The sequence below is a fragment of the Puma concolor genome, chromosome B3 (genome assembly GCF_028749965.1).
Source record: "Puma concolor isolate L17-30 chromosome B3, mPumCon1.1.hap2, whole genome shotgun sequence".
Taxonomy (NCBI): domain Eukaryota; kingdom Metazoa; phylum Chordata; class Mammalia; order Carnivora; family Felidae; genus Puma; species Puma concolor.
Window position 1 is genome coordinate 75,379,768 of NC_141672.1, and position 1,153,433 is coordinate 76,533,200.

General features: G+C 42.1%; 17 protein-coding genes, 25 long non-coding RNA genes, 3 other non-coding genes, 2 pseudogenes and 11 gene segments (V, D, J or C); 16 read left to right on the forward strand and 42 right to left on the reverse strand.

The window, feature by feature from the left end:
* Positions 1 to 6,875: 6,875 nt before the first annotated feature.
* On the reverse strand, positions 6,876 to 13,036 carry REM2 (RRAD and GEM like GTPase 2). 2 transcript variants are annotated; one of them, XM_025919283.2, is made up of 5 exons: positions 11,132 to 13,036; positions 9,552 to 9,893; positions 9,237 to 9,310; positions 8,302 to 8,509; positions 6,876 to 7,943 (listed from the first exon to the last, which is right to left on the reverse strand). In XM_025919283.2, exons 1-5 carry the CDS (start codon positions 11,232 to 11,234, stop codon positions 7,648 to 7,650), a joined length of 1,023 nt encoding a protein of 340 aa, XP_025775068.2. In that variant the 5' UTR covers positions 11,235 to 13,036; the 3' UTR covers positions 6,876 to 7,647. The 2 variants fall into 2 exon arrangements, with proteins under 2 accessions (XP_025775068.2, XP_086566286.1); XM_086710160.1 differs by lacking the exon at positions 11,132 to 13,036 and adding an exon at positions 10,039 to 11,123.
* A 2,686-nt stretch (positions 13,037 to 15,722) lies between these two features.
* LRP10 (LDL receptor related protein 10) lies at positions 15,723 to 21,197 on the reverse strand. Its single transcript, XM_025919814.2, has 7 exons — positions 20,579 to 21,197; positions 20,139 to 20,183; positions 19,486 to 19,618; positions 18,562 to 18,752; positions 17,428 to 18,445; positions 16,966 to 17,095; positions 15,723 to 16,839 (listed from the first exon to the last, which is right to left on the reverse strand). The coding sequence occupies exons 1-7, from the start codon at positions 20,610 to 20,612 to the stop codon at positions 16,252 to 16,254; spliced, it is 2,139 nt and encodes a 712-aa protein (XP_025775599.1). The 5' UTR covers positions 20,613 to 21,197; the 3' UTR covers positions 15,723 to 16,251.
* Positions 20,124 to 57,303, forward strand: LOC147580073 (uncharacterized). Of its 2 annotated transcripts, none has more exons than XR_015252508.1 (4): positions 20,124 to 20,362; positions 39,704 to 39,910; positions 55,013 to 55,183; positions 57,058 to 57,303. It is a non-coding gene; the product is annotated as an uncharacterized LOC147580073 (long non-coding RNA). The 2 variants fall into 2 exon arrangements; XR_015252507.1 differs by lacking the exon at positions 20,124 to 20,362 and adding an exon at positions 36,348 to 36,446.
* LOC147580074 (U6 spliceosomal RNA) lies at positions 26,661 to 26,766 on the forward strand. The gene has a single exon (XR_015253035.1). It is a non-coding gene; the product is annotated as a U6 spliceosomal RNA (small nuclear RNA).
* Positions 34,266 to 45,016, reverse strand: MMP14 (matrix metallopeptidase 14). The gene is made up of 10 exons (XM_086710144.1): positions 44,634 to 45,016; positions 40,506 to 40,654; positions 40,001 to 40,123; positions 39,314 to 39,621; positions 38,656 to 38,817; positions 37,929 to 38,089; positions 37,613 to 37,751; positions 37,330 to 37,480; positions 36,738 to 36,853; positions 34,266 to 36,356 (listed from the first exon to the last, which is right to left on the reverse strand). Exons 1-10 carry the CDS (start codon positions 44,736 to 44,738, stop codon positions 36,022 to 36,024), a joined length of 1,749 nt encoding a protein of 582 aa, XP_086566270.1. The 5' UTR covers positions 44,739 to 45,016; the 3' UTR covers positions 34,266 to 36,021.
* Positions 46,549 to 49,950, reverse strand: MRPL52 (mitochondrial ribosomal protein L52). Of its 8 annotated transcripts, none has more exons than XM_025919058.2 (5): positions 49,621 to 49,713; positions 49,456 to 49,516; positions 49,311 to 49,378; positions 47,480 to 47,544; positions 46,549 to 47,104 (listed from the first exon to the last, which is right to left on the reverse strand). In XM_025919058.2, exons 1-5 carry the CDS (start codon positions 49,646 to 49,648, stop codon positions 46,955 to 46,957), a joined length of 372 nt encoding a protein of 123 aa, XP_025774843.1. In that variant the 5' UTR covers positions 49,649 to 49,713; the 3' UTR covers positions 46,549 to 46,954. The 8 variants fall into 8 exon arrangements, with proteins under 8 accessions (XP_025774843.1, XP_025774845.1, XP_025774844.1 ...); XM_025919060.2 differs by having other exon boundaries at positions 47,473 to 47,544; positions 49,456 to 49,513; positions 49,621 to 49,707; XM_025919059.2 differs by having other exon boundaries at positions 49,456 to 49,513; positions 49,621 to 49,698.
* Positions 57,304 to 57,450: 147 nt separating the features above from the next.
* Positions 57,451 to 91,484, forward strand: SLC7A7 (solute carrier family 7 member 7). 4 transcript variants are annotated; one of them, XM_025918570.2, is made up of 10 exons: positions 57,451 to 58,778; positions 63,059 to 63,602; positions 85,754 to 85,879; positions 86,859 to 87,003; positions 88,368 to 88,491; positions 89,047 to 89,150; positions 89,456 to 89,552; positions 90,073 to 90,222; positions 90,406 to 90,589; positions 90,951 to 91,484. In XM_025918570.2, the coding sequence occupies exons 2-10, from the start codon at positions 63,104 to 63,106 to the stop codon at positions 91,055 to 91,057; spliced, it is 1,536 nt and encodes a 511-aa protein (XP_025774355.1). In that variant the 5' UTR covers positions 57,451 to 58,778; positions 63,059 to 63,103; the 3' UTR covers positions 91,058 to 91,484. The 4 variants fall into 4 exon arrangements, with proteins under 4 accessions (XP_025774355.1, XP_086566295.1, XP_086566292.1 ...); XM_086710169.1 differs by lacking the exon at positions 57,451 to 58,778 and adding an exon at positions 61,575 to 61,975; XM_086710166.1 differs by lacking the exon at positions 57,451 to 58,778 and adding an exon at positions 61,576 to 61,984.
* A 368-nt stretch (positions 91,485 to 91,852) lies between these two features.
* On the reverse strand, positions 91,853 to 113,600 carry OXA1L (OXA1L mitochondrial inner membrane insertase). Its single transcript, XM_025919281.2, has 10 exons — positions 113,459 to 113,600; positions 112,866 to 113,027; positions 111,937 to 112,150; positions 93,711 to 93,854; positions 93,373 to 93,458; positions 93,034 to 93,198; positions 92,758 to 92,862; positions 92,483 to 92,645; positions 92,317 to 92,397; positions 91,853 to 92,234 (listed from the first exon to the last, which is right to left on the reverse strand). Exons 1-10 carry the CDS (start codon positions 113,519 to 113,521, stop codon positions 92,107 to 92,109), a joined length of 1,311 nt encoding a protein of 436 aa, XP_025775066.2. The 5' UTR covers positions 113,522 to 113,600; the 3' UTR covers positions 91,853 to 92,106.
* LOC147580075 (uncharacterized) lies at positions 100,744 to 110,851 on the reverse strand. The gene is made up of 2 exons (XR_015252510.1): positions 102,657 to 110,851; positions 100,744 to 102,432 (listed from the first exon to the last, which is right to left on the reverse strand). It is a non-coding gene; the product is annotated as an uncharacterized LOC147580075 (long non-coding RNA).
* A 39,376-nt stretch (positions 113,601 to 152,976) lies between the features above and the next one.
* On the reverse strand, positions 152,977 to 154,027 carry LOC147580076 (olfactory receptor 6E1-like). Its single transcript, XM_086708467.1, has one exon. The coding sequence runs from the start codon at positions 153,979 to 153,981 to the stop codon at positions 153,052 to 153,054; it is 930 nt and encodes a 309-aa protein (XP_086564593.1). The 5' UTR covers positions 153,982 to 154,027; the 3' UTR covers positions 152,977 to 153,051.
* A 10,385-nt stretch (positions 154,028 to 164,412) lies between these two features.
* Positions 164,413 to 165,438, reverse strand: LOC147580077 (olfactory receptor 6E1). Its single transcript, XM_086708468.1, has one exon. The coding sequence runs from the start codon at positions 165,391 to 165,393 to the stop codon at positions 164,464 to 164,466; it is 930 nt and encodes a 309-aa protein (XP_086564594.1). The 5' UTR covers positions 165,394 to 165,438; the 3' UTR covers positions 164,413 to 164,463.
* Positions 165,439 to 172,625: 7,187 nt separating this feature from the next.
* Positions 172,626 to 176,250, reverse strand: LOC147580078 (olfactory receptor 6E1-like). Of its 2 annotated transcripts, XM_086708469.1 has the most exons (2): positions 175,858 to 176,250; positions 172,626 to 174,018 (listed from the first exon to the last, which is right to left on the reverse strand). In XM_086708469.1, the coding sequence occupies exon 2, from the start codon at positions 173,976 to 173,978 to the stop codon at positions 173,004 to 173,006; it is 975 nt and encodes a 324-aa protein (XP_086564595.1). In that variant the 5' UTR covers positions 173,979 to 174,018; positions 175,858 to 176,250; the 3' UTR covers positions 172,626 to 173,003. The 2 variants fall into 2 exon arrangements, with proteins under 2 accessions (XP_086564595.1, XP_086564596.1); XM_086708470.1 differs by lacking the exon at positions 175,858 to 176,250 and having other exon boundaries at positions 172,626 to 173,974.
* An 8,126-nt stretch (positions 176,251 to 184,376) lies between these two features.
* LOC147580079 (olfactory receptor 6E1-like) lies at positions 184,377 to 185,402 on the reverse strand. The gene has a single exon (XM_086708471.1). It carries the CDS (start codon positions 185,355 to 185,357, stop codon positions 184,428 to 184,430), a length of 930 nt encoding a protein of 309 aa, XP_086564597.1. The 5' UTR covers positions 185,358 to 185,402; the 3' UTR covers positions 184,377 to 184,427.
* Positions 185,403 to 192,588: 7,186 nt separating this feature from the next.
* Positions 192,589 to 193,908, reverse strand: LOC147580080 (olfactory receptor 6E1-like). The gene has a single exon (XM_086708472.1). The coding sequence runs from the start codon at positions 193,891 to 193,893 to the stop codon at positions 192,967 to 192,969; it is 927 nt and encodes a 308-aa protein (XP_086564598.1). The 5' UTR covers positions 193,894 to 193,908; the 3' UTR covers positions 192,589 to 192,966.
* Positions 193,909 to 225,502: 31,594 nt separating this feature from the next.
* On the forward strand, positions 225,503 to 238,103 carry LOC147580081 (uncharacterized). Its single transcript, XR_015251876.1, has 3 exons — positions 225,503 to 225,858; positions 235,862 to 235,964; positions 237,806 to 238,103. It is a non-coding gene; the product is annotated as an uncharacterized LOC147580081 (long non-coding RNA).
* A 9,026-nt stretch (positions 238,104 to 247,129) lies between these two features.
* ABHD4 (abhydrolase domain containing 4, N-acyl phospholipase B) lies at positions 247,130 to 279,897 on the reverse strand. 3 transcript variants are annotated; one of them, XM_086710173.1, is made up of 7 exons: positions 279,778 to 279,897; positions 256,424 to 256,512; positions 255,006 to 255,378; positions 254,694 to 254,848; positions 252,645 to 252,756; positions 249,425 to 249,611; positions 247,130 to 248,689 (listed from the first exon to the last, which is right to left on the reverse strand). In XM_086710173.1, exons 2-7 carry the CDS (start codon positions 256,461 to 256,463, stop codon positions 248,600 to 248,602), a joined length of 957 nt encoding a protein of 318 aa, XP_086566299.1. In that variant the 5' UTR covers positions 256,464 to 256,512; positions 279,778 to 279,897; the 3' UTR covers positions 247,130 to 248,599. The 3 variants fall into 3 exon arrangements, with proteins under 3 accessions (XP_086566299.1, XP_025775435.1, XP_086566298.1); XM_025919650.2 differs by lacking the exon at positions 279,778 to 279,897 and adding an exon at positions 260,174 to 260,284; XM_086710172.1 differs by lacking the exon at positions 279,778 to 279,897 and adding an exon at positions 260,063 to 260,199.
* On the reverse strand, positions 268,161 to 269,924 carry LOC147580082 (uncharacterized). The gene has a single exon (XM_086710170.1). The coding sequence runs from the start codon at positions 269,922 to 269,924 to the stop codon at positions 268,371 to 268,373; it is 1,554 nt and encodes a 517-aa protein (XP_086566296.1). The 3' UTR covers positions 268,161 to 268,370.
* An 87-nt stretch (positions 279,898 to 279,984) lies between the features above and the next one.
* DAD1 (defender against cell death 1) lies at positions 279,985 to 397,220 on the forward strand. Of its 2 annotated transcripts, none has more exons than XM_086710176.1 (3): positions 279,985 to 280,277; positions 289,544 to 289,718; positions 397,117 to 397,220. In XM_086710176.1, the coding sequence occupies exons 1-2, from the start codon at positions 280,067 to 280,069 to the stop codon at positions 289,672 to 289,674; spliced, it is 342 nt and encodes a 113-aa protein (XP_086566302.1). In that variant the 5' UTR covers positions 279,985 to 280,066; the 3' UTR covers positions 289,675 to 289,718; positions 397,117 to 397,220. The 2 variants fall into 2 exon arrangements, with proteins under 2 accessions (XP_086566302.1, XP_025774709.1); XM_025918924.2 differs by lacking the exon at positions 397,117 to 397,220 and adding an exon at positions 300,360 to 300,601 and having other exon boundaries at positions 280,020 to 280,277.
* On the reverse strand, positions 307,518 to 310,024 carry LOC147580083 (uncharacterized). The gene is made up of 2 exons (XR_015252529.1): positions 309,180 to 310,024; positions 307,518 to 308,968 (listed from the first exon to the last, which is right to left on the reverse strand). It is a non-coding gene; the product is annotated as an uncharacterized LOC147580083 (long non-coding RNA).
* LOC112855943 (T-cell receptor alpha chain constant-like) lies at positions 312,982 to 365,454 on the reverse strand. The segment is given in 5 exon segments: positions 312,982 to 313,522; positions 314,106 to 314,213; positions 315,011 to 315,055; positions 316,606 to 316,860; positions 365,281 to 365,454. Coding segments are annotated over 4 exon segments (420 nt in total).
* Positions 396,512 to 397,451, forward strand: LOC147580084 (T cell receptor delta variable 3-like). The segment is given in 2 exon segments: positions 396,512 to 396,518; positions 397,117 to 397,451. Coding segments are annotated over 2 exon segments (342 nt in total).
* Positions 397,452 to 399,701: 2,250 nt separating this feature from the next.
* On the reverse strand, positions 399,702 to 566,862 carry LOC112855941 (T cell receptor alpha chain MC.7.G5-like). Its single transcript, XM_086710174.1, has 7 exons — positions 566,664 to 566,862; positions 566,189 to 566,492; positions 409,528 to 409,586; positions 403,426 to 403,704; positions 402,537 to 402,608; positions 402,040 to 402,177; positions 399,702 to 400,648 (listed from the first exon to the last, which is right to left on the reverse strand). Exons 1-6 carry the CDS (start codon positions 566,845 to 566,847, stop codon positions 402,041 to 402,043), a joined length of 1,035 nt encoding a protein of 344 aa, XP_086566300.1. The 5' UTR covers positions 566,848 to 566,862; the 3' UTR covers positions 399,702 to 400,648; position 402,040.
* Positions 402,176 to 725,457, forward strand: LOC147580085 (uncharacterized). Of its 9 annotated transcripts, none has more exons than XR_015252519.1 (10): positions 430,021 to 432,326; positions 506,084 to 506,161; positions 630,549 to 630,636; positions 649,530 to 649,621; positions 654,367 to 654,423; positions 656,941 to 657,093; positions 658,927 to 659,032; positions 661,467 to 661,522; positions 666,653 to 666,739; positions 670,443 to 670,763. It is a non-coding gene; the product is annotated as an uncharacterized LOC147580085 (long non-coding RNA). The 9 variants fall into 9 exon arrangements; XR_015252518.1 differs by lacking the exon at positions 670,443 to 670,763 and adding an exon at positions 725,213 to 725,457 and having other exon boundaries at positions 430,023 to 432,326; XR_015252516.1 differs by lacking the exons at positions 430,021 to 432,326; positions 654,367 to 654,423; positions 670,443 to 670,763 and adding exons at positions 402,176 to 402,428; positions 725,213 to 725,457.
* Positions 418,675 to 432,714, reverse strand: LOC147580086 (uncharacterized). Its single transcript, XR_015252531.1, has 3 exons — positions 432,573 to 432,714; positions 423,785 to 424,018; positions 418,675 to 419,930 (listed from the first exon to the last, which is right to left on the reverse strand). It is a non-coding gene; the product is annotated as an uncharacterized LOC147580086 (long non-coding RNA).
* On the reverse strand, positions 464,252 to 471,248 carry LOC147580087 (uncharacterized). The gene is made up of 3 exons (XR_015252530.1): positions 470,632 to 471,248; positions 466,709 to 466,860; positions 464,252 to 465,254 (listed from the first exon to the last, which is right to left on the reverse strand). It is a non-coding gene; the product is annotated as an uncharacterized LOC147580087 (long non-coding RNA).
* Positions 474,952 to 476,293, reverse strand: LOC147580088 (uncharacterized). The gene is made up of 3 exons (XR_015252528.1): positions 475,640 to 476,293; positions 475,406 to 475,518; positions 474,952 to 475,232 (listed from the first exon to the last, which is right to left on the reverse strand). It is a non-coding gene; the product is annotated as an uncharacterized LOC147580088 (long non-coding RNA).
* On the reverse strand, positions 486,451 to 489,305 carry LOC147580089 (uncharacterized). 2 transcript variants are annotated; one of them, XR_015252532.1, is made up of 2 exons: positions 489,072 to 489,305; positions 486,451 to 486,984 (listed from the first exon to the last, which is right to left on the reverse strand). It is a non-coding gene; the product is annotated as an uncharacterized LOC147580089 (long non-coding RNA). The 2 variants fall into 2 exon arrangements; XR_015252533.1 differs by lacking the exon at positions 489,072 to 489,305 and adding an exon at positions 487,619 to 487,975.
* LOC112855033 (large ribosomal subunit protein uL15 pseudogene) lies at positions 553,950 to 554,471 on the forward strand (annotated as a pseudogene).
* LOC147580090 (uncharacterized) lies at positions 635,741 to 636,375 on the reverse strand. The gene is made up of 2 exons (XR_015252527.1): positions 636,304 to 636,375; positions 635,741 to 636,175 (listed from the first exon to the last, which is right to left on the reverse strand). It is a non-coding gene; the product is annotated as an uncharacterized LOC147580090 (long non-coding RNA).
* Positions 665,959 to 666,740, reverse strand: LOC147580091 (T cell receptor alpha variable 38-2/delta variable 8-like). The segment is given in 2 exon segments: positions 665,959 to 666,344; positions 666,583 to 666,740. Coding segments are annotated over 2 exon segments (435 nt in total).
* On the reverse strand, positions 673,213 to 673,930 carry LOC147580092 (T cell receptor alpha variable 38-1-like). The segment is given in 2 exon segments: positions 673,213 to 673,595; positions 673,823 to 673,930. Coding segments are annotated over 2 exon segments (432 nt in total).
* On the forward strand, positions 685,376 to 685,482 carry LOC147580093 (U6 spliceosomal RNA). Its single transcript, XR_015253074.1, has one exon. It is a non-coding gene; the product is annotated as a U6 spliceosomal RNA (small nuclear RNA).
* Positions 707,813 to 708,471, reverse strand: LOC147580094 (uncharacterized). Its single transcript, XR_015252534.1, has 2 exons — positions 708,352 to 708,471; positions 707,813 to 708,093 (listed from the first exon to the last, which is right to left on the reverse strand). It is a non-coding gene; the product is annotated as an uncharacterized LOC147580094 (long non-coding RNA).
* Positions 725,458 to 725,702: 245 nt separating the features above from the next.
* On the forward strand, positions 725,703 to 792,203 carry LOC147580095 (uncharacterized). 3 transcript variants are annotated; one of them, XR_015252526.1, is made up of 7 exons: positions 725,703 to 726,919; positions 737,895 to 738,008; positions 743,273 to 743,379; positions 754,571 to 754,708; positions 765,066 to 765,156; positions 780,675 to 780,792; positions 790,792 to 792,203. It is a non-coding gene; the product is annotated as an uncharacterized LOC147580095 (long non-coding RNA). The 3 variants fall into 3 exon arrangements; XR_015252525.1 differs by lacking the exon at positions 743,273 to 743,379 and adding an exon at positions 767,496 to 768,315; XR_015252524.1 differs by lacking the exon at positions 743,273 to 743,379.
* Positions 750,883 to 752,655, reverse strand: LOC147580096 (uncharacterized). Its single transcript, XR_015251877.1, has 2 exons — positions 752,223 to 752,655; positions 750,883 to 752,049 (listed from the first exon to the last, which is right to left on the reverse strand). It is a non-coding gene; the product is annotated as an uncharacterized LOC147580096 (long non-coding RNA).
* LOC147580097 (T cell receptor alpha variable 8-6-like) lies at positions 761,464 to 763,621 on the reverse strand. The segment is given in 2 exon segments: positions 761,464 to 762,470; positions 762,602 to 763,621. Coding segments are annotated over 2 exon segments (435 nt in total).
* On the reverse strand, positions 770,560 to 772,238 carry LOC112855692 (T cell receptor alpha variable 24-like). The segment is given in 2 exon segments: positions 770,560 to 771,923; positions 772,084 to 772,238. Coding segments are annotated over 2 exon segments (462 nt in total).
* A 1,709-nt stretch (positions 792,204 to 793,912) lies between the features above and the next one.
* On the reverse strand, positions 793,913 to 794,293 carry LOC147580098 (T cell receptor alpha variable 22 pseudogene; annotated as a pseudogene).
* Positions 794,294 to 797,848: 3,555 nt separating this feature from the next.
* LOC147580099 (uncharacterized) lies at positions 797,849 to 800,571 on the reverse strand. The gene is made up of 2 exons (XR_015252511.1): positions 800,250 to 800,571; positions 797,849 to 800,134 (listed from the first exon to the last, which is right to left on the reverse strand). It is a non-coding gene; the product is annotated as an uncharacterized LOC147580099 (long non-coding RNA).
* Positions 800,572 to 804,192: 3,621 nt separating this feature from the next.
* Positions 804,193 to 809,040, forward strand: LOC147580100 (uncharacterized). Its single transcript, XR_015252512.1, has 3 exons — positions 804,193 to 804,896; positions 804,992 to 805,199; positions 808,880 to 809,040. It is a non-coding gene; the product is annotated as an uncharacterized LOC147580100 (long non-coding RNA).
* Positions 809,041 to 829,037: 19,997 nt separating this feature from the next.
* On the reverse strand, positions 829,038 to 836,384 carry LOC147580101 (uncharacterized). The gene is made up of 3 exons (XR_015252513.1): positions 836,112 to 836,384; positions 830,516 to 830,709; positions 829,038 to 830,253 (listed from the first exon to the last, which is right to left on the reverse strand). It is a non-coding gene; the product is annotated as an uncharacterized LOC147580101 (long non-coding RNA).
* Positions 833,366 to 836,415, forward strand: LOC147580102 (uncharacterized). Its single transcript, XR_015252514.1, has 3 exons — positions 833,366 to 833,828; positions 835,439 to 835,587; positions 836,276 to 836,415. It is a non-coding gene; the product is annotated as an uncharacterized LOC147580102 (long non-coding RNA).
* A 21,022-nt stretch (positions 836,416 to 857,437) lies between these two features.
* On the reverse strand, positions 857,438 to 859,869 carry LOC112855690 (uncharacterized). Its single transcript, XR_015251878.1, has 2 exons — positions 859,298 to 859,869; positions 857,438 to 859,161 (listed from the first exon to the last, which is right to left on the reverse strand). It is a non-coding gene; the product is annotated as an uncharacterized LOC112855690 (long non-coding RNA).
* Positions 859,870 to 865,685: 5,816 nt separating this feature from the next.
* Positions 865,686 to 866,191, reverse strand: LOC147580103 (uncharacterized). The gene is made up of 2 exons (XR_015251879.1): positions 866,068 to 866,191; positions 865,686 to 865,862 (listed from the first exon to the last, which is right to left on the reverse strand). It is a non-coding gene; the product is annotated as an uncharacterized LOC147580103 (long non-coding RNA).
* Positions 866,192 to 912,561: 46,370 nt separating this feature from the next.
* LOC112855944 (uncharacterized) lies at positions 912,562 to 914,535 on the reverse strand. The gene is made up of 2 exons (XR_015252535.1): positions 914,256 to 914,535; positions 912,562 to 914,088 (listed from the first exon to the last, which is right to left on the reverse strand). It is a non-coding gene; the product is annotated as an uncharacterized LOC112855944 (long non-coding RNA).
* A 135-nt stretch (positions 914,536 to 914,670) lies between these two features.
* On the forward strand, positions 914,671 to 914,776 carry LOC112856559 (U6 spliceosomal RNA). The gene has a single exon (XR_003223131.1). It is a non-coding gene; the product is annotated as a U6 spliceosomal RNA (small nuclear RNA).
* Positions 914,777 to 927,095: 12,319 nt separating this feature from the next.
* On the reverse strand, positions 927,096 to 928,342 carry LOC112855688 (uncharacterized). The gene is made up of 2 exons (XR_015251880.1): positions 928,103 to 928,342; positions 927,096 to 927,915 (listed from the first exon to the last, which is right to left on the reverse strand). It is a non-coding gene; the product is annotated as an uncharacterized LOC112855688 (long non-coding RNA).
* Positions 928,343 to 940,202: 11,860 nt separating this feature from the next.
* Positions 940,203 to 940,706, reverse strand: LOC112855686 (T cell receptor alpha variable 9-2-like). The segment is given in 2 exon segments: positions 940,203 to 940,537; positions 940,661 to 940,706. Coding segments are annotated over 2 exon segments (381 nt in total).
* Positions 940,707 to 951,128: 10,422 nt separating this feature from the next.
* Positions 951,129 to 952,422, reverse strand: LOC147580104 (T cell receptor alpha variable 13-1-like). The segment is given in 2 exon segments: positions 951,129 to 951,606; positions 951,768 to 952,422. Coding segments are annotated over 2 exon segments (387 nt in total).
* Positions 952,423 to 953,604: 1,182 nt separating this feature from the next.
* LOC147580105 (T cell receptor alpha variable 22-like) lies at positions 953,605 to 956,882 on the reverse strand. The segment is given in 3 exon segments: positions 953,605 to 954,542; positions 956,137 to 956,569; positions 956,755 to 956,882. Coding segments are annotated over 3 exon segments (555 nt in total).
* A 31,097-nt stretch (positions 956,883 to 987,979) lies between these two features.
* LOC112855684 (uncharacterized) lies at positions 987,980 to 990,276 on the reverse strand. Its single transcript, XR_015252536.1, has 2 exons — positions 990,059 to 990,276; positions 987,980 to 989,872 (listed from the first exon to the last, which is right to left on the reverse strand). It is a non-coding gene; the product is annotated as an uncharacterized LOC112855684 (long non-coding RNA).
* Positions 990,277 to 1,041,221: 50,945 nt separating this feature from the next.
* LOC147580106 (uncharacterized) lies at positions 1,041,222 to 1,043,474 on the reverse strand. The gene is made up of 2 exons (XR_015252537.1): positions 1,042,717 to 1,043,474; positions 1,041,222 to 1,042,554 (listed from the first exon to the last, which is right to left on the reverse strand). It is a non-coding gene; the product is annotated as an uncharacterized LOC147580106 (long non-coding RNA).
* Positions 1,043,475 to 1,048,808: 5,334 nt separating this feature from the next.
* Positions 1,048,809 to 1,049,600, reverse strand: LOC112855681 (T cell receptor alpha variable 22-like). The segment is given in 2 exon segments: positions 1,048,809 to 1,049,275; positions 1,049,462 to 1,049,600. Coding segments are annotated over 2 exon segments (489 nt in total).
* Positions 1,049,601 to 1,096,881: 47,281 nt separating this feature from the next.
* Positions 1,096,882 to 1,098,151, forward strand: LOC147580107 (uncharacterized). The gene is made up of 2 exons (XR_015252538.1): positions 1,096,882 to 1,097,003; positions 1,098,025 to 1,098,151. It is a non-coding gene; the product is annotated as an uncharacterized LOC147580107 (long non-coding RNA).
* On the reverse strand, positions 1,097,894 to 1,100,120 carry LOC112855675 (T cell receptor alpha variable 4-like). The segment is given in 3 exon segments: positions 1,097,894 to 1,098,108; positions 1,099,079 to 1,099,370; positions 1,099,829 to 1,100,120. Coding segments are annotated over 3 exon segments (435 nt in total).
* A 3,332-nt stretch (positions 1,100,121 to 1,103,452) lies between these two features.
* Positions 1,103,453 to 1,105,184, reverse strand: LOC112855674 (uncharacterized). Its single transcript, XM_086708473.1, has 2 exons — positions 1,104,605 to 1,105,184; positions 1,103,453 to 1,104,473 (listed from the first exon to the last, which is right to left on the reverse strand). The coding sequence occupies exons 1-2, from the start codon at positions 1,104,963 to 1,104,965 to the stop codon at positions 1,104,082 to 1,104,084; spliced, it is 753 nt and encodes a 250-aa protein (XP_086564599.1). The 5' UTR covers positions 1,104,966 to 1,105,184; the 3' UTR covers positions 1,103,453 to 1,104,081.
* A 1,667-nt stretch (positions 1,105,185 to 1,106,851) lies between these two features.
* LOC147580108 (uncharacterized) lies at positions 1,106,852 to 1,115,627 on the forward strand. The gene is made up of 4 exons (XR_015252539.1): positions 1,106,852 to 1,107,042; positions 1,109,489 to 1,109,822; positions 1,111,926 to 1,112,113; positions 1,115,187 to 1,115,627. It is a non-coding gene; the product is annotated as an uncharacterized LOC147580108 (long non-coding RNA).
* A 37,722-nt stretch (positions 1,115,628 to 1,153,349) lies between these two features.
* Positions 1,153,350 to 1,153,433, forward strand: part of OR4E1 (olfactory receptor family 4 subfamily E member 1) — a 981-nt gene continuing 897 nt past the window's right edge. The window contains exon 1 of the mRNA XM_025919843.2: positions 1,153,350 to 1,153,433. This exon is cut by the window's right edge and continues 897 nt beyond it. Coding sequence (XP_025775628.2) covers positions 1,153,383 to 1,153,433 — 51 coding nt within the window. The 5' untranslated portion in view covers positions 1,153,350 to 1,153,382.

Sequence of the window (1,153,433 nt, forward strand, 5' to 3'; positions counted from 1 at the left end):
CATTCCTTCTCTTCTCTCCCAACTGTTACATTTATATCCAGAACTGATGTGCTCAGTGTGCTCTTGGTTGAGAGAGCTCTGAGAGGTGAAGCAGACCAACCAGTTTAGATCATATGGGAAGGTGGAGGCAAGGAAAGAGCTTATCATAGCTCACTTTTAAAAGTTGGATGAGTTCTGTTAGCTTTCCCAGATGATCTCCTCTCAAGAGCCCTTAAGGAGTTGGCTGCAGTTACTGGAGAGCCATTAAGCAGTTATTTTTTAGGGCAATGGTAGATGGATGAGGGCCCTGAAGACTGGAAAGGAGCCAGTCAGTGCTAGATTGCAGAAAGGAGAAGCAATGACCTTGGAAATCAGAGACTTGTCAAACTCTAGCCAATGTCCCAGAAAGGAAGGGAGCTTCAGTCAGCTTTCAGGCATCATGAAGCCTACTTGTTTAGAATGGGTGGTGCTGAAAATTAGCCTTTTCTGAACTGGGTTGGGCCCAACCAAGTCAGGAGACCTCCATCCTGTAGCAGAATGGTCACCCTCTGGGGCAATACCACATGGTTCAGATAGCTCTTCTGTCACAAACCAGCTGAATAAACGTGGATGTTCATCACTTCTCTAACCTCGACTCCCCTTCTGTAAAAGGGAAATGATGACAATAGTACCTGTCTCAGGGACATTGTGAGGATGCAATGAAATGATTGTGTTGAGGGCTTAGAACTTGATATCTTGTCATTACTACTTGTCATAGCTACTGCCATCACTATCCCCATTCCTCTGGATGCCTACACACTTGACTCTACCTGACCTCATCTTCCAACCTCAGAGAATGCTTAATATATGCAGGGAGAGAAGTGAAGGTGAGGCAATGGTGGAAGTAAGTCTCAATTGTTCCTGGACTAAAGTCCCAAGCTCCCTAGGTCCTGGGTCACAAGCAGCTTAGTTTTCAGAAACACTAGTCCCACTGGCTCAATCTCTTTTTATGCCTCAAACTATAAATGAGAGTGAGACGGCTTTGAAAAATCAATGTGATTCTCTCCCTCCCCACCCCCTCAGGTACCTTCAGGGTACCTAGTGCCCTTTGCTTTGTCTGGCCGGGGAAAATCCTAGTGGTGTCTGCTACAGCCCTTTGCTTAGCCTCCCTCTTGACCTTCTGCAGGTGCTCCTGTAGCACCTGCCATCACTGGTCTCCAGAACTCTGACAATTTCCTTTCAGATAAATGTTTTAAATCAGCACAGGTACTCTGCCTAAAGACATTATAACCTGAACAAACAATGGAACACTAGGCAGTATAATACCATCACTGAAGCTTTGGTTGCCAATCACCCCCCTCCTTCCCCATCCTCTTCAAAACAACACAACTCACAGGGGGTTACCTGTGAGTCCTATGGGAGGCAAGTTGGACTTTGTGGACTGCAACTTAAATACTTTTTTATTTATCTTTTTAAGCAATCTCTACACCCAGGGTGGGACTCAAACCCATAACCTCAAGATCAAGAGTCGTATGTTCCACTGACCAAGCCAGCCAGGCACACCTTAAATTTGTATCTCCAGGGTGCTGCTCTGCTTGAGAGGTTAGCAAGCTGTCTGGATGCCTGAATAAGGGACCTGGACACAGGTTGTAAAAAGCATTACTTCCACAGCTCATTTGGATAATGTTTGACAAATTACAAAGATACTAGGATTTGTATTTAGTCCTTATGACTATCCTACAAGGTAGGTAATGTTATCTTCATTTTACAGTTGGGAGAGCTGAGATTCAGAAAGGCAAAGACGTTGAGAGTGGTGTCCTCCATCCAGAAAATCATGGGACTAAGTGCTAATTAAAATGTTTGCAAGGCCCACATCGAGTCTGTATTTGCATCTTGAGTCTGCAAGGTGACCAAGCCATGGAGCATGGCATCAAGCTACATACAGATGAGGGGCAGCTGGCTGGCCCAAAGATGGGTTGGGCTGGTGGAGTGTGCGACCCTTAATCTCGGGGTTATGAGTTCTAGCCCCACATTAGAGTAGAGGTAGAGATTACCTAAAAAAAAAAAAAAAAAAAAAGATTAAAAGGGACCTTGAGCATATCCATCAGAGAGCCACCAAGATGATAAAGTACTAAGCAGCAAGATGCTGCTTATTGGTTTTGGGGTCCCTTGACAACTTGGCTGTACCATCCACCCAAATTTGGCTGCCTTCTTACAGGAAGGGTATTTACCTCACATGGTGGGCTACCCACCATGTCTGTGTCTCCTGTGCATTTGCTCATGTAGTTTCACCACAGGGAGTTTTTTCTTCTTTCCCCCATCTATCCACAGCTTACATATATCCTTTAAGGCCCAGCTCCTAAAATCTGTCTTTAAATTCTGTTTCTTCCATTCAGAATTCTTAGAGCTCAGGACATAGCCCTCAGATAGTCAGAATGTGGTACAGTTTGCTGTTGTTGGCCCTGGTAGTGCTATTACCACCTTGTCCCATCTCTCCAGCTCATTTGTAAGCTCCCTAGGGCAGGGATAGTGTCACCTGTATTTGTTTTTCCCATAAGGTCCAGCACAGTGACTGGCCTATGGCAGTACTTGAGAGGAACAACAAGTATTTGTGGATGAAAGTCTAGGAAAAATTGACTTAGACTGATGTGGATAGAATTATGCTAGATGAATAAAAAGATGTATATGTATGGGTGGACTTTCTGGGAATGAGGGTTTAACCCAGAAGACTTGTGAAATGCTCTTCCATGACTGGCAGCCTTTTAGAAGACGAAAGGGGCGCCTGGGTGGCTTGGTCAGTTAAGGGTCCTACTTCGGCTTAGGTCATGATCTCGTGGTTCGTGGGTTCAACCCCATGTCAGGCTCTGTGTTCACAGCTTGGAACCTAGAGCCTGCTTCAGATTCTGTGTCTCCTTCTCTCTCTGCCCCTCCCCTGCTCATGCTATGTCTCTGTCTCAAAAATAAATAAAACATTAAAAAACAGTTTAGGAGAGGAGAGACCCTGCCCAGTCTCTCTAGAGAGGGTTAGATGCAGCAGGGCACAAAGGCCCAACTCTGAGCAGAGGCCCAGAGCAGAGAGATGCTTTCCAAGATGCAGGGCAGGCCTCACCTCTGGCCCCTCAGAGCAGAGCACACACAGCTCATGCTCTCAGCCAGTGAGGAGGCCTTGTGGGCCAGAAATCGTGGGGGTCGCAGGGGCCAGCTAGTAAAGGAGCAGAGACAAGATTGCAGTGGTTAAGAGGAGCATGAGGGCAGAGAAGACCTTACCTGGCACAAGCAGCTCAGGCCCCAGGGTCCTTTGCTGGTCTCTCACAGCGGCCCAGACCAGCAGCCTGGCACTATGCCTTGATCAGAGGGAGGTAGAAGAATGGCCTGGCTCTCGCAGAAGACCCCACTTTCCAAGTCTGACGGGAGCGTGGCTTCAGCTTCCGTCTGTTCTGAGCTCGTCCCTGTAGGCGTCTGGAGGGAACGCACAGATGGGTTGGGCTGATGGGACTGGCTGAGTTAGGGGGAGGGAAGCCTGTGGCGCGTGCAGTCCCCCTCCTGGGGGAGGCCCTGCCGCCACCACCATCATCTTCAATATGCATATTTTCAGCTTCAGCCACGTGAAAGGCACTGGACCTTTTTCCCCATCTCTGCCCCTTTGGCCACATTTGACCATTGGTGGTAGTCTTCCTTTAAAAGCCCTCCTCCTAGGGCACCTGGGTGGTTCAGTGGGTTAAGTGTCTGACTTTGACTTGGGTCATGATCTATCAGTCTCATGAGTGAGTTCGAACCCTGCTCAGGCTCTGTGCTGACAGCTTAGAGCCTGGAGCCTGCTTCAGATTCTGTGTACCCCACCTCCTCTGCCTCTTCCCTGCTCACACTCTGTCTTGCTCTGTCTCTCAAAAATAAAGAAATGTTTAAAAAAACCCAAAAATCTCCTCTTGGGGTGCCTGGCTGGCTCAGTTGGTAAAGTATGCTACTGTTGCTCTCAGGGTTGTGAGTCTGACCCCCCGGCGCTAGGCATAGAGTTTACTTTAAAAAAAAAAAAAAAAAAAAAAAGGCCTCCTTCCTTGGCACTGGCCACTACCTGCACAATTCTAGTCCTTCTACGGCCTGCCTCTGTGGTGGCTACATCTCCACCTTCTTCGTCTGCTTTGGTCCTTCTTTCTCTAGAACATCAAGGCTGTGTTTTGTTTTACATTATTTAGTTTTTGAACAGGTGGTATACGCCATAGCTAAACATTCAAAAGGAACAAAAAGGGCATACGATGAAAAGTACACTTCCTACACCTGTCTTGCCCCCACCCAACTGCCCTCCCCGGCAGCAATCAGTAACATCCTGGTTTGTCATTTGTTGGGTCACAGACCCCTTTGGCAATCTATGAAATCTATGCACACTATTCTCAAGTGCATGACTGCATGGGCACATGAATTGTCCCACTTCACAAGAATCACAGCCCCTAAAGCCCATGTGTGATTTGAGGCAAGGATCCCAGCCAGTATTGTATCCTCTCCTTTGTACCTCCCTTAGCATGATTTGTGGGGTCTGGGGCAAAATTAAAATGCAGGGCTCCTTGCTCAAAGATTTTCAAGGCCGCAATAGCAACACATTCTACTGAGCACGGGGTGCCGTGTGACTGCTGCTCATCCTTTCCCCTGGCTCCTCTGCTGCCATCTTTTTTTTAATAAAACGTTTTTAAAAATTTTTAAATAATGTTTTTATTTTAATTATTTTTGAGAGAGAGAGAGAGCATGAGCAGGGGAAGGGCAGAGGGAGACAGAGGAAGACACAGAATCTGAAGCAGGTTCCAGGCTCTGAGCTGTCAGCACGGAGCCCGACGCAGGGCTGGAACCAGTGAACCACAGGATCATGACCTGAGTGGAAGGAAGTGGGACACTTAACCGACCGAGCCACCCAGGCACCCCTCTACTACCATCTTTATGGGAATTATTCTCATTTCTGTATCTCTTGCCCTAACTTGTTCTGAATTTCAGACCCAGATCTTTGGAGAGCTGCCGAAACCCCATATGGATATTCTAGCATCGCAAACTCAAGAGACTCCAAAATGGATCCATTTACCCATGTCCTCCTCTGCCCTCTAACTCCCAGTTCCTCACCCACCACCTAAGACTCCCGCCTGTACCCAGTCATCGCAGTCCTGACTCACACCCGTAGTGCCTCTCCTTTCGCACTGCCTTCTCCCTATGGTCAGTACTTCATTACCTTCCAATATGTAAAGTTAATTGCCTGCTAAACTCAGCTTCTCAGGCCTTATCTTTGCTGCCCCAGTCCATGCACCTCTCCCAGCCTCCTCTGCCCAAGGACCATCCTGCTCATGTCACTTCCATACCCAAAGACCTGTGGTGACTCACTGCCTGCAGGCTTGGGCACAAACTCCTTTGCCTGCCATTTAAGGTACTTAAAAGTAGGGTTCCAAACCTTCTACTCCGTGCTCATCTCTTACCCCCTCCCCTTAATGTCCCTGAGGTTTCAACCCAGCCATCTGTCATTTAATGGGCCCAGTGTGTTTTTACACATTTTACATTTTGAAGTGCCTCTGTTCACGGTCCCTAGAGTTTCCTGGCCTATTACTCCATAGCCACGTAACTTCTCTGGCCTTTTCACCACAGCCACTGCCCATGGCCCTGGCCATTGTGTCGCTTACATTTCTTCTAGTGACCTTCTTCTTCCCCTCATCCTTACTGGAGCGGGAACCTCCGATGCAAAGCTGGATAAAATTAGGTATCAAGCAGACATGAGTGGGATCCCTGCTCTGTTGCTTACTGACCTCAGGCAAGTTACTTAAACTGTTTCTTCTACAGTATAAGAAGTAGTAACACCTTATATGGTCCTTAAAGAATTAACAGAGAAAAATTAATAAAGTCCTTAGGATAATGTCATTATTCATATTACCATCTCATAACCACTGATGCTGAACTGGTCCCCTTGGCTCCTTCCCACCAGCTACAAGGACTCGGGAGACATCTCATCCCTCCTCCATCAAGCTCTGGGAACCTGAGTGGGGTGGAGTGGAGGCCTGGCCCTCAGGTACTCAGGGAGCTATACTGCATGTCTGGGGTGAGGGGAGAGTGCTGCCTCTGCTCTCTTTGTTCAAACTCGTGGCTCAGCAGCAGACGTGGGCGTCCCCAGGGGGAGACACTGACAGCTTCAGTTCTCACACGGGCTTTGCAGGTGACAGTTGGGAGGGTGGAGGCCTGCCAGGGGAGGTGCAGGCCGTCCCCATCATGCCCCAGCTGATGGGCCTCTCTGGTGGATGTGGGCCCCACCTTAAACCAGCCCAGGACAAAGCTCTGTATAGCTCTAGGTGCTAAATGTAGCCTCCAGCTTACTCTGCAGAATAAGGTCGTGTAAGGAGATGAGGTCTAGAGTCTATGGACCTGGTCCCATTGTGTCATTAAGTCACTAAATTACTTCTAGTATTTCCTTGCTCCTCTCCAGGGTTGTCTGCTCATCTACAAAGCGACAAGTTGGACCCAGCGATCTCTAAGGGCCTGTGGCTCCTTGTTACGGACTACAACCAAGACTGAGTCAGTTCTTTTTTTTTTTTTTTAATTTTTTTTTTCCAACGTTTATTTATTTTTGGGACAGAGAGACACAGAGCATGAACGGGGGAGGGGCAGAGAGAGAAGGAGACACAGAATCGGAAACAGGCTCCAGGCTCTGAGCCATCAGCCCAGAGCCTGACGCGGGGCTCGAACTCACGGACCGCGAGATCGTGACCTGGCTGAAGTCGGACGCTTAACCGACTGCGCCACCCAGGCGCCCCATGAGACTGAGTCAGTTCTGAAGCCTCTGTAGAGGTAGGTTTAGGTTCTTTGCTCCTCTGGGCCTAAGTTTTGTCTCTAACAGTTTCCATCTACATCTATCCCTTCTGCAGGGCTTTTGAGAACAGAGTCAAAATGAGCAAATGTAGTAGAAAAGTTCTTTATTGAAAAGGGAAGGGTGGCTCTTTTGCTGGGGCCTCCTGGGCCCAGGGTACTGCCTGCTCAGCTCTTAACAATGGCATCTGAAGGCAAGAGTCTGTCCAAACCTTACCTTTAATAACCTTAAAAGGGAAGTGCCGTGATGTAGTGGTAAATCACAGAATCGATTCTGAAAAATGGCACTTCCAGGCCTTTGCCTTTAAGAACTTCTTAAAGGCAAAGTGGACAAGTGCAGCAGATAAGAGCCAGCACGTTTTGGGAAAAGTCTCAAAGAAGCATCTCCAGTGTTTTTACCTTTAAGGATGTCTTAAAGATGAGGCGTGTTCGCGCAGAGAACTGTAAAGAGGTCTACCAAGCACCTTTCCAGTTCTCACTTTTAGGGTCTCTTTACAGGAGAGGTGGTCAAGCGCGACTTAATAAAAGTCAAAGTAGCTCACAGAACTATATCCCCTCCTGCCCGCCAGAAGCCGCCTCGCCCGCCGACCGCAGCGCGCCCGCCCGCAGGTCTGCGTCCTCGCCTTCTAGGCGCTCTTGGGCGGGGAGGTAGCCAGGGCACGCGTGGTGGCAGGGCTGGGGGCGACGCCCACCAGGGGCTGGGGGCAGGGGGCCCGCCCCCCGCGGCCACACCCGCGCGCCCTCGGACTTTTTGGTTTACTAGACGGTCTTCACAAAGGAAGCCGTACGGGGGCGGGGCGGGGTGACGGGGTGAGCTGAGGGCGCGGTGACCATGGCGACCGCGGTGGCCATGACGACCGCGGCTCAGAGCACGGAGAGGTCGTGACACGACCTGGAGCGCTGCTTGAAGAACTTGGCGTTGCGCGGCACCAGGTTGGCAAGGAAGCGCTTGGCCTTCTTGGTGAGGCTCTCGCGGCGCGCGGGCGGCGCGGGGCCGTCGGGGCTGCCCCACTCGGGCCGCGGGCCCCCGGCACGGCTCCGGCCCCGCCGCAGCCGGATCTGGCGCACCGCGCCCTCGAAGAGCTCCCGCGTGTTGTGGTGCAGCGCCGCCGACGTCTCGATGTGCTTGCAGCTCAGTGTCCCTGCCAGGTGGCGGCCCTCTGCAGGAAGGGACAGGTTGAGGAGCCCGCGGGCTACACTGGGCCCGGGGGGCCGGGGCCAGGCAAGGGTGGGCCTGGGGAGATGCCCGCTGTGCAGTACAAAGGGGTCCTGGCAGGTGAATCTCTTGCAACTGAGAACAGGCAAGGATCAGGTGGAGGGTCTTGGTGGTGCCGAGGGAAGGAGATAAAGGGGCCTTGGCGAAGAGGTGAGGAGTGAAGAGAAGGGGTTCTCTGGCGCTAGACATGGGTATTGGGAGTCTGCCCTTAGCCTGTCCTGGAAGGGTAGAAGGTCCTTGTGAAGAGGTCACTTGGAATCTCCCCTGAGATTGCAAGTGTTAATTAGGTCCAGGATACTCACCCTCCAGTGAGACCTCCCGCGAGCGGGCTAGGTCGCTCTTGTTTCCAACAAGGATGACAGGGAGGTCGTGGTGGGGCCTCTCAGCCCGGAGCCGAAGTAGGGTCTCTGGAACTTTGGAGAAGCTTCGTCGGTCGGTGACTGAGAAGACGATGAGAAAGGCATCCCCGGTCTGAAGGCAGTGGTCCCGCAGCCAGCCCCCTGCATCCCCCTGCATGTGGGCAGAGAGTGGTGGGATGTCAGGGCTGGAGGCATGGGAGAACCTGTTCCCCACCTACATCTCAAGGATGAGGAATCTGGATGTGAGGGAGAAGCCACCTGCTTAGGACAGCAGAGCTAGTTAATGGCATAATCTCCATCCCTAGAGTGTGTTGTGGAGGAGAAAGTAGTTTGTAATGTGAGCCCCGCATGGAAGAATTGGGGAGATAGGGTCCTAGGCTAGGGTAGCCCATCCTACTTTCATATGCTTAAGCTCTTAACTTAAAAATGAATGCTCTTCAGCTGTATGTAATCTGGCCTCTCATTTCTATGTGGTAACCATTTTTGTCCAAATATTCATAAATCCTCACTTATTTCCCTTCCCTGATATTCCAGAGCCCTGAGCTCTTGTCCCATCAGGTAAGACTCTTCCAGGCTGAAACACGTATGGATGGGGTCAATTTCAGGGTGTGTAGCCTGGCTTGCAGCTTCAGGGTTTGTCAAATTCAGATCCTAACTTTCCTCAGGGTCAGAAGATCCTGGAAAGACAGCGGCTCTCAGTGCCATGGTATGCACAATTGATGTGGGCCTTTGCTCTCTGGATGACACATATGAAAGGTCATATGTCCAGTACATATTAAAACCAGGGCCTACAGAGCCACCCACCTTCAGCCAGACTTTGCCTCTCCCCAGCTCTCCTAGGTTTCATTGCCTGCTTACAGCCCTGTCTTAGTTCTTACCTGTTCCCAGATGTCATAAACAATTAGAGTCACTTCCTCCTTATCCACCATGATGCGTCTTTCATAGGTATCCTCTGTTGGGAAATAAGGACAGGGAATAGAGCCCATCAGGAGGCTCCCCAACACTCATGAGACCTGGTAACCAGGGACGCCTCAGATCCCAGCACCAGGGACCCCCTCCAGGGAGGTTGCCACAGAAAGCATTGCAGTAACTTCTCTTAGGTTTTGGCCTCTGGGGGCTGCTCATGCCTCTTGCATCCCTGACTAGGGGTCCGCAGGTGCCTTTGACCCTTTCAGGGTTTCCCCTCCAAATACCTGGGTTCTCTGGCTCATGAGCACCATCTCCCTGGAGACCGCCGAAAGTGCCTGCTAGGGTGCTCTTGCCCACGCCGCTCTCCCCTACCAGCATGACCTTGAAGATGCCATCTTGTTCGGTGGGGGCTGCCTCCCCTGAGCCCAAGGAGTCAGAGGAGCCAGAGGATGAGGCTTGAGGTGGCCAGTCAAGTTCATCTATAGCTTGGGCACGCCGCAGCTGGTGCTTGTAGGGAACAGGCATACTGCCTCTTCGTCTGGGTGCCCCTGGGGCTGGTGGTGGGCCACCCCGGTCCAACCCTGCCAACAGCTTCTCTGGCTTCTTCAACAGTGTGGCATCTGTTTCTGAGGTGGGGGGTAGGCAAAGAGAAAGAAGCTATGAGTGAAGGTATGCCTGGCCATCTGCAGAGGGCTCAATCCTGGCTGCTCTGGCTTCAGAGGCCCAGGTGATGACCATGCCCCAGAAGGAGCTGAGAATCTTTGGTCTGACTTCTTACACTGAATTCCCTCAGAAGCCTGAACTGGTGGGGCTCTGAGGAGCTGAGCTGAAGGCTTAGCCAGTGTGGTTCCAGCCACAACCTGTTTAAAACATGCCCCATGCAGGGGAGGCACCTGTGCGCAGGCTCGCACACCCACTCACTCTTCACACTGACACACAGGCACACCCCCAGACTAGGACTCTGGCCCTGAGGGCTGCCCCTGTTTCCACCAAGAGGCCCTGCCTTCCACTGCTTCCGCACTGGTTGTCCCCACACTGGGGAGGGGCACAGGGGATGAGAAGCTGAAGCTGCTGCCCAGGTTCTGGGGGGTGGGTACTGGTAGAGTCAAAAACTTTGTGGGGAGCCTATGCCCAGGGAAGGGCCTTTGCTCATTACAATGTGTGCATTGGGTCCCCCTCCACGGTGTGTGAGAATTGCCGCCTCTTCGCTTCTTCAAATGGCCCTCTAAGTGAGCACTCCTGGTGCATGGCTGTGTGTGAGAACCCTTCTGCATCTCTGACCTTCCCGTGAGTTCCAGAGAATCTTGTGTTCATGATGAGGTAGAGGGAGGGAGGGAGAGAGCGAGAGAGCGGGAGCATGAGCGAGAGGGAGAGTGACAATGCATGGGTCAGGGTAACTGGAGGAAGAACGACAGACACAACAAAGGGGGATGGAGAGAGGCTGGAAATAGCCCAGGATCAATACTTGGCTGGCAGCCAGGGCCTCCTCGAGCCAGTGAAACCCTTACAACAGGTCCCCAGGGTAGCCCCCAGCCTGTGATTCCCAGGCTTGTGGGCTGCCCCTTTCCTTTCCCCCATCCCTCCTGCCCATCCCAGCCTCATGGGAATGAGGCTGACCTAGGGGCTAAGCACCAGTTTCCCCAGCGAAGCCCCGGAGTGATGGGGGGGTGGGGGTGTTTAGGCAGCACTCCGCAGCCCCCAGCCCAGCCCAGCCCCAGTCCTGGTGTGAGCGGGAGGCTTCTCCACTTCCCGAGTTGCTGTTTGGGTTCAAGCTCCGTCGGCCGCCAGTTCTGACCTCCCCACCAGGGCTTCAGCTCCCACCCCCCGTGGTTTCTGCTGGAAACCTGCCCAGCTCAGCCCTCACCTGGTATGGGCGTCCCGGGGGGGGAGGCCTGGTGGCTGCCGGAGGGGCAGAGTGCTGTGGTTTCTGTGTCTGTGTCCATGTCCGTGTCGAGGTCCGTGTGCATCCGTGTGCGTGTGCAGCCCAGCCGCTTGCAGTCCCCGCTCCCTCACTCAGCAGCACTGTCAGCTTTTCCCTTAAATACCACCCCCATTCCCCCCCCCAACACCTGGGGAAGTTGTCCCGCCCCCTGATGAGGTCACACATGCTAATGAGCAGTGATGTCAGCGGGATTCCCTCCTTTCTGCCCACCCCCCCCCCCCTTCCTTTGTGTGGCTTCCCTCTGGGAGCACACACACTGCGGAGTCTGGCTAAGACCTGAACAGACTGGAGTCAGAGGAGCAAAAGAGACAGGCGTTCAGAGAAGTGGGCTGAGGGGTCAGTGGGTAGGGAAGTGGAGGATGGCCAGAGGCAAGGGCCCAGGGACTGGGAGTCCAGGAACCAGGACTGTGCGTCATTTGTGTACTCTCAGCCTCCCAGCCCAGTGTCCAGCTCAGAGTGGCTGCTCAGTGGCTAAATGGAGGGCCTGGAGGCAGAAACCAAAAGACACCGGTCACCCTGGCACCAAGCTTCCCCATCACCCTCTCCTTTCCCATACCACCCCTTCTGGGTTAAGACACACCAGAGTAGCCACTTCCCAGCTGGGCCCCTAGGCAGATGGGGGCTCTAAGGAAGGGGAGATGGCTGCCTTGTTTGGGCAGCTTCATTCTGTCACTACGTTTAGGTGGATGCGAACCATGTGGGCTCCCCTTCTCTCCCTCCCTGCCAGGCCCACCAACCTGGTGTTAGTACACAGGTTGAGCTTAGCCCTCTAGAAGTTCCCAGTCCCAAGTGCCAGCCCCCTCTCCACACTCTCCAGGGCACCACCAGGCCTCCTGGGCTACACGATGATGTCTGCGTCTTTGTGGGAAGCCAGCATGGCACCTCTCCTTTACTGCTCCTTTTCTGCCAGCTTCCTTTTCCCTGTCTGAGTGCCAGATCCTTTTTCGGGTGGAAAGGCCCTTTCCCTTCAGATCGGCTCTTATCTTTCTTCCCGACGCTGCAAGCACCCAAACATACCTTCTGATTTTCTGGCTCCTCCTCACCCCATGTTTGCCAGGTGCTGTGTGAAGCAGCTTCCTGCATTATCTCCTGTCATTCTCATGACCTGAAGGCTTAGAGTGGTAGGGGGGTAGCCTGTCCCCAAATCAATCATCAGCTGGAAAATGGGGACACCAGGATTCCCACCCTGGTTCTTCCAACGCCAAAGACTGTTTTTCATCTGCCTTGCTGCCTTCTTTGTCTTAAATATTCCAACTGTCTTCTATTATTTGGAACAGTCTGTATTGTAATCTTCAGGGGACTCCTCCAACGGAAGAGACAAATAGTAATCATGGACTAATGTGCAGTAACACTTCACTGACCGGAGATGAACTACGGGGCAACGTTTAGGGTCTAGGGGGAGCAGAAGGGACCCCTGAGCAACTACAGTACTTACATACTTTACTCATTGGATAGACTCTCCAGGCTTCAATCACAGCTTCCCTTGTCCTTATTTACAATTTCAGTATGTGTCTATGTGTTCCTATAACTCATTACAGGAAATTACAGAACATTAGAGTAGCAAGTGACCCCTGATCACCCAGTAGCAAGGGCAACAACACCACAAAATACTTTAAAGGTGTCATAAGCATTTAAAAAGTCATCTAAGGGGCGCCTGGGTGGCGCAGTCGGTTAAGCGTCCGACTTCAGCCAGGTCACGATCTCGCGGTCCGTGAGTTCGAGCCCCGCGTCGGGCTCTGGGCTGATGGCTCAGAGCCTGGAGCCTGTTTCCGATTCTGTGTCTCCCTCTCTCTCTGCCCCTCCCCCATTCATGCTCTGTCTCTCTCTGTCCCAAAAATAAATAAACGTTGAAAAAAAAATTTTTTTTAAAAGTCATCTAAGAGCATTTTGGCAAAAAGGCAAACAGCTTCCCTGACACTGTTACAGCTTCTGAAAACATTGTTATAGAGAAGCCATTGGTTTCTATGAATGATCCTCAGCCATCTGGAAAAATTTGTGTTCTATTGCAGATGTGCTGAAGACTGTTTAGAATGATTTCCTTCCAAAATGAGTTTTAAAAGTTTTATATTGTAAAGGGGTGAGCTTCATATATCTGGAAAACCCACTTAGGTGGTTGGATTAATTTCTATGATACCATATAAGAGTGAGACGGGGGCTGCAGACCCCAGGAAGGATTATTGACCATGACCATTGACTGTGCTTTGGGTCACAGGAGCCAGCTGGGTTTCACCTTGAACCACTCTCTCTCTTATCCCACTAGTAAGAAGTGGAGGAGGGAATAACCTGAGAAATGTTGGCTCTCCTCCACGGGAGAGTCTGTGGAATAGTGGGGCAAGGGTGAAATTTGGAACTGAACCAATCCAGGTTTAAATCTGCCTCTGTGTAGAGACTGGGCTAGTCTCCTAATTCCTCTGAAACTGCTTCCAAACCTGTGAATTGGGATTATGATGCCCATGGCACAGCCTTGTTTTGAGGGCTCACCACACATGAAAAAGGATCTGGCACTCAGCAGGTTGCCCAACTATCTGATGCTCCCACAACCTCAGGCAGTGCGGCTAGGGGTCCCTCTCCCCTCCCAGCAGGGCCTGGAGCTTGGTTCAGTCCCAGATTCTTAAGGACTCAATGCTGGTATGTGCTGTTATCTCAGATTCCCAGCCTGATCTCCATCTCATGCTGAGACACCTCCCTCCTCTGCACTGAGAGCCTTGACAGGAGTCCCATGCCCCAATACTGGGCACTTTGGATAGTGTTGTCTCTGTCCTGATAGGATGTGAGGTGGCTTTGTTTCTTTTTCCATAGGGCTTGGTGCAAATAAACTGCTCCCCAGTTCCCCACCCTCTCCTGGGTGGGACCTTCTGAGTTTCCCATGTTGCCTGTACAAGGCTAAGTCCCCTCTTCCCACCAACCTGGGGCTTCTCTGTGGCTGACAAAAGTAGCATTACCCTTTGCACCTTCTAGAGCATACACCCAGCACCTAGAGAAACTTCTTTCAGGCTCAGGACACACAGCCCTTCCTAGTGAACTCTACCCTCAGGTCTTCCCTCTGGCTTCCTGAAGCATTCCACCCTGAGGAGCATTCTTTTAACATGTCTTTGTCCACAAATTACAAATAACACCAGGAGGTCAAAGATCTGGAGCAGGACAAGTGATGAGGCTATCAGCTGAAGGAGAGGAGCAAGGGAGAGGGTGCAGACCAGGAGATGGGGAGGTGTGGAAGGAAAATCAGCATTCCCTGCTTCCCTGGGCCTTTCACTAGGGGAACCCAGGGACTGTTAGCACTAGGGAAGGAAGACCCAAAGGGAGAAGGGTATGCAAGGATGGGGATCTCTGAAGTCCCTTCCCCAATCTCTGGAGAGGGTCTGGAGTCAAAGGAATCTGGGTCTTTCCCAAGATCCCTCAATCCAGGACTATACCATATTCACTCTCTGCCACTTCCCTAGGCTCTTGCTCACTGAGAGGAGGAAACATGCGGTTGGTGCTGGGTGTGCGGACGTGGGCTGAGACACAGACAGGCTGTAATTAACAGGGCCCTTCCGCCAGAGGCTGGGGCTAGACCAGGCCGGCCAGGAAGGGTGAGGGCGAGCCTGAGGAGAGTCTGCTTCTGTTTGGGAATGCCTCGGCTCCATGCCACCCCTATAGACGCCTTCTGTATCCCTTGTCCCAGTTTTCATTTCAAACTCTGGGACGGCTTCTGTCACCTCACTTACCAGAGGCTGGGCTCCAACATTTCTCCAGGTTATTCCCTCCTCCATCACCCACTCTAGCTCTTCAGCTCTGGCCACTGCTTACACTCCTGCCTCTTTTCTTAGGAGGCCTGGGGTCCAGCCTGCAGCCCTAGCCCTCACATCTGCTTAGTTTTCTTATCCTGTGGATTCTCACTGTTCCTAGAATCCACAAGTCTATTCCACCTATGGACCACATTCTTCAGAGTCTAGTTTGGGCCCTCTTCTAGGCAGACCTTTTTGGATTTGGTCAAAGTGATGCCAGCATCTTCACACCCCAGACGTTTATGATTTTTTTCTCTCAACTTATTTTTGCCTGCTTTGAGGCATCCTGGCCAAGAGTTCCCCTATCTTGCACAGGACAGACTGTAACTGCTTGGTGGGGGTGGAGGGTAGAGGCCAGGAGTTAAGGCTCCTGCGTTCCCCTAGAGACATTCTGCTTCTATGATCTGTGCTCTGGGAGTACTCCATGAATGGGAACATTCCTGCTACAGCGCCCAGCTGGCTCACTAGACTTCCGGCCTGGTGGTGAGTAAAGAGGCTTGGTGCTGACCCCTGGTGTCAGTCACCGTAGGGCTGAGCCCCAGGTAATAGGTGGAGGTGGTGGAGAGGGTCAGTCCTTAGGGTTCCTAGAGTGGTGTAAAAACCAAGGGTATGTGGTTAGAAGAAGTAGGAAGAGGGCAGCGTTCCGAGGGCAGAGCAGAGACCTTCACAGGGAGGGGCAAGGCGAGGGGAGCGTAAGCTGAGATGGGTAGAGACAGGGCTCAGGTTATAGCTCATTTACAAAAATCTTAAATTTCTGGTTCTTTTATTTTCAACCTTGACTTGCTGGGCAATGACCTAGCTATGGGACAAAAGCAGTTTTTGTGCTCTTTTTATGAGCCAGGCCCTGCAGGAAGGATCACAGTCGGCAAAACCTCAGGCCCTGCCCAAATCCTTCCCTTGGGTGCTGGAGATCTCCAGCCAATTGACATTCTGGTGCTGAAAGGCCACTTTGGGGTAGGGGTTTGGTAAGGATGGAGTGTCCGGGCCTGTGACCCTTTAAGAAATTTACTTTTTAAAAACAGCCACCTGAGTGGTGGTGTGGGAAGACAGTGGTGGTAGAGAAACGGTGGTCTCTGGGCATGTGCGGAGGGAGCTCTGTGTGAGCCCTCTCCCTTCCTGAGGGATACCTAATTTTACAGCAGCTACACAGGGTCACAGGAGGCCTGCCAAGTCCCCTCAGACAGAGGGTCAGGGAGGGAAGTAGCGAAAGGGAAGCTGAGTTGCCCTCTAAAGGGTTGTCACTGCGACCAAAGCCCCCAAGGGAGCTAGGTCACCTCAGGCAAGCAGTGGCTCATCCTCTGCTTCGACTACCCAGACCCCTGGCTCAGCCAGGGGCACCAGAAGCACATCGTCCTCATCCTCTGGGGACAGGACTGTTGTGTGGGGTTCAGGTGGGGTCCGGGTTGGTCCTGGGGGCCGAAGGCTGGGCAGAAGGCGGCCTCGCAGGGCCTGCACCACTCCAGACAGCAGTGATGACTCTGGGGACATGGAGGGCGGTGGCCCTGGGGCCTCAGAGATGGTAGGGAGGGCTGGAGATGTGCTGGTAGATGGGAGGGGAGCCTTGACGGGCAGTGGGGGTGCCTGTTCCCCATCCTGCCCACCTTCCGCCCCACCCTCACGGGCCGGACCTGTGTTGCCATCTAGGGACTCAAGGGGAGCAGCAGAGGGTGTGACCTGGGATCTGGTCTCTGGGTTCCGGGCTGGGGGGTTGGTTCGAGGAAGCAGGCCCCAGCGGCGTAGACGGCGCACCAGGCGGCGCATAGAGCGGCCCCTCTGGCGGCGGCGGGCACCTGAGGCACCCCCTGGAGTCATATCCTGGCGCAAGATCTGTAGCAGAGAACGCAGGTTGCCCAGCACTGAGTTCTGCAAGGAGAGGAGGCAGACATCAGAGTCAGGGAGGTGGGGAGGGCCAGGAGCCTCAAAGAATGGTACAGGCGCAGGGCCACGGAGGCTGGGAAGCAGGAAGTACTGGGCCGGGAGGTCACTTACATCATTAGGGTTCTCCGTAGGGAAGTCCTCTACTGGTGGGATGGCACCCTGGGCAATGAGCTGCCCATAGGAGGGTGGGGCCTGCTGCTGCACAATCTCAGCCTCCATCCGGGACAGGGGCGCGAAGATGCTGGACGGAATGAGGGCAGCTCAGTCACAGGTGGTGCCGGCCAGAGCAGCCTGTCCTAGCCTGGACACGTCTTTTCCCTCCACACCCAGGCCAAGACCACTGAGCTATGTATGCCCTGGCTTTCCCAAGAGCCATGCGAGGTTCCCCTCCTTCTTGGAGACTGCCTTCAGGATCTAGACCTGTCCTTTCCTCAGAGGAGCACCCCATCCCCAAGCTGGACAACTCCAGAAGCCAACCCAGAAGCAGGTCACCAGAGCCTGTCCCCAGTGTGGGCACCCTCAGGGTCTTCCCCTCAGCCCCCCGCCCCTGCAGCTGGCTGCACCCTCACTGACCTGTACTCCTGGGTGCGAATGGCATAGAGCTTGCAGGTGCAGCCCAGGGCAATGACCAGTAGCAAGCCGCACACCAGGCTGCCAATGACCGCAGCTGTAATGACCTTGCGGGGCAGGGCATAGGAACAGTCCCACTCATCGCTGCCGTCGGCACAGTCTGGCTGCCCGTCGCACACCCATGTCTCATACACGCACTTCTCGTCCCGGCAGCGGAAGTTGCCAGGCTGGCAGTGCCGGCAGCGTCTCTCGTCTGCTCCATCAGCACAGAAAGTCTGGTAGTTGCAGCGGTCAGCGGGCAGGTAGCAGGCTGTGGTGCTGGTTGTGCCAGCAGGCCCACAGGGGAAGTGTCCAGGTGGGCAGCCGGGGCAGTTTTCCTCATCCGTGCCGTCGGCACAGTCCCATGAGCCATCGCAGCGCTGGGCCTCACTGTAGCAGCGCTCACCGAGGCCCTCACTAGCCCCCAGGCCAGTGCCTAAGCCGCAGGGCCGATCCCAAGGCAAGCAGTAGCCTCGCACATGGTAGGTGGCGTTGAAGCCCCGACCATGGCTCCAAGCAACTGTGTGGTAGGCCACGATGGCCTGGCCAGACAGCGTCTCCACGGTGACAGACTTGCCATTGCTGAAGTGGGTGAGGCTGCGCAGTAGCCGAGGGGTCTTGGGAGGCCCAGGGCCATCATACACATGTACTGCATCTCCATAGCCCAGGTCCAGGGCCGTGAAGCGCACTGCCAGGCGCCGGCCATCATGGGGGTCCAACAGCCAGAGGCAGGACTGGGGGTGGGAGCCTGAGGCCAGGTGTGAGTATCCAGGGGAAGAGAAGACCCCGTAAAAGTCTTCCAAGGTATGATTGCAGGGTGGGGTGGGGACAGGGGCTGGGGTCAGGTCAGGGAAAGGATCTGAGCTGCAACCTGCTTCATCAGAGCCATCGCCACAGGCATCAATCCTGTCGCAGCGCTGGGCCAAGGGCACACAGCGGTGGTTCAGGCACTGGAACTCCTCCTCCAGGCACATCAGCCAATCTGCAGAGACATCATGGAGAAGACACCATGAAGCACCAGAGTTGGTAGGATCCTCCCCTCCTCCCTGGGGCTTCTATTATCTGTTCTTCTAGTCCCATGGACAGCGTACAGCATACCTTGGCTGTAGGAGAGCAGGAAGCCCTGGCCCACGGGTGCTCTGGCCCCAGCATAGCTGTAGGTGATGGTGACATTGCCCCCAGGCAGCTGCAGAGGGCTGGCTGGTGCCTCACACAGGGAGATCTGTGGCTGGAGAGGGGAGCGCAGGATTAAGCGCTCTGAGCCACAGGCCAGGCGCAGTTTTTGGAACCTAGATGGGTGGAAGAAGGCAGGATGTGAGATATTCGTGACCACCACTGGTTTCTTCCTCTCCCAGTGCCGTCAGGCCCCTTGTACCCCAAGAAGCACAAACCCCTGCTCATCCATAATCCAAACAGCCAAATGAACTCAGCCAAATTCCTTTGTAGTCAATGGCAATAGTCCTAACAGAGGCCCGTGGCAGCACGGCATTCTGATCCCTCAGGCTCTCCCCAGACTGCCCTCTCCCTTCACCTACTCCTTTCAGGATAAATTCATGGAGAGTGAACTCTGTGAAGCAAGTAGCCAGGTACTTAACATGGGTCCCAATCTTATGGCTCAAGGTCAGAGGAGACTGAGGAGAGACCTGTACCGTTTAAAACATCTCGGGAGGCTGAGGTAGGTTCTAAGCTAATTAGGAATAGCTTTTGAAGCCCAGGCAAGGATGTGCAATGGACTGAAGGACTCCTCAGGGCAGCCATATTGGAGCCCAAGGACTGTTTCTAGAGTGACTGCTGTCCTTCAGAGATGACTAGAATCCAAGCTAGATGTCTGCCCCAGCTCACCTCCAATTTACTGTGGCCCACAATAAGCCAGGTTTTTAGGGAAGACTAGGCCAAATCAAATCCTACTCTTTCCCCTGTTGACAGGAATGGAAATTCCATGAAGAAGTGATTCCTGAAGGCTTTCCCATGGTGGAGGGGGTTAGGGGAGGGAGGGTAATAGGGTCTTGTCCCGTTTCTCACCTGACTGTCACAGTCTGCTCCTTGCTGCCCAGGATGAGCCACGTGCAGTTGGCAGGTGAGCTGCGGCTGTCCCGCAGGGGCCTCTGTAAGGTACCCTGCACTTCCAAGAGCACTGCCGGGGGGTCCTCACAGGCTGGAGAGTGAGGAAGGTAGGGACACTGGTTGAGAGCCCATTACTGTCACAGCCCCTGCCCCCAGGCTTGAGGCTTCTAAGGGTCTGAGCTCTTCAAGAAGGAGCAGAGAAACTGCCCTTCTCCAACCACACATACACACACTTTAAAATCAGTCTTCAGCTGGCCCCCTTCCTTCCCACACTCATTATAGCTTCACCTTAAGTATCAACACCAGAAACAATCTGAGGTTGGCTTTGTGCCAGCCGCTGGACCAGGAGGAGCAGGAAATACTGTCTCTACTATCAGGGAGACTACATTGCAGCTAGGGAGACCAAGCATGGATATTTGGAAAAACAAAATAGTACGTAACTACCAGGTGAGAGCTCACACTGGATGTTTCCCCGTTTGTAAAATAAGGGTGGATGATCTCCACTCTAAAACTACCGTAGGTGCCAGAGGAATTTAGGGAAGAGAGAATCCTTCTCAAGGGTCTTCTCTCACTACCAAACCCTTGGGGCCCCAGGGGCATCCTTTACGCACCAGGATTTGGGAAAATGATCCGGTCTGGATAGGCCACAGCGCCTCCTAGAGGAAGAGCAGGAAAGGACAGGAGAGTTAATCGCCCTTAGTTTTCTTCACCTGAGTAACTCAAGGAGGAAAGGAGCCATCTGGGATTTCCGGGTAGTTTATGGGAAAGGGGCAGTGGAGCAGGGGAGGATGCGGTGTGTGACCTCGAAGGAAGCCACAGCAGCACGGCCGATGGGGTAGGCACGCCGATCTAGGGAAGCCTGAAGGAGGATGAGGGCTGAGGGGAGTGGCTCGAAGCTTCCCGGAGGTTGGGGAGGGAGCTTCGGATGCGGCGGCAGGCGCTGGGGGGCACCGCCAGGCAGGGAAGGTGGGGGACGGCAAAAGAGAGCGCCCGGACTCTGACAGCCCCAGGGGCGGGGTGTCGGGTTAGTAGTCTTGTTTCGGTTTCTCACCTAGGAGGAGGAGGAGGAGAGTGGTGGGCAGCATCCTGAGTCGTCCGGGGGTGCAGGAAGAGTCCCGGAGCTTCAGTCGTCTATCCAGTGGGAAGGCGGCGCCGCTCCGAGCGTCCAGGCTCCCCACTGCCGCTTCCCCGAGGGGGCTGCATGGCCCGGGCTCCCCGACGGGTGCTCTGGATGCCAGGGCTGGGGGCGGGGAGGCGGCGACCGTCCGGGAGCAGGGGCGGTGCCTCTCGCCAACTTCGGAGTTGTTTTCCCCCCGCCGCCGCCGCCGCGCTCTATCCCGAGGCCGGCTTCGAAGCCCCGGGAATCGGTTCGAGGCCCGGCGCTGGAGCGCGCCCTCGCCCAGAGCCCGTCCGCAGGCCGCGAGAGCCCCTGTCCAGGCCCTGCCGCCACCTGCCGGGGCTTGAAGCCACTTCCTCTTCGAGCCAAACTTTGCCGACGGTCAGCCCCCAGGGCCGGCCCGGGCGCGGCTCAACTTCTCCTGCGCGTCCAGCCGGCGGGACGCGGCGGGGGAGCAGGGGAGGGGGATTGGAGGCTCGGCCCAGCTCCCCGGCCCTCGCCCGGGCGGTACCCCGGCCAGCCCAGGGGTTGGAAGAGCCGGGCGGAGGGAGAGGGCGGGTGACGAGCCTGGCCCCACCCCTGCCAATCAGCGCTCTCGCCCCGCCCACCCTCTCTCCTTAACCCCTTTCCGGCCCTGCCGGGACCCGTCAGACCCGCCCTCGGCTAGGCTGTCCGCCTCCACTTTGAACTCGGCTTTGTTCGGTCTCTTCCGTGACACGTTTGTTAACAGGACTCGTTGGCCAGAGGACAACTGCTTATTCCGTAACTGTCTTGTCTTTCCTTTGGACCCTTAAACTCTCAGTACTTTTCTTGTCCCAGTGTCTGAGATCAGGCAGCACTTTTTGTCGTGAGCCTCTATTATAGCAATTACCACACGGTGTTATAACTATTTGTTTACTCGCCTTTCCCGCCCCCGCCCCGCCCCTTCTCTAGAAACTGAAACTTCCTGTAGGTTGGGGCCTAGAATGTTTACCTTTGCACCCACGGGGTTTCTCTCCTACTAAGACACAGTAAGAACCCAATATATGGTAAATAAACGAATAAATGTGCCTTCGCCACTTGCTGGCTCTGTGACCTTGAGAAAATCACTTAACCTCTCTGCTTCTCATTTGTGAAGCAGAGTTAATAGTGCAACTCCCTTTTAAGGTTGTCATGAACATTTAGGGCGTTAATGCACGTTGAGCATCTAGGAAGTGCTCTGTAGTTCAGAACAATTATGATTAGTCACAGAAGATATTTCTTATTTATGTGGGCTGTTATTCCTGTGGCACTGATAGGTAATATTAATAAACAACAATAGCAAATACTTTTTGAGCTTTTTTCACACTTCAGGCACAGATCTAAGCACTTTTCATGTATTTGCTCTTTTAATCCTCACAATCTTGGGAAGTAGAAACTATGATTACTCCCATTTTACAGATAAGGAAACTCAAGCACAGGTTAAGTATTTTGCCCGAGATCACGGATCTAGTAAATGATGAAACAAAGCCTTGAGCCTAGGCAATTTGGCTCTGGAGAGAGTGTACATTTGGACCCTTACTACTCTCTGCTCTCTACAAATGGTACAAAACAGTTTTCTGTCCATGACATTTGTTGTTGGCATCAGTTTTGATATTTTCAAAACTGGAACCACAGCAGGGTTGGCCATAAAAAGGCCCTTCTTCCACTTGGACCTTGGTCCCTTGGTCTCTCTGCTGTGCCCTCTGCTGTACTCCTTCTGTGTGCAGCCTTTGGGATTAATGAGGAGTGAAATAGAAGCCTGAGTGTGAAAAAAGGATGTTGAGCAAAGGTAAGGAAGGCAAAGAGGTGGGAAAAATTAAAAATATTTAAGTTCTAAAAGTGATCTTGGAGGTTTTAGTTAATTGCTGTCTTTGTTTTCTATGCTTGGCAGATGCCTTGAACTTCAAGGAGCATACTGCCTACTTGGAAAGAGAGGTCAGATACACAAATGAAAGAATCCAGACAGCCATGGGGAGTATCCATGTATATGTACACACACACACACACACACACACACACACACACACACACACACACACAATGGAGTATTACTTGGCAATCAAAAAGAATGAAATCTTGCCATTTGCAACTACGTGGATGGAATTAGAGGGTATTATGCTAAGTGAAATTAGAGAAAGACAAATATCATATGACTTCACTCACATGAGCACTTTAAGATACAAAACAGATGAATATAAGGGAAAGGAAGCAAAAATAATATAAAAACAGGGAGGGAGGCAAAACATAAGAGACTCTTAAATGTGGAGAACAAAAAGAGGGTTAGTGGATTGGTAAGGGGCATTAGGGAATCTACTCCTGAAATTGTTGCACTACATGCTAACTTGGATGTAAATTTAAAAAAAAATTTTTTTAAATGAGTTTATACTCCAATTAGTCCAGTGAATTTAAGTGTCCAGGTCCATATAAGTCACATCCTAGGGGCACCTGGGTGGCTCAGTCAGTTGAGCATCTGACTTTGGCTCAGGTCATGATCTCGTGGTTCATGAGCTCGAGCCTCGCATTGGGCTCTGTGCTGACAGCTCGGAGCCTGGAGCCTGCTTCCAATTCTGTCTCCCTCTCTCTCTCTCTGCCCCTTCCCTGCTCATGCTCTGTCTCTCTCTCTCTCTCAAAAATAAATAAACATTAAAAAAATTTTATTTAAATCACATCCTAGAGCATTAAGTACATTTAGGAAGGGGCCTATGATGTTCTTGGAAATCTTTGAGGAATTATGAAAGGTAGTGGAAGTAGTGCGGAACAGGCAGATGTTTGGTTTTCAAAATGGTAATATCCAACTTTTATAGAGTACTCACCTCTAGGAGGCACTGCTCTAAGCATTTCACATGTATTATCTCATTTAATCCTCACCACACCTCTAGGAAGTAGGTGTTATTTTTGTCCTCCTTTTATAATTGAGGAAACTGGGTCATAGGTAGGTTAGATAACTTGCTCAAGATGAAACTGCTAGCACATGCAGGAGCCAAGTTGCTATGGTATGAATGTTTGTGTCCCCTGTCCCCTAAATTCATATGTTGATTTCATAACCCCCAAAGATGATAATATTAAAAGGTGGGCCTTTGAGCGATGTTAAGCCCATGAGATGGCGCCCTCAATGGCACTAGTGCCTTATAAAAGAGGCCCCAGAGAGATCCCTCCCTGTCTACTATGAGAGGACACAGTAAGAAAATGTGGTGGTGAACAAAAAAGAGGGCCCTCACCAGAAGGTGACCATGCTGGTACCTTGATCTTGGGCTTCTCAGCTGCTAGAACTATGAGCAGTAAATCTGCCCAATTGGTGGTATTTTCTTGTAGCAGATGGGCTAAGACAGTTGATACCGAGAAGTTGGGGTGCTGCTAGAACAAATACCTAAAAATGTAGAAATGGCTTTAGAACTGGGGCAGAGGCCTAGATGCATGCTAGAAAAAGCAACATTGTTGCGAACAGACTGTTAAGATGGTTCTTGGGAAGGCTCAGCAGGAGAGAGCTGTATAGATCTCAATCTCTTTAGATTACCTAAATGGTAAGGAGCAGAATATAGATAGAAATATGGAGGGTAAAAGTCACCCTGATTAGGTCCCAGACAGAGATGAGGGACATGTTAATTGGAAACTGGAGGAAAAAAGAGATCCTTGATATGAAGTGACAAAGAGTTTGGCTGAATTGTGTTTGTATCCTGGTGGTTGGTGGAAAGTAAAACTTGAGAGTGATATTTGGGGCTCAAATTGGATATTTGGGGCTCAAATGTGGGGCTCAGGCTCACAACCCCAAGATCAAGAGTCGCATGCTCTGCGGATTGAGCCAGCCAGGTGACCCAGCTGGCTGAAGAAATTTCTATGCAAAGTGTTGAGGAAGCAGCCTGGTTTCCCTTGAATACGTATAGTAAAATGCAAGCAGAGAGAAATTATTTAAAGGTGGAATTGGTTTGTTTTGTTTTGTTTTTAATTTTAAACATTTATTTATTTTTGAGAGACAGAGAGACACAAAGCATGAGTGGGGGAGGGGCAGAGAAAGAGGGAGACAGACTCTGAAGCAGGCTCCAGGCTTTGAATTGTCAGCACAGAGCCTGATGCTGGGCTCAAATCCACGAATTGTGAGATCATGATCTGAGCTGAAGTCGGACACTTAATCAGCTGAGCCACCCAGGCACCCCTAAAGGTGGTATTGTTAATCAAAAAGGATGCAGAACCAAAAATTTGGAAAATTCTTATCACGATCTAATATTCTATATATCTTACTCATTTATCATGTTTATTGCCTGTTCCTCCCACAAGAATGTAAGTGCCATGGGCAGGGATCTATTTGTCTCCTGGTGTATCCCTAGTGCCAAAAATAATATCTGGCACAAAGTAGGTATTCAATAAATGTTTACTGAATGAATAAATCAATGATTGCCAGTCATAGGCATCACATAGTTGATGTCTTTTAATTCGCTTAACTACCCTTACAGTTTTTAGCCCCATTTTACCTTATTTTTATTATTTTTATTTTTTAGCCACATTAAAAAAATTTTTAATGTTTTTATTTATTTTTGAGAGAGAGAGAGAGAGAGGGAGTGTGCACAAACGGAGTGGGGGCAGAGAGAGGGAAGCACCGAATCAGAAGCAGGGTCCAGGCTATGAGCTGTCAGCACACAGCTTGATGCGGGGCTCGAACCCTTGAACTGCGAGATTATGACCTGAACCGAAGTTGGCTTTTAACCCACTGAGCCTCCCAGGTGCCCCTTTTTTAGCCCCATTTTATTTTTTTATTTTTTTTTTAATATTTATTTATTTTTGAGACAGAGAGAGACAGAGCATGAATGGGGGAGGGGCAGAGAGAGAGGGAGACACAGAATCGGAAGCAGGCTCCAGGCTCTGAGCCATCAGCCCAGAGCCTGACGCGGGGCTCGAACTCACGGACCGTGAGATCGTGACCTGAGCTGAAGTCGGACGCTCAACCGACTGAGCCACCCAGGCGCCCCGTTTAGCCCCATTTTAAAGATGAGGAAATTGAAGCTCAAGAACATTACATAACTTGGGGCCACCCAACTAGTAAGTTGTGAAGACTGGATTCAAACTTGGGTTGTGTAACTCCAGAGCCCTTGTTACTGCCTCTCTATGTGCTGGAAGCTGTTTTATTTATTTTATGTATTTATTTATTTATTTTTTTTTTCAACGTTTATTTATTTTTGGGACAGAGAGAGACAGAGCATGAACGGGGGAGGGGCAGAGAGAGAGAGGGAGACACAGAATCGGAAACAGGCTCCAGGCTCTGAGCCATCAGCCCAGAGCCTGACGCGGGGCTTGAACTCACGGACCGCGAGATCGTGACCTGGCTGAAGTCGGACGCTTAACCGACTGCGCCACCCAGGTGCCCCTGGAAGGTGTTTTAAAAGACTAATACAATGGGGGTGGCTGGCTGGCTCAGTAGGTGGAGGACGCAGCTCTTGACCTCCAGGTTGTGAGTTCAAGCCCCACGTTGAGTGTAGACATTACCTTAAAATAAAATCTTAAAAAAAAAAAAGAAAGATTGATATAATGAATCAATCTATAGGAGGTTGTTAGGTATGATGAGGAGTCTCTAAGCCATGTCATATGATAAGCTGTTTAAGGAACTAGAAAGGCTTTTTGCCTAAAGAAAAGCTTGAGTGAGGGTTTGACCATATGAGAACTAGATCCAAATATGTGAAGAGCTATAGCATGGAACAAGAATTTGTTTGTTCTGAACAGTCGGAAGGGCAGAGGCAGGAATTAACAGAGCAAATAAAGTCAGTCTATTCCCTGCTTTTGAGGTACAGAAGCTGATGCTACAGGTAGGGTTGGTGCTGAGGGACAGATGTCCTGGGACTTCAGGGTTCCTTGGCAATGCTGTGACTCATGAATTTCAGGATGGCATAACTTCCCAGAAAAAGAGGCCAAAGAAGCTTCTAGAAACAAATTATGTTCGATGCTAACATGAAGCCAAGACAGTGAAAACACAGAAAAGGCCTGGGCTGTGAAGAAAGAGGTCAGGAGGGCCCTTTAAGGAGAAGTTTCAGCACTCAGTTTAGCAGCACATATGCTACAACTGGAACCATACAGAGAATATTACATGGCTCCTGTGTAAAGATGACACACGGATTCATGCAGCATTCTGTATTTTTATTGTACACATAAAACTAATAGAACAATGTATGTTCATTAAACTTCAATGTTTTTTAATGCTCATTTTGTTTTTTAAAGTTTTTTTTTATTTTGAGAGTAAGAGACAGAGTGTGAGCAAGCAGGGGAGGGGCAGAGAGAGGGAGAGAGAGAATCCAAAGCAGGCTCTGCACTGTCCACACAGGGCTCAAATTCATGAACTGAACCATGAGATCATGACCTGAGCTGAAGTCAGATGCTTAACCGACTAAGCTACCCAGGCGCCCCTAAACTTCAATTTTTTTTTTTTTTTTTTTTAAAGGAAAAGTTGCACTAAATGCCTGGGTTGGGCCACCTTCCCAGTTGGGTTAAAAAGAAATGACAGGTGAGGCGCCTGACTGGCTCAGTCAGAACAACATGCCACTCTTGATCTTGGAGGTCATGAGATCGAACCCCATGTTGGGTAGAGATTACTTAAATGAATCATAAAAAAAAAAAACTTTAAAAAGGGGCACCTAGGTGGCTCAGTCGGTTAAGCGTCCAACTCTCTATTTAGGCTCAGGTCATTATCTCAAGGTTCATGAGTTTGAGCCCCAAGTCCACACTGACACTTCAGAGCCTGCTTGGGATTTGGGATTCTCTCTCTCTGCTCCTCCCCCATGCTCACTCTCTCAAAATAAATATATAAACTTTAAAAAAAAACTAAAAAAAAAAAAAATGACTGGTGAAGGAATGCAGACAGCTGTTGAAAAACCTTGGCTTGACAGAAAAGGGGGATATGAAGGAAATCATTTAAGACTGCAGCAGTATCCAGGAGAGAGCTTTTCAAGATGTGGAAACTTCTGTGTCTGAAGGGAGTGGGGATTAAAGATCCTGCCATATGGTTATAGGAGCAAGTTTCCTTGTGCTTTGGAAAGAATGAGATGCTAGTTTGGAGACACATCTCAGAGGTTTGAGAGGAACCTCAATCATGTCCATTTTGGGGATGTCTGGTATATTACAAAATTAAATACTAAGATAAATGGTTTAAAAAAAAAGATAGATGGTTTTAGGAGTACCTGGGTAGCTCAGTCGGTTGAGCATCTGACTTCAGCTCAGATCATAATCTCGCGGGTGAATTTGAGCCCCACATCAGGCTCACTGCTGTCAACCTGTCAGCACAGAGCCTGCTTTGGATCCCCTGTCCCCCTCTCTCTGCCTCTCCCTCACTTGCACTCTCTTAAAAATAAATGTTAAAAAAAGACAGATGGTGGGGCGCCTGGGTGGCTCAGTCGGTTGGGCGGCCGACTTCGGCTCAGGTCATGATCTCGCGGTCCGTGAGTTCGAGCCCCGCATCGGGCTCTGTGCTGACAGCTCAGAGCCTGGAGCCTGTTTCGGATTCTGTGTCTGACCCTCCCCTGTTCATGCTCTGTCTCTCTCTGTCTCAAAAATAAATAAACGTTAAAAAAAAAAAATTAAAAAAAAAAAGACAGATGGTTTTGAAAATACTTAGTATATTTTATTTATTTATTAAGATTTTATTTTTTAAGTAATCTCTACACCCAACATGGGGCTTGAACTTACAACCCTCAGATCAAGAGTCCAGTCTCTAGTGACTGAGCTAGGCAGCTGCCCCAATATTTAATGTATTTTAAATATTTCTATTTAACAATTTTTTTTTTTTTTTTTAGTTTATTTACTTTGAGAGAGAGTAAGAGACACAAAGCACAAACTGGGCACAGAGAGAGGAAAAGAGAGAGAATCCCAAGCAGGCCCAGTACTGCCAGCATGGAGCCTACCTGAGTCATGTCAGACGCCTAACCGACTGAGCCACCCAGGTGCCCCAACAAATGAAAACTCTTAGCACAAACAAAGCAATAATACAGTGATAGTCACCAAATGCCTACAGGCATTCATATATTTATATTTTATTTTATTTAAGGCATTAAAAAATGTTATTTGGTTATTTAGAAAGAGAGAAAGCAAGAATCCCAAGCAGGCTCTGCTCTGTCAGTGCAGAGCCCATCTGGGGGGGCAGGGGTGGGGGAGGCATCTCATCAACCCTGGGATCATGACCTCAGCAGAAATCGAGTCGGAAGCTTAACCCACTGAACCACCCATGTGTCCCCAAGACATATTTTTTACGTTCAAAATTGAAGAGCCTTATAAATGTGAGACTGGGATTAAAGGCTCCTCCTGACCTTGGGATGAGGTTAGGAGGATGGGTGCAGGTTAGAGGCACCCCAAGAGGCGTGTGGGCATGATTACCAAAGGGCCCAGAGAAGTGACACAGAAATGCCCACTCTTGGATAAAGCAGTCACGGAGGCCGGCTTGCCTTGGCCCAAAGGAGTTGGGTCAAAGCATTCTGAGGTCTGAGCCTGGGAGACAGGCATAGGTGTGTTTGAGGCATCCACGGAGGGCAGCGTGCCAACTCGGAGAAGCTCCTAGAGGGCACCGAAGTGCCCCCTTACTTCCTCCTGCACCCTTTTCACTCCACTCCCTCTTCCTTCCCGGAGTTATTCGAGGGCTGCCCCCCCCCCCCCCCCACAGGGACAGCTGAGGGAAACTCTGACTTCTTCCTCTCTGCAGCTGCAAGACTAAGGCCTGTCATCCTGTTGCACCCATAGTCCCACCCCTTTAAGTACAGGTGGCCTGGGTGGAAACATGGAAAGTGTAAAGGGGGAAGGAACGAGCTGGCAGTATCCTTGGCCCTTGTCGGGGGTGTGGGGCTGGGGGATGGTAGCTAGGCCCCCGCGTGTCTCAGGTGTGGTTTGCAGTGCCAACACCCAGCACAAGGGGGCGCTATCGCCCCACAAACCCTACCTGGCAGGTCTCTGCAGTGGAGGGGGTGTGGCCAACCGGAGAATGGGATGGGTGTTTTTCTGGGCCCCTTGTCCAGCTTTCCTCCACTCAGAATTTATAAGCAGTTTTGTGCAGGCAAGTAGTAGTGGGCTCTGGAGCACAGGCCGGTAGAGACTTTGGGGCACAATTGGCATGGAGCTTAGAGAGCGGTAGGGAAGAGAGACTGTGTGTGGACCCTTCAGGTCAGGGTCCCGATGCAGGCTGGACTGAGGATACAGTCCCAGGAATTGGTATTTCCAGGGGCTCCTGGTGGCTCAGTCGGAAAAGCATGCAACTCTGGATCTTAGGGTCTTGAATTCAAGCCTCATGTTGGGTGTAGGGATTACTTAAATAAATAAAATTAAAAGAAAAAAAAAGAATCGTATTTCCAGAAGAGCTGGGTTAACCCAGCCCAATACTGACCACCCCCAGATTGAAGTCAGGCTGTGAGGGACTCATGAGGAAGCCGTAGAGACAAAGTAATTGTTTTGGAGTTATGAATCCATTACCTTGATGTATTTTTCTTTCTTTCTTTTTTTTTTTAACTTTCCAAAGAATGAGGAGAAATATATGGTAAAGTTCATAAAATGTAGTAAACTTAAACCTACAAAACAAACAAACAAACCAACAAACAAACCTACAGCTCAATGACTTTGTAAGTTGTGTAACATAATACTTGTATAGATGTGTCTAGAGTGCTTACAGATTCACAGCTAGAGCCATTTACTTGTGTATAGGCACAACTTTCGTTGGCAATTTAAGCCAACAAACTTTTATTAGGGGGTCCTGGGTGCCTAGCACCCTCCTACTCCTTTGTAAGGAAGTGAGGACCGAACATGTTTGTCAGGTGGCTGTGATGGGGTCGGTATTATTATGAATCATAGTCATTCCCTGACCGAACTATCCCATCAGTGTCTTGGAGGGCGACGGCAGGCTGTGTGATCTACTTGGAGTGGCCATATTTTTGGAATCCAAAGTGGGATGAACTGTCTGCCATGTCTGAATATACTAACTCACAGAACTTCGGGAAGATATTATTGGATCCAGGATATACGGTCAGGGCGGCCACGCTCCTAGCACAGAGCCAGACACTGAGTGGCCAAGGAGAGCATTTTTGGGAATTGGTTTTGCTCTCTGGCCTGGTGCTACATGTCTCTGGAAGCTGAGCAAAGGGTGACGTCTTTGACCACAGGCTGGATCAAAATGAGCTGGAGCTTGTCGCGTGTGTGTGAATCCGCTAGGCCTTTGGAGGCATCAGTCTTTTCCCCTCCTTTGTGGTCATCCTGGCCTTGCCCCACCCAGAGCCTATCCTGCCCTAAATCGGGGAAGTGGCCCTATCGGGAAGTGAAGTGTGTGAGCAGGATGTGACCCAATGGTGAGGCAGCTCCCAGACCTGGTCTGGTCCCTGAGTCAATGAGCTACTTCAGGCACTCAGAGGAAGTCCTTCCGCCAATTCACTGCAGTGTAGACACCTCTTCTGTACCCTCTACTGCCCCTCCCCATCCAGGTGTGGGTCTTTGGGGGGCAGGAAGCTGGCCTCCTCTTCCTCTAAGCCACAAAGGGCACATTGGAGAAATAAGGCACTCTGGGGGAAGGGGGGAGCTGCTTCGGCATAGAGGCAGTGGAAGTTGCTCCCTTGGGATGTGGTGACAGCTCTACCCTCAGGTGCCCGATCCTGCTGTAGAGCCCCTGGGTCCACAACTGGTGAGGGACAGAGGAGGACAGAGGGGGCTGGGTCTGGCTGGGGAAGGCTGGCCTGGAAGGCACTCAGCCTTCGGCCGTGGGCCAGGGTGGAAAGTATGTGTGTGAGCTCATTTGGAAGGTGGCTTCTGGCCAGTCAAGCCTGCCTCCTTTCCAGGCCCCCATTGCCCAGCCCCCTTGAAGGCTGCCTCTGGGTCTCTCCGATCTCCCAAAACTGTCTGAAGGAGTTAAGCAGAAACCCCCAGTTTAGGTGTACAGGAATTGGTCTCCTAAAGGAGGTGAATTCAGATTTGGGGGGTGGGTAAGAAAGGGGTACAGGGACTGCAGGACGATGGAGCAGCCTTGACTGGGGTTTCCCTGGGGACTCGGGGAATGGGAACTGTCCTCCCGGAGCCCTTGCCACGGCCGCTCACCGCCACCATCCCTCCCCTCGCTGCTGCCATGCATCCCGCTCAGTCCCTCTGGCTTCTGAGTCCTTCCTGCTTCTTCCTTCCTTCCCTCAGAGTACCTGTTCCTGTCCCCCAAGAGGGAAGTGGTTACAGGCAAAGTGGATTCCTGAGGAAGAGCCCTATTCCCCATGCCAATGCTGCCATCCAGAAGAATAGGCACGCACACACATGCTGTCAGATGTCCAGAACGCACACTACCACACAGACACCCAGCCACGTGGGGTCCACCCTGGAAGGGACACCCAGAGAATGGTCAGAATCTACCTGTACAGACAAAAAAAAAAAAAAAAAAAAAAAAAAAAAGAATCAGAAAGACCTGGGTTTTAACTTTGGACTAATGAGCTGTGACCTTGAGGAAGTCTTCTCCGGGCCTCAGTTTCCAAACCTATACAATGGGGGCAACATTAGTGCCTGTGTCATTGGGTGTTACGAGGACCTCAGCAATATTGGTGTTTTACCACCTCCCTTTAGCTGGAAAGGGAAGTAGGAGTCCAGAGGGGAAAGAGGACGGGGAAGTCTGTCAGAAGGGGGAGAAGGGGCCCCAGGGGAGGGACAGTGAAGGTCCAGCAGAGCTGACTCAGGGTTGTGTGTGGGGCATCACTCTGCTCAGTCCTCTCTCCCCTAGAAGGCCCAGCTCCTCTTCGGTCTTCCCCTTCTCACGTCAGTGACCCAGCGCCTGGCTGGCAGCCTTGGAGGTGTGGGCCCAGCTGGTGGTGGGGAGCCCTGGAGAAGGGAGTCTGTGGCTCGCCCCTCAAACGTGTGGGGTGCAGTGGTGGGCAGAGCGCTGTCTCTCCTCAGCACTTGCCCCCGGTCCAGTCTCCTCTGAGGCCGCTTCCCTGGGTTCTGCCCAAACCTCCTCACAGATTCCCCTTGGCTCTCGCCTGGCTGCTCTAGCTCACATGTGCTGCTTTCGAATAAAGGAACTTGGAACCTTAGAAACTGGGTCAGGCCCAACGGACAAAGCGGGGTAGGGCCAGTGAAAGCAGTGTTGTCAGGTCTCTCAGGAGCCACAGGGCCCTCTGCTCTCCCTTCACCCTGCCTGACCCTTTGTGATCAGCAAGGCCCCTCCCGGGGTCTCTGGGTGGCCTCATGGGCTGGATCCCTCAGGCCCAGGGCACGTCAGAAGCACGGGACCTTGCCGGCCTCCACCCCACAATTCTCTCTGCTCATGAAGCCTCTTCCACCTCTTCCCCCTTTGTCTCTGGTCCTCTGTTCCCATCTCTCCCCCTTGGCTTCAGAGAGCATCTTGTGATTCCAGAATCGGGGCCAAACAATTTCCTCGTGATGGGGAAACCGCACTCCAGCCGTGGCAGCCCTAGGCTCCCCCTCCTCTTCCCTCTGGCAGTCCCCCCTCCCCAGGCTCCTCTACTGGCTCCAGCTGTGTTTTGCAGAACTCCCACTGGATAACATCTGTAATTGCCTCCAGATGCGGGCCACAAAAACACAAAGGGGCCATGAGCTCATCTTTGGGCTCCTGGCGACATGCACAGGCCCCCCACCCCCCAGAGAACCCCTTTCTCGTGCCAGCTTCTCAGGGTCCCCATCCCCTCCTGTGAGGGTGGCAGGGTGGTGGTGTCCAAATCTGCTGAGACACACAGGCCGTGCCAAACAGCTGTTGGCAGGAGAGGTGTAGGAGGCCAGTCATAGGGTCAGGGTTCCTGGCTGGCAGAGAGGTGGGGTACCCCTTCTGCCAAAGCAATCACACCAACGAGCCCTGAAGAGCAGCTGGATGGAACCGCTGGTCTAGGTGGGGCCAGTGCTCTTGGAGGAAGGCTGTGGAGGGGGCCTGGGCTGGAGCCCGGGGAGGGCCGGGCTAAGGCAGGAAGGGAAGGGGAGGAAGAAAGAGGGCTGCTCCCCTTCAGCTGAGCTGACTCAGCAACTGAGCTATTCCTCCCTCCAGGCTGGTTTCGGAGGAAGGGAAGGGTGGGTGGACAGCCTGGGAACCCAGTCTGGGGCAGCAGTTTCGAAGAAACAAAGCCTTGTTATTCTTCCCTTCCAACCTGACCATCCTGCCTCTCCTGGGCAAGTGGGGTGAAACTCATGTTTTGCCAGAGATAGGCTGCTCCTAGTAGGCCATGGGTTGCCTCTCTGTTCCTTCTGCTCCTGAGGCAGAGCCCCAGGCCTAGAAGAGGCTTAGATGCTGAGGGCTGGGGTAAAGGGCCGAGTGTCAACGATCCTGGGAGTCCCCAGCAGCAAAAAGACAGGTCTGGGGAAATGGAGGGTCTGCGGCCAGATCACGTGACAGGCTAATGCAATTTAGGAAGATTTTCCAAGTGGCCTCAGCTTGACCACTTCCTCTTGCCCTTTGCAGCTCTGGGCCTCTAAAGTAACCTCTTGGCTAGGTTGGGAGAGAGCAGCTGGGCTCTGTGGACCACTTCTCTGCCCCGGTGGAGTATGTCCTACTTCCCAGCTACGGCCCTGAGTCCATGTTGTCCACCAAGAATAAACATAGTCCTTTATGAAAAATATTAAAACCCCACATCACAGAAAACACCGGTTACGAGTGCCTTTTCCATTCATTTCTCTTTCTGAGAGAATGCAGCCACACAAAGAATGTGAAACACCATTTATTCTTTGTGGAAAGGTTGAACAAGGTCAAAAATGTCCTTAGAGGGCACTGACCCAGCCCCGCCCTGCAGGTTCCTGGGGTCGGATGCCTCTGCCCCCCCACCCCCACCCTTCCCATGCCCCTTGTTAACAAAAAGGAACGATTTGAAGGGAATTCATATATAATAATTATAATAAAAATATACATTAAACAAAACAAAAAACCCAAACAAGACAAATTTAGCCGAACTGCCAGCACCGTTCATCCCACGCTCCCCCCACCCCCCATAACCTCCCACCCCTGACGTCCCTCTCCTCTCACTGCCCCCACAGGGTCTCACTCTCCCAAGTCCCCGGTACCATGACCACCTGTGGTGGCCAAAGGAGACTTCAAATGGGTGGACTGGGTGGGGGAGAGGAGGCAGGACACCGGCAGGATGGGCTGAGGGGCAGGGGCATCAGGAAGTGAGGGGCTAACCTGACTGAGACTCACCCAGGCACCTGCCGTCTCACTGAGGCCAGCTGAGGCTGCTGGCTGAGCGTTGCCAGCCCCTGGTCAGTCACCTCCCTAACTAGGTGGCCGTGGCCGCCCTCATTAAGGTCCCAAGTCGCCAGTCCCTGGATATGTGTTGTCTCTGCTGCTTTCTCTGGGCTCCCCACCCTTCCCATACGTGTACTCTGGTTGGAGGAAGGGCACCAAAGTGGAGGAGGTGTGTGAGTAGATGTGCCTCTCTCGGGCCCTTCCTGAGAGCTCCAATAAAACATGCCCTTCCCTGGGTACCACAGTCCACCTTGCCGTGTCCCTGCTGGCCTGGCCTGCCCGGCCCCTGGCCATCCACTCCCACTGCACCTCCCTGTTAGCCTTTTGGTCCTGTCTTGTCCCCTCTGACTGCTCTGTTCCTTGGTCCCTACCCCAGCTGCCTACATTTGAGCAAGATTCTTTCTCTGTGGCCTTCAGGTTGACCCCCAGGGCTCCAGACAGTCTCTGTCCTTGGCCCCACACCACCCCGGTAGCTGCACCCCCTGGTCTCAGCTCCTCTAACCTTGACATCCCCGGCTGAAGCTAACATTTGTGGAGGTAGGGCCGTCAAGGGTTTCTACAGCCCCTTAATGGCTCAGGCTCCTTCTGGGGAAGTTCTTGGGGCCAGGTGCAGCAGAGGCAGATCTTTGCAGAGAGGACTGACTCTGAGCTTTCCTCCCAAGGTCTTAGGGTAGCTGTGCAGCCCCCACCCACTCCTACTCTCTCAGGGTCTCCCCCCACAGCAAAATTATATTCCTTTTAGCCAGAAAGAGTGGTAGGAAGCTGCCAACGGGGTGCGCCTGGGGGCTCGTGGGGCTGGAATGCCCAGAGCCTCATGAGGTCAGAGTTCAGAGGTTGAAGGTACATCAGGGGATGGAAAAGGAGCAGATGACCCCATTTGACCTTTGCCAGCGAGGTCCGAGGGTTCTGCCTTCAAGTGCAGAGCCAAGACATTCAGATGGGGCTGGACACACACCAAGCAACAGAGGCCCCCCCGGGGAGGGGGGCAGGGGCTGGAAGGGGCGGCCCCTGATCAGCCCCCAGGGGACCCATCTAGGGAAGAAGCAATGCCAGGGTTGAGGTTGAGAGAGGCAGCCGTGGGACAGAAAAGAAGGGAAGTGGGGGGCAGGGTAGGGAGGGGGCTCGGGACAGGTGGGAGCAGCCCACCCACCACCACCTGCTGCCACTGGCCTTCAGGGGCAAAGTCCTCGTGGTAGGAGTGGGCGGGCGGCAGTGGGGGTCAGACCTTGTCCAGCAGGGAACGCTGGCAATAGAGCAGTCGTTTAGGGGTCCCATGGCGTCTGAAGAAGAAGACGGCGAGGCCCACGGCCAGCACCAGGAGCAGCAGCAGCACAGGCAGCACCACGGCGGCCGCGCTCACTGCCCCGCCACCCTCTTCGTCCACCTCGATGATGATCACCTCTGTCTCCTCCTCAGTTCCCTCATCTGGCCGGCCCCCCGATGAGGGGCAGCCCATCCAGTCCCGCAGGGCTGACTTGGGGTAGCCTGGCTCTACCTTCAGCTTCTGGTTGTTGAATTTCCAGTATTTGTTCCCCTTGTAGAAGTAAGTGAAGACTGCAGGGGTCAGCAAGAAGGTGGCAAGGAGAACAAGGGATGGGGGCAGCATCCAGAAGACCCACAGAGAGAAGAACAGAAGGAAAATCTGTGAGTGGAGTGACCCGCTTGAGCTAATCCCCAACCCTTTCCGAACATCGGGTTCCTCAGCTGTAAAAGGGGGTAATTCTAGTGGCTGGCAGCATGGTGGTGATTAGGTATCCGATGTGCACAAAGCACTTTGCTCAGAGCCTGGCACACAGCAAGGGTTCTGCTGTTCTCATCATCACTGCTTTCTACGTGATACTGTCCATCTTTCCTCCTGTTCTTCCTTAACCCCCTGTCCTCATACCCCCCCCCGCCCCCCCCCCGCACAGAGACCCTCCCCCGTTTGCCACTCACCTTCATCGCTGCCCATGAATGACCCTCTGGGAGACTCAGGGATTCCTTCCCAGACCTTGATGTTTTTGGGGTACTCGCTGTCCACTGCCCTGAGCTCTTCGTTGAAACGGTAGTACCTGGAGGAGAGGAGAGGCAGGGAAGCGGTCGGGCTCTGGGCATGTCCTTGGAGGGTAGCAGGGCCCAGGGCTGAATTCACCAGCGAGCAAAGGGTGGCTATGGACAGGGTGCAGGACAGGGGTTTTGAGTAATGAGGGCCTGTGGCCGAAAGTGGCGGAAGGTGGGGGTGGATGGGAGGTCCCAGGCTGCAAGGAGCCACCAGTAGCCTTTAATGATAGTGCCTGGCAGCTGGGGTGGAGGCACGGCGCTGGGGGCAGGAGGCGCCAAATGACCAGGTCTGAAATGGTGACCCGGTCACTTCCCACTCACTCAGCACCTAATGGAGGCTGTCTGTTGCTAGGCAATAACAGAGGCTCAGCCAGCAACTTCTCCAGGGAAACATCCCGGGGGTAAAGTGGGTCCTCCTGTAGGACTGAGAGAATCTGGTGGTGGTATCTGAGGAGAGAGGCCTCGGGTCAAGAGGATGGGGTCTCACTTGTTTCCCCGGAAGAAGTAGGTCTTTCCATTGGGCATCCAGAAGAGAGCAGCATCAATTTTGTCAGTAGGCAGTCCTCGGCCCAGCTCCTTGATGTGCTTGGGATAGCCAGGTTCCAGGGAAGCTTCGTCAAACACCCAGTGCTTGTCTCCTGGGGAGGAGAGAGAAGGGCACGATCAGGGTTCCACTTGGGCTCTTGCGGCTCTGGAGAAGTCGAGTGGAATCCACTCTTTCAGGGAGACTCTCCCCACACCCAGAGCACTAAGGTAGAATGCCTGGTTACCTTTGAAGAAGACAAACTTGCCATCCTTCCTCTCGTAGGCAGTGTTAATGGATGCGGGCAGGCCCCGCCAGAACTGGCCGATGGGCATGGGGTATCCATCCATCACCTGGTTATTCCTCACCCTCCAGAACCAGCGCTCCTGGAAGGCATCAAGGTGGGGACAGGGCGTTATGTCTTGTAGCTAGTCCTCTGGCTCAGTCCCCAAAGCTTCCCACTGCCTCAGCTCTAGTTCTTAGTCTTCCTGCTGCTGTTTCCACCCAGCCTGCTGGGCATAGAGCCCCCTTGCCTCCCAAACCAGCCCACTTCTTCCTCTCACCTTGAAGACAAACATCTCCCCTCGGAGCACGGCCACGGTGTCAAAGTTCCCGTCGCAGATGTTGGGCCCATAGGTGGGGTTTTTGGGCTTGTCAGGGACAGAGGGCCTGGAGGTAGTCCTGGGTTGAGGGGGCATCTTGGTGGGAAACCCTGACTCACTTCCTGGTGTAGAGAACATGAAAGGCACTTTAGACTTTGTGACAGGGGAGAGGAAAGAACAGATATATGGGCAGACGATACCCTTGCAAAGATGTGGGTGGACCTTTAGAGGAGGCTGAAGCAATCAGCTGGGGCAGGACAGAAAAGGTGGGATCAAAGGTGAGAGAGGAATAAAATATATAGAAGAAATAGGGGTGCCTGGGTGGCTCAGTCGGTTAAGCAGCTGACTTCGCTCAGGTCATGATCTCGTGGTTTGTGAGTTTGAGCCCCGTGTCAGGCTTTGTGCTGACAGCTTGGAGCCTGGAGCCTGCTTCAGATTCTGTGTCTCCCTCTCTCTCTGTCCCTCCCCCGCTCATGCTCTGTCTCTCTTTCTCAAAACTAAATAGACACTGAAAACAATTTAAAAAATATATAGAAAAAATAACGTAAAAACAAGTGGGAGTGTAGGGTGGGTGGAGGCAGGGCCTGGCAGGGACGGGAGAAGACTGTAGGACATGGGAAGGAGAAAGGGTGCACGGGCCAGAGAGACCAGGAGGGGGAAGGAGCACATGTAGGCATACATTACTCACCATACAGTTGCTGGATGCCCCGGCGGTCGTCATCGGGCAGCACGAAGTTCTCTGTGTCCATCCACTGGTAAAAGGGTGCCATGATGGCCGAGGGATCGTTGGAATGTTCAAGGCCCAGGGCGTGGCCCAGTTCGTGCACAGCCACCAGAAAGATGTCATTCCCTGGAGGGATGGGGATGATTATGAGGGCAGCCTGGGCCCCTTCCCTCAGACTCTCTGCTTTCCCACCAGAGGCTTCATTTTCATACCCGAGGCTGGGCCTGTTATGTTTCCCACCCAAAAAGCCACCAAGCCAGTCAGCGATCTGTTCTGGTTGGAGGTGAGAGAGTGCTCTGGGGCCAGACACCAATACCAGGAAGATGTGTATTAAGGGGAGCTGAGGTCCTATCTGGGCCCCAGTTTCTCCCAGGAGTTGGAGGTGCCATTTGCCTAGAAAAGTGGGAAGTCTTTGACTGGGAAGTCAATGATTGGGTGAGAGAAGGGACCAGATGTAAATAGCTCAAAATAAGATCCCTGCTTTCACTGGAAGTCAGACTAGGAGATGTTTGTAGCCCAGAGACTGTGGGGTTTGAGGTTTTGGGAGGAGGCGGGAGACCCCCCATGAAAACAATCACTGACTCTCCCCAGAATAAATGAGTCCCAGGGCTACCTCGCTCACCATTCAGATCCTCATTCCTGACAGTCCAGGGCTCGGCAGAGTCAAAGTGGGTGTCCCCTCCAATGTTGGGGCCTGGGAAATAGGCATGTGCCAGGAAGCCACCCTCGCCATCGAAAGGTGTGCTGTCACCATGGAAGCCCTCAGCGAAGAAGATCATGATGTCGGCCTGCTTCTCATGGCCCTCTCGGATATAGGCATAGGGTACCTCTCGAAAACGAAGTGGTGTGGCACTCTCCCACACGCGGAATGCCTTGCGAATGGCCTCGAATGTGGCATGCTCTCCCACCTTGGGGGTGTAATTCTGGATGCTGAGGTCCAGCCGCACGGGGAGAGGATGGGAGTGTGTTAGGATAACAAAGGATAAAATTCTCCCTCCTTGCACTTTCCCAGGTTTGCGTGAACCGCCCAGCCACCTCTGCTGACCTGGCTCTTCCTGCTGCCTCACGATGCCTCAGCCCCAAGAACTGAGGGCTCAAGGGACCCACAGGCTTTGGTTTTCTGGCCCTGGGATGTACCCCCCGCCCCCCAGGCTGCACCTCTCTCCAGGATTAAAGCCCCTTTCCTCCCCACTCCCGAGGACGCTTCACAGGAACAGAGGTGAGTAGGACAGGAGTCCTCAGTCTGTAAGTACAGTTGACAGGAAGGGCAACCCTGATGGGAGAAAGGCAACTTGCCTGTTGGACTCACCAAAAAGTGATCTCATTATGCTGCCATTTGAGGCCCTGGATGGCATAGCGTTTCCTTCGAACATTGGCCTTGATCTCAGCTCCAAACTTATCGGGGACACCACAGCGGGGGCGCCTCATGGCCCTGGGGTGTGAGATTGCAGTCAGGATAGTGTATGAAAGAGAAAGGTCTTCAGAGTGGGGGAGTGCCTGGCCTCAGGGTCAGTGTGGGAAAGGGCCAAGGTTATGAGGTCAGGGTGGATAAGAGAGAGTCTAAAAAAAAAAAAAAAAAGTGGGAGTGTAGGGTGGGCGGAGGCAGGGTCAGGTGGGGATGTGGGGGGAGACTGTAGGGCATGGGGGAGGAGAAGGGACGCACGGGCCAGAGACCAGGGGAGAGAAGGAGCACATGTAGGCATACGTAACTCAGAGTCAGCGTGCGGGGTTGAGGTAGGGGGCAGGAGTCAGGTAGCAACCTCTCTGTGCTCTGTGGGTGCTGGGCAGAATTCCTGCCGGGGCCTAGCACTTACTTCATGGTGTCTGCATCAGCCTTGCCCGTCACTCGCAGACCGTAGAACCTCTGCATGGCAGCGATAGCAGCTGAGAGGGACTGGGGTGAGCGCTGTGTATGCGTTCGCAGATCCCCCGGGGGCAGGTAGCCATACTGCTGCAGCCAGGCCTGTAGGGAAAGAAACGTGGCTTAGAGCATCCCCACTTGGCCCAAGGGGAAACTCTACCCCCTCACGGTGTCTGGCATGCACCCTTGGCTTAGGAGGAAAGGGCGACGAGCTCCCAGCCTGGCTCTGGCAGTGGGGCTGGAGGAATTCCCAGGCTGGACCTGAACTCTGGCCCAGGCCCCAGTAGGACTTGCCTTCTTGGGGCTGTGGGCTCAAACAGGGTACGGAGCCACAGCTCTGGACTTTGGCTGTGAACTCTCTTGAGAATGGGAACCCAGATGGCTCGTCTTCTCAGAGCTGAGATTCCTCCAGCACTTTCCTCCTCTGTGTCAGTGTTCTTGTAAATATAGCATGTCCTACCTGAGAATGGGTTGTGCCCCTGATGGGTGGAGGTGGGGAGGCTGAGGGGGCTCTATTTTGGTCCTGGCATGAGACCCTCTTGGGACAGGGATGCCATGCTTCCAGGACCCTCACAGCTGAGATCTTTTTGGAAAGGTGAGCAGAAAAGGAGCTAGGGCTGAGGCTGGCTGCTGAGAGGGGGAAGCCGGGACGTTTGGAGGTGTCGGGGGTGTGATCCAGCCACTGAGCCAGGATCCTGCCACTGTTCCCATCCGAGCATCTGACCTAGGGCATGGGACCTAAAGGCCCTTACTTAAGGTTCTCAGTACGGGCAGTGGGAGATGGGGGAGGTGGTAGAGACTCGGTGACTGTATTTTACTTAAGGTATGTTGTGAATTGTTCATAATATAAAAGCTGGCATGCTGCCTTAAAATAAAGTTAGGTTTTTGGTGTTTGACTGAAAGGTATGCAAACTACAAAGCCCTGCTGACGGGGGGGAAAAAAGTCAGCCTTTATCGTAAGAACAATGGAGTATTTTTCTAAAGCCTGAAAAGTAAAATGAGCCAAGGTGTATATGGAATATGAAAATGCTGGGATTCTCTAGGGGAGATACTACTCTGGTCCCTGTTCCAGCTTTGCCTTCTTAAGGAGTCCAGAGGGGGCCTGCACGTTGCCTGGGATGGAATCTGGGAGTGCAGAGGGGTGGACGATGCTGTTGGGCACCACATCTCTTATCCCAGGTTGTCAGGATGGATCTTCATGTGGCCCTTCACCTCTGGGCCCGGCCCGGGAAGTGGAGCAGTGCTCCTGCATTGGGGCTGGGGGTGATTCAGGAGCAGCTGACTGGAGACATGTGCCCGCAGGGGCAAGAATTGCAACAGGGTTCTGGGAAGTGATCCCCCAAGGCTGATGGGAGTTAGGGCCCAAGATGTAAACAACCCAGCCTTTCCCCAGCCAACAGGCCTGGCCTGAATAACCTTAGCACCACCCGGCTCTGAGAGCCCCTCCTCAGGGGTAGAGGAGGGAGCAAAGTTTAACCTCTGCTCTACCACAGGGGAGCAGAGCAGGGTGCTCCAGAACCCGGCTACTCTCCCCACAAGCTGTAGGCTTGCTTGCCCTGACCTGTGCTGGCTGATGCCACAGCTAGTGCCCGTGGGAGGTTGCAATGGCCTGTGCCCAAGTATGCAGGAAACTCCCTTTGCCCTTGGCCTCACCTGTAGGGTACACACACCCCAGGCTTATGACCCCGGGTGGGGGAGCCACTACTTCAACTTTGGAGAAGCATGGGAGTGGCCTACTCCTGGAGCTGGCAGTCAGGAGGACTGAAGTCAGGCCCCCTCAACCCTCAGGGAGCAAAGCTGAGGGGATTTCTGCTAGGGCAGAATGACAGAATAGAGGGTGGCAGAGAGGTGGAGAGAATCCACATCTAGGAGCGGTGGGATCAATCCCTCTCCCCTGTGAGTCTTTCAAGAAAGTAGGCAGGTCTAAATATTCACACCCACAAAGTCCCCCCCGCCCCCCCACCATGCGCAAGAGAGAAAAATGGAGATTTAGGCAAGAAAGGGACTTCCCTGGAGTCAAAGAGAGCCACAAAGCCTGGAAAGGAAGTGCCCCCATCCCTCTCCTCCCAGGCCTAGGCTCTGAGCAAAGCAAGAACCACAGAGAAGACTAGGAGGTGAGGTTGGAACCACAGAAGAGAGGACTCTTGTGTCTGCGGCTGGGTGGGGGAAGGGCCAAGTGCCAGACAGGCCACGAGGAGGAGAGGGCTGTCCTGGAGCTGGTGCAGGACTCTGGAGGCCTGGTGGGAGGGACCCGGCTGGCTGAGGCCTGGCCACCCGAGCTCGCCCTCTAGATTGGCCTGGAGAGGGAGCAACTATGTTAGGTCAAAAAACTCAGTTGGCTGGCTTTGTCTTGAAAACTGAGTGGTATGAGTATTCCCCTAGGGGAAAACTCAACAGAACCCCTCCCACCTCTGGCCTAGGAGTCCTGCAGAAGGTGGGTAGGTGGGTGGGTGGATGAGGGGAACTCTGGCTCTCCAGCAGGCCCTGGATCAGAGCCTCTGGGCCTGTTCCTCCCTCTGTGGCCCAGAAGCAAATGGTGGTTCTGGCACTGGGACTGCACATGACCCACTTAAAACAGAGCCAGGGCTGCCGCCCCTCCCCTAGGGGGGCCTAGTGGGGCAGGGGAGGGAAGGCAGGGCAGGCAAAGTTGGCAGGGGACAGCCCCTAGATGTCCAGACTCCTTTTGTTAGGGGCTCTCCTTGCAGACCTCCGATGAAGACTCCAGGCCTGGAGAGAGGATGCCTCCTCCAGCAGGACCGTGTCAGGCTGGGCCCCACAGCAGATTCGCACTCTCCTTGGCCACCCCCTCCCCAGGGCCACGCTTTTCTTTTTAGCCTCGGATCCCTTCGGGACAGAGAGAGTGTGTTCTTTCTGGAGATGTTTCCTCCGGGGGTGGGTCCAGGGCCAGGACCAGGAGGGAGGAAGCCAAGTCCAGATCCCCTCCCCCTTCTGGGGCCCTTCCCGGCCCCTCCCGACCGCACCCAGGCCCTGCCGGGCTGAGTGGGTTGGGATGGCCCAAAATAAGAAGCTGATCAAATTCGTCTCCCACCTTCACCCCAAAATAAGAGAGAGAGAGAGAGAAAGAAAGAGGAAAAACCTCCCCAGACAACTCCCACGCGGCTTCCTCCCGGGCCGGTGGGCCAGCGTCTGGGAAAGAGTGGGGGGGGGGGGTCGCCGGAGGCGGTAGAGACCCTGCGGGGTGCCCTGGGCCTGGCCCTCTCACCCTACTCCCCGGTGCGTTGCCCTCAGTCTCCCTGCAATTAACACAGAAAAGCAATTAACAAAAGCAACAAAAAGAGCCTAAAGGCGTCGCTGGAGGCGGGTGGTGTGAGTGGGGGTAGAGGCAGGAGGCGGCTGCTCTGCCGGCCGAGCCCCTGGCTCACAAGGAGAGCTTTGTGTGTACGGAAACGCGGCCAGGGCGCCAGCTCCGCGACCCTCGACGCCAGGGCTCCGGGCCGGGGACACAGAGGGGTCCGCTCGGGGAGGCGGGGTGGGTCGGGGGCCGGGGCCGCCAGGCCGTCCAGCCCCGACCCCACCTGGCGGCGCCTGCATCCACGGAGGGCCGGGACCGCCCGGGAGGCGCTCAGCGTGGGGGGCCCGGAGCCGCGGCGCCGTCCACCCGAGCCTCCCTGGCAGCCCCAGCGCCGGCGGGCGCGGGCGGGAGAGCGCTGGAGGGTTGGAAAGTTGAAGAAACAACGATCTCGCGCACATGACAAGGAACCAGGGCAGCGCTGGGTCTGAGCCGAGTTCAAGTATTTACCAGGCTCCCTCCTGGTTCCGGAGCTGAACTCACAGCCCGGCAGAACCGGGAGGGTTGGGGTGGGCCCCGCTGTAAAGCTCTTCCCAGGAAAGGACTGGGGAAGAAAGTTGGCGGCGGGTCGGGGGTTGGTTGGGGGGAAGCAGAAGTTGGATCGACTTGGAAGTTTGGAGATGAGCAGGGAAAGGAAGGGAGGGGGTTCCTGCGGGCCGGAGGGCCAGAGACCTCCGGCGCCCTGCTCTCCAAGCGGGGGAGACCTGGGAGACCCCCGGCTCGCCTCCCCGGCGGGCGCGACTCCCGGCAGGACTGGAGGAGCTCACTTACTTCGGGGCTGAAGCTGCTTTGGGCCGAGCTGAGGGAGGCGAGCGCGGTGGCGAGCGTGAGCAGGGGGAGTAGCAGACCGCCGGCGGGCCGTGGGGCAGGAGACATGGTCCGCGACTGTCCCGGCCGCCAGCCGTGCGGGCTCCGCGGTGGGGCCCAAGCTCTGGGGTCGTGCCGCCACTCCCTTGGGGCGCCTTTGTCTTCGGTGGGCGCTGAGTTTGGATTCCTAGACCGTTGTCCGCTTGGAGATGAGGGGATTGCTCTTGAAAGCGCCTGTTTGCTCGTCCCCTCTTTTCTGTTTTTTGATCTTTCTTCTGCTTAGTCTGCGAACTGGATCCGCGAGCCCTCTCTCACTCTCTCCTCTGGTCCCTCCCTTCTCCCACAGCCTCTCCGCCCCCGCCCCAATGCCCTCCTTTCCCGGTGCGGACGTGGTTGTTTCAGCCTGAATCCAATTACAGCCAAGAGCCGGGTAAAAAAAAAAAAAAAAAAAAAAAAAACAAAAAACCCTAAGTTGCCTTTCTGTGGTGGAGGCTGCCATCTGCAGGGGTTGAGGCCACAGCTAAGGACGGGGGTCTGGGGGGGGGGGGACCCAGCGGACGGGATGTGGGAGACTTTCTCCCCCTAAGCATATTTTGGGTGGCTTGAGTCCTCTGGTATTCAGCATTTGTCTCACCTCAGAGTGGGAAGTACTGGGAAGCCCAGTGGTTGGCGCAAACGAGTTCAGAGTCTAGGATGACGGTGGTGAAGGTCTTTCATGTCCAGGACACCTGGGTTGGGGGTTTGTCCGCTGAGACCTGTGGCTCAACCAAATTGAAACTTTTGCCCCTGGATCTTGACAACCACCTCCATCCCTCTCCTGCTGCAAACATGCAACGGTAATACAATCCACCCACCCACCAACAAATTGCACAACCACATTGGGTCTGGGGGTTCTTATGGAAAGACAAATGCACTCCCTTAATTATCATCATTTGCAATCTGGCTGCTCCTTAAATTAGAGCAGGCTGGGGAGGAAAGAGGTACAAGGCCATGGAATGTGGGGAAAGGCAAATCAAATTTAGGGAAACTGTTAGACCAGAGAGATTGGGAATTAGGACTTTGGGGGTTTAGCTCCCCCTCTACACTGGAAAAAGGCAGTTCCCTGAAGACTAAAGTCTTCAGGGACTGACTAAACTGATAACAAAATGTGGAGGGATGCAGGAGAAGGGAAGGGCACGCTGAAGTGGATAGTGGGGGAGAGACAGATAAGAGGTTGAGTTAGATCTGGAAAAGCAGCACAACAGAAGCAGGAAAAGTGTGGGAGACAGAAAACTCGATCATCAGCGAAATCTAAGATCCCAGAATTGCATTGGTCAGCGAGAGAGGAAGGAGGTTGTGGGGGGGGAAGAAGGGAGGGAAAGAAAGCAAGGAATAAAGGAGGCTGGACAGAAATTAGGTCAGGTAGGAAGCTCCAGAAATTCTAGAGATCCAGGAACTATCACAAGTTTGTGGCAGGATAACAGAAGAAAAGCCCAGTGCTCTGTATTGTAACTGGAGCAAAGGTCCTTTTCCCCCAGAATCCGTGATCAATTAAATGAAAGCTTTCCCTGGGTCCCGGACAGCTAACAGGTTTGTGGGAGATATATGATGGGTATTAGATACCTATGCATGGTGACTGTTTGGGGGCTGAGCACCTACCTCCAGGGCTCCCCCTACACAAAGTGCAGTTGGGAGGTACAGGCCTCTTTCTAACCAACCTCTGGAATTTTGCCAGAACCAAAGAAACCTCAGAATCCAACTCTTTAGCAGAACATGCGACGCCCAAGTCTGGTTCTTCCCATGTCAGTGTTCCCAGTGGGGGTATCCTCTTGGGCCATGTATCTGAAGCTTAGGAAAACTGACACCAGTTGCTTGCCAAGAAATGGACCTCAGCCGGAAAGCCTTTTTTATCAAAACATTTATTAAATGAGTAACTGCACACAGCCTGAGCTGTGTATGGGCTGTTAAAGGCTTGAGTGCCTAGCTAACACCAGGAAAACTGCTGCCCCTTTTTCGTAGCAGTTCGCAGAGCAGCTACTGTTCATAGTTGGGCCAGTCCTATGGCTCGTGAAGGAGGGAAGCATCCCAGAGCGAGGTTCCACTGAATTGGAACAGAGCCAGTGATGAGGGCACTAAGCCAACTCTTCCAGGCAGTGATCTTACAGGCTGTTCTTTCTGGTGTCCAAGCTCTTGTGCCGGGAAGACAGATGGGGAACGTGAAGGCTCTCTTCTGACCAGGATGAGGCATATAGGTGATAGAGAAGAAAGCCAGAGAGAGGCTGGGAAAGGGAGACAGGTATTGCTTTTTATTGACTTGGTAGTGGGTTCTGCAGTAGAGCCCCTTTGGGTTTAAGAGCGTTTTTCTGTTTCCCTTCTTCTTCCTGCAACTTCTGCTGCCTGAGCTGCCATGCCTGTAAGCCAGCATCCATTTCCTGTGACAGCAGTACAACTCGTCTCTGAAACAGACAGGAAAACAGGGTGGATAACATCTGGGGCTTGGGCTCTGCACATATATCCTTTCACTCACAGATCAAAGGCAGAAGTTTCAGCTGGAAAATGACACTGTTGAGTGGGGAGGGGGACCAGGTCCTGGGTTGGGAAGTAGGAGGAAGGAGAATGTGTAGCAGAAGGTCTACCACTGGTTCCCACCCTCGGAGCGCTCACTCCATTCCCCCCTCCTCAAAGCACTGTAAAAACCTTGAGCTGTTAAAACCTCGGTATGGGGGTACGAGTTAGCTTATGTGTCAGTACAGTTCAAGACAAATTAAAATGTAAAGTTTTTTCCCTCCAAGTACACACAGGTTGCCCTGGCTTGGGCTCTAGCCACTCACTGCAAACTTCTCCCTTTGGGCTTTTCTTCGAAGCTGGCCTTTCATTGGAGGCGCAGGGCGGCCATCTGCAGAAAAAAAGACAAGTATTAGAGATGGCTGACAGCACCTTGTGAAGGCACTGTGACAGGGACAAGGGAAGAACCAGTCTCTAGTTCCTTTCTTCCACTTTCACACCTGTGATGGCTTAGTTCTCCAAAACCCATCCCTCAGTGTCAAGGGTAAGATATGCCAAGAATAAGCTCTGAGGCACACTCCTACTCGATTTCACTTACCCCTCATTGTCCTGGAATTCAAGGTCCTTTGAAGTGCTGAATCTCATTTTAGCTTTAGAAACCCCCCACTCAAGCAATCTGATCACCGTTCCACTCTCCATGAATCTTTGCTGAATCCCATCTCACTCCATAATGAAATACCTTCTTTTCCTTTCCTTTCAGCCCAGTTCTCATCCTTAGCCCCCCCCCCCCCCAAGCCCTATCTGTCCCAGAAACCATTCTCTAACCTTTTCAACTCTGTCAAATCTCTTTCTGAAAAAAGTGCATATTGGTTATTTATTATTCATCTATTTGCCTTGGGACATTTATTGTACTATTGCTTTTTTTGTTTGTTTGTTGTTGTTGTGTTTTGTTTTGGCCTTATGTGGCACTTCAGATCCTCTTGGAAAGGGGTAGAGCACTGAACTATTATTCATTTTTAAAGATCTCATGCCGTTTTCCCAGCCAGACTTTCATGGATTGCATCCCTAGATTTCACTGTAGTGCAGGGTAGGCACACAACCACATAATCAAAATTCTATAAATATCTGCTGACTTGGTGAAAAGATGCAATATCTGACCTGAAGTAGTTAATAATGGAGCTGAAGAAAAAGGACACTTACTTTCTACAGAGTAAGAAGCAAACAGTGAAAAGTCTGCCCAAAAGTTTTGTGGAAACTGAGAGATACAATTAAGTAATCCAAGACTACAAGTTAGCAAGTAAAGAAACCTGAATTAAGACTCAATTCCAGAGTCTTTCCAATATTCCATACTACTTCTGGGAGGTGCTAGGCTTCCTACAGTAAATAACGAACAGAAAAACCTTCACCATCCTCTTCAGGATCACACTTCTATAGAATCCAATAGGGTATTAGTATTCAGGTCTCTGTGCTGTTGAACGGTGCCTGGCTCCCGCTCAGTTCTAGTCCTAGCTTTGCTATTACCTAGCTGTTTGATCACGGGAACTCTGAGGCCTCAGTTTTCCCACCTGTAACTGGAGTCCCATATAGGGAATGGGGAATGGCTTCAACTTTTCTAACATCCCTCCCTTCTAGGTCTAATATCTGTTTTTTCCTTCTTCCTTTCCTTTTCCTTCCTTCCTTCCTTTTTTTTCAAGGGAAGAAATTTTTCTGAAGGGAGCCCGCCATCCTCAGTCCTCACCCTTCTACCCCTCTCTTCTGAGATGTTCATTTAGGCAGCCTTTCAAAGAGTTCTCCCTGCATCTGGTACCAAATTCTCAACAATGTACTCACCAGGTAGAATGGTGGGTCTTTCTACCTTTTTAAAAATCGTCGCCCCTGAGAAACGTAAAGATCTTGTCACTCCCTCCCCCGGGGCGCCCCAAGTTAGAATTATCTTCTCACCCCACAAGATCCTGTCTAGCTGCACTTTCTATAGGCATAATTTAAAATACAAAGTAACCAGGCTGCTTCTCCCCAACTCCAAATATAAAGTTCAATACTATGTTCACTCACACACATCCCCGCCTTAACCCCCTTCTCCCTCCCACCCTCAGTCCAGGGACGTTCCATCTCGGCGAAACTCTCTTAGGGACAGTTAACTGTCAGATCAGCGCTCACCCGCGTAAGACCAGTCTGGGAGCTCCGTAAGGGGCCCGTAGCCAGAGGGGTTAGCAGCCAGGCCCTGCCTGGGTGGAGAAAAACATTCGGTGAGGATTCAGCCCACCTTCTGGCACCCCAGGACCCCCTTAAACCAGTAACTCACTGGAGTCGCCACTGACTGCCCGCCCGAGCCGCCACGCTACTGTGCAGCTTCCGGACACCTGCTGGGAGAACAGGGCAGAGTTGGGAGAGAGGCCGTGCACTCAACTCAGGGGTCCTAGCCCTGCCCCCGCGGGCCCCTGAGCCCACCGACTCCACACCCACTTACTCAAAAGCAGGGTACCTAAAGCAGCCATGCTGAAGCCGCGGAGCCGGAAGTGGGCGTGGCCCCGGTGTCACGCGCTACGCCGCATGGGAAGTCGGAAGCCGCCATCTTGAATCTGGTTTTCAATCACGGGCCCCGCCATCTTGGGCCATTGTACGGAAGAGAGGGACAAAACTGCGGCCCTAGTATTTAGGCGACAGTGGTTGGTCTGCGTATGAATCGTCAGTACTGGTTACATTCTCAGTGGAAGTCGTGTCCTAGACTGAATCGTTCTGAGCTGCTCCAGCGATCTCTGCGCAGCGGTGTCTAGTCCTTTGAAATTTATGCCATTATCTTAGAGAAGTTCCCTTATTCTGTCTTCTGCATCACTGTAACATGTTTTTCCTCAGCCTAGGTGTCAAATCTAGAATGAATCGGAAAATTTGGGTCTCCGTCCTTATTTATTCAACACAATTGAAGAGCTTATGTGGCAAGCATTGTACTAAGTGCTGGGGATTCTGCAAAACAGACGTCATCACTATTCTGATAGCGTCCCCAGTCTAGCGAGAGAAGACAATGATGATCACCCACATTACTGTAACAGTACCGTTGAGATTCTAGCAGGTGCACAGGGATGCAAGAGCACCTGGTTCTGGGGATCCCAAACAGATCAGGTTCTGGCCACTTGCCACTGACAAAAATCCAAAGGCAGACAGACAGTGGTGAAACCAGAAAGGGATTTAGTTCAGTGAGACCAACACCAGGAAGACAGAGGTCAAGTGTCTGAAAGCGCTGAAAATACTTCCAGGTTTATACAAGGAAAATGAGGGGCAAAGGTGGGCGAGTACCTGCAGGGGGGCAGTGAAGGTCAAATCTATCAGCGTTTTGCTTAGAGTCAATCATGGGTGGTGTTTTGTGTCTCGGGACAGTGCTTATTGCTTGGGTTGTTTCATTCTCCTCAGAGGTTGCTATGCCCTCAGGGTCTTCCACCTGAGCCAAGAGACTGGCTGGAAAGAACCCAACCAAAGGGGCGCCTGGGTGGCTCAGTCGGTTAGGCATCCGACTTCAGTTTAGGTCATGATCTCCCAGCTCGTGGATTTGAGGTCTACATTGGGCTCTGTGCTGACAGCTCAGAGCCTGGAGCTTGCTTTGAATTTTGTGTTTCCTTCTCTGCTCCTTTCCTGCTCCTGCTCTGTCTCTCTCCCTCTCAAAAACGAATAAACATTAAACAATTAAAAAAAAAAAAAGTTTGAGGTCAAAATGAAGGCAGCAGAAGTCAGAAGTCCTCCAAGATGAGTGTTGGCAAGTACCCATTTGTAGCTATAATGGGAAGTTGATCTGGAGAAAGCTGAAGGCTTTCTTGGGGAATAGGTCTTGGAGCTAAGATCCGATTTCAGTTTTACAAGGGCTACCACCACATATTGTCTAATATAATCCTTGCAGCAACAAGGCAGGTACAGAAGTACCCCCTTAACCATGGTTTCACTTTCTGCAGTTTCAGTTATCCACATTCAGTTGCCCTATAGAAGCAGATACTCCTGACAAATTGTGAGGTCAATAGTAGCCTAACGCTAAGTTACAGTGCCCATATTTCACCTCACTTTATCTTATCACCTACAAAAGAAAGATGAATATGGTACAATAAGACATTTTGAGAGCACATTCACATAACTTTTATTACAATATATTGTTATGATTTTTATTGTTATTAATCTCTTACTGTGCCTGATTTTAAATTAAACTTTATCACACGTATGTCTATATGGGAAAAAAAACCCATAATATATACAGGGTTTGGAACTACCATGGTTATAAGTATCCACTGGGGTTCTTGGAACGTATCCCCTGTGGATCAGGTGGGACTACTGTATTGGTACATAGAAAACACAGATCTGTGGCTCCTTCCCTCTTTTGAATAATTTATTTGTCTTGGGGAATTCAATTATCTTAATTTTTTCATAAAAAGCTTAGGGGCACCTGGGTGGTTCAGTTGGTTGAGCGTGTGACTCTTGGTTTTGGCTCAGCTCATGATCTCATGGTTCCTGAGTATGAGCCCTGAGTTGGACTCCATGCTGATGGTGTAGAGCCTGCTTGGGATTCCCTCTCTCCCTCCCCCTCCCCCCTCCCAAAATTAAATAACCTTAAAAAAAAAAACAACTTAAGTGTCCAACTTGACTCAAGTCATGATCTCATGGTTCATGAGTTCGAGCCCCACGTTGGCTCTGGGCTGACAGCTCAGAGCCTGGAGCCTGCTTTGGATTCTGTGTCTCCCTCTCTCTCTCTCTGCCCCTCCCCTGCTCTTGCTCTGTCTCTCTCTCTCTCTGTCTCTCTCTCAAAAATAAATAAACATTAAAAAAATTAAAAAAAAAAACCCTTAATATATCACATCTTAAAATACTGAAGTAAGTACGGATGCTTTATAAATGATGAAGCTCCTACAAAAGTGCCCATTACCGTGTGCTAGGCTAGACACTTAATGCGTGCTGACTGGGGGAAACTGAGGGAGTGGTGCAATGGCCTATCTGGAAGTTTATCATTTCCTTCTGCAAGACTGGGAAGTTTTTCCACAGGAGGTGGCTCTGAGCTGTGCTTTGAAAGAGGGGAAGGGTGGATCCTGGTTTAAGAAGTAAAAGCAGCTGTTTCAATAACAATAAGAGTGGTATAGCTAGGGCTGAACCAAAAAAAGGATGGGAACAAAAGAACCTTGACTATAAGCCAACAAATGGATCCCAAAATACTAGGCAAGGGCAATAAGACAGTAAGGAACTATTACCATCTTGCATTCATACACTTCATTTTCACCTATCAAAACACTTGTATATAAATGATTTCACATGATTTTCATAATACATCTGTAAAGTAGATAAGACAGTCCAGGAAGCAATCGTACAGATTGCTTGTAGTTTTCAGAGATCAGGAAATGGAATCAAAACGTGGCTGTGGATTTATAGTTTGACAGTTGCAATAGTGACTGAATGCCACTTTCCCAAGCCTGGCTCCGTATACCTTTGGCTGTTTCTGAAATAGACAGCTGAGGTAGACAGCACTGGAATCCCATTACATAGTTCCCAGTTGGCAAATCAAATAGTAGAAGCCAGGGGCTGGAAAAACAACCTTCGTGTCAACAGTCAAGATTGACAGGAAAGATGACAAGCTGGCTACCACCATCACTATACAAAATAGTTGAACCAGCAATATTCCTCTCTTTCAGTAGCTCACACACTTGGGGGACACCATCGGTTTGCAAAATTATTATTATTATTATTATTGTTATTGTTATTATTATTATTATTATTTTAAAGATTTTATTTATTTATTTATTTATTTACAAATGTTTATTTATTTTTGAGAAAGAGGTAGAACACGTATTGAGTGGGGCGTGGGCAGAGAAAACAGGGGAACAGAGGATCCAAAGCAGGCTCTGCACTGACCTCAGTGAGCAGCTGATTGCGGGGCTTAAAGTCAAGAACCTAGAAATAAAACAAAAACAAAGAAACCCCCAACAAAACAACAACAACCCCCCCCCTCCAGAAAAAAACCCTCGAGATCACGACCTGAGCTGAAGTCAGATGCTTAGCCGACTGAGCCACCCAGACGCCCTTAAAGATTTTATTTTAAAGTAATCTCTACCCCAACGTGGGGCTCAAATTCACAACCCTGACATTAAGAGTCACACACTCTACTGACTGAGCCAGCCAGGTGCTCTGAATTTGCAAAATTATAAAAAAGGGCACACACGTGAAGGTGAACAAATGATGTGAACAATATAAATTCTGTGTGCAGAAATGAACACGTGCAATACTTGAATATCTATGGGAGTGGAGGAGCCAGAGCTGGAGAACTTTGGGGGACAGGATGGGAAGTTTAATTGGGAAAACTGAGAAATGTGGGAGGGGAAATGTCTTTGGAAGGAAGACGAGTTCAGCTTTTGACGTGGTTAGTATGCTGTGGACAACCCGTGGGTTGTAAATAGCAGGAAATATGGTTTAGGATTTTGAGAGAGAGAGAGAGAAAGAACATTAGTGCTGACAGCTAACATCAGCAGCCTTCTCAGGGACCTCATAGAACACTGTGGCAGGGGAAAGGGTCTGGCAATTGGACAGCTCTCCTTAATGACTTCATTAGACTCATGAACCACAGGAAAGTGGCTTTGTCATTCCAAACTAGATGTTCTTCAACCTCTGGACTTCATCTGGCATAGGCTGGAATTAAGAGCAATGGGAAGCATCAGGAATCTGAGCTTCATGTCTTTCCTCTCTTAAACTCCTTGCTTCTCAGGGAATACAGCCTGTATTTTGGTTTTAGTATTTTGCCACCCACTCATGTTTTGGTCCAGTATGTTTATTCAAATATCCTTCTGTGTGTTCCGTACACAGTAGCTTTTGTACAAATACACTATTCTAAGAAATTAGGTGCTTTTAATTTTATTTATTAAAAAATTTTTTTTAATGTTTATTTACTTTTGAGAGAGAGAGAGAGACGCACACACAGTGCAAGTGGGGGAGGGACAGAGAGAGAAGGAGATGCAGAATCCGAAGCAGGCTCTAGGCTCTGAGCTGTCAGCACAGAGCCCGTCGTGAGGCTAGAACCCAGGAACTGCAAGATCATGACCTGAAGAAGTCCGATGCTTAACCAACTGAGCCACCCAGGTGCCCCACATGCTTTTTATTTTTATTAAACTAAAAATTTTTTTTTAGATTATTTATTTTGAGAGAGTTTGTGAGCTTGAGCAAGGGAAGGGTAGCGAGAGAAGGAGAGAAAGAATCCCAAGCAGGCTCTGAGTTGTCAGCACGGAGTCCTATGTGGGGCTCTAACCCATGAACCCCACGAGATTATGACCTGAGCCAAAGTCGGACATTTAACTGACTGAGACACCCAGGTACCCCCAATTTTTTTTTTGAATTAAGTAATCTCTATGCCCAACATGGGACTCAAACTCAGGACCCCGAGATCAAGAGTCACTGACTAAGCCAGCCAGGTGCCCCTGGGAAGCTAGGTGCTTTTTATCATCGAGATGAATAATGATGATGTTGGAGAAAATATCAGTGAAACTGACTCAGGGTGACCAATTCCATTTCATTTAGTAACTCGTTCTCCTTTTTACACGCTTATGACCAAACTGAAGTTTGAAGAGCAAACTATTTGGGAAGTATCTTATTTTACCTTCCTTCATTATCTTCCTCTTTAGGACCACTCAACAACAATCACTGTCAACCCATGCAAGAAATGTGGCAACTGAAGGCCACCCCTACACAATACGTTGCTTTGCATATTATTTCCTTAACACACAATTTATTGTAACACATTCCTTTTCTTTCCCCATGGCTGCTAAATCAATTCGGGCTAAATTTTGTGTTAAATCATCCAGCTTCAAGATGGGTAAATTATGACCTTGGGCTACTCTTTTTTCTTGCAGCTGGGAAATCTCTCAGCTGTGTGTCATTTCACCAGAGTGGTCTTTTAAAAAGAAGTCACAGAGCCTGATGCAGGGCTCGAAATCACAAACTGTGAGGCCATGACCGGAGCCAAAGTCTGACGCTTAACTGATTGAACCACCCAGGCGCCCCACACCAGACTGGTCTTGAAGGTGGGTAGCTCTTGGTGAATTTCTGCAGAGTGGCAATGCTGGCTTTAAAAATGCCACAGTGGGGCGCCTGGGTGGCGCAGTCGGTTAAGCATCCGACTTCAGCCAGGTCACGATCTCGCGGTCCGTGAGTTCGAGCCCCGCGTCAGGCTCTGGGCTGATGGCTCAGAGCCTGGAGCCTGTTTCCGATTCTGTGTCTCCCTCTCTCTCTGCCCCTCCCCCGTTCATGCTCTGTCTCTCTCTGTCCCAAAAATAAATAAAAACGTTGAAAAAAAAAATTTAAAAATGCCACAGTTGGACTGTCCAAAAGGTGTACAAACAATCGTATTATTTACAAGTCATCTTTTAGCCTTAACACATGGTGAAGCGTTTCCAGATCCCTTTCCTTGAATCAGCTCAGCAACACCCTTTGTTGTTGGGTCCACACTGCCACTAAGACTTCAGATGAAAGATGCTTTGGGCACTCCAGCCTCTCCGACACCCGAGAACGGGATATTTTTGGTTAAGTGCTGCCTCCTGGCGGCAGCTCTACTGCCCGACACCTTCCCCTCCTGGTGGAGACCACTTCCTTTAACTGGGGATCTCGAAGCTGATGCAACAGCTTCTCCGAGGGGGCGGGGAGTTGAGACGCCCATCCGAGAGACCCCTCCCCTGGCTCCCGGCGGGCGCCGCTCCCTTCCTCCTCCCCCACGGCACTTTGCAGTCCAGAGTCCCTCCGGAGTTTCAGCTTTGCATCTCGGGGCCGGAGGCGGGGTTGCCAGGGTTTGGGGCTCTGGCCGGACCCCCGTCGGGCAGCCAGCGCGAGCAGGATTGGGAGGGTGGGAAGAGGAAGCTGAGCGTCCCTGGGGCGGAGGACGCGCCCAAGGGTAGCCGCAGACCCTTCCCTGTCCCAGGGGTAGTGCAGCTGTGCCTGAGCAAAGAGAGGGCAGGGGAGCGGGTTGCAGGCCACCTCGGCTCTCGGACCCTGGCGCCCTTCCCTTCACCCACCACGCTCCCCTCCTCCAGCGCTTCCTGAAGCCCGGGGAGGGGCGGGGGCTGCTTGGCCAGGGGGAAGGAAGGGAAGGGGACGCCGGGTGGGGTGGGTTGCTGGTCCCTCAAGGCAGACCCCGGTTTGGCCTCCGTATCCAGACCTGGACGTCGGGGGCGACCAAGCTTTTAAGAGGAGCATTGAGGGTGGGCGGCGGCTGGGTCGGGGTTTGGGAAGGCGAGGTCTCGGGGCTGCGGATACGGAACACCCAGGGGCCAAGGGAAAGAGGGTACTAAAGGGAGCCGGCAGGGGAAGGCGAGGCGGGGCTGGGGGCTGGGGAGTGTGGGAGAAAGGGGCAAAGGTGAGGTCGGCCTGCTGGCTGGACGGGGGCGGAGGGGTGTGGGGCCAGGGTCATGGGGGAGGGGAGAACTGCGGGAGGGCGTCCCCTACGGGGTTTGCGGTTCCACTCTTGAACTCGCCTGCGTTCTCCTGAACCTGAGCCTCGCCTCCCTCTGCCTAGTCGTCGCTGAGCGGCCGTCGCATCTTGCTCTCGCAGTGCGCAGACCGGTCACCTGAGCCTGGACGTGGGACCAAGCGGCCGAGAGCTTTTCGGATCCGGGAAAGCGCGTTTAGATGCGGGGCCTTTTGTTTTCCCATTAATGAAACAAGTTCAATCCGAACCATTCTAGGCCTCCCAGTAAAACAAAATGATACCCTCCCACTCCTTCAACCCATTACTGTCAAAAGGAATAAATACTTCCAGATACGACTTGCTTGGTTTAGGAGCCAGAGCAACAGACGCATATAAGTGGGTCAGAAGGGCAAGTTCAAGGACGTTCCCAGAGCCCAGGCTGCTGGGAAATCAGTCTAGGAGGAACAGCATTGTTTATTCATTCCTGTATTCTTCCAGCAATTATTCTCGACATGTGCTCTGCCCTGGGGATACAGGGTGAAGAACGCCCCGGTGGTGCTTTCTTCTAGTGAGGGAGGCGCCCACAAACAGACGAACTCTGGGGGTGGTCGTGCCCTTGAAGAAAGTCCAGCATGGTGAAGGCGTGAAGACCGACAGAGGGAGGAAGTTGCTCCATCACAGACTCCTCAGGGAAGGCCTCTGGTAGTATGGTGTCTAAGCATAGACCTGAATGGAGTGAGCGAAGGGATGACCGATATCACAGGGTGGGGGTGGGGGTGGGGGGTGGGGGGGAGGGCTGAATGTTGCAGGCAGAGGGAAGGGCAATTGCGAAAGCTCCGAGAGGGGAGCATGTCTGTTGTGTGGCAACAGCAAGGAGGCCGCTGTGGCTTGAGTGGAGTGACAGTGCACGGGCCAGTGCCATCAGAAGCAGCGCTAGGGCTGTCTTCCTAGGACTTCCCTCATTTGCAACTTGGGCCTGACCCCAGTCTGGAATTAAGGGGCAGGCCAGCTGGGCAGCGGCCTGGGTAGAAAAGGGCACTAAATTATCCTTGGGGTAATTCCGACATTTGGTGCCAATGAACTCTGATTTCTGTCTGGGTCTTTTGGTGAACCGTAAATTGGCTCCCATACACTGACAGAATCCTTGACGACTGCTTACCTGGACTGTTTGTCTCCAGAATAATTTTGCAACGTGCAGGTACAGGCAGAAGTTGCAGGGTGTGGCCCCCCGAGACCGGCCAGCCAGCGTTGTCTAAAGGCAGCAGTCACAGCTGGAATTCTGCAAATGTGCCCTCCAGTGTGAAGTGCCCTTCCCTGAGAGAGCGTTATGCTATTGTCTACAGTTTAAATGGTTTAATATGCCCACCGAGAAACTGCTTCAGAGAGTTGCATGTGATGAATTCATATAATAAGCTCTAATTCTGAATGGAAAGAATGAGGCTTACCGTTTTTATCCCAACAAAATTGGTATTCCTCCACCCCTGCTAAGTAAAACATTTAACAGATATTTAAATGAGCCGGGTCTGAAGGGGTGCCAACTCACTGGCTTGCTCAGGGTGCCAGGGCTGGCTCTTACCCGGCAACACGTGCACCCCTTGAACCAACTGGGGACCTGAACTGTGAGTGGGTGCGTTTGCAGTCGGGCATTTGGCTGTACCCCCACAAGTAGTCTTGCTTGGCGTGTCTTGCCTTACATAGGGGCTGAGTTCTGGTGCCCTAATGACGGATCCTATGCCCTCTGCAGGACCAAGGATAGATCATATATGAGCGGGAGATGACTAGGACATGGAATCAGGAACAGGGGAATGGTTAAGGGCACCAGGAGGGGACTGCCAGTCACTGGGAGAACTTAAGTGCTCAGTAAACATAGGGCAACGAGGAAGTTCAGGGGCTGAGGTGGGGAAGAGGAGGAGCTGAGATTGAGTAGAGAAGGTGCCTAGAGGCCAGCAGGCGTCGAAGTCCTCTGGGTCTGACCGGGCAGTCCCAGCTCCAGCCCGTCCCCTGGCCCCTCCCCGCTGCCGGCCAGAGTCACACATGTGTTTTCCTGTTTTCCATTTCGGTCCCCGTCACCCTCTGCCTTTTCAGCTCCTCGGAGTCAGCAGCTGCTGCAGCTCCAGCCTTAGCTGGCTTCCCTTCCTAGCACCTTCCCCTCCCCCGCCCCAACCCCCTGCTTGCGGGTAGCCCCTCCTCCTCGCACCTGCCCAAAGGTCACGGGACAGGTAAGAGGTGGGAGAGGAGGGACTATGGGCCAGAGGGGAAGTGCCGGAGGAGGATGGAGTGAGCGTCCTGCAAATTGGCCAACCGGAGACCCAAGAGCCCGTTGTCTCCCCGCCCTGGCCCTGGCCTCGGCCCTCTCTAGGCAGAGCCCTCTTTCTGCCCAGAGACTTCAGCCCTACGCTAATGGGAGCCCTGGCCGCAGGAGTAAACAATTTCTTTCTTGTTTCACTTTTTTTTTTTTTTTTTTAAAGGGACTATCGTAGCCTCACTGGAATATAGAAAAACAATTGGAGCACTGGGGAGGGAGGAGCTGAGCTTCCAGCTTGGGGTGATGGGGGAATCTGGCTGCACCACAGTGTATGTGTTTTCTCTTTCTGTTGTTAGAGGGGGAAGCACAGACCAGTTGGAGCTAGGAAGGCAGGACATGGGGTCTCTAGGGGAGAAAGTGTCTTCTTCATTTAGCTCTTGAGCTTGACAGAACAGCCAAGACCCTGAACTGTGTTCTCGTTCCTGGAAGAAGTATGCTTTGGCTTTGTCATTCACAGGTAGGGTTCGGGGCCAGGACTCCACTGGCTGCTGTGCTAGGCATGGCATGCTGTGGGCCCTGTGCCCACTTTCCCTGAAACCCTGAATCTGAATCTTCACCCATAGGCTATGAGTGTTGTCCTGTAACCTCCACTGGGTACTCAGGGATGAATGCACCTCAGGCAGGAAGAAGACAGGGTGCTGTGTATCAGGAAGGCCGGTATCTCCTGGGGTGCCAGACTCTACAAGTTTCTCCTGTAAAGCCTGGCGTGGGAGAGCCCTTTGGGAGAGGTCCTGCTGGTCCCAGGCTGCCTGAACGGTGGAAGCATTACCCAAGAGCCAGGCTCTCAGGGAGGAATGTGAGCTGCCAAAGACGGTGCCTTCCTGCCCACGGCTGCGATGCTAAGCAGTGGTTAAGAGGGGGCATCTTTTCTCTGAAGGGCATTCTCCCCTGTCCAGTTTGCACAGACTAAGGAGTAAGATAGGGAAGATTCCACTGGCGGCACTTCCTAGTGAGACCGCTAGGGTGTGCTGTCCTGCTGGAGTGTGGGTTTCACCCCCCTCCTCTGGGTATCTGTCTCAAGATTCCAAGATAAAGGACTTCGCTTTTCACATACCCCCAGCCCGGGACTAAACCCTGCACACTGCTTCGCTACTTTCCGCCACAGTTTCCCCTTCCTTTGTCCCACCTTCCTCATCTCTCCTTCATCCCTTTCCTTTATGTTCCATTAGGACATATGCCCACCCCTTGGTGCCAGGAAATTTGGTCTTAAAAGGGCAGGCGGCATGATGTGTTTTTATGTGCCAGGCAGTGGCCATCCTAGCAATAGCATCGCCGCCAAGAAGACTTGTAGTCGCCCCTCATCCCTGCAAAGGGGTGAGAAAGGGGAGGAGCAGGCTGGGAAGGAGGTAGCCTAGGCATCAGGCTGAAGGATGGCAGAGGCTTTCCGTTTAATCTAATCACACCCTCCCCCAGGTAATTCATTAGGGAGCCATCGGAAGCCTTTTCCTGTCTGAGGGGAAGGCCGGTTGGAACTGGTGGGAGGTAGGGGAGATAGCACAGAGCATGGGCTCTGCTGGCGAGCCCACCTGCCTCCTTCACCGGTTTGGCACCCCGACATGTGACTTAGTGCCTCTTGGGGCTGCAGGCAAGCTTGGATGAGATCAAGCATTGGAGTGCTTAGCAGTATGTCTGGCACCTGATAAGTGTTCCATAGATGACAGCTATCATTAACATGAGTGTTGAGGGGGCTGCTGGAAGAAAAGGACTCTCTCCTCTGGAGGGATTTTAGGTATTTGTGAGGATGGTTTAGGAGAAGCTTGATCTCTGGGAAGGGCGAGCTCACCAGAATGCAAAGATGTAGGGTAGAGATAAGCCACCCTCCCCCACACCCTGGGGATTTTTAGATCTTCCTTCTTAGGTTAACCAAAGAGGGTTAGAAAGGGTGTGGGAAAGGACCAGCAGATTTCAGGATGGATAGGATGTATTTCTGTTGGTAGAAGAGAACCAGAATACCAGACTGAAGTAGATGGATATGAAGCTAGAATATGTGATTTCCCAAAACAATGCTCAACTTCTTTGCTCTTGGCCTGTCTATGCAAGATAGCTCAATGAAATCTCAGTTCCCCATATTTTTAGGAAATTGGACTAAACTTGTATGTGGGGAAGTTGTTTATAGGAATTATTATTATTTTTTTAAGGATGAGAGGGCACATGAATGGGGAGGGGATGCAGCCAGAGGTTTGAGTCTCATTTTCTTTTTAATTTTTTTAAAGTTTACTTATTTGCAGAGAGAGAGAGAGAGAGAATGAGCAAGCAGGGGAGCGGCAGAAAGAGAGAATCCAAAGCAGGCTCTGCACTGCTGTCAGCATAGAGGAGCCAGATGCAGGGCTCGAACCCATGAACATTAGATCATGACCTGAGCTGAAATCAAGAGTCAGACGCTTAACCGAATGCACCCCAGAGCCTCATTTCTTGACCTTGTTGCCTTGGAAGTAGATTGAGGCTCAGCTTTGAGGTCGTGGCTCAAATTTGGGGGCAGCCATCCTTTGCTCTGAGGGGAAGTGTGCAGAGTTCTTCTCTTACGAGGCCCATCACGAGGCATGGGGACTGCACTTACACTTCCTCTAATGTCAGCACGGGCAACAAGCCTTTGTGGCACCCTGTGCAATCTCCCCGCCTTGCCTTTCTTGTTTGGGGCGAGGGGGGAGTGGGGCTAGGGTGGGGCCTGGAGGACAGAGGCTTGTGCATTCCTTCTCAGGCCACCGCCCCGTCCTCAGCTAATTTCCTCAGGGCCAACTTCCCTGGGGCTAAAGAAACTGCACCCAGTGGACTGTCATTTCTTCTGGGCCCTCAGTCCTGGAGCAGCGCTGACAAAGGAGATTCCTGAGAGAGCGCCTTCTTATCACAGAAAGTGCTGAGCCAAGAGCTCCAGGCTGCCCCTTTTGCAGATGTGAAAGGCCAGTGAACCTTAGACCCAGACAGTTGCTTAACACTCCTCTCCCCCTCCCTCATTCCCTCCTCCCGTCTTGACCTCTCCATTTGATTTAAATCCATAAGCATTTGCCTGGCCTTTCCTCTGACTGCCGGCTGAAAAGGAGGAGTGGTCAGGCCATAGTGCCTGGAGGCTGTGGCTCCCCAGGACTGCCATAGCGGGAATCTGCTGGAACCCAGGTTCAGGGAGTGAGTGTGCTTCCCGCCCTCGCCTCAGCAACCCCCTCCCCTCGCCCACCCCCTGTGCTGCTTTGCGCTGTCCAATCACTTCCTCTCCCCAGTGCCCCAGGCCCTAGCACCTCTCCACTTGGTCCGCCAGCCTCTCCTCTCTTCCTCTCCGCTGTCTCCCACTCTGCAGTGCTCTCGGGCACCTGCTGCCGCTTTAGCTACTTGCCTCAGCTTTGGGTCTTTGGGTCTCAGCTCTCCAGCTGCAATTCCTGGGCGGGGGAGCGATCATCAGCTGCCTCCCATCATCCCTAGGTTGGATCACCCTTTTCCCATTCATACCTTTTTGGGTGATGCACCTATGCTGACGTGGGGGATTGGACAGCAGGAGGCTGGAACACTAGGGGCTTCGAGAGAGAGATGTCCGGGAAGGAAAAGAGGACAATAATCTGTCTTCTTTCAGAGAGGAGTGGGGCTGCTTGGGCTCTGCTAGGACTGCAGAGTTCACCTCAGGGTGGTTAAGAGATGCTCCCTGAGCAAGGGGATGGTTGTAGGTTTCCGGCAAGAGGTCCATGAAGCCTTTAGGTTTGCCAGAGTCAGTGTCCTTGGGGAGGAGAGAAGTTTGTGAGGGGAACCCACAGAGAGGCTGCTTGCAAGGTTGGTTCCTAATGTTGCAGCTCAGCACAGGTAACAGGTGAGACTGGAATTGGAAGGGAGACAGGCTTTTTTGGGGCAAGGCTGAAAAAAACTCAGGCTCAAATCAGGATGGTTATACCTCGGGACTGCCAAATTGCCTTGTATCCCAGCATAGTCCGATAGAACCAGGATTTAATTTTCTATTTTGGAAATCTGGGGGGCAGCACCCTCCTAATGAGGAGAAATGCTGCTTTCTCTCTAGAGAATGAGTGCCTTCTCTTAAAAATTCCACTTGGGGTTGTTTCAAGGAGCCAGCTGGAGAAGAAGAGGTTAATGGGAGATGGGAGGCCAGAGTGAGCTCTCTGAGATGGTGGGCCGGATGTTGTCCCTGTTGACCACCATAGGCAAGAGTTTTAGGTAATTGCCAGCCACCTGAGTTATATCTTCATCTTTCTTCCTTAGAGGGCGATGCCAAGAAGCTGGTGACGGCTTTCTTCTCCTTCCACCATGGCTGACGGCATTAAATATGAAGTGGCCTCCCAGCAAGAGGGGGATGCCTCCCCTTTGGGCGATGAAGCCAGCTCAGGGTCTGAGCAGGTAAAGCTGAAGAAGGAGATCTCGCTGCTTAATGGCGTGTGCCTGATTGTGGGGAACATGATCGGCTCGGGCATCTTTGTCTCCCCCAAGGGCGTGCTCATGTACAGTGCCTCTTTTGGCCTCTCCCTGGTCATCTGGGCTGTTGGGGGCCTCTTCTCCGTCTTTGGGGCCCTTTGTTATGCGGAATTGGGCACCACCATTAAGAAATCTGGAGCCAGCTATGCCTACATCCTTGAGGCCTTCGGGGGATTCCTTGCCTTCATCCGACTGTGGACCTCGCTCCTCATCATCGAGCCCACCAGCCAGGCCATTATTGCCATCACCTTTGCCAACTACATGGTGCAGCCCATCTTCCCGAGCTGCTTTGCCCCCTATGCGGCTGGGCGCCTGCTGGCTGCTGCCTGTATCTGTAAGTGGGGCCAGGGCAGGAGGTGTGGGCTGGAGTGCCAGGGCAGAGGCTGGGATGTGAGTCCAGTAAGCCAGTGAGAAAGGAGCTGGAAGCGAATGCCTCCGACAAACACTCTTGTTTTCATTTTATTATTAAAAAAAAAAAAAAAAAAAAAAAAGATTCTATTTTTAAGTAATCTCTACACCCAACGTGGGGCTTGAATTTACAACTCCTAGATCAAGAGTTGTATGCTCTGGGGCAAGTGGGTGGCTCAGTCAGTTAAGTGCTTGGGCTCAGGTCAGGATCTCGGGGCCTGGGGGTTCGAGCCCCGCGTCGGGCCCTGTGCTGACACCTCGGAGGCTGGAGCCTGCTTTGGATTCTGTGTCTCCCTCTCTCTCTGCCCCTCCCCTGCTCGTGCTCTGTCTCTCTCCATCTCTCAAAAATGAGTAAATGTTAGGAAAAAAAAAGTTGTATGCTCTGCCGACTGAGCCAGCCAGGCGCCCCCTCTTGTTGTCTTTAAATTAGTGTGGGCTTCGTGTGAAAATTCAAATGGTAGCAACGTGTAAAAACAAGCAACAATAAAGAGAACACTTCACCTCTTCCCCACTTTCCCACGGTAGCCCCACTAGCAGTTCATATGCCCTTCCTGACTTTTTCTTGTTCCTTTAAGAAGTGTAGTTAAAAAAATGTAGTTTTCTTCTGTTTTTATTTTTTGTAAAGTTTATTTATTTTGAGAGAGGTAGTTGTTTTGTTTTTAAAATATGGGATCATGGTACACATATAATTCCAGTTTGTGCTTTATTCCCAGAATTTACCAGTGACATTTTCTACTTAGGGATCTATTTAAAAAAAAAAATTATTTATGTTATTCCATGTTAATGTCAAGGATGTATTGTTTATTTAACAAATCAGTCCTCTTAGTGGCCATTTAAGCGGGTTCTAATTTGTTAGTCACACAGGTAATGCGCCAATGAATATCTTATTGTTTATACGAGTTTTCCTGTGGGCCAGATTCTTAAAACCGTCATTTCAATCTACCCTGACTTTTGCTCTGTCTCATAAATAATGTATTTAAACCTATACATTCAGCAAAGCCACTTTGGAGGTCCCGAGAAGCTGATCGTCTATAGCCCCATCCCCCAGGGGCCTCTGTTCTGGAAAAATGCCCTCCTCACCTGAAATCTTGGAGACCCTTCCCACACCCCTAATGTGGAGAAGCTTTGAAATTCTGTCATTTTAAGGGGCACCTTCCCTAGCAGTGGTGGCTGCGGAGTGTGGGCATTTTGTACCAGGTGTAGTTGCTCCCTGAATCAATCCTCTCCAGTCGGCTTTGTGTCCTCTTTTCTCGAGGTTTCTCCACTGTCCCATCTTATTCCTCAGCTTCCTCTCCAGCCTCCCCCCTTTGACTGTTGTGCGGAGTCCTGGGTGTCTCCATGGGGTCCCCTTGTGCTTTGTGCATCCGTGCTTGTGGCTTGGACTCCTCTTCTGTATGGGGATGTTTGTCAGGCATGGCAACAATCAGGGAGGGGAGGAAGGCACTGTCTCTTGTTACAAGAAGGAGGCTTTCCCTTGAGGTCTCAGATGTGATCTGTAATGTCTCTTGCGTCATTTACAGTTGACTTACTGGGGAAACTAATTTTAGGATCTGTCAGTCTTGAGGCGCTCTCCAGTGTGGGCATACTGTTATGTATCTTGTGTGGTGTAGGGATTATTCCAAACAAAATTTCCAAGATGGCTGCATCGCTTGAAGTACTAGAATCCAATAATTTTAACCATCTCTGTTGAAATCTCTTTAAAACCAATGATATGTCTGCCTGCCTTCATAACTTGACATTTCTTTTGGTGACTCAGAGTCACCATTACACATCTCAATTCTTACATGACTATGAGGCCTCAGGCCGCTGGGGCGGGGACGAGTGTTGACTTCTTCAGGAGCTTCCAGGGTGCTGGCCTGACTTTAGTTCAGCAGTTTTATTCCTTATGAGTTCCATCTGTGTCATGTCTGACAGCTGTTGTTCCTTGACTCTGGCATTGTGCCTACCTCCATCAGCCACCCCTTTTTAAAAAATGTTTATTTATTTTTGAGACAGAGACAGAGCGTGAATGAGGGAAGGGCAGAGAGAGGGAGACACAGATTCTGAAACAGGCTGCAGGCTCTGAGCTGTCAGCACAGAACCCGATGTGGGGCCTGAACCCATGAACCTTGAGATCGTGACCCGAGCTGAAGTCGGATGCTCAACTGACTGAGCTGCCCAGGCGTCAGTCACCCCTTTTTAATTTGCTGTGTCTAATTGGGGACAGAGATGTCCTCAGACCCTACAGTTGGGTGCACATACACATGCAGGTACACCCTTGTAAGGATATGGGCAGAGTAGCCACAGTTATGATTTGTCCGCAGAGCTCCCCAGTTAATCAAAAGATACAGTTTTGTGCATGGATTTATGGCATATATATAACATAATTCTGATGGAGTGACAGATACACCAGATCTGTGTTTGAGCCTGCGTGACCCTAGGCAGGGTGCAGTAACTGTTTTACTTCTGGGCTACTGTGTGGATGAAGTGAGATTTGGTGGAAACCATAAATCATGACTCAGGTGTAATGTATTGGTGATTATTATGATTGAAATTATTCTCTTTTGGCTGCTTCCAGGACTTTGTTCTGTCTTTAATTACTTCAGAGGGACCTAGAGATCTGGAAGAAGGTTCAAAAGGGCAACCAAGATTGTAATTAAGAATTTAGGGACATATGATTCATGAATTTCTTCCTTCAACCATTGTCTAATGAGCACCCAATACATGAACATTCTGTCCATACACTACCTATGCAGTAATATCTTGTTTATCTTAATATCTTACTTATCTAGCCATAGCCATTCAGGAGAAAGGTAGAGCAAAAGGCCTAGAAGCAGCCAAGAAAGAAATTTTAAACACAATAATCATTAATATGTTACACTTGAGTCATGATTTATGGTTTTCGCAGCCTCACTTCATCCGCAGAGTGGCCTGGAAGTAAACCATCCCTGCACTTGCCCAATGTCCCGCCACTACTGAGCCCTCCCTCAGGCACAGGTCTGGTGCCCTTGTCACTCCACCAAAGTTGTCAAATATATGCCAACAATGTATGCGCAAAGTGAGGACTGAGGCTGAATCTTTGAACTTAGCGAGAATAGGGATTTAATACAGAACTTTCATTCATTCACGGAACATTTAGAGCATTCTCTGTGCTAGATATTCCAATGAATGCTGGGAAGCAAAGAAGAATAAAGTCTGGACTTTGCCATCCAAGAACTCCTAGTTAAGGAGAGAGATAGATAGGTTAACCAATAATTGTCATGCAATGTAGGAAATGTGGTGATAGAGACACTGTAGGAGAAAGCAGGACAATTTTCTTCATTTGGGGAAGAGGGCTTATAGGAGGATGTCACAGAGACCATGATGTCTGAACTGAATTTTGGAAAGATACGGAGCTGTCTCCTAGGACACTTCTCACTGAGGGAACTGCAGTGTGACAAGGTGTGGAGGTGCAGACAGGCATGGAATGTTCAGAGAATTCCAGGTGGTTGGTGTGGCTGGAATGCAGGGTGGGAGAGGGTGAGAAGGCAGAGACTGGAAACGTAGCCCAAGGCCAGCTCCAAGACTGGTTTATACATTGCCTACACAGGTTAGACTTTATCTGGAAAGTGGGAAGTTGTTGATTGTAAGTGGGGAAGTGAAATTAGATTTGCTTGGAAGAAGAACACTGGTGGCCAGGTGGAGTGTTTTTGGCAAGTGTGAGAATCAGAAGGTAGGCACACCGGTTTAGGGAGTGGACACCTGAGTCTGCTTGAAGGCTGGTGAGCAAGGCCTTTGGACCAGAGATGAGGGGGTGGATAGAAAAGTAGTAATAAGGCAGGGTTTCTAGGACTTCTGGATGGGTGTGTGTGGTGGTGGGGGGGCAGTTCTCAGAGGTGATGCTAAGAATTCAAGCTTGGACAGGGGGGCAGTGATGGGGCTTCCATCTGAAATAGGGAAGGTGAGCTGAGGGATGAGTAGAGGGGCATCTGGAGCTAGGCTGCTTATGTGGCCTTTCCATGAGCAGCGCCCTCCTTGGGTCATCATGACCCAGAGTTGGTCACTGTTCCATCAACTGAGTCATACTTAAAACAGAGACTGATGTGTAAATGATGATGGCAGCCTAGGAATGTACAATGATGAGCATACATCATTAGCATAATTTCTAATGACCAGAAGGTGTGTGTTCACTGTCAAGGCTTCCTAATGCCATAGTCCCTAGGAAACCCATCGAGGAATCAGGGATTGCTCTCAGGGCATGGAATCAGAGCCAAGGGAGAAAGTTTTGACTACTGGAGACAAATTTACTGAACGTGATGGGTTTTATAAAATACGGAGCTGAAAGGTAGAGCAGGAAACTCACGGTGTGGTGGAGGAGACAGGAAGTAGTCAATTACACACTTCATATGGGTAAGTGCTGGGAGCGGGTGGGGTGGGCCCTACTCAGGAGATGTCTGTACTCAACGCTGAAGGATGAAATGGCGTCAAGGGGTGGCTGAAGTGCCCCCTGGCTGTGGCCTACAAGGTGCCATCTGACTTCTCTCAGACCTCTTTTCCCCTTACTCTCTCTGGAGCTACACCGGCTTTCTTGCTTTTCTTCCAGTTTGCCTGGCCTGTTCCTGCTTTGGGAGTTTTGTACTTTATCGTTCCTTCTGCTGAGAAGCCTCTTTCCTCAGATGTCCTCAGAGCTCATCCCCTCAGTCCACTCGGGTCTTTGTACAGACTTTACTTCGCCAGAGACTTCTCCTGTCTCTCATGGTCACTCTCAGTTTCCTATCCTGTTTTGTTTTTCTTGATAGCACCTGTCACCACCTGACAATAATCGTTTACTTGTCTGTTGTCTGTCTTTCCCTCTAGAGTGTAAACACCACGAAAGTAAGCACTTTGTTTTGCTCACGGCTGAATATCCAGCACCTAGAACAGTGCCTGGCATCTGCTAGGTACTCAATAAATATGTTGAATGGAGAAGGGCAAGGACATTCTAGGCACAGGGAAAGGCAATGTAAAGCACAAAGGTGAGAAAAAGAATGGAGTGTGGGGTGCGCGGGGGCGATTGTGGGATGTGAGGGGACAAAAGGAGGCAAGCGGCTAGAACATGACGCTCATGTTCTAGGGAGTTAAGATTTTATTCCACAGGTTAGGAAGCTCTTGTGGCAATCCAGGCAGGAAATGACAAAAGCCCAAATGAGGGCAGTGGCAGCGGGGCTGTGGCTTACTTAGGAGATGACGTCTCCAGGAAAGGATAGATAGGAGAGCAATTTAGAAGGTATAATCAGTATAACCAGTAATACTTATGGGGATGTCTGGTGTAAGAGAGAGAGGTAGGTGATGAGGAAAACACCCACCAGCTTGTAAATGTTGTATCCCAGGGGCTAAGCCTGTCTTAGGATCCACTGTATCCCCGGCAAAGAAACCAAGAGAGGAGCTTAATAACTATTCCTTGAATGAAAAGCTGAGATTTCTGGTTTGGGCAGTTGGTAGGTGGTGGCATTGTTTACAGGGATGGGGAGGATGGAATCATGTTGAATTTGAAATTTGTAGGATAGGAGGTGGATGTGCCCATTTGGAGCTCAGTAAAGAGATGGGGCTGGAGATAGGCAAGTGCTTCGTAAATACTTGTTGAATGTTTATTTTCCCAGCACTGATCATTGTGTTCCTGGAGCTCTCAGTGTGCGCGAGCATGCTGGGGGCTGGCAGGGTGGGCAACCCAACGCAAGGTTACAATGGATTATAATGAGTGTTGTGATTTCTTAGGCACAGGGAGCCATGGGAGCAGACCTAGGCTAGCCTAGGAGTGTAGAAACTCTGTAAGGAAGTTTAAGCTGACACCTGAATGAGGAATTAACCAAAAGAAGGCGGAGTTGCATCTCAGGCAGCAAGAACAAGAGGTATGAAAACTCCTAAGACAAGAAAGAAGGACGTTTTTGAGACTCCTTTCAGTAAAGGAGCTCAGGGTGGGCTGCAATACTGAGGTTAAGGTAGGAAATGTTGACAGCTGGCCTGCAGAGGTGGGTGGAAATGGTAGGATAGTTTGTTCAGGGCTTTATTAGTTGTAGTTATTATTGTTCTATAATAAATCATCTAGTGACATAGAATAATAGTCATTTTATTTATTTATTTATTTATTTATTTATTTATGTTTATTTATTTATGTTTGTTTGTTTATTTATTTAGGTTTATTTATTTATTTTGAGAGAGAGAGAAACAGCTGGGGAAGGTCAGAGAGAGAGGGAGAGAGAATCCCAAGCAGGCTCTGTGCTGTCAGCATGGAGCCTGATGCAGGGCTCAAACCCACAAACAGTGAGATCATGACCTGAGCTGAAACCAAGAGTCAGACGCTTAACTGACTGAACCACCCAGGTGCCCCTATTTATTTATTTTAAAGTAATCTCTACACCCAATGTGGGGCTTGAACTCATGACCCCGAGATTAAGAGTTGCATGTTCTGACTGAGCCAGCCAGGTGCCCCACAGCTGTTTTCTTTTATGGTTTCTGTAGCTCAGGAATTTTGGAAGGGGTAACTGGGGCAGTGCTGGCTCAGGGTCTCGTGTGGTGGTAGTCAGATGGTGGTAGGAGCTAGAACGAGGGTATGCTGAATAAGATGGGGGCTAGCTGGGCATCTTTTTCTCTTCGTGTTGTGTTAGATGTGTCTTTCCAAGTGGTCCCTCCATATGGAGTATGTTGAGTCTCCTCACATAATGGCGGCCCCAGAGCAATCAAACTGTTTACTTGGCAGCTGAAGGCTTCCAGAATGGAGTATGTCAGCAACCAGAGTGGAAGCTGTGCCTTTTATGACCTAGCCTCTGAGGTCACAGGGTGTCTTTCCTGCTGAACTCTGTAGGTAGAAACATTCACAGAAGAATATCTCTTCTTAAAAGAAGAGGCAAAGACCCTATCTCTTGATGGGCAGAGTGTTACAGTCACATTGTATGAAAAGCATGTGGGTTGGGAAATGTTGTTGAGACATCTTTGGAAAATACAATCTGTTGTACAAACCATATTAAGGAGTTTGGTGGGCTTTCTCCTATGGTAATAAAAAAAAACCTCTTTGAGAGTAAAGCGGAGAGTGACTTGTGTTGTTTGTGATTAAATTGTAGAATTTGTGATTTTTAGAAAGATTACTCTGACTTCAGTTTGCAGAACTAAAAGCAGGGAGACCACTTAGGAAGCTGTTGCCATGATCCCAGTGAGGGAGGATAGTGGCTTGGATTAGAGTCATGGGATGAGAAATGAGGAGACTGGTTAAGACTTAGACACTGATTAGATGGATATGGGTGGAGGTTGAGGATGATAAGATGACCACGTTTCTGTCTCAGGCAACTGGGTGGATGGTGATGCCAGTTACTTACAGGGAGTCAGACTGAAGGAGCAGTAGGTTAAGAGAAATTGATCAGTTTTGGATAGGTTGAATTTGTGTCTGCTGACGTCCAGTAGGTGGTTGTATATTCATATGCATATGAAATTACGGTGGTTGGGCTGGTGATATACTTTCGTGAATCCTCGGTGTAGAGGTGGTCATTGAAATCACAGTAGCAGATGAGATGATCTTGACCGGATGTAACAAGAGAGGAGGAAAGGGGCGAGGTTAGCATCTCAGGAATGCCAACACTGAAGGATAACTACTCCGCAACAAGGAGAAGAAGCGTCCAGAGAGATAAGAGGGAAATGGGAGTTGGTGAGTAAAAGAGAGCAATTTGAGAAGGAGTTGGTGGCCAACGGTGTCCAATCTGCTAAGAGGCCAAGCTAGATAAGGAGGGCGGTTGCTTGGATATATCAACAGGAAGTCACCGTGACTCTGGAGAGGGAAATTTCAGGGCAGTGAGGGTAGAGTCAGATTTCAGAGAGATTGTTTATTCATCCAGTGAAACCCGAGTATCTACTATATGCCTACTTCTGGGCGAGGCCTAGGGATCCAGAAGTGACTGTTACTCAGTCTGTCCTCATTTGGCTCCGACTTGATGATAGAGACACATCAATAAACTATTCTATTGCAGTGTGGTTACTGTGGGGAAAAGCAGAGGCAGCACACCCAAGGGGGATGGGTTTACACTCAAAAGTAGCCTTTGTTGAGGAACTGTTAAGTAAGATAAGGAATGGAATGCCATTTGGAATTGACAAATAACAGGTCAGGAAAACTGTCCCTCTTCAGTGGAGTGGCAGAGTGGATATTAGTCAAGGGAAAGGAAGGGAATGTAGATATACTTTCCAGAAGACTGATTCTGTAGACAAGAAGTGTGGTTCTTAGAGGGAGGGACTGAGGTTGAGGGAGGGGTTTATGGGGAAGACTTCAGTCCTCCTTAGGCTGGTTTGGGGGTATATTTCTGGAAAAGTTGGATGAAGAATCCATACCTGACAGTCACGTCTTCTCCATGGTTGGGTAGAGTGCTTGGGTCAGCATCTCTCTCCCTTGAACTCATCCCTTTGGGAGGCAGGAATGTGTGGTGGTTAGGAGCATGGAATCAGGTCAAATTATTAGTCTCAGGTTCCTCATCTGTATAATGGAGTCTCTATCTTCTAGAGGCTTGATCTATATTTTTACCATACTTTAATCCTGTTCTGTTCAAACAGTGACCATTTCAGGAGAGCAAATAATTTCTGCTCCCATCATGGTGGCTTACTGTCCCTCTACAGATATAGTTTTCCTTTAGAACTGCTGATGAACTACAATGCTAGATAGGCTACTATTGCGAATAGACCTTGAAATCATTTACTGATTATTGCTTAAGTAAGTTTTTTCTATGCGTGGGTGACTTCACTCATTGCTGATTTCATTGCCTGGGTAATCACGTGCTTTCCTCTCTGCCAGGAGTTTGTCCTCCCATCCCCCAACCCCAGCATGAGCCTCCCTGTGCTCAGTCCAGGTAACGGTGGTCCTGGTGCCCACCTGCACCCCCTTCGCTGCCCCAGACTGGATGGGTTGCCTCACAGTGACTTTCACAGCACCCAGTTTTTATTCTTTTTTAAACTGTCTTTTCTTTTAAAAAAAAAAGTTATTTATTTATTTATTTATTTATTTTAATTTTTTTTTTCAACGTTTATTTATTTTTCGGACAGAGAGAGACAGAGCATGAACGGGGGAGGGGCAGAGAGAGAGGGAGACACAGAATCGGAAACAGGCTCCAGGCTCCGAGCCATTAGCCCAGAGCCTGACGCGGGGCTCGAACTCAGGGACCGCGAGATCGTGACCTGGCTGAAGTCGGACGCTTAACCGACTGCGCCACCCAGGCGCCCCAAAAAAGTTTTTTAAAAATGTTCATTCAGTTTTGAGAGACAGAGAAAGAGCAGGGGAGGGGCAGAGAGAGAGGAGACACAGAATCCAAAGGAGGCTCCAGGCTGTGAGCTGTCAGCACAGAGCCCGACGCGGGGCTTGAACTCACAGACGGTGAGATGACCTGAGCTGAAGTCAGTCGTTTAACCAACTGAGCCACCCAGGCTCAGGGTTTTTCTGTTTTTTAAGTTTATTTACTTTTAGGGAGAGAGAACTCACACAAAAGTGTGTGAGCAAGGGGTGGGGCAGAGAAGAGAGAGGGAGAGACAGATTCCCAAGCTGGCTCCATGCTCAGTGTGGAGCCCGATGAGGGGCTCAATCCCATGAACTGTGAGATCATGACCTGAGCCGAAATCGAGTCGGACACTTAACCTACTGAGCCACCCAGGCACCCCATCACCCACTTCTTATAATTGTCCATGTTCACTTTTCTGTAAAGGCTGAGGACTGGGTCTGTACAAGGCCTGGAGCACAGTCAGTGCTCAGTACATACTTGTTCTCTGGCTGGCTGAATGAATGAATGAATGAATGAATAAAGGAATAAATGAATTAGGAGTTCTGAAAAAACCTTGCTGTCCTGCCAGGGTACTATAAATGGTTACTTTTCCTAACCAGAGAAGTGTGCAGATGGCCCCTCCTAGAGCTGATTATTCTGGCTTCTCAGAGTTCTTAGAGGACTGCCCCAGTTTTCTGCAGCCAGAAGCCCCATCACCCCAGGGGGAGATCATCCTGCTCACAGTCCCACATCCTTGCATACAATAGGGACAGCATGGCATGCTGCGGTGTATACAAGTTTTGGAGCTGGACACTGTCTGAGTGGCCTCAGTTTTCTCAATTATGAGATAAAGACTGGGGTGCCTGGCTGGTTCAGTCAGAAGAGCATGTGACTCTTGATCTTGGGGTCGTGGGTTCGACTCCCATCTGCGGTGTAGAGATTCCTTATATAAATAAAACTTAAAAAAAGATAATACACCTACTCTGTCACATTAAGTTAGATGATATCTATGAGAATGCAAGGGACCTAACACTTAATTGTTAGCCAAAAATGGTGTGTCCTACTGCAAATTCTATTCAGTCATATGCATCTTATTAATTTCTAAAAACTTTACTTTCCATTCCACCTTTGGATGACTTAAAAGCAGTTTTAGTGTTCCAGGGATCAGAAAGGAGAGCTGAGGGGCGCCTGGGTGGCTCAGTTGGTTGAGCATCTGACTTTGGCTCAGGTCATGATCTCGCGGTTCATGAGTTTGAGCCCTGCATCGGGCTCTGTGCTGACAGCTCGGAGCCTGGAGCCTGCTTCCGATTCTGTGTCTCCCTCACTCTCTGCCCTTCCCCCACTCACGTTCTGTCTCTGTCTCTCTCAAAAATAAAATAAACATTAAAAAAGTTTATTTTTAAAGAAAGGAGAGCTGAGACCCTTCTTCCTCTTTGCCAGAGAAGGGAACTTTTCCCTTGGCAGAGTCAGAGCGAGGTGTCCCCAAGTGCAGCTCCACCTGACTGTTCTTTCTTGAAAGCCAGCCTGCCTCGGCCACTGTTAGCCGTGTTGGACGCTTCTGCTCCTGCCTTGTCCTGTCTGTGCTTGCCTGCCCTGTGATCTAGGATCTTTGGTCTAGTTTTTTTTATTTTTGTTTTTGTTTTGTTTTTGCCTTTCATGAACAGGAGCTCTTACTTCCTGTGTCTTCACAGGAGGTCTGCCCACACTGTGCCAGTCAGCCAGCAGCACATACTCAGGCCCCTCTGGGAACAGACAGCTGGTCTTCCGGGATCAGGTGTGTCCCCGATGCTTGACCCTAGTGACTTGCATGTAGTAGGTGCTTCAATAAATGGCAGCTGGATGCACGAACAGGAGATGTGGCTCTAGATTTGGCTTGGTGGAGAAGGGCATTGTGTGCCTTTGGCTCTCAGGGTTGGGTGAGGGCTGGGCCCACTGTGGGCTAGGCACGAGGGAGGGCAGAGAGCTCACCCCGGGTCTCCTGGAGCCGCTTGTGGGCTGTAGGGGACTTTGGATCTCTGCGTGTTTGTCTGAGAGCTTGGGCCGCGTGTCCTTGGGCAGCTTTTTCTGATACTCGACCACTGACTTCATGTACTTGTGGCTAATGAAGCGGAATAGGCAGATGCTGTGCCCGCAACTGATTTCTGCCCTTCACACTTTCTACTTGGCACCTAGGTACTTTCTCAGAGGAGTTTTCTCAAGAGCCACTTTAGGTTGGAGGTGAGGAAGCTTCCACTTCACGTCCCACATTCACACACTGCATAGGCTGGAGTCAGAGCCTTGGGTTCTTTCTGGGGTGGGGCCGACATGAACTTCGGCACAACCTTCCTCCACAGGCAGAGGGTAGAGCTCTGTATTGGTTGGATCCTCAAGGCTCTTCAGGGGTTCACCCTTGGTCTTCTCTTTCTTCTGTTCTTTCTTTCTGACTCAGGAGAGGCTGAGGGGACAGGCTGAAGTAGGCTTGGGAAGGAGCTGGGGAGAGTGGGCCCCCACCCTGGCTGCACATTGGAATCACCTAGGGCTTTAGAAAAATGCTAATGGCCCCTTCCTCTCCCACTTTGTTTCCCCAACCAAATAAATCTGAGCCACTGGTTAGAAGAATGGGAATTGGCTTGGAGAACGAGAACTGGGGAAGTAGAAAAGTTGCTGCTGAGGAGAACTGATGGGGGCCTTGGGCGGAAAGGTTCTCAGTTGTCACTGTCCCTTAGAATTGCCTGGGAAGCCTCAAAAACACGCTGGTGCCTGGGCTCCACCCCAGCGTTTCTGACTTCATTGGCCTAGGTGGGGCCCGAGCGCTGACTTTGTTAAAGCTTGTAAAGCGATGCCAATGTGCAGCCAGGATAAAGGAGCACCAAGTTAAGGGAAGGGTTTGGGCTTGTTCTGATCAAGGCTGTTCTGTAGGTGATTATTTCGTCTAGTGATTACCTAAGGCAGCACACCCAAAGCAGGCAGATCATGACTCCTGGGAAACCCCGTCTTAGACTTCCTGCATCCAGAACTTCTGGGTTGGAGCCCTGAAACCCTAGGTAACATGCCTCAGGTGATTTTGATGCTCGCTCAAGCTTGGGGTCCCGTTTCTGAGGACCCAAACTGTACCTAGCTGAACAAACCAGTAAGGATCGGACCGATAAGGACTAGCTGGCTTTGAGAAGAGAGCAGATAGTGTGGTTTAATATGAGGGCCTCCTGGTACAGACCACCTGCTTGCTCCCTCAGAGTGGTGCAGAGCCGCGGTGACCAAAATGCTGCCTGAGTTCCAGGGGGCATAGTAGGAAGACTCTGATCCAGTGATCTGTAGGGTTTATGCTCCATGTGTTGTCTTGCCTGCTGTTCTTACCCATGATGTCTGAGTAATCAAAATGGTCCTGTAGCCTGAAAGGTAAAAGAACCTGAGGACCATCTGCTGTCTGAGACCTATTACAGCACCTAGGAAGGGTGGAAGAAACAATACGTCAAGGAAGCCAGGAAGAAAATTTATTTATTTATCTTTAAGCTTATTTGTTTGGACAGAGAAAGAGAGAGAGTGTGCATATTGAGAGGCAGAGAGAGAGGTGGGGAGGGAGAATCCCAAGCAGACTCGGGGCTTGATCTCATGAACCGTGAGATCATGACTTGAGCCAAAATCAAGAGTTGGACGCTTAACACACTGAGACACCCAGGTGCCCTGAAAACATGATATTTAAGGTATAGAGAGTATCCCTGACAACACACAGAAATACAGCAGGTAAAAAGAGGAGAGACTTGAACTTTCTGGGTTTAGGTAACACAACTGAGGTTTTTTCAGAAACCTTACATCTGGTCCTTGTGAGGAAAGGGCAGTGGTAGAGTATTCTGGAAACATCTGGGTATTAGCAGGCCTGAGCAAACCAGTGAAGAGTCTCGGCTGCTCCCCAGGGGGTGTGACTCTGGCTGCAGGTAGACCAGCCTAATGCAGAGACAAGCGGTTTTTCTGGAGCAACCTACCACAAAGAGCTTGCTTGAATCACTTGAACCCACAGATGGCTATCCTTTTGCCATCCCGTGGGATGAATGATGTTACCAGTCAGAGGATACCTGAGGTGTGTCACTGGTGACTCTGAACGTCAAGATAGTGAACTGAGTGGCAGGTGGCATTTTCATCTCTGTTAATTGAAGGCTGTGCATGTGCAAGAGCAAAGAGAACCTAGAGCAGAGTACCTGACTGTAAATGCTAAGATGCCAGGAGGATAAACTCTGGTAAGGGATAGAGCAGATTTCATAGAGATTGGGAGAGATGTGTTTAGTGTGGCTTTAACCTGAAATTGTAAAGGAAAGGAGAAAAATGCACAGATGAAGGTACAAATCTGGGTATTTAAAAAAATGTTTCTTTATTTTGAGAGCGAGAGTGCATGTGTGCAAGTTGGTGGGGGCGGGGCAGAGAGAGAGAGGAAGAGAGAATCCCAAGTAGGCTCCACGCTCAGTGTGGAGCCCAACTCGGGGTTCAATCTCATGAACCATGAGGTCATGACCTGAGCCAAAATCAAGAGTTGGACACTTAACCTACTGAGCTGCCCAGGTACCCCTAAATCTGGGTATTTTAGAGGCTGTGAGGAATCATGTAGGAGGATAAAAGTGGAAAGTTGCTGAGTAGTGCATTTGGAGAAATAGGATAGAAGGTTGGGAATGATGCTTTTGGACTCATAAATGTTAAATAAGGCTAATAAACATTTGCTTTTCGCTAAAATCCGTTTTATTCCATTAGAAGCCGTACCTCTATACATTTTTTTTTTTAAAAGGTTTATCATAAAACACGTCAAACATCCAAAACTAGAGCAAATAATATGATGAACTCCCAGGGTTCAAGCAGCAGCATGAATGATTAATCACCATTGTTTTATCTACACTCCAACCACCCTCTTCACCCCACTAGATTATTTCAAGCCAATCGAAGACATCATACCGTTTAACTTGTAAAGGTGTCATTGTGAATCTCCATAAGGATGTTGTTGTTGTTGTTTTATCATTATTATTAATTTAACATAACCAGGGCAAATGTGGAGTCCTAGTGTGAAAGTGACTATACCTACTCAGAGTTTGTACCTCTCAGAAAAAGAAATGGTGCATTTCCTCAGAAATACACTCTAAAGTTTGGCAAAGAGATGATGGAAAAGTTCAGGGAAAAGAATTTATACTCTAATAGATAGGGATTGAAAAAAAAAAAAAAGACCAGAAGCTTCTCCAAAATGAAATTTTCACCTATTTTATCAGAATTATCTTATTTAGGGCACGCCTGGGTGGTTCAGTCAGTTGAGTATCCAACTCTTGATTTTGGCTCAGGTCATGATCCCAGCATGGTGGGATCGAGCCCTGCATTAGGCTCCATGCTGAGTTTGGAGCCTGCTTCAGATTCTCCCTCTCCCTCTCTCTTTCTGCCTCTCCTCCCTGCTTGAGCTCTCTCTCTTTCTAAAATAAAATTAAAAAAATTATCTTATTTAGGAAGAGGAGAATCATGTGAACAAACCAATGTGATTAAACATACTGCTTTTTGATAAGCTGAGATTTTTAGAAACAAGATACATAAGAGATGGGGAGAGGTGGCATAACAAAGATTAAATGCAGGAGTGGCCCAGAGCTGTAAGAAAAGCATCCGAAGGTTGGTGCCCAGCATCAACTAAGATCTGAAGAAGAGACTGCGGATGATAAAAAGCTCTAGAAGCAACATATAGAGTGAAAACAGCAAGGGCAGTTAGTTCTGCAATAACAGATGGTAGAGAGAAAGGAGAAGGCCCAGTCCTGTTTTCCTTGTAACTGTATGTAGCAGAACGATTGCTAACCTAGAAAAGGTTCAGTAAAAAACAGATCTAGGCTAACAAAAAAGCAAGACCAAGAGAATTGAGGAGATAGTAATAAAGCATACTGTTGCTTTATTTTAATTTTATTTTTATGTTTTTAAAGTTCATTTATTTTTGATGGGGGTGGGGGAGAAGGGCAGAGAGAGAGAGGGAGAGAGAGAATCCCAAGCAGGCTCCACGCTGTCAGCACACGGCTCGATGCAGGGCTTGAACTCATGAATTGTGAGATCATGACCTGAGCCGAAACCAAGAGTCGGCTGCTAACTGATTGAGCCCCCCAGGTGCCCCAGTTCAACTTTAATTTTTTAATTTTTTTTAACGTTTTATTTATTTTTGAGACAGGGAGAGACAGAGCATGAATGGGGGAGGGTCAGAGAGAGGGAGACACAGAATCTGAAGCAGGCTCCAGGCTCTGAGCTGTCAGCACAGAGCCCGACGCGGGGCTCAAACTCACGGACCGCGAGATCATGACCCGAGCCGAAGTTGGCCGCCCAACCGACTGAGCCACCCAGGTGCCCCTCAACTTTAATTTTTTTATTCAAGTGTAATATAAAAGGAACAGTGCACATGTCGTAAGTGTACAGCTTGATGACTTTTCACACATTTTCACATTTGTAACCACCATCCACATCAAAAAGCCAGCCCTCTGAACTCCACTTGTGTTCTTCTCAGTCACTCCCCTTGTCCCCCATGCACACATGAAGGGAAATTACTATTATTCTTAGTAGCATAGATTCATTTTGGCCATTTAATATAAGTGGATATAAAGGATATGCACTTTTTTTTTTTTAGTGTTTATTTTTGAAAGAGAGGGGTGGGGAGGTGGAGAAGCAGAGAGAGAGTGATACAGAGAATCTGAAGCAGGCTCCATGCCATCAGCACAGAGCCTGATGAGGGCGCTCAAACTCACGAACTGTGAGATCACGACCAGAGCCGAAGTCAAGTTGGATGGACGCTTAACCAACTGAGCCACCCAGGCACCCCAGGATATGTATTCTTTTTGTTCTTTTGTTCACTTAATATGTTTGTGAAGTTTATATTTTTATAGTTGTAGATGGATCATATTATTTAATATTCTACGTATTCTAAGTATTTACTTAGTCACTCTACTGTTGATTGGCATTTGGATTGTTTATAATTATTCTACGTATTCTAAGTATTTACTTAGTCACTCTACTGTTGATTGGCATTTGGATTGTTTATAATTATTATTTTTTACAATTATTGTTATTATTTTTTTTTTTTAAATTTTTTTTTCAACGTTTATTTATTTTTGGGACAGAGAGAGACAGAGCATGAACGGGGGAGGGGCAGAGAGAGAGGGAGACACAGAATCGGAAACAGGCTCCAGGCTCTGAGCCGTCAGCCCAGAGCCTGACGCGGGGCTCGAACCCACGGACCGCGAGATCGTGACCTGGCTGAAGTCGGACGCTTAACCGACTGCGCCACCCAGGCGCCCTTATTATTATTGTTTTTAAGTAAACCTTATGCCCAACATGGGGGCTTGAACTCACAACCTTGAGATCAAGAGTCACATGCTCAGGGGCACCTGGCTGGCTAAGCTGGTAGGGCATGCGACTGTCTCCTTTATTTTTTTTAATGCTTGTTTATGTTGAGACAGGGAGAGAGAGCGAGCGAGAGAGAGAGAGAGAGAGAAACAGCGTGAGCAAGGGAGGGGCAGAGAGAGAGAGAGAGAGAGAATCCCAGGCAGGCTGCATAATCCATGGAGAGCCCTATTCGGGGGTTGATTCCATGACCGTGAGATCATGACTTGAACTGAAATCAAGCGTTGGATGCTTAACTGACTGAGCCACCCAGGTACCCCTGAGCATGTGAGTCTTGATCTTGGGGTTGTGAGTTTGAGCCCCACATTGGGTGTAGAAATTATATTTAAAAAAAAAAAAGGCAAAGAGGACCTGGGTGGCTCAGTGGGTTAAGCATCCAACTCTTGATTTTGGCTCAGGTCATGATCTCACAGTTTGTGAGATTGAGCCCCACATCAGGCTCTGGGCTGACAGCATGGATCCTGCTTGGGATTCTCTCTCTCCCTCTCTCTGCCCCTCCCTCACTTGCTTGAATGCACATGTGTGCTCTCTCTCAAAATAAATAAAAAACATTAAAAACAATCTTACCAAAAAAAAAAAAAAAAAAAGAAAGAAAGAAAAAAAAGAGTTGCATACTCTACTGACTGAGCCAGCCAGGAGCCCCAGGTTATTTCTAATTTTTGACTATTACGTGGTATAGCTATGAAAATTCTATAAATGCGTGCTAATTTCATTGAATCATTTGATTGTGTCATTAGATTGCAAGGGCAGAGACACGTTTATACAGATTTCAGAGAAGTTCTTGGCAAATTCTCACAATATTCTTGTTGACAAGGTAGAAAAAGGTGGACTAGATAAAAGAATACTTTGGTGGATTCTTGGTTGATGTTGTAGAATAATGACAGCATACAGGAAGGTCTCTAATGATAGACTGACTACAGGGCTCTGCCTGTCTAGTCAACATTTTCATCAAGACTTCAGGGAGGACCCAGAAGGTATGCTAATCAAATTTACAGATTTCACAAATTGAAGGCATTTGAACTACTTAATAAAATTAGGAGGGAAAATGCATTTCTAGTAGATGGGAATGATACCTAAAAATTTACAGAGGAAAGTTCCTCTGTAAGGAACTTTCCTCTGTAAGGAACTTGTTAAGGTCTCCTATTTAGGATTAAAAAAAAAAAAAAAAAAAAAAAATCCCTTTTTTAGGCCCTGAAAGGGGGATAGGGAAAAGCTCATTAGTCTGAGGTGGAGTTGTAGTTGACAGTGAATTCAAACTGAAATCCCATAGTCTGCAAAAATGTCTGGAGTGTTCTGTGTGGTCTCATGTTTCCAGGGACATACTGACAAAGTGAAGTAAATGGAGAGGAGGGAACTCGATGGTGAGTGAGTGATCTGGAAGTGACATTTGTCACACAAGAGGTTGAAGAAACTGGGTTTTTAGCTTCAATGGGGGGAAGTATCAAAAGGGACAGGGTGTTAATGTTTGATAAGAAGGGCCATTATGTAAATGAGGCCATTTATCTGGATTCTGTGTAGTTCCAGAGGAGAGGTCTAGGACTACTGGGTAGAAGTTATGAGGAAGAAGTTTTTGGCTTAGTGGAGGGAAGAGCTATTGATCTCTTTAAAAATGGAATGAGTTGTCTAATAAATAAAGTATTGAGGTTTTATAGTCTCTGGGAATTTGAAGCAGAAAATACACTGAATAGTGGCCAGAGTTGCATGTGTTACATTCTATGTGTTTAAAACTAACGGTGCTGGGAGAATTGTGGGTTTAATGTTCTTTTTTCAGGGACTGTTTAGTGTGGGCATCTAAAGTAAATCTGGGCATCTGATCTGAGTTGGGCCTACAAGCTTTGTTGTTCTGTATCAACCTATGTGGGTGCTTTCCTGGCTTTTAGTTCTACAGCTGACGCTGGGCCTTAGTGCTAGAACTAGCCTTCTGCTCCAGGAGAGTCCATGCAGTTGGGTTTGATGACCGACCGACCGTTCAGGCGCATCTCTTTAGATGATGATAGGAGTGGCTTCTCCTTCCTCCAGAGCAGGTCAAAGCAGGAAAGGAGCTGCACCTGAGTCATGGGTCCAAGGTGATTTCCAGCTATCTTCTTGTGGACTTGGCCCAGTGTTGGGTGGAGATGGAATTACACCTAGAGGTAGGAGGGTAGGGCATTTCTGTCCTTGAGGTTGGCTTGCAGTTGCCTCCATATTACTATAAGCCTGTGGTCCCCTCCTTTTCCTGCCTCTGAAGCAGGAGGTTGGGCTCCACTTTAAGAACAGTGCACTAGGCTGGGCTTTGGGGTCTCCGGTCAGCTGTATCCGCTGTGGGCGAGGACAAACAGCCCAGTCAGCAGTGCTGCCTGCCATACCCATTTCCTGCTCGCATGGCCAAGAGGCCCTGGAGGAAGCTGGGCTCTGGGGAAGGTGAGGGCCAGCTCTCCTCAGGCAGTTCCCTGCTCCGTTTCCTTCCATAGGATTCCCTTCTTCATTCAAACCGCGTCCCAGTGCTCAGGACGCAGTAGATCAGGGCAAGATGGTGGGTCGGTGGCTGAGAAAGAGGGCTCAGGTGTGGGGGGAGGGAGAAAAACTGGTGGGTAAAAGGAGGGATGCAAATGGATGGATATGGAATGCAAGTAGAGAAGCAGTAGGGATTAAAATGCAAACAATCCATGTATTTTCATTTCAGAATTTGTTGTGGTAAAGGATGAGGAGTTGTCTTTTCCCTGCCCACATGCCTGGACAGAGCTGAGAACAGATGCTGTGGCACAAGGCTGCAGACAGACTCTGAACCTGAATTAATCCCTGAAGCTAGGCCGGGTTGGTGGTGTGACTGTGGTTACCCTGAGGGCTAACTATCAGTTTCTGTGATCCCATTCCCTTGTGAATATTGTAGCATCTGTTGTCCCTGGCCTTTCTTTTTATATTTTATTTTATTTAATTTTTACTTTTTTTTTAATTAAAAACTTTTTTTTAATGTTTATTTATTTTTGAGACAGACAGAGACAGAGTGTGAGTGGGGGAGGGTCAGAGAGAGAGGGAGACACAGAATCTGAAGCAGGCTCCAGGCTCTGAGCTGTCAGCACAGTGCCCGACGTGGGGCTCGAACTCACGGACCGTGAGATCATGACCTGAGCCGAAGTCGGACACTTAACCGACTGAGCCACCCAGGCGCCCCTTATTTTTACTTTTTTAAGTAAACTCTGCACCCACCTTGGGACTCGAACTCATGACCCCAAGATCTAGAGTCATATGCTCTACCAACTGGTAGCCGGCCAGGTGCTCCCCTTCCCCCACTTCTGCCCTTTTTTGGTCTCGGGGCCGGGCGTTTCTACTCAGAAATCTGGCTGCTGTGTTATTTGTGAAGCAGCAGCAGAGCCTGAGGGTAAGGTGTAGGGGTCACAGGGTGAACAGAAGGGGCGTGAGGGCTGTTGAATGGCTGGAAACTGAAGCCCAGTGGGGAGTGAAGGATGGGTAATTGACTGGGGAGGATCAACAGAGCTCAGAGATTTGTGGAGGGTGAGATAAAGGCACTTTGGTCATTTTGTAGGGTGCTTGGGAGCCAGTATGCATGTCTAATTATTAACCGAGCACTGAGGAGTTACCGGTGTATTTTTGCCCAACCCTGTGATAAGCTTTGGTTGTTTATTGTCTTGTTTATTAGGCAGAAAGGCAAGTGTTTGTATAGGACTAGAATGCCCCTTCTACTGAAGAGCAGAAAAGAACTTGGGCAGCGAGAATAGGGGTATAAAGGAGGGGGGGATGGGGGAGAGAGAGACAGAAGATGAGCTGTTCTTTGAGGTTGGTCTTTCCTGCTTCTCAGGATGAAGATGCTTCTGGGGCAGTGTGGTGAGGCCAGGACACAAGAAAACAGGGGGATTAGGGACATTGAGGGACATGCCACCACCAGAGCTGAGACAGGGAGTATTTCTTCCGTGTCGGTAGCCTGAAGCAGGCAAGCCCAGCACTGGACCTCACTTTCTGCAGTTTAAGGCAGGCTGATTCTGATCTTACCCTGGGATCTCTTGGAAGGAACTGTTAAGCCCCTCCTGGTGCTCCAGTTGCTGAGCTGGGAAGGCAGAAGCAGCAAGGTGATTCTCTGCCAGGGTGGGGAAGGCGTGCTGCAAGTGCCTGCCTGCCTACTTAAGAGGCTGGTGGGGGATTGAGAACATTCAGCTGAGTTTCAGAATCATTTCTTTTGACTTTCTTCCCTGTCACATCCTGGGGCTATCGGTCAACTTCACAGCATGTGTGGGCTTCCCTTCTTGAATGTCATCTTCTGAAGTAGTAAACTGAAACTTTTTTGGGGGTAACAGATTTCTCTGAAATTCTGACATAAAGCTAAGGACGCTTTTCTTAGAAAAATGCATATATTTTTGGTGTACATACATAACCATTTACAAGGAATTTCAAGCATTGTGGAAGCTGTAGGTTAAGAACTCTCTAGGGGTGATCCATGGACTTTTCCAAAGCTCATCCAGGTAAAGGGATTGCCTCTACCCCCCGAGGTAGAAGGACTTGAGGAATGTTTGTGGGTTTTTTTTTTTTTTTTTTGAATGTTTATTTACATTTTGAGAGTGCAAGTGAGGGAGAGGGGCAGAGGGAGAAAGAGACAGGGAATCTTAAGTAGCAGGCTCCATGCACAGTAGAGTCTGAAATGGGGCTTGATCCCATGACCTTGGGATCAGATAACCTAAGCTGAAATCAAGAGTCAGATGCTCATCCAACAGATCCACCCAGGTGCCCCTGTTTATTTTTGAGAGAGAGAGAGAGAGAGAGAGAGAGAGAGAATCCCAAGCAGGTTTCTGTGCTGTCAGAGTAGAGTAGAGCCCGATGTGGGGTTTGATCCCATGAACTGTGAGATCATGACCTGTGTGGCTCACTCTTTTGCAATGTCCAGTCAGGAAAAATGCTGTCCCCACTCTATAGGAACCTCAGCTCCAAGAATCTTTCCAAGCACAAAAACAAGTGGCTGAGCTGGCAGGCAGCAGCAGGAAGTCTGGCCCCCATTCTAATCCCTGGCCACATGTTCTGACCTGCTGGGCCAGGCATTGGATAAGTCACAACAGGATCTACCAAGGTTAACAATACCAGAGCGCTGAGTCCTGGAGCCCGTATCAGGAGGTAAAGGGGTGGAAAGCTGGGACAGACCATGACTTTTCGGAGCCAGTAGCGGAAAAACATCACTAATCCTGTACAGCTACCAGTTGCCTCCCACTGCTGTGAGCACTTTTGTATGTAAGCAAATCCAGTTACTTTGTTTTTCCTCTCTTAGTGTAAGTGCTAAGGGTGTGCGTGGTGCTGCCTACACAGATGCTCAGCAGGTGCCTTTGAATGCTAATGGTGAGGACATTCTGGGCAGAGGTGTCGAATACACAGCAGGTCAGAACCCAAACACTTCTTTGGCCAAAGGCTCTGTTTTGATGACTGCTACTGGAAATATTGCTTGAAAGTCTAAGGCTCTCTGGGTGGTAGGGACAGTCCCCAATCAATATTGTTATTATTTTTTCAGGTCTCTTAACCTTCATTAACTGTGCCTATGTCAAGTGGGGAACACTGGTACAAGATATCTTCACCTATGCTAAAGTCTTGGCATTGATCGCCGTCATCATTGCAGGCATCGTTAGACTTGGCCAGGGTAAGACATAATAGTGACTAAGTTTTGTGCAGTTCTTTGAGCCACACTTCTTTAATTGCCTTTTGTGCATTCTCATTTGCTAGGTACTACTAGTTCCATTTTATTTATTTATTTTTTATTTATTTTATTTTCAATGTTTTTATTTATTTTTGAGACAGAGAGAGACAGAGCATGAGCAGAGGCAGAGAAAGAGAGGGAGACACAGAATCTGAAGCAGGCTCCAGGCTCCAAGCTGTCAGCACAGAGCCTGACGCGGGGCTCGAGCTCATGGAGTGTGAGATCATGACCTGAGCTGAAGTCAGACGCTCAACCGACTGAGCCACCCAGGCGCCCCTACTAGTTCCATTTGATAGATGGGGGAAACTGAGGCTGCAGAATTAAGTATCTTGCCTGAGTCCCTAGCTAGTAAGTTAGTGGAGATTTGTACTGAGATGACCCCAAAGCTGGTCTTGCCAGCTGTTGCAGACTAAGTCCAATGCTGTGGCTGTGATTGTTCTGCCCGTGGAAGTGGGTAAGGGCAGAAATGAAACCCTTGTACCCACTCCTCTCCAGTTTCCAGGTAGGAACACATAGTCTACTACTCTATTGACCTGGGCCTTCTAAGCCCTATCCTTCCTCCATTCTGTACCAGCTGTCTGTGGGGTTAGAAAAGGGGTGGGATCGGGTAGCTTACAGGATAGGACAGAACCACATTACTTATGTTCTATAGCCCTTCAGTTCTGTCATGGTTTCTTACCCTAGAAAACCACCATGGTCCTTCCTGTCAAGTTCCCCATGCTGTTTGTTCCCTGCATTCCAGCCCATCATTGTAGAGGTCTCTCTTCTGTCCCTGTTCTTTTACCACTGCCCTTGCTGCCAACCGTGTTCTAAGCCACTCACTAGCTATTACTGTCCTATTCTTTTATTCCTTTATTGGATCACCTTAAAGTTGAGGGCGAACCACTAATCCTTTTGTCTTTCCATGTTCTCTGGATTCCAGGAGCCTCCACTCACTTTGAGAATTCTTTTGAGGGTTCATCATTTGCAGTGGGGGACATTGCCCTGGCATTGTATTCGGCTCTGTTCTCCTACTCAGGCTGGGACACCCTCAACTATGTTACTGAAGAGATCAAGAATCCCGAGAGGTAGGTATCTCACCATCAATTTTCCACAGCAGTAAGGATATGCTATCATTTATTGAGTTGTGCCCGACAGCATACCACAACCACTGAGACTGATTTTATTGGTTCCACTTTAATAGATGGGAGGTCTAAAGCCCAAATACCTAGTCCGTAACAGCAGGCCTTTTCACATCTGCTCATTCATTCCTACATTAATTAAAGCAGGTTCTACCGTGTGTTCATCCATGCTTTCATATGGCTTTTCCTTGATACTCCTCCACCTTTATCCTTACATAGATAACTTTAGGTCCCAAATGCCCCCAAATGGTCCTATTTCTTTTTTGATCCTTTGCTTTCTCAAATTTATACTGACATAGTGGTATCATGTCAGCATTGAATGCTATTGCTTCATTTTTATTCTAAAGTAGTCTGTAGTCATGCAGTGACAAGAGCACTGGGCAGGGAGTCAAAGAGCCTGGAGCCTGTCTTTCCACTGATTTGTTGATGACCTTGAGGGAGTCCCCTGCCAACTCTGCCTGCTTCCTTATGTATAAATTGAGGGGGTTGAATTATATGATCTCCAGAGCCCTTCCTGGATCAAAAATTCAATTATTCTTGGAACTAAGAGTATGAGGGAATGGAGTTTCTGTAAATTTTTAAATCAAAAATAATAAACTTTTCTTGGCACACATCCAGTGTTGCAATTCCGGGAGCAGATAACAGAAGCAGGACTGAGCCTGGGTGGTGCTTCCACCTACTGGACAGAAGCTGAATGACTTGAGAATATCCCCCCTCCCCCTCACTGTGAAGAATGCTTATAAAGGTCATTGCTTTATTGGTCCAGAGGACCTTGTCCTTGTGTCTTTCTCTTGGCCACTGGTTAGGATGGCACATAAGCTTCTCAAGTTGAGTAAGGGCATGGACATAGTTCCCAGCTTGCTTATGTAGATACATAGTGTTCTTCCCAACAAGAGTCTTATTCTCTGGAGATGTTAGATTTCACAATTTGCCTCCATAATTTCCTCTTAGATTTCTCCACTTTAATACCAATTTCCCAACGTTGACAATCTTGAGAGGGAATCCTGACGTCAAGAGGCTTTGGATGTGAAAACCAAAAAGCCCCTGTTTCCTGTGCTATTATTCTGTGACATAGTTCTGTTATTCCTTTTTCTGCTCAGCCTTTTCTCTAAATGTGATATTCTTTTCCCTTGATGCCCTTTAAGCTCTGAACTCTGAAGAATGAAGTCACGATTGTAGGTAACTTCAAAGGCAAAAGCAGTGGGGCAATGCACAGGAGGCACCACCCCTGGATTGGTGTGGGAGTGTAAGGAATAAAGATGGGGATGTGACCGTGGGACTAATGCATGCATTATTCTATTTGGTCATAGGAACCTACCTCTCTCCATTGGCATTTCCATGCCCATTGTCACCATCATCTACATCTTGACCAATGTGGCTTATTACACTGTGCTAGACATGAGGGACATCCTGGCCAGTGATGCTGTTGCTGTGGTAAAGGATTTTCACTAGCAGAAGGCTGAGGGTGTACTTGTGGGAAAGTGGGTGGTCCTTGAAAGGAATATGCTTAGGGGCGCCTGGCTCAGTTGACGGAGTGTGTGACTAATGATCTCAGGGTTATGGGTTATGAGCCCCATAGGAGGTATAGGGATTACTTAAAATTAAATCTTTTTTTTTTTTGAGATAGAGTACGAGTGGAGGAGGGCCAGAGAGAGGGAGACACAGAATCTGAAGCAGGCTCCAGGCTCCGAGCTGTCAGCAAAGAGCCCAATGCAGGGCTCAAACTCACAAACCGTGAGATCATGACATGTGCCGAAGTCGGATGTTTAACCGACTGAGCCACCCAGGCGCCCCTACCTACTTAAAATTAAATCTTAAAAAAAAAAAAAAAAAAAAAAAGTATGCTTACCATACTGGGCTTACAAAGTCCTGTCACCCTGGTTGTGAATGAAGAGTTAAACAAGGTAGGGGCTATCTGGGGCACGCTTGTCCATGCCTTTCATCCTGTTTAGGTCCTGCTAATGACACTTCTCTGTTCCTTTCCCTTAGACTTTTGCAGACCAGATTTTTGGAATTTTCAATTGGACAATTCCATTGGCGGTTGCATTATCCTGCTTTGGTGGCCTCAATGCCTCCATTGTGGCTGCTTCTAGGTAAGAGTGGTGTCTTTTACAGGGTGTGGGGGGCGGGTATCGTGAAGAGCTATGGCAGGGAAGAGTAGGACTTATAGGACCCGGAGTGTAGTCACTGCTCCCCAAGTGATAATGATATTAACCCCTTTGTTCTTGTTTCCATCAGCAGCCTCCAGTTCTCACTAATCTCTAGAACTGAACTCCATTCCATATTATTCAAACTCTTTTGAAGGAGGGGATGGCAGAAGAAGGGCTATGTGGTATGCGAACCAGCCATACCCAGTGTCCCACAAGTTTCTCAGCCTCTTTCATCTTACCCCAAATAGGCTTTTCTTTGTGGGCTCAAGAGAAGGCCATCTCCCGGATGCCATCTGCATGATTCATGTTGAGCGGTTCACACCGGTACCTGCTCTGCTCTTCAATGTAAGTGACCTCAAATGGGGCTGAAAGCCAGACTATGGGGGAAATGGTAACAGTACACACAACTGTTCTGGCTTCCTCAAAGCTCTAGAGTCTAACAGAAAAACTGCCTTCCATAAAAAATGGTAACCTCCTCTGGTCTAGGATAAGGCATAAAGCATGCTGAATATATTGAGATGAAATGACTGCCAAGATTAGTAAGTGCTGTAGTGTTTAAAGGAAGAAATGATCTTCCATGGGGGCAGAAGGTGCATGAGGAAAGACTTCTTGGACAAAGTGCATCTGAAGTGGATTTTTATGTTAGGTAGCAAAAGGTGGAGATGGACTTTAGGTTAAGAGAAACTGTATAGGCGGGGGGGGGGGGGCATGTGGCTGGCACAGGTAGTGAAGCATGCAACTCTTGATCTCGGGGTTGTGAGTTCAAGTCCCACACTGGACGTAGGGATTAAAAAAAAGGGCATTAAAAAAACCCCTTGAGTGACAAATGCTGTGAGGAGGAGCTGACTTCTGCTTGTGCCTGCAGGGTATCATGGCACTGATCTACTTGTGTGTGGAGGACATCTTTCAGCTCATTAACTACTACAGCTTCAGCTACTGGTTCTTCGTGGGGCTCTCTATTGTTGGTCAGCTTTATCTGCGCTGGAAGGAGCCTAATCGGCCTCGTCCCCTCAAGGTAATTCACCTCCATCTTACCTTTTCTCCAGGGGATTCTTTCAAGACAGAACCCTCTGCCTAGGATTTGGTGGTGGTAGTGGGTGGAGATGAAGGGGATGGAAGGGCTCAGTGCTGTAATCTTCACAGGAGAAACTGCTACTGTAGCTGTCTAACGTCCATTGTTTTGTCTTGTGCCCTTCAGCTCAGTCTTTTCTTTCCCATTGTCTTCTGCCTCTGCACCATCTTCCTGGTGGCCGTACCGCTTTACAGTGATACCATCAACTCCCTCATCGGCATTGGCATTGCTCTCTCGGGCTTGCCCTTTTACTTCCTCATCATCAGAGTGCCAGAACACAAGCGACCTCACTGCCTCCGAAGGATTGTGGGTAAGCCTTTGGGTCTTTTTTTAAAGTAGGCTCCACACCCAGTGTGGAGTCCAACGTGGGGGCTTGAACTCCCAACTCTGAAATCAAGACCAGAGCCTAAATCATGAAATTGGATGCTTAACCAGCTGGGCCATCCAGCCACCCCTCCCCACCACCCCAAGCCTCTGGATCTTCGAGTTGGCTTAGCTTACTGCGTACGGCCTTTCCACAAATCTCGTCCCCCTAAGTCACCTTTGCCGTTGGCTCTTGCTGTTAACACTAAGGCTTAAATGAATTGTCCTCCAGGCCAGCCCTGTTCAGTGCCACTTGAATTGAGCTCAGTTGACCTCTTCTCACTTTTGACTCGCACTTCTCTTTGTAGCATCCACTACATGGTACCTCCAGGTCCTATGTATGTCAGTTGCTGCAGAGATGGATTTGGAAGATGGAAGAGAGACACCCAAGCAACGAGATCCCAAGTCTAACTAAACACCATCTAGAATTCTAAGATGCGGAAAGCGGGGGCCTCTTGTCTCTTGCTGGCTGGAGCCAAGGAAGAGAAAAGGAAAGTACACTTCTTTGTTGAAGCTGCTCAGACCAAGCTTCTGGACAGGTGCCTCCAATTTTTGAACTTGCTTTTTGAGAGATGAAAAGTAATTTATTTGTTTTGCTACACACTGTTCCAGATTTTTTTAAAAAAAGAGAATATAGCAGACTGTGGTGGGGAGCATGTCAGGTGTGGGCTTGGTTGTACTAGTAGCATATTCCCGTGTGTCAAGATGTTCACTCACTTCTGGCTGTGCCTACCCACTCCTTTCCTTTAAAAGGGCCAATAATGCTCCAAACTTCCTGTCTCCTTTAGAGAGAGAGACATGAAACTGTCACAGGTGCTAGACAATAAACGTTATGTTCTAAACTTTGAGTGGCTTCATTTTAGATAGGTGTCTGCTTTTAGTGTTCCTCCTAGCCTAATGAAAACTGTCCCAGTCTTCTGCTTGTCTCTCAAGTCAGCTGTTGGAGGCTGATGAAACCAGTCTCTATGCGAGAGAGCACACCTAAGTTGCTCTAGCAAAATTTTAGGTTGTTAGATATCAACTCCTGTCCTTCGTACTGATCACTAAGAAATTGAGCACATCTACTTGAATATTTTATAGGATCCAAGATAAATAAATGGATGGAAAAATCCATGTATGAGGTAGGAGTTTAAGATCATAATGCCAGTTGACAACACTGAGGCACTTCCTAAGAGCATGGGCAGGAGCAATTACCAATCAATCTATCCTTCAGTTCATTTCCCTGTTTAATAAGTGTCAGAAAGCAGCATGGAGTACAGAGGTTTACTAATTCTGTGGATGGCAAGATCACTCGGCTCTTTTACACTTAGGGGTAAGAGTCTGTAGTGGAATCCACTTTTACAATGAAGATCTGTACAACGCCTCAGAGTTTCTAAGGCCTGGGGCAATGACTCCGCGTCAAATCTTGTTCTGAGGCTGAGCCTTTGAAGAGAGAGTTCCTACCAGTGTGAGCAGAGATGGAATTCAGCTGAGTGTGTCACGCCAGGGCTGCTTTGACTTTGGGTTGGCACTGCTGCTACTTGGGGTGCTGGGAGGCTGATTCTTTCCAGGCTGTAGCAGAGGGTTGTGGGTGAAGGTCTGTTGTAAGGGACCTAGGGCAAAAGAAAACAAATCTCAATGAACAAAGGAAAGGAAGAAACAAATCACAGAATTTAGCCTGAAAGGGCTATTTACCCCTGGCTGCTAGCTCTAAGTGATTCTGCATGCGTCGTTCGCGCTCTTGTAGCTGATGAGCCAGTTCAGCGTTCTTCCACCCTGTGTAAAGAGGAAGGCAGTTGGGCCTCTACCCATTTTTTGACTACTTTCCCCCAATCCTGTTATACTGAGGGCACACCCTTACCCTTTTTGAAGCTTTTGAAGAAGCCTTCCTGTGGAAGTAATTTGTCAGAGTCATGCACCACACGCTGGGGGATTTTAAGTATAGTCCGTACGGCTGGAATCCGGAGGCAAGACACCTGGCCCAGGGAAAACACATTGGAGGAGAGCCAATACATGAACACAGCCTGGATGAAAAGAAAGAGACAATACTCAGAAACTGTCATCTGTTACTAGCTCGATGGGAGATGGCAAGGCTAGGTGGAAGGGCTTGGAGCCAGTTCCTAAGCCATTACCTACCGTGGGGAAATGGATAGTTATGGGCAAGACTGCTAGGGGCATCACTCTGATTATATTTCTCATCCACTGAAGATCAGAACTTTGTACGCCAGTCTCAGCGCCTAACTGCCAAAAAAAATAAAAAAGGAGCAAATGCACATCAATTTTAAAGAATCTGGCACAGATTTCAACCCATCAATTCTACTTCTCCAAGGGGCAAAGAATGACCATTCTGCATAACTACTTTACCCCTACTCCCCACTTTGCAGACCTGGCACTTGGCCAGCCTGGGCTTACCTCAAGGACACCCCACATTGTAGCAGTTACTACCAGTGGTAATATGTAGGTGGGGTCAGACAGTGTGAGATCCTGGAACCATAGGAGGCCACCTGTCTGCAGGCTGGGCACAGGAAGGTTGGCCATTTCTCTCAAGGCAATGAAGAAGGAGATGAAGATTGGGGCCTAGTACAAAGGATAAACAGTGTCAGGACCCTTTAGCAAAGGAGACATTCTATTACTCCATTACTGAAAACTGTATCACCACCACTGCTTTTTCGGGGTCTAAGGCATGGGAAACACAGAGGAGGCTATCTGACTGGTATGGGATAAAATCAGAAGGAAAATGTTTTTGCTTACCTGAGTCAGAGGTAGAATAAGAGGTCTAAAGAGTTTAATATCATGCTTTTTCTGGTAAAATGTCATTTCCGAGGAGGCCTTGTAAACTGTGAACAAGGGGAAATTAATGGTTGGGCTAACAGTTACATCAGTGGAGGTCACTATCCTTACTATCTGGCCCATGAAATTTCTACCTGACCCTTGCTAGTCACTGCAAACATTAGGCCCAAGGAGCAGGTACATCTTTACAACTTGCCCACCTCTAGTAACTCCCGATTTTGGTCATTCCCTTCCCTCAGCAGAATGTCAGCAAAGTGCAAATGTGGTCTGCTCCTACGTGCATTCTGCAGTTGACTCACACTCAGCATGGTCTCCTGCCAACTTGGCCTCTCTGATTCGAGTGGAAAACTTCTGGATCTCTGGCAAGTGGTTGTGGATCTTGGCTGCTTCTCGTTGGCCCTTCACGATGAGAGGAAACACCAGGCATCGGGCAAGGACTGTACCTGGAAAACATACACTAGGACTGAAGTGAAATTAAAGCAGTTCTGCAGCTAGAAGGCTGAAGGTCTTTAGGTCCTCACTGAAAGACTCTTTCTTATTCCAGTCTTTTCAACACTGCGACTCTTGCTGGAGGAGCCCAAAACAAAGGGCAGGGATGACTTAGTTCCTTCAAGGCTTAGTCTTCTGCTTTGATATCACAATGTCTAGCATTAACTTCTGTAAGCAAATGGCCAGGAATACTGTTTATTTCCTTGAACAAAAGGAAGGTGACAGAAGATACTTCTCTAGATCAGTGGTTTCCAAACTCTTCTATTATCAATGGAACCCCCCACCCCCAACTCTTAGGTGTAGCCCCAATACACGTAACAGATAAAATTGAGCTGCTCTGGATGAGGGGGTAGTCTGGCTACAGAACTGTTCAAGCTCTGGCTTTTTCTTTCCTCAGAGGCACCATTATAGAACTCTGGGGCTCCCAGGAATAAAGTTTGAAAACCACTATCTTAGAAATCCCTAAGGTAGGAAGTAATTTGGTGGCCTACTGCTTTAGCTCCTATTTCTTTTCTTATATTTCCTATTTCTTGATAATTCCAACAAATACTTTATCTGTAGACAAGCAAGAGGGTCTGGGCTGAAAAAAGAGGGTGGTGGTGGTGGTAGTGGTAGCTGGGGGGGATATGGGCTTAGGCTTTATCAACGTTATGATGGCTGATGTGGAGTGGAAGAGAAGGGAAGCTAAGGATGAAACCAAGAATACTAGCCCTGAAGGAGGAGACCGAGAACTGGGCAAGGGCAATGGAAATGGTAAAATGTGGTCAGAAAGACTGGAAGAAAATCAGGAAAGATGATCGCAAAAGCCATGGGATAGATTTCAAGGTCTCAAGTGTCTAATACAGGACCTTGGTCCCAAGAGGTCAAAATGGAGGAGGAGGAAAGATCGTGAGCTTACATTCTCTCAAGGATATACCAAAATCTGTAACTACATATATAACTGTCTCTGAGAAAGAACTTCAGAGAGCAGAACAGATCTTATACAACTAAGGATATAAAGAAAAAGCCATTCTGAGCTGGATAGGAGGCAGAGACATGGTCTAGTCCGGAACCACAAGTGGGAGGGACTTCATAACCATAAAGGCTCTCCCTGTGAAATGAGGGGTCCAAGCCCCATATTAGGTTCCCAGGACTGGGGGACCTGCACTGGGAAGACAAGCCCCGTACAACATCTGGTTTTGATAACCAGCAAGGCTTATGTCTGGGAGAGCTGGAGTGCAATAGGAAACAGACTCTGCTTTTATTTTTTATTTAACAAAAATTTTTTTCCTTAATGTTTATTTATTTTTGAGACAGAGACGAGCGTAAGCAGGGGAGGGGCAGAGAGAGAGGGAGACACAGAATCCGAAGCAGGCTCCAGGCTCTGAGCTGTCAGCACAGAGCCTGACGCAGGGCTCGAACCCACGGACTGTGAGATCATGACCTGAGCTGAAGTCGGTTGCTTAACTGACTCAGCCACCCAGGCATCCCCAGACTCTGCTTTTAAAGGGTACAGCACAATCTCACTTGCTGAAGGTTCAGTGCAGAGGCAGCAGTTAGAAAAATGGGCTACACATGGAAGAGATCCACAGACTAATTTTAGGGCATGTGCTGGCAGGGCAGGGATCTGTTGGAACATTCTCTGCTGGTGGGCACCATTTCTGACATTCTCCATCTACTGTGCTAGCACCAGCTTGCTCAGCGCAACTCATGCACTGGCCAGGAGCCCCTCTTAAGTGGCTCCCTGCCCTCCCCCTCCCAACCAGCAGGTGGCCTCAGTCTGCACCAGAGCCACCCCCACCAAAAGGTCCCTGCCCTGCCTGCTAGAGCACCTGCAACAGCTGGGCTTGGTAGCCAGCTATGCTGGGGCCAAACCCTCACACCAGCCCACCCAACAGTAGTAGTAGCTGGGCCTCTCAGACAGGATGGGGGGCAGCTCTACTTACCAGCACACCTGAAGAAGCTGTGGCTGAGCCTTGTAGACAGCTGTGTCAGGGGACAGCTCTGCAAACCATTGAGTCTGCACCAACAGAGACCCAGCCACAGGAGAAGGGTACACACCACTCACACAAGGAACCTCTAGGGCACCTGGCTCAGGTGACCGGGGAGTTTGCACTACTGGACCTCACAGGACACCTTCTGCAAAAACTCATTCCTTCACAACCAGGAGACAGAAGTGATCTAACTAATATAAACACAGAGAGTTTAGGCAAAACGAAGAGCCAGAAAAGTATGTTCTAAACAAAAGAACAAGACAAAACCTCAGAAAAAGAACTAAACAAAGAAGAGATAAGCAATCTACCAGATACAAGGGTCTAAGTCATAAACATACTCACTGAACTCCAAAGAAAAATGGATGAACAGAATTTCAACAGAAACTATAAAATAGGGGCCAATGAGAGCTGAATACAATAACTAAAATAAAAAGTACATTAGAGGGAATCAATAGCAGATTAGGTGATGCAGAAGAATGAATCGGATATCTAGAAGATAGTGGAAATCACCCAATGGGAACAGCAAAAAGAAAAAAGAAAAATACTGAGGATGATTTAAGGAACCTCAGGGATATCAACTGTACTAACATTGGCATCATAGGGATCTCAGAAGAAAGAGGGAAAGGAACAGAAAACCTATTTGAAGAGATAATGGGTGAAAAATTCCCTAACCTGTTAAAGGAAACAGACATCCAACTCCAGAAAGCAGAGACAATCCCAAAAAAAGATGAACCCAAAAAGATGCACACTAAGACTAATTAATAAAAATTCCAATAGTTAAAGAATCTTAAAAGCAGCAAGAGGAAAACAACTACATACAAAAGAGCCCCCATAAGACTATTAGTTGATTTTTCAGCAAAAACTTTACAAGCCAGAAGGAGCACAATATATTCAAAGTGCCAAAAGGAAAAACTTACAACTGAGAATAGCCTACCCAGCAGAGTTATCATTCAGATTGAGGGAGAGATAAGGAGTTTCCCAGAGAAGCAAAAGCTAAAGAATTCATCAACACCAACTAGCCTTATAAGAAATACTAAACAGAATTCTCAAAACAGAAAAGGCTATAATTAGAAATAAGAAAATTATGAAAAAAAATCTCACTGGCAAAGGTAAACATATAATAAAGGGAGCAGATAACTGACTACAGACTTTAGTATGAAGGTTAAAAGACAAAAGTAATAAAATCACCTAGACCTACAATAATTAGTCAAGAGATACACAAAATATTAAATTCTAAGATATGTCAAAAACAATGTAGGAATTTTCAAGTCATTTTTTGTACCACCTACCCAAAGTATCATATAATTATTTCATAGGCTTTCTGAATAAAAGCTTTTAAAGCTTCAAAACAAAACAAAACAGACATCAAAATAAACTCCAAAAAACCCAAACACAAAAACCAAAACCTACAAAATGTGAGAAGGGGGACTAAAAATGTAGTGCTTTTAGAATGCACTTGAACTTAAAGCAACCATCAACTTAAAATAGACTGTTATATACATACAATGTTACATATGAACCTCATGATAACCACACAGCAAATACCTATAATATACACACAAAAATAAAGAGAAAGGTATACAAACATGACACTAAGGAAAGTCACCAAATTACAAGGGAAGAGAAAGATAGGAACAGAGAAGAACTACAAAAACAAGCAGAAATCAAAAAAATGGTAAGAAGTAAGGGCACCTGGCAGGCTCAGTTGGTAGAGCAAGTGACTCCTGATTTTTAGGGGGCTGTGAATTTGAGCCCCACATTGGGTGTAGAGATTACTTAAAAAAATGATAAAAAGTATATCTTTCAGTAATTACCTTGAGGGTAAATGAACTACATGTTCCAATCAAGACACAGGTGGCTGAATGGATTAAAAAAACAAGACTCGTCTATATGCTGCCTGTAAGAGACTCACATGTGATTCCTAAGGAGACAGACTGAAAGTGACGGAAAAACATATTCCATGGAAATGAAAAGAAAATTGGGGTAGCAATACTTGTATCAGACAAAACCGAGTGACAAAAAAGGGCATTACATAATGATAAAAGGATCAATCCAAAGAGAATATAACACTTGGAAATATTTATGCACCCAACACAGGGGCAGCTAAATATGTAACGGAAATGTTAACAGACAAAAAGGAAGAAATTGACACTTATACAATAAAGGTAGGGGACTTTAACATCCCTTTTACATCAATGGATAGACTGTCCAGACAGAAAATCCATAAGGAAACAGTTGCTTTAAACAACACATAAGACCAGAGACTTAATAGATATATACAAAGCATTCCATTCCCAAACAGCAGAATACAGGGGTACCTGGCTGGCTCAATCAGAAAAGCATGCGACTCCTTGGGAATGCAAGCTGGTGCAGCCACTCTGAAAAACAGTATGGAGGTTCCACAAAAAATTAAAAATAGAACTACCCTACGACCCAGCAATTGCACTACTAGGTATTTATCCAAGGGATACAGGTGTGTTGTTTCGAAGGGGCACATGCATCCCAATGTTTATAGCAGCACTATCAACAATAGCCAAGGTATGGAAAGGGCGCAAATGTCCACTGATGGAGGAATGGATAAAGAAGATGTGGTTGTGTGTGTGTGTGCGTGCGTGCGCGCACGCACACGCACACACACACATATACACATACAATGGAGTATTACTTGGCAATCAAAAAGAATGAAATCTTGCCATTTGCAACTATGTGGATGGAACGAGAGGGTATTGTGCTAAGCGAAATTAGAGAAAGACAAATATATGACTTCACTCATGAGGACTTTAAGATACAAAACAGATGAACATAAGGGAAAGGAAGCAAAAATAATATAAAAATGGGGGGGGACAAAAACATGAGACTCTTAAACATGGAGAACAGACAGGGTTACTGGAGGGGTTATGGGAGGGTGGATGGGCTAAATGGGTAAGGGGCATTATGGAATCTACTCCTGAAATCACTGTTGCACTATATGCTAACTAACTTGGGTGTAAATTAAGAAAATAAATAAAATTTAAGAAAAAAAAAAAAGAATGGCAAAAAAAAAAAAGAGCATTAACTCTTGATCTTGAGGTTGAACCTCATGTTGGGTGTAGAGATTACTAAAAATAAATAATAAACCTTAAAACAATATTAAAACAACAACACAACAGTCCCCAGACAGCAGAACACACATTCTTTTCAACTGCACATGGGACATCCTCCAGGATATATGTTAAGCCACAAACCAAGTCTTAATGAACTGAAAACTAAAATCATATCAAGCATCTTTTCTAACAACAATTGTATGACACTAAAAATCAATTACAAGAGGAAAAATGGAAAAGCCAAACATGTGGAGGCTAAACTACATGCTACTAAACAACCAGTGGGTCAAGGAGGACCTTGAGATAAATGAAGATGGAAACACAATAGTCCAAAATCTATAAGATGCAGCAAAAGCAGTTGAAAAAGGGCAGCTTAGATAGTAAAGACTTACCTTAGGAAACAAGAAAAATCTAAAACAATCTAACCTTACAGCTAAATGAACTAGAAAAAGAACAAAGCCCATGGGCTCCTGCATAGCTCAATTGGTTAAGTGTCTGACTTCAGCTCAGGTCATGGTCTTGCGGTTTGTGAGTTCAAGCCCCGTGTCGGGCTCTGTGTTGACAGCTCAGAGCCTGGAGCCTGTTTTGGATTCTGTGTTTCCCATCTCTCTCTGTCCCTCTCCTGCTCATGCTCTGTGTCTTTATCTCTCAAAAATAAATAAACATTAAAAAAAAAAAAAAAAAGAACAAAGCTCAGAATTAGTAGAGGGAAGGAAATAATAAAGATTACAGCAGAAACAAATGAGATAGATTAAAAAAGCAATACAGAAGATCAACAAATCTAAGGGATGGTCTTTTTTTTTTTTTTAATATTTTATTTTTATTTTTGAGAGACAAAGCATGAGCGGGGGAGGGCAGAGAGAGAGGGGGACACAGGATCCAAAGCAGGCTCCAGGCTGAGCTGTCAGCACAGAGCCCGATGCAGGGCTAGAACTCACAAACCGCGCATCATGACCTGAGCTGACATCAGATGCTCAACCGATTGAGCCAACCAGGTGCCCCAAGAGGTGGTCTTTTAAAAAGAGAAACAAAATTGGGGCGTCTGGGTGGCTCAGATGGTTAAACGCCCAACTTTGGCTCAGGTCATGATCTCGTGATTTGTGAGTTCGAGCCCCACTCCAGTCTCTGTGCTGACAGCTGAGCCTGGAGCCTGATTCAGATTCTGTGTCTCCCCCTCTGCCCCTCCCTCGCTTGCACTCACTCTCCCTCTCTCTTAAAAATAAATACACATTAAAAAAAGAAAAAAAAAAGATAAAACAAAATTGATAAACTTTAGCCAGACTCATCAAGGAAAAAAAAAGAGAGGGCCCAAATAAAATCAGAAATGAAACAGAACAATCCATACCACAGAAACACAAAGGATTATAAGACACTATTATAAAAAATATATGCCAACAAATGGGACAACCCAGAAGAAACATACAATCTTCTGAGACTAAATCAAGAAGAAATAGAAACTCTGGACAGACTGATTACTAGTAATGAAATTGAATTGTGAATCAAATTACCAACAAACAAAAGTCCGCAGATCAGACAGCTTCACAGGTATATTCTACCAAACATTAAAGAAGAGTTTATACCGATCTTTCTCAAACTATTCCAAAAAACTGAAGAGGAAGAAAAAAAGCTTTCAAACTCATTCTATAAGGCCAGTATTACCCTGATACCAAAGACATCACAAAAAAAAAGAAAACTGCAGGTCAATATCCCCGATGAACATATATGTAAAAATCCTCAACAAAATATTAGCAAACCAAATGCAACAATACATTAAAAGGATCACACACTATGATCAAGTGAGATTTATTCCAGGAATGCAAGGATGGTTAAATATATGCAAACCCATCGATGTTGACACACATTAACAAAAAGAATAAAAATCATCTCAAAAGATACAGAATAGGCATTTGATGATAATTTCAAAATCCATTTATGATTAAAAACTCTTGGGGCACCTGGGTTGCTCAGCTGGTTAAGCATCCGACTTTGTTTGGCTCAGGTCATGATCTCATGGCTCATGAGTTTGAGCCTTATGTCAGGCTCTGTGCTAACAGCTCAGAGCCTGGAGCCTGCTTCAGATTCTGTCTCCCTCTCTCTCTCTCCACCCCTCTTTCACTCATGCTGTCTCAAAAACAAATAAACATTAAAAAAATTTTTTTTAAATGTTTTAAAAAAGTCTCAAAAAAGTAGGTATAGAGGGAATATACCTCAACATGATAAAGGTCATCTATGACAAATCCTCAGCTAACATACTGAATAGTGAAAAACTGAAAGCTTTTCCTCTAAGATCAGGAACAAGACAAGGATGCCCATTCTCTTTGCTTTTAACAATATGAGATGCACCTTGGAGATGTTGCAGTTTTGGTTCTAGACTACCAGTAAAGTGGTTATCACAATAAAGAGAGTCAAATGCATTTACTCGTTTCTCAGTGCATATAAAAGTTATGTTTATACTATGCTGTAGTTTATTAAGTGCAATAGTATTATGTCTAAAAAAATAATATACATACCTTAAAAGTACTTTATTGGGGCACCTGAGTGGCTTAGTTGGTTAAGCATCCAACTTCAGTTCGGGTCATGAGCTCATGGTTTGTGGGTTTGAGCCCCATGTCGGGCTCACTGCTTTCAGTGCAGAGCCCACTTTGGATCCTCTTTCCCCTACTTCTCTCTGCCCCTCTCCCACTTGCACTCTCTTGCTCTTAAAAATACATAAACATTAAAAAAAAAAAAAGGTACTTTATTGCTAAAAAATGCTATCATCTGAGCTTTCAGCAAGTTATCTTTTGGCTCCTGGAGGGTCTTGCCTTGATACTGATGGATGGCTGCTGACCAGGTGGTTGCTGAAAGCTGGAGGTGGCCGTGGCAATTTCTTAAAAAAGACGGCAGTGAGGTCTGCTGCACCAATTGACTCTTCCTTTTATGAATTTCTCTGTAGAATGCAATGCTGTTTGATAGCATTTTATCCACATTAGAACTTTCAAAATTGGAGTCAATCCCTGCTACTGCTTTATCACCTAAGTCTGTGTAATATTCCAAATCCTTTATCATTTAACAGTCTTCATAGTATCTGCACCAGGAATAAATCCATCTCAAGAAACCACTTTCTTTGCTCTTCATAAGAAGCAACTCCTTATCTATTCAAGTTTTATCATGCGACTGCAGCAATTCAGTCACATCTTGAGGCTCCCTTTTAGTTTTCTTGCTATTTCTATCTTATCTGCAGTTACTTCCTCCATTGAAGTCTTGACCCCCTCAAAGTCATCCATGAGGACTGGAATTGGAACTTATATCATACTCTTATTAATGTTGGTATTTTGACCTTTTCTCATGAATCGTGAATGTTTTTTATGGCATCTAGGATGGTGAATCCTTTCCAAAAGGTTATCAATTTACTTTGCCCAGATCAGAGGAACCACAATCTATGGCAGCTTTAGCTTTACAAAATGTATTTCTTAAAAATTATGACTTAGGGGCGCCTGGGTGGCGCAGTCGGTTAAGCGTCCGACTTCAGCCAGGTCACGATCTCGCGGTCCGTGAGTTCAAGCCCCGCGTCGGGCTCTGGGCTGATGGCTCAGAGCCTGGAGCCTGTTTCCGATTCTGTGTCTCCCTCTCTCTCTGCCCCTCCCCTGTTCATGCTCTGTCTCTCTCTGTCCCAAAAATAAATAAACGTTGAAAAAAAAAAATTATGACTTAAAATTACTCCTTAATCCATGGGCTGCAGAATGGACGTTGCATTAGCAGGCATGATAACATCAGTCTTGTATACCTCCATCAGAGCTCTTCGGTGACCAAGTCCATTGTCAATGAGCAATATTTTGAAACGAATCTTTTTTTCCTAAGGACTAGGTCTCAATGGTAGGCTTAAAATATTCAGTCCATGTTGTAAACTGATGTGCTGTCACCCAGGCTTTGTTGTTCTATTTATAGAGCACAGGCAGGGTAGATTTAGCATAATTCTTCAGGGCCTTGCAATTTTCAAAATGGGAAATGAGCACTGGCTTCAACTTAAAAGGATTAAAACAATTTTTTAAATGTTTATTTTTGAAAAAGAGAGAGGGGCGCCTGGGTGGCTCAGTCGGTTTAGCATCCGACTTGGGCTCAGGTCATGATCTCATGGTCTGTGAGTTCCAGCCATGCGTCAGGCTCTGTGCCGACAGCTCAGAGCTTGGAGCCTGCTTCGGATTCTGTGTCTCTGTCTCTGCTCCTCCCCAGCTTGGACTCTCTCTCTCTCAAAAATAAATAAAATATTTAAAAATATACATAATGAAAATAAAAAGAGAAAAGAGTGTGAGTGGGGGAGGGGCAGAGAGAGAGGGAGGACACAGAATCTGAAGCAGGCTCCAGCCTCCAAGCTGTCAGCACAGAGCTGATGCAGGGCTCAAACCATGAGATCATCACCTGAGCCCAAGTCGGAAGCCTAACTGACTGAGCCACCCAGCCACCAAAGGGTGTCTTGCCTCCCAGTTGGGAAATCGAACCAGGTCTCCTACATGACAGGTGGGGATACTCACCGCTATACTAACAAGGACAGCTCAACTTAAAGCCATCAGTTGTATTAGTTCCTAACAAGAGTCTGCCTGTCCTTTGAAGATAGACATTGACTTCCCTCTAGCTGTGAAAGTCCTAGATGACATCTTCTTCCAATATAAGGCTTCTCATCCATGTTGAGAATCTGTTGGTTAGTGTGATGACTTTTGCCTTCCTCACTAAATTTAATAATTTCTAGCTTTTATGGTGAGACATGTGACTATTCCTTTCACTTGAACAATGAGAGGTCACGGTAGGGTTATTAACCCTAATTTCAGGCCTAATTTCAATATTGTTGTGCCCTGGGAAGGCCTGAAGAAAGGGAGAGAGATGGGGGAATGGCTGGTTGGTAGAATAGTCAGAACACACACATTTATTGATTACATTCTCTGTCATATATGGGTACAGTTTGTGACACTCCAAAACAATTACAATGGTGGGGTGCCTGGGTGGCTCAGTCGGTTAAGCGTCCGACTTCAGCTCAGGTCACGATCTCGCGGTCCGTGAGTTTGAGCCCTGTGTCAGGCTCTGGGCTGATGGCTCAGAGCCTGGAGCCTGCTTCCGATTCTGTGTCTCCCCCTCTCTCTGCCCCTCCCCCGTTCATGCTCTGTCTCTGTCTGTCTCAAAAATAAATAAACGTTAAAAAAAAAATTAAAAAAAAAAATTACAATGGTAACATCACAAAACACTGTAACAAATATAATAAAAAAGTTTTAAGTATTGTGAGAATTACCAAAATGTGACACAGAGACAGGAAATGAGCAAATGCTGTTGTAAAAATGGCACTGATAAGACTTGCAAGATGCAGGGTTGCCACAAACCTTCAATATGTAAAAAATGCATTATCCACAAAGTGCAATAGAGTAAGTTATACCTGTACTGGAAGTCCTACCACAGCAATAGATGAGAAAAAGAAATAAAAGCCATCCAAACTGGAAAAGAAGCAAAACCATTAGTATTTGCAGATGACACATTACTATATACAGAAAACCCTAAAGACTTTATCCAAAAATGATCAGAATAAATGAATTCAGTAAATCTGCAGGATACAAAATTAATACTGAGGAACAAATTTAACCAAGGAGGTGAAACACTTGTACTCTGAAAACTATAAGACACTGATTATAGAAACTGAAGGCAATACAAATAATGGAAAGATATACTGTGTTTATGGACTGAATTAATACTATTAAAATGTCCATACTACCGGGCTTCCTGTCTAAGGTGGCAATGTAGGAAGACACTGAACTCACCTCCTACATGGACACACCAAATCTACACCTATTTACAAAGCAATTCCTCCTGAAGAACTGAGGGCTGACTGAACAGCTTCTGCACAACGGAAGATAGATCACATAGAGAAAGGCAAGAGAGATGGACACACACTAACGAAGGGAACCTCCACGCCCCAGCACTGTGAACCGCAGTGGGGAGGGACTGCATTGAGGGATCACAAGCAGTTTCTTCTACCCTGGGCACACAAAAAAAGCAGCAGTATGAAAGAGCAACTGGCTGGCTCAGTCAGTAGAGCATGAGACTCTTGATCTCAGGGTGGTGAGTTTGAGCCCTACACTGGGGGTAAATTACAATCGATTAATCAATCAGCAACTAAATTACAAAGCAACTGGCTTTAGAACCCTGCCAAACAGTGGAGAGATGCTGGAACTCTCTCTAGCACTGAGGGGCTGGAGAATGTCAGAGTTTACATTGTCCTTCCACCTTGATAGCACTGATGGGAGGCAGGGTCTAGGTGCCATAGCTGGCCTGCTGCCGCACGAGCCCCAGGACACTAACCCATACCAACCCTGGATAATCTAGGTTACAGAAAAAATAAAAGCTGTGGTTTAAAAAGGTTCCAGTTGTAGAACTCCGCCAAATGACAGGGCAGCTGCTGGAACTCTCTTCAGGTCAGTGGGGCTTGCGAGTGCCACAATTTATGTTCCCTTTCCACCTTGATCGCATGGACAGGAGCCAAGTCTGAGTACCCTAGCCAGCCTACCTCTTCAGTGAGCCCCAGGATCTTAGCCCGTAACAGTCCAAGCCATCCCACCAAAGCAGCCCTTGTGTGGCACATGGTAGTTAGTGCTTACTATACTTCCAGTTGTCTGGCCAAGGTGCCATAGGCACAAAGTAGCCTGAAACATCCCAGACCTGCAACACTTCAGCTTCAGAGGACTTCCTAGGGCATCCCTGGTGCAGAGTGCTCTGGGACCTCCCAGCACATGCTTGCTTTGCCTCCACCCATCCTGCCAGGGTGCTCCCTGTGTGGAACTCCCCAAGAACTTCCCTCCCCCAGCCTAAATCCACTTTAGCTTCAGCTGTCCTGCTGGGACACCCTCTGTGTGAAGAACTTTAAGAAGATTGAGATCATCTTTTCTGACCACAAGAGTATGAAACTAAACCCCAAAACCCCCACAAACACGTGGGGGCTAAAACATGCTACTGAACAACAAATGAAATCAAAGACGATATGAAAAATACCTTGAGATTAGTGAAAATGAAAACATAATGGTTCAAAATCTTTGGAACAAATATCTTTAGAAGCAAAAGTAGTTCTAAGAGGGAAACTTACAGCGATACAAGAAAAAAGAAAAATTTCATATGATCTAACCTTACACCTAAGTGAACCAGAAAAAAAGAGACCAAAATTAGTAGAAGGAAGGAAATAATAAAGATCAGAGCAGAAATAAATGAAATGGAGACTGAATAAAAATGATAGAAAAGATCAGTGAGGGGCGCCTGGGTGGCTCAGTCGATTAAGCGTCTGACTTCGGCTCAGGTCATGATCTCGTGGTTCATGAGTTCAAGCCCCACACTGGACTGTGTGCTGACAGCTCAGAGCCTGAAGCCTGCTTCAGATTCTGTCTCCGTCTCTCTCTGCCCCTTCCCCACTCATGCTCTGTTTCTTTCTCAAATATAAATAAAACATTAAAAAAAAAATTAAAAAAAAAAAGATCAGTGAAATCAAGAATTGGTTCCTTGAAAAGATAAACCAAATTAATAAACCTTTAGCCGGACTCATCACAAAGAGGATCTAAATAAATAAAATCAGAAATGAAAGAGAATAATACTACACACACACACACACACACACACACACACACACACACACACTGGAGTATTACTTGGCAATGAAAAAGAATGAAATCTTGCCATTTGCAACTACGTGGATGGAACTAGAGGGTATCATGCTGAGTGAAATTAGAGAAAGACAAATATATGACTCCATTCATATGAGGACTTTAAGAGACAAAACAGATGAACATAAGGGAAGGGAAGCAAAAATAATATATAAAAACAGGGAGGGGGACAAAACATAAGAGACTCTTTAATATGAAGAACAAACAGGGGGCTACTGAAGGGGTTGAGGGAGGGGAATGGGCTAAATGGGTAAGGGTCATTAAGGAATCTACTCCTGAAATCATTGTTGCACTATATACTAATTTGGATGTAAATTAAAAAAAATTAAAAAAAAAAAAAAGAGAATAATAGCACAGAAACACAAAGGATTGTAAAACATTACTATAAATAATTACATGCCAACATTATATGGGACAACCTGGAAGAAATAAATTCCTAGAAACATACAATCTTCCAATACTGAATCAGGAAGAAATAGAAAATCTGAACAGACTGATTACTAGTAATGAAATTGGCAATCAAGCTCCCAAAAAACAAAAGTCCAAGACCAGAGAACTTCATAGGTGAATTTTACCAAACATTTAAAGAAGAGCTAATCTTATCCTTCTTAACCTATCCTTCTTAAACTATTCAAAAAACTGAAGACGAAGGGAAGCGTTCCAAACTCATTCTATAAGGCCAGTATTACCCTGATACCAAAACCAAAGACGCTACAAAAAAAACACTACCTGGCCGCTATCTGTGATGAACACAGATGCAAAAAAACCTCAACAAAATATTACCGAATCGCATTCAAGAATACATTAAAAAAAAAAAAAGTTTATTTACTCATTTATGAAAGACAGCCAGTGAGTAGGGGAGGGGCAGGAGAGGGAGACAGAGCATCCCAAGCAGGCTCTGTGCTGTCAACGCAGGGCTCAAACTCACAAAATGTGAGATTATGACCTGAGCCGAAATCAAGAGTCAGATATTTCCCCAACTGAGCCACCCAGGCACCCCAAGAACTTTTGCTTTAAGATTAGGAACATGCCAAGTATGTCCCCTCTTGCCAACTGTATTCAACACAGCACTGGACATTCTAGCCACAGCAATCAGATAAAAAAAAGAAATAAAAGGCATCTAAATCAGTAAGGAAGAAGTAAAACTGTCACTATTTTCAAATGACATACATAGAAAAACCTTAGAACTCCACTAAAAAAAATGATTACAAGTAATATATGAAAATTAATAAATGAAAATAAAGCTGCAAGATACAAAATTAACATACAAAAATGTCTTGCATTTCTACAGACTAATTATGAAGTAGCAGAAAGAGAAATTAAGAAACAACTCCATTTACAACTGCACCAAAAAGAATAAAATATCTAGGGATAAATTTAACTAAGCAAGTGAAAGACCTGTCTGAAAACTGTAGAAGACTGATGAAAGAAACTGAAGACAACACAAATAACTAAAAAGATACACCATGCTCATGGATTGGAAGAAAACTGCTAAAATGTCCATACACCCAAAGCAATCTACAGATGCAATGCAATCCCTATCAAATAAAATACCAATTACATTTTTCACACTAGAAGAATTCTAAAATTTGTATGGAACCACATAAGACCTTAAATAGCCAAAACAATCATAAGAACAAAAATGAAAGTATCACAATCCCAGATTTCAAGATCTATTACAAAGTTATAAAACAGTAGGTACTGGCACAAAAACAGACACATAAACTAATGGGCATACAATAGAATCCAGAAATAAACCTACATTTACATGGTCAATTAATCTTTGACAAAGGTGGCAATGGAGAAGAGACAGCCTCTTTAATAAACGGTGTTGTTAAAATTGGACAGCCACATGCAAAAGAATGAAACTGGAATCACTCTCCGACACCATATACAAAAATAAACAAAACTAGATTAAAGACTTCAATATGAGACCAGAAGCCATAAAATTCCTAGAAGAAAATATAGGCAGTAAATTTTTGGACATCAGCTTTAGCAGTATTTTTCTGGGTATGTCTTCCCAGGCAAGAGAAATAAAAGCAAAACAAACTATTGAAACTACACCAAAACAAAAAGTTTTTGCACAGTGAATGAAACCATCAACAAACCAAAAAGGTAAACTACTGAATGGGAGAAGATATTCGCAAATGATATAGTCAATAAGGGGTTAATATCCAAAATAAAGAACTTCTACAACTCAATATCCAAAAAACAGTACAATTAAAAAATGGGTAGAGGCCCTGAATAGGCATTTCTACAAACACATGCAGATGGCCAACAGACAAATGAAAACGTGCTAGGGGTGTCTGAGTGGCTCAGTGGGTTAGGCATCTGACTCTTGATTTCGGCTCAGGTCATGAAATCAAGATTCGTGAGTTTGAGCCCCTTGTTGGGCTCTACCCTGACAGCGCAGAGCCCGCTTGGGATTCTGTCTCCCTCTCTCTCTCTCTCTGCCCTTCCCCTGCTTGCTCTTTTTCTCTCTCCCTCTCAAAAATAAATAAGTATTAAAAAAACAACAACAAAAAAGAGACAGAGGGGTGCCTAGGTAGCTCAGTTGATTAAGTGGCTGACTTGGTTTCAGCTCAGGTCATGATCTCATGGGTTTATAAGTTTGAGCCCTGTATTGGGCTCTATGCTGACAGTGCAGAGCCTGCTTGGGAGTCTCTCTCTGCCCCTCCCCCCTCTCAAAAATAAAATATACAAACATAAAAAAAAAAGAAAACATGCTAAACATCACTAATCATCAGGGAAATGCAAATCAGAGCCAAAATGAGTTATCACCTCAACATCTGTCAGAATGGCTAGAATAAAAAAGAAGTGTTGATAAGGATGTGGAGAAAAGAAACTCATCGTGCACTGCTGGTGAGAATGTAAAATAGTACAGCCACCGTGGAAAACAGCATGGCAGTTCCTTAAAAAACTAATAATAGAAATACCATATGATCTAATCATCCCACTGCTGGGGATTTACCCAAAGAAAATGAAAACAGTACTTCAAAAATATATATACACCCCTAAGTTCATTGCAGCATTATTTACAACAGCCAAGATATGGAAGCAACTGTCCATTCATAGGTGAATGGCTAAAAAAGGTGTAGTGTATACACACACAGCAGAATATTATGCAGCCATAAAAAAGAATGAGATCTTGCCATTTGTGACATGGATGGACCTACAGGATATTATGCTATGTATAGGCAGAAGGAGAAAGACAAATACAGTATAATTTCACTTATATGTGGAATCTAGAAAACAAACAGACCCGTAGATATAGAGAACAATCTGGATGTCAAAAGGGAGGGGGTTGGCAGAGATGGGTAGAATAGGAGATGAAAAGGCACAAACTTGGGGCACCTGGGTGGCTCAGTCGGTTAAGTGTCCAACTCTTTTTTTTTTTTTTTTAAGTTTATTTATTTTGAGAGAGACAGAGCACAAGTTGGGGACAAGCAAAAGAGAGGGGGACAGAGGATCCAAAGCGGGCTCCTCACCGATAGCAGAAAGCCTGATGCAGGGTTCAAACCCATGAACCAGCAGATCATGACCTGAACCGAAGTCAGATACTTAACCGACTGAGACACCCAGGTGCCCCTAAGCATCTTGCATTTGCCTCAGGTCATGATCTCATGGCTTCTGAGTTTGAGCCCCACAATAGGCTCTGTGCTGACAGCGAGGAGCTTGCTTGTGTTCCCCCCTCCCGCCCCCCACTTGCTCTCAAAATAAGTAAATTAATTAATTAAATGGTACAAACTTCCAGGGGTGCTATGTTGGCTCAGCTGGTAGAGCATGCGACTCTTGATCTCGGGGTTGTTGAGTTTGAGCCCTGAGATCAAGAGCTGCATGCTATACCGACTGAGCCAAGTATTGCTTAAATAAATAAAAAACAAAGGTACAAACTTCCAGTTATAAATAAAGAAGACATAGGTATGCAATGTACAGCACAGGGAATATAGTTAATAACACTGTAAACAACTTTATATGGTGACATTGTGGTCACTTCATAAGGTATAAATGTTGAATCACTATGTTGTACACCTGAAACTAACATAATATTGTGTACCAACTACACTCCAATAGAATAAACTGGGGGAGAAAGTCTAACACAGAAAGGCTGAATATGAAAAGAAATATGGGCTTAGCTGATGTCACAGACAGTTAAAATGAGGTGTTATTAATAAGTCAGATTGTTGAGTGTCAAAGAGTGGAAAGAAGTCCACTGCATGCAGGATAGTCTTTTTTTTTTTTTTTTTTAATTTTTTTTTCAACGTTTATTTATTTTTGGGACAGAGAGAGACAGAGCATGAACGGGGGAGGGGCAGAGAGAGAGGGAGACACAGAATCAGAAACAGGCTCCAGGCTCTGAGCCATCAGCCCAGAGCCCGACGCGGGGCTCGAACTCACAGACGGTGAGATCGTGACCTGGCTGAAGTCAGACGCTTAACCGACTGCGCCACCCAGGCGCCCCTGCAGGATAGTCTTTTAAAATAACAGCTATGAAAGGAGAAAGAACAAAGGATGAAGGGACTTTTTCCTCAAGAAATACATGGTATGTTTGAACATGTTTATATTTTCAGAATAGGGCAGTAAAAAGACACAAGAGACAGGATGATCTCTGGCGCACGGTGTAGGAAGAAACAGAATTTATAGTCTTCGCCTACAGGAGGAACAATGTGGGCATCTTCCACTTTGGGGGGTTTTAAGTGCCTGGCCTGACCTTCTATTCACCTAAACCAGGGCAGCTTCATCACTGTTAACAAGGTCTCCTTAATCTAACCCCATGCTCACATTCAAATATCTACATTTCTTGAATCTCAGATGATCTAGTGATTTGATAATACCTGTTAGGGAAAGATAAGTAGAGTGTATCTAAGTATCAAGAATCTCTCTCACCTGAGTCATCTCCTTTTCTGACCCCTAAACTTCTGCAACTACAGTTGACCTTTGAACAACAGGGGTTTGAACCGCATGGGCCCCCTCATACAGGGATTTTTTTTTTTTAATAGCACTGTAAATGTATTTTCTCTACCTTACTTTATTGTAAGAATATAATATAGAATACATATAACACACAAAATATGTATTAGTTGTTTATGTTATCAGTAAGGCTTCTAACAGTTGGCTTTTAGCAGCTAAGTTTTGAGAAGTGAAAAGTTATACATGGATTTTCAACTGTTGAGTGGGGCTGGCACCCCTAACCCCCAGGTTATTCAAGGGTCAGCTGTAATCCCTCCCATCCACGTACAGAACTGCTATCTTTAAAGTTCTACTTCTAAGTTCCCATTTCCTCTACCCTTGACCAGGATGTATTCCCCTTACATGCAGCAATGGCCCCCCACCAAGGTAGGCCCAGGTTAACATGCATAAATTCCAGTAAGTTCTGAATTAGTCCCACTGGGGTGTATGACCCCAGCCCCAGTTCAGCGAAGCTCTGTTCTGCAGCAGTTTGGATTACATCTGCAGTCTCTCCAGAAGCCACCTCCGTTATGGCTGTGGGTGGGGGAGTTGCAGGAATGACAGGAGGGGCCTGAACCTGTGCAAAAGGAAGCCATGTGTAATACTCAGTAGGGGGGACATAAGAAATCACAGGTCCCCTAAAATAATAACTAATATCAAATCAGGTTGTTCTATTGACTTTCTATTTCTCATTCTCCCAGGTTAGTCTACAGTGTACATGGAATTCAAAGCTTAAAAAGGACATTTTACTTTCTCCTCTAGGCAGGAAGATAAGTTACTTAGAGTAAGATTTCATGGCTTCTCTTCCTATTAGGAAGTTATTTCTTCTATCAGTGTTTTCCAAACTTCAGTCATTTGAGCATCACTGGCATGATTTTGCAGATACTGAAACTATCAAAATTTTTACTTAAAACAATTTAGTTTTTAAGACCAAAATATTTACTTGGTCTCACCATCAGAAATATTAATAGCCATGAAGTCCTTGATTTGCAAGTTATAACTTTTCTAATATACACGCACACCTGGAATCACATCTAAACCATCAGTGGCTTGCCACCATTATGGCAAACAATGCCTTGTATAGCACTTAAATCTCTCCTGCTGTACTGTCAGTCATTTCCCCACTGACTTGAAAATCTATCCCAGGCAGAGATACTACCATTTTGGGGAGCTGTGTGGAGTGTGGCCAAGAACTCTTTGCCACATTCCCTCTCCATGTAGTTAAAACAAAACAGAAACAAATCAACCAACAAACCCTACTCCTAACGTCGCAGGGACTAATCGCCTCTTACCTGGGCTTCTGAGAACAAGATCACAGAGGTACTGAGGCCCCGTGGGCCAGGGGCCGCGAGGAGGACATAGTGCGGGCGCTCGCAGCACCGGCCGGCTGGGAAGAGGTGCCCCGCGGTCAGCGGTTTTCGGGGCCAATGTGAGGGCCCTGCGACGCTGTGGAACTGAGAGGGTAAAAGGAGGATGGGGCCCTCTTATCGGAGCAGATGTCGTTCATCATGCTCATTTGCCACGAAGCAGGCAGCCCGCCACCACAGGTGAGGGCACTGCTACTCTCCGCGCGCAGATGGCTGGCCCGAAGGCATGCAACTTGTTGAGTCCTGGTTCTCAGTTACCACAGACCCACCCGGGAGCACAGAGGTCGAGGCTAAGGTTTCCGTGGCAGGGGTGACAACGGGTCCCGTGAATAGTTAACTATACGCGGCCGCTGAGGCCGCACGGCCGGGGCCGTAACCCTCCCGCGTCCTCAGGCGAGCCGAGGTCAAGAGAGACAGGTCCTGGTGGGCAGGTCATGCTGTCCCTGGCACAAGCTGTCTCGGGCTCGGGCCACAGGGACAGGGTAGCATTCGGGCGCTCAGCCCTGGGGCATCCTTACCTGACGCTGTGGCCGTAACAGGCGAAGAAGCTCCCGGCGTCCGCACATCAATCCCATCGCCATTTTGCCGGGAAGAAGCCTTGCGCTCGCGCCTGCGCACTCAGAACTTTAGCCTCGCGGGAAGAGGCCCTTTTGGAAATGGGCTTGAAGCCAGAGCTATTGCCACGATCAGGTGGTAAACGGGACTGAAACCTGGCGGCCATATTTGAAGTGGGTACGAAGACGCTAAGGGTCCTTTTAATAAGATCGTGCAGTGTTTTCAGGGCTTTGAAAGATTTAAATTAAGAGCCCCGGGAGAGGCGGTCTGGTAGTGACTGCAAATCTTGGGGCTTGGGCTCTTTTCCTCCGTCTCGTAAATCCGCGATTCACCTCTGATTTGTAGAGTTAAAAAATAGCTTCGAGACAGTCTTGGCTGTGCTTGGCGTAGATTTTTCCTGCCCAGTGATGTTCGACTTTTATTGCTAGATAATATTGTAATTGCAGATTAAGTGAAATGTGAGGATAGTCTGGCGTCTGACAAAAATGGAGGGAAGGCAATTTATAGGAAGGAAATATTTTCCTCCCAGATAAAGAGACAAAGCTTCAAGAGGGGACTCTACCTTTCACCTTTCCCTTCCTTAAGTGGGGTTGCGTGTGGATCATCTGATGACCATGAGGGGACAAATCTAAAGATGAGAAACTAACGTGTTGAAGATGATGGTATGGAAAGAGAGAAAAACCCTGAATACTTGGTGATGTCATTCAGGTACCAAGCTTGGTACCACCTGTATCTAGACTGCTGTATAAGATAATTAAAGGTCTTTATTGTCCAGACTCTAAATCTCTGTTGCTTGGGTGTTTGCTTCTTAAAGCTGAAAGCATTCCTAAAGTTATATGAGGTGAAATTCTCTCCCTAAGGAAAAAAAGTTCTGCTCAGAAAGGTAGAAGTTGGGTTACAGTTGAATGCTTACAACTTCTTTCAAATTACAGAGTGCTTTTTGAATAACATAGTTTGGAAAGATACAGTAGCCAGATATTATTTCAGTCACTATTATTTGGGGATGATTATGAATGCACCATACAGAAATGGTAAAAATAGGCAAAAAGAAAAAAATACAATCCAGATTTAGTAATAAGTAGGGGTTATGCCCTATCAATCACATATGTTGGGTACTATTGTAAATAAGATTTTAAAGGTTACTTTAAAAAATACAGTTAGAGGTGATGACAAATATACAACTACAGGACACTTGGGGAAATAAAAACCCAAACCGATACTTTGGTGGCCCCAAATGAACCATCTGTCACAGTATTTGCATCCTTGTATAGTCTTGTACAACCACTATGGAAAATAGTATGGAAGTTCCTCAAAAAATTAGGAACTACCATAGAATCCAGCATTTCCATGTTTGGGAATATATCTGAAGGAAACAGAAACACTACATCAAAGACATATCTGCACCTTCGTGTTCATAGTAGCATTAGGTATAATAGCCAAGATATGGAAACAACCCAGATATCTGTGGAAGGATACACGGATAAAGAAATAGTGGTATAGGGGCACCTGGGTGGCTCAGTCGGTTGAGCATCCAACTTTGGCTCAGGTCATGATCTTGGGGTCCGTGGGTTTGGTCCCCATGTCAGGCTCTGTGTGGACAGCTGGAAGCCTGGAGCCTGTTTCAGATTCTGTGTCTCCCTCTCTTTCTCTGCTCCTCCCTGCTCATGCTCTGTCTCTCTCTTAATAATAAATAAACATTAAAAAATTAAAAAAAATTATGGTATAAATGTACAATGGAAACTTATTCACCACAAAAAAGAAGGAAATCCTGCCATGTGTGACAACATGGGTGGATCTTGAGGGCATTATGCTAAGTGAAATAAGTCAGACAGAGAAAGACAAATACTGTATGATCTCATTTTTATGTGGAATTAAAAAAACACATCAAACCCCCCCCAGAAACAAACTTATAGAAAAAGAGATCAGATTTGTGGTCACCAGAGGCAGGGGTGGGGAGGTAGGGGAATTGGATGAAGATGGTCAAAAGGTACAACTTCCAGTTACAAGATAAATAAGTACTGGGGTTGTAATATACAACACGATGACTATAGTTAACACTGATGTATGGTGTATTTGGAAGTTGTTAAAAGAGTAGATCTTAGGAGTTCTCACAAGATAAAAACCATTTTCTTTCTTTTTTTTTTTTTTGTATGAGATGATGGATGTTAACTAAACTTATTATGATAATTGTTTTGCAATGTAAACGTATATTAAATTATGACATTGTAAACTTACACAATATTATATGTCAATTATATGTCAATAAAGCTGGGAAAAAAGAAGGTTCTAAGGAATATATAAAAAAATTTTACTGGAAATGATAGGTGAATTAGGCAAGGTTGCTGCATACAAGGTCAATGTACAAAAATCAATTGCATTTTTATACATTAATAATGAACAACTAGAAATAAAAAATACCATTTATAAGACCATCAAAACCAAGAAACATTTATGAGTACATTTAACAAAATATGTGTGTGACTTATATAGTGACAGCTACAGAACATTACTGAGAGAAAATTTAAAGGGCCTAATCAAATGGAGAGATATACCATGTTGATGGATTGTAAGACTCAATATTGTTTAGATGTTGATTCTTCTTAAAGTGATTTACAGCAATCTCAGTCAAAATCCTAGAATTTTGTAGAAATTGACAAATAATACATTTATACGAAAAATGTAAAAGACCTGGAATAGACAAAATACTTTTTGAAAAAGAAGAACAAAGTTGGAGGACTTACAGTACAAGATTTCAAGCCTTACTATAAAGCAACAGTAATCAAGACAGTGTGGTACTGGCATAAAAATAGACCTTTTGAGGGGCACCTGGGTGGCACAGTCGGTTAAGCGCCCGACTTCAGCCAGGTCAGGATCTCGCGGTCCGTGAGTTCGAGCCCCGCGTCGGGCTCTGGGCTGATGGCTCGGAGCCTGGAGCCTGTTTCCGATTCTGTGTCTCCCTCTCTCTCTGCCCCTCCCCCGTTCATGCTCTGTCTCTCTCTGTCCCAAAAATAAAATAAACGTTGAAAAAAAAAATTAAAAAAAAAATAGACCTTTTGATTAAAAGAACAGAATAATTTCCAGAAATAAGTTCACACATACATGATCAATTTATTTCAATAAAACTTCCAAGGGAATTCAAAAGGAAAAGGAAATTCTTTTCAACAAATGGAATACCTGGGTATTCCTATAGAAAAAATTTGATCCTCTACTCTTAGCTTCTACTGTATATAAAAATTAAAATGGGTCAGAGTCCTAGGCTTCAAAGCTAAAACTATAATTTTTCTAGAAGAAAGCACAAAACAAAACCTTGGAGTAGCCAGAGATTTCCTAGACAGGACACAAAAACACTAGTCATAAAAGAAAAATTTGATAAATAGGACTTCATCAAAGTTTAAAATGCTTGCCCTTTGGAAGGCACTATTAGAAAAATTAAAAGGCAAACATAGACTTGAAAAATAATCACAATATATATCTGACAAAAGATTTGTATCTAGGACATGTAAACGACTCTTTTATGACTTAATTAAAATCAAAACAACCCAATGAAAACAGGCAAATGTTTTGAACAGACATTTCACAAAAGAAGATACCAGAAAGAATAGCCAAAAATCACACAAAGAGACACTCAAAATCATTAGTCATCAAGAAAATGCAAAATAAAACCACAATGACATACCACTACATACCTGCTAGAATCGCTGAAATTAATTGATGGACAATACCAGGTGTTGATTGGATATATGAACCAAGTAAAACTTCCATAAATTGCTGGTAGGAATGCAGAATAGTACAATCACTTGGCAGACTCCTATAAAATTAAATGTACATTTACTATATGACCAAGCAATTCCACTCCTAGTTATTTTTTCAAGAGAAATGAGAATATATGTTCACAAAAAAGACTTGTACGTGAGTATTCACAGCGGTTTTATTCACAATAACACCAAACTGGAAGCAAGTCAAATATTCATCAGTATGTGAATAGATAAATTCCATTATATTCATACAATGGAATGCTACTCAACAATAAAAAGGAATGGACTACTGATACACGCAACAACATGGGTGAATTTCAAAGACACCATGCTGACTGAAAGAAGCCAGACACAAAAGAATACATAATTCAGTTTCATTATCTGAAGTTCCAGAACTGTAAAATGAATCTAATGTGACAGAGAGCAGATCAGTGTTTGCCTGGAACTCTGGGTGGGTGAGGGTGGAATTGACTGCAGAGAGGCAAGAGGGAAAATTTTGTGATGATAGAAATACTGCACATCTTGATTATGTTGGTGGTTATATAGGTGAATAACATTTATTAAAAACTCAACAAATGGGGCGCCTGGATGGCTCAGTTGGTTAAGTGTCAGACTCTTGATTTCGGCTAACGTCATGGTCTCATATCATGGGTTTGAGCCCCACAATGAGGTCTGTGCTAGCAATGTGGAACTTGCTTGGGATTCTCTCTCTCCCTCTCTCTCTGCCCCTCCCTGCTTGCTCTCGTGCTCTCTCTCTCAAAAAATAAATAACTACAACAACAACAACAACAACAACAACAACAACAACAACCCTCAACAAATGATTCACTTAGGGGGCATGTGGCTGGCTCAGACGGTAGAGTGTGTACTCTTGAAATCGAGGTTGTAAGTTTGAGCCACACATTGGATGTAGAGATCTTTAAAAATAAAAATCTTGGGGCACCTGGGTGCCTCAGTCGTTAAGCATCTGACTTCAGCTCTGGTCATGATCTCGCGGTTCACGAGTTTGAGCCCTGCGTTGGGCTCGGTGCTGACAGCTCAGATCCTGGAGCCTGCTTTGGATTCTGTGTCTTCCTCTCTCTCTCTGCCCCTCCCCTGCTCATGCTGTGTGTGTGTGTCTCTCTCTCAAAAATAAATAAACATTAAAATTTTTTTTTAAATCTTAAAAAAACAAACAATTCACTTAAATGGGCACATTTTACATGTTATACATCAATACATTTGATTAATAAGTGAAAAAAATTATAGAAAAAGTCATTGCTCTGTCAAAATAATATATTTGCCTCAGTTATCCATAAATTTCAAGTAAAAATATAAAAAACTTAATTCCCTGGATAATTATTTTACTTTTTCACCCAGCATGGATGCTCATTCTTTGGTGTCTTTGAGATATTTGGTGCTTTTGAGAGATTCACAAGTTGCTTTGGCAGTTCTGAGGAAAGAGAGATTCTTTCTTTCTTTTATTTTTTTTAAATTTTTTTAATGTTGATTTAATTTTGAGAGACAGAGAGAAACAAAGCATGAGGAAGGGAGGGGCAGAGAGAGAGGGAGACACAGGATCTGAAGCAGGCTCCAGGCTCTGAGCTGTCAGCACAGAGCCCAATGCAGGGCTTGAACCCACAAACCATGAGATCATGACCCGGGCTGAAGTCAGACACTTAACTGACTGAGCCACCCAGGCACCCCGAGAGAGATTATTTCTAACTAAGAAGGCACCAGGAATGGCTTCATGGAGGAAACCATTTTTAATCTTGGCTTTAGTTAATAGAAACAGAGAAAGAAAAATGAAGAAAATGATATGACATTCCAGGCAGAATGGACCATAACGCCAAGACATCTTGTCTTTTGCAAAAATACACTGTTTGGAGAGACTTCAAGTCTGCATTTCACTGTTTGCTATATCAGGGCTTTATATCAAACACACCTGTATGTAAATTTTCTGTCACCTTTAATTATGCATGGATGATTTCTCCCTATGAAGAATGCTGCTATGCTTAATCAGAAAATCTTTTAAAAGAGAAATCTCTAGGAATTCATTAACTTAAAAACTGGCACTAGTGGGGTGCCTGGGTGACTCAGTCAGTTAAGCATCTGACTTTGGCTCGGGTCACGATCCCACTGCTTGTGAGTTCGAGCCCTGGAGCCCACATTAGGCTCTCTGCTGTCAGCACAGAGCCTGCTTTAGATCTTCTGTCCCCCCTCTCTTCCTCTCCCTCACTGGTTCTTTCTCTCAAAATAAATAAATAAACTTAAAAAACAACAGCCCATAATTCTTACACGGACACTGGTCATATGAAATTAGGGCCCACCTTAAATACCTTATTTTAATTTCTTTTTAATAAATTTCTTTTTTTTTCCTTGTAGAGAGAAAGCACGAGTGGGATAGAGAAGCAGAGAGAGAGAGAGAGAGAGAGAGAGGGGGAGTCTTAAGCAGGCTGCATGCTTAGTGCAGAGCTTGACACGGGCTCCATCCCATGACCTTGGGATCATGACCTGAGCCAAAATCAAGAGTCAGTTGCTCAACTAACTGAGCAACTCAGGCACCCCCTAAATACCTTATTTTAACTTAATCACCTCTTTAAAGACCTTATCTTCAAATATAGTTACAGTCTGAGGCACTGGGGGGTTAGAATTTCACCATACAAATTTTTTTTTGGGGGGGGGAGACACAATTCAGCTTCTAGTATTATTTAAAAAAGTTATTATATTATTGGTGGGATCAGAAACAAAAAATGGGGCAAGTATGAGTAGAAAGATATATGGTAGATAACTGTGGAAGAGTAGGTTAAGTAAAACAATGACAGCCAGATAATTGTTATGTACTAGGCATAGTGCTACATTATATTCCCTATCTCACCAAGTCATTGATTTAAATGGCACCAGTTTAATACGGTACCAGTTTTGGGAGAATGTTGAATCACGACAAGCTGTGGGCTTTGGGTTTTATTGTGTAGACATGAAAAATAATTTGAAGGTGGGAAAATGACACAGAGAAGAGCAGTTTAGGAAGATTAGTAACAGAATGGAGCAGACTCTATTCCATTCCAAGGGTCAACAATCTATAAAAGGCTGGAGAGTAAATATTTTAGTGTTTGTGGGCCATATGGTCTCTGTCACAAGTACTGAAGTCTGTCCTTGTTGTGTGAAAACAGTAAACAAATGAGGTTTATTCCAATAAAACTATGTACAAAAATAGACACAGCCCGGGGCTCCTGGGTGGCTCCCTTGGTTAAGTGTCTGACTCTAGATTTTGTCCAGGTCATGATCTCACCGTTTTCAAGTTCGAGCCCTGCCTCAGGCTCCATGCTGCCAGTTTGGAGCCTGCTTGGGATTCTCTCCCTCTCCGTCTCTCTCTGCCCCTCCCCAACTCACACTGTCTCTCTCTCTTTCTCAAAAATAAATAAACTTAAAAAAAAAGAACAACAACAACAACAAAATATGGCCCATTGACCAATGTTTGTTGACCCCTGGAATAGACATAGACAATACTGGAAAGAAACAGGAGGTTCAAGACCGCTTAGAAGAAGATTATTGCAATAATCCATATCTGCGGTGAGGAAGGCTTGAATTAAATTAGGCCAATGTGATGGAAAGGGATAGATATTGGAGACATTTCAAGGGAAAAACACTGTGTATCAGGTTGGGTCAAACACCAACTGGATGTGGGACTTAAATACTGGGAATTCTGAGAAGAAAAGTCAGGAAAACGGTGGTGCCACTGACATAATTGGATAAATTAGAGTGCTGGTCATTTGCCTGGTTGCTTTCAGATCCTTCTCTGTTCTTTCTTTTTTTTTTTAATGTTTATTTATTTTTGAGAGAGAGAGAGACAGAGACACAGAGAGCAAGCAGAGGAGGGCAGAGAGCACAGGAAACACAGAATCTGAAGCTGGCTTCGAGCTGTCAGCACAGAGCCTGACGCAGGGCTCCAACTCATGGAACCGTGAGATTATGACCTGAAGTCGAATGCTTAATCGACTGAGCCACCCAGGCGCCCCTGATCCTTCTCTGTTCTTAACCTCTTTGCCTTGTGGTACACAGAACTGCATGTCTTTGCCCTCTGGCTTCTGGATAGGCCTGCAATGGAAGTCATGGCTGAAAAGAGTGTAGAAAGAAAGGAGAGAGAATGTAGGGTATTTCCCCATCCTTTCTCTGCTTCCTGCATTATTTCTCAAAGCTGCATCTCCTTCTTGGCCAGACAGCCTTTCTCTCCATAATCCTGGCTCCCTCCATGAAGACCTTGCCATGATTCTAGTGCCCTCTGGATGCCCTTAGATTCTGGGCTGCAGCAACACTATCAACTCTCATTGTCCCTCCAGCCTAGGGCAGGATAGCAGCTGCCTGCTGTTGTCAATTTCTGGATTGCTTTGCTGTTGTTCCCTGTTTGATTTCATAGCCCTTCTATTACCCATGTACCAATCAATTCCTTGCGGTAAAATTCCTCTGACACACTTCCAGTGGTTTCTGTTTCCCCGCTGGACCCTAACTAATAGAGCTCAGAAGCTGTGTCACTTATTAAGTAATTGTCTCTTAGCTCCAAACCTGGCTGCTTTGCGATTCTGGGACAGGCAATCTACAAACTGCATTTCTGCTTCACCAGCTGGCTCCCTGTTCAATGCTGCCAATAAAGGGCACCAGGGGGAGACTGGAAGGCTGGAAGAGGGAAAAATGACTTGCTCCTTCTAGTTTGTTCCATGTGGGCTTCCTCTCTAATTGCATTTCCTGTGATCAGGGTCCCAGTAGTGCTTCTTCGGCTCAGAAATTCTGGCAGAAGCAGAATCCAGCTTTCAATTTTTCCCAACACTTGCAGAACCAATCTTATCTGCCCCCCCGCCCCCATCCTGCTCCCCTGACCCACCTTCCCCCACCAGTACCAGTTGTCTGATGCTCCCTCCTCAGACATCTACATTTCAGTTCTGAGGGGGCCTTCTCCACCCTTCCAAGTTCTTGTTCCCTTTGTTCCCTCAGTGTGGAGCGGCATCTGCTTCTGCAGTTGCTACTTCTGTGATTCTTTAGCGTTCTCTTTTTACCCTTTGGGTTACATAGTTAACAACTTTATTATTATTTTTTTAAAATATTTATTTTTGAGAGACAGACAGGGCAGACAGGGACAGAGCAAGCGTGAGTTGGGGAGGAACAGGGGCGGGGAACATAGAATCCGAAGCAGGCTGCAGGCTCTGAGCTGTCAGCACAGAACCCAACATGGGGCTCGAACCCATGAACTACGAGATCATGCTCTGATGAGAAATCGGCTGCTTAACCGACTGAGCCACCCAGGTGCCCCTTGTAGTTAATAATTTTAGACCTACTTAACCATTCTTTATGTTCCTCTCCAGATAACTGATGTGGTTTCTGACTCTTGACCGGATCCTGACTTTTTACGGAGGTGGAGTTGGACTTTTGGCGAGGTGTCAGGTTTTTTTTTTTTTTTTGAATATTTATTTATTTTTGAGAGAGAGAGAGACAGAGCATGAGCGGGGGAGGAGCAGAGAGGGAGACACAGAATCTGAAGCAGGCTCCAGGCTCTGAGCTGTCAGCACAGAGCCCGACACGGGGCTCGAACTCACGAGCAGTGAGATCATGACCTGAGCTGAAGTCGGACGCTTAACCGACTGAGCCACCCAGGCGCCCCGAGGTGTCAGGTTTGGTTTGGGATATACCGAATTTGCAGGGACAGCGGGCTGCCAAGTTGAGGTAATGGAAATATGGCACTGGAGTTCCTAGGAGAGATGGGAGCTGAAAATATGTTATCATCGTCAGCACTGATGTGATAATGGAAACTGTAAGACCTCTTGAATTCTCTGGTTGAGTGGTGTGGGGAGCCAAGAGTAGATGGTGGATAGTATATATTCACGCACAAAGAAAAAGCAATACAATTAAAAAAAAATCACAGCTTGAAGATCTAATGATGATTTCATGCTAAAGCATGAAATAAATAAATGAAGCCATACCAAGATATTTTTGGGGGGAAGGGTACTGTTTACTTCTTACCCAGCCTGTGTTTCCAAGTCTATCCCAATACTGGGGCTATTCTTATAAATACAGGCCTTGGTACCCTGGAGCTCTTACTTTTCCTCTAGGACCTTTGGGGAAAGCCCCCAGGTCACACTAAAGGCAGTGACTTATCCTGCCCTCTCTCTTTTGGTTCTGTAGAAGGTTACAAAAATTATGAGAAATGTTTATTATCTAATGAACTGTGGCGCTTCCTGTGATTTGACAGTTACTTTTTTTCATGTCTTACCAATCTGTTAAAACATCCAATGAGTGCCTACTTCGTGTCAGATGTCTGTTCTGTGTTAGTTTAGGTTCCACGGTTATTCCAAGCCTTTTTTCTCCTCTGGCTCATCTGGGTGTCCCTCAGCACCTGTGCCTTCTTTTCCTTTGAAAGGGGCTCTTAGCTCCTACTTTCCTGACAAAATAAAGACCATGTGAGATCAGCCTTTTAATCCATTCCCAAAGAACTCCGTGTCTGTTTCTTTCTTTTACCTGTCTCAAATGAACTAAATTTCCTTTTTTCAAGTTAAAATTATTCTTGTGCTCTCAATTCTCTGTTTCCCCTCGTTCTCCCTTGTAGGTGCTAGAACATCTAGACTCAAAGATTCTCTTCCTTAATTATCTCCATTTTATCTAGCTTAACACCTTTAATTTCTTTTCTCTCCTCCACCTGTAGACATAACCTTTCTTCCCTATGCTGAGAAAACAAAAACAAAAAATAACACCCAAACCCTAAAAACCTTCACTTGACCTTGATGCACCTCTTAGCCCATTTTTCTCATCCGTCTATTGTCTCATGTTCAAGGGTGGAACTCCAATTTCCCAATGCTCAGTCACTCCCAGTTCTGCTCTCTTGACTCTGCTGTTCCCGTGGCCCCTGTCCCTGTCATTCTAACTGTTCGCTGAAAGGCAATCCTGTCTTCCTAATCACCAGGCACTGTGGATTCTTCTCAGCCCACATTCTCTTAGATTTCTATATGGTGTTTGACACTGTTGATTACCCTTCTTTCTAAAACTCTCCTCTTCTGACTTTCATGGTACAACATATGATTTTCTTCTCATCTTTTTGCTCTAACCTTTTCAAAAACAGTTGGGATGACTAAACACACTGAGTTTAATTTCCAACATGTCTATTACAGTTTGAAGAGGGCACGAAGAAACAGTGGGGGTCACCAAAAGCTGATTGCCGCTCAGACAGGCTCTGTAGAATATTGTCCAATGATGTTAAAAGCTTGCTTAGCTTGGAAGTCTAGCTGTTTGATTGTGTCCGAGGCTATTTAAAGAAAGCAATCTTATAAGAGACTAATGCTTTCTATGTAATCTCTTCCCTGCACAGTGTTAGCTAGCTAGCTAAACTCTGGCTGATCCCGCCTTTACAATTTTCTTTATTTCCCTAAGTTTCAACCTTTCAGTTTCTAATCCCTTAGATATAGGAATTGCATTGTTTAGGCTGTGGTCAAGCTCTCAATTCTGACTTTTACTTCTTCTTTCCTAATGGTATGTGTTGATTTTATTTGTCAAATTTTTAGAGTTCTGCAGGTGTTTACTGTCAACCCTAACTGTAACTCACAGTGCTTTAAAGAAGAAAAACCCCACTTTGTTTCATAGGCTTTTCTTTCTTGTTAAAGGTGGGAGTTATTTAACATGATCTAGATTTTGAAAAGTAAAATGCTTCTTTACGTTTGTTATTCAAGACGCAGAAAATAGTGTTCATTGTTGTGTGAGAAGAATTGTCTCTTCAGGGGCACTTGGGTGGCTCAGTGGGTTAAGCATCTGACTCTTGATTTCAACTCAGATCACGATCTCACAGTTCGTGAGGTCATGTCCCATGTTGGGCTCTACGCTGACAGAGCAGAGCTGGCTTGGGATTCTCTCTCTGCCCCGCTCCAGCTCACATTCTCTCTCTCTCTTTCTGACTCTAAATAAATAAATAAATAAAAACTTGTCTCTCTATAAATAAGAAACGTGTAGTTGAAAACCATCATCCTACTGAGACTGGATAAGAATAACAAAAAATAACTTGGTCTTATAAACAATTTCTTTTCGTATTGTGCTAAGTTATAAAGTGAACTTCTACTTGCTATTGCTGTTAGTTGATATTTATCACAGAGCCTTAGGCCAAATGGAAAGAAAGATGAGCTTTATGAGTTGATGGAAAAAGAAGCCTCCACAGCAAAGAAAAAAGAAGCCTGAAGTTATTTCTCTGTGAATTTTAACTCTTGTATTCCTGATTTCAAATATGGCAGATTTTAGTAGTCTTAAAACTCATTCCTGTTGTTGTCATTTACTTTGAGTTAACCATTTATAGACGAAACTTAAAGATACAAACTAGGGGAATTGCTCTACTTATGTTCATTGACTTTCTGTATTTCCCTCTTTCTCTTCTTATGTTGTACTGCCTCACCCCTATACATTTGTTGTACCTCGGTACCTTGTGCAGTTCAAATGCACAGTCTATTTTTACTTCAGTATAAGGGAATTTTGGGGTATGATATCACTTGTCTAGTAATAAGTAAGTCAGGACAAGATTTCATCTTGGATCTCCTGCTAGCCAAATCGGGGACAATTGGAGCCTCCAAATTAATGGTGATAGTAACGTAATAATCCACTAGCTGAAATAAGAATCCATGAATCAATACTGATGTACACAAATGAATGAATAAATATGTAAAATGTAGAGAAGGGAAAATCTTCCAGCAGAATGCCAACTAATAAATATGACAAATGAGAAAGGACCGATATAGAATTAGAAAATCACCATTTGGCAGCTACCACATTAATAATTGCTTCCAGCAAGAATCATCTATGGAGGCTAAAATTAGTGGGGGAAATTTGCTGAGGAACGTGATACTCACATAATATCAAATTATCTCCCCTAAGTTTAGCTAGTGACTGCAAAGGGAAAAATAGTAACTTTACAATGGTACAATGTGATAGTCACTGACTTAATCAAATAATCAAAGTTAATATTACCAATAATGGCACCAAGTAGATACCTCTGATATGATGCATTGACAAAGGCATAAAATTTTTGCAGCGTTTCTGCCGAAAATGTGTAAGCTCAGCCTAATCACAGGGACACATCAGACAAATCCAAACTGAAGGATTGTTTAAATAACTAGCCTGTAGCCTTCAAAAAAGTCAAGGTCATGAAAAATGGAAGAACTGCTCTAGATTAAAGGAGACTAAAAACGCATGACAACTAAATGTAACATGTAATTTTAGAATTGGAGACTATACTTAAAAAATATTGATGAAATTGTACTATGGACTGTAGAGGAGACAATGGTAGTTTGATGTTAAATTTCCTGATTTGGATAACTTTACTGTGATTATGTAAGAGAATGTCCTTGTTCGTAGGAAATACACATGGAAGTATTTAGGGGAAATGGATTTGATATTTGCAACTTAATTTCAAACAGTCCAGAAAAAAAATGTGCACACATACACATACAGAATGATAGAGCAAGTGAGATAAATGTCAGTGCCTGGTGAATCTGGGGAAAGAGTATACAGGAGTGCTTTGTATGATTCCTTCAACTTTTCTATAAATTTGAAATTTGAGACAATAAAAAGTTACCAAATAAAGCCAATTCTGAATTTTCTGGGGTGAATTTTAAGTAAAATCTTTTATTGAAGTTTAGTATGCATATAGAAGAGTGCACACACCAAAGATGTAAAGCTTGGTATATTTTTATGAGATGAACCCTTCATGTGATTGGATATAGGTCAGGATCCAAAACATTACCAATATTCTGGAAGCGACATTCCCAGTCATCACTCCATCCTTTCCTCATAAACATAACCTTTATCTGACTTCTATTATCACTTTTAGTTTTGCCTGTTTTTGAATGCTACATAAATAGGATCATACCATACGCTTCTTTTTCTGTGTGCGTATTTTGTTTTTCAACACTGTTTGTGAGAGTCATTTCTCGTTGATCCGAATAGCTGTAGTTAATTTACTTTCTTGTTCTTCAGGGGGCCTGGGTGGCTCAGTCAGTTGAGCGTCTGACTTTGGCTCAGGTCATGATCTCACATCTCTGTGAGTTGGAGCCCCACATCGGGCTCTGTACCGACAGCTCAGAGACTGGAGCCTGCTTCGGATTCTGTGTCTCCCTCTCTCTCTGCCCCTAACCCACTTGCATTCTGTCTCTGTCTCTCTCAAAAATCAATAAACATTAAAAAAGTTTTTTAAATTTATTTTCTTGTTCTTTAATATTGCCGTGTATTTAAGAGTTTGTTTGTTTGTTTGTTTGTTTATTTATTCATTTAGGGAAGAAGCAGAGGAGGGGCAGAGAGAGGGAGAGAGAGCGAATCCTAAAAAGGCTCTGAAACATCAGCGCAGAGCCCAACTTGGGGCTCGAATTCACAAACTGTGAAATCATGGCTTGAGCTGAAATCAAGAGTCGGATTGAGCCACCCAGGCACCCCAGTATTGCCGTGTGTACTTAAATAGACCATAATTTATTTGCCTATTCTACCATTGTGGGACGTTTAGGTTGTGAGATAGGCAGTCTTTAAGATGGTCCCCAATGATCCTTGCTCTTTGTTAGCCATGACATGGTGTCATCCTCTCTACTTGAGTGTTAGCTGGACCTAGTGAGTAACTTCTAATGGATAGAATTTGACAAAAGTGACGGAATTTCACTTCTGAGATTGGGTTACAAAACGACTGTGGTCTCAACTGTGGGTCCTGTCTTTTTGATTGCTTACCTGGGGGAAATCAGTGCCATATCATGAGGCAGTCCTCTGGAGAGGTCCAAGTGGTGAGAGACTGAGGCCTTCCAACTAACAAGAGTGAATTTGGGAGCAGATTTTCCAGCTGTAGTCAAACCCTGAGATGACTGAGCTTTGGTCAACAGTGGACTGCAACATCATGACAGACCTTGAGCAAGAATTACGAAGATAAGCCATACTGGATTCCTGACTCACAGGATCAGTGAGATATAGGTGTTTGTGCTATCAGCTGGTAACTTTAGGGGTAATTTTCTTTTCTTTTTTTGCAGTAATTGATAACTAATACAGATTTTTTCCCCTACTTTTTTACCATTACAAATAGTGCTGCCCAAATCTTCTTGTATGTGTAGGGTGCACATGTGGACATTTGTTTTGGGGTGTATACCTAGGAGTAGAATTACTGGGTCATAGAGTATATTTGTGTTAGCTTTCATAGATACTGCCTTACAGTTTTCCAAAGAGGTTGTATCAGTTTATACCTCCACCAACAATGTATGAGAGTTTATGCTATTTTATATCCTTAAAAATATTTTTTAATGTTTATTTATTTGAGAGAGAGAGAGAGAGAGAGAGAGAGAGAGAGACTGAGTACAAGTGGGGGAGGGGCAGAGAGAGAGGGAGACACAGAATCCGAAGCAGGCTCCAGGCTCCGAGCTGTCAGCACAGAGCCCTTTGCGGGGCTCAAACTCATGAACCATGAGATCATGACCTGAGCTGAAGTTGGACGCTTAACTGACTGAACCACCCAGGCTCCCCGCTATTCTATGTCCTTGATGACACTAGACATTATTAATCTTTTACCTTTGAGTCACTGTAGTATCTCATTTTAAACACGTATAAAAAAATAAAAACATTTTATTTTGAAATAATTTCAAACTTAGAGAAAACTTACAGTACACAAAACTTGCATATTCTCTTAGATTCCCTGATTGTTAACATTTTACCTTATTTCTCTCTTCCTTTAACGTATATCTAGTTCTTTTTCTGAGAACAAGTTGGAGAACACGTTGCAAGCATGATGACCCATGCCTTAAATACCACAGTGTATTTCCCCCAAACAAGAGCACTTTCTTGTATAATAACAATATAACCGGGGGTGCCTAGGTGGCTCAGTTGGTTGTCTGACTTCAGCTCAGGTCATGATCTTGCCGGCTCATGAGGTTGAGCCCTACTTTGGGTTCTTTGCTGTCAGTGTGGAGCCCACTTTGGATCCTCTGTCTCTCTCTGCCCCTTCCCTGTGTGCACACTCTCTCTCAAAAATAAATAAACATTAAAAAATAAAAAAAAATAGGGGCGCCTGGGTGGCGCAGTCGGTTAAGCGTCCTACTTCAGCCAGGTCACGATCTTGCGCTCCGTGAGTTCGAGCCCCGCGTCGGGCTCTGGGCTGATGGCTCGGAGCCTGGAGCCTGTTTCCGATTCTGTGTCTCCCTCTCTCTCTGCCCCTCCCCCGTTCATGCTCTGTCTCTCTCTGTCCCAAAAATAAATAAACGTTGAAAAAAAAAATTTTAAAAAAAATAAAAAAAATAATATAACCACCCAAAATCATATAATCAACATTCATACAACACTCCTTATTATTCAATCCACAGACCCTGTTAAAATTTTGCCTACTGTCCCATTCTCTCTCTTCTTTTTCTGGCCTAGAATCTAATCTACTACCATGTTATATTGAGCTATCACATCTCTTGAATCTTCTGCAATCTACACTAGTTCCTTAACATTTCCCTGCCTTTCATGACCTTGACAGTGTTAAAAAGTGTACACCTTTCATTCTATAAGTATTCTTTTTTTAATTAAAAAAATTTTTAAAGTTTATTCATTTTTGAGACACACACACACACACACACACACACACACACACACAGCGTGAGCAGGGGAAGGGCAGAGAAAGAGGGAGACACAGAATCCGAAGCAGGCTCCAGGCTCTGAGCTGTCAGCATGGAGCCTGACACAGGCCTCGAACACATGAACCTTGAGATCATGACCTGAGCTGAAGTCAGACGCTCAACCAACTGAGCCACCCAGGTGCCCCATTTCTGTAAATATTCTTGATTGGAGTTTGTCTGATGCTCCCTGGTGTCCAGACTCAGGCCATGTTTTCTTGGCAGGTGTGGCCCCCAAAATGCATCTTCTCAATGCATTATTTCGGGAGACATCTGATATCAATCAGTCCCACTGCTGTTGAGGTTAATTAACCATGATCATCTGGATAAGCTGATATCTGCCAAGTTTCTTCACTGTGGAGTCATTATTTTTATATATGTAATGTATTTGGTCCAAGACTATTCCAATATCCTGTTCCTCATCAAACCGTACTTACCAATCTTAAGTCTGTTGATGACTCCTACCTGAACCAGCCACCAATATGATGGTTGCCACATGATGGTTTTATTTTTATTTACTTATTTGTTTGTTTTAATGTTTATTTTTGAGAGAGAATGTGCATGTGCATGAATGGGGGAGGGGCAGAGAGGGAAGGGGACAGGGATTTGAGGCGGGCTCCGTGCTGACAGCAGAGAACCCGATGTGGGGCTGGAACTCACGAACCAAACCATGAGATCATGACCTGAACCAAAGCTGGACGCTTAACTGACTTAGCCACCGAGGCACCCTGCCACATGGTGATTTTAAGTCTATCATTCCTTTTACATTATTAGATGACATTCTGCTGTAAGAAAAGCTTTCCCTTCTTCCTTATTCAGTCATTCTTTCATTCACTTATTCATACCAGTGGTATGGATTCCTGTGTTAGTCAATAGATTAGCATCTGTTACCATCATTATCATGATGATCAGGTTGTCCCTATATTGGCCAGTGTGAACCCTCTTGAACTGAGTCTCATGTCCTTTGCACATATCCCCACACTCCTTGCGTACTTCCTTATTTGCTGCTACAATAGGATGTTCCAAGCTTGTCTTATGCACTAGTCCTGGACTCAGTCGTTTTTCTAAGGAGCCCCCATTCCTTTTAGTGGAACATGCTATTTAGAAAACTGGGTGTTGGGGCGCCTGGGTGGCTTGGTTGGTTAAGCGTCCGACTTCGGCTCAGGTCATGATCTCACGGTCCGTGAGTTCGAGCCCCGCGTCGGGCTCTGTGCTGACAGCTCAGAGCCTGGAGCCTGTTTCAGATTCTGTGTCTCCCTCTCTCTCTGCCCCTCCCCTGTTCATTCTCTGTCTCTCTGTGTCTCAAAAATAAATAAATGTTAAAAAAAATTAAAAAAAAAAAAGAAAGAAAACTGGGTCTTTAGTATGCTTTTTGTAACTATGTGTCAATGCATTCTTTGCTATCTATCGTCTATCTATTTTCCTCTATCAAGTATAAGTTCACATAAATATCTCCAATTCCAATCTAATACTTCAAGTTTTTTTTTTTTTTCTAGTCTTCCTCTATTCCATATGTGTGAATCCCTGCTCAGGCCCTGGTAAACTTGGCTTTCAGCCTCAATATACTTACTTACTTTTCAATCTTCCTATAAATAACCAATCCCCGAATAACAGAGACTGCTCCTTGGCTGGGTTTCTTGGTGCTGAGGACTTCTTGATCCAGGCCTGATGCCATGATGTCCTTGGCTGGCATTGCCCTTGGTTTGCTGCCTCTTTGTGGTTGCTTCTTTGGTGGCCATACTGCCACCTTCAAAGAATGGGCAAAGAAGGGCAAGGAAGAGGGAAGAAGAGCTGTCCTGATATCTTGACTCTTAGTCTAGTGTCTCATTCATCTGGTTCCTTTGTGAGAATCTAACACTCGTTAGGAATTTACGCGCACTGAGAGTTGGACCTTTCAAGATATACCAGTGTGCTGGGTTATTTCATATACTTAAAATGACTAATATTTGCAGGATTAGCATTGTTTAATGAGAATGGGAGAAAGAGGAGCAGGAGGAACACACCTGGAAAAAAATGTGGGGAAGGATAAACAGTCAACATTCCAGTTGGGCTCAACTCCAGTCTGTTTTATGGTGAAAATGATTCCTGTCAGTGCTCCTGCCCACAGCATGAACTTGCCACAGAAAGACTTCACTGGGTGGGAGTGGGGACAGAAGTTCCATCCTGGAGTGAATGTATATTTTAGAATGGTTTTGGAATCAACTTGGCCTTCCCAGATGGCCTGTAAGTTAGGTTAGACCTCTCAGGCATCTTCAAACTAACCAGGTCCCTGACCCCAGACTGGAGTCAAAATGGCCTCTGGAGGGCAGAGGAGCACTGTATCATCCTTCATCAGCTCTAATCTAATCTGACCACTTTCATTGACCTGTTGATTTGCTAATAAACTTCTAGAACTTCTTGGCAGACCATCTGTCCTCTACATTTTGCCTAAAAAATTAGAAAGAGTAAGAGTTTGGTGGTCTGGAATCAAACTGAGAAAAGTTAAGTGGGGCACCTGGGTGGCTCAGTCAGTTGAGCGTCTGTCTGTGCTGACAGCTCGGAGCCTGGAACCTGGTTCGGATTCTGTGCCTCCCTCTCTCTCTGCCCCAACCCACTTGCATTCTGTCTCTGTCTCTCTCAAAAATAAATAAACATTAAAAAAAATTTAAAAAGAAAGAAAAGTTAAGTGATATTTGCCTAAAGCTATGAAATCATATACGTGTGTGTCATATACACAAATTGCCATATACATATATACATATATGTATATGTACGTATATATGACACTTTGGTTCATATCTATTTGGCAATTAGCAAATTCATGAATTGGAGTAATGTTAAGTACAATGATTTGTTTCATATAGTCATTACAGACAGTCTGTAAGACCTGCACGTTTGAATTTCTAACTGTTTAATGATTGCCCAGTGGCCAAGAGGGAGGATCATCTCAGACAGCCTAGGTTTGTATCCTGATGACACTACTTACTGGATGTGTGTCTTTAGGCATGTCAGTTACCTTTTCTGTGCTTTAGTTCCTCATCTGTAAAAGTCCTGTATGGGGCTATTGTGAGGTTTAAGAAAGATAACATAAAACTTTTAGAGTGGTACTTAGCACATGAGAAGCACCCAATAAATATCAGTTTGTAGTTGTGGTTGTTATTACCACTTTATTTTTTTTTAAGTTTGTTTATTTTGAGAGAAAGAGAGCATGAATGGGGGAGGGGCAGAGAAAGAGGGAGAGAGAATCTTAAGCAGGCTCCATGCTATCAGCGTTGAGCCCAATGAGAACTGTGAGATCATGACCTGAGCTGAAATCAAGAGTTGGATGCTTAGCTGACTGCTGAGTGAGCTGCTTAGCTGACTGAGCCACCCAGGCACAGAGAGCCCAGTGCAGGGCTGGAACCCACAAACCAAGAGATCATGACCTGAGCCAGAGATAATGACCTGAGCCGAAATTGGACGCTCAACTGATTGAGCCAGCCAGGCACCCCTATTACACCACTTTAAACTGTAGATTCATTCTTAGTAAAAAATTCCATAACGAATCTAATCATCCTCCTTGTCTCGGTTTTCTGATAAACATTATGAGTTGATGATTATTTACTAATAAAAATGGACAGAGAGCACCTTCTTTTGCATCCCTGTTCCTTTGAAATAGATGAGATTGGCTGGTTGGTCCTTTCTGGAAAACTAGGTGGTTGGGTCCAGCTGTGGTTCTCTTCAGGCCCACTGATGTTTTTCACTGCTACCTCACCGGGAATTTGAAACAGCTCTCCACAGATACCAGTGTTCCACTCATCTGACCCAGTGTCTGCTGAGAACGTATTTACTGTGGTCTTTTCAATTCTTTTTATTGCAGTGGGGTTTCCCTGCCAAGCAAAACCGAACTGAGCAGTTTCAAACTCATACTTAACTCCCACAAAAAAATTCCTCCTATCAATGAAGAAAGTCTGAGTGATGATGGGTGGAGCTCTGAATTGTGAATCAGAAGGCCAGAATTCCGGTTTCAACACTGCATTTATCTGCAAGTATCTATTGGGTATCTTCTAAACATAGAGCAATAGGCCTCCTGAGCATTGAGAGGATTCCACGAAAGGATTCAAACAAGTGGATTTTCCTCTCAGAGAACTCGCAACCTGGTCAGAGAAACAAAGCAGCTCTAATAAGGAAGTTGAATGTATAATGCAGAATCCAATATCCCATAGTATGCTGAAGGAAAGACTGAAATTATAAGAAAAGGCAGAGGAAAGGGTGCTCTGGGCAATCAGCGTTCCTTTCCGCCCACTCTCCTTTGTATCACAAAGTCTGGAAACCTGGGAATGGCCTTTCTCACACTCCTTGGCTTTCAGGGTTCTTGCTGTTGTGTTCTGCCAATGAGGGGCATTTGGCTAGACTTGGAAAGCAGAAAAGAAGCAGAAGGCATTGTTTCCCTTCCTCTTCTGGCAGTGTAGGTAAGCAGATGTGTGAGTATCCCGGTCGTGAGCCTTTTCAATGGCCGAGGCTGCGGAGGTCTGCATGAATAGCAGCTTCCAGCAGGTTCTTGACCATTTGGGAGCTGTGTTCCTACTCAGTGTTTACTCTCTAATAAAACCAGGTCTTCTGTAATGCTATGTTCATTTTCACCTCTGAGCCTTTACTTACCTGTTTGTTCCTATCAGTCACCTTATTTGTCCTCCCTTCCACCTTTTTTTGTAGTCCTGTCTATGTCCCAGCAACGAGTCAGCAACTACTGCACATCCATCAATCAATATTGTTTTTGGTGAAAAGATGGAGGAACGAATGAAGAAAAAGAGTGGATTGGTTACAGGCTTAGGCAGATCTATAAATGGGATGGGGTGGCCATGATATTGGAGAGGGACAAAACGTGAAAACGACAAAACAGATTAACGATTGAGAGGGATATATGGAAACATGGCCCTTCAGTGGAGTAATAGCATTGGTTTCTTTCTTTTTTTTTTTTTTTAAATTTTTTTTTTCAACGTTTATTTATTTTTTGGGACAGAGAGAGACAGAGCATGAATGGGGGAGGGGCAGAGAGAGAAGGAGACACAGAATCAGAAACAGGCTCCAGGCTCTGAGCCATCAGCCCAGAGCCTGACGCGGGGCTCGAACTCACGGACCGTGAGATCGTGACCTGGCTGAAGTCGGACGCTTAACCGACTGCGCCACCCAGGCGCCCCTCTTTTTTTTTTTTTAATGTTTATTTTTGAGAGAGAGAGAGAGACAGAGACAGAGAGAGACAGAGAGAGAATGTGCATGACCAGGGGAGGGAGAAGGGGCGGGGGGTGACACAGAAGATCTGAAGCCGGCTCCCTGAAGACAGCAAAGAACCCTATGCGGGGCTTGAACCCACCAACGGTGACATCATGACCTGAGCTGAAGTCAGACACCTAACCAACTGAGCCACCCAGGCGCCCCTATCACTGGGTTTCCAATAGTCTATTATGTATGGAAAAGACAAGCACCATGGTTTGTTGACTATATCAGCATTTTTTAAAGAAAGAGATCAAAGATGGGATGGGTGGGGAAATGGGTCTGGTACAGAGAGTGGGTGTGAAGAACGAACTATTTTGGTGGTCAAGCAGTGTGAAGATGACCTATAGAAGAACACACCAAAGGAGAGGACAGGCAGGTGCTATGTGTGAATGATGGGGAAGGACACCCCAGGCTTAGGTAGAGGAGATCATAGTATTTACATGGTGTTTGACAATACTAAAAGTGTTTTTCAAGTGCATTATCCTATTTTATACTCACGGCAACCCTGTGAGCAAAGTATCTATTATAAATAATAAAAATAAATTTATTTGCTTGAAAAAGCAATGGTTGGGCACCTGGGTGGCTCAGTCGGTCAAGTGTCTGATTCCTGATTTCGGCTCAGGTGGTGATCCCAGGGTTGTAGGATCGAGACCTGCTTTGGCTCTGTGCCGACAGCATAGAGCCTGCTTGGGATTCTCTCTCTCCCTCTCTCTCTGTCTTTCCCCACCTCTCTCTCTCTCTCAATAATAAATAAATAAACAAACATTTTAAGGGGAAAAAAAGCAATGTGTTTATTGTGGAAAATCAGAACGTATGGATACACAAAGGAAAAGAATAAAAATCACTCTTTTTTTTTTTTTCAACGTTTATTTATTTTTGGGACAGAGAGAGACAGAGCATGAACGGGGGAGGGGCAGAGAGAGAGGGAGACACAGAATCGGAAACAGGCTCCAGGCTCCGAGCCATCAGCCCAGAGCCCGACGCGGGGCTCGAACTCACGGAGCGCGAGATCGTGACCTGGCTGAAGTCGGACGCTTAACCGACTGCGCCACCCAGGCGCCCCAATAAAAATCACTCTTAAGGCCATCATTGTTAACATTTTTATACTAGCCTCTCAGAGCTTTTCTATGCATATTTTTAAAATTTCTCAATAAAAAATGGGATCATATTGCATATTTTAGCTTGATTTTTTTGCTTAGGGCATTGTAAACATATTTTCATGTCATTAAATATTCTTCCATGCATGAGTCTTAATGGCTGCATAATATCCTGTTGTCTTCGTATTTTATACCAAAATTTATTTAACCCATCATTTATTGCTAGCATTCAGTTGACTCTAGCTTTTTCACTTTTATAAACAAGGTTGAGAAGAATGTCTTTGTAGTTAGGTCTGTGCACATATTTTCAATTACATTCTTAGGATAACTGCCTAAAAGTGGAATTACTGGATCTGTAGGTCTGCATATTTTAAGGTTTTTTTCCCCACATTCCCAGACTATGCTCCCGAGGGGTCACACTAGCTATTGGAAAGCATGCATTTCTCTGAATATTCTACAACATAGGGTATTCTAATTTTTGTGTGTGCCATTTTTAGATGTTGAAATAGACGTTAGTCTTGTTTTTAAAAACAGGATCAGAGGCTGGAGGAGGCTATGGATGATGCAGAGTGGATGATGGAGGCTAAACACACCCAGGACATCGCATCAATCTCATGTATTCCTAATTTCTTCTCTCCCAGGGATGCAATCACTAGAGGGCCATATTTCCTCCCCCAAATAAAATAGGTGTCAGGTCCCCTGTACTATATTGTTAATAACTCCTACACAATTGTGGATTCCATTAAAAGATGGGACTGGTAGGAGTGAGAGAGTAATTCTTTTTACTTAGCTCTGGCCAGAGATTTCTTCATGCATTGGGTTCAGTTTGAGGCTATGTAACTAAAACAGGAAATTTGAAATAGTCCATAGATAGCTCGTAAAAATGATCAAAGAATTAGACAAGAGGACCCAGGAATACAAGATACTGGGTATTGAATTATTTAAACAGGAGAAGAAAGGGCTAGAAGGACCTCTGACCTTCAAAGAGTTGATGACCTGAGCTTGAGAACCAGAGGGTCTCAGCGAGCCTGGAGTGTTCAGACACAGAGGGAAATACAGTTTGCAAGTGAGACACTGGGATAAGGCATGTTATGTTTTTTGTAAGTCTCAAACCAAAGATCCCCGCACTGTTTCCTATCCCAATACTTCCCCAATATGACAATTGCTTTAAAGGTGGGGGAGAAAAAAATGGCTTGTTTGTGTGTCTATGAGAGAATCATGGTATAGCTTGATGTGGTCTTAGTGAAGCCACTTTCATGCTATTAGTGTCATCTGGATCTTTCATTAGCAGTCTCTTTCCTTTTGTGTTTTTAGTTAGTTCTGGGGAATGCAAAAGGTGTGTGAGTGAGGGGGTAGGTGGGTAGGAGGGGGACTATGTGAAAGGTAGGGAATAGAGGAAGAGGAAGGGCCTGGAGAGAGCTGGAACATGAGAGTTTCTGAACTCACTGAACAACCCCTTGTTTTACATCTTTGTCCAACTGGCAGGCTCTTCTTTGTTGGGCACCTTTGTTGGGCTGAAATGAAATTCTGAAACGCGTGATGGATTAGAAAGAGCACTGGACTGAGAGTCTTGGTTCCAACTCAGCCACTCACTATCTTCGTGGCCTTGGGCCCACCAATTTTCAAAGTCTCAGGCTTCCTTTTGTGTTTTGTTTTCTCCCCTAACAACTGTGACTATAACAATGTACTGAATATTAATTATTGAACGAGGCACTGTGAAATGAAGGGACTAGAATACATCAAGGACCTTAGGTTGGGCCTCATGGATAAGCCTCCAGGCATCTGTAAACGTGTAAAGCATTTTTCTTGGGAAGAGTAAAAATGTTCACCATGTATCATGGGAGAAAACCAGAAAAAGTTCAAAACCAGTGGGCTAAACGAGCTCTAAGTTCCTCTCAGCCTTAAAGCTGGAGTCTTCTCTTCTAGAACAAGTGAGGTTGCACCCAGCAAAGAGCTCCCTTCACCTGCCTGCTCTTGGGGGAGGTTGGGTGGGTGTTTACTGTGGGCCCAGAATTGTGACAGGGTCTGGGAAAAGAAGTGTGGACAAATGTGGCAGAACCTGGTGTTCAGAACCACACTATGTGGTCACTCACCCCACCTCGTCACTCACTGAGTAACTTTAGGCAAGTTAAATCATTCTGAGCCTCAGTTGTCTCATGTGTAAAATGGGGATAATACTATACCTCACACTCAATGTTGTTAATTAATGTAAAGTATTTAGAGCAATACCTAGCAAATGGCAAGTATTATTTAACTGCTGTTATTATTGAAGATGAATGTATGTGTGAGTACAAGTGAAAATGTTTGGGAGACTCTGTGTGTGTGTGTGTGTGTGTGTGTGTGTGTGTGTGTGTGTGTATGAGGGGCAGAACACATAAAAGACTGTACTTGGGTAGCAGGATATGAATTCTCAAACCATTTTTAAGTGACAGTTTGAACATATTCTCTTTTTTGCTTTGCATCACAAATCATTTGAAAGATTTTTTTAAAACCTTGGCAGGGTAGAACAGGGTAGAACTCCATATGCTACCACTACTTTGCTCCCAGGATTGGCATCAGTAGGACTGACAACTTGGGGTGTGATCTTGGTGTCTGGCAGTGATTTTCCCACTCTGGAGATCCTGAGACAAGCCCGTTGAAGACAGTCCTCCAGTGAATTTCATGATTTCGGGGCCCCATGGCTGGACTGGACCAGAGACCTCCTAAACTGATTCTTGGAACCTGGCCTGAGTGGGAGCCTGGCATCACCTGTGGCCAGAGCCCTGGAGCCAGCTCACGGAGGCACCATGAGCAGAAAGAAAGAACATCTGCTCCTGTCTCAAACACATGCTATGGGAACACCATTTGACTTTGGTAGGCTAAGGACACCCCTAGGACCTTGGTAGAGAGACATCATGCCTGTGCTTGTACTTTGGGGTTTCCCTGAGTAGCTGGAACACTAGCAGCGGGGCCAGTGAGGATGGCCTCTCTCCTACACTTGCAGACCACAGCTGACTCTGTGGGTCCATTATCTAAACCACACTGACAGTCCTTCCTTTGTTCCATTTATTTATTTATTTATTTATTTATTTATTATTTGTTTTTCAATGTTTGTTTATTTTTGAGAGACAGAGAGAGAGAGAGAGAGCATGAGCAGGGGACGGGCAGAGAGACAGGAAGACACAGAATCCGAAGCAAGCTCCAGGCTCTGAGCCGTCAGCACAGAGCCCGACACGGGCCTTGAACTCATGAATGGTGAGATCATGACCTGAGCTGAAGTCAGACACTCAAATGGCGGAGCCACCCAGGTGCCCCCCTTTGTTCCTTTTAGATGTGGAGAGCAAACATCTTTGTCTTTGATCTCATCCTCTGGTTCTCTATATGTTGTGGGTTGGGCAGGGGTGTTTCTTTTTGCAGGACAAGTTTTCCCAGTGATTTTCTGGAATCGTTGGAAGACCCTGTTGAAGTCTGAGGTGCTGAAACAACATGCCACTGTTGGGTGTCTTATAAACAACAAGTATTTATGTCTTATAGTCTTGGATGCTGGAAGTCCAAGATCAGAGTGCCAGCACGGTCTGGTAATGGCCTTCTATAGGGTTGCAGAATTCTCATGTGTCTTTTCATGGTGGAAGGGGCTAGAAAGCTCTGTGGAGTACTGATCCCATTCATGAAGGTTCTACCCTCAAGACCTAATCACTTTCCAAAGGCCCCACTTACCAATGCTATCACCTTTGGGGAACAAGATTTCAACATACAAGTTTTGGAGGAGACACAAATATTCAGGCCATAGCACATGGTCTTCTTCTTTTTCTTGGTGAGAAATTCTTTTCAGCACTTTTGAGTTATTGTGACCTCATTCCAGTGAGGGAGGGGCCTGAAATTAGAATCATTGCCCCTTCAGGGCTTCCAAAGTGAAGAAGAGAACAGAGCTAAAAAGAGACTGTGAAAGAAGAATTAGATTTCATATTGAGGTATACTTTATTATTTTTTTAAAAAATTTTTTTGATGTTTATTTATTTTTGAGAGAGACAGAGACAGAATTCAAATGGGTTGGTGCAGAGAGAGAGGGAGGCACAGAATCTGAAGCAGGCTCCAGGCTCCAAGCTGTCAGCACAGAGCCTGACACGGGGCTCGAACCCACGAGCTGCGAGATCATGACCTGAGCCAAAGTCAGACACTCAACTGACTGAACCACCCAGGTGCCCCGAGGTATACTTTAGATATACTAAAATGCACTCTCTAAAATTTTTTTTCATGTTTATTTTTGAGAGAAAGAGAGACAGAATATGAGTGGTGGAGGGGCAGAGAGAGAGAGGGAGACAGAATCTGAAGCAGGCTACAGGCTCTGAGCTGTCAGCACAGAGTCTGATGTGAAGCTGGAACCCATGAAATGTGAGATCATGACCCGAGCTGAAGTCAGATGCTTAATCAACTGAGCCACCCAGGTGCCCCTAAAATGCACTCTTAAAATATAGTTGGATACATTTTGGCCAATGTATACAGTTGTGTTACCACAACCACAATTAAGATAGAGTTCCATAAGCGCCCAATTTTTCCTCTTCTCTGAAATTTGTTTCTTTTCCCTCTGCCTAGCCTCTGGTAACCATTCATCTGACCTCTGTCCCTTTTGCCTTTTCCACTGTCACATCAATGGAATCATGCCTTTAGTAAGTAAACAGCCTCCAGTGTCTCACTTATTTCGAAATTCAGCCATCTTGCTGCGTGTATCATCAGTTTATTGCTGAGTAGCTTTCCATAGAATGGATACTCCACGTTGTTTATCTACTCACCAGCCGATGGACATTTGGGTTGTTTCCAGGTCGGGGCTATTTTCAGTAAAGCAACTATGAACATTTGCACACAAGTCTCTGAGTAGATGCATGTTTTCATTTCCTTTGGGTAGATACCTGAAAGTGGGATTGCTGGGTTGCATAGTAAATGTATGCTTACCTTCATAAGGCACCGGCAAACTTCCAAAGTGGTTGTGTCATTTTGCATTTCTGTAGCAATGCACCAGTGTTCCCGTTGTCTGTAGACTCTTCACAGGGTCTATCACACACATACACCTCACTTTCCACACCGCAATGGGTCATTAACAAAGAGAAGATCCTTTTTACTGGGAAAGCTCCAGGTTTCATAATCTGGTTCAGTTACTCATTTTAGTGGTTAGCATAGCAGATTCCACAGTTAGGAAACGCTCCTGTTCAGAGATAGAGAATATTGAATCCCAGTCCTCTTTGTCTCTGGCTAATACACATCATTCCTCTCATTTCACTTCACCTTCTTTATTAGGAGCAAACCGTAAGAGACTCTTAACGATAGAGAACAGAGTTGATGGAGGGAGGTAGGTGGGGGAGATGGACTAGATGGGTGATGGACATTAAGGAGGGCACTTGTGATGAGCTCTGGGTATTGTACGTAAGTGATAAATCACTAAATTCTACTCCTGAAACCAACATTACACTATATGTTAACTAACTAGAATTTAAATAAAAATTTAAAGAAAAAAAAGATGACCCTAATTAACAACATTGGCCAACTAACTAATCACTAGTGTCAAAGATTTTATCTTCATCTGATTTTGTTTTTAAATTTTTAATGTTTATTTATTTATTTATTTATTTATTTATTTAATGTTTATTTATTTTTGAGACAGAGACAGAGCGGGGAGCATGAGTGGGGAGAGGCAGAGAGAGAGGGAGACACAGAATCTGAAGCAGGCTCCAGGCTCTGAGCTGTCAGCACAGAGCTGACATGGGGCTCAAACTCACGGACCGCAAGACCATGACCTGAGCTGAAGTCAGACGCTTAACCGCTGGAGCCACCCAGGCACCCCTCTTCATCTGATTTTTTAAAAAAAAATGTTTATTTATTTATTTTGAGGGAGAGAGAGAGAGAGAGAGAATGCACAAGGGAGGGGCAGAGAGAGAGGGACAGAATCCCAAGCAGGCCTTGTGCCCTCAGCGCCCTCAACACATAGCCTGATGCAGGGCGTGATCCCACAGATGGTGAGATCATGACCTGAGCCTAAATCAAGAGTCAGGTGCTTAACCAGCTGAGCTTCCTAGACACCCTGATTTTTATTTTTAAAGAGAAGAATACATTTCTGGGACATTCCTACTCATTCTTGTTTTTCTTTATCTGTTCTCTCTGAATTTTGGTTTGCAGACAAAAGCATTTCCTGGTGATTTATCTTTCCTTTCAGTCTGACTTTTGTTGGAAGCTCTCCCTATCCTTCCCTTCCTTAGCTGTGTATCTCTCAGGCATTCCCATACATTCTCTGCCTTTCCATTGGTGGTAGCATCTGCCTGCATTGGCTCCTTATGCAGGGACAGCAAGGCCTTGGGTTATTCTTAGGCCTCCCTGCATGCAAGGCTTTTACTTCCTTTTTCCACACTGTAGAGGGAAAGAGAGAAAGTTACATGATGCTCTGACTGTGTGTGTCCAGGAAAGGCTCTGTGATCGCTAAAGCCCTGGGTTTTTATTATCCAACCAGGGGGAGGTATTCATTTCCACTTGAATAGAGGCACGAAGCTCTTTTTTAGACTGGAGCTGGCTCTTTTGCATAAAACAAAGAGGTTATACATCAGCATGGGGTAACTGGCTTTTCTCAGGAGTGATCTAACAATGACTAGAGACAAAGGCTTAATTATAAGCCACCACAGTTAAAAGACTCATAACCCACACACAATATCTTATCAAAATTTCACCATTCCTTTCGAAAAGAGATTTAAACTGGTTTGTGGATCTAATGAAGAGCCTACTTTGTCCTTCCCATTTCCTAGCTGTTCCCAAAGCATTTCAAGCTTATTTCAGCCTCAGGCCTCTGCCAAAGCTGTTCCCACAGGCTGGGGTGACTTCCCCTCCTTTCTTTAGCTTATCTGTTACTTATTTCTCTTTCATTTCAGGCACTTCCTCCTTTAAGAAGGGTTTTTGTTTTTTTTGTTTTTTGTTTTCTGTTTTTTGTTTTTTACCGCTTCAGCCCATTCTGAGCTCTACTGTCTATGAAGATTCATTTCTAGTACACATTCATTTTACTCATTATTCTTTGGTTGTATCTATTGTTGATCTTGTCTTCTTTGCAGAAATTAGCTCTTTGAGAGTAAAGACCACATCTTACTCATATTTTTCTCCAGCCCTTAACGCAAGTGCTGGGAACACATAATTTTGTTGAACCAATGAGTGAATGACTCTTAGGCATATGGCAGGTGATGTGGAGAACAAAAGCAAAAGAAAAAACAAATTTCCTTATAACTTACAGCCCATTGACAAGTCCTTGGGACAGCAGAGTCACCTTCCTCTAGGAACTCAACTGCCTCCATGTTAATACTTTAGCTTAACATTAGCCCAACCTCTGGGATCCTGTAAGTCTCCATTAACATACAAAAATTCCTTCAGAAACTTCTTTTATCTCTACTCCTTCAAGATATATGTTAGCAGTCATCCTCCAAGCATATGGCATATACATCTGAAGGGTCTCATGACTAAGGTTTTACTAGACAGTAGTAAATGGCCTTTTTCTAACACTAGCTAGCCCCTCAAGGTCCTGGAAACCTTGCTTCCAAATTCCTTAGAGATTTAGGTTGTCCCTAACCCCTTCCCAACCTAAAAGTATATGATCAGTCACCTGTGACAACCCTGGTGTAGCTCTTTCTGCCAATGGTCCTGTCCCCGTGCTTTAATAAACCACCCTTTTTGCACTGAAGACACCTCAAGAATTTCCCAACATTTTCACATCAGCAGGTACTGTGTAAATAACTGTTGATTGATTATAGGGCTATTATTGGAAATGCTGTATAACCTCATCTACAATATCACTATTTTAGTGCTTTTCAGCACTGTTTGCAGAGGCCAGTTAGAAACCCCACTCCCACATCTTCCTCCAGCATGGATTCCTTTCTTTTTTCCTCTCCCCTTTAGTGATTTTCAGTGATGTGGACAGCAAAGAGGTAAACGACCTAAAAGGAGGGAGGATGAGGAGGATTAGAAGGGAAATATTTTAAACTAGTTCATAATCTTTTACGAATTGTATTCTGCTCCACAGGTCAGGAGTTATATTCCATAATGGTTGCATGACACATGGACAAATGCTGACTGATGGGCAAGGTTTTGTTAACGTGCAGTTGGTTAAAACCACTGAACATAGTGCCTGTTTCTAAGGAAGGCAGGACTTTTTTTTTTTAAGTTTGTTTATTTTTTCTAGTTATTTCTACACCCAACGTGGGGCTCAAACTCATGACCCTGAGATCAAGCATTGTATGCTCTCCTGACTGAGCCAGCCAGGTAGGTGCCTTTGGCAGGGTATTTTGAACTCAAGTTCTCACATGGCCTTTTGGAGGCAGGGACACTTCACCCAAAGGGAGGATTCCACCTGGATGTCACTCACAAGTCAAGATTCAAGAATGTATTTTGGGAAAGAACCTGAATCAGCAGCTTAGTGTGCTTTCTCAATGGCCAATTCCCTTTCCCCTCCTCTCTGGGCTTTCTCCAAGTCAGACAACAGTGAGCATCAGAGGGAGGAAAGAGCCACTCTGTGCTCCTTGGGCTCCTGCCTCCAGCTTCCTGAAGACTGTCCCCTGGCAGGGAAAGAGCCTTCCAGACTGAGGGTCTGGCAGAGCCTTCATGCAAGACTATTCAAGTGACTAAGGCAGAATTACAATTATAAGTCAAGTCTGTTCTCTGGGGAACAAGCAAAGAATGATTCCACTCAGTTGTTAAAACTTTACAATATGATTGGACAGAATAGAACCCTAGGGATAAACATGGGGACCTTGTTGTCCTGTCTGTAGGCTGCAAGAGGGATGATAAAATGACAGCAACTGAATGAACAAATGGATGTGTAGCATGATGCTCCAGCATGCATTAAACATTTACTGAGCACCAACTATATGCAAGACTCAAAACAAGTCCTTGTCTTCAGGAAGCTTGCAGTGAAATGGAAGAGGAAGGGTTTGTTCTTGTTTTTTTTTTTTTTTAATTTAAATTTTATTTTATTTATTTTGAGAGAGAGAGAGAGCGAGAGAGCACAAGTGCGTGAGGGGGAAAGGGACAGAGAGAGAGAGGGAGAGAGAGAATCCCAAGCAATCTCTAAGATGTCAGCATGGAGCCCAACTCAAGAACCATGATATCACAACCTGAGCCAAAATCAAAGTCTGATGCTTAACCAATTGAGCCATTCAGGACCCCCAAATATGGATTCGCCTTAAATTTGAAGTGCTGTCAGTGAAACAAATAGGTATTGAGGTAGAAAATTATGGGGCAAGAAGATTTATGGGGCAGAAGTCTTACCTGGGAGTAGCATTTAAACTGAGACTTGAAGAATGAGCTTATTATAAGCAGGGCTGGGGGAAAAGTAACTCTCCAGAGGAAAGAGCATGTGCAGAGGCCCCAAGTAGGGGGAAAGCTGGCATGTCCCAGAACCAGAAAGGAGGCTAGTGTGGTTGGAGGGTGGTGAGTGGGGGGGAGAGAGTGGGGGCTGCTGCTCAAGAGCCAGACCTGGGCCAGACAGGCACCTGGAATCAATTATAAGAAAATCTTATAATCTAGGGGCACCTGGCTGGCTCAGTTGGTGGAATGTGGGACTCTTGATCTTGGGGTTGTGAGTTCGAGCCCCACGTTGGGTGTAGAGATTACTTAAAAATAAAATCTTTCGGTTGCCTAGGTGGCTCAGTTGGTTGGGTGTTCGACTTTGGCTCAGGTCATGATCTCACGGTTTGTGAGTTCGAGCCCTATGTTGGGCTCTGTGCTGACAGCTTGTGGAGCCTGGAGCCTGCTTAAGATTCTGTGTCTCCCTCTCCTCTGCTCCTTCCCCACTTGTGCTCTGTCTCTCTGTCTAAAAAATAAACATTAAAAAATTAAAAAAATAAACTTTTTTTAAAATTTGTTTCAAGTTTTTGTTTAAGTAATCTCTATACTCAATGTGGGGCTTGAACTCATGACCCCAAGGTCAAGAGTCACAGGCTGTCCAAACTCAGCCACCCAGGCACCCCAAAAATAAACTCTTTAAAGGAAAAAAAGAAAAGGGAAGTCACATGATCTTGGCATCACCAAAGGACAGACATTGAAGGTTAAGGTAAGGCATTTGGGTTTTGTTTGTTTGTTTGTTTGTTTTGAGATCAAAAGGGAACTACTGATGAGTTTTAGACAGGGAAGTGACCTGCCCCAGTCTATATAAAAATTAGCCATGTACAGGTTGGGCACTGGGTGAAGCAAGATGTCAATATCATCTTGTTCCTGCAATAGGAAAAGTGGAGTCAGGATGAGTTCAGGCCAGGTTCAGAGGCAGCCCAACAAATGATGCTCAGCCAGTGGCCAGCAAGCTTTCTCAGCAAGCTTTACTTGCAGGTAAATCTGAAGTCAAAGTCAGTTGGTAGCTGAAGTAAGTCCTAAGAATTGGGACTGGCACCTATGAATTTGGACAAATGTTTATGGACAGAGTTGATTTCCTTAGGCCTCCTTTGGAGGCCTGGGACCCACCCTCTGTCCACTGACCCTAAAAATTATTTTTTTTTTAGTGTTTGTTTATTTTTGAGAGAGAGAGAGAGAGAGAGAGAGAGAGAGAGAGAGAGAGAGAGAATGAGCAGGAGAGAGGCAGAGAGAGAGGGAGACACAGTCTTGGAAGCAGGCTCCAGGCTCCGAGCTGTCGGCACAGAGCCCGGATGCGGGGCTGGAACTCATGAGCTGTGAGATCAAGACCTGAGAGCTGAAGTCGGACGCCCAACTGACTGAGCCACCCAGGCACCCGTACTGACCCTAAAAATTAAATGACCTGTGCAACCATGAGAGTCAGCTTCCAAAGAATGAGAGGGCTTTGCCCTGGCTGTTTTTATTTTATTTTTAAAAAATTAATTAATTAAATTAACTTTAATTAATTTATTATATATATAGAGAGAGTATACATGCATGAGCAGGGGAGGGGGCAGAGGGAGAGACAGAGAGACAGAGAGAGGGAGAGAGAGAATCCCAAGCAGGCTCCACACTCAGTTTGGAGTCTGACACAGAGCTGGACACTGGCTTGATCTCACAAACCTGGGATCAAGGCATGATGCTCAACCGACTGAGCCACCCAGCTGCCCCTACCTTGGCTCTTCTTAAAGCAAAGCCTGGAAAACATCTTTTAATACTTTCGTTGGTATATTCTGTGATTGGGGCAATTTTTTAGGGGTGTTAAAAGCCCATTCTTGGTTATTTGGGTTTCCAAAAAAACCCCAAAACTCCAAAACTTGTGAACTCCAGGAGTTCTTCAATTCATGACAAGGGAGGGAGATAATTTTGTGTTGGAGGCATAGAGATTTATCTCCACCACATGCAGTATGTCTAAATATAGTATATACTGACTGTATTTTCTTTTGGGAGTTTTATGGTTTCAGTTCTTACTTTTAGGTCTTTAATCCATTTTAAGTTTATTTGTATGTATGGTAAAAGAAAATGGTCCAATTTCATTCTTTTGCATGTAGCTTCCAGTTTTCCCAGCACCATTTATTGAAGATACTATCTTTTCCCCATTGTATATTCTTGCCTCCTTTGTCCTAGATTGACTATGTAAGCATGGGTTTATTTCTAGGCTATTATGTTTTATTGATCTATGTGTCTATTTTTGTGCCAGTACCATATTGTTTTGATCACTATAGTTAAAATCTGCAATTGTGATACCTCTAGCTTTGTTGTTCTTTCTTAAGATATCTTGGGCTATTCAGGGTCTTTTGAGGTTCCGTACAAATTTTAGGATTATTTGTTCTAGTTCTGTGAAAAATGCCATCAATATTTCTATAGGGGGTAAAATAGACATTTTAACAATATAAAATCTTCCAATCCATGAACATAATATATCTTTCTCTTTATTTGTGTCACCTTCAATTTCTTTTATCAATGTCTTATAGTTTTCAGAGTATAAGTCTTTCTCTTCCTTGGTTACATTCACCCCTAGGTACTTCATTTTTTTTTAATGTTTATTTATTTATTTTTAGAGAAAGAGAGGAGGGGAGGGGCAGAGAGGGAGAGAGAGAATCCCAAGCAGGCTCCATACTGTCAGTGAGGAACCTGACATGGGGCTCAATCCACAAACTGAGATCATGACCTGCGCCAAAATCAAGAGTTGGATGCTTAACCAACTGAGCCACCCAGGCACCCTGGTACCTTACTTTTTTTTGATGCAACTGTAAGTGGGATTGTTTTCTTAATTTCTCTTTCTGCGATTTCATTATTAGTGTATAAAAATAAAACAGATTTCTATATGTTGATTTTGTGTCATGCTACTTTACTGAATTCATTTATTAGTTCTAATAGTTTTTTTGTTGGAGTCTTTAGGGCTTTCTGTATTTAATATCATGTTATCTGCAAATAGTGACAGTTTTATTTCTTCTTTACCAATTCGGATGTCTTTTGTTTCTTTTTCTTGTCTGATTGCTGTGAGTAGAGTTTTCAACTATGTTGAATAAAAGAGGTGAGAGTGGGCATTATTGTCCTGTTTCTGATCTTAGAGGAAAAAGTTTCAGATTTTCACTATTGGCTATGATGTTAGCTGTGACCTTGTCATAAATGACCTTCATTATGTGGAGGTACATTTTCTCTATACCCAGCTGAACAGACCAATTACCAGGAAGGAGATTAAATCAGCAATCAAAAACCTCCCAGCCAAAAAAATCTAGTACCAGATGAATTCTGGTGAATTCTACCAAACTTTTAAAGAGGAATTAAGTCCTTTTCAGACTCTTCCAAAAAAGTGAAAAAGGAAACACTACCAAACTTATTTTACAAAGCCAGTGTGATCCTGATATCAAAGCCACTACAAGGACACTACAAGAAAAAAAAATTACAGGCCACTATGTCTGATGAACATATTTGCAAAAATCCTCAAAAAAAGTTAGCAAACCGGGGTGCCTGGGTGGCTCATCTGCTTAAGGGTCCAACTTCAGCTCAGGTCATGATCTCACGGTTCGTGGGTTTGAGCCCTGCATCAGACTCTGTGCTGATGGTGTGGAGCTTGCTTGGGATTCTCTGTCTCCCTCTCTCTCTCTGCCCCTGTCTCACTCTCTCTCTCTCTCAAAAAATAGATAAGTAAGCTTAAAAAGTTAGCAAACCAAATTTAACAGTACATTAAAAGGATCAGACACTGTGCTCAAATGGGATTTATTCCAGGGGTCCAAAATGGTTCAACATCTGCAAATCCGTAAATGTGATATACCACATTAACCAACTATAGTATAAAAATTGTTTGATCATCTCAATAGATGGAGGAAAAAAAAGCATTTGACAAAATTCAGCATCCTTAAATGATAAAAAATATGCATGCCTTTTATTTCTTCTTCTTAACTAATTGCATTGGCTAGGATCCTCCAGTATAGTGTTGAATAAAAGTTGTAAAAGCCTTGTTCTTAATCTTAGGAAGAAAGTATTTAGTCTTTCACCATTTAGTATGATGTTTACTGTAGGTTTTTCATAAATACCCTTTATCAGATTGAGGAAATTCTCTTCTAGTTTGTTAGGAGTCTTACAAAAAATCATGCCTGAGTGTTGAATTTTGTCAAATGTTTTTTCTGTATATAATGAGATGATTATGTGGTTTTTCCCCTTTTATTGTGTTAATATTGTAAATTATACGACTGATTTTTGGATGTTGAGCCAATCTTATATTTGCAGGATAACCTTCATTTGGATAAAGATGTATTGTCTTTTTGATATATTATTGGAAATAATCTGCCAAAGTTTTGTTAAAGGTTTTTTCATTTATATTCCTGAGGGATATTTGTAATTTTCTTTTCTTAAACATCTTTGTCTGATTTTGGTATCAAACCAAATTGTTTTTTGTTGTTGTTGTTTTGTTATTTTACACAGAGAAAGAGAGCATTAGCGGAGGAGAGGGACAGAGTAAGAGAGAAAATCCTAAGCAGGCTCCATGCTCAGCCCAGAGCCAGACACAGGGCTGGAACCCATGACCCTGGGATCATGATCTGAGCCAAAATCAAGAGTCAGATGCTCAACTGTCTGAGCCACCCAGGCGCCCACCAAAATCAGTTTGATGCCAAATGAAGGTAAAGCTGACTTCATAAGTTAATTTGGGTAGTGTTTATTCCTCTTCTGTTCTCTGCAAAAGTTTGTGTAGCATTGGTATTATAATTAGTAGACTTAACCAGTGAAGCCCTCTGGGCCTGAACTTTCCTTTGTTTTTTTTTTGGGGGGGGGGGGCAGGTTTAAATTTCAAATGCAATTTCTTTAAAAGATATAGGACTATTAACTTATCTATTTTATATTGTTTGAGCTTTGGTAGTTTGTGCCATTTTGTGTCATTTTATTTAAGTTGTTGTATAAGTTGGCATAGAGTTTTTCATAATGTTCCTTTATTACCATTTAATGCCTGTAGAATCCATAGAGGGGTCTACTCTCTTGTTATTTTCTTATTGATAATTTGTATCTTCTCTTTTTTCCTATATTCTCCTTGCTTCAAGTCCAACATAGTTTCTTTTCCACCAGTTCCCCTAAATATCTCTGAATTGAGACTCATTTGGTCTCACTGGCCTGATTTTAGTAATGTAGCCATCCCTGAGCTGATAACCATGGCCATGCTCTGATTGGTTGGGGATGAAGTCAGCATCATCTTGGCTACATGGGCTGAGAATGGGAAGGGCCTTTCCTGAAAAAAGTCAGGGTCCTTTAACTTTAAGAATGAGGAATGGATGCCAGGCAGGTAGAAAGTACATATGACCATGTCATAATTTATGGTTTTTTATTCTGAAGAAGTCTAAAATTTTATATAACCAAATTCATAAATTTATCTTTATGTTTCTTTCAGGAAAAAAACTCCCTAAATATCTTTTTTTTTTTTTTTTTTTTGAAGTAAGCTTCATGCCCAGAGTGGAGACCAGTATAGGGCTTGAACTCACGACCATGAGATCAAGACCTGAGCTGAGATCAAGAGTTGGATGCTTAACTGACTGAGCCACCCAGAAGCCCCCTATACATCTTTAATGAGACAATTTTTACCTAAATTTTCTTTTTTTAATGTTTTCAAGGTTTATACTTATTTAATTCATTTTGAATTTGTTGCAGTTTAAGATATAAGGTGAGGATCTAACTTAACTTTTTCTTCAAGATACTAGATGATCTCTTATACCTTCATTTATTCAACACATTCCTTCAGTAAAACATAATACCTGGTACTTAACATGGTGCTTTTTCCATACTAAGCCCTGTGCTAAGCATTCTAACATATTTTAATGCATTAGTGTTTATAAGGGTTCTATGAGGTAGATACTATTATTATTATCTCTACATATTACTGAGATACAAAGAAGTATTGCTTACTGAAACTTCAATGGCTAATAGATATCTGACATCTGAACCTAGGTGGTTGACTTCCGGTATCTTTTGGTAGGCTTCCAATCTCTTTGCTATACTGCCTCTCAAAATGATTGATGTCCACAGCATGCCTTGTAGTTACTGGCTTTGCAGCTAGTAGACTTCCGTAGTACCCATGCCTATTTTTGTTCCCACCAGTTGGCTTGTACTAAGAATCAGCTGTTTGTTCACAAACCTCAATTTGATAATTGGACTTGTTATTATAATTACATATTTTAGCTAAATAAAGATAAAACAATGAAACATGAGCATAACAACAAAGTTACCTATGAAAACCAAGTTGATTCCTTTCAACAGATTCCATAAAGCCAGATAATGAAAAAATTTGGTTGACTGAGGTGTGGGCAAGAACCGTGAAGGTTGGCAAACAAACAAAAAGCAAAAACTCTACAATTCTGCTCTCAGTTTCCCAAGCACCTATGAAATTTTTGTATTACTGAAACAAATCCTGAAAATTAGAGGATACCCAATGAACGTGGTTTAAACAAAAGAGATTACAACAATCACCACACTCATTCTCATAAAAAAGGATATTTACAGATTAGTGAATACATATTTGTTTATAGTTTTAATTTCAACTAAGTGCTTAAAATGTGTATCACCTTGAAAATTTTTTAAAATATTTATTTATTTTTGAGAGAGAGAGCCCACATGTGAGCGGAGGAAGGACAGAGAGAAGGAGACAGACGATTGGAAGCAGGCTCCACGTTAACAGAAGAGAACCCTATCTGGGGCTCAAACTCACAGAACTGTAAGATCATGAGCTGAGCCAAAGTCAGATGCTTAACCACTTAACTGAGCCACCCAGGCACCACAGGTGTATATCATTTTTTAATTGTTCTTCTGCTTTAACTTCTCCCTTGCCCCCAGATAAACCACCAAGTTAGTCCTAGTCCTAATCTCTCTGAAAGGAACTTTTCTACCTGGATAGCCAATAGTCTTGGCATCATTTATTGATTTGAACTTCTTTTCTCTACTGACTAGAAAATGTACTTAATCATCTACTAGATCCTTATGTATACTGCATTATCTTTCCAGATTATCTATCCAGCTCCATAGTTCTATTTCTCAGTTCTTGACTTACTGTTTTAATACCTGATACTTCCTTTAGCTTAATATTTCTTGGATATTCCACCTCATTAATATTTCCATATATGTCTTGCTTCTGAAGTTTATTATTAATATATTCTTGTTGAGGATCTTTATCAATTGTGAAAATTCTAGTGAAGAAGGTATTCTATCCTTCGTTATAACGTAAAAATGAGGCAAGATTAACAAACTCGGATACAGCATGGCATCAGAAGCATGAACACCTACCAGCATAGTAGTGGTATACTGAGTTTTCAATACCCTCTGAGAAGATTGCATGACTCAATAATATATGTAAGAAACCACTGTAGATTAAAGCACATGTTAAAAATTGTCAGGAATGAGACAGTTCATGGAAATCATGACAGAACTGCATTTGTTAGAGGTTCAGGCAAGGAACAAATTTTCCCCATTCAGGCCCAGCTTATCTTTATGAGAGGAGCTTGCTTAATTGCTTGCTAAACACCTGCTTCACTTGTTTATTCCTGAGGGTGTAGATGAAGGGATTGAGCATTGGGGTCACCACAGTATTGAGCAAGGCCACCACCTTGTTCCTGTCCTCCCCTTCATTTCCCTTGCCTGACTGGATGTACATGAAGATGCAGCTGCCATAGAAGAGAGACACAACAATGATGTGGGAGGAGCAGGTTGAGAAGGCTTTCTGCCTCTCCTTGGCCGAGGGGATGCGCAGGATGGTGTGGAGGATGTGGCCATAACAGGTGGCCGTCACGGACAGAGTGCCCAGCAAACTGAAGTTGGCCGCAATAAAACTCAGAAGCTCTATCAGACTTGTGTCTGCACATATGAGTTCCAGGAGTGGAAAGCTGTCACAAAAGAAATGGTTAATGACATTGGGGCCACAAAATGGCTGCTGAAGTATGATGGAACTTGGAAAGACAATGAGAAGGAATCCTGCCATCCATGAACAAAGAACCAGCTGTATACAGACCCTTCTGCTCATGATGGTTGCATAACGTAAGGGGTTACATATGGCCACATACCTGTCAAAGGACATCACTGCCAGAAGGAAGAACTCTGTGGTGCCCAGGAAGAAATAGAGGAAACTTTGTAGGAAACAGCCTGGGAGAGAGATGGTCTTGTATCCAGTCAGGATGTTGGTCAGCATCTTGGGGAAGATGACCGAGGTGAACCAGATCTCCAGGACAGCAAAGTTGCGGAGGAAGTAGTACATGGGGGTGTGGAGGCGCCTGTCCACGAGGGTGATGCCCACGATGAGGAGATTCCCCAGCAGAGTGAGGAGGTAGGTCAGGAGCAGCCCCAGGAAGATGAGCATCTGCAACTCACAGGCATCTGAGAGTCCCAGCAGGACAAACTCGGTGACAGTGGTGTGGTTCCGCATGGCTGCTCTGACCTCTGCTGAGGGTGGCCAATCAGAAGTGTGCAGCATCAGGAGGAGGGATGTTCTGGTGACCCAAGGACACTTGGAACTGAAAGGAAAGAGGGATTCAGAGCTGAAGGAGTCCTTTAATTCTTTGATCTCTGAGTCCCTTTGTCTCCCTCCTCAGGCTGGTTGTCCAGATCTCATGGAGTTAGCATCAAGTCACACATACTTTGACCTAACGTAAATCAATTTTGGGGGAGTCCTTGGGAAAAGTTTTCCCATTTCTCTGTTTCTATTAGGAAACTCCGTATTAAACTCCTTTCATTCTTTTCTCATATTCATCCCACCGCTACAGGGGGTCTCTCAAGTGTATTAAAATGTATGCCACTGCAAATCCTGTACCCGATGTATCACAGACCTTGATAGAAAGCATTGGTGGAATACTTACCCTATAGCTTGTTACAGAAGGCATTGAAGTTAGAGATGGTGGTTGCACCTGAGCTCCATCATTCACCAACAAGTCTGGGACCATTATCTACCTAACCAAAACTGTTTCCTTGGTGGGAACAGTAAGAGCACCTTTGTAAAAAGTTCTCCCACAACTTAAATAAATAATGCATTTCCAACACTTAGCACAAGGCTAGCCACAGAGCAAGCACTCACATAGTGTTAGGTATGTTCATTTCCTCCTTTGTGACTGAAACTCTAGTGGGATGATAATAAGAGGAAATCAGAGTAAAATTGGAGAAAAGATACCGTGACTTGGGCAATATGTACTGAAACAAACTGTTTAAAAAATACAAAGATATTATCAGCTCATTGTGGAAAGCTTAGGAAACATAGAAAATCCATAGGAAACGGAGCAAAAATTTCACATGTAGCCCCATAGAGACATATTTAGCCAGATTTTGATTTACTTCTACTGTATTTTTTCCATTCTTAGTGTTTAATAACAGTGTTTATTGCTTTACATACCATGCTCATAGATTATGTATTTTGTACCTCTTTCCTTCTGACATATTAGTGTCACGTTATTATAAACATTTTGTTAATCTATTATTTGGCTGATACTTTTCAAAGGATGCATGTGCTATGAAACTGATACATAGTGTGGGAGAGAGCATATATTTGCAGATGAGGCATCATGCTTAATTTTTTGGGATAATATCCTAATAATGATAACAAAGAATCGTAACAATTAACAGTGATATTCAAGATTGTTCATCAGTCAATTTCAATTTCAAATTTGGAGAGTATATATCTTTGTTTTAAGTGATTGTCACTTCTCTGTTTTACATTACTTAATATTGTCCTTAGAGATCTGGATACAGAACTACACAAGCTTGTCATTGGTTGTTCTTCATAGAAATGATAGGTTGAGGCGAGCTTCTGTAGGGAGGAGGTGACTCCATCCAAGACAGGAGCAGGACCCAATGTGATCAGATTGCATCAGAAAAGTGATAACATACGACATTATAGCTATGTGACATATGTATTTTCATGGAGAAGGACTGGATGAGAACCTGGGAAAAGGAACATGATTGCCAATCAGGATGGGAGGATCGTGGGTGATTTTTTCTTTCCTCTTTTAATTATTGTAATGTTTGCTTATGAAATAACAAGTTCAAACTCATGAGAGGAACCAGCACCGTCAGCCCATTTGTGTTAAGAGTTGGGCAGAACGTTTCAGGAGAGACAAAGGGGAAACCAATGGCTGTCCATGGAAACGGTAAACAAAAGCTTTAGAGATTCTGGGACTCATGAGCTGGATCTGGGTCAGGATAGTGAGAATGATGAAAAGAATCAAAGAGGTCAGATGGGCGGTAGCCTGCCTGTGGCACCTTAAACACGTGACAGGTTTCTGGGCAGGGTGTCCAGAGCAGTCGGATTCCCCTTCCCCCATTCCAAAAATTGCACCCATGCAGGTTACCTCACTAGCTGCCAGGTGAGGTGTTCTATTGTCTTCAAGGCAGTTGTGAAGATGGAGACTCCTGGTTTTCAGAGGAAGCTCCTGGCTCTGCAATGTTGCCCAAGGACTATGTTTCTTGGGGGATCCACCAGGGATTCAAAATGAAGGAAGCTCCAGAGCTGTAACATGGTCGGAAGGTCATGGACATAGGCGGGCCCTGTCCTCTTTGTACCGCACGTGTCCCAAACCTCCATGTTTCCAACAACCAGTCTTCCTTAAGAAATGCTCCGTGACTCCTTGGTCACCAACATCCCCAGATAGCTCATCTCTGGGCGTTCCCCAGAACTTCTGGAGTCACCAGTTTTTCAGGAAGTTTCTGTTGATTCTGCCCCATCATAGCATCTCTGCTGGACCACTTTCTTGGGGAAATGGATGTAGAAACATAATCAATTATTCACCCATCTCTCCTAAACTAAGGCAGAGACAGACATCAATGTTGAGACTCATATGACTCATTTTCAGTTGGGCTTAAGAGGCTTCTAGGCAGAATGGTACATGCCCTTCCAGGGGCATGGTGCCCATAGAGGATTCTGGGGTAACCTATTAGTGGCAGACTCCTTGTCTCTGTGGAGCTGGCATCGGGCCTGGGCTGCCTGAGGTTCTGTTTGGTCTCCATGGAACTCAGAGATATACAGGGTACACAGCTCAAACTTAGCCGGTCTAGAGTGTCTCCCTCTTCTCTTGTAGGATGGAGCTGTGCTTCCCCTGAGATTCATTACCATCCGTGGTAATAGGGACCTGAGGAGGTCCCTTACCTCTAACTTTCTTCAACTTTGAGAGTGAGAGTTTCCTTTGTTCTGGCTGAGAAACTCAAAACTCCTAATGAAGTTTAATGATAACAAAGAAGTGCAATTATGAAAACACTCAACAAATATTTGTTGAGTGCTTATTGTGTGGCAAGTACTGGTCTACACACCAGCGATGTATAGGCAGAGTCTTGTGGGGACCAAAGACATTAAGCAATCACACTAACAAGTAATTGCTATTGTGACTAGTGTTCTGAAGGAGAGCTCATAAGATAGCCTGAGCTAGGCTGAAGGACAAGGGAAGTTGTTCCTGATGAAGTTCTATGAAGCTGAGACCTGTAGGATGAGTTGGCATGTGGGGGATGAAACACTTTAATTAATTAGTTAATCCTTCATTCAACACATATTGAGTACCTACTATGTGTCAGGCTCTGTGCTGTGCACTGAGGATGACTATGAGTGGTGAATGAAACACACATGCTCCAGTCCCCATGGAATTTCCTCTCCATTGGGAGAATCTTGGTAAGAGGGCCTTGGGACTGTCCCCATCTTAGTCATTGAACCAGTCAAGTGAAAACTACTCTGTGATCCCACCTTCTTTCTTTGGTCACCAAACTACTGCCTAGAGTGGGTAAAACTGGCTGAGATAAATTGACTGCAGTAAGTAGTATGATTTTAGGAGCCAATGATGTGTTTGAAAAGCCAAATGAGTGACTGGCTTTCAGTTATCTGTTTCAAATGACTGAATGAAGTTAATTTGATTAGGGTTTCTCTCTCTGGGAATCTGGCTATTCTTGATGTGGTAAGATGACTAGGGTTGGCGACCCACTCTCTAACACCTCATTATGTCCTGTAAACTGCTTTTGTAGTCACCTTACTTCTGGTAGGAGTTATGACTACACCAGTGACCGATAACAAGGAGGCCCCAGCAGTTGGACAGGCGAGGGTAAAGAGTGAACATGGCCTACCCTGGTTATACCTGCTGGGATATGCTTATAGAAAGTTTATTCCTTCTCTACTCAGACCAGAAAGGGCCTGGATTTCTGAGTCCTGTAGCTTTTGAATGGTGATCATCCATCAGTGGGCACCTGAGAGGCATGGTGAGAAATTAAAACATTGACTCCCCTACGTGATAAAGATTCTCCCTTTTCTTCACTGGATCTTGAGAGGGCCCTCTCAAGATCCCAAGGTTTTATCCTTACTTTGTGCCCAAGGTTTTATCCTTACTTTGTGCATCTTTGTTTCTGTGTAAAGGGCCTGCCATCTGAAAGAAAAACAACCTGATTTATTCTCCTCCAAACTGGAAAACTAGTCTTTTTCTCACACTAAAATTCAGAGGAGGAACATATGTAAATATGTGCTAACAAGACAGTAGAAGGGCTATGAAGGCATAGAGGTGGGTGTTTGAGGAAAGAAAAAGGAGTGAGACCTGTCTTAGATGGATGTCCAGGAAAGGCAAGCCTAAGGAAGTATGAGTGCAGCCCACACTGGAAGGCAGAGCTTGGAGTTATCCAGGTGACTGGCTGGGACATTTCCAGGCAAAGACAAGATGGTATTTCAAGACCATGATTTGGCAAAGGGGTGGTGTTTTTGAAGCACAGAAAGAAGGCCAGTGAGTCACGAAGACAATGTTAGTGATTTGGGATTTGGCTGGAGAGTTGTGCTGGGTTCCAGATTTGCAGAGCCTTGAGAGCCTCGTGTGGTAAGGAGGATGGTGCATTCCAAGTGCAACTGGAAGCTATTGGAAGGTGTTCAGCAGAGAAGGGACACGATCTTGTTTATGTTTTAAAAAGACATCATTCTGGGCACCTGGGTGGCTCAGTCGGTTAAGCGGCCTCAGGTCATGATCTCACGGTTTTTGAGTTCGAGCCCCACGTCGGGCTCTGTGCTGACAGCTCAGAGCCTGGAGCCTGTTTCAGATTATGTGTCTCCCTCTCTCTGACCCTCCCCTTCATGCTCTGTCTCTCTCTGTCTCAAAAATAAATAAACGTTAAAAAATTAAAAAAAAAAATTTTAAAGGCATCATTCAGGATGCCTGGGTGGCTCAGTTGGTTAAGCGTCCAACTTTGGTTCAGGTCATGAACTTGAGGTTCAGGGGTTTGAGCCCCGTGTCGGGCTCTGTGCTGACAGCTTAGAGCCTGGAGCCTGTTTCTGATTCTGTGTGTGTGTCTCTCTCTGCCCCTCTCCTGCTCGTGCTCTGTCTCTCTCTGTCTTTCATTACTAAATAAACATTAAAAAAAGTTTAAAAAGGCATCACTCTGGCAGATAGTAGAAAGAAGAAATTGGAACAGGCAAGAGGAAAAGGAAAGTGGATCAGGGGATTTATTGCAGGGTGGGGGGGGGAATCACATAGGAAAATTGTCATCACTTTTGATGAAGAGTCAATAGAGTAGGAGAAAAAATAGGGGCAGGCAAATGTGGATTGAGGGTATGAGAAAAGGAAGTGTGGCCAGGGTATAAAACGTTGGAAATGACCAGGCCTGGCGAGGCAGGCAGAGGCAGAGCACAGAAAGGGGATCCTTGAGGAAGGGAGTGGTTGGTGGTTCGAATCGACTGCAGCCAGTAGATATCTGGGAAGTCTGTCTGCAGGTGGCAAACATTTTTGGCTAGCTTGTAGTTGAGGAGTGTGAATATAGTTCCTGGAGAGGTTGGGGAACAGACTGGCAGAAACTAAGTAGAAAAACACGTCCTCAATGGATGGAAGAATAGGCATGTTCTCAGGATCAGGATTGAGGCACTGAATAGAAGGCCAGGATCCAATTCCCAGGACTGGGCACAAGAGCCTTTGTTTCAGAAACAGGGCAAAAGCTTAGTCACTATAAAAGGAGCACCAGGGTGAATGTGGACTACCAGGAAGTGAGGCTGAGGCTGTGTCCCACAATGCTGGCCTGAATCTTTCCCAAATCTCCCTGCCTGCAGCCAGGATTGTCCCAGAACTTGGAGGGAAGGGTCAAATGAGGAAAGGACAGGTTTTGTCAAAAGGGAACCACCACTGAGACCACTTAAGAGTTGTCACACTGGGATTCTGCTGTCTCCATTTTGCCTACCTTGTCTTCTTTTAGCCATTGCTTTGTTACCTTAAATTCCATTCAGTCAAAGATTCATTGAACACTCACCTTGTGTTAGGTGCCATGGGGAACCCAACAATGAAGATGACATGGTCCCTGCTCTATAGGAGCCCAAGATGGAGTATTCTGTCTAGGTGATTATTATACAGGTGGATTGCATTGTAGCCTCTTGGAGATTCCATAGAGATTATGTTTGCTCCCAGCTACCAGAATAGCGACAGAAGTAATGCGGTCTCTGTGTTGTTAGAGAAGTTTGTGACATTCAGTGGGACATCAGATAGCATATTTACTTGGTGTCACAGATTGGTCTTACATACTTCTTGTGATAGGCAGCCTCTGAGATGGCCCCAGGGTCTGCACCCTATCGTATTCATGTCCCTGTGTAATCCTCTCCCCTTGTGTGTGGCTGGAACTGGTGACCAGCTCCTAATGAATAGAACACAGGAAAAGAGATAAGATGTCACTTCTGAGAATGTTCCAAAGATTCTGTGGTTTCCATCTTCTATGCCCTCTCTTGGTCTCTTGATTGTTCTGAGGGCAGCCAGCTGCCTTGTTTTGAACTGCCTTGCGGAGAAGCCCCTGTGTCAAGGAATTGATGTCTCTAGACAACAGCCAGCAAGGACTTGAGGCCTGTCAGCAGCCACATGAGGGGACTTGGAAACAGATCTTCTCCCAGATGGAGCCTTGAGATGGCTGTCATTTTAGCTTATGCCTTGGTTATAGCCTTGTGAGAGATCCTGAGCCAGAGGCACCAGTTGAGTCATGTCCTGATTCCTACCTCAGAAACTGTGAGCTAATAAAGGCTTGTTGTTTTAAGGTGCTAAGTTTTTGGATAGTATGTTACACAACAATGGATAATGAATACTGTTCTCTTCAGGATTCTAGCTTTTATTTTTGAGGTGTCATAGTGGGGTACTCAATGCACGATGAGCTGAGTACAGATATCCTACTTCCTGTGCCTTTGGTCTTAAGCTCTCTGCTGATGATAGCTACTTTGAACTTTCTTTATACTCTAAATCTTGAGCTTAGTTTACTCATTAATGATTATCATATAAAGTCTTAGAGAGTAGTATTTGTTACTCTGGATTTGAATATAGAGATTTCATCGTCCAAGTGGTTAGTGATGGGCTTACAAATACTAACATCACAATTTCTTCTCAGCTCTATGACAATTCTGCTTTTTGGATAGCTTTTGTGCTATAAACTAAACAATGAGAATGAGAAATAGACAAGTAGACAATTCCATTGCCACCGGAAACTGTTACGAAGAGTTCCTTGTCTCATGGGGTGCCTGGGTGGCTTGGTCGGTTGAGTGCCCAACTTCAGCTCAGACCATGATCTCACAGTTTGTTAGTTGGTTAGTTCATGAGTTCGAGCCCCGCCTGCTTCAGATCTTGTGTCCCCTTCTGTCTCTGCCCCTCCCCGACTGGTGCTCTCTATTTCAAAAAACCGACCAACCAACCAACAATCTAACGTTAAAAAAAAAAAAAAAAAAAAAAGAGTCCTTGTCCTAGTCAACATGCTTATCCCAAGTTTGCTGTGTCCACAATACAGTTGCCTAAGACAGGACCAACTCTGAACCTCCTAAGCCAGCTTTTCTCCTTACTGCTTTGTTTCTGTGATAACATCTTTTGGATTACCTAGACTCAATATCCGGGGCTCTCCTTTAATTCTGTTTTTTCCTGTGATCGCTTTTCCTCTTTAGTACCCAAGCCCTAGCAGGTTCTGCCTGTGCAACATCTCTTGCATATTTTTTTCTTGTTGCATTGCCATGTATACTACTCAAGTTACCTCTTGTTTGAAGTATTTCTGTTATCTTTTTAACTTTTTATTAAATTTCAAACATATACAAAAGTAGAGAGGTTATATAATGAATCTCCATATAATCATTACCTAACTTTGACAATAACTAAGTCATGTCCATTCTTGTTTCACCTACACACCCCCCCAGTTTCCCCTTTCCCATACTATTGTGAAACAAATCTCAGACATCATGTCATTTCATCTGTATGTTTCAGTAAATATTAAAGCCATAGTACTCTTTAAAATGTAAATATAACACCATTACTACTTTTTAATTTTTTTTGGCTTCAGGAGTAGAATTTAGTGATTCATCACTTATGTGTAACAACGAGTGCTCACCATAACAACTGCCCTCCTTAATACCCATCAACCATTTACCCCAATCCTCCGCCCACCCCCCTCCATCAACCTTCAGTTGATGTTCTCTTTTGTTCTCTTTTGTTAAGAGTGTCCTATGGTTTGTTTTCCTCTCTTTCTCTTTTTTTTTTTTTTACCTTCCCACATGTTCATCTGTTTTTTTTTTTCCTTTAAATTCCATATATGACTGAAATCATATGGTATCTGTCTTTCTCTGACTGACTTACATGGCTTAGCATAATATACTCCAGCTCCACTATTACTTTTAAAAATGAAAAATACGTCAATCATCAAAAGGATTATTATTTTAATTTGAATTGTCCTATTACTATGGTTGCCCATCTTGCCTTATTTTTTTTTTTTTTAAAATTTTTTTTTCAACGTTTATTTATTTTTGGGACAGAGAGAGACAGAGCATGAACGGGGGAGGGGCAGAGAGAGAGGGAGACACAGAATTGGAAACAGGCTCCAGGCTCTGAGCCATCAGCCCAGAGCCTGACGCGGGGCTCGAACCCACGGACCGCGAGATCGTGACCTGGCTGAAGTCGGACGCTTAACCGACTGCGCCACCCAGGCGCCCCCCATCTTGCCTTATTTATTGGCTCTTTGGGTTTGCTTTTCTGTGAAGTATCTATGCATATCCTTTGCTCTTTATCTATTGGGTGGTTTGTCTTTGTATATTATGAATAATAACCCCCTATTAGTAATATGCATTTTCCATCTACCCCGCCTTCCTACATACCCATTCAAACAATTCTTCCTACAGTTCTCTTTCCCTTGACCGGTGGATGGGATTCAGGATATGTATGATGAATTTTCTGGCCACTCATATTATTTTAGAAGTTCTCCATTCGCTATAAGTCCAAAGAATTGGGTTATTACGTTGCCCAATTCTATGTAATTGTTAAAATTCTGAACACCACTGAAAGTGAAAAGGTACTCCTTGCTCCACTTAAGGCCTCTTTCAGGTGGGAAATCTTCAGAGGGAAAAGGTGTGTGCTGTTGGCTTCATCTGCCTTAACTCTGTATGCCCACCTCCCCCTTGCCTGTGTTTTCCACCCCTGCCCTCTTCCAGGGATATGGGACAGGGGGGTGGTGGCAAGTAGGGGATGGAGAACCTAGAGGAAACGGAAGGTGATACGGACAAAGACAGTAGTGGTGGTGGTGGTTAGAAGTGGTGGGGTGCTGTGTATATTTTGAAGGCATAATCTACAGAATTAGCCAATGGATTGGCTATCTGATATAAGAGAAAGAGGGAGAGTCAAAGATAAAATAGTTTTGCTCGATCTGGAATCTCTATTTTTCTTACTGTGGTAGAATACATGGAACATAAAATTGACCATTTTGACCATTTTAAAGTATACGGCTCAGCGGCATTCACAGTGCTGTGCAATCATCAGCACTACCCCTCTCAGACCCTTTTCATCATCTGAAACCAAAACTCTGCATTCATTAAACAATACGTCATTCCCACCCCCACCTCTAGCTCCTGGTTCCCACCAGTCTACTTTCTGTCTCCATGATTCTGACTACTCTAGATACCTCACATAAATGACATCATCCAATATTTGTACTTTTGTGTCTGGCTTCTTTCACTTAGCAGAATGTCTTCAAGATTCATCCATTTTGGAGCATGTGTCACAATTTCCTTCCTGTTCAAGGCAGAATAATACCCCATTGTATGTTTATAGCACATTTTGTTTATCCTTTTATTTATCAGCAGACATTTGAGTTGTCCCCATATTTGTGGTTAGTGTGAATAATGCTGCTATAAATGTGAATGTACAAATATCTCTTTGAGTCCCTGCTTTTGGTCCTTTTACGTATATACCCAGGCTGGATTGTATAGTAAATCTATGTTTATTTTTGAGAAAGTGCCCTAGAGTTTTCCACAGTGGCTGCACCATTTTCGGTTCCCACCAGCAATGCACAAGAGACAGGAAGACTGAGGCTCAGAGAAGTAACCAACCAGTAGGGTAGGAGAGCTGTTATCGATAGGAATGAGGAATTTCTATCAATTTTAATAAAAAGAAACATAAGAAGTTTGTGTACAAAATAATAAGCAATTGGGCTTAGTCCTCTGTTGAGTTCTTGCTGATGTATTACTGTGAGAGGAGCACAAGTGTGAAATGAGGGCAGTGCTAACAGAGAACTGTTAGCACCCTCTCCTCTGAGGGTGTTGGAGCAACAGACCCCAAAGAACCAGTTAGGGTGCAAGTACTTATTGAGTATTTATATGGTCAATGACAACGGTTGGTGCTTGAGGCTTGTGGTGAATTACAGAGCTGGGACCTGCTCCCAAAGAGCTCTTTGTATTCTGTTGGGAAGCCAGGCAGACACAGATGGAATGAAGAGAATAATTCAAATCTGATCATTAATAAAAATGCTTTGGGGATCTAGAGAGCTTATGAGGTTATGCTGAGTTGCATAGTGACTGGCACCCCAGAAACATGGCAGCAGAGAATTTTCTAAGTAGGAAAGTCTCCATTTCTGGCAGGGTCCTGAATCGTGTTAGCCTTCCTGGGAATATTAGTTTCAGCCTCTTAATTCCACAGGTTTATAAGAAGAGCTTGTTTACCTGCTCCTTAAACACCTGCTTCACCTGCTTGTTCCGCAGGGTGTAGATGAAGGGATTGAGCATCGGGGTCACCACGGTGTTGAGCAAGGCCACCACCTTGTTCCTGTCCTCCCCTTCATTTCCCTTGCCTGACCGGATGTACATGAAGATGCAGCTGCCATAGAAGAGAGACACAACAATGATGTGGGAGGAGCAGGTTGAGAAGGCTTTCTGCCTCTCCTTGGCCGAGGGGATGCGCAGTATGGTGTGGAGGATGTGGCTGTAGCAGGTGGCTGTCACGGACAGAGTGCCCAGCAAACTGAGGTTGGCCACAATAAAACCCAGAAGTTCTATCAGACTCGTGTCTGCACATATGAGTTCCAGGAGTGGAAAGTTGTCACAAAAGAAATGGTTAATGACATTGGGGCCACAAAATGGCTGCTGAAGTATGATGGAACTTGGAAAGACAATGAGAAGGAATCCTGCCATCCATGAACAAAGAACCAGCTGTATACAGACCCTTCTGCTCATGATGGTTGCATAACGTAAGGGGTTACATATGGCCACATACCTGTCAAAGGACATCACTGCCAGAAGGAAGAACTCTGTGGTGCCCAGGAAGAAATAGAGGAAACTTTGTAGGAAACAGCCTGGGAGAGAGATGGTCTTGTATCCAGTCAGGATGTTGGTCAGCATCTTGGGGAAGATGACTGAGGTGAACCAGATCTCCAGGACAGCAAAGTTGCGGAGGAAGTAGTACATGGGGGTGTGGAGGCGCCTGTCCACGAGGGTGATGCCCACGATGAGGAGATTCCCCAGCAGAGTGAGGAGGTAGGTCAGGAGCAGCCCCAGGAAGATGAGCATCTGCAACTCACAGGCATCTGAGAGTCCCAGCAGGACAAACTCGGTGACAGTGGTGTGGTTCCTCATGGCTCCTCTGACCTCTGCTGAGGGTGGCCAATCAGAAGTGTGCAGCATCAGGAGGAAGGATGCTCTGGTGACCCAAGGACACTTGGAACTGAAAGGAAAGAGGGATTCAGAGCTGAAGGAGTCCTTTAATTCTTTGATCTCTGAGTCCCTTTGTCTCCCTCCTCAGGCTGGTTGTCCAGATCTCATGGAGTTAGCATCAAGTCACACATACTTTGACCTAACGTAAATCAATTTTGGGGGAGTCCTTGGGAAAAGTTTTCCCATTTCTCTGTTTCTATTAGGAAACTCCGTATTAAACTCCTTTCATTCTTTTCTCATATTCATCCCACCGCTACAGGGGGTCTCTCAAGTGTATTAAAATGTATGCCACTGCAAATCCTGTACCCGATGTATCACAGACCTTGATAGAAAGCATTGGTGGAATACTTACCCTATAGCTTGTTACAGAAGGCATTGAAGTTAGAGATGGTGGTTGCACCTGAGCTCCATCATTCACCAACAAGTCTGGGACCGTTATCTACCTAACCAAAACTGTTTCCTTGGTGGGAACAGTAAGAGCACCTTTGTAAAAAGTTCTCCCACAACTTAAATAAATAATGCATTTCCAACACTTAGCACAAGGTTAGCCACAGAGCACAAGGCATAGCTCACATAATGTTAGGTATGTTCATTTCCTCCTTTGTGACTGAAACTCTAGTGGGATGATAATAAGAGGAAATCAGAGTAAAATTGGAGAAAAGATACCGTGACTTGGGCAATATGTACTGAAACAAACTGTTTAAAAAATACAAAGATATTATCAGCTCATTATGGAAAGCTTAGGAAACATAGAAAATCCATAGGAAACGGAGCAAAAATTTCACATGTAGCCCCACAGAGACATTTTTATTCAGATTTTGATTTACTTCTATTGTATTTTTTCCATTCTTAGTGTTTAATAACAGTGTTTATTGCTTTACATACCATGCTCATAGATTATGTATTTTGTACCTCTTTCCTTCTGACATATTAGTGTCACATTATTATAAACATTTGGTTAATCTATTATTTGGCTGATACTTTTCAAGGGATGCATGTGCTATGAAACTATATACTATGATACATAGTGTGGGAGAGAGCATATATTCGCAGATGAGGCATCACGCTTAATTTTTTTGGATAATATCCTAATAATGATAACAAAGAATCGTAACAATTAACAGTGATATTCAAGATTGTTCATCAGTCAATTTCAATTTTGGAGAGTATATATCTTTGTTTTAAGCGATTGTCACTTCTCTGTTTTACATTACTTAATATTGTCCTTAGAGATCTGGATACAGAACTACACAAGCTTGTCATTGGTTGTTCTTCACAGAAATGACAGGTTGAGGCGAGCTTCTGTAGGGAGGAGGTGACTCCATCCAAGACAGGAGCAGGACCTAATGTGATCAGATTGCATCAGAAAAGTGATAACATACCACATTATAGCTATGTGACATATGTATTTTCATGGAGAAGGACTGGATGAGAACCTGGGAAAAGGAACATGATTGCCAATCAGGATGGGAGGATCGTGGGTGATTTTTTCTTTCCTCTTTTAATTATTGTAATGTTTGCTTATGAAATAACAAGTTCAAACTCATGAGAGGAACCAGCACCGTCAGCCCATTTGTGTTAAGAGTTGGGCAGAACGTTTCAGGAGAGACAAAGGGGAAACAAATGGCTGTCCATGAAAATGGTAAACAAAAGCTTTAGAGATTCTGGGACTCATGAGCTGGACCTGGGTCAGGATAGTGAGAATGATGAAAAGAATCAAAGAGGTCAGCTGGGCAGTAGCCTGCCTGTGGCACCTTAAACACGTGACAGGTTTCTGGGCAGGGTGTCCAGAGCAGTCGGATTCCCCTTCCCCCATTCCAAAAATTGCACCCATGCAGGTTACCTCACTAGCTGCCAGGTGAGGTGTTCTGTTGTCTTCAAGGCAGTTGTGAAGATGGAGACTCCTGGTTTTCATAGGAAGCTCCTGGCTCTGCAATGTTGCCCAAGGACTATGTTTCTTGGGGGATCCACCAGGGATTCAAAATGAAGGAAGCTCCAGAGCTGTAACATGGTCGGAAGGTCATGGACATAGGCGGGCCCTGTCCTCTTTGTACCGCACGTGTCCCAAACCTCCATGTTTCCAACAACCAGTCTTCCTTAAGAAATGCTCCGTGACTCCTTGGTCACCAACATCCCCAGATAGCTCATCTCTGGGCGTTCCCCAGAACTTCTGGAGTCACCAGTTTTTCAGGAAGTTTCTGTTGCTTCTGCCACATCATAGCTTCTCTGCTGGACCACTTTCCTGGGGAAATGGATGTAGAAACATAATCAATTATTCACCCATCTCTCCTAAACTAAGGCAGAGACAGACATCAATGTTGAGACTCATATGACTCATCTTCAATTGGGCTCAAGAGGCTTCTAGGCAGAATGGTACATGCCCTTCCAGGGGCATGGTGCCCATAGAGGATTCTGGGGTAACCTATTAGTGGCAGACTCCTTGTCTCTGTGGAGCTGGCATCGGGCCTGGGCTGCCTGAGGTTCTGTTTGGTCTCCATGGAACTCAGAGATATACAGGGTACACAGCTCAAACTTAGCCGGTCTAGAGTGTCTCCCTCTTCTCTTGTAGGATGGAGCTGTGCTTCCCCTGAGATTCATTACCATCCGTGGTAATAGGGACCTGAGGAGGTCCCTTACCTCTAACTTTCTTCAACTTTAAGAGTGAGAGTTTCCTTTGTTCTGGCTGAGAAACTCAAAACTCCTAATGAAGTTTAATGATAACAAAGAAGTGCAATTATGAAAATACTCAACAAATATTTGTTGAGTGCTTATTGTGTGGCAAGTACTGGTCTACACACCAGCGATGTATAGGCAGAGTCTTGTGGGGACCAAAGACATTAAGCAATCACACTAATAATTACTATTGTGACTAGTGTTCTGAAGGAGAATTCATAGGATAGAATAGAATAGGTAGGATAGAATTTAGTGATTCATCACTTACATCTAACACCCAGGGCTCATCCCAACATGTGCCCTCATTCATGCCCATCACCCATTTAGCCCATCCTCTCCCCCAACTCCCCTCCAGCAATCCTGTTTGTTTTCTATATTTAAGAGTCTCTCATGGTTTGCCTCCCTTTCTGTTTTTATCTTATTTCCTCCCCCCTCCTTTCCTGTATGTTCATGTTTTGTTTCTTACCTGTTTGCTTGCTGGGTTTTTTGTTCAAAAATTTTTTTAAGTTTATTTATTTATTTACGTACTTTATTTATTTATTTATTGTGTGTGTGTGTGTGTGTGTGTGTGTGTGTGTGTGTGTGTTGTGTGTGTGAGGGAGAGAGAGAGAGAGTGAGAGAGAGAGAGATAGCATGCACTCGCACACGTGAGCGAGGAAGGAGCAGAAAGAGGTGAGAGAATCCTAAGCAGGCACCAATCAGGGTTCAATCTCACGAACTGTGAGATTATGACCTGAACCTAAATCAAGAGTCAAACTCTTAACTGACTGAGCCCCCAGGCACCCCCAACTGTTTGTTTCCTAAATTCCACATATGCATGAAATCATGTATTCCTCTTTCTCTGACTGACTTATTTTGCTTAACATAATACACTCTAGTCCATCATGCAATGGACTTTTGGGCTCTTTCCATAATTTGGCTATTTGAGATAGTGCTGCTACAAACATTGGGGTACATGTGCCCCTTCGATTCACCACTCCTGTGTCCTTTGGATAATTTCCTAGTAGTGCAATTTCTGGGTCATAGGGTAGTTCTCTTTTTTATTTTTTGAGGAACCTCCATACTGTTTTCCTCAGTGGCTGCACCAGTTTGCAATCCTACCAACAGAGCTAAAGTGTTCCCCTTTGTCTGCATCCTTTCCAACATCTGTTGTTTCATGAGTTAATTTGATCCATTCTGACAGGGATGAGGTAGTATCTCACTGTGGTTTTGATTTGTATTTCCCTGATGATGTGATGTTGAGTATCTTTTCATGTGTCTGTTAGGAATCCGGATGTCTTCTTTGGAAAAGTGTCTATTCATGTCTTCTGCCCCTTTCTTCGCTGGATTATTTGTTTTTTGGGTTTTGAGTTTGATAAGTTCTTTATAGATTTTGGATACCAACCCTTTATCCAAAATGTCGTTTGCAAAGATCTTCTTCCATTGCGTTGGGTGACTTTTAGTTTTGTGGGTTGTTTCCTTTGTTGTGCAGAAGGTTTTTACCTTGATGAAGTCCCAGTAGTTCATGCTTGCTTTTGTTTCACTTGCCTCCAGAAAAATGTCTCGTAAGAAGTTGCGGTGGCCGAAGCCAAAGAGGTTGCCACTTGTTTTCTTCTCTAGGATTTTGATGGTTTCCTGTCTTACATTTAGGTCTTTCATCCATTTCAGATTTATTTTTGTGTATTTTTTCAATTCATGAGCATGGAATGTTTTTCCATTTGTGTCTTCTCCAGATCTTTCAGAAGCTTTCTATAGTTTTCAGCATACAGATCTTTTATCTCTTTCGTTAGGTTTATTCCAAGGTATCTTATGGTTTTTGATGCAAGTGTAAATGGGGTCGATTCCTGGATTTCTCTTTGTGCTGCTTCATATTGGTGTATAGAAATGCAACCGATTTCTGTATGTTGGTTTTATATCCTGCGACTTTGCTGAATTCATGGGTCAGTTCTAGCAGACTTTTGGTGGAGTCTTTTGGATTTTCCACATAGATTATCATGTAGTCTGCGAAGAGTGAAAGTTTGACTTCTTCCTTGCATATTTGTATGCCTTTTATTTCTTTTTGTTGTCTGATTGCTGAGGCTAGGGCTTCCAACACTATATTGAACAACAGTGGTGAGAGTGGACATCCCTGTCGTGTTCCTGATCTTAGGGGGAAAGTGCTCAGGTTTTCCCTGTTGAGGATGATATCAGCTGTGGGTCTTTCATATATGGCCTTTTATAAAATTAATTAATTAATTAATTAATAATGTTTATTTTTTTGAGAGAGAGACAGAGACAGAGGGTGAGCGGGGAGGGGCAGAGAGAGAAGGAGACACAAAATCTGAAGCAAGCTCCAGGCTCTGAGCCATTAGCACAGAGCCCGACGGGGACTCGAAGTCGTGAACTGTGAGATCATGACCTGAGCTGAAGTCTGACGCTTAACCGACTGAGGCACCCAGATGCCCCTCGTATATGGCCTTTATGATGGTGAGGTATGTTCCTTCTATCCCTACTTTCTTGAGGGTTTTTATTTAAAAAAAGATGATGTATTTTGTCAAATGCTTTTCTGCATCTATTGAGAAGATCATGTGGTTCTTATTCTCTCTTTTATTAATGTGGTGTATCACGTTGATTGATTTGTGGACATTGAACCACCCTGTAGCCCAGGAATAAATCCCACTTGACCTGGTGAATAATTCTTTTAATATAGTGTTGGATTCAATTTGCTAGTATCTTATTGAGAATTTTTGAGAAATTTTGCATCAGGGAAGTTGGCTTATAATTATCCTTTTTAGTGGTGTCTTTGTCTGGTTTTGGCCTCAAGGTAATGCTGACTTCACAGAATGAGTTTGGAAGCTTCCTTCCATTTCTATTTTTTGGAAAATCTTCAAAAGAATAGGTACTAATATTTCTTTAAATATTTGGAAGAACTCACCTGGGAAGGCATCCGGCTTCCATGTATGTCTATAGCACATTTTGTTGATCCATTCATTCACCAACAGACATTTGAGTTGTCCCCATATTTTGGTTATTGTGAGTAATGCTGCTATAAACGTGGATGTACAAGTATCTGTTTGAGTCCCTGCTTTCAGTCCTTTTGAGCATATACCCAGAAGTGGAATGGCTGGATTGGATAGTAAATCTATGTTTATTTTTCAGGAAGTGCCCTAGTGTTTTCCACAGTGGCTGCACCATTTTCCATTCCCACCAGCAATGCACAAGAGCTCCAATTTGTTCACATTGTTACCAACACTTGTTATTCTCTGTTTTTCACATTTAGAAAATACTAGCCAGGGATGCCTGCCTGGCTCAGTCAGTAGAGCATGTGACTCTTGATCTCAGGGTTGTGATTTCAAGCCCTAGTTTGGGTGTGGAGCCTACTTAAAAAAAATTAAAAATAAATAAACTAAATAAAAAATACCACCCATCTTAATGGGTATGAAGCAGTAAGTTCATTGTGAATTTGACTACAAATTCACAATGTGAATTGTGAATTGCAATTCACACCTTGCACACCTTTTCATGTGTACTCAGCCATTTGTAGAATTGGGTTGCTTGTTTTTGTTATTGAGGACATATTTTTTGAGTTTATAGAAGTATGTAATCCCATTTTCAATCCATTCTGTGGTAATTTGTCTAATTAATTTTTCTATTTCTTTTTAGATTTTTGGTAATTTTCTTTTTCTAGGAAATCATCCATTTCCTTCTGTTTTACAAGTTTGTTGTCAAAGAGTCACACATGATTTTTTCTTACACAGATCATTTCTACCCTGAATTATAGTTCTTGTGTGTTTCCATCTTCCTTGTTAGATTTCAAATCTTTCAAAGGCATAAAATAAATTTTATATCCCAGGCCACAAAGTGCATCCTTGAGCATGACCTTTGTGTAATCATTATTTTGGAACAAGTAAATACAGTAATTGATTTCATTACTTATGTAATAATTGTTTATTTGTTAATATAGCTTTATTTTTGCCATCGCCAAAGTGGTGAACACTCTACTATCAAATTTCAATAGGTCAAGTAGTATATTTCACTTTATATAATATTTAAGATAACATTTGGGATACTCAATTCATTATGGCATTTTGAGGGTGACCAGTTGTCACTGGTATGAAACTCAGAAGGAAGAGACAGAAGGTAGGATGAGAAATGGAAGCAAAGAACTAACATTCATTGAGGCCTTACTGTGTGCCAATCACTGTTTGAGGCACTTTGCATAGAACATCTCCTCTGACATTCATCAGAATCCTTTGGAATGCACATTGTGTCCCCGTTTTACAGATGGGAAGACTGAGGCTCAGAGAAGTAACCAACCAGTAGGTAGGAGAGCTGTTATCGATAGGAATGAGGAATTTCTATCAATTTTAATTTAAAAAAAGCATAAGAAGTTTGTGTACAAAATAATAAGCAATTGGGCTTAGTCCTCTGTTGAGTTCTTGCTGATGTATTACTGTGAGAGGAGCACAAGTGTGAAATGAGGGCAGTGCTAACAGAGTTAGCACCCTCTCCTCTGAGGGTGTTGGAGCAACAGATCCCAAAGAACCAGTTAGGGTGCAAGTACTTATTGAGTATTTATATGGTCAATGACAATGGGTTGGTGCTTGAGGCTTGTGGTGAATTACAGAGCTGGGACCTGCTCCCAAAGAGCTCTTTGTATTCTGTTGGGAAGCCAGGCAGACACAGATGGAATGAAGAGAATAATTCAAATCTGATCATTAATAAAAATGCTTTGGGGATCTAGAGAGCTTATGAGTTTACGCTGAGTTGCATAGTGACTGGCACCCCAGAAACATGGCAGCAGAGAATTTTCTAAGTGGGAAAGTCTCCATTTCTGGCAGGGTCCTGAATCGTGTTAGCCTTCCTGGGAATATTAGTTTCAGCCTCTTAATTCCACAGGTTTATAAGAAGAGCTTGTTTACCTGCTCCTTAAACACCTGCTTCACCTGCTTGTTCCGCAGGGTGTAGATGAAGGGATTGAGCATCGGGGTCACCACGGTGTTGAGCAAGGCCACCACCTTGTTCCTGTCCTCCCCTTCATTTCCCTTGCCTGACCGGATGTACATGAAGATGCAGCTGCCATAGAAGAGAGACACAACAATGATGTGGGAGGAGCAGGTTGAGAAGGCTTTCTGCCTCTCCTTGGCAGAGGGGATGCGCAGGATGGTGTGGAGGATGTAGCCATAGCAGGTGGCCGTCACGGACAGAGTGCCCAGCAAACTGAGGTTGGCCGCAATAAAACCCAGAAGCTCTATCAGACTCGTGTCTGCACATATGAGTTCCAGGAGTGGAAAGTTGTCACAAAAGAAATGGTTAATGACGTTGGGGCCACAAAATGGCTGCTGAAAAGTGATGGAACTTGGAGAGACAAGAAGGAAACCTGCCATCCATGAACAAAGAACTGATTTCACACAGACCCTTTTGCTCATGATGGTTGCATAACGCAAGGGGTTACATATGGCCACATACCTGTCAAAGGACATCACTGCCAGAAGGAAGAACTCTGTGGTGCCCAGGGAGAAATAGAGGAAACTTTGTAGGAAACAGCCTGGGAGAGAGATGGTCTTGTATCCAGTCAGGATGTTGGTCAGCATCTTGGGGAAGATGACTGAGGTGAACCAGATCTCCAGGACAGCAAAGTTGCGGAGGAAGTAGTACATGGGGGTGTGGAGGCGCCTGTCCACGAGGGTGATGCCCACGATGAGGAGATTCCCCAGCAGAGTGAGGAGGTAGGTCAGGAGCAGCCCCAGGAAGATGAGCATCTGCAACTCACAGGCATCTGAGAGTCCCAGCAGGACAAACTCGGTGACAGTGGTGTGGTTCCTCATGGCTCCTCTGACCTCTGCTGAGGGTGGCCAATCAGAAGTGTGCAGCATCAGGAGGAAGGATGCTCTGGTGACCCAAGGACACTTGGAACTGAAAGGAAAGAGGGATTCAGAGCTGAAGGAGTCCTTTAATTCTTTGATCTCTGAGTCCCTTTGTCTCCCTCCTCAGGCTGGTTGTCCAGATCTCATGGAGTTAGCATCAAGTCACACATACTTTGACCTAACGTAAATCAATTTTGGGGGAGTCCTTGGGAAAAGTTTTCCCATTTCTCTGTTTCTATTAGGAAACTCCGTATTAAACTCCTTTCATTCTTTTCTCATATTCATCCCACCGCTACAGGGGGTCTCTCAAGTGTATTAAAATGTATGCCACTGCAAATCCTGTACCCGATGTATCACAGACCTTGATAGAAAGCATTGGTGGAATACTTACCCTATAGCTTGTTACAGAAGGCATTGAAGTTAGAGATGGTGGTTGCACCTGAGCTCCATCATTCACCAACAAGTCTGGGACCGTTATCTACCTAACCAAAACTGTTTCCTTGGTGGGAACAGTAAGAGCACCTTTGTAAAAAGTTCTCCCACAACTTAAATAAATAATGCATTTCCAACACTTAGCACAAGGTTAGCCACAGAGCACAAGGCATAGCTCACATAATGTTAGGTATGTTCATTTCCTCCTTTGTGACTGAAACTCTAGTGGGATGATAATAAGAGGAAATCAGAGTAAAATTGGAGAAAAGATACCGTGACTTGGGCAATATGTACTGAAACAAACTGTTTAAAAAATACAAAGATATTATCAGCTCATTATGGAAAGCTTAGGAAACATAGAAAATCCATAGGAAACGGAGCAAAAATTTCACATGTAGCCCCACAGAGACATTTTTATTCAGATTTTGATTTACTTCTATTGTATTTTTTCCATTCTTAGTGTTTAATAACAGTGTTTATTGCTTTACATACCATGCTCATAGATTATGTATTTTGTACCTCTTTCCTTCTGACATATTAGTGTCACATTATTATAAACATTTGGTTAATCTATTATTTGGCTGATACTTTTCAAGGGATGCATGTGCTATGAAACTATATACTATGATACATAGTGTGGGAGAGAGCATATATTCGCAGATGAGGCATCACGCTTAATTTTTTTGGATAATATCCTAATAATGATAACAAAGAATCGTAACAATTAACAGTGATATTCAAGATTGTTCATCAGTCAATTTCAATTTCAAATTTGGAGAGTATATATCTTTGTTTTAAGTGATTGTCACTTCTCTGTTTTACATTACTTAATATTGTCCTTAGAGATCTGGATACAGAACTACACAAGCTTGTCATTGGTTGTTCTTCATAGAAATGATAGGTTGAGGCGAGCTTCTGTAGGGAGGAGGTGACTCCATCCAAGACAGGAGCAGGACCCAATGTGATCAGATTGCATCAGAAAAGTGATAACATACGACATTATAGCTATGTGACATATGTATTTTCATGGAGAAGGACTGGATGAGAACCTGGGAAAAGGAACATGATTGCCAATCAGGATGGGAGGATCGTGGGTGATTTTTTCTTTCCTCTTTTAATTATTGTAATGTTTGCTTATGAAATAACAAGTTCAAACTCATGAGAGGAACCAGCACCGTCAGCCCATTTGTGTTAAGAGTTGGGCAGAACGTTTCAGGAGAGACAAAGGGGAAACCAATGGCTGTCCATGGAAACGGTAAACAAAAGCTTTAGAGATTCTGGGACTCATGAGCTGGATCTGGGTCAGGATAGTGAGAATGATGAAAAGAATCAAAGAGGTCAGATGGGCGGTAGCCTGCCTGTGGCACCTTAAACACGTGACAGGTTTCTGGGCAGGGTGTCCAGAGCAGTCGGATTCCCCTTCCCCCATTCCAAAAATTGCACCCATGCAGGTTACCTCACTAGCTGCCAGGTGAGGTGTTCTATTGTCTTCAAGGCAGTTGTGAAGATGGAGACTCCTGGTTTTCAGAGGAAGCTCCTGGCTCTGCAATGTTGCCCAAGGACTATGTTTCTTGGGGGATCCACCAGGGATTCAAAATGAAGGAAGCTCCAGAGCTGTAACATGGTCGGAAGGTCATGGACATAGGCGGGCCCTGTCCTCTTTGTACCGCACGTGTCCCAAACCTCCATGTTTCCAACAACCAGTCTTCCTTAAGAAATGCTCCGTGACTCCTTGGTCACCAACATCCCCAGATAGCTCATCTCTGGGCGTTCCCCAGAACTTCTGGAGTCACCAGTTTTTCAGGAAGTTTCTGTTGATTCTGCCCCATCATAGCATCTCTGCTGGACCACTTTCTTGGGGAAATGGATGTAGAAACATAATCAATTATTCACCCATCTCTCCTAAACTAAGGCAGAGACAGACATCAATGTTGAGACTCATATGACTCATTTTCAGTTGGGCTTAAGAGGCTTCTAGGCAGAATGGTACATGCCCTTCCAGGGGCATGGTGCCCATAGAGGATTCTGGGGTAACCTATTAGTGGCAGACTCCTTGTCTCTGTGGAGCTGGCATCGGGCCTGGGCTGCCTGAGGTTCTGTTTGGTCTCCATGGAACTCAGAGATATACAGGGTACACAGCTCAAACTTAGCCGGTCTAGAGTGTCTCCCTCTTCTCTTGTAGGATGGAGCTGTGCTTCCCCTGAGATTCATTACCATCCGTGGTAATAGGGACCTGAGGAGGTCCCTTACCTCTAACTTTCTTCAACTTTGAGAGTGAGAGTTTCCTTTGTTCTGGCTGAGAAACTCAAAACTCCTAATGAAGTTTAATGATAACAAAGAAGTGCAATTATGAAAACACTCAACAAATATTTGTTGAGTGCTTATTGTGTGGCAAGTACTGGTCTACACACCAGCGATGTATAGGCAGAGTCTTGTGGGGACCAAAGACATTAAGCAATCACACTAACAAGTAATTGCTATTGTGACTAGTGTTCTGAAGGAGAGCTCATAAGATAGCCTGAGCTAGGCTGAAGGACAAGGGAAGTTGTTCCTGATGAAGTTCTATGAAGCTGAGACCTGTAGGATGAGTTGGCATGTGGGGGATGAAACACTTTAATTAATTAGTTAATCCTTCATTCAACACATATTGAGTACCTACTATGTGTCAGGCTCTGTGCTGTGCACTGAGGATGACTATGAGTGGTGAATGAAACACACATGCTCCAGTCCCCATGGAATTTCCTCTCCATTGGGAGAATCTTGGTAAGAGGGCCTTGGGACTGTCCCCATCTTAGTCATTGAACCAGTCAAGTGAAAACTACTCTGTGATCCCACCTTCTTTCTTTGGTCACCAAACTACTGCCTAGAGTGGGTAAAACTGGCTGAGATAAATTGACTGCAGTAAGTAGTATGATTTTAGGAGCCAATGATGTGTTTGAAAAGCCAAATGAGTGACTGGCTTTCAGTTATCTGTTTCAAATGACTGAATGAAGTTAATTTGATTAGGGTTTCTCTCTCTGGGAATCTGGCTATTCTTGATGTGGTAAGATGACTAGGGTTGGCGACCCACTCTCTAACACCTCATTATGTCCTGTAAACTGCTTTTGTAGTCACCTTACTTCTGGTAGGAGTTATGACTACACCAGTGACCGATAACAAGGAGGCCCCAGCAGTTGGACAGGCGAGGGTAAAGAGTGAACATGGCCTACCCTGGTTATACCTGCTGGGATATGCTTATAGAAAGTTTATTCCTTCTCTACTCAGACCAGAAAGGGCCTGGATTTCTGAGTCCTGTAGCTTTTGAATGGTGATCATCCATCAGTGGGCACCTGAGAGGCATGGTGAGAAATTAAAACATTGACTCCCCTACGTGATAAAGATTCTCCCTTTTCTTCACTGGATCTTGAGAGGGCCCTCTCAAGATCCCAAGGTTTTATCCTTACTTTGTGCCCAAGGTTTTATCCTTACTTTGTGCATCTTTGTTTCTGTGTAAAGGGCCTGCCATCTGAAAGAAAAACAACCTGATTTATTCTCCTCCAAACTGGAAAACTAGTCTTTTTCTCACACTAAAATTCAGAGGAGGAACATATGTAAATATGTGCTAACAAGACAGTAGAAGGGCTATGAAGGCATAGAGGTGGGTGTTTGAGGAAAGAAAAAGGAGTGAGACCTGTCTTAGATGGATGTCCAGGAAAGGCAAGCCTAAGGAAGTATGAGTGCAGCCCACACTGGAAGGCAGAGCTTGGAGTTATCCAGGTGACTGGCTGGGACATTTCCAGGCAAAGACAAGATGGTATTTCAAGACCATGATTTGGCAAAGGGGTGGTGTTTTTGAAGCACAGAAAGAAGGCCAGTGAGTCACGAAGACAATGTTAGTGATTTGGGATTTGGCTGGAGAGTTGTGCTGGGTTCCAGATTTGCAGAGCCTTGAGAGCCTCGTGTGGTAAGGAGGATGGTGCATTCCAAGTGCAACTGGAAGCTATTGGAAGGTGTTCAGCAGAGAAGGGACACGATCTTGTTTATGTTTTAAAAAGACATCATTCTGGGCACCTGGGTGGCTCAGTCGGTTAAGCGGCCTCAGGTCATGATCTCACGGTTTTTGAGTTCGAGCCCCACGTCGGGCTCTGTGCTGACAGCTCAGAGCCTGGAGCCTGTTTCAGATTATGTGTCTCCCTCTCTCTGACCCTCCCCTTCATGCTCTGTCTCTCTCTGTCTCAAAAATAAATAAACGTTAAAAAATTAAAAAAAAAAATTTTAAAGGCATCATTCAGGATGCCTGGGTGGCTCAGTTGGTTAAGCGTCCAACTTTGGTTCAGGTCATGAACTTGAGGTTCAGGGGTTTGAGCCCCGTGTCGGGCTCTGTGCTGACAGCTTAGAGCCTGGAGCCTGTTTCTGATTCTGTGTGTGTGTCTCTCTCTGCCCCTCTCCTGCTCGTGCTCTGTCTCTCTCTGTCTTTCATTACTAAATAAACATTAAAAAAAGTTTAAAAAGGCATCACTCTGGCAGATAGTAGAAAGAAGAAATTGGAACAGGCAAGAGGAAAAGGAAAGTGGATCAGGGGATTTATTGCAGGGTGGGGGGGGGAATCACATAGGAAAATTGTCATCACTTTTGATGAAGAGTCAATAGAGTAGGAGAAAAAATAGGGGCAGGCAAATGTGGATTGAGGGTATGAGAAAAGGAAGTGTGGCCAGGGTATAAAACGTTGGAAATGACCAGGCCTGGCGAGGCAGGCAGAGGCAGAGCACAGAAAGGGGATCCTTGAGGAAGGGAGTGGTTGGTGGTTCGAATCGACTGCAGCCAGTAGATATCTGGGAAGTCTGTCTGCAGGTGGCAAACATTTTTGGCTAGCTTGTAGTTGAGGAGTGTGAATATAGTTCCTGGAGAGGTTGGGGAACAGACTGGCAGAAACTAAGTAGAAAAACACGTCCTCAATGGATGGAAGAATAGGCATGTTCTCAGGATCAGGATTGAGGCACTGAATAGAAGGCCAGGATCCAATTCCCAGGACTGGGCACAAGAGCCTTTGTTTCAGAAACAGGGCAAAAGCTTAGTCACTATAAAAGGAGCACCAGGGTGAATGTGGACTACCAGGAAGTGAGGCTGAGGCTGTGTCCCACAATGCTGGCCTGAATCTTTCCCAAATCTCCCTGCCTGCAGCCAGGATTGTCCCAGAACTTGGAGGGAAGGGTCAAATGAGGAAAGGACAGGTTTTGTCAAAAGGGAACCACCACTGAGACCACTTAAGAGTTGTCACACTGGGATTCTGCTGTCTCCATTTTGCCTACCTTGTCTTCTTTTAGCCATTGCTTTGTTACCTTAAATTCCATTCAGTCAAAGATTCATTGAACACTCACCTTGTGTTAGGTGCCATGGGGAACCCAACAATGAAGATGACATGGTCCCTGCTCTATAGGAGCCCAAGATGGAGTATTCTGTCTAGGTGATTATTATACAGGTGGATTGCATTGTAGCCTCTTGGAGATTCCATAGAGATTATGTTTGCTCCCAGCTACCAGAATAGCGACAGAAGTAATGCGGTCTCTGTGTTGTTAGAGAAGTTTGTGACATTCAGTGGGACATCAGATAGCATATTTACTTGGTGTCACAGATTGGTCTTACATACTTCTTGTGATAGGCAGCCTCTGAGATGGCCCCAGGGTCTGCACCCTATCGTATTCATGTCCCTGTGTAATCCTCTCCCCTTGTGTGTGGCTGGAACTGGTGACCAGCTCCTAATGAATAGAACACAGGAAAAGAGATAAGATGTCACTTCTGAGAATGTTCCAAAGATTCTGTGGTTTCCATCTTCTATGCCCTCTCTTGGTCTCTTGATTGTTCTGAGGGCAGCCAGCTGCCTTGTTTTGAACTGCCTTGCGGAGAAGCCCCTGTGTCAAGGAATTGATGTCTCTAGACAACAGCCAGCAAGGACTTGAGGCCTGTCAGCAGCCACATGAGGGGACTTGGAAACAGATCTTCTCCCAGATGGAGCCTTGAGATGGCTGTCATTTTAGCTTATGCCTTGGTTATAGCCTTGTGAGAGATCCTGAGCCAGAGGCACCAGTTGAGTCATGTCCTGATTCCTACCTCAGAAACTGTGAGCTAATAAAGGCTTGTTGTTTTAAGGTGCTAAGTTTTTGGATAGTATGTTACACAACAATGGATAATGAATACTGTTCTCTTCAGGATTCTAGCTTTTATTTTTGAGGTGTCATAGTGGGGTACTCAATGCACGATGAGCTGAGTACAGATATCCTACTTCCTGTGCCTTTGGTCTTAAGCTCTCTGCTGATGATAGCTACTTTGAACTTTCTTTATACTCTAAATCTTGAGCTTAGTTTACTCATTAATGATTATCATATAAAGTCTTAGAGAGTAGTATTTGTTACTCTGGATTTGAATATAGAGATTTCATCGTCCAAGTGGTTAGTGATGGGCTTACAAATACTAACATCACAATTTCTTCTCAGCTCTATGACAATTCTGCTTTTTGGATAGCTTTTGTGCTATAAACTAAACAATGAGAATGAGAAATAGACAAGTAGACAATTCCATTGCCACCGGAAACTGTTACGAAGAGTTCCTTGTCTCATGGGGTGCCTGGGTGGCTTGGTCGGTTGAGTGCCCAACTTCAGCTCAGACCATGATCTCACAGTTTGTTAGTTGGTTAGTTCATGAGTTCGAGCCCCGCCTGCTTCAGATCTTGTGTCCCCTTCTGTCTCTGCCCCTCCCCGACTGGTGCTCTCTATTTCAAAAAACCGACCAACCAACCAACAATCTAACGTTAAAAAAAAAAAAAAAAAAAAAAGAGTCCTTGTCCTAGTCAACATGCTTATCCCAAGTTTGCTGTGTCCACAATACAGTTGCCTAAGACAGGACCAACTCTGAACCTCCTAAGCCAGCTTTTCTCCTTACTGCTTTGTTTCTGTGATAACATCTTTTGGATTACCTAGACTCAATATCCGGGGCTCTCCTTTAATTCTGTTTTTTCCTGTGATCGCTTTTCCTCTTTAGTACCCAAGCCCTAGCAGGTTCTGCCTGTGCAACATCTCTTGCATATTTTTTTCTTGTTGCATTGCCATGTATACTACTCAAGTTACCTCTTGTTTGAAGTATTTCTGTTATCTTTTTAACTTTTTATTAAATTTCAAACATATACAAAAGTAGAGAGGTTATATAATGAATCTCCATATAATCATTACCTAACTTTGACAATAACTAAGTCATGTCCATTCTTGTTTCACCTACACACCCCCCCAGTTTCCCCTTTCCCATACTATTGTGAAACAAATCTCAGACATCATGTCATTTCATCTGTATGTTTCAGTAAATATTAAAGCCATAGTACTCTTTAAAATGTAAATATAACACCATTACTACTTTTTAATTTTTTTTGGCTTCAGGAGTAGAATTTAGTGATTCATCACTTATGTGTAACAACGAGTGCTCACCATAACAACTGCCCTCCTTAATACCCATCAACCATTTACCCCAATCCTCCGCCCACCCCCCTCCATCAACCTTCAGTTGATGTTCTCTTTTGTTCTCTTTTGTTAAGAGTGTCCTATGGTTTGTTTTCCTCTCTTTCTCTTTTTTTTTTTTTTACCTTCCCACATGTTCATCTGTTTTTTTTTTTCCTTTAAATTCCATATATGACTGAAATCATATGGTATCTGTCTTTCTCTGACTGACTTACATGGCTTAGCATAATATACTCCAGCTCCACTATTACTTTTAAAAATGAAAAATACGTCAATCATCAAAAGGATTATTATTTTAATTTGAATTGTCCTATTACTATGGTTGCCCATCTTGCCTTATTTTTTTTTTTTTTTAAATTTTTTTTTCAACGTTTATTTATTTTTGGGACAGAGAGAGACAGAGCATGAACGGGGGAGGGGCAGAGAGAGAGGGAGACACAGAATTGGAAACAGGCTCCAGGCTCTGAGCCATCAGCCCAGAGCCTGACGCGGGGCTCGAACCCACGGACCGCGAGATCGTGACCTGGCTGAAGTCGGACGCTTAACCGACTGCGCCACCCAGGCGCCCCCCATCTTGCCTTATTTATTGGCTCTTTGGGTTTGCTTTTCTGTGAAGTATCTATGCATATCCTTTGCTCTTTATCTATTGGGTGGTTTGTCTTTGTATATTATGAATAATAACCCCCTATTAGTAATATGCATTTTCCATCTACCCCGCCTTCCTACATACCCATTCAAACAATTCTTCCTACAGTTCTCTTTCCCTTGACCGGTGGATGGGATTCAGGATATGTATGATGAATTTTCTGGCCACTCATATTATTTTAGAAGTTCTCCATTCGCTATAAGTCCAAAGAATTGGGTTATTACGTTGCCCAATTCTATGTAATTGTTAAAATTCTGAACACCACTGAAAGTGAAAAGGTACTCCTTGCTCCACTTAAGGCCTCTTTCAGGTGGGAAATCTTCAGAGGGAAAAGGTGTGTGCTGTTGGCTTCATCTGCCTTAACTCTGTATGCCCACCTCCCCCTTGCCTGTGTTTTCCACCCCTGCCCTCTTCCAGGGATATGGGACAGGGGGGTGGTGGCAAGTAGGGGATGGAGAACCTAGAGGAAACGGAAGGTGATACGGACAAAGACAGTAGTGGTGGTGGTGGTTAGAAGTGGTGGGGTGCTGTGTATATTTTGAAGGCATAATCTACAGAATTAGCCAATGGATTGGCTATCTGATATAAGAGAAAGAGGGAGAGTCAAAGATAAAATAGTTTTGCTCGATCTGGAATCTCTATTTTTCTTACTGTGGTAGAATACATGGAACATAAAATTGACCATTTTGACCATTTTAAAGTATACGGCTCAGCGGCATTCACAGTGCTGTGCAATCATCAGCACTACCCCTCTCAGACCCTTTTCATCATCTGAAACCAAAACTCTGCATTCATTAAACAATACGTCATTCCCACCCCCACCTCTAGCTCCTGGTTCCCACCAGTCTACTTTCTGTCTCCATGATTCTGACTACTCTAGATACCTCACATAAATGACATCATCCAATATTTGTACTTTTGTGTCTGGCTTCTTTCACTTAGCAGAATGTCTTCAAGATTCATCCATTTTGGAGCATGTGTCACAATTTCCTTCCTGTTCAAGGCAGAATAATACCCCATTGTATGTTTATAGCACATTTTGTTTATCCTTTTATTTATCAGCAGACATTTGAGTTGTCCCCATATTTGTGGTTAGTGTGAATAATGCTGCTATAAATGTGAATGTACAAATATCTCTTTGAGTCCCTGCTTTTGGTCCTTTTACGTATATACCCAGGCTGGATTGTATAGTAAATCTATGTTTATTTTTGAGAAAGTGCCCTAGAGTTTTCCACAGTGGCTGCACCATTTTCGGTTCCCACCAGCAATGCACAAGAGACAGGAAGACTGAGGCTCAGAGAAGTAACCAACCAGTAGGGTAGGAGAGCTGTTATCGATAGGAATGAGGAATTTCTATCAATTTTAATAAAAAGAAACATAAGAAGTTTGTGTACAAAATAATAAGCAATTGGGCTTAGTCCTCTGTTGAGTTCTTGCTGATGTATTACTGTGAGAGGAGCACAAGTGTGAAATGAGGGCAGTGCTAACAGAGAACTGTTAGCACCCTCTCCTCTGAGGGTGTTGGAGCAACAGACCCCAAAGAACCAGTTAGGGTGCAAGTACTTATTGAGTATTTATATGGTCAATGACAACGGTTGGTGCTTGAGGCTTGTGGTGAATTACAGAGCTGGGACCTGCTCCCAAAGAGCTCTTTGTATTCTGTTGGGAAGCCAGGCAGACACAGATGGAATGAAGAGAATAATTCAAATCTGATCATTAATAAAAATGCTTTGGGGATCTAGAGAGCTTATGAGGTTATGCTGAGTTGCATAGTGACTGGCACCCCAGAAACATGGCAGCAGAGAATTTTCTAAGTAGGAAAGTCTCCATTTCTGGCAGGGTCCTGAATCGTGTTAGCCTTCCTGGGAATATTAGTTTCAGCCTCTTAATTCCACAGGTTTATAAGAAGAGCTTGTTTACCTGCTCCTTAAACACCTGCTTCACCTGCTTGTTCCGCAGGGTGTAGATGAAGGGATTGAGCATCGGGGTCACCACGGTGTTGAGCAAGGCCACCACCTTGTTCCTGTCCTCCCCTTCATTTCCCTTGCCTGACCGGATGTACATGAAGATGCAGCTGCCATAGAAGAGAGACACAACAATGATGTGGGAGGAGCAGGTTGAGAAGGCTTTCTGCCTCTCCTTGGCCGAGGGGATGCGCAGTATGGTGTGGAGGATGTGGCTGTAGCAGGTGGCTGTCACGGACAGAGTGCCCAGCAAACTGAGGTTGGCCACAATAAAACCCAGAAGTTCTATCAGACTCGTGTCTGCACATATGAGTTCCAGGAGTGGAAAGTTGTCACAAAAGAAATGGTTAATGACATTGGGGCCACAAAATGGCTGCTGAAGTATGATGGAACTTGGAAAGACAATGAAAAGGAATCCTGCCATCCATGAACAAAGAACCAGCTGTATACAGACCCTTCTGCTCATGATGGTTGCATAACGTAAGGGGTTACATATGGCCACATACCTGTCAAAGGACATCACTGCCAGAAGGAAGAACTCTGTGGTGCCCAGGAAGAAATAGAGGAAACTTTGTAGGAAACAGCCTGGGAGAGAGATGGTCTTGTATCCAGTCAGGATGTTGGTCAGCATCTTGGGGAAGATGACTGAGGTGAACCAGATCTCCAGGACAGCAAAGTTGCGGAGGAAGTAGTACATGGGGGTGTGGAGGCGCCTGTCCACGAGGGTGATGCCCACGATGAGGAGATTCCCCAGCAGAGTGAGGAGGTAGGTCAGGAGCAGCCCCAGGAAGATGAGCATCTGCAACTCACAGGCATCTGAGAGTCCCAGCAGGACAAACTCGGTGACAGTGGTGTGGTTCCTCATGGCTCCTCTGACCTCTGCTGAGGGTGGCCAATCAGAAGTGTGCAGCATCAGGAGGAAGGATGCTCTGGTGACCCAAGGACACTTGGAACTGAAAGGAAAGAGGGATTCAGAGCTGAAGGAGTCCTTTAATTCTTTGATCTCTGAGTCCCTTTGTCTCCCTCCTCAGGCTGGTTGTCCAGATCTCATGGAGTTAGCATCAAGTCACACATACTTTGACCTAACGTAAATCAATTTTGGGGGAGTCCTTGGGAAAAGTTTTCCCATTTCTCTGTTTCTATTAGGAAACTCCGTATTAAACTCCTTTCATTCTTTTCTCATATTCATCCCACCGCTACAGGGGGTCTCTCAAGTGTATTAAAATGTATGCCACTGCAAATCCTGTACCCGATGTATCACAGACCTTGATAGAAAGCATTGGTGGAATACTTACCCTATAGCTTGTTACAGAAGGCATTGAAGTTAGAGATGGTGGTTGCACCTGAGCTCCATCATTCACCAACAAGTCTGGGACCGTTATCTACCTAACCAAAACTGTTTCCTTGGTGGGAACAGTAAGAGCACCTTTGTAAAAAGTTCTCCCACAACTTAAATAAATAATGCATTTCCAACACTTAGCACAAGGTTAGCCACAGAGCACAAGGCATAGCTCACATAATGTTAGGTATGTTCATTTCCTCCTTTGTGACTGAAACTCTAGTGGGATGATAATAAGAGGAAATCAGAGTAAAATTGGAGAAAAGATACCGTGACTTGGGCAATATGTACTGAAACAAACTGTTTAAAAAATACAAAGATATTATCAGCTCATTATGGAAAGCTTAGGAAACATAGAAAATCCATAGGAAACGGAGCAAAAATTTCACATGTAGCCCCACAGAGACATTTTTATTCAGATTTTGATTTACTTCTATTGTATTTTTTCCATTCTTAGTGTTTAATAACAGTGTTTATTGCTTTACATACCATGCTCATAGATTATGTATTTTGTACCTCTTTCCTTCTGACATATTAGTGTCACATTATTATAAACATTTGGTTAATCTATTATTTGGCTGATACTTTTCAAGGGATGCATGTGCTATGAAACTATATACTATGATACATAGTGTGGGAGAGAGCATATATTCGCAGATGAGGCATCACGCTTAATTTTTTTGGATAATATCCTAATAATGATAACAAAGAATCGTAACAATTAACAGTGATATTCAAGATTGTTCATCAGTCAATTTCAATTTTGGAGAGTATATATCTTTGTTTTAAGCGATTGTCACTTCTCTGTTTTACATTACTTAATATTGTCCTTAGAGATCTGGATACAGAACTACACAAGCTTGTCATTGGTTGTTCTTCACAGAAATGACAGGTTGAGGCGAGCTTCTGTAGGGAGGAGGTGACTCCATCCAAGACAGGAGCAGGACCTAATGTGATCAGATTGCATCAGAAAAGTGATAACATACCACATTATAGCTATGTGACATATGTATTTTCATGGAGAAGGACTGGATGAGAACCTGGGAAAAGGAACATGATTGCCAATCAGGATGGGAGGATCGTGGGTGATTTTTTCTTTCCTCTTTTAATTATTGTAATGTTTGCTTATGAAATAACAAGTTCAAACTCATGAGAGGAACCAGCACCGTCAGCCCATTTGTGTTAAGAGTTGGGCAGAACGTTTCAGGAGAGACAAAGGGGAAACAAATGGCTGTCCATGAAAATGGTAAACAAAAGCTTTAGAGATTCTGGGACTCATGAGCTGGACCTGGGTCAGGATAGTGAGAATGATGAAAAGAATCAAAGAGGTCAGCTGGGCAGTAGCCTGCCTGTGGCACCTTAAACACGTGACAGGTTTCTGGGCAGGGTGTCCAGAGCAGTCGGATTCCCCTTCCCCCATTCCAAAAATTGCACCCATGCAGGTTACCTCACTAGCTGCCAGGTGAGGTGTTCTGTTGTCTTCAAGGCAGTTGTGAAGATGGAGACTCCTGGTTTTCATAGGAAGCTCCTGGCTCTGCAATGTTGCCCAAGGACTATGTTTCTTGGGGGATCCACCAGGGATTCAAAATGAAGGAAGCTCCAGAGCTGTAACATGGTCGGAAGGTCATGGACATAGGCGGGCCCTGTCCTCTTTGTACCGCACGTGTCCCAAACCTCCATGTTTCCAACAACCAGTCTTCCTTAAGAAATGCTCCGTGACTCCTTGGTCACCAACATCCCCAGATAGCTCATCTCTGGGCGTTCCCCAGAACTTCTGGAGTCACCAGTTTTTCAGGAAGTTTCTGTTGCTTCTGCCACATCATAGCTTCTCTGCTGGACCACTTTCCTGGGGAAATGGATGTAGAAACATAATCAATTATTCACCCATCTCTCCTAAACTAAGGCAGAGACAGACATCAATGTTGAGACTCATATGACTCATCTTCAATTGGGCTCAAGAGGCTTCTAGGCAGAATGGTACATGCCCTTCCAGGGGCATGGTGCCCATAGAGGATTCTGGGGTAACCTATTAGTGGCAGACTCCTTGTCTCTGTGGAGCTGGCATCGGGCCTGGGCTGCCTGAGGTTCTGTTTGGTCTCCATGGAACTCAGAGATATACAGGGTACACAGCTCAAACTTAGCCGGTCTAGAGTGTCTCCCTCTTCTCTTGTAGGATGGAGCTGTGCTTCCCCTGAGATTCATTACCATCCGTGGTAATAGGGACCTGAGGAGGTCCCTTACCTCTAACTTTCTTCAACTTTAAGAGTGAGAGTTTCCTTTGTTCTGGCTGAGAAACTCAAAACTCCTAATGAAGTTTAATGATAACAAAGAAGTGCAATTATGAAAATACTCAACAAATATTTGTTGAGTGCTTATTGTGTGGCAAGTACTGGTCTACACACCAGCGATGTATAGGCAGAGTCTTGTGGGGACCAAAGACATTAAGCAATCACACTAATAATTACTATTGTGACTAGTGTTCTGAAGGAGAATTCATAGGATAGAATAGAATAGGTAGGATAGAATTTAGTGATTCATCACTTACATCTAACACCCAGGGCTCATCCCAACATGTGCCCTCATTCATGCCCATCACCCATTTAGCCCATCCTCTCCCCCAACTCCCCTCCAGCAATCCTGTTTGTTTTCTATATTTAAGAGTCTCTCATGGTTTGCCTCCCTTTCTGTTTTTATCTTATTTCCTCCCCCCTCCTTTCCTGTATGTTCATGTTTTGTTTCTTACCTGTTTGCTTGCTGGGTTTTTTGTTCAAAAATTTTTTTAAGTTTATTTATTTATTTACGTACTTTATTTATTTATTTATTGTGTGTGTGTGTGTGTGTGTGTGTGTGTGTGTGTGTGTTTGTGTGTGTGAGGGAGAGAGAGAGAGAGTGAGAGAGAGAGAGATAGCATGCACTCGCACACGTGAGCGAGGAAGGAGCAGAAAGAGGTGAGAGAATCCTAAGCAGGCACCAATCAGGGTTCAATCTCACGAACTGTGAGATTATGACCTGAACCTAAATCAAGAGTCAAACTCTTAACTGACTGAGCCCCCAGGCACCCCCAACTGTTTGTTTCCTAAATTCCACATATGCATGAAATCATGTATTCCTCTTTCTCTGACTGACTTATTTTGCTTAACATAATACACTCTAGTCCATCATGCAATGGACTTTTGGGCTCTTTCCATAATTTGGCTATTTGAGATAGTGCTGCTACAAACATTGGGGTACATGTGCCCCTTCGATTCACCACTCCTGTGTCCTTTGGATAATTTCCTAGTAGTGCAATTTCTGGGTCATAGGGTAGTTCTCTTTTTTATTTTTTGAGGAACCTCCATACTGTTTTCCTCAGTGGCTGCACCAGTTTGCAATCCTACCAACAGAGCTAAAGTGTTCCCCTTTGTCTGCATCCTTTCCAACATCTGTTGTTTCATGAGTTAATTTGATCCATTCTGACAGGGATGAGGTAGTATCTCACTGTGGTTTTGATTTGTATTTCCCTGATGATGTGATGTTGAGTATCTTTTCATGTGTCTGTTAGGAATCCGGATGTCTTCTTTGGAAAAGTGTCTATTCATGTCTTCTGCCCCTTTCTTCGCTGGATTATTTGTTTTTTGGGTTTTGAGTTTGATAAGTTCTTTATAGATTTTGGATACCAACCCTTTATCCAAAATGTCGTTTGCAAAGATCTTCTTCCATTGCGTTGGGTGACTTTTAGTTTTGTGGGTTGTTTCCTTTGTTGTGCAGAAGGTTTTTACCTTGATGAAGTCCCAGTAGTTCATGCTTGCTTTTGTTTCACTTGCCTCCAGAAAAATGTCTCGTAAGAAGTTGCGGTGGCCGAAGCCAAAGAGGTTGCCACTTGTTTTCTTCTCTAGGATTTTGATGGTTTCCTGTCTTACATTTAGGTCTTTCATCCATTTCAGATTTATTTTTGTGTATTTTTTCAATTCATGAGCATGGAATGTTTTTCCATTTGTGTCTTCTCCAGATCTTTCAGAAGCTTTCTATAGTTTTCAGCATACAGATCTTTTATCTCTTTCGTTAGGTTTATTCCAAGGTATCTTATGGTTTTTGATGCAAGTGTAAATGGGGTCGATTCCTGGATTTCTCTTTGTGCTGCTTCATATTGGTGTATAGAAATGCAACCGATTTCTGTATGTTGGTTTTATATCCTGCGACTTTGCTGAATTCATGGGTCAGTTCTAGCAGACTTTTGGTGGAGTCTTTTGGATTTTCCACATAGATTATCATGTAGTCTGCGAAGAGTGAAAGTTTGACTTCTTCCTTGCATATTTGTATGCCTTTTATTTCTTTTTGTTGTCTGATTGCTGAGGCTAGGGCTTCCAACACTATATTGAACAACAGTGGTGAGAGTGGACATCCCTGTCGTGTTCCTGATCTTAGGGGGAAAGTGCTCAGGTTTTCCCTGTTGAGGATGATATCAGCTGTGGGTCTTTCATATATGGCCTTTTATAAAATTAATTAATTAATTAATTAATAATGTTTATTTTTTTGAGAGAGAGACAGAGACAGAGGGTGAGCGGGGAGGGGCAGAGAGAGAAGGAGACACAAAATCTGAAGCAAGCTCCAGGCTCTGAGCCATTAGCACAGAGCCCGACGGGGACTCGAAGTCGTGAACTGTGAGATCATGACCTGAGCTGAAGTCTGACGCTTAACCGACTGAGGCACCCAGATGCCCCTCGTATATGGCCTTTATGATGGTGAGGTATGTTCCTTCTATCCCTACTTTCTTGAGGGTTTTTATTTAAAAAAAGATGATGTATTTTGTCAAATGCTTTTCTGCATCTATTGAGAAGATCATGTGGTTCTTATTCTCTCTTTTATTAATGTGGTGTATCACGTTGATTGATTTGTGGACATTGAACCACCCTGTAGCCCAGGAATAAATCCCACTTGACCTGGTGAATAATTCTTTTAATATAGTGTTGGATTCAATTTGCTAGTATCTTATTGAGAATTTTTGAGAAATTTTGCATCAGGGAAGTTGGCTTATAATTATCCTTTTTAGTGGTGTCTTTGTCTGGTTTTGGCCTCAAGGTAATGCTGACTTCACAGAATGAGTTTGGAAGCTTCCTTCCATTTCTATTTTTTGGAAAATCTTCAAAAGAATAGGTACTAATATTTCTTTAAATATTTGGAAGAACTCACCTGGGAAGGCATCCGGCTTCCATGTATGTCTATAGCACATTTTGTTGATCCATTCATTCACCAACAGACATTTGAGTTGTCCCCATATTTTGGTTATTGTGAGTAATGCTGCTATAAACGTGGATGTACAAGTATCTGTTTGGGTCCCTGCTTTCAGTCCTTTTGAGCATATACCCAGAAGTGGAATGGCTGGATTGGATAGTAAATCTATGTTTATTTTTCAGGAAGTGCCCTAGTGTTTTCCACAGTGGCTGCACCATTTTCCATTCCCACCAGCAATGCACAAGAGCTCCAATTTGTTCACATTGTTACCAACACTTGTTATTCTCTGTTTTTCACATTTAGAAAATACTAGCCAGGGATGCCTGCCTGGCTCAGTCAGTAGAGCATGTGACTCTTGATCTCAGGGTTGTGATTTCAAGCCCTAGTTTGGGTGTGGAGCCTACTTAAAAAAAATTAAAAATAAATAAACTAAATAAAAAATACCACCCATCTTAATGGGTATGAAGCAGTAAGTTCATTGTGAATTTGACTACAAATTCACAATGTGAATTGTGAATTGCAATTCACACCTTGCACACCTTTTCATGTGTACTCAGCCATTTGTAGAATTGGGTTGCTTGTTTTTGTTATTGAGGACATATTTTTTGAGTTTATAGAAGTATGTAATCCCATTTTCAATCCATTCTGTGGTAATTTGTCTAATTAATTTTTCTATTTCTTTTTAGATTTTTGGTAATTTTCTTTTTCTAGGAAATCATCCATTTCCTTCTGTTTTACAAGTTTGTTGTCAAAGAGTCACACATGATTTTTTCTTACACAGATCATTTCTACCCTGAATTATAGTTCTTGTGTGTTTCCATCTTCCTTGTTAGATTTCAAATCTTTCAAAGGCATAAAATAAATTTTATATCCCAGGCCACAAAGTGCATCCTTGAGCATGACCTTTGTGTAATCATTATTTTGGAACAAGTAAATACAGTAATTGATTTCATTACTTATGTAATAATTGTTTATTTGTTAATATAGCTTTATTTTTGCCATCGCCAAAGTGGTGAACACTCTACTATCAAATTTCAATAGGTCAAGTAGTATATTTCACTTTATATAATATTTAAGATAACATTTGGGATACTCAATTCATTATGGCATTTTGAGGGTGACCAGTTGTCACTGGTATGAAACTCAGAAGGAAGAGACAGAAGGTAGGATGAGAAATGGAAGCAAAGAACTAACATTCATTGAGGCCTTACTGTGTGCCAATCACTGTTTGAGGCACTTTGCATAGAACATCTCCTCTGACATTCATCAGAATCCTTTGGAATGCACATTGTGTCCCCGTTTTACAGATGGGAAGACTGAGGCTCAGAGAAGTAACCAACCAGTAGGTAGGAGAGCTGTTATCGATAGGAATGAGGAATGTCTATCAATTTTAATTTAAAAAAAGCATAAGAAGTTTGTGTACAAAATAATAAGCAATTGGGCTTAGTCCTCTGTTGAGTTCTTGCTGATGTATTACTGTGAGAGGAGCACAAGTGTGAAATGAGGGCAGTGCTAACAGAGTTAGCACCCTCTCCTCTGAGGGTGTTGGAGCAACAGATCCCAAAGAACCAGTTAGGGTGCAAGTACTTATTGAGTATTTATATGGTCAATGACAATGGGTTGGTGCTTGAGGCTTGTGGTGAATTACAGAGCTGGGACCTGCTCCCAAAGAGCTCTTTGTATTCTGTTGGGAAGCCAGGCAGACACAGATGGAATGAAGAGAATAATTCAAATCTGATCATTAATAAAAATGCTTTGGGGATCTAGAGAGCTTATGAGTTTACGCTGAGTTGCATAGTGACTGGCACCCCAGAAACATGGCAGCAGAGAATTTTCTAAGTGGGAAAGTCTCCATTTCTGGCAGGGTCCTGAATCGTGTTAGCCTTCCTGGGAATATTAGTTTCAGCCTCTTAATTCCACAGGTTTATAAGAAGAGCTTGTTTACCTGCTCCTTAAACACCTGCTTCACCTGCTTGTTCCGCAGGGTGTAGATGAAGGGATTGAGCATCGGGGTCACCACGGTGTTGAGCAAGGCCACCACCTTGTTCCTGTCCTCCCCTTCATTTCCCTTGCCTGACCGGATGTACATGAAGATGCAGCTGCCATAGAAGAGAGACACAACAATGATGTGGGAGGAGCAGGTTGAGAAGGCTTTCTGCCTCTCCTTGGCAGAGGGGATGCGCAGGATGGTGTGGAGGATGTAGCCATAGCAGGTGGCCGTCACGGACAGAGTGCCCAGCAAACTGAGGTTGGCCGCAATAAAACCCAGAAGCTCTATCAGACTCGTGTCTGCACATATGAGTTCCAGGAGTGGAAAGTTGTCACAAAAGAAATGGTTAATGACGTTGGGGCCACAAAATGGCTGCTGAAAAGTGATGGAACTTGGAGAGACAAGAAGGAAACCTGCCATCCATGAACAAAGAACTGATTTCACACAGACCCTTTTGCTCATGATGGTTGCATAACGCAAGGGGTTACATATGGCCACATACCTGTCAAAGGACATCACTGCCAGAAGGAAGAACTCTGTGGTGCCCAGGGAGAAATAGAGGAAACTTTGTAGGAAACAGCCTGGGAGAGAGATGGTCTTGTATCCAGTCAGGATGTTGGTCAGCATCTTGGGGAAGATGACTGAGGTGAACCAGATCTCCAGGACAGCAAAGTTGCGGAGGAAGTAGTACATGGGGGTGTGGAGGCGCCTGTCCACGAGGGTGATGCCCACGATGAGGAGATTCCCCAGCAGAGTGAGGAGGTAGGTCAGGAGCAGCCCCAGGAAGATGAGCATCTGCAACTCACAGGCATCTGAGAGTCCCAGCAGGACAAACTCGGTGACAGAGGTGTGGTTCCTCATGGCTGCTCTGACCTCTGCTGAGGGTGGCCAATCAGAAGTGTGCAGCATCAGGAGGAGGGATGTTCTGGGGACCTGACGAACTTTGTAACTGAAAGGAAAGGGGATGCGTGTTCCATTTTTGTGCGACAGATTCCTTTATTTCTTTGAAGGACGTATCTTTCCATCGCTCACTACTCAAGCTTGTTTTGTAAGGTCCCTGGGTTTCCCATCTCATGTTTGATCCCTGGCACGTCTGTGTGTTGGAGGAGAAAGTGTTGATTTTAAGGGTGACCTAAGTAAAGCCCCAAAGCAAAAATTATCCTTGCTTACTTTTTGAACCAAACTTTTCTTCTCAACACAGAACGAATCCTATTGCCCCCAACATTATAATCTATTTCCAATACTTTTTACTTTTATATTTATTCCAACCATAGGTGTTTTTCCATAAATAGTTCATATTTGAGGGCAGTAACCTCTTTTTGCTTAAGTTAGCCATTCACTGCAACAATCCATATCCTCGGTAAACTGATTTAGAATGCATAGATGCTCTACTGTTTCTCAAGATTACCTGAAATTTGATACCTTTCATGAGTATTTGGATTACTAAAAAAAAGAGGAAATTTATGAGAGAAAAGCACAACTCTTACAAATCAAAAAAGAATAATTCAAGTAATATATGCATAAATAAAAATTCTTAAGAGGAAGTTTGGTATTCAAGATTTAATGATGTATCCAGGTTCTTCTCTTACATCTCCTTGTGGACTCTAGATACAATAGACTCTTTGAGATTTCTTAATACTGTTTTATGCACCTGTGTGTCTGCACATGACATTCTTTCAGCTTGGAATTATCAGCCTTTCAAATATTATTTTTCCTTTAAGTCTCTCCTCAAAAATTGCTATCATTTTTATGAATGAATGAATCTTTCCTCTGTATCCCTAATAATTTTATTATATCTCATTTGATTTGTATTGAATTTTATATTTGTTTTTCATTTGTTGTTTACTGAGTCAAAAAATTTCTTGGGGCGCCTGGGTGGCTCAGTTGGTTAAGCATTCAACTCTTGATTTTGGCTCAATTCATGATCTCACAGTTTGTGAGTTTGAGCCCTGTGGGGGAGCCTGCTTGGGATTCTCTTTCTCCCTCTCTCTCTGTCCCACCCCTGCTCATGCTCTCTTTCTTTCTCTCTCTCTCTCAAAATAAATATAAAATAAACTTTAAAAATTTTCTTTTTAAATTTGTTTTTATACAGCACTTAGAATGAGTTCTTGAAATAATCAGCTTCAGTAAACATCTACTGAATGAGTAACATCTCAATTGCCTGAGAGATGGATGTGGTGGTGTTTGACAAAGAAGAGGTTGAGGGCTCATTTATGTCATACTTCCTAAGGGACAGATACTTTGCAGAGTCATATGCCAAGTAGTCTTAAACTGGCCCATGTGAAGAGAATTTGCTTTTCCTCATGAGAGGGTGTATGTATGTCCCCACAAACATCCTCTAAAGGGACACTATCCATCTTTGGGATGATCTGGATTTTGAGCTAGTAAATAGAGTTCTGGTTGGGTCTGCCCCAGTGCTTCCAGCAGCAAAACCCCCAAACCCCCAAACCCTTAAAAAGGTCTCTTTCTAAAAGTCAGCATCCCCAAGGGGTGTTTGGCTGGCCCAGTCAGTAGAGCATATGAGTCTTGATCTTGGTTATGTGAGTTCCAGCCCCATGTTGGGTGTAGAGATTACTTAAAAATAAAATTCTTAAGGGGCACCTGAGTGGTTCAGTTGGTTAAGCATCCCACTCTTGATTTTAGTTCAGGTAGTGATCTTGCAGTTTGTAAGTTTCAGCCCCACATCAGGCTCTACAAGGAGCCTGCTTGAAATTCTCTCTCTCTCTCTCTCTCTCTCTCTCTCAATAAACAAATAAATAAACATGAAAAAAAAAGTAAGCATGCTTGGACATTTCCTTCCTTAAACATTATCAACTACTACCTTAATTATCAGGCAGAACTATAGCAAGAATTATTTGGTAGTCACTGGAAAATAAGATTGGGATCCATGTTAGGTACTTGTAATGAAGGAAATGCTAGGGAATACTAGTAGAGAGGATGAAATGGTAAACTGTATATATATATATATATACACATATATATATATGTATATATATATATATACATATATATATATATATATATATATATATACACATATATATATATGTATATATATATATATACATATATATATATATATATATATATATATATATATATATTTTCTTTTTTTATGACTGTTTTTCAAGTAGGCTCCATGCCCAGAGTGGAGCCCAATGTGGGCCTTGAACTCATGATCCTGAGATCAAGACCTGAGCTGATATCAAGAGTCAAACACTTAACCAACTGAGCCACTCAGACACCCCAGATTTTGTCTTCTTTTCAGCACAGGCTACACTATTCGGTCATGCTATAAACTACCATTATAGGTAACATTTGTTGACAGTTATTAACACAAAATAGTTGTTCAGCCTCTGAGGATATTCACCAGGGTTATTCCTAGGCGTAACATTGTTTAGCTTCTCAGTCATTTGAAAACGAAGTCTCTGAGGTTCAAAGGTAAGCCCAGGTAACCAAGAAACTTACCCATCTCTTTCTGGAGCAGAAGCAGGATGCAACATCAATGTGATACCCAGAAACAGCAACAGGGACAATAGAATGAGTGCTATCTAGGTGAAGTCCCAGTGGGACACATTGGAAGAAAGAGGAGAACAGAGACTAAGATGAGAAAGAGTTGGATGTGAGTGGAAGCTGAGGACAAAGCTCCAGCTTCATACTGAATCATAAACTTGGCACAAACCATGAAAACACCTTGTGACCAGCCCAAGGATATAGCACATAAACAGTGCTGCTGTTAATCTTTTGTTTCTTTTTCCACTTCAAACCAGAGGTCAACATCTGGAGGGGGGTTGGGGGGAGTCCATATATAATGAGAAGTGAGCCACTTCCTGAATCCCGGCCATTTCCCCTTTTATCCTACATGCTTGATGGCAGCCTGAGAGCCTGGACATGCCACCATCTACCTAGACCATTCGCTGTTTGCTCTTTTTAAAAAATATTTTCTTTTTAAGTAATCTCTATACTCAACATGGGGCTCAAACTCACAACTCTGAGATTAAGAGTCCTATGCTCTATAGACTGAGCCAGCCAAGTGCCCTGACCATTCACTGTTTTAAGGGTGGTTATACAGTGTCCAGGGGAAAGTCTGTGGATGCTCTGGAGGTTTGTCCTGTTATCCCGGAATTGCATGGTCTTTGGGACAGTTCTGGTACACTTAGAAGGAGGGTGAGATCTCCTTCTAAGGAAAACCATTAGAAGTTTCACCCAGAATCAATACTGTCCAGAGCTTTGGATTTTCCAAGGGCCAGTCACAAACAGTACAGGTGGGGCAGACAAAGTTCCTCAATGTGAGTGAGCAACTATATGAATAAACATTGGTTTGCCTACCTTTGACTTGGATGGTGGGGCTCAAATTACACCATGTGTGTATTTGATGTGCCAATATTATAAAGGAAGGTAAAAAAGTACCCAGAACAAGAGGGTTTGAGGAAGCCACTGCTGTTCTGCCATCCTCTGCAGCAATAAGGTGGAGATTACCCTGCAGGTTCAGGTTAGGTATCTACTAGCCCTCTGGGGAAGTCCCAATCAGGCCATGCCAATTACACTACTCACAGGATTGCAGAAAGTGCCTAGTTCGCATAGGTATTTCTTCAGGTTGCAATATTGTCTATGGGTCTAAATACAGATCTTGTGCTTTTAGTCTGAGATCTTCATCTCCCATGAATTTGTTCTCTAAGAACACCTATCTTTTTCCAAAGCATTGAATGATCAACTTGAATGGTCAGCTGTCATTCCCTGGGTAGGAGAATAGTTTCCTTGAACTTTGTCATCTGTCAGGTAACAGGATCTGTTGAGAACAGAATGTTGAAATCTTCCATTTTCAGCAAGCTCATCCTGGGGGAAGCTTTGGAAAAATACAGTTGTCATTTGGTGGATTCCTCCTTCATCGTCTTGTTGGACTAAAGGTGACGATTTTGACAGGTTAATGACTCTTATTACATCCTCGCATTGGCCCAGTCTCTATGAGACGATATTTCCTCTGGGGACAATGCGGCTCTAGGGGAGAGTGGGTGAGTTATTCCTGGAACAAACACATCTCTTTGTGGAGCTGACATCAGAGTTGAAAGATTTGGATTGCATCTTTATTTTCCTAAGGGATCTACTCTTCTCCAAAGTTTGATGGGTCTTGGGATCCCCAGATAATTAGTATAATGAGCCTTGCTCAGCCTCTTCCCAACTCTCTTGGCTGTTACTTACCACAACTGTACAAACAAAAGTTTGTTGTTTGTTCAGATCTACAATAGCAGTTACTTTTAGTTAAAGTAATATATCTAATTATGCCTCTGAAATTGGGGGTTCCTGTCTAATATTAGGCAGTCCTATTGTTACAGGGATGCAAAGAACCAACAAAAGTAATATAGAAACTTGGTTAATCCTATCCTGACTCTTACATGATTGGGCTTGGGAGATGGTGAAAATGGGGTCCTGGGGTGAGGAGGAGGAGGGAAGGAACAATAAGGAAGGAAATGAAAAAGTTAGGATTAATTTTTTCTCCAACTTTATTGAGTATAATTGACAAAATGTTATCTGTTTAAAGTTTACTGTGATGATTTGATATGCCATATAGTATGAAATGATTCCTACAATGAGGTTAATTAACATGTCCATCACTTCACAGAGTTACCATTGTGTGTGTGTGTGTGTGTGTGTGTGTTGATAACACTTAAGATTTTACCACATTGCAATAAAACAAGTGTATCAAATCAGCATGTTAAACTTGCACATGTACATCTTAAACTTGTACAGTGTTATATGTCAATTATATTTAAATAAAAAAAATCAAAACTTTCAGTTTTGGGGATGAAGATTTATTCTCTTAGCAAATTTCAAGTGTGCAATACAGTATGATTAACTATGGACACCATGCTGTACATTAGGCCCCCAAAACTTATTCATCTTATGGCTAGAAGTTTGTACCCTTTCACCCAACATCTCCCCATTTCCTCCACTCCTCAGCCTCTGGCAACCACCATTCTACTCTCTGCTTCTATGAATTTAGACCTTTTATTTGTTTGTTTGTTTAGATTCTGCGTATAAGTGATACCATATAGTATTTGTTTTTGTCCGGCTTATTTCATTTAGCATTATGCCCTCCAGTTGTATAATGTTGTCACAAATGGCAGGATTTCCTTCTTTCTTTTATAGTTGAATTATATTCCGTGTGTGTGTGTGTGTGTGTGTGTATTGCACCTTAAAATTTTTTTAATGTTTATTGATTTTTGAGAGAGAGAGAGAGAGAGAGAGAGAGAGAGACAGAGCATGAGTGGGGGAGAGGCAGAGAGAGAGGGAGACACAGAATCTGAAGCAGGCTCCAGGCTCTGAACTGTCAGCACAGAGCCGGATGCAGGGCTCAAACCCATGAACTTCAAGATTGTGACCTGAGCTGAAGTCCGAGGCTTAACCAACTGAGCCACCCAGGCACCTCTACATTCGTTCATTGATAGTCACTTAGGTTGTTTCCATATCTCAGCTATTGTGAGTAATGCTACAATGAATATGGGAGTGCAGATATGTCTTTGAGACACTGATTTAATTTCCTTTGAAATATACCCCAAAGTGGGGGCGCTGGATCATTTGGTAGTTCTATTTTTAATTTTCAAAGAAAACTCCATACTATTTTCCATAATGGCTTTACCAGTTTACATTCCTACCAACAGTGTACAGGGTTTCTTTTCTTAACATCCTCACCAACACTTGTTATTTCTTGTCTTTTCTATAGCCATTCTAACAGGTGTGAAGTGATATCTCATTATGATTTTGATTGGCATTTTCCTGATGATTAGTGATATTGAAAATTCTTTTTATACATCTGTTGCCTATTTGCATACCTTCCTTGGAAAAGATGTCTATTCAGGATCTTTGACCATTTTTTTAATGGGCTTAGCTGATTTCTTGCTGTTAAGTTTGTTTTTCGTGAGCCCAGGTTATCTCTCTTGAACTCCAGCACCATCTATCCAGCTATTAAATGAAGATCTCTACCTGGATGCCTTGAGGCCAATGTGTTAAAAGCAACTGGAGGAATATACCAGAGGCCAACAAAAGTGATACTTGTTTAAAAAAAAAAAAAAGTGATACTTGTTGTAGGTGGTAGTTTGGGGTGGATAGTGTTAGGGTTGACAGCATGATTCCTAACCATATATCTTTTTAGATATTTAAAAAAATTGAACCAAGTGAATTTTTAAAAGTAAAATGATTAATGAATGAAAAACTATGAATGTATCATCTCCCCCTTTCCCTCAATCTACTTCTGCCCATACGTTCCCTTCTCGTGTATTCCTATTGATGTGAAATGGTATCATCATTTCCTTGGTCGCCCAAGCCAGAATGTGGGGAGTTATCCTAGACTCGTTCTTCTCCTTCACCTTCTTACCCCAACTTTTGTAATTTTGCCCTCAAGATATCTTGTGAATGGATTTCCTCTCTTTCTACATTCCCACTGCCATTGCCTTAGCTTGGGCTCTTTTATCTTTTATATGGATTTGAATATCCTTCTCACTTTAGTTCTCCATGTTGTGTTAGAATGATCTTTTAAAAACACAAAAGGGATTACAATATTTTTCAGCCTAAAGTCATTCGATGTCTCCAAATAGCCTTCAGAGTAAAACTTCCCAACTTCAGCATAAGCTTCCCAGTACAGCATCCTTTTGATCTAGGGTCTACCTATTGCTTTATTTTCTTCTCCCGTTCTTCTTATTTAACTTAATCTCCAACCAAACTGCTGCCATTTTTGAAAGGATCCTGTTCTCTCTGGCCTCTGTGCCTAGGTATATGATGCTCCTCCTACTTGAAGTGCCTTCCCAATCTTGACAAGAATCAGATCCAGTTTTCCATGGGAAAACTTCTCTGAGTAGCTCCCCCTTCCCCTTGCCCAACTATATTCCTCTCATCTATAAATATAAATTCTGACATTGCACAAAATGCAATATCATCACTGTTGGGTTTTTCCTCTGTATCCCCCTACTAGCTTTGCGACCCTGGACAAATCCTGATATCAGGAATTGAATTGTATTTTTCCTTGTATATCCAGCATCTGGCATAGTACCCATGTAGAAGTATCACATTTTTCAAATCCTATCTCTTGTTTTTTTGTGTGTATTTCTTATCCCTCCTAGATCTCTTGCACCTCCCATTTGGGTAAGGAGATTGGGAAATAAACATTATTGCAGAAGGCAGAGTAAAGCCTTTTCAAGTTTAGGACTCAGGGCCTAGAAAAAAAACCCTGGTGAGTCAGTTCACGATTTATTTATTTATTTATTTCCTGAGATTCTGACTAGTAGGGGAAAGAGGATACATCCCATGGAGAAAGGTTAGCTCAAAGCTGGCTAGTCTCTGGGAAGGGACATTGTACTCTGCTGTCCCAAACCCAGACTGAGTCTGGGAGGGGGGGATGGAAGAACCCCATATAGGGCTGTGGGTGTGAGAACAGAGAGCACTTGCAACTTGCCTTCTGGGAAGAGTTTGGGGAGTGGTAATACCACAGAGAAGAGGCTGCATGGGATTTCTAGGCAGGTGGGACCTTCTAGAGCATCAACAACTTTCTCACATTCAGAGACATGCAGAAATAGAGTAATAAAGCCTAGTGTGCCCGAGAGAGGTACAGAGGAGCAAGGAGAGCTGCTCAACCCTCAGGGGCCTCGCAGACAGGAATGGGGAGTGATGTGCCAGCCACCTGTGGACTGGTGACGGGGGGGGGGGGGGGGGGGCAGGATGGGAGGGTCCAGAGGACAGATGGCCATAGGGCTGGATGCCTCCTTGTCTCCTCCTATCCTCCTCAAAACTTAGACACAACACTGAAGTACACCTGTGGGAGAACCCAGAATTGACTAAGATTTAATTTCCACTATCAGGTTAATGGGGCATCTAGGGAAATTAAACTGAGTTTTAAAAATTAAATTTGGTGTACACATGAGTTTGCAAACTGAGATTAATATTTGCTTTACCTGGCATCAGACAGTGTTGAAAAATCAGTTAATTATATATGCATGTAAAATGGACAAAGGAGTAGAACTACATGTATCAAATGGCTCTAAGTAAACATTGCAATATAAAGTAATTTAGATGATTAATTCTTTCTCAGTAAAAATGTGGCAGAGTCCCACTGCTCTAAGGGCTAGAGACTCTTGGTCCCTTAATTATGTGGTAGAGTGACAGGTCTTTGACTGTAGAGTCAGATAAACCTGCGGGTGTGTACCAGTTCTTTAGTCTGCTAGCTCGTGACCCTTATTTTCTGAGCCTCATTTTCTTCATAGGTAATAGGTATTCAATACACATTCCTTTCCTTCCTTTTTCTTCTGACTTGTCCCACAATGTCTCTGATGGTCTAACTTGTGGATCCATCATTACCATTATTATTAATAATAAATACTATTGGGGCCCCTTGGTGGCTCAGTCGGTTGAGTGTCTGACTTCGGCTCAGGTCATGATCTCGCGGTTCATGGGTTGGAGCCCCACATCGGGCTCTGTGCTGACAGGTCAGAGCCTGGAGCCTGCTTCGGATTCTGTGTCTCCCTCTCCTTCTGCCCCTCCCCTGCTCTCTCTCTCTCTCTCTCTCTCACAAAAATAAACATTAACAAAATTTAATAAATACTATTATTTACTGTATTACTTAAATAATTTAATAGTTATTATTAAATAAATTGACCCTCTTTGTTTTAAATTTGTCTGTTTGTTATATCTACAACTCTTTCTTTAAAGAACAAATGCTTTTACTATATTTTTCTGAAGTTTATTTATTTTGAGAGAGACAGAGAGAAAGGGAGAGAAATGCCTGCACATGAGCAAGTTAGGGAGGGGCAGAGAGAGAGGGAGAGAGAGAATCCCAAGCAGGTTTTGTGCTGTTAGCTCAGAGCCTGATGTGGGACTCCATCTCAGGAACCAAGACATCATGACCAAAGCTGAAATCAAGAGTGGGATGCTTTACTGACTGAGCCACCCAGGCGCCCTTACAACTCTTGGAATAGTATGTTTATGCTGCTTTTTTTTGTGTATCCACTTTAGGCAACATCCATTTAATTCCTTCTGTGAAAGGTGAGTTTTGCTCACTTACAGTAACCCCCTCTCTTCTCAAATGTCTCCTCACAGTTTTATTCTTAGTTTTAGTTCTTCTATTACTTTTATATCTTTAAGTGATAAGAATCTCTATTTTTTTGATTCATCGTCTCTGGACTGCATTTCTAGGCTTTCCAGGGAGAGGAGGAAATCTTCATCCTACCTTTTTCCCACCTCTCCAAGATCCTCTTTATGATAAGCTTTAGTGGTATTTGTTGAGACTTGGTTTTTAAACAAAGTTATGCATCATCATTTCTGCAACATTCTATTGCTTACATGGGCCAGCCCTATTCAATTGGTCGGGGACTGCACAAGCGCATGAATACCAGAGGCAAGAATCGCTGGGGGCCATCTGGAGACTGGCTACCACAAGGTACCAGAGTATCTTCAGTACCTCAAGGGTAAGAGGTACACTTAAAGTCCTGAAAAACGGAACACTAGGGACATAAAAATCCTGCCTGCCTTTCTTTCTGCCTTTTTCTGTCTCCACATCTCTCTCTCTCCCCCTCCCCCGCCCCCCACCCCGTCTCCCTCTCTCCCTTTGATTTTGTGGTCCATTGTCTCTGCATCTGCTTTCTTCTTTCCTATATGTGACCTGGCTTTCACTGCCTTGGCTGCATCTCAGCAAACATAGCTGCCCGCAATGACGGCCTTATTCTCTGGGTTTTCAATACATGTAATAAAGTGAACTGCGCAGAATAATTACAGTCAAAGAATCCTAATTTCAAGTTCTCAGGAGAGAGAATCTGTTGTCTAGCCTGGCTAGATTAACTGGGGGAAGGAGGTCAAGAGGAATAAAATAAAAACATGATCACAGCTTCCCAGAGAACAGGGGATAGATGTGAATTAGCAAACAGGTCTAGTCTCTGTTGTTGTGATGATAGACCACAGTGATATCTTTTAAGGTAAACAAAACTGAACTGCATCATAATAAACACCTTCAAGGATTCAGCTTTTACCAGATTTACTTTACTATAAAGTACTTTGCTATTAGGTCTTTCACAGATTTTTTTTTAAGTTTATTTATTTATTTTGAGAGAGAGAGAGAGAGAGAGAGAATCCCAAGCAGACTTCTCATTGTCAGCACAGGGCCCAACATTGGGCTTGAACTCAGAAACCGTGAGATCATGACTTGAGCCAAAATCAGGAGTCAGACACTTAACTGACTGAGCCATCCAGGTACTGTTAACACAAGATTTAAAAAAAATTTTTTTTACATTTTATTTATTTTTGAGAGAGAGAGAGGGAGAGACAGAGCACAAATGGGAGAGGGGCTGAGAGAGGGAGACACAGAATCTGAAGCAGGCTCCAGGCTCCGAGCTGTCCGCACAGAGCCCGATGTGGGGCTCCAACCCATGAACTGCGAGATCAAGACCTGACCTTAAGTTAGTTGCTTAACTGACTGAGCCACCCAGTCTCCCCAACACAAAATTTTTTAAACTCCACAAAAACTTAGGATTTCACTCATTGCTCAGTTATGTTTTGCATAAATCCTGTTTTTCAGACCAACTTCTATAAAATTTATTTTGTGTTTACCTCTAAAATTCTCCAAGATATTAATCATATACTTCGTGCTTTGAGAACATTCTGAAAGAGTTGACCTCTGAAATGCCAACAGCCTACTAGGAATAATTTTAGAGAGAGAAATGTTATCTCCTGGGAATATCTCTTGTTAGGACATTTGCCTACAGTAGGTTGGGGCATTCTATCTTGCTGTAATATAATAATTTGTAAGAAGTTTTCAATATTTTAATTAACAGATCAGTAGTTGGAACAGAGAAAACTGCACGATGACAAAATGTAGCAACATAGATTGCTTCTACTTCAATGAAGTCACAATTTTCCTTCCACAGAGTGTTCTGCTGATGGATATGTTGAAATAAACATGACTTGAGAAGGATATCTTCTGCATGGTACAGACTTTATTATTCCAACATTTGGTAGCAGGATAAAACGATGGTTAAGATGTGGAGTTGGAGGCACACGGGTTGAGCGTCTGACTGCGCTCAGGTCATGATCTCGCAGTTCGTGGCTTCGAACCCTGCGTCAGGCTCTGTGCTGACAGCTCAGAGCCTGGAGCCTGCCTTGGATTCTGTGTCTCCCTCTCTCTCTGTCCCTCCCTGCTCACGCTCTCTCTCTCTCTCAAAAATGAATAAACGTTAAAAATAAATAAATAAATAAATTTTTTAATAATAAAAAAAAAAGACCTGGAGTCAAATCACTCTTTATGCCTAAATTTCTTCATTTGCAAAATGGAATGTTCTTGTTGCAGCTTCTGTTATAGCAAGCCACCCTAAACTTAGTGGTGTAAAACATGGGTCAGGATGTCAGAAAGGGTGTGGCTTGGCAGTTCTCACATTGAGGGTCTCTCATGCAGTTGAAGTCAGATATCAAATGGAACTGCAGTCATCTGAAGGCTTGACTGGGCTGGACATCCAAGATGGCACACTCACATGGCTTGCAGTGAAGGCTGGCTATTGGCTGGGAGCTCAGCTGACACCATTGATTAGAAACTACCTATACATGGCCTCATAAGCATATCATGATGGCTTAACTGTAGTAGGACTTAAGTTATGGCTGGTTTCCCCCAGAACAAACATCCCCAAAGAGCCTGGTGGAAGTTGCAAAGCCTTTTCTGACCTGAGCCTTGGAAGATATAGGACATAACTCTGCCATACTCAATTGATCAAAGTCTGCCTTGTTTCAAAGGGAGGGTACATAGGGCCCGAACTGTTGATGGGAAGATCGGCAAGATTACATTGTAGAAGAGCATTTGGGATGAAAGAAAGGGTTGTGGCTACATTTGGAAAATATAATCTGCCACATGTAGATAATAATAATTGCCTATTTTATTAGGTTTTGTGAGTACTGACTGAAAAGAGTATATAATATAGTACCTAATTAGTACTTAAGTACTGATTTAATTGCTTAACTTAATTAAGAGCTTCAGTACTGATTAACTATTTCATCAATACTTAATCAGTACTTAATATAGCGCCTGGCACACTAGAAAAGCTCAATAAATGTGACCATTATTATTATCTCCAACACTGCCCTTTGGAGAATTTTTCAGTTTAGGGCAAACACTGTTTTGATTTTCTGAATTTCTGTGGCTCTCAGATAAATCTGATTAAGATTAGACAGGTCAAGGCCAAAAACTACATGTGATATTGGATGGAAATGTATTGTGGTTACCTTTGAAATGTCTTCTTGTCACTTTAAAAATTAGGAAGTACTCAGCCGTAGCAATCTCTTACTCGACACATCCCCAAAGGCAAGGGAATTAAAAGCAAAAGTGAATTCCTGGGACCTTATGAAGATACAAAGCTTCTGCACAGCAAAGGAAACAACCAACAAAACTAAAAGGCAACCAACGGAATGGGAAAAGATATTTGCAAATGACATATCGGACAAAGGGCTAGTATCCAAAATCTATAAAGAGCTCACCAAACTCCACACCCAAAAAACAAATAACCCAGTGAAGAAATGGGCAGAAAACATGAATAGACACTTCTCTAAAGAAGACATCCGGATGGCCAACAGGCACATGAAAAGATGTTAAACGTCGCTCCTTATCAGGGAAATACAAACCAAAACCACACTCAGATATCACCTCACGCCAGTCAGAGTGGCCAAAATGAACAAATCAGGAGACTATAGATGCTGGAGAGGATGTGGAGAAATGGGAACCCTCTTGCACTGTTGGTGGGAATGCAAATTGGTGCAGCCGCTCTGGAAAGCAGTGTGGAGGTTCCTCAGAAAATTAAAAATAGACCTACCCTATGACCCAGCAATAGCACTGCTAGGAATTTATCCAAGGGACACAGGAGTACTGATGCATAGGGGCACTTGTACCCCAATATTTATAGCAGCACTCTCAACAATAGCCAAATTATGGAAAGAGCCTAAATGTCCATCAACTGATGAATGGATAAAGAAATTGTGGTTTATATACACAATGGAATACTACGTGGCAATGAGAAAAAATGAAATATGGCCTTTTGTAGCAACGTGGATAGAACTGGAGAGTGTGATACTAAGTGAAATAAGCCATACAGAGAAAGACAGATACCATATGGTTTCGCTCTTATGTGGATCCTGAGAAACTTAACAGGAACCCATGGGGGAGGGGAAGGAAAAAAAAAAAAAAAAAGAGGTTAGAGTGGGAGAGAGCCAAAGCATAAGAGACTGTTGAGAACTGAGAGAAAACTGAGGGTTGATGGGGGGTGGGAGGGAGGGGAGGGGGGTGATGGGTATTGAGGAGGGCACCTTTTGGGATGAGCACTGGGTGTTGTATGGAAACCAATTTGACAATAAATTTCATATGTTAAAAAAAAAATAAATAAATAATAAAAAAATAAAATAAAATAAATAAAATATTATAGTATAAAAAAAAAATTAGGAAGTATACAGCAGGCTTTACTGAGAAGTAAAATGTCCCAAATCAGGGGAAAATGCTGTGTGGCCTTCTTGCTTTTGCCTTTGTTTTCTTAGCGTTAAATCTGTTGTAATGAAGTTGATATAAACTTCCTTATCAAGGCTTGCAGGTCTGTTCTTTATGATTGGAAAAGTCACAGATTTTGAGATGTTATGAAATTTAGCAGCAATAATTTTGCCTTCCCAAAGTGATTTGAAATGAGCATCCCAGACGATGAACCTATCTCTGACAAACTCAGCTTGTGCTTTGCTGTCAATTGTGATGATTTAGATTCTTCTCTCCTTGGCTCAGAAATTGATGCCACGGCTGCACTGGGTACTGGGAAAACGATATTATTTTTATCTGCCTTTAGCTATGAAATTGTGTTCTTATCACTGTGGGCTGAAGGACATCTTTGTACCTGAACACTTTGATTTGGTGGTGATGTCAAATAGATTTTCACTCAAATAAATATTCAGTTGGGCAAAGAATTACAAAAAAGAATCTTGTGACCTTGTTTCAATTGGGAGAAATGTGGAATGGATTAAAAAAAATGTATTAAAATAACATGTTTGGGTTTTTTTCTATTACAAAATAATTTATATTCCTCATAGGAAATTTTAGGACATCCAGGTTAAAAGAGAAAAATAAAAATCACCTGCATTCTTATCACTTGGAAGCAATAATTATTCACATTTTAGAAAAAGTATCTTGTTCATACACACATTCATATACATCACATTTTTAAAAAATGGATCATGATGTACACGTTATTTACCATCTGGATTTTTTAAATAAAAAAACCCCTCAATATAGTGTGGGGATCTTTCCATGTCAGTAAATATATATAAAATTGATTTAAATTATTTTATATAATTTTTTTTTTAACGTTTATTTATTTTTGAGACAGAGAGAGACAGAGCATGAATAGGGGAGGGGCAGAGAGAGAGGGAGACACAGAATCCGAAACAGGCTCCAGGCTCTGAGCTGTCAGCACAGAGCCCACGTGGGGCTCGAACTCACGGACTGTGAGATCATGACCTGAGCCGAAGTCGGACGCTCAACTGACTGAGCCACCCAGGCGCCCCTAAATTATTTTAATCAGTCTCCTATTCATCTCTCTGTAGGTATTTAGATTGTTTCCAGTTCCGACAGTTATAAACAACATTAGAAAGAGTATCTTTGTAGACACATTTTTTTTTATTAAAAAAATTTTTTTTTAACGTTTATTTTTGAGACAGAGAGAGACAGAGCATGAATGGGGGAGGGGCAGAGAGAGAGGGAGACACAGAATGGGAAACAGGCTCCAGGCTCTGAGCTATCAGCCCAGAGCCCGACGCGGAGCTCGAACTCACAGACCTCGAGATCGTGACCTGAGCTGAAGTCGGACGCTTAACCGACTGCGCCACCCAGGCGCCCCTCTTTGTAGACACATTTAAAAAAAATTGCTTAAAAAATTATACAAGCAGTGCACAAATAAAAAAATTCAAATATTATAGAAGGTTATAAAATAAAAAGTAAAACATGTTCTTTTCTCTTCTCCTAGTTCAGTTCACAGCATCTAAAAATACTTTGTGACTGGAATTATTCCCATGATTATTTTATCTTTAATTAATATTCTTTAATTAATTATATATTTAATTAATATTTCTGTCTTTAGCAATAAAGAAATTTCTGCCTTTTTTTCTTGGTTTATCATCTTTTGACAGTCCATGGCTATATTCTGGAAGATGAAGAACTTGTTGCTTCTACAGTACTTTCCCTGATCCCTTGGTTCCAGACAGTGGTTGGTTACATTTTATTCATGTAATTAAAAAAAAAAAAAATGTAATTGAATCTCTGTTCTTATTGTCCTAATATTTTTAGCTATATTGTAATTTTATATTGCCAATATTTATAACATTCCTATTCTGTTCTCTAACTCCAATTAATTCTTTGTGTCTTGTCTATAGGTTAATTTCAGAAATGGAAAATCAATAAATGTCACTTATCAATTTGTTGGATAAATATTACTATAATTTTATTCCACCCAAGGAAGGAAATGTAATTCATGTCATTAATAGTTTGTTGGTTAAAGAAAAATCTACTAGGGGTGGCTGGGTGGCTCACTTAAACCATCGACTTCAGCTCAGGTCATGATCTCACAGTTTGTGGGTTCAAGCCCCACGTCGTCGGGGTCTTTGCTGACAGCTCAGAGCCTGGAGCCTGATTTGAATTCTATGTCTCCCGCTCTCTCTGCCCCTCCCCCCACTTACACTCTGTGTTTTTATCTCTCAAAAATAAATAAACATTAAAAAAATTTAAAAAAAGGAAAAGAAAAAATCTTCCAGCTACTAAGGTCTAATCAAAGATGGATCCAAGATTTGTAGGTCTTTAATCTTATATAATTTGGGGGGCCATCTTCAAGAGAAAAAGTACAGAATTACAAATAGACACTCTTAGGGCTCATCTCTTGGACTTGGAAGGTCTGAAATGAGTGAGGGGCTCTGAGCTTATTTTCATTAGTTTCATAGTAAGTCTGCCTCTGGGTCTAACAAATCCCCTGAAACTTCTTTTGGCTTCTTTCACTTCTTATATGTTACACTCAACTGCTACTATGTATCTGGTACCCTGTGTGTCCTGCTTCTTGGTTCCTTTTTCATTTTGCTGAAATCCTTCCCTAGCATTTTATTTCACAAAAGCTCCAGAGTACTCTCTACTCTAAGTAAGTGCTTGTGTGTCTCACATGCATTTCTTTTCCCCAAACTCCATCTACTGTTTGGCATGGTTTGGATTGTTCAGAAATCTAAGTTTCAAACCCATTTTCTCAACTTTGAGGATAAACAAGAAAGTAATAGAAATAGTTATTACCTTTGAAGGTTAGTGAGTGGGGAATGGGGTGAATGGAGAAGGGTGGGAGGGATGCTCTGAACACTTTTTAATGTAGTTTCATTCTTTTACCGAGTAAAAATATTATTAAAAAATTAATTGGGGGCACCTGGCTGGCTCAGTAGAGCATGTAACTCGATCTCAGTGTTGTAAGTTTGAGCCCCACATTGGGTATAGAGATTACTTAAAAATAAAATCTTCAAGAAAAAAATTATTTTTTTTAAGTTTATTAATTTAGAGAGAGAGAGAGGGAGAGAGAGAATCCCAAGCAGGGGCCATCTAGGCGCCTCTTGATATTTATATTTTTAATGTCCAAGGACATTTTTGTTTTCTGACTGCTTCTTTTCCCTCACAGACTGTATGCTTTTATGGGTACCACATCTACTTAATTACTTTGAGTATTGCATAAATTTTTTTTTAAAAGTTTAGTTCCTGGGGTGCCCGGGTGGCTCAGTCAGTTGAACAACTGACTCTTGATTTCAGCTCAGGTCACGATCTCAGCGTTTGTGAGATAGAACCCCGCATTAGGCTCTGCACCTGGTTGAAAAATACTTTGCTTTAACTTGTAAGAACTCTTCATATAAGACTAGGGATCAGAAACGAGGCATAACTATAGATATAAGATAATTCAGGAGAATACGAAGAGCTTTCTCTTAGGAATGTTGTGGCAAAATCATAAATTCATGACTTAGAAATATTTTTTTCCAGAATATTAACGATGAATAATGGGCACCAAGATGTGGCAGCCTCAACAGACCAAATAATTATTAGAGACTAGAAAAGTGACTAAAGATTTAATAATAAAAAGGAAGCAGAGCCAGATAGATACACAGCTATATTTTGTCTGATATTTTAAGACTAGACAATTTCAATGTTATTTAAACTATTCTAGGTCATAGAAAAAGGCAAAAATCTCTTTGTGATTCCTTTTGTGAAGCCAATATAACTTTGACATGAAACCTAAAAATAGAAGAAAGGGATATAGAACAAGTGTGCTTTAGAATATAGGAGGAAAATTCCTAAATTAAGTACTAGTAAATAAAATCTGGTATTTATCAAAAGGATAATAACTCATGACCTGGAAAAGTTTATTCCAGGAGTACAAGTGTGTTCAATATCAGGAAATCTAGCAACATAATCTATGACAATAACAAATGAAATGAAAAATAATATGATTATATCAATAGATGCTAAAAAGTCACTTGATAAATTCAGCAGCCATTCTTACTTTAAAAACTCTGTAAAAATAGGGATAGAAGCAGACTTCTTAAGTATAACAAAAACCAATTACCACACACACCAGTAAAGCTAATTGATATATGCTTTCAATTAAAATTAGGAACCAGATAAGGATGCTTGCTATGGACATTATTTGATATTATCTTGTAAACTTTCTAGCAAATACAATCTCATAAAATGAAATAGCTGGCCGAGACATTGGAAAAGAGGAGATAAACACATTTCTTCAAGCTGGTAATATGATTGTATAAAGCCCAAGAGATTTAGTAAAATATCACTAGAGTTAATAAGGAATAAGCAAATGGGAAAATAATGTATTCACAACAAGAACAATTAAATGCTGTTTCAAACAAGAGACATCTTTATGAAGAAAATTATTTTATGCAAAACCTGAACAAATGGAACAACATACTGTGCTCCTGGGGAGTCTTAATATTAAAGAAGTTAATTCTTTCGAAAGTAAATTATAATTAGAATACTAATTGTGTGTGTGTGTGTGTACAAAACAAACTGATGGTTTAAATGAAGGAATAAGTGTCTCAGTATAGGCAAGGAATCTGGTTGCCTTCCCACATATCAGAATGTACTTTGAAGCTACACAGTAAATCAGGATGATAGTCACATAAAAATACCAAGTAGAGGGGTGCCTGGGTGGCTCAGTCAGTTAAGGGTCCGACTTTGGCTCAGGTCATGATCTTGAGGTTCATGAGTTTGAACCCTGCATCAGGTTCTGTGTTGACAGCTCAGAGCCTGGAGCCTTCTTCGTACTCTGTGTCTCCCTCTCTCTCTGCCCCGCCCCCCCTTCTCCCCCCCCCCCCCGCCATGTTCTATCTGTCTCTCTCAAAAATAAATAAACATTAAAAAATTTTTTAAAAATAGCAGTTAGACTGGTGGAATAAAATGGAGGATCCAAAATAGATCCTATTATGTATGAAAGTTTAATGTATGTGAAAAGTTGTATTGCAATCAAATGGGAAATCGAGGAGCCTTTTAATAAGTGGTGATGGCATTGTTGGCTATCCACCTGGAATATGCACACTTCCTCTGTGAACACAAGGAATTTGTGGCTCTAAGCCAGTTTCCTTCTGTATTGGTTAATTTGTTTTTAGTTGAGACTGCAGGAGGGGTGGGGGTGGGAAGAATAAGACCTAATTTTATTTTCTTGTAGCTTTTCATTCTGATATAACTTCCAGTTTACAGACAAGTTGTAAGGACAGGACAAGGCGTTCCCATGTATCTTTCACTCAGATTCCCTGTATGTTAAAATTGTAACTGCATTTACTTCATCTTTTTCTGTCTTGACATATTTCTCTTAACATAGGTGACTTTCATGTTTTTAATTCCAAAATACAGTTTCTTTAAACATAAACGGGATCATGATACCCACGTATTTGGCAACTGATATTTCCAATCAGCATCTTATATTTACATATACATACTTTCTTAACCTCATAAATGTATACTTATTTAAATTTTTTTTAATGTTTATTTTTCTTGAGAGAGAGAGAGACAGAGTGTGAGTTGGGGAGAGGCAGAGAGAGAGGGAGACACGGAGTCTGAAGCAGGCTCCAGGCTCTGAGCTGTCAGCACAGAGCCTGACATGGGGCTCAAACTGATGAACTGTGAGATCATGACCTGAGCTGAAGTTGGCCACTTAACCGACTGAGCCACCCAGGCGCCCCAAATGTATACTTACTTTTAATTAAACAGTTACTACATGGAATGATATATGAATTTCTTCTGGCTGATAAAATCCTTGTCTTTTGATAAAGCTAAAGCTTTGCTTGACTACCACCTCCATTCCCAGATTCTAAAAGACTTTCGATGTAAATATATATTTATCTAATTCCTTATTTTAATGGTTGAATAGTGTATCATAGGATGATGTAACATAGTTTATTCAGTTCCATTCAAAGAACTGTTGTGTTTTTTTTTAAACATTAACTGTAATGTTGCAACACACATCAGAGTACATCTACCTTTGAGTACATGTGAAGGTATTTCTGTAAGAAAGGTTGCTAGAAGTGGAACTATGGGATCAAAGTTATACACATTTTATTCTTAATTCATTTTTTCATAATTTTTTAATGTTAGTTTTTGAGAGAGAAAGAGACAGAGTGCGAGTGGGGGAGGGACAGAGAGAGAGGGAGACACAGAATCTGAAGCAGGCTCCAGGCTCTGAGCTGTCAGCACAGAGCCCTGAACCTCAAGAGATCATGACCAGAGTCAAAGTCGGACACTTAACCGACTAGCCACCCAAGGGCACCTATTCTTATTCATTTTTAAAGGTAGTACATATGTATGGTAAATATCCAAGCATAATTTATTTAACCAGTTCCTTATTGATGTTATTGCTTTTTCTAGTCCTTTATTATAACCAATAATGTGCCACAATACCCTTTTACGCGAACATGTAAATATGTAGAAGATAATCTGTAATATAAATTCCTAGAAATTAAATTGTTGATTAAAAGGTATCCAATTCTAGGGGCACCTAGGTGGGCCAGTCTGTTAGGCATCTGACTCTTGGTCTCAGCTCAAGTCATGATCTCATGGTGAGATTGAGCACCATCCCCCTCAGGTTCTGCGCTGAGGTGAGGAGCCTGCTTGGGATTCTCTCTGCCCCTGTCCCCCTCTCAAAATAAATAAATAAATGAGCATTAAAAAATAAAAACAAGGTAGGGGCACCTGGGTGGCTCAGTCGGTTAAGCGGCCGGCTCTTGGTTTCGGCTCAGATCATGATCTCACGGTTTGTGAGTTTGAGCCCTGCATTGGGCTCTGTGCTGTCTCTCTCTCTCTCCCCCTCTCTCTTTGCCCCTTCCCCTGTTGCTCTCTCTCTTTCTCTCAAATAAATAACCATTAAAAAAGAACCAACAAAACAAGGTATCTAATTCTATTTTGGATTTGGATAGATGCTACTACTATAGCCTGTTCTCGTCTTTAAAATCTATTTTTAAAGATTTTATTTTATTTTATTATTTTTTTTAAATTTTTAAACTTTATATACATATATATACTTTTTTTTTTTAACGTTTATTTTTATTTTTGAGACAGAGAGAGACAGAGCATGAACGGGGGAGGGGCAGAGAGAGAGGGAGACACAGAATCGGAAGCAGGCTCCAGGCTCTGAGCCATCAGCCCAGAGCCCGACGCGGGGCTCGAACTCACGGACCGCGAGATCATGACCTGGCTGAAGCCAAAGATGGACGCTTAACCGACTGAGCCACCCAGACGCCCCATATATATACTTCTTTATCCATTCATCAGTTGATAGCATAGCTCGTTCTTAAACTGTATTGTACTGAATTGTACTCCCTAACACAGTATGAAAGTAACCATTTCATCCAATTCTTGAGAGCACTGGATACACTCTGTTGGTGGAGTAGACTTTAAAATTTTGCCATTCTCATTGGGAAGTATATATCTGCTATTTTAATATATAGTTCCTGCATTACTAGTAAGTTTGAGCGTATTTTCACATATTAACTGGTACTTTGTTTTCCTTTTTCTTCACATGGCCTAGTCCCATTTTTTCCCTCCCAAAGCGATTAGCATGAAAAATAAATCTTCCTACCGTGTTTTTCCCCGGACACCCAATTCTACTCTCTATAGGCTTTCCTCAGTTAGCAATGTTTTGTGTGTACTCTAGAGATATTCAATGCCCATATAAACATGCATATTCTTTTTTTATTTAGTAAACTTTATTGAGGTATGATTTACACTCAATAAAGTCCAGCTGTTTTAAGCACACCATTTGATAAGCTTTGACAAATGTATACACCTGTGTAGCCACCATCATAATCACTATATAAGATATTTCCATTACTCTAGAAAGTTGTGGAATCAGACTTGCATCTGATTTGCATCAACCTCACATCTTCTTCCTTTCCCTTTCCCCACCCCCACCCCACACCTGTCCGTCCCCGGGCCTAGGCAACAAGTGATCTGCTTTTTATCCCTATGAATTACTTTAGCCTATTCTGGACTATCATACAAATAGAATCATAGAACATGTACTCTCCTCTGTCTACTTCTTTTGCTTACAGTAATGCTTTTGAGACTGCATCCGTGTCGTGTGTATCAGCAGTTCATTCCTTTTTATTGTTGAATAGTATTCCACTGCACGTAGACACTACAATATGTGCACCTACTTACCTAATGATGGAAATTTAGGTTGTTCCTACTTTTGGGCTACTATGAATAAAATGTCTATGAACATTCATGTACAAGTTTGTTGGTAGACCATTGTTTTGATTCTCGTGGGTAATACCTAGGATTGGAATAGCTGGATCGTATGGTAAATGTACGTTTAACTTTATAAGAAACTGACAGGGTGTGTTCCCAAGTGGTTGTACTGGATGTAGACCAGTAATGTATGATATTCCCAGTTTTCCATATCTTCATCAACACTTGCCATTATATGTCTTTTTCATTTGAGCTGTTCTAGCGAGTTGTGGTGGTATCTCACTGTGGTTTTAATCTGTATTTCCTTATTGACTTATTTTCCATCCGTAACCTTTTGTATGTGAAATATCTGTCCAAATTCTCTGTCCATTTTGCATATTGAGTTGTCTTTTTATTATTGAGCTGTAAGAGCTCTATATATATTCTGAAAAAGCACAAGCTTTGAATTTTGATGAAGTCTGATTCATAATTTTTTTCTTTTATGGTTCATGCTTTCCAGGTTCTATCCAAGAAATCTTTGCCTAAGCTAAGATCACAAAGGTTTTCTTCTACATTTTCTTTTAGAAGTGTTACGGTTTTGAAAGAGCAGACCTAGGCCGGCTGACTAGTGACTATTTCCCCGACATGTCTGCAGAAACAAGTTCCTGCTCAAACCTCAGAACACGCCTCCTCCCCTTAAGTAACTTACCGAGTGATGCATTCTTCCGAAGTCTGAGGTGGGAGGAAGGGAAGTGTGAGAGGTGTGGAAAATGTGAGTAGAAGAGGGAGGGCTTCTCCCAGGTAGGGGCCAGAGGCAGGAGCCCTCAACCCTGTCCAGGCTTAGAATGACCCGGGAGCATTTTACCCCTCCCCAAACCAATTAATCAGGGTCTCTGGGGATGGTGTTTGGTGCTAGGTATTTGTATAGCACAGCAAGGCTGACAGCCAATGGTTAATAGGTGACCAGTGAGAAATGTTCTGTATACACTGAGGCCAAACATGTTAGAGATCCTCAGACACAGTGGTTCTTAAACTTCAGGTACATCAGAATCTCCTGGAAGACTTGTTCAAACACAGATTGCTGAGCCCCACCCCCAGAGTTTCTGATTCAGTAGGTCTGTGACCACCAGGCCCAACATATGCATTTTTAACAAGTTCCAGGTGACGCTGATAATTGCTGATCTGGGACCACACCTTGGCAGCCATTGTTCTATCCTTCCCCAGCCAATGGCCTCATCCCTATAAAACCTTTGTGCTTTTGAAACACGTCCCCCCCCCCCCCCCCCCATCTCAACCGCTGCGTTGGTGCAGGTAGGAGATTGAGCTTGAGTTAGCTTGAATAAAGGCTCTTTGCTTTTGCATCGGACTCGGTTCCCTGGTCGTCTTTGGGGATCACGAATTCTGGGCATAACAGTTTAAGCTTTTAAGTTTAGGTCCATAACCTATTTTAAGTTAATACTTTTGTTTGGTATATGGTAATGATTGGGGATCATTTCAAAAATACTGATATGCAAGTGTTCCAACACTGTGAAACTATTCTTCCCACATTGAATTACCTTTGCATATTTGTGGAAAATCAATGGGCCATATAAATGTGAATGTATTTCTAGACTCTATCCTGTTCCTTTGGATTATATGTCAAGAGCAATGGGAAGCAATTATATGTCTATCTTTCTGCCAATGGCAAACTGCCTTGAATACTGTTGCTTTATAGTAATTCTGATTTCAAGCAACTTTCAAACATGTATATCCTTGAAGTATGAATAAAATTGTTGTGTTTGTGTTTAGACGCTATTAGGGTCACCTGGGTGGCTCAGTCAGTTGAGCATTCAACTCTTGCTTTTGGCTGAGGTTGTGATCCCAGGGTCATGAGATCAAGCCCTGTGAGCTGAACTTGGAGCCTGCTTAAGATTCTGTCTCTCTGTGGGTATGCAAGCCGGTGCAGCCACTCTGGAAAACAGTATGGAGGTTCCTCAAAAAACTAAAAATAGAACTACCCTATGACCCAGCAATTGCACTACTAGGCATTTATCCATGGGATACAGGTGTGCTGTTTCGAAGGGACACATGCACCCCCATGTTTATAGCAGCACTATCAACAATAGCCAAAGTATGGAAAGAGCCCAAACGCCCATCGATGGAGGAATGGCTAAAGAAGATGTGGTATATATATACAATGGAGTATTACTTGGCAATCAAAAAGAATGAAATCTTGCCATTTGCAACTACGTGGATGGAACTGGAGGGTATTATGCTAAGAGAAATTAGTCAGAGAAAGGCAAAAATCATATGACTTCGCTCATATGAGGACTTTAAGAGACAAAACAGATGAACATAAGGGAAGGGAAGCAAAAATAATACAAAAACAGGGAGGGGGACAAAACAGAAGAGACTCAAATATGGAGAACAAACTGAGGGTTACTGGAGGGGTTGTGGGGGGGGATGGGCTAAATGCATAAGGGGCACTAAGGAATCTACTCCTGAAATCATTGTTGCACTATATGCTAATTTGGATGTAAATTTAAAAAAAATAAAAAATAAAATTAAAAAACAATAAAAGAAAAACCATGAAGAAATTTTAAAAAAAGGATTCTGTCTCTCTGTCTCTCTCCCTCTGCCCCCTCCCCCACGTGTGTGCTCTCCCTTTCTCTCTCTAAAGTCAATAAGTAAATAGAAACTATTAGTAGTGCTTTTATATTTAACTTAAGCTTGTTTTTCTTGTTAAAACTTTTATAATGGAAAAATTTCATCATACACAAAAGTAGAGAAAATAGTATGAAAAGATGCTCAACATTACTGAACATTAGGGAAATAAGAATCAAAGCTACCATGCGATATTACCTGATCCTTGTCCAAATGGCTTAAATCAACAACACAAGGAACAACAGGTGTTGGCAAAGATGTGGAGAAAGGGGAATGCTCTTGCACTGCTGGTGGGAATGCAAACTGGTGCAGCCACTCTGGAAAACAGTATGGAGTTTCCTCAAAAAGTTGAAAATAGTGCTCGCTTCGGCAGCACATATACTAAAAAGTTGAAAATAGAACTACCCTACGACCCAGCTATTGCACTACCAACTATTTACCCCAAGAATACACAAATACTAATTGAAAGGGGCACATGCACCCCAATGCTTATAGCAGCATTACCAACAATAGCCAAATTATGGGGCGCCTGGGTGGCTCAGTCAGTTAAGCATAGGACTCTTGGTTTTGGCTCAGGTCATGATCACATGGTTCATGAGTCTGAGCCCCGCATCGGGCTCTGCGCTGACAGCACAGACATTGCTTGGGATTCTCTCTCTCCTCTCTCTGCCCCCTCCTGCTCTCTCTCTCAAAATAAATAAACATAAAAAAAAAATCAAACCTCTTTATTAGAAAAACAATAGTCAAATTATGGAAACAACCTTAGTGTCCATTGACTGATGAATGATAAACAAATGAGCAAAGGGGAAGAAAAAGAGAGAGAGGCAAACCAAGAAACAGACTCTTAACTATAGAGAACAAACTGATAGTTACCAGAGGGAAGATGGGCAGGAGATGGTTTAAAATAGGGGGTGGGGATTAAGAAATGCACTTGTGGGGCGCCTGGGTGGCTCAGTCGGTTAAGCGGCCGACTTCGGCTCAGGTCATGATCTCACGGTCTGTGAGTTCGAGCCCTGCGTCGGGCTCTGTGCTGACAGCTCAGAGCCTGGAGCCTGTTTCAGATTCTGTGTCTCCCTCTCTCTGACCCTCCCCCGTTCATGCTCTGTCTCTCTCTGTCTTAAAAATAAATAAATGTTAAAAAAAAATTAAAAAAAAAAAAAAAAGAAATGCACTTGTGATAAGCACTGGGTATTGTATGGAGGTGTTGAATCACAATTTTGTACACTTGAAACTAATAGTATGCTGTATGTTAACTAACTGGAACTTAATTAAAAACTAAAAAAAAAAACAAAAAAAACAGGGGCACCTGGGTGGCTCAGTCAGTTGGGTGTTCGACTTCAGCTCAGGTCATGTTCTCATTGTTTGTGGTTCAAGCCCTGCATCGGGCTCTGTGCTGACAGCTCAGAGCCTGGAGCCTGCTTCCGATTCTGTGTCTCCCTCTCTCTCTCCCTCCCCTGCTCACGCTCTGTCTCAATCTCTCTCTCAAAAATAAGTAAAACATTAAAAAAAAAAGACAGTGTGATAAATGGCCATGTGCCCCCAAATGATCAATTTTTTTAAACATTTTGCTTTAAAAAAATTTTTTTTTTAACGTTTATTTATTTTTGAGACAGAGAGAGACAGAACGTGAATGGGGGAGGGTCAGAGAGAGAGAGGAAGACACAGAATCTGAAACAGGCTCCAGGCTCTGAGCTGTCAGCACAGAGCACCATGCAGGGCTCCAACTCACGGACCAGATCGTGAGCTCATGACCTGAGCCGAAGTCCGACGCTTAACCGACTGAGCCACCCAGGTACCCCCAAATGATTAATTTTTGACTAAACTTGTTTCATCTCGATGTTCTCCCTCACTGGATTATTTTGATGCATATACCAGACATCATATAATTCCATCTACAAATATTCAGTGTGTATGTCTCAAAGCTAAGAAATATTTTTCAAAAATCAGTCATAACACCATTATGACATCTGAAGTTTAACAATAATTTCTTAATGTTTATATTAATAATAATATATGACAATAATACATATAATCTAACAGAACATAATAAGCTTAATGTATTAAATAGCCTTTCATATTTCATATCCATATTTCCCTGGTTATCTGGAAGAATTTTTTTAACAGTTTGTTTGGCTGAAGATCCAAACATTAACCATGCTTCATAACTTGTTGATGCCCTCCTATGACTTTTAAAATCTAGATCCTTATTCTGTCCCTCTCTTTCTCTCTCTCTTTTCCTTACAATTTATTTGTTGAGTGAACCCAGACATTTGTCCTTTAGCATGCCCACGGTCTCTGCTGATGGTGTGCATCCTCATGGTGTTGTGCAATGTGTTCCTCTGCGCCCTGTATTCCCTGAAAACTGTAGAGGCTTTATCACATTCAGGTTTGGTTTTCTTGCCAAGAATATTTCATAATGTCTGCATTCCATTCTTTCATACCTTCTTTATTTAGTAGCTGGAAGACTTCTATAAGGAAAATATTCAAGTCTTTGGTTATCCCAGCAAGATTGTTTTCAATGTTTGCAGAGAGGAGTCAATGAATTCTGATACCCAGCTCACCAATTAAACACCACTTGAACTTTTTATAAGTTATGAGGAACCACATCTGAACTCCAAGCAGAAATCTTTGGGGAGTTCATTGGAAGGTTGTATTTAGTGGCAGTGATTCAGAAATATCGTTCATGAACTATAATCATCTCCTTCACTTAGTGGTGCTTCATGACTTCTGATATTTAACTAAATCCAGTTCATGATTTTTGACAAACTTTAAGGGGTTCATTTTAAATGAATGATGAACTAATTTAACAGTGAGAAAAATCACACGTACTTATTTATTTATTTTTACATTGAATAGCAAGAAAACAGAAATCCATCACTTTTGTTTGAGAACACAGTTAAATATATTCTCACTTGAGTCTTTTACCCTGGTTGATTAATCAGCTGTGTTTAATTTGAAAGCTTATAAAATTAAATTTCTTATCAGCACAGAACAAGACATTGTGTAACACGGCATCTGAATTTAAAAGTGTTTTAGGTCTGAGGAGATTACTTTTACGGTGTCTTTTCATTAGAGCTGACTTTCTACGGCTAACAACTTCATTTCCAAGACTGCATGTTAACTAGTATTCTGGATGCAATTTAGATTTTGTACATGCAGGAAACTATCTGAAACTCTGTTATGTGGGGAGAGCAGGAGGGCATGAGATAGCATGTAGGGCATGTTCCAACACGGTTCATGGCAGACGGTGTGATTCTGGGGTCAGCCTCTTCCTGATTCAGCAGCTTCCTGCAGCAGAAATGGTATTGTATCCTTTCACAGCAGGGGTACCCTGACTAAGCCTTCCTGCAAGGTTTGCTTAGACCCCATGCTTCCAGCCCTTCCACTGACTTTGTGAACCACACATACAAAAAAACACCTTCTCCTTAAACCAGTTTGAGTAATTTCCATTATCTCCAACCCATTTCTCACTAATGAGATGATTGAATTTTGTGTATTACTTTTGTACTCAGCCATCATACTCAATTTATTTATTGGCTGTTACAGTTTTTCAGATAATTTTGGAAAGCTTCTAGTAATATGTATAATTTTCATGTCTTCTTTGCTAATGTTTTTGTCATTTCTCTGAATATTTGCATCTCATAGTGCAGGTGATAGCATTTTTGTGTTTTTCTAACTTTAATGGGAAAGCTAGTCTTTCCCCATTGAGGATAATTCTAGCTTTGGAGATTAGAGATATGTAATGTTAAGAAGGTATTCATCCTTTGTCATTTTATTATAGCTTTCTTAAAAAAAGAAAAGAATGGAAGTTGGATGTTGTCAAAAAGTTTATTTAAACATCCATGGGATGGGCATCTGGGTGGCTCAGTCAATTGGGCCTCTGACTTCAGCTCAGGCCGTGATCTTACTGTTCATGAATTCGAGCCCCCACACTGGGCAGTGCAGAGCCACTTCAGATCTTCTGTCCTCCCCCGCCTCTCCCCTGCGTGCATGCACAGTGCTTTGTCAAAAATAAATGAACATTAAAAAAAATAAACATCCATGGGAATGACCATACTTTAAAAATCTGTTTATATGATAAATTATATTAACAGAGTTTCTTTTTTAAAAAACAGATTTTCTAAAATTAAATCATCTTAAATCTCATGAAAAACCCCACTTGGTCATAGTATATTATTTTTTTAATGCTTTGCCAAATTCTCATTGTTAATATTTTATGATGTTTGCATTGATATTCATGAATGAGTATTGTGCTATTTTTGCTATTTTGCAAAATATTACTTATTGATATAATGCTTGCTTTATGAAAAGAATTAGAAAATTATTATTATTATGCTTATTCTCAGTTCAGTGAAATTATCTGGGTCTGGTGATCTGGGGAGGGTTAGATAGAGGGTACACACTTTGACAACTTTCTCACTCCTATGCTACTTCTGTGCTACTTGGTAGATTCAAGTTTTCCATCTTTCTAGGGTCAGTTTTGATCCATTTTATACAAGTTTTCAAATATGTTTGGATAGATGTGAGCAAAACAACAACAATACACATGCATATATAAATAATTTCTGCTATATCTGGTTACTTCTTTTCTTATTCAGTGTGTTTGTGTTTTCTTCTTTAAAAACAACAACAACAACTAGACTTGGGGCACCTGGCTGGCTCAGTTGGAAGAGCACGTGACTCTTGATCTTAGGGTCATGAGTTTGAGCCCCACGTTGGGTGTAGAGATTACTTAAATAAATAAAACTTAAAAAATAAATAAATAAACTAGACTTGCTAATCTATTTAGTTGCTTTTCAAAAACCATTCTTGTATTTGCTCTTTCTAGTTATAAAAATGCATTACTTTCTGTTTTCTCTTTATTAATTGCTTCCTCTTAGTTTCCTTAGGCTTATCTTATTTTTCTTCCTAATGTATTGATTTGCATCCTAACTAATTTATTTTATCATTTCATGTTTATTAATATAAGCATCTTAGGCAATGAGATTTTCCCTGGGCATTCATTTAACTATATTTTCTATATGTGTGATAACAACAGTGGTGAATAAATCAGCCTTTCATGAAAATAGAATTTACAACTCTAAGTGAACACGCAGTCTTCCAAAAACAAATATTTTAAACACATGTGATTCCCTATAACAAGTATATTTAGTTTCCATGTTAGAAGACAATTATCTTTGGAACTACTTAAAAATTTTTTTTCAGTAATGTAGGAAAGTGCTTTGGTCTTTTTAGTTGGCTGATTTAGACACATGCCCAGTTCTGTAAGTACAAGATACAGAAAAGATACTGATTTAACTAAATTTTTGAGTAACTGGTGCCTATTTTCTTATGTATCTAATAAGGTGAAGTGGTTGGTTTAGGGCTTTGTTTTCTTTAAGCATCTATGTCTATGGTCTCCCTTTCTTTTAAAGCACCTTTTAAGGGGCCTGGGTGGCTCAGTCGGTTAAGCGTCCGACTTCGGCTCAGGTCACGATCTCACGGTTCGTGAGTTCGAGCCCCGCGTCGGGCTCTGTGCTGATGGCTCAGAGCCTGGAGCCTGTTTCGGATTCTGTGTCTCCCTCTCTCTCTCTGACCCTCCCCCGTTCATGCTCTGTCTCTCTCTGTCTCAAAAATAAATAAAACGTTAAAAAAAAAAATTTAAAAAAATAAAAAATAAAAAAAAAAAGCACCTTTTAAGGCATTGAATTGTTAATTAAGGCTTTTGTCTTCAGTTACAATTTCTTTTTTCTTTTCTTTTCTTTTCTTTTCTTTTCTTTTCTTTTCTTTTCTTTTCCTTTCTTTTTCTTTTTTAATGTTTTTATTTATTTTTGAGACAGAGAGAGACAGAGCATGAGCAGGGGAAGGGCAGAGAGAGGGGGAGACACAGAACCTGAAGCGGGCTCCAGGCTCCAAGCTGTCAGCACAGAGCCCAACGCGGGGCTCGAAATCACAGACTGTGAGATCATGACCCTAGTCGAAGTCGGACGCTTAACCGACTGGGCCACCCAGGCGCCCCTTCAGTTACAATTTCTAACCAAGATCAAAGTGATGAATATGGAGCTTATATTTTTCTGATTTCAAAGTTAGAAATAGTTTAATATTTCACTTTTGAGTATGACCATTAGTTCAGTTTCTTGAATATTTGAAATGCCTTCCTATCCTTAAACATTTCATCTATCCATAGAAGCACAGATGCTTACTAAGAGATTAAAAAATTGAATCGGGGTGGGTTTTTGGTGCTCACTGTACTATTCTTTATGCTTTTCTCTACATTTGAACATTTTCATAAGAAAAAGTTGGAAAAAATCAGCTCTATTTGCATAATTACAAAAGACATGGCTGTTGGAATTACAAGCAGACAGTCGTTACCTTCTGTTGTTTTTCTTCATGGAGAGCAAAAATGTTCAGGAGTGTGTCGGGAAATATTTAGGTTAGACGCAACAAGGGATGTCCTTCTGTAGGAGACCAAGTAGCTGCTCCGCCTTGATTGTCTTTAAGAGCTCATAGATGCTCTCTGTCTAGCATGGTGGAGGCCGTGTATGGGGGCGAGATAGCTCTTCTTTTGATTGGAGAGAGGAGGCCACAGAATGTTTCCTCAAACAGACCTGGAGGTAGCTGCAACTCATGTGACTGAATGGAGTAAGCAGGATGGTGCCTAGCTGCCCTGAAAAGAGTGGGCAAGCACCAGGCAACGATGCAGATTAGGTTCTGCCTCAGTGGACCTGCCGAGGCCCACAGGTTCCCTCTCTGGATCAGCCTCTGCCTTGCATCTCACCCAGAACAGTTCCAGGAGAATGCTGAGCACGAGGCAGGGAGGCGCCCTGGAGTTGGAGGTATGAAGAGTACATACCAAACGGGCACTCACAGAAGCATGGGGCTTTCCAAGGGAAACAATCTGCATGACATTGGTCAGGCAAAGTGCCCTGACAGTAAAAAGTCGTTCATGCGAAACATTAGTTGGTGCCGGCTATATTCAGAGCCATACCGATTACACTCAGGCTACGGAATGGTTTCCAGGGTGCCATGCACAGAACACCCAGGAGTACAGGTTCTGGATTCTGACCTGGATTTAAATCCTGACTCTCCTATTAACTCGCTGTGGAACTTTGGAAGCAAGTGCCTTATTAGCCACTATGCCTCAGATCCCTGGGTGGACTAGGTATCCTAATAATAGCACCTACTTCCTAGGATTAGAGAGAACATCTATAAAGTGCTTGGGATGTCATATAGTCAGGGCTCAGTCAGTGTCAACTGTTATTATTCATCATGGCCGTGTTGGGTCCTCTTTGACGAGCCCGACACTCCTCATTTCCCAACAACTCGGCTACCTTAAACAGACCCCAAGTTCCCGCAGGGCTGAGAAGCAGCTACTCTTAGATTTTCCTGGTCACCCAACTGGAGGGGTTTCCAGACTCTCAGGAGCTTCTTGCCTCTCTAGCCTCATCAGAACACCAAATTCTCAGGTGAGAGGACTCTGACCCTTGCTGTTGGGTTCTGCGGGTGATGGGGCAAGGGAATCATTCTATGGAAATGAACTTAGAGTCTCTCCTCCTGTTCTTTTCCTCTTGAGCTAAAGGTGTAACTGTGGCTGATAAGATTAATTTAGTTCAAACACAGTCTGGGGGGTCTGTTGGATTAACTTTCATCTATATTCCAGAGTAACATCCCTAGGTGTCCCAAGGACTTGGTATGAGCCTTTCTGGGGAGACTTGGTGACTCAGTGCGCATCTAGTACAGGCCTGGTGTATTTGGATTGTTTCCTGGTTTCTATGGAATTTTGAAACTTGGAATCCCAAGTACTGATCCACCGAGGGAAGTTTTCCCCCTCTCTGGAGAGAGGTTGTGGGGCTTCTCCAGAGACTCATTACAACACTGTGGTAACAAGGCCCCAGCCACTTCAAGTCCCTTGGCTGTTGATTGCTCTAATTTTAAACTGGGAAGTGTAACAAGTAAGTAAGTAAGTAAGTAAGTAAGTAAGTAAATAAATAAATAAATAAATAAACAAATAAATAAAATTGGAAGTGTAGGGGCACCTGGCTGGCTCAGTTGGTGGAGCACGTGACTCTTGATCTCAGGGTCGTGAGTTAAAGCCCCACACTGAGTGCAGAAACCACTTTTAAAAACTTGGGGTAAAATAAGTCAGTCAGAAAAGACAAACACCATATGGCTTCACTCATATGGGGAATTTAAGAAAAAAACCAAATGAACAAAGGAGAGGAAAAAAAGAGAGGCAAACCAAGAAACAGACTCTTAACTGTAGAGAACAAACTGATAGTTACCAGAGGGGAGGTGGGCAGGGGGATGGGTTAAGTGGGGGATGGGCATTAGGGAGGGCACTTGTGATGAGCACTGGGTGTTGTACGTAAGTGATGGATCTCTGAATGCTACTCCTGAAAGCAATAATGCACTGTATGTTAACTAGCTGGAATTTAAATTAAAACTTGGGAAAAAAAACAAACCCTGGAGGTTTGCCCTTTTCTCTTCCAATTGCAAAGCATAGTAGCTTTGGAAAAGTTTAATGAGTCTTGTTGAGGGAGTGAGGGGAAAATGGCAGACAAGCTCTTTCCAAGGGCGGGATGGGTGGGTTATGACCATGGGCATTGTGTGGCTATGCTGCGTGGGTGTGGACCATGCTCTGGGAGCTGCAGAATAATTCCTCCTCTGTCCCTTTCTTAGAAGTCTCTGTCTGCCCCTTGGTCACTTCATTCCCCAGGCCCATTGAGCTTGCTCTAGGCGTGGTGGCCTTCTTGTTCTTCAGCCACACCCACTCATATCCATCTCAGGGCTTGGGCCCCACCCCTTGCAACATCTGCTCACTGTCACCTCTTTAGATGGTCAGCCCTTTAGACAGGGCTTTCCCTGTCTATCTTATGTATAGTAGATCCCTCCTTGTCATTCTCTGTCCCCTTCCGCTGCTTATTTACTTTTTATTCATGGCACTACCCGATATTTTATTTACGTATTTATTTTTGTCTGTCTTTCTACTGGATGGAAAACTATGACGACAGGGACTGACCTATTTGCTGCTATATCCCCTAGGCTTAGAACAGTGCTTGACATAGAGTAGGTGATGAATACATATATATTTTCTTATAAAAGTGAGAAAACAACATACCTCTTGCCCAGAGGAGTCTTTGCATGGAGCAGAATAGTTGTGGGGTATGGCCAGAAGGGGAGACATGAACACGATCTGCAGCATTTTGCAGGGTTTTGGGCATAAGATATAGGGGTGCCTTTTGAGAAGGCGATGTGAGGCATGAGAAAACCAAAGGTAAATCACTCAGGCTAATTCGTGTCCTAAGGGATGATTGGTCTCTCTCTTAGAACTAGCACCAGTTAACTCAAGATGTCCTCAGCACCTCTGGTTGCTCCACTGAGACCAGTTTAATATGTTCTCATCCCTGGGCCTCAAGAATGGGACCTAAAGTGATAAGAAATGTGGAGGATGGATACTCGAGAATATAGACCTGTTTCCAGCCAGACAGGGCCATTCCTTGTTCAATTTTTTTTTTAACGTTTATTCATTTTTGAGAGATCATGAGTGGGGAAGGGGCAGAGACAGGGAGACACAGAATCCGAAGCAGGCTCCAGGCTCCATGCTGTCAGCACAGAGCCTGACACGGGGCTTGAACTCATGAACTACGAGATCATGACCTGAGCCAAAGTCAAATGCCCAACCAACTGAGCCTCCCAGGCACCCCTGGGCCATTCCTTGTTCAAAGCATACCTAACAGAAGTTCTCTCCCCACTCCTCCCACTTTCCAATTACTACTTTCTCTTCAAGACCTAGTTTAAATTCACTTGTGCAACCTTCCCAGCCATGGGGAAGAACAACTTTCCCCTCCTCTGAACTCCTTTAAGTCTTACTGCTCATACATTCATGATGTTTTTAGCTATGAACAAATGGGGCAACTCAAGTCATTAACTCTGAAGTCTTTTTCTTTGGCTGCTCAGATCTTTAAATGCCACCCTTCTCTTGGGTGCTTAAAATCACAAGCCTGGATCCTGATGAGCAACCTGAAAATTCAGTAGCTTACTGGATCCCCTCCCACATGATTCCCAGAGGATGCTCCCATTTTCTGCCAATCCCTGCTGGTTCTGCAGTTGGCCGGTCTTCCGGCCATCCTCTGACCACCTCCTCCAACTGCTACTCTTTTCCCAGGCCTCCAAACCCACGTGCAAACAAAGGCCCCTCTGTTATCTGTCCAAGTACATCAGAGACAAGCTGTAGCACCTACCAAAACTTCATGGAAAGCTTTGGGATAATAGGAGGAAATTCTAGTGTAGAAAAGGGGTGTGGAGGGGGGGGAGGATGGATTCAATAGAGCAAGATACAAACAACAAGAGGAGATTGTTATTCTTGGAGTCCACCGGCCACAAATCTACACAGGTGTTTTTTATTATGTTTCTTTTACACTATCCTCATCCCTCATTCTGGTGCCATGTTGCTACAGAATCTACTTTCAGCCACGTAATGCCCTCCCCATACCTCTTTCTGCTCCATTCATTCCTGGGTGCAGGATCCTGCTCCCTGAGGCCCAGGGAGAAGTGAAAACCCCATCTGGGCCCAAGGACACCTTCTGTTCTGTAGACATGGATTTCTTTCCCCAGTGTAAGCCATCTCAATGTCATGAGGAACAGTGTAGCTCAGCATGGTTTTAAACCATTGAGGACATTATTTAAGCTTTACTGCCATAAAGCCATTGAAGTGTTTTCCCCAAACAAGCTAACAAACACAGTCTAGTCCACAGCTGAATTAGAAAATTACTGATAATTTAAAAATAACTTGCCCTAGCTTCTGGTCATTAGATTTAAAAAAAAAAATATTGTGGTTCAAGCTCATTAGAACACTCTGATACGTTTTTCCCCCTTTAAATGTGTTTCATATCTTGTAGAAATAAGCAGAATAGTATAGCATCTAGGAAGAGAGTGGTGTTATCACCCAAGAGACGGCCCAAGGAGATCTGTCCTTCCCCCTTTTTAGAACATTTTTAAAAAAAAAAATTTTTTTTTTCAACGTTTATTTATTTTTGGGACAGAGAGAAACAGAGCATGAACAGGGGAGGGGCAGAGAGAGAGGAAGACACAGAATCGGAAACAGGCTCCAGGCTCTGAGCCATCAGCCCAGAGCCTGACGCGGGGCTCGAACTCACGGACCGCGAGATCGTGACCTGGCTGAAGTCGGACGCTTAACCGACTGCGCCACCCAGGCGCCCCTAGAACATTTTTTTAATGTTCATTCATTTTTGAAAGAGAGAGAGAGAGAGAAAGAGACAGCATGAGCAGGAGAGGGGCAGAGAGAGGGAGACACAGAATCTGAAGCAGACTCCAGGCTCTGAGCTGGCAGCACAGAACCCGACTCAGAGCTGGAGCTCATGAACTGTGAGATCATGACCTGAGCCGAGGTCGGATGCCCAACCGACTGAGCCATCCAGGTGCCCCTGTCCTTCCTTTTTGAAGCCCTAAAGTGTTTCTGGGGGTGGATGGTTCATGTTTGAGAGGGAGTCACACTAACAAAAATATACTTAAATAACGACATTTCAGAATGATATTTTATTAATCTCTGTAAGAAATAGGACTAGGAGGCCAGAAATGCTCTGTCCAGTGCATTCACTCCCCCTGCCCTCTTCCTTGTCTAAACCACTCGCTGAGATCTCTTTCACTCCTCATAACAGAGAAGAGTGTTCTTCCATCCCCAGTCTGTGTGCGTTTAGTCTGGAAAAGTCTCAGGAAACAGCCAGTACCTTAGAAAGAGATCAAAATATGCTGCCCATCAGGGAGTAGACAGTGGTCTGCCTACCAGATGAGCCCAAAGTCATCCAAAATTTCAGGAGCAGTCACCTCCTGGATAAAACTATCCTTCCTGGGGCTGAGCCCCTGGGAACCACGAGTGGACGGCCATGATGAGATGTACTTCCCTCCTCTACCGCCAGGGGTCTGCCATGAGCTAGTGAGGAAGGGAGTCAGGAGCACAGCAAAAGGTTAGAGACACTCAAGAGGTGCTGTTAAGACTTGGGTACTTGCCAAGAGCTCAGAAATGAAGGAAATGGATGGTCCCAAATCACTGGTTTTTAACCGTTTTGGGTCACAAATCCATTTGAGAATTTCCTTTTCCCCTTTTTCCCATTTCCCCTTGCAATCTATATAGATGCACTAGTTTGCATGTAATTTAAGGGATTTCCCAGAACACCCTGAAGTTCATCTATGAACCTTCTGCTCTAGACTATTAACTCTTGGAGGGCAAGGACTGGGCTTGTTCTCAGATGTGTGTTCAGTGCCTGCTAAAAGTGCCTGACATATAGGCGGTGTCAATAAATGTTTGTTGAGTGGTAAAGAATGGAAGCAAACCTGCACTTGCCCGTCAAAGGCCAGTCTGGGCTGTGCAAATGCCAGTGGCATCAGCACCTCAAGAGGCTTTTGTAGTGACTCCCTGTCCCTATTCTTGCTATGAAAGCCGGGGCTGATGGAGTGTGAGCCTTTTGCTTCTCTACCCTCTGATCCTGACCTAGTCTGGTGATCTGAGACATGTAGAGTCAATGGTGGTTGCAGGAAAGAGGTGAGAAGTGAGACTTTCGAGTGTTCTCACAGTGCTACCCAGTTTTTACCATTTATTCTAAATACTTCTCTGAAGCCAATCTGAAGTTATTTATGCTTGCTGCATTTACTGAACACCTTAGGGTCTATTGTGTTGGAGGAGGGTGCTTGATAGATGTTGAAGTCTTTGAAGCTAAATGAGCATCTGGGGCCCCTGGGTGGCTCAGTCGGTTAAGCATCTGACTCGATTTTGGCTCAGGTCATGATCTTACAATTTGTGAGATCGAGCCCCGTGTGGGATTCTGTGCTGACAGTGAAGAACCTGCTTGGGATTTTCTCTCTGCCCACCCCCTCAAAAATAACCATTAAAAAAAATTAGCATCAGAGTTCCAGTCCCTTTTCGCTCCTAGGAGAGTTCTCAAATTTATATACACACTGATCTATGTAAACAGATATGAAGGGGCACTTTTTGCCTCTATTTGTTGCAGAACTCAAGGCACTAGTGTAAGTGGGTGCTCTGAGAAATGGGTTCAGGGGGCATGCCAATGGTGCCAGGCTGGTGATGGATGCTCTCTGCTCTTCCCAGCTGCACTGGAACCCCAACTCCTACCTGGCCAAAATATGTGGCTAGTCCAGCTTAGTGGTAGACATTTTGCTGTGGTTATTTTTTTATAATTGCTCAATGACTTTTTCTCTGGTTCTCGTTCTTCATAACCTTTTCATATATTGGAACTACTGACACTCCTACCATCTTGGATTTTTCCTCCCCTGCTTCCTAACCCTGCATAATTCTGTTTCTGCTGCTTTGCTTTCTGACTACTCTTCTTGTTCCCTGTGGTGACACCTTCTTCTGCCTTTTAACTGAAGGCCCTCACTGAGGTTCCATTTTTTTTTTCCTTCTCTACATAAGCTTCCCCAGAGTATATGGTTTCAGATTCACTTGCTTGCTCCCTTACTCCTACTCACTCACTATGGAGTCCTTCATGTCTCTGATATATTACCAGGCTTAGGGAATACCAAAGTTAATAAAATCTGCCTTCAGGGAGTCATATAACTGAAATCCTGGCTCTTTCTGCACGCATCCCAATGCTCATTGCTTTCTAGCAAAAGACTCTAAGTTATTTAAGCATGCTCAATTTAAATCTCATATCTTCCATGAATCCTTTGCCTGCACCTCCCAACTTTTACTGGTTTTCTTTCTATAAACTCATCAGGAGAGTTGGCTTTTATTCCTTCAATACTTTGTTACCTTAGGTGACTCTTGACTTGTGTTGGGCTTGTGTGTAGAATGAGGGAGCTTGTAACACTAGGACCCTTCCATCTCCAAACTTCTATGGTTTGATGATCACATACAATTGGAGGGAGGTGGTGGCTAATATAAAACAGCAATTATAGGGGCGCCTGGGTGGCGCAGTCGGTTAAGCGTCCGACTTCAGCCAGGTCACGATCTCGCGGTCCGTGAGTTCGAGCCCCGCGTCAGGCTCTGGGCTGATGGCTCAGAGCCTGGAGCCTGTTTCCGATTCTGTGTCTCCCTCTCTCTCTGACCCTCCCCCGTTCATGCTCTGTCTCTCTCTGTCCCAAAAATAAATAAACATTGAAAAAAAAAAATTTAAAACAGCAATTATATAGTGAAGCTAATGCGTTAAAAAAACAAACACACATAAGTAGCATCCTCCTGCTAGTGCATCATAGAATTGTTTCTTTGGTCTGGAAAATATTTGCCTTTGTCACTTATCATAGTTAGCTTAGTTGTCAGAACCATTAACATGCTCAAGTATAGGAAAAGCAGGCATGCGAGTGGCTGGAGTTTAAGCAGGATAAAGTGGCAGCCTGACACTTTCTGGAAGGATTATCCTCATATAGATAATGTTGTAAAACCATTGACCTTAACAATAATTTGTGCCTTACTCTATAAATTTATGAATGTAATTCATGTTAAATAAATTTCTGTAGAGTAAGAATTCTGCTTTGGATTTAAAAAAATCACTTTTGGCTGAAAAAGTGATATTGTTTCCTCAGTCATCATACTTTGAATTTAAAAAACAGAGGCCCACTTAAGCTAGATGACTAAGGGCGTGCATGTGTGTGTGTGTGTGTGTGTGTGTGTGTGTGTGCGTGCAGGTGTGTGTGTATGGCAATGAAGATAAGTCACAAATAGCATGGTTGATTTTCTCAAATATAAGGTTGAGCAAAGATGTCCAACACAAAATAATACATGCTTTATTATTCAATTTATATGAATTTCAAAGAGAAGCAAAACTAACCCATGGTGTTAGAAATCAGGAGGAGGGTTACCTTTGGGATGGGGGAGGCAGCTTGAAAGGGACATCTGGGGTGCTAGTCCCATCCTATCTCTTGATCTGGGTGGTGATTACATGAGAGTACTCACCTTATGGTACTTCATTGAGCCTATGCTGTATATGTGTTACATTTAAATAAAAAATATTTAAAGCGCTCAAGTTTTACATTGTGGATTCCTGATTCCAAGTGCAAGAAAAGTATGTCTAAAGAGGGACAACCCAATTTAGGCTTCAGCAAGAGGGACAAGAGCTGGGCTCTGGAAATGAGGTGCATGAACACTTTCCCAATGGTAAGACACATGGGGGCACAGGACCAGTTTGGGGCAGAGTGAAGATAATGGCTAGATTGAAGTAAATGATGTGTACGGAGTGTGTAAGGTGGGAGCTGAGGTTGGGGGGTAAGTTTTGGAGAGACTAGGCGTGGGGTTCTTGAGTGCCAGGCTCAGCAGCTTGGATTTTTTTCTTTTGGAGAGTGGAAAATCACTGAAGATTTGGCATTTTGATAGCAATACTTTAGGATGTTAGAGAGGAGGGTAATGGGTAACATGGAGTGGTAGTTGGACTCAACTGTTATAATGGGGCTGGAGAGGGGGCAGATGGAGGACAGTGCACTGGAAGATTCTCTGAGATATGTCCGGTGGTATTAATCTTGTGCCTACTCTAGTTCTTGCTAGTGTAGACATGTTTGGGTTTGCTTTCTTTCCTAAGTGGGCTTCAGGGGCATTAGGTTCAGGTAATGGCAGTTCAGAAACAGCTTTGTAAATTGTGCCCCCAAGGACCCCCCACAATTGGATCCTTCTCAGAAAGTGCATGCTCTTACCTGAACCAAACTTGCCCCACTTTCTCCCAGTGGGGTCTAAGCACGGGACCCAAATATGAGACTTTTCCATAGGATGGCCCCTTGTGGTCCTGAGAGTGCAGAGCCTGTTTGTGGGAGTAGAAACCTCAGCATGACAGTGCCCAAGCCTGGGCTGCCCTGTGCACGGGACATGCTGAGGGCTGGCCAGTCTGCCTCATTTAGGCTAATGTGAGTATTGCCGAGTCCCCTCTGTGAGAGTTGTTCTGAGTATTGCTGACCCCTCTGTAGAATGCAGATGGTGGAAGACAGGGTCGATTCCTTGTCCCAGGAATCCTAGGCAAGCAAGGTTGAGCAAAATTCCCATGTAGAGAGGTAGCTTCTCTTTGTCTTTATTTGCAGTAACTGACTAAGCCACCCAGGTGCCCTTATCTTTTTAAATATAAATTTTGACATGTGCCAAAGAATAAATTTAACACGTTAAACACGCGGGCCTAAAATGGTGTGTCATTTAGATCCAGTCCCCAAACCAGGGCTTGATACCTAATCTAATTGCAATTTCAACCTCCCCCAGAAACATAGTCTTAACCTATCATTCAGGAATGTTTCCATCAGCGCCAATGAGTCTGCCCTGTGAGTCTTCTCCATGGCTCTAAGGAAGACGAGGTAATCTGTATTGATAAGACCCCTTGCTTTTCCCCCATCAGGAAAAGTTGCCTTGCCTGGAACAATCCCTTTAGTTTGCTAATAACTTTCCTTCCCTACCTTTCTTCTATAAAAACCTTCCATTTTGTGCATCTCCTCAGACCCCTTCTTGTTGCCAAATTCATGAATTGTGTATTAAAGACAATCATATCTTTAAAATTTACTCAGTTGTGGGGCACCTGGGTGGCTCAGTCACTTAAGCAGCTGACTTTGGCTCAGGTCATGATCTCACGGCTTATGGGTTTGGGTCCCCTGTTGGGCTTTGTGCTGACAGCTCAGAGCCTGGAATCTGCTTCAGATTCCATGTCTCCCTCTCTCTCTCTGCCCCTCCCCTGCTCATGCTGTGTCTCACTTTCTCAAAAATAAATAAACATTACAAATTTTTTAAAAAAAAATAGCAAGTAGATTGGAGGAATAAAATGGGGGATCCAAAATAGATCCCATTATGTGTGAAAATTTCTCAAAAATAAATAAAAAATAGTTTTAAAAAATTTTACTCGGTTGATAAAAAAGTAAATAAATAAAAATAAAATTTACTCAGTTGAATATTTGTTATTTTTTTTATTTTAAAAAAAAAATTTTTTTTTTCAACGTTTTTTTTTTATTTATTTTTGAGACAGAGAGAGACAGAGCATGAACGGGGGAGGGGCAGAGAGAGAGGGAGACACAGAATCGGAAACAGGCTCCAGGCTCCGAGCCATCAGCCCAGAGCCTGACGCGGGGCTCGAACTCACGGACCGCGAGATCGTGACCTGGCTGAAGTTGGACGCCCAACCGACTGCGCCACCCAGGCGCCCCGAATATTTGTTATTTAACAAAATACATACTGGAGTCTAAATTATAAAGTTTTCTAATATACTGACTCCCAATGAACCCACTACCTGAATCCCAAACTGAGAATTACTCATGTGGGTTCCTCCCCTAGTGTATGCCCTGCTTCCCACCCCGGAGATAACCACTGTTCAGAATTTTGTGTTTATTATTCCCTTCCTGACCATTCTGGGCTGACTGCTGCAGGGGTTGTAGCTTGGTTTCCTTGCCTGGTTGCTTCAGAGTTTGTGGGCCAGATTCTACCGTCGTATATGGTCTGGCTATTGGCCATTTCTATATTCAGTGTCTCTGTTCTTACAGCATTGCAAGGTCCTGTAACATTTTACAACTTAAGTTGATGGGCAATCCTCCCAAAGCTGACACCCATATCCTGTGGGTAACAGATGATGAAAGGTGAGCTCAGGTAAGTGGAATTTAGTTGGGGGTTAGCAGGCCAGGAGTGGGAACTGTAGAAACTGAGGCGGCCTTGCATGTACCGAAGAGCCTGCTCCTTCTGAGTGGACTCAAGCTCCAAGATTTAGACCCTTTGGCTGGGAAGGCCTGCCCAGGGCACCCCTGGCACTAGAGGCAGCTTACTGTTGCAATGCATCTCAGAGCAGTTAAGGCTCTGAGGCCCACGAGATTAGAGACAGAACAGGTGTCTGGGGTCAGATTAGTGGAGAGAAGGAAGGTAGGGCCCTCTGCTTCCCTGTAGGGCACGCACAGAGAGGGCCTCAGAATCACGGCCCCTCTGTGGAAAGTTTCACCTAAAACATCTGGACGTTCATGAGCTGTCAGTTGTCTTTCTTTCCTAGCTCCAGAAACTCTTTAAAACACTGACCAAAAGTTTCTGGGTTTGGATTTAAAAATAGCAACACATTTCTAAGTCCCCACTGGGAGCTTTTAGCAAAGCACTTACATTCTCAGCTCACTGAAAAACCTTCTTTCTTTTAGGCCTGTTCATTCTTCATGGGTTTGGTGTGCTAGTCTGTCTTCCCCAAGAAGAAGTGCCACTGAGGGCAGAAAACATGGTGTTACAGGTTTCTGGGTCCCTGGCCCTTTTTCTCCAGGAACCTACATTAGGGTTTCTCACACTAGATATATCCAATAGATGTTTATCTACTATTATTATTTTTTAACATTTATTTATTTATTTTGAGAAAGAGAGAGAGAGAGAGACAGCATGAGCACACAAACAGGGAAGGGGCAGAGAGAGAGGGGGAGAGAATCTCAAGCAGGCTCCATGTTGTCAGCACAGAGTCCGATGCCGGGCTTGATCCCTCAAACGGTGAGATCATGATGGGAGCCAAGATCAAGAGTTGGGTGCTTAACTGACTGAGCCACCCAGGCAACCCAAGAGACGGTTTTTCTGCGTGAAAACTTTGCTTCAGTCAGTCTATATTTACTTTCACTTTTGCACTCATTCCATTTTTTTCTTTTCTTTTCTTTTTTTTAAGTAAGCTCTAGGCCCAACATGGGGCTTGAACTCATTACCTTGAGATCAAGAGTCTCCTGCTCTACCGACTGAGCCAGTCTGGTACTCTATATACTCATTCCACTTCTAAGACCCAATGGGAAGTAGGTTTTCCCCTTCCTCAAATGACAGAACCTTAAAAATGGCCTGCCATCTGGTCCCAGAAAGCCTGGGGATTGGAGAAGTGTGTCCAAGTGGGCCCCAGCAGTGCTCTCCATTCATTGACGTGACTTTCTTTTCCTAAGGTATTCCCACTGCCCTCATTTGCCTTGGGCCTCCATGAATCCTCCCCCCAGCCCCAGAGGGCTGCTCCAGGCTGCAGCAGACAGAGCTTGGGGAGCTCCCAGGCCTCCAAAGATGTATGAGCCCATCTGATCACTTGGCAGCTGTTGGGGAAATATAATTAAAAACCAAGTCCCCTGCCAACCCAAACAGCCTCTCCACAAAGGTAGAAGAGAAAGAAAACGACTTGACTATTAAGTAAGGATGAAACCAGAATGTGATTTTTTTTTTAAGTTCACTTATTTATTTTTGAGACAGAGAGAGAGAGAGAGAGGCAGAGACAGAGAGAGAGAGAGGGAGAGAGAGAGAGAATCCCAAGCAGGCTCCACACTGTCAGAGCAGAGCCTGACTTCAGGAACCACCGCAAGATCATGACCTGAGCCAGAATCAAGAGTTGGACACTTAACTTACCGAGCTACCCAGGCGTCCCGAAACCTTAATGTGTTTTAAGGAGGACCTCTGCTGCCTCCATTTTGACCTCAAATTTCTAGTTGGGTTTGTCTTCTCAGCCTGTCTCTTGGCTCAAGTGGAAGACCCTGAGGGCAAAGCAACCCCTGATGGGAACAGAAACCACCCTCTCAAGTAACTAGACTGCCCTGAGCCACAAGTCACAGCCAGTGATTGACTCTGAGACAATGATTGATTTGACCTTCACTGCCCACCTGCAAGTATCCACCCACCTTTGCCTCAGGTTTTCCTTATATAAACCTGGAATTATTTTTGGCACTTTGGAGATAGTCTTTGAAACTCTAATCCACTGTCTTCCCGGTGTTGGCCAGATGGTAATAAATCCTTGTTTTACCTTCACTGGTCTCTCTGCCTTTGGATTTTTTCAGCAGCAAGTGGCTGAACCTAGTCTGTTTGGGATCCCCTGAGTCAGGGGCTCTCACACCCTTGAGCCCTGGCTACTTGATGAATATCCCAGGCAATCCTCTAAAGAGACTGTGAAGAGAGAAATAAATCCCACCCTTTTAGGGGCGCCTGGGTGGCGCAGTCGGTTAAGCGTCCGACTTCAGCCAGGTCACGATCTCGCGGTCCGTGAGTTCGAGCCCCGCGTCGGGCTCTGGGCTGATGGCTCAGAGCCTGGAGCCTGTTTCCGATTCTGTGTCTCCCTCTCTCTCTGCCCCTCCCCCGTTCATGCTCTGTCTCTCTCTGTCCCAAAAATAAATAAACGTTGAAAAAAAAATTAAAAAAAAAAAAATCCCACCCTTTTATATAGCCCAGTAGGTTCAACGAATTGCACATTTTGTCAAGATAAAGAATGAGTGGGGAGCCTGGGTGGCTCAGTTGGTTAAGCTTGTAGCTTCGGTTCAGGTCATGATCTCACGGTTCATGGGTTCGAGCCCTGCATCAGGCTCTGTGCTGACAGCTCCGAGCCTGGAGCCTCCTTGGGATTCTGTGTCTCCTTCTCTCTTTGCCCCTCCCCCACTCACGCTCTGTCTCTGTCTGTCTCAAAAATAAATAAACATTAAAAAAAAAAGATAAAGAATGAGTCCTCAAGAGAACTTGACAGCTCCATTTGTCACGCATAGTTCATCCTAAAATCACTTGGTAATTGGGGTGACCATCTGTTAGCTAACTGGCTTTAATAACAGGAGGTAGTTTGGGAGTGAAGGAGATGGGGTGCTGACTTTCTTGAAGATTACACTTCAAGGAGACGGTTTCCAGGTCATTAAGAAAGACATTATGGGTGTGGTGCCTGGGTGGCTCAGTTGGTTGGATGGCTGACTCTTTATTTCAGCTCAGGGCACGGTCTCATGGTTTGTGGGTTCCAGCCCCACAGGGGCTCTGTGCTCACTGCACGGAGCATGCTTCGGATCCGTCTCCCTCTCTCTGGCCCTCTCCTGCTCGTGCTCTCTCTCTCTCAAAAATAAATAAATGTCAAAAATAAAAAAAGGCATCATGGTTTACAAAACTGGCCAGAGGCTCATTTAGATTTTTAAAAGATTTGTATTATATATTTCAAAGAGACAGAGAAAGAACTTACACGTCTTTTTAAAGTAAATGTCTAAGAAAAGGGAGAAGGGAGAAGTCTCTTGGTTGATTTTCAGCAGGGAAAATTAAGCCTCTTCCTTTTTTTTTTTTTTTTGCATTTGTCTTTACATGCAAGGGAGCCCAGTCCACAGTGCTCTCTGCTTCCATCTGCTCTGTCAACCCTTGGTATGTATTTGTGCTAGACCTTGTGTAAAAAAAGGCAAGCAGACCTGCTTCCAGCCTCAGGGAGCTCACCCCTGAAACCAACAACACGAATGTAAGTCAAAATTAGGATCACCTTTGACTGGAGAGCTTTTTTGTCTTTAATCATAAAAGTACACACTCGTTGCCAAATTTCAGCCAGTAGAAAAGTGTATAAAGGGAAACATGAGAGTCTCACCAGCCAATTCCACTCTGTAGCAGCAAAAATTGTTAAACGTATTTTGTTTATGGGACATACCCATAGTTATTCACACACAAGTAGCTTTTATTTTACAAAAATGGAATGGTGTTACATGAACAGTCCACAACTTGATATTTTCAAATATCTTTGCATGTCAGTACCTATAAAACTACACAATATATTTTTATTTTTTTCCATAATATAATTTTAGATGTCACTTTTATAGCCAATGGACACTGAGATTCATAAATGGTTCTAACATTTATTGGCATAAATTTTGACTATTAGGATTCATGGCTCCTAGTATATGCCCATTTTATTTATTTTATTTTATTAAAATTTTTTGTTAATGTTTATTATTTTTGAGGGAGGGAGACAGAATGTGAGCAGGGGAGGAGCAGAGAGAGAGGGAAACAGAATCAGAGGCAGGCTCCAGGCTCTGAGCTGTCAGCACAGAGTCTGACACAGGGCTCGAACTCACAGACCATGAGATCATGACCTGAGCTGAAGTCGGACATTTAACTGACTCAGCCACCCAGGAGTCCCAATTTTATTTTATTTTTTAGAGATTTTATTTTTTAAGTAATCTCTATACCCAACATGGGACTCGTGGGACTACACAACTCATAACCCTGAAATCAAGAATCACATGCACCCCACATGCCCATTTTAAATTTCAGTAGATTAGGGGTGCCTGGGTGGCTCAGTCGGTTGGGCGGCCGACTTCGGCTCAGGTCATGATCTCGCGGTCCGTGAGTTCGAGCCCCGTGTCGGGCTCTGTGCTGACAGCTCAGAGCCTGGAGCCTGTTTCGGATTCTGTGTCTCCCTCTCTCTGACCCTCCCCATTTATGCTCTGTCTCTCTCTGTCTCAAAAATAAATAAACGTTAAAAAAAATTTTAAATTTCAGTAGATTAAAAAAAAAAGCTTAATGAGGAAACAAAAGGTTTAATGAGAAAAATAAATAAATAGATTTAACTAGATACTTTGCTAGATTCTGTTAAATTGTCTATAAAAATGTGGTAACAATTTCCTCTCCCACCATTATATAAAAATTCCCATTTTCTTCACATTTGACATTATATTGTCAATCTTAAAATTTTTTGACAATATTCATGTAAAAAATAGTATCTCATTATTATTTTGTATTACTGTATTACTAGTGAGGTTGAATATCTTTTCATGTGTTCATTGGCTATCTGTGTACCTTTTGTGAATTGCTTTTTCATATTTTTTGTCCTGTACACAAAGATAAAACATTTATTTTTCTGCTGGCTTGCTTTCCCTTTTCTGATTGTTTGGTATAAACTATTTTGGGGCTTATCAAAAACCTTAATATTCTGCATACCCTTCAATTCTACAATTTTATATCTAGGATTGGTCAAACAGGCAAAAATGAATATACAAGGTGCTTCATGCATTGTTCATAATCTAAAAATATTCAGAAAGAACTCTAAAATCCAACAATAGAGAAATGAATCAATACATTATTGCAAATCTACACAAAGGACTACAATTAAAATAATGATATATTTTTTTACATTCTTTACTTATTGATGTAAAAAGAGATTTATAACAATGAAGTTAAGAAAACATTTAATAAAGCAATTCGTCAGTATGCTTTTATCCTGGTAAATATATATTTATATATAATAATGTGTGTGCATATATATGTATATGTATCTAGAATATAAATACACACATATATAAACATATAAATGCATAAACATTCCAAAATGTTTAATGTGGTTATTTCTGGATGGTATAATTATGGCCGGATTTTTTTTTTTTTTAATGTTTATTTTTGAGACAGAGAGAGACAGAGCATGAGCAGGGGAGGGTCAGAGAGAGAGGGAGACACAGAATCTGAAACAGTCTCCAGCCCCATGGCTGGATTTTCAAAAGACTTTTCTTTCAGGGCACCTGGGTGGCTCAGTGGGTTGAGCATCCGACTTCGGCTCAGGTCATGAGCTCACAGTCCATGAGTTCGAGCCCCGCGTCGGGCTCTGTGCTGACTGCTCAGAGCCTGGAGCCTGTTTCAGATTCTGTGTCTCCCTCTCTCTCTGACCCTCCCCTACTCATGCTCTCTCTCACACTCTCTCTCTCTCTTTGTCAAAAATAAATAAACATTAAAAAAAAATTAAAGACTTCTTTTTCCACGATGAAAATGTTTTGTTCACATAAAAAAGGAAAAATGTGGGGCTCCTGGGTGCCTTATTCGGTTGAGCCTCTGGCTCTTGGTTTTAGCTCAGGTCATGATCTCACAGTTGCGCGAGTTTGAGTCCCGTGCCAGGCTCTGCACTGACCGTGTGGAGCCTGATTGGAATTCTCCCTCTCTCTCTGCCCCTCTCCCACTTGCGCTCTGTCTCTCTCAAAATAAATAAACTAATTAAAAAAAAAAAAGAAAGAAAGAAAAATGTTCTCAGAGTTGAACCTGTACTCAGATCAGAGAATAAGGGGGCTCACCTACCACACATTGCATTGGGGTTTTTGGCGGCTTCATCTTTTACTGCTTTAAACTGAGCTTCCAGCCGACTAAAACCTTTGTATTGGTTTAATGTTTTCATATGAACTGTCCTTGCTTTACCTGTTTGATCCATTTTTTGATGTAAGAGATGTGACCTTCATCTCGGCCCACAGTTTGATCACATCAGAAGACAGAGTGTGCAGCTGTTTCCTGATTGGTGAAGCCCTCCTTCCTTCCTCAGCAGGATCCTTTGGGGGAAAACTACTAGAACTTCACATTTGAGAACTCTCTGTCCCTTTTTGAGCCCCTTAGGTAATTTTCCTTGGATCATTTTAAGATCTGACCTCTTGAAATCTGTAAAAATTATGTCTGGCCATCTTTCTTCAACATTGTAGCAAGTGAAATTGTTAGTGGGCCAAAAACTTACTAGGTGCTCTGCTTCCAACAGAAAGAGCTGATGTCCTGGCATGGCCATATCCTGCCTTGGATCACTTTTACAGTCTGAATTAAAAAAGCATCACCCATGTCCTCTGTTTATTTTAACATCTATTCTGAACTCTTACCAGGTTTTATTTCCTGTTCGTTTCTTCTTTTATCCACATCCAAAGGCTTCTTTTCAGAAGGTTTGTGATTTCCTTTTTGACATATACACTACTGTTGAAAACTGTAATTAGATCTACTTCCTCTGAGCAATGTTATCTTTCCAGGGTCATCCACCAGTCATGAGCTCCATATAATCTATTTATCTTCTGATAAAATTCAAGTTCCTTTCCCAGTCTGGTCTTCTAAAATGTAGCACTTCCCAGACTTTAGGGTTTTACTAAAATTAATTAAAATTTCAGGGGAAAAAATCTCCCAAATTAATGTGTTTGGCAACAGGAAATGACATTTCCTCCCACCCCCAAACAATCTTCGACTATCATCATCTTTTCATAGGAGAACAATAATTTAATCCTGAAAAGGTTAGAAAGGGCATAATTTCAGAATTAAAAATATTGAAAAAAATATTCTTTCATTATAGACCTGAAATCCTTTGTCATGGACCAGCTCCAGTCCACAGACCCATGTAGGAAAACCACAGCTGTATTATATGGTTTTGCAGCTCTATTTGGAAATCTTTCCCTTTCTCCAACAATTTTAGGAAGTACACGACGACCGGTTTTTGTGTTAGTTACCTTGACATTTATCAGAGGCCCATAAATCTTCTGTCATAAGTCACAGCTGTCCCCCAAATCCCGATCCGTGACACTACATGGGTTGTCAGGTGCTCTTTCTTTTCCAAAGCCACTCTTCAAGTTGAAAAGATGAAAATATCGCCTGCAGCCACAGTCCTTCAGTCCTTTTTAGTAACTAGCATGTCTCAGGTGTATTTTGCCTGTATAATTTATGCTTATATGGATCAATTAATATACAATGTTGCCAAATTATAACAAAGTCTTCCTCCTGCTTCAGAATACACTGGAGGAAGGAATTTAATCATTAGCAAGGCCAGGTCTGCTGTGGGCTCCTCTTACCACCTTATAGAATTACCAACTGAGAGAATGAGGTTTTATCTTCCTGAATTGGGGGGAGGGTTCTGTACATCCATTGGCAACAATGAATCCTTCTTGGTAATCTGTCTAAGAATGCATGATTCCCATGAAAGTCAGGTTAGGATTGTCTTTTCTCCTTACCCTATTGAAGAGTGCTATTTAGTAGGATAAAGACAAAGACTTCTAGCATAATAATGCTGAATTTATGCCACAAAAAGCAGTCAACATTAGCAAGAGAAGAGATGGTTTCTTTTGAGCTATTTCGCCCGGATGGGGTTGGGACTGACCCTCAAAATCCCATGTTTGGCTTGCCTCTGCAAGACAGACTAGGACTTTGTGGGGAGGGCAGAAGAGGGAGGGATCCCAGAGGAAAAAGACCTTCCAGACTCTCTCCAGGGAGAACTCTGTAGGAATTGAAAGCTCACAGGATGAGAAAAGTGATGTTTCTCACTGTTTATTAGACATTGTGCTTATTATCAGCCAACAGGATTGTTTTCTATCTGGTCATGAACTGCACTTGCAGTCGTGGGCTTATAGTGTGATATGTCAGATGGGAGAGAGGTATTCATCAAGTTTTCACCATCTTTTTGGCAATGAAAGCAGACTGCATTTTTAGCACACATATTTTGGTGTCTATCCCAAGAAGGCAGTTAAATTTAGCGCATTTCCTGCTAGCCCCTGAATTGTGCAGGACCGCCCCAGTCTTGAGTTTATGTCTGTCTGTGGAATCTCTCCTTGCAAACTGCTAGGTCTTTGGGGAACTCACATTTATAGGGTGAACTGGTACCCCAAATCCTTAGAACCTACCAGGAAAGGTGCAGTCTAGTGGTATATACATAGTGGTTTCTTAGTCCTAGCCCTGAGAATGTTAGGAGTGTGTGTGTGTGTGTGTGTGTGTGTGTGCACAGGCGCCTGCATGAATCCATGTGTGTGGGCCTGGGAGTGGAAACAGGGCACTCTGGGTGACCTTCCTCAGACTCTTACATGTGGTCATGAGGAATGTATCTGCATCGTGTTGGGTTTGAGAAAATCAGATCAGCATGTTATGCAGGTTCCCAGGGAGAAGTGGCTCTGGAGCAAGCAGGAAATGGAACCCCCAGGGCCATAGGCCATACTTCCCCACATAGGGCCTTCCAGGTCTAGTGTCAGAGACACAGATTCCCTTAGATCAGTGCCTGCGGACAGGAGGCATCATAATCTCTGAGGTAATGTGTTTAAATGCAGATGTCGTGGTTGGACTGAACCAAATTCTGGCAGAGACAGCCCAGGAATCTGTGCTAAAAAATATACTGCGGGGGCGCCTGGGTGGCTCAGTCGGTTGGGCATCTGACTCTTGATCGGGTCATGATCTCATGGCTTGTGAGTTTGAGCCCTGCATTGGGCTCTGCGCTGACAGTGCAGAGCCTGCTTGGGATTCTCTCTCTCCCCCTCTCTCTTTCCCCTTCTCCCGCTAGCTCTCCCTCTCAAAATAAATAAACTTTAAAAAAAAACAAATACTGCGGGTTGTGTTGCTATGTGAGCAGGTTTGGTGACCAGTGCCTGCCTCACTCAGTTCTCCAAGGGGGTGGTAGCATCATTCAGTGTTGACATCAAGTCCCTTTGATTTTATCTCCTAAGCTTTTCTTGCAGCTCCCTCCTCCCGTGTGTCCACTAGCCACTAGCCAAGTCCAAGTCACCAACATGTCTGGCCCGGACTGCTGCAGTAGCCTCAAGTTTCCCAGCAGGGACACGCCCCCTCTGATCTGTACTCCACAGAACAGCCTGGGCAGCGGGTTCAAGTCACAAATCAGATTGTCACAACCCCCACTCCACCCTGGCCCTCACTCCAGTTCTTTCCTTCCACCGCTGTTCAGATGAACACAACATTCTTCCAGAGGCCGGAGGACCCAGATTCCTACCTACTGCCCCAGCCTCATTTCAAGCATCATCCCTGCTAACAGGCCTTTGCTCTCTCCAGACGCTCCTTCCCCCTTTACTGCCTTCAGACTCAGCAGTGGTCCTTATCTCTGCAGAGAGGCCTTCCTAACCTCTCAAGGGTGGCCCTTTCAGTGGCAATTTTGTATAGATTTACATAATAACTTAATTGTGTCTCTCTGAGTCTGATGTGCCATGAAGACAGGGACCACGTTTCTCCGCTATGTAACCCTAGTGCTTGGCATACAATAAGCTCCAAACACCAGCCACAGCAGCGGTTGGTCACCAAGCAATCTTCAGTCACAAAGACACAGCATCCTGGGATGGATCAGAGCTTTGTAATTATACCCAGGAATTCCGTTCACTTACTTATTCATTCATTTATTCCTCATGACAAGTGTGGGCTTCTATGCTGTTTGGAGTGAGGAATTCGGAGACTTGCTGGAGGCTGCCAGCCCGCAGCAGGCACTGTTGGTAGTGATTTGAACCTGTTTTTGAGCAGTTGGCATACCTTGTTTCTCTTGGCTCAATCAGAACTAACACTTACTGAACGTGAACTAGGTGCCAGATGTGCTCCTTTTCCTTAAGTAGCTTCTGGTCTACAATGAAAAGGCAGACAGTAAACAAGTGACAAGTTCATGAGTCTTAAAGAGGCAGTTGGGTACACCATGGAGACACAGAAGAAGGAGTCTAAGTCTAGTGTAGGGGGTCAGTCTCGGAAGCTTCCCTGAATAAGGAATATTTGAGCTGAGACCTGGAGGATGAGTAGGAGGTACGAACAGTCCAAGTACAGGCCCACGTGGAGTGAACTTTGGAAGACAGGGCTATTTTGTTAAAAAAAATTTTTTTTAAATGTTTATTTATTATTGAGAGAGAGAGAGAGAGAGAGAGAGAGAGAGAGAGAGACAGAGCATCAGCATGGGAGGGGCAGAGAGAGGAGGAGACACAGAATCCAAAGCAGTCTTCAGGCTCTGAGCTGTCAGCACAGAGCCCTATGTGGGGCTCAAACTCACAAACTGTGAGGTCATGACCTGAGCTGAAGTCGGATGCTTAACTGACTGAGCCATCCAGGCGCCCCTTGGCTATTTTGTTTTTAATTTGAGAGAGAGAGAGAGTGAGAGAGAGAGAGAGAGAGAGAGAAAGAGGAAGGGCAGAGGGACAGAGGGACTCCTGGATCCACGCTCAGTGCAGAGTATGATGTAGGGTTCGATCCCATGACCCCTGGGATCACGACCTGAGCTGAAATCAAGAGTTGGATGCTCAACTGACTCAGCTACCCCGGCACACTGAAGACAGGGCTTTTTGATGGGCAGTGGGGAAGCACCCAGTTCTCCCAATTCTCCTCCTGTGACTTGGGGCTTGGCCTGTCCACACTCCTCATCCATCCTCTGAGGGGCTTGGCTGACATGACCCATGCCGACCTGGGTGAATGATACATTAAACAGGAGACAGGTGGCATGTAAGCAGATACTTCTTGGGCCTTCTTCTCCACCTCAAGTACCATCCCAGTACTCCTATCGGAGCAATATTAAACATCGCTGCCACCAGTTTTCACTCATTTCTTTATTAATATAGAAAAGGAGCCCAAGGCAGCCGGACCAGTAGTACAAAGCACCAGGAGTTAATACTATTCTGGTGAAAGGGTTGGCTTTACAAAACGGGAGCAGACAGGAGCTGCCCTGGTTCTGGGGCCAGGCCCAGCCTGCTGCCCAGAACCTCAGAGCAGCACCCGGAAACAGCCCCTGGGAGACAGTTGACAGGTAGTTGGGGGGTGGGATGGGCTGGTGACTGTGGGGACAGATGGCAGGGATGGAGGGCCAGGCAGTGAGAACCATCCTGTGGCTGACGAGGACAGAGAACTGCTGGCTGGAGGCTCTCCACTGGACCGTGGGCAGGGGCTCACGGTGGGCTTCGGCCCTGGGGACAGTAGAAAAGCCCCGCAGATACTAGGGGGAGTAAGGAATCCAGACACAGCCCTGGGGTTGAAGGGCCTTTCCCTGTCTCTCCACCAGGGGCCACCTTTGCTCTATACTACAGGTGGGGCTTCAGGGCCCAAGGCACAGAGGGAGGCCAAGAGGACTCCCAGTTGGGAGGATGAGGGGGCAAGGGAAGGAAGCCCTGGAGTGTCCCCAGCTCAGGCATCTGGAGCTGAGACACAGGACAGGACAGTGGCACCCCTGCACAATGGGGCTAGAATGTGGGACAGGGATGGGCTCACCTATGGCCAGTGACCAGGACCAGACTCATGGCAATGGTGCCTGCCTTAGACTTTAGCAAAATAGAGTCAGCGATGAGTCCTGGGTGTCAGCAGACCTGGGTTCTGGCCTTAGCTCTCCTGGAGCAGAGCTGTATCACCATGGGCCAGCCATGTCCTGCCCTGGCCTGCTCCTCATCCACTCATGAGGGCTTTGAATAGGACTTCTTAGGTCACGGCGGGGGTTGGGGGGGGGGGGTGGGCGGCACTCGGCAGGTCAAGGGAGCTCTGGGACCTATTCTTGGTAGTTGAGAAGTTAGTAGTTAGTTGGTAGTTAGCTCCCAATCAGAATCTGGACAAAACAGGCAAGGAATGGAGACTAGGGGGTGATGGAGGAAGATGTTTTTGCTTGGAACCTATCCCCACAAAACACTCCAGAGCTGGGAAAGGCTGCCGGGAGCCTCTCCTTCACCCAGGGGAAGAGGCCGCCCTCCCTTTGGCTCAGGGAGGGAGCATGACTCGTGCGATCCCTTCACAACCACCATCTGGGGGACACTTGGCATGGAGAGAATGGGTGGCACTATGCAACCCTTTATGTCCTTCCCCGGGGAGGGGAGCTCAAGGCCTCTCATGGCTTCTGCCTCCAACCCTTAGCGTGGGCTCAGGAGTGCGCTTTTTCACTGTGGTCCTGCGCTGGGGACAGCCCAAGACTGCCTGGCTGGCACGTGTTAGTCGGTGAGGAAAGGACACAGGGGCGAGTAAGCGGACAGGGAGGCGAGAGCAACTCTCTGGCTTTCTCCTCTTCCTCTACGGACAGCATCTCAGTCAACGGAGTCACAGATCTCTTCTACCACAGCATTGAAGATGTGTGGCTGGTCCGCATAGACGTGGTGCGACGCACCCTCAATCTCCTATGGAGAGAGGAAGAGCCCGCCAGGGGTGGAAAGGCCCTTTGTTCGGGGCACCGGAAACTGGTGTCTCACACCGATTCTTTTTCCCTTATACCTGCTTGCCCATCACCTATGAGCACTTACCAGAAACATCGGTCCACCTTTCTCCTAGAATCTGGGCACTTTCCCATGCAGGGGGAGGGGTCCATGAATCCCAAGGTCCCATTCATTTTCTCCTCTGGTATTTCACTGTACCTCCTTCAATGCCAGCCCCACCGCTATCTGCTCATTTCATCCACAGGTCTGATGAACCAGGGCCCATACGTGACACCCAGCCTAATTAAGCACTCATTAGCAAATGGGGGTGGAGAGGGATAAGAAAAAGGGAAGGCAGGAATGCGGTGGGAAGGCTTCCCGGCAGCCTTTACTACTTGCTCTACTGTTCATGGCTCTGGTTTTGGGTGGGACAGGGGGTCTGGAGTGGCATCATGCTGTCTGTGTCTGGCTACTGAACGAGAACCGGTCATTTCCCTGGACCGTGCTAAGCAAGAATGAAAGCCCCCGATGACGGTATTACTGAGTCAGCCCTTTCAAACGCACTACACCATCCCCATCTGTCCATTCCTCTTTCCTCCCGACTCTCTGATCACCCTTCTCCATCCCAAGGCTCATCCATGCCCAGAGCTAATCACTGTGTGCGGGGATTCAACGCACCACATTTCCACCTCAATCCTGTGCCTTGGCGGGCCAACATACCATGTCTCGGACATAGGAATCCGGCCGCTGCATCTTTACTTTCTTTCCTGTGCTGGTATCTATCCAGGTGTTGGCCCCGTAGATCATGGTGATGGGCACATCTTTTCGAATCAAGTGAATTCGCTCCAACATGGGGCGCCGCGCCCAGCCGAAGGACTCCATCATGGCTTTGAATGCCGTCTCACCACTGAAGGAGCAAAACACGGTGAGGCAGTTAGTAGAATAAACCCTGCAGCATAAAGTGTCAACGTGTTGGTCTCTTCAGACGCTGGGGCAGTATCCTTGTCCTGTGTGTCCCTCTCAGGCCCCAGCACTGGGCGCCTTAAATCCTGGTAAGATTAGGAGGTAGGCCTGAATCTGTGGAGGCCTCCCAGCACAGAAGACAGTTAGGAAGGGACACACGTGTGAAAAACCTGGACACTGAGAATTGTCCAAAGATGCAATGGTTAACATTTACTCAACAAATATTGACATGTCATGCCCTGGGCTAAGTGTAGGGACACAGGAGTCAGATTCACGTGGTGCCGGCCCTGCTGGAGCTCACGATTATCCCACATTTTGGGGAGGCAGGCGTTAAATAGCTAATCATATGATTATTTAACGTCAGATTTCCCAAGAATCATGAAAGGATGGTGGAGCAGGAAGGAAATGGACTAGGGGCTTAGCTTGCTGGGGGTGAAGGAGAGGGGCGAAGGGCTCATGTTAGAGGGGTAGTGAAGAGCAAATACTATAGCAGTGCAAAGGGCTTCCTGATGGGATTGTTACCAGTCTTGTGAGGACCCAGGGGGAGCCGTACTTTGTGAGAAGCAAGGCTCATCTAATCTACTTTGCTCCCTGGCCATCTCCTTAGGCAGAGCTGACCGAGAAGGAGCATAAGGGGTCTGCAGGGCTGGGGAGGAAGCTGACATTATGAGCTGCTCTGCAGCTTTTGCAGGAGGCAGGAGGCAGGAGGCAGGGTGCTTCGGGAGACTGCTGCCCGCCAGGCCCAGCCTGTTCAGGTATTGTGTCCCCCCTCCTTTGGAGCCCCGGAATGAAGGCGGGCCTGATTCTGCACGGGCCAGCAGAAACACAGTTCTTCCTTCAGACATAGCAGCATGGTGGAAAACTATGGACTCTGAAGTCAGAGAGACACGAGTTCAAATTCTGGCTGTATTTTCTTAGCAGGTCATGTAACCAGAATACATTTTAATGTTTTCATCTACAAATTGGGGAATTATATCCTCTTTATTCCTTCATTGAAGAAAATGACATGTACAGGGCCCCTCAGGTTAGGTGAAGCAGAGTAGGTAGCCCCCACATATTTCTTCTTGGCCAAATGTCATGTTTTCCAAGGGACTGGTAAGAGTTACTATGGGCCTGTCAGGGTTACAACTCAGAAACACTCAGGTGGTTATAAAAGTGAGTGATGGTGGGGCGCCTGGGTGTCTCAGTGCATTGAGCGTCTGACTTTAGCTCAGGTCATGATCTCGTTGTTTGTGAGTTCGAGCCCTGCATCGGGCTCTGTGCTGACAGCTCAGAGCCTGGAATCTGCCTCAGAATCTGTGTCTTCCTCTCTCTGCCCCTCCCCTGCTTGCACTCCATCTCTCTCTCTCTCTCAAAAACAAATAAACATTAAAAAAAAAAATTTTTTTTTAATTGAGTGATGGTGTTAGGCAGAGAGGGCTATCACTGATGTCATCTCTGCTTTCCCCAGGACACAAAGGAGCTGCGTGATTATATATTCTGAGGCTTAGATTGGGAGGCCATTCATTGCACACAACTAGGTCTGGGACTGGGGAAAGTTGTGAGGAGGGAGCTGGGGTAGGAGACTGGCACTGAGCCCAGTGGGGGCTGACAGAGGGGTCGAGAGCAGGAAGCAGAGGGCTACCTGATTTGACTGCAGAGCTGAGTTTCAATACTGCTGCTTCAGCGGGGCCCTTCAATTAACTGAGCTCATGCGGAATGCTGGCTAGACAGTTCCCACGCTGCCCCAAAGCCAGCTGGGTGTGAGGCTAACGCTCAGACAGTAATGCTGGAATGCAACCCCCCACCGTCTTCACAGCTTTGGGCTCACGACGGGTGACCTGGACAGGCCTGGCATGAGGCGGGGCAGTGCTGCTGCTCCGGTGACCTTGGCTTCCCCCAGATGCCCCACAGCAAGCTGGCTGAGGCCTCCACAGAGGCGGTGCCACCCACAGATCCTCCTGTATCAGCCACTCACAGGGCACTGCCTGAGAGGAAGATAACCTCCCTGACTCTGCCCTGGCTCTCAGGTGCCAAGAATGCAGATCAGCAGGTTTGTGGGGCCTGCTGTGTGAGCAGTCATAGATAGGAACCTCTCAAGATTCTGGGGACACCCCAAAATGTCCAAAAGGCATAGAAGGAGTTCCTGTCCCAACAGTAAGCATTTCACGGTGTACAGAATTTAGGTTTTAAATCACACTTTTCCACCAGCCATTCTACTTGTAGGAATGTACAGATCTAGTCACGTGTGTGCAAAAGAAGATGTGCAAAGAAGTTCTCTGAAGCAATGTCACATAATATCTCAGACTGGAAACAGCAAGGAAGTTTGAGAACTACAGGCTGGGAGGGAGAAGATTTTCTCTTTCTTTCTTTCTTTCTTTCTTTCTTTCTTTCTTTCTTTCTCTTTCTGCCTTTTTTTTTTTTAAATTTTTTTTTCAACGTTTATTTATTTTTGGGACAGAGAGAGACAGAGCATGAACGGGGGAGGGGCAGAGAGAGAGGGAGACACAGAATCGGAAACAGGCTCCAGGCTCCGAGCCATCAGCCCAGAGCCCGACGCGGGGCTGGAACTCACGGACCGCGAGATCGTGACCTGGCTGAAGTCGGACGCTTAACTGACTGCGCCACCCAGGCGCCCCACTCTCTTTCTGCCTTTTAAAAAATACCATATATTCATATGACTTTTTCAGTTAAAAATCTTTTAAAATGTTTTCCAGACTCTTGCCTGTCAGGCTAACTGCCTATCTCCAGGGGAGAGTAAGAGTTTTCCTCTAGAGATGGACAGCATGTTTCATCAATCTATTATCTTCTCCATCCCTTTGGGCCCATCCCTGGGGAGGTCTCTGGAAATAATTGAGCCTGCTAGTGCCTGCGTTCCCCTAAGTGAATGAGAGCTTTGTGCAAGACGCATTGCAACAAAGTTCTGGAGTTTTTCTACCAGCTGGAGTTTCATCTCCAAACCCGTGCACTCCGAGCTGGCTCTGGGAGCCGCCCTCACCTGGGATTCTGTGCATTGCAATGGTAGATATACTCAGATATAGTATCATCTTCAAAGAAGTCTGCAAACTTGCGCTTGAAGTCCGGCCGGAATCGCTGTACCAAGCCAGGCCCTGGAGGGGAGAGAAAAACATGGGAGTGGCCAGTTTGGGGGGCGGGGGGCGGTGGTGGGGGTGTGCAGGAAGACTTCTGTGTTACACTTACTTGGACAACTTTACCAAATGTTATTTCTCTAGGGGTTTGTTTGTTTTGTACATTTAACTCGATAGTGGCAGACAGAGTGTGTGAGCTGTCGGGAAGCTCCAGATGAGTACAAATTGAGAGTCAGTTGGTTACCAAAGAAGGTAGACAGTCCAATGTCACTAAGGAAGCAGGTTATTTTCAGTTCAAGGAAGTCCCAAGCTCTTTTCCTCTAAGGGTCTCAAGCCCAAGAGTCCATGGCTGAGATGTTTTTCTCTCACAGTCTGAACTAAGTTCTTTCTCCCTGAGACTCTTGGGGCCTTTTTTTTTTTTTTTTTTTTAAGGTAATCTCTATACCCAATAAGGGGCTCAAACTCACAACTCTGAGATCAAGAGTCTCATGCTCTACCGACTGAGCCAGCCAGGCACACTGAGACTCTTAGGGCCTTTTAATATTCTGAAGGTTGCAGATGAAACCACCTGCCAAAAGGCCTCTCATGTTCAGGTCTGTAATAGAATACGAGTGGAGAAGTAAACTTAACTCTGGCATGTCAGACTTGGGCTGCTGTTTTAGAGCAATCTGTTCCCTTCACCTTCCTTTAGAGCACACACATAAGCAGTAGGGCACCTAAAACAGACTAAAAATTGGGCCTGATGGTCAACTTCTGATCTCTCGCTCTCTCTCCTGGTCTTCTCTCTGCATCTGAGGATCAAGGTGTTGAGATGGAGGCACAGCCAGGATCCTCTGGGCCCTGGTCCTCCTCCATGGCTGCCAGCCAACTGCCCAACCATACTGGCTCTGAGGCCCATGCGTGAACCTGGCCAGATGCAAGTCGAGAAATGGGGAGAGTGGTTAGAGCAGGACGTCTCTCTGGAAAAGGGCTACAGAGGGTCTGCTGGAGTCCAGAGTGCTGGGAACTCTAAGAGGGTCAGCTCTCTGCTCATTTACTCTTCTTTTGCACCTGTCTCTTGATAGCCTTCCTTTCTTCCTAAACTCCTACCTCTACTCAAATGCTCATTTTTCTCTTTTATCCAAAGTCATTCTGTTTCTCTTGAAGGGCGTAGAGAGACAACTCTTATTTAGTCATTAGCAATCAATTTGTAGTAATTGGCAACTGAATATTACTATGTGTACATAAGCCGTCACTGCAAGATAGGGGGTCCACAATCTTTTCTACAGAGGGAATCTGCTTGTCACTTCATCAGATTAAAAAGCCCCCCAGAAAGGAAGGGTGCTGGCAGGATGAGGTCAGAAGGCCGAGACCTACGAATTTTACTTACTATGGCTGGTTTTCCCCGACTTCCTTTCCTCTCCTCACCCATTAAAATTTGCTGACAGCTTCGAAGTGGGGAAGATGTGATACCTAACTGGAGTAGGCCATGGTTTAGAGGGGCTTGCCTGCCACTGTGGGTCATGTTGGAGGCTCTGGTTCTGACATCTCCCTCCCACAGGTGCTGGGTGAGCTGCAGAGATGGTATCCAGTGGTGGTTACCATACCGAATCACCAACATGTGATTGTATGTGCCACATACTCACATATGTAGCATAAGAACTCAGCAGAGGAAGAGTCACTTCATGGCCTCCTTCTCTCTCTCTCTGGGGGTCTAGCCAAGGCACAGAGTGATAGTTCTGCTCTATCTGTGCCCCACACAGGAAAGCTTTTTGCATGCAGATGAAGGAAAAAAAAGAACCTTCTGAAAATGCAGACAAAGAGATCTAGTTCAGATTAACAGCTTTAAATAACAATGCCAGGTCTATTCCCACCTCTCCTGGACAAGTGGGGATGGTGGGAGGCTGGATGCAATGGGGCTTCTAGAATGGGGCAGCCTTGGGTTGATGAGATAGATTCTTTCTTTGCAGGCTACTCACCCCAGGGCCCAGCTACTCGTAGAACAGCCAGTGGATTGGAACGCCCTAGGACAGATGCCACAGCCTTGAACCAGGTTGGGGGTGCACGGATCTCGCTGGGGTCAGTCGGTCGAAGAGGAAAGCCCCATGGGTCTACCAGGATGAGGTGTTTAACTCTATGGGAGGAAAAAGGGAAAAACAAGTTGTATGTGCTTAGAGGTACCACAGCCCTTAAACTGCCCAGGAAGAAGAGACCCACTGGAAACTAATACTGTAAGGTTCCCAGTGGGAGAGGGAATTAGGTCATGAGCAAGAGGGGTGGCTCTTCCTTACCTTTCAGGGTACTTGATAGAGTAAGAGGTGGCCAGGAATCCTCCCAAACTGTGCCCGAGGAGGATCATACTGGGGATCCCCATGGTCTCCCGCCACGTCTCTATTGATGTCACAAACTCATCCTCAGCCCCCTCTGGGTCCCTCGGGAATGTTGGCCTCGAGCTTCGCCCAAAGCCAAGCAGATCAAAGGTGTGCAGGGTACGGCGGGCACTCAGTGAATCCATGTTGAGGATCCAGAGGCCCACGCCACCCCCGAAGCCGTGCACCATCACCAGGGGGGTACGTTCCCTCAGCTCGGGACTCACGGTTACCGTCCAGATCTTGTTCTGGTTTGGGAGGGACACATATCGGGCCAGGAACTTGTTCTGGAGGCCTGGGGAGACGGGAATCCAGGGCAGAGCAGTAAGACTGTTTTCTGACAGCACCATCACTTTGCCTGGACTACCATTCCTTGGCTTTCTCTCACCACTGCCAAATCCCTCCTGACCTGCCTCACCTCCTTCCTTTCACAACCTTCTGACCCATATGCCCTAAGAGATGAACTCCAAGCACTATTTGTAGACCATCTAGTCTCTCACAGGGCAGTGCTTGCTCTGTGACAGAGCTGCTTGGGGGGGAAGTTGCCTGGATCCTGAGTGGAGGCTTGAGAGCTGTGACTGCTCTGCAGCCCTACTTCCTCAGGCCCATGGGAAGAGAAGGTATCTGGCTGGGGCAGTGGATGCAGGGCAGGGAAGATCATAAAGGAAACCAGGCAGACGTGACCCAAGGGTCTTGTCTGAGCCTGTGGCTGCTGCCAATCATGGGATGCCTTGCCCCAACATAATGCTGCTCTTGATAGTTGATCTGTTGGAATCCCAAACTACCGTAGTAACCAGGTAGGTGGTGTGCCTAACTGGATAGAATACAAAGAGAGCAATATTAGAGAACAGAGGATTGCTGCTGGTCCTTAGGTAGAAGGTGATAAAGCTGAGAAGGGCATGTGTGTTTGGAAGAAGAGAGAGGGAGAGAAGGAAGAAGGGAAGAATGGGGGAAGAAAGAAGGAGGGAAGAATGGGGGGAGAAGGAAGGAGGGAAAGAGAATATATAGATGAGTGTGTGTATGTGTGTGTGTGTATGTGTGTGTGTGTGTGTGTGTGTGTGTTGTGTGTTGACAGTTGGTACTGGCTTTGAAGTGAAGTTATGGGATGTGTCAGGAACCAGCATGATGGACAGGAAGGGAGATGTCAAAAAATCACTATCACACAATATGGTATCCTCAGTGCAAATCTCTCCCTTCAAACTACTGACACCACTTACTCCCACCCCAAGCACTATTAATTAATCAAGAATCTGTGGGTTCTGTCAACTAGGCTCTGGGGAGATCCTGTATCCTCCTTGGGCCTCTTGATGGCGGTGGGATAAACCATCCCTCCTACTCACATTGGAGGATCCTGGCTTCCACATTCTTCAGGTGAGACATCGACGTGGGGCGCCAAGCAGGCAGCCAGCTACTCAGCCAGCCTTGAGGCCTGAGACAAGGAGACACGATGACAATCATTGGCAACATTGACACTCTCAGCCTTGCTGACAGTTACAAGAGTTATCGGGGTGTTTCCCAGGCTCAGAAGACCTGCCGCTGTGGTGGTCAGCAATTCCCTGCTGCCTGATAGACTGTTACTCTTCTCCAGCTAAGGGCTAGTAACAACATGCCCTTTGTTTCAACAGATACTCAGGATGCCGTGTGTATAACACTTTACAGTTTGCAACGCTCTTTCACATTTATTATCTCATTTGAGCTTTATAACTTTTGTTACTGGTTATCATAATGTTCAAGGAGATCACAAGAGAAAAAATACCAACTATTAACTAATGTTTCAGTTATCTTTATCTTTTGCCATCCCCAGGACCGGATGTTCCTTTAGGGTAGGACAAATTTCCATGCCATCTGCCCTCCTGGCAGGGCCTTGGGGTTTGTGCGTGCCCTTTTCTAAGCCCCTAGAAGAACAGAGCAAGGTCAGTGCCCAGCTGGGCTCTCACGTAATCAATCAGTCCAGCCTGGAACAATGAGATGGGACAGGAACGGAGAAGAAGACAGGCAACCTGGGTTCAAGTCCTGCTGTGATTGCGTTCCCAGGTTGCCTCTGGCTTTGTTTTTCCAGATTATAAAATGTCTACAAAGTTCACATATGTCCTCACCTCCAATAGCATACGGTAAAACAAAGAAAATCCATCCTGCCGGCCCCTTTATGCCAAGGAAACTGAAGTCATTGCAGGGTAGAGATTGAAAGCAGCAGTTTTGGAGGGGAAACAAAACAAAACAAAACAACAACCCCCTCTGGTTCTGCCATCACACTATCACCATTTACAAGCAGAATGGCTTTGGCCTGATAAATAACCAGTGTTGGAGCATCTAGATATGTTGAGAGACCTCATAACGTGCCTGGGACAAATTGGACACTCAACAAATGAGTTTACTACTCCTTTTCCATTGTATGATATTTCTCTTGAATTGTGCCTGAATGAAGGAATTACAAGGTGGATACCACCAGCTACAGGAAGGGTCTTTCAATATCGACATACTCAGGCAGGGGTATTTTGTGGGGGAACGAGGGCAACCATTACTTATCCCTCTTGGCCACACACACAGGACATCCTGATACACCATCTGAAGCACAGAATTTTAGATTAGGATGGTTCCTTAGGAATCATCTAGTCCAGCCTCTTTATTTTACAGATGAGGAAACTGATGCCCAAAGAGGCCATGCTGCTGGTGAGAACAAGCAGAAGTACAACCTAGATCTCAGATCCAGGGTTCTCCGTACCATTCCTCTGGGCAGGTACCTCAGCTTTTCTTTTTTTTCTTTTTTAAAGGAGAATTAGGTTTAAAATTTGTTTATTTACTTATTTTTCAGTAATCTCCAGTGTGGGGCTCAAAGTCATGACCCCGAGATCAAGAGCTGAATGCTCTTCTGACTGAGACATTCAGGCCCCAGTCTCAGCTTTTCAAATTCACAATATATAACCACATCTTCACACGGTCTCCGTTTTCTGAAAGGAAGTGTGATCTAAAACCAGAAGCCAGGGGCGCCTGGGTGGCGCAGTCGGTTAAGCGTCCGACTTCAGCCAGGTCACGATCTCGCGGTCCGTGAGTTCGAGCCCCGCGTCGGGCTCTGGGCTGATGGCTCAGAGCCTGGAGCCTGTTTCTGATTCTGTGTCTCCCTCTCTCTCTGCCCCTCCCCCGTTCATGCTCTGTCTCTCTCTGTCCCAAAAAAATAAATAAACGTTAAAAAAATAAATAAATAAATAAATAAAACCAGAAGCCAGAGTTCTAATCCTGGCACTGCCACTTATCAGTAGTGTGATTTGGGGCACATTATGTAGCCTTTATCTGTCAGTTTCCTCATCTTTAAGAGACAGGTAATAATAGTATCTACTTCATAGGGATCTCATAAAGATTAAGTGCATTTATGCACATAGAATAATGCCTAGCATAAGATAAATTTCCAATAAATGTTCTTTTCCCCCAGCTAAATCATAAGCTGCATACATTCAACTCTTCAAGGACTGCCAGAGGCTTGCAAGAAATACTGAGGGTTCAGCCAAGAGTGGTGTATCAATGGCTTAAGCCAGATGAGAATTGTCAGTCTCAATCAATCCAATTCTGTGGAGACTCTCAACCCTTTTAATACTCCACTGGAATTCCTTACTGTGGGCTTAAAGCATGAGCACCAAGACCGCAGAATTTTGCCAGTCTAAAGAGACAGACTTTCTCTCCACATCAGACACTGTGACAAGTCAGACCATGACACGTGGACCCCACATTGCCTTGTATCTGCCCAAAGCAGTGCTCAGGAGAAATGCTGTCCAATGGAACAACACGATGGGCTGCTCAGAGGATATTCTTTAGGGAGAAGCTTTACTTTGCCTCTCTTCTTCACCAGAAATGTTCTAAAGCAGTGGAAGTGATATCTGGCACACTGCATCTGCTAAATACTACTGGGGATGTGAGGGCTGGAGTGGGAAATTGAGGCAAGAGGCAGAGAAGTCACTTAGCCTTGAACTTGGCCTGGCCAGAGTGGTCTCTTCCCTCTAAAGGGCTTTTATCCTGTTGGGAGGTGAAGCAAAAGGAGTTCCGTGTTGGGTCAGAAGCCTGCTCTGGACCTCTGTGATTTGGGCAAGTCTCCTCTAACTTTCATGGGTGCTGGCTTCCTCATCTGTAAAAAAGAGCTGAATTACCTGCATCTCCACCAGCTCTAATCTGTGTTTCCCTATGTCATCGTAACCATTGTAAATTTCCTTTTGGAAAAGTCATCTTCAGAAAGCAACACTCTTCCTGAGCAGTTCCTTCAAGCTCAGGAAGATACTACGGTCATAAAGTTAATTAGTTTTGCAGGCTGCCAGTTCTGCAGCTCTGAAAAGCAGGAACACAGGATCCAGGAGAGGCCCTGTTCTGGTGAAACCAAGGCTTGGCTGGGAGCTGAGTCATTCTGGAAGCAACTTTTCCTTGCTTCTATCAGACTGCGAACTGCTAGTCACACTACCTACAGGTGGCATCCCGAACCTGATGCCCTTGAGACAGTGTCAACAAATCCCAAAAACGGTAATTCTGAAAGCACAGCATTAAGGATCTCGTGATGATTAAAAAACGTTATTAACTAGGGTGGGAAGCGGCTAAGTGTCTCAGTAGGCGAGAACTAAAGAAACTTGCGAGCCCATTACTCCAGACAATCCCAGCGCCGGCGCCCTCTCTTTTCTTCGCGAGCCCTTTCCCTGCCGGGCTAAGAAAGGCCCTTGCCACCCCCCGACCACCGTCCTGGGGGCAAATCCCAGTGAGCAGACGCGGCTGCTACCCCCGCGCCCGCATCCCACGAGCTGCGCGGAGGATCTGGGCCATCACCACTAAGTCTAACCTCTCTGTACCAGAGGAGCGAGGAGCGATCGCGAAGACTAAGCGTGGAAAGTCAGAGTCCCCCGGCTCAGGCAAGCTAATCTACCATCGCTCCCCGAGCTCTGCTGCTGCCTCTTCTGGGCAGAAGCAGAGCAAGCAAACACAACCCCGGGCCCTCCCATGAAGCCGACCTGGAAAAGGAAAGGCGGGAAGGTGTCTACAACTGTTCCTCAGTCACCGACAGTCCCGGGATCATGGCCCAGAGAGAGAGAGAGCAAGAGAAAGACACAGGATTAACTCACTGTTGCTCCAGATCATCAGCCATAGTAAACAAGCCCTGCCGGGTCGAGCCGAGCCAGCCCATCCCTCCGCCTGACGCCAGCACCAGCTGACCCAGGAAAGGGTCGGATAACAAAGTGGGGCGTGGCCAGGGCCGCCGGTCGGAGGCGCAGGTCCCCAGAACGCCCAGGCGGGACCTGAACCCGGCTGGTGGTCGAGCCGGGGTCTGCGTGCCGGCACAGGGGCCTCTGGGGTCTCACGGAAAAGGACGGGATTCCTGCTCACACATTTGGGGGACAGTGAGGGAGATGGGTAGTACCGAAACAACCGGGTCCCTCACAGCCCTCGTTCGGCCCTAGTTAAAAAGTGACAAAACTACCCCTGCACGCTCACACCAACTCTGGGCTCCCCGGCAGAGCTCCCTCTCCGCTGAAATCCTCCTCCTGGTGTTTCTTGTAAGGTGATGCTTAAGATGCTTGTGGAGACACTACTATTGGTTAAATGTTTCTACAAAGAGCCTGGGGGCCTGTAACTCAAATACATTGCCACGGTTTGCAAATAAAAAACAGGATGCCCAAAACTGAACTTCAGATAAACAACGAATGCTTTTTTAGAATAAGTACATCCCGTGCAATGTTTGGGACATAACTGGGCATCCTGTATTTTATCTGGCAACCCTAAACCTTAGCGACATGTGCCAAGATGCAGTTCCTGTGCTCTGGAGATTTCTCAACCTAGTTCCCAGGAAAGATGTGCTCAATGCCAGGTCTCCCTCAGTTTGGGGAATCCCTGCCTCCCCTACCCTCAGGAAGGGCAAATGAAGTACTAACCTATAAGGCTGGGTCTGCTCTAGGTTGCTGGAATCCCATATGGGGCATGGGGGTGGGGGTGGCTGGCTTATCTCGTAGGTCCGGAGCTTACTTCAGGCTTGCTCAGCAGAGGAGCCAAATCTTGAGGCTGGCTCCAGAATTTACCTGAACTGGTAAACAAGTCCTAATGTTGAGGAAGTTGTCGGGGTTCAGGTCATCCCCTTGGTTAGATTAAAACCAAACTAAGGAGTGATGGAGGGTGAGTGGGAGAATGCTGACAGGGACGGGGTTTATCAAGGTGTTTTTCATTAGCCCTCTTGCAGGTCTTAGATTCTGAGATTTCTCCTTTCTTGTTAGACAGTGTTAAATTGATCTGATGACCATTATAAGGCCTCAAAGTTTAAGAGAATGGGCATGTATAGAGTTTGGGGACCTAGGAATTTGCCAGATGTGGGGCAAAGCAGTACAAAGAGTGGAGTTGTGGCATTCATTCTTTCAACTGGGCGCAGTGGTTCTAAACTTCAGTGTGTATAAAAATCATCTGGAGGGGGGCGCCTGGGTGGCTCAGTCGGTTAAGCATCTGACTTCGGCTCAGGTCATGATCTCGCAGTCCGTGAGTTTGAGCCCCGCGTCAGGCTCTGTGCTGACAGCTCAGAGCCTGGAGCCTGTTTCAGATTCTGTGTCTCCCTCTCTCTGACCCTCCCCCGTTCATGCTCTGTCTCTCTCTGTCTCAAAAATAAATAAATGTCAAAAAAAATTAAAAAAAAAATAAATAAAAAAAATAAAAATCATCTGGAGGGCTTGTTACAAATTCAGGATTCTAATCCCTAACCTCTGAGATTCTAATTTCGTTGGTTTGGTTTGATGCTTAAAAACTGCATTTTTAGGAAGTCCTTTAGATGCTGGAGTTCACTGAGACTCATTGGTTAATTAGAAGCATTGTTTCTGGGGTCAGAAATCTGGGTTAAGGGTAGTCTTGGTTTTCCTACATATCCACTACATGCATTTGGGTAAATTACTTAGTGTCTCTTAATTTTCTTCCCCTGACTGTGTCTTGTGAGGATTAACCAAGATAATTCCAATAAACATTTAGTACATTTATGCTAAAATTTATTACTATTATTGTTACTGTATACCTATTCAAAGCCAAACCTTATGTTAGGCACTAAGAATACCGTTATCAAAAGGAAATAGACAGCCTGCTCTAGTAGTAAACATAGACTTTCTATCTGCTGCCACCCCAGGCTGTTTGTCCCTTTGCAGGGCTGGCAACTTTATTTTCGGAGCTCAGTTCAAACCTCCTGTCTTCTGAGGCCTCTCCTGACCACAGGGTCTAAGAGAGACCTCCAATTACTCTATTTTTATTTACATTTATTTACATCACTGTATTTTATTATCTTCATAACACTTATCACCATCTGAAATTATTGTGCCTTTGTGTTTACTAATTTATTATTAGTTTCCCTTCACTAGAACTGAATGAAGGTTGGGGAGAGGGTATGGGGGAGGGTTGTCTGTTTTGTTCTCAGCTTTTCTGCCAGCGCCTACAACAGGGTGTGGCTCAGAGTAGATACTCAGTAATGACTGGATGAATAAATGGATAAAAAGTCCAGCTAGGAGGCAGCTGTGTAAACAATTACCTCTAAACTAATATGCTAAGTGCCAAGGCTTTGGGAGCTGTATTTTAAATTGTACCTTATAGGAAATTCTGGGCTTCATCATTTCAAGATAGGACAACAAAATCTCTCCTTTTTCTGAAAACCTGTTAAGATGTAGCAGTTTTTTGAGGCAAGGATGACCTAGCTAGAACTGATACTGTATCTCTCTAGACCTCATCTCAGGAGGCAGTGTATTTTGTTTCTGTGTGCAAAACCATCTTTTGTTTGTTTGTTTGTTTATTTATTTATTTAGAGAGCACACACATGCACACGCAGGGGAGAGGGGCAAATACGGAGAGAGAACCCTGAGCACAGGGCCTGACTTGGGGCTCCATCCCATGAACTGTGAGATCACGACCTGAGCCAAAATCAAGAGTCAGATGCACAACCCACTGAACCACCCAGGCGCCCCACCAAACCATCTTTATGAGGTACTTCCTACTTGGAAGTAGGAAACGTGTAAATGGAAAATGCCTTTTATAACCAAAGTCAATAGATTCCTTAAGGTGTCCCCAGAGCTGGGATAATTTAGGATTGGGCTGGATCTGCTAGAATTACAGACTGGAGAAGACTCTAAGTGCCTGTTCTAGGCAGGCCTCTGGAGAGAAATTTTCTCCTTACCTTCAAGACAAGACACACTATGTGCCAGTACAAAATAATCTATTTTCTGTCTATTGCCATCATGTGTGATTTTTATGTATGATTAAAGTTTAAAAACATTTAAAAAATGTTTTCTTCATTTTTGAGAGAATATGAGCAGGGGAGGGGCAGAGAGATAGGGAGACACAGAATCTGAAGCAGGCTCCAGACTCTGAGCTGTCAGCACAGAACCTGACACAGGGCTTGAACTCATGACCCTGAGATCATGAACTGAGCCGAAGTTGGATGCTTGACAAACTGAGCCACCCAGGTGCCCCTGTATGATTAAAGTTTTAATATGGTCTTTATGGATGGAAACTAATTTTGACAAACCCTCTTTCCTATGCCTATAAGTCACATTAAATATTCTAGGAGTTGGTGGAGCTGATAACTGATAGATTAGGTCTGGCAGGGATAGAACATTCTTTGGTTTCAAATGGGTGTGACTGTGTTTTGAATGAACTATGAACAAGGTATTGTAATGCCCGAAGTTCCGAAACCTCCCACAAAAGTCCACCAGAGTCGTGAGTCAAAGCCAAGCGGCAAGGGTCGTTTATTGCAGGTTCGAACCTGGTCCTCTGCGCACTCGTCGCCGGTGACGCAAGAGGCCTCGATCAGGGTTGGTACAGCGTTTTTATAGACAGAGACAAATAGCACAGGGGAGGTTTCAAATTATGAGGGGCCTGATTGGTTGATTTTAAAGTAAGGACATTTGTTGTTCTCTGATTGGGCGTCCTTTGTCTGTCCTTTGGCGGGAAGGCTTTGTCCGTTACTTGTGGCGGGAGGAAAAAGGGGGAAGGGGGAAGAGGGTAGGGTAGGTGGGGAATGTGCTAAGCAAGCAGGTTTACAGAAGCGAGAAATGCCGGTTAGTTTATGTACAATTACTCATTCCATTACCTATCAGACTACATTTAGGAAGGTTTACAACCCATTCTACTACACAGCGGGTTACATTCAGGAAGGGCTTCACAATGCTCGTAGCAAACAGCAAGCAAAACAGACTTCTCAGCAATTGTATTTCTTATCAAAGATCCATAATAAGCAGAAAAGAGAACCTAGCTTTAAACTAAGGCAGGGCTGTCATTTGGATTGTTCCTTTCATTCCCCCCTTTTTCTTGTGCCTAGAGAGCCAATCTTGGATCTTTTAAGCCTCTGTTTGTAATGTCTCGAGCGGTAGGTACTGAGTTCGTAAGACCATTAATTGTACAGCATTGAACCTGTCTTGGACAAAATTAATAATTTTGTTTATGATGCAGGGGCCTAATGTGAGAGCGAGAAGTAGGATGGCTAGAGGCCCGAGTAAAGCAGAGAGCAGGGTAGTATTATAGACTTCCTGGGTTTCTAAATTAGATATCTCCCAAGTTAAAGTATAGGGTGTATGGGGGTTGCTCGCAATACTTATCAGTCCGTAGGAGGTGAGCAGGAGCACGCTAATGAGTGTTCCTCCGATCATGGTGGGTCCGGAGCTGCTGCAACAGTCTTGGTATGGGACACCCAGGCCTTTGGTCTCAGCCGGTTTTCGGGGTCAGGTTTTCGACGCAGAGTCAATTTTAAAGGGTGGGTCTTACTCTGGTCAACCGTCCAGGCGGTGTTGGCTTCCAGCACGAAGTCTTCTCGAACCGCAAAGGGATCAGCTGGTCGGGCGTGGGTGTAATGGATCCAGGTAGCAATCCCGTCGACTTTGAGAGCAGTGGGTGTGGTTAGGATCACAAGTAGGGTCCCTTCCACCGTGGTTGGAGGGTCTCTTGCTTGTGTCTCCGCACGTATACCCAATCTCCGGGTCGGTAGTGATGCGGCTCAGGAGGGGGCCCGTTCTCATAAATGGCTCTCAATCTGGGCCAAACTTCCTGGTGGGTGTGCTGGAGTTCCCTCAGGGAAATAAGAAGTTTATGATCATGAAATTCAGTTAACACATTAGACTGTAGGTTGGGAATTATAGGGGGGGGCACTCCATACATGATTTCAAAGGGGGTTAATCCCAGTTTGTAAGGGGAGTTCTGCACCCTGAACAGAGCGTAGGGGAGTAAGACTACCCAGTTAGCGCCAGTCTCTATGGTCAATTTGGTTAGGGTCTCTTTTAGGGTTCTATTCATTCTTTCTACCTGTCCTGAGCTTTGGGGTCTATATGCACAATGTAGTTTCCAATCGGCCCCAATAAACTGCGCTATCCCTTGTATTACCTTTGAAACGAATGCTGGTCCGTTGTCTGATCCTATTAGGGTAGGAAATCCGTACCTGGGCATGATGTCTTCCAACATTTTCTTTGCTACTACCTGCGCAGTCTCATGCTTGGTGGGGAAGGCCTCTGTCCATCCTGAAAAGGTATCTATAAACACTAACAAATATTTGTATCCATATTTTCCAGGCTTTACCTCGGTGAAGTCTACTTCCCAATAGGCTCCCGGCCTGGTTCCGCGGGTTCTGGAGCCAGGGTTTTTCCCGTGGTTGGAGGCGTTAGTTAGTTGGCAAGCTTTACAGCTAGTAACTATCTGTTCAATTTTTGTCCTAGAGTCTTTAATGGTGATCCTAGCATGTCTTATTAAGTCTTGCATTTTTCTTGTGCCCATATGAGTGGCTCGGTGCATCTTGGATAAGACTTTATTTCCCATTTCTTCTGGGAGGATTATGCTACAGTCTGCTGCTCTCCACCATCCGTTAAGGCACTGAGTCATAGGCAATTTTTGGATCCAGTTTAGGTCTTCTTTAGTGTAGGTGGGACTTTCTGGTAAACTAGCTGAACCGGGGTCTGGTAGGGTGGTCATTAAAGCACAGTCCACCTGTAAGGCCACCTTTCGGGCCACCTGGTCAGCCAAATTATTTCCTCTGGCCACCGGTGTGACCGGTTTTTGGTGGCCTGGGCAATGTATGATGGCTAGTCGTTTAGGCAGCCAGAGTGCCTTTAAAAGAGCCAATATTTCTTCTTTGTTTTTGATAGTTTTCCCCTCTGCAGTTAACAGTCCCCTCTCTCTGTATATAGCTCCATGTATGTGGGCCGTAGCAAAAGCATATCTGCTATCGGTATACACGTTTAGTCTCTTGTCTTTTCCCAAAGTCAGTGCCTTGGTTAAGGCCACAAGTTCAGCCCATTGGGCAGAGGTGCCAGCTGGCAAAGGCTGTGCCCAAACAGTCTCAGTTTCAGTTGTGACTGCTGCCCCCGCATACCTTTGACCCTGATGTACAAAGCTGCTGCCGTCAGTGAACCAGGTAACTTCAGCATCTGGTAGCGGGTGATCCTGTAAATCTTCCCGAACTCCATGAACCTGTGCCAATATCTCAGCGCAGTCATGGAGGGGGGTATCCAAGTCCGGGTCTGGTAACAGGGAGGCAGGGTTTAGTGTTCGGGGGGGAGCATAAATGATTCTGAGGGGATTTAATAATAGTCCCTGGTAGTGAACCAGTCGGGCGTTACTTATCCATCGGTCAGGAGGTTGTTTGGGGACTCCCTCGATGGCATGAGGGGTTGTAACATGTAACTCTTGTCCCATAGTTAACTTATCAGCATCCTTTACCATTAGCAGCGATCATACGGAGGCAAGGGGGCCAGCCAGCCGCTACTGGGTCCAGTCTTTTTGAAAGATAGGCTACGGGCCTGGGCCATGGGCCAAGGAGTTGCATCAGCACTGCTTTGGCTACCCCTTTATTTTCATCTACGAAGAGATGAAAGGGTTTGGAGACATCGGGGAGCCCTAAGGCTGGTGCCGACAACAGGGCGAGTTTAATTTGCTGGAAAGCCTGCTCAGTTTCCTCTGTCCATTCAAAGGGCACCTGTTCTCGGGTGACCAGGTAAAGAGGCTTAGCCATCTCGGCGAACCGAGGTATCCACAAGCGGCAGAACCCGGCCGATCCCAGGAATTCTCTTACCTGCCTTCGCGTTGTGGGTCGGGGGATGCGGAGGACGGTTTCCTTCCGTGCATCAGTGAGCCATCGTTGGCCTTCTCTTAACAGATACCCCAAGTAGGTTACCTCGGATCTGCAAATTTGGGCTTTCTTTGCTGAAGCCCGGTACCCCAGGGCACCAAGTGTCCGGAGGAGGTTTTTGGTGCCTTGCAAGCAAGCTTCAGCAGTCTCAGCGGCGATTAAAAGATCGTCAACGTACTGCAAGAGAGTCACTTCGGGGTTTTGATTCCGGTACTCACCCAGATCCTCGTGAAGTGCCTCATCGAACAAGGTGGGTGAGTTTTTAAATCCTTGGGGGAGCCGGGTCCAGGTGAGTTGTCCATTTATGCCTCTCTCAGGGTCGGACCACTCAAAGGCGAAGAGCTCTTGGCTTTTGGGGGCCAGAGGCAGGCTGAAAAAAGCATCTTTTAAATCAAGGACAGTATACCATTGTCTTTCTGGGCTGAGGGCATTTAGGAGGGTATAGGGGTTGGGTACTGTTGGGTGTATGTCCATGACTCGGCGGTTAACTTCTCTCAGATCTTGTACCGGACGGTAGTCCGCACTGTTAGGTTTTCGTACAGGCAGCAGGGGGGTGTTCCAGGCTGAATGGCAGGGACGCAAGATGCCTAAGTCTAGGAGGCGATGGATATGTGGCGTGATGCCATTTCTGGCCTCCATCGACATCGGGTATTGTCGGACCCGAACTGGATCTGCCCCCGGTTTCAGCTCTATGAATAGAGCTGGGCGATGTTTAGCCAACCCCATACCCCCGGTTTCAGCCCATGCTTCTGGAAACTGCTGGAGCCAGGGCTCTATGTTTTGACTTTGTGAGGGTGGCCCCTGATGGAGTCGATATTCATCTTCTAATCTTAGAGTAAGTATGGTAATGGGTTGGTTGTGAGGGCCAGTCACTTGGGGGCCCCCTGGCGTAAAATGAATCTGGGCCCCCATTTTAGTGAGTAAGTCTCTTCCTAATAAGGGGCATGGGCTGTCGGGGATGACCAGGAAGGAATGGGTGACCTTTCCATTTCCTAGGTCCACAGTCCTCTGGGTGGTCCAGGGATATTTTTTTATCCCGGTAGCCCCTTGGACCCAGGAAGATTTTTCAGAAATTTTTCCATGGGATCGATCAAGACCGAATGTTGTGCCCCTGTGTCAACTAGGAATTAAACTGGGTTCCCCTCCACTTGTAGCGTTACCCTAGGTTCGGGGAGGGGATCCGAACCCCGTCTCCCCTATTCTGCATCTTGAGTGAAGAGGGCAGGTGTGGTTTTTGGCTGCCACGGTTTTTGATCATGACGTGGCTTTTTCTTTTTAGGGCATTCTCGGGCCCAATGGCCTTTTTCTTTGCAATAGGCACATTGGTCCTTATCTAGGGGCTTTTGTTTACCCAGGGGCTTTTGGACAACAGCGGCCAGGACTTTGGTCATTTCCTCGGTGGCTTTAAGTTGCCTGTCCTCTGGAGTCTCTCTATTATTATAGACACGCTGGGCAACGCGGAGTAAGTCCTGAATCTGTTTTCCCTCCAGGTCCTCTAGTTTCTGGAGTTTCTTTTTAATATCAGTGGCTGCCTGATTTACAAAGGCCATTACAACAGCAGCTTGATTTTCGGGGGCCTCGGGGTTCATGGGGGTATACTGTCTGAAGGTTTCCATTAATCTTTCTAAATAAGCATCAGGGCTCTCTGTCTTACCTTGTATTACTGAATACACTTTTGCCAAATTAGTGGGCTTGCGTGCAGCAGCCCGGAGACCCGCCATTAGAGTCTGGCGATAAATGCGCAGCCGTCCCCTACCTTCTGCCGTGTTGTAGTCCCAGCCATCCTGTGGGGGTCGGGTCAAGGGAAAAGCTGCATTAATGAGATCAAGGTTAGCAGTGGGTTGGCCGTCATCTCCAGGAACCAGCTTTCTTGCTTCCAACTGAATTCTTTCTCGCTCCTCGGTGGTGAACAGGATTCGGAGGAGCTGCTGACAATCATCCCAGGTGGGTTGATGGGTAAACATAACGCTGTCTAAGAGACTTATTAAATCTTTAGGGTTGTCAGAGAATCGGGCATTCTGGGTTTTCCAGTTATATAGGTCACTGGTAGAGAAGGGCCAGTATTGAAGTCGGGGGTTCCCTGTACCATCGGGAGGCCCTATTTCCCGTAAGGGTAAAGCTACGGTGGAGTCAGGAAGGCGGAGTCCTGGCTCATGAGGGGCCCGCCTACAGGTACGTCCAGCCGGCCTTTGGACTTCGCTCCTACTAGGCATGGGCGCGGGTTGAGCCTCCCTATTCTCTAGTTCTCCTATGGGCTGGGCTACGGGAGGCTCTGCCAGCGCAGCAGGGATAGGGACAGCTTGCGGAATAAGAGGAGGAACCTGGTAAGGGGGAGGGTCAAGGGAAAGTAAATCTTGGCTGTCGGGGAGAACAGGGGGTGCAGTTGGAGTTGGCGGCTTGGGAGGGTTGATAGGTTTAGCTGCTAGAATTTTGCATGGCCCTGTTGTTAAGAAAGAGGCAATCCAGGGAGGTGGGTTTTCTACTAAATCTTGCCACACCAGAATATAGGGAATCTGATCCGAGCGACCTTCTTTCCCTGGTAGGAAAATTTTTGACTTTACTTTAAGGACCACAGGGAGGCAGAAGGTTCCCTCTGTAGGCCAATTGACCCCAAAGGTGGGCCATTCAGAGCGGCAATAGGTGATCAACTTCCTTTTGCGAATGTCTAGGCTTAAGTTGTGTCCTCTAGCTTTTACGTCCCTGAAGTTGGCGAGAAGGAGGGAGAGAGGGGTACTCTGCGTTTGGCCCATGTTATGATTCTGAGGAAGAGGAGAAGAGAAGGGGGCGCGGGCAGCACGGACGTGGGGGAGGGGGCGCTGCTGGCCAGGGGGCGGGAGGGAAAGCCGCAGGGAGCTGAGGAAGGAGGAGAGAGGAAAAAGGATGGAATAATTAATTCTGATCAGCCGAGAAAACACTTAATTCCAATAAAACATCCGACCCATGAAAGAAAAACAAGAACTAACAAGAATCTTTCGCAGCGGTTCCAACTTTCTGGTGCCGTCTCGGCCAGCCCAACAGAAAGGGTTATGGCTAGGACAGCGGTAATTACAAGGGCCCAGGGGTGACAATACATTTAGACTGACATAGAAGCACTCGCGTACTCGCCCGTCCGCGTCCCTCGCGGGAACTTAGGTGCCTCTTAGCATGGGCGGGCAGGTATAAACCCCCTGCTCGGATCAAAATAAATTTTGACCGCCTTAAGCCGTATGAGGATCACCGCGGAAGTCGGGTTAGAGCCCACTCGAATCCCGTAGCTTATGCCGTGGGACTACATATAGGGTAAGTCAGGCGCGTGCCCCTGACTCCCAACAATCATTCCAGTCGATTGCACAGACAGACACACAGACACACATCACATCAAAATACGGGTAACAATTGGCATGCCTAGATGGTTTTTTTCTTTTAGACGCCTAGAGATATTTCTTAGCACTCTGGAAGTTCATAGAGAAAATGAAAGTATTTAGTTCGCAAGCGCGTTGGGCGTAAGCAGCCCGCAGAAAAGAATCCTGATGGGCCAAAAAGGCCCCCCGATGGACCAAGAAGGTCCCAGATGGGCCAAGAAGGCCCCCAGATGGACCAAGAAGGTCCCCAGATGGGCCAAGAAGGCCCCCAGATGGACCAAGAAGGTCCCCAGATGGGCCAAGAAGGCCCCCAGATGGACCAAGAAGGCCCCCAGATGGACCAAGAAGGTCCCAGATGGGCCAAGAAGGCCCCCAGATGGGCCAAGAAGGCCCCCAGATGGACCAAGAAGGTCCCAGATGGGCCAAGAAGGCCCCCAGATGGGCCAAGAAGGCCCCCAGATGGGCCAAGAAGGTCCCCAGATGGACCAAGAAGGCCCCCAGATGGACCAAGAAGGCCCCCAGATGGGCCAAGAAGGCCCCCAGATGGACCAAGAAGGTCCCCAGATGGACCAAGAAGGCCCCCAGATGGGCCAAGAAGGCCCCCAGATGGACCAAGAAGGTCCCAGATGGGCCAAGAAGGCCCCCAGATGGGCCAAGAAGGCCCCCAGATGGACCAAGAAGGTCCCCAGATGTCAGTGGACGTCTCCAACTGACCCCGGCCGGGTGCCCTATAGCGCGTCCGCCAGGGTCACACCAGCTTCCAGACAGAACCGGTTCTCCAGAGAAGAAACACAGATCAGAGAGAAGAGGAAAAACTTTAGAGCCGGCTTACTTACCGATCGGAATCAGATACGACCCGTTGACCAGAAGTCTGGTGGGCTCGGGGGAGGTCTCGGTGGAACCTCCAAATGTAATGCCCGAAGTTCCGAAACCTCCCACAAAAGTCCACCAGAGTCGTGAGTCAAAGCCAAGCGGCAAGGGTCGTTTATTGCAGGTTCGAACCTGGTCCTCTGCGCACTCGTCGCCGGTGACGCAAGAGGCCTCGATCAGGGTTGGTACAGCGTTTTTATAGACAGAGACAAATAGCACAGGGGAGGTTTCAAATTATGAGGGGCCTGATTGGTTGATTTTAAAGTAAGGACATTTGTTGTTCTCTGATTGGGCGTCCTTTGTCTGTCCTTTGGCGGGAAGGCTTTGTCCGTTACTTGTGGCGGGAGGAAAAAGGGGGAAGGGGGAAGAGGGTAGGGTAGGTGGGGAATGTGCTAAGCAAGCAGGTTTACAGAAGCGAGAAATGCCGGTTAGTTTATGTACAATTACTCATTCCATTACCTATCAGACTACATTTAGGAAGGTTTACAACCCATTCTACTACACAGCGGGTTACATTCAGGAAGGGCTTCACAATGCTCGTAGCAAACAGCAAGCAAAACAGACTTCTCAGCAATTGTATTTCTTATCAAAGATCCATAATAAGCAGAAAAGAGAACCTAGCTTTAAACTAAGGCAGGGCTGTCATTTGGATTGTTCCTTTCAGGTATGACCCTTAGATTAAACATAGGAACTGAGTGGAATAGTTGTAAAGTTGTTTTGTCCAATATGATAGCCATTAATTATATGTGGCTACTTAGGTTTGTTAAAAAATAAAATTTAACCGAGTAAATTTTGCAGATCTAATTGCCTTTATTAAACAATTCATGAGGGGCGCCTGTGTGGCTCAGTCTGTTGAGCATCCAACTCTTTTTTAAAAAAATTTTTTAAACGTTTATTTATTTTTGAGAGACACAGAGAGAGAGAGAGAGAGAGAGAGAGAGAGAGAGACAAAATACAAGTTGGGGAGGAGCAGAGAGAGACACAGAATCTGAAGCAGGCTCCAGGCTCTAAGCTGTCAGCACAGAGCAGGACATTGGGCTCAAACTTATGAACCATAAGATCATGACCTGAGCTGAAGTCAGATGCTTAAGTGAATGAGCCATCCAGGGACCCCAAGCAACCAACTCTTTATTTGGGCTCAGACCATGATCCCAGGGGTGTGGGATTTTCTCTCTCTCCCTCTGTCCCTTTCCCCTACTCGTGTTCTCCCTAAAAATAAACAACCAATTCAAAATCTGGCAGTGTCTCCTCTAGCAAATAGAGGGGAAGAGTTTTATGAAATGGAAGGCTTTTATAAAAAGAGAGTGGGCAAGAAAGCTATTAGCAAAAGAAAAGGATTGTTCAGGCCACTTTTCCACAGTAGGGGAAAGCAAGGGGTCTTCTCTTCCTTTGGGGGAGGGAGAGGGCCCATGTGGCAGACTCATTGGCACCGATGGAAAAATTCTTGACTAACCTGTTAAGACTACATTTCTGGGAAATGTTGAAACTACAATTAGATTAGATACTAAAGCTTGGATTTGGGAATGTGGTGTAAGTGAAGCCATTTTGGGGCTTTGGTTTTCTTTTTCTTCTTTCAGATTTAATTTTTTTTTTTAAGTAATCTCTGCACCTGACCTGGGTCTTGAACTCATGACCCCAAGATCAAGAGTCACATGCTCTTCTGACTGAGCTAGCCAGGCATCCCTGGGCCTGTAGTTTTCTTTTTAACAGATTTAAATTAATAAAAATGAAAAAAGTTTCTTAGTTACAACTGGCTACATTTGAGTGCTCAGTAGTCACAAGTATTTGGTGGCTGCCATACCTGACAGCACAGACACATCTGCATCATCACAGAAAATTCTATAGAACAGTGTTCCTCAAGCAGTGATAAGTTCAGTCCCATGGTGTGGAGAGTGTTCTGCCCTTGCACAGCACAATATAGTAGACTCCTGGGCACTAGGGAGGAAAAGTGAGGGGTTTTCTTTAAAGATTTGGGCTCCCAAAGATTATGTCAAGGAGGAAGAATTTCCAGGGCACCTGGGTGGCTCAGTCAGTTAAGCATCCGACTTCAGCTCAGGTCATGATCTCACAGTTAGTGAGTTCGAGTCCCGCCGCGGGCTCTATGCTGACAGCTAAGAGCTTGGAGCCTGCTTCAGATTCTGTGTCTCCCTCTCTCTCTGCCTCTCCCCCACTCGCACTCTGTCTCTCTTTCAAAAATAAGTAAACATTAAAAAAAAAAACAACAACAAAAAATGAGGAAGAATTTCCTCTGCTTTCTAGCTGAAGAATCAAATTGACATGACAAATAAAATAAACAGGAGAATATCAAGTCCAGGTTGTCACCTGTGCTTCTTCCAACTGGCTACAAACTGGAGATTCCCATGACCCCCTCCTGAGGTTCAATAATTTGCTAGAATGGATCACAGAACCCAGGAAAACAGTTTACTGTATTACTGGTGTTAAAAAGAAACACAAGGTCTAAAATGGAGTCACTTTTGCTAAAACCTCACCAAGACTTAATACCTAACCTAACTGCAGTTTCTGCCTTTGGAACTTCCTGGTCAGCTCTGGTGAGGCAATCTGAATGAGACCCCAGGGACTTAATCTATGGGAAGGTAACCTTGCCTGGAATAATCCTTTTAGCTTCCTTGTCCCACCCTCCCCTTGCCTACAAAAACCTTCCATTTTTGTACAACTCCTTGGAACTCATTTCTATTTGCTAGATGGGATGTTCCCTGACTCATAAATTCTTGCATAAAGTCAATTAGATCTTTAAATTTACTCAGCTGAATTTTTTTTTTTAACACTGATTTAGTATAAAAGGATACAACTTAGGCACAGCAATATGGAAGAGATGCATAGGGCAAGGCATGGGGGAAGGGGCACACAGCCTTCATGTTGTCCCTAGTTACACCACTCTCCCAGTGCCCAGATGTGCTCAGCAACCCATAAATTTGCCAAACCTCTCTGGTTAGGCAAATTTTTCCTTTTTACTTTAATGGAAGCTTCATTACAGAGGCATGACTGATCAAGTTATTGCTCATCGGTGACTGAACTCCATCTTCAGCCCCTTTCCTCTCTAGCATGGGGCTTAAAGTTCCTACCCTGGAATCACAGAGTTAGTTTCCCTGGCAACCGGTCCCCACCCTTGAGGGCTTTCCAAAAGCCATTTCATTAACTTAGATTCCAGTGTGGTTCAAAGGGGCCTGTTATGAGTAACAAAAGATGCTCTTTTCACCTTTATTGCTCTGGAGCTATTACAGAAACTGAGGACAAAACCAAATATTATAACAAAAGATGCTCCTAGTGCTCTTATCATCACTTAGGAAATTATGAGAGTTTTAGGAGCTCTGTGCCAGGAACAGGGGTGAAGACTGAATACACATTTCTTACATTAAAAAATATAAAGAAGGGGGTGTTAGCCACACTGGGGCAAATTTAAAAGGTGGAGCTGTTATATACAATACTTAAGAAAAGCAAAAGGAGGGCTCTGAAGGACAAAATATACAGGGAAGAAGAATTGGAAAAATTCTTCTTTCCCATGCAGAGATTTTCTTTAGAAGAGTCCTTTTCTCTGCAAGATTTGTATTTTGATAAAGAGTGTCATTTCTTACTGTACAGAGACACTGTAAAGTCATGGCCTTTGCCTGTAAGGGGACCCTCTTGCCCCTCCACTTTCCTATTGTTTTATGATGTTGAGTGTTGAATAGCAGAACATGCCACCCCAAAATATGTCACTGTACCATAAAGATTATTTTGAGCCAAAGGCAATTGAGAAGAAGCAGATACAAGAAAAGCTCTCAGCCTCCTCCTATTTGTGTAAAAGTAAGACTTAACTTTGTAGATGTGCCTTCTCCCTCCCCCGCCCCCCTTACAAAGGAAGAAGAGAAGCATTCTAGATCCTTATCAACCCAGAGAGGGCACCAGAGGAATCTACGTAACAAACTCTCCTAACTAACCCTTATTTTTTTATTAATTCCCTCATATATTTTTACCTTCCCACAATTTGCTGCCCTAGAAACTCAAAGTCTTTTTTCTTTGTCATTTCTCCAAAAATGTATTCCTTTTTTGTTAAGGTGATGTTGTTACAAACAAGACAACAGGCTCTAAGTGGAGTCACTTATACTAGGCCCTACATCATCAAATATTAGTTTTGACTTTCCCAGAAATGGTAACAATCTGGAATTACCTAATTAGCCTTAATCAGTTAGTGTGCCTGATAGATCCCTGCCATCCCCTGAAGGAAAGTGACCTTGATATAACCAATCTGCTTTTTGTCATTATAACTTCCTAGTCCCAGCTCCCTTCTGCCTATAAAAGTCTTTCATTTTGTATAGCTCCTCAGAGCTCCTTTCTGTTAGATTGAATATTGCCTGATTATGGATCATTGGATAAAGCCAGTAAGATCTTTGAAATGTACTCAGCTGAATTTTGTTTTTTTTTTTTAAAGCATTTTTTTTTTGTTTGTTTTTTCAACGTTTTTATTTATTTTTGGGACAGAGAGAGACAGAGCATGAATGGGGGAGGGGCAGAGAGAGAGGGAGACACAGAATCGGAAACAGGCTCCAGGCTCCGAGCCATCAGCCCAGAGCCTGACGCGGGGCTCGAACTCACGGACCGCGAGATCGTGACCTGGCTGAAGTCGGACGCTTAACCGACTGCGCCACCCAGGCGCCCCTGAATTTTGTTTTTTAAGGTGATATAAGCCCAAGTTCTAACCACCCCTTTGAGTTACTCATAAATGGGTACTCCCATGTGTATATACGATGCATATGTTAATAAACTTCTGTTTGTTTTCTCTTGTTAGTCTGTCTTTTTTTTAGTCTAATTTACAGGGCCAATAAAACTAAGATGGTTAGAGGGAAGAGTTTTTCCTCTCCAACAGTGTTTTTGTAATAAAATCTCTAAGGTCTATTCTGACTTCAGCTTCAATTTATAAATTTGTAGTCTTTCAGTGCCATCTCTTGCATGCCCAAAATACTGGGGCTCTGTGGTTTGCCCAACTTGTAATTATTCAGAGAACTAGAGGAATCATAGTTAATCACCAGTACTAATGGTTGTTAAGAACAAACATTTACTGAGTGTCAAATGCTATGTTAAGTGCTTAGTGTCAACATCTCATTTAGTCCTCACAACTGTTAAAAAACAAGTCAACCAAGTAAATTTTGAAGACTTAATTGGCTTTTTAAAACGATTCATGAATTGGGTAGCATTTCATCTAGCAAATAGAGGGGAATGCTGAGGAGTTTTACAAAATGGGGGGTTTTTATAGAAAGAGGGCAGGGCAAGAAAGTTATTAGCCAAAGGAAAGGATTGTTTAGGCCACTTTTCCATGGTGGTGGTGGTGGGGTGGGGGAAGCAAGGGGTCTTATCTTCCTTTGAGGGATGGAGAGGGCCTGTGTGGCAGACTCACTGGTGCTGACTGAAAAATTCCCGACTGGTTAAGACTACATTTCTGGGAGATGTTGAAACTGCAGTTAGATTATGCATTAAGCCCTGGTTTGAGGACTAAGCCTAAGCAGTGCCATTTTGGGCCTATGGCTCTCTTTTTAACATAACATTCCAATGATCTTGCTATTGTTATTTCCATTTCATAGAAAAGGAAAATGAGCTGCCAGACTAACTTGTCATGAATTAGACAATTAGTAAACAGCAGAATCAATGTTCCAACACAGGACTGGCTGACTGGGAAGCCTGCACTCTTATCCATTATTCTGACCCTGAATTTTTACATATATTAACATTTTGATTTTAACTATTGAAATCAGATCGCCTGGGTGGTGCAGTAGGTTAAGCATCCAACTCTTGATTTTGGCTCAGGTCATGATCCCAGGGTCTTCTTGGGCTTGAGCCCCATGTCGGGCTCAGCACTGAGCATGGAGCCTGCTTATGATTCTTTCTCTCCCTCTGCCCCTCTTCCCCACTCATCTGTGCTCTCTCTAAAACAAACAAAAAGAACATTTAAAAAAATGAATAAATGTACAAATAACTGAAATCAATACTAGTATTAGCAATTTCCTATTGGCAGATAAGTCAAAAATGTTTCCGTGATTATAGAATCATAAACTGAACACAGAACAAGACCTTTTCTTGATGTTTTAAGTAGTCCAGAACAGCTTTAGTTTATTATATTGGTGTTTGACTTTGCAGGTCTCAGAAAAGAATGCACTTGGTAAGTGAATTTGGTATTTTTCATCTCTTCTGCTTTCCCCCTTTGGGAGTTCCTGTGGAGATGCTAATGATGATAGTTGACATGGATCAAAGGCAGACAAAGCATAAGGGAGAAACTGCTGGAAGGAGCCTGGCTGATGGAACAGAAACCCCTTGAGAAATTCACTCTTGAATGATTAAAAGGCATCAGCCTAGCCTTTAAAGTCTGAAGTTGAATACTGGTGAGAAAGCTACCCTCCTACTTGCTGATGAGGCAGGGAGAAAGGTTCAACTTGTCAGAGAAACTGAAGGTTCCTGCTTTATTATATTGAAATGGGAACCAGCCTGGTTATTCACACTTTTTTTTTCCCTTTTCTTCTCAGCAACATAAGAGAGTTTAGACTGCACTTAAGTTCATATAGCAGCAGTGCAAATCTCTGTGGGTGTGAATATGAATATACCTCTTCAAATAGATTGTAAAGCTTTCTTTCTTTCCTTTAATTAATTAATTCATTATTTTTCACAGCGGTTAGGGGCAGAAGGAGAGAGAGAATCACAAGCAGGCTCCATGCTTGGAGCCTGACCCTGGGGTTGATCTCAGGACTGTGAGATCATGATCTGACCAAAATCAAGAGTCTGACGCTTAACTGACTGAGCCACCCAGGTGCCCCATAAAGCTTTCTGAGGACATGAATTATTTCTCTTCTTTCTAGAACCTGACCAAGGTTTTCCTCACCACTGCTAAATGGCACATTTGTTGATGGTGATATAGCTTCCAGTGTAACAAGTAAAAAATGAAAATGCAGAACCCTTGTCTTTACTTGCTGCTTTAGGAATTTTGATTGAGTACCTAGGATAGCTCAAATTTGTTAATAAGCTTAAAAAGCACCTGGTTATGTACAGCCTGCAGCTGAAAGATGAGATGAACTTGAGCTGGAAGGTCAGATTAATGTGAAATTAAAAGTGCAGCAAAAGGGGCGCCTGGGTGGTGCAGTCGGTTAAGCGTCCGACTTCAGCCAGGTCACGATCTCGTGGTCCGTGAGTTCGAGCCCCGCGTCGGGCTCTGGGCTGATGGCTCGGAGCCTGGAGCCTGTTTCCGATTCTGTGTCTCCCTCTCTCTCTGCCCCTCCCCCGTTCATGCTCTGTCTCTCTCTGTCCCAAAAATAAATAAACGTTGAAAAAAAAATTAAAAAAAAAAGTGCAGCAAAAGCCAGAAATTAAAGTGGATCTGATTTTTTAAAAAAGTTAAAACGCTAAGTAAAAATAGGCAATTCCACTTGTTAAATACAAAACCACAAACCTTCAGTGTCCCCTGCAAAATGAGTTGGGGCGGGTGGTGGTGGTGGTGGTGGTGGTAGGGTTTGAACCAAGCAATGCTCTTATGGGACTTTTGACGCTGATATCCTGGGATATTACACAGGATTCAAGATGCTAGCTTGGAGTAAAAGGTTGCTAAACTTGATCATTTATTGTCTTCACATTAATCGACTGTTTTCTCTTGCTCCCCGCCCCAAACACAGGCCCCTTTAAGACCGCATCTGAAGGGCCCCTGGGTGGGTCAGCGGGTTAAGCATCCGATTTGGGTTCAGGTCATAATCTCCAGGTTCCTGAGTTCAAGCCCCACATCATGTTCGCTGCTGTCAGCGCCGATCCTGCTTCGGATCCTCTCCCCACCACCTCTGCCCCTCCCTCACTGGTGCGCGCTCTCTCTCTCTCTCCCTCAAAAAACAAACTTAAAAAAAAAAAAAAAGAGACCATATCTGATTGGCCCAACGGTACCTACAATTTAGCACAACGCTACGAGGAGGCGACCAGTAAATGTTAGCTGAATTACAATGTATGTGAATTTAGCTTCTACTGTGCTTATTCGTAAGCGCTCCCAGAGCCAGATCTCAGTCCAGTTCAGGACCAGGTAGAGGTCAAGCTCCCTCCCTCCTCCATCCGTCCCACACTTCCCTCCGCCCATAACCAAGTGTAAACTGGTGCTTGCGCAGTGATTAGCAGCGGTGTTTCTCACTGAAGGGGAACTTAACTTGCCCTAGTGATCTGGGACAGGCATCTGCCCTTAACAGCTAGGGCGGCTCGGGTGCTGAACCCCGGTAGCACCAGACATTGCCTCACTTCCGATCCAGTTAATCTTTGAAGACGCCAGTGGTCCAAAGAAAGCCCGAATCCTAGGGGAGCTACGCCTTCCTTTGTAAAACCTGTCCCCCTCTTCCTCTCACGCTATCCTGTTGCTAGAGCAACTGTGGGCGTCACCAACCTGACCGCGGAAGTAGGATAAAAAGAGTACACGTCTCCAGGCCATGAACAGATCCATTGCGCAGGCGCATTAGCTTTCTCTGGCCGCAGCGCTCATTCTGTGGATGTATTCTGCGTCTGCGCATTAGTTGTTTCGCGCCCTGGCCTGCGTGTACGCTTGCGCAAAGTGGCAAATCGGAAAGGGCGGAGCTGGGCCACAGCGGTGCGCAGGCGCTAAGGCTACATCCGCTGTGGCCATCGGTTTCGCCAGGTGTTTGTGGAGGGCAGGCCGGAGGACCGAGTGTGTAGTCATGTCGGCGTCGGTAGTGTCCGTCATCTCGCGGTTCTTAGAAGAGTACTTGAGCTCCACTCCCCAGCGTCTGAAGTTGCTTGACGCGTACCTCCTGTACATACTGCTGACCGGGGCGCTGCAGTTCGGTTATTGCCTCCTCGTGGGGACCTTCCCCTTCAACTCTTTTCTCTCGGGCTTCATCTCTTGTGTGGGGAGCTTCATCCTAGCGGGTAATGATTCTATAAGTAATCGCAGTAATAATGTGTTTACTTTGGCGCACTGCTTTTATTCCCACAGCACTCTCTTTTGTATCAGCTCCCCGCCTCGTGACGTTATGAGAGGAGCTGCATTGCCCTCTTGTGAATGGGGAAATTGAGGCTCGGAAAAGTTACCACAAGCCTAATGCCAAACAGCGGCCTAGGAGCTGGAATTAAGTCTCTAGAAAAACCCTCTTCATGCTGCTTCTCAACTTGGTGATCCAGTACACTATGTTCCTATTGGTCCAGGAAAACTCCATTTCAGCTTTCTCTTAGCTTTAACCTATCTTTAAAGTTGGTAGACCTTTAAAATGGAAACCCAGCTCTGAAAGCATCTCTCTCAACTTGGCCTAATCACTGCTAACCGCCAGTGAAACATTGCAGTGAACATTGTAAGAAATATAAATACAGGTGGTTTGCTCATTGAATCAACCTTTACTTGACTTTGGCTTTTAGCTGCTTTTACTTATTTCTTGTGGATGAAACTGTTATTTCATTAGCCTGAACTCAGTTTTTATTCACATAGTTCTGTTTTAGCTTTTATTCTGATTCCCAGCATTTGATACCTTGTAGACAGTCATATTTAACAAGAGTTGACTGTCCCGTAAATTTTTGCCAAAATCTGACCTTTGTTGCCCAATAGGAACTGTATGAATGCCAAGTTCAGGCTTGGCCCATGAGTGTTAGGCAGTCCACTTTATAGGTGGCCATCAGATGGCCTTTCCAGTCCATGGTATCGCCTTCTCTCTGACTTTGAGAACATGCCAGAATTAATTTTTTTCCCACTGTGATTATTATCAGGCCATCAATTGCATTTTGAATCAAATACAAATACTGTGATAAAAGCTTTGGAGGTGCATCAGGTTTATGTTCCTTGTTCTTAATGAGTGTATAGGTGGGGCACAGACAAAATACAGGATTAGAATTGTTAATTTATAGTGGTTCTCTGCTTATAGGTCTATAGAATGGCTTTTACACAAATGCTACTTCAGACTCAAACCAGAGATATTCTGCTTTCTCTCTCAAAACTTTAAGCCTGAAGACTTAATGACTTGTGCACTAGCTTGGTCTGGAGTTTGAGAGTTAATAGTCTGTTAGTTGGATGTTTCATTATGATATTGAGTTTTGTCCTAGAGGACCAACACTAGGTTCTTTGTGGCAGCATCCTAGCTATCAGGAGTTCAAATGTTACCACCATCATATACCCCAGATGCACTACCCTTTTTGCTCCAGATTCCTGACCTATCCCACGTGCCCTCACCCTGCCCCCAACTTTTTGTGACTAGGATTTTTATTATCTAGGCTGGAGAAGGAATTTTGAGAACCTCCAGTGACTTTTGTTTGATGATTTTTGCCTTGCAGGTCTGCAGGAGTAGGAATAGGGTGGGGCCCAAGCTGATTAAAAAGAAAGTTTATTGCTGAAGTCTCCCTGGTTTCATAAGCCTCTTAAGGTTAAGAATGCTTCCTTAAGGCTATATGGAAGAGTGTGATTTACTGAAGAGTAGGTATGGACTACAGTTGTAGATTATTAATGTCATAAAACCAGAGCAAATTATTTTTATTTTTATTTTATTATCTTTAATGTTTATTTATTTATATGTTTTTTTGGGGGGTGGTGGTGGGGAGAGAGAGACAGAGCATGAGCAGGGGAGAGGCAGAGAGAGAGGGAGACACAGAATCTGAAGCAGGCCCCAGAGTCTGAGATGTCAGCACAGAGCCTGATGCAGGGCTTGAAGCCATGAACTGCGAGATCGTGACCTGTGCTGAAGTTGGATGCTTAACCTACTGAGCCACCTAGGTGCCCCGGGAACAAATTCTTAAAGATGTTTATTTATTTTGAGAGTGAGAGTGGTGTCTATGTGAGAGTGGAGATGGGCAGAGGGAGAGCGAGAGAGAATCCCAAGCAGGCTCTGTGCTGTCATCGCAGCGCCTGACTTGGGGCTCGATACCACGAACTGTGAGATCATGATGTGAGCTGAATCAAGTCAGATATTTAACCGACTGAGCCTCCCAGGCACCCGAAAACCAGAAGATTTTTTGAGCAGATAATTTTTCCTGTTTTTGAAGCTATTGTATCTACAGTTGAGTTGGCAGACTCCCTACCCACCTCCCTAGTAAGAAGTCATAGCTTGTCTTTGAAGAGAATGTCTGTAAAAGGGCACTTTATTAGTGGAGTCAATATGGGGGATTGGGATTTCCAAAACTGTTAGATTACAGGTAATTGGGCCAGAGAAATGAAAGTTGCTTCAGGAAAAGAAAGCATTCATCACAGTTCATAGTTACCATCAAAGGGTATCATCTGCATTTCTTTTGACAGCGTTGCCCTTATTAAATGCCCTTACTACCTCTCTGCTCATTGTTAGCCCAGATCCTCAACAGGAGATGTTTTAAAGTGTGTGTGTATGTTTAATATTTATTTTTTGAGAGAGGGGGACAAGGATCTGAAGCATGCTCCACACTGCATACAGTGAGCCCCAATGCGGTGCTCAAACTCAAAAACTGTGAGATCATGACCTGAGCTGAAGTCATGCTCAACTGACTGAGCTGCCCAGGTGCCCCTCAACAGGAGATATTTTAATGGGAAATTTGAAATTTGGAGTTTAACCTTTGTTGTGATTGTTGGGAAGGGAAGCCTTGTACCTGTTTATGGTGCTGGGTTGCTAATTTTCCTGTGGTTTCCTGTTGGAAGAGGAGGGAGGAGGCCATTTAGCTAGAGAATGGGATTGTAGGAGGTTATGTTGAAAGTTTAGGTAGTGCGGATGCTAGAGCTTTGAGTGCCAGGCCAAAGATTTTATTCTGTAGGTAATGGGAAAGCATCTCAGGATTTAGATTTTATTTTATTTTACTTTATTTTATTTTTATTTATTTACTTAACTTATGCAATCTCTACACCCAGTGTGGGGCTTGAACTCAAAACCTGGAGACGTAGGAGTTGCATGCTTTTCTGACTGAGCCAGCCAGGTGCTTCCCCCTCTACTCCCTGCTTTTTTTCTAAATTTGAGTAAGGGAGAGACTTACAATTGGTGTTAGCCTACAGTGATGAATTGGAGGGAAAACTTACTTTGTCTGGTTTCCTAATTTCTTTTTGGCAGCCTGTTTTGTTCCATTCCTTCTACATGTGTTAATTTAACATATGTTCTTTGGAAATTGATCAGTATATTTTTAACTAATATAGAATGCTATCACACTTTTTTTCTTTTTTCTTTCTTTTTTTTACTGTCACATTTTTAAAAAACCTGGTATTATTTGGTCTCAGTGAAAATAGTCTGTTTTCTTCTATTCCCTTATGGCTAGGAGACTTACCTGTGGTTTCAAGGAGCCAGAGGTAGAAAATTGCCATTGAGAAATCTTTTTTTTTTTTTTGGATCAACAGTGTAAAGTATAGTAAGCTTGAAAAGACAGATTTCAAATTTCCTTAGCAGCTGACTGTTTATCTTATGGTTAGATATCTCTAGCTGAGGACATCTGTCCCTTTGTTAGAGTAACATTCCCGGGTTGGCAGCCCTTCTAGTTTCCTTTTTTACCCTAAGTGAAATCCCTCTTTCTGCTCATTCAGAGTACTATTTAGGAGAGATAAGCAGAAAACATGAAGATTTTAAAAAAATAAGTCTTTGATCTTGAAATCAGTTTTTAAGTCATTTTACAACTTTGATTTATTTTATTGTCTAATCTATATGAAACAGTTTTGGATTAAAAAAATAGTTCGTTTCTTCCAGTGTACAAATCCAAAAGCAGTTTGAATTTAAAGGGCAAGGAGGCCTAATCCAGAGTATTTATCTCATGGGAGCTATTGGGCCATGTGGACTGGGGTCCAGCATTTCTTTGGGAATTATCTATCAGATTTATGGGCCCTAATATTATCTACCATAACTGCCATCCCAGAGATTGGAAGTTTGCTAACCTTGTGCCTGTTTCTAAATCTCTTTCATATCTGTAGCTAGCTCTCCATCCTCAGTGACCAAGGCTCTCAGTATCTCTTGTTTATTTATTTTTTATTAAATTTTTTTTAATGTTTATTTTTATGAGAGGGAGGGACCGAGCATGAGCAGGGGAGGGGCAGAGATAGAGGGAGACACAGAATTTGAAGCAGGCTCCAGGCTCTGAGCTGTCAGCACAGAGCCTGATGCAAGGCTTGAACTCACGAACTGCGAGATCATTACCTGAGCCATAGTCGGATGCTTAACCGACTGAACCACCCAGGCACCCCTCAATATCCCTTATTTAGACCACTGTAATCTTCCTCACTTGTCTCCCAGCCTCTGGTCTCTCTCCCTCCAGTCTGTCTTCCACTTGTGTTTGTGGGCTCGATTTGACTTGCAAATCAGATCATTGCACTCCCTGCATAAAATTTATCAGTGTCCCAGTGAAAAATTAAAAATCTTAAAAAAATTTATTTGTTTGTTTGTTTGTTTGTTTTTGACAGAGACAGAGATGGTGTGAGCAGGGGAAGGGCAGAGAGAGGAGACACAGAATCTGAAGCTGGCTCTAGGCTCTGAGCTGTCAGCATAGAGCCCGACACAGGACTCGAACTCATGAACCATGAGATCATGACCTGAGCTGAAGTTGGAAGTTTAACCAACTGAGCCACCCAGGTGCCCTTAAAAATCTTTTTCATGGCACCAGGCTCTTTCATGATCTGATCCCATCTATATCTCCAGTTTCACTTCTTGTCTCTGCTTCCTTTGTACTTCATACCCTAGCATTAGTTACTTGATAGTCTCTGAACGTGCTGTGATGTCTCAAGCTATTTTACTTTTGCTTGACTGCCTGGGAAATTCCTTTGTTTCTTAGCTTAGCTCAAGTGCTGCTTCCCTTTGGAACCGTTCCCTGACTCCTCCAGCAGATTTTGGTCTTTTTTCTATATTCTTACTTCATGTGTGTGTGTGTGTGTGTGTGTGTGTGTGTGTGTGAGAGAGAGAGAGAGAGAGAGAGAGAGAGAGAGAGAGAGAGAGAGGGTGGGAGGGAGGTGTGGCACTTTGATACTGTGCTGTATATATTTGTGTGTCTGTCTTCACTCTGGAAGATGGGCCTCTTGAGGAAAGGGACTGTCTTTTCATCTGTTCATCTTCAGTGCTTAACACTGTATATGTTAAATCGTGAGTGTGCCCGTAATAGTTAAGTGAATACTAAACAGTTATGTGCCAGATTCTCTGCCATGTACTGAGGATGAGCTGTGAGACCCACAGACATGGTCTCTGTTGTCCTAGAGTTTATAATCTAGTGGGTGATACAGACAAGTACCTGGATGGAGTGCTCTGATGGAGAAGTATGGTGAAAATAGGCACATGGGCACACATACAGGACCACTTACCCAGTGGTCCTATAATACTCCCTTAAATGTTTGCTTTTCCAAAATAATGCATTATAACTTCTCTCTTAACTCTCTTCTGTATATCCTCTTTTCCTTTATTCTCAGTTGATGATCTTGTTTTATTTACTTTTTTACTAAAAAGGTAGACAGGAATCCTTTCATCTTCCCAGCAAGGAATCCTAGCAGCACATCTGCACCTGTACCCTTACTCTTTGACTTCCCATGATAATGGTTGATGTGTCCCTTTCCTGTCCAATGCTAGCTCCTTCACTTGGGTAGTGTTCTCTTGTTCCTTCAGGGACTCAACTTCTGCAATCATCTTTTCATTCTGCATTATTATTTCTCTCTCAGCAGTTCTTCCTGCCCACGGGTCCTGTCCTCATGCTTTAATAAAATCGCCTTTTTGCACCAAAAACAAAACAAAACAAAACACCCAACCCCTCCCCCCACCCCCCAAAAAAAAGCCTCTCTCTCTACTGGATCATTCCCATCATATATGCAGACTCTAATATTATCCAATTAAGGGCAGCCTGGGTGGCTCAGTCAGTTAAGCATCCGACCGTTGATTTTGACTCAGCTTATGATCTTACAGTTTGTGGGTTTGAGCTCCACTCGGGCTCTGCACTGATGGCATGGAGCCTGCTTGGAATTCTCTCCCTCTCTTTATCCCTTCCCCTGCTCACACGCTCACATTCTCTCTCTCTCCCAAGAATAAACAAATAAAAATTTGGCCCCAGAAACCCCTCCAGCTGCCATTCCATATCTTCCCCACCATCACAGAATGCCTTTACAGAATAGTTGCTGTTTCTTTCTCACTTTCCGTTCATTCCTTACCCCACTCTTGAGGTGGTCTATTCCACCACTCAGTGAAACTGCTTGCCATCTTGCCAAACCTAATGGCCATCTATTTCACTTTGCCTGAATGCGCAACAACATTTAGTATTTAACATGGTTGGCTGCTGCCTCCTGTTGGAAGTACTTTCTTCTTGAAGCTTTTATAGCACTACACTCTCCTGGTTGTTCCTTCTCACCTCATTGGTTTTTCCTTCCTACTGTTTGTGTTAGGTACTTCTCTGTCTGAGGACATGATGCTAGATACCTCTTGTTCTCCAATTTCTTTCCGTAGGTGAGTTTAATGTCTATATAACTACAATTTACCACATTGATGTTTTTAGTTCTGACCCATTCCCTGCATTCCAAATTAGTAAATCCTCTTGCCTCATCTTCACGTGATGTCTGGTCTGAAACTCCAAATTGAACCTTTCCTTGTTTTATTTTCTTCATAGCACATAATCACTACCTGATATTTCCTTGTTTATTTGCTTACTTATTATATGTTTCTCTCTATTGGAGTGTAAGTTTCTTGGGAGCCAGACTCTTGTCTGTCTTGTTCTGTGCCATGTTCCCGGCACCTGGGGTGATGCATGGCACATAATAGGTGCTCAGTAAATAATTTGCTGGATGAATGAACATTTAAGGAGATAGATTGAATTAGGATTGCTTAAATGAAGTTGTCTGCCTTAGGAGGTAGTAAATTTCCATCTTTGGAAGTGCTTAGGGAGAGACTGAATGATCATTTGTGGAGGAGCTTTTTTAACAGATTTTCTTTGCCATGTTTGTATCCCAGTGCTTATGAGGGATAGGACACCCCTATCAGTAACACAGGTTCTGGAAGGTTTGTAATTCCTTACCTAGGGATGGCTTAATCAGGTTCTAGTAGTGGTGAGTATACTTTGGAAAACTACCCAGGTGATCATGCACCTTCCGCCAGTGTGCCCCACCCCCACCTCTTCTTGGGCATTTTATGTATCAGATGGGTATTGGCCTTTATAACTCCAAGGTCCTTTCTGTCTCCATGGAACTCTGATTCTTACGTTGTCAATAAAATAAGGTGGCTTACTGTGATTGTAGTAATGAAAACGCATCAATTCATTACCTTACCCACCTTCACAGGGAGCTTCTCTTTTGTCCCCTCATATTTTCTGAAACAGAACTCTGTCCCCACCCTCCAGCTCTAGAGCCACTGTTACTAGTTTGGTATCTATCTCTCCATATTTTTTCCCAGGTTCCAACTAACCGAAATGAGAAAATATCTTTTTCTTAAGAGAAATGGACAATGGAATAATTTTTTGGCTTTTTTTTTTCCTTTCACTTAATATATCTCGGTTGTCTTTACTGTCAGGATATAGAGAATTTATCTCTCTTTTTTTAAATAATTGCATAGGATTTCATTGCATGTCTATAGTGTAATTTATTGAAATAATCCCCTTGATGACATTTGGACTGTTTTCACTTTTTGTTCCAACTTTATGAACATGCTGTTAGAAATTCTTTGTTCTGCTAGACAAATTCCTTATTCAAAAAGTAAAAACATTTAAAATTTTAATGGATATTGCCAACTCTCCCAAATGGTTGAACCAGTCTGTACTCTCCACAGCGGGATTTTAATTGGTTGCCCTTGCTTCAGTCAGTGTCCTTCATATTTTGAAGAGTCCAGGTGTTGAAAAGATCAGTAGTGTTTCACAGTATTTACATGTTTAAGCATAATGAAAACTGTTGCCATGGTAATGGCCTCTGGAGAACTAATCTGGTAGTTTTCTGATCTTTGGGTTAGATCTCAGTTCATTTTGTTTTCTTGGTTGGTGATGTAAGGGCTGTTAGCCTGAAGCAAATTTAGATTTTCTTAAGTAGTGTAATTATTTAACACAGGCATAAAGATATTTTGGAAAAATGTACTTGTAGAGCTTCCATTTCATGTCAAATGGTGACTGTGGCTAATGTATCAGGTTGGCATCTTCAAGGATCTAGAGTGTCAGTGGAGAGTTCTCTGTCAACGTTATATAGTTTAGATCTCTTGCCTTTTTTTGAGACAAGCAGCTGCTAGAACTTTAATATCAAAGATGATAACTATGAGGTCCTCATGGATAAGCATCTTCTATTTATGGTCTGTGCTATCCAATATTATGCACATTTTATTAGAAAATAATTCACAGTTTGGGGTGCCTGGGTGGCTCAGTCGATTAAGCATCCGACTCTTGATTTTGGCTCAGGTCATGATCTTGCGGTTTTATGGGCTTGAGCCCTGCATAGGTCTCTGTGCACTGACCGTGTGGAGTCTGCTTGGGATTCTCTCTCTCCCTCTCTCTCTCTGCCCCTCCCCTGCTCATACATGCACTCTCTTTCTCAAAATAAATAAATGAGCTAAAAAAAAAATTCACAGTTTTATAACTTTTTCTCATTCAGCCCGGCCTCTTTGTTACTGCCTCACCTACACCCCAATCGAGGTGTAATTATAAATTTAAGTCAGGAGATAGGAGAGTTCTGAAGATATGTTAGTAATATATATCTTTTTCTGAGTGAGCTTTTGGTTTTTAACCTGAAACATCATATTTTTTTCTTTTAACTTAAACATGAACATAAAACTGAGTTGTACCATCATGAATTCTTAAATTCACCTGTCTGGCCGGCACCCAGAGCAGAACATTACCAGCACCTAGAGCCCTCCTTGCACCTTCCCAGTCATTTCCTCTTCCTGTGAAAGAGGCTTATATGGCTTATATTTTCGTGGATTGGTTTGCCTCCTGTTAAACTGTATATAGATGGGATCATACAGCATGGGTTTTTTGGTGTCTGGATTGCGTTGCTTAACATATTTGTGGGAGGTCTTCATATTGTGAAGTTCTTTTTCACTGCTGCATGGTACTTTGTTGTGTGCATATGCCATAGTTTATCCATTTGCCTGTTGAGAGACATTTAGATTGTTTCTCGTTTGGGGCTGTCCTGGGTATCATTCCTGTATGTGCCTTTGGATGCACTTATGCATCATTTCTGTTAGAATTATTGGGACGTAGAGTATGGGTGTGTTCATTAGCAGTCATATTTGTGTTTTTTTCTAGATAATCATTTTCATGTTTTGCTTCTTGTGCAGTTTGCCTCAGGATACAGATCAACCCACAGAACAAAGCGGATTTCCAAGGCATCTCCCCAGAACGAGCTTTTGCTGATTTTCTCTTTGCCAGCACCATCCTGCACCTTGTCGTAATGAACTTCGTTGGCTGAATTACTCCCATTTACTTAATTGAGGAGTAGGAGGCTAGAAGAATGTAAGTAGTGATCATAGCCCTTGTGCCATAATGTTGATTTTAGGCATGGAAGTTGAGTGTGGCTGGTTTTGATTATAGTTGCCCGGGTTCCCATATTGCTGATAAGACATTTGCAGAATTTTCTATTGGAATGCAAAGCATTAATCTGATCGTGAGTCTTCAGTGCTGTCTCTCTTGGTCATTGCCTTCTCTTCTCACTGTTTTGCAAATCATTAAGATAACAGAAAGTAAGACTTTGCCTGTAGCTAATACCTAAGTTTCTGCATCAGTAACTTCATGAAAATAATGGAAATCTTGGAAGAGACATAAATTGTAGGTTCTGCCTGGAGATTTGCTCTATAATTTTTTTCTTTGATCTCAGGTAACTTTTAAATGCTGGGCCATTGTTCCCCTAGTAGAGTGCTCACATCTGGTAGACATCCAGTATATGCTGAATGAAGGACTGTGGCCATTTGCTAATAATGTGTGCTAAAGTGGAAATAAATGGGGAAATTGGATTAGCTTGGGGGAAGACTTTAAAATATATGATGAGATGTTATTTGGTTCATTTGCCATTTTCCCTTTATTAGCGTAGAACTCCTTTTTCTCTAAACTCTTACGTAGAATCTCAGTATATAAAACAGCAATGGAGCTGGAGTTGTTTTGATTGACAGAATTGAAAAGCCCTCTCTGCTTGGCCTTTCTTCCTCCCAAGCAGAATCCTAAATCTCTAAGAAGCACATGAGTGGTTTCCAAACTGTGTGTTGAGACTGTTATTTTATATATGAGAAAACAGAGGCCTTCTGTGGCCACACAGCTAGGTGGTTGCAGAGTGGTGCCTTCCCTAGTGGTGCTCTTGGCCCAGTGCTCCTCTAGTACGATGAGTGAATGCGCTCTTTTCTTTGCCTTTCCATCATAACATTTAGTGTTGCTTTTGGGTGGTAGGAAAGAAAAGAACCTTAGGAAATGTTATCCTTTTTGGGGGAAGAATATCCTAGGACTAGCCTCTGTCACTAAGAAATCTGTCATGTTTGTACTAATCAGCAGTATAACACAAGAGTTAGCGACTGTGTCCAAAGTGTATGCAATAATGCGACAAGGACTGTACATTAATTTCTGGCATGAATGAATCAGTTGCTTACAGTGTTCCATGGATTCTTTTTGTAATTGATAACTGCTTCAAAAACAGTTCTGTTAATTCAGGTAAGGTTTCATTTTTGGTAGTGGTAAGTTGACAGAAATGGTTTATTTCAGTGAAAAAGTTTGAGAAGTACTTCTTTCTACTATTCTGATACAGTTTAACTCTTTGGAAACCTGATCAGGGCTTGAGTTGTCCCCCTCCCTCCCCTTACCACACCTTCTATGTGGCAGTCAGTGCCTTGTTACTGGGAATACAAACAAAAGTAAAATGTGGCTCTTAACTTTTCTAGTAGAGGAGAAGGCCTATAAACATAGCAGTTAAAATTCAGCATAGTTAGAGCCACACCAAAGATCTGAACAAAGTACTGTGGGAGTCCAGAGAAGGGAGTTATATGCCATTTGGGAGCAGAGGCAGCAGACAAGGTATCTGAGGATGATAACTCTTTGAGTACAGCTAAAAAACCAAACCACCAACATTGACCTTATACTTGCAAACCTCATGAGTGACTCTTGGGCTCTCTGATAGTAACCTTGCTGGGAAAGTCATAAGTCTTTTGACTGATTTGCTTTAGATTACTAAAATTATTTTTTCTAGAGGAGTCATGTGTATGCTTAGGAAGGGAACAGAGCAAATGATTCAAGGGTGTTCTTTAGGCTCAGGGAGATACCAAATCATGGAAAATGATTTCCTATGGCCGACGTGATTGGAAGAGGACTCTGCTGCAGAGAGCTTAGTATTTCAAAATTATGACAAAAACAGAGACAAAAAAGCAGGCTCAGCAGGAATTGCATACTGCAGACCATATTAACAACATAGGGCCACTTGTTCAACTGGGAATTAATGGGCCCAAGGTAGAGCAAAATCTTCCAATCCCAGATTACAGTGGTAAATCATTCTGTAGAGAGTATGCTCACTGAAAAATCCTTTTCTCGGACATTGCCCAAAAGATTTTTCACAGAGATCATTTGTTTGACACAGGTTATACTCTCCTACTTTTAAACCTGTATCTATTTTCCCTTTTTATGTGCTTCTTTTTATTTTAGCTTTTTTTTATTTTTAAAAAGTTTATTTTTGAGAGAGAGAGCAAGCAGGGAAGGGGCTGAGAGAGAGGGAGACACAGAATCTGAAGCAGACTGTAGGCTCTGAGCTGTCAGTACAGACCCTGACATGGGACTAGAACCCACAAACTGTAAGATCATGACCTGAGCTGAAGTTGGATGCTTAACCGACTGAGCCACTCAGATGCCCCTAACTCTTTTTTTAAGTTTATTTTATTATTTATTTTGAGAGAAAGCAGGGGAAGGGACAGAGACAGAGGGAGAAAGATGCTGTCAGTGCAGAGCCTGACATGGGGCTTGAACTCATGAACTGTGAGATCCTGACCTGAGCCAAAATCAAGAGCTGGATGCTTAACCAACTGAGCCGCCTAGGCACCCCTGCCCTTTTTATGTGTAGTGTGCCAAAACACTTTTAAAATATTTTCCAAGTAAGTTCTCAATATTTATACCAACTCAGAAGGTAGAACAAAACAGATTGAACATTCTCTATACTTGCCAAGTACATTGAGGGTTGGGTATAAAAAGAATAAACATCTACAGTGTACGCTCTTGCATGAATTTGAGGATGACATTTAAAACTAGCAGCTACTCTGAAAAAAGGCAGATCAGAAGAAAATGGCATTGAGTTGAAAAAATAAATATTCAAGAAGTAACTAAATTAACATACAGATAGAGCTCACCATAGGTCAGGATTTAAGTGCTTCTTGTTCTGTGTCTTTTATTTATTTTTTATTTTTTAAAAGTTTATTTATTTTGGGAGAGAGTTTGAGCAGGGGAGAGAGGCAGAGAGGGAGAATTCTGCGGGGCTTAATCCCACAAACCACAAGATCATGACCTGAGCCGAAATCAAGAGTTGGACACTTAACTGATTGAGCCACCCAGGCACCCATGTCTTACTTTAATTTTAAAATAACCTCATGAGGGGGGCACTTGGGTGGCTCAGTCAGTTGAGCATTTGACTTGGGCTCAGGTCATGATCCCAGGGTTCGTGGGTTTGAGTCCCTGCATTGGGTTCTGTGCGAATAGCTCAGAGCCCGGAGCCTGCTTCAGATTGTTTCTTTCTCTCTGCCTCTCCCCTGCTCATTCTCTCTCTCTCTCTCTCTCTCTCTCTGTCTCTCTCTCTCAAAAATAAATAAAACATTAAAAAAAAAAAAGCCTGATAATCCAGAGTGACTTCAAAAAAGTTTTCTTATACCCCATTTTTGCTTGTTTGTTTACTATAGAGTATTTGACAATTGCAGAGTTAAAGAAGTGTGTTTAAAAAGTCAGCTATTGGGGCGCCTGGGTGGCTCAGTCAGTTAAGTGTCCATCTTTGGCTCAGGTCATCATCTCGCGGTCTGTGAGTTCGAGCCCTGCATCAGGCTCTGTGCTAACAGCTCAGAGCCTGGAGCCTGCTTCGGTTTACGTGTCTCCCTCTCTCTCTGCCCCATCCCCTGCTCACGCTTTGTCTCTCTCCATCTCTCAAAAATGAATAAACATTAAGATTAAAAAAGAAAATCAGTTATTTATCACTGTGCTTTCCTTATTATTTTCTTTGCTTTTATTATAACAAGTTTAAAAAATACAGAAAAGTAGAAAGAATAACCTAACCAATCGATGCTGGGAATTAAGATTTTGAACAGATTAGGGCTGCCTGGGTGTCTCAGTCAGTTAAGTGTCCAACTTTGGCTCAGGTCATGATCTCTTGGTTCGTGGGTTCAAGCCCCACGAGCTTCAGAGCCTGGAGCCTGCTTCAGATTCTGTGTCTCCCTCTGTCTCTGCCCCTCCCTTGCTCGCACTCTGTCTCTGTCTCTCAAAAATAAATAAACATTAAAAAAAAAAAAAGATTTTGAACAGATTAGACATTGTAGATTCAGCTGAAGTTCCCTTCCCTCTGCTGGAAGACCTGAGCTTCATGACAATTTCATTCAGCTAGGACTAATGTAAAACCTAGATCTATTAACACAGCCTTTTCCAACCTTTAGCCAGCCTATGTGGTCTCCTGAAAACCCGTCCTGTGCCACTCAGTTGGCAGCACTGGTTATATAGTTGGCTAAAGTTTATTTGTTTTGAGAGAGAGAAAGAGAAAGAGAGAATCCCAAGCACGCTGCACACTGTCAGCGCAGAGCTCGATACGGGTCTCAAACTCATGAACTGTGAGATCATGATGGAGCTGAAGTCTGACGCTTAACCACATGAACCACCCAGACACCCCTTACTTTATTTTTAGGCAAACTCCACACCCAACGCGAGGCTCAAACTCAGTGACCCCAGAGATCAAGAGTCGCATGTTCTACTGACTGAGCCAGCCAGGCATACCACTCATGATAGTTTTTAGATGATCCTAAAAATGAAAATGCAAAAGTAAAAAATGCTCCTAGTGACCTTCGGAGTTGCTGATTAGTGTCTGGCACTTAGGTGGCTGTAAATTTATTTTGGATGAATTTATGACACAGTTCAGTAGATTTGAATATTTTAAAATTTACATACTATCTGTAAGTATTTCCTATGTTTGTTTCTTTACGTCTGTGAAGTTCTTTTCGAAATTTGTCAGCTTCTCTGAGGTGTTCTGAAGGGAAATTCAGAAGAGGGACACAGCTCCATTGGATCACAGTTTGGGAAGGGAAGTTCCTGATGACAAGGTCCCTGGATCTGAGGGAAAGTGAACTGGGCACAAGGGACAAACCTGAGCTTGGAAATGTGCTCAGCCCCTGGGGAGGTTGTTTGCAAAATGCTCCAATGCTCATGCTAAAATCTTATTAGTGTTGCTTTGTTTTTATAATAGAGACCATTCTCCCACAGATCTTTAAAAATTCATGGTGTTTAATCCTGGCTGGAACAAGGGGACTAACCGAGCTGGGCAGAACAGAACTCTGACAAGCAGTGCTATTTACAAACAATTGCTATTGGCTTTTTGGATTTATCAGGGGAGCACAGTAGTCCCCTATTCTCTGTGGGGGATGTGTTCCAAGCCCCCCAGTGGATGCCTGAAACCACCAATAGCTCCAAACCCTATGTATACTATTGTTTTTCCTATATACATATACCTGTGTAAAGTTCAGTTCATCAGTTAGGCCCAGTAAGAGGTTAACAACAGTTACGAATCACAAAATAGGACCATTATATACTGGAATTAAAGTGTTGTGACTATATTCTCTCTCAGAACATCTTACTGTTCTGTATTCACCCTGCTTGCGGTGATGTGAGATGATAAAATGCCCATGTGATGAGATGGAGTGAGGTGAATGATGTAGGTGTTGTGACCTAGTATTAGGGTACTATTGACCTGACAGTACTTTAGAAGGAGGGTCATCTGCTTCCCCTGTGATGGACTGCAGTAACTATGGAAAGTGAAACCTTGAATAAAGGGGTACTCCTGTGTAGTGTCCTAGAAAATTTCCTCTGGACGGGAATCTAAATACTCTTTAGGCTCTACTGCCACCTAGTGGATCGTACATTTCCTGCCGAGAATGTACTACTACAAAGCAAAAGTTGAGTTGGGTGGGGGCTGGGTGGGGGTGGGGAACACTGATACCTTTGTGATAAAATCTAGTTTTTTTCTAGTCACAGGAGGGCAGCAGAGGTCCAAGTGGGCTTACATGCTAGGTGGGGGTTGCTTTACATTTTGACCACTGGTGGGCAGTGTGGAGTTAGGCTCCAAAGGTCATGCAACCTTAATGTGGCTTAGGGATTTTGTTATCCAGGGAAGACCTCAAGTGCACAGAGACCCACAGATTTTCCCTTTATTTCCTTTTCTTGTCAGTTGAAGAGCACCTTTTTGGTTCATTCTAGACCTGTTTTTGTTCCCAACATGACCTCCACTGGTAATAATCTTTAAGTTTTTTGAACGGGGGGGGGGGGAGGGGGGGCGCTGTTCAGTTTTTATTTCATTTTCTCTTTGACACTTCCTCTTATTGAATTAGAGCTAGCCACCAAGTAAGTTCTCAAAAAAGGAACTATTCTAAATTTGTAGACTGTATTTTGAACTAAGCACACAGTATAATCTTTTTTTTTCCAGCCCCCTTTTTTCACCAGATGGAGGGGGAGATTCTGTACCCATTATTAAGGCCCTAAATCTGCTTATTTTATTTACTAAAAAACACTAGTTAACGACTAATTGGTGATTGAACTCTGTTTTGTATTTGGTCTGTTTAAAGCTCTCAATAAAAAAAATATATCAAGTAGAGTTGTGTTTATGAAGTTCATTGCTGCCCTAACTCCTTACTCCATCCTTTCAGCTTGGATAATTCCTACCCAAGTTGTATAGGAGTCTTTTCTGGGGCCCATTGTGCATACCTGTAGTGCTGCATTTAGCCAGTAGTTATGAAACTGTTCATTTGCTTTCCTGTCTCTCCCACTGAACTCTTAAATTCCCTGAAGGACCTCAGGGCTTAGCATGAGGGGAACAGTCACTGTGCATGTTTGTTGAATGAGTGTATGAATAAATAAACCCTTTCAACTGTAAGAAAATGCTATAAAAATAGCTAAATCATTAGTTACATGGATGCTAAGACATGGAAAGTGCTGTGGAAGAAAGAAGCCAAGGAAACAATTTATTTGAAGGACTGTAGGGTGGAACACAAGCATGAGACTAGAAATTGGAAGGCCTGCATTGTAGAGTTTGCTCTATTAACTAGTTGATTGGACAAATAAGCTTGTTTCTGAGGCCCAGTTTCCCTATGCACATCATCTGGATGTTCATCACTCTCTTGCAGCTGCTATAGCCTGTGATTATTAGAATTCATGATAGTTCCCAGTGTATTTCAGGGAGATTGTGCTGTTTGTGTGGATCCTCAGTTGAGCTTTGCTTTTTTTTCTTCAGTTGCTTTTTATCCGTGTTACCAGATTTCCATCATCCATCCACAAGAGGTAGAAAGTTAGAGTCAGTATATACGACAAAATGCACAATGTTTGCATAAGACTGTTTACAAAATTAGGTAACATTTGGAAATGTTTTACGATTATCATATTATCAGGCTTGTGGGACTCACATATACTCTTAGACACATTAACCCATGTGATCCTGTTGCCTCTTCCTGCAATGAGGTTGATGAATGATAGTATTCCTATTTTACACATGAGGTAATTAAACCTTAGTGAAATTTAATTTTTAAAAAGTAATCTCTACACCTAATGTGAGACTGGAACTCATGACCCCAGGATCTGGAGTCCCATGCTTCACCAACTGAGCCAGCCAAGTGCCCCCCAACCTTGGTGAATTTTAAATTAACTTGTCCAGGCCCTGGAACTGTTAAGTGACTGAGTGGCAACTTGATAACAGATACTTGACTCTAAACTTTCATATTCCTTCTTCTCTATTTTGTTCAGAGACTTTTGGATGACGAATTAACATCTTCTTAAAAGGTTTTCATTAAAAATGTTAAGCTTTTTTTTTCAATGAGAAAGCTTAGGAGAGATAAGAAAAGATGAAGGTAGGCTCTCTAAAATATTTCTGCTGGGCGCCTGGCCACCCATGTTGAGTGTAGAGATTACTTAAAATTAATAAATAAAATATTTCTACAAAGTTGGTCATCTTGGGTCCAGAAGACATGCTAGAGAAGGCAGATCAGGAGACCTTACTATCCAGAGGGGATGACCTTGGTGCAGTGCCCTCTAGTAGAACTCTGCAACGTGGAAATAGTTCTAAGTCTGTACCATCTGGTATGGTAGCCACTAGCCATGTGCTGTTAATGAACATTTGAAATGTGCCTGACTGAGGCACTGATTTTTACGTTTTTTTTAATTTTAACTAAGTTTAAATAGCCACGTATGGCTGGTGGCTTCAGTGTTAAAGACAGCACGGCCCTGGAAAAATCTGTTAAACTCCCAGTACCTACTGCTTTCCTCTATGAAATGAGAGGATCAGACTGCTTGATCTGTAAAGGCCCTCTCATTTTTAGAAACACATGATTTGTGCCTTCTGAGATTGTAGTGATTCACATTGAGCTCGGAACCTAGAATTTCTGCAGAATGGTCTTGATTCACATTTTCTTTAATTTCACTGTTAATTGGGTGACCGGGATCCAGGATGAGATGGGTTTGAAGGAAAATCAGTATTTGAGCCTATCTGCTCAGTGCTAGTGTCTGAATAGAGATGCTGCTGGAGAAGAATACGGATTCCAAATGGAAATGACCCTGTCTGGCATTATCTTTTGTGTCTATACAGAGAATAATTATTTTTAACTTTGTGTTGTGCCTGGCTTTCTTTTAAGGTGATTAGAGCAGACTGATCAGATGGCACTGTCTTTTCTGCATGGGTGACATAGACTGAAGAAGTCATGCTAATTTTTCTCAGTAGGTGCCTTCCATTTTGCATGTCTTGATACTATGGGAAGAAATTTGATTAGTTTCCTGAAATCTTCATCCCCTGGTTAGCAGTTGAAGCCATTCTTCTGAGCTGTTGAATAGTCCAGTTTTGTTAACATTTCAAAGAATCCTAGCTCCTCTGCTTTTAGAATACTATCTGGTAAATGTAGTTTTGTCTTAAAAGAAGGAAGCGGGTCTTTGTTAAGTAGAATTTTCTGAAAACCACTATCATGAGACTTAGGTCCTGAGTCATTTTTGCCTTCTAGATGGACCAGCCTTCATGTCTTAGATTTGTTTGACTGTTTTAATACCATAGAAGCTTAAAACTTGACTTTTGTACTAAACTAGGATTTCTTTTATAATTCTGTCTCAAGGCTCCTCACTCAAATGATCCTATGTTCTAGTCTGCTCTCACCTGGGCCATTAGAACTGATGCATTCATAATTCATAGTCTGTGGCCAGAGTGTTTTTTTTTTTTTTTAATTAATTAATTATTATTATTTAAAAAAAATTTTTTTTTCAACGTTTATTTATTTTTGGGACAGAGAGAGACAGAGCATGAACGGGGGAGGGGCAGAGAGAGAGGGAGACACAGAATCGGAAACAGGCTCCAGGCTCCGAGCCATCAGCCCAGAGCCTGACGCGGGGCTCAAACTCCCGGACCGCGAGATCGTGACCTGGCTGAAGTCGGACGCTTAACCGACTGCGCCACCTAGGCGCCCCATTAATTATTTTTTTGAGAGGGAGAGAACACGAGCAGGGAGGGGGCAGAGAGAGAGAGAGGGGAACAGAGGATCCCAAGCAGGCTCTGCTGACAGCAGAGAGCCCGACGTAGGGCTCAAACCCACCAACTGTGAAATCCAACTGACCTGAGCTGAAGTTGGATGCTTAACTGACTGAGCCACCCAGACATCCTGAGAGAGTTTTTGCTTTAAGAAATTTGATGGAGTGGGGCACCTGGCTGGCTCAGTTTGTAGAGCATGTGACTCTTGATCTTGTGGTTGTGAGTTTGAGCCCCACGTTGGGTGTAGACATTACTTAAAATTTTTTAAAAAAAGGAAGTTTGGTGGAGTGAATAGGTGTGTTTTAACAGGTCTGTTTGTTCACTGTGAACACTTTTCCCTGTTTTTTTTTTTTTTTGCTCTTCTATGCATTTCTCACAATTCTATTGATATAAGAATGTTCTGCAGTTCTGTATCATGTGTCTAAGTACCATTGTTACTGACGTAAAAGCACTCTGGCTAGAAGTCTAATATCTTTCTATTAAGCTCTGATGCTAGAATCTCCAGGTCACCTTAACCGGTATGTAAAATAAGGTGATGCCCTTTTACCTGCCAGGATGGCTCAGCTCTTCTGAAAGGCAGTGTTTTCAAGCCCTTTTCAAGTCGTGGCAGCCAAAGAAGATTGCAGAATTTTAATGGCACACTGCAGGAGAAATGGCTACTGACGGCTCAGTGTGTTGGAGCCCCTAAATCTAAGGGGCCACTTTCTGGCTGCACCCTTAGCCCAGCACATGAGACGCTATGAGGAACCCATCTCACAGCTTACAGCTCGCATCTCAAGTGACTAGCAGTAGGGCGGCTGCTTCTCTTAGAGTTATCCTCCACCTTCTTGCCAAAAATAACCTTATCTGTCAGTGCAAATTATTTCTTCTCTTTCCGTGTTAAATTTGAGATTGGGAGTTTTTCTCTGTTGAATTCTTCCTTTTACTCCCTGTTCTTCCAGCTGAAATGTAGTGCTTTGTAGGCTTTCTAGATCCAGAAAAGCCCTGGAGGCTCAATTGCAACCCCTTCCCCCCCCCCCCCCCCCCCCAAAGAGTTTGTGAGCCAGAGAGGTCAGAGTGACTTCTGTTAAGTCACGTAGCTTATTAATTCTAGAGCGGAGTTGAAACCCACGCCTGCAACTCTTAGTAAGTTTTGCCTTGGTGTGCTTGGGATTCAGATTTGAACATTCCTTTTTATGGATATCTCTGTAAAATGTTCTGTGAAGAATATTTGCTTTATTCTGGTTCTTCTAGCCTGGCTTAAATGCCGTCCAGAATTTGGGAACCCCATAGTTGTCTTTGTCTTTGTGGGTTTAGAATTTTGTTGGAAGGATTTGGGGCCCTGTCTTGTAGTGTTTTAAGACATTTTTAAAAACCTTGGATATCTCTCTTACCTTTCTGCTTCTCTCTTTTAGGTTCACTTTTTGCTTTCCCCTGGATAAGAGCTTTTGAGATGGCAACTTGGACACGTGGATTTTCTTCCGATTTATACTTCCTACCGACTCTGATTTGGAATGTAGGTGGAGAGCCCAGAGAAGTTCCCTTGCTTCTGTGTTAGAGCAGTTTTGTAATGAGCATTTATGAAGATGGCCTCTACTTTCCATTAAGTGGGACCTCCTTTTTGCCTTTCAAATTAATAAACTCCATGCCACTCCTTCCTCTGCCTGTGGCTTTTTTTTTAATTTTTCTTCTTTACTGGTATTAAAATCCTTCTTTCCCTTCAGTCCTCTGCAGAGCTCTTTAGGAGTTGATAACTTGCAAATGTGAATCTGCTTCCTTGTTTTCATTAAGTATATCTGAAGTTAATGACAAAAGGCAGTGCTGACGACCCTGGGAAATGACAGTCCTTTGTCTTTTCCCTGAGGCTGGTAATCCTTTACTAATCCCTCACTTGTTACAGGTGGTTCCATGCTTATGACACAATGCATTCCTGGAACTGCATCATTAAGCACTTTGTTAGAAATTGAACTAAGCGGGTACTTCCACATTTACATGTTTCAGCTTGCTTTGGTGGTGAAAAGTGGAATGTAACTCTTAGGCAGTGTTAACGGAGTGCAGGATGTGAGGGTTGTTTATGTGTTTGCTTATAGGAAATGGTACTCTTCAAACCACTTGGGCAAATAATTCTCTCGTTTTGTTCTTTCAACTGTCTCGGGGGTTCTAATTCTCATGACATACGCAAAGAAATTAAAGATCAGTTTTGTCACTTGCTTAAGATCAGAAGTCCTGACACAGCTTGTGTAGAGCAATAGATCTGCTGGTTGAAGTGTAGGCATATTTATGTGTATCATGCTAGCAACTCTGTTTCCATCTTGGGTGCTATATATAGGAACTAAGCTATGCTGAGAATTCCACCATTTAAATTTAGCTGACTACTGAGATGACGGGTTGTGCTCTAGAGGTTTTCCCAACTTGGCTGTACATTAAAATCGCTTGAGGAACTTCAAAATGAGAGCCCAGTGCCCAGGTCACATCCCAGACCAATTAAAAATCTTTGAGGGTGGCATCTGTACTAGGTGCAGCTGATCCTCCTATACAGCCAAGTTGGAGAAGCCCTGGTCTGCATTCTTGCTACTCAAAATGTAGTTCTCTGACCAACAGAATCACCTAGGAACTTTGAAAGGGAGAGTCTCAAGCACCCGACCCCCCCACCCCAGATCCTATAGCAGCAAAATCTTTAACATGGTTCTCATGTGATTCATGTGCATATTAAAATTTTTTTAAATCTTTAATCTTTATTTATTTTTGAGAGAGACAGAGTGCAAGCAGGGGAGGAACAGAGAGAGAGGGAGACAGAGAATCTGAAGCGGGATCCAGGCTCCGAGCTGTCAGCACAGAGCCCAATGCGGGGCTCGAACTCATGAATTGTGAGATCATGACCTGAGCTGAAGTTGCTTAACCGACTGAACCACCCATGCACCCTTTATGTGCATATTAAAGTTTGAGAAGCACTAAGCTAGAACAATGGTTCTCAAATTTTGGTATATCTCACAATTCTTAGAGATACTGGTTCACTAAAATTATCATTGAGCAATTTAATTTCCTTTAAATGGTATACTGATAAGCTTTATCAGGAGGCTTCTATTTTTAGCCTAGATTGATAAACAGGTATTTTGGATAAAAAGTCTGAACTTTGAGGCAAATGGGTCATAAACTGGAAATATAAATTTTATCAAGGAAGAACATAATTTTCAGAGACTTTAATGTACAGGTTTTGATGAGGGAGCTTGAGGCAAGCTGAGGGCAAAGTACAGGGTAATAGCACCCAACCCCTCCCCCAGAATGGGATAGCCCGGCTACCCAAGAACAAAGGAAAGGGGTTTAAGTACTTGGCCATGGTGATGTGGGAAACTAAGGCAAATGAAAAATCAAATTCCCTTACTGCTTATAGCCCATTGACAAGTTCTTGAAATCGGCAGAGTGACCTCCCTCCAGGAGCTCAGCTGCCTCAATGATGACACTTTGCTAGGGGCAAAAGGGAATCTTGCCTTAACATCCTGAGCCCCCAGGACCCTGTAACATATAACATGTTATTTTTAACATATAAAAATTCCTTCGGAAGCTTCCTTTATCTCAACTCCTCCAAGATACATGCTGGCAATCATACTCCAAGCTTATGGCCCCCTGATATACATCTGAAGGGTCTCATGACTGAGGTTTTACTGAACGGAAATAAATGGCGTTTTCCTAACAGCAGCTAGCCCCTCAAGGTCCTGGAAACCTTGCTTCCAAAATTCCTTAGAGACTTAAGCTGTCCCTAACTCCTTCCCAGCCTGAGGGTATATAATCAGTTACCCATCACAACCCCACTGCAGCCCTTCCTGCCCACGGGTCCTGTCTCCATGCTTTAATAAAATCACCTTTTTGCACCAGTGTCTTCAAGAATTTTTTCTTGACTGTCCGTTCCAAACCCCACCATCACTCCCAGAACTTCATCAGGTTTTGTTTAATGCCTTTCAATGATCTTGAGATACATAGTTAATCGGGTTAGCTATTGTTTCAGAGGCCATTTAACCCACACCAGGGACCATCAACCGGAAACATTCATCTTTGAAGTGTCTTTTTCCCCATATGTAATAGGGCAAAATGCCTATAGCATGCTTTTGGAGTTCGGGTTTTTAAATTTAGTTAAAAACTCATTACAAGTGACTCACTTGTTTGACTTGCTCGGTGGTTCTCAGCTATGCCTATACAGAAGAGTTAGCTTTGGAACTATTCCTTCAAGCTTAAAAGAATGTGTTACCCCCTACTCCACTCCCCTAATGGAGTTTCTGACTCTTAGGTGTTTGGTTTTTTTTTTTTTTTTTTTTTTTTTAGCTGAAGTAGCTAAAGACATGGTAGATGAGAGGCACTGAACCAGGATAGTTAATCTGTTCATTAGATGCCTCTTCTTATTTCTGGACCTTTCTTAATACCCACCAGTGGTGTTGCGATAATGTCTCTCCACGGGCCTTACACATGGGTGCTCAATACAGCATGTGGAACAAGTGGATTTTGAGTACTACGGTACAGAGCGTAGCAGCATTTCCTGCTGCTTCTAGCTCGACACCTTTTATAAGGTGGGTTTATTTTTATTTTCTGTTCTCTTTTGTGGGGCCGGAAGCCATTTGCCACAACCACTGTACAGAGTCTGTTCCCTGCCATTCTCTGCAGCCGTGGGAAGCCCAGCCCTGAGCACCTCCTGCCCACACATTTCCTGTGCCCTATCACATGGAAACCATCTCATGTGTTTTCTTCTCTTAGCAGCCTATACCTTTGGCCTCTTTGATCATACCCTTTCATCTCAGGCTTCAAAATACTTTTGTTATGATGGTTGGAAAATACTTGGCGAGGTCACAGAGGCCTGTTCTCTGGTTGTGGAAGTTCAGAAGTGAGCACTGGCCAGTTACCAGAGGCTTGGGCTGTCTAAAGTTTGAGTGCTCTATGACTTTGTACCTACATTTCATTTAAAAAAAAAAATCAACAAATATAAAAAAAATGGATCTCTCCTGTGAGGGGACCAGAACACTTCTCGGAACAAGGATTCTCAAATGAGGGAAATGAGAAAGAAGTAGGAGGAAGCTTCTGCAAAGCAAAATAAAGCACATTGGCTGACATTGAATTAGTAAGCAGGTCCATGTGTATTGCAAAACTATCGATGGGATGAAAAAGAGATGTATTTTCCAGCCACCCCTTCCCCCTCCCCCAGGCAGCCTGGTGTTGCAGAAAGCATTTTGTTTGACTGGAAAGTGTTGATTTAAGAACCTGTTCTGCTGCTTATTGTCTGTATTGACCTTTTGTGCTGTCTCTAAAATTTAGCAAATAATTAGGCACCTAGGTACTGCACTGCATAGTGCACAGGGTTCTAAAAGGTAAGAACCCTTGCTGTCCAAGAGTGAGTGATTTGACATGGAGTGTCTGCCATGTGCCTGCAATGGTATTAAGTGCCCTCCTGCTGTTTATGTTTCCCTATAAATCCCATGAGGAAGGGGGTGCTATTCCTTGAGATGAGGAAATGGAAATTCAGTCTGCAAGTGTTAGGGTTTGAATCTTATTTCTGTCTTATTCCAAAGCATTTGGATTAGGCTTTGAGTGCAATAAATAATAAAATAATAAGCATGGGGATAATAATACTTCACATGTTGTCCCAACAAAATGTAAGTGAAAGTACCTTGTTAATGTAATTGCTCTACAAATGTGTCCGTACTCTCATGGCTGTCATCAGAAACGCTGAGGACCATTTCACACATATTGCTTTTTTCCCTCAGCTGCACATCCAGTTTTACTGGCTTTAGGCTACAGGACTATGGTGGCCAATGGCAGGCCTTCCTGTCCCCAGAGGAGAGAGCCCTCGCTGCCAGGAGCCCTCATTAGGTCAGCTATTCAGGCTTGCTCTGCTTAAAAAAAATTTTTTTAAATGCTTGTTTATTTTTGAGAAAGAGACAGAGCATGAGTGGGGGAGGGGCAGAGAGAGAGAGAGAGAGAGAGAGAGAGAGAGAGAGCGAATCGAAGCAGGCTCCAGTTTGATGCGGGGCTTGAACTCATGGTCAGGTGAGATCATGCATGACCTGAGCCGAAGTCATATGCTTAATCAGCTGAGCCACCCAGGTGTCCCTGGCTTGCTCTGCTTTTTAAAATTCAAGGATGAACACTTAGGTTTTAACTTTTTATTATAGAAATTTACACACACACACACACACACACACACACACACACACACACGACTAGTAAACTCCCAGATGCTCAACACTCAGCTTCAACTATTAACATTTTACCCCAATCAAGTTTCAGGATGTTAATTAGTAAGACATATCTGGTGGGAGAGCTCTTTCTTTCTATTCATCATTTAAAAAAATATTTGAGTGCCTACTCTGTGCCAGGTACAATAGATACAGAGGTGATCAGAACAGACCAGGTACCTCCCACTCAGAGCCTTAAATCCTAGCTGGGACCAGAGCCACAGCAGCACATAAATAGAATTGAGAGCCACATCAGCACATAAATAGAATCGTGTTGTTCTTTGGGGAGTGGAGGACATAAACAATGTGAGGTGGCTGTAAATGGAGCTGGGGAGGGAGCTCCTCAGAAGCAGTGGTCAGGAAAGCCCTCTCTGAGCAGGTGACATTTAGGCTGAGGTCTGACAGCTGAGAGAGCCAGGAGCCCAACCAGCTGAGTGTGTCTAGATATTACTTTACTAACTTGTGTTGCCATATGAATGAGTAGTGGAGTTTGTGTGTGCAGAAAGTATTGCCTCGGGGGGCGCCTGGGTGGCTCAGTCAGTTGAGCGTCTGACTTGGGCGCAGGTCATGATCTCACAGTTCGTGAGTTCGAGCCCCGCATCAGGCTTTGTGCTGACAGCTCAGAACCTGGAGCCTGCTTCGGATTCTGTGTCTCCCTCTCTCTGCTCCTTCCCCGTTCATGCTCTGTCTCTCTCTGTCTCCGAAGATGAATAAACGTTAAAAAAAAAAAGAATGAAAGTATTGCCTCGGGAGACTACTAGGAACAATGTGCATTGGAGGAGTGCTTCCTAAATGTGTGGGCCTCTGTTTTGCTTCTAGTCTGATTCTAAAGGGGGGATCAAGTAGGTGCAGAGTCTCAGAAGAGGGGAGGGACATCCAGGCAGAATATAAGACTTGTCTTGGACAAGTCCAGAGACCCCAGGCCTTTCCTGCTCCTTCCCCTCTGATGGCAGCTTCTGGAACCAACTGGCTTCATGTCCACAGTTGCTTCCTGGAAAGCCAGGGGGTCCTGATGTGGGCCTAGTGCTCTGTATCCCCAGCAAGCCACTTAACCTAAGCTTCCTCACTTGTGAAAGGGAGACATAGTACTCTGTCTTAGGCTTAGGTTTACCATGAAGATCAGAGGAGACAATGTTTGCTTTGGTGTGGAACAGGCTATTATGCACTAAAGATTCTAGATAAGGACGTTGCTGCACCCATGTTGCTTGGTAAATCTCTGGCTACCAAGGTCAGCCAGGAGAAGCAAGGACACCCCAGAGTTTGCTAAAAATAGTGTCTTAAAGTCTCCACTGGAGAGAAGTCCTTTTTAAGGTTAACCCAGTTTCCCCTGATCAAGGCTGGAAGCATGAAATGGAGGCCAGTTTCTCACCACTCTCTAAACCACATTCCTTCATCTCCTTAAGCTCTCTTAAGTCCTGCCAGCCTTGTCTTACATTTATGTGCTCTTCCCCTAATATTTTCTTTTCTTCTCCTTGGCCGGATTATATTTGGGTGGTTCAGGGAAAGGGTAGACAGGCACTCTCCTCTGCCTCAGTGGGATTTTCAAAAGGTTTTGAACATGGGAGGGATCTCTCCTGTGGACCCTACACCTGGAATGGGAATGTGCTCCCATTTCCAGAGCAAAGAGGAAGACTGGGCTCTTCCCAAAGGTGGTGAAAGCCCCCTGGAGCCATTAAGGGTGTTCTGGCCTGCAAGAAGATGGCTGCCCCGAGAAGCTGTCCCCTGGAGGGTGCTGGAGAAGTCTGCCTTATGCTTTCAGATCTTGTGTCCTGTGGGGCTCCCAGGGACCTTTCTGGGGGCATAGAGGCCCCGGAGGGTGAGAGGGGAGATAAGAACCAGAAGTGTTCAGGGTAGGGGATCAGGGAGGCCTGGAGTGCTCTGGGGCCAGGAGTAGTGGCTTTTGTTAGATGGGGCCATAGCCTTGCCAGTGTTTCTGGCAGGTTCTCCATCAGGAGGTTCTTTCCATCCAGGTTCTTCCTGGAAGCTGGAAGCCATGGAGGGAGCAAGACGTGCATGCTGGTATAGTTAGAAGCTCCCATGGCCATGGTGAAGTGAGAGGTGGTCATCTGCTATGGGAAACAGCACATGCTAGTGGGACCTGGGAGCCTGGAGCTCGCCAGGGGCTGTTGTTGGTCAGCGTGGTGGGCCAGCCTGGCAATCAGCATGCGGGGCCATGGTCCTTCCTCCCAGGTATTTCCTTATGCAGTAAAATCTTGCTTTGTGAGCATAATTAGTTCCGGAAACATGCTTCTAATCCAAAGCACTCGTGTATCAAAGTGAATTTCAAGAACATTGGCTTAGTTGTGATCGTGTGACGTTCAGCGTCACATACTACACATTGCAAGATATCGCTCGTTTATCAAGTTAAAATTTATTAGAATTGTTTGCTCATCTTGCAGAACACTCGCAGAACAAGTTACTCTCCATCCAAGGTTTTACTGTATATGCATGTGTGTTTACTAAGCTTGTGCACCCTTACCGACAGCATTGAGAAGTAGGTGGGCTACTTTATATTTTATCCGTATGACTGGTGAAAAATTGGGACTCAAAAGTTGAAGACTAGTGATGCTGTGAAGCTTACAGATAATCGGTTCTCCTGACTCCTGCCCAGGACTCGTCCCCAAAATGTAACAGAAACCTCCATCATGAAAGTACAGAAATTGACACATTTCTTTCATGCTTACATAGTCACTGGACTGTTAGCTCCTTGAGGACAGAAACTGTGTTTGCATTTAATAGGAAGGGTGCTTTATTGAAATTTAATTAATATACACAAAAATGCACAAGTCCGAGGTGTAGATTTTGACACATTTTGACAGATGTACACATCCATGTAACCATCACCCAGATCAAGATACAGATAGCTTTCACCACCCAGAAACTTCCCTCATGACCTTTCCCAGTCAATCCTTCTACCTCAGAGGCATCCACTGTTCTCATTTCTGTCACTGGTGATTGTTTTTGCCCATTCTTGGACTTCATCTGTGTGGAGTCATGCAGTTGTACAGAAACAACGCCCAGAGCCTGGCACAGGGTCCGGCACGTGGCAGGAAAGCAATGTGAAAGAAGGCGTTGGTTCTTAAACTACCCTGTGAGAGAGCACTGATCTCACTGGGAAACTGAGGCTCTGGGCATTTGCTGATCCGGGCACCAGGCCAGGGTGAAGGTGGACCCTAACGCCAGTTCTGAATCTCCTAAGGCTCCCCTTAGCTCCTCCCCCTAGGCTCCCCTTTAGCGCTCTGCCTGAGCGTGAGTGAGCGAGCCTGATGGTCCTGGGCAGGTAGTGCCCCCTGCCGCTTGCGGGGCCTGACCCAGGACCCACTTCCCTCTACGGGGAGATGATAGGATCACAAAAGCTCTGGAGCCCCGTGCAGCGACTGGCAATGATCAGGGGCTCCGTTCACGGAATGAAAGTCACCTGCCCTTTTATTTTCTTCTGAAGGAGGTTTTCCTAAGTTTTGGGGGGCTTCCCTTCCTCAGAATAAGCAGACTAAGGGAAAGAGGCCTTTTTTGGTGGAGCGCTGCTGCCCCCAGGTGGGCGGCGGGGGACACTACCACCGAGCGGGACGTCCAAGCCCTGCGTTGCGTCTCGGTTTCTGGTCTTAGTTCTGAGGCTCCTTGCCTATTGGTCTCCTGCATCCTGGGCTGTTGGTCTCCGAGAGGCAGATGTCCATCAGGGCCATCACCCAGCACTTCAGCCTCGGCCTGGAGTAAAGGTCTTCCGAGAACCAACCAGCTCCAGCTGTGTGTGGGGCCAGATGTGGCTCCAGGGAGGGTGGGCTGGACGTAAGCCTTGAGGGCCTGCCCTGTATTAAGCAAATGTTTAATCAGGTGTGGTCAAGGTTTGATCTTAGTGCTTGGTTCAGAGGAGGGGCAGAGGCGGGCGGGGGAGGCTTCTCTGCAACGTGTGCAGAGGTGTGCAGCACCTCCCCGGCCTGCTGCCCGCCAGCAGCCCTCCCCCCGCCCCGTCCCCTCCCTGCTCCGCGCCCCTCCCAGCTCTCCGTCCTCCTGTCGCACCTGCGGTTGGTGGCGGTATAACGGCCCAGCCAGCCTGGCCCCGGCACGTGGCCTGGGGCGATGCTATCTCGCACTCAGTATTTTTAACTCCTGTTTGCAGAGGATGTGGCTTTTGCGGGAGAGCTTCAAAGGGTGCCCCATTTGCCCTCTCGGCAACCATGACGTCATGGAAATGGGGAGGGGAGGCCCTTAGCCCCCAAACACCTGCAGGGAAGTGGGAGACTTTTTCCACTTCCTGTCCTACTTCTGGCTACTGACTCAGTGTCTGACCTGTTTATTAATTTCAAAATATAGCTCTCCGGCGTGATCCTCAGAGGAAACCTTATACATGTGTGTGTCTGGGTGAAATGAGGTCTGGAAACCAGGTGGCCTTATACAAAGGCAGGGCTCAGGTGGTCCTGCAGGCTTCTCACCAGTCAGCGCACTTATTAACAGAATGACAGCACGGGGTCCCTACCTGGCTTACTCCCTGCAGGTCTGTCCTCAGTCAGGAGCCCTTTGTCCCACACATTGCTCCAGGGAGGTAGACTGGAGAAGTGGTTTTAAGATAGGCCACGTGGGGAAAGTGAGGTGGAACAGTCATGTGACCTTCTGGCCCAGACCTTACAATGGTTGGGCTGTGTCGGGGGTTCTGCCTACCCTGCTCCCTGTGTGTTCTCCCAGAGTAACACCCTCCAGACTATTGGATGATTGCCTGCTTGGGGGCTTCACTGGCCAATGGACCATCACTCAGGTTTTGCTTTTCCTGATAGTTCTTGACAGGTTACTCTCAGCTCTTGGCAAAACTGTGAAATAGTGGCTCACCTGGCCAACTCCTCTATTAATCTCCATTTCCCTTTCTCTTATGCTCCTCTCACTTCCCCCACCAACTTGGTTTCCCTCCCAATGCCAAACGGCACTAATTATTTATTTGTCCATTTGCTAGTTGTGTGTATATTAAGGGTCTGTCGTGTGCCAGAAACCGTGCTAGGTGTTGCGGACACACAGATGAACAAGGTACACTTCCCATCCTGAGGAGTGCATAGTTGAGTGGACTTTCTTGCCAAGATGTTACCTGATAACTAAGGTGATACCTGTTAAGGCTTCCCAGGTGACCCAGAGGGGTTGGATTTTAATGGGTAAAGCAAGAAGATGAATAATCCTTGAAGACTCAGTTGGCTGCTTCTCCAGCAGCCAGTGGGTCATGGCAGAGGGTCCCTCTGTTGGAGCTGAAGACCCCACTTCAGGGTGTTCCTGAAGTGCATGCTTGTGTAGCCTGCCCTTCTCCTGACAGGACAGTGATTCCAGTTTTACACTCAGGGGTAGGTCTCTGGGTCAGAGAATTCTCTAGGATCTTAGGCCTGGGGTTGAGAAGTCATTTGGTTCATTCTTCTGCCTTCAGGGCAGGAGGGTGTCTGTCCAGATGAATCCATTCCACAACTGGCCTTGGTGACATATTCCCTAGTGGGATGGACAGTGGCCTCCTCTCCTTGAGGCTGGTCCCTGTTCATGGGCCTGGGGCTCTTCAGGGCTGGGCCTTGCTATGGATGTAATGACTGTGTCTCTAGGTTTCCTCGGCAGCCTCTTCCTTCCAGGCTGAGCAACACCTGGTCCTTTACTGCACTGAGGGGCTCTGCTGCAGTGACCCTAGGCCCAGCACTGACCCTCCCAGTGGGCACAGGAACCCTGTATCTGGGCCACCTCATAAGCCTACTTTAATTCCCTCTGACACCCTTGATGGGCCCTGCAGCCAGACATAAGGGCAGAGTGAATAAAGATGAGCATGGTCTCTGCACCACTCCCTCAGCACACCCGCTTGCTCCTGGTCTGCCCCCTGACTTGGCTCTAGGTGGCTTTAGGTGTAACCACCTTAGACTTGGGGGAGGGTTCTTGTTGGGATCGAGGAGCGCTGGTTTGGGATAGAAATGTCTCTGCTTTCCAGATGGCTTCCTACCTGCCCGAGGTGTTGTCACCCTTGGCTTGGGCTGGGCCTGGAACCAGGAGCCCCTGCTCTCTCTGTGGGTCTCAGTGGATCCCTAGCCACTGCCCATCACCTCATAGGTCCTTGGGTGGCCTTAGGGGTCCATGACTTCAGAGCCCTGACAGATGAGGGCCCAGGGCTGGCATGACTCCACAGGCTTCCTTGGCCTCCTTCACTCTGGGCTTCCTCCCAGGTTCTTGGAGGGGTCTCTCTGTCCGGTCCCCTGCCCTGAAGCCCCTGTGTCTCCTTTAGCCTCAGCATCTTTGCCGCCAGCTCTCAGGAGCAGAGCTGCTTCTCCAGCCACCCACACATCTTGTGCCTGGGTCTTTTGCATACAGACCAAAGTGAATTACTACTTTAGGGGAGCAAAAAAAATAAACGAATTTGCCTTAGGTTTTTAACGGTTGATAAAGTCCTGCTCTGTTAACCCTCCCAGGGGCATTTGCATTTAATATGGAGAGGAGAATCCTTTAATTAAAAGAAATTCCCAGTGGTGGGATCTCTGGCATTGTGTCAGATTCATGGGGAGGCAGTTTTCAGTTCCCCACAGGTGGCAGAATCTCACTTTTGGGAAGGTGGCCTCTGTCCTATGTGTGACAGTGATCCGCCAGAATGAGATTTCCTCGGCCGATGTTCCCTCCAATGATCTTTAAAGGGACTTGTATTCAGGCTGCAGATGAGGGGGTTCCGAGAGAACTGAGGATTCTGTGACTATCCTCAGTAAAGCTAGCCAGGAGATTGGCAATGGTTCTTAGTTCTGAATGGAGGCCACAGAATCAGAGATGCATGGAGTTTCCATGCATCTTCCTTCCAGGCAGCCTTCCAGTCCTAAATGACATTTTATAGGTGGTGATCCTGGGGCTCATGGAGGAGAGGGACATGCCTAAATCACTTCTTGAACTGGTGGCTCTATCCCTGTGATAAGAAGCAGGCCTGAATTGTAGCTTGGAAGGATTTGTATATTAATGGTTGGTGTGGCCAGAGACACATGGGTGAACCATAGAGGTGTCTGGGGATAGGTCCCTCTCTTACCCCTGGGAATTGGTAAGCACTGGGCTTGACATCAGTAATTGTGAGGAGGATGGCCGAATCTCTGAGGGATGTTCCCATAAGTGTCCATGACCCCAGGAAAGGCACTCAGGTAGCAGAAGACTCAGAAGAATCCCAGGGGCCCCAGGGAACCCTACCTTCTGTCCTGTAGGTGAGCGCTTGAGACATCCACTCTCCTTGGCAGAGTCCCTGGGCTTGAGGGGAGAGGACCCATTTCTAACATCCGGGCTTGGGGGGTGGGTAGAAAGTCTGGCTAATCTTCACCCCTTTCCCCTGCTCTTAGACTGGGCACCCCAAAGTTGGGGCATTGGGTTGGGCCCCAGGCATTCAAGTGGTGGGTGGTCCCCAGCCATGAATTTGTGGGGGCAATGCACCGTTTCAGTGGGAATTGAGTCTGAAAGGAAAGGCAAAGGAAATGTTCCCGGAAGGCAGGAGACAGTGGGTGGCATTTTGGGGATACTCGCTGTGTGGTCCCCGTCTGCCAAATTTCAACTGCCAGTCATTACCAGTCATGGACGCGGGCCTCCTGCTATGGGTGGCCCAGTGGTGTGGCCTGAAAACGGAAGAGCAGGGACCTAAACTTTTAAGTGGGTTTGCCTGGCCCCCAGCACAGCCTTCTAAGTGGAATTTTTAAGAGGTTGTTCCAGGAAGAGGTTGACTTAAGCAACTTGTTGAGTTAGGCTTTCTGAATGACATTAGGACGAACGCCTTGGTTTCTTTCTGCCCAGCCAGTGATCAAGAGCAAGCCGAAAGTGACCCTGACCAAACCCAGTCAAACAGAAACACAGTCTCTGCTCTTTCAATCGCCTTTAATGAAGTCATGGGTAGCAGAATATACAATGTGGCTCAGATACACAGCACAGCAGGGCCTAGATAATAATTTTCCTCACATCTTGGGGACAAGTGTGATGTGTTATTCCTTTATGAACATAATTTAAAATATATAAACTCCTCACAACATTCTCCAGGAGCTAGAGCCCGAGAGGACCCACTGGGGATCCCTCATCCAGGGGACATATGGGCAGTCTCAGGGGAAGGTCGGGGAGTTTCTCCCCAGCCAGGTGAGGCCACAGCAGCAGCTCCTTTGCTGGGAGTGTCAGGCAGTGACAAGCAGCGATGAGGGGACAGAGGGTGTGGCAGCGGTGTTTGGCAGCTCTTCAGCATCTTGATCACAAATGTCTGCTAGGGTTCGGTCAGTGGCGTTGCCAGTGGGACCAGAGAGGTGGAGGGAACCTTATTCTCCATGGGGGCAGAGAGTGTGCCTCTCTTCTTGAAGAGGGGGAGAAGGTGTGGGAGGAGCAGGGGAGCGCTGGGCTCTCACATTCTTGGCGACCTGGGATAGGGAAGAGCAGAAGTCAGGCTAGGTACTGAGGAGACAGACTCAAGACAGTTAGGGATGTGATGGAGATGCTTCTATGTGCAGAGTTCTAATGGACTCTGGAGTTCTTTTTGCTGGTGGTGGAACAGGATGCACTTGTCAGTAGGATGACCAGGGATACTGGGAGAGAAGGGTATGGAGACGCTAGCCAGGATTAGGATGTATTAGGAATATAATATCTTCCCACCATATTGGGGGTGGAGGAGATGACTCTAATTAGTGGGTGGCCCTTGATGTTGCTTGGCCTCAACTTCTTCTTTCCAAAGTGAGGACAATAACAGCCATTCTTCGTGATTCACGGGAGAGACAAGGCTCAACTGAGGTAACTGTTGTCACCTGAGGAGTGTACTGTGTTATACCAGTGATCCAGGCCATTGTGATTAACAACAGGGACCCCTAACAGGAAAAAGTAGAAGAGTTCAGTGTGCCCAGCCTTAGGACCTAAAAGCAAGACCCTGGGGGGAGGTTTGCTTTCTGACCTTGGGGACCCACCCTAAGACCCTCACGGCCCACATTCTCACAGGAGATGCCTGCTCACCTCAGCTGGACCACAGCCTCAGCGTCATGAGCAGGTTAAAGCCAACCACCTTCAGGAAGATGATGCGGAGCATGATCACTGTCAGGTTGTGGGAATTTAGGTTCATATCTGCAAAACCAAGAGATTATTAGCATGTACATCCGATGTGTCCACACAGCCCCTATGACCTACCCATGATTTCCCCCAAAGCCTCAGCTCCTAGCCCACCTCTCCCTTTGAACTTGGGAACACATCCCCTCCTAAGCATATTTGTACATTCCTCCAGGGTTAAGAGGATTCCCTTTCAAAAGGAAAACACCAACTGCGCTCAGTATTTATTTTATTTCTGCATCTCTCAGGAGTGGGGATGGGGTGGTGCTCAGAACTCACTGTAATCCCTTAGATCTTGGGCCCTGAGTGAGAAGCTGGTGTCTGGACCCCAAGAGGGACCATTCAATGAAAACGGCTCAGATGGAAATGGATGGGTCCAGGGTAGGTAGTGAGGAGAGGTGAGGATCCTGAGAGATAAGACTACTGCTGTGTGAGTTCTGCTGCTTTTCTCAAAAGGAAGCAGACAGAGAGAAAATGTTCTTAGGGTAACCTGATTAGTTCAGGCCTTTGTGTAAGCCAGTGGGAAATATCATAGGTGGGCCACTGAGAAACTCTCTTTGGTTCTCCTGACAGTGGAGCAAGGGAAAGGAATACAGAGGCCTAGGAGTGAGTCATGGGTCTAGTAAAACTAGAGACTCATACTGAAGGTACTTAGAGGGGAAAAGAACGTTAGAGATGGTGAGAGGAGCCTGGGTATTCCAGAATGTTCCTGTTCCTCCTAACTTCATTCTAGATCCACATATTCCTTCCCAACTCTCCTATCTAGTCAGGGTGATTATGGACGCATTTCAAGCCAGGATAGACCCCTCTTTTACCTGTTTCAAAGCCTTTCTCTACCACATTGGCATCACAGGGAAATTCTAAAAGGAGAAACAAAGAAATTTTCTTAGAGTTGAGTGTGCTGACTTTCCCACCCCAGACCTTGGATTTGGGCAGATGAATGTCTGTCTATAGGCTTTCCACATTCTCTCATGGAAATGTCTGGAGGGAACTTGTTGCATATGGGCACCTGCTAGGAGAGCCCCTGGCATTGGTGGGATCAACACCGTAGCTTGTGGGTACCACTCCATTCACATAACAAACACTGGTCGTGCAAAGTACACATTACACGACACACAAGGCCACAAGGAGCCATCAGACACAGACCCTGCCCTTGGGTAAGTTCCAGTCTGGTGTCTGAAAAGAGGCAGTAAGACATACACAGTGACAAGTGCTATAAGGAGTGTGGATGTTTTCATGTGTCCCACAAAGTTTGGATCCCTGCACTCTAAATTTGTTCCTTTGTTGTCACCATCTCAGTAAATGGCTCTGTCACTGACTCAACTGCTTGGGCATACAATCTAACTGCCTTCCTTGATCTCCTGTTTCTTTCTCACCCCTCCTTGGGTCTAACTTTAAATCTGAGATAGTGTTGGCCACTCAGTTCCCCTGCTGCCTCCCTGTCTGGGCCTCCATCATCTCTCTGCTACAATAGCCTCCTTTCTGCTTCCACTCTTGGTTCCTACAATCCATTTTCCACTCAGCAGTCAGAGTGTTCTTTTAAAAAAAGTAAATTGGATGTCATTCTCCTGCTTAAAACCAATCGATAGCTTCTCATTGTACTTAGAATGGTGGCTGTCCTCTCATGACCTAGGAGGCCCTGTGTTGTGACCCTTCCCTACTTCCTCCATCTCATTTCCTGCTGCTCTCCCCCTTTTCTCACCGTGCACCCGCCTCAGGCCTGCATAGGATCCTTCCTTTGCCCTTGGAACGGCTGGTCTTTTCTTATCCTTTAAATATCATCTCACAGGGCATTTCTCTAGAGAGCCCTTCCCTGACTTTTTGTTCCAAAGTTGGCTGTTTCCTCAACTCCCAAGTTAAAGCACATATTACAATCTGAAGCTGTCTGGATTTCTGCTTGCTGATGGATGGTCTCTCCCAACTAAAATGGAGCTTCCTCATGGCACACCCCTCATCTGACTTATTTACTCCTCCATTCCAGCACCTGGCATATTGTACAGGCACAATCAATGTTGAATGAATAAATGACTGGGTGAGGTTTGACCTTTGGCAGAGAGACAGAAACAAGGGGTAGTATCTTGGAGAAAGGCATTAGACTGGAGCCTGAAGAGCAGCAAAAGGGGCAAACAGCCCGAGCAGAGGCAAGGAGGCAGGAACTCAGGGCAGGTGAGAATCCAGTGCCCTTCCTGCCACCTTCTCCCCATCTGCTCTTTGCCTGCAACAGCCTGTGACCTGCCAGGATGGAGCTCGCTGGTGCTCAGTGACAAGAGGGTAGGGCTTTACTGACCATCGATGAGGCTGAGACCACCAGTCAGAGCAGCTTTTAGATGACTTCCACTTGAACTCCGGGAATAACCAGGCCTCTCAAAGTGAAGAGACTCAGCTTGCACAGGCACCAAGGCTGACTCACCTGAGCTGGAGTGGAAGGTGTAGTTGAAGGTACTGTTGCATCCCAAATCAAAGCTGTTGCTCCAGGCCAGGGCCCCGTTGCTCTTGGAATCCATAGTCTTCATGTCCAGTGAAGTACTTTTCAATCTAATCATGTTGGACTCTGTGGATGGTTTCACATTGACTTCCGAATCAAAATCAGTGAACAGGCAGACAGAGATGTTACTGGATTCAGGGCTTTTCAGCTGGTACACGGCAGGGTCAGGGTTCTGAATAGCTGTGGGCCAAAAGAACCCAGGTTAGGAGATGTCCGTTTGCCTCCTGCCCAAACCCAGGCCTGAGTCCAGATGTCAGTGATGGGCAAGAGCAGGGCTCTGTGGGACTGACAAGTCACATTCTCAGGCTTTGATGGGAAAGAACATTCCAGAAACCAGTTGCTCCAAAGAGCCTGGGAGTCAGGGACAGGTATAAACCATGAGTCCTGACCAAGCGGCCAGACTCTCAGTGAAGGCTTGCTGCCTGGCCTTGACGGCCATTCAAGGAAACGAGAAACATAGGGCTGGCTACTTAATGGTATTGCTCATTCTTTTAGTTAATAGGAACTTCTTCAAAAGCACAAGGGGCCTACCAAACAACAATATAGCTCTGGCAGGACAAAACAAGCCTAGAAAAAGGCCTAGCAAAGCAAACCTTATGCCTTAGAATCTGGGGTGGTCTCCCCCAACTGAGACTGGGTATTGACAAGAATCCAAGGTTTATTATTGGCTGGCATTAAGTTGGAAGGAGGGTCACATCACCAGAAGACTTCTCACTGATAAAAGTTTTGGACAATAAACCTGCATCCCAGACCTGGTTTTACCATTCACTAGATACAAGGCCCTGTGCAAGTCACATCGGCCCCTTAAATGTCAGGAAGTTCATCTGTAAAATGGAGATATTGCCTCTTCCACCTTCCTAACCAGGCTATTCTGAGAAACAAAGGGGGAATTTCTCCTTATAGAATTATATTTAATAAACCGTAAGGCAGTGAATAAATGTTAGTGATTGCAGCTATTGATACCACTAGAACGTTGCCATCATAACATGCTACCGAGTTATACACAGTTTCTACTCTTCACCCCCCCATGAAGCAGGGGCTGTTGGAGGCTTTTCCTTAGTGCTGAGAATCATTCTTCAGTATTTCTGGAGGATTTTGTGTTTTTAATGTAACTTTCATTGTTTATTCTTTCAGACCTCCTGCCTTTAGAGGAGGAAGCAGAGGTTTGCTGGGAGGGTTAACACGCTGGGGCCACCCAGAGAGTTTAGAGCAGCACTGGGACTAGAGCTTCCTGCCCCTGTGGTTCTCTGCTCCCACAGCTCCTCATCATGAATGCAAGGTTTCTCAGACCAGGAGTGCACCCCATGTGTGAGGCCAGCCAGGGTGGCCTTGGCAATGCAGACTTCCGGCTGGACCTGAAACCAGGGAAATCAGCCCTTGGCATGGCTTTGGGTTGCTTAGTCAAGGCATCCCAAGGGTGTGGGGCTGTTCCTGAAACAGCAGAACAAGGGTGGGTCCCTGGTCACGTGTGAGGGATGTCCAAAGCTCTGGCCCTGAGGGATTCTGCCTTTTCCCCTCCAGTGTCCACATATCCAGGGAGTCTGCCATCACTGTGGGTTAAGGCCCTAAGGCATAAATCTTATAGGGAGAGGAGAGACCAGAAGCCATTATGCGCCACAACACACCCCAATGGATTTTTTAATCATCAGTGGGAGTCATGGGCGGGACTGGGGAGGGGGATGTGGAAGGGTGTGGAGGTGCTGAGAGAATGTGGCTTTGAGGAGAAGGCAGAAGATAAGGTGCCACTAGATGCAGTTTGAGCTTAGAGGGGAAAAGGGATTGCAGTGGGGGCCAGATGTCCAACTTTGAGTCCTGGTTAAACACTCACTCAAGTCCTAGAGCCAGTCAGCATCAGACTAGAGAAGGTCTAGACCACACTGTCCAATATGATAGTCTTTAGCTACATGTGGCTATTTAAATTAAAGCTAACCAAAATTAAATAAAATGAACATTCAATTAAAAATTAAAACTCATTCCAAAACCAGACAAAGACCCCACTAAAAAGCAGAACTACAGACCAATTTCCCTAATGAACATGGACACAAAAATCCTCAACAAGATACTAGCCAACCAGATCCAACAATACATTAAAAGAATTATTCACCATGACCAAGTGGGATTTATACCTGGGATGCAGGGCTGGTTCAATATCTGCAAAACAATCAATGTGATACATCGCATCAATAAAAGAAAGGACATGATCCTCTCAATAGATGCAGAGAAAGCATTTGACAAAATACAGCATCCTTTCTTGATAAAAACCCTCAAGAAACTAGGGATAGAAGGATCATACTTCAAGATCATAAAAGCCATATATGAAAGACCCAACGCTAATATCATCCACAATGGGGAAAAACTGAGAGCTTTCCCCCTAAGGTCAGGAACACAACAGGGATGTCCACTCTCGCCACTGTTATTAAACATAGTGTTGGAAGTCCTAGCCTCAGCAATCAGATAACACAAAGGAATAAAAGACATCTAAATTGGCAAGAAGGAAGTCAAACTTTCACTCTTTGCAGACAGCATGTACTCTATATGGAAAACCCAAAAGATCCCACCAAAAAACTGCTGAGAACTGATCCATGAATTCAGCAAAGTTGCAGGATATGAAATCAATGCACAGAAATCAGTTGCATTCCTATACACCAATAATGAAGCAACAGAAAGAGAAATCAAGGAATCGATCCCATTTACCATTGCACCAAAAACCATAAAATACCGAGGAATAAACCTAACCAAAAAAGTAAAAAATTTATCAACTGAAAACTATAGAAAGTTTATGAAAGAAATTGAAGAAGACATAAAAAAGTGGAAAAATATTTCATGCTCATGGGTTGGAAGAACAAATATTGTTAAAATGTCAATACTACCCTAAGCAATCTACATATTCTCTGTAATCCCTATCAAAATAATGCCTGCATTCTTCACAGAGCTGGAACAAATAATCCTAAAATTTGTATGGAGCCAGAAAAGACCCTGAATAGCCAAAGAAATCTTGAAAAAGAAAACCAAAGCAGGAGGCAGACTTCAAGATGTATTACAAAGCTGTAATCATCAAGACAGTATGATACTGGCATAAAAACAGACACTCAGATCAATGGAACAGAATAGAGAACCCAGAAATGGACTCACAAATGTACAGCCAATTAATCTTTGACAAAGCAGGAAAGAATATCCAATGGAACAAAGACAGTCTCTTTAGCAAATGGTGCTGGGAAAACTGGACAGCAGCATGCAGAAGAATGAACCTGGACCACTTTCTTACACCACACACAAAAATAAACTCAAAATGGATGAAAGACCTCAGTGTAAGATGGGAAGCCATCAAAATCCTTGAGGAGAAAGCAGGCAAAAACCTCTTTGACCTTGGCCGGAGCAACTTCTTACTCAACATGTCTCCAGAGGCAAGGGAAACATAAGCAAAAATGAACTATTGGGACCTCATCAAAATAAAAATTTTCTGCACAGCGAAGGAAACAATCAGCAAAATTAAAAGGCAACCGATGGAATGGGAGAAGATATTTGCAAACTACATATCAGATAAAGGGTTAGTATCCAAAATCTCTAAAGAACTTATCAAACTCAACACCCAAAAAACAATCCAGTGAAGAAATGGGCAAAAGACATGAATAGACACTTCATACATCCAGATGGCCAATTGACACATGAAAAAATGCTCAACATCACTCATCATCAGGGAAATACAAATCAAAACCACAAGAAGATACCACCTTACACTGTCAGAATGTCTAACATTACCAACTCAGGCAATAAGTTGTTGGCAAGGATGTGGAGTAGGAGGATCTCTTTTGCACTGCTGGTGGGAATGCAAACAGGTGCAGCCACTCTGGAAAACAGAGGTTTCCAGAGGTTTCCAGAGGAAAACAGAGGTTCCTCAAAAAATTAAAAATGGAACTACCCTACGACCTAGCAATTGCACTACTAGGTATTTATCCAAGGGATACAGATATGCTGTTTCAAAGGGGCACATGCACCCCAATGTTTATAGCAGCGCTATCGACAATAGCCAAAGTATGGAAAGAGCCCAAATGTCCATCAATGGATGAATGGATAAAGAAGATGTGGGGTGTGTGTGTATGTGTGTGTATGTGTGTGTATGTGTGTATATATACACACACACATATATATATACACATACATATACGTATATATACGTGTATATATATATATATACATATACATATACGTATATATACGTGTATATATATATATATATACACACACACATACACATACACACACACACATTAACAATGGAGTATTACTTGGCAATCAAAAAGAATGAAATCTTGCCATTTGCAACTACGTGGATGGAACTGGAGGGTATCATGTTAAGCAAAATTAGTCAGAGAAAGACAAATATCATATGACTTCACTCATATGAGTAATTTAAGATACTAAACAGATGAACATAAGGGAAAGGAAGCAAAATAATATAAAAACAGGGAGGGGGACAAAATATAAAAGACTCTTAAATACAGAGAACAAACAGGGTTGCTGGAGGTTTGTGGGTGGGGAGATGGGATAAATGGGTAAGGGGCATCAGGGAGGACACTGTTGGGATGAGCACTGGGTGTCATACATAGGGGACGAATCACTGGAATCTACTCCTGAAATCATTATAGCACTATATGCTAACTAACTTGGACGTAAATTAAAAAATAAATAAATTAAAACAAATAAAAATTAAAACTTCATTTTAAGAGCTTAGTAGCTACATGTGGCTGGTGGCTACCATGTTAGACAGTACAGGTTGATAGAACATTTCCATTGTCACAGAAATTTCTATTGGACAGCGTTGGTCTGGAGACAGCTATGCCACAGAACATGAGATTTTGAGGAAGGGCACTAAGGGCTGAGTGTGGGTCTTAAAAATGATCTCTAAGTCTGTTGTGGGAGGTGACTCCATCAGGGGCAGGCCAATTTTTGCTCAACTTTGCTAGTGAGAGATCAAAATGAAATAGCAATCAATGAAGTCAGAAGAATTGAGGTGATTTTGGCCTCTCTCAAGTCTAGTTGTCATCAATTGATACACTTTGGGCTTCTCTATCTGCATTTTTGCTGTTGTTTCTCCTGTCCAGCTCTTTTTGTCTGAAGACAAGAAATGAGTCACTTTTAATCTGGAGGTCTTTAGGGGTCCATCTGCCAGAGCCCTGGGAGGAGAGGCATTCTGTTGCACCTTAGCAAAACATATCCTACCACCGATGACATCTCAGCAGTTGGCCTTAGCAAGACCATCAATTTTTCAATGTGGAAGTTCAACTATTCTGGATCCTAACCTTTCATTTTAATTCAAAACTGACCACAGAAACCCATGCCCAGATGCTCAGTGCTTTGGAGGCAGAGGGGCACATAATGATCGAAAGCTTCCTTACCACTAAATCTGTGCTTCGTAGTTAGGTATCAGGAACTTGGAAGTGTGAGTTAGCAACCCTGACTCCAGGTCCCACTGAGCCTCTGGTGAGTATGGAAGCAGTGAGCCTGGGCAGACTTACCCAGAGTTATGAAAATTCTGGTTCCTTTGCCAAATTTCAGCTGGGAGGCAACACCTTCATGCCACCCCTAATATCTCCATTACAGAAACCCTTAGGTTTCCCCTCCTCTGAGGGATGGGGTAACCCACCTCTTAGAGCCCACTGAAGAAGGAAGAAGGGAGGTCCCTAGGCCTTGAGCTGTCCACGGAAGGAGCCAGCTCCTCTCACATTCACATCCAGTCTGTATTTCTAAGTTGGATCCCTGATTTCCTAGTGGGGGCCTTCGGCCCTAATTATCTGTATTTCTCTCAAAGGCTCTAGAATCCCTTTTCTCTGTTGTCTAAGAAGACATCTTATTTGCCTTTCTCTGCATCCGAATTTATTATCAGATGTGTTTACTTAGGCCAAAATGCACGTGCCTTGTTCATGCCCAACATCATGCCTTCTTTCTTGTTTTTCCTTATGCCTGAAATTCCCCCTACTCTCCTTTCTTTGCCCATACGGATCTTACCTGTCCTTCAGGCTCAATGAATCCTTTCTACTGCATAAAACCTTATCCATCTGGGCCGGCTCCCAGTCGTAACCTTATTCCTTTGAATCTCTGTTGTGCCTATTGACGTCATCAGTTGGTTACTACTAAAATAGTTTTCAGGTTGCTAAATTTATAATAGTTATGTGCCTTTGGCTAGTTTTCATCCTATTTGGGAATAGGTCAGGCATCTATGTTAGACTTCTTCGCACTCAATCTAACACTTTATAGAGTGATGTCCACACAGAAGGCATTAGAAAATATCCATTGAACCATTAAAGTCAAATTTTAATGTGTTTGACCTAGAGAAACACAGATTTTCAAAACTGATAGTGATGTGGGCACACAGGTGGCCTGGTCCCAGCTCCAAGACAGCTCCAGGCCTCTGAAGACAATTCATTGTAACACCCACAGTCAGCCTTACCATAGTGAGACTGATACCCCTGAGGAAAGGAATAGTGACACTCACTGGCCCATGGGTGCCACCTGGGATGACGACTCACCAGATATTACAGACACTTGGGTTCCTTTTCCAAATGTGAATTTGCCCACAGTTCCTCCAGTATTCACACTGCAGGTGACACCATTACAGAAACTCACTAAATCTACCTCCTCCTTCAATAGGAGAAGCACTGATCTCCCACAGGAGACAAGAGAATCACACTTTTTAGAGTTAGACCTTCTGCTCTTTTGGGTTGAGACTTTGGTGTGTTCATCCCTTTTCCTCCTGCCCTATCCTGCTGTAGTGCCCTGGGTTGGAGGTTGTGATTTCAATAAACCAAGAATTCAGTAGAGCAAAACCCCTGTTCAGGGCAGCAGTATCTTGGATCTTCTCGTGGAAGGTCCAGGACTACTTGTTTATCATTTGCCTCATGATTCTCAAAGTCTCAGTCTAAAGATGTTTCCCAGCACAGAGTGCTGGTTGGGGGAATTTTCTGGGGAAGGATGGAAAGAACCATTTGGGATCCTTCAGAAGAAAATACCTGGGCTTAACTTAGCATCTTGGGCAAAGAAGAATCATTTGTCAATGTCGATCCTTGCCCCACTTTACTTACTTGGATGGACACTCAGTCTGGTTCCTGCTCCAAAGATTAGCCTGGTATCCATGCTGTATCCTCACTGCAGCTAAGGCCTTTCTAATATCCCTCCTGACATAAATCTGCCTGAACCCACCAGGCTGTGAAAGTACCATCCTCAAAGGCTCCCTGAGTCTTTGTTTCTTAGACTTCCTATATCCCAGGGAAGCTGTTCCCCCTTCTCTTTATAATAATGTAAGCCTTTTATAGCAAGGCCTTGATGATGATGGTGATATCTTTTCTAGATAATAATAATTATTATTAAAAGCTACCATTTATTAATTACTTGCTTTAGGCTGGATATTGTCTTATATTATTATGATGTCCTTATTGTCATTTTGCTGTTGAGGAAGGAGGCTTTATTAGTTAGAGAGGATAGAGCCAGAATTTTCCCCAGATCTGCCAGCTTCTCAAATTTGCTACGAACCCCATACCATCCTGCCTCCATGCCTTGCTCTGTCACATCATATAATTGCCATTCAGATAGGAGTCGGGGTTACTTTTACCCTGGGAGAGGTTCAAAACTCTACCAAACTCCAGAGAGGAAGATTCTGTGAGAAGGTAAGTCATTAGCCAAAAGGAGGAATTTAGCTACCTGCAAGCATTGTGTTCGCTATTAAGTCATTCCTTCCCCCAAGGGCATGGAGCTAATTTCCTGAATGATCAGATTATCTGGTGCTGATATTATGAGCTTCGCTTGAGAGCACAGAGTATCTGGAAATCTTTTTATGTTTCTGTAAATTATTCTGCTCAGATTTTTATTTACTCAACTGGCTCTTGGCATTTCTGTCTTTAATATGAGAAATGGGACCATTTTAAGTCACCAAGAAAGCTTGTAGAAATGGGAAACTAGTGTTTAATATTTCCCCGTTTGCCATAAATCATTGCCTGTTTTCTCATAGACAGGTCGTCAGTTACTTTGGCCCTTGACACGTGCATGGTCATACTCACGCAGCTGCACAGCTAGCCTGGTCCCAGCTCCAAAGATCAGCTTATTGTAGCTACCAGACAACACACAATAGCAGGGTGCTTTATAAGAACTCTAACCTAGGCAGGCCCAGCCTTCCTGGGGCAGCAACATCTCCTCCGTTCTACACACTCCTCCAGATCACCCTTTCTCTGACCCTAGCAAACAGTCTGGGTCACTGAGTCCTAATTTCTTAGCTTTCAGTGTAATAACCCCACAGATCTTACCCTCATAGTTAGCCTTGAGCTGCTCTGGCCTTCCCGGAGGGTGAACACCCTTTCTGGGTCCCACACTGAAAGCGAAGGAGGAAAATTGGAAGAGTCTGAAGATGAGCCAGTAATTAATTAGGAAATGAACCTTGAAAGAGAATTCAGAGCACTGGCAAATAGATGGAAAACCTAGGGTAGGGCTGAATCATGAAATGGAGGCCTGTGCAAGGCCCTTCTTTTAGAAAGTAGTTTTATTATTTCTTGAGGGCAGAGAAAAAGAGAGGCTAAAATTGCCATAGGAATATTCACATGAAACACACAGGGAAGATTGCTTAATTCTGAAGGTTGTGCGAATCAGGAGGGAGTTATGTACGGGGCTTGAGAATCTCTTTCTCCAGATGTTTCTAAGGTTAGGGTTGACATCCAAAGGGGGAAAAAATCTTTCAAAGTTTGAGAGTGGTTTAGATAAATCCTTCTTGGTGAGAATTTCACAGAACTCTACTCTTTCTAAATTTTTCTGCAAAAAAAGATTCTAAGTTCAAATAAGTTTGGAAAGTGCTGTATACTGTATACTAACAGGGCATATTAGCTAGTTTTAAAGGCTCCGAGAAGTCCTGCAGTAAAGAATCCAGAACTTCCCAACCATTTGATCCAGTAATCTTTTTTTCTTAAAACATCCATTAACATCTGTGGAACATATACAGGTTTAGATATATATGTATATTCCTTAGAAGTTCTTTTTCAGGCTCTAAGAATTTAAAATTCCATTCTAAATTTTAGCCTAATTTTAATCCTTAAGTTTTCTGTGTTCTGAACCTGTTCTGCCTATGGCCACAATTAGGGGTCTCATTGATTCTGATTATTTCTTTCTAATTATCATGAAACAGCTTCATTCTATTTGGGGAATTGCTGAACATGTAGTCAGCTGTATAGTGAATTCTCCTGCCACCATCAGGAACAGCTCGAGGGCAGTTACGGATGCAATCAAGATGCAGGAACCACTTTGCTTTAACACTTTGCAGAGTTTACCTTCTAGAAACAATGGCAACTTTAAAACCTTTCCCAAATATGAATTTATTGGTCTTCCTTCCACACACCTTCCTATACACCTTGAAGCTGTGTACTTCAAAGAAGATTCTGGTCCTAATGGAGGAGAGTTTCCTGGGTGGTCTCTCAAGTCGAGACGTATTTATCAACAGACCTTTTTCCTTTTTGCCAGTAAAACCCATTTATGCTGCTTCCCTATCACAGGCATTATAGTTCTTACATGGTTCTTGAGGAATATGATAGGTTCTTGAGGAATATGATAGGTTTCAGGCTTTTTAAATACAGCCTGAACAGACCCACGGCAGGACAGAGGCTTTGCTGAAGTGCACTAATGAACAGGTCAAAGCAGAGGAAGTTTTCCCCAAAGAGATGGGCTTTATTTCACCCATGTGCATTTGGATGGATGTAATCTCCCATTTTGAAGTCTGACAACTCTCTCCATTGGGGAATACTTACTATTGTCTAAAGCAACGTGTTCTGGGATGCCTGGGTGGCTCAGTCAGTTAAGCATCTGACTCTTGGTTTTGGCTCACGTCATGGCTTTGTGGGTTCGAGCCCCGCATCAGGCTCTGCACTGGCAATGCAGAGCCTGCTTGGGATTCTCTCTCTCTCCCCTTCCCCCATTCATGCTGTCTCTGTCTCTCTCAAAATAAATAAATAAACTTTAAGAAAAAGTAAAAAAAAAATAAAGCAACATGTTCTAAACAGTTACTACCCATCCGCTTAGGCCTTCTCTGACTCCGTTAGCCGGAAGGCATTTTTTCAATAATCATGTTTGGTGACACTTTTGTGCCAAGCATTGGACTGGGCTGTGGAGGTGTAAAGATAAAGGCGAGAGGGTTCTGGCCTCACAGAGCTTATAATACAGTGCAGAATGCATATAAGTACCGGGCAACTAAGATAGGAGGTAGGGCATGCCTTTCTCTCTCTTCCTATCGCAACTTGTATGTATCTCCTCTACAACATGGTGACACTGTGCCGAATCGTCTGTTTATATGAGTGTTTACCTGCTGGGAGATCCTGGGTGGCAGACACTCTGTATTTCCACCCTCCCTCCCTCCCTCCCTCCCTCCCTCCCTCCTTCCTTCCTTCCTTCCTTCCTTCCTTCCTTCCTTCCTTCCTCCCCCCCCTTCACATCTAGCATAGTGCTCAGAATATAGTAGGTGCTTTGTAAATATTTGTTGAATAGAAAAGACCTCTAAATATTTGAATTCATTTTTTTAAAAAAAAATTTTTTTTTTTCAACGTTTATTTATTTTTGGGACAGAGAGAGACAGAGCATGAGCGGGGGAGGAGCAGAGAGAGAGGGAGACACAGAATCGGAAACAGGCTCCAGGCTCTGAGCCATCAGCCCAGAGCCTGATGCGGGGCTCGAACTCACGGACCGCGAGATCGTGACCTGGCTGAAGTCGGACGCTTAACCGACTGCGCCACCCAGGCACCCCTTGAATTCATTTTTAATGCAGTCCTGCTCTCTATCTTCTTTTATTAGCATTATTTCATTTCTCTTTTGAATTCTGTATGGTTCTATTTTCTGAAGTTTTTATGGTTTTTATTGCATTATTTAGGCTTTAAGCTCTTACTACAGCTCTTGATTAGATACAGAGTTTTGTGAGTGTGTCCAATGGCCAGCATCTTTGGGGAGTTTAATTTCCCACCTTTCATGAAAACTAGATGATAACAAAAATATATTTTTTGGCATAATCAGTCATAATTTCTTTTCTGATAAAGATCTTTTGTCTCAAAAGGATCTAGAAACTGCAAAAGAGTCTGTCTCAGGAATGATGAAAAGGCCAATCCCCGTGGGCAATTTCTAGCATTAGAAAATAAACCACTATTGAGCCAGTGGCTGGAAATTAAAATTTCAAAACATTCAAGTCTCATGAAGAAACATGAGAAATTGGCTCAGGAAGTGCAGATTCATCACCTAAGAAAGCAGAGTAGGGACTTTCTGTGTCTTTGACTAGACTCTAAGGTCAGGCACTTACTTGGATGCACTTGGAGTCTTGTTCCACTCCCAAAATTGAGCGCTCTGCCACTTGTCCCTGCACCCTGATATGATGCAGTACAAATACCTGCCCTCTGCCACCCAGGGCGGCTGCCTGGTCCCCTCATGGGTTCACAGTGTTCACTCTTGGGAACAGGGCTTTTAAATAGCCTGTTCCATGGTTTTATGATAGATTTCTCTTTCCATGTCACCTCATGCCCACGGTTCTATTTCCCTGCCTGCCTTACCTGCATCCTGCCAACCCAATCCAATGACTTTACTGATCTCTCCAGAAACGCCAAGTCCTTGCCAAGGCTGCCATGGTCACAAGGCAAGAGGGCTCAGGATGGGCGAAGCAAAGACCAAATAAGTGGCCTCTGAGATCTGGGGTCTTCTTTCTCAGAGTGCAGGAGAGATGTGGTAGCAGGGATAACAAGAAAACAATAGTCAGATAGAAGTCAAATATATTTGAGTTAAACTCTAAGTCTGTCATTCCTAGCTGTGTGATCGTGGGCACGTTACTTATGGGAAGCCTCTGTTTCCTTATCTGTAAAATGGGCATGATACCAGCTACCTGACATTAGCATGGATGTGAACCTTGCAAGAGAACTTATGAGCAAGACAGAGAATATCACTGGTACATGTCAGGCATTCAGTAAATAGTAGCTAATAATGTGATGATTCCCAGCAAGGCTTTACACTAAGGGAAAGAAATGAGGCTTCTCACCGCTAGAGGAGACCCATCCCTGCCTCACATGCCCCTCCCTCCAGCACCCTTGGGTGCCTTACTCTGGCTGGGACACTTTCACATAGGACAGGTATTTCATGGATCCAAGGGGAGGTATGAGAGAGAGTCTCAGCCACAGGGTTGAGGGAGGGGGTAGACCTGTTGGCTGCCATGAAGAAAGTCGTGCTTCAGAAACTGAACCAAGAGTGAAGTGTCTTTTCTCAAAACTTGAGAATTTGTTCTCTGAAAGCACCGTGCAATACCCTTGTTCAGCAGACCCTTGACCATTTCATTAGACCCAACACCCTAAGTTACTCCCAGACAACAAAGGATGGAGCAGACCACATCACGGACTCTCATTATTATGATATCCTTCCATAATATATTGCTGTCTACAAAATCTGCCTTATTGAAATGGTAATTTCTATAATACTCACATGGATGAACAACAAGGCTGGTCCCTCTTCCAAATATAGGTCTGTAGTTGCTTCCTGATACCCACAGCGAGGAAAGCCTTTGCTAAATCCTGTCTTATGTGACCTCCCCCTACCGACGGCCCGAGTGGTGCTGGGGCAATAATCCAGGGAAAAAACACTGGGGACCCTCTGAGAGTTGCAGGAAATCTCCTGAGCCTTAGCCTCAAGGGGTGATGATGAGAGCCAGTGGTGGGGGCTGCAGAGTGCCTCACTTCCTTTACCCAGGAGAATATCACGTTCCTGGCAGCAGAGAAGCGGGGAGTGACTCCCCAATACCAGCACCACCACCCTGCCCGCTTGGCCAACACTAAGGGTCTGATCCTGCTGCTCTTCTGTCAGATACAAGGGGCTTCTGGAAGTCTCCAAGGCTGGAGGGCCCAGGACGCATTTGGTAGTACATTGTGCTGAAGCTGTTCTATCTCCTTTTCCTGAAAGGCTTCTGTTCTGTCTTTCCCCTTCTGTAGCTCTTTGGGGTTTCCCATTCCTCGGCTTCTTCCTGCATTGAGGCCCATGGGTCTAGTCCCTGCATTTCCCTGGTTGTAGGCCAGACTCCAAGCAGATTTTGGCCCTTCCTGTGATTGGTACTTTTCTCCTTCCCTCTTTACCACCTGGAAATAGGCCAAAGCATCCAAAGGTCTTTGGTTCCTTTTTTTTTAGCTCCCAATATGGGGCTTGAACTCATGACCCTGAGATCAAGAGTCACATGCTCTCCTGACTGAGCCAGCCAGGCACCCCCTTATTCCTTTATTCCTAATGACCTTGATTCAGACAGGGCCTGGCTTTTATGAACCATAGCACAGAGAAAAAAAGTCACAAGAATTTCCATAAAATCTCTGAAGGATGAGAGAACCAGAGACCATGCTCCCTTCTTCTGAGATGGGAAAGCTAACCTCTCAGAAGTTATGGCCTGAGCTGAGGTCCTGAACTGAGGTGGGAACTCAGCTCTTGGTTTCCTGGCCAGTGCATGCTGCTGGTCCTCAGAGGGCTTACCTTGCACTAGGCTTGAGAGTCAGATTAGCAAAGAGTTGTGTGTCTTTGCTGAGCTCAGGGCTTGCTGAGTGAGGGGCTGGGGCCTTGCCCCTGCCTTTCACTGCCTGCCCAGCATGGCCCTGGACAGGTGCTTGGACCCTGGGCCTCTGGCTCCCCCTACAACAAGAACAAGATGTCCCCAAGGCCCCTTCCAGCTCTCACCTCTGTGGGTCTTTGTGCAATTTGAAACCCAATCTCAGGGAAGAGCAGGGCAGATTTTCATGGAGGATGGGAGCATGGTCAGTGGCGATGCTGAGAGAAGCGGAGGGTAAAAGAAACAAAGGACAGGCAAAGGTTTGGGACAGTCACTGTCTAAGAACCTTAGGTGTGGCATCGATGAATGACATGTCCCCTGCCCCCACGGACAGAAGAAGTTGTCCAGCGCTGGGGGTTGGAACAGTGTTTGGGGGTGATGGGAGGGAGGTCATTTGTACAGGAGGATCCCAGCTCACTTACCTGGTGTGACCATCACCTGGGTCCCCTTCCCAAAAGTGAGTCTGTTGTTCCCATAGCCACACTCTGGGTAAGAGCATTACAAAAAGGTCCTGGTTTTGTGCACCCTCTCATGAAGGACACACACCCTTCACTGGAGCTCTAAAAGCTGGGGGCCTAGAGGGACACCTGGGTGGCTCAGTCAGTTGAACGTCCAACTTTGGCTCAGGTCATGATCTCACACTTCGTGAGTTCAAGCCCTACATTGGGCTCTGCACTGACAGCTCAGAGCCTGGAGCCTGCTTCAGATTCTGTGTCTCCCTCTCTCTCTCTGCCACTCCCCCACTCATACTCTGTCCCTCTCTCTCTCTCTCTCTCAAAAATAAACATTAAAAAAAAAAAAAAGCTGGGGACCTGGAAAGCCTGATCCTTCTGTTTTCCCTGTAATGCATACTACAACCACCCTAATGGGTTTAGCTCTGCCACCTCCCACTGGCCTCCCTATTCCTCATCATAGCTATCGACAAACACAGCCTCTGGCTATTTTCCTCTGGGGATTGGGGGGTGGGGTGGGGAACAGAGGCTTCACAAAAGGTTGCGGAAAAACCTGCCTCCAATCTAGGTCAGGGTAGGTGTATTTCTAAAGATGGAAATTACAAGGCACCGGGGAGGCATTTTCTTACCTCAGCTGACACACCTGAAAAGAAGGTACCATTTTCTTGGGTAACATACGCAAAAATGTATTTTTCACTTTGCCAGAAAGAAGAGTAGGAGCGAGAGCATTTCCAGCATGCCCTGCTGGGGCTCCGTGCTAAAAACATGCCTTGGCATGACTCAGTCACCTCTTCCTCTCTGGGGCTGAGTAAGAGTCCTGGTGACTCAGCCTGACTCATTGCAGTTTCTATCCTCACCTCACTCAAGGATTCTGCCCAGGGGGCTTTTTGTCCTCAAGAAAGTCAAACATCTCAGCAGATAACAGACATAAGTCCTTTTCCAGAAGCACATAGGTGGAATCATGCTTGGTCTCTGCCTGGGAATGCGGACTGACCCTTGTCACCACTGTCCTGTCTCCAGCCAACAGGACTCCCTGCCAGGTCCCAGGTCTTGTGCATGACCACATACAGTACCCATCTTGGCACATTCACATGTAAGTTATTGTTAGACTTTCAATATATAAGTTTCAATATATTGTTTCTCTGATAAGACTGGAACTTCTGAGAGCAGGGGCCGTATCTTATGCTTCTTTTTTTCTTTCTTTCTTTCTTTCTTTTTTTAAAAGCAGCTGTGGTCCCTAGCTTATTGATGAGACCCAGTGATCATAAACAGTTGAACTGATTTTTACTGTGCATAATTATTGGGACAAGGAGGCCAATTATGGGAGAGGTTCAAAGCAAAGTATACTCTGGATAAATGTAAGTTGCAAAATCTAAGTACCTAGGCAGGGGAAAATCAAGGAAACTTTTCTAAGACAGACAATAAGGAGGCAGTATAAAATCCAAAACATTTTGAGGTTCATATTGACCCTCAGCAGAGAAGGGGAGCATCTGAATGAACAACTAAGTTACTTGATTCCAAAGGAAACTCAAACATTTACCTCCTGATACCTTGACACTGACTCTCTTTAAAAGGTAAAAAAAAAAAAATAATATGGTAGAAAATATATATTCTGAGTTAGCAGCATTGTTATTATCAATAATAACAAAATAGCAGTAGTACTAGTCATAATGATGTTCTATTACAGACCATGCTAAATGCTACATATAAAAATGTAAACCCAGTTTTGGAGATGGGTTTACACATTTCAGGAGTTCTGACTTACTTGGGCTGATCAGAAGTTGGGTGCCAGTTCCAAATATGAGTTTCTGAATGCCTGCGTTCACACTCTGACATAACTCTATACAAAATGGCACCCTGTCACTGAGCCTGAGCCTGGGATTCCTATGTCACACAAAGGTTAGTTACTAAGCATATTCCTGCATCTGTGTGCATGTACCAAAGTGGGAGAAGGCATATAATTTTACTATTTACCCTTCATTTTCCTAAGACCATTGGAAGATGACAAGAAATAAGGAAGAACCCAATAGGAGATCCCACTTTATATACAGTAGATTATATAAAAAAATGTTATGAAAATTCAGGTTGAAAAGGTCATTCGTATAATTACAGAATTTCAGTTCTATCCAGAACCTAGGGTAGTTTTATCCATCCGCACTTGCTAGGTGTGCAGGACGTGTTTCTTGAATTCATGATGCTCATGGATAATAATGCGACACTATCATTGCCAACCTATCTTCTTATTTAAGTAGCAGACAAAACCATGCCCATCCCCTCAAATAAATCAATGAAAATGTATGTCCCTCAGCTGTAATCCCAATCAGATCATTTCATAGAACTTACTTGTTTTGACAAATAGTCTTGTTCCTGGCCCAAAGACAACTTTGGAGCCTATAGTATTTCCCACAGTGATTTGTGCTATGACAAAATGGGCCATTTCCTTCTCCTTCCATTTTTATACCATAGCTGGGGAACAGGCCCAGGGTGCCTACTGGAAGGTGCTAATAAAAAGGAACACTTTTTTAATACTCCTGTAGTAAAACCCATTTGTTTTTTTCTTGTGTTGAACATATCTCACACTTCCTACCAGGTTCACCAAACACTAGTCACTATTCTGTGAAATCCAGGCACCAGAATCCCCAGGCTTTAGTCCCAGCCCTACTTCTCACTGACTTTATGAGGTTGACAATTCAACCAACCTCCCTGGCTCTTAATGTCCTTGTTGTAAAAGTAAAGAGGACAGAATTAGATGATGTCTAAGCTCCCATTCAGAGCTGATGTTCTGTGATTCAGCAATGTCCAAAGTGCCCTTACTGTTACATTTTCTATAACTCACACTTGTGTTGGGCACTTGCCGATCAGTTACACTGGTGACTGGTCTACCTGGGGAAAATATAAGATACAGCCAGGGAAAGGGAGCATCAGGACAGTGGTTACTGGCAGGTCCTCTGTGTCCATGGGGTAAATGCCCCCAGTATCCCTGGTACTTTTTGTCTTTTCATGAAAAGGGGACGAGAATCCTTTGGACTCTTGGGGAATTCAGGTCAAGATCTCCCAAATCTCCATCTCTAAGTCATGGCAATATTTAAGAATAAAAAGATAAATTCCATGTTTTTCCTTACTCACAGTGATTGGCATTGTCTCTCATTTCTAAGTAAGCCCTGACACAGGGTCTGTGACAGAATGTAGTAGAAAGAGCAAGGCTTTGAGATCAGGCAGACCTTGGTTTGAATCTAGACTTTTCTACTCACTAACACTGGGATCTCAGGCAATTACTTCTTTGAGCCTCAGTTTCCTCTTCTGTAAAATAGGGATACTGCCTCCTGCCCCCTAGAGTTGTTTGAGTATAAACAATACCATGTGTTATGTACCTAACATCGCATGCACACATCATAGGCACAAGGGAGTTACTGTTTCTATGATAAGTTACATTATTGATTAACAATATTATTTTCTCAGGGTTGTAGAATTTATGAAATAGCCATAAGTCTGTGCCCTTGAGTCATATAAACTCTAGAGTGGTATATGAGTGAGGTCCCAGAACCACAGATTTTGAGTGTTTTTCCCCCACTCATCTCACGCAGGAGGAGTCTAAGGCACACAGAGGGGCAATGACTTTTTCAATGTTATACCACCAGCTGGGGCCAAGTTGAGAATGCTAGACTGAAACCAGAAGCCCTGGGCTCATTTCTCTGCACTTCACTGACTCTTCTTGAACAATGTTTAGTGTAAAGGGACACAATCTCTGGAGTGAATTTGGTGTAGCTTATTTGGGGCATGGATAAAATGACCTTGAACATCCTTCCCCCAGTTCATCTCTGAGTCAATGGCATTGGAAGTAGAAAGCATCCATTAGATCATGGCCATGCAATTTTCTGCTCTTCTAGCTTTTCCTCTCGATCGGGCTCCATTTAGCTCACTTGCAGTGCTAAAAACTCTGATATTAGACAGAACTTCTGCCAGCGTCATATCTTGGGAAAAGTCTTAATGGTTCACTAAATCCTATCCCAGAGAAAATGTGCTTGTATAGTCTTTGAATACTTTCACTGATTTGTCTGGGTGCCATAGTTCTTAATACATCAGTACTAGATTATAGTTAATTATAAATAAGATACAAATGATGCAAATGACATCTCCTTTTCACCTGTTCACTGATACCAGAATACATTTTGTAGTTACTACTTACTCAGCTCCACCTTCAGCCATGTGCCTGTCCCAAAGGTGAGTTTGTTGTTCCTCCCAGTGAGTCCCACAGTGTCTGATGCCTCACAATAAATTCTGTCACTTCACCTCTTTTCCTGATTTACCCTAATGAGTTAGAAAACACTCAAGATTTCAGATAGCTACTTGACTTATTTGTAGGAGAAAAAAGCATCCCCCCTGCCATGGAATAAATTCATACCTCCTGGTGCTAGGGTGGGCAGAGAGGCCATGCAGACCTGCTTCCCCATTTACAGAAGAGAAAACTGAGGCCCAGAGCCAGAGATCTGTCCAAAGTTCCACTGCTAGTTGGTAGTAGAGACCAAACATGGATCTGTTTGATTTCTAATCTAGAGTCTTCCCCTCTTCACCACATTCTGGATGTTGTCATTTACTTTATCTCTTCTTGCCCTTGGCCTGGAAACCTTATTTCTTTAGGTGCTTGATTTCCATTAAACAAGCACTTATGAAGCACTTACATTATAAAAGGACCATATTAGATGCTTCATGGGATATAACAAGAGTCTGCTTTCAAGGATCTTTCAGTTTTAATGGGAAGAGCTTCTCAGTAATGAAAGGTTTCCATAGCTGTATGTGTCACAGATTATCCAAGATCCCATAGCTAAATTTGGGATATGGAGGGTAAGAGGAATGGGAGGGATGCCTGGGGAGAAAGTACAGCCAGGCTTCAAACAGGAAGCCAGCCTATTTCCAAAGATACCCGGTTTGTCCTAATTGTCTAGAGTGTTAGTCTCTGCACCATTCTGACCCAGTGAACTGATTCTACTGTTATTTCCAACTCTTCAATTGCCTATTTTCATTTTTAAATGTTCCCCATAAAGGCTCAATCTTAAATTTCATAGGTTGCCTGATAAAACAAGGAAGATGCATCCATAAGGGTAAAACACACGTAAGTACATGTAGAAGCCTTAAGGTAGGCAAGAGAAAATAAGGGCAGGGTGGGGTCAACATTTACCTGGAGAGACTAGAAGCATGGTCCCTTTACCAAAGATGGGTTTGTTGTATCCTGACATTCACACCATAGCAAACACCCACACAAAAATGGCCTTCCAGTGTTGGGCTTTGCAACCTCTAATCTACTTAGGGAAGGCGAAAGAAAACCATTTATGGAGAACCTATTACATGCCAAGCAGGTTAATAACCATATAGTACATTATCTCATTCAGGCCACAACTGCCTAGATATTATTATTCTTATTTTACAAATAAAGACCAGGTGATCTGAGGCTGAGCAGGTAGAACCATTACCACTATGAAAGACACAAATGGCTTGGGCGCACAAGACATTTTAGCATAGGACAGGTAAATCGTAGAGGAGCTTCAAGAGAAGAATCTTCCTCCTTGTCCCTTTTAGAGGAAGATTATGGCTACTTGGGGTTAATTCTCCTGCTAGAGCCAGATGTCAGAACTCTAGTTAACAGTGATCCCATAAAACTCCAGCTCATCCTCCATTACACAATCATTTCTTGAGACATGAAGACATTTTGTCCTCTATCTTTCCATTATTCATCTGATATTCTACTCACCAGGCCTGACCAGCAGTCGAGTCCCACTCCCAAAGACCCATGTATAACCTAGGCCCTTCCCACAGTTGTTTCTTAGTCAGCCAAAAACACCCACAAGTCTACACTCTTCTCATACCCCCAACCAAGAGGTAGAACCCTTTCATCTATAACGGGGGTTCCATCTTTGCTTTCTTTTTGTATTCTACACAACACACAGGCCATTTGACACAAATTTGGGCATTTGTTGCGCAACACTTAAAATGAAGTCTCTATATACCCACATCTCTGGTTTATCACCGTCAAACTCATGATTTTCAACTCTGTTTATCCAACAGATAAATCTAGTCCTTTTATTGTTTCCATTACAGTTATCAATTTTTAGATTCCTGCCATAGTGTCTCTCCTAATTTTAACTTCAATCCATCTGAAACTTTATGGAGTGGCATCTAGATCATTATGAGTGACAGCTTCCCATTCCCCTAGTCAACTTTTTTTGCAGACTCAGTGCAGCCTTGTTACTTACTCAAGTCCTGTTCTGCCCACAAAGCCAGGTGTCCTTCTGATTAAAGGACACCCTGTCTGCTTCAGGTCTGGTAAAAAACACCACTTGTCTTCTCTTTAGTTCTTATCTGTTGCGTATCTACTATTTTCCATGGGCCTCACGAGTAATATCTTGCCTTTCTCTTCTATTAAGAAAGAGCACGACTTGGACAGAAGAATACTATTAGAATGTTAAAGGACAGCTGAGGCTATCCTTCTCCCACTTCTTTATTTAAATATTCTGAAAATAGTCAGAAAGGCCTATTATATCCTATCATGTATTCCAAATGTTATAATTGGAGAGGAGATGACATAAGGAAGAAGAAATGCTTGGGAATTTAGACTTACCTGGGGTGACTTCGAGCTTTGTTCCAGTTCCAAAGGTAACCTTTTGGTTACCCCCAGTAGTCACTGTAATTCAGGCCTTTACAAAAATGGCTTCCTTTCTCCTGCCATTTACATTTGGGTAACATACATGTCACTGTACCTCAGAAGAAGGATCTAATGACTATGGCTATAGATCCACATGAAAATGGCTAGTGTACTAAGAACCTATATATATATCCTACATATGTAATTCCTTGAAAGAATTATACTAGCTGACCTAGCATTTTCTTTTTGTTCTGAAAACAGATGTTATTTTACATGTGTATAGCATTTAATAATTTATAGAATACTTTAAAATATATTATCTTATTTTGGTTTTAAAATTACTTATGAGCTGATGTTAAATATTTTCATTGTACTGACAAAGAAACTGTGGCCCAGATGCACTAATCAAGCCAAGGTTAGAAGAACTGGCTCAGCCAAAGTTTCTGCCTTTTTCTTTGAATCAACTCCTTGGCTGGGCTGTTTCAGTATGTTATTTTGTTATTTTTGGTTCATCTCCATGCCTATTTTTCTCCACAGCTAGATCTTTGTACCCTCTATGCCATTATTTTAACATTTCTTGCTACATCAGAATGCACTTAAGTCTGCATAAACCATTAATTTCTTGACACTTGGGCCCTACAAATACCGCAGTAAGTTCAATGGGCCTCAGTAGCCACATTAAGTCTCCTACCTTAGTGACATATTGTCTACTTACTGGGTTTTACTAATAATCGTGTCCCACTGCCAAAGATGAATGTGTTATAAACCACTGCACCGTGCTGCCTGACAATACATGAGCTACCTTGATAATAGATTAATGTGGTTAACATGCCTCTCCCCTCCCTCATGAGAGCTCTGTCTGGGATTCCGCACCCCTCCCCCCTTTTTTTAAATCACTGGAATAAAGACTATGGAATTAAGTCTGTGAAAGCCTCTTTTCAGGACACAATAGTAGTGATGTAGGGGAAAGCCTGAGAAGAGTTCAAGTGATATTCTCTAGACAGTGCTGACACTCATTTCCTTCAAAATGATTTGCAATTTTTCACCAAGTAATCTCATTTTTTAACAGCCATATTTATCAGCTCTGATCCCCATTTTTACTTCAGAACCAACACCTGCTCACAATCTCATTTTACCAGTGGTTAGCAAATTGGCTCTATCCCTGTAGATAATCTTTCTTTTATCTTTTTAATGTATCTAAAAGTTTTATGAGCATGGAGTGGAACGTGGGATATCGTTGGAGTATTAGGGATGGGGACAGCATCCCTTTTTTTTTTTTGTTTTAATGGCTTTCATCACTAAACCCCAATACTCATTGAGTTAAAGAATAAAGAGACATTTAGTCCCCTGTGCAATAGAAGACTACACAATAAGCACAAGTTTATAATCAGTAATAACCAGATACTTACTGGAGCTCACTGATAGCATGGTTCCCTTCCCAAAAGTCAACGTACTTGCCCCCTGGTAGGCACAGTGAAATGAGGCCCTACAAATACCTCAAGTACCCATTCACTCTACCTTGTTTATCACTATAAACAATGGAAATCTCGTATTCTGTCCTTACCCTCTGCAAGGAACTCAGTGGGCTTTAGTGTTTGGGTATGCAATAACAAAGCTCTGTTACTTTGTAAGGAGGAGGATAGGTCTTACACTCACTCGATAACTAGTCACTGAACACCTCTGTGTGTAAGGCACTGAACTAGGCATAAGTGATATAGTGGAGGGCCTCTTTGACACCATTCCCGTCTACCACCTGTATGTTGTCAGTCTAGGGAGTGACACACATAAAAATACACAGATAATATAATGTCAAGTGATGGAAATGCATGAATAAAATCAGGCTGGGCAATGGGATAGAAAACAACCAGGCAGCAGCTGGGTTTGATGGCTTGTTGGATTGACTGGGCAGGAAAAGTCTCTCTGAGGATGTGAGATCCAGGCATGGAGGAATTAATCATCACCTCCATTTACAGATAAGCAAATTGAGGGCTTGAGAGATTAAAGCCTGGATCCAAATCACATAGCATCAACTGTGGATATGGAGGCTTAGATCATGCCTTCTCTCTGCTGAAGTACTAGGTCTAGTTCTACCATGTAAATTCCTGGTTAGAAAAGTTAAAATGAGACAGGGGTTTTTCCAAAGTGATTTTGGAATGTTATTTGGGTAGTTGGAAGCTGGTACTGGCCATTGAGGGCATCAAGGTTGTGAGAAGACACCAGCCATAAGAGAAGGTGTTGGTATTTCAGAACAGGTTTTTCTGATGAACTGGCTACTAACATGAAGAGGTTTCCTTCATTTCAATTAAATAAAGAGAGAGAGAGAGTGAGATGAGGTGCCTGGGTGGTTCAGTCGATTAAGTGTCCAACTTTGGCTCAGGTCATGATCTCACAGTTTGTGGGTTTAAGCCCTGCATTGGGCTCTATGCTGACAGCTCAGAGCCTGGAGCCTGCTTCAAATTCTGTGTCTCCCTCTCTCCCCTCCACCTCAAAAATCAATAAACATAAAAAAAATTAAAGAGACAGAGAGAGAGAGAGAGAGAGAGAGAGAGAGAGAGAGAGGCAGCCTCTCCATTCTGCTTTCCTATTAAGTTGGCAAAGAATGCAAACTATTACCTAGCAGAATGAAATCTTACAGTTAGGATGAGGCAGACACAGAGAATGCTCTGCTCCCCAATAAATCCGCATAAACTGAAGATACCTGGAAGTCCACTGAGACTTCCAAAAAAGCTTGTTACATGTGTGAATACATGTGGTGATACTTACTAAGATCCACCTTTACCATAGTCCCCTTCCCGAACACCAGCTTCTGGGTATTTGAAATACCACAGTGATCTATGTCCTCACAAAAACCAAAGGGTGCTTCACTTTTAAGTGTGGGAATCTTCCCAGGTTCTCTCACTTGGTTGAAACCCAACTCCACACTAAGCCTGTATTTAGGTAAAACTCAAGAAAGGTCTTAAACGCATATACTCTTTGGGATGTTAGGAAACCTCTGAAACCATTTACTACAAGCTCCCCAACTCACACATTTGTCTCTTCAGTGATCTCAGGTTTTTGATAATCTCCAGGGGACAATCCTGCTCAATAATTACCATGTTCTATTTTCTCATAATGGGAAGGGTTCATCCAATATCACAGTTTAACCCTTTCTCTGCCATAGCTGAACTTTGTTAAACCTCAGGGTTACCCTCCAATAGAGTTTTTCATAAAATCTGACTTTTTAAAAATTACGAGTCATCTGACTGCCCACACTTTTCAAAGAGATTTCACATACATACTATCTCATTTGAATCTCACAAAATCCTTTGAGCGAGGCAGAGCTGGAATCATTATCTCCATGTGACAGATGAACTGAGGCTTAGAGAACTTGAATGGTATTCCCATGGCACAGAGTTGGTGAGTGGTTGAGCTGGGTCCACATTATCTTTTGGCTCCTAGTTGAATGTCTTAATGATTTATTTTGTACACATTCATGTGTTGATCACATCACCTTGCCTTTCAAATATTCCTCCCTTTCTTATTCTCTTCCGCACTGAAAAAGGCAATATCATCAGCAACAAAAACAATACTTCTCCCCTATCATCCCTCCTCTCCTGCAAAAACCCCAAGCAAACCTCCAGCTCAACTCTTTTTCAGAGCAATGTTTTTTTTTAATGCTCATATGCTTTCTGTGAGCTGGGAGATAAGAGTTACCAATATTTCAGTTGCATTAATTGGGAAAAATGAGGGCCAGGGGAGATAAATCAGAATGCTAGTTATTGAGGTTGTAGCCTGTACAGACAGCAATATATTGAGCCTTAGAAAACGTGAGTCCTTGCCCTGCTATTGTGTCCATGTTCAAATCACTTAACCATTCTGAATAAAGAGAAGCACACCTTTCCACCGTCCTCTGCTTCTTGAGACAATCAGATAAAAGATGTGAAGAAATAAGAAAAATATACCTTAATCGTTTTCCTTAAGAAAATAGACAAAATATCAACGTAGCAATATCTTTCATCCATAATGAATTTGTATATATATATGTGTTTGTGCATAAGAGCAAGATTAAACATTTTTAAGGCAAATTTGGGACAGATTACTTTGGGCTGACATAGCACATTAACGGCTGGGTTCTGGCTTCACTGCTAGAAACAGAATTGTGGCTCAAGTGCCAGTAGTCACTTGGTTTGACTAACACCCTAGTTTCTCCTCCAAAAATTAGCTTGTTTCCTGCAGTGTTGGTCACATGGTGATTTGAGGCCATCAAAACCCAAAGGGACCAAGGGACTCTGTAGATACTTGACCAAGGACATTTCCTACAGCCTTGACAAAGTGGGGGGGGGATGTGGTATTTAGGATAATCCTGTTTGCTATTGCTGTACCCACATTATAGAGCTGGAATGCCTGGAAGTGGGCACATATTTGGGTCTAACCCAATCATATATTTACTTATTTCTCTGCTTTGGCTGCTTGGACCTAGATCTATGAGTGAAGTTAATAGCTGTCAACTATAGCTTCATTCAGGGGTCCATTTGACCATTTTTAACCCACAGAGAAACCTGAGAACAGGAAGCCCCCTAAGCCCTGGAAACCATCCAGGCCATTCATGCTTCCAGGGTGGAAATGCTGATAAACACAATCACACACAGGCATGCACCATTAGGGTCTCTATACTCAATTTAGTGCCGAAGGAAGATGCCAAAGGGAGGAAGGATACATTAGTGGGTCCACCTAGGCTCTCTGAGTTGCTCTGCACTATGGATCAGCTTTACTTTCCTTGGTCTAAGTTTCAAACCCAGACTTCCTCTAGCTATTCTAGAGCCTCCAGTGGTGAGGCTAGTATTAAGGAAGGGGGTAAGGAGCCTTCTTGGGGAAAGTTTACAGAATACAATGGAGAAGTCATTCTTGATAAGAAAGGAGTATAACAGTTGATGGCACTTCTAACAGCGAGATGACCAAGAACTACAGGACTCAACAAAAATAAACCTTGTAAATCTATCCTCCAACTTGGCATGCCCATTCTGGGCCGAGGGCCAAATCTTTCCCCAAGCATTGGGTATAAAACCAGAGTGTATGTTGCAAGAAGCCTCACACACTCTAGTGGGATTGCCCTTCTCTTTTGCCTTTGGTGGGGATGAACACAGTCTCCTTTTAGATTCTCTAGTTCCTAAAAGGGACCCTAAGTCATCTTGACCTTCCTTTTGCGTCCCCATCCCAGTCTACCTAGCAAGGAGGGTCCCTCCAGGAGGGGCAGTACACATGTTCCCTTAGTTTAAGGGAATTCATTCATTTCCCTTTCAGTTTCTTCACAGTGATGTTTCCCTAGAGTCAAAAACAACCCACTCACCAGGCTGTACAGTTAGCTGAGTTCCTTTTCCAAAGTACAGCTTCCCTAAGGTTGAGCCTCTATCGACACAGTGCTGGCCCCCTTTACATGAACCTGGTGCTGATGTTCCCCAACCACTGTCTCTCCTGCCCTGGGGATAGGGTTGAAAATCCACCTCCATCCTCTTTAAATGGCTTTAAGTGTTTTTCTTGTGCAGCCAGCAGTCTTAGCTGGACAGTCAGTCCTCATAGGCTCTCTCAGGGGACAAACGGTCTACGGTAACAATAGCCTTCCCACCTGCAGAGGCCCCTCCCGTCAGAAAGCAATTACACGTCCTTTTGAGAGGGTTGAAATTGGAAGGAACTTTGCTTCCCTGGCCCTATTTCCCAGTATAAAAGACTGCTCACTTACTTGGATTGACATTATGTTTGGATCCCTTTCCAAAGCTGAACTCGTGAAAACTTTTATAGACTAGATCTGCCCTCTGCAAAATCACCTCATTTCCCTCATTCAACCTCTGGTCCTCCTGCCAGGCATTTCTCTTTTCTCCTCTTTCTTTTTCCCTTCCAGATACCCCCTTTTATTTTCCCATTTACTGCACTGGGAAATCATGCCCCACCATCTACTAGGCTTAAAAAATCCCAAATAGCCTTTACTTCATGAATAATTTGGTGACCGATTTCTTCAGCTATCAAAATAATAAAAATAGAGGGAACAGGCCCGGGCTCTCACCTTTTCATCCTCTAGGCTTGAATCCTGGTATGTTAGCACTTACGAGTTAAAAGGGAGCACAGAGGTGATTCAGCCCATAGCTAAAATGGTATAGACATCCCTTCTCTAACATCCAGTGCTTACTAGCCTTAAGGACCCAGAGTGAGGATCTCCAAGGAAGAAGAGCTCTGGACTTCCCAAGCAGCCTTTCCAAGGCAGGGCAGTTCTCCTAGTTCAAAAAGATTCCACCAGAGGCTGAGATACATCTCCTCGCAACCACCGGTTTTGTTTTTGCCTTTGTACTAACCCCTTCCTCGTCTACATGGCAGTTCTTCAAATATTTGAAAAGAGATATCTCATCTTAATAGAGTACAGTGACATCCTCTCTCACTCTTTCTTCAGGGACCTGAGACCATTTCAGATAGTTAGCTTGATTTTTAGCTGACCGTGAAGCCCTTGCCCTCAACAAATTTATCGTGGTGAAGGTGTACCTGATGGGGAGAGCCATTTCTGGGGTCAAAGAGGAGGTGAGGGAGACGAGTGAAGTAGAAATCTTAGGATCCTAATGCAAACTGGGAAAGCTTTTTGGGAACATAGCTACTGACCATTGAGTTTCCCAGGTGAAACTGCCCATAACCGTAGCCACCATTTTATTTAAAAATGATTCTGACCCTTTCCTTCTTACTTACTTGCTCTTACAGTTACTGTGGTTCCTGCTCCAAAAACGTAGTTGTAGCCACTAGTGCCACAGTGCTAGGTCTACCTACACTAACCTCATCAAGACTGTGGGCTGCGGCAGGCAGGCTGCCTCCGGGCCTACCTTTACTCCCCTATGTAAGAAGCCCTTGGTAACTATTCTAACCTCTTGCTTTGGCTTTTACTTTCACAGAGTTTCCTCATTTGTGAAGAAAGCAGGGGATGCTAATATCCATCCTGGGGGATTGTTCAGAAGGCAATATGAGTTCAAGTAGGAGACGCACTTTATACAGTACTTTATACAGTACACAGCAAGCATTCAGTAAGAGTTCATCAGGAAGATCAAGATTAATTCTTTTCATCTTAGAAGATGCATATAATTTTAGTTTGTCACATCTTCTCTCTGAAACCTGGAACGTTCATAGGTACTTTAAATTATATCCTAAGGCTCCTTTGTCAACTAGTAAAAAATTGCCAGCAGTTAAACTTTGGGAATTTTTCATATATAGGATGCCATCCCAAGAGTAGGGTCGGCAGTTTCAGAATGTTTACTGAATCATAGGACTTGCTTACTATGTTTTATATCTGTTTAAGAGACATATGAACAAGGAATGATAAATTGTTATGGGGGGGGGGGAACCCAAAACACAAAATAAAAGAACTCAAAACAAATACAAACTGGTAAGAAGAATTTAGGATAATATGTTGGTGACTTTCACTTATAGACAATTATAACTTACTTGGCTTTACGCTGAGCTTGGTTCCAGATCCAAAGTAAAATATGTTAGAGTTGTACACCGTGTTTACTATCATTACAAAAAGTCCTGGACTTCCTAAAAGGGAGGTGGTTAAACAGAGGAGACCAACCAAGGTAGGTCAAGCCTCACTCAACCCCACCAACTTCTTGCTATTTTCCTAGAAAATTCAAGAACCAAAGTGAGGAATGAGCCAAGAAGACACATTCATTATCAGAGACAGGCAAGATAAGGGCAACTGATTTTCTCCAGTGGTTTTATCGATTTCTTTTCTTTAGTTTTCTGCTTGGGTTCATTCTTATGTCTTCTGTGCTCCATACACACAATATTTGCAACAAGGACACTGCCAGTAAATGCTTTTTACCTTTTTCTTTTCCTAATTATAAATGAAAATTCTCCTCAGGTGGACTGGACTGTGAGAAAAATCCCTACTCTCTGCCTTTAGTTCCAGGGCTATCTGGAAGCTTCTCTCCCTCGGTCTGTACCTGGATCTGTGTGCTTGACAACTTGAGCTGGGCTACTTTTAATGATATCTTAAACCACACCAGCTGGTTTGCTATAGTCTGTATGTATCACCCACCAAGATCCCTGTGTCCTATCTGTCAGAGTACCTACATTACATAACCAAATGTACTTTAACATCCACATCAACACTCTCCTTCCAGCCCCCACAATGAAACCGTACATTTTGGCTTGTGTGTGTGTGTGTGTGTGTGTGTGTGTGTGTGTGTGTATGTTTTCTGCCTGCATGTTCTCTTTAGCAAAGAAGAAGAAAAGAGGCCTCAGTGCTGGCTGTCATTTGCAAGTCTAGATGAAACATTATTTATGAGCAAAATATTTTGCTGACAATAAGAACAGAAAGGGAAGCTCAGTGCCAACAGTTAGACGCCCACACAGTTTGGATTTAAACAAATCTCAACAAATGAACACAGTTATGAGAAATAAAATAGAGGTGACTTCAGTCGAAGCCAAGTAATTATAATACTTAGGCAGTTTTGGAGGGCAAGGGGTTTACTTGTTCTCACTTGTAGAAATGATAAGCAGTGTGTTACGGGAACACTTTGCTGGAAGGGCACCAGAGAGCTATAGAAAGAGAGCTTCATTTAAATATCTTAAATAGGCATGTTTGTGTTTAGCAGTAGAAATAAGCTAGAATAGGCTAGAAATATGGCTGGCTAACTAGACTTGGTTTAAGATAGTTAGTTCCTGGTAAAACCATCTTGTAGCATTCGGTCTGGCTCAAATGGAAATGTTATGAGACACAGAGACTCCCTTTATGGAATCTGTTCCTATTATTCAGCATTCTTCTAGGTTAGGATAGCTTCTTCTCCACTCATTTTTCATCAACTCCCCTTCCAAACTTAGCAAAAAGCCTTCTCTTTCTCTTTGGTCTTTGATAAATACTTCTCTTCTTACATTACCCTTTTGGGCATGTGCTGTTGGTGTCTCTCCACCAGCCTCAACCCCAGGCCCATTAACTTACATGTATGTACAGTAGACATTAATAGATTAATAGATCAGTGCAAATAGAATTTGATTGTGGAGGCCTACCAGGTACAACAGTCAACTGGGTCCCAGATCCAAAGGTCAGTTGCCAGCCTGAACCTGAAGAAACACTGTGATATGCCCAACAACAAAAACCAGATCAAAAGGCTAGGCTGGCAGTACAAAGAGTTGGCAACTACTTTATGGGTTAGGCCTCACATCATTGTCAGACTATTGTCTGTCCACAAATCATAAATAAACCCGTCTTTATAATCTCCCTTTGTTTTAGGGAATCTTTGCTTTCCACTCTCTACTACAGAGTTCTAAGTGTCAAACATAAGCTTTCAACATATATGTAGAGTGAGTGGTCTCTGATTTCAGATGTTAAACCAGGGTTCACATCTTTTCATCTAAGAAGACTCACAAAGCCCAGGACAGAGACAATTTCTCCTCCACTCTGGGCATCACTGGGTTGTGCAACTAGGGAACTGCTCAAATCCTTGCGTCCTCCTTAGGCTCAGTCTACAGGATCTAAATGAGGTACGGAGCTGCAGTTATCTGGTTAGTTTGGCTGCTAGTTTGATATTGCTAAAATAATTTTACAATGATTAAATTAGCAGGGGAAATTTATAGTTTTCCACTTTACTTTTGGATCATTTCTTTTCTCCTGGCTAAAGTGGGACCTATATTGATCTAGCTGCCAAAAGTCTTCAAAAATGGGACAAAAATAAATTTTAATATTTTCTAAAGTAGTGAGGATGGCACGAAAGGGTCGTGCCTAGGAGGGATCAGAATACAGATTGTCACATTCGAGGGAACAAATGAGATCCACCTCCAGAAGGTAACTTCCCTGAGGGCAATATCACATTGAGTTTGTTCCCTAATGGGTCCCTGGTCTGAGCATCAAGCCTGGCAGAGAGTAGATGAACAAAAATATTTGTCAGATGAGTCCTGTGGACTCCTCAAACATCAGGCCAGGTAAATTAATGGTTGAGACAAGCTCAGAAAACTGGAGATTTAAGTTTTAGTTCCAGCCCAGGCACAGATAGGCTGTAGGACCATCATAAATTACCTGGTAAATTAGCTGGTAAATGAAGCTATGAGATCATGATCAGTCTCTTCCCCAGGCCTTAGTTCCATCATAAATGGAGACAATCAAAAGGGATGATTTTAAGGGTTCTTTCTGCTCCATGAGGCTATGTCATACAAATTTTTGGCCTAAAGTTTCAGAAACAAGAAGCATCCCCTCGTACTTATGAGTAAACTTTTTTTTTAAGTGATTTTCAGGGGCGCCTGGGTGGCTCAGTCAGTTAAGCTTCTGACTCTTGATTTCAGCTCAGGTCATGATCTCACGGTTCGTGGAACCCTGAGTCGGTTTCTGCACTGACAGCATGGAGCCTGCTTGGGGTTCTCTCTCTTCCTCTCTCTCTCTGCCCCTGCCTTGTTCTTGCTCTCGCTCTCTCAAAATAAATAAATAAACATTAAAAAAAAAAAAAAGGTGATTTTCAGACTCTGGGAGAGGCTAGTCACAGTTATTTTGGTCAATGATAATTACTTGTAAGTTTCCTTCCATAAATGGACATAATCTTACTTAGCTGAAAAGAATGGTGCCTTAGAGGCTTGTTAAAGAATTAGAAATCTTGTCACTGATGACTGTACAAATCCAGGGCTACAGGGCCTAGACAGTACCCCAAGAATCAGTCACACCCCTTTACTCTCACCACATATATTCTGGGAGAAATACCCAGGGCTCCCCTACATGCCCATTTCACACCAAGACATCAGGTCCTAGCCAGGGGTACTTTTGTCCTCCTTCTATTTGATGCTCATTCACCCTTTCTAAACATTCTTCGTATAGTGTATAATTGGGGCTAAATCAGCTCCTAATCCACAGACATTCCTTAATCCAGGGGTACACTTTTATACTTACTGGACTTCACAGATAACTCAGTGCCTTGTCCGAAGATAAGCTTTCCTCCCTGGTTATAATTCACACTGTGTTACATATCCTGTCAAAAACATATCCAATCTTCCTGAACACATTTCTAATCCTCTTCCTCCAAACCCACAGCAGATCTCTTCTCACACCATAGCATGAATTGTGGCTATACTTATTGTAACTTTTTTTCTCATAAGGGGAATAAAGTACTTACACAGGGGACTGATAGAGAATAATGAGAATTCCTATTTATCCGAAAATGTTTCTATCCAAACAGATTTCTCGTGTTTGCTTAATGGCTCTGGGTATTGCTGCTCAGGGAAATGGCTTCCTTTCAAATATGTTTCTTGTGGTCTCAGCTAGAAATACATGGCACACAGGGGTTAAAAAATTAAGGGCAGGTGAGACTCTGGGGAATCAGGCGTACCCACAGTGACCACAACCTGGGTCCCTGCTCCAAAATTCAATTTCCACCAGCCATCAGTTGTCACACTGGTGACAAACACTTCTACAAAATGGCTTCCCCCGAGAAGACAGCTGGTAAATGAAGACAAACTGCTCATGGGGAAACAATCTTGCTACAAAATGAGGTAACTGCATGATATGAGATATAAGCTTTTCCCTCCCTTCTCTTCTAATTTCTCTTCTTTCAAGACGCCAAGGATGATGTGTGCCAAGAGCTGTACTTCCCAGGCAGCAGGGCCAGAGAGCGGCGCCTCTGGGGTTAACAAAGCCTCGGCCCTCGCTCTAGACTCTTTAGTGACCCCAGTCCTCGGTACCATTGGAGTGCAGGTGACAACTGATCACCACTGCTACCCTCGCCTTTAAATTATCTGGTGATTTGAATTCATGAGTCTCCTAGAAAAGCAGTTGTAGGATGTCTGAGCTTGGAGCCTCTTGGAACTATATCCGTCACTGGCGTCTACTAGCCTCGGTTTGTAAGTTTACAAAATAGGGATAACTCTACTGAAATCTCTGAGGAAGACTTGCCGTCAGATGGGGTTACTTATTGGAAGTTTGAGAGAGCAGGCAGACCCCAGGCCTGGATTCCTGGTGGGGTCCTGCTGGGTTTCTTCCCCTCTACCCCGCCCAGATCTCCTTCAAGGATGAGAGGCTGAGGAAGATGACTGACCCTTGGTCTGCTCAACCCCTTTAATATTCTTCTGACTCAAGGAGGCCCCCATAGAAAAGAGATCAGGTCTTCCCTTTGGAGATAATAGTATTCAGTGCACAATTCAAATTACATGCCACTTACTTGGCTTGACAAGCAGCCTTGTCCCCTTCCCAAAGATAAAGGAGAAGCCTTGTCCTTGTACACAGTGATTAGCTCAGCATCAAAAACCTGCCAACTCAGCGTTCCCCCACACCGAGCCCTCCTGAGGAGGGAAACCTCCAGTGCACTTGCTCGGGTGTCATTCACACACACCTATGATTTTCCTCCCTGAATAAGCGATCCCTCCCCCTCATTATCCCTTTCTACCTCCCTCTCCATCCCTGCACCTGAGGTCAAGATGGACCCAGGCCTCGAGACGCTCGGGCTCATTCCATCTCATTTCCTTCCCATCTAGTGGTACTTACAGGGCAGCACAGACAAGCTGGTTCCCTGACCGAAGATCAAACCCTGGCCATAGTTATTCCCACAGTGCCTCTGGGCTCTGCAAAAACCCCCTAGAGCTCCCCTGACTTCATCTCAACAGCACAAGTGACCCAGGACCCAGAACCTGTGTTTCTAGCTTTAGGATGAAAAAGCCAACCTGTTTGTCCTGTCCAGTCCTGGGAACAAAGGGGGTTTGGGACACGCTGAGCAAAGGTTCCAAAACCTAACCCAACAACCCTGGTGTCCTGAAGGGTGCAGCTCTGCGTTAATGAGCCAGAGTTTTTTTTCACAGAGAGAGACTCCAGGGTCTGGAAGAGGCTTAAAGAGGATCTCTCATTTCTCCTCCTGCCTCAAGGCAGAGTTGTGCTTCAATCACCCCTGATAGGAGGGTGTCTATCTCCTTTCAGAAACTCTCTAGAGAAAGTGCTCTGGCAACTACTCCTGACAGCTCATTTTCACTGTTCAAAAACCTATTAGGAAGGTTTTACCACTAAGCTCGCTCCCTTCTTCTTGCAGTCTTAGCTGTGTCCTGTGGGCTGCGTCCTGATGGGGTTGGAGAACACACCCCTTCCAGCTCTTGTCCAGAGCCTCCGTTCCCAGACTGACATATGGGAGGCAATTCCACTTGCCCTTTAACCTCTTTTCTTCCATAGGCACTGCCCCTGTTTGCCTCTACAGAGACTTTACTGATCCTCAATCTCTGGGTCTGAGAGTTTCATTCAGGGGCTATTTTCAGGCGCCATATTTCACCATGAGCTTCACCACCCAGAGGAGCAGAAGGACAATTTGGGGGACAAGTTGCTCTTTTCTATGAAGCTTCCAGCCTCTCTCTGTCCCTGTCCCTCCATAGGGGAAGCCTATGTCTTGGGGCATTCTGGAGGTAGTCACACTGGGGTCAGCGTGGTGGGAGGCTGTGTAAGGTTTCAGCTACTGTGAGTGCATCCTTGTGAGTGGCCTCAGGAGCTCCAACCACGCAGCTCTCTGCAGATACCTCTCCCCTGCCTCTGACACTTGGATGATTTTGTATTTAAATGAGCGAGGATTCTTTCTATTTCCGCTTAGATACTTTCAAATCCCAGGTGAAGAATTTCATAGAGCAGGCTGACATTCTCCACCCTCCCCCCACCAATGCCGGCTCTTCTCCTGATGCATGACAGAGTCTTGACAGAAGAGCCCGAGGGGCAAAACAAAAGTTCCACTGTGTGTTGGGGATGATGTTTATCATTATTATTAATAGCTAGGGTTTAATGAGCTCCTTTTATGTTTTGGGCACTATGCTAAATACTTTAGCTGTGTCATTTTATCTGATCCTTACAGTAACTCAACAGAGTGGGTATTTGTTTTTATCCTTATTTTATGGATGGGGAAATTGAGGCTCAGAGAGGTTAGGTAGTTTGCCCAAGGTCACACAGCTGAGCAAAGTCTGGGAGCCAGGACTTGAATTTAGGTTTTTCTATCTCTAAAGCTCATTCTATGTCACCTAATCCATAAACACTTGTGTTTAAAATGTCCCAAGGGAACAATGGCATCTCAGGGATGCTGTAGAAGTAGACTCAGCGCTGAGTCTCACTTTCTACAACAGAAATTTTGTTCCCAGATGAGATGCCCAAAGTTCTAATGGTTCTTTTTAGAGATTTAAACTGCAGTGGCGGGTGGTGTGGTGGTGGGTGGGGGTGGTCAAAAAAATACTTTCTGACAGCAAACATTGCTAAATTTCAGAATTGATTACAGAGAGGCACTGAGGAATTTTCTGCCCTAGACCATCCCTGGAGGGCCAGGGAGCACACAGGGAAGCCTAGTTAGGGGTGGTATGGCATTGGGTCCCTCTGGAAGTCCTTCCTGACATTCTCATTGGCTCAGTGGTTGTTTATATCTCTATTTCTTTGAAAATGTTGTATATGCTCCTGAGAACCCCTCACTATGAGCTGTAGTAACAGATTGTGTGTGCATGTGTGTGTGTGTGTGTGTGCACACGCGCGCATCTCATTTTAAAGCAGAGAAGGAAACCAACTCTCTTTGGCCTGGGGAAAGAACATTAATAAAGAGCCCAAGCAGATGCACAGGATTAAAGTATTTTTCAAACTAATGATTTGATTGATTGCCCCTAAAGGCCCAGCCAAAGAAGAATACAACTTACTTGGCTTCACAGTGAGCGTGGTCCCGTCCCCAAAGGTTAATTTGCCTGCGTTGGTGTTACACAGTGTTCAGTGCTATTGCAATAACCTTGACTGGGGCCTCTAGGAAGACAGGTGGAGGTGGAGGAGGCAAGCAGGAAAACAAAATCTAAAATGACTGCCCATGGCCAAAACAATCTTCTTGTAATTAGGTTAGAACGTGGAATGAATACTAATAACTCGCAACTTCCCAGCCCGATTGTATTTGCCATAATCTTCCTTGAAAGAGTGGGCCTTGGCGGGAGCACCTCTTGGGAAATTCACTCAAAGTGGCTACTGCTAGTCTCCTGGGATCCTGTCTTGTTTGTTATTCCTGCAGGCCTTTTGTCTATTTTCATCCAATTCCTGCCTTTTTTCTCCCTACTTTCCGTGGACCTTCCTTCTCATAGAGGTTCACATATTTTCTCAGGGAGAGACTCCACGGATAGTAAAAGCTAAAGCACAATGCCGTAGGGAATATACGCATTAATAACCTTGTTTTCCAGCTGGTATCACGAACCACCAACACAAACCAAGCAAAAAAAACACCACCTGTGTTTTGACAGCTTCCGCGTGATGGAAGACAGGCTTCTTGGGAAGAATAATTAGCCAGAAAGAAGAACTTACTTGGTGTGACCATGAGCTTGGTGCCTTTCCCGAATGTGAGTTGGTAACTCCCAACCCTAGAGTCTACCCAGAGTTTCCTTTCTTTGCAAAATCCCTGCAGATGCTGAGAAAATGAAACCACTCACAGCACAAGGAGCAGTGCTGACAGAAGCTCAGACTGTCACAGTAATCAGATGACAGGCAGAAGAGCTGTGACAGAGGCTGGCCATGGGGTGGACCATCCCTTGGAGTCCTAGAGACATGGCTGGCTTTCAGAGGCCATCCAGTTCATCCTCCCATCTTCTGCCAAGGTGTTCTCTGACCAAAGACCTATCCAGTCTTTAAGAGCTCCTGGGAAGGTGGTTCTCCTTTGCCAACAGCTTTTGCATTCAAGAAACTGTGCCTTATCTAATTGAAATCTGCAAACTGCAGCCCGAGTTCTTTGTGTCTCTAGCCTCCCTCCTTGAAGGAAATTTCGCGTCAACAGACTCTAAACAGAAACTCATCACGACGTACCACACTAGTCCCAGTGGTTGTTTCTGGGGAGCAAACTGATACTGAAGGAAATGGGTCAAGGTGAATATTGGCTTTATCTGTAATTTGAATTGTTTTTACCATGAGACATCTTCATGTATTTCTTAGACAAATTTAAAATTAATAACAACATTAAATATTTTAAATGGCTCTTGGATCTCACACAAGCCTTCCTATGTGCCTCAGGCCAAGGAGTCTCCACTTTTCTTTCCTAAGGTTTTGGTCTCCTGGGATCAGAGGAGGGAACTGGGCCAGGATGTGTGGTCAGAGCAAGCGGAGGCACTGAGGCTGGGCTGCACTATATGCCCATGATTGTCTGCTGGGCTTTTGAATCCTGCCATTGTAACCTGTTTAACTTCCTGCTCAGAACTAGCTTCCCAGCTCTTAACAGACCTTTGTTTGGGGGCAAAGCATTCCTGGGAACATTGAAAAATCATTAAGGGAAGAAGCCATGCAGATCAAAATTAGAGATAGCCAGGGACACTTACTTGCAATCACAGAAAGTCTTGTACCCTTTCCAAAGATAAGCCTGTTTCCTGAATCCCCACAGTGATTGCCTCTATAACAAAAACTCTGAATGTCTGGCCCAAGTTTTTCGGGATGTTTCCTCTTGTTAATCTTTTTCCCAGATAAAAATCTTCCCACTTAACAATAGTTTTTGTTTTCCCTTGCTTGTCTTTGCCTCCTTCTCCCTGATCCTCTACAAAATGTGGTGTAATTAAGATGCCTCTAGCTTTGACCGTCTACTGTCTGTAAGAGTTTCTGTACATGGAGCTGTGGCCCAAGAATGCATTTCTGAACCACCTGCAAACTTCCACTTTATTGTTAGCCTGTGAAAAATGTTCTGAAGGAAACTCCTATCTCTGGCCTCATACTGAACTCTTTGCTGTGCTAGAACTAAAAAGGAGTGCCTCCTTTTTCTACATGAAGGAAAGGATTTGGAAAATGGCACACAGGGAGAAGGCTTGACACAAGATGTTGCTCTTGGCTGACATACCATCTTTGTTGCCTCTGGCATTTAAATAGGTCTTTACAAAGTTATCTCCCACCCATCCCTGGAACAAGGGAAATGAGAAGGCATGGGGCATCAGAGCCAGGAATCTTAGCAGAGGCCAAATGGGAAAAAGTGGGTCTTTTATGAACAAGTGGAAGGAGAGGGTCATAGGTAGGCTGTGGTTACTTCCAAAACCACTTAGGTTGGAGCCAGAAATCACGTTGGGTTTAGCAGTGTGTTCAAATAAAGTCCACTGGGGACAAGCCTGGGGGGAGACCTGAAGATAGACTCTGGGCAAAGTTTCACAATTTTGTACTCTTGATAATATATAAACAATGAAAAAGATAATTGATAGGTAAGCAGCAAAACACTGACAGCAACTTTCCCAGCCCTAGAGAGGAAAGAATTGGCACTTGGCTGAGCTGTGGAAGGACCAAGGACTGAGTCTCTGTGAGAGCAGAAGGGCCCAGGACCTAGATGCTCCCTACATGTCTTAGAGCCTGAGAAACTTTTCGTGCCTGACACCAAACAACTTTGAACTCTGTGAGATTTAATATCAGAAAATTACAAGAGCAGCACTTACTTACTGAGGAGAACATGAAGTTGAGTCCCCTTTCCAAAGATGATTTGTTCAGAATTTGTTCACACTGTGATTGGGGCCACAACAAAAACTCTTGGTGACACTTTTCAGGAAAGCACCCCTTAATGGATATTTCATCTTCCTGGGACTTAACAGATCCCCACACTATCTCCTCCTACTGTAATGAACAGGCTTCATTATCTCTTCAGCCATCTTTCTCTGTATCTCCTCGTCATTTTGCCTGAATTTTATGCTGCTCATTGCAAATGTGCAGAGAGGAAATTGGATGACCTCATTTAACACTGAGGGCAAATTACCAAAGCAACCAATTCAGCAGAGTCCTTTGCGATATCAAACACAATTCTATTATGGCAGTCAAAAAATGGCTGGGCAACAACCATGGGGCTAGAAATTCACCCTTCAGAGCCCAAAGAAAGATGGGGGCAGGTCGGGGCCATGTCAGCCACACATCTGATTTTCCACCTGAGGATAGAACTGCATTACAGAGCCCTCCCCTCACCTTTGGCTCTGTTAGAGTGGCCATGTCACCAAACCCTGCCAAGAACACGTTTGCTGCACTCACTAGAGCCCTGAGCCAGCAGGAAGTAGTGGGGATTATTCATTTTGGCCCAGAGGGATCCTAGTCTCTTGGCAAATGTTCTCCTTTCACTGTCCACAGATACAGTCTCTCAGCACTAAGAGATGGACACCTAGTGCCATTACCACCAGCCCTGATGCGGTCCTTGTTTGACTCATAAAGAACCAAGCCCCACTGTCTCCTCCTCATTGTCTACCTGACCCCCAAATGCTGTTTATTGCAGTCATTTAAAAAGATTAACATGGGATGGTCATGTTTACTAGATTTAAACAAACTTATGGAGCAATGTAGCTTGTTTCCTGGTCTTTCGGCATTTCCCACAGCTAAACCATTCACAAATAGGCTATCCTATTTTAAAGCTCCTTATGTTGGTCATTTCATAGTCTCAATTATAACCCAGTCAGTCAACTTGACAATACATGCCTCTTAATATGAACTTTTTGACTGACATTTGGACGGGCCCTGTTGTCTCCAAAATGGTGCTGTGGAGGAACTAACACCTTGGGTGCAACCCCCAGGAATGCTAGCCTCCTGAATTCCTTATTTCCATACTCCCCAGTGGGGTATGTGTAAAGTTTTTACTCCCTACGGAGGAATTGATCGTTAAACAAAAATCTAGCCATCACACCTGCCATTTTATTTTAGTCTGAATTTCCTTTCAGGTGTTTATAAAGCCATCTGGGACCATCAATTTATCTCTGAATTGTTTTAATCCCCCATTGCATTTGAATAGTAGAGGTATGTTTTTAGCAAAATTTGACACGTATGGGACTAGATGTGGACATTTGTCAAAACAGGAAACTGTGTGGGTTTCGTACTGGATCTATTAAAATAAATACATATGCAGGCATGAGAGACAAAGAAGGTACCTTATACATATTAGTAGAATTTAAAATGAGATGGATTCTCATTTTTAATAGAACGAAAGACAAGTTTGTTTGGTGGGCAAGATCACAGCAAACACACAAATCATTGCAGAATGTAGTTTAAGAACCACTGTGGCTGTAAATAACTCAGGGCCCCAATTTCTCTTCGGAAGAAGGAGAGCTAAGCTACCACATTAAAGGCAATTTGGGGAGGTCTCATTTTGCATCTATTTGTCGTTATTGCTCTATTCTCAACAATCATGAATGTTTCATGCATTTGCAAAAGTCATCTTTCAAAAGGTACATTTGTCTACATATTAAATTAAATCTTCACTAACTTCACAGGATTTATTTGTTTGGTCAAATATAAATAGAACATGGCCACTTACTGGGCTTTACCACCAGCTGGGTTCCAGCTCCAAAGAAGAGTCTGTCATTGTTATTCCCACAGCATTTCCTCCCTTTACTGAATCCCCTAGTAAAACCCCACCAGACACATGGTGTGGTGGTGAGGGGGCAGTTGGACTCCCTGTGATTTTTTTTTTTTCCTGTGTCTCTGGAAATTGGCCTTTTAGAGTAGGAAGAAGAAAATTGGTTGTGCTACATAAAGCAAAACATTTTTATTTTAAAAGACCAAACTTATGAGCTTTTCAGAACTTTTTGCATTTGTAGGTTTAACTCTGCCAAAGCTGAATCAGATAATTTGTCAACTCTTGCTCTCAAATGTGTGAGCTCAGCCTTAGACACACAGGTCTGTAGGGATGATGCAGTCCTATTCTACAGGGATGTTTCCCAGCAACAGAGCCATCTAAACTCACAACCAGACTCCCACCAAACTCTGCAGTCCTGTCCCCTATTCATTGGTCAAGTTATTTCAAAGCTTTCTTCCTGTGTAATAGTGTCTATGTGGTAGCCAAAGAAAATATTTCACCAGGGAGGAGTAATAAAATGTAAACAGTCCTATCATTTCCCAAAGAAGTTCCACCGTGAACTCATGATATCTTAGACAGACAAGGGCAGGGAGTTAGGATGCACCATCTCCTGCACATTTAGAAAGTCAAGTCCTGAAACAAATGGAAGAAGTGAACATTTTTGTTATAAGAATGGTTGTATCCTAAAGGCAGGCATAAGAGCTCACAAGAGCCCCTTTATCACAAAGCTGAGCATTGGTTGGGTGGTAATATACATCAGGTATTGAAGAAAAGACATAGGGTGAGCCTCTAAGACAGTGGTACCAGGTCTTGGTTAAAAGTAGAGCTTGAGTGTCAGAACTGTACACTCTGAGAGAGGAGACTCGATCTCATCTCTGACATGACTGTGACTTGCTGATTCTTCAGATTTGGAGAGAAAGAATTCAAACCTGAATTTTTGACCCCTCAGCCTGGGAGCAGTAGGTGTCCAGAATGAACCAAAAGGACTCATTGTAGGGGAAAATGAAAGGGGAGACAAACCTAGGAAAGACAGGAAGGTGCTACAAGGGTCACAGTTTTAAAACTGAGTTAACCTACTCTAAGCCTCCTCTCTGTCCTCCTCCAGCTCTGGGTCAGTTCCGCCCGACTTCTTAGCAATCTCCCCCCTGTAGCTCTGCAGTCTTGTTTGGAAGAACAAGACAAAGAAGAGATGGCTGGTAGGAGAAGGTGCTTGGACCAGCTGACACACAATTGTACAAACAGGTTAGCAGAGGCTGTCTCTCCCCAGGTAAAGGTACGACCAGAGCAGATATGTGGCCTGGAAATTGAATTCACGGAGCAGAAAGCCTGCAGCATTTAGATAGGAACAACATTGCCACAGAAGTTTTTCTTCCTAGGATTTATCTCAACCTTCGTACTGTTTCCCCTTCTTGGCTGTAGCATGGTAGGAAAGGGATGACCGTGGGGGTACCAGGGCAGCCCCGGCCCTCCTTCTCACCAGAGTGGCCATTACTGGCCACTTGCCATGGACACAGAACCCCACTACTCACGCACTTGGCCTCACAGAAAGTGCAGTTCCGGTCCCAAAGATGAGCTTGTTTCCAGCACCCCCATAATTCACACAGCCCTTCAGAGCCTTACAATAACCCACAGGAAGGGGCATGGTGGGATGGGGTGAGGATGGGCCTAGTCTTTCTAGGCTAAGCACGTCTCTGTCCCACCACTGCAAAGGCCAACTTGCCAGGTATCCCTTCAGCCTCCATATTTCCTTGACCTGCCCCGATACTGCCTGTTAAGTTCCATCCTTGTGGGACTTGCACTAAGGCCCAGAACCCGAGGTGATGCACCAGCAAGTGACTGGAAGTTTTGCAGGCATCCAAAGACGGGAGCCAGAGGCAGTGATGTGGGGAAAGCTGCAGACACCCAAGACAGGAGCCAGAGGCAATGATGTGGGGAAAGCTGCAGACACACTACTTTTCACCCATTGGTCTTTGACTGTGGACCTTTCTCTTTTCTTTGAATTTGCTCTTCCAGTGGAACGAAGCCAGTTCTATCCTTAGGAAAGAAGTCTAACTGTATCAGGGGGAATTAGATACTCCCCAACAAGTCAGCTCTGCTCTCGTACAGGGCTAGTTAAGTATTATTCATTCTGGAAGCAACTAGACCAAACAAGAGAGCTGGTGGCTGACATTTCCTCTCACTGGGAGTGAAAACCCCATTTGGGTTGAGTGCATTGTCTCCAGCAAGCCAGATTGTTCTTAAAAATATAATTTGCATGCTATGCTTCCTGTATTATTCAACTCATGTCTCCTCTCCCTTACAGGCACCTGAGACTTACCTGGCTTTATAATTAGCTTGGTCCCAGAGCCCCAGATCAACCGATAGTTGCTATCCACACAGACACAAAAACCTTAACAAAAACCTTCACTGTCCTTCCGGGGAGCCTATTAGAGATAAATCCCAGATAAAAAGTCCAGAGCAAAGCACATAAAACAATGTAGGAATATTGACTACTGAAGATTATTTGCTCATTTAATTATATTTGATTCCCTTGCCCATTACAGATTCCACACACAGATGGTGAAATTGAATGACTAAACATCCAAAGTCAATCTAGGTCTCTCTGCATATAAGAGAAGCATAATTCATAAAGTTTTCAGATCGGCGAAGTTGAACTTGCTTCGCCTTCCCCAATATTTTAAATAAAAATGCAAAAGAGAGGAACAGATCATTTGTCTGGAGTCGTAATGCATCTGATTCTCTAGCGTCTTATTTTCACTGCTGATAAGATTCTAGTCAGAACCATGGCATTCATACATAGGTTAAGCTGATTTGGTTTACAGAGAGTTCTACCTGTGAGACCGGAGTCCCTAGGGACCCAGGCAGGTGGAGGCGCCGAGGACCCTACAGAGCACACTGTTAGGCGGCCTGCAGTACCGTGAGGAGGTACCAAAGCAAGTTGGCCATTTAATAGAAAATACCTTTTCAAAATCGCTGGTTTCCAGCACTTACTTGGAAACACTTGTAATCTGGTTCCAGCCCCAAAGAAGAATTTGCCACTGTTGGCGAACACTGAGATACTGAGGCCTACAAAAACCCCCTGAGCCCAGGATGCAGCTGATAACTACCAGCTACAAACGCTTGGAGATCCATTTAAAACACAGTGCAGTGACACAGTCCATTTTTGTTTTGGTTAAATTTCAACCCCTGCACGTTCCCATGGCCTGTGCCTATTGTTTTCAATTCACAAAGATGACAGCTCAAAATAATTCACCCTAAGAAAACAGGGCGTCTCAAGCTATAATCTCAGTTCTGGTTTTTTTGGTTTGACTTAAATTATTTAACTTGTCTGTGCTTTGGCTTTTCTGTCTGTGAAATATGTCTGATGATGTGTGACCCTGTTTATCTTATTAGAGCATGTTGAGAAGATAAAAGGGCTGGGGGTAGAGCAGTGGGTTCACACCAGAGAAACACATTTTGAATAATGTGGGGGAAATGGGCTTGTTCAAGCCAAGATATTACTAACAGGAACGGGGGTGGGGTGGGGTGGGGGGAATATGTTAGCCGAAGTTTATTGTCAAAATCACTAACGAAAAGCTTTCTTAGTAAAAACTGAGGGAGAATAGATCTGTCTCGTGTGTTTTTTCACAAGAAAGTTAGCAAACACGACCACTTAATCTGCCAGAAGGGAAAGGCGTGGAAAAGGTCAGCTGAATTCTGAGGCCTCACTGCCGGGGGGAGGGAGGGAGGGAGGGATAAGAAGAAATGACAGCCCCCACCTCCCCTCACCCTGCCCCCCCCCCCCAGTGGTGAATGAGCATCGATTAGCTTGCCATGACATGCTAATTTCCCTTTGCTGTTGGTGGCATTAAATGAAATCAGTCAAAGTTATTTTTAAAACGAATTTCACCATCTTAATGGTCAAACTGGCAGTGTAGCTAGATCCGGAAACTGTATACGCTCAGTACTCCCTGGGAAATGGGGGATAAAACAGAAGCCCTCGATATGATTTACAGACATACTCGTGCACAGAGAGGAAAAAAGACACTTACGCGGTTATGACCATCACTTGAGTGCCGGACCCAAAATGCAGCACATCCCCAAAGCCTGTCAGTCCACAGTGGCTGACCCTACTACGAAAAGCCTGCTGTGAAACGTCTCTTCAGAGACAATGTGTCTCGGGTCCCAAGGTGGAAGCTACAGTTTCCCAGATAGGAGACGATTCAGACTCATGTACCATGAAAACCATGGTGTTCCTTACTCCACGCAGATCTTCCTCCAGGGGGTGTTCCTCATCCAGGGCCCCCTGTGCCAGCCTTGATGTAGGCGTTCGGTAGCCCATGGTGGTCACCTCCACCTCCGTGGGGACTCTGCTGGGATCTGCCTTCAGGGAGGATTTCCTCAGGTGCCTGAGCCATTGAGGATCACCGAAGGAGGCAAGAAACTTCTCCGAAATACAACGGATGGGCTAAAGAGGCAGGCAGCAGTGTGTGGTGGGGTTGGTGCTGGGGTGGACATGGTTGCCAGGAATCAAAGGAGAGAGAAAGGAGCCAGTGATGGAAGGGACAGACCTGGAGTGGAAGGGTCTGAAAACCAAAGTAAGAAGGAGTAGACACACACCAACAGCTGATGTTAAAATCTGTCGTGCCCTGCTTTGTGGGAACACAAGGGTTCTAGGGGAAAGAAATGCTCCTGGCTCCGTCAGTTGCCCTGACCTATTTAGTACTGTTCTACCTCCTGTAACCACCTCTCACGTATGGCAGAGAAGACGCACACTACAAACGAAGATCGCCTCCTTTTCTCATTTCTGTATCACAGAGCAATCTGACCAAATGTTCTACACGAAGGGGCAGGAACAGCAGCCACAAAAAGATACTCAGAATCTGCGTCTCTCCTTCTAATTAGGCTGTCAATCTGTTTAGCTAATAAGTCGTATGAAGTGTCTTAATCTCTTCCAAGGAAAGGAGTCATATAAATGCAAACTAGCAGCAGCAATCAGTCAAATGGCTTGCTGGGTATCTTTCCTTTGTGTGAATAGAAGGCAAACTTTCTGTGTGGAGAGGAGACAGACTGGGGGAAAAACAAAACAGCATTTGTTTTTATTAGGCTGAGTCTATACAGCACAAAGTAAAACAGATCTGGCAATTATTTAGGTAATGTGACAGTCAATTCAGGCAATTTTGAGCTCAAAGAAGTTTTCTCAAGGAAGTGCCTAAATATCTGGATCAGCTGCTGACATTAATCAAATTAACTGGACAATTGTGCTGTGTAGACACAAACTAATAAATGTGCCCTGAAACGGTTCTTCTGAAAGGGTTACATTTTATAAACTTAACATTAAAACTGGTCCAATATTTATATCCACTGTCTTCATTTTGGCACTGCAATTGACATTTCCTAATTTTTTTCTTTCAAAACATGTCTTACATTTAGAGCCAGGAAAGTAAGGGTGACCTTCTCCCTGGAGAGTCTTATCAAGTTAACACACGGAAGCTCATTTAGAAATTCATTAGGTGTCTGGGATGTGAGAGCTGGTCATTATAGATTAAGGGCTTTCTCTCAAGTGGTAAAGGACTTACAGGGAATAACGGTGAGTCTTGTTCCAGTCCCAAAGACAAGCTTGTTTGTTCCAGAATCAGCACAGTGTTTTTGCCCAGTACAAAAAGGCTATACTCTGCTAAATTTCCTTCCTCTTCTTCCTCTATAACACTCACCAGGGGTATGCTGCACACATTTCGACTCCTATTTGGTGATAGCCTCTTAAAAATCATCCTGTGGAGGGGCTCCTGGGCGGCTCAGTCGGTTAAGCCTCCGACTCTTGGTTTCGGCTCAGGTCAAGATCCCACGGGTTGTGGGATTGAGTCCCGTGTCGGGCTCTGCACTGACAGCACAGAGCCTGCCTGGGGTTCTCTCTCTCCCTCTCTCTCTGCCTCTCCCCCACCCATTCTCCCTCTCTCTTTCTCAAGATAAATAAACTTAAAAAACCAAAACCCCATCCTATGTAAAATGCGGTCTTCCATGTTTCTTGACAAAAGAAAAAAAAAATCCAAGTCACCAACAGTTTCTCTTCTTTCCTCCTCATTTTTTCTGCATTTCAAATAAAAGCTTGCTATTTCCATGCTTGAAAGACAGTTTTCTCCTTGAATGACAGTTCTTGGAGAATTCTAGTAGCCATAGGGGCGGTTTCTACTCTAGTGTACTATTAGGAAAATCACTTTTACTTTCTGTGAGCCTCTCACATTGGATGTTTTTATTTCTCCAAGGTCAGCCAAATTTATAGTCTCTCAGTCTTAACCTAGAATTTCCAGACCCAGATCACCTCCAGTCTTTCTGCCCTTTTTGCCTCTAGCTGAAACCAAATGGGTTAGAGAAGACCCTATTAGCCGGGCTTTACACACATCCTACTAGCTTGTATAAAAGGAAAATAAAACCTAACAATCAAAGTCCTTGGTTAGAAATTGAGAAGGTGGATAAGATGACCCTCAAAAGGAATGTAGTGGGCAGTTGTGCCTCAGTCAGGAACATTCAGACCCACCTGGTTTTACTTGTAAACTTGTCCCCTGCCCAAAGATGAACTTTCCTCTGCTGCCAGAGCCACACTCCACTGCTGCGCTTTACAAAAACTTTAGGATAGGATTTTTTCCTTTTCCTTACTGCCAGCAACCTGATCTAGTAATAATAACTGATATTTGTTGAAGACTCACTATGTGCCAGCCACTAGGCAAAGCCCTTTATAGGTGTTAACTCTTTTAATCTGATAATTCTGTGAGGTAGGTAGTATTATTATCCCCATTTTACAGATGAGAAAAAGGAGGCATAAAGAGATTAGGTAACCTGCCGAAGGTCACACGTCCAGTAAATAGCAGAGTTAGGGTTTGCCCAGGCAGTTTGATTCCAAAATTCATGTTCTTAACCACTATGCTCTTAGCCATTTTTTCTATTTTGGGTTCTCCTTTGAAGTGTGTATGCCAGTGACATTGACAAAACAGTTAGCCCACTGACCCTAACAAATGTACCCTGAGCTGGTTCTGCTGAAATGGTTACATTTCACAAACTGAACATTAAAACTGATTCAGTATTTATACCCAGTCTCTTCATTTTGGCACTGCAATTGACATTTCCCATTTTTTTTTTCTTGCAACGCATGTCTTACATTTAGAGCTGCAAAGGTAAGGTGACCTTCTCCCTGGAGAGTCTTATCAGGTTAACACACAGAAGCTTGTTTAGAAATTCATTAACCCCTATATCAAAGATGTCTTTCCTGAAGCCCCTTGGCTCCACTGTGAACTCCCTGAGCTTTGCCAAGCCTGGAACTGTCCTGGGAGCTAGCCCCAGCCAAAGCCACAGCAAACACTACTGGGAACAAACACAGCCTGGTTATACAAAGCACAATTCCAAACAGGGTAGGTGGTCTCTAAGATGCTCTTGGAGATTCTTGGAGAGAAGAACTTCTTGGGGGAGGCCAGAATTAGGATGAAACCAATTTCTTTCCCGTTACTTCTAACAAATCCACTGTAAGGCTATAAGCCAAGGAAGGCTGAGAGAAGCAGTAATTATATGGCAAATCTGAGTCATCCTGGGTTGTTCTTGGTGGGGAGGTGCTCTCCAAGGAGGTCACAGGGATGGCCCTGAGTCCTGGGAGTTCCCGGCAGTGCTTGACTTATCTTTGGCCTCAGGGGAACAGTATTTACAATGGCCCATGTGAAGTTGGCACAGTATGCATGGAGGAGGCCATGAAACATGATGCATATTCCCACCTTCTCCAACTTTCAACGCTCCCTAATAGCCCTTTTTTGGAATGGGCCCACCTGTTTGCTCTATAAGAAAACAGTCAGGTACTCCAACTGCCTTCCTACCCTGCATTCCTGGATCCCTCTATCTTGTCATTTTGACTGAAGGAGATGCAAGGGCTCAGCTTGGGTGGACGGGAGAAAAACACCACCTGCAACTGCACGTTTTAAACATTAGGGCTCAAAAGGGAGAGACGGTTTCTGAGATATTGCAAACTGCACAGACAGGTTTGAGAGAGTTAATTTGAAGACTCACTTGGATTTACTGCCAGACTTGTCCCCAATCCCCAAATCAGCTTACGGTTGTTGCCAATATTACACAGTCATAGAAAGCCTTACAGAAACGGACCAGGCCAACGTGTACCAGGAACTCCCTTTCAATCCCCCAATCCAGGCAGCGCGCTCCTCCAGCTGGGACCCCAGCCAAAGAGGCAGTGGAGGGGACTACGTATTATTGTGGTCAATTCGTAGCGTGGTTGGGATGGAAAGGCTCTTCTCGGATTAAATAGTGCATCCCTCCCCTCTAGACCGACCCACTCCCTGACCAGGAAGGAGTCGGGCAATCCTGACAAAGCCACTGGAGACGGACCCTCCTGACTCCAGTGCTCACCCATCCCTGCACTCAACACAGTCAGGACTTTCTCACCCGACGGTTAAGACAAAAAGCACAAGGAGCCTGTTACTCTCTAATCCATCTGTTCCTGTGCCCGGCCATCACACATGTGCCCATTTTCACATGTACCTATGGCATATGTATAATCATGTACCTATGGAACAGTATAATCATGAGGATTCGTAATCAGAATTAACATAAAAAATAAAATTGGGTGGAGAAAACAGCCCCCAAATGAAGCTCAGTGTTACGGCTTCCTTTAGAAATTAGAGCACTCATTATGGATTCAGCAGAGATACTCACAGGATTTGACCATTAACCTTGTTCCCCCTCCAAATGTGAGCTTGCTGCCCGCATTATTATTCACACAGTGATCTTCAGCTCAGCAAAAACCTCCTAGAAACTGAACTAAGTTTTCCCTAAAGATCTTCTGGAAGGAGCGATACCATGAGCACAGAGAATATTAAGTAATTGTCACAGTAATAACCTGGCACAGAATCTTAGCACCAGCTTGGATTTCAGGACTGTTTCCACGTTGGATAAATGAAGGATATTTTTTCTAAATATTCTAAAGAGGGAGTTTTCCTGTACAAGCCCAGAATGCTGACTGCCAAAATCCTAGTGTATCCTCTGGTGTTTTAGATAATAATTCTCCAGGGGTTCTGAAGATCATATTCCTCGTTTGGACAAAGGAGGAACAGTTCGTGTCCATGGCACCACGCCAAAGCAGTCAGAGATATTGTCGTCACCGTGGGAGAGACTGAGGGTGGCTGCCAGGGCCCCCCGGCAGGGGTGGGGGTCAGCATGTCGGTCCATCCCTCGGGGTGCTGGAGCCAGACAGCTCTGACCGACGTCCAGCCTGTGGAACCGCAGAGGGGATTCTCACCTTTTCTCATTCCATAGAACTAAAGACAGTTACAGGCACTGGCCAGCCCTGAATTCACCAACTCCAACTCCAGCCCTTTCTACTCCCTGCTCAGATGGTCACCAGGACAAGACATTTTCTGTCTTTGTCCCAGTGGACACTTTTCCATTCTTACTGTCCCTTTCCTCAGGTAACACATGTTGAGAGCTAACCTGAAATGTTTCTCTTATAGGCAGCTTCTCCTATTCTGTCTAGGTGAATCTTTTGAATCTCTCTTAACTTTGAGGGTAACTTGAAGGAAAATCTGAGAAGAAAAGTCCATGGACACCCCTGCTGAGTGTATAGCATGGTGTCCTCCCTTTTCCTCACCTCTGGCTGCTTGGAGGACCATGGGCTTAACAAGAAACAATCAGGAACAGACCATACCAGGGGGGAAACAAGGAACACACAGGTAATATGGCAGCCGATACATTTCCTTCTTGGATTTAGTCAGTGTTTTTTCTCCTCTGGAGAATATCTTCCTGTGGATAGATCCCTCCTTCCCACATCCACTACAGAAGCATTTCCTTCCTTCCTACTTTGCTATTTGCTTGCTGGATCTCTCTTACCCAAGCCTCTTTAATTTTTAAAAAGGGATATGATTTCTCAAGCTCTCCCTATGAAATTCAGTGCGGTGTCACCTGTGAAACTCAATGTGTTTCATGTGTGCTAGTCTGTTTACAGTTGTGGGTCCATGGTGACTGATTTATGAACACCAGGTATTGGTTTGGGCAAGTGCAGGCATTCAGGGGAAGTAGGTGCCTCATTTGCCTCGAGCAGAGCATTTGTGGAAGGGAACAAGTAGGAATAAATTTAGAGAACCAAAATGGCCAGGTTTTAGAGTCTTAAGTGACAGGCTAAGAAGTGGGCATAATGGTTTCTCAAAATATGAAAGCCCAGATGAAATGTTGAGTTGGACAAAGGAGGGAGGTCAAAAGAAGGGTGGGAAAAGCAAGTGAAAAGTATGGAATGAGAATACAGTTTTAAAAGAAGAGAATACGGACCAAGGAATTCCTACAGTGTTTAGAGGGTTCTCTCAAGCATTTTAGCTAATACTTTTCTAAGGATTAATACAATTCAAATGAAAATGGTGGTAAATCCATCATGGTGGTCCTCAGAAGTCTCCTTTACCTCTCCTGTCTGGAGTAGAGAGACCCAGAATTACCACTTTAGGGAGCAGTAATTTTTGCTTCTATAGTTTATAATGAATATCTCTCTTATTTTACCTTCTCTTGATCCTTGAACACCAGCAGCTTTAAAAATAAAGTCTTGTCTTGTCTGTAATACTCACTTGGTAAAACCGTCAGCCTGGTGCCTTCTCCAAAGATGTATTTGTAGTTTCCTGAGTTGTCACAGTGTTATGTGGCTCTACACAAACCGACATAAAGTTACCGTTTCGTGGAACAGGTTTGTTATCAATTAGTAGGACATCATATGCACTTCCCATTGGAAGGTACTGCCCTCATGTTTTTCCAAAAGGAATTTATTTGGGATAATTATCTCAGTTCATACATAAAGTCTTCATTGGTTTGATGAGGTCTGAGTTTGCAAAACTTCCTCAATTTCATGCTATGTTTATCTTAAGTGTGTTTATTAAGTAAAGAGGATAAAATAGCTAAAAGAGGCTCAAAACATCTCAGGATTTGAACATCTAAATGATTTTTGACCCCTTTGAAGTAGTCCCTTTAGGACTCTCGATGAGAATCAGTTTATGAGCCACACAAACACACCAATGATACTATTTTATATTCATACCTCATTTTGGAACCAAAATAGTACCAGTAACTAGTTTGAGTCCCTCCTTTATTTTATAAATCATGGCTCTGAAAGGCTTGTGATTATTAACAAAAATCAAATCCACCTTCAAAGACAGAGGCATCATGGATGGTACAAAAAGAATGTGTCTTAAAAAAAAAAAAAAAAAAAAAAGGATGTGCCTTGACCTTTGAGGGTGGATTCAAAAGCGAAGGGGTGCCATGGGCAGTGTTGGAATAACCTGTGTGCCACTTGAAGCTGAGTGGTTTGGCTGGGCCACTCATTTAAATGTATCAACTCCATTTGTTGACAAATCAGCCCCATTACATTATTGTCACACCTGCTTCAGGCATAGAGGGTTGTCGACGAGAAATACCACAAAATGTAAAGTGGCAGGCATTGCTACAAAGAGTATGTCGGCATGGAAAGCACCCAGTTGCTGCGACTCTAATGGGAAAGCAAAACAACAACAACAAAAGCACAACCAAAAAACACTGAATTCTGCAAGGTGTGGGGATGGCCCGTAACTCTTCGATACTGCTTTCTACAATCCATCTCTATTACCCTGTCCCTGACAGCTTCACAGTTTGGATAAACATTCTGATTTATCACAGATAATCCAGTGGAGGTGGGGAGCTTTTCAGGGTGTCGGGATTCTCTGCTCCTCCCACAGGGACAGCTCGGTCAGGTGAATGGGTGAAGTGGGTCCTCTCGGCGAAAAGGGGGCTGTCCAGAAAGCCATGAGAAGCTTTTAACTCCTGCTGCTCAACCCTCATCCGAGTCCCCAGTCCACTTCCCAGATTTTTCACCTCTACCCGGTGACACGGGCATAAACTCAACTGGGTCCCCGTCACTTGTCTGTTAAGGACACACTTCCTTGGCTACACACTCCTGCTTTGGTCGCCTCCCTTTCCACTGGTTTGTTTCTGTCTCTAACACAGAGCCTTTCTTTCTCTTATCTCTGCCTCTTTCCCAAAGCCTCAACATGCTATGTGGACTTTTGAGAAACACCGCCTGTGGTATTAATACAATTTATCAAACTGCCCATAGACCTGATAACCAAATCCAGCCTCTGGGGAAACATGTATTCATATCTGGCTCACACATCTGACACAGTTAATGCCTGCACGCTAAACGAAGCAATTAAATTCAGCTGTGTTTCAACAGGCCCCACTGGGTTTCTTTCCAGAAAGAATAATTAGTTAACCACAAGAACTCACCGGGTGTGACCAGCAGTGAGGTGCCTTTGCCAAAGTTGACTACATACCCGCCGTCTGAGTTCCACAGTGCGTTTTCCCTAAATAAAAAGCCCCTCGCAGTAACCACTCTGCTGCCCCCCTCCTGTGGTGCTCCATTAACTCTAGTGTCTGAAAACCAACCACACAGCAGCCACACAGACCATGGCTCATCTACAACACCACTGCTGAGAAGGTTGCCCACTCACCACAGTGAGGCGGGTGATCACTCCTGAGAAATGCCATCCTGGGGAGAACTTTCCTGTTATGAAGCCCAGAGTTTTCTGCCGTCCAGCAGAGGGAAGTGCCCGTCTGGACTGAGGACAGCCAGGGGCATAGACCAGGGGCAGCTTTGAGGGTCATGGGTGAAGTGTGGAAAGACACCACAGAGAAAGAGGCTGGTGAATTTCGCCTCCTTCACTCTGGGTCATCCTTGAGTCCTGCTCACCGATTTAGTTTCTGAGACCACCCCCCCCCAACTTACTTGGTTTAACAGAGAGTTTAGTGCCTTTTCCAAAGTAGAGCTTGCTTTGGCTGCCTCCATAATTCACACAGTCATATGAGGCCTTACAATAATCAGGAGGAAGGAAGGACTGAGGGGGAGACTGGAAGAGCGAGGCCACTTTCCCCTCTGGCAGAAGACTCACCGCCCCGCAGCCTCAGCTCCCAGCTCCTCGGCAGGGTTAGGACATCCCTCTAAAAGTAACAGCCAGCTGTGCAGAGAGATCTGAGCTTGCTCTTAAACCATCCATTTTGCTTCCAGAACACTGGGTTTTGATGGCCTGCTCATGCCTGAGACACATAGGACAACTCACAAGGTCAGGCAGAGACAAACCACCTAACACAGATGGTTAACACCGGGGGCAGGAGCACCATGCCACTTTCAGAGCCGTAGTTCGTATAAAGAATATTAGTAAAAACAACAACAAAACCAACAAAAGCCAAAAACCACATTAAGAGAGCTGCTTGCACTCCTTTTGGATTAGAGGGGTCCTTATGGAGGAAACCCCAATTTCTGAGTTGTTAGGTCTTCATCTTATCACAGAATGTGGGTTTGCCTGTTATCCTTAGCATTTCTTTATATCCAGAGCCAATGAAGAAGCCAGTGAAAACTTCTACTTCTCTATGATCTGTCCTTAGGATTGCCTGAATTCATTAACTGACAGACTTCCAACCAGCTCAGGCACAAAGAAACTGGGTGCCTTGGTTCAGTTGGGAGGGGCAGTGTCTTAATCCCACTAAAACTGCACAGAAGAACACCACTACTCGCCCTGATCAGCTTTTGAGATTGACCCACTCCCCTCACTCACATGGCTTTACCGTCAGTCTGGTCCCTGCTCCAAAGCGTAGGTCATTGTTGTTATTGCCACAGTGACACACCCTTTAACAAAAACCTCCTGGGGAAGACTTGCAGCCAGGCTCCCAGCGTGGCAGGGATGAAGGGGAGAGGCATCCACCAGTACCACACAACGCAATAGTCCTATTCTCCATTTACTATAGGAACCCAGCCACCTTGTCATGCTTCTAGGCTGTAAAAGCGGGCACTTCTCAGCTCACTGAGCACAGCTCATCTAGACCCCAAATTGGCACTTGGAGACATCTAATCAGCTTGCAAACAGGTTCCTGAACTGTGTATCAACCCATGCCACAAACAAATCGTGCCCGAACACACTGTTTGTCTTCAGGGACCACTATGTATGAGGTACTGGCTCGTGGCATGCTCCAGAACTTCTATAATTTGCATCTTAATTATGGGTTCAAAATACTCAAACTACTCATCTATATAATTTCATGTTAATTATCATGTAGTCATCTTGTAATTGGCAAATAATGAAACACAGCAGAGCTTTGGGGGAGAGGGTTAGCGATTGACTATGTGTTCAGAGGGTCGAGGTTTTGCTTTTAGTGCACTGAGTGTCTGACCAAATGACTCCTCTCAGAAGCTGAGTGTGTAGGACGTTAAGCAAGTTTCCTTACAGTCTCTCTAAAACAGTCATTAGAAGTTCACCTAGCCCACTTCCTTCCATTTGCACGTATCGCCGCTGAAAATTACCAGAATAAGTGGCACTCTCTAGTCTCCATTTGAGAACCCTTTTCGTTCTGCTGCCTGGAGTGACAAATTAATTCCCAGACCCACTGTTCCAATGGAAACACATAGGATATGAAGACTGAAGAAGCGTGGAGCAGGGAGAAGTCTGTTTGCCCAGGTGGAAAGGAAAGATTCAGTAATGGAAATAAAAATAACACAAATTCTGACTGAATGCAGATATCCTCTGTGAGATCACCTCCACTGGAAGGGAGGAAGGACTATATCCAGCCAGGACATCCCCTCTGTAGTACCCCCTGTTTTAAAGCAACACACAGTTAAGTTACCTCATGGCTCCTATCACCTACCCGGGGTGACCTGAAGTCTCGTTCCAGTCCCAAAGACTAATTTTCTGGCACTGCCAGTGGTCACACTGTGAGATGCTCCATAACAGAAACTTGCTCAAGTTTCCATCTGGTCACCACCCTCCACTGGCTTACTCAGAGCTCTCTCCATGACCTCCTCCCAGATGTACAGCCGGGTGGGCCCTCAGGGACCCATGTCCATTTTCCAAACACTGCACTCTTAGCCCCTGTGAGGGCAGGGGGGTCCAGGCAGATACCTGCTTGGCTAACACTATCAGCCTGTGGCCCTCTTTGGCCTCAACTGATCATAGGGTGCTGGCTCGTTGATTAAGGCCAAAGACTTGTCAAGTTCAATCCTGGAGACTCTGGGAAGTGAACTCTTTGTCCTTTTCCTTTCTGGGTTTTATGTTAATGGATCCCTCTTGCCAGACTTGATGAGTGATGGGGCTCAGAAATCAAATGATTAATCACTGTTCTAATGTAAGGTCTCTAAGTCAGGCAGAGAAGAGGGCATGAAGGCAGAAAAAGAGAAACAATCAAACCTCCACATGCACAGCCATTTCCGCAATTCCTGTGAAAGTCATTGCACGGTGCTGCTAAGAAAGCAGCCCACAGATGTTTGTGCCCCAATCCTAAGTGGTACCCTTTGTTTCTTGGAGCCTAGAATTCCCAACAATGGCCTCGTAATCAAATACAATCGCAAAAGCACACAGGAGTCCTCCGAATCACAGACTGTATCACCTCCCTCATCTACACGGCTCAAAATCCCCTCTGTGTGTAGGAAGGCGCCATTGGTGGCAGGGGTAGCAGAGGCTCATGAGCAGGGTTGGGAAATGTTCCCAGGGGGCCTGCATTTGGATCCTGATGTCCTGAGCAGAAACACTTACAGGGCTGGATGATGAGCTCGGTCCCCTTCCCAAAGGTGAGTCTGTTAGTACTTCCTCCTACATTGACACCGTGGGTCAACCCTTTACATAAATCTCCCTGCCAGAGACCCACGCCCTGAAACCCTCAGAACCTCTACAGCAGCTCAGAAGCCCCCAGACACCGGCCCGGCTGGTGCTGTTGGTTATCTCTCCCCCTCCCTTGTTGCTGTCATAAAAGCTCAAAAAATACACGATCGAGGGAAGGGGCCCAAGGATGAGGACTGGGAGTGCCACTACACAGCCACTAACCCGTTTTACCAGAGTGGCTGTGGCCACAAACTTCTCCCCCATCATGTCGGAGAGGATGGCTAAGACAGAGACCCTTCGTCACGGATATTTAAAGGGGCACAAAACAGCGCCATGGTTTGTCTATCTGGAATCTAAAACAGGACAACTCAATGGTCAGTCTAGAACACATAATAGGAAAAGACATGAAGACCTCACTTGCCCTCAGACGTAAGTTAGCCTGACGGGTAAAGGAGTCCTGGTCCCAAAAATCAGCCTTTCCCTGCTGCCAGTCTTCTCACTGTTGTCAGCAGCTTTACAGAAACAGGGCAGATGCCTGTCGCAAGTGTCATCTCGCCAGCCGGTCTGCCCAGCTTCCCCCTGACACCACCCAGAAATGCCCTTTGAGCTCCCACACCTCCCTAAGTCGCAGGCTTGGGAGAAGTGGCTAAGCTTGAGACTGCACACTAAGTTTTCCATTTTGGAGTCAAGACACCAAATAGCAAGCAGTGTGGTCCATAGAGATGCTGACATAAAAAAAAATTTTTTTTTTAAATTCTATTTTAAAGCTGTGGGTCACTCTAGTTAATTGGTGTGATTGGCTCTCTCAGAGGCAACGCTTGGCGATTCTTAAGTGAGTGACACTAGTGAAGTTCTTATGGTGCCCCTGAAATTTCACTTTCTTTCTTTGGAATCAAATATGTCTAAACCAGAAAGTTTCCTCAGTACGGAATGAAACTCGGGTTGAGACTAGGGAGTCCCAGAATGTGTTTTATACTCACAAGGCTTGACTCTCAAAATGGTTCCGGAGCCAAAGATTGGGTTGTTTCCCACAGCATCAGACTCCTCTACAAAAACCACGTGGGCAGGGGTGCGCACTGGGTGGGGTGGGGGCCAGTGGCTTGGCTCTGGAAACAGAGGACTGTTCCACTTTGCTTTTAGGAACTGCTGGGATTTGGCCAAGAAGCCAAGCCAAGGCCGTTGGAATAATTGCAGAAACTTTTAAATGTGACCAGGTCGATTGTGTATGGAATTGGCCTGTGTTTGCTTTTTGCTTCTTGGCCTAGATAAATGTTGCAACTCTTCCCTTGAAGGAACACTCCAAAGGCCTAGTGTATCTTTTCTTTCAGGACTTTTCTAGCCCTCTAGCCAGAATTTTCTTTCATCTCATTAATCCTAATCATGCTCCCCCTGTTCCAAAACATTCTACTGTGCTGTGATGTCCTCTAATTTCAAAACCCATAGCAACTACCAACCACTAACAATTTCTGGAAGCACCGCTTGGAAACAAACTCATTATAGCTGGCCTCCACATACAGTTTTCAAATATTTGGGGCTCTGCGTTGATTTACAGCCACTCTGACTGTCCCCTGCTGGGTATAGCATTCTTACACCGAGCTGCTCTTAGTGATGCGGGGAAGTTTGGCATTTTCCTTGGTTTGTTATGTTTTGACCCTGGACAATTTCCCCGAAAGTTTCTGGCTACTAAGCCGACTGACCATTGCTGGGTCCCCAGATCCCACTGCTCAGGTCTCACTTTATAACTCTGGGACACTCTCTGAACTCCCTGTCCTTGGATACAGAGAAAGGAGAGCACCACTTTCCTATTGTATCTGGACAGAGGAGAAGAAAAACCTTGGATGTCTAAAGATGCTCCATCCAGCCTGGCTGGGAGGTGCTTTATCACGTAATTTTCACTGTAAGAGTCTGAGCCATCCAAATCCTCAGTACTCGTGCCTGTAATTTCTAATGCAGAAAAAAAAAAAAAAAAAAAGAAAGATTCCTCTAGGTAACTGAGTCGTTAAGACAGTTGGAAAATGCAGACTTGGAAAGGTTCCATACCTTCAGTTCTCGCTTTTTCAATATGCTTTTCTTTCCATTTTGTGAAGTTGTCTTTGGTTACTAAGTGAACATATTCAGATTTTCCACAGCTTTTAATTTCAGGTGCAAGAAATGTATGCGCCCTATGTTTTTCACATTACTGTGTGTATATATATCCAGTATCCCTCTCTCTTTTTCTCTCTCCCTCTCTGTCATAGATCTAGACATAGTTGATTTTAACAGTTAATTATGTGCCTTGCCTAAACTATAATTTACTAAATGTAGATGTGCTGCCATACTAATAAACTACTGGAACAAAACAAAACAAAACAAAATCTTTGGGTTTTCCAAGTGTAAACTTTCCCGTTGGAGGGGCGCCTGAGTGGCGCAGTCAGTTAAGCGTCTGGCTCAGGTCATGATGTCACGATTCGTAGGTTCGAGCCCCGAGTTGCGCTCTGCACTGACAATGCCGAACCTGCTTGGGTTTCTCTCTCTCTCTCTCTCTCTCCGTGCCCCTCCCCTGCTTGTGCTCCCTCTCAAAAATAAAGAAAGAAACTTAAAAAAAAAAAAATAATAAGCTTTCTCCTTGGAATGAGTGCTTAGTCTTGCCACTGAGTAAGCCTGTCCCACCTAGAACATCAGCTCTTAGCACCTTTCCAAGTACCTATGCCATCTGCAAAGAGAGCCACTTTGCAGTGGCTGGACTAATTTTGTAAAATTATACTGCCTGGCATTCTGTCTGCCTACCTCTCTGGGTCTCCTTGTTGCTTGTCTCTTTGATAGCCTGTGTTTCTACCATTTCTTCCAAACATGTGCGCTACTCGGAGCGAAAATTATCATACAAGATAAAAGTGAAGATGAAGTTATTCTGTCTGAATTTTCTTCACATGTCACATTAGCATAAGATGGCAGCAGCAAACAGAGAATTTTGAATCATATTTTCTCATTTTGAATTAAATATTCAAGTGCCCCAGAAACCTCAGATATTTGGTTGACACCCATCTCTACCAGTTATGAGAAAGGACAGATAGAAATTCCCATGTCTGAGCCTGCATGGTCTAGTAGGACCCCCCCAGCATCTTGCACAGCTGACCTAGAAATTAAAGAATAACTGAGTCCCTGACAAAGGATGAAGTACTTACTGGGTGTAATAGTGACTCTAGTTCCTGTCCCGAAGGTTAATTTGTTGCCTCCGTAGTTAGACACACAGTGTTCTAAGTCATTACAAAAATCATTGCTCCAAACTCTTTAAACTGCGCTGCAGCCCCCCACCCATTTCTCGGGCAGCACCCCCTCTTCACAATGCTTCTACAACCTCAAAGCCACCAGTGACTCTTTCGTCCTATTTCCTGCCAGAGAAACTGAGAAAAACTGAGATGCGAGACTGTAATTAGGAGAGCTTGACATGTGAGGTCTGTTTGAATTCTTCTGCCAAATTTTCCTTTGGAGAGAACAGAAACCCTCTTTCTCTCTCCACGTGCTGTCAGTGATCCCTCGGGTCCAACACAGTGACGAGCCTGGACACCCCTGCCATCCTGTTCATCCTTCTACGCGGCCTCATATTTTGGTTTTCTCCCAAATTATCTCATTTCCCTTTTCTAGCCTTCTGGCCCATTTCCTCTCAGTTGATACTTGTCCCCCTATTTGCTGCTCCCATGACCTGTGCCACAAAGGGCCAAGTGTCTCTGGTCAGTGCAGAAGTGAGGGGTGAGCTAGGGGACAGCCTGCCTCCTTCCCTCAGGGATTTTCAGGCAGGGCAATAAAGACCAGTCAAGGCATAAATCATTCTTGGTGTGGAGGGGAGGGGCTCTTAGCTATGTTCCAGCAAAAGTTGTCCCCAGAAGCAGAGAAACAGAGTAGCAGACTTTTGACAATTCTTGCTGGAGTTTAAAGGCCTTGCTTGACACAACGGCGCGCGCGATGGAAAATTTTCTTTGACTTACTTGGGATGACAGTCAAACTTGTCCCTCGCCCAAAATAGAAGTTCTGGTTACCGGTGTTCCACTGTGATAGGGAGCCCAACAAAAACCAGGCAGAGGAGAGAGCCAGCACTTACACCTGGGGCCCCACCCAGCCTGCCTGCTGGAGAGCAGGCATGCCGGCAGGCAGGCCTTCTCTCTCCCTGGGCAGGCGAGGGAACAGAGCGATAGAGGAAAAGGAGCTGCAGGGCTGAGCGCAGCTGTGACCGTGCACTGCTGGAGGGACTGAGCCCTCCCGAGAGCGGATTAAAGGGAAGGCTAATGGGCATCTTGGGCTGCTCGCTGCCTAATTAAAGGCGTAGGCCCATTTGTTTTATGCCTGGCCATTTAAAAAATTCTTTTTCTTTTAAGACGTAATTTCTCTCCTGATGATCATATGATTTTCAAGTGCATTTTAATTAGGTCTCTTTATTATATCTTTTGAGTCTGGGAAGGATTTTCTTTGTGAGATTTCTGGAACAATCCATCGTCTCCAGATTAACTCAGTATGAGGCTCTGATCACCTTGCTCCTTTCCAACCTGCTCATTCCCTGAACGCCCTGTCCGTTGCACTGTCCGTTGTTCATCTTCACCCCTGCCCCACCTTGTCCCCCATATGCAGGGACATCATGTGGGGAGGACACAGGTTGGTGACACAGGTTGTTTTTCAAATTGCCATTTTCAAGTCCTGAGCTCTGTATGCTAACTTTTAAGGTCGAAAACTACATTTGCTACTCTTTGACCTTTTTTTTTTTTTCTGGCTAGAGTTAATAATCCTTGATTTTCTCAGCTTGGTATCCTCAACCACCATGCCACTTGCACAGCCCTTTGAGGCCCATGCATGTGACAGCCCCACCACACCCCACAGGCAAAGTCACGGGGAGACTTACTTGGAATGATTGATACGCTTGTCCCCTGCCCAAATGTCAACTTGTTGGAGGAGGTTGCCACACAGCCACTCAACCCTTTGCAAAAACTGACAGGTGACTCTTACAGATCTTAGACCTCGACCTCTCTATGCCACTTCAAAAGGCATCTCAGGTACCCATGGTTTCTGTGAGTGTGGGGCCACAGTCAGGCCATATTCTATAGGGAACAATAGGAAACTTGCTGCAAATGTGTTCTCCGCTTTGGATTCCAATTTTTGACATGCTGCAGGTTTGAAAATGCATCAGTGAGCTCTCCTCTCCTCCTCACTTCTTTGTTATTCCCCCATCCACAAAACATTCCAATCTGCATCTCATTTCCATCTCCAAGCTCTAGCTTGGTGACACCAGGTCCTCAGGCACCATTGATCGGCCTTCCCTGAGACAGCATATGTTCCCCAGCACGCTGTGATTAAAAGACTGGAAATGCCAGGCTCTCAGAGGCTGAGATCTGGGCTCCTTATCTCTGGTCAATATGTTGTTCTCATTTGTCTGGCTAATGAAGAGCTGACCTTTCTAAGTGGATGCGTTTTGCTGAAATGACAAGGACCAGGGGACTGACAACCAAAGCAGAGCCCTGAAGGCAATTTTGGCTCTTCAGACCCGGCTGGCATCGTTTGGTCAGAAGGCTCCCAGGCTCAAATGTCAACCTCTCAGCTTTGGCCCCCATCCGACTGGGCTTGGAGAAGCTCAACCAAAAACTGGGCAATTGGTCCGAGTGCCCCCTGCTCATTAGAACCAGGTTTCCCTTGGAGGCATCTGGCACATTCAAGACGGTCACAACAACCCGACATTCTGCCTTGTAGCAGCCCTGACACATTCTAGCTCCATCCCCACCTGACGTGAACTGATGCTGCCACTCAGTGGAAAGATAACTGGGATGTCAGACGACCTCCCCAGCACACACAAAGCAGGGACTCCGCCTGATAGACTGTGCCTGCACCGAAATACATGGCCTCCACTCTTGTTCCTTTGGCACAGGTGACTCTGCCCTGGAGGAAGAGCCTGAGAAAACAGAGTGCCCCGAAATAGCAATCGGAGTCACATCCTGCCCTCCTACCCACATCTCCTCATCCTAGTCTTCTTACCAAGCCACCTCGAAAGACATATTTCTACCTGGTTGTTCATTTCCCATTTCTGAGCGCCCACGGGGCTCCAGAATCTCCTCGATCCATTTCTATTTGACTCCATTAGAACCCCTGCAAGAAAGCCAAAAGGCCTAAAATGCAAAAAAGTGCACGGGGGACACTGAGTGTGGGTCTTTCCAGCTTGCTTGGCTTCATGGTTGGTTGCATCCCCCTTCTAAGTATCGGCTTCTTGGAGCTGTCACGCTTCTCCCTGCAGCAGGGAGTTTTACAACGACTGACAGAAGGAACTTTATGAATCTTAAAAAAAAAAAAAAAAAACCAAACCAACAACAACAACAAAACAACCAGGCAGAGTTTTTCCTCTCTTCCCAGCGGGGTGCAGCAACAAACACACGGAAGCCAAATCTTTCTATCTGCTCTAATTATCAGCAAGGATACAAGTCACCGTGAGGAAAAAGGTATTAAGCCTTGTATCTGAAAGTCTTTGGAATTAATTGTAATCCCTTGCCTGGTGGTTTCAGCGATAGGAATGGACACAGTGGCTATGTAATTCTTTCCATTCTGTTCTCTCTCTCTCTTTCTCTTTGTAGTTTTGCATCTACAGAAGCAGTGGGAGACATTCAGAGAACATAGAGGGATTTGAAATAAGACCTCAGATTCCCATTCAGTTTTCATTTTTTCCCCTCTCTGCTTTCATTTAAAAGCCATTCTGAACTGAACGCCACATACCTATTCAAACTCTGCTCTCAATTATCCCTCTCCACTGCAGAAGATACCGGTGGGAATGGCTTCTGCTGCACTAAGAAGAATTTAAGATTCATACAAGGAAGAAGTTCCTGATAGGAAATGGTACTAAATGTTAGACTGGGTTACTTGGTGGAGGGATGGGGGTTGACTGGAAAGGGTGACCTTCCCCACCCCCAAAGTTGGGCAGCATCTCCAAAGAAGGTTCTGAAAGCAGCAAAGAAAGATTCTTTTCTATCTTTGTGGGGTCAAGGTCACCTTCACTCAACAGCAGGGATCAGACAGACCTGGTGGCTTAGGGTCCAAAAGAGAACCTGTTAACATTGAGATTAAAGAAGGGACAGGACCTTGGGGGGTCCTGTTGACTTCAGGCAAGATCTGGTTCCCAGGCAACATACATTTCTGTCAAGCCTGATACCTGGGGTGAAATTCCAGAATTCCCGGTGTGCAGCTGTGTCCTGTTACACTTACTTGGATGGACGGTCAAGATGGTCCCTTGTCCAAATGTCAGCTTTCCGTAGCCAGAGCTACCAGTATCAGCACTGCAGTGGAGGCCTTTACAAAAACCCCAGGGAGACCTCTGAGGCTCATAGACATCTTCCTCTTTAACTCTGGGGAGAAGAGACTCACCTACAGGGGCCTGGATCCCACTGAGGGCCAGGGGAACATTTCCATGTTTGGTTCTGGGACACTGACCTGCCGGGTCCCCTGAGGGCCTGACTCTCATCTCTCTCCCCTTCCTCTGGTTGCCATCCGGAGGCTTACTGATTTCTCATGTTCAGCATCTCTCTTTCTAAAGGTCTCATTTCCATTTTACGGCATCATTTTCGGGACAATTTCTCTGATCAGTTTTCAAGACATGTCCTCTCCTCCCTTCGAGGTGTCACACATTTCTGATGACAATGAATTGATTATAGGGAGACAGGAGGAGAGCGTTCAGCGTTTTGGAGGCTGACTAGAATTAGATGAGGTTTAGTCTCTGGCTTCATGAAACTCTATCTCCCAAGCTTCCCTTCTTGCCCCAGCCTCAGAAATGAAAACGACAGGCACATCTGAACCTTTCTTCACACGTGTGGCTTTTCTGTCCGTCTCGAACCTGGTAAAATGCTAGTGGTATCTCACAGAAAGTTTACATTGAGCTTTGTTACGGTGTCTGACTATCCTGGGGGCTATTCTGGGGTTAGCAAAGAAGACCTTTGTCCCGGGAAGGTCCTCAATCCCAGTCAAACGGGAAAGCTGGTCACCCTATGGTCTAACCCGCGGTGTCCCGACCTCACGCAGCAGCCCAGTGAGCCCCAGTGGGAGAGTTAAGTGAGGCCTCTGTCAGAGCCAGGCTCTTGAATATTTACCTGGAGTTGTTATAAATGTCCTCCTTTGACCAAACACAGCTTCCCCATGGCTGTGTCTGGTGGAGGCCACAGACAGTGTAAGTAAGGAACCGAGGTGGGGCATTATTTGGCACAGTGGTGACCAAACCCTGTCCCCCAAGAAGATGGACAACAAATATTTTAGCTCTGTAACTGCATTCAACTTTTAAGCTCTTTGGCCTTTTTGACTGAATTTGTTGTGTCTGTCTAGTCAGCCGTCACTTCCAGCAACTACTTATTAGCAAAGGGACAAAGCTTTAGCTTGCTTACCGACATGGAAGCGAGGAGAGAAAACTCTACTATTTAGCTAAGAAGGGTCCACCTGCTTTATGGACAAAGGAGGCAGGAATTCCAATGACCCTTCCTGTCTCTCCCCCACTTCACAGCCTCACACTTTCCAGAGTCCCCCACACTTTACTTGCACTGCCTTAACAGCAAGACATAAGTAAAACAGATGGCTGCCCTCAGCTGAGTCCTCAGACGGCGCCAAAGTGTTGCTGTGGCAGCAATCTTAGTGCTCTGCTGATCGAAGGAAGACAGAATGTAATCCTGAGTCTTTGGAATCCAGCTCTGCTACTCTGCAGCCCCCGCATGTAAAAGCCAGACACAGAAGGTAAAACCTCCTGTTTGGTTCCCAGGTTCGGCTGCCCACCCTCTGAAAAGGGATGTCCTCGAGCCTCCCAGGATGTTCATATGAATCCCCTGGAAGCCTTAATTAGGCAGGACCCCAGAGACTACTGAAGGCGTGGGATTTAGCAATATCATGTATTATTGTTTCTGTTGTGGCAGACATGTGCCGGGTTCGTCCCTGCTGAGCAAGGCACTTGTGCGCCTGACAACTTCATGGCTAACCACACTGCGTGTTCGTTAGGCAAGGCCTATCCCAGAACATTCCATGCTGTCTGCTACCGGGGCTGCATTAACTCCTTCCAGTCTGCACACACTGTATCATTTAATTATTTACATGCCCCTGAACCAGTCTTCTCAAGAGCTTTGACTAGGCTGGGTTTGGCAACATGCCTTTTCCAGCGCTATATCCTCTCCTAATCCCAGAAAGCAGATCTGAATAAATGAAACTCAGTAATCAGGACATTTAGCTTATATCAGAAGGAGACTGGGGCCCTTCAACAGGCTTCCCCCATTTCCATTTTGCCCCATTTTTATAATAAGTCAGCTTTCCCAGCAGTAAGGGCATAAGGATCACTCCTCTCAGAAGCCTACCAGAAACATAGATTTTCAAGAAGTGACAGTTCCTTACTTTTATATATAGGATTTCAAACTTTTCCAAGTACTCTCACACACATTACTACCATTATGGAAAGGTGGGTGTGTATTTGAGGGAGCGAACGTATTGCTCTATTCTCATGACTCAGAGGACAAATGAATTTTTTCCCTTCTTCTCAGCTGAACTAAGCAAAGTGGCAGCTTAATCAGTGATAGTGGTAATGGAGGGAAAAGTGGGGTTAAATGCTCTGAGTTAACCAGACAGTTCTACCCACCAAGACCTCACTTACTGGACTGGCAATTGAGAACAGCTCCTTTAAGAGAGGTAAAGTAGAGGTAAAAGAAGAAAAGAAATCTGTCTGTAGAATTTCCTGCATTTGTTAATAAAATCGCAGGGTCCCATTATTTCAGGAGATAAATTTCAGGGTTTTAGTATCTACGTCAGGGAGATTTATATTTGGTCTACTGAATTTGCATAGTCTCAATATGCCAATTTCCTCTCTGTTTTTTTGGCAAACATTTCCTGGCTTTAGCGGAATCCCTCAGGATCCTGTATTCAATTTTTCTCCCTGTACCGATAGTTTCGTTTAAGATGGATGATAGGAATGTTTTTTGGCTGAAGGTAATTTAGTCTTTGTACAATGGAGTTCTAATCTCTCTGATGGGGACTCTATCTTCCCAACACAACATGAGATGTGGAAGCTAATATGGAATGTTTTGGTGGGGGAGGGGAGTGGTTGGGGACAAGTAATTTAAATCAGAACAAGGAAGTATTTTGAACTCCCCACCGCACCTCCTTGCTCTACCAGTCCCTTCAAACTTACTTGGATTCACAGTTACGAGAGTTCCTTTTCCAAATATGAATTTGTAGTTGCTACCTTCTCACAGTCAGGGGAGGCTTTACAAAAACAGGAACAGGAGCAGCTCTTTGCAGAAGGGCCCTGGGGCTCAATATGGACTTGATCCTTCAACCCTGCACTGACAATAAGCCCAGAAGTTGGCTGCTGCAGGCGGAAGCCAGGCTTCCACAGGGCAACGAGGCCCGATAAATATATGCATCGCTTATTTTTAAAATTTTTTATTGCTTTTCTTTTTCTGTCCAAGCCACCGCCTTAGTTTGGATAATCCATTTCCTTTCCTTCTTCCTTCATTGTCTACCCCCTGGCTGGTACACTCACATAGTTTCTACTTTATTGCACTTTGGGGCTGTTTCTCTGCTTTTTATTGCAATTGCTCACATCGACTCATTAGATTCTGGTTTACTAGAAACTAATTGCCAAAGGAAAGGAGAGTCAGGGAGTTTTTATGGGGACATGTTCAAAGGTAGATATTTCAGGGCTTTTTGGTCATTCCTGGTCTGATTCCCAATGATGGGGTAAGCCAAGTGTGTGGGGCTCCCCTGTCCAGGAGAGCTCATGAGCTGTGGCCTAGGAAGGAGAGGGCCCCATGTAGCCTCATCTTTCATACTCACCGGGGTGGATGGTCAGCCTGGTTCCCTGCCCGAATACCACCTTTTGGCCACTACTCCCCATGTCACACCACAGCAAATGGCTTTACACAAACTGCACGCAGGGCTCCCCCTCTCCCCCTTGAGGAGGATGCCTGATCTGCTTTCCTAGCACCCTGGCTGCTGCGGACAGTTGCCCAAATCTCACAAACTAGACAAGTTCCAGGCAGTGTCTTTTTCGGGCTACCTATTTGCTCCTTGACAAAGTCTCCTTCAGGCTCCTTTGTAGACATGTACCAGATTTTTAATCTCTTTGCCAGACAAATATTTAACATCTTTATTTGTGCTTCATAGACTTTTAACTTTTTTCTTTTTAACCTTTCCTTCTGTCTTTACAGAGCTCCCTGCAAAAAAAAAAAACAGGTGGAGGAAAAGAATCTTTAAATACACTAGGTCTCCTGAGTGAAGCTAAACTGGCTTCCTCCTTAAAATTTCTGGTTTGCATCCTAGGGTCTGCTCGCCTGGGACCTAATCCATTGGGCTGAGATGGGAAAGGTCAGGAGGCAAGGCAGGAAATCCAGGGGAAATCCTGCCCGGTGAGTCCTTCTTGTCCCCTGCACACTTATTTGGACTTATTTCTGTGCTCATTCCCTTCCTCCTGACCAGGACATTGCTGGTACTTGTCATGAGCAGGGATCCCTCCTCAAGATGGGTTTTAGCAGAAACCCACCCACATGCCCTTTAATCTGACAACAGATAGGGTTTCTTTCCTCTGCTCGGGGAAGTTTGATTGAAAAACAATTTCCAATTTTGCAAAGTGAAGAGGATTAGGAGAATATCTGTTTGCCTCTGTTCTCCTTCTCCTCCTCACTCCTCTTCAATTGTTTTAGGTAAACTATTTATAGAAACATCCCCTTTGGGGTTAGAGAAATGTGACAAGTTTCTAATCTCTTCATCTTTTTTTTTCTTGCTGTCTATTTACTGCAGTCATATATTTACAATCTAAATTTACATTTCATTTCCATTTGCAGGAGCTTCTAATGCACTTTTCCATTACTTCCAGAACACTGTGTGTAATGATAAACTCTATTGAAATAAACCAATTCACAAGGAGTTTTTAGGGCTGGAGGTTGACATTTCTCTCTCCCCAAGACAGTTATTACGACTTTTCCAAGCAAGCCTAGGAAAGGGGCAGTCCAGCCAAGCTGGGAGCAGGGAGGCTTGCAGGGTTGATGTTCTTATGACTAACACATCTACTGAGCATTGCTCTTCAGGATTAATTTGGATTTTCTTTTTAATCTAGTTCCAAAATGTCAATTTCCAATCTTTTTAGCTTTGAGAATCTCTCTGACAGGCAAAGCTTAAGGTAAATCTCATGGATGTTTTTGGAATCTCAACCAATATTTCATCTCTGTGCACATCACAAATAAAGGAACCAAGAGTAGGATGAATATCACACCTTTGGGAGAAAATTTATAACAGTTCTCTGAGAGAGATGAGAATTATAAATAAAAATGGAATTGCATGTGCTTTTTTCTGATGATCATTTCTAATATCTGGGGGGTTCTAAATATCCAAACGAGTTGGGAGGTATAGCTGCTGAAACACCTGATATTTGGACTTTAGTTAGCAGCTGGACACATGGGTCAGCATGGAAATGCTTTTTTGACTTTTTTTTTTTTAAATCTCATTTGTTTGATGCATAGTGGACTTCAGGAAAGTCATCTGGAGCTGACACAATGCTCACTAGGACATCCTGATTCTAGTTTTTCTAAGGTGGGTGATGATTTGGCCACGAAAGTGGAGGTTTTGTTTTACATTACTCATTGGGTAGCTGGTATCTCTTAGGAATCATAAGCAAAAGTTAAACCAACTGTCTGGAATGAGTTTCTGTTGCAAACAGAGACTCTCTCATGAAGCAAAATTTCAGCTACATTCAAGTTAATTTAAATTAGGTTTGTTTGGAGAATGGTGGGCAACACCCAAAATACCCTGTGGGTATTGCAGGGTGGAGAGAAGGGCCATTATTACATTTGGATTAGGGAAGCCCTTCTCTCAGACTTCCAAGCGTAGCGGCCACTTTTTCCCCGAGGGGCCACAGAGATGAGTGGGTATCAAAAGGGGCTTCTCTGATGCTGAGCTCAGCCAAGGCAAGGATGAAAATGTCCCAGTCAGAAACACAGTGCTTGACAACGCCCTGAGATGTGTTTTCAGAAGTTCACTATCTTTCTGACTAATTTGAATATTGCTTTCAATCTTACCCTTTCCCTAAATATCAGCTTGTCATCAGTGTCAACACCAGGTAATCTTACATGGCTTTACCCAAATGGCTTGGCTCCAAAATTTTGAGAATTACAGGGACTATATGATTTTTTTCCCTAGTTGCATAGGCAAAGAGGCCTTGGGAAGACCAGGCGGATAACATGAGAGAGGTCGTTCCTTTGGTTGTATCAGTGGGGCTTATATCAGTAGGGCTACATCTCACTGTGTCCTTTGGATCAAGTTGTGTTGTACACCCCCTGCCATTGCTGGGTATTTTAGTTTAATCTGTATCTTTCTGTCCCCCGCTCCTTTCTTTCTAGATGCTTTCTGCCCCTACACACTAAAACTTTAAGTCTCATTCCATCTGTCGGACACGCATCTCCAACAATAACAAAAACAAGCTCAACATTTCCAAGTGTTTAAAGGTATTGAAAAAATGGTCCTAAAGGGGCTCCATCAGCAGCTGTCCTCATTATCTTTTTTGCCAGAAAGATACATGTCACCAAAGCCCCCAAAGATGCTAAGAACTGGGTGAGTAATTCAGTGATCGTTCACTGAATTTTTAAGAATAGAGGCTTATGTTTAGATATAAGTCATCTTTAAAACATACCTGGTCTCACATTCAGAGTTGTTCCTTTTCCAAATGTCAACTTCTCATTGCTTTCCATATCACACAATGACGCGAGACTCTACAAAAACTCAGTTGCCCATACACCCCAAGATATCTGCTTAAATGTTTACTTGTCATCCAAGAATCCCCCGATAAAGCCAGCTCTTTAGAATGAGGGTCTCGTGGTAGAGTCCAGAGACCCCCTAGACTTTTCCTTGTGCTGCCGCCATTTTACTGGCAGTGTGTGGACATCCCCTCCCAGCATGTAAAACAGGAGTAGGGATTACCTCCCCCATTTTACAGAGGAAGAAAATAGAGGCTCCGGGAGTTGACTGACTTTCTCTCTGTTCCTGGAAAATTCCACCAATTCTAATAAGTTAAGCTCTCTAACAGTCTGACTCCTTACTTAGTTCAGTGACCTGCTAGCACCATTATTCTCATCTATTAGATACAACAGCACGTGATGGCAAGCAAGAGAGTCCTGCACGAGGTAGGTACACATCAGCGGTTGCTTGAATTGGAATCCATCAACGGACTGCTGTGGTTTGGACTTAGGTTACAAAACAGAATGGAAAATGTAGGAATCAGAGTTCCAGAGAGAAATTTGGAAGCATTAGTTATTCAAACTTACATGTCTTTGCTGTCAGTTTTATTTCTTTTCCGAAGAAGAGTTTTTCTGATCCGCCCAGAGGAACACCCCCACAGACTGCTTTACAAATACTGCCAAGGCCCTTCCACCAGGCACTGGGAACCAGCCTCCCAAGGGAGGCACAAAGGCAGAAGCACAATGTGGTGCAATTATACAATTGTATGGTTATTCCTGAAAAGGGAGAGGAAGTATGGAAAAATTTAATCACTCTTTACCTAACAGCCAGTTAGATTGTTCGTCATTAATTAATTACTGAATCTAGCTGGTGGACAGTTGCAGTTAACTTGAAATAGCTCTGGGTTGGGGGTCAGGGCAAGTTCTTTAACTTGCTGTGCCTTGGCTTCCCTATCTGCAAAGTGGGGAGAATAATAACCACTGGAAGATGTTGTTGTACAGATTAGGACACGTAAGTGGGTCTGCTGATCAATCCCTGGCTTTACTTGCTGAGAGCGCACTTCCTCAGGGATTATTTTAGTAATTTAGGAGACCAGATATCTGTGACTTTTCCCTCCAGACATAGTCCCAGCTGGCAAATATTTAGCTCTGGAATCTGAGTGTCAAGAATGAAATTTTAGGCCCTCTTTCTCACAGAATCAAGTTAAGCAAGCTATTAAACCTTTATGTGTTTCTAGAAAAATTTAAGATATAAAAATATAGGGGCACCCGGGTGGCTCAGTCGGTTAAGTGTCTGACTCTTGATTTTGGCTCAGGTCATGATCCCATGGTTGTGGGATTGAGTCCTGCGTTGGGCTCTGTGCTGACGGTGTGGAGCCTGCTTGGGATTCTCTCTCTCCTTCTCTGTCTGCCCCTCTGTCTCTCTCTCTCAAAATAAATAAATAAACATCAAGAAAGATATAAAAATATAAAAAGTTATTTTCTAGAAAGTGAGGGTAATAATAGCACCTAACCCACAGAGTTAGTATCAGGATCGAATGTGCTAATGGGTGGAAAGCATGCCGCTCATCGCCTAGCACATAATAAGTAACTAATAAATCATCATTATCTTTCTCCCAAGAAGCCAAACACATGTCAACATCCTCCTTTCACAGTGACCTAAAAATGACCTGTCTCCCTCTAAGTGACAGACCAGCAGGGCTTGCAGGGCAACAAAGGAGCCACCAAGCAGTTTGATGAAAGGGTTAAGCGATTTTGTGACAATTTAGTAAAAGCTGTATCCAGCTGCATAGGCGCACCTTCACGGTTGGACCATTCCAGGGGACGTGGAGAGGGCAGCCTCTAGCCAGGCAGGACTTGAATATGAGCAAAAAAGGGCCAATAAGTCACATCCTCATTAGTTGGAGTCAAAAAGATCTCAAAACACATTCAATCAAGAAGAGGATTCAATGCTCTCCTCCACTCACCAAGATTCACTGTGAGCTGGGCTCCTTTCTCAAATGTCATCTTAGAACCACTGGTTTGCTGAACACTGTGCAGAGGGGCTTTGCGAAAACCTGTGGCATCAACTTGATGACTCCAGCTTTGCAGAGTTTCCCCAGAACTAACATCTAATTAACTTCTTCAACTTCCATGCCTCCAAGGCAGGGTTGGGTGATGGTGTCTTTCTTTCTGGTAACCCAGGGCTTCTGGGCTCAGGGATGTAACCAGAGATATGATTGCCACTTTAAGACACCAGAAGGTTTAGAAAACCAACTCTGTATACATATTCTGTGGCCCAAAGCAATTGTGTTGCTGGGTGCAATCTATCGTAGAATGTAAACTCCCACTGGGAAAGAAATTAGCTCTGCAGTATTTTTAGGTAGTGTTTGATGGTCATAGTCATTGTCTGAAGACAAGACCAGCATTTTCATTTTGACTTTTTCTATCCCTGCCCTAGTCTGCAGATGGCTGAGCCTTTCTCCAAATGTCAAGTTCAGCTATTGTTCCTACCTCACTCCAACAGCCATGCAATGATTTTATCTCCCTTTGGAAACTTGGAGTTCTGTTTTATGTTCATTAAGTCTTGGATAAAGAATGTTTGGGGTGCAGACGGAGCTGCTATGGCCAAAGATCATGTTTTTTTCTCTGCTGGGTCTGGCCTGGTCAGAGCTTTGAGCTGTCTTGGCTTTGCCCTGGACCAGGCTCAGCTGTGTGACCTTGAGCAAGTTTACAACCTCTCTGAGTTTCACTGTCCTCATTTGCAACATTAAAGAAGTGAGTTAGGTGGTCTTTAAGGACTTTCTGAGCTAATAGTTTTTGATTTCATTCTCTGGATTTACCTAAAAATGCTGTGCAATCCCCCACCCCCACCCCAAGAGTGTCCAGTCTTCCTCTCCATTTGCTAAACAAAATAAATAAGCATGGTAGGTATCTACTTATTACATAGGGAAATAGAGTTTTCCAAGCCTACCATCTGCCTTAACATTTAATCTTTTCAGAAGTTTGAAGGCAGAAGTTTGGAACCGAATCCTCAGGGGAGAAGTGTTCTTTCTTCAGAGCTTCCAGATAATTCAGAAACCAAACCAAATAAACCGACACCTTTGGTTTAAAGCTAGTACTTACTCAATTTCATGATCACTTGAGTACCGGTTCCAAATGTAAATTTCCTGTATCCTTCCTTCCCACAGGAGCTGATGCCTTTACATAAACTACAGGCTCCTGCTTACCCACAGGAAAGGTGGTTTGATCTTTACAGCCTTTTCCCGCAGGATAAGGGAATTCATCATCTGGCCGAGAGTTTCAGCTCCCTGATTACCCGGTGTTGGGGACCGAGGGGGTTTGATGCTAATACTGGGTCTGAAATGGAGGTACTTACCCCAGCAGACAATGAACTGAAACCCCTTCCCAAAGTGGGGTTTCTTAGTGTCTTCACACAGTGCCTAGGCCCTTAACAGAAGTCCCTCCTAGTGCTGGGATGCCACTTCCAGTTCTCAGACCCGTCTCCAGTGTAATTAGGGGCACGATACGGGGCCAGCATCACTAGTGAGGTCGCTGAGGACTGTCCTGTGCTACTAATGCAGCCCAGGACTCAGGCTGTGAGGACAGCAGGGCTGAGCATGTTAGGATGGCCCAAAGCTCTTCCCTGGTTTCACAGGCAGCTGGGACACCCCCACCCCCATCCTGAACACCCAGGAGGCTGTTCCTTGCTGCCTGCCCTGTCATCCAGATCTATAAGAACCATAACTGCCTGGTGGTTCCCGGCTGGTTCTGGCCTACAGCAGGGAAGGAGATCCCTGTGGGCCTCAAGAATACAAGGGATCCAGGGGCGCCTGGGTGGCGCAGTCGGTTAAGCGTCCGACTTCAGCCAGGTCACGATCTCGCGGTCCGTGAGTTCGAGCCCCGCGTCGGGCTCTGGGCTGATGGCTCGGAGCCTGGAGCCTGTTTCTGATTCTGTGTCTCCCTCTCTCTCTGCCCCTCCCCCGTTCATGCTCTGTCTCTCTCTGTCCCAAAAAAATAAATAAACGTTAAAAAAATTTTTTAAAAAAAAAGAATACAAGGGATCCCTTTTTTCATTGTTGGAAAGACAAAAAAGTACCACTTCTCCGATGTTGATTTCTGGGACCCTGATTTCAGAAATGTATAGGTCTTGAAAAGCTTTCCTCTCATAGACTTTATCGATCAGCTCAAGATAACTTAAACTGGGAAAGTGAACCTGCCTTACAAAATAATGAAATACATGCTAAAACCGATCATTAAATAACATTTTTGATTACCTCGTGTTTTAGATTTCCATGCTGTTGTGAACATTTTTTTTTTTTCTTCTGAAGCTCAGCTACTTACTCAGACATTTAACCATGTCTGGGTCTCAAAGGTAAATCTGTTGTTGTTGTTCACCCAGTCTCTGATCCATTGATAAAACCCCTTCCTCCATTATGGCATTGATCACATCGTCTCAGAAACTGGCCCAGATGATCCCCAGGAAAAAGTGTAGGCACTTAATAAATGTTTGTTAAATTGAATTGTATTCAACATTCATCTTTTGTTCCTATCCCTCGAGGAACACTTGACCATCTCTCTGACAATTTCCAGATGAGAAAAAAAATTAATTCTGCCAGGTATTACTTGCTGAGTTTCACGATTCTTTTAGTCTTGGTTCTAAATGTCAGTTTCCTATTAACCCTGTTCCCACAGGAGTGAGCACCTTTACAAAAACCAAAAGCGTCAGCATAGTTGAAAGGCATGTGGCGTCAACTTTGTTCTGTTTCCCCGCTAACCTGAGACACCCATCTGTCTCCCCCTCCCCAGGTGCCCCATCTTCCCCAGGGAAGGTCTGCCCTCCTTCCTTCTTTCAGAGCAGAGACAGGAGGGGGCAGAGGAGATTTCAGGGATGAAGATGATAAATAACATATCAAAATGCTATCACACAATGCAGAGCTGCCTTCTTCTTCTTCCTTTTTTTTTTTTTTTTTTTTTTGCCAAATTGATGTTTCTTCCAAAGGCTGTTTTCAGCACTTTCTCTCTCCCAGATGCAATAATAACTGGATTCCAAGTTGGCAACTGGGTCTGAACCTCCAGGCTCTGATGAGTCACACATATTGAATTCAGAAATTATGCTACCCCCCCCCAGTGAAGAAGCATGCTTTGCTTTTTCCCCTTGCTGGGCAGCAAGGGGCTCAAGCAACCTGCACAGGGAAATGAATAATAGCTCTCCTAGGTCAGCTTTGTAGCTTCATACATTAGCATCCTAGAATGTGAGACCCGGATGGGAACTTAGCGACCGCCTGGGCCAACTGCCCTCATTTTAAAGATGAGGAAGCTGAAGCCCAGAGAGGTAAATTTGCTCAAGGTCATGTAAGTAGGTAGAGGCAAATCTAGGCTGAAACTCAGGACTCCTGAGTCCCAGTCCTGCCTCTGCTCCTCCCTTCCTGTGATTCGGGAGAATTAGGATCTTCCCTAGGTAATCTCTGTCCCTCATGGCTCTATGACCAGCCCAGATATGGTTATCCCTGTTAAACAAGAAGGTGTTTTATTTTGGCACATAGTTTATGATTTCAAAAGAGATAGAGAACATCTTAATTCATTAATTTTTTAAATTTTATTTCTTAGGCTGCAGGCAACAGCAACTAGTAGTGGGAGAAATGGTCCATGAGATCCCAGGGAAGCCAGAGAAAAGACAGAGATTTAAAAACTTGCCCTTTACCAAAAGGCTAATCCAACAGAAAGTTGGCTCTGATTATTCTTTCTCTGCAGGACTCATTACAGAAATGACATCTAGAGCAGGGTGGCAAATACAGAACCGTGTGGCGTTACCCCCTGCTCCTGCTCCCATGGCAGATATTGCTAATAGACACATCACTCTTTCACTCTGAGTCTGCATGTGGCCTCACCATCCTGCTTAACAGTGTGCTCCAGAGAGCCACCACCAATGGCCAATGAGATAGAATTTGTCCTCCTCACCCTAGGGAATAATTGGAGAGAAGACCCTATAGAAGGCTTGAGAATTCTGGTTGTCAAGAGTCAGGTCCCACACAGCCCATCACGAAAGGTGACACTGACCTGGTTAGACCAAGACTGTTCTTTCCACAGGCTGCTCCAGACATGGCGATAGCAACACCATAGAGTTTCACTTCTTCTTCACACCTGGCTTCAGGCAACAAATGATGATGGGGTTCTTCATACCTGTTCCTGCCCAAAGGGCCTTCAGCAAGATCCTTCCCCAAAAAGAAGTCCTGGGGGGGGGGGGCTCCCCCTGCCTGGGGGTGAAAGACATCTGTAGGACCTCAGGCTCTGCTTGGCATGCTTCTTATCCACCAGACCTGGGGGTCTTGGAATGGAATGTAGCACAGGAAGAGAGTGATGGAAAAACCCCTTTTTAGTCCATTCAACTCACATTACCACACATTCAGATGCTTCTAAGCTTTTCCTTTTTATCACGTTTCTATTCTTTCACAAAAAGAGGTACATTTGTCCATATCCACCCAAGGAAATTTCCCCATGTCCTCCACAGCTGCATTAGGCTTTTTGTTGACAGGAAAATGTCCACCTACCCTTTTAGGGTGCTAACTTACATCCTTAAAGATGGTCCTCTTTGAGTGACTGGGGAGAATAGGCCAACAGAGAAGCAGATGCAGGTGTCAGGGTTGAAAGGGGAGTGGGAACAGAAGCGGCAACTTTGACTTAAGTTATGAACAAAGAATATTTTCCTCCCCTGACCTGTTTTCTGTCAACATCCCATATGACCTGTTTATGGAGATGGGCTAATTAGAGCAGCAGAGGGCGCTGCAAGGTCAAAAACAAAGCTGCCCACCTCAGAGGAAACTGGGAGAACGGTCTTTTCTGAGTGATAGCAGTGACCAAGAGCCAAGCTGTGGGACAAGAATGGCCTTGTTTACCAAATCCCGCCAGCGATCCCACCAGGTCTGAGGGCCCCTCTTGAGTGGTGGTTTCAGGCTAATGAAAGGCAGTCCAGGGTACTCAGTGCCTTGGGGAGTTACTCTGCAGGTATCAATAAGGTTTAAGGGGGATGCAAAAGAGAAATTCAAGGGCGATAAGTCTGTAATAGCTCATTAGATCTTGAGAGTCTCTTGTATCCTGAAACTTTGAGAGTCACTTGATTGTACCCGGTTGCACACTGTGGTCTCTCATGAATAAGCCTATTGCAATTTTTGGAAACCATAGGAGCAGGGTAAGGAGGCCCATTTCTCATGCTTCCACTGCTCTTAGGGATTTGGGAAGAGCACAGCTGGCTCAGGTGTCAGGAGAGTGCAGTGCTCTATGACATGCTTGCAAAATTGACAGAAAATTACATATGTGGGTCACTTTTTGACTTTTTGGGGGGGCATTAATTGGTACATGTCTTTTGCCAGATTTCGCAACTTTATATTTTTATTTTTTTAAAGTTTATTTAAATATTTTGAGAGAATCAGAGAGAGTGCGAGTGGGAGAGGGACAGAGAGAGAGAGGAGACAGAGAATCCCAAGCAGGCTCTGTGCTGCCAGTGCAGAGCCTGACCTGGGGATTGAACTCATGAAACTGTGAGATCATGACCTGAGCCAAAACCAAGTGTTGGGTGCTTAACCGACTGACCTACCCAGGTGTCCCACAACTTTATATTTTTACATCTTTTCTCTAAATATCTGTGATGGGAATAAAACTCTCAGGACTATATTCATTAGTCTATTTAGTAAAAATTCTAAGAGCAACAGCAAACACTAATATTCCCAGATCATTTGCTTGTGTCTTGCGTATGTTATTTCATTTAATTTTCCAGTGGAGCTGTGAAAAAGTTATTATTGTTATCTCTGTTTTACAGATGGAGGAATTGAGGCTTGGAATAGTCAGGTCATGCTTAAGGTCATACAGCAAATAAATGCTAGAGCTGATATGAACCTAGGCATCTGGCTCCAGAGCCCCATTTTTCTTTTTCTCATTAAAAATGAAAAAATTTTGGGGCTCCCAGGTGGCTCAGTCAGCTAAGTGTCTGACTTTGGCTCAGGTCATAATCTCATGGTTTGTGAGTTCAAGCCCCACATCGGGCTCTCTGCTGTCAGCGTGGAGCCTGCTTGGATTCTCTCTTTCACACACACTCTCTCTCTGCCCCTCTCCTGCTCATACTCTCCCTCTCTCTCAAGGGTAAATAAACACTAATTTTTTTTTCCAGCTTTGTTGAGATATAAATGACATAACATTGTGTAAGTTTCAGGTGTGCCACTTTTGATTTGATGTGCTTATATATTGCAAAATGGTTACCACCATAGCATTAGCTGATACCTGTATCAGATGACATAATTACCAATTCTTTCTTTCTTTCTTTCTTTCTTTCTTTCTTTCTTTCTTTCTTTCTTTCTTTCTTTCTTTCTTTCTTTTTTGTGGTAAGAATATTTAGGATCTACTTCCTTAGCAACTTTGGAGTATATGATACAGTATTATCAACTATAATCACTATGCTGAACATTAAATTCTCAGAACTTATTAGTCTTCTAACTGGTTGTTTGTACCCTTTGGCCAACATCTTTCCTTTTCTGCCACCCCAGCCCCTGGTGACCACCATGCTACTCTGTTCCTGTGGCAGAACCTCATTCTTTGTCATGACACTGCACTGCTGTTCTGAGAAGTGCCCTTCCTGAAGGGATGCCTTTCAAGGAATGTTGGAAGGACACCCTGGTGGGGAGAGTCATGATCGTGTCACCCTGAGGAGTTCTCAGTGTCTGAACTTTCTGTGTGAAGGGGGAGGGTGTCTCCCTCTGTGTGAGGGTATCTGAAGCCTTCTTTGTTCTTGATGTGGTCACATGTAACTGAGGGTGTGCAGTCAGAAGAGAAGGAGCAGTTTAATTTCAAAATTACTCCCTAGGGACGCCTGGGTGGCTCAATTGGTTAAGCGTCTGACTCTTGATTTTGGCTCAGGTGTTGTGAGATTGAACCCTGTATCCGGCTCAGCATGGAGCACAGAGATTGCTTGGGACTCTCTCCAGCCCCCTCCCCCGCCCCTCCCCTACTCGTTCTCTCTCTCTCTGTCTCTCTCAATAAATAAAAAAACTTAAAAAAAATTGCTACTGCCTAAATTAGGAAGGGAACACTCAGCTCTCTTATAAATATCAAGGCTGCTGACACCTTTAGAGCAGGGACAGACACCAGAAGCTGGGTGGGGACTGGCAGAGCTCCTGGATGTTGAAAATCTGGAAGCTCTGAGACCATCTTTTGCCAGCAGAGGGCTGTGTTCCCGTGAAGGGGACCCCCGCCAGCAGGCGGCAGTGCAGGCCCCCGTAGCCTGGTCACTGAACCATCCTCTTCCAGGTCCAAGGGCCTGGGGATGCTCATGGGCGGACTTTGGACGGCCTGGTGTTCACTTTTGGTATTCTCCATGCCTACAGTCGCCTACGATAAAACACAGGATTCCCAGTGAAATTTGAATTTCAGATAAACATGTATACTTTTTTTTTTTAGTGTAAATGTACTCTAAATATTACTAAAAATTTTTTGCTGTTCTTTTGAAGTATGAACTTAACTGGGTGTCCTGTATTTTTACTTGCCAAATCCAGCAAACGTAGCCATGTCAATGGTGAGTTTTTGAGTGAAGAAAGTTGCATTCCTTTATTCCACAAATATTTATGGATTGTCAGTTATGTAGCAGCCACAACCCTAGGCGCTGGGGGTATATCCATGAACAGATAAACAAGGTCTTTGCCTTCATGGAACTGGCATTATGGTGTGTATGTGTGTGTGTGTGTGTGTGTGTGTGTGTGTGTGTGTGTGTCAGGGGGCTGAGGTGGGACAGGGGCTGAAGTGGGACAGGAGGCAGCTGCCAGACCATTTGCAGGGTATTACAGGCCCAGGAAAGGAGGTCCAGCTGCCATAATCTGATTTATATTACATAAAGATCTGGGAAAGGGATTGTCCAGGAACAAGAACAGAAGTAAGAGGACAGTTAGGGGGTTACTGCAGTGGTTCTGACAAGAGATGGTAGTGTTTGCAGGAGCTGCTGGTGGTGGAGATGGACAGGGTGGACATTTATTTCATAGCAGAATGAACAGCACTCACCGATGAGTTCGACGTAGGGAAGGGAAAAAAGAAACTCCTACAGACACTCCTGGGTTTGGGGGAGTGAGGTACTCAGTCTCGTCTTTCTCAGGGCCATACACCCTGCTGTTGCCATGTTCCTGGCTTACACACAAAATGGTATTTGTCTTGCATGTGACTGGAAGGGCCCGTCCCAGGGGCTCCAGCCACCATGGCTCCAGTGGCCACACTGAGCACTAGCCCAGCAAGCTTGTAGCCCACTCACAGCAGTATCCCCCATGGAAAGCTCTGCTGCGGGGGAGAATTTTCCAGCTGGAGCCAAGCGTGTGCTGCAAAGGGCCTACTGAGAGATGGAAAGTCACACTCTATGATATGCAGCAAGCACTCTCAAGGGCAAGGTATGCCCCGAGCATTAGAAATAGAAGATTTCTAGAATTCAAGGCTAGGAGAGATTTTAGAATCCATCTTGTTCAACCCTCTTCCCTCCCTCTTTACATGGAGGAGTAAGAGACGAGTCAAAGGTACTCATTCCTTTATGCCATTTATTGAGTATGAGTGCAGCTGACCTTGGGCTGGACACCGGTCTGTGTGTGGTCCAAGGATCCGGGAATGGAGGGTAAGCCTCTTGTACAGCAACTGGGTCGTTGGGCTTGCAGTTTCTATTTCTCTCTCTCTTTATTTATTTTTTTAAAGTAATTCATCTTCATTGCGTTTTACAAAGGGATTAGTTCAAGATGGATTGAGGACCAAAATAACAATAACAACAATAATTTCTTGGCTGGAAGCATTTGCCTCCTAGAGTTACAGCTCATTCAGCCACATGACTGTCAGGGCTGCCTGCCTGCTCCAATTCCCTCCCACTTCCTCCCGTCAGAGGCCCCGAGATGGTCTTAGAGACCTCAGGAACCCATTTTATTCTCCAGCCCTGATAGGAAGATGACTCTCCTTCTGGGCATTAGCCTTTTGCTTTTCTGTGGGTACACTCACTCGTGTACATTCCCTTTGTCCTACCACCCCGTTTTCCTTTCTCTGACTTTAAACGCATGGCCTGTTTCTCTCTGCGCCTGGTTTTCCAGTCATTCTCCACCTTTGACTTTCATCTCTGTGTCCTTCTCCTGCCTCTGCCCGTTGAGTGCCCTCTGGGAGGGCCTGTGTGGGTCCCGGTGCCTATGGGGTGCGGAACTTGACCGTTTTCTATTTTTATCTCTTCACAGACCGAGGCGTGCTGTGTGACCAAGTGACCCAGAGCCCCCCGTACCAGACAGTGGCAAGCGGCAGTAAGGTGACACTGTTCTGCACTTACCACACAACATACTCAAACCCGGATTTATACTGGTACCGAATAAGGCCAGATCGTTCCTTTCAGTTTATCCTCTACAGGGATAACACTCAATCCAAAGATGCAGATTTTACTCAGGGTCGTTTTTGGGTGTGGCACAGTCAGTCCCAGAAAACCTTCCACTTGGTGATCTCGGCGGAGCCTGAAGACAGTGCCACATACTACTGCGCCATCTATCCCCACAGTGTCGCAGGTGCCCAGGAGGTCTGAACATAAACCCCCAGCACAGCCTGGTGTAGCTCCCTGGGATCCTTCTTCCCAGCTATTTTGTGTTCCAGCCTGGCCTTTGGAGGTGCCCTGACATGTCTGCTGAATAATACAAGGGCAGCTCACATCCAGGAGAGCACCCTGGCTTCAGATGGAGCCGAGCACCTCCCTACCTTCTGACTCAGTGGGCCGTTGCGGTGGGAGAGTGGGAGAGGTATGTCTGGGGAATTCTCATCTTCGTGTCCCCAGTGCCCAGGTCACTCACGCCTGATACGGGGGCCTGTCGCGTATGTACTCTGAGGACTGTGAAGATACCAGAATGGCCAAGGTACCATTCGGGAGTGTTTTTATTTTAGTCTCCATCATTTATCCATTATTGTGAATTGGTCTGTTTTCCTTTTAAGATTCAAAGTAGACACAAAGTTACTTACTTCAAAATTTTCCCCCCAGTTCACCTTTTCCCTGCTTCTTCTTGCACAGCCACCTTATTTTTCTTGAATGCTCTTTGACACTGCCATTTCACTTACTTTATTTGGAGAACATTTTTCTTCCACGGAGGAGCATTGAGATACTCCGAAAAAGCTGTTGGTGATCCCTAGAACCCCAGCATCAAGTCCCTGCGTTTGGAGCTCTTTGGTGTCTCCAAGGAAGATGATCATCTCCAGGAGAATCCAACTGTGTGATGTCAAAATAGATACACCCTGAGCCCTGGGAACTGGTCCCTCTTTCCTTTTTTTTTTTTTTTTTTTCCCATTGAATTCTTTGCCTTAAAACAACTATTCATTATGAGATATAACCTTGAAGAGAGTAGAAGCCCAGGCTATGATTTTATAGGGAAAACACTAGAGTGCAGAGAAGGGAGGGACCTTCATTCCCAAGGTCAGAGAGCTGGGTAATAATAGAGCTCACGTGTGCTGCTGCGCTTTTAGGGCTCTCCCTGGCAGCTTCATCAGTAGGTGCTCTGGCAGCAGTTTATCTGGGCTTCAAAACAGGTGGGTGAAGAGCAGTCACTAGAGAGAGGAATGTACAGAACACGGGTGAGGGAGCCAAAGGCTTTGGGCAAATGCCTCCGCCTCCTGGGTCTCTGTGCTGCCCACGACTGAGTGTGTGTAGCAATCTTCTGGAGGACTCCCTCAGGGCTGTTTTGGACTTAAATGAAGTGCTGTATGCAAAAGCTCCAGAGAACTATAATCCACAATATGATGCCCCCCCCCCCCCCCCATGCCTTGAAAACAGCCACAATCCCCACCTGGCTCTTGCCATTAATGTTTTTCTGGAGGCTCCTTTTGGTAGGAGAAATTCAAGATCCTGTGATAAGCTAGGATTTTTTTTTTTTTTTTTGACCACCAAAGTAGATCAGAGGGTGGCTCATTTATATGCTAACTATCGGACAATCCTGAAGTCCAGTCTAGCTGAAATCAAATCACCACCTTGTCCTTGTTTTGGGGATGCTGTATGTTCTAGAAGGAACTTTGGGCTGGTGCTCTTGGTAACATGGTTCTGCTCACAGCCACGTCCTGCCTCACTGAATGACTTTGAAGAAGGTACATTACCTTTTTGGAAGGGGTATTTTTTCCATCTGAAAAATGAGGATGTGATCTTTTTGTTCTTTGCCACTTATAGAAACATGCTAATGTTACCTAAGGTAACAGATGTGAATGTTTTGGAAATAGGCATTCTTTACACACACGAGGTGCAGTTGTGTGGAATCTTCTAATGGTTCTTCCCTGGATGGACCTCCTTATCCATGTAGATTGTCCTAAACCCATTGACTCAGAGGGCTACTGCCTCCTTTCTTTGCTTTGGGCTGTGAAGACAACATGGGAGTCTGCAGATGGCAATATCAGGGGGAGTTGGTGAGGGTTGCTCTTTCACTTGTGACCCCATAAGCCCCTGCTTGACACCCTAGGTAGCACCCTAGGTGCCCAGGAAACCACAATAGTGGGTTGCAAGGGCTCTGCTACCTGAGTGGGTGCATCTGGGAAAATGCTGTGGCCTTGCTGACGTGGGGGTAGCAGAGCCCATCGGCCACAGAGGGGTCATTGCTGCTGTTTTGCTGTAGCTGTAGCAGCAGCAGCAACAGCCGGAAACCCAGGGCAGGGTCCCCGAGGCAGGAGCCTGCAGGCTTGGGGCTCAGGAAGCTGCGGTGTGACCTACAAGTTCAGTTTGGCTTTTGTCTGCCTAACAGTGAGTTCACAGCACCCACCCTCCCCCTCCCGCGGTGGTCTGTTATGAGTAAAGCCAGAGGCAAGGCACACTCGATGCACTTTAATAAATGCAACAGAGACAACACTGAGAATGGCAGAAAACCATCAACAACAAGGGGCAGGCAAGAGTCAGCATCCACTGAAATCAAATTCCCTGTGCATATATTGGCAGGCAAAACCCAGTAAAGATACTCTTTTTACAGCCCAAATCTAGGAGTCTCATTCCTCTCCCTCCCTCCAAAAGTGCTTGCACAGTAAGTCGCTTGAAAGCAGGCCCACCTCTCGTTCATCTTTACACCCTCAGCTCGGTGCCTGGAACTTAGAAGGAGTCAATTCATGTTTGTGAAGTCAATTGATAAAAGTAATTTTCTCTGTGTTTTACCCTGATCTTTGCTAATAGCTTGGAGAGTATTTAGATGAGGCTTTAGAAACCCCATTGGCTGCATGAGAAGTCAAATGTAATTTTGTTTGTAAAGTACTAAGGAAAGCAGAAAGTGCTTTTGTGGATGAGAATGCCAGCTTGAGGCAAACCTAGTGCTGGGCTGAACAGAGCCATTCTTGTTAGGTGAAGGGCATCTTCTCTCCAACCCCCAGGGTCTGTTTTCCTCGGGGAGTATGGAGCTGGGAATCTGTTGGCTCCCACTTTCTACTTTTGAAGGCAAAGAAAGTTAAGGGAACAAAACACTATTTTCAAAGTGTATCTGTTGTAGAAATAATAATAAAGAAAATGAGTCCTATATCCCTTTATAAAGCAGCAGATAGAGCAGTTAGGACCATAACGCCCTACTCCCTAGGACTTGTGTCTTTCCACAAAGCTGGAAAATGAGCTGGGTTTGTTGCTTTGATGGTTTGGGTAGCAGCCACTTAAGCAAGACTGGGATCGGTCACCTTGAATCACCGAGAAGCCAGAAGTCTAGGAGACAGCTCCTCTGTAGGCTTTTGTGAAGACATAATGTGGGAGTTTCATAAGGCAGCCTTCTGAAGCCAGTCAGCCTGCAAGTGAAGGACAAGGATCAGAGTGTCATAGATCACAGATAGTCAGTGCTGGGAGGAATCGTAGTACTCACATAGTCTGGGGATGGCCAGTACTTGCTGTGGCTGCATCAATGCAGACATCACTAATCTATCATGGTATGGTCCTTTCTGCACATGGCCATAATTCAGCTACTCCGTATTAGCTTATCAATATTGGCATAAGCCATGCAACTCATTTGCTGTCCTTAGTCTTTCTTAACTCCTTTGTTTAATGGGTGAAAAACCTCAGGCCTAAAGAGGTGGACAACTAGGCTAGGGTAGCAGAGCGTTAGTGACAAGGACAGGGTGAAAACCCACATCTTCTGTCTCCTAGTGTAGTGCTCTTTTTATATAGCCACACTGCTCTTGTCCTTGGGACTCCTGGAAACCAGTCACCCATTTGGAAATGATTGGACATGTCCTCAGTCTGGGTTAGATCAGTCCCACACTTGAAATCTAAAGTTGTCCCTAGATCAGGAGTTGGGACTGGGGAGAATTGGGGGTACTGGAAAAAGGGCTTCGTGGGCAAACCTAGGCCCCGGTTTAAACTTCATGTCTAAGATTACATGAAGAAGGAATGCAAGTAGCAGGCAGATAATTAATGTCTCTGCAACTTTGCATCTTGAATAGCTAGCAGTGTGCTGGTTACTACTAATGGGCATGTAGGTTCATCCCAAAGGTGGGCTGGTCTATACACTGGGAGTCCTGTGATAAAGAGATGGGAGCTGGCATCTCCTTTGTCTAGGCAAGGCAGTTTCCGGAAATTCTTTGGGTGAAGCTTTACTGATGGCCTTGCAAATAACCATGACCCTTGGCCAGATAAACAAAATAGCAAATAAAGAAAACTATTTCTCATTACATAGCTCCAAGGTTTTAGCTCCTGGGTTGGAGGTGGGGATTATCGGCCAGTATTACATTATATTACATAACACATTTTGAGTCTGGCTTGAAATAGGAGGACAACAGGAGATGGGGTGTTATGCTGAGTATCTGAGGTGGCCCACCTTTATTAAATCATACTATGTCTCAGGGCACCTGGGTGGCTCAGTCGGTTAAGCGTCTGACTCTTGACCTCGGCTCAGGACACGATCTCATGGTTTGTGGGTTAGAGCCCTGCATCAGGCTCTACACTGATATCTCAGAGCCTGCTTGGGATTCTGTCTCTCCTTCTCCCTGCCCCTCCCCCTCCTGTGCACATGTGTTCACGCGCTCTCTCTCTCTCAAGATAAATTAAAAAAAAAAAAAATCCTATTATGTCTCTGTGTTCTTCCCTTTCCAAGCCTTCTTGGCCCCTTACATTCCTAAACTCCTTTTCTCCATGTGCAGCATAGTTTGGCTTGAGGTAGGCATAAGAAGCAGCTAATTCTTACCTTAAAAGAAAAATAACTTGGCAGTCAAGAGAAAATTGATGGCAAGACTCTTGGCAAACACCATCCGGAGCCCCAGCACTGTGAGGGACAGCATGTTTACATTCCCGGCTGTGAACTGTGAACTGTGATGAACTGTGGCTGAACAAGAGTAAAGATAGCGGCTTTAGCAAGAAACTAAATTCCCTTCCAGAAATTAGGCGCACAACACACGGACACCAGCCTGCCCCGAATCACCATCATTCTGCCTGGGCTGCAAGCCTAGCTTGGTGGCAGATGGCCCTGAGAGACCCAAGGCTGCTGCTCACTCCCAGCCAGGCAAGCTTTGGAAACCCATGCTTGTAGCCAGGCAAGCTTCGCCGAGAGGCTCGGAGGGAACCAGCTGGGCTCAGGTATGGTTTTTGTTTTCTTTTGAAATCTGCTGACTTTTGGCCCTGTCTGACAATTACAGGGTTTGCTTTAACACTCAGTTCTGAAGTTGACCCTTGATTTCAACTAACCTTTGGGCTCACTGATGCTCTTTGGAGTTAGCTTTATGTTTTCAGTTTCCGTGGGTTTTGGTTTTACGGTACCTGGAACAAACAGCAGTGGTCAGGGATTTACTGGCAACCAAGAGGCTCAAAGGGTTTGAGGTTTGAAAAGTGGAGGAGACTTTAAGTGAGTAAACTGAGGATCAGGGGTATGAGTGGCTTAAGGTCAAACAGCTATTCACACAGCCAACATTCTTCCAATTCTGGAATTTTTTCGTTATGCTATGAGGCCCACATTCAGGTATGTTTCCAATTTGTAGGATGAATGAGGGTTCTCAATCCCGTGATAAGCTGGGCTGCCCTTTGTTTTGGCATTCACATTGGATTAGGCTGTGCACAAATTTTTTTTAAAGATTTTTTTTTTAAGTTTTTAAAATTTATTTAGATAGAGTGCAAGAGAGCAGGGGAGAGGCAGAGAGAGGGAGAGAGAGAATTCCACACAGGATCAGCACTGTAAAGGCAGAGCCCCTCATGGGGTTCGATCCCACAAAATGTGAAATCATGACCCGAGCTGAAGTCAAGAGTCAGACGCTTAACCCACTGAGCCACCCAGGTGCCCCATAGTCTGTGCACGAATTTTTAACCCAGAGTCTAGTAGTAGGACAGTCATTAGTATCAAGGAGACAGTGGCTGGTGAAGAGGAGATAGGAGATGAAATAAGATGGACTTTATCTTAGATTCCAGCTCAGGGATGCAGAGTTAAGTTCAAAGTCAATGACGGGCCATAGTTGGGCTCAGTCTTGTTTCTAGCATGATGCCACGTTGAGAATGATCTGTCAAGAGTTTACATCTTCAGCTTCCCTTTCCCTCAATTTTTCTTCCCTACAATTCCAGCCCCTTGAAACTAGATGTGACCTACCTGAAGAATTTGTCCTTGGTTCAAAGTTAGTGGAGCTCACGACTTCACTGTTGTGTTCAACCGAACAGGTCACCGAATTTGGATCTTCATACCGACCAAGCTTGACAGCACTGTATTTCCCACTGGGGGAGACGACAATAGCAGGGTCAAATTCTTCTAGTTTCTTGGTTGATTCGAGTTTTATGTCTATATCCTTAGGATAGAAATCCTTCACCAGACAAGCAACCGTCGTCCCATTTCGCATGATGAAAACGGATGGTTTGGCAGGAGGCTGGCTTTCTGTAAATATAATCAATTTATCTTGAAAGATGATTATCCGCAAGTGTGGGAGTTAAATGGTGGGGTTTACTTCAATTCCTTTGGGGCCAAACACTGCAATACAGACTTTCCTGCATCCTTTAGTGACCTGGGCTTGTTAACACCCAATGAAAGAGGTGGCTAAGGGAAGTGGAAATGAAAGGCAGTCAATCTGACTTCTAGTTAGGAGCTGCTAAGAGACATGGCTGGAAGTGGAGATGGAAAATAACAACTACAAACAAGTGTCTGGATCATCTGAGATTCAATTATCTATATTTTGTTAATCAGTCCTCTGGATGATTGCAGTCAGGTTGAATATCTGTCTGCATCATTGGTTTATTTTAAACGCATAAGCCCTTAGAATGAGAACAGGGTTGGTGCTCAGTTAAAGAATCAGGGTCTGAGAAGGACTACATGACTCGTTCAAATACCCTGAGGAAAGTACTGGAGTCACTTTAGGGTGTCTTTCTCATTTTTCGGACTGGAAGGGATAACCACTGAAGTTAAGTGGTACATCTCTCTGCCTTTAGGTAAATACTTATTTTGTTGTAAGGGACTATCCTATAGTTTCTGAGTCTTTTATCAGAGATAACAGCTATTATTCCCAGGAAGTCCTTATAGATATTAATTTTTTTTAACATTTATTCATTTTTGAGAGAGAGACAGAGTGTGAGTGGGGGGGGAGGGGCAGAGAGAGAGGGAGACACAGAATCCGAAGCAGGATCCAGGCTCTGAGCTGTCAGCACAGAGCCCGATGTGGGGCTCAAACTCATGAACCATGAGATTCCGACCTGGGCCAAAGTCAAATGCTCAACCAACTGAGCCACCCAGGTGCCCCTAGATACAAAACCAGTTTAAACCCAGTTCTTATTTTATTCTAAGTGAAGCTATGGAGTGTTGGTGCTGATCATTGGATCTCCTCCTGGCCTCCTCTGCATTCATGCCTCACCTTGACCTACCATCTATCTGCTACTCTGTATATGCATCTTTTTCTTTCCTTGAAACTGAAAGTTTTAAAGCTTTGAGGGAGGCAGTATTGATTCTTTCCCATCATGCCTTATTAAGGTTTGTGAATTATGATAAATTTTGTCCATGAAGACTTGGATCCTTAGGCTATCTTCAAATAACTGTTAAAAAAGGAGGGTGCTGTGAAGATGCCTGAAATCAGGAGAGACAACCAATCTGTGAATGGTGACCTAGATATATTTCCAAATAGAAGCTTAACTGTCAATTTTCTGTAGTAATTACTTGTGTGAATGTAGCTCTTCTATTTGAAACTAGGTGATATCAAATTAAAAATGTTGAATTCCAGTGTACTTTTATTTACTATGATCTATAATCAAGATATAAGGTAATGCTAAATGAAAAGTCTTGGTAATGGGTGAGTAAATGCAATCATTTTTCTAATACTCTGTCCTAATTTGGATTTGGGCGTTAGCTGTTGAAGCTCATGGTAGTGGAGCTATAAACAAATAAATTGGTTATATCTGCTTGAGAGGGTACGTTTGCTAGTCTAGAAGTTCTTTCTGATCATCATTTTGTAAATGGACAATGGCCAATCAGGGCTTTCCTAGGGAATCAGCTGTTCAGAGACCGCCCCCCCCCCCCCCCCCCCACTTAACTAGCCTCCAAATATTTTTTTGAAAAAATTTGTTACCACTTTTTTCTCTGCCTGGAAGCTCAGCTGGAAGACTGGATTCTGTTTCAGTCACTAAGGGCAGGAAACTCATTCCTAAGAATCTGGTTCCGTATATTTTGGCTTCAGTTCTAGACAAGACGGGGATTGGGGATTTTTTCAGGGGGCTCTCCTGGAACCTAATTTCAACCCATGTGAGGAAACCTTCATCGTTTTGCTTTCCGGCATAGCTGAAGCCACTGATAACAGACACTGATAACTCGGCAGCAACGGCTTGAAAAACCACATGTTCATTCACCTGTCTTCAGAATTGCAACATTTCTCGTTCACTATACTGACTTTGGTGACATGTACTCTGGTTGATTTTCAAGGGAGTTATGAGATACAGAGAAAGGAAACCAGTAATTAAAAAACACAACAAAACAACAAAACAAAACAATCCTATTTCCTTGGTTACTTCAGAGTATGACCCAATCCTAGCCTGATTTACTTGGATAATTAAGGCTTGCTTGGGATTTTAAAATCTAAAATCTAAATTCAAAGGCAGTTGTCAATGATCACTTGGGGCTAGAGAGATTTGGTTTGAATAATTTGAACAATGGAACGTAGCTGACAAGACAAATGTCTGAAGAAGGTCATACACTTATGATATTGAGCTCTTAATCTGTTACTATTTCAGATAAAGCATAATGCATTCATTTGGTAAAACATTTTTCTCAGACCCTTTTCTCAGTGAATACCTATCTATTGAAAACAATTGTTTGAAAATGAAGTGTTTTATCTAATCCATTCTTTGGTATCATGATAACCAAAGAAAAGGTTATCTGGCTGAATTGAACCTTTTTAAAAGAAAAAAAACCAGAATGCATTTTATATGGTTGCCATATGTAAGTAAACTAGTCGACTTTGTTTTCAGTTTAAACCAAAATCCGAGTTAGATAAAATTTGCCCTACTGTAGTCCAAAATTTAAATATCTAATTGTTCATTTTTTTGAGAATTGCTGGTCTTTCTTCTTGGCCCACAAATGTAATTACATTTCACTATGGGTTTCAAAGTGCTATTTGTTTGGACAATTGCTATTTTATTTCAGACTTTCTCTTTCTATGAGTAACAGTCCAATGCTAAGGTTATGTGCTGGTAAACAATACCAGAAGAAGTATATACCTTTCCTGAACAGCCTTTCTTAACTTGTATACATAGAAATCATCTATGTTTTAGATTCCCACTGAGTCCTATCAGTTCCGTAAGGATTGTACTGTAACAAATGTCACTCACAAGTTCAAGGCTCTCTGACATCATGGGATTTAACTTTAACATTGAAATACACATTTGCTCTACCTGATTACTCTGACCTGGTTAACTCTCTCTGTCTTAAATCTTCCAAGCTTTTGGGCATTTGTTTACGGTTGCAATGAGGCACGTACACTAGTCAGGGTAGCCAAAGAGATGGGTAAGAATGGAAACAACCTTCTGGAGATTTGGGGCCGGAGTGTCCCTGCACATCCCCTCCCCCACCATGTGCCCCAGCAATTAGTACGATTTTTCTAGTTTTCCTGGCGTTTTCTGGGCTGCTCTGAAGATTTCAGAAATAAGTGGGGGATGCAGTTTGAATGTATGTTTTTTTTAAAAAACAAAACTAGTTACAGAGCTGCTTCAGGGACTCAGCCCAGTGTCTTTATCTGGCCACCCCCTGCATCTGGGCTACTCCATCTCCTAGTTATACTTTCCCAAGTAATGCAAACTGGATGGCAGCCCCAGTGCCAGGACTCAATTTATCTCTAGAAATATAGTGGAAAAAATCAACTCACGTGGTTCCACGAGGAGTTTGGTGCCGGCTCCGAAAAACATCTGTCGGGTATCCCAGGAGCACATCGCAGCACTGCCTCACAAGTAACCAGCCTGGGGCTGGCCCTGGGGCCTGGCCTAGAACATCTGTGCCCTGCCTCCCCAGCCTGGGTCCCAGCCTAGAGACCCCACAGCTCAGAGAACTACAAAGCTGCCCTCGATGAGATCAAGGGGCTGAGTGCACAGAGGCTCAGTTCCCTTTGAAGCTAATAATAGTGTATCTGCTGGATAAGGATGTGTGCATGAAATCCCAGCCAGGAAGCACGGAGACAGGGGACAGAGCTGACATAGAGGAAGAGAAGAAGGCGACAGGTGACTGGTAGCTGCCTTCAAGACGGACAATTTAACTCCCAGTTTATTGGAGGCCTTTCCAAGAAGAACACGATAGCTTGGGAATAGGGCATAGGGAATCGGGCACGGAATAGTGACATTTCTTAGAGTGAATGTTTGGCTGAAGAGGGTTTAGACACAGGTCTGGTTCTCACATTCTGGTTCCCTTCTCTTGGGTCACAGATACTGCTTTTTGATTAGAAACCTAATTTCTTCCCCATTACTCAGAGTGAGCTTCACAATAATAAGGAATCTGTCTCCTAATTCCCCGAGCCCAAGGAAAGGCTTTCTAAGGATCTGAGGCTTGAACAAGAAGTTGGTAGTGGATGGAGAGCCCAGGGTGCTGTGTGTCCATGGATGTGGGTCAGAGAAGCCGCTGCTTGCTTTGGACCACTTGTTTTTGTTTTTTAATTCCTCCCGTATCTGGATCCAGATACAAGCTTCAGGAGGATATAATAATCATGTGAAATAGAATTTGAAGGCCTTATGGATTACTCAGTCTCATCACCAGAAATCTAGAGACTAGGGCTAGAGCCAAAGGGAACGATGGTTGTATAGGGCCATTATTTGCTGTCAAAACTTTAAGGATTGAGGGCTTGACTTGAAATTCTCACTTTCCCTAACTGAGCTTCACATAATCATATTACACTCCATCACTGCAGGAAGAGAAAACTGAAGAAGTAAATAGAGTATCACCAGAGAGCACAGGTCAGAGTCCCGGCAGAGGGGCTAAGCATCAGTTTCATGTCTTTCCTTTTTCCCTAAGATTCCCAAAGCCACAGCCTCAGAGATTTGATTGTAACACTGCAGATAATTCTGAATTTCAAGTGGAAATGATTTAAAGGGAAAATGAAATACAATACTTTTCGCTCAGATGCAATTTGCCCAACATGGATCAGACTGCAGTCAGCTACAACATGATTGTTTCCCTCCTTCTTTCTAGTCTCTCCCTTCTCAAAGAAAAGATAACACGCCAAATCCCACTATTGGCCTGGAAGCAACAGGCAACCAAGAACCCCTGTAAGTTTATGTTTCCTTCTGAGAGGCAGACGTCATGTTGACAGTACCAGCTGCTTTCAGGATGTCAACCTTGCCACATTCACGTACATTTCCCCACTTCTTTATTTCCTCCGAAACAAAATTTAACCACGTAAGGGGGCAATGCCTGCCCCATTGGACTTGGCATTTTGGAAAGCTTCTGAAAGACTACTGTTCTCTGGACCAGTCCCAGTGACTGTTGGCAGCTACCCAAACTACCTGAATATCACCCCTGGATTTCTGAGCACTGGCATGCCTTACCAGGGGACAGTATCTCTAGGAGAGCACCATGACTTCCCTGTTGTCCTGAAGTTGGTGGCTGTGATTCTACATTGGATGTAGGCTCCTGAACCCTGTGCAGAGTCTTCAGATCTAGGGCTAACCAAAGGGATGCAATTTCTGCTCTTGGAAGACCCAGACAAGGATGGGGCCTGGGGGATCATTTAGTCTGAGCCAGGCACACTGATTTAATGCAAGTTCTCAGCAAAAAGACACAAAGGCAAGATTAGCTTTTGTCATCTGAAGGAGAGAAGACTGTCTTGATCTAACTCTCTCTGCAATAATATTTTTCTTCTTTTTAACCCTTCCTCTTCCTACATTTTGGCTAGGAGTCTTTTTCCTCATAAACAGTGGAGCGACTCTCACCTAGAGCTTGCCTTTTCCCTGACTGAGGAGGGGACCAAAAGCCTGACTAAGGGCTTTCTTCAGGCCTTTGTAGAGGGCTTATTGCTACAAATCTTTAGAACAGAGTTTCCATGCATACACAGACTATTTTTCTAAGAGAAACCTAATGAATTCATCCTCAAATTTTACCTTGACTCTTTGCAACAACAAAACAATGCATTTCCAATTTAGAGCCTCCTGACCTCCCCCAAAGCTCCAATCCATTCAGGACTCTGCTACAACAAGTCCAAGGGACTATACGCGCTGAAGTAAATTAAAATGCATGACTTACTTGGTTCCACGACGAGTCGAGTCCCTGCTCCAAAGATAAGTGGTGTATCAAGACACCACCTCAGGCATCATTACAAAAACCCCACCACCCATTTGCCCTCTGTTTAGTCCGTCTGTTTGGAAGGGGGGTGGGTGGAGCAGAATGAGAATAGCTGGAGGCATAAAACTCTGCAACGGTTTCTGAGATCTAAGCACTGTATCTTGGCAGCTTGTTTATATGTGTTGTCCTCTGAGTGTTGGCATTTAGGGAAGTCCCTAGGTTTTCTACTATTATCTCCTCAACCTGCCATCACTTACCCACCGATCTTGCTTCAGGATCAAATTTCACAGGGAGAAAGGAATCATTTTGGGTTGGCTGAGAATTGACAAATGGCTATTGTTAGCAGAAACATAACTATAAGTCTCTGATCGATCATAAAGGACTATGACTCAGTTAGAGGTGGAAGAATGTGATGGTTGGAGCAAGAGCCATTGATGCAAAAGAAGTGGAGCCTACCCGAAGGGTCATAATAATCATACATGACCATGACTTGTATAAGAACTTGGCTATTTACAAATGTCTTGTGTTTATACTACCTCAGCAAACATTATAGTAACAAACTCCATGAGGTGATATCATTATTAGATCCTTCTTACAGATGAAGTCACTGAAGCTAATAATGGTTAAGATAGTGAGTGTCAGGACTGGGCCTTACTCCCAGGTTCTTTAGACTCCAGTTTCCATGCATTGAACCAGAGTAACGAGTGATAGGACTGGAAGGGGCCACAGCAGTCATTTGTCAAAACCTCTGTGGTGACACAAATGTTAACTAATGGATGCATAGGAACAGTTTTGATCTTTTCTAGTACCCCTTTTAACAATCAAATCACAGAATTCCTACTGGGTCATAAGACACTCAACACCATTGGACTTCCTTGCTTTTCCTACTAAATCATCCCTAAGAATTGGTCTAGAGGATAATTAGAATCCTAGTGTGCTAAAGCTGGAAGACCCCTTCGAAATCACTTTGCTTAGCTAGAGGGAAACTAAAGTTCAGTGAAGGAAAGTCACAGAGCTTGTCAGTCAAAGAGAAGGATTGAAACTTGGTCTGAATTCTTGGTCTGACTTGCTCATCATCACACCTCTCATTTACTAAGTGTATGTGGCGCAGTTCTGGTTATGACCTGGTTATGATCTGTAAATGGTGAGTGCACAGGTGGGAAGCTGGTTCTCTAAAGTTAGTCAGGTAGAGGGAAGACAACGAATACTCTCCAGGAAGCATAGTGGATCAAGAGGACCACTGCAGCACATACCTCATTCTGGAATTTATCAGAAACTCAGTCCCCGTTCCTCAAACCATCCCTTGCTAAATTACATGCTGGCTAGATTTTTTTCAAGGGTTTCCAAAGCTGGTGACTTGGGAAAATACTTAAAGATAATTGCTACACATAGTGGTCACAAGAAGGAGAAAGAAGTCACTTACGTGGTTCTACCTCCAGATAGGTTCCTTTGCCAAAGAACATTGGATACTGCACAGCTGATGGACCTAATCTAAAAAGAGCTTTGCTTTCTCTGTATGGTGACCCTGGCACCAGTTGCCAAGTCATGTGATATCTACTGGACCGTATTTTCTGTCTCATCTAGAGTAACTTCTTTGCGCCTCTGTCTTGGTGGCTATCCTTCAGGACAAAGCAGGAGGTGATTCCTGAGTCAAATAGAAATCTGAGCCTTTGCCATGTTACAATCTGAATTTGTGCTCTGAATGAGAGAGAATGAGTTTGTGCTCTGAGAGAGATTGAAAAGGAGTTTCTTAGTTTGATCAGGAGAGAAGAAAGGTGGTACATTGGTCATAGGCTGGCGGTTCTCAACCTCTGGGCTACACTTAGGTAGGGCAAAGATCTAGTGAGTCATGTACCCCACTCATTCCTCACTTTAGGGGACTTCCATTTCATATCCAGTAAGAACTTTGCATCATTGTCAAGCATTGTGCAACACACTTCTTAGTATAAAATAGAATTAGAGTCTTTAGTACATTAAAAAATTTTTAAAAAATGTTTATTTTTGAGAGAGAGAGAGACAGAGACAGAGGGCGAGTGAGGAAGGGGCAGAGATAGAGGGAGACAGAGAATTCCAAGCAGGCTCCAGGCTGCAAGCTGTCAGCACAGAGCCCGATGACGGGCTCGAACTCACAGAACTGTGAGATCATGACCTGAGCCGAAGTTGGATGCTTAACCGACTGAGCCGCCCAGGCACCCCTAGTACATTTTAAGAACATATTCATAAATATAAAACTTTAGCAAGCTTTAATGATACACTCACACTTAAAAATGACTGTGAAATTAGCCTCTGTCATATGTAAAAATGAGAGTCTATAAGATTGTCTGTGTCACTTATACAACCAGGGTGAGAATACATTTTCAGATCTGCTTATATAGCCCGTAACGCGTTGCAGATCACTCTTCGAGAATCACTCAAATGGAAAGTGAGTCTCAGCGGTGGTGAGACAGAAAGATGTCAGAAAACCTGAAATCTGGTTTGACTCTGTTCCTCACTAAGTGTGTAATCTTAGCCAATTTCATGGAGCTACATTTGTCTCCTTTATAAAGTGAGGGTGATATCTTCTGTATTGGGGGTTCTAAAGATGAAATGAAAGGGTGTGTATAAGGCACTCTGTAAACTAGAAAGCCTTGGCTGAATGACTGGACTGTTCATTAGGGTAACACTCAGAGAAAACACATTTGACTTGAAGTAAGGGGTGTAATTTCCCTGAGCACAGAGCTTCCCAGGGCCAGGATGGTAGGAAAAGGTCACTAAGAGGGAACAGAGTCCTATTTCTTTGTTGCAGATGAGAATGCCCACTTCTTAGGGCTGTGGGTGAGGCCTGAAATCCAAATTTCTGTCTCCCTTGGTCTTTTCTCACGGCCAGGTATGACCTCCACTCCGTTCTCCAGTCTCCCCTTCTCTGGTCTCCAAACCGAAGCCCTGACTCCTCCCCAGGCCTATTACCAACCTGACCTCATTTTCAAATTCCCTCCCTGTCACTCTCTTTCTTCCAGCCACACAGGCTTCCTTACTATCCTTCACATGCTCCAGGCAGCGCTGCGTTCCCCCTGAGTGCTCTTCCTCTGGATGGATATCTGTGGGTGGCTCACTCTGTCCCACCCTCAGGTCTCTGGTCAAATGTCACCTTTCCAGTGAGGCCTTCCGTGACTCTGTTAGAAACTGCACACTGCTCCCTCCACTAGTCTTCTGCTTTCCCTTTCCTGCTTTATTTTCCCTCACAGGGCTTATTGCCGCCTAAAGTACTATATATTTTATTTATTTAGCTAGTTTACCATCTGTCTTTTGCCATTAGAGCGAAGGCACCAATAAGGCATGGGTTTTTGTCTGCTTTGTTCATGCCGATTCCCTCAGCAGCTACAGGAGGGCCCAGCCCATGGGGACAGGGACTCGTCACAGGTTGCAGAGCGGGGACCTGGGCTTGGCTCTGCGGGTTCCCAGTTTGCTTTTATTTCTATTTCCCTTTGCCTGACACCACAACTGACTGTCCATTCATTCATTAATTCATTCAACAGTTATTTAGGCTTTCAGTGTATTTGTGGAAACAGTGAGGAACAACTCAGCACCCTTGCCCTCAGGGAGCAAGGAAGACAGATAGTGAGTTATACGAAGTTTCAGGTGGAGGTGAGAGTATACAAATGGAGAGGGGTAAGGGGACCGCAGAATGACAGAGGGTGGTTGGGAAGGCGTCACTAGAAGTGACATTGAGTAAAGCCCTGGAGGAGGAGAGGGAGAGAGCTATGTGAATCCCTGGGAGAATGTGGTTGTGGGCACAAGGAACTGCAGGCCATGGGCTCTGTTCTGAAACTGATGGTTGCCAGAGGGAGTGGGTGGGGGAGGAGCAGCGTCGGGGGAAGGGGAGCAGGAGACACAGGCTTCCAGTTACAGAATGAATGAAGAGGCCACGAGAGTAAAAGGCACAGCATAGGGAATATAGTCAATGGTAATGCAGTAGTGATGTACGGACAGATGGTAGCTACCCTTGTGGTGAGCACAGCATAATGAATATACTTGTGGAATCACTATGTTGTACGCCTGAAACTAATGTAACATTATGTGTCAACTATACTTCGATTAAAAAAAAGAAGGAAAAAAAAGAAGGCTCTGTTCTGGGAGATGCTTATTGGGAACGAGAGGGGAATGCCAGAGACAGGAACAGGAAAGTTATCTCTTGGAATTTTAGAAACACACTGATGAGCCCAGGATTTTCTGGACTCTTTTTCTTGGGGTCAAGATAATCTGTTCATTGCCTGGATCTTTCTGAGTGTAGAGACCTTCGAGTCCAGGGGTGTAGTGTGAAGAATGGGCCTTGCCTGGAGAATACCTCCTTGGGTAGCTGGTTTGGGTATGGGCGCAGGAGCACGTCCTTGGTGCAGGCGGGATGGTGGTGGGGGATGGTGGTTGGAAGGGAAACAGCCTAACTGTGGCTTCAGACCCTGCAGGCAGCTTGGAAAGGAGCCCAGTAGAGGTGGAGGGGGAGGCTGGGCCAGGCAGGAAAAGCCTCCCATGTGCCTCTATCAAACTGCAGTCCCAACAGAAAAGTTCTCAAGTGCACAGATAGTGGAATCAGACAGATGATACAAATTTTGACTCTGTGATCTTGGAGAACCCACCTCCCATCTGCAAACAGGTGAGGAATAGTACCTAGCTCTGCATGACCATTGTGAGAAGTGCATAAAATGGCATTCATTAATAAAGTGCCTCGTCCAGTGGCCTGATACATAATAGACACTCAGAAAGTGGTAGTTAATATAGTGATGACACATAATAATACATATTATTCTAAGTGTATCTCATGACCCACTTTCCTGAAGATGCTCCTGATGACTATGGCCCTTTTCTAAGCTCCTATCATTGTCATGGTCAGTAGCACATGCTTACATCGTGGTTCTTTATTCCATGCTGTTTTGTCCTGTTTTCTGGTTCTGCTTTATGAAGTTAAGCGGCATGCCCAGGTTTTCTCTATCCAGAGGGATGAAAGGTTGATGGATTTGGGTCTGTGGGTTTGTGTAGACCTTTTGTTAGTTTTGTGCTACCCGGGAGCCCTGCAGATAAGAACACAAAAGGAGCTTCCAAGGAAAAGGAAGCTTCAAAAGGAAGTAGGCTTCTGAGAAGATAAAGTCTCTGGGTTTGCAGTGAGGCCTCCTCAATCCAATATTACTTGGCTAAAAAAGAAGGCATCATTCAAAGATATTCTGGATCCTTCTCTCTCTGGATGCCCCTTATCTTTTCATTTCAAAGGATGAAGGAATGTACCAGCTCAGTATTTCCCAGACTTCAATTAATCACATTTCTGTTTTGTCACATCCGTCATATAATTTGCTTAATAATTTTTTAAAATTTACTCTTTAAAATTTTTTTTTAATGTTTATATTCTTGAGAGAGAAAGAGACAGAGTGTGAGTGGGGGAGGGGCAGAGAGAGACGGGGAGACACAGATTCTGCAGTAGGCTCCAGGCTCTGAGCTGTCAGCACAGAGCCTGACGTGAGGCTTGAACTCACGAACCATGAGATCATGACCTGAGTCAAAGTTGGATGCTTAACTGACTAAGCCACCCAGGCACCTCTTAAATTTACTTACCTTTTAACTTAAAATATAATTAAAAGGAAACTTTAAGTCATAGAGGTTTGACAACCTAGTTGTACTATTCTGATATCCATTAAAAGATAGCACAATGAAAATGAAAAAGTCTATGTACCATATAAAACCTCAGGTTGTGCATTCCACACTTAGGAAAACACTGGATCATAACTCAGCAAACAGAAGGACTTAATTTATTAGGAAGAGCATGGTGAACAAAGGGAGGTTAGGGAAATCAGTCACTCACTCCACTGGGAATGTGGATAAACTATTATCTTAGTGAGAAATTTTAAAGCCAATGAGGTCTAAAGGCAAGGACTTGAACTAGTTGAATTTTCAAAATGTTGCTATGATTTTTCTCTCTCTTTTTTTAAAATCTGAATTTCTCTGCCCTGACAGTGCTAGCACAGCTTGGGATCTCTCTCTCTTTCTGGATGCAAAGCCATACCCTGTTTCTCCCCATAGTAGGTGAGGCCTGGGAATGGCCAGCCTGCATTCCTTCTTCTTCCTTCCTCAGCCCCGAATTCTACGGTTCCCTCACATCATACATGTAGGCATTCTCTGAGAGGAGACCACCCCATCAAATTCTCCCACCCCACCTCTCTGGAGCTTTCTTTTACTTTGGAAAACACAAGCTGAATGTCAAAGCATCAGGCTAGAGTGTGCTGTTAATTTTCTAGTAGCCAGCTCAGCAAATTTGGGACCACTGACCCCACTGTTAGATTTCCCTAGGACCTTTGAAATGGGGTTTTGTATTTTCTTTCTTTCTCTTTCTTTCTTTCTTTCTTTCTTTCTTTCTTTCTTTCTTTCTTTCTTTCCTTTTTACATTAGCTGGCTTAATATTAATATACACTATTTAACTGGAAGCTTCTGACAAATGGAGACTTTTTAAAAAATTTTTTTAGCAAGACATGGTTGAATTCAAATGTCATTTAAATGACACAAAAAGATGCCTTCTGTGTTGAGTACAATCTTTTGACAACTTCACCGTCGATTCTTTTATAGCAGTTAATTAACGAGTGGCACCATACCCTCTTCGTGAGGAAGATGAACACCATGAGTTGTTAGGGAATTTCTCCTGCCTGTGTCCTATAGACTTTAAAGCATTTCTTAGTTGGAGGCATTACACCTTCACTTTGTTCTGCTTGGGATCTGGTCTCGCTGGGAACCAGAATGTTCCCGCTTCCTCACTAGTAACCTAGCTTCCATTTGTAGCTCAAACAATTAGAAGCCGATGTCTGGAACTGGGTTTTTGTTTGTTTTTTTCTGAAGAGAAATGTAGCAACCCCAGTGACCACCCTCTGGCTTCACCCTCCAGGGCCAGTGAGCTGTCTCGAGAGTGTGTGTTTGGCCTAAGGAAGGTCAGAAGTAGTCATATTTACATTTAAAGAACTTTGATAGAATCATTTAGGCTCAGATCAACCTTTTTCCTGATGGGTTCTCTCCTTGGGGAGTTAAGCCAACGACTCTGTGGTCTCTACAGCCTGACCTGAGTCCTGCAGATTGGGCAGAATTTTCTCAGTTTCTCTGGACTCGTGTGGGTTCTTTCGCAGCTCCAGCACCTGTTTTTGTTTTTTACAGACAAACCTCCTCCCAGCTCCCATCGAGGGGACTAACCATAGTTCACATCTTCCCTAAAGTCCTCCTTGACATGGTTTTGGTGCTATTACTACCTGTTTCACATTTCCTGATATTTCCGCCCCCTTCAGTGGAGGACCCCCTAAACTCAAAGAGCAGATAAATGCGTTACTTACTTGATTCGACAGTCAGGCGAGTTCCTTTTCCGAAGACGAGTTTGTGTCAGAGCAGTTGAAGGCATTCCAAAAACCTCAACGGTTGTCCGCGGGAGCTCCTCTTCTTATTAGCTTTAGGACTGGAGGGTCTTCAGGGCTCAGCTCTTAGAAAAATGGCCCTCATTGCTTAGCCAACTGGTTCGTGATGATTTGATCAATCGCAGGTGGGCTTGCTTTTGGGAGGCTGCCTGAGGCGTAGGTAGGGGCACTTGTTCCTATGGGGAACATTTCTAGTCTAGTACACCTCGTGATGTCCTCTGAACGATTGCTTTCTCTTGTTTTAGATTGTTCTTACTCCCAGACCCACCCCTAACTCTCAGTCTTGGAAAACTGGCAATGTCAAGAAGATGGGTCTCGGGTTTGTGACTATTCTAGAGTCAAGGGCCTTTACATTCACCAGGGCTGCTTTAAGGACAGATAGCGTGTGGCGTAACAAGAGGTGACAGGGCAGCATGGAGCCCTGATGAGGGCCCGGTGATTTACAGTTCGGTCAGCGTTAGAACGAACAACTGTGGCTGGCATTCCCCTAAAAACCAATCAATCTCTCTTTGAATTTGTTTTCTCTAAACTGCACAGCAAAACACTCAGGCAAATCTCTCTAGGGATTTGGATTCAGAAATTCCATCTGAGATGGCTCATATAACCCTTATGACAGAATCAACGTGAACATAGACAGGAATAGTTTTTAAAGAAACACCTTTTGCATTCCCCACATGTGGCTGTGGGGATATGTTGAAATGCCAGTTTCATTCAAGGGAGAACAGCAGTGAGCGAGAGGCCAGCCGTGGGTGTGGGCGGGGGTCACTTTTCCTGGTCCAGTCAATTTTGTGGCGTCCTTCCCGGGTTCCTGAGCCAAGAGGGGTGGCTTCCTGCTGTGTTTGACCCTCGGGGCATGGTAGCCAGGCTGAGGTTTTCCCTGGGAAATGCCACTTTTGCTGCCTGCAGTTTTTGTACAGGTCTCTGTGGGTTTTGTAGCACTGTGAGTATCCCACCAATCACAGTGCTACAGAGCTTTACAAAAACCTGCCCTGGGTTTCTCTATGTGGCCTCTGATAGTCTTCTCCCAGTCAAGCTCCAGCAAGATCAAAGGGTTTTGGCAGTTAGCTCAGGGCAGGCTTGCCTAGGTGCTGCTGTCTGAGGCTTTTCTGCCCTGCTGGCTGGATCTGCCCTGGAGTTTTCGACCATGATGGACATTCAGAAGTCATCATGTCCGTTCCCATCTGTGCCTTTGGCCAGTCCACCTCAGATGGCTTCCACAGAGGAGTCTGTCAGATTTCTGGATGTCTCGAGTGGGTTCTGTGCATTGTGTGGGCTGGGCAGAAAATGTTTGAGGTCAGGGTAATTTCCCCTGTGACCTCCTAAGCCTCTGAATCACCTCTGCCTGCCCCACTTTGCACCTCAATAGTGTTGGAGGTTTAGAAAGGGCTGTCATGTAAATTGAAAATTTCATCCTCTTCATGGACTCTCCTGGTTGCCAGCAGCCCATATGGTGCTTTGTGTGATGTTGAAAAGGCAGCCCTGTTGGGCAAATGCTGAGGCAGTCCCTTGGGTCCAAGCCTGGCGAACAGATGGCACCTTTGTGTGCTTTATAAAAGCCACCCCTTTCTCCAGCTGATGCCGCATTGCACCAGGCCTGGGCTCAGCTGGCCGAGCGCACTCTGGATTTTAGCCCCGCTCGTCCCCTCAGCCGAGTGCCCTTGTGCAAGGCATGGCCAATGTGACAAGACACAGTGGCTTTGGCCAAAGTCAATGCATGCTTTTTATTCGTATTCTTGTTTGACCTCTGATTTTGGACAAGTTATTCCCTTTTCGAAAACTCCTCTGGGGCCCTCCACACACTGGTCCTGGTTTGCCTGTGATCTCTGTGTCTGTCACTGTGAAGATAAAGTGATATGCTAGGCTCATCGAAAGTGACATTACTGAATGGTAACCCATTTGAAGAGAGTGTGGATTTTGCTGTTGTTGCTATCAATAGGAAGCAAGATTAAAAAAAGGTTTATCTTCACACTCTCTTTGGGAGATCTTATCCAAATCCATGGCTTGATTAAGTACCTCAGTTCTAGTTATAATCTTTGTGACAAGTCCTTCCCACCCTGCATACAACTGTATGACTGTCGCATAAATATTGAGCAACCTCATCCCCATGTACAGAGTCTAACATTCTTTTGCTGGGAGAAAAAAACAACCAAATAAACAAACAAAAAAACAACAACCAAAAAACCAAAAACCGAAACCAAACAAACCAAAGAGTGAACAGGAAAAAAGGAAAAGAAGAAGCGTTATGGTCTCAGTAATCATGTAAAGGGTTGACTTTGGGGCAGAAAGGAAGGAAATGTGGGCCTCGTGGGGAGGGCCAGATGTGAACAAGGAATTATAACCTGGACTCTTGAGTAGAGCTGGTTTTAGGTGCTAGTGTTTGCAACGGCAGGAGGTAGTTTCTGCGTTTGAAAATGAATTAAGGGACTGGTTAATCTGTGTGAGACTCACTGACTCCTTCCTAGAGCTTTCCCAAGCAGCCATTAGAAGTCGGTTTGATTGGAGCTAGTTATAGGAAACAAATCGTTGAGGATGAAAAGCAGTGGAACTCTGGAGTAATCCCAAAACCTAAACCATACAAACGTGTGGATCTGGGACAGTGAATCTTACAATCCCATGGCTGTGGCAGAGAGTTCTGGGGTGACGAATCCTGATGAGAATGCTGCTGTTGTGGCTTCCAATTCTTCACCCCTCCCTGCAACAGAAGTATGTGTCCAGGTACTTTGCCTCATGACTTTGCAAGGCCTTCTGTGAGCAGAGTATGTATCCCACTCATTGGCTTTGGGGCTTGGCCATGCTTTGATTAATAGAATATGGGTGGAAGTGACAGTGTGCTAGTCTAGGCTGAGGCTCCAAGAGACATCCCAGCATGGATTTTCACAGCACTCTTGAATCTCTTTCTTCTGAGATGAGAGGAGTCTGCTCCAAGGAGTCACTGCTGCTTCAGCCAGGGTCCTAGAATGACGACATGTAGAACAGAACTGAATCCAGCCCACATATTGAAGCCAAGTCCAGCTGGACTGCAGGCCAGTGAGCCAAAGCAATATATGTTTGTTGTTGTAAGCAGCAGACAATTTGGGATTGTTACAGGTCACAATCACAGGAGAAATAGCTAATTAATACAGATGTTAAGCCTCGGGGTGACCTCAAATATGAAATTACATGCTTGAAATTATTGGTAGCTCCCCATTATCTTCAAGATAAAATGATTTGTAACATAGGCTTTTGTTTACCTATCCAGACCTACATCTTGTACCTTTTCACTTGCTCCCGTAAACTCAGATGCACTGAACTACATGCTTCCTGAAAGCTCCATGTCCTTTCGGACCTCTTTGCCTTTGCCATGTGATTGCTTTTGCCTGAAATGCCTTCTTATTCTTTGATTCCCCAATTTGGATCTTAACCCACTTCCTTAGATCCTATTTATTTTCTGGTCTTAGCTTTGCAGTCGAATTACTTGCCGGAGGAGGGGTAAATGCTGGTGAAAGACTGAATTGGGTTAGATACCCACATTTTCCCTAAATTTTCATGAAAACCATTTTCCCCTCTTTTTCATTAGGTAGAGACCCTTGAGAGGAGGGATTTGTCTTGTTCATCTCTGTATATTCTGTGCCGGCACAGTGCCTGACCAGTGAGTGCTCAGAAAGTGTCTTCTGAATCCGTTTTAAGGATGAGATATCTCAGGCTCAGAGAGGATAAGTTAGGAAGCAATACAGCCATGGCCAGAACGTACATAGCCCTCTGCTCTCTCTCTCTCTGGCACCAGGCTGCCTTATGGAACACTACCTGCAGTTGTTTAGTGAAGCAGAGCAACATTACTTGTGAGCAAATTGATTTTTAACATTAGCCTGAGTTAAGCATCATCGGGAAGACAAATTTGTTGTGATTTGCTGCACACCATGAAATATATTCTACAGTCACATAGAAATGAGTTTCCCCTCGTCTATATTCAAATCACATTCTTTATCACTAACATGAGTAATCAAGGATCAGTTGTGCCTCTGGAGAGGAATCCTAGAGTGTCATGGCTGGGGGAGACCTCAAGGATCATGTACTCACTCCCTGGAATGTTCAGATGAAAGAGTCTAGAAAGATCCAGTGAGGTTTTACAACTTTGCCAAAGCACCCAGTTTCAAAGAAGCATCCAAGAACTCAAGTATCCCAATTCCTAGTCCAGTGCTAGTTTTTATTTTTATTTATTTAAAAAAATTTTTTTAATGTTTATTTTTGAGACAGAGAGAGACAGAGCATGAATGGGGGAGGGGCAGAGAGAGAGGGAGACACAGAATCCAAAGCAGGCTCCAGGCTTTGATCTGTCAGCACAGAGCCCGACATGGGGCTTGAACTCATGGACCATGAGATCATGACCTGAGCTGAAGTCAGATGCTTAACTGACGGAGCCACCCAGACTCCCCTACTAGTTTTTAGTACACTAGGCAAATACCCAGTCTTCCTTGGCTTTTATTCTGGCATTTATCATTTGAAAGTGTTTCTGGGTATCGTCTCAGCTGACCTCCTTGTCTGAAGTGGCCATAGGCTGGCTTGGGTAACCTGTCCTTTTCTTTCTCTATGTGGTTTTACACTGTTGTATGAGATGCTGTTCTGTGGGAACGGCGTGGAGCAGGCACAGGGCAGGTGTATCCTAAAGTTCAGCACCTCCTGGAGGGAGGCTGGGCCATGTTCTCAGTCAGTCAACTTCATTCTGAGGTGGGTACAGAGGGAAGGGAAACTGTGTGAAAACTGGGCTTGCCATGGTATTGTCCATTCCCAGCTAAGACCAGGCCCCAAGCTTAGAGACTCCAAGTACTTTGAGAAAATTCATGGGATACCAAAGCAAGAAATGAAGTAAGCGCTGATCAGGGATATCCTCCAGGCTTGAAATATTTGGAATTGTGGTCTTTGAACTAGCTGTATTTATCACCACGCCTGCTCCCAGTATTGACATGTACTGTTTGAGGGTTATAAACAAACTGCAGTGTATTCAAAGGAGGATACCAGGCTGTTAAAGATACTTTGTATCATGTACAGGGAGGAACATGGAGAGCAAAAAAACATGGGGGAGTGTAGACAGAAGGAAGGGAGAGATAGATACTGGGGGTGTTTGATCATAGTCTTTGGTATCTGTCAGGGCAGAGCTGGCTTATTAATAGGCAGCTGGATTCTCATGTCTACTTATGCATTCCATCTACTGAAATCTGCTGGTTTGGTTTAAAAATATGAGAAAACTCTGGACTTGCACAGATCTGCAGTTTGAAAAAAGATGTTAATTGCAATGTGGAATCTGAAACCATATTAATGAACTTTTCATATTCTTTTATACTCAAATCCATTGGTCTAGCTTGCATTTTGGATGGAACCTTCGCTGGTGCATGGTTTTGTAACACTATCCATTGGTCATTTGGTAAATAATTGGTTCACTGATTTAGGCAACTTCCACATGTTGACACATTTCATTATACAGTGTCAAACTATCACAGTAGTTAATATCACCATCAACATCTTTAAATCAGAAAAGTATTTAAACACGGAGGGGGGGGGCGCGGGCGGAGCATTCAGCTCATGGTGGCAGATACAAGTTTTCCCAAATTCTGCTTTTTGCCTGAAAGCTTAGATTTTTTTATCATTAGCCACAATTTTCAGTTTTTCTTGACGTGACAGGCTCAGTTCATTCATTTTCAAGGAGATGCCTGCCAAATGCCCAAGTCTGAATACCCATAGTTTATCTGTCAGTTATTCTTTCAAGCAGAAGTGACGTCTCATGGAAAAACTGGCTAGTTCAGCTTGCAATTCAGCCTATTGCACAAATGTTTTCCCTTGAGATAACTATCCTAATTTAGAATGCAGCATAAGTATTTTGTGTGTACTTCCCCTTTTGTCACACAGAACATTAAAAAAAAAAACATATCCAAGAGTTGAGAGTTTATGAAATTAATACTTTTTACTGCTTCGTCATTGTTATAGACTGAATTGTGTCCTCCCCCAAATTCATATGTTGAAGTCTTCTCTCCCAGTACCCCCAGAATGTGGCTGTATTTAGAGTTAGGGTGTTTTTTTAAAAAAATATTTATGTATTTTTGAGAGAGAGAGAGAGAGAGCACACAAGTGAGGGAGGGGCAGAGAGAAAGAGAGAGTGAGAGAGACATAGAATCCAAAACAGGCTCCCAACTCTGAGCTGTCAGCACAGAATCCCATGCAGGACCTGAACCCACGAACTGCAAGATGATGACCTCAGCTAAAGTCAGATGCTTAACTGTCTGGGCCACCCAGGTGTCCCTAGAGTTAGAGTTTTTAAAGATATGGTTAAAATGAGGCCATCTGGATTGGAATAGCATGGATCCTAATTTAGTCTGACTGGTATCCTTATAAGAAGAGGAAATTTGGACACAAAGAAAGGAGCCCAGGGGTATGCATGCACAGAGGAAAGGCCATGTGAGGACACAGAGAGAAGGTGGCCATCTATAAGCTAAGGAAAGAGGCCTCAGGAGGAACCAACTCTGCAGGCACCTTGATCTTGGACCATCAGCCTCAGAACTAAGAAAATAGATTCCTGTTGTTTAAACCGTACTGCATGTGGTATTTTATTATGGCAGCCCTGGCAAACTAATACAGTTAATAGTACTTTAAAATGAAACCGGCTTTTTTCCACCTGAAAATAACATGGCAGTAAAGAATACAATGACTCATAACACAGCATTGATGCCACTGCTTTGATTCATGCTACAGGGCCGGAAATTTGACCATCAGTGTAGAAATCAACAGAATGAAAAAGGCAAGTCGTGTTTTGGTATTATTGTGAAAATAGTTCTTACCTCATGGAGTCCCTGAAAATGTCTTGGGGACCCTACAGGTCCATGGGCTCTACTTTGGGAACTATTGTTCTACATTTGTTCTTCTGCTACCGAGGCTGCAATGGCAGCTGGCTTTCTCTACTGCTCCAGCACGCTCGACTTGCTTGCTAGTGATTAGCAGATCATTTGCATCATATGCTTTGACTGATCGATGAATAAGTGGTCAGAAGCCACAGTGCACAGCAGCATCCAGTTCTGTAAAAATGAGAAAATTGACCCAAATACTTTGGTTGAATCTCTAGAGTCAAGGACCAGGGATCTGTAAGTCATCTGCCACTGGTTTCTTCTGCGTGATGGTACTCTGGGGGGACAGACACTGGATCCAGGACGGTTGTGCTTTGGTGACAGAGGGAGGGCTCAGTGAAAGCGTAGAGTCTGACTACATTACCATCAGTACCCATACAACATTTCTGTGGCAGTAGTTCAGACTTTCCATGAAAAATGATGTTTACTTATTTAACGGGCAGCTAGTTGGGACGGTAACTTGAATGTTTGGCAAAACTATAAAGAAGAGGAATAGAGCAAAATGCTTGCGAGTTTAATGGTTCAAATAATACCCTTAGTGACTGGATAGGAATTAAAAGAGGCCAGGCTTTTGAATAGAGCATAATATAAGGTCCCGAGTATGGATAAATCTAGTCAAGTTCCCCTCATTCAGGGGACTCCTGATATACCCCGACTTTTGCCAGAACCTTTTCTTTTCTTTTTCTTTTTAGAGAGAGAGTGGGCAAGTGGGGGAGAGGCAGAGGGAGAAGGAGAGAGGGAATCTCAGGCTGGCTTCATGCCCAGCACAAAGCCCAACGTGGGGCTCGACCTCATGACAGTGAGATCATGACCTGATCTGAAATCAGGAGTCAGACCCTCAATTGACTGAGCCACCCAGGACCCCCTATCAAAACCTTTTCGAACCTTCTTCTAGGATACTCACCCAACTTAAGGAGACATGAGCTTGACAGTCAGTTGATTGGAGTTCATCGGTACATCTGTAGAAGTCAGGAATACTCCCCTCCCCCAAGAGGAACACTTGATTTTGAGCTATTATCATTATATCTTGAAAGTCAGTGGTTTTTAAGATACCTCACTTGTGTTTATGTCTTGAATAAGAATAATCCTAAATGTGCAACATCACCATTAGGTGGTTTTCTTATTTATTTTACCTGTGTAGTCAGCAACAGAATTCTCTGTTGTCTTAGAAATATGTCATATGAACGTACCATTTTAACTTGTTCAAATGCCTTCACCTTCAGGGAGTTATTTGAGCAGAGCAGTATTCTTTAAGAAGGTATGCTAATTATTAAGAAACATATGGCATTTCGTTCTTCCCCTATTTAAACTTACTGCAGACTCCTTGGCCACTTAAAAATAAAAACTTTAAAGAACATTTTATTATAAAGTTTTTGAAATATTCCAAAAAAAAGAAGAGGTTAATAGAATCAATATCTATAGACTCAATTACCTAGATTTAACACTGGTTAATATTTGCTGTATTTGGTATTTATTTTGGTCAAGTATTTAGTAATAAATTATAAGCATCATGACAATTCTTAAACATTTCAGCATGAATTTTTAAAAAGCAAAGTATTTTCCCACATAACTATAATATACCACTTCCCACCTAATGAAGTTAACAATTCCTGAAAATCATTTAATAGCCAGTCCACAACCAAATTTTCCTAATTCATCCCAAATGTCTTTTATAGATTAAAAAAAATTTATTTATTTATTTTGAGAGAGAGAGAGAGAGAGAGAGAGAGAGAGAGAGAGAATGTCAGTGGGGGAGGGGCAGAAAGAGAGGGAGAGAGAGAATCCCAAGCAGGCCTTGTGTTATTGGTGTGGAGCCTGATGCGGGCCTTGAACCCACAAACAGTGAGATCATGATTTGAGCCAAAACCGAGGGCCAGATTGAGTTACCATGTGCCCCTGTTTTGTTTTGTTTTGTTTTGTTTTAACGTTTATTCATTTTTGAGAGACAGAGAGAGACAGAGCATGAGTGGGGAAGGGGCAGAGAGAAGGAGACACAGAATATGAAGCCGGCTCCAGGCTCTGAGCTGTCAGCACAGAGCCAGACACGGGGCTCGAACTCACGAACTGCGAGACCATGACCTGAGCTGAAGTCGGATACTCAACTGACTGAGCCACACAGGCACCCCATGCTTTTTTATTTTATTTTAATTTTATTTTTTAAACTTACATCCAAATTAGTTAGCATGTAGTGCAACAATGATTTAAGGAGTAGATTCCTTAATACCCCTTACCCATTTAGCCTATCCCCCCTCCCACAACCCCTCCAGTAACCCTCTGTTAGTTCTCCATATTTAAGAGGCTCTTATGTTTTGTCCCACTCTCTGTTTTTATATTATTTTTGCTTCCCTTCCCTTATGTTCATCTGTTCTTTGTCTTAAAGTCCTCATATGAGTGAAGTCATATGATGTTTGTCTTTCTCTGACTAATTTCGCTTAGCATAATACCCTCTAGTTCCATCCACATAGTTGCAAATGGCAAGATTTCATTCTTTTTGATTGCTGAGTAATACTCCGTTGTATATATATACCACATCTTCTTTATCCATTCATCATTGATGGACATTTGGTTTTCCATACTTTGGCTATTGTCGATAGTGCTGCTATAAACATTAGGGTGCATGTGTCCTTTTGAAACAGCACCCCTGTATCCCTTGGATAAATACCTAGTAGTGCAATTGCTGGGTCATAGGGTAGCTCTATTTTTAATTTTTGAAGAACCTCCATACTGTTTTCCAGAGTGGCTGCACCAGCTTGCGTTCCCACCAGCAATGCAAAAGAGATCCTCTTTCTCCGCATCCTCGCCAATATCTGTTGTTGCCTGAGTTGTTAATGTTAGCCATTCTGACAGGTGTGAGGTGGTATCTCATTGTGGTTTTGATTTGTATTTCCCCGATGATGAGTGATATTGAGCATTTTTTCATGTGTCGGTTGGCCATCTGGATGTCTTCTTTGGAGAAGTGTCTATTCATGTCTTTTGCCCATTTCTTCACTGGATTATTTGTTTTTTTGTGTTGAGTTTGATAAGTTTTTATAGATTTTGGATACTAACCCTTTATCTGATATGTTGTTTGCAAATATCTTCTCCCATTCTGTCAGTTGCCTTTTAGTTTTGCTGATTGTTTCCTTTGCTGTGCAGAAGGTTTTATTTTGATGAGGTCCCAATGGTTCATTTTTGCTTTTGTTTCCTTTGCCTCTGGAGACGTGTTGAGTCAGAATATGCTGTGGACAAGATCAGAGAGGTTTTTGCTTGCTTTCTTCTCAAGGATTTTGATGGCTTCCCATCTTACATTGAGGTCTTTCATCCATTTTTAGTTTATTTTTGTGTATGGTGTAAGAAAGTGGTGAAGAAGGTTCATTCTTCTGCATGTCGCTGTCCAGTTTTCCCAGCACCACTTGCTGAAGAGACTGTCTTTTTTCCATTGGATATTCTTTCCTGCTTTGTCAAAGATGAGTTGGCCCTACATTTGTGGGTCGATTTCTGGGTTCTCTATTCTGTTCCATTGATCTGAGTGACTGTTTTTATGCCACTACCATACTGTCTTGATGATTACAGCTTTGTAGTATAGCTTGAAGTCCGGGATTGTGATGCCTCTTGCTTTGGTTTTCTTTTTCAAGATTGCTTTGGCTATTTGGGGTCTTTTCTGGTTCCATACACATTTTAGGATTGTTTGTTCTAGCTCTGTGAAGAATGCTCGTGTTATTTTGATAGGGATTGCATTGAATATGTAGATTGCTTTGGGTAGTATTGACATTTTAACAATATTTGTTCTTCCTATCCAGGAGCATGGAATCTTTTTCCATTGTTTGGTGTCTTCTTCAATTTCTTTCATAAGCTTTCTATCGTTTTCAGTGTATAGATTTTTCACCTCTTTGGTTAGATTTATTCCTAGGTATTTTATGGTTTTTGGGGCAATTGTAAAACGGATCGATTCCTTGATTTCTGTTTCTGTTGCTTCATTGTCGGTGTATAGGAATGCAACTGATTTCTGTGCATTGATTTTATATCCTGCCACTTTGCTGAATTCATGGATCAGTTCTAGCAGTTTTTTGGTGGAATCTTTAGGGTTTTCCATATACAGTATCATATCATCTGTGAAGAGTGAAAGTTTGACCTCCTCCTGGCCAATTTGGATGCCTTTTATGTCTTTGTATTGTCTGATTGCAGAGGATAAGACTTCCAATACTATGTTGAATAACAGTGGTGATAGTGGACATCCTTGTCTTGTTCCCAACCTTAGGGGGAAAGCTCTCAGTTTTTCCCCATTTGAGGATGATATTAGCATTGGGTCTTTTGTATATGGCTTTTATGATCTTGCAGTATGATCCTTCTATCCCTACTTTCTTGAGGGTTTTTATCAAGAAAGGATGCTGTGTTTTGTCAAATGGTTTCACTACATCTATTAAGAGAATCATATGGTTCTTGTCCTTTCTTTTACGGATGTGATGAATCACATTGATTGTTTTGTGGATATTGAATGAGGCCTGCATCCCAGGTATAAATCCCACTTGGTTGTGGTGAATAATTTTTTTAATGTATTGTTGGGTCTGGGTGGCTAATATCTTGTTGAGGATTTTTGCATCCATGTTCACCAGGGAAACTGTCTCCTTTTTAGTGGGGTCTCTGTCTGGTCTTGGAATCAAGGTAATGCTGGCTTCATAGAAAGAGTTTGCAAGTTTTCCTTCCATTTCTATTTTTTGGAACAGCTTCAAGAGAATAGGTGTTAACACTTCCTTAAATGTTTGGTAGAATTCCCCTGGAAAGCCATCTGGCCCTGGACTCTTGTTTTTTCGGAGATTTTTGATTACTAAGTCGATTTCTTTACTGGTTATGGGTCTGTTCAAATTTTCTATTTCTTCCTGTTTCAGTTTTGGTAGTGTATATGTTTTTGGGAATTTGTCCATTTCTTCTAGATTGCCCATTTTATTGGTGTATAATTTATCATAATATTCTCTTATTATTGTTTTTATTTCTGTTGTGTTGGTTGTGATCTCTCCTCTTTCATTCTTGATTTTATTCATCTGGGTCCCTTCCTTTTACTTTTTGATCAAACTGGCTACTGGTTTATCAATTTTGTTCATTCTTTTAAAGAACCAGCTTCTGGTTTCATTGATCTGTCCTACTGTTTTGTTTTTGGTTTTGTTTTCCGATAGCATTAATTTCTGCTCTAATCTTTATTATTTCCTGTCTTCTGCTGGTTTGGAGTTTTATTTGCTGTTCTTTTTCCAGCTCTTTAAGGTGTAAGGTTAGGTTGTGTATCTGAGATCTTTCTTCCTTCTTTAGGAAGGCCTGGATTGCTATATACTTTCCTTTTATGACTGCCTTTGCTGTGTCCCAGAGGTTTTGGGTTGTGGTGTTATCATTTTCATTGGCTTCCATGTACTTTTTAATTTCCTCTTTAACTTCTTGGTTAGCCCATTCATTCTTTAGTAGGATGATGTTCTTTAGTCTCCAAGTATTTGTTACCTTTCCAAATTTTTTCTTGTGGTTGATTTTGAGTTTCATAGCATTGTGGTCTGAAAATATGCATGGTATAATCTCGATCTTTTTGTACTTGTTGAGGGCTGATTTGTGTCCCAGTATGTGGTGTATTCTGGAGAACGTTCCATGTGCACTGGAGAAGAATGTATATTCTGCTGCTTTAGGATGACATGTTCTGAATATATCTGTTAAGTCCATCTGGTCCAGTGTGTCATTCAGAGCCATTGTTTCCTTGTTGATTTTTTGATTAGATGATCTGTCCGTTGCTGTGAGTGGGGTGTTGAAGCCTCCTACTATTATGGTGTTACTATCAATGAGTTTCTTTGTGATTAATTGATTTATATATTTGGGTGCTATCACATTTGGTGCATAAATGTTTACAATTTTTAGGTCTTCTTGGTGGATAGACCCCTTGATCATGATATAATGCCCTTCTGCATCTCTTGATACAGTCTTTATTTTAAAGTCTAGATTGTCTGATATAAGTGTGGCTATTCTGGCTTTCTTTTGTTGGCCATTAGCATGATAGATGGTTCTCCATCCCCTTATTTTCAACCTGAAGGTGTCTTTAGGTCTAAAGTGGGTCTCTTGTAAACAGCATATAGATGGATCCTGTTTTCTTATCCATTCTGTTCCCTGTGTCTTTTGATTGGAGCATTGAGTCCATTGACGTTTAGTGTGAGTACGTAAAGATATGAATTCATTGCCATTATGTTGCTTGTAGAGTTGGAGTTTCTGGTGGTGTTCTCTGGTCCTTTCTAATCTTTGTTGCTTTTGGTATTCATTCATTCATTCATTCATTCATTCATTCATTCATCTTTTCTCCCCTCAGAGAGTCCCCCTCAAAATTTCTTGCAGGGCTGGTTTAGTGGTCATAAACTCCTTTAATTTTTGTTTGTCTGGGAAACTTTTTATCTCTGTTTCTATTTTGAATGACAGCCTTGCTGGATAAAGAATTCTTGGCTGCATATCTTTCTGATTCAGCACATTGTATATATCCTGCCACTCCTTTCTGGGCTGCCAAGTTTCTGTAGCTAGGTCTGTTGCAAACGTGATCTGTCTTCCCTTGTAGGTTAAGGACTTTTTTTCTCCCTTGCTGCTTTCATGATTCTCTCCTTGCCTGAATATTTTGTGAATTTGACTGTGATATGCCTTTTGATGGTCACTTTTTGTTGAATCTAATGGGAGTCCTCTGTGCTTCCTGAATTTTGATGTCTGTGTCTTTCCCCAGGTTAGGAAAGTTTTCTGCTATGATTTGCTCCCATAACCCTTCTATACCTATTTCTCTCTCTTCCTCTTCTGGGACCCCCATGATTCTGATGTTGTTCCTTTTTAATGAGTCACTGATTTCTCTAATTCTTAAATTGTGCTCTTTTGCCTTAATCTCCCTCTTTTTCTTCTGCTTCATTATTCTCCATAAGTTTTTCCTCTATATCACTGATTCTCTGTTCTGCCTCATCCATCCTTGCCGCCGCGGCCTCCATCCGAGAATGCAGCTCAGTTATAATATTTTTTATTTCATCCTGACTAGCTTTTATTTATTTTATCTCCGCAGAAAGGGATTCTAATCTATATTTGACTCCAGCTAGTATTCTTATTATCGTGATTCTAAATTCTGATTCAGACATCTTGCTTGTTTCTGTGTTGGTTACATTCTTGGCTGTTGTTTCTTCCTGCTCATTCTTTTGGGGTGAATTCCTTTGTTTCATCATTTTGAAGGGAGAAAAGGAATTAATGAGGTAAAAAAAATTAAAATTAAAAACAATTAAAATTTAAAAAATATTAAAATTAAAAAATTAAAAACAAACACACACACACCAAATCAAATAAATGATGCTAGATACTAGGTGTGTTTTGGTGTGGGTGTTGAAAGGCGCTTGATAGATTAGAGAAAAACGGGGAAAGAAAAAAAAGGAAATCGTTTGAAAATTTGAAAAAATGAATACACTGAAGTAGACTAAAATGAAATGATGGAAGTAAAATAGAATTTGAAAAAATTTACACAAAAGTAAAAAATATAGTGGAAAAAATTAAAGAAAAATATTTTTAATAAAAATTGGAAATAAAAATGAATTTTTTCTCTTTCTGTATTGAAGATAAAGAAATGAAAAAAGAGAAATAAAAAGAAAAAAAAAACAACAAAATTGAATAGATGACCGGCAAACAGACTGAAATACTACTGAAATTACTTCGTTTTTCCCTAGAAGTCAAACTGTGAAACGCTTTATAGTCCATAAACTAAGCAGGCGGACACACTTTTGTTCCTCAAGAGAGAGGTTGGCCTAGTTGGGCGGGCCTTAGTGTAACAACTTTGTTCTCCAGTAGATGGCGCTGCTTAGTTTACTGGGGTGGAGTCTTTGGCGCTTGTAGGTGCGTATGCGCATGCGCAGGAGCGGTGAAAATGGTGTTTCCCAGTTACCCCGGAACCCTGCTCTCCCGGAGCAGCAGTCACGCACCCACCCTTTGTCTTTGGCTTTCATCTACAACTCGCTTTTACACTGTCCGTGACCAAGCCCCAGGCAGTACTTGCCTCCTGAGTTTTGTCTCAGATGCGGCTATTTTCCCCAGCCCCTTACTTCTGAGGGACTGCGGTTTTGACCTGTTCTGCGCTTCTGCGGGAGGGTCTCACCGAGAAATGGTCGGTTGCCGGCCGCACCCAGGAACATTTGCGGGACTGGGCTGCTGCTGATGCATAGAGACTGAGGCCTGGTGCCAGCCCACCCCAGAAAAAGTTCGTGAGATGGTGTAGCAGCAGCGTTTCAGGCATTATGGAAAATCGCAACACACATCTGGCACCGGGCTTCACCCTTAACGACCTTGTTCCAGCACCAGCGAATGTGGTTGTTCTCCCGGGTCCACTGGGGCCTTACCTTTGGGGGACCCACACAGCCTCTACCAGGTGTCCTCCTGGCAAGGCAACTGCCTTTCCACTTGTGGCCTGAAGAACCCTGGACTCCACTCTGCTCCTGGGGATTCACCCTTCCTACCAGAGCACCACCAGGTATTGAGCTGTGGAGTTTCAGGCTCTGCGCTCCCCCTATTTATAGTCTTAATGGAATTTAAACCCTCTCCTTTCTCCCTTTTTAGTTCAGTCCCTGCGGCTGTTTCCACTTTTCCATTTTCTCTCCAGCTACTTTGGAGGGGTGCTTTTCCCATATTCCCCCCATCTCCGTCCTCTCTCAACAAGCAAAACCACCTCCCTGCTCTCCGCGGCTTCTCCCCCAGTTCACCTCTCTGCGCCACGTACCTGCTGAATTCTGTGGTTCAGGTTGTGCAGATTATTGTGTTCATCCTCAGATCAGTTTTCTAGGTGTGCAGGATGGTTTAGTGTTGGTCTGGCTCTATTTCATGGATGCAAGACACACAAAAAACTTCCACGCTGTTCCACCATCTTGATTCCTCCCCCTGTTTTTTTTTTTTTGATAGAGTTTTTAAATGTTTATTTATTTATTTAAAATGTTTATTCATTTATTTTGAGACAGAGTGTGCATAAGTATGAGTGGGGGGAGGGGCAGAGAGAGAGGGAGAGAAACTCTCTCTGTCAGCGCGGAGCCCAATTGTGGGGCTCGAAATCAACCATGCGATCATGATCTGAGCTGAAACCAAGAGTCAGAAACTCAACCGACTGAGCCACCCAGACGCCCCTACAGACAATTTTTAAAAACAGATTTGGCTCAGGTCATGATCTCATGATTCTTGAGTTCAAGCCCACCTTGGCTCTCTGCTGTCAGCACAGAATCTGCTTCAGATCCTCTGTGCCCCTCTCTCTCTGCCCCTCCTCTGCTTGTTCTCTCTCAAAAATAAATAAACATTAAAAATAAATAAATAAAAACAGCAGATTATGCTGAAAGGTTATGCATTTCATTTGGTGCTAAATTTTTTAAGTTCCTTGAATATGTAGTAGTCCTCCTTTCACTGCTTTCCCTCCACTGTACTTTGTTTTCTTCTCATGACGTTGATTATTGAAGGGATAGGGCCTGTTGTCCTGTTGATTATCTTACCTTCTGGATTTGTTTCATTGTTTCTTTGTGGAATCCTTTAACTTGTTATTCTAGCTCCCTGTCTCCTTTTAGAACTAAAAGTTGGATTAGGTTGAGTTTATTTACTGATTTGGGACAGACGTCCTGTGTGGGGGATGCTGTGGATACTGTGTCATGTCAAGATGGACATAATGACTGAATAAGGCTAAGGTCGATCCCTAGGATCAGACAGTGACAGAAAAATCTATCTTTTGTAAAGTTACATATTCCCATTGCAACCAGCAAGTAAAGTGCTTTAAAAAAAATTTTTTTTTTTTGGCTTGGAATATTTTTTTCTGCATGATTTCTTGTGTGAAGCAGGAAGCTATTCTGTAACTGTGAATGCCTCCAGTCTGCTATACCAGAGAGAAATGTTAAAAACTCATTGCTATATGCTAAAAAATTAATATCTAAAAGGGTTTGCTCTTTTAGAAACTGAGTAATCCAAGGATGATATGTTCCGTTTCTGTACTGAAAGTAAGAGTTTCCTTTAAGTGATATCTCTGTGAATTGTTTATATTCCCTGAAAATGGGCTCTTCTGATTTTATTTTGATTGAATTGATGTATTCTATCCTTTAAGCCATAAGCCTAGTTATTTTGCACAACCTGGGAGGAAGCCTGGGTATAGTTTTATTTCCCTATGCATTGCTTTTGCTCTTCTAGACTTAAAAAGAGCAATTTTGGTGTGCTAACTGATGATTGTAATCCCAGGATGAAGAGATTAATCCCTGTGCTCTTGGATCAAACATATGTAGGGTCAAGAGAAGAGTGAAGGAGAGTTCGAGACTCGTAAGCTCTCAGATCTATGGTATTAACATTGACTGATCGTCTGAAGTGAACAGAAATATTGCTTCGTTCCCAGGAAATATCATTCAAAAACACACAGTTTAAGTGGGCAGGGATAAATTGTGTCTTTGCTCTGCAATGAGGAAACCGCTTTGTGGCATTGCGTCACAGAGGAAGATTCCTTGACTCAGAAATAATATTCCTGGTTATGCTAGATCTTACACTATCTTCAAAGACCAGCTCAGGATTTCTCTCCAAGAGCATTTCCCAGATAACTCTACCTGCAAAATTCCCCCTGCCACCCTCTGTTTACTTATTTGTGACTTTCTGATAACTCAGGATTTATTCATGAAGAGTTTATTCTCCATCACATAACTGGGCCATTTGTCCAGGACTGCCTAATGGCAACCTTCTTGCCTCTCTACTCCCTCATTCCACAGTTTCCTTATTCGAACAAGACACATGAATGGTTTGGATTTGGGGATTTGGTGTCAGAGGTTTATCTTGTGGATCCACTTCTGGTTATTGAAAAAAGATTGAACTCTTTAAGCATGTCATATTGCAATGAGATGAAATTCATTTCACAACAACCACTTTCCAAACCCTTGTTTTGTTGTACTAGGCATCGAGCTCTTTGAGGGGAGGAATTATGTAAATTAGACAGACCTGGGTTCACCTGGATTCATCATCTGCAAGTGTGGGACCCAGTACACAGGCTCAAGGCCATTGTTACTCCCATTCTCTTTATGCCTTCCATGATATTCTCTTTTACACTGCCCTGAGTATATTTAATAAATGCTGTTAAGATGTATGGTTGGGATTATTTATTACTGATGACATTGGTGATAGTTGCCCACATTGTGAAACAATTGCAGTAGATGATATGGAGTATATCCCTAAAGAAAGGAGTTAGGGCATCAGGGAGCAATAAAGTTCACATATTATTTTCTCCTGGACACTCAGAGGACTCCTCCTGATGCAACATACATAGGGCATCACAGCTGAGTGTTTTTGAATAAAGGCTTAATGAACTTCAACCTCTGTGATAACCCCGTCACGGTGAAACATAGCAATACAAAAACTCTTTTTTCCTTCTTTCCTTTCCTTGGCATTTTGCCATTACCACTCGCTGCCACCCAGAATACCTCAGAAATTTCCTTTCCCCAACGCTGTTTTTGTGGTTAATTGCTATAAAATTCAGAGGCACAAAATTATTACAGTCACAAAAATCAATAAGTAAAATACTAAGAATCTGGAAAAAACGGGCAAAGGACAAATAAAGAAAGTTAGTCACTGGTTAACAAACTTAGAAAAATGTTTTAACCATCCAGTAATAAAAGATGTAAATAAAGCATTAACAAACCATTTTTCCTCTGACAGATATTTAAACAGTGCTTTTGTTAGAAAAGGTGATGTTCCCAATGCTGGCAAGATGTTGATAACAATATAAATGGTTGTTTTTTATTGAAAGTCAATTATTTAATATCAAGAGGGTGAAAATATTCATACTAGTTTGAGGAAATACTTCCACTTTGAGGAATTGACTGTGCAAAAATGCTATATATGTTTGAATATAGAGTGAGGTTTATTATCCTCAGAGAAGAGAGAGTCCCTTATATTTGGTTCCTTATAAAAATTACAAAAAGCAGTATTACAATGCTTTTACACAGCTATTTTATTTTGTGTGGTTGAGTACAGATTAGTGAAGAGGCATTAACCTGGAATGTTATCAATTAATGCTAGTTCATGGCTACTTATAAAAATCAGCAGATGAGATCAGTGAAAAAGTTGATGAAGAAATTTAACGAGGATTTAGTAACTATTCTAGAGTATGCTTTCGCAATGACAAAAGTTCAATATTGGTTAAATGTCTATTGTTGTAGAGTCTTTTATAATTTGTTATTATTTTTAACATTTATTAATTTTTGAGATACAGAGCATGAGCAGGGGAGGGGCAGAGAGAGAGGGAGACATAGAATCTGAACCAGGCTCCAGGCTGTGAACTGTTAGCACAGAGCGTGATGCGGGGCTCAAACCCACGGACCATAAGATCATGACCTGAGCTGAAGTCAGACGCCCAACTGACTGAGCCACCCAGGAGCCCCTTTGGGGTCTTTTAAAGTAAATGTTTTGTTGTAGAAATCAGGAATATTTGCTTATAGCATAATTAGCAAAACAACAGTTCTAACGTTTTATGAGTAGGTATCATGGTTCAAAAATGTTTCAGTGATAGCGTCATATGTGGATTCATAACGTGCTATAATTCAAACAACTTAAACACAAGTGGGCTTGATATGCTTTGGATAAATGTTTAAAGATTAAAAGAAGCAGCTCTACTGAGGACAAAAAAATTGATTTGAGATGCTTGTGAAGAATTTGAATAAAGTTTTATGAACTATGATGATGGAAAAAAGCAGTATTTCAAAATGAATATACTATTTCATATAATATGCGATTTTAAATATGTATGTATAACTAAATTAATACATTAAACGTTTTAAAGTAGAATTTGATAATTTCATCTACAACCCTAAAGGTTTATATATTCAAGTTGGCTAAAAACCTTTATTTTGAATCTTCTAAATGAGAGAAATGAGGACTACTTCAGATTTACATATAAATAAACTTATATATATGTATTTATTCTCATATACATATATGTTAACTTTAAATAATGAAAAGATCATATACACATACGGTCTTTACAGAAACTTTTAAAAAATATTTATTTATTTATTTATTTTAAGAGAGAGAGCAAGTGTGTGAGTGGAGGTGGGGCAGACAGAGAGGAACAGAGAGAATCCCAAGTAGGTTCTGTGCTGTCAGTGCAGAGCCCAATGCGGGGCTCTATCCCACGGACCACGAGATCATGACCTGAGCCAAAATCAAGACTCAGATGCTTAACCAACTGAGCCACCCAGCTGTCTCGGTCATTACAGCAATTTTAATAATAGGAAAAATGTAGAAGCCCTCTAAATTCTCAGTCATAAGGAACTGATAAAGTAAACTATAGTCTGTTCCTAGACATAATATTAATGTAGCTTATTAAAAATGCTGATTGGAAAAAGTATCTAATAATGTAAAGAATTGATTATGTAATGTGAACAAATATACAAATGTGCATATGGAGTAGGATTACATATACAGAGCGATAATCTATACGTTGAAAAAGAAAACTGGGAAGGAATATACCAAAACAGTTAACTGCAGTTGCTTTTTGGTGGTGGTCCTGATTTTCTTAACACATAGACTTCTGTCAGGAATTCTAGGGAGGAAAAAGAGCTCATATCATCGAGTTCTAGCCTGACCGGTGTAGACAACATTCCCAGTGTAGGCATCCACCTGAACTCACTCTGACAAGGATGTTTATTTCACTGCCGAATGTAGTCAAATATCACAAAGCTATTCCTGCTATTGAAATATCTGTTTTTTCCTCTTTGCTCCAATTCTGCCTTCTTTTCTTCTTGGGCAAGATGATGTCCTCTGTGTGCTCCAGCTGGGCCTCTTCTTGGACATACTTGGAAGAGAAGTGGCTGCTCTGGAAGAGTCCAGACTCTCTTGTATGATCCACACTAAGCCTCCAGACAAAGTGAGGACAAGCTTCCATCTTTCATTTTGGTCAGTGTTCCTCAAGTTTTGAAAATGTCACCATGGTTGCTTAGTCTTTAGCTTACAGCTATTGTCTCAATTAAAATACAAGGCTTCCTCCCTCTCATTGCAACCTGAGAAAAACCAAAGCCTCCATCTATTTCTGTCATTCACTAAATTAGTGTGAATTGGTTTCAAGTCATTTTTGATATTGGGTTTTTGTGGGAATAGAATGAAAGCATATGAGGGGTGTGATGGCGAGGAGGGCCCAAGGGAAAGACACATAAAGATAAGAATGGGGAGCCATGGATGACCTGCTTTTCAGTTTGCAGAGGACTTTGGATCACCAAAGACTGGATTATTCCAGTCAGAGCTATGTGCTTTTTTTTTTTTTTTTTTTTTTTTGGTGGATTCTGCAGGATTCAAGGAGTCTGCACTTCTCGAGTTCTCATGTTTTCTTTCTTTTTTTAAAATTTTAATGTTTATTCTTGAGAGAGAGAGAGAGTGAGCGAGGAGGGGAGGGGTAAAGAGAGAGAGGGAGACACAGACTCCAAAGGAGGCTCCAGGCTCTGAGCTGTCAGCACAGAGCTCTACACAGGGCTCGAACCCACGAACCATGAGATCATGACTGAGTCGAAGTCAGAACTTAACTGACTGAGCCACCCAGGAGCCTCATAGTCTCACATTTTCTTTCAAAGACCCTAAGAAAATACCCATCCTAATATTTACCCTTGTGTTTTGGGGAGGGGAGATCAGGTTAATATCAATTCAAGTGATAAATACTCTGAAGTTCACAATAGTATTTTATCTGGTATTAATGTCTTTGTTTCTTTCCTTGGACTTTGTCCTTGTCCTTTCTATTTTTCTTAGCTTTACTAAGTAGACAGTACACAATAGGAACCATTTTACTGGAGTAAAAAAATAGTAAGGAAATCTACAGACTTAGGGATATCCAGGGTACAATCTCTCACAGACAGAGTACAAAGAAATGACCTTGCAAGGCTTGGCATGAGCAAGTAATGGCATTCTGATCAGCAGAATCCCATTCCTATTGTCCTGCATGTGGAGTAAAGAAAGGTCCTGGTGCAAATGGCTTTGAATGTCTATATGGAAAGTGATCACCATGTGGGATTTGGAGAGTGGGATGAGCAAGGTCAATGATACAGGAAGGCATTATGTCAGAATTTGGGGTAGATTTGCAGGTTTTCCTTAAGTACATGTAAAGTTGTAATACCTACTTTTCAATGATTCCTTTAACTCTCAGTCTTCTTAAATCTTAGTAAACTCAGTCTTCTTAATTCCCAACAGAAAGCATTAAATCCCTAAGATGCTCAGGAGAAAGTCTCCCAGTCTATCTTTGAGCAGGTGTTAGATGACTGATGGGATCACAAGTATGGGAATTTTTAAGAATCTGATTCTCATGCCCTGCCCTGGGTTGTTGGTGGTTGCGACCCACATCTGTTGCGAACTGGCCCAGAGCCAGCGGCTTTTGTTCTCTGAATTGGAAAGGAACTCAAAAGTGGGGTGTTAGGGGTACAGGGAACCACAGGATGTGGATGTTCTGGGTCTCCTGTGCCTCTTAAGGAGATGCATCTGTTGGATTAAACAGCTGGTAGAATACTGAGTCAGCAGAGGATGTGAGCAGTTTCCCAGCAGCCAGGTCCCACCCATTCCCTTAGAACATGGGCTTTTCCAGGTTTATTAGCCAATCTGTATAGTAAGTTCTGACTACTGGGATCAGTGTGATGGCGTGGACAATGCTGAACAAAGAAATCCTTCCTCCAGATGTGATGGAGGACAGATGGTGTGGGGTGTGGAAGCCAAAAAGCCATGGCAGAACCATCCTAACCCCTCCTGGCAAACAGTCTATCCAGAGAGAAAGTCATTGTAGGAAGTAAGTTTCTCTATTATTTTCCTCATGAAAATAGAGGTTAATAAATCTCAGTGCAAAATTGTCTCCCCAACCCCTACAATCAATCTGCACTGATAGTTGAGTTAATTAGTATATGTCAGATAGATCTTCAATTTTCATCACTGAATTCTCTGTGCAGAAACAATGTATAGGAACTGGGAGAAATGTATCCAAATGGAATTTAAGGTGATTAGCACCCTGCTTTATACATAGCCCTTGGAGTCTTTGCATTGGAGAGAGGGGAAGATTTTACTCCTGGAGTCAGATTCATTTACTTTACCTTGAGCCTCCAGACTAATGTAAGAGTATGTTGACTTTTTCCAGGTTTCTTTGGGTAGACTAGATTTGTGGTAAATTCATAGTATAATGAGGTATGGTATTAGGAGAACAAATGCAGACCAGAGAGTTGGAGTTGTCTGAGGTGTCAATGCTTCTTTCTTCCAAAGAAGGCATATGATTGTACAGTCCACAGAACTGGTGCATTCAAGCCTTTGCCCTCTGGAGCTTCATAGGATCTATATATCCTGTAGAATTTAAGATTTAGTTCTGAGCCTTTATAGGAGTGATATGTAGAAAGACCAAACTTTTTCTCTCAATGTGTATGGAAAATTACAGTGATGAAGTAGCTGGTCCTGGAGTTAGCTAGAAACTTTCAAATCTTTCTGAGTTAGGCACCTGCAAGATTCATAATATCAATGAAGTTCAGTCTCAGTCCCCAAATGCCGCTCCAGGGACAGATCTCTGAGAAAAATGCCCACAAGTGGCGCAAGGTGGAGCTAACTTTCTAGACCTGCATGGGTTGGGGTAGGACTGAGAAACAAGAATAGGAATAGGAAGGGACCTGGTTTGCGTTCCCTATTGAGATGCAAATGATCTGGGAACAATTCTTGTGGGGGATGTAAAACTCAGGATGCGGGATCCTGGAAGGAAAAACTGAGGAGTGAAAGTTTGTAGGGTATCAACACCCTGTGAGTAGATTTCAAAGAAGAAAGTACGATATTATAAAGAGGAAGTCCAAGGATCAAGATTAGAGAAAGATATTTATAAAGTGATGCTGCAGAAAACATTAAGTGAATGATAGGTATGGAACAATAATATTGAGAGTTATTTTTTTATTAATGTTGTACTGTCCCAAGGTAGTCCAAGCTTGAACTCATTGCTTCTGATAACTGCCTGGGATAACGAAGAAATAGGAGAGGAAATCTCTCCATAGAGATTTCTGAAGAAATCCAAAATTTTAACTTGTACATTGACCTTGTAATGGAATTAAGAATGCACAGGAAAGCCCTTTGGGAATTAGCTTCAGAAGGGAAGTACTAGAAAATACAAATAAGCCCAGAGCATTTATAGAAAAAGAGAAAATTACATGCCTAGAGAATGGTCAGATTTAACATAGTTTGGAACATATAATTTTCCATCAGAATATTGGTAACAATATTTCAATAAACTTGGGGCTGGGTGCCTTGTGTTGAATAAAATTGGAAGCTGTTATTTCGTGTGAGTTCAATCAGGGAGACACAGGGGACAACTTGTCTGATCCCTGATTCTTTGTTTAGTAGACCCTCTTGGCCCAGAAACACTCTGAGATGTCTTGTGTTTTTCAGGCCTTTTGTTTGTGAATGCTTCTCAGTGCTGTTATACCCGAGGACCTCGTGTTTTTCATCATGTGTATGTATGATGTGAGACACCCTGTATTGGAGACACAGATGATTTATTTGCAAGCCTCGCCTAAGACCAAATTAATATCAGTACCTCAAGTAGCTTGCAAGATTAGATTCTAAGCCTATATTTGGGCAATATAGACTTCTTGGTCTTTTTCTTACTGTCCCAAAATATAATCAGATAATCCTCTGTCTGGGTACTTGGGTGCCAAGTTACTTTCTTGCAGAAACATTCTCAAGAGTTCCTTTAGAAAATCTAGGAAAGTGTAAGTCTAAAGACAAGCTATAGCCTGAAGCCCAGGCTGCTGACTTGAGCACAGATGGGAGAATGTTAACAGCCAAGAAATATGAGGTCTTTGGCTCCTTTCCCAGAACTGCCAGGCTAAGACCTTGGCAGAGACTCAACAGGAAACTGAACTCTATTTGCATATCCTTTTATACATGGGAGATTAAAAGCTTCAACCTTGAGTGATCACAGTTTTTGAGAATCATGATGAGGCATTAAAGAGAAGGAGGAGTGTCTCAAGGGAGGTCAGCTGGAGGCAAAGCAAGGTAGGTGTGAGGTTAGCAATGACTTTCAATCTCCTTTGATTAACCATGAGTGTATTTCATTTAGTTCTTTTTAAAAAATTTTATCCTCATTGGGTCACATAAAGGAATCAGCTAGGCTGAAATCTGTGCTTCCCAATCTTGGGAATCTGTCAAATGTGATCTCTCGTCCCACGGCTTCTTCCTTGTCTCTCTTCCTGGGCAGAGACCTATAGTTTGTTGGTGGTGGTGCTGAAGGGACTGCAGAGATCATTTAATATAAACTCTTTATTGTACAGATGAGCATCTGAGGCTTGAAGAAGTTCACTGACTTTCTAAAGTTATACAAAAGGAAGTAAAAGTTCTGACTCCCATTTTTTTTTTTTTCAACAGGCTGCTAGCTCTACTTAGGAGGTGGAAGTTTCCCCAGCTCTCAGATAGCTTCTTTCCAGCATGTGATTTGGCACAGGTACCCTTCACTATCTTCTCTCTTCAGAAAATGCATTTCTGGCAAGAGAGCAGCTTCAATTTCCCTAGCTTTTCTTTCCAGTTCCCCTGGATAATATCCTGATATTTTTTTAAAGGAAAAGGCCAGGGCACTGAAATGGGGTTAGGGGATATTTATCGCTGGGATTCATTAAGAGGAATTGGGTTTTCTTGGCCAAGTACTTTAGTCAGAACTAAACCCATGTAGGCAGCATGGTCAGCATGATGATGGACAAATGTTACCCTTCATAGGTTGGTAGCCCCACTTTATAGGTTCCTTTGGAAGGATGGAAAAAGATCTCTCAGTTCCTAAAAAGGTGCATTAAATGTACCCTAAGACTGGGGAGGTCCTGCAAGAGAGTATCCTCAAGGCTAGATAGGAGAGAGCTTTCTGAAGATTGAGAATTCAGTGACCGGACCTCTGGAAAAGAGGAGGCACTAATAAGAACTGTAAGACACAGACCTCATACTACCTCAAAAATGGTGACTTGTGCATTACTGAAAAGGACCAGTACGAGGAAGTCCGGCCCAGGCAGACACCACAGGCTGGACACTGAGGTGGGAAAGTGCCAACAGACATGCCATGGAAGCTGTCAGTCTTGGGTGCATAACATAAGGGTAGAATCATGGGCACCCAATCAGAAATAGTTCTGTCTTCCTTACTTGGCTTCCTCTTTTTTTTTCAATGTTTATTTATTTTTGGGACAGAGAGAGACAGAGCATGAACGGGGGAGGGGCAGAGAGAGAGGGAGACACAGAATCGGAAACAGGCTCCAGGCTCCGAGCCATCAGCCCAGAGCCCGACGCGGGGCTCGAACTCACGGACCGCGAGATCGTGACCTGGCTGAAGTCGGACGCTTAACCGACTGCGCCACCCAGGCGCCCCATTACTTGGCTTCCTCTTACAGAGTAAAGCCCACTGCGGTCAAAAAGGACTCTGGGAAGGTACAAGGCCCACTTTTTTTGCCCACAGATATTATTTAAGAAATAGCTTTTAATAAACTCCAGAAAAAGAAGACTCCTGAGTTGTGTGGCAAAGTACGTTTGGAGGCAGGCTTCCTGGGCCTGTGTCCAAGCTCAGCCCTCACCAGCAGTCTGACCTTGAGCAATGCCTTGACCTCTCCTTGCTTCAGTGCCTTCATTAGTAAAATTAGGATAATAATGGCAATGGGTTGTTGTAAAGATTAAACAAATTAAAACATGCAAACTGCTTTGAGCAGTGATTTGTAGATAGAAAAGTATCCCCCATGACTGTAGGCCATCAATTATTCTTACTAGTACCTCTTTACAGTTGTTGATGATTTTCATTTCAAGGAGATTTTCATTTTTAACTTCTTTTTGCTGAAATCTCAGAATGTTTTCTCTTTTTCTCAGTTCCTAGGAAATGAGGACAACTGATCATAGAGTCATAGAGGGTAAGAACTGGAAAGGACTTCAGGCTGTATCAATTCTGGCCTCTTTACCTTATATAAGTGAGCTTGGGGAAGGGAGGTAAGAAGTTCAAGTTCTCACAGGGTAGAACTAAGTTTTGAACACAGCTTCCAGTCTAGTGGGTTTCTTTCCCAATGTGTAATAACTCTTCATATGCCACAGTTCAACACTTTAATTTCTCTAAGACTTACTTGGGATAACTCAGGAACATGCCAGGACTGTGACCCTGTGGAAGGAGCTGACCAGTGCTGAGTATAACATTGTCGTTCTTACAATCTCATAGCATCTCATTTGTTTTTTCTCTCTCTCTCTTTTTTTATTCTTTTATATATTATTTTCTTTTATTAAAAATTTTTTAAAATGCTTTTTAATGTTTATTTATTTTTGAGAGAGAGAGACACACACAGCATGAGTGGGGAAAGGGCAGAGAGAGAGGGAGACACAGAATCTGAAGCAGGGTCGAGGCTCTGAGCTGTCAGCACAGAGCCTGCTGCGGGGCTTGAACTCAAGATTGGTGACATCATGACCTGAGCTGAAGTCAGACGCCCAACTGACTGAGCCACCCAGGTGCCCCATATTTTATTAAATTTTTTTTTAATGTTTATTTACTTTTGAGAGAGAGACAGAGCACAAGCAGAGAAGGGGAGAGAGAGAGAGGGAGACACAGAATCCGAGCCAGGCTCCAGACTGCAGGCCTCGAACTCACAGACTGCTAGATCATGACCTGAGTTGAAGTCGGACACTTAACTGATTGAGCCACCCAGGCGTCCCTATATTTTTTTATTTGAGAGAGAGAGAGAGAGAGAGAGAGAGAGAGCGCAGGCACGCATGAGCAGAGGAGAGGAGCAGAGGGAGAAAGAGAGAGAATCTTAAGCAGACTCCATGCTCAGTGCAGAGCCTGACCCGGGGCTGGATCCCTCCACCCTGGGATCATGACCTGGGAGGAAATCAAGAGTCATTCGCTGAACCTGTTGAGCCACCCAGGCACCCCTGGTTTTCTCGTTAACAGCATTTTCATATTGTTGGTTTCATTTATTTTGGGGGGAAAAAGGAGAGGGGAATTTGTATCTGAATAGAAGGCAGGCTCTAGCCATTACTCCTCAGCAGGGGTTATCAGAGGCACTGCATGGGGACAGAGGGCAGGGAGTGAGGAGCATTCCCTTAAGGGTCCCTAAGGAGTGGGGTTTACTTAGGTTGAGATGCGTGAGAGGAAGCCCAGCCTTTCTTCTTTATGCGGTACACTTGCTGTGCACTCAGTATGATGCTAGGCACCCATAGGAAGGACCCAGGGCAGGGTTTGAGATTTCAAGGAGTTTCTACAGAAAGAGGTAGAAAACAAAGGTAGAACTATCGTCAAGCCCTTTGGAATTCTTTCAGGGGTCTTTACTCCCACAGCCCCGAAGAGACTTCCTACTCTTCCATCCGCAAGGGCACTATACACGGCTCACCTTGGCTGGGAGGAGAAAGATATTCCAGCTGACTGGAGGGGAGGATAGCATAGCAGGGATGTGGACTGGAATACAGGAGTGGGAGGGTGCTTTCCTGTGGCAACCAGGTGTCAGAGTGTGGTGGAAAGAGTACTTGACCGGGAGTTGGGATACCAGCACTCTCTATGGCTTTGCCAGCAGCTGGTTGTGTGATGGTGGGAAATTTGGTTAACTTCTCCATTCTTCAGTTTCTAGTTCTTCACCTGAAGAGGTTGAACCAGGAGGTGGTTAAAGTTTCACACTGTTCTAACACTCTTCGTGTGTGTGTGTGTGTGTGTGTGTGTGTGTGTGTGTGTGTGTGTTGTGGGGGCAGCAGTAGGGCTATCGGGCTGAGGAAGATATCCCTCACATTAACACTTGATGGTTTGCATGCTCAGAAAGGGATGGGCTGTGAATTCAGATATTTTTAAGTTGATTTTTACTATGGAGACATGTGATTGTTGTGCCTCTGCTCTGATTTCAACTTATGGTGCCAGTTACACTGGCCTCTTTGAGGTTTTCTGTGTCTTTATTTACAAACTTGGTGCATGGAAAAACCCTCCTTCCCTTCTCTAGACCACGGAGACAGTTAATCCTCTATCAATCCCTCATGACTGTAATATGTGCTATGCAAACACAGTTGAAGTCTTTATGCATGAGGAGCCTTTGATGTGACGGAACTTCTGACAACACAGACTTGGGCTGTGTTTCCTTGGTGTTGTCCCTGTGGGCGCTGATTTTCCTTCTTGCTGCCTCAGTGATGTTACTCACTTTTGTCAGGTGGCAAGTAAAGATGGAAACTAACTCTGGGGCCAACCCTGAGCCTTGTAGTTCTAGCACACCCAGAAGCCTTGGAGGGTAAATCCCTAAAGCTTTGTGGGAAATTGCAAAGACACTCCAGCTTTCTCCACAGTGACTCCAAATCCCCCTGGTTTATCTTGGGCTGGCTTCCTGGAGATGAGGAAAAACCAAGAACTTTGCTGAGGTGAACACATGTTTTATTTAGCTTCCCTGCCTATTGGGACCATTTGTGGAAGGTGCCTCAATCTGCAAGCATAGATGAGGCTGCACATTCTCTCCTGGGGAAGCTGGTGTAGAGTTCTCTTGGGGACCAGCAAGAGAAATGCATCATCTGATTTGTATACTCTCCTTTTACGGTTGGGAGATACTCATCAGCCCATAGAATGTGGTCATGTTAAGTAGGAAGAGAAGGCAGACAGCTTGATGTTACATGTCCCATATGGCATTTGTCAGTAATCCAGTTCTGCCATTTTCCCTTTCAAGTTCTAAATTTTGACCTTTTCAGGATTGCTTCCTCCCCATTTTGTGCTAATTAACGGATTCCATCACTTGGTTTCGAAAAACGAAAAGTCTGAACTATTAGTGAAAGAGCTGTTAGCAAGTAGGAATGAAAGCCTGTTGCCTATTCCTTCAGGGCTACAGAAAAGCTGGTGCTATTATGGGTCCCAAACCTGGACGTGAAAATATTACTTCTAACTGAAAAGTCTGGCAAATACTTGGACTCTGAATATCACCCTCCCTGCTCTCCCCCAAGCCTTTGCTGAAATGAGACCTTCTCATTGCAGCCTTCCTTGACCACCTGATTTAAAGTGATTATCTCCCATACCCTGGGTAACATCCCCCTTTGTCTTCCTGAGAGTCTTCTTCATGACAACTGTAATCATCTAACATGTATTATCTTACTTATTTTCCTTTGTGCTTATTTTCACTAAAATAAACTGAAGAGCTTCTGAGTACTGTGCACCCTGTGTATCTAGACAAGTACCTCGTGCATAGTAGGTATTTAACAAATTGTTATTTCATAAAGAGATGAATGTTGTTACATTCTCTGAAAGCAACTTCAGTCTCCAAAGCTCTAGACTTTGAATTGGCCTTTTTTCTTCATAATTTGTTGCCCTAGCAATAAATTTATACTGACATTTCTTTCTCTGAAAGTTATAAATACTCATGAGGCTTTGCCCTTAAGCCAGAGAAAGATAATTTAAACTTCCCTAGTCTCCCACATGGATGCAGGTAAATAAAAAGCTAACGGCTATTAGATTTCTTATTTAAACAGAGTTTGAGAACTTGCCATGTTTAAGTTAGCACAAGCAACTGCATTCTGGCTTGATTCCCTTTGTCCTGTCACCAGATCCTTTTCCTGTTGAGTGCGGCATGCTGGGTGCCCCCCTGCTCCACTGGCTGACTACTGCCTTGGGAGCCCTTGAGCATCCCAGGGAGCCCTTGAACATCCACAGAACTCCTTCAGGAGTTAATACACACTACTGCACACTGTTATCTTTTCACAACGTATGTCTTTGTGTATGTGTGAACTGCTAAAAAAAAAAAAAAATAAAAAAATAAGACCCCCAGGGATTCTCCATTCTTGAAGAATACCCAAAGCATGTGGTAGTAGTGATTGTGGTGGAGATAAGGGGGATGAGGGGGTTAAGGATTGCTCTTTTGTTTGGGAAAATGTGTTAGTGTGGTTTTTGGTTACAAAATGCCAAGCCCCTGCATGGAGAGAAAGTTTATAAAACTCCTTTGTGAAGTAAAGTAGAAATGTTCAGCTTTTCCCTATTCAAGACTCAAGGCCTGGGGCCTTAGGATTAAAAGGGGGGTGGTGGCGAAAGGTGGCAAAGGAGAAAGCCTGCCATCCTCTCCTTTTATCCCTCTCATGGAGAATGTTCAAGAAACATAGAGGCATTAATGTGTGCTCTCCAAAACTAACTTATTTGGTGTTCCGGCAGACTCTTATTATCAACCCTTTAGAAAATCTTGTTACGGTTTATAGCACTTTGTTAGTGGACAGATGAGGCTTGGAGAAAGCATCTCAGAAGGCAAAGTTAGCATCAGTCCTGTGCATGATTGCATCTCCGAGCATCCAGCACAGCACAGGGTACATAGCGCTCACTCACTAAAGACTTCACTCATTTGCTCATTAATGTGTTTTTTAATTTTTAAAAAATTTTTAAAAATGTTTATTTATTTTTGAGAGAGAGAGATAGAGTGCAAGTTGGGAAGGGACAGAGAAAAAGGGAGACACAGAATCGGAAGCAGCTCCAGACTCTGACCTGTCAGCACAGAGCCTGACGTGGGGCTCGAACTTGCAAACCATGAGATCATGACCTGAGTTGAAGTCTGACACTTAACTGACTGAGCCACCCTGGTGCCCCCAAATGCATTTTTTTTAAGTTTATTGTCTTTATTTTGAGAGAGAGAGAGATTGAGTGCGAGCAGGGAGAGGCAGAGAGAGAGGTAGAATGAGGGAATCCCAAGGAGGCTCTGCACTGTCAGTACAGAGCCCGATGCAGGGCTTGAACTCATGAACCACGAGATTATGACCTGAGTTGAAATCAAGAGTCAGACGTTCAACTGACTGAGCCATCCAGGTGTCCCTCAATGCATTTGTTGAATTCCTGTTTTGTGCCAGTCTTACTCCAAGTGTTGGAGTCAGGGCATTGAGCAAAACAGACAAAATCCCTGCCATCATGGAGCTTACATTCCAGTGGAGAGCTAAAAGAGAAAGAAATAAGCAAGTAACATATACAGCACATCAAATGGTGATAAATGCTATGGAAAAAAATTAAGCAGAGAGGAGAGATGGTTTTTGCTGGAGGAGTGAATCACGTGCTCTGATGAAAAAAGTTACAGGTGTATAATCCTACCATTTCAATTAATATTTGGGGGCAATATGTTGAAATAAAGACTAGGAAAGAAGCCTCGGACCTGGAGTTTTTCTCTTTTGTTAGCACGGGAAGAGTTATCAGCCAGCACTTCCTGTCTGAGACATCACAGCAGCTAAGACTCTGCCTAAAGCCTTAATTCACTGCAGTGCTCTCTGGTGTCGGTTTGCTCACTTTGAATGCAGAGAACTGGAAATGACAGATCTTGAGCCCTTTTGCTACCTCCGTATAAGGATAATAAGTCAATAAAAATGGAGGAGACAAACTCAGACACTTTGCCGCACAGTAGAGCTATCTATGACTGGTAAAGTTAGCCATCCTGTGGATCTGCCAGAGACCCATAGAATTTCTCACGTTCTCTTCACACTCGCCCCAGACCCCTGTAGCTGCCATTCCAGGCGGGCCCCTGAGAAGGAAAGGAGAATGCAGTGAATACATTAGCACCCCAGAAACTCTTAAGGGAGTCCAACAAGATATTACCTTTGACAAACATCAGAGGGGAGGAATATGTAGGTCCGTTTCCTGGGAGAAGAGCTGTTGACCTGGGGGTGGGGCTCAGGAGTCTAAGTGGTAGGGGGTTGGGTAGCAGCTGTCTTCCTTCAGCCAGGGTTGGGTGGTGCTGGGCATCTCCAGAGAACAGCCTGGAGGCTGAAATTGCAACTGGTGTTTTTAAAAATTTTTTTTAATGTTTATTTATGAGAGAGAGAGAGAGAGAGAGGGGCAGAGCATGAGCAGGGGAGGGGCAGAGAGAGAAGGAGACACAGAATCCGAGGCAGTCTCCAGGCTCTGAGCTGTCAGCACATAGCCCAATGTGGGGCTCAAACTCGTGAACCATGAGATCATGACCTCAGCCCAAGTTGGATGCCCAACCGACTGAGCCACCCAGGTGCCCCGCAACTGGTGTTTTAAAACAAGGGATGGAGAGATGGGAGATGGAAGGAGTTAGGTACCCCTGCCTCCACTCCCCTCTTCTGGGGACTGGACAGGAGCCAAAGAATGCCTGCAGCACCAGATGACTGGATGTCATACACTGGTTCCCAGCCATTCTGTAACTCAGATATTGTTACAGATGATACATCTCTTCAGTATATCCCCCAACCCCTAGCCCAGTGCCAGGACCGTCAGCCTTCAACTCAGACCCAGATTCTGGCTCTGCCTCTGTAACCTTAGGTTAACCCCTCAGACTCTCTGAGGCTCAGTATCCCCATCTGTAAAACAGGATTACGTGAGCCCACCCCTGAAAAGTGGCTGCATCTTGTTGGTGCTCAGTAATTGAGTTTGCTTTCTCCTTGATGATCCCATTTTATTATTTGCTCTTTTTTATAAGTAACATCTACGAATAGCTACTACGTGTAATGCAGTTTACTTTCTATCGTTACCTTTTTACAACACGGTGAAGTTGGAACTCATTATCCTTATTTCAAAGATAAAGAGATCCAGATGATTTTAGAAGATGGTGTGAAGCTTATGCCAGGATCACAAAATCTCAGAAAACATTTGAGAAGTCGTGTGGGACCACTGCTGCATTGTCCTAGTTTCTTGACAGATGGTCACAGATCATCGGTTTGAATAGGTCCAGTGGTGAGAGCACAGCCCCTGCTGTTCCATATTTCTGACACATCCTGGAGACTGCCTCCTCTATGGTACCTGCCCTGCCCTGAATCACATTCTGTGTCCTCCAGTGCAGACTCTAGAGCCTGAAACCTGTCGCCCTCCCTTACTGGATGTGGTACTTTGGACAAATGTTTTAGCTTTTCTAAAGTGGAAGTGGACTGGGGATAATAATAGAAAATGCATTATAGGGTTGTTGAGAGGATTAAATCACATAACTCATGTCAAGTGCTCAGTAGTACCTGGTATATAGTAAGCACTCGACAGATGTTAGTTATTACTACAGCCAACCTGCAGTTTTATGGATTTGTCCACGTAGTTTTCCTCCTCCTTCTCCTCAAAGACATTCTTCCCAGTCTCTGTCAGAAGGACCCCTTGGGTCTCTTCCTGGGACTCCATCTTGCAGGCCTATTAAAACCATGGTTCCAAAATTTTGACACCATCTGTGTAACTAGCTTCCAAATGTCATTCTTTTTCCAAAGTCATGATTTCAAACTGAGAGAAGAATCGTACCCTTTTAGTCTTAGAGATGCACTCTACCTTCCCACCTATAGTTCATTTAAGCAAGAATAACTGGATACAAGTAGCAGGCTGAGGCCTTGGTGAATTGTGACAGGGCCTCTGTGGTAACCTGGACGCATGCTAGCTAGGAAGGTTGGGTTCAAACTCCTTTCCCAGAATGTGAGGCTCAGGGTGCCTAATCTAGATGGGGATTGGAGAACTTGATTTTATCCAAGGGCAGAGTGAATACCCAGAGCCTTGCTGACAGTTCAGCCAAAGATGCAACCCAACAGTGTGGGCAGAGAGGTAGAAGCCAGGCCCAGGCCTGTGTTGAAATCAGGACACAGTGAGTAGGTGTGATATGGAGAGTAAAAAGGAGAGGTTCCTTGAAAGGTTGGAATGAGCTGTTTGGGGAGATAAATGATGAGAGCTCATGGGGAATCATGAAATATATACGTATATATTTCAGGCAGGGTCATGAGAGAGAGGGGGATTGGGAAGACCCTCGGTGGAACAGGGAGCAGCCCTGACTGGAGCTGACTGTGTGTCTGGCAAACACTTGCCAGCCTCTTTGTCCTGATACTGTGAAGGGCAGTATCTTTGACTAGTAGCATTAGTTGGAGAAAGTTTTCCCTAGACATTGCCTGAAGTAGTCCAATGAAGCTTTTAAAAAATTGTATTTTGTTTCTATTAAGTTTAGTTATTTATTTTTAGAGAGAGAAAGAGAGTGCCAGTGGGGGAGTGGCAGAGAGAGAGGGAGACAGAGGATCTGAAGCAGGCTCTATGCTGACAGCAGAGAGCTCGATGTGGGGCTCAAACCCACAAACCGTGAAATCGTGACCTGAGCCAAAGTCAGATGCTTAACCAACTGAGCCACTTAGGCACCCCTAAAGTAGAGTTTAAATTGAGCTGTTCAAAAAAAATAAATAAATAAATAAATAAATTGAGCTGTTCATAGAAGGATGAGGAAGTGTCAGTAGAAGAAATCTGTCCATGTTTCGTCTCTAGCACATATAGCAGAAGTCAAGAGATAGAGATGATAGGATAGGCAAAAGACATATCCGGTGAGTGAGTAATCATGAAAACAATATAGATGCTATATTGTCCTTCGTGTTGGCAAGCTGAGCATCGGTGCAAACTGTTCCTGCTGGAGGAAGGGTGGAGTCTTCCCAACCTCCTCCTATAGAGTACCTGAGTTTCTGGTGAATATAATTAGGGAGAAACTGGACATCATCCATGATTGTACTTTGAGAAGTGTCATGCCCTAAGAACTTTGGGTGTGGGGTCAAATCATTTATTAAACTCAAAAAAAAAAACCCCAAACAAACCCCAAAACATTAAGAGTGTATAGTGAATGCCACAATTCCTGCCTTTGGCTTTGTTTCTCCTCTCTCCTGCATGCCGCCCCCCTGGCCACACCCCACTGGGAGTGGTCTGTCTGAACGCCACGGGAGTACATAGGCGGCCTGAAGGGAAGGCAAGGAAAGCCAGCCTTCTCTGGCCCGCATTTCTTAAATGATTTGTTTAAGAGAAAATCCCAATCTTGTTGGAAATGCTGTTCTACATAGATCTCCATGGTTTGGAGCTGCTCAGCAGTGGACCTGCAGGAGGGTGGGGTCACTGGCACAGTAGTAAGATCCTTCCTCTCTTCTGATGCCTCAAGGATCTTTAGTAGAGTCTGGCTGTTTGAACCATCAATTTGACTTTGGAATCTGTCCTGAAAACCAGGGCCACATGGGGTCTTTCTCGGTATCTGAAAGTCATTGTGTTACCCTGGGTCTTCCTGTGCCAGTTGATAGGGTAGTCAGTGATTGTTTCTCCCTCCATGGAGCATTGGAGGGTGGCCGATCCCTCTGCCGCGGGACACGCAGAGCCACTACTAGGTCTTGCACCAGTGTGACAGCTGCCGTGACTCCTGAGAGAAAAAATAAGAGAAGGCTCCAAGAGGGTGGGGCTGACATCCCTGAGGAAAGGGCACCGACCATGAGTGTGAGGGCCTGACAGCTCCATTTCTCATTGTTGTTGAGTCTTGTCCAGTTGAGGTTCCGGGATCTGACTCACCTGTCCAGAAGAGGGTGAGATGGATGAGGGAGCACACCTTTGGCATGGCTCCCCTCAGGGACAGCTCTGCTTCCCCTCTGCCTGGGGAATCTCCCCGTCCCCTCTTCCCCTCTGTTTGCCCTCTGCCCGGTCCTTCCTCTGAGTCCACACTCTGATATGTGTTTGTGCCTGAGGAAACCAGCCACCATGGGCAGCTGCTCTGTTCCCCAGGAGGGACTTTGCCAATCATAGGAAGCACACAGAGCCTGTTGCCTATTAATGGGATGACAAGGCCTCCTTCAAGATCAGTGATGTGGTCCACATAAGTGAGAGGAGGTGAAGGCAGCTTATTTGGCTGATAACAAGGTTTCTTCTTTCCACCCTAGAAGTTTACTATTGTTTCTCCGTTTTCATATTAGATGTATATGTTGTATGCTCTGTGGTGAGGTTAACAGTTAATACCAAGAAGAATTATTAATATCTATAGCCATAATCAAAGGAAAATGAGCAGATCAAGATAGCATGTGCACGAGGATTGCGGATGTTGCAATGACCCCTGTATTTACTGCAAACTCCCTCTCCGCAAAGTTGGGTAAGGGTGATTCACCCAAGTGTAAAAGAGAAATCCAATGAAGCATTGTCTCCAAATTTGAGCCAGAATTTCCTGATCTTTATTGAGCTCATCTATCTTCTTTTCTGAAGGGTTCTTAGGTCAAATACTGAAGCAAAATACTGTTAAAAACTTAAAAACCACCACTACATTTCAGTTTATGACAGTCTAAATTTATATGTACTTCAAAAGAGAGGAGTGTTTGAATTCTTGGGACTATACTTTTGAATTGCAAGACCAGTAATCTATGAAATTTTGATAAAAGAGGTAATTTTTTTAAGTTTATTTATTTTGAGAGAGAGTGAGCGAGCAAGCAGGGGTGGGGCAGAGAAAGAGAGGGAGAGAAGGAATCCCAGAGCTTGAACCCATGAACCGTGAGCCAAAATCAAGAGTTGGATGCTCAACCAACTGAGCCACCTAGGTGCCCCAAAACAGGTAAATTAATAATGGAAACTGGAGAGTGCAGCAGAAGGTGGGAAGAGGATCATTTGGTACGTGAAGAGGTAGGAGCAAAGGTGGAATCCAATGTCTGAGGACAGGTGTAGGACATAAATTCTCATGCTAGTAGAGGAGCGACCCACATAAACTTTCTGTTTTCTCCAGTGTGACTGAGACCAGACTGGCCTGGGGAAATTCAGATAGAAGCAAGCTCAAGTTGGTTCGACCTCGTGGTAGTTGCTCTCCCTACCTTGACATCGTCTCGTTACCCAACTGCTTATCTCACCCACCATTTCTAGAGGACCATTAACAAGTACTCAAACTGGTCACATTATTTGCAATGACAAATTGCACCATCAGAACCTACCTACCTACCTGTAGGTACTCATTTTCTTTGATTCTTTGAAAGTTGCCAAGGGCAACTTCTCTGAATTTCCATACTTGATTTTTTTTTTTTTTTTAATCAGGTGGCCTCACTCTTGGCACATCCTATAAATCTAGTCATTTTTACCATGCACCAATCTCTGAGGATTCCCTGACAAATGACGGATATGCTTCTTCTTTCTTGGAGCTTGCGTTCTAGCATGGGAGCCGGTCATCACTTCATGATTTGCCAAATGAATTCCTTCACTGCAGCTATGATAAGCACTCTGTAGATGCAGAGGGATTATGAGAGCATGTTACAGGCACCAGGACTTGGTCAGGAGATCACTTCTTCCCTGAAGAAGTGACTTTGCAGCTGAGGTTCAGAAGCAGAAGTTACTCAGCCTTGCCAAATAGTGTCTGTCCCTCTGGATCTACTTTCCTTCATATTTGAGGAGGCTGATCTTAATGGACAGCATCCACCTGGTTCCTTTGGTCTCTGGCACCCCATTTAGTTTGGCCAATGGGAGGCATCATCAGGATATTGGAGAGAAAGAAAAGAGAGAGAGGTGGAATGATATTACCCCAGATCCCTTCCTGCCAGGCTGTGGATTGGCAATGCCTGCCTCCCTCTGTGGGAGGCTCCAACTCCTGTTCTACAGCTGCTGGTCCTAGTAAAGTCTCCTCCACTCCATGCTTTGGACCTAGGGTGGTAGTGGTTTCTCTCTTGCCAGACTCAAGGGTGTTCCATCATCTTTTTTTGGTTTCCCATAACCCAACTGTATTAGCTTCCTAGATCTGCCTTAACAAAATACCACAAACTGGATGGCTTAAAACAAGAGAAATTTATTATCTCACAATTTTGGAGCCTCAAGATTTGAAATAAAGGTGTCAGGTGGGCCATGCTCCCTCTGAAATCTGTAGAGCAATCCTTCCTTGACTCTCCCTAGCTTCTGGTGGTTTGCTGGCCATCTCTGGTGTTCCTTGGCTTGGCTTGCAGCTGCATGACTCCAGTCTCTGCCTTTGTGGTCGTGTGGTGTTCTCTCTGCGTTTCTGTCTTCTTACAAAGACATCAGTCATAATGGATCAGGGGCCCACCTTACTCCAGTATGACCTTATCTTAACTAATTACATCAATCTTAACTAATTATGTCCATTGCCATGACTCTATTTCCAAATAAGATCCCTTTCTATGGTGCTAGGTTTAGGACTTCAACTATCTTTTTTTGAGGGATACAATTCAACCCACAACACCTGTCTACATCTTGTAAATGTCTCTTTTATTAGATATTTTTCTAATCACGCCTTCAAGAGTACCCTCTGTCTCCAGCTAGGAAGATGCCTGATACACCAGGGATAATGGCATTTGTAGGGAAAAAAAACATTCAAAATAAGAAATAAGGACATGCAAAAAAAAAAAAAAAAAAGAAAAAAAAAAAAAAGAAAAAAGCCCTGAGGCAGGAGGAAGTGCTGTGGGCTTAAAGCTGCATTAATATCAAAAGAACAGTTAGCAGGGCTCAAATAAGCCTGTCTTCCTAGATAATTACTGAAGAACTATCCCAAATCATGCAGGAAGTCATTCTGAAAAATTCCAAGAATGTGCTTGTGTTTATGACTGTGATTTATATCTGCCACAGGTTAGGAGTAATTTTAAGAGTTTATTGTTAATGGACAACAACAACCCTCGTCTAGGCCTGACTAGGAGAGAGTTATTATGAATAATAAATCAAAGTCAGAGGCAGAAGGCAGCTGGGGAAGGGAACAGGTGATGGTCTGATGGAGGCTTGGGACAGAGTGTGGCTAGAAAGTATGTTGTACCCAGTCCTAAAGAGTGAGGACCTGCTCACTCCAGCATTATCTTGGGGTGCCCTGGTGGAAGGTAGAAAAGTGTGCCAGGGCCCGGCCCATGGACTCCACTTTTTCAGGCTCTGTGCAGGCTGTGTTCTTTGTGCTCAGTCATTCATTCTGTGTCAAGGCTGCCAATTAGGCCACAGCTTCGCAGGCCCTAGAGGTTGTCTGTTTCTTTATGAGAGTACACTTATCATGATGGAAAAGAAAAAAGAGAGAGAGAGACAGAAAAGAAATAAAAATACAGATACCTCAGACTTGAAGAGTTAGTAGGAGAGGCAAGAGTGCTTTGGGGGGCTTTATGTATCCTTCCCCATAATCTCCACCAGTCTTTCATTCTTTGATATCTTTCCAGATTTTAGGTGCTGTGAAAATACAGCTTCGAAGCAGGTTCCTGAGGCATCTTCCAACCAGACTGCCACACCTCAGCTTCTCATTTGTAGACATTGAAGTTGTCATTGTATATTATGCTTTATGGTGTATGAGTGCTGCCTCACACTTGTTAATTGGTCTGTCTTTATCACCTGTGGAATCTCCCCAAAGCCCCTGTTGAACGCATACTCGTTCTCAAAAATACTGGTTGAAGTGAATTGATTTCTTCTGCCCACGGGCTGTCTGACATACAAGGAAAGCAAAGGAAGACCAGTGAGGAGCTCATTCCCAAGATGATGGCTATGGGAAGGACCCCACATCTTTCGGTTGTGGCTCTAAACACCGGCCATATCATTATAGGAACTTCTGCTGCCTTCAGCCTTACAGACAGGGGATGGTTGAGATAAGCACTGCTGAGCCACCATACAAAATGCCACAGGCTCGTTCTGCCTCTCTAGTAGTGTAAGATGGCTGGAGATGGCTATAAGGCTGAGGTCATTTATATTTCATTTTCAGGGACAGGGTGTTGCTAGGAGGTCCCAGGGGTATCAACCAATGGATTACATAGCAATGGAGGAAGGTATGTTTATTGGCCTCACTGAGAACAGAAGGATGAAGGGTTTAAGGGTGGTAGAGGCCTTTGCAAGCCTTCAAATCCATGTTTTCAGCCTTCACTCCACCATAACCTTAAACAGAGAGCTGTTTTTCCTATTCTTCAAGTGAGTTCCATCAACCCATATTCTATTTATTTGAATTTTCAGACTGTTGAAAGCAGGCAGCTGGAGAACCCTACCTCTGTTCAGGCAAGACTCAGACAGAATATGATTTATAACACTGGGCTGGACAGGGTCTCAGAACTTGGGGATCCTCTTTTTTGCTGCCTGCCCTAGTTCTCAAGAGGCAGCTGTGTTGTCATGGAGAGACCAGTGGATTTAGGCGTGGAAGATCTGGGTTTGTATCTGATACCACAACTTACTTGCAAGTTACTTAACCTCTCCAGGACTTGGTTTTCTGGACAATAAAATGGGGATAATATTGCCTCATGTGGCCATGAAATAACAAATGTGAATATGCCTTGTGATTAATCTACAGTTAGACCTGTAGTGGGGGTCGGTTGGTCAGTGTGGAAGGTCAGAGGGGCAAGCTCTGGTTTGTGACCCACCTGGAGGCAGAGGTGGGTGGTGCCGTGGGTAGGGCAGCAAAATAATCAGTCCCCTCTGCTCTTACTGGGGCTTCAAGAATCTCCAGGGAGAACTAGTATCTATTAGTAAAGTTGCTCTGGAGATCAGGGCCACAGAAGTCTCCTTGTTGGTATACAAAGTTCAGGACGCCATCTTGGTTCCTCTTATACAGTATAATTGTTCATTTTTCCCCCTGTGATTTTGCACTCAAAATTTTGCTTCTTCTAAAAGGAAGAAATATCTCTTGTTGCTCCAACAAGGCATCTGGCTTGATTTCTGAAAAACAAAACCAAGGGAAAAGGAAGGTCAAGAAATTGAAGAACCATATCCGAATATCAAGTGGATTATGGAGCCACTTTCCAATTTCAGCCTTTCCACAAACTCTCTCAGGAGTAATTTTGTCAAGGAGCCATTTATTTATTTACCCAATTATTGGGCAAATATTCACTGGCTTTTCTGGGATGCTCAGGGCTGGGCTGGGCTGTGGGGATGATGATGTTTCAGGCTTCCTGGGGCTCACCTGATTCAGGAAGCTGCAGACCTACTATTCCAAGGCTTCAAGGCTGCTCTTGCACCTGGGCAGCAGGAAGAGAAATGGGGAGATCCACTTTGTGGCTTCCCTTGAAGACTGAAGTCCTCAGCATCTGGAACCATCTCCTGCTCCTTTCTTCATCATCTCAGCACCAAGTGGCTCAGTGACACTCCTGTGTGCTCTTGGGCTTGCCTGGGGACAATGAGGAAATGAGCCTGAATTAACAGATCTTCTGCCCCCAAAGAACAGCCTCACCAGGTGTACAGACCATCTAGGGATTTCTTCTTTCTGCTGCAAATGGAGGCAACTCCTTCCTAAGGAGAGGCCAATATTCTGGCAGGGGAGATGTTATTTAGCTTTAGACAGCTTTGAATGCTTCTTTCTCCCCTATTTGTGGATGTTCCTATTATTTCTTGTTATAATATATTTGATTTTAGATCTTTTATTTATATAGCAAGGGAGCTGCTTCCTAGGAAGGGAGATAGACTTTGCCACTGTGCCTGTCTTCTGTAGGATGACAGCCCATTAACTGTAGCACAGAATTTACCAGAAAATAGTATTGCATTGGATTTAATTTTTAGTAGCAGTTGAGTGTCTCCCATAGTACTCTGCCCGTATCAAGCACCCTGTAAATGTTGATACTGGACTAAAGAAAACACAAAACAGACATAATGGGAAGATGAAGTGGAGCGGGCAATGAAAATTAAATGAGAAAGAGCAGAGTTAAATCATGAAAAAAATTTAATGGAGTATTATAGAATTATCTACTGTAAGGACAAAGTAGAACAGACTAAAACTAAAAGAGAATATAACAGTTGGGTAAGAGGAATGTGGAGGCAGAGAAAAGCTGGAGAAGTAATTAGGACAATTAACCTCCACGTAGTGGTTCTCAGTCTTGGCCGCACATTGGGATCACCAGGGGTAGTTTAAAAAATACTGAAGTCTAGGTGCTACCCCCAGAGTCTGATTTAATTGAGCTGGGGTGGGGTCTGGGCATCAGGATTTTAAAAAGCTTCCCAGGCAATTCTGATGTTCATCCAGGGTTGAAAACCATTGCGTAAGAGAATCATTTAGTCAAAGAATAAAACTTGTAGTGCAGTCAAGGCTTATTATGGTGTTGTCTTCAGGAGACAAGGCAAAGCCTATGACCAGCAAGGTCTGCCAGTCCTCTCCTTGTCCCTTCCTCAGGACCAGCATGGACCCTCAAGAGCTCTCTTGCCTGGTGATTGCTTGCCACTGGCCTCTTATGAATCAGAGGCCATGAGGACCTGCTTAGGTCAGCATCAGCCATCTATCTCCCTGTTCCCCTGAGTGCCTCCAACAGTGCTGGGCACTTAATGGGCACTTAGTGAATCTTCGCTTAGCTGCCATGCTCTTTGTCCTTTCCAGGTCTTATGCTGATTTGAAATGGGTTAAGTCTGTGGTTCTTGTTCCTCCTCTACCTTGACTTTCGAGATTCAAATTTTGCCCTACCCAGTTTCTTTTGAGAGGCAGGATTCAGATTCAGCCAGGGGAGCCCACTTGCTGTGATTCCTTCCATTGGACAACATATCACTCTGTGTGTGTGTGTGTGTGTGTGTGAGAGAGAGAGAGAGAGAGAGAGAGAGAGAGATGGAATGCATCCTAGAGTATATCAGACCCAGAGAGTAATGGGTTTTTGCTTTATTTGAACTTTGTGTTCTCTTTTTCCTCCCTCCTTCCCTTCCTTCCTTGTTTTTGTCCTGAAATTCCTAGGCTCATAGCAGACCATAGGCATCAAAGGAGACCTGCCTTTAAGAGTGAAAGTATGTCCAGTGCCCTGAAGTGGCCCCCTGTTTTTGGAGAGGGTGAATTACCTTCTACTTTCCTAGAATTGCTGATTTCACAGTGAAGATTTGCTGCCACACAAAAAGAGCTGTGGGTAGAATGTAAAGTTATTGCTGGCTCTGGAAATCTTTCATTTCCCCTGCTTGCCAGAAGAACTGGGTGGGGGGCGGGGCTGGTTGTCCTCAGGTAGAACAGAGGGGCCAGCCAGAACACAGGTTTTCATGCTGATAAGAGACTAATCTTATGCCTTTGTTGGTAGACGTATCTTTATAAAAACAAAACAAAAGGAAACAATGGTAATTTTGTCCTTCCATTCAACAATATCCCAAAAGAGAGGAAAAAGCTGGAAAAACTTGGATTGGGGGCAGATAGGTTACTAGTTTAAAAGGAGCTGAATTGAAGCCCCTCCTCCTTTTTAGCTTTTGTCTACACATAAGAAAAAATACTCCCTACTTTTCTTCTGCGAAATGGAGAAAAATATTTTGCTCAAGATTCTTGGTTGGGAGTAGGATTAGGGGACAGGTCAGGGATAGAAGATAAATGCTTTTTTTCTTCCTTTGGTGATGGAAGCTTACGAAAAAGTAGAATTTAGTATTCCAGTACTTCTAGGGAGCTCAAATTCTGTAGTTCTGGAGCCCTACAGCTGTGGAATTAAGATCTTATATAGATTGAACGTCTGCCATCCTGCTAATTGTCCCCCAAAGCAGAGGGAAGTGACATAACTGGGCTCTCCCAGAACCCTAGGGAAATTCCGTGCTTCTCCCAAAGGGAAGCAAATAAAACCCCTTACTCTTCAAAGAAAGGGAGAGGAGGGGAGTGAGACCATTCCTTTTCTACCTTTAAGGGGGAGAGAGTTAGATGACCCCATCCTCTGGGTTGAATCTATGCTTCCAGAGGAGAAGAAATACCAAGATGGAAAACCTTCACTTTCTTTTCCTTGGGAGAGGTGTGTGGTGGGCCCAGCTGCCAGTACAGTTTGGTCCTCCCTGCCAGTGGCTTCCACAGCCCCCACTAGTAACTGGCATCCTCCGTGCTTCTTCTGGTTGGACTTCCAGCTCAGATACAGTTCTGTAGGCACCTACCTAGTTCTTGGGCTCTGAGCTAATGCACTTACTACCTTGCTTAGTTTTATCCCAGTTTGGGAGGAAAAAAGAAATGAGGCTGAAAGAATGCCTAAAACATGGCATCAGCTCTAAAGATACAGAACTAACAGAAGAAAAAGGGAGAGAAACATGGTCCCATTCTTGGGTGCTCTGTGGAAGGCAGCTGTGTAGATAAAAAGAAGTGGCCATGAGGTGCCTTTGGGGCTAGAAAAAGAGACTTCCCCAAACAATTAAGTGGAAAAGTATTTGGGTGGCTGGATGTTGGTACAGCAGCTTGGGTTGCCATAACCCAGTGCCCTCTTGGTGTCCAGTATCCTCGCCCACTCTGCATCTGCTGCTGCCCCATTGCCACACCCTGAGCATCTCTGACTTTCTGTTTGTAGTGAATCGTTGGTGGAAAGTGGGGATGAGTAGAGGGGCAAAGATGGAGGTAAATACAATATTACTGATCACATTCACCATGGCTTATCATAGTAAAGAGTGGTTGTTCTATGATCACTGTGGTACTGATGTGTTAGAGCTGGTTTGGAATGCAGGGGCTGTTACGCACATCATGGATGTGACAAATTAAAACGCTGTTAACACTGAGCTACATAATGAATGCTTAGTACGAGTGAAAGAAAAGATTATTGAGTAGAAAAGCTATTCGGTTGGCAGGGCTTTAATTGCCAAGTAGTCTGAGAGTTGGCACATGGGCATGACTGAGTAGTGACTGTGTGAACTTGGGAAGTTACCAAAGGAGGGCAAAGGAAATACTATGTGCAGCCTGATGAACAACCTGCATCTATCAAATGGCTATGCTATTGCAAGTGAAATCACGGTACCTGACAAAGCACACAGTATCAATCTAAACTGACGGCAGTGTCCAGGCTGTGGTGAGAAATCAGGGATGTAGAATAACAAAAGGTGCATAGGGAATGGCACATGCCAGGAAGACAGACTAGAAGAGAACAGGGGAAGAAGATTTTTTTTTTGCAAGACTCAACTGATAATGATCTCTCTCTGTCAGAATACTTTATTTTGTAAAAGTACCAGCTCAAGTTCCAGATGGGTGACCCAGAGGCTGAGCCGAGGGTCACAGCTGCAGCATGCTAGGGAGAGAACTGTAGCCTCTATTCACAATCTGCTGTGTTTGTGTTGACTCACAACATGGTTGGGGACCAGGCTGGACAGCATTCCAAACTCTCAGTGGAAATCCTAAAGGCATTCCACCCCTTGTTAATGATAAATATATGTTTATCTAGGGAAGTGTGATGGAGAGGGGATACCTCCAGAAAAAGAAGACAATTTGAAATGCTACGGAAAAAAAAAAAAAAAAGCTACAGTGATGGAAAAATGCTTATTTTTGCAGAAAAGATGTAATCTGCACAATTTTCCTCTTATTTTGATAGACTAAATCCTAAGTTTCAAGCATGTGAAGGCCAAAGACAAACTCTTATTTAGGGCCGCCAAGATGAGAAATAGCAGCCTCTCTGTACACACACAAAGGAGCTGTGCCGTGGGGCCATGGGGCCGTGTCCACATTACGATTGGGGCCTCCCTGTGTGGTCATCGGGGACCCCTGACTCACTTGGGCTGATCATCAAGTCTAAAAGAGTTCTTAGCTTTTCTCTAGAGAATGCTCAGTTTCCATCGGTCTGCTTTTTTCTAATGTGTATAAAACTGGGCTGCCTTTGACTGGTAGAAGGGGCCTGGGAGAGAGAGGCTTGGAAAAAACTGGATCAACATTCAGATGAAGCCCCAGAGGTGCAGGTGCCACATGTTCTCATTAGCGCTGCTGGTGAAACACCTTTCTGCAATGAAGGGGGTCCTCCTCTTTGACCTCCTCTTTGGGTCTGACTCCTAAATTGAGGAGTCAGCGTTACACGGTGGAATCTCTGCTCTGGTTGGGTGGGAGGGTTTCAGGCTAGCCCTCGCTGTTTTTTCTTACCATTTCATGTTAAAGTAGGGAGTAGATTCAAGTGGGGGACTATTGAGAAGAATTAGTCATCCATGGCTGTAAGATACCAGCAATGCCAGATGGGGTGCGGGAGTGCAAGCAATTTATAAAGCCTTCGCGGCAATTTCTGTGACCACAAGGGATGATACTGGCTCGATTTAGCATTTTTGAATTTAAGTATTCACCTCATGCCAATGTATGTAGCTATGTTCTCTCATCTGAGGTTGTTCATTTGGAAATACAGAAAGGTGAGGCATTATTTCTTGAAATAAAATATTCCCTTTCATTACAACTGTGTCTCAGTGATCCCTAAAGCAGAAATTCAGTTCAAACATTAAATTCAATAATCAGATATTAAACACTTAATATGCAACACACTGTGGAAACTGAAGATGAAACAGACCATGGATCCCTGTCCTCGAGGAGTATATAAATTAGGAGGAGCATAAAGGAAATATCCAAACAATCTTGGAAAAGAGAGAGAACAATGAAATGACTCCAGACAGGTAAGTGCCAAGGTGGTTCAGCTGGGGGAGACTATGTCCTCAGAGGCGAGGTTCATATCGGAGACATAAATTTGGGAATCATAAATGTGGAATTTAATGCCATAGGCATGAATGAGATCACTGGGGGAGAGATATAGAAGGGAAGAAGGACCCAAGCAAGGGCCCTGGGTGCCCTATGTTTAGAAGCTAGTCAGGGGAGGAAGAGTCAGCTAAGGAGACTGGGAAGGAGAGGCCAGTGACCCTAGAGGAAAATCAGCAAAGTGTGGCATTTCAGAAACTAAGTGTGGAAGGCATTGCAAGAAGGAGTGGGTGGTACACTGCTGAGAGGTTGTATGATCATCAACTATCTATTCTCATGTGTGTTTTATGTTTGTTTCCTCTTAAACTGGCAAATCCATGAGGACAGGGCCCATGTTTATTTTGTTCACACTGTGCACTTAATGTCTGGCATTGTACTTGGGACAGAGGGTAGTCAAAATATATTAGTTGCATAAAGGAAGGAAGACATAAAAGCCAGTCTAATGTGTTTATACTTAATTCAGTAGGCAAAGAGTAGTATCCAAATCAGCATTTTCAGGTTTCTCACACAGGGTTTGATCTTAGCCAAAAACACAAGCCTTCTTTAGGAGTCCTGTACAGATGTGTTGGCTTCATGCATACCTCCTCTTAACATCATTCAGTGTGCTTCAGTCTGGATGCACAGAAATGAAGAAGCAACAAGAATCCATCTGGGTGGTTCTCCTGTAATCCTTTAGGGCAATGTTAGTCACTGGAATCTCATGAGATATTAATGATTCTGCCATTCTGGAAAGAAATCTATGATCCCAATCTTGGGTTAAGTAGCTATCTCTACAGCAGGCATCATCGAGAACATTTAATCTGATAATACAGAATTGTGAGTATTACGAGAGGGCTATTAACAGAACATTTTCCAAACTTATTTGACCAGGGAATCCTTTTTAGTTGCTTAACAACTGTTAACATCTCAGGGGACAGTAATATTCTGAAGAATGATTTGGCAAATGTTGCACAGGGCTTAATAACAATCCTAAGAGGGCAAAAAAAAAAATCATATCACATTTCTTTTTAGTTGACATGGGGAGAAAATCCCTATACTGGATATAAGTTACATGGGTGGAGTCTAAAGGAATGGTAAGTTGTATTATTGTTCTGAAATAATTGATTCCCCCTTCTATATGAGAAGATTATCAATTCCTGCCTGTTGCTGTGTGTCTTTCAGTAGCTTCTGTGGGGGATGGGGGGTGAGTCCCTGCCCACTTGATTCTGGGCTTGACCATGGAAGGGCTTTGGGTAATGAATGTGAGTGGACATGGTGTGTGCCATGACTGAGCAGAAGCTTTAAGGAGCATCTGGAGTTTCTGTCAGCAGCTCTCTTTCTCTTTTTCCTCTGTCATGAAAACAGTGTGTCCCAAATAGTGAATTATCTTTTACTCTGGATTCTGGAATGGGAGGACACAGGGAGCAGAGCTTAGTCGCCACCTCATAGCCACCAATCTGCAGTAAAAGCAGGAGCAAAAAGTAAATGATCATTGCGTAAGCTACTGAGATATTGGTGCTATTTGTTACCACAGCAGAGTTGACTAATACAGAGAGGAAAGTATGTAAGGCTGTTATGAATGTGACAGCTATTTCTTTTCCAGAGCTTCCAGAAGAGAGACAACTCCAGAGGAGAAGCAGAAACCAGAATAGCTCCATTTGTAGCTGAATTTTTTATATTTTACAGGAGAAAAGTTGAATTCTTGTTCTGCCTAAAAACAACTCCATGAATTGAAAAACTCAATCAACCTAGATAAAGATTTATAGATTTAGTGTAGGCTCTAATGTGCTGGCGTATGTGAGAAGAAATCTCAGTATTTCAAACCGAATGATATCCATGAACACACAGAAGTGGACATTCATGGCCAGTCCTACTGGTATTATTTGTCTCCTTGTAGAGAATATTATTTTTTTAATAGTCTCCCAGATTTCCTCACAGTTGTCATCAGTGGGATGAGGAGGAGGCCAGCTGCCCAGTAGCACCAAATTCTGGGACATCCCAGGTTTGGGAGGGCTCTTGAATAAGAACAAAAAGGTAAAGGGAGTGATCATTATCTAAGGAAACAATGTTCCTCTTCCCTGTCCCTTCCTCTTTACTTCTTATTTTTTTTTATTTAAAAAATTTTTTTATCCATACTGTTACCCTTTAGCTGATCTGTTTTTTGGTGTGTACAATAGCAGCATTTTGGAAATCTCTCAGCTTTAGTAGGCAGGGAATTTGGGACATCTATGGTTTAGGAGCCCCTGTGACATTAGCTTCCTCACACTTACGTCTGGTCCAGGTTCAATATTTTCCCATCAGCTTTCAGTTTGTTTATTTCTTTACTTAAATTGAGAAGATGATAGGTGAGGGGCTATCTCTCTCTCTCTCTCTCTGTGTGTGTGTATGTGTGTAACTGTTGAGAATGCTCATTTTTCTTCTGGGTCATCTTAAAAAATCTCCAAGCATATGCTACCTCAGGGAAGCAAGTGTTTTTTTCTGTGATGAGCTCATATCACCTCCTCTGAGAAGCCTTTCCCAGCTTTAGGCCATCACTTTCTTCTTTACCTTCTCACAGATGTTTGCTCCTTCCTCTGTAAATAAGTCCCTATTTTCATGTCTGTTTCTCCCACTGTAAAGAGCACCTTGAGGACAGGAATTGAGCTTTGGTGGTTTTTGCAACTCAGCATGTGGCGTAGAACCAGGAACATTGTGCATGCTCAGTACATATTTGAGGGATGAGGATATGCATGCCCATAATTATAGACTTGTGTGTTTTAATAATATAGCTACTGAAAATATCCATACAAAATCCAAAACACCAGAAGGGCTTATCATAAGCCAAGCCAAGAGTCACTGAGAAAATAATAATCATATTGGCTCCTCTAATTTCCTCCTAGCTGGCCACTCTTTCTGGGTGGGTTTTGCTTACCTGTCCCAAATCTCTTCTTGGTAACTGGCTCAAAAATATGCAGGATCCTCTGACCTCTCGCTTTTCCTGTGTGCCCCCAAATGCGTGGAAATCCTTGGTCTCTGAGAACCTCTGGACTCTAGCTCAGAGTAATTCTAGGGTCTTCAAGACCACTGAAAAGTGAAAATATGGTGAGACTTGGGAACTTAGCGATGAGCACCAAACTCTGGAAAATCTTAAGATCTCAGAGTCATTTATTCATACAAACACATTTATGCAATTTGTCAGATTCAACGATAAGCAAAAGCAGATATAATCCTTGATCTTTCAGAGCTTACAAGCTAGAAAAATAGACATTAATCAAATTAATGAAATAATATTACAAACTGATATATGAAAGCATATTTTAACCCCCCCCCCCACCCAAATCTGAACTTGTTGGGAGATTTCAAGACATCTCTGAGGAATTGATGTGCAAATTTTGATTCAAAAGATGAATAGGAGTAAAACAGGTGATGAAGAGATAGGAGAAATGTTCCCCAAGGATGGAGTAATATAATGTGCAAAGGTGGGAGGTACCTGTCCGTTTCATCAGCTGAAAGATCATCTGTTTGACAGGAGCAGGGAAAATGAAGAGCGAGGGTAGGAAGTATTGGAAGTGTAGGTGAGAAGGGGTCAGACTGTGCAGGGTTGTAGAGGCCAGCTTGGGGATTTTGATTGGTCTTTTACCTGTAAGCAATGGGAAGTCATTGAATAATTTTTTAAAATAAATATTTATTCATTTTTGAGAGAGAACTTGAGTGGGGGAGTGGCAGAGAGAAGGAGGTACAGGGGATCTGAAGCAGGCTCCACACTGACAGCAGCGAGCCCAATGTGGGGCTCAAATTCATGAACGATGAGATCATGACCTGAGCCAAAGTCAGACGCTCAACTGACTGAGCCACCTAGGTGCCCCTGTCATTGAAGGATTTTTAATCAGAGGTATAACATAATCACATTTGTATGTTGAAGAAATTACTCTGGCTGCTGTGGGGAGGACATATTGGAAGGTCCGAGAGACCAGCTATCTCATTCAGACTGATGAAATAATTCAAAGGAGAAAATGGAAGTTTGGACAAGGAGTTGGTAGTAAAGGATGGAGAGACGTGTCTGGACTGGAGATGGCAGTGTTATTCACTGAGATAGGCAACCTCAGGAAAGGACCATATTTAGAAGGAAGATCTTGATTTTGGTCTTGGAGTTGAGTTAAAATGAGTTTAAGACTTTTAAGTGAACATATTGAACAGTCACTGGGCACATCATACATTCACTCATATTTACTGACTACCCACCACATGAGAGTTACAATATTGAGAATTGTGTGGAACAGAAAAATATACTAAACTTGGAATCTCCTCTTGAGGACCTTAAAACTTATGAGACAGTCATGAGGAATGGCTGAGTATTGGGTATAGAGAAATGAGGGCTTGAGAGGTTGGATATGATAGCTGTCTTCAAATATTTGAAAATATAAAGATAGAACTTAGTCTATGTTGTTTCAGAATGCACAAAAAATACCAACATATAAAGTTATAAGGAAGGATCTCTGTGACTTAATTATTTTATAATTGGAAGTTTGTATCCTTTAATGTCCTTTATCTATTTCTTCCATCTGTCCACTCAGCCCCCTTCTGTGATGATGACTACACTTACCATGGCAAGCACTGAATAATGTATAGAGTTGTCAAATCAATATGTTGTACACCATAAACTAAGATAACATTGTATGTTAATTATATTTTAAGAAAAGTTATAGGGAAGCAGACCTCAATTTGGTAGAAGAAGTGATTTTTTTTTTTAAAGTAGGCTCCATGCCCAACATGGGACTTGAACTCATCACCCTGAGATCAAGACCTGAGATCAAGAGTCGGACACTCCACTGACTGAGCCACCCAGGTGCCCCAAAAAGTGATTTTTTAAAATAAGAACTGTCACTGAAAATATTTTAATTGAGTTTGGATGATCATTTATTCAATTGATATTTAATGTACATATACATTTAATGGAAGGATTCTTGCTTGGCCTCTAAGATCCCTTTTGGCTTTCAAATTCAATGATTCTAATTTTCTGGTTAAAGCCTTAATTGTTCAGAATGAGGTCACAACCTGGATTACCTTAGTCCATTTCCTTACTTGGACCCTACCTGGATGTTCCCTGGGCACTTGCAGGATGCTGTAATGAGTAATTTCTTCCAGGTTGTGACCCCTTCAGAAAATTAAATATATAATGTAGGAATCACATTCTCTTCCTTGGCTGGCTGTGGCCTCCTCTGACACAGAGGAAATTCCCTTGTTTTCTCTTGCCAGTTACTCCATACCATGGTTCCATGATGTTGGATGGCCTGTTTGTAAGTTCAGCCAATTGATAGCACTGTGCTACCGGATGGACACAAGCTACTGCCTTTTGGCTACCTGTGAGCAATTACATCTTCCATTTCTAGGGACAGAGGATGCCTAAGGACTCCTTTGTTTGGGAGCTTGGTGAAAGTGGCATGCCTATTACTGTGCCCTGACAGTTGAACTCAAAGATTTTTTAGAGCCTGGGCAGACACACTCTGAGATATCTCTTCATTGCTCTGAACTCTTTTAAGTGAGCACTTTTTATGATAGATAAGAGTCACAGAAAGCAGGATAATGGGGACAACAATAGTATGACTTTAGTCAACTCTCAATTGCCTTTACCAGTGCAGTAGGGAAGCACATGGACAATATAGAAATATCAATTGACATTCTTATCACTCATTTGGCTTTGGAAGTTTTGCAGAAACACTTGGTTCATGTTTATAGTATGCTAGGGCCTTTGGTGGCCCTATCTCCACCTTAGTCTGGAGCTCCAGGTAATATATAAAAGATTTTCTTTTTTTTAAGTTTATTTATTTATTTATTTATTGAGAGAGAGAGAGAGAGAGAGAGAGAGAGAGAGAGAGAGAGAAAGCACAAGTGGGGAAGGGACAGAGAGAGAAGAGAGAAAGAATCCGAAGCAGGCTCTGCATTGTCAACACAGATCCCAATGCGGGGCTGGAACTCATGAACCCTGAGATCATGACCTGAGCTGAAGTAGGACACTTAACCAACTGAGCCACCCAGGTGCCCCTATATAAAAGGTTTTCTCAATTACCTTTTGGTAAGCTCAGGGAATTTCTCTAGGTCTCTAATTTTAATTCATGTGGTTTCCTTTTTCCCTGTTTTGTGCCCAGCCTCTCTCAGATCATTGTTGGGCACTCTGCTTGCTTTCTTCTTCCTTGGCTCCAGGCTCTGTTTTTTATGCTCACCCAATGCCCATTTTAGGTTCTGAGTTGCCTCACCCCAACCTGAATCAGAACTTCACATTCTCATCTGTCCTGAAGGAGGAATGGACAATTAGATACACACGCTCTCACTCTTATCCCTTTTCTTCCCAGTCAGACTTAATCAGACACTAATGATTCATGTTCTTTTTTTCTGGCTTGATCTTGAATTGAAGTTATGTGGCACAAGGTTCTGGGTTACAGCGGATAATCTATGAAGGTCACATGGTGTGGTAAAAAGTACATTGACTCAATAAATATTAATTCATTTCCTAATCTGCTTGTGGATGAATGAGAAATGATCATACCTGGAATTTATATAAAGCCTTCTTCCAAGGAACATACAAGGACACGGTAGCACCTCAATGACTCAAAGAGATTATTTATTATATTGGTAACACAAATAATCTGTAACCTGGTTTGGGGATGACTGATTACTTGTTGTGAGTCGCACACCTGGCTGCACATCAGCCTCCCTCAGGAGCTTTTTACAAATCCGGATTTTTTGGGTGGCATTGGGGAAAACCAGATTTATATTTCTCCACCTCTGTGAAATTTTTCAGTGGTGATGGCTTCCCTGGACTTGTGCTTCTCGAACTTTAATATGCATATAACTTACCCAGGGAATTTTGTTAAGATGCAGATTTTGAGTCACTAGTTCAAGGGCAGTGCATGAGATTCTTCATTCTGGCAACATTCCAAGTGATGCTGATGCTGTCTAGCCAGAGACCACACTTGAAATAGCAAGGTCTTAGACTGGAGAGGGGGGAGAAGGCAAGGCATGGAGGTTGAATTACCTGGGAAACTGGAGTTCCATGCCCACACCACTTCAATCAAAATCTCTGGAGATGTGTTCCAGACCTTTGTATTTTTAAAGAACTTCCCCCAGGTGATTAAAATATGCAGTTGGAATTGAGACCCATTGTTCAAGAGATGCCTTGACCACATCTAATGTCCATTTCTCTGTAGTGAGGGCAGGAGAACCTGGCCACATCTTCCCTGTACTAAACTAATAGTTTTGTTGCTTACAGCAGAATTTCTCAAAGCATGTCCTTGAACCACTTGCATCAGAGTCACCTGGGCACTTATTATAAATGCAAGTTCCCAGGCCTGCCCCCAGATAGACTGAAACATAATCTTTGTAGCTGGGACTCAAAAGTATAAATAGGAACAATCTCTCCAGGTGCTTCGCATGCACAGTGAAGTTTGAGAAATACTGGCTTATAAAATCAAATCAAATCTGGGGCGCCTGGGTGGCTCAGTCGGTTGAGCGTCCGACTTCGGCTCAGGTCACGATCTCACGGTTCGTGAGTTCGAGCCCCGCGTCGGGCTCTGGGCTGATGGCTCAGAGCCTGGAGCCTGCTTCTGACTCTGTGTCTCCCTCTCTCTCTGCCCCTCCCCCATTCATGCTCTGTGTCTCTCTGTCTCAAAAATAAATAAACATTAAAAAAAAATTAAAAAAAAAAACAAATCAAATCTCTTTAGCCTTGTAGGTCAGAGGTCTCTAAACAAGTTGGTCTCAACCAGATTTTTGAAGCCCTCTCTTTCTCTGTTCTACTGTGTTAATCTCCTGTGGTAGGCAGCTTCTAAGATGGCCCCCAATGATCTCTAATCCCTGGTGTTCATATTCTTGTGTAATCACCTCCTCCCCTTGAGTGTGAGCTGCACTTATTGACTCACTTTTTTTTTTTTTTGTGACTTAACACATTTATTTTTTTTTCAATATATGAAATTTATTGTCAAATTGGTTTCCATACAACACCCAGTGCTCATCCCAAAAGGTGCCCTCCTCAATACCCATCACCCACCCTCCCCTCCCTCCCACCCCCCATCAACCCTCAGTTTGTTCTCAGGTTTTAATAGTCTCTTACGCTTTGGCTCTCTCTCACTCTAACCTCTTTTTTTTTTTTTTTTCCTTCCCCTCCCCCATGGGATTCTGTTAAGTTTCTCAAGATCCACATAAGAGTGAAACCATATGGTATCTATCTTTCTCTGTATGGCTTATTTCACTTAGCATCACACTCTCCAGTTCCATCCACGTTGCTACAAAAAGCCATATTTCATTATTTCTCATTGCCACGTAGTATTCCATTGTGTATATAAACCACAATTTCTTTATCCATTCATCAGTTGATGGACATTTAGGCTGTTTCCACAATTTGGCTATTGTTGAGAGTGCTGCTATAAACATTGGGGTACAAGTGCCCCTATGCATCAGTACTCCTGTATCCCTTGGGTAAATTCCTAGCAGTGCTATTGCTGGGTCATAGGGTAGGTCTATTTTTAATTTTCTGAGGAACCTCCACACTGCTTTCCAGAGCAGCTGCACCAATTTGCATTCCCACCAACAGTGCAAGAGGGTTCCCGTTTCTCCGCATCCTCTCCAGCATCTATAGTCTCCTGATTTGTTCATTTTGGCCACTCTGACTGGCGTGAGGTGATATCTGAGTGTGGTTTTGATTTGTATTTCCCTGATAAGGAGCGACTTTGAACATCTTTTCATGTGCCTGTTGGCCATCTGGATGTCTTCTTTAGAGAAGTGTCTATTCATGTTTTCTGCCCATTTCTTCACTGGATTATTTGTTTTTCGGGTGTGGAGTTTGGTGAGCTCTTTATAGATTTTGGATACTAGCCCTTTGTCTGATATGTCATTTGCAAATATCTTTTCCCATTCCGTTGGTTGCCTTTTAGTTTTGTTGGTTGTTTCCTTTGCTGTGCAGAAGCTTTTTATCTTCATAAGGTCCCAGGAATTCACTTTTGCTTTTAATTCCCTTGCCTTTGGGGATGTGTCGAGTAAGAGATTGCTACGGCTGAGGTCAGAGAGGTCTTTTCCTGCTTTCTCCTCTAGGGTTTGGATGGTTTCCTGTCTCACATTCAGGTCCTTTATCCATTTTGAGTTTATTTTTGTGAATGGTGTGAGAAAGTGGTCTAGTTTCAACCTTCTGCATGTTGCTGTCCAGTTCTCCCAGCACCATTTGTTAAAGAGACTGTCTTTTTTCCATTGGATGTTCTTTCCTGCTTTGTCAAAGATTAGTTGGCCATACATTTGTGGGTCTAGTTCTGGGGTTTCTATTCTATTTCACTGGTCTGTGTGTCTGTTTTTGTGCCATATTGACTCACTTCTACAGAATAAAAAATGGCAGGAGCAATGAGATGTCACTGCTAAGATTAGGTTACAAAAAGATGATGTCTTCTATCTGGGAAGCCTTCTTTCTAAGTCCTTGCTCTAGGGAAGGAAGCTGCTATGTTATGAGGATCTGTACAGAAATGCTCACATAAGGATCACAAACATCCACTTGAGTGAATTTGGAAGTGGATCCTTTTTCAGTCAATGCTTAATGACTGTTGCCCCAGCTGATCCCTTGACTGATGAGAGACCCTGAGCCAAAGGACCCTGCAAAGCCACACCTGGATTCTTGACTTACAGGAACTATGAGATAATAAATGTTTGAGCCTCTAAATTTTGTGGTAATTGTTATGTAACAATAAATAACTAGTACACCCACCTTGAAATATCCCTCCCCTTCCTTTCCACTTACCCAAGTCCCGCCTCTTTCAAGCCTCAGCTATTCCAAGAAACTTTGCTCATAGTGATTGTCCATGAGCTCCTAGAGCACTGCATATGAAGCCAGTGCACTCATTGTTAGATAGTATGTGCTTTCTTGTATTTTTGTATTCGTCTGTAATCTTTAATTGTAATTCTAATGCTGTCTTTAAAATAAATTGTAGACACATTAAGGAGACTAGAACTTAGGCTAGAACTTGACTTACAGGTATTTCTATTCCCATGACCTATCCTAATATCATAAGTACAATAATCGCCCTATAAATAAATGTGTGAGGAAGATGATAGTGCATTGGAAGGAATATTGAATAGAAGGTATCAGGAGAGCTGTTGTTCTCACAAACTCAATGTCTACTTTGCATCATAATGCCTGGGTTGTAATTTAATGTTGAGAGAGAATTCCAGACTAGTCAGTTGAGCAGAAAAACAGTTGGCTACTAGAGCCAACAGAGTGAAAGCACTCCCTAAACGATTATTAAATATTTGTATCTGTAAGTCCTCCTGCCTGTTGGTCTACTCAGTGGGTTCCTCCAGGACTTGGCTTCCTGTAGTCTCTGACACTTTTGGCTTATCCATTTCAACTTGGGACTTGGGATTTTTTTTTTTTTTTTTTTGATTCACTTGATCCATGACCAACTCACAGATCCCACACTGCCACAAATATTAGTCTCCAAGATCTCACTCAGCAACTAACATTGTGTTATCCCTCCCTACCCATCCCCATGCCCTTCCTGCCCCTGAACTCCTCCGTGACTAAGGGATGATATAAAACATTCAATATCTGAAATAGTTAGGGAGCATTTCAGAAAATGACTCTATTCATCCTTCTTCACAGAGTAAGAGTTAAAGCTATCTCTAATAGCTTTGGAAATTTTGATTAGGATGGTAATGGAAAACCATCCTTGCTTTATCTAGTTTATGCACACGAATGCTTTCACAATAAAGACTCTGGAATGAGCTACAACACTCATGATAGTAGAAATTCTGTTCATCTCAGCCTGCCCCCACAATAAGAAAACCTTCTCAGCATTGAAGATTGTTTTTTTTTCAACCTCTTCTCAGAAGTCCCTGAGAGTCAGGTGCAGGGCCCCCTTGGTTGCTTTGCATAAACCCTAATGAGATTTTCTGCCCTCTTTGACTGATAACTAAGCCCCCTCTCAACCAACCACAAAGATAAGGCCCTTGCCCCAACTTAGCTCTTGTCTCTCTTATCAGATGTTACTGTTGAGATTATCAGGTGGTCTCACCTCAGTGTGGTGCACATTTTAGCTACAGGTGGTCTTCTCATTGGACCTGCCCCCCTTGGTTTGACTCAAGGGTTCTGAGGAGACCAGCTTGCAGGGCTGTAGCACCGTGGATATCGGACGCACAGTAGTAGGTCCCAGTGTCTTTTATTGTTGCTCTTTGAATGTCAAGTATACATTGGCCCTTTAAAGCATCAATATTTCCTTTGAAATTACTGCTTATATTGGCATTAGAACTGTTGCTTAGTCTGTATACTAAAGTCAGGGAGTTATCTTCATTCTTCTTATACCAGCTCACTTGATAATTTTTCCAGTCCCCTCCCGTTATGCTGCATCGGAAGGTGGCAGGCTCCCCAACTAGAACAGTCAGGGTTTCGGTGTCTGGTTTCAAAACGATATCCAATGAGACCCCTGAAAGGGAAAGCCCAGGTGGAGAGGCTATGGAGATCTCCCTCCGTTCCAACGGGATGGAGCCAAGCTCAGCAATGGCCCTCCCCGAAGACCGCCCCCCCTACCCCCCGCCCCGCAAATCATTCCTGCAGCACATTTCCCTAAGAGTGAAAAGCCCAGTGGCTTGTCCTTACCTGCACAGGAGAGGGTGAGGTAGAAGAGGGGACAGGTCCACAGCATGGCTTCATGGGGGAGGCTCTTCAGTGTGCTGGTGCTCCCTGGCTGTCCCTGATCAGCCACTGCCTGCCTGGGAGAAGCTTTGTCAGTTATAAAGGTGTCTGGGTGTTAGTCACTTCCTCACAGAGAGGTGTGACAGCCCTACAAGGTCACAGGTTGGGCTGTTTATCCAACAAACTCAGGTGAATTACCTGTTGTAGGCCAGACACCATTTGGGAGAAGAGGAGGTGAACAGGACATGGCTTCTGTCTTCAAAACACTCAGTCTTTGTGGGGAAGCAGACATAGAGCAATTACGAAGGAGTGTTAAGTGCTATGGAAGAGGTTGGCACAAAGTGCTCCAGGAGCGGGGAGGAAGGAACTGTCTCTGCCTGGGACACGAAGAAGATTCCACCCTGAACAAAGCTGCGAGAGTTGAGTAGGGTGTTGTCAGCCTCTGCCTCTGGAGGGCATTCCCAGGGGAGAGGGCATTCTGCAGGGCATGGTTATTCTCCCTCCTTGTCATTCCTTTGCCGGTCCCTTTTCCTTTGGCCTCTGCCGCCCCTGCTTCCGTCCGAGCCTTCTTCACATGTTGCAGGCTGTTGCTATACTATTCCAAGACGTCTTCTTCCTGCTTCCAGACTCTCCCCATTTTCATCCGTTCTCCAAGCAGCCATCATACAGATTTTTCTTCAGACCAGGGGGGATCAGGTCACACCTCTGCTGAAACTCCTTCAGTAGTTTCCCTTGGCCTTTAGGGAAGTATGAAAATCCTATGTTATGGCCATAATTATCTCCTGATCTGCTTTTTTCCTCCAGTTTCACTTTTGGCCACTTGCACTCAGTATTTCAGCTGCACAAAAATACTTGCAGGTTCAAAGATGTATCATAGTCTTTATAGTACCAGTTTTTGCACTAGCTTCTCCTTCCTGGAAAAACCAGAACTTCCTCCTCCTTCCCCCACCCCAACTCGAGGGAAACATACCCTGGATTCCCTGAGCTTGTTGGGTCATGGCGCTTATCACCCCTATTACAATTATCCGATAATTTGTTTTCTGCACTGGGCTTTAAGATTCATTAGAACAGTGACTGTATCTTATTTATATTCGCTTTCTCAGTGCCCAGCACAGAGCTTGTCAATATTAGGAGCTTAGCAGAGATTCAACAGTCTAAGTAGGATTTCTGTCTGGAGTTTCCTGACTCTCAAGGAGCATTCTGGGCTGCTCATCTAGTGAAGGATGGGATTGGGAAAGGATTTGCCAGCAACCCAGGCCAAAACCTGGGAAGTAGGTCTTCTACATATTGTCGTAGGTGTAGGGAGAGGCAGGCCCTCTGCAACAGCAGGATATCTCCCACCTGGCTAGACCTTGTTTGTAATTGTAGAAGCGAACATTCTGATATCACCCCTGGGTGGCTAGGTGGTATCACTACCCGCATCATCTATGTGCAAAAGGGGCACTGGCTGTGCAGATCTAATGGCTCTGGGTTTTGAATCTTCCTTTGCAATTTAGCAGTAGCTGGGCAAGTGTCATCCCTAAGTCTTGATTTCCTCTTCTGCACATAGGGTCATTGTAGTAACCATGCAGGGATGTTGTGAGGTTGAAATGAGAGAACACATGTGAAGTAGCACTTACCCCTGTGCCTGGCACACAGTGGAATGCCCACTAGATGTCGGTTCTTTGCCACATCTCTTTTGCTTTGCCATCGGTGGGTTAGTGACCTAGTCATAACTCCCTACCTGAGCCATCATCACCAAGGGAGATACAGAACTTGTCATTTCAGGTGTGGCACACAATGTTCTGCTGAGGGAAGGAGGTGTTGGCCCAGCTCAGTTAGGCTGTCTGTAGGACTCTGGGCAGGTGAATGATGACCTGAATGTAGCTGTGTCAGAGATGAATGGGCAATGTCACTAACTTCTACACCCTTTGGCAAAGGAGTCTCTGGCAACACGATGGACGCCCATAGGGGCTAGAGACACAGTCTTTTTTTGTCCATCTGGCATGAAGAAAGAATAGGAAGACTTGAAGAAGCAAAAAGACCCCAGGGTCAGATCAAATCAACCCACACTGGGTCCTACACACTCCAGCTCAGTGCCCTTCTCTTTGATGGCCACTGCCACTCTGGGTCTTTAGTATCAAACATCTATCCAGAGGATCACTGGAATATTAGTGGGAGAGAGTGCCAGAATTTCTGATTTTATCTCTAATTGGAAGTTTCAGGAATCTACTTTGCCTTTGATTTGAGAACACATCCACTCTTTCCCTACTCCCTTTGAGTTCTTTGGGAGAAAAAAGAGAGAAATTTAGTGAAGGAAAGTTCTTTGCTTGCTTTATCTCATACTCATTACCCTCAAACTTCCCACATAAAGCTTTAGTGACAACAAAGTCAGACTCTGGTGTGCGCCCACGATTTATCTCTGTTCAGGCACGGCAGTTATCAGCTGTTTGCCCTGTTTCTAGTTGCCGTCTTTGCTCTTTTGTTTCTCTGCCCTGGCACCAGCTGGTTGGACAAGCAACTGAAGAACAAGAATGGAGGTGAGTAAAATGAGAGAAAATGCCCTTTCTATGTCCCTTGGCCAGGACCTCAGCTGCCTGGGGTCCCAGGACGGCCTTCAGTAAGTAAGTGGTTCTTGGTCTGGCTGCTTTGGGATCAGAATGCTCAGACGGATGGGATTACTTTGTTTCTCTGATGTGTTTTCACTGAAATGTCTGAGCCCCACTGGTTGTGTTAAAGCAAACATAAGATATTTTTGGAAATTAGTGAGGAATTTCAATGGGTGTCAAGGAAAATCACAGTGTCATTTGTCTCTAAAAAGATTTTGGCTGCCACTATTCCATCTGCGACTCACTTACCCAGCTGTGTGGCACTGAATGAAGCAGCTGCCAAGCAGAGCAGCGGAGAGGCAAGCTGGGACTCTTCTGAGTTGTAATTCTGCTTCTGTTACTGACTTGGGACTTTGAGATGTAAATAAATAAACTTTTCCATATTTAGTCTCAGCTCAATTCCTTTAAAAAGTTTGCCAGGCTCCCATCTACCAACTCATCCTGAAATCTCAAGGTCCTAATCCCAATCCATGCTTTGATCCTGGAACCCTCCCGTAATCGCTACCACCAAGTACTTCTCTTGCTCCCATGTGTGTCTGGTCTGGTTCCTCTGTTAGGCCGTAAGCCCTTGCTACAGTGTGAACTCCAAAATGGCAGAGAGCTTATATCATTTGCCTTGAACCTTGGCTCTTGGCATAGTGTCTGACACATAGTAGACACTCAATGTATATATATTTATATTTTAATATAAATGATTGTCAAATTGGCTAACATACAGTGTGTAAAGTGTGTTCTACCTCAATATATATTTTTGAATAAAAACTGAACCATGCCAATTCTATACTCTGAGACTTATTGACACTTATGAGCAATTGTTTTTTTTTTTTTTTTTAAGTGTATTTATTTATTTTGAGAGAGACAGAGACAATATAAGTGGGGGAAAGGCAGAGAGAGAGAGAGGGAGAGAGAGAGAATCCCAAGTAGGCTCTGTACTGATAGTGCATGAAATCATGACCTGAGCCGAAACTGAGAGTTGGATGCTCAACCAATTGAGCCACTCAGGCACCGCTTGATGAGCATTTGTTAACCTTCCTGCTCACCTTTTCTTCTATGCCTGTCCTTCAAGGACCACATGGGGAGACTAGAGGGCTTCCAGTTAGGCCATGAGGTGGTTGGGACAGATCACCACCCAGAAACCTGCCCTTGGGAAGTACTCTCCAGTCCATACATAAGTTTCTAGTGACTTTGTTTTTCTTCCAGAGATTATCCTTTCACTTTGGTAGTAGCAGGTTTTGTAAAGGAAGAAAGATTATTTCTCTCACGGTACTCTTAGCATGGCAGAATCAGAGACCTGGAATTATGGGATAGTTTTTCCACTGGCAGAGAACACAGCAGGGTTACTAGGGTTGTAAGTGTCCTTTAGAAAACCCACGTTCTCCAATTTAACATTCAGCAATTCTGGAGATGTGTCATCAATAACCCTGAGGTGCCCTGGAGAAAAGCAAGCCCAGGAGGAAAGTGACTTACTCACTCACCAGACACTTTCTGGAGCTGTGCCCATCCCAGTAAGGTTAAGACTTTGAAATCTGATCCCCAAAGCCAAATGGGGCAAAGGGTTTTCCTCCAGTTCTTTATCCCAAGAAAAGCCTCCAATTTTGTATGATTCTGAGCCCTTAAAGGGCTGCTCTTGGGGGGCACCAGTGCTGATGAGCCCATATGTTGGCTGCAAATGAGAAAGCCAGCAAGACAGCAGGGGATTAGGATTTCCACTGATGAATAAATGCAGTATCTGAGGCAGCAGGAGATGTGTATCTTCAGAGGAGAAAATAGAGGAGACAGTTCTATTTACTCCTAGTTCTCAGCTCAGCGGGTCACACCAAGGAGTTTCCCTGGGTGGTTCCTTAAATAAGCAGAGGCAGAAATGGATGTGTCCTTGTAGAGCCCATGTACTTTTGGAATCTTGGGATCATCTTCATTTGATAGTTTTTTAGGATGTCATAAGGTCAGGGGTGCTTTGACTTCATTTGTCATGTTCTTGGAGGTGGGAAGTCATGTAGTACACTTGTGATGTTGATGGAACTAATTCCTTATTTATAATTATGCTTATAAACAACTTTAATTTTATAAGTGATTCCACTATCCATTTAATAAGTGGGGGGGGGAGTACTGTTGTGTTTTAATATCTCATAAAGTCTATATTTGCTTATTTTATGGGGGTCAAGCAGAAATTACTTTCCTTTGGTTTCATTTTTTCTATGTAAGAACGCTTTTAATAATTTATCAGCAACTAGTGAAAAAGGTCCTGAAGATCTTTTGAATTGTATTTCTCTCTATTTTCATTGATATTTTGTTCTTACTAGATGGGATACTAATATATGAAAGAATGTTTAATTGCCTAAGAGATTGACTTATTTTTTTTTTTTTTTCAACGTTTATTTATTTTTGGGACAGAGAGAGACAGAGCATGAACGGGGGAAGGGCAGAGAGAGAGGGAGACACAGAATCGGAAACAGGCTCCAGGCTCTGAGCCATCAGCCCAGAGCCCGACGCGGGGCTCGAACTCACGGACCGCGAGATCGTGACCTGGATGAAGTCGGACGCTTAACCGACTGCGCCACCCAGGCGCCCCCTAGATTGACTTATTTTTTAATCAAGAAGCTCCTCAAGCTCCAATCCAGCCCAGTGGTAGGGACGTGGTGAGGAGTTATCATCATGATAGCATCACCATCAACAACAAGGGTGACTGGTGCTTACCGAGTGCTTCCTATGTGCCAAGCATAGCTCTAAGTGCATGACATATAATAGTTCACTTAATTCATGCTACAATTCTCTAAGGTAGATATTATTATTATCATTATTTTAAGTTTTTTGCGGGTTTTTTTTTTATTAAGTAATCTCTATGCCCAACATAGGGTATAGAGGGCATGACCTTGAGATCAAGAGTTGCATGCTCTATAAACTGAGCCAGCCAGTGCCTCTATTACCATTATTTCCTAAACGAGGAAAGCAAGGCATAGAGTAACTTGCCCAAGGTCATATAGCTAGTAAGTCAGTAAGTGGAAGATTTGGGATTCAAAATTTAAGAAGTCTGGATTTCAAGTCTCCTTCAGTCATTCATACTATACTGTCGACTCTATATCTATCTATCTATCTATCTATCTATCTATCTATCTATCAATTATCTATCTACCAATCTATCATCTATATAATTTCCTGGATGTGCGTGTATATATATACATTATATATATAATTTTTTTTCAGGTTTTTAGAAATGTTGATAAGTTTTCAAGGATCGGTGATTAAGATGTTGATTGTTGGCTTTCAGTTTGTATGTGTGTCTGTTCATTTGTCTTTCTGGGTGTTAGGGACTGTGCCTTTATGTGTCAGGTCAAAGGCTCAAGTAATTCAACAGTATTTAATTTTCACTTTTCATGGCTTAGCAAGATAAAAGTGAGGAGGTGCCACTTGCTGAATACATTTCATTACTTGAGAAATGATTGTTTTATATCTTTGTATCCCCATAGCACCTACTATATCCATTTGTAAGCCATAAGGTCCCCTTAGTTTTGAGTGAATGAATTGAGGAATGAACAGGGGGAGGTTCAAGATGACTCTGAACACCTTCTGTCTTGTTGGATGACCCTCTGAATTTCTGGTGTTGAGTTTGCCTGAGGCTTACGATTTTTGTTCCATGTGATACACAGTATGTATCATGGTGCCGAACAGCACAGTAGTAAATGGCTTTGTCTCTAGGCTGCACATGCTTAATGGTTAAGGTACTGGACAACAACTTTCTGTTCACAAACAACTGGTAATGTTCCAATTCCACGGTGCCTTGAGAGGTATGGCCGATATAGGTGAATCTTTGGTCAGCTCTTTGCAGATACCAGTACACAGACTCAAAATTTTTATCAGGAATATTGTATTGGCATGGAAACTCCACATCTGTCCCAATTATGGCAGTTATGTTGGAAGATTGTATAATTTCAGTCTTGCAGGAGCCATCTGGAAAAGAAAAAGGGATAGGAAATGAGAAATGAGAAAGAGAGGGAAATTGCACCTGTTTACCTGGGAGCCACGTACAGAGGAAGGGCAGTACAAGGCAGAGAAGCCGGGACATGGTGGGTCTGCAGTTCTTCTCAGTGCTGTTTACCAGGAAGCCTACTTGGCATGCACGATGCACTCGGGCCACCTTATCTGCAACAGCCATGTGGCTGCTTCATTGCTGCAGCAATAAAGGAAAGAGGTCCTTGGGGGTGGTTGGTGCTCACGCTATCGAAAGACACACTCAGATTTGTTCAAAGGCAGCGATCCAACAGGCCCCTTTAGAGGAGGCTCTGGCGCTCCTCTGCCACTTGGGGCCCGTGTTTTCAGCATCTGGTGCCATTCTCTTATCAGCCCCGAGAGGCTTATTCTTTGAAAGGAAACAACCAGGGAGACAGTCTTTTGTTGAAAGACATTTGGTGGGTCATGATCTCTTGGGTCCTTGTTCCTGAGTTTCAGGGGTCTAATGTGCGCAGAAGGATGAGGTAAGGTCTGAGCAGTCATTTTTTTTGGATGTAGTACTATGGCTTTTGTTGCCCACCTGGCAGTTTCTGGTTCTAGGACCCCACTCCACAGAAGCCAGACAGGGAGGAAGTAATTTGTTCATTTTTAATTAATTGATGAACCAGTCAAGCACCCATTTATCAGATACTTATTGAGTGTCAATTACATGCAAGCTTTCTGCTGAGTGCTGAGGACACAGTGGAAGCAAAAAACCAGTCCAAGTTGCTGATTGTGGAGTTTAAAGTCTGATGATGATGTTTCACTTCAGGCAAGAGAAGGAGGTACAGCCCATCACACAATATGTAGGAAGCTGCGGAGGGGCCCATGAAGGGGCTTCTGGGGTCTGCCCATATCCAGACAGGGCTTTCTCCCAGTCAACACAGCTGGTTGTGAGCTCACCATGGAGGAGCAGAGATTGGAATTTCCCCTGGCAACCCCCACCCCATCTGAGAATCAGAGGGTTCCTTTTCTACCCACCTTCCCTTCTAACCATTTTCCTATCAAGAAATCATTCTATTTGTTGACGATCCAAAGTTTTGGAGTTCCTGACTTAGCACTGTTATCATTCTATTCTTGGAGCAGAATCAGCTGGGCAGCAATCGTTCCCACTGTGAACATAACTGCATCTTTTGTGTGATGGCTTCCTTTTCATTGTGTACACAGTGACTGCAGAGCCAGGAAATTTTAATTTGGGATAAATAATAAGCTATCTTTAGGGCCAATCTTATTTTGAGAGTCAGGGCTGATGGAGGTCAAGAATTCGCTTTCTTTTCTCCCCTTTGTCAAGGCTTTTCCTCCCACATCCGCCTCCATCTTACTTACGTCATCTTTTTCCTAGTATCTTTTCCAAGACTGCTCATCTTTCTGCAAGATAGTCTCATGAACAACTTTAAAGGCATAACGGGACAGTGCACAAAGAAATAAGGAGACACTCACCCCAGAATGCCTGGGCTTAGGGTTACACAGAAGAGAGCTGGGGACAGCTGAGGCCACACAGACACACAAACAGGCATGTGGAGGTGGGGGTTGGGGATTGGGGGGGGTTGGTGACATGGCGGTGGGGGTGCCTGCACTAGAGCAGGTGGTATGATGGGGTGGTCGGGAGTCCTCCCGAGGCATGGCCATAGCAGTGTGAATGATGTCTGGAAGCAGGTTGGGAAGATATATGTGTGTTCATGGGGACTGCAGACAAATTCACCAAAGACCCCTAAGGAAGGCCATCCCTGGTGGTGGGGGAATGTCATACCCAAAGCCATTCTACTGAATAGGGGCTCTAATTTTTTAGGACGACTGACACCTCAAGACTTAATGTACTAAAAAAAAAAAAAAAGAATTAATTTTAGATAGCAAGGCCATAGAACTTGGGAACCAGAGAGTATTCAGTATGCAACCAGGGTGCCAGGAAGAGGCCATCTCTTCCTTCTCCTTCAACCCCCCTGGTACCATTCATTTACTTTTGAAGTGTCTCCTCAATCTGTTTACTCTTTCCAGGTCCTTATTTCCAATCCTTCTCATTGTCTACCTCACTTTTTGCATTAACTTTATATCCGATCTCATGGCCACAGCAGCACGAAAAATAAAATCCACCAGTTACTTACCAGGGCTGTGTGGTCCTGGAGTTGTAAGAAAGGCCTATGGTTTCAAGGCAGACAACCTCAGACACTTCTTGCCTAGGACAAGGTGTCAGAAAGTTAAGAATTCAGGAAAGATTGTGAGATTTTCAAAATCACAAGGCAGGAGGATGTGTGACCTGCCATCAATGTCAAACCTGGTCATCAGACCTAGTATCAAGGCCTCAGGCATTATCCACCCACCAGAGACCTGGAAAGGGAAATCAGAGCCCTGAGACAGGTCTGTATTGAATGCAGGAAATAACCCTGGGGACCATCCTTGCCTCTCGACTCTTGTGTATTGACTGTCAGTCTCCTCTTTTACAGAAATTTCTGTACATTGTTTTTTTTCCAGGTACGGAACTGAGACACTACCCTGGAGGCCTGTCCCTTAATCACAGTGAAGGCATCTTGAGAAAGTACATAGGATAGGACACGCTTAACACAGGGGATCATCTCAGCTCCCACGCTTAACATGGGATCATCTCAGCTCCCATGGACAGTGATTGAATTGTTTTTTTTTTTTTTTTTCAATTTCTGTTTGCTCTCAGGAAAGTATCCTCTGATTACAGACTTTTTATGAGAAGGATCAGGACCAGCCATGTCCTCTGAGGACCTAGATTTGAACTGTATAGTGAAATTTCAGTTAGAAATTTACAACTATACAACTTACAACTTACAAAGCGAGGGCTTTTCTTCTCTTTCCTTTTTCCCCCACTTTGGTTGGAGAACGTCTCCTCGAAGACTGTTGGGCATGTTCGGGTTCTGTCGGGAGAGTAGAGACTCTCGGTGAATTTTAGAGCACTCTTTTTTTTTTGTTGAGAAAACTGACGTAAGGTTGAGAATAAGTTTATTCACACCTAAAACAAATATCCACTCATTGCTGTCGAGGTGATGAAGTTATCATAAAACTAAAGGCAGGGGCCCCTTCGCAGCTTAGTCTGTTGAGTGTCTGACTCTAGATTTCAGCTTGGGTCATGGTCCCGGGTCATGGGATCAAGTCCCACATTGGGATCCACGATGAGCATGGAAACTGCTTGAGATTCTCTCTCTCTCTGCCCCCTTTCCCCACTCTTGAGTGTGCGAGCTCTCTCTCTCTCTCTAAAAAATAACAAACAACCAACTAAATGCAGATGTTATATACTAAGATGGTAAGTGTTTGGTTAAAAATTAGTTGGTGTCACGGTGCCTGGGGGGCTCAGTTAGTTATGCGTCCGGCTCTTGATTTTGGCTCAGGACATGATCTCATGGTTCTTGAGATTGAGCCCTGCTTCGAGTGCTCTGCACTTGGGATTCTCTTTCTCCCTCTTTCTCTGCTGCTCGTGAGCTCTCTCTCTCTCAAAATAAATAAAGTTAAAAAAATTAATTGGTGTCTTTCTAATTAGAATGAGGGGCAGGTTCTACCCCCATCCCATATGAATTTAATCAGGGCCATTGGTGTCCCATAAGTGGTGTTCTAAGACCTAAAAACACCATGTTTGCCCTGTTGGGCTGTGAAGGCCACACTCTACCTGAGACATTGGAGGGTGTGGGGAGAGCTTCTTGGCAGGAAATGATTTTTTCCCCTGTCCTCATTCAGGGCAGGAAAGGAGCTAGTCTTGGGTTCTGAACTTGGAGATGTGGGGATACCTGCAGATTTTTAACGGGGGCACAGACTGGTTCCTGCTATGTGAAAGCCCATGGGGGATACAGGAGGGTCTCATGTTGGGTTTTGGCGTCTCAAGATGTGCACTTCTTTCTCTCCTCAAGTATGTAGTTGTGTTCTAAATGATTGTGGGAGCTGGCTGTGTCCACACTGCCATGGGATCTGTCGGGGGCAGGTACAGGGGAGAGTAGCCTAGACCTGAGTCTCATGAGATGGCCCAAGGTGGTGTGAATAGGAGCTCTGGCTCAGAGGAGTTGTCGAGCCCCGTGGGGTTCCAGTGTGGGATGAAATTACCACAAATCCCCCAGGGAGAGCATGGCGGCTTCATATTCCCACAAGAGAGGCTGCGGTTACCGTGGGTCGGATATTAAGGGAACAATGTCTGTATTTTTAAATCCACGGGCTGGTGAGGTCTGAGGACACGTGGGTGACATAATGAAGGACTTCCTAAAAGTAAGAGATCGAAATTCTTGAAGTGGTGTTTGAAATAACATCTGTACAATGACAGCCACTGCTGTAATTAATAACCTGACTATCCTTAGCTGTCTCCAAGACTATGAATGCTCAGCAACTAATTGATGGCTGAAACATCCAATGTTATAAGAGCTAGAAAACAGCAGCAGATCTGAAAATGGCCAATTTCCATTATGCATATATATACATGCATGCATGCATCCGTTCACTCATTCAACAGACGTTTATTGCCAAGCACTGTATGTGCTGCCAGGAGCTTACATCCGAGAGGGTAGAAAAAGGTAGGAGTCTACAACCCCTGGTCAGAGGCACAGATTGTTCCTGCTTAATGACATGATGAGGCAAGTTTTCCTTTCAGTCTCTTTCCCAGGGGACTGTGTCACCTATGGAGCCAAATCCTCTTTCCAATGAACTGCCTTTTATTCCTACGACGCCAGGCGCGGGGAGCCATTGTAACAGTGCTGGCCGTGCTGCTGCTCTCAGGGTGCTCCCGTGGTCCTCGGTTTTGGCTCCCAACCAGAGGCTGCATGCTGCTTATGCCAGGGCAAGGTGGGGACAATGGTGGAGCAGAGCCCCTAAAGAGATTTGGCTGGTCCAGCACTGCCCTCCAGTGGTCAAACGCAGGCATTTTGGGGAAGGATGGATTCCTAGAGTGAGGCTGAGGTGGGTGTCTGGATTCATCAGGAGCCTTAGGAACGGCTCCACCAGATGAGGCTGGCAGAGTAGGAACTGGAAGCCCTAGTTGAGAAATGAAAATGAGGATTAAAATTCATCAGTGACTGGGTACCTGGACTGGTATGTATAGAGAGAACCAGAAATAAAGATCATATTGGTTTCCCAATTTGGGTTTTGTCAGGAGAAATAATGACCGGCTGACAAAATGACCAGACTGCCTAGGGACCTAGAAAGTGTGGTGGTTGGGGCACCTGGGTGGCTCAGTCGGTTGAACGTCCGACTTCGGCTCAGGTCATGATCTTGCGGTCCGTGAGTTCGAGCCCCGCGTCGGGCTCTGTGCTGACCACTCAGAGCCTGGAGCCTGTTTCAGATTCTGTGTCTCCTTCTCTCTCTGACCCTCCCCCGTTCATGCTCTGTCTCTCTCTGTCTCAAAAATAAATAAACGTTAAAAAAAATTAAAAAAAAGAAAGTGTGGTGGTGGTGATGGTGGGGTGGTGGCCTAGAGCTGTACCCCCTTGACTCTCAGTCCAGTCTTGTCAAGGTTCTAGGAAGATGCTGATCTCGAATAAACATCTTCAGATTGATGGTCAGTGCAGGAAGGAGCATGAATCTCTGGAAATGAAATTGGATGCAAATTTGTGTGTAATGAACTCTTAAAAAAATTCGATTTGCAAAGGGATCCAGTCCATTGATTTACCTTAAGTCTGCTCTCAGCATTCTTGCTGGGATTCAAGGGGTCTTGGTCAGTCCTCTTGTATCTCACATGTAGGTGGTTCAGTAGCTTGACTTTGGAGGGAAGTTTCTCTTTCTTAATACCAAGAAGTCTTCTCCTCAACCCCCCTATTGGGTCAATGCCACTGGAAGACGTCCAGCACAGCAGGACACTGTGCTGTCTCCCAGATCATGGGAAGGTTGAAGTAGCCTTGGCAGCTAGTCCACTCTTGGCAAACTCTGCAATTAGTGCAACCTTTGCTTCCTTCTTTCTGTTACATCGTCGTGTTCAGTGTCCTTCAGATACATCATCACTTCCCTTCGGAGGTCATGGAAGCAAAGGAGTTTCACCTCACCCTGCTTTATTTCTTCTCGTTCTATCACTTGACTTCCTGAGCCTCCAAACTTGAAATCTTCCTGGTCCCTGCCCTGTTGCTCTTCTGTCCTGCTCTTCTGAAAATACAGAGTAATGGGGTCAGAGAAACTTCCCAATCAAATTAAAAAACAATATAAAACAAACAGTGGCTAGTTCAGGAGCTTAGTAACTATAGCGTCATGCATCCGTGGTCGAATTGCTCACATTGTTGCCTGTAAAATTCAAGCATCCGAAGTTCTACTGGAGAAGACCCCAGTCTTTATGGTACACACGATGTTCGCACTGGTAATCAAGGGCAGGAGGTCTGAGAGTAGTGTGACAGGGAAAGATGGGACATGGGCCCCTTGGTTGTAGGAGTCTTGGAGCATAGAAGTGACAGTAACTCTGTGTGCGCTGGTGAGTGGTTGAACTCAAGCTTTCTGAAGTCAAGAACCTGTCCTTCCTGTTCCTCCTCAGAATTCCAGTGCCTCCGACACATAATAAACATGTTGCCCCACAGCACGGTGGTTAAGAGATGATGCTTTAAAAATCCATCAATCCTGGATCCAAGTTCTTTTACTTTAGTTTTTCAATTTTAGGCAAGTTTCCTAGGCTTTCTGAGCCTTGGGCACCTCACCTGTAAAACAGGGATAATGATATCTGCCCTCCCCGCCAGGCACCTTTGAGGCTTGGAGGCGATGGTGTGTGCGAAGCCCTGGGCATTGTGCCTGGCACATGGTCAGTGCTCAGTTAGAGTGTTTTAGTATTTCCATGTGCGCATGTGCAGACCTCTGCAGGTGCGTGAGTTTTCCAGTCAAAGCCCAACTTAACTACCAAATAAAATCAGCCCCATTTCATAAGACAGCGATGCACAGACATGGGGTTAGACAGATTCTCTCCCTAGACATCTTTGCTGCTTCCTTCTATAACTGGAAAGACTTTGCCCAAGTTTCTAGGAAGCAACATATTCTTGAACCCTGTCTAGAATGGGAAGACCCTCCTCGTATATAGAAGCTTTCAGGTGAAACAGGCATGACGTGGCAGTGACTGACCCTCCCCTTTTGCTCTGGGCCTGGGCACTCACCATACAGTCGGCATGGCTGGGTCTTCTGCTCTGGACGGTGGTGACTGACTGGGTCTCAGGAGCTGCCAACACAAGAGAGACTTGGAGGCTTTGTATTCAATCATCATTGAGAGCCTATTAGGAGAACAAGGTGCCATGCGGCCACTTGAAAGGCTGAGTGTCTAGAAATGGCCATTACAGGGGAAAATCCTTCCGCTTGGCTGACTGGGGCCAGGTCTATGGCTTTAAAGCAATTGGCGCAGATGCTGAGTGAGGGGGTGCATTCATTTTGTGCTCAATAAAACCAGTTTTATTCAGGGAAGTGAATTGTTATCCCCTCGGGAAGGGTGAAGGTATAAAAACAGGTTGTAATTCTTGGAGAATCTAATTCCTCTGTTGTTGGAGACGGAAAGAGAAAGAGGGAGAGAGACAGAGAGGTGGATGAAAGTGAACTCTGTTGTCCTGGGGTAATTAGGCAGCTTGGATTTCTCCTGGAGCTTCAGGACGGTGCCAGATGTGCCCAGGCCTTCTGTGCACCACCCCACAGAGCTAGCATCCAGAGTCCACCTCCTCCCCACTGTGGCTGCTCCTCGTGTCTGGGAATACATCAAAGGAGGTTTGATATTCATAACTGCTGTGAGTCATTTTCACATGGAGCTGTGGGGAGCTGCCTTCACCATGGCATGCTGTATTCAGCCCTTTGTAAGAGCAGCTGAGCTGAACCAATCCCCCATTATGGGCGAGAGTCGATCCCTCCTGGGAGACCTGGATTTGCCCCCAGACCCCTGTGCAGAATAAAATGGGTCTTTTTATTGAGAAATAGTTATTAAAACATCCTCCGGTCTTGCCCGTACATCTCCACCGCCCACCGAGACAGCTCTGCGTGGTCTCTTCCACAAGAGTGTGGCCACCTCCAGGCCCTGCTGTTAGTGTCAGTAACATCTGAAACTTCCCTGTTTCTCTTGCTCTGAGGACAAAGAACATCAACAAGACTCCAACCACGACCACATTTCTTCTCAACTGGAGGAGGAAATGCTGCTTGCTCCTGTTGAGTGTGGCTATTGTTAGAAAAAGCATCATGTGTGACACTCTTTGAGGGCTGGCAGAGGCTTGTGAAATTAAAGCCACAGGATCGCAGAGCTGGAAGGGGCCTTAGCCATCATCCAGTACCAGCCCCTCAAATTACAGATGAGAAAATGAGGCACGGAGAGGGTAAGTGAGTTGTCTACGGTCACACAGACAAGTGACGGTTTCTAGCACATAGGCTTGTTTTCCAAAACAGGGAGGGAAATGGTGGCAGGGTAAATCTTGCTATTACTTTTCCACCGGAGACCGTGGAGAGGTTTCAACTTTTTGGAAAGGGATGGGGACCGGGAGACCTGAAGCTGTATCTCAGTTTTGTGCCTCAGTTTCTCTGTATGAAGAATGGCTATATAAAACCTTCGGTTGGGAAGGTGGGAGAATTAACTAAAGAATGGTCAGGCGGAGCGGCTGGGGGTAGGGCAAAGTGTGGGGAGTGGAAAAGTAGGTGGAATATAGAAATGAAATATAGCAGTACCTGCTTGCTCCCAGCCCTGGTAACAGTCCGTCAGGAGAAACCACTCTCCTAGTGAAAATATTTCACAGTCAGCAGGGCTGGACTCCCCACCTTTGCTTAGGGCAGCGTGGAAAAAAGTGTTCCCCTGTCTCTGTGCATTTGAGTGCATTTTCATTACACTGTGCGTCTTCAATTCTGCCAGAAAAGTAAGCATGCCTCGCTCTTTAAAATGTCCGGAGCTCCCGTTCCCATTTGGGGTTTGTGGCCAAAGGTCAGACTCCAGAGCTGTCTGGTGGTAATCGGGTTCTGAATAAATGAGCCCTCAGGGACTGCCAGGGAGACCCTTTCTAGCTGCCAAGCTGGGCCTGGACTGAGTCTGGCAGCAGAGGCCACACAATGTCCCTTGGCAAGGTGGCCCCCGTGGGCTGGGCTGCTCACGTTTGCTGGCAACCCGCCCGGCACCCCGCCGGGGCGATGCTGCGAGCCCAGAGGCCCACGTCCCTACATCAGTCTTCTCAACTGCTTTCTCCTGTTATTACCTTGTCAACAGCGGCATCCAAGACACAAAGGACAACTCTGCATGATGATGCAGTGAATGACTAGTTAGGTGCCTCCTGTTTAATAACCAGAGAAATATTGCTGTGCGGCATCTCTCCATATGCTCTGGCATCTGTGTCTGGCATGTAAGGGACTCATTTTCTTCGCATATCTCATTAAAGATGTAAAGCAAAATGGAGGGGCTGCAAGCCTCACACGCCCCCCCTCCACCCCAGCCGCCTGGAACTCACTTTTCTTACCCTCTGCTGCCATCTAGTGGCCACTTGCCTTTTCTCCGCATTGTCGTTTTCACAGTGGAGCTGAAGTCCCGGCGACGCCGGTGAAACAGAAATCCCACAGCGTTGATCTCCTTAGGTTCCCCGCTGCAGCAGAGGGTCCGGTTTCCTGACATCGGCCTGGACCACCCTGGCACTGCCTCCTGGAGCCTGGAGCCCTTTCCCCTCTGGAGAGACGGTGTCTGTTGATTTTTTACAAATCTGGCTATCTTCCAGACTCTACACGTAAATCTTGCAAATCTGGCCCACTGAACATGTCTTGCCGAAAGCCGAGGTGAATTCTGCCACTTGGGCAGACAGAGTCCCACGCCCCACTCTGAAATGTCCCCTCATATCTTGAGGAATCCCCAAAGGGCGGGATGGAGAAAGTCACAGTGCACAAGGGGAATTCCGTGGGTCTTTTCAGCTGCCTGCCACCCACTTTCACATCAAGTCCTTGTAAGTGGACCCTCACTCCAGGGCCGATCCCACCCTCTCAACTCAGGGCCCAAGTGTCCCAAGACTGACCTTGTGTGACATGAGCTCCATTGCCTGTGATGGCGTCGAAGTGTGTGTTTAGCCCTGATTCAACAGACTGGGTCTTGGGCAGGTATGCTGGGCTGTGTGGACAGCTGTGAAACACTCCCCAGGATGGAAGACCCAGTGCAACACACTGCAGCTCACAACTGCAGCTCACAAGAGCAGTGAATAAAGTGCAGGCAGGGCATGCGCCAGCTGCGGGGTTTAGGCACTGGCTGCAGGTGCCTGTGCATCACTGTGGGCCCCCAACACAAGAGGAAGGCGACTGCATCTCTGGGCTGGGGACTGAAACACAAAGAGTGATGTTGTTTTTTGTCATCAAGCCAAGCAGTTAATGTCCTTCTCCTTAAGCCTTGGCGTGTGCTCATTAATTTCATTAATTGATTCATTCTTCCGTATGTACTCAGCTTTAGAATGTGCAGTGAAGTAGGCACAAAAAGCAGCATATGACGCCATCTCAACCTTTAAGGATCGTATTATCTAGAGAAGGAAGGAAGAAGCACAACAGTTAAAAACAGTACTGATTAATTCTCTAAATGAGGAAAACATCTCACATGGGAAGTAGAGATTCCAAGAAGAGAGGGATCACTAGAGGCTACAACAGGTGGGGAGCATATCATGGAAGCTAATGATTCAAGCTGCCCAAGGAATTGCGGCCGACGGTGACATGCTCGCTCGGATGTGTGTCATGCTAGGGACTCTGCTCCAGCTCTTGGCCACTCTCCCCGGGTCAGGAGACAAAGGGAGACAAAGGGGAATCTCCTGGGTTCCTGTTCATTGATCTGTAATAGATTCTTCCCTTTCTCATATTGCTTTTCATTCATTGGGTTGACGTGTCATTCATTTATTCATTCAAGAAACATGTACTGTTCTAGCATGAGGGTTCTAGAAATCAATTCACATGAAGTTCTATGTTTCTACACCAGCTTGAAACTGAACCAGAACTTCATAGAACAGAGACAAGCTAAAATCATTGTCACTTTTGTCTCCATCTTACATTGCCTCATTTAAGTAATTGTTGGTTCTTTATTGCTTTTAGATATCTGCCCATGTGGTCCACCCACTTTCCCTACTCCACCAGGACCACTTCAGACAGAGATGCAGCCCCAACTGTTCCTGCTGCCTTTTCTCACAATCCCATCATATTCTCATCTCTGGGGCTGACTCTGGGGGTGATGGGGCCGATTCGCAGGGCTTCCGGTTGGCAGGATGGACAGAGAGGACACTTCATTGGTTGTGTGGGAACAGAAAGTCTAAAAATAAACATAGAAAGGACCCTTTGATTTAGTCTTGGTTAAAAGTAAAATAGACTTTAGTTTGCAATGGTGTTTGATATGCCTTGTGAGGGAGAAATCCTATTATGTCAAATTTTCAAAAGTCTGTGCTGCTAAGATAAAGATATTTACATTCTGAGACCACAGAGCTCAGTGAAAAGGGGCTGTTAAGAGACCAGGCAGTTGGGGGAAAGGTTTTATGTAATTTAAATTTACACAGGTTTGGCCTCTTCTTATGTTTACTGACAAGGAGCAAGAAGCTCTGATATCAACTCTCCAGGAATACAACTTTTACAGCAAAGCATTTGATGACAAAGAGCTAAGAAAAGTATTGTATTGTTCATTTAATCCTCAGAATGTTTGTGTAGGAAATATAATTTGTTGAATTGAGTTGTTAAATGAACTCAAAAAACTTTTAGTACTTTAACTTTCTCTCCCTCCCTCTTTCTGTGTGTGTGTGTGTGTGTGTGTGTGTGTGTGTGTGTGTGTGTTTTCTTTAGTTGGAAAACTTTACACATTCTTCTGTTTCCCTCTCCCCTCCCCTGGGGCCTCATTTTTCTTTTAGCAGACCACACAAATTGCAAGGCTGTAGTAGTCATATCTTGGAGCCCAGTTTCTTTGCCAGTTGTGTTGTTGGGGGTTTATATTCTGGAGACAGAGACCAGGAGAGGATGGGTAGCAGGTAATTCATTCATCTCTGCAGGTGTGGAGCACAGAGGCTCAATGTGTCCTGGAGGTGGGCTGACCTTGGTCGTATCCACCCAGGCTGTGGGAACAAACGGCCCTCCAGATTCTATGAGCTCCTGGTCCTGGAACCAAAGTAAAGCCAGTGATCAGAGTCCCTGGGCCTCAGTTCCCTCTTTTTTCATTTCTGAACAAATCACAAATAAGAAGAAAAGTTCTTTCCAACTTCATGGAGTTGTAGTGTGTCACCTGAAGCCTGATGTGGATTCGTCGGAACCACAACACCTGCGCTTCCCTCTTCCCTTTATCCCCCATCACATCTTCTCCGGGATTGTATGAGTTTCATTCCAAACTGACAAGGCAAGGGAATTTAATTGTCACTGAGTGCCTACTGCACGCCTTCAACTCTACCACGACATGGACTCATTTATCTCTTACAACCAACCGAGGTTTGTGTTCTATTCCCATTTCATGAGCGAAGGGACCCTGGGCTGTTCAATGACTTCCCCAAAGTCTTAGAGCTAATAAGTGCCAGAGACAGAACTGGAATCAAGTGTAAAGCCCTGGTGATTTCTATGCAGCAAAGAGGAAAGGGTTGGCCCGTTCTGCTCCTCCCTGCTCTGCCCACCGCTGTCTGTCAGAGGGAGGAGTGGTTTGGAGGTGGAAGATTCCTCAGTTGGGCCCTGTGGCCTTGGAGCCCCACTCCTAAGATCCCAGGCCTCAGCTGGGCAGGCAGGATGCTGGGGACAGCACAGTCACTAACACAGTCCTCTGAGTGTCCTTAGGGCCAGAACCAACCAGTATCACAGCAGTACCCCCAAGGAGGAGGGTAGGGGGTAAAGCAGATACCTGGTCTGACTGCTGCGCTCTACTCTCTGACAGGCTGGACCTGAGTGAGGAAATCAGTGGTGGAGTGACCTCCACCCAGATCCCTTCTTTTCTTCCTTTTCTCAGAGGGGGCCTGAGTGGCCCCAGCTTGCTCTGCGCATCTCTCGTGGGCTCCTCTGAAGCAGGTGTAGGAATCCTCATAATCACAGGGGACTATGAGGGGTTGGGGACTTCCACCCCTTCGGAGGAGGGAGGTGACAGAGTTGGTTGGGACACCAAATGCCTCAGTCTCCTCTATATCCCAGGGGCTTAGCAGCCGGCCTGCCTAGAAGAATTCTGCCTTAGAAGAATTGGTTTTGGAACACGTTAGAAGAATTGACGTGAATGTCTGTGAGGTAGGAAGAGGCCACAGAACTCAAACTCCAGAGCCAGGCATTACCAGGTAGAGCTGGGGCCAGGGCGAAACCACTGAGCACAGAGGTGCGGTGGACTTCTGGCTGGAAGGCAGGTTTAAGCCTTGTCCAAGGGGCCAAGCCCACCTATGGAGCAAATCAAAGTGGTTTATTCTGCTTTCTTCTGAAAGCTGGCTATAATCACTCAGCCTAATTTGATTTTCCTTGTATAGAAATATGGGGGTGGGGGGATCACAGAGAGGTTTCCTCCCAGTCTCCGAAGGCTTCTGGAATCACCTCGCTGAGAAATAAAACTTAGTCACTTAGCTGGCACTCCTAGGTTCCTTTGTGGTGGTGGTGTTTGTGATTTGGTTTTGTTTTACAAGATATGGAAGTTAGTGATTCAGTGTGAGAGGGAGCTGTCACTTTTGTGATATCTCTTTAATATCATGGCATCACAAGCATGTTATGGATGATTTAGCCCCTGTTCATGTGTGGTTCTCTATTGGGCATCATCCTTCGTTCGTTAAATGGCAAGAAACCCTGCCTTCTTGAAATTTCTAGTCTGAATCAATGAGATGTTTCTCAAATGCAAGGCAGACAGACATACAGACTAGTGCAAAAGCACAAAAAATGATCCTGTCCTATCCAGGAAGTAGCCATATCATCGACATTGTGAACAAGCCCCTTTGGACAGGCGAGCAAGAAATTAAGCATGGGACATACCTGTCCCAATTCAGAGCTAACAACGGCTCAGGAGAGGCCTTCTGAGGGTCTTGGCTGGCACCACCAGCTGATTCCTCTGCCACTGGGTGTGAAAGAAGGAAAAAGATGGAGAGATTCTATAGTGGAGAATAACCAAACAGAAATTTTACAGTGTTTTTTCTTTTCCATATCTGAGATCTATAGATCAGGAAACTGAGGCTCACATTGCTTAGGTGGCTTAATTAAGGTCACACACCTTAAACGCAGTAGAGACAGAGTCAAAACCAGATCTTTCTGCTGTGTCTATCACACACCCTGCTTACACTGAATTACGAACGGAATCTGATCCCCGGGGAATCTGTACTAATGTTCTGCTTCTGTCATGGGCACGGGGGAAGTAGCTCTTCTTCTTGACATTAACCCCAAAGGTTAAACTGTAAGTTTGCGCTAATTCCTATTGATAGGATATCGAGGATCTGTCATGAATTTGTTGATCCAAAATGATCTTGAATCTCTTTACATTTTGGTACCACTTTAATTTCATAAATTAAATATATGTTCTTATAAAACCAGTCCTCATTTGTTGCTATGTTGATTTCAACCCAAACTTCTTAGTCTGACCTTCCGGCATTACTGGGGCATTAGTAATTGAGAAAGGTTCTGGAAGATGCTTCTGCAAGGAACAGATTTGGCGTTTTAACCTGCACCTTCAGTGGCTATACTTCAAAGGGTAAAATCTGTCTAATGGATAGATTTCAGCTGTTACAGCGGGTTGGTGGGGGGTATAAATCCTGTTAGTGGAGGAATTTTGGTCTGTGTGTCAAATCCTGCTGCATAACTAACTTCTAGGTAAGGCCAGTCCTAACCTGAAAGAAGGCATTCTGGAAAATCTGAAATGCAAATCATGCTCAGGTTGTGATGTTAGAGAAAACATCAAACTGGAACAGCAGTGTTGTCCCTCTGGCCATTTCCGGAAGCTGCAGAGAAGCGGTGGAGGTGGGGGGTGTTCACCCTACGCCGCGGGCCCACTGGCGGCTCTACTGTCAGAGCTCGGCGGTACAGCAAAGACTCATCCCTCCGAGGAGAATTCCCTTCTGTGTAAGAAGTTCTTACAGAATTAATCCTCAAAAATCTTTGCTGGGCTTTACCAGATTGTTCTCTGGTATATATTTCAGAAGGAGCCAGAGGCCTCAGATGGAACACGATATCTGGGCACAGATGAAGAGCCCCAACACAGGAAGGTGCCCCTGAGCACTTAGGGACATTAAGGCCCCTCCATTAGGTCGAAGATGATCCAGGGAGGTGAGGGCTCACCCCCGTCTACTGAAAGGAAATGTGCGTCTGGGCAGATTCTAAGCAGAACTGTGACATATTTCACTGGAAGTGAAGTGGGAGATGTCATAAATTCGTGTGGGGGCTGTTCCTGTTTGGGGTTACTCATCACAATTAGAGAGTACGTCGCTCAGAAAATGCAGCCTTCGGGGGCCTGGACTTTTGAGGAAGTTGAAGCAGGGAGGAGATCTTTGCTATTGTTGTTGGTCCTCCCTGCCATCAGTCCCCATGCTCTAGGATGGTTATGTGTTTGCAGAATGGGTTGGTTGGGCACCTCTGGGAGCTGTGGGCATCGCTAGGACGAACGAGGGCTGGCATGTTAGAAGTCACTTATTTGGACCCTGCTCTCTCTCTCGAGGTCAGATGCACGAATAAATTCCTCCAAGTGTCCTCCGTTCATGCTTTTCAAATTTATTTCCATCTGAGATCCACTTTGGCTAGGCATATACCCACGGGCCTCTACCTCTCCAATTCTTTCTTGCTAATGTAAAATCAGCTCGTTGGAATGAATAAAGAGAATGGCACTGCTTTGGCTCAAATGCTAATGAGCACTTTCACTTTGTCATAATGTAAATATTAAAGTTTTAAGAGACAGCCCTGGGACCAACTAATTATTTTAAAGTGCTTGCAGAATGTCCACACTGAGAAGCTATGTCTTTAGTGCAGAGACTCCTGGATTCCCTAAACTTGGTCTCCACAGGCCTCCAGGGGCCAGCCAGAAGAAAGCTCCTCATAGACCCATAAGATGTTAGAGCTAGCAAATGTAGTCCTTGAGTCCCTTCCCTCATTTTAGGGGTGGGAAACAGATCACAGAGTGCCAAGATCTCGTGATTAGCTTGGGAGCCTCATGGTTAGACTGCCAGTCAGGGGGTGGGTGGTGGCTTTTCTCTCTCCCTCTTGCTGGGGAAAAGGACAGTGATCCCTTGATTGTCCACACAGGAGGTGTTTTGGGGGTTGGTTTTTGTTTCGTTTTTGTGCTTTTTGTTTGTTTGTTTGATTTTGTTTCCTAAAGAGGATCTTCGTACCTCTTCTTGTCCTTCCTGCTTTTAGGGAGAATGCAGTGTTTATCTATCAGATTTGTTCCAGGGAAGATTTGCTTATAGAAGCATCCGCACTTATCCCACTTAGTTCTGAAATAGGAGGTAAAGCAGTTCTTATCTTTTACAGGTTATTTTTTAGGGAGGCAGGAGCCCAAGGTGAATGTTCGTGGCTCGACGACATTTTGCTCTCTTTTACCCTCCTCATTCCAGTCTTCATGACCCAGCAGGGTGCTGGGTGCAAACTGGTGTTCAAAACGACTGAATTGATTTGGATGTTTTGAGAACAGCGATCAAACATGATTCTGTGGTCAATTCAGATTGCTCCCTCTGTCCTGAGTGTTAGGTATCCTCTCCTTCCTGGCCCTTTGTGGAGAAACAACATGTCGTTTTACTTTTGAAAAACAAAATAGCTCACCAAACAGACCATGTGTGTAGCTTGTATTGTTTAACAAAAATAATAGAGCTTTAGCTGAAGTTTGAAGCAGTTAAGTTCAGGGTTGGGGGGAAGGCAGTTCTGACTTACATTGTAGGCAGTCGACTTTAGAACTCCTCTCTCCAGGGATGGAGCATATTAATCTGTGTTCTAGTGAGATCTGGACAAATTTATTTATGTTAGACCACCCACTGTAAGGGAAACTAGGAATATCTTAAAAATATGCAATCTAGTATTTAAAAGGTGCTTTTATGAGATCATTTTTCTCATTATATGTGTTCATTGAAGAAAAAATTGTGATTACATGTCATTTTACTTTACTTAATTTTTTAATTTTTTTTTTTTAAATCTTTTTTTCAACGTTTATTTATTTTTGGGACAGAGAGAGACAGAGCATGAACGGGGGAGGGGCAGAGAGAGAGGGAGACACAGAATCGGAAACAGGCTCCAGGCTCTGAGCCATCAGCCTAGAGCCCGATGCGGGGCTCGAACTCACGGACCGTGAGATCGTGACCTGAGCTGAAGTCGGGCGCTTAACCGACTGCGCCACCCAGGCGCCCCAAAAAAATTTTTTTAAATACTAATTTATTATTGATCTTTTAATTAAAACACTTTGGGACATTTTGAAGTCTTTTGACTTTATGCACTCAAAATTATGTATTTATATATATCCTGTTAATTTTGTTTACTGCCTTTACACTAGAATTTCCTTTTCTATCCTTTTTCAGAGGAAGGGGACAAAATGTGGATGGAGGCAGAATAGCCTGGGCTGGGAGGAGGACTTGGTTGGGACTTGGATTAGAGGTTGATTGTATTTGTGGACCTCATAGCCAGGTGTCTCCTCACTGCTAACATACTCGGGAACTCCCTCTAGGTACGACATATGGTACCATTTTTCTCAGTGTGATAAGGCTTCTCCCAGGATTGGGAAGGTAGAGAGACTGTAGGCTGATAGTGAAGGACTGTGAAAGTTTGCCTAATTAAATTAATGTATAAAGAGAGGAGACACAATGCCTGTCACTTCTGCAAGAAAAATGATTGAGGTTCCAACTTGGCTCTAGCATTATATCTCTAAGGAAATAATAATTCACAGGACAGTTGTCTGTGTTAAAATTGAATGCATGTGGAATCCAGTTGCCAGAGAGATGTTTTTGTTGAGAGGTAGGTTCTTCATGGTGGTTTGTTAGAGCTTGGGTTAAGATAACATCCCTTCTTGTAAGCCATTAAACTTCTCATGTTCTCAGCAGGCACATTTATTATCAATAATTTGGTTTCCAAGATATCATAATAAGCAAGGGAAGAAGTTGCCTTGCACAGGGACTAAAAATGCAAATTCATAGGCATTTGGGTTTAAGTCTGAATCTTGTCCCAATTTATTTATTTATTTAAAAAAATTTTTTTTTTCAACGTTTCTTTATTTTTGGGACAGAGAGAGACAAAGCATGAACGGGGGAGGGGCAGAGAGAGAGGGAGACACAGAATCGGAAACAGGCTCCAGGCTCTGAGCCATCAGCCCAGAGCCTGACGCGGGGCTCGAACTCAGGGACCACCAGATCGTGACCTCAGGGACCACGAGATCGTGACCTGGCTGAAGTCGGACGCTTAACCGACTGCACCACCCAGGCTCCCCTCTTGTCCCAATTTAAATAGCTTAAGTTTGCCACTGGTAGGCCAATCACCTGTTGGTTTACTAAGAACATTCACTTTCTTTTTTCTTTTTTTAATGTTTATTTTTGAGAGAGAGAGAGAGAGAGAGAGAGAGAGAGAGACTGTGGCAGAGAGGAAGGGGAAGGGGCAGAGACAGAGAGACAGGAGGACAGGGGATAAAGATCTGAAGTGGGACTCTGTAGCCCCATGTGGGGCTTGAACTCACCAACTGCAAGATCATGACCTGAGCTGCTAAGCTAAAGTCTGATGTTTAACTGAGCCACCCAAGCACCCCAAACTTTCTTAATCAACAGACTAAACACCAATTACTCAATGGCTGTACTGCCACAAGGAGGTTCTTCTAGCCATCAGCAGACCTTATCACTACTGCAAAGCCATTTGGAAAACAAATGGTTTTTTTGCTTTTTTAAACAAATATGTTACATAACAAAATATGTTCATCAATTAGGAAAAGGACTCAGTGGAATTTGCTCGTTCTAATAAAGGTACCAAAAGGAACAGACATGGATGAAATGGATCTGGGTGCCAACTTGCAGACCTATAATATTCAGGGTTTGTATTATGCAAGTATTTTTATTAACATAAATGGCACCATACTCTATGTATTGTTCTGCAACTTCTTTTCCCAATAACGCATTTTGAGGCTCTTTTCTTGTTATTATGCATATAGATTCACTTCATTATTTTTAACTGTATGGAATATAGACTTATCAGAATTTATTATACCACTTTTTGCTATATGATTATGTCATTTCCAGGGTGTTATAACCCCAATCGCTGCACCAACTTTTTCCTTTTTAATCGTAAAGTTAATATATGTGTATTTTATTGTAAATTTGGAAAATACAAAAGCATAATGAGAAAACAGGTAATCACCCAATTCCCATGAACTCAGATATTCACTACTCACTAGTGAGATACTTTCTTAGAGATTAAAAAAAATCATAATTTGGTAACAGCTAATTGACAATCAGGCTACATTATACTGTTTTGCAATAAACAAGGTAATAAATTATGCCTTAAATATATCGAGGATTTGGATTATTTAGGTTACTGATTGAAGGATTTAGAAAGCAAATGACTTATGAATTTCATGTTAGTGATGGACGGTATTCTACATTTTATTAAGTTTTTATCCCTTTTTTGAATAGAGTTCTTTTTTATAGAGACAAAGTTACCATGACTTTTAAGTCATTTCTAAGACCCATATGGAAATTATAATAGCAATAGAGGTTATTTTAAAATTGCATTAAAAAAGTTATTTATACTTTGTACTTATCATATTTCTGGTGATGTATCTTGGAATTTTTATGGGTCTTCATATTTTTATGAAAATTAAAAATGTTTTTAATACAGTATTGTCTAAAACATGCAGCATAAATTTTGTGAAATCTAAGTGGTGCGATATAAAAGTTAATAATCCATATATTATGAGCAAAATTTGTAATATTGGGGTTTTCACCAAATTTAAATTAAGATTTGCATAATTTCAGTTGATGAACTAAAAGAATTGTGAATTATTTTTACTCCTGCCACATGGTGGCGACACTTCAGCTTGTAAGGGAAGCAACCAGGACATTCCTTGTTAGCTTGTTGTGTTCTACCTTGTGCTTCATGAGAATATCTGTAAGAAATATTGGTTACTTTTCTGCTATTATGTTTAACGGCCCCTTAAAATTTTTCAAATTATTTTATGCATCATTATAGTAGCTTTTGTTAAGAGTTGGTACCAAAGCTCATGCTGCAAAGTGTGTATCTAAATACATAACTTGGGGCACCTGGGTGGTTCAGTCGGTTAAGCCTCTGACTTCAGCTCAGGGCGTGATCTCAAGGTCCATGAGTTCGAGCCCCGCGTCGGGCTCTGTGCTGAGCCCTGTGTCTCCCTCTCTCTCTGACCCTCCCCCATTCATGCTCTGTCTCTCTCTGTCTCAAAAATAAACGTTAAAAAAAATGGAAAAAAATACATAACTTATTTTATTTGTAACTTTTAAACAGATCTTAGCTATAATTTGGTGCCATGAAGAAGGCCAGACGACTGCCTTGATGTTTTATTATTAATTTAAAGAAGAGCAATTGCTAAATATTATAGATAATGCTAAGAAAATAAAGAACAGCATGAAAACAGAAATGTGCTACAAATTTGTAAATATATGGGGTCTGTAAATCAATTCCTCATTTGCTCCCACTGGGAATTTCCCACCTTGAATTATGAAAGACTACAAAGAATATATATTTCTTGTAAAATGCAACTGACTCACATTGGGGCTTATCTTAATAATGATCTTGTAAGCAAATACTGGCACAAGATTCCAACACCCTCCTTTGCTTTTTAATAATGTTAGCAATAATGAAGGTCAAGTGATGTCAGGTAATTTGAATAGAAAAAAATTGTAAGCAAATGGAATCATCACATCTGAGATGCCATACACATGTAAAACTCAATGTGTGACCAATGCTGTATTCATCATGCATGTAGCTATGCTGTGTAGAAGTCATCTTTTGGTAAGCCATTTATTTGACTACAGTTGATTAGGAATACCTACAGTAGTAATTACTCAGTAAAGAATGTTTCATTAAAAGTTAAAACTATTTCTTTCAATATTGCCCTGTTGGTGGATCGTAAATTAATTGGACTGCCAAGTGAACGGAATTGGACCACCAAGTGAAGAGATTAACGATTCAATATGAATTTGTGTTTGAACAAAGGAAAAATAACAACGGTGAAAATTATGCACAAAATAAAAAACATCAAGCTGATGAGTAAAATCCACTACCACATATATATTTTTCATCTCTTCAATTCAAAACTGATGATATAGTTTCAGCAAAACTTCACGTATAATATTTAATGAAAATCTTTAAAGTTTTATTGGTTTTAAAATTTTGCACATGTTTCACTTGTATTTTTTTATTGTTGGTACAAGCACAATAAGCATACAGAGTTTAAACACCATTTTATGTTTCTACATGTTTAAATAATATTATGTTAAAAGTAGTGCAGTTAACACTGGGGTCTATGAAAATTATTTGTCCTTTAAAGGAGCTATACCTGACTCAGGTTGAGAAACATTGCTATGAGGTTGGGAAGTCTGAGGTTCCTTTTGCAGATTTCCCCCCTGTTTTCTGGTTCTACCACTGTGGCCAGAGTGCCTGGCGGGGAATGTGGCTGGAGCCCACATCATAACACTTAGTGGCAGGAGGCAGGGGCTGGGGAGCACTGTGTAACTGCTACATGGAGATAGGTGGCCAATACTCTGAGCTGGGGAGTCCTGATGTGCAAGAAGAGGTCAGCATCTTTACTGAGTGGTTTTAAGAATCTTCCTCTCCATTTCTCTCTTTCTTTCATTTGATGAGATACTGCCTGAAACATTGACAGGCAAGCACTGCCTGTGTAAATCAGTTCAAAATAAAGTTCTCTGTATTTTAGAATTTATGGGACCCAAGGATTCTGTTCACTCTCCTTTTGGTGTTCTTCTCCCTTTGGAAGACTGAGTCTAAAACAAGAAATGAGACTTTTGTTCCTCATACCCATAGTGTACCTTTTAGTTTCACTGTCTCTGAGAGGAATCTCAGTAGATCCAGACTGATGGTCTCATCTTTAAGAGGAAGGTTCCCTGTGTGCCTCAACTGCTGTCTCCAGGAATCTTCCAAATCACAGGTCAGCTGCAGTCACAAGACCACCAGTGAGCCCCTAGGGTCTTCTCTGCTTTCCTTTCTGCCCATTTTCACTGTCTTCTGAGATCTGGGATAAGGACAAGCACTTTAGAACTGCTGGACTGTGCTGGTCAGTTTGGTTAAGCAGACAGTTGTGTTTCCCAGAATCTCCTTCCACATGTAGTTCTGCAGTAAAGATGGCCAAAAGATGGAATAGCATGTGATCTGGAAGACAAAAGTGAAAGAGTTACAATTCCTCTTACAAGGTCACGGTGGTCAGATACAGAGGTACTAGGCAGGTCCCAAGTTGTCTTTGTTCTCCTACATTCTATGTCCAGCTAATCTTTCTGACTCTTGACTTCCCTGGCCAACAGTGACGCCAGGCCCATCATGAGATGCTTGGCCTTGGGTCCACATAAGAGGTAGCTACAGAATTGTAACTGATTCTATCTTGGAGTTACAGTGGTTCTGCTAACCTGGCTGACCTCTAAGTGATAACAATTTTTGGCCCTGGAACTGATTTGGAGGAACAGAACTTTAAGGATGGGAAGTTAGTATTGATTCTCTGATTTTAGTAGGATTAGTGACCCCACTGGCAATGGTAAATGGGACACTAGTAGTTCCTGACATTGGGGTGTATGGAAAAAAGGAGTTGGGTTACCAGATCGCTGTTGCCATAGAACAATTTAGTAGAAATAAAGAGTAGGAGGTGTGGGTTTCTTCTGAGTGCCCATAGAGAAATTGGAGGAAGAAAATAATGAACTTACCTTTTCAACCTTTTCAACTCAAGGTCCAGGAAGGAACTGCAAAGTTTCTGTGACTGCTTTGATAGAAATCTTTATTTCTCATAACCGCCGGGTTGGACATTTCTGAAAACCAAACCCAAAGGCTAATCTTGTGGGTAGCTGGATTATAATACCAATTTAATTCAAGGTCTCTTATGGTTAAAATTAAGGCATTGATTGGGATTGACGTAGGCTCCTGAAAATAGCCACATGTGGGCAGATTCTGAGGAAACCAAGGTCTTGCAGCCCCTCAGTCTTCCTTTTCCAGAAGCTGACTCCCTCCCTTATTTGGGGAGTTTAGTCCCTCCTTACTTGAAGAATCTATCCTCTGGATAAATGCTGAGACTCTTCGAGAGCCAGCCTCAACATCTTTCATTGTTCCTATATCTAAAACCGGGCCCCATGGGGACAAGTACAAAATAATGAGGTGTCATACATGCTAAAAGAATTGTAAGATTTTTCTAATTTATATGGACAAAGTTTATCTAATCTAAAATTTTAGTTTATAGAATTAAATTTTTTTTAATTTAAAAAAAATTAGAAATTTTCCTTTTTCCTTTCCCACAAAAGACCTGCAGCCATTTGCCAAGGTAAATGCACTGGGGAAGGGAAAATACCTAGACTTTTTGGGGATTTCTGGACACTGGCTCTGAAATGATACTAAGTCTTGGAAACCCAGTATGCCACTCTGTCCACTTATCAGAGTAGGGGTTTATTACGGCCAAATGATTAATAGTATTTTGGCTCAAGTATATCTCACAGCGTATCCAGCTGGGCTCTGAACTCACCCCATGGTTATTTCCCAAGTTCTAGAGTGTCTAATTGAAAGACACACACTCAGCAAATGGCAGAATCACTGTAACTGTTGTCTGATCTATGGAATGAGGACAAGTCGAAGACATTAGAATTGCCTCTGAATTCCAAAATGGTAGATGCAGTAATACTGGAGAAACTGTAGACATTAATGCCTCTATAAAGGACTTACAAGATATAGCGCTGGCAATTGCCAGCTCATCTCCATTCATCTCATCTATTTGGCCTGAGTGGAAGGAAGATGACTCTTGAAGAATGGCAAAGGATTACTGTGCATATAACGAGATGGTGAATAGAATTGCAGCTGCTGTTCCAGATGTGGCTTCATTGCTGGATTAAATCAACAAATCCTTTGACATTTGACTCAGGCATTGATATGAAAAATAATTTTTTTCTTCTGTATACCTGCTAGCAGAGATTACTGGAAACATTTTTTTTTTTTTTTTTTTTTACCCAGAAGGTCCAGCAGTATACCTTCATTGTTTCACTTTAAATATATGTCAGCTCTCTTCACCTTGTCCTATTTTGTTCCGCAGGGATTTGATTGCATTGCCATTCCACAAGACAGCACATGGATCCACTACGTTGATGGACCAACTGCTTTAGACACCTTGGTAAGACACATATATGCCAAAGGGTAGGAAATACATCCAAGAAAAATTTAGGGGCTTGCTCCCTCAGTGAACATTTTTGGGTTTCCATGCTCTGGGACAAATTGAGATGCCTCTTGCAGGATGAAGGTCAAATTGCTACATCTGGTCTCTCCTACTGTTAAGAAAGAGTCATAATACCTGATGTGCCTCATTGGATTTTGGAGACAACATATGTCTTACTTGAGTGTGTTGTTATAGCCTAGACCTATTTACTGAGTGATGTGAAAGGCTTCCAGTTTTGAAAAGGGCATAGAAAAATAGAGCTGCAGGACTGGTGGTCCCAGTCCCCCAAATAGATGCACTCTTACCAGAGGACACAACAAGGTTTCCATAAACCAATAAGTCACAGCTGCTGTGTAACAAACTGCCTCAAACTTTGGTGCCTTAACACAACACTTTATTATCACCTCTTAAAGTTCTCTGGGTTGAGTGGGCTCAGCTGTGTGGTTTTTGCTCAAGGTCTTTCATGTGTTCATGGTCAGTTGTTGGCTGGACTGATGTCATCTGATGTCTCAGTTGGGTGTGACATCTTTACGGCTTCTTTGCTTACATGATGGAGCTTGGGATGGGGGTGCTGTTCTGAAATTGCTGAAGGCTGACTAGCCATCTTTCTCTCATTTGGCTTCCTCTTATCATGGTAGTATCAGAACAGCTCACATGACGGCTGCCTTCCCCCAGAGCAAGTATTCTAAGAAATCAAGACAAAAACTGCAAAGCTTCTCCCAACAGAGCCTCAGAAGTCATGTAACATGATTTCTACCACATTGTACTTACAGTCGAGTACCGATTTCAAGTGGGGAGCAGGGGGTGGGGTGGGGGCGTCCACACAAGAATCTGAATACTGAGAGGTGTAGTTCATTGGAAGACCATCTTTGGAGACCAGTTATCACAGTTGCCTTGAAAATTTCCTGAATAGACAGATTCTTACCTTAATAACGATTCTCTTTACTAACAAATATTTATGGGAGAATACATAGTGTGTGAGAGCCTTAGAGTAAGTAGAAGAAATAGAGAAGGCATTGCACCTATCCTCAAAGTTTGTACATTATACCGTGAAATATTCATATTAGCACTGAAGCTTAGGGCAAGCTGGGAGTCCCAGAAGTGAGAATTAATGTACTGGTACTGATGGACAATGTGTGTATTACAGCTCTCTGAGGTGAAATAAATAGATTGATAATGGCCCTCTGTACATAGTTGTATCAACAATAAAATGATGGAATACTTTCCTAGCTGAAAATTTTTACAACCCAGTGATTCTTAATCTGGTAACCAACTCATTCCTCAGAAGATCTGCTTACCTCAAAAAATTGTTTATGAGGATACATTGGAGTGTCAGAAAGGACCTTGTAAACTATGAACAGTGATACAAATGTATGAGGCTGCTTTTAACTTTTCAAAAAGGACAAATGATAGAGGTGATATAAATATTTGTTGAATAAATGAATTAGAAGGTAAAATGCATTCTTGAAACAAATTTAATAAATGGTTAGCTGAACCATTGTCTCTTTTCAAGTTATAATATTATTGCTTACTCAACCTTATTATACTTGACATTTCTTGGGGTTTTGTGTCTTAATCCTTCTTTTGTCCTAGATATATGGCTTGATGAGAATAAAGCAAATGAAGGGGAAATGGAAGAGAGACAGTGTCATGTGTAGGTGATAAATAACATCATTTATTTTTTTATACATGCATCAGATCTTACTCATTTGTTGAATAATTCAGATGAAGTCCTAGGCTTCTTGATGCTATATTCTGGTGGATATACAGATAAAAAATATGCCAACACATATATAATATGATGTCTGCTAATGATGATTGCCATGAAAAAATGTGAGACAGGGTAAGGGGAAAGTGGGATGGGTTGGAGGAGTACTAGCTGTATAAGACTGAAGGAAAGACGTATCTGATGAGGTGGCATTTGAGCAGTGATCTGAATCATGGGATGAAGGGAAACATTTGAAGCAACAATATTCAAGTAAAAAACCCCAGAGGTGGAAGCCTGCTTGGGACACTCAAGGAACTATTCTAGGGGTTAAGAGTGATCCCAGTAGAGGAAGAAAGGTGAAGGAAAGATGGGAAATATTCAGTAAACTTGAGAGTCTTCTACTTGTCATGTTCTGTGTCATGTTGGGAATATCGAGGTGAAAGAGACATAATCCTTGCTCTCAAGAAATTGAGTATCCTAGAGGAAGCAGGCAACAAATATAAAAATGTACAAGGAGATAAGTGCTATTTTGGAAGTATGTACAAATTTCAAAGGGAGCCAAAGGACAGAGACTTTAAATTTGCCTAGACCTTAAATTAAGCTTTAGAGAGGAGATATCAGAGGACCATGAGGAGGAGGTGGTGATGAGGTTGGAAACTCCAAACAAAGAGAAGAGTAGAGAGAAGGATGGAGATAAGAGATGTGTTAACTCATGGCATTTCTTGAATTCAGTATTTTGGTATATCTAGGTCAACATTGGTGAGAGATGTGTCAGGAGAGGAGGTTGAATTGGTAGCTAAGGGTGAATCATGTGTGGGCTTGTGCCAGGCTAGGTCTAAAAAATTGTGAGAAGTGAAGTAAAATATGTAAATCTGCCTTTTACACAGAGCTGTGAGGTAAGATAGTATCATTAACTAAGGTAAGAAATACAGAATCAGAAGAGCTTGAAGTAGAGGAGGTGAGATTATAGGTTTTAGGATTATACATTTTATATTGCTCAAAGGTCATCTGACCAAAAGGAAGTGGGCTGTATACATAGGTCTGAAGCAAAATCAAGATTAGAGCCTTGATAGTCATTAGCACAGGTATTAGTTGCAATCCAAGTGTGGACAAAGAATTAGAGTAAGGTTGGAGCCAGAAAAACAGCAGCATTTAAGGCAAGAAATAGAGGAGAATTGACTCTAAGAATCCTGTAGTATCACTGACCTTATAGTGTTTAAAAATTTTATTAATAAGCCTAACTTGTCAAGTAACCGTGAACTTGTAGGAAATAATTATAACTCATCTTTTTTGGTGTATTCGTATTTCCAGCAATTGTCCCGGAGCTTTGTACATGGGATACTTAATGTATGTGTATTCACATGAATGGATGAATAATTAATTAATGAAGGACTCTCTGGCTTGACATTTCTGCTTGATGCTTCCATCTTTTAGTGTGACATTTCATAGCAATTGTTCTATGTGTCTTTTTATTTTTATTACTTTTTTTATTGTACAAGGAACACGCATTTATTAAAGAAAAATTAGAAAGAGGAAAGCTAAAACAATTACCCTGAATTCTACTACGAGGAATAACTGTTATTAACATTTCATGTCTATCATTTTAGACCACTGCAATCAATAGAAATACAATGTGAGCCACATAAATAAACTTTTTAGTAGCCACATGAAAAGAAGCTATAAATAAATATATAAAATTAATTAAAAAATTTATTTAACCTGATAAACCTCAAATATCATTTCGACATTAGTCAATAAAAATATTAATGAGATTGTTTACATTCTTTTCTTCATACAAGTCTTTGAAACTTGGTGTATATTTTACACTCACAACACATCATAATTTGGACACATCACAATTCAGTGTTTAAGAGCCACATGTAGCTAGGGGCTATGTATGGACAGCACAGTTCAAGACTCCTTTTGATGTATAAATAATGACATGACTATATTTAAATTGTAATTCTCCCTAAACAAAATGCAGGTCACATGAAACCTACAGTTTTGTAACTTTTTATAATAACTGTTTAGTTTTAGAACAGTTTTAGATTTACAGAAAAGTTGTGAAGATAGTACACATACTTTCCATATACTGCACACCCAGTTTCCCTTACTATTAACATCTTACAGTGGTACATTTGCCACAATTAATGAACCGATACTGATATATTATTATTGACTAAGGTTCATTCTTTGGTAGATTTACTTTGATTTTACCCAACGTCCTTTATCTCCTGCAGATTCCCACGAGGAGACCACATTACGCTTAGTTTTCATGTCTTCTTAGGCTCCTCTCAGCTATGACAATTTCTCAGATTTTTCTTATTTTTTAAAATGTTTTGTAAATTGAAATTTTATTATATTTCAGAGAGAGAAAGAGGGCATGAGCAGGGGAGAGGGGCCAAAGGGAGATAGAGAAAGAAACCCAAGCAGGCTGCGTGCTCTGTGTGGAGCCCAATGCAGGGCTTGATCCCACAATCTGGGATCGTGACCTGAACCAAAATGAAGAGTTGGATGCTCAGCCAACTGGGCCACCCAGGCGCCCTTCAGATTTTTCTTATTTTTGATGATTTAGACAATTTTTTTAGGAGTATTAGTTAAATATTTTGCAGATGTCCCTCAATTGGGATATTTCAGTGATTTCCTCATGATTAGGCTGGGGTTATGGGTTTTTTTGGAAGGAAGACCACAGAGGTAAAGTACCATTTCTCATCACATCATATCAACAGGACATGCTATCAACGTGACAGCTCTGTTGATGTTGACCATGGTCAGTGAGCTAAGGTGGTGTTTGTCAGGTTTCTCCACTGTTGCTCTTTTTAAATTTTTTTAAAAATAGTTTATTCACGGGGCACCTGGGTGGCTCAGTTGGTTAAGCGTCGGACTTTGACCTAGTTCATGATCTCGCCATTCCGGAGTTCAAGCCCTGCGTCGGGCTCTGTGTTGACAGCTCAGAGCCTGGATCCTGCTTCAAATTCTGTGTCCCCCTCTCTCTCTGTCCCTCCCCCACTCATGCTCTGCCTCGCTCTCTCTCAAAAATAAGTAAACGTTAAAAAAATTTTTTTTAAAGTAGTTTATTCATTGGGATGCCTGAGTAGCTCATTCAGTTAAGCATCTGACTTCGGCTCAAGTCATGATCTTGCGGTCTGTGAGTTTAAGCCCTGTATCAGGCCCTGTGCTGACAGCTCAGAGCCTGGAGACTGCTTTGGACTCTGTGTCTCCCTCTGTCTCTGTCCCTCCCCTGCTTGCACCCTGTCTATCTCTATCTCAAAAATAAATAAACATTAAAAAATTGAAAAAAATTAATAGTTTATACATTTATTTTGAGAGAGAGAGGGAAACTGATCAGGAGAGGGGCAGAGAGAGATGGAGAGAGAGAGAGAATCTTAAGCAGGCTCCACACTGTCAGCGCAGAGCCTGATGCAGGGCTCAGTCTCACAAATTGTGAGATCATGATGTGAGCCAAAATCAAGAGTGGGATGCTTAAATGACTGAGCCATCCAGGAGTCCCAATCTACTGTTGCTCTTTTGTGACCCTTTCCATACTGTCCCTTTTGGAAGGAAGTCACTATGTGCAGTCCACACTTGAGGAGTGGGATATGTGGAGTGTCTGTATCAATTATTTAGAATTCTTAAGGATGGGAGATTTGTCTGTTTTGCCTCACTTATATATACAATAACTTATATATATCAGTGACTGTTGGGTACTTATTTTATACCTTGGGTTATTGGGTTATTACTCAACACTACTTTATTTTGTTGCTCACATTGTTCCAACTTTGGCCACAGGGAGCTTTTTTAGTTGACTCTGATGTCCCCTTAACATAACCCCATCATAGATGGTGGTGGTTCTTTTCTTTCTTTCTTTCTTTCTTTCTTTCTTTCTTTCTTTCTTTCTTTCTTTCTTTCTTTCTTTCTTTCTTTCTTTCTCTTTCTTTCTTTCTTTCTTTCTTTCTTTCTTTCTTTCTTTCTTTCTTTCTTTCTTTCTTTCTTTTCTTTCTTTTCTTTCTTTCTTTCAACACTATAAGATGCTTCAGGCTTATCTGGCATATTCCCTGCCCCAGCCCTGGAATCAGCCATTTCTCCAAGGAACTCTGGTTCCTTTTATTGAAACGATATTAGAAACCAACATCCGAGATCTAGGCATGCTTGTTGCTACTGGGCTATCCTCAGAAACATCAAACACACAAATTAGGTTTTGAGAGACAGTGAGTTGAAAAGGTAGAGATGGGGAGGAAACTGTTTCTGGAGACGCAGCTAGCAGGCACAGGATTTGGGGTTTTGGAAAATCACAGTCTCACAAGGAATCCAGAAGTTCTAAGCAAGCAAGATTCTTTGAAGAGACACAGTTGGGAGATTAATCTGGCAGCACTAAGCAAGGTGACCCTAAGCAGGAAGAGTCTGAAAGGGAAGAGAACAGTTAAATAAATGTTCAGTGTAATAACAGGTACAGTGTTAAATTTGTCCTTTCCCCTTATCACCCTGGATGATGTGTGAGGAAAGGGCTGAACAATTGATCTAATCTGAACAGTCTGAGGAGTCGTAACCTGTCTCACCTGCAGGAAGCTAGGAGTTTATGTAGGTCTCTTTTGATTGCAAGTGATAGAAAACCCATCTCAAAATAATTTATTAAAAAGAAAGAAATTAATTGTGTTGCATTTTTGGTGTCTTTCCTGTATCCCTTTGTGCTTATGACTTCAGTGCACATTGTCCCCTTCCTCTTGCCAGAACTTGGGTTTCTTTGCCTAAGGACTTTCTCTTACTGCACAGCCTGCTTGGCAGACATAAGTGCTGGGGAATCATTACTCATATTCCCGGGCACTGAGTGACACACAGGATTTGGGGTATCAATACCTTAGCTCCTCTGGCCCTCAGGTAAGACAAATTGAGGCAAGTGTCTCATATGGGTTGTCAGATACTCCGTGGTAGGATGAAACTCTGGGTGTTCATAGTGGCAGTTGACTTGAGACTACATACGCCCAGCATTTATTTATTTGTTTGTTTGTTTTTCTCATTTTTTAAAAATTTAAGTTTTAATTAGTGAACTTACTGCATAATATTGGTTTCTGGAGTAGAATTCAGTGATTCATCACTTCCATACAACAGCCAGTGCTCATCCCAACAAGTGTCCTCCTTAATGCCCATCACCCATCAAGCCCACCCCCCACCCACCTCTGTCCATCAACCTCAGTTTGCTCTCTATCGTTAAGAATCTGTTATGGTTTGTTTTCCTTTCTCCTTTTTTTTCTTTACTCCTTTCCTATATGTCCATCTGTTTTCTTTCTTAAATTTCACATACGAGTGAAATCATATGGTATTTGTCTTTCTCTGACTGACTTATTTCCCTTAGCATAATACATTCTAGCTTCATCCATGTCATTGTAAGTGGCAAGATTTCATCTTTATTGATGGCATAGTAATATCCCATATATATATATATATATATATATATATATATATATATATATATATATATATAAATAAAATATACTACCTCTTTATCCATTCATCAGTCAATGGACATATGGGCTGTCTCCATAGTTTGGCTATTGTTGATAACACTGCTATAAACATTGGGGTGTGTTCACCCCTTCAAATCTGTATTTTTGTGTGTTTTGGGTAAAATACCTAGTAGTGCAATTGCTGTATCATAGGGTAGTTCTATTTTTGACTTCTTGAGGAGTCTCCAAACTGCAGACTCCAAACTGCAGTTTTCCAGAGTGGCTGCATCAGTTTGCATTCCCACTAGCAGGGCAGGAGGGTTCCCCTTTCTCCAACTCCTTGCCAATACCTGTTGTTTCTTGTTGTTAATTTCAGCCATTCAGACAGGTGTGAGGTGGTATCTCATTGTGGTTTTGAGTTGTATTTCCCTGATGATGAGTAATGTGGAGCATCTTTTCATGTGTTCAGCCATCTGGATGTCTTCTTTGGGAGAGTGTCTATTCATGTCTTTTTCTCATTTCTTAACTGGATTATTTGTTTTCTGCGTGTTGAGTTTGATCTAGTTCTTTAAGGTTTTGGATACTAATCCTTTATCAAATATATTGTTTACAAATATCTTTTCCCATTCCCTCAGTTGCCTTTTAGTTTTGTTGATTGTTTCCTTCACTGTGTTGAAGCTTTTCATGTCGATGAAGTCCCAGTAATTCATGTCTGCTTTTGTTTCCCTGGCCTCTGGCAACATGTTTAGTAAGCTACTACAGCTGAGGTCAACGAATTTCTGCCTCTGTTATAGGATTTTGATGGTTTCCTGTCTTACATTTTGGTCTTCCATCCATTTTGAATTTATCTTTGTGTATGGTCCAGAAAGTGGTCCAGTTTCATTGTTCTGCATATTGCTGTCCAGTTTTCTCAATACCATTTGTTGAAGGGACTATCTTTTTTTCCATTGTACTCTTTCTTGCTTCTCAAAGATTAGTTGACTATATAGTTGTGGGTCCATGTCTGGGTTTTCTATTCTGTTCCACTGATCTATGTGAATGTTTTTGTACCAGTACCATACTGTCTTGATGGCTACAGATTTGTAAGATAGCTTGAAGTCTGTAATAGTGATGCCTCCAGCTTTGCTTTTTCAGGATTCCATTGGCTATTTGGAGTCTTTTGTGGTTCAAAAAATTTTAGGATTGTTTGTTCTAGCTCTATGAAAAATGCTGGTGGTGCTTTGGTAGGGATTGCATTAACACACATGACCTTCACTGGCTGACTTCCCTTTTTGTCATTCTTCCCACAGCCCCTGCCAGGCATCCTGGGATCACCTCCCAAGTAAATCTCTTACACTCAAATCCTTGTTTTCTTCTGGAGGAACACAAGCTAAGACAGCTAGGGTGTACAACTGAAAAATCCCAGGTAAATCTCTAATCACTGCAGAGTCCAAGGGCCCAAAAAATGTTGAGAGAGCTCAGTTTCACTCCCTCTTTTCGGAATCATGCTCTTCCTTTGTGGTGGGAAGAGGGCTGCTGGCAACTGTAGGTTTATATCCTATCCTCTTCCATCCCCAGCAGTATTTCCAAGAGTTTCATATTAAGTTTTGGGATGTGGGCTTGGGGCAGGCACCCATCCTTGAACCAATCATTGTGGTCGAGAGATGAATTCTGTTAATTGGCCAGGGAGTCCAAGGCCGGGGTAGGAGGAATCAGGGCTTGGTTATCCAGGGAAAATCCAGGTGTGGTCATGAGAAAAGGGGGAATGGATGTTGGGCATGTCAAGGAGAGAGATGGATATCTTGATCAGCAATGTGATCATCTTTAGGCACCAGATTTCTAGGTGAAAATACTGTTGAGGTTGGGATCTTGTAACCACAACTGTTTCTTTGAACCAGATGTGGGAATATTATTGCTAGAACATTCATCAGCTTCCACTCTAGACCCACCAGTGCCACCCACCCTGCCTTCTGTCTACCTTTTCCTGTGTTGTGGGTTGTTTTCTCCTAAGTTCCTGGAGCAGGTAGCTGTTTCATGCTGAGCCCAGGGGGTTTTTGTAAGGTTCTTCCTGTCACTCCTCTCACTGTGGAGTTCTCTAACAGCACAGAAATAGACACCTGAGTCTGTAGACATCAAGCCTGTGATAGTGAGCTTTAGGGCTTTGTTTCCTTTCTGATGTGACACAGAATATCGTCCTTTCCTAGTGTTTGTGCTAGCAGAATAAAGATTAATGATTTCAGTCATGTTTCCATTGGAAAGCTGTTGAAAGAAGCTCATCACATAGTAAGTGTAGCTGAGTGTGAAAATGCAGTCCAAGGTCACAGATTGTTTCTCCCGTTTATGCACTGAACTTGGATATTGAGTGATGCTCTGTGTTTTGCTGGAACCTGTAGAAAAGAAGAAAAAAAACCAACTTAGCTTCTGACATTGCTCCCAAGAAAGCTGTCACAAATAGCAAGGGTTTCATCCAGAAAACAAAGTGGAGAGAAGCACAGTCAAGTTCTCTTCTAACTTCTTTCCCAAACCCCCTCTATCAGGTGCCGACTGCAGGGGTGGTGGGCCGTTTACCAAAGTGGATGAAGGCCACCACTGTGCACAAGAGAGTGGGAAGTCCAGACTGCATCCTGGGGCCCTTCCTGCTGGTGAAATGGCTCTTGTTCTGCCTGTCACCTGCCAGGCCCTTTTCAGTGTCCCTGGAACTGAGTGGCTCTGTGGCCTTGCTTCTATAGGGCTGGCAGTGGGCCTTCTGCATACGTAAGCTTAGTCACACTTCCTGCTTTCTGTGTCTGCCTCCTGCCTCTCTTCCTCCAGGGCTCTCTTGTCTAATTGATCGATAACATGTCATATATAGTTTATCATGAAGAAAACTTGTCCAATGTGGACATAACCAAAAGGGAGAAGTAGACAATAAAATCCAACCATAATCTCATTACCCAGAGATAACATTTTGTTCTAGTTCTTTCAGTATTTTTTAATGCAAATATGCATACTCTAATGGAATTGGGATCAAATTAAAAATACTTTTGTGTTGAACATTATGATATGAATATGCCACCAGGTTATTCAACCGTATGTGAAAATATGATTTTTACAGCTTCATACTACTCTGCTGCGTAAGTATACCTTAATTTGTTTGAATATCATTGTTTGACATCATTTTGGTTCCTCTTTTATCTGTTTTAAATAAGATTTGGTGGACATTGTAAATATAAGTCTTTGCAATTCTGATAATTGATTTGTATATTAACTATGTTATTTCAAAGTTTTGAATAATGAAAAATTCAAACATCCACCAAAGAGTATAGTGCAATGAAAGAGCATGTACTCATTGTCCAAGTTCTACAATTATCAAGTTATGGCCAATATTGTTCATCTACATCATCATCACCTTATATATCTATACCTCTTCCAGTTCTGGTTAGATTAAAGTAAATCCCAGACATCATGGGGTTGTGTACTTTACTCAGGAGACACGTAAGGTCAAATTGTCTTTTCAGCTGTGTGTGTGTGTGTGTGTTTTGTTAGTATTGTTGATAAGCAGTGACTAGATCTATTGTTTGAATGGGAGCTGGTTTGCAAAATGATGATATTCTAATTATATCATCTCTACTTCTAAAAGTAGTAGTTTTCTACTGCAGTTTTAAACTGAAGTATTCCTATTAAAATAATTTTTCCTTGCCAATTATTTGATTAACTTTGAGGTTAAGTGTAGGATTCTTTCCATTCATTTATCAGTTTGTAGGATAATGAGCTGATTCGCCTCTAGGGTGACCAAACCATCCCTGCTTGCCTGAGATGGAGGCGTTTCTCAGGACAAACACCAAAATAGTCCCAAGCAAATGCCAGGCAACCAGGATAAATCCCCAAAAGTAATTAATGAGGATTGTTTTATAAACTCATGGGTTATAACATACTTGATGTGTTTTAGTTGATTGGATTCATGGTCTCAGTGATGTGGGAATTGTCCCATCTTTACTAGCAGAAATCTTTTCAGGCTGGCTCCTGAGTCTTTGTGACGTGGCCTCTGTAATCTGTGCTAGCTTCTAGTTTTCTGGGAGGAAAAGATATTCTAGGCTCATTTGTACACTTTCTCCCCCAGCAATGGAATCAGCTATCTGTGATTAATGATAGATGTGTTTTCCTTTTGCAGTTCTAATGTTCTTATTATTTTACTGCACTTGTTAAAACGTTTAATGAAAAAGGGGTGCCTGGGTGGCTCAGTCAGTTAAGTGTCTGACTTCGGCTCAGGTCATGATCTCGGGGTTCATGGGTTCGAACCCTGCATCAGGCTCTGTGCCAACAGCTCAGAGCCTAGAGCCTGCTTTGGATTCTGTGTCTCCCATGTCTCTGCCCCTCCCTGGCTCATGTGCTCACTCGCTGTCTCTCTCAAAAATAAATAAAAACAAAAAATTTATTAAAAAAACATGTCTAGTTTAATGTAGAATAGAAAGAATAACATTGGAAATCTTTGTCTTTTTCAAATTTTTAGGGGAATGCTTTTAACATGTCCCTTTGAAAACAATTCAAAGATTCCCTAGGTCAGGTGAAGGAAGTTCCCTTTTCTCCCTAGTTTGTGAAGAAGTTTTAATTAGAAATACATGTTAAACTTGACCAAATCACTTTTCTGTATTTAGTGAGAGAATTTTATAGTTAATACCTTTTATGTGTGATATGTTGCACTAATATTAAACCTTCCTCATATTCCTGACATGAACCCTAATCCATCATGGTGTATTAGTATTACTTTTTAATATCCAATGCCAGTTTGATAGTATTTTTAGGAGCAGTCATTGTCTTTCGTAAGTAATACCAGTGTATAATTTTCATTTGTCATCTATCTTTGTTTATTTTTGTCATTGTGGTCCTCTTTGTCTCATAAAATGTGTTGAGTAGTAGTCTTCCTGTTTTTATTTTTCTCAGTAGTCAGGAATGGAAATTATTGGTCTTGGGTTTGATGTAACTTGCCTGCAAACCATCTGTTTGTTTAGAGTTTTAAATTTCTTTAATGTGCATGTAAATTTAAGTTTTCAAATTTTCTTGTCAGTTTTGCTAGGCTATAATTTTTAGAGAGTTTTACATTTTGTTCAAGTTTTCAAATTAATTTGTATGAATTTATTCCTTGCATGTTCTTAAAATTATTTAAATTTTTACCGAGTCTGTAGTTATGATCTCCCTTTACATCATATTTTTCTATGTTCTTTATTTCCTTGATAAATTTTATTAGAGAATTGCCCCATTTTGATTCTTTTCAAAGAACCATTTTAAATGGATTCTTTCCTTTGCTTCTTTGGCTTAATTTCTTTAATTTTAGCAACGATTATTACCATTTTTGTCCTCCTACTTTTGTTGTTTACTCTTACTCTCTTTTAAAACTTTCTGATCGAATTTTTAGCTCATTCCATTAGTCTTTTTGTTCTGGTATATTTTTAGGGTATAAAAAGTTCTCTGTGTGCTGCTTAGGTTCCTTGCTCAAGTTTTAAAATGTAGACCTTTCATGATTGTTCCATTGTAAATATTTTAACAATTCCATTATAATTTGTTTTCTGGTTCATAAATTGTTTTTTTTTAAGTTCATTTATTTGTTTTGAGAGAGAGAGAGAGAGAGAGAGAGCGAGCTAGCCTGTGGGGAGGGGCAGAGAGAGAGAGAGGGAGAAAGAGAATTCCAGGCAGGTTCCTGGCTGTCAGTACAGAGCCTGATGCAGAACTTGAACTCATGAACCTGAGCCAAAATTATGACCTGACATCATGACCTGAGCTGAAATCAAGGATCGGACCCTTAGCTAACTGAGCTACCCACGCGCTCCTGGTTCATAAATTATTTAGCAGTGCATTTCCTCTGATTTAAAGTTGGCTCTTTACTAATAGTATCTATGTTTATTCATTGTAGTAAAGGAACATGATATGTATGATATTTATTCTTTAATACTTATTGATATTTTCTTTTTTTGTGGTCAATATTTCTGATTATTTAAAAAAAATTTTTTTAATGATTATTTATTTTTGAGAGAGACAGAGACAGAATGAGAGTGGGTTAGGGGCAGAGAGAGAGGGAGACACAGAATCGGAAGCAGGCTCCAGGCTCTGAGCTGTCAGCACAGAGCCCAACGCGGGGGTCAAACTCACAAGCTGAGATCATGACCTGAGCCGAAGTTGGACACTCAACCGACTGAGCCACCCAGGCGCCCATCTGATTGTTTCTTAATGACAAATTTCTGAATGTAGACTTATTGAGTGAAATAATTTTTATATATTAACAAATTAACTTTACAATGGCTGCACAAATTGATATTTCTGTAGTGTTTTCTACAAGTTTTATTTTATGACCTCAGCATTTAATGTTTACAAAATTATTTAATAATTTGTAGAGAAGAAGTATTACTTCTTTGTTGTTTTCATGTGCATTTGTTTAGCAATGAAGTCGGATTCCTTTCATATTTGTATTTGTTATTTCTTTAACTTGGAAATTATTTGTTCATAGCCCTTGCACTTTTTTTTAGAATTGGTATAAGTTTTCTCTAATTTCTTTGCAATAATATTTTCTTTTTAAAGGAGATTAAACAAATTTGTTCATAAAAGATCATTGTCCCAGACTCCAGTGCTGATTCTTAACCAGATAGGTAGGCAGCTGAATGTTTATTTTGACAGTTCCTGAGCTCCTTGAACTAATCATGTACTTGGGCCCTCCCAACCCTCCACTTACCATCACCCTGATGTATCTTTACATGTAAACTACAAAACCTTGTGGCGTTTATCCAGGCTGTTTCTGAGAACTATTTCAGAAAACCCTGAGATGCTGGCTGCTGAAATTGTCATTCCAGAAGAGTCAAACATGACATGAGTACCAGTGGGTACATGTAGAGGTTAGGGTGACCTGCTCAAGACAAGGAACAACTTCTTCTGACCAAGTTATTCCTCCGAGAGGGATTTGTTATAAAGGATGAAGCTTTATAACCACTGTCATAAAGAGTATCTTACCCAAAGACATTATAATAAAATGGGGAGCTTCTCCAAGTGGAGAGGTTTGCAAGCTTGGGATTGGGTCTAAGACAGGTGTTGGGAAAAATACCCTTGCAGGTGAAGGAAAGGGTTGCTCACAGAGGTTCCTAAAGTTTAGGAGAATTTTAAAGAGATCCTGTCTTCAGTGACCTCAATATTACTCAGGCTTCTAATTTTCAGCTTCGCCCTTTATTGTCCTAAGTTCAGGCCTCTCACCTGTCCACAGAGAATGTCAGCTTGTTCTCATTCCTCTGAGAGTTGTGTTAGTGGGCACGATTGCCCCCTGGAGGCCAGAGAGAGGAGCAGCCTCCTTAAAATATTCTAGGGCAATGGTTCTCAGGGCTGGGGGCACATTAGAACAAATTGAGGAGTTGTAACAAAAAGTACTCAGTCCTGGGCACCCAGACTACTGGGGATGTGGGGACACATTCTAGTTAACACCATGTTTACACTTGAGTGAAAAAATAAAAAGGAAATAAAAGCAACTGACCTGAAGTAGATCTAAACATAACCAGAAGCACAATTACTAATAGTAATGAGCAGAGTAATAAAAGGTGTCAGAGGATGGAAAAAGGAAATACTTTACCTGTACGTTTACTGGTCTTGGAGGTTATTCCTTTTAGCAAATCTCACCCTGTGACTTGGAGCTTGAGTGTGACAGATTTTTGGTGTGTATTTGTGATGTGCCCACAAAGGGGCTCATTTTCATCTATAAGTTGACTGCTGATTACCCAAGTTGGCCTCCTAATTCTTAGACCTTACTTTTCACTCAGCTTTCCCTGGGTTCTGGGTGGCTGGAATATTAGTAGGGGCCAACATCACTGAGCTCTCAACTGAACTTCATCAAGGGCTTGGCCTCAGTGCCTAGACTAGCTTTTTGAGAGTTATTCTTCAACACTAGCACTAATTTAAATTTTACCTTTTTAAGTCATAGAATCACAAAATAAAAGTAGAGTTAAAGGGCCTTTAGAGGCTCCCCAGGCAAACTTCCTTACTTTCAAGATCTGGAAAAAGCCATGAGAGCATTTTGTTTTGGCAAACAAACAAGCAAACATAAAATATAGCTACCATATTTAGTGCCTCCTTCTTGATATCCTTGCCTGACTCTCTCATACTCTGAACTCGTGGGATACAAAAACTCCAGGAATTCTCACCCTGCACTCCCTGGGAATTCTGTATATTTCTAGTCATGTACATAGAATTTTCCTCCCACTGTCTCTACCCAAAAGAAGCAAAACACTGCTAGGGGTTCTACTGACTTCGTCTAAGTTGTTTCTGGGTGTTTCTAATTCTGGATGTAGAAACATACTGGATGTAGAACGGTTGGGAATATATGGAGGGAGGAGAGACAGTCCATGAAATACCTCTTAGGTCTCTGCCTGAAGGCCAGACTTTAAGTTATGAAGTGATTTTCTGCATGGTCCTGGTGTCCTGGTGTGCATCAGGGAGGGAAATCCGGCAATGTGTTTCTAGATACATTTCTATCTGCCTTATATTAAGGGTTAGCAGAAATCTGGAGTTTAAGGATACTGCTAGTGATGTCTTAGAAGGGAGTAAAGAATATGTTATTGGGAACTGGAGGAGGGAAATCCGTATCAGGTGGTGACAGAATGCTTTTTGAAATTGCCTCCTATAGTTATGTGGAAGGTTGAAGTCGGTTGTGGATCTGGGGAGATTTCTAAGCAATGTATGAAGGTTTTACCTGGTTTCTTCTTGCTGCTTTTAATGTAATGAAGACAAGAGAGTTAAATGGAGGAAACCAAGCGTGGATGAATCTGTAAATTCTCAATCTTTTCTAATGGAAAAAGATGCTAAATTTAAGATAGTGTAGCATGAAGGAAAAATCTGACAGCGTGACTACATAACCTTTCATCAAAGCCTCAGAAGGATTGAGGGGTGGGGATATTCATTCATACAGGAGCTCTTTCAAGAGTTTTGGATGTGACCTCCAAAAATGATTTGTTGAGATTTTGAGAGATTGAAAAGTAGAGATAGGGAGGAAACATATTTTGGGGAAGCAACTAGCAGGAGCAGAATTTTGGATTTGGAAAAAGCACAGTCTCATAAGGAATCCAGAAGCCTTAAGCAAGCAAAATTCTTTGGGGGGACACAGTAGAGAGGTTGATCTGGCAGCCCTAAGCAGGGTGACCCTGAGCAGGGAGAGTCTGAAAGGGGAGAGAACAGTTAAATGTTCAGCGTAATAACAGGTACAGTGTTAAATTTGTCCCTCCCCCTTATCACCGTGGATGACGTGGGAGGAAAGGGCTGAACAACTGATCTAATCTGAACGGTCTGAGGAGTTGTAACCTGTCTCCCCTGCAGCAAGCCAGGAGTTTTAAAAAGTAGGATTGAGGGGCGCCTGGGTGGCTCAGTCGGTTGAGCGTCCGACTTCGGCTCAGGTCACGATCTCACGGTCCGTGAGTTCGAGCCCCGCGTCGGGCTCTGGGCTGATGGCTCAGAGCCTGGAGCCTGCTTCCGATTCTGTGTCTCCCTCTCTCTCTGACCCTCCCCCGTTCATGCTCTGTCTCTGTCTCAAAAATAAATAAACGTTAAAAAAAAAAAATTAAAAAAAAAAAAAAAGTAGGATTGAGGGGCGCCTGGGTGGCTCAGTCGGTTAAGCGCCCGACTTCAGCTCAGGTCACGATCTCGCGGTCCGCGAGTTTGAGCCCCGCGTCGGGCTCTGGGCTGATGGCTCAGAGCCTGGAGCCTGCTTCCGATTCTGTGTCTCCCTCTCTCTGCCCCTCCCCCGTTCATGCTGTGTCTCTCTCTGTCTCAAAAATAAACGTTAAAAAAAATTAAAAAAAAAAGTAGTATTGAACTATTTTGTTTGGTTAATTTGTTTCACCCAATGTTGTCTATATTAGTGTTCCTAGTTAGGTCTCTTTTGATTGCAGTGAGAGAAAACCCATCTCAAAATAATTTATCAAAAAGAAAGAAATTAATTGTGTTGCGTTTTTGGTGTCTTCCCTGTATCGTTTTGTGCTTATGACTTCAGTGCACACTGTCCCCTTCGTCCTGCCAGAACTTGGGTTTCTTTGCCTAAGGACTTTCTCTTACTGCACAGCCTGCTTGGCAGACATAATTGCTGGGGAATCATCACTCATATCCCTTTCGCTGTCCTCTACGAGTGACACACAGGATTTGGGGTATCAATACCTTAGCTCCTCTGGCCTCAGGTAGGGGGAGTTGAAGCAAGTGTCTCACATGGGCTGTCAGATATTCCGTGGTGGGATGAAACTCTGGGTGCTCATAATGGCGCTGGGCTTGACAATACACATGCCCTGATTGAATGATTGATTGATGGTTGATTTTTCCCATTTTTTAAAATTTAAATTTTAGTTAGTGAATTACCATGCATTATTACTTTCTGGAGTAGAATTCAGTGATTTATCACTTCCATACAACACCCAGTGCTCATCCCAACAAGTGCCCTCCTTAATGCCCATCACCCATCTAACTCATCTCCTACTCACCTCCCTCCATCAACCCTCATTTTGCTCTGTGTCATTAACAGTGTATTATGGTTTGTTTCCCTTTCTCCTTTTTTTGCCTTTACCCCCTTCCCATATATTCATCTGTTTTCTTTCTCAAATTCCACATATGAGTGAGATCATATGGTATTTGTCTTTCTCTGATTGACTTATTTCACCTAGCATAATACATTCTAGCTCCGTCCACATCTTTGCAAAGGGCAATATTTCTTTCTTTCTTTTTTTTTTTTTTGATGGCTGAAAGAAAATACTACTCTTCTTTGTCCATTCATCAGTCGATGGACATTTGGGCTCTCTCCATAGTTTGGCTACTGCTCATAATGCTGCTATAAACATTGGGGTGCGTGGACCCCTTCAAATCTGTATTTCTGTACGCTTTGGATAAATACCTAATAGTGTAGTTGTTGGATCATAGGGTAGTTTAATTTTTAACTTTGAGAAGCGTCTATAATGTTCTCCAGAGTGGCTGCACATGTTTCTATTCCCACCAGTGGTGCCAGAGGGTTCCTCTTTCTCCACATCTTTTCCCAAACCTGTTGTTTCTTGTGTTGTTAATTATAGCCCTCAGACAGGTGTGAAGCGGTATCTTATCATGGTTTTGGTTTATATTTCCCTGATGGTGAGTGATGTGGAGCATCTTTTAATGTGTCTGTTAGCCAGCTTGATGTCCTCATTGGAAAAGTGCCTATTCATGTCTTCTGCTCATTTCTTAGCTGGATTGTTTTTTGGGTGTTGAGTTTAATTAAGTTCTTTATAGATTTTGGATACTAACCCTTTATTAGATATGTTGTTTGCAAATATCTTCTTCATTCCATAGGCTGCCTTATAGTTTTGTTGATTGTTTCTTGTGCTGTGCAGAAGGTTTTTATCTTGATGAAGTCCCAGTAGTTCATGTTTGCTTTTGTTTCCCGACTCTGGCAATGTATCTAGTAAGAAGTGCTATGGTCTAGGTCAAAAAGGTTTCTGCCTGTGTTCTTTTCTAGGATTTTGATAGTTTTCTGTCTCACATTTAGGTTTTTCATCCATTTTGAAGTTATTTTTGTGTTTGGTCCAGAATGTGGTCAAGCTTCATTGCTCTGCATGTTGCTATCCAGTTTTCTCAACATCATTTGTTGAAGAGACTGTCTTTTTTCCATTAAATATTCTTTCCTGCTTTGTCAAAAGTTAGTTGACCTTATAGTTGTGGGCCTGTTTCTGGGTTTTCTATTCTGTTCCTTTGATCTTTGTGAATATTTTTGTCCCAGTACCTTATTGTCCTGATGACTACAGCTTTGTAAGATAGATTGAAGTCAGGGATAGTGATGCCTCCAGCTTTGCTTTCCTGTTTCAGGATATTTTTTTTGGCTATTCAAGGTTTTATGTGCTCCATACAAATTTTGGATTGTTTGTTCTAGCTCTTTGAAAAATGCTGGTGATATGTGATAGGGATTACATTAACACACATGCCCTTCCCTGGCTGACTTCCCTTCCTTTCTCTCTTCCCATTGCCACTGCCCTGTATCTTGGGATCACCTCCCAAGTAAATCACTTGCACTTGAATCCTTATCTTCTTCTGGAGGAACACAAGCTAAGACAGTGTGGGTGTACTACAGAAGAATCCCAGTACATCTCTAATACTGCAGGATCCAGGGCCTCAAACAATGTTAAGGGACCTCAGTTACATTCCTCTTTTCAGGATCATGCTATTCTTTTGTGGTGGGAAGAGGGCTGTTGGCAGCTGTAGGGTTATATGCTAGCCTCTTCCATCCCCAGAAGTATTCCCAAGAGTTTCATATTAAGTTTTGGGGCTTGGAGCAGGTACCTGTCCTTGTACCAGTCATTGTGGTCAGAGAGATGAATTAGGTTAATTGGCAAGGGTGTCTGAGGCTTTGCTTTGTCTAAACCCAAACATGGGGTAGGAGGAGGCATGGCTTGTTTATCCAGGGAAAATCCAGGTGTGGTGACTAGAAACGGAGGGATGGATATTGGGCAGCAGCGGAGACCGATGCATATCTTGATTGGCTATGTGGTTCCAAGGTGAAAATGCTTTTGAGACTGGGATCTTGTAACCATAACTCTTTCTTTGATCCCAAATGTGGGAAAATTGTCGTTAGAACTTTCATCAGCTTCCTCTCTAGACCCAACAGTGCCACTCACCATGCTTTCTCTCTACCCTTTTCCTGTTCTGTGGGTTGTTTTCTCCTAAGTTCCTGGAGCAGGTGGCTGTTGCATGCTCAGCCCAGGGGTTTTTGTGAGACTCTCCCTGTCACTCCTCTCATTGTGGAGCTTCTCCAACAGCACAGAAATAGATGCCTGAGTCTGTAGGCATCAAGCCTGTGATGGTGAGACTTACAGCTTTGTTTCCTTTCTGATGTGACACAGAATATCGTCCTGTTCTAGTGTTCGTGCTAGCAGAATAAAGATAAATGATTTCAGTCATCTTTCTGTTGGAAAGCTGTTGATACCACCTCATCACATAGTAAGTATAGCTGAGTGTGAAACGGCAGTTCAAGGTCACAGATTCTCCCTCTTTTTCCTGCACTAAACTTGGAGATTGAGTGATGCCCTGCGTGTTGCTGAAACCTGTAGAGAAGAAGAAAAAAACCAACTTAGCTTCTGACATTGCTCCCAAGAAAGCTGTCACAAACAGCCAGATTTTCACCCAGAAAACAAAGTGAAGAAAGGCACAGTCAAGTTCTCTTCTAACTTCTTTCCCAAACCCCCTCCCTCGGGCCCCAGCTGGAGGGGTGGTGGGCTCCTCACCAAAGAAGAGGAAAACTACCACTGTGCACAAGAGAGTGGGCATTCTGGACTGCATCCTGGGGGCCCTTCCCACTGGTAAAATAGCTTTCGTTCTGCCTGCCACCTGCCAGGCCCTTTGCAGTGTCTCTGGAACTGGGTGGCTCTGTGGTCTTGCTTCTATAGAGCTGGCAGTGTGGTTTCTGCATATGTCAGCTTAGTCACACTTCCTGCTGTCTGTGTCTGCCTCGTGCGTCTTCCTCCAGGCTACTCTTGTCTAATTGATCGATAACACGTCGTGTATGGTTTATCATGACAGAAAACTTCTCCAATGTAGACATAACCAAAAGGGAGAAAGTAGACAATAAAATCCAACCATAATCTCATTACCCAGAGGTAATGCTGTTAACATTTCGTTGCATTTCTTTCAGTATTTTTAATGCAAATATGCATACTGTAAAGGAATTGGGATCAAATAAAAAATCTTTTTTGTGTTGAACATCGTGTATATGAATATGCCACCAGGTTATTCAACTGTATGTGAAAATATGATTTTTACAGCTTCATACTACTCTGCTGTAAGTGTAATTTAATTTGAACATTATTGTTCAACATATTGTTCTCTTTTGACTGTTTTAAATAAGATTTGGTGGGTATGGTACATATGTCTTTGCATTTCTGGTAATTTATTTGTTTGTTAATTATGTTATTTCAAAGTTTTTAATTATGAAAAATTCAAATATCCACAAAAGAGAGTATAGTGTGATGAAAGAGGACATACTTATTTCCAGGTTCCACAATTATTAAGTCATAGCCAATGTTGTTCATCTACATTGTCATTACCTTACACATCTGTACCTCTTCCAGTTCTGTCTCGATTAAAGCAAATCCCAGACATCATGGAGTTGAGTACTTTACTCAGGAGACACGTAAGGTCAAATTGTCTTTTCGGCTGTGTGTGTGTGTGTGTGTGTGTGTTTTGTTAGTGATTGTTGATAAGCAATGACTAGATCTGGTGTTTGATTAGGAGTTGGTTTGCTAATTGATGATATTCTAATTATATCATTTCTACTTCATTTATTAACTGAAGTACTTCTGTTAAGATAATTTTTCCTTGTCAATTATTTGATTATTCTTTGACGTTAAGTGTAGGATTCTTTCCATTCATTTATCAGTTTGTAGGATAGTGAGCTGTTTCCCCTCTAGGGTGACCAAACCATCCCTGCTTGCCTGAGATGGAGGCATTTCTCAGGACAAACACCAAAATAGTCTCAAGCAAATCTCAGGCAACCAAGATAAACTCCCAAAAGTGATTAAGGAGGTTTGTTTCACGAACTCATGGATTTAAACATACCTGATGTATTTTAGTTGAATGATTCATGGTCTTATCGATGTGGGAATTGTCCCATCTTTACCAGCAGAAATCTTTTCAGGCTGGCTCCTGAGCCTTTGTGACATGGCTTCTGTAATCTGTGATAGCTTCCAAATTTTCTGGGAGGAGAAGACATTCTAGGCTCATTTGTACACTTTCTCCCCCAGCAATGGAATCAGCAATCTGTGATTAATGATAGATATGTTTTCTCCTTCCAGTTCTAATGTTTTTAGTATTTTATTGTGGTTGTTAAGATGTTTGGTGAAATATAGAATAGAAAGAACAATATTGGAAATATTTGTCTTTTTCAAATTTTTAAGGCAATGCTTTTAATATCTCCCTTTGAAAACAAATTCAAAGATTCCCTTGTTCAGGGTAAGGAAGTTCCCTTTTCTTTGTAGTTTGTGAAGAGGTTTTAATTAGAAATACATGTTAAACTTGACCAAATCACTTTTCTGTATTTAGTGAGAGAATTTTATAGTTACTATCTTTATGTGTGGTATGTTGCACTAATATTTAACCTTCTTCATATTCCTGAGATGAATCCTAAATGATCATGGCATATTAGTATTACTTTTTAATATTCAATGCTGGTTTGGTAATATTTTTAAGAGCAGTCATTGCTTTTCAAAGGTAATATTGGTGCATAATTGTCCTTTGGCATCTTTGTTTATTTTTGTCATTGTGGTCCTCTTGGTCTCATAAAATGTGTTGAGTAGTAGTTTTCCTGTTTTTATTTTTCTCAGTAGTCAGGAATGGAAATTATTGGTCTTGGGTTTGATGTAACTTGTCCATATTTTTTGCTTAGAGTTTTAAATTTCTTTAATGTGCATGTAAATTTAAGTTTTCAATTTTTCTTGTCAGTTTTGCTGGCTGATAATATTTAGAGAGTTTTACATTTTGTTCAACTTTTCAAGTTAATTTGTATGGAATTATTCCTTGCATGTTCTTATAATTATTTAAATTTTTACTGTGTCTGTAGTTATAATCTTCCTTTACATCATATTTTTCTGTGTTCTTTATTTCCTTGATAAATTTTAGTGGAGAATTTTCCCATATCTAATTCTTTTCAAAGTATCATTTAAAATGGATTCTTTCCTTTGATTCTTTGGCTTTATAGCCTCAATTTTAGCACTGATTATTACTATTTTTGTCCTACTTTTGTTGTTTACTCTTATTCTCCTATAAAGCTTTCTGATTGAATGTTTAGCTCATTACCTTCAGTATTTTTGTCCTGATTTATTTTTAGGGTATAAAAAGTTCTCTGTGTGCTGCTTAGGTTCATTGTTCAAGTTTTAAAATGTAGACCTTTCACGATTGTTCCACTGTAAACAGTTTAACAATTTCATTATAATTTCTTTTCTGGTTCATAAATTATTTTATTGTTTTTTTAAAGTTTATTTATTTATTTTGTGTGAGAGAGAGAAAGCAGGGGAGTGGCAGAGAAGGAGGGAGAGAATCCCAAGCAGACTCCTCGCTGTCAGCTAGACCCTGACACTGGGCTGCAATGCATGAACCACTAGATCATGACGTGGGCTGAAATCAAGCAAAAGACACTTAGCTGATGGAGCCACCCAAGTGCCCTGGGTTCATTAATTGTTTAGGAGTGCATTTCTTTTTGTTTAAAGTTGACTTTTTACTAATAGTGTCTAACTTTATTCATTACAGTAAAAGAACATGACTTGTATGATATTGATTCTTTAATATTTATTGAGATTTGCTTTTTTGTGGTCTATTTCTCTGATTATTTCTTAAGGATAAATTTCTGAATACAGAATTGTTGAGTGAAATAATTTTTTTATCTATGAACAGATTACCTTTACAATGACTGTACAAATTGACATTTCTATAGCATTTTTCTAAGAGTCTTGTTTCATGACATCAACATCTAAAGATTTAAAAAATTATTTAACAATTTGTAGAGAAAAAATATTATTTACTCATTGTTTTCATGTGAATTTATCAATGAGGTTGGAATCTTTTTATTTGAATTTGCTATTTTTGTAATTTGGAAATTATTTGCCCATATCCATTGCTTTTAGTAAAATTGTTACAAATTTTCTCTAATTTCTTTGTAATAAAATATCTTATTTTTTAAGGAGATTAAACAAATGTGTTCATAAAAGATCATTGTCCTAGAGTGCACTATGATTCTTAACCAGATAGGTAGGCCGCTGAATGTTTACTTTGACAGTTCCTGAGCTCCTTGAACTAATCATGTGCCTGGGCCACCCCAACCCCACCAACCCTACAACTCACCATCACTCTGATAAATCTTTACAAAGATCACAAACCTCTGTGGCCTTTATCCAGGTTGTTTCTGAGAACTATTTCAGAAAACTCTGAGATGCTGGCTGCTGAAATTATCATTCCAGAGGAGTCAAACATGACATGAGTACCAATGGGTACATGTAAAGGTTAGGGTGACCTGCTCAAGGCAAGGAACAACTTCCGACCAAGTTATACTTCTGAGAGGGCTTTGTTATAAAGGATAAACCTCCACAACCACCGTTTAATGTGAATTTTATCCAAAGAAATGGTAATAAAATGGGGAGCTTCTCCCAATGAGTAGGTTTACATGCCTGGGGTTGGGTCTAAGACAGACATTGGGAAAACTGTGCTTGCAGGTGAAGGAAAGGGTTGCTCACAGAGGTTCCTAAAGTTTAGGAGAATTTTATTTTGTTTTATTTTATTTTTTATTTTTGAATTTATTTATTTAATATAATTTATTGTCAAGAATGTTCCTATGAGCTCACTTCTCAGGTATGCAAACAGGGCAGCTGGCCCCAGTCCGGAAAAAGCCCCACAGTTGGAAATTGGTTCTTTCTCCGTTTTTTCCACTCCCCACTCAGTAGTTTTTCTCTTGTCTAAATACAATCTTACACTTTCACAGCCTCTCTTTCTCTTCCCTTTGTCTCTCCATAGAAGGGGATCCCTCCCCTCCATTCCTATGCTGCCCGTTTTATCTCTCCCACTTTGCAATCATGCACCTATGGCCTGCCAGGTTGTCCCCAGAGATGTCTCTGTCACTCTGCAGCCCTGACTCTGGGAATTCCAAGACCTCTGGCCTTAACACTGCTGTGTTTGAGGGATAAGGGACTTCGGGTCCTCCTGCTTTTCTGCCATGTTGACCAGCAGCTCTTATTTTTATTTTTTAATGTTTATTTTTGAGAGAGAGAGAGAAAGAGAGAGAGCATGAATGGGTAGGGGCAGAGAGAGAGGGAGACAGAGAATCTGAAGCAGGCTCCAGGCTCTAGGCTGTCCTCACAGAGCCTGACACGGAGCTCAAATTCACAAACTGTGAGATCATGACCTGAGCCAAAGTCAGACACTTAACCAGCTGAGCCACCCAAGTGCCCCATACGAGAATTTTAAAGAGATTCTGCTTTCAATGACCTCAATAGTATTCAGACTTCTATTTTTCAGCCTTATCCTTTTTTTGTCCTAAGTTCAGGCCTCTCACCCACCCCCAGAGAGTGTCAGCATCTTCTCATTGTTCTGGGAGTTGTGTTAGTGGCACGATTGCCCCCTGGAGGCCAGACAGGGGAGCAGCCTCCTTAAAGTATTCTAGGTCTTGGTTCTCCAGGCTGGCTGCACATTAGAAGAAATTGAGGCGTTGTACCAAAGAGGCTCAGTCCTAAGCACCTAGACCACTGGAGATGTGGGGACACCTTCTAGTATCACCTTATTAACGTTTACACTTGGGTGAAAAAATAAAAAGAAAATGAAAGCAACTGCTCTGAAATAAATCTAAACATACCCAGAAGCAGAATTACTCATAGTAAGTAGCAGGGTAAATAAAAGATGTCAGGAGATGGAAAAAGGAGATATTTTACCCTTAGGTTTACCAGTCTTGGAGGTAATCCATTTTAGCAAATCTCACCCTGGGAGTTAGAGTTTGAGCATGACACTGTTTTGGTGTATATTTGTGATGTGCCCATGAAGGTGCTCGTTTTCATTGACAGCTGATTACCCAAGTTGGACTCCTAATTCCTAGACTCCATTTTTAACTCAGCTTTCCTTGAATTCTGGGTGGCTATATTAATAGGGGCCAATATCACTGAGCTCTCAACTGAAACTTCATCAAGGGCTTGGTCTCAGTGCCAAGACTGGCTTTTTGAGAGTTATACTTCAACACCAGCATTAATTTATATTTTGTCTTTTCAAATCAGAGAACCACAAAAATAAAATTAGAATTAAAGGGGCTTTTAAGGCTCCCCAGCCTAACTTCCTTATTTTAAAGATCTGAAAAAGCCATAAGAGCATTTTAGTTTTGGCAAACAAACAAATAAACATAAAGTACAGCTACCCTACTTTAGTACCTTCTTCTCTATATCATTGCCTGGCCCTGTCATGCTCTGATCTTATGGGATACAAGAAGTCCAAGAATTCTCAGCTAGCACTACTTGGGATTTCTTTCTATTACTCATAGACCTAGAAATTCCCTACCACTGTCTCTATTTAAAAGAAACAAAGCACTGTTAGTAGTCCTACTGACTTCCTCTTAGTTGTTTCTGAGAGTTTCTATTTCTGGATGCAGAAACATGGTGGATGTAGAATGGTCAGGAAGAGATGGAAGGAGGAGAGAAACACCTTGAAATACCTGTCAAGTTTGTGCCCGATGGCCAGACTAAGTTTTGAAGTGACTTTCTGCATGGTCCTGACTTCCTGGTGTGCATCAGGGAGGGAAAATTGGCAATGTGTTTCTTACAAAATGCTCTATCTGCCCTATATTAAGTGCTAGCAAAAATCTGGAATATAAGGATACTGCTAGTAAAGTCTTAGCAAGAAGTAAGAATATGTTATTGGGAAATGGAGGAGAGGAATCCATGTCAGGTAGTGGTAGAAAACTTTCTGAAATTGCCTTCTGTAGTTATGTGGAAGGCTGAACTTGGTTGTAGAGCTGGGAGATTTCAAAGCAACGAATGAAGGTACCACTGGGTTTCTTCTTGCTGCTTTTTAAAAAAATTTTTTTTTTTCAACGTTTATTTATTTTTGGGACAGAGAGAGACAGAGCATGAACGGGGGAGGGGCAGAGAGAGAGGGAGACACAGAATCGGAAACAGGCTCCAGGCTCTGAGCCATCAGCCCAGAGCCTGACGCGGGGCTCGAACTCACGGAGCACGAGATCGTGACCTGGCTGAAGTCGGACGCTTAACTGACTGCGCCACCCAGGCGCCCCTCTTCTTGCTGCTTTTAATGAAATGAAGAGAAGAGAGATGAATGAAGGAGAGTATTGTTAATCAAATAGGAACCAGGACTGGATGAATCTGAAAATTCTCAATCTCTTCAAATGGAAAAAGTTGCTGAAATTAAGAGCGAAAAAACTGACAGTGTGACTACATAACTTTTCATCAAAACCTCAGAAGGATTGAGGGGTGGGAGTATTCAGTCACACAAGGAGCTCTTTCAAGAAAGAGGTTTGGATGTGACTCCCAAGCAAACGATAGGACTTCTAAGAAGCTTAAGAGATTGGTCCCTCAGCCATCAGAGCATGGGCCACAGGTGCAGTTTTTCTGGAAAGTATCTGTGGGTGGTGGCTTTTTTCTAAAGAGTAAACTTCATTTAAATCCATGGGAGACCCAGGAGGTGTTTGAGAAAATGATTTCAGCAGAAACACTCCCAGCTTGGATTGAAAGGGACAATACAGAATAAAAGGAGGAGGTCAGACCCCTAAAGCTCTACTGGCAGGAAGCAGTTTTATAAAACTACTCAACTGCAAATATGTGTTACCTTTTGTGAAGGAAGAGAGACGACTCTGAAAGCAGAAGTAAAAGCCAAGGGGTCACAGTTGAGATTTATTTCCAGGCCTTAAATGTAATCAAAGAACTCCTAAGTTTTGCCCAGCTGGATTTCTCCAAGTGTTTCTACACTTGGTTTTCCACTCTTTGGACCCAAATGTCTTTAGCTATTAACCCGTGCCTTCCTGGTCGTGTCTGATCTAACACTGTAATCTGGATGTGTGGGGGGAAGGTCGCTTGTTTTGCAGCTTGACAGATGGAGAGGAATTGTGCCCCAGGAGCTGTACTTAACAGATGACACCCAGGAGCTGCATTTGGACTTGGACACCATTTAGATGATGTGATTTTGTCTATGAGCTGACGCTATATGATATGAGACTCTTGGGGTCTTTGGGAGTGTGTGTGAATGTATTTTGCAAGTAGGAGGAATATGAATCTTTGGGGGTCAGATGGTGGACTCTGGTAGAGAGATAAGTCCCTGCCTCCTGGTGTCCATGCCTTTGGATAATCCCTTCTTTTGAGTGTAGAAGGGACCTGTGACTTGCTTCTAACCAATACAATATGCAAAGGTGATGGAGCTAGGCCTCTGTTTTTTGTTTGTTTGTTTGTTTGTTTTTGTTTTTTGTTGTTGTTACATTATGAAAGGTTTCTGTCTTAGCTAAGATGAGAGATTCTCCTTGCTGGCTTGTGATGTAAGCAGCCGTATTGAAAAAGCCTAAAGAAAGTGCAGGAGACCACTAGGAGCTCTGGGCAGCCTCTAGGAAAAGAATTGTTTATGAGGATACATTGGAATGTCAGAAAGGACCTTGTAAACTATGAACAGTGATACAAATGCATAAGGCAGCTTTTAACTTTTCAAAAGGAACAAATGATAGGTGTGGTATAAATATTTGTTGAATAAATGAATTAGAAGGTAAAGTGCATTCTGAAAACAAAATTAATAGCTGGTTAGCTGAACCATTGCCCCTTTTTAAGTTATATTATTCCTTACTGAGTCTTACTATCCTTGACAATTCTGGGAGTTTTGTGTCTTAATCCTTCTTTTGTCCTAGATATATGTCTTGTTGAGAATAAAAGCAGATGAAGAGGAAATGGAAGAGAGACAGTGTCATGTTTAGGTGATAAATAACATCATTATTTTTTTTATACATGCATCAGACCTTTATTCATTTGTTGAATAATTCAGACAAAGTCCTATGCTTCTTGATGCTTTTATTCTGGTGGATAGACAGATAAGAATATGCCAACAAATATATAAAGTGATGTCTGCTAATGATGACTGCCATGAAAAAATGTGAGACAGGGTAAGGGGAAAGAGGGATGTGTTGCTTGAGTACTAACTATATATGGTTGAAGGAAAGACGTCTATGATGAGGTAGCATTTGAGCAGTGATCTGAATGATGGGTGAAGGCAACATTTGAAGCAAGACTACTCTTGTAAAAATACCCGGAGGTGGAAGCCTGCTTGGGGCACTCAAGGAACTATTCTAGGGGGTAAGAGTGATCCCAGTAGAGGAAGAAAGGTGGAGGAAGATGGGAAATATTCAGTAAACTTGAGAGTCTTCTACTTGTCACGTTCTGTGTCATGTTGGGAATATCGAGGTGAAAGAGACATAATCCTTGCTCTCAAGAAATTGAGTACCCTAGAGGAAGCAAGCAACAAATATAAAAATGTATAAGGAGATAAGTGCTATTTTGGAAGCATGTACAAATTTCAAAGGGAGCCAAAGGATAGAGACCTTAAATTTGCCTAGACCTTAAATTAAGCTTTAGAGAGGAGATATCAGAGGACCATGAGGAGGAGGTGGTGATGAGGTTGGAAACTCCAAACAAAGAGAAGGGTAGAGGGAAGGATGGAGACGAGAGGTGTGTTAACTCATGATATTTCCTGAATTCAGTATTTTGGTAATTCCAGGTCTATGTTGGTGACAGATATGTCAGGAGATGAGGCAGCTAAATGCGAATCGTATGTGGGCTTGTGCCAGGCTAAGTCTAAAGAGCTGTGAGAAGTGAAGTAAAATACCTAAATCTGCCTTTTACACAGAGCTGTAAGGTAAGACAGTATCACTAATTAAGACAAGAAATATGGAGGCAGAAGAGTTTGAAGTAGGGAAGGTGAAAAGATTATGAGTTTTAGGCTTATACATTTTATATTGCTCAAGGGTCACCTGACCGAAAGGCTGTGGGCTGTATACATAGGTCTGGAGCAAAATCAAGGGTAGAGGCACAGTCATTAGCACACAGGTATTAGTTTCAATCCAGGTGTGGACAGAGAATTAGACTAAGGTTGGAGCCAGAAAAACAGCAAAATTTAAGGCAGGAAATAGAGGAGAATTGACTACAGGGATTCCGTAGTATCACTCACCCTACAGTGTTTTAAAATTTTATTTATAAGCCTAACTGGCCAAGTGGAAAGTGAACTTGTAGGAAATAATTATAATTCAACTTTTTTTGTGTGTATTTGTATTCCCAGCAACTGTCCCAGTGCCTTCTACATGGGATACTTAATGTATGTATATTCAAATGAATGGATGAATAATTAATTAATGAAGGACTCTCTGGCTTGACGTTTCTGTTTGGTGCTTCCATCTTTCAGGGTGACATTTCATAGCAATAGTTCTTTGTGTCTTTTTATTTTTATTCCTTTTTTTATTGTACAAGGAACACACATTTATTGAAGAAAAATTAGAAAAAGGAAAGCTAAAACAATTACCCTGAATTCTACTGCTGGAATAACTATTATTAACATTTCATGTCTATCTTTTTTTTTTTTTAATTTTTTTTTTCCAACGTTTATTTATTTTTGGGACAGAGAGAGACAGAGCATGAACGGGGGAGGTGCAGAGAGAGAGGCAGACACAGAATCGGAAACAGGCTCCAGGCTCTGAGCCATCAGCCCAGAGCCTGACGCGGGGCTCGAACTCACGGACCGCGAGATCGTGACCTGGCTGAAGTCGGATGCTTAACCGACTGCACCACCCAGGCGCCCCTCATGTCTATCTTTTAGTCCACTGCTATGAAGAGAATTTAATGTGAGCCACATAACTAATTTAAAATTTTTAGTAGCCACATTAAAAGAAACTATATATAAGTATATAAAACTAATTTTAAAAATATATTTTGTTTAACCTGGTAATCCCCAAATATCATTTCAACATTGGTTCATAAAAATATTAATAGGATTGTTTACATTATTTTCTTTATACTAAGTCTTTGAAACTTTGTGTTTATTTTAAATTCACAGCACATCTGTATTTGGACTTATCACAATCCAAGTGTTTAGGAGCCTTGTTAGCTAGTGGCTATGTATGGATAACACAGTTCAAAATTCCTTTTGAGGTATACATAATGACATATTTAAATTGTAATTCTCCCTCCACAAAGTGCAGGTCATGAGAAACATATAGTTTTGTAAGCTTTTTGTATTAAATGTTCACTTTGAGAACAGTTTTGGATTTACAGAAAAGTTGTGAAGATAGTATGCATACTTTCCATACTGCACACCCAGTTTCCCTTACGACGAACATCTTAAAATGGTACATTTGCCACAGTTAAGAAATGGATGCTGATATATTATTATTGGCTAAAGTTCATACTTCTGTAGTTTTACTTTGATTTACCTAAAGTTCTTTATCTCCTGCAGAGTCCCACAAGGAGACCACATTACATTTAGTTTTCATGTTTCCTCAAGCTCCTGTTGGCTATGGCAATTTCTCAGATTTTTCTTGTTTTTCAATTTTTCTTTAAATTTAATTTATTTTATTTATTTCTTGTGAACTTAAAATTTTTTTTATTGTTTATTTTTGAGAGAGAGAGAGAGAGAGAGAGAGAGAGAGAGAGAGAGCACAAGCGGGGAGGGACAGAGAGAGAGGGAGACACAGAATCTGAAGCAGGCTTCAGGCTCTGAGCTGTCAGCACAGAGTTTGATGCGGGGCTCAAACCCATGAAAGGTGAGATCATGACCTGAGCTGAAGTTGGATGCTTAACTGACTGAACCACATAGGCAACCTAAAGTTTATTTTATTTTAGAGAGAAAAAGAGCATAAGCAGGGGAGTGAGGCTGAGAGAGAGAGAGAGAGAGAGAGAGAGAGGGAGAGAGAGAGAAAGAGAGAGAGAAAATCCCAGCAGGCTCCATGCTCTGTGTTGAGCCCAATACAGTCTCCTTCCCCCAAGTCTGGGATCATAACCAGAGAGAAAAATCAAGAGTTGGATGCTCAACTGACAGAGCCACCCAGGCGCTCCTCAGATTTTTCTTATTTTTGATGACCTTGACAATTTTTAGGAGTATTAGTTAGATGCTTCGCAGAATGCCCCTAAATTGGGATTTTTCTGATGATTTCCTTATGATTAGGCTGAGGTTGTGGGTTTTGGGGAGGAAGATCACAGAGGTAACGTGCCATTTCTCTTCACGTCATATCAAGGGGACATGCTATCAACATCTCTGGTGATTTTGACCATGATCAGCGAGCTAAACTGGTGTTTGGCAGGTTTCTCCACTATTGCCCTTTTTTATTTTTTTAAAAATAATCTATTCATTCATTTTTAGAGAGAGAGAGGGATAGTGAGCAGGGGAGGTACAGAGAGGTAGGGAGAGAGAGAATCCCAAGCAGGCTCTACACTGACAGTCCAGAGCTCAGTCTCACAAGCTGTGAGATTATGACCTGAGCCAAAATTAAGAGTCAGATGCTTAATGGATTGAGTCACCCAGGTGCCCCAATCCACTGTTGCTCTTTTGTCACACTTACCACACTGTTCTTTTGGAAGGAAGTCACTATGAACAGCACACATTTGAGGAGTCAGAAATGTGGAGTATCGAAATAAATTATTTAGAGTTCTAAAGCATGGGAAGTTTGTTCTGCCTCACACTTTTTCAATGATTTATTTATATCAGTGATTCATGGATATTTATTTTATACTTTATTTTATTGCTTAAATTGTTCTAGTTTCAGCCACAGGGAGCTTTTTTAGTTGACTCTGATGTCTCCTTAACATAGCCCCATCGTAGGTGGTGGTGGTTCTTTTTTTTTTTTTTTTAACATTTTAAGATACTACAGATTTATCTGGAATATTCCCTGTGCCAGCCCTAGAATCAGCCATTTCTCCAAGGAGCCCTGGTTCCTTGTACTGAAAAATTGTATTAGAAACCAAGATACGAGATCTAGGTATGCTCACTGCTTCCGAGCTATCCTCAGAAACATCAAAGCATGACCTAGATTTTGAGAGACAGTGAGTTCAAAAGGTAGAGATGGGGAGGAAACTGTTTCTGGAGAAGCAGCTGGCAGGAGCAGGAGCAGGAATTGAGATTTGGGAAAAGCACAGTCTCACAAGGAATCCAGAAGTCTTAAATAAGCAAAATTCTTTGGAGGGACACAGTAGGGAGATTAATCTGGCAGCAGTAAGCAAGGTGACCCTGAGCAGAAGAGTCTCAAAGGGGAGAGAACAGTTAAATGTTCAGTGTAATAACAGGTACAGTGTTAAATTTGTCCCTCCCCCTTATCACCCTGGATGACGTGGGAGGAAAGGGCTGAACAACTGATCTAATCTGAACAGTCTGAGGAGTTGTAACCTGTCTCCCCTGCAGCAAGCCAGGAGTTTTAAAAAGTAATATTAAACTATTTTGTTTGGTTAACTTGTTTCACCCAGTGGTATCTTTATTAGTGTTTTTAGTTAGGTCTCTTGATTGCAAGTCACAGAAAGCCCATCTCAGAATAATTTATTAAAAAAAGAGAAATTGTGTGGCATTTTTGGTGTCTTCCCTGTATCCCTTTGTGCTTAAGACGTCAGTGCACACTGTCCCCTTCCTCCTGCCAAAGCTTGGGTTTCTTTGCCTAAGGGCTTTCTTTTACTGCACAGCCTCTTGGCAGACATAAGTGTTGGGGAATTACCACTCATATCCCTGGGCACTGTCCTCCACCAGTGACACACAGGATTTGGGGTATCAATACCTTAGCTCCTCTGGCCCTCAAATGGGACAAGTTGAAGCAAATGTCTCCCATGGGTTGTCAGAAATTCCCTGGTATGACGAAAGTCTTGCTGCTCATAGTGGCAGTTGGCAGGAGAATACACAGGCCCTGATCGATGGATTGATTTTTCTCATTTTTTAAAATTTCAATTGTATTTAGTGAATTACAGTGCAATATTGGTTTCTAGCATAGAATTCAATGATTCATCAATTCCATGAAACACCCAGTGCTCATCCAAATGAGTGCTGTTATTAATGCCCATCACACTTCTAGCCCACACCCATCCACCTCTCTCCATCAGGCTCTTTCCATAGGTTGACTATTGTGATAATGCTGCTATAAACATTGGGGTCCAGTTATCCCTTCAAATCTGTATTTTTGTATCCTTTGGGTAAATACCTAGTAATGCAATTGCTGGATCATAGGGTAGTTCTATTTTTAACTTTTGGGGAACCTCCATATTGTTCTCCAGAGTGGCTACACCAGTTTGCATCCCCACCAAAAGTGCAAGAGGGCTCCCCTTCCCTCACATCCTTGCCAACACCTGTTGTTTCTTGTGTTATTAATTTTAGCCATTCAGACAGGTGTGAAGTGGTATCTCATTGTGGTTTGATTTGTATTTCCCTGATGATGAGTGATGTTGAGCCTCTTTTGATGTGTCTGTTAGCCATCTGGATGTCCTCATTGGAAAAGTGCCTATTCATGTCTTCTGCTCATTTCTTAACTGGATTATTTGTTTTTTGGGTGTTGAGTTGATTAAGTTCTTTTTTTTTTTTTTTTTTTTTTTACATTTATTTATTATTGATAGAGAGAGACAGAGCACAAGTGGGGGAGGGGCAGAGAGAGAAGGAGACACAGAATCCGAATCAGGCTCCAGGTTCCGAGCTGTCGGCACAGAGCCTGATGCGGGGCTCGAACTCACAAACCACGATATCATGACCTGAGCCAAAGCTGGATGCTTAACAGACTGAGCCACTCAGGCGCCCCGATTAAGTTCTTTATAGATTTTGGACACTAACCCTTTACCAGATGTGTCATTTGCAAATATCTTCTTCCATTTCATAGATTTTGCTGATTGTTTCCTGTACTGTGCAGAAGCTTTTTTTTTTTTTTTTTAAATTTTTTTTTTTTCAACGTTTATTTATTTTTTTGGGACAGAGAGAGACAGAGCATGAACAGGGGAGGGTCAGAGAGAGAGGGAGACACAGAATCGGAAACAGGCTCCAGGCTCTGAGCCATCAGCCCAGAGCCCGACGCGGGGCTCGAACTCACGGACCGCGAGATCGTGACCTGGCTGAAGTCGGCCGCTTAACCGACTGCGCCACCCAGGCGCCCCGTGTGCAGAAGCTTTTTTATCTTGATGAAGTCTCAAAGGTTCATGTTTGGTTTTGTTGCCCTCGGTCTGGCAATGTGTCCAGTAAGAAGTTGCCACAGCCGATGTCACAGAGGTTTCTGCCTGTGTTCTCCTGTTGGATTTGATGGTATCCTATCTCATGTTCAGGTCTTTCATCCATTTTGAATTTAATTTGTGTATGGTCCAGAAAGTGGTCCAATTTCATTCTTCTGCATGTTGTGTCCAGTTTTCCCAACACCATTTGCTGAAGATTTTCATTGAATATTCTTTCCTGCTTTGTCAAAGGGGTTGACCATATAGTTGTGGGTTCATTTCTAGATTCTTTATTCTGTTCCATTGATTTGTGTTTTATGCCAGTACCATACTGTACTGACTGACTATAGCTTTGTAATATACCTTGAAGTCCAGAATAGCGATGCCTCTACTTTGCTTTACTATTTTCAGGATTGCATGGCTATTTGGGGTCTTTTGTGAACAACATAAATTTTAGGATTGTTTGTTCTAGCTGTATGAAAAATTCTGGTGGTATTGTGATAGGGATTGCATTAACACACATGCCCTTCACTGGCTGAATTCCCTTCCTGTCAATGTTCCCACTGCCCCTGGCAGGCATCGTGGGATCACCTCCCAACTAAAGTACTTGCACTAGAATCCTTGTCTTCTTCTGGAGGAACACAAGCAAAGACAGCTGGGGTGCACAACTGAAAAATCCCAAGTAGATCTCTAATCATTGCAGAGTCTGTACCTCAAACAAGGTTAAGGGATCTCAGTTTCATTCTCTTTTCAGGATCATGCTCTTCCTTTTTGGTGGGAAGAGGGGCGCTGGCAACTGTAGGGGTATATCCTAGCTTCCTACATCCCCAGCCATATTCCTAAGAGCTTCATATTAAGTTTTGCGATGTAGACTTGGGGCAGGTACCCATCCTTGAAACATCATTGTGGTCAGAGACGAATTATGTTAATTAGCCAGGGTGTCCAAGGCTGGGCTCAGTCTCATCTAAACCCAAACATGGGGTAGGAGGAGGCATGGCTTGTTTATCCCGGGAAAATCCAGGTGTGGTCACCAGACAAGGAGGGATGGATGTTGGGCAGCAGAAAAGATGGATGCATATCCTGATTGGCTATGTGGTTCTGAGGTGAAAATGCTCTTGAGGCTGGGATCTTGTAACCACAACTCTTCATTGGATACCAGATGTGGGAAGATTATTGCTAGAACATTCATCAGCTTCCTCTCTACACCCACCAGTGCCACCCACCCTACCTTCTGTTTACCTTTTCCTGTTCTGTGGGTTGTTTTCTCCTAAGCTTCTGGAGCAGGTGGCTATTTCATGCTCAGCCCAGGGGGTTTTTGTAAGACTCTCCCTGTCACTCCTCCCACCGTGCAGTTTCTCCAACAGCACAGAAATAGACACCTGAGTCTGTAGGCATCAAGCCTGTGATGGTGAGACTTAGTGCTTTGTTTCCTTTCTGATGTGACACAGAATATCGTCCTTTCCTAGTGTTCGTGTTACCAGAATAAAGATAAATGATTTCAGTCATCTTTCCATTGGACAGCTGTTGAAACCAGCTCATCACATAGTGAGTATAGCTGAGTGTGAAACTACAGTGCAAGCTTACAGATTCTCCCTCTTGTGTATTCACTGGACTTGGAGTTTGAGTGACACTCTGTGTATTGCTGGAACCTGTAGAGAAGAAGAAAAAAGTAGCTTAGCTGTTGACATTGCTTCCAAGAAAGTTGTCACAAATAGCCATTTTTCACCCAGAAAACAAAGTGAAAAAGGCACAGTCAAGTTCTCTTCCAACATCTTTCTCAAACCCCTCCCTCAGTCCCGGGCTGCAGGGGTGGTGGGCTCCTTACCAAAGTGGATGAAGGCCACCACTGTGCACCAGAAAGCACTCAATCCGGACTGCATCCTGGGACCTTCCAGCTGGTGAAATGGCTCTTGTTCTGTCTGCCACCTGCAGGCCCTTTGCAGTGTCACTGGAACTGGGTGGCTCCGTGGCCTTGCTTCTATAGAGCTGGCAGTGGACCTTCTGCATACGTAAGCTTAGTCACACTTCCTGCTGTCTGTGTCTGCCTCCTGCCTCTCTTTCTCCAGGCCCCTGTTGTCTGATTGATGGATAAGATGTTGTGTATGGTTTATCATGAAAGAAAACTTGTCCAATGTGGACATAACCAAAAGGGAGAAGTAGACAATAAAATCCAACCACAATCTCATTACCCAGAGGTAAATGCTGTTAACATCTCGTTGCATTTCTTCCAGTAGTTTTTATTGCAAATATGCATCCTCTAATGGAATTGGGATCAAATTAAAAAACTTTTTTGTGTTGAACATAATGTGTATGAATATGCCACCATGTCATTCAGCTGCATGTGAAAATGTGATTTTTATAGCTCCATAGTCTTCTGTGTAAGTGTAACTTAATTTGTTCAAACATCCTTGTTTGAAATTGTTTTGTTTCCTCTTTTGATTGTTTTAAATAAAAATCAATGGACATTGTAAATATAAGTCTTTGCATTTCTGGAAATTTATTTGTATGTTAACTATGTTATTTCAAAGTTTTTAATTACGGAAAACTTAAACATCTACCAAAGAGAGAATAGTGCAATCAAAGAGCTCGTACTCATTGTGTAGGTTGCACAATTATCAAGTCTTAGCCAGTCTTGTTCGTCTACACCCGCATCACCCTACACATCTATACCTGTTTGAGTTCTGATTAGATTAAAGCAAATCCCAGACATCATGGGGTTGTGTACTTTACTCAGGAGACAAGTAAGGTCAGATTGTCTTTTCGGGTGTGTGTGATAGTGACTGTTGATAAACAATGACTAGATCTGTTTTTTGATTAGGAGTTGGTTTGCAAATTGATGATATTCTAATTATATCATTTCTACTTCATTTTTTAACTGAAGCATTTCTATTAAGATAATTTTCCTTGTCAAATAATTGATTAACATTAAGGTTAAGTGTAAGACACTTTCCATTCATTTATCAGTTTGTACGATAATGAGCTGATTCCCCTCTATGGTGACTATACCATCCCTGCTTGCCTGAGATGGAGGCGTTTCTCAGGACAAACACCAAAATAGTCCCAAGCAAATCTCTGGCAACCAGGATAAATCCTAAAAGTAATTAAGGAGGATTGTTTTATGAACTCATGGATTTAAACATACTTGATGTGTTTCAGTTGATTGGATTCATGGTCTTATTGATGTGGGAAATGTCCCATCTTAACTAGAACAAATCTTTTCAGGCTGGCTCCTGAGCCTTTGTGACATGGCTTCTGTAATCTGTGATAGTTTCCTAGTTTTCTGGGAGGAGAAGACATTCTAGGCTCATTTGTACACTTTCTCCCCCAGATATGGAATCAGGTAACTATGATTAATGATAGATGTTTTCTCCTTCCAGTTCTAATGTTTTTATTATTTTACTGTAGTCGTTAGGACATTGATTGAAATATAGAATAGAAAGAATAACATTGGAAATCTTTCTCTTTTTCAAATTTTTAAGGGAATGCTTTTAACATCTCCCTTTGAAAACAAATTCAAAGATTCCCTTGTTCAGGTTAAGAAAGTTCCTTTTCTTCCTAGTTTGTGAAGAGACCTCAATTAGAAATACATGTTAAACTTGACCCAACTCACTTTTCTGCATATAGTGAGATAATTTTAGTTACTGTTTTTATGTGTGGTATGTTGCATGCACTAATATTTAATCTTTCTCATACTCCTGAGATGAATCCTAAATGATCGTGGTGTATTAGTATTACTTTTTAAAATCCAATGCTGGCTCGATAATAATTTACGTGCAGTCATTGCTTTTCATAAGTAATATTGGTCTATAATTGTTATTTGTCATCTCTTTGTTTATTTTTGTAATTGTGGTTCTCTTGGTCTCATAAAATGTGTTGAGTAGTAGCCTTGCTGTTTTAATTTTTCTTAGCACAGGTATGGAAATTATTGGTCTTGGGTTTGATTTAAGTTGCCTGTGAAACCATATGTATGTATAAAGATTGAAATTTCAGTTTAAATTCTGGTACATTTAATTCCAGTTTTCAACTTTTCAGTTTTGCTGAGTGATAATTTTTAGAAAGTTTTACATTTTGTTCAAGTTTTCTGATTAATTTGTATGGATTTATTCCTTGCATGTTCTTATAATTATTTAAATTTTTGCTGTGTCTGTGTCTTCCTTTACATCGTATTTTTCTATCTTCTTAATTTCCTTGAGATTTCTTATCAGAGAATTGTCTATTTTCTAATTCTTTCCAAAGAACCATATTATTTATTTATTTATTTATTTATTTATTTAATTTTATTTTTAAATTTTTTAAAACACTTACATCCAAATTAGTTAGCATATAGTGCAACAATGATTTCAGGAGTAGATTCCTTAGTGTCCCTTACCCATTTAGCCCATCCCTCCCTCCCAGAACCCCTCCAGTAACCCTCAGTTTATTCTCCATATTTATGAGTCTCTTCTGTTTTGTCCCCCTCTCTGTTTTTATATTTCATTTTTGTTTCCCTTCCCTTATGTTCATCTGTTTTGTCTCTTAAAGTCCTAATATGGGTGAAGTCATAGGATGTTTGTCTTTCTCTGACTGACTAATATCACTTAGCATAATACCCTCCAGTTCCATCCATGTAGTTGCAAATGGCAAGATTTCATTCTTTTTGATTGCTGAGTAATACTCCATTATATATTTATATACCACATTCTTTATGGTATATTTATAGACCACATCTTATATACCACATTATATATTTATATACCACATTATATATTTATATACCACATTCCTCCATCAATGGACATTTGGGCTCTTTCCATGCTTTGGCTATTGTTGATAGTGCTGCTATAAACATTGGGGTGCATGTGTCCCTTCAAAACAGCACACCTGTATCCCGTGGCTAAATGCCTAGTAGTGCAATTACTGGGTTGTAGGGTAGTTCTATTTTTAGTTTTTCGAGGAACCTCCATAGTGTTTTCCAGAGTGGCTGCACTAGCTTGCATTCCCACCAGCAATGCAAAAAGAGATCCTCTTTCTCTGTATCCTTGCCAACATCTGTTGTTGCCTGAGTTGTTAATGTTAGCCATTCTGACAGATGTGAGGTGGTATCTCATTGTGGTTTTGAATTGTATTTTCTTGATGATGAGTGATGTTGAGCATTTTTTCATGTGTCAGTTGGCCATCTGGATGTCTTCTTTGGAGAAGTGTCTATTCATGTCTTTTGCCCATTTCTTCACTGGATTCTTTGTTTTTTGGGTGTTCAGTTCGATAAGTTCTTTATAGATTTTGGATACTAACCCTTTAACACATATGTCATTTGCAAATATCTTCTCCCATTCTGTCAGTTTCCTTTTAGTTTTGCTGATTGTTTCATTTGCTGTGCATAAGATTTTTATTTTGATGCGGTCCCAGTGGTTTATTTTTGCTTTTGTTTCCTTTGCCTCCAGAGACGTGTTGAATAAGAAGTTGCTGCAGCCAAGATCAAAGAGGTTTTTGCCTGCTTTCTCATTAAGGATTTTGATGGCTTCCCATCTTACATTGAGGTCTTTCATCCATTTTGAGTTTATTTTTGTGTATGGTGTAAGAAAGTGGTCCAGGTTCATTTTTTTGCATGTCGCTGTCCAGTTTTCCCAGCACCACTTGCTGAAGAGACTGTATGTATTCTGCTGAATATTCTTTCCTACTTTGTCAAAGATGAGTTGGCCATATGCTTGTGGGTCCATTTCTGGGTTCTCTATTCTGTTCCACTGATCTGAGTGTCTGTTCTTGTGCCAGTACCATACTGTCTTGATGATGACAGCTTTGTAGTATAGCTTGAAGTCCGGGATTGTGATGCCTCCTGCTTTGATTTTCTTTTTCAAGATTGTTTAGCTATTTGGGGTCTTTTCTGGTTCCACACACATTTTAGGATTATTTGTTCTAGCTCTGTGAGGAATGCTGGTGTTATTTTTATAGGGATTGTATTGAATATGTAGATTGCTTTGGGTAGTATTGACATTTTAACAATATTTGTTCTTCCTATCCAGGAGCATGGAATCTTTTTCCATTTTTTGGTGTCTTTTTCAATTTCTTTCATAAACTATCGTTTTCAGTGTATAGATTTTTCACCTCTTTGGTTAGATTTATTCCTAGGTATTTTATGGTTTTGGGGGCAATGGTAAATGGGATAGATTCCTTGATTTCTCTTTCTGTAGCTTCATTGTTGGTATATAGGAATGCAACCGATTTCTGTGCATTGATTTTATATCTTGCAACTTTGCTGAATTCATGAATCAGTTCTAGCAGTTATTTCATGGAATCTTTAGGGTTTTCCATATAGAGTATCATGTCCTCTGTGAAGAGTGAAAGTTTGACCTCCTCCTGGCCGATTTGGATGCTTTTATTTCTTTGTGTGGTCTGATTGCAGAGGCTAAGACTTCCAATATTATGTTGAATCACAGTGGCGAAAATGGACATCCCTGTCTTGTTCCTGACCTTGGGGGGAAAGCTCTCAGTTTTTCCCCATTGAGGATGATATTAGCATTGGGACGTTCATATATGGCTTTTATGATCTTGAGGTATGCTCCTTCTATCCCTACTTTCTTGAGGGTTTTTATCAAGAAACGGAGCTGTATTTTGTCAAATGCTTTCTCTGCATCTATTGAGAGGATCATATGGTTCTTGTCCTTTCTTTTATTGATGTGATGAGTCACATTGATTGTTTTGTGGATATTGAACAAGCCCTGCATCCTAGGTTTTAATCCCACTTGGTCATGGTGAATAATTTTTTTAATGTATTGTTGGAACTGGTTAGCTAATATCTTGTTGAGGATTTTTGCATCCATGTTCTTCAGGGAAATTGGTCTATAGTTCTCCTGTTTAGTGGGGTCTCTGTCTAGTCTTGGAATCAAGGTAATGCGGGCTTCATAGAAAGAGTTTGGAAGTTTTCCTTCCATTTCTATTTTTTGGAACAGCTTCAAGAGAATAGGTGTTAACTCTTCCTTAAATGTTTGGTAGAATTCCCCTGGAAAGCCATCTGGCCCTGGACTCTTGTTTTTTGGCAGATTTTTGATACTAATTCTATTTCCTTACTGGTTATGGGTCTGTTCAAGTTTTCTGTTTCTTCCTGTTTCAGTTTTGGTAGTGTATATGTTTCTAGGAATTTGTGCATTTCTTCCAGATTGACCATTTTATTGACATATAATTGCTCATAATATTCTCTTATTATTGTTTTTATTTCTGTTGTGTTGGTTGTGATCTCTCCTCTTTCATTCTTGATTTTATTTATTTGGGTCCTTTCCTTTTTTTTTTGATCCAACGGCTAGTAGTTTATCAATTTTGTTAATTCTTTCCAAGAACCAGCTTCTGGTTTCATTGATCTGTTCTACTGTTTTTTTTTTGTTTTGTTTTTTTTTGGTTTTGATAGCATTAATTTATACTCTAATTTTTATTATTTCCTGTCTTCTGCTGATTTGGGGTTTCCATTGCTGTTCTTTTTCCAGCTCTTTAAGGTAAGGTAAGGTTAGGTTGTGTATCTGAGATCTTTCTTCCTTCTTTAGGAAGGCCTGGATTGCTATATACTTTCCTTTTATGACCACCTTTGCTGTGTCCCAGAGATTTTGGGTTGACTTCCGTATACTTTTTAATTTCCTCTTTAACTTCTGGTTAGCCCATTCTCTCTTTAGTAGGATGTTCTTCAGTCTCCAAGTATTTGTTACCTTTCCAAATTTTTTCTTGTGGTTGATTTCGAGTTTCATAGCGTTGTGGTCTGAAAATATGCATGGCATAATCTCAGTCTTTTTGTACTTGTTGAGGGCTGATTTGTGTCCCAGTATGTGGTCTATTCTGGAGAACGTTCCATGTGCATGGAGAAGAACGTATATTCTGCTGCTTTAGGATGAAATGTTCTGAATATATCTGTTAAGTCCATCTGGTCCAGTGTGTCATTCAGAGCCATTGTTTCCTTGTTGATTTTTTGATTAGATGATCTGTCCATTGCTGTGAGTGGGGTGTTGAAGACTCCTACTATTATGGTATTACTATCAATGAGTTTCTTTACGTTTGTGATTAATTGATTCATATATTTGACATGATATTTATATACTTAGAATGATAGATTGTTCTCCATCTATGTTTGTGATTAATTGATTTGTATATTTGGCATGATATTTATATACTTAGCATGATAGATGGTTCTCCATCCCCTTATTTTCAGCCTGAAGGTGTCTTTAGGTCTAAAGGGGGTCCCTTGTAAACAGCATATAGATGGATATTGTTTTCTTATCCATTCTGTTACCCTATGTCTTTTGATTGGAGCATTGAGTCCATTGACTTTTAGAGTGCTGAAAGATATAAATTCATTGCCATTATGTTGCTTGTAGAGTTGGAGTTTCTGGTGGTGTTCTCTGGTCCTTTCTAATCTTTGTTGCTTTTGGTATTTATTTATTTTTTCATCTTTTCTCCCCTCAGAGAGTCCCCCTCAAAATTTCTTGCAGGGCTGGTTTAGTGGTCACAAACTCCTTTAATTTTTGTTTGTCTGGGAAACTTTATCTCTGTTTCTATTTTGAATGGCAGCTTTGCTGGATAAAGAATTCTTGGCTGCATATTTTTCTGATTCAGCACATTATATATATCCTGCCACTCCTTTCTGGCCTGCCAAATTTCTGTGGATAGGTCTGTTGCAATCCTGATCTGTCTTCCCTTGTAGGTGAAGGACTTTTTTTTCCCTTGTTGCTCTCATGATTCTCTTCTTGCCTGAGTATTTTGCGAATTTGAGTATGATATGCCTTGTTGATGGTCACTTTTTGTTCAATCTAATGGGGGTCCTCTGTGCTTCCTGGATTTTTATGTCTGTGTCTTTCCCCAGGTTAGGAAAGTTTTCTGCTATGATTTCCTCACATAAGCCTTCTACTGCTATTTCTTTCTCTTCCTCTTCTGGGACCCCTGTGATTCTGATGTTGTTCCTTTTTAATGAGTCACTGATTTCTCTAATTCTTTTTTTTTTTTTTTTTTAATTTTTTTTTCAACGTTTTTTATTTATTTTTGGGACAGAGAGAGACAGAGCATGAACGGGGGAGGGGCAGAGAGAGAGGGAGACACAGAATCGGAAACAGGCTCCAGGCTCCAAGCCATCCGCCCAGGGCCTGACGCGGGGCTCGAACTCACGGACCGCGAGATCGTGACCTGGCTGAAGTCGGACGCTTAACCGACTGCGCCACCCAGGTGCCCCAGATTTCTCTAATTCTTAAATCGTGCTCTTTTGTCTTCATCTCCCTCTTTTTTTCTGCTTCATTATTCTCTATAAGTTTGTCCTCTATGTCGCTGATTCTCTGTTCTGCCTTGTCCATCTTGCACCGCTGCATCCATCCATGATTGCAGTTCAGTTATAGCATTTTTAATTTCATTCTGCCTATTTTTTACTTCTTTTATCTCTGCAAAAAGGGATTAGGATCTGTGTTGGTTAAATCCCTGGCTGTCTTTTCTTTGTGTTCTTTCTTTTGGGGTAAATTCCTTCGTTTTGTCATTTTGAAGGGAGACAATTAATGAGGTAGAAAAATTAAAATTAAAAACATTAAAATTAAAAAATATTAAAATTTAAAAATTAAACACACACACACACACACACACACACACACAAATCGAATAAATGATGCTAGATCCTAGGCGTGTTTTGGTTGGGTGTTGAAAGTGGTTTGACAGATTAGAGAAAAAAAGGTGGAAAGAAAAAAAAAGGAAATCATTTGAGAATATGAAAAAATGAATACACTGAGGTAGGCTAAAATGAGATGATGGGAGTAAAATAGAATTTGAAAAAATTTACACACAAGTAAAGAATATAGTAGAAAAATTAAAAAATATTTTTAATATTAAATAAAAATAAAAAATTAATTTTTCTCTTTCTGTATTCAAGAAAAAGAAAAGAAAAAATAAAAAAAGAAAAAGAAGGAAATCGTTTGAAAATTTGAAAAAAGTGAATACACTGACATAGACTAACATAAAATGATGGAAGTAAAATAGAATTTGAAAAAGTTTACATAAAAGTGAAAAATATAGTCAAATAAATTAAAGAAAAATATTTTTAACAGAAATTGAAAGTAAAAATGAAGTTTTTCTCTTTCTGCATTCAAGAAAAAGAAAAGAAATGAAAAAGAAAAAAGGAAAAGAAAAAAAGGAAATCGTTTGAAAATTTGAAAAAGTGAATATACTGATGTAGACTAAAATAAAATGATGGCAGTGAAATGGAATTTGAAAAAATTTACATAAAAGTAAAAAATATAGTAAAAAATTAAAGAAAAATATTTTTAATAAAAATTGAACAAAAAAATGAATTTTTTCTCTTCCCATATTCACGAAAAAGAAAAGTGGAAAAGAGAAAAAAAAAAAAGAAAAAAAATTGAATTGATGATGGACCTACTAACAGATTGAAATAGGACTGAAATTGCTTTGTTTTCCCCTAGAAGTCAGACTATGAAGCGCTTTATAGTCCATAAACTAAGCAGGCAGTAAGACTTGTGTTCTTGAAGAGTGAGGTTGACCCAGTTGGGTGGGTATTAGTGTAATGGCTCCATTCTCCACTAGATGACACTGCTAGCCTACTGGGTTGGAGTGCTGTGGCAACAGTAGGTGCGTATGCGCATGCGCGGGAGTGGTGAAAATGGTGTCACCCAGCTACCCAGTTCTAGTATTAGAACTCTGTTCTCCCCGATCAGCAATCATGCACCTGTCCTCTGTCTTCAGCTTTTGTCCACTCCCCGCTTTTTCACTGTCTGTGACCAAGCCCCAGGCAGTACCTCTCTCCTGAGTTTTGTCTCAGTTGCAGCTGTGTTTCCCGGCCCCTTACCTCTGAAGGAACTGAGGCTTTGACCTTTCTGCCCCTCTGTGAGCAGTGGCCGAATAAGCAATGGCTGAATGTCAGCTGCACCCAGGAATGCTTGTTGGACCCTGCTACTGCTGATGCCCCGAGGCTGCGGCCAGGTGTCAGCCCACCCCAGAAAAAGTTTGTGAGATAGTGTAGCAGCAGCTTTTCAGGGATTATGGAAAATCACAACACACATCTGGCACCAGGCTTCGCCCTTAACGACCTTGTTCCAGCACCAACGAATGTGGCCGTTCTCTGGGTCTGCTGGGACCAGGTGGCTTCAACAGTCTCTACCAAATGCCTTCCAGCAGTGGAACTGCTTTTCCCCATGTGGCCCAAGAACCTCCCAGACCCTGCTCTGCTCCTGGGGATTCGCCCTTCCCACCAGAGCACTGCCAGGTGTGGAGCTGAAGAGTTGCAGACTTTGTGCTCCCCTTGTTTACAGTCTTAATGGAATTTAAACCCTCTCTTTCTCCTTTCTCCCTTTTTAGTTTAGTCCCTGCAGCTGTTTTCCACTTTCTCTCCAGCTGCTTTTTGGGAGGGAGGGGTGCTTTTCCCATGTTCTCCCCGCCCCCTCCTGCCCTGTGTCCGTCCTCTCTCCACCCGCAAAAGTACCTCCCTGCCCACCATGGCCTCTTGCTCCCCAAGTTCACCTCTCTGCACTGTGTACATGCTGAATTCTGTCGTTTGGACTGTGCAAATTGTTGTGTTAATCCTCAGATCAGTTTTCTAGGTGTGCAGGATGGTTTAGTGTTGGTCTGGCTGTATTTCTTGGACGCGAGACACAAAAAAACTTCCATGCTGTTCCGCCATCTTGGCTCCCTCCAAAGAACCATTTTAAATGGATTCTTTCCTTTGTTTCTTTGCCTTTATTACCTTAATTTTAGCACTGATTAGGACTATTTTTGTCCTCCTACTTTTGTTTACTCTTACTCTCTTTTAAAACTTTCTGGTTGAATGTTTAGCTCATTACGTTCAGTCTTTTAATTTACATATTTGAAAGGTATAAAAAGTTCTCTGTGTGCTGCTTAGGTTCATTGCTCAAGTTTTACAATTTATACCTTTCATGATTGTTCAGTTGGAAATATTTTAACAATTCCGTTATAATTTTTTTTCTGGTTCATAAATAATTTTATTTTTTAAGTTTATGAATTTATTTTGAGTGAGAGAGAGAAAGCAGGGGAGAAGTAGAGAGAGAGGGAGAGAGAGAATCTCAAGAAGACTCCTTGCTGTCAGTGCAGAACCTGATGCAGGGCTCGAACTCATGAACCTGAGCCAAAATCGTGACCTGAGATTATGACCTGAGTGAAATCCAGAGTCAGACATTTCGCTGACTGACCTGCTCAGGTGCCCCTTGTTCATAAATTATTTAGGAGTGCATTTCTTTTTATTTAAAGTTGGCTTTTTTATGAATAGTATCTAACTTTATTAATTGTAATAAAAACACATGATATCACTATATGATATTGATTCTTGAATACTTATTGAGATTTGCTTTTTTGTGGTAAATATTACTGATTATTTCTTATTTTAAACATTATTTTTAACGTTTATTTATTTTTGAGAGACAGAGACAGAGTGAAAGTGGGGAAGAGACAGAGAGAGAAGGAGACACATCCAAAGCAGGCACCAGGCCCTGAGCTGTCAGCACAGAGTCCGATGTGGGGCTCAAACCTACACACCCTGAGATCATGACCTGAACCTAAGTCTGACACTGAACTGACTGAGCCATCCAGGCACCTCTATTTCTGATTCTTTCTTTCTTTCTTTCTTTCTTTCTTTCTTTCTTTCTTTCTTTCTTTCTTTCTCTCTCTCTCTCTCTCTCTCTCTCTCTCTCTCTCTTTCTTTCTTTCTTTCTTTTCCTTCCTTCCTTCCTTCCTTCCTTCCTTCCTTCCTTCCTTCCTTCCTTCCTTTTAATTTTTAATGTTTATTTATTTTGAGAGAGAGACAGACAGAGCATGAATTGGGGAGGGGTGGAGAGAGAGAGAGACAGAAAATATGAAACAACTCCAGGCTCTGAGCATAGAGCTCAATATGGGGCTCGAACCCACGAACGGTGAGATCATGACCTGAGCTGAAGTCTAGTGATTAACCAAATGAGCCACCCGTGCATCCCTATTTCTGATTATTTATTAAGGATAAATTTCCTAATATAGAGCTTTCTTCTGGGCCACTGACATGCCATCCAGACTGAGGAAGACCCGGAAACTTCGGGGCCACGTGAGCCATGGCCACGGCTGCGTCTGTAAGCCGGAAGCACCCAGGAGGCTGTGGTAATGCTGGTGGCATGCATCACCACAGGATCAACTTTGACAAATATCATCCAGGTTACTTTGGAAAAGTTGGTATGAGGCATTACCACTTAAAAAGGAACCAGAGTTTCTGCCCAACTGTTAACCTTGATAAACTGTGGACCTTGGTCAGTAAGGAGACATGGGTAAATGCTGCCAAAAACAAGACTGGAGCTGCTCCTATCATTGATGTGGTGCGATCGGGCTACTACAAAGTATTGGGAAAGGGAAAGCTCCCCAAACAGCCTGTCATTGTGAAGGCCAAATTCTTCAGTAAAAGAGCTGAGGAAAAGATTAAGGGTGTGGGGGAGCCTGTGTCTTAGTAGCCTGAAGCCACATGGAGAGAGGTTCATTAAATACTAACAACTGCTTTTCTTTTCTGGTCTGGGTGTAAGTTCTTTAGCACTCCTACCTCTCTATCTGTACATTGGAAAGTCACCTAACAGATCCAGGAGTAAGGGTATGAGGGCCCGAGCTCCTTTTGCCAACTCCCCTCAGAAAATGTGCAAGAGATAGCACCAGTACTTAAAGGACTTGGCCCTACCTTGAACATTTATAAAGTGAGAATATTTGTCGATAGCATATTTGTGTATCTTAGAGTTGAAAGGCCAGTTTTGCATTGTATACTCTGAAAATACAACGAATGGGAGAATATAAAAAAAATTTCCTAATATAGAATTGTTGGGTGAAATAATTTTATACATATTAATAAATTACCCTTCCAATGACTGTACAAATTGACATTTTTATAGCATTTTCTAAGAGTTTCGTTTCATGACATCAGCATCTAATGATTTAAAACAAAGTACTTAACAATTTGTAGAGAAAAAAATATTTGCTTATTGTTTTATAATGCATTTGTTCACCATGACATTGGATTCTTTTTGTATTTGTGCTTGTTTTTTTGTAATTGTTTAATTTTTTACATTTATTTATTTTTGAGAGATAGAGTGAGACAGAGTGTGAGCTGGGGAGGGGTAGAGAGAGAAGGAGACAGAGACTCTGAAGCAGTCTCCAGGCTCTGAGCAAACTGTCAGCACAAAACCTGACATGGGGCTCGAACCCATATCATGACCAGAACTGAGGTTAGGCGTTCGACCGACTGAGCCACCCAGGCGCCCCTGTGCTTGTTTTTTTGTTTTTTTTTTAATTTGGAAATTATTTGTTCATATCCATTGCATTTTTAAAAATTGGTATAATTTTTCTTGAGTTTCTTTGTAAAAATGTTTTATTATTTTTTTTTTATAATTTTTTTTTTAATTTTCTTTTTCAACGTTTATTTTTGGGACAGAGAGAGACAGAGCATGAACGGGCGAGGGGCAGAGAGAGAGGGAGACACAGAATCGGAAACAGGCTCCAGGCTCTGAGCCATCAGCCCAGAGTCCGACGCGGGGCTCGAACTCACGGACCGCGAGATCGCGACCTGGCTAAAGTCGGACGCTTAACCGACTGTGCCACCCAGGCGCCCCAAAAATGTTTTATTTTTTAAGGATATTAAATAACTTTGTTCATAAACGATCATTATCCCAGAGTCCATTAGGATTCTTAGCCAGATAGGTAGGCAGCTGAATGTTTATTTTGACAGTTTCTGAGCTCCTTGAACTAATCATGTACCTGGGCCCTCCCAACCCCACAACTCGCCATTACCCTGATGTATCTTAACATACAAACCACAGAAGATCCGTGGCCTTTATCCAGGTTGTTTCTGAGAACTCTTTCAGAAAACTCTGAAATGCTGGCTGCTGAAATTATCATTCCAGAAGAGTCAAAGTTGACATGAGTACCAACGGGTACATGTAAAGCTTAGGGTGACCTACTCAAGATAAGTAACAAGTTCTCCTGACCAAGTTACTCTTCTGACAGGGGTTTATTATAAAGGATGAATCTTTATAACCATTGTTATAAAGTGCATCTTGCCCAAAGTCATGATAATGAAATGGGGAGCTTCTCCCAATGGAGAGGTTTACAAGCCTGGGATTGGGTAGAAGACAGGCTTTGGGAAAATTGTGCTTGCAGGAGAAGGAAAGAGTTACTCACAGACTTTCCTAAACTTTAGGAGAATTTTAAAGAGATTCGGCCTCATTACCTCAATATTATTCAGGCTTCTAATTTTCATCCTTATTCCTTTTTTGTCCTGAGTTCAGGCCTCTCACCCACCCCCAGAGAGTGTCAGCGTCTTCTCATTGTTCTGAGAGTTGTGTTAGTGGCACGATTGCCCCCTGGAGGCCAGAGAGAGGAGCAGCCTCCTTAAAGTATTCTAGGCCTGTGTCTCTCAGGGCTGGGGGCACATTAGAAGAACCTGAGGGGTTGTAACAAAGAGTGCTCAGTCCTGAGCACCTAGACCACTGGGGAGGTGGGGACACATTCCAGTATCACCACATTAAGGTTTAACCTTGAGTAAAACAATAAAATGGAAATGAAAGCAACTGCTCTGAAATAAATCTAAACATACCCAGAAGCAGAATCACTCATAGAAAGTAGCAGGGTAAATAAAAGATGTCAGGGGGATGGAAAAAGGAGATATTTTACCTGTAGGTTTACCTGTATGTTTACCAGTCTGGGAGGTAATCCATTTTAGCAAATCTCCCCGTGGGACTTGGAGTTTGAGTGTGACAGATTTTTGGTGTGTATTTGTGATGTGCCCACGAAGGTGCTCATTTTCATCTATAAGTTGACTGCTGATTACCCAAGTTGGCCTCCTAATTCTTAGACCTTACTTTTCACTCAGCTTTCCCTGGGTTCTGGGTGGCTGGAATATTAGTAGGGGCCAACATCACTGAGCTCTCAACTGACACTGGATCAAGGGCTTGGTTTCAGTGCCAAGACTAGCATTTTTGATAGTTCTACTTCAACACTGGCACTAATTTAAATTTTATCTTTTCAAATCATAAAATCACAAAAATTAGAATTAAAGGGCCTTTTGAGGTTCCCCAGGCAAACTTCCTTATTTTAAAGATCTGAAAAAAAGACATAAGAGCATTTTATATTTGGCAAACAAATAAACATAAATTATAGCTACCCTACTTTCGTACCTTCTTCTCTGTCCTCATTCTGTAAGTTGTTTCTGGGAGTTTCTATTTCTGGATGTAGAAACTTCATGGATATAGAATGGTTGTGGATAGATGGAGGGAGGAGAGAAACACCTTGAAATACCTCTCAGGCCTGTGCCTGAGGGACAGACTTCAAGTTACGAAGTGACTTTCTGCATGGTCCTAACTTCCTGGTGTGCATCAGGGAGGGAAATCTGGCAATGTGTTTCTAGATCCAGCTCTATCTGCCCTATATTAAGGGTTAACAGAAATCTGGACTTTAAGGATACTGCTAGTGAAGTCTTAGAAGGAAGTAAAGACTATGTTATTGGGAACTGGAGGAGGGGACTCCAGGTCAAGAGTTGCAGAAAAATTTTGAAATTGCCTCCTATGGTTATGCAGAAAGCTGAACTCTGTTGTAGAGCTGGGGAGATTTCAAAGCAATGTAAGAAGGTTTCACCTGGTTTCTTCTTGCTGCTTTTAATGAAATGAAGAGAAGAGAGATAAATGGAGGAAAGAATTGTGAAACAAAAAGGAACCAGGACTGGATGAATCTGAAAATTCTCAATTTATTCTAACAGAAAAAGATGCAAAAATTAAGATAGTGTGGCACAAAGAAAAAATGTGACAGTGTGACTATATAATCTTTGATCAAAATTTCAGAAGGATTGAGGGGTGGGAGTATTCAGTTGCACAAGGAGCTCTTTCAAGCGGTTTGGATGTGACTTCCAACCACATGATAGTACTTCTAGGAAGCTTAAGAGAAATGTTCCTCAGCTATCTGAGCAGGGGCCACAGGTACAGGTTATCTAGAAAGGATCTGTAGGTGTGGCTTTTTTCTAAAGGAGTAAACTTCATTGAAATCCATGGTGGACTCAGGAAGTGTTTGAGACAATTATTTCAGCAGAAACACTACCAGATTGGATTGAAAGTGACAGTGAACAGAATAAAAGTAGGAGTTCAGTGTCACCTGGGTGGCTCAGTCGGCTAAGCAGCCTACTTCAGCTCAGGTCACAATCTCACGGTTTGTGGGTTCGAGCCCCGCATCTGGCTCTGGGCTGACAGCTTGAAGCCTGGAGCCTGCTTCAGATTCTGTGTCTCCCCCTCTCTGTGCCTCTCTCCAGCTCATGATCTGTCTCTCAAAAATAAATAAACGTTAAAAACAATTTAAAAAAAAGTTAGCTGAACCATTGCCCATTTTCATTTTATAATATTGTTGCTTACTCAGTCTTATTATACTTGACAATTCTTGGAAATTTGTGTCTTAATCTTTCTTTTGTCTTAGATATATGGCTTGGTGAGAATAAAGCAAATGAACGGGAAATGGAAGAGAGACAGTGTCATATGTAGGTGATAAATACCATCATTTATATTTTTATAGATGCATCAGATCTTTGTTCATTTGTTGAATAATTCAAAGTCCCAAGCTTTGATGCTTATCTTGTGGTGGAGATACATGTAAAAATATATTCCAACAACATATAATATATTTGCTAATGATGATTGCAATGAAAAATGTGAGACAGGGTAAAGGGGAAGAGGGAATGTGTTAGGTAGGTACTATCTATATTGCAGTAAAGATGTCTCTAATGGGGTGGCATTTGAGCAGGGATCTGAATGATGGGATTAAGGAGACTGTTTGAAGCAAGAATAGTCTAGTAAGAAAAACCCAGATGTGGAAGCCTGCTTGGGGCACTCAAGGGTAAGAGTGACCCCAGTAGAGTAAGAAAGGTGAAGGATGATGGGAAATATTCAATAAACTTGAGAGTCTTCTATTTGTTATGATCTGTGTAATGTTGGGAATATTGATGTGAAAGAGACATAATCTCTGGTGTCAAGAAATTGAGTATCCTAGAGGAAGAAGGCAATAAATATAAAAAAATACAAGGAGATAAGTGCTGTTCTCATAGATAAGTACAAATTTCAAAGGGAGCCAGATGAGAGAGACTTTAAACTTGCCTAGAAGATCAAGGAAGGCTTCAGAGAGAAGAAGTCAGAGGACAATGAGGAGGAGGTGGTGATGAGGTTGGAAACTCCAAACAAAGAGAAGGGTAGAGGGAAGGATGGAGACAAGAGATGTGTTAACTCATGATATTTCCAGAATTCAGTATTTTGGTAATTCCAGGTCTATGTTGGTGACAGATGTGTCAGGAGATGAGGCAGCTAAATGAGAATCGTATGTGGGCTTGTGCCAGGCTTAGTCTAAAAAGCTGTGAGAAGTGAAGTAAAATACCTAAATCTGCCTTTTACACAGAGCTGTAAGGTAAGACAGTATCATCAATTAAAACAAGAAATGTGGAGGCAGAAGATCTTGAAGTAGGGGAGGTGAAAGATTATGGGTTTTAGGTTTATACATTTTATATTGCTCAAGGGTCACCTGACCCAAAGGCTGTGGGCTATATACATAGGTCTGGTGCAAAATCAAGGTTAGAGACATAGTCATTAACATATATGTATTAGCTGCAATCTAGGTGTGGACAAGAATTAGACTAAGGTAGGAGCCAGGAAAAAAGCAGCATTAAAAGCAGGAAATAGAGGAGAATTGACAACAGGAATCCCATAGTATCAGTGACCTTACAGTGTTTTAAAATTTTATTTACAAGCCTGTTTGGCCATGTGGACTGTGACCTTGTAGGAAATAATTTTTTGTGTATTTGTAGTCCCAGGAACTGTCCTTGTGCCTTGCACATGGGATACTTAATATATGTATATTCAAATGAGTGGGTGAATAATTAATTAATGAAGGACTCTATGGCTTAACATTTTTGCTTGATGCTCCATCTTTTAGTATGACATTTCATGGCAGTAGTTCTTTGTGTCTATATTTTTATTACTTTTTTTATTGTACAAGGAACACACATTTATTGAAGAAAAATTAGAAAAAAGAAAGCTATGGCACAAAAACAGACACTCAGGGGCGCCTGGGTGGCGCAGTTGGTTAAGCGTCCGACTTCAGCCAGGTCACGATCTCGCGGTCCGTGAGTTCTAGCCCCGCGTCAGGCTCTGGGCTGATGGCTCAGAGCCTGGAGCCTGTTTCCGATTCTGTGTCTCCCTCTCTCTCTCTGCCCCTCCCCCGTTCATGCTCTGTCTCTCTCTGTCCCCAAAATAAATAAACGTTGAAAAAAAAACAAAAAAACAAAAAAACAAAAAAAAAAACCAGACACTCAGATCAATGGAACAGAATAGAGAACCCAGAAATGGACCCACAAACATATGGTCAACTAATCTTTGACAAAGTAGGAAAGAATATTCAGCGGAATACATACAGTCTCTTCAGCAACTGGTGCTGGGAAAACTGGACAGCGACATGCAGAAGAATGAACCTGGACCATTTTCTTACACCAGACACAAAAATAAACTCAAAATGGATGAAAGGCCTCAATGTAAGACAGGAAGCCATCAAAATCCTTGAGGAGAAAGCAGGCAAAAACCTCTTTGATCTTGGCCACAGCAACTTCTTACTCAACACGTCTCTGGAGGCAAAGGAAACAAAAGCAAAAATGAACCACTGGGACCTCATCAAATAAAAAGCTTCTGCACAGTGAAGGAAACAATCAGCAAAGCTAAAAGTCAACTGACAGAATGGGAGAAGATATTTTCAAACTACATATGTGTTAAAGGGTTAGTATCCAAAATCTATAAAGAACTTATCAAACTCAACACCTGAAAAAAAATAATCCAGTGAAGAAATGGGCAAAAGACACGAATAGACGCTTCTCCAAAGAAGACATCCAGATGGCCAACCGACACATGAAAAAATGCTCAACATCACTCATCATCAGGGAAATACAACTCAAAACCACAATGAGATAACCACCTTGCACCTGTCTGAATGGCTAACATTAACAACTCAGACAACAACAGATGTTGGTGAGGATGTGGAGAAAGAAGATCTCTTTTGCACTGCTGTTGGGAATGCAAGCTGGTGCAGCCACTCTGGAAAACAGTGGGGAAGTTCCTCAAAAAACTAAAAATAGAACTACCCTATGACCCAGCAATTGCACTACTAGGCATTTATCCACAGGATACAGGGGTGCTGTTTCAAAGGGACACATGCACCCCCATGTTTATAGCAGCACTATCAACAATAGCCAAAGTATGGAAAGAGCCCAAATGTCCATTGATGGAGGAATGGCTAAAGAAGATGTGGTATATGTATACAATGGAGTATTACTCAGCAATCAAATGAATGAAATCTTGCCATTTGCAACTATATGGATGCAACGGGAGGGTATTATGCTAAGTGAAATTAGTCAGAGAAAGACAAATATCATATGACTTCGCTCATATGAGGACTTTAAGAGACAAAACAGATGAACATAAGGGAAGGGAAGCACAAATAATATAAAAACAGGGAGGGGGACAAAACATAAGAGACTCTTAAATATGGAGAACAGAGAGTTACTGGAGGGGTTGTGGGAGGGGGGATGGGCTACATGGGTAAGGGGCACTAAGGAATCTACTCCTGAAATCATTGTTGCGCTATATGCTAACTAATTTAGATGTAAATTTAAAAAAATAAAATTAAAAAAAACATACCCAGAAATTTCAAAAAAATATCTACTAGATTAGATTTAAAAAAAAAAACAACCAAAAAAAACAAAAACAAACAAACAAACAACAAAAAACAAACAAAAAAAACAAACAAAAAAAGAATATTCTTTTCCCCAGGGGCACCTGGCCGGCTCATTCAGGAAAGCATGTGACTCTTGATCTCAGGGTTGTGAGTTGAAGGCCCAGGTTGGGCATGGAGCCTACTTAAAACAAAAAAAAAAAAAAAAAAAAAGAATATCCTTAAAAATATTCTTTTCCCCAACCAGCTGAATTGGATCCTTTATCCAAGTTATGTAAATACTTGCTACCATTATTATTATGGGTCCAAGTATCTCATCTACATGGGGTTTTGGGCTCCCACACATGGGACACTGGCAAGTGACAATTCACTCAAAACAAAAGCTTGACATAACACAGTAAAAAGGAAAAGAAAAACCCAAAGTTTTATGTGTGTCTCTGCACATGTGTTTGTGAGAAAACACACCCACACATAATGTTAAAAGGCCACACTACCCTGATTAGATCCTAAGCCTAGGCATATCCCTGTAGTTCTGACCACATTCAAATGTCTTAATTCAATGTGATTTTGGATACCCACAATTCCTTTCATTCAGCTGGACAAAAATAGCCAGGTTGCTCTGCAAAAAGAATACAACTTATCATCATGCTTCTTTGTTGGGAGACATTCTCGGTAAAATTTGAGCCCAGCCTCAAAACTTGCGGATTTATCTGTCTATTCTTTATTCATTCATTCATCTATCTATCTATCTATCTATCTATCATCTATTATCTAATCATCCATCCATCCATCCATCCATGCATCCAACAAACACTAACTCATTTCTTTAGAGCTCATTTCAGTTCACTAGCCTCTCTTCCTTGCCCAAGAGAGAAAAACTTTCACGATGCTAAGCCTTCACTTTTCACAGGGGATGACTTACCTCCTGTCCATTTTGTAAAATCCCACTGATCCTTAAAATTCAGGTTCAATTCTTTTTATTTTAAAATAAAATAAATAAATAATAAAACAATAATAAAATAAAAAATAAAAAATAAATAAATAAAATAAATAAAAAATAAAATAATAAAATAAATAAATAAATAAATAAATAAATAAATAAATAAATAATAAAATAAAAAAAATGCTAAGCCTTCACTTTTCACAGGGAATGACTTACCTCCTGTCCATTTTGTAAAATCCCACTGATCCTTAAAATTCAGGTTCAATTCTTTTTATTTTAAGTAATGTCTACCCACAACGTGGGGCCCTAACTTATGACCCCAAGATCAAGAGTTGCATGCCCTACCGACTGAGCCAACCGGGCCCCCTGGTTCAATTCTTTTTTGGAAAATGGTTCACAGACTCCTACTCCTACTGCAAGCCCACACTGTTATCTTCCATCTTAATTTTATGGTACTAAGGTTGTGTATCCCTCTTTTATTATGTAATAAATTGCTTCCTTCAAGATCTCTCAAAAAAAAAAAAAAAGAGAAAAAAAAAAGCTAAGCTAAAATGTTACCCTGGATTCCACTATCAGGAATAACAATTGCTAACATTTCATGTCTATCCTTTTAGACCACTGCTATCAATAGAAATACAATCTGAACCACATAAATAATTTAAATTTTTTAGGAGTCACATTAAAAGAAACTATAAATAAATATATAAAATTAATTTTAAAAATATGTTATTTAACCTGATAAACCCCAAATATCATTTCAACATTAGTTAATAAATAAATATTAATGTGAATGTTTATATTTTTTTCTTCATGGAAGTCTTTGAAAGCTGGTGTATATTTGACACAGCACATCTTAATTTGGACTAGTCACAATCCACGTGTCCCATAACCACTGTACCCTCTGGCTGTGTTTGCACAGCACAGTTCAAGACTCCTTTTGATGTATAAATAATGATATGACTATACATAAAATTGTAATTCTTCCTCCACAAAGTGCAGGTCATATGAAACCTATAGTTTTGTAAGTTTTTATAATAAGTGTAATTTTAGAACAGTTATAGATTTATAGAAAAGTCATGAAAATAGTACACATAGATTCCATACACTGCACACCCAGTTTCCCTTACTATTAACATCTTACAATGGTACATTTGCCACAATTAATAAAACAATACTGATACATTATTAACTGAAGCTCATACTTTACTAGATTTACTTTGATTTTACCTAATGTCCTTTATCTACTACAGAATCCCACTAAGAGACCACATTACATTTAGTTTTCATGTCTCCTTAGGCTCCTCTTGGCTATGACTAATTCTCAGGTTTTTCTTATTTTTCTTAAACTTTCTTTTTAATTTAAATTTTATTTTATATTAGAGAAGGGGGGGAGGGAGGAGGGAGGGAGACAGCATGAGCTGGGGAGAGGGGCAGAGGGAGAGAGAGAGAAACCCAAACTGTTTCTTTATTTCCTTATTCCTTTTTTTGATGCCTGATTAATATTCCATTGTATATTATATATCACCAGTTCTTTATCCATTCATTAGTTGATGGACATATGGGCTTTATCCATAGTTTGGCTATTGTTGAAAATGCTGCTATAAATATTGGGGTTCATGTACCTCTCAAATCTGAATTTTTGTGTCCTTTGGGTAAACACTAGTGCAATTGCTGGACCATAGGGTAGTTCTATTTTTAACTTTTTAAGGAACCTCCATACAATTCTCCAGAATGGCTGCACCAGTTTGCAGTCCCACCAATAGTGCAAGAGGACTCCCCTTTCTCCACAGCCTCGCCAATACCTGTTGTTTCTTATGTTGTTAATTTTAGCCATTCAGACAGGTGTGAGGTGGTATCTCATTGTGATTTTGATTTGTATTTCCCTGATGATGAGTGATGTGGAGCATCTTTTTATGTGTCTATTAGTCTCTGGATGTCTTCTTTGGAAAAGTGCCTATTCATGTCTTCTGCTCATTTCTTAACTGGATTATTTGTTTTGGGGGGTGTTGAGTTTGACTAGGTTCTTTAGAGATTTTGGATTCTAACCCTTATTCAGATATGTTGTTTGCAAATATCTTCTTCCATTCTGTAAGTTTTGTTGATTGTTTCCTTCACTGTGCAGAAGGTTTTTATCTTGATGAGGTCCCAATAGTTCATGTTTGCTCTTGGGTCCCTTGCCTCAAGCAATGTGTCTAGTAAGAAGTTGCATTAGCCACGGCCAAAGAGGTTTCTGCCTGTGCTCTTTTCTAGAATTTTGATGGTTTCCTGTCTCACAATTAGGTCTTTCACCCATTTTGAATTTATTTTTGTGTGTAGTCCAAATAGTGGTCCAGTTTCATTCTTCTGCATGTTGCTGTCCAGTTTTCCCAACACCATTTGTTGAAGAGACAGTCTTTTTTCCATTGGTTTCAAAGGAACCTGCTTTCCTGCTTTCAAAGGTACTTGAACATACACTTATGGCTCCACTTCTGGATTCTCTATTCTGTTCCATTGATTTTGGTGTCTGTTTTTGTGCCATTACCATACTGTCCTGATGATTACAGCTTTGTATTATAGCTTGAAGTCCAGATTAGTGATGCCTCTAGCTTTGCATTTCTTTTTAAGATCGCATTGGCTATTTAGGGTCTTTTGGGGTTTCATACAAATTTTAGGATTGTTTATTCTAGCTCTGTGAAAAATGCTAGTGGTATGTGATAGGGATTGCATTAAAACACATGAACTTCACTGGCTGACATCCTTTCCTTTCACTCTTCCCACTGCCACTGCCCTGCATCTTGGGATCACCTCCCAACTAAATCACTTGCACTTGAATCCTTACCTTCTTCTGGAGGAACAGAAGTGAAGACAGTGTGGGTATACAACTGAAAAATCCCAAGTACATTTCTAATCACTAAGGGTCCGGACCTCAAACAATGTTAAGGGAGCTCAGTTTCACTCTCTCTCTTTCAGGATCATACTCTTCCTTTGTGGTGGGAAGAGGGCTGCTGGCAGCTGAATGGTTGTATCCTAGCCACTTACATTCCCAGCAGTATTCCCAAGAGTTTCATATTAAGTTTTGGGATGTAGACTTGGGGCAGGTACCCATCCTTGAAACAATTAACTGTGGTCAGAGAGAGAAGTATGTTAATTGGCCAGGGAGTCCAAGGCTGGTGTCGGCCTCATCTAAACCCAAACATGGGGTAGGAGGACGCGTGGCTTGGTTATCCAGGGAAAATCCAGGTGTGGTCACCAGAAACAGAGGGATGGATGTTGGGCAGCAGAAGAGACAGATGCATATCCTGATTGGTTATGGGATTTTGCGATGAAAATACTTGTGAGACTGGGATCTTGTAACCACAACTCTTCATCTGATACCAGATGTGGGAAGATTATTGCTAGAACATTCATCAGCTTCCTCTCTAGACCCACCAGTGCCACCCACCCTACCTTCTGTTTACCTTTTCCTGTTCTGTGGGTTGTTTTCTCCTAAGCTCCTGGAGCAGGTGACGGTTTCATGCTGAGCCCAGGGGGTTTTTGTAAGGCTCTCCCTGTCATTCCTCTCACCGTGCAGCTTCTCCAACAGCACAGAAATAGACGCCTGAGTCTGTAGGCATCAAGCCTGTGATGGTGAGCCTTAGAGCTTTTTCTCTTGCCTGATATGACACAGAATATCGTCCTTTCTTAGTGTTTGTGCTATCAGAATAAAGATAAATGATTTCAGTCATCTTTCCATTGGAAGGCTGTTGAAACCAGCTCATCACATAGTAAGTATAGCTGAGTGTGAAACGGCAGAACAAATTCGCAGATTCTCTCTCTTGTTTATGCACCGAACTTGGATATTGAGTGACGCTCTGTGTATTGCTGGAACCTGTAGAAAAGAAGGAAAAATAACTTAGCTGCTGACAAAGCTTTCAAGAAAGCTATCAAATAGCCAGGTTTTCACCCAGAAAACGGAGAAAGGCACAGCTAAGTTCTCTTCTAACTTCTTTCCCAGACCTCCTCCCTTGGGCCCCGGCTGCAGGGGTGGTGGGCTCCTTACCAAAGCTGATGAAGGCCACCACTGTGCACAATAGAGCGGGGAGTCTGGACTGCATCCTGGGGGATCTTCCTGTTAGTGAAATGGCTCTTGTTTGGTCTCCACCTGCCAGGCCCTTTGCAGTGTCACTGGAACTGGGTGGCTCTGTGGTCTTGCTTCTATAGAGCTGGCAGTGTGGTTTCTGCATACGTCAGCTTAGTCACACTTCCTGCTGTGTGTGCCTGCCTCCTGCTTCTTCCTCCAGGCCTCTCTTGTCTAACTGATAGATAACATGTCATGTATGGTTATCATGAAAGAAAACTTGCCCAATGTGGACATAACCAAGGGGGAGAAGTAGACATAAAATCCAACCAGGAGGTTGGTAATAATCTCATTACCCAGAGGTAATGCTGTTAACATTTTGTTGCATTTTTTTTCAGTATTTTTTAATGCAAATGTGCACATTTTAATGGAATTGGGATCAAATTAAAAGTATTTTTTGTGTTGAACATTATGTATATGAATGTGCCACCATGTCATTCAACCGTACGTGAAATGTGATTTTTACAGCTTCAAGGTACTCTGCTGTGTGTCACTTAATTTGTTTACATATTATTGTTTGACATTGTTTTGTTTCCTTTTTTGACAGTTTTAAATAGGATTTAGCGGGCATTGTAAATATGTCTTTGCATTTCTGATAATTTGTTTGTATGTTAATTATGTTGGTTTAAAGTTTTTAATTATGGAAAATTCAAACATGTACCAAAGAGAGAATAGTACAATGAAAGAGCACGTACTCATTTCCAGGTTCCACAGTTATCAAGTCATGGCCAGTCTTGTTCGTCTACACCCGCATCACCCTACACATCTATACCTCTTTCAGTTCTGGTTAGATTAAAGCAAATCCCAGACATCATAGGGTTGTGTCCTTTACACAGGAGGCATGTAACGTCAGGTTGTCTTTTGGTGTGTGTGTGTCTCTGTGTGTTGATCTATTGTTTGAATGGGAGTTGGTTTGCAAAATGATATTCTAATTATATCATTTCTACTTCATTTTTTAACTGAAGCATTTCTGTTAAGATAATTTTTCCTTGTCAATTATTTGATTAACTCTGAGGTTAAGTGTAGGATTCTTTCCATTCATTTGTCAGTTTGTAGGATAATGAGCTGATTCGCCTCTAGAGTGACCAAACCATCCCTGCTTGCCTGAGATGGAGGTGTTTCTCAGGACAAACACCAAAATAGTCCCAAGCAAATCTCAGGCAATCAGGATAAACCCCTAAAAGTAAATAAGGAGGATTGTTTTAGGAACTCATGGATTTAAACATAGTTGATGTGTTTTAGTTGATTGGATTCATGGTCTTATTGATGTGGGAATTGTCCCCTCTTTACTAGCAGAAATCTTTTCAGTCTGGCTGCTGAACCTTTGTGACATGGCCTCTGTAATCTGTGATAGCTTCTAGTTTTCTGGGAGAAGATACTCTAGGTTCATTTATGCACTTTCTTCCCCAGCGATGGAATCAACTATCTGTGATTAATGATAGATGTATTTTCTTTTTCCAGTTCTAATGTTTTAGTAATTTTACTGCAGTCATTAAGACATTTATTGAAATATAGAATAGAAAGAATAATGTTGGAAATCTTTGACTGTTTTAAAATTTTAAGGGAATGTTTTTAATATCTCACTTTGAAAACAAATTCAAAGATTCCTTTCATCAGATTAAAGAAGTTCCCTTTTCTTCTGAATTTGTGAAGAGACTTTAATTAGAAGTAAATGTTAGTGGGGCGCCTGGGTGGCTCAGTCGGTTGGGCATCTGACTTCGGCTCAGGTCATGATCTCGCGGTCCATGAGTTCGAGCTCCGAGTCGGGCTCTGTGCTGATAGCTCAGAGCTTGGAGCCTGTTTCAGATTCCGTGTCTCCCTCTCTCTCTGACCTTCCCCCATTCATGCTCTGTCTCTCTCTGTCTCAAAAATGAATAAATGTTAAAAAAAATTTAAAAAAAAGAAATAAATGTTAGACTTGACCAAATCACTTTTCTGCATTTAGTGACATAATTTTATAGTTAATATCATTTATGTGTGATATGTTGTACTATTATTAAACCTTCCTCATATTCCTGAGATGAATCCTAATCGATCATGGAGTATTAGTATTATCCAATGCTTGTTTAATATTATGTTTAGGAGCAATCATTGCTTTTAATAGGTGATATTGGTCTATAATTGTCCTTTGTCATCTATCTTTGTTTATTTTCATCATTGTGGTTCTCCTGGTCTCATAAAATGTGTTGAGTAGTAGTCTTCCTGTTTTTATTTTTCTCAGTAGTCAGGAATGGAAATTATTGGTCTTGGGTTTGTTGTAACTTGCCTGTGAAACCATATTTTTGCATAGAGTTTTAAATGTATTTAATGTGCATTATAATTCAACTTTTCAAGTTTTCTTGTCAGTTTTGCTAGACAATAATTTTTAGAAAGTTTTACATTTTGTTCAAGTTTTCAAATTAATTTGTATGGATTTATTCCTTGCACGTTCTTAAAATCATTTAAATTTTCATTGTGTCTGTAGTTACAATCTTCCTTTACACCATGTTTTTATATATTCTTAATTTCCTGATAAATCTTATCAGAGAATTGTCCATTTTCTAATTATTTTCAAAGAACCAATTTAAATGGATTCTTTCCTTTGGTTCTTTCTCTTTATTATCTTAATTGTAGCACTGATTATTACTATTTTTGTTCTCTTACTTTTGTTGTTTACTCTTACTTTCTTTTAAAACTTTCTGATTGAATGTTTAGTTCGTTATGCTCAGTCTTTTTGTTTTGATATATTTTAAGGGTATAAAAACTCTCTGTGTGCTGCTTAGCTGCATTGCTCAAGTTTTAAAATGTAGACCTTTCATGATTGTTCCATTGTAAATATTTTAACAATTCCATTTTAATTTCTTTTCTAGTTCATAACTTATTTTATTTTTTTAAAGGTTATTTATTTAGAGAAAGAGAGTTGGGGAGGGGCATAGAGAGAGGGAGAGAGAGAATCCCGAGCGGGCTCTGTCAGCCCAGAGCTTGACCTGGGGCTTGAACTTATGAACTTGACCTGAAATCATGACCTGAGATCATGACCTGAGCTGAAATCAAGAGTCAAACACTTAGCTGACTGACCCATTCAGGTACCACTGGTTCATAAATTATTTATGAGTCTATTTCTTTTTATTTATAGTTGTATTTTTACTAATAGTATCTAACTTTATTCATTGGAGTAAAAGAACATGATCTGTATGATATTGATTCTTTAATACTTATCTGATTTGCTTTTTTGTGGTCTATTTTTCTTATTATTTCTTAGGGGTAAATTTCTGGGTGTAGATTTATGGAATGAAATAATTCTTTATCTATTAACAAATTACCCTTACCACGAATGTACAAATTGACCTTTCTATAGTGTTTTCCAAGAGTTTAGTTTTATGACATCATCATCTAATGCTTTAAAAAACTTGTCAATTTGTAGAGAAAAAATATTACTTCCTTGTTGTTTTATTGTGCCTTTGTTTATCAATGAGGTTGGATTCTTTTCATCTTTGTATTTGTTATTTTTTAATTTGGAAATTATTTTTTCATAGCCATTGTGTTTTTTGAAGTTGGCACAATTTTTCTCTAATTTCTTTGTAATAATATTTTATATTATAAGGAGCTTGAACAAGTTTGTTCATAAAAGATCATTGTCCCAGACTCCACTGCTGATTCTTAACCAGATAGGTAGGCAGCTGAATGTTTATTTTGACAGTTCCTGAGCGACTTGAACTAACCATGTGCCTAGGCCATCCCAACCCTCAACTCACCGTCACCCTGATAAATCTTTACAAAGAAATCACAAACCTCTGTGACCTTTATCCAGGTTGTTTCTGAGAACTATTTCAGAAAACCCTGAGATGCTGGCTGCTGAAATTGTCATTCCAGAGGAGTCAAACATGACATGAGTACCAATGGGTACATGTAGAGGTTAGGGTGACCTGCTCAAGACAAGGAACAACTTCTTCTGACCAAGTTGTTCTTGCAGGAGGAAGAAAGGACGGGAAAGAAAGGAAAGGATGAATCTTTATAACCACCATTATAGAGTGAATTTTATCCAAAGAACTATTAATGAAACGTGGAGCCTCTCCCAATGGAGAAGTTTACAAGCCTGAAGACTGGGTCTAAGACAGGTGTTGGGAAAACTATGCTTGCGGATGAAGGAAAGAGTTGCTCACAGAGCTTCCTTAAGTTTAGGAGAATTTTAAGGAGATTCTGCATTCAATGACCTGATATTATTCAGGCCTCTAATTTTCAGCTTATCCTTTTTTTTTTTTTTTTTTTTGTCCTAAGTTCAGTCCTCTCACCCATCCCCAGAGAGTGTCAGCATCTTCTCATTGTTCTGAGAGTTGTGTTAGTGGCACGATTGCCCCCTGGAGGCCAGACAGAGGAGTAGCCTCCTTAAAGTATTCTAGGCCAGTGGTTCTCAGGGCTGGGGGTACATTAGAATGGATTGAGGAGTTGTAACAAAAAGTGCTTGGTCCTGAACACCTAGACCACTGGGGATGTGGGACACATTCTAGTATCACTTTATTAACATTTACACTTGAGTGAAAAACTAAAAAATAAAATGAAAGCAACTGCTCTGAAGTAAACCTAAACATACTCAGAAGCAGAATTACTCATAGTAAGTAGCAGGGTAAATAAAAGATGTCAGGGGATGGAAAAAGGAGATATTTTACCTGTAGGTTTACAAGTCTGGGAGGTAATCCATTTTAGCAAATCTCCCCCTGGGACTTAGAGTTTGAGTATGACAGATTTTTGGTGTATATTTGTGATGTGCCCGCAAAGGTGCTCATTTTCATATATATAAGTTGACTGCTTATTACCCAATTGGTCTCCTAATTCTTAGACCTTACTTTTCACTCAGCTTTCCCTGGGTTCTGGGTGGCTGGAATATTAATAGGTACCAACATCACTGACTCTCAACTGAACTTCATCAAGGGCTTGGCCTCAGTGCCAAGACTCGCATTATCAGAGTTATACTTCACACAAGCACTAATTTAAGTTTTATCTTTTCAAATCATAGAATCACAAAAATTAGAATTAAAGGGCCTTTTGAGTGTCCCTAGACAAACTTCCTTATTTTAAATATCTGAAAAAGCCATGAAAGCATTTGAGTTTTGGCAAACAAACAAATACACAAAGTACAACTACCCTAATTTAGTACCTTCTTCTCTATCCTTATTACCTGTCTGTCTCATACTCTGAACTCATGGGATACAAAAAATCAAAAATTCTCAGGCTGTACTACCTGGGAATTCTTTCCATTTGTATTCATATCCGTAGAAAAATTTCCCCACTGTCTCTACCTAAAAGAAGCAAACAAAGCACTGCCAGTAGTCCTACGGATTTTCCCTAAGTTGTTTCTGGGAGTTTCTATTTTGGATGGAGAAACATGGTGGATGCAGAACGATTGGGAATACATGGAGGGAGGAGAGACACAGTCCTTCAAATACCTTTCAGGTCTGGGCCTGAAGGCCAGACTTTAAGTTATGAAGTGACTTTCTGCATGGTCCTGGCATCCTGGTGTGCATCAGGGAGGGAAATCCGGCAATGTGTTTCTAGATACAGCTCTATCTGCCCTATATTAAGGGTTATAAGAATCTATATGTAAGGATACTGCTAGTGAAGTCTCAAAAGGAAGTAAGGAATATGTTATTGGGAACTGGAGGAGGGGAATCCATGTCAAGTAGTTGCAGAAAAAATTTGAAATTGCCTCCTGTAGTTATGTGGAAAGCTGAACTTGCTTGTAGAGGTAGGGAGATTTCAAAGCAAAATATGAAGGTTCCACTGGGTTTCTTCTTGCTGCTTTTAATGAAATGAAGAGAAGAGAGATAAATAGAGGAAAGTATTGTTAAAAAAAAAAAAAAAAAGGAGCCAGGACTGGATGAATCTGAAAGTTCTCAAGCTCTTCAAATGGAAAAAGATGCTAAACTTAAGAGCGTGGCACAAAGAAAAAAAGTGACAGTGTGACTATTTAACCTTTCATCAAAACCTCAGAAAGATTGAGGAGTGGGAGTATTCAGTTACACAAGGAGCTCTTTCAAGAGATTTGGATGTGACTTCCAACCAAACAATAGGGCTTCTAGGAAGCTTAAGAGAATGGTCCCTCAGAATTCTGAGTAAGGGTCACAGGTACAGGTTGTTTGGAAAGAATTTGTGGATGTGCCTTTGTTTTAAGGAGTAACATTCATTGAAATCCATCAGAGACCCAGGAGGTGTTTGAGAAAATGATTTCAGCAGAAGCACTACCAGCTTGGATTGAAAGGGACAGAATACAGAATAAAAGGAGGAGGTCAGACCCCCAAAACTCTACTGGAAGGAAGCAGGTTTATAAAACTACTCAACTGCAAATATGTGTTACTTTTTTTTTTTGAAAGAAGAGAGATGACTCTGAGAGCAGAAGTAAAAGCCAAAGGGTCACAGTTGAGAATTATTTCCAGGCCTTAAATCTAATTAAGGAACTCCTAAAGTTTGCCCAGCTGGATTTCAGTGAGTCTTTTCTACATTTCATTCCCCACCTCTTTTGGACCCAAATGTCTATAGCTATTAACCTGTGCCTTCCTGGTCATGTGTGATCTAACATAGTGATCTGGATGTGTTGAGGCAGATGGCTTGTTTCACAGCTTGAAAAATGGAGAGAAATTGTGTCCTAGGAGCTGTACCTAACAGATGACATCCAGGAGCTGCATTTGAACTTGGACCTCATTTAGATGATGTGATTTTTGTAAGTGAGCTGATGCTGTACAGGATGAGACTGTTGGGGTCTTTAGGAGTGTGTGTGAATGTATTTTGCAAGTAGGAGGGATATGAATTTTGGGGGGGTCAGATGGTGGACTAAGGTAGAGAGATAAGGTAGAGAGATAAATCCTTTCCTCCTGGTGTCCATGCCTTTGGATAATCCCTTCTCTTGAGTGTAGGAGGGACCTGTGATTTGCTTCTAACCAACACAATATGCAAAGGTGATGGGCTATTCCTCTGTTACTGTTACATTAGGAAAGGTTGTGTCTTAGAAGAGTAGAATGAGAGATTCTCCTTGTTGGCTTGATGATGTAAGCAGCTATGTTGAAAAGTCCAAAGAAAGTACAAGACACCACTAGGAACTCTGGGCAGCCTCTAGGAAAATAATTGTTTTTGAGGATACATTGGAGTGTCAGAAAGGACCTTGTAAACTGTGAACAGTGATACAAATGTATGAGGCAGCTTTTAACTGTTCAAAAGGAACAAATGATAGATGTGGTATAAATATTTGTTGAATAAATAAATTAGAAGGTAAAACGCATTCTCGAAACAAATTTAATAAGTGGTTAGCTGAACCGTTGCCCTGGATTCCATTACCAGGAATAATACTGATATATTATTATTGACTAAAGTTCATACTTCAGTAGATTTACTTTGATTTTACCTGAAGTCCTTGATCTACTGCAGAATCCCACCAGGAGACCACATTACATTTAGCTTTCATGTCTCCTTAGGCTCCTCTTGGCTATGATAATCACCCAGATTTTTAAAATTTTTTTTAATGTTTTTTTAAATTTAAGTTTTATTTGATTTTAGAGAGAGAGAGCATGAGCAAGGGAAAAGGGCAGAGGGACAGAGACAGGGAGAGAGAGAGAGACAGACAGACAGAGAGAATCCTATCAGGCTACATGCTCTGTGTGGAAGCCAACACAGGGCTCAATTTCACAACCCTGGGATAATGACCCAAGCTGAAATCAAGAGTTGGACACTCAACTGACTAGCCACCCAGACGCACCCTCAGATTTTTCTTATTTTTGATGACCTTGACAATTTTAGGATTATTAGTTAGATATTTTGCAGAATGTCCCTCAATTGGGATATTTCTGATGATTTCCTCATGATTACTTGGGGTTATGGGATTTGGGGAGGAAGACCACAGAGGTAAAGTGCTATTTCTCTTCACATCATATCAAGGGGACATGCTACCAACATGACTTATCTCTGGTGATGTTGACCATGATCCTCGAACTAAGCTGGTGTTTATCAGGTTTCTCCACTGTTGCTTTTTCTTTTTTAAAGATTATTAATTTATTTTGAGAGAGAGAGAGAGCAAGAGAGCAGGGAGAGAGGGGCTGAGAGGTAGGGAGAGAGACAATCTCAAGCAAGCTCTGCACTGTCAGAGTCCGATGCAGGACTCAATCTCACAAGCTGTGAGATCGTGACCTGAGCCAAAATGAAGAGTCAGATGCTTAACCAACTGAACCACCCAGGCACCCCAATCCACTGTTGCTCTTTTGTCACCCTTTCCATACTGTGCCTTTTGAAAGGAACTCACTATGTGCAGCCAGACTTGAGGAGTGGGAAATGTGGAGTATCTATATAAATTATTTAGAATTCTAAAGCATGGGAAGTTTGTCTGTTCTGACTCATTTATTCAATAATACATTTATATCAGTGACTCTTGGGTACTTATTTTATACCTTGGGCTATTACTCAACATGACTTTATTTTGTTGCTCAAATTGTTCCAGCTTTGGCCGCAGGGAGCTTTCTCCTGTGTCCCCTTAGGGACATAGGGGACTCCTATGTCCCCTTAACATAGCCCCATCATTGGTGGCACTGGTTGTTTTTTGAACACTTTAAGATGCTTTGGACTTATCTTGCATATTCAGTGCCCCAGCCCTAGAATCAGCCATTTTTCCAAGGAACCCTGGTTACTAGTATTGAAAAATGGTATTAGAAACAAAGATACGAGTTCTAGGCATGCTCATTGCTTCTGGGTTATCCTCAGAAACGTCAAAGATGTGACCTAGATTTTGAGAAACAGTGAGTTCAAAAGGTAGAAATGGGGAGGAAACATATTTCCAGAGAAGCAGCTGGCAGGAGCAGGACTTTGGATTTGGGAAAAGCACAGTCTCACAAGGAATCCAGAAGTCTTAAGCAAGCGAGATTCTTTGGAGGGACACAGTAGGGAGATTAATATGGCAGCAGTAAGCAAAGTGACCCTGAGCAGAAGAGTCTGAAAGGGGAGAGAACAGTTAAATGGTCAGTGTAATAACAGGTACAGTGTTAAATTTGTCCCTCCCCCTTACCACCCTGGATGATGTGGGAGGAAAGGGCTGAACAACTGATCTAATCTGAACAGTCTGAGGAGTTGTAACCTGTCTCCCCTGCAGCAAGCCAGGAGTTTTAAAAAGTAGTATTGAACCATTTTGTTTGGTTAATTTGTTTCACCCAATGTTGTCTATATTAGTGTTTCTAGTTAGGTCTCTTTTGATTGCAAATGATAGAAAACCTGACTCAAAATAATTTATGAAAAAAAAAGAAATTAATTGTGTTGCATTTTTGGTGTCTTCCCTGTATCCCTTTGTGCTTAAGACTTCAGTGCACGCTGTCCCCTTCCTCCTGCCAGAACTTGGGCTTTTTCTTACTGCACAGCTGTTTGGCAGACATAAGTACTGGGGAATCATCACTCATATCCCTGGGCCCTGTCCCCCACCAGTGACATGCAGGATTAGGAGTATCAATCTCCTAGCTTCTCTGGCCCTCAAGCAGGATAAGTTGAGGCAAGTGTCTCCCATGGGTTGTCAAAAATTCCCTGGTATGATGAAAGTCTTGGTGCTCACAGTGACGGTTGGCTTGAGAATACACAGGCCCTGAATGATGGGTTGATTTTTCTAATTTTTTTTTTAATTTAAATTTTAGTTAGTGAGTTACAGCGCAATATTGGTTTCTGGAGTAGAATTCAGTGATTCATCACTTCCATACAACACCCAGTGCTTATCCAAACAAGTGTTTTCATTAACGCCCATCACCCATCTAGCCCATCTCCCACCCCCCTCCCTCCATCAACCCTCAGTATGCTCCCTATCATTAAGAGTCCATTACAGTTTGTATTCCTCTCTCCTTTTTTTCTTTACCCCCTTCCCATATGTTCATCTGTACTTTCTTAAATTCCACATATGAGTGAGGTCATATGGTATTTGTCTTCCTCTGACTGAGTTCGCTTAGCATAATACATTCTAGCTCTGTCCACATTGTTGCAAATGGCAAGATTTCATTTTTTGATGGCTGAATATACATATTCCATTGTATGTGTATAGAACGTCTTCCTTGCCCATTCATCATTCGGTGGACATTTGGGCTCTCTCCATAATTTGGCTACTGTTGATAATGCTGCTATAAACATCAGGGTACATGGACCCCTTCAAATCTGTATTTTTGTACTCTTTGGGTAAATACCTAGTATTGCAATTGCTGGATGATAGTGTAGTTCTATTTTTAACTTTGAAAAACCTCCATACTGTTCTCTAGAGTGCTGCACGTGTTTCTATACCCAACAACAGTGCTAGAGGGTTCCCCTTCACATCCTTGCCAAAATCTGTTGTTTATTGTGTTGTCAATTTCAGGCATCAGACAGGTGTGAGGTGGTGTCTCATTGTGGTTTTGAATTGTATTTCCCTGATGATGAGTGATGTGGAGCATCTTTTCATGTGACTTAGCCATCTGAATGTCTTTTTTGAAAAAGTATCCTTTCATGTCTTCTGCCCACTTTTTAACTGTATTATTTCTTTTTTGGGTGTTGAGTTTGGTTAAGTTCTTTATAGATTTTGGATTCTAACCCTTATTCAGATATGTTGTTTACAAATACCTTCTTTCATTCTGTAGGTTTTGTTGATTGTTTCCTTCACTGTGCAGAAGCTTTTTATCTTGATGAAGTTCCAATAGTTCATGATTGCTTTTGTTTCCCTTGATCTGATAATGTGTCTAGTAAGAAGTTGCTGTGGCCTGTGTCAAAGAGGTTTCTGCCTGTGTTCTTTTCTAAGATTTTGATAGCTTCCTATCTTACATTTAGGTCTTTCATCAATTTTGAAGTTATCTTTGTGTATGGTCCAGAAAGTGGTCCAGTTACATTGTTCTGCATGTTGCTATCCAGTTTTCCCAACACCATTTGTTGAAGAGACTGTCTTTTTCCACTGGTTATTCTTTCCTGCTTTCTCAAGGATTAATTGACATATAGTTGTGAGTCCATTTCTAGCTTTTCTATTCATTCCATTGATCTACGTGTCAGTTTTTGTGCCAGTACCATATAGTCCTGATGACTATAGCTTGAAGTCAGGATAGTGATGCCTCCAGATTTGCTTTTCTTTTTCAGGATTGTTTTGGCTATTTAGGGTCTTTTGTGGTCCATACAAATTTTAGGATTGTTTGTTCTAGCTCTGTGAAAAATGCTGGTGGTATTTTGATAGGGATTGCATTAAAACATATGCTTTTCACTGGCTGACTTCCCTTCATTTCTCTCTTCCCACTGCCTCTGCCATGGATCCTGGGATCACCTCCCAACTAAATCACTTGCACTTGAATCCTTGTCTTCTTCTAGAGGAACACAAGCTAAGACAGCTGGGATCTACAACAGAAAAATCCCAAGTACATTTCTAATCACTGCAGGGTCTAGGGCCTCAAACAATGTTAAGGGAGCTCATTTTCCCTCCCTCTTTTCAGGATCATGTTCTTCCATTGTGGTGGGAAGAGGGCTGCTGGCAGCTGAATGGTTGTATCCTAGCCTCTTCCATCCCCAGCCGTATTCATAAGAGTTTCATATTAAGTTTTGGGATGTGGGCTTGGCACAGGTACCTATCCTTAAACCAATCACTGTGGTCAGAGAGATGGACTGTGCTAATTGGTCAGGGAGTCCAAGGCTGACGTCAGCCTCATCTAAAACCAAATATGGAGTGAAAGGAGGTGTGGTTTGTTTATCCAGGGAAAATCAGGGTCTTGTCAACCAGAAAAGGAGGGATGGATATTGGGTAGGCAGAAGAGACAGATGCATATCTTGATTGGCTATGTGATCATCCTTAGGCACCAGATTCGAGGTGAAAATGCTCTTGAGGCTGGGATCTTGTAACCACAACTCTTCCTTTGATACCAGATGTGGGAAGAATGTTGCTAGAACATTCATCAGCTTCCTCTTTAGACCCACCAGTGTCGCCTACCATGCCTTCTGTATACCTTTTTTTTTGGTCCTGTGGTTTCCTCCTGAGCTCCTGGAGCAAGTGTTGAGCCCAGGGGGTTTTTGTAAGGCTCTCCCTGTCACTCCTCTCACCGTGGAGCTTTTCCAAGAGCACAGAAATAGATGCCTGAGTCTGTGGGCATCAAGCCTGTGATGGTGAGCCTTAGGGTTTTGTCTCTTGCCCAATGTGACACAGAATATCGTCCTTCCCTAGTGTTTGTGCTAGTAGATACAAGATAAATGATTTCAGTCATTTTTCCATTGGAAAGCTGTTGATACCAGCTCATCACGTAGTAATCAAAGTTGAGTGTGAAACGGCAGTCCAAGGTCACAGATTCTCCCTCTTTTTCCTGCACTGAACTTGGAGATTGAGTGATGCTCTGTGTATTGCTGGAACCTATAGAAAAGAAGAAAAAAATAACTTAGCTTCTGCCATTGCTCCCAAGAAAGCTGTCACAAATAGCCAGGTTTTCACCCAGAAAACAACGTGGAGAAAGGCACAGTCAAGTTCTCTTCTAACTTCTTTCCCAAACTCCCTCCCTCAGGCTCTGGCTGCTGGGGTGGTGGGCTCCTTACCAAAGAGGATGAAGGCCAACACTGTGCACAAAAGAATGGGCAGTCCGGACTGCATCCTGGGGCCCTTCCCACTGGTTAAATGGTTCTTGTTCTGCCTGCCACCTGCCAGGCCGTTTGCAGTGTCACTGGAGCTGGGTGGCTCTGTGGCCTTGCTTCTATAGGGCTGGCAGTGGGGTTTCTGCATACGTCAGCTTAGTCACACTTCCTGCTGTGTGTGCCTGCCTCCTGCCCTCTTCCTCCAGGCCTCTCTTGTCTCATTGATCGGTAACATGTCGTGTATGGTTTATCATGAAGGAAACTTGTCCAGTGTGGACATAACGAAAAGGGAGAAAATAGGCAATAAAATGAACCATAAACTCATTACCCAGAGATAACTTTTTGTTGTATTTCTTTCAGTATTTTTAATGTATTTCTTTCAGTATTAGGTATGCATACCCTAATGAAATTGGGATCCAATTAAAAATCTTCTTTGTGTTGAACACTATGTATATAAATATGCCACCATGTCATTCAAATGTATGTGAAATGTGATTTTTACAGCTTCATACTACTCTGTTGTGTAAGCAGACCTTAATTTGTTTAAACATCATTGATATTGTTTTGATTCCTCTTTGACTGTTTTAAATAAGATTTGGTCGGAATTGTAAGTATAAGTCTTTGCATTTCTGACAATTTATTTGTATGTTAACTATGTTATTTTAAAGTTTTTAATTATGGAAAATTCAAACATGTACCAAAGAGAGAATAGTACATTGAAAGAGCACGTACTCATTTCCAGGTTCCACAATTATCAAGTCATGGCCAGTCTTGTTCGTCTACACCCGCATCACCCTACACATCTATACCTCTTTCAGTTCTGGTTAGATTAAAGCAAATCCCAGACATCATAGGGTTGTGTCCTTTACACAGGAGGCATGTAACGTCAGGTTGTCTTTTGGTGTGTGTGTGTCTCTGTGTGTTGATCTATTGTTTGAATGGGAGTTGGTTTGCAAAATGATATTCTAATTGTATCATTTCTACTTCATTTTTTAACTGAAGCATTTCTGTTAAGATAATTTTTCCTTGTCAATTATTTGATTAACTTTGAGGTTAAGTGTAGGATTCTTTCCATTCATTTGTCAGTTTGTAGGATAATGAGCTGATTCGCCTCTAGGGTGACCAAACCATCCCTGCTTGCCTGAGATGGAGGCGTTTCTCAGGACAAACACCAAAATAGTCCCAAGCAAATCTCAGGCAACCAGAATAAACCCCTAAAAGTAAATAAGGAGGATTGTTTTAGGAACTCATGGATTTAAACATACTTGATGTATTTGATGTGTTTTAGCGATTGGATTCATGGTCTTACTGATGTGGGAATTGTCCCATTTTTACCAGCAGAAATCTTTTCAGGCTGGCTCCTGAGCCTTTGTGACATGGCCTCTGTAACCTGTGATGGTTTCCTAGTTTTCTGGGAGGAGAAGATATTCTAGGCTCATTTATACACTTTCTCCCCCAGCCATGGAATCAACTATCTGTGATTAATGATAGATGTATTTTCTCCTTCCAGTTCTAATGTTTTTCTTATTTTACTGCAGTCATTAAGACATTTGGTGAAATGTAGAATAGAAAGAATAATATTGGAAATCTTTCTCTTTTTCAAGTTTTTAAGGGAATGCTTTTAATATCGCCCTTTGAAAACAAATTCAAAGATTCCCTTGTTCAGGTGAAGGAAGTTCCCTTTTCTTCCTAGTTTGTGAAGAGGTTTTAGTTAGACATACATGTTAAACTTGACCAAATCACTTTTCTCGTTTAGTGAGATAATTTTATAGTTACTGTCTTTATGTGTGGTATGTTGCCCTTATATTTAACCTTCCTCATACTCCTGGGGTGAATCTTAAATGATCATGGTGTATTAGTGTTACTTTTCAATATTCAGTGCTAGTTTGATAATATTTTTAGGAGCAGTCATTGTTTTTAATAGGTGATATTGGTCTATAATTGTACTTTGTCATCCACCTTTGTTTATTATTGTCATTGTGGTCCTCTTGGTCTCATAAAATGTGTTGAGTAGTAGTCTTCCTGTTTTTATTTTTCTCAGTAGTCAGGAATGGAAATTATTGGTCTTGGGTTTGATGTAACTTGCCTGTGAAACACCATGTTTTTTTTTAGAGTTTTAAATTTCTTTAATTTGCCTGTAAATTCAAGTTTTCAATTTTTCTTTCCAGTTTTGTTGGATGACAAATTTTAGAAAGTCTTACTTTTTGTTTAAGTTTTTAATTAATTTGTATGGATTTATTCCTGCCTTCTTATAATTATTTAAATTTTTACTGTGTCTGTAACTACAGTCTTCCTTTACACAATATTTTTCTATGTTCTTTATTTCCTTGATAAATTTTATTAGAGAATGGTCCATTTTCTAATTATTTTCAAAGAACCATTTTAAATGGATTCTTTCCTTTGCTTCTTTGTCTCTACTGCCTTAATTCTAGCACTGATTATTACTATTTTTATCCTCCTACTTTTGTTGCCTACTCTTACTCTCTTTTAAAACATTAAAAAAATCTTTTTTTATTTTTATTTATTTTTGAGACAGAGAGAAAGACAGAGAGAGAGTGTGAGTGAGGTAAGGCCAGAAAAAAGGGAGACACAGAATCCGAAGCAGGCTCCAGGCTGTGAACTGCCAGCACAGAGCCCGACACGAGGCTCGAACTCACAAACCGCGAGATCATGACCTGAGCCCAGGTGGGACACTTAACCGAGTGAGCCACCCAGGTGCCCCGAGGATTCTTTTTATTTGTATTTGTTATTTTAGTAATTTGGAAATTATTTGTTCATACCCATTGCATTTATTAAGATTGGTACAATTTTTCTCTAATTTCTTTGTAATAATTTTTTTAACGTTTATTCATTTTTGACACAGAGAGAGATAGAACATAAATGGGGGAGGGTCAGAGAGAGAGGGAGACACAGAATCTGAAACAGACTCCAGGCTTTGAGCTGTCAGCACAGAGCCGGTCGCGGGGCTGGAACTCACAGACCGGGAGATCATGACCTGAGCCGAAGTCGGATGCTTAAGCGACTGAGCCACTCAGGCGCCCCTGTAATATTTTTTAAAGGAGATTAAAAAGTTTGTTCCTAAAAGATCACTGTCCCAGACTCCACTACTGATTCTTAACCAGATAGGTAGGCAGCTGAATGTTTATTTTTGCAGCTCCTAAACTGCTTGAACTAATCATGTATTTGGGCTCTCACATCCCCACAACTCACCATCACCCTGATATATCTTTAAAAAGAAACCATAAACCTCTGTGGCTTTTTTCCAGGATGTTTCTGGGAAGTATTTCAGAAAACCCTGAAATCCTGGCGGCTGAAATTGTCACTCGGGAGAGTCACACATGGCATGAGTATCAAAGGATGAACCTTTATAACCACCATTATAGAAGGAATCGTATCCAAAGGATTGAAAATGAAGTGGGGACCTTCTAATAAAGAGGTTTACAAGTCTGGGATTGGGACTAAGGCAGCCATTGGGACAATTGTGCTTGCAGAAGAAGGAAAAGATTTGCTCACAGACTTTCCTAAACTTTAGGAGAATTTTAAAGAGATTCGGCCTCAACTACCTCAATATTATTCAGGCTTCTAATTTTCATCCTTATTCCTTTTTTGTCCTAAGGTCAGGCCTCTCACCCACCCCCAGAGAGTGTCAGCATCTTCTCATTGTTCTGAGAGTTGTGTTAGTGGCACGATTGCCCCCTGGAGGCCAGACAGAGGAGTAGCCTCCTTAAAGTATTCTAGGCCAGTGGTTCTCAGGGCTGGGGGTACATTAGAATGGATTGAGGAGTTGTAACAAAAAGTGCTTGGTCCTGAACACCTAGACCACTGGGGATGTGGGACACATTCTAGTATCACTTTATTAACATTTACACTTGAGTGAAAAACTAAAAATAAAATGAAAGCAACTGCTCTGAAATAAATCTAAACATACCCAGAAGCAGAATTACTCATAGTAAGTAGCAGGGTAAATAAAAGATGTCAGGGGATGGAAAAAGGAGATATTTTACCTGTAGGTTTACCTGTATGTTTACCAGTCTGGGAGGTAATCCGTTTTAGCAAATCTCCCCCTGGGACTTAGAGTTTGAGTATGACAGATTTTTGGTGTATATTTGTGATGTGCCCACGAAGGTACTCATTTTCATATATAAGTTGATTGCTGATTATCCAAGTTGGCCTCCTAATTCTTAGACCTTACTTTTCACTGTTTTCCCTGGGTTCTGGTTGGCTGGAATATTCATAGGGGCCAACATCACTGAGCTCTCAACTGAAACTTGATCAAGAGCTTGAACTCAGTGCCAAGACTAGCATTATGAGAGTTCTACTTCAACACCAACACTAATTTAAATTTTATATTTTCAAATCATAGCATCACAAAAATTAGAATTAAGGGCCTCATGAGGCCCTCTAGCCAAACTTCCTTATGTTCAACATCTGAAAAGTCATAAGAGCCTTTCAGTTTTGGTGAACAAACAAGCAAGCAAGCAAACAAACAAACAAACAAACAAACAAATATAAAGTACAGCTACTCTACTTTCGTACCTTCTTCTCTATCTTTATTGCCTGGCCCTCTCATACTGTGATCTCAGGGGATACAAGAACTCCAAGAATTCTCAGTTTGCATTACCTGGGAATTCTTTCTATTTCTAATCATATACATAGAATTTTCCTTGCACTGTCTCTATCTAAAAGAAGCAAAACACTGTTAGTAGTCCTACTGACTTTGTCTAAGTTTTTTTCTGGGAGTTTTTATTTATGGATGTAGAAACATAGTGGATGTAGAACAGTTGGGAACAGATGGAAGGAAGAGAGAAACACCTTGAAATACCTGTCAGATCTGTGCCCGATGGCAAGACTTTAAGTTATAAAGTGACTTTCTGCATGATCCTGACTTCCTGGTGTGCATCAGGGAGGGAAAGCTGGCAATGTTTCTAGATACAGCTCTATCTGCTCTGTATTAAGGGTTAACAGAAATCCGGACTTTAAGGATACTGCTAGTGAAGTCTTAGAAGGAAGTAAAGAATATGTCATTGGGAACTGGAGGAAGGGAATCCATGTCAAGAGTTGCAGAAAAATTTTGAAATTGCCTCCTATAGTTACGCGAAAGCTGAACTTGGTTGTAGAGGTGGGGAGATTTCAGGCAACGTATGAAGGTTCCACCTGGTTTCTTCTTGCTGCTGAAATGAAGAGAAGAGAGCTAAATGGAGGGAAGAATTGTTAAACAAAATGGAACCAGGACTGGATGAATCTGAAAGTTCTCAATCTCTTCAAATGGAAAAAGGTGCTAAAATTAAGATAGAGTGAAAAAACTGACAGTGTGACTACATAACTTTTCATCAAAACCTCAGAAGGATTGAGGGGTGGGAGTATTCAGTCACACAAGGAGCTCTTTCAAGAGATTTGGATGTGACTCCCAAGCAAACGATAGGACTTCTAAGAAGCTTAAGAGATTGGTCCCTCAGCCATCAGAGCACGGGCCACAGGTGCAGTTTTTCTGGAAAGGACCTGTGGATGTGGCTTTTTTCAAAAAGAGTAAACTTCATTAAAACCAGGGGAGACCCAGGAGGTGTTTGAGAAAATGATTTCAGCAGAAACACTACCAGCTTGGATTGAAAGGGACAGAATATAGAATAAAAGGAGGAGGTCAGATCCCTAAAACTCTACTGGCAGGAAGCAGGTTTATAAAACTACTCAACTGCATCCATGTGTTACCTTTCGTGAAAGAAAAGAGATGACTCTGAGGGCAGAAGTAAAAGCCAACGGATCACCGTTGAGAATTATTTCCAGGCCTTAAATAGAATCAAGGAACTCCTATGGTTTGCCCAGCTTTATTTCTGCCTTTCATTTCCCCCTCTTTTGGACCCAAATGTCTATAGCTATTAACCTGTGCCTTCCTGGTCATGTGCGATCTAACACTGTAATCTAGATGTGTTGGGGCAGGTCGCTTGTTTTGCAGCTTGACAGATGGAGAGGAATTGTGCCCCAGGAGCTGTACGTAACAGATGACACCCAGGAGCTGCATTTGGACTTGGACATCATTTATGATGTGATTTTGTAAGAGATCTGACGCTATATGAGATGAGACTCTTGGGTTCATTGGGAGTGTTTGTGAATGAATGTATTTTGCAAGTAGAAGGAATATTAATTAATCTTTGGGAGTCAGATGGTGAACTAAGGTAGAGAGATAAATTCCTGCCTCCTGGTGTCCATGCCTTTGGCTAATCCCTTCTTTTGAGGTAGGAGGGACCTGTGACTTGCTTCTAACCAATACAATATGCAAAGGTGACGGGCTAGGCCTCTGCTTTTTTGTTACATTAGGAAAGTTTTCTGAATTAGCTAAGATGAGAGATTCTCCTTGCTGTCTTGGAGACGTAGGCAGCATGTTGAAAAGGCCCAAAGAAAGTGCAGGAGACCACTAGGAACTCTGGGCAACCTCTAGGAAAAGAATTGTTTATGAGGATACATTGGAATGTCAGAAAGGACCTTGTAAACTATGAACAGTGATACAAATGTATTAGGCAGCTTTTAAGTTTTCAAAAGGAACAAATGATAGGTGTGGTATAAATATTTGTTGAATAAATGAATTAGAGGGTAAAATGCATTCTCAAAACAAAATTAATAAAAACAATGGTTAGCTGAACCATTGCCCCTTTTAAAGTTATAATATTATTTGTTACTGAGTCTTATTATCTTTCACAAATCTGGGAGTTTTGTGTCTTAATTCTTCTTTTGTCCTAGATACATGTCTTGATGAGAATAAAATCAGATGGAGGGTAAATGGAAGAGACACAGTGTCATGTGTAGGTGATAAATAACATCACTTACTTTTTTCATACATGCATCAGATCTTTATTCATCTGTTGAATAATTCAGACAAAGTCCTGTGCTTCTTGATGATTTTATTCTGGTGGATAGACAGATAAAAAATATGCCATCAAATATATAATGATGTCTGCCATGAAAAAAATGTGAGACAGGGTAAGGGGAAAGAGGGATGTGTTGCTTGAGTACTAACTATATAGGGTTGAAGGAAAGACGTCTATGATGAGGTAGCATTTGAGCAGTGATCTGAATGATGGGTGAAGGCAACATTTGAAGCAAGACTACTCTTGTAAAAATATCCGGAGGTGGAAGCCTGCTTGGGGCACTCAAGGAACTATTCTAGGGGGTAAGAGTGATCCCAGTAGAGGAAGAAAGGTGGAGGAAGGTGGGAAATATTCAGTAAACTTGAGAGTCTTCTACTTGTCATGTTCTGTGTCATGTTGGGAATATTGAGGTGAAAGAGACATAATCCTTGCTCTCAAGAAATTGAGTATCCTAGAGGAAGCAGGCAATAAATACAAAATTATGTAAAGAGATAAGTGCTATTCTTATAGATAAGTACAAATTTCATAGGGGGCCAGAGGAGAGAGACTTTAAATTTGCCCAGAAGATCAAGGAAGGCTTGAGAGAGAACAAGTCAGAGGGCAATGAGGAGGAGGTGGTTATGAGGTTGGAAACTCCAAACAAAGAGAAGGGTAGAGGGAAGGATAGAGACGAGAGGTGTGTTAACTCATGATATTTCCTGAATTCAGTATTTTGGTAATTCCAGGTCTATGTTGGTGACAGATGTGTCAGGAGATGAGGCAGCTAAATGTGAATTGTATGTGGGCTTGTACCAGGCTAAGTCTAAAGAGCTGTGAGAAGTGAAGTAAAATACCTAAATCTGCCTTTTACGCAGAGCTGTAAGGTAAGACAGTATCACTAATTAAAACAAGAAAATATGGAGGCAGAAGAGCATGAAGTAGGGGAGGTGAAAAGATTATGGGTTTTAGACTTACACATTTTATATTGCTCAAGGGTCATCTGACCCAAAGGCTGTGGGCTGCATACATAGGTCTGGAGCAAAATCAAGGTTAGAGGCATAGTCATTGGCACACAGGTATTAGTTTCTCTGTCCAAGTGTGGACAGAGAATTAGACTAAGGTTGGAGCCAGAAAAACAGCAACATTTAAGGCAGGAAATAGAGGAGAATTGACTACAGGAATCCCATAGTATCATTGACCTTACAGTGTTTTAAAGTTTTATTTATAAGCCTAACTGGCCAAGTGGAAAGTGAACTTGTAGGAAATAATTATAGCTCATCTTTTTTTGTGTGTTTGTATTCCCAGAAACTGTCCCGGTGCTTTGTACATGGGATACTTAATGTATGTGTATTCAAATGAATGCATGAATAATTAATTAATGAAGGACTCTCTGGCTTGACGTTTCTGTTTGGTGCTTCCATCTTTTAGGGTGACATTTCATAGCAATAGTTCTATGCGCCTTTTTATTTTCATTACTTTTTTTATTGCACAAGGAACCCACATTTATTGAAGAAAAATTAGAAAAAGGAAAGCTAAAACAATTACCCTGAATTCCACTGCTGGGAATAACTATTATTAACATTTCATGTCTATCTTTTAGATCACTACTATCAATAGAAGTACAATGTGAGCCACATAAATATATTACACTTTTTAGTAGCCACATTGAAAGAAACTATAAATAAATATATAAAATTAATTTTAAAAATATATTTTATTTAACCTGGTAATCTCCAAATATCATTTCAACATTGGTTCATAAAACTATTAATAGGATTGTTTACATTCTTTTCTTTATACTAAGCCTTTGAAACTTTGTGTGTATTTTACACTCACAGCACATCTTAATTTGGATTCATCACAATCCAAGTGTTTAAGAGCCACGTTAGCTAGTGGGCCATGTATGGATAACATAGTTCAAAGTTCCTTTTGATGTATACATAATGATATGACTATACATAAAATTGTAATTCTCCCTCCACAACATGCAGGTCATAAGAAATCTATAGTTTTATAAGCATTTTATAATAAATGTTTAATTTTCAAACAGTTTTGGATTTACAGAAAAGTTTTGAAGATAGTACACATAATTTCCATACTGCATACCCAGTTTCCCTTATGATGAACATCTTAAAATAGTACATTTGCCACAATTAATAAATAATACTGATATATTATTATTGGCTACAGTTCATACTTCAGTAGTTTTACTTTGATTGCCTAAAGTTCTTCATCTCCTTTGGAGTCCCCCAAGGAAACTACATTACATTTAGTTTTCATATCTCTTTAGGCTCCAGTTGGCTATGACAATATCTCAGATTTTTCTTCTTTTTTAAAATTAAAGTTTAAGTTTTATTTTATTTATTTCTTGTAAACTTTTTTTTCACGTTTGTTATTTATTTTTGAGAGACAGAGACTGATAGAGCACAAGCGGGAGAGTGTCAGAGAGAGAGGGAGACCCGAATCAGAATCCGAATAGGCTCTGGCTCTGAGCTGTCAGCACAGAACCAGCACAGTTGAAGCTACAAAGTGTGAGACCATGACCTGAGCCAAAGTCAGGTGCTAAACCGACTGAGCCACGCAGGTGTCCTAAAGTTTATTTTATTTTAGAGAGGAAAAGAGCAATGAGCAGAGGACAGAGGCTGAGAGAGAGAGAGAGAGAGAGAGAGAGAGAGAGAAAGAGAATTGCAAGCAGGCTCCATGCTCAGTGTTGAGCCCAATGCAGGCTCATTCCCACAATTCTGAGATCATGACCAGAGTAAAAATCAGGAGTTGGATGCTCTGGGAATGCACGCTGGTGCAGCCACTCTGGAAAACAGTATGGAGGGTTCCTCAAAAATCTAAAAATAGAACTACCCTACGACCCAGCAATTGCACTACTAGGCATTTATCCACGGGATACAGGTGTGCTGTTTTGAAGGGACACATGCACCCCCATGTTTATAGCAGCACTATCGACAATAGCCAAAGTATGGAAAGAGCCCAAATGTCCATCGATGGAGGAATGGATAAAGAAAATGTGGTATATACATACAATGGAGTATTACTCGGCAATCAAAAAGAATGAAATCTTGCCAGTTGCAACTACGTGGATGGAACTGGAGGGTATTATGCTAAATGAAATTAGTCAGAGAAAGACAAAAATCATATGACATCACTCATATGAGGACTTTAAGAGACAAAACAGATGAGCATAAGGGAAGGGAAACAAAAATAATATAAAAACAGGGAGGGGGACAAAACAGAAGAGACTCATAAATATGGAGAACAAACTGAGGGTTACTGGAGGGTTTGTGGGAGGGGGGGTGGGCTAAATGGATAAGGGGCACTAAGGGAGCTACTCCTGAAATCATCATTGCACTATATGCTAACTAATTTGGATATAAATTAAAAAAAAAAAAAGAGTTGGATGCTAAACCAACTGAGGTGCCCAGGCACTCCTAATTTTTCTTATTTTTGATGATCTTGACAATTTTTAGGAGCATTGGTTAGACGCTTTGCAGAATGTCCCTCAATTAGGATTTTTCTGATGATTTCCTCATGATTAGACTGGGGTTATGGGTTTTGGGGAGGAAGATCACAGAGGTAACATGCCATTTCTCTTCACGTCATATCAAGGTGACATGCTATCAACATCTCTGGTGATGTTGACCATGATCAGCAAGCTAGGCTGGTATTTGACAGGTTTCTCCACTGTTGCTCTTTTTCATTAAAAAACAATCTATTCATTCATTTTGAGAGAGAGAGAGAGAGAGAGAGAGAGAGAGAGAGAGAGAGAGAGATAGTGAGCAGAGGAGGTACAGAAAGGTAGGGAGAGAGAGAATCCTAAGGAGGCTCTACACTGACAGTCCAGAGCTCAGTCTCACAAGCTGTGAGATTGTGACCTGAGCCAAAATCAAGAGTCAGATGCTTAATGGATTGAGTGACCCAGGTGCCCCAATCCACTGTTGCTCTTTTGTCACCCTTTCCATACTGTCCCTTTTGGAAGGAACTCACTACGTGCAGCCCACACTTGAGGAGTTGGAAATGTGGAGTATCTAAATAAATTATTTAGAATTCTAAAGCATGGGAAGTTTGTCTGTTCTGCCTCACTTATTTATTCAATAATTTATTTATATCAGTGACTCATGGATATTTATTTTATACTTTGGGTTATTACTCAACATGACTTTATTTTGTTGCTTCAATTGTTCCAGCTTTGGCCACAGAGAGCTTTTTTAGTTGACTCTGATGTCCCCTAACATAGCCCCATCATAGGTGGTAGTGGTTCTTTTCTTCTTTCTTTCTTTCTTTCTTTCTTTCTTTCTTTCTTTCTTTCTTTCTTCCTTCCTTCCTTCCTTCCTTCCTTCCTTCCTTCCTTCCTTCCTTCCTCCCTCCCTCCCTCCCTCCCTCCCTCCTTTCTTTCTTTCTTTCTTTCTTTCTTTCTTTCTTTCTTTCTTTCTTTCTTTCTTTCTTTCTTTCTTTTCTTTCTCTTTTAACACTTCAAAATACTTCAGATTCATCTGGCATATTCCCTGTCCCAGCCCTAGAATCAGCCATTTCTCCAAGGAACCCTGGTTCCTAGTATTGAAAACTGGTATTAGAACCCAAGATACGAGATCTAGGCATGCTCATTGCTTCTGGGCTATCCTCAGAAACATCAAAGCGTGACCTAGATTTTGAGAGACAGTGAGTTCAAAAGGTAGAAATGGGGAGGAAACATATTTCTGGAGAAGCAACTAGCAGGAGCAGGATTTGAGATTTGGGGAAAGGACAGTCTCACAAGGAATCCAGAAGTCTTAAGCAAGCAAGATTCTTTGGAGGGACACAGTAGGGAGATTAATCTGGCAGCAGTAAGCAAGGTGACCCTGAGCAGAAGAGTCTGAAAGGGGAGAGAACAGTTAAATTGGTCAGTGTAATAACAGGTACAGTGTTAAATTTGTCCCTCTCCCTTACCACCCTGGATGATGTGGGAGGAAAGGGCTGAACAACTGATCTAATCTGGACAGTCTGAGGAGTTGTAACCTGTCTCCCCTGCAGCAAGCCAGGAGTTTTAAAAAGTAGTATTGAACTATTTTGTTTGGTTAATTTGTTTCACCCAATGTTGTCTATATTAGTGTTTCTAGTTAGGTCTCTTTTGATTGCAAGTGATAGAAAGCCCTTTAGGTTGTTCTCTATCATTTAGAGTCTGTTATGATTTGTTCCCCTCTCTCCTTTTTTTCCTTTATCCCCTTCCTATATGTTCACCTGTTTTCTTTCTTAAATTCCACATATGAGTGAGGTAATATGGTATTTGTCTTTCTCTGAGTGACTTTGTTCACTTAGCGTAATACATTCTAGCTCCATCCACATCGTCACAAATGGCAAGATTTCTTTTTTCTTTTTTCTTTTTTTTTTTTTTTTATGTCTGAGTAATATTCAATTGTATATGTCTACCATCTCTCCTTTACCCATTCTTCAGTCGATGGACATTTGGGCTCTTTCCATAGATTGACTATTGTGATAATGCTGCTATAAACATCAGTGTCCAGGTATCTCTTCAAATCTGTATTTTTGTATCCTTTGGGTAAATTTACCTAGTAATCAATTGCTGGATCATAGGGTAGTTCTAGTTTTAACTTTTGGGGAACCTCCATATTGTTCTCCAGAGTGGCTGCACCAGTTTGCATCCCCACCAAAAGTGCAAGAGGGCTCCCCTTCCCTCACATCCTTGCCAACACCTGTTGTTTCTTGTGTTATTAATTTTAGCCATTCAGACAGGTGTGAAGTGGTATCTCATTGTGGTTTGATTTGTATTTCCCTGGTGATGAGTGATGTTAAGCCTCTTTTCATGTGTCTGTTAGCCATCTGGACATCTTCATTGGGAAAGTGCCTGTTTGTGTCTTCTGCTCATTTCTGCTCATTTCTTAACTGGATTATTTGTTTTTTGGGGTGTTGAGTTGATTAAGTTCTTTGTAGATTTTGGATACTAACCCTTTACCAGATATGTCATTTGCATATATCTTCTTCCATTTCATAGATTTTGTTGATTGTTTCCTGTGCAGAAGCTTTTTACCTTGATGAAGTCTCGAAGGTTCATGTTTCATTTTGTTGCTCTGGATCCGGCAATGTGTCCACTAAGAGGTTGCCACAGCTGATGTCACAGAGGTTTCTGCCTGTATTCTCCTGTTGGATTTTGATGGTTTCCTATCTCACATTTAGGTCTTACATCCGTTTTGAATTTATTTTGTGTGTGGTCCAGAAAGTGGTCCAATTTCGTTCTGCAGGTTGCATCAGTCTTCCCAACACCATTTGTTGAAGAGACTATCTTTTTCATTGGACATTCTTTCCTGCTTTGTCACAGGAGTTGACCATATAGTTGTGGGTTCATTTCTGGATTATTCTGTTCCACTGATCTATGTTTTTGTGCCAGTGCCATACTGTCCTGATGACTATAGCTTTGTAATATACCTTGAAGTCCAGAGTAGTGATGCCTCTACTTTGCTTTTCTATTTTCAGGATTGCCTGCCTATTTGGGGTCTTTTGTGATCCACACAAATTTTAGAATTGATTGTTCTAGCTCTGTGAAAAATGCTGGGGTATTTTGATAGGGATTGCATTAACACACATGCCCTTCACTGGCGGACTTCCCTTCCTTGTCATTGTTCCCACTGCCCTTGCTTTGCATCCTGGGATCACCTCCCAACTAAACGACTTGTACTTGAATCCTTATCATCTTCTGGAAGAACACAAGTGAAGACAGATGGGGTGCACAACTGAAAAATCCCAAGTAGCTCTCTAATCACTGCAGAGTCCAGACCTCAAACAATGTTAAGGGATCTCGGTTTCATTCTCTCTCTTCAGGATCATGCTCTTCCTTTGTGGTGGGAAGAGGGCTGCTAACAGCTGTAGGGTTATATCCTAGCCTCTTCCATCCCCAGCCGTATTCCCAAGAGTTTCATATTAAGTTTTGGGATGTAGACTTGGGGCAGGTACCCATTCTTGAAACAATCATTGTGGTCAGAGAGATGAATTATGTTAATTGGTCAGGGAGTCCAAGGCTGGGGTCAGCCCATCTAAACCTCAACATGGGGTAGGAGGATGCGTGGCTTGGTTATCCAGGGAAAATCCAGGTGTGGTCACCAGACAAGGAGGGATGGATGTTGGGTAGCAGAAGAGACAGATGCATATCCTGATTGGTTATGGGATTTTGTGATGAAAATACTCGTGAGACTGGGATTTTGTAACCACATCTCTTCTTTTGATACCAGATGTGGAAAGATTGTTGCTAGAACATTCATCAACTTCCTCTCTAGACCCACCAGTGCCACCCATCCTGCCTTCTGTTTACCTTTTCCTGTTCTGTGGGTTGTTTTCTTCTAAGCTCCTGGAGCAGGTGGCTGTTTCATGCTGAGCCCAGGGGGTTTTTGTAAGGCTCTCCCTGTCACTCCTCTCACCGTGGAGCTTCTCCAACAGCACAGAAATAGACGCCTGAGTCTGTAGGCATCAAGCCTGTGATGGTGAGACTTAGGGCTTTGTTTCCTTTCTGATGAGATACAGAATATCGTCCTTTCTTGGTGTTTGTGTTAGTAGAATAAAGATTAATGATTTCAGTCATCTTTCCATTGGAAAGCTGTCGAAACCAGCTCATCACATAGTAAGTATAGCTGAGTGTGAAACTACAGTGCAAGCTCACAGATTCTCCCTCTTGTTTATTCACTGGACCTGGAGTTTGAGTGACACTCTGTGTATTGCTGGAACCTGTAGAAAAGAAGAAAAAATAACTTAGTTGTTGACATTGCTCCCAAGAAAGCTGTCACAAACAGCCCAGTTTTCACCCAGAAAACAAAGTGGAGAAAGGCACAGTCAAGTTATCTTCTAACTTCTTGCCCAAACCTCCTCCCTTGGGTCCCGGCTGCAGGGGTGGTGGGCTCCTTACCGAAGAGGATGAAGGCCACCACTGTGCACAAGAGAGCAGGCAGTCCAGACTGCATGTTGGGGCCCTTCCTGCTGGTGAAATGGCCCTTGTTCTGCCTGCCACCTGTCAGGCCCTTTGCAGTGTCCCTGGAGCTGGGTGGCTCTGTGGTCTTGCTTCTATAAAGCTGGCAGCGGGCCTCCTGCATACGTAAGTTTAGTCACACTTCCTGCTGTCTGTGTCTGCTTCCTGCCTCTCTTCCTCTAGGCCTCTCTTGTCTAATTGATTGATAACATGTCATGTGTGATTTATCATGAAATTTGTCCAATGTGGACATAACCAAAAGGGAGAAGTAGACATAAAATCCAATCATAATCTCATTACCCAGGGGTAAATGCTGTTAACATTTTGTTGCATTTCTTTCAGTATTTTTAATGCAAATATGCATACTCTCGTGGAATTGGGATCAAGCTAAAAAAACTTTTTTGTGTTGAATATAATGTGTATGAATATGCCACCATGTCATTCAATTGTACGTGAAAATGTGATTTTTACAGCTTCACACTACTCTGCTGTGTAAGTGCAATTTGTTTCAACATCATTGTTTGACATTGTATTGTTTACTTTTTGGACTATTTTAAATAACAATCGGTGGGCATTGTAAATATAAGTCTTTGCATTTCTGAAAATTTATATTTATGTTAACCTTGCTATTTCAAAGCTTTTAATTATGGAAAACTCAAACATCTACCAGAGAGAAGAGTGCAATAAAAGAGCACGTATTCATTGTCTAGGTTGCACAATTATCAAGTCTTGGCCAATCTTGCTCATCTACACTAGTATCACCCTGAACATCTATACCTCTTCCAGTTCTGGTTCAATTAAAGCAAATCCCAGACATCATGTGGTTGTGTACTTTACTCAGAGACATGTAATGTCAGATTGTCTTTTCGGGTGTGTGTGTGTATGTGTGTTGTTAGTGACAGTTGATAAGCAATGTCTAGATTTGCAAAGTAATGACATTCTAATTATATCATTTCTACTTCATTTATTTATTTTACTTATTTTTTATTTATTTATTTTTTTAATTTTTTTTTTCAACGTTTATTTATTTTTTTGGGGACAGAGAGAGAGCATGAACGGGGGAGGGGCAGAGAGAGAGGGAGACACAGAATTGGAGGCAGGCTCCAGGCTCTGAGCCATCAGCCCAGAGCCCGACGCGGGGCTCGAACTCACGGACCGCGAGATCGTGACCTGGCTGAAGTCGGACACTCAACCGACTACGCCGCCCAGGCGCCCCTATTTTACTTATTTTTTAACGTTTACTTATTTTTAAGAGACAGAGAGAGACAGAGAACGAACAGGGAAGGGCAGAGAGAGAGGGAGACACAGAATCTGAAGCAGGCTACAGGCTGTGAGCTGTCAGCACAGAGCCTGACACAGGGCTCAAACCCACGAACCCTGAGATCATGACCTGAGCCGAAATCGGATGCTTAACTGACTGAGCCACCCAGGCGCCCCTCTACTTCATCTATTAACTGAAGTATTTCTATTAAGATAATATTTTCTTGTCAAATAATTGATTAACTTTGAGGTTAAGTGTAAGATACTTTCCGTTCATTTATCAGTTTGTAGGATAATGAGCTGATTCCCCTCTAGGGTGACCAAACCATCCCTGCTTGCCTGAGATGGAGCCATTTCTTAGGACAAACACCAAAATAGTCCCAAGAAAATCCCAGGCAACCAGGATAAATCCCCAAAAGTAATCAAAGAGGACTCTTTTCGGAACTCATGGATTATAACATACTTGATGTGTTTTAGTTGGTTGGATTCATGGTCTCAGTGATGTGGGAATTGTCCCATCTTTACCAGCAGAAATCTTTTCAGGCTGGCTCCTGAGCCTTTGTGACATGGCCTCTGTAATCTATGATAGCTTCCTGGTTTTCTGGGAGGAGAACACATTCTAGGCTCACTTGTACACTTTTCCTCTTCCAGAAACGGAATCAGCTATCTGTGATTAATGATAGATATGTTTTCTCCTTCCAGTTCTAATGTGTTTATTATTTTACTGTAGTTGTTAAGACATTTACTGAAATATAGAATAGAAAGAATAATATTGGAAGTCTTTGTATTTTTCACATTTTTAAGGGAATGCTTTTAACATGTCCCTTTGAAAACAAATTCAAAGATTACCTAGGTCAGGTTAAGGAAGTTCCCTTTTATCCCTAGTTTGTGAAGAGATGTTAATGAGAAATAATGTTAGACTTGACCAAATCACTTTTCTGCATTTAGTGAGAGAATTTTATAGTGAACACCATTGATGTGCGGTATGTTGTACTAATATTAAAACTTGCTCATAGTCCTGAGATGAATCCCAAATGATCTTGGTGTCTTAGTATTACTTTTTAACATCCAATGCTGGTTTGATAATATTTTTAGGAGCAGTCATTGCTTTTCATAAGTAACATTCATCTATAATTGTCCTTTGACATCCATCTTTGTTTATTTATGTCATTGTGGTTCTCTTGGTCTCATACAATGTGTTCAGTAGTAGTCTTGCTATTTTTGTTTTTCTCAGTACTCAGGTATGGGAATTATTGGTCTTGGGTTTGATGTAACTTGCCTGTGAAAACATATGTATGTATAGAGATTTAAATTTCTTTAATGTGCATTTAATTCAACTTTTCATTTTTCTTTCAGTTTTGCTAGATGATAATTTTTAGAAAGTTTTACATTTTGTTCAAGTTTTCAAATTATTTGTGTGGACTTATTCCTTGCTTGTTCTTATAATTATTTAAATTTTTACTGTGTCTTTAGTTACAATTTTCCTTTACATCATGTTTTTCTATCGTCTTAATTTCTTTGATAAATCTATCAGAGATTTGCCCATTTTTTAATTCTTTCAAAAGAACCATTTTAAATGGATTCTTTCCTTTGCTTCTTTGGCTTTATTGCCTTCATCTTAGCACTGATTATGACTATTTTTGTCCTCCTACTTTTGCTTACTCTTACTCTCTCTTAAAACTTTCTGGTTCAATGCTTAGCTCATTACTTTCAGTCTTTTAGTTTTTATATATTTTCAAGTTATAAAAAGTTCTCTGTGTGCTGCTTAGGTTCATTGCTCAAGTTTAAAATTTACACTTTTCATGACAGTTTTGTTGTAAATATTTTAACAATTCTGTTATAATTATTTTCTGGTTCATAAATAATTTTTTTTAAGTTTATTGATTTATTTTGAGTGAGAGAGAGAAAGCTGGGGAGGGGTAGCGAGAAAGGGAGAGAGAGAATCCCAAGCAGACTCCTCGCTGTCAGTGCAGAGCCCGACACAGGGCTCGAACTCATGAAGCTGAGCTGAAATCATGACCTGAGATTATAGCCTGAGTTGAAATCCAGACTTGGACACTAAGGCAACTGAGCCACTCAGGTGCCCCTTGTTCGTAAATTACTTAGGAGTGCATTTCTTTTTATTTAAAGTTGACTTTTTATAGATAATATCTAACTTTATTCATTACAGTAAAAACACATGACCTATATGATATTGATTCTTGAATACTTATTGAGATTTGTTTTCTTGTGGTCAATATTTCTGATTATTTCTTCTTTAAAATTTTTTTACATTTATTTATTTTTGAGAGACAGAGACAGAATGAAAGCAGAGACAAGACAGAAAGAGAAGGAGACACAGATCTGAAGTAGGTGCCAGGCACTGAGCTCTCAGCACAGAGCCCAAAGTGGGGCTCAAACCCACACATAGTGATCATAACCTGAACCAAAGTCTGGCACTTAATGGACTGAGCCACCCAGGTGCCACTATTTCTGATTCTTTCTTTCTTTCTTTTTAAAAATTTAAAAAAATGTTTATTTATTTTGACAGAGAGAGACAGAGCATGAATGGGGGAGGAGTAGAGAGGGAGAAGGAGACACAGAATCTGAAGCAGGCTCCAAGCTCCAGGCTCTGAGCTGTCAGCATAGAGCCCAGTGCAGGGTTTGAACCCACAAACGGTGAGATCATGACCTGAGCTGAAGTCAGATGCTTAACCAACTGAGCCACCCAGGCGCCCCTATCTCTGATTATTTCTTAAGGATAAATTTCTGAATAAGAATTGTTGAGTGCAATAACTTTATATATAGTAACAAATTACCCTTCCGATGATTGTACAAATTGACATTTCTATAGTATTTTCTAAGAGTTTTGTTTCATGACATCAGCATCTAATGATTTAAAAATATTATTTAACAATTTGTAGGGAAAAAAATATTATATCCTTGTTTTATAATGCATTTTTTCATCATGAGGTTGGATTCTTTTCATATTTGTGCTTTTTTTTTTTAATTTGGAAATTATTTGTTCATATCCATTGCATTTTTAAAAATTGGTATAGTTTTTCTTGAGTTTCTTTGTAAAAATGTTTTATTTTTTAAGGATATTAAACAACTTTGTTCATAAACGATCATTATCCCAGAGTCCATTAGGATTCTTAGCCAGATAGGGAGGCAGCTGAATGTTCATTTTGACAGTTCCTGAGCTCCTTGAACTAATCATGTTCCTGGGCCCTCCCAACCCCACAACTCGCCATTACCCTGATGTATCTTAACATACAAACCACAGAAGATCCATGGCCTTTATCCAGGTTGTTTCTGAGAACTATTTCAGAAAACTCTGAGATCCTGGCTGCTGAAATTGTCATTCCAGAAGAGTCAAAGATGACATGAGTACCAACGGGTACACGTAAAGCTTAGGGTGACCTACTCAAGATAAGTAACAAGTTCTCCTGACCAAGTTATTCTTCTGACAGGGGTTTATTATAAAGGATGAATCTTTATAACCATTGTTATAAAGTGCATCTTGCCCAAAGTCATGATAATGAAATGGGGAGCTTCTCCCAATGGAGAGGTTTACAAGCCTGGGATTGGGTAGAAGACAGGCTTTGGGAAAATTGTGCTTGCAGGAGAAGGAAAGAGTTACTCACAGACTTTCCTAAACTTTAGGAGAATTTTAAAGAGATTCGGCCTCATTACTCAATATTATTCAGGCTTCTAATTTTCATCCTTATTCCTTTTTTGTCCTGAGTTCAGGCCTCTCACCCACCCCCAGAGAGTGTCAGCGTCTTCTCATTGTTCTGAGAGTTGTGTTAGTGGCACGATTGCCCCCTGGAGGCCAGAGAGAGGAGCAGCCGCCTTAAAATATTCTAGGCCTGTGTCTCTCAGGGCTGGGGGCACATTAGAAGAAACTGAGGAGTTGTAACAAAGAGTGCTCAGTCCTGAGCACCTAGACCACTGGGGAGGTGGGGACACATTCCAGTATCACCACATTAAGGTTTAACCTTGAGTAAAACAATAAGATGGAAATGAAAGCAACTGCTCTGAAATAAATCTAAACATACCCAGAAGCAGAATTACTAGTTGTAAGTAGCAAGGTGAATAAAAGATGTCGGGGGATGGGAAAAGGAGATATTTTACCTGTAGGTTTACCTGTATGTTTACCAGTCTGGGAGGTAATCCGTTTTAGCAAATCTCCCCCTGGGACTTAGAGTTTGAGTGTGACAGATTTTTGGTGTATATTTGTGATGTGCCCACGAAGGTGCTCATTTTCATATACAAGTTGACGACTGATTACCCAATTGGCCTCCTAATCCTTAGACCTTACTTTTCACTCAGTTCTGGGTGGCTGGAATATTAGTAGGGGCCAAAATCACTGAGCTTTCAACTGAAAGTTGATGAAGAGCTTGACCTCAGTGCCAAGACTAGCATTTTGAGAGTTCTGCTTCAACACCAGCACTAATTTAAACTTTATCTTTTCAGATCAGAGAACCACAGAATAAAATTTTAAGGTTTGCCTGGGTGCATTTCAGCAAGTCCTTTCTACCTTTAATCTCCCCCTCTTTTGAAGCCAAATGTCTATAGTGATTAACCTGTGCCTTCCTGGTCATGTCTGATCTAACACTGTAATCTGGATGTGTAGGGGGTGGTCGCTTGTTTCACAGCTTGACAGATGGAGAGGAATTGTGCCCCAGGAGCTGTACTTAACAGATGACACCCAGGAGCTGCATTTGGACTTGGACATCATTTAGATGATGTGATTTTGTCTATGAGTTGATGCTGTATGAGATGAGACTCTTGGGGTCTTTGCGATATGAATCATGGGGGTCAGATGGTGGACTGTTGTAGAAAGATAAATCCCTGCTGCCTGGTGTCCATGCCCTTGGATAATCCCTTCTTTTGAGTTTTGGAGGGACCTGTGACTTGCTTCTAACCAATACAATATGCAAAGGTGATGGGCTGTCCATCTGTTTTTATGTTACATTAGAAAAGATTCTGTCTTAGCTGATTGAAATGAGAGATTCTTCTTGCTGGCTTGATGACATAAGCAGCCATGTTGAAGAAGCCCAAAGAAAGTGCAGGAGACCGCCTGGAATTCAGGGCAAACTTAGGAAATAGTGGAGACCTCCAGGCGACAGTTGGTAAAAAGGCTGGTTCCTCAGTCATGTAGCTGCAAGGAAATAAATTGTGTCTGAAACCTGAATGAGCATGACAGTGGATTCTTTCATAGTCAGGCTTTTAGATGAAATATGCGGTCCAGCTGACAAGTTGATTGTAGCCTTGTGACACCCTGAGCAGATAACCAGCTAAGCTGGGCCCAAACTCTTGACCCATGGGATTGTGAGATAATAAATGTGTTTTGTTTTAAGCTACTAAATTTGTGAGGATTTGTTACATAGCTATAGAGTACTAGTATGGCATGTGTCATTTATTCCAAAAAAATTTTAAAGATGTATAACTGTATACGTGTTCCATGCCAGCCAAAATGGGACCTAATGGCTGACCTATTGGTTTTGAGAAGTTTTTTCCTAGGTAATTTTTTTAATGTTTACTTATTTTTGAGAGAGAGTGAGAGCAAGCATGGGAGGGGCAGAGAGAGAGGGAGAGAGAGAATCCCAAGCAGACTCTGCACTGTCAGCTCAGAGCCCGATGTGGGGCTCAAACTCATAAACTATGAGATCATGATCTGAGCTGAAATCAAGAGTCAGACGCTTAACCAACTGAACCACCCAGGAACCCCTCTCAGGTACTTTTTTGAAAAAGCTACAACAGGGATTACCCACCAGCCACCATTTTATTTTATTTTATTTTATTTTATTTTATTTTATTTTATTTTATTTATTTTTAATTTTTTGATCAGTCACCATTTTAAAGTATGATTGGTAATGGGGAGGTGTTTGAGTATAGGAGGAATATGAGGAGTCACATGAACACAAAGATTAATAATTTTAAAAAATTTTAACGTTTATTTTTGAGAGACAGCGGGAGACAGAGTGTGAGTGGGGGAGGGGCAAAGAGAGAGAGACACAGAATCCAAAGCAGGCTCTAGGCTCTGAGCTGTCAGCACAGAGCCCGACCCAGGGCTCGGGCCCACAAACCACAAGACCATGACTTGAGCTGAAGTCAGTTGTTTAACTGACTGAGCCACCCAGGCGCCTCAAGATTAAGCAATGATTTTTAAAGAGAGGCAAGTGTAGTAGGAGAGATGAGAGCTCTGATTTTTAACCTGTTTGTTGGAGAGGGACCTTTGTGAATGACTGATAACAGTTATGAACCCATTCCCACTTATAGGCATGAGACAACTTGTACAAAATAGAGGAGAGAAGGGTTATAGATCTCCCAGTTACTTGGTTTCCATAACAGGAGCTCCTAAACTAGAGGCATGAAGAATAGTTAGGTGGCTTCTATAGTGATCTTCATGAAAAGTAGTAAGAGCTGAACCAGGTTACTGATGGATATATGAATAGTCAAGACGGTACTTGTACAGAGATGAAAAATCTATGATTCCATGTGGAGGAAAGAGAGGGGGAGCAGTCAGAGGTGACATGAAGGTTTCATTTTTGTTTTCTGGAAAATAATGGTGTCATAACAGAAATAATGTATTAACACAGAATAGGAGAAAGACTTGGAAAAACTGTGATTAAATCTCTATCACTTTTGGATATGAGACTGTGGGATTCAAAAACATTTTTTTTAATGTTTATTTTTTGAGAGAATGAGAGAGACACAGAGCTCAAGCAGGGAAGGGGCAGAGAGAGAGGGAGACACAGAATCGAAAGCAGGCTCCAGGCTCCGAGCTGTCAGCACAGAGCCCAACATGGGGCTTGAACTCATGAACCACGAGATCATGCCTGAGCTGAAGTCAGATGCTTAACTGACTGAGCCACCCAGGAACCCCTCAGGGATTTTTTTTAAAGTTTATTTCTCTCTCATTTACTGGATGTAGTAACTCCAGGGCCCCTGGACTTTCAGTAAGAGACTGGGACTTTGTTTTTCTCTCTGTGAATGGCCCTAAGGGAGGACTGTCTTTGGAAGAGAGTGACCCTCTCCCTACCTATTATGGATAGAAATGTGTCCCCTCAAATTCATATATTGAAGCTGCAACTTCCAATGACTGTATCTGGAGCCAGGGCTTTTAAAGAGGAAATTAAGGTTAAATAAGATCATAAGGAAGAGGTCCTAATCCAAAAGGACATCAGTTCCCTTATAAAAAGAGAAGACATCACTGATGTGCACAGAGTTTCCCAGGTTTGATGTTCAGTTTCCATACCCTGTGAGAATGAGTATATCTGAACCTGTGGTCACAGATGATGGGTGATCTCAGGCTCAGATTGGTCTCTTTGGCCTTAGGGACTACTGTGATACTCAGCCTGGTAGGTTTTGTATGGCATATCTACTTTAGGAAATATCTATTACCTACATGAAAGTGAAAGAATCACTGTGTGTTTCCTTAGTTCCTCTCATCTGCTTGCTGGTGACCGTGCCTTGACTTCTAATCTGAGTTATTCAATATAAGGAGATAGGAGGGATATGTATCATGTATTTGTTGCAGTTGAAGATATTTTAAGAGGCTTAAGTGATCACTCAGCATTTTTGAGCCTCAACTTCATGATGTTCTTTGTTTGAAGGATATTTTTTCTCATTCATGGTGAAAATGTACTGCAAAACCCACTATCTCTGGGGAGGGCCAATAATCCCTAAATGAACAAGGCAGCCCCCTTTATGGTGCTTTTATAATGCTCACCCATGGTTTCTCTCACACACATTTTATTATATTTTATTTCTGTGCTTGGCATGTCAAGAAGACTGTGACTACCAGGGTGCCTGGGTGGCTGAGTCGGTTAAGTGTCCCAACTTCAGCTCAGGTCATGATCTCCTGGTTCCTGGGTTGGAGCCCCACGTCGGGCCCTGTGCTGACAGCTCAGAGCCTGGAGCCTGCTGTGGGTTCTGTGTCTCCCTCTCTCTGCTTCTCCCCCACTTGCTCTCTCTCTCTCTCTCTCTCTCTCAAAAATAAGTAAACATTAAGAAGATTGTGACTACCCTGAGGTCAGGGACTACGTCTTACTCAAGTTTGTAACACTGGAGCTGACCATAGTGTTTGTCACATGGTAGACGTTCAATAAATGTATTTTGAAAGAGTAGCTAAAGGGTTCCCTTAGCCCTGTGTCCACATTGCAGCTCAGTTGTACTGTAGATCAACCTGTATTGGGCATTCGATGATAGAGCTATTTTGGTTTAGATGTGGTAAATCTGTGGAAATCACACAGATTTCCAAAAAAGTTGCGTAAGAAAAACAAGGTTGCTTAACGTTGTATCATGTCACACTACATTAGTGGCTGTCCTCAGATTCGCTTCTATCAGCCATCCTGGAAAAATTAAAGGAAATGCCCTGGAATTTTCAGATTTATACTCTCAAAGTCCATGTGGGTTTCGCTAAAAAAGTGGCAATTATAGGTGGCGATGATATCCTTTATGTTGGAGTTCTAACTCCAGACACAAAATAATGAGATGCTGAGCTGAACAGAAACTTAGAACCTGGTTGGTCATGAAGCTTCAATCGTGAACTAGACATCCACCCATATGTAGTCTGAGGTCTGGCCAGTTAGCACAGCTCTCTAGAGTACCATTATAAAGAGAATCTTGGTGGTCACGAAATCAATGAATTGTGCTCTATTCTTCTGAGAATACAATTTTCCTAGGCAGATATGGTGCAAACGCCCACCGTCTTATCTCAGGAAGAGTGACGTTGGAGGTGTGGTAGATTGGAGCAAATCCAAGTTACCTTCCCTATGGAGCAGTGTCAGCTCTTCCGGGAGCAAGTCTCACCTTTTCTGGGCCGCGTGACTGATGTGTTCATAGGCGTCTGTTGGGTGGAAACTCCTTTCTCCTTGTTCTGTGTTTCCCAGTGGTAGAATGTTCATTAGTGTAACAATTCTGACTTCTCTCCACCCCGTTACCCGCTGCTTCCCCAGGAGGGAAAGGCATTTCCTGATTACCCTATTTAAAGTGCACACTTCAATCTCCTCTCAGCCTCCTGTTTATTGCTTTCATAACACTCATCCCAATTTGAATATATATTTGTTTATGTATCTGTTTATCCTATCTTTCCCGTTAGACAATAAGGAACCAATTGTCGGGTATATTTTTTCCCTAGCTTTGTATCCTTGGCATCTAGCACAGTGCCTGCGACCTATCCACAAATAAATGCAGTCTAAAGCACCATGATTGTTCTTAGGTTTTAGAGTTGGCAAGGATGGGGAAGACTGTCTTCAGATAGGTGTGCATCAGGGCTAGGTTTTTTTTGTACTAAAACATGGGGACTAGAGAGTCTTTGAGGCAAGTGGAATGGGCTGAGTGTGGAAGCGGGAAAGTGTTTTCAGGGAAAGCCTAGTCTCAGGAGGGATTCTGGGACAGTTCTTAGGAGGAGAGAGACAGTCTGGAAGACTGGTCTGGCTGCACTGGGCAGAATGGTTTACAGTAAGCGGGCAGAACCTAAGGGTTCCGTGGGCTTGCGTGTGTGAGGAGCCTGGAGGCCTGCAGTAAAGCCAGCTGTGGGAACGGCTGTCTTAACTGCTTGTCGGAGCCCACTCTCCTTCCTGTGTGATGGGGGAGAGGCGGGCATGAAGTCAGAAATATTCCTTTTGAGACATGTAGCCAGTGTGTATGGCCAGAGGACTTGGCTTTGTTTCTGAGTTCCACAGGGAGACAAAGCTCAGACAGCAGGCCATTTTTTTTAAAACAAAGATTTGCTTTGTTTTGAGTGAATACCATTTTCATCTGCTGCCCAATTACCTCAGGTACTAGATTCAGGGAGGAGAATGTTGCCAAGAAGGAGGTCTAGACATCATTAATGTCTCTATTTTCTGGGCCCAGGGGTGGAAATGCTTTCCAAATATCATCAGCAGTTTCCTCCCCAGACCCCAGAGGAAACCACTCACAATTCTTCTTTCCCAGTGTCTTCGAGTGTGTGTGTGTGTGTGTGTGTGTGTGTGTGTGTGTGTGTGTGTGTGTGTTGGGGTCTCCAGGCTCCTGCAGCCTGGGGCTTTTTTGGCCACTGCTCTGCTGTCTGCCCTCTCTGGAAGCACAGTGATATGGGTCCTTGGCTGGAACTGTGAGCTGCTGGGACTGATGAATTTAGCCTCGCTTTGAAAGTTCATTGAAAACCATCCATTTGTCGAATAATCATTCTAATTACACAGAAGAAAAAGAAAAATCTTCCCCCTACCAGGAAGCTGTTTGTAACACTCGAATTTTAATCAATAACACAGATAGTGTTCTTTCAGACTAGAATCACAGCTCCTCTACTGCACAGACATTGTTGTTGGAGTTGATGGTCCCGGAGTCTTTCTGGGACCCATGGGTCAGAGAAGAGAGCAGAGGGCTCTCCTGATGGGCTCCCTAGGGACTCCAGGTAGGTGTCAGGTACCCTTGGTTCAATTTCCCGTGCTTCCCTGCCATGAATTCTCGTACCAACTACTTGGTGGTAGGGCAGGCTTCCCAGGGTAAGGGCATAGGCCTCTGCAAGACTGCCCTCGCCCCAGACACCAGTTGCTAGTTCGGGGACTCCAGGCCACCCTCATTTCTGACCAGCTGGCTACAAATTTGGAGAGTCCCATAGTCCCTCAGGTTTGGGAGTCCTAGGGGATGACTCATGGAATTCAGAAAAGTGCTATACTTACGATTAGTTTTATTATAGCAAAAGATTAGAATCAGAATCAGCAGGGCATCTGGGTGGCTCAGTTGGTTAAGCATCTGACTTTGGCTCAGGTCAGGATCTCCTGGTTCATGAGTTTGACCCCCAGGTCGGGCTCTCTGCTGTCAGCACAGAGCCTGCTTCAGATCTTCTGTCCCCTTTTCTCTCTGCCCCTCCCCTGCTTGTAATCTATCTCTCTCAAAAATAGATAAACATTAAAGCACACACACAAAAAGAATCAGAATCAGCCAAGGGAGAGACGCATAGGGTGACATCTGGGAAGGTTCTAAAAATGAAACTTCTGATCATCTTTCCCATGTGAAGACCTGGATTGTGTTATTTCCTCCCGTCAATGATATGTGACAGTATGCACAGGGATGCCCACTTGAGCCTTCAGTGCTCAGAGATTCAGAATTTTTTATTAGGCTTGATCATACATATTGCTTATGTGGCTGACCTTTAGACTTGCAGCCCCTCCAGAAGGTTCTGGATAATACCTTTAGTCTTTGGTTCCTCTGGAGGTGGAAACTCAAAAGGCATTGTTCCAAAGCCCCCATCATAAATCACACTGTGAAACTGATGGTGGCCAAAGCCCCCAGATGGACAAAGATATTTCTGTGAGGCAGGACATTCCAGGGCCTTGAGATCACCTCCCAGTAGCTGATGATAAAGGCCAGATTTCTCTTTGGGAAAGTTAATTCTTCATTATAGAGGCCCCAAACCACTGGCAAATATAACCTCCCGGCATGCTCAGAGCCTGAGACATGACACAGCCCCAGCTTGGGGTTGTCCCTGACTAGGAAGATGACTGGCATCACAGTCCAGACTGGAGCAACCAGGTGGGCCTTCCACTCTTGACAGTGTCCTCTCCACTTTGGATCCTGACCAGTCATATTCAGAGTCCCTGGAGCATTTGGCACTATAGTCCCAGAAGAGGAAATGGGATTTCTAGAAGGACCAGCTAAGAGCACTTCCTGTCACACCCTTGCCTGCTAATCTTGTTTCCTTGCTTCTGTCTTTACACCTTCAGGTCTGTCTCTAAAATGACAGCTGCTGGGCACCTGGGTAGCTCAGTTGGTTAAACGTTGGACTCTTGGTTTGGCTCAGGTCATGATCTCATGGGTTCATGAGTTAGAGCCCTGAGTTGGGCTCCTCACTGTCATTGTGGAGCCTGCTTGGGGTTCTCTCTCTCCACCCCTCACGGTCTATCTATCCCTCCCCTACTCACTTGAGTGGGCACACATGCTGCACACTCTCTCCCTCAAAATAAATAAATAAATAAACAAAAAAAACCCCACTATTATTTAAAAAAATAAATTAATTAAGTAAAATGGCAAGTGCACATTTTCCAGGCCAAGGCTTGATTGTGTTGCAGGCTTATTGGGAATTGAGCGTCACGGACCCAACAAGTACTTTTGGGGTTTCCACTATGTGCAGATATTGTACTAAGTGCTGGAGGTACTATAAATAAGAGACACATGTGATCGCTGATCTCACACAGCATAGATCTGGTATGGTAGGTAGAGAGCCTCATAAGAGGATCCCCACCAGAAGAGGCTTCCCAGAAAAGTGCTAAGTTAAGATCTGATGGATGGTTAGGAGCCAATGAAGTGTGTGTGGTTGGTGGGAGGCAGGGAGGGGTGGCTGCTGGTTAGAGAAGGTCCCAGGCAGAGGAGATAAATGTGAGAAGGGTCAGGGGTCATTTATGGGCTCCTGGACTTAACTGTGCTGTTGAGCTGTCTAAGCACGGGTTTTGCCAACCCTTCCTAACAGGGGTCTTCCTAGAGGAAGCCCTTGAAGCGTGACCTGGTTCTTTCCTCACAGGCTGACCCAGGCTACTCTCTGTTTCTAGATATGGGCATCACTCCATTATCCTTTATTTAACTTCCTGTACCTTGGCTCTGAATTTGCACCCACTCTGACTTTAATTCTTTACCTACATAAATCCCTCTTATTTTTTAATGTTTATTTACTTATTTTGAGAAAGAGAGAGAGAGTGAGAGCATGTGCATGGGTCAGGTAGGGGCAGAGAGAGAGGGGGAGAGAGAAGAGAGAGAGAGAGAGAGAGAGAGAGAGAGAGAGAGAGAGAGAGAGAGAGATTGAATCCCAAGCAGACTCTGCATGCTCGACATGGGGCCCAGACCCATGAACCATGAGATCATAACCTGAGCCGAAATCAACGGTCAGACACTCAACTGACTGAGCCACCCAGGTGCCCCTCATAAACCCCTCTTCTCTCAGCTCATTTAGAGATTCTTCCACACTGGCTTTCAGAAGGATAACTATAGACAATAGAAATATGTCCACTACTTTAGGATACTATCATTGGTATTGTAAATGGTGCATCATTTTTATTTAGTGAGTCTCTTGATTGAAAACCATTTTCTTGTTCACTGAATTATTCCCTTATTATCTCTTACGTGTTTTATTTCATCCACAAACGGTCGGAAAGCTTGTTCTACAACCCCATTTCTTCTCTTCTTAAAAAAAAAGCACGACATATAACCATTAAAAGTGCTTAGAAAATGTTTCTTGAATGTGGCGTTTTCTGCTACATTGCAAATGGAGGTGAGAAAGAGGAAAACCAGGCAGCACCTGGACTCTCGCGCACCTCCTTTCCCACTCTTCAGACTCAACTAATAATCTCACCTCTCGGTTCACTAAGAGAATAGAAGCAAATGGAGCACAGCTCCTTCACCTGCTCACCCCAAGTTCGCCAACCCTGCCGCATGTGAAGTGTTCTCTGCCTTTCCATCCATTTAATGGGTGAATCATCCATGCTTATCTTAAGGCTCAAGCCTCTGTTTGTGCGCTGGACCCTGTCCTCCATTTTTGCCAACTCAAGGACTTTATAATATTAGCTTCTCCCTCAACGTTATCAATTTCTCCCTGATGGATCATTCCAGTCGGTATATGTAAATGTTCGATACTATCATCGATGTTGTCTCATACCCTCTGAAAAATGTCTCTTGGTTGGCAGTTTTTGATTCGCTATCACTTGGATGTAAAAACAAAATGTGGGGTTTCTCACCTATTTGTCTGTTATACCCCTCTTCTCCCTCTCCTAGGATTCTTTAAAAAATATTTATGTTTTTTTTTATTCTGCCTTCAAAGGAATGCATATTCATTATATATATTGGGAAAGCACAGGAAAAAATATGAAGAAAATAAAAGCAGCTTTTAAATCAAATGTGCAGAGATAAGCTTTGTTAACTTGTGTATTAGCTTTATATATGTGCATTTACAGAATTGTAACAATGTGGTATATTCAGTTTGTATTTATTGTATTTTTTTCTTAACAGCTAGAGTATTTTCAGATTATTAATATGGCTTTAATGGCCGCTTTTGAAGAAAAATTGCCAGGATTTATTTAACCATTCTACAACTGGTAGATATTTATATTTTTCCAATTTTTGACATAATAAAAAGTACACAATGAAATACTTCTGTATAATTATTTATGCACATTTAGATTAATTCCTATGAATTAAATTTGTAAGAGTAGAATTAATGAGACAAGCACATAAACTAACTCTCTCTCCCTCTCTTTCTTTCTCTTCCTGGCAGCAAAGTTCAGAATCCAAAGTATATGTTCTTTCCACCACTGGACCTTTGTGTCTTCAATCAGAAGGCTTCAGGTTTTCCAAAGCACTGCTTAGCTCTTCACTTCAGCATTGGCCATTATAAATTTTCCTAAAAATCCAAATCCCTAGGGGTGCCTGGGGGGCTCAATCAGTTAAGCGTCCGACTTCAGCTCAGGTCATGATCTTGTGGTCCGTGAGTTCCAGCCCTGTGTCGGGTTCCATGCTGACAGCTCAGAGCCTGGAGCCTGCTTCGGATTCTGTGTCTCCCTCTCTCTCTGCTCCTCCCCCACTCTCTCTCTCTCTCTCAAAAATAAATAAACATTAAAAAAAAAATCTAAATCCCTAAATTGTGAAAATGATTCATGCTGGCTGTTACCATCTTATAAGACAGAGATGGGTGAAGAAGTCAACCTCTTCTGCTCCTCTGCTTCCTCTCCTGCCCCATGCTCCTTCTCTTCTGCCAAGCCCTTCCTCTTAAGGCAACCAGTGGTTCATGTCTACACATGTCTCACTATATAGGCTTTTATGTTTATAGGTTTTATTTTGTTTTGCTCTTGCAGAAAATTGAATCTTACCATAAGCAATATTTTTTAGCTTTGCTTCTCCAATAAATATATCATAAACATCCTTCAAGGCCAATGTTTATGGTAATAATATATTCTTTCTGATGGCTACATAATAATCATGATATTCTAGATTAGTTGCTAGTTCTGGGGCAGCAATTTAAGTGAGACTCAACTGGGTATTTCTTCTAGTCTTAGTTAGACTCCCTCAGGATCTGAAGTCCACTGTGATCAGCTGCCGGTCAACTTTGCTGATCTTGGCTGGGCTCTCTCACTTGTCCAGGGCCTAAGCTGGGACTGGGCTGATGTGGCAATGGTCCACATGGTCTCTCATCCTCTAGGAGGTTAGCCTGGGCTTATTCACAGAGTAAAAGCAGAGGTCTCAAGAAAGCAGGCAGGAAAGTCTCATGCAGGCAAGGTCTCATGGGATGTAGGCTCAGAACTTGCCCACTGTCACTTCTGCCACACTCTGTTGGCCAAAGCAACTCATAAGTCCGGTTTAGATTCAAGGGGTGGGGAAAAGGAGTCGACCTCTTCATGGAGGAGCCACCAAGTTGCAAAGGGCATGGATTCAGGAAGGCACGTGCAACTGTGCCCATTTTTGCAAACTACCACACAGGCATATTCCATTATTTAGCAAGCCAGTCTACTACTGATGAGTATTCATGTTATTAATATGAATCTTCTTGAGGGTTTTAGTAAATACTAGCATCTAAGAAGTTTGCACTAGTTTTCATGTTAATCAGCAGTGTATGGCAGTGTGTTTCACCACACCCTCAATATTCTAGAAAGGATCTGTACCCCCCAAACCTCCATCAACTTGTGGTAAAAATATGCCACACCTTGTTATTCGATTTTGTATTTTGTTAATTATTGGTGAGGTTGAGTTCATTTTCAAATGCTTATTAACCATTCTTCTTTTTTCTTTTATGAATTTCCTTTTCATGGCACTTGTCCACTTTTCCATTGAGGTATTAAATTTTCTTATTTATTTATAAATACTTTTCCTTTTTAAGGACATAAACCAATCTGTTACAAAAGGACAGGAACTCAGATTATTCAAGAGGCCATCAGACCAATTTTGTTTGTTATCACTTTTAGGGTAATCAGAAGCTGAGTCCTTCTTAGACAGCACCCTGGCTTTTCAAGTAAATTTATGCTCAGTTTATGCTGAGAACAAACTCTGGCAGGGCACTGCCATATCTTTTTTTCTCCAAGAAGACTTTCCTTTTGTTTTTATGAATAACATTAGGAGCTGTTTCCTCCTTCTTGGTCTTCTTCCTCCTCCTCTTCCTCTTCCTCCTCCCCTTCCACTTCCTCCTCCTCCTCCTTCTTTAGGAAGCAGAAACCTAGGAGAAGTTTAAAAATGCCAAAGAGAAAAGCCAAGATACTTCATGACATTTGAGGGAAGTAGATTAAATTCAATTAATTTATCAAGAATTGTCTATAAGCAAGATACGGTGCTCAGTGCTGCTGGTGTTGAAGTATGAATCAGACAGAGTTACTGCTCCAGAAAAGTTGGAGACTAGTATATAACTCATATGTTACCGAGGAACTGTAAGGACTCTGAGATTCCACCTGTGCACCAGGCATTACCCATGGATTGAATAAACTTCGACAACAGCTGTCATTAGTAGTTACTCTTTATTGAGTGCTTTCACTGTGTCAGTGTGATAAGTTTGTTTTATCCTTTTGGGTTAAAAATACACATGGATGGGGCACCTGGGTGGCTCAGTCAATGAAGTGTCAGACTCTTGATTTCGGCGCAGGTCATGATCCCAGAGTCATGGGAGTCAGCCCTCCAAGTTGGGCTGAGAGTGGAGCCTGCTTAAGATTTTCTCTCTCTCTCTCTCCCTCCCTCGGCCCCTCTCCCCTGCTTCTACTCTATGTCAAACAAAAAATTAAAAAAAAAATTAAAAAGCAAAAAATTGGCATTAAAAAACACATGGATGTATTGTGATTAGTAAAAAACCCCCCATATTATTAAAAATATTACTATATTCATAATCCTATTTTTCAATCAGTGAATATTGAAAATCTATTACTATTTGCAAAATTTTTGGATTTAAAAAGGTCTCCATGTTTAAAAAGGTGGAGATCTGCCCAGCAATTAATGGGACTTGGAACAGAACCTCTCTCAGTGAGGATTGACACCAGATTAAAAGTGTGATCGATGGCTGGGTAAGTTTCAGGAATTCAGATATTTTTTTTTTTTAATTTTTTTTTTCAACGTTTATTTATTTTTGGGACAGAGAGAGACAGAGCATGAACGGGGGAGGGGCAGAGAGAGAGGGAGACACAGAATCGGAAACAGGCTCCAGGCTCTGAGCCATCAGCCCAGAGCCTGACGCGGGGCTGGAACTCCCGGACCGCGAGATCGTGACCTGGCTGAAGTCGGACGCTTAACCGACTGCGCCACCCAGGCGCCCCGAATTCAGATATTTAAACATCAAGCTTGATCTCTGTTTCTGGCCTGTAACCTGAACCTATCTCATAGTCCTCATTTTTGTGCCCATTTTTATTTTTATTTTATTTATTTTTTTGAAGTTTATTCATTTTTGAGAGAGACAGAGACAGCATGAGTGGGGGAGGGGCAGAGAGAGTGGGAGAGAGAATCCCAAGCAAGCTCCAAGTTGTCAGCACAGAGCCCGATGCGGGGCTCTAACTCGCGAACCGTGAGATCATGACGTGAGCCGAAACCAAGAGTCGGAGGCTTAACCGACTGAGCCACCCAGATGCCCCTGTACCCATTTTTAGTTCCCAGGCCTGGTAGGAGAAGCAGGTTTCCTGTTGGGGGACGATGGGTCTTCTCTGGAGGCTGTTTTGTGGTATCTGGTGACTCACTCAGCCTGGGTGGCCTCTTCTGGACATTATCAGGGTTTCATGAGGGTTGGGTAGGAGTTAAGAGCCAAGCCAAAAGTGAGTGTGAGGAAGAAGGAGCACATCTGGATGTCTGCTAATCACCTATTCCCAGTGGGAAAAAGGCCTGGTAATCAACATTGGCGCTTCCTCTTTTTCCTCCTTCCTTTTTGCCCTTCCGACCTGGATTCCAGGCCACAGGAAACCAGCCAAACTGCCCCCAGGGCCGAGGAGCTCCTGATCCCTTAGTCCTCAGCCATATCCTCCACATCTCCTCACCCTGGTGGAGTCAGAGAGCTTAGGGAAAGGACACACTGCATTGTTCCACACAGCAAAAGACAGGAAGGGAACAGCATTGATTTTTATGCCTCATCACTATCATACTCTTAGTACTTGTCAGAGTTCCCTGTTGAAGACACGATAAATCGGACTTTTGCAAAGTATCCTTAATGTAACTATTGAAAATGAAAAAAGATATTTTTTCCCTCCCTTATGGATTTTCAAGTACTTTTGAAGTTGAGAAAAACACTGAATAAATCTGAAAGCAAGTTGAATGCTGTCAGACAGAAGATATTGTTGTCATTTCAAACAGAGAAATTGCATGGTGATTTAAAGCAAATCTGTTAGAATCATTTTATTTTTTTAAAATTTATTTTTACAAGGAGAAATGCCTTCAGCTGTGTTACAAAATTTAGGCGAATCTGCTCAGTCCTTCTATATTGATTGAATGAATTAGACCTACATCAGCAATGCCACGTGTAGCCTTTTATTAATCACAGGTCAGTGAGTCAGAACAGCCTCTCACGGCAAACATAGTTTACTATTACAATAATCAGTGTTTTCTCACATAGAACAAGTGAGGTTCCTGTAACACAGATTCCTACTTAATGGTTCTTGGAGCCATTAGGATAATATTTTCAATATTATGGGAAAGCTCTTTGCTTTTTTTGGTGAACAGATAAGTAAAAAACTTTGTTATCAATATAAAATACAAAGCATGGATTTAGCTTACGTTTTATAGTCGCTGGCATATAACTAATCATTAACTGCTGCTTTTATTTACCTATATGCAAATAATAATTAGCATTAACCAAACACTTATGTGTCAAGCTCTAGCAACCCTATGAGGTATCTATTATTTACTCTCCCAATTTTTCAAAAACACCGAAGCACAGAGAAGTGGAATGATTTGTTCAAGGTCACAGGACTGAAATATGAAAGATCTGAATGCAGACTGTCTGTACCTGGAGGCTGTGCTCTTTATCTCTCTCCTTATACCATAAATTTGTTGCACTAAAAAAAAAAGGCTTATTGTTAACCCAGTGTTTTTCAGTCTCAAATGTCCTTGTGTCAATAACTTCTTGACATTTCGGTCAAATTTCTCTCTTTTTCTAAGAAGTTTTTCATTTTATTTTCATTTCATTTTAACATAACTTTTATTCGGGGTCGAATCAAGGATGTTTGGGGCTCATAAAAATTCATTTCCACAAAGAGCTGCTGGGAGAAAGTATACATCTGTTCACTGAGACATTATTTCAAAACTTCCAGAATATGTGCAGGCTGGGTCTTTTCAACACTTCACTAAAACATAACTCAGTGTGATGAGATCAACAAGGAACTTACATTTTAGTAGGTGACAAGAGGGAATAAAAAAAGACTCCACTTTCCTATTAAGCCATTCTGTACTTGTGCTTGGTGACACCGGCTGATTGATGATCTTCTGCTGGCATGGCCAATTCAACAAAAGGACCGACACAGATGTGTGCCAACAACGTGGGGAATGGGGGCGTCCATTCTCTTTTTGGAGTGATGCAGTTTTGGGGTTAGATTTATGATGTTTTTAATTGGCAACGGTGGCTCCTATGAGGTTTCTAAGAAGGTGGAGAATGAGTGTTTGCTAGGCCTTGAAAGTCAATTGTTCAGAAATTCTAAAACATATGCCCGGTCAATGGGTTTGCTGTCAAAACAGAGAAGATTGATAGAGAGGAGGACATTTCTTTAGAAAGCAGCTTGCGATCCTAGCCTCGAGTGCCCTTAAGGGAGACCCATTTGCAAGGCTGGTATTTACTCTTTCATTTGGCTTAGTTGTGGTATTTACATAGTAATGGTTTCAGTTTAACTTGGGAGTGTTATTTTAAATCCTAGCCAAGCTGCATATAAAAGTGTCCGAATGAATTATCTTATGTGTTTACTGTTTCTCCTTGTTTGTTTCTGTGCCTTTTTGAAACTGCTGTCTGGCAGTCACCACCTCCATTCTTTTCACTGTCAGCAGGGTCCCCTAACAGAGAATATGTATTCCTCCGGTGCCTCTCGTAACAGATTCCCATATTTGAGGGTTATACCAAATTCCATACCAACCCAAACTATTTCTCTTAGTAAGTATCCAGGTGAGTGGTTTTCAGTCATAGTGTTTTCATTTCCCTGGTCTTAGAGCACAGAAGCTTTGATAAGCCCCAAGGGGGGGGGGGGCGGGGGGGGGGGTAATACACTTGAAAGCCATCCATTTGTCATTTGTGTAGGATCAGAAAAGCTATTGAATATGGCTGATCTGATAAATATAGATGTAGTGGGTAAACCATTTGCAATTGACTCAGAGATACAAACCAGGACCGCTTTATCTTCTCTAACAACTGAGTTCCGGCAACCATTTGCCTGGTATCAGAAAACTTACTTTAAGCAAATACAGGGTTTTCATAATTAAATCATGATTTTTGAAATCTGTGCAGGATTTTCCCCACCAGTTCAAGTCATCCCCCCGCCCCACCTTCTTGGAATGACATCTAAGTTCTAGAGTGCTGAAATGTTCCTGACATCGCTTGGGGACACCTGGCCCACACTGGCATGTGCTAGGATGAAGTTCTGGGTCTGGTCTGCAGCATTACTGTTTCTATCTGTCCAGATGTGTGAGTCCCTGAAGGTTTCTGGTTGTTGATCCACATGTTCTGTGTCCTTCTTATCATAAAATTAAGGCCACTCCAGATTCACTTAAGGCTCTCTTGGTTAATTTCCATGCTTTTTGTGTACGTGTGAAAAGTCACCTGCTGTAACCTCAGTCTGGCAGAACCAGGCTATCTTGGGCTCTGTGAGCCCATTGGCACTACAACACAGCCATCTCTGGAAACTTGCAAGGATATTGTCACCAGGGCTTTCTGACAGGAATTAGTTGTAAGTCCTTTACGCTCAGATTCCTACACACTGCTTTGGGGCTTCATTATTGCCCTTTCTTTTTAAAAAAAATTTTTTTTTTTCAACGTTTATTTATTTTTGGGACAGAGAGAGACAGAGCATGAACGGGGGAGGGGCAGACAGAGAGAAGGAGACACAGAATCGGAAACAGGCTCCAGGCTCTGAGCCATCAGCCCAGAGCCCGACGCGGGGCTCGAACTCACGGACCGCGAGATCGTGACCTGGCTGAAGTCGGACGCTTAACCGACTGCGCCACCCAGGCGCCCCCATTATTGCCCTTTCTACCCCATTGGTGGGAGACAGGTAAGGAAGTAGGACACAGGGATCTTCACCAATGTCTTACTTCCTTGTTTTTGTCTTCATCACCCCTAGGGATTCCCATACACCAAAAGTCTGCATTACATCTAGGGCTGCATTCATTGCTCTTTGTATCAACTTACATTCTCAGGGATCTTTTTAAGGCATAGATTTCTTTTAAACTCAAAAGACATAACCCAGACTCAGACTCCTTTATTTCATTGTACTGTTTCTAGAGAAAGTTTCCAAATTTTATTTTGAAGTTTGAAAGCAAAGCATTTACTTATTCCTTTTTCTTTTGTGCTCATTATGCTTTCTCTCCTCCAGTACAAGAAGTCAGGACTTCCTGCCTAACATGAGAAGGATCACAGGGTGCAAGGGGATTGCCGGAAATAAAATACACATCTGCTCATAGAAAAATCTTACTCTGTCACAAAGATTAAGATTGGGAATTAAGATAACCAGTTTACTAACACCTTTCTATAAGATCAAAGAAAATATAAGTGATTACTTTCTGAGAAGCCATATGGAGCACTGATTAAGAGCAGAATTAAAGAGTCAGATGGTTTGGATTCAAATCCTGGGAGTACATAACCTAAGACAAATTGTTTAGTCTCCTTGGGCCTCATTTTTCTATAAACTGGGCTGATAACTGGGATTGTTCTGAGAATTAAATTAGTTAATATATGTAGAACATTCAGAACAGACACTTTCAATAGTAAGCATTTAACAAATACTAATTATTATTAGATGTTGCCAGCACATGTGTTGAGAACATTTAAAAGTAATTATCTCATATACACATGTATTCCAAATGACACGTGTAGACATTCACTTCCCTTTTCAGTTGCTTTGCCCATATTGTCAACTTTTAACTTTTTTTCACTTTCTTGATGTAATTGATTAGTTGTTCAGGCATCAACACAGACACTTTATTTTATCCACATGGGATTGTTCAATACAAAATGAAGCCGCCAAGATTTGGTCACACCGTGAGGTTGAGGTTTAGACCTCTGGACTGACAGGTCTACCCAGAACTTGTGACCCCAATTGCATGGAGTTAGGAACCAACCATAAAGTTAAAGGAAAACATGTACACAAGACTACTCTTACTTTTGACAGCTACAGGTTTAGGAGTTTCCAAAAACCACCTTAGGTTCCATCATTCTCTAGAAAGACTGACAGAACTCTTTGAAACCTATCATATTCATGGTTACTTATATTACAAAAAAAAAAAAAAAATACATTGAAACATCCAAAGTAAAAGGTGAATAGGAAAGTCTGGGAGATTTCCATACTCGGAAGTTTCCATTGTTCTCAGAGATGGGCTACCCTCTCAACATCACTATGTGACAAATATTCACAGAATATTGCCAACTCAGGAAACTCACTTGACCTTGGTGTCCCAAATTTTTATTGGACCTCATTATGTAGGCATGATTGATTGCCCACGCGGTTGAGCTCAGTCTCAGGGTTAATTGATATCATTAACCCAAAGTCTCCACCACAAACTATATGGTTGTTATTTTTGGCAGAGTCAACTCCCTACCCTGAGACTATAGGGTGTGGCCAGCCCCATGCTGAATCATTTTGTTAGCAGAAACTATCAGGTGTGATCCGAGAGGCCCACCATCTATAATGAAGGTAGTCCTATGATTCAGGAAAATCCAAGGATTTATAAGTTACTTCCCAGGAGCTGGAACAAAGTCCCACCCTTAGGCAAAGCTAACTTCCTTCCTATCCTTTAGTGGAACAGTAAGCAAATCCCATTGTAAGTAATCCAAGGTTTCCCACTGTCTTTCAGGGCCTGGTCCACTATGATATCTTACCTTAGCCTGGTACAAGTTTGGAGATGATTAGTATGTTGATACTGTGTTCACTTTCCATATAAACATATTCTCTGTGGTTTTTCACATTTACATTAAACCTGGGTTTGAGAGCATAAGTCATTCCAGAAACATGCTTGTAATCCAAAGCACTTGGATATCAAAGAGAATTTCCCCATAAGAAATAATGGAAATTTGGGGCGCCTGGGTGGCGCAGTCGGTTAAGCGTCCGACTTCAGCCAGGTCACGATCTCGCGGTCCGTGAGTTCGAGCCCCGCGTCGGGCTCTGGGCTGATGGCTCAGAGCCTGGAGCCTGTTTCTGATTCTGTGTCTCCCTCTCTCTCTGCCCCTCACCCGTTCATGCTCTGTCTCTCTCTGTCCTAAAAATAAATAAACGTTGAAAAAAAAAAATTAAAAAAAAAAAAAAAAGAAATAATGGAAATTCAGATGATTCTTTCCATAACCCAAAAATATTCATATAAAAATGATTACAATACTTTAATATAATACAAAATAATAAATAAAACACAAAATATAAAAGAAAATAGAAATTAACTTGCATTTACCTTTGAAAACCTTTGTGGCTCTTGTGAGGGAGACGAGAGAGAGGAGGGTTAGTGTATAGGATGACTTTCACTATCACTAATGGAATCACTGCTATCTATTGACTCAATGGAATCTTTCTTTTTGTGTATCTTTAACAAGGAATCTATCCAATGACACTTGTTTTTGCCTCCTTTTGAGGATTTTGCAGAAATATGACATTGCATTGACGATCACCCACAATCCAGAGAGAGAGAGAGAGAGAGAGAGAGAGAGAGAGAGAGAGAGAACCATGGCTCAGTTGTGATCATGTGACATTCAGCATCACATATGACTTGTGTTACAAGACATCACTTGTTTATCAAGTTAAAATTTATTAGAAATGTGTGCTCATCTTGCGGAACACTCGTAGAACAAGTTACTCGCAATCCAAGGTTTTACTGTGCTTTTATGTGAATTCTCTTTAAAGCCTTTGTTTTTTGTCTTCACTCATATTGAACTACAGCTGCACTCCCAGAAACACTGCATCATGTGTCTCCAATCCTCTTTGGGCATTTGAGAATTTGAGTTAATGGATGTGTCACTGAGAGCATCCCCACTTACAGAACAGTCCAGTGTAGAGTAAGAGAGATGCCTGATGGCTCAGATTCGTTCATTCATCAGCTATCACATTCCTTTGTGCCAGGCACTAGTCTGAACACAGGGCATTTAGTGGAACTTAGAGGCTGATAGGAAAGACAACTATTCATTATAGAGATAATCACACAGAAATATATAGGAATTGTGATAAGGCCAATAAAGTAAAACCTGTTTCACTCTTTCGTAGAAATTACAGGGTTCTTTGAAACAATAAAACAAAGGGAACAAATTGAGATTGGGGGCAGGAAAGTACTCATTGAAGAAGTGACATTTAATTCAAGATTACAAGAATGGGTAAGGATTAGCTAAATGACTGGAAACTGATTTGATATGAGCTGGTAAGAAAGGCATGATGTAAGCTTTAAATTTAGTCTTTGAGTTGCCTCCCCACTTCCACTAAATGAGGAAACTGTTCCCTGATTAAACTTGAAATTCAAAGGTCCTTTGTATCCAAGGTCCTAACTGACTCTGGGGGTCAAAAAGAAATCTAGTGAAGATATTTAGTGAGGTTGTGAAGAAACACTCCAAGAAGAGAAGGCTTTGGAAAGCTTTCAGTTCATCTCATTCCCATGTCTGTGGCAATTGAAGGCTCTCTCTAGCATTCAGGAGGTTGGTGTCTGTAGAATCAAGCTTAAGAGGGCCATTCTGCTTTCATTCCATGACATTTCCTGCACCAGCCCTCAAAATCGACTTTGTTCCTTTGCATAGTCACAGTCCTGCCAGGCAAAGGAACCAGAAATCACTGTAAAGCATTATGAACTGTTCCTTGTTAAGACGAACTGAATGTGCCCCAGTGAGATGGTTAAGCAGCTCTAATACTCAGCTTGAAGTATATCGGAATGAAAGCCACAGACTGAACACTGTGAGATATCTGTGTGATAGATGACGAGAAAGAGAGAGTCATCGGCTTTACCTTGTCTAAGAAGACAGGGATTTGGGGAGGGATATTAGATAACTCACAGAATCATCAAGCAAGCTGGGGAAATACTCTGGCCCTGACTTCTAGGAGCAATGACTGGAGTCATTTGTACAACTAGTCCCATAACGAGGTCACTGCCTCTGTCCCAATCACAGGACCACTTGATGGTGATGCTAAATGTCCAGATCAGGAAGCTGCCTTCAGTGCCACTGGCCACAGAACATGCAGCCAAACTGGCCCAGCCAGGAAGCTGTGCTCCTGGCCAAATCAAAAAGGTATCATTCCTGCCAATCCCAGAACCATGCAGCCTCTACTGTCCCCATCTAAGAAAAGGATGTCCCTGCCTAGACTGTTCTTCACATGGCTCATTTCCCAAGTAAAAGCTCAGGTCCACACCCCAGCTGCAAGGGACCCTGGGAAATCCAGTTATCAAAAATAACTGACTTGACAAGGCAGAATTCATAGCATATGGAACTGTCAATGTGGGGATCATGTCTGAGTCCTTTTTGGAAGCCATCAATGGTAGTTGCTCTTTAAAGTAAAAAAGAATGCCCAAAGAGATAAAACAACAAAGATGATTATAGGAATAAAAGAAAGATTCCAAAGAATTAGAAATTCTCAGTTTAACATGAGAGAACGAGAGAAATTATGGAAAGTACTTTATAATTTAGTAATGTTACAATAGATAGTATAATGAACTTGATCATTAAAAGCTGAGTAAAGCTGAGGTTTGAAGCTATTTAAGGGCTTTACATCCTACAAAACCACATTATTACAAGTGTCAGTATAGTTTGAATTTCTCCTAACTTGACATGAATTATGGGTAAATGAATTCAGGGATGAGAAATAAAAACTAGTTTTTAAAGGCAGGTATATTATTGATATCAGAAAAAAACCCAAATGCATTTACTAGTAACTATTTTTGCCAATGCCATCCATAGGTATCATTTATTTTTGTTTTTATTCTTTATCTCAAGTCGATGGGGCTGTTTTCTAAATATTTATATAAATGATTTTTTTGTTTGAAATGGCCAACAATTACTAGTGACTAGAGCCAGAGAAAATGAAATGTATGAAATTATTAACTAAAGAATTAAGAGGGAGGTTCCTGGGTGGCTCAGTTGGCTAAGCATCTGACTTTGGCTTGGGTCATGATCTCACAGCTCATGAGTTTGAGCCCTGCATTGGGCTCTCTGCTGTCAGTGTGGAGCCTGCTTTGGTTCCTGTCCTCCTCTCTCTCTGCCCTCCCCAGCTTGTTCTTTCTCTCTGTCTCAAAAATAAATAAAAAGATCAAAAAAATTTTTAAGTAAATCTATTTAAAAAAAGACTTAAGAGGTATATGGTCAAACAATAAGCTCCCTTCTAAATTCTAGATATACTTGAAGAGGCATTGTTCCCTCTAGTGCTTTTGGATGGCTTTTTCTCTGGCTTCAGGTATTTTCCACATGCCTGATGAGCATTCTGCTGAATACTTGAGGCGATTCTCTGCACACCTTCTGGGACCTCTCTCTGCACACCTCTCTTTTCTCTGTTATCCTGTCCTATGAACTATAGCTCCTCCAATCTCAGCTCTGTTTCCTCAACTCAGGGAAGCCACCAGGTTCTGCCTCAATTTCTCCTCCCTGTGCCCTGATCTGGAAACTCTCTTAAAGGCAATAATCTTGGGCAATATTAGGGCTTACCTCATTTGTTCTCACCTCTCAGAGATCATTGTCATTCATTGCCTGGTAGACAGTGTCTTAAAAACTGTTGCTTCATGTAATTTGTCTCGGGCTTTCTGTTGGTTGTGTCAGATGGAAGGGGCAAATCTGGTCTGTGTCCTTCCATCTTGGCTAGAAGCAGAAATCCAAATAAGATGATTTCTAGTGGTTGTATCCATTATACACATGTGCCAAAAATTAAATCAATTCTTCTATCCTTAGACATTTAGGTTTTTCCCCCTTCTCTTTTCTTTTAAATAAAGTTCTCATGATTGTTTTAAAAAAATAAATCTTTATACATCATCTAACTTATTCAGCTAATATCTTTTGATAAAGGTAAGGTTTTTATTATTATCCTGGTTTTCTAGGTGATGAATGAAGCTGGAAGTGGTGATATAGTTTCTCTAAGGTCATTGGGATCAAGAGTCCAGGATTTTGCCCACTAAACGCTGCAAAGAAGTTTTTTTCAACAGAATCCTAGAAACTATTCTGTTCACTTCACTTATTCCTGAAAACACTTATTGGATTTCTTCTAGATGTCAGTTACTGGGCTGGTTGCAGGGGAAATACCAGTGAGCAAGACACACAAGGCTCTGAGCTCACTTACATTCTCTGTGAGCCAAAAAGACAATCCACGAGTCAACAAAAAAGCAAAATAAGGAGGCATAGAAAGAAAATCAGAAGGAACAAATAACTTCCAATGAAAAAGATGAATGCAAAGTAATGTAATTCCGCATTTTTTTTCCTGTTTCTACATTTGGCAAAGTAATATGCTAATAAGTCTGTGGATGTGAAAATGAACAAAATATCCCCCTGCCATGAAGAAACATTCATTATCAAAACAGATGACAAAACTGGGTAGATCATTGAGAACCTTCCTTACTCCAGGCACTGTGCTAAGCACTAGGCACACAGTCATGACCAAGACATGTGGTATCTGGCCTCATGGACCTTGGAGTTGTTCAATTTCAGGAACAGCCTGATTCATGGAAATGAGGCTTGAGGTAAGACACATTGGGCCAGACTGAGTTTCTCTGAAGAGGGTTCTAACAGTTCCCTTGCAGTTGTCGCACCAGCCTGATGCTGATGCCTGGTAAGTGCTCTATGAGTACCTCCTGATTTAGTGACAGAGGACAAGATACAAGAGAGGAAAAGCTGACCAAGCCATGTTTCTCGATGGACCAGTTTCCACCACTTCATTCATTTGGCCACAAAAGGGTATTGATTTCTATTCAGAGTAAAGGATACAAATGAACTGTTAGCTTTGGCACCTTTACACCAGAGAATCTTTCTGCGCTCAAATCTTCCACACGGCAATAATCACTGAGGATACTTAGAAAAATTGAGACCCAGAAGTCTGTCTTTGTGAATGATCTTGTCAACCCAACGAAGCAGCTTTTATCCTTGTTTGTGTCTTCTCTTTATTTTTACATGTGGGTTTATCAGATGGAAAAGATCTTTTGGTTCTTGGGAAAGACCAGTGGATCCTCAGGCAGATAAGATATTTTATACAAGAATAGATTTTTGCCTTTCCTCTCTGCTAGTGTCAGCGTATCCTGGGTCTCTCTTCTGTCTCACTGTGTAATTTCACTCAGATCCTCTGACTTCAGCACTTGATTTCAGTAAAGTGATGTAGGTGTGTCCCATCCATAAAGCTAGGAACACATATCACGACAAGGAGAATGTTGTTGGTAGTCACTGAGACAGCTGCATGGGCCAGCATCTATGGCTTTTGAAGAGGAAGAGGCACTCCTGAGAGCAGATTGGAAGGGGTTGCATGTCTTCCTGTTCTGTGTTCTGTCTCTTCAGTGGGAGAGAAAGCAGTGTCTTAGCCTTAGTTTCCTTAAAAGCAGAACTAGAGAGAAAGGCATCTATTTGGGAAGTGTGCCCCGGGAGCAAGAGTGAAGGATAAAGGAAGCAGAACTGGAAGAGTGGGGAAAAACCACACTTTCAGTGGTGCATGATGGAGCTGGCCGTCATTGTTACACCAGTGCTTGATCCTGCTGGGACCTTCTGAACAGCCTTATGGAATGTGCTGCAGACTTTGCCTTCTGTGGAGGGTGGGGTTGGTGTGAAGGTGAAACCATTTATTTGGTGGGTTTTTTCCCCATTGTTCAAAAGTAGTCCCAAGAGTATTCATTTCTCCTGTACTTCTTGGTTGTGTGATGAGTGTCCAGCAGGTTCCTAAGGTATCCCACACCTTGATGTCAGAGAATTCCCCAGTCGGGAAACAAGAGGTACACCTCTCTGGCCAGTTGAGGTGAGGCACTGAGATGTTGCGCATGCATCCAGCCAGAAGAAGCCTGCAGAAACCTGGTTGTCACAAGAGTGACAACAGGAAAGGTGGGGCTGATGCACTATGAAGTTATGCCCAGGAGGCATCTGATATAAGCCATTTGGCACTTGCCGTCTTTTTTCCCTTTTCGCAGAGTATTTGCTCCTATTTGGCTCCAAACCATAGGTCCTAGCTGTTTCGTATTTTCCAGTAGCCTGGGTCTAGGAATATTTTTGGTTCTTCAACTTCAGCTTCAATTATCCACTCACCAAGACATCATTGACTAAATCTCACTGCTTCTGCTTTCTACTGTTTCAACTGTCAATAAAACAAAAGGCGTTCTAGAAGTTCGTTCACACCTCATGGAATTTCAACATTGGCTCCTCACCAGGAAATGGGTACTTGAAATAAGCATTGACTTGATATGGCTATATAATAAGACTTTGGAAATGGAGTCATGTCTGAGGCTAGGAGAGATTGTAAGGCTTTTGGAGAACTCTTCTGAGTCTCAAGGACAAATAGAAGAGAAAGAAAGAGGGAAGACAAAAGAAAAAAGAAGAGAGAAAAAGTGATTGGGGTATGGTGGTGGGTGGTGACAGGTCTTTGATGGATTCCTCCAGGCTGTCACTGATACTCTCACTCCTACTGGGATCCTATTTTGAAAGTTTCGTGCTTGTTTAAAGTTGATCCTCTTTTGTTTTTTCCCCAGTTGTCATCCATGGAGCACGGTCTCAGGGCCAGCTTTGTGCCTTTGGCTGAACAACTTGCTTATAAAACCCTCTTTCTCAGCAGAAATCTGTGTAAGATCCATTACCTTAAGACTTCACTAAAGAGATTTACACATGTTATTGGTAGTTGAAATAGTGGGAGATTTAAACAAATGAAATGAACATATGTCTGATGGATGACTGATGAATATCTGTCCTTGACTTGGAAATGGGGTTTAGAAGATGAGTCTGGCATCTTTCTTTAAATGGAGAAGGGAGCAATGTTTCAGAATTCAAGAAGAACTGCCAAGTTTGAAAAGGAAGTGGAGAGTCAACTAATGCTAATCAATGTGCCAGGGCAGAATGAGAGAGAGCTAAAACAGGTCATAGAGGCAAAAAAATAATATTGCACCTGGAAGCCATATGGCTTCTCTGAGTAGTATGTGAGGCAGGATAAGAAACCTTTAGAGCTGAACATCTAACCTTATTCCCATTGACTAGTTTGCGCCCATGGATGGAGTTGTGTGGCTGTCAATGGACTTTAATTTCTAATTCTTCCAGCTTCCAGCCCCTTGAAATATAAAGGTTTCATGCTCTCATGACTCAGTTCAGAGCAACCAAGGGAGAATCGGGGACACCTGGAGTCATGTAGTTTCTAGGATTGCTGGATGGGAGGGTCTTTTTTCTGATCCTTCTGACCTTGGCTGTCTGTCCCTTTTCTCCCTCACAGATCCATATGCTCCTTCTGGGACAGATCAGCTAGGTTAATAAGAGTGCCATAAAGAAAGGACCACAAGACTAAGAAAATACATACTGTCCTTCCCCAAAGCAGAAAATGTCCATGATCTCCAGGATGCTTGTATGGAATAGTGTCCTGTGACTTTTTTCCAATATCATAAGCCTCTTCAGAAGATGCTTTTATTTATTGCCTGACAGGACCCATTTATTGGAGGCATAGTCTGAATAAATGGAGTTTCAACATTTGTTCATTCCTTCTCCTTGTCTCCTCGAGCAAATAACTTCTTCTTTTATCTTGAAGGTAACTATGCTATCTATATGCTTTCACAAACTCCACAACAATGCTGCCTAAATGAAAAACATTGCTTGTTCATTTGTACTTTGAGTTTTATTATAAGTCCCGGTGATCACCAGAGTCTTTGGTCTCATCCTTAAAGGATTTATTTTTAGGTGCTTCACACCTGAGGCCAAATGTAGATCTCTCAGGCTGGGAGAGGTTGTTAGGGATCGTCTAGAATTTCCCTCCATATCACAGACTGTGGTGTTGGGGTGTATGTAATGTATGAAGTCTCTGACTCGTGACTAACAGACAAATTTAAGGGTCATCCTGTCCTTTCTGTAGCTCCCAAGCAGTGATGTTCCTAAACTTTATAATAAGACCATCTTACATAAGTGAATTTTTATATCTTCTGATATCCTGATCTTTCTACATGAGAGCACATTGTGACTTCTAGGAGAGGGACAAAATAAAGATACTTATTCATAAAACTTATTTCCTGATCCAAACCTATTTTTGTGTAAATCAGAATAAAATGGGAATTTGATTGTCATAAAATATCATCGAGTCTCACATACACAGGTGTGCAAGCATGCTTCAAGTCACCACAAATTTGTTTTATTTATTTATTTATTTATTTATTTTGAGTGAGACAGAGACAGCATGAGCAGGGGAGGGACAGAGAGAGAGGGAGAGAGAGAATCCCAAGCTACACTAACTCACGAAACTGTGAGATCCTGACCTAAGCTGAAACTAAGTGTTGGATGCTCAACTGACTGAGCCTCCCAGGTGCCCCACAAACTTCTGTTTTGAAAGAATGCTAAAAAAAAGAAAAAAAGCATCCAATTTAACAGGAATCTATTCCAAACCTGGATAGGAATCAGTGGAAAGGAAAACACAAGCTGAAATTCGTGGGTACACACCCATGCTATAGATTTTCAGGATCTTCTTGGGGCTTGCGGGCGGGCTATGTTCTTAGGGTAAACAGTGTCTGGCTGACTTGGCCTTTGTATTGTAAAATTCTAGAAGGTACTGTCACATAGAATAAAGTAAGAAGGGTGCCCTCCAGAGTGGTGCCATGGAAAAGTACTGCTGATAGAGTCTTGGGGATCTGGGGTTTTTGTGTCACCTGTGTGACAGATGCTGAGGTAGCTGTCATTGCTTAGGTCATGATTGTTTTACAGATCTTTCCTTCCAACTGCAGTGATTGCAAAGAGGCTAAATTTAGTTCTGAAGTGCTATCTTGAATTTAGTTAGACAAAGAGAGGAATGTCATGAGATTTTGGGGAAATGATTAAAAATTCTCCTTTCCCCTCAGAGCTTCACTTTGGCTGACACGATATTGGTGTTTCCGCAGTCATCATTTAGTTTTTCAGACATTTGTTACCCAACTAGAGATTCAGGTACTGCCTTAATAAGGAGTGTAACCAGGCCATATGCTAATTCAACTCAAAGGTCTGAAACCTGAGTTGCTCAAACCTCAGGGCTGATGCAGGAAAATACATTTAAATTGGAAGTAAGAATGTTAGGCAATCCCCAGAGGTCACCTTTCTGCAAGTGAATCACTTGTATTTATTTAGTGATATAATCCTGAATATCTACAGTTTTATAAATTCGAGATGAGTTTCTATCACTCGTAACAATAAAGTAGCACCTTCAGATAGCTTTGTCTTCTGAACGCATACTCTGTTGTTGCCTATTTTTAAAATCAACCAACCAACCAACCAACCAACAAACCAACAGAATAACAAACTGCTCTCTCACCTCCGGTTCTTACTCAGTTAGTATTCCATTTCTCTGCTCCCTTCCGAACAAAGCTTCTCAAATGAATTATTTTTCCTGCTTCTATTTCTTTGCTTCCCATTAGCTCCTCAACCAGTTTCAATTCATCTCCCATTCCCACCACTCACTGAAACTGTTCTTGTCAAATGCACTAGAATCTCCTTGCAGCCAGTTGTCAACTCTCCATTCTTGTCTTACAACCTCTTGGCAGACCAGTACCCTCTCACAGTTAGACATTCCCCTCTCCTGACTCTCCTGGCCTTCCCCTATCTTATGGCCACTCCTTCTAGGTCCCTGTGCTGCTCTCTCTCTCTCTTCTCTGCTCACCTTCTTCTGGAGTGCTCCAGCCCGACCCAAGCTCTTATCCCTTCACTATATTTTCTCCCTAGCAAATCTATCTCAACTGGCCTTAAATACCACCCACATGTCAATGACACCTGAGGCTTTATCTCGATCTCTGACCTCTCTATTAAGCTCAAAAATAATTTATCTAATTTCTTTAGGACATCTTTACTTGGGTTTCTAATGGGCATCATAAACCCACCATGGCTAGAACACAAATCTTGGGACACCTGGGTGGCTCTGTTGCTGGAGCGTCTGACTCTTGATTTCACCTCAGGTCATGATTTCACAAGTTATAAGATGGAGCCTGAATTGGGCTCTGAGCTGGGCATGGAGCCTGCTGAAGATTCTCTCTCTCTCTCTCTCTCTCTCTCTCTCTCTCTCTCTCTTCTTCTCCCTCTGCTCTCTCCTGCACACACTCCCTCTCTTTCTCTTTCAAAAAAATAAAAATAAAATGAAACACAAATCTTGATTTCTCTTCAGTATCCCAGTCTTTTCTACATCAAGAACTCATACTGAGATGTACTCAGTTGCTTAGGCCACATAGCAAGAAGTCATTCTTGGTTCTGTTCCTTTTCCTCTGCCCTGCCCCTCATTTAATCCCTGAGCAAATCCTGTTAATTTCACTGTCAACTATATCTCACATTTGAATATTTCTCTTCGTCGCCACTGTTCCCGTTCTAGTCTAAGCCACCATCATTTTTGCATGGATTATTTCAACAGTCTACTAAATGTTCTTGTTTCTTTGTTTTTTTGCTTTTCCTCCACTCTTCTCTCCTTATCTACTTTCCACACTGGAGCCAAATAATGTTTAAAAAAAGGTAAATCATACCATGTCACTGGCCTGTTTATAATTCTCGAGCAGCTTCTCATTACACTTGGTATAAATCCCAAATCCAACTCACTGTGGTTTTTGTAAGGCTGTACAAGACACCTCCAGGAGCCACCTAATTCACTTGGCTCCTTCACTGCACTTTGGTTTCTCCCTTCTTATTCTTGTTCCTGGAATACACTGGGCTTTCCCTCATTTCAAGGCTTTTGTATTTGCTTTCCCTGTGCCTCAAATGCTTTCTGCCCATGACCTGGTCTTTATTCTGCTTTGAGTTTTAGCCCAAATATCATCTCACAGAATTTTTTCCCTCACCACTTGATGAAAGTGTTGTCCACTCTTATTCCATCATAACAGCCTCTTTTATCTTCTCTGAATATTTATAATATCTGGTTTACCTTATTCACTTATTCACTAGAATATTGATTCCATGGGAGTAGATTCTTTTGTTTATTTTGTTCACTGCTGTGTCCTTAGGGCTTAGAACATATCTGGTAAATAGTAGGTGCTCAATAAATATTTGTGGAATTATTGAACGTATTTATTTTTGTATTTTTATGTCTCTCTCTGTACCTTGATTGATATAAGTTTCATGGTCAGAAGGACTTTGCTTGTCTTGTTCATTGGTGTGTACCCAAAGTCTTGAATAATGCCTGGCCCTTAATAGTCCTTTCAACAAATACTTATTAAATTAACAAGTGAATAAAACAATACGATTTATGTACCCAGCATCTTTGAAAAAAAAGTGTTTTCCTACTCCCATTCAGGGACGATGGTTCAACATCACTTTACTTGGCTTTTTAATGAAGAGAACTCTCTTTTAATGTTGAGGAAATATTTTATTCTTATCAATTTTTTATAGGTGTGGTAGACTCAGTAAAGCAAGTTGTGCCTGCCTACTTCCCTGGATGATAGTCACATCCAGGGCAAGGAATGTGGACATGTATGAAGTGAACATAATTACAGGAGGAGCAGTAGATACTATTAGGTTATAGGCTCCTCTGAGACACCAGAGAGTCTCAGGAATATTATATGCATGGAGCCTAGAAATGCTTTCTACTTAGTTACTCACGTATATTTGCTGAATTGAAATTTTAGAGTATTAGGAAGAAAAGACAGAATCCTAAACCTGTTCAGAGAGAAAAAAAAGTCATAAAAGAGAATGATTCAAAATGACATTACCTTTCTTAACAGCAATCCTGGATATTAGGACATCAGGGAATGATATCCTCAAAATACCAAGGGAGAATGGAGTGCTTGTCACACTTTTTCTCCCAAAAAAAAAAAAAAAAAAAAAGTCAGTGAAAATACTTTTTCTACTCAAATACTGGAAATGCTGAGGGGATTTCAACCTATAATTTTCTAATTTTATATTCAGTCAAAATAGCAATAAAGTATGAGGGTAGAATAAAGATATTTTCAGACATGTGAAGACTGAAAAAAAATCTTATGTGTGCTTTATTACAGAAGTTTTGGAGAACGTGTTTTAGCAAAAGAAAGGATTAAACCAAGAGATGAAGATATTTGAGATTCAAGATGCAAGATGGCAAAAATGGTCAGTGATACAAAAACATCCTAGAATAACATTTATGCCCCAGGTCCAAAGAGCAATCAGTTCACACAAGCCAAAGCATAGATGTCTAGGGAGAGGGAATCTCTAGGGAAAAAAGAAAAAAATAGATAATCAACTTGATGTGCATTTGGGGGAAATTATTAACGAGCGTTTTTTTTATTATTATTTTTTAATTTTAGAGAGACAGAGCACACCCAAGGTGGGAGGAGAGGGACAGAGGGAGAGAGTGAGAGAATCTTAAGCAGGCTCCATGCTTAGTGCGGAACCCAATGTAGGGCTCATCATTGGGCTCAGTGCAGGGCTTGACCTGAGGCTCAATACAGGACTTGATCCCACGACCCTGGGGTTGCCCCTGGATCATGATGTGAGCCAAAATCCAGAGTCAGGTGTTCAACTGACTGAGCCACCTAGGTGCCCCCATTAACAAGTATTTTTAGAACTCTGCTGAAGAACTTAGAAAAAACCCAGGAAATTGATATAGAATAAATGAAAAAAAAATGAAGTAATGATTAGCTAAACACAAATGGTACCAGAAAGGAAATGTAATCATAATACTCAGGTTGGTAGGAAAGTGAAAATATTTACATAGTCATAATCATATCTGTACTGACTACTGATTTAACTCCGTATTGTGATATAACTGTGTTAAGAAGGTGAGAGTGGTAGTGTGTTACCATAAAAGGAGGTAAATAGATCATGCCTAATATTGATCAATCAAGAGAAAAACATATAATTTAGAAATTGTTAAAGTGGACTTGGTTTGGAAAGTGGGAGTAGAGCATGGTATTGCTGTTTTTTTGGGTGGAGGAATAGGGGAACAGACATTTGTAGCACTAATGACTTTTTAGATATGCGCAGTAGATTTAGATATGCGTAGTAGTTTGATTAAAAAAAAACTTTAACTTTAAAAGAAAAAGACTTAGTTGTATGTTACTATATGCAATTAATTTTGTAAGTTACAAGAACAATGATAACAATAGTATGTTTCAGCATAAGAATTCCAGTGGATGGGAAAGAATGATGTAAGGAATCCTTGGTGAAAGAAAGGTGGAGAACCAGTGATTGAGACCCACTGGTTGATATTTCATTTCATGAATTTTTTGGGTTTTTTTTGTTTTTTAAAGAGAGAGAGAGGAGAGGGACAGAGGGGAAAAGAAAGAGAGAATCTTAAACAGGCTTCATGCCCAGCACAGGGCCCAACACAGGGTTCAGTCCCATGACCATAAGATCATTACCTGAGCCAAAATCAAGAGTCAGATGCTCAACCAACTGAGCCACCCAGGTGCCCCTCTTTCATGAATTTTTATAAATGCCAGTTTCCATTAGGGATTTCCAGGTGAGAAAATTAGAACCTGCGTTTTCTCCAAAGGAAGGCCCTGAACTTCCCCATGACTGCTCTTACCCGTCTATCTCCATACAGAAACCAAACTGTAGTGTCATCCTTCTACTAGATTTTCTAAAACCACTCTATGTTTTTCCTAATACAATTTTTAAAGTCTGATGACTACTGGGCGTTATTAGTAAATAACTTGGAAACTCTATTATTAGGTGCTTGTTATTTATCTTCATTTATCTCTCCAAAGATTTAAGGTATTAACCCATCAGTGAGTATTGGCAAACTCATGGTACATCTAAACCTAATACTAATGATAGTTACCACTTACATAATACTAACTATGTGCTGGGGATTGTTTTAAGCACTTTACATGTATTGCATGTATTACCTTGTATAATTCCCACACGTAGGAGTTAGATACACTGTTTTCTCTTTTTTATAGCTGAGGAAAAACTGAGAAAAAGTAAATTGGCCAAGATCATCCCAGTGAGTTAAGTGGCAGAATCAGTATTTTTGTACCTTGGCTATTTAGCTCCAGAGTCTGTATATTCTACTTCCAATATAATAGATCACGTGTTGTTTTGGTTAAAATACTTGGTGATGATGCTTTACATTTTAGAGGTGGTTTAGAAAATATTACATTTTAAAAAAAACTTAAAAAAACTGACATCGTCTGCCCAAGGAGAGAGACAGACAAGTTTAGAAAGACAAGAATGAGGGGAAATGATGCCTTTGAGCTTCAGAGTTTGGGTACAGGCTCCAGATGACGGTGGAGCACTGTGTCTCCACAGCACAGAGGTAGATGGCAGAGTCTCTGGGCTGGGAGGCTGTGATGTACAGAGAGCTGTGAAGTTCCTCTGTGTTTATTGTGGCTCTTATTCTTCCTTTCTTCTTCATCTCGAGGCTCAGTATAACCAAGGAGACAATACCTCCTCCAGGATTCTGTTGCAACCAGTGCAAAGTGGTCATTCCTACTGAGAAACTGCAGTTGATTGTGACAAAATTGCCTTCCTGGGCAGTCAGGGACTGGGGACTCTGTTCCACTCCATTTTTGCCACTTGCCCCTATTCTCAAAGACATGGTCAAACACAGAATATTACTATTATTGTAACATTTCTCCAAAACGTTTTCCTTTATACATTTCCCAGAGGGTCCTCTGGGTTAGCCACTCAGAGTCCCCTTATCTCCCCTCCTCAGAATCTTTAAAAAATATCCACTTAGGCTTCCTCTTCCCATATGCCCAAACTCCCCAACTTACAGATGAACTGAAACCACAGAGTAGCCAACAAAACTTGCTGGGTCTTCACCATTATTACAGCAGCTAAGGCTCACACGGTCTCTGTTATAGGATTTGGAATATATGTTAGTTGGTCAAAGGAATCTTTTATTATTATGACTTCTGCACAGTTACTTTAGAAATCAAATGGGATCCCCAGCCCATCAGAGACAGCACAAATGTACATGTTTGCACTATTTATAGGGCTACCTGTACAATGAGCCGTTCACAGTCTTTAAAATGCCCACATTGCCACCTAGTGGCTAGATGCACAGTCATTTGTTATGTAGGTCAAGTACTCTGAAAAAAACCAAGACAAATCTAGAACCAAAGTTAGCCTCCCCCAGCTGGGAGTCCCGGGGTGGGGGTGGGACTGGGGCTGGAGCTGGGGGGGGGGGGGTGGGGAAGGGTAAGGTGGGGAAGAAAAGTCTGATGAATCTTTGGCTTCAGCTGGCAGTTCCAGATCAAGTAGAGTAGATGACAACCTGTCTGTGCCACTTTATACCTTCCTAAAAAACCCAAGGACTGTTCTGTTCTGTTTTTTAAAGGCATTCCTTATAAATATCTCTGGTTTCTTGACATGACAGCCCTGTTTCTCCATGTTCCCTTGATTGTTTCAGTAGTTTTATTTTGAGCTTGAAGTCATTTTTTAATTTGGGGACTCCTTGCTAGCCCCTCCATCAGAGATGCTCCTTCAGGAACACATCTAGAGGTCATGTTTGTATTAAGTGACCTTTCCCTGGCTGTAGCTTATTGGATCTGGGTAAACACTGGGGTTATGAATTTGGACTATGGGTATACAAACAGTTGTTAGATAGTGTTAGTCGCTAGAGCTATACAACCCCATGGAGTTTGAACCAATCATCCCTTGGCAAAGCTGGGTATGTTCAAACTCAGGTTATTGTGGAATAGAAACTAACAGGCTTACCATGGAATCTAGTCTCCTAAGAGGAGAACTGATTATATATTCAGAGAAAAGTAGATTCAGAAAGAATAAGCAATTGATGATGTCCTTCTTGTGAGGCTCAGCTGTATTTTTCACAAATAGATTTTACGAGACTCCTCCGTATCCTTTCAGCACATCTCCTTTTCTTCTAGTTAGGTTGAGCAAATTACATGCCCAAATCATTTTCACAAAAAAGTACTGTCCATCCATGGTTCCCCTTAGTATGTATCGGAATAGATTTTGATAAAACTACATGCAGAAACACACAGTTATCCCCATAAAATTTTATTTTGGCTATTTCAGTTCATCTAATATCACCTAACATTAATTACCTATCTCAGTATTGTGCTGTTTGCCTATTTGATGGGCACAGCTTATGTGAATTCACATAAAGTGAATATGAACCAGTAAGACGAAGGATAAAATCATGTGAAACAACAATAGAGACGGTGTTCCCAATTGAATCTTTATATAAGCCATTCTTTCAGCTGAGGACCATGGACTGTAGCATTACGCAGCGGCAACATGAAAAGTGGATATGATTTGGAGAGCCTAATAGACCTCAGTTTGAGTCTTAGCCCTGCCACTTGCTAGATACTGGGTTTTGAGAAGTTATCAAAATGCTCTAGTCTTCAGTTGCCTATAAAATGGGGATAACAGCACCAAATTTGTGGTTTGTGGTAAAAATTGCTGATAACACTGGGAGTTAACAAAGTTCAGCAGTTAAGAGTACAGGTTTTGGTCTAATCTACCTGTACTTCTATGCCAGCTCTCTTCCTAACTCTGTTCGTGGACAAGTTGGGCTATTTCTCTGTACCTTAGTTTCCTGGGGACTAATAACTGAGCCTGCTTCATGGGGTTGTAGGGAAGATTAAATGAATGAATTTATGTGATGCATTTAAAACAATACGTCATACATGTTGGGCACTTGATAAATGCTAGCTATTATTATTATTGATAGTATAATAGGGCCTGTGATAAATAGATCACTCAGTGAGTGATGTATGATATTACTTATTTTCCTAATGATCTAATGAGAAACAAAGTAGTCAAATGTCTTGCAAACATTTGAGTCAGTTTTAGTCTAGCGAAGTAACTTGAATTCAGCAGGTTTGTTTAAAAAATATCTTTAGGGAATTCATTCTAGCTCATAATGTTTCCTGCATTATTTTCTAAGAGCACACACATTATCTGTTAATAATATGCTTGAAAACGTTGTTGCTGGATATCAATCCATTTCTTCCTTGTTTATAGGTTTGAGATTTCCTTCATTCCCCTTAGGCTTTCAAAGATTTTGCCCAATACCTCTCAAACGATGCCTGAAAATTCTTTTTTGTGTTTTAGAAATTAATTTAAATGATCCAGAAGACTTGATTATATTGAAAGCATCTAAATCTTTTCTTTGTATCTTTTCACTTATCCTCTCCCATTTTCTCTTTCCAGTTCAAAAATTATTCTGCCTGATGGAATGATTTCCCTTTCCCCACATGTCTTTTTCAGTTAAAGAACCCCCTGGAATTAGAGGCAGTTGCAGCTGATTTTGTTTTTATTTATCTTCCAACAATGTCCCAACAGGACTGTGAGAGAGAACAAGGTTCCTCAGCTTGGGGTTTCCAGGCTCACTGCATACCTTGCCTGGGCCCCTGAGGTTTTTGTACAGGTCCCCCCACGCCCTTGGCACTGTGTGTATCTCTCAGAAGACAGTAGTACACTGCCGAGTCTTGTACCTGGACTGAGGATTTTGTGATAGGGGAGGTTTTGTCTTTAATATTTCTGCCTCCAAAGTTCTTGCTGTTTTCCATCGTCTCTTTCTGAAGAAATTGCAGAGCTTTGTTGGGGTATTGGACATACCAGAAAAGAGTAGGGTACTGTGTGGATGTGTACGTGCAATTCATGGTCACAGATGCTCCTTCCAAGGCAGTAATTTGGTCTGTCTGTTTGACGGAATTGCCACTGGTTCCTCCTGTAAGGAAAAAACAAAGGGCTTCTTTCACGAATTTGACCAGAGTTCTATCTTTTAGAGAAAGTTTTCATTATTTTGAAATTTAAAAAAAATAATAAAAAAAACCCATTTCAGTAAAATGTACTTACCAAACATTAAGATCAGAATGAGAGAGCCCAGAGAAGAGTTCATTGCCAGTGTGTTTGGTCTACCGGAAGGAGGGATCACTATTGAAATGGAGATACAAAGGGATCACAGCTGTGCTCAGAATTCATGCATAAATGATGATAGTGTTGGCAACAGCGCCTCTGTGTGACAAGTTAATGAACAAATTATAAAATAGTCTTTTTTGATTCAAAAATCTGCTCTTCTCACTACCGTCCTCATCTTAAGGGACCAGCTGGGTATAAGTTGGTTCTTTGGTGCAAGGAGAGTTACTACACCTCTAATAAATCTGTTGTTTCTAAGATACATATTCTGAGGGAGAATAACTTCCACTAGAACTTAGACATCACAACTATATCAGTATTGTAGATAAAGTAGTTTCCATTTTTGCCCAGTGTTTATAAACAATGCTGATAAATGTATGCTTACATGAATTTCATCCATACTTCCCATTATTTCCCTAAGATATCGTGCACTGGAAACACGTTTTGGTCAGATGCTCAACATTGAGATGTTAGGCCAAAGCTAAAGGTGGACCTGAACATCAACAAAGTAGAAATAACTTCAGTAGTACAAGAATAAACCCAATTTTGTATTCAAAATTTAATTATTATTATAATTGTATTATTAAAGGCTTTAGCATTCAAATTTGTAAAATTTGACACTACAGTACAGGAAGAATAACTTTTCAGGGCTGTCTATTGTTTGCTCCTGTTATCACTCTATTTCACATTTGCAAAACTTTGTATTGAAAATGCAGTAATGCAAGATATTTTTTGGCTTGCTCTCCTGGGAGAGGGCTATGCCAATGGTACATTCATTCCCTTCTCACCTGGACCTGAAAGTTGGTGCAACTTTATTGAAGTTGTCCTTCCTACAAAATGGTTTGTGCACTTAACATTGTTCTCTTTTCCTTGATTGCTTTTTTCCCCTGTCCTTTCTTCCTCAGCCCTGACATCATTTAATCTAGTTTCTCAAAACTGGATACTTTGTTCTTTGGGTACATAAACCTGCAGAGGCTAGATGTGATTGGGCTTAAGAATTGAGCATTTGCAGTCTTAATTTCTGATTATAGAGTGGGTGGTTCAAGACTTGTGGTACCCATTTGGGGAGAGATTGGGGGAGGTCCTTGGAATAACAGAGAAGGAATGAGAAGGAATTCTATGATCATGAGTGTGTGTGTGTGTGTGTGTGTGTGTGTGTGTACATAATCTTCACTATTTTGATAGAAGGAAAAATGAGTCACATTGTAATTTTTTGTGTTTCTTTGATGGCTAAGAATTTGTGTACCTCTTTATAAGTTGACTGGCCATTTGTACTTCTTTTTGTGAAGTGCATTTTCACCACCCCCCCAGGATATTAATGGTTTCTGAAACAATTATTGAAGTATAGTTGACATACAATGTTATATTAGTTTCAGCTGTACAACATAGCAATGTCATCATACAAAGTTATTACAATATTATTGATTATATTCCCTATGCTTTACTTTTCATCTTAACACTTTTGTTATTGATTTATATGGACATTTTAATTACAAGGATATTATCAGAAAATCACATGGCGCATATTTTAAAATAACTGATGGTAAAGAAACTTCCTTTACGGCGTTGCTAGGCTTGTAGGTTTGATCAATGAGCCAACATTAAACAATAATTTGTTTCCTGCCTGGCTTGGGCAGGGTTGTGATAAATCTTTTCTTTCCCCGTTTCCAAAAAGCAGTCTCACAATGGCTCTTACCCGGGATAGCCAAACATAAGGTTTGTCCACCTTCCCAGAAATGTCCCCACATTCCAGGGTTCTGTGTCAAGGGAAAAGAAAGTTGCTCACCCATGACTGCACACAACCAGCCCCTGCTGTGCTCCCTTGGGATTTGTGTTTAGCTGCTCCTTTGGTCCTTCTCTCTCTGTCATTAGGAACACAAAGTACCCAGTTCTGCCTGCCACTTAGATGTAGGATTTCTGTAGCTGGAAAGAAGTTCTGCTCCTAACCTGATGGACCTGAAAACCTTGTGATCTTTCTCTTCATTTTTCCTGATGCATCAGAGAAGGCAGTGTAGGGCCTCTCTGGGATATTGGACATACCAAAAGAGGAAAGGGGAGTCACTGGCTTGGTACATGCAGTTCAATGTTAGGTGTATCCCTTAAGAGAGGTCCCTTGTCTGGGTCACTGAGTCTCCAATGGTTCTTCCTGAAAATCCAAGGCTTTCTTTTTTATTTAAAAAATTTTTTTTTTTCAACGTTTATTTATTTTTGGGACAGAGAGAGACAGAGCATGAATGGGGGAGGGGCAGAGAGAGAGGGAGACACAGAATCAGAAACAGGCTCCAGGCTCCGAGCCATCAGCCCAGAGCCCGACGCGGGGCTCGAACTCACGGACCGCGAGATCGTGACCTGGCTGAAGTCGGACGCTTAACCGACTGCGCCACCCAGGCGCCCCTTCTTTTTTATTTTTAAACAAAGCTTTTATTAGAATGAGTAGAAACAGCATTGAATTCAATGAATAAAATGAGAATTAAGAGAAATTACAAAACCAGCCAGAGGTTTAAACCGTCATTTTGCTCCCCAGAGAGTAATAACGTCTCAGGCATCAAGGTGGAGGCACAGATCATGGCTGCTCTAAGTGAGTCCACAATTTCTCCATGGAAAAAGGATTGTGGATTGGTTGTGCCCCAAGACCTGCCCTGTCTTGGGAGTGCCACACAGCACATGTGAGGGTTAAGGCTGCCAACTTGTACCAGTGTTTGCATATCCCTCCTTTTGACTTTGGGGACTTTCTCATTTGAGCCGTGATTTCTCTTTGAGGTATGAGACTCCCTAAATCTGCTAGGTCCTTAGCAGTATGAATATACAAGTACATGTGATTCCATGTAGGAATCTTCCTTATCTTAGATATGCCAAGACACATGATTATTTCTGCACTGGAGGAAGAAACAAAACAAAATAAAACAGAGTGGCACCCTACCATGGGTAGGAAGTGAACTTTGAGCATTTCCTATAATTTTTATTGACTTAGTCACTAGCAGAGAGAAGTTCTGGTTTATAAAACACATGCTGCCCTCTCTGTGTCTAGTTAAATCAAAAGAAATTAATAATAATGGCAATAGCTAGTATTTCCTGAGGCATACTAAGGGTTGGGCATTGAACCAGAGGCTTTGCATACATTAATCCATAAAGGTATAAAAAGTAGATGTTAATATTATTGTCATTCTTGCTTTACAGATGAGAGAACTAATGATCAGAGAGGCTAAATAAATCATCCGCAGTCACACACTGCTCAACACCAGATCTGTCTCTCCATTCCCTGAGCCTGCAGGCCTTGTGTATCTGGTCACAGTTTATTGAATAGATATTCACTAGGCTTCAGATACTATACAGGTCTGTCAAATAGTAGAAGCTCAATATTGGTCAAATAAATGAATGAATTGATCAGTGAGTGAATGAGTATTTGTTTTCAGAACCTGGGAGTTTAACTAGAACATATGCCCTTTCTAAGCATTACTTCTTTACGTCTTTGCTCCTTGTCCTTGAAGACAACCAAGGCTTTCAACAAAAAGTCCCAGGTTGGCTATGATAAATTATTTTTATGATGATGCAGTTTCTTCTGTGAGGGGAGAACTCTGAAACGTTATCAGGAGAGACAAATCTGGGGACTCTGATCATGGTGCACAAACTGGCCCCCTGATGCAGAGGGCAGGGAGGGGCTGAAGAAAGAGGCAGACCACTCCAGATTGGTGGGTGGCAGGTTTAAAAAGCAAGGGAAGGGGCGCCTGGGTGGCGCAGTCGGTTAAGCGTCCGACTTCAGCCAGGTCACGATCTCGCGGTCCGTGAGTTCGAGCCCCGCGTCGGGCTCTGGGCTGATGGCTCGGAGCCTGGAGCCTGTTTCCGATTCTGTGTCTCCCTCTCTCTCTGCCCCTCACCCGTTCATGCTCTGTCTCTCTCTGTCCCAAAAATAAATAAACGTTGCAAAAAAAAAATTAAAAAAAAAAAAAAAAAGCAAGGGAATTTACATGTGAGGCTGGTCTTGGGTGGCCACAAGATGATAGAATTCCAGTTCCACCTGCCAGAATCTTAAAATTTATAACGGCCTTAATGGGGCTCAGTCAAGTATACAATCCAGATGGTCTCAACAACTCATTGCTCTCTTAAGGCTGCATCCTTGAAAATGGCTTCCACTGTGGGAACCGTGGGCAGAACATACATTCCAAGGACAGAGGAGGGGATAAGGAGCCTCTGATTGCCTGGGGCCACCAGTCATGTCCTCTTGAAGACCTCCTCCAACACCTGCCTAGATAGTTCCTATGGGGAAGGACAACAGATGCTTCTCACTTAGAAGTCGTAAAAAATCTCATGGTAAAACTCAGCCTCTTTTTTGTTTTGACTAATAATTCCTTTATTATACTATTTTCCTTTGCAGAGAGATTTCTCCTATTACCTTGGTCTGTGCCACTGGGGTCCTAGTTAAACGGATTATATTCAATCTTCAGATGCCAAGAGAACAGGGCATCTCACCAGCTCAGAAGTATGTGGAAGAGGTGATGTGCCATCCCAAATGGCACAGTTAATTTGCCTTCACTCTGTCTTCTGTGTGGCTGAACTATTATCAAATTAATGCAAGTTCTTCCCCATGCTCCTGTCTGTATCGTCTGTATCTGGACTATCTGTTTGGCTCATGCAAATTCAAGCTAAAGCTGAGGACCAGCTTCATTGGTATTAAACCTTAGCAGTCTCGTAAGACCCCATGCTCAGAAGGCCCCATGCTTAGTTGAATGCTCTGCTCTTGCCATCTTGAAATTCTTACTAAGTTTGAACAAGAGGCCCTGCATTTTCGCTTTGCACTGGGCCCTACCAATTTTGTAGACAGTCCTGTTTACAGGCCTGTATCTCCTGGAAGGTTGGGAACTGAGCATTCTTCTCCATTGTTGATCACTCACCCCTGCTCAAAGTAATGAGACAGCAGTGATCCTTATTGCCAGGCCACTCACAGGCATTTATACTTTCCCCCTGCTTCATAACAGCTTCTGTTTCTTGTTACCTTCATTGTCATGGGACAATTTTCTAAGGTCCTTAATATGCCTAACCTTGAGTAGGGAGTCTGACACAACAGAAGAAAACTCCAATATTTGTCCTTGGAGAAGGTGTCTTCACAAGTCTTCTGGTATCTGGAATCAGGACTCCTTCTAATCCTTTTCCCCAAACTCACAGATCATCCACAGTTCAAGGATTCCTGGAGAGGTTATCAAACATGTCTCCACTTCTCCATCCGCAGAAGCAGAAATGACAGCCACTCCTGAACCAGCTTTCTTTGTGGAAGAAGCCTCTCAGCTCAGGGGAACATCAGACACTGTTTGTTCTGATGTTTACACAATTTTCCCTGTATTCATCTTGATGCCTATAGTCTATTCTCAATACAGCAGCCACACTGAGACTTTTAAATGGAAGTCAGATCATATCGTTCCTTTCTCAAAATTCTCCCGTGGCTCCTCGTTCCACCCAGTCCTTGAACACATTGGGAACTTCTTACTTAGAACTGGACTCTCTCTTCTGCCTGGAAAGCTCTTGCCCCGGATATCTTCAAGACTCACTCCCTCATCTTTATGTGTGAGCCTGCTCTGACCACCATACCTAAAATTACAAGGGGAACCACCTCCCTGTGCTCCACCCCCCACCCCCCACTCCCTCTTCCCGTTATCCTTGATTCTTATCTCCACAGACTTATCTTTTAAAGTATTATATAACTTACTCTTTATGTGCTTATTGGAATGAAGTTTCTATAAGTCTGACATCGTTGAACATTTCGTTAACAGGTAAATCTCAAGTGCCTAGAAGAAAGCCTGGTATGGAGTGGACATTCCATAAATCGCTTGTGGAATACATTATTTAATCAGAGATTAAATAAGGATAAGAGTGGGATAAGAGTTTCAAAAAACACACTTCCTATAGTACAAAGGGACTGGACACATTGGCCCCGTGGCCACATACATTCATTTGACATTTACAGCAACTCTCTCCTGGGCACTGTGCATGTGGTTTTCACAGACTTAGAAGTAAAGATAACTGATTCCCTGCAGGCTGCCCTTCCAGAGGGAAAGCTGGCTTCCTGAAGAACTCCAACCCAATGCTTAAGTCAACCGATTTCAGAAAAGTGTTGGGGTGATAGATAAGGACTGAGGACAGTCCATCACTTTCTATTGTTTCAATTACATAGTTTGGAGCCCAGTCCTTATGCTGAGATAAGGCCTGGTGCTTCCCGATAAAGCAGCATAAAATCTGCATGGCTCAAGACTGGGATCTCATTCTTAGAGTCTGGCATTGGCCCTGCTAGAGTGCCATTTGGCACCCCAGGATGTCAAGGGAGGGGTGTGTGTGTTGTCCTTGGGGAAACCACAGACCTGCTCCTTCTCTTCGTGAGTTTCCTCAATAAGCACTATTCTAGAAGGTCTGGTATTTGTACTGTTTACTTGACATATATTCCATCTCATTTTAAATGTCATAAAAACTTTGGCAAGTGGATATTATTTTTCCACATATTTTGATAAGAAAAATGAGGCTCATGTAACTTGCCTAAGGGCACTGAACTCACGGTAGAAAAGTCTGAATACCAACAAATTCCTTCTGACATCAAGTCTGGTGTTCATGCTATTGTATTATTAGAATCTCCAATTCTATATGCGGTGGGATAAGAGTTTCAAACATAATCTGACATATTTTCCTTCTTTAAAATTCATTTTTTCCCCTCTAACCCTTTTGTCATAAATTCTGGGCATAAATTTTATTGATCCAGGAAAGGGAGATCACAAAAGGATCCAATGAGACCAAAGATTCAAATTCTTGGCTTTGTGTTTCAAAATAGACTTTAAAAGTCTTAGGAGGAGAAGATGTCCTAAAATTGAAAGCATTTTTGAGTTGCATGATCCTGGCACATGATTATTTTACCTTTTGAAAATTTACATGTCAAGAGCAAAGCCTGATGTTTCGGGGTGGTTTTTATCATGAATTCTGAGTCTAAAACCCTGAGTTAGTGATGCTGGTGATAAAAAAAAAAAAAGCACATGATAGTGGCTATCCAATGTGGAGGGAACTTTTTCTGCTTTCTGTTTGGAATTCTGAGAGGACCCAGCTCTGCAAAATGATACATTCCTATGCATTTCAGCCACAGAAGAGTAGAAATAGTAATACGGTCAATTTAAATGCTGTTTTTCAAGAATATCTGAAAATACTGCTTGCCTGAAGGAGTTCATAGGAGGTAGCTGGGAATTGAGAATAGCTGTGCCAGCCAAGGGGACCTCATTAAGTAAGATACATGGTGCAGAGACCATGGTGCAGAGAAGGACGTGGTTGAATCTCAGGGGATCAGCAACTTCTGCAAGAAAGGAATTGGGAGTCAAGATAGCTGGGACGGACTGAAGAGCTTGCATGCTTGGTCTTAGAGAAATTCCTGAGGTTGCCACATGACATTTACACTTACATTTCATTGACCAGAACTCAGTTCATGGCCATATCTAGCTTCCAGGAAGTCTGGGCAACACCGATTTTATTCTGAGACTGAATAGAGGAGGGAAAGAGAGCAGAATGGATATTGAGGGGGAAATAGCAGGCTGTATTTATTACACAAGGTGAATAAGAAATAGATGATTTTCTGGGCATTATGCTAAACAGACAGACTTTATGGAGAGATGTGTCATAAACCATAGTCACCAAAAACACAGAAGCTCGGTAAATGAGAGAAAAAAAGCAATTTGCGAGAAGAACCTGATAAAGTAAGTAGAAGATTTCAACAGCCCTCTTTAGGAACGTGACAGATTCGATAGAAAACAAAATAAGGGCATAAAAGAATTTAATGATACAATCAAAAAGGTTGAGTACACAGCTATATGCACATATACAAATTCATAGCTTTCAGATAAAATTAATTATGGTTATGTACTTGGCCTCAAATTAAACCTTAACATTTTTTTGAAAAGTAGAGCTTTTATAGGCATATTCTCTGATCATAATCCAATTAATCTAAAAGTATAAAAAATATATATAAAAAGGTAAAATACATTAACTCTTGAAATGAAGAAATGAATTTCTAGATAAACCTTGGAGCAGGGTCAAAATTAAAAGTAGCCAAGGATGCCAAAAGCAAAGGAAAAGAATAGTTCACACCAAAACCTGTGGGACAGAGTGGAAGAGTGTAAGACATAAATAGCATAATTGAGGAAAGTTTCTCTTTTCCCAGTCCTTAGCATGAGCAGACTCGGTAACTGGTGCATCTGATCAGGATGAAGCTCTGCGTGTTTTATGGACCTTCTTGTTGGTAAAAGCTCTGGTCATTAGCAGCAACTGCTGGAAGCTGGGATTCACACCACCAGAAACATTTACGGATATCCCGCCAGGGGTGAACATACTTGGTTTAGTATGCTCTGCTATGTTGGTGATGTTTTCAACTCTGACAATATTTTCTTACTATACCATCATACCCTTAAAATCAACTGGTTCAGTTGTGAACACCTGGATTTGTAACACCTAATGATATATTTTCATTAAAACTAAGTGATCCTAGGAGAAGAAAATAAAAAATCTGTGTATTCACAAGTTGTGCAGGGCCAGTAAGGGAGGTGAGAACAGCTTACTTTTTTATGTTTTAAATTTCAAGTTAATGGCTATCTGTAAAATGTCTGAATCATGCGTGCCTGGGTGACTCAGTTGGTTGAGCACCAGGTTCTTGATTTTGGCTCGGGTCATGATCTCATCATCTCATGATCTCATGGTTCATAGGTTTGAATCTCCCATCAGGCTGCAAGCTGGTGGTGGGGAGCCTGCTTCGGATTTTCCTTCTCTCCCTCTCTCTCTCTGCCCTTCCCTCACTCATGCGTGCTAGTGCTCTCTCTCTGTCTCTCTCACAAAATAAATAAATAAACTTTAAAAAAATAAATGTCTGAGTCATATTCATCTATTTTGGGGTTTGCTTATATTCTTGACCCTAAGAAGACTCAAAAGTTAATTTCAGAATCCAAGTCCTCTCTATACTAAGGACAAGATTTGAGGATTCAAGTGAATTATTTGTTCCTTCAGTAAACTCAATCGGATTGAACAATGATTTTTTTTTTTCCTGTCACGAATGGTTTCCTTGTGAAACTGCTTTCAACGGCAAAATCAAGGCGTGGTGACATGATGCTAAATGTTACAGAAAGGTTATAGGAAATTTGATATAAAACAATTGTCTGATTATAACAATGCAGAGAGTGAGTTCATAAATGCAAAATAAAAATTTCCTCACAGGAAGTCACTAATAAGGAAGCTTGCTTTGGTAGCAGTTCAGGAAACTTGAAATTCAAGGTACATTATGAACATTTATAAATTTAAGGTCAGAGTTCTTTTAACCTAATCTGTAGGAATGGAGCCTCTGCTTGACTTGAGGGAAGATGGAACCAAGTCAGTTTTTCATGAGAAATTTCATTTTGTCTAAATATGGAAGTTATTATAGTCAGTGCTGGAGGTTGTGAGTGGTTTGAAGAGCTTTCGGTCTGTACATGGCTGGAGCTGACCTTTCTTAACCCACCAGCATGTTGCTGTGGATGCTGATTAGCCTGTGGAGATTCTGCCTATTTGGAAAAATAAGATTTTTCATTTTTTTAAAAATGTGCTGTTGCTTAAGAGGGTCTGAATATTGAAATGTTAAGGTCAGCTTTTACATTGTATTGTTATTTCTGGAATATTTTCACTTAAAGTCCTGACCGAAGCAAGGTTATTATTTTTCTAAGAGTTTTGGAGGAAAATCTGATGAGACTGGTATCTGAGGGTACTGATTAAGCCTTGTGCATCTCTCTTGTAGACCAGAAAACTTGTCTTCAATTATTTTTATGTAAATCTCATTCTTATAGGATGATTTTTCTGACAGGAAAATTTGTTCTTATCTAGCAGAAAAGGGCAAAGTTTAAGTAGATTTCACAATTTAGCAAAATAAAAACAAACAAAAATAGAGGGAGAAGAAGAGGGAACCGGTGGATAATAAGAAAAAATATATTCTTCAGACTGGCAAGGACACTCAGTCTTGAGGCAAATCTAGGTCAGATCCAAAAATTAGATTTTTCTGAGATTCCACCCTGCAACATCTTTAGGAGGTGTTCTATGTAGTAGAGAGCTTGGGAGCATGTGAAAAGTGCCTCACAAGGATGTTGGGTCACAATTGCTAGTGGCAAAGAAACAGCCACATTTCAACAGATTTTTTTTTTAAGTACAGTTTTGTTAACTGGTAGCTGCAGTATCTTATTTTTCCAAAATTGCTCCTCGGACTGAGAAAGCTGCTCAATCATTGACCCTATCCCATAGATGTGGAAACCGTGGAGGACAGAAAACAATAAATTCCACCATCAAAGACAGTCACTACTGGTGTTTACATAGAACTTTGCCATCTTCCTCAACTTCAGCTTGTCTGAGGTGAGACACCACCATGCTCAGGGCTCTTATACACCTTCTATTTTCCATTCTCCCTCTGCCCGCCACCTGCCCCCCCCCCCCCCCGCCCCAGTGCCAATTAAAAAGGTGGAAAGTTATTAAAAATCTGATTTGCTCTGTGGGGCGCCTGGGTGGCTCAGTCCATTGAGAGTCTGACTTCGGCTCAAGTCATGATCTCCAGTTTGTGAGTTTGAGCCCCGCGTTGGGCTCTGTGCTGACAGCTCGCCGCCTGGAGCCTGCTTCAGATTCTGTCTCCCTCTGTCTCCTCCTCCCCCACTCATGCTCTGTCTCTTTCTTTCTCTCTCTCAAAAATAAATAAACATAAAAATTTTTTTAAAAATCTGATTTGCTTTAGAAGATAAGCTTCATGATGAATGGCTCTCTTATTCAATTTCTTCCTTTAAAAAGTTTCCAAGTTAGCCATTAGGGTTTTCTCCTGACTTTATTTCATAAAAGCTATTTCAAATGCTGCTGGAGTGATTTTGGCAAAGAATAGTGTCCTTACTGTTTCCTGTTGCAACTCACAGCACAATTGAAGCCCCATGTCATTTCTGAGGCTTTCACATTTACGAATTTGGGATGATCAGGGAATCTTTTAGTCAAAATAACCTTGTTGGGGCACCTGGGTGGCTTAGTCGGTTGAGCATCCAACTCTTGATTTCGGCTCAGGTCATGATCCTAGGGTCATGGGATTGAGCCCTGAGTAGGTCTCCATGCTGAGTGTTGAGCCTACCTAAGAGTCTCTTTCTCTTTCTCTTTCTCTCCCTTTGCCCCTCTCCTTGCTCTCTCTCTCTCTTTCTCTAAAAAAAAAAAAAAAAGTTTCTTCTCTTGTAGCATATTTTCTCCTATTCACCCAGTCAGTAAGTTGGGTCTCCCACTCAGTATTTATCAACCAGTAGGGTCTCTCATTCACACAAAAAATCATATTCCTTTGCTATAAAGTTCCAATGATAAAATATGAAAAGAAGAGGAAAAAAGAAGCACCAATGCCTTTAGACCAAGCAGTCCTGCTGTGTTCTCTTAAAATTGTTATTCAGGGACTATAGTATCAAATCCAATGTACAATATGAATAAATCTCTATTTTTATTTGTTGTATCTGTACATTGCTCCTTATCCATTCCTGAATGATGGTGAAAATGGATCACAGGTTACAGATACAAACACTACTGCATACTCAACGACCAAGAAGCCGCATCCCTGACCTTTTATGGCCTGTGTGGATTTTACTGATGTTCATGTAGTGTCACAGGATCTATTGTTCTATATAGTGGAGGAATCTGTTTGAGTTCGGGATTTTGGTTAGTAACTAACCCAGCCCCACTCACAAGCATTGCCCAACAGGGAAGAGGGTGCAAAACAAACCACCAGACTCAGGATAGAGACTCTGCTATGTTCTTCAGGAGAGCTGTGAACAGTGCCAATGTGGTAAGAAAGGCAGCCATGGACATTTTGCAGAACAATTAGAGGGAAGCAAAGCCTCTAAAACAATACAGAATTGATATTACGACTTTGAGAAAGTGTATACATAAACACTAGAAATATTCTGAGGTTTCATCAGAGTCTTTAAACCAGGCAGTGACCTCTCATTGCAAACTGTTGCATTAATGCAAACGAGAGCATTACAAGACAAGTAGAGGCATAATGGGACCTGGAAAAAGGTAAACCTAGGTTATATCAAAGTAGATACTACTTTCTTTGGCAATAAACTAACGTGTTGTAACCAATCCCTTAGCGGGGAGATTAGAACTTAATGTGTAATTTTATTTCATTGTATTAAATTGTGCTCAATTCACTTCACAAAAGCACATAGTAGGGGACCTACCAGTGGTAATGCTTGGGTTAGTTCTATTATTTAGGAAGAAAAGCCAGGAGACTATTGTATAGTCGCTGAAGTTATCATCCTTTAGAAAAGGAAGATTGATACTATGGAACCATTATGGTTGCCCTCTTAGAAAACTAGCATAGATCACCTCGGAGAGTCTCATTTTGGGGATAAATCACCCTTGAGTCTCTGAAAGTAACCTTGATTGAAGAGAGGCTGTAGGATTCTCAGGGGTTTTTAAGAATATCTTTCCTTAAGAGGGTCAGGGCATAACCCAATAGTCACTCTGGAGAAAGTGAGCGTAATCAGACCCACAGGGCCTGAGACTTGCAAAACAAAAGATATTTATCACTTAGCTATGGATCTCAGAGGATGGAAAAGGCAGTGTTGTGTGGACCCACCCTATGAATGCCAGGATTACTCTGAACCCAGCGTTCTTTGGTTTTCCAGGGCTTGGGTGATGGTTTTGTGTCTACGAAGAAGAATACAGGTCTCTGTAACCCTGGGAGCCCAAGCGTGAGGCATCCCTTGGCCAGGCTGACCCTGAAGGAGTGGGGTCACCCTTCAGGGGCTGGATCAGTAGATGTCCAGCATTCCTTCTCAGGCCATGGGGGGGGGGGGGGGCCAAGTGCCAGCAAGAAACAAGGCAGGAGTCCACTGTGGTGGGACACTTCGTGGGCGTGGAAGTGGGGCTAGCCATTTTTGCACTGCCTAAGTCTGTCTATTCTGACAGGTCAAGGGCAGGAGTGGGGAAAGCCTCAAGAGGGAGACAATAAACCTGCTGCTTATTTGGCAGATAGTTGCTCTAACCATTAGCTGGAAAAATAAAAGAGACCTGACGATATTTGTATCCTGGGTTTATAGATCAGGTATGTGCATAACGTTTTCATTTAACAGTGTATGGTCTGCTCTGTCCAATTATTCTTGTCTTGTCTTTTTTTTAAGGCCCCACAATAAGAATATCTCCACTCATTGATATAAATAAGTATCTGGACCATATGGATATTAACTACTGTAGTCAGTGCTTTGGGAGGAAGGTAAGAACCTTCTTGTAGAATGTTCTTTTATAAAGCATTTATTTATTTTCTCTATCCATTGGTAAATGCTGTATGCTGTATTCACATCTAAAACAAATAATAGGTCCATGTTTCATAGGAATTATTTGTGACAGTTGCACTAATGCGAAATCATTCTGTATAGAAGACTAACGGTTTTGACTGAGGCCGTAAAGAATGAGATCTCATAGTCTCAAAAAAGACACATTTAGGATTTTTTTCCTCCTTGAATCCTTTTTCCTTTTAAGAACATTTTCACAGTAAGGAAAATAAAAGTGAAAGCCACCATCTTTTCTCATTCATTTTAGAATTTTCCTTGCAGGAAGAGTTAGAGTGACAGTTCAGTAAGCCTCATAACTGTAGTCTCTGCAGCAGGGGTGGCCAGAGCTTCAGCTCAGGTCTCGGTACAGACTGAAAACATGAGGGACAGTGAGCATCCATGGCACCAAAGTAGGTGGCAGAGAGGCCACCTGGGAGGTGGAGGTGTGCAGGGTGCCACCACGGGCTTTGGCATCAAGTGAAGCTGTGAATCCTCCTCCTGCTTCATTGCCCCTTTTGAAGCCAATAAAAACAGATTCCAGGCTCTTCTCCAGATCCTGTCTGTACCCTGCAGTCTGAAGTAGCACTTGAATCATTGCACCAGGCAGAACAGTCTTTTCCCTCCTGTGTGCTCAGGGGCAGCAGCTTTGCTCTGCTTTTACCTCTGCATTTAACCCTGTCCAAAGAGAACATTTCAGAAGGAGGAGTATCGTTATCTCTGTGATCCAGTTCCTCCCCGAGGAACCTCAGATGAGTCACATGGAGCCGGGTCTCCATCCCTGAATGTTGTATGACAATTTCTTTGCCTCCATGGTTCCCTCTCCAATAAACTCTCAGCTCACAGTCTAGATGAAGCCACAGAGTCACTGTTGGCAGATATTTCTTCCTTCCTTCCTTCCTTCCTTCCTTCCTTCCTTCCTTCCTTCCTTCCTTCCTTCCTTCCTTTCTTCCTTCCTTCCTTCCTTCCTTCCTTCCTTCCTTCCTTCCTTCCTTCCCTCCCTCCCTCCCTCCCTCCCTCCCTCCCTCCCTCCCTCCTTTCTTTCTCTCTCTCCTTCCCTCCCTCCCTCCCTCCCTCCCTTCCTTCCTTCCTTCCTTCCTTCCTTCCTTCCTTCCTTCCTTCCTTCCATCCTTTCTTTTCTGTCCAGTTCAGTGAAGACTCAGATTTGGGTGCCTTAAAAGTTAGCTGGGGATCTCCACATATGTAATATTTGCTTTCTCCAGAGAAGCACAATTTCAGCAGATGTTAAAACTGCTTGGAATCACCTCATGCAATTCACTCAGTTCCTCCTCTTATGCTTTGAACAGAAGTTGGTGTGCATGTATGTGCGCGCATGGAAACGGTATCCCTTGCAGGATATTTTGAGAAATTACTTAAAAAGTAACCCATAGAATTATTGTGTACACAAGTAGAATTTGCTTTTTGTAAGCCAACAAGGTGTTTCTAAATATTTCTTAGCAGCGACGCCTGGGTGACTCAGTCAGTTAAGCCTCTGACTTCAGCTCAGGTCATGATCTCAGGTTTGTGGGTTCAAGCCCCCACCATGAGCTCTGTGCTGACAGCTCAGAGCCTGGAGCCTGCTTCAGATTCTGTGTCTCTCTCTGCCCCTCCCCCGCTCGTGCTCTGTCTCTCTCTCTCTCTCAAAAATAAATAAACGTTAGGGGCACCTGGGTGGCTCAGTCGGTTAAGCGTCCGACTTCAGCTCAGGTCACGATTTCACAGTCTTTGAGTTCGAGCCCCACGTCGGGCTCTGTGCTGACAGCTCAGAGCCTGGAGCCTGCTTCAGATTCTGTGTCTCCCTCTCTCTCTGCCCCTTCCCTGCTCATGCTCTGTCTCTCTCTGTCTCAAAAATAAATAAAAACATTAAAAAAAAGAAAATAAATAAATAAACGTTAAAAAATAAATAAAATAAAAATTACTTAGCAAATTAATCCTTAAAAATCTGGTTGATTAGTCAGGACATTTAGTCAAGTGACAGAAATATAATACAAATAAGCTCAGGCGAAACAAAATAGATGAACATAGAGGAAGGGAAGGAAAAATAAAATAAGATAAAAACAGAGGGGGAGGCAAATCATAAGAGACTCTTAAATACAGAGAACAAACTGAGGGTTGATGGAGGAGAGGTGAGTGGGGGGTGGGCTAAATGGGTGATGGGTGCTAAGTAGGGCACTTGTTGATGATCACTGGGTGTTGCACGGAAGCGATGAATCACTAAATTCCACTCCTGAAGCCAATACTGTACTGTATGTCAACTAACTTGAATTTAAATAAAATTGGAAGGAAAAAAAGAAAAGGAGAAAGAAAAGATATTTAGAATCACAGACAGATAAACCATGATTCAGCAGTTTGGTACCCTTTCGGCACAAATAATGTTTGGGCTGAATTCTCAGCTGTAAATACTCTTCAACGTAGACAAAAGCAGAAGTAACAAAATAGCAATCATTATATATCTGAAATATATATACAAAAAAAATCTCTTCTTGGGAATATATACTGTGTTTGTATATGCATGCATCTTTTTAAATTTCTTCAATATATTATTTGTATGAACTACAGTGCCCGGTTAGGAAATGAGATGGGGATTTTGGGGAAAGAGATTTATTAAGGGAGTGCTCTTGGGATAAGCCTGTCAGGGAGTGAGGGAGGCAGGCTTAGGCAAGTGGGGAAGGCTCAGCCAGGATGTGGCCTCCACGGGAGACCACAAGTGTGATCACTCCCCAGTGCAAGAGAGCTAGCGTTTTGTACCCGTTGTGCAGGGTATGCAGTATAGAGAATGGTAAAAAAATAGGGGCGGTGATCAACTGAATATGACTCCCATTTGGCCAAGTGTAGCTATCCGGACAAGGACGCTGCCGTGAGTTGTTAGCAGCCAACACTCAGAGCCACTGGGAGCCAGAGCTATGGACTAGTGGTGGGTGAGGCACTAAAAGCACCAACACGATGCACTATTTTTAAAACAACAACTGAACCCCATCCATAAATAAATAAATAAATAAATAAATAAGGATATGTACCGACTGACTTCAATTAGGTAAAAGTGTATTTAAGAATATGTATGAAACATGTCTTTCAGGCGGGGCTCCCTGTCTCTTTGTTGGGTTATCTTCTCCTGCTTCATACATAGTAGGCAAGCAATAAATGTGAAATCAAACAGTTAAAAAATAAACAAACAAACAGAAAACCAAATAAGCTTAGGCCAGAAAAGAAATCCATCGGCTCCTATAACCTTGGCAAACGCAGAAGTACATATGGGTTTCAGGTATCCAGGGTGCCAGGGGACTGAATCCTGCAAGGATTCCTACTCTCTGCATATCAGCTTTACTCACTCAGACCACAAAAAAGGAGACATGGTGGCAACCATTCTCTACCTGGAGTTCATCTCACAGTGTAGCCACCAAGAAAGGACCAAGGATCCCTCTTTCCCACCCCAAATTAAAAAATTCTGGGGTAGGGTTTTGCTTATATTAGTCTGAGTCAGGTTTTCCTCCAGGGGGTCAATCTGTGACTGCAACAGAGTATACATGATGTGATTGGCTCAGCTCGAGCATGTGTCCTTGTCTGGGTCATTTGGGGGTGTCCCAGGTGGCTATGTAAGTAAGATGACAGCCTCCATTCAGACCACATGGTTAGAGTTTTTATCTCTTACCAGGAGGGAGTTGCTGTTCTAAGCAAACAAAATATTAGATGCCCACCACAACAGCGTTGTCTCAATTGTGTGGACTCTTGGGGGTGGGGGTGGAGATTGGGAGGATGAGAAGGTTTCATTTCTTTAGGACTCCCCTAAACATGAGTAGCTACTTCTGATGAACTGGGTTAGTTTCTGAGATCATTTTGGCTTTCTACAAGCCGTATACCTTTTCTGACTCACATTAACTCTTGGAGAACACCATCACAGCTGCTGCTGCTGCTGCTGCTGCTGCTGCTGCTGCTGCTTCTTTTCTAATGTTTATTTATTTTTGAGAGAGAGACACAGAGAAAGAGAGAGAGAGACAGAGTGCGAGCAGGGGAGGGGCAGGGAGAGTGAGACACACACACAGAATCTGAATCAGGCTCCAGGCTCTGAGCTGTCAGCAGAGCCCAATGTGGGACTCGAACTCACGGACCATGAGATCATGACCTGGACTGAAGTCGGGTGCTCAGCTGACTGAGCCACCCAGGAACCCCCCATCACAGCTTCTTTAGGTCCTCAAATACCTCTTACACAAGTTGTGGAAAAAAGACAAAATACGATAATAATCATAACTAATATATACAGACCAGTGCTATACTCTAAGCACTGTGTTAAGTGAATGAATGATAGCATTTACGCCTCAGAATATCTTTAATTTATAGAAGAGGAAAGTGGGATTTACAGGGGTAAATGTTAAGCTTAAGATCACGCAGCTGGTGTAGTGATGGGGTGGGATTCCAACCCAATTGCCTAATTACTGAGCTAATGCCTAGTCTTGTGCTTTTCTGTGTAACAAGCTTCTGGTTAGGATTTGGTGGCAGTGATTTTTTACCCATTGCCCTCACTGCAGTCAGTGTGGGACAATGTGGAACAGCTTCATCCATCTAATTTCTCTTTTTAAAAATCCTAAACCCAATCCTCTACTGTCTCAGGCAAATTCCCACTAAAATTCCCTTTCCTGCATGAACTCTCTATAACTGATAGACCCATTCAGTACTGATTTTTCTTCTTAACAAGGACACCTGAGGAGAAAATGAAGAATATTAGAAGAACTAAAAGACATTATAGTCAAAGGTATGTACCAAGCACCCACCAAGTGTCAGGTAATGTGGTAAATGATGGGATGGGAGTATTAAATAATTTCACAAGATCTAGTCTAGGTCTTAATGGAGTTGTAAGTGAGGAAGATTAAAATAACATGCAAAGAGCGAAAGTTAAAAAGTGAAAGCAGTGCAGTTTTTGGGGGTGGGGATGGGATATAGGCTTTCTATAAATTCAGAAAGGAGAGACAGATTATAGGAGACTGCAGGAAACTGATGCAGCCATTTTGGAGGAATTGAGACCAGAAGAATACATAATGTTTGACACAGAGAGAGACAGAGGCATTGCAGGGAACATAGGGAGGTAGCAGTGAGGAGGATGAATTTGTGAGAAAGTGATAAGAAAGGTAGGACTAACAGAAAACATAGGCTAGGAAAAAGCCTCTGGAAAAGGAGGTGGGTTGATAAAATGACAAGTGGATGATGGAGGTCACTGAAAGCTAGCCAAAGGGGCTTACTTTTATGTAGAAAATCGGAACTACTATGAGATTTTGAATACTGAAGTGATATATAATGAAAAGATACTTTCTAAAAAAGGGTGTGGCAGTGGTACAGAGGGTGGTTGGGAGTGGGTGAAATGGGGCGAAGGGCAAGAAAGACTTCAATACTGGCAAATGTTTTGTTCAACTTGGTGGGAGGAATTACACATATATGTAGTAAGTTGCTGGGTGTGTGGGGAACATAGAAGAGACAGGTTTTGTCCTTTATAATTTAATGCAGACTTTGGAATTATAAAATAATATAAATTTTTAGGAAATTAGGGTTCAAATGAAAAGTTATAGATTTTTAAAAATTATCCATGTCATCAAAGTCTATTTACACAAAGTGTTGATAATTTTAAAAATTCCTTCCTGAGATGGTCTTATATCACCTTTGTCATTCTTTTTTTTTTTTTTTTTAATTTTTTTCAACGTTTATTTATTTTTGGGACAGAGAGAGACAGAGCATGAACGGGGGAGGGGCAGAGAGAGAGGGAGACACACAATCGGAAACAGGCTCCAGGCTCTGAGCCATCAGCCCAGAGCCCGACGCGGGGCTCGAACTCACGGACCGCGAGATCGTGACCTGGCTGAAGTCGGACGCTTAACCGACTGCGCCACCCAGGCGCCCCTCACCTTTGTCATTCTTAATGTGTATTCGTGTTTTCTCTTTTTTCTTAACAGATTTTCCAGAACTCTTGGCTTAATAAATTCCAACTTTTGTTTTGCTTTTAAATTAATTCCTACTTTTATTATTAGACTTTTCCCTTCTTCATTTTGGCTTATTTTGCTTATTATCCTTTTTTAATTTCTTGAATTGAAGATTTGACTGTTTATTAATAAATGTATCAAGGCTGCACATTTTCTTATGGGTTTTGCTTTGAACAAATCCATGGGTTTTTATATGTAGTGTTATCATTAGTGTTAATTTTTAATGACCCGCAGTTTTAACTTTTAGTTCTTTGAACTGGAAATTATTTAGAATAACGTAAGTGGTTAATTTCCTTCCAACTCATTTATTGACTATCTTTTAATTATTAATTTCTAGCTTTATTGCATTTTCAGAGAATATAGCTCTTATGAATCTTTCCTATTGCTTCTTTGAGTCATAATATATGCTCATCTTTTGGTAAATGTTCTATAGCTGTATATATATGTGTGTGTGTGTGTATATATATATACACAAGTTTATTTTTCATCTCCCTCTTTCTCTTTCTTTCTCTGAGAAATATATATTAAAGTACCCCATACTTATTATTGTCAAATTAGTCTTATATTTCTGACAGATTTTGCTTTATAGTTTTCTGATGCAACCTTGTTTTTGAATAAAAGTGGGCTCATTCATGAACTCATTCAATCCATTTTTGAATTCAACAAATAACTGTTGAGAACCCACTGTCTTCCAGGTCCCGGGTTGAACTCTTAGATTATGACAATGAGCAAGACAGACTCAATCCCTAATGTCCTGGAGTGTGCAGCCTCCAAAGAAGGTGACATGAACACGACTCAGTGATTGTCACTAGGCATGGAGGATGAGTGACACGAGAAGTACATAGTGCCATAGGAGATTTAGCAGGTAGTTATACATGAATCAAAAGGGCTAGGAAAGGCCTCCCCGAAGAAGTAACATTTAAGTTCAAATAGGCACATTTTAGGATCTGAAAGCAGACCCTGTCAGCCAGGGTTCTAGCAGGAAACTTGTGCACACAAAAATTGCAAAATTTGAGGAGAGTTCATGTGGCTCTAGTTATAAAAGTACAAGCAAGGTGTAGGAAACATATAAAGGATAGTGCTATGCTCTGGGACAAGGATCCGTCCAGGCCTTAAGTGGAACAAACTGATTACTGGAACCTGGAGCTAGAGAGGCTGTTTGGACAGACCATCTTAAAGAGCTGACCTTGTGATAGAGGGTCCATGTCAGCCTAGGTGAATCTCACAGGGAAGACAGGGAAGATGCTGGGGGAATAGATACCCTGACCTTATGCTCCTCTTCTTCCTCTTTATCTCTGCAGGTGCTCCCCTTGGGCCAAAACCAACTAATGCAGACAAGAGAGTCTGTTGATGCAGTTCCTACAGTTCAGCCACCTGGGGCACAGAGCAGGGTGCAGAAGGATGGAGAGAGGACCCGGAAAAGCAAACAGGAGATACTAAACACACAGTCCAAGGTGGGGGAAACTGAGAGATGGGAGATAAGCCCAGAGAAGTAAGCCCAGATCAAGGAAGGCTTGTGAGACTTGGTGATGATCTTAGGTTTTGTCCTATGGGAAATGGGCAGTCATTGGTTAATTTTAAGCAAGAGTAAAATTATCACCACTGTGTGTTTCAATAACTGGCTGTAGTGAGGAAAATACCTGGATGGAATGATGATTTCCTTCACTTCACTAGGATGGGGACACTGGAGGAGGTGGAGTGGTGAGATAATGAGCTTAATTAATTTGGGGCCTTTCAAGATTAAAGCATCTAGGTGGGTTTGTACTGAGAAGGGGCTGGGTCACTGACACCAATTTGTCAGTAGAGACCAGTTAATAGGTATTTCAGAGGTTAGGAGTTGTTGAGATGGCTTAGAATCTGTGTGTAGTCTAGAGGCAGAACGTTTTTCCTTTCTTCCCTTCTAGGTTCTCTGCCTGGTCCAATAATTAACTTGATATAAGACAGATTAATAGGAGAAAGGAAATTTAATTTAGTGCATATGGAAGCTTCAAAGATAGGAGACCTGAGGGCAAGTTGAGCAGTTGAGGCTTATTTGCCATCCTGAGCTAAGGAAAAGGGGAAGGGATAGGGGCCTGGGGCTTCACTAGGGAGGAGGGGCATTCACAGGATGATACAAAGAGCAAATATTTGGAAATCAGATGTTTGCCCTGCCATATGAATAGATTTTTCAGATATAAAGTTGTCCCTGGTAATTCCTCTCCTGTGCCAGGCTCCCTATCTAAATTCCTTTAGGTAATTTAAGGGGGAAAGTAAAAGTTTTTAAATCTGCTGGATTTTGATTGACTTCAGCTCAAAATAATCCTCATGCTAAAGTGGCACATTTTGAGGTGGCATATTCTGTTCCCCTTTAGTGGAGGGATTAGGAACCCCAGAACTCAAGAAACTGGTAGAGAAGGTACAGCCTTCAAAAGAAGAGGAAAGTAGGGAGGGCTAAGAAGGTAGGAGAAAAACCTGGAGAACTTTGAGAAGTCATGCTTTTGAGTTCTTTCATGACAAGTGTACTCCCAGCATGCACTGAGTCAGGGTGGGCTTTTGTTATGCCGGATACCAGGACAACACTAGTGAGGTCATTTCAAGTAAGGGGGAAATTCATGCTGACATTTGATAGACTTTCTTTATCTCCCAGAGTAACTGTGCCCTAGAATTCTGAAACCCTTTAAGGAAGATATGGATTTGAGTTTTCTTTTTGGAAAATCTGCATGCCTGCAGATTCTGCTTTTGTGAAGCTGGTGTCCAAAGCCAGAATGTGCCATGTGGTTGGAGAGAAAGGTATACAGTCCATGGGATTTGACAGTATTACTATAAATGAATCATCTATTTTTGTTTCCCTTCATCACTAAATCCAGACTATTGAAAAATAATTAGGAATGTCTCAAGACATGTGGTCCATTAGATCTCCTCTCACAAAGAAATCTTTAAATGTCCAGATATCAAACTAAATAAAAAATGGCCAGCTATTTTTTCTGTCCAACCTAGATGTGTATGGAACCAAGATTTTATAGTTTAGGTATCAGGAAGGACTTACCTGATTCAGAGCCAGAATGGCCTTACATGTGCTAAAAAATAAAATTCTCATACAAATAAAGAGTGAGTCTGTGTCCAAGTTTTATTAAAGTTTTTGGTGAGAGAACATTAATAATCAAAATAGCTGATTCCACGAGTGCTTACAGGAAAAAAGATATAAATGTACAGATAGCAAAATAAAATATCGGTAGAGTTGATACAACAATTTGAGGTTAATTTGTCTTCCAGGCTATGAACTCTTAACACCTCTTCCATTTCTGTAGGTTAACCTCCAATACACAGGAGTGTAAACCATATGAGCCTTTCTCAGTTATGGATTGCTAGGTAAATATGCTGTGACAGCCAAGTTACATTCCCCGAGAGTGTCAGGTAAGTTCTTACTGGGAAATGCTCTTGCATGATAGAGAAAAAAAAAAAAAAAAGATCTGGCAATCATCATTTTTTTCTCCCAAGGGACAACTTTCTCTTTCACAATGTTATTAATGAATGGCCATGGCATTTAAAACTGCCTTTCCCAAGATAAAGACACATGTGTGTTTTGTTTTGAGGAGGCAAATTATGCTCAGAGACTGACTTTGTCTTTGTCAGCAATCTATTTAATATGGATTCACGGAGGGAATTTCACAAGCCAATAGCATGCAGGAAAATGTCTCTTAATAAGCCAATAAAGAAATAATATACTCTGAACCAATGATAGATTAATCACACTATTGTCCCAGGCAAGGGGAGATGAAAGGAAAAAAGTTCATATTTAGTTGAGGTGTACTTTTTTTTTTTTTTTTAATTTATTTTGAGAAAAAGGAACAGCACAACTGGGGGAAGGGCAGAGAGAGAGAGAGGCAGAGATTGAGAATCCCAAGCAGGCTCCAAGCTGCCAGCTCAGAACCCAGGAAACTGTGAGATCATGACCTAAGGCAAAACCAAGAGTCAGAAGCTTAACTAACTGAGCCACTCAGGCACCCCCTGAAGTATACATTTAATAGGAGTTGGTACTTGGGGAGAGATGGCTTAGCCCCACCAAAAGCTGATGTCCAGCTGCGAGCCCCAGAGTAAAAGTCTCCTGTTGCTAGAGCATGTTGCTAGGGAACTATGGGGTTGGTGTTGAGGGACAGGTTGTTCTTCATGGGGCCACTGTATGGCTTTCTTCAATGTTGGTAAAACAGATCTTAACCTTGGCAGAAGCTAATTGCCCCATGGTTTTTTCAGAGATCTCTTTAGGTCAGCAGAGGTCCCTTGTTCAGACCAAGCACTCTCAGATACTCCTCACAAACCCTTGGTAATTATGTTCTAAATGTACCCTTGACATAGTTACTTCTTCGTGTTTTTATTGATAAGCCCTCAGTGGGGCCCCTCAGTAGCTCAGCTACTGAGTTCTTATTGGTAAAAATAGATAATATGATAACACTCTGACACAATGTATTTCATTCTTCTACCAAAACAACTTTCCTCCAAAAACCACTTCATTCTTTTTTGTCTGTCACAAACCGGTGGATTAAAACAACTTCATTTACGTCATAAACAAGTTGATTTGAATTCATAACAAACCAATACACATTAGTGTGCAAAATGACTTTGTGTCACGCAGGAACTCAATCCTTATTGCTTTCTAACTCCTCAGTAGCTCTTCTTCCAATCCAGAAATGTCCAACAGATTTGAGGCAATTTATTAGGCTGATTGAAATTTAAGGCTCTTTCCTTCAAATTCCCAGCTTATTTTCCTCACACCTCCTTCCTGAACGAAGACTTCCACTTACTGAGAACGAATCAGTAATATTTAGAGCAGTCCAATGCAGTGATCTTCAAACAAAGGAGCAGATAGATGTTTTAAGGGAATCAACATCTAGATCCTCAACTTCTCTGTGTGTGCTTTCCTGAAAATGATCTGCCGGAGAACTTGACTGTAGTTTTCATTTCACAACTGTGCTTCTTCACATTACACAAGAAAGAATCTTTCTTCTGCAGTTTAAAAACCCCAGGACAAAAAAAAAAAAAAAAAAAAAAAAAAAAGAAAGAAAGAAAGAAAGAAAAGAAAAAAAACAACTCTAAGACATTAAGGAAAGGAGTACTTCTTTTTGTTTGTGTAGGGGAAGCCTCCTTCAATCAAATCATTATAGATCCCAGTCATTTCATTAAGATATGCATTTGCAAAGAACTTTTTACCTTTTATGTTAAAAATCTTTTTGAAATGGTTGTATCTTTAAGTAATTTTCATCAAATGTGCATTATTAATAATTGTGTTTACTCTGAAAAAAAAACAGAGCAATATGGTCCGAGGAAATAAAAAGAATAATAATTTCAATCTCATACAGGTTTTTGTCGCAGAAATTTTGAGTCAATAAAAGAATTTTAATGAAAAATATGTGATATTAAATCTTCAGGAGTTGAAAGGAAATATGATTTTAAGGAAAGAAAAAAAGCAATTGTTATTGTATCTTCAATTGTTAATGGAGACTTTGTTCATAAATTTTAATTGGGTATTTATGGGTAGCAAATCACTTTAGTATTAAGATTTCATCACATATATTTAAAAGCTCTTCTAAAATTTTATTTGAAAATGTCAATATTTATAATACAGTGGAATTTATAACCTCCATAGCTATTTAAACATTTATAGTAATGATCAAATATTTTAGAACTCATCTTCAAAATGTGTGATCACATAGTTTCCCTAAGTTTGACTGCCATTAATCTAATGCACTGGTTGGTCTACAAATATGAACATGACTTGATGGCATGCAGAATTACTGTCAATGTATATGTGTGTGTAATCCTTTAGCCATTCTTAAATTTGTATCTTCTGTAGGCTGGTGGAAAATATCACTGAAATTCATGAGGCCGCTTGAATGTTTCTCCTTAAATGTGAGTATGAATGAAGTAAGACAGAACAAGGGACTCTTAGATCTGACAGCATTCATCCTTCTCAATTTGCAGACATTGTGTGCAAGAAACTATCAAACTGTCATTCTGAGATACTGTCTCTACAGTATCTAAGGTTATCTGCCTTAGCTTCCCCATTAAGCAGAAGTGTTTCCTTCTGTCAAGAGATTGAAACTTCTGTTTAAAATGACTGATTCCTGGGGCGCGTAGGTGGCTCAGTCAAGCACCTGACTCTTGACTTCGGCTCAGGTCATGATCTCATAGTTGGTGGGTTTCAGCCCCACATCAGGCTCTGTGCTGACAGTGTAGAGCCTGCTTGAGATCCTATCTCTCTTCCTTTCTCTGCCACTCCCCTGCTTGTGCTCTCTCTCTCTCTCTCTCTCTCAAAATAAATAAATAAACTTAAAAAAAAATGACTGATTCCTGGTGGTGTAGAGAATAAATTGTCCAGAGAGGGGTAGATCTAAGAATAAAAGCCCAAGTTAAGAGGAGAGTGAGTGCTTTAAAGCCTCATGCTGCCAGTTTTTGTTTACCACCAAAGCAGGCTACAAGTGATAGCAAAGCACATTAGTAAGAAGCAAAATAGGCATAGGGATTAACTAATGCAGTCTCCATACCTAAAGGTTCTACTCTGATCAAGTTCTTAAGCAAAGGCTAAGATTAATATAGGCATGTGTAATATTTGTGATTTATAATTAGAAATATATATTTGATCTGTGTCCCCACTTCTGACACACAGCATCCAAAACTCTTGGAATTTCATTTCGTGAAAGGGATAGAGGTGTCTTTTGTTTATGTTAATGAAGCGATTTAGGAAAGGCACCTAAGGATGGCTGGTGGCAGAGGAGCCAACCATATGATTAGAGGGTTGGAACTTCCAACTGAACAGTAAACTCCTGGCCTAGTAAGGGGTCCCCACCAGGACTCTGTTCTAACACTATGACTGTCTCCTTCCAACCTGTGTGCATTCCGATATTCATACCAAATCCAAACAGGCTATTAGATATCAGGCTAAAAGTTTTTAATATCATCCCTACCTGGAGGGAAACACAATACATACAACACATGACAAATATAACAAATAGTCTAGTAGGTGAGAAAAAGCTAATGTGGGCTAATGGAGAAACACAAAGAAAAGGTTTTTAAAGTTTAAATTAAGTATATTGAGATGGGGAAACTACCCTGAAATACCCGGTGTGGAGGCCACTTTCAGGCAAGTAGGCTTGAGCATTGGAATGTAGAAAGGACCACGGCGTCCACCTGGCTGAATATAAACAGGCCCATCAGATGACCCACCTCAAAATATCCATCAGCCCTAACTGACCAATGGGCTACTTACAACCAGGCACAGTTACCAAAAAGGAAGATCCCATACATCACCATACGGCCTCATCTTCCCCCTGTAAATATGGCCCCCACCCACTGCCTTGTTGCAGACAGCCTGTCCTCTGCTGTCCTGCCCACCACTCCCTGGCAGTGTATTCAATAAACTTTTATGCCTTTGTTCTGCCTCAGGTGAATCTTTTCACTGTCCACTGGCTTCCACCTGATCGTCACCCCACATTTGGGGGCCTCCATCCTATCCTGAGACACCCCATTGAGACACCACCCCTGGGGGAGCCCAGTGTAACCACAAGAGTCCTTGTAAAAGGGAAGCAGGAGGGTCAAGACAGGGAAGGACATGATGTGGCAGTGGTAGTAGGGGTCAAAATGATACAGTTGCAGGTTTTGAAGATGGAGGTCAGCCACGAGCGGGGAGTGTGGCAGCCGCTGGAAGTTGGCAAAGTCTCAAGGTTTCACTACCCTTCCCCCAACCCCACCCTGAGACTCTAGAAGTCATGCCGGCTCCCTTGCCAATGCTTTGATTTTAGGTTGGTGTGACTTCTGACCTTCAGAAGATAAGATAAAAAATTTATATTGTTTAAACCACTAAATTTGTGATTATTAGTTTCAGCAGCGATAGGAAACCAATACGGCAGGTTATAAGTCTGAGGCTGCTGGTGGCTGTTTTTGCCATCACTTGGCCAAAGCTTACTTCGGAATAAAACCAAAATAAAGAAGAGCTAGTGCAGGGCAAGTTATGGGTGACATCATTTGAATACTTGGACCCAGACTTCTTGAAGAGGTAGTTAGCTTGGGTTTTTCAGTTTTTTTACACCAACTAGTTTTTTGGTTTTTTGCTTCAGTCACTTTGACCTGGGCTCACTCTTACTTGCATATGATGTGGAAAATACTGGGGCTCAGAGCTGACAGCTAAGAAAGAATTCTTGAGCCGTCTTCAGTGCAAAAAGGTAGTTTTATTGAAGCAAAGGGACAAGACCTGTGGGCAGAAATTGCTGCATTGGGGTTGTGAGTGACTGATTCTTCACTTGGGAGTTGGGAGAGGTAAAGACAAAGGGAAGTTTCCAAAAGGACTTTCATATGTTAAAGAAAACTCTCAAGATCCTGGAGGCCTGGCTATTGTCAAGCTAAGGTTGTTTTCCCTCTAAGAAAGTATTAACAGTAAGACAGTAGGAGTTCCTGGAGGAATGTTCTACTCTGCCTGCCTCAAGTATTTGTCAGTGGGCTGCAGGTTATAAGGAAATTTAATTTGATCTACATTTCTTTCTGCCTTTGTTCCCTACATCACTATACAGCTTATGTACAGTATTTTTCTTTAATACTTCAATTTTACTCATAATAACCCTGGTTTGGTAACAATATACTTGTGCTCATCTGCAAAAGCGACTGATTGAGCAAATTAAGGTACATCCCAAAGATGTAAAATTTTATAGCCATGGGAACTCATGCAATGGAAAAACTATTTATGTGGGAAAGTATTTCAGAATATATTAGTTTCGCACTAGAGGTAAAAAAAAATCAGAAAAAAAAGAGCACTCACAGCAATACCCAGTCCTATGAAAAACAGCTCAAAAAGTTACAAAAAAGGTTTTCCTATGATAATTTGGGTTTTTTAAAACTACATTCTTCATTGAATAACACAGTGTGACACTTGGAACATTTATGGAGCACCACTGCCAAAAACCGTGTTTTAAATTTAAAATGTAATTGGGGCTCCTGGGTGGCTCAGTTGGTTAAAGGACCAACTTTGGCTTAGGTCATATTCTCCTGGTTCAGGAGTTCAAGCCCTGAATTGGGCTCCTCACTTACAGGGTAGAATCTGCTTGGAATTTTCTCTCTCTCCCTTTCTCTCTCTGCCCCTCCCCCATTTGCACTCTCTCTCTCTCCCTCTCTCTCAAAATAAATAAATAAACTTTAATAAATAAATAAATAATTTTGAAATGCTATTGAAAAATGCATCAGACAAGTTAAAATATTAAAAATTCACAAGCCAAATAAGTATAAACTAGTATTAAGGTACAAATTCTCTATGTAGAAGCATAATAATGGTACTACTGTTAATTCTACTTTAACTTTAACTAATAATGATAAAAGAAATCAGGTAGTATGCAATTATACCCTAGAAAGAGTGAGAACAGTGTGCATATTATACAAGTGTGTGCACATTATAGCACCATTTTCATGCATTTCTTTCTCAAAATATATCTATGTATCTGTCAAATTAATAAGATTGACAGGCTGTAGCATTTGCCACTCTCTGGGGATGCAGAATGTCCACTGATTAATGAACCATACACACAATGTGTGATTTTAGGCAAGTTAGCCTCTCTGAGGTTTAATTCCTCATATCAAATAGGGTTATCAAGAGTACCTAAAGCATAGATTTGCTCAAACTACTAAATGAAATAATCCATATTCTGCACCTATCAGAATGTGGGGCACACATACATATGCAATAAGTGTTAGCTACTATTATTATTATTACTATTATTATTATTAAGTATTAGCTATTATTATTATCAATATAATATTGTCATTATTAGTCATTTTCTGTATATCATATAGTCTCTGTTTTCTCTGAGTTAGCCCAGAATCAACTTTTGTTGTATCATGTTTATTGAGGAAATAAGGAAAATACTATCAATGAATTAACTTCATTAAAAAAAAATCCTATCTGTGAATTAAGGAATATTGTAGGTATTGTTGCCATTGAAATGAATAAAATTCAGTCTCTAATAAGTAAAGCTTGCTCTTAAAACAAACAAACAAACAAACAAAGAATACACTTAGGGTTGAAAACCTAAGGGAAAAAAGAGGAAATGGTCAGCACTACCTGGGCAAGTTGGGGACAAGGACTTCGAGAAGAGGAGACACTTCAGAACACCTTGAACACTAGAGAAGTGGCTGAGTGGGGATGGGCATTCCATGCTGAGGGACCAGTTATTTTTATTACTATTTTGAGAATTACTAAGGCTTACAGACATCCTTTCCGTGTTCCCTCTGGTTCGATAGAATAGTATGTTTTTTCTCTGGAGAAGCTGATGATTCCCTCTCTATGCTCCTGGTACCCCAACCACTCACCCTTCCCCTTCCCCCGACCTCTGCACAGATGCTGAGGTCTGAGGTTTCTGTAAACCTCCCTCTGTTGCTCCTGTCACTGTGCCCTCCATGAGAGCACACAGATACATCGCAGCATCCTCCAGCTGGGCGGCTGAGATCCTGAGACTGAAGGATTTGTCTGCCTTCTGGAAGTTCACAGAGAAGCGATTATTTGTTGCATTCTCTTGCTTATAAGCTTCTTGGCGAATAATGAGAACCATCTCCCTGCTGGGAGGCTGTTTGTACCAGAACAAATAATAATTACTGTCACTAGTGTCAAACGTGCAGTCCAGGGTCACGGTCTCAGCCTCGTGCACAGACATTTCTGGTTGAGTCTGGGTGACCTTCTGGGCCATGCTGGATCCTGTGGGAAAGAGGAGAGGGTGTCACACCAGACAGATTAAGGCAGGCAGACTCACAAGCTGATCCCATTCCCTACCACCTTTCGTCTTCTTGAGCAAACTTCAGGCAATATCCATAAACTTCTTTGCCCCCGATAGCCAGCACCAATGAGGAGGTAAGATGCCTGTGTTACTGATCTTTCTTCCTATTTCCCAGTCCTGTTGGATAATAGTAAAAGCAAATACGTGTGCCTTTCTTACCAAGATAGGTGGAAACCACGAATACCCACAGCAAACCAGAGCAAACCATGCTGGCGGCTCTCTCTTGCAGGGTGAAAATTCTCCTGCTCTGATCTGAAACTGGGGGATCAGCTGTGCTCAGTGACGTCACTGCTCCAGACTAGGAAATGTATGGCAGGTGGGTGGTTGGTTCTGTCTTGCTTAAAGAAGTGCATCAAAGCTTTTTGTCTTTTGCTTCAGAGAATGAAAGTTTGGTTGTAGTGGCAAATGAAAAGAGATGTCAGAACTGTAATTTATTCTGAGATAACAATCAAGAAATGAAGGAGCTGGTAAATTGTTTTTGTAAAGATGTAATCTAGGAGGGGAGGATGGGGTGGGTGGGGAAAAGACAAGCAAAGCTAATGTAATGACCTCAGTTTTCTCTGCCAGCTCTCTCTCTTTTCTTTTCTTTTCTTTTCTTTTCTTTTCTTTTCTTTTCTTTTCTTTTCTTTTCTTTTCTTTTCTTTTCTTTTCTTTTTTAAAGTTTGGAAGCCAATATCCTAATGGTCTCTGGGTTGCCATACACAAGTTTTGGTTATATTATTCTTTGACTGATTCTGTATTTTAATTATTTCTCCAAACTTCAAAATAATGATAAAGACAACAGCAATGCTCAGATAGTCTAGAGAAAATTGGAACCAGGATTTTGATACCTAATGAACTGTTATTTGCTTGAAGAGTTTATTTTTTATTTTTTTGTAATTTGAGAGAGAGAGAGAGAGAGCATGTGGGGGAAGGGGACAGAGCAAGAGAGAGAATACCAAGCAGGCTCCACACTCATCCTGATGTGGTGCTCCAACCCATGACCTTGGGATCATGACTTGAGCTAAAATAAAGAATCTGAAGCTCAGCTGACTGAGTCACCCAGGCCCCGCTCTCCCTTTTTAAAGAATATCTGGCTTAGGTGAGGTCAATGAGCTCTAAAATACCAGTGGCAAATGTTCCCATAAGGACTTTTGTGCACATGTATTCATGGCTGCGTAAATGAAGAATCAGAATAATTGGTATAAAACTTATCTGGGAACAGTCTGTGCTGCCCATTTGACAGTGTTTCATTGGCATGCCATTTTTCCTCATGCACACATTCTCCTATGAGGAGACAACGGAGCTAAAATGAAAACTCATACGTATGGAACCACCATTTGCATTAATTTTCTCTTCCTACCGAGTTTTTGTCATCCAGTCTTAAAAAAGGCCATCTCTGTGGTCCAGCTTTATGTAAACTTTCCCTCTGCATAACAGAAAGGGGAACAAAAGATAAGTTAAAAGCTGTCTTGCTGTATAGGGCACGGTGGCCTTACGTCTTCCAACCTGTTTATAAGTTCCACTCGGGAAGTGTGGTAAATAGTAGGCATTTTGCTACCGACGCTGCTCTTAACATCAGAAAACTTAAAGCACAGCCTGGTGAATTGCTGTAGTTGGTACAGTCCTTTCTCCTGTTTGTTTCGTGACGAAATTTCTACCATGCCTACCATTTTCTGGTTGGGGTCATACGACATTTGCAAAACTGTGATTATTTTACAATTTCTCCCTTTTTCTCTTTAGTTTTTATAGGAAACTCTAGAATGATGGACAGTCTTTTGTCTCCATCTCAGTCCCACTGAAGCTATGAATTCACAAACGAGGCTCTCAGGAGGGAGTGTTTTCTGCCTCTTGCCTGCGTTCACTGCACACGCGATGATGTTTGGGGATCCCTAGCCAGAGCGTCTTTTCCTGATCCTCTGGGCCCCACCAATCAGAATTTTAATATCTTCTATCCATCATCTGGTCAGCCCCTAGCTGCCACAGCTGATCAGGCCATTGAACTCTGAAGATGGAATAAGATAATTCATATGAAAGAATTTTCAAGTGGGCAAATATGGGGGTGGGCAGAAAGCTGAATTTACCTTTCTCCTTTTTCTTTTTTTAAAAGATAGATATTATATCTAGATGATCCTTGCTTTTGTTTTTTTTTCTTTTAAGTCAGAACAGTCATTAGGTTGGGTTGTTTAGGAAACCTATAGAAGGTGGTGAGCAAATCCAGATTATAGATTATTAAGCAGAAAGGAAGGGTGAAGAGAATAGAGGAAGAGGTTAAAAAACAAAAAGCAGGGGCTCCTGGGTGGTTCAGTCGGTTGAGCCTCCGACTTTGGCTCAGGTCATGATCTCAGTGTCCATGAGTTCAAGCCCTGCATTGGGCTCTTTGCTGACAGCTCAGAGCCTGGAGCCTGCTTCCGATTCTGTGTCTCCCTCTCTGTCTGCCCCTCCCCCCACTCATGCGCGCGCACTCTCTCTCTCTCTCTTTCTGTTAAAAATAAATAAACATAAAAAATATTTTAAAAAAATATATAAAAAACCCCCCAAAACAAAAAGCAGTGCCCCATGCGGGCAGTCTGAGAGAGTTTACTGTGCTCCCTTGGGATAGCAATAGTATCTGGCAACTACCATCACAGGATTCCTCACAGGATTTGACTATAAAAAGTCAAAACTAGGAGAAAAATATGTGGACATCACATGTCTACTCTCACGTTCTCATGGAAGAAGTTTGACAGAGGCAGAAACTAAGGCGCTTCAACAACTCATGGCCCAAGTGCGAGAAGCTGCTCGAGACATCAGGACACTCCCTTTTGGCTGGGTGGATCTCACGGAAGAACACTGAGGATCCCGGCCCCAGTCACGTCTGCCATCTCCTGTGTAGTATTCTCATGATCTCATTTCCGTATTTGAAAATACAGTGAACAAAAAAACTGGTGAAAAAATCTTTTTAAAAAGTTTTATTTATATTCTTTATATTCATTGACAATTTTCTTTTGTCAGAGGAGATGATGGGGACTGTTTACTAGCTTCCGACCGGTGGTCCCCATGCAGGGTGTAAGTCCCAGTGCACTTGGGTGCTCTTTGGGGACCGTGAGCTTCCTCTAGCACAGAGTTAGGTGGCTGAGTCTCTCAAGTGCACAGTCTGGATGTGCAGGGAGGCGGGGAGCTGGGACTAACACAGGATCATCCCTTGTGCTCCAAAGCCCTGCTGACCCAGAACAAAAACAAAAGCATTAGATTTATTTTACATACTTTCCATACTATACCCATGGATCTGAAATACTGTTCAAGCAATTACAGTAAATATTAAAATTCTTTCCTTCTTGGATCATCAGTTTTAGGAAGGATTTTTTTCTCTTTTTTCATTTGGTGATTAATTTTCTTAAAAATAAAATGTTAAAGAGTGGATTACAAAATTCATTTGTTCTTTGAGTCCCTTCTACAAAAGATAGACACTAGTTCTTGGAACCTTCTGGGTCCTCTGGGTTCCTGATGACATAAATTCTCCCAGCTGAAGCCACCAGATCATAAATATGGCTCCTAGAAGCTCATTTATATTTGGCCTTCCTAAGTCCACGGAAGATTTGATTCTGGAATGTGGAAATCTGACCTAGACTCTTCAGATAAAGAAGGGTTTGTTCCAGAGTTTTCATATGTGAGGGACAGAGATGCTGGAATAAGAGACAGGTTTTTGCAAATAACTGTTGTCAATGAATGCAAGCAGTGCTCTCTTCAGGTCAAAGAAATAATAACAGAGGCAATTCCTATGATTTAGTCCTCTACACAAGAAGAACTTGGTTTTGTCAAGAAATCTGTTCTGGAAGTAATCTGTTTACATAAATTTCAGAATTCTGTTTACACTTAATGAAGAGAACTTGATATTTAGAATTACCTTATTCTTCCCTTTATCACTGCTTTTAAAAATCCTACCTTTTATCCTGTCTTACCTTTTCGAAGAAAACTTTCTGTGACAAGGTTAGAATGTACCGATTTTTCTGCTTAATATTCTGTCATGAATATATGATGATTATTAAATATGTTTTAAGCATAATCTTTAGCTTTACCGAACACTTCCCATCTGCCTGACACTGTGCCAAGAGCATTGAGGAATGTTGAAGTATACAAGGCAAAATTCTGTCCTCCTAGAGACTAGAGTAAGAAGCAAGATCGGTACCTTGAAACAATACCAAATGCTTACAAAGGTAAGTCACGGGGCACTTGGGTGGCTCAGTTGGTTGAGCATCTGACTTGATTTTGTTTCAGGTCATGATCTCAGGATCATGGGATCAAGCCTGCATTGGTTGGGCTCCATGCTGAGTTTGCAGCCTGCTTGGGATTGATTCTCTCTCTCTCTCTCTCTCTCTCTCCTTCTGCCCCTCTCCCCTGGTCATGTGCAAATGCACGCGCACTCTCTCTCTCTCTAAAAAAAAGAAGGTATATCACTAACAGTCAAATTGTATGGTTCAGATTCAATGTCTAATTGCTGACATTAGAAGAAAAGGAATTCAAGGATTCTCTGTTAGAGATGAATCTTTGGATGAGATAGAGCCTCAAGGTGTGCTTATATAGGACTAATATGATTTAGCTAGCCTGAGATATACATAAAAGTATATTTGGTAAATTTGGGTGAGCAGAACAAGCAGAAAAGAAATTCAAGAGCTTGAAGTGTTTATGGGTCAGTGAGGAGAATAGACTGAAATAGAGCTATGTTTTGGGAGGAAGTAAGAATGAGGTTTAAAAAGTAGAGGGTGAGCAGACATAGGGTAGGGGATAATGATAAAGAGAGTTTAGATTTGGTACGTAAAGTTTCTGTGCAATGAAAAGACATGATCACACATCTGCAGAGCCTGGGGTTTCATATATGTGACCTGTTTGAATCAGATCAAACAGATCTGTTGAATCACATGGAAGATTTCCAATTAATCACTCAAGTACCCACCTGCTGTTATTAGCAACCAGCCCAGTAAAGTTCACCTCAAACTCTCTTCTGTTCTTTCTCCATTAAATTTTCAAAGAATGTGTTAATTTTTCTTGTCCCCAAATAGAGCCTGAAGCAAGGACTCAGGTGAAAGTAGTTTATTTAGGAAGCGATCTTAGGCAGCAGGAGTAAGAAAATAGGTAGCCTAAGATTGGAACTTGATTCTGCCCGGATCTCCTGGTAAGCACACAGGAAGTCCCTCTGGGACCCTCTGCTGGAAGGCAGGGAGCTAGGGCATGCCTTGGTCTTCCCTCCCACTGGTTGGGACTTGCCAGCGGAGGTGGTAATTCTTCTTTCAGGCTGTGCTTACCCACAGCCTGAGTGAGCTCCTGAGGAGTCAGAGAAGGCTCTGGGGTAAGAAGTAAAAAAATACACAGTGCATGTGTAATGTTGGATGTTATCAGCTTGAGATGGGTGTGAGTGTCCGCAGAATTATCTACCATACCTATTGATAGAATCGGAGCTGGGCATTTGGACATGACCAGAAAGCACATCAGATCTTGATTACAATGCTTTCTTTGCACTACTCAGGTGGGTGTTTGCCCTGTATTATTTTCACTACATCACTGAGTCTTCAAGGTTGTGGTGGACTGAATTCCATCTAAAACACTTAATACATGACCTTCAGGCCCCACTTCTTTAACTGGTCCCAAGGCTGTAATTAAAACTCTTCCACCCCCCCCCCCCCCATTCTCTAGATTTCCTTGCCATTGGATAGCACTTTACTGGACTTAGATTGCTTGCCTGATAGGGGGACCCAGGCCTTCATTGCTCAGGGGTCTCAGTTCTTGTTTACTTTGTCCTTTTCAAGCCACAACTGCCACTTGCTGTTTTTATTGGGCATGAAATACTACTCAATGTGAAACACAGATTCCAGACACATTCCTTTTTGCCCCCATTGTGTAATAACAACCCGATGCTTCATGATAATCAGAGTCAATTACCCCTCCTTTCTTTGCCTGCTGGACAATTGGCACAAGGAGTTTGAAATGGCGTAGGCAGCGGTCGTAGCTGCAGGTTCAGTGAAACCCTTACTGGATCCTCTGGTGGAAGCATCCTTCTGCAGGGTCCTAGGAACTCTAATCCAGCAGAGCCTAGGGCTGTAGGAAAGGGCAACACAAATTCTGGAAATGAGTTACAGGGAGTGATAGTAGAAGAGTCTAGTCTACTTCTAGCTCTTCATTTCTAAATTTGCATAATTTAGCCAGGAAGCCAGAGCACCATGTATCAGCCATTGGTTTAATGAATACTATCACTTCCGGGAACATGGCATTGCAACCACTAAGGGTGATGCCGTTGAGCTGGCTTCTTAACTGAGCTTTTAACAAGCCATTCCATCCTTTTTCTAGGTCATCTGACCTAGGTACCATGGGTCTAGGTCAACTTTTTGGTTCATGGTAGGACCAGTGGATCCTTTCCTTGGTCACGCCTTCAACAGTCACATCCACTGTGTTGTAAAATGGGTACCTTGTTCTGAGAGATTCAGTTTTGGACATGGATGGACAATTAAAAGAACAAGCACCAACCAGCAAAATGGAAAACATTATGAATTTTGGAAGCATGAGCTCCCAGGCAAATTATAAAGATTTGCTGGGCAGAGGACATGCTTAGGAAGTCTGATTTGTCACGTATACCATGCAAAGCGAGAAGGGTTACATGTGACACAATGTATGAAGATACTTCGTAAAACTGGAAAACACTACATATGTTATTATTTTTACTGTTATTTTAAGGATTGTAGCTTACAGATATCCATCTCTCTGTGTTTCTTATATTCGGATAGAAGGAGCTTTTATTCCAAGAGAAGTCAATGATTTTCTATGTTCCTGGTGCCCTAGTCACTCCTCCCACCCCGACCTCTGCACAGATGCTGAGGCCTGAGGTTTCTGTAAACCTCCCTCTGTTGCTCCTGTCACTGTGCCCTCCATGAGAGCACACAAATACATCGCAGCATCCCCCAGCTGGGCGGCTGAGATCCTGAGACTGAAGGATTTGTCTGCCTTCTGGAAGTTCACAGAGAAGCGATTATTTGTTGCATTCTCTTGCTTATTAGCTTCTTGGCGAATAATGAGAACCATCTCCCTGCTGGGAGGCTGTTTGTACCAGAACAAATAATAATTACTGACACGAGTGTCAAACGTGCAGTCCAGGGTCACGGTCTCAGCCTCGTGCACAGACATTTCTGGTTGAGTCTGGGTGACCTTCTGGGCCATGCTGGATCCTGTGGGAAAGAGGAGAGGGTATCACACCAGACAGATAAGGCAGGCAGACTCACAAGCTGATCCCATCGCCAACCACTTTTCCTCTTGATCCAAACCCGAGGCAGCACATATCAGCTTTCTGCCTCTCCATAGCTGGGCTCTGAGGCGATGCAGTTCCTGTGCTGTTAATCTCTGGTTCACAGCCCCATTAGATAACACTATGCATGAAGACCTCCACCTTCCTTACCAAGACAGGTGGACACCACGACTGCCCACAGCACACGGGCCAGTGGCATGCTGACAGCTGTCCCCTGCAGGGTGAGAAGAGGCTCTGGCTCTCAGCTGGGTGTTCTGTGCTCCGCGGCACTTCTGTTTCAGAGCAGGAAATGATCTGACAGGTGGGTGGCTGATTATGTCTCACTGAGGAAAGTTTTCCTAACACTTTCTGGTCTCCCTTTCAGAAAATAGAACTTTGGTTGTATCATTTAAATGAAAATGTGAAAATGTGAAATGTTTTCTGCGTCCTTCTATTCTGGGATGAAAATAAAAGAGACAGGGAGCCGGCAAATTTATTTCTGATATGCCCCAATCTCGGAGACGAGTGTGGGACCTTGGGTGGTGGCTGGAAGTGCCAGGGTTTCCTTTGAGACAATGGCAGACTCTAATTTTTCTTTAAAAAAATTTTTTTTGACATTTGTTTTATTATTGAGAGAAAGAGAGACAGAGCATGAGCATGGGAGGGGCAGAGAGAGGAGGAGACACGGAATCGGAAGGAGGCTCCAGGCTCCTAGCACAGAGCCCAACGCGGGGCTCGAACTCACAAACTGTGAGAGCATGACCTGAGCCACCCAGGCACCCCTCTAATTTTTCTTTTTTTTTTTTTTCAAAAATAAAAATGACAGGGCGCTTAGGTGACTCAGTTGGTTAAGCGTCTGACTTTGGTTCAGGTCATGATCTTACGGTTTGTAGGATTGAGCCCCACAACGGGCTCTGTGCTGACAGCACAGAGCCTTCCACAGAGCCTGCTTCTGATCCTCTGTCCCCCTCTCTCTCTGCCCCTTCCCTGCTTGTGTTCTTTCTCAAAAATAAATAAAACATTAAAAAAAAACAAAAATAAAAATGACAAAACAAATATGAAAGTATGAACAATTAGTTATGAATGATGAGAATATACCTGTTATATTAATGTATTCAATTTTTTTACATTTCTACAATTTCCTAACATACAGAATGAGATAAAGATAGATTTTTTTTTTTGAGAGAGAGAGTGCACATGCACATGCATACACACATACAGTGGGGGTGGGGGCAGAAGAAGAGAGAGAGAGAATCCCAAGCAGGCTCTGCACTGTCTGTAGGATTTGATCTCATGAATGGTAAGGTCATGACCTGAGCCAAAATCAAGAGTTGGACACTTAACCCACTGAACCACGCAGGCACTCCTAAAGACAGATGTTTGTAACTGGAAAGAGCACTGACTATATTCAGAAGTGGAACATGTGTCTAACTATGCTCGTATTTTCCATGGATTCTTTAAGAAAAAAAAAGTCCTTGTTTGTTCTGTATCAGGAAATGCTAAAACAGCTAGCACTGAGTTGCCTCACCCAACTCATATGAAGAATTGTTTTCCTGACTCTCATTCCATCTTGAGGAAATGTTGTTGAACAAAGAATGTTTTAAAAAAGCATACTATGATTCATTAGAATATTGCTTTTCCAGACAGAGTGACAGAGATATTTATGTAATTCCAGAGTTAGAGTCCCCAAGCTGGGAGTAAGAATGGGGTCTTGTCTCAGACAAGTTAGTGTCTGAGGAGCATGGGTTCTCTGTGACACAGAAGTAGGTGGTTGAGTCTCTCCACTCAGAGAGATGTGCAGGGAGTCATGACGGTTGGGACCAGCCCTGAATGAGGCTAGAAAATCCCATGTTCCACCAAACCCAGTTTGATAGCAATGGAGGAAGGAGCACCATTATTTCTTCTAGATCATCTCCATCTTTGCCCTATGATTTGAATTCCTGTATCTTGGTTTTGGATCTCTGAAAGTCAGTTCTAATACAAGGATTTGTGTGTAAGCAGTTTATTTCCAGGTCATTCCAGGAAGCATTGGTAAGAAGTAAATCAGGAGGGGGAAGGAGGCCAATACAGGATGTTGTCAACAAGCCAATTAATACCATTGGCAGTTGGAGCTTAATCTAACTGGTAAATCTGGGAGACAGCATAGCATACCCTTTGGAGTTATTCCAAGTGAGGCATGAAGGAGCTGGAGAATTCATCCGTAAACTCATTGTTCATCACTGAGTGAGGGCTGCTTTGGGGGCATTAACTCCCCAGCACATCTGGCTAGCCCTGCACGCTGGCCACATGTGTTCCCATGGCCTGAAAATAGTCCTCAGAGTTGCTAGGTTTTTCAGCATGTAGAGGTGACTGTCAAGGGGATATGAACAGAACACCAGTAGCCACTCTACAGCCCGTCCCTTGCACTGCTGGTATCCACTCATGCTCTGTGTCAAATCCACCCGGATCATTAGTTCTTAAAAAAGATTAACAAAAGGATTAGTGAGACAAATTGTAATCGCAATAGTTGATTTCATGGCTGTGATTCATATATGCCAGCTCTCTCCATCTACCTTCTATACCACTCATTCTTGATCCTCTCCACCTTTGGCTAATACATCTATTGGTCTAAGTTTCTATCTCAGTGAGATAACCAAGATCTTTACCCCTGATTATCAGGGTCTAAGCCCCTGATTATTCTTCCCTTGTCAGGTCATAGTTGTTACAATTGCCTATTTATAGTAATCACTGCCACAAAAGCACTCAAAGTCACCCCAGTAAATCCCCTGAAATTTAGCCGTATTTTCCCAGTGCCCATTAGGTAGCAACCACCCTATATCCTCATGATAATCACAGTTGATTGCCCCTGCCAGTGTTGTAACCCCCTTCTTGGCCTTCTGGTCTTCTGGCACGAAGACCTCCAAATGACCAAGCGATTTATGTAACATCAGGTTAGGTGAAAAACCTCTGTGTTTCCCTAGTAGCAGTGCCCTCCTTTCCCCTTAAAGGGCAACTGGGACCCCTGGTTCAGAACAGTGTGAGGACAGGATACATCAACATCCAAGTGAGTCACTGAAGGTGAGAGTCGATGGGGAGATAGTCCTGCTTCCACCCCTTGGCTCCAGATAGATGTTCCTATCTAATAGGAACATAGCATCATAAAGAATAGCTCTCCAACCTCTCAGAGCACTATCCCTAAACTGGTCCTTTCACTGAAACTTTAAGTGATCATTCCAATGTGGTTTGTGGATAATACTCCAGAAGCGCCAGCATACCCAATGGTCACATGTCCATTGTTACACCTCCTTACAATCAAGCGGATCTGTTGATGCAAAGGTATGTGAAATCCTTTACTCATCATGATAATCAACCAGCCACTCTGAGTCCTCAGTCCATGTTTCTGTGTGTGGCAGTGTGGAGGGAAGGCAAATCATGCCCAGAGTATGCATTAACCCCAACAACCCAATAAGAAAAGATTTCTGATGGGGCGCCTGGGTGGCGCAGTCGGTTAAGCGTCCGACTTCAGCCAGGTCACGATCTCACGGTCCGTGAGTTCGAGCCCCGCGTCGGGCTCTGGGCTGATGGCTCAGAGCCTGGAGCCTGTTTCCGATTCTGTGTCTCCCTCTCTCTCTGCCCCTCCCCCGTTCATGCTCTGTCTCTCTCTGTCCCAAAAATAAATAAACGTTGAAAAAAAAATTTAAAAAAAGAAAAGATTTCTGCTATCTGCAGGGTGGAAGTGGTCTAATGTAGTCAACTTGGCAACCAGCGGCTGGCTGGTGCCCTTGAGGGGTGATTGCATATTAAAGGCTCAGTGTTGTATCTGCTGCTGACAGGTTGGATGTTTGGCAGCAAAGTAGCTAAATCCAATGTAGTGAGAGAAACCCATGCTTCTGGGCTCATGGAGAACCCCTACTCTGCCACCTTGGCTAATGTGTTCACAAGCCTATGTAAGCACTGAAATGGACTAGAGGGGCACCTGGGTGACTTAGTTAGCTGAGTGTCTGACTTTTGATTTTAGCTCATGTCATGATCTCACGGTTCATGGGATTGAGCCCAGAGTCGGGCTCTGTGCTGACAGTGCAGAGCCTGCTTGGGATTCTCTCCCTCTCCCTCTCTTTCTGCCCCTCCCCCGCTCACACTTGTATTCTCTCTCACTTTCTCAAAATAAATAAATATTTAAAAAGAAGAAAAAAGACATGGACTAGAGACAGGCTGGTGATGTCCTCTGAATGGGTCATCTTTTCCACATGGACACTGAGCTCCTTGTAGTGAATGCTTTGTGGTGGGTATTGATGTAAGACACAATGACCAGAACACCGTGCCTGCACTCACTGCTTCTTGAGTTCATCGTTGCCCCAAATGTGACTCGTCCTCCTCCCACTCACCTGCTCAGGGTTCTGATCCTAGAAAGAGCAGTTGTTTGGGACTTTGAAAGACCTCTGGCTAGTAACTTCTGGTTATACCCCTTGACTCTTCCCTAACCAGCCAGCCTCCACTTTTCAGGAGGAACCAGACTTTCTATCATACTGTGTTATCTTTACACTTCGTCCTTTATAAACTTTATACCATTTTCCCTCAGCTTTTTGTTCTTGATCTTCTAAGCCAGCCTTTTCAGAATGTCAAAATATATTTTCTTTCACTACTGAATTTGATGGTCATGGCTTTTAAGATTTTGTATTTTCAATGTAAAAGTCTACAAAAGAGCTCAAGGGCAAGAATTTTATTCTGTTCTCTCTTTGTTCTTTAGTGCTCTCCCCTTTCTGGTATTAAGCCTCAGGATCTTGGACTAGGTTTAATGGAGTAAGGACTTCACACTGAGAAACAAAATACATTAGATGGTATTTGAAAACATTATCCCTCTGCCCAAGATCTTCAAATGAGATATTTGACATCAGGTTATTAAAAGTCCCTCGTGTTTGCTCAAAGTTAAGTTCAGCGCCCTGGAGCCCTTGTAGAAGTTGGCACAGGGCTGAGCAGGGTTTGGGTGCAAGGCACAGGCGTCTGAGAAGCACTGTGCTATCCACTGCACACAGGAAGGTGGCTGAGTCGTAGAGGAGCGAATCTTTCAAGTGCAGAGAAAAGTGCTGGTCCCCTTTGTTAGACGTGGCTGTAAATCTTCCTCTGATCTTCTCTTTCTCATTTGATCGAATATGTATCAGAGTGTGGATGCCTTCCGTGGGATCCTGCCTAAACCATTGGAAGAAATCCAGAGTACTGTCTTTGTAAGTGCAGTTTATTGTGAAGCTCTCGCCTTCCTGGACTGTCAGGGAAGGAGGGCTCTGTTCCACTGGACGCTGTCCATTTGACCCTGTTCAGAGAGAGTGAGAAGACTTTCATACATAAGAAACTGTTTTGTTTTGTTTTGTTTTAAAGAATTTTCCCTGAGGGACCCCGAGGATCCCTCTGGATTTCATTTCCAGAGCTGCACCCTATCCCTTCCCCTCCCCCTCACGCACAGGTTAGCTTCACACACAGGAGCATCAGCAAGGCTTGTAGGGCAATCTCCATTCCTGCTTCTTCCTGGAGTCTCTGACCATTCAGTTTGGAGCCCTGGAACTGACAGTGTTCATTGAGCCTGGTTCACTGTTCTGGATTCTTCTGCCTCTTTTGGTTTGGAAGCTTAGGTGATCTTCATACTGTTTTCACAACCAATCAAAAGCTGACCTGTCACGTCAAACTCATCATTGAATATACTCTTTCCTGCTTCTCCCATCACTCAGTCTAGTTCCCAGCCAATCACTTTTGCCAGTGGAATCACTGCCCCCAGGTGGTCTGAACTTTTTTTTATTATACTTTTTTTCCTTTTTTTCCCCTTTAATACAATGTAACTCATTATGCTAGATCAAAGGATGATAGAACATACAGAGAGGGGGGAAGCAAACAAAATAGAAAAAAACCAAAACATAGTGTTAAAATGTTCTCCAGTAATGACTGTCTGAATCTTCTTAGTGCCTGGAATGCTCCTCCTTCCACTGCTCACCTTTAATGAAAATCTACAAAGTTCATTGCCTATATGGCCCCATACTACATTCTAAGGGATATAAATCAAAGGTTGAGAAAAGACCTGATCCTTCTCCTCAGTTGATTAGGGTCTGTCATGGCTTTGTTGTTATCTTTCAATCTGAACAGGTTACATTAGCTGAAAAAGTCAGAGCTCTTCCAGATTCTCCCTGAAAATATAAAGGAGGGAAATATAATATATATATTTTTAATTTAAAAATGTTTTTATTTTTTATTTTTATTAGAAAGAGAATATGCAAGGGGGAAGGGGCGAGGGAAAGGAGAGAGAAAGAGAATCCTAAGCAGGTTCCACACCCAGCACAGAGCCTGACATGGGGCTTGATCTGATGAAAACCATGAGATCATGACCTGGGCAGAAATCAAGAGTCACATGCTCAACTGACTGAGCCATCCAGGCGTCCCCAATATCTTTTCTTTTAATACATTCTCAGATGTGAGAAAGCATCCTGGTGTCTGGCTAACTCTGAAAATGGTAGTGCTTTTGCAAAAATCTGAGTGTTTCTTATATTTCAGTCTGGACACCTGTGCAAAGTCCAGTAATTTCTCCTATTTAGTTTTTACATATTAGTTATCTGAAACCCTGTTTTATGGTCACCTATATTTACAGAAAGGATTAGGAACTGGAAGAGGAGAGATTAAGGAAGAAAGTTCTCTTCTATCCTTTGCATCCAGTCCTCACTCTGATGATTCTAGATACCGACCTAGAATCGACTTAACCACATTTCCTCAGGTACCTTCCATGGCCGAAGCCCTGGCCCTGGCACACCAATCCCCATCCTTCCGTCCTTCACTTCTTGCTGTGGGGCTGAGCTAAGTGGCTGAGAGTTGGTGATGAGTAAAGGGCTGTGATCTTCTTTGATGTTCATTGTGGATGTCAGTCTTACACTCTGCATGTATGAAATTATGTACAACAGGGAGACTGTTGTCTCCTGAAGCTCCATGTCATAGTAACTCAGCTAGGAGTTAGCTCCCTCTTGGATCTGCAGAGTCAGAGGAGAACTATGCTTTACCTTCCCCTGTCCTCTGATTTCTGCTAGAGAAGAAAACAGCAGACCCATGGGGTGGTCAGCGTAGAATCTGGCTGCTTGTAAATTGCTGCACTTTCTTGGGAACATGATGGTTCTTTTCCTAATCAGAGCACTGTCAAAGGGCATCAGATCTGGAACCACAAAAATACTAGCAAAACTTCTTCGTGTCTTTTTAAAGATTTTCTCTCCACTGGTGAGGAATGTTCTCAAAGGTGGGAATTTTAGTCTGGGAAGAATAAAAGGAATTGTTTCAGTTGTTTGGGAGAAGTAGCAATTATATGAGCATTTCCCTTGGAATTTTTTTCTTTCCTGTCTCAGGTATGATAATTTCAACCTGCCAGATAGGTGCCAACAGGAATATGTCTGGTTAAAGGTGATTTAACAATTTTCCTGAGCAATGATGGACAGGGGTTGTAGTAGGTCAACAATAAATGTTGAGTGCCTGCTATCAAAAGCTCTTTCAACTTAACCCTGTGGGGATGTTTAATAAAATGTACAAAATAGAATATGCTAATTATGCAGTTGGGGGAGACTGGAAAAACACGTGTAAAATTAACTAACTCTAGAGGGCACTGGATGATAGGTATTAGCACTTATAACAATATAAGCAAAGTATAGGAGTGAAATATTTGCAGTTAAGAATGAATAGCTTTGGGATGCCTAGACGGCTCAGTTGGTTAAGTGGTTAAGCATCTCACTCTTGATTTCGTCTCAGGTCATGTTCTCATGATTTGTGAGTTCGAGACCCACATTGGGCTATGAGCTGACACTGCAGAGCCTGCTTGGGGTTCTCTCTCTCACTAGTGCTCTCTCTCTCTCTCAAAATAAATAAATAAATAAACTTAAAAATTACTTTTAAAAGAATGAGTAGCTTAATAACTGGCATAAGAGCTAGCAAGAAAAATCATGTTCATCTCCATTAATATGGAAAAGGCATGTGACAAAATACAAAACCCATTCATGTTAAAAACACTAAAAAAAAAAAAGGAATTACTAACAAATTCCTTAACACAAAAAAAAATGCATATGCATATGTCACAACCCCAAACCAACACCTACTTATGGGGAAATGCTAGAGACTTCCTTATGAAAGGTAAGGGAAAGACAAAGTCTGCTATCCTCACCACTATTTAACAGCATGTTGGAGCTACTAGATAATGCAGTCAGCTCAGAGAAAAAGAATTTGAAGCATAAGAATTGGAAAGAAGTAAAACATCATCTGCACGTTTGCAGAAGAAATGATTATATACCAGAATATCTAAAAGAGAAAAAGACAGGTTATAATATAAACAACAGTTTAAGTACAGTATTCATAGCATTCACATGCAACCCCCCCCCCAAAAAAAAAACAGATAAAAAAAACATGTAGAAGAAATGAGCACATTATTGCATAAAAGTAAAAAGAAAGAGAAAGGAAGGAAAGTTCTTTTTTTAAAAGTTTATTTTGAGAGAGAAAGAGCAGGGGAGGGGCAGAGAAAGAGGGAGAGAGAGAATCCCAAGCAGACTCAGCACTGTCAGCTCAGAGCCTGATGCAGGGCTTGATCCATAAACAGTGAGATCATGACCTGAGCTGAAATCAAGAGCCTGACAGTTAAATGACTGAGTTACTCAGGTGCCCCGAAAGGAAGGAAAATTCTTAAGTGCAAACAGACTAGGCAGACAGGTCAGTTAAATGGAATGGCAAGTTAATAAATCGGCCCAACTGTGTATGGGTATTTAGCACATGACTGACAGCATCTCATATCAGTGTGTGTGGGTGGTGGGGGGAATGACTCCTCAGTATGTTGTAAAAACTTGTATCTCTTCTAACTGCTTCTATTAGATTGTGATAGTGTCCCATTTTAGACCAGTGGTCTTCAAACTGGGGTTTATGTGCTCTTGGAGTTGTATGAAGAGTTTCCATGGGTTCTGCAGGCATAGATAATTCTAGAGGAATCCAACTATATATGATTTTCTTAAAACTTATCTGCTCTAGAACATGCCTGAGATCCAGATGTCATGTTGCTGCTTCTTTCCCATTTCCCTTTCCACTCTACCCTTCCCTTAAAAAAAAAAAAAAAAAGAAAAGAAAAAAAGTAGTATACATCTCAACCATCCTGAATCTTAGTATGGTGTATTACTTCAGAGTGCCAAATCTCCAAGGTACCATACAAGGAGATAATTCAATGGCTTCTTCAGAGGGAGAATTCTTAACAGCTAAGCAAGAACTATAACAAGACAGGGCTATACTTCAATTAGACAACAACCTCTAGACAAGATTCCTTGTTTCTATCTATCTATCTATCTATCTATCTATCTATCTATCTATCTATCTATCATCTTAGAATTAGTGTTTAGAAATGAATTGGTTGTTGCAGGGGAAAGGGAAACATTTTCTTTCTTCCCTTCTAGGTTTTTTGGCTGGTCTAATAATTAAAGTGACATAAGACAAATTAACAGAAGAAAAACATTTATTTATTTGTAAGGAGTTCAAAGATATATGAGTCTCAAAGAAGGACCAAAGCAGGCAGCTTTTCTTTTAGACAAAGAAACAATACATTTGTCAGGAATTGACAAGACAAAGGGGCTTGGGTTTGAAGTAGTAAATTAGTAAAGAAGTAGCAACTTTGTTTATACAGCCTTCTCAGCCTTAAATTCCCTACCTCTAGTAATAAGGATCGCTTTTACCCTCCAGGAGCAGGAATGGTGGGCTTCACATGGGGAATTTATTTCCTGCTTTCAGGAGGCCAGAGGAGGGTCAGAGTGACCTTCTTGCCCTGGCTGTGTCTTAAGTGACTGTAATTCAAAATAACCAATATGCCACAGTGGCATAATTTGGGGTGGCCTGACATGAACCCCATTACTGTCACTGAAACCCAGCATGTAACATCATTATTTAAATTGAAAAACGAAGTCAGACTTCTTCTGACAGGAAATAAATCTTATGTGGCCAGTTTGTTTGACAGTGTGGGGTATGAAGAAAGAGAGAATTAAAGACTCCAAGGAGTTTGGCTTTAATATAACTACTTTTCTTTTCTTTTCTTTTCTTTTCTTTTCTTTTCTTTTCTTTTCTTTTCTTTTCTTTTCTTTTCTCTTCTCTTCTCTTCTCTTCTCTTCTCTTCTCTTTTCTTTTCTGTCTTCTCTTCTCTCCTTCTCTTCTCTTCTCTTCTCTTCTCTTCTCTTCTCTTCTCTTCTCTTCTCTTCTCTTTTCTTCTCTCTACTTTTCTTTTTGAGATAGAAAAGAGCAAGGGAATAGCCTATGGAAGGGAATCAGACATTATGCTTTGGATATGTTAAATATAAGATGCCAATTAGACATCCAGTGTAGATATTATACCAATTACAGTATATATGAGCCTGGCTTTCAACAGAGAAGGCTGGGTTGGAGATGTAAATTTGTGAGTCATCAATGGGTAAGTCAGTGGTAATTAAAATCATATTTCTAGATGAGATTGTAGGGGAGGCAGAGCTTTACCTTTTCCTCCAGCTAGCCCTGAAAATTAACTTGAAAGAAAATGGATGAGCAGGGGGAAAACATGTAGATTTTATTTAATAATTTTTACATGTACAGGGAAGCCTTCATAGAAAAATGGGAACCCCAAGAAGTAGCCAGGCCTAAGTATTTATATGCTAAGTTGAACAAAGAGAGACAACTGTGGACAAGTAATAAAACATATGGGTAGATCAAAGGGGAAGAGGGGAGTGACTTTAACAAGGTCTGTTTGCACAGATTTCCTTCAGCACAACCTCCATCTCTGGTGTTATGAATGCTTCTTTTCTGGGTGAGGGAGGGTATCGTTTTCACCTCCTTCTCTCAGGAAGAAAAAGAGGTGGTGGGAGAGGGGTGGCATGCCAAAAGCGCTTTTTGCACCTGCTATTTTCCAAGTGCCTTCTGCTCAAAATAATCAATATGCCAAAGTGGCACATTTTGGGGTGGCATGTCCTGACCTCCTTTAAGATTATTTAAAGAGAACGAATGCGGGGCGCCTGGGTGGCGCAGTCGGTTGAGCGTCCGACTTCAGCCAGGTCACGATCTCGCGGTCCGTGGGTTCGAGCCCCGCGTCAGGCTCTGGGCTGATGGCTCAGAGCCCGGAGCCTGTTTCCGATTCTGTGTCTCCCTCTCTCTCTGCCCCTCCCCCGTTCATGCTCTGTCTCTCTCTCTGTCCGAAAAATAAATAAATGTTGAAAAAAAAAATTAAAAAAAAAAAAAAAGAGAGAACGAATGTAGATAGAGAATATGTTTGAGAACTGAACCCTGCGACAACACAACATGTAGAGGTCAGCGGGAGGGGGCAGGTCTAGGGAAGGAGACAGGGCAGGAGTGGTTTGTGAGGCGGAAGGCAAACCAGGAGGACATGGACAAAGATGGGATTCAGGGAGAAAGTAGCTGTGGTGTCACATTCTTTTAAGATTCAATGAGATAAGGAATGGTAATGGATCATTGGGTTTGTTGATGGGAGACTCATTTGGGACCTTAGCGAGAGTAATTTCAATGGAAAGGTAGGAATGAAAATCTGACTAGAGTGGGTTCAAGTATAAAGGGGGTAGGGTGTAGAGATCATTAATTTAGAAAACATTTTAAAGGAGTTTTGTTTTTAAGAAAGATAAGAAACAGAAAATGTGTAAACTGGTTTTACCCATTGAGCCACTAATTCTAGTTCTAGGGTGCTGTCCTAATGAAATGATGAACATTTTAAATTAAAATTTAGATTTAAGGGTGCTCGCTTTGGCAGCACATATACTAAAATTGGAACAATACAGAGAAAATTAGCATGGCCCCCGCACAAGGAGGATGCGCAAATTTGTGAAGCATTCCATACTTTTAAAACATAAGAGGGGCGCCTGGGTGGCGCAGTCGGTTAAGCGTCCGACTTCAGCCAGGTCACGATCTCGCGGTCCGTGAGTTCGAGCCCCGCGTCAGGCTCTGGGCTGATGGCTCGGAGCCTGGAGCCTGTTTCCGATTCTGTGTCTCTCTCTCTCTCTGCCCCTCCCCCGTTCATGCTCTGTCTCTCTCTGTCCCAAAAATAAATAAACGTTGAAAAAAAATTAAAAAAAAAAACCAAAACATAAGAGACTCATAAATATGGAGAACAAACAGAGGGTTATAGGAGGGGGTGTGGGAGGGGGATGGGCTAAATGGGTCAGGGGCATCAAGGAATCTACTCCTGAAATCATTGTTGCACTATATGCTAACTAATTTGAATGTAAATTAAAAAAAATAAAATTAAAAAAAAAGAAATATCTGTAAAAAAAAAATCAGATTTAATTTTAGTCCATGGAGTATGCTACTATTGATCTCGGGGTTGTGAGTTCAAGCCCCACGTTGGGTGTAGAGATTGCTTAAAAAAAATATTTAAAAAACATTTAGATTTAAGATGGTTACCATAATGCTATTTAAAATTATTTAGGGGCACCTGGGTGGCTCAGTGGGTTGAGCATCCAACTCAATTTCTGCTCAGGTCATGATCTCACAGTTCGTGAGATCGAGCCTCAAGTCGGGCTCTGTGCCGACAGCAAGGAGCCTGCTTGAAATTCTCTCTCCCCACCTCTCTGCTCCTCCCCAGCTTGTGCTCATGCTCCTTCCCTCTCTCAAAATAAAAAAAAATTAAAATTATTTAAAATAAGAAATAAAGAATCAAAATATATCAAAACATGACAATTATAAAGTTGAGTATGGTATACTTATGATGTAGAACAGTAGATCATCAATCAGTTTAAACTATGAACGCAAGGCTTTAAAAGACAGAAACGGAACTGTTAATAAAAGAACATAAAATTTTTCCTACAATACAATGTAACGAAGTACAAAAAAGTGAAAGAGAAACAAGTGAAAATAATGAGTGCTTATCTGTGAATGTTTTTAGTATTTTTTTCTATTTTTTCCACTCAGAAATTTGTAAACATATCTCAGACTAACATGACTGATGTTCACTATAATGAAGGTAAACTGATGATTATCCGCCTCTATATAATTCCAACTATTTTGACTAGACAATGCTTCTAGGCACCACAAATTCAGCCCATAAAATAATGCAGAATCAATCAAGAGTCTCTCCCCATCTCTGGGTATTAATTATGGATCTATTGGTTGTAAATGACAAAATCTTGACTCATGCTGGCTTGTTCCCCAAAGACAGTGTTTTGACTTTTGCAGCTCCAGGCAGAGCTGGATCTACAGGTTCAGATTATGCTCTCTGAAATCTGTCCTTCTTCCTGTCTCAGCACTGTCTTTCTGAGTCTTAGACTAAGATGTGAATGATACTCCCAAATGTTGTGCAGTGAATAACTTGCACAACTCACAAAAATTTGGAGGCTTTACTGGACAGAAAAAAACCATGAAAGCCACAGGTATCCACTTAAAGAAATCTGTCTGCGGGGCGCCTGGGTGGCGCAGTCGGTTAAGCGTCCGACTTCAACCAGGTCACGATCTCGCGGTCCGTGAGTTCGAGCCCCGCGTCGGGCTCTGGGCTGATGGCTCAGAGCCTGGAGCCTGTTTCCGATTCTGTGTCTCCCTCTCTCTCTGCCCCTCCCCCGTTCATGATCTGTCTCTCTCTGTCCCAAAAAAAATAAATAAAAACGTTGAAAAAAAAAAATTTAAAAAAAAAAAAAAAAAAAAAAAAAAAAAAAAAAGAAATCTGTCTGCAAAGCAGTTATACTAATTGACTTCTTGCGTCTTTGTGTTTACTCTCTTGTCCACAATGGTTTCAACTTTTGAGATGCTGGAAGCCTATTTAATAACAAATCTTAAGTGTGCCCTTTTGGACAAATCTTCTCTGTCCATGGCCCATTCCTATTTCTCCTCTCTTTCCTTTGAATTGTTCTCGGTCTCTTCCACCACTCAAGATCCTAAATGAGTCTATCATAGCATTGCCCAACATTCTGCACCAAGAAAATCTTCCCCTGACAGGAACAGTGGTGAGTGACATAATTCTAGCTCTAATGACTGTTTTTTCAGATTGGATTGTAGATATTTGATGGAAATAAAAGGTGCAGACTTTGAAAATTCCTACATCTCTCACTTCATCTATCACCAAATAATGTTATAGAAAGCCTTTTATTTGATAACATAGATTTCTCTTTCTCACTGTTATCAGTCTCTAATTTTAAAGAATGTCTTTCTTTTCTGAATGATGTGGAAATAAGATGAAATCACCAAAAGGAGAGCAACCATTTTAGTTTTACTATAGAGTTGGTGTCTATTTTTTTAAATGTTTATTTATTTTTTTGAGAGACAGACAGAGTGCGAGCAGGGAAGGGGCAGACAGAGAGGGTGACACAGAATCTGAAGCAGGCTCTAGGCTCTGAACTGTCAGCACAGAGCCTGACACAAGGCATGATCTCGTGAACCACGAGATCATGACCTGAGCTGAAATTGGTCACTTAACCAACTGAACCACTCAGATGCCTCTATGTCTACTTTTTAAAGTGTTTACTTGAGTCTCAAAACCTGCATCAATTAATAGAAAAAAAGAACTACAAGTCCCTTAAAAACTTAACATATTGCTGCGTGAAGAACCATTCTGTTTTACGTACACCCAACCATATTTTTCTAAGAATTAATGTGAAACAGAATGTAGCTATGTTTTATTTGTTTGGTCTGTAGTATTTGATTTAAAATTTTGTTCTTTATGCGGTTAATGAATTGAAAAAAGCAATTAGTCTTCCCCTTCCTGCAAAAAAAACTCAGGCTGGAAAGTGATCATAAAATTGAAACACACTTGAAAAAGCATTTAGATTTTTCCTTTTCTCCAATATGGGCTATTCATTGGTGGTTGAATTGCTCAGAGAAAAGAAAATTTATATGTTCGTTGGATCAATTATTACGGTAATCCAGTATTTCCATACATTTAGAAATGTGCTTATAAAAGTAAATCTTTGATGTTATTTAACAATTTAAATTTAGATGAACATCTCATTCTGAAAAACAATTTCAAGTTATTTAACAATTTAAATTTAGATGAACATCTCATTCTGAAAAACAATTTCAAGTTATTTTTTAATTTTGTTTATGGTAAAGACATATAATCTCATGATTTCTCTTTGTCTGGGAGGAACCCGGTTCTGGGCTGTGTGTAGTCTCTTGGATTAATAATTGGCTCAAACTGACATTTCGTATTATCTCACAGTACTACCCAATAAAAATTATCCCCTTTAGTAATACTAAAAACTTCTAATTTTCATTCAGTTTCCATGAATCTGGAAGTGATTTTTTTTTTATTGGTGGCAAAGTTTAGAAGCATTTTAGTTAGGTTCTTTTATGGCATTTTCTCCATTCAAATCTTAAATTCTTAATTTTGCACAAAATCATATAATTTTGTAATTCTTTACCATCACTGGAAAATGGACATTCCACTTTTCTTTGAATATTTTCTGTAATGAGGAATATTTTACACTTCAAAGCAGTCTGTTTTGTTTTGAAAAACCTCTAGCTGAAAATTGTCTCCATATAAATTCTAACCGTTGGCTATAAAGGTGGTTATTAGCTATAAATATGACACGTGGGTCATTCATTCATTCAACCATCATTTAGTGAATGCTTATTGGTAAGAAAAAATTTGATGTCTTCAGAAAGCTTAAATCAGACTATTGGCTAAAAATCTAAGAGTATTTGTATACATGTGGATTATGGGAGATGATGTAAGTAAGGTAATGTTATTTCAAAACCTTGGGAGCTTCCTAAGTGAAATCTGAAATTGACCCTGATACACAGGGAGTGAGGAAAGACAGAACCCTCCAGATTAGTAGGTAGCAAGTTTAGTAAGCAAGGAGACTTACATATGAGGTTTGTCTTGGGTGGCCTCAGGACGAGTAGATGTCTGCCCCTGCCTGTCTGAATCTTAAGGTCATATAGAGGCCAACTGGGTTCAGTCACATATTCAGCCCAGATGGTCTCAACAACACAATGCTCTGTCTCTCTTTTTTAATGTTTATTTTATTTTTGAGGGGGGGAGGGACAGAGACAGAGGGAGACACAGAATCTGAAGCAGGCCCCAGGCTTTGAGCTATCAGCAGAGAGCCTGATGGTAGGCTTGAACTCACGAATGGTGAGATCATGACGTGAGCCTAAGTCAGACACTTAACCAACTGAGCCACCCAGGTTCAGCCACCCAACACAATGCTCTCTTAAGGCTGCATCCTTGAAGTGACTGCTAGTGTGGGAATGGTGGGTAGAATGTACATTTCAAAGATAGGGAAGGGGGTGAGAAGCCTCCAATTGCTGGGGTCCAGCTTGAGGTCCAACCATTGGTCGTATTGCTTGATGACTTCCTCCAACAGGTGGAAATCAGAAGCTATAAAGAAACAGTGTATTTGACTATATGAAATTTGAAGTATATTCAAAAACAAAATATACCATGCCATATACTATTAAAAAAGTCAAAAAACAAGTGGACTGAGGAAGTGTTGGAAAATTTGTACAGCCCTAGCATATATTTTATTGATGAGAAGTAAATAACCTAAAAGAAGAATGGATACAGATACAAAACACAATTTACACAAGAGAAAACCCAATCTGCCGTAAACTTTTGATCTTACTGGAAATCAGAGAAATGCAAATTGGAGCAACAATGAGTTAATTTTTGGCCTATCATATTTGTAAATTTGAAAGACTCCATATTGTCTAAAACTAGTGAGAATAAAGGGAAAGTCCACACCAATTGTGTGACATGCTATACCTTTATTTGAAAGTAATCCAAAAGTCTGTTAAAAATAAATATGAAGATATCCTTTGATCCTGTAATCTAATTTTTAAAAATCTATATGTAATATAGATCTATATAATATAGATATAGTTATTTATCACAGCAGTTGTCCTAAATAGACAAGATAATATCTATCCATAAAGAAATGGTTGTGCCAGATGCATGGGTTTGGGCCCAAGCTCAGGGCCTTGGAAGATTATAAAAATATGCACTTTTATTTATTTTTTGAGTATATCTCCTGAGGACTCTCAGTGATATTGCAAAGAGATATGGGATCTTCTGGGTCCAGCTGTGTCAGGCAAGGACAAAAAGAAGAAGGTGGTGAGAAGATCCTTAAGAACCTTGTTGAATAAGAAACATACTTATTGAGAGAGAAGCTTAAAGAAAACAAGTGGATTTAGTGGGAATCAGAGTGAGAATACTTGAGGAACAGGGTGATGGTCTGTTTCTTTAACTTAGTATTACCCTATAGACATTTCCTATTTCACTTTATAATCTTTATATTTTAGAGGTGTTTTTTTCTAAACATACTCTAACATGGCTAAATATTAAAATAGTTTTAAAATTTTGGAGGCAGCACCTCAAATTTCATGTTTCTCGTGCTCATTGCTCTCTTGGCAGATTTTCTCCTTAGGGAAAATGCAGTGGGATGCATGGGTCAAAACTCATGGTCGTTTACCTTTTACCTGTGTGAGTTATAGCCAAGAATGAGAATGACCTTGACTGGGTAAAAGCCTGTGTCCCAGTGCATATCATTGCATTCAGCCATGTGTGGGAAGTCTCATAAGACCCCTCCCTACTACGCATGAAAGAAATGTCTAACATTATGAAATATTTTAAACAGATTGAAAATCCGATAAAATAATTTAATAGACTTCGTTTACATGCTATATGGATCTAATAACTGCTGAAATTTTGTGATCCTTTATATCAAGCCATAGGTAGGCACTTCTATCCATCTGACTGTCTTAAATGCACTGGAGACTAAGCCTCTAAGAGGTGTCTTGTATGGGAGAACTTGAGGGCATGTGCACACTGTAAACAGCTAAGGGTAGGATGGTTTTTGCAATGAATAATTAGAGTTGATGTGAATTTTTTTTTATTTTTCAATTTTTGCCTTTTATAGATCTTGATGACTAAAGGGGGGATGATAAGATACAAAATCCAGTTCACACACCACTTTCGGGGAACATACCTCATGTGTGAACGATGGCCACCTGTAGAGCGATTACTTACTCGTCTTCCTTTGACTCTTTTCTTCCTGGGTCTTCAAATGAAACAAAACAAAACAAATATATCTTCTTCCTATTGTTTTTACTTTACAGTATTTCCCTTAGAAACACTGGGGAGACTTACCCAGGATTTCCCACTTCTATCTTATAATCTTAAATAAAGAAAAGCTGGATTCTCCTCCCATCTCCACATCTTGGTTTCTGGCTCTTGGTGTAGATAGAAAAGGGGGAAGAAGAGAAAACGGGCAGAGGCATGTGCAGGCTGAAAACCAGCGGGTACATTGCAGTCGTTTTTATCCTATTTCTTTTCCTTTTCCTTGAATAACTACTGGCCCTTTTCCCACACTGTCTCATTTCCTGGACAGTGGAATCTAAACTGCACTCAACTGCAATGCATTTCCTAACAAACTCATGAGTTCAAGCTGCCTTTACTGTCTTCACTCGCCTATGATAATAGGGCATTAAAACACTCCACGTACAGGAATAGTCATTAAAATCAATTATCAGGAGAGGTAGGTCTTTTTGTAACTTTTACACCTTCCCCACTTAAGGGAGCATTAGTCCACAGTGATTTGAAGGGCTAGCAATCAAAAATCTTGTTGTAATACTGTGTCGCTTGGTCATGTATAGTTAATCATTGTAATCCAGCTAAACATGAGTGTCAGATAATAACCACAGAATGCAGTTTCGCCTTACTTGGGTTTTGGCATTTTAAAATAGAGGGTATTGTATATTTTTTTCTATTTGTGAAATAATGCTCGGTATTGAGTTCCTGTGGGGTTGTTTGAAAAATAAAGACTATTATAAAGTAGAAAATAAACAGTGTTAAGCCCCATACTCAAAAAATACCGATACAGTGATAAACATTGTGGTGTTACTGTGAACATGTTATTTTATTCACATGGCAAGCACATCTTATTCCAGTGTTTCATGTACTTTTTTGGTATATAACTGTGGTCACACTGTTGGTAATTATTTTTCTCCTGGGATATTTAACATGGGGCATGTAATGGAAAAAGCATGGCCTTCAGAGTCAGATGGACTTGATTTCAAATTCTAGCAGTTATTTTTCAGAAGGGAGGAGGCAACTTTAATCTTCCCAAATTTGCATTTCCTAACCTGTTAACTGAGAAGAAGAACAATGATCCATCACAGTTGTTTTGAAATTTTAATGAGGGAATATTTGCCAAGCACAAGGCCTATCATGTTTACTCTCAAAAAACAGTAGTCTCCATTGCTAACTCTGTAAACACAATATATATGAGTTCATATATTTCACTGAAAAAATATACCGTAATAGAGCTAAGCTAAGTGTATGTTAGCTTGGCATTAACTTAGTTTAGCTAGCCTCCTTCTTTTGGGAGACTGCTTCTGGCACTAAGTTTTCAAATTAATGTGCAAGTTCTCGAGAAAGCTACCCTCATGAAGCACCTAGCTTAAGCAACCACCCAAAGATGAAGGGAGTAAGTAAGAACACTGCAAGTGACGAAGAAAAGCTTTTGTTTGAATCAAGTAATGATGTTTTCTGGTTCCCACCCTTTGTTCTTTGCTAATAGTCCAGCAAGAAAAGTGGCAGGCAGAACTCTACCTATAAATGTGCCTATTCTGGGTGGAAATAGCTGACCCAAATCAACCAGACTTTCCATCCATCATGCTGTTAGGTACAGTCCTTGATTTGTGGTGCGCATACAAGTTGCTGGTGCAATCCTGGCAAAAGGGCTTTCTTTCTCCCCCAGGGCATGATGGTGTTGTTATAGAGTTGGTATCGTATGAGTGACCCTGTAAAAATATTTGTTATGCAGATGTCCATAAAAAGCACAGACAAGGTAGTGAATGCAGGGATCGTACTCAGTAAGCCACAAGTAATTGTCAACATGGGCATGAGGGTCTTAACTGATGGTTGCTTTTCCTTACAGTTTACTTTTGGGGTTGTGCCTGATTTAGCAAGGTCCCCATCTAACAGTCGCAGGAGCCTCAGCTGTAGTATTTGGGGACGGGCTGCAGCTGACTAGACCACACTGTGCCTCCACTGCACACAAGTAGGTAGCTGAGTCTCCGAGCTGGGTGGCTGTGATGTGCAGGGTGCTGAGAAGTGCTTTCTTATCTAATGTCCCTTTTAACCTTCCTGACTTCTGAATCCCATTTGAAATTTGTCTAAACAGAAAGGTAGGAGCGTTCTCTTGCTGCTGAAACCAAAGTAGGCTTTGAAAGTTGGTCACTTGGTAACTGCAGTTGAGAGTTGCACTGTCTTCCTCCTGGACAACCAGAGATGGGGGGCTCTGTATCACCTTGTCTTCACTGCTCACCCCTGTTCAGAAAAAAAAAAAGAATTAAATAAATCAGTCAGAGAAAGAGTGATGTCAGATCAAGTCTTCTCAGAGATCATAATTAGTCTCCACTGGAACAGCAGATAAGTCAAGATGAATGCCACTTTTCTGAGAATCAGTCCTCAGGTTTTCCAGGTTGTCCCTGCCGTTTGTGATAATGCTACTCACAGCTCAGCTGCAGCCAAAAGATTGCTAGTGAAGCTAGTGGCCACTTCTCCATCCTTCCACTCTTGAGTTGGTTTTCCGGAGCAAAATGTGATTCACTGCCCTGAGCTTTTCTTGTTCTTTTTTGAAACAACACCCTTTCCCCCAGGACCCGCCCCCGCGCCCCCCCCCCCCCCCCCAAACACACACATAATCTGAAAGGGAAATAGCAATTTGGCTCTTCAGCCAACCAGAAAAATAAATGTCATTTGGCCCTAATTCAAATTCAAATCCTTCCCACTCAGGCACTCAGGAGTCATTCAAAAGAGAGCACTGCCATCTTGTGAGCTGGTGCAGAATAGCTGAAAACTTGTATCCACTTGTTTTATTGATGATAATAGATTCTTCCAAAATTGTCTCATGGCTGAAGGATAGCCTATCCAAAGCTACCCACAGTTCTAATAGTCCAGGGTTCTTTGGCTCAGTGAGGGCAGAGAGGGATGGGAAGTAGGAAAAGGCTGAACTAACATTCAAGTAGGAACCTACCCTGTGAGGTAAAGGACTACAGCACTCTGGAGACTTGGAGGAAAAGGTGGGGAAAGAGGCAAAGGTCCTTCCAAAAGCTCTTTGAAGGTTCACTGTTGATCTCATTATCCTGGAACACATACTTAGAAAGCAGTATTTCTAATAAACAGCAGGGTCTCTGATAATTCACAGGGTATATTTGGATGAAAGGCAGTTGTTGAAGTGTTCTTTCCTGTTTCATCACAATTTGGTCAAAACAAATACCAAGACATCACACTATAACCTCATTTCTAAATCTACTGAGACCCTTCCCTCCTGAAAATATTGTTTTCTACCCAGCAATTCATTGTTTATCCTATTCACCTGTTCTATAGACTTCTATTTTAATGTATTTTATTTTATTTTATTTTATTTTATTTTATTTTACTTTATTTTATTTTATTTATTTTTTAAGTAGGCTTCATGCTCAGTACAGAGTCCAATGTGGGGCTTGAACTAATGACTCTGAAATCAAGACCTGAGCTGAGATCAAGAGTGGGACTCTTGGGGCGCCTGGGTGGCGCAGTCGGTTAAGCGTCCGACTTCAGCCAGGTCACGATCTTGCGGTCCGTGAGTTCGAGCCCCGCGTCAGGCCCTGGGCTGATGGCTCGGAGCCTGGAGCCTGTTTCCGATTCTGTGTCTCCCTCTCTCTCTGCCCCTCCCCCGTTCATGCTCTGTCTCTCTCTGTCCCAAAAATAAATAAAAAACGTTGAAAAAAATTAAAAAAAAAAAAAAAAAAGAAACTTCTTTTAAAAAAGAGTGGGACTCTTAATCGATGAGCCACCAAGGTGCCCCATAGACTTCTATTTTCTTTAAATTCCTGCACTAAATACATTTCCAGATGGTGACAACACAACACTGGGGAACACATTTTGTACTGTATATTACTAAGGTATATTCATCCATATATTTTGGGAAAGTATTCCTACATAAATCGTGATGTGAGTCTCTCCCCTTTAGAAGTTAAAAAATGATTTCTACTTATTCTTTGAAAATACATTTTTTCTGATTTATTAAAGAAATAAATGGACATTGCAGAACATTTGGGAACCACAGGGAAGCACCAGGCAGAAAATATAAATCATTTGCAATTCTACCCTATACCCCCAACATGTTGCCATCCAAAATTTTCTTTTTTTGTATCCTATCATAGATTTGTTCAAAATAAAGTTGCTTTCTTTTCTCATTTTGTACAATTTTCTAAAGCATTATAGACTTTAAGCAATGGTGGGGGGATGGCTAGATAGAACGTCAGCTTAACATTTAGAAAGAAGTGGCCCCTCCCCCAACTGTCCCAGTGCATGATAATCTAATGTACTCAATTCTGGCATCCACCCCACCTTCTCACCCAGGTGCATGGTTGCTAGAGAACCTCCCAACCATCCTGCTAAGTGTCCAAGACACCATTTGGCCTTGAGTTGTTCTAAAGGTGCTGTAAGGTAATGTATTCAAGTGTGGTTGGGGGCTGAAAGGGTTCTTGCTGCCTAGAGAGAGAAGTGGCCACTTGCATGAAGTGTGAAAATTTACCTGGAATAGGATTTAGGGGCCGTCAGCCTTCTGGAGACTTACCTGGAGAGCAGGCTAGTGGGTGGGGAAGGCCATGAACTAGCTTGGCTCTTGAGCACTTAAACTGTGTCTTAGCAGCTGCTCCTTCTTGCCTCTTGCCCATTTTTAATTCCTTTCTTGCATCAGGGGCCTTGACATCGCATGTCCCCCTCCTCCTGACTCTCCAGCATCTCCTGGCTTCCCTTACAAATCCTCTTTATCCCTTCACATCAAAAGTTTCATTATCTTCTTTATTCATTCGTTTCTCCTAGAAGAGTCTCCATGATTCATTCAAGCAGAACTTTATGCTTTAGGAACAGGAAATATGGAGTCTATTTCCTTGAGTTCTGGGGAAGATGAGATATTTACGATCCTTATCAGGCAAGGTGACCTGTCATGACCCAATCCATAAGGGGTTGAATGAGAGCGAAAAAAGACAAAATGGCTAGATTTTCAAATCAAGGGAAAATGAAATTTAAAGGAAATAAAATTTTATTTTATTTTATGGTTATTCTGTAACTCATTTGTTTGTCGCTTGAACAGTCTATGTTAAATGTATTTCCACACCATTATGTGAGGTTCTACTTCATCTTTTCTTTAATGACTGGAGTGTTCTGTAGTATAGATGTTTAATTATTTAATCATTTACTGAGTGCTGAATACATAGTTCCTAGTTTCTCTGCTCACTATCATGTTTATTGTGAATTTTTAGTTGATAATTTTATTAGACTTAGGGTTCTTCTAGTCTTTTTTTTTTTTTTTTTTTTTTTTTTGTAATGTGACTGTAAGGGCAAGAATCTTAGCACAACATTACCATTTAGTTTGGGATTCTTTTAATTCTTACATCTCTCTGGATACTTAGCTAGATGGGCTGCACGACTAATTTCCATTCTTTAGCCAGCTGAATCCTAAATTCTTTAATTTCAGGCTTCATTACAAAAAAAACTCCCCAATTCTAACATAACACACCAGAGTAAGTTCATAGCAGCCCCTAAAAGACTCTCATTTATATTCTATTAAATTGCACTGGGATGTTTACCAGTAGTATGTTTGTTTGTTTGTTTTTTAAATGATTTTTTTAATGTTTATTTTTGAGAGAGAGAGATAGATCATGAGCGGGAGAGAGGCAGAGAGAGGGAAACACAGAGTCTTAAGTGGACTCCTGGCTCTGAGCTGTCAGCACAGAGCCCGATGCCGGGCTTGAACCCACGAACCCTCAGATCATGACCTGAGCCAAAGTCAGATGCTCAACCAACTCAGCCACCCAGGTGCCCCACCAGGAGTATGTTTGTAATCAACACTGATTCAGGGGTCACAAAAAAGAGAGAGGGAATGAACTGTACTTACCTGTTCATAATCCTTTACTTCCAAATGGATGCCTGCACAGGTTATTTGTATAAACAACCAAGTTTTAGAAATACTGCCAAGTCAAAGAGAAGGTTTTAAAAGCAGTCAGAAAATAAAAGAGGCTATTGACAAAGGAATGGCAAAAACACCTAGGCAGACCCCTTAACATCAGCAATGGAAGCATGATATACTGGAAAATACCTTCAAAGTGCTGATAGAAGATAGCTATGAACCTAGAATTGCAAGTAAACTATCTTTAAGGGTGAAGTTGAAACTAAAGCTACAGAAGTGTATCCCCAACAAAACTTCAATTCTAAGGGATGTACCTCAGGAAGGAGTAAAATAATCTCAGAAGAAAGGTCTGAGATGCAAGAAGGGATAGTGAGCAAAGGAATTGGTAACACAGGGATAATCTAAATAAATATCAGCAGTAAAAGCCAATATTAATAATTAATAATTTCTTTTCCTTTTTAAAAAAGATGTTTATTTTTGAGAGAGAGGGAAAATGTGAGGGAGAATCCAAAGCGAGCTCTGTGCTGACAGCAGAGAAGCCTGATGCCAGGCTCGAACTCACAAACTGTGAGATCATAACTTGAGCCAAAGTCGGATGTTCAACCTACTAAGCCACCCAGCTTGCCCCAGCGATGTTTTTTCCTTTTAAAGTCATGATCTAAAACAGCTGATGATAGCATGGAAGCCAGTAAAGTTCAATTTAAGTTATAGTATTTTAAAGTTTGAAAATTTTTCAGAAAGGTGGTTAAGCCATAGATTAACTTTAGATTTTAGGTATGCATGGTAAATCTTCAAAGATAAATACTAAAGGATTATTTTTAGAAGGAGCATGTAACTTCCAAACCAATAGAGGGGGAAATCGGATAAGAAAAAACAAAAGAAAAAAAATAACAAAAAAGAAGACACAAATTGAATCACTTCCCCACATGCAAAAGGGGGAAAAGGAGAAAACAAATATAAAGAATACTTTAAGGGGATCCTGGGTGGCTCAGTTGGTTAAGCAGTCCAACTTCGGCTCAAGTCATGATCCCACAGGTCATGAGTTCAATCCCCGCATCGGGCTCTGTGTTGACAGCTCAGAGCCTGGAGCCTGCTTCAGATTACGTGTCTCTCTCTCTCTCAAAAATAAAAAACTTAAAAAAATATTAAAAAAAAAGAAGAATATGTTAAGATGGTGGAATCAAGTCTTAATTCTGAAAAATTATAAAAAATGTAAATAGAACTAACTCACCCATTAAAAAGTAGAGATTGTAAGATTGATACAAAGCCAGAATCTAGTCACATCTTTTTCAAAGAGACCATCTTAAACATAGGAGTCAATGAAGTTTGAAAGTAAAAGATGGAAAAATATGTGCAGGGAAATCCTAACTAAAAAAAAAAAACTTATGAATCTATGTTAATAATGGAAAAAAATACTTTAAGGCAAGAAATATTTTTAGGGATAAAGAAGGTCTTTAATCAATAATAAAAGTTTACTTAATTCCAGTATGATGGAATGATTCTTAACTTCCATGTATTTAATATTAAATACATAAAGCAAAAATTGATGGAATGGTAGAAATTGAAAAATTCACTTATAGTGATATTTCAATATATCTCTATCAATTACTGACAGGACAAGGAGACAAAATGTTATTTATTATACAAAAGACCCACACAGAGTTGATTTAATAGACATATATAGAACTCTGCACAAAAAATGAGAGGATATTTCTTCTCAAGCACATGCAGATAATAAAAAATAACAAAATATTAGACTATAATGTATATTTGCACAAATCTCAAAGAATCAGTATTATCAAGGTATTCTTTAATAAACAAATAATACTGCTACATATTTTAGATGTGATCATGTAATTCTGATTATGTTAAAAATATGGACCTATCCCAAGGGATGTATTTTGAATTATTTATGGATGGAATGACTAACGTTTAGAATTTGCTTTAAAATAATTCAGCTGGGTAAGGGTCAGAAAAAAGGAGTATGGATGAAAAAGATTGGTCATAGAGTGATAATTTATCATTGTTGAATTCAGGTGATGAGTACATATTTATGATATTATTCTTTCTTTTGTGCTTGTTTGGAGATGTCCATAATAAAACATTAATTTAAAAATACTATTGGGGCACCTGGGTAGCTTAGTCGGTGGAGGCAGCAACTCTTGATTTCGGCTCAGGTCATGATCCCAGGGTCATGGGATCAAGCCCTGCATAGGACTCCATGCAGAGTGTGGAGCCTGCTTAAGATTCTCTCTCTCTTCCTCTGCCCTTCCGCCACCACTCGCATGCACGTTCTTTCTCTGAAATAAAAAATAATAATAAAAAATCAAAGTACTACCCATTGAGATACTCATCATTTTTCTCCTTTAATCTGCTAATGTTGGAATTATATGAATAGATTTTCCTAATGTTAAGCCTTCCACACATTTCTAAGATAAACTTTACTCATAGTATTTTATGTTACATATTCATGATTAGTTTATATTTGTCCACATTTTTAATTTAAAATTTTTCAGTTATTTTCATAAATGAAATTTCTTTTTAATTTCCCTTTCTTAACTGTCTTAATTGGTTCATTTATTTTTTATTTATTTTAAATTATTTTATGCTTTTTTAAAATTTAATTCCAGGGGTGCCTGGGTGGCTCAGTCGGTTAAGTGTCTGAGTTCAGCTCAGGTCATAATCTCACAGTTCGTGTGTTCAAGCCCCACATCGGACTCTGTGCTGACAGCACAGAACCTGGAGCCTACTTCAGATTCTGTGTCTTCCTCTTTCTCTCTGCCCCTCTCCTGCTCACATTCTGTCTCTCTCTCTCAAAAATAAATAACAATTTAGAAAAATAAGAAAAAATTAATTCCAGTATTATTAACATACAATGTTATATTAATTTCAGGTGTACAATAGAGTGATTCAACAATTCTATACATTACTCAGTGCTCATCATGATGAGTGTACTCTTAATCCCCTTCAACTTTTTCACCCATTCCCATCCACCTTCCCAGTGGTAACTATCAGTTTGTTCTCTATAGTTAAGAGTCTGTGTTTTGGTTTGTCTCTTTTTTCTTTGTTCATTTGTTTTATTTCTTAAATTCTACATATGAGAGAAATCATACGGTATTTGCTTTTCTCTGACTGACTGATTTTATTTAGCATTATACCCTCTAGATCCATCCGTGTTGTTGCAAATGGCAAGATATCATTCTTTTTTATGGCTGAGTAATATTCCATTATGTGCAAATCCCTTGCCCATTTTAAAATTGGTATTTGCCTTTTTATTGTTGAGTTGTAAGTTATTTTTTATATATTCTCAATACTGTGTCCTTATCAGATATATGACTTGCAAATATAGTTTTCCATTCTGTGGCTTGTCTTTTCATTTTCATTGGTGGAAAACTTTGTGGTCTCTGACAAAAGTTCTTAATATTGATAAAGTGCAGTTTATTTTTTTCTTTGGTTGCTGTGCTTTTGATATCATGTCTAAGAAATGGTTGCATAGGGGCGCCTGGGTGGCGCAGTCGGTTAGGCGTCCGACTTCAGCCAGGTCACGATCTCGCGGTCCGTGAGTTCGAGCCCCGCGTCAGGCTCTGGGCCGATGGCTCGGAGCCTGGAGCCTGTTTCCGATTCTGTGTCTCCCTCTCTCTCTGCCCCTCGCCCGTTCATGCTCTGTCTCTCTCTGTCCCAAAAATGAATAAACGTTGAAAAAAAAAAATTAAAAAAAAAAAAAAAAAAGAAATGGTTGCATAGTCCAGGATCACCAAAATTTTGCCTGTATTTTCTTCTGAGAGCTTATAGTTTTGGCTCTTACATTTAGATCTTTGATCCACTTGAAATTTTTTTTCAGTTTTCATTTATTTATTTTGAAAGAACCAGAGAGAACATGAGTGAGGGAGAGGCAGAGAGAGGGAGACAGAGAAAATCTTCGCCATCAGCACAGAGCCAGATGCAAGCATCGAACCCATGAAACCATGAGACCATGACCTGAACCAAAATCAAGAGTCTGGATGCTCAACTGACTGAGCCACCCAGTGCCCCAGTTTGAGTTAATATTTGAATAGGTGTATATTCTTTTGCATGTGGCTATCCAGTAGTCCCAGCACCATTTCCCCATTGGATGGTCTTAGCACCCTTGTTAAAAATCATTTGCCCATGGATGTCTGGGTTTACTCCTGAACTCTCAATTCTCCTCCACTGATATCTATCCATTTTTAAAGAGAGATGTGTTAAATCTTCTACTGTGATTTTGTACTGATCATTTCTCCTTACGTACTGACAAAATAAGTAAATAAATCTCTCTACATATTAAAAAGGAGTTGTGTTCATTAAGCAAAGAGCACAATCTTTAGAAGATAAAGCCTTGAATACATGAGAGTTTGCAGTAATGGCAGGTGAGAATTCTACCACTGAACCACCAATGCCCCATGAGAGTTTGCAGTAATGGGAAAGCAGGGCACATAGGTTGTGTGTATGATCATATTTCATGCCAAGAGGAGCAGCAGCTCGAGGCAGCATAATGACTAGGGTTCCAGCTGCAAGTTTATGTGCAGGTTGTAGGTGCTCGGGGAGCACAGTGCTGCACACTGCAGAAGTAGGTGCCTGCATGTTTAGTCTCAGAGGCTGAGATGTTCAAGAAGCTGTCCATTCTCGTTGCGCCCAACTGAGCAGTCAGTTTTCCACTTCTGGTCACTTCACCAGCCTTATATGAGGCTATCAGTAGGACAAGGCCTTCCCCAGGATCCTGCTTGAACCATAGTAAGGTGTTGATTGTACTTGAGGAATTGCAGTTCATGGAGACATCCTCTCCTTCCCGAACAGACACAGACTGAGGACTCTGATTCACCTGCTGGCCATTCACCCCTGTTTAGAAAGACAAAAGAAGGTATTCAAAATCATTTTTAGGTCATTTTTGTTGGAGCTGTGATGGGCACTCTTCCCTAACTCCCAGCTTTACCACTGTGCTTTTTTTCTTTCCTCCCTCCCTGTCTAGCTTTTCTCCTTCTGCTTCTCTTTTCATAGACCTGACTAAAACATCACCTTTTGCCTTCACAGAATTTCCACCTCTTTAGAATTCTCTGTGTGAGACTCAGAAACCCCCAAGACTCACATGTCAGCTGCATCCACAAGAATATTAATGAAACTTTGAGGAGCATCCTTATCACAAGTCGTTCAGCAAAGAATTATTTCCTAAAAGGGTTTTTGCTTCAAGAAACTCCTCTGAGCTTCGTGTAACGCTATAAATACCACCGTGATGTTAAAATATCTGTTCTGTGTTTCAGCCAATCTGATCTCTAACTGGAGGTTTCTCTGAGTTTGGAGCTGATCTTGAAGGTTAAGTCTGAATGGAGACACCGCCCCCTTATGACTTGTCACTGGATTGCTGTTCTTTCATGCCACTATTGGAGAGTTGTAAAAATAATTCTATTTCTCCCATTCATTTGATGAACCCTTATGAGTACCCACTATCTGCTAGGGAAATACAGAGATATGAACAAGACAGACAGGAACTCTGCACCTGGGCACCTTATAATATCTCCCTGGAAAATCAGTGAGAGCTGGATTTATGATTAAGCATGGTGAATCGGAGACATATTTTTTTCTCTGTGCCTTTCTCAGAAACCACTGAGAGTAAACATTCTTTTAAAAGTCACGAACCTCAAAGGACATATAGAACAGAGACAAGAGATGATGACGGCCTGTAAGACGTTTAGGGAACTGATTGTGAACAGATAACTGGTAACTGGTTTAGCTGACTGAAGCAAGTTGAATCCTAAGGGCCCACAAAGGGCAATGCCAACAAAAACCCAGGTGCTCTGAAAATCTCAAGAATTTGGGCACTTGATACTTCAGAAGATCAGAGTGAGGGGTGCAGGGTAAGGGAACTTTAAACAGAATGTACCAGGTATAAAGTATAAAGTATCAAGTTATACTCTCAGATCTCCCATCCTGACCTGGAAAAGTCAGATGTCCACTCCTTTCCACCTGCTTTCATGGAGAAAAAAAAAAAAAAACCCTATTTTTTTCTAAAGATATTGACTAAAGAGGCATATAAGAGTCTGGGATACCAAGTTCAATTGAGAACTAAATGAGGCAAATACTGAAAAACAGAGGAACCAGAGCCACCTCCTTTGCTCAGATCCCACGTTCATATCCCACTAAGTATGAATGAGCATCTGGGATCACAGGGCATTTGACAAGATTACCTTAACATGAAAGGCAGAGACGAGAACGAAAAGAGAAAAGGACCCTGACAGTGACAATGCAGGAAAAAGGTTACCGTTGCTTACTGACAGAGTAGGGTGAACATTCTGACTTTTTTAAAAGAAGAAAATAAAACTTTGAATAATAGCAAAGGCTCATTTTTATAGAACGGAATTTTAGAGGGGAAGTTTTGTCTTTAAGAAAAAAAAATGATCTGACAACTTGGAGTTTCAAATGCCGAGGATCTGGGCTGAGTGCCTGAGGAACACCTTGTAGCTTCTATCCTGATTTACATAAATGAGCTTCCTACCTTGTACTGACCAGGGCATTCATTTTCTATCCCATTGTGCTTCTTAGACTTAGGAAAGCAGGGCTTTTTTAGGGTCAATGCTAATTGTAGGTCTAGGTTTGCCAGAGGGTTACTTCTGTGTGTATATTTACCTTGTTTCTTCTCTATTCCTTTTCCTAAAGCAAAAATATTGGCAACCTAACATTCTCTTTTTTCTCCCTTTCCTTTCCTTTCCTTTCCTTTCCTTTCCTTTCCTTTCCTTTCCTTTCCTTTCCTTTCCTTTCCTTTCCTTCCCTTCCCTTCCCTTCCCTTCCCTTCCCTTCCCTTCCCTTCTTTCTTTCTTTCTTTTCTTTCTTTCTTTCTTTCTTTCTTTCTTTCTTTCTTTCTTTCTTTCTTTCTTTCTTTCTTTCTTTCTTTCTTTCTTTCTTTCTTTCTTTCTTTCTTTCTTCTCTATACCCAATGTGTGGCTTGAATTTACAACTCTGAGATCAGGAGTCACAAGCCCTACCAGTTGAGCCAGCCAGGTGCCCTTTCTTGCTTTTTAGTGACGCTGCAATATTTTATTAAAGTAATGCATTTTTTAAAAGAAACAAAGCAAACAGAATAAACAAAAAACCAGGACATCTCCTTTTAGATAAAAACAAATTTGCATTAATCTGGTAATCTTTAATGATATGTGGGAGGCATAAAGAGGACAGGTCAAGTTTATCACTAGATCTACTGCCCCCTTGTAATCATCAAGGTGGCTGTTGCAGTCTCACTGATGATGAGCCACTGTTCCAGTTCTCCATGAAGCCCTGATGTCTTAGGGCTTGAAAGCACCCCCATTTTCTTGAGATTGCTGGCAGAATATTTATGTCCCCTAACAGAGAACAGGCCAGGTAGCATTGTATGAAGGGTGACAGTAAGCACTGGGATAAACATGTCATACTTTTCTGGATCCTGAATTTAAAGCTTTTTTTTTTTTTTTTTTTTTTTTTTTTTGGTATTTTGAAACAAATGAGGGCATATTACAGAATAGAATGTGACACATGAATTTTAAAGACAGAACATGAGATTTCAAAGAGATATCATCTCTATAGTAGACAACATCTCACAGGCCTATGAGCATACAGCCTCACTCTCCTAGCTGTTAGCAGGAATTTGTAGGAAAACTTTCAAAAACACTGAGGTTAATGAGAGGACCCATATATGTCTTAAGTGTGCAAACTACAACCTAAGAAATACAGTTGCTATGTATTCTAATTTAATTGTTCAGATAATTTTCTAACTAGAATGACTCTGCCAGAAAATCAAGCACAGCAAATGGCTTTAGTGAGCTTGTGCAGAATGAAAACCCTGCCAAAAAAGGGTAGATTATTACTATTTAAAGTTGGAGGAGAAAAAAGATACCAATCAGGAACCCCAGAAAAATAAAATAAACTAAAGTAAATATGAGAAGCCACCACTTTTAAGTGCAGGACACTGATACATAGGCTGCATACATTGTCCCAGTGGAGAGATTTGAGACTCAAAAAAGGTCTAACTCAGTTACCTGGTGGGGTCAGGAGCAGAGTAACCCAGTGTCCATCATTTTTTAATTTTTTTAAGTTTAGATTCAAATTAGTTAACATACAGTGTAGTATTGGTGTCAGGAGTAGAATTTGGTGATTCATCACTTACATACAACACCCAGTGCTCATCCCAACAAATGCCCTCCGAGTACATCACCCATTTAGTCCATCCCCCACCCATCTCCCCTGCATTAACCCTCAGTTTGTTCTCTGTATTTAAGAGTCTCTTATGCTTTGCCTCCCTCTCTATTTTTATCTTGTTTTTGGTTCCCTTCCCCTATGTTCATCTGTTTTGTTTCTTAGATTCCACATATGAGTGAAATCATATATTGGTCTTCCGCTGCCTAACTTATTTCACTTAGCATAATACACTGTAGTTCCATCCACATCGTTGCAAATGGCAAGATTTCATTCTTTTTGATTTCCAAGTGTATATACCACATCTCATCTCCATCATTTTCTGATATGCATTTTACAGAATGCAGAGCACAACCTGCCTTCTGGCTTCAGAAAATTTGTTCAGGGGCACCTACTAAAAGGAAGCAGGCAAGGTAAGGATTCATCACTTGATAGGCGAGTGGCCTCTATGTCTCTGGAGTGGCTGTGGTGTCCAATGTGTTCCCCTAGAATTCCAGTTTTCAAAAGCATTCATTGATGCTAATATCTTCTCTCACTCAGCTTTCCCATGAGTAAAATGCATATAATAATATCTGTCATTCTATGCCTTTTATGGTATTGAATCTAAATGGCCATGGTTCTTTCCATGTTGTGTGTTGCACACATCTATCACAATGATTGTACGTAGATTGTGTCTATCTTAGATAAGAGATACTACAAATTACTGTGTGTAGTGTCAAGCAATAGAATCTCTGTTCTTTTTCTTTTCTGGATTATATTATCCTTGTAAGCAAATTTGAATAATAACATATTTTAAACAATTTTTTTTGCAGTGTGGTGCCTGTACCCTTGCCCACGGGAGCCACCCCAGATGGGTACACCATGGTTTAGCAGTGTGGGAAACAGCATTTGACACAAAATCTCCTTTCTCTCCAACAGTCACCCTAAGAGAAAGGGCACCATTGGAGGTGACTCCCTTTGAATTTCCTCCAATGTTCCCTTTTCAAATACAAGCAATCCAGGGAGAGCTAATGTAGAATGTTGCACTGAGATGTTAGGTTACAGACCAACTTCATTTTGGAGACTGAGCTGGGAAATGGATATGGAATCAATAAAGTGGGAGAAGATTTTGGAAAGCAATTTGGTGACTGGGAACATTAGGCTTTGGGTGGGCAAAAGGGTGTTAAAAGGTCGCAGAGTACATTAGGAGTTTGGGGAAAAGCAGGAGTGGCTGACAGGAGGGAGGTTCATAAAGGTGTGGGGATGGGGAAAAACTAAGGACAAAATCTCTGCATGCGCATCTGGCCTTAAGTGCACATCTTTTATCAAAGACAATGGATAAGACAAGTGGGAAAAATGTCTGTAAGATGAACGCTGCTGCAAGGAGGAAATATAATTTGTTTCTTTTTGAAACTACATCAGAGTGAGGGACTGTAGCCAATGGGCAGTGAGAACGGGTGAGGCCCTGTTGTTGGAGAAGAGAGGGGCAGTCTGAGAACTGTTTTCGGTCTCTCTGTCATTTATCTATCCATCCATTTGTCTATCTCTATATTTGTAATATAAACTTAGGAAAAAAATATTGCCCCTGACTCCTCCCAGTGCGACAATATTGCTGCCCTGATTCTCATGGTATAGGCCTAGAATGCCACAAGGAATCTCCTAAATGACTCAGAATTTCTTTCTGTTAATAAGCTGAGTGAGTAGCAGAAGGGAAAGAGTTTCCTTGGGACACTAAAGGCACAAGGTTTGTGCACAGTTATTGCAAAAATCACTGAAATCCATGCCATTCTTATCCCAGTTTGAGGTTCTATCTACTAAAAAGTACGAATTACCTAGACAGAAAATCAAATGAAATTAGGGAATCAAGGTAGAGCTTCCCCTACTCTCACTCCAGAACTTTCTTCTTCTTGTGTGTGTTTTTGTTTTTTATTTTTTTGTTAGAATTTTTGCTTTTGTTTCTTTGTTTTGTTTTTGTTTTTGTTTTGCAATGAGACTACGGCATCTTCCTAAGGCTTCTCATCTTGGCAAGTGTCCAGTCACCCCTTCGGAGCCCTGTGTCAACAGATCATCTGTGGCCCAGCTGCATGTTTGGGGACAGCCTGCACAGGTCTGGAGATCACAGTGTATCTCCTGCACAGAGATAGATGCCTGAGTGGCTGGGCTGGGAGGCTGTGATATGCAGGGAAGTTTGCTGCTTTTTCTCATCCAACTTAGCAGTAATTTTTTCATGACTCTTTTCTTCCCCACTTTTCTGTAACATCATCAAGGAGCTTAGACCTTCACCATTTTTTTGCCTGTACCAGCCCAGGGTATAGAAAGTCTTTGATGAACTGCAGTTTATGGTGAAATCTTCTCCCTCTTGGATGATCAGGGAACGTGGACTCTGCTCCAGTTCTTGGCTACTGACCCCTGTTCAAAGAGACAATATAAAGAAAATACAGAAGACCGGCGTAAGATCATCATGACCCCAGTAGGGATGGTTTTTCTCCACTGAGCTCTTCACCTCCCCCCAGGAACAACGTTATCACATCAACATAGAATATTGTCTATCTTTCCAACATGTAACTGGCTCTCAAATGGGCCTACCCGGGACAAGAAGAGGACTCAATCCTGCCCTCCGGGAGCTGTCACCATCCCCTGACTCTCCTAGATGAATCGTATACTTACAGGCCACTTGCAACTCTAATATTCCTATGAGTACTTGGAGGAGAGTCTCCATCCTTTGGTTCATCAGAAAACACAGTCCGATCAGGTGTTGTCATACGAGCTTTCACAGCACAGTTTACTTTAGCTCAGGGGTCTCTCATGGGTGGGAGGAGACTGAGCCAGAGACCAGACTTGTTTTCCTGTTCTTCCAGCACTGCACAAACCTGAACTCAAACACTTTTTAAACACTGCCACCTTTTGGCCAGACTGAGAAATATTGAATAATGGAGGACTTCCAAAATTAATTTATATATATGAAGTACACTTATTTATTACACCAGGTATGGTATTTATTATTAGATATAGAAAATATCCTGTTACCTTTGATGCTTGAAACAGTTTCCCCTTGTAATAAAAGGAAAATGAAAAATTCTGCTCTCTATAACACTGATTAATTGGTTTTCAACATTTAGTTCTGCCTGCTTTTGATTTAGGTCTTTCAAAAAACTGCTTTATTGAGGCATACTTGACATAATAAACTGCATATATTTAAAATGTACAATTTGATAATTTTTGACATGGGCATACAAATGTGAAATCATAAGTCACTGAGCTCTCTAAGTCTTGGATCTTGATCTTTTGCCTTTGTTTCCCTCTTTTTTCTGCTACATTATTCTCCATAATTTTATCTTCTAAAACACTGAGTCTCTGCTCTGCTTCACCCGTCCAAATGTGAAATCATCATCACAATCAACATACTGAGTATACTGAGTATATGCACCTCCTCAGATCCCCCCCCACCTTGTGACCCTATTCATCGTGCTCCTTTTTAACCCCTCTGGTATACTTTCCTGGCACTTCACTCCAACCCCTATTCAGCCCCAGGCAATCAGTGGTCTGCCTTCTCTTACTAAAAGGGCTTGCATTTTCTAGAATTTTATGTAAATAGAATCATAGAGTGTGTATTCTCTCATCTGGTGTCTTTTGGCATATTTCTTTTGAGATTCATCCATGTTGTTACATTTATCGGTAACTGATTCATTTTCATTGTTGACTGGTATTCCATTGTGTAGCTATACCACAATGTATTTATCCATTCACCTGTTGATGGACTTCTTGGTTATTTCCAATTACCGTTTTCCAAACAATTGTGAAGATTCACTTATAATTGTTTATATAGACATAAACTGTAATTTCTTTTGGGTTAGAACCCAGAAGTGTAATTGCTAGGCTAAATGGTGGGTTCATGTTTAACTTGTTAATAAACGGTGAAACTGCTTTCTCAGTGATTGTACCATTTACATTCCCAACAGTGTAAGAGTTCCAGTTTCTCCAAGATTTCACCAATACTTGGTATGGTCTGTCACTTATATTTTAGCCATTCTAGTAAGTATGTAGTGGTATCCTGTCATTTTAATCTGCATTTTCCTTAAGAATAATGATGCTAGCATTTTTTCCACGTGTTTATTTACTATACATAGGGTTTTTGTTTGGTTTGGTTAAGTGTTTGTTCAAATCCTTAACCCATTAAAAAAAAATGGACTGTCCTTATTAAGTTCTGAGAGCTTTTAAAATATATATTCTAGATATAGGTCTGCTTTTAGGTATATGTTTTGCAAAGATTTTCTCCTAGGCTATGGCTTCTGTTTTCTATTTTCCTAACAATGTCTTTTAAAGAACAAACATTTTTTTAAGTTTATTTATTTTTGAGAGAGAGACAGAGAGAGAGAGAGAGAGAGAGAGAGAGAGAGAGTGTGTGTGTGTGTGTGTGTGTGTGTGTGTGTGTGTGTGTGCATGCACAAGGGAGGGGCAGAGAGGGAATTCCAAGCCGACTCCGTACTGTAAGCACAGAACCCAATGTGGGGCTCAATCTCATGAACCGTGAGAGCATGGCCTGAGCCAAAAACAACAGTTGGATGCTTAACCAACTAAGCCATCCGGGCATCCCTAAAGAGAAAACATTTTTAATATTGTGAAGTCCACGGTACTGATTTTTTTAAACCCACTTTATTGAGGTATGATTGACATACAAAATGCTAAATGTGTTTAATGTATACAACTGGGTGAGTTTGGAGATAAATCTATATTCACGAAACTATCCTTACAATCAATGCCATAGATATATCCATACCTACAAAAGTTTCCTCCTGCTCTCTATTTTTAAATTTTTTTTTTTTTGTGATAGAAACACTAAACAGAGGTCTACTCTCTTAGCAAATTTTAAAGTATACAATATAATATTGTTAGCTATAGGCACTGTGCTCTGCAGTAGATCTCTATGACATATTTATCTTGCATATTTGAAACCTTGTGCCCTTTGACCAACATCTCCCCACTCCTGCTTCCTCCAGCCCGTAGCAACCACTATTCTATCCTTTGCCTCTATGAATTCGATGATTTTTAGATTTGTTATATAAGGGGATCATGTAATGTTTGTTCTTCTCTGTCTGGCTTATTTCATTTAGCATAATGTCTTCCAGGTTCATCCATTTGTCACAAGTGGCAGGGTTTTCTTCTGTTTTAAAGGCTGAATCATATTCTACTGTATGTAAACACCACATTTTTTAAGTTTATTCATTTTGAGAGAGCAAGAGTGGGGGATGGGCGGGAGAGAGGGAGAGAGAGAGAATCCCAAGCAGGCTCTGTACTGTCAGCACAGAACCCAATGCAGGGCTCGAACTCACAAACTGTGAGATCACGACCTGAGCTGAGATCAAGAGTCGGACACCTAACTGACTGAACCACCCAGGCGCCCCCACATTTTCTTTATCCATTTATCTGTTAATGGACATTTAGGTTACTTCCGTGTCTTGTTTATTGTGAATAATGCTGCAGTGAACATGGGAATACAGATATCTTTGACATCCTGACTTCAATTCCTCTGTACATATACCCAGAAGTGGGATTGCTAGATCATATGGTAGTTCTATTTTTCACTTGTGTAGATTTTAAAATTTTTTTTTTTCAACGTTTATTTATTTTTGGGACAGAGAGAGACAGAGCATGAACGGGGGAGGGGCAGAGAGAGAGGGAGACACAGAATCGGAAACAGGCTCCAGGCTCCGAGCCATCAGCCCAGAGCCCGACGCGGGGCTCGAACTCACGGACCGCGAGATCGTGACCTGGCTGAAGTTGGACGCTTAACCGACTGCGCCACCCAGGCGCCCCTCACTTGTGTAGATTTTAAAATCTTATGTCATGTATCCTTTGCATCATAATTAATTGATTTTTGCCAAATCCACAGTATCTAAGATTTTCCCTGCTGTTTTATTCTAGGAGTTCACAGTTTTAGCCCTCTCATTTAGTTCTATAATCTATTTGGAGTCAATTTTTTATATTGTGTGAGCTAAGGGTTAAGGTTTATATTTTTGAATATGGCTATCCAACCATGCTATTAAGCTATTAAGCATGATTTGTTAAAAAGATTATTTTTTCCTCATTGACTTGTTATGGTACTTTTACTGAAAATCAACGGACCATATATGTGTGAGCCTATTTCTGGACCTTTTATTCTGTTCCAGGGTTACATTTGTCTGCATTTACATCGATCCCATAGTTTCTCAATTATTCTATTTTCATAAAAACAATAATATTAGTAGTGTTGGTTCCTTAAATTTGCTATTGCTTTCAAAATGTTTTTACTAACATAGTCCCTTTTAACTTTCATGCATAGCTTACAATCCTTTTGTCAATATCAACAAAACTTTCTGCTAGGATCTTGATTGGTATTACATTGAATATGTAAATCAATTTGGAGAGAATTAACATTTAATATGGGTCTTCCAAGCCATGAATACAATAATTCTACATTTATTTAGCTCTGAAGTTTCCCTCAGAAATTTTTGTATATCTTTCAGTGTACAAGTGTAGCACATTTTTGTCAAATTGGCTGCTAAATTTAGTTTGTTGATGCCATTATAAACTGTATGATATGTATTATATTTTATTTCAATTTTGATTGTTTATTATTAAAACATAGAAACACAGTACAATTGGTATTTTGAGACTGTATCTTGTAACTTTGCCAAACTCACTGATAGCTATATAGTAGCTTTAAAAATTTTTTTAAGTTTTTTAATGTTTATTTATTTATTTTTGAGAGAGAGAGAGAGAGAGAGAGAGAGAGAGAACGAGCAGGGGGAGGGGCAGAGAGAGAGAGAGAGAGAGGGAGACACAGAATCCCAAGCAGGCTTTGCACTGTCAGCACAGAGCCACATGTAGGGCTCTAACTCACTAATCGAACCATGAGATAACCACCTGAGCTGAAACTAAGACCTAGTCATCCAGGAGCCCCTATAGTAGCTTTTTAAAATCACAGATTCTGTAGGATTCACTGCATAGACAATTATGTTGTTTGTAAACCAGGAGTTTCTTTTTCTTTGCGCATATGATTGTCTTTTCTTTTTTCTTTTGGTCTCATTCATTGCATGGATCTTTCTTCTGTTCCTTTCTCTCTTTCTTCTACCCTTGGCATTCCCATTATGTGTATGTCACACCTTTGTAGTTGCCACAGTTGCTGGACATTCTGTTCGTTTTTTTCAGTCTTTTTTCTCTTTGCTCTTCAATTTTTAAGGCTTCTATTAATATACCATCTAGCTCGGAGAGTCTTTCCTCAGCTGTGTCCAATTTACTAATAAGTCCATCAAAGGCATTTTTCATTTCTGATACAGTGTTTGTCTTCTCTGGCATTCCTTTTTTGGTTCTTTCTTAGGCTTTCCATCTCTCTGCTTACCTTGCCCATCTGTTCTTACGTGCAGTCTAGTTTATCCATTAAGTTCTTTTTTTTTTAAGTTCTTTCATTAAAAAAAATTTTTTTTAACATTTATTTATTTTTGAGAGACAGAGAAGGAGTAGAAGAGGGGCAGAGAGGGAGACAAAGAATCCAAAACAGGCTCCAGGCTCTGAGCTGTCAGCACAGAGCCCAATGCGGGACTTGAACCCACAAGCAGTGAGATCATGACCTGAGCTGAAATGGGATGCTCAACCAACTGAGCCACCCGGGGGGGCCCCTATCCATTAAGTTCTTTAGCAAATTATAGTTGTTTCTATAGGTGGTTGTATAGGTGGTTTCTGTTTGTGAATCTCTGCTCCAGTAAACAGTGAATCCCTGTAGTATTTGCCTGTCTTTCCAGTCTAGGGTGTGTGGCCCGTTGGCCTGTGGCCTCCTCACCAAGAAGAGTTGATAGTTTTTCAGTTTGTTCAGCTTTTTACTTGTTATTAGAATGGAGTGATGACTTCCAAGCTCCCTCCATGTGGAAACTGAAACCGGAAGTTTCTGCAATGTACGTCTTAATTTATTACAATCGCTTTTAGATTAATGCTAACTTAATTGCAATAAAACACAGAAAGTTTGCTCTAAGGTAGCTCAATTTCTTCCCTCCTCCTTTGGGCTATTCCTGTCATATATATCATGTCTCTATATGCTATAAGCCCAACAATAGTGCATTATAATTTTTACTTTCTACTATCTTCTTTTTTAAAAATTAGGAAGAGAAAGGAGAAAACATATTTAAAGGACCTTTTATAATAATCCAGATATTGATTATTTGCAGTGTTCTTCCTGTGGTTTTGCATTATTGTCTGATGTCTTTTCTTTCCTCCCAAATGGTTCCGTTCCCTGGCCCCTTCTTTTGTTATTATTACATATATTATAAGTTTATAAACTACAAGTATGCCATACAGTTTGAAACTTATTGTTTCATGCAATTTTCTTTTAAATCAATTAAGAAAATGAAAGAAAAACATATGTATACTTCCTTTCTATATATTTACTTGTATAATTATAATTACTTTTACTTGTGCGTTTTATTTCTTTAGATGCATTCAAATTGCCATCTGAGGGGTGCCTGGCTGGCTCAGTCAATAGAGCATGCAATTCTTGATCTTGGGGTCATGAGTTTGAGCCCCACAATGGGTGATTTCTTTTTGAGACTATATTTTTAAAAATTACCATCTGATATCATTTCCTTCCTTCTTCTCTTCTTAATTGAAGTCTAATTCACATACAGTGTTATATTAGTTTCAAGTGTACTAATATAATTTCATTTCATTTTGAAAACCTTCCTTTAGTGTTTCTTGTTAAGCAGATCCCTGTTAGCAATGGATTTTCTCAATCTGAGTTTATGTGGGAATGCCTTTATTTTGCCTTCTGAGGAGAGCATTTTCCTGAGCAGCTTCTAGTTTAGGGAAAGGAATAAAATAGATGTGTCACTTCGAGTGAAGAACATCACAGGCACAAGTGTGCAAGGGCACCTTGGCTGACTGATGGGGAGGCGGGAGGGTTCCTATCCTAGATCTCACCCACTTGGAAGGAATTTGAACAATGTAGCCTGTGCTAGGGCGGCTGGAACAAAGTACCACAAACCGCACAGCTCCAAAAACAGAAATAAATTGTTTCACAGCCCTGGAGCCTAGAAGTCTAAAGTCAAGATGTCAGCGGATTATTTCCTTCTGAGGGGCATGAGAGAAGGATCTGTTCCATGCCTCTCTTCTGGGCTTGAAGACTCATTACTCTGATCTCTGCCTTCATGTTTACAAGGCATTTGCCTTGTGTGTGTCTGTCTCCAAATTTTTCTCTTTTATAAGGATAGAAGTCATGTTGGGTTAGGGCCCACCCATAATGATCTGATTTTAACTTGATTATCTCTGTAAAGACCCTATTTCCAAATAAGGTCATATTTTGAAGTACTGGAGGTTAGGACTGCAATGTGTGTGTGTGTGTGTGTGTTTGAATCTCATGTGTGTGTTGGGAGGGTGGCACAATTCAACCCATAACAAACGGTAAGGTTTTTTTTAAATCAGTAAGTCTGTTACTTTTTGGTTTTGAAATTCAACTTACGTGGCATCTCTTCTATACAAGTAAAGTGCAGAATTGTGGAGTCCATCATTTTGATCAAGAGTCCTGTCTCCCCTCGTCAAATATCTAACCGTAGCAGGGCTCACAAGTTCCTCCTTCAAACGGATTAAAAGAATGTTCTTGATTAGAAGAAAATGTAAGAATTTCAATTTATCAACTTGAGATAGGTAAAGTCTTCCTAGAAGGCTTAGATTTGATGGTATAAAAATTACAATATCCCCAATAATCATTGAATAAGCAAACTTAAAAGATGTAATACATTTGGAGAAAGTCTGTGCAATATATATAACAGGGAAAGTAATTCATATTATTAAAAAGAATTTTTACAAATAAACAAGAAAAAGATAATCTATAAAAGTGCAAACACACAAGCTAAGTTGTTCAACTACCCTATGTTGTTGAACCATCAAGAAAATGCAAATGAAACCAACAAAATACTTGCAAGGTGTCTAAATTCTAAAACATATAGATAATAGTGTTAACCAAAATGCAGGGAAATAGGTTTCCTATATGCTGTGTTTTGCAGTGTAGACTGGTAGAGCCATTTTGGAAGGCAAATTTTCAATATCTGTAAAAATATAAAATAGGCATATCCTTTGACTGGCAATTTCACTTCTAAGAAATCATCCATATATAAATATATATGTATATACATCATATGTATATATATTTGTTGATTTATGATTCTGGTTAAGATAACTAAGAGAAGTAAAAAAATTTAAATATTATTAGTAAGTGTGCAGGTTAATTAAATTTTTATGCAGTCATACTAGAAAGTCTGTGTGTGCACATGTGTGTCTATGAGCACATCTCAAAAATACATTTTTAAATTTTTTTAATGTTTATTTATTTTTGAGAGAGACAGAATGTGAGTGGGTTGGGGGCAGAGAGAGAGGGAGACACAGAATCTGAAACAGACTCCAGGCTCTGAGCTGTCAGCACAGAGCCCGACGTGGGGCTCGAACTCACGAGCTGTGAGATCATGACCCGAGCCGAAGTCGTACACTCAACCAACTGAGCCACCCAGGCGCCCCTCAAGAATACATTTTTACATAAAAAAAAAACCCAAGCTGCAGGAAAATACACATGGTATAGTCCAATTTATATAAGGGAATTGGGTATTTATATGAACGCTCTTATAAATGAAAGGGGATGAGATTGTCAAGACATACTCTAAGATGTCAAAATGGGTTATCATAGGAGCTGAGAAGGAAATGAAGTGGAGATTGGGAGAGTCAGTGTTGAACTTTCAGGCTTTGCTCTATGTCCTTATGTAATAATATCTTGAGTGTTTTGCAATGAGAGAAGATGTGTGTGTTTGTGTGTGTGTGTTGTGTAATAATAATATCTTAGCATAAAACCTAAAAATGAAATATCCACATATTTGTCCTATAGTTACCCCTTTCCCCAAATTGCCTCTATCCCAGTGATGTGTGTTGTACAGATAAGCAACAAAGAAAATTCCAAATTTTTCTCAAGGGCAAACGAATCAGTTTCTGAAATTCATTCCCATTTTTGAGAAGTTGGAAGGACTAATTGGTGCGATATCCAGAGGTTGGGTGCCTCCTCCGATCTGAGTGAAGAAAGTCTGTGAGACAACCCAATGGTTGTTCCCACCTATTTTGGGGAGACCTATATAGAAAGCAACATTTGATGAAGACAAAGAACTATGGCAGCACTGGGTGTTATATGTAAGTGATGAATCACTAAATTCTACTCCTGAAACCATTATTACACTATATGTTAACTAACTTGGATTTAAAATTAATTAATTAATTAATTAAAAATATATTAAATTAAAAAAAAACAAAGAACTATGGCAAATTCTCATTTCCCTTTCCCTTTATGGCAGGTTTACAATTGTGTCTCTTTGTTTCCTTGCAAGCGTTTTAGTCCTTCCCTTTAATAACTAAGCCCTTCTTCTGCATCCTCTTTGATCCTTTTATTCTTTCTTCCTTGACTTCCTTACAATCTTCTCTTCACCTCTTCCCCCTTTTCTTCTTTACGTCTCTTCTACTGGGCTCCGGCTCATTCTTGTGCAGTGACCTCTTGAGATGACAGCTGCTGCTTCCCTTCCCCCCCTTCCCCTCCCCTCTCCGCCAGGCAGATAGTGTACAGGTGCGACCCCATCTGTCCCAGTGTGTGTCTCTGGCGATGCAGTAGTACACGGCGGCATCTCTCAGGGTAACCCGGGGCAGGACCAAGGTACTGGACTTTCTGTCTTTTGCGATGGTTAGAGAGGCCATTCCATTAGTCACATTGTCTTTTAGACCATGAATCAAATACTCTGGCCCATGGTGGGGAATCTGTCGATACCAGTGTATGTACTCACTCCCACTGATTGTGGAGTGGTTGCAGGGCAGGCGTACAGGTTCCTCTTCTGTACTCTCCATTGCATTTGGCTGTGTGGTCTTAGCATCGCTCATAATACCTGAGGGGTTGAGAGACAGTAGATTAGCTCTGGGTGGTCAATTGTGGGTGCCTCTAAGGTCAGGTTCACAAGCACTCCCAGAACTCTCCTCTTGGCCTTGTCCCAAAACCTAAGCATTTTTGTGTGTGCTACACAGGACAAGAGAAATATTACTGGCATGTATTATTGATCCCTCCAGATCCACAAGGCCAAAGATAAATTTCTGTGTTCCATGACACTTGGTTTCAAGGACCTCAAAACTCCTTACAGCATGAGAGCTGTGAGACTCAGGAGGTCTTCTGTAAATAGTGGGTATGATTTGCTCCTCACAATGATACTCAGAGACACTCTCTAGAGAAACATAGATGAACAGAAGTGTATAAATGCAAATTTTGCCAGTCATTTGGTAAGTATAGTGGTAGAAATAGAAGAAACAGACGCCTGCCTTTTGCTTTAGCTGAGAAAGTTCTCTTTATTAGACCTAGATCACTTACCTAAAGTTAGGAGAATAGCTAATCCCGTCAGTGATCTCATAGTTCAAGTGCAAACTGGAGTCCCAGGTCGCAGAGCTCAGGATCTGTATCTTAGCCTACATTGGGGGAGGTCCCAGCAAGACCTAGGCAGCCAGTAGCACAGCCCTCTGCCAGGCAGCTTTCCAGTTGGGTGTTTCCAAGCCAAGCATCAGGTGAACACGGAGCAGTCTCTTGATTGGGTCTACTCCCACCCCTAGGATTAAACAAAAAAATTTAAAAGAGAACAAGGATATTTTCCCAATGTCCAGGCCTAATTTAAAGGGCTTACACTAAGATCCTTTTCAAGGCTCAAACTCAAATTGGCTATGTCTGAGTGCAGCTGAATGAGCAAAATCATCCCCAAAGAGATTATCCAACTCTCATTTGTGGCACAAGGCAAAACCCACCACTAATTGGTAACTTGATGTTCCGCTGAGCTGGTATGAATGTCTTTTAATCCAAGAAACCTATATTGAGCTCTGTTTTTTAATCCAAGAAACCTATATTGAGCCCTGGACTGTATAAGGAAGACGAGAATTCCTATCTGTATGCTCAGCCAGAGACAGTACATCTCAGGAGCAGTAACAATTTAACTTCAAAAGTTAGAAACTTCTTTCTGGTTAAAAAAAAAATGACCATAAGCTGAGCTAAAAATCCAATAACATTGGAAGAAAATATTTGCAAGTTTATGACAAAAATAACTTCACAGTTGTATGATACTACTGTGCGTACTCTAACAGGAAAAGAAAAAATTGGAATCCAGTGTAAAAGCCAAAGTGAAAAAAAAAAAAAAAAAAGCCAAGGTGCCTGGTATTCAGGTCTTCCATGTTGGCTCCTGAAATGATATTTTAAGCTTCTTCCAGACAGACATTGTTGGATGCCTCTGGTCTTGATACAGAAACCAATGACTTGAATGGTACTTATTCCTATCCCACCTGAGCCCATCTTCAACACATATTTTCTCGTCTCCAAGCCTAGTGGTGGTGTGCATTGAGGCCGCTAAAAAGAAGGAAGGAATGAGAAGGGATTATTTGAAAGGAAGCCATTTTACAAGAGGTGGAAATAAACATAAAAGAGTTTCCCTATTTATTCTAAAGAAATGGTTGTTATTAAAGAAATGGGATAGAATAAAATTAAAATTTTTCATCCTTCTCTGCTCTAATAACTAAGCTTATCACTTTACTATAGGAGCCAATATTTGGCCATTAAAAATTAAACTATTAATCACCTCTCTCTTTTCTTCCCATGAGAGGTCCGCTCTTTGCTCTGCATTGGGTAAGAGGTTTACCTATGTCCTTGAAGCTGTGTTCTCATTCCATGTGAGATTATGAAGTGCAAGGTGACAGGGGAGGAAAGTGAAATTTTTGCGCAACTCAGTGATAATCTCCCCCTCAGTCTGGAAGGAGCTTTGGTTTGCAGGTGTAACAGCCCCCTCTTGTGACCGTGTGTATGAACTTCTTTACTTAGAACTAGGAACCAAGACTGTCCAGTCTTTCAAGGTTTGTGTTTTAGGTCTAAAGATAAATACCTTGTCTATGATACCTCCCTCTAGTGGAAGGCTCAGTGATTCCTACCACAGATATATTCCTACCACAGAGTATTCCTACCACAATACTCTGAGATGGAAGACTGAATTATTTTCAGTCACTCAGGGATTTTAGAACTGTTTCTTGTTAGGTTTTTTTCTCCCAGAAGTAGTTGTAAAACTCACTCTCAACCAAATTCTTTTCACTTTCCTTAGTACTTTCTTCTTCCTGTGTTTGAAGGCAGTTCCCAAAACCCGCACTGTTTGTTGTTTAGCGTAGGATTTGGTGAAAAGGGGGCAGAAAAAGGAAACTATTAGCAAATAATGCATTGTTTTAGGCAAGTCGCTTTTCTAAGGGTAACAGAGGGGATCTGTCTGGCAGGTTATCTCACTAATGCTGACTAGGTAATTCCATGTTAACTGGTTAAAGTTTACATTCCTGGAAGGTTGGAACTACAGTTAGGTTAGGGATTAAGTCTTGGTTTACTGATGTGGGGTTTAGCACAAGTGACTCCATTTTGAGCCTTCTGTTTCCTTTTTAACAAGCCTAACTGTTTAGGGACAATTAGAGAAGCACTGGGTGGTTTACTTTAACCCAAGATACAAATGTAATACTTGGCAATCTCAGGGAACAATGTTGTTTTATACACTGAGCTCAATTAGGAGAACATTTTTTTAATAGGAAGGAAGTTTACATTAGAAAGTCTCAACTGGGCTACCACAGTGCCTTCCTTCTTCCTGTCAGTGGTTCATGGGTTTTTCCTAAGCCTCTAAGCAGGTGGCTGCCTTTGTGGAGCTCCAAGGTTTTTGTTCATCTTCCACTATTATTTTTATTACCGTGGAACTACTGAGAGCACAGAAATACACCGCCGAGTCTGCCAGTTGTACGAGAGAGATGGTGAGAGCGATGGATTTTTCTGTCTTTTGAAAGTTCATGGAGAGGCGACCCTGCTTTGCATTTGGCTTGCTTTCATCCTGGTAAATGAGGAAATGCATCCTTCCACTGGGAGGCTGTTTGTACCAATACAAAGTATAGTAATTACTCCAACTGGTTTCATACTTGCACTCCATGGTGGCAGCTTTTCCTTCCTGAATTATTACCGTATTCTGCATTTGGATCACTTTCTCAGCCATGCCGGATCCTATGGAAAAAGAAAGGAAGTTTGGTTCTCTGAAATGTCTCAGATGGGTCATGAGGACTGGATTAATCTATGACACAAGGAGAAAGAAAAGAACCACATAGCATTTCATTTCCCCATCATCTCTCTTCCCTCTTACTATCCCTGTCCGTTACAGCTTGCAGAGTCCCATTCTCGGACTAGAAGAGGCAGCTGAGGCCTCATGTTTACGGCCACTCTTACTGAAGCCAAAGGAGGCCAGGAATGCCCATAGCAGGCCAGGGCAGAGCATGATAGAAATTCTTCTGGTTGAAATTTCTCTTTGTCTCACTCCAGTCCAGAGACCAGCTCTTATCTGAGTCTCTGAGTGTAGGGTTCCTGGGGCTATAAGATGTTTCTGTCCCCAAATAGGAAGTAAGGTTCACAAGTGGGATGTCCCACTGCTATATGCAGAGACTGAAAATCTATCCCACTGCAAACCTCTGCTTTGCCTTGATGTTCTTCTGTAGCAATACACTTGAAAAATGGCTATTCTATCCAGCAAGGTACAAAAATGAAGTTTAATTATCTTTTTGTTATTGAATTCTCACTTAATATTATTGTGATCAGAGACTATATTCTGAATGATTTAAATCCTTTGCAACTGATTAAGTCTTGCTTTAAGATCCTGAATATAGTCAACTTTGATCAGTATTCTGTGGGCATTTGAAAAGAATATATATTCTGTTGTTTGAGGTTAAAGTGTTCTGAGATATGTAAAGTAGGTAAAGAATATTAATTGTGTTGGTCATATTTTCTCTACATTTCTACTGAGACATGTGTGTTAATGCCTGCCACTGTGGTTGTATATTTGTTTGTTGATTTTTACATCAACAAATTCTACTGGTTTAATTCTACTGATTTATGTTTGATATATTTTGAAGCCATGCTATTAGGTGCATATAAAAATAGAATTGTTCTATCTTCTTGGTAGATTGTGCACTTAATCATTTTGAAGAGTTGCTCTATATCTCTAATAATTCCTGGTTTAATGTCTACTTTATCTGATATTGGTATAGCTCCTCAGCTTTCTTTTGGCTAGGGACTCCCACAGTCTTGTTATCCATATGCAACAGAATGAAACTGTTATCTCTGCCTCCCACCGTACTAAAAAATTAACTTGAAATGGATCAATGACCTCAATGTGCAAACTAAAACCATAAAACTCTTAGAAAAAAAAACATAGATGTAGATCTTTGTGACCTTGAATCGGGCAATGGTTTTAAAATACGACATCAAAACACAAGTAACTAAAGAAAATATAGATAGATTAGACTTCATCAAAATTAAAATCTCATCTACTTCAAAAGATACTATCAAGAAGGTAAAAAAGAGAACCCCCAGAATGGGAGAAACTATCTGGAAATCATATATCTGCTAAGGGTTGAGTATCTGGAATATATAAAGAACAACTTAAGGATAAAAAGACAAATAACCCAAGGAAAAATTTAATTTTAATAGGGTTTTCCTAGACTGCTAGGGTTGGTGGAGATAAAGGTGACAGGGAATGTTACTTTCCCAAATACACTATACATATTTTCACTATATTTCCTTTTATATAATTTTTATTTTCTACCTTGTATTTTTATTTCCTACTCACAAATCCAAAAGTAATTTGTATTACAAATATTTTCACTACTCTTAGCTTTCCTTTATAAATATTATTTTCTTTTGCCTTATAAAGGAGTTGGTGATGTTTCTTCCCCTCTAATTTGAATCATTTGTTTAAAATAGTTATTACTTTCCTTTCATAAAGGAGCATTGGGAAAAATGGAAAAATTTCATACCATTGCTGATGTATATTTAGACCTATGAGGAATGAAAGAAATTGGTGGTATGTTTGGGCAAAATCTCAAAACTCATGAGTAGTATCAGTTGAACCCTGAGTGTAGACATTCCTCAAAAACTTTCCCAGTTATTTCTGGTGAGCAGAGGAGAGAGGCAGAGTTACGTGTTGCTATTTCTTCCTGTTTATCCTACTCAAAAACAGTGTCTGACACACAGCAGACAGTAAATATTTGTTGAATGTAGAATAGTTGCAATGTGAAAAAGTTTTGCTGGAATTTTTCTGATTGCTCCTTGAATTGCATCTTTTATAACGAACACCCAATACTTTGAAGATGGATTGTACAAAGGAGAATGGCCATAAATGTTACATGAAAAGTATATTTTATATGTTAGACTGATACGGAGGCATATGCAGATAGATCATCTAGAGTAAAAATATTTATAGTAAATGGTTATCTTTGGGCAGTGGAATTTTAAATGGCTTTAATTTTTCTATCACATTTTCTATACTCTCAAAAGTGTCCATAATGAGCATGTGTTAGTTTTATCATAATTATTTAAGGCAATATTTTTTTTCTGAAGGCCTTCCACATTGTCACCCAGAAGAGTTTTAGATCTCTTTGGCACAATATGAACCATGTAAGATTTCAGTGAAAGTAACTTAAATACCTCAGTGAGGTTATCCTTACAATTTATTTATTGACTTAAAAACACACTATTTCTCTAGAAATATAATATATTGGAGCTAGTACAAATTGTAGTAGCTCATCTTGAGTTATTGAAAACGGAATTTTTAATAATCACAATGATGAGATCTCTGCATTCATTTCAAATTGGAAATAAACACATTATGGCAAGCCATTCAATCCCAAACCTGCTCGAGGACAAAGAATGTGGTTGGGTCCCCAGCTACAGGCTGCAGGTGCCTGAAGAGTTCTATATAACTACTAAACAGAAATCCAAGGCTGAGTTTCCTGACTGGGTGGCTGTGATATGCAAGAAGGCACATTCAACTTTTTTTTTTCAACAGTACTGTGAATCTCCTGTCCTGTTTTCTATCCACATTTGAATGAGTCTGTTAGAAATGTAGAGTCTTTCTCTGCTTCCTTCCTGTACCAAGGAAATAATTCAAAGCCCTGTCAGTATAACTGTACTTGATAACAGCTGTTTTTCTCTCCCAGACATTCAGAATTGATGGACTCTGCCCCACATCCTTTTTTTTGGCCACTCACCCCTGTTGAAGCAATGAAGCTGAGTTACTGGATAATTTTCAGAATTTGCATTTTATTTTTAGAGTCTATAGGAAACTTGAGAACCAGAATGACCCTCTTTTCCTTCCCCAGACTTGTGATGGATCCTTCCAGAAACCCTTGGACTCACAGTGTCAGCATCTGTAATAAATCTTAGATAAATATATTAATAAGAAACGTCCTTTTTTTTGCCAACTTCCTCAGAATTATACCTAGTGCATAAAAGTGTATGAATTAACATCTCTGTCAGGAGCGTCCAATCACGTCATCTCTAGGAGCAGAAAATAGAAGCCATGAAAATATAGAGTTCTACAATAAGGCTGCCCTGACTTAAGTACCAAAGTTTTCCTGAAACAATCTTATTGTTTCATGAGCCATTGAAAATCCAGCTTCTTGAATTATTGTTAATGTGTATAAACTTAAGAACACTATTGTGGGATCTCAAGAAACTTAACAGAAGACCATGGAAGAAGGGAAGGGGAAAAAATAGTTACAGAGAGGGAGGAAGGCAAACCATAAGAGACTCTTAAATACAGAGAACAAACTGAGGGTTGATGGGGGGGGTGGTGGGGGAGAGGGGGAAATGGGTGATGGGCATTGAGGAGGGTACCTGTTGGGATGAGCACTGGGTGTTGTATGAAAGCCAACTTGACAATAAATTATATTAAAAAAAAAAAAAAGAAAAGAACACTCTTGTGGTTATGTTAAAAAAGAATCTCTTTCTTTTTGAGTACTCCACTTCAAATTTTTAACTCCACACTCAACTTGAAGTTGTCCCTGCTCAGTGAGATGTCTCCCTTTCTGTATTTGCTCTTGCTCCCCCTAACAACAGATGGCTGTTTGTTATTCAGTGCTCACTAGGCTTACTGTGTGGGTAGGTAGCCTCTGTTATCTTGGTGCAGTGTCAATCTTAGACTGATCCATGTACCTAGTCCTTGGATCTTGGATTTTCTCAGCATTAGGGCCTCTGCTCCTGTGTCAGCCAAACACCACATGTTTCTCTATGCGTCTTGTGTAAGAAAATGTTCTGCCTCTTCCTCATTGTGTAAGCAGAGTTAGGGGGTCCTCAGAAAAAGAAAGATGAAGCATAGCTTTCAAGACACAAGCGAAATCATTTCAGGCCTGCATCTATTTTTGTGATTTATGCCCAACAGGACTACTTGCCCAAGCATCCTGCTTGCAGAATTTCCGAAAAGGTGTTGGAAATTACAAAGAAATGCAAAAACCTCAGTAGTTAAAGATTTTAAGGAAACAAAGGGAATGCAAAAACTAGCAGTCTCTACAAAGCCCAACATATCAGATATGGTAAATCAGTAGTAAAACTCCCAGTGCTTTTTCAAAAGTAAGGATTGACCTAACACACATTCTTGAATCATTTTTGCAGGATTTAAGCCCCTTTGAGCCTCAAACACCAGGCTAACTGGAGCAGAGAATTGAAGATACTGACCCTTGCTGGCCTTCATGACTTCAATCAACTAGGACCTGGACTCTGCCGTCTTAGGATGGCTTCTGTCACAATTCTATACTGAACTCTCCTTTGTCAAGCCCCTTCGTGAATATGCAGAGAGTCATGCTTTGGAAATTATTCCCTGTGACCTCCTTATTTGCTGCAAATAAAGATTACTTTGCGGGGCGCCTGGGTGGCGCAGTCGGTTAAGCGTCCGACTTCAGCCAGGTCACGATCTCGCGGTCCGGGAGTTCGAGCCCCGCGTCAGGCTCTGGGCTGATGGCTCAGAGCCTGGAGCCTGTTTCCGATTCTGTGTCTCCCTCTCTCTCTGCCCCTCCCCTGTTCATGCTCTGTCTCTCTCTGTCCCAAAAATAAATAAATGTTGAAAAAAAAAAAAAAAAAGATTACTTTGTATGATGATCCCCCCCCCCCCCCAGCCGGTGTGGTCTCTATCTGTTAACTCACCAACGAGAGAACTCATGCTTGTTCAGTTACAATTGGTAGCAGAATGATTAATGGAACTGTTATAGGATTTTCAGCTCAGAATGTTTTCCTGCCCCTTCGACAAAGGTAGATGGCTTTTTCCTTGACTATTCTCTCTGTTGCAGTGGATCTTAACTGTGCCCTAGGGGTGTGTGTGAGTGTGTGTGTGCGCGCACGCGTGCATAGGCGTGTATGCACACATGTGACAGAATTTGCTCTTTATCCCCATGCCCAACAGCCTCAGACTTTTCCTTTCTGTGAGAGACTGACCTGGGCAAGGTTCTTAGGCAAGGGACTTTTGCCTCCTGCTGTCACAGTCAATCACATGGTGCAGACCAACATCTCTGATGGGGCTCCCTCTGTCACCCTCTCTGCTCCCAGTCATTTTTGTGAGCACAAGGTGGAGATCTGTGAAAATGGTCCCACCAGTGAATACAGACTCCTCTTGAGTCTGTGACTCGCTGCAGTTCTACATTGTCATGAGAGCCCTCACTCAGTCTTGTGGCTGATTTCTTCTTGCTTATAAGGCAGCCAGCACCTGTTTTACCTATGGTCTGCTACTGTGGTGCCAGTCCAGATGCCTACTTGTCCTTGGAGTACCCTGTTCCTCTTTGGAATCCGGCCTACTTGGTTTCCTTGTGAATTCAGTTCTCTAATAGGTAAAAGCAAAGTTGTGATTTTGCTGTTTATCTAGTTTTACATGGTAGGGTGGATATGACACTCTTTCATGCTTTATATATCTTATGACAAATTGGAACTCTGTCCATCTTCCAGTGCACCTAAAATTGAAATATTGGCATCAGGAATGCAGCACTGCAAAATATATGATCATTGTAAGTCACAATTCATAATTGAAATATCTCCTTCCTATTCAGTCAGAATAGGACAGCGCTGTTTTACCTTCTGCTGGTTGTATTTTGACTTCTACTGATCGCTAAACCCCCTTTAAGAAAATGAGCCTATTTATATTTTCTTTTTAGGAATTTTGTAGAAACTAGAATCTTCATTGGATCTTTGCTGAAGAAGGAACAGGCAAGTTCCAGAAGGGATCTTTGCTGATTCTGTGGTTTCAGCTAGATTCCCATGATTGGGAATCATGGGAGTAAATCTGGATCCAAGAAGAATAAATCCCAAAGAAACACTGCAAGGCCGAGGAATCAGGTAATGATAGTTTATTCTGGCCCAGATGGGCTCTTTCTGGGACCTTTAAAAATAGGTCCTGAAGATGAGCTTATGGATAGTATAGATATCCAAGGAACATCTTCTCTATTATTATTCACCTTGGTCTTGATTCCAAAGATCATGAGGAGGAATATTTTGTAATATATATAAGGGAACTTGGACACAGACACTTCCCTTAAAGCAATTAGAAACAACTGAATGGTTTTACCTAGAATCTAATTTTTATTCTCGGAATGAACAAGTAATTGACGACACCAATGGGAGTAAGTATTCAACAAGCATAGCAATCCTAATTTCAGTACACAAAGATACAGTTTCAGGGGAGGAATGTCCAAATTGTCCAGCAGCAGGTAATAACCACAAAAAAGTTGACACTTGATGTATTTCATTTTTGATTCTCATAAGTTGTCAAAGCCTTAGGTCAGGGCACACCATGAAGAAGAAAGGAGGTGAATGATTTGGCACTGTGTCAGACCTGCAGACATGTGAGATAGGGTCTCTTCATTATCCTTAGCAGAGGATTCCTAGGAGGAATTTTGGGGAAAATGACTCATCAGAATCGAAAGACCAGTCCTGTGGACTTGACAAAAAAACAAAACAAAACAAAACAAAAAACAAAAACAAAAAAAACCATTGGGAAGTAGGTGACTGAATAAAAAAAAAACCTTCTGTGATTTAGAATCTGCAATCTAACTTTTCGTTTTCCATGAACAAGTCAGGTAGATGCAAACTCAACTGCAGACCCTAGAGTATATAGTAGTGCCTCATCACATGCATCCTTTAACTCAGTGATGATTAATTAAAGCTTGTGATGGCCACGTGACTGTAGGGGGACTCCATTCAACAGACCAGCTACTTGGAGTATGGGAGTCAAAGGGCATGGTAAGCCAAACTGAAGTTGGCAAGGGTTAGATGAAATGCAGCCAAATAGGTAAGAAAACGTGTCTGGTCCAGAATAGGTTACTATCCTACTTAGTGTGATATGCTTCTGTCCTGTCCATAGTCTTAGCTGAGGTTCCGTTTCTCTGGTCGGTCTTCAAGGCATCCCAGCATATAAATTTCTATTTTGTGTGCTTATTTTTCCCCAGTGTCTTCCCTGATTTATAATAACAAATATGTATTTGGTCTTTAACCCCATTCATGGCACAGAGCTCTTAAAATCTTTGGAATTTCCTGTGATAAGAGCTTTGAAGGTGTCTTTTATGTTAATGAGGTGACTTTTGGAAAGTGCTTAGGCAACCTAAGGATGGGGACTGCTGCTGGGGACCAGCCTTGTGATTCAATTGCAGCTTTCAGTACCCACCCCCTACACTCCAGGGAGAGGAGGAGGGCTGGAGGCTGCCAATGGCCAATGATTTAATCAGTCGTAGCTGAGTGATGAAGCCTTTGTAAAAACCCAAAAGGACAGGGTACAGAGATCTTCTGGGTTGGTGAACACGGGGAGGTGCTGGGAGAGTGGCTGAGAGAACATGGACGTTCCGCACTCCTTCCCTATACCTTGCCCTCTGCACCCCTTCCATCTGGCTGTTCCTGAGTTCCTGACATCCTTTTCTAATAAACCAGTAATCTAGTAAGTATAACATTTCTCTGAGTTCTGTGAACCACTCTAGCAAATTAATGAGACCTGAGGAGGAGGTCATGGGAACCTCTGCTTTAGCCAGTCTGTCAGAAGTACAGATAGCAACCTGGACTTGGAACTGGCATCAGGAGTCTAAGGAAGGTGTTGTTGGAATCTCTCATCTCTAGTAAGTTGGTCAGAAGTACAGGTAACAACGTGGGCTTTCAACTGCATCTGAAGTGGTGGGGAGCAGTCTTGTGGGACTGAGCCCTCAACCAGTGGGATCTGTCTCCAGGCAGATAGTGTCAGAGTTGAGTTGAATTGTAGGACCCCCAGCTAGTGTCTGGCCAATTGCTTGGTGTCGTGGGAAGTCCCTCCCACCCCCACAATGGAGTTGAGTCCAGGAACTCAAAAAGAACTATCTGCCCCAAAAGATTGAGTTGAGCAGGTATAAAATCTAGAATAATCAAATATAATTTTAAAATACTGTCCTTCATGTGCTGCTTTAGTTTAAAAATGCCATACTCCCTGGGAAGAAATAGATATACGATGACATCTGAGGACTGTGACTTTTGCAAATGGTCCTGAGTGGTCCCCGAACCAGCTGTGAAAGAGTACTTCTTGGAACGCATTTAACAACTTCCTTTCTGGATCTTATCTTACACACTGTAACTGCCAGCTGCTAACACATGTCTGGGTAAAGTTTGAGACTTCCCTGGGAGTACAAGAACAGGAAATTGCCACAGGTTGAGTTCTGGCTTTTTGTAAGGCCGTCTCTGAGACAAGAGAAATATGTTGAAGTTTTCCAAGTATGAAAATAATGTGATGAGCCTGATAGTTTTAGCTGCTTTTTGGAAATTCACAGAATATTGACCCTGTGTTGCCCTGGTTTCTGTATCTGTGTGCTGGGGAATGAGGAAAATTCTCTCCCTTCCGGGAGGCCTTTTGCACCAATACAATACATAACATATAACCCTGGCATCATATGAACAGTCTAGTTTCACAGTCTTGCCCTCCTGCCTAGATGTTGTTGGTTGGGATTGAATGACATTTTTGGACATGCTAGATCCTGTAGATGGAAAAAATAACAAGACTGATCCCCTGAACTGATCTGTAAGGGAGCTGGCTACCAGGGTATGAGTTAAATCCTCGGTCAAGGCAGAAGGAGTAAAAACTCTGGTTCCTTTCTCCTTTCTTCTATTTTCCCAGGAATGTCTCTCATAGTTAGCCATTGTTCATCCCCTCTGCTCCCTACCTGCAATCTCCCCTCAATCCTAAACTGTCCTCAGCTTCACTAGCAGCAACTATCCCTATCAAGGAAGACAGAGGCCACCAGTGCCCATGATATGCTGAGAAGAGTCATGTTGGCACCTCTATCTCTAGGAAAGGAATCTTCTGTTCGGAGCCTGGGATTCATTCTTATTCAGTTTTTTGTAAAGCTCCACCTAGAATTGGTGGAGAGGGACACTGCAGCTGTTTCAAAACAGGTTTGATAGGGAAAGGTTGCCAGATCATATCCTGCTCACACTTGCATGGACTAAGTTTAGCTGTTCGTTGTGTTTAAGATAGCTGCTTTCCTCCTGAAAAAGCTGTTCAGTTATTCTCCAGAAATTTGGGGGCCATGTACATTTATTCTCAGATTTGGTTTGACATTAAAAATATATAATACCTGGCTCAGTCGGTTGAGCATCCGACTTCAGCTCAGGTCACGATCTCACCGTTCAGAGTTCGAGCCCCACATCAGGTTCAGTGCTGACAGCTCAGAGCCTGGAGCCTGTTTCAGATTCTGTGTCTTCCTCTCTCTCTCTGCCCCTCTCCTGCTCGTGGTCTCTCTCTCTCAAAAATAAACATTAAAAATTAAAAAAATATATATAATACCTGTGTTTTCTTTCCCAAATAAAAAAAATATATTTTATTTTTTAAAGTTTATTTATTTATTTTGAGAGAGAGAGCATGCGTGCATGCACGAAAAAGAGGGGGGAGGGCAGAGAGAGAGAGAGAGAGAGACAATCCCAAACTGCCCCAGTGCAGAGCCCGACTTGGAGCTTGAACTCACAAACCATGAGATCATGACCTGAGCCAAAATCAAGAGTCAGATGCTTAACCAACTGAGCCAACCAGGCACCCCAGAGAAAAAATATTTTAAATTAAAATACCAATGAGAATCTCCATCCTTGTATGGGGGTAGATAGATATTTTTACAACATGGAATTTCATGATAATACTGGTAGCCATGCATTCTTTTCTGTTTCCTTTCCTGCTCAGTTCATGTTTTCAAACACTTTTCTTTGAAGTCCACTCTCTTATCTGATTATCTGTATTTCGGATTAGGCTTCTGGTTGTGATCTAAGTAACTACATTTCATTAGACAAAAGAAAATTCCCATTTTATTCAATGTTATCTGCCCTGGGCCCAGCTATAACAACAGAGCATGTCTATGATAAGATGTTATTTCCCTGATTCCAAGTCACTAACCAGTCTGTGAGATTTGGCAAAAATAACCTTTTTTGCTCTATTCTCACCTCCAGCCCCTCACACTGCCCAACTAAAAAAAGAAATCTTGGAACCACCATGCCGTGTTGGTCATCTCCCACAATTTTATTTAAAGAAACTAGACTCACTTGCAATGACCACTTTTGGTTAACAATAAAAATAGTAAATAAATAGCCCAATAAAAACAGTAGATAAAATTTACGGAACACTTAACATGTTCTAGGAACTTCATGCATGTGATCTTACTTAATCCTTGCCTTGTGGCAAGACACAAGGAAACTTGTGAGAAATTATTACTCTTCCCACCCCAGAAACTTGCTTAATATGACAGAGCTAGTGAATGATGGACTTGGGACCCAATAGCTTTTTGAGACTGAACTTGATTACATACTACTTGTCACCTACCCCCCCTTCTGCTTCTCTTTCTTTCATGTTTTATTCCAAGTTAAAATAGAAAAATTACTTAACTCTTGAGTTGAAAGAACTGTTACTGTTGTCGAGAGATGTAGAAACTAAACAGCTTTTATCCACCTTATTTTTTAACTCAATTTTATGGGATCTAAGTTATGTAAAGTCACGTTTCAAATGTAACACTTAAAGAGTTTAACAAATGTATACTCCTGTGTAACCACTACACCAATTAACGCATAGATTATTTTTTATCACCCTATCGGTTTCCTTATGATCCACTGTGCTCAGTGCCTTCCTTGGGGACCAAGATGGAAAAAAATCATACCACTTGTATGATTTTTGTATTAAATTTGCCATTTTCTGGAATTTCTTATAAGTGAAGTAACCAAGGAGGTACTCTTTTGTGCCTAGCTTCTTTCAGAGTAATGGTTTTTTTTTAATATTTATTCATTGTTGATAGAGAGAAAAAGAGAGAGTGAGTGGGGGAGAGGCAGAAAGAGGGAGACAGAGGATCTGAAGCAAGCTCTGTGCTGACAGCAGAGAGCCCAATGTGGGGCTTGAACTCACGAACTGTGAGATCATGACCTCACCTGAAGTCAGACACTCAACCAAATGAGCTACCCAGGTGCCCCCTTTAGAATAATGTTTTAAACATTCATACACATTAATGAATGAATTGGTCATTTATTTTTGTTGCTGAGTAGTAGTCAATTTTGTGAATATATCAGTTTCTTTATTCTTGTCCATGTTCTTTCTTCTGCCATCTCCAATCTGCTGTTGAGACCATCTCATGAAACATTCAGTTTTTATATTCTTAAGTTCTAAGATTTTCATTTGTTTCCTTTTTTATGGTTTGCATTTCTTTGCTGAGATTTTATTTCTGTTCACTTACTAAGAACATTTTGATTCGATTTTTGGGATATATATTCTTTTAGTTCTTTGTACATAATTGCTTAGCACTTTATAATATTTGTCTGCTAAATTCAATAACTTGAGCCATCTAGAGTTATTTTCTTCTTTAAAATTTTATTATTTATTTATTTATTCATTTATTTATTTATTTTTGAGAGAAAAAGAGAACACAAGTGAGCAAGGGTCAGAGAGAGAGAGGAGCAGGGCGCACCTGAAATAGGGCACAAGCTCACCAGAATTGGGGCTCGAGCTCACCCCATGTGGGACTCGAACTCATGAACTGTGAGATCATAACCTGAACAGAAGCCACATGCTTAATGACTGAGCCACCCAGGTGCCCTCCCAAAGTTAGTTTCTATTTGCTTTCTTCTTGACTGTGAGTCATATCATATGCATGACCAAGCTAGGACACCATGATGATGTATGGCAAACTTTGCTGCTTTTTTTTCTCATTCAGTGGGACACCTATTTTGTCATGACTCTTTGATTCACCATCTCTCAGTAACATCATCAAGAAGATGGGACCTTCACCACTCTTCTGCCTGTACCAGTTTAAAGAATATAAAGTCATTTTTTTTTTTTACTTTAGTTACTTATTTTTGAGAGAGACAGAGAGTACAAGTGGGGGGCGAGAAAGAGGGAGAATCTCAAGCAGCCTCGGCCCTGTCAATGCAGAGCCCAAAGGTGGGGCTCATGAGATCCTGAGATCTCATGACCTGAGCTAAAATCAAAAGAGTTGACTAACTCAGCCTGAGCCACCCTGGCGCCCTAGGAATATAAAGTCTTTGAGGAATTGCAAATTTTTGAGTCTTGCGTTTCTTGGATGATCAAGGATTGAGGTCTCATGGCTTCTCATGCCTGATCAGAACATAGAACGTGATACCTCAATCTCATAAAAGGAAGGGTGATTTTCTCCCCTCCTTTACTCAAAACATAAACATCACCACATAGTTACAGAACATTTCCCACATTTCCTCTTGCATCTGGTTTTCAAAACGATCCCTCCCAGGACAGAAGGATGACCCAGTTCCTGCCCTCAGGCTGCAGTCACTGTTATAAGCCTCTCCCAGAATGAATCCTGTACTCCCAGGCCCACTGCCACAACAGAGTGCCCAAAACCATTTTCAGGAGGGTCTCCATCCTTTGGCTCCCCAGGAAATCCAGTGGACCGAGTCAGCTTCTGAATGGGCTTCCTCAGCCAACGGTTAAGTTCCGAGTGAGGCCTGTTTGCAATTGTTTCCAGAACACTGTAACTTTGGAGGACCACCAACCAGAGAGACATCACAGCTCTTTCACTCTTCATACAGAACTACATACCTCTAGCTAGAATACTTTTAAAGCAATGCTTCCCTGTGGCCAAGCTGAGAAATGTTGATTAAAATGGATTTCGGCTTTTCTTTAATAAGTTTACATCTAAGATATGTCTTTTTCTTGCTGTAAGGAAGAACCTATCAATCTACTGGGTTAGAGAGAGAATTACTCCAGGATGAAGAGAAAAAGGAAAATCAAGGGAAAAATATGTATGCAATTATATATAAACATATGTATGCATATATGAAAACAGAAGAATATTTTAAATAGTGTAACATTTCACTGTACCATTTGCTTGTTCAGATCCCTTTTAGTGCTCATTAATGCCTTCAGGATAATGTAAAGGCCTCTTAAAATGGCTTATAATTATTTTCACAAAGTGGATTCTGCTTATTGCTTTAGTTTTATATTTACTGTTGCCTATTTTGAGTTGTATGCTCCAGACATTCTGAATTCCTTTAATGTAATTCTCTAATTTTGTCTTTATACTTTTGCACATTCTATTTCTCTTTTTCTGTAATAGTCTGCCTGACTCCCTCTTTGAAGAATGCTTTTATAAGTCCTAATTTAGACGTCACCTCTCTCAGGTAGCCTTCCCTTTAGATGAATGACTCTGTTAGGTAGTTTAATTTTATTTGCCTCCTGTGATAGCTTTGATTACCCTATTTTGTAACACACTGCACAATATTACATGATTCCTGAAGGCATACACAATGTCTATTTCTTTTCTGATTGCATCTCCTATGTTGAAGTCTAAGGCACATGTTGGGTGTCAAATGAATGAACTATTATAAGAATCTCAAGTCAATAGAGAGCACATTTGGCAAACCCACAAAGATTATGATTGCTCATTTGTAAAACTGAGATTATGGCTGCTTTGCAGTGTTAGTTTGAGAAATATAAATAAAACAATATATAATGTTATTCATGACATAATCTTGGCCTTTAGTCCTGACATTCACTATGATCTTTATTGCCTTGTATGTGTTGTTCCTACTTTTAAGATCACTTCCATCACTTCTGTCCTGCAACCTGATTAACTCCTGCTAAACTTCCTGTCTTAGCTTGGGCATCACATCACAGACTCTACACTGTCTTTGACTCACTACTAAGGCTGGGTGGGGATGGGATGCTATATGCCTTCAGATCACCCTTTGCTTTCTTAAGCTTAGTCCTTGATTCACTTTAGAGTACAAATCGAGTGACAGAAGATCCTATACTCTGCATTTTCTCACAGCTCTTTTTAAGTTCTATGTGTGTAGAACTTAGCAGGTACTCAATGAATAATTGTTGATTGATCAAATGAATAAAATCTGAGAGCAGCGTTAGCTGGAAATTTTTGTCCTTGCATTACTCATGAATACTTGAGTATGAATGAATTACTCCTGATATAAGATGCTAAAAAGCTGATCATTTGCTCACGATGACCTAGCACACTCATGACGAGGTCAATGGTAGAAAGCAACTCTTTATTAATGTCACTTCTCAAGTGTATCAAATAAGAAAAGGCTATAGACTGATGAGTGTGGGAATTAATAAAATGTGAACGTTGTAGTATAAAGAGCTTGAACAAGAATAATAGGGATGAGATTGTATAAAGCATTCTCTTTTCTAGTATGACTTTTTATATCGTCTTAGGAATGTAGAAAATACATCAATCTACTGCTTTATTATAGCCTCTCTCATACATAGACATGAACTAGGGTAAATATAAATGGCACTCAGAGTGAAAACTGTCCATTGTAATGGAACTTTATAACTAAATTTGAATAATTTATAAATCATGTTAAATATATCTGAAGATAAGAAAAGGTATTTGATTTATTGACTTAGGATGTTAGAAATAGTTTTGTTAAGAAGAGGAATGTATAATAACTAGACTTTTATCCATATTTCCATACATTTTGAAATTTAGATGGACTGCATTGTATCACTTATATGTGAAATCTTTTTTTTTTTTTTTTTAACGTTTATTTTTTTGGGACAGAGAGAGACAGAGCATGAACGGGGGAGGGGCAGAGAGAGAGAGGGAGACACAGAATCAGAAACAGGGTCCAGGCTCTGAGCCATCAGCCCAGAGCCCGACGCGGGGCTCGAACTCACGGACCGCGAGATCGTGACCTGGCTGAAGTCGGACGCTTAACCGACTGTGCCACCCAGGCGCCCCTGAAATCTTTTTTTAAAAAGTTGAACTCATAGAAAGGAGTGGAAAAGTGGTTGTGAGGGGCTGAGCAGTAAGAGAAGTAGGAAGAGGTTGGCGAAAAGCTATTAAAAATAAATGATAAAAAATTGAATTCATAATAATAGACAGCATATAATAATTATTAGAATACACATATAGATAAATAGTATGTGTTATGTAAAATAATACATAATATTATGTCATGTTATGTATTTTTCCCCAGCCATGCCCTGCCGTTGTGAAATATATATATGTGGAATATACATATATACATACAGGTATATATACGCACAATATATGTACAATATATAGTGATATAATATGATGGGCATCTGAGTCTTGCTTTGGCCAATTTGGCATTGCAAGTTGTGATGGAAGTAGAGGTGTAAACGATGCTTTCATGTCTCAAGTCTTGCTCCCCCGTGATTGATGTATGCCTGACCTAGGCTGCCAGAGGATAAGGCACATGGAGAAGAGTTGAATAGTGATAGTTATCCTAGACAAGGCCATTCTAGACCAGCCAACAGCGAGCTGTCTTCAGACATTAACAGTGAGCTCAGCCAAACCCAGAAGAAATGCTCATCTGAGTCCAATCTAAATTCTCACTTCACAAATTTATGAGTGAAATAATTTATTGTTTTAAGCCCCTAGGTTTTATTTTATTGTTTAAAAAATATTTTTTATTTTTGAGACTGGGATCATGAGCAGGAGAGGGGCAGAGAGGGAGCAGAGGATCCGAAGCAGGGCTCAAACTCCCAAACTGTGTGATCATGACCTGAGCAGAAGTTGAACGCTCAACCGACTGAGTCACCCAGGCGCCCCTCAGCCCCTGAGTTTTAGAGTTATGCACCATTATTGTAACAATAGCTTACAGATATAGCAAAGGAGATGTGGGTGCTTAATTGAACAGCCTATGGTGTGGCTTCTAGAAGATAAGACTATATTGCATTACAGTAGAGTAGGTAGGCTCTCCAGTGAACTCTGTGTTGACTCCATGATTAGATGTCTCATGGGTCCAGAGATCTGGGATCTCTGAACCTATCCCAAATGGAATGACTATTGCAACTGTCTCTTGTGTAATATAAATAAATATCTTCTTAACTCAGGGACCACATTGGATGGCCACAGATTTTATTCTTAGAAAGGTATTTCAGGAACGCCTTTAGCTTTATGGTGATGAAGAATCAGGAGAAAGCTCCTTTGCAAATATTACACACACACGCACACACACACACACATAGTCTCTACATATATATTATTTACACAAGTAGTATCTTGTTACCTCAAGAAAGCCATGGATGTCTCATCCTAATTCTCTTTTTCATTCTGATAGCTGGCATCTTTTTTTTTTCTCTTTCAGCATGAAATTCTACATTTAAGAGACTGAGAATTCATGACATGAAGAAGAAAACTTTTTCAGGGCGACTGGGTAGCTCAGTCAGTGAAGTGTCTGACTTTGGCTCAGGTCATGATCTCACAGGTTGTGAGTTCGAGCCCCACATCAAGCTCTGTGTTGACAGCTGAGAGCCTGGAGTCTGCTTCAAATTCTGTGTCTCCCTCTCTCTTTGCCCCTCTCCTGCTCATGCTCTGTCTGTCTCTCTCTCTCCCAAAAATATATGAACACTAAACATTTTTTTAAAAAGAAGAAAATTTTTCATAGAAATTCAGGTTAACTAATTTCCTTCTATTCATCACATAAGTGAAAAGCATAAAACCAGTGGTCAGTAAATGTTTGAGGTGAATGGAATCATACACTTATTGGGCTGTAGGGAAATGATTTCATCTAGTTCTAACCCATGTTTCACAGGAACCTGAGTGACTAATGAAATTGCCAAGCTCATACAAATTGACGGTGGAACTTAGAATATAAAACATCAGGATATTTTTTATTAGTCATCATGCTCATTTCATTACCACTTATTTGTTAGGAAAGGGGAATCCCAGGTAGGTAACTTGGGCCATTTAGATCACTTAAGTTTGGAGCTGAAAACTGCTTGTATCTTTGATTAACTGACAACCTACTGGAGACTTATAATTAATAAACGTTTGGGATATTTCTTACATCTTCTAACTTCTTATGGTCCTAGGGTGATCTTGGCCTGGTTCATCACCCTTTGAACTGCATCCTAAAGGCTCCAGTGTGATACATCCATCTCAACAGAGAATCAGGATGGCTACCCAAAACAAGATGCTTGCAGCTGGTAAGTTCATGACATGCCTGTATTTATTATGATGATCCACAGGGCAGCACCTTTTACTGATGGACAGTGTGTCAAATAGTTCCATGTCTGCCTGGGGAAAAGAATACACAGTAAGTGATTCACTGAAGCAATGCCTAGAAGTATCTTGTGAGCGATGAAACAAATAAATGCATGTAACTTAAAACATATACATCCTGAAATGCATTTAATGTGAAGGCACAGTGATTCAGAAGCAATAACTAGGGATTATTTTGTTCATTTAACACAAAAATGAAGCACATGATTGCTGGTACGTATAGGCGCATAAACATTCACTGGGAGAACTTGCAGTAGAATGCTGGTTTCCCCATCTCCAGGGTATCTTTTCCCCTAAGCTACAGGGGAAATGGTATCCTCATTCCAAGGTCTAGCGGGATCAAAGCATCACCAGAGATTGATGCTTTAGTTAAACCAGCAACCTCTCTCTGAAAGTGAAAAAGGAGAATGATTAAACTCTTTGACACCCTAAAACCCAAGGAACATCCTTAACTCATTTGAGGGACTTACTATGTATCTGATCTTCCTTAAAGCTCATCCCACTCACCTACTTTAAAGCATACCCTCTCTTGCTGCTCTGTTTAAGTGGAAGCAAGTACGTGCCTCCAAGTATGAGCCCCCAAAGAGGCATGGACCCAGCTGCAGTTTTGTGTATAGGCTGCAGGTGCCTGGAGAGCACTGTGCATTCGCTGCGCAGAAGTACAAGGCTGAATCTCCAGGCTGTGAGGCTGCGATGTGCAGAGACAGGTGTTTGGCACTTTCGTTGAGGTAGACTGTGAATCTTTCATCTTCATTTTTATCCACAGTGGAACGTATTGATATCACAAACTCAAGACTTTTGGCAGGGTATTTTTTGTACCATATGAAGTAATCAAACATATTATTATTGTAGTCACAGTTCAGAATAGAAATCTCTCGTTCTTGCACACTCAGGGATGGAGTTTGCTTAACTTGCTGCTGGTCAACATTCTGTTGACTGTTCACCCCTGTTTGGGAAGAGAGTAAATTTTAAATTATATTCTTAAAGTCCCCACAGAAAACCAGCATGAGCTAGAAAACAAAACGCAATAAAGCAAAACTTCCCAATGATCTCGTCTCCCAGCCTTGTGGTGTTTCTTGAAGGTTTTCTACTGTATTCAGACCTCCCTCCCAGAACTCACAGTCTGGCTGAAGCCACAGAATCAACAGTGATACCCCCAGGAGCTTGCCCATTCTCCTGTGGACTCAGGTTGTCTTCTCTCCTGCCCAAACAACCATAAATCTGACTTCAACTTCCTGCACTTCTTTCATTTCCTTCCACAGAGGCTTCTATTTCACATATGAACAGTACTGTTTTTAGCTCTTTATCTTTATGAGAGGAAGCACTGCCCCCTTTAGCCCACATGTAGAAAAATTCTGAAAATGCATTTCTGTGTTTCCTTAAAATCAATTTGCACTCCCTCCCCCATAAAGAAGTTAAAATAAGATATTGGTGGTGTTTGGAGGAGAACACAAAGGTATGGTGCTATCTTTACCATGGTTACAAATTTAGAATACAAGGAGTTTGATAGCTTAGCCTTTAATGTAATTGCATTCCAAGATGGTTTTCAGAGGTGTCCATATTTGGTCTGAATGAATAAATGCCACAAGGCAATTAAATCTGATATAAATTCTGGACACTTACCTTAAAACCACAAATTAACACAACAAAATTTATCCCCTATATTAAATCACCCTCTGCACTGGATTTCCTCTCTGAGAACTTGGATGTGATCATTTGGTGTGTTCTGTGTTCACAAATGAGAAAGCATTACACAATCCTGTAAAGTTTATAGACAGAATGAAGCCATAAACTTGAAAAGCACCAGGAGATGTCAAAAGGCAACATGTTTGTTTGTCTTCACTCTTGGTCTATATCTAGTATATGTCTTCCCAGTTTAATCCAATGGAAGAGGCAAGAAGAATCTATTGTGCTTTCAATGCTAAATCAGTAGGGCAACTAGTCATTACTGCCGATGGTAAATCTCAAAATAATTTTTTGGAGTTAGTTTGAGCAAAGACACAGAACACAAAATAAAACAATTTCCAATGCATATTTTATATGGGAAGAAACACTTAAAATTTTTATTTGAATTATAATGAAACTAACATGCTGGGAAATTACACTAATTATCCAATTCAGGACAATCTGGTAAGTTGTGCGTGTTTCATATTACGTGGTTGAAACTTTCATAATTCAAACTTTCTAGTGAAGAAATGTTTTCAGATTCACTATTGTATTTATATATTTTATCAACATTTATTTCATTTCTCTGAAGTACCTGACACTGTGCTTGGTTAAGGTTTTAAACACGACTATGGGACTATCTTCAGCTTTAAATATCTGGTGGTCTAAACTGAAAGACTACATCCTTACAACACGACTTGACACATAAGGGTGCTTAATGAGGAAAACATAATGGTTATCAGTTAGTTCTACTGAGAAAGCTAGAAATGTGGAGTCAGGGAAGACCTCACAAAGGCAGAGCTCTTTAGCTTGATTTTAGGGAAGATTGACAAATTGACTTTGTAGGGGAAGGTCAGATTTCAAAAGAAAACAGGCAAATTATAGCTCAGAGTGCTGGGGGAAACTTGGTTCATTATAGTTGGAGTTAAGTGTTTGCAGTAGGAAGTTTCTAAACTGATGTCAGAAAGGGCAATGACATACAGTTCATGAGGAACCACATCTGACACACTAAGAAGGCTGATTTTCTAGGCCCAGGGGAACTGCTGGACTGCAATGCACATACCTCCCCCTTTTACACACACACACACACACACACACACACACACACACACACACACACACACTACTTTGGTAAACAAAGACATATGACACACAATGCACATATTTAAGCACAAGCCACAAGCCCCATGCAGAATCACTGGAGTTGGATCATAGTCTGTCTCTTACACAGGAAATTGGTTTGATTGGGAGAAAGGGTGGAACATGTTTATCATTTTCTAAATTTTTTGGAGCAATTTTTTTTTTTTTACCAAACTGTGGATGATTGTGGCTTGTTGACAGCTGACAGTCTTACATCTGTTGGAAATTACTTTGTAACTCATGTGAGTACACAGTAGGAAGGCAAGGCCTCAGGAGAAACCAAACCAATTAATACCTTGATCTTGGATTTCTAGGCTCCAGAGCTATGAGAAAGTAAATCTTTCTTGTTTAAGCCACCTAGTCTGTGGTAGTTTGTTATGATGGCCCTAACGAACACACACACTAGGTTTCTGATTATTATTTCTTCCAGTCGGTATCTGGACACTCATTTCTTGAAAACAAAGAATATTCTAATGCTATTCATTTATATCTTCCTAGAATATCAGGGTACAGTCAGTGCAGCAGAGTTATCATAAGTGCTATGGGATAGGGGCTTAAATTACAGGAACTTGATCTTACACGGTTATGAAGAGAGCTGGGGAAATGAAGGTCTAAGGGTAGTTGGGTAGTCAGAGAGAAAGAATCCCTAACCAGTCAATCAATCTGAGGATCAAGCCCGTCTATCTATGAAAGTGTGATTTGAAGGGGAAACTGATGGAGAAATCTAGAGAAGCTAGAGCCACGTGTGGCTACCATCTCCATGGGTCCATTGCCAGATATACGGTGGTGGTTGGTCAACAGAGTCAGCAACAGGAAAAAGTGTTGGACAATTTAGTCATATTTATTTTGAAACCCTTTGGCGTTAACTCCAAATGTGAATCATCTTTGGGGCTGCTTCTATACCTTATGTAACCCTTGCTCCTGCTTCATTACATTTTTAGTGACTTTGTTTATTGTATGCTATACAATGTGGGTCATAATGAGCAGAAACTCTGGATTATTTTGCCTCCCTTGGAAAAATGTTAACTCTGTTAAATTACTAGCAGATCACTTAGATTTTGTTGAGGCTTACTTTAATCTTTGTAAGGCAGAGATTTTCTTTTCCAGTTTTTTTTTTTTCTAGGCCATAGCCCTTACTTCTGTCCTTCTTCTGGTGACTCAGTTGAAAGTCCAAGGTATTTACCAAGATGTCTTCACTCTGGAAAGGCCAGAGCTCCAATGTCTTCTCAGCACAGTGCAAGCTCTGGAAATCTCGGAGATTTTACAACCTCAGATGCTATTTTCTGCTAGGCTTGCCAGTGTCTCTCTCTGCACATGTGCAGCTGAAGTGTAGGCTCAGATAACCCCCTATGCAGATTTCACAGTCTTATCGTAGGAGGCTCATGTCTCTCCAATACCCGTTTTCCTCAAAGGCCAGTTATTTATCAGCCCTGATTCTTATCTCTGTTTTTGCCATTGAGCAAGGCTGCTGCTCTCCGCTGGGGCTTCAAGTCCTTATGCTGAGGTTTAGAAAATACCCCCAGGAGAGAAATGTTGCCTGCATGTGGGAATCACTTGGCAGGCTTGCTTTCTCCCAAGGACTGAAAGCATTCCCTGTCTGCACTCCTCAAAAACAATTCTTTCCTATGTTTCCCAATTTTATAGTAGTTTACAGTTGGAAGATAATTCCACTATCAGGTATACCGCAAGAGCCAGAAAATTCTTTTCTCTTAAGATAACACACTCACATATTTCCTCTTTTAAAGGCAATTGTTGGTTTTATTCAACAGTCAAAATGTATCATGTTTATGTATCATGTTTATCATACCTTGTGCAGCTTATTTAGAAATGCTTTCTGCATTTAAAAAGGAATCAAGGTCTCTAGAAAAGTAATATTTCTTATCACTAATTAGTTTCACCATTCTTTTTATTGGTCCTCAATGCAGTTATCTATCCCTGCCCATGCTCTGTGAGTATGTAGGCATGCTAAGTGGTCCCCATATCCTTCATCTTACTGTATTGTAATATACAGACAATGAATTTCAAGGATCTTATTCATTTTAAGACTCTCATAGCATGAGAGTCACCCATGCACTGTGTTTTATCACTTGTTTTGATCACTAATTATATTTTAGGACTTAAATTTGCCATGATATGCCTTGCTTCACACACACACACACACACACACACACACACACACACACACACACACAAGCATGTGCCCTTGTGCTCACTTTTCCTTGACCCAGAACACTTTTCCTCCACCCTCTTCTATCCTTCAGCCTGATGAACTCCTATTAAACTATAAGGTTTCAGGCTGGGACGTCAAATGCTCCAGAAAGCTGTCTCTAACTGAATGTTTGCATAATCTCTTTTTCTCTCCGAATTTAGTTCTTCTCTTTAGTTTGCAGGGACTTTATGATAACAAAAACGAGCTCCCCATTAAACTGTACATTCAACGAGGGAAGGAGCTCTTCATTTATTCAAAGCCCCCTATCCAGGATCTCACAGGTATTCAATATATATTTGTTGAATGATTGAATGTATGAAAATATGAGTAACAGCAATGGAAAATACTCTCCTCACCTACAGGAGGATTCCGAGGTAGAAAAAGTGTGACTCCCTTGCTCAAGATGATACAGCATACTCGTGATTAGAAGTCACGAGTGGATTGCTAATTTACTGATTCCCTGGTTTAGGGGTTAGCGTGTTAGGAATGGTTTATTTTAGGACAGAGATGGTTACTAGATTGAATATTCATCAGCATTTCCAAGTTTTTTGAAAGTGGAATCAAATGTTTGATCCACTTCGACTGATCAAGTGTGCACTTCTCAACACCATGTTAGAAGTGAGGGAAAGCATACAAACATCTCTCCGTGTTGCTGGGTTTGGTGGCTGCGGCCACATGTCTCGATTCAGGCCTTAGGTGCCTAGAAAGCTCTGTGCCTCCACAGCATGGAAGCAGGTGCCTGAGTCTCTGGGCTGAGATGCAGAAAGCTCTGCCCATCCTTCATACTACTAGTGGCCCTTCGGTTTTTTTCTCCTCTTTTTATTCCCCATTTGAGTATATTAGAAAAACGATCATGGAGCTTTTTTCAGGGTTCTGTATGTACCAATGTAAGTTAGAAAGATGCCCAGGAGATATAGGTGAGATTGGTATTTTCTTGCTTGTAGAGATGAAGGAGGGAGGCTCTGCTCCACGTTGAGTTGACTGCTCATTCTGCCCAGAAAGACAGAAGCAGATATGAGAGAGTTGATCAATCTACAGTATTTACCTAGTAACACTAGCCCCATGGAGATCTCAGGATGAGCCACGTACATGCCTGCACTGTAGTGTCAAGTTGTAGCTCATTTAGAAATGCTTTATGCATGAACCAGGAGAGACAAGGCAATGGACACACAATTCTGATCATATTGGGCCCCTGCCCCCCGCTCTGTGGGTTGGGTTAGTCTCCAGCTATGGCTTCATGTACAGGCCACAGGTGTCTGCAGAGCACTGTGCCTCCACAGTGCAGAAATAAGTGCCTGAGTCCCCAGGCTGTGAGTCTGTGATATGCAGGTGGCTATTACGTTCCTGGAAGTTGAGCGTGAATATTAGTCTTCCTTTTCACTGCATTCCAGAAGTGATGTACGACAAGGATACGAGGTGTCCTTCAGGATTTTGTTGGAACCACTGCACACTGGTTATGATGCTAGAATAATTGCACATCATAGAGGTATTTCTCCCCTCTTGGAGGTTCAGGACCCCAGGACTCTGCTCCACATTCATCTGGACTCTTACCCCTGTTGAGAAAGAGAAAAATAGACACAGTGGAGGGTCACTGCAAAATGACCGTAGCTGTTTCTGAGTACAGGAAATTTTTCTCTAGTTTCCATCCTCATAGTAGAGGACACAGCCCAAGAGACTTGTGTTCTCTCTCTTCCTCCACCTCTCCTTTCCTCCCTTGCATCTCCCCATTCAGTTGTGAAATTTCTTCAGGTTCCCTTTGGGATGTTCTCAACTCACAGCAAGTCTGTAGCCATAGGAGGCCCAGCAAGATTCTCATTTGTGTCTGCATGGTTCTTGACTCCTTAGCAGAATGGACACACCTTAATGGCAAGTCCCTTTAAATACTGATATGCATCATACTTTGAATTTGGGGCTAACTTTGTTGCTGTAACCCATCAGCTTCATGATATAGATCTGGCAGTGGCGGCCCCTAAGCACCTTCACTTGGCTTTGTAGTGGGAAGCTCCGCCTACTTGTGGCTTAGTCCACCTCTACACTGTAGGGTGCTTGCATGAGCCGGTGCATGTGTGTGTGCGCGTTTGTGTGTGTGTGTGTGTGCGCGCCCGCGCGCTCGTGTGTGTGTGTTGGGGATAATGGAGGAGTTGTCTTTTAGCATTTAAGAATATTTTTTTCTTTAAACTCTGAGTATTTAAACTCTGAGTAGAATAATTTATGTGAAAAATGGGGAGATGTTAGCTTAGAGGGGGAACAGAGAAATAGTTTATATGTTATAAGTAAGAGATACTGACGAAGCTGAAACCTGAGACAAGATCAGACTGAGAAACTTCTCAGTTGTGAATTACTTGTTATATGTAAATTGTATACACATTACATATGCTATTAGTATATTTGTAAATAATACAAATATATAACCTATTTCCATTCTTTACATTCCTTGTATCTTATTTGTTGAATTTATCAAAGTCAAATGATATGATAACAGTTCAAGATATATGAATCATAATAGTAGACAGAAAAATATTTGCTTCCTCAGTTTTTTTTGTATATAAAAAATACAGGATGTATCTATATCTATATATATCTATATACGTGTATCTATATCTATAGATATCTATATCTATATCTACTATCTATCTATCTACTATCTATACATGAAAAAGACTGAGGAAGTGAATATTAAATAGTCTATATGTTAAATTGACAGAGTAAAAACTTTTAGGCAAGTATAAATAATACCTGAAATATCTATCCTTCCTTCCTTCCTATCTATCTATCTATCTATCTATCTATCTATCTATCTTCTGAAAGTTTCCACTTTATCAAGTTAACATATAGATCATTAGTTTTTAATCAGGACTTTTGCTCCCCAGGGGATATTTAGCAATGCCTGGAGACATTTTTGATTGTCACACTGGGGAAGGGAGGGGCTGCTACTGGCATCTATTGAGTAGAAGCCAAACATGCTATTAAATACCTATGATGCACGGGAAAGCCCCTCTCCCCAGATTCTGGCCCCAAAGCTGCTGTTGAGAAACTCATGTAATGATTTTCAGTTCAAACAACCCTCTGCCATTTCCTTTTACCCTTTTTTTTTCTCCACCTGCTTCTGCCCATATGTACTCCCCCTCTTCTTTCTTCGCCTCTTTCTTTGCTCTTATTTTTCTTATCTTTGAGTTTCTGATCTTATAGGAGGTAAGAGCATGGTTTAGAGAAGGACAACAATTTCTAGACAAATAAGTGAAAGCTCATATTGGTCCCTGATACTAAAAAATATGGATTCTTGAAACTCTAAAGTTACAGAAATATGAAACAAATTGTTCTATTTTTAATTAAAAATTTTTTAATGTTTATTTATTTTTGAGAGAGAGAGAGAGCATAAGTGGAGGAGGGGCAGAGAGAGAGGAAGGCACAGAATCTGAAGTAGGCTCCAGGCTCCAGGCTCTGAGCTGTCAGCACAGAGCACAACATGGGGCTCAAACTCACAAACCATGAGATCATGACCTGAGCCGAAGTTGGACACCCAACCGATTGAGCCACCCAGCTACCCCACAAATTGTTTTATTTTAATCTCCAACTTTATTTTGGCTTTTGGAGATAGAAAGCAAAGCAAAGCAAAGAAAAGAAAATGGGTGATGAGAAAGCAGGATTGTGCACATTATTAACAATTCTCTGGCTCACATATTCTCTTGCTCCTCCTCCTCTACCCTGACCTAAATTCGTAACCCTCTGTTTCAGAGATTTTCATTCTTCATTTAGCAATGAATCCTAAAAGTGAATCATAACACTTTTCTCAGGTTAGAGCGTTCCCTTGTGGACTAACCTAGGGCTGACACCATATTATGTGCAGCAATGCGGCCCCCAACCCAGGGTCTCTGAGTGTGACTTTTGACATCGATGGTATGTTTTCAGAAGCTCCTGGAGCATGGAGTGTGTCCAAAGTGCTCTTAGAAATGATTGATCTGAATGGAGGTGGTAGGTCAGAGGATTCTTCAGCTCATAGGTCTTGCAGCCCGATGGCTGTGGGAAGTGGTGAATGGACCTCCAGTCACCATGAGAGGGAGTTCCTTGAAAGCAGGAAAAGTCCTTTCCATATTCCCTGTCAGAACATATACCGGGACACAAGTGAAGTTTCGAGTGTATCTGATCCAAGCTGTGGTGCCTACTATCAAGTTTTTTCATTTTTAATCCACTCTGCTAGGCAATTCACAAAACATGGTTAATCCTCATGATGACACAGTAAAGTAAGTACCATACTTACTTCCAAGGTACTTAGGAGGAAATTGATGCTCACAAAGCTAGTATAAAATGCCCAGAGTTACCCAGCCACTAAGTGGCAGAGCCATGAGAGGCTATGGCTCTTTTCACAGTGTCGCATCACCTTTTAGGGAGAGAGACGTCTAAGAACAACGATTATGGAAAGACACTGGGCCCTCTTCTGGGGAAATGAAAACAAAATCTCCTGCCAGTCCAGAACACCTCTCCACAAAGGGAGAAAAGAAAGAGTTTTATTATTGAGGAATCATTAAGCCAGAATGTAATGTGCACCACAGGCAATTTGTTAAGAGATTGCAAAACACAGACAAGAGGCGCCTCCGTGGCTCAATGGGTTAAGTGTCTGACTTCTGCTCAGGTCATGATCCCCACATCAGGCTCTGGGCTGACAGCTCAGAGCCTAGATGGAGCCCGCTTTGAATTCTGTGTCTCCCTCTCGCTCTCTCCCTCTCTCTGCCCCTCCCCTGCTCATGTTCGGTCTCTGTCTCAAAAATAAATAAACATTAAAAAAATTAAAAAATACTTAAAACACAGGAAAAAAATTTACCCCTTTATATAGCCAGCTGGGCAGATACAACCCATTACAAGTGGTTTCTCAACATGAACAGAAATTAGTCCTCAGGTAAGAGAACTTGACAGCGACCTTTGTCATAATTTGCCCTCAATTTACCTGGGAGTTGGGGTAGCCACCTGTGTTTGCTAATTGCCTTTATCTGAAAGAGAAACTTCTCATATCTTTAGGACAGAAGGTGAGTTTGCAACTTAGAGCAAGGCTTCTGTGGAGTTTGGGCTCATCTCCTCCCACAGTAACCGGGAGGCAGGAGTGCCATCCTTCCTCATGATTACATCTCAATAAGCTGGCTTCCACCTGCTTGAGAGAAACATCCCTGGGTTGTAAAACTGGCAAGAGGCTTGGTCAGCTTTTTAAAAGATTTACACACCTCAAAGGGACAGAGAAAGGATTCATAATTACAAGTTTTCTAAAGTAAGTACTCTAAGAAAAGGGACTGGGAGAGTGCCCTTCCCTCTTTATACCACAGAGAATTAGAATTTTAAAAAAAAATTTTTTTAACGTTTATTTATTTTTGAGACAGAGAGCATGAACAGGGGAGGGGCAGAGAGAGAGGGAGACACAGAATCGGAAACAGGCTCCAGGCTCTGAGCTGTCAGCGCAAAGCCCAACGCGGGGCTCGAACTCATGGACTGTGAGATCATGACCTGAGCCGAAGTCAGACGCTTAACCGACCGAGCCACCCAGGCGCCCCTCAAATTTATTTTTTTGGCTTTAATTTCTACGTACAATCTTCAAATGAAGGGGTTCCCTATGATAAAACTTTCAGGGAAAGCCTTTGGAATAGGTTACTGGAACAGCATGGAATTAAAAGCAACAGCAAAATAGCCTTTGGAATCTAAGAGTGAGAAAATATATAACTGCAGTTATTAGTTATTCGCATGGAAATGGATACTGTCTATAGTGAAAAGACTTTGGATGAGAAAGTGAATTCCAGTCTCCCACGAGTGTAAGAAATTGATGGAAATTTTTAAATGAGGCCTCTTGGCATGGAAGATGAAGGTTTCGTTCTTAATAAAAATTATGTGAACATTAATACTTTAAGAAGTACGTATAATCAGTATGAATGCAGGTGCCTTCCTTGTATAAACACAGCACTTGCTTCAAATCTTTTTTCCTCACTTACCCAAGAACTCTGAAAATCACAACGTCGTTTTATGTCAATCCTACTACGGTTAGGGTTGTGTTTAGCTGCAGGTAACAAAAAATTCAATCAAATCATGGTTTATGAAGAGTTTTCATGCACAGGGGTGCCTGACTGGCTCAGTGGGTTGGGCATCTGACTTTGGCTCAGGCCATGATCTTGTGGTTCACGAGTTTGAGCCCCACGTCCAGCTCTGTGCTGACAGCTCAGAGCCTGGAGCCTGCTTCAGGATTCTGTCTCCCTCTCTCTGCCTTTCCCCTGCTCATGCTCTGTCTCTGTCTCATTCAAAAGTAAATAAACATTAAAAATTTTTTTTAAAGAGTTTTCATGCACAAATAAATCTGAAGGAGGGATTTGACTTGGCCTCTAAAAGATGAATGTAGGATTGGGGAGGACACCCAGGCCTGGGCTTTCCTTGACGATAAGTTACAACTTCTGTGTCGCCTGAAGAAGAGTTGGGGAAGGGGACTGGAAAATGTAGTACTGTACCAGGAGAGCAAAAACATTATAGAAACTCCTAGCAGTTTTCTGATTATGTCTCATTGGTCAGAACTGTGCTGTATGCAACCCTTTGTTGTAAAAAAAGGATGTGAAATGTAGCACGAGGTGTTTTTTTTTGTTGTTTGTTTTTTGTTTTTTAAGGTGGGGAGATAGTTGCCCAAAATGTTATCAACAGTTCCGTAAGTAAGGAGGCAGAAGAGAATGTGGATTAAGTTGGCAACTTGCCATGTCTGCTTTCCTGACCACTAAGGTGGGGATCCAGAATATTAGGCAGAGATGACATCTTTCCTTCTTGAGGAGTCAGTACAAATTTCACAGTAGCGATAACATTTCCTTAGAGGCATTAATAATCATATCATTACAGGGTATTTGTTGAGTACATATGTTGCACATGGGACTTCATATAATTTTGTATATTTTATCTCATTTAATTCATAATAACTCAGCACAATAGGTGTTCTTTTTTTTTCTTTTTTTCAAGTGTATTTATTTATTCTGAGAGAGAGTGTGGGGTGGGGGGAGGGCAAGCTCTGCCTGACATGGGGCTCGATCCCACAGATCATGAGATCATGATCTGAGCCAGAATCAAGAGTCAGACTCTCAACTGACTGAGCCACCCAGGCCCCCTTGGGTGTTCTTATTAACATGTGTTAACAAGGAAGCTCAGATGAAGATAAATAATTGCCTAAAGATACAGAGCTAGAAAATTGCACACAAGATTTGCAATTTGATTTTTGTGACTCCAAAACCCATGTGCTTTGCATATCATCTTGCTTTTTTTTTAAGTTTGTTTATTTTTGGGAGAGAGAGAGAGAGAGAGAGAGAGAGAGAGAGAACAAGAGTGGGGGAGGGACAGAGAGAGAGAGAGAGAACAAGGGTGGGGGAGGGACAGAGAGAGAGAGAGAGAGAGAGAGAGAGAGAGAGAGAGAGAGAATCCCAAGCAGGCTCCACTCTGTCAGTGCAGAACCTGATGCGGGGCTCAAACTCACGAACTGTGAGATCATGACCCGAGCTGAAATCAAGAGTCGGACACTTAACTGCCTGAGCCACCTAGGTGCCCCTCATCTTGCTTTAAAGACCAATAGGAATTTGTCAAGTATAAAAGTAGGCCAGTGGAAGACTTACCAGGTGGAGGCAACTGTCAACTAGCTTCTTCGGAATAAACTGGTGGTTTCCAGAGGGGAAGGGATGGGGGGAGGCAAACTGGGGGAAAAGAGGTGGGAGGTACAAGCCTCTACTTATGGGATGAGTATAGCACAGCATATTTTATGGGAATAAAAGGCATAGCATAGAGAATATGGTCAATGATATTTTAATGGCATTGCATAGTAACAGATGGTGGTTATACTTGCCATGAGCACAGCATAATGTCTAAACTTGTAGAAACACTATGTTGTGCACCTGAAAGTAATGTAACATTGTGTGAACTACACTCAAATAAAATTTACTTTGGAAACCAAAAAAATCCTATCTTCTTCAGCCTTGAAAACTTGAAGTTATTGATATCTACCACGCAAAGTCTAATAATCACCAAGCAAATCCTGTGTAAATACAGGCAATTGTAGCTAATGTGTAAGTAGTTCAGAACCACCAAATGGAGAGGTTGCTTTGGAATCACAGTTGGGATGTTACTGGAGTACACAGTAGGCATTTTTTTTCTGCTAAAAAAGTACCAACTTTCTTCTAATTATTTTTTTTCACTATACTTCTGACTTTCACTCCAGTTTCATCAACTCTACTAGAATAAAGCTGCAAAATCATTCATTTCTGCCCCCTTGGACTAACCATTCCTGGCTGTGGTCTTTAGGAAAACAGAATGACTCATTGGAACTACGATGCACTCTGACCATTATCTTCATTTTTCTTCTCTATCAACTCCCTTCTTTTCTCCCCACTGCCCACCCCAGGGAGCTGTAGACCCATATTTTTACTGGTTCAGATAGTGAGATGCATTTCTAGAAGGTGATCCCACGACAGAGGAATCTTGTTCTTTAGTGTATGTGGGAAATATCTGGAAAGGTAGTGGAGATGGTTCCATGAGAGCCTGAGATTGTTACCACTGTTCATGTCAGGAAATGTGGGAGGAAGGGCTGGGTAGGGGGGTGGGGGACTCAGCAGCAGCGTGACAGAGCCTGCAGTAGGGCTTGGGTACAGGCGTCCAGGTGCCATGGGAGCACTGTGCCCCTGCACAGGTGTAGATGGCAGCATCTTCAGCCTGGGCGGCAATGATGAACAGGGAGCTGTCTTTTCTTGCCTCACCAAACTGAGCTACTAGACTCTTCTGCTTCTTTATTTCTCCTCTCCTAGATAATGTCATCAAATGGACTGGACCTTCCCCAGGCTTCTGTCTGTACCACTGAAAGCTGGTAAACGTGCTTGTGGAGTTGCAATACGCAGTAAAGTTTTCTCCCTCCTGGATGCTTAGAAAGCGAGGACTCTGCTCCAGTTGCTGGGTGCTCTGCCCTGTTGAAAACCAAAGCAGTGGGCACTGGGGAAGGGAACTGGGGACTCTTTCTCAGCCTGACATGACTTTTCCTCCCTCTTCCCCACCTGCTCCTTCCCTCACCCTCTCCCTTTTTTCTTTTAATTTTCCCTTGGATTTCCAGTTAAGGTAATTGGAAACTTCTCAAACTCACATGCCAGTTGAATCCAAAGGATCAGCACTGAGAATTTCAGGGGCATCTTTTCTTCCTGTCACAGGATGGCCCTGGTCACTGACTTTAGCTGCCCTTGAAAGATACCCTCCTGAAAGAGGCTTTTTTGAACTAGAGTAACACTTCCCACCCACTTGGATCTGGGTAAAAAGGCAGAGGTCTCTGTGTGGCAGCCAATAGAATCATTCACTCTCTACCCTCCCCTTCTTCCAGCCTCACACTCTGCCTTGAAGGATTTTGCCTTTTGAGACAGTACCCTCCTGTGGAGAGATAGGAAAGTGATTTACTTTCAGTAATGCTTTTATTTCTCCTAGTTTCATTTGGTATGCACAAATACCAAGATATAAGTAGAGACTAATGACCTTTCTCAGAAATAGAAAATACATCCTTTTAAAAATTGATCATTTTGGGGTGCCTGGATGGCTCAGTCGGTTAAACATCCAACTTTAGCTCAGGTCATGATCTCACTGTTCATGAGTTCCAGATCTGTGTCAGGCTCTCTGCTGACAGCTCAGAGCCTGGAGCCTGTTTAGGATTCTGTGTCTCCCTCTCTCTCTGCCCCACCCCTGTTTCTCTCTCAAAATAAATAAGCGTTAAAAAATTTTAAAAACATTTACCATTTTGAGGCATACCTGGGTGTTTCAGTCGGTTAAGCGTCTGACTCTTAGTTTCACCTCAGGTCATGGTCTCTCGGTTCATGAGTTTGAGCCCCATGTCTGGCTCTGTGTGCAAGGAGGGGCAGGAAGCCTGCTCAGGATTCTCTCTCCCTCTCTCTCCCTCTCTCTCTGCCTCTCCCCTGCTTGTGCTTTCTCTCTCTCTCTCTCTCTCTCTCTCTCTCTCTCTCTCTCTCTCTCAAAATAAGTAAATAACATTTAAAAAATCATTAAAAAATAATAAAAAAATAAAAATTTATCATTTTGAGACAGAATAACAGAAGATAAAGGAAATACTATCTTATAACTTCTGTTATCCTCAGCAAGCATGTTGAGCAGAACTGTGTCTGTAAACTGCATTTGTAGGTGTAATATGTGTGTTGTGTTTGTGTGTGAAACTGTGGTATATTTTCTGGGTCATATGACATGGGTAAGCACCCAGACATGAACCTATTTTGACCAAATTAAGATGAATAACCCTGTTGATATTCTTTAATTAAGAATACTTTCCTGATATCTATCGCATTACTCTGCCATTAGGTCTCTGATCCATGACTCTCAAAGTCTTCAACATGTTGTGTTGTGATTGCACTTGTTGGATTCACCTACAAGTTCCTTGACAGAAAGATTGCACCATTTTCACTCTTGTGGCCCTAGCAATTACTAGCCAGAAAAATGTCAATACATGGCTAACAAATTATTGAATCAATGTGTGAGAGTGTGTGTGTGTGTGTGTGTGTGTGCATTAATATAGTGCTTCAAGTATACAGTTATTGTGATGTGGGTGTATTGTGTATTCAAATATCATAAAATCTTGGGTAAATGGCCTCATGATTGCTTTAGCTACTGTTCATAGCCATTAGTAAAGATAATCAGTGCTGGCCATGTGACTACATCCAAGTGTAATGAGATTTGGTTCAGCATGATGGCTCTCCAGGTGAATGTTTTTGGGCCTTCTCTGCTATCTTATGCTCCATAACGTACTACTCAGTTTTAGGTACTATATCACCCTTTTGTCATGAGCTACACTATTCACAATATCTGACAGAATTAAGTTACTATTTAGCTCTTCAGATTCTGAAGTCAAATGGGATCACCATCAACTTTCGCCAGTTGTTGGAGAAATGTTTCTTTCCTCAGTGTGCCCATTCTATAAAGGGATCTGTTTGTAATCATACATTAAAAAGAAAATAAAAACCAGTTATGCTCAAACAACACAATGATTTCTCTCAGTGTATAATTGTTACTGAGCCTCAACATCAGCTGCGCATTGCTCGAAATGCCAATACTCAAGAGACGACGGGTTTTTTTTTTTTTTTAAGTTTATTTATTTATCTTGAGAGCCAAAATCAATTTCAAGCTGGGCATAAAGCCGACTTTAAAAATATGTATTTTGGTGGAGGAGGGATAATTTCTGACTAAATGATTTGGTGCTGGAGTCAGACATATTTAGATTAGTAAGGCATCACTGCCAATTACCAGTGAGGTCACATCAATTCACTTCACTCACTCATGTAATAGCTTCCTATTCAGTAGAGCAGGGCTTACACTACTTATTTTATGGGTATGTCTTGCGGATACACTGAGATTATGTACATAAATCAGACTGTGTTTCAATCAACCTATTTTTATGATTCCCTGAAGCTCATCTCTACTCCTCCAATTCCTCCTCAACAGGACTGAGCAAAAAGGTCTAGCGGGGTCCTTATCCAGAAACATCCAGGAGCACATCACCATCGTTAGCCACAATCATCCTAAGGGAAATCACCCAACCCGTGTGAATGTCCTGGCCTGTGACAAGGGTTGTGTGAAGAGGTAGGACAAGCACACAAGATCCAATTAGTCACCTTTTCCCTTTTTAATAAACCGGTATACAAAGTATCTAGTTGGGCCAAAACGTAGGTATTTTTGATTTGGTAAACTTGATAAACTATGCATACAACTAGCAGTTATCGACTCCTCTAAACACTTTACATAAATCAACTCATTTCATCCTATCAACTACATTATTCTTATTTTTCCTGAGGAGCAAATGGAGGTACAGAAGTTAATTAAGCTCCCAGGATCATAGAGCAGAGTCCGGCTTCAAATCTAAGCAGTGCACCTGATGAATGCACAAACCTGACCAGCTTAGAATACTGCCTCTCAGGTGGTGTAAACCTTGCCAAGGCAGGGGGGTGGGGGGGGGGGGCTGGGGATCAGCAGACCAGCAGCAGCACGTGGGAGTTTGTTAGAAATGCAGATTTACAGGTCTTACCGAATCATAATCTGTAGTTTAACAAGGTCCCCACCTCATCAAAGTTTGAACAAGTCTGGTGCAAAAGTGGTATGGTAACCATCCTAGATCATTGAGAATAAATATGCATCCAAGTGAGGTGGTGGATTCAAGAAGAAATACATATACTTATCTATTGAAACTACCTTGAGCGTTATGAATATTCAAATCATATTTCCTCTTACCGCAGCTGTGGATATTCATTTCCTTGCCTTCCTTCCTCAACTCAACCCCTGAGATATCTTTATTCCCTTAACTTAGGTCTGCAACATGGATGCCGGAGGTATCTTGTGTTTTTATCTCCTAAATCTCTGCCGAGGGAAACCTGTTCTATCCACAGCTGAGATTGCATCTTCTCTTTCCAAGAAAAATATCTCATATTGTACGCAATTTATTCAAGTCAACTAGTAGCTTTATACAATTTTTTGGAAGATGGCTACTGTGCAGAGCTAGAGCTTAATTTTGTAATCTAGAGTTTAGTGCCTTTGGATGCTCACAGGTGCTATAAATTAACTGGCCTGTGTTCCTAGTTAAGTCATCAAAACAGCTCCCCCTAGGGGCGTCCGGGTGGCCTAGTCAGTTGAGCCTCTGACTTCTGCTTAGGTCATGATCTCACAGCTCATGAGTTCAAGCCCCACATCGGGTTCTGTGCTGACAGCTCAGAGCCTGGAGCCTGCTTCTGATTCTGTGTCTCCCTCTCTCTGCCCCTCCCCCATTCATGCTCTGTCTCTCTCTCAAAGATGCAATAATAAAACATTAAAAAAATTTTAAAAAACCCAACTCTCTCTAACTCTGTTTCATACAAGTAACTGTACGTTGTGAGCAATTCAAACCCCTGGCCAGTTTGCAACTTAGTATTCGATCCACTTACAAAACAGCCAGTGTCCATTTTACTTCAGCGGCACAATGAGGCTCAGCCCATCGTTTATGTTAGTCTTTATTAGTTTCTTATTTGATAAATGGACATCTTTATTCTAGAAGGTGTTTTAGAACGGCCCTGTGAGAGGCCGAGTAGGTGAAATTGTCCTTTCAGAATAGAGGAAGCCTGTCTAAGATCACAGAATAGGGATGGATAGACAAGAGCCAAAATCAGTTTTCTCTTGCCAGCTCCTTTTAGGGCACCGAGAGAGGCAGAAAAGGGAACGGTGAGATAGGACAAAGAAGGAAATGTACGTGGAAGATATGGAAGAAACTAGAACAAAAATAAAGTACTCACATTGCAGCCCCCAGTTATGCAAGGGTGGGAAATAAGTTAATATAACTAACATTGGGGAGATAGAACTCTATGAAAAGCCATTGTTATACTTCAGTGTGTAGGCCTAAGTGGCCTAGAGTGTCACATTATATAACGTCAAAAAATAAGAGGATGGACCAAGTTACTGACTTCCTCAGCTGATGCAGAGGAAGAGAAGTTGGCAAAGCCCATATTAAGGCATAGCTATATTATCAAATGTATATATTTGCATTTTGAGATAATTTTTTCAGACTACTAAAAATATTTGATTCACTGGGGTTGCTTTTCCAAAATGCCTGTCAAGGACAACTTTGCTGCCTTGACGCTAGGTGTCACAACCCCAGCAGCAGGACTGGGGACCAGCTGCAGGTGCCCAAAGAATACAAAACACAGAGGTTAATTGGTGAAACTGAAATGTTCCTGAAGCCCCGAATCTCCTTAGTGGTAAGGGTAACTCTTGGTTTCTCTCTTCTTTCTCACTCCAATTTAAATTTGTTACAAACAGGATCTTGGCAATCCTTCCTGGGGTTTTGTTTATCCCCGTTAAGGCGTGCACAGGAACAGGAATAGCAACTTTAGTGTTTCTCCCCACTTTGACATGCAGGGATCAAGAACTCTTCTTGTTGATTGGCAAGGCAGCATAAGACATATAAATTTAATCTTGCTATAGAATTTACACACTTTTTCTACCATTCTTGCAGAGAACCCTGGATAACCCCAAACAAGGGTGACTCTACTATATCCCTTAGCCTGTTGGGAAAGTCTTTGACAGCTTCGGTGCCCACATCCAACGGGAAGCCATAAGATCTAAGCTTCTCCACCCATCCTGGCCAAGCATCCGAACCTAAGGTGCTTGAAGTTCAGAACTGTTGAGATCTTAGACTTCAAGAAATAGAATTATGTGTGTGGTTATGAAGACAGAGACCAGCTCCACTCTTTGCCAAGAATTATTTACACAAACTGTAAACGACGTCCCTCCGATCTGTGAGTGGAAACATGACCCTTTCAGGGAGGATTCATAAATATTAAAAATATTATCCAGGGGTGCCTGGGTGGCTCAGTCAGATAAGCATCCAACTCTTGATCTGAGCTCAGGTCTTACTTGCAGGGTCGTGAGTTCAAGCCCCATGTTGGGCTCTGAGCTGATCGTGGGGCTTACTTAAAAAAAAATTTTTTTTTTAAATACTATCCAATATACAATAGACTGTTTCTGTTAGGTGGGTATTCCAAGTAGAAGTCTTCTCCTTTCAGGTTTACAGGAACCTGAGAATCTGTCTCAAGGCTGAGAACTCTTCCTAAAGTCACCAAATAGCCTTCCCACTCTGGATCTCACAAATTCTAAGAGAATTGTCAAGAAACAATGACCTGACCACCCCACCCCCCACCCCCCTATTGCTCTGGGACCTGCAGACCCTGCTCTTCTCTCCTGACCACTTTTTCCTTCTTATTTCCCACCACAAACCTTCTCATCAACCTCTACCACTATCCATAAACCCTATACATTCTTGAATAAATTTAGGATTTTCCAAACAAGCCAGAAGATTCTGTCAGCAAATATAGCTTGCTTGCCAGACATCATCACTTACATTTCGAAGCACAGATATACCACTTGCTCAAACACAAGTGAGCAGGAAGGAGAAACATGCAAGGGGAAATAAAATATAAATGAATACAGCAAAATAATGGCAAATTATATTTATGTGTGTGTCTGTGTGTATATATATATATATATATGTGTGTGTGTGTATTGTGTGTGTGTGTGTGTGTGTATATATATATATATACACAACCCCCCCCACATATGTGGGTTACCTTATAGTGTTCTAGTGTAGTCCATCGTGTGTATACAGCATTCGTTTTGTGGCAGATCGTCATAACTGGTAATTCTTTAAAAGATGAAAGAATAAAGTTCTTTATTCTAAGCATGCTTCATGTGTTTTCTGTCATCGCTTAGTGAAGTGTTCTGTAAATATGTATCAATAAGGTCAAATTGGTAGATAGTGTTGTGAAAGTCTACTATAATCTTGTTGATTTCTGACGATGGATTCTGTTACTTATTGAGCACAAAGAGTAAAGGTCTCCAAGTGTAATTGTAGATTTGTCTATTTTTTTCTTTCAGTTCTAATAGTTTTAGCTTCCAGCATTCTGAAGTTAGATGCATATATGTTAACACTGTTATGTCTTCTTAGTAAGCTGAACTTTTATACGTATGGAATATACCTCTTTATTTCTGTAATATTTCTTTTTCTGAAGTTTAAATTGTCTGACATTAATATAGCTTTTCCATATTAGTGTTTGCCTGGATGTCTTCTCCCATACTTTTATTTTTAATCTATGTCATTATATTTAACATGGGTTTCATGAGACAGTACATAGGTGAGTCAAAAAAAATCCACACTGACAATGTCTGTCTTTAAATTTCTTTAAATTTGTGTATTTAAACTATTTGTATTTAACATAATTATTGATGTGATTAGATTTAGGTCCATCATTTTATTGTTCATGTTCTGTTTGCATACTCTGATTTTGTTTCTCAGTATTCTATCATCTATTTGCTCTTTCTTTTTGTAGTATGTTATGTAGTATGCTTTCTTTTTTTTTTTTTTTCATTTTTTTTTTCAACGTTTATTTATTTTTGGGACAGAGAGAGACAGAGCATGAACGGGGGAGGAGCAGAGAGAGAGGGAGACACAGAGGAGCAGAGAGAGAGGGAGACACAGAATCGGAAACAGGCTCCAGGCTCTGAGCCATCAGCCCAGAGCCTGATGCGGGGCTCGAACTCACGGACCGCGAGATCGTGACCTGGCTGAAGTTGGACGCTTAACCGACTGCGCCACCCAGGCGCCCCTGTAGTATGCTTTCTAAGGACTATAGCGTGCCTACTGCCTCACCTTTCCCAGTCTATGTAGAGTTATTTCAGTGCTTTAAGCAAAATATAGAAATGTTACGATTGTATAGGTTATTTTACCCCCTCCCCTTCATTTTATAGCTGTTGGATGTCTTCCATTTCAGACTTTAAAAAAAATTTTTTTTAATGTTTATTTATTTCTGAGACAGAGACAAAGCATGAGTGGGGGAGGGGCAGAGAGAGAGGGAGACACAGAATCCGAAGCAGGCTTCAGGCTCTGAGCCTTCAGCACAGAGCCCCACGCGTGGCTCGAACTCACAAACCGTGAGATCATGACATGAGCTGAAGTCGGATGCTCAACCGACTGGGCCACCCAGACACCCCAAGACTTTGAAAGCCCCACCATCAATGTTATAATGATTTGATTTCAGTAGCTATACATGTCGTAAATAAGAAAAGAAAATTCATTTCTTACATATGACCAGATTTTACTATTTCTATTGTTCTTAGTTCATTCTTCAAGTTCCAGATTTTCGGGGCGCCTGGGTGGCGCAGTCGGTTAAGCGTCCGACTTCAGCCAGGTCATGATCTCGCGGTCCGTGAGTTCGAGCCCCGCGTCGGGCTCTGGGCTGATGGCTCAGAGCCTGGAGCCTGTTTCCGATTGTGTGTCTCCCTCTCTCTCTGCCCCTCCCCCGTTCATGCTCTGTCTCTCTCTGTCCCAAAAATAAAATAAAAACGTTGAAAAAAAAAAAAAAAGTTCCAGATTTTCCTCTGGTATCATTTCTTTTCAGTCTGAAGAACTTTTTTCAGGATTTCTTTTAAGGTAGCTCCACTTAACAGTGAATTCTGTTTTCCTTCACTGGAGAAAATCTTTATTTTACCATAATCTCAGTAGGGAATTTTCATTGGCTGTGGTTTTCAGGATTGAAAACTAATTTTTCCCCCTTAGCATTTTAAAAAGGTAACAGGAGAAGATCATGTAGAGTCTATAGGCCATTGTAAGGACTTTGAGAAAAATGGGAAACTACTGAAAGCATTTATGTGACATGATCTGACCTGTGTTGCTCTTGTTTTTTTATTTTTTTATTTTTTAGATGTTTTTTAATGTTCTTTATTTTTGAGAGAGAAAAACAGAGTGTGAGTCAGGGAGGGGCAGAGAGAGAGGGAGACACAGAATCCGAAGCAGACTCCAGGCTCTGAGCTGTCAGTGCAAAGCCAGACACGGGGCTCGAACTCATGGAGTGCAATATCATGACCTGAGCTGTAGTCTGATGCTTAACAGAGCCACCCGGGCACCCCTGACCTATGTTTTTTGTTTTTTTTTTTTTTTTAATTTTTTTTTTCATTGTTTATTTATTTTTGGGCCAGAGAGAGACAGAGCATGAACGGGGGAGGGGCAGAGAGAGAGGGAGACACAGAATCGGAAACAGGCTCCAGGCTCCGAGCCATCAGCCCAGAGCCCGACGCGGGGCTCGAACTCACGGACCGTGAGATCGTGACCTGGCTGAAGTCGGACACTTAACCGACTGCGCCACCCAGGCGCCCCTTGACCTATGTTTTAAAGAATCACATGGGCTGCTTGTCATGGACTGAATGTGTGCCCTCCAAAATTCATTTGTTGAAACTCCACCCCCTAATGTGATGATTGTAGGAGGTGGAGCTCTGGAGAGGTAATTAGGATTAGGTGAGGTCATGAGAGTGGAGCCCTGAATGGGATTAGTGACCTTACAGGAGTCCTGACAGAGCTTGCTCTTCTCTGCTCTCTGCCACATGAAGATGCACTGAGAAGGTGGCAGTCTGCAGTCTGGGAGGAATACTCACCAGAATCCAACCATGCCGGCACTCTGATCTCAGACTTCCAGCCTTGAAGACTGTGAGAAATAAATTTCTGTTGTTTGTAAGCCACCTGGTCAACGGTACTTGATACAGCAGCCCAAAGTGAGGAAGACACTACTGTATTAACAAGGAACTGTAGAGGTGCCTGGGTGGTTCAGTTAAGCACCTGATTCTTGATTTTGGCTCAGTCATGATCTCGAGGTTCGTGAGTTTGAGCCCCGCAACACACTCTGCACTGAGAGTGCAGAACCTGCTTGGGATTCTGTCTTCCTCTCTCTCTGCCCCTCCCCTGCCCCCTCTCTACCGCTCTCTCTCCCAAAAATAAATAAATAAACATTGTTTTAAAAAGCTGATTGGCTGACCCAGCTCTTAAAAAAAAATAGAAGAAGAAGAAGAAGAAGAAGAAGAAGAAGAAGAAGAAGGAGGAGGAGGAAGAAGAAGGAAGAAGAAGGAGGAAGTGTAGAAGGACAAGCCAAGGGACCCTTAGAAGACTCTCAGAGTAATTCATCTGAGAGATGAGGGGGGCTTGACCAGGGAGGTATAGTGAAGATGGTAGGAGTGGTCAGATTATGGATCAGTTTTAAAGATAGGGCCACCTGGAGTTTTTGGTGGATTAGATGTCAACAGTGAGAGAAAAAATAAGAATCAAAAATAACTCTTGAGTTATGACCAGAGACTGAAAGAATGGAGCTGTTAGAAAGTAAAAAAAGCAAAAGATGGTGTGGGGAGCATGTTGGAGGTGAGTTCAGAAAGTGAAAGATTAGAAGGTCGGTATTGGTCACATTAAAGTGGAATCCGGACCCTCTAGAATGCAATATCCCCAAATGGCAGGAGAATATCCATACAAGTGTCTCTGTTCCAGGACTTGTCTACATGACCCAGTAGTAAAAGAAGATACACGGTGAAGTTCCTATTTATCCTCAGGAGCCAGCAGCCAAGCACCCCCCAGAGGTCTCTTCCTCCATTTGCTCACTTCCATCAAATGACAGACCTTGCTAAAAGCAAGTCAGACTGTGTCTTTGAGTCTCTGAAAACTGTGGTGTCTCAGGAAGTTTGTGTTCAGGTCCCCCTGCAGTCCCAGGCACCGTGTCACTCACAGCACAGAAGTACTCAGCCGCGTCGCTGCCAAAGGCTGGGGATTTCCTCAGGTGGAAGGAGTTTTCATTCTTCCTAAATTCAGCCTCGAAACCGTTGATGCCTTTAACCAGGATGTCCCCTGATATGTACTTGAGGAGAAGCTGGAGTCCTTGGTTGGGGTACTGCACGTACCAGAAGACATAAGTTGTTCCACTAGAGGAATAGTTGCACTTCAGCTCCAGACGGGCTCCTTCAGAGACCAACACCTGGGCATCAGGCTGAGTCACTGACTGGGCTCCCGTTCCTCCTGAAACATCAATGCTGAGTCAGTGAGACCAGGACAGACATACTTAAAATGAGACAGTGTCTCCCTGCAGATTCCAGTCAGAACAGTGTTTCTGACATGGAGGCAGGAGCGTAAAATACAGTGTTACTTACTCACTGTGAAGAGCATTCCAAACAGCAGGATGGTCACTGAGCACATAGCTAGGCGGTGAGGAAGCTGAGGGCTGTGTTCTGGAAGATTTCCCCTGAGGAGCAGGAAGAAGCCTGCCGGATTGCACTGAGTCTTTGTAACAAGGAAAATTTGAGTTTCCAGAAATCCCCGTTCAAAGGCTAAGTTCTAGAGATAGTAAGAGACGCTTCCTTGACAATGACTGCTCCTGGTGCCTAGCCTACTCAGAATGTGTGCCTCTGTGAGCTGTAAGGTAAAGAAGCTCACAGAAGTGAGGTAGAATTTTTTTTTTTTTTTTTTTTTTAGAAGAGTCTCTTCCAGTTTACACAATATCACCCTCTGGGGGTCAAATATGGTAACAAATTGTGTCAAGGTTTTTGTGCCCGTCTTTTTCCTGCTCCTATTTAGGCTTGAATGAATTTCTTAGCATTATAATCTGATGAGAGTGTGTTTAAGGGGCTGCTTACTAAGAGTCTGTTTTCATCTTAAGAAGTAAGTACTAGGGGGGCCTGGGTGGCTCAGTCGGTTTAGCGGCCGACTTCGGATCAGGTCATGATCTTGCGGTCCGTGAGTTCGAGCCCCTCATCGGGCTCTGTGCTGACAGCTCACAGCCTGGAGCCTGTTTCGGATTCTGTGTCTCCCTCTCTCTGACCCTCCCCCGTTCATGCTCTGTCTCTCTCTGTCTCAAAAATAAATAAACGTTAAAAAAAAAAAAAAAGAAGTAAGTACTATTATTTGGCCAAATGAAGTAAATAGTATTACCATCCTCATTTTATAAATGAGAAAACTGAAATGTGGAAGGAAGTTTGTAATTTCTCCAAGGTCACAGTAAGTGACAACTGGAATTTGTCCCATTAGAATGATTCAAGAATCCGTGTTATTAACCACTGATAATTTACTACTAATGTCCCTTAGAGTAGACATTATCCTAACTTACTGACGGGAAATCAAATCTTTACGAAGTTAAATACTTTGTCCGAGGACAACGTAAGAATTGGAGTCTAATTCTGTTATACACCAAGCCCAGCTCCTCACCCACTATATTATTTATGATATAGTACTCCCTTTAAATAGTAGATATAATTTCACCAAGACACTCAGAGCAATACTCTGAGAAAAGCAATACTCAGAGAAAAGAATAGAAACTAAGGGAAATTCCCAAGGAACCCAACACCAAAGAGAGGGCAGTGGAAATCGTACCAACGAAACCTCAAAGAGTAGCCTGGAGAAGTAAGTGACAAGTCAGAAATGACTGGTGTCCAGAAAGAGAAGGGAAAAGGACTTTTAAGAACAAAGGGACATTCAACAGAGCAATGCTGAAGACTTTGAAAGCCCCACCGTCAATAATGATTTGATTTCACTACTCCTATGTTTGTCACAACTTTTAGCAAGCGTGAATTGAATTTTGGCAAAATTATTTTCTGCATAGATTAACACAATCATGTGATTTTCTTCTTTAGCCTGTTAGGATGGTAGACTGCATCTTTAAGTTCCAAACATTGAAGCAGAGCAGTCTTGCATCCCTGGGAAAAATCCATTCGCGTTTGGTATTATTCTTTTTGTATACTGATGAATCTACTCGCCAATATTCTGTTAAATTTTGTGCCTATAGTCATTCATGAGGGAAATTTCTCTGCAGTTTTCTGTATGTCCTTTGTCTGATTTTGGTACTGGAGTAATACTAGGTTCATAAAAGGAGTTAGCAATTACTATCTATTTTCTGGAAGAACTTGTTTAAAATTCATGCCAATTCTTCACATTTTTAATAGAATTCTCACAATTAAGCCATCTGAGTCTGGAGATTCTTTTAAAATTATTTAACATTGAACTTTACACAGACATGGTGCCTTCAGCTTTCTCTGACTCCTGCCCTAAAGAGAGATAAGGAAGGGTTGCTCCTGGAGCTCCACAGCAAGGTTTGGGGACAGGTCGCAGGTGCTCTGAGAGCACTGTGCCCCTGTGCAGAAATAGACTCCTGAATCTTCAGTCTGGGTGGCCACCATGTGCAGCAAACTGTTCTTTCTAGTGTCTCCAAACCAAGCTGTCAGTCTTTCCTGCTTCACATCTCCACTCTTAACTAAGGTGATCAAGAGGATGGGACTGCCCCCAGGCCTCTGCTTATACCAATGTAAGCTGTTGAAAGTCCTTGAGGAATTGCAGTAAATGGTGAAGTTCTCTCCTTCTTGTAGAAGCAGGAATTGAGGAATTTGCTTTATCTCTTGTCCGTTCACTTCTGTTAAAAACAAACAAACAAACAAACAAACAAACAAAAAACCAATGGGAGGCATCAGAGAAAATCTGATTAGATCTCTATTCTCTGAGCTACACTCTTCTTGTCTAATTTTCTCCTTTTCCTGTCTCCCTCCCCAAGTGCCTCTAACTTTCTTATTTTTTAGCTCCCCCTCTCCAATTTTTTTGCTCTCAATCAGAAAAATCTCATTCCTGCAGATGGTATTCCACTATGCTGGGCTCTCTGGAAGCAATCAAGGAAATCTCAAACTCACGTGATATTTGCATCCACAAGATCAACACTGGTACTGTAAGTAACATCTCCCTCTTCTTCCTCTTGAGAAAGAATGACTGAATCTGGTTGCTCCTAAATGTGTTTCCCTTGTTACAAGAGTCTCCCAGACCCAAAGAAATGTATTGTACCACTACACTGCCTTTTGGAAAGAAAGGGGAAAGAAGTGACTGCAATTTCAGGTAGCCAATCAGACTATTTTTCTCAATCACCTTCAGAAGAGGGTCTATGATTGCAAATGCTGCCTCCTGGGGGCCAGACTCAAAACGTGCCGATTTTATAACCGATTCCTTATACACTTGTTTGTTTTTTGAGAGAGAGAGGGTACACATGAGCGAAGGGGAGGAGAGAGAAAGAGAGAGAGAGAGAGAGACGCAGGGCTTGGGTTTTTACCGGAAGCCAGGCTCTAGTTCACCCGATGCGGGACTTGAACTCAGGAACCCCTGAGATGAGTGGCAGTCAGATGCTTAACCCACTGAGCCACCCAGGCCCCCTACACTGTTTTCTAATTCAAATGGTGCCTATATTTGTCAAGACTTGGGGAAAAAAGTTTACTGTTGCTGATACTGTTCAGGGAGGAATACTTTGTCTTTAAAAAAAAAAAAATGGGTTCTGTGATTTAAAACTAGGAAGTCAACAGGTAATAAAACTTCCATTTGGCATTCCCAGTTTCACCCAGAAACAAGTAGCGTTTGTCTGGGCATGAGCAAATGGAACATACTAGGTCACAGATATTTAAATAAATGTGGGAAAAGACTCATAATTGATTGTTAGGTCACCCATGATCTCAAAGTAGAAGATTAAAAAGTACCTACTTCTCTGTCATCATACAGATTACCCTGGTTATTAATTACCAGTTTAGAGGTCATCTCTAGTGTCCCAATGTGTTACTTGTTCACATATCAGTGATTTTTAAAAAAATGAACATAATTTGAAAGAAGAGGTCTTATCTATCACATATGAATTTCTCTAAGAAGGCTTCCTTAAAACACTTGGGTAGAATAGCTCCCCACGGCTCCAAAGATTTTCAATTTCACTTACCACAGTACTTATTGCCCTGTGTGATAATGATCTGTTAATTGTCTGAGCTGCCTCATATTCATGTACCTTGAGGGTGTGTACTATATATCATCCTTAACAATTGCGCTGACCTATATGGTAGCTACTTGCCACATGAGGCTTCTTAAAGTAATTAAAATTAAATAAAATTTAAAATTTAGTGTGTCAGGGTGGCTCAGTCAGATAAGTAAAAATAAAAAAAAAAGAAGTAAAAATAAAATAAAATTTAGTTTGTCAGTTATATTAGCTACGCTTCAAGTTCTCGATAGCCACGTAGGGCTAGTGGCTAGTGGACAGTGTGAATATAGGTATTTCTGCTACCTCAGAAAGTTCTGTTGGACAGTGCCCCTTTTGAATGTGGGGTCTGTGAAAACAAGGAATTTTGTCTGTTTTGGTCACTACCGTATCACAAGTAAAGTCCCTGACGTGTGGTAGTCACTTAATCAATGTTTGTCTTTGTTCATCACCATGTTCCCACAAACTATTCTAATAGCTGGCAAACAGTGGGTAATCAAATATTTGTTAAATGATAAATAAATGTGTGTGCTTGCATATACCCTTTGGGAATGTAGACAGTCAAGGGTTGGTTGTAGCTGCGTACACATGTTACTTTAGGGAGAAACCACATTCGTTTTCTAGGTCTACCATAACAAATTACCACAAATGTGGTGGCTCAGAATAACAAAAACTTATTTTCTGACAGTGCTGGAGGCCAGGAGTATGTAATCAAGGTGTCAGCAGGGCAATGCTCCCTTTGAGTGCTCAGGGGTTGGATCCTTCCCTGCCTCTTCCAGCTCCTGATGCCTCCAGGCATCCCTTGGCTTGTGGCTGCATCTCTCCAAACTCTACCTCTAGCCAGAGTGCCTCACAGGCCTTCTCCTCTGTGTGTCTCTCAAAAAGACATTTGTCATTGGATTTATGACCTGCCTGGATAATCCAGGATGATCTTATATTGCTATTCTTAATTTAATTACTTTTGCAAAGGCTCTTTGTCGGGTAAGGTCACATTCATAGTTTCCGAGGATTAAGAAGTGGACTTCTCTTTGGGAGGTTCATGGTTTAATCCACTATAGGAGCTCTAATGTCTTTGAAGTATTGCCATGTAGATGTTTTAATAGCAGAAATCTCAACACTTCAATTTAGAGTTAAAAGTGGATCTGAATTTGAATTAAAGCATAATATGGAAACAGAACATGTTCTGTTTTAGCAGTTTCAGGATGAGCTAGAAAATGAAAATCCCATGAGTTAAGATAAATGTTTTGGACATACACGCCATTGGGATCCTCTTTCCTTCCCAGGAATGTTGGTTCGGGGCCCCCAAATGAAGGCAAAACCAGTGCTGTGATAATGAAGTCTCCTTCCCATGCCAAAAGAGCAAGGAGTCTGGAAGGGGCACCTGTGGAAACTTGAATCATTGTGTCACTTCTGGGCAGAACAAGGGCAGGGCTGCAGTGCACACGGAAGCCTAACCTGGAGCAAGAACGTCTGGCCCGGGAGAAATCTGCTCTTCTCCAACACACACCGTACTCTCTGTTGTAAACTGTCTCTGGGCCCCACGGCGTGACGTAGAAATTTGCTAAATGAAGAGAAGAAGGAATTGGTTTGAGGAGTAGAAGGAATCTCTCCCCTCCCAGTAGGAAATGCTTGCACTGAATATAAATATAAGACAGCTCAAAGTAGCAAATATTTTTGTTAAAATAATCACGAGGGAGTACAGATTCAAGAATATTTATACTAAAATGCTATGTGTTATCCTATGAGATTTCAGATAAGAGGTAAACAATGCTGTCTGAACTGGACGAGTTGGATGAGTAGACATTTTACAATGGGGAAGGTATATTCCGGGCAAAGGGGGTGCATCTGCAAGGGCACAGATTTAAGAAAGAGTTCAGTGTGTGCACAAGTGGTTAGAATTTTTAAATAGTAGATACGCATCTGTGGCATGTAATGAAAAGGGGTGGGAGGTGAACATAGAAGATAACTTAAGAGGGGCACCTGGGTGGCTCAGTCGGTTAAGCGTCCAACTCTTGATTTTGACTCAGGTGACAGCATGGAGCCTGCTTGGGATTCTCTCTCTCCTTCTCCCCGCCCTGCCCCCACTCATTTGTGTGCTCACAGGTGCGTGCTCTCTCTCTCTCTCAAAATAAATAAGCTTAAAAAAAAAAAGAAGATAACTTAGGGGGGAAACGTAAATGGACTCATTTCTTTTAATATAGAATTAATCTTTACAACTTCTAATGGTTCCTCATTACCCAAAGATTAGCAAGAAGTGATCTGATCAAATATATATATTTTATAATAATTCTAGTGGCTACGTAGAAGTTAGATCCAAAGGAGTAGAGACTAGAGGCAACAGACAATTAAGAGGCCATAAAATCATCCAAGGAATGTGTTTATTCCATTCGCTTTTTGGTTAGATGCCCCCCCCCCCCCACTGTCTGTTCTTCCTGAATTCCATGCTCCCCTTACATAATGAATCTGAGCTGGCTTTGTGACTCACTTTAACAAACAGAATGCCACAGAAGGAACATCCTGGCAGTTCTAGGACTAAATGTTAAGTTCGCTTGGCAGTTTCCACCTTTGTGATTTTTTTAAAAAAGTTTATTTATTTTTGAGAGAGAGACAGAGCACAAGCAGGGAAGGGGCAGCGATAGAGGGAGCCACAGAATCCGAAGCAGGCTCCAGGCTCTGAGTTGTCAGCACAGAGCCCAATGCCTGGGCTTGAACCCAAGAATCACGAGATCATGACCTGAGCCGAAGTCGGATGCTTAACTGACTAAGCCACCCAGGCACCCCGCCACTTTTGTGATTTTGAAAACCCTGATCCACCACATAAGATATAATATACAGCTTCCCTTCTGGAAAGACCACTCCAGAGGTCATGTGGGGAAGAACAGTCTCTGAGAACACAGCAAATGAGAGATGAGCCTTGCCATCCCGGTGTTCCAGCTGAGGCCAGCCTTCCAGGCATTCTCGCTAAGGCTCCAGACGTTTAAGCAAGCAGTTTGGGGGTGTGCCAGTCCAGTGGAGCCCCTGGACGCCACATGGAGCAGAAGTATCATGAGATAGTAAAACGGTAGCTGTTTAAAAGCTGCTTAAAAGTTTTGGGGTGGTTTATTCTGCAGCAAACTGCTATGGCACTGAAGTCCTTTGAAGAGTCTTGTTGAGGACTTGGGAGAAATTGGCAAGAATTAAAATGTGTTTTTCCTCTATCTGATTTCTGATGGTTTCTAACAGTTCCACCTGGAACATCTGCCTATTTCACCGAACTTCTTTTCAAATATGACCCCAGTGCTCCCGCTCTGGCACAGAAGGCATGGTGACAATGCTTGGGTGTGATGTGAGCCCTGGGCCTCCACAGCACAGGAGCAGGTGGCTGATTGCTCACGCTGGGGCCCTACAATAAACAGGAAGATGTAAGACTATCTTGTTCAATGTGATTTTTATACTTCACTTGTTCTTCTCATTCCATTTACTAAACTCTAAAACACAAACAAAAGACGCCCCCACACTGTGGAGCTATTTACAAGAGCATGCCTGTATCTCTGTGAATAATCAAAATTTGACAGACCATTTTCAATGTCAGATCAATTTTAGCACTCAGAGACTGAGAATCGTGGTTCATATTTCCTTGGTTGCACTTTTGTAAAGGTATAGATATTTTTTTGGTAAGGAGTCTGCATTCCAGATTTACATTCCCCCCATGCTTTTAACAGTAGATTTTCCAAATTATGTGCCACTGTATCCAGGAATTGGCCACATGTGTGGAAAGAGCTTTATCCCCTCGCATCCAAAGGCAAGCAAGGGGCCCAGAGAAGCTGGAGTCATGGACCAGTGTCAAGTGGCATTCTGTCTGGAAGCGCTGTGCAAATGCAACCGATTTCTCTCTGTCCTGTTACATGAAAAAGTCTGTGAAGCATTGTGTTGCGGTAATGCGCAAACGAACCAAACATTGTCCTTGACTGTCTTCTGTGCCTTTTGTTTCTACCAATTCAGAGTTAGCCAAAACCACAGGATTATTACTGAAAATATCAGAAATTTCTACCATCGATCTTTATGACAGTAATAATGGAGATCCAATTTGGGAAGCTGACCAGTGGCTAGAACAGTGAATGGCCTTCTCCTGTGTTGTTTTCCTCCAACAACGCTACTGGGCAATGGACTGTACGTTCTCCTCACTCAGTCTTGTGCTACATACCTCCCATTCTACACACATTCCAATAACATGACAGACTCAACTGTTCCCAGTCTGACCGTCAGATAGATTTATTACTACCTTGTGAATGATTTTTGGAAAAACAATCTTTCCATATGTGTGCCTCTTAAATAAGGGTCCAATCTGACGGATCGGTATGCAATCCAATACTGTTTTCAAAATATGCAGTTTTTTTTTTTTTTACATGTGATGATGACAGGAGTGAGATTTCAAAACCCAAAAATCGACAAAAAGAAAGAGACAAAGAGAGCACTGGCAGCATAATTTAAGAAGCCGGACAGAAGCTGGATGAGCAGTCATTAATGTAGATGTCGGGAGAAAGCTGACAAGCTATGAGATGAAAAGGCCCAGAAAGGAGTTAATTCATGTTAACCAAACCCCAAAAGGCTCCAGAATTAGAGGCCTCTAGAGCACCAATGGGGTATTAAACTGCTGGATTGTTTGGAAGTCTGCAAAATGAGCACAGCCCCAGATGCTCTACCCACCTCATATGCCTGGAAATGACAAAGAAAGAAACTTAGATCCTCATCGAGTTCAGTTACTTATTCAATATCGCAATCCCAGTACAAACTAGGGGATAGATCAAGCATAATAGTGAGCTTCCCTTATCCGTGCTCCTTTCAGGCCTCCCAAGTGATTTTTAAAAATGCAAATATCCATATATGAGAAGAGATGAAATCCAGATGTTCACGTAGGGGGCAAGTTGAACTGAACCAAAGCCAAAATTGGCATTGCCTGTTCTGGGTATGACACATGCAGATCTCTTTGCCAGGAGTGAGAAGAGGGCACATTCACATATTCCACTCATGCATGTGAACAGACATGACCGAATGACTAGCGCTTAGGATGTAGCAACAGTGAGGAGTAAATATTATCCTAGTTTAACCAGATTACTTTACATAGGTTGGAGCAACCATCTAGTGCACCTGGAATCGGTTTTGCCAAAAGAGGAAGCAAGGGACCCGACTCAGTGACACAGCTAATATATCGGTGGGAGTCGAGGTCAGTGGGGCTTAGTAATAGTCCAGTTAATTGAGGGAGCTACAGTGACTGGAAGGTTTGTGTATCTGGGTCTGCACTTTACACTGATTATTGAAAACACTTTAACTCAATGAATTTGCCTTTTCCACCCTGCACATGGCACTTGTCAACGCTGAGACCAGAGCAGCACCAGCCATGGGTTTGGGTATGGGCTGCAGGTGCCTGGAGAGCACTGTGTCTGTCAAGGCACAGAGGTATGTGGCAGCATCTTCCGGCTGGGATCCTTTGATGTACAAGGAGCTAGAACCCTTCTTAGTATCAAGAGTGACTTTTACTCGTCCTTCCTCCTTCTCATCCCCATTTAAAGCAATTGTAAACAGGAACTTGGGGCTTTTTGCAGGTTCCCATCTGTACCACTGTAAACCATAAAAACCGCTGGTAGGAAAATGGCAGGTGAAATTGGTGTTTTCTCCTTCGTGAACATGAAGCGACAGAGGATGCTGGTTCACATCCAATACGCTGCACACTCCTGTTGAGAAAGACAGGGTCAGACAGAGAAATTGGTCTCTACAGTTTCCATTTTCTTTGCACGTTCCCAAGTAACACCTAGAGGTGTCTGACCACCCTCTCCCCCTTCTCCATCACCACCCACGACTGTCCAGAATCTCTCTGGCAACCCAAAGACTTACGGCCAAGATGAAGCCACAAGATTAGCAACGAGGCTGCCAAAGGACTCTTCTCCATTGATCCTACCCAAGGATCTCCGCAGAGGAACGCTCTGCAGCCTAGATCTGTTTCAGAAAACAGAATGTCGCAACTGGTTGCACAGCCAATCACAGACAAGCTCATCTAAATGTCCTGGAAACACACCAACCAACTCTGCCCTAGATTCAGTTTCCTGTGGTTCAAAAGGAGAGATCAAACACTGTTTTTGTTTGTTTGGTTTTTTTTTTTTGATGCCAGATCCACAAGCATTGGGGAAATCCCACACAAAGAGAGTGGGCAACCTATGAGACGTTGGCTGCTTAATCATGGACTGACATTTTTCTGCTTCAGAGAGGGTTACAGGTGCCATAGCAATCTGGGATAGGGAAAGCACTTTGGCTAGAAATCTTCCCATGAATCTTCAAAAAATGCATTTATTTTATTTTGTTTTGTTTTATTTTAGAGAGCACAAGTGGGGTAGGGGGCAGAGGGAGGGAGAAAGAGAGAGAGAGAGAGAGAGAGAGAGAATCCCAAGCAAGCTGCTTGCTCAGCAGAGCTCGATCCCACCTCCCCGGGATCATGACCTGAGCTGAAGTCAAGAGTCTGAGATATAATGTTAGTTTGACTTAACAAACATGCATTTGCTTAAACAGTAATTTTTGTGCCTAGGATTTCCCTCTGAGCTCTGAAAATTACAAAAGCAACCTTCTCTGTTTTCTGTGAGCTCAAAATGTAGTTGGAGAAATAAGAGGTGCCCAGAAAAAAAGTAATAGTGCAAGATTGCAGGAATTAAGATTATTCAGAATATATATCTACTTCTGGGAAATTGGTGGTATAAGTTGGTTTCAAACCCCTTCCTGTGAACAACTAAAATAAGTAAGGAAACAGCATGGTTTAGTGGCTAATATTAAACAGTGTTTTCCACAGACTCAAATCATATTCTGAAAAGTGGAGTAGGTTGCAAACGCATCTCAATGGCTAATTTATAGTTCTCCTTTCTAAGAAAAGAGATGTGGCTGTGGTTCATGACAGAAATCCTAGAAATATCTCCTGGTTCAGAAGTGTAAGGGCTAGGGCTAGGGATGGGCTGTGAGAAAAACAACAGCCACTCCGAGTCAAGCTCCTTTTTTCTTCAGATCACGGCATTCAGACGCCTCAGTGATAGTGAGAGTCTGTCCTCACCGCTCAGAAAGCCCACTTGATGTAAAATGTGTATCTGCTGAAAATACTGATCCACTGATGAGTTCATTCACACATTGGAGGGGCAGGGTCCTCAAGAAGAAAGGCATGCCTCTGACAGAGGGAGCATTCCTGTAACTAATAGGGAAGAATCTGCAATTTTTAGCCACCTACTTTGCCTGAAACAGAGGCCAAGCCAACTGACCGCTAGATACCTTACATAAGTTAAATCATACCTTGGGGCACCCGGGTGGCTCAGTCAGTTGGTTAAGAGTCTGACTTTGGCTCAGGTCATGATCTCGTGGTTTGGGGGTTCAAGCCCCACATGGAGCTCTCTGCTGTCAGCGTGGAGCCCACTTCAGATCCTCTGCCCCACCTTTTCTGCCCACTTGAGTGCTTTCTCTCTCTCTCTCTCTCAAATAAATAAACATTAAAAAAGTCATACCTTAAGTGACTTGCAGGGTAGAAATCTTGACAATTCTGGATAAATAACACACAGATTAGTCCATCTTAATCCTTTACATTAGTATTGGAATTGCGAGGACTCTAGACATAAAGTGGACCTTTGGACAACACAGGTTTGAGCCATGCAGATCCACTTTTATATGTTTATTTTTCAATAAATGTGCCGGAAATTGCAAGGGAGATTTGCGACAATTCGGAAAACTTGGAGATAAGCTAGATAGCCTAGTAATATGGGAAAAAATTAAGAAAAAGTTAGATATGTCACTAACGCACAAAATATATATAGATAGATACCATTTTATCATTTACGACTATAAAATATACACCAATGTATTCTAAAAGTTAAAATGTATCAAAACTTACACAAACACTCACCGTACACGACCCCATTCACAGCCTACTCTTATATAGGCATAAGGGGAATGATATTTAATTTAAAACTAACGTGTCAGTTTTCCTTTTTTAAAACTATGTTCATTTTCTTACCGTTTTATCACTTTGCTTTCAAAGAATCACATTACCGTAAAGTATGCCTCTCTTTCTCTTTATTGAAGAAACTGTATCAAGTAAACAGTTTTTTAAAAATGAAACTATGGGGGCGCCTGGGTGGCGCAGTCGGTTGAGCGTCCGACTTCAGCCAGGTCACGATCTCGCGGTCCGGGAGTTCGAGCCCCGCGTCAGGCTCTGGGCTGATGGCTCAGAGCCTGGAGCCTGTTTCCGATTCTGTGTCTCCCTCTCTTTCTGCCCCTCCCCCGTTCATGCTCTGTCTCTCCCTGTCCCAAAAATAAATAAACGTTGAAAAAAAAAATTTTTTTTAAATGAAACTATGTTTCCAAAGCTGTATTATAAATATGACTGTAATACTCTATACCCTAAAATCTTTATAACAATTCACTCGCTGGTGTGGAGGCTAGGCTATATACTAATGGTTATGAATCATAATCATTACACTATGGTATACACGTAGGCTTATCTGCTGTGATCGTGAAGCGATCATGCCAGTTCCCTAAACTACCATAAAGCAATCATATCGCTGCTTCTTCATCACCAATGCATGAATTGTTATACCTGTAAATAAATAGGAATTTGTTTCGCACATTATCTTTTCATTTTTGATGTCTAATGTTAGTAATGCATGCAGCCCCTACAGTGTTTTGTATCATGTAAGACAATATTGATAAAGGTACTGGCAGACAACTTATCTTGTAAACAGGTAACATAAACTTAGGTAGGGTATTGGTAAATACAGTTCAGTACTGTAAATGTATTGTTTCTTCCTTATGATTTCCTTCATAACATTGTCTTTCCTCTACCATACTTTTGTAAGAATACAATATATAATACATATAACAAATGTATAATTATATGTTAATATAAGTATATGTTCATCAACTGTTACCAGTAAGGTTTCTGGTCAACAGAAGGCTGTTAGCAGTTTTTTGGCGAGCCAGAATTTAAAAACACGGATTTTCAGTGGTGCAGGGGTTGGTGCCCTTAAACTTCACTTTGGCTCAAGGGGTAATTTTATCTGTTGTACATTCATTCAACAAGTATGTATTGATGATACCTCCTCTGTACTAGGCATTGTTCAGGCAAGGAAGATGCAGTAGTGAAGAAGATAGAGGAGAAGAAAAAAATTAAAGAGATTTTTTAAAAAATAAGATAATTTTAAACAGTGATAAACTCTATAAAGACAATACAGGGGCACCTGGGTGGCTCAGTTGGTTAAGCGTCCAACTTCGGCTCAGGTCACGATCTCGCAGTCTTGCGAGTTTGAGCCCGCGTTGAGCCCGGTGCTGAGAGCCCGGAGCCTGGAGCCTGGAGCCTGGAGCCTGCTTCGGATCCCGTGTCTCCCGCTCTCTGCCTCTCCCCCACTCGCACTCTGTTTCTTTTTCTCTCCAAAAAATAAAATAAACATTAAAAAAAATTTTTAAAGACAATACAATACTATAATGAAATAGAGTGTTATTTTTGGCATGAGGAAAAGCATCTGCTGTAAATAGGATATGGAGGGAAGGCTCCATTCTGTCACTTGCTCTGTGACAGTAGGCAAGGTATTTTACCTCTCTTATGCTCAATTTTTTTCTGTAAATGGTCAGTATCCTTCTATTGGGCAATGGACTAAGCATTGGCAGGCATCATCTCATTTACTTCTCATCAGTACTCACACTATAGGGATGAGGAAACTGACACATAAAAATTATTAACTCATTTACCTAAGATCTTAACTGATGAATGGTAGATCTGGAAATCCAAGCACGTTGGTCCCAAAGCAAAGTGGTCTCAAGCATTTTGCTACACTGTCTCCCGAAAGGATCCTGCAACCAACCTTGAAGTGTTCCAATAAGAATTAAATGAGAACACACATCCCAGTCACCTAGTGCAATAACTTCCTTACCTCAGGCACTCAACGAGATGCATGTAATGTATAAAACACCAAGGGCTTGGGAGACACAATCTGAAATTGCAGTGGAGTTTATTCACAAGAGAAAGCTCAATATTTTCCGAGGTAAATTTTGCAATTTACATAGCATATTTCACGTATTATCATAAGTATCCAGGGTCTATCATGTTTGATTCTGTCAATGGGAAGTCAGTGCATTATGTTGTCATATTGGGGGATTGGGTGACATAGGATAACATGAAAAGAGTAAACCAAGCAGTGTTCTCTATGACACAATTATTATTTTTTTTTACATCATTGATCCTTGCTCCCACTTCTCAGGATATTTCTATACTACAATAAAGGACAGAGGAGTAAACACAGTGTCACTTAACAGAAAAACTTCCCATCTTGGGCAACAGTGCCAAGCTTTATTTCCCCAATATCTTATTATTCTCCAGCTCGAATCATCCCACATATTATAGGTATAATTTGGAAGTCAATCACTTTCACATCTGGCTGGCCAAAAGGTTAAAAACCAGCCAGCCCTCCCAAATCTTCTCTCGCATGATAACAACAATGGCAAGTTCACTGACTTTGGTTCAGCAACGGTAGCTCCTGCCGGGATGAGTCTTTGCCACAATTTAACCTTGCTGTCCTCACTGGAGGGCAGAGCAAGGCCAGTGTCACAAAATATTTTAGCAGAACACCAGGTGGCAGTGCTTCAGTAAAGAACTGCTCTCGTTTTTGATAACTTGGAGTACGCTGGAGCCTGATGCTCAGGGTAGAAAAATAGAGAAAAAAGATTCACAAAGTGGTGACATTTGAATAAAGACGTAAAGGAAGTGCAGAGGTACACCGTGCAGATATTTTGGGGAGAGTGCAGTTTTATAGGCAGAGAGGACAAAGGCAAGCAGCAAGTATCTTGATATCGAAACATGTTGTGAGTGTTTAAGGAACAATGCCTCTTCTTTCCCTATAACCCCTTATTGCTCCCAGAACACTGCTGTGTAAGAGATTTGTTAAAGCATTCAGCGCTGTTAACTGGTTAGTGGACGATTTCTTCATGTATGGACCCTGGGACAATTTGTACTTGGGTTCACCATCTTCTTTTCTAGTTCTTTTTGAGTTCCAGTTGAAACCAGTAATGTTACCATTGCTGAGGTATCCAGCCACCCTCTTCTGGGGCCAATTGCTTCTCCGTATTCCAAACCTTACTCTGTTGGAGCCCTGTAAGGTGTTACACCCTGGCTGACGATATAAGTTAGAGATGCTTTTAAAGTTAGGAAAGTTATGTCTCATTTCCCAAATACAAAAAATGGGAATGTGTATGTCAACTCTACTTAAAAAATAAACATTTTTAAAACAAAAGTTATAAAATGGGAATAATGAAACCTGTCTCATAGGGTTTGCAGTGTTTAATTAGATAATGAATCCAAATGCATACTGCAGTGCCTAACATATAATAAGCTCAATAAACACCAAGTTTCTTTTTTCCTAGTAAAGCCCTCCTTTCCTTCAATGTCCAGGTCTGTGACCTGTTACTGCTTTTGTTTCTCTCCACGTGGATTCAGTGATGGAAGTTTCTCTGAAATTCACTCAGTCCTGTATTTCCCCAGAGATAATCATTATTTTCTCCTATTCTATTAGGGTCATTTCCTCTTAGCTACGTTCATATACTCGGGGCAGATGAAATACTCAGGTGGGGTTATATTTTCATTTCCCTAATGAATAATAATATTAAGAGTTTTTTTTTTGTATGTTTGTCAGCTATTTGATATATTTCTGTAGTGACTCTTCAAGTTTTTGTCATTTTTATTTGTTGTGTTCTTATTGAATTACATGTGCTTTTTATATAGTTTGCATCTGAATCCTTTTTCAGAAATATGCATCGCAAATATCGTTTACCAGTCCGTGCATTGATTTTCCACCTTCTTACCAGTGATTTTTAACAAAGACAGGATTCAAAGGTACAAACTTACAGTTATAAAATAAATAGGTCACAGGGAAGAGAAGTACAGCATAAGGAATATAGTAAATAATATTATAATAACTTCATATGATGAAAGATAGTGACTACACTTAGTCATGGTGAGTGTCTCATAATGTATGTAATTGTCAAATAACTAGAGAGTACACCTGACACTAATATAATATTATATGACCACTATGCTTCAATTTAAAAATAAAGAAACCCCAAAATATGTTTTCATGTTCATAGGAATCTAGCTTAAAAGGTTTGTTTTCTTTAAGGACTTAAAAAATGTCTTCTCTTGATAACTTTCTATTGCTTCTAATGAAAAATCAGGTATCATTCTTTTTTTTTTTGGAAGTTTATTTTTATTTATTTTGAGACAGATAGACAAGCAGGGGAGGGGCAGAGAGAGAGAGGGAGAGAGAGAATCCCAAGCAGGTTCTGAACTGTCAGCCCAGAGCCTGATGCAGGGGCTGGAACTCACAGACCGTGAGATCATGACCCGAGCTGAGGTCAAGAGTCTGATGCTTAACCAACTGAGCCACCCAGGCACCAGCCACAGGTATCATTCTTAACCATGTTTCACAGAACGCAGAGTTATCAAGTGTCCCTGAGTACGGGCAAGATTTTTTTTCCACTTAAATAAACATTCCGAATATGGATTTGCGTTCAGTGCCTGCAATGTGCTTCTGCCAAAGCCACGGTGGTGGACTTGTAGAATTCTTTACGGAACTTTACGGAATTCTACATAACATTGCTGCTGAATAAGGAGCTTGTTTCATAGAAAGTTAAACAGAACAGTGAGAGGAGATGCTTGCTATGTGCAAAAAGGTTATGGAATGAGTGACAGAAAAAGTAGTGACAAATAACCAGCTGTAATCACGTGACAGTGTACAGAAACAAAGGCTACCGTAGTTACAAAAATTTGTTTTTTGTAACTTTGATATGCATATATTCATATGTTAACCATGTTTTACTCCTCTTTCCCATTTGCCTACATGTAGTAGTATGCACTACTATAAATTTATCTTATACCTCATTGTATCAGTAGTGAAGCTACGGGATATCAATGGAAGAGTGACTCGGCTAGAAGAGGAAACATCACCCCAAAATGGACAAATATACTTTATATCTTTTTTGTGGGAGAAGGTTATCTTGGTTCTGGTTGAGTGAGGAACAATGGCATCATGTTAGCAGGGAGCATCATTTTGCTACTGTCTTTACTTAAAAGTGAAGTGTTACTGACAGAGGTACATACGGATGCCAAGGTGACAAGGAGGGTCCTGTGGTAGCTTTGTATTGTCTCAGCTTAACTATCTGGAAATATGTTTCCCAGAGTTTGCTTCCTGGTATTGTTCTGGGTTAAGGTTTTCCACAAAAGACATTTGTGCAAGATTTGGAAGGTAGTTGTGACGCGGCAGCCATATTTTTTGATGTTCTGAAGGTTTTGCTGTGGTAACTCACACAGGCTGCGGCCGATCTACTGGCTCATCTTACTGTTGGTTCTCGACTCCTTCACCTCCTACCACAGCTCCTCCCTCAGCTTCCCTTTGTCTTGGGCCAAGTCTCCATGGAGGGTGATGGCAAATAATACCTACTCCTCCTGAAGGTCACCCAGCACTATGAGATTGAAGGGGGTGAGAGAGAGGGACGTTTTAGTTTGTCTTTGTGGGTTCCAGTTGTCCTCTTGAGTTCTGGTATGTTCTTACAAGTCACAGTTTGTCCATGCCTTTGTTTACATCCACATTTCCTTCACAAATATCACCACAACTGATTTACAGCAAACCCAGGCTCAGTACTAGGTGCAAAGACAACAGCTTTACATAGACTTCTCCACCAGCTAAGGCAATTGCATGAGGTCAGATCCTTATCATTAATCTCTGATTCTACACCACTCATGGTAGGTCTAAGTCTCTGATTGTACACTTACTGACACAGAGCCTAAAAAGAAAGGACTAAGGAGATGATTTTCATGGTGATTCCAGATAACTAGACCCAGATTTGCGGTGTGAGCATCTTTAACTGACACTGACACTTTAAAATCATCATGGGGCACGCTTTTTCAACTTCAGGTGACTTTGTGCATGTTCTGTATGATGGATTTTAGGTCAAAAATTCAAACTGAGAATGTATTAGAAGAGAGTTACTCTCGACACCTGCTTCCAAATGACATAGAAAAAGGCTTAACTTAGAATTAAAACTTCTGATCCACACCGAAGATTAAGCAACCACAGTCACTACCATTTCTTGTCTGGGACGTTGCAGGTGTGCATTTCTACTTGGCTTCTGCAGCAGGGGGGCTGTCTCTTATTGAGCTGTGGGATTTTTATTCAGCTTTATGATCACTTCAAACAGTGTTCCTGGAGAGCACAGAAATACTTTGCTGAATCCTCCAGCTATAAGGTTGAAATGGTGAAGTTGATGGATTTAGCTGATTTCTGGAAGTTTGTAGAATAGCAACCATTCTTTGTGTTCTTGCCAAAAGAACTCTGATGAACAAGGAGAGTGATCTCTCCACTGGGAGGCTGCATGTACCAAAAAATACATCATGTGCTCTGCATTGTTTTATACAGACAGATCAAGGGTAACTGGGCTGCTGAACCTGTTACATGGATGTGGCCAGCTGGACATGAGTAACTTCCTGGGCCACACTGGATCGTGAGGGAAACATCCGAAAACAGAGCTGATGTGGTGAGTAAAATATTGTGAAGAATTAGACTAATGTAGGACCCAAAGAGAAACCAAACTGAAATCATAATATGCTTGCTTGTCTCGAATCTTTCTTTTTTCCTCAAATGCCCATTAAGCACCACCTACCTGCGTGCAGCCCTTTCATTCTTAACATTCTTACCCTTTTCTGGAAACTTCCCCGTCAGAGTAGATAGAGGCCATGAATACCCTCAGCAGGCTGGAGAGCAGCATGCGGCCTACATTCCCGGGACAGAGGTGTTTAGCTCTGCCTTAAGCAGAGAGCAGTGTCTGAGTGCTTCGCAGCACAGACACATAGTTCCTGGGGTCTGAGGCTACTCCTCCAAACAGGAAATAGGGTTTCTGATGTTCATTGACCACATGGTCCATGCACAGGTAAGAGTCTGGCTCACCCCAAGCCTTTACTTTGTCTACTGGTTTTTCCCTGATAGCTAAGTTAGGTAGTACCTGAAAGGGGGCATAGAAGAAGCTTATTAGCATGAAAGTTTTGAGCTGAAGGGAAATGAAGATTGAACCAGTAGACATACATTGATAATTTTCAGAGGAGGAATTTGGGGGGCCCATTGGAAATGGAATTTATTATGGGCTGTGGACCTTCCAACTACTTACTAGTTGTTAATTTAACCTATACTTTCTTTTCTCCTTCCAGAATCTAATGATTAAAAAAACAACAACAATAACAAAAACCCTCACAGATCTTTGACTTTCTCAGTGAAACGTTATCTTATTCAAAGCAATGAGTACATCTCTTTTTCTTCTTCCTTATTGAGTTCTAGGATTCTGCTTAACTTTTAGAATAAAGTTCCTTCAAAATCAAATGATGAAAACATCAGTCTGATGAAAATTCTGACTTTCTGAATTCATTCAGTTATATTTTTATGAAATTATAACAGAAATAAAATATTATTCTTTTGAAATCTGACATTGAGCTTTATGTATTAGACTCTAAAAAGGATCAGGATATTCAATCCTATTGCCTCCATAAGTAGAATTGTACTTATTAGATCATGTGTCCTAGTATTGTCCTGAGGTCATATTTTCTCTCATTGGTCCAGAGGTTTTGGTCTCACTTATAAAATCTGTGGCTGGGTGGTTTGTGTGGGTCTGTGTGTGTTTTGTAAAATAAAGTTAAGGTAAGCATGCTACATCGCTCTGTGATGCAGCGCTATAATCCACTCCTGCAAGTTGTGATATCTATAGGTTTCATGCACTTAGGACATGTCAAGACCACATGGTGGCTAAGTTTGTATACTGTAGCTGATCATGTGGAATGTAGCTGTCAGTCTTCTCTTCAGTTTCATTGTTTTAGTGCATGAATTCATCTAAAAGGACCAAAAGGCAAATAACTAGAAAAGAAGGTACAGACAAGGTCTCTAAAGCATTGCCAGTTCCTTGATTCTAAGGTCAAAGTAACTTATCAGTGAGTGGGGCAACGAAGAGAGTTTATAGTTAGTTGAGACATCTACCTCTCTGTCCCATTTCGCTTCTGAGTGCTGGCAGTTAACTGATGCCTTGGTTTGTGATTATTTGTAACTAAGCAAAGGAGACCATGTGCTGTGGGCACAGCAGCCTGGAGAGCAGCATGAAGGCCAGCCGACCCTCTTGTTGAAATGGCCCTGCGGGTTTCTGACAGTAGAGGTGTAAGGTCCCTCAGCTGCATAGAGCAGCAGCCTCTGAAATGTGGTTTCTGGCTGGATCAAGATTTTTGTTTATTTGTTTTTTAGTTTTTTTAAGTTTATTTATTTTGAGAGAGAGGGCGAGTGAGCAGGGAGGGGCAGAAAGAGGGAGACAGAGAATCCCAAGTAGGATCTGCACTGTCTGCGCAGAGCCCGATGCAGAGCTCAAATCCGTGAACCCACAAGATCATGACCTGAGCTGAAATCAAGAGTCAGATGCTTAACCCACTGAGCCACCCAGGTCCCCCATGGCTAAATCAAGTTTGAATGTGCTATGACACCCAGTTCGGAGTTTTGTCCTGTCCTAAACATTGTTTTGTCTTTCCTTATGACTTAATGATTATATCTGGTTAAGGACAAGCCTAAAACTTAATACCAAAGCAATAATTAGAAGGAGATTTATTACTGAGGCACCTGGGTGACTCAGTCTGTTAAGCATCAGACTTGAACTCAGGTCATGATCTCAAGGTCCGTGAGTTCAAGCTCCATGTCAAGCTCTGTGCTGACAGCTCAGAGCCTAGATCCTGCTTCAGATTCTGTGTCTCCTCCTTTCTTTGCCCCTCCCCCCCTCACATTCTGTCTCTCTCTCTCTCTCTCAAAAATAAAATTAAAATATTTAAAGAACAAAAATAAAAAAAGGAGATTTATTGCTCAAAATTTCTAAGTTTAGTAAATTAATCTGTGATAAGATCTGACAGGCTTATCTGAAACAAATTTATTATGAATCATGGCTGTGACTGCAAATATTTATTCATATTTTGATTCTTTTCTTGCCTCCAACCTGAATCTGAGGTGAAACATGCTTACTGATCTTTGGCTTCCCTACATGAGACAAAGGGGAACTCATTATCTCCTTTCCTTTCCTACTTACCACCAAACCATGAGAACTGGTAACTTTACCACAGCAAATATTGTTCAGACAGATGATATCAAAATATGTTTCTGGGGGCGCCTGGGTGGCGCAGTCGGTTAAGCGTCCGACTTCAGCCAGGTCACGATCTCGCGGTCCGTGAGTTCGAGCCCCGCGTCGGGCTCTGGGCTGATGGCTCAGAGCCTGGAGCCTGTTTCCGATTCTGTGTCTCCCTCTCTCTCTGCCCCTCCCCCGTTCATGCTCTGTCTCTCTCTGTCCCAAAAATAAATAAACGTTGAAAAAAAAAATTAAAAAAAAAAAAATATGTTTCTGGCTTCTGTAACCTCTCCAGTCGTGTATTGGAATACCAAATGTAACAGCAGTAAAATCATATTCATTTATGACATAACTCTATGCTTAATTTATTAGAAGTTATATATGGAATCATAATAATCTAGTAAGTGAAATCATACATTATGTAGCCTTTCGAGATGGACTTTTTTCACTTGGCATAATGCCCTTGAGATCCTTCGAGGTCGTTGCATGTATCAATAGTCTGTTCCAGGGTGCCTGGGTGGCTCAGTTGGTTTAAGCGTCCAACTTTGACTCAGGTCATGATCTCGTGGTTTGTGGGTTCAAGCCCCACATTGGGCTCTGTGCTGACAGCTCAGAGCCTGGAGCCTGCTTCGGATTCTGTGTCTCCCTCTCTTTCTGCCCTTCCCCTGCTCATGCTCTGTCTCTCTCTCTCAAAAATAAATAAACATTAAAAAAATTTTTTTAAATAGCCTTTTCTTTTTTATTACTACATGGCATTCCATTGTATGAATGTACCACAGTATATTTATCCATTCACCCAATGAAAAAGATTTGGGTGGTTTCCAGTTTTTGGCCATCACAAATATAGTTGCCATATACATTCATGTACAGATTTTTGTGTGAACATAAGCTTATCATTTCTCTAAAATATGTACCCAGGGGTGTGATTGCTGCACTGTAAGGTAAGTGAATGTTTAACTTTATGTGAAACTACCAAACTGTTTTCCAGAGGGACTGTACCACTTCCCCACCAGCCACGTATGAGTGATCCAATTTCTCTGCATCCTTGCCAGAACTTGGTATTGTCAGTACTTTTTATTTTAGCAATTCTGATAGGTGTGGTGTGGTATCTCTGTGTGGCTTTAATCTGCATGTCCCTAGTCACTAATGATGCTGAAAATCTGTTCATATGCTTATTTATATGCTTATTTCCCTACCACAAATTCTCTTTGGTGAAGTGTCTGCATGAATCTCTTGCCCACTTTTAATTGGATTAAAATGTTTGTTTCCTTCCTTTCCTTCCTTTGTTTGTTTCCTTCCTATTGAGTTCAGAAGGTTCTTTATATTCTGAATACCTGTCCTTTGATGAAACTGTATTTTGCAAATATTTCCTGCCAATCTGTGGTTTGTCTTTTTTATTCTCTTAACTTTTATAGAACAAATGTTTTTAATTTTGGTGAAATCTAGGTTGTTGATTTTTTCTAATGGATTGTACTTTCAGTGTCTTGTCAAAAATCCCTTCACCTAGCCCTAGGTCAGGAAGATTTTCTCTTATATTTTCTCTTAAAAGAATTATAGTGTTACATTTTACACTTGGGTGTATGATCCATTTTGAGACTCTTCTAAAGTTTTTGTATAAAGGTGTGAGATTTAGGTCAGGTTCAATTATTTGCTTAGGAACATCCACTTGTCCCAACACCATGTGTTGCTAAGGCTAACTTTCCTCCATTGAGTTGCCTTGAAACTTTGTCAAAAAATCAGTTGTCCCCACTTGTGTGGGTCTACTTCTATAGTTTTACTCAGCAGCAAAAAGCTGTTAATGATATTCTTACATTATCCTTGTAGGGTAGAATCTGGAGGGTGGTTTTCTTTTCCATTCCTTACATGTATAATTTGTATCTTCTCTCTCTTTTTTTTTTCCTTGATAATTCTAGCTAGGGACATATCAACTTTATTAATCATCTTAAGAAAATAAACTTTAAATTTTTTTATCTCTATTGTTTGTTTTGTAGTTCATCAGTTTGACTTTCTAATTATTTTCTTTTTTTTTTTTAGTTTATGGTGGGTTTAATTTGTTCTTTATTTCTATCTTCTTTTGTTGAAAGCTTACAGCAGTGTTTTTCAACGTTTCTTCCTTACGAATGTAAGTATTTAAAATATTAAATGTCCTAGGTGAAGGGGATTAAACGTACACTTACCATGATGAACACTGAGTAATGTATGGAATTGTTGAATCACTCTATTGTACACCTGAAACTAATAGAACACTGCATGTTAACTACACTGGTATTAAAATAAAATAAAATAAAATATTAAATCTCCTTCTATGTACTATTTTAGCTACACCTCATGTATATTTTTATTTTTATATGCTGTAATAAAATCTATATGAATGTGGTCTCTCAAAATATCTTCTTGTACTCTACTCCCCTTTTCTTATGACGATGTGAGATGATAAAATGTCTACATGATGAGAGGAAGCAAGGGGAACGGAGTAGGCATGGTGACCTACTGTTAGTTGACAATATGCCTGAAGGAGGCCCATCTGCCTCCAGACTATGGTTGACCACAGGCAACTGAAACCACAGAAAGGGAAACTGTGGTTAAGAGGAGGCTATTGTATTTTAAAGTTCAAGGCTTAAATTCCAAATACTTGAGAGTTTCCAGAGACATTTTTTTTTTTTTTTTTGCAGTTGACCTTCAGAATCCATTTTACTTTGATCAGAAAATAAATTCTGTATCATTCCAGTCCTCTTGAATGTATGGAGAATTTTTTGTGGCCAATCAGACTTTGCGCATGCGTGTGAATGCTTCCTCCGCACAGTAGGGCTTGGCTGGAGCCACAGCTTCAGGTTTGGGTACAGGCAGCAGGTGCCTGGGGAGCACTGTGCACTTGCTGCTGCACAGAAGTAGGTGGCTGAGTCTCCCGGCTGGCAAGCCATGATGTGCAGTGAAAATTGTTTGGCACTTTCACTGACGAAAACTGTGAATCTCCCATCTTCCTTTGTGTGCTTAACCGAGAACACGGCTAGTAGTAATGCAGGGCCTTGACCAGGGTATTGCCGGTACCATACGAAGTAGTCAAACGCTGTGTTCTCATAAGTGCAATTCAGAGTAGAAAAAGCTCCTTCCTGGACTATCAGAGATGGAGGGCCCTGCTTCACCTGCTCCTGGCCACTCTTCTCTTGGCCACTCACCCCTGCTTAAAAAAATAACAAAGTCATTAGGTCCCCAAATTTATATTTTCCTCTTAAAGTTTCGACGTGCATGAGGTTGCCTGTATCCCAATTTCCTCATCCCCCCAGATTAAAGACATATCCTGGCCTTTCTCCTCTGCAACTCACAGCCTAGTTGAAGTCATAGAATTAAAATTGATGTTCTCAGGATCTTGTCCATTCCTCCCGACACCAAAGATCCGAGACAACTCATTTGGTCCTCTGTTCTTCCTAGCTTGCTAGAACTCTAACTTGAAGGTCACACCTGCTTTTAATTCCTTCAACAGGCCCCACCCCTTCATAAGTGCTTTCACTGAAAGCTATTTTTGTCAAAGGAAGTACTTCTTCATTTTGCCCTAACTGAGAATCACTGAAAATATCTTCTCTGGGAATCAAAAATTTCCCCAACACATGGATGAGTTTAGAATTTCTCTCCTCCCCAAAACCCCTCTTCCTTTTCCTCATACCTCCTAGTTAAAAATCATATACTAGGTCACTAGGTTTATATGTCAATAAAGATTACATTTAAGAAAAGGAAGGGATGGACCCCTATGAAGCCACAAGATTAGCATGTGTGGGGCATTTCTTTTTTTTATTACAAATACTAATTAAAGTCTATTAAAAACACACAAAAAGTGTAATATCACATTACAAGCTAGGGTGATGGAGCAGAACATAGAGAATATATGATCTCTTTCCCCTTAGGGAACTTAAATTTTATTACACTCTTTTAAATGTGTCCATATTATATACGATCTTAAAAGAATTATAGAAAATAATTGAACCAATTTTGATTTCTTTTATATTTCTTCTAAAATATAAATCAGGTAAATTAAATATTTCTAAGAATATACCTGGGGAAAAGAAATTGGAAAGTACTGGAATAATCTGTTCTGCAGGACCTTTGATCTCCAAATGGGCATAAAAGAATAGAAAGATTCTGCAGATTTCAGAAGATATGGAGTCTTGACCATCCAGTAACGTAGCATTTTTAGTAGTGCTCATTCTGAGTTTGAGCAAACATTTAACTTTTTCTTCACATTTTGTCTTAATGGGTAAAATATGAAAATATGAAGAATCAGTTTGGCTTTAGACGTTAACACGGCAGGGCATAGAGACAGAAATTCAGGATAAATTCCAAAAGCAGCCCTAAAAATAAGAGTGATAGGTACTACAAATAATAGAAATTAGAAGAAATAAGGAGGACATAATTTTTCTGAAGCACAGAGAAAATTTTGTTGTATCTGTATTTGATATCATCTCAAATCTAATAAAAAGAAAACACATCAGAGTTCAATTGGAGCCAATGATTAGAGTCCCCATTCCTCATTCCCCAATCTCATTCTACTCCGGTACTCTAAAGAGATTTCTTATCATTTGTTGCATTTCTGATGTGTTTCTTCCGTTTTCATTTATTCATTCATTAATGTGTATCTTCAATATATAAGTGAGTGCTTACTAAATGAGCAACACTTGGGTCTCATTCTGAAAGAAACATAGTCCCAATCTTCAGTCAACCTAGTCAATACTCAAGTTCAGCTAAATAAAGTCTACAAAAGAGAACTGTGTATCTAATCGATGTGATGGAAAAAGTAATGGACTCTGCTTCTAGACCCAGATGGAGAAGGGTTCTTATGGAGGATATGCTTGAACTAGGACTTAGATCATCAGTAGATTTCCCAGTAAAAATAATGGGATAAGAGAATTCTATGCACACATTAACTCAGTGATTGGAGGTTGGCTGTGTATGGGTGAAAACAACATAAATTCATATGTTCAGAAGCTAATGTAGCCCTGACCTTGAAGAACAAGGTATATTATTTTAAAAAGTGTTGTTTGGGGGGGGGGAGCAGGTGACTCAGTCAGTGAAGCATCTGATTCTTGATTTTGGCTCAGGTCATGATCTCACAGTTAATGAGATCAAGCCCCACATCGGGATCTGCTCTGACAGCACAGAGCCTGCTTGGGATTCTCTCTCTCCTCTCTCTCTCCCCCTCCCTCTGCACTCTCTTTCTCAAAATAAATAAATAAACTTTAGAAAAAGTGTTGCTTTTCAAAGTCATATTTTTCAAACTATTAGACTAAACACCGATACTATTTAGGTAGATGGATGGATAGGTAGATAGTTAAATGCATAGATACATGCAGATGATTAATAGATACAAATTGAAGCAAAGTAGGAGATAATAGTTGATTAAAATTTTAAGGATTAATTCTGGCTAGTTGATGAATTTGTGTGGGTGAGACAAATGTTAATCTTCTTTGAAGCAGCACTGCCTCTTGGTGGTCATATAGAAAAGTCACACTGAACGATTTTCCACAGTTTCTTAACAGTTTGTGTTCAGAAATCCCTGGGTCAATTAGAGCACGGAAGTAAGTGACTGAATCTTCTTGAGCCAGTGATGTCTTTGGATGAATGAAATTTTGCCCCTGTTGAGTTCTATGAAACTTGTGCTCTTTTTTACTGAGATGTATCTCAGGTGGATTTAGAGGTCTTGGTTGCAAAGAGGGACCTACCAAGAGACAACAGGGCTCCTGAAACATTCTTGGTGGAATGTCACGTGCCCTATGGTCTTTTCAGATGCAGAAATTGGCCCGCTGGCTGAGTCACTGCTTGGGCTGTCTTTCCTCCCATAACCTCAACATCAGATCAGGGAGAGTCCTTTATATTGAAGAGAATGCGTCTTTAAATAAATTCTAATATAGACAATTGTTCTACATCTTTGCCAAAGTATTATATAGTCATCTTTTTTTTTTTTTCAGCTGACATAATGGTTATGTAGTGATCTCATTGTGGTATTACCCTGTCTTTCTCTGATGACTAAGGATGTAGAAAGTTTGGCAGACTTTTTCAATACAGAGTCGAATAAATATTTTTGGCTTTGCAGGCCATTTGGTCTCTGTTGCAACTACTCAACTCTGCCATTGTAGCATGAAAAAAGCCACTGATAATACATAAATAAATGAGCGTTGCTCTGTTCCAATAAAACTTTATTTGCAAAAATATGTAGCTGGCTGGATTTGGTTTGTGGGCATATTTTGTTGATCCCCAATGTGGAGCATCTTTTTAATGTGCTTATTGGTCATTCCTACCTCTTTTATAAAAAGCCTGCTCAAATATTTTGCCCATTTTTAAACTGGGTAATTTATCTTTTATTGAGTTTTTTTTTTTCAATGGCATGTTCATGATTCAGTGAAGAATCTTATTGCTATGTGGACACAATTACCCATAACTATGCAGTCCACAACTTCTTTGAAAAATCTGACTTTGGAACCAGTGACTTAGCAGATGTCCAAAGCAGTAAAACATCAGGATTCGGACTAGAATGAGCTGCAAAGAGAAATTCGTTTTCCCATAACCATAAATGTTGATGATTTTGTAAGTTCTGATATTATGTCAAATGATGAGGGAGGATAAGGCAAGTTGAGGTCAAAGCACAGCTGGCATGCATTCCACCTCCCACCCCCGCCCAAGGGTATTCCTGGCACTCCGGGCTGCCCAAGAACAAAGGAAAGAAAACAAAACAAATCGTTCACTGAGACCACTGGACCTGAGTTCCCATCAGTTTACAAATGTTTTAGTAAATTATAAGAAAAAGGCAATCTTATCAATAGTCTAATCCAGAAACCTGTAGACCCAGTTTCCTGGAGCCCCAACATTACCCTCCCCTCCATAGTGATGGAACACATAGGGAACAAAGGCAAGAAGAAGGAAATGGAAGGTAAAGTTAAATCTCTTTACAACTTGTGGTCCACTGAAAAATACTTGAGAGAAAAGAAGAGTAGAACATTACTCCAGGAACCCCCTACCATCCTAAAGTTAATACCTTCCTAGAGGTAAAACAACCCGAGCTTGACAATAGTAGGGCTTCAGGTATCTTAGGAGTCCTCTTTAGCATATGAAAGTCCTTCTGGAGACCTCACTTTTGCCTTTACCTCCCCAACCTCCATAGTATGTATATAGCCAGTCACTCTTCACAACCCCAGTGCTGCTCTTTTTGCCCACAGGTCCTGTCCCTGTGCTTTGATAAAATCACCTTTTGGCACCAAACATGTCTTCAAGAATTCTTTCTTGGCTGTCAGCCTTGAACCTCACCCCCATCACCCCCAAACAACCAAGAACACAGGACTCCTTCTTCCCCTGTACTTCCCTCAGAGAGGCTGACTGCTAACACCTCTCCTCTCCCCCGGCTTTTTGTTATAGAAGCTGCGTTGCCCGCAAGAGAAGCCACAAAGTCCACGGCAACGGTTCACCCCACTCACGGGGCAGCAAAGCTCTACCCCAGGCATGACAGACTGAGAATACTGGGCCCCTGTTGCACTCACCCCAGCTCCCTCATTGAGTGGTGCTTCCATGCTGGGAAAGGTAAGTCGGGACCAGAGGCCGCTGCTCCCACCCAGCACACTGTTCCTAAAGCAGGAACATCACTCTGAGAAACACAGGTCATGGTCCTTTCTCACAGCTCCAGAGTGGTGACAGAGAGGTTATGCGCAGGGAGAGAAGCAGCTATAAGAACAGAGCTCTCCCCTCGAGAAGACTTTATCTGGAACGTAGCATTGGGAAGCTCAAGTTTAAGGGTACTGTTGAAAACAGTGGAGATTTTGGTCATAAGAAATTATAGAAGTCCAGTAGCTCAAGAACAGCAATAAGGTAAATCATAAACTAGGAATTTGACAGAGAAAACAGGAAAAAGCTAGGAAGCATCCTCCAGGGGTCAGAATAAGCATCAACGATAAATCTCAAAGACTACCTCTGCAAAGGGGCTTGGAGCAATGTATGCCCACTGGGGCATTGTTGAAAACAAAAGAACAATCAGCCAGCACTTAATTGAGGCTATTTGGCTAGGTGTGATACATACAGGGGCAGAGAGCTTACCACAGATCTGGGAAAAAGTCTGTCAAGGTTATCTTGCTAAAAACCACTGTTATACCAGGATGTCCGGGCACGTACCCAAGACTGTGTTTTCTTAGGACCAATGTCAGAGGCCACACACCATGGACAAAATTGGTTTAATTGAAAGAGTCGAGTCACCAAACAAATAAACAAGCAAACAACAAGAAGAAGAAGCCCTAAAAGGGATGGGGAATGAATACCCAGGGTTGCTGTAATATGTGGTTACCTCCAACCATATCTAGGTCCTAATGCCTGGTATTTGAATATATGAATGAATATGACAAGAGGGACTTTGGATATATGATTAATGTAAGGATCTTGATATGAATCATCCTGGGGTATCTGAATAGGCCCTAAATATAATTACAAGTGTCTTTGTGAGAATGATTAGGAGGTTTGACTCCAGAAGAGGAAGGAGATGTAGTGGTGATGAGGGAGCACAAGGCAAGCTGAGGGCAAAGTACAGGCTAACAGCACCCACCCCACCCCCTGCTGCCACCTGGTCCGAGGAATACGTGTGATATTTCTCGGACACTCCTTGCTGCCCAAGAACAGGGGAAAGGAAAGAAAGCAAATGGTTGACTGATGGAGATCACAGTCATACACGACAGGAGTCTCCTTCAGCTTATGGATAACTTAGTAAACTGCAAGAAAAAGGCAATCTTATCCATGGCCTAATCTCCAGAAACCTATAGACTCCGTTTCCTGGAGCCCTAATATCACCCTCATCAAAATGTAAGGAGATTTAAGTGTTTATGTGGGAAACAAAGGCAAATGAAAATTAAATTCCCTTACTGCCTATAGCCCACTGACAAGTCCTGAGACTGACAGAGTGACCTTCCTCTAGGAGCTCAGCTGCCTGGATGATGGCACTTTGCTGGAGGCAAAAGGGAATATGGGCTTAACATTATCCTGACCCCCCCCCCCCCCAGGATCCTGTGAGGCTCTTTAAAACACATAAAAATTCCTTTGCAAATCTCCTTTATCTTTAACCCTCAAGTGTATGTTGGCATTTATACTCCAAGCTTATGCCCCCGATATACATTTGAAGTCTCATAACTGAGGTTTAACTAAACAGTAATAAATGGCGTTTTCCTAACAACAGCTAGCCCCTCAAGGTCCTGGAAACCTTGCTTCCAAAATTCCTTAGAGACTTACACTGTCCCAAACCCCCTCCCAACCTGAAGGTATATAATCAGTCACTCCTCACAACCCCAGTGCAGCTCTTTCTGCCCATGGGTCCTGTCTCCGTGCTTTAATAAAATCACCTTTTTGCACCAAAGACGTATTCAAGAATTCTTTCTTGGCCATCGGCTCCCAACCCCACAATCACCTCAAAACCCCATCAGTGGTAGAAGCGAGAGGCTGGAATCATTCAAGAAAGGGTCATGGGTCAGGGAATCCAGCTGGTCTCCAGAAGCTAGAACAGGAAATGGATTCTTTCTCTTGAGCCTCTAGAAGGGCTCAACCCTGCTGAGACCTTGACTAGACAGAGAAAATGATTTCAGACTTCTTGCATCCAAAACTATAAGAGCATAAATTTGTTTTGTGTTCAGTGACCAAGTTCATATATGAACATTCAGAAAGAAATTTTTTTTGTTTGCTTTGCCAGACCAGTAGTGGTGTGGTTTGAACTAGGGGTCCGGAGCCAATGGGCAAGAAAGATCTCTTGAGACATTTTCAGTGCCAATAAATAAATAAATAAAAGGTATTTTTATTATAGCATGGGGACAGGACCTGTGGGCAGAAAGAGCTGCCCGGGGTTGTGAGGCGTGACTGATTATATAAAGATTTTCTATCCTATGGAGGGAAGGGTGATGTTAGGGCTCCAGGAAATTGAGTCTATAGGTTTCTGAAGGTTGCTTTTTTTTCCTTATAAATCATTAACGCAGTTGCAAACACGGAAACATGTCTTGCATGGCTGTGATCTCTATCAGTTAACCATTTGCTTTTCCCCTTCCTTTGTTCTTGGGAAGCCAGGAGTGCCTGAGGAATATCACACACATCCCACCTAGGGATGGGGAGGGGTTGCAGGATGTTAGCTTGTGCTTTGCCCCCAGATTGCCTTTTGCTCCCTCATCCGGATGGGATGCAGCCATTTGCAATTGTCTATTAAGACACATTGGATTGAGGCAGGTTTGTACTCTTGAGACACCCAGCTAAGTTGGATCCTTCTCTAATAACATCTTTATTGGAGTGATTTTTTTTCTTTGTATTCCTTTCACTTTTTTCCGTCTTGGAATCCCGCATATTGGGCTTAACTATTCATTTTAAGTCTGTCTTCTCATTAGCTACTCATGTTCCAAGTCAGAGGTTTAAGTCCAGAAAAAGAGATCCCAGGTTGAGAAGGGAAGATAAAGACCAAAAAGTCTCAAATCCGTAGGACCTAAAAGTGCCTGTGGTTTGAACTCCAGCGATATAGTCAGGAATATTAAGCCGTGCCAATGCCGTGTGGTGGGCTTCTGGATCTGACTGCGGCTGGAGGAGGAGCCAAGTCCTGCTGAGGGTTTGTGCACAGGCTGCAGGTGCCTGGGGAGCACTGTGACTCCGCCCCGGCGCAGAAATAAATGGCTGAGTCTGTGGTGCGGAGGGAGGAAATGTAGAGCAAGCTGCGGCGATCCTCAACCACGGTCGTAGAGCGTAATCTTCCATTCTGCTTTGTCCCGGAAGGAATGTAAAACAGGTGGATGAGGTGGCCCCCAGGATTTTGGCGAAACCACTGCACCCTGGTCACAGAGGTGGAAAAATTGCACTGCAGCGTGCAGCTGAGTCCCTCCTGGAGACTCAGGTCTGGGGGACTCTGCTTCACCATCAATCCTGTCACACCTGATGAGACACGGAGACACGGTCACAGGCTATGGTCACTGCAACCCCTGCAAAACCTAGAAAATGGTCTCATAGATTATGAGAAGGACAGAAAGCCTGCCAGTCTTGTGAGCTCCCCTCCTCCTCCCTCAACAACACTGCGGCTGCTAAATCCTTTCAGATTCCCACCTGGGACTGTCTCAACTCACAGCAAACCTGGGTGCACAAAAGTCCCAGCACAGTGACCAGTAGCCTCTTCAGGACGCTTTGCCCTGCTGACCAAGACATTTTCACCATAAGATAGACTAAACTAAACCCTGGGGCGTGAGCGTCACCAACTGGATCTGGAAGTGTTCCTGCTTCTGCAACCAATCAGCCTCACCCAACAAACACTGTTGGGGCCCAGATGCTCTGTGACAGGAAGCCCCACCCTCTGGCCTCAACCTCACTGAGAATGGGCTGCTTGGGGGCGCGACAGAGGGCATTATTCTGATACTTCAGGGACACTTGCTGATAATCCTGGAAGTCGTAGTGTGGGAGAGGGAAAGGGAGAGGCCCCCGGGGAGGGAACCAGGCTTCTTCTAAGCTAATGGAGGAGAATCATAGAAAGAATTTTCATATTCTAAAATCTGAAAAACAGGCGTGTATTCTGACAAAAAGATATTTACTCACCCATGAATTAATTATATGAGAGCCATTCCAGTCATGCCAAGTAAGAACATAAATGTTATATATTATATACTTAACGAATTCCTATTATTGGAATGTATGAAATATTTATGGCCTAGAATAACCAAGACTTGTGGTAAATATTGTTACGGGAAATGAACCTAATAAGACTGTAAATTATGAGGAAAAGATAGGACCAATTTGGACATTATTTCTACATATTAACTTTGCTGCATAATACTTTGTTTTTCTAATTCTTGGCTGTAAAGTTTCCTGTGGTTCACACTTGCGGTTTAGTGAATCCTTTCTCTAATTTCTCTGTCTTCCTCTTTTCCTTCTACCTTCCCCTCTCATTTCTACTTCCTACTTCCTTTCTTCTTTTTTCCCTTAGCTTCTCTGTCTTCCCTCCTTTTGGTTTTTCTAGTGACAGGAAAGAAACAGAAAAAAAATATTAAGGAAAAGGTGGTATACAACGATTTAGAAATGATTTTGGATCTGTGAACAAAAGTTCCTATTTGTCCTGATACAGAAAATTCTTAGGCAGTAAAAATGAAACAAACCAGAAAACTCTGGAATTCTTCACCTTCCATCTCTCTTTATGTGACTCTGTTTGATCTAGAAGTCTTTTCTGATAAAGGCAGATCAAGGTAATGATACAGATAAAGATTATAACAATGTAAATACAGATATATGCATCACAGCTAGAAACGTCTAGTACGTGAATCAGGGAATAAGGCAAAGCTACTAATTGAAAGGAATATTCAGTAAGAAGCATGTTTCATACATGCTGATAATGATTTAGTTTTTCCTCACACCCAATTATTCTCCCCTCTTTACTGTTTATTACTAGCCCCCATTTTCACACTCAGACAATTTCTCCAGTCTTTCAACAGCTACTCACAACTAGGTCGCTCAGGATAGTCTTGATTTTAGAAAAGCCTATAGTACCTCCTGATGGACCAGAACCTTAAGAAAGAAACACCTTTTACTCAGCAGTAAGAGCACACATAGCTCAGCCCAGCTATCCTTGTCTGGCGCTGTACCTGTGGATTTACTTGAAGCCATAGAAGTGTCCACAGGACAGAGAATACCATGAATTGGACCATGAGTCCCCCGCCCCCCAGTGCCTTTTAATGAAAATAAATATTTTCATGTAATATAATTTTTGGTAATTGTATGAAAACAATCTAATTCTTAGCTATGAACTTATTTTTTTATTAATTTTTCTAATGTTTATTTTTGAGAGACAGAGACAGAGTGCAAGTGGGGGAGGGGCAGAAAGAGAGGGAGACACAGAATCCGAAGCAGGCTCCAGGCTCCAGGCTCTGAGCTGTTAGCACAGAGCCTGACGTGGGCTTGAACTCACAGACCATGAGATCATGACCAGATCTGAAGTCGGATGCTTAACCAACTGAGCCACCCAGGTGGCCCTTAGCCAAGAACTTATTAAAAAATGAGACCTTCACTGTGATTCAATACAGGTTAGCTCATATATTTAAGAGTGTTTTAGACCTGGGAAAATAAAAAAATGAATTAGACACTAGATCTTCATTCAGGGAGCTTATGGTAATAGTGGGGGAGACAAACATCTTTCCAAATGTAATCAAGTCCTAGAGAATGCAGCAATTAAAACATGCCATTAATATTACCTGAACACCAAGACCGCAACAATTACTTCAAGCCTTTATTATAGGAGGCAGTTTAGTGGAAAATGTGATACCGTATGCCTTCTATGCAGGTGACAAGAGTGGACAGTAACAAAAGCAAAGATGGATGATTTTGAAATACAACTCATTATTTTAATTTTTTAAAGTTTATTTATTTATTTAGAGAGAATGAGTGGGGGAGGGGCAGAGAGAAAGAATCCCAAGCAGGCTCCACACTGCCAGTGCAGAGCCCGATGCAGGGCTCGAACTCACGAAACTGTGAGATCATGACCTGAGCTGAAACCAAAAGTTGGTTTTTAAGCAGGTTTAGCCGCCCAGGCACCCCAAGTGACCCATTATTTTAAATACAAAGAACAGAGAAAATGAGCAAGTATGTGGACGGGACCACTGATCTCACACACACACACACACACACACACACAAATAAATGTATTAAAAATTTGGGTGTCTCTGTCACTCGGATCTGGGCACAGTCTATAACCTTAAGTAACTAGTAATAGCTTTTAGGCTCAAGGAAAAGCCTTATTCACATACCTTAAGAGTTGCCTCTTAAACTGCATTTGAATATCGGAAAAATTTGTGGGCTGTGCTACTCCAGACTTTGATTTGGGATTTGGGAAGATTTAAGGGAAAGGAAAGAAAAATCAATTCACTAACCCAATCTTTCCTTTCAGATGCTATGGATGCAATAGATTCTTGCATCATGAAATTTATTTCCTGAAATGCTAAGGATCCATTTTCTTGCTATCTATGTACTCACCTATGGTTCTAAAGGATATCGGCATGGTATTCATAACAGTCTTTCATGATGGTTGGAACACTTTGCAGGACTTAACAATACTACTTTAAAACCATATGTATTTATTCTAGACTAAACCTGCTTAAAAACCGGTGTTATTTACTTTACAACTAGATGGACTTTGAAACTAAAATTGAATGACTTTATTTTTATTAAAAAAATCCATAATTAGGGGCGCCTGGGTGGCGCAGTCGGTTAAGCGTCTGACTTCAGCCAGGTCACGATCTCACGGTCCCTGAGTTCGAGCCCCGCGTCGGGCTCTGGGCTGATGGCTCAGAGCCTGGAGCCTGTTTCTGATTCTGTGTCTCCCTCTCTCTCTGCCCCTCCCCCGTTCATGCTCTGTCTCTCTCTGTCCCAAAAATAAATAAACGTTGAAAAAAAAAATTAATAAAAAAAAAAATCCATAATTAAGCTTAAAATTTTTATATTATTTATTTATTTTTGAGAGAGAGAGCACACATGGGGAGAGGGGCAGAAAGAGAGAGGGGGAGACACAGAATCTGAAGCAGTTTCCAGGCTCTGAGCTGTCAGCACAGAGCCTGATGTGGGGCTTGAACCCAGGAACCGTGAGTTTGTGACCAGAGCCAAAGTCAGAGAACTCAGACGCATAACCAACTGAGCCACCCAAGTGCCCCTAAGTTTAAAATTTTTAAATAAAATTTCAGTTTTAAGCACATGTTACTAAAACTGTTGATTATTCTTTTTTTATATATTGCCTTTTAGCTTTAGTAGATTAAAAGGAAAATAACTTTTTGAAAGCATATGAATAAAGCTTTAGTTTGTGCCCTTGTCTCAGACTCTATAAATAACAAGAGTCCTCTGCAGATGGATTTGCAGTTTCAAGGAATGGAAAACGAAGGCCTCCACATTTTTACTGAAGTCAGGTGATCTGCAGACACTGAATATCTGATGAATTGTTCAAGAATATTGCAAAGTTTTATCAATGGCACTGTGAGAAAAAGCGTAGGAAAAGAAAATGATTAAGGATTCACTTATTATTATTGTCCATTCAACAGGTATGAGAGAAATTGAATTAGAGAAGAGAAAAAGGGAGGCAGTAACCTGGGTGTGCTGATCAAGAAAGGCTGGTCACTCATAGAACAAAGAAGTCCAAGATTTCACATGAACTTCATCATGACCTGTGTTTGACTGAGAATGTTATCAAGGACCAGTAGATAAAAAAGGCCCTTTCCCCTTCATTTTGAATTGTCTTTCAAAGGTCACCTGACAATATCCTTAAAATGCCAGCTCTAATTAAGTCCATTCTCAAATATTTTAGTCAAAGCACTGATGTTCTTTAAGTAAAGAAGCCTCTGAGGATACTAGTAAAATAATCTGGAGATAATGCAGTTTGACATAAGCAGTTATCCTGGGTTTTCGGTAGAGTAATTCTCTGATTTGCCTTATGCCAACTCACATGGCCAACCCCGGACCATCTAAGCCCATCACTATTTTAGATGACACGAGAGCAAGTAACTTCTTCCAGCTTGTTGAAAATCAAATCCTATAGCTTCATTTCCTCTAGAAGCCTGACTCTAGAGGATAAAAATGCTGCACTTCAAAAAACAGGAGTCTCGCCTTTGCAAAATGGTAAAAATAAATAAATAAAGGAAAAATATCTAGGGGCGCCTGGGTGGCTCAGTCGGTGAAGCATCCAACTTTGGCTCAGGTTGTGATCACAGTTCATGAGTTAGAGCCCTGAATCAGTTCTCCACTGATAGCACGGAGCCTGCTTCGGATCCTCGTTCTCCCTCTCTCTTTGCCCCTCCTCTGCTTGTTCTCTCTCTCTCTCTCTCAAAAATAAATAAACATTTTTTTAAAAAGGGAAAATATCTGGGAATGGAAGCTGGTGCAGCCACTATGGAAAACAGGATGGAGGTTCCTCAAAAAACTAAAAATAGAAGTACCCTATGACCCAGCAACTGCACTACTAGGCATTTATCCATGGGATACAGGTGTGCTGTTTCGAAGGGACACATGCACCCTCATGTTTATAGCACACTATGGACAATAGCCAAAGTATGCAAAGAGCCCAAATGTCCATCGATGGAGGAATGGGTAAAGAAGATGTGGTGTATATATACAATGCAGTATTACTCGGCAATCAAATGAATGAAATCTTGCCATTTGCAACTACATGGATGGAACTGGAGGGTATTATGCTAAGCGAAGTTAGTCAGTCAGAGAAAGACAAATGTCATATGACTTCACTCATATGAGGACTTTAAGAGACAAAACAGATGAACATAAGGGAAGGGAAACAAAAATAATATAAAAACAGGCAGGGGGACATGTTCTTTTACAGAACATGTCAACTTCCTAAAAACAACTCAGGCTGAGACCCTGAGTCCTTTAAGTTACAGTGTCTCAGAAGGTTTGTGTTCAGCTCCCCCTGTAGTCCCAGGCGCTGTGTCACTCACAGCACAGAAGTACTTGGCCGAGTCGCTCCAATGGGCTGAGTGTTTCCTCAGGTGGAAGGCCTTTTCAGTCTTCTTAAATTCAGCCTCAAAACCTTTGATGCCTTGAACTAGGGCATCTGATGGCCCTGACAAGTACTTGAGGAGAAGCTGGAGTCCTTGGTTGGGGTGCTGCACATACCAGAAGAGATAAGTAGTTCCACTGGAGGAATAGTTGCAACTCAGCTCCAGACGGGCTCCTTCAGAGACAGTGATGTGGCCGTCAGGTTGGGTCAGTGACTGGGCTCCAGTTCCTCCTGAAACATTAGTGCTGAGTCAATGAACTCCACTAAAGCAAAAGGTCTATATTCAGAATCAAACCAGAACAATGTTTTACTTGTGGGCAAGGGAATTAAATGGAATGTTACTCACTCAGGAACAGAAGCACCCCAATCGTCAAGATGAACACCAAGGTCATGGCCAAGCAGTGAAGAACCAGAGAGTTTTATTTCTGGGAAGTTCCTCACACACAAATAAAATCCGATGACTGAGGGGACTTGAATCCAGATTGCTCTGAGGTTGAGGAGGAATGATAGATTCAGATTCCTTTTTCTTCGGGATTGTTAGGAAGAGATGCTCTGCAGGCAAAACTGTCTGCCCCTGCTGTCTGAGATTCTTTATATGTCACTGTCTAAAAAATGCCGACAGAACACCTCTTTAAAGTGTAAGGACAGAAGGTTTTTGGGAGCTTATTCTGATCTTTTACAGAAAAGCCATTTTGAATTTAGGCAACAGTGCCCTCTAGGGGCAAAACAGAGCTAAGGAGACATTCACATTTTTTTGTGAACCTTTCCGACTTGTTCCTGAACGTCTATAGGTGAATTTCAAAGCATTATGGTTGTGTCCAGAGGATTTATGTTTTGCAGGCCCTGAAACTTATACAATGGGGGATTTTTATAAAAGAACAGGAAATTTTGAATAAAAAATCGGGCACAAAATAATTTTTTAGAATGAGAAAGAAAATCACAACAAATTACAAATTTTATTAAACAAAGGCCACAAATATCATCATAAAATCTAGAAAACTGCGTATTTCCCTCATATATTTATTTAATACTTTTTGTTTCTTTTTCTTTTGACTCCATACTTTTTCGTTGTTTCTTCATTTGACAATAAATTTGCAATATTTCCTATATAGTAAAAATAAAGATAATTCAGTCTTTACTCTCAGCATGGTTGATCACACACACACACAAATTTTAATTCACAGTGCATTGTGATAATGCTACATAAATTTTTAGGACTATAGTCAAATTTTGTAAAACATCTATTAAGTCACTGTGTACTGTAAGATTTCATTACATTTCAAGTTTTCTTATGCTGTAACAAACCCTAAATACTATGAACTGATGATACTTATTAACCAGTTTATTAAGTCTGTGTTACTTTTCTATTGCTATGTACCAAACTACCATGAGCTCTGTGACTTAGAACAACACCCATTTTTTTTTTTTTTTAATTTTTTTTTTTTTTCAACGTTTATTTATTTTTGGGACAGAGAGAGACAGAGCACGAACGGGGGAGGGGCAGAGAGAGAGGGAGACACAGAATTGGAAACAGGCTCCAGGCTCTGAGCCATCAGCCCAGAGCCCGACGCGGGGCTCGAACTCACGGACCGCGAGATCGTGACCTGGCTGAAGTCGGACGCTTAACCGACTGCGCCACCCAGGCGCCCCCAACACCCATTTTTTATCTCACATATTCTGTGGGTCAGAAGTCTGGGTACAGTTAAGCAAGATCTCACAAGTCTACAATCAAGAAGTCAACCAAGATTGCTGTCTTGTCTGAGGTGTGGGGGCCCTCTTTCAGCTCAAGTAGTTGTTGGCAGAATTCATTTTCTTGTAGTTGTAGAACTCATAGCAGCTTGCTTCTTCAAGCCTAGCAGGAGAAGCTCTCTGATCTCAGGAAAACCTAAGCCCTCTTGTGTCAAGCACACCTGATTGTAACAAGCCCACCAAAGGATATTCTGTCTTTTGATGAACTCAAAATCAAACTGATTAAGGGCTTTAATTACATCTGCAAAGTCTCTTTACCTTTGCCATTAACATAACTTGGTCGTACAAGTGACATCCGTCATATTGTAGGTCCTGCCCACATTCAAGGGGAGGAGATTATATAGGGTATGTACACCAGAGGTCAGAAATCTTAGGTACCATCTTAGAATTTGCCTACCACAGTTGTTAATGTCTTCATTTTACTGGTGTATTATGAGTTATACATTATCCCCATAAATGTAAAAAATTTGGGACCAATCAGCAAGAAGTTAAGAAAAACCTTAATAGATACAACTGGGTAAAGCCATTTCACACCAAAGGAAAGCATAAGCAAAGGCATCCGCCACAAAGGTAAGGAATCAAGTTTATATAGAATGGAGTGCACAGATATGGTAACAGTAGTCAGTAAAACCATAAAAATGGATTGGAACCAGCCAGGAAGGTGCAATATAGTTTTAAACTCCAGAAAGTTGCCAACAGTAGACCATCAGGTCTTTAAGGAAGCAAAGACTTGTTAATGGACCGTTAGCAGAGTCTTATGTCTAGCCTGAGTAGTCAGGCTGCTGAAATGAGAATTGAGGCCATAGGGGCAGATGGAATTTCCAAAGGAGAGGGCACATATTGAGAAGAAAAGAGGGCCTACAGCAGGAGGAATGCTCACGATGTGGAATAATCAAAGAATAGTATAAAAGGACACTGCAAAAGATCTCCCAGATCTTGAATTTATTTTTTACTTTTATTTATTATTTGTTTATTTAATGTTTATTACTTTTGAGAGAGAGAGAGAGAGACAGAGTGCAAGCGGGGGAGGGGCAGAGAGAGAGAGGGAGACACAGAATCCCAAGCAGGCTCCAGGCTCCAGGCTGCCAGCACAGAGCCCGATGCAGGGCTCGCACTCGCAAACTGTGAGATCATGACATGAGCTGAATGAAGTCAGACACTTAGCCAACTGAGCCACAGGTGCCCCCAGATCTTGAATTTTTAAATGGGAGTGCAGAGGGTCAGAGAGAGAAAGATTTCAAAAAAGGAATGAGTGAATGAGTAGCTAAGACTGCAGAAAGTGGCCGCTCTAAACGTGGTCTGTAGGTTAAGCAGCACTGGCATCACCGGGGGCTATTCTGGATTGCGTGATCTCAGACACTACCCAAACTTCCTAAGCCAGAATCTTCATTTTAGTGATTCATGTGCACATTAAAATTTGAGAAATATTGGCCTAGTGTTTTAATGCAACTTAAACATATCTTTTGGATTTAAAGATGAAGAGGTCATTGATGACTTCTGAGAAAACAGATTTTAAAAAGGGTTGGGACATGGGTCGCCTGGGTGGCTCAGTCGGTTGGGCGGCCGACTTCGGCTCAGGTCATGATCTCACGGTCCGTGAGTTCGAGCCCCGCGTCGGGCTCTGTGCTGACAGCTCAGAGCCTGGAGCCTGTTTCAGATTCTGTGTCTCCCTCTCTCTGACCCTCCCCCATTCATGCTTTGTCTCTCTCTCTCTCAAAAATAAATAAACGTTAAAAAAAAATTTTTTTTTTTTAAAAAAGTTTTTTTCAACGTTTTATTTTTTATTTTTGGGACAGAGAGAGAGACAGAGCATGAACGGGGGAGGGGCAGAGAGAGAAAGGGAGACACAGAGTCGGAAACAGGCTCCAGGCTCTGAGCCATCAGCCCAGAGCCTGACGCGGGGCTCAAACTCACGGACCGCGAGATCGTGACCTGGCTGAAGTCGGACGCTTAACCAACTGCGCCACCCAGGCGCCCCTAAAAAAATTTTTTTTAAAAAGGGTTGGGACAAAAGCCAAGATGCATGGAGGTGTGGAGTGAAAGACAGGAGACAAAGTGAAAGCAGTTATGATTGAGGCTACAGTAAAGGAACAGAGAGCCAAGAAGTGGATTGGTGGCAGGAGAGACGTGTATGGGCTTGGGGGGGGAGTGTTAAATTATTTTTTAAGATGAGAAAGCTTAAATATTTTAATTGATGAAAAGGAATCGGTGGCAAAAAAAAAAAAAAAAATAAGATTATGGAGTTTGGGTAATCAGTGGGCTGAGGTGCCAGAGAAGTGAGACAGAATGATATGGGAGAAGAGTTTGGGCACAGGATACTGTCTGTTTAAAAGTAAGAGGGCTACCTTTTACATCATTACAGGAAGTAAGGTAAATTATATGTATAAAAGCAAAGTTTTAGTTGGGATGCAGAAAGTTGAAGATGATATCAATGATATCATTTAATGATATTAATTATCTTTATGGTCACCTACCATGGATAATCAAAAGGTGGTGGATATGCTGTTTTGGCAGAGTAGAGCTTCAAGGGAGATATTGTAGAGTATGGAATGATAACAGATTATAGAAACAAAATATTTTCATGCACTGTTTCATGTACAATTGATGTTAAAAGCTGTGACTATATGGAGACAATCTTCAGTATAGCTATGTGATTTTTACCAGCTATGCTCATCAGTTAAGCAATATGACTAAGAGGGAAGATTGGTCCAGAAGTGGAATTTACCAGATGTGTTGTGATGGTTAATTTTGTGTCAACTTAACTGGCCTGAGGGATGCCCAGATAGCTGGTAAAACATTCTTTCTGCATGTCTGTGAGAATTTCCAGGAGAGATTAGTGGATTGGAGGCAGGAGAGGCACGTATGGGTTTGGAGAGTGTTAAATTATTTTTTTAAGATGAGAAAGCTTAAATATTTGAAATGATGAAAAGGAATCAGAAACAAATAAGATTATAGAGTGAGATTATTTGAGTAGAATGACCAAAGAGATCTCCTCTCACTAGTGTGGGCAGGTATTGTCTAGTCCACTGCGGGTCTGAATGGAACAGAAAGATGGAGAAAGAACAAATTGTCTCCCTCTTACCCTTTTCTCTCTTCATGAGCTGGAACATCCATCTTTTTCTGCTGTCAGACCATGGAGATCCTGGTTCTCGGGCCTTTGGACATGGAGGGAATTATACCACTGGCTTTCTTGGTCTTCCAGCTTGAGATGGCAGACTTTGGGACTTCTTGGCCTCTCGAATGGGTGAGCCAATTCCTATAATGAGTCTATCTATCTATCTATCTATTTCCTATTAATTTCATTTCTCTGAAGAACCATGACTAATACAAGTGTCGTAGAATAACAGGTGGACAGAGTGAGATGAGAATACCAGCATGAAGCAGTTGAAGAAATATGTCCTGGAGAATGTTGGATGAGAAGGAAGAGAAAATAGCAGATGAGACAGAAGACTATGAAGGAACTGGAGGAACAGATGTTATTAAAGAACAGATTTGGTGAGAGTAATTACATGAGGACAATCAAAACAGATAATTGTCATCTGAGAAGGTAGGGCTTCAGAGATGGAAAAGTTCTGGTTAATGACTAGTGGCATGGCTAGCTTATTTGACATCTGGATCAAATAAAGTTTAAGACTCTTTTTCACTATACACAAAAATGTTTCATAATTATCATGGTATATTTAGGAAAAGACATTTTCTTGGTGCATTCTTTAGTTTTTAATGTAAATAATTAACAACTTAATAAAGAAGATATTTCAGTGTTTAGAATATTATTCAAATTCAATAAATCATTTATTTATGACTTAAATGGCACTTAAAAATATTACCCCTTCTGGGGCACCTCAGTGGCTCAGTCGGTTAAGCATCCAACTCTTGATTTTGGTTCAGGTCATGATCTCATGGTTCCTGGGATCGAACCACGCCTTGGGCTCTGTACTGGCAGCGCAGAACCTGCTTGGGGTTCTCTTTTCCCTCTCTCTCTGTCCCATCCCTGCTTGTGCTCTCTCGCTCTGTCTCTCAAAAATAAACATTAAAAAAAATATATTATCCCTTATAGTGTTCACTCTCTGTTTTATATTTTAAACACAAATAGAAACTATCAATGGTCTCATAAAATAACAAAATAGAATAACTCAATATTATGTTTCTCTCCACAACCATTGTACTATTATTGTTTGTTTCAAATCTATGTTTGAATGCAGAAATATATGACGCGATAGGTTTAGAAATATGACCTGCATGAAAAGCAAGCTCAGACAATTACACAATGTTACAAACTTGTTCCAAAAATTAAAGGCATGCACTTTCACTATTGGGAACATGGAAGAGTTATACTTTCCTCTAAGTACTATACAATTAAAATCCATGGACATTATGTATAAAACAAAACAAAACCAAAAGGTGGAGAGAAGTCAGAACAGCTAGGGACTTTGAGAACTGAGAAAGAACAACACGGTGAGTTTACCGGGTTTTCTTTTTGTCTCCTTCCGGATTTGGAGTTGAGGAAGCTGACAACAAGGAAACACAGTCTCTCTGCTCGGGCTCACTTGCTCTCCTATCTTGAGATTGTGCTTCTCACTTTAAAAAGCTTCCCAGGGGCGCCTGGGTGGCGCAGTCGGTTAAGCGTCCGACTTCAGCCAGGTCACGATCTCGCGGTCCGTGAGTTCGAGCCCCGCGTCGGGCTCTGGGCTGATGGCTCGGAGCCTGGAGCCTGTTTCCGATTCTGTGTCTCCCTCTCTCTCTGCCCCTCCCCCGTTCATGCTCCGTCTCTCTCTGTCCCAAAAATAAATAAACGTTGAAAAAAAAAAAAAAAAAAAAGCTTCCCAGCTTGGGGCACCTGGGTGGCTCAGTCTGTTGAGTGTCCAACTTCTGGCTCAGGTTATGATCTCACAGTTCATGAGTTCGAGCCCCTTATCAGCTCCCGGCTGTCAGCATGGAGCCTGCTTTAGATCCTCTGTCCTCCTTGCTGTCCCTTCTCTGCTCTCTCTCTCTTTCTAAATAAACGTGAAAAAAAAAGCTTTAAAAAAAAGCTTTCCAGCTTGTGTTACACACACACACACACACACACAGGCCGTTAGATATATGGAATTATGCTAATTATCAAGTCTTGAGCCACAGCCTTCACCTGCACCAATAACTGTATCTGAATCTAGCTGTCAACATTGTTGCGCATTAGAATCTGGGACAACGGGAAGGAAAGAAAGAAAAAGAAAGAAAGAAAGAAAGAAAGAAAGAGAGAGAAAAAGGAAGGAAGGAAGAAAAAAGGAAGAAAGAAAGAAAGGAAGAAACCCAATGTTTCAGTGTTTCAGGCCCAAGGAGGTCTGATTTAATTGCCTGAGATGGACCCAGGTATCAGTGCTCTTTTAAGCCCCAAAGCTGTTCCAATGGGCTCTCAAGTTGAGAATCCGGGTCAAGAGGGACTCAGTCCACTGATCAGCCTGGACTCCACCACTAGACCCAAAATTAGAACCTCACCTAAATCATGTGTACTAAGAAGGGAAGAGGAGCTGTGCCTCAAAACAAATATGAGGTATGGTTACTAAAAAGAGAAGCAGGGATGAATCCTAGCTGGCAAAACAGAAATCTTCTATATGGGCCACACACCTTATCTTCACACTGCCGATCATTCTGTTGCAAACCTTGCCAAATTCTCAACACCCTAAAGGGAACTTCGTGGCTCTTCCAGGTGAAAAGGTCTAAATATTTTAGAGAACACTACTTTGAAAAGACCCTCCAAAAAACCCTGCTGCTCTCTCTACTCAAAGGATCAGAAAACGGTCTTGTTTAGCGAGACAGAGCATGGTTAGGCAACAATCGTTGTATTCCTGACACACATCCCAGAAAAAAACTGCAGCCCCATGCACACTAACACATCGAATGCCAGGTGGGGCGCCTGGACTACTGCCCTGCAAACACAGAGGCACCTTTAGCATCTCTCCTGATGTAGTGTCAGAGGAGGCCAAGTAGAGAATGGGAACTGTAACTCCTGCCTTCTGGTAATGGGTGTTACTATGTTCCCTGAGTGTCAGCGCAACTCTGTGGGGAGCTGGACTTGCACCACCACTGGGAACAACGGAGAGCCTTTCCTCTTCCCCACCGGAGTGGTCCAGTAGCGACCTAGGTCAGGCCTAGTTCACTATTGCCCAGTAGTTACAAGGCCACCCCTGCCTAGCGACCGTGGAGACCACGGGAGCTGCAACTCCCACCTAGCAATAATGAGGTGCACTGCGTCAAGAAGTATCAAGAAGGCTGAATGGCTGCAAGAGAAGAGAAGAGCTGTCAAATCCAGAACAGATTTACAAAAATGGTGAAAGGGGCGCCTGGGTGGCGCAGTCGGTTAAGCGTCCGACTTCAGCCAGGTCACGATCTCGCGGTCCGTGAGTTCGAGCCCCGCGTCGGGCTCTGGGCTGATGGCTCAGAGCCTGGAGCCTGTTTCCGATTCTGTGTCTCCCTCTCTCTCTGCCCCTCCCCCGTTCTTGCTCTGTGTCTCTCTCTGTCCCAAAAAAAATAATAAAATAAAAAAAAAAACGTTGGGACAAAAATGGTGAAAGAGGGAATCTTAAAATATCAGGAGGGAAGAAAGAACACAGTAATCAAAAAGAAGGATAAATACATAAAGCTTTCCTTTTTCTCTTGAGTTTCCTAAATTAAGTTTAATGGGTCAGGGAAAAATTATAACACTGTTTAATGATATTCTAAGCATATATAGGGGAAATATTAAAGAAAATTATATTATGAATATGGGAAGATAAGTGGATGTAAAAAGGAGGCACTGTTTTTATACTTCATTCAAATTGGTGACATGGCATCACTAGTAGACTGTGTTATGTATATGACAGTGTAATACCCAGAACAATCCTTTTAAAAAGCTATACAGGGAGATACATCAAAAACACCATAGATAAATTAAAATTGAATTCTAGAAAAATGCCAATTGACTCACAGAGATTAAAAGGAAAAAACACAGGAAAACAAAAAAACAGTGAGAACAAAAGAACAAATAAATAGACTGGAAGATTAAGCCACAAAACATCAATGACATTAAATGCAAATTGTATAAATACATCAGTTATGATACAGAGATTGTTCTATCCATGAAAAGACAGTTAAAATAGGAAGTGGATTAAAAAACATGACCCAACTGTAACTGTCTACAGGCAACTCATTTTATTTTATTTTATTTTATTTTATTTTATTATTTTTTTTAACTCATTTTAAATTACATAGGCATATTGAAAGTAAAAGGATAGAGGACTAGGAAGATGGCGGCGTAGGAGGACGCTGGGCTCACCGCGCGTCCTGCTGCTCACTTAGATTCCACCTACACCTGCCTAAATAACCCAGAAAACCACCAGAGGATTAGCAGAACGGAGTCGCCGGAGCCAAGCGCAGACCAGAGGCCCACGGAAGAGGGTAGGAAGGGCGGCGAGGCGGTGCGCGCTCCACGGACTGGCGGGAGGGAGCCGGGGCGGAGGGGCGGCTCCCCGACCAAGCAGAGCCCCCGAGTCTGGCTTGCAAAAGCGGAGGGGCCTGACGGAGTGTGTTCTGACAGCAAGCGCGACTTAGCATCTGGGAGGTCATAAGTTAACAGCTCTGCTCGGAAAGCGGGAAGGCTGGAGGACAAAGGGAGGGAGAGTTGCTGAGCCCCAGGACGACAGAGCTCAGTTTGGCGGGGAACAAAGGCGCTCGCCAACACCATCTCCCTCGCCCATCCCCCAGCCAAAATCCCAAAGGGAACCGGTTCCTGCCAGGGAACTTGCTCGCTCTGCGCAAACACCCAGCGCTGTGCTTCTGTGGAGCCACCCCTCCGGCAGCGGGTCTGACTCCCTCCTGCTGCCACAGGGCCCCTCCTGAAGTGGATCACCTAAGGAGAAACGAGCTAAGCCTGCCCCTCCTGCCCCCGAGCACCTTGCCTACCCACCCCAGCTAATACGCCAGATCCCCAGCACCACAAGCCTGGCAGTGTGCAAGTAGCCCAGACGGGCCACGCCACCCCACAGTGAATCCCACCCCTAGGAGAGGGGAAGAGAAGGCACACACCAGTCTGATTGTGGCCCCAGCGGTGGGCTGGGGGCAGACATCAGGTCTGACTGCGGCCCCACCCACCAACTCCAGTTATACACCACAGCACAGGGGAAGTGCCCTGCAGGTCCGCACCACTCCAGGGACTAGCCAAAATGACCAAACAGAAGAATTCCCCTCAGAAAAACGTCCAGGAAATGACAACAGCTAATGAACTGATCAAAAATGATTTAAACAATATAACAGAAAGTGAATTTAGAATAATAGTCATAAAATTAATCGCTGGGCTTGAAAACAGTATAGAGGACAGCAGAGAATCTCTTGCTACAGAGACCAAGGGACTAAGGAACAGTCAGGAGGAACTGAAAAACGCGTTAAACGAGATGCAAAATAAAATGGAAACGTCCACGGCTCGGATTGAAGAGGCAGAGGAGAGAATAGATGAACTAGAAGATAAAATTATGGAAAAAGAGGAAGCTGAGAAAAAGAGAGATAAAAAAATCCAGGAGTATGAGGGGAAAATTAGAGAACTAAGTGATACACTAAAAAGAAATAATATACGCATAATTGGTATCCCAGAGGAGGAAGAGAGAGGGAAAGGTGCTGAAGGTGTACTTGAAGAAATAATAGCTGGGAACGTTCCTGAACTGGGGAAGGAAAAAGGCATTGAAATCCAAGAGGCACAGAGAATTCCCTTCAGATGTAACTTGAATCGATCTTCTGCACGACATATCATAGTGAAACTGGCAAAATACAAGGATAAAGAGAAAATTCTGAAAGCAGCAAGGGGTAAACGTGCCCTCACATATAAAAAGGGAGACCTATAAGACTCGTGACTGATCTCTCTTTTGAAACTTGGCAGGCCAGAAAGGCATGGAAGGAGATCTTCAATGTGATGAACAGAAAAAAATATGCAGCCGAGAATCCTTTATCCAGCAAGTCTGTCATTTAGAATAGAAGGAGAGATAAAGGTCTTCCCAAACAAACAAAAACTGAAGGAATTCGTCACCACTAAACCAGCCCTACAAGAGATCCTAAGGGGAATCCTGTGAGACAAAGTACCAGAGACATCGCTACAAGCGTAAAACATACAGACATCACAATGATTCTAAACCCGTATCTTTCTATAATAACACTGAATGTAAATGGACTAAATGCGCTAACCAAAAGACATAGGGTATCAGAATGGATAAAAAAAACAAAACCCATCTATTTGCTGTCTACAAGAGACTCATTTTAGACCTGAAGACACCTTTAGATTGAGAGTGAGGGGATGGAGAACTATTTATCATGCTACTGGAACCCAAAAGAAAGCTGGAGTAGCCATACTTATATCAGACAAACTAGACTTCAAATTAAAGGCTGTAACAAGAGATGAAGAAGGGCATTATATAATAATTACAGGGTCTATCCATCAGGAAAAGCTAACAGTTATAAATGTCTATGCACCGAATACGGGAGCCCCCAAATATATAAAACAATTACTCATAAACATAAGCAACCTTATTGATAAGAATGTGGTAATTGCAGGGGACTTTACCACTCCACTTACAGAAATGGATAGATCATCTAGACACACGGTCAATAAAGAAACAAGGGCCCTGAATGATACATTGGATCAGATGGACTTGACAGATATATTTAGAACTCTGCATCCCAAAGCAACAGAATATACTTTCTTCTCGAGTGCACATGGAACATTCTCCAAGACAGATCATATACTGGGTCACAAAACAGCCCTTCATAAGTATACAAGAATTGAAATTATACCATGCATACTTTCAGACCACAATGCTATGAAGCTTGAAATCAACCACAGGAAAAAGTCTGGAAAACCTCCAAAAGCATGGAGGTTAAAGAACACCCTACTAAAGAATGGGTGGGTCAACCAGGCAATTAGAGAAGAAATTAAAAAATATATGGAAGCAAATGAAAATGAAAATACAACAATCCAAATGCTTTGGGATGCAGCAAAGGCAGTCCTGAGAGGAAAATACATTGCAATCCAGGCCTATCTCAAGAAACAAGAAAAATCCCAAATACAAAATGTAACAGCACACCTAAATGAAATAGAAGCAGAACAGCAAAGGCAGCCTAAACCCAGCAGAAGAAGAGAAATAATAAAGATCAGAGCAGAAATAAACAATATAGAATCTAAAACAACAGTAGAGCAGATCAACGAAACCAAGAGTTGGTTTTTTGAAAAATAAACAAAATTGACAAACCTCTAGCCAGGCTTCTCAAAAAGAAAAGGGAGATGACCCACTAGATAAAATCATGAATGAAAATGGAATTATTACAACCAATCCCTCAGAGATACAATTATCAGGGAATACTATGAAAAATTATATGCCAACAAATTGGACAACCTGGAAGAAATGGACAAATTCCTAAACACCCACACTCTTCCCAAACTCAGTCAGGAGGAAATAGAAAGCTTGAACAGACCCATAACCAGCGAAGAAATTGAATCGGTTATCAAAAATCTCCCAACAAATAAGAGTCCAGGACCAGATGGCTTCCCAGGGGAGTTCTACCAGATGTTTAAAGCAGAGATAATACCTACCCTTCTCAAGCTATTCCAAGAAATATAAAGGGAAGGAAAACTTCCAGACTCATTCTATGAAGCCAGTATTACTTTGATTCCCAAACCAGACAGAGACCCAGTAAAATAAGAGAACTACAGGCCAATATCCCTGATGAATATGGATGCACAAATTCTCAATAAGATATTAGCAAATCGAATTCAACAGCATATAAAAAGAATTATTCGGGGAGCCTGGGTGGCTCAGTTGGTTAAGCGTCCGACTTCAGCTCAGGTCACGATCTCGCGGTCCGCGATTTCGAGCCCCGCGTCGGGCTCTGGGCTGGTGGCTCAGAGCCTGCAGCCTGCTTCTGATTCTGTGTCTCCCTCTCTCTCTGCCCCTACCCCGTTCATGCTCTGTCTCTCTCTGTCTCAAAAATAAATAAATGTTAAAAAAAAAAATTAAAAAAAAAAAAAGAATTATTCACCATGATCAAGTGGGATTCATTCCTGGGATGCAGGGCTGATTCAACATTCGCAAATCAATCAACGTGATACATCACATTAATAAAAGAAAAGATAAGAACCATATGATACTGTCAATTGATACAGAAAAGGCCTTTGACAAAATTCAGCAACCTTTCTTAATAAAAACCCTTGAGAAAGTCGGGATAGACGGAACATACTTAAACATCATAAGAGCCATTTATGAAAAGCCCACAGCTAACATCATCCTCAATGGGGAAAAACTGAGAGCTTTTTCCCTGAGATCAGGAACACGACAGGGATGTCCACTCTCACCGCTGTTGTTTAACATAGTGCTGGAAGTTCTAGCATCAGCAATCAGACAACAAAAGGAAATCAAAGGCATCAAAATTGGCAAAGATGAAGTCAAGCTTTCACTTTTTGCAGATGACATGCTACTATACAAGGAAAATCCGATAGACTCCACCAAAAGTCTGCTAGAACTGATACATGAATTCAGCAAAGTTGCAGGATACAAAATCAATGTACAGAAATCAGTTGCATTCTTATACACTAACAATGAAGCAACAGAAAGACAAATAAAGAAACTGATCCCATTCACAATTGCACCAAGAAGCATAAAATACCTAGGAATCAATCTAACCAAAGATGTAAAAGATCTGTATGCTGAAAACTATAGAAAGCTTATGAAGGTAATTGAAGAAGATTTAAAGAAATGGAAAGACATTCCCTGCTCATGGATTGGAAGAATAAATATTGTCAAAATGTCAATACTACCCAAAGCTATCTACACATTCAATGCAATCCCAATCAAAATTGCACCAGCATTCTTCTCGAAACTAGAATAAGCAATCCTAAATTTTTTTTTTTAATTTTTTTTTTCAACGTTTATTTATTTTTGGGACAGAGAGAGACAGAGCATGAACGGGCGAGGGGCAGAGAGAGAGGGAGACACAGAATCGGAAACAGGCTCCAGGCTCTGAGCCATCAGCCCAGAGCCCGACGCGGGGCTCGAACTCAAGGACCGCGAGATCGTGACCTGGCTGAAGTCGGACGCTTAACCGACTGCGCCACCCAGGCGCCCCAGCAATCCTAAAATTCATATGGAACCACAAAAGGCCCCGAATAGCCAAAGTGATTTTGAGGAAGAAGACCAAAGTAGGAGGCATCACAATCCCAGACTTTAGCCTCTACTGCAAAGCTGTCATCATCAAGACAGCATGGTATTGGCACAAAAACAGACACATAGACCAATGGAATAGAATAGAAACCCCAGAACTAGACCCACAAACCTATGGCCAACTAATCTTTGACAAAGCAGGAAAGAACATCCAATGGAAAAAAGACAGTCTCTTTAACAAATGGTGCTGGGAGAACTGGACAGCAACATGCAGAAGGTTGAAACTACACCACTTTCTCACACCATTCACAAAAATAAACTCAAAATGGATAAAGGACCTGAATATGAGACAGGAAACCATCAAAACCCTGGAGGAGAGAGCAGGAAAAGACCTCTCTGACCTCAGCTGTAGCAATTTCTTACTTGACACATCCCCAAAGGCAAGGGAATTAAAAGCAAAAATGAATTACTGGGACCTTATGAAGATAAAAAGCTTCTGCACAGCAAAGGAAGCAACCAACAAAACTAAAAGGCATACAATGGAATGGGAAAAGATATTTGCAAATGACATATCAGACAAAGGGCTAGTATCCAAAATCTATAAAGAGCTCACCAAACTCCACACCCAAAAAACAAATAACCCAGTGAAGAAATGGGCAGAAAACATGAATAGACACTTCTCTAAAGAAGACATCCGGATGGCCAACAGGCACATGAAAAGATGCTCAACGTCGCTCCTCATCAGGGAAATACAAATCAAAACCACACTCAGATATCACCTCACGCCAGTCAGAGTGGCCAAAATGAACAAATCAGGAGACTATAGATGCTGGAGAGGATGTAGAGAAACAGGAACCCTCTTGCACTGTTGGTGGGAATGCAAATTGGTGCAGCCGCTCTGGAAAGCAGTGTGGAGGTTCCTCAGAAAATTAAAAATAGACCTACCCTATGACCCAGCAATAGCACTGCTAGGAATTTACTCAAGGGATACAGGAGTACTGATGCATAGGGGCACTTGTACCCCAATGTTTATAGCAGCACTCTCAACAATAGCCAAATTATGGAAAGAGCCTAAATGTCCATCAACTGATGAATGGATAAAGAAATTGTGGTTTATATACACAATGGAGTACTACAGGGCAATGAGAAAGAACGAAATATGGCCCTTTGTAGCAACATGGATGGAACTGGAGAGTGTGATGCTAAGTGAAATAAGCCATACAGAGAAAGACAGATACCATATGTTTTCACTCTTATGTGGATCCTGAGAAACTTAACAGAAATCCATGGGGGAGGGGAAGGGGGAAAAAAAAAGAGGTTAGAGTGGGAGAGAGCCAAAGCATAAGAGACTCTTAAAAACTGAGAACAAACTGAGGGTTGATGGGGGGGTGGGAGGGAGGGGAGGGTGGGTGATGGGTATTGAGGAGGGCACCTTTTGGGATGAGCACTGGGTGTTGTATGGAAACCAATTTGACAATAAATTTCATATATTGAAAAAAAAATAAAATAAAACTGCAAATCACATACCCACACACAAAAAAAAGAAAGTAAAAGCATAGAAAGATATATCATGTGAACATTAATCAAAGGAAAAATCGCTACATTGATACCAGATAAAGTGGATGGACTTCTGAACAAAGAAAATTACCAGAAACAGAGAGGAGCCTTACATACTGATAAAAAGGATAAATTTCCAAGAGGACATAGCAGTCCTAAATGTGTATGCACCAACCAACAGAGCTGAAGAATGAGTGGAACAAAAACTGACAGGACCAAAGGGAGAAATAGACAAATCTACAATTGTAGTTAGAGACTTTAATACCCTCTCTCCACAAGTGAGAGAACAACTAGCCAGAAAATCAGCAAGCATGTAGAAGAACTCAATAACACCACAACCAGCCATATCTAGTAGCCAGCTCTACCCGTCAACACCCTAGCCAATGACGGCAGAATACACATTGGTTTCAAGTGCCCATGAAGTACATACCAAGTAAGACTGTACTTGAGCCATAAAGCAAACCTCAACAAACATGATGTAAAAGAATTAAAATCATAAAGAGCATGTTCTCTGACCACAGTGAAATAAAACTGTAAATAAATAACAGAAAGATAACAGGAAAATTTCCAAATACTTGGTAACTAAACAGCATACTTCTTTTACTTTTTAATGTTTATTTATTTATTTTGAGAGAGAGAGAGAGAGAGAGAGAGAGAGAGTGAAAGAGCATGAGCCTGTGCGTGGGAGGAGCAGAGAAAGAGGGAGAGAGAGAATCCCAAGCAGGCCCAAACATCAACGTAGAGCTGGACTCAGGGCTTGATCTCACAAATTGCCAAATCATGACCGGAGCTGAAATCAAGAGTTGGACGCTTAACTGACTGAGCCACCCAGGGGCCCTACAACACACTTCTTAATAATCTAAGGGTCACAGATAATGTCTCAAAGAAAATCAAGTGTATACTGAATTGAATGAAAATGAAACTACAGCACATCAAAATCTGTGGGACGTGGCCCAAGTAGTGCCAAGAGGGAAATTGATAGCACTAAATGCAAATATTAGAAAAGAATAAAAGTCTCAAATCAACCACCTATGCACTCACCTCAAAAACCCAGAAAAAGAAGAGAAAAACTAATCCAAAACAAGCATAAGGAAGGAAATAATAAAGGCAAAAATTAGTGAAATTGAAAATGGAAAAACAGTAAAAAAAAAAATCAATGAAACAAAGAGCTGGTTCTTTAAAAAGATCAGCAAAACTGACAACCTTCTAGCAAAACAAGGAAAAAAATGGAGAAGACGTGAACAGGTTAACTAAAGATAGGGCATCCTATGTGATTGGTTAGGGGTGAATATCTGCCTTTTTGCAGTTGGTCTCGTGTTGGATGGGCTTCCAGAACACGGTGCTAAGTGAAAGAAGCCAAGTATGAAGGGCTGTACAATTCCATTAATGTGAAATGAACAGAATAAATAAACCCATAGAGACAGACTGCAGGTGACCAGGGATTGGGGGAGGGGAGAATGGTAAGCAACTGCTTAATGGGTATGTGGTTTCCTTTCCGGGTGATGACAAGGTTTTGAAACTAGATAGAGATGGTGGTTGTACAACATAGTGGATGTACTAGATGCCACTTAATTATTCATTTTAAAAGAATGAATTGTTTGGCCTGTGAATTAATCTCAACAAAGCTATTATTGAAGTTGAAGTTGATAAAAATCTAAAGATCAAATGTAACTTCAGATACATATGTGCAGATACGTATATGTGCATATATATATACATACGCATAGATGTGCATATATACACATACATATGTGTGTGTACATATATAGATCAGGTTTTGCATAGTTAATTGCTTCTATCTGGGAAAAGAGTCAATTTAGAAGGCCCCTCGATGGAGAAAGATTCCTCAGCTTCAAGATAGGGCACGTGGGTGGAGCCCCAGCTGCAGAGTTTGGGTATTGGTGCCAGGAGCCTGTTGTGCACTGTGCCTCTATAGCACAGAGGTAGGTGGCCGAGTCGCTGGGCTGAGAAGCTGCAATGTATAAAGCACTGTGTTTTGACGGTTTATCCAGTGAGGCTTTAATTCTTCCACTTGTTTCTTCTCTCTGAGCTGACTGAATCAACAACAGAACTGTGAGTCCTTTGCCAGGGTCCTGCCTAAACCACTGAAGGGAATAAAAAGTGCTACCGGTGTAACTGCAGTTGAGAACCACGCTGTCTCCCTCTTGGACATTCAGAGCTTCCGGACTCTGCATCACCTCCTGTTTACTGCTCACGCCTGTTCAGAAAGAGAACACAGAGAGAGGGACGGGTTGGCGGCTAACTACTCCTGGGAAATTACTTCCCAATTTACTTTTTCAGTCTACATAGAACATCACACCGGTACAGCTCCCTATCTTTCTTTCTCTTCCCTGAGGAGAAACGGCTCAGGATCTGTCTGTTCTTTGCCCATTTCCAAATCCCTTTCACTCACAGTCCAGTTGTAACCAAAGGATGAGCAAACTCAAGGATTTGTCCATTCCTTCTGTCACTTAGAGCCACTGAGACCTCGTTCTTGGGTCTGTAATACTGACAAGGGCTCAAAAGATAAAGAATCTGCTTTGCTACCTTATATGTTCAAGCATCTGTAGGAAACAGGGTGAGCCCAGCCAATCAGAGACAAGTCATATGCTCACACGCACACACACTCACCCGCACGCACACACACACTCACACGCACAGATCTGCCAAGAGTAGGAGGTGGAAATGGAAACAGTGCCATCTCAGGAGCCACCCCAGCATTGCCAGAGAAATAGTCATTTCTCCTCCTCTTCCTGAATGACAACGTTTTAAATATCAAATGCATCGACTGCAGCAAAATCCACGCATAGAGAAAAGTGTAGAGTATAAATGCTTATACCAGAAAAGAAGAAATCTAAGTTTTTACTATATAGTTGTAGCTGCTTTCTTCAGATTCCTATAACTGCTCCCTCCTCTTGTCACTTTAGTCCAGAAGTGCTGGTTGCCCTTAACTCACACTTTCTTGAAAAATCCTTTTATATCGTTTCTCGCCCATCAGATGGCAAAGAGTTAAGAATGATGAATAATATTAATATTTCGTGTGTGTGATAATGTCAGGAGGTGGGTACTCATCTCTCATAGCAGAACTGTAAACTAATTAAGGTTTACAAGGGTTATTTACCTATTACTGGATCCCAGAAATTCCACCTGCCTGAGAATTTTTTTCCAGAATCACCCTTAGAAAATATGTATAAAGTTGTATGCAGCAGCAAAAAAAGTAGAAAAATTTAAATATCCTTCACTACAACTAGTCAATACATTATGGCACATCTATATTAGGATACTATACAGTTACGGAAAGGGATTAAACTTAAATTTTCTGACTTGCAGAGAATTCTCTGACGTTCAGTCAAATGAGAGTATTTTACATCTAAGTGTGGTCCCATTTATGTTTTTAAACAGTATGTTTATTATGAATATGTATTTAAATGAGTCAAAGCAGTTGAAATGTGCTCACAAAATGTTCACAGTAATTGAGAACTTGTGAGGGACAAATCAAGGAGGGTCACTTTCTATTCTAAATGCATAAAGTTGCTTTAATATTTTTTATAGTTTATTTATTTATTTTGAGAGAGAGAGAGAGAGAGAGAGAGAGAGAGAGAGAGAGCATGAGCAGGGGAAGGGCAGAGTGAGAGGGAGAGAGAATCCCAAGCAGGCTCCGTGCTGTCAGCGCAAAGCCCCATGTGGGGCTCAAACTTGAAAACCACAAGATTGTGACCTGAGCTGAAACCAAGTCAGAGGCTTAACCAACTGAGCCACCCAGGCACCCAAGTTGCTTTAATATTTTAAACTATTAAATCTTCATTTATAACTTATTTAATCATAAAAATAGAGAACATAACAGCCGTCTAGACAAACAAGGAAAACATTGAAATAAATATACTAATTGTTTCTTTCTAGCAAACTTTCAAAATTCATTCATTTCTGAAATGCATATGCTACAGTTGGAAAATTGAGGGAACCCAGAACCCTTCTTTTTCCTTATTTTTTCTCCTTTCCTTCTTCTTTTCTTTTCCATTTTCCTCCATGAAGCTCATGTTTTATGTGTAACGTCCTCTTTAAATAGAGGTTATCTCCCCTCCCCTGCCAGAGAAACAGGTATACAGCATTCTGTCCCACTGTGCATCTCTCACAAGGCAGTAATCCACAGTGGTATCTTCCAGGGTAACCTGGTGCAGGTTCAGGGGACTGGAATTTCTGTCCACAGGGATGGGTGGTAAAGCTACTTTATTAGTCACATTGTTCTTTAAACCTGAAATCAGATACTATGGGCCTTGGTTCTAAAATTGTAAATATCAGATGATGTACTCTTTTCCTCTAATGGTGGGGTGGGAACAGAGTATGCTTACTTCTTGTCTTTCAGCACTTTCCAAGGAGTTGGGCTCCGTGGTCGTAACATTACATAATCCCTAGGAGTGGAAAAACATAAGATTGTCTCCACACCCCCAAGGCAGACTTTTAAGGTCCAGGTATGGTACCTCTTAGAAGTTTCCTCTATGAACCCCATTCTCTACTTCAACTTTCTCTCCTTTCCATCCTACAGAAAGAGCAAAATGTGGCAGGAATTATCTAGACTCCTTTGGGCTCACTGAATATAAGAAATTCTTTACAGCAAAGAAATCTCTTATGTGATCACAGAGGGTTATGGGTTGAATTGTGCCAAAATTCGTATGTTGAAGTCTTAATCCACAGAACCTCAACATGTGATTTTACTTAGGGTCTTTTCAGAGGTAATCAAATTAGAATAAGGTCATCAAGATGAGCTCTAACCCAATATGGCTGGTATTTTTAGAAAAGGGGAAATTGTACGCGAAGACTTCATAGGGGAAAGATAAACGTGAAGAGACACAGAGAGAAGGTGGCCATCTACAAGCCATGAAGAGAGATCTAAAATGGACCCTTTCCCAACAGGCCTCAGAAGGAACCAACCCAGTAGACACCTTGCTTTCAGACTTCTAGCCTCCAAAACTGTGAAGCAACACATCTCTGTTGTGTAGGTCATCTGTGGTCCTTGTTATGACCGTCCTAGCAAACTGATATACTCAATATAACATAGCCCCTCATACTAAGGATGCGACTTCCTTACAGAGTATACAGATGTGATCTGACTCCTGCTCTAAGTATGGTTGAGTGAAGGACAGGAAGACAAGTGAAGGCAGCAGGCCCCTCTTCTAATTCCTTGGTTTTAAAGACCATTCTTTCCTAGGTTCAGGATCTGCAGTATAGACACCTCCATCATCCTCAAACTGGAGAGTCCAGGGCCTGGAGTTCAGCCTCTGTATTGGAACCTGGACTGGGGGAGATAGGAGGACAGACACTTGGCAGGTGTCACAGTGAGGAATCCCAGACCATTGGTCAGCCAGTGAGAAAGTAGCTTGGTTGATACACTTCCCTGGTTTAGTTATGTCCCTGGAATAAGGGTGAAAACATGACACAGGCATCCACTCTCACCCAGGGTTTCCCTTGAGAAGTAGTTATGAATTTTCAACTCTAAAAGGATGGGTCAGAAAGAGGAAAATAAGAACTGTAAGGACAGCATCCACCCAGAATGCTTTTCTTACTGCGTTTTCACACTCCAAGAGAAAGAATATGTTTTACCACTGATCTGATGAGCTGGGGAGCTCAAAGAGTTTTCTTTACATTCAGGAAAGCCACCAAGTAATAACTAGTTATGAGAGGACCGAGAAAGTTCATCTAAATGACAAGAATGAGTAAATTAGACTCTGATGCAGAAAGTGACATGCTCAAAGTGACTGGACAGGTGTAAGATCAGAGCCTAATCTAGAAGCCAACTTTTCTGATTCTCTAGTCTCCTCAAATACTTCCAGGGATCATGTATCTGTAGGGGGGCGGGGGCGGCATTTAGAGACTTCACATGTTGGTATAAACAAAACAAGACACATGGAATGGCACCTATCTTTATATTCCACAAAGCCTGCTCAACACCCCCCCCCACCCCCGTTCTCTGTGTGTATGTCTCTGGTCACTGACAGAGTTGACCTCAGAGAAGAACAGGAAGAAGAAAAAAGAATAAAGGCTCTGTAAGAAAGGAGAGAATGACCTTGATAACTTTTTCCTGTTATCTTCTCAAATTTAAGAGAACTGAATGAAACAGATTGAGTAAGATAATTTCCTTCCCACCAAATAAATAAATAAATTCTACTTTTCTCTATCACTGTAAAAAATGGTCAAAAATAGATTATTTAGGCTTGAAAATGGCACAGCCACTTTCCCGTCCTCCTCTGTCATCCTATTTTGAGTGGAAAGAAAACGTTTCATAATGGGTTGGGACAAAGCCAGGAATCGCTGAACGTTGGAGGCTATGCACAGACTGTTCTGCTTCTAATGAAGAGAATAAAATATATCATTTGTCACAGTTTTTGCAGAGCCTCAGTACTGAATGCTAACCAACCGCTTTCTGCCCCAACTGATCAGGGATGTTATTGACAATGGAACATCCTCCTCTTGTGACTAAAGACATGAAGGCCTTCTTCCCATGCCGGGCAAGTCCACCAATCTGCTCTAGTAAAGTTACTTTACAGACGTGGACGAGGATTGCTTAGATGTGCTTATGACGTCACAGGAGAACTTCAATTTTGGTCATTTGTGGTTTCAGAATGATCTCCACGTGGGACAGGACGATTTTTGCAATATTAACAGATTTTTTGCCTTTTTTCGTTTTTAAAAAACCACATCATCTTTCCTCCATTCAGGCAGTGGGGTGACTGGCTCATCACGTCAAGAACAGGACATACAGCTGGAAAAAGAAAATAAAGATGCCTTTCTTGCCACTTAATTGCAACAGTTTCAGCCCTATAGGCATGTGAAAGGATCTGGCATCAACTGTAGATTTAGGGGATGATACGATGATATAACACAAGTTTACCTAGTGAGACAAAATCAACATTTTCTAGGTGGAGCAAACATTTTTCTAAGGGGAGAGGAAAGAGTATCAAAGATTAGCAAAGAGGCTTAAATCTGGACGGGTGCTTTGGAGGGACGCTGGATCTTATTCCCTTAAAGACATCATGGAAAGAACCCAGCAAAGCCTCTGGGCCATTTTCAGTTATTAAACAAATCAAAGTGCAGCCTTATTTATATCTTCTATTGTCATCTCTCCTTTGCTCTCTGAACTTGAGTCTTGACCCCTGGCTACTAGAAGGTCAGCTTGGCCTGCTCTGTTCACTTCCTCCTGCTTTTTCCAGATGCTCTCCATGGGGGGTGGGCAGGCATCTGGATGGAGAACACCAGGGAACCCCGAGGGGCCTCCTCAAGGTGGGGCTCTCCCCTCCCTGAGGGTCCCCACTCAGAGACGCTCTCAGTAGCCTCTTGCTCTCTCTTCTCTCCTGGCTGGAGCACTGGCAGGACAGCTCAGGCCCTGCTGCCTTCAGCAGCGTTACTTGCTCAGGAGAACACTCACTCCTCCTTACCGTGCCTAATGGAGAAACTCAGGTAGCCCCACTGACGCTCCTCCTCAGTCCACCATCTTTCTCCAATTTCCTTATCTTCTATTTAGGCAGGTGTAAAAATAGATCACAATCTGCTTCAGAAGCAGATATCCAAAGACAGAATGTCATGCAATTTTCCTTTTTATTTTTTATTTTTCAGGTGACTTTGTTTTTAATAGTCATTTTAGGCGGGGATCTTGACTCCTCAAGTGACTTTTGGGGAAAGGGGAACACTTTTTCTCGTCTTGGCTCTTTCCATTCTTCACATCAGCTAAGTGGGAGAAGATTGGGGATTGGAGGGTACACAGACTGTTCGCTTTCTTCTTCTTAAATCCTAGAGGGAGTGTATGGCTGCAAGCGTTTCTTAATAGAAAATGGTGGTGGATGCGTAGTGCTTTTTTTTAATTTAATTTTTTTAATGTTTATTATTGAGAGACAGAGAGACACAGAGCCTGAGCAGGGGAGGGGCAGAGAGAGGGAGAGACACAGAATCTGAAGCAAACTCTAGGCTCTGAGCTGTCAGCACAGAGCCCGACGCGGGGCTCAAACTCACAAACTGTGAGATCATGACCTGAGTCGAAGTCGGACGCTTAACTGACTGAGCCACCCACGCGCCCCAATGCTTCTTGGTCCTTAGTTGTTGTTGTTGTTTAATTTTTTTAATGTTTATTTATTTTTGAGAAGAAGAGAGAGAGACAGAGCGTGAGTGGGGGAGGGGCAGAGAGAGAGGGAGACATAGAATCCGAAGCAGGCTCCAGGCTCTGAGCTGTCAGCACAGAGCCCAATGTGGGGCTGGAACTCATGAGCCATGAGATCATGACCTAAGCTGAAGTCAGATGCTTAAGTGACTGAGCCACCTGGGTGCCCCCCCTTGGTCCTTAGTTTTGGGTCCTAGTTGCCAAATTCGTGACAATGGAGAATGCCCTACATTCCTCTAACTGGAAAAAGGATATTTAATTCTATAGGTGACTCCAAATAAAGATTTCTCATTCTTCAAAAGACAACATGAAAATATATATTCATATAGTCCTATAATTATATTTTATATAAATATATAATATTTAACCTATAGATTATAAATATATAAATATATATTATATATTCCAATAATATTAGGAATAGTAAGAATGTTCCATTACTATTAGGTAAGTTTCAGGGACAAAATTAAATAATAGGCCTCACACCAACCAAAATTCACCATGAATATCATAAAGGAAAGCCAGGCTAAGAGGATATAGCAGAAGATTAAACATGGTCATGAAATGATTATGAGTCATTTTGTGGTCGCTACTGGAAATTATTAGGAGAACTCTAAAGGCAGACATTAGAACTATTGTGCTATGTTTGGTAATAAGCATGTCTTTATCAGTGTTGTAACCAGCTTTCTTCAATATGAAGTTAAAATGTTGTAAAGAATCCTGAGAGAGTAAAATGATTAGAATAAATAAAATATATTTAAATTTTGGAACAAAGGAGAAAATGTTAAGGGATTATGGCCTTTAAGATATAGAAGGATTTTAATTTTTAATTAAAAAGAAAGAATGAATAAACTTTTATCCATGATGGAGAGTGGAATAAGTTGTGGCCTTTTTTTCTGGTTAAGTCTACAACCAAAGGCTTGTCTATCTCTTAACTCTTCTCTGCTGCTTTTCAACCCATGGATGAATTTCCTTTTGTTGTTGCAAAAAGTTACTACTTTTTTTATCATTAAAAAAGAGATGATCTGCTAACTAAAATAGGATATGGTTTCATCAGAAATAAGGTGTTAGCTGCATTCAGGCATTCCAAGGTGGGGTTCGATGTTCCCTAAGCACCTCTCCTCTAAGTTAACCCCCAATACTTGCAGGTCTGCATCATTCATCCTCCTCAAATCCAGCAGTCACCCAACTGCAGTGTTTTTCAAAGCAAGATCTCCAGTCATTTGAACCCAAATCATCCGTGACTCCCTAAAAAAAGTGGCCCCCAACCTCATGCCAGACCTATTTACTCCAAATCTATTGATCAGAATCAGATCTGCATGAACTGAGAGATCATGACCTGGGCCGAGATCAAGAGTCGGCTGCTCAACCAACTGAACCACCCACGTGCTTCCAGATCTGCATTTTTGAAATAGAGTCTCCATGTGATTCTTAAATGTACAGAAGATTTGAGAAGTACTGTCCAGTTGGTCAACAGTGGAGCTTTTACTTTTTTATTTTTTCATCTCATTTTATGAGGCCTGAAACATTTACTTTATATCAGAAATTTCTTCATCTTTAAACATACCTAAGCCTCAGTTTCTTCATCCAAGGATGCATTCATTTTACTTCACGGGTTTTGGATTATTAAATGAGTAAGTAGAGTGCTAGGCAATGGACTTGGCATATGTTAAGCATTCAATAAGTGATAATTAACATGCTGGTGACAATGGGGATGAGAAAATGAGGGCAGGTTGAAACAAGAATCCCGTTGTACTTTCCTGATTTCTTTACCTGAATACGTTGGGCAAACTGGAAAGCTATAAATACATCAGGCTAAAATTGAACAAAACCAGGTGATGTGGATAAAAGAACACTTCTGTCTCTCTCCCTAGATCAGGAAGCTTCCACTTCTGCCTCCCTTGTTTCTGGGCCTTCCCTCATCCCCTCCGCACAAAGGAGCTAATTCTGTCATTCAGAGTCCATTTATGAGAAGGACATTAGTCATTGCTCTAGCTTACTTTTTTAAATTTTTAAATTTTTATTTTATTTTTAGAGAGAGAGAGAGAGAGGGAGAGAGAGTGTGTGAACTGGGGAGAGGGGCAGAGAGAGAGAGAAAATCCTAAGCAGGCTCCATGCTTACTGTGGAGTGGGATATGGGGCTCAATCTCATGACCCTGGGATCATGACCTGAGCCAAAATCAAGAGTCAATCACTCAAGCGACTGGGCCACCTAGGCACCCCATCATTGGTCTAACTTAAAAGGCAGGCCCCCAAACTCCACTCATTCTGTTTATGTCCCTTGCATTTTTAAATCTTTGCCTACCAGTAATAATAAACAGATCTAAGTATTCCCAGGAAGCCAGCCCTGCCCCTAAGGCTGGCAAATAAGGCAAGGAAAGTAAATAATAAAGACTGGAAAGAAAGAAAGAAAGAAAGAAAGAAGAAAGAAAGAAAGGAAGGAAGAAAGAAAGAAAACTTTCTTCTTGGAGGCAGCATGATTATGGATGTAGAAAATCCAAACAAATTCAGAAATGATTAGAATTAACTACTTCATTTAGCAAGTTCAGTGAATCTAAGGTCAATGCATAAAAACCAGCTGTATTTCTATACATTAGCAACAATTGGAAGATAAAATTTTTTAAATTGCATGGAATCTCTTATACCTGAGTGTAAATCTGACATAGGAAGTGCAAGATCACGGCATTAAAAATTAAAACCATTGCTTAGAGAAATTGAAGTTGACCAAAATAGATAGTCTATATTTATGACATGAAACTCAATATGGCTAAGATATCAATTCTCCCCAAATTGATCTCATAGAATTTAATGCAATACCAACCAAAATTGCAACAGAAATTTTGTGGAAATTGAAAAGGAGTTAGAATATAGGAATTGATTCTAAAGTTTGTATGGAATTGCAAAGGACCCAGAATAGATAAAATAATGTGGAGAAGAACAAAGAACAAAGATGACGTTGTGTCATCTTCAACGAGCTTCAACGAGCTTCAAATCTTCCCATAAAACTACACTAATAAACACATTATCATATAGGTGGAATGATGATAGACAGTGCAGGAATAGACCTAAACATGTATGGTCACCTGATATGTGACAAAAATGTGACTGCAGTTCTATTAAGAGAAAGGATGATCTTTTCACTTAATGGTTATGAAGCAATAGGAACCTTGACACCTATTGCATATTATTACAAATATTGATTTGAGTTGGAATAGGTACCTAAATGAAAAAAACATGTCCAGGGGCACCTGGGTGGCTCAGTCGATTAAGCCTCTGACTTCAGCTAGGATCATGATCTCACAGTTCGTGAGTTTGAGCCCCACATCAGGCTCTCTGGTGTCAGCACAGAACCCACCTCAGATCCTCTGTCTCCCTTTGTCTCTACCCCTCCCCCAGTCCTTCTCTCTCTCCCTCTCTCTCTCTCTCTCTCTCTCTGTCTCTCAAAATAAATAAATAAACTTAAAAAAATGGCCATGCCTTGAAATAGGCAAAAATTTTTCAACAGGGCACACACAAAAAAATACTAACCAATATAGGAAAAAATGATTAGCTGGACTTTATTGAAATTAGGAACTTCTGTACATTAAAGGACATCATTATGAAAGTGAATAATCAAGCAGTGAATTAGGAGAGAATCCAAGGTATGTAATTTTGACAGGAGCTCATAGCCAGACTATATAAAAAATGCATGTACATGGATAATAAACATACAAATGAGCAGAAGACTTGAATAGATACTGGACAGAAAAGAACATCCAGATGGCCAATGAGCATATAAAAAGTGCTTAGCATCATTCTTCAGGAAAAGCAAATTAAAACCACATTTTTATGAGATATCACTAAATATCACCAGAATGACTTAAATTAAACATAGAAAGAAAACTCATACCACTTCTTGGTGAGAATATGGAGAACCTAGAACTGTCATACTTCATACTTCACCCATAAGATTTTAAGTTGCTTCAATCCTTTGGAAAAATGTTTGCCAACACTAAAGCTAATTATATGCCTACTCTATGACCCAGTAAGTCCATTCCAGTGGAATTACACAAAAATAATAAGTTCATATGTCCACCAAAAGACACTTAAATGAGTATTTCTAGGGGTGCCTGGGTGGCTCAGTTGGTTGAGCATCCGAGTATTGATTTTGGCTCAGGTCACAATCCCAGGGTCATGGGATCGAGTCCCACATCGGGCTGCAGGCTGAGCATGGAGCCTGCTTAAGATTCTCCTTCTGCCCTCTCCCCCACTCACTCTATTTCTCTCTCTAAAACAAAGAAAACTTAAAAATTAAAAAAATAAATGATATTTCTAGCAGACTTTTTCATAATGGCACCAAAGTATAAACAGTCCAAACAACCCGAATGTCTATTTCAAGGAGAATGGATAAATACATTGTTGTATATTCATACAAAGAAGCTACCCATCAATAAGAAAGAACAAACAACTGGGCACGCAGGGCAACATCAATGAATTGCAAAAACATTATGTTGAGTGAAGGAAACCAGATTTGAGAACATATACTGCATGATGCTGTATGATTCGAGTCACGTGAAGTTCAGGAATAGATGACAGAAATCAGAATAGTGGTTACCCAGGGCAGAGAGTAGGAAGAAGGGCTGTTGAATTTGCAAAGGGCAGGTGAAAATCTTCTGGAGTAACAGCAATGTTTGATATGTAGATCTGGATGGTATTACATAGATATAAACAAGTGTAAAGTCCCCTTGAGCTATAGGTTGGAGTTTTGTGCACTTTATTATATGTGTTACACCTCAATTACAGAGAGAGAGAGAGAGAGAGAGAGAGAGAGAGAACAAAGTAACAGCATTTAAAAATATTGAAGTAAATGTCAGTACCAGCCCTTGAGAATTAAAAGGTCCATCAAGGGGGCGCCTGGGTGGCGCAGTCGGTTAAGCGTCCGACTTCAGCCAGGTCACGATCTCACGGTCCGTGAGTTCGAGCCCCGAGTCAGGCTCTGGGCTGATGGCTCAGAGCCTGGAGCCTGTTTCCGATTCTGTGTCTCCCTCTCTCTCTGCCCCTCCCCCATTCATGCTCTGTCTCTCTCTCTGTCCCAAAAATAAATAAATGTTGAAAAAAAAAAATTTAAAAAAAAAAAAAAAAAAGAAAAAAAAAAACAAACAAACAAACAAAAAAAAAAACAAAAAACAAAAAAAGGTCCATCAAGGAGGCAGGACTGAAGTATGTGGAGGAGTGCTTTTGATTTCGTAAATATATGAAGTACGATTTTGTTTAAAAAAATAACACTTATTTTTAAAATAAGGGAAGAGAGGGGCGCCTGGGTGGCGCAGTCGGTTAAGCGTCCGACTTCAGCCAGGTCACGATCTCTCGGTCCGTGAGTTCGAGCCCCGCGTCGGGCTCTGGGCTGATGGCTCAGAGCCTGGAGCCTGTTTCCGATTCTGTGTCTCCCTCTCTCTCTGCCCCTCCCCCGTTCATGCTCTGTCTCTCTCTGTCCCAAAAATAAATAAACGTTGAAAAAAAAAATTTAAAAAAAAATAAATAAAATAAAATAAGGGAAGAGAGACTGCTGAGAATTTCAGACAAGATGAGGACTGGAAACCAACCACTGGTTTTATCAACACCAAAGCCATGGACATGAAAGCAAGAGTTTCTCTTGGAGTGATGCTAATAGAGGCCAGATTCAAGTGGAGGTGAAGAATTGGAATTGAGGAAATGGACGTAGTCAGTACGAACAATTCTTTCCATTAAGTTGGTTATTAAGAAGAGAAATGTAGAAATGTGGCTGGTGGAGATGTGGCCTTCAAGAAAACTATATTAAAATGGGAAAGATATGGGGCGCCTGGGTGGTTCAGTCAGTTGAATGCCTGACTTTTGATTTTGGCTCATGATCTCAGGGTCCTGGAGTTTGAGCTCCGCGTGGGGCCCAGTGCTGCCATTGAGGAGCCTGTTTGGGATTCTCTCTCCCTCTCTCTGCCCCTCCCCTGCTCATACACATGCACTTTCCCTCTCTCACTCTGTCTCTATCTCTCAATAAATAAACTTAAAGAAACTAAAAGGAAAAGATTCGCTAATATTGACCAAATTATTATAAGAGAATATAAAACTTTTTTTTTTTTTAATTTGGGGGAAGAGTGTGTATTCCTGGGCAGGTTCTTTTCAAGTGACCCAAGACTGGAAACCAAGGCCAGCCATATCACAGCTGTCCCTTCTGTATCCATGTGAGGGAAGCTTCAGGCTGTTATAAAGAGCAGACAGACCCAGGAACACACAAAGGGGACTGTCCAGGATACCAGGACAGAATTAACAGTCATCTGTGCCATCTGGCTACATCAAGAGATTTTGTTCTCCATAGGACCACTTGGAAAGGCTGTGAGTTCTAAGTAGGTACTTCTTCGAGGAAGAAAACCAACAGAGATGTTGTTGATGTCCAGAGCTCAACTGCAGGTTTCTGGTTCAGGCTGCAGGTGCCTGGGAGCACGGTGTCTCCACAGCACAGAGGTAAGTGGCTGAATCTTCAGGTTTAGAGGCTGTGATGTGCAGAGAACTTCCCTGCTTTAATACTGTGGCTTTTAATCTTTCTTTCTGCTTTTCCTCACTAACTGAATACAGGAGGAAGAGGAGTTCAGGGCCTTTCCCAGGATTCTGCCTAAGCCACTGGAGCCCTGTAAACAAGCTGACCGTGTAACTGCAGTTGAGGCTGACACTGTCTCCCTCCCGAAGTCTCAAGGTCTGAGGGCTCTGCTTCACCCGGTCTTCTCCACACAACCCTGTTCAGGAAAACAAAATCAGAAGCGATGCAACGCCTTTGGTACAGTAGTTTTGAAAAATTCCGACAAGACACCTGTGTGAGCTGAGACTGAACCCCTATCGCTTCCCCCCGGCTTTGGATAAACGTGTCCCTGTGGTTCTCGCCTCTTGCCCTCCACGTTACAGCCAAGCTGAAGCCACAAAACTATGAATGCACACTCCAGCACGTTCCCCATCCTGACATCTATCTGAGTCTTGGTACAATCCGTAACGATTCCAAACCTTCTCTGAGGTGCTGTCTCTGGGTCTTGGCTCTTGTTCTCTGATGCAGGAGAGAGCCTTTCTGTTGGTGGCTTAGCCAATCAAAACTCAGTTTCATGCTTTTGAAGTTTCAAGAATTCAGGAAATGAGAAGAATGGAACCACCGCCGCCTCCTGGTCACAGACAGAATCTCACAGTACCCGCCTCATACTGCCCTACAAAGAAAAGATTGACGGAAAGATTATATTCAACGGGCATAGTGTCTATGAGGTTCAAAGTTATAGTCAGAAAAGCCATCTCTTATTTACACTTTTAAAAGATTTTTTAATGTTTATTTTTATTTATTTTGAAAGTGAGAGAGAGAGCGTGTGCGTGGGCACACAAGAGTTAGGGAGGGACAGAGAGAGAGGCTGAGAGAGAATCCCGAGCAGGCTCCAGGCTGTCAACACGGAGCCCAACTCAGGGCTTGAACTCAGGAACTGTGAGAACGTGACCTGAGCTGAAACCAAGAATCCAGTGGCTTGACTAACTGAACCACTCAAGACGCTCCTCTTGTTTACACTTTTAATTGTTTCATTGTTTCTTGAATGGCCTTTAAAGCTAAACTGGTACCAGAGGTTATAAAAGAGTTGGTCCTACATGTAACAGATTGTGTTTCTCTTTAACATACACAAGAAACTCAGCAGGTGACACTTTAAAAGGACTAGAGCTCGAAAAGAGGGAGATCAAATAGGGTGTAGCTTCATCTGGAAACCCCACTGAATGGAAACAGGGAATATAAGAAATCCACGTCTTCAAATAATTTTATGCCTAGCTACAGGGACCAGGTGTGACCAAAATTCACGGTCACAAACATGATAGATCTTTGGAGGGTGGGAAGGAAAAGCGTAACATGGGGAAAAAAGACCTCTCCAGTTCTAGACCTCAAAGGGATCAGAAAGTCACTGCGTGTGTGTTGGGAGAGAGTAACTATTATTTATGTACAGCACATTTTATATAAGCAAATAACATAGAGTAAAAGTAAGTCTTCCTTCCTCACTTATCTTTCAGTACCACAGTTCATCCATACAGGTGGGTATTCCTATGATACACATGCATTCACTATTTTTAGAAAAACGTATACACTCCATGCCCTGCTTTGTTTATTTTCCTGCCGGAGTCCAGCTCCAACAGGTCCAGGGGTTCCCGAAGGATGAACAGCGTGGGCGAAAAAGTGAAAATAAACTAAAACAAAAATAAAAATGGACACAGACAACAGGAGTGTGTTGGACTGCCCGCTTTATTGTGGCAAACATGGCATTATATTTGCTAGCAATTTCCTTATAGTGTGTGTCATCTATGTTTTCTGGCATTGCCTAATTCTAAAATTGTTCCTTTGTGTAATCACCCATTAAGGAATAACATGATTGTTTTCTTGTAATGTTCCCTCTTGCCCTTTGCTTATTGATTAACTTCTCTCATTGTTTTCATTATGTATCTATGTTTATCTACAATCTATAAAGCATCTGCTTTGCTGTTTTCATGAAAGGTCATTTATCTCTCAACACCTCAAGTGGAACAGTTGCAGGGACATGACCTCTTAGTTGTTTCCCTGAACCATTCATGGTTTGAAGAACAAAAGTGTTCGCCTCTGTCTGAGGTTCCAGGAGGGGGCCAAGAGGGCCTTAGAAACCCATACCTTATACATTCTCAGAGAGACAATGCACCTAGGAACTAATGAACCATTCTGTAACTTAACTGACTAGATTCAATCATCATCTGGAATGCCTCCTGGGGGCCAAGTGGGCCTAGGGGTTGGAGTGACCTGTGCCCATAGATACACTCCTTAGTTACCAGAGTGGGGCTTTCAAATCCATTTGTTCCTTCCTTGGCTGGGAAACATATGACGCTATCCTTCCTTTAGGTAGAGGAGTCTTCATAGGGGGTGGCAAAGGCTAAATGTAGGGCCGCACAATTTCCTTGTGGAACCTTATTTCTTTCCCCAATGGTTCTTTTCCCAGGGGGCCTGTCGAGGGCAATTCCCCAACAGACAACTCCCCAGGTACTTTTATTAAGGCCAAATTACATAAAAGCAGGAGTACAAGAAGCTTCACTGTCCGTGGGCCGCCCTGCAGTCCCGATCCGTCCACCGCCTGGGCCCTGCCATCAGGCTGGTTGGATAGCTCGGCTTCCAGCATTTTCTCCCATGCAAAATGGCTACGTAGCATACCCTTGCACAGACAAATCATATTTTACTTAAGCAGTTTTGTATTTTTGCAAGTTTAGATGATTTCCAGTCTTTTACTGTCACAGATTTTGCTGAAATGAATTTCCTCAAAGAGGTTTGCCAGCATGATCCAGTATATCAATAAAAATTATTGAAAGTTATAAAGCTACGAAAAAAAAATCCATGCATCTTTCATTTAGTAAGTATTGCCAAGACGCCTTTAAATAAGCAGTAGTAATTTACATAGTTACAATGTATCAGCATCTGTTTCTCCATTCCCTTGCCAGCACCTTATATAACTAAATTGTTTTATCTTTCTTAATTTAATAAGTGAAAAATGCTAATTCAGAGTACCATCTTTAATTGCTCTATTATTAGTGAAACTGGGATTTTCAAAATAATTTTAAAATCTGTTTGCATGTCTGACTTTGAAAACTCTATTCAAAATTTGTTCCTTCTGAACTCAGAACAACAGGAATCAAACTCCAGGTGTATGCTTTATTTGCTGTGAGATTTTGAACACGTTTCTTACTGACTCTGTTACTTAGTTTTCTCAACTGAAAAATGGAGAAACAATAGTCATACCTTCTAGAATTGCTGTATCATATGCATTTATATAAATAGATTACATATATGTTTATACAGTTATAAACATATAAAATCAAATAATGGCTAGTGTTAGGATGTCCTTGGAACCACAGTAGAGGGGACGGCCATCTTGCCAGGGCAACCCAATGAAAAGCCCCTAGTAGCTGCCAGAACGAATTGGAGGTCAACCAATCACCGAGTGACAGCACGACCTGATGCGAAAAAGGCCCACCTGGACCTAAACCCGGAACCGCTGCAGCTTAAAAGCCCCACCCCACCACACCTGGGGGTGACTTCCCTGACTCCTCTCTCTCTCTCTCTGAGTCACGGAACCTCGCCCGAGACCTTAGTTCCCAAATAAAGCCTTCGACTGCTAAAATTTTTTAGCCTCTGACTCCTATCTTTACCCTGCCTTACGCCTGACCCTAACATTTGGTGCTGAAACCCCGGGGGGAGGTAGTAGCTCGCCTCCCTTGGCTGAGCTCCCTCCTTGCCAAGCCAGAGGCCAACCACCCTACTCTCAAGCGCCTACAGGAGCCGGTAAGTAGGAGAGACCCCTCCTTCCCTCCTCCAACCACGGCTGACACCCACGAGAGACGTCTGGCAAGTCAGTCTCCATTCCTCCGCACGCCTCAAGGCCCGCACGCCAATAGGCCCTTATTGCAGCGCGAGGGACGCCTCGCCCTGCCATGCCAATGGCGAGTAACGAGTCTAAACCTCCTCGGTCTCTTATCCCCCCGCCCAATGTCTGTTAAAAAACTTCTGGCTCCTGGGCTTACAAGGCGAACTTCGTGGTAACTGACTCATCCGCCTTTGCACTGTAGTCTGGCCTCGGTACAAATTAGATAATGATCCTCAATGGCCTCCGGAGGGGTCTTTACAATACCAAATCTTAACTGATCTGGACAATTTCTGCTATCAGCTGGGAAAATGGGGAGAAATACCCTATGTCATGGCCTTTTGGGATCTCAGGTCTCGCCCCAACCTATGGTCCTCCTGCCCCTCTGCATGCGTGCTCCTTGCCCGCCCACAACCCCCCAACAACCCCACCTCACCAACTTCCCCGATCTCCAACCCCTTAGAGGATCTAGCCACGCCGCCCACCGGCCCTCAACCCCCTCCGTACTCCCAACCCCCAGCTGTCCCGCCCTCGCCTCCCATATCATCCCGAACTCGTGCTCAGGCCCCTCCCAGCAAACAGACCCCAGCGGCCATCTTACCTTCTCCTAGGTGGCAGGACCTGAAGGCCTAGTTCGCGTTCACGTCCCCTTCTCCCTCCAAGACTTATCTGCCATTGAAAAGCAGCTAGGGTCATTCTCTGCTGACCCCACCCAATACACTAAGGAATTCCAATACCTTGCCCAAGCCTACAGTCTCACATGGCATGACATCCATGTAATCCTCACCTCTACCCTCACCCCTGAGGAGAGGGAGCGAATCCAGGCCGCAGCCAGGGAACATGCAGACCAAACCCACATGACCGACCCCACTATGCCTGTAGGGGCTGATGCTGTCCCAGCGGCCAACCCCAACTGGAACTACCAACATGCAGGCAATGGTCACCGGCACTGGGACCAGATGATCCAGTGCCTACTAGCAGGCATGAGGGCAACCTCAAACAAATCAGTAAATTTTAACAAACTTCAAGAAATATGCAGGACCCCGATGAAAACCCTGCAGCCTTCCTCAGCCGGCTCACAGAGGCACTTACCCAGTATACCAGACTAGACCCTACCACCCCCCGCCGGGGCCACAGTATTGGCCACCTATTTTATTTCCCAATCAGCCCCTGATATTCAAAAAAAACTAAAAAAGGCCGAAGATGGTCCTCAAACCCCTATGGCCGACCTGGTAAAGATGGCTTTTAAAGTTTTTAATGGCCGAGAGGAAGCTCAAGAACAATGGCGACAGGCCGGTCTCCAACAAAAGGTACAATTACAGACCCAAGCCTTGGTCTTGGATGACCAAGAGGCTGACCCTGAGGCCAGCCACAATAAAGCCCTCCGGACCACGGCCCCCTCCGGGGCCATGCTTTAAATGTGGCCAAGAAGGCCATTGGTCTCCTCAGTGTCCCCATCCCAAAAAGCCTACTAGTCCATGCCCATTGTGCCGGCAAATGGGCCATTGGAAATCCGATTGTCCTCACCCAGGGGACGACAGATTCGCAACGCCCCCACGTGGCGAGGCTTCACCCCGATTGGACTCTGCCTTCCAACTGCTGGAGATGGAGGATGACAAGTGACGAGGCCCAGACTCAGTAACTCCGGTGACCCATGCTGAGCCCAGGGTAAAACTCCAGGTAGCAGATAAGTCCACCTCCTTTCTGTTGGACACGGGGGCTACCTATTCCGTCCTGCCGAGCTATTCCGGCCCCACCACGCCGTCCTCCGTTTCGGTCATGGGCATAAATGGCACCCCCTCCGTTCCCCCATGCACACCGGTACTCACCTGCTGCCTGGATGGCTTCCACTTCTCCCACTCCTTCCTAGTCATCCCCTCCTGCCCCGTCCCCCGTTGAGCCGAGACATCCTCAATAAATTAGAAGCCTCAGCCACCTCCCTATCCGCCTTACAAAGGCAGATCAACTCCCTAGCACAGGTCACTCTACGAAACCGACGAGCCCTAGATCTCCTGACAGCAGAAAAAGGGGGAACATGCCTGTTCCTGAGGGAGGAATGTTGCTACTACCTCAATGAATCAGGCCTTAGTGGAAACCAATATAGAACACCTAAAGGAAATCCAAAAAACTCTATCCACCCGCCCAGGATCCTCAGACCCCCTAACCTCCTGGTGGCAATCACCCCTCCTAACTTGGCTCCTCACCATAGTCACCCCACTAGTTGCTATCTGTATAATACTTATGCTCTTACCTTGTTTTCTCCGTTTTGTACAAAAATGAATTCATGAAGTTTCCCAGGTGGTCCAGCCATATTCCCACATTCCAACCTCAGACCCCACATACCATGAAGTCGCCCTTACACCCGCAGGAAGCAGCCAGATCAGATCCATCGCCCATTATCACCAATAAGAGGTTAGAATGTTAGGATGTCCTTGGAACCACAGTAGAGGGGACGGCCATCTTGCTAGGTCAACCCAATGAAAAGCGCCGAGCAACAGCACGACCTGACACAAAAAAAGGCCCACCCGGACCTAAACCCGGAACTTAAAAACCCCACCCCACCACACCTGGGGGCGACTTCCCTGACTCCTCTCTCTCTCTCTCCCTGAGTCACAGAACCTCGCCTGAGACCTTAGTTCCCAAATACAGCCTTTGACTGCTAAAATTTTTTAGCCTCTGACTCCTATCTTTACCCTACCTTACGCCTGACCCTAACAGCTAGAACATAGCAAATAGTTGATTAATATTAGCTATTATTGGTGCAATTTTCTTTTGGCAAGTTAATCTACTTACTGATTTTAAAAAGCTCTATATTTTAAAGTTACATTTTCCCTGTTTTTGAATCTTTTTATTCCATTTTGGCATTTGCATTTGGCTTTTTAATGGTGTTTTTCCCATGGAGAAATGTTTGCTTTGATGTGCTCTTATTTACTGCTTACTTATCATTTTGCCTGAAATTTGAAATTTGAGTCACGCTTAGAAAGTCTTGATTCATGCCAAAATTGTTTTTTCAAAGTCCTGAAATTTTCTATTATGTTTAAATTTTAATATTTTCAGGCTACCTCTTGGGATTACTTTGATCTAGGGAGTAAGGTTAAGGGTCAGGTTTTTTTTCAAATGGCTGGTCAATTGCCCCAACATTATCTGCTGATCCATTGTCTTCTACTTGATACAAATTACCTTTGTGGTATAGTAATTTCCCATTCAGAATTTGCTTCTATTCTGTCTTCTCTCTTCTCCTCCATAGTCTCCCTTGTTCTACATTTGCTAGTACTATTTTTAATTATTCCAGCTTTGTAACATTATTTGATGTGTGATACAGCTTTGACGTCACCACAATCCCATTATTCTTCTGTTTCCAAATTGTTTCTGATTTTCTGCATATTTGTCTTCACTTGAATTTTAGAAATAGCATGTCTTGTTTCAAATTTCACAAATAAATATGTAAAAGTTTCAAAGTAACATATTATAGACAGTCTCATATTACTACAAAAATAAGAGCTATTGAATTTAGAGAGTAGCTAATAATATTTCAATACTGATATTGAAATTACTAACACTAGACTAAGGTATCTATGGCAAAACTAGTATTGCCTAATTTGTTTGATTCTATGACACGCCATTGGATTTTGTCATTGAAGATGTGTTTACCTTGGTGAGTTACCACCATTTGTGTGAGTTGTCCTCAGACTTGTCCAAACAGCATGCTTTGCTCTCTGTTAGCTACAACCCAGAAAGAAAAGCATCAACTCTCAGATGCACAGCTTTGATGTTGTTACTCCATCCATTCTCTTACATAGTGACCAGAAAATATAAGCTACCCAGAATTTGTAGTACTAACAGTACAACGTTCATTGCTTTTTGGCTTTTTCTTTGCGAATTAGGTAATTTCTCAGTGATCTAAAAATCATTGTGCTAACTTGTATACTATTTATTATTTACTGATATGATTTATTCTAGCCACACTTAGCAAACTCTGACTGCTATAAATCATATTTCACAGGCAGTTTTTCTCTGTCACTGAGTGTGTGTATCTCAGAAAGAAGGTGAGAAAGGTAACTGCAAGATTAGTGCAGGAGCTCTGTGCAGGAAAGGAACTACGAGAATGGAGGAGTTGAATTGGTAATGTGTAACAGAGCCAAAGGAGACAACTCAGTTGTGAGTTTGATGAGAATTTTAACTTTGATGAGTTCAATTTTAAAAATACTTTTAATTTGAAATGATTATAGATTCATGGAAGCTTCAAAAAAACATATAGGGAGGTCACACATACTCTTTACCCAGTCTACTCCAATGATACCTAAATCAGGAAACTAACATTGGTACAATCCACAGAGCCTACTTAGATTTCCACGGTATTGTTTGTACTTGTGTGTGTGTGTGTGTGTGTGTGTGTGTGTGTGTGTGTGTGTACTGTGCAATTTTATATATGTACAGAGACATGAATTCATGTGTATTATATGTATAGATCCTCTGTCACAATCAAGATGCAAAACCAAAGCTTCCTCATGCTACCCCTTTGTAGCATGACATCATTAAGCTCTGACAATCACTAATCTGTTCTTCATATCTACTATTTTATTTCAATAATGCTGTGTAAATAGAATTGTATAGTCAGAGCATATTGAGATTTTTTTTTCATTCCACATGAGTACAAAAGCATAAAATCTCTCCAAATTATTGGATATATATATAATCTGTTGGTTCTTTTTTATTTCTGAGTAGTATTCCATGGTATGGATGTGCCACAGTTTGCTTAATCAGTCACTCATTGAAGCACATTTGGGTTCTTTCCAGACTTTGTCTGTTAGGAATACAGCTGCTATGAATATTCACATACAGGTTTTTGTGTGAATATAAACTTTCATTTCTCTAGGATAAGTGCCCAAGTATGCAATTGCTGGATCATATGGTAAGGCACATCTAGTTTTTAAGAAACTACCAAACTATTTTCCAGAGTGCTTTACCATTTTACATCCCCACTTGTGATTTGTAAATGATCCTGTTTCCCCACAGGTTTGTCAGCATTTGGTATTATCACTAATTTTTATTTTAGCCATTGTGATAGGTGTGTAATGATATTTCATTGTGGTTTTATTTGTTTATTGCTTATTTATTTATTTTAAGAGAGGGGAATGGTAGAGAGGAAGGGAGTGGGAGAATCCCAAGCAGGCTCCACACAGTCAGTGCAGAGCACAGCATGAGGCTTGATCTCACAAACTGTAAGATCATGACCTGAGCCAAGATCAAGAGTCAGACGCTCAACTGACTGAACCACCTAGGTGCCCTTCATTGTGGTTTTAATTTGCATTTGTCTGATGAATAATCACATTGAACATCTTTTCATGTGCTTATTTGAAAGATAAGCTTATCTTTTCATTTTCTTAACAGGGTCTTTTGCAGAGGGCAAGTTTTTAATTTTGAAGTAATCCAGTGTGTGTGTGTGTGTGTGTGCACACGTGCACGCGCGTGCATGCGCTTGTGCAATGCTTTTAGTGTCAAATCTAAGAACTTTAGTGTCAAATTTAGCTCCAGGTCATGAAGATTTTCTCCTATGTTTTCTTTTAAAAGGTTTATAGTTTTACTTTTTGTGTTTAAGTCCACAATTCATGTTGAGTTAATTATTTATAATTGTCTTTAAAGATTTTTTTTAAAAGGAGGAATGTGTATTATCTTTGTCTTAAGCTTTACCTATTTGCTGTGATCAGGTAACTAGCTCAAAACAGCACAACCAAAATGTAAGCTGAAGACTTCTTACAGAGGAGTGAGCCTGCAAATTTTTATACTTACTGTGATTTCTCTACCTAAAAAGTAAATTTAAAAACATGGTACCCAAACCAAAATCTTCTCAACTCATCAGTCTCAGGAATGTTTTCTAGTATAGATTTACAAAGTGATTACATCTATGTTATGACAAAGGATAACTGTAATATTTCCTAACATTTATTTATTTATTTATTTATTTATTTATTTAAAATTTTTAACGTTTATTTATTTTTGAAACAGAAAGAGACAGAGCATGAATGGGGGAGGGTCAGAGAGAGGGAGACACAGAATCTGAAACAGGCTCCAGGCTCTGAGCTGTCAGCACAGAGCCCGACGCGGGGCTTGAACTCACTGACCGTGAGATCATGACCTGAGCTGAAGTCGGCCGCCCAACCGACTGAGCCACCCAGGCGCCCCAGACATTCTTTTAAACTTTAAAATTCTCTGAGAAAAATTCCCATCCACCATCTTTAAATCTGAACTTTAAATTGAACTAAAAAGTTAGTTAAAAAAGTTAAATTGAATTTAAAAGTTTTCTTAAGGGCTAAGAATCCAGGAGCTTTAAAGGATTCTTGACTGAAATAATTCAGGCCTTGGAACTAGAATCAGGAAATTAGAAAAACAGTCTCATTTTCCTTAAGTCTCAGGCTAGGACTTCCAACAATAGGAATATCTACCCAAAAGCTAAGTAAATCAACTAAGTCACTGGACTTGAAGGAAAAGATACAAAGAAGCAGTGCAATCAATGACAATGGTAAAGACACAAGGCAATGGATAGTTTGACCGTATCCAGCTATACATAGGGGCAGCATCTAGTGTATGGAGAAAATCTACTGTATAAAGGTCATTTAATTTGTGTTTCAGAAATTAGTATTAAATGGAGAAGTGTGGGGGTACAGAGAGAACTCAGTTAACTGATTTTCTTTCAACCTGGATGACCTCGCGCTCTGCCATTACCACCCCTAACTTTACAGGATTCATATCTCCAGCCACAGTAAATACTTGAGGCTCAAATCCTAAGACAAAAATCCTGGAGATCAAACCAGAAAAGATATACAACAGAGGGATGTCATCAGTAGCTGAAACCAAGAGGAATCAGCATACATACATGAGGGACATCCAAATTCACAAGAGACTGAATCAGACATAAACCTTATAGTCTCACTCAGGTGATGAAGATGCCTCCATCTATACCAACAAGATAGACACCATCCAAATTGCAAACCTGGAAATAGCACCATACAAGGAAAATCTGTAGAAACAGAAAAGGAATCTATGGCACATGCAAACAGAAAGAGTATTCCCATGGTCATGAGGAAAGGGCAAATACAAGAAATAATTGATCCATGCTTATCTTACAACATCCAAAGGATTGAAGTTCAGTATCTGTTGATGTTATCAATGTATTCTTCAATCAACAAATGTGCAACCACTGTGTGCCAAATACTGTGTAATGAATAATACATACAGGTTTCCTGACCCTGTGGAGCTTACAGTTATAGACATATCAGGCATTTTTTAAAAATTTATACATCAATATAGATACAGATGTCAATATGTAGAAGTATATTAGTTACAATGTTTCTTTTTGTCTTGGTCTTTGGAAAAAGCCCTGAATACACAAGAACATGTATAGAGAAACAACAACACGTGCTTGGGGATGCTCACAAAACATATATAAAACCCAACTTTTAAACTTTCCTTGGCCTATTACCCAGACACATGAGATATAGGAGATAAAGATATCTGAGAAAACTGAGAAATTCTCTAAGGAGCTGGAGATCACAGGAGTGAGTCTGTGGTGTTGTGGTATTTCCAGTCTGCCCAGAGAGTCTGCAGTGAGCATCACGGAGTTCGGAGGAGTTAGAAATCACGCTAGGTTGCATGACAATTTCTCTCACTTTGCTATGTTTATGTACAGAATGCTGACTATTGTGTTATTTTTACCTGTGTATGTACATGACCACCAGGTGACATACTTTTTTAATTGAGTAGAAGTAAGAAAATTACATGTCAACTAACTTGAATTTAAATAAAATCTTGAAAGAAAAAAAAAAAGTCAGAGAAAGTAGATTGTGAGGCCTGGCACAGAGATATAACTACGTGAGTCATATAGGCATGAATAAAATGTCATATAGAGAGGAGGAAAAACATAAGGAGCAGTGTGGAGTTATTTCTAGAGAAGATATTGTAAGCCCTAGGAAAGTGAATGGAGTCATCGTTGAAATGTCAGTGAAGTTCTGTTCTCAAGATTGTTGAATGTGATAGCACTATGAGAACAGAACCCCATGATCTCCCAGGAGCCTGTTAGGGAAGAGACCCACTGTAACTGTTTAGCAGCACTTGAAACTGTACATCTTCCCTACAGGCTTTCCCATAAACACCAGATGTGTGTTTGGTGTATGTCTGGAGGCTCCTTGTGTATTCCTCCCATGCTTTAACATTCTTTGATGTTTATGCCTGGCGAACATGAAACAAAGACTATGTGCGGTTTGCTGCTACTGCTGTTTTGCTGCCAGAGGCAGTCCTGCGTGTCCACTCAGTCTAAGTGTCTGAGAACTTTCTCTTAAGTGTGAGGCTACAGAGAGGGCTTGGCCCAGGGCTAGCTAACCCTCGAGGACTTCCAACAGCTAGTGACTGGAAGGGAGATGAGAGTGTGCACAGGAGTCAAGGTGGCTCATCAGGGGAAAGGAAAAGAGAGCTTTAAGAGTAAGTGGTCACAACTCATGTGTCGAAAGTTTCTGAGAGGTCAGCTATGGGCATACCTGAAAATTTCTGTTGATCTACAACACAGAGGTCATTAGTAGTCTTTTTGAGGGCTTAACTAGTGGAGGAATTCAAGCCAGATCGATCTATACTCTTTAATCCAGAAATTCCAATGGATAAGCGCAATAGCAGTGTATAATTACATTCACCAGAGACCATGTATAAGAATATTCATGCAGGGCACCTGGGTGGCTCAGCAGGTTGAGCGACTGACTCTTTATTTCAGCTCAGGTCACGATCCCATGGTTCATGGGTTCGAGCTCTGCAGCGGGCTCTGTGCTGACAATGCTGAGCCTGCTTGCGATCCTCTCTCTCCCTCTCTTTCTGCCTCTCCCCTGTTTGTGCGCTCTCTCTCTCTCTCTCTCTCTCAAAATAAATAAATACACCTAAAAAAAAAAGAATATTTATGCAACACTGCAAATGAACAGGCAAACAGGCAAAATGAATCTATCTATGGGATTGTGGTTTCCCCGGAAGAGCAGGTAGTGACCAGAAGGGGACATACGGGAGGGCCATACATGACAGAGCAGCAGACGTAGCTTCAGTCTCTGGAAGATACTAAATCCTTCAAAGGAAGCTTCCTAAGAGTCCCTTTTACACCAGGACAGATCTGGGCTTTGACGCTACAGGCTGAAGCAACTTTGGCACTACAGGTCAACACAGGGAAGCCGTTTAGATTTTGGATCTTCCGCTTTAATGTAATCATCACAAACCACTTAAAAAAAATCTTTTGTGAAATGTCTACTGCAAGGTAAAGAATTGAAGATAAAGATGCTTTTGATGAATGACACTGTTTGATATGTTCTCTGAGCCAGAGAAATAGCATTTTCCTTAGAGTGAAGCATCCACCTGAAAACCCCCACTGCCTCAGGCACAGCCCCCCGCTTCTTCCTTCCACACCGCCGCTCTCCCTGGTGTCCATAGCTGGGGGATGCCTGAGATCTGAGGTTTTTGTGGGGCTCCCACAGGTGCTGCCTCACTGTGGTGTCTCTCAGAGCACAGAAATACACTGCTGAGTCCCTGAGTTGTAATGCTGTGATGGTGAGGCTGATGGATCTGTCTGGTTTCTGGAAGTTCAGAGAATACCGCCCCTCTGTTGCATTCTGCTCACTGTAGGACTCCTGATAAATAAGGAGAATCATTTCCCCACTTGGTGGTTGTTTGTACCAGAATAGATAATAAGTATAACCACTGGCTTCGTATACACAATCCAAGGTCACAGCCTCCTTCTCTGGCATAGAAATTGCAGGTTGGGCTTGAGTTACCTTCTGTGCCATGCTGGCTCCTGCAAAAAGAGAAGAGAGAATTAGGCTGATTCTCCTGGTAGTGGCCCTAGGGTCTTAGGGAACTCAGGTAGGACTGAGAGTTCTGATTCCCCTGCCCATTATTCTACTCTCCTAAACCCCAGCAGACAATGATAACCTGTGTCTACCCCTGAACTTGGGACTCGGCACAGTGGCTGTCCTTACTAGCCCTACCAAGGCAGATGGAGGCTGTGACTATTCTCAGCAGGCTGGGGAGCAGCATGTTGGAGGCTCTTCCTGTGAGTGAAATGTGCCGTGTTCCATCTCAAATTCAGGTCTAAATGCCTGCCCTGTGCCTCAGACACACACACACACACACACACACACACACACACACACACACACACACAGTGACTAAGCTGTAAGATGCTACCGTGCCAGAACAGGAAATGTAGTTTGCTATCAGTTTGCTTGTGTTGAGCTGTGGCTTTGTTGACATGGTGGGAAAGTCTAACTTGCCTATTAAGTCTTTTTCTAATTTAATTCACAACAATGATATGTATAGGAGTTAAGCTGAATTGTAGGACACTGATGGTAGAACCATTTGCCATATTCAGCCAATGCATCTACGATGGACTGGTAAATCTGAAAAGAAATACAATTTATTATGATTATGGTGACTTCTGAGAGCAAATAGTCATCCATCTTTTTGCTCAGTGTATGCTTCTTTTTGTCCCCAGCCAAAATCTACAGTGAAATATACTCACAGATTTTTCTTCTGGACAAGAAGATAAAACTATTCATTCTCAGTCATCATAACTTTTCTTCTCACACTGCAAGGCATTGGTTTCTGAGGAATTTTCCATTGGATAAAGCTCTTTGTCTGTTTAATGCTACCACAGCAAGTTTCCTGATTGACAAAATTTGGCTAACTGCACATGCCTAATAGCAATCAATAGTAAGTCTGTTAGAAGACTCTTGCTTTGGAGGTGCCTGGGTGGCTCAATCGGTTAAGCATCTGATTTCAGCTAAGGTCACGGTCTTGACTTCGGCTCAGGTCATGATCTCAGGGTTGGTGGTGATAGCTCAGAGCCTGGAGCCTGCTTCAGATTCTGTCTCCCTCTTTCTGCCCCTCTCCCACTTGTTCTCTCTCTCTCTCTCTCTCCCTCCCTCCCTCCCTCTCTCCCTCTCCCTCTCTCCCCCTCTCTCTCTCCCTTCCTCTCTCTCTCTCTCTCTCTCTCTCTCTCAAAAATAAATAGACATTTTTTTTAAAGGAAAAAAAAAAGAAAAATCTTGCTTTTGAATATTGCCCCCTCCAGTCATAATAAGGTCAAATTCACCAGGTCATGCATTCTTATTTTCTTATATCAAAAGTGTAGCCTTTCAAAAATTGCAAATATCACTTCTCTGTGTTGCAGCAGCTGTGGCTCAGAGGCTCTCACTGGACTCAGTCCCTCAATAGCTTCATGACTTAGCAACACGGAAGTTGGTGCCTGATTTGCTTGGCATCAATGTGCTGATTTATGACTGTGATTCAGTTGACTGCAGCTTTTAATTGCCTATTTATTTTCTCATCCCTAAGTGAATATATCAATTTAGTGGCATCTAACGTCCATGTTATATAATGAGAAAACAGAATTTTTTAGAAGTCCAGGATGGTTCAACTATCAGAAAAATGTTGTCTCTAAGAGGAGGGATTTGACTGGAAAGAGGCACGAGGGGACTTCTGAGGTGAAGGATAATTTCAAGACACTGAACAGAACATGTAAGATCTTGCATTTCATTGTAGAAAAAATGATAACTCAATAAAAAAGTGAACCACAATAAAATAAAATATACAGAGAAAATTAATTCGTCCAGCTTTCTGTAGGTGTTGCAGAAATATATTTATACTTTTTAATTGCTACAGAACAGCTGTAGTCTGCTGTGATCTCAGCCCAATTCCAACCCTTCTGACAACCACTCGAGACCAGGAAGCAACAAAGACTAGCGGGACATTAATATGCTGAGAGGCTAAATATACACAAAAGAAATGATTAAACAAAATGGAATACCATGCAGCTCTCAGAATCAAGGTCCACACAGCTACACATAATTATACAAATAAATCTCGCAAAGGTAAGATTGTCTAAAAGAAACCAGCTACGAAAGTACATGCTAAATGATTCCGTTTACATACAGTACAAAAGCAGAGAAAACTATTCTGTGAGCTGATGTCAGCATGGTGATTACTGGGGGTGGTAGACACAGGAAGCAGGTACAAGAGTGGCCTGGCACAGGGGTAATATCCTGTTTTTCAACGTGGGTGCTGGCTCCAATATGTGGCAGTTCATCTAGCTCTGTAATTATTCAGGTCCACATTCTCTACCTGTAAGTTATTTCATTTATTTTGGTTCCTTTTTATTGAAGTATAATTTATCTGCAATACAATGCATGGTCCCTATATGCTCATTTCAATGAGTTTAAGTATTTTATGTACTTGTGTAATCACCACCCAAACAAAATCAAGAACATTTACCTAACCCCAGGAGTCCCCCTTGTGACCCTCTCCAGTCAAATCTTCGTCCCCAGCAGGAACCGCTTTCTACTTTTAACTAAGCTTAGTTTTTTCTGTTCTTGAATTTCATACTAATGGAATCATACTGCATTTGGCAGGAAGGGTCTGGCTTCTGTCAGTTGCCAGAGATTTTAGAGATCCATCCTATTATCGCACATATCGGTTGGTGCTTCGTTCCTTTTGATTGCAGAGTAATATTCCTTATATACCATTAATTATTTACATACTCTCCTGTTTGTGGACATTTTGGGTCGTTTCCAGTTTGTGGTACATATGAGTACACCTGCTGCAAACATGTTTGTGTGTCATTTGTGGGTCTGTATTTTCATTTCTCTTCGGTAAATACCTATTCATGGACTTGGTAGGCCACGGCAGTTTCCCAAAGTGATGGCACCAGTTTCCCTTTTACCAGCAGGGCACGGAAGGTCCAGTTGCTCCATGTATTTGCCGATATTTGAGGTTGTTACCTGATTTGTTTGTAGGCCTTCTAGTGGAGGTGAACGACATCTGAATGTGAATTTAATTAGCATCTCCCTAATGATTAATAGTGTTGAGTATACTTTATATACTTATTAGTCATCCTATTTAAGTATTTTATTATTGTTTTATCTTTCTATTGTTGGCTTATGAGAGTTCTTTATATTTTCTGGAAACAATCCTTTTCCAAATATTCCTTTCTAGCATACTTCTGCCTAGACTTTAGATTGCTTATTGATTTTCTTTCTTTCTTTTTTTAATGTTTATTTATTTTTGAGAGAGACAGAGCATGAGCAAGGGAGGGGCAGAGAAAGAGGGAGACACAGAATCTGAAGCAGGCTCCGGGCTCGAACTCAGGAAATGTGAGTTCATGACCTGAGCCAAAGTTGGACAGTTAACCAAGTGAGCCACCCAGGTGCCCCAAGATTGCTTATTGGTTTTCTTAAAATTGTTTTTGGATGAGTAGAAATCTTAAATATTGTTCGTGTCCTATTTATTAATTTTCTTTTATGGTTAGTATATTTTGTACCATGTCAAGAAGTCTCTTCCTACTCTGAGGTCTCAAAGATATTCTCTACTGTTTTGGGCTATTAGTAGTAGCATCTGAAATTAAATTAAGCATCTTAATTTATCCTAGCTTGATTTCAAATAATATTATTTCCCTTTATGAAGAAAATGTTTTTTATTGCATCTGGATATGCTGTAATACCACAACACATTGTTTTTATGTTGCCTTAAAGAAACAGTGGCTTTTTAAAGTAAGTGAAGTTATTAAAATTACTAACAAAACTTAAAAATGTCCACTCAGGCATCTACCCTTTCTGGTATTCTTTGTGTCTTTTTGTGAATCTGAGTTTCCATGTGATATTATTTCCCGATAGCATGAAGACTTTCAGCATCTCTTGTACTGCAAGTCAGGTGGAGACAAATAATCTTTGATTTTGTCTCTTTGAAAATATATTTAGGGGCACCTGGGCGGGTCAGTCAGTTAAGTGTCCGACTTAAGCTCAGGTCACGATCTTATGGTTTGTGAATTCAAGCCCCGCGTCGAGCTCTGTGCCGACAGCTCAGAGCCTGGAACCTGCTTCGGATTCTGTGTCTCCCTCTCTCTCTGCCCCTTACCCACTCGTGCTTTGCCTCTCTTCCTCTCTCAAAAAAAGTAAATAAACATTGCAAAAAATTTTTTAAAGAAAATATATTTATATTGCTTTTATTTAAGGGTATTTTGGCAAGTGATGGAATTCATATTTTTGTTCTTTCAGTATTTTGAAAGTGTTTTATCGTCTTCTTACTACTGTTTTTGGTAGTAAGTCAGTTATCATTTTTTTATTATTTTTTATTTTTTATTATCATATTTTTATTCCTGCGTGCATGTAGTGTGGCTATCTTTTTCCTTTGACTGCTTTTTAAAATTTTTTAAATTAAGTTTATGTATTTACTTAGAGAGAGAGAGAGAGAGAGAGAGAGGGCAATCTGGGGAGGGGCAGAGAGAGGGAGAGAGGAAGAATCCCAAGTAGGCTCCACACTGCCAGTGTGGAGACTGATGTAGGGCTTGAACTTACAAACTCTGAGATTGTGACCCGAACCAAAATCTAGAGTTGGATACTTAACTGACTAAGCCACCCAGGAGCCCTTTCCTTGGACCACTTTTTAAAAGCTGATCTTTATTTAATTTTTTTTTTTTTTTTTTTCAGAATTTTGACTGTGACGTGCCTAGATGGGGCCTCCTTTGTGTTTATCATCCTTGGGATTCTCTGAACTTGTTTAATCTGTCCATTAAGAATTTTCTTCAAATGTGAAAGTTCTCAGCCATTATCTCTTTTTGTGTGTGTATATAGATATATGTGCATGTGTGCGTGTGTATATACACCATATATATATATATACATATATGTATATATGTATATATATATCCATTTTTCCCCTTTCAATCATTAATATGTTAGACCATTTGTTATTGTCCCTCAGATCTCAAAAACTTGTTCTGTTTGTTTATTCTTACCATTTTACCTCTTTTATTGAAGTTGAGATAATTCTATTGACCTGCCTTCAGCTTCACTGATCTTTTCCTCTATTATCACCAGGTTTCTCTTTAGCTTATTTTTATCACTTCCTTTACATATATATATATATATATATATATATATATAAAACTTATAATATTATATATATAAGTTATATATATAACTTGTATATATAAAATTTTTATAAAATTTTTAATATAATTTTATATATAATCTTTATAAAATTATATATATAATTTATATATAAAAGTTATATATAAGTGTGTATATATATATATAAAACTTAATTATATAATACATTATATATATAAGTTCCCTAATCTCTCCTAAACTTCTACATCTCGGCATGCATATTGTTTACATTTTCTGTTAAGTCCTTTGGCATTTTTACCATAGTATTTTGTAGTACATGTCTGACAATTCCAACACCTGGGTCGTCTTTTTGTGTCTGCTTCTATTAACTGTTATCTTTTTGACCATGGGTCACATTACTGTTTGTTTATATGTTTATTTGCTGCTTCTTTGGGTATCTCATAATATTTTATTATATTCCAGATGATTTATATAAACTAGAAATAGAAACTGAAATAAATAAAATTTCTCCCCCCAAATTCATGCCCTTCTTCTTCCTGCTGTTAAGGTGTATGTGTGGTAGGGGTAGAGTCTGAATCAATCTGATTTATGGCTCAGAGTCTTAAAGAAAATAGAATCTGGGGCGCCTGGGTGGCGCAGTCGGTTAAGCGTCCGACTTCAGCCAGGTCACGATCTCGCGGTCCGTGAGTTCGAGCCCCGCGTCGGGCTCTGGGCTGATGGCTCAGAGCCTGGAGCCTGTTTCCGAGTCTGTGTCTCCCTCTCTCTCTGCCCCTCCCCCGTTCATGCTCTGTCTCTCTCTCTGTCCCAAAAAAATAAATAAACGTTGAAAAAAAATTTAAAAAAAAAAAAAAAAAAGAAAATAGAATCCAACTTATGTTTGAAAACTTTTGTAGCTTCAGGTTTGGTATTTGTTGCAGCATTAGTTTCATTCAGGGTAAGGTCAGGACTTTCCATCAAAGGGTTTGGTATCAGCACACTGGAAAAATTCCAGATATCTCTTCATGCTTTCCTACCAGATCTGCCTACTTTCTCACCTATTGGAAGTCTCTCTCTTGCTTTATAGTCTGGGGGCCTGCTTTTGAGTCACCAGGGAGTTCTTTATGTTTGTTTGTTTGTTTGTTTGTTTGTTTGTTTACTTATTTTGAGATGGGGAGGAGCAGAAAGAGAGGGGGAGAGAGAGGGAGAATCCTAGGCAGGCGCTGCACTAACAGTGCAGAGCTCAATGCTGCACTCAGTCATGGCCTGAAGTCAGATGCTTAACTGACTGAGCCACCCAGGTGCCCCTAGGGACTTCTTACTGATTCCCAGCCCTGGACTTGGCTTTTTGCTCCCTGAGCAAATTCTTTCTCCCCTGCTGCCTGTTCCAGTCTTCAGAGAGCTCTTGATCTATACTATATAAAAGCCCAAAACATCTCAGAGGATTTTCTCCCCACTCTCAGCTTTTTCCCATGGCTTCAGCATGTTACCTATGCACCCTGTGAAGACCCATGGAGAAGGATTGGTGGATGGGTGTACACTTAGCAGTAGCTGGGGCTCTTCAGAATTCTGATATGTCTTAGCAGCCACCACATGGCCCTTAGAGGTTCCTTAAACATTTGACTAATTTCCCCTTGTCCCTCTCTATAAAAGATTCCTTCTTCTTCCGCTATTTCAACAGTGATGAAAGTTGCCACTTTCTGGAATTGAGTTCATTTAGGTTTCTTTGCATCCTCAACTTTCTGACAGTTATTTGTTTTAAGCTAATTGGAAGCAGAGATTCACATATGTATTTTACATTAATAACAAGTTTTACTTTTTTTTAAATCAGAGGGATCAAATTTCTAATCTAATATTAACCATCAACGGCCTCTCCAAATCTCAGTTTTCATGGGAATAATAGTACTATTTGCCGTAAGGCAGTACTATAACAGAAAAATATAAGGGCACGTGCCTGGTATGTGTTAGTGCTTAGAAAGTTTAATAACTAGGAAATATTGTTATTATTCCATAATACAATTCATATTTTTTATAACAATGTGAGAGTGATGTGATAGTAAAATAATGTTCTTTTTTTTTTATTTGGATTTGTGCAGATTTGGAAGATATATTTTTTTAAGTGAGTTCCACACCCAGTGTGGGGGCTTGAACTCATGACCCTGAGATCAAGAGTCACATGTTCCACAAACAGAACCAGCCAGGTGCCCCAATTTTTGGAGAGTATCTTTAAAGCACAAGACTCTTAGCTCACCAAAGAAAAGGCTCATGTACTTTGTAATAGCCCCAGAACCTAGCAAACTGCCTCTGTATAGCATTTCTTAAATAGATTCATTAACAAATGGGAATAATAGCATCTTACAATTGTATAATTCATTATTGCTTAAATGATATTTCTACTTGTATATTCTATATATGTATATATATATGTGTGTGTAACATATTTTTGGAGAATATTTTTAAAGCACAAGACACACACAAGACACATGTATACATGCATACACAACATATATATATATATACATAATATATATACACATATATGTTTTATATATTAAACAGGTTATATTTATATATAACATATATAAATATAAGTGTATATATATAATCTATGGTATATATAACTGGAGAGGCTTAAGTTAATGACTTTTAAAATTTCAGTTTCTGAACTTGGTGAAGGGGATTAGAGAGAAGTTGCCTCTATCAGAACGGACTAAGAAGATTAAGACAGGCAGATCTAGAAACACAACCATAAACAATGTACTTAATGCAAGCATACAAAGTGGACACAGGCTGATGGACAGGGCTCACAGGATCCCACAACACTAGGAACTTTAGATCACAGTAGAGAACTTACCCTGGGTAAGGAGGTTGAGGGGAATGAGTCAGGATCAGATCCTAACAGAAACATAATCCAAATAAAATTCAAAAGTCTTTGTATCCCCTCCCTGAAATGGTCTCCTTAGGGGTATCTGGACCATACTTGAATGACAACAGCCTCACCCCTTACGAGGGCACACTTCTTTATGTAACTTGGTTCCTGAAATACCATCCTTCCACTTCTTATCACATCATTGTTTTAATCCAGCTAAGTATTTTCTTCTAGAAAGCCAGATTTAGATGCTTAACATTCTTAGCCAGGTTCTCTTCATTCCAGAGGCATGTTGGTGGTATTTAGCTGCCTCCTGTTGTATTGTTTTATTAGAGAATTCAGGAATCTCAGCTAAGGGTTCCGTGTCTGTTGGCTTGTTTGTCTAGTTTCCTTTGTAATTATTTGTGCTGGTGAAACAGCACAGATGTAAAAGGGTCATTTCCATAGCTTGTTATTTCTCTGTTTGTCTAGATTGGGTTTACTTTATGCAAAGTAAGATTGTGTTATAGTAAGAAGTCAAAACGTTATAATTTTAAAGCGTTGGGATATTATTATTACAGACAGCTGTGACATTTTCTTATGTAGGCTCTGAAGGATAGTGTCTTCAATACAATGAGACTTGCTATGACCAAATCAGCTGAACACAAGAATCATCTTCTGATGACACAAATTTACCTTGAATAGATTTTCCCACCTATTGCAATGAACTTTGTTTTAACTCTTATTAAAATTAGGGTCTTGAGTAGAGATAGGCTGGCAAGGTTCTCCAGCTAAGCATATTACCTAGCTGCCCTTAAACTACTGTGCATGTTCAGGAATCCCTAATCTCAAGCATTCATTCTGGAAATCTACAGTTATCTATGATGTGCAAAACTCTGTAAAAAGCACATAAACCAAAACAAGATATGATTCTATCTCAAATTGCTTTCAGTTGGCAAGGATCAGATAAGTGGAGCAAATTCCATTTCCTGCCTGTACTCCCTGTAGCCCAGGCCCAGGCAGGTGGAATTAGGAATCACACAGGAAATAGATAGCTGAGGCATTTATCATTGAGCAAATAAACCCTGTTTGAATATCTTATTTCTAGTGTTTAGATTTATTTTTGCTGTTCCACCTCCCTCTCCCTTTCTTAGACCTGTTTATCGAGATGTTTAACCTGCACTGCTCAGGTATCTAACACAGTGTGAAGGAGTCCAAAATGTTAAGGAAGAAGGCAGTATTTACCTTCAGGGTTGGGTGCCCAGACGTTCGCCTAGAACTTTCTTCTTTCTCATTTCATCACATTAGTTCTCTGACTTGCTTCAAGAAAGATTTAGTATTATCTAGCCTTGGAATAAATAAAATTAAGTTCTTTATTGATATATCTTAAATCTTATACACTGAGTTTCAGAATCAAAAAGTTCTCCATTTTGCCTGACATTTGAGTTATTTGAGAAATGATCTCTGGAATGTGATCAAATTGAAATTTATTTTACTGTGATTAATTAAATGGAGGTTCTTGAAGCTCATTGCCACTGCCTCTGCTGGCTTCCTTTGAATCTTTTTTTATTTTTGTCTTTTTTCTTTCAATTTTGAGGCTAGGGTATGAAGGTAAAATTAAGGTTGCCCTGGCCTTGGAAGGGCTCTTTTCTCCCTACTCCCCAAGGTAAATAGTTTGGAGGTGAAGTGATGTGTTTCTTCAGCTTTTACTACAGGAGTCTCATAGAGCCAAAGTAATATGCTTTTATCAGTCCTTGAGCTGAGTGGGGACAATGTAGAAATAAAATAACTTAGCTTTGCAGAGTGCCCTAAACACCTTGTCCAGTACTTGAGGGATACAAAGTGTAAGCACATTTTAAAAATGTATAATCTTTTGGGGGGGGTGGTAATATAGCCATTCCTCATAGCCAGATAATTAATTCTGTGTAGAAAGCTTGGATGAGCCTGGGCTGTACCCTTTGCCAAGTGCACTGGTTTAAGTCACCTCACCTCTCTGAACCTTTGGGGTTTTCATCTATGAAGTGAGATTAACTCTGTATCTTGGCTTGCTCACATGACGATGAGGAGCAAATGGGATAACGCATATGAAAGTGCATTGCAAAATTAGGTGGTACAACTGAAATACTTTAAAAAATGTTAGGTAACTTATCAAAGGCAATAATTAGTGGCGGGGCTTTTCACAGAAAGGGAGAGATCACTGTGGGCTGGAATGACCAGGACATTCTTCAGGAGGAATGGTCTGAGATGGTCTCCAGGATTGGGAGGAGAGATGACGGTAAGTACTCAGGTCAAGGTGATTATGGGAGCAACGGGCTGTAGGCAGGGCTATTTAAGGAGGACAGCGAGTCCTCCCCAACTTGTTCTTAAAATTTTTTTTTAATGTTTATTTATTTTTGAGACAGAGAGAGACACAGCATGAGCAGGGAAGGGGCAGAGAGAGAGGGAGACACAGAATGTGAAGCAGGCTCCAGGCTCTGAGCTGTCAGCACAGAGCCCGATGCGGGGCTCGAACTCACAAACTGTGAGATCATGACCTGAGCCGAAGTCGGACACTTAACCGGACACTTAACCGACTGAGCCACCCAGATGCCCGCCCAACTTCATTCTTGAGTCAGACTTAATCTGCTGAAGCAGAAATTTCCTGAGAAAACTGTAGAGGCCATTGAGATCCACAAAAAGAGCTTAAACCTTATTACCATAAACAAAGGGTGGTCACTGAAGGTTGTTAAACAGTGGATTGATGTGATTGATGCTGTTTTTGTCTTGTTTTGTTTTAAAGAAATTATTCACTGGTATATGGAGTAGGATCCAGGGAGGAGACGTTGGTAGTAAGGAGGCTAGTTAAAAGGCTGTTACAGAAAACCAGATGTGAGACGCTGAGGGTCTCATCTTGGGGCAGCTGTAGAGAGAAGCAAGCACTAGAAGGACGTTCAAGGCCACCTGGTAGCATGTTGTATTCCTGGAACTGGGAGCAGAGAATATTGCAATTATGTATCAGAAATAGCTAAGTCCTTTATTGAGCAAATATTTATGAAGGCTCTGTTAAATGAGGGCACAGTGTGAGGGACAATGGGGATATGAAAATAGATTGAATGTGAGTTGTGTTCTCAGAATTCAGTTAATGGGGTAAATAGTGTATAATTCTTAAAACCTTATTAAGGTATGATACACATAAATATATAAAAATTAAGTGTAGAACTTGGTGAATTCTCTCAAAGTGAACTCACCCATATTACTAGCACCTTCATTGAGAAATAGAGCATTATCAACATCCCAGAAATCTCCCTTGTTCAATCTCCCGTCACTATCTACTCGTAAAGATAACCACTATCTCTACTCTCTCTCAACTTAGGATTTCATAGATTAGTCTTATTTATTTTTGAACTCCTTTTGTGTCTGCCATATTTCACTCAGTCATATTTGTGGGATTCCTTCTATACAGAGAATATGGCAAGTTTATTCATTCTCTTGCTGTGTAGTCTATTATCAGAATTTATCCTTGAAATTGAGGATGGATATTTGGGTTGCTTTCTAGCTTTAGGGTATTACAATTACTGATGCTATACATGTTCTTACTCTTGTACATTCCTTGTGAATGCGCAGGGGTCACATTTTGGGCGGGGGTATATACCTGCAAATATAATTGCTGGACCTTAGGTTATGCATATGCTCAGCTTTAGTAGCTATTGCCAAATGTTTTCAGTTCACCAATTTACATTGCCTCTGGTGGTACCTGAGAACGTTGCCCCACGTTCTTACAGACACTTGGTGTCGTCTGTCTTCTTCATTTTACCCATTCTGTTGTCTGGTGTTGTTATAGGTATGAATTTTAGGACCACAATACAAGGTATCAAGTGGCAAGAGCCAGGAAGGGTTAAAGAGTGACTGGAAAGTTTAGAGGAGGGATTACATCTATTGTGTTTGGTAGGAGAGCTAGGCCTTGTAAGGTCAGAATGGTGACTATATATTCTCCAGGACCACTCTACATTTTAATAATCGTGCTGAGAAATTATGAAATAGCAATGACTCGGTGCCTAGGCCACATCTCCCAGCAGCAAAATAGATCTCTTTCTCACCTGCTGTGCTCCCCATTTTCCTTCCAGAAAATATGATCACAGGAGGTATAGCCAGGTTGCCAGCCGCAGAGATGCAGAGCAGATGCCCTGTGCAATTGCAACAACGGATCAGTGACCAAAGTAGCATCCATATTCCTGTTGATGAGCAGAGGAGGAAAAGGGTGTCTCGTGCTTTGGGAGTGGGTGATACTTTCTCCTAGTTTCTTGGAGCAGATTAGAAAGCTCATCCCACTCTCAAGAAAGCTTGCATTTTAACTGGATACAGGATGAGAGCATCCTCTTTGCTAACAATGACCTCGTCTCAGGGAAAATTCATCCACCAGTCATATTTTAGATATATCAAAAGGTATTTACATACTCTTAAAATAAGAGGGGAAAAACCCCCCACCATAACCTGTAGAGATTTAGTGCCTCACAACTTATCTGTTAGCTGCATATTTGCTCAGAGGAAAAAAATGCCATTTTCTTGTTAGCTTTTATCTTGACATGTGGAAGTTTTCTAGCTGTTCATTCCAGTAGCACTCAAGGTTGAAACCAAATCAGTTTGAAGGTTGGTGTGACTATTGCTCATGTCTTAGAGCATTTCTTCTTTGGGTGTCAGCAAATGCGAGGAAATATACCTGAAATTGTTTAGGTAGGGGGATAAAGTGGCCCTGCCTACCCCTGAGTAGACATAGGAGCTAATGTCCAGAAAGTTCTACTCAGTCCCTAAGTATAGGAATTTCCATTGTGACTCAATACACATATTTCTGAAATACCTCCTGCTCTTTCAAACCACACACATTAATTACGGTGGAAATAGGGAAAACCCTAAAAAGTACAACTCTAGCCAAAGCATTACCAAAAACAATAGAAATCCCATTAAAAAAATACCAGCAGAGTGCAGTACCTGTTAGCACTTGCCCTTTTCATCACACTCAGGAAATTCTTTGAAGCCTTAAATATTGGGACTTGTGTTTTGCCTCTCTAGATATAGGTCCACGAGAACATGTGTTGCCGGTAAGATCAGGTTCACCAATATTTTTAATGCCATTATTCTTCATAAATCAGCAGGAGAGGCAAAGACAGCCGCATGATCTTTTTATCCTCACTCTCAGTTTCATCAGGTAGCTTTACCTTGAAAACCCTAGAAATTCTTGAAGCCACTAAAACAAACTTGGCTAACACTAAAGTAGAGCTGAGGCTTTTTTTATAGTGAGAAATTTGTCCCCAATAGTTCTTTGATTTGAAATTATTATTAAGGTGCTTAGAAAAATCCATGAGAATAAGTAAAACTTCCACATCATATTGACATTATACTGGTATTTACTAAATACATGAAAAGAGTTTGTTTTAATGAGATATATGCTGTAGCAAAACCAAAAATGCTGTGTCCTGCACTCTCAGTGAGTAGACATATTTGCTATATGAAGAATTTTTGTTTGTATTTGGAAAATATAATCCCCATTTCCATGGCAAGTACCTGTATGTCTCCTGATAACAGCCACTGGGGCTCAGCTGTGGCTCTTCAAATATGAGAGCTGTATTCAATCAGAGAGCATATGAGCAACTTCAGGGTTCAAGAACATAAAAATGGTGACTGGGTTTTTTGGCTTCAATATGTAAAGATATATATATAGACATAGATATAGATATAGGTATAGATATAGATATAGATATAGATAGATATATATAGATATATATATACATATATACATACACACTTCTGTGGTTGCCAAATGAGTAAACTGCAGCTTTTAATATTGCATTGGGTTCTTCTTCAAATGAAAACATCAACAATTATGAAATCTAAGATTACAGTTGAATTCTGGGGAAAAAAAGAAGACAGATTTCTGGAACGTTCAACCAAATAGTTGTTAAAATATTGGTCACACGTCAGATTTGGGTCTGGCCAACTTCTGCTCCCAGCTGGTTATGTAACCTTGAATAAGTCACTTAACATCACTAAACCTCAATTTCGTCATCTGTCAAATGAGAATTTGGTAGTATCTAGGAGGGGGGGAATTTAAAGTGCTTAGCCCAGTGCCCATAAAACTCTAAGCACCATAGGGGCGCTTGGGCAGCTCAGTTGGCTGAGTGACCGACTCTTGATTTTGGCTCAGGTCATGATCCCAGGGTCATGAGATTGAGCCCCATGTCAGGCTCTGCACTAAGTGTGGAGCCTGCTTAAGATTCCTCTCTTTCTCTCTCTCTTTGTGTCTCTCTCCCCCAGTCACTCTTGCCCTAAAAAACAACAGTAACACCACCACCACCAACAAAAACCCAAAAAGCAAAGCTGTAAGCACCACAAATATTTAGGAACAAACACAGTTCAGTAAATGAATAAAATGATTTGTTAAAAAAAAAAAAAAGCATGATTTTAAGACTTGTGTGGTATTTTAATGCACACAAAATTTTTATAAAATCCTAAAGGAGGAGACTCTGTTACCTAAAATATATTCTCAATACTTATTAAAATGACTGGCACATATGAGTAGGTGCCAAATTTTCTTGAATGAATATATATATATAGCTTAGAATAATATCTTACTTTAGTATAAGTCATTATTTGTAAGGAGCATTTTCTCATATTTATTCAATTGCATATCCACAAAGAAACGTTAGTCCCAAATAAAGCAAAAAACAAAACGAAAAAATACCCAGAAATCTCTAACTTAAAATATATTCAAGTTTGAAGGAGCAGAGCTCCTGTACATGAGTGTTTTCACAAAAAGTGGAAACAACCAAAATGCCCATCAACTGATGAATGGACAAAGAAAATATAGGGTATCCATACAATGGATTATTGCGCAGCCACAGAAGTACTAAAGTACTGATACATGGATACACCTTGAAAAGCTGATGCTGTGTGAAAGAAACCAGACACAAAAGGCCATTGACTATAGGATTCTATGTATAGGCATAATGATAATCTAAGTTTTCACCTACATTGCCTCCTTCCATTCCTAGCTCGAAGTAAAACTCGGGGTGCCTGAGGGCAGAGGCATCAGGTATCTGTTCCCTGGGGGCCGCGCCCAGCACAAGACTCTAACTAGAGAGAAATCATCATTCTCCCCTCCCAGGCTGCTCACATCCAGGGCCCTCCTGCCCCCCTCTGGGTTTGTGCTGGCTCCCCCTGCAGGCGATCTCACTGTGCCTCCTAGGACGCAGTAGTACACAGCGGAGTCTGACATTCTCACAGAGCGTTTCTGCAGGTGGAAGGAGCTGTCACTCTTAACAAGACTGGCGTGAAAACCGTGATGCTCTGCCCTCTGGTTTTCTGATAAGCTTTTCAGGAGCAATTGAGGAGCTTTGTTTGGGTACTGGGCATACCAGAAAACAAAAACTGTGTAGGTGCTCTGGTAAGTGCAATTCAGGGTCAAAGGTGTCCCCTCAAAGAGGGTAACAGGACCTTCTGTCTGGGTCACTGAGTCTCCATTGATCCCTCCTGGAAAAAAAAAAAAAAAGTTAAAGACTTTGTTATATTGATAATGTAAGGATAGTCTCCAGTTTGGCAGGGGTTAAAAGTCATCCTATAATCAAGGACTAGAACATCTTAGGAATTTTGAATAAATGTTACTTACTCAATATCAGCAAGACTGAAAGTCCTAAGTAGGAAGCAGACGGCATGGCCTGTGGAGAAGCAGTGGAAGGTTTCATTTGGGAATACACCCAAAGCTGAGAGGGTTGTTCCTCCAGTTTCTTGATCCTTTGGTGGAATCGCCTAGGAAATCTTGACTCCCGTGTGAAGCAAGCCAAACGGCCCTGCAAGGTCATATCACAGGCTCTAAAGAAAGACATACGTGCTCAGAAACACACGACGAATGTGTGATGAATTTGTGTCAAACGACTAACTGAAGGGAGCAGCGCCTCCCTGTGGTTCCTCTCTGACCCTGCAGGCTGCTTTACAGCTGAACTGGTATTTACCCTGGAATGGAGTTAGAGCTGCAGGCATAGAAGGGAAATAGATGTCTGGGGTGAGGGGTAGGCCTCCAGGAAGCAAACACCAAACACTTTTTGTAGACTTCAAGGTGGTGCCTGAGGCTGAGACAGTGGGTAATCCTCTGTCACCCTCTTTAAGACCAGGGCAATATGGCTCCTTAAATCTCCCTAATCCCAGCATCTAATGTCTGTTCTTGCTGAGTATTAAGCTAGGTTTAGGGTATCCTGAAAGCATATAAAAGAGCATGATTTGAGATGTTTGCTTGACATATTCCTCTGCTGTTCCCCTCGAACCAAGGGATTCTCTGCTGAGAATGTCCTCCCTTCTCTCTCCTACCTTTGCATAAGTAACTCCTATTCATTCTTTAAGAACCAGTTCACAGGGAGGGGTGGGTAGCTCAGTAGGTTAAGCATCCGACTTTGATTCAGGTCATGATCTCACGGCCTGTGAGTTTGAGCCCCGTGGCAGGCTGACAGCTCAGAGCCTGGAGCCTGCTTCAAATTCTGTGTCTCCCCCTCTGTCTCTCTCTCTCCCTCAAAAATGAATTTTTTAAAATGGATTTTAAGTTTTTTTTTTTAAAAGAACCAATTTACACACCATGTCCCTGGGAAAGGACTCCCCTGGATCTGCTAGGGCACTCTTAGTGCCCCCTTCTTTTCCCACTATACCTTGCACACATATCTACACTGTCATTACTGCACCAGATTAGAATCATTTGCGTTTTTTTTTTTTTTTTTTTCAAACTAGACTTGGTGCTCCTGAGGTCACGAACTTAATCTTATTAGTCTCAGCAGCAAGTTTCTCAAACTATACAGGCCATTAGGAGATGCTCAAAAAATATCTGAAGAACGAACGAATAAATGAATGTGTGGATATGTTCGGTAGATACACTTTACTATGAAGTATAGTCTCTATGAGGGCATATGACTCAGTCCTCTGGTGTGATCAGCTTCTTCCAGAGTCAGACCCCAGACCTGAAAAACAGGTTCTCAGTATTTCTCAACGTTGAGTAAAGTACAGTTTTTCATATAGGGAACCACTATTGGGGCGCCTGGGTGGCGCAGTCGGTTAAGCGTCCGACTTCAGCCAGGTCACGATCTCGGGGTCCGTGGGTTCGAGCCCCGTGTCGGGCTCTGGGCTGATGGCTCAGAGTCTGGAGCCTGTTTCCGATTCTGTGTCTCCCTCTCTCTCTGCCCCTCGCCCGTTCATGCTCTGTCTCTCTCTGTCCCAAAAATAAATAAACGTTGAAAAAAAAAATTTAAGGAACCACTCTTATACTATTTTTTTAATATTAGGATGGCTTAATATAAAGCAAAATTAAATTAAATACAAATGTTTTAGGCTCCTAGGTCTCACGATTACAACACCAAACAAAAAAAAATGCAAGCAAAATATACAATTGATCAAATTCAAATTAAAAGAATGTGAAGGATCATATTTGCCCAAAACTAAAGGGTTGCTGGAGGCTGATTAAAAGAATACTATAGATTGTGTAGTTCAACAACTTACTTGATTGAAATGATTTGGAGCTTAATATACTGTTGTCTAAATTATTATGTTTAGATATTACTAGTATATTTACTTTTCTATTCAAGATATCCGTTTAACCTGCCATTTTACCAATGTAAAATGACTGAATGTAATAAAACACCCCCAAAAAATCAGCGCTGAAGAAAAAATATTTGCATTTACTGCTACTCTTACATCTACTGTATTGTGTGTTGATACATCTAAACAAGAAATGTGACTGATACACCCTCTTCCAATGGAAACATTGCGGTAACTGTGGGAACAGGTTCTTGGGAGTTGGTCCTGTCTGCAGTACCATGTGCTATATCATAACCAAACTTTCCTAAATAGTTTTCTCCATTTAAACAACTGTGGTGCCTTTATTTGTAGAATGCCATTAGTCCATTTGTCTTTCATGTAGTGCAAGTGACATAAAGAGCACAAAAGTATCAAAACCAAGGGGAGTATTCTAAGTTGGTCACACAGATTATTAGAAATATGCCATTATTGTTTTGTTTTCATCAAACAGAGATCTCCAAATCTAAAAATTCTCATGTAACTCCTATCTCCCAGGGGTTGGCAAACTTTTTCCTGTAAAGGGTCAAATAGTAACTACTTGAGGCTTTGAAGTCATATCTCAGCTCAACTTTGCTGTTCTAGTACAAACAGCCATAGCCAATGCATACATAAGTGGGCATGGCTGTTTTTCCAATAAAACTTCATTTACAAAGACAGGTGGTAGACAGCTTTGACCCATGGGCTATGCCAACCCCTGCTACATCCCAGACATTTACCCATAAACTTGCAAAGATCCACGGATTACAGTCTGAAACACTCAGCCACATGTTCTTATTTGTGCCTTCACTGCAATATTATCAATATTATCTTTGAGGAGGCTTAAAATAAAGGAAGAATATTAAATAAGTTAATGGATAGAAAGGAGGACGAAGGAGAGTTGATGACCTTGATGCCTAAAATGTTTTGGTGCTGCAGATTCAGGAGTGAGAAACACAGCTATGGCCCCTGCTGTTAAGGACCTCATGGAGTAGTAGTGGAAATGGCTTTTATTTATTTTTTTTTTTTAATTTTTTTTTCAATGTTTATTTATTTTTGGGACAGAGAGAGACAGAGCATGAACGGGGGAGGGGCAGAGAGAGAGGGAGACACAGAATCGGAAACAGGCTCCAGGCTCCGAGCCATCAGCCCAGAGCCTGACGCGGGGCTCGAACTCACGGACCGCGAGATTGTGACCTGGCTGAAGTCGGATGCCCAACCGACTGCGCCACCCAGGCGCCCCGGCTTTTAATCAACTAATCAAAGAAATAAAGGAAAAACTGCAAGTCTGTAAAGTCAGAGGACTGTGATTCTGAAAGTACACATTGAGCTTTCCTCAGGTAATGACCCTTTCGGTAGATGTACAAGAAAGAGCAGGCATGTGCTAGTTTTTACTCTTTTGAAGGGAGGGAAAAGAATTTTAAGAAAGGTAAAAAGAATAAGAATATCACCCAAAATTGCTTTGAAAGGGTCATAGAGGAGAAACAAAGTGCTTTTATGGGACTTAAATAAGACAAGTATTCGTGAAGACAGAGACAGACAGAAAAAGAGAGAGAGTATGAAAGGAAGGGAGAGAGATGAGAGCATATTGTGGAATGAGGCTGGAGAGGTAGCAAGATCCTAAGTTATGCAAGGTTTTGTCGGTCTTGTCAAGAATAAAGAATTTTTCTTTATTCTAGGAGCAAATGGAGTTCCAGGTGATTGACACGGTCAAATTTTCACTCTGACAAGATAGGACAAAGGACTACATTGAGTCATGAGGTCAAATGTCAAATGTGCCAGAAGCAGAGGAGCAAGGGATTAAGGTGGATTTTTTTTTAAGTTTGTTTACTTATTTTGAGAGAAAGAGAAAGTAGGGGAGGGGCAGAGAGAGAGGAGAGAGCAGAGCAGGCTCCATGCCATCAGCCCAGAGCCCAGTGGGAGCTCAAACCCAGGAGCCATCTGAGATCAAAGCGAGAGTCAGACACTTAACTGACGAGTCGCCAAGTCACCCCTAAGGTGGATTTTCAATTAGGATTGTGGCTGTAAACTGGGTTGTGGGCATTGTGATGTCTTCTGGAAGACTTTGAGGAGCCAAGTTCAACAGACCTGGGAGATAGATTGGATTTGGTATTTCAAAAATAAATAATAGTGAATAGTTTAAAAGCATGTGAGTTCTAATATACCCTAAAGTGAGGGTGTGGCAGAAACTGCTAGGTCCCAATATGATGCCCATTGTCTCCTCTTTCTTACTAATAGAATCCCAATTTTAACAAGGGTGGCAACATGTTAAGATAAAAAATAGCCCCGATATCTCAGCCTCGTTTGCAGGTGGGAGAGAGGTTGAGACATTAAATAACACTGAGGTAAATGAAATGCAAGTAGAAGCCATTGGCTGTAGTTTCTGGAAAACGCTGACTCGGCCATCATGTGCCCATTTACCCTATTGACTTTCTCTTTGTTTCTGCGTGGAAGATGTATAGAGTGGACAGATTTCTAACAGTTTCTTTAAAGTATAAAACCAACTGTGACACCTTAAGGAAGAGAGACAGTGAGCTACAAAGATCCTCGGTCCTTCACAACATGATGAAGCTAGCATACCAACCTTTCATATACTAGAGCTTCTTTCTATAAGAGGCAATAAATTCCATCCTGTTAAAAAGATGATAATTTGAATTTTCTGTAACCAATCCCTAAACTAATCCGGATCATGTTCATTAAAAATACAAATTCATTGTTTTTTCAGATTGAGTGAATAAGCCGGGATAGAGCCAATAATGCAGATCTTCAGAGTTGCTCTAGATGATTCTGATACAGGTGGTGTTGGTAGTTTAAGGTGTGGCATTTGAGAACCATTGCCTTGTATAACTTTTCCCCTACCATCCCCCACCTTTTTCACCAAACATGTATACAAGTACAAATGCCCCAATAGTCCCCACAAACACATTTTCAGCAGTATCAAACTTCATTAAGAAAACTACATTCATACCATATGATCCCGTACTTCCACTACTGGGTATTCACCCAAAGGAAAAGAAAACACTAATTTGAAAAGATACATGCACCTTATGTTTACAGTAGCATTATTTACTATAGCTAAAATATAGAAGCAGCCCAAGTGCCCATCAATTGATGAGTGGATAAAGAAGATGTGATATAGATGTGTACCTATAGATAGAGATATAAACATACACAATGGAATATTACTCAGCCATAAAAAAGAATGAAATCTTGCCATTTGCAATACCATGGATGGATCTAGAGGGTATTGTGCTAAGTGAAATAAGTCAGTCAGAGAAAGACAAATACCATATGATTTCACTCATATTTGGAATTTTCAAAAGAAAACAAATGAAGAAAAAATAGATAAACAAATAAAACCATATTTAACTATAGAGAACAAACTGATGGTTACCAGAGAGGAGGTGGGTGGGGTAATGGAGGAAATAGGTGGAGGGGATTAAGAGTACCCTTATCATGATAAGCACTAAGTTATGCATAGAATCACTGAATTACTATATTGTACACCTGAAACTAATGCAACACTGTATGTTCATGTACTTGAATTGTACTTGAAAACTATATTCAACATTTCTTTACCTTTCTAGGAACAAGATATAAATGAATGAAAAGCTACTGTATATTTGATACTTTTTAAAAACAAAATTTCAGAGCCTGAACATACATCTCTCACTTGGATGGGGAAAAATTATGACTTTCTTATATGTTCTCATTTTATTAATGGAGAGATTGAAGCTTGGAAATCACACAACTAATAAATGGCAGAATGAGATTTGGATCTTTGTCTCTATCAGTCCTCAGCTTTAAAATGAAAAGTTTGGCTGAAAGAGTTCTAAGATCCTTTCTGATTCTCTTTTCTCTGCAGGAATTAGAGGAATGTAAAAATCATCTCACGTATCTCAAACACCCATGTAGGTCACCAGGAGGTTGCCCATATAAGACCTTCTAATACTGAGAATTCCTTCCTCATCCTCCACAAGTGTTCAGTGCTTAGCTTTTTCCCTAATAAAATTGGAACTTGAAGGGTCTTTTGGGCTCATCTATCCAAATCCTTCTTTTCAAGTAAAGGAAATTGAAGGCTGCTACGCCGATGATGTGCCCAAAGCCATATAGCCTGGATTGGCAGATCTGAACCTGGCATTTCAGTTTCTCTTTCTAAACTTCATACCCTTTGCCCTGGTACAAAATGTTTCCCCCAAAAAAATCATGAATGTGAGAGGGTTCACCTTGCAGCTTGCCTGCTCTTTGTAGACTCTCCTTCTTGGGAAGACATAACCACTAATGCTACCCACTATAAGGCTGCTAAGAGGCAGCTCTGGGGGAGTTTGTGGAGAGGCTGCAGGTGCTTGGTGAACACTATGCGTCCGTTGCACAGAAGTATGTGGCAGTGTCTGCTGTCTGGGAAGCCATGATGGACAATGAACTGCTTTTGAGGGAGGTGTTCAGCGTGACTCGTAGTCTTCCACTGTTTTTCTCTCTTTCATTTAAACGTATTAAAATCAGTAGGACAAGGCCTCTACCCGAGTCTTGTTTATACCACTGTAAGTAGTTTATACTAGTTTTATAACTGCAGTTCATAGTGGCGTTTTCACCCTCCTGGATACTTAGGGTCTGATGATCCTGTTCCTGTTGGCTGTTCACCCCTAGGCAGAAACAGAAAGCCAAACGCCAGACATTAGTCACTGTATGTTCACTCTCTGCTGTTTACATTTCCTTCCCTGACTTTCTGGTACATTTTCAACTTAACAAGAAGACTTTGTCCCTAAGTCTTGAGGGCTCTGAACTTTGGTCACTCTGTTCCCACCACCGTGGTCACCCCTGTTTCTATTACCAAGAGCCCCAACTCACTGGCCAGTTGAAGCCATAGAATCATCAAAGACACTTCCAGGAGTTTCTCCATTCTTCTTCCTTACTGGGATCACAGAAGACTCAGCTCTGGGGCCTGAAGTGCAGCCAGGATCCTCAAGCAAAAGAGTTAGCTTTTTTATGGGGTATATTTATCTATTCCCTCAGGAACCCAGAGTCTCACTGAGCCAATCAGAGGCAAGCCCAGTCCTTTGCTTTCAGTACCTACCGACTGATCTCAAAGGAACGGAGTCTGAGGAAGAGTACTGCCATCTTGTGGTAGCAACATGATCTTGCAATGGAATGTGCTCTGGAAACATAAAGAATGCCATTCAGAAAAAATTACAAAACAATGATGCCCACCTTGCCAGCATGTCCTTATATCTTCCTCCCTCTGTGTGTGTGTGTGTGTGTGTTGTCCGAACCTAACCTCTCCTCGTAAGGACACCAGTCATATTGGATTAGGGCCTGATGTAAAGATCCCACTTTAACTTAATTGCCTCTTTAATAACGCTATCTCCAAATACAGTCACATTTTTTTTCAATATATGAAGTTTATTGTCAAATTGGTTTCCATATAACACCCAGTGCTCATCCCAAAAGGTGCCCTCCTCAATAGCCATCACCCACCCTCCTCTCCCTCCCACCCCCCATCAACCCTCAGTTTGTTCTCAGTTTTTAAGAGTCTCTTATGGGGCGCCTGGGTGGCTCGGTTGGTTAAGCGTCTGACTTCGGCTCAGGTCACGATCTCACCGTCTATGAGTTAGAGCCCCGCGTCGGGCTCTGTGCTGACTGCTCAGAGCCTGGAGCCTGTTTCAGATTCTGTGTCTCCCTCTCTGTCTGCCCCTCCCCTGTTCATGCTCTGTCTCTCTCTGTCTCAAAAATAAATAACTGTTAAAAAAAATTAAAAAAAAAAAAAAGAGTCTCTTATGCTTTGGCTCTCTCCCACTCTAACCTCTTTTTTTTTTCCCCTTCCCCTCCCCCATGGGTTTCTGTTAAGTTTCTCAGGATCCACATAAGAATGAAAACATATGGTATCTGTCTTTCTCTGTATGACTTATTTCACTTAGCATCACACTCTCCAGTTCCATCCACGTTGCTACAAAGGGCCATATTTCATTCGTTCTCATTGCCACGTAGTACTCCATTGTGTATGTAAACCACAATTTCTTTATCCATTTATCAGTTGATGGACATTTCGGCTTTTTCCATAATTTGGCTATTGTTGAGAGTGCTGCTATAAACATTGGGGTACAAGTGCCCCTATGCATCAGTACTTCTGTATCCCTTGGGTAAATTCCTAGCAGTGCTATTGCTGGGTCATAGGGTAGGTCTATTTTTAATTTTTTGAGGAGCCTCCACACTGTTTTCCAGAGTGGCTGCACCAGTTTGCATTCCCACAGTGCAAGAGGGTTCCCGTTTCTCTACATCCTCTCCATCATCTATAGTCTCCTGAGTTGTTCATTTTGGCGACTCTGACTGGCGTGAGGTGATATCTGAGTGTGGTTTTGATTCAAATACAGTCACATTTTGAGGTATTGGGGGTTAGAGCTTCAACATGCAAACTGGGGTGGGGAGACCATTCATCTCATAACAATGAATATCTGATATTTCTGTTTCTATGGCAAGAGGCAGTAGTGTACAAGAAGAGAACAAACTTGGCAGTCAGGCCATTGAGGTCAAGTTTAGATCTACCCATTCAGTAGCTGTTAATATCATGTGTGTCTATATTCTCCTGACTATAAAATATAACTATGGATGGTGAGTAATAATACTACCTTTTTAGAGTTTTGAAAATTCTTGATGAGATAATAAAATGCTTTTTAGAGCACAGCCTGATGCTCACTAAGGACTAAAAAATTATTGTTGTTACAAGAAAATGGGTCCTCATGCTGAGCAGTCAAAAGGAATGGGAGAGTATTAGATAAATGTTTTCAAGGATGGACTTTAAGATCTTTTGTGTGTGAAATAGAGACAGGGGGAAGAGGGGAAAGAAAAAATATAAAGAAGGAAGGGAAGAAAGGAAGAGGTTGTGGGCTGGAAAATGGGGAGTGCTAGGAGGTACTTCTAGAAGGTTTGTGTTGGGTGACTACCCTCTTTGTCACTATGAGATAAAGAAATATTAAAGCTTTTGAGCAAGGAACTGATATTATTTAAGAAGTTTACATATTAGTCTGTCTTCTCTCTGCTACATAGTTTTGAAAGAATTTGTGAGGAAATTTTTGACTAGTGGTTAAAAAGATGACCCCTGGATCTAAGAAATTAAGGGACTTATCCACTGCCTCACAAGAGTCTAGTTCTCTTATTTATTTGTATCTATTTGGCTGTATACATAAAAAGTCTATGGAGAAGCAGAAAAAGGGAACAGAGACATCGCTGTCCTCTGGGGAGAACTGTGAGGTTAGTTAGTGATAGGGAAACATTTCATTGTAAGTGTTAATGGAAAACTACAGCAACAAATGAAAAGGAAGGATTGTTGAAGACTCAGACCCTTTGAGAATGAAGGTTTGGGTCACTCCACAAGGCAAATAACCACAATCCAGCGACATTATGCCTGAGGCCAGGAGAAATATAAAATGGGTAGTAACATGGGGCACCTGGGTGGTTCAGTCAGTTAAGTGTCTGACTCTTGATTTCAGTTCGGGTCATGATCTCATGATTCGTGAGTTTGAGCCTGGCATTGAGCTCTGCACTGACAGTGCAGAGCCTGCTTGGGATTCTCTCACCGTCTCTCTTTGCCCCTCCCCTGCTCGCTTTCTCTCTCTCTCTCTCTCTCTCTCTCTCTCTCTCTCTCTCTCTCAAACTAAATAAATAAACATTTAAAAAATGGGTAGTAACAAAAAAGAGTTGTCTGTGTCAGCTGTGGCCTCATGAACAAATCTGGAATCAAACAATGTAGTAGCTTTCTATACGTTCTCTTTGTTCTTTATACATGTGTGTCCTTTTGTATATGCTGCCATTTCTTTTTCTCTGTTCTCATCATTATTTCATATATATAAATTGTCAAAGGTTAACTTTATGATTTAGTCTGTATATAACAGCACATTCAGTGGCATTTCCTCTGAATTTTAGAAATGATTAATGTAGCAAGAGATATATAGTAAGTATAGGTCTCCTCATTTTGGGGAAAGGGTAAGAACTTCTCTTGTTCAAGGACAGCTTTAGCTTGTTAGATGGAAATATAGTCATTTCGTTGTTGGAAGTTCAAATGTGTGTGCAGAGGTACGTATGAAAGATCAGTAACCAGAGGGATAAAGTGTGTCAATTATCAACTTATTGCCTTTCTCTCTCATTGCCAAATCCCCCTTCAGTGCCCCAATTGTAATACTGGCCCCGGATCCTGTGACCATCTCTCCTTCACTGGCTGGCATGATATCAAGCTATGTCAAGCCCCCAGGAAGGGCCCTGCAGGAGGAAGAAGCTTCTCTTCTTGGTGCTGGTATGTCTTCACATTTCTTGTTCCTGCAGTTCTTGGCCAGCCTGTGGGATACCCAGCGACATTCACCTGCAGCAAGTTCAGCCACAGCCCCCATTGGGCTTTCTGGCAAGTTTCACGAGTGCCCCAAGCAAATTCAGCAGCCAGCTTCCTATAAATTTTGTTGGGACCCTGGTCGGTGTTTTCCTGCTTGCCAGCCTTTTTCTCTGGCACCTTAGCAAAATTCTCCACCATCCAGCAGGCTACAGCCATGCATTCCCCAATGAGACATGAATTCCTGGGGAGTATGTATTACAATATGTCACTTACTTGGAAACTCTGGCTTAGTCCTAAGATAAGAACTTCCCTCTGCATATGTTATTCCTATGTTCTTTAGAGTTCTTTTTATTCATTGGTAGTTCATTCTCTATTATCAATTGATAAATATTTGTATTAAATTTTCCTTGTTCAGTTTACCGTGGGTATTTTTCCTTCTGATTAGACCCTGGTTGAGATAGTAGGAGTCCATGGAGTGCATGAGAGGAAAGGCGTTATGTAGTAGGGTCAGCAATCACAAGTCATGAAATGATATAGTTACTTTTAAAGAGCCGTGCTTAGGTACATGGTGATTAACACATGTGGGTGGAATGGGGCAGCAGAGAAGAGGTGAAACCTAACCACTGGAGAGTGGATGTAGACCAAGAAAAAAAATGGTTTTTATGCTCTGTTACATAATCTATATTTCAAAAGTATTTTTTCCAGGTACTACTAGACAGAATAAATACACTTACATCTTTAAAACTAATTAGAGTAGGTAATTGGAATTTCCTTGGACAAATTTTTGAGGTTAATCTATAGCTAACTGACAACTGATGATATTATATCTAAGAGGTAAACTCAATGTCAATGTCCAGAGAAAGAACGCCCCCCTATGGTGATATAGAGAACTTACACAGAAATATTTTCTGTAACTCCTAAAGGGTTTGTGCTCTGCTTCTGTTATGAAACCAGTTACTGTGTCACCCAGAACACAGTAATACATGGCTGAGTCTTCCTCTTGAGCTGATGGTTTCTTCAGATGGAAAGACATCTCACCCTGGTTGAGACTGGCCGTGAAACCTTTGACACTCCCGCCTGAGATGTGTTTCAGGAGTAACTGGAGGCCTTGTTTGGGGTACTGGACATACCAGAATAGCACAGGACTTCCAGAATATGAATAATTGCACTTGACCTGCACCGGGTCCCCTGTGAAGACAGAGAGGTGGTCCTCAGGCTGGGTCACTGTCTGGGCTCTTGTTCCTCCTGTAACACCAATTCAGGATCAGAGAGAGTCTTGTAGATGAGGAGAATATTTCTTTCAACTGATTCGAAATCAGAAGACTACAGAAAGAGAATAAAAAGGGACTGTACTCACTGAGTATGAATATCGTCACAAATATAGAGAGGAGGATGGCCATCGTGTCTGAGCTGTCGAGAAACAGGAGGCTCTTTTCTGGAAACAATTCCGCTACACGGACGTTGACAGAACTGTGAGTTTACCAGTGTGTAAAGCAAAAGCTCTTCCTCAAAGAGCTGGTTGCTTTCTGGCTTTCTACCAAGTTCGATTTATGTAACATCTTCCTCTAGAGGCCAAATTGGATACAGCAGGTAATCTTGGTCTTGAGGAAGCCTTGAAATTCTAAAACAGAAATAAGAGGGATTTTCCTCCACAGTTAATAAGACAAAGTATAATGCTATGCTAATTGAAAAAGCATGTTACTATAAAAGTCCAGATAGAGAGATCAATGGAATGGAATAGAAAGTTCAAACGTACAAATTACTTATGGAAATTTAGTTATAATAAAAATGAGGAAAAGATAAATTAAAAAATTAAATGTGCCTTCAGAAATGGAGAGTGATTTAGAAATTAATAAATAAATATGGATGTCTACTTTATTTTTTTTTAATTTTTTTTTTCAACATTTATTTATTTTTGGGACAGAGAGAGACAGAGCATGAACGGGGGAGGGGCAGAGAGAGAGGGAGACACAGAATCGGAAACAGGCTCCAGGCTCTGAGCCATCAGCCCAGAGCCTGACGCGGGGCTCAAACTCACGGACCGCGAGATCGTGACCTGGCTGAAGTCGGACGCTTAACTGACTGCGCCACCCAGGCGCCCCTATGGATGTCTACTTTAATATCTGTTACAAAATAAATTCCAAGTGAAAGAATATTCAATATTTTAAAATAAAAGATAAGTTATTTTGTACAAATTTAGGATGATCATAGATTGTTTAAGCGTGACAGTCAGAAAGCATAAGAGATAAATTACATTTCATAGAAATTTAAACTTCTCTACAAGTATGCTAATGAAATGTTTAAACATTACCAGATCAAGTTATTTTCCATCCGGCATCATTGATTCTGACCTTCTCCAGACCACAAAATGGCCCTTTAGAATTTTAGTTCTACAAGGTTTTTTTTTTTGGTTTTTTTTTTTTAACTGGCCGTTAACAAAGGAACAACCATTTGGTCTAGAAAGAAGGCAATTCTAGAAAGATGGTAGATTGAAAATGTCCTTGTTCGCCTGTGCTTAGACAAGGAGCCTCTGTGGTGGCCAGGCAGGCTACTCCAAGAGAGCTCAAGCGAGCAACCCTATTTGGGGTCACATATACATCGGGAATCAGGTATCAGGGAACTCCAGGATGAAGAGCAGAAAACTATGGGTTAAGAGAGGTTGGCCTACAGAGATCAGTAGACCTCTAAGAAGGAAACTATTCTCTTAAGAAAGCCTTTGCTTTAGCACCCAAATAGCTGAAAAGAAAGTAACAGGTAGGCTGACTCCCATCTGTCCTTAATGAAGAGGAGTACAAGGAGATCAGAGAGAAAAAAGTTTTTTTCCTTTTAGTTTTTCAGCAGGGTATTGACATTACTGCTGTATCAGTGCCTTGCCATCTGCTACATTGCTGACCATCGGCACAGAAACATCTAGGCTCTTCATTCTCATAGGATTGCCTCCACATATACTGCCCCAGTAGCCAGACATGTCAAGAGGGGAGTAAAGAAAGGGAAAGGAAACCTCAGAGAGAAATTAAGGCCTCATCTGGGTCCAGTATAGCCTGAAAAAATTATCAGGGTCAGTGACCCAGTTTCCTTAGCCAACAGTCAGGACATGTAGTTTGAAAAGTGATTGAGAATTCACTTACAAGAGAGCTCTATCAAAGAAAGGATACACCATTGAATGCATTGTTTATTTATTCAATCCCTGTAAAGGAGTAAATATAATTAAATGTAATTAGAATTCTGTAAGTCTCAGACTTGTGGTCATGATGAACAAATACAATGTCTCCAACAAGACTTGGGTTGATGGAAAAAACAGAACGTGTATATCATGGCCACCCTGACCTTGTTTCTATCTCCCTTCTTCTCCTGTCCAATGCTTTCCCCATATACTTGCAGGAACACCTGGCTGATTCTGCTCTGTGACTATGAAGTATAGGCCACATTTTCAAATTCAAATAATGATGTCCAACTTCTTTCTCCCCAGTCTCTCTTCTCTGCACTCCCTTTTCCCCTCTCTACCTATGTTCATTATGTTTCTACCATTTCACCTTCTCATCTCCTTTTTCCCTGTTTTTCTAATCTCAGAAGAGATATAATAGAGGCTAGAAATCATTAGAATAATTGTGAAGTGAAAGTAAAGGTTCATACTTTAGCATTTTTAATCATAAACACCAAAACTGTAAATAGGCAATGCAGAGGTTTTCTCCTAGAGCTTCCAGCTTTCCCATTGCTCTAGCTGATGCTCATTTCTGCTTGCGAGTCATTTCTGTCACACTCCTCACAGCAGCTCTCCCTGTTCTTACAGGATATGACTAATCCAGATGCTCCCCTAACTGCTGCTAGCCCTCATTCAAATTTTCACTAACTTTCAGCAGTGGAGAAGAGTTGCTCGCTTAGAGCAAAGCCTAGAGTACCCCCTACTGGTCGAAAACCATTACACCAACCAGCTCATCAACAGTCACCAGAACCCCAGAGCCCTCATTCCATTCTTTCCTGACGACCATCCACAGATTAGCAGGAGCAAAAGAACTGCCAGGTTTGGATGAGGATTTTTTTTAAGTAAACTGGTTTCTTTGTCAAAGTGCCATTTAATGAAGGTTACTATCTTAAAATGTTTTGTCAAATTGTGCCAAACCTTTGTGCCAAAGGTTGTATGTAATTTCTCCAATCTATTTCAGAGGAAGTCCACAGCAATTGATTGAAGGTCTTCTATAATAAACTAGATCTTGTGCTAAGTCTTAGGAAATTAAAAAAATGAATGAAACATTGTCACTACTCATAAGACATTGTGGTATAGCAGGAAAGACAAACATGAAAGAGTGAGTATTCATATCCAAATAGCATCGCAAAAAAAGTACAAAGTGAACCCAAAAATAAGGAGATATTTCTTGTAACAGAAGACAGTTAGACAAAGATTTAATAAGAACATGATTATTTTGTCCTTTTCCCAGGAAAGATAGAAAGAAATGTTTTCAAGAGATGAAGTAGAGATATTACCTTGGAAGTGGAATAGAGATACCTCCCAGATGAAAATAAAAGAGGGGAGAGATGGGGCACCTGGCTGGTTGGGTTGGTGGAGCATGTGACTCTTAATCTCAGGGTTGTATGTTTGAACCCCATGTTGGGTGTAGAGGTTACTTAGAAATAAAAGCTTGGGGTGGCTGGGTGGCTCAGTCATTTGGGCATACATAGAATTCAGTCGCGGCTCAGGTCATGATCTCGCGGTTCGTGAGTTCCAGCCCCGTATCAGGCTCTGTGCTGACAGCTCAGAGCCCAGAGCCTGCTTCAGATTCTGTGTCTCCCCCTCTCTCTGCTCCTCCCCCGCTTTTACTCTGTCTCTCTAAGAAATAAAATGAAAACATAAAAAAAATAAAATAAAAAAAAAAGAATGACCTAAAATAGGTTCACTGGTTCTGTGTAACACAGATTGGAAATCTAGATATCATGATGTCTAATTTACTATAAAATATCTCAGTGTTGTAAAATATCTCGGATATTATATATGTGCTAGAAGTTAAGCTTCAAATCCATGTTGAGACTCTATATTGCATTGATTAAGAGCCTATGCTGTACATTTGCCCTAGTTGAGAATATATGTGGCACAGCTTGTCAGCTAACATTATAACCAAGTACAGTAAAAACTTGGATTGCAAGTCACTTGTTCTGTGCGTGTTCTGCAAGACGAGCAAACATTTCTAATAAGTTTTAACTTTATAAGTAAATGATGTCTTGCAATATGAGTAGTATGTGACACCAAACGTCACATGATCACAACTGAGCCAATGGTTCTCTCTCTCTCTCTCTCTCTCTCTCTCTCTCTCTCGCTCTCTCTCTCTCTCGCTGCAGGATTCTGGGTCATCATCTCCCATGCTCGGATGCTCAGTCTCAGGCTGTGATGTTTGGCAGAAATCAGTGATTTTTCAGAAGGTTGGAAGATGCCCACAACTGGCACTAGTGTATTTTTGTTGTTGTTGTTGTTACTTCAAAGCACCTATGGGCAGTAGGAAAAGTAGCACTTTTCCATACAAGAGTGAGCTTAGGAATGCTGCACTTCATTCTAGGTCAGGCTGCCTGCAGATAGAGACCCTTTCCTCTGCTGCCTCATTGCTAGTTACATCAAACACAGTATATGACAAGAGTTTAATAATTAGTACTGTGGTCACCATCCGTGCGATGGTATACAATGACCCCCATGCAGAAAAAGGTTGAAAAGAAAGGCAGTAAGAAGAAGGAGATGATTACAGTGGAAGTTAAGAAGGAAATCACCAAGAAGTATAAATGAGGTATGCAAGTGGCCAAAATTGCAAGATTTTATAAGAAGTCTTCTTTTTGCATCTCATGTGGAGGAGAAGGAGAAAAAGGCGGAGGAATCCCTCACTTCAAATGAGATTAGGGAGATGTGTAAAAAGTTGGAAACAGTGCAAAATTTTGTAGAAAATCGCCACCTGAATAAGACTGTTGCAGTGCGAGCAATCAGTCTGTTTAACGACAATGCAATGTCACGTTTCTGTAAGTCCTCAAAAGGAGGCAAAAGCAAGTGTCGTTGGATAGGTTCCTTGTTACATTTGCAAGAAAAGAAAAAGATTCCATTGAGCCAATAGATAGCAGTGATTCCGTTAGTGATAGTGCAAGTCATCCTACACACTAACCCTCCTCTCTCTGGTCTCCCTCAAACCAGCCACGAAGGTTTTCAAAGGTAAGTGCTGGTTAATTTGTTTATTTTTCTTTAAATTTTGTATTTTCTTTATTATTTTGTATTATACTACAGTATTGTGTTCATTTTTATATGAATATTTTTGGGTTGTGGAACAAATCATCTGAGTTTCCATTATTTCTTATAGGGAAATTCGCCTTGATATACAAGTGTTTTGGATTACAAGCATGTTTCCAGAGCGAATTATCCTCACAAACCAAGGTTTTACTATACTTCAGCTTTCCACATGTAGATCAACACCTGAGGCAATGTTAGCTAGAAATGATTTGTTTAAATAAAAAAGGCTCTTGCCTTTTTCACTTCAGAACTCTGGCACTTTATGATGTACTCTGAGTGAGAGCGGAGTAGGGAATGAGTGGGAGGCGTCCCTCCTGGAGAAATTCATCAGAAGACTTCCATCTGGAACAAAGTCTATCTGAATGTGGCACAGCATTGCTGTTGAAGCAACGATTCAGGCGGCAAGCACTCCCCAGAGCCCAGCCTGTCCTGCAGTATTTGCCCTCACAGAAAAACAGACCTTCCTGAAGACTCCCTCTTGAGTTCTTGAGTCATGAAAAGTCCCAATGTCTCAGGAGGTTTGTGTTCAGCTCCCCCTGCGGACCCAGGCACCGTGTCACTCACAGCGCAGAAGTACTTGGCCGCGTCACTACCAAGGGCTGGGGATTTCCTCAGGTGGAAAGAGGTTTCACTCTTCTTAAATTCAGCCTCGAAACCGTTGATGCCTTTAACCAGGGTGTCCCCTGATATGTACTTGAGGAGAAGCTGGAGTCCTTGGTTGGGGTACTGCAGTTACCAGAAGACATAAGTCGTTCCACTAGAGGAATAGTTGCACTTCAGCTCCAGACGGGCTCCTTCAGAGACCAACACCTGGGCATCAGGCTGAGTCACTGACTGGGCTCCCGTTCCTCCTGAAACATCAATGCTGAGTCAGTGAGACCAGGACAGACCTACCTATTAAGAGAAGGTGTCTTCATTCTGCATCCCATCACTTTTGTGCAAAGATGGAAAGGGAATGTTACTCACTTGGGGCAAAAATCACGTCAAGCCCTGAGATGGGCAGGAGGAGCATGGCTGAGCAGTGGAGACACTGTGGGCTTTCAGAGCAAGAGGAGTGGGGAGGTTGGGCCGTATAGGTCCCTTGCTTTGACAAGTTTCAAAAACTGTTAGAAGGAGTCTTCCTCCCTTTTTTTCCCCCTAGCCTCTTGTCACAGACTCCTCTTTGCACAGACATCAGTGAGGGTCCCTCAGCCAGCTGCAGGGAGGAGGGGCTGAGTAGCTGGCGAGGACCTGCAACCACAACAAGTGCCTCATTTGTGTGACGTCGCCCACTGCCTCCAGGGGCAGGACCAAAAGTCCAAGAGAGCTAGCTGTCTTCTGTTCTCATCTCAGAGACATGACCACCAAAACTTCAAAAGAAAACGTTTCTTCCTCCCTGAATCTGTGATGATGTCACCTTCTGAGGTACATGGCGTTAATCTTAAAATAAGGGAGAAATGGGAGCTTTGTTAAAATAGAAGAGTCATTTCCTTCACTGAGAAATTAGTCACAGAAGACAATATTTTAGACTTTGGAATACCATCGAGAGACTTTACGTTACTTTTTAAAGCCATTCATTAGGCGGAAAGACTAAAATCAGTTGTGTCAGCTGAGCTGAGCTTCATATGGCCTCGTGCTGCTGGCTGTGAGCATCAGAGTGGGGGAAAGAGATGATTCCTTTATTTGGTACTGAAAGGAAAAAAAAAATTAGACCAGAGACTTATAGGTAATATCATCCTGGAACCGGTGGCATTATCTAATCAAGGCCAACTAGTAAAGGCGATGATTTTCTTTGTCAAGGAGAAAGTCTGAAGAAGACTCCTTGGTGAATACGTTTGATATTTGTTTAGGCTATAAGAAAATAGCTAGGGCACCACATTATTTAAGTGGAAAAAGTGAGAGTTCTGTTCCAATTGTCAATGGTCAGAATAGACTGACATAGTATGCCAAATGAAGGCTACCTCACCCTGGAAAGAACATTAACAAAGGAGCATTTGCAGAGAAGTGAGCAGAATTATAAATGTAAGGAAAATATGACATATAAGTAAGTGATTCTGGAAGGAATTAAAGAGAGAGGGGAAAAAGTGAATCCATTTGAACTCAATGAAGCTGGAAGGAGTGCAGCCGGCAGACTGCAAACGAGAGGAACGTCCTGCAGGGAAGGAGCGTATAGAAGCCATGGAAGTAAAGTGTCAGGAACACTCGCCAGAGCAAAGCAACACAGTCCCACACAGCTGGGGCAGGACCTATCAAACAGGGGAAGTGTGTTCTATGCTCTAATAGTAAAACGAAACTCTGAAAGGAGAAGACTTCCCTACTCAACTTATTTTAGACCACTGAAACTTTAAAACTGAAGAAACTAGGGAGACACATCTCAGGTGAAATGAGAATCTGGTCAACCGAGCCCTTTTCAGAATGTCAGAAGGACAACTCACTCCTTTCTGAATACTCTGTTGACCTGCACCAGCCTGAAATCAGAAGCCTCTGTCTTCTGATTTACTTCTTGACCCTGCCTATAGATTTCTTTCACACATGAGACCAAATCACATTGAAATTTTAAATGTGGCTGGGGTGTGCTTCTGATTCGAAATATCTGATAACTGTATATACTCTCCTCCCTTCTCCCCCAAATCATCACTGAAATGAATTTAGAAACAAACAGGATGAACTTAGATCCATAATGGGAAAATAAGAAAAAGACAAAAGCTGTCAATAATCCCATAAGAGGGAAAATAGATGTAATCACAGTGATGAGGGAGACAGACAGGGGAAAAGAACACCCCAGAATGAACCATGAGAAGATGTCAGCAGAAATGTGAGTGAAGGAAATTTACTTCTGGGGCGCCTGGGTGGCTCAGTGGGTTAAGCGTCCAACTTTGGCTCAGGTCATGTTCTTGCGGTTTGTGAGTTCGAGCCCCGCATCAGGCTCTGTGCTGATAGCTCAGAGCCTGGAGCCTGCTTCGGATTCTGTGTCTCCCTCTATCTGCCCCTCCTCCTCTCTCTCTCTCTCTCTCTCTCTCTGTGCCTCTCAAAAATAAATAAACATTAAAAAAAATTTTTTTTTAAAAAGGAAATTTACTTCTTAGGACCCTGAAGATGCTCTGAGCTGAAAAAGAGCATGATGGGGGCAGGAGGGACAGAACACAGGGGACAAAGTTAATGTCCCCTGAAGGTCACTGAAAGTCAATGTGTGGATTAGCTATGTTCATCTCCCTCTATATGCTCTATCCAGCTACTGCGTTTACATGTGAGAAGCATAGTAATATACACATACATAATAATTATATATTATATGTAGTAATAATCATATATTATGATTAGTAATATATCTAGTAATATATATTACTATGTTTCTGACACATAAATGTATATATTATATATAACATATTATATATATAATCTCATTTAATCCTGAAATATGTATGGTAGAAATATAGTAATATGGGTCTAAGATCAAATGGCCCACTGATAACATAAAAGATATTCAAACTGACACCACAGAGCAAGTTCTTTCCAGGGTGCCATGACATCAGAAGGCACGTGATACAGGTGAAACTAGAATTCAAATATCTTGATTCCAACACAACTTCCTGCTCTTTCTCAGTGCTTTTCAAATCTGTCTTCCATGACTCAGAAATATTTGTGATGAGTCTTCTGTCCAAAGATTGAGAAGCTGAAACAAATTCTGACTCTGTTGCATCCTCTTAGCCAGTGAGTATGTGAACAGCAATCTGAACTGGCCATTTCTGGGTCTTCCCACCTTTTGGACTACATAAACAATGCCCTGTCTAAAAGATCACATCTTCAGCTTTATGATAAATGTGACTTTTACACTTTTCCCCTGTAATTGTAACATCTGTCACAAAGCCTTATTTCTATCAGGCCACAGTTTTTTCCTGGACTTGGACATAAGTTGTAGGACAATTCCAAAGTGCCAAGGAGTCAGGGGAGGGAGGTCTTCATATGATTTTTGGTGTTATCCACTTTCCTCCCAACATGTTCTAAGACATCTTCAATACCATATTATTTGTTTCTTTAATGTTTATTTTATTCTTGAGAGGAGGGGGAAGGAACAGACAGAGAAGGAGACACAGAATCTGAAGCAGGCTCCAGGCTCTGAGCTGTCAGTACAGAGCCCGATGCGGGGCTCGAACTCATGAACCGTGAGATCATGACCTGAGCCCAAGTCAGACACTTAATCGACTGAGCCACCCAGGTGTCCCCTTCAATACCATATATTTTTGATAATTAATCCATGCAGGCCTTTAATCACCATAACAAAACTCCTCAGTGTCTAGAATCCTTTTAGGTGCTTGCTCAGAGATCCTTCTCATGAAATCTGAAGCCATTCTGGGCTTCCTTGTCCTGCCTGTGTGTCTGGGACATTCTATGGTTATGGCTAATGCTCTTAATTCCCATTTGCATCTAGACAGCAAACAGAATTTCTCTACCCTGCAGCCTAGGCTCTACATCAGGCATTGCTGGGGCCCTAGCGGGTTTGGGTACAGACAGCAGGTGCCAGGGGAGCACTGTGTGCTCACTGCACAGAGGTAGGTAGCTGAGTCGCTGAGCTGGGAATCTCTGATGAACAGGGAGAGATATCGGCTTGCTTTATTGAGCAGCCCTGTAAATCTTCCTTCTTCTTTTTCACCATTGGAGTACATGTGCATCAGAAACTCGGGGCCCTTCCCAGAATACTGTCTGTACCACACGAAGTACTGGGAAGCACTGTCACTGTAACTGCAGTTGAGAAAGGCAGTGACTCCCTCCAGAACAGTTAGAAGTACAGGACTCTGCTTCACTTCATTCTGGTGACTTCTCCTCATCCCTGTGCAAAAAGACAGCAGTCAGTCAAAGAAGATCCATTGGGTAGTGGATGCTTAGTCTTCAGAATTTAAATGATTTTTCACAGGCCTTCCACCTCTACCCTCCCTGAGGTAGAAACATTCATGTTTCTACCTACAGGCCCAGAATACATGATAACTCCAAATATTGTACTTTATATTCCCATAGAGATGCCCAAAACTCACAGGTTAACTGAAGCCACAGGATCACTAGGAAAACTCTTGAGCCCTCCATTATTCTTTCTTCCCCTGGTTCACTGAGGACTCAAATTTTAAGTCCTAAAAAAAAATGAGTCTAACTCAGACATTTCTAGTTGTTCTGCTTTAGGAATCATAGAAGAATTTCATTCTACCAATTGGAAGAAAAGAGTCTTTTTCACCGCCCCTGCTACACCACCAAGCCCCACCTCTTGTCTCCTTCTCTCTCTCTCTCTCTCTCTCTCTCTCTCTCATACACACACACACACACACACACACACACACACACACACACACACACGAAAACTTGAGAGCTTTCCTCAGTCCCTGAGAAAACACTGCCATCTTGTGGACTCATGATAGTGATCCAAAAGATGTCCAAAATGTAGACCCTTGTTCTATGAACTGGTAACCGTAAAAATCTGCCACTGTAATAAAGTTAAAAATTTAAGAATCATATGGCCCAAGTCAGCGTGTGTGGGGAGAGGGAGATGTGTATGTGTACGTGTTTTACGTCAAATGGCAACACTTGTCTGAGCAAAGGCACTTACAGAAAACAACCACCTTCCTGCACTGAAAAAGCAGTCACAGAGTATTCTGTTTTAGAAGTCCGGTGAGGTTCTTGTGGATTCAAGGAGCGTTTCAAATGGTGTAGCTCTTCTCCACATCAGGCCAGACACTGCCTATCTCATTCCCTCACCTCCAATTTTGAAAGAAATTGATTCTAACTCAAAAGAATCCTTTCGAGGCCGAACAGCCTAAAATCTGACCAAATAAACACGTTTCCAGCTCAAAACTGGGGCAATATTTTTTAACAAGGCTGAGGGCTAGAGAAACTAGGGATTCTTCATGCCGTTTTTGCACCAGTGCACGTGTGTGTCAAAACAGTGCTTATTTAGGCTATCACCACTACTGCTACAACAACAAAAGGGATGGGGCCGCCTTCAGTATCTAGACTGTGAATAAAATCTAGTGTGTACCTACCCTTTTGTCTAATTTCTCTTATTCCCTTTTCTTGCAGAAAGCCCCAGGATCTAGGGATTAATCTCCACAAGTTATGGATCTGCTCTTGCTCTCTCTGTCTCTCCATCCCACCCTCGCCAGCAAAACCACATTTATCAGAGGGCAGGCTATGCCAGAAGCTTAATTGGGGCTATAGAGAAACGAGCACAGACAACAGCTGTCCCTTCTGCCTCGTATCCTTGCAGAGGCTGGTGGCTAGGGGTCCGCAGTGCAGGGGCCCTTTTCCGTTCAAGAGCCATGTAATCAATATCCAGCCAAGAGGCACCAGTCAGTCCCTTCCCATTCCCACTGCCAACTGTGTAGGAAACAGAGAGAAGGACGATGCTAATATTAAAAACCCTTTTGGGGCACCTGCGTGGCTTAGTCGGTTAAGCGTCTGACTCTTGGTTTGGGGTCAGGTCATAAGTTCACAGTTTTGTGAGTTTGAGCCCCACATTTCTCTCTCTCCCTCTGCCCCTCCCCCACTCGCACTGTCCCTGTCTCTCTCAAAATAAATAAACTTTATAAAGAATAGAATAAAATCCTTTTCTCTAAGAGCACATTACATTTGACAGAAACCACACAGCCATTTCTCAGTAAAGGTAAACCCAAAGGGGAGGGCGCCTGAGTGACTTAGTTAAGCGTCCAACTCTTGATTTCAGCTCAGGTCATGATCTCATGGTTCGTGGGTTTGAACCCCACGTCGAGCTCCATGCTGACAGTGCCGAGCCTGCTTAGGATTCTCTCTTTGCCTTGCTCTCTGCCATTCTGCTTCTCTCTCTCTCTTTCTCTCAAAATAAATAAACATTAAAAAAAATGTGACAGCAGCATAAAATGGCAAGCACCAGTCTTAGGAAATTTATGAATGCCAAATTTAAAGCCTCAAAAAATAGAACGTAGGCCTAAGGTACAGTCTTTATAAGAAGGACCCTGCCCTGGGGCCCCTGGGTGGCTCGGTTGGTTAAGTGCCGACTTCATCTCAGGTCATGATCTCAGCCCATGAGTTCAAGCATCAGGTTCTGTACTAACAGCTCAGAGACTGAAGCCTGCTTTGGATTCTGTGTGTGTCTCTCTCTCCCACTTGCATTCTGTCTCTCTCTCTCTCTCTCTCAAAAATAAATAACAAAACATAAAAAAAAAAAAAAGAAAGACCCTACCTTTTTTAAAGATTTGTAACAAAAATTAATATAACTGGTTAACAGACCTAATATTGTGGTGGATACAAAGTCATGTCAGTGCTGGCGAAATGACAGAATCCATACAGCCGCAGTGCTGTCCTGTCTGCAAAGCTTCCATGCCTAATGATGTCTAAAGAAAAATGGAACTCCTTCAGATGATTGAAGGACAATGTTAAGGTGATCAATCAAAAAGAAAATCCACAGTCCCTTCCCTCATTTGATTTAAGTAGTCTTCATTTTTTACAGCAGTACATTTTTTAGATATGTCTTGTGAACCTAAAGTACTGCAAAGCAGGCTCCCATTCAAAGGAAATTTATCTCCTGATATTGCAGATGCTAGTAATTTTGTGTCCATTTGAAATATATGAGCTCTACTATTAAAAACAACAATAGGGGCGCCTGGGTGGCGCAGTCGGTTAAGCGTCCGACTTCAGCCAGGTCACGATCTCGCGGTCCGGGAGTTCGAGCCCCGCGTCAGGCTCTGGGCTGATGGCTCGGAGCCTGGAGCCTGTTTCCGATTCTGTGTCTCCCTCTCTCTCTGCCCCTCCCCCGTTCATGCTCTGTCTCTCTCTGTCCAAAAATAAATAAATGTTGAAAAAAAAAAATTAAAAACAACAATAAAGGAGATCTTTATATATGTGGAAACACACACATCTTTACCCATTGTGTTCTCATTAGCATAACTGTGCTGTTTATGCATTTGATTTTTAAATCATATAGGAACCAAGAGGAGATACAAACAAAAAATACTGGCTTTATATTTGTTTATGTAGTTGCCTTTACCAGGGTTCATTATTTTTTTTGGGGGGGGGGGGTATGGCTCCAAGTTACTGTCTAGTGCCATTTCATTTCAGACTGAAGGACTCCCTTTAGAATTTCTTGCAGGGTATTGGGGTGCCTGGATGCTCAGTCAGTTGAGCATCTGACTTTGGCTCAGATCATGATCTCTTGGTTTGTGAGTTCGAGCCCCATGTCGGACTCTGTGCTGACAGCTCAGAGCCTGGAGCCTGCTTCAGATTCTGTGTCTCCTCCTCTCTGTCCCTCCCATGCTCATGCTCTAGAGTCTCTCTCTGTCTCTCAATAATAAATAAATGTTAAAAAATTAAAAAAAAAAAGAATTTCTTGTAGGGCAGACCTGCAAGTGATGAACACCTCAGCTTTTGTTCATCTGGGGATGTCTTAATTTCTCCTTTATTTTTGAAAGGTAGTTTTTTGCCCTGTGTAAAATTGTGGGGTGACAGATTTTTCTGTCAGCACTTTATTTTTTTTTAACTATTTATTTTTAGTGTTTATTTACTTATTTTAAGAGAGAGAGGGGGAGAGCACAAACAGCAGAGGGGCAGAGAGAGAGGGGAGAGACAGAATCCCAAGCAAGCTCTGTGCTTTCAGCACAAAGCCAGATGCAGGGTTTGAATTCACAAACTGTGAGATGATGACCTGAGCCAAAATCAAGAGTCAGAGGCTTAACTGACTGAGTCACTCAGGTGCTGCAACAGCACTTTGAATATATCATCCCACTGCCTTCTGGCTTCCATTGTTTCTACAAGAACTTGAATGTTAATCTGATTAGGATCATTTGCATGTAATTGATCCCTTCTCTCTTACAGCTTTCAAGATTCTCAACTTGCCTTTGTCTTTCAATAGTTTAATTAGTATGTGTTTCAATGTGGATTTTTTTTTTTTTTTACCTTTATCCTACTTGGTGTTTATTGAGATTCTTAGATGTATAGATTCATGTTCCATCAGATTTGAAAAGTTTTTGGTCATTTTTTCTTTAAATATTCTTCCTGCCCCTTTCTCTCTCTTCCCTCTGAGACTTCTATTATACTTATGTTGGTACATTTTACAATGTCTCATGGTCTCTCGGGCTCTGTTCATTTTTCTTTATTCTTTTTTCTTTTTGCTCTCAGATAGGGTAATTTCATTTGACCTGTCTTTAAGTTTGTGGATTCTTTCTTTTACCTGCTCAAATCTGATTTAAATTCTTCTAGTGATTTTTTTCCCCCTTAAAGAATTTCCTCTGTGTAATGACTTCTCTGCCCTGAGGGAGTGCTGAGTTATGCGAAATATAGGCAAGCCTTTGCAACAGTTCTTTAGGGAGCCACCTGACAGGACAAAGCAGCTAAGCACTATTCTTTGATAACAAGGTCTGCTCTGCTCCCTCCACCACCAGGAACCCACACTGGGAATGCAGGCTGCCATCTAAAGACTGTCATGGAGCCAGTGATGAGAAGTTGGAGCAAGGATGAGTTCAGATGACACAGAGCTCTCTTATCAAGTTTGAGTTACCTTTTTCTTAAGCGTTGGCTTTGTTGCTATGTAACTTTCTGTGGTGTTTAGCTGGAGAAGACTGGTTATTATCTTAAGTATTTCTCTCTTTCTAGATTGTTCTCTTCCTGGTCCTTTGAGTAGAGAGAGAAGGCTTTTCTTGGACTTTTTAGTCTCCATCTATTGGCATTTCCAGGTTACTGGCTTCTCCAGAACTCAAAGGTCAGTACGTCAGTCTAAATTCCCCTGCATAGACCATAAAGAATATTGTACTACATCCTAGTTGTCTATATCCTGGGACTTATTCACAGTTGACTAAATCTGGGATCCTAGGAGGCATGATTGAGGTTAATGCTGCAAATTGGTGTCATTCTGCTGCTTAGAGTTCTGCTAATAGCAGCTTTAATTAACTGCTATTTAAAACTAATTGAATGGATTTAGTCAGATAAATAAGGATGGCTGATGGACTGGCATAATCATGAGAAACATTTCTAGAAATACACAGCATAGGGCCTTGGAGTGGTGACTGTTGAAAGACAATCCACTATGAGTCTTTCATACTTCTCCATATCTTGCTGGGTGTGCCAGTAACGTAAGGCTGTGACCACTCAACGTGACTCATTTTTTAGGACTGTGCTTGTCACAACAACCTTGAGCAATGAGGTCATGTTTTCTCTGAGACAAAGAACAAGCTTGCTTGCTGCTTGCTAAAAAAGCAGTCAATTCCCCAACCTTGGTGTTCCTTAGCTATGACACAAACCCACTACATGCATAGCATCCTTGTGCACCCACTATCTCACCCTGTGAGAATTAAGGGCAAAGGCAACTTAAGCAAATATGCAAATGTTCTTGCTTGGCACAGATAAAGTTCTTTGTCTCTGACCTAGGAGTCCCATGTCTTCAATGACAGCATCAAAGAAACAGTAAGCTTATTAGCTTGTAGGAGGGGTAAGATCCAAGTCCTGACAAACCCCCTCTCTCCCACATTTACAAATACTATAGTAAAGCCTTGAATTCCTTTGGTAAAGATAAGTTTCCCCAAACTAGTCTAGAAAGGAACTTTTTTGAAGGATGTGTTGTGTAGCCCCATATGGGACTTATTATCATTTCTGATAAAATGTTAGAGCAATTTTCTGATATACTTTAATGAAATAAAAACTCCTTCTGGGAAATTAGTGTTACACACTCAAATGATTATTAATAATATGAGGAACCTAATAGCCAGTACACAGACAGTCAAAAGTAGAATAACTATGAACCAGTCCTCTGCCCATACTAATGATCTTTAATCAGACTTTTTAAAACATCTAGTGTCCTCTGAAATGTCTCTAACAAACCTAATTATTTGAATTTGTTTCCTGAGGAGATTTTCTCTTGCAGTAATTTGAAATAAAACTTTGATATGTGCTCATGTTTATTTGAATTGAAGTTACTCTTCTACTTTCCAAAGCCTTTTGTATATATCTTTTAGATATTTCACTGTGGGGTTATTAGCCTTCAGGTTGACCCAGCTCATCTAGATTATGCCTGATAAAATAAGGTAAGTTGAGTGGAGACAAGCTGAGACTTTGAGTAGACATAATTAGTTGACAGTCCCCACTGAGCAAAGAAAGGCCAGGATCTGAGTCTGGGGATAAGGGCCAGAGAGAACTAAATTGTATCACATAACCAAGCAAAAAGAATATGCACAAAGTTGAGAATTGCTAGGGGAAGGATGAGAAGGAAAAAGGGAGAGAGAGAGAAGGGCCAAAACATTCATTCATTCATTCATTCATTCATTCAGTAGAACGATAAAGCAGTGACTTCCCTGAGTTTTCTTTTGCCTCATATAACTGATTACTGTGGGTCAGTCACTGTTCTGTGCGCCAAGGACAAAGCCATGAACAAATAATAATAATAATAATACCTCAGACCTCACAGAGCTTGTATTCTAAATGGAGGTAAAGGCAACAAACACATTGACACATAAGTCAACAATAATAACTGCATGCTGAGCTTACTACCACAAGGGAAATAACCAGGGTATTGTAATAGAGTTAAAAGGAGGTCTGTGGGTGGCTATACTAGTCAGAGAGACCAGCAGAAGTCAGAAGGCTTTTTCTACAGTAGTGGTATTTGAGCTGAAACCTGAAAGGTGAAAACGAGTCAAGCTTGCTGAGGTTTGGTGAAGAGCATTTCTTGCTGAAGAGCATTTCAGATGAATGAAAGAGCAAGACCAAATGTGGGAAAGGACATGGCAAGTTCAGAAAACCAAGAGATCAGCGTTGTTGCAGCACAGAGAGCCAGGGAGAGAGTTAAGAGCTGAGAAGTTCATGCCCGACCTTGTAAATCACAATCTGGAGTTTGTATTTTACTGTAGGAGCAATAGAAAACCACTGAAGCATTTCAGGCAGGTAGAGGCAGCTTACACTTTAAACAATCACTCGGGCTCCCAGTTAGACTGGTGCTTCTCAAACTTCTCCGTGATGGAATCACCTGGAGATCTTGTTAAAATGCAGATTCAAATTCAGTCAGTCTAAGGTGGGGCCTGAGCTTCTGCACAAGTCCCAATACTGCGGGTCGACATTTTGAACAGTGAAGATGTGGGAAATACACTGCCTCAGGAGAAAAGAGACCACCTGGAAGGTAGTTTGGACCAGAAGAGTGTTTTTCAAACTCTGTATCATATAATTTTATAAAAGGATATTTACTCTTATTCTGTGTAATGTACCCCCAGTGTTTCTGAATCTTACTGTGTTTTTTTAATGACAAAACGTGTAAACTCACAGGTTGAAAGAAAAGAAAATTAAAACACTGAAAATGTTCACTTAGTAAAATGGAAACTACTTTAAAATAATAATATCCATATCTGGTAAAATGTTGGAAAATCAGCAGCCTCATATGCTCCTGTTGAAGTCACAGCTTGGTAAAAAAAAATTCTTCAGGGGAATCAGGCATTTGGTGTCATGTCTTTTCCCTTATCCAAGCCATTCCATTTCCATTAAAGCTACAGATTTAGTGATGTTCATAAAAACACTGTTTCGGGGCACCTGAGTGGCTCAGTCAGTTGAGCCACTTGATTTTGGCTCAGGTCATGATCCCTGGGTCGTGGGATGGAGCCCTGTGTCGAGCTCTATGCTGAGTGTGGAGCCTGCTTGAGATTCTCTCCCTCTGCCCCTCTCCCTCACTTGCGCTTCCTCTCTCTCTCTCTCTCTCTCTAAAAAAAAAAAAAAAAAAAAAAAAAAAAAATGCCTATACTACTGGATAGTTGGAAATAATACCAAAAGGTGATTACTTTATGGTGAAATAGGTGATGGGGATTAAGGAGTGTGCTTGTGATGAGCATAAGAGTGTCATATGGAATTGTTGAATCACTATATTGTACACCTGAAACTAATAGAACACTGTTAACTATACTGGAATTAAAAGTAAATTAAGTTAAATTTTTTTAAATGGAAGAGAAGTGGTTAATTTAAAAAATACATTTATATAATGGAAACCTAGCAGTTACTTAAAATTATGTCCTCAATATATGTTTCTTGAGGGCACCTGGCTGGCTCAGTCAGTAGAGCATGTAACTCTTGATCTCGGGGTTGTAAGTTCAAGCCCCATGCTGGGTGTAGAGATTTTTTAAATATATATTTTTTTCCTGGTGTAAATACCTACAATATAACGTTGAGGAAAAGAAATATATTAATAAGTATCACGTACATTATAAGTCCCTTTTATAGAAAAATATAGCTGTATGTGTGCACACACAAAAACAATTAAAAAATAATAATAGTCATTAGTTCTACCTCATGATATTATGGGAGTGTTCTATTTTGGAGGGGGTGTTTCTATCTCCTAACCTAAAATTAACATATATAAAAAAACTTAGCATATATAATAAGTAATAAATTTTTAGATTTCATTTAAATTTAAAGCACTTAACTCATTCCTTCAAACTCTAGACCTTACTTTGCATCTTTAGTGGAAGAAGTAATTTATAAGGGGTCAGAATATCTGGGCTCTACCTCTAGCTTCCATTTTGCTATAAGTCATGCTTTGAGTAAGTCATGCAATGCCTATAGACCCTAATTCTTCCATGCATTAAATAAAGGTCATGGCTGAATCCGTATTTCCTAAAGTGTGATTGATACCAGAGGTATGTTAGGAAGTGCATTTTTAATTGTTACATATATCATGTTGTTTTAATCTGCAATAGAAAAAATACAACCAGCACATCAAATATACAGTTTCACAGATGGTCTGAGTTAAAACAAGGATAATTTTTTTACTTAGTTATTTTTAACATGTTTAATATGAAATTCAATTTAATATTAAATTATTAAATAAGGGTATAAATGGTACATAAATATAGAAACTGTCATGAAGATTATAAACAAAGGAGTAAAATGGGGCTAGTGAGGGTACAACTTGGTGAAAATTTGCCTCAAGGACTGACAGCGTAAGCCACAGAGGAGTCTGCCTTCCCCCAGTGAAGGGTGCAGCAGTGGAAGGGATTCTGTGGGTAAGCAGGTCTAGGATCAGTGTAATCCGCAGTGAGGAATGAGATTTCAAAAGCAACCAAAGGAAATTTAAGTCAATATAAATTCAAATTCATCACATAGGGGAGGTGGTATATTATCCTTCACTTCTGTTTGGAGGCAAAAATTATATAGAAGATTCCTTCTGTAAATAAAGAAAACACCTGGGGTGCCTGGGTGGCTCAGTCGGTTGAGCGTTTGACTTTGGCTCAGGTCATGGTCTCTCGGTCCATGGGTTTGAGCCCAGCGTCAGGCTCTGTGCTGACAGCTCAAAGCCTGGAGCCTGCTTTGGATTCTGTGTCTCCCTCTCTCTCTGACCCTCCCCAGCTCTTACTTTGTCTCTCTGTCTCTCTCAAAAATAAATAAACATTAAAAAAAAAAAAAAAGGAGAAAAGGAAACACCTTCACTCCCATCCACACCTGTCAAGAGGCCCAGCTGCTGGGTTCATGGGACAGGCTACAGGTGCTTGGGGAACACTCGGCTGTGAAACACAAAAGTAGATAGCCGCATTTCCAGAATGACAGGCTGGGATATGCAAAACTCTAGATAACTTCTATTTTCCAAGCAGTTCTTTTTTTTTCTTTATGTTTATTTATTTATGAAAGAGAGAGAGAACAAGCAGTGGAGGAGCAGAGAGAAGGGGACAGAGTATCTGAAGCAGACTCTGCACTGACAGCACAGAGCCTGACGCGGGGCTCAAACTCAGAAACCCTGAGATCATGACCTGAGCGGAAGTCGGACACTTAACTGACTGAACCACCCAGGCGCCCCTCCAAGCAGTTCTTTAGAACTTTTGTCTGCATGCTCTTTCTGGCTTGATTGAATTAAAGTTGAAAACACAAACCCTTTCTCAGAATCCTGCTTGAAGCAATGGAAATGTACAATTTAAATGGTGTGTGCTCTCTCCTGGATACCCAGGAATGAAGGACTCTGTTCCTATTGTATGTGAGCTGTTCGACTCTGTTTAAATGGAACCACAGACAAATATTTATTAATGGCTGATTATTTTTTGAAAGAATAGATTGTTTTTTCATAATTGCCCTAGGTGAGCATGATAGTTCTAAACCACCCTTCCATAACTTCCAGATTTATGGCAAAGATTACTAGGATCTGCTCTTTTTATTCATATCTCCACAGCCCATCAACTCATAGTGCAGCTGCCAGAAGAAAATAACAAATGAAAATCTCACAGACTTCTCCATTTTCCTATTCATTGGACTCATGAGTGACTCTCAGTTTGGAGTCTGAGAGCTCTCAGACACTACCAAGCCAAACAACTTATCCAAGTACATATTTATTTTTTTTAAGTTTATGTATTTATTTTTGACAGAGAGAGAGTAGGGGAGGGGCAGAGAGAGAGAAGAGAGAGTGCAAGTAAGCTCTGCACTGTCAGTGTGGAGCCCAGTGCAGGGCTCAAACCCACAAACTGTGAGATCATGACTTGAGCCAAAACCAAGAGTTGGATGCTTAGCCAACTAGAGCGCCCAGTACCCCCCTCCCCCTCCACAAGTACATATTTATACTTCTGTTGTTACAGGAAGTTGAGGACTCCTCAGCCAACCAAAAATTAGATGCATTCCTTGTGCACATATTCACTCAGCTACTCCTGATCTGTGAAGAGATAACATGAAAGCACACCATGTCAAGACCAAGTGCTGATTAGTTGTGGAGAGCTACCCCTATTGTTTCTCCCCTAGGTTGTTCTCTTTCCTTTTTTCTTTTATAAAATTCTTCAGCATCTGTCATGTACAAGTTACACACTGAATAACGAAAACCCATCCCTCCCCCAAGGAAGACCTAGAGAGGTTCTTTTTCTCTCTTCTCAGTGCAAAAATCTACTAAATGAGCCCCTAGATAGGAATCTGGCTATGGACACTGTAGCTCCTTCTAATGATCTGGTATCTGAGCCCTGCTCCATAAAGCTTGTGTGGATCCATCTTGTAAATTACATTAAAATACACTAGAAGCAAGAAATTGGTGGGGCACCTGGGTAGCTCAGTCGGTTAACAGTGCTACTCTGTTTTCGCTCAGGTCAAGCAGCGTATTCTTACCACTCAAAGAGATTGCCTTTTTTTTTTTTTTTTTAATTTTTTTTTCAACGTTTATTCATTTTTGGGACAGAGAGAGACAGAGCATGAACGGGGGAGGAGCAGAGAGAGAGGGAGACACAGAATCGGAAACAGGCTCCAGGCTCTGAGCCATCAGCCCAGAGCCCGACGCGGGGCTCGAACTCACGGACCGCGAGATCGTGACCTGGCTGAAGTCGGATGCTTAACCGACTGCGCCACCCAGGCGCCCCAAAGAGATTGCCATTTTTAATGTCTCATACATCCTTCTTGTTTTTCTCAGTTAACATATGCTTTTCAAATAAAATAAATAGTTATCTCATCCAACACTCAAACCATATTTAAATTTCTGTAAGCGTCTCAAAAAAGATCATCACAGCTAATTTGGGCAATCTAAGACTACCCTATAGCATGTAGACATTTTGTCCCTTACGTTTCTTTTCTAGGATACTATTAGCTGAAGAGTCTGGGACAGCTGGCCTGTTGCCTCAGAGTGATTGTGCCTGCCAGCCTCATGCTGGCATAATAGTCTGAGCAGCGATGTTCTCCAAAGGAGCAGCCGTGGATGACAATAAATGAGTCTGTGCCGCATCTGGAAAGGTGCCTTGATGTGAAGCACAGATAAATTGGTAAAGCAGATCTCTCCCCACAGAATGCATCCTGAGAACTTGAATAGCCATTAAACGAGGAATAAAAATCTGTCAGGGGGAAGGAAGCTAGTCAAATACTGTGATCAGCCCCATCAACTTGTTGCTTTTCCACTTCGTTGACAGTAGGAACTGGTCGCTGGACCCCAGACAGAGCCAATTTCTCCCTTTAAGACAAAATCATCATTTACTTCAACAGAAGTAAGGCAACATGGCAGTCTTACCTTTGGGAATAGCCAGCTGTGGCAGTTAACTTTATGTGTTGAATGAGGGTAACTTTGTGCTGTGTAGACATCCTGGCTTAAGCTCAAACTCAGTCATGTGTAAGAAAGGAGTACCAGCTCACTAGTGAAAGTATATACAACATAAAAAAAGAAAACAAACAAACAAACAAACAAAACAATGCTAGTACGTCACCTGCTAAGCGTCCTCAACAACCTGCAGGTGCAGGTTTGGGTACTGGCTGCAAGTGCCTGGGGAACACAGTGCGCTCACCACACAGATGTAGACAGCTGAGTCGCTAAGCTGGGCGGCTGTGATGTGCAAGGAGCTGTGCTTGGAGGTTGCATCCAGAGTCACTGTGTACCTGCCACCTGGGTTTTTGCTGTCATCGTCAGTCATGATTATCAGGAAAGCAGGACTTCTCCCAGTGCCCTGCTTGTACCATTTTAAATGGCTAAAGGGGCTCACTGTATAGTTGCATTGAAATGTGCAGTTCTCTCCCTCCTGGATGATCTGGGATGGAGGGTGCTGTTCCACTTGGTTTTTGCCACTCACCCCTGTTCAAAAAACAAAGTGAGATTTAAGAAATAGATGGTCCATTCTCAATGCTTCCTAATTTGCATCCCTTCCTTCTCTCCATAATGAAGCCCAGGTAAAATATAAAATGGCCCCATTCTCCTCCCTTCTCCTACCGCAGTGCAATACACTGTTGCTGAAAATCCTAAGAAAATGTTCCCTGACTTCCTGTGTCAACCTGGCTAAAACTCTGGATTAACTTACAACAAAAATGAAGCCACAAAACCACCAAGGAGGTCCTCAGATGCTTCTCCATCTTTCTTCTGCACAGGGCTGCTCCCAAAAGCTGGCTGTCTATTCAACATTTTTTAACGCTAAAAAAAGGAGTCTCAGGGGGTGTGATCAGCCAATCAGAGACCACATGCCCGTCCCAAACACAGTCATACCTACAGGCAGGGCCACTGAAAACACTGCCATCTTGGGGCTGTAGCTACAGTTGCTCGAAAGCTCCGATTAACCTTCTTGCTAGCTTTTCTCCTCACCATTTGTAATATGGTATAGGATATAAGCCATGATATGCCTGTTTAAGCACAGTAGACTAGTACTGAATAGTAGTGATACCAGATGGAAGAGTTAAACCTCAGCTTTTTCATCTGAAAATACACTTGGGTGGCAATTTTGAAAGATTTAGAAGACATCGTGCAGGCTATCTCTTCCTACACAGAAACACCAATTTAACAATGATATCGGTACCTTGAAGACAAATTCAGAATCCGGCTAAGAATTAAAAGCACCCCAGAGGAGCACGAACTGAGAACAGTTGTACTGATACAGGTATGAAGAACAATTTCACTTTACCCACATCAGTCCCTCCATCAAATCAAGTTGGCTCAGTACCAAGAAGATTGCCAAGGCCCATGATTTCCTCCATGGTGAGGTAGGTGTTTGGAGGGTGGGGAGTGAGAATGGAGTATGAACTGGGCTTTCTAGCCTCTCAGAGCCCCCTCTGTGAGGCTGAGTTCTATCTTGCCTCATCCCAGTGCTGAACACCGGGCAGACCTCAACCCCTTGGGATAGGCAGGATCAAAAGTAAAAATAAACACATCATTCTACAGCTGGTACTGCTTGCAAGATTGAGAATAGGTGAAGAATTGAACCGAGGTTTTACCCCCACAAGGAGGCAAAGGAAGTGAAGGAGGCCTTATGCCCAATAATTCAAAGCACGCTCCATGAAGCCAGTTTCTCTCTCACCTCATACAGAGCACTGAAAAACTGACAGGGCTTGATCCTCTCAGACAGCTAGCTAATTTTTTGGATATGACCCAAAAGGCACAGACAAGAAAAGCAAAAATAAACAAGTGTGATTGCATCAAACTAAAAAGCTTCTGCATAGCAAGAAAAAAAAAAGGAAAAGAAAAAAAATCAACTGAACAAAAAAATAACATATGGAATTGTAGGAAATATTTGCAAACCACATCTCAGATAAAAGACCAACATCCAAAATATATAAGCCATTCAAACAACTCAACAGCAAAAAAACCCAAATAACCCGATTTAAAAATGGGCAAAGAACCTAAATAGCAATGTCTCCAAAGAAGACATACACATGGCCAACAGGCATATAAAAAGGTGCTCAGCACAACCAATCATCAGGGAAATGCAAATCACAACCATAATGAGATATTACCTCACACCTGTTACAAGGGCTATTGCCAAGAGATAACAAGCACTGGAGAGGATGCAGAAAACAGGGGACCCTTGTGCACTGTTGGTGAAAATTTAAATTAGTGCTGCCTCTATGGAAACCAGTATGGAGGTCCCCCAAAAACATAAAAATAGAACTACCATAGGATCCAGCAGTTCCACTTCTGGATATATATCCCAAAGAAATGAAATCAGTATCTCAAAAAGATATATGCACCCCCATGTTCACTGCAGCACTATTCACAATAGCCAAGGTATGGAAACAACCCAAGTGTCCACCAGCAGATGGAATCGTGCCATTCGTGACAACGTAGATGGACCTGAAGGACATATAGTAAATGAAATAAGCCAAAACAGAAAGACATGAATCAAACAGTAGGAGGAATCTTAAAAAGTTAAACTCATTGAAGCAGAGAGTGAAATAGTGGTGTCAAGGTGGCTTGGGTGTGGGAAACATGGAGACGTGTTTGTTGAAGGGTGCAAAGTTTGTTATGCCAGACGAAAAAGTTCTGAAGCACTAATATACAGGATGATGACTATAGTTAATAGTACTGCATACTTGAAATTTGCTGAGAGTAGATCTTAAGTGTTTTTATCACACACACACACAAAATGGTAACTATGTCAGGTAATGGATATGTTAATTAGCTTTGTTCATCATTTCATAATGTATACATATATCAAAACATTATGTGGTACACCTTAGATGTAGACAGTTTTTATTTGTCAATTCTACACCAATAAAGCTGGAAGCAATTTAAACAAAAGAGATGATGCAGATAGAGCACTTACAGTAGGGAATAGTTTGGATTTAGCACGCAACTAAAGTATAAACACGTAGCGTATCTGTTCTATTCTCTACTACATCCTCAGTTTGTAGAAATAGGCACATAACAAAGTTTTATCGATTGAATTAACAATAATTTTTTGTTCTAGTGCTGATAGTGGCATATTTTATTATTCATTTGTAATTCAACACATTTTTGTAGGCCTATTGTTTGCCAGGTATGGTGGTATGTGTTGAGAATAAGCAAAGTCTCTGCTCTCGTGGAATTACAATCTAATGAGAGAAAAGACAGGATATTTGAGCACAGATGCTGGTAAGTAGTAAGTTTAGAAGCTTGGGAAAATTCTCTTCTTTTGCTTCTATTTTCTCAATGAACAGTTGAGAGTGTGGATATATGAGGCTTTATTGCAAGTTTGAGACACAGTTCACAGAGCATTGAATGCAAAAGATGGAAAGAAATATACCATGCAAACCCTTACCAAAAGAAACCTGGCATTGTTATACTCATATAAAACAAACTAGGCTTTCAGAATAGTATTTTTGGAGGTAAAGAAGGAGCAATGGTTAATTTTATATGTTTACTTGGCTAGGCCATGGTACCCAGATATTTGGCCAAACATCAGTCTAGAAATCACTGTGAAGGCATTTTTAAAAAAATGTTTATGCTTGAGAGAGAGAGAGACAGAGACAGAGTGAGAGCAGCAGAGGGGCAGAGAGACAGGAACACATAGAATCTGAAGCAGGCTCCAGACTCTGAGCTGTCCACACAGAGCCCAACTTGGGGCTCAAACTCAGGAACTGTGAGATCACGACCTGAGCTGAAGTCAGATGCTTAACCAATTGAAGTCAGATGCTTAACCAACTGAGCTACCCAGGCACCCTCCTGTGAAGGCATTTTTAAGGGGGAGATTAATGTTTAAGTCAGTAGACTGAGTAAAGCAGATTACTCTTCATAATGTGAGTGGGCTTCATCCTATCAGTTGAAGATCTTAAGGGAAAAATATTGAGGTCCTGGAGGTAGAAAGAATTCTGCCTCCAGACTGCCTTTGGACACAGGCTGCAATATCAACACTTCCCTGCATCTCCAGTCTGCCCATCTGCCCTACAGAATTTGGACTTGACAGTTTCCACAATTGCATGAGCCAATTCCTAAACTCTCTGTCTCTCTGTGTCTGTTTCTCTCTGTGCACACACACACACACACACACACACACACACACACAAACACACCCTATTGATGTTATTGATTCTGTCTCTCGAGACAATCCTAAAAATAAAGAGTATTTTTTTAAATAATGAAGAGATTTTTATATTTAAAAAAATGCAGTCTTGAGGCGCCTGGGTGGCTCAGTCAGTAGAGCATCCGACTTCAGCTCAGGTGATGCTTTCACAGTTCATGAGTTTGAGCCCCGTGTCAGGCTCTTTGCGAACAGCTCAGAGTCTAGAGTCTGCTTCGGATTCTGTGTCTCCCTCTCTCTCTGCTCCTCCCCAACTTGTGCTCTCTCTCTCTCTCTCTCTCTCTCTCTCTCTCTCTCAAACATTAAAAAAAAATTTTTTAAATCAGTCTTAAATTTGTATACACCTAAATAATATAGGTGGTCTGTCTGTAAGTTTTATGTAGTTTTGTGAACATTTGTTGTGGTTCACACTAAAACTATTTTTAAGTATTGATGGTGAAGATATTGTGGTCCCAAGAAATGGTTGATCCCTTCGAGACACACACTTCAGGGAAGAAGTAAAACACAGAATAAGTCCAGCAAACTCAGGAGGGAAGGGGCTGAGAGAAGAGAGGAGAGGATAGCAGGAGAGGTAGTGAGAATCTCAGACAACAGACCAGTCCATACCCATGCTGCTTAAATTAGGGGCATTATGTTTGAAATATAGTCCATTTTCTACAGCACCCGCAAGAGAGGCAATGATGGCCACTACAATGGATTTTCATAAACTTCATCAAGAAGTGTATGTGGTAACAGAAGAAAAGTCAGGAAATTTCCTCCAAAGCAATGACAGGATCCAAAACATTGAGGCAACACCGGATTTCAAGACGTTTCGGGCAGCTGGGACTCTTCTGAACTCCAAAGGCAAGTCTTGATTATTTAATTCCTCCTCTTAAAGAACACAGAAGATACAAAGTTGCCGGTGTTCTCCAAAGTTGGCTGTTGACTTCACATTCTCATGTGGACCATTCATGAGCATGGCTTCAGCTACTTTCTGTGGATCCTCTTAATCCAAAACAACTAACAGAGTCAGGAAAACAGGCAGATCTTGTGAAGTCATGGGCTGGGCTTATCTCTCCCTCCTCCAATGGCATTTCTTCCATATCATTTTCTATGTATTTATTTCTAGAATGGGCTAAAGGTTGAGTGGACATACATATTCTTTACAATCCAGTAAACTATTGGCATGAAGCACCAATAATATTAAAGTATAATTTTGGATGAAAACACAATGGCTAGGTTAAACACCTTAATAAGGAAAAATTTTAAACTGGGGAAAAGACAGAGAATATTTAAAATCAATGAAGAAAAATTAATTCAAGAATAGATGTTGAGCCTTGGTAGTTGCCTCAAAATAAACAAACAAACAAAAATTAAGGAAAATAGAAAGCCTTGAAGCTCACTTCACTTCACATGCATACACACACACACACACACACATCTAAATTAAAGATTTAAAGAGAAAAGCAATTTGAGAGAAGCTAAAGAAAATATGAGATAAAATGTTATCATTTTGGAATGCTATGGATTTTTAAGCAGGACACATGATTCAGAATCCATAAAAATTTTTTGTTACACTTACTACATACTATTTTAAAAATTCTGAATGGCAAAAAATAAAAAAGCCCATACAGTCAAAGGATAATAATAAACATTTTAAAAAGATGCATGTATATGACACCCATATTACAATTTTCTAAACAATATTCCTTAAAATCTGTATATTTAAAAGACAGTAACATAGTAGGAAATGGATGGAGATAGAGAATTTATAGAGAAAACATGTAATCAGCTTTGAAATATATGAAATGAAGCTCCATCTCCTTCATAATTAAAGAAACTGTTAATAATAAAAGAAATGTAACTGACAAGCAAAGCTCAAAAACCTCAGTTATACACAAGGTGTGGGGGAAATAGGTATTCTGCCCAATCACCACTATTAGTGGTGTATCTTACTAAAATTTACCTAGAAGACAATTTGAGTGAAACCTATAGACTAATATGAGTATGTCCCTTTCTTTCTTTAAATTTTTTTAAGTTCATTTATATATTTTGAAAGAGAGAGCATGAGCAGGGGAGGGGGAGAGAGAGAGTCTCAAGCAGGCTTTGCAGGGTCAGTGCAGAGCCCCACGCAGGACCCGAACTCATGAACCATGAGATCATGACCTGAGCCAAAATCAGGAGTTGGAGACTTAACCGACTGAGCCACCCAGGTGCCCGGAGTATGTTCCTTTATTGAACAATGTTTTCTTTTCCCTGAAGTGAATAATTAATTATGATATTTTTCTATTTTAATTGTTTTGGCTTCGTTTTTGAGGTGCTGTTCCTCAGTTCATAATGATTAACTTCCATTCATCTGCAGGGTTTGAGAAGCAATCCTTGCTTGCTAGATAGGCTCAGGTAAAGAACGTGGGCTGTCCACTACTTACGTATTTTCTATTCAGTCCTCCTAGTATCCTCCAAACTTCCCCCAAACACACACACACACACACACACACACACACACACACACACGACACTATCTCAACTACTAAAATACAATAGGTGCTTCTTTTTCCTAACCCTTTGCTGAGGGAACAGCACACACTAAGTCGCTTCACGCTCTGCCTCCTCAGTTTCTTCTTTATTCGGCCAGCTGAGCGAGTTCGCACAGCTCCATATGTTGCTCACCCTTGAAAATTTTTCTGACATTACTATCTGCTGTCATCTGCTTCTTCCGTTCTCTTTGGGGGTTTATATATTTCACAATCTCCTTACTCTCTTTTTAATAGAGCTTCAAAGGGTACAGAGAGGAATATGTATGCTGCATCTTTCATTGGCCCTACAAAACCACCCCTCACTCAAGGCCTTCTTGTTAGAGAGCCAACGGATCTGCCTATTGGCCAAGAATAAAAGGAAGGACACAGGTCATGATTTAGGTGCATCATTTCCTCAATTATGTGTCTGCCCCCTCCCTTCATTTTGAATATCAGCCTGTGTCTACCATCTGTCTTACTAGAAAAGAAACCAGGACAAAAGTCCTTTGTCTCTCTTTTCATTGCTCACTTACATATGTTCCCCTCCTGTCTTCCCTCCCCTTCTTTCTCTATTCAAACCTGGTTTTGGGCTGCAGCTCTCCCATCACCTCTCCTGCCCATCCTCTGTCAGGAAGACATGGGATGGACACCACCTTCTCGGGCACACCCTGGCTCTCTCAGTGTGTCATTGGACACAGCAATACCCACCAGGGGGGCCTCAGCAGCTTGTGGGGCTGGACTTTCACTGCAGGGTGAGCAAGACACCACTTCAATGTTATGTGGTTTCACCTTGAAATTACTTAGGTCCTGGCTTAGGAACTATTGCATTTATATTGCACTAATGAACAGCTGGGTTTGGGGAATGTTCCTTCTGGTTCCCATGCTCTAGCCATTTGTACGACTTGTGTATCAAGCAGACACTGAGGGGCAAACCACCATACAGAGTGCTGGAACCAGAGAGGATCAGTCAGAGATGCTCAGCATCTGGGCTTCTGTTCTGCTCAGAGTTTGTGTTCAGCTCCCCCTGCAGTCCCTGTCACTGTGTCACTCAGGACACAGTAGTACACAGCCGAATCTGACGCTTGCACTGAGGACTTCTCCAAGTGGAAGGATTTGGATTTGCTGTCATAGGTGGCTTCAAAACCTTTGTGACTTCCCGTCTCCTTGTCCCTCAAGGCTTTCAGGAGGAGCTGTGGACCTTCTCTGGGATATTGGACATACCAGAACAGAGTGGGGGTCCATGTTGCTGAATAAGTACAGTTTATAGTCAAGGACTTCCTTTCAAGAATGGTCACTGGGCCTTCCATCTGGGTCACTGAGTCTCCATGGGTTCGTCCTGGGGAAAAAGAAAAGAGACCTGTGTTACCTTGGGCATAAATCTCCTGGATAAAATTATAGTTATAGGTTTTGCTGTCACAATAGATGAAACAATCCAAATACGAAGAGGCATTTTACTTACCAAGCATCAAGAGTACCACAGTCACGAAGCCTGGAGAAGAGTTCATCTCTAGAGTGTCACCTAGATAATGTGCTTCATTCGTAGCAGGAAGAAGCATTGGAGAGACAGAGCAATGATCAGTGGAAGCCCACATTTCTCAGGAAAGGTGTTTGTGTTAGGAAGCTGCACCCCCTGCTGGACGGGGACTGAAACGGGATGCATGGTGGCCAGAGTCCTCCCAGAGTCAGCAAGATGTCTTTGTCCCTGACTTTTTGAGGCGCATGGCAGTCTTCAGGTGGCACTTGGAAATCTGAACAGCAGCAATCCTGACCTCTCAGGTCTACTTTCTTCTTAGGACACTACCTGATGTGGAAGTTCTTTAACAGAACATCCCAGAGTGTTTCTGTAGCTGAGAGGATAACAGTCTCTAAAGCATTAAATACAGTACTTTATGCTTTCACGTATCCATTGTGAGCCAGTCTAAAATCTACTGACTCCCAGAAAATAGTTGGGGTTGAATACAGAGAAAGTAATAAGAAGTGAAGTTACTGAGTTATTCTGTGTTTTTCAGCAATGTACCCCAATATTTAGAACACTGACTGTTCTTTTTTAAGCACTTACTGAATATTTCTTAAACAAAAATAATTAACATGTGGAGTTTAATTAAAACACAGTGTTTACTTGGTCCTAAAATATTACCAATGTAAGGAATACTATCTTTTCAATAAAAGTTTTTCAAAAGAAAAGTCACACTATTTTATAGTCAAATATTTTAGTAGTCAAATATAATTGATTTTCTAAATCATTAAAAAGTGAAAAATATGAGTTCTACACAGAAGAAACATCATAAACGAAGTTGTTGAATCCCTACAGAACGCTCTGAGATTCTTATCTTATTCCCTCACTGTTTTGTTGACTCTTATATGTGTAAGGTGACTATTTTATGTGAATTAGGCAACAAATACTAACGCTATACTCTTAAGAGGGTTTAACCTGAAGGATGCTTTTCTATTATTATTTTAGAGTGGGGGAGTGGGGGAGAGGGGCAGAAGTAGAGAAAGAGAATCTTAAGCAGACTCTGATATGGGACTCCATTCCACAACCCTGGGATCACAACCTGAACTGAAATCAAGAGTCAGACGCTCAACCAACTGAGCCATGCAGGTGCCCCAAGGATGGTTTCTAATACCATCTATTTGTCACATTTTGTTGCCAAGCTTTTTTTTTTTTTTTTTTTTAATTTTTTTTTTCAACGTTTATTTATTTTTGGGACAGAGAGAGACAGAGCATGAACGGGGGAGGGGCAGAGAGAGAGAGGGAGACACAGAATCGGAAACAGGCTCCAGGTTCTGAGCCATCAGCCCAGAGCCTGACGCGGGGCTCGAACTCACGGACCGCGAGATCGTGACCTGGCTGAAGTCGGACGCTTAACCGACTGCGCCACCCAGGCGCCCCTGTTGCCAAGCTTTAATCAAATATTTTTTCCCCACAAGGTAAGGAATCAGGATTATCAGGATAAAGTTTTGTAGATGGACACATCTGTAACTCTGTAAACTTTTGTCTCTAGACACATAGAAGGAAGCTTAGCTCAGGCTCTTCTCTGGAGGCCACTCTCCACGGATTCACATCAGGGAGCTTCATGAGTCCAGAGACTACATGGGAATGTTTTTCCAGATGCAGAGGGAAGTAAGAAATTCAGGCCTGGATACTTTTTGTGTTCACACATCCCTTTTCTTCTCCTCCACCTTCCAAATCACATTGTCAGAACCTGCCTCAAAACTCTGCTAGAAGGGGTTCAGGACAAGCAGCATTAATTCCTCTATTCAGATATACAGGAAGATTGCCAGATAGGTTGGGATGATGCTGGCTTCAAAATAAGCAGTATACCACATGGATTCAGAAAGCCATCATCCATAACTTTTTTAAAAAACATAGTTTTGGGGCGCCTGGGTGGCGCAGTCGGTTGGGCGTCCGACTTCAGCCAGGTCACGATCTCGCGGTCCGTGAGTTCGAGCCCCGCGTCAGGCTCTGGGCTGATGGCTCGGAGCCTGGAGCCTGTTTCCGATTCTGTGTCTCCCTCTCTCTCTGCCCCTCCCCCGTTCATGCTCTGTCTCTCTCTGTCCCAAAAATAAATAAACGTTGAAAAAAAAAATAAAAAAAAACAACAACAAACAAACATAGTTTTAGGCCAATGAAAACCTACAGGAGAAATATTTTGTATTTGGGGTCACACAAGAAGACTTGCACAACATGGAGGGAAGATACATAGTAAATTTGCATCTTTATGGCTTTATTAAGGTTTAATTTTCATAAAAATAAACTGTACAAATTTAAAGTAAACAATTCTATAAGATTTGGCAAACATATGTATTTGCGAAGCCATGACCACAATCGAGGTAATGAACATATGCATCACCTCAAAAGTTGCCTCATGAACCTTTGTAATCCTTCTTTCAACCCTCTCCCTCCTGCCTCCAGGCAACACTTCTGTCATGAATTAGTTGGCATATTTTATAATTTTGTATGATGGAATCACATGTACTCTTTTGTCTGGCTTCTTCTCAGCATAATTATCTTGAGATTCTCCCATGGTTATAATTATCAAGAGTCTGTTGCTTTTTGTTGCTGTGTAGTATCCCATCATAGGCCTATAAAACAATTTGTCTATTCACCTGCTGATGACCATAAGATTAGCCCCAGTGGGGCTATTACAAATAAAGCTGCTATGAACATTTGTGTAAAAGAATTTTTTTTAATTTTATATTTTATTTTTTAAAACTTACATCCAAATGGGTTAGCATATAGTGCAACAATGATTTCAGGAGGCGATTCCTTGATGCCCCTGACCCATTTAGCCCATCCCCCCTCCCACAACCCCTTCAATAACCTTCAGTTTGTTCTCCATATTTATGAGTCACTTCTGATTATCTCCCTCCCTGTTTTTATATTATTTTTGTTTCCCTTCCCTTATGTTCATCTGTTTTGTCTCTTAAAGTCTTCATATGAGTGCAGTCATATGATTTTTGTCTTTCTCTGACTGACTAATTTTACTTAGCATAATACCCTCCAGTTCCATCCATGTAGTTGCAAATGGCAAGATTTCATTCGATTGCCGAGTAGTACTCCATTGTATATATATATACCACATCTTCTTTAGCCATTCCTCCATCGATGGACATTTGGGCTCTTTCCATACTTTGGCTTTTGTTGATAGTGCTGCTATAAACAAGGGAGTGTCCCTTTTAAACAGCACACCTGTATCCTGTGGATAAATGCCTAGTAGTGCAATTGCTGGGTCATAGGGTAGTTCTATTTTTAGTTTTTTTGAGGAACCTCCATACTGTTTTCCAGAGTGGCTGCACTAGCTTGCCTTCCCACCAACAATGCAAAAGAGATCCTCTTTCTCCGTATCCTCGCCAACATCTGTTGTTGCCTGAGCTGTTAATGTGAGCCATTCTGAGGTGTAAAGTGGCATCTTATTGTGGTTTTGATTTGTATTTCCCTGATGATGAGTGATGTGGAGCATTTTTTCATGTGTCGGTTGGCCATCTGGATGTCTTCTTTGGAGAAGTATCTATTCGTGTCTTTTGCCAATTTCTTCACTGGATTATTTGTTTTTTGGGTGTTGAGTTTGATAAGTTCTTTATAGATTTTGGATACCAAGCCTTTAGCGGATATGTCGTTTGCAAATGTCTTCTCCCATTCTGTCGGTTCCCTTTTAGGTGTGCTGATTGTTTCCTTCACTGTGCAGAAGCTTTTTATTTTGATGAGGTCCCAGTAGTTCATTTTTGCTTTTGTTTCCCTTGCCTCGGGAGACATGTTGAGTAACAACTTGCTGTGGCCAAGGTCAAAGAGGTTTTTGCCTGCTTTCTCCTTGAGGATTTTGATGGTTTCCTGTCTTACATTTAGGTCTATCATCCATTTTGAGTTTATTTTTGTGTCTGGTGTAAGAAAGTGGTCCAGGTTCATTCTTCTGAATGTCACTGTCCAGTTTTCCCACACCAGGCTGAAGAGACTGTCTTTATTCCATTGGATATTCCTTCCTGCTTTGTCAAAGATTGGTTGGCCATATGTTTGCAGGTCAATTTCTGGGTTCTCTGTTCTGTTCCATTGATCTGAGTGTCTGTTCTTGTGCCTGTACCATACTGTCTTGATGATTACAACTTTGTAGTATAGCTTGAATTCTGGGATTGTGATGCCTCCCGCTTTGGTTTTCTTTTTCAAGATTGCTTTGGCTATTTGGGATCTTTTTTGGTTCCATGCAAATTTTAGGATTATTTGTTCTAGTTCTGTGAAGAATGCTGGTGTTATTTTGATAGGATTGCATTGAATATGTAGATTGCTTTGGGTAGTATCGACATTTTAACAATATTTGTTCTTCCTATCCAGGAGCATGGAATCCTTTTCCATTTCTTTGTGTCTTCTTCAATTACTTTCATCAGCTTTCTATAGTTTTCAGCGTATAGATATTTCACCTCTTTGGTTAGATTTATTCCTAGGTATTTTATGGTTGTTTGTGCAACTGTAAATGGGATTGATTCCTTGATTTCTCTTTCTTTCGCTTCATTGTTGATGTATAGGAATGCCACCAATTTCTGTGCATTGATTTTATATCCTCCAACTTTGCTGAATTCATGAATCAATTCTAGCAGTTTTTCAGTGGAATCTTTAGGGTTATCCATGTAGCATATCATGACATCTGCAAAGAGTGAAAGTTTGACCTGTTCCTCACTGATCTGGATGCCTTTTATTTCTTTGTGTTGTCTGATTGCAGAGGCTAAGACTTCCAAGACTATGTTTAGTAACAGTGGCAAGAGTGGACATCCCTGTCTTGTTCCTGACCTTAGGGGGAAAGCTCTCAGTTTTTCCCCATTGAGGATGATATTAGCATTGGGTTGTTCATATACTGCTTTTATGATCTTGAGGTATGCTCCTTGTATCCCTACTTTCTTGAGGGTTTTATCAAGAAAGGATTCTGTATTTTGTCAAATGCTTTTTCTGCATCTATTGAGAGGATCAGGTGGTTCTTGTCCTTTCTTTTATTCATGTGATGAATCATGTTAATTGTTTTGCAGATATTGAACCAGCCCTGCATCCCAGGTATAAATCCCGCTTGGTCGTGATGAATAATTTTTTTAATGTATTGTTGGATCTGGTTGGCTAATATTTTGTTTAGGATTTCTGTATCCATGTTCATCAGGGAAATTGGTCTATGGTTCTCCTTTTTAGTGGGGTCTCTGTCTGGTTTTGGAATCAAGGTAATGCTGGCTTCACAGAAAGAGTTTGGAAGTTTTCCTTGCATTTCTATTTTTTGGAACAGCTTCAAGAGAATAGGTGTTAACTCTTCCTTAAATGTTTGGTAGAATTCCCCTGGAAAGCCATCTGGCCCTGGACTCTTGTTTTTTCGGAGATTTTTGATTACTAATTTTATTTCTTTACTGGTTATGGGTCTGTTCAAATTTTCTTTTTCTTCCTGTTTCAGTTTTGGTAGTGTATATGTTTCTTGGAATTTGTCCATTTCTTCCAGATTGCCCGTTTTATTGGCATATAATTGCTCATAATATTCTCTTATTATTGTTTTTGTTTCTGTTGTGTTGGTTGTGATCTCTCCTCCTTCATTCTTGATTTTATTTGGGTCTTTTCCTTTTTCTTCTGGACCAAACTGGCTAGTGGTTTATCAATTTTGTTAATTCTTTCCAAAAACCAGCTTCTGGTTTCATTGATCTATTCTACTGGGGTTTTTTTTTTTGTTTCAATAGCATTAATTTCTGCTCTAATCTTTATTATTTCCTGTCTTCTGCTGGTTTTGGGTTTTATTTGCTGTTCTTTTTCCAGCTCCTTAAGGTGTAAGGTTGGGTTGTGTATCTGAGATCTTTCTTCCTTCTTTAGGAAGGCCTGGATTGCTGTGTACTTTCCTCTTATGACTACCTTTGCTGCATCCCAGAGGTTTTGGGTTGTGGTGTTATCATTTTCATTGCTTCCGTATGCTTTTTAATTTCCTCTTTAACAGCTTAGTTAGCCCATTCATTCTTTAGCAGGATGTTCTTCAGTCTCCAAGTATTGGTTTTCTTTCCAAATTTTTCTTGTGGTTGATTTTGAGTTTCATAGCATTGTGGTCTGAAAATATGTACGTATGATCTTGATCTTTTTGTACTTACTTAGGGCTGATTTGTGTCCTAGTATATGGTCTAATCTGGAGAACGTTCCATGTGCACTGGAGAAGAATGTACATTCTGCTGCTTTAGTTGAAATGTTCTGAATATATCTGTTAAGTCCATCTGATCCAATGTGTCATTCAAAGCCATCATTTCCTTGTTGATTTTTTTATTAGATGATCTGTCCATTGTTGTGAGTAGGGTGTTGAAGTCTCCTACTATTATGGTACTACTATTGACGAGTTTCTTTATGTTTGTGATTAATCGACTTTATATATTTGGGTGCTCTCACATTGGAGCATAAATATTTACAATTATTAGGTCTTCTTGGTGGATAGTCTCCTTGATTATGATATAATGCCCTTCTACATCTCTTGATACAGTCTTTATTTTAAAGTCTAGATTGTCTGATATAAGTATGGCTTCTCTGGCTTTCTTTTGTTGACCATTAGCATGATAGATGGTTCCCATCCCTTTATTTTCAATCTGAAGGTGTCTTTAGGTCTAAAGTGGGTCTCTTATAAACAGCATATTGATGGATCGTGTTTTCTTATCCACTCTGTTACCCTGTGCCTTTTGATTCGATTGTTGAGTCCATTGACGTTAGAGCAAGTACTAAAAGATATGAATTTATTACCATTATGTTGCTTGTAGAGTTGGAGTTTCTGGTGGTGTTCTCTGGTCCTTTGTAGTCTTTGTTGCTTTTGGTCTTTTTTTTTTTTTTTTTTTTTTTTTTTTTTTTTTATCTTTTCTCCCCTCAGAGAGTCCCTCTTAAAATTTCTTGCAGGGCTCGTTTAGTGGTCACAAACTCCTTTAATTTATGTTTGTCTCGGAAACTTTTTATCTCTCCTTCTATTTTGAATGACAGCCTTGCTGGATAAAGAATTCGTGGCTGCATTTTTTTCTGATTCAGCACATTGAAAATATCCTGCCACTCCTTTCTGGCCTGCCAAGTTTCTGTGGATAGGTCTGCTGAACCTTATCTGTCTTCCCTTGTAGGTTAGGGACTTTTTTTCCCTTGCTGCTTTCATGACTCTCTCCTTGCCTGAGTATTTTGTGAATTTGACTATGATATGCCTTGTTGGTGGCCAGTTTTTGTTGAATCTAATGGGAGTCCTCTGTGCTTCCTGGATTTTGATGTCTGTGTCTTTCCCCAGGTTAGGAAAGTTTTCCACTATGATTTGCTCACATAACCCTTCTACCCCTATTTCTCTCTCTTCCTCTTCTGGGACCCCTATGATTGTGATGTTGTTCCTTTTTAATGAGTCACTGATTTCTCTAATTCTTAAATCGTGCTCTTTTGCCTTCATCTACCTCTTTTTCTCTGCTTCATTATTCTCTATAATTTTGTTCTCTATATCACTGATTCTCTGTTGTGCCTCATCCATCCTTGCCACCACGGCATCCATCCTAATTGCATCCCAGTTATAGCATTTTTAATTTCATTCTGGCTATTTTTTACTTCTTTTATCTCTGAAGAAAGGGGTTCTAATCTATTTTCAACTTCGGCTAGTATTCTTATTATCGTGATTCTAAATTTTGGTTCAGACATCTTGCTTCTATCTGTGTTGGTTAAATCCCTTACTGTCGTTTCTTCGTGCTCTTTCTTTTGGGGTGAAATCCTTCATTTTGTAATTTTGAAGGGAGAAAAGGAATTAATGAGGAAGAAAAATTGAAATTAAAAAGAAAATTAAAATTTTAAAAATATTAAAATTAAAAATTAAACACACACACACACAAGTCGAATAAATGATGCTAGATCCTAGGTGTGTTTTGGTCTGGGTGTTGAAAGTGGTTTGAGAGATTAGAGGAAAAAAAAGGGGGGGAGAAAAAAAGGAAATCATTTGAGAATTTTAAAAATGAATACACTGAAGTAGACTAAAATGAGATGATGGGGGTAAATAGAATTTGAAAAAATATACACAAAAGTAAAGAATATAGTAGAAAAAATTAAAGAAAAATATTTTAATAAAAATTAAAAATAAATATGAATTTTTTTCTTTTTCTGTATTTAAGAAAAAAGAAATTAAAAAAGAAAAAATATAAAAAAAGAAAAAGAAAGAAAAAAGAAATCATTTGAAAATTTGAAAAAGTGAATACACTGTAGTAGACTAAAATAAAATGATGGAAGTAAAACAGAATTTGAAAAAATTTACATTAAACAAAAAATACAGTAATAAAAATTAAATAAAAATATTTTAATAGAAATTGAAAGTATAAGTGAAATTTTTCTCTTTCTGCATTCAAGAAAAAGAATAGAAATGAAAAAGAGAAAAAAGAAAAAGAAATAAAGGAAATTGTTTGAAAATTTGAAAAGGTGAATACACTGAAGTAGACTAAAATAGAATGATGGAAGTAAGAATTTGAAAAGAAACTTACACAAAAGTAAAAAATATAGTAATAAAAATTAGAGGAAAATATTTTTAATAAAAATGAATTTTTTCTTTTTCTGTATTCAAGAAAAAGAAAAGAATTGTAAAAGAGAAAAAGAAAAAAGAAAAAAAAAGAAAGAAAATTGAATAGATGAACCTGCTAACAGATTGAAGTAGGACTGAAATTGCTTCGTTTTCCCCTAGAGGTCAGTCCGTGTAGCTCTTTATAGTCCATAGATTAAGTCGCGGAGAGGTTTGTGTTCTTACGCCAATTTGGCCCAGTTGGGCAGGGCTCGGTGTAATAGCTCTGCTCTCCACTAGATGGCGCTGCTAGCCTACTGGGGTGGGTTGTTGCGGGCTCATCGGTGCGCATGCGCCGGAGCGGTGAAAAATGGCGCCACCCAGCCACCCAGTCTGTTCTCCCAGATCAGCAGTTGTGCACCGGTCCTCCGTCTTCAGCTCTCATCCACTCCCCGCTTTTTCACTCTCCGTGACCAGGCCCCAGGCAGTACCTCTCTCCTGAGTTTTGTCTCAGATGCGGCTCTTTTCCCTGGCCCCTTACTTCTGACGGACTGTGGCTTTGACCCGTTCTGCCCCTCTGCAGGAGGGTCTCACCGAGCAATGGCCGAATGAGCAATGGCCGAATGAGCAATGGCCGAATGCCGGCTGCACCCAGGAACGCTTGCTGGACCCTGCTGCTGCCGGTGCCCCAAGACTTTGGCCAGGTGCCAGCCCGCCCCAGAAAAAGTTTGTGAGATAGTGTAGCAGCAGCTTTTCAGGGATTATGGAAAGTCACAACACACATCTGGTACCAGGCTTCACCCTTAACGACCTTGTTACAGCACCAGCGAATGTGGCCATTTTCTGGGGTCTGCTGGGACCAGGTGGCTTCAACCGTCTCTACCAAATGTCCTTCCAGCAGTGGAACCGCTTTTCCCGGTGTGGCCCACGAGAACCTCCCGGACCTCACTCTGTTCCTGGGGATTCGCCCTTCCCACCAGAGCACCGCCAGGTAGGGAGCTGCGGAGTTGCAGCCTTTGCGCTCCCCTTGTTTACAGTCTTAATGGCATTTAAACCCTCTCCTTTCTCCTTTCTCCCTTTTTAGTTTAGTCCCTGCGGCTATTTCCAATTTTCCACTTTCTCTCCAGCTGCTTTTGGGGAGGGGTGCTTTTCCCATATTCTCCCCCCATCCCCAGTCTCCGTCCTCTCTCCGCCCGCAAAAGCAGTTCCGTACCTTCCACAGCTTCTCTCTCCCCAAGTTCACCACTACGCGCCATGTACCTGCTGACTTCTGTGGTTCAGGTTGTGCAGATTGTTGTGTTAATCCTCCAATCAGTTTTCTAAGTGTGTAGGATGGTTTTGTGTTGGTCTGGCTGTATTTCACGGACGTGAGACACCCAAAAAAATTTCCATGCTGTTCCACCATCTTGGTTCCTCCTCATAAAAGATTTTTTTATTGACATATGCTTTCATTTCTCTTGGGTCAATATCTGGGAGTAGAATGGCTGGATCATATGGTAAGTGTATATTTGACTTTGTTAAAGCAATTTGTTCTTGTAGTTTTTTTTGTAGATTCCCTTGCATTTTCTGCTCAGTTATGCTGTCTGTTAATGAAGATAAGTTCACTTCTTCCTTTCCAAACTGTATGTCTTTTGTTTCTTCCACATGCCTTATTACATTTGCGAACCTCTAATTCAATATTAAATACAAGTGGTGAGAGCCAAACTTTTTCCCTTATTTCCAAAACAAGGAGAAAGCATTTGGCTTTCACCATCAAGTATGACATTTGATGGAGGTATCTTGCTGAACCCCTTTTTTAAGTTGAGGAAATTCCCATCAGTTCCCAATTCACTGGGAGTTTCAATCAGGAATGGATCTAAATTTGGTCAAATGCTTTTTCTGTATTTAATGAGATTACCCTCATAAAAAAAGCTTGTCAATCTCTTAGGATACGTTATTGATAAATTGTCACGACAAAATATTAAGGAAAATATTACTCTCCCATTTTGTAAATAGTGGAATGAAGTTCAAAAGTATCAAGAAAGTTCATGGCAGAGCTAACAGTTTTGAACACAGAAGTCTAGCAAAAGCCTGTTCGGTGTTATTGCCACTATACATTGCTTTCAGAGAAATCTGAAAGACTAGAGGGTGGCAAAATGACTTCTTCCCAAACCTTTCAAATATTTTAAGACAGTCTTTAATAAGTTATTTAGGCAAGTGAAACTAATAAAGCAAATTAAATAATTGCAGGTTTGGCTCTTTTACCAAAAGAGGAAAGAAAATCTTTTATAAAGGATACTCAAACTGGTGTTCAGGAGCTGACCCCTGTATAGGGGCCTCACCATTCCATTCAGAGCGATTATTAGATACCTGCTTTAAGCAGTGCACCGTAGTAGGCGTGACAAACTCTTCTAGAGTTTTGTGAACCACTGGGATACTGGAGTTTCATTCATGACTAGTGATTACTCTCTCTCTGGTCCTTGAAACTTACTTGTGATAATGCAGTCTAAGGGCATAGTTGTTCCAATTAACCAATATAAATGTTTCTAAATTTTTTTATTTTAAATGTTTTTTTTTTATTTTTGAGAGAGAGAACATATGGGGGGTGGGTGCAGAGAGAGATGGGGACAGAGGATCCAAAGCAGGCTCCGCACTGACAGCAGAGAGCCCAATGAGGGGCTCGAACTCACGAACTGTGAGATCATGACCTGAGACGAAGTCAGACACTCAAACTGACTGAGCCACCCAGACACACCATCTCTCAAAAAATTTCAAATAAAATTGCCTTATGATCCAGAAATTCCACTTCTGGTATACATTCAAAAATTGGAAGAATTTCACTATAAACCCCAAACATTGAGACATTTATAAATTCCTGTTTCCACCAAAAGGAAAGTTTTGCTTTGGAAGACCCAAAGGTGCAGCAAAAGATCATATGGATAAAGAAAATGTGGTATGACATACACTGAAATATTATTCAACTTAAAAAAGGATAGAAATTCTGACACATGTTGCAACATGGGTGAACCTTGAAGACATTATGTAAAATGAAAGTCACATAATGACCAATACTGCATAATTCCACTTCTAGGAGGTGTCCAAAATAGTCAAACTCATGGAAAGAGAAAGTAGAATGGTAGCTCCCAAGGACTGTAGGGATGGAGCTATTGTTTAATGAGTACAAATATTCAGTTTTTCAAGATGAAAAGATTTCTGGAAATGGATAGGGTGCTTGTTGAACAACAATGTAAATGTATTTCATACCACTGAATTGTACACTTAAAAATTGTTAAACTGGTAAAAATGTATGTTACAATGGTAAAATTCTATAATTAAAAATTTTTAAAGAGATTCTTGTTAAGATTTCTACCCTACCCATCTGCTTTCCACGCAAATGTAAAAGAGTGTTACAATGCAAGACCGATTATCAACCATCCATTACCATTCGAATGTGAAGGCACTGGGGAAATGAGGTTAGAGGTGGAAGGAGGAAAATGGAGAGAAGGAGTGGTGTTGGACTGTGGAACATTGATCAAACAAAGAGGGCTCAGAAGTGTGCAATCTGAGCCACGTGCTGGGAAAAATGCCTTTGAAAAAGTTTTGAAGTAAAGGGTGGGAACAGACAAAGAGGATAATTCACACCCTGCTACTTCACAGGGTGAAGAGCCTAAGAGCCACTAATCATGATCATTTGCAGATAACAGTGTTGGGAAGCAGGTAAACCTCCAGAATGCAAATCGAGGACATAAATGCTAGGCGTGTTAATAACATGGGACGAGCAATAGTACAGACATATGTCACAGAGTAGGCACCTTGGAAAATACATGTAAGTACAGTTGACTCACAGTAAACAAACCTAATTAAACCACGTCATTAAGCAGAATAAACCAGCGTGACATAAAACAAAAAAAGGAAAACCACAGAAACATTCCATGGCCTTCCATATTCTAAATAATGGCTGTAACATAATATATATTCGAGATATACTTACTGAATAAAATTCACCTGAAAATCCAACAATTCACACACATTTTTACTGATTTTTGAGTCAAATGTTTCCGAATTTACTTAGCCAATTCTCACAGCTGAATCTAATTGCAAAATGGCAAATTGTTTATCGTGGCTTTTCTAGTTTTCAATAAACCCTTTCAACACAAATTTTCAGGGGTAAGGATGTTTTTGATGAATGATAATTCTTATCTAGAGAGGTATTTTCTTAGAGTCAGGTTTTCCCTCTAACCCTCCATCTGAGCTGCCCCAGCCTTAGCCACTTCCTGTGTAGGATGGAATTCCCTGCCTTGATCCCTACAACAGGTGGATGTATCAACAAGAGCTCTGGGGTTTGGGTACACCTCCCTCCAGCTTGCCTCTCACTGTGGGCTCCTGAGTGCACAGAAATACACTGCAGAGTCCTCCAGCTGTGAAGCTGAGATGACAAGATGGATGGATTTTCTTGCCTTCTGGAAATTCAATGAGTAGCGACCTTCTGTGGCATTTTGTTGGTTGTGAGAATCTTGACGAACAAGGAAAATCATCTCCCCGCGGCTGGGCTGCTTGTACCACAATAGACTATAATTTGGATCGCTGGTGTCATATGTGCATTCCAGGATGACAGCCTCCTTCTCCTGTACTAACATCGCTGGTGGGGCTTGAGTTACCTTTTGGGAAATACTGGATCCTGAAGAAAAAAACATGGGATCAGAGTTTCAGAATAAGTCATCTGGCACAAGGAAATTGTGTTTTACACACTATTATCCCTCCCTTCCAAGGTACCCACAAGACACCACTTATGTCCCCTGTTTTTAGGTCATACAGGAGGAACATTACAATGGGGGCCATCCTTACCCAGCCACATTGAAGCCATTACCACCTTCAGAAGGCTGGACAGAAACATGTTTGAGTTTTTCCACTAGATGGGAAATGTCTTCTTCAATTTCAGAGCTCGGCACCGTGAGGGGAGCCTGCCAGGGTGAAGGAAGGATGGCTGGGTATGTGCTGCTGTTGCCCCAGAACAGGAAATAGAGGTTTCCTGTAGCAAGTTGTGTGGGTCATGTCACACTTCTCTCTGTACCAGCTGAGAGTCTCATTATCCAGACTTCTTTTTGCTTTCAGTGACTCTAATGTGTAAAGTCACATCTGAAAATCAATGAGTAAAATTTTATATTGAAATGAGGATTGGTGGTTTAACTACAATATGTTCATTCATTGCATCTGTGATGAAAGTGGGTGGGAGGCACTTACTTAAAAATATGACAACTAAGGGTCACTTTCGGAACACATATACTAAAATTAGAATAATACAGAGAAAATTAGCATGGTCTGTGTGCAAGAATGATGTGAAAATTCATGAAGTATTCTATATTTTTAAAAATACTACATGTAATGTATTATGGAAACAGCATAAGATATAAGAATCATGAAAAAAGATGTAAGAATCGTGTATGCTCACACTATGTTATTTCACGTAAGATAGAAATAAATCACTTTATGATAAGAAGGCAAAATGTTTAGACTAACTGTAGCTCTTTCAATCTACCTATTAGTATGCCAGTATTCTTCCTCACTGTCAATGTCTGTTCCGATGCCTTTCTTGGGGCCAAAGGCTGGAAAATCTAATCACTTTTTGCTGAAAGGTTTAGACTGCAGCCCTCAGATAATAGATCCTGTCGCCGAGGTCTCCTTCTTACATTGTTTAGTTTCAACAGCTCAGCTCTGTTTCAGAAAGGCCAGAATAAACATCAGAGTTTGTTCATTAATTATCAAATATTTAAATTTATATTTTTCTCATTACCTCAGTTGAACCACAGTAAGCCCCTGTACTTTGTATGCTCAGTTCTGAAAAGAATATACCCTAGGTGACACCATACACCTCCACAAGACTATTGACCATACGATGATTGATTGTGATAAGACTTTCTCTGTGTGCACAGATTAAAAGTAAGGTTGTGTCCTAAGGATATTTTTCAACATCATGGCAAACAGCAAAGATCCATTGCCTCTTACTGTTGACTTCCTGATACAGTAGCAAAGACTTAACATCCTTGTCTCAAAATCATTATAGCTTCAGCTAAATTGGTCGAAGCATCTTCAGAATTTGTACTGCAGTCTCCATGAAATATGATAGAACCACATAGAGTACAACTGTCAGGCTCTCTAAGTGATAGACTATAACTATCTATAAACACCTAATGTTTTTCTACCACTGGCAGAGTAAATGTGAAATATTATTAATTTCTACTCCTATTACTCAACTCTAACACATTTCTCAATGAAGGGAGCCTCATGATTGCACTTATGTCATTCAAGAAGTGTCCATATCCAGGGTAAATCTGTCAGACACTCTGAGACCAGATTCTGAATTAATAGAATTTTAATAATCTTATCTTAAACATTGAAAGAGACAATACCAGACTGGTCATGCAATTACCACTCCAGAATCCTTTATAAAGTTCAATCACTTAGCAGAAGCAACATTAATTCAAGTGGCTGAACTAATGGATATCTTTTGGGCATGTCAATTTCCAAAAAAAAATTATGTAGTCAGTGTCAGTCAATATGCTTTTAAAGTATTCACACCTTCCAAACACTGTAAAGACAGTGAGATTCCTTAACTTCCTTTTATTGACCCTTTCACATAGCTCATGTATCTTATAAGAAAGGAACAGCAAATACATGAATTATTGATGTCTTCGTGTTGTTAAAAAGAAATTTTATCATAATGACGAAAGATCACGATACAAAAGACACTGTAGAAGCTAGGGAAAAATGCCTGAGCAGGCCATCATGCTACACATACGTTTCCAACTAAGGTCCTTATATTAGCACCTCTTTTTTTTTTTTTTAATTTTTTAATGTTTATTTATTTTTGAGACAGAGAGAGATACAGCATGAACGGGGAAGGGTCAGAGAGAGAGGGAGACAGGATCTGAAACAGGCTCCAGGCTCTGAGCTGTCAGCACAGAGCCTGACGTGGGGCTCGAACTCACGGACCATGAGATCATGACCTGAGCCGAAGTCGGACGCTTAACCGACTGAGCCACCAAGGCACCCCGAGCACCTCTTAAAAAACATAAAGACCAATCCATGGAAAAGTTTAATAATTCCAATTTGGTTGCAGAATATTTGGCACTAAGCTTGATAACGAGTCCCACATCAGGTGAGCTCGGGCCCCGCTTCTGGTAAAACACAAGTCCTGGGTGAGCCCTGCTTCTCTCTCTCCCTCCCTCTCCTTCTTTCTCTTTACCCCCCCTTCCCAACTTGCACCCTCTCTCTCTTTCCCTTGCTCACTTGCACCCTCTCTCTCCCTAAAAAAAAAAAGGCTATGGTTAGTAATGTTTAATTCAATCAAATGTGAAGTTCACTCAGGGAGGTTTGGAACAAGTTGTCTCTACATTAACCATTAGTCCAAATGCCTTTGTGTGCACTGCACTAACGAGGTGGCTAATAAGTGCATATAAAATGTTTCCCATATGGCTCAGAAAGAACGGTTTTAATTATAATGATAACACAAAATTACAAGTCCAAGAATACATTTAATTATCTTAAAACCACAGAGCTTTATTAAGAAAGGAAGACATATGAATGGAAAGAAACAGAACGCTCTGAAACAAATAATCAGATATACGCATTAAGGACTTTTATTTTTCACAATCAATTTATACATTTAATTCCATCATAAAAATTAGATTAAAAGTATGTTTAAGTAGCAGAATTCATCTTTCCTTCTTTCTTTAAAAAACATCTACGGATAGCGCATTATATGAAAAAGTTTGTGCTAGGTACTACAAATACAGCAGTGAATGAAATACAAAATTCTGTCTTCTAAATTCTATGAGAGAGTAATTGTGAACAGATACTTAGAGAATTTTGTAAATGAGAATAGATTTCTGAGTTTTATCTTAAGTTCATATTGTCAAGTCATTCCCTATCTTAATTTCTCTCAAACACACAAATAATAGACACCATCACTGAGCTCTAAAGGAAAACCCATGCCACATTTTCTGAAAGAGAAAGTGATCAAATCACATATATGGCTGTCAAATTTTGTCCCAAATACAGAGGAAGAAAATTAGTATGAAACTGTACTTAATTAAAATATTTCACAGAGCTATTGTAAAGCAGATGTTAAATAAAACATTAAAAATAAAATAAAGTAGATGTTAGAGGTGAAAACATGATGGAAGGAATGCTCAAATCAAATTATATTAAGTGAAAAAATCATGTTCCTAATCAGAATATGATTCTTTAAGACTAAAATGATGGGGCGCCTGGGTGGCGCAGTCGGTTAAGCGTCCGACTTCAGCCAGGTCACGATCTCGCGGTCCGTGAGTTCGAGCCCTGCATCAGGCTCTGGGCTGACGGCTCAGAGCCTGGAGCCTGCTTCCGATTCTGTGTCTCCCTCTCTCTCTGCCCCTCCCCCATTCATGCTCTGTCTCTGTCCCAAAAATAAATAAACGTTAAAAAAAAAAAAAATTAAAAAAAAAAAAAATGAATATTAGCGGGGCGCCTGGGTGGCGCAGTCGGTTAAGCGTCCGACTTCAGCCAGGTCACGATCTCGCGGTCTGTGAGTTTGAGCCCCGCGTCAGGCTCTGGGCTGATGGCTCAGAGCCTGGAGCCTGTTTCCGATTCTATGCCTCCCTCTCTCTCTGCCCCTCCCCCGTTCATGCTCTGTCTCTCTCTGTCCCAAAAATAAATAAACGTTGAAAAAAAAAATTAAAAAAAAATTTTAAATGAATATTAGCAATAATATCCGATTATAGAAGTATGACTTTCATATTTTTCACTTTATGTATTTCTATATTTGACATTTAATGTTGTAAAATCGGAAAAATAATAAATGCTGCTTGGAAACACAACATTTAAATGCCCATCTCATCCATAGTAAGGACTGAAATATTAGTACTAAGGGGTTATTTATGGGAAAAGCATCTGAATAGCATATGTAAACTCACATTTAAAGCCTGAATTTCAAAATAAAACCTTACTAACTCCCTTCAAGAATTCCATTGAGCAGCAATCATCCAAGAAAATGTTCTAACCCTGTCTGGGTCATCTCGATCCCAGTTGTCTTAAGTTATGCTTTAATGTCTAACACATTAGCTTCTGCCTGCAGACAAACAATAGCACAAACGATCTACTTGAAGTTCTGTGTCAAAGGACAGGGGTTGCCCAGTCACAGGTTTGGGTGCAGGCAGCAGGTGTCTGGGATGCAATGTGCACTTGCTGCACAGAAGTAGACAGCTGAGTCTGCAGGCTGGGCGGCTGCGATGTGCAGGGACAGATGCTTGGCCGTCTTATTCAGTAAAACAGTCAGTCTTTGGTCTTCTTTTTTGGCCACACTTGAACGAATGTCTATAATGAGCTGGGGACCTTTTCCAAGTTCTTGCTTATACCAAGGGAAGTAGTTTGAGGCACTGTCTGAGTAACTACAGGTGATAACACAGCTGTTTCCCTCCCGGACACTCAGGGTGGAAGGACTCTGCTCCACATTCTCTCCTCGGCTGAGCCCTGTGCAGAAAGAAAAGGTCAGAGAAAGGAGAGCAGTTCCCGCGTTATTATGCTTCAGAATTCCCCTTTTCTCCACTACCTGGAGGAAACCTGAGTAAAGCCAGTCTTGACTTTTCAAGACTATCCACTCATTACTCTGTTTCTCATAAACACTCAACTCACAGTGCAGTGGCAGCCACAAGAGCATGATGAAAGCCCCCTCGGATGTCCTCATGGTTCCTCCCAATTACAATTAGGATCACTTTCAGAATTGCCACCTCCAGCCAGCACAGCTACTTCTAGTACCGGCCCGCCCTTCTTTCCTGCATCAGTCAGAGTGGTTTCCCACGTGTCCACCAGCCAATAAGGAGACGACTGTGCTTCTGCCAGACCTAACTCATGCAAATGCTCTACCATGGACCCTCCGCCTGGTCTGCGGCAGCTCGGGTGCACCCTCCTGTGGTCACGTCTGTACTGAACTCACTGGGGAAAACCTTCTTCCCCTACCCCGTGCCTCTGAGGGACTCAGACGCATAATGGCAGCAATACGTCAAACAAATTACATCCTAGACCAGAGACTAGATGCACAGGAAGAATGTAAACATTAAGATTTATACCTCTGCACACTACTGAGTCACTGTTAAGTTCAAAAGAGTAGATCCTGTTGCCGTTTACTCACTGATGGGCCTCGTGTACATGTTTGAAACGAGGAAGGAATCATGACTCACTGTCTTAAACAAAGAACATAGAAAACCTTCCCTTTCTGCCAAATCTACCAGCCTCATTTGTCTGTCATGGAGAAAAACTTTCCTAAAAGGAACATGCAAGCCAAAGATTAGAGTAAAAGAGAGAATATCATTTGATATTTCAAATAAGGTAACTTTTATCTCAGTCGCTGCTTGTCCGAGCTGTCTGGCCCATGACCTTGCTACTCCCAGAGGACTGACAGTACCAACAGTCAGATGTGGAATCTTCCCTCAGTAAGATGACTGTGACAAAAAGTAGAAGACCAAATTTCAATCAGAAGGGAGCAGGGAGATAACTTCTATCACTTACTTATTAATATTTCAACTATAGGAAACAGTTTGACCAAAGATTAGATTAATTTGCATAAGGAAATCTGACATGCTATTAAGAAATCTATTTGAATGTTATGTGTCTTATATTCTGCAAAGTATTGAAAGACAGACTAGACGTGCTGAGAAAACATCAAGCTGCACGCTCAAAAAATATAACCACATATGACTTTATCCTTGAACTGATTTCATTCTCTCAAATCAAGATAGATGGCATGTCTTAAAATGCAATTACCCACTCATGGACTCAGTAGAATTCCTTCTAAAGTATTAGCCAACTATTGTGTCATCCTTCCCCTTCCTGGTCATCACTGGTTCACATTCCATACTCTGTTATTTTTCTCCTAAACTCCTCTACAGTGTTCTCTCCCCAAATTCATTGATAAAGTTCTCTGGACCTATGAGTTTCCAGAATTATTGCCCTCTGTCTAAACCCTTTCTCATCCACTTGAATGTCTTGGAATTTTCTGATGACCTCTGTGAGAATAAATCCACGGAAGTCTAAATCTTGCATGTGCTCAGGAAAAGTACCAACAGGAAACAGGCCCTAAAGAATTGATCAGAAGTGGGGCGCCTGGGTGGCGCAGTCGGTTAAGCGTCCGACTTCAGCCAGGTCACGATCTCGCGGTCCCTCAGTTCGAGCCCTGCATCAGGCTCTGGGCTGATGGCTCAGAGCCTGGAGCCTGTTTCCGATTCTGTGTCTCCCTCTCTCTCTGCTCCTCCCCTGTTCATGCTCTGTGTCTCTCTGTCCCAAAAATAAATAAACGTTGAAAAAAAAAATTTTAAGAATTGATCAGAAGAAATGGTTTCTGGGAAACTAAGACCACTTCATTTCCAAAAGTGGAAGCTCCTTTCTATGATTCATACTCACTGATCCTCTGAAACGAAAAGAATAAAGCTAATCTTCCTTCCATATCTCCCATCCTTCAGGTTTAAAGACAGCTATGGTGAAGAACATCAACTCAATATGTAAATATATGGGTATATATAAAATGTGCTTTTATGTATGTAAAACTTCTTGATTTGGGGAATCTTTCATTCTCTCACCCATTCCCCATAAAATGAGAATTCTCAAACTCTTCCCTGGTCAAATTTCCCTTTTCTCGGATCTAGACACTGAGGTCAATATAGGCACTTTTGAGGTGTGACACACAGAACTGAATGTGATGTTCTGAATGTGAGCATTCATACGAATAATGTTCTTCCATGTATTGACCGTAACACAGATAGATACAGCCATCTCTTGGACAAAATTCCCGACTCCAAGATTATTTCAGAGAATATTGCTTTACTTCTTGTCAGAGTGTTGGCCTAGAAAACCTTCATCAAACACCTTCATGGACTTCCAGCTCCAGAAGTCTTCCAAATCCAGTGATCTTTTTTTGTAGACAATGTGTGAGTCATGCTCATTATACTCATCCTGACTTCAAGGGATACCCATCTGGGGTAATAAATATATTTGCTACTTGGGGGAAAGTCCTTAGAAATGCATGTAGGTGTTCAGATGACACTATCACCTTCGGTTCCCTCCTCCAGAAACCAGTGAGTGGAGGATGAGCCTGCAGGTAGAACAACAGTGGCTCAGCCTTAGTCTCCTTTCCTGCCCACGGTGTCAGATATTTACACAAATTACAGCTCTCCATTCAGGCGATCAAACTGTTGGACCATGGCTTTCACAGACCCAAACTACAGAGATCTAAGTGGCTGGACTTGCATTAGATACTTTCTCTTTACCCAGGAGAATGATCATGCAGCAAGGAGGCAGGGGAAGGAAATGAGCAAACTGGTTTCTTTCTCTCCCAGCTCTTTGACTACCTAATTGTTCCATACTGTACCCTTGGATACAGCCTCTGTTTTGTAAAATGAAGTGGACTAAAAAACCCTTTCAAAAGGGCTCTTCCAGCTTTAAATTTGTTTCATACTATATAACACAGCAAATATTTATTGAGGACTGGCTGAGAGCACTGTGGACTTGTGTGAGTGTGGGGTTAAATTGCATGCATTGTGGAACCCCAAGATTATTTCCACAACCGTATGTGATCTCATAGGTCTGAGGTTTCTCCTAACCAACAGTGGGACCTCTTCAGAAGCAGAGACACAGTCCCCAGGATGAGATCCTATCTGGGTTTTCATTTCTTCCATGAGATCAATAATGAATCAAGGGTAACTAAATCCATACAAAAATGGAATCAAATGGGACTTTATTCACTTATGATGGTAAAGACCATCATAAGCAGTGAGATCCAGGTGGCTCCATGGGTAAGCACGGTGTTCTTCTGGAGACCTATTTCTTATATAAATCTATTACATATCATACATATATATCATATGAAGAAAAGAAAATCTCTGCAACTGAGAGAGGCTGGAGGAGGTGGATGAACTTACTAACATGGAAAGCAAGAAGCACTTTTTTAAAAAAAAATTTTTTTTTACATTTATTTTTGAGAAACAGAGTGAGGCAAAGCGTGAACGGGGGAGGGGCAGAGAGAGTAGGAGACACAGAATCTGAAGCAGGCCCCAGGCTCTGAGCAAGCAGTCAGCATAGAGCCTGATGCAGGGCTCGAACCCACGAACTGTGAGATCATGACCTGAGCTGAAGTCGGACGCTGAACCGACTGAGCCACCCAGGCGCCCCAAGAAGCACTTTTTAAAACAGCCTAACTACTTTCTGGATTCTGGCTTTCTCCTTGAAGATTTAGTATGGAGGTTCAAAATTTCCAGCCAGGACTGCTTATATAATTTTTAAGATTGATTTAAAAGGAAAATTTGAGATCTTCATTCACACTTGATCTTAGCCAAAAGGCTGAGAAGCAATTGAGATCTTTATTCCAAAAGGAGGCTCATTAGGTAATGTTTCTAGTAGAACCATTTTTCTAAAATGCTTTGACTCTTCATTTCATGTCTCTGAATTTAATTTTTTAAAGGTTTTCATTTTTTTCAGCTATTTTAGGGTTCAATGAAAACTTAGGAAGCACATACTGAGGTTTCTATTCCACCTTCTGCACGGCCTCTCCCATTATCAACTTCCCCATGGCAGTGGTGTACCTTTCACAATGGATGAACCTATGTTGACACATTGTATCACCCAAAGTCCTCAGTTTACCAGGGGTTCACTCTTGGTGTTACACATTTTATGGTTTTGAACAAATGTACAATGGCATGTATCCACCACTGTAGTATCATAGTGAGTAGGTTCACTACACTAAATATTCTCTGTGCTCTGCTCACCCCTCCTGCTCCCCTCAACCCTTGGAAACCACAATCTTTTTTTTTTTCGATATATGAAATTTATTGTCAAATTGGTTTCCATACAACACCCAGTGCTCATCCCAAAAGGTGCCCTCCTCAATACCCATCACCCACCCTCCCCTCCCTCCCACCCCCCATCAACCCTCAGTTTGTTCTCAGGTTTTAAGAGTCTCTTATGCTTTAGCTCTCTCCCATTCTAACCTCTTTTTTTTTTCCTTCCCCTCCCCCATGGGTTTCTGTTAAGTTTCTCAGGATCCACATAAGAGTGAAAACATATGGTATCTGTCTTTCTCTGTATGGCTTATTTCACTTAGCATCACACTCTCCAGTTCCATCCATGTTGCTACAAAGGGCCATATTTCGTTCTTTCTCATTGCCACGTAGTACTCCATTGTGTCTATAAACCACAATTTCTTTATCCATTCATCAGTTGATGGACATTTAGGCTCTTTCCATATTTTGGCTATTGTTGAGAGTGCTGCTATAAACATTGGGGTACAAGTGCCCCTATGCATCAGTACTCCTGTATCCCTTGGGTAAATTCCTAGCAGTGCTATTGCTGGGTCATAGGGTAGGTCTATTTTTAATTTTCTGAGGAACCTCCACACTGTTTTCCAGAGTGGCTGCACCAATTTGCATTCCCACCAACAGTGCAAGAGGGTTCCCGTTTCTCCACATCCTCTCCAGCATCTATAGTCTCCTGATTTGTTCATTTTGACCACTCTGACTGGCGTGAGGTGATATCTGAGTGTGGTTTTGATTTGTATTTCCCTGATGAGGAGCGACATTGAGCATCTTTTCATGTGCCTGTTGGCCATCCGGATGTCTTCTTTAGAGAAGTGTCTATTCATGTTTTCTGCCCATTTCTTCACTGGGTTATTTGTTTTTCGGGTGTGGAGTTTGGTGGGCTCTTTATAGATTTTGGATACTAGCCCTTTGTCCGATATGTCATTTGCAAATATCTTTTCCCATTCCGTTGGTTGCCTTTTAGTTTTGTTGGTTGTTTCCTTTGCTGTGCAGAAGCTTTTTATCTTCATAAGGTCCCAGTAATTCATTTTTGCTTTTAATTCCCTTGCCTTTGGGGATGTGTCAAGTAAGAGATTGCTACAGCTGAGGTCAGAGAGGTCTTTTCCTGCTCTCTCCTCCAGGGTTTTGATGGTTTCCTGTCTCACATTCAGGTCCTTTATCCATTTTGAGTTTATTTTTGTGAATGGTGTGAGAAAGTGGTCTAGTTTCAACCTTCTGCATGTTGCTGTCCAGTTCTCCCAGCACCATTTGTTAAAGAGACTCTCTTTTTTCCATTGGATACTCTTTCCTGCTTTGTCAAAGATTAGTTGGCCATACGTTTGTGGGTCTAGTTCTGGGGTTTCTATTCTATTCCATTGGTCTATGTGTCTGTTTTTGTGCCAATACCATGCTGTCTTGATGATGACAGCTTTGTAGTAGAGGCTAAAGTCTGGGATTGTGATGCCTCCTGCTTTGGTCTTCTTCCTCAAAATTGCTTTGGCTATTCGGGGCCTTTTGTGGTTCCATATGAATTTTAGGATTGCTTGTTCTAGTTTCGAGAAGAATGCTGGTGCAATTTTGATTGGGATTGCATTGAATGTGTAGATAGCTTTGGGTAGTATTGACATTTTGACAATATTTATTCTTCCAATCCATGAGCAGGGAATGTCTTTCCATTTCTTTATATCTTCTTCAATTACCTTCATAAGCTTTCTATAGTTTTCAGCATACAGATCTTTTACATCTTTGGTTAGATTTATTCCTAGGTATTTTATGCTTCTTGGTGCAATTGTGAATGGGATCAGTTTCTTTATTTGTCTTTCTGTTGCTTCATTGTTAGTGTATAAGAATGCAACTGATTTCTGTACATTGATTTTGTATCCTGCAACTTTGCTGAATTCATGTATCAGTTCTAGCAGACTTTTGGTGGAGTCTATCGGATTTTCCATGTATAGTATCATGTCATCTGCAAAAAGCGAAAGCTTGACTTCATCTTTGCCAATTTTGATGCCTTTGATTTCCTTCTGTTGTCTGATTGCTGATGCTAGAACTTCCAACACTATGTTAAACAATAGCGGTGAGAGTGGGTATCCCTGTCGTGTTCCTGATCTCAGGGAAAAAGCTCTCAGTTTTTCCCCATTGAGGATGATGTTAGCTGGGAAACCACAATCTTTTTACTGTCTCCACAGTTTTGCCTTTTCCAGAATGTCATGTAGTTGGAATCATAACATATGTAGCCTTTTCAGATTGGCTTCTTTCACTTACTAAAATGCATATAAGTTTCCCCTATCTCTTCATGGCTTGATAGCTCTGAATTATATTTTTATAATTTTTAGCACTGAACATATTCCATTGGTTGGATATACCACCATTTATCTACCCATTTGCCTATTCAAAGACGTGATGCTACTTCCAAATTTTGGCCATTATGGATAAAACCGCTATAAAACACCTGTATACAAGTTAGTGTGTGGACATAAGTTTTCAAACTCTTTGGTTAGATACTCAGGAAGGCCATTGCTGGGTCATATGGTAAGAGTATGTTTAGTTGTGTGAGAAATTGCCAAACTGTTTTATTGAAATGGCCATGTATACACTTCCATTTTGTAGTAATTTACCAACCAAATTTACTATACCCTTTTATTTTTTTTTTATTTTTTTATTTTTTTATTTATTTTTTTTAATTTTTTTTTTCAACGTTTATTTTTGGGACAGAGAGAGACAGAGCATGAACAGGGGAGGGGCAGAGAGAGAGGGAGACACAGAATCGGAAACAGGCTCCAGGCTCTGAGCCATCAGCCCAGAGCCCGACGCGGGGCTCGAACTCACGGACCATGAGATCTTGACCTGGCTGAAGTCGGACACTTAACCGACTGCGCCACCCAGGCGCCCCTACTATACCCTTTTACAACATGTCAAAGCCACAGGTAGTCCAAAGCACGCACAGGCGCAACAGGTGGTCCCGCCCACTGCCCAGCTCACACACAACCTGCTGTGACTGAGAACCTGAGCCTGCATGTGTTCGCACGCTATGTCCTGCTGCCCGTGGACCTCCTCTGCTCATGCATATGTTCTACCCTCTAACAGGACTTCACTTACAAAACACCAGTACAAAGATAAAATTATTTTAATTTCAAGACAGTGATGGCAGAGCATTAAAACAAGGCCAGGGCTCCTTCTGAGAGTCAAAGTGCTGTGGAATTGCACAGGTCACATGCTCTAGAAGCTGGCTCTGCACCCAGTTTCTGGGAGTCTGTCCATTTATGTCCACCATAATTGTCAAGGCTTCCTAGCAACGCCCTTTCATCAACATAAAAAACAGTGCAAGCTGGAATTCAGTTTGTGTTTTAATTATTCCACATGCAAGTTTGAACTTTGAGTTTGGAGTCAGAAGTCTTTGTCTCTGCCTACAACAGAGAAGAGTTTCTTTTAGAGTAGTTCGGGAATATTTATACTTCATTTCCCTAATGGCGAATGATGCTACAAAATCATGAGTAATATATTCACTCAAAACACAAGGAAAAGCAATGGATTTCAATGGAACAGAAGGAAAATTTCCATGAGCTCTTCCATCCAAGGTGCTATTTAGAAATGACAAATGGGTACTTTTGTCAGTGATATATATAAACACATTCTAAAAACTGATCATTAGAAATCCTTTTGTGATTCTGAAGACTCTTCTACATCAGGTAGCTAGCAGATAAGCTCTCATGTCACCTCAGATGCTCTAATTTAGGAATAATATGACCTCAACCGAGTCACTTTTGCTTTAAAATCCTCACCTTATTCGTGCATAAAATAAAAGTACTTATTACAGGGCATTATCTTACCAAAATAGAAAATAATTGTAATAAGTTAAGTAGAGTGGTTGAACTTCAATAAAAATTGTTTTATTATATTTGTATTTCCAGGAGTGTAAAAGCCGAATACAAACTTTAAAAAACATTACACACGTTCTGTTTTATTTTCTTTGAAAAAAAAAAAAACCATGTGCAGTTAACTGAAAAATTTAGTCATCTCTTAGTCATATGGTCATGGTTGATGACCATATATGTTTTCAAGCCTTTTCCCTCTGAGTAATTTACATATAATTTATATGCTAGCTGCCAGGAGATATGTTTCAACTGGGCATTGGATATTGGCATCTCCGTCAACTACTCCAATGGTTCCATGGTAGAGCTTTTTACCTGGAAAGGGCTTTCTGGGAAGAAAAAGGGCAAGAAAAGCAAAAGTGAAATGACAGCCCTGATGGGTTACTTTTAGGAGAGAAAAAAGTACTGTAACATAAGTATGAAAATGTGCAAAAACTCCTGTGTGGGCAAATAAGTGCCTGCCCCATGAAGAGCTGGGGCCACGAGCCCAGCTGCAGTTTGGGGACAGGCTGCAGAGCAGCAGGGAGCACTGTGCCTCCACCGCACACAGATAGGTGGCTGAGTCTTCCTGCTGGGAGGCCCTGATGTGCAGGCTGCTGTGCCGGTCCTTCGTGTTCACCGTGCAGTTCAACCTCCCATCCTGCTTCATCCCTGAAGTGATGTAAAAAAGCCGGGTGAGGCTGCCGCCCCCGTGGTTCTGTCGGAACCACTGCACGCTGTTCACCGAGCTGGAAAAATTGCACCTCAGGGTAGAGCTGGCTCCCTCCTGGAGGCTCAGGGCTGCAGGTGTCTGCTCCACGTCCATCCCTCTCACCCCTGCTTGGAAAGACAAAACCAAACACAAAAGAAGTCACTGCAGAGCCACTGAGGCAGTTTTCAAACCCATAAAGTATTCCCGGGAACACCCGCTGAGGGTGTAGACCCTGCAGGAGCTCTGTGCCAGCTCCCCCTCCACTGCGGGCTGTGAACCTCCCCAGCCCCCGTCTGGGACGCCCCCACTCACAGCAAACCTGCACCCACAGAAGCCCCAGCAGGGCTCCCCGCTGTCTCTTCATGACTCCTTGTCTGGTCGCTGATGTGCCTTCACCCCTACTCTGAAGAGTGTAGAGTCTTGGGTCAGAGAAGTTGTGTTGTCAACAGTCACCACGTCCCTCCAGAATCACTGAGCACCAATCACACCTGAACCCTGTCAGTCCGGGAACTGAAACTCCACCCACAGCGGCCCAAGAGACTGCAGAGCAATCTATCCAAAACTGTGCTTGCCAACGGTGCAGGGAGGTAGGGACGATATTTCCAATATGTGAAGTTATAAGAGTTTTTTTTTCCCCTGAAAATACTTTTTGTAAGAAATTTGTGGGTTAGAGGAAAGTGGATAATATTTCTGTATAAGTCAGTGTCTCAATGGGTTACACAGAACCTTGAAAAAATCACAGGGAAGAGTAACCCATCACCCAAATTGCATGGTTTGATAGACAATGTGAGAATTCAATTATATAAAAATACTAATAAAGGGAAATTATATGATAGCGTGTATTGTGGAAGTAAATATAATTTCTTGAAATCAAGAGAGTTCTAGAAACCACGATGGACAGTCACCATCTGCAGAAAATGATTCCAAGCAGAATTTAGTTGGTGAATAATAAGATGTTTGTATAATGTCCACTCTGATTTAATATACACCTCTCCGCCTCTCTTGTGCAACCCCTGGACACCCTGCTCACCCACACAGCTGATTTTTGCTGGTCTACATGCTACTGGTCAAAGTAAATATTGTAGCCTCCCTTTTCTTCCATTTTTCTTCCTTATTTTTTTCTCTTCTCTTCATTCTCATTGCTTCCACTCTGAGCAGAGATAAATGAAAAGGTAGGCTGTCTGGGGTATTGAAATAATTTCTAGGTCAGTGGGTTTGTGTGATTTTATTGATAACCATGGAAAACAGGTAATAGGATGTTTTCCATTGAGCTTCCACAGTCACAATGCCCAGAAATATTCTTATCCTGGTACTTGTGCTCAGAGAGTCATCCTCACAGGGTATTTATGGAGATATGGGTTCCACCTTTTTGAAGTTTATGTGGAATGGCAGAACTGGAAACCTGAGATGAATTTTAGGCAAACAATGTCCCCCTTCCCCCCCCCACCTTTGCTATTTATAATTTGACTGGGTCACATGACTTCTGTTCTCTCTTCAACTGTTCAACTCTTGGACCATCACAAAGTCTTTGTTTCTTACAAAGCCTAGAGTGCCCCCTAGAGGACTGAAACAATCAGCAAAGACCACTTTATACCAAGCAACTCAGCAGGCACAGAGCCCCCCCAGCCCCATTCATTCCATGCTTCCTGATGAAGGAAATGCAGATGGCCAAAATAGAAGGTAACTGCTCAGATTGAATGGGGATTAAAAATGAACCAAATCCCACATGTAAAATGGAATTTCATGGAAATTGATATCAGAAAATATTTTGATAAATCTCAACCTGTGCTGTTTACTTGATTTCTTTAACTTAGTTCAAAATAAATCTACAGGGGCATCTGGATGGCTCAGTTGGTTAACTGCTGGGCTCTTGGTTTCAGCTCAGGTCATGATCTCATGGTTTGTGGGTTTGAGCCCCACCTCGGGCTCTGTGCTGACAGCACAGAGCCTGCTGGGGATTCTCTTTCTCCCTCTGTCTCTGCCACTCCCCTGTCCATGCACTCTCTTGCTCTCTCTCTCTCAAAATAAATAAATAAACTTTAAAAAATTTTTAAATAAACCCATAGAAGAGAGGGGCCAAGATGGCAGAGCAGCATGGAACTTCTCAGCTTTTCTTGTCCCTGAAATGTAGCTAGATCAGCACCAAACCATATTGCACACCTAGAAAATTGATCTGAGGATTAACACAACAATCTGCATAACTTGAGCCACAGAACTTGGCAAGTACACAGTACAGACAGGTAAACTTGGAGAGACAGAAGCCACAGAGGGTAGGGAACTGTTTTTGCAGAGAGAGGACAGAGAAAGTGGGGAGAGTACAGGAAAAGCACTCCCCCTGAAGCAGCTGGAGAGAAAGAAAAAGAGTGGAAACACCCAAAGTGACTGAACAAGAAAGGAAGAAAGGAGAAAGGAGATGGTTTCAATACCAATAGGACTCTATAAACAGGGGAGAGCAGTGTCAGAAAGTCCATAGCTCAATACCTGGTGGTACTCTGGTGGGAAAAGTGAATCCCCTGGAGCAGGCAGCAAGGTCCAAGGGATCCATTGGCCACACAGGGAGTAGAAGTTCCCCTGCTTGGAGGACATTTGGTAGAGGCTATAGGACCTCCCCACAGGCAAAGGTCCCATCGGACACCAGAGAACAGCCATGTTTCTTGATATTGGAACCAAAGTGCCAGGGTGTGGTGAAACCTGGCACCGGCTGTGTGTTGTGCTTTCCCATAATCTCTGAACCTCTACTCCTGTGTGATCACATGAACTTTTTTCTGGGGCAAACATGCACCCAGCCACAATCTCTGAACCTCTGCAACAGTGCAACCACACAAACATTCCCAAGGCAAAGCCAGCAACCAGCCATTGCTCCTGGAAACCCTCCCCCAGAGGGTCAGAGCAGGTCCAAGCTGCAGGGCTCTCAGAAATGAGGGGAATGTAAACACAGCCCCATATGAGATATAATTCAGGAGAGAGGTGCAACCTGGTAGACTGCTGGCTTGGACATGAACAGTGTAGAAGAAGGAAGTGGATGGAAGCCAGAGACAAAGGAAGGGTACTTGATTGATGGTCGGTGAGAGCAGAGTTCCAGTGCCATAGACTGGAAGATGGGTGACACCATTTCCACCTCTCCCACGCATGTGCATATATGCGCATGCGAGCCACAGCAATCCACCCCAGTAAGCTAAGCACCACCACCTAGTGGAGAACCCAGCCATTACGTTAACCCCATCCAACCACACCAACCAAGCTCAAGCCCTAGAGAACCACCATAAATCTATCCACAGGCTTAGTGTATGGACTATAAAGTGCTTCATAGTTAGACTTCTAGGGAAACTGGATGTTATTCGGATTTCATTCTGTTCATTGGTCCATCTATTTGGGGTTTTTTGTTTTGTTTTTTGCTTTTGTTTTTTTGCTTTTTCTTGGATACAGAAAGAGAAAGAATTTATTCTTATTTTCTGCTTTTTAAAGCAATTTGTATAACTTTTTTATTATATTTTTTAATTTTTTGTATATATATATATATACACACACACACACACACATACATATACCACACACATATACAATGGAATACTACTTGGCAATGAGAAAGAATGAAATTATGCCATTTGCAGCAATGTGGATGGAAATGGAAGGTATTGTGCTGAATGAAATAAATCAGTCAGAGAAAGACACATATCATATGTTTTCACTCATATGTGGATCTTGAGAAACTTAACAGAAGACCTTGGGGGGAGGGAAGGGGAAAAAATATTTACAAACAGAGAGGGAGGGAGGCAAACCATAAAAGACTCTTAAATACAGAGAACAAACAGGGTTGATGGGGGTTTGAGGGAGAGGGGAAAATGGGTGATGGGCACTGAGGAGGGCACCTATTGGGATGAGCACTGGGTGTTATATATAAGCAATGAACCACGAGAATCTAGCCCCAAAAACAAGAGCACACTTTACACACTATATGTTAGCCAATTTGACAATAAAATATATTTTAAAAATTTGTTTAACTTTTTTACTATGTTTTTTATTTTGTAAATTTTTTATTCTATTTTGCTTTCTTCATTTCATTTTATTGTATTGTATTGTATTGTATACATCTTTAAGTTTTTTTAATTTTTCTTATTTTTTCTTTTCTTTTCCTTTTTTCTCCATTATATCAAGCTTCTTTCAATAGCCAGACCAAAACATACCTAGGATCTGGTTTCCTTTTGTTTGATTTTTTTGTGTTGTTTTTAATTTTTTAATTTTAATTTTTTATTTTATTAATTCTTTGTCTTTCTCCAAAATGACAAAATGAAGGAATTCACTCCAAAAGAAAGAACAGAAAGAAATGACAACCAGTGACTTAATAACACAGATATCACCAAGATGTCTGAACTAGAATTTAGAATCATGATAATAAGAATACTAGCTGGGGTTGAAAAAAGCATAGAATCCCTTTCTGCAGAGATAAAAGGAGTACAATCTAGTCAAGACAAAATTAAAAATGCTATAACGGAGATGCAATTTCAAATGGATGACACCATGGCAAAGAAGGATAAGGCAGGGCAGCAAATCTGCAATACAGAAGACAAAATTATGGAGAATAAATGAAGGAAAAAAAAAAAGAGGGAAACTAAGGCAAAAAAGCATGATATATAAGAATTAGAGAACTCAGTGACTCATTACAAAGTAATAACATCCGAATCATAGGAGATCCAGAAGATGAAGAGAGAGAAAAAGGGGTAGAAGGGTTTTGTGAGCCAATCATAGCAGAAAACTTTCCTAACCTAGGGAAAGACACAGGCATCAAAATCCAGGAAGCAGAGAGAAATCCCAGTAGATTCAACAAAACTGACCACCAATAAGGCATATCATGGTCAAATTCACAAAATACAAAGACAAGGAAAGAATTATGAAAGCAGCAAGGGAAAAAAAAGTCCTTAACATACAAGGGAAGACAGATCAGGTTCACAGCAGACCTATCCACAGAGACTTAGCAGGCCAGAAAGGAGTGGCAGGATATAGTCAATGTGTTGAATCAGAAAAATATGCAGCCAAGGATTCTTTTTTTTTTCTTTTTTAATTTTAATGTTTATTTTTGAGAGAGAGAGAAAGAATGTGAGTGGGCAAGGGGCAGAGAGAGAGGGAGACACAGAATCTGAAGCAGTCTCCAAGTTTGAGCTGTCAGCACAGAGCCTTACACAGGGCTCAAACTCATGAACCGTGAGATCATGACCTAAGCCGAAGTCAGGCACTTAACCAACTGAGCCACCAATGTGTCCCTACAGCCAAGAATTCTTTATCCAGCAAGGCAGTCATTCAAAATAGGAGAGACAAACAGTTTCCCAGACAAACAAAAATTAAAGGAGTTTGTGACCACTAAACCAGCCCTGCAAGAAATTTTGAGGGGGACTCTCTGAGGGGAGAAAACATGAAAAATAAATAAATAAATACCAAAAACAACAAAGACTAGAAAGGAATAGAGAACACCACCAGAAACTCCAACTCTACAGGCAACACAGTGGCAATAAATTCATATCATTTAGTACTCACTCTAAATGTCAATGGACTAAATGCCCCAATCAGAAGACATAGGATAATATAATGGATAAGAAAACAAGATCCATCTATATGCTGTTTACAAGAGGCCCATTTTAGACCCAAAGATACCTTCAGATTGGAAGTAAGGGGATGGAGAACCATCTATCATGCTAATGGTCACCAAAAGGAAGCCAGAGTAGTCATACTTACATCAGATGCCCTAGATATTAAAATAAGGACTGTAACAGATGAAGAACGGTATTATATCACAATTAAGGGGTCTATCCACCAAGAAGATCTAACAATTGTAAACATATGCCCCTAATGTGTAACACTCAAATATATAAATCAATTAATCACAAACATAAAGAAACTCATTGATAATATTACCATAATAGTAGGGACTTCAACATCCCACTTAGAGCAATGGACAGATCATCTAAGCAGAAAATCAACAAGGAAACAATGGCTTTGAATGACATACTAGACCAGATGGACCTAACAGACATATTCAGTACATTTCACCCTAAAGCAACAGAATACACATTCTTCTCAATTGCACAAGGAACATTCTCCAGAATAGATCACATGCTGGGACACAAATTAGCCCTCAACAAGTACAAAAAAGATCAAGATCATACCGTGCATATTTTCAGAGCACAATGCTATGAAACTCGTAATCAACAACAAGAAAAAAATTTGGAAAGACAACAAATACTTGGAGATGAAAGAACATCCTACTAAAGAATGAACAGGTTAACCAAGAAGTTAAAGAGGAAATTAAAAAGTACGTGGAACCTAATGAAAATGATAATACCACAGGGGAGCCTGGTTGGCTTAGTTGGTTAAGTGTCTGGCTTTGGCTCAGGTCATGATCTCACAGCTTGAGATCACAGCTTGTGACTTTGAGCCCCATCAGTCTCTGTTCTGACAGCTCAGAGCCTGGAACCTGCTTCAGATTCTGTGTCTCCCTTTCTCTCAGCCCCTCTCCTGCTTACACTCTGTCTTTCTCTCTCTCTCTCAAAAATAAAACACTAAAAATTTTTTAAAAAAAGAAAAAAATAACTAAAACTGCTATACTTGCTGCTCTATATATACTGCTCAAGCTTGCTCTCTCTCTCTCTCTCTCTCTCTCTCTCCCTCAAAAATAAATAAACATTAAAAAAATTTTTAAATAAATAAAAAAAGAAAATGATAAGACCACAGCCACAAACCTCTGGGATACAGCAAAGGCAGTTATAAGAGGGACATATATAGTAATCCAGGCCTTTCTAAAGAAGGAAGAAAGGTCTCAGAAACACAACCTAACCTTACATCTTAAGGGGTTGGAAAAAGAACAGCAAATAAACCCCAAACCAGCAGAAGACGGGAAATAATAAAGATTAGAGCAGATATCAATGATATCAAAATTACAAAAAACAGTAGGACAGATCCAGGAGTTTGTTCTTTGAAAGAATTAACAAAATTGATAAACCTGTAGCCAGTTTATTCGAAAAGAAAAAAGAAAGGACCCAAATAAATAAAATCAAGAATGAAAGAGGAGAGATCACAACCAATGCCACAGAAATACAAACAATAATAAGAGAATATTATGAGCAATTATATGCCAATAAAATGGGCAATCTGGAAGAAATGGATGAATTCCTAGAAACATATAAACTACCAAAACTGAAACAGGAAGAAATAGAGAATTTGAACAGACCCATAACCAATAAAGACATTGAATTAGTAATCAAAAATATCCCCCCCCCCCAAAAAAAACAAGAGTCCAGGGCCAGATGGCTTTCCAAGGGAATTCTACCAAACATTTAAGGAAGAGTTAACACCTATTCTTTAAGCTGCTCCAAAAAATGGAAATGGAAGAAGAACTTCCAAACTCTTTCTATGAAGCCAGCATTATCTTGAATCCAAAACCAGAGACCCCACTAAAATGGAGAACTATAGAACAATTTCCCTGATGAACATGGATGCAAAAATTCTCAACAAGATACTAGCCATCCATATCCAACAATACATTAAAAGAATCATTCACGACAATCAAGTGGGGTTTATACCTGGGATGCAGGGCTTGTTCAATATCCTCAAACAATTAACGTGATTCATCACACCAGTAAAAGAAAGGACAAGAACCACATGATCCTCTCAATAGATGAAGAGAAAGCATTTGACAAAATAGAGCATCTTTTTTTTTTTTTTAAATTTTTTTTTTTTCAACGTTTATTTATTTTTGGGACAGAGAGAGACAGAGCATGAACGGGGGAGGGGCAGAGAGAGAGGGAGACACAGAATCGGAAACAGGCTCCAGGCTCTGAGCCATCAGCCCAGAGCCCGACGTGGGACTCGAACTCACGGACCGCGAGATCGTGACCTGGCTGAAGTCGGACGCTTAACCGACTGCGCCACCCAGGCGCCCCTAGAGCATCTTTCTTGATCAAAAACCCTCAAGAAAATAGGGATAGAAGGATCGTACCTCAAGATCATAAAAGCCATATACAAAAGACCCACCACTAATATCATCTTCAATGGGGACAAACTGAGAACCTTTCCCCTTAAGGTCAGGAACATGACAGGGATGTCCACTCTAACCACTATTATTCAACATAGTATTGGAAATCCTAACCTCAGCAATCAGACGAAACAGAGAAAGAAAGGGCATCCAAATCAGCCAGGAGGAAGTCAAACATTCACTCTTCTCAGATGACATGATACTCTATCTGGAAAACCCAAAAGATTTCACTAAAAAACTGCTAGAACTGATCCATGAATTCAGCAAAGTTACAGGATATAAAATCAATGCACAGAAATCAGTTGCATTCTCCTATACACCAATAATGAAGCAGCAGGAAGAGAAATCAAGGAATTGATCCTGTTTACAACTGCACCAAAAACCATAAAAAAAAACAACACAGGAATAAACTTAACCAAAGTTGTGAAAAATCTATACACTGAAAACAATAGAAAGCTTATGAAAGAAATTGAAGAAGACACAAAAAAAGTGGGAAAAAAATCCAAATCCATGCGCATGGACTGGAAGAAGAAATATTGTTAAAATGTCGATACCACCCAAAGCAATCTACATATTCAATGGAATCCCTATCACAATAACACCAGCGTCTTTCACAGAACTAGAACAAATGATGCTAAAATTTGTGTGGAACCAGTAAAGACCTCAAATAGCCAAAGCAATCCTGAAAAAGAAAACCAAAGCTGGATGCATCACAATTCTGGAAGATGGTAGAAACATCAGTGGTTGTCAGGATTAGAAGGGGGACAGGAAGAATTTTTGTAAGTAAAAGAAAGCTGAACTGATAAGCAAAAATAAAAAACTTTAATAATACACAGGATTTGGATTGGGTGTATTTGGGTGGGAATTTTTCATATGCTCTTTTCCTCAGAAATCAACTTCCAATTTTCTGCTGGTTTAGAAAGTGATCATTGCTTGTTATAAAGGGCCGTGGAGTGCATGGCTATTCTATTACCTAGGAATTTTCTCACTCCATCCACTTATTTACCTTCCCTACGTGCCAATAACTTCAATACACGTATACATACACATGCGTGTGTATGCAAACACACACATATACCAACGTAGGCAACATCCTCCTCCTCAGTTATTCAAAATATTCAAAAATATGTGGGGTTTCTTTTCCCTCAGCCTTTCCAGAGGGCACAGCACACACAGGTATTTGTACACCAGATGTCGTTTTCTTCTTTATCGAATCTTTCATGAAAGTTTGCGTTTCTCCATATACTGCTCATTCTCTACAATTTGTTGGCCTCACTGTCTGCTGATAGCTTCTTTTCTGTTTCTATTTGGGTTTGTGGGTTTCTGCTCTGTAGGACGTTTTTCCTATCATTTGAATAGAGTTTTAGAGAAATCAAGAGATAACTTTGTATTTTTTATCTACCATTGTTTTTTCTAACGATTATATTTTTTTTAAAAAAAATTTTTTTTCAACGTTTTTTATTTATTTTTGGAACAGAGAGAGACAAAGCATGAACGGGGGAGGGGCAGAGAGAGAGGGAGACACAGAATCGGAAACAGGCTCCAGGCTCCGAGCCATCAGCCCAGAGCCTGACGCGGGGCTCGAACTCACAGACCGCGAGATCGTGACCTGGCTGAAGCCGGACGCTTAACCGACTGCGCCACCCAGGCGCCCCCTAACGATTATATTTTTAGGTAATCTCTACATCCAACATAGGGCTTGAACTGATAACCCCAAGATCAAGAGTCACATGCTCTACCACCTGCACCAACCACGCACCCTTAGTCTACCATGTTTATCCAAATGTCTGAGAAAAATACTTAGTATATAACCTTTTGAATTACTTAAAGTATCTTTTAGCATACATTGATATTTATAGAAGTTGAAAATATAGTAAAACCTTGGATTTCAAACACCTTGTTCTGCAGGTGTTTGGAAGATGAGCAAACATTTCTAATAAATTTTAACTTGATAAATGAGTGATGTCTTGCAATATGAGTAGTACCTGATGCTGAACATCACATGATCACAATTGAGCCAATGGTTCTCTCTCTCTTTCGCTGTGGAATTGTGGGTGATGGTCTCCCATGCTCAGATGCTCAGCCTCAGGCTGTGGTGTTCGGCAGAAATCAGTGATTTTTCAGAATGTTGGAAGGTGCCCACAACTGGCACTTGGATGTTTTTTGTCATTTCAAAGCACCTATGGACAGTGTATGGACACTCTTGCTTTTCCATACAAGAGTGAGCTTAGGAATGCTGTGCTTCATTCTAGGTCAGGCTGCCTGCAGATATAGACCCTTTCCTCTGCTGCCTTATTGCCAGTTACATTAAATACAGTATGTGACAAGAGTTTATTAACACTGTACTGTAGTCAACATCCATGCGAGTGTATACAGTAGCCCCCATGCAGAAAAAGGTTGAAAGGAAAGGTGGTAAGAAGAAGGAGATGATTACAGTGGAAGTTGAGAAAGAAGTCATGGAGAAGTACCAATAAGGTATGCGAGTGGCCAAAATTCCAAGGTTTTATGAGAAGTCTACATCTGCATCTCCTCTATAGAGGAGGAGGAGGAGGAAAAGGTGGAGGAATCCCTCACTTCAAATGACATTAGGGAGATGTGTAAAATGTGGAAATAGTGCAAAATTTTGTAGACAATCACCACCTGAATAACGCTGTAGCAGTGCGAGCAATGAATCCTTTTAACAACAATGCAATGTCACATTTCTGCAAAATCCTCAAAAGGAGGCAAAAGCAAGTGTCATTGGATAGGTTCCTTGTTAAAGTTGCAAGAAAAAAAGATTCCATTGAGCCAATAGATAGCAATGATTCCATTAGTGATAGTGAAAGTCATCCTACATACTAACTTTCCTCTCTCTTATCTCCCTCACACCGGTCACAAAGGTTTTCAAAGGGAAGTGCAAGGTTAATCTGTTTATTTTTCCTTATGATTAGTATGTTCTTTTTATTTTGTATTATATTACAGTACTGTAATCATTTTTAAATGAATATTTTTGGGTTGTAGAATGAATCATCTAAGTTTCCATGATTTCTTATGGGGAAATTTCCTTTCATATACAAGTGCTTTAGATTACAAGCATGTTTCCAGAGCAACCTATGCTCGCAAACCAAGGTTTGACTGTAAAATTTACATTTTAACCAATTAAATAAAAAAATATTTTTTTTTAATTTTTTAATGTTTATTTATTTTTGAGAGACAGAAAGAGACAGCGTGAGCAGGGGACGGGCAGAGAAAGAGGTGGACACAGAATCTGAAGCAGGCTCCAGGCTCCGAACTGTCAGCACAGAGCCTGACATGGGGCTCGAACTCACAAACCACGAGATCATGACCTGAGCTGAAGCCAGATGTTTAACTGACTAAGCCACCCAGCTGCTCCATAAAAAATTAATTTAAATCACGAATATATAACTAATATATAAGGAAATGTATTAATATTCTGATCATGGCTCACTCATAAAATCAGCTGATAAGGAGAGAATATTTAAAGAAGATTGTAATATTTGCAAAGTCTGGCAGTATATTTGCAGGGCAATGCAGAGTTTGCTTTTTCTATCGTCATTTTCACTATTTCTCCTCATCCCATATCATTTCCAAAACCCATGATTTTTCTCCCTCTGGGAGAGACATCGGAGAAATCTATAGGATTTTCTGCCAGTATGACCTATGTGTCTATATTGTTATAAAAAGTCAGTCCAAGAGCATTTAATCTCACCATATTGCCTGAGCACTGAAAACCATCTCACTCGAGTTCTTACTGTTCCAAAGCCAACTGATCTACTTAACTGGCCTGGACATGAGTCATTTCCTCAATTATGTGTCTGCCCTCTCCCTTCATTTTGGACATCAGCCTGTGTCTACAATCTGATTTACTAGAAAAGAAACTAGGCCACAGGTCCCTTGCCTCTCTTTCATTGTCACTTCCATATGTTCCCCTCCTTTCTTTTCTCTCCTTCTTTCTCTGTTCAAACCTGGTTTTGGGCTGCAGCTCTCCCATCACCTCTCCTGCCCATCCTCTGTCAGGAAGACATGGGACGGACACCACCTTCTCGGGCACACACTGGCTCTCTCCATGTGTCATGAGAGACAGCAATACCCACCGGGGGAGCCTCAGCAGCTTGTGGGGCTGGACTTTCACTGCAGGGTGAGCAAGACACCACTTCAGTGTTATGTGGTTTCACCTTGAAATTACTTAGGTCCTGACTGAGGAACTACTGGAATTTCTCATTGCACTAATGAACAGCTGGGTTTGGGGAATGTTCCTTCTGGTTACCATGCTCTAGCCATTTGTACGACTTGTGTATCAAGCAGACACTGAGTGGCAAACCACCATACACTGTGCTGGAACCAGAGAGGATCAGTCAGAGATGCTCAGCATCTGGGCTCCTGTTCTGCTCAGAGTTTGTGTTCAGCTCCCCCTGCAGTCCCTGTCACTGTGTCACTCAGGACACAGTAGTACACAGCTGAATCTGACGCTTGCACTAATGATTTCACCAAGTGGAAGGATTTGGATTTGCTGTCGTAGGTGGCTTCAAAACCTTTGTGACTTCCCGTCTCCTTGTCCCTCAAGGCTTTCAGGAGGAGCTGTGGACCTTCTCCAGGATACTGGACATACCAGAAAAGATTGGGGTACCCTGTCGCTGAATAAGTACAGTTTATAGTCAGGGACTCCCCTTCGGAGAGGGTCACTGGGCCTTCCATCTGGGTCACTGAGTCTCCGTGGGTTTGTCCTGGGAAAAAAGAAAAGAGACCTGTGTTACCTTGGGCACAAATCTCCTGGATAAAATTATAGTTATAGGTTTTGCTGTCACAATAGATGAAACAATCCAAATACTAAGAGGCATTTTACTTACCAAGCATCAAGAGTACCACAGTCACGAAGCCTGGAGAAGAGTTCATCTCTAGAGTGTCACCTAGCTAATGTGCTTCATTCTTAGCAGGAAGAAGCATTAGAGAGACAGAGCAATGATCAGTGGAAGCCCACATTTCTCAGGAAAGGTGTTTGTGTTAGGAAGCTGCACCCCCTGCTGGACGGGGACTGAAACGGGATGCATGGTGGCCAGAGTCCTCCCAGAGTCAGCAAGATGTCTTTGTCCCTGACTTTATGAGGCACATGGCAGTCTTCAGGTGGCACATGGAAATCTGAACAGCAGCAATCCTGACCTCCCAGGTCTACTTTCTTCTTAGGACACTACCTGATGTGGAAGTTCTTTAACAGAACATCCCAGCGCGTTTCTGTAGCTGAGAGGATAACAGTCTCTAAAGCATTAAATACAGTACTTTATGTTTTCACGTATCCACTGTGGGCCAGCCTATAATCCACTGACCCCCAGAAAAGGGTTGAGGTTGAATATATAGAAAGTTATAAGAAGTCAACTCATTACTGAGTGCTTCTGTGTTTTTCAGCATTGTAACCCAATATTTAGAATGCCCACTGTCCTTTTTTAAGCACTCACTAAATAATCTTAAACAAAATTTATAAACAAATAGCTTTTAATTGAAATACAGTATTTCTTGGTCCTAAAATAATATGAATTTTAAGGAATACAATCTTCTTAATAAAAGCTTTCCAGTAGAAAAGTCATACTATTTTATAGTCAAATATTTTAGTCATCAAGTATTCCTCATTTTCAAAATCATTAAAAAGTAAAATAGTGTGAATTCTAGACAGAAGAAACATCATAAATTAAGTTGTCGAATTCCTATTGAATGATCTGAGATTCTTATCTCATTCTCTCACTGTTTTGTTGACTCTTATATGTATAAGGTGACTGTTATGTGAATTAGGCAACAATTATTAATCCTATACTATTAACAAGTTTTAGCCTCAAAGGTGCTTTCTATTAGAGTTTGCTGCCAAGCTTTAATCAAATAATTTTTCCTCACAAGGTAAGGAATCAGGATTATCAGGATAAGTTTTGGAGAGGCACACATCTTCTGTAGCCCTGTAAACGTTTATCTCCAGACACATAGATGGAAGTTTAGCTCAGGCTGTTTGCTGGGGCCACTCCACAGATTCACATCAAGCAGCTTCCCAGAGCAACATGGGAATGTTTTCCCAGATGCAGAGGGAAGTAAGAAACTCGGGCCTGGATAACTTTTGTGTTCACACATCCCTTCGCTTCTCCTCCACCTTGCAAATCACATTGTCAGAACCTGCCTTAAAACTATGCTGGAAGGAATTTGGGACAAGCAGCATGAAACTTCTATTTAAATATACAGGGAGAATTCCAGATAGGTGTGGATGGTGCTGGCTTGAAAATAAAGAGGAAGTCATTATCTATAACTCTTTAAAAAAAAACAACTCAAACACATTTTAGCTGATTTTTGAGTCACATGTTTCCAAATTTCTTTAGCCAGTTCTTCTAGCTGAATCTAATGGCAAAATGGCAAATTCTTTACGGTGCTCTTGTAGTCATCAATAAACAATTTCTTTCTTTTTTTTTTTTTTAATTTTTTTTAACGTTTATTTATTTTTGAGACAGAGAGAGACAGAGCATGAACGGGGGAGGGGCAGAGAGAGAGGGAGACAAAGAATCGGAAGCAGGCTCCAGGCTCTGAGCCATCAGCCCAGAGCCCGACGCGGGGCTCGAACTCACAGACCGCGAGATCGTGACCTGAGCTGAAGTCAGATGCTCAACCGACTGAGCCACCCAGGCGCCCCTCTTTCTTTTTTTTAATGTTTATTTTTGACAGAGGGAGAGAGAGAGTGTGTGTGCATGTATGTGAGAGAGAAAGAAAGAGAGAGAGAGAGAGTGGGGGAGGGGCAGTGAGAGAGGGAGTTGGAGGATCTGAAGCGGGTTCTGTGCTTACAGCAGAGAGCCTGATGTGGGGCTCAACACACGAATCATGAGATCATGACCTGAGCCCAAGTCAGATGCTTCTGACTGAGCCACTCAGGTGCCCCTCAGTGAACAATTTCAATACAGATTTTCAGGGATCAGGATGTTTTTGACGCATGATCTTTCTTACCTAGGGAGGTATTTTCTTAGAGTCAGGTTTTCCCTCTAACCCTACATCTGAGCTGCCACAGCCCTAGGCACTTCCTGTATGGGACGGCAACTCCCTGCCTTGGGCCCTACAGCAGGGGGATGTATCAACAAGAGCCCTGGGGTTTGGGTACCTCCCTCCAAAACGCTTCTCACTGTAGACTGTGTCAGTGCAGAGAAATACACTGGGGAGTCCTCTAGCTATGAAGCTGAGATGGCAAGATGGATGGATTTCCTCATCTTCTGGAAATTGAATGAGTAGCAACCTTCTGTGGCATTTTGTTCATTCTAAGAATCCTGAAGAATAAGGAAAATCATCTCCCCACTGCTGGGCTGCTTGTATCACAACAGACTATAACTTAGATCACTGGGGTCATATGTGCATTCCAGGATGACAGCCCCCTTGTCCTGCACTAACACTGCTGGTTGGGCCTGAGTTCCCTTCGGGACAATATTGGATCCTGAAGGAAAAAAACATGGAATCAGAGGTTTTAGAGCGATGTGGCACAAAGAAATCCTTTTGTATACCACTATGCCTCCCTCCCAAGGTCCCCACAAGACACTGCCTATCTCCCGTGTTTAGGTAACTGGGTAGGGACGTTTTCACAGGGGCCATCCCCACTTAGACACATGACCCTACCTTGAAGCCGTGACCACCTTCAGAAGGCTGGACAGAGGCATGTTTGAGATCTTCCACTCATGGTAAATGGTAAATGTCTACTTCAATTTCAGGGCTGGGCACTGTGAGGGGAGCCTGCCAGGTGAGGGAAGGATGGCTGGGTATGTGCTGCTGCCGCCCCAGAACAGGAAACAGGGGTTTCCTGGGGTAGCACGTTGTGTGGGTCACGTCACACTTCTCCCTGTACCAGCTGAGAGTCTCACTGCCCAAACATCCTTTCGCATTAAGCGACTCTTAACTTGGAAACAATTCCATCTGAAAAAGAACTTGTAAAATTTAACACTGAAATGAGGCTTGATGGTTTAACTGTGATACGTTCATTCATCACGTCTGTGATGAAAGTGGGTGGATGGCACTCACTTAAAAATACTACCTGTGATGGATTATGAAAACAACATAAGATTAAGAATCATGTATGTTCACGCTATGTTTTATCACCTAATGTAGAAATAAATCACGTTATGATAAGAAGGCAAAGTGTTTAGAGTAATCACTGTAGCTCTTTCAGTCTACCTGTTATTATGTCAGTATTTCTCTTCTCTCTCAGTATCTGTTCATGTCTCCCTGTTGGGGCCAAAAGCAGAAAAATCTAGTCACTCTTTGCTGAAGAGTTTAGACTGAAGCCTTCAGACAATATATCCTGTCACTGAGGTCTCTTCTCTTCACTGTTAAGTTTGACAGCTCAGCTCTGTTCAGAAAGTGCAGAGGAAACCAGAGTTTGGTCATAAGGTTATCCAACCTTTGGATGTATATTTTTGATTACCCCAGTTGAACCACAGTCTGATAGTTTCTATGCTCAGTTCTGAAGATAATAAACCCTAGGTGACCCCATACACCTCAACAGGACTGCTGATCATATGATATTTGATTGTAATACACATTCTCTGGGTATGTACATTAAAAGTAAGGTTGTGGGCCTCCTGGCTGGCTCAGTCTATTGAACACTCGATCTTGATTTCAGCTCAGGTCAAGATCCCAGTTTCATGGCTTGAGCCCTGCTTCAGGCTTCCCATGGAACCTGCTTGAGATTCTCTGTCTCTCTCTCTCTCTCTCTCTCCTCCTGCAACTCCCCATAAAATTAAAGAAACAAAAAGGAAAGTTGTGTCCTAGGGATATTCCTCAACATCATGGCAAACAACAAAAATCTATTATTGTTGGTCTCCTGACACAGTAGCAAAGTCTTAACGTCCTTGTCTCAAAATCATTGTAGCCTCAGCTACATTGTTTGAAGCATCTCCAGAATTTGTACTGCAGTCGCCATGAAATATGATGGAACCGCATAGAGTACCAACTGTCCTGCTCTCTAAGTGATAGACTATAACTTTCTGAAAACCCCTAACATTTTTCTACCAGCTGGCTGAGTAAATGTGAAATATTAACTTCTCCTATTTTTAAACTCTAACACATTTCTCAATGAAGGGAACCTCATGATTGTGCTTCTGACTTTCAGGAAGTGTCCATGTCCAGGATCAATCTTTTGGACACTCTCAGACAAGTTTCTGAATTAATAGATTTTTAATCTTATCTTAAACATTGAAAGAGACACCAGACTGGTCATGCAATTGCTACTCCAGACTCCCTTACAAAATCCAATCACATAGCAAGAACTTTAATTCAAGTGGCTGAACTAGTGAATATCTCTAGGGCCTATCAATTTACAAAAACTTATGTAATCAGTGTCAGTCAGTATGTCTTTAATGTCCTTCACAGCTTCCAAACACTATAAACACAATGAGGTGCCTTAACTTTCTAACTTTCCTTAACCCTCTCACGCATCCAATTAAAAGGGACAGCAAATACATGAATTACTGGATGTCTTCATGCTATTCAAAAACTTTTTGTCATGAACAATGTCTCATAATACAAAAGACACTGCAGAAGCTAGGGGAAAATGAGGTCATGGTGCTGAACACACCTTTCTGACCAAGGTTCTTATGCAAGCACTTCTGCCTGAACATAAAGACAAATCCAGTAATTCCATTTTAGATGTTGCAAACTTGGCCTCAGTTTTTAAAGAATCACTGAAAGTGATGATTTGTTGCATCCATGAGAACAAGATATATCAAACCTAGGACAACTGCCTGGTGGAGCCAAATGATCTGCACCAAACACTTGTAAAACTCTGCAGAGACCACGCATCACAGAAGGAACAATTGGTTGCGACATGAAACAAACACTGCTGCGGAAACTCTCTAGGACGATCAATATGGGACTGTTGGTGCCTGTTTGTGTCTTGGAACCAACAAAATCCCATAAAATCTGGAAAGCTGGAATATGGTCTGGAATTCCGTCCCAAGGAAGCGTTTGAAGCATTCTCCGTAAGGAACTTACACAATTGCATTCCCTCCAGGAGCTATGAGTGTGTACTAGTTACAGCATTTCATTTATGACATGGATTGAGCACTCTCCCATCAGAAAATCACAGCAATCACAAAAAAGAGAGCTAAATATCAAGTGGACTTTGTGTACTACCTGTGCTGTTTCTGTTAATTTCTCTATAGCAGAGCAAATTTCTCTGGGACAGACCTTACGTAAGGTTTGCCCTCACACAGAAAATTCACCTCTACTATCACCCCCACCCCCAATCTTCTCTTATAGTGGAACAACAAATGGAATATTAAAACTAAAATTGGGGTATCAGTGTGGCTCAGTCAGTTAAGTGTTTGGCTGTTGATCTTGGCTCAGGTCATGAGCACAGTTTGTGAGTTCAAGCCCCCTGTCGGGCTCTGTGCTCTAAGCCTGCTTGGGATTCTGTCTCTCCCTCTCTCTGCCTGATTGCTTACCCTCTGTCTCTCTCTCTCTCTCTCAAAATAAATACATAAACTTAAAAAAAAAACTGAGATGGGTTACTATAGCAGACACCCTGGAACTAGTGTGGCCTGGTACATGTTAGCCTTAGGCCTCAGGCCCTGCATCCTTCCCTCACGAAGTCCTGTGCTGTCTTTACATAAACTGCTCACTGCAGCCCATGTAGCTCAGATGTCCCAACCCACACATAGTCCAACCTTCACAAACAGAACTCGATCAATAAACCCTTCACACTCTTCCTTTCATCCCAGATTATAATCTGGCCTTTCATTTAATCAGCTCTGAACAAAATCCCAGAGAAAGACGTCCATGGAGACATGTGAAATGACCTTATGAGGTACTATTTATTACCAGTTCAACAGATAAAGTACATAAAATGGATCCTTGGTTACACGTTTACCATCTAGTATGACATCATGGATCCTTCATTGACAAGAATGCAAAATATTGCTCATATTAGGAATCTTAAACTGAGGTTCTTGAGAGAATCAGCAGAAGCAGACAGGTCACAGAGGTGAGTGCCGACCCAAGAAACTTGAAACAAACATATTACTGTATAAAGCAGACAACTCTATCCAAGACCATTAGAAGAGTATTCTCTTTGATGTTTGGCACCACTGATTCTCATGCTCTTCTTTCTATTCTTTTGTTTCTTTGTCCTTTTAGAAATATATTCCCACTTTAATGATAAATGTTACAATTTTTGAATTACATGACTTTGTTCTCTTACTGGTAAAATAACTTGTCTGAGTAAAGCCTTTACCTGAAACAATACCCATCCTGATGCTATAATTCAGCTATGCAAAGCCATTGTTAGTGCAACAAAGATTAAAAAAAAAAATGTTGTGTATGTTACTTTGTGTCATCTCCTTGAAAAGCCAAACAATAAACATACCCCAATTAGTGCAAGTAAAGGGAATTTTAATCAATAAAATTTGTCTTAAATGTTAGAAAAATTTAGAATAGACTAGATACAACTAGACTTCTGTAAAGAACATGTCTCAACCTGACTAGATGAGTTGGTCCTACAGTCCACTAAACCACTACATTTTGATGGCTATAGTGTTTCTTCTCTAGAAACATGAATCAAATCTTTAAGAGTCTAAACACTTGAAATGATGAGTATAACTCATCATTTTTATAAAATAACTTAAAAGTTAAAAAAATCAGGGATAAGAAACACTGAGATTGTGGGAGAGGCAGAGACCATACAGGTGCCTGTGGCATGAGCTTCTTCCCACTAAGATGCAGAGTTATCAAAAGATTATGTATTGTCAGCTCCCATTCATATGACATTCTTATAAGATAAAAATATAAAACAACAAACAGGTGTACAAAAATTTATGGATGGCAGAGAGTGTGATTAGAAAGTTATAGAACTGGGGTGCCTGGGTGGCTCAGTCAGTTAAGCTTCCGACTTTGGCTCAGGTCACGATCTCGCAGACCTTGGGTTGGAGGCCTGCCTCAGGCTCTGTGCTGACAGCTCAGAACCTGGAGCCTCCTTTGGATTCTGTGTTTCTCTCTCTCTCTCTCTCTCTCTCTCTCTCACCCTCACCTGCTCTTTCTCTCTCTCTCTCAAAAATAAATAAACATTTAAAAAAAATTTTTTTTAAAGTTACAGAACAAGGGATTTGGGTGAAGTGATGAACTCGTTCTGTATCATGATTGTATAGTGGTTAGATGAATCTATACTATGTATTAAATTTAATATTCACAGATATAACTGTATCCAAAAATAGCCCATTTTTCTATAGAATTTCTTTAATACAATTTTAAAACATTGAGAAAAGAAAATAAGTGATGTGACTTCTATTTTTATGACTGCACTCTGCCTAAGATGTATATTATTTTCTCAGCTTAGAAAAGAAAGCACCAGGGGCGCCTGGGTGGCGCAGTCGGTTAAGCGTCCGACTTCAGCCAGGTCACGATCTCGCGGTCCGTGAGTTCGAGCCCCGCGTCGGGCTCTGGGCTGATGGCTCAGAGCCTGGAGCCTGTTTCCGATTCTGTGTCTCCCTCTCTCTCTGCCCCTCCCCCGTTCATGCTCTGTCTCTCTCTGTCCCAAAAATAAATAAACGTTGAAAAAAAAAAAAAGAAAAGAAAGCACCAGCCATGCCAACTGTGAGAGGCAAAATAATGGACAATAAATAAATAAAGAAATAAATAAATAAACATCAGGTGGAAAATGGAGGAGAAAAAAAATAAACACAAACTTAAAGATGTGATTAAGTTAAGGATCCTCAGATGAGGAGATAATCTTGGATTATGTGGGCCTAAATATAGTCACATGTATAGTTTTAAGAGGAAGCAATGGGAGTTTTGAAGACAGGAAAAAGAGACATCAACGAAACCATGGAAGCAGAGGTTAGAGTGAAGTGGTCATAGGCCAAAAATGCAGGCAGCAACCAAAGCTGTAAGAGACAAGGAATCATGTCTCCCTAGAGTGTCTGGAGGGGGTACAGCCTTGTTAGCACCATGATATCATCCCAGTGAAATAAATTCAACTTCTGGTCTTCAGAACAAAGGCAGAAAGAATTTCTGTGATAAAGCCTGTGATATACATCGTCCAGAGGCAGTGGTAACAAATCCACCATCCATAATGAAGTTTTAAAGCCTGAATGTATCTGGATCTAGGCTATGAACTGACTCTGCACTCTGACTAGCTTTTTGTTTTCTTCTGTTGAATACATTCTCGCCCAAGTATGAGAAAGCAGTTGAGCTAAGAGTAACTGCACCCTCTCTCTTCTAACTTGGTTTAAGAAGAAAGAAAACATTAAAATATAAACTGCCCTTCCCTCTGACTCCTTATCAGGCTTGGAGGAAATGTAACAATCAAGAGTCGCCTTCCTTCTACTGCACAGGAGCTGGTGTATAACCATATAATCAAATAATCCAAGCTGACTGAGGTGTTGGGCTACAATACTGACCTTTCTTATTCAGATATTTTAAACCTAATTTAACCTAATGACTTTCCCTACAACAACAAACCAGTTAGCTTATAACTGACCACCATAACTCAGCCAAGAGGGATCATTCTCACCATACTGAATCATCAATTGTATCCATCTTTAGGAAGAATATGAGATGTCTTGAAAATACCCTGCTATTGAGCAGGGGTGGGAGAATTAGGAAAATAATTATTTATGCAAATTCTTTCCTTATATTGATTCTATTTTCAACACTAAAAGAATTCCCTTTTAAAAAATTTTTTTAATGTTTATTTATTTTTGATATAACACAAGGGGAGGAAGAGTAGAGAGATATGGAGACACAGAATCCGAAGCAGGCTCCAGGCTCTGAGCTGTCAGCACAGAGCCCAACTCGGGGCTCAAACCCACAGACCATGAGATCATGACCTGAGCTGAAGTTGGTCGCCCAACCAACAGAGCCACCCAGGCACCCCACTAAAAGAATTACTTTTTAAAAACGCTGCACAAGTAATGCTTAACTCAGTCAAAATATGAAGCTAAGATAGGGAAATTTGTAACAAGCTATCTCTACAATAAATGTTAATCTAAATGCCTTCTGCAATCCACTAAGAATACTTAGGTGAGGTGCATGATGAATATATATAATAATTTTGCCCACATATCCCAGGAATAAAGATTCCAATCATAAGGAACAATAAAAATTAAATGTCTAGGAGTAAGTTTCTTTACCTTAAAACAATGGAGCTTTATTGAAAAACACATAGATAAACAGAAGGAAATACTATGTTCTTCAATAACCAAATACAGACTTTTAGGAGCTTATTTTTCACAAGTCAACTTATAAATTTAATTTACTCACAAGCTTAAATAAAAATTCTAAATATATAGCAGAATTCACCTTTTCCTTCTTCCATTAATAAACATCTATTGATGATCAACTATGTAAAAAAAGTTTGTGCTGTATAATTATGATTGAAAGATACAACTTTCCTTTCTAAATTATATGATTGTAGATGTGAAAAAATACTAACAAAGTTTTGAAAAGAGTCTTAATTCTCAATTCAAATTCTTGACAAATCACTTCTGCTTTTAATTTTCCTCAAATATACATAACACACATACCATCACTGGGCTCTCAAGAAAATCCTAACTCACATTTTCTCAAGAAGAAAATATTCAGAACACACAGAAAGGACTGCCACATATTGCCAGAAAGACAGAAGAGGAAAAAAATTAAAAATATTACTGTGACTTGTGAAAATCTCTCACGGAGCTATTAAAAATCAGGTGTTTGGGGCGCCTGGGTGGCGCAGTCGGTTAAGCGTCCGACTTCAGCCAGGTCACGATCTCACGGTCCGTGAGTTCGAGCCCCGCGTCAGGCTCTGGGCTGATGGCTCAGAGCCTGGAGCCTGTTTCCGGTTCTGTGTCTCCCTCTCTCTCTGCCCCTCCCCCATTCATGCTCTGTCTCTCTCTGTCCCAAAAATAAATAAACGTTGAAAAAAAAAATTTAAAAAAAAAAAAATCAGGTGTTAGAGGAGAATGCTCAATTGCTCAATTCAGGATATAACATTGAATGGAAAAAATCAGAATCCAAGTTACATTAGAATTTAAGAAGAGAGTAAATGAAACATTGATAATAAATTAGCTGGGTACACAATTATCAATTTCACACTTTGCTTTTTACATATTTTCTATATTTAGCACACAGTGTTTTATAACAGAACAAAAGCAACATCTGCAGTACTGGAAAGATAAGAGTTGAAAGCTAATGCATGACAGGAATGTGACAATTTACCAAGAAGTTGTTTGTATGACAGGAGTCTGAACAACAAATGTAAATCAGCTTTAAACCTGAATTGCAAAATAAAACCTTACTACTCCCTTCAAAAATCCAATAAGCAGCAATGATTCAATGAAATGTTCTAACCCTGTCTGGGCCATCTCGATCCCAGTTGTCTTCAGTTATGCTTTAATGTCTAACACATTAGCTTCCACCTGCAGACAAACAATAGCACAAACGATCTACTTGAAGTTCTGTGTCAAAGGACAGGGGTTGCCCAGTCACAGGTTTGGGTGCAGGCAGCAGGTGTCTGGGACGCAATGTGCACTTGCTGCACAGAAGTAGACAGCTGAGTCTGCAGGCTGGGCGGATGCGATGTGCAGGGACAGATGCTTGGCCGTCTTATTCAGTAAAACAGTCAGTCTTTGGTCTTCTTTTTTGGCCACACTTGAACGAATGTCTATAATGAGCTGGGGACCTTTTCCAAGTTCTTGCTTATACCAAGGGAAGTAGTCTGAGGCACTGTCTGAGTAACTACAGGTGATAACAGAGCTGTTTCCCTCCTGGACACTCAGGGTGGAAGGACTCTGCTCCACATTCTCTCCTCGGCTGAGCCCTGTGCAGAAAGAAAAGGTCAGAGAAAGGAGAGCAGTTCCCGCGTTATTATGCTTCAGAATTCCCCTTTTCTCCACTACCTGAGGAAACCTGAGTAAAGCCAGTCTTGACTGCTGAAGACTATCCACTCATTACTCTGTTTCTCATAAACACTCAACTCACAGTGCAGCGGCAGCCACAAGAGCGTGATGAAAGCCCCCTCGGATGTCCTCATGGTTCCTCCCAATTACAATTACGATCACTTTCGTAATCGTAAAGGTGGATTGCCACCTCCAGCCAGCACAGCTACTTCTAGTACCGGCCCGCCCTTCTTTCCTGCATCAGTCAGAGTGGTTTCCCACGTGTCCACCAGCCAATAAGGAGACGACTGTGCTTCTGCCAGACCTACTCATGCAGATGCTCTACCATGGACCCTCCGCCTGGTCTGCGGCAGCTCAGGTGCACCCTCCTGTGGTCACGTCTGTACTGAACTCACTGGGGAAAACCTTCTTCCCCTACCCCGAGCCTCTGAGGGACTCAGACGCATAATGGCAGCAATACGTCAAACAAATTACATCCTAGACTAGAGACTAGATGCACAGGAAGAATGTAAACATTAAGATTTATACCTCTGCACACTACTGAGTCACTGTTAAGTTCAAAAGAGTAGATCCTGTTGCCGTTTATTCAATGATGGGCCTCGTGTACATGTTTGAAACGAGGAAGGAATCATGATTCACTGTCTTAAACAAAGAACATAGAAAACCTTCCCTTTCTGCCAAATCTACCAGCCTCATTTGTCTGTTATGGAGAAAAAGTTTCCTAAAAGGAACATGTAAGCCAAAGAATAAATATTTCAAATTCTCTTATCTCAGACTCTGCTCCTCTGAGCTGGTCTTGCTTGTGACCTGGCAATCTCCAGAGAAGTGACATTACCAGCAGTCAAAATGTGGAATCTTCATCAGTTAATATGACTGTCATAAAAATGTCAATGATAAAAGAGCAGGGGGACAAGTCCATGAGTTAGGAAACATTTTGACTTGGTTATTTGTGATGGGAAATCTGACATGCTCTCAGAAATCTATTCCTATTGCTACAAGGATTTTATACTGCAAAGTATTGGGGGAAAGAATGGAAATTCTCACAACATATCGGGTTTCAGATCCAAAATATGTCGCCATTTATACTACAGATGCTTTTATTGTCTGATATCAAAACGGTGCCAGATCCAAAATGTAGTAAGTGACTCAAATCCTTAGTAGAGGTTCCTCTAACGTGTAAGCCAACTCTCCTAGCGTAGATTTCTGCTGCCTTGGCCAGTCCTCAGATTCCATACTTTGCCATTTTTCTCCCAAACTCCACTACAGTGTTCCAAAGACACTGATAAAGTTCTTTAGTCCTGTAGATTTCCAGAATTATCCCTTTCTGGCAAAAATCCTTTCTCATCTACTTTAATAGTTTGATATTCTCCAATTACAATGTAATGAAGACAATCTAGCGAAGCCTAAATATTGCCATGGCTGCCCGGGGGAGTAGTACAAGTAGACTACTCATCATGAGAACGGATCCTAGGGAAATCAAGACTGCCTCACCTACATTAAGTGGAAGCCCTTTTCCTAAGGATTGTACTCACTACTCCTCTGAAATTAGGCAGAAAAAAAAATCCTCAATCACATTCCACACCTTTAAAAATTTAGGGACAACTCTGATGAAGAATCAAAATCAACATCTAAACTTGTCTGTAAATATAAATTGTGTGTTTTTACATATGTAAATTTTCTCCATTCTAAGATTCTTCCCCATTTTACTCATCCATCCTCCTCCATAGGATAGAATTCCCAAAACCTTCTTTGGGTGAATTTCTCTCTTCTTGGAGACATATACTTTAAGTCAATATTTTCCCTTTTGAGTTATGTTATCCAGAACTGAACGTTATAGTATGAGTATGCTCTATTTAGCACAATGTCCTATATATGAGCTGTAGCACAAGTATAATCATTTCTTGGGCAAAATTCATAGCCCCGTGATTATTTCATTGAATGTTGCCTGACTCATCATCAAAAAGTGTAGACCTAGCAAGGCTTTTTCTAATACATTCATGGATGGCCAGCTGCATGTGGACGATATTCCCCCGTGGTCTCCCAATGCAGTGATTACATTTCATAACAATGTATTAGTGATGCTCTATATTCACATTTTGCCTTCAAGAGATGTCCACCTGGGATATAAATATATCTGCTATTTTTAGGAAAGTCCTTAGAAATGCATGGAGGTGTTCAGTTGACACAATCATCCTTGGCTTTCACCTCCAGAAACCAGTGAGGAGTAAGTAAGTTTGCAGGTAGAATAATAGTGGCTCAGCCTGAGTTCTTTTTCCTGCCCAAAGTGTCAGATATTTACACAAATTGCAACTCTCCATTCAGGCAATCAAACTGATTGGACCATGGCTCTCCCAGACCCAAACTGCAGAGATATAAGTGGCTGGGCTTGCATTAGACACAATCTCTTTACCCAGCAGGATGGCCCTGCAGCAAGGAGGCAGTGGGGAGAATGCCAAAGAGAAAGTGAGGAAACTCAGTTTCTTTCTCTCCCAGCTCACTGACAACCTAATTGTTCCATGGTACCATCTTGGGTACAGCCTTTGTTTTGTAAAATGAAGTGGACTAAGCCCTTCTAAGGGCTCTTCCAGTTCTAAATTTCTTTTGTACTATATAACAAAGCAAGTCTTTTGAGGACTGGCTGTGAGCAGTATGGACTGATGTGAGTGTGAGGAGAAATTGCCTGAATCATGGAACCCCAAGCCCGTTTCCACAACCACATGTGATCTTGTGGGTCTGAGGTTGCTCCTAACCAATCCTAGGGCCTCTTCAGAAGCAGAGACAGAGTCTTCAGGGTAAGATCCTCTTTGGGTTTTCTTTTCTTCTGGGAGACCAAAGATGGTTCAAGGAGGATCCCAATCTATAGGGAAAAAAAATGGAATAAAATGGAACTTTACTCACTCTGTATAAAATTTACCACAGGCAGTGAGATGGGGTTGGCTCCATGGTGGATGAGCTTACTCAAACGTATGTAAAGCAACAAATACTTTCTCATACAGCCTGATTGCTTTCTGGCTTCTAGTTCCCTTATTCCAGTTTAACTTGGGTGTTCAAACTTCCCAGGCAGAGCTGGCTATATAATTGGCGATATGCAATGAAACAGAAAATTTGTGGCCCCATGTTTAAAAAGAAAAAAAAATTAAACTATGTAATAAAATATAAAACTGTCTTTAAAAAAGTCAGCCTGAGTGGTTGAGTAGATTAAACATCCAACTATCAACTTGGGCTCAGGTCATGGTTTCACTGTCGAGGGTCAGAGCTTGCCTCAAGCCCCTCATTGGCACCGTGCTGGGCATAGAGCCTGCTTGGGATTCTCTCTCTCTTTCTCCCTCTGTCCCCCCTTTTTCTCTCAAAATAAACAAACTGTAAAAAAATCAAATGTAGGGGTGCCTGGGTGGCTCAGTCAGTTAAACGTCTGACTTCAGCTCGGGTCATGATATCCTGGTTTGTGAGTTCAAGCCCCACATCGGGCTCTGTGCTGACAGCTCGGAGCCTGGAGTCTACTTCAGATTCTGTGTCTCCCTCTCTCTCTCTCTCTGACCCTCCCCCATTCATGCTCTGTCTCTCTCTGTCTCAAAAATAAACATTAAAAAAAATCAAATGTATATTAATATATAAACATATTAATATAATAAACATATACAAGTTATTAAACATACCAAACCCTAAAAAAAACCCAATAATACTTTGGTAGTGTACTATAATAATATTTTTCTAGGTTGCTTTCTCCAAATTAATTATTAGGTTATCAAAATTTATACTTTTAGTAACTTCATTTCAATCGATATAACAATGTAGTTGTTGGTAAATGTAATACTGCAAATGAAATTTTTGATAATTTTTAATTTTGAGAGGAATATTTCTGTTGGTGCAACAGATCTTAAAGACTGTTTCATATGCTATGAGAAAATTAGCATAGGTATCTGATAAATTAATGAAATATAAAGTAAATCTAGCACTGATGTTTCTAGTGGAACAATTTTTATATATATGACTTTACATACCATTCAGTTTCATGTAAATCTGAATTTAATTTTAAATTTAAATTTATACGGAAGCATTTAATTGGTTTTTCTGACATTTTCTGTAACTTTAGGACCATGTTTATGAAACTAAAATTGGCTTCATGATTTCTATACAATTCAGAATGCTTGTCTATGTATTTTATTGTGTCTTAAGTTATAAGAAAAATGAACTTCAAATTAGCTTCTGTGTTAATGAGCGGTTATTGAATCAGTTGACACTTCTCATGAAACTGTTATTCTTTTCCATTGAGGCTCTTATCTTTATCTTAAATTTCTATTTCAAAGCCTACGGATCTTTGCTTTCCCACGTGGCAGCAAGTTCCAAAACCAGAGATTCTAAACATTTTAAGAACTAACATCCCTCCAATATGCTTTATGCAATGTGCACATACACACTTTCATTTTGAATAATTTATTGTCAAGGTTTACCGCCACCAGCTTTGAGCCTGCAAAGCCCCAGATGGTCCCAAGCACGCTGTGCAAATGCGGCTGCACAAGGAAGGCTTCCTGGTGGAGGAGCCTGGGCTGGGAGCCCAGCTGCAGTTTGGGGACAGGCTGCAGAGCAGCAGGGAGCACTGTGCCTCCACAGCACACAGATAGGTGGCTGAGTCTTCCTGCTGGGAGGCCATGATGTGCAGGCTGCTGTGCCGGTCCTTCGTGTTCACCGTGCAGTTCAACCTCCCATCCTGCTTCATCCCTGAAGCGATGTAAAAAAGCCGGGTGAGGCCGCCGCCCCCGGGGTTCTGTCGGAACCACTGCACGTTGTTCACCGAGCTGGAAAAATTGCACCTCAGGGTAGAGCTGGCTCCCTCCTGGAGGCTCAGGGCTGCAGGTGTCTGCTCCACGTCCACCCCTCTCACCCCTGCTTGGAAAGACAAAACCAAACACAAAAGAAGTCACTGCAGAGCCACTGAGGCAGTTTTCAAACCCATAAAGTATTCCCGGGAACACCCGCTGAGGGTGAGACCCTGCAGGAGCTCTGTGCAGCTCCCCCTCCACTGCGGGCTGTGAACCTCCCCCGCCCCCGTCTGGGACGCCCCCACTCACAGCAAACCTGCACCCACAGAAGCCCCAGCAGGGCTCCCCGCTGTCTCTTCATGACTCCTTGTCTGGTCGCTGACGTGCCTTCACCCCTACTCTGAAGAGTGTAGAGTCTTGGGTCCAGAGAAGTTGTGTTGTCAATAGTCACCACGTCCCTCCAGAATCACTGAGCACCAATCACACCTGAACCCTGTCAGTCCGGGGACTGAGACTCCACCCACAGCGGCCCAGGGAGACTGCAGAGCAATCTGTCCAAAACTGTGCTTGCCAACGGTGCAGGGAGGTAGGGACGGTATTTCCAATATATGCACTTTTAAGGTCTTTATTTTTCTTAAAACATGTTATGTGAGAAATTTGTGGGTTAGTGACTGAGGAAGGGTGAATGATATTTCTAGAAGAGTTAGTGTCTCAGTGAGTTACACAGAACCTTGGAAATCATAGAGAAGAGTGACCCATTTCCCAAACTGCATAGTTAGACAGACGATGTTAGAATTCAGTGATAACGAAAATTCTGACTAAGGAAAACTATCTGATAGCATGCATTCTGTTTTGCAGAAGTAAAAATAATTTCCTGAAATCAGGAGAGTTCTAGAAACCAAGACATATAGTCACCATCTGCACAGAAAATTATTCCAAGGGCGCCTGGGTGGCTTGGTGGTAAACCGTATGACTCTTGATTTTGGGTCAGGTCATGATGTCATGATTCATGTGTTCAAACCCAAGGTGGGCTCTTCACTGAGTGTGGAGCCTGCTTGCTATTCTCTCTCTCCCTCTCTAGCCCTCTAATGTTTGCACTCTCCTCTTAAATTAAATAAATAAGCATTTAATTTTTTTTGTTTCTTCCAACTAAGTATTTAAATTTTTTTTAATGTTTATTTATTTTTGACAGAGAGAGAGAGAGAGAGAGAGAGAGAGAGAGAGCATGAGCGGGGGAGGGGCAGAGAGAGAAGGAGACGTAGAGCCCGAAGCAGGCTCCAGGCTCTGAGCTGTCAGCACAGAGCCAGACGCAGGGCTCGAACTCACAAACAGCGAGATCATGACCTGAGCCGAAGTCGGACGCTCAACCAACTGAGCCACCCAGGCGCCCCAATAAATAAGCATTTAAAAAAAGAAGATGAGGAAAATGATTCCAACCAGAATTTGGTTGGTGAAAAATAGGGTGTCTGCATAATGTCTACCCTGATTTAATTACCACCTCTCTACCTCTCCCGTGTAACTCTTGGACACCCTGCTCACCCACACAGCTTATTCTGGCCAGGCCACACAGTACTGGTCAGAGTAAATTCTGTCATCCCCCTTTCCTTCTATTTTTGTTCTTTATTTTTTTGTTGTTCTTTTTTCTTCTTCTCTTCATTCTTGTTCCTCCATTCTCACCCAGGATATATAAGAAGGTAGGATATCTGGGGTATTGAAATAATTTCTAGGTCCGTGGTTCTGGGGATTTTATTCATAACAATTTAAAAATTGAAAACACGTCAGGGGATGTTTTCTGTTAAGCTACCTCATGAGTACCCAGAAATGTTTTTATTTACGTACCGTGCTCGGACAATCATTCTCACCTAGGCTGACACAGAAATAGCCTACAACTTTTTGCAGTTTATATGGAATGGCAACTCTGAAAATCTGAGATGAACCTTACACAAGTATGTTTGCCCATTTCCCCCCACCTTTGCTATCTATAATTTCATTGGCTTACATGTTTTCTGTTCTTTATAATTGTTCAACTCTCTTACTATTGGGAAAACAAACAAACAAAAAAATCTTTGTTTCTTTTAAAGCCTAGAGTGCCCCCTAGTGGACCAAAACAGTTCACAAAGACCACTTCAGACCAAGCAACCCCAGCTCCATTCTTCCATGCTTCCTCATGAAGCAGATGACCAGGAAACAAAGTAACTGCTTAGACTGAATGGGGATTAAAAGTAAACCAATCCTACTTTTTAAAAAAAATTGTTTAATGTTTATTTATTTTTGAGAGAGAGAGCATGAGCTGGGAGGGGGGAGAGAGAGAGGAAGACAGAATCTGAAGCAGGCTCCAGGTTCTGAGCTGTTAGCCACAGAGTCCCACACCAGGTTCGAACTCACCAACTGTGAGATTACGACCTGAGCCAAAGTCGGCTGCTTAACCGACTGAGCCACCCCGGTGCCCCCAAATCCTACTTTTAAAATGGAATTTCATGGGGCATCTGGGTGGCTCAGTGGGTTAAGCAGCCGAGTTCAGCTCAGGTCATGATCTCACAGTTAGTGGGTTCGAGCCCCATATCAGGCTCTGTGCTGACAGCTCAGATCCTGGAGCCTGCTTCAGATTCTGTGTCTCCTTCACTCTCTGCCTCTTCTCTGCTCTCTCTCTCTCTCTCTCTCTCTCTCTCTCAAAAATAAATGAACATTAAAAATATTTAAAAATAATGAAATAAAATAAAATGGAATTTCATGGAAGACAATAACATAAGACAATTGGGCAATTCTCATCTTGTGCTATTTGAGTTGTTCTACCTAGTGCAGAATAAATACATAAACATTTGCTGAAGTTTTACCATAAATGAGGCAATTTACCAGGTGTTAAGAATATGTAAAAGAGATGAGACAGTAGGTTACAGTCTACCAGGAAGGCCATTACACATAAATAGAGTAGAGTCAAAGAGTAGGACCCTAAGAGGAGAATGAACTAAAAGATTTATTATCACAGAGGAGGGAGAAACACTTGCTTGTGGGGTGATTGGACAAAGTTTATGAAGAAAATTATTGTTCTCTTTTTTCTGCCTTTTTGATGAGAAGCATAGAGGAAAACATAAACCTTTATGATAGCTTATTACTTGTTAATTTTAAGAGGAATTCATGAATGCATGAATTACTACAGGAATGAAACATTACATAAAGACTAAAATCCCCTATGACTACAACTCTCAATTTTTACCTTTTCATTATTCACTAATTTGGAGTTGATGATTCCAGGTGTTTTACACATGTCCCAAATATAAGAATCCATAGAAAATATATAATATAGTTTTATTTACAGGTTTTTAATACAAAATGACACATACTGTGCATACCTTTCTGTAACTTGCTTTATAAACTCAATAATAGGGGTGTCTGGGTTGCTCAGTCAGTTGAGCACCCAAGTTTTGATTTCGGCTCATGGGGTCGAGCCCCATTTTGGGCTCCATGCTGAGCTTGGAATCTGCTTAAGACTCTCTCTCTCTCTCTCTCTCTCTCTCTCCTCACCATCTGCCCTTCGCCCAGCTTGCTCTCTCTTTAAAAGGGAAGAACGAAACTAAACTCAGTAATAAATCTTAGGGGTCTTCTTATATTAACACACATATATCCTTCTGTTGCATTATTTCCATGTTAGGAATATACCACCATTTATACATCCCTTCCTCTATTGAAGAAGTATTAAGAGGTTGATTTTTTTTAATCTATGAAATACACAACAACAATAAACCCTTCTGAGCATTCTTCTATATTCATATGTGCACATGTTTCTCTAGGAGCTGAAATTATGAAAAAGTGAATGAATGTATCATGAAGCCAGTAGGTGAAAATGACTCCAGGCAGAGGGAAAGTCAGGGATGCTGTGCAGGGGGTTGGTGGTCACACATTTCCTTCTTCCCCACGCGGTTCAAGGGTCAACTATATATCAAAGTGTTAGGATGTGCCATTTACCTTAAAACTTTTTAACACAGACAGTAAGATATCATATATTTGTGCCACTTGAATTAAGTTTCAACTCTAAGGAGAGGCAATGATCCTCATCAGGAAAACAAATTGCAGAGGGGGGATCAGCTTACATTGTAATGGAAAGCCATGGCACAGGAAACTAAAATTCAGATATCCACATCTTGAGCAATATGTGAAACTTTACTAAATAAGAGAGCATACCATATGCTAGGTTTTCATTGGCAAATTAGGGGTATATTAAGTAGCAAAATTAATGTTATGCTTGGGTCTTTTTGTCTAAGTAATCTCTACACCCAACATGGGGCTTGAACTTACAACCCTGAGATCAAGAGTCACATGCTCCACCCACTGAGCCAGCCAGGCACCCCAACATGAGTCTTTAAATAAAGGTATCTAAGATACATGTCTTGGCTAAAATGTTTTAGAGACACACTCTACTCTTGCACCAACAGAATATAAAAATCGAAGGTGTCTGTACTTTCAAACTTTATGAATGGAATTAAAGATTTCACCCTTAACAGATCTAGTGTCCAGACAGTGGTGGATACAGATGTGAATAAACAAAGTGTGATATATTCAGATAGTAGTATACTTAGGAATAGGAAGTAATGAGCGACTGATACAAGAGCATGGGTGAATCTTGTTTAATGAAAGAAACAAGGTACAAAAGAGTCTCTACCATATGATTTCCTGGATTTAAAGTTCTAGAACAGTTAAAATCAATCTTCGGTGATAGCAATAAGAGCAGTCATTGTCGTCAGGAAGAGGATGACTGGAAGGGGACACATAAAATCTTGCTCAGGTGAACGGAGTATTGTTTCTTCAGATTGTTTTAATATTCTCTTTGCCTTTCCATCCTATTTAAAAGACAGAAAAAATCAGAAATAAGGATGGATAAGGGAGTTAATGCAAGAATATGACTAGGAATTACCATCTCCAGACACATTCTCATTAGTCAATGAATGATCATTTGTTTTAGTTAAAATAAAATATTGCCAAAGTTGATTAGAATTTGCCTCTGTGCTATAATGAATTTCTGGTCAAATATAGACAAAATGGGAAAAATTGAAATTAAATTCACTGATAACTCAATAGTGATTCATATAATATTTCCAAAATCCCCTTTATATAATCCTTTATCATGGGAAGTTTATCATATTTATATAATAATCATATAAAACAGTAAAGAAGTAGAATCTGCTTTGACGTCTCAGGCAGAGTTGGGGAAGAGAAAATGGGGTATGCTCTCCAGCTGCTTGAGTGTCCTGGTGAATGAACAAAAGTGGTCCATTCAGGAGAGAGAAACTGCACAATAAATTGACTAGGAAACCTAAAAGAATTATTAACTACAACGGAATATTGGAGTAAAAAGGAAATGGCTAGTAGGAAGGAAAGAGGAATCCTACAGGAATAGGGGTTGTAAAGTGTAGCCACTGCTCAGGGATACAATATGCAGGAAGAGGTTCCCATCCACTCCAGGGCTGAGACTCAGACCTTGGAGAAGACACACTTGTGGCTCACTGGATGGCAGAGAAGTCACTATGGTGCGGTAACAGTGGACCTTGCTGGAAATCCACCCTTGAGAAGTTGCCAGAAAACCGTCCTTTGGGATGCTGGGAAAATATGTTCACAAGGACATGTCTTATGGGAGGCATTCTTCTACACACCCACCTAAAAATGGGGGTGCTAAGGGAAGCTGCTGTCCCCCTGGGTGCTGCTGAACACTGCCCTGCAGGAAGCTGGTGCAGGTGCTGGCATGAGCTGGTCGCTGGAGACGCCCCCAGGCTGCAGGAGCTTGCCAGAGGGAACACAGACAAAGAGACAAATCCCTCTCTTCCTGCACTTGCTACTGAAAAGTTTAAAGTTGCGCCAACTGGCAAAGAAAATATTTGAAGGGACCAAATCTATTTTTAAGAACAAGCAAAAGATGAATTTGGAGCTGAGAGTTAATAAATCTCTCCCACCCCTTTGACTACTCAGCTTCTATATGTAAGCTTCTACACATATTTGAAACACATGTAACAACAAAACAATTCAATATTTTTACCTCCTTCAGGATACTGCTATCCTTCTTGGCAAGTGAAAAAAAGCTTCTCACCCTTTCCCCAAAATGAGGAGATGCCTGGATACAATTGTGCCATCACTGATGATATTAATAACTCTTCAGATTCAGAGCCCCTCTAAAAAATTCTGTTACCTATAAGCTAAAGTGTAAAGTTAATTTCCAAAAGGTTGTATATAAAATGAAAATGAGAAAGATAGTAGCAGGAAAGATTTAGCACATACAAGTAAGCATACCTATATAACAAGAAAATACAAAATATGCAAAAGTACTATGACTTTGCCTATACTTCACATGGTGAGCTTTGAATGATGTATAGAATTGTTGAATCCATATGTTGTATATATGAAACTAATATAACATTATATGTTCATTATACTTCACTTTTTAAAAGTACTACAACTTTGGGGCGCCTGGGTGGCTCAGTCGGTTGAGCTTCCAACTTCGGCTCAGGCCACGATCTCAGGGTCTGTGAGTTTGAGCCCTGCGTCGGGCTCTGTGCCTGGAGCCTGCTTCCAATTCTGTGTCTCCCTCTCTCTCTGCCCCTCCCCCGTTCATGCTCTGTCTCTCTCTGTCTCAAAAATAAATAAACATTAAAAAAATAAATTTAAAAGTACTACAACTTTGTTTCTGTAATTTGTCACAAGGCTATGACTGACATCTATTGCTTCCTTAATCAATCTCTACTTTATATTTCCCTTGCCCTCAACCAGTTTTGTTTGGGTAACTATAGTTTTCCATTAAGCTTCACCACTGAGCATGAAAGTACTAACAGGCTCCAAACATAGTAGTCTTGCTTCCATTGTGTAGAAGCAACCCAATATCTTCTTGTTAATCAAGATCAACCACTCCAGCCAATAGATATTTTTCTTTATGGTTCAATGACTGAGAAGCTCAAAATATCCAGGAGTTATACTTATCATCCATTGAGTAGAGAGATTTTTTTTTTTTTTTATGTCTCCTGGCAGAAGAATTCTTCCCTAAAGACTAAGATCTCCAAATCCACATAGCATAAAGTTGCCAGTATGGAAATCTCAAAGTCTGATAGTGGGTTATTAGCTGTGATAGTAAGAGAAGCCACTTCCACATCTATGTTTTGATTCCAGGGCCCATGGATTCTGTCTATGTGAAAGACAGTAATGCATAAAGTAACATAAATTTCTCTGATTTGAAGCACATGTTAATTTCTACTAACAAAGTCTCATCAGTCAGGGTGTATCTCCCAACTGGCATTGTAACTCAGTCTTCAGTAAGATATTGTCTTTCAATTAGGCCAGCCACTTCTGAGTGTTGAGGTATGGGGTAAGACTGGCTAATTACATGAAAAGTCAGAATTATTAGTTTGATAAAATAACTCAGGATTCCCACATTATTCTTAATATAATTCTTTATTGTAGAAATTTCCTCATAAAAATCATATGTAACCTGGGGCGCCTGGGTGGCTCAGTCGGTTAAGCATCCAACTTCGGCTCAGGTCATGATCTCACGGCTCATGAGTTCAAGCTCCACATCGGGCTCTGTGCTGACAGCTCAGAGCCTGGAGCCTACTTCGAATTCTGTGTCTCCCTCCCTTTCTGCCCCGCCCCCACTCATGCTCTGTCTCTTTCTCTCAAAAATTAATAAACATAAAAAAATACATAATCATATAAATAAATAACTAATAATAAAAGCAGAAAGGGAGAGAGAAGGACAGGGTACTTTGATTTTTCAGGTAGAGTTAGGGTTGGGAAGGTGGGGGTATGATCTCCCAACTGCTCAGGGTCCTTGATATAAATCCTATTTTTCTTCAAAGTCACTTTGAGTTCGGAATCAAAAACATTAGTAATTCTCCTTCTCCTACTAATCTGAAAAAAGCGCCCACCACAGTCCCTTTGGGCAATGTACTTGAGCTGATGATAGTGTCACCTGAAAATAGAGGTAGAGAGATTATGGTCCAAAAATAAAAAGGGAAGGAGGGAAGGGGAAGGACATTAAAGGAATACAAGTTCCTTATTCCAGATTTTATGTCTCCAACACCAGCTTTTACTTTCCTTGTACCCTTCCAGCAATCACTCAAACACATTTATTACACATAACCATATCACCACATCCTAAAATTACCGTTGATCTTCTGATGTATCGTTAGTGATGATCTACTTAGTCTCTCTATATTTTGAGGGTTGCTGGGCACTTTTCACACATTATAGAATAAACCAAGAAGCAGCTAGAAAGCTTCCTCTTTATCTTTCTCCCCTTTCTGCAGAGTATTTGTTATCTCTAAGACTTTAAGAACACAAGGGCCATAAAACTTCTTACACAGTTCTTTCCATCCTAACACAAAACAATTTTATACTGGGTTATAAGTTTATACTGGGTCCAGTGACACCTAGTATTCACTGCAATTCTTATCAATATTTCTAGCAGAGTTTGGCATTGTTAAAATTACTACATCATTAATTATAATGTTGTTAACATATAAGATTCAAACTCTAATATTCCAACTATGAAATCAAACAAGAACAGGAGAAAAAGCAAGAAGAAAAAAAAAATGTCCATAGCTGGAAGCAGCAAAAGAGATTATATCCACAAATTTCTGGTGAAGATGTGTAGAATTTAAATTACTAAAAGAAGGGGTGCCTGGGTGGCTCAGTTGGTTGAATGTCCAACTCTTGATTTCAACTCAGGTCATGATCTCACGCTTTGTGAGTTCCAGCCCCGCAATGGGCTCTGCACTGATAATATGGAGCCTGCTTAGCATTCTGTCTCTCCATCTCTCTGCCCCTCTCCTGTTCATGCCCCACCCCCTAAAATTAAGTAAGTAAGTAAATAAATACATTAAAAATTTTCAGAGTCCCTCTTAAATAAAGGAATTGACACTCAAAGATAATATTCTGACACATTCTGACCAACACAGTAAGATCTAGGGGGAAAAAAATTCCAAGAAGATGATCTGTGAATGATGAAAGAAACAAGCAGGCAAACTTTTCAGGGAAAGAACATGAGGAGTTCATGTTTTGTTTTCTGGGTTGGCTGACAGAAGAAATGATAAATGAAAACTCATATAGTTAACCTCGTAGGCAGTCAACCTCAAGGCCAGTCTTTAAGCATCCTGGTATTATATGATCAGAACACTATCTTCTCCATCATTCTGTAATACTATTTATTATCATGTAGTTTCTACAAAGACCAAAAACCTGCTAAATTAAGTTTATCACACATGGAGTTATAGAATTATATAGAAATATCTGAGTCTGCTCAGCTCTATTTGCCTCATTTGGCATCATACAGCAAGAGATCTCTGATAATACTACAGGAAGAGACCGTCAGTCTCCAAAAACTCCCCTACCATGGTGGTTTGTGTTCAGCTCCCCCTGCAGTCCCAGACATTGTGTCACGCACAGCACAGAAGTACTTGGCCGCATCGCTGCCAAGGGCTCGAGATTTCCTCAGGTGGAAGGTGGTTTCATGGTTCTTAAATTCAGCCTCAAAACCTTTGATGCCTTTAACCAGGGTGTCCCCTGAAAAGTACTTCAGTAGAAACTGGAGTCCTTGGTTGGGGTGCTGCATGTACCAGAAGAGATAAGGAGTTCCACTATAGGAATAGTTGCACCTCAGCTCCAGAGGGGCTCCTTCAGAGACAGTGACATGGACATCAGGCTGCGTCACTGACTGGGCTCCGGTGTCTCCTGCAAAATCAGTGTTGTATCAGTGAAAGCAGTGCACACTTCACAATGAAAAGTCAGTATTTCCAGTTGAATCTGTAGAACTATAGACTAATATGAAATTTTACTCACGCAAGGCAAATATCCCCAGTGTTGAGATAAGCAACAGGAACATGGCCGAGCAGTAGAAAGGCAGTGGCTCTTCTCAGGAAAATCTCCCCCTGAGCAGACAAGAAACTGGCTGAGGAAGCCAAGCCCTCAGACATAAGAAGGGTGGAGAAAGTAAATTTGGACAGGTTCCTTGCTGAGATAAAAATGCAAAAGCTGCTGAGATGAGCCTGGAGCTTTCTGACGGATGATTCTTGTCCCTGTCTCTGTCTGCAAAGAGCTCAGCCAGCTGCGGGGGGGGGGGGGGGGGGGGGGGGGCGGTGGCGTGAGCAGATGATGTTGAGCAACAAGATGTCTAGTTTGTGCAGCATCGTCCCCTGGAGGCCCCTCCAAGAACTAATTTATGTGTTCCTTCTGTTTTCTGAGGTATGAAAAGTTCTGCACAATATATTTCTTTCTTCCCAAACCTATGATGGTGTATTCTTCCCAGAGCCTGTTAGAAATGAGGTGTCATATAAAAGTAGACTAATGAATTTCACTGAGAAATCAGTTTTTAAAAAATATATCAGACTCAGAATTCAAGTTACAACACAACACTTAAAATGTTTAAGATGAATTCAATCTCCATCAAAATACCACCAGCATTTTTTGCAGAGCTACACCAAACAATACTAAAATTTGCATGGAACCACGAAAGACCCTGAATGGCCAAAGCAATCCTGAAAAAGAAAAATAAAACTGGAAGCATTGCGATTCTGGATTTCAGGCTATCTTACAAAGCTGTTGTCATCAAGATAGTATGGTATTGGTACAAAAACAAACACGCAGATCAATGGAACACAACAGAATACCCAGAAATGGACCCACAACTATATGGTTAATTCATCTTCAACAAAGCAGGAACGAATATCCAATTGAAAAAAAAAGTCTCTTCAACATATGGTGTTGGGAAAACTGGAAGGCAACATGCAGAAGAATGAAACTGGACCACTTTCTTATACCATACCCAAAAATAAATTCAAAATGGACAAAAGACCTAAATTTGAGACAGGAAACCATCAAAATCCTAGAGGAGAATGGAGGCAGCAACCTCTTTGACTTCAGCCACAGTAACTTCTTACTAACATGTCGTCGAAGGCAAGGGAAACAAAAGCAAACATGAACTATTGGTACTTCATCAAGATAAAAACCTGCACAGTGAAGGAAACAATCAACAAAACTAAAAGGCAGCCTCTGGAATTGGAGAAGATATTGCAAACAATACATCTGATAAAGGGTTACTATCCAAATCTATGAAGAACTTATCAAGTTCAACACTCGAAAAACAAATAACTCACTTAAGAAATGGACAGAAGACATGAACAGACACTTTTCCAAAGAAGAAACCCAGATGGCTAACAGACACATGAAAAGATGCTCAACATTACTCATCATCAAAAAAATATAAACCAAAACTATGATGAGATACACCTCACACCTGTCCGAATGGCTAAAATTAACAACACAAGAAACAACTGATGCTGGCGAGGATGTGGAGAAAGGGGGGGGACTCTTTTGCACTGCTGGTGGGAATGCAAACTGGTGCAGCCACTCTGGAGAACAGTATGGAGGTTTCTCAAGAAACTAAAATTAGAACTACCCTATGATCCAGCAATTGCACACTTAAGTATTTCCCCAAAGAATACAAAAATACATATTTGAAGGAGCACATACACAGTAATCTTTGTGCACAGTAATCTCTCCAAAATTGTGCTTGCCAACAGTGCAGGAGGTAGGGGAGATATTTCCAATACATGACTGTAAAAGGTTTTTTTTTTTTTCTTAAAACATGTTGGGGCGCCTGGGTGGCGCAGTCGGTTAAGTGTCCGGCTTCAGCCAGGTCACGATCTCGCGGTCCGTGAGTTCGAGCCCCGCGTCAGGCTCTGGGCTGATGACTCAGAGCCTGGAGCCTGTTTCCGATTCTGTGTCTCCCTCTCTCTCTGCCCCTCCCCTGTTCATGCTCTGTCTCTCTCTGTCCCAAAAATAAATAAACGTTGGAAAAAAAAATTAAAAAAAAAATTTAAAAAAAAACAAAAAAAAACAAAAAAAAAACCTGTTATCTAAGACATTTGTGGGTTTGTGACTGAGGAAGGATGAATGATATTTCTGGAAGAGTCAGTTTCTCAATGAATTACACATCCTTGAAGAGTGGCTCCATTCCCCAAATTGAATAGTTTGGCAGACAATGTAAAAATTCAGTTGTATAAAAATACTGATAAAGAAAAACTAGTGTATTACAGAAGTAAATACAGTTTCTTGATATCAGGAAAGTTCTAGAAACAAAGAAAGACAAAATAGAAAATGATTCCAACCAGAATTTAGTTGGTAAAAAATAGGATGTCTACAAAACATTCACTCTGATTTAATTTCCAGCTCTGTACCTTTCCTGTGCAATTTTTGGCCCCCCCTCTCACCCACACAGCTGATTCTGGCCAGGCCCCATGTTGCCGATCAAAGTAAATATCGCACTATATTTTTGTTCCTTATTTTTATCTCTTCTCTTCATTCTTGTTCACTCTACTCTCAGCCAAGATATATGAAAAGGTAGGATAGTGGGGGTATTGAAATAATTTTCTTATCAGTTGGACTAGGGAATTTTAATCATAACAGTCAAAAAATTGAAAGCAGATAATGGGATATTTTTTGTTCAGTTTCCATGGTTATAATGCCCAGAAATATTCCTATCCTGGTACCTGTGCTCAAAGAATTATCTTCATCATGGATTTATAGAGCTATAGACTCTAGATGTCTGCTGAAGTTTATATGGAATGGCAGAATTGAAAACCTGAGATGAACTTTGCACACTGTTCCTCTTCTGCCCACCCCAACTTCGCTATCTGTATAATATGACTGGCTCGCTTGACTAACCACGGTGTCCTTCAGTAGAAGAATGGGTAAATACACGATGGTATGTCCAAACAATGGAAACTTAGTGCTAAAAAGAAATGAGCTGTCACCTAATGTCTAAATAACTTTAAAAACAGAAGTCTAAGGAAATAAAGGTCAGCCTTAAGATTCCCACAGAATAAAGGATTTTTCAGCCAGTGGTATATGAATTAAAATATCTTTACAGTAATTTAAACTATTTAAGAAATATTTGGAAAAAAAGTTTGTTTTATCAGAATGCCTTAGTCATCTAGGACTGCTGTAACAAAACACCATAGACTGTGTTGCTTAAACAACAGATATTTGTTACTCACGGTTCTGAAAGCTGGGAAGTCCAAGATCAAACTGCTGGCAGATTAGTTCCTGGTGAGCTCCTTCCTTAGGGCTTATAGATAGACCCCTTCAGTTGGTGGTGAGAAGAAGCTCTCATATCTATTCCTCTTTTTATAAGGACACTAATCCCATCATGGAAGTCCCATTTTCATGACCCTATCTAAATCTAATTACCTCCCAAAGGCCACATCTCCTAATACCATCATACCGGGGGCTAGAGCTTCAACGTATGAATTTTGGCAGAACACATCCAGTCCATAACACAAAACATTCTGAAATTATCATTATCACTGAAGGAAATACTTACTTTCATAGGTAAAAATATCATAGACCAAGTTCAATCCAATTTAGCAACATAGATACACGAGTATATGGATTTACTCTAATTCTAAAAATCATTGTTTGAAATTATTAAAGAAATATGAAAAAAAAAAAGAAATGAGCCATCAGCCATGAAAAGATGGGAGGAAAGTGAAATGCGTATTTCTAGGTGCAAGAAGCCAATCTGAAAAGGCTGCATGCTGTTTGATACCTACTATATGACATTCTGAAAAAGACAGAACTATGGGTACAGTAAAAAGATCAGTGGTTACAGTGGGGTTAGAGGGAGGAAGGGAAAAAAATTTTTAAGTAAAAGAAAGCATAACTGATAAGCAAAAATCAGAAAGCTTATAACACAGATTTGGAAGGAAATTTTTTATGTGCTCTTCTCAATTCCTCAAAAATCAACTTCCAGTTTTCTGCTAGTTTAGAAAGTGATCATTGCTTGCTATAAAGGGCCGTGGAGTGCGTGGCTGTTCTGTTCCTTATGAATTTTCTCTCGCGGTCCACTTATTTTCCTTCCCTATGCGCCAATACGATCAGTACACACACACACACACACACACACACACACACACACACACACGTGTGTGCATGCAGGCATACACGCATGTACCAACACAGGCAACATCCTCTTCCTCAGTTATTCAAAATATTCAAAAATATGTGGGGTTTCTTTTCCCTCGGCCTTCCCGGAGGGTCCAGCACACACAGAGGTATTTCTGCACTGGGCCTCATTTTCTTCTTTATCAAGTCTCTCACACAAGTTTGCATTTCTGCCTATACTGCTCATTCTCTAAAATTTGTTGGCATCACGGTCTGCTGATAGCTTCTTTTCTGTTTCTGTTTGGTTTTGTGGGTTTCTGCTCTGTGGGATGTTTTTACCATCTCTTGAATAGAGTTTTAGAGAAAATCAAGAGATAAATGTGTATTTTTAATCAACCATTATTTTTTCTAAGTATTTTATTTTGGGGGCACCTTGGTGGCTCAGTCGGTTAAGCGTCTGACTTCAGCTCAGGTCATGATCTCACGGTCCGTGAGTTCGAGCCCCGCATCGGGCTCTGTGCTGACAGCTCAGAGCCTGGAGCCTGCTTCAGATTCTGTGTCTCCCTCTCTCTGACCCTCCCCCATTCATGCTCTGTCTCTCTGTCTCAAAAATAAATAAACATTTAAAAAAAGATTTTAGAAAAATAAAAAAAATAAATAAAAAAGAAGTCATGTCCCTGTAAACGTTCCACTTGAGGTGTTGAGCGCTAGATGACCTTTCATGCAAATAGCAAAGCAAACGTTTTACAGACTATAAATAAACGTAGATACATAATGAAAGTAATATGAAGAAATTAATCTATAACCAAAAGGGCAGGAGGGAACATAACAGGAAAATAAACATAATGTTCCTTAATGGGTGCTTACACAAAGGAACATTTTTAGAATTAGGTAATGCCGAGAAACATAGATGATGCACGCTACCAGGAAATTGCTAACAAATATAATGACACGTTTGCCACAATAAAGCAGCCAGTCTAACGCGCTGCTTTTGTCTGTGTCCATTTGTTATTTCGCCAATGCCGTTCATCCTTTGGGAACCCCTGGACCTGCTGGGGCTGGACCTCAGCACCTTCTGGTTTCTATGCTCTAGCCATTTGTATGACTTTTGTATCAAGCAGACACTGAGGAACAAACCACCATACACTGTGCTGGAACCAGAGTGGATCAGTCAGAGACGCTCAGCATCTGGGCCCCTGTTCTGCTCAGAGTTTGCGCTCAGCTCCCCCTGCAGACTCTGTCACTGTGTCACTCAGGACACAGTAGTACACAGCCAAATCTGACACTTGCACTGAGGATTTCTCCAAGTGGAAGGTTTTGGATTTCCTGTTGTAGGTGGCTTCAAAACCTTTGTGACTTCCCTTCTCCGTGTCCCTAAAGGCTTTCAGGAGGAGCTGTGGACCTTCTCCGGGATACTGGACATACCAGAAAAGAGTGGGGGTCCCTGTTGTTGAATAAGTACAGTTTATAGTCAGGTACTCCCCTTCGGAGAGGGTCACTGGGCCTTCCATCTGGGTCACTGAGTCTCCGTGGGTTTGTCCTGGGAAAAAAGAAAAGAGACCTGTGTTACCTTGGACATAAACATCCTGGATAAATTTATACTTATATGTTTTGCTGACAGAACAGAAGAAAGAATCCAAATTTTAAGAGGCATTTTACTTACCAAGCATCAAGAGTACCACAGTCACGAAGCCTGGAGAAGAGTTCATCTCTAGAGTGTCACCTAGATAATGTGCTTCATTCGTAGCAGGAAGAAGCATTGGAGAGACAGAGCAATGATCAGTGGAAGCCCACATTTCTCAGGAAAGGTGTTTGTGTTAGGAAGCTGCACCCCCTGCTGGACGGGGACTGAAACGGGATGCATGGTGGCCAGAGTCCTCCCAGAGTTGGCCAGAGTCCTCCCAGAGTCAGCAAGATGTCTTTGTCCCTGACTTTATGAGGCACATGGCAGTCTTCAGGTGGCACTTGGAAATCTGAACAGCAGCAATCCTGACCTCTTACGTCTATTTTGTTCTTAGGTCACTACCTAATGTGGAAGTTCTTTAACAGAGCATCCCAGAGCATTATTTCTGTAGCTGAAGATAACAACCTTCTAACATATTTTAATTCTGTACTTTATGTTTTCACGTATCCACTGTGGGCCAGCCTATAATCCACTGACTGCCAGAAAATGGCTGGGATTGAATACAGAGAAAGTAATAAGAAGTCAAGTCATTACTAAGTGGTTCTGTGTTTTTTAACACTGTACCCCAATGTTAGAACAGTGGCTGTCCTTTTTTAATATTCACTAAATATTTTTTTAATGTTTATTTATTTTTGAGAGAGAGAGACAGAGACAGAGATAGAGTGTGAGCAGGGGAGGGACAGAGAGAGAGGGAGACACAGAATCTGAAGCAGGCTCCGGGTTCTGAGCTGTCAGCACAGAGCCCGACGCCGGGCTCGAACTCATGGACCGCGAGATCCTGACCTGAACCAAAGTCGGATGTTTAACCGACTGAGCCACCCAGGCACCCCAATACTTACTAAATATTTCTTAAACAGAAATAATGAACATGTGGCCTTTATCTGAAATATAGTATTTCTTGGTCCTAAAATAATACCAATTGTAAGGATTACTCTCTTCTTAACAAAAGCTTTCAGAAGAAAAGTCACCCTATTTTGTAAACAAATATTTTAATAGTCAAATATTCCCGGTTTTCCAAACCAGTAAAAAGTGAATATATGAGTTCTAGACAGAAGAAACGTCATAAATGAAGTTGTTGAATCCCTATTGAATGATCGGAGATTCTCATTTCTGTTTGTTGATGTAAATATAAGGTGGCTGTTAAATGTGAAATAGGCAACAAATACTAAACCTATACTATTAACAAGCTTTAGGCTCAAAGATGCTTCTGACTGCCATCCATTTGTTACATTTTCTTGCCAACCTTGAATGAAATAATTTCTCCCCACAAGGTAAGGGATCAGGATTATTAAGATAAAGTTCTGGAGAGGGACACATCTTCTGTAGCTCTGTACACATGTATCTCTAAACACAGAGACAGAAGCTTAGCTCACACTGTTGAAAGCCACTGTCCATGGATTCACATCAAGGAGCTTCATGAGTGCAGAGACAACAATGTAGTGGTTTCCCACATGCAGAGGGGAGTAAGAAATTCAAGAGTGGATATTGTTTTGGTTCACGTGTCCCTTCCCTTCCTCTCCACTTTCCAAGTCAAATTGTCACAACCAGCCTCAAAACTATGCTAGGAAGGAATTTGGGACAAGCAGCTATCAACTTCTATACAGGTATGGCAGGGAGAATGCCAGATAGACTGAGATAACACTGGTTTGAAAATAAGCAGGATAGCACGTGGATGCAGAAAGTCATTATCTACACTATCAAAAAAAAAAAAAAGTTTAAGCCAATGAGAACCTAGAGGAAAAGTGTTTCGCATTTTGAGTGACACCAGAAGACTTGTACAACATTGAGAACAGAGATCTCTTAAATTTGGATTTTTAATGGCTTTATTGATTTGTAACTGACATAAAAATAAACTGCACCAATTTAAAGTGAGCAATTTTATAAGATTTAACATATAAATATATATATATTTGTGAAGCCATCACCACAGTCAAAGTAATGAACATATGCATCATCCTCAAAAGCTTCCTCATGTCTCTTTGCAATCCGTCTCTCAACCCTCTCCTACCCCCATTTCAGGCAACACTTCTGTCATGAATAGTTCACATAATTTATAATTTTGCATAAGCAGAATCACATATACTCTTTTGTCTGCCTTCTCCTCAGCATAGTTATTCTGAAATTCTTCCATGGTTGTAAGTATCAAAAGTTTGTTCCTTTTTGTTGCTAAGTAGCATTCTATTACAGAGATATAAAAGAATTTGTTCATTTATTCACCTAGTAATGTACATTTCGGTTAGTCCCATTTGGGGGCTGTTAAAAATAAAGCTGCTGGAGACTCACAAATGCAAACAACAAACTGATGGTTGCTAGAGGGGAGGAGGTGGGGAATGGGCAAAATGTGTGAATGTGAGTGGAAGATACAGGCTTCCACTTATGGAATGAATAAATCATGATGATAAAAAGCAGAGCATAAGGAATAGAGTCAATGATATTGTAATAGTGTTTTGTATGGTAACAGATGCTAGCTACACTTGTGAACACAGCAAAATGTTTAGACTTGTCAAATCACTATGTTGTATGCCTGGAACTAATATAATGTGTGTCAACTATCCTCAAATAAAAATATATACAAATAGGACAGACCTTGTTTTCTTCTAGCTGAGTATTCTCAATTACTAGCTAAACAGTGCATTAAAAACTCATCATGCGGGGCGCCTGGGTGGCGCAGTCGGTTAAGCGTCCGACTTCAGCCAGGTCACGATCTCGCGGTCCGTGAGTTCGAGCCCCGCGTCGGGCTCTGGGCTGATGGCTCGGAGCCTGGAGCCTGTTTCCGATTCTGTGTCTCCCTCTCTCTCTGCCCCTCCCCCGTTCATGCTCTGTCTCTCTCTGTCCCAAAAAATAAATAAAAAACGTTGAAAAAAAATTAAAAAAAAAAAAAACTCATCATGCAATTACAAATTCTTTATCTTATTCAGCACACCATCATCATACATTAGAATGTTTATTCTCACAAAGATGTTATACTTTCATGTCTCTTTTAAACTACATTTTGTAAGGCACTGATGTATTAAAGATATAAAGTGATTCCATTATGAGGTTAATATTCCTATGCATGCTTGAAGATTTGGGGCCTACATGAATGCATGGAACAAATTCCTTATTCTCAACTCAATTTCAGCACCTGAAATTCCACTCTAAAGAACATTCCCCTTAGAACTAATAAATGAATTCAGCACAATTGCAGGATACAAAACCAACACACAAAACTCCATTGCACTTCCATCCACTAACAATAAATCATCCAAAAGGAAATTAAGAAAACATTTCCATTTAAGGGACACCTGGGTGGCTCAGTCAGTTAAGTGTCCAACTTCAGCTCAAGTCATGATCTCATGGTTTGTGGGTTTGAGCCCCATGTCAGGCTCTGTGCTAACAGCTCAGAGCCTGCAGCCTGCTTCAGATTCTGTGTCCCTCTCTCTCTGCCACTTCCTCACTTGTTCTCTCTCTCCCTCCCTCTCTCTCTCTCTCTTTCTCTCTTTTTCCTCTCTCAAAAATAAACATTAATCAGAATTTAAAAAAAGAAAATATTTCCATTTACAATAGCATCAAAAATAATAAAATGCTTGGGAATAAAATTAACTACAGGGACTAAAGAATGTATGCTGAAAATTATAAGACACTGCTAAGAGTAATTAAAGAAGACACAAAGAAATGGGAAGACATCTGTGTTCATGGATTGGAAGACTTAATATTGTTAATATGTCAATACTACAGAAAATGATCTATACAGTTAATGCAATTCCTGTCAAAATCCCAAAGGTCTGTTTTGCAGAAATAGAAAAATCCACCAGAGATTCCTAAGGCGTCTCAAGGGACCCCATATAGTCAAAACAATCTAGAAAAAGAAGAATAACGCTGAAAAAGAAGAATAAGGTCCTACACTTCTTGACTGCAACATTTGATACAAAACTACAGTAATCCAAACAGTTTTGTGTTGTCATTAAGACAGACATATAGACCAATGAAATAGAATAGGGAGTGCAGAAATAAATCCTTGCATACATGGTCAGATGACTTTCAACAAGGGTTCCAAGACCACGTCATTGTGAAAGGACAGTGTTTTCAACAAGTGGTGATGGGAAAATTTCAGATCCACATCACAAAAAAGATAAATGGGACCCTAACCTTACACCATATACAAAAAATCAACACAAAATGAATAAAGGGCCTAAATGTGAAACTGAAACCAAAGACTCTTAGAAAAAAACGTGAAGGAAGATCTTTATGACATGGGATTTTGCAATAATTTCACGATTTTACACCAAAGCAGAAGATGCAATTGGACTATAGCAAAATTTAAAATGTCTGTGCATCAAAGGATACGATCAACAGGATGAACAGGCCACCTGTGAAACTGAAGAAAGCATTTGCAAATCATATATCTGATAAGGGGTTAACATCCAAAATATGAAAGGAGCACTTAAATCTCAACAACAAGAAACCAAACAACCTAATTAAATAAAGGTAAACCCTAAGATATACAAATGACCAATTAGTACATCAAAAGATGCTAAACATCACTACTCATTAGGGGAATGCAAAACCACAATCAGATACCACCTTACAGGAGTAAGGATGGCTACAGTTAAAAGAAAAAAATAACAGGTGATGACAAAGATATGAAAAACTGGAATCCTTGTTTACTGTTGGTGAGAATGTAAAATGCAGCTTCTGGGTAAAACATTATAGCAGTTCCTCAAAAAATACAGATCAAATTACCGTATGATCCACCAATTCCATTTTGGCACAGACCAACCAAAATTGAAAGCATTTGGGAATATACTGCAATTACTGAAATTTTTACATGCCCACATTTATAGCAACATTATTCACAATAGCCAACAAGTGGAAGCAATTCAAGTGCCTATCAGCAGATGAATGGGTAAACAAAATGTGGTATTAGATACAATGGAATATTATTCACCCTTCAAAAGAAAGAAATTCTGACAACATGGGACGACATAGATGAACCCTGAGGCCATTATGCTAAATGAAATAAGCCAGTCACAAAAAGTCAAATACTGTATGACTCCATGTACATGAGGTATGTAGAGTAGTCCAATCCATAGAGACAAGAACTAGAATGTTTCCAGGGGCTGAGAGGAAAGGAGAAATAGGGAGTCATTATTTAATGAGTAAAGAGTTTCCGTTCTGCAAGATGAAAAGTGTCCTGGAGATGGATGGTGCTGATGGCTGTATAAAAATGTGAATGTACTTCATATCACTGAACTGTACACTTAAAAATTATTCACATGGTAAATGGAATGTTAGGTGCATCACAATGAAAATATTTTTTGATTTAAAAAATGCTTATTGGGGTTCCTCGGTGCCTCAGTTCATTGAGCTCAGGTCAACCTGATTTTGGCTCAGGTCATGATCCCAGGTCATGAGATCAAGCCTCCTATTGGGCTCCATGAGAGCATGGAGTCTGCTTAAGATTCTGTCTCTCTTTCCCTCTGCCGCTCTCACCTGCTTTTGCAAGCTTGCTCTCTCTCTCTCTGTCTCTCTCTAAAACACAAAAAATAATAAACTTTTGAAAATTCATAAAAATTAAACACACGCTTATTATTAAGATTTCTACTCTATACATCTGTTTTCCAAATGCAAATATAAGAGGGAGGCATGGTACAAGATCACCTATCAATCAACCATTACCATTCAAATGTTAGGACACTGAGAACATGGGGTTACATGCCGAGGAGGAAATAGGAAAGAATGAAGAGTTTGGATTGTAGAACATTGAGCATAGCAGGCCTGCGGACACACAAAATGAGCCACTTGGCCTTAAATGCTTTTGAGGTGTGGTAAAGGACAAGAACAGAGAAAAGAAAGAATTCAAACTTGGCACCATCACAGTATACCCCTAGTACTCACTATTACTGACCATTTTATGGATAAGGCTGGTAGGGTTAGATAAGCCTACCTTTTAAGATTTGAATTTTTCCATGCTAGAGATGGTAATAAGGCCATTAAATGGAATGTGTTCTAGACAGAAAATGTGTACAGAGTAGGCACTCTTGACTTTTCTGGATAATATATATATATATATATATATATATATATATATATATATATATGTATATATGTATATAAACATATATACATGTATATATGTATATAAACATATATACATGTATATAAATATATATATGTATATTATATATATATATGAATAAGTAACAACTTTTATTAAAAATCAACCTGAATTATTCTGTTAATATACTGCCTCCACTTGTACTTTCTTAATTTGAATATACGCATCTCTATTCAAGAGTGAATGGCTTTTACTGTGCTATCTTATAGATGTTGGATTAAGGTTAGGCTATCTCTATAAAAATCAAATTCATGGTCTAGACAATAAGAATACGCTGCAAAACATCAATACTTTGAAAGTTAGAAACTCTTAGCTATATACCATGGCGATTTTTAAATAGCCTTTTTTGTACTTGGAACACCAACTAAAAATGAATGTTAAGAAGAAAATTCAAATAATTATCATACACAGATGAAAATGTAGGAATCTAGAGGGAGAAATTCATTTGAAGATAAAGGTAAGAAACTTCAAAATAGAATGAAAAACATTACAAGTCCTTTATCAATTGAGAAAGATAGCATTTTTTGGATTAAAAAATAGGAAACAGATACTTTTTTTTTTCAACGTTTTTTATTTATTTTTGGGACAGAGAGAGACAGAGCATGAACGGGAGAGGGGCAGAGAGAGAGGGAGACACAGAATCGGAAACAGGCTCCAGGCTCCGAGCCATCAGCCCAGAGCCCGACGCGGGGCTCGAACTCACGGACCGCGAGATCGTGACCTGGCTGAAGTCGGATGCTTAACCGACTGCGCCACCCAGGCGCCCCAGGAAACAGATACTTTAAATGTTAATGTGGTTGTTAAGTGCAATTCCAACTTTCTTGTTTTCGTTTTTGTTTCTTTGATTCTTTAATGGAGGGATAATGAGCAGAAGTAAAACAGGACATAATTTTTGACATTTATATTGAAAAATTACATTGATACTATAAAAATTACCCCCCCCCAATACTTGGAAAACAGAAATAGTGATGAGTGATTGACCCTCACCAGTAATAAAGGTTTCTGTAAAACTCTCTTCTCAGGTTGGTATAGAAAGAGACAATAGATCAATGGGACTAAATAAAGCATGTGGAAACAATGAAAAGAGGAATTTCATAAGATACATGATGGTGATTCATAGTAGGAAAACAGGATGCCTTATTTACGTACAAATAAAGAGGCTTGTTTCTCTGTTGGAGACACTTCCACATGACCTTCAAAGACCCACTAATCACTGATCATTTTTGGAGAAGACTGGTGGGAGGCAGTCTTCTATGGTACTATGGGATTTGAGCTCACTCAAACGTTCACTATGGGATTTGAGCTCATTTGTGCAGAGGTGTTAATAAGGTGGAATGTGTGCTGGCACAAAGTTTGCCGCAGGGTAGACATTTCAAAAAGTGAACGTGAGTACCACTGACTCACAGCAAACAAACCTAGACTAGGTCATTAAATAGTATTAAACAGCATGATATATAAAAAGAGGAAACACATGGAGAGATTTCATAACCTTCCTTATTGAACACAATGCCTGGGGCATGATTACAGGAAAGCAGATACGTTACCCCAAAATATGCCTCCATCACATAAAAATTATTTTGAATTGAGGTGCCTGGGTGGCTCAGTTGGTTAAGTGTCCCACTTCAGCTCAGGTCATGATCTCACAGTTCATGAGTTCGAGCCCCCTGTTGGGCTCTGTGCTGACAGCTCACAGCCTGGAGCCTGTTTCTGATTCTGTGTCTCCCTCTCTCTCTGCCCCTCCTCCTCCCTCCCTCTCTCTCTCTCTCTCTCTCTCTCTCTCTCTCTCTCAAAAATAAATATTAAAAATTTTTTTTAATTATTTTGAAATGAAGGCAATTAAGAACCAGTAAACTCAGAAAAGCACCTCAACCCTGCCGTTTTTCTGCCTAAAGGCAAGAAATAAATTCTCGTCTTTATTGGAGACAGACTCTTACCAGTCCAGAGATGGTACCAGAGAATCTGCAAATAAACTGTGTTAAACTAATCCTCACGTTCCTAGTTAAGGAAGGTAAGGACTAGCACACCTGGTTGAACTACCGCTAGTCCAAACCGCATTGTCTTGCCAATTCCTCACAAACTTATTGTTTCTTTATCTAAAAGATATAAAGCTTCCTGCTCTAATCGCTTCTTCAGGTCTTCATTTTCTTGTGAAGGTTCCCATGAATGTGAAAAAATTCAATAAAATTTGTATACTACTGTATAATCTGCCTACTGTCACTTTAATTCTTACACACAGTCAGGAAGCCAAAGAGGGTGGAAGAGAATTTGTCCTCCCATACATAATATATACTCAATAAATATATCTATTGAATGAATTGAGCTGAAAACCTGGCAGTTCAAACAAATTTTTACTGATTTTTCAGTCAAAACTTTTGGAAGTTTTTTAGCCAATTCACTAGCAAAATACAGCAATCGAATGGCAAAGACATGATGTGGCTGTTCTTTCTCTCCAATATTTGGTCAAAACTTGTGTATGTCCAGTATTCCTAGGAGGCTCAGTCTGTTAAGCATCTGACTCTTGATTTTGGTTCAGGTCATGATTTCAGGGTGTTGAAATGGAGCCTCCCATCAAGCTCCACCCTGGCCCTAGAGCCGGATTAAGATTCTCTCTCTTTCTCTCTGTCTCTGTCTCTCTCTCCCCACCACTCCCCTGCTCGGGCTCTCTCTCTCTCTCCCTTAAAAAAAAAAAAAATGTGTTTTTATCACACATAAGGCAATGATTCAGGGATAAGGATGTTTTTGATGCATCATAATACTTACCTAGAGATGCTTTCTTAGAGTCAGGTTTTCTTCTAACCCTACACCTGAGCTGCCACAGCCCTAGGCACTTCCAGTGTGGGTCAGCAATTCCCTGCCTTGGACCCTATAGCATGTGGATGTATCAACAAGAGCCCTGGGGTTTGGGCACCTCCATCCAAAACGCTTCTCACTGTAGACTCCGTCAGTGCAGAGAAATACACTGGGGAGTCCTCTAGCTATGAAGCTGAGATGGCAAGATGGATGGATTTTCTCATCTTCTGGAAATTGAATGAGTAGCAACCTTCTGTGGCATTTTGTTCATTCTAAGAATCCTGAAGAATAAGGAAAATCATCTTCCTGCTGCTGGACAGCTTGTACCACAATAGACTATAACTTAGATCACCTGGGTCACATGTGAATTCCAGGATGACAGCCCCCTTCTCCTGCATTAACATTGCTGGTGGGGCTTGAGTTACCTTCTGGGCAATATTGGATCCTGAAGGAAAAAACAAGGAATCAGAGGTTTCAGGGTAAGGGATGGGGCACAAGGAAATTGTATTTTACACGCTACTATCCCTCTCTCCCAAGGTACCCATACCACAGTGCCTATCTCCCCAGTTTTAAGGTCATTGAGGAGGCACATTTCTACAAGGGCCGTTCCTACCTACCACAATGAGGCCATGACCACTCTCAGAAGGCTGGACAGCAATATGTTTGAGTTCTTCCACTTAGATGGGAACTGTCTACTTCAATTTCAGGGCTGGGCACTGTGAGGGGAGCCTGCCAGGTGAGGGAAGGATGGCTGAGTATGTGCTGCTGCCGCCCCAGAACAGGAAACAGGGGTTTCCTGGGGTAGCACATTGTGTAGGTCACGTCACACTTCTCCCTGTACCAGCTGAGAGTCTCACTGCCCAAACATCCTTTCGCATTAAGCGACTCTTAACTTGGAAACAATTCCGTCTGAAAAAGAACTTGTAAAATTTAACACTGAAATGAGGCTTGATGGTTTAACTGTGATACGTTCATTCATCGTGTCTGTGATGAAAGTGGGTGGATGGCACTCACTTAAAAATACTACCTGTGATGGATTATGAAAACAACATAAGATTAAGAATCATGTATGCACACTCTATATTTTATCACCTAATGTAGAAATAAATCACGTTATGATAAGAAGGCAAAGTGTTTAGACTAATCACTGTAGCTCTTTCAGTCTACCTGTTGTTATGTCAGTATTTCTCTTCTCTATCAGTATCTGTTCATGTCTCCCTGTTGGGGCCAAAAGCAGAAAAATCTAGTCACTCTTTGCTGAAGAGTTTAGACTGAAGCCCTCAGATAATAGATCCTGCCACTGAAGTCTCCTTCTCTTCACTGTTTAGTTTTGACAACTCAGCTCTGTTTAGAAAGCCCAGAATAGACATCAGAGTTTGGTCATTAGGTTAGACAACCTCTGAACTTATATTTTTTTATTACCCCAGTTGAACAACAGTGCACTTGATACCTTCTATTCTCAGTTCTGAGGAGGCTAAACATAGGTGGCCACATACACCTCCACAGGATTGCTAGTCATATGATATTTGATTGTAAATACACGTTCTCTGTGTGTGTGCATTAAAAGTAAGGTTATGGGGTCCCTGACTGGCTCAGTCTGTTGAGCATGCGATCTTGATTTCGGATCATGTCAAGATCCCAGAGTCATAAATTTGAGCCCCACTTTGGGCTCCCCGTGGAGGCTGCTTGAGATTCTCTGTCTCTCTGTCTCTGTCTGTCTCTCTCTCCCTCTGCCCCTCCCACACACCCAGTCTCACTCTCCCTAAAATTATAAAAAGGAAGGTTGTGCCCTCAGGATATTCCTCAACATCATGGCAAATAGCAAATATCTATTGTCTATTAGGGTCGATCTCCTGATACAGTAGCCAAGGCTTAACATCCTTGTCTCAAAGTCCTTGTATCTTCAGCTACATCTTCAGAGTTTGTACTGCAGTCTCCATGAAATATGATGGAACCACATACAGTACAACTGTCCTGCTAAGTGACAGACTATAACTCTCAGGAAACACCTAACATTTTTCTACCAGCTGGCTGAGTAAATGTGAAATATTATTAATTTCTCCTCCTCCTATTCAACTCTAACACATTTCTCAATGAAAGGAATCTCATGATTGTGCTTCTGTTGTTCAAGAAATATCCTTATCCAGGATTAATCTTTTGGACACTCTTAGACCAGTTTCTGAATTAATAGATTTTTAATAATCTTATCTTAAACACTGAAAGGAACAATACCAGACTGGCCATGCAATTACCACTCCAGACTCCTTTATAAAATCCAATCACTTAGCAAAAACATTAATTCAAGTGGCTGAACTAGTGGATATTTCTAGGGCATGTCAATTTACAAAAACTTACCTAGTCAGTATTAGTCAATATATTTTTAATGCAGTTCCCAGCTTCCAAATACTATAAAGACGATGAAGTTCCCTAATGTTCTAACTTTCCTTAAGCCTCTCATGCATCTTATTAGAAAGGGACAGCAAATACATGAATTACTGGATGTCTTCATGCTAGTCAAAAACTTTTTGTCATGAACAATGTCTCATAATACAAAAGACACTGCAGAAGCTAGGGGAAAATGAGGTCATCGTACTGAACACACCTTTCTGACCAAGGTTCTTATGCAATCGCTTCTGCCAGAGCATAAAGACAAATCCACGGAAAGGTTCAGTAATTCCACTTTAGATGTTGCAACCGTGGCCTCAATTTTGTAAAGAATCACTGAAAATGATGATTTGTTGCATCCATGAGAACAGGATATATCAAACCTAGGACAACTGCCTGGTGGAGCCAAATGATCTGCACCAAACACTTGTAAAACTCTGCAGAGACCACGCATCACAGAAGGGACAATTGGTTGCAACATGAAACAAACACTGCTGCGGAAACTCTCTAGGACGATCAACATGGGGCTGTTCGTGCCTGTTCGTGTCTTGGAACCAACAAAATCCCATAAAATCTGGAAAGCTGGAATATGGTCTGGAATTCTGTCCCAAGGAAGCATTTGAGTATCTCCATAAGGAACTTACACAATTGCATTCCCTCCAGGAGCCATGAGTGTGTACTAGTTACAGCATTTCATTTATGACATGGATTGAGCGCTCTCCTATCAGAAAATCACAGCAATCACAAAAAAAGAGCTAAATATCAAGTGGACTTTGTGTTTACTACCTGTGCCGTTTCTGTTAATTTCTCTATAAGCAGAGCAAGTTTCTCTGGGACAATTAGGTAAGGGTTGCCCTCACACAGAAAATTCACCTCTACTATCACCCCCACCCCCAATCTTCTCTTATAGTGGAACAACAAATGGAATATTAAAAGTGAAATGGGGGGTGCCTGGGTGGCTCAGTCATTAATCATCTGACTCTTGATCTTGGCTCAAGTCATGATCTCACAGTTTGTGAGTTCAAGCCCCCTCCACCACCCCCCACCTTGGGCTCTGTGCTAACAGCTCTGAGCCTGCTTGGAATTCTGTCTCTCCCTCTCTCTGCCGGCTTGCTTACCCTCTATCTCTCTCTCTCAAAATAAATACATAAACTTAAAAAAAAACTGAAATGGGTTACTATAGCAGACACCCTGGAACAAGTGTGGCCTGGTACATGTTAGCCTTAGGCCTCAGGCCCTGCATCCTTCCCTCACGAAGTCCTGTGCTGTCTTTACATAAACTGCTCACTGCAGCCCATGTAGCTCAGATGTCCCAACCCACACATAGTCCAACCTTCACAAACAGAACTCGATCTATAAACCCTTCACACTTTTCCTTTCATCCCAGGCCCAGATTGTTCTCTGGCCTTTCATTTAATCATATCTGAACAAAACCCCAGAGGAAGATGTCCATGGAGTCATGTGAAATGACCTTATTAGGTATTATTTATTACCAGTTCAGTAGATAAACTACTAGAAATGGATCCTTGGTTACACACTTACTAACTCTTATGACATTATGGATCCTTCATTGAGAAGAATGGAAAATGTTGCTCATATCGGAAATCTTAAACTGAGGTTCTTGAGAGAATCAGCAGAAGCAGACCATTCACAGAAGTGAGTGCTGACCCAAGAAACTTGAAACAAACATATTATTGCATGAAACAGACAACTCCGTCCAAGCCCATTTAGAAGAGAATTCTCTTTGATGGTTGGCACCACTGATTCTCATACTTTTCTTTTCATTCTTTTGTGTCTTTGTCCTTTTAGAAATATATTCCCACTTTAATGATAAATGTTATAATTTCTGAATTACCTTTGTTCTCTTACTAATAAAATAACTTGTTTGAGTATAGCCTTTACCTGAGACAATACCCATCCTGATGCTATAACTCAGCTCTGCAAAGCCACGGTTATTGAAACAAAGGTAAAAACTTGTTGGACGTGTTATATTATGTCAACTCCTAGAAAAGCCAAATAATAAACATACCCCAACTAGTATGAGAACAGCGAATTTTAATCAATAAAATATGTCTTAAAATGTTGGAAAAATTTAGACTAGAATAGATATAATTAGACTTGTATAAATAACATGTCTCAACTTGAAAATATGAGTTGGTCTAACACGCCCTTGAACCATTCCATTATTAATGGTTGTAGTGTTTCACTTCTAGGACTATGAATTAAATCTCTAAAAGAGTCTAAACACTTGAAATTATGAGTTATTTTTATAAAAATAACTAAAAGTTAAAAAAAAATCAGAAATAGGGTGCCCAGGTGGCTCAGTCAGTTAAACATCTGACTTCAGCTCAGGTCATGATCTCACTGTTCATGAGTTTGAGTCCCACATTGGGTGAACTCATGCTCAGCTTATGATGAGCTCGAGCCCTGCTTTGGGTGATCTCTGCTTCTCTCTTTCTTTCTCTCCTCCCTCTCCTTTCTCTCTCTCTGGCCCTCATGGGAGTCTCTCTCTCTCTCTCCCTCTCTCTCTCTCTGCCCCTCACTCACTTGCAACCTCTCTCTCTCTCAAAAAAAAAAAAAAAAAGAACAAATAAAAAGATTCTTTTTTCTCAAAAAAAAAAAAAAAAAAGAATCAGGGATAGGAAACACCGAGAGTAAGGAAGAGGCAGAAATCATGCAGGTGACCATGGCACGAGCTTCTTCTCACTAAGACGCCGTTACCAAAAGACTATGCATTGTCTGGTTCTATTCATATGACATTCCTTTAAGATAAAAATATCAAAGAACAAACAAGGTGTGCAAAAAGTTATGGATGGGAGTCAGTGTGATTAGAAAGTTACAGAACAAGGGATTTGGCTGGAGCAATGAAGTCGTTCTGTATCTTGATTGTATAATGCTCAGATGAATCTATATCACATGTTAAATTTCAATATTCATAGATAGGACTCTAAATAAAAGTGGTCCACTTTCTATAGATTTTCCTTAATAAAAATCTAAAACACTGAGAAAATAAAATAATTGATGTGGTTTCTACTTTTCAACTGGCCTCTTAATACGTATATTATTTCCTCAGTTTAGAAAAGACAGCAGCAACCATGCTGACTGTAGGGGCAAAATAATGGTAAATAAATAAATAAATAAATAAATATCAGGTGAAAATGGAGAGAAAGAAAAACAAAATAGAAATAAAAACCTTGAAGGTATGATTAAGTTAAGGATCCTCAGATGGAGAGAGAATCCTGGGCCGAATGGAGTCACATGCATACTTTTAAGAGGAAGTGGAGGGAGGTTTGCAGACAGGAGAAATCAATGAAACCATGGAAGCAGAGGTTAGAGCGATGTGGTCACAAGCCAAAAAATGCAGGCAGCAGCCAAAGCAAGAAGACGCAAAGAATAGTTTCTCCCTAGAGCCTCTAGAGGGGGTACAGCCTTGCTGGCATCATGATATAAGCCCCATGAAATTAATTCAACTTCTGGCCTTCAGAACAACAGAAGAAAGAATTTCTGTGATAAAGCCTATGATAAACTGTCCAGAAACAGTGGCAATAAATCTGCCAACCATGATGAAGCTTTAAAGCCTGAATGTGTCTGGATCTACGCTATGAACTGACTCTGCATACTCTGGCTAGTGTTTTTTCTTCCGTTGGATACGTTCTCACTTAAGTTTGAGAAAGCAGTTGAGCTAATAGTAACTGCACCTTCTCTCTCTTCTAATTCGGTTTAAGAAGGAAGAAAACAGTAAAATATAAGCTGTGCTTCCCTCTGACTCCTTATCAGGCTTGGAGGAAATGGAACAATCAAGAGTTGCCTTCCTTCTACTGCACAGGAGCCAATGGTATAACCAAATAATCAAATAATAAAAGCTGATTGAGGCGTTGGGCTACAATACAAACCTTTCTTATTCAAATATTTTAAACCTAATTTAACCTAATGACTTTCCCTACAACAACAAACCAGTTAGCTTATAACTGACCACCATAACTTAGCCAAGAGGGATCATTCTCATCATACCAAACCACCAATTGTATCCATCTTTAGGAAGAATATGAGATGTCTTGAAAATTAGCCTGCCATTGAGCCGGGGTGGGAGAATTAGGAAAATAATTATTTATGCAAATTCTTTCCTTATATTGATTCTATCTTCAACACTAAAAGAATTCCCTTTTTTTAATTTTTTTTTAATGTTTATTTATTTTTGATATAATACAAGGTGGGGGGGGGCGGGTAAGAGTAGAGAAAATAGCCTGCCTTTGACCAGGGGTGGAAGAATAAGGAAAATAATTATTTATGCAAATTCTTTCTTTACAATGATTCAATCTTCAACACTAAAAGAATTACCTTTATAAAAATAAACCTGCACAAGGATTGTTTAATTCAGTCAAAACATGGAGATGAGACAGGGAAATTTGTAGCTGGCTATCTCTATAATAAACGTTAATCTAAATGTCTTCTGCAATCCACTAGGAAGACTTAAGTAAGGTGCTTTTATATAAATGTATATGAAAACTTTTCCCACATATCCCAGGAAAAAGGATTCCAATCATAAGGAACAATAAAAATTAAATGTCTAGGAAGAAGTTTTTTTTTCCTTAAAACAATTGAGCTTTATTAAAAATACATAGATCAACAGAAGAAAATACTATGTTCTTCAATAACCAAATATAGGCTGTTAAGTGTTTATTCTTCACACATCAACTTATACATTTAATTTACTCACACACTTAAATAAAAATTCTAAATATATAGCAGAATTCACCTTTCCTTTCTTTAATAAACATTTACTGATGATCAACTATGTAAACAAGTTTGTGCTATATAATAATGATTGAAAGATACAACTTTCCCTTCTAAATTATATGAGTGTAGATGTGAAAATGTACTAACACAATTTTGAAAAGAGTCTAATTCTCAGTCATATTCTTGAATAAATCACCTCTACTTTTAATTTCCCTCAAATACACATAAAATACATACCATCACTAGACTCTCAAGGAAATCACAGGTCACATTATCTCAAAAAGAAAATAATCAGGGGTTCCTGGGTGGCTCAGTTGGTTAAGCGTCTGACTTCGGCTCAGGTCATGATCTCACAGTTAGTGGGCTCGAGCCCTACATCGGGCTCTGTGCTGACAGCTCAGAGCCTGGAGCCTGCTTTGGATTCTGTGTCTCCCTCTCTCTCTGCTCCTCCCCCACTTATGTTCTGTCTCTCTCTCAAAAATAAATAAACATTAAAAAAAATTTTAAGAAAATAATCAGAACACATAGAAAGAGGACTGCCAAATTTTGCAAAAGATAGAAGAAAATTAAAAATATAGTGACTTCTGAAAATCTCTCACTGAGCTATTTAAAAGCAGGTGTTAAGAGGACAAGACTCAATTCAGGATATAACATTGAGTGAAAAAAATCAGAATCCAAGTTATATTGGAATTTAAGAAGAGAGCAAAACAAACATTAATAATAAATTAGCTGGGTACACAATTATCAATTTCAAACTTTGGTTATTACATATTTTCTATATTTAACATGCACTGTTTTATAACAAGTCAAAGATAACATCTGCAGTATTGGAAAGACAAGAGTTGAAAACTAATCTATGATAGGAATGTGATAATTTACCAAGGAGTTGTTTGTATGACAGGAGTCTGAACAGCAAATGTAAAGTCAGCTTTAAAACCTGAATTTCAAAATAAAACATTACTAACTCCTTTCAAAAATCCAATAAGCAGCAATAATTCAACAAAATGTTCTAACCCTGTCTGGGTCCTCTCAATCCCAATAGTCTTATGTTACATTTTTACGTCTAACACATTAGCTTTCAGAATGCTGGTCTATATATCTTACCATGTCTTAAGTTATGAGAAATTTTAATTTCAGATTATCTTCTGTGTTAATAATCAGATATTGAATCAGTTAAAACTTCACATGAAAATGTTATTCTTTTCCATTGAAGCTCTTATCTTTATCTTAAATTTCTATTTCAAAGCCTACGGATCTTTGCTTTCCCATGTGGCGGCAAGTTCCAAAATCAGAGATTCTAAACATTTTAAGAACTAACATCCTTCCAATATGCTTTATGCAATGTGCACATACACACTTTCATTTTGAATAATTTATTGTCAAGGTTTACCGCCACCAGCTTTGAGCCTGCAAAGCCCCAGATGGTCCCAAGCACGCTGTGCAAATGCGGCTGCACAAGGAAGGCTTCCTGGTGGAGGAGCCTGGGCTGGGAGCCCAGCTGCAGTTTGGGGACAGGCTGCAGAGCAGCAGGGAGCACTGTGCCTGCACCGCACACAGATAGGTGGCTGAGTCTTCCTGCTGGGAGGCCCTGATGTGCAGGCTGCTGTGCCGGTCCTTCGTGTTCACCGTGCAGTTCAACCTCCCATCCTGCTTCATCCCTGAAACTATGTAAAACAGTCGGGTGAGGCCGCCCCCGGGGTTCTGTCGGAACCACTGCACGTTGTTCACCGAGCTGGAAAAATTGCACCTCAGGGTAGAGCTGCCTCCCTCCTGGAGGCTCAGGGCTGCAGGTGTCTGCTCCACGTCCATCCCTCTCACCCCTGCTTGGAAAGACAAAACCAAACACAAAAGAAGTCACTGCAGAGCCACTGAGGCAGTTTTCAAACCCATAAAGTATTCCCGGGAACACCCGCTGAGGGTGTAGACTCTGCAGGAGTTCTGTGCAGCTCCCCCTCCACTGCGGGCTGTGAACCTCCCCCGCCCCCGTCTGGGACGCCCCCACTCACAGCAAACCTGCACCCACAGAAGCCCCAGCAGGGCTCCCCGCTGTCTCTTCATGACTCCTTGTCTGGTCGCTGACGTGCCTTCACCCCTACTCTGAAGAGTGTAGAGTCTTGGGTCCAGAGAAGTTGTGTTGTCAACAGTCACCACGTCCCTCCAGAATCACTGAGCACCAATCACACCTGAACCCTGTCAGTCCGGGGACTGAGACTCCACCCACAGCGGCCCAGGGAGACTGCAGAGTAATCTGTCCAAAACTGTGCTTGCCAACGGTGCAGGGAGGTAGGGATGATATTTCCAATATGTGCAGTTATAAGGAATTTTTTCCTTAAAACATTTGATGTAAGAAATTTGTAGGTTAGTAACTGAGAAAGGGTGAATGATATTTCTGGTAGAGTCAGTGTCTCAGTGAGTTACACAACCTTGAAGAATGACTCCATTCCCCAAACTGTATAGTTGGACAGACAATGTGAAAATTCAGTGGTATAAAAATACTGATAAAGAAAAACTATCTGATAGCATGCATTGTGTATTGTAGGAGTAAATACAATTTCTTGAGATCAAGAGAGTTCTAGAAACCAAGGCAGACGAAATAGAAAATTATTCCAACCAGAATTCAGTTAATAAAAAATATGGATGTCTGCATAATGTCCCCTCTGATGTAATTTCCACCTATCTACCTCTCCTGTGCAACTTGTGGACACCTGTTTCACCCACACAGCTGATTCTGGCCAGGTCACATGTCGCTGGTCAAAGTAAATACTGTCATCTCCCTTTCCTTCTGTTTTTGTTCCTTATTTTTATCTCTTTTCTTCTTCTCTTCATTCTTGTTCATTTCACTGTCAGGTGAGATATATGAAAAGGTAGGATATTTAGGCATATTGAAATAGTTTTCTTTGTCAGTGGGTGTGGGGAATTTTATTCATAACAATTAAAAAATTGAAGACAAGTAATGGGATGTTTTCTGTTGAGTTTCCATGACTTCGATGCCCAAAAATATTCCTATCCTGGTACCTGTGCTCCAAGAATTATCTTCATAATGCATTTATGGAGATTGGACTCCAGATCTGAAGTGTATATGCAATGGCAGAACTAAAAACCTGAAATGAACTTTATACAAACACTGTTCCCCTCCTCCCCCCCCCCCCCCCCCACCTTTGCTATCTATTATTTGACTGGCTCACAGGATTTCTGTTCTCCCTTTAACTGTTCAACCCTTGTACCATCAGAAAGTCTGTTTCTTATAAAACCTAGAGTGCCCCCTGCTGGACTGAAACCGTCATCCAAGATCACTTTATAACAAAGCAACTCCGCAGACACAGATCCCCAGCCCCGTTCATCCCATGCTTCCTGATGAAGGAAATACAGATGGTCAGAAAAGAAGAGAACTGCATAAAAGACAACTTTTATGAAATTTCATGGAAATTATTATCAGCAAATAATTTAGTAAATTTCAATTCCTGCTAATTATTTGATTTATTTACATTAGTTCAAAATAAATCCATAAATATTTATGGATTTTAGTTTCAATGGGGTAATTTACTATATCTTAAGAATATATAAAAGCACATACAATGCAGGAAACAACAGATATTGGTGAGGATGCAGAGAAAGGGGAACCCTTTTGCACTATTGGTAGGAATGCAAACTGATCCAGCCACTCTGGAAAACAGTATGGAGGTTTCTCAAAAATTTTTAAATAGAAATACCCTATGACTGAGCAGTTGCTCTACTAGGTACTTATCCAAAGGAAGCAAAAATGCTGATTCAAAGGGGCACATGCACCCCAATGTTTATGGCAGCATTATCAAAAGTAGCCAAATTCTGGAAAGAGCCCCAATGTCCATTGACTGATGAATGGATAAAGAAGATGTGGTATATATGTATATACACAATGGAATATTACTCGGTGACCAAAAAGAATGAAATCTTGCCATTTGCAACAACATGGATGGAACTAGAGTGTATTATGCTAAGCGAAATAAGTCAGTCAGAGAAAGAAAAATACCCTATGATTTCACTTGTTTGTGGAATTTAAGAAAGAAAACAGATGAACACAGGGGAAGGGAAGGAAAAATAACATAAAAACAGAGAGGGAGCAAACCATAAAAGACTCTTAAATACAGAGAACAAGCTGAGGGTTGCTGGAGAGGTTTGGGTGGAGGGAATGGGCTAAGTGGGTGATGGGCATTAGGGAGGACATTTGTTGGGATGAGCACTGGGTGTTATATGTAAGTGATGAATCACTAAATTCTACTTCTGAAACCAGTATTCTACTATATGTTAACTAACTTGAATTTAAGTAAAAAAAAAAAAAAGATATAAAAGTGTAATGGAATATCATTCTGCCATAAAAAAAACATGAAATTTTACCATTTGCCGCAACATAGATGGAGCTAGAGAGGGCTAGCTAAGGGGTACAGGTCAGTCAGAGAAAGAAAATACCATATGCTTTCATTCACATGGAATTTAAGAAACAAATGAAATAAGCAAAGGGAAAAATTAAGACAGAAGGAGAAATAAGTCAATAAATAGACTCCTAATTAAATAGAACAAACTTGTGGTTACCTAAAAGGAGAGAGCTGAGGGAGGGGTTAACAAGGTCAAGGAGATTAAGAGTGCTCTTGTCCTTGTGAGCGCCTAGAAACTGTAGGTAAGTCTTGAATCACTATACTGTACACCAGAAGTTAACAAAACACTTTATGTTAACTACCTGGAATTTAAAAGATAGGAATTAATTATTTAATTTTAAAAGAATAAATAAAAGTAGATAACATACTAGTTTACAGTCCACAGGGAAGACAAAAATATACATAACTATCCGTAATAGAGTCAAAGAGTAAAACCCTGAGAGGAGTGAAGACTAAAAAGTATGTAATCACAGAGGAGGAAGAAATGCTTCAACTTTGGGTGGTTGGACAAAATCTTCTAAAGAAAGGGATCATTCTCTCCTTTCCCCCTTTTGGTGACAAGAATAGAGAGACTATGAATAAACATTTCTGATGGCTTTTAAGACTTTTTATTACTTCTAACAATAGGAGGGATTGGTGAATATATGAATTATTAAGAGTAATAAAACATTATATTTAGAGTAAAATTTTTTTTGACTACCGCTACCTATTCTGAAACTTCATCCTTGTTACCCTAAATCTTTCTTCATCTTGTACACTTTGGAGTTGATGTTTCTAGGTGTTTTACCAGATTTCAATCACCAGGACATATGTAGTTAATTTATTTATATTTTATTATAATACAAAGACACATTTTAGGTGTACCTTTCTGTAGCTTGCTTTATAAACCCACTACTAAATCTTGTAGATCTTATTACACAAACACATATACATCCTTCTGTTCCATTAGATTCCATATTGTGCATATACTTCCATTTATGCATCCATTTTGCTATTGATTACTAGTTAAAATGAATTTTTTTAATCTATGAAATACTACGCTAAATGAACCTTTTTAAGCATTCCTCACATGAGCACAAGTTTTTCTAGGAGGAACAGAGACTAGGAAGAATGAAGGAAAATCCATGAAGCTAGTAGGTGAAAATTACTTCCGGCAGAAGAAAGTTGTGTTATTGTGTTGCATGGTTTTCTTTTGTTATTAGTTTTTCTTAAGGTGCATTGCACCTGTCGTTTATCAGCTCATTCGATAAGCTCTTTCTGAAATTACTGTCCTGATATGTAGATACTGTACAGTTTGCTCTAGCCCCGCACTGGGTTTTTCTAAATATAGGAAATCAGCAAGAGAAAAAGCACACCCAAGGAGAAGCAGCAGTAGATACAAGGAAAACATGTTATAGAATAAAATTAGACATAAAAAATGTACACACACGCTCACACAAGTTAAGTATACTTGTCATTAGAACAGGGAAAAAAATTCTACAAGCGCAACAGAAGATAGTCTAGCAAAGAAAGAAACAAAAGCATATGGAGCACAACCAAAATATTAGAAATGAGTCCAAATATATCAGTAATCAGACCATAGATAAAAAGAAATTATTGGACTGAGTCAAAATTAAAACTCTTTCTCCATGTTGCTTAAGAGACAAACCTAAAAGGAAACAACAGAGAAAGGCGAGCGGATAGGAGGGCATTTTCCTGCTGCTCCGTTGTGCAAAGACTAAAGCCCCCTCCTCACTCACTAAACCCACCGCACCCAATAGAGATATCCCAAGGGATGTCATTCTGCCAAAGAGGCAGTCCAAGATGTCTAAGAGAACGCCTAGCGAGCAAACTAACTTAACTCCTACAAAGGTAAGATCTAAGAAAGAAAAGACAGACCTTAAAAACATTAAGGGGTGCCTGGGTGGCTCAGTCGGTTAAGCCTCCAACTTCGGTTCAGGTCATGATCTCACAGTTGATGAGTTCGAGCCCCGTGTCGGTTCTGTGGTGACAGCTCAGAGCCTGGAGCCTGCTTCTGATTCTGTGTCTCCCTCTCTCTGTGCTCCTCAACCTCACTCGCACTCTCTCCCTCTCCCTCTCTCTCTCTCTCTCAAAAAAAAATAAACATTAAAAATTTGAAAAAAAAACCCATTAATATTAAAATAGAAATTGAGAACAGAACAAGAAGAAAACCAGGAGAGATGAAATACCAAAAAGAAATTGAGATTTATAGAAAAGGAGGAAAGTAAAATTAAGGAAATTCCACATCTTGATAGAGCACAGGATGAAAATGTCAAGTGTGAATAATAGCTTTTACATTTTCATCAGTGGTCCCTCCAGTCTCCATTCTTTCACAGTTGGGAATGCTTTATGGACTATTGAAAAATGCACATTTCAAATTCCTCTTAAACCACTTTAAGAGAAGTTGAGACATCATCATCAAAATTGTGTATAATCGTTCTCTGCACAAGAAATCAAGGGCAAATTTGAATCAAGGGAGGCTTCAACTGTCTTTTTTATGCACCTCATATTTATTTACCAGAAGGGTCAATTTCAGTATCCTATTAAGTGAAATGTACCAGAAAAAGCAATCTTGGAGTCATACCTACATATATAAAATATCTTAAACATTTTAATTTTTTTTTCAACGTTTATTTATTTTTGGGACAGAGAGAGACAGAGCATGAACGGGGGAGGGGCAGAGAGAGAGGGAGACACAGAATCGGAAGCAGGCTCCAGGCTCTGAGCCATCAGCCCAGAGCCCGACGCGGGGCTCGAACTCACGGACCGCGAGATCGTGACCTGGCTGAAGTCGGACGCTTAACCGACTGCGCCACCCAGGCGCCCCAATATCTTAAACATTTTAACAGTTGATCTTTCATATACAAGCTGTAGTGCATTCCTAAATAAAAGTTTTCCCTCATACCCAAAGAATTCAGTATGGGGGTATAATTAACTATAAAAGATTCCCAATAAATAAACTAATTTACAGCTCAAGGAACTAAAACAGAATAAAGGAAGCCCACAGTCTGCAGAAGGAAATAACAAAGACTACAGCAGAAAAAAAGCAAAACAACAGAAAAAGTCACAAACTAAGAGTTATTTTTCTGAAGAGAAAATATAGAAGAAAAGTGATTTTGGCAATGATATGACACCAAAATCACAGGGAACAAAAGCAAAAATCAACGGCCAGGGGTGGGGGGGCAGGCACCTGGGTGGCTCAATTGGTTGGGCATCTGACTTCTGCTCAGGTCATGACCTTATGGCTTGTGAGTTTGAGCCTGGTGTCGGGCTCTGTGCTGACAGCTCACAGCCTGGAAGCTGCTTCTGATTCTTTTTCTCCCTCTCACTCTGCCCCTCTCCCACTTATACTCTGTCTCTCTCTCTCTCTCTCAAAAATAAATACACATTAAAAAAATAATAATAACAAGGGGGACTACATCAAACTGAAAAACTCAGCATGGCAAGGGCAACAATCAACAACATCAAAAGTCATCCTAAGGAGTGGGAGAAAATATTTTCAAACCACATATATGAAAAGGAGTTAATATCTAAACAATATAGGAAACTCCTACAATAAACATTTTTTAGAAAAACGAATAAGCCAAAACAGAATGGACTAAGGACTAGAATAGACATTTCTTTAAAGAAGACATTCAAATGGACAACAAGTATGTGAAAAAATACTCAATGTCACTAGTCAGCAGGAAAACGTAAATCAAAACCCCAGTGAAATATCATCTGACACAGTCATGCAATTAGGTGAACAGGACCATACTATTAAGTATTTCAGTATTTAAAATATTGGTACTGGCCACTACTTAAAAGTGGCAGAAAAAAAGCACATACTTGAAACGTGTAATTCTCTAGTTCCTTTTTGATGATAACTGTGTCAATGTATTTGCCACTACATTTATAATAAATTCCTTGATATCATTCAGGCTTTATACATTTAAAAAATTGATGGCTATTATCCAAAACACAAAATACAGGTGTTGTCGAGGATGATAAGAGATTGGAGCATTTGCACACTGTTGGTGGGAATGCAAAATGGTATAAGCATGGAAAACAGGATACAGGTTCTTTAAAAAGTTAAAAATAGCACTACCATATGATCCAGTAATCCCACTTCTGAGTATTTATCACAAAGAAATTGAAAGGATCTCAAAGAGAAATTAGGCACTCCTATGTTCACGGCAGCACTGTTCACAATAAGCAAGACATGGAAACAACTTGAATGCACAACAACAGATAAATGGGTAAAGAAAATGTGGCATATACATAAAATGGAGTACTGTTCAGCCTTAAAAAGGGGGAAGGGATTCTGCAATATGCAACAACATGGATGAATTTTTTTTTTTGAGAGAGACAATGAGTGAGATCACACTAGCAGGGGAGAGGGAAAGAGAATATTAAGCAGAACCCACACCCAGCATGGAGCCTGACTCGCCTGATCTCACAACCCCATGACCCTGAGATCATGTTCTGAGATGAAATCAAGAGGGGAATGCTGAACCAACTGAGCCATTCAGGTGCCCCATCATGAATGAATCTTGAGGACATTAAGCTGACTGAGATAAGCCAGTCACAGTAAGACAAATAATGTATGATTCCATTTAAATGTGGTATAGTCAAGTTCATAGAATTAAAGAGTGAACAAAGAAGACGTTGCCATGGGCTCTGGGGAAGGGATAATGGGAAGTTGCTAATCAATGAGCAAGATGAAAGAATAGAGATTTGGTGTACAACATTGTATCCATAACCAACAATCATGTTTTGTACACTTAAAATTTTAAGAAGCTATATCTTATGTTAAGTGTTCTTTACACAATACAAATAGTTTTTTTTTTTAATTCGACACCACAGGCTTCATCCTTTGGAATGGCCAAAATCCAAAACACTAACAACACCAATGCAGGTATCAAAAATGTAGAAACCACCCAGGTAAATCCAATGAATTTCACCAACGTAGTAATTGGTAAAGGTTTATTGTTGAAGTTTTGCTTATGATTTTCAGAGGCACAGCCAAAAATGATGCAGGTCTAGTTAGTCTTGCAAAATAAACTAAATTAAGCTTTATTTGTATAACCAAACTGGTTTTGTCTGCCCTGGGACTTCTCAAGGCTGGTCTGTTTGTTTTTTATTGTAACACCCACAAGGGGCAACAGGAAATCTGTTCCATGGCTGATGGGAATTCAGCCACGTTGGAAAACAAGTGTAGAAGTTATTTACATAACTGCACAAACTCCTACCGTATGATCTAGCAATTACAGTCATTAGTGTTTATCCAAATGACTGGAAAACTTCTATCAGCACAAAACTTGCATGCAAATTGTTTTTAAATTTTATTTTTAGGTAATCTCTAAGTACAACATGGGATTCAAACTTACAATCCCAAGATCAAGAGTAGCATACTCTACCGACTGAGCCACCCAGCACCCCTGCTCTACCCCGTTTACCAAATGTCTGAGAAAAACTCTTAGTATATACCCTTTTGAATTATTTAAAATATATTTTAACATCCATTGATATTTATAGAGATTTGAAAATAAAATTTACATTTTAAACCAATCAAATAAAAAATTAAACCAAGAATATATAGCTAATATACAAGGAAGTGATTTAATATTCTGATCATATATCATTCAGAAAATTTACAGATAAGGAGAAAATAATTAAAGAATAGGGGTTTTTGGCAAATTCTGTCAGTATATTTGCAGGAAAGACAGAGATTGCTTTTTCTATTGTTCTTTTCACTACTTCTCTTCCTCCCATACCTTCTCCCAAACCCATTATTTTTCCTCCTCTGTGAGAGGAATTAGAGAAATCTATAGGATGTCCCTGCCAGTGTCACCTATCCATCTGTATTATTATAAAAGGTCAGTCCAAGAGAATTTTCTCTTACTGTAATTCTTGGGCACTGAAAACCTCTCACTCGAGTTCTTACGTTCCAAAGCCAGCTGATCTACCTAACCGCCAGGACAGGAGTCATTTCCTCAATCATGTGTCTGTCCCCTCCCTTCATTTTGAATATCAGCCTGTGTCTACCATCTGTTTTACTAGAAAAGAAACCAGGACAAAGATCCTTTGTCTCTCTTTTCATTCCTCACTTACATATGTTCCCCTCCTGTCTTCCCTCCCCTTCTTTCTCTATTCAAACCTGGTTTGGGGCTGCAGCTCTCCCATCACCTCTCCTGCCCATCCTCTGTCAGGAAGACATGGGACGGACACCACCTTCTCGGGCACACCCTGGCTCTCTCAGTGTGTCACTGGACACAGCAATACCCACCAGGGGGGCCTCAGCAGCTTGTGGGGCTGGACTTTCACTTCAGGGTGAGCAAGACACCACTTCAATGTTATGTGGTTTCACCTTGAAATTACTTAGGTCCTGACTGAGGAACTACTGGAATTTCTCATTGCACTAATGAACAGCTGGGTTTGGGGAATGTTCCTTCTGGTTCCCATGCTCTAGCCATTTGTATGACTTGTGTATCAAGCAGACACTGAGGGGCAAACCACCATACACTGTGCTGGAACCAGAGAGGATCAGTCAGAGATGCTCAGCATCCCAGGCCCTGTTCTGCTCAGAGTTTGCGCTCAGCTCCCCCTGCAGACTCTGTCACTGTGTCCATCAGGGCACAGTAGTACACAGCCGAATCTGACGCTTGCACTGAGGACTTCTCCAAGTGGAAGGATTTGGATTTTCCGTCGTAGGTGGCTTCAAACCCTTTGTGACTTCCCTTCTCCTTGTCCCTCAAGGCTTTCAGGAGGAGCTGTGGACCTTCTCCAGGATACTGGACATACCAGAAAAGAGTGGGGGACACTGCTGTTGAATAAGTACAGTTTATAGTCAGGGGCTCCCCTTCAGAGAGGGTCACTGGGCCTTCCATCTGCGTCACTGAGTCTCCGTGGGTTTGTCCTGGGAAAAAAGAAAAGAGACCTGTGTTACCTTGGGCATAAATCTCCTGGATAAATTTATACTTACATGTTTTGCTGACAGAACAGAAGAAAGAATCCAAATTTTAAGAGGCATTTTACTTACCAAGCATCAAGAGTACCACAGTCACGAAGCCTGGAGAAGAGTTCATCTCTAGAGTGTCACCTAGCTAATGTGCTTCATTCGTAGCAGGAAGAAGCATTGGAGAGACAGAGCAATGATCAGTGGAAGCCCACATTTCTCAGGAAAGGTGTTTGTGTTAGGAAGCTGCACCCCCTGCTGGACGGGGACTGAAACGGGATGCATGGTGGCCAGAGTCCTCCCAGAGTCAGCAAGATGTCTTTGTCCCTGACTTTATGAGGCACATGTCAGTCTTCAGGTGGCACTTGGAAATCTGAACAGCAGCAATCCTGATCTCTCAGGTCTACTTTCTTCTTAGGACACTACCTGATGTGGAAGTTCTTTAACAGAACATCCCAGAGTGTTTCTGTAGCTGAGAGGATAACAATCTCTAAAGCATTAAATACAGTACTTTATGTTTTCACGTATCCACTGTGGGCCAGCCTATAATCCACTGACTGCCAGAAAACAGTTGGGTTTGAATACACAGAAAGTAATAAGAAGTCAAGTCATTACTGAGTGATACTGTGTTTTTGGGCACTGTACCCCAATATTTAGAACACTTACTGTCCTTTTCTAAGCACTCACTAAGTATTTCTTAAACAGAAATAATGAACAAATGGCCTTTAATTGAAATACAGTGTTTCTTGGTCCTAAAATAATACCAGTTGTAAGGAATACTGTCTTCTTAATAAAAGCTTTTCAGAAGAAAAGTCACACTATTTTATAGTCAAATATTTTAGTCAAGTATTCTTCATTTTCAAAAACATTAAAAAGTTAAAAAGTGTGAATTCTAGACAGAAGAAACATCATAAATGAAGTTGTCGAATTCCTATTGAATGATCTGAGATTCTTATCTCATTCTCTCACTGCTTTGTTGAGTCTTATATGTATAAGGTGACTATTATGTGAATTAGGCAACAATTACTAATCCTATACTATTAACAAGTTTTAGCCTCAAAGATGCTATACATTAGCATTTATCACATTTTCTTGATAACCATTAGTCAACTATTTTTCTCCCAAAGGTAAGGAATGAGGATTATCAGGATAAAGTTCTGGAGAGGGACACATCTTCTCTAAAGCCCTGGAAACATTTATCTCTAGACACATAGACGGAAGCTTAGCTCAGGCTGTTCCCTGGAGGCCACTCTCCACGGATTCACATCAAGGAGCTTCATGAGTCCAGAGACAACATGGTACTGGTTTCCCAGATGCAGAGGGAAGTAAGAAATTCAGTCCTGGATACTTTTTGTGTTTACACGTGCCTTCGCTTTTCCTCCACCTTCCGAATCACACTGTCCGAACCTGCCTCAAAACTCTGCTAGAAGGAATTTGGGACAAACAGCATTAAACCTCTATTCAGATACACAGGGAGATTGCCAGATAGGTTGGGATGATGCTGGTTTCAAAATAAGCAGTATACCACATGGATTCAGAAAGTCATCATCCATAAGTTTTTACAAAGCATAATTTTAGGCCAGTGAAAACCTACAGAGGAAATATTTTGCATCTGGGGTCACACAAGAAGACTTGCACAACATGGAGGGAAGATACATAGTAAATTTGCATCTTTATGGCTTTATTAATGTATAATTTTCATAAAAATAAACTGTACAAATTTAAAGAAAACAATTCTATAGGATTTGACATACGTGTGTATTTGTGAAGCCACGACCACAATGGAGGTAATGAACATATGCATCACCTCAAAATTTGCCTCATGTCTCTGTAATCCTTCTTTCAACCCTCTCCCTCCTGCATTCCAGGCAACACTTCTGTTATGAATCAGTTGGCATATTTCATAACACTGTATGAGTGGAATCACATGTACTCCTTTGTCTGGCTGCTTCTCAGCACAATTATTTTAATATTCTTCCACATAATTATTTTGAGATTCTTCCATGGTTATAACTGTCAGGAGGTTTTTGCTTTTTGTTGCTGTGTAGTATCCCATCATAGGCCTATGAAACAGTTTGTCTATTCACCTGCTGCCTTCAGATTAGTTCCAGGGAAGCTGTTACAAATAAAGCTGCTATGAACCTTTGTGTATATGATTTTTTAATGTTTTCTTTTAATTTATTTTTAGAGAGAGTGAGAGAATGAAAACACAGTGGTGTGGAGCATAAAGAGGCAGAGAGAGAGAATCCCAAGCAGGCTCCACACTCAGCATGCTGAGCCCAGCACAGGGCTCCATATCACAACTGATAATGACCTGAGCGGAAATCAAGAGTCAGACACTCAACCGGCTGAGCCACCCAGGTGCCCTGTGTATATGATTTCTTATTGACATATGTTTTCATTTCTCGTGGGTCAATAACAGGGAGTAGAATAGCTGGATTATATGGTAGGTGTATATTTGGCTTTGTTAAACCAATTTTTTCTAGTAGCTTCTTTGTAGATTCCCTTGCATTTTATGCTCAGATGATTATTCTAATAAAGATAAATTCACTTCTTCCTTTCCAAACTGTATGTCTTTTGCTTCTTCCATGTTCCTTATTAAATTGGCTAGAACTTCTAGTTCAATATTAAATACAAGTGGTGAGAGCCAAACTTCTTCCCCTACTTCTGAAACTAAAGAGAAAGCATTTAGGTTTTCACCATCAAGTCTGACATTTGATGTAGGTTTTTTGTAGAGCCCCTTTTTTAGGTTGAGAAAATTCCCTTTGCTTTCTAATTTGCTGTGGGGTTTAATCAGGAATTGATACGGATTTTATAAAAATGCTTTATCTGTACCTGTTGAGATTACCCTCATAAATTGGTCATCTGCTACTTGTCAATCATCTTGGATATATTATTGATAAATTGTCACAACAAAATATTAAAGAAGATATCACTCTCCTGTTTTACAAACAATGAAACGAGGCTCAAAAGTACCAAAGTTCATGGCTGAGCTAACAGTTTTGAACACAGTGCTCGTTGACAGCAAAAACCTGTTCCCTGTTTTTGCCACTATCGATCGCTGTCACAGAAAATTTGAGAGAAACACGAAAGGGTGGCAAAATGACTTCTTCCTACGCCTTTCAAATATTTTAAGACATTCTTTAACAGGTTCTTTATTGATGCAAGTGGAACTGATAAAGAAGAACTAAATGATTGCATATTTGGCTCTTTTACCAAAAAAGGAAAGAAAACCTGTTATAATAGATACCCAATCTGCATTCAGGAGCTGACCCCTGTGTAGGGGCCTCACCATTCCATTCAGAGCAATTCTTAGACATGTGATTGAAGCAGTGCATGGTAGCAAAGGTTTTGTGACCCACCAATATACGAGAGCATCCTTCATGACTAGTGATCACTCCCTTTCTCTGTTCCTTGAAACTTGCTTATGATAACACAGTCTAGAGTGTAGTTGTTCCAATTAACCAGTACACATGTTTCTCAAAAATGTTCAAATAAAATCGCCTTATGATCCAGCAATCCCACTTCTGGTATATATTCAAAAATTCAAAGAATTTGGCTATAAACCCAAAATACTGAGCTGCTTATAAATTCACGTTTCCACCAAAAGGCGCAAGCAATCCCAAAGAACATCCACAGATGCATATGGATAAACAATATGTGGCACGTACAGACACCAGTACATTACTCAACCTTAAAAAGGAAAAAAAAAATCTGACACAGGCTGCAAGGTGGATGAACCCTGAGGACATTATGTCAAACGAAATATCACAAAATGACCAATACTGCATAATTCCACTTGTATAAGGTATCTGAACTAGCCAAACCCATGGAAAGAGAAAGCAGAATGGTAGTTCCCAAGGACTGGAAGGATAGGGTAATGGAGAGCTATTGTTTAATGAATACAAACATTCATTTCATCACAATGAAAATTCTGGAATTGTGGAAATGAATGGTGGTGCTGGTTGAACAATAATGAAAATGTATTTAGTACCATAGAATTGTACGCTTACAAATGGTTAAAACGGTAAAAATCTATGTTACAATGGTAAAATTCTTTAATGAAAAAAAAATATAAGAGGTTCTTGTTAAGATTTCTACCCTACACATCCGTCATCCATTACCACTCGAATCTGAAGGCACTGGGGAAATAGGTTTAGAGGTGGAAGGAGGAAAATGGAGAGAATGAGGACTTTGGATTGTGAAACACTGATCAAACAAGCAAGGCTCAGAAATGTGCAAACTGAGCCACATGTTGGCAAAAAAAAATGCTTGTGAAGGAGTGTTGAAGTGAAAGGCAGGAACCCAACAAGGAGGATAATTCACAGTCTGCCACTTCACAGTGGCACTAACTACTGACCTTGTGGATAAGACTGTTGGGAAGCAGGCAAACCTCCAGAATGCAAATTGAGGACATTGATGCTAGCAGTGTTAATAAGATGGGATGAACAACAGTACAGACACATGTCACAGAGTAGGCACCTTGGAAATGCACGTAAGTACAGTTGACTCACAGTAAACAAACCTAATTAAACGAATTAATTCAATAGTACAAAACATCATAATATAAAGCAAAAAAGGAAAACCACAGAGACATTTCACAGCCTTCCTTATTCTAAACAATGCCTGAAACACAATATATACTCAGTACGTATTTACTGAACAAAATTGATATGAAAATCCAACACCTCATACACATTTTAGCTGATTTTTGAGTCGCATGTTTACAAATTTCTTTAGCCAGTTCTTCTAGCTGAATATAATTACAAAATGGCAAATTGTTTATCGTGACTATTTTAGTGATCAATAAACACTTTCAACACAAATTTTCAGGGGTAAGGATGTTTTTGATGCACAATAATTCTTACCTAGAGAGTTATTTTCTTAGAGTCAGGTTTTCCCTCTAACCCTACACCTGAGCTGCCACCACCTTAGCCACTTCCTGTGTGGGTCAGCAATTTGCTTTGGAGCCTACAGCAGGTGGATGTATCAATAAGAGCCCTGGGGTTTGGGTACCTCCCTCCAACACTCCTCTTACTGTAGACACCGTCAGTGCAGAGAAATACACTGGGGAGTCCTCCAGCTATGAAGCTGAGATGACAAGATATGGGATTTCCTGTCTTTGCAAATTCAATGACAAGCAAACTTCTGTGGCATTCTGTTGACCCTAAGAATCCTGACAAACAAGGAAAGTCATCTGCCCGCCGCTGGACTGCTTGTACCACAATAGACTATAACTTAGATCACTGGGGTCATATGTGCATTCCAGGATGACAGCCACCTTCTGCAGTAACATTGCGGGTTGGACTTGAGTTGCCTTCTGGGAAATACTGAATCCCGAAGGAAAAAAACATGGAATCAGAGTAGGTGATGTGGCACAAAGAAATTCTGTTTTACACATTACCTTTCCTCCTTCCCACAGTACCCACAAGACACTGCCTATCTCAGTATTTTAAGATCATAGAGGAAGCACATTTCCAAAGGGTCAGTCACTACCCAGCTACCTTCAGAAGGCTGGACAGCAACATGTTTGAGATCTTCCACTAGATGGGAACTGTCTACTTCAATTTCAGGGCTGGGCACTGTGAGGGGAGCCTGCCAGGTGAGGGAAGGATGGCTGAGTATGTGCTGCTGCCGCCCCAGAACAGGAAACAGGGGTTTCCTGGGGTAGCATGTCGTGTGGGTCACGTCACACTTCTCCCTGTACCAGCTGAGAGTCTCACTGCCCAAACATCCTTTCGCATTAAGCGACTCTTAACTTGGAAACAATTCCGTCTGAAAAAGAACTTGTAAAATTTAACACTGAAATGAGGCTTGATGGTTTAACTATGATATGTTCATTCATGGTGTCTGTGATGAAAGTGGGTGGATGGCACTCACTTAAAAATACTACCTGTGATGGATTATGAAAACAACATAAGATTGAGAATCATGTATGTTCACGCTATGTTCTATCATCTAACATAGAAATACATCATATTATGATAAGAATACAAAGTGTTTAGACTAACCACTATGGCTCTTTCAGTCTACCTATTGTTATGTCAGTATATCTCTTCTCTATCAGTATCTGTTCATGGCCCTTTGGTGGGGACAAAAGCAGAAAGATCTAATGACTCTTTCCTGAAGAGTTTAGACTAAAGCCCTCAGACAATAGATCCTGTCATTGAGTTCTCTTCTCTTCACTGTAGTTTTGACAGCTCAGCTCTGTTCAAGAAGCACAGAATAGAATGCAAACTGGTGCGGCCACTCTGGAAAACAGTATGGAGGTTCCTCAAAAAATTAAAAACAGAACTACCCTATGACCCAGCAATTGCACTACTAGGTATTTATCAAATACTTAGTAGTAGTATTGGATACAGGAAGACTGACTCAAAGGGGCACATGCACCCCAATATTTATAACAGCAATATTGACAATTGCCAAAGTATGGAAAGAGCCCAAATGTCCATCGATAGATGAATGGATAGAGAAGATGTGGTATATATATATACAAGGAAATATTACTCAGTGATAAAAAAGAAGGAAATCATGTGGTTTGCAACAATGTGGATGGAACTAGAGTGTATTATGCTAAGCAAAATGAGTCTGTCAGAGAAAGACAAATATCATACGGTATCACTATTATGTGGAATTTAAAATACAAAACAGATGAACATAGGGGAAGGGAAGCAAAAATAATATAAAAACAGAGAGGGATATAAACCATAAAAGATTTAAATACAGAGAACAAACTGAGGGTTGCTGGTGGGGTTTGGGGTGGGGGGATAAAGGGGTAAGGGGCAGTAAGGAGGGCACATGTTGGGATGAACCCTGGGTGTTTTATGTAAGTGATGAATCACTAAATTCTAGTCATGAAATTATTATTACACTATTTGTTAACTAACTTGGATTAGCTTTAAAAAGAAAAAAAAATATGTCTCCAAGAAGTCCATAGTGAAAAGTGGTCAAGAGAATGCATTTCGGTGTCAGATAAACCTGTGTCTGAGTTAAAAACAACAACAACAATTTCTCCTCCTATTATTCAACTCTAATACATTTCTCAATGAAGGAATCAAATGATCATGCTTCTGTCATTCAAGAAGTGTCCATATCCAGGATAAATCTTTTGGACACTCTTAGCCAGATTCTGAATTAATAGATTTTGTTTTTATTAACTTGTTTTATTTTTTTCTTTTAATTTACATCCAAATTAGTTAGAAGATAGTGCAACCATGATTTCAGGAGTAGATTCCTTAGTGCCCCTTACCCATTTAGCTCATCCCCCCTCCCTCAACACCTCCAGCAACCCTCAGTTTGTTCTCCATATTTATGAGTCTCTTCTGTTTTGTCCCCCTCCCTGTTTTCATGTTATTTTTGTTTCCCTTCCCTTATGTTCATCCGTTTTGTCTCTTAATGTCCTCATATGAATTTTGTCTTTCTCTGACTAATTTCACTTAGCATAATACTCTCCAGGTCCATCCACGTAGTTGCAAATGGCAAGATTTCATTCTTTTTGATTACCGAGTAATACTCCGTTGTATATATATACCACATCTTCTTTAGCCATTCATCCATCGATGGACATTTGGGCTTTTTCCACACTTTGGCTATTGTCGATAGTGCTGCTATAAACATGGGGGTGCATGTGTCCTTTCGAAACAGCACACCTGTATCCTGTGGATAAATGCCTAGTAGTGTAATTGCTGGGTCATAGGGTAGTTCTATTTTTAGTTTTTTGAGGAACCTCCATACTGTTTTCCAGAGTGGCTGCACTAGCTTGCCTTCCCACCAACAATGCAAAAGAGATCCTCTTTCTCCGTATCCTCGCCAACATCTGTTGTTGCCTGAGTTGTTGATGTTAGCCATTCTGACAGGTGTAAGGTGGTATCTCATTGTGGTTTTGATTTGTATTTCCCTGATGATGAGTGATGTGGAGCATATTCTCATGTGTCAGTTGGCCATATGGATGTCTTCTTTGGAGAAGTGTCTATTCGTGTCTTTTGCCCATTTCTTCACGGGATTATTTGGTTTTTGGGTGTTGAGTTTGATCAGTTCTTTATAGATTTTGGATACTAACCCTTTATCTGATATGTCGTTTGCAAATATCTTCTCCCATTCTGTCGGTTGCCTTTTAGTTTTGCTGATTGTTTCCTTCATTGTGCAGAAGCTTTTTATTTTGATGAGGTCCCAGTAGTTCATTTTTGCTTTTGTTTCCCTTGCCTCCGGAGACATGTTGAGTAAGAAGTTGCTGCGGGCAAGATCAAAGAGGTTTTTGCCTGCTTTCTCCTTGAGGATTTTGATGGCTTCCTGTCTTACATTGAGGTCTTTCATCCACTTTGAGTTTATGGGTATGGTGTAAGAAAGTGGTCCAGGTTCATGCTTCTGCATGTCGCTGTCCTGTTTTCCCAGCACCACATGCTGAAGAGACTGTATTTATTCCACTGGATATTCTTTCTTCCTTTGTCAAAGATTAGTTGCCCATACGTTTGTGGGTCCATTTCTGGATTCTCAATTCTGTTCTATTGATCTGAGTGTCTGTTCTTGTGCCAGAATCATACTTTCTTGATGATTACAACTTTGTAGCATAGCTTGAAGTCTGGGATTGTGATGCTTCCGGCTTTGGTTTTCTTTTTCAAGATTGCTTTAGCTATTCAGGGTCTTTTCTGGTTCCATACAAATTTTAGGATTATTTGTTCTAGCTCTGTGAAGAATGCTGGTGTTATTTTGATAGGGATTGTGCTGAATATCAATTCAGTTTGCTTTGGGTAGTATCGACATTTTAACAATATTTGTTCTTCTTATCCAGGAGCATGGAATCTTTTTCCTTTTTTGGTGTCTTCTTCAATTGCTTTCATCAGCTTTCTATAGTTTTCAGTGTATAGATATTTCACCTCTTTGGTTAGATTTATTCCTAGCTATTTTATGGTTTTTTGTGCAACTGTAAATGGGATCGATTCCTTGATTTCTCTTTCTGTTGCTTGTTGGTGGATAGAAAAGCAACCAATTTCTTTGCGTTGCTTTTATACCCTGCAACTTTGCTGAATTCATGAATCAGTTCTAGCAGTTTTCTGCTGGAAACTTTAGGGTTTTCCATGTAGCATGTCATGTCATCTGCAAAGAGTGACAGTTTGACCTTCTTCTGGCCGATTTGGATGCCTTTTATTTCTTTGTGTTGTCTGTTTGCAGAGGCGAAGACTTCCAATACTATGTTGAATAACAGTGGCAAGAGTGGACATCCCTGTCTTGTTCCTGACCTTGGGGGGAAAGCTCTCAGTTTTTCCCCATTGAGGATGATATTAGCATTGGGTCGTTCACATATGGCTTTTATGATCTCGAGGTATGATCCTTCTATCCCTACTGTCTTGAGGGTTTTTAACAAGAAAGGATGCTGTATTTTGTCAAATGCTTTCTCTGCATCTATTGAGAGGATCATATGGTTCCTGTCCTTTCTTTTATTGATGTGATGAATCACGTTAGTTATTTTCTGGATAGTGAACCACCCCTGCCTGCATCCCAAGTATAAATCCTGCTTGGTCGTGGTGAATAATTTTTTTAATGTATTGTTGGATCCGGTTGGCTAATATCTTGTTGAGGATTTTTGCATCCATGTTCATCAGGGAAATTGGTCTATAGTTCTCCCTTTTAGTGGGGTCTCTGTCTGCTTTGGGAATCAGGGTAACGCTGGCTTCATAGAAAGAGTTTGGAAGTTTTCCTTCCATTTCTATTTTTTGGAACAGTTTCAAGAGAATAGGTGTTAACTCCTCCTTAAATGTTTGGTAGAATTCCCCTGGAAAGCCATCTGGCCCTGGACTCTTGTTTTTTGGCAGACTTTTGATGACTAATTTGATTTCCTTACTGGTTATGGGTCTGTTCAAATTTTCTATTTCTTCCTCTTTCAGTTTTGGTAGTGTATATGTTTCTAGGAATTTGTCCATGTCTTCCAGATTGCCCATTTTATTGGCATATAATTGCTCATAATATTCTGTTATTATTGTTTTTATTTCTGTTGTGTTGGTTGTGATCTCTCCTCTTTCATTCCTGATTGTATTTTCTTGGGGGGGTCCTTTCCTTTTTCTTCTTGACCAAACTGGCTAGTGGTTTATCAATTTTGTTAATTCTTTCCAAGAACCAGCTTCTGGTTTCATTGATCTGTTCTACTGGGGTTTTTTTGTTTGTTTGTTTTTTGTTTTTTGTTTTGTTTTTTGGTTTCAATAGCATTAATTTCTGCTCTAATCTTTATTATTTCCTGTCTTCTGCTGGTTTTGGGTTTTATTTGCTGTTCTTTTTCCAGCTCCTTAAGGTGTAAGGTTAGGTTGTATATCTGAGATCTTTCTTCCTTCTTTAGGAAGGCCTGGATTGCTGTGTACTTTTCTCTTATGACTGCCTTTGCTGCATCCCATAGGTTTTGAGTTGTGGTGTTATCATTTTCATCGACTTCCATATGCTTTTTAATTTCCTCTTTAACTGCTTGGTTAGTGCCTTCATACTTTTTTTTATTTAAAAAAATTTTTTTTAACGTTTACTTATTTTTCAGACAGAGAGAGACAGAGCACGAATGGGGGAAGGGCAGAAAGATAGGGAGACACAGAATCGGAAGCAGGCTCCAAGCTCAGAGCCATCAGCCCAGAGCCCGACGCAGGGCTCGAACTCATGGACCGTGAGATTGTGACCTGAGCTGAAGTCGGACGCTTAACTGACTGAGCCACCCAGGGCCCCACGCATTCATTCTTTCATAGGATGTTCTTCAGTCTCCAAGTATTTTTTCTTTTCCAAATTTTTTCTTGTGGTTGATTTTGAGTTTCATAGCATTGTGGTCTGAAAATATGTACGTATGATCTTGATCTTTTTGTACTTACTTAGGGCTGATTTGTGTCCCAGTATATGGTCTAATCTGGAGAACACTCCATGTGCACTGGAGAAGAATGTATATTCTGCTGCTTCAGGATGAAATGTTCTGAATATATCTGTTAAGTCCATCTGGTCCAATGTGTCATTCAAAGCCATTGTTTCCTTGTTGATTTTTTGATTAGAGATCTGTCCATTGCTGTGAGTGGGGTGTTGAAGTCTCCTACTATTATGGTACTACTATCGATGAGTTTCTTATGTTTGTGGTTAATCGATTTATATATTTGGGTGCTTTTACATTTGGTGCATAAATGTTTACAATCGTTAGGTCTTCTTGGTGAATAGACCCCTTGATCATGATATAATGCCCTTCTGCATCTCTTGATACAGTCTTTATTTTAAAGTCTAGATTGTCTGATATAAGTGTGGCTACTCCGGCTTTCTTTTGTTGACCATTAGCATGATAGATGGTTCTCCATCCCCTTATTTTCAATCTGTAGGTGTCTTTAGGTCTCAAGTGGGTCTCTTGTAAACAGCATATCGATGGGTCTTGTTTTCTTATCCATTCTGTTACCCTAGGTCTTTTGATTGGAGCATTGAGTTCATTGACATTTAGAGTGAGTACCGAAAGATATGAATTTATTGCCATTATGATGCTTGTAGAGTTGGAGTTTCTGGTGGTGTTCTCTGGTCCTTTCTAATCTTTTGTTGTTTTTGGTATTTATTTATTTATATATATAACTTTTCATCTTTTGTCCCCTCAGAGAGCCCCTTTTAATATTTCTTGTAGGGCTGGTTTAGGGGTCACAACTCCTTTAATTTTTGTTTGTCAGGGAAAGTTTTTATCTCTCCTTCTATTTTGATTGACAGCCTTGCTGGATAAAGAATTCTTGGCTGCATATTCTTCTGATTCAGCACACTGAATATATCCCGCCACTCCTTTCTGGCCTGCCAGGTTTCTGTGGATAGGTCTGCTGCAAACATGATCTGTCTTCCCTTGTAGATTAGGGACTTTTTTTCCCTTTCTGCTTTCATGATTCTCTCCTTGCCTGAGTATTTTGTGAATTTGACTATGATATGCCTTGTTGGTGGTCGGTGTTTGTTGAATCTAATGGGAGTCCTCTGTGCTTCCTGGATTTTGATGTCTGTGTCTTTTCCCAGGTTAGGAAAGTTTTCTGCTATGATTTGCTCACATAACCCTTCTACCCCTATTTCTCTCTCTTCCTCCTCTGGGACCCCTATGATTGTGATGTTGTTCCTTTTTAATGAGTCCCTGATTTCTCTAATTCTTAAATCGTGCTCTTTTGCCTTCATCTCCCTCTTTTTCTCTGCTTCATTATTCTCTATAAGTTTGTCCTCTATATCACTGATTTTCTGTTCTGCCTCATCCATCCTTGCACCGCTACATCCATCCATGATTGCGGTTCAGTTATAACATTTTTAATTTCATTCTGGCTATTTTTTACTTCTTTTATCTCTGCAGAAAGGGATTCTAATCTATTTTCGACTCCAGCTAGTGTTCTTATTACTGTGATTCTAAATTCTGTTTCAGACATCTTGTTGTATCTGTTGGTTAAATCCCTGGCTGTCGTTTCTTCATGCTCTTTCTTTTGGGGTGAATTCCTTCGTGTCATCATTTTGAAGGGAGAAAAGGAATTAATGAGGTAGAAAAATTAAGATAAAAAAATAAAATTAAATAAATATTAAAATTAAAAAATTAAAATCACACACACACAAAAATCGAATAAATGATGCTAGATCCTAGGTGTGTTTTGGTCTGGGTGTTGAAAGAGGTTTGACAGGGGCGCCTGGGTGGCGCAGTCGGTTGAGCGTCCGACTTCAGCCAGGTCACGATCTTGCGGTCCGTGAGTTCGAGCCCCGCGTCAGGCTCTGGGCTGATGGCTCAGAGCCTGGAGCCTGTTTCCAATTCTGTGTCTCCCTCTCTCTCTGCCCCTCCCCCGTTCATGCTCTGTCTCTCTCTGTCCCAAAAATAAATAAACGTTGAAAAAAAAAAAAAAGAAAGAAAGTGGTTTGACAGATTAGAGAAAAAAAAGCGAGGAAAGAAAAAAAAGGAAATCGTTTGAGAATTTGAAAAAATGAATACACTGAAGTAGACTAAAATGAGATGATGTAAGTAAAATAGATTTTGAAAAAATTTACACAAAAGTAAAGAATATAGTAGGAAAAAAATTAAAGATAAATATATCTAATAAAAATTAAAAATAAAAATGAATTATTTTTCTCTTTCTGTATTCAAGAAAAAGAAAAGAAATGAAAAAGAGAGAAAAAAAGAAATCATTTGAAAATTTGAAAAAGTGAATACACTGTAGTAGACTAAAATAACATGATGGAAGTAAAATAGAACTTGAAAAATTTACATAAAAGCAAAGAATATAGTAAAAAATTTTTAAAGAAAAATATTTTTAATATAAATTCAAAGTAAAAATGAAGTTTTTCACTTTCTGCATTCACAAAAAAGGAAAGAAATGAAAAAGAGAAAAAAGAAAAAAGAAAACAAGAAATTTGTTTGAAAATTTGAAAAGATGAATACACTGAAGTAGACTAAAATAGAATGATGGAAGTAAGAATTTGAAAAAATTTATACAAAAGTAAAAAATATAATAAAAATTTTAAGAAAAATATTTTTAATAAAAATCAAAAATAAAAATGAATTTTTTCTCTTTCTGTATTCAAGAAAAAGAATAGTGTGAAAGAGAAAAAGAAAGAAAGAAAATTGAATAGATGGACCTGCCTACAGATTGAAATAGGACTGAAATTGTTTCCTTTTCCCCTAGAAGTCAGACAATATAGCTTTATTAAAGGTCCATAAACTCAGTAGGCGGTAAGACTTGTGTTTGAAGAGCGAGGTTGGCCCAGTTGGGTGGTGCTCAGTGTAACAGCTCCGTTCTCCACTAGATGGCGCCACTAGCCTACTGGTATGGATTGTTGCAGCGCTCGTAGGTGCGTACGCGCATGCGCAGGAACAGTGAAAATGGAGTCACCCTACTATCCACTCTCTAGTATGGGACCTCCGTTCTCTCCAATCAGCAATCGCGCACCCATCCTCTGTCTTTAGCTTTCCTCCACTCCTGGCTTTTCCACTCTCCGTGACCAGGCCCCAGGCGGTACCTCTTTCCCGAGTTTTGTCTCAGATGCGGCTGTTTTACCCGGCCCCTTACTTCTGAAGGACTGTGGCTTTGACCAGTTCCGCCCCTCTGTGGGAGGGTCTCACCGAGCAATGTCCAAATGTCGGATGCACCCAGGAATGCTTGGTGGACCCTGCTGCTGCCGGTGCCCCAAGACTGGGCCAGGTGCCAGCCCGCCCCAGAAAAAGTTCGCGAGATAGTGTAGCAGCAGCTTTTCAGGGACCACTGAAAATCGCAACACACATCTGGCACCAGGCTTCATCCTTAACGACCTTGTTCCTGCACCAGCGAATGTGGCCGTTTTCTGGGGTCTGCTGGGACCAGGTGGCTTCAACCGTCTCTACCAAACGTCTTTCCAGCAGTGGGACCGCTTTTCCCCATGTGGCCCGCAAGAACCTCCCGGACCCCACTCTGTTCCTGGGGATTCGCCCTTCCCACCAGAGCACCACCAGGTATGGAGATGCGGAGTTGCAGCCTTTGCGCTCCCCTTGTTTAGAGTCTTAATGGAATTTAAAGCCTCTCCTTTCTCCTTTCTCCCTTTTTAGTTTAGTCCCTGCAGCTCTTTCCAATTTTCCACTTTTGGGGAGGGTGCTTTTCCCGTATTCTCCGCCTCCCCCTAGTCTCCGTCCTCTCTCCACCTGCAAAGGCAGCAACCTGTCCACCGCCAGCTTCTCTCTCCCCGAGTTCACCTCTACGCGCCACGTACCTGCTGAATTCTGTGGTTCACGTTGTGCAGATTGTTGTGTTAATCCTCAGATCAGTTTTCTAGGTGTGCAGGATGGTTTAACGTTGTTCTGGCTGTATTTCGTGGATGTGAGACACACAAAAAACTTCCATGCTGTTCCACCATCTTGGCTCCCTCTGAATTAATAGATTTTTAATAACTTTTAAAAAAAGCTTCGAAAAATGATGTAGTCAGTGTCAGTCAATATGTTTTTACTGTAGATCAACAGCTTCCAAATACTATGAAGCAAATGAGGTTTCTTACTTTCCTAACTTTTCTTAACCCTTTCATACATCCTATTAGAAAGGGACAGCAGGGGCATCTGGGTGGTTGACTTGGTTAAGTGTCTGGCTCCTGATCATGGCTCAGGTCATGATATCACAGTTTGGGGGATGGAGCCCTGAGTCGGACTCTGTGCTGGCAGAGTGAAGCCTGCTTGGGATTCTCTGCTTGGGATTCTCACTGGAATTCCCTCTGTCTGCCCCAACCTGCTCACACACATTCTCTCTCTGTCTCTCTCTCTCTCAATAAATAAACTTTAAAAAGTTCAAAACTTAAAAAAGGCTTGCATTCATACTATTTCCGAAACTTTTTTGTGATAAACCGTCTCTGGGGACGCCTGGGTGGTTTCATCAGTTAAGCCTTTGACTCTTGATTTCATCTCAGGTCATGTTCTCACAGTTCATGACTTCAGCCCCTCGTTGGGCTCTGTGCTGACAGCATGGAGGCTGTTTGGGATTTTCTCTTTCCCTCTGTCTGGTCTCTGCCCTTCCATCTCTCTCTCTCTCTCTCTCTCTCTCTCTCTCTCTCTCTCTCTCTCTCAAAATAAGTCAATAAACTTCAAAAGAAAAAGAAAAATCAGACCAAAAGCATTTTCTCTCACTGTAATTCCTGGGCACTGAAAATCATCTCACTTATTACTGTTTGAAAGCCAAATGATCTACCTAACCGGTCTGGACAGGAGTCATTTCCTCAGTTATGTTTTTGCCCCCTCCCTTCATTTTGAATATCAGCCTGTGTCTACTGTCTAGAAAAGAAACCTGGACTGAGGTTCCTTGTCTCTCTTTTCATTGCTCACTTCCATATGTTCCCCTCCTTTCTTCCCTCCCCTTCTTTCTCTATTCAAACCTGGTTTGGGGCTGCAGCTCTCCCATCACCTCTCCTGCCCATCCTCTGTCAGGAAGACATGGGACGGACACCACCTTCTCGGGCACACCCTGGCTCTCTCAGTGTGTCATTGGACACAGCAATACCCACCAGGGGGGCCTCAGCAGCTTGTGGGGCTGGACTTTCACTGCAGGGTGAGCAAGACACCACTTCAATGTTATGTGGTTTCACCTTGAAATTACTTAGGTCCTGACTGAGGAACTACTGGAATTTCTCATTGCACTAATGAACAGCTGGGTTTGGGGAATGTTCCTTCTGGTTCCCATGCTCTAGCCATTTGTATGACTTGTGTATCAAGCAGACACTGAGTGGCAAACCACCATACAGAGTGCTGGAACCAGAGTGGATCAGTCAGAGACGCTCAGCATCCCAGGCCCTGTTCTGCTCAGAGTTTGCGCTCAGCTCCCCCTGCAGTCCCTGTCACTGTGTCACTCAGGACACAGTAGTACACAGCCGAATCTGACGCTTGCACTGAGGCCTTCTCCAAGTGGAAGGATTTGGATTTGCTTTGTAGGGTGGCTTCAAAACCTTTGTGGCTTCCCTTCTCCTTGTCCCTCAAGGCTTTCAGGAGGAGCTGTGGACCTTCTCCAGGATACTGGACATACCAGAAAAGAGTGGGGGACACTGCTGTTGAATAAGTACAGTTTATAGTCAGGGGCTCCCCTTCAGAGAGGGTCACTGGGCCTTCCATCTGCGTCACTGAGTCTCCGTGGGTTTGTCCTGGGAAAAAAGAAAAGAGACCTGTGTTACCTTGGGCATAAATCTCCTGGATAAATTTATACTTACATGTTTTGCTGACAGAACAGAAGAAAGAATCCAAATTTTAAGAGGCATTTTACTTACCAAGCATCAAGAGTACCACAGTCACGAAGCCTGGAGAAGAGTTCATCTCTAGAGTGTCACCTAGATAATGTGCTTCATTCGTAGCAGGAAGAAGCATTGGAGAGACAGAGCAATGATCAGTGGAAGCCCACATTTCTCAGGAAAGGTGTTTGTGTTAGGAAGCTGCACCCCCTGCTGGACGGGGACTGAAATGCATTAATGTCTACCTGACCTGGAAGTTCTTTAACCCAGCATCCTAGGATATTTCTGTAGCTATTTTCTTGAGCATTTTAAGAGAGCTTTTTATATTTTCATATACCCATTCAGAGTCAGCCTGTAATCCAGTAGAATGTCAGAAAAAGGTTTTGAATTGATATCAGAGGAGGTAATAAATAGTCAATTCACTGTTGACTCATGTAGAACAGAGACTATCCTTCATTCCATCCATGCTCACTACATATTTGTTAAATGACACAAAAAAATAAGTAAAAAACCTTTTTTTTTTTTAATTTTTTTTTCAATGTTTATTTTTGGGACAGAGAGAGACAGAGCATGAACAGGGGAGGGGCAGAGAGAGAGGGAGACACAGAATCGGAAACAGGCTCCAGGCTCTGAGCCATCAGCCCAGAGCCTGACGCGGGGCTCAAACTCACGGACCGCGAGATCGTGACCTGGCTGAAGTCGGACGCTTAACCGACTGTGCCACCCAGGCGCCCCAAAGTAAAAAACCTTTGATTGAGGACCCACTCTGACTAGAATACAGTATTTCCTTAGTCCTAAATTATACCAATTGTAAGGAATGCAATCTTTTTAATAAAAGCTTTTTAGGAATAAAAAATCACATTATCTTGTCAATAGTGAAATATCCTTGCATTCAAAATCATTTAAAAAGTGAAAAATATGAATCCTAGTCAGGAAAATATCATAATTGCAGTTACCGATCCCTATAAAAATTATCTGAGATCAATGCCTTATTTCAATGACTCCAACATAACGTAACCAGCATATGTGAATGAAGCAGCAAGTACTAATCTTATACACTTAGTGGCCATATAACCTCAAGTATGCTTTCCACTGTTGTCTGTGTGTATCATTTTGTTGCCAAACTTTAATCAGGTGTATTTCTTCCACAGGGTAGGTAACCCTGAAGATATGGTTTTGCATCAAAACCCTAGAGCATAATTTAGGATTCTCCTCTTCCCAGATTTTCAAATTATCAAAGACATAACAGCTGATATTCATACAATAGCTGATAGAAACAATGTGCCACTGATTTAAAACTATAGATTCTACGATCCCACCACTAACTCCATGACTCATTTTTTGCAGGATTGAGACCCACAAGTTTGTAATTTTTAGAGCTCCCCACCACAGTTATGTTGCAGCTGGTCCCATACCAGTTTACAAGATTTCTTTTGTGGTAACTGCCCTCAGGCCAACAGGGTGGTCAAAGATCAAAGAGAAAGCTCTGGGGTCAGCAGGGGAAAATGCCCCCAAGGCTATACAAATTTTTACAAACTGGTTTTTTCTATGATGTAAAGGCAAACAAACACTTCTTCAGCTCCCATTTTAGGACTGTTCATTTTATAAAATAAAACAAAACCTCTGAGACTTATCAGGGAAACTTCTGGAGAGGGACACATCTTCTATAAAGCCCTGTAAACATTTATCTCCAGATACATAGATGGAAGCTTAGCTCAGGCTGTTTTCTGGAGCCACTCTCCATGGATTCACATCAAGGAGCTTCATGAGTCCAAAGACAACATAGGAACAGTTTCCCAGACAGAGGAAAGTAAGGAATTCAAGCCTGGCTATTGTTTGAGTTCACACGTTCCTTCCCTTCTCCTCTGCCTTCCAAATCACATTGTCAGAACCTGCCTCAAAACTATGCTGGAAAGAATTTGAGACAAGCAGCTATCAACTTCTATTCAGATACACAGGGAGGATGCCAGATAGGCTGGGAGGATGCTGGTTTGAAAATAAAGAGTATAGCACATGGATGAGGAAAGTCATTATCTACACTTTAAAAAAAAAAAAAAACAGTTTTAGGCTGCCGGAGTCCAGCTCCAGAGGGTCCGGGGTTCCCAAAGGATGGACGGCATTGGTGAAAATAAAACAAAACTAAAATAAAAAAAATAAATAAAAATGGACACAGACAACAGCAGTGTGTTGAACTGGCCGATTTATTGTAGCAAACGTGGCATTATATATGCTAGTGATTTCCTTATAACATATGTCATCTATGTTTTTCTAACATTACCTAATTTTGAAAATGTTCCTATGTGTAATCAACCTTTAAGAAATAACATGACGATTATCCCCTAATTTTCCTGCATACCCTTGGATTATTGATTAATTTCTTACATTATTCCATTATGCATCTGCATTTATCTATAATCTACAAAGCATTTGCTTTGCTGTTCTCATGAAAGGCCCTCCTTTTCTCAACACCTCAAGAGTAACAGTTACAGGGACATGACCTCCTAACCAATGAGGCCAGAAGAACAATGTGTTTGCCTCGGTCTGGGGTGCCAGAAAGGGGCCGAAAAGGCCTTAGAAACCCATGCCTCACACATTCTCAGAGAGACAATGCACCTAGGAACCAATGAACCATTCTGTAGCTTAACCGACTAGGTCCAATCATCATTTGGAATGCCTCTGGGGGGCCAGGTGGGCCTAGGGGTTAAAGTCACCTGTGCCCAGAGATACACTACTTAGTTGCCGGAGTGAGGCTTTCAGATCCATATGTCTCTCCTTTATCAGCCTCCTTTGCTAGCAAATGTATGAGGCTATCCTTCCTGCAAGTAGAGGAGTCTCCATAGGGGATGGCAAGGGCTAACCGTAAGGCCGCACAATTTCTTGTGGAACCTTATTTCTTTCCTAATGGTTCTTCTCCCAGGGGGCCTGCCGGGGGCAATTCCCCAACAGACAATACCGCAGGTACTTTATTAAGGCCAAATTACTAAAAGCAGGAGTAGAAGAAGCTTCACTGTCGGCGGGCCGCCCTGGAGTCACCAATCCGTCCACAGCCCGGGCCCTGCCACTCAGGCTGGGACAGCTCGGCTTCCAGCATTAGGCCATCAAAAACCTAGAGGAAAAGTATTTTGCATTTTGAGTGACACCAGAAGACTTGTACAACACTGAAAAAGGACATCTGTTCAGTTTGGATTTTTAATGGATTTATTGATGTATAACTGACATAAAAAATAAACCACATCAATTTAAAGTGAACAATGTTATAAGACTTAAGATATTATATATACATATACCTGTGAAGCCATCACCACAATCGAGGACATATGATCACCCCAAAAGTTTCCTCATGTCTCTTTGTAATCCGTCTCCCTCTCCCACCCCCATTTCAGGCAACATTTCTGTCATGAATTATTTTGCATAATTTATAATTTTGTATAAGTGGAATCATACGTACTCTTTTGTCTGCCTTCTTCTCAGCATAGTTATTTTGAAATTTTCCCATGGCTATAAGTATCAAAAGTTGGTTCCTTTTTGTTGCTGAGTAGTATTCTATTACAGAGATATAAAAGAACTTGTTCATATATTCACCTGTTGGTGTACATTTCTGTTAGTCCCATTTGGGGGCTGTTAAAAGTAAAGCTGTTATAGACTCATAAATGCAAAGAAGAAATTGATGGTTGCCAAAGGGGAGGGGGCTGGGCATGGGCCAAATGAGTGAAGATGAGCAGAAGATACAGGCCTCCAGTTACTGAATGAACAAGCCACAATAATAAAAGCACAGCATAAGGAATAGAGTCAATGATATGGTGACAGATGGTAGCTACACTTGTGGTGAGCACAGCACAATGTTTAAACTTGTCAAATCACTATGTTGTATGCCTGAAACTAATGTAACGTGTCAACTATCCTCAAATAAAAATATATGTAAATAAAACAGACCAAATTTTCTCCTGGCTAAGTATTTTCAATTACTAGCTAAACAATGCTTTAAAGACTCATCATCCAACTACAAATTCTGTATCTTTTTCGGCACACTATCATACATTAGAATACTTATTCTTACAAAGACGTCATGCTTTCATGTCTCAACTTTTAAACTACATTTTGAAGGGCACTGATGTATTAAAGATATAAAATGATTCTATTATGAAGTTAATACTCCTATGCATGCTTGAAGATTTGGGGCCTACATGAGTGCATGGAACAAATCTCTTGTTCCCAACTCAACTGTCCCAACACCTGAAATTCCAGTCTGAGGAACATTCCCCTTAGAACTAATAAATGAATTCAGCACAATTGCAGGATACAAAAACAACACGCAAAACTCCATTGGACTTCCATCCACTAACAAAATAATCCAAAAAGGAAATTAAGAAAACATTTCCATTTTCAATAAGATCAAAAATAATAGGGTTGCCTGGGTGGATCAGTCACTTAAATGTCAGATTTTGGCTCAGGTCATGATCCCACGGTCTGTGGGTTACAGCCCCACATTGGGCTCTGTGCTGACAGCTCAAAACCTGCAGCCTGCTTTGGATTCTGTGTCTCCCTCTCTTTCTGCCCCTCTCCCACTCGTTCTCTCTCTCTCTCTCTCTCTCTCTCTCTCTCTCAAAAATAAATAAACATTTAAAAAATCTTTTAAATAGTAATGTATTTAGGAATAAAATTAACCACAGGGACTAAAGAATGTATGCTTAAAATTACAAAACATTGCTATGAGTAATTAAATATGACACAAAAAATGGGAAGACATCTGTGTTCATGGATTGGGAGACTTAATATTGTCAATATGTCAATACTACAGAAAGTGGTCTACACATTTAATGCAATTCCTATCAAAATCCTAAAGGTCCTTTTTTTGCAGAAATATAAAAATCAACCCAGAAATTTATAGGGCATCTCAAGGGACCCCAAATAGTCAAAACAATCTTCAAAAAGAAGAATAAAGCTGGAGGCCCTATACTTCGTGACTGCAACATTTGATACAAAACTACAGTAATCCAAACAGTGTTGCATTAGCATAAAGACAGACATATAGATCAATGAAATAGAATAGAGAACTCAGAAATAAATCCTTGCATACATGGTCTAATGACTTTCAACAAGGGTTCCAAGACCATTTCATTGTTAAAGGACAGTGTATTCAACAAGTGGTGATGGGAAAATTTCAGATCCACATCACAAAAAAGATGAATGGGACCCTAACCTTACACCATATACAAAAATCAACACAAAATGAATAAAGGGCCTAAATGTGAAACTGAAACCAAAGGCTCTTAGAAAAAAACGTGCACGAAAATCTTTATGACATGGGATTTTGCAATAATTTCATGATTTTACACCAAAAGCAGAAGATACAAAAGAATAGATAAATCTGACTATAGCAAAATTTAAAACTTCTGTGCATCAAAGGATACAATCAACAGAATGAAAAGACCACCTAGGAAATTGAAGAAAACCTTTGCAAATCATATATCATTTTAACATCCAAAATATGAAAGGAGCACTTACATCTCAACAAGAAACCAAACAACCTAATTTAAACAAAGGTAAAGGGGGGCGCCTGGGTGGCGCAGTCGGTTAAGCATCCGACTTCAGCCAGGTCACGATCTCGCGGTCCGTGAGTTCGAGCCCCGCGTCGGGCTCTGGGCTGATGGCTCAGAGCCTGGAGCCTGTTTCCGATTCTGTGTCTCCCTCTCTCTCTGCCCCTCCCCCGTTCATGCTCTGTCTCTCTCTGTCCCAAAAATAAATAAAAAACGTTGAAAAAAAAAATTTAAACAAAGGTAAAGGACTTGAAAAGCCATTCCTCTTAAGATGTATAAATGGCCAATTAGCACATCAAATGATGCGAAACATCACTACTCATTAGGGGAATGCAAATCAAAACCGCAATCAGATACCACCTCACACCCATTTGGATGGTTACTGTTAAAAATAATAATAACAAGCGATGACAAAGATGTGAAGAAATTGGAATCCTTGTTTACTGTTGGTGAGAATGCAAAATGCAGCTTCTGGGTAAAACAGTATGGCAGTTCCTTGGGAATATATATATCAAATTACTGTATGATCCACCAATTCCATTTCTGGGACAGACCGACCAAATTTGAAAGCATTTGGGGATACACTGCAATTACTGAGATATTTGGATGCCCACGTTTATAGCAACATTATTCACAATAGCCAGCGGGTAGAAGCAATTCAAGTACCCATCAGCAGATGAAATGTAAATAAAATGTGGTATTAGATGCAATTAGATACAATATTATTCAGCCTTCTAAAGAAAGAGATTCTGACAACATGGTACAACATAAATGAACCTCGAGGACATTATGCTAAATGAAATAAGTCAGTCACAAAAAGTTAAATACTGTATGACTCCACATATGTAAAGTATGTAAGTCAAATTTACGAAGACAGAAAGTAGAAGGGTGCCTGAGGGGAAAGGAGAAATGGAGAGTTATTATTTATGGGTAAAGAGTTTCAGTTTTGTGAGATGAAAAGTGTCCTGGAGATGGATGGTGGTGATGGCTGTATAGCAATGTGAATGCACTTAATATCACTGACCTCTACGCCTAAAAATTATTAAGATGGCCAATTGAATCTTAGGGGCATTTTATCACAATTAAAATATTTTTTAATTTAAAAAATATGTTCATTGGAGTGCCTGGGTAGCTCAGTCAATTGAGCATCTGACTCTTGATTTCAGCTCAGGTCATGATTCCAGGGTCACGGGATCAAACCCCACATCGACTTGGTGCTGAGTGTAGAGCTTGCTTAAGATTCTCTCTCTCTCTCTCTCTCTCTCTCTCTCTCCCTCTGCCCCATTCCTCCCTTTGCACTCTCTCTCTCTCTAAAAACAAGAAAAGAAAAAAAAAAAAAAAAACTGGAGTGCTGGGTGGCTCAGTCAGTTAAGCGTCAGACTTCAGCTCAGGTCCTGATCTCACATTTTGTGGGTTCAAACCCCATATCTGGCTCTGTGCTGATAGCAAGTAGCCTGCTTTGGTATCTGTCTCCCTCCCTCTCTGCTCCTCCCCTACTCACTCTCTCTCTCTCTCTCTCTCTCTCAAAAATAAATAAATAATTATTTTTAAAAAATAAATAAAATAGAAAAAAATAATTTTAAATGTAATAAAAATTAAACACATGCTTATTTTTAAGATTTCTATTCTACACATCTGTTTTCCAAATGCAAATATAAGAGGGAGGTACGGCGCAAGATCACCTATCAACCAACCATTACCATTCAAATGTTAGGACACTGAGAACATGGGGTTACACGTGGAGGAGGAAATAGGAAAGAATGAAGAGTTTGGATTGTAAAACATTGAGCATAGCACGCCTGCAGATGTACAAAATGAGCCACTTGATGGCCTTAAATGCTTTTGAAGAGTGGTGAAGGACAAGAGCAGAGAAAATAAAGAATTCAAACTTGGCCTCTTCACAGTATACCCCTAGTACTCACTATTACTGACCATTTTACGGATAAGGCTGGTACCGGTTAGATAAGCCTATTTTATAAGAAATGAGCTTTTCCATGCTAGAGATGTTAATGAGGCTATTAAATGAAATATGCTCTTAGCAGAAAATGTGTCACACAGTAGGCACTCAATGGCTTTTTCTGAATAAATGGATGTATCTAAATGAATAAATAACTTTTATTAAAAATCAACCTACATTGTTCTGTTAACACACTGCCTTCAGTTGTAATTTGTTAATTTAAATATTTGCATCTCTATTCAAGAGTGAATGGCTTTTACTGTGCTATCTTTCATAGATGTTGGATTAAGTTCAGGCTACCTCTGTAAAATCAAGTTCATGGTCTAGATAATAAGAATACATTGCAAATCATCAGTACTTTGAAAGTTAGAAATTCTTAGCTGTATAACCATGGCAATTTTCAAATAACCTTTTTTGTACTTGGAACACCACTAAAAATGAATACAAAATAGAAAATTCAAATAAATACACATATACAGATGAATATGTAGGAATCTAGAGGGAGAAATTCATTTGAAGATAAAGGTAAGAAACTTCAAAATATAATGAAAAACATTAAAAGTCCTTTATCTACTGAGAAAAATAGCATTTTCCCGACTTTAAAAAATAGGAAACGGATACTTTAAATGTTAACATAGTCATTTATGTGAAATCCCAGCTTTCTGGTTTTCATGTTTTCGCTTTTGTTGCTTTGTTTCTTTTTAATGGAGGGATATTGAGCAGAAGGAAAACGGGACAGAATTTTTGACATTTTTTTACTTTAAATTCAAATCAGTTAACATACAGTGTTGTCATGGCTTCAGGAGTAGAACCTAGTGATTAATCTCTTACATATGACACCCAGTGCTCATTCCCAAAAGTGCCCTTCTTAACATCCATTGCCCATTTAACCCATCCCCCCACCCACCACTCCTCCAGCAACCCTCAGTTTGTTGTCTTTATTTAAGAATCTGTTATGATTTGCCTCCCTCTGTTTTTCTTTTTCCTTCCCTTCCCCTATGGTTATCTGTTTTGTTTCTCAAATTCCATGTGAGTAAAATCACATGATATCTGTCTTTCTCTGACTGACTGACTTCACTTAGCATAATACATTCTAGTTCCATCCACATGGTTGCAAAGGGCAAGATTTCACTGATATTGTAAAACTTACCTGCCCCCACCCCCAAATTCTTGCAAAAAAAACAGAAATAGTGATGAGTGATTGACCCTCACCAGTAATAAAGGTTTCTGTAAAACTCTCTTCTCAGGTTGGTATAGAAAGAGACAATAGATCAATGGGACTAAATAAAGCATGTGGAAACAATGAAAAGAGGAATTTCATAAGATACATGATGGTGATTCATAGTAGGAAAACAGGATGCCTCATTTACGTACAAATAAAGAGGCTTGTTTCTCTGTTGGAGACACTTCCACATGACCTTCAAAGACCCACTAATCACTGATCATTTGTGGAGAAGACTGGTGGGAGGCAGTCTTCTGTGGTACTATGGGATTTGAGCTCACTCAAATGTTCACTATGGGATTTGAGCTCATTTGTGCAGAGGTGTTAATAAGGTGGAATGAGTGCTGGCACAAAGTTTGCCGCAGGGTAGACACTTCAGAAAGTGAACGTAAGTACCACTGACTCACAGCAAACAAACCTAGACTAGGTCATTAAATAGTATTAAACAGCATGATATATAAAAAGAGGAAACACATGGAGAGGCTTCATAACCTTCCTTATTGAACACAATGCCTGGGGCAAAATTACAGGAAGCCAGATACGTTACCCCAAAATACGCCTCCATCACATAAAAATTATTTTGAACTGAAGGCAATTAACCACCAATAAACTCAGAAAAGCCCCTCTCCTCTTTCTCTGCCTTAAGGTAGGAAATAAATTCTCTTTTGCTGCAGACAGAGTTTTAACCAGCCCAAAGATGGTACCAGAAAATCAGCAAACTGTGTTAAATTAATCCTCATGTTCCTAGTTAAGGAAGATAATGTCTACCAGGCCCTGGTTGAACTACCACCAGTCCAAACTCTATTGTCTTGCCAATTCTTCACAAATTTTTTGTTTCTTATTTTAAAGATATAAAGCTTCCTGTTCTAGTCGCTTCAGGTCTTCATTTTCTTCTGAAGGCTCCCATGAATGTGAAAAAATTCAATAAAATTTGTACGCTTTCCTCTTGTTAATCTGTCTACTGTCACTTTAATTCTTACACACAGGAACCCAAAGAGGGTAGAGGATAATTTTTCTGACCATACAGAATATACACTCAATAAATATCTACTGAACAAACTGACCTGAAAACCGGGCAGTTCAAACAAATTTTTACTGATTTCTCAGTCAAATGTTTTTGAACTTTTATAGCCAATTCACTAACCCAATCTAATAAGCCAATGGCAAAGATGTGATGTGGCTGTTCTTTCTCTCCAATCTTTGTCCAAAATTTTTTATGTGCGGGGTTCCTAGGTGGCTTAGTCTGTTAAGCGTCTGACTCTTGACTTTGGCTCAGGTCATGATTTCACAGTTGATGAAATCAGGCTCTATGCTGGCCTGTAGTCTGTCTAAAAGACTTTCTCTCTCCCTACCCCACTCACCCATGCTCTCTCTCTCTCTCTCTCTCTCATAAAAAAGAATATATATATTTTTGTATGTTCATAAAATAGGCAATGATTCAGGAATAAGGATGATTTTTAATCATGATAATTCTTACCTAGAAGTACTTTTTCAGAGTCAGGTTTTCCCTCTAGCCTACACCTGAGCTGCCACAGCCCTAGCCACTTCCTGTGTGGGTCAGAAATTCCATGCCTTGAACCCTACAGCAGGTGGATGTATCAACAAGAGCCCTGGGGTTTGGGCACCTCCCCCCAACACGCCTCTTACTGTAGACTCCATCAGTGCAGAGAAATACACTGGGGAGTCTTCCAGCTGTGAAACTGAGATGACATGATGAATGGATTTTCTTGTTTTCTGGAAATTCAATGACAAGCAACCTTCTGTGGCACTTTGTTGCTTCTAAGAATCCTGAAGAACAAGGAAAATCATCTCCCCGCTGCTGGGCTATTTGTACCACAATAGACTATAACTTAGATCACCGGGGTCATATGTGCATTCCAGGATGACAGCCACCTTCTCCTGCAGTAACATTGCTGGTTGGACTTGAGTTGCCTTCTGGAAAATACTGGATCCTAAAGGAAAAAACATGGAATCAGAGGTTTAATATGTGGCACAAAGAAGTCCTATTTTATATGATATTATCCCACCCCCCACCAAGGTATGCACAAGACACTGCAATCTCCCCTGTTTTTAGGTCACTGGAGAGGGATGTTTCCACAGGAGCCATTCCTACTTACCACATTAAATCCATGACCACCTTCAGAAGCCTGGACAGCAACATGGGCATTGTGAGGGGAGCCTGCCAGGTGAGGGAAGGATGGCTGGGTATGTGCTGCTGCCGCCCCAGAACAGGAAACAGGGGTTTCCTGGGGTAGCACGTTGTGTGGGTCACGTCACACTTCTCCCTGTACCAGCTGAGTCTCACTGCCCAAACATCCTTTCGCATTAAGCAACTCTCAACTTGGAAATAATTCCATCTGAAAATGAATTTGTAAAATTTAACACTGAAATGAGGATTGATGATCTAACTATGGTATGTTCATACCTGTTCACATCCCTATGTTGAGGCCCAAAGAGAAAAATCTAGTCACTCGTTGCTGAAGCTTTTAGACTGAAGCCCTCAGACAATAGATCCTGTCACTGAGGTCTCCTTTTCTTCACTGTTTAGTTTTGACAGCTCAGCTCTGTTCAGAAAGTTCAGAATAGACATCAGAGTTTGGTCATTAGGTTATCCACGTTTGAATTTATATTTTTTGATTACCTCAGTTGAACCACAGTAAGCTTGATACTTTCTATGCTCAATTCTGAAGAGAATAAACCTAGGTGACCCCATACACCTCCACAGGACTGCTAGTCATACAATATTTGATTGTAATAAAAAATTCTCTGTGTGTGTACAGTAAAAATAAGGTTGTGGGGCTCTTGGGTGGCTCAGTCAGTTAAGCATCCCACTCTTGATTGCAGCTCAGGTCATGATCCCATGGTCATGGGATTTAGCCCCACATTGAACTCTGCACTGAGAGTGCAGCCTGCTTGAGAAACTCTCCCTCTCTCTCTCTCTCTTTCTCTCTCTCTGTCTCTCTGCCCCTCTCTCACTCATGCGTGTGTTCTCTCTTTCCCTAAAAAAAAAAAAAATGCCGGGGTCCGGCCCCAGCAGGTCCAGGGGTTCCCAAAGGATGAACGGCGTCAGTGAAAATAACAAATGGACACAGACAACAGCAGTGTGTTAGACTGACTGCTTTATTGTGGCAAGCGTGGCATTATATTTGTTAGCAATTTCATGGTAGCGTGTATCATCTATGTTTCTCGGCTTTACCTAATTCTAAAAACGTTCCTTTGTGTAATCATCCATTGAGGAAACTCATGGTTATTTCTTTGTAACGTCCCCTCCTGCCTTTTGCTTATTGATTAATTACTTCATACTACTTTCACTATGTATCTGCGTTTATTTATAGTTCATAAAGCGTTTGCTTTGCTATTTTCATGAAAAGTCACCTAGCTCTCAAAACATCAAGTGGAACGTTTATAGGGATATGACTTCTTTTTTTTCTATTTTCATGGTTAATATCATCTATATTTTATAAACTTTATTTTTTATTTTTTAAAATTTACATCCAAATTAGTTAGTATATAGTGAAGCAATGATTTCAGTAGATTCCTTAATGACCCTTACCCATTTAGCCCATCCCCCCTCCCAAAACCCCTCCAAAACCCTCAGTTTGTTCTCCATATTTATGAATCTATTTTGTTTTGTCCCCCTCCCTGTCTTTATATTATTTTTGTTTCCCTTCCCTTACATTCCTCTGTTTTGTCTCTTAAAGTCCTCATATGAGTGAAGTCATATTTTTTTTTGTCTTTCTCTAATTTCACTTAGCATAATACCCTCCAGTTCCATCCACGTAGTTGCAAATGGCAAGATTTCATTCTTTTTGATTGCCAAGTAATACTCTGTTGTATATATATACCACATCTTCTTTAGCCATTCATCCATCGATGGACATTTGGGCTTTTTCCACACTTCGGCTATTGTCGATAGTGCTGCTATAAACATGGGGGTGCATGTGTCCCTTCAAAACAGCACACCTATATCCCATGGATAAATGCCTAGTAGTGCAATTGCTAGGTCATAGGGTAGTTCTATTTTTAGTTTTTTGAGGAACCTCCATACTGTTTTCCAGAGTGGCTGCACTAGCTATTATTCCCACCAACAATGCAAAAGAGATCCTCTTTCTCCGTATCCTCGCCAACATCTGTTGTTGCCTGAGTTGTTGATGTTAGCCATTCTGACAGGTGTAAGGTGGTATCTCCTTGTGGTTTTAATTTGTATTTCCCTGATGATGAGTAACATGAAGCATTTTCTGATGTGTCGGTTGGCCATATGGATGTCTTCTTTGGAGAAGTGTCTATTCGTGTCTTTTGCCCATTTCTTCACGGGATTATTTGGTTTTTGGGTGTTGAGTTTGATCAGTTCTTTATAGATTTTGGATACTAACCCTTTATCTGATATGTCGTTTGCAAATATCTTCTCCCATTCTGTCGGTTGCCTTTTAGTTTTGCTGATCGTTTCCTTCGCTGTTCAGAAGCTTCTTATTTTGATGAGGTCCCAGTAGTTCATTTTTGCTTTTGTTTCCCTTGCCTCCGGAGACATGTTGAGTAAGAAGTTGCTGCGGGCAAGATCAAAGAGGTTTTTGCCTGCTTTCTCCTTGAGGATTTTGATGGCTTCCTGTCTTACATTGAGGTCTTTCATCCACTTTGAGTTTATTTTTGTGTCTGGTGTAAGAAAATGGTCCAGGTTCATTCTTCTGCATGTTGCTGTCCTGTTTTCCCAGGACCACTTGCTGAAGAGACTGTATTTATTCCATTGGATATCCTTTCCTGCTTTGTCAAAGATTAGTTGCCTATACGTTTGTGGGTCCATTTCTGGGTTCTCCATTCTATTCCATTGATCTAAGTGTCTGTTTTTCTGCCAGTACCTTACTGTCTTGACGATTACAACTTTGTAGTATAGCTTGAAGTCTGGGATTCTGATGCCTCCTGCTTTGGTTTTCTTTTTCAAGATTGCTTTGGCTATTCAGGGTCTTTTCTGGTTCCATACAAATTTTAGGATTATTTGTTCTAGCTCTGTGAAGAATGCTGGTGTTATTTTGATAGGGATTGCACTGAATATGCAGATTGCTTTGGGTAGTATCCAAATTTTAATAATATTTTTTCTTCCTATCCAGGAGCATGGAATCTTTTTCCTTTTTTGGTGTCTTCTTCAATTGCTTTCATCAGCGTTCTATAGTTTTCAGTGTATAGATATTTCACCTCTTTGGTTAGATTTATTCCTAGCTATTTTATGGTTTTTTGTGCAACTGTAAATGGGATCGATTCCTTGATTTCTCTTTCTGTTGCTTGTTGGTGGATAGAAAAGCAACCAATTTCTTTGCGTTGCTTTTATACCCTGCAACTTTGCTGAATTCATGAATCAGTTCTAGCAGTTTTCTGCTGGAAACTTTAGGGTTTTCCATGTAGCATGTCATGTCATCTGCAAAGAGTGACAGTTTGACCTCCTTCTGGCCGATTTGGATGCCTTTTATTTCTTTGTGTTGTCTGTTTGCAGAGGCGAAGACTTCCAATACTATGTTGAATAACAGTGGCAAGAGTGGACATCCCTGTCTTGTTCCTGACCTTGGGGGGAAAGCTCTCAGTTTTTCCCCATTGAGGATGATATTAGCATTGGGTCGTTCATATATGGCTTTTATGATCTCGAGGTATGATCCTTCTATCCCTACTGTCTTGAGGGTTTTTAACAAGAAAGGATGCTGTATTTTGTCAAATGCTTTCTCTGCATCTATTGAGAGGATCATATGGTTCCTGTCCTTTCTTTTATTGATGTGATGAATCACGTTAGTTATTTTCTGGATAGTGAACCACCCCTGCCTGCATCCCAAGTATAAATCCTGCTTGGTCGTGGTGAATAATTTTTTTAATGTATTCTTGGATCCGGTTGGCTAATATCTTGTTGAGGATTTTTGCATCCATGTTCATCAGGGAAATTGGTCTATAGTTCTCCCTTTTAGTGGGGTCTCTGTCTGCTTTGGGAATCAGGGTAACACTGGCTTCATAGAAAGAGTTTGGAAGTTTTCCTTCCATTTCTATTTTTTGGAACAGTTTCAAGAGAATAGGTGTTAACTCCTCCTTAAATGTTTGGTAGAATTCCCCTGGAAAGCCATCTGGCCCTGGACTCTTGTTTTTTGGCAGACTTTTGATGACTAATTTGATTTCCTTACTGGTTATGGGTCTGTTCAAATTTTCTATTTCTTCCCCTTTCAGTTTTGGTAGTGTATACGTTTCTAGGAATTTGTCCATGTCTTCCAGATTGCGCATTTTATTGGCATATAATTGCTCATAATATTCTCTTATTATTGTTTTTATTTCTGTTGTGTTGGTTGTGATCTCTCCTCTTTCATTCTTGATATTATTTTGGGGGGGGGGGGGGTCCTTTCCTTTTTCTTCTTGACCAAACTGGCTAGTGGTTTATCAATTTTGTTAATTCTTTCCAAGAACCAGCTTCTGGTTTCATTGATCTGTTCTGGTTTTTTTGTTTGTTTGTTTGTTTGTTTTTGTTTCAATAGCATTAATTTCTGCTCTAATCTTTATTATTTCCTGTCTTCTGCTGGTTTTGGGTTTTACTTGCTGTTCTTTTTCCAGCTCCTTAAGGTGTAAGGTTAGGTTGTGTATCTGAGATCTTTCTTCCTTCTTTAGGAAGGCCTGGATTGCTATATACGTTCCTCTTCTGACCACCTTTGCTGCATCCCAGAGGTTTTGGGTTGTGGTGTTATCATTTTCATTGACTTCCATATGCTTTTTAATTTCTTCTTTGACTGCTTGTTTAGCCCATTCATTCTTTAGTAGGATGTTCTTCAGTGTCCAAGTATTTGTTTCCTTTCCAAATTTTTTCTTGTGGTTGATTTTGAGTTTCATAGCATTGTGGTCTGAAAATATGTACGTATGATCTTGATCTTTTTGTACTTACTTAGGGCTGATTTGTGTCCCAGTATATGGTCTATTCTGGAGAACACTCCATGTGCACTGGAGAAAAATGTGTATTCTGCTGCTTCAGGATGAAATGTTCTGAATATATCTGTTAAGTCCATCTGGTCCAATGTGTCATTCAAAGCCATTGTTTCCTTGTTGATTTTTTGATTAGATGATCTGCCCATTGCTGTGAGTGGGGTGTTGAAGTCTCCTACTATTATGGTATTACTGTCGATGAGTTTCTTGATATTTGTGATTAATCAATTTATATATTTTGGTGCTTTCACATTTGATGCATAAATGTTTACAATTGTTATGTCTTCTTGGTCTATAGACCCCTTGATTATGATATAATGCCCTTCTGCATCTCTTGATACAGTCTTTATTTTAAAGTCTAGATTGTCTGATATAAGTGTGGCTACTCCGGCTTTCTTTTGTTGACCATTAGCATGATAGATGGTTCTCCATCCCCTTATTTTCAATCTGTAGGTGTCTTTAGGTCTCAAGTGGGTCTCTTGTAAACAGCATATCGATGGGTCTTGTTTTCTTATCCATTCTGTTACCCTAGGTCTTTTGATTGGAGCATTGAGTTCATTGACGTTTAGAGTGAGTACCGAAAGATATGAATTTATTGCCATTATGATGCTTGTAGAGTTGGAGTTTCTGGTGGTGTTCTCTGGTCCTTTCTAATCTTTTGTTGTTTTTGGTATTTATTTATTTATATATATAACTTTTCATCTTTTGTCCCCTCAGAGAGCCCCTTTTAGTATTTCTTGCAGGGCTGGTTTAGGGGTCACAACTCCTTTAATTTTTGTTTGTCAGGGAAACTTTTTATCTCTCCTTCTATTTTGATTGACAGCCTTGCTGGTAAAGAATTCTTGGCTGCATATTCTTCTGATTCAGCACACTGAATATATCCCGCCACTCCTTTCTGGCCTGCCAGGTTTCTGTGGATAGGTCTGCTGCAAACATGATCTGTCTTCCCTTGTAGATTAGGGACTTTTTTTCCCTTTCTGCTTTCATGATTCTCTCCTTGCCTGAGTATTTTGTGAATTTGACTATGATATGCCTTGTTGGTGGTCGGTTTTTGTTGAATCTAATGGGAGTCCTCTGTGCTTCCTGGATTTTGATGTCTGTGTCTTTTCCCAAGTTAGGAAAGTTTTCTGCTATGATTTGCTCACATAACCCTTCTACCCCTATTTCTCTCTCTTCCTCCTCTGGGACCCCTATGATTGTGATGTTGTTCCTTTTTAATGAGTCAATGATTTCTCTAATTCTTAAATCATGCTCTTTTGCCTTCATCTCCCTCTTTTTTTCTGCTTTGTTATTCTCTATAAGTTTGTCCTCTATATCACTGATTTTCTGTTCTGCCTTGTCCATCCTTGCCGCTGCTGCATCCATCCATGATTGCAGTTCAGTTATAGCATTTTTATTTCATTATGGCTATTTTTTACTTCTATAATCTCTGCAGAAAGGGATTCTAATCTATTTTCGACTCCAGCTAGTATTCTTATTATCGTGATTCTAAATTCTCGTTCAGACATCTTATTGTATCTGTGTTGGTTAAATCCCTGGCTGTCGTTTCTTTGTGCTCTTTCTTTTGGGGTGAATTCCTTCGTTTCATCATTTTGAAGGGAGAAAAGGAATTAATGAGGTAGAAAAATTGAAATTAAAAAGAAAATTAAAATTAAAAAAATATTAAAATTAAAAATTGAAAACACACCCACACAAAAATTGAATAGATGATGCTAGATCCTAGGTTTGTTTTGAAATTGGTGTAGAAAGTGGTTTGACAGATTAGAGAAACAAACAAATAAAAAGAAACAAAAAAAAGGGGGGGGAGAGAAAAAAATCGTTTGAGAATTTGAAAAAAATGAATACACTAAAGTAGACTCAAATACACAAAAGTAGAGAATGTAGTAGAAAAATATACAAAAATATTTTTAATAAAAATTAAAAAGAAATATGAAATTTTTATTTTTCTGTATTTAAGAAAAAAGAAATGAAAAAGAGAAAAAAAGATTAAAAAAAAGACAAAAAGAAAGAAATCATTTGAAAATTTGAAAAATGAGTACACTGTAGTAGACTGAATAAAATGATGGGAGTAAGATAGAATTCGAAAAATTTACATAAAAGCCAAAAATATAGTAAAAAAAATTTAAAAATATTTTTAAAAGAAATTGAAAGTAAAAATGAAATTTTTCTGTTTCTGCATTCAAGTAAAAGAAAAGAAATTAAAAAGAAAAAACAAAAAGAAAAAGGAAATTGTTTGAAAATTTGAAAAGGTGAGTACACTGAAGTAGACTAAAATTAAATGATGGAAATAAGTAGAATTTGAAAAAATTTACACAAAAGTAAAAAATATAGTAATAAAAATTAAAGACACATATTTTAAATAAAAATTGAAAATAAAAATGAGTTTTTTCTCTTTCTGTATTCAAGAAAAGGAAAAGAATTGTAAAAGACAAAAAGGAGAAAGAGAGAAAAAAAGTTTGAATAGATGACCTGCTAACAGATTGAAGTAGGACTGAAATTGCTTCGTTTTCCCCTAGAGGTCAGTCCATGTAGCTCTTTATAGTCCATAAATTACGCCAGCGGTGAGGTTTGTGTTCTTGAAGAGCGAAGTTGGTCCAGTTGGGCAGGGCTCGATATAACAGCTCTGTTCTCCCCTAGATGGAGCTGCTAGCCTACGCGGGTGGATTGTTGCAGTGCTGTTCAGTGCGCATGTGCACGCGCGGAAGTGGTGAAAAATGGCGCCACCCAGCCACCCAGTCTGTTCTCCCTGATCAGCAGTCACACACCGGTCCTCTGTCTTCAGCTCTCGTCCACTCCCCGCTTTTCCACTCTCCGTGACCAGGCCCCAGGCAGTACCTCTCTCCCGAGTTTTGTCTCAGATGCGGCTGTTTTCCGTGGCCCCTTACTTCTGAAGGACTCTGGCTTTGACCCACTCTGCCCCTCTGCAGGAGGGTCTCACCAAGAGATGGCCGAATGAGTGATGGCCAAATGTCAGCTGTACCCAGGAACGCCCACTGGACCCTGCTGTTGCCGGTGCCCCAAGACTGCGGCCAGGTGCCAGCCCGCCACCCCCAAAACTCGCGAGACAGTGTAGCCTCAGCGTTTCAGGGACCATGGAAAATCGCAACACACATCTGGCACCAGGCTTCACCTTAACGACCTTGTTCCAGCACCAGCGAATGTGGCTGTTTTCTGGGGTCTGCTGGGACCAGGTGGCTTCAACCATCTCTACCAAACGTCCTTCCAGCAGTGGAACTCTTTTCCCGGTGTGGCCCGCGAGAACCTCCCGGACCCCACTCTGTTCCTGAGGATTCGCCCTTCCCACCAGAGCATCACCAGGTAGGGAGCTGCGGAGTTGCAGCCTTTGAGCTCCCTTTGTTTACAGTCTTAATGGCATTTAAACCTTCTCCTTTCTCCTTTCTCCCTTTTTAGTTTAGTCCCTGTGGCCGTTTCCAATTGTCCACTTTCTGTCCACCTGCTTTTGGGGAGGGGTGCTTTTCCCGTATTCTCCCCCCCTCCCCAGTCTCTGTCCTCTCTCCATCTGCAAAAGTGGTTCCCTACCTTTTGGGGCTTCTTGCTCCCCAAGTTCAGCTCTTTGTGTCACGTACCTGCTGAATTCTGTGGTTCAGGTTGTGCAGATTGTTGTGTTAATCTTCTAATCGGTTTTCTAGGTGTGTAGGATGGTTTAGTGTTGGTCTGGCTGTATTTCACGGACACGAGACATACAAAAAGCTTCCATGCTCTTCTGCCATCTTGGCTCCTCCCTCCAGGACATGACTTCTTAAATGTTTCTTTGAAGCATTTGCGGTACAAGGAACAAAAGTATTCACTTTGGTCTGGGGTGCCGGGAGGGAGCCAAGAGGGTCCTGGGAACCCACGCCTTATGTGCTCCCAGAGAGACAATGTATACCTAGGAACTAATGAACCATTCTATACCTTAACCCACCAGGTCCAATCATCATCTGGAATGCCTCCTGGGGGGCCAAGTGGGCCTAGGGGTTGGAGTAACTTGTATCCATGGATACATTCCTTTGTTGCTGGAGTGAGGATTTTGAACGCATTTATCCCCTCCTTGGCTGGGAAATATATGGGGCTATCTTTCCGTTAGGTAGAGGAGTCTTTGTAGGGGGTGGCGGCTAGATGTAGGGCCTTATAATTTCTCTGCAGAATCTTATTTCTTTCCTCAATGGTTCTTTACCCAGGGGGCCTATCGTGGGCAATTCCCCAACCGACAAATCCCCAGGTACTTTCACTGGTAGGGGGGCTACCCTGGCCAATGCTAAGGCCAAATTACATAAAAGCAGGAGTACAAGAAGCTTCACTTTCGGTGGGCAGCCGTGCAGTCCTGATCCGTCCACTGCCCTGGCCCTCCCATCAGGCTAGTTGGATAGCTTGGCTTCCGGCAATAAAAAAAAAAAAAAAAAAAAAAAAAAAAGGAAGGGTGTGCCCTAGGGATATTCCTCAACATCATGGCAAACTGCAAAGATCTATTGCCCATCATTGTCTGTCTCCTGAAAGAGTAGCCAAGGCTTAACATCCTCATCTCAAAATCATTGTTGCCTCAGCTAAGTTGGTTGAAGCATCTTCCGAGTTTGTACTACAGTCTCCATGAAAAATGATGGAACCACATACAGTACAACTGTCCTGCTAAGTGACAGACTATAACTCTCAGGAAACACCTAACATTTTTCTACCAGCTGGCTGAGTAAATGTGAAATATTGTTAATTTCTCCTCCTATTATTCAACTCTAACACATTTCCCAATGAAGGGAGTCTCATGATTGTGCTTCTGTCACCCAAGAAGTGTCCATGTCCAGGTTTAATCTTTTGCAGACTCTCAGACCAGATTCTGAATCAATAGATTTTTAATCATCTTATCTTAAACATTGAAAGAGACAATACCACACTTGTCATGCAATGACCACTCCAGACTCCATTATAAAATCCCGTCATTTAGCAGAAGCGATATGAATTCTAGTGGCTGAACTAGTAGATATTTCTAGGGCATGTCAATTTACAAAAACTTATGTAGTCAGTGTCAGTGAATATGCTTTTAATGTCCTTCACAGCTTCCAAATACTATGAAGACAATGAGGTTTCTTAACTTTTTAACATTTCTTAACCCTCTCATGCAACCTTCAGAAAGGGACAGCAAATACATGAAGTATTGGATGTCTTCATGCTATTCAAAAACTGTCATAGTGGCACCTGGGTGGCTTGGTCGGTTGAGCGTTGAACTTTGGCACAGGTCATTATCTCACGGTCTCTCTCTCCTCTCAAAAATAAATAAACATTAAAATAATTTTGTCATAAAGACAAAGTCTTTAATCAAAAGACACTATAGGAGCTAGGAAAAGTGAGGCAGTCATTGTACTGAACACACTTTTCTAACCAAGGTTCTTATGCAAGCACCTCTTACAACACAAAAAGACAAATCCATGGAAAAGTTCAACAATTCCATCTTAGATGTAGAAAACTTGGCACCAGTTTTGTAAAGAATCTAAAAATGTTTGACTTGCTGGATCCATGAGAACAAGATATAGCAAAGCCAGGACAGCTGCCTGGTGGAGCCAAATGATCTCCACTGAACACTTGTAAAACTCTGCAGAGACCACGCATCACAGAAGGGACAATTGGTTGCAACATGAAACAAACACTGCTGCGGAAACTCTCTAGGACGATCAACATGGGGCTGTTCATGCCTGTCTTGGAACCAGCAAAATCCCATAAAATCTGGAAAGCTGGAATATGGTCTGGAATTCTGTCCCAAGGAAGCATTTGAGTATCTCCATAAGGAACTTACACAATTGCATTCCCTCCAGGAGCCATGAGTGTGTACTAGTTACAGCATTTCATTTATGACATGGATTGAGCACTCTCCTATCAGAAAATCACAGCAATCACAAAAAAAGAGCTAAATATCAAGTGGACTTTGTGTTTACTACCTGTGCCGTTTCTGTTAATTTCTCTATAGCAGAGCAAGTTTCTCTGGGACAATTAGGTAAGGTTTGCCCTCACACAGAAAATTCGCCTCTACTATCATCCCCACCTCCAATCTTCTCTTATAGTGGAACAACAAATGGAATGTTAAAAGTGAAATGGGGGGTGGGGAGTGCCTGGGTGGTTCAGTCAGTTAAGCATCTAACTCTTGATCTCCGCTCAGGTCATGATCTCACAGTCTGTGAGTTTGAGCCCCTTCCACCGCCCCCCCACCTTGGGCTCTGTGTGACAGCTCTGAGCCTGCTTGCGATTCTGTCTCTCCCTCTCTCTGCCAGCTTGCTTACCCTCTATCTCTCTGTCTCAAAATAAATACATAAACTTAAAAAAAAAACTGAGATGGGTTACTATAGCAAACACCCTGGAACTAGTGTGGCCTGGTACATGTTAGCCTTAGGCCTCAGGCCCTGCATCCTTCCCTCACGAAGTCCTGTGCTTTCTTAACATAAACTGCTCACTGCAGTCCATGTAGCTCAGATGTCCCAACCCACACATAGTCCAACCTTCACAAACAGAACTCGATCAATAAACCCTTCACACTCTTCCTTTGATCCCAGGCAGATGCTCTCTGGACTTTAATTTAATCAGTTCTGAACAAAAATCTCAGGAAAGACTCCCAATGAAATGTATAAAATGACCTTATTAGGCACTTTTTATTACCAGTTCAGCAGATAAATTACTAAAAACGGATCCTTGGTTACACATTTACCAACTCTTATGACCTCATGGATCCTTCATAGACAAAATGGAAAATGTTGCTCATATTAGGAATCTTAAACTGAGGTGCTTGAGAGAATCAGCAGAAGCAGACCATTCACAGAACTGAGTGCCGACCCAAGAAACTTCAAACATTATTGCACAAAGAAGACAACACCAGCCAAGGCCATTTAGAAGAGAATTCTCTTTGGTGTTTGACATCACTGATTCTCATGCTCTTCTTTCCATTCTTTTGTCTCTGTCCTTTTAGAAATATATTCCCACTTTAATGATAAACTTTATATTTCAGAATTACCTGACTTTGTTCTCTTACTAATAAAATAACTTGAATATGGCCTTTATTCGAGACAATACCCATCCTAATGCTATAGTGCAGCTCTGCAAAGCCATAATCAGTGCAACAAAGGTAAATAAATTTGTTGGATATGTTACTTCACGTCAACTCCTGGAAAAGCCAAAAAAAAAAAAAAAAAAAAAAAAAAAAAAAACCATGCCCAAAATAGTATGACTAAAATGATTTTTAATCAATAAAATTTGTCTTAAAATGTCAGAAAATTTTAGAGTAGAGTTCATATAACTAGACTTCTATAAAGAACAATGTATTAACCTGAATACATGAGTTGGTCCAACACTCCATTGAACTTCTCTATTATTAATGGCTATACTGTTTCCTTTCTGGAACTAGAAATTTAATTTCTAAAAGAGTCCAAACACTTGAAATGATGAGTTATTTCTTACAATAACTTACAAGTTCAAAAAATCAGGGATAGGAAACAGAGGGGCTTCAGAGGCAGAGATCATACAGGTGCCTGTGGCAGGAACTTCCTCCCATTAAGACGCAGAATTATCAAAAGACTATGTATTGCCTGGTTCCATTCATATGATACTCTCACAAGATAAAAATATGAAAGAACAAACTAGGTGTGCAAAAAGTTATGGATGGGAAAGAGTGTGATTAGAAAGTTACAGAACAAGGGACTTGGCTGGAGCAATGAAGTCATTCTGTATCATGATTGTATGATGCTTAGATGAATCTAAAGTATACTTTAAAATTAGGAGGCACATGGGTGGCACAGTCGGTTACATGTCTGACTCTTGATCTCGGCTCAGGTCATGATCTCACACGGTGTGAGTCTGGGCCCTGCGTTGGGCTGAGCCCTGATGGTGCAGAGCCTGCTTGGGATTCTGTCTCTCCTTCTCACTGCTCTTCCCCTACTTGTACTCACTATCTCTCAAAGTCAGTAAACAAACTTTAAAAAACATTTAATTCAATATTCACAGATATAACTGTACCCCAAAGAGTAAGTTTTTTATATAATTTCTATAATAAAATTTTTAAATACTAAAAAAATAAAATAACTGCAGTGGTTTCTATTTTCATGATTGGAGTCTGCCTAACTTGTGAATTATTTTCTCAGTTGGCAAAGAAAGCACTAGCTTTGCCAACTGTGATAGGCAAAATAAGGAACAATAAATTTAACAATGTCAGGTGAAAAAGGAGGGGACAAAAACAAAAACTATATCAAAACCTTGAAGATATGATTAAGAGTCCACAGATGAAGAGATAATCCTGGTTTATATGGCTTAAATGTAGTCACACGTGTACTTTTAAGAGGAAGCAGAGGGAGGCTTGAAGACAGGAAAAAGAGAAATCAACAAAACCATGGAAGCAGAGGTTAGAGTGAAGTGGTCACAGGCCATAAATGCAGGCAGCAACCAAAGCTGTAAGAGGCAAGGAAAAATGTCTCCCCTAGAGCGTCTGGAGAGGGTACAGCTTATTGGCATCATGATATCATCCTGGAGAAACTAATTCAACTTCTGGTCTTCAGAACAATGGCAGAAAGAATTTCTGTTGTTTTAGGCCACTGATCTGTGATAATTGTCCAGAAGCAGTACGAAACAAATCCGCCAACCACGATGAAGGTTTAAAGCCTGAATATGTTTGAATCTAAGTTATGAACTGACTCTGCACTCTGACTAGCTTTTTCTTTTCTTCTGTTGAATACATTCTCGCCTAAGTATGAGAAAGCAGTTGAACTAAGAATAACTGCACCCTTTCTCTCTTCTAACTCAGTTTAAGAAGAAAGAAAACAGTAAAATGTAAACTGCCCTTCCCTCTGACTCCTTATCAGTCTTGGAGGAAATAGACCAATCAAGAGTCGCCTTCCTTCTACTGCACAGGAGCTAGTGTATAACCATATAATCAAATAATCCAAGCTGACTGAGGTGTTGGGCTACAATACTGACCTTTCTTATTCAGATATTTTAAACCTAATTTAACCTAATGACTTTCCCTACAACAACAAACCAGTTAGCTTATAACTGACCACCATAACTCAGCCAAGAGGTATCATTCTCACCATACCAAATCACCAATTATATCCATCCTTAGGAAGAATATGAGATATCTTGAAAATACCCTGCCCTTGAGCAGGGTTGGGAGAATTAGGGAATTAACTATTTATGCAAATTCTTTCCTTACATTGATTCTATCCTCAACACTAAAAGAATTACCTTAAAAACACCTGCACAAATAATGTTTAATTCCATCAAAACATGAAGCAAGTTATCTACACAATAAATGTTAATCTAAATGCCTTCTGCAATCCACTAGTAACACTTCAGTAAGGTGCATGATGAATGTATATGACAAAAATTCCCACATATCCCACAAAGAAAGATTTCAGTCATGAGGAACAATAAAAATTAAGTGTCTAGGAATAAGTTTCTTTTCCTTAAAACAATGGAGCTTTATTGAAAAACACATAGATAAACAGGTAAATACTATATTCTTCAATAACCAAAGATTTTAGGAGTTTATTCTTCACAAGTTATAAATTTAATGTAATCACAAAGCTTAAATAAAAATTCTAAATAAATAGCAGAATTCACCTTTTCCTTCTTTCATTAATAAACATCTACTGATGATCAACTATGTAAAACAGTTTGTGCTATATGAAAATGATTAAAGGATACAACTTTCCCTTCTAAATTATTTGAGTATAGATATAAGCACATACTAACAAAATTTTGAAGAGTCTAATTCTCCACTCAAATTCTTCACTAAAACACTTCTGCTTTTAATTTCCCTCAAACACACATGAAATACATACCATCACTGGGCTCTCAAGAAAATCCCAAGACACATTATCTCAACAAGAAAATAATCAGAACACACAGAAAGGACTGTCAAATATGCCAGAAAGAGAGAAGAGTAAGGAAGTTAAAATTATAACTGTGACCCTTGAAAATCTCTCATGGAGCTATTAAAACTCAGGTGTTAGAGGAGAATGCTCAATTCAGGATATAACATTGAGTGGAAAAAATCAGAATCCAAATTACATTAGGATTTAAGAAGAGAGTAAATGAAACATTGATAATAAATTAGCTGGGTACACAATTATCAATTTCACACTTTGCTTTTTACATATTTTCTATATTTAGCACACAATGTTTTATAACAGAACAAAAGCAACATCTGCAGTACTGGAAAGATAAGGGTTGAAAGCTAATGCATGACAGGAATGTGACAATTTACCAAGAAGCTGTTTGTATGACAGGAGTCTGAACAGCAAATGTAAATCAGCTTTAAACCTGAATTGCAAAATAAAACCTTACTAACTCCCTTCAAAAATCCAATAAGCAGCAATGATTCAACGAAATGTTCTAACCCTGTCTGGGTCATCTCGATCCCAGTTGTCTTCAGTTATGCTTTAATGTCTAACACATTAGCTTCCACCTGCAGGCAAACAATAGCACAAACGATCTACTTGAAGTTCTGTGTCAAAGGACAGGGGCTGCCCAGTCACAGGTTTGGGTGCAGGCAGCAGGTGTCTGGGACGCAATGTGCACTTGCTGCACAGAAGTAGACAGCTGAGTCTGCAGGCTGGGCGGCTGCGATGTGCAGGGACAGATGCTTGGCCGTCTTATTCAGTAAAACAGTGAGTCTTTGGTCTTCTTTTTTGGCCACACTTGAACGAATGTCTATAATGAGCTGGGGACCTTTTCCAAGTTCTTGCTTATACCAAGGGAAGTAGACTGAGGCACTGTCTGAGTAACTACAGGTGATAACAGAGCTGTTTCCCTCCTGGACACTCAGGGTGGAAGGACTCTGCTCCACATTCTCTCCTCGGCTGAGCCCTGTGCAGAAAGAAAAGGTCAGAGAAAGGAGAGCAGTTCCCGCGTTATTATGCTTCAGAATTCCCCTTTTCTCCACTACCTGGAGGAAACCTGAGTAAAGCCAGTCTTGACTTTTCAAGACTATCCACTCATTACACTGTTTCTCATAAACACTCAACTCACAGTGCAGTGGCAGCCACAAGAGCGTGATGAAAGCCCCCTCGGATGTCCTCATGGTTCCTCCCAATTACAATTACGATCACTTTCAGAATTGCCACCTCCAGCCAGCACAGCTACTTCTAGTACCGGCCCGCCCTTCTTTCCTGCATCAGTCAGAGTGGTTTCCCACGTGTCCACCAGCCAATAAGGAGACGACTGTGCTTCTGCCAGACCTACTCATGCAAATGCATTACCATGGACCCTACGCCTGGTCTGCGGCAGCTCGGGTGCACCCTCCTGTGGTCACGTCTGTACTGAACTCACTGGGGAAAACCTTCTTCCCCTACCCCGAGCCTCTGAGGGACTCAGACGCATAATGGCAGCAATACGTCAAACAAATTACATCCTAGACTAGAGACTAGATGCACAGGAAGAATGTAAACATTAAGATTTATACCTCTGCACACTACTGAGTCACTGTTAAGTTCAAAAGAGTAGATCCTGTTGCCGTTTATTCAATGATGGGCCTCGTGTACATGTTTGAAACGAGGAAGGAATCATGATTCACTGTCTTAAACAAAGAACATAGAAAACCTTCCCTTTCTGCCAAATCTACCAGCCTCATTTGTCTGTTATGGAGAAAAAGTTTCCTAAAAGGAACATGTAAGCCAAAGAATAAATATTTCAAATGCCTCTTATCTCAGACTCTGCTCCTCTGAGCTGGTCTTGCTTGTGACCTGGCAATCTCCAGAGAAGTGACATTACCAGCAGTCAAAATGCGGAATCTTCATCAGTTAATATGACTGTCCTAAAAATGTCAATGATAAAAGAGCAGGGGGACAAGTCCATGAGTTAGGAAGGAATTTGACCCATAGACTTCGTTGATTTGTCATGGGAAATCTGACATGCCATAAGAAATCTACTCCTATTGCTACGTGGATTATATACTGCAAAGTATTGGGGGAAAGAATAGAAATTCTCACAATACATGGGGCTTCAGTTTCAAAACATGTAGCTATATGTAAATTTATTCTACAGATGTTTTTATTTTCTGATATCAAAAGGGTTTCCAGGTCCTAAATGCAGTAAGTGACTCAAATCCTTAGTGGAGGTTCCTCTAAAGTGTAAGCCAACTAGGGGCGCCTGGGTGGCGCAGTCGGTTAAGCGTCCGACTTCAGCCAGGTCACGATCTCGCGGTCCGTGAGTTCGAGCCCCGCGTCGGGCTCTGGGCTGATGGCTCAGAGCCTGGAGCCTGTTTCCGATTCTGTGTCTCCCTCTCTCTCTGCCCCTCCCCCGTTCATGCTCTGTCTCTCTCTCTGTCCCAAAAATAAATAAACGTTAAAAAAAAAAAATTTAAAAAAAAAAAATAAATAAAATAAAGTGTAAGCCAACTCTGCTGGCATAGATTTCTGCTGCCTTGGCCAAGCTGAACCACTGCTGGTTCAGATTCCATACTCTGTCATTTTTCTCTCAAACTCCACTGCCATGGAGAATTTCCCCCAAGATATTGGTAAAGTTTTTAGTCCTGTAGATTTTCTGTAAGAAAGACAATCTACAGAAGCCTAAATATTGTCATGGCTGCCCAGAGGCAGAGTACAATTAGCCTACTGATCCTGAGAACTGATCCCTGAGAAATCAAGACTGCCTCACCTACATTAAGTGGAAGCCCTTTTCCTGAAATTGTACTCACTAGTCCTCTGGAATTTTTCAGGATAAATATAATCCTCATCCACATTTGACACCCTTAAAACTTTAGGGACAACTCCCATGAAGAATCAAAATCAACATGTTAGTTTCTTTGTAAATATATTTGTGTGTGTTTTCATATGTAAATTTTCTCTATTTTCAGAATCCTCCTCTATTTACTCATCCATCCTCCTCCATAGGATAGAATTCCCAAAACCTTCTTTGGGTGAATTTCTCTCTTCTTGGAGACATATACTTTAAGTCAATATTTTCCCTTTTGAGTTATGTTATCCAGAACTGAACGTTATAGTATGAGTATGCTCTATTTAGCACAATGTCCTATATATGAGCTGTAGCACAAGTATAATCATTTCTTGGGCAAAATTCATAGCCCCGTGATTATTTCATTGAATGTTGCCTGACTCATCATCGAAAAGTGTAGACCTAGCAAGGCTTTTTCTAATACATTCATGGATGGCCAGCTGCATGAGGACGATATTCCCCCGTGGTCTCCCAATGCAGTGATTACATTTCATAACAACGTATTAATAATGCTCTATATTCACATCTTGCCTTCAAGAGATGTCCACCTGGGATATACATATATCTGCTATTTTTAGGAAAGTCCTTAGAATTACATGTAGATGTTAGCATGACACCAACACCTTTGGCTTCCTCTTCCGGAAACCAGTGAGTGGGAGATGAGTTTGCTGGTAGAATAACAGTGGTTCAGCCTGAGTCCTCTTTCCTGCCCAAGGTGTCAGACATTTATACAAATTGCAACGCTCCATTCAGGCGATTAAACTGATTGCACCACGGCTCTCCCAGACCCAAACTGCAGAGATCTAAGTGGCTGGGCTTGCATTAGACACAATCTCTTTACCCAGCAGGATGGTCCTGCAGCAAGGAGGCAGGGGCGAGAATGCCAAAGAGGAAGTGAGGAAACCCAGTTTCTTTCCCAGCTCATTGACCACCTAATTGTTCCATAGTGTCATCTTGGATACAGCCTCTGTTTTATAAAATGAAGTGGACTAAAGCCTTTCTAAGGACTCTGCCAGCTCTAAATTTCTTTTATACTATGTAACAAAGCAAATATTTTGAGGACTGGCTGTGAGCCATGTGGACTGGTGTGAGAATGGGGAGAAATGGCCTACGTTGTGGAACCCCAAGCCCATTTCCACAACCACATGTGATCTTGTGGGTCTGAGGTTGCTCCTAACCAATCCTAGGGCCTCATCGGAAACAGAGACAGAGTCTTCAGGATAAGATCCTCTCTGGGTTTTCTTTTCTTCTGGGAGACCAAAGACAGTTCAGGGAGGATCTCAATCTGTAGGAAAAAATGGAATAAAATGGAACTTTACTCACTCTGTATAAAATTTACCACAGGCAGGGGCGCCTGGGTGGATCAGTCAGTTGGGCGGCCGACTACAGCTCAGGTCATGATCTTGCAGTCTGTGAGTTTGAGCCCCACATCAGGCTCTGTGCTGACAGCTCAGAGCTTGGAGCCTGCTTCCGATTCTGTGTCTTCCTCTCTCTCTGCCCCTTCCCTGCTTGCTCTCTGCCTCTCTCTCTCTAAAAAATAATAAACATTAAAAAAATATATTTTTTTGGGGGGGGCGCCTGGGTGGCGCAGTCGGTTAAGCATCCGACTTCAGCCAGGTGTCCGACTTCAGCCAGGTCACGATCTCGCGGTCCGTGAGTTCAAGCCCCGCGTCAGGCTCTGGGCTGATGGCTCAGAGCCTGGAGCTTGTTTCCGATTCTGTGTCTCCCTCTCTCTCTGCCCCTCCCCCGTTCATGCTCTGTCTCTCTCTGTCCCAAAAATAAATAAACGTTGAAAAAAAAAATTAAAAAAATATATATATATTTTTTTAATTTACCACAGGCAGTGAGATGGGGTTGGCTCCATAGTGGATGAGCTTACTCACACGTATGTAAAGCAACAAATACTTTCTCATACAGCCTGATTGCTTTCTGGCTTCTAGTTCCCTTATTCCAGTTTAACTTGGGTGTTCAAACTTCCCAGGCAGAGCTGGCTATGTAATTGGTGGCACACAATGAAACAGAAAATTTGTGGCCCCATGTTTCAAAAACAGGAAAAAGTATTATATTATGTAATAAAATATAAAGAAAGCTCTCTTTAAAAAAATCTTCTTATGGGGCGCCTGGGTGGCGCAGTCGGTTAGGCGTCCGACTTCAGCCAGGTCACGATCTCGCGGTCCGTGAGTTTGAGCCCCGCGTCAGGCTCTGGGCTGATGGCTCGGAGCCTGGAGCCTGTTTCCGATTCTGTGTCTCCCTCTCTCTCTGCCCCTCCCCCGTTCATGCTCTGTCTCTCTCTGTCCCAAAAATAAATAAAAACGTTGAAAAAAAAAATTAAAAAAAAAAAATCTTCTTACTTATCAGGGTGCCTTGGTGGCTCAAGGGTGCCTGGGTAGCTGAGTCAGTTAAGCATCTTGATTTGGGCTCAGGTCATGACCTCACGGTTGAAGGATGCAGCCCCAAATTGCACCCTGATTGGGCTCCGTGCTGGTCATGGAGCCTGTTTGGGATTCTCTCCCTCTCTCTCTCTCTCTCTCCCTCTCCCTCTGCTCCTCCCCCCATTTATGCTCTCTCTTTCACTCTCTTCCAAAATAAGTAAATATTTTTAAAAATCTTTCTACTTATAAAACACAATAGAACTTATAATAATACATAAACAAAAACATAAATTTACAATATGCAAAAACATTGTTAGAAAATTTGCTAAATAAAAAAAGTTTCCAGGGGTGCCTGGGTGGCTCAGTGGGTTAAGCGTCTGACTTCAGCTCAGGTCACGATCTCGCGGTCCATGAGTTCCAGCCCTGCGTCGGGCTCTGGGCTGATGGCTCAGAGCCTGGAACCTGTTTCGGATTCTGTGTCTCCCTCTCTCTCTACCCCTCCCCTGTTCATGCTCTGTCTCTCTCTGTCTCAAAAATAAATAAACGTTAAAAAAAAAAATTAAAAAAAAAAGAAAAAAAAGTTTCCATAATACAAATACAATATACAATAATATTGTGGTAGTATATTTTTTTAATTTAAATACTATCAATCACATTTGTCACAAGATTAATATTTTCAGTTATATAAAGTAAATTGCAGCATTATCTTCACATCTTGGAAGTGGATCTGTGTAGTGGGATGGTATCCCAATACTTTTTCTTCCCCAATGAAACTACTCTTAATTGATATTTAAAAACACAGTAAATGGTAGCTACGTATTGCTATAAAGTTATTTTGTCTCTTATAATATAAAATTTATGAAAGTGTATTGTAAGATACCCAAAAAACCAAAAATATTTCTATTTCTTAAGACTCAAATGCATGGGGAGCCTGGGTGGCTCAGTTGGTTAAGCCTCTGTCTCTTGATTTTGGCTCAAGTCATGATCTCACAGTGGTGAGATTTAGCCCCAAGTTAGGCTCAAAATTGAGCGTGGAGCCTGCCTGGGATTCTCTCTCATTCTTTCTCTCTCTCTCTCTATCCTTTTATCCATCTCCCATTCACTCTCTCTCTCTCAATATAAACATTAAAAAAAGAATCAAATGTATATTAATCTATTAAAATAGGTTAATATAATAAATATATCAAAACTATTAAATATATCAAAACTATTAAATATATCAAACACTAAAAATAGAATAATACTTTGGTAGTGTAATATCTTGACAATAATAATATTTTTCTGCCTTGCTTTACTCCAAATTAATTTACTAGGTTCTCAAAATTTATACTCTTAGTAACTTCACTTTAATCAATATAATTGAAAGCAGTATCATTGTTGGTAACTATAATGCTACAGACAGAATTTCTGATAATTTTTAATTTTGAGAAGAATATTTCTGTCGTTGCAACTGATATTACAGACCTTAAAAAGTATTTTACATGCTATGACAAAAAAGCATAGATATATGATAAATTAGTTGAAATATAAATAACGTAAATCTAGAGCTGATGCTTCTAGGGGAACAATTTCTCTATATATGATTTAACTCTGAATACCATTCAGTTTCATGTAAATCTGAATTTAATTTTAAATGTAAATTTACACAGCAGCATTTTATTGTTTTCTCTAACGTTTTCTGTAACTTTTGAAAGGTGTGTATGAAACTAAAAAGTGACTTCATGATTTGTATATAATTCAGAATGCTGGTCTATGCATCTTACTACATCTTAAGTTACAAGAAAATTAATTTCAAATTATCTTCTGTGTTAATAATGGGTTCATTGGATAAGTTCAAACTTCGTATGAAAATGTTATTCTTCTCCATTGAAGCTCTTATCTTTATCTTAAATTTCTATTTCAAAGCCTACGGATCTTTGCTTTCCCATGTGGCAGCAAGTTCCAAAACCAGAGATTCTAAACATTTTAAGAACTAACATCCCTCCGATATGCTTTATGCAATGTGCACATACACACTTTCATTTTGAAACAATTTATTGGCAAGGTTTACCGCCACCAGCTTTGAGCCTGCAAAGCCCCAGATGGTCCCAAGCACGCTGTGCAAATGCAGCTGCACCAGGAAGACTTCCTGGTGGAGGAGGCTGGGCTGGGAGCCCAGCTGCAGTTTGGGGACAGGCTGCAGAGCAGCAGGGAGCACTGTGCCTCCACCGCACACAGATAGGTGGCTGAGTCTTCCTGCTGGGAGGCCCTGATGTGCAGGCTGCTGTGCCGGTCCTTCGTGTTCACCGTGCAGTTCAACCTCCCATCCTGCTTCATCCCTGAAGCGATGTAAAAAAGCCGGGTGAGGCCGCCGCCCCCGGGGTTCTGTCGGAACCACTGCACGTAGGTCACCGAGCTGGAAAAATTGCACCTCAGGGTAGAGCTGGCTCCCTCCTGGAGGCTCAGGGCTGCAGGTGTCTGCTCCACGTCCATCCCTCTCACCCCTGCTTGGAAAGACAAAACCAAACACAAAAGAAGTCACTGCAGAGCCACTGAGGCAGTTTTCAAACCCATAAAGTATTCCTGGGAACACCTGCTGAGGGTGTAGACCCTGCAGGAGTTCTGTGCAGCTCCCCCTCCACTGCGGGCTGTGAACCTCCCTAGCCCCTGTCTGGGACGCCCCCACTCACAGCAAACCTGCACCCACAGAAGCCCCAGCAGGGCTCCCCGCTGTCTCTTCATAACTCCTTGTCTGGTCGCTGACGTGCCTTCACCCCTACTCTGAAGAGTGTAGAGTCTTGGGTCCAGAGAAGTTGTGTTGTCAACAGTCACCACGTCCCTCCAGAATCACTGAGCACCAATCACACCTGAACCCTGTCAGTCGGGGACTGAGACTCCACCCACAGCGGCCCAGGGAGACTGCAGAGTAATCTGTCCAAAACTGTGCTTGTCAACGTTGCAGGGAGGTAGGGATGGTATTTCCAATATATGCACTCATAAGGGCTTTTTTTTTCTTAAAACATGTTATGTGAGAAATTTGTAGGTTAGTGACTGAGGAAAGGTGAATGATATTTCTAGAAGAGTCAGTGTCTCAGTGAGTTACACAGAACCTTGGAAATCATAGAGAAGAGTGACCCCGTTTCCCAAATTGCATAGTTGGACAATATGAGAATTCAGTTATAAGAAAAATCTGACAAAGGAAAACTAGCTGATAGCATGCATTTTGTATTGCAGAAGCAAATACAATTTCTTGAAATCAGAGAGATCTAGAATCCAAGACATATAATCACCACCTCCACGGAAAATGATTCCAAGGGGCACTGGGTGGCTCAGTCGGTTAAGCATCTGACTCTTGATTTTGAGTCAGGTCATGATCTCATGATTTGTGAGTTCAAGACCAGTGTGGGGCTTCTCACTGAGCGTGGAGCCTGCTTGGTTGGGATTCTTTCTCTCCCTCTTCCTCTGCCCCTGTCCTGTTTCCTCTCTCTCTCTCTCTCTCTCTCTCTCTCTCTCAAAATAAGTAAATAACCTTTTTTAAAAAAAGACAATGATTCCAACCAGAATTTGGTTGGTAAAAAATAGGATGTCTGCATAATGTCTACCCTGATTTAATTTCCACCTCTCTACCTCTCCTGTGCAACTCATGGGCACCTTGCTCACCCACAAAGCTGATTCTGGGCAGGCCAAACAGTACTGGTCAGAGTAAATTCTGTCATCTCCCTTTCTTTTGATTTTTCTCCTTATTTTTATTCTGTTTTCTTCTCTCCATTCTTCTTCCTTCCATTCCCAGCCAAGATATATGAAAAGGTATAATACTGAAATAATTTCTAAGTCAGTGGTTTGGGAGGATTTTACTCATAACAATTTGAAAATTGTAAACACATCATGGGACGTTTTCTGTTGAGCTACCTCATGCGTGCCCAGAAATATTATTTCCATACTGTGCTCAGAGAATCACCCCCACAGTGGTGTATAGAGATATAGCCTACAACCTCTTGAAGTTTATATGGAATAGCAGAACTGAACACCTGAGGTCAACTTTACACAAGCACGTTTGCGCCTTCCCCCTCCCCACCTTTGCTATCTATAATTTGATTGACTTACATGTTTTCTGTTCTTGTCTCTTCTACCATCAGAAAAAAAAAAAAAAAAAAAAATCTTGTTTTTTTTTTATAAAGCCTAGAGTGCCCCCTAGTGGCCCAACACAGTCCACAAAGACCACTTCAGACCACGCAATTCAGCAGGCACCCACCTCCAGCCCCATTCATTCTATGCTTCCTGATGAAGCAGATGATCAGAAAACAAAGTAACTGCTTAGACTGAGTGGCTATTAAAAGTGAACCGAATCCGGGGCGCCTGGGTGGCGCAGTCGGTTAAGCGTCCGACTTCAGCCAGGTCACGATCTCGCGGTCCGTGAGTTCGAGCCCCGCGTCGGGCTCTGGGCTGATGGCTCAGAGCCTGGAGCCTGTTTCCGATTCTGTGTCTCCCTCTCTCTCTGCCCCTCCCCCGTTCATGCTCTGTCTCTCTCTGTCCCAAAAATAAAAAAAAAAAAGTTGAAAAAAAAAAAAAGTGAACCAAATCCTACTTTTAAAATGGAATTTAATGGAGGTCAATGTCATAAAATAATTTGGCAATTCTCATCTTCTGTTATTTGATTTGTTTTACATGGCTCAAAAGACTTGCATAAACATTTGCTGAAGTTTTACCATAAATGAGGGAATTCACCAGGTGTTAGGAATATGTAAAAGGGATGAGACAGTAGATTACAATCTACTGGGGAAGACAAAATACACATAACTAGAGTAGAGTCAAAGAATAGGATCCTAAGAGGAGTATGAACTAAAAAGAAATACTTACGTGTGGGGCGGTTGGACAAAGTTTATGAAGAAGGAGATTATTCTCTATTTTCCTCCTTTTTGATGAGAGGAACGGAGGAAAATATAAACCTTTATAGGTTATTAGTTGTTACCTTATTGTTATTAATATTAAGAACAAGAATTCATGGGCACCTGGGTGGCTCAGTCATTAAGCATCTGACTCTGGCTCAGGTCATGATCTCACAGTTTCTGAGTTCCAGCCCCGCATCAGGTAGCATTTGCCCCACTTTGAGCAGGCTCTGCTTCTCTCTCCCTGTCTCCCTCCTCTCTCTCTCCTTCTGTCTCTGTCTCTGTCTCTCTCTCTTTCTGCCCCCAGCTCACTTGCACCCTCTCCCTCTCTCAAAAAAGAGATTTCTTGAATATGTGAATTACTACAGGAATGAAACATTACACAAGGACTAAAATCCCCTTTGACTACAACTCTCAATTCTTACCTTTTTATTATTCACCAATTTGACTTGATGCTTCCAGGTGTTTTACTATAGATTTACACACATGTACCAATACATGAATCCACAGAAACTATAAGTGTAGTTTTATTTACAGGCTTTTAATACAAAATGACATATATTGTGCATATCTTTCTGTAACTTTATAACCTCAATAATAGGGGTGTCTGGATGGCTCAGTCGATTGAGCGTCCAACTCTTTATTTCAGCTCAGGTCATGATCTTAGGACCCATCCCCATTTCAAGCTCCATGCTGAGCATGGAGTCTGCCTAAGACTTTCTCTCTCACACACACACTCTGCCCTTCTCCCCCACTTTCTTGCTCTCTCTTAAAAACAGAAAGAACCGGGGCGCCTGGGTGGCTCAGTCAGTTAAGCATCCAACTTCGGCTCAGGTCAGGATCTCGCAGTCTGTGAGTTCCAGTCCCGCGTCAGGCTCTGTGCTGACAGCTTGGAGCCTGGAGCCTGCTTCGGATTCTGTGTCTCCCTCTCTCTCTGCCCCTCCCCTGTTCATGCTCTGTCTCTCTCTGTCTCAAAAATAAATAAAACATTTAAAAATTTTTTTAAAAAGTAAAAAATAAATAAAAAATAAACAGAAAGAACCTTGGGTATCTGGGTGTCTCAGTTGGTAGAGCATCCAGCTTCGGCTCAAGTCACGATCTTCAATTCATGAGTTCAAGCCCCACCTTGAGCTCACTGCTATCAGTGCAGAGCCCACTTCAGATCCTCTGCCCTTCTCCCACTTGCACTCTCTCAAAAATAAACATTTTTTTCAAAAAGAAAGAAGGAAACTAAACTCAATAATAAATCTTGGATGTCTTATTATGTTAACACACATACATCCTTCTGTCGCGTTGTTTTCCATGTTATGAATATACCACCATTTATACATCCCTTCTTCTATTGATGAAGTGTTAAGATGTTGACTTTTTTATTATGAAATATAATACAACAATAAGCCCTTCTGAGCATTCTTCTTTATTCACATGTTTCTCAAGGTGCTGAAACTAGGAAAAGTGAAGGAATAAGCCATGAGGCTAGTAAATGAAAATGACTCCAGGCAGAGGGAAGGGCAGGGATGCTGTGCACGGGGATGGCGGCCACACACTCCCTTCTTCCCCATGTTGCTTAAGGGTCAAATGTATATCAAAGTGTTAGGATGTACCATTTACCTTAAAACTTTTTCAACACAGACAATAAGATATCATATATGTGTGCCACTTAAATTAAGCTTCAACTCTACGGAGAGGCAATGGCCCTCATCAAGAAAACAATTTGCAGAGGGGGTATCAGCTTGCATTGTGATAGAAAGCCATGGCACAGGAAACTACGATTCAGCTATCCACATCTTGAGCAATACCTGAAACATTGCTAAATAACAGAGCATGATGGATATTAGGTTTTTATTGGCAAAAGTAGTGGCATATTAAATACCAAAATGAATGTTATACATGGGTCTTTTTTTTTAAGTAATCTGTACACCTAACACAGGCCTTGAACTTACAGCCCCACGATCAAGAGTTGCATACTCCACCAACTGAACCTGCCAGGTGCCCAGACATGGGTCTTTAAATAAAGGTATGTAAGATATATGTTTTGGCTAGAATTTTTTTTTTAATTTTTTAACATTTATTTATTTTTGAGAGACAGAGTGAGTCAGAGCACGAATGGGGGCTGGCAGAGAGGGGGACAGGGACACAGAATCCAAAGCAGGCTCCAGGCTCTGAGCTGTCAGCACAGAGCCCGACCCGAACCCACAGACCACAAGATCATGACCTGAGCCAAAGCTGATGCTTAACCGACTGAGCCACCCAGGTTCTCCATTGGCTAAAATATTTTAGAGACACATCCTACTCTTTCACCAACAGAATATAAAATGTGAGGGTAGTCTGTTCCTTGAAACTTTATGAATGGAATTAAAGATTTCACCCTTAATAGATCTTGTGTCCAGCCAGTGGTGGATACAGATGAATGGATAAACAAATTGTGATATATTCATATAATAGGATACTCAGAGTAGAAAGTATAGAATGACTATAACTGATACACACAAGAACATGGGTGAATCATGTTTAATGAAAGAAACCAGGTATAAAAGAGTCCCTACCATATGATTTCCCTGATTTAAAGTTCTAAACAGGTAAATTAATCTATGGTGATACCAATAGTAATCATTGTATTCAGGAGGGGGGGTGACTGGAAAGGGACACATGAAATCCTGCTCAGGTAAATGGAGTATTCTGTCTTCAGACTGTTTTAAAACTATCTTTGCCTTCCCATCCTATTTTAAAGACAGAAAAAAATCAGAAATAAGGATGTAATAAGGAAATTACACAGAAGAAGGTGATTTGGAATTACAATCTGCAGACACATTCTCATTAGTGAATGAATACCCATTTGTGTTTTAAGCTAAAGTAAAACGTTGTCAAAAGTTGATTAGAATTCACTTCTGTGGTATAATGAAATTTTGTGTCAAATATGGACAAAATGTGAAAAACTGAAATTACGTTCACTGATAACTCACATAACTCATATGGTATTTCCAAACTCCTCTTTATATAATCCTTTATCATAGAAAGTTTCTCATATTTACATAATAATCATATAAAACAATAAAGAAGTCGAATCTGCTTTGACGTCTCAGGCAGAGTTGGGGAAGAGAAAATGGGGTATGCTCTCCAGCTGCTTGAGTGTCCTGGTGAATGAACAAAAGTGGTCCATTCAGGAGAGAGAAACTGCACAATAAATTGACTAGGGGAAACTTAAAAGAATTATTAACTACAACGGAATATTGGAGTAAAAAGGGAATGGCTAGTAGGAAAGAAAGAGGAATCCTACAGGAATAGGGGATGTAAAGTGTAGCCACTGCTCCCACGACTGGGATACAATATGCAGAAAGAGGTTCCCATCACTCCAGGGCTGAGACTCAAACTTTGGAGAAGACACACTTGTGGCTCACTGGATGGCAGAGAAGTCATTATGGTGCTGTAACAGTGGAACTTGCTGGATATCTACCCTTTAGGACATCCCAGAAAACCATCCTTTGGAATGCTGGGAAAAGACGTTCACAAGAACATGTCTTATGAGAGGCCCTCTTCTACAAACCCACCTAAAAATGGGGGTGCTAAGGGAAGCTGCTATCCCCTGGGTGCTGATGAACACTGACTTCCCTGCAGGAAGCTGGTGCGAGTGCTGGCGTGGGCTGGTCCCTGGAGACGCCCCCATGCTACAGGAGCTGGCCAGAGGGAACACAGACCAGGAGGCAAATCTCTCTCCCTGCACTCTCTACTGAAAAAATCTAACGTTGTGCCAACTGGCAAAGAAAATATTTGAAGGGCCCAAATCTATTTTTAAGAGCAAGCAAAAGATGAATTGAAGCTGAGAGTCAATAAATCGATCTCACCCCTTTGACTACTCAGCTTCTATATGTAACCTTCTACACATATTTGAAACACATATAACAAGAAAACAACTCAATATTTTTACCTCCTTCAAGATACTGCTATCCTTCTTAGCAAGTGATAAATTTCTCACCCCTTCCTCAAAATGAGATGCCTGGTTACAATTGTGCCACCACTGAAGATATTAATAACTCTTCAGATTTAGAGCCCCTCTAAAATATTCTGTTACCGATACGCTAAAATGTAAAGTTCATTTCCAATAACTTGTATATAAAATGAAAGTGAGAAGGAGAGTAGAAGGAAAAATTTTGCACATACAAATAAGCCTACATAGACAACAAGCAAATACAAAATATGGAAAATACTATGACTTTGACTACACTTCACATGGTGAGCTTTGAATGACGTATAGAATTGTTGAATCCATATGTTGTACATATGAAACTAATCTAACATGTTAATTATAGTTCCATTTTTCAAAGTACTAGAACTTTGCTTGTGTAATTAGTTACAAGGCTATAATTGATATCTGTGGCTTCCTTCATGAATCTCTACTCTATATTTCCCCCACCTCAGCCAATTTGGTTTGGGTGGCTGTAGTTTTCCATTAAGCTTTACCATCGGGCATGAAATTACTAAGAGGCTTCAAACATAGTTTTTCTTGCTTCCGTTGTGTAGAAGCAACCCAATATCTTCTTAATCAGGATAAACCACTTCAGCCAAGAGATACTTTTCTTCATGTTGGTTCAATGACTGAGCTCAAAATGTCCAGAAGTTACTTTTATCATCCATTGAGTAGAGCAATTTTTTTGTCTCCTGGCAGAAGAATTCATCTCTTAAGGCTAAGTTCTCCAAATATACATAGCATAAACTTGCCAAGATGGGAATATCAAAATCTGATAGTGGGTTGTTAGCTGCAATAGTGACAAAAGCCACTCCCACATCTACCTTTTGATTCCAGGACCCATGGATTCTGGCTATGTGAAAGACAGTAACACATAAAGTAACACAAACTTCTCTGATTTGAAGCACATGTTAATTTCTACTAACAAAGTCTCATCGGTCAGGGTGTATCTCCCAACTGGCATTGTAACTCAGTTCAGTAAGATATTCTGTCTTTCAATTAGGCCAGCCACTTCTGAGTGGTGAGGTATGTGGTAAGACTAGCTAATTACATGAAAAGTCAGAATTATTAGCTTGATTGCTAAAATACCTCAGCATTCCCACTTTATTCTTTTTTTTTTTTTAATTTTTTTTTCAACGTTTTTATTTATTTTTGGGATAGAGAGAGACAGAGCATGAACGGGGAAGGGGCAGAGAGAGAGGGAGACACAGAATCGGAAACAGGCTCCAGGCTCTGAGCCATCAGCCCAGAGCCTGACGCGGGGCTCGAACTCACGGACCGCGAGATCGTGACCTGGCTGAAGTCGGACGCTTAACCGACTGCGCCACCCAGGCGCCCTTCCACTTTATTCTTAATATAATTCTTTATTGTAGAAAGTTCCTCATAAGTATCATATACACTCATATAAATAAATAACAAACTATTAATAAAAGGGAAAAAGGGAAGGAGGGAGGGAGGGAGGCAGGCTTTGATTTTTCAGGCAGAATTAGGGTTGGGAAGGTGGGGGTATGATCTCCCAACTGCTCAGGGTCCTTGGTGTGAAACCTATTTTTCTTTTCAAACTCAGCTTGAATTCAGAATCAAAAGAAATTGGTAATTCTTCTCCTACTAATCTGCATAAAGTGCCCACCACAGTCCCTTTGGGCAATGTAGTTGAGCTGGTAACAGCGAGTCGCCTGAAATTAGAGGTAGGAGAGATTACGGTCCAAAAATAAAAAGGGACAGAGAGAAGAAGGACATTAAATGAATACACTTTTTTTATTCCAGATTTTGTCTCTAACACCTCCATTTACATTCCTTATGCCTTCAAGCAATCACTCAAACACATTTATTACATAAAACCATATCACCAAGTCCTAAAAATTACTGTTGATCTCCTGATGTATCCTTGGTGACCATCTACTTAGTCTGTCTATATTTTGAGGGGTCCTGGACACTTATCTTTCTCTACATGACAGAGTAAGCCAAGAAGCAGTCTGAAAGCTCCCTCTTTCTCCTTCTCCCCTCTCTGCAGAGTATTTGTTATCTCCAAGACTTCAAGAACACAAGGACCGTAAAACCTTCTTACACAACTCTTTCCATCCTACACAAAACAGGCTTATACTGAGTTATAAGTTTATCCTGGGTCCAGCGACCCCTATCTTCTCTGCAATTCTTATCAATATTTCTAGCAGAGTTGGCATTGCTAAATTTACTACATAATTAATTAGAATGATGTTAACATGTAAGAATCAATCTGTAGGGGTGCCTGGGTGGCTTCAGTCAGTTAAGTGTTCGACTTTAGCTCAGGTCATGATCTCACAGTTCATGAGTTCAAGCTCTGCATTGGGCTCTGTGCTGACAGCTCACAGCCTGGAGTCTGCTTCGGATTCTCTGTCTCCCTCTCTCTCTGCCCCTCCCCTGCTCTCACTCTCTCTCTCAAAAATAAATAAACATTAAAAAAGAATTTAAAAGGAATTAATTAAAATTTTAAAAAAAGAATCACTTTCTCATATTCCAACAATGAAATCAAACAAGAACAGGCTGAAAGCATTGAGAAAAAAAAAAAGGTCCATTGCTGGACACAGCAAAAGAGATTATATCCACACCATTCTGGTTGTAAATCTGTAGAATTTAACTTACAAAAGTTGAGGTGTCTGGGTGGCTCAGTTGGTAGAGCATCCAACTCTTGTTTTCCACTCAAGTCATGATCTCACGATTCACAGGATGTAGCCCCATGTCTGGCTCCACGCTGACAGTGCAGAGCCTACTTAAGATTCATTCTCTCCCCTCTCTCAGCACCTTCCTTGCTCGTGCTCTCTCTCTTTCAAAAATAAAAATAGGGGCACCTGGATGGCTCAGGCAGTTGAGTGTCTGAGTTCGGCTCAGGTCATTGTTAGCATCAGGCGTAAGGCAGGGTAAAGATAGGAGTCAGAGGCTAAAAAATTTTAGCAGTCAAAGGCTTTATTTGGGAACTAAGGTCTTGGGCGAGGTTCCGTGACTCAGAGAGAGAGAGAGAGGAGTCAGGGAAGTCACACCCAGGTGTGGTGGGGTGGGGTTTTTAAGCTGCAGTGGTTCCAGGTTTACATCCGGGTGGGCCTTTTTCATATCAGGTCGTGCTGTCGCTCGGTGATTGGTTGACCTCCAATTCTGGCAGCTACTAGGGGCTTTTCATTGGGTTGCGCTGGCAAGATGGCCGTCCCCTCTACTGTGGTTCCAAGGACATCCTAACAGTCATGATCTCACGGTTCGTTGGTTTGAGTCCCACATCGGGTTCTGTGCTGACAGGTCAGAGCCTGAAGCCTGTTTCAGATTCCATGACTCCCTCTCTCTCTGCCCTCCCTCTCTTGTGCTCTGTCTCTCTCTGTCTCAAAAATAAACATTAAAAAATTAAAAAATAAAAAATAAATTAAAATAAATAAATGAATGAATAAATAAATAAAATTAAATAAATAAATAAGTAAATAAATAAATAAATAACCAAATGAATAGGAGGCTACTTTTACAAGTGAGACAAAATCTTTGGATAAACACTGATGGGCTAAAATCTTCAGCTTCCTGCACTATTTTAAATAGTTCCCAAAGTTAACATGACCATGACAGTTTTCTAAACCTTTCACAATTCTAATCAATCTCCAAAACCTGACCAATAATTTTCCAGAATCCCTTTTAAATGAGGAACTGACACTCAAAATATTCTGACACATTCTGACCAGCACAGTGAGATCTGTGGGGTGGGGGGTGGGGGGAAGAGGTTGGGGGGGGGGTGAATTCCAAGAAAATGATCTGTGAATGAATAGAGAAACAAGCAGGCAAACTTTTCAGGGAAAGAACATGAGGAGTTCATGTTTTGTTTTCTGGGTTGGCTGACAGAAGAAATGATAAATGAAAATTCATATAGTTAACCTTGTAGGCAGTCAACCTCAAGGCCAGTCTTTGAGCATCTTGGTATTGTATGATCAGAACACTATCTTCTCCATCATTCTGTAATACTATTTATTATCATGTAGTTTCTACAAAGACCAAAAACCTGCTAAATTAAGTTTATCAGACATGGAGTTGTAGAATTATATAGAAATAGCTAAGTCTGCTCAGCTCTATTTGTCTCATTTGGCATCATACAGCAAGAGATCTCTAATAATACCACAGGAAGAGACTGTCAGTCTCCAAAAACTCCCCTACCATGGTGGTTTGTGTTCAGCTCCCCCTGCAGTCCCAGACACTGTGTCACGCACAGCACAGAAGTACTTGGCCGCATCGCTGCCAAGGGCTCGGGATTTCCTCAGGTGGAAGGTGGTTTCATGGTTCTTAAATTCAGCCTCAAAACCTTTGATGCCTTTAACCAGAGTGTCCCCTGAGAAGTACTTCAGTAGAAACTGGAGTCCTTGGTTGGGGTGCTGCATGTACCAGAAGAGATAAGGAATTCCACTTGAGGAATAGTTGCACCTCAGCTCCAGAGGGGCTCCTTCAGAGACAGTGACATGGACATCAGGCTGCGTCACTGACTGGGCTCCGGTGTCTCCTGCAAAATCAGTGTTGTGTCAGTGAAAGCAGTGCACACTTCACAATGAAAAGTCAGTATTTCCAGCTGAATCTGTAGAACTATAGACTAATATGAAATTTTACTCACGCGGGGCAAATATCCCCAGTGTTAAGATGAGCAACAGGAACATGGCCGAGCAGTAGAAAGGCAGTGGGCTCTTCTCAGGAAAATCTCCCCTGAGCAGACAGGAAACTGGCTGAGGAAACCAAGCCCTCGGACATAAGAAGGGTGGAGAAAGTAAATTTGGACAGGTTCCTTGCTGAGATAAAAATGCAAAAGCTGCTGAGATGAGCCTGGAGCTTTCTGACGGATGATTCTTGTCCCTGTCTCTGTCTGCAAAGAACTCAGCCAGCTGCAGGGGGGAGGGCGTGAGCAGATGATGTTGACAACAAGATCTCTAGTTTGTGCAGCATCGTCCCCTGGAGGCCCCTCCAAGAACTAGTTTATGTGTTCCTTCTGTTTTCTGAGGTATGAAAAGTTCTGCACAATATATTTCTTCCTTCCCAAACCTATGATGGTGTATTCTTCCTGGAGTCTGTTAGAAATGAGGTGTCATATAAAAGTAGACTAGCAAGTAATTTCACTGAAAAATCAGTTTTTTTTTTAAATATATCAGACTCGGAATTCAAGTTGCAACCCAACATTTAAAATGTTTAAGATGCATTCAACCCTTATCAAAATACCACCAGCATTTTTCACAGAGCTGGAAAAAAAAATCCTGAAATTTGTATGGAACCACAAAAGACCCCAAATGGCCCAAGCAACCCTGGAAAAAGAAGAACAAAACTGGAGGCATCACGATTTGGGATTTCAAGCTATGTTACAAAGCTATAGTCACCAAGACAGCTTGGTATTGGTATTGGTACAAAAACCAACATGCAGATCAATGGAACACAATAGAAAACCCAGAAATGGACTCACAACTATATGGTCAACTCATCTTCAACAAAGCAGGAAATAATATCCAACGGGAAAAAAAGACAGTCTCTTCAACATATGATGTTGGGAAAACTCAATGGCGACATGCAGAGGAATGAAATAGACCACTTTCTTACACTACACACAAAAATAAATTCAAAATGGGTGAAAGACCTAAATGTGAGACAGGAAACCATCAAAATCCTAGAGGAGAACACAGGCAGCATCTCTCTGACCTCAGCCATAGCAACTTCTTACTAGACACATTGCCAAAGGCAAGGGAAACAAAAACAAACGTGAACTATTGGGACCTCATCAAGATAAAAACCTTCTGCACAGCAAAGGAAACAATCAACAAAACTAAAAGCCTACAGAATGGAAGAAGATATTTGCAAACAACATATCTGATAAAGGGTTAGTATCCAAAATCTATAAAGAATTTATGAAACTTAACACCCAATAAACAATAACCCAGTTAAATGGGTCAAAGACATGAATAGACACGTTTCCAAAGAAGACATCCAATTGGCTAACAGATACATGAAAAGATGCTCAACATCCCTCGTCATCAGAGAAATAGAAACCAAAACCACCGTGAGACATCACTTCATATCTGTCAGATGGCTAAAATGAACAGCTCAGGAGACAGCAGATGTTGGCTAGGATATGGAGAAAGAGGAACGCTTTTGCACTGTTGGTGGGAACACAAACTGGTATAGCAACTCTGAAGAACAGTATGGAGTTTCCTCAAAAAATTAAAAATAGAACTACCCTATGACCCAACAATTGCACTACTAGGAATTTATCCAAAGGATACAAAAATGTTGATTTGCTGGGGGGAGGGTTCATATGCACCCAAATATTTATAGCAGCACTACCAACAATAACCAAATTCTGGAGACAGCCCAAATGTCTATCCTCTAAGGAGTGGATAAAGAAGACGTGGTATATATGTGTATATATATATATATATATATATATATATATATACACACACACACACACACACACACACACACATACAATGGAATATTACTCAGCCATAAAAAAAAAGAATGAAATCTTGTCATTTGCAATGACATGGATGGAGCTAGAATGCATTATGCTAAGTGAAATAAGTCCATCAGAGAAAGATAAATACCATATGATTTCACTCATATGTGGAATTTAAGAAACAAACAGACGAACATATGGGAGGAGGGGAAGAGAAGAGAGGGAAACAAACCACAAGAGACTCTTAAGGTTAGAGCACAAAGGGTTGATGGAGGGAGGGAGGTGGGGAGTAGGCTAAATGGGTGACGGGTATGTAAGGAGGGCACTTGTGATGAGCACTGGGTGTTGTATGTAAGTGATGAATCACTGAATTCTACTCCTGAAAGCAATATTGCACTGTATGTTAACTAACTAAAATTTAAATTTAAAAAAAGGGTGAAAAAAGATGCATTGCAAAATTATTCAGCATACAAAGAACCAGAAACATTGACCAATATCTAAGTGAAAGATAATCTACAACTGCAAATGTCAAGATGACTAAGATGCTAGAACCAGTAGACAAAGAAGTGAAAGCAACTTTTTAAGCTGTATTCCCTGAAGTAAAAAGGAAGCACATTTGAAATGAATGATAAAATGGGCATTCTCAACAAAGAAATAGAAATGACAAAAAGAAGCAAATGGGAATTTTAGGACTGGAAAATACAATACATGAAATAAAATCCCACAGTAAGGTCTCAATAGCAAAATGAAGAGGACAGTGAAAGAGTAAGTGAACTTGAAAACAGATCAGTAGAAATTATCTAACTCAATGATTACCAATGAAGGATGACTCTTCCTCCCCGAAGGAGACATTCCTTAAATCTGGGCACACTTTTGGTTGCCACAATTTGGGGGGTAGAGTACTAGTGGCACCTAGTGGGTGGAAGCTAGGCATATTTCTAGGAAGTCTGACAATTAGGGAGGACAGCCTCCTCCCACAATAAAAAGTTATTTGACCTAAAATGTTAATAGTGCCAAAGTCAAGAAACCCTGATCAAAACTTCAGAACAAGAAAAAAAAATTGAAATAAAAATGGACACAACCCTGAAGACCTGTGCAACAATACCAAAAAGTCTAAAATATACATCAGTAGAGCCCCAGAAGGAGAGGATAAAGAGATTAGAGCAGAAAACATGCTTGAAAAGGGAATCGCCAAAAACTTGCCAAATTTGATGAAGAACATAAATACAAAAATTCAAGAATCTTGGCAAACTCTGAACAGGATAAAACCAAAGAAAATTGCACCTAAACACATCATAACTGAACTATTGACAAGCAAAAATTATATAATAATATATATAATATATGCAAAATAACATACATATAACATTGGCTAGAGAATATATATATATATATATATATATATATATATATATATATATACTTCAAGTATGTGCATTTTATTGAACTTCAATTATAGATTAGCAAAAGGCAAATGCCATACCTAAGGTTGGTCATCCAGTCTTTATGTATATATGTATATATATATTGCAGCTAGAAAAGGAAGCAAGACATTGTACATTATATTGGAGAGCAATTATTTTAATGACCATGGATTTCTCATCACAAAACACGCAGACAGTGAAACAGCATCTTGAAGGCACAGAACAACAACACCTATCAACACAAAATTACAGGTCTGGTGGAAAAACCTTTCTGAAATAAAGGTGAAATAAAGATGGTTTCAGTTGAAGAACAACCAAAAAATATAGATTTATTTTTCTTTAAGTTCTAAAATGCATACAGCTATTTCAAGCAAATATTATAACATTCAGTGGTAAGGTTTTCAATGTGTATAAATGTGATAAATATGAACAACTATAACAAACTTCAGGACTGGTGGATAAAGAGCTATATAGTGCAAGATTTCAACATTTTACATGAAACAGTATATTATTAACTCTCAGTAGTCTCTGAATAATAGGTATATACATTGTAATCTCTAGAACCAACACTCAAAACATGCAAAGAGATATAGCCAACAGCCAATATATAAAATGGAATATTAGAAAGTATTCAAGTAATCCAAAAGAGTCAGGAAAAAAAAGAGAAGAGAGAACCAAAAAATAAAGATAGGTCATGAAAAACAATAATAAAACAGAAAAACAGTAATAAAATAGTATGCATGCAGTACCTAAATCTATGAAAGTAATGCACAGCAACAGAGAGAAGATGATTTTCTGAGGTCACAGGTAGAGGGAGAGAGACACCCATTGGGGATGATGGAAAGGTTCATTACCTTGATTGTGGCATATACATAAATTGAAACTGATCAAATTGTACACTTCATATATGTACAGTTTATTGTACTTCAATTCTAGATTAGCAAAAGACAAATGCCGTACCTAAGAGATTGGTCATTCAGCCTTTACACTTACCGATTTGTGTCCCTTCTACAATTCCCAACACGAATCCCGATGAACTAAAAATTAACTCTAGGAGGGCACTTGTGATGATCACTGGGCGTTGTATGTAAATGATGAATCATTGTTCTACTCCTGAAACCAATATCACACTGTAGGTTAACTAACTAGAATTTAAATACATTTTTTTAAAGGAAAAAAAAAAAACTGTTTTCCTCCTTCTTCCTACTCCAGTGTCCCAAAGGAAAATGTGTCTTGGGCCATTTTGTATTAAACTCATTAAAACTCTCCACTATTTTGCAACAAAAATGAAGGCAGAAAACACTCAGGAGGTGCTCAGATGTGTCTCCATCTTTCCTCCCAGTATACTGCCCAAGCCTGCCTCCAAATCTAGCTTCTCTACCCTCCATCCTTTTCTGCCACATGATAGGGAGACTCCAGTCTACTACTGCCCTGCTCATCAGAGACCAGACTTGGCTCTGCTGCATATATTATATCTACTCAAAGAGTCAGGTTGCATGTGTGAGGAGGAAAGCCAGCAAGACCTTCTTCAGTCAGATCTACAGTTGCTCAAAACTTCTGATTAACTTCTTGTTCAATCTTCTCCTTACAACTGGCAATGTGTTCTATGTACATCTTTATATAATATAGAGTGATCTATGATATATATATATATAGATAGATATAGATATAGATATAGATATATAGTAGTACATATATATGTACTACTATATATAATATAGTGTATATATAATATAGAGTACATATATATAATATATAGAGTACTATGTATGTAATACAGAGTACTATATATATACATATATATGTGTATTTAGATATAATATTATATATATGTATATATATATAATATAGAGTACATAAGTATTTTATATTAAAACTTAAAACATATGCTTGGAGAACCTGCATTTGAGTCCTGGCTTTGCTACTAACAACCTTTGAGATTATGGATAAGTGACTTAAATTCTTTGTGCCTCAGGATCCTTATGTATACAAGGAGCATAGTTATAACAATTTCTGAGAGAATTACATGGTATGATGCACATAAAGGGCTTAAAATAACGGTAAAAGGAGTGATCCCTCAGGATATAACCTAACAAAGGGCAGCAAATTTTGTCTGTTCTATGTATTATTCTTTGTTGAATAGATTTGATCAATGAAAAAAATCAGTAGCTTTTTTGTGGTAGCAGTAATGGGTTTTCTTACTCATTTGTTAATTTAGCAAATATTTGAAGAGATTTTACTATGGTGCAGGCACTATTCCAATTGCAACAAATATAACAATTTGACTTTAATCTGCATGGAGAACATCAGTTTAAGTCTGCCATGTGAATTTCCTGAAAAGATAATGTAAGAAATGTTACAACTTCTCTTTCCACATGTGGGGTCATATGTAGGACTCTCTGCTCCTCCTTTATTTCTTATTTTTCTTTCTTCCTTTAAGAATCTATTGTTTCTCATAAAAGACTCTTAAATCTAGAGAACAAACAGTGGGTTGCTGGAGGGGTTGTGGGAGGGAGGATGGTGTAAATGGGTAAGGGGCATTAAGGAATCTACTTCTGAAATCATTGTTGCACCATATGCTAACTAACTTGGATATAAATTAAGCAATAAATAAAAGGGGGGAAAAAGAATCTATTGTTTCTTGGGCTGCAGCTTCCCTAGAAATCATTCTTTCTTGCCCCAGCTTGTCGGGGAGACTTAAGGCATTTGCAACCTCATCTGTTATGGGTGTGTCTTTAAATATAATGTTTACCTGGATGACCTGGAACAAGGTCGAAGGGCTAGAATTTCATGCAAGGATGAACACATAGACCATTACATTGATCCTAATTTTATACTTTCAAAAGCACAAATTTCAGCCATGATTGAAGAACTATGGTGACAGACTTGGTTTTGGCTCTCACCATTGAAGGCCTGTTCACTTCTTGTTTTTCCGCCGTGTTCTCAGAGTTAATTTGGATGACTGTCACACCAACAAAAGCACCTGGGGTGAACAGTGGGTGACAACACAGTAGACTCTCTCCTGTTTCCTAAACCAGAGTGGATGATAAGCTCAGACGCTCAGCATCTGGGCCCCTGTTTTGCTCAAGAGTTTACGCTTAGCTCCCTCTGCAGTCCCTGTCACTGTGTCCCTCAGGGCACAGTAGTACACAGCCGAATCTGACACTTGCACTGAGGATTTCTTCAAGTGGAAAGAATTTGGTTCTTTGTGGTAGGTGGCTTCAAAACCTTTGCTGCTTCCCTTCTCGTTGGCTTTCAAGGCTTTCAGGAGGAGCTGTGGACCTTCTCCGGGATACTGGACACACCAGAAAAGGGCAGGGTACTGTGTGGTTTCATAAGAGCAGTTCACAGTCAGAGAAGCCCTCTCTGAGAGGGTCATTTGGCCTTCCATCTGGGTCACTGAATCTCCCTTGCTTCCTCCTGAAACAAAAACAAAACAGTAGTTCTGGTCACCTCAGGCATGATCTGGGTTCTACGTCTTACAGAAAATTGTAGTTAAAGATGACACCAATATAATGGAACGAAAAAGCTTTTAGGCTTTATGTGCCATCTTACCTACCAAACATTAATAACAGCACAAGCAGTGATCCTGGAGAAGAGCTCATTTTTAAGATCTGTGGTGTCCTTGCGTCTTGACTGCTTAGTGGGAGAAAAAGTTAAGTTCACAGAGGAGGATGAGTGTGAGCTCAGAATAGAAGCAGGAAGTGTGTGTGTGTGTGTGTGTGTGTGTGTGTGTGTGTGTGTCTGAGAAAGGTAATAAACTCAGAGCCATGTTAACCTATGAACTTGTTCTCCTTTCAAGAGTCTTATATCTTTGCCTCTGGCTCTATTTTTATGACACCTGTTAGCTGTCAAGATGGTCCTTTGTAAATCTAAAGAATAGTTGGTATTTTTCCTAAATCTGTTTTTTCCTAGCACACTGCCTAACATGGAAGCTCCAAACTGAGACATTTCCAAGAAAAATTCTATTTTACTTTTTCTCTTTTAGCCATTTTGAGCCTCTTAGTGATACACTGAAATATTATGTAAGTTTTAGGTTAAAGTCAGAGGAATGTCAATAACACATATTCAGTCGTTAATAGATTTGGGATGGAAGAACTTAAACTTTTTTTCACTACTCTATTCCCACACCTAAAACAATGTTGGACACTTAGCAGGTGGCCAACAAATTTCTTAAGTGCACAAATAAATGAATAGATGAATGGTTGAGGAATTCCTGCTACCCGAATTACAATATTGCTTCACATCTAAGACATCAATTATGAGACACACAATTTAATAAAAGCTTTCAAAAGGAAAAGGTAAATTTTATATTTATATACATTAAAAAGTAAAAAAATATATAACTCTGAATTGGAGAAATATGATTATTAAAGTTATTGAATATCCATAAAACTATCTGGCATTATTTTCTTCTCCCTTGGGATTTTAAGATTCTCAGATAATCTGATTGGTCTGTGTACATCAGGAGAAATGCTCTGACACTAAACTTTAAGTGGAAATTTTGCCTCAAGCATGCTCTCTGCATATGTCCATCTACCAACATTATTGGCCAATATAATATATATAAGTTCAACAAAATTGCTTTTACCACAGGATAGGATATGCAGATAATATGGATTTGCCTCAGAAAACAAAAGGATGAGCTCAATCTCAGCTTCTAGCGTTGGTAGGGACATGTCTGATGATATACAGAAACATTTTATAGCAAGGGTGAGACTTCTCTGTAAATACAAGTCAGTTGGGGGGCATCTGAGGGGCTCAGTCAGTTAAGCGGCTGACTCTTGATTTCAGCTCAGGTCATACTCATGGTTCCTGAGTTTAAGCCACAAGTTGGACTCTATGCTGACAGCATGGAGCCTGCTCAGGATTCTCTCTCTTCTCTCTCTCTCTCTCTCTCTCTCTCAAAAATAAACATTTAAAAAATAAAAATTAAATTAAAATTAAAAAAAACAGTTGGTCGTCAACTCAAAAGTACAAATTTGGAGAGCTCTCCACTTAAAAAAATTACAATCTCTAGAAGTTAGACTTGAGGAAGTTAAAAATCTCAAGTGGTTTGTGATGGAGCCAATATCAAACAAATTGACAACATAACCTTTAGGAACCCTGAACTAAGAGGACATTTGAGGTCTCTGTGAAGCATTTCTGGGGTCAGCAGGAAAAAACGCCTCCATTCTTCACAGAATTTTAAAACTGTTCTCTTTTCATGGTAGTATTGATGTCGCAGCTGCAAAAACAATTACTGCTTACTCTCACTATTATTGCCCATTCAACTTAGAACAAAAACTCCAGATGTTCCCAGGACATACTTAGAGAAAAGGATGCCTTCTATCCGTCAAGTCCCGTTAATATTTATCTTTGAACATGGAAGCCTATTTCAGTGTACTTCCTGGAAAACTTCCCCTCCATGAATTCAGAGAAGGCAGCTACATGGTCCTGTATCAAGCTATATGTAGTAACAAGCTTCAGATTCGGGTAGAAAATTTAGATCTGGATATTGTTTCAGTTCATAATTTCTTCTCTCTCTTCCTTTTCCCATCTACTCCATGTCACATCTCTGTGAGCAAGCAGTGTCTCCCTCCTTTGTCCCTAGCCCTTTGTCTCATGCCTCTACCCTACTCCAGCTGGAGTCAAAGTAGAAATAACCCGCGAACAGTCTCGGCTTCCATCATTTCCTTCACTTATTCAAGTCAACCTTGCCCCTTGCTTTTGTTGTGTCGCAAAATGAGGAAATCTATCATCCATATCATGAGTTCGTAAGTAGAGGAATGTCATAGAGGAATTGTAGCAGTAGATTTGAGTGGAATGTGTCAGAACTGTGTGATCATAATGAAAATTGCTGAAAGCTAACTACTAGCTAATACTAGATTTTATTCAGACGTCCTGACTTCAAGAGCACAAGCTCTGCTTAAGTAACCTAGATTTACCCAAATGTATTAGTCAAAAGTCAGTCAGCAAAACAGAAACAAATCCAAATATTTTAAGTAGAAAGAAATTTAACACAGTGAATTAGACATATAGACATTGGAAGATCTGATGAAGCAAAGATGGCAAGACTGATGACCTGAAACTCTGAAGTATAGTATTGCAGAAATGCTTCTCAATTATAGAACTTAAACTAGATGATAAAAGAAAGGGATTGTGGGAAATGTAGTTTGGGTTTCTCCTCAGCAAAGTGGGGAAGTGTATTATAAAGGGATAAGGAAGGGGCACCTGGGTGGCTTGGTCAGTTAAGTGACCAACTCTTGATTTCAGCTCAGGTCATGATCTCATGGTTCATGGGATTGAGCCCCATGTCAGACTTCGTGCTGACAGTGCAGAGCCTGCTTGGGATTCTCTCTCTCTCCCTCTCTCTCTCTCTCTCTCTCTCTCTCTGTCTCTGCCCCTTCCCTGCTCATGCTCTCTCTCTCTCTGTCTTTCACTCTCTCAAAATAAATAAACTTTAAAAAGATAAAATAAAAATAAAGGGATGAGAAAGATCTGATGGACAGCATACAGAGCAGTACTTCTGTTAACTCAGTTCTTATGTAAACCTAGAGGCACTAGCTGAACTGTGTTTTGTAATCAGAACTCTGCAGTAATGAGACCAGATAGCAGCTGAATGTGGAGTATGACCCCTATAACATTTCATAATTGTCATTTAGAATTTTTGTCACTTTTTTCAAAATAGGGGGGCTGAACATGAAAAGAACCACCACACATGAAGAGCAGGAGTTAAGCTAATGATAAATACATTGCCTTCTATTATTACATGAAAGTCTTAAGCCTTTATTTAAAAAACCTCACAGTGAGTTTAGAATTCTTCACTAATTGAAGCTCCTGAAGTTAAGTTTTTCTTGTCCTGTCAATTCCTCACAGATTTATTGTCTATTTGCTAAAAACTCTAAATGTTGCCTGCCTTGGTCATTTCTTTAGATTTCAATTTCATTAGTAGGCCTCCATGGGCAAGTAATAAAATTCTGGATTTTTTTCTCCTGTTAATGTCTCGTGTAAATTTAATTATCTGTCCAGCTGGAAGAAGCTTGGACCAGGAAAATTTCTTCCTCCCCTTCAAATGCCAAACGGTAAGAAACAATTTTTAACATTCTAACGGTAAACTCATTTGAAAATAGAACAACAGTAAAAAAAAAGAAAACAATGACATCATTTGTCAGAAAATTGGCCAAAGTTACTATCCCACCAATTTTGAAGATTTCTGATACAGATTTGTAGAATTTAAGATATCAAAACAATGGAAACCTGTCATTATAATTGGTAAAAATAGACGATCTTAACTTTAAAATAAGTAGAATCTGGCATCTAGATTGTCTCCTGCACCCTTAACAGTCCTTGAAGAAATGCTAAAAAATATGCGTTATTCACTATTCTTTCTGCAACATTCCTGGTAAGTTGCTAAAAATCTCCATAAGTACACTGTATTCTGAGCTACTCACCACCCCAATCAACTCCTCCCTCCTAGATGGGTGCCTAAAAATGAGGGGAAATACCAGCGCAGAGTGGATCCAGGAAGAAAGATTCCAACAAAATGATCTTAAAATTACCAAGTTGGGAAGGCAGTAAGTTTGTAAGAAGGAAATAAGCTACGAAAGGAGTTCACCTTGTTCAGTTTATTGAAAGATACAATTATGAATGAAAAGTAAAATGCTCCCGTGCTGTGTCCCAACTCCCATATCCAACCGGTTGGAGCAGATCTGCCCCCACACTTGCTCAGCCAGTCCCTGAACGCCTCTGTACTGTGTGTCCTACTATGTCAGAATCCAAAACCTTTCAGATGCACTTAGCCTCCTTAGTGCCTCAAGAGGTTTGTGTTCAGCTCCCCCTGCAGTCCAAGGTACTGTGTCACTTGCAGCACAAAAGTACTTGGCCGAGTCGCTCCAGTGGGCCGAGTGTTTCCTCAGATGGAAGGTTTCATTCTTCCTAAATTCAGCCTGAAAACCTTTGATGCCTTGAACCAGGACATTTGGTGGCCCTGAAAAGTACTTGAGGAGAAGCTGGAGTCCTTGGTTGGGGTACTGCACATACCAGAAGAGATTAGGAGTTGCCCCATAGGAGTAGTTGCACCTCAGCTCCAGATGGGCTTTTTCAGAGACAGTGACATGGCCATCAAGCTGGGTCACTGACTGGGCACTGGTGTCTCCTGCAAAATCAATGCTGTATCAGTGAAAGCGGTGCAGACTCGGTCTATGAAAAGTATTTCTACTAAAATTTGAGTAAGAAAAGTTACTTATGGTAGAACAAGGGACCATAATAGGATATTACTCACTCAGGGAAAAAAGCATCCCCAGTACTGGGATGAGCAACAGGAGCATGGCTGAGCAGTGAAGACACGGCAGGCTTCTTTCTGGAAGATCTCCCCTGAGCAAACAGGAAAGCGGCCGTGGAACCCAGCTCTTGGAAATAGGAGATGTGAGTAAGGTTGAACTAGATAAGTCCCTTGTTTAGGTAAAAATACAAGAACTTCTTAGATGATCTTGAGTATTTTCTGACCTCTGAATATCTCACTTGTCTTAACCTCAAAGAACTCAAAAAGCGGGCTTCAGCCCCCTAGCTCCAGGGAGGAGGAGCGGAGGGGAAGGTGCTGAGAGCTTCAGCACCTCTAGTTTGTGCAACATCGCCCACTGGAGGCCAGACACAGGACAGAGGCTCCAGACAGCCTGCGAAGCTAATCTGTGCTTCCCTTCTATTTAGAGACACATCAAAAACTTCCACTGAACAGATTTTCTTTCTTCCCTAACATATAATATATTGTCTTCTGTAGTTGGTAATATTAATCCTTGTCTCTGTGAATAATAGGGCCTGTAAAATAGAGGAGTAATTTACAGAGAAACTGATTATACAGTAAGACTATCAGACTTCAGAATGCATCAGAGCTTCCAGTAGTAGCTGTGGAGTCATTTTTTTTTTAATTTTTTAATGTTTATTTATTTTTGAGAGAGAGAGAGACAGAGCATGAGTTGGGGGGGGGGGGGGTTGCTGCAGAGAGAGAAGGAGACACAGAATCCAAAGCAGGCTCCAGGCTCAGAGCTGGAGCTGTCAGCACAGAGCCTGACGCTGGGCTGGAACTCACCAACTGTGAGATCATGACCTGAGTCTGAGTAACTGACTGAGTCACCCAGGCGCCCTGGAGACATTCTGTAAGCAGAGATAATCAGATTAGTGTCCCCAGGCTGAGCTTTGGATAGCCTTACTGGCAGTAAGCCTCAGGCTGAGAAGCCGATATAGTAGGATGCTAGAATCAAGACATCCGCAGGACTGCTTCTTTTCTGAAAACTCTGGGGGTAAAATTGGTTTTTTACATTTCCCAGGTTCTAAAGGCTGCCCACATTCCTTCACTCATGGTCCCTTTTTCCATCTTCAAAGCCAGCAGTGCTTCATCTTTGATCATTCATCCAGAGTCCCATTTCCCTCTAACCAGTACAGGGAAGTTTCTCCGATTTTAACTACCCATGTGATTAGACTGGATCTACCTGAATAATCCAGAGTGATATTCCTATCTCAGAGTCCTTAACCGAACCCTCTCTGCAAAGCAATTGATTAAAAAACAGACCAATTTAGGGGCTCCTGAGCGGCTCAGTCTGTTAAGCTTCCAACTCTTGCTTTGGGCTCAGGTCATGATCTCACAGTTTGTGAGTTCAAGCTCTGCATCAGGCTCTGCGTGGACAGCTGTAAACCTGCTGGGATTCTGTCTCCCTCTCTCTGAGCCTTGCCCTCTTGCTCTCTATCTCTCTCTCAAAATAAATAAAAATAAACTTAAAAAAAAAAAACAGACCAACTTAAACAATGACACAAACGATACCTAATAGGTGCACAATCCTTCACTCATATGGTATGAAGGGACAGCAAAGAGGATTAGCCATAAGTAGATGTAGGGGCCACCAAGGGTAAGCTGCCTCAAAATGTACCATTTGAGCATGTTGATTATTTTAAATAAAGATTACTGAAGAGAGCCTGTGCAAGAAGGACACTCTTGGGGTACCTGGCTGCCTCAGTTGGAGGAACGTGCTACTCTTGATCTTGGGGTTGAGTGCGAGCCCCACATTGGGTATAGAGATTATTTAAAAATAATATCTTTTAAAAAAAGAAAACAGAAAAAAACAAAGGACACTCAGACCCTCCTCTGTCCCCCTGAAAGCTGGAAATAAATCTCCCATGTGAAAGGCGCCCTTCCTATACCAAGAGGTAAAGAGACATCTTATCACCAGAGATAGGAAATTAATGGACAAGGATGCTGTATAAACAACGCTTGTTACTTTTTACTAATCTACTGCCCAGGCCAAATTCCACTTAGAATTCCTTACTAATTGAAGCTCCTAAGGTAAGGAGTTTCTCCTTTGTTGTCAATGCCTCACAGATTTATTGTCTCTTTGTCTAAAAAGGATATAAATGCCTCCCTTGGTCATTTCTTTCAGTCTCAATGTAACTGTTGGACCTCCATATGCATATAATAAAACTCTGGGGTTTTTCTCCTGCTAATCTGTCTCATGTAAATTTAATTCTTGGTCCAGCTGGAAGACTTTCAAGGGGAGAGAAAGAATTTTTCCTTCCTTCACAGTACAAATGATAAATATCAAAGCAAAACCAAACAAAAAGTCAGAAAACCTGACACATAAGGAAACAAAATTCCAAGAATGAAAAAGACTGTTCAAAAATATCTAAATTAACTTGTCTTGAAAAAAATTCAACAGCAAAGTTTCAACGATCAGGAAGAGCTCCTGGAAACTAAAAATATTGTTGCCAACCCCTTTTTAAAAATCAGAAGTGCCTGGGTGGCTCAGTCAGTTAAGCGCTGGACGCTTGATCTTTGCTCAGGTCATGATCTCACGATTCATGAGTTCGAGCCCCCTGTTGGGCTCTGTACTGATAGTGAGGAGTCTGCTTAGGATCTCTCTCCCTCTCTCTCTGCCCTTCCCCTACTCGAGCACGCGCGCTCTCTCTCTCTCTCAAAATAAATAAGCTTAAAAAAAAAAAAAGAAAAGAAATACAGAATTGCACCAAAACCCCCCTGCCTTCTCTTTGTCACCCCACTCCACCTTCAGATGTCTCTGAAATTCCCTAACCCAAAAGCTATCTGGTTCAAAGCAACCAGAGAGACTGTCTTCAATTGTTTTCTATGTTTGAGGGTAGCTTGTAGTCTAGTCTTTCCAATCCTTCTGTTTCTTTTCCACCTGCCCTCTACACCTGGTACCATTTTCCCAGAGTGTAACTGGTGCTTCAATTTGTTGGGCATTCCCAGAATGCTGCAGCATAAATAGAACTGCCTCCTGTTGGCTTTCCTACTGCAGCCACATATTTTCTCTCTGCCAAACCCCTTATCTCTTCTCCACTTGCTTTCCATCCTTGAAACATCATCTTGATGTCTCCTGTGCTGTCACCATCTTTCCTGGTTGCTTTGTGCTTGTGTGCTTATATATTTTGTGAAATTCTTTTTTTTATTATTTTTTATTTATTTGTTTATTTTAGAGAGAAAGAGAGAGTATGCAAACAGGGGAAAAGGGCAGAGCGGGGAAGAGAGACAGAATCTTAATCAGGCTCCATGCTCAGCACAGAGCCCATCATGAGACCATCACAGAGCTCAGTCCCACGACTCTGGGATCATAACCTGAACCAAAATCAAGAGTCGGGCACTCAACCAACTGAGCCACCCAGGCGCCCCTTGAAATTCTTTATTAACATTTTAGTAGACTTTCAGGAGGCTGCAGAGAGAAACGTGAATATTCAATCAACTGTGTTCAACCAAAACTCTGAAACTTACTTATTTTTTTATTGTATATCTTCTTGCTGTCTTTCAGGTTTTTTGTTTACCAGGCACATAGATTGTTTTTTCTATAAAAAGGAATTTTAAACTTGTAAACCAAGAAGGAAGAACTAATAATTTTAGAATTGAAATGAGAGAAGGGTTATTGCTTCAGCTCATTCATAACACTGACAGAGAGGGCCAGTGAGAAAAGGAAACATTAGAAAAGACTCCTGGAAGGGAATGGAGGAAAAGAGAAAGTGAAAGGGGAAAGGACCCTTCACTGCAATTGACATTTTCAGTATCTTTCACAGCTGCCTTCCACTGCACTTCCTGAGTTACTGAGACACACTGAATGCCTCTGTCAGTCTTCTCTCTAACAAGGCCCCTTCTCCCTGAAAATCAAATTATTTTTATGGGTCAAAATAAAATAATAAATAAGTAACTATTCACCCAGTGACTGCAATATATGAGGGAAGCGACCCCCATATGTGAGGAGCCCCCAGGACTAGATGCAATACAATCCAAAGTTCCCTTTTCTTTCTTCTCCACTCTTTTCCTCTACCCACCCTATTACCTTTCACTTCTTCATTAGTCTCCTTGAGGATAACAAAGAGTTAACCTCTTCTGGATAAGGAAAAGAGTCGGGGGAGCTACGTGATTTCCCCCAACCACCATTCCTGAACTGTGATCTGATGAAGAATGTAAACCTGACCGTTTTTTCTCTTCAGATGATACAGACACTGCCCCCTCTGTCTCGGGTTGCTTTAAGAAGCCGGCTAATCAAGATATAGTAGGGAGGAGAAAAAGAGGGCAGGGAGTGTGCACAGGATTTGGACATGAGCCATTTCTTCCAGTATGTGCTTGTGTCTACTTCTTTGGAAAGCAGCAGTCCATGACTGCTATTTTGTTTGCACCAAAAGAAACTATGATAAATATAATTTTCCTTCCATTCTTCTTGTACATGTGGGAACTGTTTCTCCCTCCTCCCTTTCATTCTTTCTGTAAGAGCCAGTTGCTTTGGTATTTGGTATTTTCCTCTGTTCCCTAGGAAATAACCCTCTCTGTGTCAGGAGGACGTTATGCAGATGCAACCCCATCTATCTCACGCTGTGTCTCTAAAGAGAAAATCATATACATCTCTAATTGGGGGGATACCCTTGACCAAAGTCACAGGGTTGGACTTTGTCTGGAAGAAGGAGACAGAGATCATGTCATTGATTTTTTTTTTCTTTTTCAAGTTTTTATCAAAATTCCAGTTAGTTAACATAGTGTATATTAGTTTCAGGTGTAGAATTTAGTGATTCATCACGTACCTATAACACCCTGTGCTCATCACAACAAATACAATCCTTAATGTCCATCACCCATCTAGCCCATCCCCACCCACCTCCCCTCCAGCAATCCTGTTTGTTCTTTATCATTAAGAGTCTGTCTCCTGGTTTGCCTCTTTTTTCCCCCCATGTTCATCTGTTTTGTTCCTTAAATTCCACATCTGAGTGAAATCATATCGTATTTGTCTTTCTCTAACTGACTTATTTCACTTAGCATGATACTCTAACTCCGTCCACCACTGATCCTTGATGAAAGATGTCAGACCCTGTTTCTCATTTCTACAAGGGGGTGTTAAGTTCAGGACCTGGTCAGTTGCTATTTTTCCGCTGTGTTCTTGAAGTCAATCTGGGTGATCTTCACACCTGCCAGGGTACCTGAGGGTCAAACCATAGTAAAATTTCCTGAAACCAGAATGAGTCATGAGCACCAGTCCTCAGCAGATGGGTCCTGACTGGTCCTCTGAGGGCTTGCGCTTGCCGCGCCCCACCCCCGCCCTCCCACCCCCCAGCCTCTCCCGGTGGCACAGCCACACACTACCCTGTCTGACATGTGGACTGAAAGTTTCTCCCAGTGAAAGGGGGTTTTTTCCTTCACTTGTGGCTTCAAAATCTTTGTTGCTTCCATCTCATTTTCCTTTGTGGCTCTCAAGAAAACTGCACAATTTCACCAGGACAGTGAATGCACCAGAGAAGGGAACGTGCGTACACTATAGCAGCACAGGAGTGCTTTACAGTAAGAAAAGCCTTTTCTGAGAGGGTCACTTGTCTTTCCATCTGGGTCCCTGAGTCTCCACTGGGGAATAAAAAGTATCGATATACTCCATAAGCCACCTTCTAACCCTGACACTGCACTTCTCTGAGCAATAGGCAGCAATTTGAATTGAGATGAGCATTTGTCAAAATCTAATGATTGCAGTCTAAGGTTCGATGGCAAAAAGAGCAGCCCACATCTTCTGGAGATCCCAACAAGTCCTGCACATGTGCCTTTGGTCATTACTAAAGTATGGAGATTCCTCAAAAAATTAAAATAGAACTACCCTATGACCCAGTAATTACACTACCGGGGAGTAACCCAAAGGTAATGAAAACACTAATTCAAAAGGACATATGCACCTCTATGATTGTTGTAGCATTATTTACAATAGCCAAATTATGGAAACAGCCTAATTGTCCATTGATAGATGAGTGGATAAGGAAGATGTGGTACATGTACACAAAGGAATATAACTCAGCCCTAAAGAAGAATGAAACCTTGTCATTTGAAAGAACGTGGATGGATCTAGAGTGTATAATGCTAAGTGAAACCAGTTAGAGACAGACAAATACCATATGATTTCACTCATATGTGGAATTGAAGAAAAAAACAAATGAACAAAGGGAAAAAAGTGAGAGAGACAAACCGAAAAACGGACTCTTAACTATAGAGAACAAACAAAGGAATCCCAGAGGGAAGGTGAGTGGGAGAAACAGGTAAGGGGATTACGAATACACTCATCATCAGGAGCACTGAGTAATGTATACAACTGTTGACTCCCTATGTTGTACACCAGAAACGAATATCACATTACGTTAACTACACTGGAATTAAACTTAAAAACAATAAAAATAGATTTAAAAATATGAAATCTTACTCACTGAGAATTACTAGCAGGACCACCACATGCATTGAGCAAAAAGTAGAAAACATGGCTGTTTGAGCTGTGGGAAGAGAAAATGGCTTTGTACCCCTAAATATACCAAAGCTCATAAGGTGCTGCTCTATTCTGATTCTGGATTCTGAATGGGATCTTCTGGAGAGTCCTTCCTCTTTTGGAAAGAGCACCTTCTTGCCCTACAGCAACTTGCCAACTGGAAAGAGAACAGAATATGCCCAGAGAAGTAGGGCTGAGGAGTGTCAAACCACCATCTGACTGTGGGAATAAACATCTGAGGAAAAGAGTGCCTCCTTGTGGTTTTCCCTGGACATTAAAGTGATGTCATTAATGTTGGGTATTTACAGTATAAAATTTGTATTCATGTTTATATTTAACTTACTAATTTTAATTTTGAGCATGATAGAAAATTGTTTGACTCATGGTCATTAATTTTGTCATATTTTTCCATTTTAAAAATAAATTCATTTTTAATTTTGGAGCCCTTATCAAGATGGCTCGTTCCAGGCAATGAAGCATCTCCAAAACACCATACTAAAATTTTTTTTAAGATTAACTAAATGCTAAAGTCTTCAGACTTCAGACTTCAGATGCAGAAAGTTCTCTTTCTGATAATAAACCATTGCAGGTAGTTATTAGAATATATGTCATAATAATATATTATATATATGCTAAAACTGCTTATGGCCATTGGAGCTACAACTACTTGATTTTTTCTGAATGTGATTTGCCTTTACTATCATATAACATATAATACCTCAACTTTCGTACCATTTTTCTCTGTTCTTACTACTGCAGAACATCTGTATGATGCAGTATGATAATATTTGGCCCTCAGTTGACATCACACAATTATACCCACATTAGGGTATTGAAATTGCATGACAGTACCCTAGTACACCACAGTCATTCAAATGATCCAAAATATCCTCCTTGTGTGCGTGTGTGTGTGTGTGTGTGTTCCAATAAAGCTTTATTTATTTACTTATTTACTTATTTATCTTTAATTTTATTATTATTCTTTTTAATTTGCAAGTTAGTTAACATACAGTGTAGTCTTGGCTTCAGGATTAGAACCCAGTGATTCATCACTTATATATAACACCCAGTGCTCATCTCAAAAAACACCCTCCTAATGCCTATCACCCATTTACCCAGCCCCTCCCACCTTACCCCCAGCAACCCTCAGTTTGTTCTCTGTATTTAAGAGTTTCTTATGGTTTGCCTCCCTCTCTGTTTTTATCTTATTTTTCCTTCCCTTCCCTTATGATCATCTGTTAAGTTTCTCAAATTCCACATATGAGTAAAATCATATGATATCTGTCTTTCTCTGACTGACTTATTTTGCTTAGCATAATAACTTCCAATTCCATCCACCTTGTAGCAAATGGCAAGATTTCACTCTTTTCCATCTCCCAGTAGTATTCCATATCTTCTTAATCCATTCATCAATTGACAGACATTTGAGCTCTTTCCATAATTCAGCTGCTATATATAATTGTGGATAGTGCTGCTATAAACATTGGGGTACAAGTGTCCCTTCAAATCAGCATTTTTATATCCTTTGGATAAATACCTAGTAGTGCAATTGCTGGTACATAGAGTAGTTCAAAATGATATTTTTCAGGATGCCTGGGTGGCTCAGTCAGATAAGTGTGCAACTCTTGATTTCAGCTCAGGTCATGATCTCACAGTCATGAGATCAAGCCCCAAATAGGTCTCTGTGCTGGGCATGGAGCCTGCTTGAGATCCTCTCTCTCTCTCTGTCTCCCCTGCTTGTGCTCTCTGTCTCTGAAATAAAATATTTTTTGTCAAGTGTTATCCCAATCAAAACAAATGTTTCAGTGTTTATAGAACTCTGATACCCATAGGCTCCTGTCTGCTACCACCTGTAGACTGATGACTTTCAATTTTGTATCTTTAGCCTGGCACTCTCTCCCGAGGTCGAGACTTGTATTTCCAAAAGGCAACTACTCAAACTTCACACGTCACAGCTGAACTGATCTTCCTCTCCCTGTGGTTTAGTGCCCACAAGCCTACTCAATCTTCCTCATCTCTCTTAATGGCAAGCCCTTCTTTCTATTTGTTTAGGTCAAAAACTTTGGAGGCATCCTTGATTTTTTTTTTTTTCACATACCCATGCAATATGTCCGCAAATGTTGTTGGGTGCACCTTCAAAACATAGTCAGAGTTTGTTGACTTCTCAGCACCACCACTGCTACTACGTTGGTCCAAACCACCATCATCTGGCCTAGATTATGGCAATAGGTTATTAACTTTTGCTCTGAACTCCCAAGAGTTTATTCTCAGCACAGCATAGCCTGAAGCCCTACCTGGTCTGGCCCTTGTTACTTTTGTGATCCAATCTCTTATTCCTCTCCCACTGGTGGCCCTCCCTCCAGCCACACTGGCCCCCTTGCTATGTCTGGGACAGCTCCTGCCTCAAGTGCTTCACACTAGTTGTTTCATCTGCCTGAGCTGCTCTCCTGAATGACTGTATGGCTTCCTTCCTCACTTCCTTCATATATTTATTCAGAGAGGACAACAATGGTCCTTCTTCCTATTTAAAATTATAACCAGAGTCAACTCCAGCTCAATGTTGCCAATTTCCAATTCCCTGCATTATTCTTTCCATAGCACTTAGTATCTTCTAATATACTATGTGATTTATTATTTATCACTTTTTAAAAATTATCTGTCTGCCTTGATAGAATGTCAAGTCCACTAGGGCAGAAATTTTTACCTGATTTATTCACTGGTGAATATTTATTGTGTATAGATATCTATATTGTATATGCATGGGACATAGCACGTACTCAATAATATTTGTTAAAGATTCTAGGTCATGAAATACAGATTTACATACTGGCTTATTTTAAATAGATTTTGAGGTGATTTGCAATAAGATTAATGAAATAGAAATACGAAAGGCTAAATTTAACACCCATAGCAGAGAGTTTAAGTCTGGACTTCTGGAGGAAATGAGAAAAACAACCATAAAAACGAGTATCTGTTGAATACTTAATCTACTAGTGTACTTGCTACTATCAGAGTCGATTGGAACATAAATTAAGCAATAAATCAGGACCTTAATAAATGTCTGTATTTTTGGAATTTTGCTAAATCCTAACAATAAGCTTATGAAGTCCTTCTAATTACTAGACTTTTACAGAAGAGGACATTGATGCTCAGAAAGCTTGAGACACTTGTCCAAGACTAACTACATAGCTGGTCCATTAGGATTTGAACGGTGATGTGTTAGATTCCCGCGCCCATCTTTTTTTTTTTTTTTTAATGTTTATTTTATTTTTGAGAGAGAGAGAGAGACAGAGCGTGATCAGCGTGTTAGACTCCCGCGCCCATCTTTTTTTTTTTTTTTAATGTTTATTTTATTTTTGAGAGAGAGAGAGAGACAGGGGCAGAGAGACTGAGACACAGAATCAAAGTGAGCTCCAGGCTCAGAGCTGTCAGCATAGAGCCCAATGAGGGGCTTGAATTCACAAGCTGTGAGATCGTGACCTGAGCCGAAGTTGGCACTTAACCAACTGAGCCACCCAGGCACCCCAACCGTGCCCATCTTTTTAAATACTGTACTGCCAATTATAACTTAACCTCCCATGTATTACAAACTAGAAAGTATGCCAGTTCCTCGTGGGAGAAAACAATTTACTCAATTCTAATGTAATTCTTTTACATTCCATAATTTCTTAGTTCCCTCCCCATCCCTGTCCTGAGCTGCTGGCTGATTCTCCATCCTTCTCTCAACCTCCTTTCCTGACATGACTCTTACTCTTATCCAAATTCTCTGGATCTTTTGTGTCTCATCAACACCTTTTAAAAATGCAGTGAAAATTCCTCCCAAATAACACTTATGCCTCAATAACACAATACCTATGTTCAATTTCAGGAGGCTCATGAATCTTCAATAAGTCTAACCATGGTTAACAATCCTGTGTTAGGTCTCTTCTCTCTAAAAAAATCCCGGATGCCAGCACTCAGATCCAATTATTTCCTAGCTTCCTAATGTTCCTAGCTTTTTCTATTATATTGATTGCGATTAAAATTAAGAATTTGGACAGTATGACTAATGTACATTCTAACTCTCAAATTCTACTTTTCTCATTTTATCATTTTCTTCCTCTGTTCTTTTAGCATCTCTTCCCTACGCTCACACGCAAACAACATAATGATAGTACCATGATGGCCATGCTCCATGTGGCTCCGAGTAGACTGAGATATCAACCATAACCCCAAACTGAGTCAACCAAAAAACCCACAATTCTGCCATCATTAGTATTAAAAAGAGTCACAGGCCCAAGGTGGAGTCAGCTGCATCCAGGACAGCAAACTTAAGACTTAACTGCAGTTTCAACCTCTCCATGGGTGGAATTTTAAGCCAATCAATCTGGAATTTTGTGGTCAGCACCAATGAGATAATCTGTCACGTGGGCCCTCTTTATCCTCACCTGTCCCCCCAAGAAAGATGACGTAATCTGCATAAAACCCCTGCCCCCCCCACCAAGAGTAGGTGATTTTGCCTGAAACTATCCTTTTCTTATGCTAATAACTTTCTGCCCCACCCTCCTTCCTCTTAAAACATTCCATTGTATACAATTCCTGGGAAGTCTCCTTTACTTGCTAGATGGAATGCTGCCAGATTCATGAATCACTTCATAAAGCCCACTAGATCTTCAAAGTTACTTGGTTGAATTTTCTTTATTTAATATTAGCAACTGAATATGCCATGACATCTAGAGTCTGTCCTTTTGCTAATTAATAAACTGAAAATGGATCAAGAAAGGAGGTAATATATGGATGAAAGGGGGGGAGGAAAAATAAGTTTCCTTCTAATCTTCTAGGTTCTTGACTGAGACAACCTCCCCACCCCCCTCCCTGTAACAAAAGATAGATCAACAGAAGAAAAACAAACAGAAGTTTGATGGTGTGTACGTTTCCTGTATTTGTGAGAGAGACCCAGGAAAACTGAGTAACTCCCAGAAAAGACCCAAATCATCACCTTCAATACCATCTTCAGCTAAAGACCAAAGAAAGATGTTGGGGGGTGAGGGATATGCCAATTATGGAAGGTTTTCAGCCAAAGCACAGTAAACAAAGGGTATGGTGGTTGTGCATATTTAAGGTGCTATCTTCTTGGGCCACCTGGGGGGCTCAGTCGGTTAGGCATCCAACTCTTGATTTCAACTCAGTCACGAACTCACAGTTCATGAGTTCAAGCCCCGAATCAGGCTCTGTGCTGACAGCTCAGAGCCTGTTTGGGATTCTCTCTCTCCCTCTGTCTCTGTCCCTCCCCCACTCGTACTCTCTCCCTCTCTCTCTCTGTCTCTCAAAATAAATAAACTTAAAAAAAAAAAATCTAGAGCGTTTTTCTGCTCCCTTTCAATAGAAATGGCAGTGCAGCGTTCAAAAAAAATAGAGAAGTCCTCAACTCAGAACCCGTGCCCAGCATGATAAGGTGCAAGTTACTTCTATTAAAAAGTTATACATAGGGGCGCCTGCGTGGCTCAGTTAGTTAAGTATCCAACTCTGGATTTTGGCTCACGTCATGACCTCACAGTTGTGAGTTCAAGCCATGCATCAGGTTCTGTGCTGACAGTGCAAAGCCTGCTTAGGATTCTCTGTCTCCCTCACTCGCTGCCCCTCCCCAGCTCTCTCTGCCTCTCTCAAAAATGAAAATAAATAAACATGAAAAAAATCCTTTATATAAGAAAAAAGTTATACATAGACACACTCACTGATACCACACACACAGTAAACAAAAGTTCTAAACCCATCTTTACAAGACTCATGACTTATGGCCTATTGCCCAATATAGTATGGTCCTCCATTCACAAAATGAATAACAAACAACATAGGTATGAAAAAGAAAACTGCATGACCATAATGGAGCTACTTGTGGCTCTAAATCAATAAATCAAGATTTAATAACTAACCTAACTGCAGTTTCAACCCCTTCAGGAATGTACCTTTAACCAGCCAAACTGGAATTTCAGGCAATCCCCTGGAAGACCCCTTACCCCTTAGGAGGGGACCTTACCTAAACATCGCATTCCTTGCTAATAAATTCTTTTTTTTTTTTTTTTTAATGCCTTCTCTCTGCCTTTAAAACCTTTCCATTCCTGCAGCTCTGTGGAGCTTTCTCCTCTGCATGCTGGATGGAATGCTTCTCTGGATTCACAAATCATTTAATAAAGCCAGTTACATCTTCAATTTTACTTGGCTCAGTTTTGTTATTTAACACAGGTCAATTTTTTTATCCTTACCGTCATCATCATCATCATCACTTGGAGTTCAGTTTAGAAGGGTCTCAGAAATATTTAGACAGGGGTATTTTGTTTGTTTTTGTTCTTCATGTAGAGGAAACTACATTCTCTGTTTAAAAGGAATGTGTTTAACCCTCTCTATGTCTCATGCTGTTCTGGCCTAGTCACAAAAATTGGGCAGAATTAATTGTCCTTAAGCTCACACACACACACACACACACACACACACACACACGCATGCAAATTCTCTTTTCTTGCTCTCTGGCACTCTTCAGGGCATATTCATTTTTCCTGAAAAATTAGGCTCTGAATTTCAGAACTGAGACAAACTTGGGAATCCTGTGGTAAGCCCTTCATGGTCCGATGAGGAAACTGAGACCTGCAAATCTCACCAGTTGCTTAAAGTCACACAGTGGTATCAGCAGTGCTCAGGCTGGGAGATGGATCCCCCACTCCCTCATGGTCAGTCCAGTGCTCCTTCTCACACCCTTTAATCTTTTCAAGTACCCCCATTTAATATGCCAGGAGCATATTAAACCCTTGGGGTCAGCACAGCCAGCAGCTCTGTTGACTGCGAGAGTTGTTAGCAGAGTTTGGGTACAGGAAGCAGGTGATAGGACCCTGCTGTGTGTTTGCAGCACAGAGGTAGGTGGCTGAGTCTGCAGGCTGGGGTTCTGTTATGTAAAAGGAACTCTGTTTGATGGTCTTATTAAAGGTGGCCTTCAGTCTTCCTGTCTGTTTTTTACTCTCATTTTCACGTATTAGTAGCAAGAAGACAAGGCCTCTTCCCGGATCTTGTCGGTACCACTGGAAGACCACTGGAGAAAAATTTGTGCAGTTACAGGTCAGAACGGCCTTCTCACCCTCCTGGATGTTCAGGGACTGAGGACTCTGTTCCATCTTTTGGCTGCTTACCCCTAGGCAGAAACACAATACCAGAAACAGGAGGTTTAGTCACTACACTACACTCTTAAGAGTCATATTTTCTTTCCACAACCCCAGATATAACCAAAGATGAAGCAGAATGGATCCTAGCTCTTCCCTCTCCATCCCATGGCCTGGATCTCTGGATCTCTTTGTTCTCATCACCAGGAAGCCTCCAACTCACAGTCCACTGGAAGCCACAAAATCACCAAAATAAGTCCCAGGAACAGCTCCATTCTTCTCCCCAACTATAGCTTGATATGTGGACTCAGTCTCCTCAATCAAAAAGCCATTCTCTTTAGTTAGGTGGGTGTTACTGGGGTTCTTCTATGGGAGGAAGTCTCTTTCCTACCCAATCAGTGACAAGCTTGTTCAGCCCTCTGCAGATACACACTGGTCTAATCCAACTTTAAAGAGAACTTGTTTCATGGGGCGCCTGGGTGGCTTGGTCGGTTAAGCGTCTGACTTCGGCTCAGGTCATGATCTCAGGGTCCGTGATTTTGAGCCCTGCGTCAGGCTCTGTGCTGACAGCTCAGAGCCTGGAGCCTGTTTCAGATTCTGTGTCTCCCTCTCTCTCTCTGCCCCTCCCCCTGCTCATGCTCTGTCTCTCTCTGTCTCAAAAATAAATAAACGTTAAAAATAAATAAATAAATAAATAAATAAATAAATAAATAGAGAACTTGTTTCAAATCTGAGAAAGGATCCCAATAAGATAGTAAGTAAACACCGCCATCTCGTGTTCAGAAGCTTTTTGACAATAATAAAATGTGCTCCAGACAAGTGCTTCTCACGTGCATACCAATTACCTAGGGATTTTGCTAAACTACAGATTCTTTTTCATTACGTAGGGGAGCAAGAATATCCTGTTCCCTTCAAGGTCTTTCTAGCCAGACTAGGAATCAAATGGTGATGAAACAGATTAACAGGAGAAAATCAAATATGATTTTGTACTTAAGGGGAATCCACACAGACATGGAAATTCCAAAGACAGGCAAAATGAGGTGTATATCTCATTCTGAACTAAGGAGAAGGAGGCAGGGGTCCAGAACTTCAAAGGGAAGGAAAGCAATTCACAGGAAGATGAAAAGGTACATATTTAGTAAGCAATTTGAGCCACAATGGACACAGAGGACTTTGACAAACAGGCTTTGTTAAGTTTCTCCCCATCTATCACACTTAGTTCATAGTATAATATAGTTATTTATGGTGGAAACTCTCTTCCTGGAGCAGGTGCTCTATCTAAATTCTTTTTAAGCAATTATTGGGTAGGGGGGGAGGTAAAAAGCTTTTCCTGAATCTGCTGGGTATTGATTGCCTTTTAACTCAAAATAATCTTGGTGCCAAAGTGGCCTGTCGTGGGGCAGCCAGCCCAGGGTCTCTACCATTAGGTCCCTGGTAGGACTGGATAGTCTATATTTCTTTTTTTTTTTTTTAATTTTTATTTATTTTTGAGACAGAGAGAGACAGAGCGTGAGCGGGGGAAGGGCAGAGAGAGAGGGAAACACAGAATCCGAAGCAGGCTCCAGGCTCTGAGCCATCAGCACTGAGCCCTACACAGGGCTTGAACCCACAAACTGTGAGATCGTGACCTGAGCCGAAGTTGCACGCCCAACCAACTGAGCCACCCAGGCACCCCTGGATAGTCTATATTTCTAACAGGTTTCCTGGTGATGTCGATGCCGCTCATTCTCAGCTCACACTTTAAGTCATAAGTCTAGAAGAATGCTTTTTGAGTCTCAATCCATAAAAGGGAATTTGAGCATTAAGGTTTGATACAGGACAAATGATCACGTTTCCCCAGGTGTCCATTCCACTGCCCAGTCAGGCTATTCTGATGTTCCCACAACAATTGCCAGAGGCTGCCACCAGCTGTAGATAATGTAAGGCACAGGACAATGCATGGCTGAATTCTAGGGAACGTTCTCAGATCCGGGAGTGAACCTCCTCTCTTCATCCTGACTGGCCTCCCTCAGGCAGGAAAATTATTGCTTTGACTTCAAAAGGTTTTCTTCTTGATCTTGTTGGGCTAATGTAAGTAAACACTCACTTTAAACCCAACAGGAGCTCAGGGTGCCTGGGTCGGTCAGTCAGTTAAGTGTCTGACTTTGGCTCAGGTCAGGTCATGATCTCACAGTTCATGGGTTCAAGCCCCACTTTGGGTTCTGTGCTGACAGCTCAGAGCCTGGAGCCTGTTTTGGATTCTGTGTCTCCCTCTCTCTCTCTCTCTGCCCCTCCCCTGCTCACGCTCTGTCTCTGTCTCAAAAATAAATAAACATTAAGAAAAATTTTTTTAACCCAACAGGAATTCAAATCAGGGAAGTTTCCTGGTTCATGCAGAACCAAGCTCTCTGAAAGGTAAATTGTTATTTATAAATACAACAGTCCTCTGATTGCATACATCAGAATTTCTTTCTTTTCTACTTTGCTAATGCTAAGGTGGGCATATTGTAGTCACTTTCTCAGATACATTTAGGCCATTCTGTAGCCTAAATGATGGATAGATAAATGGACAGCCAGATAGGCAAATGAATGCATGGAAAGAAGAAAGAAGAAAATGGACTAGGGGATGCTGAGAAATGAAGCTGGAAGGAAAATTTAGGTCAAGAAGACAGAAGATTTTGAATGTTTGGATTTGTTTGTAAGTTATTTATTAGCAAAAAACCTACTGAGGCTTTTCGCCAAGTAAGTAATATTATGTTAATTCTGTACATTTAACCTGGCTGCTTGCCCACAAGAGTAATTTGGAGACTGAGGTTGATAGGCATTGTGGAGTATGTTCCAAACTCAAGCCATCCCAGCTTTGAAACCTACCCTTACATTTAATCTCTGACGGAGCTTGAGCAAGCTACTTAACATCTTCAAGCACCAATTTCTTTATGTTTGAAACAAGAATATCATCAGGATGTTATGAGGAGACATAGATGAACTGACGTCCATAAAACACTTTGTACATACATCATGCACAATGAGAACTCAGTAAATGTGAACTCTTAACTCTAAGAGAAGGAACTCAGGGATGCCTGGGTGGCTCAGTCCCTTAAGCATCTGACTTTGGCTCAAGTCATGATCTCTTGGCTCATGAATTCGAGCCCCACGTCGGGCTCTGTGGTAACAGTTCAGAGCCTGGAGCCTGCTTCAGATTCTGTTTCCTTCTCTCTCTGCCCCTCTCCATCCCAAAAAATAAATAAACATTTAAAAAAAAATTTTAAGAGAATGAATACAATGCAGGCTGCACAACCAGCCTTCTCACTGTGAGGTATAGTGACTGAACCAGGGTTCACTGCACTTCAGAGCTGGGAGGAATTTTAGAGAATTTGCAGAAAATGATGGATTAGAGATACCTTAAATCAAATAAGACTTACACTTTAGAAAATATGGAAAAGAGAAGAATCACTACTTATCCTATTAAGCAAGGATATACATTACCAATATCTTGGTGTCTTACTTTCCAACCTTTGTGCTGCTCAGATTTTCACTAAGTAGCAATATTAAGTAATAATCACACCAGTTATATTTTGATTCTTTTCAGTGATCACTTTTAAATAACCATTATAGATTCTCTTTCATAAATACCATTTATTCACTATCTAATATTCCATTTGGGTGGTTAAGCCCTTCCCTTTAAGATTAGACATTTTGGGTTTCAATTTTGGGGTACTATAAATAATTTCCCAAATAGTTTTGTAAATAATAATTTTCATATGCATGGAGGGTTTTCCGGAAGACAAATTTTCTAGGAAAAAAATTACAAGGAAATTAATCTGTTTTTAGACCAGGAAGTCATGCTTTTTTAATTACTTTCCAAAATAGCTTATAAAGTTACTATCCCACTAGTCTGTTTATTTCACAGCATCCTCCTCAAGTTCTCTATTCTTTAAATCGCTATTAAATTATTCCTACAACTCCCTAATGGTTTTTTAAAGTTATTTTTCTACATTTCTATGAATACCAGTGAGCTTAAACATTTTCCATGTGTTTGTGAAGCATGGTATTTTTTCCTGTGTAAAAGCTCCCTCAGCGTACCTGCTGAATATTTACCTATTTCGATATCAATGTGTTCCTTCTTACGCATATAGAAATTATTCAGAGATATTATTAATCTATTGTCACATTAGCAGCAAAGTAATAGTAAGCTGTGGTTTTAATATAATTTCTGTCATGTTTTTCATATAATAAATTAGCTTTTAATATTTATGTAATCAAATCTATTTTTCCCTTGATTTCTTCCATTGCTCTTAAGTTTAGAGAATTCTTCTCCCTTCAGTTTCTTGATTAACAAATGCATTTGCATTTTTTACTAATAACTGTGACTTAATTCTTAATACTTCTGGAATTTATTTCATCATGTGAGGTACTTCATTTATTTGTTCAACGAACACTTACTGATTGCCTCATGATTTTGCAACACTTTTGTTTTCAAATAGTCAACTCTGTGCTTCTCAGAGGACTCTTGTCCTCAAGACAAAACATGTAGTAAATATAATGCATCATCTGGGAGCACTAATATTACTGAAAAACTGGAGAATAGGTAAACTGGTAAGTGATTTACAATTATTAAGCTCTAAAATTAATATGGGTACATGATGCATTAAAATAAAAATGATCACCCATAAATTTTAAAGTAAACATGAGACTGTCTGCGCTTTCACCAGACTGCTTTGGGCTACGGTGCCCTCACCTCACATCCGGATTTCAAAAAGGAAATTCATGTTTGTTCTCCCTGCTGTATAGGGATGCTTTGGGGAAGGTCTGAGAACCTCTGACCTGAACAATTGATACAACATAATTTGAGGATAATCCTGTTCTTCCCCATTAATTTAAAAGTCCCCTTTTGTTTTATTCAAAGTCTTTCATATTCTAATCCATTTCTTGTCTTTCCATTGTCTTTATACTAATTATTACTATTATTGTTGTTGTTATTATTAGGTACTACACTTAACTGTTTTAAGGGTAACGTCTGAGTTAAGAAAAATGTTGTTTTTCACCAAAAATATATGGGAATGATTACAGAAACAAAATGGTGACACTGGGGTGCCTGGGTGGCTCAGTTGGTTGAGCGTCCAGCTTCGGCTCAGGTCGTGATCTCGTGGTTTGTGAGCATCAGGATCTGTGCTGACAGCTCAGAGTCTGGAGCCTGCTTCAGATTCTGTGTGTCCCTTTCTCCCTTTCTCTCTCCTGCTCAAAATAAATAAAAATTTAAACAAAAATAAATAAACATTGTTTATCTATCAAAATATTTGTCTATAAAAAATAAACATTTAAAAAAAGAAAGAAAATAATGACATAAAATCACTAATAAAAGTATTAAAAGTTCAATTTCATAAGATTTGGCAAATGTGAAATGCTCAGATTATGATATAACATTGAGTGGAAGTAAGTCAAAATAGTAGTCTGTGTGTTGCTAGTTTTTTTTTAAGTTTCTTTTTATTTAATTTTGAGAGAGACAGCGTGAGCGGGGGAGGGGCAGAGAGAGAGAAAACCCCAAGCAGGCTCCACGCTGCCACCACGGAGCCCAATGCAGGGCTTGAACCCACAAAACTGTGACATGCTCAACCAACTGAGCCACCGAGGTGCCCCTAGTGTGCTTCTAATTTTTAACAAGAGTTTAATGAAGAAGGTATACCAGATGTTAGCCGTGATTTATCTGTATAAAAGCATTATATTTTGACTCTATATTTTATATATCTTTTTGGTTTTCTTCTTAGAACATAGAGTTAATATTTTTATAATAACAAAAAGTTAATAAATGCTATTATTAAAAGACAAAAATCTTCCCATCAAAAAGAACACTCTGACATTGACACCAAGATGTCCTCGGTAAAGGAGAACTCTGAATGATACTCATAAAGTCAATCTTAAAGTCTAGATATTTAACTAAGAAATCACTAACTCCCTTCAGTATTCATTCCCAATGTTCTGACACTTATTGGGTCACTTGAAACTGACTCTTCAAATCATTTAGAATGTTTATATGTTTAAAATTCAATACAGCAAAATCTCTGACTTGAAGGCTTGTGGCAAAATAAAAAGAGTGAGGCTTCCACCCCAGTTTTAGGTTTGGAGACAGGGTGCAGGTGCTTGGGGACCACTGTGCTCTTACTGCACAGAAGTAGGTGGCTGAGTCTCCAGGATGAGTGCGTGTGACTTGCAGGGAGAGATGTTTGTCCTTCTTATTCAATAGGACAGTGAGCCTTTGTTCTTGTTTCTTGTCCATACTTGAAACAGTATATATAAGCAACTGGAGGCCTTTTCCAGGCTGTTGTTTATACCAAAAGAAGTAGGTGGAGGCACTGTCAGTGTAAGTGCAGTTGATAACAAAGCTGTCTCCCTCCCAGACACTCAGGAAAGAAGGGTGCTGCTTTACCTCTTCTCCTCTACTCATACCTGTGCAAAAAGAAAAGCCAGGCAAGAGCATCAGGTCGCCATTCTCCAGAGTTTGCTTTTTTTTTTTAATGTTTATTTATTTATTTTGAGACAGAAAGATAGCGGAGGGATGTGGGGACACGCAGAGAGAGAGAGAGAGAGAGAGAGAGAGAGAATCCCAAGCAGGCTCCACACTGTCAGTGCAGAGCCCGACACAGACTCAAATTCACAAACCATGAGATGAAACCAAGGGTCGGACGCTTAACCCACTGAGCCACCCCAGGTGCCCCTGCATTTCTTTTTTGCTGCAGCAACTTCAGGAAATCTGGAAGAGGCCAGTCTCCCATATAGACTTCTAACGAATATTTACTAAGACACCCTGTTCCCAAAAGCTTTCCACTCACAGTCCAGCTGCAGCCACAAGAACAGGAACAAAGGTCCAATGAGTGTCTTCATGCTTCTTCCAATTGGGACCGGCAGTCTCCAGCCAGGAGAGCTGCTTCTGTTACCAAGTTATCCCTTGATTTCCTCCAAAGCACAGTGGTTTCTTAAACTGTCTACACAGGCATCTGCTTCTGTCTGTAGCCAACTCTTACAGAGTCAACCAAAAGGACCCTTTCACATATCTACATTAGCAGAGATGCTCTGCCATCTTGTGGTCGGGTCCCCATCTGCTAAACCAGTTGGTCAAATCCTCTCATCCTGTATCTATGGGAGACTGACACAATTCAACAATTCAACAATAGGTTGAATAAATTAAGTTCTTAGTGTGTCTCCAGTCAGAAGTTACTGGATTCACAGAAAGAAAACGTAGTGTAAATGTAGATTTCAGAATTCCGTCTCATCTCAGCACAGCATAGAGTCATTTTAAATAAATTTGAAGAAGTTACATATTTTCCACGTTTTTTCAACAGGCTTAGTCTACTGGAAATCAGACACATGTCAACATATAAACACATAAGGAAGATGTGGTGTATATTATATAATGGAATATCATTCACTCACGAGATGGAAGGGCAGCTTGCCATTTACTACATGGATGGACCCTGAAGCATTATGCCAAGTGCAATATGTCAGACAGAGAAAGACAAATGCTGTATAATATCACTTATATGTAGAATCTTAAAAAACCAAACTCATAAAAAGACAGTTGAATGGTGCTTATCAGGAGCTGGGGCCTAGGGAGAGATTGTTTAAGGGTACAAACTTAGAACTAGAAGATACGTAAGTCATGGAGATCTAATGCACAGCACAGTGATTATAATAAAAAATACAGTATGATTAACTTCAAAATTGCTAAGAGACTAGATCTTCATTGTTCTCACCATAGAAAAAGAAATGATACATGACATGACATGGTGGTAATCACACTGCAATATATAAACATATCAAACCAAACTCTTGTCCATCTTAAACTTACACAATGCTATATGTCAATTATATCTCAATTTTTTAAAAAACCTGATGGAAGAAATAAATACATCTTCTTTATTAACTGTTTTTATTTGTGTGTAGTTGACACACAATCTTACATTAGTTGCAGGTGTACAACATAGTGATTTGGCAAGTTTAAGCATTATGCTGCACTCACCACAACTGTAGGTCCCTCTGTCACCATGTAACTCTACTACAGTATCATTGACATATTCATTGTGCCATGTTTTATTCCCGTGACTTACTCATTCCATAACTGGAATCCTGTATCTCCCACTACCCTTCTGCCATGTTGCCCCTTCCTCACCCACCACCCCTCTGGCAACATTTGGCAAATACATCTTTTTTTTTTTAAGCTTTTATTTATTTGAGAGAGAGCACGTGTGCACAAGCCCGAGAGGGGCAGAGAGAAGGAGAGACAGAATCCCAAGCACACTCTGCACCATCAGAGCAGAGCCCAGTGAAGCATGAGATCATGACCTGGGCCGAGGTCAAGAGTCAGATGCTCAACCAACTACGCCACCCAGGTGCCCCTTGATAAATACATCTTGAATGCAGTCACAAATTCCAATACTCACCACCATAACCTTAATCCAGGCTATTACCCCCCTCACCCGAACCACTGCAATAGTCTTCTCAGTAGTCTCCTTTCTGTTTTTGCTCTCTACAACCCATTCCCTCCGTAGCAGCAAGAGTGACAGCACTAAAACACTAATTAGATCATGTCATTATGGAGCTTTTATTCAGTCAATGGCTTTGACATTACACTTAGAATAAAATCTACACTCCTTATAAGGAAGGACCTGCACAGTCTGGCCCCAGACTACTTCTCCTATCTTTTCTTATACTCCAGATCCTCACTCCCATGAATTAACTAGCTTTGCCTAATTGTTTCTTATTCTTCAAGGCTCTGATTAAAAATCATATTTTTACAAACTTGTACACAAATGTTCATAACAGCGTTATTCATAATAGCCCAATAGCAGAAATGACCCAAATGCCTATCAACTGACAAATGGATAAAAAAATGTGGTATACCTATGTAATGGAATATTACTGAGGCTTAAAAAGGAATGAAATTCTGACACATGCTACAACATGGATGAACCTGGAAGACAGGCTGCAGTGAAATAAACCAGACACAAAAGGATAATTATTGTAGGCTTCCTTCCACTTACAGGAGGTACCTAGAACAGGCAAGTTACAATGTACATCTCTGTGTATTTCAAACCTTGATTCTCTTCTTCTACCCACATACTTAAGTACTGAGGGCCATAGCCCATGTCCAAGCCACTTTTGTGCCATTTCACGTCTTAATGCTTGGAGAGTGGACACAGTAGGCAGAAGAAATATTCCTGAAAGCAATTCTTACACTAGGAATGATTAGCAGAAACTTAACTCTACACAGAAATCACTACAAATCACATAAATATATCTCACCTAATGTAAACTAAATGTGTCCTCAACTCCATCTCACCTTAGCCAGAGTCCCAAAAATGTCTGAAGCCACTCCAACACCACCTAAAACAAGGGAAGGCCTGATATAAGGGTAGTTAGCATGGGAAATTGGTTTTAACCAATTGCTACTAAAATAACTTCCTTTTGAAATCTTCACATAAAGAAAATGTGACTATATTATAGGACCCCTCCCAAAACTTGGCCTCCACCAGGTTTCATGGGTCTTGGAAGCTCTTTTTGTCTTTGTGCCATAGTCTTGCCACACGCTTCCCCATGAGCCGTTCCTCAGAGCATGGACTGTGATCCTTCTGAAATATAAATTAGAACACCTATTTAAAACCCTTCAGGGGTGCCTGGGTGGTTTAGTTCGACTTCAGCTCAGATCATAATCTCAAGGTTCATGAGTCGGAGCCCCATGTCAGGCTCTGTGCTGACAGCTCAGAGCCTGGAGCCTGATTCAGAATCTGTGTCTCCCTCTCTCTGCCCCTCCCCTACTTGTACTCTGTCTCTCTGTGTCTCTCAAAAAATAAATAAATGTTTAAAAATTTTTAAAAATAAAATAAAACCTTTCAAATGCTTCCCATTACGTATAAAATAATATGTGAACCTAACCATAATGGTATAAGGCCACATATGACTGGACCCCTAACTCCCTCTTTGACACATCACCCACCACTCTCCTTCTCACTGCCTTCTGGGAACATCAGCCTTCTTTCACAAATATACCAAATTTGCTTCTGCCTAATGGCGACTGTTGCATTTGAAAACTCTTCCTTACCCCAGGTATTAACACCTTGTGTTTTGTCATTTTCATTACTGAAGGTTCAGTTCAAATGTCACCACCACTCCAGAAAGCTCCATGACCACTGCGATTCTCCTTCACATTTTATTTTCTTAATATCACTTATATTTTGAAGTCATTTGTTCAATTGTTTCCTTGCCCTATCTCCCCATTGTACAATAAAAATTCCATATGTATGGGAGGCTTGTCTGTAATGTGGAATCAGATATCTTCAACCTCCACATGAGTGCTTGTCACATCATGCTACAGAATAAATACTTGTTGGGTGAATGTATGATTTTTGTGCTTTTTAAAAATTTTTTTAATGTGTATTTATTTTTGAGAGAGACAGAGCATGAGTGGGGAAGGGGCAGAGAGCGAGAAGGAGACACAGAATCTGAAACAGGCTCCAGGCTCCGAGCTGTCAACACAGAGCCCAATGTGGGGCTCAAACTAGGGAACAGCGAGATTATGACCCAGACTGAAGTCAGATGCTTAACCGACTGAGCCACCTGGGCATCCAGAGTGAATGTATGTTTGAATGAACTCCAAATGAAATAATTTTGACTACTTCTCTCTTGGGAGAAAGCAGATTCCCGATGGCTGATAGGGCCAAGGTTTACTCATGGCATGAGTCTGGTCTCATTTGTCTACTGGCTTTTGCTGCCTGGGTCACTGAGACTTGCTGGAAATGGCAGTGGGTGCTTTTGTAGAACAGATAACAATAGGGGAGTCATCACTTCATAGAGGACCTCAACAACTAACTTTACCTTAGATGTCACTAATTAGAAATTGTCAAAATATGCTTCTTTATTCATTGACATGTATGAAAACATTCTGCATATTTATCGATATTAATAATTCAATATTAAATAATATTAAAATCATATTAAATAATTTGATTTACAGGTTCTTGAAAAGGTAGTAAGAATGTAGGGATTGAGAACATGGGATCTGAAAAAAAAAAGAACATGGGATCTGAGGGGCGCCTGGGTGGCTGGGTCGGTTAAGCGTCACACTCTTGATTTCGGCTCAGGTCATGATCTTGCAGTTCGTGGGACTGAGCCCCACATCAGGCTCCTCTCCTCACTGACAGTGTGGAGGCTGCTTGGGATTCTCTCTCTCCCTCTCCCTCTCTCTGCCCCTCTCCCACTCATGTTCGCTCTCTCTCTGTCTCTCTCAAAATAAATAACTAAACATTTAAAAAAAGAACGTGGGATGAAGTCACATTGCTTCTCTTCCAATAGTGGGTCGGCCAATTAGCAACTTGCCTTTCGAAGTCATTTACCTTTTTACTTTTTAAGCTTCTTACCCTCGTTGTAAAACTGTGGGGGTGGGGACAACACAGTACCCGCATCATAAGGTGTTATGGAGGTGACATGGTAATAAAGGTGTTTGTGAGGTGCTCATTGCACATAATGTTCCCTAAACATTAGCTGCTTTGCTATTATATTTGTTATTCGGGACCTCTAGGCACTAAAAGTCATAAATACAAGCATGACCAAGTAAGACCAGGCACTTTGTTACCCTTCCTAAAAGCTGAGCTACGTGTTCACATTAACAGGTGAGTTGTAGCAGCAACACGTAACGTGTGGGCTTCACGCCATAGTAACCTATTTAGTCTCTGCTCATTGAAGCTCTAGCTTTGACCCTGAGTTGGACATTTCCACTGTTTACTTAAACGTGACTTTGAACCTTGCCACTGTGTTTAGCATCTCTAAGAGCTCCATGTTAGCATTATAAGTTTATAATTATAGACAGAATTAAAAGACTGACGAAATGAATAACGAAACATAAGGCTGTGCAAATGAAACTGAGACAGGAAGGCTTCCTGGTGGAGGAGGCTGGGCTGGGAGCCCAGCTTCAGTTTGGGGACAGGCTGCAGAGCAGCAGGGAGCACTGTGCCTGCACCGCACACAGATAGGTGGCTGAGTCTTCCTGCTGGGAGGCCATGATGTGCAGGCTGCTGTGCCGGTCCTTCGTGTTCACCGTGCAGTTCAACCTCCCATCCTGCTTCATCCCTGAAGCGATGTAAAAAAGCCGGGTGAGGCCGCCGCCCCCGGGGTTCTGTCGGAACCACTGCACGTAGGTCACCGAGCTGGAAAAATTGCACCTCAGGGTAGAGCTGGCTCCCTCCTGGAGGCTCAGGGCTGCAGGTGTCTGCTCCACGTCCATCCCTCTCACCCCTGCTTGGAAAGACAAAACCAAACACAAAAGAAGTCACTGCAGAGCCACTGAGGCAGTTTTCAAACCCATAAAGTATTCCCGGGAACACCCGCTGAGGGTGTAGACCCTGCAGGAGCTCTGTGCCAGCTCCCCCTCCACTGCAGGCTGTGAACCTCCCCAGCCCCCGTCTGGGACGCCCCCACTCACAGCAAACCTGCACCCACAGAAGCCCCAGCAGGGCTCCCCGCTGTCTCTTCACGACTCCTTGTCTGGTCGCTGACTGTGCCTTCACCCCTACTCTGAAGAATGTAGAGTCTTGGGTCCAGAGAAGTTGTGTTGTCAACAGTCACCACGTCCCTCCAGAATCACTGAGCACCAATCACACTCGCGCTTCAGCTTCTCATTTTGCTTCTTTACAGGAAACTCCAGCAATGATGGCCCCGCCTTGGCTGCGTGTGTAAGGTTTCTCAGGGGTGTCAATGTGTTGGGGGAGAGGATTCAGGCTGGAGGGGGTAGAGGAAGCAGTAAAGAGAGATATCCAACGTTCCCCACCTTTTTGTCTTTTTTTTCAAAACTGTTTTAGGTAGGAAAGATGGAAAGTTGGAATGGAGGGTAAGGAAAGTGACATGACAACTCAGACAGAAATAGGGACTTCAGGCCCTTGGGTGGCTCAGTCCGTTGAGCGTCCTACTCTTGATTTTGGCTCAGGTCATGATCTCCCACTACTTGGGCTCAAGCCCCAAGTCAGGCTCCGTGCTGGCAGGGTGGAGCCTGCTTGGGATTCTCTCTGTATCCTTCTGCCCCTCGCTCCCACTCACACACTCTCTCTCTTTCTCTCTCTAAAAAAAAAAAAAAAAAAAAAAAAAATGGGGCACCTGCGTAGCTCGGTCAGTTTAGCATCCCACTCTTGATCTCAGCTCAGGGCATGATCCCAGAGTTATGGGATGGAGCCCCACGTCAGACTCTGAGCAGACAGATCTGAGCCTGCTTGGGATTCTCTCTCTCCCTCTCTCTCTCTCTGGCCTTCCTCTGCAGGCATGTGCGCTCTCTCTCTCTCTCTCTCTCTCTCTCTCTTTTAAAATAAATTAATTGGGGCACCTGGGTGACTCGGTCGGTTGAGAGTCCGACTTCAGCTCAGGTCATGATCTCACAGTTTGTGAGTTTAAGCCCTGCATCGGGCTTCATGATTACAGCCAGAGCCTACTTGGGACTCTCTTTCTCTCTTCCTCCCTCTCTCTCTGTCCCTCTCTTGCTTACTCTTTCTGTCTCTCCAAATAAATAAAAATAAACCTAACAAAAAAAGTAAGTTCAAATGTTTTTAAATACAAAAATGATACATGGATTTGCTAATGCCTTCTGGAAACAATAAAGTACAATAAACAGTTCAGAAGGCACAACCCTTTGGGGCTTCCCCTGGGCTCTGCCTCCCACCCCACAGGGGATATCGTACAGGTGCAGCCCCATCTGACTCACTGTGAGTCACTCATGGTGCAGTAATACACAGCAGTGTCTCTCAGGGCAGCCCGGGGCAGGCTCAGGGTGCTGGACGTCCTGTCCGCAGAGATGAACAGGGATGCCACTTCATTTTCCACGTTTGTCTTATATCCTTGAATAACAAATTGTGGTCCCTGGTTGGGGAACTGTCGGTACCAGTGGATATACTCATTTGTAGCGATCTTGGTGTGGTTACAGGGTATGTTCACTTCTTGTCCTTCGTAGGACTCGATGAATACGGGCTGGGTGGTCTTAGCGAGGCTCAAAGTACCTGTAAAAGGAGTCAACACACAATACTAGCTCCTATCCTGAAACTGGGTGGATTGAAGGCCCAACTCGGCACCTCCAGGTTCTCTCTCACAGTCAAATCCACCCCCACATCCTCCTTCCCCACCATATGCAGACACATACAATTTCCTTCCCATTTGTGTTTTAGGACACTTTTTAAAAATATTTATTTTGAGAACCCCAGGAACATATGTACAAAAGTAACAGGGGCAATATCTCCCACCCATGGAGGGGTAATATTTCCCAGGGCTCAGTAATCCAGAACATCTTTATTGCCCTGAGTCACCCCTTGCATGAATGGTGAGGTTCTACCTAGAGAAACACAGGACCCCACAGCCAGTCCTTGACATCTTAGGTAAAGAGCAATGATAACAGGCAAGAAAGAGTCCAGCGTCTAGTCCCAGCCACACCCTAATTCCTTTTAATCCCAAAATAACTCACCCAAGAGCAAGAGCACAGTCACTCTTGTCACCTGCCTCATATCCTAGGTCTAAACCCGGCCCTGGGGTCGCGGTCCTGTTGCAGAGTCTGAGACTGGCCTGGGACACGAACCAGAAAAGAGGCACAGCAGGAAAGCCAGAGCCACACTAGCAGCTGTCACCCAGGGCTGTCCCCAGCAGCTGTCATCTAGGGCTGTCCCCAGCAGGTATCACCTGGGGCTGTCTCCAGCATAAGCCAATAGCACCGACAGCACCTCCCCAGATGAGCTTCCCCCTAAGGTTCAACTGAACACTCAGGAAGAAGAATAAAAGGTAAAAGCTTCCAGCACAACAGCACAGCAACCCCGATTTCCTTTTCGTTCTTTGCGAAGGTATAACCCCTTGTAGATTTGGTCTGAAGGAAGCTAATATATCAGAGGGTAGATTCCACCAGGTTCCTTATTCCCCATCACATCACTTTTCCCACAGTCCCAGAAGACGGCCATTGATTGTAGTCAGTGTGATACTCATAAAGCTGAGAATGACCCCTGACCTGGTCCTATATGCCTGGAATCCTCCCCATTCGTCCTATGCAACCAGATGAAAGGGAAATGCTAATCTTATTCCACAAAAGAGCCCATGAGCTTGTCTGAACTGGACCTTTCCTCTCCTGACACCCTGGTGTCCTTTTATAATCTCACTAAGTCCACATCTAACAACTGCGTCTCAGACTTCACTTAACAATTGTTGCACAGAGGAGGAGACCCCTCACTGGTCCCTACTGACCAGCTGGCCTAGGACATTTGATGCCGAATCATTCACCCAACCAGAGAGGAAGTGAGGTGATGAAGAAGAAAAGGCACTCAAATTCAGAGTCAGACAGACTTAATTTCAAGTCCTAGTTCTGCCATCTTTTGACCTTGAGCAACTTCCCTGGTCTGAACTTCAATTTCTTCATGCCCTTCCTTCTCATCTGAATCAGTGAAAGTAGTTGTGCAGGATTATATACAGTTTTTTATAATAAATATATATAAATATATATATATATAAAACATATATGTGTTTTTTTTAATTTTATTTAAATCCCAGTTTGTCAACTTACAGTGTAAGAATGGTTTCAGGAGTAGAACCCAGTGATTCATTACTTACATATAACACCCAGTGCTCATCCCAACAAGTGTCCTCCTTAATACCCGTCACCCATTTAATGCATCCCTCCCACCCAACACCCCTCCAGCAACCCTCAGTTTGCTCTCTGTATCTAAAAATCTCTTATTGGTTTGCCTCCCTCTGTTTTTATCTTACTTTTCCTTCCCTTCCCCTATGTTCATCTGTTTTATTTCTTAAATTCCACATATGAGTGAAATCATATGGTATTTGTCTTTCTCTGACTAACTTTTTCACATATGTCAAATCTTTATCCATTCATCAGTCAATGGACACTGGGTCTCTTTCCACACGTTAGCTATTGCTGACAGTGCTGCTATCAACATTGGGGTGCATGCACCCCTTCGAATCAGCATTTTTGTATCTTTTGAATAAATACCTAATAGCACAATTGCTGGGTTGTAAGGCAGCTTCATTTTTAATTTTTTGAGGAATCTCCACGCTGTTGTTCAGAGTGGCTGCGCCAGTTTGCATCCCCGCCAATAGTGCCCAAGTGCTCCCCTTTCTCTACATCCTTGCCAACATCTGTTGTTTCCTGAGTTGTTAATTTTAGCCATTCTGACAGATGTGAGGTGAGAGCTCATTGTGGTTGTGATATGTATTTCGCTGATGATGAGTGATGTCGAGCATCTTTTCATGTGTCTGTTAGCCATCTGCATGTCCTCTTTGGAGAAGTGTCTGTCCACATTTTTCCCCCTTTTCTACACTGGATTATTTGGAGGGGGGGTGTTGAGTTTGATAAGTTCTTTATAGATTTTGGATACTAACCTTTATCTGCTATGTCAGTGCAAATATCCTCTCCCATTCCATCGCTTGCCTTTTAGTTTTGTTGATTATTTCCTCTGCTGTGCAGAAGCTTTTCATCTTCATGAGGTCCCAAGACTTCATTTTTGCTTTTATTACACATGATTTTTTAAAATAATGCCATTCACTCTTCCATCAAGACATATCCAATATAAATTCAATAATAGTAATAACTCATGCACATACAACCCAACAACAACAAACACCATTTAGGAAAAGAGACAAATCCCCAAAACACCTAATGTTAATGGAATCTGCCAACTACAATAATCAAAACATACTAGATACTCACATTAATGTGGTGTGATTCCTTGGCTCATATAATATGCGAATGGAAAATCACTAGAAAATATTTAGGAGGTGACTTTTAGGTCTAGAATTGTCCAATTTGTTCTGAGTGAACAATTTTTCCATTTCCTCAAGTAAACATTAGTGAATACGGATGACTTCTAGTGACATTTTAGATATCACAAGTCATGAATAAATAACCAACTTGCCCGCAGTAGCAAATGGAGGAGAAAAGAAGTATTTCAGGGGAAGCTAAAGACTCTAGAACACCTTGTACATAAATAAAGCAAAATAGAGTCAACTAATTACAACAGCGACCCCAAGTGGTCACTATACCTGGACAGAAGAAATGTTTCTCAAAAGTCAGTATGTCTCAGACCCAGCAATTTATGGAAATTATAATCTTTGTTAAACAGAGTAGCAAGTGGTTGGGCTTGGTCACATGGACTATGGAGTATATTTTGTGCAAAGGAAAAAAAGACCCTGAATGAGGATTTAGACAAAGAGGATTGTAAGTGATTCTCAGGACTTGCTAGTTGTGTATTTAGTGCAAAGCATTTGTTCTCTTCGTCTCTATGAGAGAGATTAAAAGATCAATTAAGTATGCATAAGAAAATTCTCTCTAAGCCTTAATGTTCTATACAAATGCAAACTATGTTTAACATAGGAAATGACAAGAAAAATGATCTTACTGTTCAGGTCGACAAATGTAACTTGATATCTCTGTGTTGCTATCTATTATCTTGTTCTGGGAGAACGTTACTGGATATCAAGCAAGTAGAGAAAGAAACACTAGTTTTCCCATGTATCAGTCTTTAGAATGAAAGTAATTGTTAATGGCTGTGGTGTTATGGGTTGAACTGTGCCCCCCCCCAACACGCACCAATGGAGCGGGGGGGGGGGGACTTGGAGTCTTAATCTCTAGCAAATTAGAATATGACCTTATTTAGACAAATTGTCTTTACAGAAATAATGAAGTTATATGAGGTTATTTGAATGGAATTTAATCCAACATGATTAGTATCTTTTAAAAAAAGGAAATTTGGGAACTCCAGGGTGGCTCAGGTGGTTCAAGTGTCTGACTCTCTATTTTGGCTCAAATCATAATCTCATGGCCTTCAGATCAAGCCCTGCACCAGAATCTGCACTGACAACATGTAGCCTTCTTGGAATTCTCTCTCTGCCTCTCTCTCTGCCACTCCCCTGCTCTCTGTCTCTATCTCTCCAGAAAAAGAAGGAGAAGAAGAAGAAGAAGAAGAAGAAGAAGAAGGAGGAGGAGGAGGAGGAGGAGGAGGAGAAGAAGAGTGGGAATTCTTAGTTACAAAAGTTAGGTAAAGGAAAATATAAATATTCACTACTGGAGCCTCCAGCTGACTTGACCCTAACAGATTCCTACTCTCACTCCACTGTAGTAATCATCTCTGTCATATTAGCATAGCCCCAACCTTCCTCAACCTCATCCAATGATGGACTGATGGAAATCTCAACTCCATCTTTTTGAGATGATGTTAAAATGAAAGAGCTGAGTAAATGACAGAAGCATTCACTAAAAATTCTCCCTGTGCTTGGTGATTTTATTTTATCACATTTTCCTCAGTCGCTTCCTCTAATATTAACCTTCCTCTTTCCATTCAGTTTTTCAAATAGGCACACACACAGATGGAATTATCTAGGATCTTAAGGAAAGTTCCTCAGTTAGGGTGAAGCTTAGAGTGTCCCTAGTGGATTACAACCATCGGCGTAGACTGTCATAGTACTCTCCTCTCTGGTCACAAGTCAAATGGCAATCACAGCACAAAACCCATCCCTGCCACTGTCCCATCCAAAGTGATTCTCTGAGCAAGTTCCAGTCTCCAGTCTGTTGGCAACATTGTGTCTGTTTTTGTTTTTTTTTTTTTTTTCATAAGTTGTCCTTTCCTCATGAATCCTGACTCTTGGAAGATTAGAACCATGTCTGCACAAGAACTAAGCAGTTTAGTCCCCTCTGTCCATCTTGTCACCATAGAACATAAGGTCTCACTGAAAGTGCCCCAGGTTGATCCCTTGAGTCACTGGAAGCCTCATATTCACCAGAAGTTGGTGTTCAGCATCCCCTGCAGTCCCAGGCACTGTGTCACTCACAGCACAGAAGTACTTGGCTGCGTCGCTCCACTGGACTGCAGGTTTCCTCAGGTGGAAGGCCTTTTCACTCTTCCTAAATTCAGCCTCGAAACCTTCGGTGCCTTTCACCAGGATGTCCCCTGATATGTACTTCAAGAGAAGCCGGAGTCCTTGGTTGGGGTGCTGCACGTACCAGAAGAGATACACCTGAACAGAAGACGAGTAGTTGCACCTCAGCTCCAGAGGGGCTCCTTCAGAGACAGTGATGTGGACATCAGGCTGGGTCACTGACTGGGCTCTGGTTCCTCCTGAAACATCAATATGCTGAGTCAGTGAGACCAGGAAAGACTTACCGATTAAGAAGAGGTGTCTCTCCTCAGCGTCCAGTTGTAATACTGTACCGGTAGGGAACAAGAAGATGAAATAGAATTTTACTCACTCGGGGCAAAAAGTATCATAAACACAAGCATGGTGACAGGAGCCAAGCTCATGGCTGAGGACGGAAGAAACTGTAGTCCCCTTTTTGAAGATCTTTCCTGAGCAAGAAGGAGTATGGTTGAGGAAACAGTACCCTTGGAACAAGGAAGAATGTGTATGGTGGGTGCCCTAGAATCTTGTGTAATTGCGTTCCAGAGATGTCTGGAAGAGTCTTTTCCTTGAAAATCTGGGTGTTTCCTGACTTCTAAATTCTGTGAAGAGCTCCATCTGGACTCTTCAGTCAGCTCTGTGAAGGAGGAGCTAAAGGAAGGATGGTTGGGAGGGAGGGAGATCTTCAAGTATAATTCTAGTGTGTGCATCATTGCCCTCTGGAGGCCAAGCAGAAGTAGTTCTTCTGGTGAGCCTTGTCATGCCTTTTACTCTTTCAGGCACCACTGGAGAGGGATGTAGAAGAAGGCCGAGCAAACTTCTAATGTCAGGTAACTCAGGAACATTCTTCCCTTTCACCTGAAACCATGCATAGTAACAATCCCCACAGATGCACAATTTTCTCATGCCTGCAGAGACGTGATGTGATTTGTGACTGTTCTGACATTTCCTCCTTCTGTAATATGTGAGTATGTGACCCTCCAAGGTCCATACTGTTCATCTCAGGTATGAAGACACATAAGAAGAGAGAAACTAACAGCCTTCACAGAAAAATTGATTAGGCGAGAACAGTAGTCGTCTCAGTCATGGTCCATAACAAGATTACATGGAAAACATCTAATAGTCCTTAGGGCAAAAGAATCAGGCCGATTGACCCAGGTTCAGTTTTGTTTATGGAGCTATTGACAGGTTGAAATTGAGCATCGTGACAATTAAAACATACAAAAAATTACCTATCTGTTGCTAAAAGAAGAAAATAGGAAAGAAAAGTGCCAGGATTCCCCTTAACATCCCACAAAATCAATTCCAGAAAGGTAAGGCCATTTTAGCAGGATATGTAATAAAAACTGGGAGTTTTAAGCCAACAGGTGATAAAAAGTAAAAAAAAAGAAGGTAGGTTCTTCTCAGTAGATAAGAAATTAAAAGAATATAAACAATGAGAAAATGAAAGTATATTGCTCTGGCACACCTGGGTGGTTCAGTCGGTCGAGTCCGACTCTTGATCTCAGCTCAGGTCATGATCTCATGGCTCGTGAGATCAATCCCTGCATCGGGCTCGGCACTGACAGCAGAGAGCCTGCTTGGGATTCTCTCTCTCTCTCTCTCTCCCTCTCTCTCTGCTCAAAATAAATAAGTAAATAAACTTAAAAGAGAGGGAGAGAGAGGCATCAAGTCCAGTCCCTCAAGGGTGTATGTAAGATGTGAGCAGAGGAGCCGAAAGCAGCCTGCATGTTTAAACTACATGTTTAAATTCTCCCTTGATTCAAATTCTCCTTGCACTATAGCTTCACCCTCTCCTTCCTTCACAGCAGAGCTAACCTGCTCCCTTCCTCATCGCACATCACATGTTGTGCCATCCTCTATCTTGGCACTTGCCAAACTGTTCTGAGTCGCTGTTGGTTCACTCTACAGCCAACAGCACTCTTTTTGGCAGGAACCATCCAGGGAGTTGGGGCTGCCCCATCGCCGAAATCAGTCTCATGCCCTCAGAGAGCCTTGAGGCTGGCAGAGCAGGGGAGCGGTTAGACCGGGCACCTGAGAGACAGACTGCCTGGGTTGCAACTCACCGTTTCACGGTTTTGTGACTTGAGTGAGAACTTGAGTTCTCTGGGCCTTAGTCTCTTCACCGGCAAAGTAAACCTCATGCTAACAGTTGTGAGAATTACACTGGGTTCGTAAATGTTTGGGGATCACATGGGGCACATAGAAAGCAAAGATAGCTTCTTACATCTATTTGTCATCAGTGCTCAGTACAGTACCGAGCACATAAGGATTCATAAATATCTGTCCCATGAACAAATTCTGTGGCTTGAAATTGTAATTTAGTTATGATGAGTGACATATCCTAGAGCCACACCACCTTCTGTGGAGAGCCATACAGGCTTCAGGAAAACAGTTTCACTGTGGTACTCGGGGGTTTGTGCTCAGCTCCGCCTCCAGCCCCCACCACTGTGTCTGTCACCGCACAGAAATACACAGCAGAGTCACTCCCAAGGATGGATGGTTTCTTCAGGTGGAAAGAGGTTTGGCTCTTATTAAATTCAGCCTCAAAACCGTAGTTGCCTTTGACCAGGTTGGCCCCTGTGATGTATTTCAGAAGGAACCGGAGACCTTGGTTGCGATGTTGGACATACCAAAAGAGATACGGGCTTCCAGAAACCGAATAGTTGCATTTCACAGTCACTGGATCCCCTTCGGCAACAGTGACCTGATCTGGCTGAGACACCGACTGAGCTCTCAGCCCACCTGTAAATGAATCCACACTCCATCAGTGAAGCTGCTGTAAAGCATGTAAGTGGGTAATACAAGTGGAAAATGGGGAAGGCACATTACTCACTCAGTGTGAAGACAATCACAAGCATCGAGATGCATGTAGAGGCCATGGTTTAAGCTGCGCTGGCTGGGGACTCCTTTCCAGCCCACCCCAGCTGGAGATTAAGTCCCACCCCAGAGAACAAGCTCTCAAAGAGGGATCAGCACCCTTTTGTCAGGGCAGAGTTTTAATAAATGGCTCTGCTTTGGGGAACCTGTTGTTTCCTGGCACCTGTGTCTTTCTGTTGAGCAAGCTCTTGGCCCAGATTCTGCAAAGCTAGGTGAGGAAGCCAGACTGCTATTCCTCTTGCACCTGGAACAAGCCTCACACTACATCGCCCCCTAGCGCCCACACACAGACCCGGGTGACTTAAAAAAAATTTTTTTTAGTGTTTATTTATTTATTTATTTATTTATTTTCAACGTTTATTTATTTTTGGGACAGAGAGAGACAGAGCATGAACGGAGGAGGGGCAGAGAGAGAGGGAGACACAGAATCGGAAACAGGCTCCAGGCTCTGAGCCATCAGCCCAGAGCCTGACGCGGGGCTCGAACTCACGGACCGCGAGATCGTGACCTGGCTGAAGTCGGACGCTTAACCGACTGCGCCACCCAGGCGCCCCAGGTGTTTATTTATTTTTGAGAGAGAGAAGGACAGAGCACAAGCTGGGGAGGGGCAGAAGAGAAAGGGAGACACAGAATCCGGAGCAGGCTCCAGGCTCTGAGCTGTCAGCACAGAGCCCGATGTGGGGCTCAAACTCAGGAACCGTGAGATCATGACCTGAGCCGAAGTCCGACACTTAACCCACTGAGCCACCTAGGCGCCCCAGAGCCTGGTAACTTTATCATCAAGTAGCTGGGGTTTCCAAGTCTTACCATCATAGGGCCAGAATTCTGGATGTTTACACTTTCCATGAGCCACAAAGGGAGAATTTGCTGTTCAAGGAAAAGAAGCAGGAGTCTGTGAATCAAAGTGGAAAAAACACATGTCGAGTGGATCAAGGTTTCACTGGTTTGTGCTCTATTTAGATAACATAAAAGACAGAAGGGAAGTAGAATTTTTTTAATAGGATGGGAAAATAAATAGAAAAGAGGAGGAAAAGCATAGCTTTGGGTGAAAAGGGAAAGAAAAAGAAAAATGAGCGATAAGAAAAGGCAAAATAGGAGAAGAAGGTAAGAGAAGAGAAATCAGAGAGGAAGAGAACCTTGTTCTCTTCAGAAGTAAATTAGAGCCAGCTTCTATGTAAACCCTTTGGACTGAAAAATAATTGTTTTGTTTTCTAGGTTGGGCCTGTGGGAGAACCCTCCCCATAATGACCTTTAAGTAAAGATTCATACAAAATGAACTTGAACCCAGCCTTTAAATATTTTTAAGGAGAGAAAAGGAAGGGATGGTATTATATGCTCCTCCTGACACAGTTGTCCTGTTAAATAGTAGATTATAAAGACAAAAGGAAAAGCCCTCTGTGAAGGAGCTGAAAAATAGAGATTTTCCACGCGGGGAGGCTGTTTAGAACAAAGTTCAAAACTTGATGGTTAAGTAAGTTTGAGGTACTATGATGATAAAGGGCTCATTTCAAGGGGAGTAAAGTGTTGTACTTAAAAAATGCCACAATAGTGGCAGAGCAATTGTTCAATAAACTTTATTGAAATGAAACAAGTAAGTATCAATATAAAGACATCATTCCTCTGATATGCCTTATTTTTCCTTTAAATAATGTCCAGGAGCATTGGTGGCTCAGTTGGTTAAGCCTCTGAACTTGGCTCAGATCATGACCTCACAGCTCAGCTGGTGAGTTTGAGAGTTTGAGCCCCAAATCAGGCTCTGTGCTGACAGCTCGGAGACTGGAGCCTGCTTTGGATTCTGTGTCTCCCTCTCTTTCTCTGCCCCTCCCCTGCTCGCTCGCTCTCTCTCTTTCTCAAAAATAAACATTATGGGGCGCCTGGGTGGCACAGTCGGTTAAGCGTCCGACTTCAGCCAGGTCACGATCTCGCGGTCCGTGAGTTCGAGCCCCGCGTCGGGCTCTGGGCTGATGGCTCAGAGCCTGGAGCCTGTTTCCGATTCTGTGTCTCCCTCTCTCTCTGCCCCTCCCCCGTTCATGCTCTGTCTCTCTCTGTCCCAAAAATAAATAAATGTTGAAAAAAAATAAATAAATAAAATAAACATTAAAAATAATAATGTCCAAATAAGCCATATATTTTAGAAAGAGGTTAGAAAATCTCTTTGCTTTGAATCAGAAGAAAAGCGGATCATAGCTGTTTCTGAAAGCTTGCTAAGTATCTCGTACATAAATGGTTGAAACCTTAACACTATGATAATGTCTTTCTTTGGAATATGTAAATTAGCTGTAAGTACTCATCCTCAAGCCGCAGGAGGCCTGTGATGAATAGGAACCTATAATAAATTCCTTCTCTTTCTGCCTAGCGCCTAAGAGGAGTGTTAGCCTTGCATCTTTGAGGGCCCTGGCAATCACCTCAAGAGGATATCTGGAACAAAGTTTAATGAAAAGGATATTTTAAACTTTTTGTGGGCAGATTTAAGGGAAACGTGGAAGAGAAGGTCAAGCACCCAGGGCCTAGCAACAGCCAGAAGACTGAACCACTTGTAGGCCTGAAGGGAAGGAGAAGGAAGAAATTACCGTGACCTGGGGACACCTGCGAATGAGGGCAACTACGACCCAGCAGGACCTATGGGCTGGAGTACAAGGAAGAAGATGTGGCCCATAGCAATGTCAAGGAGCTTCAGTCCGAGATCCCAGGTACTTCTTTCAGACTGCCTACTGCCTTTCCCGTTAAACTATTTATAAACATCAGAATGCTGTAAATGTCACTGATTTCCCAGGAGACAACAAGAGAGGATTCATGTAAAATAATGAGAAAGCCCTTTGCAAACATCAGACTCTGCAATGTAGGTTATATTCGTGATAGAAGTATCAGAGAAAAATCAGCACAAGATAAAGTTACTGGAACAAAAAGGAAAATCGGTGGTTTTTTTCATATGAAACATGGGATTCAATCCAACTAAGAAAATAATACTTATTTCACATAAATTAGGGAACTCTCAGAAGAAAGGGGGGAAATCCACGATTTAACTTCTCTCCTTCCAATAGAGGACACCATAAATCATTGACCCTCCTCATCTCCATGGACTGAAGAGATTTTCTACTTTCTTTGGGCCCAGTACTTTCCCTCACCTGGACCCAGTTTCCTTACCGATTCCTTTTAGTTTAATGATAGCTCAAGCTACACTTGAGGTGTGTTGTAAGTTCTAGGAATTGTATTTTTAAAGAAATACAAGCCAACCAGAAACTGTTTGAGGTGTACAATAGAGAGAGAAATAAAAAATGTGGCATACCAGGCCCCTGGCTGGTTCAGTTGGTAGAGCATGTGACTCTTAATCTCAGGGTTGTGAGTTCAAGCCCCATGTTAGGTACAGAGATTACTTAAAAAGAAAATCTTTAAAAAAATGTTTTTTAAATAATTGGTTTTTTTAAATGTTGCATACATATAATAAACGGTTAGGAAAACAAATATTTACTATGGAAAAAAAACTGCTCGGTGGCAATGTGAAATCTGGTAAAAAATTTATAAAGGAGACATGTGGGGGCACCTGGGTGGCTCCGTCAGTTGGACGTCCGACTTCAGCTCGGATCATGATCTCACAGTTTGTGAGTTCGAGCTCCTTGTCGGGCTCTGTGCTAACAGTGCAGACCCTGGAGCCTGCTTTGAGTTCCGTCTCTCCCTCTGCCCCACCCCCTGCTCATACTCTGTCTCTATCTCTCTCAAAAATAAATAAACATTGAGGTGTCTGGGTGGCTCAGTTGGTTGAGCATCTGACTTTGGCTCAGGTCATAATCTCACAGTCTATGTGTTCAAGCCCCACGTCAGGCTCCGTGCTGACAGCTCAGAGCCTGGAGCCTGCTTCGCATTCTGTGTCTCCCTCTCTCTCTGCTCCTCCCCCCCCCCCCCCATGCTCTGTGTCTCTCTCTGGCAAAAACAAATAAAACATTTTTAGAAATTTTTTTTCTTTTTTAAAAAATTTTTAATGTTTTTATTTTATTTTATTTTTGAGACAGAGAGAGACAGCGTGTGAGTGGGGGAGGGGTAGAGAGAGAGGGAGACAGAATCTGAAGTAGGCTCCAGGCTCTGACCTGTCAGCGCAGAGCCTGACGTGGGGCTTGAACTCACAGACTGAGAGATCATGACCTGAGCCAAAGGGATGCCCAACTGACTGAGCCAACCAGGCACCCCCCAAAAAAAATTTTTTAAATAAACATTAAAAAAAAAAAAAAGGAAACCTGTAAACTGTTCCAGGTCCCCAAAAGTATAGAAACCACAGGAGCACAGTGTGTTTGCTTCAAGCTTCTGGTGTTTGCAGACCACTGTTGGTATTCCTGGACTCATAGATGTATCACTGCAGTCACTGGGCCATGCTCTATGTCTCTTCACATTGTCTCCCATCTGTACGTGTCTGTCTCTGTGTCCAAATTTCCCCTGATTCTAAGGACAGCAGTCATATTGGACTAAAGCCCATCCTCATGACTTCATTTTAACTCTACTGCCTCTAGACCTATTTCTGAGTAAGGTCACATTCTGAGGCACAGGAAGCTACGACTTCAACATATCTTTTTTAGGGGGACACAGTTCAACCCATGACACTAACCCTTGGAAGAAAACGAAAGCTACTCAGCATTCCAATCCCCACTCATCCTCTTTAGTGCCCTGATCCTCAGACGTGCAGGAAAATCCCCCAGATAGGTCTGTGACCTTACCCACAAGAAAAATAGAAAACAGTGAGGTTAGAGAAGGCAGGGCCCATTGGAGGAAGGCAGGATAAGTCCTAATCTGAGAGTGATTTAAAGTCTTAGGTCTCTCATGGAACCAGTGGCAGACCCATACCCCTCTGAGGCAATCCTCACATATTGAAGAGCCGAGATACCGCCCCCAAGAAAAGTTTACCACTAGTGCGGACACAGCCAGCAGCTGACAGAGCAGACCAATCCAGAGAAAGGCTTCACACGGCTCCATGCCACCGGCATTGGCCTGTCAGGTAAGCTTTTCAGCTCTGCCCCCCATGTTTATTCTCAGAATCCCCACAACAACTTTTTCACCTAGGAATTTTTCTTTTGTTTTGTTTTTATGGGAAGTAAACAACATCAACAACAAAAGATGGCAATCTTTACATGCATGCAAATCTCCAGAGTTTGAGAGTAAAGGGAATTGTACTCTCCTGTGGATTCTTCTGTTTTTTCCTCTTCACCATCAAACTGAATGAGAGCTTCATGATGTTATTCCTTTGGGGTTGAACTATCACTGCCATTGTCAAAGTAATTCCTCTCCCCTCAGCTGCATTTTCTTCTTTTATTTCATTCTCTTCCCACTTTCCCCTTTGGGTAATAATGCCTCTGATGGTTTACAAGTGAGCTGGAAAAAAATCCGTAGGAAGACTAGTTGTTGATGGTTTAAACACTAGAATCAAGGGGCGCCTGGGTGGTTCAGTCAGTTAAGCTTCCGACTCTTGATTTCAGCTCAGGTCATGATCTCACAGTTTATGAGTTCGAGCCCCAAATCAGGCTCTGCACTGACAGCATGGAGTCTGCTTGGAATTCTGTCTCCCTCTCTCTCTGCCCCTACCCCACTTGTGCTCTCTCTCTCTCTCAAAATATGGAAGTATATAACTTTTAAAAACTAAAAAAACAAACAAACAATAGAGTCAAAACACCAATATAAAAGGTAGGGTTTTCAATACACCACACATATACTCTTCAGTGAACTGAAAAGAACCTCCTATATGACCAAAGGGAATTTTCTGTCTCTTTCCTTGTTTGCCAAAGCAATGAGAGGGCTATACACTTATTCACTATTTCTTGAGCAACAACAGTATACATGGCACTGTGCAGGACTCTTAAGAACACATGGTTCTTCCTCCCAAATATTTTGTTTGGTTAAAAACATAAGACAACACCCTTTTAAACAAGCAATCACTGAAAATAGAATATGCCTAAAGAAGTGTTAGTAACAATATGCCAATTCATATTTGTATCCAATGGTGATATTTAGGTGTCATTAAATTTTGGGGTTCAGATCCAAGCTATTTAAGACATCTTGGTAAAACTTTATGATATTTTGGGGCGCCTGGGTGGCTCAGTCGGTTGAGCATCCGACTTCGGCTCAGGTCATGATCTCACAGTCTGTGAGTTCAAGCCCCGCATAGGGCTCTGTGCTGATGGCTCAGAGCCTGGAGCCTGCTCCAGATTCTGTGTCTCCCTCTCTCTCTGCCCCTTCCCTGATCATGCTCTGTCTCTCTCTGTCTCAAAAATAAAATAAAAACATTAAAAAAAAAAAAAAGAAAGACTATGCCACTAAAAAAAAAAAAAAAAACTTTATGATATTTCCTATTACTAGAATGTTCCTTTCTTCTGTGGTCAGCAATCTGCCCTTTACTTTTTGTTCCATATAATATTCTGGTTTCTCTTCAAATCATATATCTTTCACTTTTTACTTTTTGTTCCATATGTAAACACCTGCTGAACACCTACTATGTAGGCAAACACTGGCACTGTAGGGACCACTTCCTGAAACACTTCCTTATTAATATAATTCCAAGTGCAAGGAAGTAGAGAATAGTGGTTAAAACCTCAAGACCTGGGGTCCAGAGTCCAGGATTCCCAGATCAAACTTGACTGAGCAGCGGAATTACCAGAGAGATCTTTATGGAAAATACAGTCTCTGGGCCCCAGCCCTGAAAACAGATTCAATTAATCTGGAAAACAGCAACCCCCCCCCCCCCCCCGCCTTTCCAAAAGTCCAGATACTTCTGATGAAAAGGTTTAGAAAACACTGGCCTACCCTCGGGCATCAGTCTATAAAGTGAGAGGGTCATATCTAGGGTAGTAAAACCAAGATAATTTAACAAGGATATGGGAAGAATAAATTACAACTTCCATTCATATCTATTTTTACATTAAATATCAGGAAAGAGATTGAGTTTTACAAATAGTTTATACACTGGGGCACCTGGGTGGCTCAGTCGGTTAAGCGTCTGACTCTTGGTTTCAGCTTAGGTCATAATCTCACAGTTCCATGAGTTTGAACCATGCATCTGGCTCTGCACTGACAGCGTGGAGCCTGCTTGGGATTCTCTCTCTCTCTCTCTCTCTCTCTCTCTCTCTCTCTCCTTCTTCCCCACTTGCATGCTCTCTCGGTCAAACTTATAAAAAATAAAACTTAAAAAAGAGATAGTTTATACACTGATCGACACTGGCATCGTCACTGTGTCTGTATGTTAGATTCTAAGCAAGATACCCAGATGGCTGGATTAAGGTTCCACACTCCGGCCTGTTGGTAGAAACTACTCACTCATTTATTCCATTTCCACTTCTTATGATATTATCCAATGTCAACTAAACTATTCTTTTTTCTTTTTAACGTTTATTTATCTTAGAGAGAGAGAGAGAGAGAGAGAGAGAGACAGAGAGCATGAGTCGGGGAGGAACAGAGAAGAGACACAGAATCTTAAGCAGGCTCCAGGCTCCGAGCTGTCATCACAGAGCCCAATGCGGGGATCAAACTCACGAACTGTGAGATCATGGCCTGAGCTGAAGTCAGATGCTTAACTGAGCCACCCAGGCGCCCCTCAACTAAACTATTCTTTACAAGATGGACATATGTCTTAAAAATATTCCTGCAAAGAAGCAGAAGCTGGCAGATAACATTTAAAGGCAAAAATAATCTAGTGAGATCTCAAAAGAAAATCCTCACAAGTGTTTCAGTTATCCAGAAAACTGTTTGAAATACGGATCTGCAGCACCATTATTGAATCACCCCCTACAAGCATATTTTCCCATGTCCATCTGCTCTCACATAGTGTGTCTGCACTCAAAATGTTTTCTGATAGTGCCAAGTGGACATGCTTGGGGCACGCTGAATCAGGGAGGAAAGCAGTTATGGCTCCCCTCTTTTCCGCCTCCTGCAAAGGCTGTGCCCCTTCCTGTTTCTGCTCAGCTCTTCATAGGCTCCCTGCCTCTGTGCCCTCCAGAGCACAATAGTAAGTGGCAGCATCTTCCACCTGCACCTGGGGGATGAGCAGCAGTGAGGAGAATCGCTCATTCGTCATGTTGTAGCGTCCCTGCTGAGAAGACCTGGAACCCCAAACCAGGAGTCTCGGAGCGTGTCCTGGGATGTGAAGGTACCAGAAGAAGGTGTAAGCATTGGATATAGAGTGATTGCAGGAGATTTCCACCACAGCGCCCTCCGGAGAAGCCATGCCAGGAGGCTGAAACACTTGGTCCTTGCTCTCTGCAACTGCAGGAAACAAGTAAAGAATGGTTGTGATTTTTGTGCTGCTATCGGGCTTGCTGATTGCCCCTGTGGTGCAGTGAGTATTAACAAAGCTGGTTTTTCTGTTTTCTTTTTTAAGCGAACCCAAATTGGGGCACCTGGGTGGCTCAGTCGGTTAAGTGTCTGACTCTTGGTTTCAGCTCAGGTCATGATCTCACGGTTTCATGAGTTCAAGCTCCACATCGAGCTCTGCTCTGACAGCGTGGAGCCTGCTTTGGATTCTCTCCCACCCGCCCCCCCGCCCCACCCCTCCCACATCTGCATCTCTGTCGAAAATAAATAAAAACTTAAAAAAAAAAAGTGAGCCCAAATTTAAAACAGTGGCATATGTTTTCCCAAGACCAGCTGGGGAAGGAGCCTACTCACGCTTCCAAGGAGAGCTGAGGAGGAGCCCCAGCCACACTGCCTCCAGAGCACTCTGCAAAACCATGGCCAGAGTGCAGCTGGTCTCACGCCCCAGCTGGAAGTGTGATCCTCGCCAGGAAGCTGATGTAAGGCTGCCTATTTTGCATTTTCTTCTTTGTGTCAATGACATCATCAGCTAGAATCTGCCAAGTGTAGAAGAGTGACTCCAGCTGTAAGGCTACCTAATAGCGACTTGAACGGAGCTCTTTTCTGAGACAGTGGTCTTATAGGGAAGGTATCCTTCTGGAGGTCACCATAGTTGGGCATATTCATTCTAGAACCTTGCTTTCCTTCTCTCAGGGTGTCAGAAGGACTCCCATAGTTGATGAAAGATGGCTTCATCATTCAAATTAAAGCAAAAGGGGTGCTTGGGCAGCTCAGTCAGTTAAGCATCCAAATTTTGATTTCAGCTCAGGTCATGATATCACCATTCATGGATTTGAGCCCTATGTTGGGCTCTGTGCTAAGGGAGCAGAGCCTGCTTGGGATTCTCTGTCTCTCTCTGCCCCTCCCCTGCTCATGGGCTCTCTCTCTCTCGCTCGCTCTGTCTCTCAAAATAAATAAACATTTAAAAAACAAAACACAAATTAAAGTCATGTATTCCCACAACAAGTATGCTGAACTTATCACACGGGGTACAATGACATGTGAGCATATTAAAATAATGATCAGGAGGGGTACCTGGGTGGCTCATCAGTTAAGCAGCTGACTTTGGCTCAGGTCATGATCTCACGGCTTGTGAGTTTGGGCCCCGCATCAGGCTCTGTGCTGACAGCTCAGAGCCTGGAGCCTGCTTCAGATTCTGTGTCTCCCTCTCTCTCTCTGCCCCTCCCCCTCTCTCTCTCTCTCTCTCTCAAAAAATAAACATTAAAAAAATTTTTTTAATTTTGATCAGGAATTTTTAAAAATAATTTTAAATATTAAATTTAAATATTAAATTTAAAATTAAATTAAAAATTAAATATTAAATTTTAAATATTTTTTAAATAATGATCAGGAAATCCTAGTAACTGTGATGGATGAGAGTTGAGTTTTTTAAGGCACAAAAATTCCTGTGCAAACATATTCATCAAAACATGATTTTGTGCATCCAAGGTTGTCTCTAAAAAAGTATGGAAAGAAATGCTCAGTTATACATTTCTGTAACCAAAAGAAATTGGATCAAGGAAACTCCAAAAGCTGCATTTCGAGATGACTCTTTCGGATGGTACCTATTCTCATTTTGTAGCATGAGACTGTGTCCTCTGTGATGAATGCAAGACTTAATAGCTCTCCCCCTGGTTTTTATTGTTTTATACAGATTTTCTTGGAGTTTTATTTTTAAAAGAAGAGTAAACAAGGTTTCTGGCAATACGAGTTTATACAGTAAAGAGTTTTATGTGCACAACCACCACCTAGTGGATGATGTGGGAACTGATGAAACATCATTTCCCACCCTGCGGCCTGTCTTTGTAGCTTCTCACACCTTGAGGTGATTTCATGCCCTTTGTTTTGTTCAAATTCTCCATCTTTATTCAATTTCCATAAAGATATAAAGGTTGACCAGAGGAAATACCTACCTTCTGGGAAGCTTTCTGGTTATTAAAAGATGTTCTCCATTCAGGTGAGTGGTTATTTAACACATACTTCCATGGAATGAAATATGTCTCTAAAGATGGTTGCTTTATTCATTTCCTTTCTTCTTTTTATTATAGTCTCCCTTTCAAGTCAGGGGAATCTGTTCCTTCCTTAATAGTATCTTATTTTTATACTGGGAGATTCTTTAATAATGATAAGATAATTATTTAGGCCCAACAGAGAAAATTTATTAATATTTTTGACCCCAAAAGGTTTCCAAATAAAACACAGAATTCCAAAATGACTGTAGAATTAAGATGGGAAAATAAAACATAAGTGCAAGGACTAATATAGCTACTGGGTTTAATTTGAGCTCTGAAATTCCTGACAAGTGAAACATAAAAGGAAACACAAAGGGAATACAATTCTACAAAGAAACGAATTAAGTGTTCAAGCAGCTTTTTCCTGAAGCCAAGTGACATATAGATATAGATAACTTAAAATTCTTTTTCGGTTACTGGTTACATACTCCCAATTCAAAGTTTCCCACAACTGCACAGTATTTTTGCATGTGCTTCCTCCACATTTACTTATACAGTCCCTTAGTGGTGGACTCATAGGCTGCCTCCAAGTTCCACCAACATAGCAATGAACATATTTTGATATTTCCCCTTACGAAAGATGCAAGAATTTCTTTGGGGCATGTAACCAGCATGCATTGTGCAAACATATTATATACACACACTCAATTTCAGTAATTAATCATCCAAAGCAAGGGCACCCGGGTGGCTCAGTTGGCTAAGCATCCAACATTTGATTTTGGCTTGGGTCATGATCTCACCTTTCGTGGGTTTGGGCCCCATGTCAGGCTCTACACTGACAGTGTGGAGCCTGCTTGGGATTCTCTCTCTCCCTCTCTCTCTGCCTCTTGCCAACTTGCTCTCTCTCTCAAAATAAATAAAATAAACTATTGAAAAAAATCATTCAAAGCAGCGATAGCCATTTATACTTCCACCAGCAGTGCATGAGCATTCCAGTCTCTCTACATCCTCAACAGCATTTGGTATTTTTAAAATTATGAAAAAATATCATAAAACTGTCTAAATTTTGCCAATATGCTGAGTGTGGAGTCTAATTTTAATTACCATCACCCTTTACTAGTGAAACTAAGCCATTGGTCTTTTCCTTTCCAATATTTCCTATTCAAATGATTTGCCCATTTTTAAATTAAGTCTGTAGTTTTTTCCCAGTAAATTATAGGAGTTCCTCATAGATGAGTACCTTGATGTGTTCAACATCCCAAATACTTTCTTCTAATATACCCCTAATCTATTAACTTTGTGTATGATGTCCTTTTTTTAATGGAAATCCTTAACCTTGATGAAGTCAAAGTTATCACTTTTTTTCACTTATGATTTGAGGTTTAGGGACTTTGACTTAGAAATCATTCTCCACCCTAAGGCCGCAAATGTATTTTCCCCCATTTTATTTTACCATCATACACACACACACACACACACACACACACACACATATACACACACACACACACACACACAGGTTATTTTATATTTTGGTTTTAATTCATCTGAAATTTTCATGTATATATAGTGTAAGAGGAAAGGCAACTTCATTTTTCTCCATAGAGCAAGTTTTCCCAACACTATCTACTAAATAATCCACCTTTCCCCCTCAGATTTGTGGTACCATCTTTATTAAATATTAAAGTTATCTATTAACTTGGTTTCTTCCTGAGGTTTATATTCTGTTTCATTAATCTAGTTGTTTCTTCAGCAACACTACCATACTGTGTTTATTATCTTAGCTTTATCAAGCAATGTGCTTTGTCAAGATTCCCCTTTCATCAGTCAGAATTCTAGATACATTTCAGTGAGATCCGCTCTAGCCATTTGAAACAGAAAAAGAATATATTAAGAGATATTACATAGATCACAGGCTCTCCAGAAGAGGCAGAGTGTGAAATAGGGTTCAATGTTATACAGCCAGAAACAATGCTCACACACACCACAGGGAACACTCTAATCAAGCAATCAGATATCATCACTGCTCAACACCAATATTACACACTCACTCAACCAGCTACAAAGGCACTCAGTGCTGAATATACGAAGCTCTTAGATTGCTACCCTGCTAGACACAGTCCCTGCTGCACACACCAAAGGATACATCTGCGCACCTAATACTAGAGGATGATAATGAACAGAGGTAGTAGTGGCCCATCCCTGTCTTGCTTGTGACATAAAGAGAATGCATTTAAATATCCCCATGAGAGAGACTTCTTTCGTAGTTTAGGATATGCTCAATTTTGAGACTGTTCCATGTGGATTGGAAAAGAGTGCACTTTCTGCACATCTCACAAAGTTCCCTTTGAATATACCTCTATCAGCTTCTACTTCTAAACGCCTATCTTTACAGGGAGCTCAAAATCAGTACAAGAAGACTAGCGGAGGACAGATGCTATGCTTTCCCCCTCCACTCTTCTCTTTACTGTAGCCCCTTTACTCAGTAAAATTTTCTCTTTCCTCTCAAAACTAAAAAAAAAAAAAAAAAAAAAAAGTCTCATTTTTATGAATGGAAAAAGAGGAATTCAGGTGTGGAAAGGAAGGAAAAAGAAAGAAGGAATAGGGAGATAGTGTTGATTTCTACTACTATAGTAGCCAGCCAGAATGCCTTGGTATAGACTGAACAGATATTATGAAATGATCTATATATATCTCATCTAAGAATAACTTAAATATAATATTTATAACAAGATAAAATTATAGTCCTTTTGAATTCTTTCTAAGAGAATTTCAAGTGTTTAGGGTAGTGATTAAAGAAAACAAATAACACTAAGCAGGTTACAAAGAGGAAAGAATGTGCTTATTAGTTACAGAGAAGGGCACATGATGGTGGAGTGAGAGATAATAACTAAAGGAAAAAAGAGAAGGAAATAATGGTGAAGTCTTCAGATTGCAAAAGGCAGCATGCATGCAATGTGACCTTATCTGTGAATTCTTCAGATTCTTCAAATAGATTTTTATAAAGTCTATTAAAAATTAATTACTTATTGTAATTTTGTTTGTTAGAAAGTGCTGAAGAGACTGTTCTCTGTGACCCAGGTTGACTGAGTCACAACAAAACAGCATGAGTGAGGTTGGTGGAAATGGCAGGGTAAAGACCTCCAGAAAGTCACTCCTTAAACAAGGAGAACATTGGTGAAAAAAAAAAAATTGTCAAATTCAATTTTTTTGAACTCCGGAAGTAACCTAAGCCTGGCAACCATTGAAGGAGCATTTGTTAAAGAAAACTGGCTGAACTTTGCTAAGAACAGGGAAAAATTTAACAGCACTTTAACTTACCCTTCTCCCCAGCTCTGCAGTAGCCTTGAAAACCAAAAACCTCCCAACGTGGTGAAAAACAGCAGCCTAAAAGTCACTGGAGAAATTAACTGAAACTGGTTTGGAACTCTCCAAAAATGTATTCTCAGAGAATTGTCATTATTTGACCTGTTTGACACATCCCTAAACTTCTAGTGGTAGGACTTGCATTTACTTGACCTGACTCAGAGTTCATTCATTTCAGACAAGTTTTTTCCCAGGGGCACTTATTGAAAATAATCAGTTCCAATTGCTTAATATTGCCATTGTCTGAGAAAATGACAACAGGGGGACAAACAAGAAGCTGACCAAAACACTTACAGAGAAAAAGTGAGAAATAAGATGTCTATGGGGGCCCTGAAAACTCCAACATATTCCTGGGAATCTACAAGGACACACACAAGCATGGAGAAGGCCGTGTGAGTGCCAAGAACCATGTGAAGTTCCATGAAAGACCTAAGGAGGCCCTAATCTTTCACCTAGCACTGATCCGAAAGCTCTGTAAAAGCTAGAAGTGAAGGCTAAGAAAGAGTTGTACGCTACCCAAATATTGAAAGAGTGCCCAACTGGCACACAAAGCCCATTGGCAAAGGGTAGGAAGCCTACTGGTTCCAGGCATTTAAGAATCTCTGTCCAGTCATTAGCTGACCCTTAAGCTTAATTGGGCAGAAGCGTCAGCAGCCACATATGACAAAAAATACAAACTTCACAAATTAGTTCAGAACAGTGAATAAACAAACCCATAACAAACACAAAAAATAACAACAAAATCTGATTTCCATTATTTTAAATGTCCTGTTTTCAATTTTAAAAAGTGATAACACATGCAAAGAAACAAGGAGGTATGATTCATACAGAGAAAAAGAGGAGTCAAAGAAAAAAAGAGCTAGAGGAGGTTACACAGTAGACTTCCCAGACAAAGACTTTAAGTTAGCTACTTTAAATATCTTCAAAGAATTAGGAAAACCACGTACAAATAATTAAAGAAAACTCTAAGAATTATGCCACACCAAATAGAGAATATCACTTAAAGAGAGGGAAATTGTAACAAAAGAACCAAAAAAAACCCTAATAAATTTAAAAGGATTAAAATCATACAATTTCCTTTTATCACAATGGAATGAAATTAGAAATCAATAAGAGAAGGAAATTTGGGATATTCACAAATATGTCAATATTAAACAAGACGCTCCGAAGTTAAACTGTCAAAAAAAATCACAAGGGAAATCAGAAAATAATTTGAGGGGCATGTGGGTGGCTGAGTTGTTAAGCATCTGACTTCAGCTCAGGTCACAATCTTATGGTTCATGAGTTTGAGATTCCACATCAGATGAGCTCAAGCCCCACTTCAAATGAGCCCTGCTTCTCTCTCTGTCCCTCTCCCTCTGCACCTCATGGGATTCTCTCTCTCCCTCTCTCTCTCTCTCTCTCTTTCTCTCTCTCTCTCTCTCTCCCTCCTTCCTCTCCCCCTCGCTCTTCCCCTCACTCATTTGCACTCTCTCTCTCAAAAAGAGAAAGAAAGAAAGAAAGAAGAAAGAAAGAAAGAAAGAAAGAAAGAAAGAGAAGAATTTGAGATGAGTAAAAATAAAAACATAATAAAATCCCACAACAAGGGGTGCTGGGGTTGCTCAGTTGGGTAAGCAACTGACTCTTGATTTCAGCTTAGGTCATGATCTCACAGTTCATGAGTTCAAGCCCCAAATCAGCACTGTCAGCACAGAGCCTGTTTGGGATTTTCTCTCTCCCCCTCTCTCTCTACCCATCCCCCAGTCAAATTATCTCTCAATAAACAAACAAACAAACAAACAAACAAACTTTTTTTAATCCCACGACAAAACGTATGGGATACAACTGAAGCAGAGTTGAGAAAAACTTATAACTAGAAACACCTATATTATAAAAAGAAAAAATCTCAACAATAACCTAACTTTCCACCATAAAAAAAAACACTAGAAAAAGAAGGGCAGACTAACCTTAAAACAAGCATAAGGGGGAAAAAACAAGTATAAGGAAGGAAACAATAGAGTATATAAATGAAATAGAGAATATAAAACAAAAGAGATTAACATACAAAACCAAAAGTTGGTTCTTTGTAAAAATGACCAAGAAAAAAGCAAAAGAACATTACAATTATTAAATTTTGGAATGGGAGCATTACTACCAACCTTACAAACGTAAAAAGGACTATAAGGGAATGTTATGAACAATCATATGCCAGTAAATAACCTATGTGAAATGGACAAATTCCTAGGAAGATACAAACTACCAAAACCAACTCGAGCAGAAATAGAAAATCTGAATAGACCTATAACAAGTGAAAAGATCAAGTTAGTGGGGCTCCTGGGTGGCTCAGTCAGTTAAGCATCTGACTCTTGATTTCTGTTCAGTCATGATCTCACAGTTGGCGGGATCAAGCACTGTGTCAGGCTCTCTGCTGACAGCGTGGAGCCTGCTTAGGATTCTCTCTCTCCCTTGTGTGCTTGCTCTCTCTCTCTCTCTTTCTCTCTCTCTCAAAATAAATAAACTTAAAAAAAATAAAAGATCAAGTTAGCAATAAAAAAATATATCCCAGAAATAAAAACCCCAACCCAGATGGCTACTTAAAGAATCAATTCCAATCCCGCACAAACTCTTCTAAAAAACAAAACAGAAGGGAATGCTTTTTTCCACGTCATGATTATGAAGGAACAATGCTGAGCACTCTCATGATGCTGCCCAAAGCTAATTCTCCTAAAACTTCACAGACTATTCCTTTTTAGTCTCTTTCCCTGACTTTTCTTTCTTTTCCTGGGCATCTGATAAGATCCCATTCCCAGACCTTTACCTCCTGCCTTTATCTCTTAGCAGTATCTGTATCTCTGGTAGTTATTTCAAAGACAAAACTTTGGGGAAGTAGGTAAACTATTTTTTTTTAATGTTTATTTGTTTTTGAGAGAGAGAGAGAGAGACAGAGCAAAAGCAGGGGAGGGGCAGAGAGAGAGGGAGACACAGAATCTGAAGCAGGCTTCAGGCTCTGAGCTGTCAGCACAGAGCCCCACGTGGGGCTCGAACTTATGAACTGCGAGCTCATGACCTGAGCCGAATTCAGACGATTAACTGACTGAGCAAGCCAGGCGACCCTATTTTATTTTTTTAATTGGTTAAATGTTTATTTATTTTGAGAGAGAGAACAAGCACACACAAGTGGGTAAGGGCAGAGAGAGAGGGAGAGAGGGAATCCCAAGCAGGCTACACACTGTCAGTGCACAGCCCAAATAGTGAGATCATGACCTGAGCTGAAATCAAGAGTCGGACACTTAACCGAGTGAGCCACGCAGGTGCCCCGATTTTTAAATAACTGTCTAATCTGACAGGGCTCTGTATACGATCATGTAAGTGTGCACGGCCAACCCCCAGGAGAACTATTCACACCACAGACCTAGAGATGTGTGTCTCCATTACAATTTTTCAGCAAATGGGAGTAAAGCAGCTTGATTTCACAAAAATCAGTAATCTCAACCACCTTATAACTAATTGTAATTCACATGCAAAGGCCATGATGACCCTGATTTTGATATTCCTAGTGAGTAAGGACCACAAAGGAAACTAATTATCTTTTTTTTATTTTTTTTAACGTTTATTTATTTATTTTTGAGACAGAGAGAGACAGAGCATGAACGGGGGAGGGTCAGAGAGAGAGGGAGACACAGAATCTGAAACAGGCTCCAGGCTCTGAGCAGTCAGCACAGAGCCCGACGCGGGGCTCGAACCCACATACCGCGAGATCATGACCTGAGCCGAAGTCGGCCGCTTAACCGACTGAGACACCCAGGCGCCCCATGAAACTAATTATCTTTTAACAGAAAAACTTGATTCTCTTTACTTAAGACACATGATTATTTTTTTAATTAATTTATTTTGTAATTGACATCCAGGTTAGTTACCACATAGTGCAACAATGATTTCAGGAGTAGATTCCTTAACGCCCCTTACCCAAGACACATGACTATTACTAAACAAGCCAAAATCTAACATCCTTTTCACGCAAAATCTGACTCCTTTCTGGACTTTCAATTTCTGTAATGGTTTCCTGAGCTGACCAGCCTCCCCTCACAGCAAGGAGTTTTACTTTTGCCCCAGTAATCTATTCTAAAGCATCACGTACAAATTCTACAAAGAGATTTTAATTGTCTGTCATTTCGTGTTGAGTGTTTTTGAAATCAAAGAAATAATTCTCAGGGTTCTTTTTTCATTTTTCTCCTGGAATTCATCTTTACACACTAACGGGTGTTCTCCTCAGTGTGACGAGGCTTTATGATTCTCTGCCTCCTGGATACATTCCGTGTGCATAGCTTGGTTCATTGGCCACACTGATTCATTTACATAAGTTAATCACCTTATAACCGCAACAGTTTTAATAAGGTCCACTGGGGAATCCAGCATGCCTTTGTTAACTACTTAGTCTTACCACAGAGAAACATTTAGAGACAGAGAGTAATCAGTGAGACAAGTGTTCTAATGAATCGCCAGAGGCATCCTCTAGTCTTATCTGTGATATTGGCAGAAGCCATAGGAACACAGGAGATTAATTAAAAAGTTGGATTTTCCTCTGGGTCATCTTAAGAAGTGGTCCCTATTGACCTGTAATTTGTCAAAAAGTAACCAAACTCTAGGTTTCTCCCTTGCCTGAACTTTGCGCGTGTTTGGATTATAAATGCCTAACCTCCTGAGTGCCATTTGACCCAGCAGAGCAGAAGCAAATTAGTACCCTACAACCATATTCCTTTGTGCACACCTCCCTTCATTATGAAGAGAAAACACAGTGTGCACAGAGAATTGTCCATCTCGATTAGAGTTGAATACTTCACCAGGGCCCTGTGTGGGTAGTTAGTCCATGCAATTCACTTACTCTTGTCATTTCCAGCTGAAATGATCTCTTGCCTTAGGTCCAGTGAGGGAGGAAATTCAAGATAAATTCTTATCATCTAAGAAATGTAGAACTGGAAGAAGTCATAGTACGTGCTTTGTCCATTCGTTTTACAGGAGAGAAAGCAGATGCTGCAGAAGTTTGTGATTGAACCAGGTCTAGACCTCAAGGCTTCTAGGTCAGCGTTCTCCCAGTGAAAATTGTAAGAGTGTCTGTTTCCTGAAGACAAGTCTGGAAAAGAATTAAGAGATTGTTTTAACTGAACTGTGGTTAGGAAAATATGATGCCGTATTATCTCTTCCTTTGAAATTTTGCAATCTACTTCATAGTTTCCCTTTCTGTTCTATTCTTATTGCCATTGTTCTTATTAACTCATGCTCCTAATACTACCACAGCCTCCTGCTTTGACTTCTATATGGGAGTCATTCCTATTTCTAATCTAGCCTGCATATAAATGCCAAATAATCTTCCTAAAAATAGATCATGTCCCAATCTATTTAATAAAATAAACTGTCTAAGAGTGCCCGGGGTGGCTCAGTCGGTTAAGCATCCGACTTGGTTTCAGGTCAGGTCATGATCTCACAGTTTGTGAGTTCAAGCCCCACATGGCTTGAAATAAATAGTAAATAAATAATAAATAATAAATAATAATAATAAATAAATAATAAATGAATAATAAATAATTTATAAATAATATAATAATAAATAATAATAATAAATAAATAATAAATAATAAATAAATGATAAATAAAACTAAAGTAAATAATAAATAAATAATAAATAATAAATAATAAATAAAACTAAAGTAAACTAAAATAAAGTGTATAATCTTAAAGTCTTTGCTCTTTTTTCTGCTTCATTAATTTCCATAAGTTTATCCCTATATCACTGATTTTTCTGCTCTGCCTCATCCATCCTTGCCTCTGCGGCATCCATTCGAGATTGCAGCTCAGTTACAGCGTTTTTTATTTCATCCTGACTAGCTTTTACTTCTTTTATCTCCACAGAAAGGGATTCTAATCTATTTTTGACCCTAGCTAGTGTTCTTATTATCGTGAATCTAAATTCTGGTTCAGACATCTTGCTTGTATCTGTGTTGATTAAGTCCCTGGCTGTCGTTTCTTCCTGCTCATTCTTTTGGGGTGAATTCCTTCATTTCATCATTTTGAAGGAAGAAAAGGAATTAATAAGGTAAAAAAAATAAAATTAAAAAATTAAAAACACACACACACAAATCAAATAAATGATGCTAGATTATAGGTGTGTTTTTGTCTGGGTGTTGAAAGGGGCTTGATAAGTTAGAGAAAAAAGGGAAAAAAGAAAAAAAAAGACAAACGTTTGAAAATTTGAAAAAAAATGAATACAATGAAAATGAATAAAATGAAATGATGGAAGTAAAATAGAACTTGAAAAATTTACAAAAAAGTAAAATACATAGTAGAAAAAAATTTTTAATATTTTTAATAAAAATTGAAAATGAAAATAATTTTTTTCTCTTTCTGTATTCAAGAAGAAGAAAAGAAATGAAAAAGAAAAGGAAAATTGAATAGATGGACCAGCAAACAGACTGAAATACGATTGAAATTACATCGTTTTCCCGTAGAAGTCAAACTATGAAGCACTTTGTAGTCTGTAAACTAAGCAGGCGGAGAGACGTGTTCCTGAAGAGCAAGGTTGGCCCAGTTGGGCAGGGCTTAGTGTAACGGCTGTGTTCTCCACTAGATGGCGCTGCTTAGCTTACTGGGGTGGATTGTTGCTGTGCTTGTAGGTGCGTGTGCGTATGCGCATGCGCGGGAGTGGGGAAAATGGCGTCACGCAGCTACCCGTTCTCTAGTATTGCAACTGTGCTCTCCCCAACCAGCAACCGAGCACCCGTCCTTTGTCTTCGGCTTCGGTCCACTCCCTGCTTTTACACAGTCCGTAACCAAGCCCCAGGCAGCACCTCCCTCCTGAGTTTTGTCTCAGATGCAGCTGTTTTCCTGGCCCCTTACTTCTGAGGGACTGCGGTTTTGACCCGTTCTGCCTCTGCGGGAGGGTCGCACAGAGAAATGGCTGGTTGCTCGCCACACCCAGGAACGTTCATGGGATTGTGCTGCTGCTGGTGCCCAGAGACTACAGCTGGGGGCCAGCCTGCCCAAAAAAATTTCATGCGATTGTGTAGCAGAAGGATTTCAGGGATTATGAAAAATCACAACACCCATCTGGCACCAGGCTTCATCCTTAACGACCTTGTTCCAGCACCAGCAAATGTGGTTCTTCTCTGGGGCCTGCTGGGGTGGCCATGGAGACTCTACCAAATGTCCCCCAGCAGGAGAACCGCCTCTCCCCATGTGGTCTGAGGACCTCCCCAGACTCCATTCTGCTCCTGGGGATTCACCCTTCGCACCAGAGCACCACCAGGTATTGGGCTGCAGAGTTTCAGACTCTGTGCTCTCCATTTATAGAGTCTTAATAGAATTTAAACCCCCTCCTTTCTCCTTTCTCCCTTTTTTGTTCAGTCCCTGCGGCTGTTTCCACTTTTCCACTTTCTCTCCAGGTGCTTCGGGGTGGTAGGTGCTTTTCCTGTACTCTACCCTCCCCCCATCTCCATCCTCTCTCCACAAGCAAAAACAGCCCCCTGCCCTCCGCAGCTTCTCTCTCCCCCAGTTCACCTCTCTGTTCCATGTACCTGCTGAGTTCTGTGGTTCAGGTTGTGCAGATTCTTGTGTTAATCTTCAAATCAGTTTTCTAGGTGTGCAGGATGGTTTAGTGTTTGTCTGGCTGCAGTTCATGGATGCAAGATGCAAAAAAACTTCATGCTGTTCCACCATCTTGGCTCCTCCTGCAATGAAGTTTTTCATAACTGTTGCCAAGAATGAAGTATCTTTTAATGTATTTAAAAACCATTTTTATTTCTTTTCTTGAACTATTTAAACTTTCTCACTTCCCTTTATTCATTTGTACCTCAGTTTCCTCGGAGGACCACTGTAAAGATAGCTTATCTGCATACAATGTCAAATACAGTGCCTGGAATGGAACCAGCACAATATATAAGTGGTCATCATCGTCATCATCATTTGTTTGTTTATATCCTCTACCCATGTCTCTACTGGGCTGTTGACCTGTCTTATTGCTTTTGAAAGAACTATTGAAGTGTAAGAAGGGTGAACATACACCCCACTTTGTCTGAAAAGTCCTAGAGTATGCCTATTACCCTATCATAGTTAAGAGTGCCCCTTTGCACTTCAAGTAGGTTGTGGTTTGAATGATATGTTCACTATCAGTTTGCCATTTGGTTCTCAGACTTTGTGGTGGTTTAGGCCATGAAGAACTTACTCTGTTTAAATGTCATTGAATTTGTCACTCTTTTCTTGCATAGCTTCTGAACTATGTGTCTTTTCTAGAAAAGCTTTAGGCTTCCAAGATAACAAAGATGGGTACTAAGGCAAGCACTTGTTGGGATGAGCACTGGGTGTTATATGTAAGTGATGGATCACTAAATTCTACTCCTGAAACCAATATTGTGCTGTATGTTAACTAACTAGAATTTAAATAAGAATTTGAAAAAAATAGTAATAATTGCAAAAATGGTCAGAACCAACTTTTTCAGAACTCCAGATACTAAACAAAGACTTGTAGTAATCCTAGGAGAAAAAAATATTACAAGGCAATTCTTCCATGTTTTCTTCCTGTACTTTTGAGGTTTAATTACCTACATTCTTTTATTCATTTGGGAATTTTTAATTAACAGTTTTATTGAGGTATGATTCACATGCTATACAGTTCACCCTTATAAGGTCTAAAATGTGGTAGTTTTTACCATATTCACAGAATGATGCAACCATCATCACTTTCTAATTTAAGAACATTTCATCACCCCCTCAAAAAAACCCTGAACTCATTAGCAATCACTCCTCATTCTCTGCTTTCCCCAGATTCTGACAACCACTAATCTACTTCCTGTTTCTCTCATTTGTTTGTTTCGGATGTGTTCATTGCTAGGGCTGTCATAACAAAGTACCACAGACTGAGTAGCTTAAACAACAGAAATTTATTTTCTCACTATTCAGGAGGCTAGAAGTCCAAGATTAAGGTGTTATCAGGGTTAGTTTCTTTTGAGGCTTGTTTCCTTGTCTTATAGATGGCTGTATTCTCCCCATGCCTTCACCTGGTATTCTTTCTGTGCACGATTGTGTCCTATGCTCCTCTTCTTATAAGGACAACAGCCATAAGAGGCAAACCATAAGAGTCTCTTAAATACAGAAAACAAACATGGTTGCTGGAGAGGAGGTGGGTGGGGGAGATGGGCTAAATGGGTGATGGGTACTAAGGAGGGCACTTATTGGGATGAGCACTGGGTGTTACATGTAAGTGACGAATCACTGAATTCTACTACCGAAGCCATTATAACACTATATGTTAACGAACTTGGATTTAAATAAAATGTAAAAAAATAGGACACCGGTCATATTGGATTAGGGCTCACACTACTGGCCTCATTTTAACTTAGTTGCTGCTTCAAAGACTCTGTCTCCAAAGACAGCCCTGGGAATTAGGACTTCAACATGTGAATTTTGAGAAGAAACAATTTAGCCCACAACATTGTACAATTCATTTAAATGAGATTGTACCATAAGTAACATTTCGTATGACTTCTTTCGCTTAGCATGATGTTTTCAAGGTTCATCTGTGCAGTAACATATATCAGTACTTCACTCTTTTTTTTGTATTTCATTATATGAGATATATTCCATTGTATGATATACTACATTTTGTGTATCTGTTCATCAGTTGATGGGCATTTGCGTTATTTCCACTGTTTGGCTATTATCCATAATACCACTATGAATGTTTTACTTATAGGTTTTTGTTTAGACACATGATCTCAATTCTTGAGGGCTAGAATTTCTGGATCATATAGTAATCCAATGTTTAAGTGTCTGAGGACTGCCAAATTATTTTCCAAAGTGGCTGCACCATTTTACATTCCCTCCAACAATGTATAAGAGTTCCAATTTCTCCACATCCTTGTCAATGCTATTACTGTCTGTCCTTTCTATTATAGCCATCCTAGTGAGTGTGAAGTGTTATCTTATGGTTTTCAAATGCATTTCTCTGATAACTAAATATGATGAGCATGTTTTATGTGCTTATTTGCCATTTGTATATCTTTGCTACAGAGCTGTCTATTCAGATTTAAAAAACTTTTAATTAGGTTGTCTTTTATTGCTGTGTTGTAAGAGTTCCTTATATACCCTGAGATACCAATTCCATACCATATATATGACTTGCAAATATTTTCTCCCATTCTGTGGGTTGTCTTTTTACTTTATTGGTGGTGTCTTTTGAAACAAAAAGTTTTTCATCTTGAAGTCCAATGTATCTTTTTTTTTTTCCTTGTGTTTTTTGGTGTCCTAAGAATCCATTGCCAAATCCAAAACTATAACGATTTATTCCTATATTTTCTTCTAGGAGTTTTATGGTTTCACCTCTTTCATTTGGGTCTTTGATCCATTTTGAGTTAATTTTATATTTATGGTATGAGGCTGCGGTCCAACAGCATTCTTTTTTTTTTAAAGTAGGCTTTACACCAAGTTCAGCGCCCATTGTAGGGCTTGAACTCACCACCCTGAAATCAAGACCTATGCTAAAATCAAGAGTCGGATGCTGAACCAATTCAGCCACCCAGGTGTCCCCAACAGCATTCTTTTGTATATGGATATCCAATTGTTTCAGAACCATTTGCCAAAAAGACTATTCTTTTCCTCATTGAAAGACTCTGGCACCTTTGCTGGAAATTAGTTTACTAAGGATGAATCGGCTTCTTTCTGGACTCTCAATTCTATTCTGTTGATCTTCATGTCTGTCTTTATGCCACCACCCCACCCCACTGTTTGGATTACTATAGCTTTGTAGTAGGTTTTTAAATCTGATAGTCTGAGTCTTCCAACTTTATTTTTCTTTTTCAAGGTTTTTTGGTCCTTCTGAGTCCCTTAAAATTCCATATAAATTTTAGGATCAGTTTTTCCATTTCTTCATGAAAGGTTGTTGGGATTTTAACAGAGATAGCTTTGAGTCTGTGAACCATTTTGAATAACATGGCCACCTTATGAATATTAAGTCTTTTAATCCATGAACATAAGATGTCTTCACATTTATTGAGATGCTGTCTAATTTCCTTCAGTGATGTTTTGTAGTTTTCTATGGTCAAGTCTTATACCTCTTGGGCTAAATATTTTCCTAAGTAATTTTTATGCTATTGTAAATGGAATAATTTTGTTAATTTCATTTTCAGATTGAAGTGTTTTATATAAATCCTGTGTTGATTCCTTTTTAATATTTATTTATTTTTGAGGGACATAGTGCAAGCAGGGGAGGAGCAGAGAGAGAAAGAGAGACACAGAATCCAAAATAGGCTCCAGGTTCTGAGGTGTCAGCACAGAGCTCAATGCGGGGCTCAAACTCACAAACCATGAGATCATGACCTGAGCCAAAGTCAGATACTTAACCAACTGAGCCACCTAGGCACCCCTGTGTTGATTCCTTTTTAAATAATATTCCTCTTTAAATTAAGGGAGATCTTCTTAGTCAAGCCATTTTTTGGAAGCTAGTGTGGGAAAAGCCTCGAAGAGTATTCTAAGCCATCAACACACAGTGCTGCCACAGTGATGCCATGGGTAGCACATACTTTCTGTCTGTAAAACTGCAAGGTGATCTGACCTTCCCTTGTGATTGGTTAATAAAGGAATAGCTGTAGAGCTGCTCGCCACACAAGATTCTCCTCCACAGGTGGCATGGTTGCAAAGATAGTACTTTAAGTTTTCTCATTCAACTCTGACTCTCCTGTCACATTGTGATGCCAACCAAGTAGGTTACAGAGATTCTTACAGCCATTTCTCATCATGTTCCCCAAGAGCAGGCAATTGTTAGCCTCTGTGGAGAAGTTTATGCCTTGCTGCCTCTGCCCCAACTCTGTAATGCTGTCATCCTGGCATCCTCCCTTACCCTGATCCAATTTCAGATGCACTGATTAGCATTTCTCTGTATGTTTTTGCATTTTGAGCGTTCCTTTTTTAATTAAAACCGATGACGTTCCCCCTTTTTTCTAATTGTCCTTGTACTCAGTTGATCTCAGAGAGAAAGACAATGAGCAAATAAGCCTTTAGCCTTCATCTTCCATTTCTAATTTTTGAAAGCTAACATTTGTTGAATGCATAAATATGTTCTATGGCTGTGCTAAGATTTTACATGCATTATTTATTGATCCTAATTACAACTCCATGAAATAGGCATTGTTATTACACCAACTTGGCAGATGAGGAAACTAAAGCTGAAAGACATTAAATAATTTGCTCAAGGTCACACTGATAGGAAATGGTGGAGTCAGGGCTTGACCCTGGATGCATTGAACTCCAAAGACATTCTTAATTACCATGTTTTTTACTCCCACATGTTGTTATCATCTCCCTCCTATGTCTGCCTTCTGGAGTTATCACTGAGGAAATCCAAATCCTACTTAGCAAGCTGTAGGACCAAAGGTCAGATTAAAACTACAGATGACTCTTGCTTTCCTCAAACAATGGATTTTAAATGCTTTTAATCAATTAACAATATTTTTTAACTGGGCTATTTTTCAAGCAACTCAGGATTTCCACTCTTCGAAAAATCAGAAGATCTAGTAGGACAGGAACTATATATTCACAGAGCAACAGTTAGTTTGTCCTATGTAGTACCCATCCTTTTTAGAAGGTGCATTCACTGTCTGGTGAGCCATAGCCCCCACCCAGTTCCCTTGACTCATTTGTACTATCTGCCTGGCACCTGGCTCATCTGAGTTTGTGACCTCTTGTCTCATTCCTCGTCCACAAGAGAAACCTCAAAATGTTTTTGAATCTCAAATTCTTCTCATCTTTGTAGGAAACGTCCCCTCTTCCTACAATCATTTTTCACATTGCCTGACTTCCAGACCCTTCATCTTGCTCATTTCCATCTACTGGAATTTCAAAATTTGTGAATATACTGGAGGCAAACTCATGGGGACAGAGTAACAGAATTTCTATCTCTCGTTGGACTACGAAAGAAGACCATGCACATTCTCCACCAGAATTAGTTAAGCCCAACTCTGCCAAAACATCTTCCCAAAGAGACTTCCAGAAGCTTTGGACAGATCGAAATTCAAATTCTACATTCTAACAAAATTCTTCTGAACCAGTTGTTCTGAAAGCGTGGTTCCCAGACCGGCATGAACATTACTTGGGAACTTGTTAGATATACGAATTCTCAGGCCCCACCTTAGACCTACTAAATCAGAACTTGGTGTTTTAACAGGTCCTCCAGGCGATTCCAATGCATGCTAAAGTTTGGGAGCCACTGTTCCGGACTGCTGCTTTTGTTGTTGTTGTTTTTCTATTTTTTAACATTTATTCATTTTTTGAGAGAGAGAGCACAAATGGGGAAGGGGCAGAGAGAAAGAGGGAGACACAGAACCCAAAGCAGGCTCCAGGCTTTGAGCTCTCAGCACAGAGCCCAATGCAGGGCTCGAACCCACAAGCCGTGAGATCACCACCCGAGCTGAAGTTGGACGGACGCTTAACCGACTGAGCCACCCAGGTGCCCCCTGGACTGCTGTTGCTTGAAGAAGCTGGTAACTAACAAAGCAAAGATTTGAACTCAGCTCCAGCATGAGCCCTGACCACAAACTTGCCTTCTCCTCTCCACTACTCCTTGCCAGCAGTCACTACTTTCTTATTAAACATCATAAGTCCTCATCTAGTGGATCCATATAGAAATGCAAAAGGGACTGATATCAAACCATGTGTGAATTTCTCATTAAAACTTCTGACATTTTTGAGTTTTGAGATATGTTTCCAATTCAAATCTCACATTTCTCTTATTCTCCAGGATTTTTCAAAGATAAAAACAAAAGCCTCTTCCTCCTCAGAATCTCCCCTAGGCCTCCAGCGGCATGATCATCTGTCACCTGGCTCAGGAAGCTGACCAGCCACCAGACGGGCCACCGGCCCAGCAAAGCCAATGCCAGACACCATCCTGAGTGGCTACCACCAGCTACCACACTTCCGAAGGTGCTCGGCTCTTCAGAGACCCTTCCCTCCCTACCCTACTGTGTCCCACCCCTTGGACTAGGAAGCTGCAAGGAGCAGAAGCGCTTGTGTTCTTTTATGTCAAAACAGCCAAACACCAAAAAGGAAATTGAGAGAACCCTGTTCTTTACTATCCAAGCCACAGATGAGCTTTCCTGATGTCCAGTTAACCATGTGCCTTGCATCAAATGGGAAATGAACTATCAGCCAGGAAAACAAAAAACAAAAAAACAAAAACAAAAAAAAACCCCAAAAAACAGAAAAGCAAAAACAAGACAGAACAAAACAAATGTGCTTCTCTGCAAGCAAGCCCAGTACTCTGGGATCTATTTATTCTAGGCCTGGTGACATAGAACAATTTTCTCTTTTTTGTTGTTTATTTATTTTAAGAGAGAGCATAAGCAGGGGAGGGTCAAGGACAGGGGGCGGGGGGTGGGGGCGGACAGAGGATCTGAAGGGGGTTCTGTAATGACAGCAGCAAGCCCCATGCAGGGCTGGAACTCAGGAACCGTGAGATCATGACCCAAGCTAAAGTCAGATGCTTAACCAACGGAGCCACCCAGGCGTTGCAGGGCAATTTTCAATGGATAGGCAGTCTTAGAGTATCTCTCAACACAAGTGCCCTCCTTAATACCCATTCCCCACCCACGTCCCTCTATCAACCCTTACTTGTTCTCTATAGTTAAAAGTCTCTTATGGTTTGTTTCCCTCTTTTTCCCCCCTTCCTATATGTTCATCTGTTTTGTTTCTTAAAGTCCACAAATGAGTGAAATCATATGATATTTGTCTTTCTCTGGTTGACTTATTTCGCATAGCATAATACACTGTAACTCCATCCACATTGTTGCAAATGAAAAGATTTCATTCCTTTTGGTGGCTTAGTAATATTCCACTGTATATATAGACCACATCTTTATCCATTCATCAGTCCATGGACACTTGGCTCTTTCCATAGTTTGGCTATTATTGATAATGCTACTATAAACATGCATGAAGGGTGCATGTGCCCCTTTGAATCTGTATTTTTGTACCCTTTGGGTAAATACCTAGTAGTGCAATTGCTGGGTTGTAACATTTTACAATTTTCAGTTTTAGAAGGATACTCCTGAGTTAGAGAAGTGTTTCCTAAATTTTTGTACATCATGTACATGGAGAAAATTATATTTGCACAGTGCACAGGAACAAACAGATACAACCAGGAATACCTGGTACAAGGATTCCAGCCAGCCTGGACCTCACCCAGCTGCCCCTATGGCAAAGGGATCAATATTTCAGAACCTTTACAGTACATCGAGGTACTTCATGTGGGAGGGCACCTCAGGAGTACAGCTCTGACATAGAAAATGGAGCTCAGGCAAGATTAATAAATTATGCCAAAGCTTATCTCTTCTTATCTGTAATGAGTTTTACTTTGGTTTATTCTATATTAAACTTATTATTCTATTTTCACAGCTTCGGGAAATAACCCCATAGATACATTCTTGGTTACCTGTGACATCCTTCAAGTACACACACACACACACACACACATACACATTTTGCCTTTTAAACCCTGATCTTAACAGGGGCTCAGTTAACCTGATCCTGGGTGGCTCAGTCAGTTAAGCATCCTACTTCAGCTCAGGTCACGGTCTCATGATTTGTGAGTTCAAGCCCCACATTGGGCTCTGGGCTGACAGCTCAGAGCCTGGGGCCTGCTTTGGATTCTGTCTCTGTCTGTCTGTCTGTCTCTCTCTCTGCCCTTTCCCTGCTTGTGCTCTCTCTCTCTCTCAAAAAATAAATAATATAAAAAAAATTCTTTTTAAAATAAAAAAAATAAAATAAAATAAAATAAAACCTGATCTTAAAAGAGAAGCATTTACGCAATCATATGGTTGATATCTTTAGGTGTTTCTGTCTTTTCTTCCTTTATAAGACTGTCAAATTCCCATAATTTCTTACTACTTTCTTAATTTTTCAATTAGCTTTCCTCATTCCCAGGAAACTGTATCAACACCATAGGGGCCAAAGGCAGACTGTCCCAAAATGTTTGGCTTCTTTGGCATATTGATTATTTATTTTTATGATTTTTTTCATTTTTTTAATGTTTATTTATTTTTGAGAGAGCGCAAGCAGGGAGGGGCAGAGAGAGGGGGACAGAAGATCCAAAGCAGGCTCTGTACTGACAGGTGACAGCAGCAAGCTTGATGAGGGGCTCAAACTCATGAACCACAAGGTCATGATCTGAGGCAAAGTTGGACACTCAACCGAGTCACCCAGGGCCCCTCGCATATTGATTCTTTAAAATAAGTTACTTAAGAGACAGTCTATTCAGGAAGAACACACAGACCCTCCTCTGTTCCCTGGAAAGCAGGAAATCCACCTCCCATGTGAAAGGCACCCTCCCTGGGGCGCCTGGGTGGCGCAGTCGGTTAAGCGTCCGACTTCAGCCAGGTCACGATCTCGCGGTCCGTGAGTTCGAGCCCCGCGTCAGGCTCTGGGCTGATGGCTCCGAGCCTGGAGCCTGTTTCCGATTCTGTGTCTCCCTCTCTCTCTGCCCCTCCCCCGTTCATGCTCTGTCTCTCTCTGTCCCAAAAATAAATAAACGTTGAAAAAAAAAATTTAAAAAAAAAAAAAAGAAAGGCACCCTCCCTGTTCCAGGAGGTAAGGAAACATCCTTATCACCAGAGATAAGAAATTAAGAGCCAAGAAGGCTGCATAAACAACCCTTGTTCCTTTTTACTAATCTACTACCCCAGCCCAAGTTCTGTTTAGAATTCCTTACTAACTGAAGCTCCCAAAGTTAAGTTTTCTATGCCCTACCAATTCCTCACAGATTTATTGTCTTTTTGCCTAAAAAGTATAAAAACTGCCTGCCTTGGTCATTTCTTTAGGTCTCAATTTCACAATTTGGCCTCCATGCACTCCTAATAAAACTTTGCTTTTTTTTTCTCCTGCCAATCTGTTTCATGTAAATTTAATTCTAAATCCAGCCAGAAGACCTTGGGGGTAGAAGAAGAATTTTTCCTTCCCTTCAACACATGATCTCTTCTAAGATTCTGACACTTTCCATAATGTGTAAGCTTCTGATTGCTGCTATAGCAAATTACCTTGGTTAGTGGCTTAAAGCCATACAAATTTATTATCTTATAATTCTGTAGATCAGAAGTCAAAAACAGGTTTCATGAGGCTAAAATCAAGATGTCAATAGAACTATATTACTTCTGGAGACTCTAGGAGAAAATCTGTTTGCTTGAGTTTTCCAACTTCTAGAATGTACGTAGCCTACATTCCTTGGCTTATGGCCCCTAACCAGCAATCTTGTCATTCCTACCTCTGCTTCTGTCCTCACATCTCCTTCTCAGACTCTGCTACTCCTGCCTTCCTCTTTCCCTCAGGAAGACCCTTGTGATCACATTGGGCCCACCCCACTATTCCAGGACAATCTCCCCACCTCCAGGTCCGTTACCTAACCACATCTGCAAAGTCACTTTTGCTGTGTAAGCTAGCATATTCACATGTTTCCCAGATTACAACATGAACATCTTTGGGGAGATTATTTTGCCCACTATACAAGACATTAAGTTCTTGCTTATCTATAAGAATTAAACCCAGAGTAGCTTCTGGGTTTAATTTATTCTTCACTGTCTCTAAGCCATTCTTGACAATAAAATGGTCAGCGAGTCAAAATTTATCAAATGTTTTATCACTCAGGATGATTTCAGTTATAGGGAACAGAAATCTCAACTCAGATTGAGGGGGATTTATTGACAAAACTTAACATGGCTGCTGCAAGAGGAGTAGGGCTTCCAGGGAAAGCGTAATGCAACAAAAGTCAATGACTGCACTTACTGACTTAGGTCAATTAGGCCTGTTACTGGAGCTGGGGAATGAGAGCAATCACTCAGTTCATTTATCCAAGCTTCATGATATAGCACAATAGCCCCAGACACCCTCCACCCCTCACCCAAGAGAAGCCTATGACTGCTTGCCTCTATTAGGGAACAAACTAGCCATACCTTCACAGAGCTAGTGACTCCCTTGGATAATCTTGATTCAAAACTATTTTTTAAGGGGTGCCTGGGTGGCTCAGTCGATTGAGGCTCCGGCTTCAGCTCAAGTCAGGATCTTGTGGGTTTGTGAGTTTGAGCCCTGCATAAGGGTCTCTGCCCACTATCACGTGGAGGCTGCTTTGGATCCTCTGTCTGTCTCTCTCTCTCTCTCTGCCTCTCCCATGTGCTCTCTCTCTCTCTCACTCAAAAATAAATATTTAACAAATATATTCGTTAATACTTCCTACTGTTTTTAAAAAACAATCGTTAGGGGTGCCTGGGTGGCGCAGTCGGTTAAGCGTCCGACTTCAGCCAGGTCACGATCTCGCGGTCCGTGAGTACGAGCCCCGCGTCCGGCTCTGGGCTGATGGCTCAGAGCCTGGAGCCTGTTTCCGATTCTGAGTCTCCCTCTCTCTCTGACCCTCTCCCGTTCATGCTCTGTCTCTCTCTGTCCCAAAAATAAATAAACGTTGAAAAAAAAATTAAAAAAAAAAATTAAAAAAAAATGTTTATTTATTTTTGAGAGAGAGTGAGGTAGAGAGAGGGAGAGAGCAGGGTAGGGGCAGAGAACAAGGGAGTCTGGGGATCCGAAGCCCAAAGCAGGCTCCACTCTGAGAGCTGAGAGCCCAACATGGGACTCAAACTCAAAAGCCAAGAGATCACAACCTGGGCCCAAGTCAGTGGCCCAACTGGACTAAGACACCCAGGCGCCCCTCACCACTTGCTTTTAATTCTAGCCTTCTAAAGTAAAACAACTAAAGTTAATAGTTTCCCTTGTCTTTCCATTTCTTTCTCTAGATTCATACATACATACAGATTAACATATTGTATTTCTTGAGATTAAATAAAAATACCTGATTGCTGGTAGTAAAATTCTCCCATCTCTTCCACAGTGCTGCAAACACCACCATCACCATCCCTACCCCCTCTCCCCCCCAACAAACACACAATGTGCATAACCCATGTCTGATCACACCCCTGTTTCCATATTCTCCTGCCTTGGGAGAAGAGAAACTCTTATTATGGAGAAATGGACCACTTCTGCCTCTCCCTGTGTTATTCTTCCTACTTGTCATCTCTGTTCTTTACACACCATTCTACTGTTCAATGTTCACAGAATCTCCTGGACTACAACCTATGGATTCACCAGTAGAAAATGTTCCCTCGAGGACACTGCTCTAAGGGAACCCACAACTGCTTAAAGGAAGCTTAAAGTCACCTGTCAAGAAAGGAGCTTCCCACCCTGGTGTTTCTTCTGGGTTTTGCATCCAGATTGGGTTTTCCTCCCTCACCCCTAAGGACCTTCTGCCGCCGGTTCCAGTGGCTCGGGCACCTGGGATGCGCGTACACATGCGAGCGCACGCGCGCGCACACACACACACACACACACACACACATACGTGCAAGCAGGGGAGGGGCAGAGAGAGTGGGAGACAGAGGATCCAAACCTGGCTCTGCATTGACAGCAGAGAGCCCAACGCAGGGCTGGAACTAACGAACCCTCAAGATCGTGACCTGAGTCAAAGTCAGAGGGGCTCAACCAACTGAGCCACCCAAGCGCCCCCAGAAATCAATGACTAGATTCATTGCCTTTGCCTGGACCTGCCAAATGACAAATGATAAAAGAATAAATATTTATAATGATAGTAGGTATGATTTTGACTTAGTATATGATTTCAAAATAATTTTAAAATGAAGAGATTCCTTGGCCACTATCAAATAAACAGAGAGGTGCCTGGATGGCTCAGTCATTAAGCTTGTGACTTCGGCTTGGGTCATTATCTCACAGTTGGTGGGTTCAAGGCCCCCCCCCCCCCCCCCCCCCCCCGTCGGGCTCTGTGCTGACAGTTCAGAGGCTGGAGCCTGCTTCAGATTCTGTGTCTCCCTCTCTCTCTGCCCCTTCCTTGCTCACGGTCTCTGCCTCTGTCTCTCTCTCCTTCTCTCAAAAAATGAAAAAAAAAAAAAAACATTTAAAAAAATTTTTAAGTGAACAGAGAGATATATGTTGCTATTTTATAAGAAGCTATTTTATTTTATAAATAAAAGTGCGTTTAGCAAAAATGCTTCACTATATTGTCCAAATAACAGGTAAATTGGCAAGGATATTTAACCAACATAGTGGAATACCTTTAAGGGTATAGCTAAAGATGTTTCCTATGCATGTTCTATATTGCAATGACATCATTCTGGCAAGATTATAAAAATAGGATGTGGAAAGAGTGTGAACCAAGGCCTCAAGTTCCCTTTTGAACACCTCCAAATATTTTTTATATAAATGCCTACACATTTTATATAGATGGCCTATCAATATGTTCTGCTTATCGTTGTTTGTTCTCAGGATGAGTTGATGCTTTCCTGGCCATGTTAAAGAGCTGTGGTCCCAATTGTGGCCAAAGTTGCTTGGTTTTCTTTTCTCCTATCTGGGAAATTCCAACTTATCTTCCTAGTAACATAGTCACCTATTTCTCTGGCACCATTATCAAAAAATTGTAATGCTTTAACTTTTACTCAAAACTCCACTATCCTTATCAACCACAAACTTCAGGAAAAGTAAAGAGAACCAATGAAATTATAAAACTAAAATTTGCACAGCTCTCAAAAACACTGGAACTTCCATTAGCCTTGACAGCAATGAGATTGACCTCTACCTTCTCTGGTCACCTCCTGCTGAGCTAATAACAGGCTACTCCATTCATTTGAAAATCTTCCTTCTACACCTAGATGTTACCCTATTTCAGATTCATGTGACTAAAAGCCACAAAATATTCATTGAACAGGTTCTACCTGCATTCCTAAAACCCCCACTACAAGATCTGAAATCTGGAGATATAGTCTTCTGGAAAAGATATCAGAGAAAACTGCCCTGGATCTTCGATGAAAAAAACCTTTGGCAAAGAATGTTAACTGACACAAGAGTAAAATCTTAAGGTGTTGGAGTCGTGCTTCCTAATGAAAAAAGACACATCTGTTTCTTGTGACCCTAGAAATACATTCAATTGAATGACCTCAAACTGAGGATTCTTATAAATGCTCCAGAAGCTGATTGCTATGGAAGTGGATAGCTGCTTCCCAAAACGAGGGAACAAGCCAGAAGTAAATAGTTTCCACCAAAGACAACAAAAATCAGATTAATTTTCTGATTCTTCACGCTTTTTCTTTCCCTTTCATCTACCATTAATCTTGCCTATTATTGTATTCTCACGCCCTCTATCAGCTGACTAAAAGCTTCATCAATACGATCTCTCCTATCTTCACAGGATGGTCTTCTATCACTCAGGAAAAACAAATAAAATACTTTGGTGTGTTTTTCTTACACTATAGCTATCACTCTGATTCAACTGATTGTCAGATTTATAATCCCTCACCTAATCCTACTGACAAAAATGTGTAAAGTGTGCCTTTAGACACCTCAGAGAGTAAATTTCCTTCTACATCTTTGCTCTGGTATAAGTTTTTCTCACACAAGTAACCTCAAATGTCAGCCTTGTGAAAATTGTAAAATTGTAAAAATTGGATTTTTTTTTTTTAATTTTTTTTTTCAACGTTTATTTATTTTTGGGACAGAGAGAGACAGAGCATGAACGGGGGAGGGGCAGAGAGAGAGGGAGACACAGAATCGGAAACAGGCTCCAGGCTCTGAGCCATCAGCCCAGAGCCTGACGCGGGGCTCGAACTCACGGACCGCGAGATCGTGACCTGGCTGAAGTCGGACGCTTAACCGACTGCGCCACCCAGGCGCCCCGTAAAAATTGGATTTTGATATTGTGTCAACAAAACGGTTCTTCTGAGGTCATTACAACAACAAAACTCAAACCAACAGAGATGGAAACTAATATTGGGGCTCTCTTTGCTACAATACTTGGTTTGTTCTCCTTAGAGACCCTCCAGCCTACTTTGCAGGAACTGTTTAACCACATTTTAAAAAATCTTCCTACCTGACGATAATACCAATGATTGTCTCATTCCTGTTGAGTTAAATAATACTTATATTCTCAACAGAGTCTGTGCTCCTCTAAATCAATACTGTTTATGAAAACATGACCTATGTTCTGGAATCCCAAAAGGCAGTTTCAATTTATATTCATTAGCCAGAGTTTTCATTCATAAATACATAACTCAACTTCCTCTTGGCTACACAAGGAAAATTTTATACTATAGCAAACACTTTTCATGCATCTATATAAATAGTACAAGTCAAGCAAAACAACTTGTGGCTCTGCTAAAATGAAAAACCACTAGTTCTCTGGAAAAGACCAACTGGACTTTAAGTTATGTTCTCACTGCCTGAGTTTGAGCAGCTTCTGTCTTCAGGATTTATAACAAGTACTAATAACCATTTTGTTCTACGTAATTGGTTGCATTGCCATTAACCAGTGCACACTGTCTATATCCTTACATGCTACTGCAAACCCATTGTCATGTCAAAGAAGTCAACAACTTAGTATGCAACAGTAGTAAGAGAAACTAATCCTAGTCCAACTACAGAAAATATTCTCTGGACAACCTCTTGATGAACAAAGCAACAACTTCTTAGTGTGGCTAGGAACTAGTTCACACTCATAGTTAAGCCATAGTGATTTCATGTTAAGCATAAACAATTTCCCAAGACATCAATAGCCAATGAGGCCACTCTGCACCATAATGGAGCGAGATAAAAACAAGACCATTCCATAATCATGTCTGAACACAGACAAAAATGAAAATACATACCAACCACAAAATAACTAAATATTCCTCTACCTTGACTATATGAATAACTGTTGATTTTTAAACAATTAAAATTTTAGGTTTTCTCCATTCCTCCTGCTTTCTAGATGAGAATGATCAAGATACCCAATTAGAGGATTATCCCCATGTCCTGACAGCATTCATTCCCGAGGAAAGCCCTGCTTCCTTGAACCCTTCCCATTATCATCTAACCAAGGCCAAATCCTATAGTAAGTCCTTTCTAATCTCCTCTTACTCAGACTCCCCATGTTACCTATGGTGTGTAGTCTCTCTCACTGAAAGGAATCAGTAAACCCAGCTTTGTTTGGTGGTCATCAGCTGAAGGCCATTGATGGCAGAATTAAGATTTGGAGAGTATTCCTTTTTGGCAATGTGATCAAAGAAGTCTTCTCTCAAGAGCTGATTTTTTTTTAATTGAAGGCTAACAAAAATGAAGCAGAGAGCCACAGAGGTAGAAAAGCATTCTAGGCAGAAAGAATAGCTAACACAAAGGCCATGAGAAAAGATGTTTCTTGTGCTCAAGGAACACCAGGGAAGCCAGTGTAGCTAGAGTTGAGAGAGTATGAAAGAAGTATAGGGGTGGAGCACCTGGGTGGTTCAGTTGGTTGGGTGTCCGACTTTGGCTCAGGTCATGATCTCATGGTTCGTAAGTTTGAATCCCGCATCAGGTTCTGTGCTGACAGCACAGAGACTGCTTTGGATCCTCTGTCCCCTTCCCTGTCTACCCCTCCCCCAGTCTCTCTTGCATGTGCGCACTCATTCTCTCTTTCCATCTCTCAAAAAGAAACATTAAAAAATAAAAGGGATGCAGGAGTGGCTCAGTCTATTAAGCATCTGACTTCCATCTAGGTCATAATCTCACAATTCGTGAGTTAGAGCCCCACATCAGGCTCTTTGCTTTCAGAGCCTCTCTCTCTGATCCTCCCCTGCTCATTCTCTCTCTCTCTCTCTCTCTCTCTCTCTCTCTCTCTCTTTCTCTCTCCCTCCCTCTCTTTCAAAAATAAATAAACATTTTTTTAAAAAGAAAGAAGAGTAGAGGTAAGCAATGACCTTAGGGATAAAACATATATAATCTAAAACAAAGACTTTTTTTAACTTTTATTATGATGAAAGGAGGGTTTTGAGCAAAAGAGAAATGTGCTTTTAAAGAATGAATCTGGCTGCTGTGTGGACAACAGGTTGTAGAGGGGCAAGAGTGGAAAAGAGATATAAATTAAGATGCAATCACAGTAATTATAGAGAGAAATGATGGTGTCTTACACTACAGCTGAGTAGTGATGTTCAGAATATGTTTGGAAGGCAGAAAGCATCTGTGTTTGCTCATGAATGAGTGGATGTGGGATATGAGAGAGAGAAAGAAGACAAGAACATATACAAAGTTAATTGCTTAAGCAATTAGGTGAAAGGTAATGCCAAGTTACTTAAAATGAAGAAAGATAATGACTGTATCACGTTGGAGTAGCATGAAATTAAGACTTTGGGTTTATGGTCTAGTTTTGTTTTGTTTTTAATTTTGGACACTCATTAAAAATCCCAGTAGACCACCGGGTATATAAAACTATAGCTCAAAGAAGTTGAGGCTACAAATAAACATTTGAGTTTTCAGCATAAATATGGTATTAAAACAATAAACTTGAATGAAGTCAATTAAAGCACAATCAGAGAAAAACAAAAGTCCAAGAACTGAGCTTGGGGCACTTTATTTACAGGTCAGAAAGGAAGGGGGTCCAGCAAAGGACATTTAGAAGGAGCAACTAGGAAGACAGCAGAAAAAATAGGAGAGTGTGGTGTCTTCTTTGGAAAAGAAGAAAGTAATTGACTATGTTAAATAATGCTGAAAGGTTAAATGAGACAAAGACCTAGAACTGCCCAGTGAATTGGCAATATGAACATCGCTGCTGACCTTCATAAAAGTGGTTTTAGTGGAGCAATGGAGGCACAGAGACAGACTGGAGTAGGTTCAATAAAGAAATGATAAGGGGTGGAGTGGAGACAGTGAGTATAGGTTATGCCTCTGAGGAATTTTATTATAAAGAACAGAGAAATCAGGTGGTGGTTGGAGAGGAATGTGGAGTCAAGGAAGGGCTCGTCAATACTGGAATCATTATTGCATGTTCGTGTGCTGTCGGGAATGATCCAACAATGGCAAAAATTTGATGATGCAGGAGACAGAGAACTGCAGGAGCAAAGTCCTCGAGAGACATAAAGAATGGCATCCAGGGGTGCCTGGGTGGCGCAGTCGGTTAAGCGTCCGACTTCAGCCAGGTCACGATCTCGCGGTCCGTGAGTTCGAGCCCCGCGTCGGGCTCTGGGCTGCTGGCTCAGAGCCTGGAGCCTGTTTCCGATTCTGTGTCTCCCTCTCTCTCTGCCCCTCCCCCGTTCATGCTCTGTCTCTCTCTGTCCCAAAAATAAATAAACGTTGAAAAAAAAAAAATTTTTTTAAAAATAAAAAAAAAAAAAAAAAAAAAAGAATGGCATCCAAAATCCAAATGGTGGGGCTGGCCTTGGGAAGAAGAGGATATCCATTATAAGAGTGGGCAGAGTTTACAAGTTCAGATGCAAATCAGTGGATGGCTTTAGCAGTGGAATGGGGTGAAAGTTCTCTCTGCTTATTTCTATCTCTCACTGAAATAATAAGGTGAAATAATTACAGGTGAAATAACAAGCAAGTCTTTAGCTAAGATTAAAAAAAGTAGAAGGGGTTATTAAAGACAGTGTAAAATAGTCACCATGGAGTAAAAAAAAGTAACTTGACTCTGGAACATGTAGTAAAATTGCCTATTTGAGGTAGTGGTCCAAACTTTAAGGTGAGACCATCTATACTGTCGTGTGGTTGAGGTGAGGTGGAGATCAAAGAACCGGGACAAGAGTACTGTATGGACCATCTCTGTACAAGATGACAAGTGCCAAAATGTTTGGAAAGACAGAGGAATGGCCAAGATGGAAATTGGGGATACAACAAGAAAAAGTTACAGGTGGAATAGTCTGAAAAAATTTTCTTCACTGGATATGAATTGTTGCAAAGGAGAAAAGACAAATTATCTGAATCAACAACTGTAAAAAAAAAAGGGGGGGGTGGGGGCACCTACTAAAACTTGAGGCCTGGCATAGGAGAAAAAATGTGCACTACTTAAGAAGGCTTAGAGCAGGAATACAAAGGTCATGTACAGAAAAGAGGTTGAGGATTCTACTTGTAAAATGCTAGCTAGGAGCATAATGAAGTGTTTGCAGGGTCAGAGAAGGGTATGAGCTTGATTCAGAAAAGTACCAAGTCCTAAAGAGATAAGGGTATGTAGGGTCGAGCAGAAGGTTCCAACATGCTGTGAATTGAAATGAGTAAGTAGACAAGAACTGATGAGATTAGACTGGCTGGTGTCTTTTGAGAGGGGGTAGATAGGTGATGAGTAGCTTCCTTCCAGGGTCTGATTTCTGCACAGTTGTGTGAAGGACAGAATGATGGTCTCACTCGGAATATGCACGTTCTGTTGATTTGAAGGTTGAGAAAGAAGTTCACGTTAGGGGCACCTGGGTGGCTCAGTTGGTTAAGCGTCCAACTTTGGCTCAGGTCCTGATCTTACAGTTCATGGGTTCAAGCCCCACATCAGCTCTGTGCTGACAGCTCGGAGCCAGGAGCCTGCTTTAGATTCTGTGTCTCCTTCTCTTGTGCTCTGTCTCTCTCTCTCTTTCAAAAATAAATTTTTTTTTTTAATTTTTTTTTCAACGTTTTTATTTATTTTTGGGACAGAGAGAGACAGAGCATGAACGGGGGAGGGGCAGAGAGAGAGGGAGACACAGAATCGGAAACAGGCTCCAGGCTCCGAGCCATCTGCCCAGAGCCTGACGCGGGGCTCGAACTCACGGACCGCGAGATCGTGACCTGGCTGAAGTCGGACGCTTAACCGACTGCGCCACCCAGGCGCCCCAAAAATAAATTTTAAAACATTAAAAAAAAAAAAAGAAGTTCACTTTACATCACTAATTTTTATTTCATTTACTGACATCACTTCAAAGTTTTTTTCAATGGGTTTCTTTGAATCCTAGGATAGAAGTCACCTTAATTCACTATATATATTGTAAATTCCTTATAGGAACAAATCATTGTTCTTATGGATCTTTTTATCTCATACTATTATAAGTATGATATTACATATACCCTGGGTTATTGACTGCTTATTGATTGCTTTTAGCAGAGAGTCAGTGATCTTTTATAAGTGAGGACCATATCACTTTTCAAATGATCTTTTCCTTTTTTTTTAATTTTTTTAATGTTTTTATTTATTTTTGAGACAGAGAGAGACAGAGCATGAGCAAGGGAGGAGCAGAGAGAGAGGGAGACACAGAATCTGAAGCAGGCTCCAGGCTCTGATCTGTCAGCACAGAGCCCGACACGGGGCTCGAACTCACGGACCGTGAGATCATGACCTGAGATGAAGTCGGATTCTCAACCGACTGAGCCACCCAGGCGCCCCTCAAATGATCTTTTCAAATGAAGAGAATAAATAGAATGGGAAGAAGGAGAGAATCAGTAAGATCAAAGAATACCAAATAGTCCTCTTTCCCCTACACTGATGAAAAATCTCTGTGATTCAACAAGCACATCTTTTAAGTGTTGCTGCTCTATGAGGTACAGTATCCAAGTGAGGTAATAGAGTAAGTTATCAAATTCAACAGCAGAAGACCTGAGCTCAAGCCCTGGTTCAGATGCTTACCTAACATATAAACTCTGTGAAAATCACTCAATGCCAAGTCTAATTTTTCTATAACGCTCTTACCTCACGGGGATATTGTGAAGATCAAACAAATGAATGCGTGCAAAAGAGATCTGCAAGCTCTATAGTGCTAGGCAAGTGTAAACAATTCTTTTCATTTATTCTGCAGAGAGAATGGGAACACACAGTGTTGGAGCACTGAGGGACTTCCAGGGAGGAAAAGCCTGGGAGGGACACTTAAGTGGCAGAGAGGGAAACAGTGGGCCAGGGAGACAGGACTACCGAGAAGGGGGAAAACATAGAAACTGTATGTTAGGAGGTCAAAAATTAACTTCTTAACCTTGCATGTTATCAATGACAGTGGCTAAAGTAATTGCCCTATAACCAATTGAACATCATTTTCTATATTATCCTTGGTATATTTTACCTATGATAAAGTATCTCAGTTCCAAAAATACTTGAGAATTAGTACGGTAAGTATATCCCTCTTCCTAATGCATATCATAATTGTCAAAGTGACAGTATAATACAAGCCCCTCATTGACAAAGTAGCAATATCTGTAAGTGCTGGAAGCTCTGGGTTTTTCGATGCAGTCAAGTCTGGACTCTGATCAATGGCAACAAATTCAACAAGAAAACTGGGGAAAAGTAGCCCAAGCCACAAGTCCTTAGGAATAAGAATTTTTGGTAATTTCTGACACTGTTCCTCCTATTCCCATCGTCTGTTCTACACACTGTTACATGAAGAGTCCACTATAAGGCTTACTTCTAACTCCACACCCTGGATTTCATATATCCTAACCATCCCACAAAAACTATACAATCCTGAAATTCAAACTCAAAGTATGGGGACACCTGGCTGGCTCAGTCAGAGGAGTATGTGGCTCTTGATCCCAGGGTTGTGAGTTTGAGCCCCATGACGGGTGTAGAGATTACTTAAATAAATAAAACTTAAAAAAAAAAAAAAGACTCCATCTATGATCTTCATTCTTCTTTGGATTCTTCTTTCACCAACTTAAACTACCAAGCTCTTATATCTAAACAGAGAAAGCCAAAGGGTAATTAGAGCAAGAGGTTCTACATTTTCATTGTATACAAAACAATGAATAAATGTTGCCAAAAGAGTTGGCTGTTAGTCAGTGGTGGCTTTTTTGTTGGATTGTTTGAATTACATATTGCACAATTGTATTAACATAGGCAACATATTTGCCAAGTGCCACGTGCTTTGCAAAAACTTCAAGAGTTCTAAAAAAAAATTACCATTGCTATTCATGTTTTATGGATAAGACACTGAGGCCCAGAGAGGTTAAATAACTTGCCCAAATGCATACATCTAGGACATTGGAATCTGCACTCAGACAATCTGACTCTGAAGTTCAAACACTTGACCTCTCTGGCAGAGAGCTGATTAAAATCTTAACTCCATGGCCCATCCCTCATGTCTGTGTTTTTATATGGAGTAAATAAGAAAACACAAAAGCCCCTCACCTAATACTTAGCACATAGAAAGCAATCACTAAATAGTAGTTCATTTAATCATGTATAAACACATCCTAAAGATTTAGAGGTAGAAGTCTTGCTTTCCCATTAAATTCCCATAGTGACAATTGCAAGGTCTGTAACTTTTGTCCCCACAGAATTAACTTTTTCTAACTAGTGACTATAGCAGGCTGATGTCATTGCTTTAAAGGTCCCAAGGACATAAAACCTATATAATTCAGGTTAAAAAAAAACACCAACACTGCAGCTGCCAGCCCCAGCTGTTTTCTTCCTGGACAGATTTCCCTTCAGTCCTTGGTGGAATAATCCATCTGACGCTAGCAATATAAAACTTACACATAGAGCATGTGCTGCAAAGGAAACAATGCCTCAGTCACACTAGTTCTGAATAATTAGGTCCAGTTCTGTGTTAGAGGTCTCCTGGTAAATTAGCACGGCCCACAAAAGTGGTTGGTAGCTACTTTTAATCATTCTGCCATCAATATCATCTGAAAAAGTGCAAAAAACAAAGCATGCTTACATCACATCTTCAGTTGACCAGAAACCAATTCCAGAAAATCTTAGGGCAGAGTTACATGCTCTACTTACTGAAAAATATGATAATAATATAGGTACGAAGGGATGATTTTTGCAGAAATATATTTACTGTGACTTACTAGCACTGAACAAAGCCCGAGGGAACTTTAAGGATTCTGGCCATCCTCATGGAAAAATCAGGGTAAATGGAGTTATTTGATTTGTCCAACTTTAAATTTGTGCTATTTCTACTAGAAAATAATTTGATATTGAAATTACAAGACCGTGACGATTCAGTTCTCTTTGGAGATGCTGGGAGCATCGGAAACAACCCAGGGTGAGTGTTTATAGACATTTTTGTGTTATTCTGTTTTTGCTCTTAATTGTTTTCCTCCATGTTTCTGAAACGTATGCAATAGACATTAGATTCTCCTTCTGTGCACTGTATTCTCAACCTAAACCAACACCAAATTTCTACTGCAGTTGGGCACATCTCCATTTTTCAAAGCATTTTTTTCTATGGCTCCAAAGAAATAGAAAAACGATGATGATGATGATGATGATGATGATGAAACAGATGTCTTTAAGGCTCTCAATCTGCACACCCTTTGCTATCTGTGCAGGTGAAATTCTCCATGTTGATTTTTTTTTTATGTATGAGCTTTAAATTTTTTTTAATGTTTATTTATTTTTCTGAGAGAGAGACAGAGCTCGAGCAGGGGAGGGACAGAGAGAGAAGGAGACACAGAATCTGAAGCAGGCTCCAGGCTCCGAGCTGTCAGCACAGAGCCCAACGCAGGGCTCAAACCCACAGACCGTGAAATCATGACCCGAGCCGAAGTCAGAGGCTTAACCGACATAGCCACCCCAGCGCCCCTCCATGTTGATTTAAAATAAACTCCTGGCTCCATTCTTGCTCAGTTCTTCAGCTTTCAATTTACAATCCTCCTTTTGGAACTTAATAAATTAAAAAGATAACAGATGTAAATCATTCAACGTAGCTTTCTGGAGCAGAAGCTTTAAGTGAACACTCTAAGAAAAATTTCTAAATAGTAAAGTTAATCCATAACTACATTAAGATGTTACTATAAATATTACTCTAAGTTCTAGACACCACGAATTTAATTTAAATGTTACCTGAAATACTTCTCCTGCCCCCAAAATGCTTCCTTTTCCCATGGCTCTACTTCGCTAGTTCCCTAATTTGATACTACCATAGTCTTTCCTCTGATATAGACAATGAAAAGGGCCACTGTCAGCAGACCAGCAGGATGAGTAATAGGAAATAATTGAGAAGAAAGATAATTAGAAGCAGAAGAGAAAGCGTTCTCTAGTCTTTTTTCATAAGCAATGTGGAGTTGATTTATTTGTCTGGCAGAGAGCCTGGCCTTGAGGAATGAGGTAAAGCACCAGCAGTGATCAGTGATGGGAATAAGGTAGCACAGGATTACAGGGCCTAAGGAACCATGAGGGCGGCTTGCCTTGCGTGGGTGGGTACCCTCGGCAGGCCATGCATGGAGGCAGCAGCATGAAGACAAGGGAGAGAAGAGAGACTCCCCACAGATGCCCAACCAAGCTGCCCTAGGGCAAGAGGGAGAGGAAGAGGCAGGTCACCAAGACACATTCCACTTAGCACCCTAATTATCACATAAATGAGTCAGGTCAGAGTAGGGGCAGAGAGAGCCTGAGCTCTAGGCACAGCTCCTACTACAGTTCTCTGTGAACTTGGGCCAGTTGCTTTACCTCTCTGTGCCTCATTTTCTCTACCTGAAAAATGAAAAAAAAAAAAAGAAAAAGTGTCCATCGATTGATGAATGGATAAAGGACATGTGGTATATATACACAGTGGACTGTTATTCAGCCACGAAAAAGAATGGAATTGTGCCATTTGCAACAACATTGGTAGAGCTGGAGAATATAAAGCTAAGTGAAAAGTCAGAGACAGACAATTACCATATGATTTCACTCATATGTGGAATTTAAGAAACAAAACAAAGGACCAAAGGGGGGAAGAAGAGAGAGGGGGGAGAGACCAACCAAGAAACAGACTCTTAACTATGGAGAACAAACTGATGGTTATTGTGGGGCAGGGGGGCGGGGGGAATGGCGAAATAGGTGATGGGGATGAAGGAGTGCACTTTTTGTGATAAGCACAGGATGATTAAATTTTTAAAAATTCTAATGTTTATTTTTGAGAGAGAGAGACAGAGCACAAGCAGGGGAGGGGTACAGAGGGAGGGAGACACAGAATCCAAAGTAGGCCCAGGCTCCCAGCTGTCAGCACAGAGCCCAACGCGGGGCTCAAACCCACGAACTGTGAGATCATGACCTGAGCCAAAGTCGGATGCTCAGCCTACTGAGCTACCCAGGCACCGCCCTAAATTTTTTTAAATAGTGAGGCCTGGGTCAAAGGGAAACTAATTTAAAAGAAAATAAAAGAACCATGTTTTACTTGTGGGTCAGACAACAGAATTGAACTTTCAGAAGAGCTGAGGATAATCTAGTGAGGACGGTGAGGCTATTGGTCCCGGACCTTGATCTGCAGCTGAAGAATGAGCAAGTCTGCCCTCATCTGAGGGGTGGAGCAAAAGCAAGCCTCCATCACTCTCTCCAGATTCTCCAAGGTTTCCTGGGTTTTATCCAGCCTCCCCTAAAGAAATTGCCATATTGCTGGTTGTCCATCAGCTTGGTGAAAAGCCTCTGCCTTCTGAAAACCAGATCATTCCCATTACAGTCCCAGGGCGTCACGGCAGAAGCCAACAGAGGAGCAAGTATTTTGCAGGAGTGAAAAATGCAGGCAACGGGCAATAAAGAAAACTGCTCAAAGCCAGGATTTGTATGAATTTGAGCAAGTTATTCTCTTGAGGTAGAAAAATCTTAATTTTTTCTCCTGTAAAGATTTATAACTAAACATAAGTCCTCCCCTCTCCAAGGTTGTTTTATATCTCTTGGTGAATCATGATTCTACACACTATTATTCCAAAAACGTGTGTGTAGCACCTACTATGTGTCCAGCATGATTTAAGGTGCTGAATAGGGATTTTAAAATAAGATACTGACGGAGGAAAAAGTCAAACAAAGAAGAAATTAAGTGACCAAATGATTGATGCAGATGCTAAGTGTTATTTTTTTTTTCCTAATTCTTGACAGAGTGTCCAACAAAGAGAATGGAAGAGGCCGGCCTACTCAATCAAACCTCTTCCATCACATATATACGA

Excerpts from the sequence above, each read along its gene's own strand:
- REM2 (XM_086710160.1), bottom strand. The coding sequence starts at position 10,147 with ATGGGGCATGTTTTAAACAGGTTGTGGCTGGAACCACACTGGCTAAGC. Across the intron at positions 9,894-10,038 it reads GAGGGAATTCAGTGTAAGAA|AAACAGATGCCACACTGTTG; the intron begins GTCAGACCAAAG and ends CCCCCACCTCAG. Across the intron at positions 8,510-9,236 it reads TTTATGACATCTGGGAACAG|GGGGATGCAGGGGGCTGGCT; the intron begins GTAAGAACTAAG and ends GCCCACATGCAG.
- LRP10 (XM_025919814.2), bottom strand. The coding sequence starts at position 20,612 with ATGCTGCCCACCACTCTCCTCCTCCTCCTCCTAG. Across the intron at positions 18,446-18,561 it reads CCTGCTCTCCTACAGCCAAG|ATTGGCTGATGTGCCTGGAG; the intron begins GTATGCTGTACG and ends ATGTCTCTGCAG. Across the intron at positions 16,840-16,965 it reads CTACGGAGAACCCTAATGAT|AACTCAGTGCTGGGCAACCT; the intron begins GTAAGTGACCTC and ends CTCTCCTTGCAG.
- MMP14 (XM_086710144.1), bottom strand. The coding sequence starts at position 44,738 with ATGTCTCCTGCCCCACGGCCCGCCGGCGGTCTGCTACTCCCCCTGCTC. Across the intron at positions 38,090-38,655 it reads GGGCATCCAGCAACTGTATG|GAAGTGAGTCAGGGTTTCCC; the intron begins GTGAGTAATGTA and ends TCTCTACACCAG. Across the intron at positions 36,357-36,737 it reads ATTCATGGGCAGCGATGAAG|TCTTCACTTACTTCTACAAG; the intron begins GTGAGTGGCAAA and ends TGACCCCTGCAG.
- MRPL52 (XM_025919058.2), bottom strand. The coding sequence starts at position 49,648 with ATGGCTGCTTTAGGTACCCTGCTTTTGA. Across the intron at positions 49,517-49,620 it reads TTTAGGTACCCTGCTTTTGA|CAGGTGTCCGGAAGCTGCAC; the intron begins GTAAGTGGGTGT and ends CTGTTCTCCCAG. Across the intron at positions 47,105-47,479 it reads CCCAAAGGGAGAAGTTTGCA|AGACGAGTTGTACTGCTGTC; the intron begins GTGAGTGGCTAG and ends TGTCTGTTTCAG.
- SLC7A7 (XM_025918570.2), top strand. The coding sequence starts at position 63,104 with ATGGCTGACGGCATTAAATATGAAGTGGCCTCCCAGCAAGAGGGGGAT. Across the intron at positions 87,004-88,367 it reads GAGATCAAGAATCCCGAGAG|GAACCTACCTCTCTCCATTG; the intron begins GTAGGTATCTCA and ends ATTTGGTCATAG. Across the intron at positions 90,590-90,950 it reads CTGCCTCCGAAGGATTGTGG|CATCCACTACATGGTACCTC; the intron begins GTAAGCCTTTGG and ends TTCTCTTTGTAG.
- OXA1L (XM_025919281.2), bottom strand. The coding sequence starts at position 113,521 with ATGGCGATGGGATTGATGTGCGGACGCCGGGAGCTTCTTCGCCTGTTA. Across the intron at positions 93,459-93,710 it reads GGCAGGAGACCATGCTGAGT|TTTACAAGGCCTCCTCGGAA; the intron begins GTGAGTCAACTG and ends CCTTGTTCACAG. Across the intron at positions 92,863-93,033 it reads CAATGTGGGGTGTCCTTGAG|TTAGGCGCTGAGACTGGCGT; the intron begins GTAAGCCCAGGC and ends TTTTTTTGGCAG.
- LOC147580076 (XM_086708467.1), bottom strand. The coding sequence starts at position 153,981 with ATGCGGAACCACACCACTGTCACCGAGTTTGTCCTGCTGGGACTCTCA.
- LOC147580077 (XM_086708468.1), bottom strand. The coding sequence starts at position 165,393 with ATGAGGAACCACACCACTGTCACCGAGTTTGTCCTGCTGGGACTCTCA.
- LOC147580078 (XM_086708469.1), bottom strand. The coding sequence starts at position 173,978 with ATGCTGCACACTTCTGATTGGCCACCCTCAGCAGAGGTCAGAGGAGCC.
- LOC147580079 (XM_086708471.1), bottom strand. The coding sequence starts at position 185,357 with ATGAGGAACCACACCACTGTCACCGAGTTTGTCCTGCTGGGACTCTCA.
- LOC147580080 (XM_086708472.1), bottom strand. The coding sequence starts at position 193,893 with ATGAGGAACCACACCTCTGTCACCGAGTTTGTCCTGCTGGGACTCTCA.
- ABHD4 (XM_025919650.2), bottom strand. The coding sequence starts at position 260,235 with ATGGGCTGGCTCGGCTCGACCCGGCAGGGCTTGTTTACTATGGCTGAT. Across the intron at positions 255,379-256,423 it reads GGAAGCCAGGATCCTCCAAT|GCCTCCAGAACAAGTTCCTG; the intron begins GTGAGTAGGAGG and ends CCGTCTCCCCAG. Across the intron at positions 248,690-249,424 it reads ATTCCTATGTCCGAGACATG|GAGATTGAGGGTGCGTCGCA; the intron begins GTATGTTGGCCC and ends CTCTCTCCATAG.
- LOC147580082 (XM_086710170.1), bottom strand. The coding sequence starts at position 269,924 with ATGGGCCAAACGCAGAGTACCCCTCTCTCCCTCCTTCTCGCCAACTTC.
- DAD1 (XM_086710176.1), top strand. The coding sequence starts at position 280,067 with ATGTCGGCGTCGGTAGTGTCCGTCATCTCGCGGTTCTTAGAAGAGTAC. Across the intron at positions 280,278-289,543 it reads GGGGAGCTTCATCCTAGCGG|TTTGCCTCAGGATACAGATC; the intron begins GTAATGATTCTA and ends CTTCTTGTGCAG.
- LOC112855941 (XM_086710174.1), bottom strand. The coding sequence starts at position 566,847 with ATGCAGAAACCACACTGCCAGCTCTATAGAAGCAAGACCACAGAGCCA. Across the intron at positions 409,587-566,188 it reads GCTGTTGGAGAAGCTGCACG|GTGGTGTCTTGATACACCAC; the intron begins GTGAGAGGAATG and ends ATGATGCCTGAG. Across the intron at positions 402,609-403,425 it reads ACCAAGGACAAATTCTTCAG|GTACCGTAAAACCAAAACCC; the intron begins GTAGGTCACATC and ends TGTTTGTTCCAG.
- LOC112855674 (XM_086708473.1), bottom strand. The coding sequence starts at position 1,104,965 with ATGATGCACACACTAGAATTATACTTGAAGATCTCCCTCCCTCCCAAC. Across the intron at positions 1,104,474-1,104,604 it reads TATGATACTTTTTGCCCCGA|GAGGAACCAGAGCCCAGTCA; the intron begins GTGAGTAAAATT and ends TTGATGTTTCAG.